At 42.6% G+C, this 1,153,433-nt stretch overlaps 3 protein-coding genes across 10 annotated transcripts; 2 read left to right on the top strand and 1 right to left on the bottom strand.

Annotated features, from left to right (window-relative positions):
• The first annotated feature begins 203,352 nt into the window (after nucleotides 1–203,352).
• EDIL3 (EGF like and discoidin domains 3) lies at nucleotides 203,353–665,746 on the top strand. Of its 4 annotated transcripts, XM_090038211.1 has the most exons (11): nucleotides 203,354–203,909; nucleotides 308,134–308,262; nucleotides 370,930–370,959; nucleotides 424,769–424,897; nucleotides 471,218–471,331; nucleotides 530,434–530,615; nucleotides 562,129–562,284; nucleotides 563,374–563,518; nucleotides 569,984–570,168; nucleotides 642,766–642,921; nucleotides 661,487–665,746. In XM_090038211.1, exons 1-11 carry the CDS (start codon nucleotides 203,843–203,845, stop codon nucleotides 661,634–661,636), a joined length of 1,443 nt encoding a protein of 480 aa, XP_089894337.1. In that variant the 5' UTR covers nucleotides 203,354–203,842; the 3' UTR covers nucleotides 661,637–665,746. The 4 variants fall into 4 exon arrangements, with proteins under 4 accessions (XP_089894340.1, XP_089894337.1, XP_089894338.1 ...); XM_090038214.1 differs by lacking the exon at nucleotides 424,769–424,897 and having other exon boundaries at nucleotides 203,353–203,909; XM_090038212.1 differs by lacking the exon at nucleotides 308,134–308,262 and having other exon boundaries at nucleotides 203,355–203,909.
• Nucleotides 665,747–755,408: 89,662 nt separating this feature from the next.
• HAPLN1 (hyaluronan and proteoglycan link protein 1) lies at nucleotides 755,409–930,728 on the top strand. 5 transcript variants are annotated; one of them, XM_090038218.1, is made up of 5 exons: nucleotides 755,409–755,508; nucleotides 855,660–855,786; nucleotides 884,953–885,324; nucleotides 906,408–906,710; nucleotides 926,491–930,728. In XM_090038218.1, the coding sequence occupies exons 2-5, from the start codon at nucleotides 855,687–855,689 to the stop codon at nucleotides 926,778–926,780; spliced, it is 1,065 nt and encodes a 354-aa protein (XP_089894344.1). In that variant the 5' UTR covers nucleotides 755,409–755,508; nucleotides 855,660–855,686; the 3' UTR covers nucleotides 926,781–930,728. The 5 variants fall into 5 exon arrangements, with proteins under 5 accessions (XP_089894344.1, XP_089894343.1, XP_089894346.1 ...); XM_090038217.1 differs by lacking the exon at nucleotides 755,409–755,508 and adding an exon at nucleotides 808,275–808,448; XM_090038220.1 differs by lacking the exon at nucleotides 755,409–755,508 and adding an exon at nucleotides 808,478–808,755 and having other exon boundaries at nucleotides 884,956–885,324.
• A 66,173-nt stretch (nucleotides 930,729–996,901) lies between these two features.
• On the bottom strand, nucleotides 996,902–1,150,315 carry VCAN (versican). Its single transcript, XM_090038210.1, has 15 exons — nucleotides 1,149,719–1,150,315; nucleotides 1,136,865–1,136,940; nucleotides 1,126,476–1,126,853; nucleotides 1,107,631–1,107,805; nucleotides 1,107,389–1,107,516; nucleotides 1,094,602–1,094,895; nucleotides 1,074,987–1,078,328; nucleotides 1,038,860–1,044,313; nucleotides 1,037,284–1,037,397; nucleotides 1,035,587–1,035,700; nucleotides 1,027,013–1,027,171; nucleotides 1,022,302–1,022,384; nucleotides 1,001,155–1,001,299; nucleotides 999,592–999,774; nucleotides 996,902–999,002 (listed from the first exon to the last, which is right to left on the bottom strand). The coding sequence occupies exons 2-15, from the start codon at nucleotides 1,136,932–1,136,934 to the stop codon at nucleotides 998,872–998,874; spliced, it is 10,770 nt and encodes a 3,589-aa protein (XP_089894336.1). The 5' UTR covers nucleotides 1,136,935–1,136,940; nucleotides 1,149,719–1,150,315; the 3' UTR covers nucleotides 996,902–998,871.
• Between the last annotated feature and the right edge of the window lie 3,118 nt (nucleotides 1,150,316–1,153,433).

Genomic DNA, 1,153,433 nt, shown 5'->3' with positions numbered 1-1,153,433 from the left:
TGTTGAATATTGCTGTCCTGAGCTGCAGTGCAAGATCCACATAACTAGGTTTAGATTGATCTAAATGCTGATCTGTGTAGGTGTTCAGAAAGGTTAAACAGGGCAAGTAATAGCAGGCCCAACCCTAATTAGATCACCTGAAGAGGTGAGCTAAGTTTCATAGATCTCATAGAGTTCATAGACATTAGGACTGGAATGGACCTTGCAAGATCATCAGGTCCAGCCCCCTGCCCAAGGGGCAAGAAGTCAGCTGGGGTCAAATGATCCCAGAAGAATAGGCATCCAGGTGTTTCTTAAAAGTATTCAGAGTAGGTGCTTACTCCACTTCTGGGGGAGACTATTCCAGGCTCTAGGGACTCAGAAGGTAAATAAGTTTTTCCTTATGTCCAGCCCAAAATGGTCTTCCAGGAGTTTGTGACCATTCAAACTTATCTTCCCCTGGGGTGCCTTGATGAACAGGCATTCTCCCAGTTCCTGGTGCACACCCCTTATATACTTATTTGCTGTCACCAAGTCATCCCTAAGCCTTTGCTTCTCCAGGCTGAAGAGTCCCACGGCTCTCAGCCTCTCCTCATAAGGCCTTCTCTCTTGTCTTGTAATTATGCACATGACTCTCTCAAGTTTCTCCACATCGTTTCTAAAGTGAGGAGCCTGTAATTGGATGCAGTACTCCAGCCACAGCCTCACTAAGGCCGAGTACAGCAGGAGGATGACTTCTTGGGTCTTGCTTGAGATGCATCGGTAGATGCAAGACAGAGTTTTGTTTGCTTTCCTGGCTGTGCATTGGTGGCTAATGTTCATCTTGTCATCAATCATGACCCCCAAGTCTCTTTCAGTCATGGTGCTAGCAAGTGTAGGACTGCCAAGCCTATAAGTATGATGTGGGTTTCTTCTCCCAAGGTGGAACACCTTGCATTTCTCCATGTTGAATGCCATCAGGTTTTCATCTGCTCACCTTGTGAGCCTGTCCAGGTTGGCCTAAATCACCAGCCTATCCTTTAGTGTGACCACACTTCCCCATAGTTTGGTGTCATCAGCAAACTTAGCCAGTCCGCTTCTGACACCAGAATCCAGATAATTTATAAATACATTAAAGAGTACTGGTCCGAGTATGGACACCTGGGGAAGGCCACTGGTCACCATGCGCCATGTTGATTCAGTTCCATTGACTATCACTCTTATAGTCAATCCATGGAGCCAGTTCCCCAGCCAACAAACTGCAAGGTTGTTGAGGCCATAGTTCCCCAATTTTACCATGAGGACATCAAGTTATATCCTTTTTTGAAGTCCAAATATATTATATCAACCTCTTCTCCAGGTGATGCATCACTTTGTCATAGAAGGAAATGAGGTTGGCCTGGCAAGACCTACCCACAATGAAGCCATGGTAGCTATGTCTTAGAATGTTGACATCTGTTAGCCTGCTGTTAATGGTTTCTTTGATGATTTTTTTCAAAATCTTTCCAGGGATTGAGATCAAACTGATTGGTCTGTAGTTCCCTGGATCTTCCTTCCTCCATTTCTTAGAGATAGGTATCACATTGGCCCCCTTCCAATCTTCAGGAACCTCTCCCAAGCACCACAATTAATTCTGAAATACCCTCACCATTGGCTGTGCTACAAAGTCAGCCAGCTCCTTTAGCAGTCGTGGGTGCATTCCATCCAGGCCAGCTGATTTGTGGATGTCCAGCCTCTCAAGGTGTTCAGCCTCTCAGCCTCTCAAGGTGTCCAGCCTCTCAAGCCTCATAAGATCTTCACCAAAGATGGGTGTATGTTTGCCCTTACCATGGTAATCCTGCATCTTGTCAGGCAGAGTGATCCCCTTGGTCTGGTGGAAACCAACACAAAATAATCACTAAGGAAGTTAGCTTTTTCCTGGGTGTCACTTATCAGCTGCCCCATTTGGTTCAGCAGCTGTGCAGTATTGCTTTTGTTTTTCTCTGACTTTCCACATATCTGAAGAAGGACTTTTTATTGTCCTTGATTATTGTAGCCAGCTTGAGTTTGGTTTCAGCCTTGGCTTTCCTAGTTCACTCCTTATGCGTATGGGCCAGTGCTGAATACTCCTCCTTAGTGATGTTTCCTGACTTTCATCCCATATATACTTCTCTTTTCAGATACAGGAGATTCATGAGTTCCCTATTGGGCCAAGGGGGTCGCCCAGCCCCATTCCTACCTTTCCTATGGGCTGGAATGGATTTTGCTTGTGTTTCAAGGATTGCACCCTTAAGGAGTGACCACTCATCATGAACATTACCATATTTCACAGTGTATAAGTCAAGGTTTGATGTCCAATTTTTAATTCTCAACAACTACTTATATACTGTATCACTGTCCCCTGTGAATGGTGCAGGGCTCAGTACTCAGCTGGCACAACCCAGACAGTGCCACTTGCAAGGGATGGGAGTGCACCAGCCAAGTGCCAAACCCAGAGCTGCTTGCAGGGGACAGGGCTTGGGACAGGGCTGGGCTCAGTGCTCAGCTGGTGTGCCCCATCCCTTGCAAGCAGTGCTGCCTGGGCCACGCCACACCAGCTGAGTGCTGAGTCCATCACCACTAGCAGGGAACGAGACTGCACCAGTCAAGCACTGAGCCTGGCCACACCACTCAAGCACCAAGCCTAGCGTACTCACAGGGGATGGTTCTGAGTTTGGCACCTGGCAGTGCCACTCACAGTGGGCGGGGCCAGGCTCAGTGCTCAGCTGGCATGGCTCAGGCTGTGATGCTTGCAGGAGGTGGGGCCATACCAGCCGAGCCTGGTACCATCCCCTGCAAGCAGTGCTGCAGCACATGTCCACTGTGGGCCTGGGCACCTGGCCCACAGTGAGGGCATGCAGGGGTTGGTATAAGCCGACCCCATATTTCTGATCCCAAAAGTTAGGTCAACATACACACTGGATCTATGAAATTCCTAACTTTTTGGATCAGAAAAATGGGTTTGACTTATACACCACACTGACCCATCCACTGAAATACATTGCACTGAAAATGGGTTAGCCCAATCTAGTGAATGTCTGCACACATTCAAAGTACACAGCTGTTGTGTTCACCCCAACCCTGAAGCTATGCTTTTCTTACTGCCCCTGCCCCACCCCATCCAAACAGGATACTTTTAGCTCCCAGACTCCCCAACCCCAGGTTGGGCAGTGCCCCGCTATGGACCTACCAATATCTGTCCGCCACCCCCTTATTGGACCTGCTAGCCTCTCGGAATTCTATCCATACCTCCCTCTATCCCGAGTTACTTACACCAGGTTCCCAGTGTGGTTCCAGCACCAGTGAACATCCCCACGTGCTCTTCCACATCTACAGTCACACGGTTTAAAGTAAGCTGTGTGATTGCAGACTGGTCATGGCAAACATCTGCTTGTCCCCAGTGAGCTCTAACTTTTTTGTGAGCATCATATTCAGGTAACAATGCATAGTTCAGTAAGCTATTTGAATCTACACTAAATGTGACTTTTATTAGGTATAATTTTTATTCCCCTCATTTGGAGATTGGGAAAAATGAGAGATTATAACTGATGCATGCTAATGGATTGTTTCTAAGGCATACTTTAATTATATCTCCTTTTATTTTGTGTCCTCTAATTTGTCTCCTTGTATAAGATAGTTTTCTATCTATCTAATATTTTTGTTATCCATTTCTGAATCCTCTGTAATACTATTTTTGAGTTGAAGTATATTGGAGTATGTAGAACTACACACAGTATATGAACAGAGAGACCCATTGCTTTATATAATGGCACTTTAGTTTCTTATTAATGTCAACCCCAATTCCATATGTATTATTACAATTTGGTTTTGTTGGTTTGTTTTTATCTGCTGCTGAATATGGAATAGGGTCTTCCCTGACAAGGTATTACCCCAGATCATGGTACTACATACCTTCTCCAAACTCAACAAGGTGCTGTTTTCTAATATACTTCTCTAAAATCCAAAATTACTTTACATTTCATTTTTGTATATCTCACTTTAAAAAAAATGCAGTTAGAGATCTTGTTAGCAATTGCAACTTTTCCTTTGATATACATACACTTTTTTTGTTCAGAATCTACTGAACTATAGATAATTAATAACTATTATGAACAGCACCACATGCAGTATGTTGTACTAGTGAAAGGAATAAAATTGTAGACGTGTTGGTTCCTTTTGTATTGATTTAAATAAGACATATGTGGATTAAGGAAGAAAAAAAGAGAAGATTATAGTATAAAGCTTCCCCCACAGGTTAGTTTTCAAAAGAACTGGGACAGTGGTCATTCCACTAATCTAGTTTTGCTTTGTTTTTACTCGTTTAATATCTAGATTACAATCTTTGGCTGTAGTCACCAGTTGACAGCATGTTGATATAGGGGGTTAAATCTGTCTATGCACTAACAATTGCATGACTGTGTTGGCATCAACCAAGTCCCTATCCATAAAGTATGACAAAACTATCAAGCTATAGGAATGATAGTCAGTTCTAGCATAGCCTAGGTACTCAAGTACAAGGCCCAAAGGGTTACTGTTCAGTGTCAAGATTAATTGCCCCAGGAGTACAAGGAGTCTTGTCTGCATCATGTAACCATTCCATAGAGTAGTTTGTTTCTTGAAAAAAGTATGTAAATAAATCCTGAAATGCTTCCTTCCCTACCTGGTCCATTCTTCTGAGCCTGTCATCCCCTGCCCCCCCATACACACACCCCGTTTTTAGCTGAAGACTTGTCTCTTTCTTAGAGCCCTTTGATGATAACTGATCAGTTGCTTCATATTTAGTTGACTGCAAAACTAAATTAAATTAAAGAACAAGCTATATATGAAGTCACTAAAGCACATGAGTGCCTCGATCTTGCCTCTGCCATCCTGCTGGCAATGCCTCAGTAAACATGCAATAAAATGAAAGATCCAGGATCTTCCTACACACTGAAAAGAGAGATACACTGCACTCTTATTGCTGTCGCCATCCCCAGAACATCCAGCATTATTGCTATAAGCTGCCAAAATCACTGAAGGCTTTGGCAACTCAAAGCAACATTTTGCATATTTGCACTACATACATTGCAGTGACAGCTGCTCAGACAGATTTCTGAATCTTTTGCACCACCAGTTCCCCATATATTCCTATCCTTGGTATTCCTTTCAAGAATAGAAAATACCAGCTGTTATTCCTGGCCACCAAGGCAGCAAATAGCATTCTCTCTCCCTTTCCCCCCCACAATAAATATCTAAGGGAAGCAGTGAAATTTAGGCTTAGGAATGGCTTCCATTTCCCAATCAAACCCATAAAATGTTATTGACTCATTCCTTCTCTCCAGCAGAGGACTGTGAAACTTCAGGGAGAATGAAATAAGAATAAATAAATAAAGGGCTGCAAATGGTGCCATTTGGATTTCTTGGCTTCTCAGAGTACTTTGAAAAGTTAGACAAAGAGCTTTTTTTTTCTTTCCAGACTACTTATTTTTACACATCTTTGGCACAATAATACCTGATTCCAATGAAATAGATATAGGAATCAGTGTCATAGAAGAATCATATAAAAAAATAACATTAAATTCAAAATCAGAGAGTTTCAGAAATCTGAAAAAAGTAGCATATCATCTTTATTTGTAAGATGAATAAAGAAAAGATTTTCTTTTCCTTTTTTAAAAATGTTCATACACATCCATGAAGTGTATTAATATTTTTTATTAACTGGCTATCTTTTTGTATATTATATAATTAATATATTTCGGTCCAAAAATTAGAAAATAATGCTATTAGAAAATAAAACTATTAGGAAAAAATACTAACTAGTAATTTTGTTCATCAGCTATTATATATTCAGCTTTGAAGTTGTTGCTAAAATTGATGCAGAGAGGTTATGTCATATGTCTAAGAGAGGTGGGGAAGCACATCAGAATTCACAAAGCCATTATCTTGTCTTTCTTTAAGATCACCGCTGTCTGGAGTCTTACAGGTCACTGCATAATGGCTAGGAAGGTAGGGAGCTGTGATTGCTCTTTCTGATGAGATTGTTGCATTTGTAAATTGTGTGTAAAGCCCCCTTTATTGTTTCTCTATTCTCTCCCCTATTCCCTCCAGCTGCTTGCTTGTTTCATTTTAGATATACCTAAACTTTTAGGGTGATAACAGATATCACCTTTGTGCTAGTATAACAATTTTTATGGAGGCGCAAAAGCCAAGCAAACACATGTCCACACACTTTGTTGCATCAGAAATTCCCAAACCTTGTGATCATGTTATAGGTGGTTTCAATTTGTGCCACTTTTTTGTGGCAGACATCAGTTAAGTTTATAGCGGGAGAGTGGTCAGTCTGGAATTGTCCATTTTCTCCAGCTCCCCTGAGCAGGCACTTCTGGGGCTTCAGGAATCCAATCTTGTATGCTGTAGAAATTTCCGTTGTGCCTCTGGCTCTGTTTCCCCCATTTGGGATTCCCCCAACTCCCACTGAGAATTCAGTGATGGTCTGGGGCTGGGATTGCTAATCAGTTGATTGGCAGTCTTAGCCCTGGGACCACACTGGAGCCAGCTTTCCTAGCTTTGGGAGATGCCCTGGAGTTTCCCCGGAGTGCAGCTGCAAGCAGGAGAACATGTTGGCCATTGTCACATGGGAGCAATGGTAGGGACAACAGGTGATGTTGTTTCACCCAGTGAAGCAGAGGCACTGTGCCAAAACACATCCTAGGACAGCTGATCAGCTTCATTTAACAATGACTACTTATATCCTTAGACATTAAACTTATTGGAGTAGAGCTACACGTTTGCATAATATTCTGCCCAATGGGGCTGAGATTTGATTGAGATCTTAGAGTAGGTGCTACAATGATAATGATTATGAGAACAGAGGATAAGATATAGTAGTTATAGCAAAAGGAGGAAGAGTTCTTTAGATCTGATGGTTTGGGTATTTTTTTCCTGTTTGATTTTCAGCCTGCCCTTAGAAGTCTCTCCTCTTCCCTGTCATAAGGGAGTCGGGGGATATCTGTCTGTGAACGCTTCCAGTTTTCCCTTCTCTTAGGCCCAAGGCCCACCTATGAAGTCTTAGGACTCATGTATAGGACTAGAAGAAGCGTCCTAGGCCATCAGTGATAATGAACTGAAAATGAACTGAAAATATAGGAATACTGACAGATATGTTCAGTTAAATGGGAAAACATCAGGCATGAAAAGTATGCTTATAGGACCAATTGTCTATAATGTACCGGGATCGCATTTTAGAAGTATATAACACTACCTGTAAACTGAAAATTGGCTGTCTTGTAGAGCCATGCATCCTTCAGAGAGGAAAATAAATAAGCATGTTTTAAAATCACGAGGAACTTTATAACTTTCTAAACTCTTCTCTAAGTTAGACCCAGATTAGTATGTATGTTCCTCCTAAGATCTCAGGTAGTGGAGGGAAAATAAAATAAAAACAATAATAAGTAGAATTCACGATCCGCTGGCTGGGAAATTGGCTTCGTGGTCGGACCCAGAGGGTTGTGATTGATGGCAGTCACTCATCATGGTGCCCTGTGACCAGTGGGGTCCCTCAAGGCTCTGTCCTGGGACCCATACTGTTCAACATCTTCATTAACAATGTGGACATTGGAGTCAGGAGTGGACTGGCCAAGTTCGCCGATGACACCAAACTTTGGGGCAAAGCATCCACGCCAGAAGATAGGCGGGTGATCCAGGCTGACCTGGACAAGCTCAGCAAATGGGCAGACGAGAACCTCATGGTGTTTAACACGGATAAATGCAAGGTTCTCCACCTTGGGAGGAAAAACCTGCAGCATCCTTATAGGCTCAGCAGTGCTACGTTGGTTAGCACTACAGAAGAAAAAGACTTGGGGGTCATCATTGACCACAAGATGAACATGAGCCTGCAATGCGATGCTGCGGCTAGTAAAGCGACCAAAATGCTGGCGTGCATCCATAGATGCTTCTCGAGCAAATCCCGGGACGTCATTCTCCCCTTGTACTCGGCCTTGGTGAGGCCGCAGCTGGAGTACTGCGTCCAGTTTTGGGCTCCACAATTCAAAAAGGATGTGGAGAAGCTTGAGAGAGTCCAGAGGAGAGCCACGCGCATGATCAGAGGTCAGGAAAACAGACCTTACGGGGACAGGCTGAGAGCCATGGGACTCTTTAGCCTGGAAAAGCACAGGCTCAGGGGTGATCTGATGGCCACCTATAAGTTTATCAGGGGTGACCACCAGGATCTGGGGGAATGTTTGTTCACCAGAGCGCCCCAAGGGATGATGAGGTCGAACGGTCACAAACTCCTGCAAGACCGTTTCAGGCTGGACATAAGGAAGAATTTCTTTACTGTCCGAGCCCCCAAGGTCTGGAACAGTCTGCCAGCGGAGGTGGTTCAAGCACCTACATTGAACACCTTCAAGAGCAAATTGGATGCTTATCTTGCTGGGATCCTATGACCCCAGCTGACTTCCTGCCCTTTGGGCAGGGGGCTGGACTCGATGATCTCTGGAGGTCCCTTCCAGCCCTAATGTCTATGAAATCTATGAAATAATAATCCATCATTATTTTACTTGCATTCCATATGCACCTTTCCCCTCCAAGCATTAGCCCTCCAAATTGGGATGTGTCTTAAGTAAGAAAGCTGATTCTGGTGACAAAACAGAAGCATCAAAATGTTGTAATGACTGTCAGGGCCTCGGCTTCTCTCCGTTCTTTCCAACCAACATTCAGCTGGGGTACAGACCATTTTTAACCCTCTCAGTCACTGCTGAATTTGTAAGAGCTTTCAGCTGAGCAGCCAAAAGCTGCAGCTGTGGGAGGGTTAAAGCTAGCTTTCGCCTATAGCAGCCAGTGAGCTGTCTGAGGGAGAATGTGGTCAGTTTTCAGCCCTGACTCTGCAAAATGTCTTTTTCTCTTCATTCTGAATTCCCAAAACAATGTAACTGTCTTATTTGGAAGTGTGTGGTATTTGAGAAAATACAATAATTATTAATAAAGGTTCTCTTTGTGAAGTTAGGCTTTCCTAACACTATAAGGTTTGTATGGAGCATAACGATAGCTGTAGTAATACGATAGAACAAATGAAAGCAGCGCTTCATGGATTTAAAAAAAAATATGACTTGCTAGATAGTGGAGGTGGTGTAATTAATTAAATTGGTTCCAAATCAAATCCACAGTCAGTGGGAATCAATGAAACAGTCTCCGATTCAACATTTAACAGTGGTCTAAAAAAAGAAATAGATGAGGAGGAGGCATAACCTCCAGAAGTTACTGGTCAACCACATGTGCAACATCTGGTATAGGAATGTGTTTTCAAAAAGTCTACGGTCCAGTTTCTAATCTTAGATGTGACAGACATCTGTGTCTTAAAAAAAAATCTGCTTATGCACGCAAGCCAAGTAGCAGGTTGGCTTCAGCTTGTGGTGCTTCTGGGATTAGAAGTAGGACCTGGGAAAAAAAATAGCATGTCAAAAGTTTGAGTTTCACTTCAACTATTTCACACATGAATAAGCAATTCTTGTCCTCTTTCCTCAGCTCCTTTCTTTCCCCTACAAAGCTTTGGAGTTCAAATGTTGAAGCTCACTCCATATCATGTACCTTTTTCACATTACAATTTTTATGCTGCTGATTGCTCAAAAAGTCAGTATTGGCTAAATCTAAAACTTTATTTGAGCTCCAGAAATATTTTATTTAGCCAGAAATCCAGCTGCTTTTCCTATATTGGTAACAAAAATAGAAGCATGTTTAGCACACTGCACTGAAACAGCATATTTTAAATTATTTTTTTCCTGGAACTTGCTCTTATTCATGGGGGTTCATCAGTTTATTATGAATCCATATAGTTCTGCTTTCCATATAAAATGAAAGTATTCCTGGTGAGTGCATGTTATATGTCATATATTTCACTTTCTGCAATTATCTGATCAAGACTACAGAATCAAACCAAACACAGCACATATGCCCACCGTTATTTCCACAATTGGAGCTTAAGGATGATTGAATATAATTTAATGACTGATGAAGGACATCAAACCACAAAAATTTTGAGTTGAGGTTTTTTTGTTTTTGAGGTTTTTTTAGGGGGGGGGTGTTAAAGTACCTATCTACATTATACCTGTTTTCAGAAAGGTACGATATAACCTATTTGACTATTGTAAAACAAACAACATATAAAATACAGTGACTGAAGGGCAAAGTTGCAACTGACTTCTGTGTATTTAAGATGGATCTTCCAACACTTGTTCAAAATGCATTTTCATGGTTTATTTTGCTTTTCTTTTTATAATTCTAATTTTAAAAGATAAACTTTTTTTATCCTATTATATACAACTAAAGTTAATAAATTCTAATAAGTTCATTTTTCATACAGTTCAGTAGATCCAGGATTTCAATGATATTTTTCTTTCTCTTTTATATTTGTTTTTTATAATTTCCAGGTCCACCAAGGCTTGTAATAAGCTCTGTCTCTACAGGTCAGAGCAGTGATGTACCTTGTGCTGTAGCTATTTGTCTCTGGGCAACACCCATGCCACGTGCACTTTGTTGCTTGGCATGTTACCCCGGGGGCGCTTGGGGAGGCTGGCCCCAGCAGCCTTACCTGGGATCCTGGACACCCTGGGGCTGCAGCAGTGGTAATCCTGCTGGGCAGAGCCTATCTGGAAGCCACAGTGCGGCTCCGGGTGCCCCAGCTTTGCTTTTCAGCAGTATGCACTGCCCATGTGTACGCTGCTCCAATGTTTTTTTCTGTGGGTTGATTTTTTTTGACCCCTGGATAACCAGAGGTAAAAAATAAAAAAACCATGAAAAAAAAATGGAGCAGCACATGCTACATGTTTATGCTAACTCAAACTATGTCAGCAGATTGTAATGCCCTGGTTTATTAAGTCATAATGAAAGAACTACTAATCACTATTTGGCCATTTATTCACATTTCCTTTTATCAGGAAACTCTGCTACACTTAAATTACAAGGCCCAAATTCAAAGCCTCCTGAAATCAATGTGAACTTGTCTTTAAGTACCATGATTAAATTATAGCTTTTTAAGATTAATGCAGAAAAGTATCTACAAATATTTTGTCTTAAAACTGTGTTGATCAGTCTTTCAAGTCAAGTCAGTCCTGAGGCTGCTCTGACCATTGGGGTGCCTTAGATGCTGTAACAACTCTCTTCCGCTCTGATGACATTAGCTGAGCTGCTTTGCATCATTGTTGATTCGTCAGGCAGAGTGACCTGGCAGCACCCATATCCTCTCCAGGTATGGATGGACGCTGGCTTACAGAGAGATCATCCACCCTTTGACAGGTCCTGATTTTAGTCCTGCTGGGTGTCCACACACCCTCGTCACCCAGGCTAGCCCAGGGACAGGGGCACCAGTTTAGTCACTGACAACCCAACCATGGAATAAACTGTACTGGTTTACATGGTACCAGATAGCAGATCAAAAGAGGCCTGGCCTGATGCAAGACTAGTTTTGCAAGAGTTGATGATTTGAAAAGAATTCATGTGTTTCTGTTTTGTTTTCTTTTTTAATTAGCAGTAATGAAACTGACCTAGTGGGATGAAGTGAACTACAGCTGTAAAATTTAAGGAAAATTTACTGTGTGAGTAGTCACTTTTTAAGAAGGGAAGGAAAAACTATCAAGTGCAGTTGTTTAACATAAATTAATTAGGCTATTAGTCATTATGGAACTCAAAACAAAATATAAAAGAAACTTTAAAGAAAAACCTAAGGAATCAAAAATGTTCTTTTGTGACCTAATTCAGCATTTCACTACCCTCCCATCCTCCACCCCTTGACTCCCACAGCCTGTCTCCTACTTTCAGAGTTAAAAAAATAACATGGCAAATGTAACACAATTGTAACATAAAATCTTTTATGGAATATGCAATGAGCAGATTTGGCGAGCTCTAATTTACTGTGTTTTAAACTTTATTCTTTTATTTGTTTATTTACTTCATATATTGACAGAAATGTGATGACTTAATCAAGCTACAAAATAAAATTTCATTTCCATAAGAAGGTAAAAGTACAATCACATCTGGCATGAAAACATGGACATCTAAATTTCAAATTTCGTCTTCACAATTTAATGTGTGTGAATATTTGTGGCAGTAAAACTTGCTGGTAGAAAGCAAGCACAGAAATAAAGATGGGCATACATCAATCACTGTTTCTAGATTTTGAATCCTTAGACTGGATACAGAGAGCAAATGTTTTTGAGAGCAGATGGTCTATTCAGGAAAAATTGGAATGTATAAGTTTCAGGTTCTGTGTACACATATTAAATTTACTTTGCCCATCAGTGTTGCCTTCAAGGATGCAGTTTTGTTTCAGGGAAATGCTTCTGAAATCAGAAGTCGTTCATCTGGATCTATGCAGCATCATGGGCAGCTGAACTGACCCTGTCAATCAGCTATACTAATTAGTTCACCTGAAGTGCTGCACAGACACAGCTATACTGCTTTTGGTTTCAGAGAAAGTGCGCCTGGAGCAGTGCAGCATGCTTAAGGGCAGTGCTGCTGGGCACAGTAAATTTATTGTGTAAATATGACCTAAAAGAATTAAATATGATTAGTAATTCATTCAAGGAAGAGTACTAGAGGCTATATCATTTTTCTTCTGTTTGGATGATGAAATATTTTAAATTTTGGACAAAAAGCTTTGTTCTCTGTTTTAGATGATCAGCTATCAGGTGATTAGAAAAACAACACTCTTATTTATGTGGGAAACTACATATGATAAAAAATAGACTAGTGAGTAGCTGAATGGTCAATGCAGTGTTCCCCTCCTAGTCTGAGAATTATTAGCCCAAAATATTTCTAAATACCTACCAATAGCATATTCATTTCAGAACATCAAGGATGATGTATTGTATTTGTACTGGCAAAGAGTAGCTTACCTGTTTCTAATAAATAGCTTATTTTATATTTTTTGGAGTGCAGACTATCGTATCTTTCCATTTACAGCAGATAAGTCTTAATTTCAGATCGATTCATGTCAAAAGTTATCATTTAAAAATGTCGGTTCAGCTTTTGTAGATTGGGACACAGGATAATAACCTTATTGGGGGGGAGGGGGAGTTGTTCAAGCTGTTACTGAGTAAACACAATGGATTATGAGCTGTGACAGACTGGCTAACAGACACACAAAGATGTCACTCTATAAATTAGCTTTTATTTATTAATTGGCTTTTGCCACCACATCCACTGCCAACTTATATAAAACAGGTTTTACTGACCCTGGCCACAAAGGTTGTAAAGTTTCCACACCAGGACATCCCTTGGAGTAACTAGGAACAATGACCACAAACTGATGGACAGCAGATTTAGGTAAGACATCAGGAAGAACATTTTTACGGTAAGGGTTGCCAGAATCTGGAATGGGCTTCCAAGGGAGGTAGCGCTCTCCCCTACCTTGGGGGTCTTCAAGAGGAGGCTAGACATGCACCTGACTGGTGTCATCTGACCCCAGCGCTCTTTCCTGCCCAGGGCAAGAAGTAAGACTCAGTGATCTACTGAGGTCCCTTCTGACCCAAACATCTGTGAATCTATTTATCTTTGCAGAAGATCTGCCTGTTGCAGGAAACAGGCAATGGGTACTAGTGGAAACATACATTCAGGTCAAGCTACAGCGTACATAAAGAGAATAAAGACAGGCAATGTCCTCTATTCATTGTTGCCAAGCAAACATTTTTGTAAAAAGTTCTTCATTTCCTGTTATAGTTTCTCAAGTTGATGCAAGCATAATGTTGACTTAAAGGTAGTTATTTTTTAAAACAGATGTGAAGAAAAGGGCTTTTAAAAAAATATATAATACTATTGCCTCCATGAAAAGGATACTCCTTTAGCTGAGTGAGAAATCCTTGTGAGGTTGGTATGTATTTTTTTCTAAGAACTGCACTAGTGACTCCATTAAGTCAACATGGAGTCCAGTTAGCACTAGTGGGGATACTCTTCTGAGAGGAAATAAGAAGCAAAGCGGTCACTCACTCCCAAGCAAGGATCAGAGGAACCCAAGAGTATACTGCTAAGTGTAAAGGAAAAGGGGAAAAAATGAATCCTGAGGCCCGTTCCTTAGTTTAATATCTAAAATTTCCAGGGCCATAGGATGCATTGGAACAGAATACTCGAGAATTAATACAGTTAAACATGCAACCAAAACCACGGTTGGGGAGGAATTAGAAGGGGTGAGTTAGGCACCAGGTAAAAAAGCAACAATTCATCAAAGCCTAAGAATTTCTTTAATGTTTATTGGAAAATGAATACACTTCCATGGCAGTCTCTGCATATGCAAAGTCCATCTTTCTGAAAGCATATGTAGCATATTTCACTCAGTCAGGAATAATTAATAAAAATATTAATATTAAATAATAAAAATATTTTTATTAGTGCTTTTAGTGCTGTTTTTACATACTAATGGTAGTGTCAGCCATTCCTGACACAGTACATTTAGGGTGTGAACCATGAGTGGCACATGCAGGTATTTGCCTGAGGTATGTAACTTGGTGCAGGAGGTGATGGGAGGAGGGAAGGCTGGTGATACCATGGCGGGGGGGTTGCTCTGTCCAGTGGAGAAAGTTAGGAGTCTAAAAATACCCCAATCAGGGTCAGGGGGGAGGTAAGAACAGCACAGTTCCATGGATGGGGGTAAGTAGCTGGGCATTGCCAATCCTGGGGCTGTGCTATAAACACATGCAAGCATTCAGTAGGTTGGGTTAACTCTTCCTAGATTGGATTAAGCCTTTCTCAGTCACCTCTGAGGTGAACTAACTTAAACTGCAAGCACCATTTTTTTTGTGTGTGGCTATTTAAGCTCTGTGAACACCTGCATGACCCAGCACTTAGATCAACTTAAACCTGGTCAGGTCGATCTTAAAGTAATATGTGTACGTACCCTGAAAACATGTATGTGTAAGGTCTAGGATTTTCAAAAGAGCATTAGGAAATTAGAAATTCAGTGCATCGATACATTTCAAACAGGATTTGGGTACTTAATTATCTTAAGTTCCTTTGAAAAATATTTTTCGCTGTCAATTAGTGTAGATGAAGTTAATTTGTACAGGGTCTTCTTAAAGTCCTTGTGCACATTTAAACTTTAATAACTTAGGTTGTAGGTATGATAGAAACAATATGTAAATGGAATTTAAAAGCAAATTTATTAACATTTTAGGACAACTAGAGTGCACAATTCTAGACTTCACAAGTAATAATGAATTTGTTCTTATTTCAATTCCTTTGACAAATGAAAAATGGCTACTGTAGACGAGAAGGTAAATTGTGTCCTATGGGTAGCAGAAATGAAGTCCATATTAGCTGTGAGAAGAAAACGGTGGTTATGTTGAAGTCCAGCATTGTGTACTCTAGTTGTCCTAAAACTTCAATATATTTGCTTTTAAATGCCATTTACAGATTGTTTCTATCATACCTACAAGCTAAGTTATTAAAGTTTTAAAAGTTCACAAGGACTTTATGAAGACCCTGCATATACAGTTTGTACATACAGTGCATTCATTTTAGCAGCTTTTTGGTGATGGCTACTGTCTAAACTTCTAGTAGAAAACCCTGGGGCCTTCACAGAATAGGATTACGGCAATATAACTCCATTCACTTTAGTGTAGTTACTCCAGAGTTTTACATGTTATCAGGATAAGGCTCAAAGTACAAGTTTTGAGGCCATTGGTTAATTACACATAGCGTCCCAGTAAAATATTTCCCCACAAAAGTTCAGTTACATAAAATAAGTAATGGGCACATTATGTATTTTATGTAACTTAACATAAAGTTACATAAAACTTACATGTTATTAATTCACAGGAGACTTACTTGATTTCCAGTCCCTACCCGCTTCCTGGAGCAGGCAGCTCCACACCACACAGGACTGCTCCAGGGGCTTGATTCGCAGCCCCTGCTCACCCTCTGGAGCAGGCTGCTCTGGGGGTGGGTGGGGGCTTGGTTCCCAGCCCCTGTGCACCCTCAGGAGCTGCCTGCTCTGCACTGAAAGCTGGGAGCCAGGACAGGGGGCAGAGAGGAGGAAGCTGGGTGTACGTGGGGGGAATTGGGAGCTCAGCAGCACCAGGACTGGGGACAGAGAGCTCCCTGTCTCCTGTGGCCCCTGCTGCCGAGATTGACCAGGAGCAAATTTGCTGCTAGTCAATGTCTACACAAGTGTTACTGCACATTAACTATTTTACAGTTAATCTAGTACCAGTATTTTTAGCCTAATTTACTGTATAGTAGATGCCTCACACATGTAGAAAGTGTCTCTTTACTGTGCAGTAGATTAGTCTACTGAGCAGTAAAGCATCTCGTACCCAGATGTACCCAGTGAGTGGGATATTCAGAAGTATTCAGTAGTTGTTTACTTTCCATGAAGTTATTCATAAAGCTGCTAATAAACCTAATGGTAGCAGACTTAGTCCAATACTTTGTTGCCATTACTGTTCCTGCTTTTTATTTGTATTACCATAACATTAATGATATCTAGTCATGTACCAGATTCCTCATCCTACACACAGTCCCAACCAAACTAAAAGCCAGTCCTTATCCCAAAGAGCTTATGATCCTCATAAACTGCCACTTAATACATATTATAATTGACTAGTTTAAGATTTATGGAATTGTAAACATATTTCCTGGCTGACTGAACAGTTCATCAGCATTACTCATTAATCACTAATGAATAACAAAGTAATCCTTCACAGCTGTCTGCATCTATCTAGCTAGTACCCATGACTGTACTTTCTCCTTCCAAATGTCTGTGTTCTGCTAAATATAGGAAAGATGAAACATTGCATAACACAATTACAGCACCAATGAGAAAATTCAGTAAGTTTATACCTGGCATTTTCTGCAGCAGACCTGTTGGATCCAATGCCTGGGACAACTTCAGCCATTCTCTGGTTTTTTAGTACCTTATAAGTTCATAATTTAACTCTGCTTTTATTGTGAGCTTAGATGACAAACCATTCAATGTTTACAACCACTGAAGTCTATGAACCTGGAGATGATTGTTCAGCAGAGATCACATGTTGTGAAAAGCTTAGTACAGCTTTAAGGAAAAACAAAAAAAAGGGAAATTTGTGTTTGATAATGCAATAAAGCCAGGTAAACTATGAAGACCCAGGATCATGAATGATGATGGCACTGAAGCTTTTGCTGAAAGCACAGGATTCTATTGTGAAGTATATAACTTGTCCTTAAACTTCCTTATATCACTTGAAGTGTTCTCTGGTAAAAACTTAATATAATAGTCTTGTATACTGTTTTTACTGATTTATAGCTCCTGTATTTAAGCTACTAGAGCTCCCTCAATCAACAAACAACTCAGTAAAGGTGGCTGTCAAATTAAACATTCTATTGTAGAGAAAGTGAGTCTAGCTGATGAAGAAAGTTATTCATTTAAAAACAAACAAAAATATAACTTCTATGAATCACTTGTTACATTATTATTCTTTGGTAGTTTTACTCTGAATATTTATCAGTGGTCTATTTTTTAAAATATTTTCTATTGTCCTCTAGAACAGGGGTGGGTAAAATGTGGCCTGGGGGCCAGATGCGGCCCCTAAAAAATTTAGAAAATGAATATTTAGCTGCCCCTGGCTGCCTTTCATGTGGCCCTCAATGGCTTGCCGAAACTCAGTAAGCAGCCCTCCACTCAAAATAATTGCCCGCCTCTGCTCTAGAACAATATCAAAGATCTCTTTCACTGTATTTCTCAAGGACTCTTCTGATTGGAAAAAAATATTAATTCTATTCATAACATTTAATGAAATGAACTTTTTAAAAAAAAATTTTAATTTATGCAGAGAACTTAAGGGATCAAACTGTAAGAGCTGGGTTAGATTAAACAATCTTCAAGCCTGTAAATATTTGGGACTCCTGTTCACAAGTCATACACACTGACGTTATTACTTTACACCATGTACAAATGTCAAGTTATTCTCTTTGTTTCTTTCTGACTTTTCTTACAAAAAGATTTTGGCAGGCTGCAGGTTAAATCCTGTGGGTATGATCTGAAACCCAAATATTTCAACCACTTAAACACCTGCAGAGGTTTGTAAACGTTGTAGTCTCATTGAAATAAATGAGTGAAATTCTTGACTCAGTTGAAGTCTATGGGAGATATGCCATTGATTTTCCTTAAGCCAGGATTTCATTGATAGGGACTGTTAGTATATGTGCAGTTAAGTCAATGCATAACTTTGTGCAGGAAGTAGACCTAAGTTTCATATGAATTTACATAAGGCCTTGATCAGTTGATGAGCCCTGAAAGGAACAATAAGTCCAAATGAATTAACCCTCATGTATCAGGGTTCTGGATTCTTTTATAAGATTGGGGTCCATTAAATAGTTAAAGCATTGTTAATGCAATAATAAATGCATTAAGAGTTAATTAAAAGGCTGACAGGTAAAATAGAAGAGGCCTCTACAGTTTGACTGTCACCATACTTCTGATGGTACATTGTTAGTCTTTGCTTATCTGAAAACAAAAAGAAATAAACATGACTTACTGAATTAACAATTGAAAAAGTTACAAAGTTTAAAAACAAAAACCGAAAAGAATCCACTCCAGTCAGGGGGCATGAGGAAAGACAGTCTGGTAATGACTTATCTTACCAGTGTCATCGTTACGTTGCTGACCTCCCACAGCAGGTTCATTTCTTCACGTTGATTGCAAACTTAGAGGGAATGAAATGATCAGATGTGACTTTATTATGTCAGGGAGGAGGTAGTTTTCCTTGGTAATTGCTAACAAGGACAGCAGTTACCCCAAGGGGATGCAAAAACCAGATCACCTGCCCCGAGGTCATACCGGGAACATGGCAATTCCAGGCTTCTGACTCAGAGATGACAGTGCATGGCATTGCCTAGCTCTCCCAGGGGATTTAACTGCATGCAGAGTTAGTGGCAGAAGAGATATTGAGAGAGACATTTGGCCAAATATTTGTTTTTGAATATAAACAAGAGTGACAATGTTCACAAGGAAAGCACTAACTTTTCTAGGTGTTTCTATAGTAAGATTACTCAAGATGACCATGATTCCCTCTGTTGCAAAAGTTCCAGGGAACATGTCTTTGAATTAAAAATGCTCAAGCTGAATCATCCACATCAACTGTTTTGCTTGGGTTTGTTGCTTGTTTTTCTTTTCTTTTTTTGGGGGGGGGGGAGGGTGTTGGGTTTTTTGTCTTTATTTTATATAATTTATTTCCCTTTTTTCCCCACCAGATGTGAAGTGAATCTTACTATGAGAGTGAAAAACAGCTCATATTGAGTCCATATGAGATGTACAGTAAAAGATGTGCATATTTTCCTGCACATCTATGCCAGATGCAAAAACATGTCATATCCCATCTGTTCCAATCTGAGTCCTTTCCTGAAAAAAATGCTTCCAGGTCAACTGTATGATTCTGTGTTGTCTTGCAGTTTTGTGATCAGGGTGATAAACAATAATTTTAATGTAAAATGTTTGAAGTTACAGAAGATGAGCCTAAGCTGTGAAGTTCTATTTGGAATATGATTCTCCAACCTTTGAGCTTGTTTAGGCCAAAAAATTTGGAAGAGGTCAGCACCTGAGGGCTCCTGTTGTTCTTAATAGGAAAGTTGCTGAGTACTTAAATATCTGCATAAAGTATTGACCATTCTTGGTGCAAAATGGGACAGCATTTTTGTTACTGAGATTACGTTTTCTTATAGGACCAAGGGCTAGAGAAACAAAAGGATTTTGTGCTAGTTTAAGAGACCAGATTTAAGGTTTAAGGATTTTTAGATCCTTGAAAATCCCTGTTTAATTGCTATCTAGACCTGAAGATACTGAAAGTCCTTAGGAATCTAGTTTTATGTCAGTAAATTTCTCTAGACTGAAAGTTCTGCTTCTGGGCATGCCCAGCCCTTACTAAGCTCATGCCTAACCCTCATCAGTAGTTGCAATTTAGTCATTCCTCTAATCATCTCACTAGGAAGCCTATGGTAAATGCTCTCAGAACCTGTCTACCATAGCAGCCTTGCACAAGATATGGCAAGAAGGGCAAGGGAATGACCTGGATTCAAGTACCTTTTTCAATTTATATTTTACTAGTTTATATTAAGTCCTCTTTCTCTGGTCCAGTTAATACTTATTCCATACAAAGTAGAACATTTCAACAGAACAGCCCACTAATATGATATAGTTGGTTAGGGTATTTTCCTAGAAGGTGGAAGGTCCTGGAAGGACTGTAGTCCCAGCCTTCTCTGACCAGTGGGCTACCAGGTATAGTGCATGATTAACTTTTCCTGTGCCCTAATTTTGTGAGAAAGCGTTGCCACTAGGAGAGGTTTTATAGTTGGGTATTCTGTGTAAAGAGGCAACTTGGATTCAAGTCAACAGTTCTCCTTGGTATTTCCCACTGGCTAGTTTAAGTGGCTTCTCTTTACCCTGCTGTTTACTGTGGATCCCATGCTGAGGATACAATAGTCTGGATGTGTAGGTGTCAGGGCAGATTCATTCTGCCCAGACCCACTAAGATACAGACTTGCCTGTCAATGCACAAAGCTAAAACACTCATCCAGGCAGTCACTGTCTTGTACCCTGATTGTTGCAACATCTTTTCTGTAGCCTTGACCAATGCAATACTCTATCTCTGATACCTTTCCAAAATGTTACTGAAAAGAGCATTTTTCCTGGCGCATTATTTTGACTGTCACCCCACTATGAGCATATTTCCCAACTCCTTTTTCACCACAATGTTAAGCATAAGCTACTTGTCTTTGCTTTCAAATCTGTTCACAAACTACCACCTCCCTTACTTAGCATCACCATTCAGTATTGAATGGGTGACTCCCTTCTCTGGCTCATGCCTGCCTCTAATTGTCAGAGTTTCAGATCAGCCTGAGCTTCTTGTCATGCTCCCTTCACACTTGGGCAGAACTCCTTATAAACATCTGCAAAGCTACCTCATAATTGTGCTTCTAGCCTCTCACTGGGACTGTCCCTTGTCATAGTCTTCATGACATTAGGCTGCTGTGGTGATACCATTACTTAATAGACTGATCAGCATTACCTTACTCTATCCTGTTATATGATCTGTCTTTATCATCTAGTTTCTCTTCTTTTAGACTGGAAGCTCTCTGGGGAAAAGAACCATTTTTTGTTGTTTTTACACTGACTAAAACAATACTTCTGCTCCATGATTAGTGTTTTTAGATAACATGGTGGCACAAATAAATAGTAAGTCCATTTTTTGGATCTACCTAAAACTAACAGTTGCACTGGTAGAAATACAACAGATTATTCTGCCTGATTTCTCGATCCTAAATCAGTTTAGTCAGGAACTAGAAACCCAGCTGCTCAGAGTGGATTAGCTCTGGGCATGTGCAAAGCAGAGCTGTAGGCACCTGAGGCACTTTCCAGATAAGCAAACAGGGGGCACCTGGTATATTTTGTCCTTCCCAGGATTAGACAGCTGTTGAATAGGGATTTTTTGCATTGCAACTGTGGATTTAAATGCTTAAAACCTGTCTGCATTTGGTGTTGGGTATTGTAAGTCTTTTTTAAGATCTAGTTCTTAAAGTCTTTATTGGATCTAATCCAAAAACACCATTTAGGGCTAAATTATTAGCAACAATTTGCACCTGAGGCATCTTCTTAGTCGCTATAGGTTTGTTACTCACACATCTTTGAAAAATACTGAAAGATGCACTTAATATGCATCTGGGAAAGGTATCAATTCTAAAATATACCTACTCCTAATTATTATTTTTATGCTTAAGCCAAATAAAGAAAACAGAAGACTAAGACAAAAATCATAACAGAAACTGCGAAAAGTTTTAATTTACTGTATCTTAATCGTATCAATAGGATTTTGGCCTATACCTGCCATTTCAGGAATTACATAGGTCTCATTCTACCATCTTTTAAAGAGAGATGTAAGAATTATTTATGCAACTTTTGTTTGTGATTTAGTCTTTCTATTTGTTTTCCTTCATTGTTCACGATGATGTTGCTAGCCTGAGCAAACCAGATCACAGAATGCAATGCAAACAAATTAGCATGAGAGTATTTAAGATTTTGAAAACAGAGGTGCAAATGATGTGGCACATCAACGTATATAACATACCATATTTTTCTCCAGGTAAAAAGAAACTAGAAGCTTTATTAATTAGTTGGAGTATTAGGGCTATATTATTCAGTTTAAGATCAAGGCAAAAACAAATATAACTTTATTAGAATGTGCACTAATTTGCAGTATCGTCTGTGTATTAAAAAGACGACAAGCTAGGCAAAACATAATTAAGGGGTGTGATTTCTTTAGTCCTGTAGTCATTAGAAGTCTGTTGCCACTGCCTACCCACTGCCTAGCAGTTCATTTTAAACTTTGGGTGAACCAGAAATCAAAGTGAGGTGTGAATGCACCACTGCATTTCCTACCCCTCCCCACCCATCCCAATCCACTACAGACATGACTGATGTTTATCAGCTGGGTGAAATCAAATTAAGGCAATGGAAAGATTTTGAAGACCTCAAAGGCTGATAGGGCAAAGCTTGCACAATGTTTGCTAAAATAACCATTATCTCAGATAAACTTTTTTTTTTTTACTAACTATATTTGCACACAGTGCCTGTCACCAGGAAAATGCTTATAGAATGTAAATAACTAACATATGAGGCCATGCACATATAGTGCCCACTGGAGTTAGTTGAGTGCCCATTTCTCTTTCCCTAGGCATGCTGCACACTTACCACTTCATAGTATCATAGTTTGTAGGGTCGGAAGGGATCTGAGCAGATCATGAAGTGTGACCCCCTGACATGGCAGGAAAGAATACTGAGATCAAACGACCCCAGCAAGGTGTTTGTCTAGCCTTGTCTTAAAGACCCCCAAGGTAGGAGCTTGGAAGTTGGTTCCAGGTCCTACCTGCCCTGACAGTGAAGTAGCGCCTCCTGATGTCTAATCTGACTTTACCCTCTGCCAGCTTGTGACCATTATTTCTAGTCACTCCTGGCAGTGCTCAGGGGAACAGGGACTCCCCCAATGTCTGCTGGTCCCCTCTGACTAGTTTGTAACAAGCCACTAGATCCCCCCTCAGCCTTCTCTTGTGAAGGCTGAACAGGTTCAGGTCCCGTAGCCTCTCCTCGTAGGGCCTGCCCTGCTGCCCCCAGCCATGCAAGTGGCCTTCCTCTGGACCCTCTCCATGTTGTCCACATCCCTCTTGAAGTGCAGAGACCAGAACTGGATGCTGTACTCCAACTGTGGCCTGACCAGTGTCACATAGAGAGGGAGGATCACCTTCTTGGACCTGCTCATGATGCATCTGTGGATGCATGACAAGGTATGGTTGGCCTTCCTGACTGCATCCCCACACTGCCGGCCCATGTTCATCTTGGCATCAATAATGACTCCAAGATCTTTTTCTGCCTTTGAACTGATGAGAAGAGAGTTCCCCAGCCTGTAGGTATGCTGCTGGTTCTTCCTCCCCAGGTACATCACCTTGCACTTGTCAGTGTTGAATCCCATCCTATTCTCATCTGCCCATCCCTGTAACCTGTCTAGGTCTGATTGTAGCCTATTCCTCTCTTCTAGCATGCCCATGTCCCCCACATCTTAGTGTCATCAGCAAATTTGAACAAGGTGCTTTTTATCCCCCTGTCCAAGTCAATGATGAAGATGTTGAACAGTGCAGGCCCAAGGACTGAGCCCTGCAGAAACCCACTGCCCACATCCCTCCAGGTCGAAAATGACCCATCCACCACCACTCTCTGGGTGTGGCCCTCCAGCCAATTAGCCACCCATTTGACTGTGTAGGTGTCAACACCACAGTCCCCCCAGTTTTTTAATGAGAATGGGGTGAGAGGCAGTGTCGACGGCCTTCCTAAAGTCCAGAAAGACTACATCCACTGCTACCCCTGCATCTAAGGATTTGGTGACCTGGTCATTGAAGGCCACCAGGTTGGTCTAACTGGGTTCTAATGAACCCATCTTGGTTGCCCCTAAGCATAACTTCCCCTGCTGGCCCCTAGTGTACATGTGCCAGGATAATTCTCTCAGAAAGCTTACCCAGGATTAAGGTAAGACTAACTGGCCTTTAGTTTCCTGGGTCCTCCTTCCTCCCTTTTTTGAAGATGGGAACCATGTTGGCCCTCTTCCAGTCCTCTGGCACCACACAAGTGAACCATGACTACTCGTAAAGCCGTGCTGGGGTCCTGCAGTGACCTCAGCTAATTCCCTCAGCGCTCTCGGGTGGAGATCGTCTGGACCAGCTGATTTAAATACATCCAGTCCCTCCAGAAGTTCCCTGACTAGATCCTCACTGACCCTTGGCCTAAGTGCACCTCCCCTAGGGCCTGAGGGGTCCTGGTGGGGGGGATGATCTGGTCCCTGCTCAGGAAAATGGAGGCAAAGAAGTCATTAAATAGGTTAGCTTTGTCATCTGGTGTGAAGACCAGATTTCCTAGCGTGTCTTGTAGGGGCCCCACATTACCCGGAACCTTATTTTGCCCCCTATGTATTTAAAAAAGGACTTCTTGTTGACCTTGATCTGGGTAGCTAGTCCCAGTTCCATCTCCACCTTGGCCTCCCTGACTGCCCTCCTGCATCCCTGAGCAACCACAGTATAGTCCTCCCTGGTGATGGCCCCTCCCTTCCATTGGGTGTATGTCTCCCTTTTACCACTTGTGGTAGCCTAGTAAAGAAATACACTTGTTTTCAAGTTAAACCTGGTTGTGTGGTCTTTGCAGCAAAAGCTGAGAAGAGAACCAAGGGTAGAAGCCCAACAGACATCTTATCTTGAATTACATTTTATATGGTAAAAAGTATTAATCTCATCAATATATTTAAATACAGCTAGTATAGGTGACCAGAAGATAACAAGCCAGGGACCATGTAAGTCCAGTCATGGAGCTAAGCAATTAGTCTAGCCCAGGTGCCTATGAGAGAAGAATCTCTGCAAGAAGCATTATGCAGAGATGTGTTGTATTTCTGTTTCCAATTTGTATTAAAACTAGAGACTTGGGGTGTGTGTAGATGAAATGGGGGGCCCTAAATTGAAGCAGTGTGTTGTAAAAAACACCGATCAAATTAGAGCCAATTAAACCCCCATGTCGTGCACACACCCTGCTGACTGACCTGCCTGTCCAGTGGGGAGGGGAGGGTGAGCTGCTGGTAGGCAGAGCAGTCCCTGGGCTGTGGGGATGGGGATGGGGATGGTGCTTCCCTTTGTGGAAGTGGTGGCCCCCCAGGTGGCACCTGCTCACAGGGTGGTCTCAGGAGGTGCCACAGCCCTAGAGGGAAGCACTGGGCCCCCACACAGCTCAGGTAGACAGGATCCAGTGAAGGGGTGGGTAAAGATCAGGTTCACCAATTTCCTGCTTTCCTGGGTTGCTGCCATGCTGCCTGCAGATATTCCTGCAGAGCCACGGAGCTGCACAAAGGCCAGTGCTTCACTCTGCTGCTGCAGGGGCAGCAAACTAAACTGCTCAAAGGAGTTTAGTTTGCTGTGCCCCAAGTCATTTAATGTGCATTACGCCACCAAATTTCCTACAGTGGCTGGAATTAATTTGTACTACGCCACCAAGGCATACAAACACTGACACCATTAAAGTGGTGCAAAAACATTTAGGCTGCTTTAAGGTGTCATGCACACACTCCTCTCATTTCATCTACACACAGTCTTCAGTTGTAGTTGTAGAGGTGAATGGGAGGCCATGTTGTGTAGTGCCTGTGGTACTCTGTGCTTTGAGCTATATGGTTAAGTGGGCCTTAAGCTTGGGATGGGATAGAAGCTGGAAGGGCTAAAGCTGAATGGGTCATAGCCTCAGTGGAGGGGCTGGGAGGGACTGAAGCCAAGATAGAACCAGGGGCCTGGAGAGGGGTTGGGGCCCATGCCCAAGCAAGGGGGAGAAGAAGAGGGCTGGGATCAAGGGGCTTAAGGGCTGATACCTGAGCAAGTGAGCAGATTTGAGTAAGACTTGTAAGGCATAAGTGTGGCTATGAGGGATCCTGGAGGCCATGATTACTGCCCCTATGGCAACAAGACCCAGGAAGCCACAATTAGGTTTGGAGGCCTGGGGCCCCAGAACATGGGGGTAGGGCTAGTGAGCCTGGAGCTGAAAGTAGGAGCACTATCTTGCCCAAGCAGGGGTTGGGCCAGAACAGAGCCAGGGTAAAGTAAAACACTCAAGGCTTACTCTTGTTTCTGAGGGCAGCCTCCCATGTTTATATTAATTTGGCATCAAGATGTGGAAGGCAAGCATAGAGTAGTTACTTGAGAACCTGATGGGAGGACAAGGATTGGAGTAGCCACTACTGGGCACCACCACTGTCCTTGGGAGGCAGACCCCATCACACTCCAAAACAAATACTGAATAATAAGTGTAACAGATAGATAGAAGATCAAATATTTGTGGGGGTTTTATTATTATTATTAATAGTAGTAGTAGTATTGCAACTGAAGAAAATGAAGGTTAAAATCCTTTAATCCATTTTTTTTAAGGCTAACCATTTCAGGTGAGCAGCGATATCCTGGTAGCTTTCTCATTGTTAATTTAGAGTAAAATCAAGAGGCTCTTCAGTTAAATTGGCTAAAAATTTCTAACATTGTCAGGATTCTACATTATGTTGATCATTGAAAGAAAGTAATTAGTATTCTTTTTGTAAACTGGGAGCTGCATAATCAAAAAAACCTACAAAGGCATATCGCTGAAACCAAACTACTTTAATCCTACTAACTAAAAGAAGATTAAACTGTACAATTACAAATCAAAGCCAAATTAAGACCAAATCAATGCATTGGCAAGAAATGAGATCCATCATCAGATCAATGAGTTTATACTGGATTATAATTATCAGATGATTAAACTACAGAAGTAATCAAGATACAAGTATTCAAACCCATGGAATCTAAAACCAAATCCAAGGAAGGTAACTATAAAAACTCAACTGAAACTCAATGATCTCCCGAGGTCCCTTCCAGCCCTAATGTCTATGAAATCTATGAAAAATTTGATTAACCATACATCTTAATTTCCCAGACATGTCCCCTTTTTGGGTCCTCTGATCTTGGTCCAGGTGTTTTTTGTTTGTTTGCTTGTTTTAATATAATCAAATGTCTAGGATTTTGCTTTGCTCAGCATTGAAGTTTTTCCTGGAACTTCCCAGTTTGTCCTAGCAAGAAGCTGTACTTTGTGCACATGCGCGCTCATGGCCAGCATGCAGCCAGGCAGGTTGGTGGGAGCAGCCCCATCAGCTCTATGCAGGTATGTCTGTGGGGGGCAAGCATTGGAGGCCTGGGGATTCTCCAGGGTATGAGGGGGTATGCATATGTGTAGCAGGAGTGTGACAGGGGATGGTTGTCTGCTGGAACTAGGGAAAGCTGTCTGGGTGCTGGGCTACAGCAGGGCATGGGAGGTGGAGAGAGGTGCCTGCCCCTCCAGTGGGGGAAGGGAACAGAGGCCCTTCAGGGACATCAGGGAGCTGCATGGCCAGGATACCACTGTTCACAGGGGTGGGATGGCCAGGAGACACTGTGGGCATGAGGGGACCAGGGGGTTGTGGGCTAGGAATGAGGGGCACTGGCAGGGTTGGGGAGGCAAGGAGCTATGGATCAGGAGTGAAGGGCACTGGCAGGGCAGGGGGGACTGTGGTTTGGAAGTGAGGGGCACTTGGGTGGCAGGAGAATATAGATCAGGAGTGAGGGGCACAGGCAATGCTAGGGGGCTGTGGGTCTGGAGTGAGGGGTATCAGCAGGGATAGGGGGCGGGCTTCAGGTTGAGAGCAAGGGACACTAGCCTAGCCTTGGGAGGTGGGACACTGTGGGTCAGAAGTGAGGAGCAGCAGCAGGGCTGAGGGTTGTGGCTTGGGAGTGAGGAGTAGGGCATGTGCGTATCACTTCCCCCCACCAATCATATTACCCCTCCCTCCCCAACAGGTGTCCTCTTTTTTGAAACTGGAAATATGGTAACCCAAGTTACAAAGCCAAATTATTTAGTATATCTGACCTTATTATTGAAGCCAATTACAAATTCCTCACTGGATGTTTCTTAACATTTGCTGAGCATACACATTTAAGTGATCTGGAAGAATTCTCCCAGGTTTACTCCCTCGGTAGAAAAACTGATCCAGACCTGTATGTACAAATATTTTAATACTGAGTCCCTTAAGACCAGAGAGTTTTAATGTTAACGCTGTGCAGCCAGGGGAGGGGCTGTGAACACATCTCAGTGTGCATTGCAGGCCTCCTTAGTCTGCTTGGTTACAGATGACAGCAGTACATAGTGCAGCCCTGGTGGTCAGCCTGTGTTTTCCCTGCAGCACAATGTAGGGGTTATGAAAGGGGTGTGTTCTGCTCCCTGCTAGAGGAGGAGAATCCAGACATACGGTCTTCCTAGAGCAGGGGATCTTGGAAGATTATGTTCTCTTCTGAGAGAAGTCATAGCATATACAGGCATTCACTCTCCCAAGAGAAACTCCCCTGGGACTGATTTAATCCTGGTTGCTCCCAGGTTACTTTTCTCCTGGAGCTGTCATTACTGTTGCTTTTAACCTCTAGTCCTTAGAGCCTTAGAGTCTCATCTTAAGCAACCACTCTGAAAGCATCAGCTTTCCAGTTTTCACCCAGTAATTTCTTACAGGAGCTTTAATGCTAGCAAGACCTTCTCAGTGAACTTCTGGAATAGTTTACATATATCGTGATGGCTGCTTCATTTTTCTTGCAAAGAAAGCAAATTGCAAAGCTGTCAGTTCTTGTAATTAGGGAAAGGTTACAATGGCTTTCTGTAACTTTCCACCATAGGGAAGAAAGTTAAAAACCATTTAAGGTAAAAACACTTAAAGCTTATGGTAAGCTAATATTCATTTGTTTTGCTTTTCTTACACCAGGCAGATTGTACAATAGACAGGCAGGAAAAAAGTAAATTGTTTAAAGAGAGATGGATCCCATAAAATAACTGCTTCTTGGTGACAGGTCAGTAATACCTCTGCAAAACTATTTGCTTGGTTGCAGTTTGCTATTAGGTCTTGTTAAAACAACTGGCTTGTGCAACATTTATACATGACAAATGTTTATTTCCATAAACAAACTATATTATAAAAGGTTCATGGCCTTTTAGTCACATCAGAATAGACCTGTAAGGCTCTGGAAGTTTTCCACTGCCTGGGAAAAAAAGTTGTAACATATTAAGTAGGGCTGTGCAAAGCTTTGGTCACTGATTCGATTCAGAGGAGATTCGGCCCAATTCAGCAGCCAAATCTCCAAATCTGAATCAGGAGACCCATTATTCTCTTCAAATCGAATTGGAAGCCTCTGATTCAATTTGGAGAGATTCAATGAATGGGCCATAGACACTGTTTTATATGCTTTTTCTACATACCTCAAGGTACCAGGCACAGCTCATGAACATTGAGATGGTGGGGCGGATGGAGCATCCCACAGGAGCAGAAGGGGTCCCCCACGTTCTCAGCAGCAGACCCAGAAGTACTGAAATACTTCCAGTCCACTTCTGGATCCACCGCTGAGCACGCAGGCCCCCCCACACTCCTGTGAGACGCTCCATCTGCCCCACCATGTCAGCATTCACAAGCCACACCTGATACCTTGAGATATGTAGAATAAACATATAAAGCCGTGTCTATGGGCCAAAGCTGATTCTCTGAATCAGAATCAAATCTTCAGATTCTGCCAAATTGAAATAGGACAGTGATCCGAATCAGCAAATCAAATCACTGTCCCCTGAATCAGGCTGAATCTCAACCCAATTTGAATACTGCCCACTTTGCACACCCCTAATATTAGGAGAATCCAGACATTAACCTTATGTAAATATGAATGAGGAATTTCATGTTATGTATGCTAATGTAACATTATACAAAAACACTTTAAAAATAGTTACTGAAAAGTCAAGCCAGAAGTTTTTAAAAATGCCATAAATAAAGTTGCCTGCCCACAAAAGTTCTAATTTGACTCTCTTAAAGTCTGTGGTAGAGCCAAAAAAAACCAACAAAAAACCTCAATACAGACTTTTCAATACCAGAGCACATTCATTCTCTTCCTTCAAATATCTCTTTCGGTCACCGTCTATTCTGTGCACAGAATAATAAGTCAGGATTTTATAGAGCAAGTATGTGACCAGGTAAATGAAGACTATTCACTAAGATGAGTCCTGGATAACTTTAATTCTGGACTTTTTTTAAATTTCTAAGTGCTTAATTTTGCAATTGTAATGTCCTTTTAAAAATATAATTATGGAAATGTATTCATTTTAGAGCAAACTGTAAAAACAAAGTATCAATCACATGTAATCATTCTGATAGTACGTGTAGGTCATAAAGAAGTTTTATCTTAGAACATTTGGGCGCGTCCAGATGTGCATAGACGTTTGGTTCTCCAGGGAGAAGTAGAGGTGGTGCACCTTGCACCACCGCTACTTGTCCACAGGGAACACCCATGCCACACACACACACTGATGCGTGCCAAGTTGCCCCGGGTGTAGTAGGGGTGGCTGAGGCTAGCACCGGCTGGCCCTAGCAGCCTTAGCTGAGGTCCTATAGGTCTCCTAGGGCTGCACCTGCAGTGATTCTGCCATGTGCAGCCTGGATGACAGCAAAGTGCAGCTTTACATGGCCTGGCTCCACTTTTCAGCACTGCATGCTAGCCAAGCGTGCGTTACTCTGGGGGGGCGGGTTCTGTGGTCCTAGGGGTAAAAAAAAACCATGGAAAAAACCTCCCAGTACAGCACACGCTCAGCTAGCACACCCTTGTAGCATGGAGAACTTGAGACTGTGCAGTATGTGGCGTTGCAAACATGTTCACATACTGCATGACCGTGCTTATCTGGACACACCCATTCACAGCACAAACTTCTACATTTGAGCTAAAGGAGTAACTGCTACATCAGATTAACAGTTTTTCCTTCCTACAAATATTTTCAAAATTAAAAAAAAAAAAGGTCCTGAATCAGGACAAAATGGCACAATCTCAAGCACATTTACAAAAATAAAAAAATAAAGGTGGGATTAATTGAAACATTTACTATTGTTGCTATAAAGTAGCTTAATTTTCAAAGCAAAAAGAAAACAACTCTAAATTTTTCATGTGGAAAATATTAAAATGTGATTTTTGGACAGTTCTGAACCTTTTCCATTGTTTTTTTCCAAATGGGAAACATCAAAACTGTCTCTTTCCCATGAACCATATATTTTTGACAAATTGGCATTTTGCAGAAAACGTTTCAGCAAAATAATTCCTTACTGGCTCTAGTGCCAATAGATTGCTAGCTTTTATATGTACCAGCCTTTAGTCTGGCTGCAAAACTTTGTTATCTAGGAGGGTAAGTTTTGGAAATAATGACTCTTAAATTTACTCCCGACAGAGGAGGAAGTGCCAAAGCAGACACAGGTAAGAGAGATTTGGAACTCTGGTTTCGCAAAGGAGTATACCTGAAATAGCAGACTTAGGTCTGTCATGACAGAGACCTGTGATGTTTGATCAACCTCAGTGAATTTTTATACAGATCAAGCATCATTTTGACTCCAGGCTCGTTCTTCCGGCAATTGTCAGTTCCCAGTTACTAAGATGGAAATATCAGTGCTCTTCATAAAAATTATTGTAAACATATTGTAACAGTAGCAAAACCATTTATTTTCCCTAAAGTTTTCAGAAATGTCTGAAGATTTTTTTTTTTTTTTGAAACTGACAAATAAAATTTAGACTGTGGTAAAAAAAAGTTTAGGAATTTTTAGCCAGAACAGCCTAGTTTAGCCTTATTATAAGCAACTGTCCATTATAAGCAAGAAGGTGAATAATGGAATACTGCTGGCACTAGCTCTGCTTGAGGTATTGGAGGGGAGCGGGGGGCAGGGGGTGGAGAAGCAGGGACACAAGTAGTTGCAGACTGTTAATGGTTTCTTGATTATCAACCTGACCATATCAGGCTTTTTTTTAATCCTACGTTAGCTGGCAGCAGTCCCCATGAGACCATCTGCCACTAGAAAGGAGATAGAATTCAGTGCACTCGGGCCATGCCTTTACCCCACCACACCCCTTCCATCACCCCTCCTCTTACAACAGCATTCTGAAACCGAAGCTGGCACTGTGTCCATTGGGAACCATCTCAGGTTGGGAAAACCTTCAGTGAAGGACACAGGGCCAGATACCGCTCCATTTGCACTGCCAAGTTTCAGTATAACCCAGTAAGGTGTTGGTTCCTCAACATCAATCATAAAGAAGCATTAAAGAGAGAATGTGTTTACCTGAAGGCCTGTTTTCTAGGCATTCTCACAATTTACAGACAAAATATATAGGCATGACTATGTCCCTTATGTTCTTTCTGTTTAAAGTAATAGTGGGCACTGGCTGACTTAAGCATATTGTATTTATAAAGAAAGGGAGGGGAAAATGCAACAAACACATAATTAGTTCTCAATTTGTGCACGGCATATTCCTTTTATTAACAACCTGAATATTTTTTTATCTAGCTGATAAAAGGGTGTCTTATAACAATGCCTCTTATTGTAAGCCCTCTAAAAGAATAAACATCTCCTACATTGCCAGTTCCTTCTGGTGTATATAAATGGAGAAATCCAAGTGAGTGGATATCCTGTAATAGGGAACAATTACTTGGCAGTGTAAGTTATTTTAATAGATATATCAATTTAACCCAACACTTTACCATCTGTTCTGCCCTCTAATTATAAATGCAAAAATAACGTAATTTAGAATTACACCGTAAAATAAGCTATAAGTAGTTGAAATCCATGTGTCTTCTTTATACAGTAAGTACAATACACATCTGTTGTATTTTTGCTCATGTTTTATAATTAAGAAAAATTTGCTTTTCCTACTATAGACAATATTTTATGCTTATTATAATTAGTTCACATTAACAGGATATCTTTTATTATTATGTTTAAAAATGACTATACTGAAAGTAAGTATTTCCAGTTAATATCCTTTTTATGCAGATCAGGTATTATCTAGGCCTTTTTCCAGTGCTTCTTTTGAAGGGATATTCAAGAAAGGGAGAGATGTGGGGCCAGGAGAAGGAGAATGATCTACAGAATGCATGACTCAATGGGATGCCTACTTCTCTGAAAAACAGCAGGCCTTAAGTCAGTGGTTTTTCACCTAGGGTGTCATGAGATCTTTTTAAGGGTGCCACAATATATTTGCACTGTTAGATTTGCAAGTATTTACATGTTTCACAAGATAAACCCAGAGATTTCAAATAGGAATCCATAATGTCAAGAACATTCTGATGTGTTGGTGTCTTTCTGAGTTCTTTTCAATGGAAGAATTGATATATTATTTTTTGACAGTGAAAAATGGAGCGACATTAGGTTTTTAAATGGGGTTCTACTAAACCTAGAAAAATTATGGAAGAGTGCCTTGAGTCTAAAAAGGTTGAGAACCATTGCTCTAAGTTCTAGCCTAAACATTTGCTCCCAATGGGGCAAACACTGGGCAAACACTTTCCGTAGCTCTCCATCTATGGTATCCAATTTACTATTAAATGCAAAATAAACTGGCTTAAGTTCCAAAGTGTGGTAGTTAGATCATTGTGTTCAAAGGCAAAGTGACAATGGTTTAAATATGCTCTGTACAAGAGGAAAAGTGTCTAAAGCAGGTATAGGCCAAACCTTCCAGCTGCGAGCTGAAATGACCTACCTCAGGTTGGAGGTGGCCAGGTGCCTCTCATCTCCACAGTAGTATGGGGAAAGTGACCACAATCAGCATTGTTCCCCACTGCCAAAGCCCGACATCTACAAGTGGGATCCAAAGGTTCCACAAGCTGGATCCAACCTGCGGGCTGTTGGTTGCAGACCCCTGGTCTAGAAAATGAGTCTCCTATTTCCTGGGCAAGTGCCCTAAGCTCTCAGCTATTGAGGCTAAAATATGTGAGGTGCCACCCCTCCTCCCCCATGTTTTTTTTTTCTGGGATGATTGCTTAGGTATTTTCTACTCAGTGCATGCCATACTGCACAAACTCCATCTATAAACTCATGTTTACTCATCCACATCACAGAGGCAGTCAAATCACAAACCATGCAGAAGTGCCAAAATGCTACTTCTACAGCTAGAAAACTGCTGTTTAGCACAAAAAGGGTACTTGAATTTCAACCCTAGTCTTTAATCTTCATAAGAGTTAGAAGATAGACCAAGCGTCTGGTCTGGTCTACTATTATTTTAACTGAAAGTCTTCAAAAGTAATAGGAGAGAAATACTAGTAGAGGTGACAGTACATGGATTTTAACCAGTGATGGGTTTACTTTGAGTCACAGTACAAGATACAGTAACTAATGGCATTCTGATTGACAGCAGATAAGGTACAATGTCAACAAGCAGTAGGAAGACAGTGCAAAGAATATAGTCAACTGTGTTACCCACTTAAGTTTTTAAAAGGGCAGTACACATCCCCAGTTTCAACCAGACTTTGAGCAGTGGTGAGTTTCCAGGAGGAACCTTTTGCACCTGCCTATCTTTCAATGGTTTTGAGCCTGTGTAACTCCTATTCTCATTTTTCTTTTCTTTTCTCTCTTTTTTTTAGAAGGAATAGATACTCAAGCCACTTTTCCTTATGTGTTTAAATATATAGGCAGGTTAATTTAGATACTCACATTTTAAAAATCTGTGTATTAATGTGTAGTGAAAGGAAATGAAGAAGTTATATCCACATGCAGTGAGGAATTTTCACCCCAAAACATTATTTTTGGTCAGATTTTACCAGTTTGTCAACAGTTAGTGTTCACAGGAAAAGATCTTCTTAGATGAATATACAAACTAAAATATATAAAAATTATAAATGTCCAATTTAAGCATTTTCAAAATAAAGTTTATTTTTTGTTGTTGTTCTGAATCACTGTAGCAAGAGATGAATATCAAAAACTTAAGTGGAATAAGTGTGCATGTGTGGGTGAATGGGCTTGTCTACATGTGCATTAATATGCTTTTCCCAATGCGAATTAAACTTAGTACCTCCAATGTGACACACTAAATTAGTACTCATTAGACTGCCTTAATACATACTAATGCAAACACATGCTTTTTAGGTGATGTTAAATGTGCAGTAGACTATTTTAGTGGGCATTAGCATAATAGCTCTTTTTTATAAGACACTTTAATGCACAGTAAAATAGGCTACGAAGGATTAAAGTGCATGTGTAGACACACCCACTATTTAATCATTTAAAATCATATATTTAGTTACTACAGTACAAAATATCAAGACCAGTGTTGAGCTTTGGTTCTATCATTGTTTACTTTGGGGGGATTTTAGCAACCAAATATATTTTACCTTGAGAGGCGAGTTCTGTTTATTTTTGCAGGTCAAATTCTAAGCACACAGAGCCTCTGGAATGCAAAAAAGAGATTTGTTCTATGCCTGGAAAGTTTATTGATTGATAGCGCTAAGTTGAAACTGTAACACTTGATAATAAATGGCAAATCTTTATTAGTCCCTTCGTTATTCATTAGAACAATATTAATCATAATGAATACTGCCTGGAATCCTGTGCAGATGGATTTTATTGTAATCAAGAATATTGCCATGGTAATGTAAAGTGCCACTGCAGAAACTTTTTTATGCCATGGTAACATCCAAATATAAAATCACAATGCTTTAAGGATCTCACTTAACAGTCATCCAAATATGTATTATATTAGCATGAGGAAGAACCTTGGTAAGTCAGTGCTTCAATGTAAACATCTTGCTTCTCCTCTTGTAATGGAACCAGTCTGTGCGCTGATAAAAGGTAAGGATTTCAAGGGTCAACACTGAGAATGTGAATTTCTTGTACAGATCCTAAGACATGATGTAGATCAGCATAGTTGCATGAAGACTAATTGAATTATATTAGTTATCATTAGCTGAAATTCTAGTCCTATGTGCAAGTCCTTTTTCAGAAGCTCTGTGCTGTAAAATGAGATTTTGACTAATGGCACCAGAGGCAGAATGGAATGCCATATTGAAGCTTACTGGCTTTTACTGTATCTGCAGTACAGGTTGAAAGACCGAAGACTGAAACTATATACATATACAGCAGGAAGCACAAGATTATTAATAGCAGCATCATGTTGATGTTACTTCCTTTATAGCCCAAGAAGAAAGCTGTCTTCAACCTCATATAGAGATACACAATGAAAAAAAAAGATGATTAAAATCCATTCTCATTTCTCAAGAAGAGAATAATCTTTTTATTTGTAGGATACAGGGAAAATTAGTTAACTGATTCTTTGAATTAGGTAGCCAGCAAAGAATTCCTCCATTTTATGGATAAATTGCTTATGGTCTAAAAGGATTTGTTTAGGTTGGCTGAATTGAGTGGTAAGAAAACCCACTAGAACCAAATAGTGTGTTTTTTTCCCCCACTTCTTTTAAGAATGTTGTAATTTTCTGCCATTTAAAATTCACAGACTTTAGTGTTTTCATTTAAATATCATTTAGCAGGAAAGGCTGAATGGAACAGAATAGGGAGTTAATGCATAAGAACCTGGTTTAAATTATGCTAAATTCATGGGGGAACAGAAAAGAGAAGAATGAGAGCAGGAAGGGATGCAATGAGAAGGAAGAAAATGGGTGATACTTGCAGAATGACAAATCATGGGGAAAATCTTGTAAGACATTTCAGGCTACATGCACAGACTGCAAATAAAGGATGAAATGATTATTTTCTTATTTCTATGATTGGATTTCACTGTATTCAAATAATACAACAATGGAATCACTATCGACAATAAAAATAAGCAGTATTTCTTAAACAAAAAGGCAACAAGATGGGTAAAAATAATCCCTATAGACCTCATACTACAACCATGGTGTAAGAATATATTATATAATAAGAATAAGCAATGCACAATGTCTTTTTAATATAGAAATTGGTATTAATATAGTAAGATTATTTTGTCAGAAAAGCACCTTTAAGTAATTAATAGTCTCTATTGCATTGCACAGAAAATAAAATTTTTAATATTTCCTTATTGGCAAAAGGTTACACAATTATTCTAATGTTCATTTAAAATGTACTGGATAGAAAATGGCACAAAGAGTTTTGGAGTTCAGATTCTTTCAAGTCTCTTGAAGTGATCCAGTTTTGTTCAACAGAATTGTGTTCAACAGAAGCCTTTTGTGTGACTTTTTCTTAAATTAGCCATCCTTCTAAGCAAAGGGAAAATTGAGGGGGTGCGGGGGAACACATATGGCAAAATGGAGTGGTGGGGAAGGGAGGGGAAGCAATTTGCAGGAGGAATGGATGGATGTTAAGAGACAGATGGAATGTGCCCATTTATTTCCTTTTCATTATCATTAACTTAGCTGCAGTGTTAGTGTAGGAAAGTGTACCTGATGTTTTTTAATTGAATAACACATTTAAGTAATAACACCTCTGAACATATAATCAATTTGACTGGGGGTTTGCTTTTTTAAATTGTAATAAGTTAGTACATTGAGAAGAGGCTTGCAGCAGCCTAGCGATAGGTGCCTTAACAAATAGTCTCCATAAATCAATCCACCCATGAATATGGATTTTGTTTTTCCCACAGTTAAAATGTTACACCATGCTATGGATGTATTCTTCCGAGTAATGAATTATCCTTATTGGGAAGATAAGAACCATGAAGAATGTGAACGGAAAGGCTTACTCGTGATAACCAATAAAAACACGCATTCAGACTATCATAGAAAATTTATACTACATGGATGAATGATTTGGTGTAACAGACCCTATTATAAGCCCAGCAAAGTTATCTAGATATTGTACCCCAGCCCTCTTAAAGGGGCTATGAGCATATTCAATTCCCAAATCAGGTAGGTAGAATGTAGACAAATAGTAGTTCCTTTGTTTATGTCCCATATATTTACTACCCAGATGAAGACAGTACTAATAGGGAATGAAGATTAGTTATTTGTCCCCTGTATAGGGACAAATAGGGGTGTATCTTTGTTGCTGTGCTTCTTGGGACAATTTCTAGATTGGTAGGTACAACACTGAATAGAAAGCAGATGTGTGGGCTCCAAGATCAAATCTAGTCCAATATTTATCAATGATTTGTTGTGTTAAGCAAGGGTTGTATACTTCATGCCCAGGAGAACTTCTATGCATATCTCATTGCATGGGGAATGAGGTAAATTAATTCCTATGAAATTTCTGGTGCCAGTCAGCCCAAGAGATAGATATGCAAATAAATTTTTGATCTGATCCTTATAACTACTTCCTATATTCAGAGAATGACAAATTGGTACAAGTTACATGACTAGAAGAACAGCTTGCTCATGGTCAGGAAGGAAAATATTACCTGCTTTGTCAGGAAAAAAAAACAGTAATGACATACATCTATTTGTATACTTTGGATTAAGCTTTAGCTACTACCATGGAGTGGTGCTACATACTGAGTGCGTCTATATGAGACGCCTTACTTCACAGTAGACTAATCTACTAATCTACAGTGCAGGAAAATGTCACCATCTATACGTGTATACCATTTACTGCACAGTAAATTAATCTACTGAACACTTAGCTATTACCTGTAAATACAGGTTGTAAATTAACTGTGCAGTAACACATGCATTCAAATTTGCTCCCAGTCAGCCCCAACATCAGAGGGCCACAAGAAATGGAGAACCTCACTGGTCCTGGCACTGCTTAGCTCCTGGCTCTCCCCAAGGAGCTGGGAGCTGAGCAGCACCAGGATGGGGTAGCTCTCCACCCCTCCCCCCAGCGCTGCTCAACTCCCAGCTCCCCACAGCAGCTGGGAGCTGAGCAGCACCAGGAATAGGGAGCTCTCTGCTTCCCTGTATGGACTGGGGCTGGCCGAGAGCTGTCCTATTCTAGGGCAGCTCCCAGCCAGCCTCTGGCTGCAGCCCAGGAAAGGCAAGAAGCTATGTCACTTCTAAGGAAGCTCCCAGCCCAGCCAGTCCCCAGCTGCCCAGAGAAATCCCCAGCCAGCAAGTGGCTGGCTGGGAACTGCCCCAGAAATGGGACAGTTACTAACCAGCTCTGGGCTGCTTGGAGACATTCCCACCCAGCCAGGGGCTTGCTATCAGCTGCACCATTGGTGGGACAGCTCTGGGCCAGTCCCCATCTGGGCATGGATTCCCCACCCAGCTGGGGGCTCAATGACAGCTGCCCCGCCAGCTGATTGGGGTACAGAGCTGGAAAATAGCTCCAGGGGAAGGAGTGCTTTCCCAGCCGCCTACCCCAATTGGCCAACTGGGGCAGTGGACTGGAGAAGAGCACTCCTGGAGACAGAACAGCCCCTCCCCGCCACCTCTGAAGTGCAAGGCTGTGCTGCCACATGCATCTCTGTCCATGACAGCAGCACCTGGGTAATCAGAGGAGTGGGGTCCCTTGACCAGGGGCCTGACAGCTGCAGCTTAACTTTTTGGAAGCTGTATGCAGCACATAGGCCACCAGTTGGACAGCCCTGCTCTAAGTGATCAACGTGCAAGTCCTTGCTTGGCCATGCTCCAACATCACAGATGACTGCCCCAGGCATCATTATATGCAGTCATTCTCCTGATGGGAGCTCACACTTTGTTTAAATAACTGACACTGTGCCTCAAGAGAGGTGGAGGGAGAGAAAGAGTGACTGAATTTATTTTAAATGTTAATACTGAGAAAAATGTACTTTTACCTGTAGCCATTTCCAACTTCAGATATACAATTTTTATTGGCTTGGAAGAAATTTCTTAAACAATGGAAGAGGAAGAGGGATGATATTGTGTGTAAGGAACTAGACTGAAACTCAGAAGTGTTGGGTTCAGTTTCTCCTGCAGAGTTCCAGTCTGCCTTCGAACAAAACCTCTTGGTGGTCTTTCCTGTAGCATTATTTCTTTAAAATGGTGAGAATAATACCTGTGCTTAGATCATAAGTTTTTCAGGGTAAGGGGCTGTCATTTTCTCTTTGTGTTTGTGAAGTTCCTACCATATAATAGAAGCTTGACTTTGGTTGGGATATTAGATGCTATCAAAAGAACAACAACAATGATAGGTGGTGAGTAGTGTTTGGAGATTAGTAAAGGAATTGACCACAGCTGGCTAGATTCTCATATTGATCCACTCTATCAGCAGGTTCTAGATTCCTGCAGGGATTAACCAATTGGTTTCTGCTTACTCACTGGCAGGCGTGGCTTATTAACTTTACCTTGAATATTGGGAAAGGTGAGTATGTCTGTGCAGTGAAAGTGTGGTCTAGAAAAAAATGCTGTTAGTGTACAGAGAGCAGGCTGTTTTTGAAGAGGTCAATTATATGGGGGGGGTTATACATAAACAAACAGTAGCCGCCCCCTAAATTGGTCAGAGAAGGGTTACATAATAGGATATTCATATAAAGAAACAAAAGCAATAGATCTTTATTCAGCTAAATTTTCCAGCTGGAAAAAAATATGTATTCAGACATCAAAGAGATTAGAATTCTCATTACTTTAAGTAATACTAGACATGACGATAGACAAATTAACTTGAGGCAGTAAAAAATTAAAGTTTGCTTAAATATATGCATGTGAACTAAGAAATCAAACAAGATATTTGACAGTTTAAAAATCAAAATACACTTAGGCCTGAGCTAAGGACTACTTTGAAGTTAATCGGAGTCCTTCCATTGATATCATTGGTTTTTTTGAGGTCCTTAATGAGCTCTTTGAGATGAAGCATGGGGGGAAATAGCAGTCACAAATAATTATAAAAGTCAAGACGCATTTTATCATAAACACAATATAATACCCATCTGTAGACCAATTATCCATAGCAAAGGCAGGAGAATAAAAAAGAAGAAATGTACTCACACAGAGGAAGAAACACTAGAGCAAACACAGGGTGCTCACTCTGAATATTTTCAGCTGGAATGAACCTTTCAGAACTTAGGTTCTAGTGATGTAGCTCTACATTTTGTAATCTTTCAATCAGATTATAAAGTTAAGTTACCTAAGTTATATAATTAATGCTTTAAAAATCAGAAAAAATCCCTGCTGCTAAACGGGTATACAATGAAAAAGAGTATCAACTGTATAAAGATAGCAGGGTGGTAGTCAGAAGTGACCCCAAAGGAAAGTTACTGTGTCATTACAAGGGATCATCTTTCTAAGTATGCTATGTGTTTCTGTAGTTACAACCAACTTGGTAATGAAATGGTAATGGCAAACAAGTAGGAGCTATACTAACCTTGTCTTGTTTCACGTATCCATACAAGAAATACAGTGTAATTCTGTGTGTCTACACAAGTGCCAACCAAATATCTTCCTCCATGGGTCAGGTGAATAGAATAGGGTCAGTCAGCAGGCTGGATCACATGCAGGGTCAGCATTTTGGGCCAGTCCATGTGTTCTATCTAACACGCTAGTCCAGCAGTGCATGCCCAGATCTGACCACATGCTACCCTTTCTCCACATGACTGGATCTGGCATCACACTGGCCTGACCCCATACGCCCATATCTGACCATGTACCATGCTGACCCTGCATGCCGGCCCAATCCCATGAGACTGGATCTGACCACACACAGGTGTGATCTGGCATGCAAAGCCATCCTATGCAGGTAATAGGGTTTCCTGTGGGTTTGGAAATTAGGAAGCAAGGGAGCGGCAACTGACACAGACACTGCTCTGCCACCACCAAATTTCTGGATGCTTTGGGAATGCTGTGGGCTGGGTGATGCAACTCCACAGGTCAGATATGACCCACAAGTTGCTGGTTGAGCACCACTGGTCTATACTATAGCATTAAATAAAGGTATTCAGCATCACCATGCCTTCTTGAATTTCCTGGATTACAAGTGTTGCTCATTCATTTACTAACCGCTTAAGAAAATTAAGGAACTAAGTTTGATTCTCACTTTGTTGAAGATCTCTGTGCAATAAAATCATCACTAACGTTTTATTTCGATGTATTTCTATTTTTTATTGTGAATTGCCTGCTGCAGACAGATTTTCTCAAATATATTCAGCATCCAAAATTATTCACAGAATAATCTCTTACAGCAACTCCATGTCTACAGATCACTTGCAAATAAAAAGTTGTTACAAAAACACGTAAATTTGAACTATTTCAGATAGCTCTGATTGGTTACTTATATGATAAGACTGGAGGACTGGAATTCTGGGAAATGGTTTTCTAGTAGTTGAGAATAAGAATTCCAAAGTATCTTTTTGTGAATATTCTTTAATATTTGTCATTTTTAAAGAACTGTTTTCATCATCAATTCCACCAGTAAACCAATTTTCAAGAAAATTTACCTATAGTGTTTCAAAATCTGAGCAAATATTCCAGGAAAATGTTGTTCAGCCAGCTGTTATGGTTGTTATAATGCTAGTGTTATAACACTACTGTCTACCCCTAGACAGCCATAAAATCCATTTAAATCATATGATCATAGTTTTTGCTACTTTTCATGTTTAACTTTCTTTAATCACACTAATCAGCCCACAAGTATGCCTTAGCCTTTTTTTGCATTTTTGGAAAGTTAATATCTTTAGAATAAAAGCCACAGATAGATATACTGTAGAAAATAATATTTTACTTCCACTGTCAACATCAACCTTAGACTTCAATTAGCCAAGAATCATAATTTCTCAGATATGTAGTTTTATTGTTGTTGAAACGGCTAGAGTTGAAAGATTACGTGACTGAATAAATCACTACTTGAAATAAAAAAAGGATGATGAAGCTTTACATTTTAACAGGAGGATAAAAAAGTGCAAGGTCTACACTTCTAAAATGGAAAATGAAACAAATACTTATAATGCTCCACAATGCTAATACGCTATAATTCTTTTCTGTAAGAGATCAAAACATGTTTGATGTTGCTTTTATGACATAAACTCTCTATGTTATTATACTACAATAATAATAATAATAGACTATATTTTCAGGCAGAAAACTATATAGAATATCAGGTTCAAATAACAGTCATTATTCATTTTAAAGCAACTTTATATCTGAGTTTTATATAAGGTTCTTCAGTCATAAATACGCATACAATCCCCACTTGGCAGCTGACAAACCTATCCCATCTGTCCATTATTAACAGCAGTAAAACAGGTCTATGTTCAGTAAAATATCAAGGGTATGTTATATTCTTCCAGAGGTCCCTTTCAGAAGGAATAAGGTTAGCTCAAGACAACATCCAAGAATTGTATTCAAACACTGCAATTTCAACTTTAAATTGGGCTTTAAAGTAGGTTTGCCAGGGGATGGAGACCAAAGCCCTGAGATAAGTGAGGAAACAATCACTTACCTCAGGGCTTTGGTGATATGGAGGAAGCACAAGCAAGAATGGACAATAGGGGAGGCATTCTTATTCTTCCTAAGAAAGTAGGACTACCTCAGATGTCTCTACACAAATGAACAGAGCCTGAGAAACAAGCAGGAAGAATTGGAAGTCCTCACACAGTCATGGAAGTATGATGTGATTGGACTAACAGATGCTTGGTCAGATAGCCCACATGACTAGAGTACTGTCATGCATGGGTATAAACTGGGTGTGTCTACATGAGACACTTACTGTGCATTAGCCTAATAATACCACACAGTAGCGTGATGGTTAAAAATCATGTTAATAGCCTATTGCACGGTGTTATTAGGTTAATGCGCAGTAAGCATCACAAAATAACCATGTGCTGGCACTAATGCACAATAACTCTAGTTACTGTGCATTTAGTTGGCACTTTATTAAGGAAGTGCTAAACTAAATGCACAATATCTAAGTCGCATGAACATATAGACATGCCCACTGTTCAGGAAGGACAAGCACAGGAGAAGAGGTGGAGGAGTATGTTAAACAACTGTATGATTGCTCCAAGGTACCATGTGAAACTGAAGACAGGCCTATTGTAAGTTTGTGGGCTAGACCCAGAGGGGAGAGTAACAGAGAAGATGCTATGGTGAGTGTCTGCTAGAGACTACAAGACCAGGAGGGTGAGATGGCTGAAACTTTTTTCAAACCTCTAGCAGAAGTTTCTTGATCACAGACCCTGGTTCTCCTTGAGGACTTCAATCATAGAATAATAGAAAATTAGGGTAGGACACAGAAAATCATGTAGTCTACCCCCTGCTCAAAGCAGGACCATCCCCAAAGAAGATCAGCCCAGCCAAGGTATGTCTAGCTGGGTCTTAAAAACCTCCAAGGATGGAGAGCCCACAACCTCTCTGAGTAACCCGTTCTAGTGCGTAACTACCCTCCTAGTGAGAAAGTTTGTCCTAGCATCTAACCTAAACTTCTCTTGCTGTACCTTTAGACCATTGGTCCTTGTTCTGTCATCCACCACCACTGAGAACAGTCTAGCCTCATCTTCTTTCAAAGGCTGCTTCAGGTAGTGAAAGGCTGCTATTAAATCCCCTCTCAATCTTCTCTTGCCTAGACTATGGGCACTTGTATGTAGTAGGGTTTTAATCCCCAAAGTTTTATTTTATGCCCCCTAAATATAAACCATGGATTTTTAACTAAAACCCACAATTTCAATTTTTCTGTCATGTTATGGCAATGGACCCTATCCTTTGAGCCTGATGACCCAACTGGTTTTCTATCCGCCTTACAGTCCATTCATCCAACCCATACTTCCTAATCTTGCCTGTGAGAATGTTGCAGGAGACTGTATCAAAAGCCTAGCTAAAGTCATGGTATATCACATCCACTCTACTACCTGCAAAGGAAATCATCTTATCATAAAAGATAAGCAGGCTGGTCAGGTATGACTTGCCCTTGGTAAATTCATGCTGACTTTCTAATCACTTTCTTCTCCTCCAAGTGCTTAGACATGGATTCCTTGAGGACCTTCTCCATAATTTTTCCAGGGGCGGAGGTAAGGCTGATTCTTCTGTACTTCCCTGGATCCTCCTTTTTTCCTTTCTTAAAGACGGACACTATATTTGCCCTTTTCCAATAATCCAGGATTTCTCCTGATCTCCATGCACTTTTAAAGATAATAGCCAAAAGCTTTGAAATCACACTGGCCAGCTCCCTTAGCATCCTTGGGTGCATTACATCTGGCCCCATGAACTTGTACAGATCCAGATGGGTGGGGTGTGTGCGAAGAGAAGTGGGGTGTGTAGATGTATGGGGCTTGTGGGTGTGGGTTTATGGAGGGATTTAGAGGGCCACCACACACCTGCCCCCTCACACCTTCTGCAGCACACAGCCCCTGGCACTGGTGGCAGCAGCCAGACAGGCCATCAGGGCCATTGCTCACTGCAGACATAGCCTTGCAGTGGCACAGCACACCCTGACCCAAGGTCTGTACATAGCGATCAGACCCAACCCGGCCCAGCCCTGCCTGGCCTGCCCAGCTTTGAAAAGGACCAGAATGGCTCTTGCTACCACCCACTGCATGTGTTAGGCCAAGCCAGGTCCTGCTTCCAAATCCTGCTTCCAAGTGCCCCACAGGCAGTCAGGCCAGGCTGGATCCATGGAGGCATGACCTGACCCAGCTTGACCAAGGCCCCTGTGTGCGGTACCAGGACTCTGGGTGACACCTAGAGCAGCCTGGTTCTGCCTGAAGGCTCACAGCCTCAGGCCAGGCCCATGCTCTGCGGCACAGGCACTGCTGGGTCTCAGGTGGCCAGAGCTGCTCTGCGCCACTGGGGGGCTCTACCAGCAGTGGGCCCTGAGCTCCTGATGGCTGCTGCTGTGGAGGGGGCTGTGTGCTATCCACCTCTGCTATCAGTGTCCTCCACCCCTACAATCTCCCCTGAACACCTACATTTCCCCCCACACAATCTCCCTTACCCCCACATCCCTACTTACCTGGGATGGCACTGGGTCTGGGTCACTGCTGCAGCCTCACCCCACTCCTATTTGCCCCAGCACATTGAAGCAGGATGCTGGGGCAGCAGGGGAAGGGGGCAGGCATAGATACAATCTGGCTTGGTGTAATCTGGGCACACCACTACAGAAAGGATGCAAATTGGAGAGAGTCCAGCAGAGGGCAACGAAAACAGTGAGGCAGCTGGGGGACAGGATTTATGAGGAAAGACTGAGGGAACTGGGCATATTTAGTCTAGAGAAGAGAAGGCAGAGGAGGGATTTAATAGCAGTCTTCAACTACCTGAAGTAAGGGTTCAAAAGAGGATGGAGCTGGACTGTTCTCAGTGGTGGCAGATGACAGAACAAGGAACAATGGTCTCAAGTTGCAGAAAGGGAAGTTTAGGTTAGATACTAGGAAGGATTTTCTTACTAGGAGGGCAGTAAAAACCTGGAACAGGTTACCCAGAGAGGTGGTTGAAGCTCCCTCTTTGGAGGTTTTCAAAACCTGGCTAGACAAAGCTTTTACTGGGATGATCTAGTTGGAGATAGTCCTGCTTTGAGCAGGGGGTTGGACTAGATGACATCTTGGGGCCCTTTCCAACCCTAACCTTCTATGATTCTATGACCCAGCCTCCAGTTGCTTCATAAGGCTGCTTTTTTTCAGCGGGTTCAGCCTGCACCATGAGTTTTCAGCCTGCACTGCTTTTTTCAGCAGGTTTTTTTTGTTTGTTTGTTTTGGGGTTTGAAGGGGTTTTTTTGATACTGGTATTTCCAGGTATCAAATTTAGAGTCTGCACTGACCTTTTTTTAGTTCCCAGAGTGTCTCATGTCATCTCAAATTTCTTTGAGACACTGCAACAGGCATGTGCACACGTCTGGATGCACCAAATGGCTTTTCACCTCAGTCTTCATATGCAAGGTCATATCCCATACTACTGCACCTAACAGCATAGTTTGGGGTGGAAGTGAGCAGCCAACAGTGGTGAAAGAAGAGGTTAGGGACTATTTATAAGGCTGGACATGTAAAAGTCCATGGGCCTGGATGAGATGCACCTGAGGGTGCTGAGGCAATTGGCTGATGTGATTGCAGAGCCACTGGCCATCATCTTTAAAAACTCATGGAGATTGGGAAAGGTTCTGGATGATTGGAAAAGAGCAAATATAGTGCCCATTTTTAGGAAAGGAAAAAAGAGCATCCAGGAAACTACAGACTGGTCAACCTCGCTTCAGTCCCTGGAAAATTATGAAGCATGTCCTCAAGGAATTCATGTCTAAGCACTTGAAAGAGAAGAAGGAAACTAGGAACAGTCAGGATGGATTTACCAAGGGCAAGTCATACCTGATCAACATAATTGCTTTCTAGGATGAGATGACTGGCTCTGTGGATGCAGGGAGATCAGTGGATGTGGTATACATTGATTTGAGCAAGGCTTTAGCTACAGTCCCCCACATCCTTCTGACAGGTGAGCTAGGGAAGCATGGGTTGGATGAATGGACTATAAGGTGGATAGAAGATTGACTGGATTATCAGATTCAGAGGGTAATAATGGCTCAATGTCTCGTTGGCAATCAGTATCAAATAGAGTGGTTTTGTTCAATGTCTTCATCAACAACCTGGTAGATGGCATAGAGTGCACCCTCAGCAAATCTGCAGATGACACCAAGATGAGGGGAGTAGTAGATATGTTGGAGGGTAGAACTGGGATTCACAGTGACATAGACAAATTGGAGGACTGAGATAAAAGAAATCTCATGAGGTTCAACAAGGACAAGTGCAGACTCCTTCACTTAGGACAGAAAAATCCAATGCACTGGTACAGGCTGGGGGCTGACTGGATAGGCAGCAGCCCTGAAGAAAAGGACCTGGGGGTTACAGTGGACAGTAAGATGAAAATGAGCCAACAGTGTGCCCTTGTTGCCAAGAAGGCTAATGGCATACCGGGCTGCTTTGGGAGAAGTGTTGTCCCTTCTGTTTCATCACTGGTTAGGCCACATCTGGTGTCCTGTGTCCAGTTTTGGTTCCCTCACTATAGAAAGGATGTGGACAAATTGGAGAGAGTCCAGCAGAGGGAAAGAAAAATGGTGAGGGGGATGGGGCACATGATTTAGGAGGAAAGACTGGGGGAACTGAGCTTATTGAACATTGGTACACGTGACAGTCATCACAATGTACATGTGATAAAAATGTAACTTGTGTGGCTTAATGGCATCATGCATTACACATGAACCAGTTTTGGGAGTTTTAAATAACTTTGCATCATTGCAAACTAAATTACAAACTGTGAAGTGCAACGATGAAGCTGTCAGCTCACCCCCCCACCCCTGTCTGCAGGAAAGGTGGGCAGGCTCTGCAGAAAAAAAGGATCAGGCTTCTTGCCACTTTTGCCTTCAGCAGATGCCTGGCTGCTGCAGGTACCTGTTTAAGGAAGAAGCAGCAAGGGGCCAGACCTGTTTTTGTTTTTGCGGCGCCTGCCTGCTTCTCCCGTAGCTGGGGGCAGAGGGGTGAGCTGCTGGCCAGCTGAGTGGCCCCTGAGCTGCAGGGGGCCCCAGTCCTTCCCTCCAGTGCAGCAACACCCCTCAGGGCTGCCTGGGTGCGGTGCTAGTGGGCCAGGTGCTGCCCTAGCTCAAAGGCAGCACCCAGCCTGATCCAACTGTTCCCTGAGCTTTGTTTGCAATAGTTCTGCTTTGAGCAGGGGGTTGGACTAGATGTCCTCCTGAGGTCCCTTTCTACCCTCATTTTCTGTGATTCTATGAATTCTAGGAGTTTAAAACTCAGCTCCTGATAATCAGAATACTGTTCCGAGTACCACACTATAGGTGAGACCACTGTTCATTCAAAATAGCCAGTAAAAGGAAGTGGTGTTGCTACAATAAGAGACATCTGTAATCTCATATTACTGAGGAATAGCACTGTTCTAGAACTGGTCTTTTTGGTTGGAAGGAGAGTGAGAAGTAAATATTACGTTTTAGGCCTCGAAAGATTTCCAGCTGTCTCTCACAATTCTCTCTTTGACTTTTTGTGTCTTTCCCATGTATGGAAACACCCTTCCTGATCTGATCTGTTATTCCACTACCTGTTTTAAATACAAATCCTGCAAGACCCTCTTCCACAATGCTTAACAGGGATCCTGGTTTTCTCTGATTTTTAAAAATCCCCAATTTTCAGTTCAAAAAAGTCACCCCAAATCCACATTTTTCCATAATTAAAATGAAACACCACTATATGTGTTCTAATATTATAAAAGCCTAAGTCTGTCTGTCTGTCTGTCTGTCCATAACTTGTTATTCACGCTGTGATTGGCTGTCAAACAGTCAATCAGAGTGCAAAGAAGCATTCTGGCAGAAGGCAGCCCGCCGCTGATGGTGGGGACACAGGGGCGGAGCAGGGGCGCAAGGGGGGAGCATGCCCAGACCCCAAGCAGGAGGGAAGGGGGAGCAGACCTGGATGGAGGGCGGGGCCCGGAGCTCTGTCACCACCTGCTTCCCCCCCACTTTGTCATTCTTGACCAGCAATTGGCTAGTATCTATATATTAGTGGTGTTTCATTTTAATCATGGGAAAATGTGGATTTGGAGTTACATTTTTTAAAACCAAAAATTGGGATTTTTTTAAATCAGAGAAAACCAGGATCCCTGTTTATAAAGACTGTGGCCCAATAGTGATATTTATTCTAGCTCATAAGTCACTGTTGTGCAGACAACATTAAATTAACCCTTTTTATCTAACCTAGATACTGAAGTTCATGCTATCCAAATATTTAACAGGTCTCCTCAGAAGAATAGGAGTGAACTGGCTTGGGTTTAAGAGATCAGTAATGCTGATACAGAAAGATATGCATAAATGGAACGCGTTAAACCTTTAAATGCAATGAGATTTGTTTATTTGATCACTTCTAATATACATTGACCAGATTTGGGAGTAACTGTAATTATACTAATTTATAACAGCTGAAGTTCTGCATCAGAGTTGGCAGTCTCATGGTTAAATTGGATCAATATTTACTCCTGAATTGCTCCTGAAGGCATTGTGGCCGGTCTTGGCTTTTTCTTCATTTACAGCTGAGTCATCAGCTGTAAGAATTTCTCCCTCACATAGACTCCAGCATCATTATTCATGCTTTTGCTATTTGGATGCTAGTTTACTGCGGTGCACTGTATGGGTTTAAAGTTGTGTTTTAACATATTAGGAAAACAGCAGAGATCTCACACAATTTCTTACCTAAAACAAACCTATTTATAATCCATTCTATTGGAATAAAGATGTCTTCTCCGTTTAGTGATCAGAGGTCATATTTTCTTGTTGAACTGAGACTCTATAGCTTTGGATTCCGTTTTGTTGCCAGTGGAAATCAGGACTCACACAACAAAGTTAGTGAAATTACCTTTAAGTGAAAGTAATGTAAGAAATGAACCAGACCTACAATATTTACTTATGATCTCTTTAGGCATAATATTGTTTAAAATGCATTGTTAATTAGAACACTTACTAAAAGTCACTTGTAGTAAATAAAATGTGTCCAAGAAGTAAATTTGGCAAGTTTTCCATGCTTATAACAAGACTTCTAGTTGAAGGCAATCTGGTCTATGAAGCTGATGGTATAGGACCAAAATACTTGAGATGGTTATCACTGGATCGTTCTTACTGAGTATTTTTGGTCTCTAAGGGTATGTCCCATGCTCTTAGGCTGAGTACAGACAGTCAAAAAGCCCAAGGTTGAATTGATTCAGTCTTTGCAGGTTAATCTAAACTTCACAGATTAAACTGAAACAAAAGTCAACAGACATTTACCTTTGATTCAGGAAATACAGCCACATGCTTACAATGACTCAAGCCAGAAGCTGGAGGCAGCTAGACCATGGCTCGCTGTTTGTTCACTTCCTCTTCCTGCTGCCCCATGAGGTCCTTGGGATTTGTGGTCCACACTTACAGTAGCAGGATTCTGCAGAGGTAAGCCAGCCCTCACTGCTCCAGCTATGGAGCAGAGGGGAAGACCTATCTCTTCTCTCTGGAGCAAGCAGCACAGCCCAGCTCAAGGCTGGAAAACATGCTGGGATATTATAATTTATTTTGAACCAGAAAGGGGTCTAGGACAGAGTTTTATAAAGTGGTTTGACCCAAATCAGTTAAGTGTGATACTACATTTAACCAGGTTTATCATAAACCAGTTTCAGACATTTTGAAACTGGTCTATGCGCACTGAACATCTGTTCTGTTACAGGTTTAAACCAGTTTCAGAACACTTAAAATGGTTAAGTGTAACTTCTGTACCTAGCCTTAGAAGGCATCCTTTTCAAGCATGCCTCACCTATTTGTCCCCCTTTCATGTGCAAAATCCAGTAATGAAATGGTGAAGTCATTCTGAGGTACCTCTATCACCCCTTTTGAAATCTCCTGAGAAGTCGTAGGTGTATCTTCTAGAATAGTGCGTTTTGGGAGCACCTGAAACACAATATAAATGTAATCTAAGATTAGTCCCATATGACTAAAACCTTGTTTTAGGAATCCTAGAAAGTTTTATGTTCATGATTTTCCATTCATGCTTAGCAAATATCAAGGGATAATGAATGACCTAACATTAAGTCAAGCCTTAGATGGATTTCTAGACCATTTAATATCCAGGGCTGATCTGTGCTCTTGAAATTGATTTTGTCAATGTTTTCTCAATTACTGCAAGATATTTGCATGTCCAGTAGTGTAACTAGGGGTGGGCAAGAAAGGCATCTGCCATGGGCATCTCAACCCACCCCCACTGAATCTGCACCCTGGCAGTATACCCATGCCAGGAACTTCAAAAGAGTCTTTGTCTGCTGCCTTAATAACAGCCAGGGCAGGAAGAGCAGGTGTGGCAGCTCAGCTACAGACTGTTTAGGGGTTTCCAGTATGCATAAAACTGGTGTCCCTTGCCCCTACTCTGGGAACCGCACCTGCTGCTTTCCCTCAGGGTTTATCCTGGATGCCAACTCTGCTTGTTGTTCCATTGTGTATGTCAAGTCAAAAGTATGAAATGTATTATATATTTCTAAAATAAATATTTCTCATTCTTCAAAGTTTGTACAAAAGACAAAAAAAGTCAGGGAAAGGATTCCAAAAATTATTCCCATGTTCTTATAGCAATCTACAAATTCTAATTTTCTAATATCTATAGTTAAAGTTGTGTCTGTATCGCTTGATAATGTTAGACCCTGTTTACAGTTGTTTGCAAGTTCAGTTCATTGGTTGATATTTTCCATGCAAGGGGTCTGTGTGAAGCTGGCAGCCCCTCCTGTGAACTGATGGGCCTAGAGTCTGATGAAAGAAATAGTGTGAGAGCATGTAATTAAAGATCATGTGTATGTACAAGAGAACTGAATTCAAGTTAACCACAAATCTGACATTTCCTAATTTTTTAAATGCTTGATAGTGAAAGCTTAATAATCTATTTTAACACATTTTTCCATGTTAAGGTTAACTGAATTGTAGCTGTATTTTATAGTAGAAGACAGGGTCTGGGACTCCATTATAATAAGCACTTTATAGCCATAATAAAAAGATTCCACTCCCTACCTCTAAATGCTTATACTCAAAAGCATATGGCAATAAGCAGATGGAAAAAAACAGCATAGAGAGAAGGACAAAATGAAGAGATTGTACTGAAATAACTCTGTTTTATGGTAGCTGAAGGCACTTGTCTTTGCTTCATAACACACCTGAAGTGCATTTATTTCACTGTAACCACACATGCCATTTTAGCTCACCGGTATCATAATGTTTCATACAGTGGGAAGAATATTAGTCCATAATATTTTGACTTACAGGAAGTAAGAGACAACTAATTTTATTATATAATAAAACAACACAGTAAATAAAATGTACAGTATAAGAGAAAATGGGACGATGTAATCCTCAAAGAAAATTTAAACCCAGGTTTTCCACTTTCTGGGTGAGTGCTCTAACTGCTAATCTATCATATAAAAAGGTTGGTTTCACCAAGTCCTTCACTGACCATCTTCTAAGCCCTTTTGGGATCTTCCTAGAAGGGAAGAGCCTGGGCTACCTCCTTGAAGCCCTGACTCCTGCAGCTAAGTCCCAGAATTACAGGAGTGGAAACTTTCTTAAGATGTCATAAGAGAAGTAGGGCTAGAAGAGACCTCCATAGGTCATCCATTTTAACTCTCTACTGTTCATTTCATCACCTCTGTCTAAATTATCCCAGAAATTTTTTTGAATAATTATCAGTTAAAAATTTACAATGATGGACAGGGCCATCTCGGGGGGGTGGGGATAGGAGTGACTGCACCAGGTCCCGTGTTTTGAGGGGGCCCCACGGAGCTGGGCGAGGTGTCCACAGTGACTCCACACTGCTGATGGCTTCACATCTGGCTGCTCAGCATGCCCCCACAGCTGCCGAATCCACCACCGAATCCACTGCTTGGCACCACCTCCCCCCCTGCAACTGGCTTCCTCAGGCTGATTTGCCCTGGGCCCCACACCCTGCTTGGGTTGCCTATGGTGATGGAGAAGCTACAACCTCTCTAACTAATCTCTTCCAGGATTAGAATGGAGACTTTTCTCCTTTATATTGTCCCATGAATATATGATATATTTCATGTTCTTTGTGGTAAAGAAAGAGTTCTTTTTAAAGATCTTTAAAGATTTTAAAGTGTGTTGTATGTAGACATGTCCTTAATAGACCAATTTAAAATTGAATAGTTTGGATTACTAACCTGAGGATAATGTAGTGATGGCCAAGATCTGTGAAGCAGTTACAGTAGATCCACAGGCAAGTTAAATGCACAATTCATTCTTGAAAACCACTGAGATTCAGTCAGGAGCCCAGATCTGTGTAACACAAAGCTTTGTTAAAAATCTGCTCTTAAATATTCTGAAAGCAGGCTCTCTTATGAAATCTTCAGGGCTTTTTTTTTCTGTTTTTTGTTTTTTGCTCTTAGTAGAATTTCTGACTCATCTCAAATAGGACTGTTTTGCTTATAGAATTTCTACTTCAAGCCTCATCTAAAAAAATACAAATGTGGAAACATTAAATACTTTTAAAAAGCTAACTGAAATGTTGACCTCGAATAATTATTAGCGTTTGTTTATAATTTTACCTATCTCCTTTGTAAAGCTGTTTAAAATCCACTGATAGAAAATGTTAAAAAGAACTATGGTATTTCCTTTTCTATGTATTTTAGACCCGGGGTATCAAAGATATGGCCCACAGGCCAAATCTGGCCTGTGAAGCCCTGTCATCTGGCCCCCTGTGCTGTTCCTGGGTCTGAGCTGACCTACATACCGCATGTGGGCAGGGCTTAGGACATGACCCATTCCAGCTCTTCTGGAATCCCCACCACACACAGTGCCAGCTCTAGCTGGTCTGGCACATGTGCTATATATACATGGTGCCCACTCTAGCCGGCTCAAGACCTGTGCTGTAGGAGGCACCTGCAGGTGCTACTTGCAGCATTGGTCCCAGACCAGCTAGAGCAGGTCCCATGTGCAGCACAGTCTTGCACCAGCTTGTCAGGGAGGGTGGCATACGTGGTACAAATCCTGGAATGGGCCTTGAGTACTGCACATTCTAGTGAAGGTGGTTACACACAAACCTCTCTCTAGCCTCTCAGGGATCCATGCTGCATGCATCACATCCAGACTGGTTGGGGGCAGGTGCAGCACGGGTCCCAGACTAGCTGGAATAGGCTCCTTGCAGCATGGATCATGGAGTTGCCTGAATGTTCAGTGGATCTGGCATGCAGGAGGGGTTGAGCAGATAGTCTGAGGGCCTGATCCAGCCCACATACCAACCTGTGCCATTCATCTGGCCCATGGTGCCAGATGAGTTTGACACCCCTGTTTTAGATAAAGGTTACCTTGTTCACCTGTATCTAATATCAATTAGAGTTAAATTAAAAGGATTGTGTATCCAAGATTGATCTTTGATTTTGCACCACATGCAACTGTATTGAAAGTGATATGTTTTTTAATATCTAACTTCAGTTTTTCAGTGTATCTAGAGAGCTCAAGGTCAAATATCATCACAACTTAATGCATCCCCAGTCAACTAGGTGAAAACAGAGACTGGTTGGCAAACTCAGCCAAACATTTTCAAATGTAAATTATTTCAGTGACACAAATTATATTGCTCATATGCTTAAATTTAAGCATATGCATAAGGATTTTCATATATTGGGGTCCAACTGAGAGAGTAATGAATAACACTAGATTTGAGTAATGTCTTTTGATAAAACAATGAAAAAACTGTCATGCCTGAGCTTCAGAGAACTGAGAGATCTATAAGAGTAGCAGGCCATCAGAGAAATTAATTTACCAATAGAAAAGCAAACAACCTTGCTTCAGTCCAGGCCTCTTCAGCCTTGTCACATTAATTTTGTGGATTAAAAGAAAAACAAGTTATAATGCATCCAAGCTTCAGGCACAAAGCTCTGCGAGGGTGCATAAGAAGTGTGATGATGTTTTTTCCCCAGTCTGTGTGTTAATAATAGTGAAAGAAATCAAATATCCCATTTTATGTCTTATTTACAAAAGCCAGTTCCAATCATTATTACTATGCCTATAACAGGAATGACACCGCTGTGAGGTGCTGCTCCTTCTATTTAGTCAAACTTGGTTCAAAGAAACATCAATCCAGTATACAATCCAGACTTGCTAAGGATGAAATCTTCCTAGCAAATTAAATGATTGATAGCTCAAAGAACCTAAACACATTTCCACATGTTGCTTGACAGCTTCATTCAGCAGGGAAATAAATAAATAAGCCATCCAACTTAGAGCCATTAATTATAGTAAAAATCCCAATGTTTGTGACTGACAAATGAGTGTGATCTGCACAATCTGCTCCCAGTTTCATCTGTACTAAATAAAAACAGCTAGCAATTAATACTGTTCTGTTCTACGATGCCATATACACCAAGTCAATAATGACCAATCAATTTGCAGAGGTTCAAAATCCCCTTTCCAAGCCTCTGCCATGATAATTTTTTTCTGCTTTCCCTAAAGCAGGAAGTTTCAGCAAGCATAAAATTAGAAATATAACAACTGGAACTGGGCAGCTATGTCCAGCCCAGCCCTCTGTCTGATACAAGCAGTTAACATTTAAAAAAAAAAACATATCTAGAGTTTATTTTCTGTCACTGCCTTCAAACCGAGTTCATTCTAAAACCTGCATCACAAATGACACATCTCTTTTACCATGAGTTGTATAGAGCTCCATGATATGTTATCCCTCTCCTTTTCCTCGTGCTGTGTGCTCCATGATATTTAGCTACTCTTATCACTCTTGTCATATTTGGAACAGGCAAAAGAACAGAAGCAAACAGATCAGGTTTACTTGAGAGACTCAAAAAAGAACAGGAGGCTTGTCCCGCTCTCCATCCCCCCTACTCTTCCGTTCAGTAGCAGGTGTCTTGAAATAGTTAACAGAGTTACAGAGCAGGGATTAGTGGATTAATTCATTGAGGTCTACGAAAGATGTGCCGTGTTTGTGTTTGTACATGAGGACAGAGGTGATTTCATCTGTACTAAGTGCAAACTAGTGACCAGATTAGAAAAAATTTCAAGGGCTGGAGGCCCAACTATAAACTTTCCATAGTCAGGAAGAATAAAGATTTCTTCAATCAGAACAATAAATTGTTACAGCATATGCGGCCTGATGAGGAATCAGTTAGCATCATGAGGAGGTGGTTGAAAAACCAGAAAGACAACTGTAAGTATGTAACTTCCTGAAGAAAAGGATTAACAGAGCATAGGAGGAATCACTTTCAACTATTCTGCAGTGGAGCTACAGATGAAGAAGCAATGGATGGCAGGAATTAGAAGTAGTAGTCACACAGCCTTAGGAATGAAAGGTCTGTGATGAAGACGGTGGTGATTCAGGATGGCTAGCAATGCCCATCTGTCACCTAGACCTCAAATCCTATGTGGTATGCTGCATTCCTGAAGACCAAAAGCTAGATGTGATAGAGAGATTACTGGAATTCATGAGTACAGCAAACCACTACTCTTTCCAGTTTATCTTCATGGGCATCAGTGTTGGTGCCATGAATGACTCTCAGCAAATCAGAGGAGACTATAGGACTCCATGTAGGAGAATAAAGAAGTGCAGATTATGGCTTGCAAATCATGTTCTAATCAATTCTTCCTATCTGATGGGACAGGGCCAAGAAGGGACCATCACATCATGGAATGGAACGCATGACTCAAAGTGGTACACTACAGAAACTTGATGGACTAACTCTCATGAATGGAACATGAGCACCAGAAAGACATATTTAGTGAAAAAAGGAGATAGTACCACGCTATAAACTGAGTACATGTGTTTGATCCAGGACCAAAGAGGAAGAAAGCAGAATAATCTGTTGAGTACACCTGGGTGAAGATGCCCTGAATATACCACAGTAGCAAGAAGCATCATGCAAAATTAAAGGGAGACCAGTAAAACTGATTGAAAATATTGATGGATTACTTTTTTTCTGTCTCCAAGTTAAGTATCTTATTCCCAATTATTGGGTCAGATCTTCAAGCTGCATAAGTGAGTGCAACTATTGAATTAATAAAGCTATTGACTGTGTTCTAACTGATTTATTTTCTCCAACAACTTGATTCTTCTACATCCCCCTTCCCTGCAGTTGGCATAAGGTATGTGCATAGAAAAGAGAGCAATGGTTGCAGCTTTCCTATACCCTGAAGATCTGTAACTGTTTTAACAGTACTTTTAAACTATTGGCAAACACACCAAGTAAGAGTAGCCTCAAAATTGCTATAATTTGTGTTGATGGACTGGATCCACATATACCTTTCAAGCTGATCTGTGCACCCCTGAACTGCAACTGTACCAGAACTCCTTCTCTGATTTTCATCTCTGAGAGAAGCAGTGCTTTCTACACTACAGTGTTCAGAATGCTGGCACCAGGTTTCGTGAACAAAGAAAATTAAGAATCAACGGTATTTGTGTGATTTACTAGCTGTCCTTGGTCCCCCATGAATCAATATGAATATGAGAAAAATTCAAATCAAAATGAAATGAAAAAATCTTCTAGAGAACCACCTATGTACCTTAAAGAAATACATAAAACTAGTACTTGTGGTTCAGAAAATGATGCCTTTTATTAAACCAACTGAGAAATTGCAAAAAATATATATCTTTTTCTGCAAGCTTTCGGGCTCACACATCCTTCAGGGAAAGTTCAAGATGGTAAAAAGTCTCCATACGTAGGAAATAAGCTTAATTTTTTCACAGAGGAAGCAGAAGCTGGAAATCTGTCCCTCTGGGTCCATGAGAGTGTCTTTGTGAGGTTGCTCTTTGTTGTGCAGATCAAGCAGGATTTCTTCACTGGTGGTGTCAGATGGCAGACAAGGAGATGTAGAAAAATGTCCTTGCTGTGTAGCAATAAAGTTTATAATCCAAACTTGGCTAAAATTCATCATCTTCCATGTTTCAGGGATGTGCTTGGTGGCCCTGCTGGTCTGAGACAAAAAGAAATGCAAAAATCTAGAACTCTTTGTTCAGAAATTATACCTTTTATTAAACCAACTGAAAAATTGCAAACGTGTGTGCCCTTTCATTTTCTCTAATCACTAGAGCTATGTTATTCTAGGTCTTCAACTATATGTAGCCCATTGGCCAATATTTTACTACATGACAAAAAAACCCCAGGGAAATCCACAAGATCTATATAAGCTAGTATATTTTCCAGATCAGAAAATCTATAATGAAGCATATAGTCTAGGTTAAAATCTTACCAGAAATTGGGTCATAAGACACCTAAGACTCATGGTCCTTCCTATAGATTTCCTCCTAGTAGCCTTGGAAAGGAAAAGGTATATAATTAGATCTCTAACTTGAGCTTTTTCTCATCTACTTTAGTATCTTTATTTCAGTATCACTAAGTGTAACTTGCTTCGTTCTTAATATGGTATTAAGCATAGCCCAGCTACACCCAAGGATGTGCCCTGTCCACAAATGGAAGGAATGAGTTTTTCAGGCAAGAGTGCTGTGAAAGGGACCCTGTCACTGGGGAGCAGTTCTCTCTTCTCTATAGAGCTAGGCTGGGACACAGTACTTAAATATATACAAATGTATTGATATACAGGATAAATATAATTACAAACCCCTAAACTGATACAAGATGCTTCACATGTGACACCACATTCTCTGGTCTGCAATCAGGAAATTTTTACTACCTCCAGGGACATGCAAAACAGAGTATGGGCAATTGGGAACTCAAAACAGGTTATTCACAGCATGGCCAGTGATCAACTCCCAGTACAGATGAGTATCAATATCTGGGAACAGATAAGCACAGGTAGGTCAAGGTATCACTTCCATAAACATATCCAGGCAACCCAGCAGGTAAGCACAGGTAAGTCAGGTAAGAATACAGTAGGCACATACAGACAACAAAACAAATAAACACAGGTAAGTCAAGGTACCATTTCAGTAAGCATAAACAGGTAGCAACAAGGTAACTCAATACGAACACCTTAAAGAATACCCACAATTATATTAACATCAACATTGTATCAATCACAAAACATGAAGTGCATTCAGCACCCCACAGGGTGTTCCGTGGAGCCCTCCTTCTTTTGAGTCTAGGCTTGGTCTCGCCTCCCAATAGAGGAGAAAAAAGGCTCTAGAATCCCCCCCTCCCTCTGACAGTACCGGGATCCCACCCCAAAACTCAGGACCCTGTATATCTAGCTCCCACAGGAGCCCCTCCCAGGGTGCCTCCCCTGTGGGACCGGCTCCCCAACAACTCACACTCCCGCTCTCCAAAGCAGTTGGGGCTTGTCCCCTCGACTTTGGCTCCTCTGGCCTCTCCCCAGCAGCACCTCTGGCTCCTTTCATGGCCAGGCACCCCACTCTGGGCACCGAGGCTGAGCAGCATTGCCTCCTCAGGCTATCTAGCCTTGCACCAGGAGTTGTCCTCTCCCTGCAGCCCTGTGCCCCAACCTGGGCACCAAGGGCTCCTTTGGCTTATGCAAAGACAGACTGCTGCTGGCTCTGATCATCCGGTCTCACGCTGGGGCTTCATCGGGCCCCACTCTGGGCAATGAGGGCTCTTTTAGATATGCCAAGTTGTGCTGCTGGCTCTGGCTGCCCAGCTTCATGCCAGGATCCCAGGCCCGAACCACCTTAAGTGGTTCCCAGGGCCAAGGCTCTGTGCACCAGTCCATGCACCGAGAGGTGACCCGGGCAGTCTCAAACCATTCCCAGAGCCAAGGCTCTGTGCTCTGGGTTGTGCACCACAGAAGCTTCCCACTGCTTGAATCCCCAAGAAGCATCTCCAGGGGATCTTCTGGGCAATTGCCCACTGGGCAGCTCGCCCCATCTCTTCTGGACCTCACTCTTCTTGAGTCCCTCGGCACGTCTGCCCAGCATGCTGAGCACACTGTCCTTTTGTTCTCTCCAGATGCACCACTCCCAGAGTCTGTCAGACTTGCAAAGTGCAGTCTTCAATCAAGTCTGGGGCTCCTCCACCCCACACCCCTCCAAGCAGGGGTGAGGTAAGCCCCTCCCAGTTGTTGTCTAATTGGTGGAAATGTTCCACCAGTCAGGAATGCCCTCTTCCAAGCCCTGCATCCTAGGTGGATAATTTGTCATCCAGAACTCTACTGCCCAAGACTGACAAAGAGCAAGAGAGCTGGGCAGCTGCAGGTGGGTGTGAAGCCATGGAGGTAGGGAGGTAGCTGAGCGGGAGAACTGCTGAGGAGCTGGGATGGAGGGAGGGGTTGAGCAGGAATCCACCAGAGAAACAGGTAGCCACAGGGAAGACTTGGCAGCTCCTAATAATGCCCCTTCTCTCCTAATCAGAGCTGTGCATGTTAGAGGGTACATGCTAACTTTAATACTGCCCGGCGTTCCTTAGACTTAGTACCTATGAGTGTTTATACATGTACGCTGGGAGTGGGGGATGCTTTAATTAGAGTGGCTCTGAGAGTCTCTCAAATTAAAGCACCAGGAATGTCATGTGTAACAGGAACCTTGCACTGACAAATGTCAGCAGGAGCACTTTAACTAAAGCTTGTTGAATAAGATTTAGTTAAAGCACCCCCATCACCATTTTTTAGCATGGGTATGCTGATACACATGATGCTGGAGTCTGCTGGAGTGTGGTAACTATGCTCTAGCAAGCTTGATTAATTAAGTCTGCCCAACATGCTGTAACTGCAGTGCATCAGAGCAGCCTCAGTGCATACATATAGGCACCCTATAAGTTGTAACGGCCTTGTTACACAGTATAATGCGAGCAGCACAAATGTTGATCGGTACTAATGTTAGCTTGAATTTGGAACTGTCACATGTTTGGGTCAGCAGGGGTCTGGAGGACTGAAAGTAAGAATCCCCATAACCACCCACATATTCTGGCCTTCCCCTCATTTCCCACCCACCTTTGGGGTTTCCTCCTACCCGCCCCCATCTTACTCATGGATGCTTGTATTTTCTGTCTCAGGGGAGCAGGCAGGGAAGGTTTTGGCTTTTGGGCTGCTTCTCTTCTCTGGGCTGAGACAACCCAGAAAGCAGCAGGGGACAGACAGCATGGGGACCCACAAGTAAAGAGGGGATGAGTGGGGCAGTGATCAAGGACTAGGGGTTCTGAGGTGATTGAGCGGGGGTGGTGGGGCCAATCCAAGCCAGCAAGGTAGGAGGGACAGGTGGGGGGTAATGACCTGGGTAACCCACATCAGAGATTATCCTGGAGTGACATAAGCATTGACTTGCATAATGGGTACTGAAAACTAATGTCAGGTGTTAATGTGCAGACAATCCAAGAGTTAAGAGCTCCAGGAACTGCCCAAAATTACTGTGTAATAAGGCCCTAATATGTAAAAACACCCTCATAATTTCTAGAGGGGAGTGCTCATTGCTACCTTTTAGGTTAGTAGTAATCAGTACCCAGAGCCTATTCCTAGTACTCAACCACAAACCTCATTCAGCTATAATATGCTTTCCCCCAGGATAGGTCTTTTAGACTGGCATTCTCCACTCTCCTCATCCATTTAGAAGATAGACAAAGTAAGCGAAGGATTTTGCTCTATTATTTGAAAGCTAACTAACATTATAAAGTGTTACCTATAGTGCAGTCAATTATGGTCCTTTATACTGTGAGCCATATACAGTAAGGGCTAATGCGATGGGACTTGCAAATGCACTCACTAATTTGTAGTTTGGTTTCATTGTACTGACCCATTTGCAATAGCTCAATGTATTTTACCTAGTGTCATTAGTGACCTAAGTTTTTTAAGAGAATCTTGCACAATAGAATAGGAGTGGAAAAGAAGATATACATAAAAAGCAATTAATTGCAATAACACATAATTGAAAATATTTTTGTTTGAATAAAACTTCTTTCCATCACAAGAATTTTTTTTCCATTTGAACATCCAGCATAGGTATAGTCAGGAGTTCATGGCATTGCTGTATGCTACTGTGAAAAGAACACATTACATAATTCTAGATTTCTGTGAAAAACAAGGACCTTATTTTTTTAACGAATTGATAAAAGTTACAAGAAAAATGTTGAGAAAAAGGTACGAGAAAAATGCTTCAGTCAAAAATGCTTAATGCTTCAGACTAAAATACAGTATTTCATATCAAGTTTCTGAAGTGTATAAACCCTTTGAAACCTCTCACCAAGAGCAGGGCTACTAAGTTGAGCGGCTCTATAATTGTTACGGTCTTTATGAAGTAATAGTCGTAATCGTGGCATGTCATACTTTTAAAACAATTCCCTGTAGTGGGGGAACTTTTTATCACTTAGGCTGTGGGTGGGTGTCAGGGATCAGGTTTCTCTTTCTGGCTGACCTGCTGTGTAACTTTAGTTGTGTTACATAAGGCCTAACTTTTCAAAGTTGTTTGCAGTTTTTGGGTGCCCAAGTTTGGACACCTATGGAGCAGATGAGCAGAGCACCCTCCACTGCTATCAATTTCATTTGGAATCATGAAAACTCAGTATCCAGGAAACTAAATCCTATCTGATTAAGTGCTAGCAATATTTGGTTAGCCAGTTTTGTGTGTGGCAGGAATAACGTCATTGAGTTGTGTAACTTTAGAGCTAAGCTATCACTGTGGAAATGGCTGCCAAAAGATTTTTCCCCTTTTCGAAAAAAGCAATCCTATTTATAATTTACCATGTTTGAATTAGTTTACTGAACCCTTTATGCAAGCTTAATCACTACATTACAAGAAAATAATCACACGCTTACACACACATGCATGCTATATTACTTGGGAAATGTAATTTTAATTCAGTTAGGCCCAAATACCAGCCCGGCTCTCAACTCAAATATAAAGACTAATGTGTGGTAGCTGTAAAAAGGTGGCAGGGGGGGAATAGATTGCCTTTGTTCTCCACCAAATTGTAGGGCAGCTTCAGAGCTGATCTAGAATATTATTATAGCCTTGAGCGGACAACAGCTATCACAATACTCATTGGTATTGGAGAAGGTCCATGCAGCAATGGAATGTGAGAATAATATGATGTGTCAATAATTTGCCATTTTTCCATGTGATACTTTTCATGATTATGCTGAATTTTGTGCCTTAAAGTACAAGTTTGAGGTGAAGGGGGTTGTCACTTTTTAAGGTATTAATAGAAAAAAAGGATTTACAGATCAAAAATTGGAGAAAATAATACAGAGATGATTATAGTGTTTCCAACATTAAAATGCATGAAATGTTAATTTTTATCAGTTGTGTTCTACATAAAACTGATTTCAGTACATAGAAAACATGAAGCCCAAGCCTAAGCACTCAGCTATTCACAGCTTTCATTTATCTGACTGACTGGTTATAAAAGAAGAAGAGATTGTATCATCTAGCCATTATACAAGAATATAGAAAAATGAGATGTTGTCAGTTGCTTTTAATGAAGCTTGTGAATGACTATGGAGAGTCACCTAGAATATAAGATTACATGCAAAAGCTTCAGATATACATGTATTTGGTAACTGTTTCAATTCAGAATCCAGAACAAGTACTTAATGTGGAAATAATTTAAGGAAAAGTAGATATCAATTGACTACTAGAAACATTATTGAGGATTAACAACTATATAAGAGAGAGATTGAGTTTAGCCTTGCAAAGTTGTTAATTGTCAAAGATGTCTTCAATAATAAATTGCTACTTAATTAACATACAGATTACATGGAAATGCAGTTTTAAGTGTGACCAGAAATAACACAACTTTTCATGGACCTCTGCAATTTTTCATTTATAAGACCTCAGAGTGAACATGATGGATTATTAAAAATATATGTAAAATGTAAACTCAGACCTTATTATTCTTCATTGCCTGCAAAGAAAGATCAAATTTGACTTTAAACTACTTGCTACTTACCCATGTGAAGTTCCTTTGTGTAGGGGAGTTTAGACAAGAGCCTTAGAAAGCCTCTACAGATATATTCATTGAATCTATGAACATCCCATGAGAAAAGCATGCAGTATCCTGGACAATTAAGATGACATTCCCCCTGCTTTTCACTTGGAAGATGTGTGAGATTTTGTGACATTACAGATCAGGACATCCATCTGATTATTTTTTCTTTATTGTTAAAAAAAAGTTGAATAATTGAATCTTAGATAAAGCTCTCTGAAAGCAATAAGTTATCTAGACATTTTTGCCTTTACTAGAAGTTAACTTGACCTAATTCATTGGCATGATAAGAGGCTCGAAGCTGCTCAGATTTCTTCAGCTGAGCTATGCTCCATACTTTAGTTTTTTATATACCACAGGCTTACAAACTGTTACAGGATCTTTCAATAGTCGGGCTTACAGAAGATCACGCTTTGCGATGTTATAGGTGGTCAGGCTTAACTTTATTAATGAGGTGCAAAACAAAACAGAATCAATGGTGCTGTGTCCACCAGTGAGCACACACTCACCACGTCTCACGCGCCCTAGTGACACGTGAGACTGCTGTTGTTTTCTGGCGAGGTGTTTCCGGGGTTGGTCGCCAGGATCTGTCGGGTCTGGCATCCTCCCCTCCGGCTGGCCGGGCCGAAGGTCGCTCCGTGTTCGAACTGCTCCATGGGTACGTTCCGTCCGGTGCGCAAAGACCCCAAAGTTCACAGCGCAATGTCTTTTATACCCTCAGTGATGCAGGGTGGTCTAATCGTGTGTGGCGCTTCTTCATCGGCTCGGAGCGGTGACTGTCACATTACTGACAGACCCTGGACTTCCCCTTGAGAAACCCTGTGTGGAAAATCCCAACCGCATGTTTCTCCTATACTGCCGCCCTAGAGTCTCTTATTCACTTAGCACCTGTTACATAAACACTATGCAAACCTCTAGCTGACGTATGCGAACATGGCCACCTATTACAAAAGGTTATAACACATAACAAATGCAAAATGATTACAACACAAACTACATCTATTTCCTAACCATACTTTTGCTGCAGTGTAGCCTCTTCTTCCATTTCCCCTCATACACAAAAGAGAGGAGATTTTCAGAATAGACCACCACACCCAGAGGAAGTGGTGGATGGGGCTTTCTTCAAACAGTAAGTGGAAATTTTGCCACCATGGGTCCTAGTTCTCATGAGGGTCTTCAGTCACCCTGACATTTGCCAGAAGGGCAATACAGCACTGTACAAGCAATCCAGAAAATTTTTGGAGAGAGTTGGGAACAACTTCCTGGAGTAAGTGCTAGAGCAGCCAACTAAGGGATGTGCTCTTCATGAACTGCTGCTCACAAACAGGGAAGAACTGGTGGGGAATGTACTAGTAGATGGCAACTTGAGCAACAGTGACCATGAGATGACTGAGTTCAGGATCCTGAGGAAAGGAAGGATAGAGAGCAACAAGAGTAAGGATCCTGAACTTTAGAAAAGCAGATTTGGACTCATTCAGGGAACTCATGGGCAGGATCCCCTGGGAAGCCAGTCTGAGAAGGTGAGAAGTCCAGGAGAGCTGGTGTACTTTAAAGAAGCCTTTCTGAGAGTGCAGGAACCAAACATCCCAATGCACAGGAAGACCAGCAAGTGTGGCAGAAGACCAGCTTGGCTTAGTAGGAAATACTTCAGTAAATAAATCACAAAAAGGAAGCTTATAAGAAGTGGAAACATGGACAGGCAACTAGAGAGGGGCATCAAAGTATGCTTGGGCATGCAGGGTTAAAATCAGGAAGGCCAAGACACAATTGGAGTTGTAGCTAGCAAGGGATGTGAAGGGTAACAAGAAGGTTTTATACAAGTATGTCTGCGTGACAGGATGGTGTCCTAGGGGTCACTGTGCTCTCCCCTAGAGCCCCGTTTATCGTGCCCAGTGTGTCTAAAAAGCATCCTCAATTCTCACCCGCCAAGTCTTTGATGTTATTGTATAATAGGGAGACTGCCTCTTTGTCTCCCTGGACACAATTTTCCTCTTGTACACTGTCCCGCTTTGGTAATGGGTGCTTCTGTGCACCCCAGCCTTATGGGCTATGCGTGGCTCCAACCACTCCTTTACCACACCCCAAGCCTCGCTGATGTACCAGACGTTGTTTGGTCTTACACTCTCTCTGACACTCGGGCTCTCTGCAGCCCTGTCTCGTTCTGTGTTTCACTGGTGCTCGAGCTCTCCACAGACCTGTCTCGACCTGTTCCTCACTAGTGTTTGGACTCTCTGCAACCTTGTCTCACTCCGCGCCCTCTCTGGCACTCAGGCTCTCTGTAGCCTTGTCTCACACCGTGCCTCACTGGCATTTGGGTTCTCCACAGCCTTGTCTCACACCGCTCCTCCCTGGGCGCTTGCTGCTCCCTCTCTGGGGCTGGGGTTCCCCTATGAGGCCACCTCCAACCTCTAAGAGCCTCACCCAAACTCTGGTGGAAGTAGCAAACAAAACACAAGCCCCTGGCTATAACATAAATCTAAGCCACCTGGCTCCAACCTTCTTCTTGCCACACCATAGTTGCTCCATCTGTCCCCAATCTCGGGCCGTACCTGCAGTTTGGCCTCTACTCATTACTTGTGCCAGCAGAGTTCCTTCCCCCTTGACTGCCAGCATAGAACTGCCTGCCTGGCCTCCACCCTGGGGTTTAAATGGGAGCCAGGCCCTACCCCTTTCAGTTAGCTGACTGCTAGCAGATGTGGGTCACTGGCTCCCTCTGGTTGCCCCAGCAACCAGCACCTGAGGAGTTATCCCAGCTCTCCAAGTAGCATGCCCCTTAGTGCCCTGCTACAGTCAGTAACAAGAGGAAGACCAGGGAATGTGTGGGTCCCTTACCGAATGGGGGAGGCAACCTAGTGACAAAGAATGCAGAAAAGGCTGAAGTGCTCAATGACTTCTTCACCTCGGTCTTCGCAGGCAAGGTCAGCTCCCAGACCACTATACCTGGTAGCACAGTTTGGGGAGGAGCTGAGCAATCTACATTGGTGGAAAAAGAGGTTAGGGACTGTTTAGAAAAGTTGGGCATGTATGTATCCATTGGCTGGATGGGATGCACCCCAGGGTGATGAGGGAGTGGCTGGTGTGATTGCAGAGCCTCTGACCATCATCTTTGAAAACTCATGGCAATCAGAAGAGGTTCCAGATCATTGGAAAGGACAAATATAGTGTCCACATTTAAAAAAGGGCAGGAGGAGGAACCGGAGAACTACAGACCAGTCAGCGTCACCTCAGTCCCTGGAAAATCCATAGAGCAAGTCCTCAAGGAATCCATTTCTAAGCACTTGGAGGAAAAGAAGATGATTAGGAACAATCAGCATGGTTTCATCAAGGGAAAATAATTCCTGATCAACCTGATTGTCTTCTATGATTTAGTAACTGGCTCTGTGGATGTGAGACAATGAGTGGATGTGATATAAATTGATTTTAGCAAGACTTTTGAAAGAGTCTCCCACAACCTTTTGTAGGCAATCTCAGAATATATTAGCTGGATGAATGGACCAGCTCATTCAAATGGAGTGTCCCAGGGGTTAGTCCTGGGACTGGTTTTGTTCAATGACTTCATCAGTAACCTGAAAGTTGTCATAAAGTGCACCCTCAGTGAGTTTGAAGATGACACCAAGCTGAGGGGTAGTAGATATGCTGGAGGGTAGGGCTAGAATTCATAGTGACCTGGACAAATTGGAGGCTTGGGCCAAAAGAAATCCCATGAGGTTCAACAAGGACAAGTGCAAAGTTCTGCACTTAGGATGAAACAATCCCATGTATCAGTACAGGCTGGGGGCTAACTGGTTGGACAGCAGCTCTGCAGAAAAGGACCTGAGGGTTACAGTAGGCAATAAGGTGAATATGAGCCAACAGTGTGCCCTTGTTGCCAAGAAGGTTAATGGCACACTGGGATGCATCAGTAGGAGTGTTGCCAGCTGGTCAAGGAAAGTGATTATTCCCCTCCATTCAGCACGATGCCACATCTAAAGTACTGCATTCAATTCTGGGCCCCCCATTACAGAAACGATGTGGACAAATTGGAAAGGGTCCAATGGAGGGCAACAAAAATGGTGAGGGGGCTAGGGGACATGGCTTATAAGGAAAGAATGAGGGAACTGGGCTTATTTAGTTTAGAGAAAAGAAGAATGAGAAGGGATTTAATAGCAGCCTTCAGCTTCTTGAAGAGGGGTTCAAAAGAGGATGGAGCTAGACTGTTCTCAAGGGCAGCAGAAGACAGAACAAGGAGCAATGGTCTCAAGTTGCACCAAGGGTAGTTTAGGTTAGATATTAGGAAGACTTTTCTTACTAGGAGAGTAGTAAAATACTGGAACAGGCTGCCCATAAAAGTGGAAGAATCTCCATCTTCAGATGTTTTTAAGACCAGCTAGACTAAGCTTTGGCTGAGATTTTCTAGTTGGGGATGGCCCTCCCATGAGAAAGGGGTTAGACTAGATGACCTCCTGAGGTCCCTTCCAACCCTAATTTTCTATGACTGTATGATTCTACTGTGTTCAGTTGTGAGGCCCCCACCTGAGAAAGCATGTGGACAAATTGGAGAGAGGCCAGCAGGGAGAACAAAAATGGTGATGGGGTGGAGCACATGACTTATGAGGAGAGGCTGAGGGAACTGGGCATATTTAGTCTAGAGAAGAGAAGACTGAGAGGAGATTTAATACCAGCCTTCAACTGCCTGAAGGGCAGGGTTTGAGAGAGGATGGAGCTAGCCTGTTCTGAGTAGTGGCAGATGACGGAACAAGGAGCAATGATCTCAAGTTGCAGCAAGAAAATATATTAGGATGGCCTTTCCCACTAGGAGGGTAGTAAAACACTAGAACAGGTTACCCAGAGAGTTTGTGGACTCTCCATCCCTAAAGGCTTTTAAGACTCAGCTACACTAAGCTTTAGCTGGGATGATCTGTTTGGTGGTGGTTCTGCTTTAATCAGGGATTGGACTAGATTACCTCCTTCCAACCCCAGTTTTTTATGATTTTCTGTGTTATGGCTGAGGAAATGTATATTGGTGTAAACAGGATATAATCCTTCAGGGGATCTTAATTTTATTGCATAGGTCATAACAAAAATCTATGCTGTAAAGTGGAAATTGTGACAGCATGTGTGGTCACTGATTTATTAGGATTTAGATGAGAAGAAATTCCAAGGAAAATCATAGTAAGTATGGGATAATTGCACTTTCCTTTCTAAGGAGACTCTGTGTTGTGGGAAGATAGAGAGTGTAGAGAGTGGGTTGTCTGTATGGATGGCCAGGATTGTTGATATTAAGTTATGGAATTGGAGCACTTGTAGATTTTTGCAAAATCTGTCGGTGTTCTGAAATATGCAAACCTGGAACATAACTCTATTCAAAAGGTTGAGAAAAGAAACTAAAGTCCCTTTATATCTTAATTATCAGTAAATATAGTTTTTAATGTTTGTTAAAGCACATTCCCTGATTGACACTGAATATGTTTCTCTTAGAAAAAGGTATCAAAATGAAAACAAGACAATAGAGCAATTAAGGAACATTCTGTTCTTCTTTTTGGCACATTAACATATTTTCAAAATTTTTAAAGGCCTCTCCTGGTAGATAAGGGGAAAGTATTTTCAAAGGTCTTTGATCAACTGATACCACCTTCTGTTTGCTTTGTACAATTATACAATTAGTGCATGATCTCTGAAAATAGGAGGAAAAGGTAAAATATACAGGGCCCCGTCTAACATTTAGTTTACTTGGTAACTATGCAAATGTTTGAATCAATATGAAGATGAAGGCAGACATAATTTTGAGGCTAGAAAGGAGAGAGAGGGAGATCTTATGATACTGAATGTTTGATATGCAATAGGAAAGCCTTGAAGCACAGTAAAATGAAAAGCAGGCCATCAGTTCATTGCATAGAGCATCAGCATTGTCAGTTTTCACAGAAAAGAGCTCTTGGACAGGCATTCTGCCTCTGTCTTCAAAGTAAGCATGTGTAGCTATATGAGCCTGAATAATTGTATTGACTGGAATACATGTGATTTTGCAAGTGCTCATTACTGTTTGCAGATGATAGTACTTTTATCATGAGCAGAGGCGTGCAAGTAGGTAACAGAAAAAATATGGCCTTAAATAGATTAGCAAAGTGTATTGGGAAATACTTGGCTCCAATTGGACAGTTGACTTGCCTTCATTATTTATTATTTATATAGGTAATACATGTAGGCTGTAGTCAGGATCACAGCTTCATTATACTAAGCTATAGACATACATAAATAAAAAGGCAGCCTTCATCTGATTTCCATGGACTAGTTTAGCTACAACTAAAATTAATTAGATATGTAATATGAAAATGATCTGTCTATTTGCTTCATAAATCCATGTTCCAAGTTAATTCTTAGCAGAATTGCAGTGACTTAATTTTAGGGATGAACTGTTCATTTCTACTTAAGAATTCTTTGTTCTTGCTCCATTAGTCTTAGAGCACTGTGCATAAAAAGAAAACTTTTAAAAAAGGCATGCCTTTACCTTGTAAGTTTATGGTGCCTGGACTGACAGTACTTAGAGACTAAAATACTCCATTTGACTGCAGAAGAAGGTTTAACAGAAGTATCATATGCTTACTGTCCAACTGAAAAAGCATATAATGATTTCATTTTCAAGAGCCATTCATTTCTTGACCTTTCTGCTGAGATTGCTGACAAATGTATAAGTTGTGATAGTAACACCAGGAAAGCAACTGAAACCAACAATTCATTTCTTATAAGGAGGAGGAATTCTCAGATGGCAATCACATTCTTTCTGGTCTAAATTGGGACCTTCACCTAGAAGTGAAAGTCTCTGCACTTTAAATCCAGACTCTTAAAAACTAGTTAGTCCCTTCAAAAACAGCTCCATGGCTATAAAGATCAATCTGTTTTTGTCAAAGACACATATAAAACTTCTCAAATGCAAGTACAATGAGCTAGAATAGTTAGGCTATGTCACTTTTGTGACTCCAGCTTAGTGCAGTGATACCTGAGCCAACTTAAGTTCCAGCAGCACTCTAGCACTGGCAGCAGAAAGCTCAGATATTACCCTATTTCTTTAACTGCAGCATAGACATGCCTGTGTTGGTATCTATCCCAAAGTAACTTCTGCTAAGGATAGATCTGATAGCCTATATTCTTACTCTAATATATAAAGATTTGCTAGAATTACTATTCCTAATGAGGGTTAAATAAATACATTTTCACACATCAAACAGAGATTGCCCCAATATTTACAGTTGACTCATATGCTTCTTTAGGTAAAAATAAATACCATCAACTTAATTTAACTATACAATCTCACTTCCCCTTGCTGCTTTCCTTAATTTTATTCCTGGAAATACAGCATGTTTAGTTTCAGGAAATTATATTCCATTGCTAGCAAGTAAAAGATGAAAAGAACTGCAATTGTTGGTACCCAGTGAGCAATATTTTTGGGATGGGTAGGAAAGGCAGAGAAATCAGTAGTAAGTAATAGGGCAAGAAACAACACCTATTGTGACCTATGGATTGCCAGTTTGCTATGTCTTTTCAATAGTGTCTGCAATATCTTTCTTCTCTTTACTTTGCATTTCCCAGGATGTAAACTATTCTGTTCATATCGGTGTATGGCAAGCGGCAATGTGAATGCCATTCTATCAGAAATTCAAGCCACACAGTTAGTTTAGCATGGCAAGTCTGTCTGATTTCAGTAGGTCAATGTAGAAATTCAGTAGGCCAATGTAAAGTGTATTATAAATTAATTTACCATCATGTCTGAGATGCCAGAGGAAAAACTGAAATAGAAAAAACAATTGAAATTGGAATTCACAGCGATTAGCAGTTGCAACATTTTTTATTCTTATTTGGCCTTTTGAAAGAACTTCCTTAGCAAATGTTTAAGTGATGTGACTGCTTATACATATTTCCATGGTCCAAACCATGGTCACACTAAATGCATATACATATTATAAAGGTGATGCAATGAACTCCAGAGAAGTTCATGCCAGAGTTAATTGCTCCTGCACTCAGCATCTACACATGTGCCCAGGGCCTTAGCAATTACAGCTGGGGCATATCATACCCAGGCTGGCAGGCAGTATGGGGGGTTAACCCTGAGCTCTGGAGGGTGGCAGAGGGACTGGCAGGAGCAGAGGGTCTGGACCCCGGCTGGCTGGGCTGACCAGGTGCAATTTGTGCCCAGCAGTCACTGTCCACATGAGCATTTGATCACAGATAATTACTCTGCTGCAAGACAGTACTACCTTATGGCGTACCCTAAGTATAATTTACTGCACCATAATACCAGCACACATGTGGACAGTGACATTTTACTGCAGAGATAATTAGTTAACTCCACAGTAAAGCACACATGTAGAGGAACCCACTTATAGTGCCTTATTCCAAGTAGTAAGTACCATCGATGTCCATGAAACTATATACAGAATAAGATGTTATTTGCCCATACAATGAGCACTTAAAATCGTATGACAGTACATAAGAAGCATCCTGAATAATATCAAATAATAGTGTTGCAAAAAGAGTTTAAGGCTGTTTTTATAGCTATATTTGAAGCTTATTAAAAGTTCATTTTCTCCTTTTTATTTTCTGATACAAGATCTAGAAAAAAATAAATTCATTTTCACCACTATTATTCACCACATTATTCTTTTATTAATATGGATACCAGCAGGTTTCTCATGAGGTCAACAGACAACCATTTCAAGATTGTACTTCTTTATTCAAATATAGGATAGTGCTTGTCTTATGAAAATCATTTTTTTGCTACATTGAAGAAAATGGTAATTGAATGTAGTCAGAGGGCATAACTACACCAAGGTGATTGTGTACTCCATCTGGGACTTCCCTGATCACCTGCTACTACTCCTGGCATGCTCCAAATCCAAAAATATGCTAGTGAAGATACTTCAGGGTCATTCCTAGTGGCCATTTATAAGCATGCCCAAGATGGAGACAGAAGTCTTGAGAGTGATTGAAAAGAGATGACCCAAAGCATAGTTCTGGGTGTGCAGCATCTGAGCAGGTGGGCAGGGTTGTGAGGGCTGGGACATACTGAAGGTATAATATAAGCACTTGCAGAAAATCTAACATTGGAGAACTGTTGGAAGAAAAATATTTTGGCACATATTTTCAGTCGTCACTACTGGATTTGGAAAATGTAGGTAGCTTGGAGCACACCCAGCCTGGCACAAAACCTTCCCTTCAGTTACCTCCTTTTATTCTTAAGTATTATGTTTTCACACTTTACTTCATGCTGCAATATATCCTTGTCTATGATAAGAATAGTTCCCGCCTACTAATACAACGGGGTGCTGACAGAAGTGCAACTCTCCACTGAAACCTAGAATGCATTGCAGGAACTGTTCTGAGTTACAGCAACCCCCTGGAGCAAACAGAAGTTCACTGTTGGTTCCAAGGGGGACTGGAATCTAGCTTCTGGCTGGGAACCTCCGGCCAGTTTCTCCTAGTAAAAGCTCATCCTCTCTCCCAGCCTGATTTCAGAATGGGAGGGGGTGAAAGGGAGCAGATGGAGGTCATTCTAGGGGTTCTCCAGCCAATGCTGGACAGTGGGGTGGGTGGATTGGAGTCCCCTTGGGTTTTTCAGTGGGGGCTGAAAGCCCCCCAGACCAAATTCCCTCCACTCTCTTTTTCCCCTTTCCCCTTCCCTCCCCATTCTGCAAACAGTGACAGGCTGGCTAACAGCACAGACAGAAGAAGCTGTGTTTCAAAACATCTTCATCTGACCCCTCATGCAATGGGGGTTCAGATTTTACCCAATCAACTATTTTTGAAGCTGTCTGCAGCTGTGCATTTGTGTTTGGTCACAGCTATAAACTACTTCCTGTGGCCAAATTGGGCAAAAATTGTCACTTCTGTCTGTGTCCGTGGTGCCTGACTTGAAGCTATTCACCTAAAAACGAAAACACCCAAAGTGACTGGTGCTTGTGAAGCACAAGCCAAAATTAATGTTTTGGTTTTTACTTTGGTGGAAAAGCTTGTTCAAAAACAATGTTTGGTGAAAAAAATTGAATTAGTTCTAGCTACAATTTAGAAACAAGAAACAAACACAGAGAATACAAATAAAAGTAGTGCTGAGTAAACAGGGTACACGCCCCATGCACTAAGGGTTGTGGGGGCACCAGAATGGAGCTAGGGAAGCATCTCACCTGTCTCCCTTCTCTACCCCACAGGAGCTCTGCGTCTAGCAGCAAAAGAGGGCAGAACAGGAGTATGGCTAGCGGTTCACTGCTCTGGGCGTAGATTTTACCTTTTTTGCCACCAAAAATCAGTGGTTAAATGGCTGTTCAACCCACACATTCCTGGCAAAGAAACCCCAAACTGGTAACATCTCCACCCACAGCAGAGAAACTTTGGCTGCTTCTCCTGCATTGTGCACTGATGCTACACAGGGCATCAAACTGACCAGTTATGACTCCAAATAAAAGATACCATATAGAGAAAAAAAAAAGTAAAGAAAAAGGAACAGTTCAAAGAATATTTAGACTACCCAAAGTTCTATAAAACGGCTTTCCTATAACCTTGAACATTATTTAGATACTGATCATTTATTCATTACCTTTACCATTATCCACACTTGGTCCAACAACTCCTTACTGCCTCACTGAGAGTAATGGGGTGCATGTACACATTGGTGACACATAGGGGGTGCACATTGGTGCATGTGCATCCCCTGAGCATGGAGATGCACCCCTACAGAAAGGCACTACTGACACAGTTACTGCTCATCACCCCCACACCTCACTACCAACACTGCTGGAGGTGTCTCTGGGCAGTCAGTGATCACCACTGGCTGCTGCCAATGCTGCCGGCGGCATCTGTGAGTGGTTGCCAACCCCTGGTTGGTGCTTGCCACGCTCCTCCCCCCCTACCAACAGCACCAGCTGTCATTGGGAAACCTTCCCTTCAGTTACCTCCTTATATTCTTAAGTATTATGTTTTCACACTTTACTTCATGCTGCAATATATCCTTGTCTATGATAAGAATAGTTCCCTACCTACTCCATGTGTTGTGATGGTGCCTCATTACTAGTCATGAGATGTTATTATTATGGTGATGAGCACTGTAGAAGCTACAGATAGATAGATAGTGTTTATTGCTGAATGGTATATTTAATTCAAATATACATATATAAACACTTTCCATTTCCTTTCTGTTTTGTTTCCTCCCATTGCTTAATCAAACAGTTATTTTTGTTATTTAGCTGGCTGAATTGCCTTATCACTTTCATTATTATTTTTCTGGGGTATTTAAAGGTCCCAGTTGAGGCTGGGTCCTCATTGTCTAGGCATTATACAAACATGTAATGGGAGATGCCTGGAAGAGGTATTCCAATGTAAGAGCAAAGCCATAGTAGTAGCTGGTATTTGGCAGGCCTCAAAAACCAGCTTTAGAGGCTTCATATATTCCCGAGAAACTTCCTACCCTGGGAGCTGCATGAGCCAGTTACATTGGGTCCTTTGGGTATTTTATAATATCGCAGTAGGCATGTGAATCTGTTCAGCTTCTGATTCATCATTCAAATTCTGCCTTCATGGTGAGTCATTGCAGTACCCCAAGATGCTTGCAATCTAAAAATATTTTGTTTAGAGGAGGTGAAAAATCTGAGCTAAAAAAAGAAAAAGTTAGCTGAAGTCATACAGGTGACCAGTAGTCTAGAATAAAACCCAGGCCTCCTGATTCACAGATTAATATCTTAACTCCTGGAAAATATTTCTTGCTGGGAGAGGGGGTAAATGACAATGCCCAAATGTTCATAAAGACTGAGTGCCAAAAACTTAGAACCATAAAAGGCAGTAGGAACCACCCTGCCAGCTAACTGACATTTTAGTTCCATAAATCCATCATTTATATTCCCAAAATCCAAGCTGCTATCTCTACAAGTACCTACATTTTCCCTAGTAAGGATCATTAGGCAGCTGCATGTCTGTTTCAGGAACCAGGAACTACAGCCTTGAAAATGCAGGGTGCATAGGCATCTAGCTAGTGCCTAAACCCTAGTGCGATTAATGAAACAAGGCTTCACTGCCTACCTTGGATGCAGGGCCTGATCCAAAAATTGTTCTCAGATTACATTTTCCAGATGATTGGCTCAGAGACAGGAAACTTGAGAGTGACTATAGCATAGTGGTTAGATTAATCTCTGTTTCAGTGCATCCTTGAATATACAGAATCAGGATTTATTAAAGCATTGGTCCTCCCCCTCCCAGATGAACACCTAATCACTGGGCTATAGAGCTATTTTCTCTCTTTGTCTATATCTGGTCCAACCAATATTTAATTATTATTTAAAAGTAAATCCACTCCAAAGAATAGAATCAGAGGGTACCTATACACTAGCAGTGAGTCTACTCCAATGCGCTGTAATTACAGTGCATCAGAGCAGACTTGATTGATCAGGTCTGCTGGAGCTTGGTAATTACTGTGCTCCAATAGACTCCAGTGTCTCATGTATCAACGTCCCCACACTGAAAAATGGTGGTGGGGCACTTCAACTAAAGCTCATTCAACAAACTTTAGTTAAAACATCCTCATTGCCATTTTTCAGCACGGGGACACAGACACATGAGATGCTCTGGGCACTTTAATTAGATTGGCTCTGAGAGTGTTTCCTATGGATGCCCCCAGGGGAGCTGGCCAGCCCCCTCTGAGTGCCACTCATATTAAAGCGCCTCCCCAGCACTCCCAGAGCATGTGTATGAACACCCATAGGGCACGTCCACACACGCAAGCATGTGCGCTTGCAGCAGCTCAAATAGAAGTGGTGTAAATTTGAGCTGGGGCTTTTTGCTTCAGCGCACGTGCTCAGACATTCAGTTTGTTGTAGAGCAAGTTGTGCCACTTGGGGCAAAATAACCCTGCCTGGCTCCTCCTGGATTTGTAGCCAGGGGGAGCTAGAGCCCGGGGCCAGCACCTGTGCTGTCCCCAGCAGATAAAGAGCTGCCCTGTCAAGTAGCTCAGGGCTAGTAGCTCTCAGGAGCTTCTGGGGCCCAGCCAATTGGTACCTGGGGACACTACCCCTTGTGCCAGTTGGACTACTGAACCAGCCCTGAGAGTTCCCTGCACCCTCTACCCACTGCAGCAGTCTGGCAGTGGGGGCTGCTGCCTGGCTGTGACTGGCTGTGCACCTGCCAGACCTGGATGTGGACTGCACAGCAAGTCCACATCCCTCTTGGCCAGTTGCCAGTGGGCTGTGGTTGCAGGGTTGGCCTCCATGCAGAACTACTGCCATGTGTGCCCCCTGCCCGGCCATCTACACAGCTATCATCCGGAAGATGTTCTGGATGTGGTGGCTTGCTTTGAACTGTCAAAGCATGTCCTCCTGGCCCCATTTGGCCAGGAGGTCAGCCACAGCCAGCTGGGTCCAAGGTGCTAGCTCTGAGCAAGCAGGGTCCTGCCACTTGCCTCCCTAGCAGGAATTCTATTGGGAAAACTGAAAAATCCCTAATAAAAAAAATCCCAAAGTCACTCTGTAAAATACCCCCAAATCCATGTTCCTACACAAGTAAAACAAAAGACCACTATAAAGAAAGAGAGCAAGATAGAGACAGTGATCAGTTGGACAACACTTCAATTTCCCAGTCTCTGTGTCAGCTTGCTGCTTGTCTGTGTCAGAAACAGTGAGCCTTGAAAGAAACTTTGTCACAAGCAGGCTTTTAGAAATCAATTAACTCTTGCCGTTCCCCTGGACCATTGTTCTAATGCAATATCTACTTTACTTACAAGCCAGTTCCCAAAAGTAAACCTCCAAACACCATTTTCTAGCCATAAAATGGAATCCCATGGATAAAGCCCTTCAGTGTTATATAGCTGTATGAATTTGGTGAGTTTTGTTGCCTGTGTAGGAATGCAGCCTAGGGAATTTAAAACCAATGTCATAAACTCAAAATGCATGTTTTTCATAAAATTACTTATAGATCACAACTTTATTTTTGTCACAGGGTGGAATACATGTAAATGTATAACTATGACAGTTATTTAGAATTCTGGTAATGTTGTGTTTTAAATAGAGAATTGTGTACATTTTAATACTTGTTTTATAGCATTGTAATTTATGATAATGGTAGAAAGGAACAGTGTATATGATAACATTTCCAGGAATATTTTAATTACATGTCAGAAATGGGCCATTCAATTTCAATCATCCAGCCAAGTAATATACTCAAAAATGCTTTGCACAGTAAGAAAGTCTCTCAAGGGGGAAAAATAATATAGTTCTGAAAGACAGAAGGTCATTTACTTAACAACTCTCTTTAAATACTGTGTATTATATCCCAGTTGATATGATACACAGTAGTGTGTACTTTCACTGTTAAGTGCATAGAAAGCATCTCCTATATCTTCTTAATTCAGAGCCAGGTGACTCCCACTGAATTTTTCAGTTTGTTTACAGGTCCTGGATCAGATCTGACTTTAGGCCCCACTACACATTCAAATTAAAGCTGAAACCAATTATAGAACTGTTACACTTTTTCAAGCACTAACTTTATAGCTGGTTGGCTCTTTTGATAGTTGGATAGTCATTTTTTATCATGTGATAATTACTTTGCACTTAAGGCTAGTCTAAATGTATTGCATGATTAACCAGTTAATTACGTAATATATGTCATGTGTAGCATGAGTCCCTTTTCTAATCATGCTGTGAATTAGCTGAACTGAAAAGGTGGTGAAGTCCTGAAGTTGTGTCTTTCTTCTGTGACTGAATAGTGGTTTGAAAGAGATGAACCATATGAGCATAGATAAGAGAAATGGCTTTGAAATCTTCTGGAGTTTGCTTTTATTCTGTAGAAATTTTTCATAATGTTGTGTATAAACAATGCTAAACCAATGGCCAAGAGAGTCCATTTGACTTCTGCCATAGACATAATATATTTCAGTTTTAATAGTTTTGAGCTGTGCAAAAATCTGTTCATCTTGCCACTGTTGGCTTTATTAGTACTTATTTCAATTGTTTTACTTGTTTTACTTTGTTATGATCTGTGTGCTGAGTAGGTTGGCTCAATACAAGTATCTCTTATTATTTGGATGGTAAGAGTCAGACTTGTCCCAGCTAGTATGTTTTTCATAAAAGCATAGAAAATTAGGGTTAGAAGGGACCCCAGAAGATCATTTAGTTCAACCCCCTGCTCAAAGCAGGACTGTCCCCAATTATACCCCCAAGACTTTCTGTGGCTGGGTCTTACAAACCTCCAAGGATGCAGATTTCACCACCTTTCTGGGTAACCTGCTCCAGTGCTCTACTACCCTTCTAATGAGAGACTTCTTCCTTACACCTAACCTAAACTCCCTTGCTGCACTTTGAGCCCATTGCTCCTTGTTCTGTTATCTGCCACCACTGAGGAATGTGTAATTCTGCCCTTCAGATAGTTGAAGGTTGCTATTAAATCCCTCCCGTCTTCTCTTTTCCAGACTAAATAAGCCCAGTTCCCTCAGCCTCTCTTCATAAGTCAAATGCCCTCACCCCCTAACCATTTTCATTGCCTTCCTCTGCCCTTTCTCCAATTTGTCCATGCCCTTTCTATAGTGAGGGGTCCAAAACCATCCAAGGACTTCCTGCTTGTTTCCCAGGTTCCATATATTCATGTACAGCCACCTGAGGTAGCTAGCCAATTGCCCTACTTTCTCAGGAAGAATAAGAAGGACTCTCCTGTTGCCCCTTCCTACTTGCTCTTCCTCCAGGTCTTCACTTCCCTCCTTCACCAATGTTCCCTCTAAGGAGCAGTGGCCCATGAGTGTACCGCCTCAGTCTGTGAGCACACCACCTTGGTCCAGCATGGGACACTTACCGAAGGGGGCTGGGGGCTGGAGGCCAGTTGCTGGGGCCAGGGACCAGAGGCTGGAGGTGAAGGCTGGGGGCTGGGGCCCAGAAGCTGCAGCCAGAAGCTGGGAGCCAGGGGCTAGGAACAGGGGCCAGGGGCTGGAGCTGGTGGCTGGAGGCTGAAGCTGGAGGCTGGGGCTGGGAGCCAGGGGCCAGTGGCTGAAGCTGGGGGCCAGTGGCTGGAGGCTAAGACCAGGGGCCAGGGGCTGGGGCTGGGGGGTAGAGCCAGGGACCAGGGGCTGGAGCCGGAGCCTGGCACAGGCTCCCCAGCTCTAGGGAAGTGCTCCACTACCCCACATCAGGGCCAGGGAGTGGAGCACTTCCCTGGAGCTGGCAGAGCCCATGCCAACCACCCACGCCAGCCTCCATCCCTGCCTTGCCTTACCTCAGGGAGGAGCCACTTCCTGTCCCAGTGAGGCTATGCCGGCTCTGAGACACTGCTCTGCACCCTGGCCCTGATGCCACATGCCTCCTCACTCCCCAAGGCCATGCGGGGGAGCAGAGCAGTGTCCCAGAGCTGGTGGAGCTGTGGTCCACTCCCTCGCATCATGGCCAGGGAGTGGAGCACTTCTGGGGAGCTGGCAGAGCCCATGCCAGCCTCTCTTGGTGTGCGGCCTTGAAAAGGCTGTATGCAGCCACACTTCTGGTTGTGCACGGCCATGCATGCATGGACCTTGCCCTTCACCCCAGGACTTTGTTCTCCATCCCCCAGCAAACCTAGTTTAAAGCCCTCCTTACTAAGTTAGCAAGCCTGTCTTTGAAGATGCTCTTCCTTCTCTTCATTAGGTAGATCCCATCTCTTCCTACCAATCCTTCTTCTTGAAACAACATTTTTGGATTGGTGTGATTTGGTTTGAGGAAGATTTGTGTTTTTTAGATTCCTTGAGACGACTGCATGTTGTTCTGATTAGTTAGAACTGCTAAAGCCAGGATTTAATCCATTCTGTTTCATGTATTTTCCTACCACAAGATCTTGTGACCAAATATCAGTATACTGATTAGATTATTTTTATTAGCCATGTTTATTCATCAATCTTCTGATACATCTACTTATCCTAGAAGATATATAAGTATAGCAATGAAGTTGTTATAATATAAATATAATGTATTAGTATACCTGGATTCTTAGACTAGGGACAGAAGTTACACATAAACTGGTGTAAGTGATCAGAAACTGGTTTAACCCTGTAACAGAATAGAAGTTCATTGCACATAAACCAGTTTCAAAATGGCTGAAACTGGTTTAAGATAAACCTGGATGAATGTAGCATCAGACTTAACTGATTTGGGTCAATCCAGTTTATGAAACTTCTGTCCTATACCCCTTCCTGGTTCAAGTTAAATCAGAGTCCCCCAGCATGCTTTGCAGCCCTTGGCTGGGCTGTACAGTCTGCTCTAGAGAGCAGAGCTGGCTCTCTCCCTCTGCTGCCTAGCTGAAGCAGTGAGGGCTGGCTGACAAAGCGGGAGTGGGGAGGGCAAGCCAATTTAGGGATGCAGCCCAGTCTACAGAGTCTACAGAATGGCCCCCTAGGCAAGCCCTGGCTGGGGCCAGTGAGGGGGTGCTCAAACACCTCTACTCCTGCTCAAAGTTACTGTCAGCTGCAACTGTGAATTACAAATCATAGAAGGACCTGGAAGCAGGAAGAGGAAGTGATGAGCAACCCTTCAGAGTCCTGCTGCTATAATTTTGGACTTCAAATCCAAGAGACCTCAGGGGCAGCAGGAAGAGGAAGTAAACACACATCCAGAGAGCCATGCTCTGGCACCCTCTCAGCTTTTGGCCTGAGCCACTGCAGGCATGTGGCTGTATTTCCTGAATCAAAGGTAAATGTCTGTTCACTTCTGTTTCAGTTTAATCTGTACAGTTTAGACTAGCATGCAAAGACTTAATTGATTCAGCCCCAGGCTTTTTGACTGTCTGTACCTAGCCTTAAAGTACATGTAATAAACTAAGAGAGACGTAATTAGAGTATGCAGTTAAACTTTGTTATATAAATTATTGGTAATAAGAGGGTATTGAAAAAATATGACCTTAATGTAATTACACATCTCTCTGCATGCCATTCTCCCTTGTATTTAGGTATCGTTAGCTGTTGATTGATTATTCATATACCTGTTGTCTCACCTCTAATTTGATTGTAAGGTTTTTTTGAGTCAGCACTGTTTTTGACTCTGGGCTTGTTTATTGCTCAGCATGATGGGTATGAGATCCTTATTAGGGCCTCTAGGTAGTTATAATAATTATAATTAATTGGGGATAAAAAAAACAAATTGAATTTTCATGAGCAATTCCATACAGCAGTGAATTTCACACAGGTCCCTTAAATGGAAATACCAGACCCATTCCAAGTACTTGTATGCTGCCAACTTGATACACCGAAATTAATACAACAGAATCATTAATGAAGTGGATACAGAATGTATAAGGCATTGGACCAAGGTCACAAGACACATATTAAGTATTAAAATTGGAAGGAGCCTGTAGCTGGAAATATCAAATAAAGTATCCATAAATGTATCAAGCTTCATCTTAAAACCAGATAGGATGTTTGCCCTGTTACTCTGACAAGATGGGATAAAACCCTGCTCATGTAACGATTAGACAAATTCTAATTTCCAGGCTAAAGGTATTTGTGGAAAATTTAAATGCATTAATTCTAATTCCAGCATCATCTTCTAGCTAAAATAACTTCTTTTTTCCATTCCCCAGTGACAAACTTTCAGCCTTCATTTTTCTTGGCTAAACAAGCCAAGCTCTTTCATTTTTCTCTTATAAAGCTAAATCTTTCTTTCAGTCATCCTATTCTCTTTCCCAGCCATTCACTAGGCTTGTTACAGTTTCAGCTCATCTTCCTTGGCCTCAAGTGATCAAAATTGTACATAATATTAAAGATGAGTTACAACCAGTGTTTGATCAACTAACATTAATATTTCCTTGTTTCTACTGAAAATAATTTATTTGATACATTCCAGAATGGCATTCGTTTTTTCACAGTCTGACCTTAGTTCTTGACTAGTATACGAGGCTAAAGACAGTGTAGATCTGCACTTTATAGAGTAACTAAATTACTAGCTATGCTTATATGCAATAGGCTTATTGACCAGCTACAAAAGTTACACTTACTACATACAGTAAGCATGCAGAAAAAACTCTACAGCCATAACTGAACGTATGGTTAGTACAGCATAGAATGCTGTAAAAATTGTGGATGCCACGCTAAAATAACCCTGGATGAATGTGATATCAGACTTCAGTGCTGTAGGTTAGAGCACTGTAATGAACATGTGTATCAGATCCCACTGTGGCTCACATTAGTTCTCATTCCACCAGGAACCCATGAAGCTTTGTGGCACCTCCCTCTCAAGGTGATCCTCTAGCCTTGGCCGAGGTTATGTGGTCTGCCCTAGCACTGTGCTGGTCCTGCCCCTAGACTGTCACTGACAAGAGTCGGTGAAATCCCTGTTTCAAACCCCACCCTCTTGTTCCCTCCAGCCAGATATTAGCCAATGGGCATGTCTACACAAGATGCAACATTATCTTAGCAATGAGCTACAGTGACATAGCTCATTGTGACAGCAGTTTAGCATGGGCATACACAAAGCATGACACAATACAGTAGCTCATTCTGACTGCATAGTGGGGTCAGAAACAACCTGTGCAACACCAGGACTGAACAGTAGGCCTGTGCAAAGCGGCTAGTATTCACTTTGGATTTGGATTTGGCTGATTGGGAGGACAGTGATTCGAATCACTGTCCTGAATTAATTTGGCTGAATCTGATTTGGAGATTTGGTCACTGCCAAATCAGCTGAATCTCCAAACTGAACAAGCCTCATTCCCCACCTGCTCTCCCAGCCTCATCAATGGCTGCCCCATCACAGCTCCTGGCTCTTAAGGAAAAAAAAAGAAGCCCTGCATGCAGTGGTTGCAGCCAGGCAGGGGAGCAATCCCTGCTGCCCTTCACTGCCCCACACTGCATGGGGAGCTCTACCATGGGCCCCCCAGCCCCTAGCTGCTCTCCCAGCATCCTGGCTCTTAAAAAAAAAGAAACCCCACACTCACTGCATTCTGCCGGGTGGGGGGGGGGTGATCCTCGCTGTCCTCTACTACCTTATGTTCTGCCATAAGCCCCCAGAAGCCCCGATAGCTGCTGCAGCAGCTGGTGAGTGCAGGGCTTTTTTTTTTTTAAGAGCTGGGGCCAGGTGGGGCAGCCATTGACATGGCTAGAAGAGCAGATGGGGTTTGAGGGCCTGGGGGAGCAAGCAAAGGATGGGGCCTTGCAGGGGTCCCCCCCATGGCCACCTCCCACCTCCTCCAGCTCCCCCTCCACCCTCTACTTACCGGCACAGAGTCCAGGCCCAGCTCCCTGTGGTGATAAGTGGGGACTGCCTGAATCTCCAAAGCTCTCCGAATCTTTTCCATATCATTTGGATAGCTTCAAATCAATTTGGCCTTTTTATTCGTCTCCTGATTTGATTTGGATTTAGAGATTCAGCTGCTGAATTGGGCTGAATCTCTTCCAAATCGAATCGGCACCTGAAGCTTCGCACAGCCCTTCTGAGCAGTAACTGTGGTTACTGCACAGTCAGGCACATGTGTAGATACACCCAGTGTCTAGTATTATTGCTCAGTGTGTGGATTCCGTCTACCCTATTTGAGCATTTGTAAAAATTGAAGCTTTCAATTAAGTGTTGTGCTGTTTGCTGGACACTGCATTCACACAAGGGGCTTTCCAAGATGTTCATTTTGTACAGTGTTGTTTTGAAGCACCCATACCCAGATCTCAGTCTGTTCAGCTTGACCCATGCTTCACTGTCAAGGTCATTCCCAATGGGGGACCCATCTGGTGTTGATATAAAACATTGTAGGAACAGATTTCAGACCAGATTAATCTATACACTCAACCCCTTATCTAATGTTAGCACAAAACTCAAGACCACAGTACCTGGTGGTTTTGGTCTTTCTTCTTATGTCACTTGGTCTAATGCTCTTGAGTGCAGGGAATACATTTTTGTGTAAGTTGGGCAGCCTGTTATAAGTCTCCATGCACTGTTAAGTACAGTTCTGAGCTTTTTAGCATAACAGCTTCTTGACTATACAGAAGCACAGTAATCTGCTGGGGCGTATACCATGGCAAGTGTGGTGGCTCTGAGCACTTTTGAATTTGGCACACCACGTCATGCTGCCTAAATGTCTTAAAGCAGCTACTCATGCAGAGATTTCACTGCTGACCTTATGAATGTGATGTTTCTAGGTGAAGGAACAGTCTAATGTGACTCTGTGGTAGGTGTGCTCATGAGGAAGGTTATGGTTGCCTACTGTGATATTCATTGTGCTCTTGGCTCAACAACTGTCCATGTGAAAGACTGATTACACAGATTTTTTGATGCTCCCCACTGACCTCGTGCCTCTCAAATACCCCTTCTAACCATGGCACCCCTGGACTGGAAGGAAAAGGAAGTGTCAGGGCCAGGACCCCCTAACATGTTTAGGGCTTACCAGTCTGTGTTGCATTGAGTGGGATCAAAAGTCTGGTTAATTGACAGCTGAATGCCCTATCCCTAAAGGTCACATTGCTTTCCTGAGAGAGGCCAGCATATTGATGCAGAACCATTTTACACAAGATGGCCCCAAAAGATACTGAAAGCTTTTTTTAAGCCCCATGGCTGAGGTGTAACCAACAGTTGCAAGAGCCGTTTTTTGTTGGTGCCTCTCCAGGCATTTGGCAGGGTACATAGAATCATAGAAGTAGGGTCAGAAGAGACCTCGTAGATCTTCAAGTCCAACCCCCCACCTGAGCAGGAGAAAAACTGGGCTCAGATGACTCCAGCCAGGTAGGCATCAAGCCTCTTCTTAAAGACCCCCAGGGTAGGAGCCAGCACCACCCTTGGAAGTTAGTTCCAGATCCTAGCAACCCTAACTGTGAAGTAGTTTTTACGGATGTCTAATCTAAACCTACTCTCCAACAACTTGTGGCCATTATTCCTTGTTATGCCAGGGGGCGCTAGGGGAAACAAGATATCTCCCAAACCCTTCTGGCACCACTAGTGAGTTTATAGATGGTCACCAGGTCCCCCCTCAGCCTTCTCTTGTAAAGGCTGAACAGGATCAGGTCCTGCAGTCTCTCATTGTAAGGTCTGCCCTGTTGTCCCCGGATCATGTGGGTGGCCCTCCTCTGGACCCTCTCAATGTTGTCCACATCCCTCCTGAAGTGAGGCGCACAGAACTGGACACAGTACTCCAGCTGTGGCCTGACCAGTGTCACATAGATGGGGAGGATCACCTCCTTGGCCCTACTTGAGATGTACCTGTGGATGCACGACAAGGTCCGATTAGCCCTGCCAACCGTGACCTCGCATTGTCGGCCCATGTTCATCTTGGAGTCAATAATGACTCCAAGATCCCTTTCTGCCTTCGTGCTCTCAAGAAGGGAGTTTCCCATCTTATAAGTATGCTGCTGGTTACTGCTGCCCAAGTGCAGCACACTGCACTTGTCAGTATTGAAACGCATTCTGCTTTTGTTAGCCCACCCCTATAACCTATCCAGGTCTTGCTGCAGTCTTTTCCTCCCTACTACTGTTCTCACCTCACCCCAAATTCTGGTATCATCAGCAAAATTAAATGGGTTGCTTTTCAGCCCGTTGTCCAAATCGCTGATAAAGAAATTTCACAGTGTGGACCCAAGGACTGAGGTCGAATATGACCCATCCATCAGCACCCTCTGAGTATAACCCTTCAGCCAATCTGCAATCCATCTGACTGTGTACATCAATGCCACAGTCGCCTAGTTTTTTACTGAGCATGGGGTGGGAGACGGTATCAAAGGCCTTGCTGAAGTTCAGAAAGACTACGTCCATGGCAACACCTGCATCCAATGGTTTTGTGATCCGATCATGAAAGGCAATTGGGTTGATCTGACATGAACTTCCCCTAATGAAACCATTTTGGTTGCCCTTGAGCATCATCCCTGAAGCCAGCCCATCGCAGATGTGCTCCTTGATGATCTTCTCAAAGAGTTTCCCTCAGATTGAGGTAAGACTGACAGGCCTATACTTGCCCAGGTCCTCCCTCCTCCCTTTTTTAAAGATGGAGACCACATTGGCTATCTTCCAATCATCTGGCAACTAGCCTGAGCACCACGAGTGCTTGTAAAGCCATGCCAAGGGCCCTGCAATAACCCCTGCTAGATCCCTCAACACCCTGGGGTGGAGAGCATCTGGACCCACTGATTTGAACATGTCCAGCCCCTCCAGAAGCTCTCTAACCCAGTCCTCCCCAACCTGAGGTCTGGAGGCATTTCCCTCGAGTCCATCTTGCATCATGGTGGAGAAGTCCCGGTCCCTGAGCAGAGGAGGTATGGTGAATTCCAGCAAGCAATGATCGCTATCACCCAGGTGGTCAAGAACCTGGAGGCCCTTTACCAGGTCATTGCCTGTGGCCAGGACCAAGTCCAACAGGGCATTTCCTCTGGTGGGACTGTGCACCTCCTGAATTAAGTGGAGGTCCTATATCTCGGCCAGGAACCTCCTGGAATGGTCCAACCTAAATGACTGTTCCTCCCAGCAGATGTCTGGGTAATTTAAATCACCCATGACAACTACATCCCATGCCTTAAGTGCCTTTGCAAGCTGGCCTGAAAATTCCCAGTCCAGCTCCTCCCCTTGGTTGGGGGGTCTGTAGTAGACCCCCACCATTAAATCTCTCTCCCCATGGCCCCCTTGTATCTTGACCCAGAGCACTTCAGCTTGCCCCTCCTCTGACCCCATTCTACTGGCAGAAGATGTGTATAGCTCCTTGACATAGAGCACCACACCCCCACCTTTCCTTCCTTCTCTATCCTGCCTGTAAAGACTATAGCCCCTAATGCTAACTGCTCAGTCATGGGATGAATCCCACTACGTTTCTGTAAGCCCTATTATGTCTGGGTTTGAACTGGCTATTCTCAGGGCAAGTTCCTCCTGTTTGTTCCCCATACTACGAGCATTGATATATAGACATTTAAGGCCTTGCATAGCTGTGTGTGCCACCCCCCGATTTGGGTGACTGTCTGGACCCCTGTTTCTTACCTGGGCACTCCTTACATTTGTCACCTGTCTTGCTCAGGTGGTGTCTCTTCATCTTCTTGCAGCCCCCTCCCCCAGCAAGGCTAGTTTAAAGCTTGCCGTACAAGATCAGCCAACCTGGAAGAGAAGACATGCTTGCCTTTAGGAGAGAGATGTGTGGCACACGTATGCCCTGCTCCCTCAGCTCCTGCTCCCCAACTGCCTACTTATAAGTACTGCTATAGGTAAGGTGCACTGTGAAATGGGAATTATCCATATTATCCCACTCCACTCCCTCCCTTCCTCTTCACCCAGAAAACCAGAGAAGGCTCATCTCTCCAAGCTCACATCCTTTGGTTCCCAGCCCTCCTGCCTCTCACATCAGGGAGATGGAATCCAGCATCTGGGTTTTCCCAAGCAGGAGGTGAAACACAAGCATTTCAAAGCATGGTCAGTGCTGAGTTGTGAGCAGCTGAACAGCTTTCTCCCCACATGGAGAAAACGGTTCAGACAGGGGACTTGCCATAGATCCCTTGGTGTCTCTCTTGATTGCAGACTCTGCATTTATGTGAGGAAGGCCCAGCCATGGAGACCAAGATGTTGGATACAGAATAGTCATCCAGAGATATATGCATAGGTGGCACTAGTGAAATGGGGACCAAATGGGACCCCTGATGTGGGCAGTTGGAATGGACAGGTTGACTGCCTGCACCCACACTGCCACAGCTCTTGAATGAGCTGTCCAGGCCCAGAAACACACTACAGAGGTCCAAGAATGAGGTCCACAGATGGTCACCTGCTCTATGAGGGAGGCTACCCTCACCACTACAGAACTGACAGTCACAGCACCAGGATAAGGACTTTATGCTCAGGGTCAGAGACTACTTGGGATCCACCCACAAAAACTTCGAGTGTCATCAGCATCACCTCCCATGGGGAGACTAGTGCCCTGCTGGCCAGGAGTGGTGGGATGCTACTCACTACCCCTGGCATGGAAAGCCCCACTCCAGGCACTCCCCCTTGGGGCAACATGCCCAAGACTCCCATGTGAAGGGGGGGTAGGAACTTAATGGTGGTCATGGGGGAATACTCCACACTGCCCATTAATTGGGAGATGATGGGGTGTGAGGGAGCCCCAGAACAGGAGATATGACAGGTGGGAGCCACTGACCTGTGGTCCAAGGAGCCAGGAAGGTATCTGGTGGGGCCTACTTTGGGAAGCAGCATTTGGAGATGGGAGTGGGACCAAACTGCCCAAGATCTGCTGCCGGGGCCAGCATTGACTATGCCCACCTACCAGGGCCAACATGCTACCCCCAGCTGCTGACAGTCCCCAGTGTAGGTGCAGGGCTCCAAAGGGGTTTGAGGCCTGTCCTCAAAGGACACAGGAGCACTCAGAATGGGGTGGAGGGGAGGCTGCCCGCAGCCAACTGGGGCAGGCCACTCCAGGCCTGTGTCCCACTATGGGGAAATGGTACAGACTCTGTAAAGATAGACAGCCCCCTCTGCTTGGGTCCAATTTCTGGAGCTGGCAACATTCCATAGTTTTTATTGTGCACATTAAAATATGGCAGCTACAACATTTAATTAAACCAAGGGAGTAGCATCAAACCATCGCATAGCATTCCCCCTGCCACTCCAAGTTTTCAAGTCTATCAAGCTGACACTCCATGGCTACCCACTCCCCTCCATCTTCCCCAATGGTACTACTGCCTGGTGCAGCCAGGGTCTTTTCCCACTCTGTCAATGTTAACTTAGTAGAAGGTTCCAAGTTTTGGAGCAGGTTTTTGTTTAATAAACAGTCTAAGAGTTTAGCAGCTTCAATATTTGATAATAACAAGGCAGGTATCTTCCTCAGGTTGTGTTCCCCCACAGCCCTGATGTCTGTCCCTGGGGAGGAGTTGGGGAGGGAGAGGGTAAGTAGGGTGGTGTTTGGCCTGCTGGGGTGTGGACATCACTGCCTGGGACATGGCCAGAAGAGCCTGGGGCTGGAGACCCAGAACCCAGTGCCAGGTCGGGGACAATCAAAGCCCCCTGGACCTCCTCATTTGGAAAGGATTGCAATCTATGTGGATGAGGAGCTACTCTGCTATGGATTCACAGATCCAGACAGCCTGCTGGCTGCTGTGTAGGCCAGAGCCACCAGCATCAGTGATATGGGAATACGCACACTTGGTGGGCACAGGATGTGCTGGGTGGCCCATGCGCAGGATGGCTGGCTGGTGGCTTGTGGCCATGAGGGCATATACTATGATGAGCAGTTACCACATCAAGTCCACGTGGGCATCCATGATGTCTCTGCCAGCCAATTAGAGGTGGGTCGGTCATTCAGCTCTGCTCGGGAGTCTTTGGCAGCCTAGGGAGCCTGCAGGACATGCAAGAGGCCCCCCTACATGCTGAGCTCAGCCCATTTAGGCAGGCTCTGAACCTCCTCTCCCATCTCTCCCCCCCCACAAGGGCTAACATGTTCTGCTTGCTCATGACCTAACCTTGGGCGATTAGAGTAAAGCTAAAAAGTTGAAGCACTTCTGCCTCAGGCTTCTTCAACGCCTGAACTTTTCAATTAACTACTAACCGATTATGATTAAGCCAAGCAGAAAACAGGGTACGTTTGCACCTTATAGACTAATTAAAGCAGAGATGCATCTCTGATTGGAGTCACCCTCCAGCACCATCATTTTCTATCAACACAAGTTCTTTTCATGTTCCATTGAGTTATTTTCTAATCAATATTACAGTTATTGCTTAAAATGTCATCACCTTTTATTGTTTTAATAATTATTTGATGCAGAATTGTTAGCTACTACATCCAGGAATATCTGACTCCTTTTATTAGTAACAGCATTTCTAATCTAGCCAGTGCCTCTCATGTGACAACAGAATTACTGGTAGCATTTATTTTTATAATAATATTAAAGAAATCTCTATCAATTTCCTCCCCTTCTCCCCCCAATCTAATCCTGGGATTTGACAGCAAAACCCCAAAAGAACATCTTTAAATTCTATTCCCAAAGGTTAAGTACAGTCAAAAAGCCTGAGGCTGAATTCAGTTTTTGCAGGTTAGGCTAAGCTGCAAAGATTGAACCAATAAACAAATGAGCAGACAATCACTTTTGATTCAGGAAATGCAGTCATATGCCTGCAGTGGCTCAAGCCAGAAGCTGGGGGTTGCTAGAGCACAGGTCTCTGGAACCTATTCCACAGCATGAGCTGTGCATTTGCTTCCTCTTCCTGCTGCCCCTGAGGTCTTTGGGATTTGCAGTCTACAATCAAAGTAGCAGGACTCTGCTGGATTGCTCATCACTTCTTCTTCCTGCTTCCACATGCCTCTGGGATTTTTAGTCCACAGTCACACCTTCCAGTAAAGTTTTTTTTAGCAGGGCAGGGCAGCTCCATACTCAAGGGAAGGTGAGTTAAACCCATCTCCCTGGCCCCAGCCCTCAGCCTTGGGATGAGGCGGGGACAGTGAGCCAGCCCTCACTGCTTCAGCGAGGGAGTACAGAGGTAGGACCAGCTCTCTGGAGCAGACAGTACAGCCCAGACCAGGGCTGCAAAGCATGCTAGGATGTGGGACTCTGATTTAACTTAAACCACGAAGGGGTCTGAGACATAAGTTTCATAAACTGGTTTGACCCAAATCAATTAAGTCTGATACTACATTCAAACAGGTTTTCCTAAGCCAGTTTCAGCCATTCTGAAACTGGTTTATGTGCACTGAACTTCAGTTTTGTTACAGGTTTAAACTAGTTTCCAATCACTTAAACCAGTTTGTGTAACTTCTGTCCCTAGTCCACACCATCATTAACATACAATGCTAAACTATTGTACCTTCATTTATCTTTATTTCTATACTACCTGTACAACACATATTTGTATTCCAGTCATGCTTGTTAGTCTGCCATGTTTCAGTTATCCCTAAAGTCACATCCTGCATCTGCAGTTCTTCTTCTGTTTTGTTGCCTGGAGTCCCTGGCTAGTATTCAAACAGCTCAGAGGGGTTTTTTTCAGTCTCTGACAATTTTCTAGCTGGATTAGATGTATTTGTTTCACTAACTGTACTTTCTGGTTGCTTACCACGCTCATCAATATTAGGATTTTCCCTTTGCCATCCATACACTTGGCATATTGTGTTCCTTTATTCTGTACTATTTTCTTGTGTGCCTAATTTTCCTCCTTTTATGTTGTTCTTGTGTGTTAAAACCAGGCCTGAGGATTACTTTGACCTTCCATAGAGTTGAAGTAATTATTCCCCTGTTTATAAAGTGGACATAATGATACCTTTTCCTCTTCATAAAGATCATTCAGATTCATAGATAAAAAGCCCTCTAGAACAAAAAAGTAACCAATAAATTAAGTATTTTTTCCAAAAGGTCTTTATTAATAACTGCAAACATCTATGTATTTGCTAAGTATATAAGCACAAATACAGTAGTTCATGAGCAAGATTCAGAAATTGAATGGGCGCTGTTTGGAATTAAAATTAGAAAGGTCTGTCTTTAAATTTTTAAAGCAACAAACTAGTCCAAGGTCAGGCAGGTGCTGCAGTGTGACAGCTTATGCTAGCAAAATAGATTTTTTTGAAATTGGTGTTCAAAGTCAAAGATAAAAATCTCCTGTCAGATCCTGCAAAGAGCAGGTTTACATCAGGCCTAGATTCCCAAGATACAAGTTATAGTTTTTGTCCTAGCAAGTGACTATGTTCTTTAGAATGAAACTTAAATGACTTAGAGAGTGAACTATTAACACCAAAAGTCATGTTAGCCAAAATCTGGAGACTGACTTACTGTTAACACGGATTGGACAATTTAAAATTCTGTGGCATGTTGATGACCCTAAAAATACTGCAAGAATAATCCAATTGTACTTTTGTAGAGTTCTACTATGTAAAGAATAATATAATTTGAGATATCTGAAAGCACTTTCCTGACTTTAAGAAAAGGAAAGCATATTCTCAACGTTCTTATTGTCATGCTGAGCGTGTTACTTGAGCCTTTTTTTATTTTTCGTGTTTCAAACATATAGCACAGTTTGGATATTTGGCTAGAGAGATACATGTGAAGACAATCCTTGCAATTTCTCCTGTGAAGCTACGCTCTGTATTTAATTTGATTAAGAAAATGGACGTACTTACAATATTCTATATACTATGCTTTGTTTACATCAGATTCACAAGAATATGTGGGCTGTGTGCCACTACCAATCCTTTTGCTAGAGATCAGTTTTCCGCAATACCCGCACTGTCTCTTTTCCTTGTGTGTTAAATGTTTTTTATTACAAAGCTCAATCTTGCTGAGCACTTTGACCCTTATTCCACAAGATTTATAGATATTGAGCTAATCTTAAACTTGCATAGGAAAAGTACTACTGTCATGATCATTATCATGCTGGTGAACACACTTAAAAACAGGTAGATGTTTCTATGTTGGAATGCAATCACTTGAGTTTATTAAATTTATTCAGTAAAATTACAGCACTGAGTCCATGAAAACTTGGTGAATTCACTTTGGATCCAGTGAATATTTTTCAACCAAAACTGGAAAAAGGCTTTTTAACAAATGTTAAAATGAAATGCTTTGATTGTTTTTATTCTGAAACATTTTTTATTTTAAAATGACTAATATTTCATTGTTTTTAAATGGAATGTAACCTACAAATGAAAATAATTAATCAATCCCAAACAATATATCATTCCCCTGAGAAAATAAGAATGTTGCTGTGTATCCATCCTCCTTTCCCATTCATTTTGGCCAAGAAACCAGAAATTGAATTTTCTCTACAGATTTATTCAATGTGCACCTTACTAGCTTGTGTTATATAACTAAAAAAAAAACAGACAAACCAGATTTAGATCTTTGTTTTCTCCAAGTATGCGGATTCCATTCTTAAGAAAAATTCTCTACAATGAAAAAGCCAGATAATTAACAGTGTTCCACAAAAATGTAAAACAGCTACATAGAAATTATGCTAAAAGGCTACATATTTTAAAAAGCAATTATTAGTACCAGGTTTTAGCCAACTATTAGAATTAGAAGATATAATTACTTGTTATATTTATAAGTTGGGCTCAAAACTTAGACAAAAAAAGAAAAACAATTTTTTTTCTATAGGTCTTACATGCTCACTAATATGAAAACGTTCTCTCCATAACACACAGTAATATGTAAATCTATCTACATATTAATATATGTTATGGAACCATACATTTATGGTTCAGTGTTCAAAGGCAAATTACATAATTGAAATCTAAACTAAATACACTTCTTTCTAAAAGGGCATTAACAACATCCCTGATATGTAAGCAATGGAAATCAGATGCCTGAAATTTTCTCTGCATGTTTAAAACTATATGCCAACAGATTGAGGTGGGGCATTAGCTCACGTGTGATGCGATGTCACCATAGCAATGAGCTACAGTGACATAGAATCCACAGGCAAAAACCATGATGCCACTGCTACCTCACTGCTGCAATGCACTCCTTTTGTATGGTGTATTGCTACAGCAATGTAGTGGCTAAAAATAACTGTGCACTGCTGGAACAGCACAGCGCAGTACAGGCTATTATTGCACTGACATTTAGTACTTCCTCTCGGAAATACTAAATGATGGCACAGTAACAATGTCACTGTAGAGGCATGTGTAGATGTGTCCAGTGATTCTTTGTGGAGTCAAATGAGCTTATATCAAGCCATGCCTGCTTCTGGTGGTTGCCCTTCGGAATAGCTTTGGGTACCTGCTAATATCCAGGACAGATACAACATGCCCAAACCTATATTTTTGCCCTTAGAAATAGCTACTCTTGATATAAATTGACCTTTCTTAAAATTCACTTCATATTCTCAAGTAAAAACATGGGGACAAGAAGTTGTAATTGCTACTGACTAAAAAAGAAAGTTCTACATGATAGATATAAGCTAATTTGTCCACAAGTGCAAAATAACGTATGCTACAAGCAGTCATTTCACCTACTCAAACACATTGATGGGGTCCAATTTAACAGTAAACATTCAGGAGAAATATTGAAACCCCATGGAGGACAATTCAGTGACAGCAGCTGTTCAGCTGCTGCAATAGTCAGAAGGCAGACAGAACCATATAAAGAGTAGGAAGAATTATAATACCATATATCCTTTGACTGATAATACTAGTCATCTAAGAAAGGAAAGCAGACACAGAAATCATCAAAACATGGGCAGTGAAAATGATTGGAGACTTAGAAAGACTGAAAAACTATGAAACAGACTGAAAGCCTGGAAGTTACTAGTTTTAAGAGGCAATGAAATAAGAAGAGACAGGGTCAGGCTATATAAAATAATGAAGGGTATATAAGTCAACTGGACACCTTTTCCCAGAGTGTAAGATCAAGCTGACATCCTATAAAATTGAAAGGCAAACAGATATGATATACTTTTAATTATACAGGGGGCAATTAAGCTACAGAACTCATTGCCACCATGTATAACTAAGAATACAACTGTAATGTTTATAGAGCTAAGGGCATCCACAGCTAATAAAGCATATAACCAGATGCTTTTCACCCTGTTTACGCAAGAGTCATTGTACCAAAAAGTTATAGGATTGCCTCTTAGGCCAGGTACAGACATTCAAAAAACCTGAGGAAGAAGCAATTTAATTTTCGTGCTTTACTCTAAGTGTCCTAGGTTAGGTCAGGAGTGAACAGAACACACGTTCGCCCTTTGGTGGTGGGGGCATATAGGCTGCCTTCACTGGGTAAAGCCAGCAGGTTGGGGGTAAGCCGTCATGCCTCCCAGCAGGCTCCTGAGGCCAGGCCACCCCTGATTGGCTGCCAAGTATGGCTGAGCACCCTTTCCCCACCTCCCAGCAGTCAGCCACAGGCAAGACAACCTTGCTTGGCCATGCCTGGCACTGGTCCGGCATGAGCTGGCACAGCCACAGGGAGCAGGACTGAAGCCAGACCATACTTCTCCCCTCTCCCCTGGCAGTCGGTGCCTGGAACTTTGCACCATGCAGTGGGGACAAGAGTTTTCACAGAAGGAAGGATCAGGCCCTTGGACCTCTGGCAAACTGTGGATGGCTGTAGCAGGTTCCTGGTACGATTGCAGGAATAGCAGCACCTGCCGTTTCCCAGATCTCTGAGGGGCCCAATCCTGTGTTCTGTGGAGTGCACCTCACTGCTTAGGGACATAGTATAAAGATACAAAAATACTGAGCTAAAGCCACTCCCATCCCACCCCACACCTGCCTTTGGCTGACAGCTCAGAGCAGTCAAGCATGAGCTGAGTTCCAGCACCACTGCATCCAAGGTGGGGCTGTGGGTAGACTTGTAACAAGAGGCCCCCTTTTTGCCTGCCCCAATACAATAAAGCCCCTACTCCACACAGCAAAGGCTTCTTCCCAGCACTGCCAGCTCCTCCTTGGGGTATATCTCTTTTTTCTGCCTTTTCTTCCTTTCTCCCTTCTCTTCTTTCTTTTCACTATACGGATATGTAATTATTTAGGGATTCTATAAAATCAATGCTTCATGAAATCACATTTGATAAGGGCTTACATAGATATAGTATAGTATTGTGCATTTGTATTTTTCCCCTTACTGTATTTGGTATTCTATCCATTGTATGTGCCATGGCATTTCACCTTTCATATTTTAGATTTTATGCTTTCAACCTTGTAACAAATGTTTTTTCTTTTAGAAGTAAGTTGCAACCTGTAAAAATAGTAGAACGGGTGGGAATTGAAATACCGTCTCTACGTATCGCACTGATCTCTGTATGAATGCGAGTGAGTGACTGATTGCTTAGCCAGTAGCTAGTTACAATAATGAGTTAACAAGCAAGGATTAACACCTAGGAAATCGTAGAGTAATTAGAGGAAAGGATTAATACAGAACCCAGAACTCCCTAAAACTTCATTGGTAAAGGAACAGAAGCCTCGGTTTGAGTTAATCAGCACTGGAGACCGGCTATTGGGACTGAATAACTCCCAATCAGCCACTTTTAGAGCCTGGACAATGCCAAAACCTAAATTAATCAAAATCACCAATGGACACTCGGGACTGCATGTACCAATGGACATGACCCCAGGGGCTGACAGCTGTCCCCTGACAACCGCCCAGGAGACTTCTCACAAGAGTCAGGGACCCCTGGATTGGGCAAGTCTGAAAACTGGGGGGAGCACAGAAGTCTGCCAGAGGAGGATAAGAGGCAATGAAGAGTGACCCTCAGTGGTGTTCTCTTGACCTGACCAGCACTCTACCCATCTAGCCAGAAGAACCAGCTGGCAACCTCCTCCTGGAAACAACACCACTTGGAGAAAACACCACTGGCCATCAATGGCAGACTCCAACACATAGAACAGGTATACCTGACACCGGTGCTCTATTGCAGCTGCTACACATGTATGTGTATTTAAGAGACAGTACCCCTCATAATTTGAAGGTTTGATTGATTTTTTTTACTCTATTAATTTTGCACATTCCGCCTAATAAATAAGAATTTTAAGGATCCTGGGAGTTCGTCATTTGTAGCCAATGGACTGCAATATGGCTGGGATGCTTGTCAACTGGGACCTAACTTGAGTCGGGAGGGGATCTGGTACAAAAGTTCGATAGGCCAGTCTAACTTAAACCATGACCATGACACAAATGCCGATTTTGTCTCTTGCCCTTTCAACTCTTGTTAATTAATAATGGGCCAGCTGCAGTTTATTGAACCTCCTTGATCTACAGAATTGGGTAGGTATTATGAATAGGAAAATTTTGTTAATGTGTTTCCGTGAGACCTGTAATATTTACCTCTTTTTAGGCCTGAAATAGCATAAGAAGAGACTGTTCTGTAGTACTTATGCATTTTAAAAGACCCATTCCAAAAGATCTGCCAGAGAAGCAATCAAAGGGTGGAAAAAAATCTCAACTAAGATTTTTCATGCCTCAGTACATAGTCATATAGTATTTAAGGTTTCAATCTTATGTGAATGTGTCCCTTTCCTTTCCCAACGAAAATTTTAATATTGTCAAGAAATATTGTATTCAGGAAATAAAAGGTTTTCAGGCAAGAAAAAAAGAAATCTGACAAATGAATGAAAGTGTACCAGAACAAGGAATATTTTGAACGCAAACTTCACAGCTTACTTAAAAAGCTAGCAGAACAAAACCTGCCAGTAGCATGGCCCCAGGAAAAGCCCAGAACAATTTGCATAACTACAGTAAATATGTCATTCATTTGGAGTTAATCTGAGAGGCTACTACTGCTTTCTCAACTCTGTACTGCTCTACTTTTGGAGATATGAGGCTTGAGTCACTGTTGTTTTGAACAGTCTGAAAATGCAAGCTGTGCTACATTTATGACATGTTTAACCTCCTGACAAGATGAAATATTATAAGAGGGAACATCTTCAACAGGAGGATTTCTCATTAACTATTGGACAGTTTTGCATATTTTGGCAAAATTTATAACCAATCTCAATCTTTTAATGAGCCTACTGAAGTTTATTATGATTGATTCAGCAAGGTACTTAAGTAACTTCCTCCTAATCTTCAACTTAAATTTCTGCTGCTGAAGCTTGAGGCCATTGCTCCTAGGTCTGTTTCCTACAGTCAAAGAGAAAAGCCCATTTCCATCCTCTTTGTAATCACCCTGCAAGTATTTGAAGAGCATTTTCAAATTCCATCCCCTTCCCCACACCAAGTCTTCTCTTCTCCAGACTAAATAACCCTATGCTTTCCACCTTTCCTCATAAGGATGGCCTCTCAGGCCCCTGATCATCTTTTTTGCTCAGCACATGGAGAGTTTGGAAGGAGTCCAATCTTACTTAAAGTATGGAGCCCAAAACTGAACACGGCACTCCTGATGAAGCCCTACCTCGTGCTGAATACAATGGAAGAATCACTTCCTTTTGTTTTGCAAATTACATTCCTGTTAATGCAACCTAATATACTGTTGCTTTTTTGTAACAAGAGAACACTTTTAGCTCACATTTGGCTTATAGTCTACTGTAACCCTTTCAGCAGTATTGCAGCCTAGTCTGCTTTTCATTTTTCTGAAAACTTGACAAGGAACCCGTTTTAGGGGAAAGTGTTGATTTAGGTGCCATGGCTTAATTTATAAGTTTTATTTATTTATTCAGTGAGACTATTTAAATATAGTCTTAAGTACTCTTGTAAAAAAATCAACACAAAATTGGCCAAGAGAAATCTTACATTGACATTACTTTGAAATATTAGTTAAGTAAGGCGTTCTTTTCATTTTCGTCTTATAAAAAATATCAATAGCTGAGAGGGTACATGATGTTTAATGTGTTTACTTACCTGCTATCAGGATCTTTAGTTCAGAGTTAATGAAGCTCTGCAGCCTCTACATATGACTGTTCACCCTACGCAGCCAAACAAGTTATGCAATTTTATTTTCCTTGAAGAAGCTCTTAAATTACAAGAAAAAGATTGAATAGTCTTCAAATGATTTCAGGTATTAGTAATTACTGAGTTGGAAAAAATAATTTTTGCAGAAATTACAGCCCTCCAGTAAAAAGGTGGTGATGATTTCTAAAATAAAAAAAAAGTCTGATTAAATTTGATATTAGTTAAACTGAGAAAAAATAGGAGTCGCATTTACATTTCTCTTCAGTTTTCTTCTTCATACCATCCAAACTCTCCTTCTTTTTCTTTTCTTAGAATCTACAGCTCCTCTGAACCATTGGGAAGTTGCCAAGGTTTCAAAAGATTTTTCATCATGCTCCATAAGCAACATTTGTCTATCCCAACCATGCAGTTGATCCAGTAAAACATATCACCCACAGAAATCCTTGCTTTTGTATGTGCAACATTAGGATGGCCATAGCATTTATACGGCTCCCAATTTCTCTATGTCAGATTTTTTTTTTCACTTTATACCTAGAGCTGCCTGAAAACCAGGTGTGAGGGAGTGGCGGCTAGGGGCGGCCGTGAGCTCCCTAGCACCGCCTACCGTCACGTTAGGGTGATGTAGCACCCTCAGAACCTCGCCCGCCACGACTTTGATGGTAAAATATATAATGTGGAGGCTGCCAGTTTCCCTAATGGACGGTCTTGTTGTTCGTCCCTATTCCAGACGGGGTATCTATAAGCGTCCTGCCTTAAGGGCAACGCGTGCCTCCAAGCCTCCCCCTCAGCACGCCCCAAGCCTCGCAGCTGTTCTGGGGGACGCTTGTATGGTCCCCCGCCCCTCGGGTACCCTTATTCTCACTCCCGGGCACCGGGGCTCTTCGCCCACCTGGCGCCTCCTTGGGTCGGGCCCCAATCTCTCGCCCATTCCCCGCGCCCTGGGCCTGTCACGCTGGCGCCCAGCTACTTGCTGGCGCCTCCTGGGTCGGCTCGCCAGCGCCGCTCACTACCGGCGCCCCCTGGGCCGGGTCCTAGCCGGCGCCTGGCTAATCGCCGGCTCTGTCTTAAGTCTGGAGCGCTCTCGCCGCCCTAGCCTCGGCGCCCTTGGGCTGGCACGCTCCCTCTGCCCGAATCTCGGCTCTATCACCGCCCTAGTCTCGGCGCCCTCGGGCCGGCTCACTCCCGCCGCCCTAGTCTCGGCGCCCTCGGGCCGGCTCACTCCCGCCGCCCTAGTCTCGGCGCCCTCGGGCCGGCTCACTCCCGCCGCCCTAGTCTCGGCGCCCTCGGGCCGGGTTCTAGCCTGGGCTCTATCACCACCTTAGTCTCGGCGCCCTCGGGCCGGCTCTATCGCCGTCCTAGTCTCGGCGCCCTCGGGTGGTTAGCTCGGCTGCTCTCACTACGCCAGCCTTAGCTCTATCGCCACCCTAGTCTCGGTGCCCTTGGGCCGGCGCTATCACCGCCCTAGTCTCGGCGCCCTTGGGCCGGCAGCTCTCGCCGCCCTAGCCTTAGCTCTATCGCCACCCTAGTCTCGGCGCCCTTGGGCCGGCTCTATCGCCGCCCTAGTCTCGGCGCCCTTGGGTGGCTAGCTAGGCCTGGCTATTCAGCCCCTCTCTGGGGCCTCGCCCCTCAGGGGCCTCTACCGCACTCCCTGCGCTTCGCCCCTTTGGGCTTCCCCACTCTGGGGCCGACACGCCACGCGCCCCGCGCCCTGTCTCTGCCCCGCTCCGGGGCCTTGCCCTCTCTAGGGCTGACTCCGCGCCTCTTGCGCCCTTATGGGCTGGGGTCTATAACCCTGCACACTGCGCCTCCCTGGCGCAATATAATGCCCAGCAGCACCGACACTAGTGCCCCTGGCACTGTGCCTCGACTGGGCACTGGGAACCCCCAAGCTGTTGGGGAGCTCCCCTGAGGCCTCCTCGCTCCCCTACAGCCTCACCCGGTCCTCCGGTGTAAACTGCAACTTAAACTCCAGCCCTCTGGCTGAAACATAAACAGAGGCTCCACCCGCCTAACAACTCCAAGCCCCACCAGGGCTTTCCATCCTACCTCCAGTCAGGGCGATCTTGTTCCCTGCATCATCGCGGCCTGTTAGTGGGGTAAGGCTGCAAGCACTAACTCAGGCCACTCAGCTCAGCCGCAGAGCTCCTGCTCCTGCGGCAGCCAGAAGGGAACTGTGTGTCAGGCTCCGGCCTAAGCTGTTTATAAAGGCCGGGCCCTGCCCCCTTCCGACCATGTGACCACCTGGTTGTCCTGGCAACCCGGCACCTGAGCTGCCTGGGTGATTGACAGCTCTGCCAATCACCCTCACAATCACGGAGCACCTCTGTGACTCCGTGACACCAGGGTTTCCAATTTTTATAACACACATTAGATAAAATATGCTGGAAGTCCTTGGAATAGGGACTAATATCCAGACCTCCCATGTCTCAGGTGTGGACTCTAACATCTAAACGAGAGGTTAATGATCTCTGGACTAAAAATCTTCATTTCTTTTCTACAGAGTGGAACAGCTTCAACAAGAAGGACTGAGAATGTTCCCCAACCCTACACCTAAATATCCTGTAGCTTTGTGCTTAGAGCAGGGGCGGGCAATTATTTCAGGTGGAGGGCTGCTTACTGAGTTTTGGCAAGCCATCAAGGGCCATCTTTTTTTGTGGCCTGAGTGTCCACAAAGTAGAGGGAACACATGGGCATTGGGCAGGGATTCTCTCTCAGCAGCAGTCATAAAAAGTATAGACATGGCCGCCTTTCTCCATGCATTTTATATAGCCACCTGACTCAAGACTATTTACTCTACTTTGGGATTAGACACAGCTTATACTAAGTCCTTTTTGTATATCTGCGCCCTGTTTGTTTATGATAAAAAAAAATTACGACAAAACAGGAAACATAATCTAGATTTTCCAACTATAACATCCCAACCACTGAACCATCCTTTGTCTCTATCTACATACATTTTGGCTGATCTCTCACTCTCTCTCTCATGCACACGCACAATCAAAGGATAGAAAATTGATTTAAAAAGGACCTGTATAGCCAAGATGTAGCTGAAAATGCATGGTAAAAGTATTATTCTATACAGACTCACTTCAATTTTCCACCTCCATATTAGGAACGAATTATCCATGGAAATATATACAAGTAAGCAGATCCAACAGCATGGCTTTTTTCCCAGCAAGGAAATCATATGATTTTTGCCATCTTCTTATATATTCTATACATGCATGGAAATTTGTTGGTAAATTGTCACTTGGAATTGGTGTAGGTAATACATGCCATTATGAATGAAGAAATGTTTATCCCATTCCATAGTAAGTTACATTCCATATGCTCATTTATATTGCCTTAGCTGCCTATTTTTTCACTGTTTTAAAGTTACCTTTTTCTTCTCCATTATGAAACAGAATGCAGCTGAAAGTGAAGTTTTATTTTTTCAGTAAAATAGCATCAAAATGCTGTTTGATTAAAACCTCACTTGAATTTTCACAAAATTCTGCTTGCATGCTTCTCTCTGAACAGAATGTATGGTTTAGACTCTCAGCTGTTTTTGTTTTTGTTTTTTTTTATAGATTTTCAAGTCAATGGGTCAAGCTGATTTACATTAGCTGAAAACCAGGCTTTTTCCTTTAAAAATAGGACATATATCCTATGAGAATTTGTCTTCTTTCTAAGGATGCTGTCTCTAATGCTTACCACAAAAATTCAGATAGGATGTTTGGCATCCGGGTTAATTCCTCTGGTCTGTAAGAAAAATGCTGATTAGATCTTTTCCAGAAAATAGGACATTCTGAAATGGAATGCAATGTGTTTTGTTATAATATGAACAGTAGGCTCATGTGTTTTAACTTTTCAGAAGTACAAGTGCCAGAGGGAGAAGAAATAAAACCAAGCAAATGACAGAAAGGTTGAAGTTACGTTTATGATACTATGCTGATGACTCTTCACATACATTGCTTAGCTGAACCTGCTTTGCATTGGATGGGCATGATTTTTCTTAAATTTTGTGCCTAGTTTTTTAAAGGGTGCTATGCTCTGAAAACTGACTATAAAAATGGCATATCTGTGTTTTATTTTTCTCTCTCATTATCTTGAATATCAAATATGTAAATGTAGCCTGTCCAAGCTCAGAGGGGGAGGGACCCTTCCCTTCTCCTTCCCACTCTAACCACTCAGGGGTCCATCCTGGCATCTTTCCTGTCACATCTTGATGTTATTCCTGGACTCGGATTCCCCCAGAGGTCAGGGGTCTTGCTTGAGGTCTTCAGCCCTTGTTTGGGTTTCAGTCCCCTGACCCTGACCCATGTTACTCTGTCTAGGCCCCTCTACCTGAAGTGCACAGTCCCAAGACTGTAGGCTCCCAGGCCCCAGCTCTATCCTTGTCCTCACAGGCTCTGGGCTTGACCCCTTAGACTCTTTTGCTACATACTACAGTCCTCAGTTGATAGCAATGCTCTCCCCAGGTACTGCCTGAGGTCTCCAAGCCTCTTGGGCTCACAGTTGGGCCTTGACCATCTCGGCCTTAGTCCACTTATGCTGCCTGACTCTTTTGGAAGGGTTTAGAACCTAGAGTGTCCCAGGCACCCTCTTGGTGGCCTTCCCCTCCATTACAGCCAGAAGCCAGTCCTCCAGTACAAACTTAAATACAACAAAAGTATGCACATAGACTTCCAATCAAACATTTTCAACAATAAGCTAAATATATGGCCAAAATATTCATCTCTACTGCCTGGTGATGCACAGACATCCTTGAAGCTCTGCATAGTCTGGATTCCTTCCCCCTTAGTGGCTCAGACTGTGTCCCATTTGGCCCCCAAGGCATCCTAACCCCATCCCTGGATCACCTGATCCACCACTTCCACCCTAGACCTGTCAGTTGTCAGCTGCACATTATTGGCTGCACCTAGGGTGGCAGTCTCTGCCACTATTAGTCCTTCCAGGAGGATAGAGCTAGCCACCTGCTCCCTGGCTCCCTCTCATTTTCAATAATGGGGGTAGGTGGTAACTCTGAAACTCATGCTAAGTTGCGGCCTAATCACAAAAGTTAAAATACAAAATACTGATGCTAACTGCATTGTGCAAGAGGATGTAAGTTTATGGCTAGGCCATCTAAGAATAAATGATGAGGTATCTCTTCCAGCTTATCTTACTATATTCATGATGATTTTAAGTAGGCTGCTAGTTATCTGGTATGTAACCATGTGAAATGTATATCCTTGATTAATTAATATGGTAAATATTTATCTTGTAATTAACTCATGTTATGTACAGGAAGAGCCATTCTCCATATGTGATGGATGTCTCCTTCTGATTTATTTCCATTTTGGCTAGTGGTTCACTTGATTTTTGTCTCAAGGACATTCCCCAGAACTTTGTGTTTTTCCTGGTTGTTTCTTGATATCTTGTTCCTGATATGTTCCAAAGGTAGTAAAACTGGATAACCTCTTGTCCTCAGGAAGGTCATTCACTCAGATTGGAATGCTCTGATAACCAATAATGAGTAGTTTGATTAACAGGATTTTCCTGTCAGTTACTGATTGAGACACTCTCTCTCTCTTAATTTATACAGCTAAAAGAAAGATTTGAACATGCTAGACTAACGGTATTAAAAAGCAATGAAATAGCTAACATTGTGCTCTTCAAGAGTGAGACATCTCTCTGACACAAACTGCTGCTCCACACAGCTATCTTGAGAAGCTTTAAGAAACAAACCATCTCTCTTGTCACCTGTTTGGTGAGAAATCATCACCTTATTACTGGACTTTACTTTGGTTTGGGGTCATTTGACTTTGAATACTTGTAGTAAATAAAGCCTTTCTGTCATTCATCGAATGAGGTGTTGTGTTAATCCCTAGGCTAGTTTGGAATCCTAGCTTTTTATTTTCTAACAGTAAAGCCTCATTACAGTAGAGACTTTCTTCTAACAACCACTAGCCCTACATATTCATCTACTTACAATCATCAATAAAAGGATTGCCCTTTAGAAGTTATGTAGGTTTTATGCTATACAAATAAAAATAAGAAGGTTGAGGTCCACTAGTGAGAGTGGTAGACGCACCTTGGGAGACCAGAGCCAATTCCTTGTTCTGTCATGCACTTTCTCTTGACCTGGGGAAAGTCACTTAGGGTGTTGACAGACATGCAGCTGCCTGGTCTAACTCATAGCACTTCACAGAAAGTGCTATGAGTTAGACCAAGTCTCCCAACCCAACAGATGTTTACTGTTGACTTGGGAGGGTGGGAGAATTGAGCTCCACTTTGGAGCTGATCCAGCTGAGGAGATGCAAGTCTGCATCTTCCCTCCCTTAGCCCTGCTCCCAGGTCTGGTGTGGTTTGTACAATGGGCAAGGGAGAAGAAGGGAGTGGAGAAAGCTCAGTCTAGGATTTGCCCAGCCTGAGCTGGAGTGGAAGTGGGTGGATTGGAGCTCCTTGAGGCAAGGGTCTCCCATCCATTCCCACCCCTTAGTGCAAGCTGGGCAAAACCCAGCCCAAGCTCCCTCTTCTTCTTCCCCCCTGTCCCAGGGGCTCGGAAAATAAGGGACACTTACCTGCAGCCCAAGACAGGAGAGACACGGAACTGGAGGGAAAACCCACGTGGCTTGTTAGCCGCCTCTTTGTACAGCTCCGGCCAGGAGCTGACATCGGTGTCAGATGCCAGCCAGCAGATTTAAAAATGGCAACCACTGCTTCGGAGGAGGGGATAGCCTGGAGGCCAGGCTGTAGTCAGCTCCAGCGATGGCGCAGGCTCCGTGGACAAGTCAATGGGGAGCCAGCATGATGGAGGGTGCAGTGGCTGAGGAGAGAGGCACGACAACTGGGACACCGGAGGGTTGACCTAGAAGTGATGGACCGGGTAAGTGAAGAAAGACCGGGGCCACTCAGGAAGAATCAAAGGACCCCGAAGTAAGTGCTGAGACAGTGGGCGCGGGCTACGCTGAAGAGGGGGTGAAGAACTGAGGACCACCCGGCCAGAGGGTGATCAGGGTGGGATCACCACCGTGATCTTCGGACTTCAATTGAGGGGCCCGAGCGGGCAATTAGTGAGCAACAGAGGGGAACCCCGCTCCCTGCTCATAGGGATCCTTGGTCAGGGATCTGGCGGAGGGTCAGCTAGGAATAGCAGGGATGCTAGAGTCCCCAAGTGGGGCATGAGGCACAGAAGTGCACGGGGTGGAGGGCTTGTGGTGAGGTGCCTATAGGGGTTACAGCTGAGGCCCCTATATAGGCTTGCATGAAGGTGCATGACCTCAGTCATACCCTACTGGTATTTGGGGCCCGAGGATGGGAACTGCATTAGAAGCTGGTGGGAACAATGCTGGGTGGGCACGAGGAGGCAGAGCACCACAGGTGGCATGAGGACGGGGTGTAGGGGTGGCAGAGCCCCGTAAGCAACTGGCGGGCCAGGCCCTGGGCCACCAAGGGACCCATGAACTAGCCCTGCCCACTGGGGAACACCAAGTCATGGCAGACGAGAGTGGGGTTGGCGGCACGGGAGGAAGAACTACCCCGGCGATGAACTGGTCCAGAAGGGGTGGAGCCAACCTCCAGGAAAGCAGAACTCCTAGAAGCAGCTGGAGAAGGCCCGTCTGGGACACCCCCCATTCCAATCATGGAGACAGCACCAGGGGCAGGATTGAGCTTCATCAGTCCAACCACCCAAGCAGACAGAAGTGTAATGAAGGCACTCTGCTCTGGAGCACCTTTATCAGAACCATCATATAATGAGGGTTAATTTGTTGTATTATTGGTGACTTTTAAAACACTCTGCAGCCATGTCCTTTTGTCAGGGCATGACTGTAGAGCAGTTTCGAGGGGCTGATTATGTAACAATTGTAACTGCTGTCTGCACCCCTCGACTAGACCCACAACATTATGTACACACCTAACCACCACTTAACACAACATTTAGATCCCCCAAATCACTACTCATTTGGGGCACTTCTACATGTATTCATTGGGGGGGGGGGGAGGAGCCCCCAGGAACGTCTGTTCACCAGAGCGCTCCAAGGGATGACGAGGTCGAACGGTCACAAACTCCTGCAAGACCGTTTCAGGCTGGACATAAGGAAGAATTTCTTTACTGTCCGAGCCCCCAAGGTCTGGAACAGTCTGCCAGCGGAGGTGGTTCAAGCACCTACATTGAACACCTTCAAGAGTACATTGGATGCTTATCTTGCTGGGATCCTATGACCCCAGCTGACTTCCTGCCCTTTGTGTAGGGGGCTGGACTCAATGATCTCCCGAGGTCCCTTCCAGCCCTAATGTCTATGAAATCTATGAAATTAGAATGGCTCCAAGAGCCGCTCTAATTAATGCACCACAGCATCTCATGTATCAGCATTCCCACACTTCAAAATGGCTGTGGGGGCACTTGAACTAAAGCTCACTCAATGAGTTTTAATTCAAGTACCCCTACCACCATTTTGAAGTGCAGAGATGCTGATACATGAGATGTGAGAGGTGGCTGGAGTGCATAATTGCCATGTTCCAGCAGACTTGATTAATCCAGTAATTACAGTGTGTTGAAATAGCCTCTGTGCTCATGTACAGGCACCCTTGTATACTAACCTTAAAAGTTCTAAAATTGCCTAAGTTTCTGTTAAATGACCAACACACCTAAACTTTGCTGTTCATCATACACAGAAACACCCAAGTTCTAATGGTGCTAGGACCAGCTAACATTTTCCAAATAGCCATTCCTCAGCCTACCTTGTCTGCAGGGGCCAATCCAGGAGGTACTGCAAAGACATTAATTTTGGATCAGTCTCCACATAAAATGCAGCCAGTAGGAAATGTGGAGACCACTTATGCGTAATAGACTACTAGTTAAAACAGCCATTTAGAATGTGGGAGACTCGTGTTCATATATCCATCCTCCATCTTATCTGGAAGAGAGATTTGAACCTAGCCTCTAAGCTAGTGGTTGTCAACCTAAAGCCTGTAGGGACAGATCCAGCCTCCAAAACCATTTTATCAGGGTTGCAGAGCCAGGGGCTTCTGTGGTACTTTAACAGTATTTCACGAGCATGGGGCTTTGCCTGCATGTCAGTCTGGTGGCACCTCTGCCGGGAGGAGCAGTGTGTGAGACAGATTGGAAGCAGCCCATGCTTGCAGCCAAGTTCTGTTAAGGCAACCCCCTATTCCAAAATGTTGCCAATTCCTGCTCTAAACTATAGGGTATTATGGATTTGTCTGCCCTGATTTATCCAATAAGTAAGGGAGAATCTAGCTCTGTAGCCCAGTGAAGAGAACACTTATTTGAAAGGAAGAAGTTCTTGTTCTGGTCTGTGTAACTGGAACTACTTGTGCATTTTTCATTAAAGAGTTATTGGATAAAACGTACAAACAGCAGATGTCTTTTATAGTTCAATATATATCTTTCCCTACTTGCAAAATGGGATTATTCCTGGCCTCTCAGGAGTGTTCTGCCTGTAAGTATGTTGAGTGTTTGTGGTTCTTGGACAGTGCCATAAATGGGTCCCTATATAGTCCCAGAGGATACATTACTCAAAGGGTGCATCTACATGAGACATTTACTGTGGAGCTGACTAATTAGCTCCACAGTAAATATGTCAGCATCTATATGTGTACTCTTATTAGGGCGCAGGAAACTAATGTACCTGTAAATACAAATACTACCCTGCTGCAGAGGTTTTTTTTAGTGCAGCAGTAAATGCTGACATGGCTAGCTGGGGCATGAAGGTACTTCAGTGTGGACTAAAATAATGGCGTAAGTAGGAGCTAAGAAATTGTATGCTCCATCCTAAAAAGCATGCATCCTGCCATTCAAGATGTGCATGCCACAGTGTGCAAAGTTTGGGATGAGGCATAAAATTCCTAAGACCCCAATCATGCCACTGCATGGCTGCCCCCAGCCCAATTCTGTGGATGTGGCAGGGTGTTTTGTTCAGAGCCTGGGGCTGCCTTATGCCCAGTCCCAACACTCAACTGAGTACCAGGATAGAACCACAGGTTCCAGGACAGGACCCAGAACCATCCCCAACCCAGTCACTAGGACCCCAAGCTGTCTAAAGGCAGTGAAAACAATTGTTGACACCAGCCCTGAACAGTCCAGGGCCTGGTTTGAGACCAGGCCATCCAGAGCTGGTACTGACATACTGTTGGCAAAGACCTGAACTGCCCTGAGTCTGAATGGCAGACATTACATTAAGATGTTAATAACACCGTACTTGTAACGTTTGGCAGGGTCCATAATTTGTTTTCTTTTTATAGAGGATGACTGAGTATCTTTGCTGACTACTTCAGTCTATTAGCTGCCTTTTATTACAGCTGATCACAGAAGCTTGCTGGAGTACATCAAGGAAATTAGGAAAATGCTTCTATATTCTAGTGGTACAAAGGTACTTTGTACTTTATAGGTACTGCATTTACCACAGGTTTCATCTTTTTCTACCCTTCTGCTCAGCCTATAAATAGTAGCACTACTGAGGAAAAATGTGACATGGTGCTTTTCAGTTGCTAACAAGACACAGCTTGTCTACATTTAATCTGCTGTTCTTTGTCATTAAGCAGTTCCTCTAGATTCTTGATGAGAGTGAAGACTGAATAAGGTTTGGTAGCTGAAGTTCAAGCTGGTTATGCTTGCCGTTTGGAATAAGCAACTAGAGGAATGGACTAAGAATTGGCTGAGAAGGCCCTTTGATTGAGGGAAGCTGCCTACCATGGGCATCCTATTTAATTCTCACCTGTTCTTTCTCTTGTTCACATAGCAGTTGCTGGGGTGACACTGCCAAGATATCTGGCTAGAAGGTAGCTTGTGTTCATCTGGGATGCAAATTATTATCTATGAATCTGAATCATTTTGTAAGCTGGGATGATTCAACCAATACGTATTTTAATACAGCCAAATGAGATGGGTTTTATCTAGGAGTAAGATATGCAGGCCATACCTACAGAAGCAAGGATGATACCCTGGAAAGCAAAGCCTCTGACAAATATTCAGAGATCAGAACAAGCAGCTTAACATGAGATCCCAATGTGATGTTATGTCAAAATAAGAAGCCAAGGTGATTCTTTGTGGAAGTAATGAAGATAGGTAGAAAGATAATTTTTTTCTGACTGTTGGATTGTCTAGTAGTTGTAGCATCAACATTCTGAAAAAAGTATTGAAAAATTGGAGAGTGTGGGGGAAACAGCTGCCAAGTTAAACTGGTGCCAGAGAAAACACCTTGAAATGATAGACTTCTGCTTTAATAGAAACAAAACTGAGAAGTGATTTGTTTACATTGCATATGCAATTCACCAGGAGAAAAATACCAGGTACTAAAAGATTTTTTTAATCTATCAGGGAAAGGATATAAAAAGAAAGAATGAACTACTGGAACCTGATGCCTTCCACATTCACAAGCTAGACATTTTTTTTTTTTTTAACATTGATGGTGGGTAACCACAGAACAAGTTACCAAAGTAATTGGTGGATTCTCTACCTCGATAACTGAATGTCAATCTTGAAGATACGCTTCAAACAGACAGAAGTTATTTGGCTCAATACTTAGTGAAATTAATTGGCTTGTGATATTCAGGTCAGAGTAGATGATCTAATGGACTCTGCTAACATTAAGTGCCATAAATATATTAATCAGTTTCTTTTCATTTTTTCAAGCTTTTGGCAATTCTTGGTGCTACACTACTTCATGAGGAATGAGACTCCCAATTTGTAATTAGAAACAAGTCTTGATGATGGAAAATCATACATCAATTAGTTTTCATGTGTAATTGATTTCATGTGTAATTGACAGTAACAGTCACATAGAAGTCCATGTGATTTGTAACCCAGTTAACTAGAAGTTCATCTTTTTCCTTCTTAGCAGTTTTGGCAGTTTGGTCTTTGAACATTTTCAAACAATATTCCTTGGCATCAGATGGGGGCCAAATATTCTATAGAAGAGCTTGACATTTGAATTTATCTTCTTCCTTGTTCCAGAGTTCTTGAACTTTCCTTGTGTGATGAAATAAGAGTCTTGTAAAGAGGTTAGCGGTGGAGGGGAGGGAAAGGTGGGAGAAGGGGTTAACTGAATGCAATAATTAGTTTTTATTTTTTTACAGCTTTTTAATATTTGGAAGCATTTCCAATGACACAAAACTCTTATTTTACCCTGAACGGGGCCAGACTGTAAACTTGTCAATGGAAAGAAACTGTTGCCAGTCCTCCTTAGCCTTTGATCATTATCATTTATCAGAAGCATTCCAGAGATTTGTAAAAATTATAAAGTGGTGGTCTTTCATACTTAGCTCAGAGGTAGCAATTCATATATAAGAGGCTGGTACAAACATGGTGGGGTAGTTTGGAAAAAAAAGTATGAAAATACTTGTGAAAGAACTGGACAATTAGGTATTTGAGTGGAAACTTATGCATAGAAAAGTAAATCAATTACTTACAGAATCAGATCATTATGGAAGATATTATTTCTTTAAAGAAGAGGACAAAAATCTTTACCTGGATGAACCTGAAAATGGGGAAGCCAGTGATAGTGGAGTGGATGCGAGAAGAGTGGGTAAGGAAATTGATCCTAGTTGACATAATTTGAATGGATTTGAAAGGGGAAGAAGTAGGTAGGTGTTGATGAGACTTATCCTTATTAAATGAATTGTAAATTATTTGTCCATGATACCAAATTTATATATATACACACTATAGTTGATCAACTTTGTGTATTCTTCAGCTGTCAAAGATAATTAGTCTATATCATCGGCTATGTGTCAACAAATGTTCACCCTTAAAAAGTAACAATTTTGCTTCAGCTACAGAAATGTAAGTGCACATCAAAATTTTAACTTTTTTTGCAAATCCATAAATTAAAATGATTGATTTCAAAATTGTTAAAAAGAAAATTACATTAATCAGACAGACCTTAAATGGCATTTGAAAATCTGTGTTTCTAATGAAAATGCTGACAGATTTATTAACTCTGTATCTAGTGGATGCTGCTCTAATACAGCTAATGTATAAATGCTGACTTTCCTAATGTTATCAAAAATTCATTGCATTTCACATTTGCTGACATTTAAAGTATGTACGTACAGCAATTGATTTATTTTTGGACATTTTAACAATTTTAAATAAAATGAGCATAAATTGATTCTTCCTTGGTTTCCTGGCATATCAATTTAAATGCAATTTATTGTGGTGAATTCTCTAAAATGAACAGATGCTTCAAAGTAGAATTAAAATATATGTTTGAGAGGCTTTTGTTTAATATTTAAACAGTATAAGATCTCATGATTAAAATAAAACAAGTTTAATTTTTACTCTTTATTTTTCAAATGTATTTGGTTTAGATAAAAATGCATGAAATTTAAAAATATATATTAGTGCAATTTTTGTTTGAATGCTAATTTTTATTCTAAAAGCAGATAACATCCTCTCTTATGTAAGTTCAAATGTTCTTATTGCTATATGCTGCATATAAAAATGATTTCAATAGACTATGTGGTAGAAAAACTGTAAAGATAGCTATTTATTATTTGAGAGAAGTCAGTATTTGTACATGTGATGTTACTTGGGTGTCTTTATAATTACATTGTTACCATAGGCAACATTGTAATAGAAAAGATGATTAATTTTAGTCTATTTTATTTGACCTACTAGAACATGCTAAAAGATTTTCAAATAAGTTAGATCTTGGGGTTCTTGACAAAAATCTTACTCTTGTAAGATTTTAATATGGTAGCCTTCTTTAAGCAAATACCCCTTAGGAAATAAACAGTGTTTCTTTAGGAGAAATGCTCTCAAAGGCAGATTTAGCCACTGGATAAAATATGTCAATGAATCAATAAATAAAAGCACATATTACTTATGATGAACAGATGATAATGAAATAGATAAAAGAAAAGCAATATATAAGTGTGTGCTAAGAAACTATAACAAGTAACTACCTGGCAAACTATAGTAATAACTCCCACATATGTGTATAGTAAGAATGCAAGATCAGCAATAATGCTTACAAATACAAAAGTTCAATGATTAACACAGTACCCCTACCAACAAGGAAATATGTAGCAGCAGTTCTTGATCAATTATGACTCGAGATTATCAGGTAAACAAGTTTCTGTCAGTGCTAAAAAATATTTTAAGCTAAGTTCCCATTCTTTTAAATGGAGCTTTCATAATAATTCCATTTGAGCACAAGGTTGTCTTCAAAGTCAAAATGTCATGACCTGTTCCTATGCATTGAAACTATTGTATAACAGACAGCAGAACCAGATTTGCTGCCCCACTCCTTTAGCAAATGCATCAATCTTGCATAGAGAATTTCAAAATGATTATGGTTTGATTCTGTTCCTAACCAAGTCAAAGACTTTTTTTTTATTGTTTTATTGGAGTGCGATCTGGGATTATGCCCTTATATTCTTGATTCATTGGAACAGTCCAACCTCTGAGGGGCAGGGATCATCGGCCATGATATTTATATATACATTTGTACTGCCTAGTAAAAGGGACCCTGATTTCTGATTGGAAGTGATCATAATATAAATAGACTCCATCCCAGCTTTCACAGTCATACAGGAGAGTACTGAGGACACAAGCCTGATATATGGACGCCTTTGTGTTCAGGGTTAATCATTTGTTGTTCCAGACACAAGGTATTTTTGAGGTATTTTTGCCAAAGGTGACGCAGCTTTGCCAATTCTCACGTCAAGTTCTCTGTCAAGGCTAACTGAGCTGGTAAGAGCTGAGCCGAGATAGCAGAAGTGGCCTACACTGTCCAGAGCTTCATTATTAACATAAATTTTGGGTGGGATGTTAGTGCCCTATGACATGACAACTGTTTTCTTAATATTGATTGCCCTGCCAAAATTTATCCATGCATCAGAGAACTTGTTCATCATGATCTGCAATTCATCAGGTGAGTCAGAAACAAATGCAGAGTCATCTGCAAAGAGCAGACCTTGAACAGTGACCTGGGTAACATGCCCTTTGCTCTGAAATCATCTGATGTTGAACAAATTGCTGTCCAGACTTGACTCAATTAGTACACAAGATTGATCACTTACAAAAGCATACATAAGAAGAATGGAGAAGAAGATGCCAAAGTTGGCAGATTCTAAAACACAGCTTTACTTCATGTCAGTATCAGTGCTAAACTCAGATGATGTTTCATTTTCATACTGGATGGCTGCCTTCATTCCCTCATAGAACTCCTTAAATAGGAAGAGTGCATTTTGTGGACAGCCAGTTTTCAAGAGGGTCTTGTAAATGCCATTCCTGCTAACCGTATCAAAGACCTTTTGTAGGTTGACGAATGCTCCATAGAGAGGTTCTGGTTTTTTTATGGCTTTTTTCTTGCAACAAACACAGTGTGAAGGACATGTCAGTTGTGGAACATGGGCAACTGGTGCCTCCTGAGTCTTGGGGGGGCACCTGCAGAAGCCACTGGTGGTGGGGGCCAGAGTTGGCAAGCATTTGCAGATGCCAGTGGCAGCAGCAGAGGTGGAGCTGGTGAGCAACTGCTGATGCCAGCCGTGGCAGAGAAGCTGGCGAGTTCCCACTAATGCCACCATCAGCAGTGGGGACAGCCCTGTCAGGGAGGGCACGTGCCAGATGATGGAGCTTCCAACTCTGAATCCACAGTGACTCTCAAGAATTTCTCAGCAAGGACTTGGAGTTTTCAGAAGGACCCTTGCAAGCACCTTATTGACCACACTGAGCAGAGATATCCCTTGATAGTTGTTGCAGTCTGTTACAAAAATAAAGTTTGCCCTTTATTTTGTTTAATTATCTTTGCATCTTTCAGATCCAGTGGCTGATTACCCTTAAAGTAAAAAATGTGCAGCTTCTTTCCAGCCTGAGTTTGTTTAATTAGGGCTTCTAGACACTACATCTAAATGTGTAGTTTTTTCAGTAAATTTAAGAACCATTATTCCAGATTTGATGCAGAAAAATTTCACCCTATGTATGACGTGGGATGAGAATAGACTTCTAAATAGACTAGACTGGGAATAGACTAGGGCTGTACAATAAATTCTTCAGGGATGGACCTCCAATGACATGAAGTTGCAATGCAATAAGGCCCCTTGCATTGCAGTTCCTTAGTGCTGCAGGAAACATACCAGTCAAATGGTGCATAGTAGAACAATAAGATGGTTTATAAAAGGCAGTCATAGACTGTCTAAATTTAAAGTATTCAAGTCAATGTCATAAATAACAAAGATATGCATAGAATTATGTAATTTATTTTGTGTTACCAAAGGCATAAGAACTAGCTGAGCCCAAATTTTCTTTTCCAGACCTACTAATTTAAAGTTTTTTTCTTCATGCAGACATTTTGCAATGGCACAAGCAGTCATGGGGCCAGGAGGAGGATGAGGTGGGCTTGGCTGCCACCTCCTCCTCCTTGTCTTCGCACTTGCCATGGCTGCCACGGGTGCAACCCATCTGCTGTGGGGATGGCACTTAGCGCAAGCGGCTGCAGGGCAAGTGGTGCTCAGGCTTGCAGCAGAGGCATGGCAGTGGCAGCCTGCCACCACAACAGTGAGGCAGAGCAGCCCTTGCAGCACACCTTGGGGCCACCAGCATGTTCGTGGCAGCTGTGGTGGAGGAGAAGAACAAAGTAGGTTCAACCACTGCTCCCTTCTCCTTGTCGCCACACCCATGGTGCTAATCGCAGGAATGGCCACTGCCATCTCAGTGCTCCTACCATACCTGGCTGCATTGCTTTGGCAGCTGCCACTGAGCAATGAGCCTGGGCTGCCCCTGTTGCTGCTGTGCCCCTGCCTCGAGCCTGAGCACACTTGCCCTGCGGCTGCTTGCACTCAGCGCCATCCCTGCATCAGGCCAAGGCACCCGTGGTGGCCAGGAATAACAGCAACAGCAGCTGCAGTAGTGGTGGCTGCAGGAGTGGGTGCAGGGCTGGTGGTGGCCCTCATGTGGGGAAGCAGAGTGCGACAGCCAGGAGTATCAGGAGCACTGTGGCAGCAGTGGCCACTCCCACAAGCAGCACCACAAGCATTGCCACTAGCACGGTGACAAGGAGAAGGTGACAGCAGCCGAGCCACCGCCACCTCCTCCTCCTCATGGCTGCTGCTGCCAAGCCCCATGACTGCCACAACCATGCCAGTGGCCCTGAGGGATGTCACAAGGGCTGCTCCACCTCGCATGGCAGGAAGGAGCGGGAGACCAAGGTGCACTGCAGCCGACCCAAAGCTGCCAAGCCATCAGCTAGCTCCCCTCTCTCTCTACTGGCAGCCCAGCCTAGATCCATGGACCACTGCCAAACCACGCCCTATGCTCCTGCCACTCCACTCTGCGCCCCACCAGCGCTGGCCCCAGGACACTGGTGCAGGACCCACACTCCGCTCACTTCCACTCTCCCTGCTCCCTGCCTCCACTTTCCCCACTTTCCTGCCCACCACATGCATCCTCCCCTGCCCGCCACCCCAACTCTTACTTGAATTTCTTGCTCCAGCACAGGCACAAACAGCGCCATAGTCCCACGCCAGAAGTTGCTGCTATCAAGGGGCTTTCAACTGGGGAAGGAAGAGCCAGGCAGCTCCCTGCTGTTGCAGGAGCCTGCCATGGCTTCCTCTGGGTCCTACTGCCTCTGGTCCCTCGTATCTTTCACAGGAGTCAGTGGCAGATAAATATTAATTTTTTATATTTTTTAGGGGCCCTGTGGGCCAGATAGAATGGATCCAGCCTACAGGGCATATTTTCCCCACTTCTGATATAGGGAGTCCCCAAACCTCAAATAGCTGTATGTGAGGACAAAGTGGAAGAAGTTAATGGAAACAGAAGCAGTTTTTACCAGGTATAACGTTATATATGGCTTGTAATCCATCCTTATAAGGGATGTGGGTGTTCAGAGATGTGACATCCATGCTAGCTAATATGGTATCTGCTAGAAGTTTGTCAATGGAACCCAGTTTTTTAAAGAAATCTTGGTATCTTTCAAATAGCTAGTAGCTCCAATGGCATATGGGAACAGAATAGTCAACATAGTCAGAAATTTTCTCCATGATGGTACCAATGTCAGAGAGAATAAGGCATCTTGAGTTGCTAGCTTTGTGTATCTTGGATAATAGTTAAAAGTTGTCTGGTCTTGGTTCATAGGAGGTGGATGCAGCAATCTTCTCCTGTGTTTCCAGAAGTAGTATCTTTAAAAGCTCATTTAGTTTTTCCTGCTATTGTGCCATGGGGTCCTCTGTCAGGAGCTGGTAAGACTCTGTGTTAGAAAGTTGTCTTCTTACTTCCTTTATATACACTGTTTTGTCTAAGCATGGCTCTCCATTTCCCAAGTCTGGGGTTGTAGTATAAAGAACATAATTAACATAGTTACTGCTACTTTAGTAGGTTAAAAATAACCGTCTCTGAGTATGCTTCTTTGTGGTCCAATGCTAGTTCATGAGAATGCAGTTGTTCCAAGGGAGAGAAGTTTGAGGCAAAATACCTGCCCTGGAAATAAATTACCTTGGAAACTTTCCTGAGTTAGGGCAGACTGAACTTGATTCAAGGGGTTTTGTCATGTATAAGTATATATATAAAATAATATATTATTTATGCTGAGGGCATTAATAGCTACCATGAAATGAGTCTTTTGATCTATTGACCGGTCATGCACCTAGTTAAAATCAGTGGTTGTAAAAATGATTTTTCATGAAGGCTAAACTGAAAAAGCAATTGAATGCATTTTTGCATAGTAATAGTTGAAACAATAGAAAACAACCACTGCAGGCATGGAGCTGTATGGCAAGGCCAATTAGAAGCTCTGCTATGTGGGCTGAGGGGTTTCCCTGGAACTGAGTGCTAGAGGTTTGACTACTTGCAGGAGTCTGTCCACATGTTTCAGAAAAAAATGCCAGCAGAAAACCAATGGAAGACAAACAGATGTTAAGAGAGTAAGAATAGTGAGTGTAGGCCTGGCAGAAAGCCAAGAGACAGATCTGGTTTTGTACATATTACTTCCTATAAAAGCAGGCTTACATTTCTGCATGAGGAAACTACCTCCTTGTTGTTTCTATTTTGTTCAGGGAAATAGGATCTTGTAGCCATTCACTGAAAATGAATCAGGTTGTAAACAAACATCTAACTTATATCATTAAATTCTCCTACTGGAGACAGCATCACAAGATGCTGAATGCTAAATGATCAGGTCAAACAGAGGCAACAATATTTTTAGAGTTTGTTGTGCCAGTGTCAATATACCAATTTTTTCACCTAAATTTGGTCATTTCAAAATTTCAACTGAAATACTAAACATTTGCAAATCCACAGAGAATTTGCAGAATCAGATCCCTGGTGCAGTTTCTAAATATTAAAAGCTAATTTTTTTAAATAGTCTTTTAATAAAAAAGTATTTTAGTAAGAAAGTACAGTCCCCAAATGTGCATGGGTGCAATATTGAAAACTGTTCGAAGGGAACAGGCAGGCCTTGTGGAGATTCTAGATTTGAAAGGGCAACATGCTAGTATGTGAGGCACCAGAAGCACCAGCTTCTTATGAAATTCAAGAAAACCAATCATCTATGTTTCAGGGTTCAACAAGAACATTTCTAAAAAGATTCATAGCTGGAACATAAATGTCACAAACAAGAGGCTCTAAATACATAGGACTGTATACTCAGCTGAAGCTAAGATAGCATTTGTAAAGCTGAGATAGAAGAGGCAAATAGGTTTTCCACAAACTTTTTTCTTATTCTAAAGGTAATTCGGGATCTTGCACAGTTCCATTTTTCATTTTCATTTTTCATGGCTTTTTTGACTGGGAATCATTCTTATTTATCATTGGTCTCAAAGGGGAGAGGTAGTACTGTCAAGGAGTCCTAGTCATGAAACAGGACTCATAAGCTCTAGTGGTCATGGATTTTCTTTTAATCTTTTTATTTGTATAGTGCCTAACGCAGTGGCATCCTGATTCTTAACAGGAGTTCCAAAGTACTACTATAATTCAAAAAATAAAATTGTTCTAAATGATATGCAGACACAACCTAAAAGGTAGGCTTGACTCCAAAATGTTTACAGTAATGACATGCAAGCAGGATTTTCATTTGTCAAAGATCTTCCCACAAAACATCCTCTACCCTCATTTTTCTACACTCTGCCAGTGAATTAAGCTGTTTTTCTGTCTCATTCATACATCTCTTGTAGTAATGAGTAGAGGATACTTAAGACCATATCTGTCTCACCAGAAACAGTTTGGTCTTTTTTTCAGCGTGTAATTTAGTATATCCCAGTCTTTAAGCATAGAAGTATTTCTATATAAGTCATTGGAACTACTCACATGCATGGAGAGATGTATATATCATAGATTTCATAGACATTAGGGCTGGAAGGGACCTCGGAAGATCATCGAGTCCAGGCCAAAAGGCAGGAAGTCAGCTGGGGTTATAGGATCCAGCAAGATAAGCATCCAATTTGCTCTTGAAGGTGTTCAATGTAGGTGCTTGAACCACCTCCGCTGGCAGGCTGTTCCAGACCTTGGGGGCTCAGACAGTAAAGAAATTCTTCCTTACGTCCAGCCTGAAACGGTCTTGTAGTAGTTTATGGCCGTTCGACCTCGTCATCCCTTGGCGATCTCTGGTGAACAAACATTCCCCCAGATCCTGGTGGTCACCCCGATAAACTTATAGTTGGCCATCAGATCACCCCTGAGCCTGTGCTTTTCCAGGCTAAAGAGCGCCATGGCTTTTCAGCCTGTCATCGTAAAATCTGTTTTCCTGACCTCTGATCATGTGCGTGGCTCTTCTCTGGACTTCTCTGGACTCTCACAAGCTAATCCACATCCCTTTTGAATTGTGGAGCCCAAAACTGGATGCAGTACTCCAGCTGCGGCCTCACCAAGGCTGAGTACAGGGGGAGAATGACATCCTAGGATTTGCTTGAGAAGCATCTATGGATGTAAGCCAGCGTTTTGTTTGCTTTACTAACCACAGCATCACATTGCAGGCTCATGTTCCTCTTGTGGTCAATGACGACCCCCAAGTCTCTTTCTTCTGTAGTGCTAGCTAGCGTAGCACTCCTGAGTCTATAAGGATGCTGCAGGTTTTTCTTCCCAAGGTGAAGAACCTTGCATTTTTCAGTGTTAAACACTATCATGTTCTCATCCACCCATTTGCTAAGCCTGTCCAGGTCAGCCTGGATCACCTGCCTGTCTTCTGGCATGGATGCTTTGCCCTAAAATTTGGTGTCATCGGCGAACTTGGCCAGTCCACTTCTGACTCCAACGTCCACATCATTGATGAAGATGTTGAACAATATGGGTCCAAGGACAGAGCCTTGGGGAACCCCACTGGTCACAGGGCACCACGATGAGTGACTGCCATCAATTACAACCCTCTGGGTCCGACCACAGAGCCAATTTCCCAGCCAGCGGATCATGGTGGACCCAGGGCCACAGTTGGCTGGTTTCACCAAGAGGTGATCATGAGATACCAGATCGAAGACTTTTTTGAAGTCAAGATATATGACATCAATCTCTTCTCCCTTGTCCAGGTGATAGGTCACCTGGTCATAGAAGGAAATGAGATTGGTCAAGCAAGACCTACCCACAACAAACCCATGCTGGCTACCCCTTAGGATGTTGACGTCGGCCAGTCCATTAAGGATGGCCTCTTTAATAAACTTTTCTAAGATCTTCCCCAGGACAGAAGTCAGGCTAATGGGCCTATAGTTAGCCAGATCCACTTTCCTCCCTTTCTTGAATATAGGCACTACATTGGCCTTCTTCCAGTCTTTGGGCATTACCCAAGGTGCCAGGAATTTACAAAGATCCATGCCAGGGGCTGGGCTATGACACTCGCCAGCTCCTTGAGTACCCTGGGGTGTAGATTTTCAGGGCCAGCTGACTTGAAGGTATCCTGCTTCTCAAGATGTTCCTTCACGAGGTCAGCAGTTATGGAGGGCAAGGGATCTCCCCTACCCAGATCTCCCTGTCCCTTAGCGGGCATGGGCATCCCATGGGACTGATGAAAGACTGATGCAAAGTACCCATTTAATAGGCTGGCTTTTTCCTGAGCGTCAGTTGTCAGTTGCCCCATCTGGTTCAGTAGGGGTCCAATGTTGCCCTTGCTTTTCCTCCGGCGTCCCACATATCTGAAAAAGAACTTTTTATTGTCCTTGATGCTCGAAGGTAGTTGGAGTTCAGTTGCACCTTCGGCTTTCCTGGTATGCTCCCTGCAGGACCGGACCAGTGCACAATAATCCTCCTTGGAGATTAATCCTGTCCTCCATCCTTTATATAACACACTAGCTAAAGAGAGGCTTTAGAATAATAGAAAATTAGAGTTGGAAGGGCCCCCAGAAGGTCATCTACTCAAAGGAAGACCATCCCCAAGTAGATCATCCAAGCCAGGTTTTGAAAACCTTCAAGGATGGAGCTTCCACCACCTCTCTGGGTAACCTGTTCCTGTGTTTTACTACTCTCTTTGTGAGAAAATTCTTCCTAATATCTAATCTAAACTTCTCTTGCTGCAACTTGAGACTAGTGCTCTGTGTTCTGTCATCTGCCACCACTGAGAATAGCTTAGCTCCATGCTCTTTTGAACCCCCTTCAAGTAGTTGAAGACTGCTTTAAGTCCTGCCTCAGTCTTCTCTTCTCTAAACTAAATAAGCCCACTTCCCTCAGTCGTTCCTCCTAAATCATGTACCCCAGCACCCTCACCATTTTTCTTGCCCTCTGCTGGATTTTCTCCAATTTGTCCATATCCTTTCTGAAGTGGGGGCCCTAAAACTGAACACTCCAGATGTGGCCTCACTAGTGCTGAATACAGGGGAACAATCACTTCCCTTGACCTGCTGGGAACACTCCTACCAATGCAGCCCAGTATGCCATTAGTCTTCTTGGCAACAAGGGTACACTATTGGCTCATAATTAACTTATTTTCCATGGTAACCCCCAGGTCCTTTTCTGAAGAGCTGGTACACAGCCAGTCAGCCCCCAGCCTGTAGTTCTGTATGAGGTTGTTCCATCCTAATTGCAGGACTTTGCACTTGTCCTTGTTGAACCTCATAAGATTTCTTTTGGTCCAATTGTCCAGTTTATCTAGGTCACTTTGAGTCCTATCCCTACCCTCCAGTATATCTACTTTTCCGTCCAGCTTGGTGTCATCTAAAAACTTGCTGAGGGCGCATTCTATGCCATCTACCTGGTTGGTGATGAAGATACTGAACAAAACTGGCCCCAGGTTCAACCCCTGGGGCACTCCACTTAATATCAGCAGATACCTAGACATCAAGCCACTGATTACTACCCTCTGAGCCCAATGCTCCAACCAGTTTTATATCCACCTTACAGTTCATTCATCTAGCCCATATTTCCTGTGTTTCCTATGAAAAAGTTGTGGGAGACTGTATCAAAAGATTTGCTAAAATCAATGCATACTACATCCACATGTCTCCCCACATCCACAAAGCCAGTCATCTCATCACAGAATGTAATCAGGTTAGTCAGGCATGACTTGTCCTTGATGACTGTTCCTAATCACCTTTTTCTCCTCCAAGTAATTAGAAATGGATTTCTTAAGGATCTCCTGCATGATTTTTCCAGGGACTGAGGTAAGGCTCACCAGTCTATAGTTCTCTGTATCTTCCTTTTTTTCCTTTCTTAAATATGGGCACTATATTTGCCCTTTTTCAATCCTTTGGAACCTCTCCCAATCACCATGTGTTTTTAAAGATGATGGCCAGTGGCTTGCAATCACAACAGCCAACTTCCTCAGCACCCTAGGGTTCATCCTGTTCATGTCTATGGACTTATATATGTCCAGTTTCTCTAAATATACCTGAACCTGTTCTTTTGACACTGGTGGCTGCTTACCTCCTCCCTAAACTATGTTCCTAGGTGCAGTAGTCTGGGAGCTGACATTGCATGTGAAGACTGAGGTGAAAAAGTCATTGAGCACTTCAGCCTTTTTGTTTTCCCCCATTCAGTAATAGACCCTCACTTTTCCTGATCTTCCTCTTGTTACTGACATACTTGTAGAAACCCTCCTTTTACCCTTCACATCCCTTGCTAACTGCAACTCCTATTGCAGTTTGGCTTTCCTGGCTGCACCCAAATGAGCATGGCTTTGTGGTACGTTAGACACATCAGCTGTTCTCTGCACTGCAAGGTAGCAGCATGGAGGATTTTTTTTACCCTGGTGGATCCTAGGCTTAAAAAAAGAACCCCACACAAAAGAATATGGAGTGGAGCATGTGGCGGCAGCATGCACTGTCCAAAACCAAAGTCTGGCTGGCCAGAGCCACACTCCAGCTCCCAGCAAGGCTCCAAGGAGAAAGATCACTGCTGCTCTAGGCCCAGCCCTCAGGGCCCCAGGTAAGGCTGCTGGGGCCAGTCTACTGCTGGCCCCAGCCTACCCTACCCTACATGGGATATCCTGCCACGTGCCAGAGCGCACATAGCACAGCTGTTCCCTGGAAACAAGTAGCAGTGGCAGAAGGTGTGCTGCTGCTTGTTGTCCCTGGAGAAACAAACATCCACACTTGTGTGGACCTGGCCCCTGACTTCATCCGTGCGTGCCGGGCAATACTCTTATAGTCCTCTCTAGTTGTTTGTCCAAGTTCCCACTCCTTATAGGCTTCCTTTTTGTGATTTGTTTTACTGATGAATTCCCTGATAAGCCAAGCTGGTTTTCTCCATACTTGCTAGTCTTCCTGAACATCAGAGTGGTTTGTTCTTGCACTCTCAGTAAGGCTTCTTTAAACTACAGCCAGCTCTCCTGAGGTCCTCTCCCTCTCAGACTGGCTTCCCAGGGGATCCTGCCCATGAGTTCCCTGAGCACATCAAAGTCTGCTTTTCTGAAATCCAGAGTCCTTACTCTGTTGCTCCTCTTTCTTTCTTTTTCAGGATCCTGAACTCAAACATCTCATGGTCACTTTAGTTACTTCTCTCCTGTTTTCTCTCATATCATCTACTATCCCACATTAATCATTCACTGTCCAACACAGAACCACATTTGAGCAATTAGGACATACTTTACAAATTAACTTCCCTCTTGCCATTGCCAGAATCGATTGTAACATCATTGAGAATTATTAGTAATACTCTTCCCATTACCCCTGAAAAAAATTATTGAGATAGGGGCCTGGAAGTTGTTATTAACCTTTTTTATTGTACAGTTTTGGGAAAATACTAGGTTATTTGTGATTTATTTTTAGTAGGATATTACTTAAGTCTTTAACTTCTATTTTCTCACACAGTAACCAGTACTAGTGAAAAAAATCAAAACCAAATACTTTTATTAATAAAAAGCATTGTATAATCCAGGGTTGTCAAAGTGCCAGCCACAGGACAATATACAGCCCTCTGTGGTTCTTCTGGATGCTGCTTCCTTCCACTCTCCAGCTTGCAGCTCACATCTCCATGCTCGCCTCCCTTTTCTCTCCAGTGCGTAGGGCAGGGTGCAATGCAGCGTGCAGTGCCGGGTAACCATGGCTTGATACAATGAGGGAACCTACAGATAAGGAGGTGGGGAGGGCACCCACCTATCCATGCACATGATACAGTAATGTGGGGAGGGCACCAGCTCACATGCATGTTGCATGTTCCTCCCACACCATGCTGGAGGAATTTCCAGCTGAGAAGGTGAGGGGGAACAGGTCCCCACATTGTGGAGCCCATCCTGACATGGCCCACAGCCTGCGATGAAGTTGGACAGCCTTCTAGCAAGCAGTTTTACTTTCATTCAGAGTTAAAGGGTATTAGTAACTGGTATCTAAGGCCATGTGTAGATGAAACAAGGGGCACGTGTGCATAACACTTTAAAGTGGGCTAAATGCTTTTGCACTGTTTTAATGGTGTCAGTGTTTGCATGCCTTGGTGGCGTATTGAACATTAATTACAGCTGCTGTAGGAAATTCGGCAGTGTAATGCGCCTTAAATGACTTGGGGTGCAGCAAACTAAAACTCCTCCAAGAAGTTTTAGTTTGCTGCTCCTACAGTCGCAGAGCAAAGCACCAGGCTCCATGAAGCTCTGTGGCTCTGCAAGAAGCCCTGCAGGCATCCTGGCAGCAGCCTGGGAAAACAGGCTTCGCCCAAGAAAAGCAGCGGGTCTGATCTTTTTTATTTTCTGCCCCTGAAACCTGCCTAAGCTGTGCTGGGGCCCGGTGCATCCCTCCACAGTTGTGGTGCCCCCTGGGACTGCCCAAGCCAGATGCCTGCAGGCAGGTGCCACCTAGGGTAGGGGCCACCACTGCTGTGGAGAGGAACACCAGTCCGCCCCCTCGCAGGGGCCCAGAGGCCACTTTGCCTGCCAGCAGCTCACCCTCCCCTTCCCGCCAAAGAGGCAGGTAAGTCAGCAGGGTGTGTGCACAACACAGGGGTTTAATCAGCCCTAAATTGAAGTGGTGTTTTTTAAAACCCACTGCTTCATTTAGGGCCCCCATTTCATCTACATATGCCCTAAATATTTGAGAGTCAGAAAGCTCAGTATTTGAAAGCTATATTCAGAATTTTCTATTGCTAAACATAGTGGTCCTTGAACTTTTTGGTAAAAGTGGAAAAAGAAAGATACAAATATCTAAAGTAAATATCAGTAGGAACTGCAAAAAATAAAAATTAAAACCTGTATGAGTGTCCTATATACTCTAAGAAATAATTGGCTTTGGTTTTAACCTATGCAGCTGATAGAGGCAAATGAATAGGTAAACATTGTTTCTGTGCCAGAGGCATGAAATATTTTAGATCAACTAAATCTGAAGAGACATTCTATTCAGGTTGTAAAATATGGTTGTACAAGCTGACACTATTTTTTTACAAGAGAGTTGTTTATCAATATGCTATATGTTCAAAAGGCAATAAAAATAACTTGATTTAATTCACTGGAGTCACTGTGAAAGGAAACCTGTGATAGTGGAAAAGCGAAGAATAACAAGTTTTGAGTGCAAACCACAGCTGTGCAGACCCTGGGAGACAGAAATTAGCCCAATTAAAATAAAAGGGGTTCTAAAGTGAGGTTTGAGCAAGAGAGAGAGATTCCCCTAACCTCGTAAAGAGATGGTCAAAAAGAATTCACAGATTCGAGCTCTGTCCCATCTTTTGTAAAAATAAGTATTCTGAGGCAACTTTTCCAATCATGCTCCACTAACAAAATTGAACTTTGATCCGGACTTAGTAACCAATGCCCAAAAAGCAGGAAAGGATTGTGCCTAATAAAGAGTTTTGGTGTACGATGAGAGAAATGGATGGGAAAGTAAAAAGAAAAAGGTGTGCCACCTCTTTCTTCCCCAGCTCCAGTTTCTCTTTATGAATTAAAAAAAAGTATATTCTCAAAGTAAAGGTTAAGATAGAGGGAAACAGTATTTATTCCTTTGTCAACCTTTAACAGTTCTTAATCATGGATTTTGTCCCTTCAGCTAACCCACAATCATGTTCATTGGTAGTTTAAAATTCTCCTTTGTTTTCTGTCCAACACCCCTATTTCCCTTCCAGCTTAGAACTTCCACAGAGCTGCTCAGCTCCCATGAAACAATGCACAGCAGCTCAAAAAACTTCCAATACAATACATTTGGTACCTCCAAACATGTGGAATCACTCTCTTTCCAAAAGTTGAAAACTACCCAAGAGCTCTGAACTCTACCCCATTTCACATCTTCAGGTTCAGAATATGATGCCCTACCAGAACACATGTGTGCATGCACACATACACCAGCATTGGGCCCTTTTCCTTTTGTAAGGCTCACTTTTACTAGGGTCAAAAGTATTTCTGCCACCCCCCACAGTTCAGAAATCTCCTGTTCCCTTGGTTTATGTACTAAAAGATTTGAAAAAGCAAAGTAAATGGAAACCAGGCCCATAGTCTATAGTGTAGCTGTCAGTTTTGTCATTATTAGTGGGCTATAGCTTCATTATCCCCTAAAGACCAGCTGCTTTCAGGCAGTTGTAAACATATTTACCACAGTGCAAACAAAATAACTGTGCAAAGAACACATCTTGAACTGAAAGATGATGTCTGTTATGCCATGATACTGTGACAATTAACAAGCACAGAGGACAAATTGAAGTCATGTTTGTATCACAAATGCATTGTATTTGTGAAAGTTTATATGCATTTTTTCCCCTAACATAAGGAATTTCTTTACTTTTTAGAAAATAAAATACACCAGCAGAATCTCTGCATTCTTTTACAACACAATATCAATCTGCAAACTTCAAGAGGAAAAAAAAACTCCTTCTGAGAGAATAATTGTCCTTTGGGATGTCAAACTGTTTTGACAGTAGATTGTATGGCAACCTCATTTTACTGTAACAATTAAATTTTATAAAGCCTCAGTGATTAAACCTGATTCCTTCTAATTTTGTTTTGGGACTGCCACATATCTCTTATTCAGTCTTTGCAATGGAGCCATTGAAAGCCCACATAAATATCCTTGTAAGTGTAAGAAGAACATGCTTGTAAATTTCCTTTGGGTCAAAAAGATTAATTTGTTCTATTAATTAGCATTCAGGCCACTGAGATTTAAATAGAACTCATAGAATGCTAAGCAAAATAGTCTACCAGGATGTAATATCTACTTTGTTCTACTTGATTAAACACAACACAAGTGTCGCTGGACCTCTTGGAACTACATAATATACTTTTTATACCCCGAAGTCCCAGTTTCTCCTTCATTTGCATTTGCTAACACTTTTAAACTATACTACTTGCTATCAAATCTCCCATCCAGAGAAAAATTCTGTTAGAAATTAGCACTGTACTTTGCTATTCAGTTCATCGGTTTTTCACTTTATGGCCTAAACCTCAAATTAACTTCAAAGAGAACAGGATTGGAAGTATAGTGCTGTGATGACCAGTGAAAGTAAATGTAATATATTCTCACACAAAGGTACCTTTACTAAGCTGTTGTGAAGTTTAATAGGTATCAAGAGTTAACTGTCAGAGTTGTCATACTTACCTGTATTAAGGAGAACTTTAACTACAGGAGTAGCCACATTTTCTGTGATGGGACTTCCCAGAAAGTAAGATTGGTAGTCTCTGCAAGAGCAGTTCTATTCTGGAAAGGGGCTCTAATTATTTTTAAGAACATATTTTTGTGATAGTCAGATATACCTTTGAGACACACTCCTCGGGTGTCCTTATATGTTCTCAGGTGTCCCAAATCCCTCTTTAGCATCTGTTGTTTGACTGCTGAGAATGGACTGATATGTGTCACAGGGGCACTTAGGTGGCCTGTTCCTATGAAGGGATAAGCTGCCAATCTTCAGGGCAGCTCAGCTGCCGGTTGCTGGGGCAACCGCACTGGTCAGGTGACCAGAAGGGGGCAGGGCCAGGCCTTTATAAACAGCCCAGGCTGAAGCCTAGGTGGTAGTTCCCCTCTGACAGGCTGAGAAGTAGGAGCTCTGCTGCAGAGCAGAGCAGAGCAGAGCAGAGCAGAGCAAGGCTAGGCTAGGCTAGGCTGCCTAGTGTTTGAGTGTCTGCATGTTGATATGCGATGGAGAGGCCTCTGACAGGGAGGCTTGAAGGAGAGCCAGGGTGGCGCGGAATGTTATAGCTGGTAGACTGATTTTGGGTTACAGCCGGTTGGCATAGCTTTGAGTTTCTGTTGCAGTTATGAGGGTACACTGGAGGACCGGGTGAGGCTGTAGGGGAAGGAGGAGGCCTCAGGGCAGCTCCCCAGCAGTATGGGGGTTCCTGGTGCCCTGTAAGGGCACAGCGAGCGCTGCCAGGGAGGGCACAGCTGTCTGGCGCCAGGGTGGCGCTGCGTTTGGGGTTTGTGTTGACCCCAGCCTCTAAGGAAAGTATATTGGCAGGATAACGTCTGGAAGATCTGCGAGGCTTGGGGAGTGCTAAAGGGGAGGTTGGAGGCACGCGTAGCCCATAAGGCTGGGGTGCACCCGGTCACTCCTTACAGAATAGGGGACAGGACAAACGTAGCACTGTGTCCAAGAGGAAAAGGGCAGCCTCCCTTATAAAAATATATAACAGCAAGACGTGGCGGGCGAGAACGAGGGTGCTGAATCGTCTACTTGGCACAGTAAAGGGAGCACTAGAGAGATCACGGCCGCTCCCTAGGCCCTGCTCCATGACAATATGCTCCAAAGGTCACCTCCCTGACCAGTACTGTCAAGCTTTAGCTGTTTCACCTCGGTCTTGCCAGCACTTGGCAGAGGGAATTTTGCCAGGTGAAGCAATCATACCCTTGCCTGGTAATGTGCTCAGAAATATTACATTGGCCCTCTCCTCCCTTGCTTCTGTAGACAAAGCTTGCTTGTATGGGCAATACTCTGAAATCATACTTAGCCATGACAGTAAGTTGGTTATAAAAGAGAACAAAAGATTTATTATAAAAATCAGGTTAAACATAAGAAATAAGTAACCATATGAGGAAATATAGACAGAGATACAAAAATGAACAAACCAAAGGAGATACCAGAAGAACAGTTTGATGTTACCCTGCATCTTAAACCTAAGAAAGCTTTTGCTTATCCCAACAGGTTGCAAAGTAGTTCTGGCCTCTGAAGATGTTCCCTGCATCATGTCCTGTCAGCCAGAAAACAATATCCAAAAGACTGAAGCTCTTTATGCCCAGGAAGATTAGAAAAAAAGCACTTGCTTTTAAAGCAAATCCTAAGCGTGGTTCGTTATCTGGCGATGTACATACATCATCCAATTGGATTCTTGAGGAGCCCATATTGTGCATGTAATTTTCTGCCCCCCAAGGATATATTTGCTTACCAGATCAGAAGTCTTCCCTGATCTCCAGGAGAATCTATACATCCTTTCAGACTATTCCAAAATCCTAAAGATAGCTGTTTAATACTTAATTTCCTCACAGAAAGAATGCCTTTTCATGAATAACCTGGCATCATTCTTGCCACAGGCCTCTCCTTCTAAAATGTAAATTCATCATTGTCTGGAAGGGTCTGGCTCATGTGTTTTGGACCTTGTCTGCAATGGCTTATTTCACAGGTCATTAAACCTACTCATCATCTCAGATGCAGGGTTTTTGGTTGTAGGCCTTGGTCTAAGGACATAGGCAGGTAAGTTCTTTGGGTACATGTGATATCTTCTATTAGATCAGCTAAGTAGTTGGAACAAAATTATTTGCAAGCTTTCAGGCATATGCAACCTTCGTCAGGCATAGGGAGACTTCGCTGTTGTTCTGAAATCTCCAAGGAATGAAAGAAACAGAGAATGTGACAGGAGATCAGTGAGAATGTAAATAGGTGGAAATTAGGAAAACAATGGGTAGAGAAGAGAGGGGAGGGAATGCTATTTCTTAGCAATTACTAATTTCCTGTGTGAATGGGGAGTAAGAAAAAGAAACACGGGTGCAGGGGTGGTGGGGAAGAATCAAGATGTTAGAATATTTGGAAATGCAAAATGAAAGGCAACTGAGTAATTTTAAGTTTGCCAACATAGCACTTTCCAACCAGTCCCAATGAAAATCCAACATCAAGCACTACATATTCACATCAATCATGAAAGTAGAATTCAGTGGCTGAGGACTTAGATTGTAAACGCAGTATGGCTGTAGCAAGACTCTCATATCTTAGATAGCTGCAGAAAGATGTATTCATTATTCTGCCAATTCCCAAATCAAAAAGCTGTGTAACTAAGGTAGACATTCTTCCTCATTCACCCTGGGCACATATACCTTCACTGAAAAGATGTCATTAGACAAAGGGGTAACATGCAAAATCCACCTAACCAGAAAAGGTTAAAATATTTCAGTTTCATGGAAAAATTACAGAGACAGAGTCAAAAAAGAGTTCTTATTGGAAACACATAAAAGTAGGCACAAAACCAATGATATCAAGCTGACAAAATATAAAACTCTGAAAGTAAAAGGTCCACTCCAGAGAGAGCTATCTAAGCTACCATGGAGCTGAGGATGGCAACCCAAGTAAAAGACAATAAGAAATTGTTTTTTAGATATATAGGGAGTAAAAGGAAGGCCCAGGGAGGAATAGGACCCCTGCTAAATGGGCAGAAACAATTGGTGACGGACAGAGGGGACAAGGCTGAACTCCTCAACGAGTTCTTTGCCTCAGTGTTCCTAAGCGAGAGGCATGACAAGTCTCTCACTGGGAGTGTAGGGAGGCAGCAGCAAGGCACCAGACTTCCATGCGTGGACCCTGAGGTGGTGCAGGGTCACTTGGAGGAACTGGATGCCTTTAAGTCGGCAGGCCCAGATGACCTCCATCCGAGGGTACTGAAGGCACTGGCCGACATCATTGCAGAGCCACTGGCGGGAATATTTGAATGCTCGTGGCGCACGGGTCAAGTCCCGGAGGACTGGAAAAGGGCCAATGTGGTTCCCATTTTCAAGAAGGGGAGGAAGGAGGACCCGGGTAACTATAGGCCAGTCAGTCTCACCTCCATCCTTGGCAAAATCTTTGAGAAAATCATCAAGGCTCACATTTGTGAGATCCCGGCAGGACAAATTATGCTGAGGGGAAACCAGCACGGGTTCGTGGCAGGTAGATCGTGCCTGACCAATCTAGTCTCTTTTTATGACCAGGTCACAAAACGCCTCGACGCAGGAGGAGGGGTGGATGTCGTATACTTGGACTTCAGGAAGGCCTTTGAAACGGTATCCCACCCCATACTGGTGAACAAGTTAAGGGGCTGTGACTTGGATTACTGCACAGTCCGGTGGGTGGAGAATTGGCTGGAGGGTCGCACCCAGAGAGTTGTGGTGGATGGGTCGGTTTCGACCTGGAAGAGTGTGGGCAGTGGGGTCCCGCAGGGCTCGGTGCTTGGACCGATACTCTTTAATGTCTTCATCAGCGACTTGGACGAGGGGGTGAAATGTACTCTGTCCAAGTTTGCAGATGACACTAAGCTATGGGGCGAAGTGGACACGCCGGAGGGCAGGGAACAGCTGCAAGCAGACCTGGACAGGTTAGACAAGTGGGCAGAAAACAACAGAATGCAGTTCAACAAGGAGAAATGCAAAGTGCTGCATCTAGGGAGGAAAAATGTCCAGCACACCTACAGCCTAGGAAATGACCTGCTGGGTGGCACGGAAGTGGAAAGGGATCTTGGAGTCCTAGTGGACTCCAAGATGAACATGAGTCGGCAGTGTGACGAAACCATCAGAAAAGCCAATGGCACTTTATCGTGCATCAGCAGATGCATGACAAATAGGTCCAAGGAGGTGATACTTCCCCTCTATCGGGCGCTGGTCAGACCGCAGCTGGAGTACTGCGTGCAATTCTGGGCGCCGCACTTCAAGAAGGATGCGGATAACCTGGAGAGGGTCCAGAGAAGGGCCACTCGTATGGTTAAGGGCCTGCAGGCCAAGCCCTACGAGGAGAGATTAGAGAAACTGGACCTTTTCAGCCTCTACAAGAGAAGGTTGAGAGGCGACCTGGTGGCTGCCTATAAGTTCATCAGGGGGGCACAGAAGGGAATTGGTGAGTATTTATTCACCAAGGCGCCCCCGGGGGTTACAAGAAATAATGGCCACAAGCTAGAGGAGAGCAGATTTAGATTGGATATTAGGAGGAACTTCTTCACAGTTCGAGTGGCCAAGGTCTGGAACGGGCTCCCAAGGGAGGTGGTGCTCTCCCCTACCCTGGGGGTATTCAAGAGAAGGCTGGATGTGTATCTAGCTGGGGTAATGTAGGCCCAGCACTCTTTCCTGCTTATGCAGGGGGTCGGACTCGATGATCTATTGAGGTCCCTTCCGACCCTAGCATCTATGAATCTATGAATCTATGAGAGTTAATAGCTCTTAAAGCTGTTAGAAAAGAACCCCAATTCTAAACATAAGGATGGATAGTATTGCTTGAAAGCCCATGGCAACTTTGAATGCAGAATTCAAGTTCAGGTAACCCAAATTCTGCTTTTTCATTTTAAGCTGGAGCAATCAAAGTCCTATCTCCCTCCCTCCCCCAGCAAAAAGTAGGTATTATCCTCATTTTATAAACAGGAAAACAGGTCAGGAAATTAAAATTTTTCCAAATGTAGTTATACAACTTGTCAGTGACAGAACTGGAATACCTGGATGTCCTGATTCTCTGTCCACTGGACCACATTAACCTCTATACAAATTTTGGCTACAATATCATCTTTTTTGTACATGTTATAAGCAACATGCTGGGTGGAAAAATAAGATAAATCATCACATTACTGATATCCGCTTATAGTAACTTGAAAGCCATTATTGATAACATAATATTTAGTTACATTTATTTATTGTGTTTTAGAACAACAGGATTAAGAAGCCAAAACCTTAAATGCACAGACAGTTAAAAACCCATTAATATGACCCTGTCTCGCTGCATACATCCATCCATGGGAGGGAGGTGTTTGGTGACATTTCCTTGACTGGAAAACCTGGCAACAGTTCTCTTTAGGTAAGCATAGTATCTACAACAGCTGGATCTGATCTCATGTAAAATTTTTGGAATGAGTCAGATTTATATGTGTCCTCACTCCACAGGATCAGCTTTGATGGTCCACAAAGCTAGAGACATGGCAAGGACAAAGCCCAGTTCACTCAAGGCTTAGCCTGGAGCTCTCTTTGCACTTGAAAGGGGTGAGCAGGAACTGTTTCTAGGGTCACTGAGTGGGGGAAGGGAAGATGCAACAAAGGAGGAGAATGTTAGTAAAAACCTCATTTGATTATAGTCTGCTCAAATTCTCTCTAATATAAAAAGCCTTTCATAATTTTGCTTTTTTCTTAGGCTTCGCTTCTAACACAGCAGCCAACTTTTCACCCTCAGATTCCCTATCCTCTCATTAATGCATAATAAATTCAGTCTCTGGTTTTCTTTTCCTAGATTTTTTCTGTTGCTTGAAGCTTTTTCTTGTAAGATTGGGTAAATCCTTCTTGTGGTAATATTTCCAGCTGTTCTACCTACATAGCAGAAATCTGTGCCCTACTTTATTCATAGTCCCAAGTTTGGCATCATCCTTTTTAACACCTTGTGGATGGATTCAGGGGGCATGCAAAATATGACAGTGTTACAAAGTACTCTTTGTGAATTGTGCATAACTGTTAGGACAAGTCATAAGAAACTGGGCTGCTGAGAATAGCACTATTAATGGCATTGGATAGATTAGAACATAACTTGACATGGTTGTAGAACTCTAGCAGTGCTTTCATGGTTATAAAAGTCTGACTTGCATGTGTAGAGGTAACTACAAGAAAACTGTGTAGCCCTATAATTGTAAAGGCCCATGACATGACAGTATTAACACTAAGCTTGCATATTCATATACTCAAAATTATCACTCTGTCTATATAGCAGGAAATATTTAATTAATTATTGTAATTAAGAAAATATCAATATCCTAATAAGAATCAGTTTTGTGAACTGTCTAATTTTAGTTTTATAAAAACCAGAACTCAAAACAGATAACTGGAAAGTAAACATTGCATTTGCATGAAGGGTTACTAAATAACGTAGACTTTCCAAGTTTGATATCACTCCCCAAAACTTCCCCAGTTTACTAAAGAAAGCATTTCATGCCATGCTACATGCATGAAGCAATTGCAGAAAACAGTAGCAAGCATACTGCTTTCTTGAATTTTGAAGCATGTGAAATAAAAAAAAAGAGTATGTCTGTCAGTAGAATTAAGCATAAAAGGTACTTCTTGATTATAGCAATGATAGCAACTCCAAAAGACAAAGTAAGCAACGTTCTCGGTTGGTTTAACTGAGTCCTCACCTGGCTCCACTAATGTCAAGGAAACTTCACTGATTCATATTAATTCGGTGAATTTTTTCAAGTTTTGTCACATACATTATTTCTTTCACTGCTGCAAATACTGATTTTAGAATCAAATGTGAAAATGACAATTGCAGCTCTTTCTTAGGCATTGAATAGGCACAACGTCGTTTAATTAGGTGTAGTTCTGTTCTTAGCACTGAGTGCAAGAAGATGAGTGCTTTCACTGCAAAACTAACATTTTCTCAGTTAGATAAGTTTTGTGAATTTTCATTTATACCTATAGAAACACTATTAGACCACTGATCTCCTCATTGCACTTGGTAAAGCTAGGAGAAAAGCTGGAAAAAAAAATTATTGATGTATTACTACAGTTATTGCAGTGACAGCTTTAGTCATACACTATGCTGAGAGAGTCATTAGCCAAATGGAAATTTGGAGACAGCTAACATTTCTGATGCTCAATGAGACAGTTCAGTTAGCTGAAAAGCAGTGCGTATTTCATCATGAAAGAGTAAAACAGATCCCCAAGATCATTTATTTCCAATTGAATCTTTAAAGGTACCAGAAGTTGCAGGAAACCCAAAAGGTCTTTGGATTAAATCAGTACTACCTAATCTTCTCACTAATTCCCAATACTGAAATGTGGTATAACATTACTTTCTTCCATTTCCATTCTTTTCTTTCATTCTAGACTCTAGAGTAACACACCCACAAGTACTATATGAGCCCAAGTCTGCATGGCTTGGATGCCTGCTCTATCCGTTGGACTCTATTTTTCACATTCCTATGGGTTTATACAAGTGTAATAAAGTGCAGAATTATACTTATTGACCTTAAGGTTAGGTACAGACATTAAAAAAGACTGAGGCAGAATCAGTCTAAGTTATGCAATTATCTGTAAGTGGCACACTTTAAATAAGTAGTGAAAAGAACACACATTCGCCCTTGGGTGGACATTGCAAATCTTAGACTAGCTTGCATCATTTTGAAATACTTCTGTTCTGTTACAGGTATAGACTGGCTTTGTGTGCTGAACTTCTGTTCCATTATGGTTATAGCCCAGTTTCTGTTCAGTAAAAGTATAATGTCTGTACCTGTCCTAAAGCTCTGGGTCTGGTTCCAATTCCCAGTGAAATTAATGGAGAAAGTCTGGATGAGCCCTGATGTACAATGCACATTAGAGAGGACAATACATTATCAGATAATATTAGCAAAGCAAAAAGTCTGCGAGGAATGTGTTGATGTCCTTTAATGCAGCTGTGCTTCTTTAAAAATAGAAGACAAGACACACAAAATAGGTATTTCAATATTTAATAATAAGACCTTTGCCAATAACCTAACAAAATGGGAATCATAATGGGTCCAATATGCAACAATGCTAGGATAAATAACAACAACAACATTTTTTTTAAAGATAGAAAAAAAATCCTGTTTCCAAATAAATTAATTTAAGCCATGTGTGACTTTTTTTTCAAAATATTATTGCTTCCTTTGCCAAAAACCGAGCCTTTTTGTTTTTTATGGAGTCACCATTTGATCCTCAAGTAAAAAAAAAAAGTGTGTTAAAGTTTAAGAAAAGCAAAGATTTTTATCAATGGATTTTATATAGTGTAGTTGCAGATTACAGACAACCATCCACCTCTATAAAGGATAGGATAAGCCTGGCAATACATGCTAATTCTGCTAAATAAACTTAAAATTAGAAAGAAAAAGAACAAAATGATGAGCTGGAAATACAGAAGAAATCAAAGGTTAAAAAAGGGAATGAAGGGGAAGCCAAACATTTTTTGTATTAATTGGGAACTCAGTGTTTCATATAAGATTTCTATATGATGTTGTCAAAATCATTAGCCATGGTTCTAAGAAGAGGAAGCCTAGAATTTGTCTCCTACATGCATGATCACATATCAGAATAGGACCTTCCTTCTGTAGGCCTTCTGTAAAAAAGTGTTGTAGTTCTATACTTGAAATTAAAAGGAGCTACTCTATGGGCGCATATATATGTGACTGTTACTGTAGCAACATGCTAGGGCAATGTAGCATCTGTGGGCATCTACATGTGACCAGCTGCTACTTCACTGTAGTGATGTGCTCCCCAGTATAGCGCACCACTACAGTGACGTAGCTGCTAAAAATAACTGCACCATGCATACGGCGCAGTATGGGCTGTTACTGCACCATGATTTAGCACTTCCAAAAGGAAGTACTAAATCACAGTGCAGGAACAACATCACCATAGCAACATCTATACATGCACCCTATATATAGCACTTTAAAAATCAGGTTGGTATTTAGAAACCTAATTTTAAGCCTGAATTTAAAAAAAAAAAACCCAAAAAACCTTGGCTGTATTGATTTTACGGCCTACTTCAGAAATAAGTAGTAAATAGCCTCTGAGAAAGCAAATGTCCATTTAGATAGTGAGTGTGATGAAACTTCTTTCTATCATTTCTGCAGTGCACCCTTGGCAATCAGTAAACTTATCTCAATTAAATAATGAAAGAAGATTAACTGGTTAATGTTTGTAAACACTAAATAAGAATCAGGAATTATGCTCTTGAACCATTTCAGATCTCTTTGTGATATCAAAACAGCAATTAAAATGTTACTTTATTTGGGCAGTGGTTTTTGCAGTGGGAAATTTTTACCACCTTTCTCACATCTGAATCAGGGATACAAAGTTAACTTTTACTTGTGTGAAGTTGGGAGTCGGGCCAATACACCTTGGCTCAGGGGTGGGCAAAATATGGCCCATGGGCCACATCTGGCCCACCAGGCCATTCTATCTGGCCTAAACATTATAGAAAATTATTTTTTATCTGCCCCTGTCTTGCCTGTCAAAGATGACAGGCAGCCAGCAGCAGTCGGACCCAGGGAGAGCCTGTGTCAGGACCCAGCAGCTGAGCAGCAAGGCTGGCCCAGACCCACCCTGTCCCCAGCCCCCCAACCTCTTCCCTGCTCCCACCCTCAGCCCCCAGCCAGAAGCCTCTGCAGCTTCTGACTATGCAACACTGAAATTGTTCCCCGCCTCCCACCATCTGAGTGGAAAGTAAGATAAGATTGGATGGAGGGAGGCGGTGGAAACTGCTGAAAACTACCCAGCAGCTGGGAGCCCTGTGGTGCTTGCTGGGCTGGGCTGGAGCCACAGCAGGAAGCAGCAGGTGGGGGGGGGGGTGCTGCAGAGAGCAGCATGGCAAGTGAGGGGGTGGCGGCAGCAGGTAGAAGGGGCCGTGACAGTGGGGCCATGGCAGTGTCATAGCAAGCAGCGAACACGACAGGGAGCAGCAGTGGGGAGTGGCAGGGGCCATGGCAATGGCATAGCAAGTGGCAGGGGCTGCAGAGAGTGGTGCAGAAACCAGCTGGGGCTGCTGGCAGTAGTGGTGGTGGGAGAAGTGGCAGGCAAATATGCAGGACGGAAAGCAGGGAAATGGTGGTGGTGGGTGGGTGGGTGCAGAGCCGGTGCAGGTGCTCTAGGACTGGTAAGGACCCAGGGTGGGGCAGCAGGAGCACAGAGCCTGGGCATGGGGTCTGCTTCACTGCATTGCATGAGGCTCACATGCTGTTCACAAGAACTGCATGCAGTGAAGCCAGCAGCCCAGTCCTGTCTCTCTTTTTCTTTCCCATCCCACCCACCATACTCACAGCCCACCCCACACACCCACTCCCCAGCCACATCCTGCCACATACACCCCCTTACATCCCACTTGTATACGGTAGGACTGTATGTTGAGCTATTATGCAGTCACCTCTAGATACACTTTGTAAACACATAAATCAGTACAAAAATATTTTAAAATAAAGTTTAAGTTATAGTAGATATTTTATTTTTTGTATATTATTTGGGGGGGGGTCCAGTTTCAAGATTGCAGCACACTTCCTCCCAAAAGGAGTACTTCTGAGGCAAGGGGAGAGACTTCCTGTGGCAAAGGTTAGGGGTTGGAGACAGGACTTCCAGTCGCAATATGGCAACAGGGGGCAGGCCAACTGTCAAGGCCCGGGGCTACCTCTGCAGCCTTCAACAGCTCCCCAAAACTCAGTAAGCAGCCCGCTGCCCAAAGTAATTGCCCTCCCCTGCCTTAGCTGTTACTATTTAAAGCACAGATCTTGGAATTATTGTGGAAAAAATCATCCCAGTGATAAGCAGCAGTCAAAAATGCAAAAAGAATAGTGGGAATTATTCAGAAAGTATTAGGAAGCAAGTTTAAAACTAACAAAAGGAAGTTATTTTTATACTCTTTGCCTTAAGATGTTGCAGAGGCTGACAGTTTAACCAAGTTCAAAGAAGTATTAGATAAGTTCATATAGAATGGATCCATGGATATTAATCATGATAGTAGGGCTGCCATTTCCATATTAAGTTTTCATAGATCTCTAAAGCCTGGAAGCTGTAAGGAAAAAGGGGCAGGACACAGTTTATTCCTGGTAGTTCTTGCATAAATACTCTCCCCCTAACTTGTGCTCTTGCCACTATCTTCTTCTTCTTGTATCCTTGTCATAAACTAGTTATTTTTGCAAAATTGTGAACAAGCAATGGCTCTTTCCATTTCTGAAATGAAGTCGTCCTTCATACAGGTCTCACCAAGAAGTCAGCAAATGAGCAGATGCTCTATAGTCTTCACTTCACCGCACTACATATGTCATTAAAGTAGCCCCATTTGTTTATGTTTGTTTTTGAACTTCCAGTTTACATGCACAGGTGATCCAGGCATCACCATGTTGGCCAGTCTAGAGCAGCCCCTCTGGGAAGGTCCTCCTGGGGTTCCAGGTCCATTTCAGAGCAATTGATAGTATGTAATATTTCCTTCCATGACCTCAATTGCACCCTGTTAGCCATCATGTCCAACAGTACAACACTGGTCACAAAACTCTTTCATGCTTTAAGCCATTTAGTTACTTTGGCGTTACCATAGAGTGAGTGCCTGGGATCTTCCATCTGCCATAATCTTTCTTTTTGGCTCACTGCCTTCCTTCTGATATCAGGTGGTACAATGCCAGTCAGTAAGTACAGATTATCCTTTGGTGTTGGCTTTAGCTATCCTGTTATTTCATGATAGCTGTTGTTTAGAACTAGGTCTCATTTCTTTGCATGAACTGATTGTTCCCATACTGGACATGCATACTCTGCAGTGGAGTAACATAAAAGCCTCTCTAGTCTGTTTTCTTAAAATTGAAGTAGCTATGCACTGATACCATACTTTGTAATGTAGCTGGGTTCACTCCCCACTTTGAGGTGATCAGCCTTTGAAGTTTGTTGTTGCAGGCACTGACCTTTCCTTTCATCTTCTCTACATGTGCTTTGAAAATAAGTGTTTGGTTTAATGTAACCCCCCACATACACAGTGTTCAAGTGATTAGTCAGTGGGATTCTATCCCCAATGATGTTTAATTTCCACTTGATTTCTCTATGGCATAGGTGAAAAGCTGTGACCTGTGCCTTGATTGGGTTGGCGGAAAACTGGTTCTTATTGTAGTAATCTGAGAGATTGCTCAGTGCATGTGTTAATCTGGTCTCAAAAATGGGGAAGCCTTTCTCTTGCAACACAATGCATAGAACATCAGCATAAATGAAGTTCATCGTATTACTCTGTATGAGTTGGTCATTGGTCATGCGTTGGACATGTTAAAAAGGATTGGTGCAAGCATGCTACCCTGTTGGAGGTCATTTCATTGTCATTTCTAGTTTAGGTGTTCTAAGGGTTGATGAGCAATTGTTAAAAAGGCATAATACCCCTGTTGCAGTGCACGCGGGTGCCCTGAACCTAAAAGCAGAAATGGCAAGAGAAACCCCTAGTGGTGAGAAAGGGGAGGCTCAACTGCCAGTCACCAGGGCAGGACAGGTGCTAGTTGCCAGGGAAACCAAGGGGGTCAGCTGACAGGAAGGGGCAGGGCTTGGCCCCTTCTTAAGCCCAAGCATAAGGCCAGGATAGCAGTTCCCCTCTGGCGGCCAAGGAGGAAGGAGCTCGGCCAGTACGCAGGGAAAGGGGAAGATAGACTGCAGGAGCATCCCCTGGTTGCGGATTTTTTCCAGTAGGGACAGAACATGGATTTTCGACCAGGAGGTTTAGTTTACGCTATAGCCCAGGGTCTTTGTGTTTTGTGTTTACTATTTAACCGGAGGACCAGGTGAAGCTATTAGGGGTGGAGGAGGCCTCATAGGGATGCCACAGTCGCGTGGGGTCTCGTGGTGCCGGAGAGGGCACAACATTGTTTGGGGGTGCATTGGCCCCAGCCCTGGAGCCCCGGAACGAGGGGGCAGCAGGGAGCCCCGGAGTGAGGGGGGGCAGTGAGGAGCCTCAGAACTAGGGGGCAGTGAGGAGCCCAGATCTAGAGGGCAGAGAGGAGCCAGAGCAGTAGGGGGCAGAGAGGAGCCCTGGAGTGAGAGGGGGCAGAGAGGGGCCCCAGAAGTAAAGAAGGCCAAGGCATAGGGTAAACTATGTCAAGTACCATCTGTGAGGCTTGGGCTGAGGTGTAGGGGAGGAAAAGGAGCTGCAGATAGCGCCCCCTGACACTGGGCATATAAAGTGGGCAGCCTCCCGCTAATTACATCACTCAATCAATTAAGATGAAGGCATGGCAGGCAAGTAAGCAGGCGGTTAACCCAAGACAGGAAGGCAGAGCCACCAACAGAAAGGCTCCAGCACGCTAGACCTGTTACAATGGTGCATTAGCCAGGAAAGCTTTATACAGCAGCATGTACCATAAGACACTGGTTTACCTGTGTAAAGAAGAGAGCCCTTGGGCCTGTGCAGAGGAAGAAGCAAGCGGTGGAGCAATTGGATAGAAAGGTGCAAGACCTACTGGACCAAGCCATAAGGCAACAGGCCCTGTTATCTGCTGTGGTCGAAAGCACGCGACCCCAGTCAACGGTGCAGGTAGGACTGTGCGGCTATGGTGCCCAAGTCACCCGTGAGGCAGGGGATGACCCCTTGTTGACAGAAGTAGTAGTAGAGGGAAAAAGAGTCATGGCTATTTTGGACTCAGGCTCCAAGCAGATGGTGGTGCGGAGCAACGTATTACCAAAAAGGGAGAGGGGAAGAGGGGACTGCATGAGGATGCAGTGCTGGTGCAGGATGCCCTCATTTTCGACAGGGTAAAGGTCACTCTGCAACTCGGCAACAAGACCTGCCCAATGTTAGTGGGCGTCTCAGGCCATTTACCCTACCCAATAGTACTGGGTTGTGACTGGCCTGAGTTGCTAGAATAAATAGCTAATGTGAGGTGCAAAGAGACTACAGAGGGTTTCATGGGTGAAACTGAGCAGTCTCCTCACGAGGAGAGAGCGGAACAAGGAGTAGACATCGCCCATTTGTGGGAAGATGAGCACTTTCAATTAGAACAGAGTTGAGAGTCAGATTTTCAGTGGGCGCTGCAAGAACACCTCGCTAGGAAAGATGATGAGGTATTGCGACCAGAACTAATGAAAACAACTCCAAGGTTCAAGGTAAGAGACGGCCTTCTATACCGGATCGAGCGAGGGAAACCAGAAGGAGGGGAGGTTGCTCAGCTGTTGGTTCCCCGGTGATACCGACGGGCCTTATTGAAAGTGGTGCATCAACTCCCCATGGGTGGGCATTTGGGCTGGGACAAAACAGAGGCACGCATCTGGGCAAGATTTTTTTGGCCAGGACTGGTGCAGGAAGTCGTACGATGTTGTGCTTCATGTCCTGACTGCCAAAAAGTGAACCCCAGGCCGCTCCCAAAGGCTTCTTTTATTCCAATGCCTCTGGTAGAGGTCCCCTTTGAGAGGGTAGCAGTGGACATCATGGGGCCACTTCCCCAGAGTAGCACAGGCAACCAATATATATTAGTGCTACCAGACTATGCGACTAGGTACCCAGGAAGCACCGATGTGGGGTGTCTGCGCCGAAGGTAGCAAATGAGCTATTGAAGATCTTCTCCCGAGTAGGGCTTCCGAAGGAAATACTGACCTACCAAGGGATGAACTTTACATCCCGCTGTGTTCAAAGGAGTGAGTAAAGCCTTGGGGATCAAACATCTGAAGACACCCATGTATCATCCACAAACAGTATGGGCTCGTGGAACATTTCAATCAGACACTGAAGCAAATGCTGAAAAAGTTTGTGGTTGAGAGCCCACAAAATTGGGACAAAATGGTTATACCCCCTCTGTTATTTGCAGTAAGAGAAGCACCTCAGGCCTCGATCTGGGTTCTCACCATTTGAGTTGTTATACGGCTGGCAACCAAGGGAGAATTCTGGACCTAGTTAAGGAGGGTTGGGAGGAACAGTGGCATAGAGACCAGCACATGTCCCCCAATATGTCATCCAACTGCAGGAACACCTTGAGGCGGCCCGGAAAGTGGTCATGGGAAATCTCCAAGAAGTCCAGCAATGACAAGCACAGCATTACAACAGAGGTGCCCGGGAAAGGAGATTTGACATGGGAGACCGCGTGTTGGTTCTGCTGCCAGACAGCGAGAGCAAATTACTTGCATGGTGGCAGGGACCCTATGAAGTAGTACGCCAAGTGGGGCCCATGGATTACGAAGTATACCAGACCGATAAGAAGAAAAAGAGGCAAGTATACCATGTTAATATGTTGAAGAGGTGGGAAGACTGCGAGCATATGTATTTAGCCCGTTACCCTGAAGAGTTGGAAGTGGGACCGACGTTAATGGAGGAAAGTGGGCCAGGGGATGTAGAACTGGCCACACGACTGTTGGAAGACCAGAGAAGACAGGCTGCCAAGTTGGTCAAGGAGTATGAAGACGTGTTCCAGGGAACCCCTGGGGAAGCCCGAGGCATGGTACACAGGATAAAAACCCCTCCGGGCCTGGTAGTACACAAGCATTGGAGACAGATTCCTCAGTGCCTCCAAGACCCAATAAGAGAGGAGATTACAATGATGCTGGAGAAGGGTATTATCTGTGAATCTTGCAGCAATTGGCGGAGTCCCATCGTGACAGTACCTAAGCCTGATGGAAAAATCTGCCTCTGTGTTGACTACCAAAAAGTAAATGCAGTGGCTAAGTTTGATGCCTATCCGATGCCCCAAGTAGATGAACTGGTGGAGAGCATCGGGCAAGCTAACTACATCTCCACATTGGACTTAACAAAAGGATACTGGCAGGTCCCCATGGCACCTGAAGATCAGGAAAAAACAGCATTTGCCACTCCGTGGGGTCTTTTTCAATTCTGACAGATGCCATATGGATTGTATGGAGCTGCAGCCACGTTCCAGCGATTAATGGACAAAGTTTTGGCTCCCCATGGAGGTTACGCCACGGCATACATTGACAACATCATGATATACACAGAGGGTTGGGCTGAGCACCTCACTGCACTGACGGCAGTACTGAAAGATTTAAGAAGGGCCAGGCTGACAGCCAACCCAAAGGAATGTATGGTGGGGGAAAAAGAAAACGCAACATCTGGGGTTCCTAGTAGGAAGCAGAAAAGTGAGACCTTTGCTGAGCAAGGTGGAGGCGGTGCGGAGATATTGAGCACCCCGTGCTAAAAAGCAAGTGAGGGCTGTCCTGGGACTGGCTGGTTATTATAGGAAGTTTATACCCCGCTTTGCAGATGTAGTAATACCATTGAAAAATATGATAAAAGCAGGAGCTCAGATCCAAGTGAAATGGACATCAAAAGCAGAAGAGGCATTTCAAGCTGTGAAGGAGGCACTGTGCTGACAACCGCTTTTGTATATGCCAGATTTCAATAAACCCTTCTTGGTGCAGACCGATGCATTGGATGTGGCTATCGGAGCTGTGTTGGTACAGCAAGAAGGAGAAGAAGAGCACCCTAAAGCCTACGTAAGTAGGAAATTACACCCACCGGAACAAAATTATGCCACAGTGGAAAAAGAGTGTCTGGCGATAAAGTGGGCTATTGAGACACTGCGATATTACTTGTTAGGGCGTCGGTTCACCTTGGTCACTGACCACACACCCCTGCGCTGGCTGCAGAGCATGAAGACGGATAACGCAAGGCTGATGAGATGGGCCCTTAGTCTGCAGCTGTATTATTTCAATGTAAAACATCATCCTGGAACCCAAAACATAAACACCAATTTCCTCTTGAGACAATATGAGGAAAAAGTGAAGCCAGGGGGCCCAGGAGGCTACCGGGTAAGGAAGAAAAATAACAGGCTGACAGGGAGGTGGATTCCCAACGACTGCAGTGAGGCACCTGCTGCATCCATCAGGAAGATGCAACATGATCAGAACCGTCTATGGAGAAAGTAGGAAAGAAAATAGGCTTAAAGGCACCCTACCAAGGTTGGCTAGTGTGGGGGGACTACCTGTGTGGGGTAACTCCCAACAATTCCCACATGGTGCACTTTGGGTAAAAAGTGAGTAGGAGGCACCTGAAAACCTCTGCCTCCCGAGTTTGAATTACTGGGTGCCAGGGGAAAAGGCTGAGAGGAGAGTCCCAGATGGATGGAGCAACAGCTGTGAATGAAGACACGGCTCGGTGAGCCAAGAGTTAAAAAAGGCGGGGAGGTGTGTCGCAGTGCACGCGGGTGCCCTGCGCCTAAAAGCAGAAATGGCAGGAGAGACCCCTAATGGTGAGAAGGGGGAGGCTCAACTGCCAGTCACCAGGGCAGGACAGGTGCTGGTTGCCAGGGAAACCAAGGGGGTCAGCTGACAGGAAGGGGCAGGGCTTGGCCCCTTCTTAAGCCCAAGCATAAGGCCAGGAGAGCAGTTCCCCTCTGGCGGCCAAGGAGCGGGGAGCTCGGCCAGTACGCAGGGAAAGGGGAAGATAGACTGCAGGAGCATCTCCTAGTTGTGGATTTTTTCCAGTAGGGACAGAACATGGATTTTTGACAAGGCGGTTTAGTTTACGCTATAGCCCAGGGGCTTTGTATTTTGTGTTTTGTGTTTACTATTTAACCAGAGGACCGGGTGAGGCTATTAGGGGTAGAGGAGGCCTCATAGGAATGCCACAGTCAAGGGGTCTTGTGGTGCCGGAGAGGGCACAACATTGTTTGGGGGCGTATTGGCCCCAGCCCTGGAGCCCCGGAACGAGGGGGCAGCAGGGAGCCCTGGAGCTAGGGGGAAGCAGGGAGCCCAGAGCGGGAGGGGGCTAGAGAGAGAAGCCCCGGAGTGAGAGGGGGCAGAGAGGGGCCCCAGAAGTAAAGAAGAGGGCTAAGGCATAGGGCATACCATGTCAAGTACCATCTGCGAGGCTTGGGCTGCAGTGTAGGGGAGGAAAAGGAGCTGCAGATAGCGCCCCCTGATACCGGGCATATAAAGTGGGAAGCCTCCCGCTAATTACATCACTCAATCAATTAAAATCAAGGCATGGCAGTCAAGTAAGCAGGCAGTTAGCCCAAGACAGGAAGGCGGAGCCACCAACAGAAAGGCTTCAGCATGCTAGACCTGTTACAACCCCTAATTTGGTTGCACAACCAAAGTGCTTAATCTGCTCCATGCTTATGTCATCAAGTACAGTCGCTTGCCATTCTTCAAGTGACTCATTCTAGCATCAAGTTCATCCATTGTGTATGGTGTGCAACATTGATTTTCCTCTAGATCAGTTTGCTGTCTAACCCATATTTTAGGCTGTTTGTTCAAAGCTTTGCTGTTAAGTAGAAATGGTGATCCATCTGGTTGGCTGTGGTGTTGTAGTATTGCTGCACTTTCTTCAGGTCATTAGTCAGCTTGTGAATGGTTAACTATGCTTTTCTGCTAGTGTGGATCATATCTGTTCCTTCAGTCAATTATTTCAATTTCTGTCACTTTTCTTTTTGGATCTTGTTATTTAGGGCTGTCCCTGCTGCAATACCATTTTCTGAGAAAGGAAACATTTGCTTGTATTTTTTTTATATATTTGGCTGCTATTATGGGAGTAAACCCTGGTATGTACTCAGTTCTATGTACTCAAGGTATAATTCTCTTTTAAGTTTTCTGTAGTACATACATGAAGAGCTTATAGTTATCTGAGACTGGTTTGATGTGTGTCACTTTTGTAAAGGTCTTCAAATAAGCCTGTCCAGTCTGCTTTCTTAAAATTGAAGTAGCTATGCACTGGTACCATATTTGGGGTTATGGCTGCTGTGATATTGATAGTGATTGGTCTGTGATGTGTGGGGGGAATGGGTTCCAAAACATCTTTTTTGTCCATAACTTCTATATTGCTGTCAACAAAGGTGAGGTCTGAATTACAGCTTCATCTCCATAGGGAGCAATTCAAAGTCCCAACTAGCTTTGAGTCATGGGTGAGGCTTAGGTGGTATGCCTCGGCCTACATCTCGACCAAGTTGCCATTCTTGAGATACAGACTAATAAGTTAAATATATATCCATGGTCTGACCCAATAAGGCACCATTTACATTGATACGTTACATTCTATACCACATTGGCCAGATATTCTAAAACATATTAAACCCATATGAAACTCATCAGATCCTATGGACTTTGCTTCCCAGAGTGGTTTTATTGCACCATTGAAAAGGTTCCAAATGCTTGATTTCAGATTTTTTTTTCTGGGCTTTCTACATATTTTTAATAAGCATCAAAATGTGATCTCTATAAAAATACTATCAATGTTTATATTAGCCCCTCCTTAGTAAAATGTATTTAAAAAAAAAATCAACCACTGTAAGAAGCTTAGGGTCTTATTCAGTAGAAAGCAGATAGTGGTGTACAAAGGCTCATAGTCTTACACTCAGAGGACCTGCTGTTGGTTCAGATAGGGGAATTAGCATTTTGACATTGACCATGCAGTGAGGGTGACAACAACAGAAAACCCAATTAGACACTAAAGGCTATTTTCTCCCAAGAGTCTCCTAAATTTCATAACCAGTCGCTGTACCAATTAATTTGTGTCTGCAAGTTGGGTGCATTTTTTAATCCTTCCAGTTGCAATTACATGACTGATGATAATAGAGTCTTTTTCATACGCAAGTCTTGCCTGAATAATTTGAGATATCCTTTGAAAATGTGGCTTGCAAACAGTTTTCACTTTTTTGGCTTTCATATCTGTTAATTGTGGTAAAAACAGTGTTCTACCATTAATCTTAAATTAATCATATGTTTATCTGGTGGAGAAGGGAATAGAAGATATTGTCTTAAAATGCAGCTACCACAAGAATACATGCCATTATGTAATCCTTCTCTTTAAAGAAGTCAATAAAGCCTATCGCTACTGCAAGTGTAGCAGAAAAGGAACTGGGGGAAATACCTCATTGTTCTGCTTGAAGGGTGGTGAGTCCCATTACATGAGCAAATATTCATAATATAGCCACACAGATCTATCCGCGCAGTAGAATGCTTTCCCACATCAGCACTAGACAGCCAGCCTTCAGGTATTTGATTCAGTATCTAGTCATTTAAATTGGCTAGGGGATTTAATCTGACTATGAGCTCCAATTTAAAAGCAGGTTTTTATTCTTCCATTTTTTGTTTGTGGACAGCTGTTAGTGTACCATGTTCTGTACTGAATGTGGTCAAAGTTTACAGACTTAATTATTTTCCCTGAACTATATTACACAAGGAGTATACTTCTTAACATAGGGGTTGCCATGTTGTTAGTTATCTGTTTTTATTACTGTCATTGCTGAAAATAATTGAGAAAAATGATACCCTAAAACACTTAGTATATCCTTCTTACTATTTCTGCTGAGCAAACTTTTTCTGTTTGGGGGGTGGTGGTGCATATTTTTCCCTAGATACATCCACAGTGTTTTGCATTGGCTACTATTTTTTTCTATGGTATTTCTGTAAAAATGTTTAACTTGGAATGCTTCTTACCAACTGCTAATGCAGTATTTTAAATTGGCCTGCAAAATTAGTTCCAATTTGCCCGATTTACTAGAATAATTTGTTTTAACTTTACAGTGTCACTGTTGTTGATCTGTCAAGCTGTTTATTAGAAATACCCATTTTTAAAAAATGTATTGCTCAGCTATTAAAATAAGAGCCAGGCTAAAACTTGGCAGGCAAGTTTTCTGTCCATTAGTGAATTTCCATTAGCATTCATTGAAATTGGTTTGGTCACTTCTTTAACTTACATTTTATTTATATGTTTAAAAAGCTTTTATTTCTTACAACGTAAGAAGTACAACTGCCTTGTAGTGAAACAAATCCATCTTCAAATGGATGTAATGCATGTGGCCCCTGTTGACTTGAGAGGTAATTTTAGGCATAATTTGCCAAGACATAGTGAACAAAATTAACTTTCCATATAGGCAGGTTAAAAAGGTCCACTCATAATTTTGGTATCACAGATATGTGGATAAATCTAGAAGTAGGATGATACAAAAGTTTGGAAGGCAAATCCTGAGACGATCCAGTCATCTAAAATTCCTAAATCCAATATCACTTCCTGACAATCTAGAGACAATCAAAAGTTTTTCTTTGGACTTCAGTTGGGAACAATATCACAGATGATCAGCTTATCTCAACACTTTGTCCTACATTAGCCCAAACCTTGTTTTGCTAAATCAGACTGGATAGGGCATGTGAAAAAGCTCGCATGATAGTTTTACATATCTGTCTCTAGAACCAGCTCGAATCTTGGCATGTAGAGCTACATTAAAAATGGAAAATAACCTAACACAACATTAACTAATTTGTTTCAATCCTCCTTAAATGTTTGACCTGAAGGAAGAAGTGGAGCTTTATATCAAATCTACTACATTTTGCCCATTCTAAATATTAGTGTTTTATTAGGCACTGCCTTAATAAAAATTGTTTTGCAATCTCCAGGAGGGTCAGAGATAAAAGGTGACAAATTAGTGTCTGTCCACTTTTCTAAAATTGTCTAACACAGTACCAAAAAGAGCTCATTTTGACAGTGTACATAATTTATATTGCAGTTTAAAATTTCACATCATTACATCAAGCTCCAGCGGAGCATGAACAACAATCTATACCAAGGTGATTCATTTATCCTACTCATATAGGGTGATGGTGGCACCCTGAATCCTTCAGCAAAGTGTCTCGCCTGAATTCTGAAGGTTCCCTTTTTCTCAAGCTGCATGTTACTATTTAGAGCACATAGCACCATGGGGATCCTACAGATGGGAAAGGCATGTAGGAGCCCCTGTGTCAGCTCTATACCATAGATGTCCTTTTATAGCTGGCTATTTCAACTTAAGAGCACTTTGCAGTAGAGCAGTGTAAAAGTGCCCTCAGACCAGGAGAGAGCATGATCCAGTACTTGCAGCATTAGTGGTGGATTCTCATGGAGTTTTTGAGTCAGGGCCCATCCATGTGCTTTACACTTGTCCAGTGCCTAACATGGTGGAATCCTGACCTATGTGGGTTACTACTATAATAAAAATAATACCATTTTTTGTATTACAGAAAGGGGGAAATATCACTGATTAAATTTAAATCACATAATGATTTCAGTGAAAGAAACTTTCTATTTTTTCCTCCACTTGTATAAGTATATTAGTTAAGTGTGCATAAAGTAATTTATCAGTTCAGTACAGCTCTAACACAACTCCATTATATATATACACACACATACACACACATAAATAAGAGAGAGAGAGAAAGAGAGAAATGCATTCCCTTCCCTTCCCCAACTATTTCTGACTTTTTCTCTCCCTCTCTATTCCCTATAGATAAGTATGAGTAAGCTAAGACGTAGGATAAGCTTTAGCATATTATTTTGGTAGCAAGTTTTTTTTCCTCTCTCCTTCTTTGATCCACTGTTTTATATTTTATAATTATTATGTTTATATTGATTGATTTTTTTTTTCACTTTGTGATTATTTTACTGGGTTTTTTTAATTTGGTACTATACGATTTAGACCTACATGTGTAAGTTAACGTAAGTAATGTCAAGCCTCCATCTTGTGTCCTCTGCCCGGGTGTAACCTATGTTGTAACTGTGACTCATGTCTAAGCAGTCTCATGTAAATTGGTTCCTGAATGAGGGTGCTTGAGATACAATGGCAGCAGGCCTTTACTGAATAATCAACTCAACAACTGGACCATTGCCTTGCATTAACTCATCCAAGAACCATGGACCTCACCCAGGAACAGAACCAAAGCCCAGCATTTGAAAGTCAAAGACCCTACAGAAACCAGCAACCCCACCATGGTGTCCTTACCAGACAAGGAGGACACCTGGATCTGCACGTAGGCATCTGGGTAGGACTGTCCTTCCCTGGACATGCCCCTCCCATAGAAGACAGAAGTAGCCCACCCCTATAAAAGGGTGGTAGAGTCTGATGTCCTTGGGATGCCTTCTCCATCTGGACCAGCACTACACCATGCCACGTATCCACCCAGAGTCCCTGCTGGTGACCCCCTCTGGACAACACCTTGCTGGAGAAGACCCTGATTGGCCATTGAGGATCAACTCATAGCCCAGGATAGGTAGCTATCACCCACCTTCCTTCCCCAAGCAAAGGATCTGGACTCTGCCCCTATACACTTTAACTTCAATCTACACCAAGCCTTTTTCTCTCCTGCTGCCATTGAGTAAGTGCTAGTGTGTGTGTGTGTGTGTGTGTGTGTGTGTGTGAACCAATAATTTCATGAGCTGTACAGTATACTGCTTGTTTAATAAAACTGTTAATTTAGAACCCAAGTTGGGTTTTGTCTTACTGATCTCCCAGCCCTACTCCAATCTCTGCTTCCTGCCCCTCTGCTCTCCCTCCCTTTGCCTTCTCCCTGATCCCTGCCTTCTCTCCTCGATCTCTCCTGTCCCTCTCTGCTCTCTGGCCTCGCCATCATGTGCTACTGCCTCCACTTTCTTCCCCTGAGCTTCTCTGTGTCTCCCTCCATTCCCAGCTTCTCGTCTCTGCCCTGCTGCCTCCACCTTCCCTCCCTGATCTCCCTCCATATGTGTCCATTCCCAGCTTCTGTCTCTGCCTTGCCACCCCCACTTTCTTTCTCTGAACTTCTCTGTGTCCCAGCTTTCCGTCTCTGCCCTGCTGCCTCTGCCTTCTCTCTCCAAACTTCTCTGTCTCACCCTCTGTTCTCTAGCTTCCTGGCTGCCCTGCTGCCTCTGCCTTCTCTCCCTGATCTCTCTTTCTCAGTTTGTATCCATTCCCAGCTTCCCATCTCTGCCACACCACCTCCATTTTCTCTCCCTGATCTTCGACCTGACCCAGTTTCTCTCAGCTCCCCCATCACCTCTACTTGCTCCTAGCTCTCTTTCCTGGCCCCAAGCACTGCCCATAGCATTCCCTGATCTCCCGGCTTACCTCCGCTGCCTCCAGCGGCTCCTTGCAGCCTCTTCCCAGCACCTGCAGTCACTCCTGGCTCTCCCTGCTGCTCCCTGACTTGCCTCTCAGCTCCTTGGACTTTCTTTGCCCCAGCCCCAGTCTCTGTGCCAGTTTTCCCTGGCATCAGTCCTTCACTCTGCCAGCTTTCGGCACTTTCCTTTGATCAATTAACCTTAAGTTACCCTAAGCCCTATTGACCTCAAGTAACCCCAGCTCCCCTCCAGTCTGCTGGTTCTAATCCTGGACCTGGCAACTTTCACTCTTATTTTTCCCTCTCCCATCTTAACCCTCATCCTTCTCCCTCCTTCCTCTCCTCATGGACATTGTTGACTCTTGACTCCCTCTCCCATAATCATCAAGCATCCTGGGTATCCCAAGCCTGGCTTTTTTCTAATTTTGGGGTGTATAGTGTGTATATGCTTGAATTGGTGATAGGTGTGCTTGTGCTTAGATAGGTAATCCTGGGTGTGTATGTACCGTGTGTGTGTGCGCCTAAGTTATTTTTGTGTGTATATATGTGCAATTGTGTTACACCCTCCCATCTAACAGCACAATTTTGAGTTTCTGAGGGTTGGCCTGGCCCTACAGGACAACACAATTAATCATTCTAGTATGTTATAGAATGTCTACCATTAACAGTGTTTGTTTGTCAGAGTATAACTGCTTCTTAGTAAATCTGGCAATGGTTTGAAGACCTGGCCTGTCTCTTGCTGAATGAAGGGATAAACTGGGTTACAATTAACTGCCTTCATATTATAATAGTAACAACTTGCTCTTATGCTGTGCACAATTTAAGTGGTAAACAACATGAGCTATGTAAAATGGACAGCTTAAAATTTTAAAACACAGGATGACTGATTACATGTGAGAGCAGTAGGGCAAAAAAACCTAATATGTTCCTGTACAAAGGATATTTTGCTACCATTAAAACTGCAGAGACTCTGCAGTAATTCAGAGAGACTGAGGCTAGGACAAATTGAGTACACAACTACAAGATGATCTGGCTGTGTACTGAACAACATCCTGTCTACTATAAATGTCTTGTCTAAAGCTAAAGCACAATTCCATGTAACAAAAAATAACCCTGTATCCCTGGAAGGATACTTTACACCTATTTGAAGATTAATGTATCTTCAGACAGCTGGTTAAGAATGAACACTGTACAGGCTACGGCATGAATGCCTGATTCTGCATTATTCATTTGAGCAGCCCAACTTACTTCAATAGGGCTTCTCTAAAACAGCTCATCCAAATACATTTCTGTGCCTGAATGGCACATACACAGCTGCATAACTGCAATGTTTTTAACTTAGTTTCCAATTCTATTTTTCCCTCTGGGAAAAACAGAATCACCTGCATGAACACCAACTGGAAGCAAGGCAATGGAAGGTCCTCCCAGGTTTTAGCCTAATAGCCTCATGATTTAGACACTTGCCTAGGGAACAGGATACCCAAGTTCTAGGTACCCCTCATGCAGTGGGTTTTTGAACCTGCATATCCTGCTTCCCAGCAAAGTCCCCTGATCATCAGTTCATGGATTTAGGCATTGCCCGGCTCCTTCTCCCCTAGTTAGTGTGGTTTGTTTGTTTTGTAGTATGATTTTTTTTACATATTAGTTATTATGCTTACATGATAATAGTATTGAATTGATAAACCTCTATGATTGTATTAGCTTTATTTTTCTCTTTTACAAACAACTCAAACTCCATTTTGTGCTTGTTCCCTGCTTGACATGAGTAAATGAACTTTGTATGCCCCGTGTACGTGAGTGTCTGTGTGAGAGGGTGAATGGTGAAAGAATGGTAACTATTTGCATGAAAACAAGAAGATTTAACTGATTGTATAAGCAACAAGGCACCAATATATGAGTTACCAGACAGTAAACAAATTAGTGGATGGCTGAAGAACTCATCTGTGATCAGATGCAAAGAAGATAGTGAGAAGAAGGGATTTTGCATATCCTGCCATTTGAACTACACAGTGCTTCAAGACAGAGATACCAACTCTGAGATATCAACTTTACTGGAATGACATCAAGTTGAGATAACCAGAAGATGGATAAGAAACAACCTATACCTAAAACAGAGCATGGAAAAACCCCAATGCTGAACAAAGATTTGAAATCCCTATAAAAGTGAGATGCAGACAAGCCCTGCTGGGGAACCCACTCTCTGCAACTTCCTGGATCACAGGGACGTCTGTTCACCCCTGCTCATCACTCTCAATGAGCCTGGATTGGCCATTCAGTGCTAACATTGAGTAACTTCTGCTGGTAACTATAACATCTTACTGGAGTGGTTTTGTATGTATACTTGTGCATGTCTGTTTGTATGGCTGGTGTGTCCAAGCTTATGTATCTGCTTCATGTAATCAATAAATGCAGCATTTTGCCTTATCCCCCTTTATAAAGTCTCACTCTTGATCTGAGCAATTGGCAATTTTTTAAGTAACAGTTTGACCAACTTATTTTGGGACGTATTCACCCTATCTGCATAACTGTTCATGCGTACTCTACCTGTGTGCAGCTGCCCAACCACAGTGTACCCTCATTAAGCATGATCAAGGGGTACATGTATGCTTCACATCCACAGCTGAATCCCAAATTTGGCATAAGTGCCAAAAACAGCTATTACACAGCTCTCTGTAATTGCATTTAAGCATGTAAAGTAAAACAAGATTTATCCCTTAGTTTGATACCCTAAAAAGTAAAGCCACATTATCTCCATTATTTTTAAAAGACCTGCATGCAGAAAGCAAAATCTTAAACATTTTTCTAAAGACACTATTTTTTTTTTTTTTTTATAAACTCCTAAATAAGTCTGGCTATAAAAGTTACAATTTTGAATAGAAATTGTCATGTCTAGTTGTTTAAAGCTTGTACATTATGTTTCCTGTCCTTTAACTTTTTTCCCTGTCTTTCTGAATGTAGACTTCTTGTCACTCCATGCTGAGCTAGAATCTTTCTGTGCCATCATTGGGGAATTGTGACTTAAGGAAAGGACAAGCAAAGTATAGGAGGTTTTGTAATATATTGTTCAATATAAGGTTTTTCTAAAGCGCGCAATGTCACCCTTACTGATCTCATTGAACCTTTATCCCAAAACACATTCATGGTATCTATTGTAAGCTCCCCCTGGACAGGGTCTGTCTATTATGGTTAGGGATAGAAATTACACATGAACCAGTACAAGTGATCAAAAACCAGTTCAAATCTGACACACAACAGAAGTTCAGTGCACATATACTGCTTTCAAAATGGCTGAAACTGATTTAAGATAAAACTGGATGGATGTAATATTAGACTTAACTGATTTAGGTTAAATCAGGTTATTGATCTTCTGTCCCAGATCCCTTCTCAATTCAAGTTAACTCACAGTCTCCCAACATCCCAGAATGCTTTGCACCTCCCTTGCAAACCCCACCCCGCCCCTCAGGTGGGCTGGCTAGCCTGGGCCCAATCTCTCTGCTCTCGTGAAGCAGGGAGGTGTTTCTAGCACCCCCCAGCTTCTGGTCTGGGCCACTTCAGGCATGTGGTTGTATTTCTGGAATCAAAAGTGAATGTCTGTTTGTTCACTTATTGGTTCAGTCTACACAGCTTGAACTAATGAAGATTGAATTGACTCAGCCTTGAGCTATTTGACTGTCTGTACTTAGCCTAAGTGTATACAGTGCCTACCACAAGGGGGTCTGCTTCATTATTTAGACCTCTGGATGTAGCTATAGTAGAAATAAGCATACTATTAACAATGATGCCAAAAGTTCTTTTAGCTTTCCATAAAACTTTTCAATAAAATTATTTAAAGTAACAAGAGAGCAATAAACTTAAATTATTATGTGAAGAAGAATGTACTGTACTTTAAAACACTATTTCTCTAATAAGTAATAAAAGGAGAATATTAAAATAACAACATCATCTATTACTGCAGTTTTAGCTGTAGAGTTCAAAGTGCTTAACAAGGAAAGGTATAATTATGTGAGAACTGAATTCTAATTATACACCCTACACACTAGGAATTGCTGCCTCCCTGTGTCCTACTGGTGATTTTCCAGAATTATAAATACTATTTTTTTTAAATAGTCCAAAAAGTATATACTTTCTAAATGCCACTAGAAGCTAAAGTTACCTGCAAAATATGCTATCACAGTCTGTCAAAGTATATCCTTTTTGCTTTCAAGCAATTAAGCAAAACCTTCCATATGTATTTTATTATGCTGAAACTAACACTAGATGACAGAGAGTTACAAATCAAATAACTTTTAAAATGATATTTTTCTTGCAATTCAGAAGCTTTTAAAGACATTGATTAAGGCCCCAATTATTCAGAAAACATCTGAAAGCTGACATATAAAATGTGTCTGTCTGAAATATAGTAATTATTCATGGTTGAAAGATTTAAAGAATTATTTTTTCTAAATGGTACTCTTGATAGCAGTCATTCTTTTACTTAGCATAATTCCAAGATTTGAATACTGTTTGTCAAACATTTTGAGCTGGGTTTTGAACTTTCAGATCTGAATGCTGAAAAATTTCCTATTAATGGAAAGTCTTGGAAATAGATCTTGGGTTGAATAGTAAATATTCCAAAGTTCAGACAAAATGTGCTCTTCTCCACAGCATATTAGCACAAAGAGACAAGCATTGGGTGTGGAATAAGCATATGGCATTATAATTGGAACTGTAGAGATTCCTGTTGGTAAAGTAGCCCAATACTTTACATTACTACTTTCCATTTTCAGTTGCTTGTAGGTTAACCCAACTGGCTGTTCAGGCTGAAATTTTTTTCATGCCAGGGTGTGCCTCAGGCTGCATATTTATTTTGCAAGCTTCTGGAAATGGTTCGGCTACTTCTGAGTATGAGCTTAGGGGAAAATGCATTAGTTTTCCCATATTAAAAAGGCCTCAAAGGGTTTCACTGAAAAAATATACTGCTGCTAAGTTTTGGAGCAGGGGCTTGAAATGTATCAGAAGAAGTCAGTCAGATATTAGCGATATCCCTTGGGCTGTTTGCATTTAAAAAATGCCCAATTCTAGCATTTGAAAAACTGAGGTGATCGCATGTTCAGCAGAAATATTTAGAGATACATCTTGGCAGATGCATTCTCTGAGGATTGCATCTGCACTAAATATACTTCAGCTCTTGGCTGTAGTGTCTTTCCCTGATATTGTGATTCCTGACTGCTGTGGTAACCCCTCTGGCAATTGTCATAACTGAGAGTAGGAAGCCTGTCTTTAAATGTTCCTCTTCTGGTACTCAAAGAACACTGAGAAAGAAGCAGCTCTACTCTAATGCAGAGAAGACAAGAGCAGGATTATAAAGTAAGGTTATGGTTAGGTACCTACCAAAATTGTGATTTCATGGGTTTCACAAAAAATGCAAAATCTGGCATGGCCCACAGAAGTGGGTAATGTTTGTGAAATCTGAGGAAAAAAAAAATATATATATATAACTTACTGAAAATAAAATGCTGGCTTCCCAAAGGGAGCCAGCAGTCCTCCTGACACTGCAGTCCAGCCTCACAGCCCACCAGTGGCGTGGTGGAGGATAACTAGACCCCTAGTTATGGTAAAAGAGGGAATAGATTGAGAAAAGAATCCAAGGGCAGGGAGGAAGATGGGGACAAGTTGATGACTAAAGCTGGGATCTGGGAGGCAGAGGCTTGGTCTGGTTGGACAAAGATTACGACTGGGAGTACAAGTGGGGAATGGGGATGTTGGAACAGAAAAGGAACCAAGGGTACTACTGTAAGAGAGGCTGAACTGGCTAAGAAAGAAGACTTTAAGATGTTTATTTGTGTCTCTAGTTGCTTTGATTTGGGGCCCTATTAATGTGTGACCTTTCTATAAATCTGCTTTTTAGTATATAACTATTTGCTACGAAATATGAAGAATTATTGATTTCCTGCTTTCCTTTTCAATTGCCACAAAAGAAAGCTATCATTATGATGGCTATGTCTGTGAGCTGAAAACAGAAATAGAATTTCTGAGGGTAAGATGATCATGCCTGAAGCACATATATTAAAAACTTAATTTTTAATTTCACTACAAACAGCTCTGCATTCATTTGAAAGGAACTATTTCTCATGAAAGTATGTCTTAACAAAAAATATGTCAGCAAAAGTCCTAAAGCCAAACAGCTCTAATTCAGCAAAGAAAACAACAAAAAGAAATATTAATAAAAACTACTTTAAAGTAATGTGATAGATGTTTGGTTTAGCAAATGTAGTTTCCTTTTATAATAATTAAAACTCTACAAATATAAAGTTCAGGATTGAAATACTAAAACAATCAACTACAGCCATTAATTTGAAATGTGCTGGAGTCGTTAATTCTACTTTGAAAACAAAGGAAAGACTCTTAACCTGCAGGAATGCCCTCACCCCACAAAAAGGGGACTTTTAAGAAGGATTCTATGGATATTCTAGTCTATGCCGCTGATTCTTTGATTAATTAGAAAATTTAAATTCAATAATAATAGTAATTTCTTCTTTTTAAGTCTTTCAGGATTTTATCTATATTTCCCCATTCTTTGGAATATTTTCTGTAACACTAAAGTGTTTTTTTCCCCTCTTCAGGTTTTAAATATGGAATGCTTATGTCATGCTAAAAAGAAAAGTTTTCATTTTAAGGCCCTGACAAGGGGCCTTTCATATCAATGTGCTTGATGTTTCACATTAGATAGAAATATATCCCAAATATGTATATAAAATAGGTATCCATAGAACATATTTTAAGTCCATTTCTGTGAAGTGATAATGTCCATTTCTGTGAAGTGGTGATGACTTCTTTAGGGTTTAATTATGATGGACACACAGCGACTGTAGGATTGGTCCCTTTGTTTTACATTTTACTTGCATGGTCTTTTTCCTTGTGACTGTTGCAATAGTTTGTAAAAACTACTTCAATAACACTGTATTAAGACTACCTTGCAGATGAAAAACAGCAAAGCACGTGGTTCTGACAGACTACCAGCTGAAATTTATAAGCAAGGTGGAAAAAAAGCTCTCTCACCAACAACAAGTCATTATTATGAAATCTGGAAGCATGAACACATTTCCAGTGACTTGATAGCAACCAGAATTGTTACCATATTGAACAAAAGAGATATATCAGATCAAAACACTTATTCTGGTATTTCACTGCTACGCATATCTGAGAAGATTGTCACCCACAGTCATAGATTACATAGACATTAGGGCTGGAAGGGACCTCACAAGATCTTCGAGTCCAGCCGCCTGCCCCAGAGGCAGGAAGTCAGCAGGGGTCATAGGATCCCAGCAAGATAACCATCCACATTTCCCTTGAAGGCGTTCAAATTAGGTGCTTGAACCATCTCTGGCAGTTGTCTATTCCAGATTTTGGGGGCTCGGACAGTAAAGAAGTTCTTCATTATGTCCAGCCTGAAACGGTCACGGAGAAGTTTGTGACTGTTTGACCTTGTCATCCCTTGGGGCTCTTTGGTGAGCAGTCTCCACAATAGACTCACTTTTCTCCCTGAGGAGATTCTACCTGAATCCCAATGTAGTGTTAGATGATTAAGAGGTACAATTTATATGATCTGTGTTGCTAGACAGCTGCAGGAGAAATCCCACAAGCAACACGGAGATCTTTACATTGCTTTCATTGACCTAAGGCCTTTGATTCAATCAAGAAAGATGCCTTATGGAAGATTGTGATGAGAGTTCGATGCCTACCAAAATGTGTTACCATTATCAGACTCCTTCAAGGCTAGGTACAGACATAACTTATACTGGTAAAAATGTAATCACAAACTGGTCTATACCCATAACAGAACAGAAGTTTGATGCACACAGACTGATTTAAAAATGGTGGAACCCAGTCCAAGATTTGTCCCCTCCTACCAAAGGGTGAATCTGTGTTCTGTTCATTACCAATCTAAACTACACCAATTACAGAAAACTGCAGAACTTACATTGATTTTGCCCCAGGCTTTTTGCATGTTTGTACTTAGCCCAAGAAAATATGACAGCAATCATCCTAAGAAATGGCTTGAAAACAGACTCCTTCACTATTAGAACTGGAGTCAAGCAAGGATGTGTGATTGCACCAACACTTTTTTCTATCTGTAGAAAGCTATTCCACTTCTCATTACTGATAGACTTCCAGCTGGAGTCAGCATCCAATATTGCATGGGCAGAAACCTTTTTAACATCAACCAGTTACATTCCAAATCCAAGATAACCAACACCTCCAATACTGAGGTATACTGATGATTGTGTTGTGTGTGCTCACTCAGTTGAAGAGCTCCAGGTCACTCTTAACTGGATCTACCAGCTGCTCCTCCACATATTACAATTAGAGGGCAAATCTTGGAAAACGTCTAGCATTTTCCCTCGCTTGGTAGGTAAAGTAAATATAGTTAATAATATTTAACAAACTCTGCCAGTAGTGTCTTTGGATGTCTCTTAAATCATGCCTGATGATCATGCCATCAGGACCCAAAGAAAACTTCTCATCTACCAGGCTGTTGTCATCTGTACCCTATTGGGTAGGTGAAAAACTTTGATGACATATCTTTGATGACACCTGAAAGCTTTGGAATATTACCAAAATCCTCATATCAACTGGAAGAATGGGAGAATGAATGGCTGTGTTCTGACTTAAGCAAACATCACCGGCATTGAAGCATGTTTATACAGCACCAGCTCCTTTGGACAGGATTTGTCATAAGGATGCCTGACAACTGGTTCTCAGAACAGTCCTATATTCCCAATTCATCAATGAGCAGTGCTCTAAAGGTAGGCAAAAGAATACCTTGAAGGCCAATTGAAGAAATGCAGTACTGATACACCTGGAAGACTTAAGCATTGAATCATTCCTAGTGGCACCAGGATGTACAACAAGGTATTGATCATTTTGAGCAAACTCACCTCACTGAAGAGGTGAGCAAATAAGAAAGACAAAGGGAAAGTACTGTAACCCGACATCACCAGTATCTCCTCCTTGCTCCCAGAACTATTTGACATGGTTGCAGTTAAACATATGGATCTCAGATCATACTCCTCAATCATCTCTGGATTCATTGATGACTTCCCTATTCACTGGAAGACTTGTCCTTATATCAAGGGACTGCCACTGCTGCTAAGCTACTAGGAAAGAATGTTGGTCTGGATCAAACAGGGTGCATTGGCATCACAATGTGATGTCTCATTTAAATACCCTGTCACTCAGGAGAATGTGGCCCTAATTAGGCTCCCTATATAGTGAGAGTTGGGTAGTTCAGAATGGGATTCACAGAGGAATCATCAAAATGAGCCAGGGATAAACTTAACCTAACCAATAGGAAATACAAAGGGTATGTGTGTTCATATGTGTGTGTTTGGAGAGATTTTTGCTCTGTTCTTCAGAAATTATTCTTCAGAAATTAAGGCCCACATTTCAGAATAGAAAGAGTATTCACTGAATCTTACCCAAACTTTTCTTCTTTCTGTAACGCGGCACGTGACGCTACCCATGCCCTCACCTGAATAGTGGGATCCTGGGATACCCAATAACCAGTGGCCCTGCCCAGCTCCCTGAGTAGCTGCTGTAGGGCCCCAGAGCAGAGAGCCTCCCCTGACAATAAAACAACCTTGCAGACTGTTATAAAACTATTTACAGGATTTAATTATTTACAAGGTACCATATAACCAATACAATAGAACAAATGTTATACCGCATGACCTGGTGATGGTGGCCTAAGGATTAATGCTTCTTAGATACACTTTACTATAGGGGAAGGTATGCAAGTTACATAAATACATTGATACTCCAACTAATAAACCATCAAAAACTTATTTACACAGTTTATAACTTGGACAGTGTGTACTGAGGACCCTGTATGCACTGCCTCTGCTTGGGTGTCTCAGGGAGCAGGACTGTCTGTGCCCCTGCACAGGATCTGTGGGTGGTCCCTGGTGCTAGCATCCCTCGCATGAGCTCCAGGAGTCTCAGTGCAGCAGGCAGTGGCTCCTCCCCTGCAGTCCCCTGCAAGAGAGCTTATCCTTCTCCAGACCCCTTCCTTGGCTCTGTAGGAAGCAGGGTCTGGGCTGCCGGTTGTAACAGTTTCCCCTGCCCAGCACAGCCTCACAGCACCCAGCAAACGTAGCCCCTCCCCGGTGCCTTCTCACTCACAGGGGAAAAAACCAGGGCAGTCTCCAGCCTCTTTCCCTGCCCCTGCACCTCCCTCCCCTGCTGTGCTCACCCAGCCACATGGGGGCTTGCAGGAGGGTCTTCCCAGGTTTGGAGTCTCCTCGCAGGCAGTTCCTCTCTTGTTCTGCTGGGGCAGGGCTCTGAGGTGAAGGGTGGGAGAACAGACACACTGTAGCACTCTTCCCTGCTATTGCTACTTCTGCTGGGCTCTGCCAGGGGCTCTTGGAGGGCCAGCTGGCTGGCCAGCCATGAAAAGATCCTTTCCCTGGTCTCCAGCTTGTCTCTCATCCCCTCTCTCCTTTGTTCTCTCCCAAGGAAAACTGCTCCTTTCTTTTAGCCAAGACTTTCAGCCAGTCCCAGGCCAGACCTCTTCCCGGGCTTTTGCCAACATCTCTCATTAAAACCCTCCTGGGGTTACATCACCCTTTCCACTTCAAAGATGGCTACCTCCACAGCAGCTTCACTCACCCTCAGGGCAAACAGTGTCCTTACTGAGTGTGTCTCTTCACACTCTGTTCTTCTATTCATTCAGGTGGGTCCATTTTTAATGCTGCTACATATCACACATGCATGTACACACACACAAGTTGGAAGCAAATCACTGGAGCAGTGCAAGGTCCCTTAAGAGGAAGTAGCATCACAGACCTGCTGATGATTGTAAGAGACTACCTGTGTCCCAGGACTGGGCAATTTGGTTCTTTTTTGTTAACTATTATTACCCTAAAAGCAAAGGTGATGATATATTGTCCAAAAATTCTCTTAATAAAACGTCTCTAATTAAGTAAGCTTGCAAGTGGGGAGGCATCCTGTGTCCTTTACCTAATGACTCCAAGCCTAAGGGTTATTCTTACTTGCTTTCTGGAACAATTAACATTTTAAGTACTTTTAAAGAAAATGTAATAGCTTTGCCACAGAATATTGAGAAAGTGTTACTCAAAAAAAAAACACTTTAGCGTGATTTTTACAGCAGTTTACTAGGGGACAGAAAATCTGGGTTCAGGTTCATGATCTCTAACAGATAGAAAACATATTTGAATTTGTGTTTTCATTATCCCTTGTGAGAACACTAACCACAAGCCTATTGGCTAAGTACAGACAGCCAAAAAGCCTGAGGCTGAATTGATTCAGTCTTTGAAGGTTAGTTTAAATTGCACAGATTAAATAGAAACAGAAATGACCAGACATTTACCTTTGATTCAGGATACAAAGCCACATGCCTGCAGTGGCTTAGACTCAGGTGGGTGGTGGGACACAAGCATGGCTCTCTGGCACATAGCCTACATGAGATGTGTGTTCACTTCCTGTTCCTGCTGCCCCTGAAGTCTCTGGGATTTGCAGAGTCCAAAATCATAGCAGCAGGACTCTGCAGAGTTGCTCATTCCTTCCTCTTCCTGCTTCCAGGTGCCTGTAGGATATGTAGTCCACAGATGTAGCCAGCAATAAGTTTGAGCAGGGAAAAAAGTGTTTTTTAACATCCTTCCCTGGCCCCAGAACCCAGCCAGTATGCCGGGGGGGGGGGCAGCCCCCTCCACAGACTTGGCTGTCTCTTCAGCCAGGCTCCTCCCCTCCCCCCCCCACACCATCAGCCAGCCCTCACTGTTCCAGCTAGGGAGCAGAGGGCCAGGGCCAGCCCTGCTCTCTGGACCAGGTAACCCAGCCCAGGGCTGCAAAACATACTGAGGGACTGTGACTTAACTTGAACCAGGAAGGGGTCTGGCACAGAAGTTTCATAAACCAGTTTGACCCAGATTAGCTAGGTCTTAAACTACACTGAACCAGGTTTATCTTAAACCAATTTCAGTCATTTTGAAACTGGTTTATGTGCACTGAACTTCTTTTCTGTTACAGGTTTAAACCAGTTTCTGATCATTTAAACTGGTTTATGTGTAACTTCTTTCCCCCGCCATTCAGTGTAAAGGGGACACCTTGTCATTATCATTTGCGGGGAGGAAAGACATCAGTAAGCCCCACTGCCCGAAGTCAGCCCCACTGTGGAAATAGGCTACAGTTTATGTGCTGAGCAGCTTGGCATCCTCAAGATCTTGGCAACAGAACTATAGGTGCCTGGGAAACTTTAGGTGCATTGAGAGTTAGAAAGCAGTTAAGCAGATGTTCTGAGGCATTCAGTGGTGGCCATATTTTGGAAACAGGCACTTAAGTCCCTTGTAGATTTAGCTCTTTCTCTATAGTTATGCTTTAGTGATCTGAACACTGAACACTTTTTAAAAGGAAAATCAGTCAAAGCCAAATGACCTTTTTTCCTCCCTTTTTAAAAACTTCCTTTGTGGCATTAACTCTAACTTAGTATTTAAATGCATGGTTTTCCTGTTAAAAGTCATACCTGCTGGGTTTGGGTTTTCTTTTTTTTTTTTTTTTTTTTTACAGTAAACTTCACTTTTCCTTTATAGATTAAAAAAAGCAGATTTTAAATGTGAACATTAGAACTAATGCAAACTGAAGTTGAGAAAACAAGCATGAAAGTCAGGGATTTCCAAACTTTTTAAAGTGTTCCTACTGTGACACAGAGTAAATCCTCCAGGGGGATTTACTCTGTGTCACAGTAGGAACAGTTCAAAAAGAGTTGTTGCACACCAGAAGCCTCATCAAGTTACTACACCCACTACAACACTAACAGGGTGAAGTGTCTCAGTAATGCAAAAGGCAAAGTAGAAAATAAATTGCATTTTTTTATTCTGCTTTTATTGACAAAAGTGTAAGTTCCATGGGCAGCTTCCTATCACCTGCATTACAATATATGAATTTGCAGAGAACTGAGATTACTATCCTTCATTCTGACTATTATTGTCCCATTGTTTCTTTGTACTCTGTGATGTTTCCACTGATATTTAAGGGTCTGGTTTTTACCCTTATTTCCCTGATTGCCCTGTCTAGGGACTCCTGTGGTATACTCTGACTCTTTCCTGCCACATCTTGATTAATTTTGATGTTATTAGTCAGGAGGTGTTACTGCCGCAGTAGGACACTGGCGATCTGTCTAGATTTTTATCTGTGTTACAATCTTTCCTGTGGCTCTCAGACAACACCCAAGATTTAAATCATCAATTAAATCCAAGTCTTATATGGGTTGAACAATACTCTTTATTATTTTTTTTTCTCCTTACGTCCACAACCAGTTCACAGTCAGATGGATTGCAGCTCTTTCAAACTGTTTTATATACTTTTAATTTTCCCTTTGGAAACAATTTGTTGAATCTTGTCTTAAGTAATACACAATTATGGGTAACTACAGAACCATTTTTTAACATGACAGGAGAGTTTACTGTCAGTCTCTTTCTTTCTTTCTTTCTTTTTTTTTTTTGGTGATATCTTATCTCACTAAGTCCTTTGGGACACTCCCACTTCTTCTCTGTAAGGGTCGGGGAGTAGCCATTACTCAGGCTCCTTCTCCCCTCTAACATCCCTAGAGTACAATCAGCCCCAATCAATGTCAAGCAAAAAGGAAAAGAAAGAATAAACTCAGCTTTCATTAAACCTGATGAGCACCTGCAGCTCCTTCCTTCTCGCGGTTTCTGCCAAATATTCCTCTCCTCGGAGCGACCCAAGTGTTGACTTATTTTTCCAGGGACTCCCATCTCAGTCTTCCAGTCATGCCCTCTCTGGCACACAGGACTGGCTCCTGGGATTTCCCCGTCCCAGTAGTTTTTCATGGCTTCTCTTCCTTGGAGCCATATTTCACTCCTCTCCCTCTCCACACACCATGCTGTCCCTCACCAAGTTTTTCAATCTTAAAGGAACATCTGCTCCAGAAATGGCATTCTCCCCACGCAGCCTCTTTTCCTGTTTGAAGCATTTGGTTTATAGCCAGTACCTCTTCACATACTCCCTCATCTTGTCCTACTTAAATTGCAAGCACTTTGTGGTAGGAATGATATTTTTGTTTTATATTTGTCCGGCGCAATGGGATTCTGATCTATGATTAGTTTTTTAGCTGTTGTCTTCATCATTGTTAATTATGATTTCTATTAACATGATACTGGAAAATGTGAGTTTTGAATGCTAATTATCTCAACCTCAAAAAATAAACCTAGTATTAATACAAACTTTGGACTCTGGCCTTCAACAAATAATGTACAGAGGACTGCTGCTCTCAGAGAAGGCCAAATGTATTTCACTTGGACTCATTTGGAGGCTCATAATGTCAGTAATTAAAGGACAGACCATCATTTCCCCTACAGATCATATAAAAGTACATAAAACATTACATTAAAGGAGGAGTTTGTATGGGCTCAGTTTTGATTTTTGTGACAAAACGGTTACTTTGGGGGTTTTCATAAAAATCATGGACTTTTTCACTGACCGCAGAAAAAGAGTCTCCTATACCAGCCTATCAGTGTTAACAAATTTACAATTTAGAGCAATCTTTCCTATTCTGGAGTTGAGAAAACAACTGTTATTGACATTAATGGGAGTTGGATCATGTCCTATATGCCAACTCCAATTCAGTCTAGATGAGAGGACTGAGAATTTTTAAAATAATTTTATTGCAAAAAAAAAGAAAGAAAATTATTGCATTGAAATTATGCTTAAATTAAAATGATCATCTAACATTTTTTCTGCAGTTTTTTTCTTGGAATGCTTTTAACATTGTTTGACATGACAAAATCCTGCCTTTTCTTATATGTACTTTCGTTAAGTGACCAGCCCCCTAGCTGAACCCTGAGGTTTGTGGTAGTGGCAGGGTTATCCTACCTAATTTTCACAACTGATGATCTTTTCTGAGTTTCAAAGAAGAAAATCACCTTTGAAGGAGAAAATTCTTTTTTACACAATTTCAAAGTGGCATATTTAAATAATTGTTTGCTTGTTTCTATTTTATAGGCATGAAGATGGCAGTAGTGTTATATAAGTGGGTTTGTGTGCTGGTGCCTGTGTAGATAGGCTTTGTTTCTTTGCAACCCCGTTTCCTGCTCTAAACAATAGTCCATAACTAGGGACCTACCAAACTTGAGGCATAAGTATGCTTTGCAGTGGCTCTGTTAATCTTGCTCATTTTGCTGCACACCTCCTCCCCCCACGGCAGTCCCGTCACTTGCTGCTGGTTGACCAGAAGGCAAAAACCATGTTTTTAAATATGCTGAGGTTTTTGCCTCTCAGGTGATCAGCAGCAAGTGGTGGGGCTGTGGTGGTTCCTTGGCCAATCAGTGGCAGTGAGGGAGGAGGGTGCACAGCAAAATGAGCAAAATTCAAGGAGACACTGCACAGTGAACGTTCACCGTGATTTCACTAGGTCCCTGTCCATAATACAATAAGTCTTGACCCATATAAACAAATGGGCAAAGCAATATCTTCAGGCTTTTTCCAGTTGGGAGGAGAGGGTTGTTTTAGTTTTGGCCCTTCCTAAAAGCAAGCTCCTCTGGGTTTCAGTCTGCCTCCTGCTCCTTCCCCAGCTCTAGCCACTTGTTTTTTCTTCTTGAGCTCTTATCTGTTATCTAGTCATTCATAGCTGGGCTTGTACCCTAGAGCTGTCTGCTTCATTTAAGGAGTCATATCACCAGGTTATTTGGGCTGATTTCCTTTTGTGGAAACGTTTCTATTGTGAAACAAATATTTAGAAGATGTCTTCTAAGTATTCATGAGTAACTAATTGACTATTGTTAATTTGCAATACCTTATTTTGGAATTCTAAATTAGGAAATCCAAGAATATTATCCACACACAAAAGTTAAAATAAAATTACAAACATTCACATAGATTAAGGATTAGAAAGATTATTTTGGATCAGGAAGGGTTTTTATCTCTTTTTCTGTCCTTTGTTTCACACGTATGTTTCACACACATATTTATACATAAGAGTCATTCTTCTGTATAGTTTTTCCACAAAGCAAGTGACTTGCATTCCTTCCTTCTTAAGAACAAAACCAATAAAATATTGGTAAAATTCTAAAATTAACAAATTGAAATTGTGTTGCATATAAAGCCTGATTTAATGCCCATTTCAGTAAATGTGAATTTTTTCAATTGATTTTAAAGATTTTTAGGCCATGCACAACAGAGGAAAATTATTAAACAAAGAGATATTAAACATACAGCAATCAAAAGTTGTTATAGATTCTAGTTAAAAATGTGTTTAAAGATATTTGAAATGTGTAAGTAACTGTAAAGGGCAATTTAAATGTAACATTTGTTTAATAATTAAAAGCATATTGGTTCAGTCTGTTCAATGCCTTCAGCACAAGAAACTTCACCACAACTATACAATGGGTAGTGTTCCACTGGCAGACACCACATCTAAAAGGGACCTGGGGGTGAAAATCCACCAGAGGATAAATATGAGCCAACACTGCAATGAAGTCAACAACAGGGCAAATGGAACTCTGGCTTCCATCAGCAGATGTATCACCAGTAGATTCAGAGAGGTGCTCCTGCCCCTCTTTTTGGCATTGGTGAGGCCACAGCTGGAGTACTATGTACAGTTCTGGGCACCACACTTCAAGAAGGATGTGGATAAGCTCGAAAGGGTACAGAGAAGGGCCACCCATATGATCAAGGGGCTGGGGAATAGGCCTTACGAAGAGAGACTCCAGGAACTGGGTTTGTTCAGCCTGAGTAAGAGAAGTAACTGAGTGGCCGAAAGAGATCTTAGAATCATCATAGATTCAAAAATGAACATGGGCTGCCAATGTGAGGATGCGGTCAGGAAGGCCAACTGCACCTTGTCATGCATCCACAGATGCATCACAAACAGGGCCAAGGAGGTTACCCTCCCCCTCTATGCAACACTGGTCAGGCCACAGTTGGAGTACTTCATCCAGTTCTGGGCGCCAGCATCAAGAGGGTCCAGAGGAGGGCCACTCGCGTGATCTGGGGACCGCAGGGCAGACCCTATGAGGAGAGGCTACAGGACCTGAACATGTTCAGTCTTCACAAGAGAAGGCTGAGAGAGGAATGGTGGCTGTCTACAAACTTACCAGGGAGGCCCAGCAGGGAAGGGAAGAGACTCTGTTCACCCGAGCACCTCCCAGAATAACAAGGAATAACAGCCATAAATTGTTTGAGAGTAGGTTCAGGCTGGACATTAGAAGACACTACTTCACAGTCAGGGCGGCTAGGATCTGGAACCAACTTCCAAGGGAAGTGGTGCTGGCTCCTATCTTGGGCATCTTTAAGAGGAGGCTTGATAGTTACCTAGCTGGGGTCATATGAACCCAGTATTCTCTCCCGCCCAGGGCAGAGGGTCAGACTTGATGATCTACTTAGGTCCCTTCCAGCCCTACATTTATGAATCTATGGAGACTAAGAGGTAACCTAATAGCCAGGGGAGAACACCTAGATCTAGGGGAGCAACTCTTCAGAAAGTCACCCCTCAGGAGGATGAGGTCCAATGGGCAGAAGCTAGTTGATGAAAAGTTTAGGCTAGACATAAGGAAAAACTTCTTTTCTGTAACGGTATCTAGAATCTGAAACATACTCCCAGCAGAGGTGGTGCAGTCGCCACCCCGAAGGGGTTCAAAAGGAGGTTGGTTGAGCTTGTTTCAGTCCAATCACCTCCTGCTCATGGCAGGGGTCCAGACTCGATGAACTTATAGGTTCCTTCCAGTCCTTCTATTCTTTGATTCTATACCAGAAAATACACAATACTAACTGTAACTCTAGTCACTAAAGTAAATGCTAGTAAAAAAACAACTGAAGAAGCAAAGCATAACTTTTTCATTACTGAGAAAGAGCTTGTGAGCAGAAACAATATATGCCACTGCAGTGAAAACTGTGTTACACCAATCTAATATGTCAACTATAGGAGTCAGTACAATTTCTATGACTACTTAATAACTGGACTGTGTTAACATCACAAACAAGGGTGCTAAATTATTATATTTATTTCATCAATGTGGACATGTCTTATCAAGAAACTGAAGTGAAATCAGTTTTTTCCAAACGAGGTAGGTAGTGCTGCTAGTCAGTGTTGATTTGGTACAAGTTTGAACTATGGATTTTGAGGAAAGATGGCCTGAAGTGCATTATCATCCGTAGAACTAACCACTTCCCTCTGGATATAACTTATAGGAACTCAGGTATTCTAGAAGTTGTTCAGACTAGAGTTAAGAAAAAAGAAAATCCATCCATATTGCATTAGTACAGATTTTAAACAAGTTTTGAAAACTGTTTCTGAGATAAATGAACAAGCAGCATACTGGCTTGAATGCTTATTTTTATGGATGAACATTGGAATAGGGCAAAATCTCTCTTTGAAAAGTATTAATGAATAAGAAAAACTAATTTACTTTGATCTTAAATGCCTTATAAAATATCAGACATAAATCTGTGTATCTTTAATCACAAACATATTACCTCAGGAATGGGTCTGCAGAGCAGTCTGGAAACTGTAATCTCTATTTCCACTTTGCTTCCACTGAAGCTAATGGAAGTTTTTTTTTCTGCTGAGTAGCAGCCTCAAACTGTATGGAGTAAACATAAAGATTCTAATATCAAATATGTTTATCAATCTGATAAATATAAATCCTGAGGTAGGTGTTAACAATGGGGAAGAAATTATGTTACTAGAAAAACTAGATTTCAGAAAACTAGCATTATAAAAATTTCTTAACAAGTCAAGTCAGAAGAGTTTTAGCACCATAACACTGACCAGCCAGCTCACCAAAGATTCCAGTGAGGTATTGTGACACTTATTATAATGGCCACAACTAGACCACTATCAATTACAGCTGGCCTGAGAGGAAGGAACAGATTCATGCTAGATTCTGTGATTAAGTCAAAGTATCAGTGGTATCGAAAACTATAAACGCATCTAAAACTTAACATACATGCTTCATTAATGTTCATCACTACTGGGAGGTTATTATCTATAAACATCAAGGCAGGCTCTTTCCATATCCAAGAATGAAACAAGACTGATAGGAAATAAGGAAATCTTGTCATTTAAATTGTAGCTGGAGCAGCTCAAACAAAACCCTCTAAATAATCTTCCTCAAAAAGGATTGGTTTGAGAGAAAACAGTAATTGAAGCAGTTAACATCCAAAGATAGTGTGTGGATCAAAGGTCTAATCAATGCTTGCTTAAAAGTGTCTGGCAGATTGTCTTGGGTTCATGTTAACTCCCCATCAGTCACAGAACAAATGAATCTCCACTGCCATTTACTAGCCAACATAAATTACATGTGCATCCCACAACTGGTTGGCCATGACTTTCTATCAAATGCAAGACCTCAGTAAGTGAACATGTTATTTATAATATGCATAAGAAAATATGCTATTTATGTACATGCATCCTCATTACCTGATTACACATGCACAAAAATCATAGAATCCTTCATTTGGAAGGAATCTTAAGAAGTCATCTAGTCCAAGCCCTGGTAAATCAGGATCATCCCCAACTATATCATCCCAGCCAAGGTTTTATCTAGCCAGTCTTAAAAACCTCCAAGGATGGAGATTCCACAACCTGTCTAAGTAACCTGTTCCAGTACTTTACTCCTCTCCTTGCAAGAAAGTCTTTCCCAATATGAAACCTCAACTTCCCCTGCTGCAACTTCAGACTATTGCTCCTTCTTCTGTCATCTGACACCACTGAGAACAGTATAGCTTCATCTTTTCTTGAACCACCCTTTAGGTAGTGGAAGGCTGTTATTAAATCCCCTCTCAGTCTTCTCTTCTCCAGACTAAAAAGCCCAGTTCCCTCAGCCTCTCCTCATAAGTTGTGTCCCGCAGCTCCCTAAACATTTTTGTTGTCCTCTGCTGGACTCTCTCCAATTTGTCCATAGTCTTTCTGTAGAGATTCCTTTTGGTCCAATCCTCCAATCTGTCTATGTCTCTCTGAGTCCTAGCCTTACCCTCCAGCATATCTATTACTCCCCCCAGCGTGGGGTCATCTGCAAACTTGGTGAGGGTGCACTCTATGCCATCTTCCTGGTTATTGAGAAGATATTGAACAAAACTAGCCCCAGGACTGACTCCTGGGGCACTCCCCTTGACATTGGCTGCCAACTAGACATTAAGTCATCAATTAGCTGCCAACTAGACATTAAGCCATCTTTGATATCAGTGATCTAATCAGTTTTCTCTTTACCAAACAGTCCATTCATCTAATACAGGGGTGGACAAAATATGGCCTGTGGGCTGCATCCAGACCACCAGCTGACTAGATCCAGTATGTGGGCAGGCACCCACCAATTAATTATATCCAGCCTGTCCCCCAGCTGCCCCTGTAGCACTTGCACTGGGACTGAGCTAATCCCTGCATGCTTTTGCCCAGGACAGAAGGATATGCTCCCACCCTCACCTGCCAGAGGGCCCCAGCCCTGGCCAGCATGCACAGCTTCCAGGCAGGGCTGCTGCTGCAACACTGGGATACTGCTTGCTTCCCCCACCTCCAGTAGCTCCTTCTCCTGTCCCTGGTGTTGCATTCTGGGCAGCAGGTAGGGAAGGGAAGCATTGTTGTGGGGGGAGGGGAGCACCTGCCTATAGCTCACTGCCCTCCACCTGGCCACAAAATTCTTTGCACATCTGGAGACAGAAGCAAACTGTTCCTCAGAGATGCAAGAAACGCCAGGATGGGACCTTTGCTTTGGTCCCACTCATGCATGGCTAGGTGGGGGAGTGCATGGATGCGGGGGGGGCGGGCATGGAGCAGCTCAGTTGTCTCACAAAGCAAAAGAAGTGTGTGTGTGGTGGGGGGAATCTGGCACACATGGCTGCATGAAACAGGCAGGTGGGACAGAAGCAACAGTGGCAGCAACAGCAGCAGGAACCAGTGTGGACTCAGCTGCAGCTCTGCTGAGCAACAGTAGGACAGAAGCCAAGAAAGGGAGCCCCCTTTCCCTTTCCTAGGGAACAGTTGGGCTTCCTGTACTGCCCACCAGCAGCAGCTGCTTTCCTACCACTTTGCAGCAAGCCGCTAGCCAGGCAGGCAGTGCTAACTCTCCCCGCTGCCCTCTCCACCACCACCTGCAGGGGGGATAGACTCAGCCAAGTCACAAAGAGGAGGCATGAGGAAAGTGGTGTAGGTCCTGCATCAGCACACAGGATTCCAGCTCCCAGCCACCTTCTACTCATTCCTCCCATCCAGTGCAATCAGCAGCCTCCTGCAGACAGCCAAGTATGTGGAAAGTGGCCCCTCCAGGAACCCCACACACCCCACCATATCCACACACATGCCCACCCCACCCCACACACCACACCATACCATACCCACACTCCCACCCACACCCCACCATATCCACACACACACCCGACCCCTCATCATACCCATACACATACCCCCAACCACACAACATACTCCCCCCACATAAGCCCTGCTACCCTCCCACACAATATACAAGAATAAGACTTTATGTTGAGCTATCATGCATTCACATCTCTATACAACACTCAAACACACATAAATCAGGATAAAAATATTTTTTGAAATAAAGTTAAAATATGTTACTGTAAATGTTTGATTTTTAGTATATGATTTGTTTTTTATCTATACTTTGTTAAAATGATTTCTTCTGAAAGATTTTATGAGGGTGAGGAGGCAGGTTCTTAGAGGGTTCACAACCCCTCACTACCTTACGGGTGATTCCTGTGCCTCATGACCTCTAGAGTCCAGAACTTCTGGGGCCCCAGGGGCAAGCCATGCACTGTGTGGGTGGGCCCAGTGGAAAGGTAGTGTTTCCTAGTCATGGGGTGGAGCTTCTGATATCAGGGACCATTGGTAGGGGCAGAGGACTCTGGGACCAACATGGCAGTGAGTGGGACAAGGTTTGGTGTCAAGTGAGTGGGCCTTTTTATTTCATAGATTTCATAGACATCAGGGCTGGAAGGGACCTTAGAAGATCATCGAGTCCAGCCCCCCACCCAAATGGCAGGAAGTTAGCTGGGGTCATAGGATCCCAGCAAGATAAGCATCCAATTTGCTCTTGAAGGTGTTCAATGTAGGTGCTTGAACCACCTCTGATGGCAGGCTGTTCTAGACCTTGGGGGCTCGGACAGTAAAGAAATTCTTCCTTATGTCTACTCTGGTCTTGTGACCATAATGGTCTTGTGAATGGTTTATGACCATTGGACCTCATCATCCCTTGGGGCGCTCTGGTGAACAAACATTCCCCCAAAAACTGGTGGTCATCCCAATAAACTTTTATAGGTGGCCATCAGGTCACCCCGAGCCTGCGCTTTTCCAGGCTAAAGAGCCCCATGGCTCTCAGCCTGTCATCATAAGGCCTGTTTTCCTGACCTCTGATCATGTGTGTGGCTCTTCTCTGGACTCTCTCAAGCTTCTCTACATCCTTTTTGAATTCTGGAGCCCAAAACTAGACACAATACTCCAGCTGCAGCCTCATCAAGGCTGAGTACAAGGGGAGAAGGACATCCTGCGATTTGCTTGAGAAGCATCTATGGATGCAAGCCAGCGTTTTGGTCACTTTACTAGCCACAGCATCTCATTGCAGGCGCATGTTCATCTTGTGGTCAATGATGACTCCCAAGTCTCTTTCTTCTGTAGTGCTAGCCTATAAGGATGCTGCAGGTTTTTTTTCCCAAGGTGGAGAACCTTGCATTTTTTGGTGTTAAACACCATCAGGTTCTTGTCTGCCCATTTGCTGAGCCTGTCCAGGATCAGCCGCCTGTCTTCTGGTGTGGATGCTTTGCCCCAAAGTTTGGTGTCATTGGTGAACTTGGCCAGTCCGCTCCTGACTCCAATGTCCACATCATTAATGAAGATGTTGAACAATATGGGTCCAAGGACAGAGCCTTGGGGGACCCCACTGGTCACAGGACACCATGATGAGTGACTGTCATCAATTACTACCCAGAGAGGCAATTTCCCAGCCAGCGGATCACGGTGGACCCAAGGATACAATTAGCCAGTTTCACCAAGAGGTGATCATGGGATACCAGATTGAAGGCTTTTTTGAAGTCAAGATATATGACATCAATCTCTTCTCCCTTGTCCAGGTGATAGGTCACCTGGTTGTAGAAGGAAATGAGATTGGTCAAGCAAGACCTACCCGCAACAAACCCATGCTGGCTATCCCTTAGGATGTTGGCGTTGGCCAGTCCATTAAGTAAGGCCTCTTTAATAAACTTTTCTAAGATCTTCCCTGGGATAGAAGTCAGGCTGATGGGCCTATAGTTAGCCAGATTCACTTTCCTCCCCTTCTTGAAGATAGGCACCACATTGGCCTTCTTCCAGTCTTCGGGCACTACACCAGAGTGCTACAAGTTTTCAAAGATCAGTGCCAGAGGCTGGGCTATGATGCTCACCAGCTCCTTGAGTACCCTGGGGTGTAGATTTTCAGGGCCAGCTGACTTGAAGGTATCCAGCTTCTCAAGATGTTCCTTCATGAGGTCAGCGCTAATGGAGGGCAGGGGATCTCCCTCACCCGGACCTCCCTGTCCTGTAGCAGACATGGGCATCCCATGGGGCTGATGAAAGACCGACGCAAAGCACCCTTTTAATAGGTTGGCTTTTTCCTGGGTGTCAGTTGTCAGTTGACACATCTGGTTCAGCAGGGGTCCAATGTTGCCCTTGCTTTTCCTCCAGCTCCCCACATATCTGAAAAAGGACTTTTTATTGTCCTTGATGCTTGAAGCTAGTTAGAGTTCAATTGCAGCCTTGGCTTTCCTGGTTTGCTCCCTGCAGGACCAGACCAGTGCAGAATATTCCTCCTTGGATGTGAGTTCCATCCTCCATCCTTTGTAGGCCTCTCTTTTTAGCCTCAGGAGGTCTGCTAGATCCCTGGAGAGCCAAGGGGGCTGCTGTGCCCTCTTGCTGCTTTTCCACCGAGATGGAATAGACTTAGCTTGTGCATTGAGGATTGCTCCCTTGAGGAGCAACCACTCTTCTTGAACTCCCCTCTCCCTGGGGTCATGATCCCTTAAGGCCTGACTGACAAGCTTCCTGAGCTTGTCAAAGTCAGCTTTCCTGAAGTCAAGGACTTCTGCGTTGCTGACTAACTTGCCAACTTTATGGTGGATGGTGAACGTGATCAGCTCATGGTCGCTGTCACCCAGCTTCCCATCGATCACTAGGTCGCTGATTAGGTCATCCCCAGTAGCCAGTACCAGGTCAAGCAGTGCTTTGCCTGTTTTTGGCCCATAGACTTCTTGAGTCAGGTAGAGGTCACCCACGCATGAGAGGAAGCTTTGCAACTGCTCGGATTTTGCTGAGTGATCCTCCCACGAGATTTCCTGGTAATTGAAGTCACTCATGACCACCAGGGTCCTGGAGCATGCGGCCTCAGCCAGTTCCTGGGAGAACTTCTGGTCAAGCTCAGGACTTTGAGTGGGAGGTCTGTAGTAGACTTCCACCATTGTGTCCCCTGTGCCGTGTTCCCACGGATTTTAACCCAGAGGGTCTCCAGTCGTCCACCCTGGTCGCCAATATCACATAACTTTCCTTAACATAGAGAGCTGCACCCCTGCCCCTTTTATCTACTGGATCCCTCCTGTACAGGGTATAGCCATCTATACCCGAGGTCCAGTCATGAGTGGAGTCCTACCAGGTCTCCGTTATCCCTATGACATCATAATTATTTGCACTGAGCAGAAGGATGAGCTCCTGCTGCTTATTCCCCAAGCTCCTGGCATTTGTGTACAGGCAGACAAGTGTCCCCTTGGGGGTTCTTGCCTTGCCCACAGATTGTACCAGGTCTGGGGCAGGGGTGGGATCCCTTAAGTGCCTTGGCCTTCTGGCTTTGCAAGGGTTGCTCAGTGGGCCAGCAGTGGCAGTAGTCCCCCCGTCCCCCAACAGGCTTAGTTTAAAGCCCGGTGGAGCAGGTCAGCCAGTCTGGCTGAGAAAAGCCTCCTCCTCAGGGGAGAGAGGTGGAGGCCATCTCTTCCCAGCAGCTCGCTGCTTCTCCCACCAAAAAGCGGGCTGTGTTCATGGAAGCCAAAGCCTTCCTGATGACACCAGCACTGCAGTCTTTGGTTGACTACACGGATCCTCCTGTCCCTCCTCAGCCCATAGCCCAAGACTGGAAGGATCAAGAAAAACACCACCTGTGCCCCCCAGGCCCTTTAGCCCTGCTCCCAAATCCCTGTAGTGCCTCATGACCTGGCTGCGAGTGCTCCAAGCTGTGTCATTGGTGCCCATATGAATAAGGAGCATAGGATAATGGTCTGTGGGCCAGAGGAGCTTAGGAATATTCTCCGCAATGTCCCGGATGCGGGTCCCTGGGAAGCAGCAGACTTCTTGGGCTAAGGGGTCGGAGCAGCAGATTTCCCCCTCAGTCACCCTCAGGATGGAGTCTCCCACAACAAACACTTTACGTTTTGTCTTGGGGAGAGTGGGGGCGGTAGCTGCAGTTGAGCCTGTGTTGCCTTTGGGAGCTGGCAACTCAGCAGGCTCTGCTGGAGCAGCAAGAGGTGTGTACCTGTTGCTAAGCTCCGGCAAGGCAGGGGCCTTGGTGCGGTGGGCCTTAGGGCCCTTTTCCACCTTGGTCCATGCCCCTGACTGGACAGTGTGGAAGGTCCCGGAGTCCTCCTTTGTCCTGGAGGGAGACCGTGGTCTACCCTCTGGCTCCTGGGAGAGAAAGGCCTTATGTCATGTGACAATGCAGAACTTCTAGTTCCAAGGCAGGTACCTCCCCACCACCTCCAAAGGAGTACTTCTGGGGCAAGGGGAAGGACTTCCAATAGTAAAGGTCAGGGGTTAGACTTATGGTACCAAGATGGTGACCTGGTGAGGCACCTGTTAAGGAGTGGGGCTTAGCAGTTTGACAAGGAGTGTATCCTTGCAGCCCCTGACAATTCACCAAAACTCATTAAGCAGACCCCTAGCTGAAATAATTGTCCAGCCCTGATCTAACCCATACTTTCTTAGCTTTCTTGCGAGAATGTTGAACATCACTAGGTAAAAAGAAAACTGTGGTGATGAAGAAGATGAATGTCCAAACTGATGTTCAACCAAAATTTACTTTGATACAGTAGGAAGTGCACAAGAGTGGACTGTGACATGTTTGAAATAAAGATTGACATATTGTCTAAACAGAATGCAGAAAATGTGAATTGAAAAAATAATAAATTCTCTCTCGTAATTAAATGTCGTGAGGTTCTGTTTCATTATAATATTTTGAAGTTCAAAGATACTTTAGGAAAATCTTTGAATACATTAGAAGAATTACTGCTAGTATATCTGGAAAGCCTAAGGCTAATGTGGAAATCTTGAGGATTCTCTTCACTATGAATCACTAGGGAAGAGATTTTGAAAGGCACAGATGAGCATTAGGTGCCTAATTTCTATTAATTTTTAATGAGAGTACTGCCTATCTTAGGTATTTTTATGGCCCTCATTATTGTAGTAACTGAATACCTGTTAATGTTCCATGATTTTATTTTCTCGAACAGCTAGAATATGAAGGATGGAAATATGGTTATTGCTGTTTTATATATGAGAAACTGAGGTGCAAAGAGGATAATTTCCAGTTCCTCAGTGTTATTATTATGGGTTACTCTGTTTAAGTGTTGCAACACCTAGCATCCTGCTGATTCATGGAATCTTCTGCTCAAGTTCAGTTGTGAGGTTCTCTGTACAATGCGTGGGGAGAATTAGGTTCCTCTGGAATGGATTTCAGAAGCCGATCGGTTGAGCATGGAATAGTCTGAGACAGTTAAGTAAAATTTTGATTAAGAGGGGCTGGGAGGGGGAAAGAGTTTTTATGTCTAAGCAACAGACTTCATACCCTTCCTGATTTCAAAGGGATAAGTACCTTCCTGTACTGACCACAAATCCTCTCCTGGAATTAGGTACCTGGGTTAGGCACTAGGTGAGCAGTGGCTTTGAAAATGTTAGTGATGCTTAAATGGTGGATTTGGGCTCCTAGAGGAGTGGTTGGGCACCTAAAATACCCCGTGGAGCTGAGGTCAGGAGATTTGCTTGCAGTCACTCAGGAAATTTTATACAGAAAGTTCCCATCTCTACCCACAAGACTATTATTCTTCCTTAAGAGAATGTAACCACCATTTATACCTTTCAGTATCTCCTTCACATCTTAATTCCAAAATTAACTTGTGCTCCTCACTGCTGCCAAGTGGGCATGGGTCACCTTGCCATGGTGGCGCATGGCTCTTAGTGGTGGCATCGAGCTTCTCTGCCCGGCCCTACTCTGCCCTGCCATGCTGGGTCCTGCCCACTGGGCTGTGGAGGCCCTCAGAGGGGAGGGCAGCAGGGTGAGAAGCCCGACCCCACAGCAGGCAGTATGCATCCACCCCGCTGATAGGTTTCGCTTCATGGAGAAGGTGAAGCCAGGCTCTGGTGCAGCAGCTGCCACCCCCCATGGGGGGAAAGGGGGCTGCAGACTCAAGTCCCTGCCCCCTAGCCCTGGCAACTGGGGACCCCCTCTAGCAGGGCTGGGGGGGCGGGCAGGGGGCTGTAGGTGGGGAGTGAGAGGTACCAGCAAGGCTGGAGGGCTGTGGGTGAGGAGTGAGGGGCATCAGGAGGGCGGGGGGGGGCTGGGCGTTGGGCATGAGGGGCAATGACATGGGTAGGGCACCATTGTATCAGGGCTGCTCAGGACCACAAGCTGCAGCTGGATCTGCATCCTGGCGAGCAAAGGGGGCAGGGGGAGTTCTGATTTTCCATGATAAAAAAACCCGAATATTAAATGCCAAACGTATAGATATTTATAATTTATTTTATTGTAGTGATTGAGGCACTTGCAAGCTTTCAAAATGCTTTAAAATTATAAATGTACCAATAAAAAATTGTGTTCAACCGATACCTATATATATGGCATTTCATCTTAATTATAGAAAAATGTGGATTTGGGGGGTTTTAAATCAGAGAATTTTTTATTTTTAAACAGGGGAAACTAGGATCCCTGTTCATCAGGCATTCCACACCCTGATTCAGCAAGGTACTTATGCCAGTGCCTAACTTTATTTATCTGAACATCTCATTGACATTAATGGAGCTATTGACTTTCTTGTTGAATTGGGACTGAAATGTCTTGTGTGACTGATCATACACAAGTGTATGTTCTCATGCACTGTCAGTCCAAGCAATTTATCCGAGCACTGGAAGTCTCCTCGGGGAAAAGGATTCTCCTTAGACAGCAGAGTGCGTGTAAAACTGATCCCTAGAGATTATTCCAAAGTTGGAACAAAAATAGTGTTTATTGTACTAAAATGTCTCTGTGCAGCAGTGAGGGGAAAGGGAAGAGATTCTATTTAACATCAGATGCTTCAGCATATATCTTACCTCCCAACCATACCTTTACCTATTCAGGAAGTGGCCAAAATCCTGAATCAATACAATGACGTTATTATGGGGCTTTTTCACTGGAGAAGAAGGAAACAGGATTTGTCCCATGTTTCCCTACAAATCCAGTTTGTAAAATATCATTTATTTCAGTTTCAGTTATTCAAGATTTATCATGGGCTTCTCAAAGACAGCAAAACTTGAATATACTTAGCATTTGGTTGCACAGTACAGTTGCACATGTGGCCTATCAATAGTGTTTGTGTATTAACCTGAAATAAAATAAATTAGCACTAGATAGGCCTTCAGTGTTCAGCATGCATCCAGTGAGCCTGATCTTAAAACCATAACTCATGGGAGTAGCAGACAGCAAAGCACTACTCAGAAGATTTTATCTCAGACCCTTTATTTGAATTAGTCCAAAGAATTAATGTATCATTTGATTTTGACATAGGAGGCACATGACATTTCTTTATCTGAGAGCACTGAGTTTTTTAGAGCCCAGGTATTCTATCGTGATCCAAATGGGAGCACTGCAGGTGTCTGGAAATGTATGTGATTCAAAATGAATTATTCAAAGTCGGAATAGTAAAGAGCAGATAAGTTATCCTGTAGATACGTTTAAGAAAAGTTCTCATTTTTTTCCCTTATCTATGGGCTCCAGGTTGCATTAATTAATTAGTATTAAAAGCTTCCATAATCTTTTAATGTCTTCTACAGAGTCAGTGTTGCTCCTTTGGTCCAAAGAACTTAGACTCTTGACTTTATTAAGCTGCTTTTTGTTTGGGTTTAATTAATCATATAAATAAGCAGCCTTACTTAGTTACCTTATTTTTTCCAGATGTTCACCTTTGATTATATAGTTTGCCCATAAAAGTGGCCAATTTTTCTCTTTGCTTATGTGGCAGGTGTAAGCCAAATCAAAGAATAAATAAACTATAAATACTAAATCTCCTGAAGGAGAGTTAATTTCTAGACAATCAAGAGCTAGCCTAAGAGAAGTAAATAGATGGCATGATGAGCCTAATGAAACTAAATGGTTTGAAACATATTTCTGTGCAAAAGGTCTGCAAGCAACACAAGTTTCAGTGGTTTATATGCTCCATAAGAGCATTTGAAGCTAGAACTTCCAACTATATTAAAAAAACACTGTATTACAGCCTCAGCTAATGGACGTGTCAACAGAAGTTCTGTTAAGTATCACAGGGCATGTCTGCACGTGCCCCTACGGCGCAGTAACAGCCTGTATTGCATCATGCCAGCAGCACATGGTTATTTTTGGCCACTACATCACCGTAGCAACGTGCCAGGAGGGAGCATGTTGCTACGGTGATGTAGCTGCAGTGTCATGGTTTGTGAGCTCCAACAATGCGCTACATTGTACCATGCTGTTACCACGACATAGCATCATGTGTAGATGCACCCACAGTGTCCTATAATGGTATTTAGAGTATGTTGCAGCAGACCTAAAATCAGCTGAATGGCAGTGAACCCCAAAGTGTGGAAGTAGAGAGAAAATGGGCAAATTGGAAAACAGCTAATCCGTGGTGGTGACTAATCTTGGACCTTTCGGGATCGGGTGGAGAGATCAAGGTTCCACTCAAAGTTTCTTTTCAACATCCCTGGCTTCAGGCAAGACCAAACTCTGTGCAGTCACACGCATGCTTTGGAGTTGTTTGTCAGTCTTAATTTTCAGCCTGTCAGCATAGGTTTTTTGAACATAGGCATCATTCTGTGGAAGAAAACATTGGGCTGCCTATGAGACAGTGTTCTATTCCTTTGAAAATTTCACCACAGGAATAAAGGAGAGCTCCTACAGAGGAAAGGCTGGAGGATGGACCAAAAGAGAAATATAAAATCATAAGGTTTGGCTCAAATAAAATGTTATCAAGAAATAATTACTGTATGTCTGAAAGATAACAATTCAGACAGTAGCATGACTCATCTACATTAATAAGATGTAATGCATCAAAGCTTTTTCTGTCCTTTGTTCCTTGATTGCATAGCAGCTGTCAATGTTTAATGCTGACAGCCAAGGTAGTTCATTGTTCCTCAGCCTAAGCAATGAAAGTGGGTTATGTTTTTTACTTATCTACTATTCAAAATTTTCCTCTTAAGCTATAAAAGTCTCTCAAAGTAGACTAGCCAACAAAGAATTATCTACCAAAATCTAATCTAGATACTCTCCCAATGAAGCTGCAGATTTAGCATAAGGAATTAACAAAAGTTGCTCCCCCTACCACATGCCTGCAACACATTTTGAAAGGAGAGTAGTAACTAGGTATAAGACCCATCATTCCTTTCTTAGATACAGTTTTAATACTGGACTTTGAAATAGTTGTATTATTATTGGCACCAACTGTCTTATAGCTCAGTACTTTTGGGGTGGGGGGCAAGGAGGGTGTACGTCATTCATTAGTCTTGAAAGACAGCCATAAAAATCATAAACTAAAGGAACGCATCTCTAATCACTTTCTTTATATAAGTTATTTTTGCCCTTTAATTGTTCTAAGATTTCTGTTTAAAAGGGGTTACAAGGAAAAAAAAAGCAGAATTTTTCACCTGGTACCAGTTGTAATCTTGTCAAGATAGACTTTCTAAATTTTCTCCCCATAGGTAGAACAGCGCTAAATATACAAGATACTTATTGCTTTGTTCATACATTTTCAATTGTGTTTAGGAGCCAAGTTGTCTACTCTCTGACAGTAATATTGGAAAAACATGGAATTCATTGGCTTGGGATATATTAATCATATGGGTATGGTTATATATAAAAATGCACATACCTGTCAGAACTTTCCAAAAATATGGTCTCCCACAAAGTATAACAGATCCACATCTTATAACAATGAACTTCATTCATATTTCATTCATATATAATGTGTTAGCAATAGCCTAAGTATAATTATTTTTAACCTAAACTCAGGAAGATGTTGAGTACAGACATTCAAGGCTATATGGTTAATTCATTTATTGTAAAATTGAGGCTTTTAAAAAAAAGTGTGTGTATTCCTTACTAGACTATTCCTTAGTAAAGTATGCTTTAGCCCTGCTGGCTGAGAGCACAAGGATTGCCATGATATCTCACCACGGGAAAGGAAACAAAATATGGGGAGTAGGGAAAATTAAGCAGGGCTGTTTGTATGCTTAAAACAGAATCCACAACTTTGCCTTTGCTTCCCCTTCTGGACCAGACACAAACTAGTTCAAAAGGACTATCCCATTAGGTAGAAATTCAACTTTAAAAAGAAGCTCTAAAACATCTGAGAAAGAATATTCTTTAAAATTAGTCATTACTATTTATTATGTGCCCTTGGAGGATGCATGTCATATTGCTATCTATGATGCTTAAAGTTGATCAATAGAGGACCAAGTAGATCATACTTTTCTTCAGACAGAGCAAAGGAAAACTTAGTACTAAGTACCAAGGATTTTGCCTTCTGTGGAGAAGCTGTTCAAGGAAAAGAGCTTTTCTTTTCTCTAAAAGCAGTCAGATTGGCAACCCGACTAAACGCTAACTAATTAGTACTACTTGAATGCTTCCTAATCAAGAAACATTTTGGTTAATGTAGGGCACCAGGGAAGAAGTCTGGAGGGACCCACTCTCATAGCCCCTGCTTCAGGTTTCTACTGAAGTCTATTTATGAGAATTTAGGGGGATCCCCTACCCATGAATTCTTATACTGTTTTTCATGCATTTAGCCCTAGGCATGCTTTTTGCATTAGGAGGGTGTTCAAGTCACAGCTGTGTTCCAAGTATTATGGGCATCAGAACAATCTGAGATAAGTAGCTCTAGGCATTTACCATACCTCAGCAGAACTATTCACAGTGCATAAAATGAAGCATATTGTTTAAAGGAGCAAGGCCTAAGATAATTTTCAGAAACTTCAAAAGTTCTCATCTTCTGCATGTGCAGATGGATGTTGTTTATGAAGAAGCCAGCATTTCTGGCTTCAGTGGTGATGCGTAGGGGGTGCACAGGGGTACATATGCACCTCCTGAGAGTGCTGGTGCGCCCCTTGACAGGCCATGCTCCCTGGTTGGGCAATGGGCAAGAGGGGCAGGTGGGAGCACTGGTGCCCCTGCTCTCAGTGCTGGCCAAGGAATGGGAGCACTGAATGAATTGTTGTGGCCACTTCCAGGAGCATCATGGCCACTTCTGGGAGCACTGTGGCCACTTTCTGTTGGCGCAACCCTCTGCCTCCCCGTCCCTGGTTGCTGACTGGTTGCTGTGAGGGGCACGTGCCTCCCCTGACTAAGGTGGCACTAAGGTGTCACCGGTTGCCTATGTCTGACTTTACAGGCTAGGAGCTACAAATTTTATCAGTACACTTTTAAAACCTACTGAAAAACTTTCAGAAAGTTCTCAGAGAAATGCTGTAGCACAAACAAAATACACAGCTGGTACATCTATACATGCATTTGTGCCAAGATGGGTTCACATGCGAGTAAACTAAGTGCAAGTAAACACTCCCAGGCAGGCATCTACACATGCAGAGACATGGAAACAGATTTGCTGCTCTTAACAGCAAATTGCTCCCATTCCCTGTGGCTCTGCAATAGGCCCCAGCTGCCACCAGGGACAGCTCAAAGCTCTGGCTGCCATTGCCAGCAGCTGGTAGCCATTTTGAAAAGCCAACCTCACTCTCTGTTCTCACTTCCCTGGCCAGGAGCGCTGTGCACAATGCAGAGGCAGCACACAGCAGCTCTGTTGTCACTGCCTCTGCCTCCCTGCAAGACAGCTGCTCCAGTCCCTGCATCTGGCAGTGATGACCAGTGCCCTGGGCTGCTGCTGGCCACTGTGCTGGCCCTGCTGGCCCACCATACTGACTGCTGGCTTGCCCATGGCCATCTGGGTCCTACTGGGTTCCCCACGCACAGAGACTGCCTGCCCAGCCACACTGCACTGTCCCAGGACCACCGCTGCTGTGCAGCAGCTGTCCAGACCCTCTTCTGCTGGCTGGATCCTGGCAGGAATGCCAACAATGGGTGGCTGGACTCCACTGCCAGGGCCACCCTTGCTCTCCTGGGCCTCTAGGCCCTCTGCCTCTGGGCCTCTCTGGCCAAGCAGGACTGGTGGCTGTGCATTGTCCAGCAGACCTGGGATGATGAGCAGCAGCTGGAGGTATGCCGGGTGACCTCAGCCACCTGCTGGGACCTCCTGGAACAGCTCTGGCCACACCTGGCCACACCTGGAGTGGCAGGACACTGACATGTGGCCACCACTCCCTGCAGACACCTGGCTGGCCCTTGTCCTGCTCAAGCTGGCCACACCCACAAGCCTCCACTATGTGGGCCATCTCTTTGGGGTGGGCAAGGCCACTTCCAGGGAGACCATCCAAGAGATGTGCAACACTCTCCAGGACATGATGGGGCTCACACTGCTGCAGGTGCATAACTCCCTGGTGGTGGTGGCAGGGTTCATGCTTTGGGATTCCCCCAGTGCATCAGAGCCCTGGAGAGGACCCACATTCTTGTCACCTACCCACCCCATTGTGACTGCCCCTAATACAGCCAGATGGCCTTTCACTCCATCATGCTCCAGGCGATCGTTGACCACCATGGTGCCTTCACAAATGTGAGTGCCAGCTGGGCACACAGTGCCCACGATGCCCACATTTTTGCAAATGACCCTGCCATCCATGGTGCAGAGTGGGCAATTTGCACCAGGAGAACTGGACCTGCAGCTGGGCACCATGGTGGTCCTGTTCATCCTCATTGGGGCCTGCTGCCTACGCACTCCTGCCCTAGGTCATGTGGCCATGTACCAGCCAGCTGGATCCCCACCAGGCCCCCTTTAATCTGTTCCCAGGCTGTACCCATGCCTTTGTGGAGTGCACCTTTGGCCACCTTTGGCACACCCTCACCACCCACGTGAAGTTCACTGAGGACAACATCTCCCCCATCATTGTTGCAGCCTGAATACTGCATAACTTCTGTGAGGCCTAGGGGGAGCTGCTTCATGAGGCCTGGGTGGTAAAGGTGTGGTGAGCAGAGGATGCCTGGGTGTGGGAGCACCAGCTGTGGCAGCAGCTACAGCAGTGGGAACCTCCCTGAGAAGACCCTGGGTGAGCCACACACCTGTCAGCAGGGGCCAGAGCACCGGGTGTGAGAGGTGCTGGCCACCACCTGCTCCTGTATTCCCTGCTGTAGCCCACCTGGACAACCACCTCTAGACCTCTACCCCACTGCGCACAATGCTCACTGCATACATGTCTCAGAAGAATAACAGTTTTTATTCCCCTTACATCAAACAGGCTCCCTCCCTCCTCAACAACAGGGTTTCTCAACCACCCCCCAACCCAGCAATAAAACAGCCACTTCCCTGTGCAAACTATTTACATATGAAGCGCTGTGGTTATGTGCATGCCCTCCTGGTGCTGGTGGCTGTGGAGTGGGGGCACCTAGGGAGCAAAGCCTAGGGACAGATGGCCAGCATCCAGGCCTCTGGCCATTCCCCCATGGCAATACCATACCATACCATAGCAAGCCCAACAGGTAAGGGGCTTGTCCAGGGGTAACAGCAGCCAGTGGTCCCCAGGACAGGTGGCAGCTCCCCCTCCAGCAGCCAGTGTCCTGGGCCAGTAGTACCAATATGTGGTCCTGACCCCGCTGCAAGCAACTACAGCTCTATGCCTGCATGGAGCCAGGGTGAGCAGTAGGCCAAGGCCCAGGCGATGGGGCTGGGTGGTAGGGGACCCAGGGCTAGGGCTGGGGCAGGGTTCCTGGCCCTGGCTAGTGCACAATAAAGCATCTCATGTAAAAGTACCCAATATAGGTTGTTCATACTTTTTGGTATAACTTTCATGACTCTCACAAGCTTTCAGTCATGAATGAAATAGCCACAACAGATGAGAACTGACTAAATGTAAACACTGCATCCTATGAATTCTCTCTTGATAAATAAGAACCTGAGAGACTATATGGACTACATGCCAATTCACTTGCACAAATATCAAATCATACCAGAAAAAGCAGCTGTTGAACAAAATACAAGTACAAGAGAAACATTTTAAATAAATGCCAGAGAGTTAATTATAGAACAGCTGCAGTACCTTTAAGAGAGCAGGAAACCCCAGAGTGTCTAATCAGCTGTTTGATAATTACTTCTCAGCTGTGAGGCTCTTTTTTTGTTTGTTGGGGGGGGTGTTGTTTCATTAATTTGAACAATACTATCTGAAGAGGGGAAGAAGTGCCAATCAGGAGACCATGCAATGAGAACGAATAAACCATAAGCATCTCAGCTGTGACGAAAAAGTATTAGACTATTATACAGACCACTAGCCAGTATTCCATGGATTTTTGATGCTGTTGAGAACCTGCAAGTATTGTTTACCTTAGCTATAGTAGCAAGTGCTTGGTGTCATGCTATCAATACTGCTGCTTCTATATTTAGGCTTGGATGATATGATGGCTTCTTTTAAGAATACATAAGTAAGCAGTTATACAATCTTTGTGAATGACTATAAAGAAAAGCTAAATAGTTGAAAGAACAATTTATTTTTACATAACTATTGAGGAATGATGAACCATGGAGATGTAGCAAAGTGGAAACAGTAGAAGTTGTAAGTTCCAGTAAGTATGCATTTGAAACAATCTATATATTATTGATTCATTACCTTTGTGCCATTTCTCTGCAAATTATTCGGTTATTAATTGAGCATGGTTTTCTCTTTCTCTTAATGGTATTTTTGTCAGCCACATTCAAATTAATGGTAAATTTATGAGGAATAGATTCATGATGATTGCCCAAACTGACAGGCAAGAAATTAAAAACTTGGAGTCTAGCCTATATAAAACATAACTACTAAGGATTTCACTCTTGATGTCCTGGAAAAAAGATCATTTAACACAATAACATCACTCCCTAGGCTAGTAACTGCTACTTCTATATACCAAGAGCTTTTCATGGAATTTTCTCAAAGGAATAGACAAGGATCATATACTTCAAGACACCTGATTTTTAAGTATTAGTATTTGTGTGGTCCCTTCAACTTGTTCAGTCAAAGGTACTGTAAGCATTAAATGAGTGGTAGCGTTTTCTATACACTTTACAGTTTCAGTATCCACTAATATCTGCATAGGGTAGCGAAGAACCAAGGCTTATGACTTTACAGAATTAGCACATGCTCCAAAGGGAAGCTCAGTCATTGGTTCCCTATTATCACTGTCAGCTGTTTTATTTCTAAGCAAAGAATAATGTTCTATGCTTGAAGTGGGAGTGGGGATTTTGACACCTTGTTATGCAAATATTCTTCCCTCTGTTTTTGTTCACAAGATCTTGCAGCTCTTTCTACCTATTAACAGTGTAAGTATGTTTAAAAATTATGCTATAGGTTTTAAAAGGTTAGAAATGCTGCAAATGCTTTTTCTGTAAACAACTTACAGGATATATTTTTTTTAAATCAATATAGTCTGAAGGAACTGTCAAGGAAATTGCAAATGGGAGGAAAATTGCTTTGTCAGACAGCAAAAAAGAAAATGATGGCTACCTGATAAGATAATGTATATGTTTGAAAACCATTTCGTCAAACCATTAGTCATGAATATCTTGTGAAAGTAGGTCACTAGGCAGTGTTGCTACCTGAACTCTCTCTATACATCTTGTTTTATTTATTTAGACTGTGGGGAAAATGGTGCTAAATAATTTTTTGTCATAAAATTTACAAAACAGATGCATCGTACCTTCTACCAAAAATGCCAGCACAAAGAACAGTAACAATGATTAATTGAAAGCAATTCCCAAAAGATAAATGACCTTATGTTCTAATTTGTGAAACTTCAGATACTGGTAACTAATTTGATTAGTGTTGTTAGGATGAATTACAGGAATTGTTCTTAGGTTCATAACAAAGCCATTCATAATCAGCTTGTCCTAGTGACTTAAATTTAATTTGAAAATAACATTTTAGAAAGACAATCTGGAAACAAAGTAAAAACATATGGAGGAGAGACCATTTTAAAATAACGAACTACATTTTTTAAATGGATGGAAATGCAAAATGGTAATATTGAAAATGAGCTGCAAATTGACTACCAAGAACTTAGGGCCCAGCCAGAATACTAACTACTAACTATTGATTGATTCTAGTAAGCACTGATTATCTGCACTTCAGTACTAAAGCCTTTATTATTTAAACCTAATACCTCTAATTTTATGCATTATTCATTTATTTTGTTTTTTTTAAACACTGCTAAAATGTGTGTTCCTAACCAGAGATCAAAGCACTCCTATTTTGCTACTAGCCCCTCTTAATTTCTTTTTGTTTGCATTCATGTATTTTTTTCACCAATAGTTTCTAAATGTCTTTACATTTTCCATGGTTACTCCCAACCCATCCCACCACGGGGATGACAAAAGGAAATAAAATTCACTAAAAATATTTTTGGGGGGAAAAAAGTTATTATTTTAGGAAAATCTAGAGCTAGTCTTGCACTCCTCATATCTTGTATCGTACACTAAGTTGTTTGGATCAGGAAGTTGCATTGCTATGTTTGCACAGAGGTTAGTTAACCCGACTCACAATATGCAAGCATAAGTGAGGCTTCATAGGAAGAGATTTTTCTTTCTAGCAAAAAATTTAAGGTAGCAAAAATGTTCCCAATCCACATTAGGACATAATCAAGACCCCCTCAAAGATTTCAAGAAAATAAAAGAGACCCATCCAAATATTTCAAATAGCGTAGTGGACAAGATATTTGACATAATTGTAGGAGGGCCAAATTTGAGTTGAACCTCTATTTCTTGCTGCATCCTGGTTCCCAGGTGAGTGGTCTGGCAAGCAGAATTCAGACTACTCTGGGGAGAATCTGTTCCCATCTTTGTCTTTGGCCAAAAATTCCAGCCTGGACCCAAGAAACTCTTCTTGAGATAAATTTGAGTCAACACCTGTACGTTCCCATTACAAAATGGTATTTTTCTTTCTTGCACACATATTCTAGGCACCACCTCAAAAGAAACATCTTACATGTAATTTAACATGACAAGGTAAAGGGAAAAATCAGCACACACTGAGGCAAGACAGCTCTTTCAGTCTGCCATAGTGGCATGATGGTACTCCCACAATTCTGTGCATCAATATTTCTATCCAACGGGTTATAGTCTACAAATTGTAATGAAAGGTTGTCAGCTCAACAGAGAGCAAAAAGAAAATACCCGTGTTTGGATTTTTTGTCTCTTTGAGTAGAAATCTGTTTAAGTATCTGGAAACCTGGACTGCTTTTATCTGCTTGATCCAAGTACTACTTTCCAATAAAACTTACAGATATTATATGATTTGTATGTTGATATGAAATATATTTCAAAATGAGAGATGCATTCTTGAAAGTCTTCTGGATTCTAATAATACTCCTTATTTTGAAATCATAAGATCCTTTAGCTCTGTTTGCACTTAAAACTAAAACGCAGATGGCACAAATCCATTAAATACTTTATTGTAATTTAGTTGTTCCTCTCCTGCATTCTGGAGTATAGCATGAATAAGCTGTTAAAACTATACTAATATAACTGCTGAAACTAAGACAAAAGTCTTTTAAAAATCATCTTCTGAGTCTCCTCCCTCAAAATAAAATGCTTTAAAAACCTCTTCTCATTATTTGTTACATTCACCTAACAGAACACTTAAGGAAAAGCTTCTGCTGTCTAGAGAATTGTAGGTTTACAGTTCAAGTGTTTTAAATGTATGGATGGTAAGATGAAAACAGTTTTAGAAGGTTCTAAAATTATATATTTATTCAAAAACTTCAAATGCTATGTTTTTCAAAAACTTGTTTTCAAACCCCTTATTTTGTACACTATTTTAAACAATACTCAATAAAAAAATATCCTACTAAAACTCTTCTCCACTTTAGGTACAGTTGAAACTTCACTGACTTCAGTGGTGTTACCCCACGGTTAAACTTGGCCACGTGGAATTAAAGTCTGTCTCTAAAAATCTGTCTTGGAATCCTGTGCCAGCCTGCATGTGTGCTGACTGCCTGATACTCTCTAGACCAGCGGAGTCAAACTGTTGTCTGTTAAATGCTTGCAGGCATTCTGCTTTTATCTCCTAGTGCAGAATGTGAGACTGATACAAGAGGCAGATCTGCCATCCCAGAAAGTTTCAATTCTTGCATGCCTTCTCTTTCTGTAAGAATCCTCTTACAGACCCTTTGTCTTGCCAAGAAGGAACTAAAATGCATTAAGAAGTCTACCTCTCTTGAAGCACCTGAGAGGGACAACTTTAACTATGATCAAGTGTGCTGTAGCCTCCGGAACAGGAGTCAAGGAAGACTGAGCCAAATGTACCCTAAAGATAGAGCAAAAGAAGCTGCAAATAAGTGGAGAAACTTGGCACTAATTCATGGAGCAGGAGTTAAATGGGGAACTTGGTACTAATATACATCTCTCTCTCTCTCTCTCTCTCTCTCTCTCTCTCTCTCTCTCTCTAGATATATATATATATCAGTACCAAGTTCTCCACTTACATAGGTTTCTGCTTCTTCTCGCCTTTGTATAATAATGGCTGTAGGAAATGCATGGAGTAGTAAACAAGGAGATGATTTTAAGTGTCACTTCCTTTGAAAAAGTTCTAGAGCTGGTACAGAATCAAACATTCTCTGATTTAAATAGCAACTACTGCACAGGGACAATCCATTACATAGACAGCTTGTTTCTCAGTTCTGCACAAAACATCAGCTTGCAAGAAGGATGTATCAAGTATGTGAAACTGGGAAGAACACAGCTTTGCACCTCTTCAAAATGGGAGGGGGCGAGGAGTTAATGCCAGGACCAAAATTGCACAAAGGACAGAGACGGTACAAGAGCAGGACTGAACAACACTCATGGTACAGACTCAGCCAAATGGCTTTCTATTTAAATCTGACTGTGAAACCCTCTGAAATCTGCTTTTTAGAAGCCTTCTCTTTGCATCCTACACTAGATTGTACAGCCACATCCACACAAACATGGATCTTTGTTGTGCCACTGCTACTTGTTCCTGGAGAATGCCTGTGCCATGCATCCAGATGAGCCAGGGAGGGGAAGGGGAGGCTGGGGCCAACACTGGGTTGGCTCCAGCAGCCTTACCTGGGGTCCTAGGGGCCTCTTTGGGCTGCAGCTGTAGTAATCCTACTGCTTGGAGCCTGGCTGACAGCCAAATTGTGGCTCCAACTAGCCAGGCTTTAGTTTTGGGTGGCACACACTGTCCATGTGTGCACCATTTCCCCCCCCCTTCTTTTTTTGGCACAAGTTTTTTTGAACCTGGGATCTCCAAGGATCAAAGAACTCCCTTGCTCTGCCACCTTGGAGTGCAGAGAACAGCTGAATGTGCAGTATGTGGTGCCACAAACATATCTGCAGCACCACATACTGCACAGCTGCACTCGTCTGGATGCAGTCTATGTGTGCGTACTCTCTGATACTCTAGACCAGTGGATTCAAACAGTAGACACTTAAATACTTGCAGGCATTCTTCTATCTTCTAGCACAGAATGTGAGACTGATACAAGATGTATATCCATCATCCCAGGAAACCAAATGGCTCATATACCAGTAGGAGGGGGAAGTCTACTCTCTGCATAATTGTTTTTGCCCTTTCTTTTTTTTTTTTTTTTTTGCCTTTCTCAGTCTTATGGGTCAGGTGCTGGTAAATTTTTAGAAGTAAAAATTAATCGAGTAGGGAATGTATGATACTGAGGATAGGGTAAGATTCTGAAATGAGACAGACTGTCACTTTATAGACTACAGAGGGATTCCGTAATCTGTAGGAAGGGTTCAATAGCTATTCACCTGTCCATAATGTGGAATTTCTTCCAGCATGTAACCTTGTACACTGCTCTTCAGTCCCCACAGTCCTGAAGTCAATAGACTTTGATTCATTTGAAAATAGCCGGATTGCAAACATCACTAACTGCCTTCAGCTTTATAGGCTGAACAAAATCTGTGTACCAGATGCCAGATTGCCATCTCTGATTCCCATCAGTCATGTGGTAGAATGAGAAGGAAAATTCAAAATAATCTATTTTGTCTACAAGATCCCAAACCAACCTATTATATGTCCTTTTTACATAAAGCAGTGACACATTAATGTTTAACTCAGTATTTGCTACTTAAGAAATAGTGGAGTTCTTTAGGGGGCAATATTCAGAAGTGGGGTGCCTGTTCACTATATATGCATAGATTCATAGATGTAGGGTTGGAAGGGACCTTGTAGATCTTCTAGTCTGACCCCCTACCTGGGCAGGAGAGAAAGCTGGGCTCAAATGACCCCAGCTAGATTAATGTCAAGCCTCCTCTTAAAGACTCCCAAGGTAGGAGCCAGCATCACTTCACTTGGAAGTTTGTTCCAGATCCTAGCCGCCCTGACTGTAAAGTAGTGCCTTCTAATGTCTAGTCTAAACTTACTCTCTAACAACTATGGCCATTATTCTTGTTACTCCAGGAGGTGCTCGGGGGAACAAGGTCTCTCCCAATCCCCGCTGGTCCCCTCTAGTAAGTTTATAGACGGAGGCCACCAGGTCCCCTCTCAAGCCTTCTCTTGCGAAGGCTGAACAGGGTTCAGCCCCCGTAACCTCGCCTCATAGGGTCTGCCCTGCTGTCCCCAGATCATGCGAATGGCCCTCCTCTGGACCCTCTTAATGCTGTCCATATCCCTCCTGAAGTGCGGCACCCAGAACTAGATGCAGGACTCCAACTGGGGCCTGACCAGATCAACTCCTTGGCCCTGCTTGTGATGCATCTGTGGATGCATGACAAGGTACAGTTAGCCCTACTGATCGTGTCCTTCCATTGTCATCCCATGTTCATCTTGGAGTCAATAATGACTCCAAGATCTCTTTCTGCCACCATGCTTTCGAGAAGGGAGTTCCCCAGCCTATAGGTATGCTGCAGGTTCCTAGTGCCTAAGTGCAGCACCCTGCACTTGTCAGTATTGAATCCCATCCTATTTTCATTTGCCCACCCCTGTAATGTGTCCAGGTCCTGCTGTAATCTGTCCTTCCCTTCTAGCATGCCCACCTCACCCCAAATCTTGGTGTCATCTGCATAACTACCCAATAGTACTTGTCCACCATAATTGATTGAATCCTTGTCCCAGAGCCACTATTATACCTTTGCCATAAATCTGAATTTCTTTCCTACTTAGAATCCCAACTAGACAAGGAATTATGACAGCTGGAATTAATTGGGTACTCCCACACCAGGGTCTCCATGCCTTTCTCCTTTGTGCTCTCACTCTTTTTATTAGAGATGGGGAAGCTTATTTTGCTTTAATTTTAAACCCACTGAAACATTCAGTCACATAACAGAATAGGCTTCATAATGTACCTGTTCTGTTTAGACAGTGAAAGTGGGTTTTGGAGGCAAAATGTTACCGATGTTAGGAAGAAGGCAGGGCAGGGTGACTCCTTTAAAGACTGAACTCCTTCAGAGAGGCATCAGCTTTTTTGTAGACTACAGTTTATTTCATTAGATTCTATGAACTTCTGCTCATAGACGTTAGGTACAGAGACTGGGGTGCTAAATAAAAGGGAATAAAGTCATTTACAGATTAAGGATAGGGAAAAGAAAAGGAAAGAAGGTGACACTGCTGAAAGAGGGGTAAGTGGGTTGAAGAGATGTAAGGGGATAAACAAAGTAGTTATCTTACTAAGGGACATGGGATTATGAAAACTGTGGCAGGCCAGTAGGGGGCGCTCCTGCGTTAAGCCACCCACCTCCCTGTGCCCGGCCACCTTCCAGGCTCCGAATGCCTCCCTAGGGGCGCCTTACGTCTGGCTGACCCCCTTCCTGGAGCACACTCGCTAGCCTGGGGGTAATGTAGCTGCCACCACCCCGAGAAGGGACTCTCTCGGCCCTCTGTCCTTGGGGAAACAGAGGTCTAAAGTCCTACAGGTACTCGACCCAGTACAGGCACTTGGGGCACTTCCCCAAGTCAGGGGGCAAAAAGTAAAGTCTCCCTTAGTCTGCATAATTTAGACCCACCCCTCAATAAGTCTCCCAAACTGGTCACAAAGGAGGACTTTATTGGTTACAGGGGTAGGGTGAAAATAGGGTACAAGATTGACCAATATCCTAGAAATCCTAAAGAGCAAAAACAGTCTGGCTGAGGTAGCCTTTTGATCATGCATCTGAGTTACTGCCAGCTAGATATCTAATCAGATCTTGAGTAGCTTACTCACACGCTTCATCCAGAGGCTGGTGAAATTTCCTTTTGGAGGCAGGCTGTTTCTAGCTCATGAGTTTTGGGGGAGAGAGCCCGTTTCAGATGGTAAAGCTCCTCTGAGTCCCCCGCATGGCTGCTGCCCCTTCCTCCTGGGCAGTCTTAACTTATATATCCCCTGTGACCTCATTCACCTGGTCCAGTGGAGGCCAGCTCCGGTTGGCTGTTGGCCAACCAATTTGAAATACATCAGTAGTTGCTGGGCAGACTCCAGTCCACCAGGTAGATGCCCCTCACCCAGGTAGCCGATACCAGTCAGGTAGGCAGAGCAAACAGGTTTCCCCCCTCCCTCAGGAATGTAGCCAGCTCAGGTTACCTAAAAAGATAGGCTGAAGTGTGTCCTCTGCTGGGCTCATCCTCATCAAATGGTCACAGCACAGAGATTTATTCACATTGTCACCGGGCAGAGATTTTGGGGAGAAACCAAGGTGGCTTTCTGCCACAAAAACTATTCCAGGTAATGGGCTAAAAATCCACAGTCTCTGTTCAGACCATACTTAAGACAACACAGTCTGTGGGTGATTTCTTGTTCTGTAATCTCACGCTCAAGTTATTTTTTTCAGGTTTTGTTGTTTAAGAACACAGCTAACTGCCTCTCTCAGCACTGAAGCTGTCACCTTAATATCCCACCTCCTCTTTATGTGTCATCAAAAAAGGAGATAACATTACAGGAGGAAGAGAAGCACTGTTTTGGAATTTTAGTTAATGTGGGATTTTTGTGTTCACAGACACTTATCTGCCTGTTTCCTGATGCTGTGTCACATGACACTGCTTTTAAAACCATAAAGCATTGGGAATGGAAATATCTTGCACTTTGTGCAACTAAAAACTCAAGACAGATTAAACTAGAAACTTTGCATGTTCAAAGATGTTGAGTCTCACTATACATGGCAGGCTGTGACAAAAGGATGAATAATTTCTTTTAAAGAGGCAATGTCAGTGTAAAGAGAATTCTCTTAGTGTTCCAGAGATAATGATAAGCAGACTTAGTATATGCATCTTCCTTCTTTTGTTTTAAGACATGTATATACTGAAGTCCATTGAATTGGTGCATTCACTTGTAGTGAAACGTGAATGATGTGAACAATTCCCCAATGCACAAAGTACTTACTTATTAGAAAATATTATGAAAAGAGAATGTACTCTCCATGTGCAGTAGCTTCTTTTTATAACCTTAATTATAATTAAGATAGCAATATAACCCGCATCTGAATACCTTGGGCTCATCTGATTTTACAAGCTAAGCAAGCTCGGATCTGGTTAGTGTAACAATGGGAGATCATGATATAAGCAATAAGCATATCTCTAAAATAAAATGAGTGGCTAAAATACTCTGAAGAGGCCACCAGCCTAACTCGCAGGTTCCAGTCTTGTTTACTGGAGGAACTCTAAAATTAGAAAGTAGATTGGGTGGAAACAGTTGTGTTTTATTTCAGTAGCATCGAGAGATCTTAACTGAAATAGAGGTGCTGTACAAACTGTTGTACACTAAGCACTGTACAGACCTGAGAGATTGTTCCTTCTCCCAAGGGCTTAGGCAGAGGAACAGAAGATGCAGAAGCATGAAGATATGGCCAGAGAAATCAGAGGTAAATGTTACAATAAGGACAGACTGACTCTTAATCCATGCACACTGCCTTCAAAAATAGCTATTTCTGGAAAAAAGGGAATTTTCCTTGTAAACAATTGAAGACTGAACTCTGCAGAAAGAAACTGGGAGTGTCTGTTGTCCATCATGCCTGTTGACTATCCTGGGGGCTTGCAAATGGAGGTGTGAAAGTACTTCAAAGAAATTAAGTTTTAAGATCATGAAGCCTGCTTTATTGCTTTTCATAGTCTATGAAAAGACTGTGGATCAGTCCCTCAGTCCTGGTTGACTGTCAGAATGTCAGGATTGTCAGAAGTACAAATATTTACACATTTCTAGACTTCTCAGTGGAGAAATTCATTTTTTAAATTATATTAAAACACTATCCAGGATTTTTCCTTGCTGCTTTGTGTGTCAGTATAAGAAGTAACAAACTAAAATAAACCTCATCAAAGCAAATAGTAAAGGTTGTGTGTGAAACTAAGGTACACGTGATAGTATTACTTAACTCCTACCTAACTACAAGGAGTTAACTTGGAGGTTTGTTGGGGCAGGATAAGAGGGGAATGAAGAAGAAATTATTGAGAAAACCTTGAGGAAACTATGGACCAGAGAATATCCCAGATCTGGAATATAAGCAAACTAAACTATTGGTAGCCTAGCCCTGAAATCAAAGGAGAAAATAAACCATCAAAGTTCAAATTTTAGTAGGTGGGGAGCTGTACCGTAAGAAGGTGTTGTTAAAGCTATTTGGAAATTGCATTTCTGTTATGCAGAGGCTCATTTTAAGAAAAGCTAATCCAGACATACACTGAATGACACAGATCAGTCACGATCTTTGGCTCTAGTGATTACTAACCAGGACACGGTGCCAAAAGTAAAAACTAACTAAGGAAATGCCTTCAGGCAAAATGAAGTAGTTAAAAGAACCATCGTACCTGAAACTCTCTGAAATGCGGAGGGCAACTGGAGGAAGTGTAAACAGCGCTTCATTCCATATCTATAAGCAACGTGTTACAGAAAAAAGGAAGACAGTCAGTCAAAAGGCAGTTTTATTTCTGACAAAAGTTGGTATTGAAGAGCTTAATGGGGTGGTTGTTCCTGTTTTTGCTTTAGTAAACTCAAACTTAAGAAGCGAATTATAAAACCATGTTATATCAAGTGTAATTTTGAAATTTCTGTTAAAAACATATTGCTCATGTCTCAATAGTTTAAAAAACAGAGTACAGAAAGGAGATGAAAATCTAGTTTATGAATTACACTTCAGCTTTATCTCAATCTTACAGATTTGAGAGGCTGAGTGACAAGGGTCCAGGAAGCGATTTGAATCTAAGTGGGGAAAAAAATACGCTAAAACATCCATAATTAGCTCTTGGCAAAGCAATTAGAAATTGACAAGCAAAGGAAGTCACCCAGCCTAGGCTTACACTGACACTGTCCACATGCTGCAGAATTGAGAATACTAAGAGAAAGGACATTTTAGGCCTCTTTAAAAAAATACATAAGAAGAGCAAGCTGCTACAATAATTTTAGAAGACCTAGAGGAGAGCAGGCTTTTTTCAGGAGAGTAGGCTTTTTCAACTTATTCTGTAATTTTCCCGGTCCTCCAAAGATTTAAGCCCCTAGGAAAGTTCCTTGCCCTAACACTAAAATTAAAAATGAAGGAAGATGGAGTTTCTTAACTTGGAATCATAAAATAAGTAGATGATCCAACAGAATGGGTGCACTCTAGTAATCTTAAAAAACATAAAATAAACCTCCGTATGCAGCCAAATGAATTCATGTAGATTATTATTGCCATAAGTGCCACTAAAAAAAAAAAAAAACACTGTGGAAAGTAATCAAGACCATTAGCACACAGGGAGGGCATCTATATGTGTGTTTTACTGTGGAGTTGACTAATTAATTAGCTCTACAGTAAAGCATCACCATCTACACATGTTGGTATACTGTTGGGACAGTACTATCTTACAGTGGATTATTTTACTGCATTAAAATGCACATGTAGACAGTGATGAGGGGCACAAATTGTGCCCGGTCAGCCTATCTGGCTGGGGCTGTGCTCTGCCCCACCTCAGATTGCTGCTATCCTGTGCACACGTGTAGACACTGCACCCAGGAACAGTTCATTCTGGCTTAAAGTGCTCTGGAGTTTATTGAATCACACTAGTTGTACATGTAGATGCACTCAGGGTATCTGACACAGAATATTCTTAAGCTTTTTAATAATTTAAAGGGAAGCTCTTTAAAGGTGCTTAATCACCAGTATGGTGATCCCTAAAGTATCACACAAGAAAATCTGAACATTTTTGATAAGGTTCAAAATTCTGCAAAAAGGGCCAGAAATATTTGACGTGGGCTTCAAATGAACCGTGGCACTCAGCGAAGCTGTTCAGGCATAAAACCAACCCGAAATGACAGATCAAGTCAAATAAAATAGTCCAAGTTAGCAGCATGGAGAAAAAATAATATCTTCCTTGATCAAAGTAGATATAGATTTCTTTACAGTGAAAAATGTTTAACTCATTTTTTACTGAGAGAAACTTTTCAAAAGATACCACAGATAAACAGATGCTAGTGCATACACATATTTGATTGTTCTCTTCCCAGACTTCCTCTCTGATTTTGTTTGCTCACAGTATCCTACTATAAAAATGGTGGATAATCTTGCTTCTTGTCTATCAATGTTGATGTTGATTTATATATTATTTTTCAAGTGCTCAGAACCCACAGCAATGGGTCAGGTAAGTTCCCAAGATATATGAATAGCATTTGACCTTCAAATTTGACTTTCAAATTCTTGTTTCACTATTAACTTGTGCTGGATTTTGACTTAACTGTGCAAAACATTTCATAAGTGCGCCATTTGAATTGCTGATCATGGATGGCACTCTTTTTAAGTCAATGCACATTTAAAAATGTTTTATAGAGAGCAGTTAAAATCCAGCACAAGTGAACAAGTTATCTGGTGGCCTGTGTGAAATGTGTTGGCCTCAGGCAAATTCCAGTACATACAGTTGCAAACTTCCAAAATACCTAATCTTTATGTTGCTTGGAATCTTAATGGTGCAAGATCAGAAGGCCTTCTGGGTCACTCAGGTGGTCTTCCTAAGTAAGAGATGAAGCAGGTCATCAGAACAGTGGAAGGTCAGAAAAGGAAAAAAACTTGCATTATCTAAACTATCCTTAGAATAAACAAAGACAGGCTTTTTTCCAGCCTGGAACCTGCAGTGAATGGAGTTGTGAAAATAATTGATTTTTTTCAGTTTGCTGGCTGAATAAAAAGCTGGTGGGGGCCGGGGGAGGGGGTTAAAAATATTTTAACTTCATGAATTTGTTTTTGTCCTGCTCAAAACTGACTGGAATGACTCAGTGTCTGTTCACTGGACCTCGGAAGGCAGGGTAGATCTGCCCCTTTACAGGCTAAATAACATGTAGGTAGAGAAAGCACAAGTTTGGTGAACCCAAGTTTACTTCATCAGATGCTGTGAAAGGATATGCAAAAACCAGAGCACAAGACAGACCTCCAATCTTATTCTGTAAACTCCTGCATGTGAGCAAACATGTGTTCCTCCTGGACCTTGTCTGTTCTCCCTTCCCACCTCACCTCCCAAAGAGAAGAGACAGCAGAGAAGCAAGCAGCCCAGGTTTTGTTTCCCTGGGCACTCTCACAAGCTAAGAAGAACCTTTAAGGACTCTAGGCTTTCAGCTTCTAAAAGGCTCTGCTTGGTGGCTGAAAGACCTTCAACATTACGTTATGGAATCCAGAATGCAGACTCAATTGCATGAAAGCCATAGGACTGCACAACACCTGGGTGGTTAGTGGCAGTAATGCCGGGATTCCTTGACAAGTTCTCAGAAATTGGCTCGCTAAGAGGATCATTAGTTTCCCTGGTGTGGACCAGGTACTGACAGCTGGCGCGACATGAAAGCTGGTTCACTGCTAAGCTTCTAAAAGGAGACCCTTTGGTGAGCCCTTTCCCAGGCAAGTTTACAGGGGTTAAGAATTTCGCTGGAAAAATTGGGATGAAACTTCTGAGTTGGCAGCTAGAGGCCCACACGGTAATTTTGGGTATCTTCTGGAGCTCTTAACCCCTGGATTGTCTGCACATGAATATCTTAAAGTGGTTTCAAACACTTGTTATGCAGCTCAAAGCTCTGCCACTCCTAGGCAGGATTATCTCTGATCTGCACTTTCCAGCTTCTGTTCCATAAAGGTTTGACCACTGCCTACAGACATGAATGACTGGTGCCTCCCAAGACTGGGGGAGCACCATTTGTAGTCAGCGGTGAGCAGTGAGTGGGGACCATGCAAATGTTGTTGTCGTCAAGTGGGGACCACCCGCAGATGCTGGCAGAGATGTCAGCAGTGTGGTGGTGGGGGGAGAGGTGGTGGCGAGCAGGGACTACCTGCAGAGGCCACTGGTGATGTCGGCGGTGAGGGGGAGGAGGGGTGGCAAGCGGCGCTGCCTGCAGAAGCTTGTGGCTTCGGCAACAGCCAAACTCAGGGGGACCACGTGCCCCCCTGGTCCCCCCCTACATGTCACCTATGCCTACAGATGTGCCCCCCAAGCTGAAATCCTCTAGTATCCCAGGATCTCTCACCCTCAATCACAGAGCCTGTCCTGGCTCACCAGCTCTCTAGTGGCAACTCACAACTACAGCTCCTAGCCCTGCCTCTGCTCACCAGGCAGAGGTGAGTGGCAAGTGGAAAGTCACAGCTGTGCAGGTGAGACAAGTCACACAGTGGCAAGGGAGGACAGCAAGGGTGTGTCTACATGTTGCCATAAAGTGGTGTTGCTACAGCGCCATGCTTTAATATTTCCTTTTGGAAATGCTATAGCATGGCACAATACAGGTGGTTACTGAGCCCTGCACGGCGCACGGTTAGATTTTGCCGCTGCATCACTGTCGCATGCTATACTGGAGGAGTGCACTGCTACAGTGACGTAGGTATAGACCCACATGATCGCTACACTGCCATAGCGCGCTGTATGGCAACATAATGCATCGCTATGATGTGTAGACAGCACCATAACAAGACTCCTGGCGGCTCCAGGCAAACTTTTAGTATCAGCCCCCTTCACTAGAGATAATGATAATTATCAGACAACAGGAAAAAAATTACAGATTTCCCTCACTTTATGATGTACATGCGTTCCTGGAAAATGGCGCATAACTTGAATTTGCATAAAGGGAACCCACTTTACAATGTAACAAATAGGGATACGTTCCGGGACCTCAATTGTACTGACCCCCAGACCCCATTTCTACCACTTTTACAAGATTGTTTTGGTACTCATCAAGAGCAGACAGCACACACAAGCACAGGGCACTAGCATCATGGGCATACAGAAACACGTGCTGCAGACAGCAAACAAGTAGTGCAGATCCACACAGGAGACTATATTTTTGTGCATGTCACTCCCGCAATGCCCTGCACAAAGCAGCTGCTTGTGTGCTTCCACTACACTGATCGCATAAGAGTGAATTTACCTTGCATATACCATGGGCGACTGGGGCACCAGATCCCTGATGGGAGAGGGGGGTTCCCCCTATGGCTGATCACTGAGCCAGCAGCAAAACTGGAAGTGCACTACCACCGGCACTTCTGGTTTTGCGGCCGGTGCTTACAGGGGGTGCACAGCCAATCTCAGGGGGTGCACGTGCACCCGTGTGCACCCCCTACACATCGCCAGTGCATATAAGGGGTGTACATCAGGGTCTGGGGGAGTGCCTGTTCACCAGAGCGCCCCAAGGGATGACAAGGTCAGACGGTCACAAACTCCTGCAAGACTGTTTCAGGCTGGACATAAGGAAGAACTTCTTTACTGTCCGAGCCCCCAAGGCCTGGAACAGACTGCCAGGAGAGGTGGTGCAAGCACCTACTCTAGACTCCTTTAGAAGACATTTGGAGGTTTATCTTGCTGGGATCCTTTGACCCCAGCTGACTTCCTGCCCCCGGGGCAGGGGCTGGAGTCCATGATCTTGCGAGGTCCCTTCCAGCCCCAATGTCTATGAAATCGCTTAAACACATTGACTTCTCGGTATAAAAAGGGTCCTTGCGTAAGTGTGAACTGGTACATAGAGAACGCGCATAAAGCGAGGGAAGCCTGCATTCTTCGGGGGCCCCGCTTTCTGTCTGTGCCCAGCCCTGCGCGTGGCTGTGCCCGGAGCGACTGCTCCCAGCTGCACGCCGGCCCCGAGCCGGCTCCGCGGCCGTGCGCTCAGAGCCGGGCGGGGCGGCGGCAGGACGGCGCGCGCCGGGCTGGGCGGAGGGAGGAGCAGGTGCCAGGGCGTGGCCGCGGGCCGCTCTCCCGAGCCTCTTCTCCCTTTCTTCCAGCAGAAGGAGCCACTTCTGTGGAGAGAGCGAGCGGGGACGGCGGCGGGGAGCGCGCCTGTGTGGCTCCGGGCTCAGACGCACGCCGCCTCTGTTTGTATACAGTGCGCTCTCCAGCCGGCGGCTCCCTGCTCCGCTCCCGGCATTGTTCTCCGCCCGGCGGCCGGCGAGGAGCCTCCCCCGACCCGCCCCGGCCCGGCCTCGGCCCCGGCCCCGGCCCCGGCCCCGGCTCCTCTCCGCGCGCTATGACTGACTCGCAGCGCTTGGGCTGCGACCTGCTCTGTCTCATCCCGGGATATTCCTCTCGTGGCCGCCGTCGCTGCTAGGGGAGAGGCAGGGCTGAGCCACCAGGCAGAGAGAGAAGAGCGGCTCCGCCTGCCAGGCTCCTCCGGGGAGAGGACGCTTCGCTGCCAAGGCGCCCGGCGGAAGGCCCCTTCTTACCCCTGGGATCGGCCCCGGGGGGGCAGGAAAGGATCATGAGCCGCCTGGTGGGCGCCTGGCTGCTGCTCGGGCTGAGCTTGGGGGCGCCGCGGATGGGCGAAGGTAGGGAAGGGCCGGGCAGCGCGGGGGATGCTCCAGCCTGGCGCCGCGGAAAGTGATGCCAAAGTCGGGCGCGAAGTGCGGGGGGGGCGGCGCGACGGGCAGTGCTGGCTCGGAAGCAAGTCGGGGGACGGGGTCTGTGGGGGAGGGGGGGAAGGATGCTCCTTCAGAGCAATCCCGGGGAGCGGCGGGGATAACATCCGCAGAGCTGTCTGCCCCCCCCCCGGTCTTCATTTTTGTTTGGGGGTGAAAACCCGGAGCAGTTTGCAAACACATAAACACATCCAGGGGCTCGGAGGAGGGCTATGGTAACGAAGAGCCCCGTCCATTTCCCTCCTCGCCGCCTCTCCTAACTAGGACAGGCTCCCTCGGAGATGTGCAGAACAGCCGGGGGGAGGCTGGAAAGCAACTTCAAGAGCTGGGGGAGGAGGAGCGGCTCTGCATTTCCCAGTAGCTCCGTATCTATATTTATATAGCGCTGTATTATCCGAGTCCTTGTTAATGGGGCGGGGGGTGGGGGGGGGACGTTCCCCCCTCTAGTGTTGGAAGAAAGTTGAGGGAGAGCATCTGGTCAGGAGCTCGCGGACCTGAGGAGGGCTGGGGTCATGAAATAGCAAGTCTTATTACAGGGAGAAAGAAAGCCAGGGCTGGAGGCGGCTGCTGCCGGGGAGGGATCTCGGCCGATGCCGGGCGCTGCTGCTGAGGTCGTTGCGGGGGGGGGGGGGGGGCGCAAGCGCGAAGCTGCCTGCCAGCCCCAGGCGGCGTGGGAAGGGGCAGAGGGCATCCCCCCCGCATCTGGGGGTTGGGGCTCCGCTACCTCCCATTGCCCCCGCCCCGACCCTCGGGACCCGGCGCGGCCGGAGCTGCTGTAGGTGTCGGCCGGGCAGCTCCTGTGCGCGGCCGCGGCGCCCTCCCCGCGGGGCCCCCCGAGCCCCCAGCCCTCTGCTCCCGCGCCCTCTGCTGCAGCCGCCCGCGGGGTGGGTCATTCCCGCACCGCCGCTCCCTCGGCCCGGGGGGAGCAGCGAGCTCACGGCACGGCATGGCACGGCACGGGGGGGACACGCCAGCCCAGCCAAGGGCTCGGGCATCAGCCTCGGAGTCTCCTTGCTTCCTTCCCTCTCTGGCAGCTGCCTGCTCCAGAGCGCCTGGCAGCGTCTGTCCTGGGAGAGGAGGACGCTTAGTGTAGTGCAAAGCGGCTCCCCCTCCCCTACCTGCAAGCTTTAATTACAGAGCCTCCTCCAATACCTTCCCATGCAAAGTCTTGATAGCTCCCGAGCGCTGCCTGAACTTGTCAGCCCTGGTTTGTATCCAAGGATTCTTCTATTCACATGCCAAAAAAATAAAAATAAAAAAAAAAAGGAGAAAATGTCCTTTGGGTTAATACACTGGCAGGCACAGGAAAGGTTTCTCCCTTCTTTTCAGCAGCTATCCATGGACCTAGTACGATCTTGGCATGCATCTGGCTAATTTCATTAAGGTTTGGAGTCGGCTCTCTTTATGAATCATATTTTGGGGGGTTTAAAATTAAACCAATGGATCAGTCAAATTTGAATATTTTATTAGCTTGTCAATTATTCAGCGCCGCGGGCTCTCCAAATCCAATAAGAGTCCGTATGGTTGCAGCAACCATGTGATGGCTTATGCAATCTGTCCTTGTACCTGCATTTGGTGCCTGAACTCTTGTCAGCAAAAGGTGCTGTATCCGGCAAAGTCTAAGCATTTCATAAATAGTTTGCCCTGGAATTGTACCTGAGTTGGACTAATACATATCTAAGAATATTCCCATCTTTACTTATGGTGTGTGTGCGTGTGTGTGTGTGTGTGTGTGTGTATACACATTTTTAAATTAATCTAATCACTTTTTCTCTCACCTGTTTTGGAGAGACAGGTTCCCCATTTCCCCTTAACTACTTAAATTATAACAGTTAACTAAAAGGCTTGTCCTTTACTTTAAAAATGTAATAAAAGCTAATTATATTGAGTCATCTTAAAATGATGAAACCAAATAAAATGATTTTAGACAGATTTGATATATTGGTTTAATTTTGCTGGCTGTCGTAGCATTCTAATAGACTCTGCCAAAATTATGATGGGTACAATCATTTCAATTACTTACAGCAGCTTAGAAACCATTTGAAACTGCTTTTCAACTTTTTTTTTAATCTGTTTGATTCAACTTTACCTTGTAATCAATAAACATTAACTTGCAAAATGAAAACATGTAGTCATGTCATCACTGCAGTGGTCAGTTCTCTTCCTGAGCTCTTTTTGGGTCAGTTCCAGCTGTAGACTGAAATGTAGTAGTACAGTTAATTGCAGAGCTGTTTGCTAGTCTACCATTGCATTGTGCTGGTTTATTTTCTATAGACCATTATTACAAAGTTAGACTACTTAGAAAAGTAGACTGGTATAAAGTATAAACCTCAAGTTTTTAAATGGGATCTGACAAGTGGGGAGACATTTCAGATTTGATATCCACTCAGCTTGCAATGTCTAGTATTTAGGCTTCACATATGCAGCATAATGGTAAATCAGGGAGGTATATTTAAAAATAGCGATGTAAACTAGTAAGTATTGAGTCATCACAATATAAACATTGGATATGTTTCTTCCATTGTCACCAGCCAGACAGATTACATCTTGATACAATAATCTGATTTTCAGAGGTGTTGTTATATGCAAATATATGTACACTTCAAGAGTGTTGTGACCTATAGTACTTAGCTTGCAAGAAAGATGATAATTTTTTAAAAAGGAGGTAGTGTACCTTTTGATATTTTTAAGCGCAAGAAGTTTACCATTATTGCTACTGCTCTTCTTTCTTTAAGCTTTCACATAAGCAAATATGTTCTGTCATTTATTGGCCATCCAGCAGACACGATAAAGAAGAGATCTTATGGTGTAGTAGATGTAGTCAGTCTTATCTGTAGAATCAGCTTAAGCTTCTCTGTCCTGTTTGTACCTATTTTTAGAAATGTAAGAGTAATTTTAAATCTAGTAACTGACCAGTGACAAAAATGTTATGTTTTATATGTCATCATAAATGATCAGAAGACTTAACATTTAAAGGAACTTAAAAAAAAAATTATAGGGTTAATAGTGAATAGTGGCTTGTAGTTTATATTGTGTATCCACTTCTGAATTGCAATAATACCCTGAAGAGAATCTGCATACATGATGTTTGATATTCTCAATATATATTTGTCCTGTGTTTGGGTAAGTAAGAATTTGTTTAAAAATATTTTTAAACAGATTCATGTTCAGTTTGATGAAACTCTGAAATGCCTGAAGAAAAGTATGAGAGGCAGGGTGTTTTTGGTAATGTCCTTTATTAGATTAAGTGTAAAGCTGAGAGAGATGTTGGGAAAGCGTTTGGGCATGCATATGGCATTGTTTGTGGTTCTACGCTGCTTTAAAACTGCCTGTTGTTGATCAATTGATAACTCACCAAAAGGTGTCACTATTGTTAACGGAGACTATGTAAAACATGCAGGAGTAAGTCCTCCACCCAAAAATAAGTCATAATCAAATAGGTAAGTTGGGGGGAAGGTTGACTATTTACTTTTATTTTACTTTTATGTTAATATTTTACAATTGCTTTAGCTGTTCCAGATACAGATATTTCATGTATGTTTTATGGTCCATTTTCAAGGGGAACATCCCAAACACATTCAGTCCACAGCCAATCATTTGTTGGAATTAGACACTAAGTTGTACAATGCTCCTTGAAATCAAACAGTTTCTGTTAAGAGTTGCTTGAATCCTTATTTACACTGGCCGTGGATAGCATTAGCAATTGTTAAAAAAGTAATGTTTCTGTCCGTGGTCTGTGATTCTGAGATAAAATAATTCTAAATTTCCAACAAACTCCTTTAACTACGTGTTTTCTCTATTACAATGTGAACATTTATTCTGATCAAGTGCTTAGAAGCTTCTGTAAAGCGAGCTACTATAGCTGGAATCAGAGGCATGATGCAGATGGAACATAAGAGATTAAATTGTAGAACATGATTATTCAGATATAATACCAAAAGGCCAGAAATATCACAGACGTTTCTTTTAGATTTTTGTTGTCTTCTGTCTTGGTGAACCTTTTTTTCACCTCTGGACAGCATCCATTTGTCTACAAATAGCTGACAGTGTGACTTAGCATAATGATTTCTCCCTGTTCTTGAACAGGCTGCCTTTGTATTCAAATTCCTGTTCCTGGTAATGTAGTCTTCAGAATGCATATAGCAGGTACGCTATTGTTCCTTGCTACAAATCTTAGTTTTGGACAACAAATTAGGTCAAACCCATTAATTGTTCCACTGGGAATAATATTTTAAAGACTGATAAAGAAAAAGGAAATGTTAACCAGGTTTTATTTTAAAATATAATCTGTGAAGGATCTCATATTCTTCACCATTAACTCAGTAGTAGGCTTGCTCCTCTCTCTCATCTGTAATGTTCTTACAGTGCATGTCTCTATGTCAAACTTCCACAAGCTTAAGAGCCAACAGTGGTGCCAAAATCTTACAAAATGATCATAGGGTTTCATGTAGTTCTGAGAGTGATTTTTGGCTTGTTTGAGGGATGCTTGAGGCTTGGCTTCTTATTGTGTCAGACTGAACATAGACATTTTGGAGGGCTTGGGCCAAGTATCAACACCAAGGCTAGGTACTGACATTACATTTTTACTGGTATAAGTGATGAGAAACTGGTTTATACCCATAACAGAACAGAAGTTCAGTGCACACAGACTGATTTAAAAATGGTGGAACCGGGTCCAAGATTTGTCCCCTCCTACCAAAGGGTGAATCTGTGTTCTGTTCATAACCAATCTAAACTACACCAATTACAGAAAATTGCGTAACTTAGATTGCTTTTGCCTCTGACTTTTTGAATGACTATACCTAACACAAATGTATTTCTTTCTGTTTTAAAAACATGCCCTAGGATTGGTGAGAGCAGAATGTGAAATAATAAGAGTCTAAATCCTTTATGTCTGATAACATCTGAGACTGGAAGAAGACTGGTAAAAAGATATTTGAACCAGATATTATTTTGTTTTAAGGTCTGCCCTTCTCAGGGAACATGCACCAGGGTTAGCTATCTCCTAGAAGATTTACCAAGCACAGTGATATACAGCTGCCGTAGTAACCTTCATGTGGCCCTTGCCTATGGCCACTAGCATAGGGTATGTGGTCTGAAGAATGGACATGTTTAGAGGCAAAAAGCATAGTTAGGCACCTCATGCCTCTTGACTGCATGACTTCTGGATAATGTTGAAAGCAAGGAATGGTTTAGTAGGTGAAAGGCCTGAGAAGATTGGGACCATAACTCCTTGGGCTAGGGTTCATAATTTTTGTGCTTTGCAGAGCTGCTCACCTTCTAGGTTCTCAGTGTTGGTCAGAGGGGCTCTGAATGTTGTGGTAATATATATCAAAATTACAATAACAGAAATATATTCTTTGCCCATAAAAATATTTAAATGTTGAAAACTACACTTGCCTTCAGTGCCTATAAACAGATCATTAGCATTGTTAAATGATAGAACATGTAATTATCCAACAGCTGACAATGTATTCCATGCAAACTGTATACTGTAATTATCATATAAAATCCATATAAAAATGGATTAAAGCAGCTATAATCCTCGCAAAATATCTATAGGTCAGATCCTCAGCTGTTGTATTTAGTATAATTATATTGGCCGTCAATGGAGCTGTACCCACATTATACCAGCTGAAGATCTGACCCAGCATTTCTAATTAAAGATATTAATAGTTTTGTATAATGGAAAATGGGATTAGATCATGCTATGAACTCATAAGATAATTCAAATGTCTTATTTCAAAACAGTTATAGAAACCATAAACTGCATCCAAAGGAGCTATACTTCTGAGGCATCTTTTGCTGTTCTTTAAGCTCAGAACCTAATGAACAGGCTCTCCCCCTCCTGCAAACTGCTTATTAAAAATGTCTTTTCCAGACTAAAGCCTGGTATGCCAAGACACAATCTGAAGTGCTTTTTTTATTACATAGGTAAATAATGCCTTAGAATATGTGATTAGAATGGAAATGCCTGTGCATTCTGAACTATAGTATTTCTGTGATGCAGAAAGTAGGTCACACAAAGTAGCTTCTGAAACTTTAAAAGCTTTTGTACAATGGGCCCATAATGTTTTCCTGCTTTAAATGTAGTGTACAGCAGAGGAAAGGCAGGAAGTGGGCACAGTAAAAACTGTCCTTTTTGTGGTTGGGCTCAGTTATAAACATTAGTACCTACTCATAGAGGTGAGCACAGGAGCATAAGGAAGTTGCATGGTTAGTTTCTCTGAAAGAGGTTCAAGCACCATTCATATAGCATGAGGAAGGACAACAACTGTCACCTCTCTTCCTAGGCAAAGCACCTGGGAATGAACGTGAGCATGAGCTCAGAGGAAGTAATCTGTATGAGCAGCGTGCAGCACCTTTTTTGATTCTACGTCAGAGCATCAGGGGAAACAGAGACCAGTTCATAACTCTTGGTAAGGAATTTTTGGACAAAATGGTTTTCTCATTTCCGAAATAAGAATAAAAGCATGCCACTTTCATTAAAACTATTGGGAAATATTTTTCAGCTCCACATCAGAGAGAATTCCTCCAAAAAATAATGATTAGCCTGTGGGTTCAGGACACTTGCATAGGATGTGGGAATCCCAGGTTCAAGTCTGGCCTGAATCACCTGGTTTTCCTATAGTCTAGATGACCACCAAAAATATTGGTTTTCTTCTACTCCTCCCCCCCTCCGCTTTTTTCCCCCTTTTTTGAGGGCATGTGGGTGGGTTCAGAAAAGAATGTATTTTAAAAGGGTTTGATTTTCATAGATTGTTAGGGGCTGGAAGGGACCTTGCAAGATCGTCTGGTCCAGCCCACCTGTACTAGGCAGGAAAGGTAACTGGGGTCAGGTGACCGTCCAGCCTCCTTTTGCAGATTTCCAGGGTAGATGACTGCACCACCACTGGAGGGAGCTTATTCCACAGTCTGGACACCCTAACTGTGAAGAAGTTTTTCCTAGTGTTAACAGTGAAACTGTCTTCCAGGAGTTTGTAGCCATTACTCCTGGTTTTCCCCAACGGTGCTCTGGTGAAATTAGTTGCCGAGCCCTTGGTATATTCTTCTGATATAGTGGTGAGCTGCTACCAAGTCTCCTCTCAGCCTTCTCTTTTATAGGCTGAAGAGACCTAAGTCCTTCAGTCTTTCTGCATGTAGAACAGGAATATTGTTTAAAAATTAGTATTTCCTTTCCAGCACTATTACTGATCTGCATTTATGCCCTGTTCTAGCCAGGACACCTGTGGGCTACATGTTACTAGGGCTGGATTGTAAAGTTACAGATCAGGCCTTTCTTTGTGTGCAAGTTAAAAACTGATCACACAACTATTGCTTGTTTTGAGAGAGTTCAAAGAAGTCTGAAGCAATTGATCATTTTAGTCCTTCGCTGGGTTATAGCATCAGTTAATATGTTTTGTCATATACCTATGTCAGGAGACTGATAAAATCACTACAGAACTATTTTTTCCCCTTCCCTTCATTGTCAACTAGAAGTTTCAGCCCTCTATAATTATAGAGAATTATTGCACCAATGAGGAAATAACAGTCATTTTTGTCCAGTGATTCCTGAGGTCCTTGCATACCTCTGCAGAGAATATAGGGATTACTTTGAACTATAGGTTTGTAAACCAAGTTTATATGTTCACAAATTGACACTAAAAGGTATTTTTAAACACTTTTATTTGTCATCTGTCTCTTTTCATCTTTGACAGTTTCAGTCACTGTTGGATATCTTTATATACCTCCAGGCTCTTTAATGAAGGCTCTGTCTGATTTCTCCCTGTTACTCTTCCAGAGATCATTCTACTTAATCAGATATTTTGTTTATGGGTGTTGCACCTTCCAGGCATGAACATTGGTTCTGAGACACTTTTAATTTTCTTGTCCTTTTCTGCCTTTCTTAGTAGTATATTTTTAACTATTTTTAGCCTTCATTGAATCACAACATACTTTCTTGTATGAAGGATTGTTCAAAGTTGCTCAGCTAGGATTTTATTGAATGTAGTAGGAAGATCTACAGCAAAGAAAGATGAAATACCTGGTAAAGCCTCCTGATTAATTTAAGATAATGAAGAAATAGTATCTGAAAGATGATGAAGCATCCAGCATTTGAGTAATTTAAAGGTGAAAAAGCTTGGAATAATATAATGTAGAGGGGGAAAAACATCTTTCTTTGGGAGCATTGGCAAGATGACCTGATAGTTCTCTTCCAGCTCAGCTTTCTATGTCCTTTCAAAGTGACACATTGAACTGTTATTTCTTTGGCTGTCTCTCTTATGGCTCATGTTCTGGTCCACATGTCATTATACAAAAATGAAACTCTGGTTTTAAGTTTTATTTCAGGTCAAATGGGAACTGTTTTTCATAATGCCTTTCATCTTCCCTGTTTAAACTTTTTACTTCTTCCAGCGGGGTCTGTGTAACTTTAGCATGGGCTCTAGGTGCATGTATTGTGCGTTTTCACTTGTACTTCTTCTGCCACACACATGCATACCCTGTCTCCCCTATTCTGCTTCATCCATGGAGCAAGATTTTCATCTTAAATTGTACCCGACTAACAGGGAGCCTTCTCGGGGCTGATTTAACCATGGCCCGCCCACCTTCTCACCCACCACGCCTTGTTGGAATTAATTAAATGATGTAATTAAGTGGGAGGCTGCTCATTTCCTGCCCCAATGCCGGGGGAACTATCCGCAGCTCCTTTCCTCCCCTACACCACAGCCCAAGCCTCGCAGATGACATCTAGATGATATCACGATCACTGGCCCCCACACTGGGCCCCAGAATCCTTCTAATTGAACCCTGCCTGGATTCCTCTCCTCAGGCAGTCTATTCCACCTTCATAGTAGGCAGCATAGCTCCCTGAACTGCTTCCCCTTTGGGTGTGGTCCCCCCAGGACCTCTGGCTACTAGCCCTGGCCCACCTCCAGACCAGCCGGATCCCCAGGCCCTCAGCTATTGGGTGTTCCTTGCAGTGGGCTGCTGGCCCTTTGACCCTTCTGGTCCTGGCCCCAGCATGGACCAGTCAGAGGAAGTTCAGACAGGTGTGACTCTATGGCCTCACTCTTTCTCCATGGGGCCTACCTTCCAGACCCTCCACCATAGGACTAACCCACCCGGTTGCGGGGGCTAGGGGTTAAGGCAACCCAACCCGCCTTTCACCGGGGTGGTAACTGGCCTGGCATTTCCTGGGGGCTCCTGCACCACTGAGAGCCCCACCAGGCCACCTGCTCCCAGCAGGTGCAGTTTTAGGTCATACACAGGACCAGGAACCTCCTGACCATCCTGTACAGTTCCTCCCTTACCTCCAGACAATACCAGTAGCCCTACAGCCAGGCAATGTTGTTGCCTGCCTCCAGCAGCAGAACTGGCCTGTTTATATGGCTGCCCTCATCAGGCACCTGGCAGCTGCCAGCTCCAGGTCCTTAAAGTGGCAGGCACAAACAGTGCCCTCCACACTGACCTAGCACTCTGATTTTGTAGCATTCATAAATACTTTGGGCACTTGTTTTGCAGTAGGTTAGGTGATTGTGTAAAAAACAAGGTAGTGTATCAGGTCTTTGCATATCCCATGTCTGCAGTCATCCAGTACCTAGTAGTTGTGATTGGTGTGCTGTCCTCCCCACCACCTTCAGTCACTGACTCTAAACCCATCCTAACAGATATTTTGATTCTGGGCCAGATTAGGGCAGTCTCCTATTTATTCTGACTCACAGGTTTAGCTTGTTGTTGAAACCAGTTCCTTAAACCAACTAACTCATGCTTTTAGCAAATTTGGAAGGAGAAGCCTACCTTGTTCCTCATAACCCCAGTCTGCCCTTAACCTTTGACTTTAGCCGGCAGACTGCTTCTTTAAGATAGATGCTGTCTGGGTGTTGTCCCTGCTGTTGTATTTATCAGATAGGGACAGACATTCAAAAAGCCAGAGCCTGAATTGATTCAATCTTTGCACGTTAGTCTAATCTGGCTAGACTAAATCAGTTTGTAACCAAAAAGACATCCCCTCTGGACTGAAAAATGTAGGCACATGCCTGCAGCGGCTGAGGCTAGAAACGTTATTCCCTTCAGTTGTGAGCTGAGAGGGGGATGGCTAGGTCCCAGTAGGATGCTTTTGATAACAGAGCATTTATTAGCTGTGTTATCGGCATTTAGCACCCCATCAGAAAACAAAGCCTTGCTCATTAGTTCAAGATCTTCTTAAACAGCTTTTTTCCAAAGGAAGGAATGGAAGGATGTTACCAGCTGACCTGTTGATTAGCTCCAAAAAGCCCTAAGTGGACATTGTTATACCTGCCTTACACAGATACCTCTCAGCATTACTACATGCTGGCTACGGTCCATGCTGTGAGAGAGGAAGAAGGGATCCCTGTTTAAGCAGCGAGTGGGGGGGTCAGAGGGGCATGGGGAAGCCAGCAGACCCTGCTGTGTGCACTGAATGTCTGTTCTGTTACAGATTTAAACCAGTTTCTGATCACACAAACCTGTGTATAATGTCTGTCCCTAGCCATCTTCACCATGGCCTTTCTTCCTCATCTCTCTTCCAAACGAGATGTGCAAATAACTGACATCAGCGTGCTGGGTAAACTGGAAAATCACTTGCCATAAAATGAAACACTTTGTTTGCTTGGAAACAAAATGTATTATTTCATTTTTGTGTGTGGATGTTTGTATTTATTTTATATATAGATTTCATTTTTTCATTTAAATTAACCGTTTTAAAACACGTTCTGAAAATTCACAAAATTGAATTTATGTTTTCAAAATTAACAGAATTTTGAAAACATAAAATATCACTTTTTCAGGCATAACTACAAATACAGTATACATTTTAAATATTTTCAGTTGACCATCATCCACACCTTTTTTTGAATGAATATTGATCAAAATATTTTTCTTGGCTGTGCTCCCTAGCCTTCTGTTAAGGTTTGCTGCTTCATATATAATTTGCTCTTTTTCACTTTAACTAAATAGGCATTTCCGGGGAGAGGGGTGGTTATTTTTTTTCAGTGGTCTGGAATAGCCTGATGACAAAGGTTTTCTGTGATTAAAAAAAATCCCCAATTTTCAAATTTAAAAAAGTAACCCAAAATCTACATTTTCTGGTGATTAAAATGAAACACGGAATGAAGCATTTCCACAAACAACACTGGGCAATAGTTGTACCAAGGTCAAATACCAAGGTTAACTCCCATCTCAGAAATCTTACACACCGAAAAGCTTGGGTGAATTTCTAGTTCAGCACTTTGGAGTCACTGTTTCAAGTAAATAGTTAATTCAGTGTAATGGTCTAATTTTTTTGTGTCTTCATGAGATTCTCTTTGTTTTGGTTCCAAACTGAAGAGGTGAAAGTTTTAAAATGCCTATACCAAATGGACCTATTGCAAATGGGCACGTTGTAAACACAATGTGTTTACGGCACGGCATATGTGTTTGTAACAGTTGGAATGATTTTTAAAACGTTTTTGGTGAAGGAATATAGAACAATATTTCCACAGAAAAGATTCGATTCAGAACAAATATAATTTTGTTTTCTATTTTTTTATTGAGATTTTAGCTATAAAATTACTAGAGACATCTGTTCTCTGAGGGAAAGCTGTAGAAAGAACTTAACTTGCAAAAGAATAGAAACATTACTTTATCTTGTCATCCACTAGTCTGTATTTGTAGTCTGTATCTGCTGAAACTGACTTTGTACTTTGAAAAGGCACTTTATAAGAACGTAGTAATTGCATGTTACATGTGAGTGGACAGAGGAGTAATGGCACCTTTTTGTTATCCTGTGTAGCCCTGTACTGTAGAACCTTGGGTCTGGTCATGTAGAGGGAACAGCAGAATCCACATCTCAGTCATTCTTCTGGGCTGACTAATAACATTATTGGGCATATGAGGTAGTACATATGTGGGGAGCACTGAACAGGGGAACACAGAGCTGAGAATATAATTTCTGGAGTATTCCATTTCATAGTCCTGAAAGAGCCTAAAGGCAGCTCTTATATGTGTGTGTATATAAAATATGTATGTACATATATGCATGTGTGTATGCGGGTGTGTATAGAATAGCAATAGAAACAAATCTTTAAATGCATATATCAAGCAGAGATCAGTAAGTGATTTTTCCACAGATTTCCCATATTTCTTTTTGCAGTGATTACTTCTTTCCTGGTTTAATATGAAAATGGAAGTGAAAGGAAGAGGCTTATGGTGCTTATTTTGAAATATTAAAAATATAAAGAGGAGGATGGTTGCAAAGAGGAAGAGAATCCCACTTTTGATAGGACATGGAAATGATTCACCCAAAAGTCTCTGGCATCATTGGCTTGTTCCTGGGAAGTGATTGTGTTTGTCATTGATATGCTTATAATGAATGTATAGAATTAGTTATTTATCAGAATTAGTTATTTGGCCCATAAATAGCTTTCTGCAGGCTTATAGAGCTATAATGGGAATTGTCACACTTCTCCATTTATCTGACCTTTGGTCCTTCCTTGCCTTGCTGACAAAGTCCTATTCCACCCCCTCCTCCCCTCGTAGTTCTTTATTCCTTATCTCTAAAGGTCTCCCAGTACAACCTTTTTTTTTCTAAATGAGTTGAAAGCTTTCAAATAGTTTTGAAAATTATCGGTATAATATGGCCTAATGGACAAGTACTAGAATAAGCTGCAATCATGGTACAATTAGAGTAGGACGTGTATATAAAAGACCTTGCTGTGTCAAGCTTAGCGTGGTCTGAAGTTGTTTTTTTCATAATGACAGTTTATAGTGGTCCAGAAGAAAGTAAGTAATGACTTATTATATTTTCTACCTTTTTAAAATGGCTTCCTGACCATTTGACTCCTGTAATTTTTAAGTTTTCATTTTACAGCCAAAAACCACAAAATGCTTGAGCATAATAATCAAAAGGATGGCTTGATGTTAAAAATAATTTGGGTTTTTTGTTGTTTCTTTTTAATTAACCCCTTCATGTGAACAGCTTTATATGTTTTATATCTATATCTGGAATTTTACAAAAGCAATCATGCAGTCTCTCCTTAGGGGTGAATTGTCTTATCACTAGACTCTATAGAGAGTCATGCTCCCTTTTGCTTGCTCTGAGAGAGAATTTAGGTGAGTGCAATAGCCACTAGACTATTTTATGCGAATGTTAGGCACAATTATTTATATCAATTAGCTGCTGGTGCTGCTGTCAAGTCAGTGGAGGGATCCAGTGTGCAGTCTAAGACAAGTTCCTATCCTCCAAGAAGAAGCTCATCCCTGTGCCTAGTGTTTCATACTGACTAATTCTATGCGTCTCCCTGACCAGCCTCAAGGTGCTCAGATTCATTTTTTAGAAACACTTATCTATATTAATTATAGGAAGTTTAGATGCCTTAACTCTTTTTATTTGGAATGCCTTATTCCAGACATCTACTTTCTAAGTGAATTTCTACATAGAGACCCCCTACAGCCTGGTCTAGATCTGGCTCTTAAATCCTGATTTGAGCAAAAAAAGTGTTTGTGAAGGACTGCATAGAGTTTCATAGTAGCTAGGGTCAGAAGGGACCTGATCAGATCATCTAGCCTGACCCCTGCCACAGGCAGGAATGAATGCTGGGTTCACAAGACCTCAGACAGGTGATCATCTAACCTCTTTTTGAATTTGCCCAAGGTAGGGGCGAGGACCACTTCCCTAGGAAGTTGGTTCCAGATTTTGGCCACCCTAACTGTAAAATATTGCCTTCTGAACTGTAACCTGAACCTATTCTCCATCAGCTTATTACCATTGTTCCTCATCACCCCAGGTGGTGCTGGGGAGAAAAGGGCTCTTCTTATTTGCTGATGATCTCCCTCTATGAGTTTGTAGGCAGCCACCAGGTGCCCCCTCAGCATCCTCTTCCTAAGGCTGAATAGGTTCAGGTCCCTCAGTCTCTCCTTGTAGGGCCCTGTCCTGCTGCCCACTTACCAAATGAGTGGCCCTCCTCTAAACCCTCTCCAGGCTGACCACATCGTTTTTAAACTGTGACGCCCAGTACTGGACACAATACTCCAATTGTGGCCTGACCAAAGTTGCATAGAGGAGGAGTATCACCTCTCTGGACTGGCTTAAGATGCATCTTTGGATGCATGACAAGGTATGGCTGGCCTTGCTGGCTGCAATCTGGCATTGGCGGCTCATGTTCATCTTGGAGTCAGTAACGACTCCAAGATCCCATTCTGCCTCTGTGCTTTCAAGAGAGGAATGCCCCAGCCTGTATGTATGCTGTGGATTCCTTCTCCCAAGGTGCAGCAACCTGCATTTGTCTACATTGAACCCCATCCTATTCTCATCTGCCCACTTTTGTAGTCTGTCTAAATCTATTTGCACCCTCTCTCTCCCTTCAAGTGTGCCCACCTCGCCCCACATCTTAGTGTCATCAGTAAACTTGGACAGCGTGCTTTCCACCCCCTCGTCCAAGTCACTGATGAAGATGTTAAAACTGTGTGGGCCCGAGAACCGAGCCTTGGGGGATGCCACTTCTCACATCACGCCAAGTTGAGTACGACCTGTCCCCCGCTACTCTCTGGGTGTGCCCCATCAGCCAATTTTTTACCCATCCTACTGTGTAGGCATCAATGCCACAGTCGCCTAATTTATTGATGAGAATGGGGTGAGAGACAGTATCAAAGACCTTTCTAAAGTCTAGAAGGACTACGTCCACGGTGACACCTTCATCCAAGGATTTAGTTACTTGGTCATAAAAGAGTATGGTGTTGCTACTCACCACCTAAGAAATAAAGCAATATTTGCAATAATAGTCAATCTTGTAACAGACTAAATCTCATTGGGATTGTGTCCATTGGAAAGTGGGGGTTTTATTTTTCTTATTTCTAGTATGAACTTGTAAAAAATATTTGCAGTAGATTTTCATGTATTCATTGTGGCCAAATGCCATGAGAGCTGTCAAATGAATAAAGTTAGAGTTGAGAGATGATTTCCTAAGCAGAACACCTCAATAACCAGCAGAAGTTCTTGCTATTCACTAGTGTCTGAGAAGGGGGAGGGAGTCTGAGTTCACCTGTTCAAAACTACCACATTGCTCTGCTTCACTATTATGTGTTCTCTATTCTTCTGCCTTGTGCCAATGTATATGGACATATATGGATATCTACTTAAATCTTCCAAGTTCTGGATTATATATTTCAAATTTAGACGACAAATGTAATTTGGGTGCCTTTGGGCCCTTTTTTACATTGTTTTTTTTCCTATAAAATTGATTCCATGTTGAAAATTAGGGAAATGTCTATGTAGAACGTAAGTCCAATTTAATCAAAACATTTTTGTATTATTGAACTGGGTGAAGTTCATAATATCTGAACATTAAATCGAAAGAGTTTTACCTAAACAAAAGCTAGCAAAAAACTCCATTAAAATCAGCTGTAATGTATAGCTGCAGAATGGGTTAAACAGTATGACATATGCTGAAATTTGAAGTCTAGATTCTTTGGTTTGTTTTGCAGTATTTATTTTTTAGTCTTGGGAATGTACAAGCTGCTCCTGACAACCTTAACACAGAGATGGATCTTAGTTTTGCATCTGTATATTAAAACTATAAATGACAAACTTGTTAACATTGTAAAAATTCCTTTTATTTTTCCTATGTCATTTTAATATTAAAATTCAAATAGTTTCCTTATGACCACGACTTCTGTAGAAAACCTCAGGTCTTAAATGTGTGGGCATACAGTCATGAGTATGCACACGAAACTTTAAAAACCAGTTGGTTTGGCAAAAGAGATCTCAGATGAAAAGTCTCCTTCTGAGAAGATGAGATTTTCAGATTAGGGATTCAGTGATCAAACAAAGAATTTAACAGCTTCACTGATATGAGTGTTAAGGGAAGAAATTTAAGTAAAATGAATCGATGATTCATTTGGTTGCACTCTGGGGGAAGGCCAGACTTTGTCCAATAATTAATGATCTAATTTAAAGCCTAACCCTTTCTTGCTTAAAGTAATAATGTAGATACTTATGCGGTAAAACAACAGATTTAAAATGCAAAGCACTAGTCTAATGTGAAGCACTATCTTACTTTGAACAAGGCTAGTCAATGGACCACACTTACAGGTATTGGTGCCAAACTTATTAAGCCATAAATGAATGTAAAGTGTTTTGATTTATTAATAAGCAATGGGTAAAATAATGCTGTGCACTATATAGCAGTCTGCATTGAAACAACAGAAATGAAATATATTTGTGAAGTCAGTGTTTTTTATTTACTGTGACCTACATATGCATTTCATTCTAGATACAGTATCACTGGCTAAGTACAGATGTTCAAAAGCCCTTGGCAGAAAGCACTGTATTGCACTATAAGTGCTATAAGTTTGACTGCATTCCAACTGAATAGATGTGTGGGGGGGGGTGGAGGGAAGGGGGCTCAGTGCCTGCCTGCATTAGCCAAAGTCAGCAGGTGGGGGCACTCCCACACACCTCCCAGGAGACTGCTGGAGTAGCCATCTCCCCCCAGCTCCACCTCCCTTCCAGCTGGCAACTGTCAGCAATGGCTAAGGGTGGAGCGGGGTGGGGAATGGATCATCCTCAAAAGGACCGAGGTCTTTGTGGGGAGCAGACCAGATGCCCATGGCAGGGAGTTCCCTCCCCCTGTCTAGCAAGCTGGGCAGGGGTAGGGAGACACCTTGCAGCAGGGTGGCTCCCTTTCCCTCACCTAAGCATCTTTGCAGTGGCAGCCAGCAACAGCAGGAAGGGCAGCCTGGCGTGGTATTTCCCTGCTCTGGGAACTGGGCCAGAGGGGGAAGGGAGCCCCTCTGCTATGTGGACCCAGCCTGTCCCTGCCAAAGATCTGAGCTAGCAAGCTGTGTGGGGCAGGTCTTGCAGTGGGGGTGCTCCCTTCCCCACCACATCAGTCTCTTCATAGAGGCAGCCAGCAGCTGCAGAAATGCCCAGCCCCACCTTTTGCTGCACTGGGGGCGAGGGGGAGGGAAGGAAGCCCTATACTGTATGAACCTGGGCTGACTCCCTTACCTCCAAGTCAGCAAGCTCTGGGAGGACCCCTGCAGCTGGGGGGCTTCCCCCCAGCCTTAGGCTGCAGTTACTGGCACAGTGAAAAGTCAGAGCAGCCCTGCTCTGCATCTTCTGGCAATAGCTGCTGGTTGCTTGGGCAGGGGCGTGAACAGAGTGCCTTTGCTACATGGACCCAGCCCCCCCACCCCAATCCCCAAACTAGCAAGATGGGGGGGGAAGGGGAGGGCTTGTGATTCACTATCCCCACACACCCAAATGACCTGGCAGCTGCAGCCAGAAGCATATAGCATAGGGCTTCTCTGGCTTTTCACTGCACCAGGAACTGTGGCTGAGGAGGAAAAGGGATCCCCCCTGTTTCACAGACCTAGCTTGGCTTCCCTACCCTCTAAGCCAGCAAGCTGTGGATGGTGGCCTTTGTGGGGATGACTCCTCCCCACTTCCCACCTCCTCCTCAGCCGCTTCTGACAGTCAATATGTAGCAGGGGTGGGCGCCGTGGGGAGAGGGGCCACTCCAGCAGCAGCTGCTGGGAGAGAGATCCTGAACTCCTTTCCCTGCAGCGCCCCCCCTGCCCAACTGGGCTGTGGCATGCCATGGGGCTGGGTAGCTGTGGGGATAGAAATGCCACTTCCCTCACCTCTCCCCAGCCAGGCTGCATTTAGGGCTGGGATCAGAGGCTGTCACTGACTTGGATCAGTGACAGCCAATGGGGTGGGGACAGCCCAGCCCAGCAGTCAAGCACAGAAAATGAGTTATTTCTAAAACTAGAGCAGCCCTGTGCAATGTTGCTTGGGATGGCAGCAATGGTGCTCTAAGTTAACCCTTGATGGGATCTGGCACAGACATTCGATGAAGTGCTCTCACAGAGAAAGTGCTTTAGATGAGTACACATCCATCCAGGGTTAAATTAGAGCTGCCATTTTAAAGTGTTTTATGTGCTGTGAACATTTGTTTTGTTACGGCTATCAACCACTTTCTGTATGCTTAAAGTGCATTAGGTGTAACGTCTGTACCTAGCCACTTACATTTTTTAAACTAATAAATTCCTTGCTGTACGTGGCAGTCTTGTGCTCTTAAGGTGTTCAGCATCCATGTGAATGGCTGAGCACCCTTATTTTTCATTACCTTAACTGGAAATTGAGGGGCTAGTGTTCAGTATATTGTAATACTAAACCTTTTATCCTACTTTGTACTGAAATTTGTAATCTATCAGCTGTACGTCATGAACCCTTCTCCCCACAAAAGTAGTTGGGATAGTTAACTTAAAAATAATACCAGTTCAGTTAAAAATACCACTAGATATCAGTATGCAATTGCATTTTCAATGTATGCACAAGCATCTTTTCTAGCAGTTCACCTCTGTGTGAAAATATGCAATTAAAGATGTAGTTCTGTTTCTGCATTTCAATTTCTTCCTCACTGGCCCTGTGAAACTATTTTTGTTCTGCTGACACTTCACTGATTCTGAAATGAAATCAATGGAATATTGGGTGCAGAGTTCTTAAGATATCTGGAAAAACAGCAGCTGATTTTGTCACTCATGCATATTACATTTGGCAGCAAAAATAAAATATTTGTTTTTGGAATTGTGTCTCAGTGTGATCTTTCCATTGCACAATTTAACATTTCTATTAGCACCTCTGTATCTGTTGCAATTGAGAGTGTTACATTACTTTGCTAATAGCAAGATCACAAGAATTTGACTGAGGTAAGTGACATTGTCCATTTTGTAAATAAATGAGAGAGAAATTAGAATCTTGTCCAGGGACACATGGCAGATTCTTAAAGATCTGGAGATCAAAGAGTGCATGTGTGGGGGAGCGGGGTGGATGGGGCAGGGGTGTGCATAAACACCAGGACCAAGTTGTGGTGAGTGTGGTTCAAGCACGGAACACAGAGGAGGTACTTGTCCCACAAGCACATAATTTAAGGATACGATAGCAGAGGACTAATTTTTTAGTAGGTATTGTAGTATAAGAGAGGGCTTTATAGGAGGTATTTGAAGTAGAACAAAACTTTGCTCTGGTGATGTTTATGCATGGTTCCTACAAGGAAAGTGAGGGTGGGGGAGAGCATATATATTTTTCATAAAATAAGAATGTCTCACATTGAGTCAGTTGGACTTCTCTATAATGACTGTGAGATACTAGGTTGGTTAGCAAGGTAAAAAGGAAAGGTAAAGGTGTCACCACGTAGGCAACTCCTTGCGACAAGCAACAACAGTACATTTCAGGTAGAAGTGATCAACCTGTGTCAGAAAAGCCATGTTGCCATCTGGCAAGTAGTGTGTGTAGCTGCCTTATTGGAATCCATGGTGGCTGCTGTGAATTCACAGTTTGGTCAATGTTTCAGCCCCCACTTGGGTTTGAAAATTATTTCCAGTGACAAAGACTTACTACAAAACAGCCATTCAGTTTCAGTATCAAAGAAATACAAGTCTTCCACTCCTTGTGTTCCAAACTGTGATAACTGGTAAAGTTGTACAAGCAGTTGTAACTTTGCATATAAATGAGGAGGAAGCCATTGGCCTGTAGTTCAGAGAGGAGTTTTTGGACACACAAAAATTGTACTATGCTGATCTCAAGATCAAAGACCAAAACTTTGTTCCTGATAGCCTTTACACATATATCTGTTTGATATTGTCACATCTTAAAACTGAAATGGAAAAGGAATTGGCAAGATTTAAACACATCCTGGGTGGGAGGACTTGGAGAGGTTGTCATTAAAGATGGGCCCAAGCCACATGCAGGATGTTGGTGATAGATTTCCTGAACACATGAACATTTTCAGGATTAAAAAAAAAAAAAAAAAAAAGTCCTTACTAGGTAGAATCCAAAACTTTTAAAATGTTTAAAAAGAGAGAACGAGAGAGCCCACATCACAACAGCTAAGATGATGAAGATAAGGGCACTTGCCTCATATGATAAAGATCAGTCTCTCTTGGCTTGTCCTTTGCATCCAGAAATGCTGTCCTGACTTGAAAACATTTCTTGTTAGAAAATATCAATTATATTTGTTGTTGTTTGGGGTTATTTTAAACACAGAAATGTATGCATCTCTTCCAATTAAAAAAAAGTTGAAAAAAGCTCTAACAAGTCCTTGTCTAATGCAACTAAGAAGGAAAATTGAAGGGAGAGCCTGTAGGTCAGGATAGGTTAAAAGTTCTGTGTTATCCACATTGTGCCTGAGTTGATCACTTAAAGGGTGGAACCCTGTGGGACTGTTACAAAAAGGGGAGAATCAGGAAACACACCAAAGGATATTGTGTTGGGAGCATCAGGAAAGAGATGATGCCAGACCTACCTTGGGCTCTGGTTACCCTGTTGCACCTCATCCTGGCTAATTGAGCGGTAGGTCTTGCTTTCTGGGGAAACCTGTTCCTCCTTCCCTACATCTCCCAAGTCTACCCCCTTTAGTGGAGTGCCAAGAGAGGACTAATTTTGAAGAGGAGGAGCATAGTAAGCAATCTAACATAGATTTCATAGACATTAGGGCTGGAAGGGACCTCGGGAGATCATCGAGTCCAGCCCCCTGCCCAAAGGGCAGGAAGTCAGCTGGGGTCATAGGATCAGGTAGCTCAAGGCATATCGAGGAAGGAGTACTAGCCCACTTTTTGTGTACTCTGATGAAAAATGCGTATATTATTTAAGTGGCAGTGCAAGAGTGAGTTTGTAGCCCTAATGGTCCAGAAATTGAGGGACACAATGATTTCTTAGGGTGATGTCTTCTATGGACCAACTATGTAGTTGGGATAGAGTCAGACAAGCTTTCAAATGCAAGACTGAGGAAGAATGTCTTGCATTCAAAAGCTTGTCTAACTGTATGCTGACTATATAGGTGGCCCAATAAAAGCTATCACCCTAAGAAATTCCTGCATCTTGCATAAATATAAAGTGCTCTTAATAGTTACCTCAGGAAAAAAATCGTGTTTCACTGATATTTCTTTTTTCAGAAACACTAGGAAGAGATATTCCAGAGGACTAGAAGAGTGATAATATTATACTAGCATGCAAAATATGACCTCTGTACTTGGCATCAGTTTGGGGCAGAACAACAGAAAAGCTGGTATGAGAATAATCTGAAAATCTGTCTCTTTACCTAGATTTTTGTCAAAGATGAAAGAGGTCTTACATTCCAGCTTGTTCTTACTAAACTTTAATCATGTTTAGTTTCTCTCCAGATAGATCTGGAAACTGTTTTGTTTCAAATTTGTTAGCCAAAACAGAGTGCACAAAGGTAGAGGTAGGCTTGCAGACTGGGTAGTTGAATCCTAATTGCTCTAAATTACAAGTGGCTTAGATTTGTGGCTCCAGTTCATGCCCCTCTCTTAAGAAAAAACATGCATGAAGGAATCTTTATTTTCGCAAATATCAGAGCAAGAACTAAGCACAGGAAATTGAAAGGAAGGAAAAATCAACTTTTGAATACTTATCCACAGTGTACCAGGCGGGTGAAACGTCCTAGGGTTGCCGTGCTCTCCCCTAGCACCCCCTACCGTGCCAAGATTGGCTTAAAGCACCCTCGTTCTTGCCTGCCACATCTTGATCTTATACAAGTTAAAGGGAGGTTGCCTTGGGGTAGCAGGTCACGGTTCCTGCTACCCCGATCCTTGTTTATATAATGGGGTTCCAAACACCCCAGCCTTATGGGCTATGCATGGCTCCAACCACCCCTGTACCACGCCCCAAGCCTCATAGATCTACCAGACTTTGTTTGGTCTTAGCCGCAGCCCTCGTTACTCTCAGTGCCCTCTGGCACTCAGGCTCCCTGCAGCCCTCGTCACTCTGGGCGGAGGTTTTAAGGAGCCTCCTACCCGTCTTTTCCCCAAGGCGCACCGTGTGGGATTTATTGGGAATTACCCACCACAGGTAGTCTCCCCATATTAGCCAACCTTGGTAAGTTGCACTTTTCACTGGTCAAACTCCTGCCTACTTTTTGGGTTCTCTCCTCCCTCCCTTCTCTGGCCTGTCTACCTGGGTCTCTTTCTCTGGGCAAATTGTAGGTTCTCTAGTCTCCCTCTGACTCCTTGGAGGTCTTAGAGTCTTCCCCATATCTCCTACTGCTTCCTCAGTGCCTTCTGGGCATATTCCTCTTTCCAAAACTCAATCTTCCCCTGGATTGTGGGTCTTCCTAGTGATCCCTTGTAGATCTTAACATGTGCTACTCCTTCAACTTTCTCCTCCTGATGTTTCTCAGCCTCCACCATGTGACATGCCTAGGGATGTTATTTATGTAGACCTGAGGTCTTTTCTCAGGCATGGATCCCCTTTTGGCTGGTTGTTCCCTCCTCATCTCATGCTCCTGGGCACAATTTACTTGCTGAACTCAACTGATTCCCTTTTTGCCAGACCTACCTTGGGCTCTGGTTGCCCTAGGCACCAGACCATTTGCACCTCATCCTGGCTAATTGAGCGGTAGGTCTCGCTTTCTGGAGAAATCTGTTCCTCCTTCCCTGTCACCCCTACATCTCCCAAGTCTACCCCCTTTAGTTGCCCCTGACTGGGCCCTGTATTTCCTCCCTTAGATTGTGGTAGGGATAATTCCCTCAGTTGTTGCCTTAGCTGGCTCATCTTATTCATGTGATGACTCTGCCACTGGTTCCACCTCTGGTCCCAGTATTCTAGGACAGCTGGCAGGAACTCCTCTTGTAAGACTCCCAGTTTCTCCTCTATAGGACTCTCCAACCTGATACTTCTCCCCAGCTGTCCTGGCCCTAAAGAGCTTCCTCTTTAGGACCCTGCCAGTGTCAGGAAACTCCTGTCTCTAGGAGTTTCATAATCCTAGACCGGGTGTTCTTAATTATGCCTCTGCCTGCTTCAGAGACTCCTTAAGTTCTTCCCTCTCTTGGGATTCAGACTTAGTGGCTACCAAGTACTCAGTTAATTGGACCCCCAGTGCTTCCAACCGTTCCCACACCATGTCCAAGGTCCCCAAGGTTTGTGGTTTTGGGTTGGCTTCTACCAGGGTGGTTATACCCTCTTCTTCTGATACCTCTACCCCTCCTGGGTCTTGGGTTTTCATGGCCCCCAGGTCACTCACTGCCTGCAGCCTTTCATTTTCCTGCTTCAACGCCTGAATTTCCTGACTCATTGATAGTATTTCTCACTCTAGCTGCTCTTTCTCTGTTCTTATCGCCATTTCTTTAGCTAGGCTGTCTTCCTGGGAGGTTTCAAGGGACTGGACTTGTCCCACCAGCTGTTCTTTTTCTCCGTCTACTCTCTATAGCTGGTTGCTTAACTCATTGTTTTCTCTCTCTAGCTCTTAGATCCTCTTCCAGGGATAGCTTTTGCTCATCCAACATCTTATAATCTGTCATGTAAACTGTTATCTTTTCCAACTCCTGCCAGAACCTCTTATCCAACTCTACTGCCTGAGTATGGCTCTCCCACATCTTATCTTTCATTTCTTGCACCAGGTCTTCTGCACATATGCCTCTCTGTTGCCAGCTCTCTAGCCCCTCTTGTAACTCCCCTATTTGGTCTTCCTGATTTCAGACTTGTTTCTGAAGTACTGCTATCAGGCCCCTCACTACTTCTAATTTCCATAGCACCTCCTTGTGTTCTGCCGCCTGTGCTATCACTACCCAACCTTATCTTTCTGTGTCAATGCCTCAGTCTTATTCTGTAAGATCACAGGCAATGTGGCTTCCACCACACCTAATAGCTACTGCCCCACTGCCTTCTACCAAACCGTCCATTTCTATCCTAGCCCCTGGGTTTGCTCTTGCTCCTGATTCATGCACAGCTGAGCATATCCTGGCCAACGCACCAAATTATGTACTAGGTGGGGGAAACGTCCTAGGGTTGCCGTGCTCTCCCCTAGCACCCCCTGCCATGCCAAGTTTGGCTTAAAGCACCCTTGTTTTCACCCACCATGTCTTGATCTTATAAAAGATAAAGGAAGGTTCTCCTGGTCACGGTTCCTGCTACCCCGATCCTTGTTTATATAACAGAGTTCCAAACACCCCAGCCTTATGGGCTATGCGTGGCTCCAACCACCCCTGTATCATGCCCTAAGCCTCACAGATTTACCGGATGTTGTTCAGTCTCAGCCTCAGCCCTCGCCACTCACGGTGCCCCCTTGCTCTGAGGCTTCTCATGCTGCCCACACTTGGGGCTTCCCACTGCCCATGCTGTTGTGGTTCCCCTATGAGACCTCCTCCGTCCCCTTCTAGCCTCACCTGGTCCTCCAGTTAAACAGTAAACAAAACAAAAGCCCCTTGGCTATAACATAACTCTAAGCCATCTGGCTCCAACCTTTCTCTCACCACATCAGAGATGTTCCATCCATCCCCAATCTCGAGCCGTACCTGCAGTTTGTCCTCTACTCATTATTCACTTCAGCAGAGTTCCTTCCTCCTGGACTGACAGCAGGGAAACCTACCTGCCTGCCTGGCCTCAGCCTGGGAGTTATATAAGAGCCAGGCCCTGCCCCTTCCAGTCAGCTGACTTCCCCTGGTTACCCTGGCAACCAGCAGCTGGGCTCTCTACTTATGATTCACCGGTAGCAGGCACCTCAGTGCCTTACTACACGTAGAAACAAAATCATGTTAAATAAAACAGAATAACTAGAAAAAGAATTGTTAACAGATCATATCAGCATCTGCTGCCTCTAAAAGAAAAGAGAGAGAGAAGTGGATGTTTTAATTGAATTGACTTGTTGGAGAGCAGCTTACTTACAGCTGTATCCCTGAATATCCTAGATGACCTTATAGTGGGAGGGTATATTTGATATCAGAGCATGCAGAGTGTGTCAGGGGAGCATAGGAAGTGGAAGAATCTGACATGGGCTCAAGCAACGTCATAATAAAAGAGAATCCTTTTCAAGAAAACAAATAAATAAAAGTGTGTGTTGTGTGTGTGTAGCGGTGACATTATTATTCTTAACAATAACTGCTTATTCTTCTGACTGGAAAGAAGCAGCATGGCTTATGGGACTTGGAAGAGGTCAAGAGCTCACCATCTGGGACAGAGTGCTTACTGCAGGCACAAATGGTGACATGGAAAAATATTCCAAATGGATCTCTGCCAACTTTTAGATTAACTGTAAAGCTTTGCATCCATGCTTTATTGTGAGGTTTTCAAAGCTTTCTAATGAGAGCCAACTTGATTTGAGGGTTTAGCATCTTTTTGTCACTCTGAAAATCTCCTTTATTTCATAGAGTCACTGTGACACCTCAAGAAATGAACACCCGCTTCTTTTTTTTCTCTACAGTCCATTTTTTCTATATTTTATTGAAAAATGTGTTTTTTAAACTGTGATTATAGTAAGTGGATTTGGCCAACCTATCCAGAATAACTTTCAATCAGAATTATGATATATATTATATTATATTTAAATCAGAATTCATATTTCAAAATACTAAAATATAGAATAACCTCTACACATTTATGTACACTTTACCTACACAAACGAAGAAAGGAGATACACACTCAAGAGAATATATATATGTCCAGTTGTTGGAAGTAGTTTCTCAGTTAATGAACATTGGACATTTTTATTTTTAGTAAAAAGACTCCTGCTTCCTGGTCGTCAATTATTTTTAAAACAATATTGTCAGGTATAAATAAAATTAAAACTAGATATAGATTAATATTACAGAAAGAGGTTCATTTTTTCTGATTTGTTGCAGAAAACTGATTGACTTTAACAAGCACTAGTTTTTTTGTGCATTTAAAAGATTAGAACTGTGCAAAGTCTTAGCAGATGTTTTCATCTGACAGAAACACTACATCAAGATAAAATATTGTTCAAGATCCATCATTGCCACTTTGTGTGGTACAGAGATTCTATCCCTATTATGGATATCATCCAGCTTTCGTTACAGACAAGGAAATTATTTCTATTCCATTTAATGGGTGCAGAGAAAGAGAACCATTTAGGACAGGAGGCTGCCTTTGCCCTCTTCCCTGGGGGCATCTACATGTCCTAGCCAGCATTATTGTGCAGTCCCACCACTGCATGGTTGTTTTTAGCTTGTTCCAGCATCGGTGTGACAGCTCATGCCAGGCAACAGTATGTTGCCATAGCACTGAGCTATGGTGCAGTAGCTCATTGCTACGGCAATGTAGCATCTCGTATACACACGCCCCCTCTCTACTGCCCATATATGTAAGGCTAAGGTGGGTGGGACTCATGCCTTAGGGACTGGGACACATTAGATGTTGGCCTTTGTGCTCAGTAAACTTCTATTCAACAGACTGAAAAGGATCTAAAATGAATTGCAAATTTATTTAGGGATTTGTATAATTCCCTGCAAGTTAGAGTCAGCATGCTTGTGTTCCTCATTTCCAATATCAATCAGATAACTTTTTGATGTGTGTGTACCTTCTTAGTGATCTAAAATTGTATAGTAGGATGTTAGTACATGGCATGATAGCTTTCAATCTTAAGAGAGAGACTAGAAATATTTCAAGGCGCTGTTATTTTTTAAATACTGAGCAATTTCATAGTAGTACCAAGGCATTCTAGAGTGTGATGATAATGTGGAATCTTATTGCACCTATGCTGTTTGAAGCATCAAGGTGTGAAGATATTTCACAGAATCCAGGAGAGAACTGTTGTTTGATCAGCAGACCTCATGTTCTTTAATACCATGTACATTTACTTTTTTGTAAAGTTGGTTGCAGCTAAATTTGCTATAAATCAGGTGTCAGGATATACCAGTCTCAAAAAGGTATAATAAAGTTAGCACAAGGGGACATCTGAGTTAACAGTGGACATGAATAAATTGTAGCATGTTAGCTGTTCTTGTCTTGGAAAAAACCTCTTTTGATGGTAGAAAGCTCTTTCTTGGTTTAAGAGTAAAACATTGTGAGTGTGAGTGTGCATGTTTGTGTATGTGTGTTTTCCAGTTTCAGATGAAATGTGAGACTGATATATGGAAAAACATGAGACTGCTATATGGTTATCATGGAAAAACTTTATTTCTGTCCCCTCTTTAATGCATTTGTGTATTTTCAGCTGACTATAATATCATCCAATATATTATTACATGATGAACCACAGAAACTGTGACATTGGCAGAATGCAGCCTTTAATTTTGACCTTGGCATAAAATGGAATGGCCAGTAGCAGAGGCGAGTGGAATATGTGGAAGTCAAAAAGTTAGCTCCACTGGTGACACATGGGGGGGGGGGTGCATGTGGGTGTACATGCACCCCCTGAGATTGACAGTGCACCCCCTGAGAGAAGTGCCACCAACACTGCCAGTGGCACCTGCGGGTGATCGGTGCTTGCTGCCTTCCCACCCTCCCCCTGGCTGCCGACACCACCGTGGCCACCTACAGGAACTCCCTGCTGCCATGCCTCCACCACTGCCACCTCCTGTGGGTGGTCTCCACACTCCCCCCCCACCCCAGCCTCCTGGGGCATGCATCGTTCCTGGTAAGCTCCATACTACTTGTTCTGGAAGAGACCTAAAAGTTTCTCCTATTCCCCTCCCCCACCCCACCCAACCCCTCCAAATTCCATGCAAAGTGTTGTTCCTTCCCTAGGGATACAGAAGCTTGATATTGTTACAATTTTTTTTTGGTTAAAGAAAACAAAGGAGTAAAGTTATATTATTTTAGAGTAATTAATCTGAGACATACTGTTATATCATGTTTTAAGCAAAAACCTCATTGGATTCAGGATGCAGTTCTGCCTAAGAGTTGATAGCCTGACATATTACATTTCATTTCCCGGGAAGGTGGACTGGATTGATTCTAAGCTTCCGCCTTCAGTTGTCTACCACTGTTCCATGTATGACTTTGTTCCCTCACTAATCCCTGATCGTGGAAAGAGCTGGCTAGGAACTGTTGGCCAGTAATGGTGAGTTTATCTATTTTTTTGTCGAACCCTTATTTTTCCTCACTGTGCAGCCCACTGAAACCAATTTCTGCAAGCTAATGTGTACTCTCAACTCACACTGACTTTTATTGGAAGCTAAGCACTTTCTGACTTGCTGTTGGCCATTTCTATATGAGACACTGACTGCACAGTAGCTCATTATTACTGGGCAGTAGTGTTGCATGTCACATAATGCTATAGCGCAGTAGTAACAAGCTACTGTACAGTCAGCAACACCGAAGAGCCATTCAGCAATGCTACTGCACAGTAACTCTGGTTACTGTAAAGTCATTTAGTACTTGTTTTGTAACAAATGTGCAGTCACCGTCTCATGTAGCTGAGGCCAACAGGAGGTTTTCAGCAACTTGCAGGAAGTGCTCAGCACCTTTCAGGTGTGAGTTTCAGGCATGCAACTTGCCTCTCTGCTAGTGTTAGAAAGGTACTATGTGTGCTCAGTACCTAGCTGATTAATCCCTCTACTACTGATTACTGCCTGTGGAAGTTATGATAAGTGAACAGGACTTCAGTGTAAAAGGAAGAGAGTTGAGCTAACTTGCTCTTCCATTTCTTTTGTTTGTTTGTTTTAACATTGGAACCTGCAGACCCAAGATGGGCATAGAGTTTCTGGAAGCTTTGCTCTCTATGCTTAGGATACGCCTAGGATTTTGTTCTGTATTTGCCTTTTTTGAGGAATTCTTTCTTAGTGGTCCCAGAATAAGTAGCAGCACAGCTTACAAATATCCTTGGGGATATTGAAGTGCATATCTACAGGGTTTAGAGACTAGCCTTGCATTTTCTAGCACTCATAGACATTTAGGCTCTGCACCTTTATAGGCAGAGGTTTTAAATAACACTCCACAGATTTCAGCTGTGACACAAATGCTTTTCTCAAAGCTGCTTTTTTATTGCTTTAGGACTTCAATAGCTATAAAGTTAAGAAAGTAAATCAAACTGATTACAGGCTTCTGTTACACAAAAATATGTAATTTTCTGCACAAGAATTGAATCCACATTTCACTTTTAAAATAAAGAAGGTGTATATTCTGAAAAGCTTTCAGATTGCAATTAAGACCATTGAATGATATAATAGTATAACTGTTAAATGAAAATAACTTTAAACTTTCAAATAAGTGTGTTCAAATGAGAAAATAATATCTTTCTTTCAGCAAAGACAAAGCTGCTGCATTTCCCCCCTAACTTACAGCAAGGGATTATCTGACAAAGGAAATGAGTTGATTTCTTGTAAGATGAAATATGAAAACATAGCATGGCACATAGATCAGCAGCCTGGCATCAGAGTTCTCTACATTTTAGTTAGTCCTTTAGACTCCCTAATATAGCTTATGTACTACATTACTTAATGACCACTTGGCAAATAAAATGAAAAACTTGGGTGCATTTGACTGTATAAAAAGGTGGGAGGAGGAGCATCTCATAATACTATGAATGTATTTAAAAACTTAATAAAATATTTTTGGCCACGCCTTAGGATGGACATATTTAGCTTAAGAATTTTTCCATACTAAGGAGTGATGTGATTTTTTAAAATTAAACAGTGCTGATATAATTCTCCAGCAAAAAGATTTCAGTGATCTGGTACTATTTCAGGGGGTAACTGCTACAGCCCAAAAGCTTCAGGACATCAGAATTATTGAAATGAGCCAATGGGAAGAGATAAGTTAACAAAATAGACACTAATCATATAACGTGGCTTTTAAAATAATGTAATTATGTTCCCATGCTTTATAAACAGAGGGTGTGTATACATGTGCATTCATGCTAGCTTAAATTTACTGTGCAGTGAGTTACTGTGAAGTATGTGTGAATAGGCCAGTGTCTACATGTGCAGGCATTAAAGCTCACCAATGCTGTGTGTGGACTGACTTGGGACTGAAGTTAGTCCCAAGTCAACCCACACACTCAGTGTTACTGTGCAGTAAGGCATCTATATGTGTGTTACTGTGCAATAACTAAACGGGTGTAAATTTAAAAGGAATCAAATTTACACTTAGGTTGGCATAAGTCACTATGTTCTTGTACAGTATGGGCATGCATATACAGATGTGTGCCTGTCCTGTGCAGTAATTTTGGTTACTGTGCAGTAAATGCACATGTGTAGATGTGCCCAGAGATAGCTAGATATTAAAATTCCACTCTCAGATTTTGCCTTTCTTCAAAAACAGTATAACTCTTTGTAATATGAACTGTTCAATTTGACAACCAAATTAAAATTTGATATCAAACACCAAAAAATTAACCAAAAATAAATGTATTTATATAAGTTCTTTGTATTATAAACAGAGAATCTAAAAGAGCAATTTCTGCATATTTGTAAAAGATAAGGTGGCAGTGGATGGCGCTCGACAGTATACAGTTCTGTTTCCAGTTTTTCTAGGATCAACCAATAAAATGGCTATGAATGGCTTTCGTTATGCATGTCTTTAAATCAGGTCCTAACTTAATTATCAAAAAGTCAACTATTAAGTTAATTAAGGCTGTAATGAATTCCACGATTGAGTACAAGTATTAGGTAAGTGTTATAATTAATGAAAATAAGTTGGTATAAGTGCTACATTTGCTATTTCTAGCTCCTCCACTTTTCCTGTGCTGGGACTGTGTCTTTAGATTCAACATTTTCATAGATTCCATAGATTTCATACATGTTAGGGCTGGAAGATCATCAAGTCCAGCCTCCTGCCCCAGGGGCAGGAAGTCAGCTAGGGTCAAAGGACCCCAGCAAGATAAGCATCCAAGCATTTCTTGCATAAGTCCAGAGTAGGTGCCTGCACCACCTCTGGAGGGAGTCTATTCCAGGTCTTGGAGGCTTGGACAGTAAAGAATTTTTTTTATGTCCAGCCTAAAATGGTCTTGTAGGAGTTTATGTTCTTGTTTTTCTTTGGGGTGCTCTGGTGAATAGATGTGTGAGGGAGTGGGGCCTAGGAGCGGCCGTGAACTCCCTAGTGCCCCCTACCGTCATGTTAGGGTGGACTAGGCACCCTCGAATCCTCGCCTGCCATGACTTTGATGACAAATAAGTTGTATGGGAGGCTGCCTCTGTTCCCCTAGTTGACGGCACTGATGTTCCTGCCCCTACTCCGAAATGGGGTATCTCTATGCGCCCCACCTTAAGGGCTATGCGTGCCTCCAACCTCCCCTTCAGCATGCCCCAAGCCTCGCAGCTGTTCCGTGGGACGTACAGTCCCTCACCCCTCTGGTGCCCTCTCTCTCTCTCGGGCACCCTGGGCTCCTCGCCCGCCTGGCGCCCCCTCGGGCCGGGCTCCTATCCTCTAGCCCGCTCCCTGCGCCCTGGGCCTGTCTCGCCATTGTCCGGCTATTGCTTGCGCCCCCTAGGTCTGGCTAAGTACTGCGCCCCTGTTGCTGGCGCCCTTGGGCCTGGCTCCCTACCGCTGCCCTAATACCGGCGCCCTTGGGCCTGGCTCGCTACCGCCGCCCTAATACCGGTGCCCTTGCCGGTGTTCCTTGCCTGCTCGCTCTCTTTCTCTGCCCCGCTCTGGGGCCTGGCCCTCGCTGGGGCCGACACCGAGCGCCTTGCGCTCTCTTTCTCTGCCCCGCTCTGGGGCCTGGCCCTCGCTGGGGCCGACACCGAGCGCCTCGCGCTCTCTTTCTCTGCCCCGCTCTGGGGCCTGGCCCTCGCTGGCTCAAACAATAGTGCCCCTCTGGCACTGGGCCGCTTTTGCCCCCACTGGGCAAACGCCGCCCGTATGGGCTGGGGTCTCTGACCCCTCTTGCCGCGCCTTGCCTCGCTGGCATGAACCGCGCCCCTCTGGCACAAGCAAGAGCGCCCCTCTGGCACTGTGCCCTAGCTGGGCACCAGGAACCCCCAGGCTGCTGGGGAGCTCCCCTGAGGGCTCCTCGCTCCCCTACAGCCTCACCCGGTCCTCTGGTGCAAATTGTAACATAAGCTCAAGCCACCCTGCTGTAACATAAACCACCCAGAGTCTCTGTGCTCCAACATAAACACAAGCCCCCACCAAGGCTCTCAAGCCTACCTCCCTTTAGGGCGTTCTTGTTCCCCGCATCATCGCAGCCAGTTAGCGTGGTAAGGCTGCGACCACTAACTCAGGCCACTCAGCTCGGCCACTCACCTCAGCTCCTGCTCCTGCTCCTGCTCCTGCTCCTGCTCCTGCTCCTGCTCCTGCTCCTGCTCCTGCTCCTGCTCCTGCTCCTGCTCCTGCTCCTGCTCCTGCTCCTGCAGCAGCCAGAAGGGAACTGCTAGGCAGGTTCTGGCCTAAGCTGTTTATAAAGGCCCGGCCCTGCCCCCTTCTGGCCATGTGACCCGCCTGGTCGCCCTGGTAACCGGCACCTGAGCTGCCCGGGTGATTGGCAGCTCTGCCAATAACACTCACAGTCACAGGGCACTTACGTGACTCCATGACAAGATGTTCTCCCAGCTCCTGATGAACACTCCTTGTGTACTTATAGATAGCCACCAGGTCCCCCCTGAGCCCGCAATTTCCAGACTGAAAAGTCCCATGGCTCTTGTCTCTCTTCATCGGGCCTATTCTCTTGCCCTCTGATCATGCACATGGGTCTCCTCTGTACTCTCTGAAACGTCTCGACATCCTTCTTGAATTATGGAGCCCAAAACTGAATGCAGTACTCCAGATGCAGCCTCACCAAGGCCGAGTACAGTAGAAGGATGACATCCTGAGTTTTACTTGAGAAGCATCTATAGATGCAAACCAGAGTTTTGTTTGCTTTACCAGCTGTGACATTGCATTGGTGACTCATGTTCATCCTGTGGTCAATCATGACTCCCAAGTCTCTTTCAGCAGTGGTGCTAGCAAGCGTATCACTGCAAAGCTTATAAATATGCTGCAGGGGTTTTTTCCCCCCAAGGTGGAGTACCTTGTATTTATCAGTATTGAACATCATCAGGTTTGTGTCTGCCCACTTACTAAGTTTATCCAAGTCAGCCTGGATCACTAGCCTGTCCTCAGGTGTGGATGCTATGCCCCGAAGTTTGATGTCATTGGCAAACTTAGCCAGTGCGCTTCTGACATTAATGTCCACATCGTTAATAAAGATGTTGAAGAGAACTGGTCCAAGGACAGAGCCTTGGGGGACACCACTGGTCACGGTGTGCCATAATGACTCACTGCCATCAACTACTACCCTCTGGGTCTGAAGAAGTTCCTGTTTCTTCTCAGAATTCTTAGCCATGAATTATAGACACATAAGCCAGAGAGAGACTCTCACCACATTATATCTAATAGCCTAGTGTTTAGGGCACTTGTGTGGAAGATGGGAGACTTATTATCAATCCTGACTCTACCTCTTTTGGAGCAGAAACCTAAATTCAGGTTTCCCTCACCACAGGAAAATGGTGTAGCTCTCAGACTATTGGACATTCTGGAGTTTGTATCTTTGTGTTTGTATGAAGTTGTTCCACTTCAATAAATAATTAAATATTAATGGCTTTATTGACAGAGAAGAACAAGGAGTGGGGATAATGGCCTAGAAAGTGGGAGACATGTCTCGAAGTCCCTGTTACAAATTGGGCAGAGTTGGGTCATGACTTGGATGGTTGTATGTATTCTCACTTGCAGAAATATAGAATATCCTAATCCTTGAAGCCTGAGCATTTTAGTTTCATAGTTGGTAGGGTCAGCAGGGACCTCAGCAGATCATCAAGTCTGACGCCCTGCCATGGCAGGAAAGAGCAAGGTATTCATCTAGCCTCCTCTTAAAGATCCCCAGGGTAGGAGCCAGCACCACTTCTCTTGGAAGTTGGTTCCAGATCCTAGCCGCCCTGACAGTGAAGTAGTGCCTCCTGATGTCTAGTCTGAATTTACCCTCTGCCAGCTTGTGACCATTATTTGTAGTCAATCCTAGAAGTGCTCGGGGGAACAGGGACTCTCCCCAGTATATGCTGGTCCCCTCTGACTAGTTTGTAAACAGCCACTAGATCCCCCTCAGCCTTCTCTTGTAGAGGTTGAACAGGTTCAGATGCCTTAGCCTCTCCTCGTAGAGCCTGCCCTGTTGCCCCCTAATCATGCGAATGGACCTTCTCTGGACCCTCTCCATGTTGTCCACATCCCTCCTGAAGTGTGGCACCCAGAACTGGATGCAATATTCCAACTGTACTAGTGGCCATGTCTACATGTGCAGTTTAATGAGCAGTAGACTGGCACTGTGCCTTTCAGCATCACGGCAAAAACTATGCTATTAGGCTACTGTGTGGTAGTATTAGTCTACTGCGCATCAATTTTCATAAAAAAGTGTGCAATTGCACTAATGTGCAGTAGTTGCTTACCATGCATTTATTTAGTACTTACTTTTGCAAGTACTAAATTTAATGTGTAGTAGGTATTGCACATTTATAAACATGTAGACCTCCCCAGTATTACTTAAATATGAGATTTGGGTGCCTAAAGGGGTAGTTAGGTGCATACTCCCTAGGAGATTTAAGTGCCAACTAAGTGCTCAAGTTCCTTTGGAGAATTAGGCATAGGTCCCTCTGTATCTCTGGATGCTATCTTTTGTATTCTCTTCAGAATGGAGGCCTGATTAGGACTAGAGGAAGGAAAGAACCAAAAAAGCCACAATTAGATATTTATTCTCTTTTCCTAAAACCTCCTTACAAATAGTCGAGAAGCCTAAAGGGAGTTAGGCACAGGAACTCTGAACTTGAAAATAATTAACTTCCAGCATTTTCTTCAATTATTGCTTAATGTAAAATACAGAGTGTTTGTAGCCTGATTGTCAGGACACTCTAGGGAGAAGGGAGGTTTGAATGCCTTAAGCAGAGAATGGAACTGAACTTGAGCTTGCCACATCACCCAGGATTCACTACTGCATTTTGTATGGTGTTCAGGACTCAAGATTCTATTAGTGGTTCTGAGACATGAACTGATCCCTCAGGAGAGACAGGTAGAATACTACCTAGTTTTTGGACTGTGATCAGACTCAGGTTTAAACTAAGCTACTTAGCCCTTGATGACTGAAGTGTTTCTGTTTCCACAGAACTTAAGCATAAAAACTAGGGACAGGAGTTGCACATAAACTGGTGTAAGAGATCAGAAACTGGTTTAAGCCTGTAATAGAATAGAAGTTCAGTGCACATAATCTGGTTTCAGTGGCTGAAATTGGTTTTAGATAAACCTGGTTGAATGTAGTATCAGACTTAAATAATTTGGGTAAAACCAGTTTTTGAAACTTGTCCCAGACCCCTTCCTGGTTCAAGTTAAATCTGAGTTAAGCATCCCAGCATGCTTTTCAGCCCCAGGCTGGGCTGGGCTGTCTGCTCCAGAGAGCAGGGCTGGCCCTACCCCTCTGTTCCCTAGCTGGAGCAGTGCGGGCTGGCTGACAAGTTGCTGGAGAGCAAGCCCAGCTGGAGATGCAGTTCAGTCTACAAGGAAGGGACTACCCCCACTCCCCCTAGCCAGCTCCAGTTGGGGGCTAAAGCTAAGGAGAGGGTTTAAACACTCCTTCCCCTGCTCAAACTTATTGCTGGCTGCTACTGTAGACTACAAATCCCAGAGGCACCTGGAAGCAGGAAGAGGAAGTAATGAGCAACCCTACAGAGGTCGGCTGTAATTTTGGACTGCAAATCCCAAAGACCTCAGGGGCAGCTGGAAGAGGAAGAGAACACACAGCCAGATACCCCTTTCTCTAGCACCCCCTGGCTTCTGGCCTGAGCCACTGCAGGTATGTGGCTGCATTTTGTGAAACAAAGGTAAGTATCTGTTCCAGGCACAGTTGGTGAACTGACACTGGTGGGGCAATGGAGCATCCCATGGGAGTGGCAGTGGGGTTTGGAGCCTCCCTGCTACCAGTCAGAGTGCCCAGCTGGCTGCAAACCATCCTCACCCCCCACTCTCCTGGCCAGCTGCAAATCCCACCCTGCTGCCAGCTGGCTGCAAACCTCCCCCGCTCCCTTCTGGTTGCAAATCCTACCCCATTGCCAACTGGCTGCAAACCCCCACCTTTTCACCTAATTCCTGTGGGACAGTCCACTTCCCCACTAGTCTCCATTTACCAGCTGTCCCTGGTCTGTTCACTTCTGTTTCAATTTAATCTATGCAGTTTAAACTAACCTGCAAACACTGAATTGATTCAGTCTCAGGCTTTTTGACTGTCTGTACCAAGCCAAAAAGAAGTTGAAGCATCTGTGGACTTTAGGCACCTGTACAGTCAGGGATGTGAATGTGTCAGAATCACAATTTTGAATGCAAGTGGAAATTACATGATTGCAGTGTGTCTGCTTAGTTCTTACTGATCACATGGAGGCTCTCCTTTTTTAAAGGTAAACTGTATTTTTAACTCAGGACGTGTGTTCTTTTGCCCTCTGAACATGAGTTCAATTTATGGTTTACCTTGTCAAAATGTAAATGTATTTGGTTTGATCAGGATCATGAAGACTGAAAACCACCACATAGCTTGGCATGCTAGTAACATCTTTGTAAAAGAAGTTAAGGCCCAGAATAATATGTTGCCAGTCATGTAAAATCTACCTAACAGTATTTTCCGAGGAAATTTGCTCTTGGTCCTTCATCATGTTTGATTTATGTCAGGGTCAGAGTAGTAATACTTTCTTAACCACTAAAATGCTCTCCTTTCTTGTGGTAGCAGTACCAGATCTGATAAAAACATTAGACAAAACCACTGCTGCCAGATGGAGAAGAACAAGATTACAAAGGAAAGAAACACACAATTAAGAGTAGTAAGACATAAAAGGCCAACCTAAGTTAAACGTAAATATATAATACAAAAATATAGGTAACATTTGCTGCGTTTTAACTGTTGACTTTATATAATAACTGTCATACAAATATTTAGATACTCTTATTTAGCATGCTCTGTCAGTTGCACTCAGCTTCTCTTATAAGTAGCTGATCAGATGGAAGTCAGCAGTACTGTTGTGAAATGAGTTGGATCCATAAATATTCTGAGCTGTAAAGTTTGTCATTCAAAACAGAGCAAGAAAAAAAATGATGGTGACACTTCAAGGGAGAAATGGAAGAACAGAGATGCAAGTCTTTTAGCACCTTTTCAAGCATTTTAATCTTTGTTAAATGTACCCTTGGTGCATATCAATACACACAGTGGAAAAAATTACACTGGACTAAACTGACTTGCACCAGCGCAGGAGAGAGAAATCTCCTTATATTGCAGCAAAGGATATTTTACTACACCAGAATAGGTGGGCTGAAAACTTGGCTTTACCCCTATGCCCCAAGCCACTGAAGCACACAGTTGGATCTGGGTGGTAGTATAATTCATTGTGGTATGTGCTAAAGGCAAACTACATGCTCTGGAGCATTGGGGAGTCAGATAGGAAAATGTGTCTAAAGGGTTATGTCATCTGCACAAAGCTTCTACTTAGAGCTACTCCTCATTCAGGGCTGTGACTAAAGGCACAATCTAGCTCTATGACTTCATTTTCTGTTCTTTCTAAGTAATGTTCTCATTTCTCCCACCTGTGTGATATAATAACGAAATTATGGTGGTGTTTACAGAGGAAACTCATATAGCGTCTTGGGAGGAAAAGTTGAAAGCTGCTCAGTGCCAAGTGCTTAGAAGTAGTGAATCAGCAGGAGGGCAGGACTGCCATAAAGAGCTTGCCAGGCTGTTTCAACTATGTAAAATCAGAAAGCTTGTCAGGTTGCTGAACAGCAAAGCAGTTTTCACAAATCCCCATACCATCTTGCAATTTACAAATCCAATCAGAATATAAAACATCTAAAGTAATACAACATGACCAGTTGATGTGAAATAACTGCTTTATTTATTACTTTGTTTTAAATGTAAAATTGGCAATTAGTCATTCTGTTTTACAGAAATCTATACACTGGTGTAAAGGTAAATCTTAATACCATGTCTGTTTTTTAATACGTATTCATTATTAAGAGCTGGCTTCTTTTTAAACTTACTTGGGCTGGTGGCTGTGCTTAAATTATTCAGTTCCTTACTGTGCAGCCATGATTCATGTTTCAGTGAATATGTAAGTCTCAGCAGTTTGTTGTCCTTTCTGGTAAACTGATAGTCTTGGTCACTTGAGGGTTGAGATGTCAAAGAGTGAGACAAATTTAATAGTCAGAGAGCATTCCTTATGCAGTATTTTGGTCACTCACGGGGATATGTGAAATGAATAAAAATAAAACACTCAGTAAAATTTTCCACATATAAGCATTTGGGATTTCCTTTATTTTATTATAGAAATGACTGGGTGTATTTTAGAACCTGAACTGGCTAGTAATGTTTGAAGTATAAATATTATATTAGAAAAAAATATTATTATTATTGTTGGTGTTATTTTGGTATAGAAAATGCATCTAAATATAACAGATGCATGGAGTGCTTATGCATACAGTAATCTATGTAATTTATGTAACCTTGCCATTTGTATTCTATTTAATTTTGGTATAATTTGTTTTCTTGGTTATTTAATTACTGTTTAGCTATTGAGTGCTAAACCCGAATAGCCTCGTGTATGTCTTTCTATACATCATGTGGAAGTCACATCTGTGTGGAAGGATTCTCTACAACCATGATACTAGAAAATGTTTTTAAAAGAACAGCAGAGATTTGTCATATACTTCCCTAACTCTGGGAGCTGGAACTTTCAGAAGAATAACAAATATTTTGAGATTTGCATCTTAAAAACAAATTCACAAGAATTGGCAACAGCCTAAAGTTTTGTGTAAATTTTGCATTGATCTTGTGCTGATTCTTTGCAGGGATGGGTATGTCTAATTTATCCAGGCTATTTTGAAGTCAAAATTTCACTTTTGTTAGAGAACCTTCTCCCTTGGGTGGGTGGGTGAGAATTGTTGCTGGTGGATAATGAGAAGTTTACTAGGTCTCAGTTCCCAATGGGACTACTAATGTTACTATCACTATGCTTAAGAGCAACTATCTGCAGCATTAGGAACAAAGACTTATACAGGCTTCCTGAGGAGCATTAAAGCAAATCTATTAGAGGTCAGGTCTGTGTGTACATCATGGGGTGCTTCATGATGGGGTGTGGGGACAAGGCCCAGGGTCTCAGGTGTCCATGTCTGGGGCTCATGTAGGGGACACAGATGCCTCCCTTCCCCCTGATGCCTGGCTGTGGCTGACAGATGTCTGGAGGCAGAAGGTGAGGCTAGGGAGAGGACCAGCCAAGCTTGGGTTGAGTGCTAGTGTACAGATGTGTGCAGTTTGGTGCGGTGGTGGAGGGAGAGGACTCAGAGCCTGCCTTTATTGGCCAACAGTGGGAGGTGCTCTCATATGCCTCCCAGGGAGCTTCTGAGTGAGCCCCTCTATCCAGCCCCACCTCCCACCGGCTGGCTGCTTTCAGCACTGGTGACTATGGGGTAAAAGGGGGAGGTAGAGCATTCCCCCTGCCCTCCCCCCAAGAACTGCTCTAATTTAAGTGCCCTCCCACCCCCGAGCACATTTAAAAACACCCTTAATTCACCTCTACATGTGCAGAAGGGCTGCTCCAATGTGCTGTAATTACAGCACTTTAGAGGAGACTTGATTAATTGAGTGGTAATTACTGTGCTTCAGCAGCCTCCAGCATCACATGTATCAGTGTCCTTGTGCTGAAAAATATCAGCAGGGGCACTTTTACTAAAGTTCATTCAACAAACTGTAGTTAAGTGCTCTGAGCACCATTTTGCAGCATGGGGATGCTGATGCTCCGGGTGCTTTAATTAGAGTGGTTTTCGGAGCTGCTTTAATTACAGTGGCCCTACCCCCTGCTCCTGGAGCACATCTATAAACACTCTTAGTGTGGGATCCAACATGTTGAAAATGCTGTGTGTTCCATGGCTATTTGTTCTGTTATGGCTGTAAAGGGCTTTCTGCACACTTAATGCATGCTAAGTGTGACTTCTGTACCTAGCCTTGGACTGGTTTAAGGTTTAATGTCTGTATTTATCTCATGTCACAATGAATTGTTATTTTTACAAAGCAGAACAGTTCCAGCAGGTAAGATTGTGAGTTGGAATCAATCAGAGGTTTGAACTGAGGACTCCCTGGTGAGTGTACTGACCACCAGACTATGGGCTATTCTGGAGCCAACAAGTGTCTCTCTGACCTCAGATTGCATCCTAAATTGAGAATTCTTTTCTGGCAAAACAGGTGTGTATAGTCCCATGAAGTTATTTTTAAACCATCAACAGCTGGACAAAAACAGTATTTTGGGAAAATTTCCCACAAACTCTGCTGTGCACTAAGACAGTTCTGCTGCTAGAAGATGTGTGAGGGTGCCTGACCTTAACAAACTGGTACATAAGATAGGTTTGGTGACCAGAGGATCCACAGTTAGTATACATAAATCATACTTTCTAAGTTCAAATTGATTCTAGTGCTGCACTGCAGACACAGTGTAGAGGGCTAGGGATAAGCCGTGTAAATTTCTTTTTTTAACCCAATGCAAACCTCCTGCGTTAATCCAAGCCAGGGAAATTATTCTGTGTGTTTGTGTGGGAGGTGGGGGAGGGTTGAATCCAGGTAGGGGTGGACTAGCACAGTTGTATTCCCTTTCAACTGTGTAGTGCACACACAGTGGATACTCTGAGAGCTCTGTCCAAGGCACTGTCTCTGCTACAGGTTGCATCAACTCACACACCAGCAAGCTATCTGCTGTACTTCCATTTATCAAAATCTTAGGTCCGCTCCTGAGTGTGTATGTATTACTGTATTTCACAGTGTATTAAGCCCGATTTTTAACAGTTAAAATTCCACCTCGATTTTTACACCATATTACCATCTCCTGTGAGCAGCACCAGGCTCGGCTGGCATGGCCCAGGCAGTGGGGCTGCACCAGCCAAGCACTGAGCCTAGTGCTGTTCACAGGGGATGGGACCAGGGTCGGGCTTGGCACTCAGCTTGCCTGTGAGCGGTACTGCCTGGGTCATGCCAGCTGAGCGCCAAGCCCAGTGCTGATTCCAACTCTAAGAGGACAGAGCCATGTCAGCCGAGCACCAAAACCCATCCCCATCCCCATCCCCATCCCCTGTGAGTGGCGCCAGGTTCAGCACTCAGACAGGGCCAGGCTCAGCACTTGGATGGTGTGGCCCAAACCCCTGTGAGTGGCACTGGGCTTGCAGGGGATGGGGCCATGCCAGCAAAGCTCTGAGCCTGGCTCTGACTGCTGTGAGCGGCACTGCCTAGCACCGAGCCCAGAGGTGTTCAGCAGTGCCACTCATAGTGGACGGGGCAGAGGTCAGTGCTTTGCTGGTGTGGCCCAGGCAGTGCTGTTTACACAGGATGGGGCTGTGCCAGCTGAGCACCAAATCTGGACCCAACTTTTACACTTGTGCTTATGAAAATCCTAACTTTTTGCATAGGAAGCTGGCATCAACCTATACACTGTGTCAATTTATACCCCGTGAAATATGCTAAATGCCTTGTTATTCAGCCAAATAAGCCACAGCTTCTTCAAAATGCTTCACAACACAGTGTATGACTGTTAAAAGAAATGGATGGTTTGTGTTCCCCCCAGTACTTCTGTCTGAAGGCCGTTCAGCATTTCTCTCTTCTGATGGTTAGAAGCTTTCTAATTTCCAACTGAATTTATTCACAGCCAGTTTTATACCAGTTTGTTTTTGTGTCAACATTGTCCTTCAACTTAAAGAGCTCTTATCTCCTTCTTTCTCCAGTTTTTCTCTCAACCCTATCCCTTTATATAGAAAACAGTTCTGTTTTTTTCTCAGCATTTGTTTAGCTAAGCTACAAGAGACACGCTCTGTTAGTTAGTTTCCTTTCCATTCTTCTGACCACCTTTGTCATCCTCTGCACCAGTTTTGAAATTCATTTTCCTTGAACATGGGTCACCAGAATTGTGCACCATATGCCAGAGGAGGTCTCACAAGGAGATACTTTTCTCACTATACTAGAATATTTCACCTGTTATATTTTGGGATAATATTCACCTTTTTTTTTGTTGGTGATATCACATTAGTGGCTCATTTCATCCTCTGATTGATTAATAAAACATGAAAAACATGTCTTTCTCTTCCCTCATTACTTCCAAGTAACAAGTTTTAGTAGAAGCTCTTGTCAATCCCTAAATCCATGACTTTATACACTTAGATTTCACATCATTCCTATTAATTCAATTTTCTAATCCTTCCTCTGTATTTACAAAACGCCTCTGTATTGATGAAGCCCCCTCTTTTTGTGTTATCAGCACCTTTCATTAGTGCACTCTATTTTTTTACCAACATTGCTAATGAAAATATTAATCAGTCCCAAAACTAATTCTTGAAGACTTCATTAATACTATCACTGATAATTTCCTTTCAACACAACCCATTTCCATCTCCTCTTTAGTCAGCACGTTATGCATCTTAGAGTTCTAGTACTAATGAATTTGCTATCAGCATATTACAAATTAGAAGATAGTGTCACAAGGTTCTGCAAACTAAATACAAAGTTAGTGAAAGTGACTTCTATTGGTTGTTGTGTAAACTAGCAGCTGCAATGAATAATTTTGAGGCTAATGAATTAGTTCACTGATATGAGTGAAAGGTTTGATGTGTGGAAAGAGGGAGTTCTGAAGATGATTCTTTTTCATTTGTGTTAGAGATATTGTGGTTTTATTGCAGGTATCTCAAGTCCAAGACCTGACATTTATAATTAAACTAAAAGACATAGGCTGTCTGTTGCCACAGATATCATTACACCTGTGGTATATCAGGACTACAAGGCAAAACTAAATGTCTCTAATCAGTCAGGGAGAGCCAATATTATATTACATATTACAATATATATTACATATTACAACATATGTACATCAGTGCCTTGTGCAGTTATGGCATAAATTTGAGATTTGCTGGGAAGAAAAAAGGTAATTTACCATATTGTATGAATATTATTGTCTTCTGTGTTTCAGGAAAAGTTTAATCAAGTTAAAATATGTGTAGTGCAACAAAAGAAATGTTCTGAAATATGCTTTCCATGAGAGGATTTTGTTTGTTTTTTAAATAAAAGCTTTTCTTTCTAATATTAGGTTCACAGGTAGTTTTTAGCTTGGTCTATCTCTTTGCTATAGAAAGGGACAAGATACAAGCAGGGGAAGAGGAAAGAATGAAACAGCACTGTTTTGCCAAAAGATTAAAAAAACAAAAGTAGAAATCAGCAAATCCATTAAAGGATATACCAGTAGCTCGATAGAAGACATTTTAAAAATAGCTGCCTATCCATCCTCTTCTCATGATTTTGAGTCTCCTCCCCTGGCATTGGTACAACATCTTTGTTCCAGTAGTACTTCTCCCATGACTGTGCTGTTCTTAAGTGGTGCCACCTTGTCTCTGGCACAGTTCTTATCTCTTATTATATGAACACTGGGTACTAAGTTCTGCAAATTCTGGACTTGAGAAAGGCTCATCTCCCTTCCCCTCATCTCTTTATTTTTTCCATGTTCTTTCTTTTGCTTGGAATGACCTCTACCAGACAGCTTTGCAATGCCACATCAAATCCCCAGTAAACCATTTCCTGCCCACTATTACTTTCTTAGATATCTCACGATATCCTGTTAGGTATCTCATGATTTCCTCCCCACTATTACTCTTTTCCGTGGCTCTGTGAGTCAGATAAAATGTTCAACCAAAAGACTTACATTAAGCATAAATGTTTGTGTTTTACGTGTATGCTGTTTTCATGTTTTCTACCCAATTCTGCAGCCACTTCCTTGACAGTTTTCAGTTAGGGCTGTGTGAAGCTTCGGGTGCTGATTCAATTCAGAGGAGGTTTGGCCTGATTCAGTGTCTGAATCCAGATCAAATCAGGGGACCAGTTAAAAGGTCCGAATCAATTCGATGCTCTCCAAATCGATTTGGAAAAGATTCAGAGACCTTCAGAGATTCAGGCAGTCCCTGTCCTCTGCAGCAGAGAACTGGACCTGGACTCTGAGCTGATAAGTAGGAGGGGGAGACTGGAGAAGGGTAGAGGGGACCATGGCGGGGACCCCTGCCAGGCTCCATCTCCTGCCTGCTTCCCCAGCCCCCACCCCCATGGCTGCCCCACCCACCCCAGCTCTCAGTGCTTTAAAAAAAAGCCCCCACTCATCAGCTGCTGCCCAGTGGGGGGGGGGTGATCCCCACTGCCCCCCACTGTCCCATGCTACATGGGGGGCTCTCCCATGAGACCCCTGACTCCCCCTCCCCTGCTCTCCTAGCCTCCCCCATAGCTGTCCCGCCCGCCTCAGCCCTTTGAGAACCCCTCCCCCAGACTCACCAGCTCCTGCAGTGGCCTTGGGAATTCTCGGGGCTTGTGCAGAGCCCCCCACACAGTGCAGGGCAGTGGGAGGAAGTGGGGATTGCTCCCTCCACATGGCAGCACCTGGTGAGTTGGGGCTTTTTTTGGTTTCTTTCCTTAAAGGGCCAGAGCTGGGGCAGGCAGAGCAGCCATGGGGTGGGGGGGGATGGGAGAGCGGGTGGGGTTCAGGGTCTCATGGCAGAGCACCCCATGCAGCATGAGATAGGGGGGTGGATTGCCCCCCAACAGGCAGCAGCTGGTGAGTGAGGGCTTTTTTTTTTTTTCAAAGACCTGGGAGCTGGGGTCAGGTGGAGCAGCTATTGAAAGTGGGCAGGGGATGGGGCCTGTGTGATTCAGAGATTCAGCTGATTCAGCAGCAGCCAAATCTCCAAATCAGATTTGGCCAAATTGATTCGGGACAGCGATTCAAATCATTGAATCAAATCGCTGTCCTCCAGATCAACTGAATCTGAATCCAAAATGAATACTAGCCGCTTCGCACAGGCCTAGTTTCAATCCCTACTTTAAAGAAGTAGTCTCACTTAAATCAATAGAATGATGTAAGAGCTTCAGACATGAATTCGTTTTCAGGTGCTTAGATTATAAGATAACTGCATGCATCTAAAGTGCCTCATACTTCCAAGGCACAACATAAATAGTGATGATATTTAACACTTTGTAGAGGGCAAAGTGCTATAAAAGTGACAGTAGCCTCACAATTTAACATAACTTTTTCAAAAGTAAATCTTTTTGAGTAGCTGTATGACATTCATTTATGCTTCTCCATGTTTTGTTGCTGTTGACATTTTAAAAATACTCCTCTTCCCAGTAGGGGAGAATTAAATGTCACTTTTCTGATTATATGTGCTAGTTTTTTATGGCCTTTTTTTTTCAATTAAAAACAACCATAATAGGGTAAGCCAATGTCTTTTAGGGCTGTGCGAAGCTTCGGTCCCCAATTCAATTCAGCGGAGATTCAGCTTGATTCAGTGGCTGAATCTCTGTATCTGAATTGAATCAGGAGACCCTTGAATTGCTCTGAATCAAAATGGAACCCTCTGAATCAATTTGGAGAGATTTGGAAAGATTTGGTGATTTGGACATAAATACAGCTTTAAATTATTTTTCTACATACCTCGTGAATGCTGCAGTGCTGGGGCAGATGGAGCATCCCACAGGAGCACAGGGGGCTGTCCAGTGTGCTCAGCAGCAGACTTGGAATCAGACAAGAAACACTTCTGGTCACTTCTGGATCCACTAGGGAGTGTGTGAGGGCCTCCCCTATGCCCCACCAGCTCTGTGACTGGTGCTTCCTGTGTCTGTGGGGGGCGGGACCTGGGGTCCCTCTGCAGCTGATCGCTGGGCCAGTGCGGGTGCAGGGAGCCCCCCAGAGTGTTCCCTGGTGGACCTAGAAGTGGACCGGAAGTACTTCTAGTCTACTTCTGGGTTCACTATCGAGCACATGGGGGGTCCCAGCCACACTTGTGTGGCATGCTCTATCTGCCCCACTATCGCAGCATTCACGAGCCATACCTGGTACATTGAGGTATGTAGAAAAAACCTTTAAAGCTGTCTATGGCCAAAATGGTGATTCTCCAAATCAGCATCAAATCTTCAGATCTGAATTCAGCCAAATCGAATAGGGGACAGTGATCTGAATCAATTAATTGAATCACTGTCCCTGGTTCAGGCCAAATCCAAATCTGAATCGAATGTGGCCCATTTCACACACCCCTAATGTCTTTGTATCAAGGAGTTATTCTGAGGTTGGGAGGGAGAGTCAGTCTGATATACAACAAAACTAAGGAAATTAAAGACTGTCAAAACTCTGACCACCATCTGCTACAAGAACAGTTTGACTTGCTTTCTCTAACATATAGTCATATATATATTTAAACAAATTAACAAAGAGTATTCAGAAGCAGAACCCAGCCAAAGAATTTTAGTGCATACACGATTCTCTCTAAGGATATGAAAGCAGATATGAACCGTGTTTGTTTTTTAATACACTATTGGAAAACCCTTGGATTTTCTAGTGATGTGGGCAATATGAGAACCTATCCAGTATATAATGAAATAGGGAGGTACTAACTAAATTGGCATATTTATATTTTGGTGGACATTATATTGTGCTTGACACAAATAAAGATGGTTCTGGACATAGCTTACTGTTTAAGCCCATATTCTGTATTCGCTTAGTCACATTTTAAATTAATTCATGTGGAATCATGGGCTATTTGTGGGGAATTTAAGTTACAAACATGCTCTGATGTTCTCCAGGCTCTGAAGAGCAGAGGTCAGATTTGGATATTTCACTCCTATTGCAACTCTTTTGCAGTTATTGACCTCATGTTACTTTCATCTCTGCTCTTTCACCAGTTGTGTTGCTAGTAGGAGACAAACTTGAAGTAGAACAGACTGTGCAGGATATGTGATATGCACTTGTGTTCTTCATTTTTGGTGTTGCTTTCTTTGGACAGAAGGATTTAAGTAAGTTGCAAACTTGCTTAATAGAAAATAATCCTAAAATATAATGTTAATATGAATCTGCTTTTAACCAATTATCAAAATATTCAAATAAGCATTAGCAATGATTCCAAATAGTGCTTTTATACATAGCAAACCAAAAAAGGTAGGAAAATAAAAGGAGGACACTATATTCTGACCAGAAAAACTGCCTGGTTGTTGAAAGAGGTGCATACTTATCAGGAGGTGAGGCCTACAGGGGCTGAAACCTCAGCTGTGGGTAGTCAGTAGTTCATGGGCTGGCTGCTCTGAGTCACCTGCAATGGATGGCAAGTCAATTAGGATGAAGCCCCAAAGAGGCTTAAAGGGCTTCTGTATCCCATCCTTCAAAATGGTCGCGGAGGTGCTTTAACTAAGGCTTGTTTGATGAGCTTTAGTTAAAGTGCCCCTCCCACTATTTTAAAATGCAGGAATGCTGAAAACATGTGACATGGAGGGTGTTGGAGTGTGCTAATTAGCACATTCCAGCAGACTCACAGTAGACTCAATTAACTGAGTGCTAATTGAGCAGAGGTCTATCATGTGTATAGGTGTCCAAAGGCTCCAGGAGCAGAGTGCTTCCAGGAGAAGGGAAGTTGATATGTTGAAAGACAAGTGGAAACCTTGAGTGATTCCTTTCCGGCTCTGGCAAAAACACCATAGGTTTTGGTTTTGTTTGTTATTTGCAGATTAGCTTATTCTGTTGTTGGCTTTATTTTGTGTGGGGACAAGGTTGCACCAGGTAGAATAAACTGACTAGAAACCTAAACCCAGAGCAGGTTGGCCTTGATAAGGAAGCTGGATGGGTGACCTGATTACAATACTGCATATACCTAAGGTAGTGATGCATAACCTATGGCCCGCAGGCTCGAGTCATCCTTTGGAACTATTATGCAGTCTTCCTGACTCCCCACTGATCTAGATATCTGGCAGTGGGAGTGCACTGGCAAGGTTTATCATGGTGTTAGGCTCTGCTGTGGCCATTAATATTGCCACTGCTTCCTCACTGCCAAGTTTCTGGTCCTATTGGGAGGCTATGGGCTGGATGACATTGTCCTGAGTACTGGATTGTGCTGGGGTATAGGGGATTGTGCTGCGGCCAGATCCAGTGCTTGAGGCCAGACTGGCACGCCAGGTTGCTTTCACAAGTGTGATTTAACTTAGCTCTGCCACCTGCCGACTGATATACTTAATGATGTGATCTGGCCTTTAATGTTTAAACATTGCTTAAAAGAGAAGGTGGAAATATGAGGATTTAAAAAAGAAATCATGAAAATCTCTAAAGTCTAGAACCTTCAACTCTAATTCAGTCTCAGCTCTCAGAGTTCTTGAGATAACAGACCAAACTTATTTAATCATTTAGTCCATCTCCCTGTCAATGCAGGGCTGTTCTTCCACTGAACATTCATTAATCCTTAATGAATTTATCTAGTTTTAAAAATCCTAAATAATGTGGCTGTTGTCATTACCTTTGTAATCAATTCACTATCAGGAATTTCTTTCTGTTTATGTCTGAAAAAGTTAGCCAGCTTTAGAAATCTACTTTTGCTCATTGAATAAGGAATGGTTAGTGTGAATATAAGCCCTGACATTGAGAAATTCTCTAGCCCTTCACTAGCCGAATCTCTGCTTAGGGAATACATGAGAGTAAAGGTCACCCAGATGGAGAATTGATGCCAGTCCCAAATATCTGATCTCTGTTTATCATTTTGCATCTGGCTCTGTTGTGTGTCTTTAGTTTTGAGATTAGCACTACATTCTGCCATTTCTAAGTCACTTTTTATTCTGTTGTGATTCTAATTCAGAGTTGAATTATCTAGCTTGTTTTTATCTTGAACATGCAGTGATATGCTCTATAGCAATGTACCTTTCTGTGTATCACATAGATCATCAGAAGGGGCTTTTCTAGTATCGGAGATAAAAGAAATTATCTGGGGTCTCATACTCCATTTCCGGATGACCAGCCTGCTTTGTGGCTTCAAGGACAGGGATTCACAGATCTGGGTTGTATGCACATATGTGAGTAAATTGTTGAAATGCAAGTAAGAAATGATTATGAGTGTGGTGCTCTTACTACCTTTTACCTTTGACTTGGCATCCATGTCACGGGGATATCTTTTCAAAGAAGACTCTGTAGAGATAGCAATGGCTAAAAGAATTATTGGAGTCATACTGTCAGGAATATAAGGGATCATATTCCCTTACATAACCCCATATAAGACATGTACTTTGTTTTTGGAAGAAGGAATGTAGACATCCTCCCCAATATTCTTCCCTCCCCCCAAAAAAAATGTCATAGCTAACTGTGTTTCTAGAAGGACTCCTTTTGTTACACAGAGGGTTATTCAAAGAGACAGTCTGTAAGGGGAAGGAGGAACTTTCTGGTGTGACAGGAGAGCAACAAAGCTAGACACCAGTCCCTTGCAAGAACAGTAGCAAGGTCTTTACTTCTTTTCTGTAAATAATACATTATATAAGTTCCTGAAAATAATAAAGTGTTGTTTCCCAATCACAAGCCTCATCAGGATACTACAGATGGTATGTAGCAGCTCACTTGCCCTGAACCAGCTCAATTGCTCCTTCAGGCACAAGCTAAAGCTATCAGTCACTAGCTATGGCTGTGAAAGGGTTATATCAGATTCTGCACGTTCTGTTTGCTGGGACCAGAGATAAACAGCAGCCATTTTGGTAGCCATTATAGCACAGTATCTGCATGTTTTTATTCTTCCACATTCTTTTCCAGTGAAGAAAAATCAGCTTCCTCACTTAAGACATACACCCCAATTTTGAAGGCCTGATTTTGGGGACGAAAAAGATGCATGTAGTATACAAGTAAATAAGGTAGGTAAGGTGTTGACAAAAGCCGGAGATGCAGCCTAGACATGAATTCTATCCAGATAGCCTTAGAAAATGTCTCAGTAGCCCCTGTGATGTATTATGGGATTGGAAGCAAACACCATCTTTCTTCTGGAAGAATGATGGAGGGAACTTATCAATGGAGGCTTCTTCTATTTCAGAGACTTTTTCCAGCTGGCAAAATGTGACCTACTGCAAGTATTAAACTGTACTACACCAGTAAATTGGGAGTTGAAGTGTTCAGAGCCTTAGCAGACTTCAGGGAATGTATTGTGAGAGAAAGGCTACTTAGGGTACTACTAGTCCAGGGCTTACAGGAGCCAAGTTCAGGTCTCTGCTCTGTTCCAGGCTTCCTTTGTGGCCTTAATCTTCAGTTGCCATCTACAGTATGGAGATGAGAATACTTTCCTTCTTTACTGGTGATTTATTGCAGTAATTATGTTACAGATTGGTAAGAGACTCAGTATATTATACTGTGTCCCATAGATAGATTCCTTCCCGCACACCTTAAGTCTGAGCTAGTTTCTCTTAGAAATAAAACAATAATTGTAGACAACATTCTTTTCAAAGTATGGATATAAGCTCACTCTAAACTATCGCATTGCTAATGGATTCTTAAAACATTAATTTTAAGAGTACAACTATTTTCTTAAAACATTCATTTTATTTTCTCCCCCTGGTTACAGTTAGAATCAGATTTCAGGAATTCATTTTATAATTTGAAATTACTTTTACAGTTTTAGAGTTCCTTTTTTCTTCTTTTTAACTCACTGAAGGTGGTTGCAAATATAGTCATACAATTAGCAGGATAATACTCAAGGATTCTAAAACTACTTGAGATTACGAATTTATCTCTAGGCCTTTGGAATCCACAAGTGTAATCAATTTAATTAGTTAGATGATGCCTCTTTGAAGAATGTTAAAATTCCCTAAGCACTGGGCTCTTCTTGCTGCTCTACCTTAATTTGCTTTCCTAAACAAGTGTATTCCTTGCTAGTGCTTCATTCTCAGCTAGACATGCAATAATCATGGCTTTATAGAATGTTTTTATGATTTTAAACCAGGACAGTCAAAATGGGGTTAATTTGCAGCCCCTAGGCTCCCATCCAGCTGTGGATGTAGCATCAGTCGGGATTCCTATGCCCCCACATGCCCCTCCCCACGTCCTCCAGCTTCTACTTCCTGCTGCATCTGCTCACCCTGGGGGTAGGGTGGGATGGGATGGGGTGGTGCAGTGCAATGCAGCCTGCTGTGCTAGGGGAGCCCATGGCCATGCAGTACGCCAAGTAGCCCACAGCCAGGGTGAGGCCAGGGCATCTACCCTCCTGCAGGCAGTGCACCTCTGAGGGGAGGGGAGGGGAGGGGCAGTCATGCACACAGTGCAGTGGGCCCAGGAAGCCTGTGGCTCAAGGGGCCTGTGACTCAGGCTGGTGCAGCTTCTGGTGCCTTAGAAATTGGACAGCTCTGGTCTAAACTATTTTTCTTCTTTTAAAAGAGGGCGTGGGAAGTTTCCATCTTTTAATTTGTTCTTGATCTGCAAAAGGCCTTTGGCATTCTCCATATCCAATTTACTAAACATGTTTGGCTATATAAACAGAAAATGCAATGTATTCTGTAATGCCTGTGTCAATATTATAGTCCTCTTCCCACTCACTCAGCAACACTAACATTTTATATGTGTGTTTATTACACGTGAACAAGAATGTTAAGTCAAAAGAAGAACGTTAAGGTTTTAAATGCAAACTGTTAACATCAAAGTTTGCCTATGCAACTTTGATCTGGACTTGTGTGTGTGGATTCCCAGTCATGAGTTACACAATCGCGTGATCTCTTTCTCCATAGGACCCTTTCTTCATTAATTGCATGGGATGAATGGTGTTCCTTAATAAGTAGCAGTATTGCACTTGTTCTTCATTGTTTGGTGCATGGGTCGCATGTTGCCATGTAATAATCTAAGATTATGTGTATACTAGCTTCATACTGTTCTCAGTTACTGCTGCAATTAAACCATGTTCATCCACTTCCACTCTGCATACTCCAAACCTGGAACTGAGGTGGTAAGAATGCTCTGGTATCTCCACTGCTGCTCATGAGACTTCTGTCCATCATTGTTAAAAGCTGCATCAGGGAATGCTCTTCACCATCCTGAACGGCTGTATTTCCAGGTTTGGAGTGTACAGAATGAAAATGGGTGTCTGGGTTTATTTCTCAGTGGTAGTCTTCAGTGTGGTACAGAGCCACTATAGACATACTGTAAGAATACTGGAATGTATAAGACTACTGAGATGTAATTTGTATACATTTTCCACATCCTTGATCAATGAGGTAAAGCTGCTATATGATGTGTTACCAGACTTCTCTGTCTGAATATATTGACTTAGTATAACAGGAAACTGGAAAGCAGTGAAGCAACACAATGGCTTCCAGATGGTACCATCCAGAAACAAGTTGAAAGACAGTGGAGAAAGCTATTAGTTTGGAGATCTGATATCCTGTCTACAATGTTCTTATATGCCAGAGTGTACCAGTATGGGGAGTTGAGAGATCAAAAGACTATTAACAGTTTTAAAATGAATTATTCTTTGAGAAGGGAGGTGATAAAAAACTGAGGAGGATTTAGGGCTTCAAGAAGGAGAATGAACAGAACAGATTATGCCACCTGGCCTGTAGAGTTGAGGAGGGGAGCTATAGGAAATTTAGAAGAAGTCCTTGCTGCCTCATCCAGGGGCCACTGTGGTGGTAGCTGCCTCAGCATGGGCTTCCAGCACATGGACGGCACAATCCTTGGGTGCTGCCGTTCTGGTACCCCCCTGAATTGGCATCTGGGACTGATTTCTCTTTTGATCACTCCCAGTTGCTACTGAGCATTAAGTATATAAAGAATACAATCAGGAACCACCTCTGGAAACTTTCAGTTAAGTGATTTGACATCATCAGACAGAAACTGTATAGAAGAGACAAGGGTTGAATCCAGTTCTAAACAACAGAACTTAACTGCTTTAACCACAAGATGATTTTTCTTCTGTCTTCAGTTTTATGCCTGTTACTACGTCTTCAATTTCTGCAGACCAACTGTTGTGTTCTTTAGATGGCTATGTATATAACTGACTTTGGGAGGGAAAGAATGAGGGAAAGGGATTGTAGCCAGAATGCAAAATAAATGAAATAAGAATATATTTTTTAATCATTTTAGGTCAAAGAAAATATCATATATAATTTACTTTCCTTCTTGAACATATAAATCATCATGAACTTCAAAATAAAATGTTGTTCCAAATTAAAATGTCGTGTTATTTCAACTTGTCCAAATTTCCAACCCTCCTTCCCCCGCCAAAAAAAATAATAATCACCAAACTGTATCAGAACAGTTCATAAAGTTTGGCTGTCCAGAATTAGTTTTTCAGTGACTAAATCATTTTTGACCAAAAAAAGACAGAAAAGTAAACCCTCTTCCAAGTCTGAACCATGATTCATCCTCAAAAGAGTTCCTCCCTGCACAGAATTTGTCCATAGTTTCATTTTCATGGCCGAACCATTAAACAAACCACAAAACAAACAAAAAACTTCTCTGAGGCTGACCCCTGGCATGAAACATTTCACTCCAAATGGTTAAGTTTGGCATGTATAAGCAAATTAACACAGTGTTACATAATGGGAAGTGTATAACTTTGGTAATAGATGGCATTATTAGCTTTGCCTACGTATGCAGCTATCTATATATAATTATCAATGCAAATATAGGTTGTCTTTAAAAATTTGTTCTAACATAGTCTATAATTGTCTGATGCACTTTAATATAATTTAAAAGCTGTTACTTACATTTCAGATCTCATAAATAATATTTCCTTAGCGCAAGACTAAGAGCCCCAGGGTATTATCATCATATTCAGATTCTTTTTGCTGTCATGCATGTTTTCAAGCTGTCCTACTTAAAATCTGGACACACTTCAGTATGAATATTAGCTAAGCAGTATTCACAGTAGAGAGGGAATATTTTGGTACACATCTCTTCTATTTTGTTTCAACGGTAATAACAGCAAGTAATTTATAGCATTCACAAGAAGTGTTTTTTGATTTGCTATTGTTGCTGCCCATTCTTCATTTTTGACTAGTATGTCCTGTGTTCCCCATGAGGCTGCTCTGTCAAGAATCCTGAACTTTAGGTGAGACTTGATTGTCTTGACAAGACTGTGTTTTATGTAGTGCCTACCAAGCTGAGACATCTTTGTTGTTCACTAAGATTGGAGTAATGTCAGAACACCTCTGAGAACAGTGTTTAAGTGCTGCAGCAAGGCTGTCAGGAGAATCATAAATTCAGTGTTTTGTGAGCCAGTGGAAAACAGCTTTTTAAAACCAATGAAACAATGGATTGTTTTTAAATACAAGAGGCCAGATTCTGCCATTTTGAAGGGGTACTGGGAAGACAGAAAATTCTGGGTGTTTCTGAATGCAAATAGAATGGAGATGGATGTTTTTCAAGCTTGTTCATCTTTTCTTACGGATGCCTCTACTCCCATTCTTGATAGCAAGAACTAGTTCTCCCCATTAATAGTTGAGTAACATCCATGTAGTAACTGTATCAATCATTTATATGAAAGACCAGTGTTGTTCTTTGTGGCCTGAGCAGCTTGCCATTTTTAAGGGTCACACAGGTTGTTCCTACTAGGAGGATAAATTGATGGTGGAATAAGATTCTAACTTTGAATCATTGTAAATTGAGTTTCATCCATGTGAACATTTTCCATTGAATACAGTAGGAGCCAGTTACTCTGATCACACTTTCTGGCATGTGTTTTCTGCTAGCATTCTGCAAAAAAATAATCTTTTTCTCCCCACCTTTCTCTCAGAATTGTGTTGTTTTCAGTGCCTCTCTGGCTTTTTCACTGTTCTGTGTTTCTAACATGCCTCAGCCCCTATTTTTGCAATAAAGTCTTCAGTCCACGTGGCTGGTCAGTGGCTTCTCTTGTTTCATCTGTCTAACTTCATAAAAGAGCTTAATTGCTTTTTCCATCTAGCCAGGGCAGCTAGCTTCCATGAGATCTATAATTTCTTATAAACAAGATATGCTTACTTGTAGTGGCAACATCTTTTCCAGTGTAACAATAACATTAGGCTAGTATGTAATATGTATTAGGTGACTTTAGTTTAAGGGGAGCTAGCAGATAGAAAAAAAAGGTTTACTGAGATGGAAGTGCTTATATTAAATTCACAGGTTTTTTGTTTGTTTTTACTTTCCCCCCAGAAGTCCAGTTTCTCTATGGATATCTGACTGAGATGGGGTTTTTGAGGAGAATTTCAGAAATCCACATCTGATACAACTACTAATATGCAGCCCTATGTCTAAATCCAAAACTGAGCATTTACGTTTCATAACATGCTTCCTAAGTACTTCCATATAGTAGGGAAAAATAGAACACCAGAAGGGATTAAAAGCCATTATGGGTTGGATGGCCAAAAATTCTTTGTGGGAATGGGAAGAATGGAAGGAACAGGGGTATGGCCCAACACACAGAACATGGGAAGAGTCAGGCACAAATTCATGAATTTAGATTCTCTGTACAACGGGCTCATCTACAGTTCCTTCATTCCTGGCAGCATCATCTAAATTTAAACAGTTTTGCTGACACATTAATGTAATTTTTTTTAAAAAAAATCACATTACTTGCTGACATAGTGCTTTTGGCAGAAACTCAACTGAAGATGCAGTCATACCATCAAAAAAAGTTTAATCTGGTCAGGAAACTGGTTTAAGTATCCTGGTCTGGGGAGTTGCTGACAAACACTTGTGTGTAAACAAGCCTTAAATTTTAAGTTTCAATCCAAAGTGAATTGATAAACTTTGGGGAAAATAAGTCTTATTAATGCAAGTGTGCAGTAGCTGATGCATTGATGGTCTTCCAGACATCCCCTTACAGTAAAACTGACAGCCCAAGTCATCTGCCATCCATATGTGGCTGTGTGTGTGTATGTTAATTAATCCTTTGAAGGCTGTAAACTGCTTAGCAGGAGTTAGCTCTGCAACATGTTTTGTTAACATATACAGCAATTACCTGTGTATATGAAAGGCAAGTGCCAGTGGACTGTGCTACAGGGAGCAGCTACTGTCTACACTTGCCCCCTTTTGGTCAGCCTTGCTGCAAAGTTGTAGTTTTTAATTTTAGATTCCTCAAAAGGATTTTGCAGTAGGCTCCCAGGCAGAAGACAAACTTTCTTTCCTAATAGTACGTTTTTCTGAAAAATCCAGTAATACCTGTGAACCTGAGGAAAACAAAACTATTGCATCTCACTTACGGTTTTGCTTCTCTCTCTCTCTCCTTCTTGCCTCCCAGATGGGGTGTTTTTAAAGATATGGTGAGGAGTGAGGACAGAAGCTACTTTGCACCATATCTCCTTTGCAGTTTCTTTTCTGATTGGCTATTGCTGAGATTTTCAGTCATAGCTAATGATTAGATGGCCACCTCAATATTACCTATGTTAACAGAAGGGTAATATGATAGTGACTCAATGTTTTTATGAAGCAACTTCACAAATATCTTCTCTACATAAGCATATGGGGTGAGAATATAATGCAAAATAGCTGGCATACTACCCACCCTAGATGTGCCTTCTAAACATTGTGTATTATATTCATAAGAAGAATTAGGTCTGAATGGGTTGCCAGTCTATTGCCAATTAGGACTGTGCAAAGTTTCAGTCCCTGATATGATTTGGTGGAGATTCGGCCTGATTTGATGGCTGAATTTCCTAATCTAAATCAAATCAGAGAACCCTTTAATCTCTCCAAATTGAATCAGAACCCTCTGAATCAATTTGGAAAGATTTGGAGATTTGGACGTAGACACAGTTTTAAATGTTTTTTCTACATACCTCTAGGTAGCAGGGATCTTTTGAATGCTGCGGTGCTGGGTTACATGGAGTGTCCCACTGTCCCAAGGGGACAGCCACCAGAGAGTGGAAAATGCAGTTGAGCTAGGGAGAGGGACAACCCGCCCCCACAAGAAAAGCCCCAAAACCAGGGGCCACTTACTTTTTTTAGGTAACTGGGCACAGGGTGAGCTGTGCTGGGAAAAAGCACCCACGCAGTTCATCAGCCATACTTATCTCCAACTGGAACTGGTGCAGGCAGATGATGTCATTGATGGACACTGCCCAGCCAGGATAAAAGCCATCACCGGCACTGAGATCGGAAAGTGGGAGAAGACAGCTGAGGCTGTGGGAGCAGTCCGCACCAGTCGCAGGCAGCACCGGCAGGTGAGTGAAGATTTGGCTCTGGGTGGTGCCTCCTGGGCTGGGGGGGGAGCACCTGGGGTCTCCCCGTGGCCAGTAACTGAGCCAGGGAGGCACAGGGGGACTGCCCAGTGTGTTCCTCAGTGGACCTGGAAATGGACCAGAACTACTTCTGGTCCACTTCTGGGTTTGCCACCAAGAACATAGAGGGACCCCCTCCCTCCCCCCACTCCTGTGGGATGCTCCACGTGCCTTAGTATCGCAGCATTCACAAGCCGTGCTGGTACCTCGAGGTATGTAGAAAAAACATTTAAAGCTGGGCTAAATCCAAATCAAATGGGGCCCGCTTCACACACCCCTATTGCCAATCTATAGATTAGGAACATCAGTTTCAAAGCTGCTGCTCATTGGTCTCTGTTCCCACTAAATTTAATGGAAGGCCTCCAACACTTTTGTGTGTAAAGTTGGAGTAATGATAAAGCATTGTTATTCCTCATATGAGACTTGTGTTGTCTGTTGTTAAATGACAATTACGTGACAGATGTGATTACTAGTTGTGCATCAGAGAGATAAAGGTAAGGTACAGACATTCAAAAAGCTTCAGGGAGAATAGCTCCAACCTATGCAGATTTCTCTAAGCTGCAAAGATTGAATCAGGAGTGAACAGAATGTACATTCACTCTTGGGTGGGGGTGGGAGCAGAGGCCCCCAAACTGTGCTTGCTGAGGTCTGGGGGAGCTGGGGCTGGACCCTCAGGATGGGAGTCTCTGGTCCCAGCTCCCCACCACTGCAGCTTGGCTGACATATGTAGTCAGGAGCTGGGACTGGGAGTCATGCAGGGCTGTCAGTCAAGCCAGGCAGCACCTAAGAGGCAGGGGGAGTGGAAGCCCCTGCCTCACAGCCTGGCCCCTCCCCCCCCATACATACCTGAGCAAGCACAGCTGGGGGGGTGCACAGTGAGGGGGTGCTCTGCTTCCCCTCCCCCCATGCTGCCATTGGCAGGCACAGGCAGGACACAAAGCTGGAGAGCAGAGGCTTTGCTGCCTTGCTCTGTGACAGCCCAAGGGTGGGACCAGCTAGGCACTCGGCTGGACTAGCCGAACTGAGTTCCCTGCCTCCGTGTGAGGGTGGGGGAGAGCGTGGGGGGCGGGGAGGTCTGCAAAGGCCCTGGGAATGCTGGTAAACAGCAACCTAACTTGAATCAATAGGGATCTGGTGCAGAAGTTCGATAAACCAATCTAACGTAAACTGATTAAGCCTGATACTACATTCATTATTAGACTGGGTTCTGCCATTTTTAAACCAGTCTTTGTGCCCCAAAGTTCTGTTCTATTACAGGTTTAGATTGGTTTCTGATCACTTATAGTGGTTTATGTGTAATGTCTGGCAAAGTGCCTTTGAGAATATCATCACATTTTTAGGCTGTGGTTGCTCCTGAAATGAGGAACCTATGGTTTCATTTCTTTGTCCAGAGCCCTGTGGGATGGAATTAATCCACAATACTCCAGTGTCCACATAATATCTTCTTGGAATACTGTATTGGAGATCATTTACTATATCAGTGCCAAAAAGCATTTGAATCTTCCACTGCTTATGTAATGTAATGCAAAATGAAAGCCAGATAAAAGGGAAATGAGTCTATATCACTTGAATAAATGCCTTTGAAACTTCCCAGTAGCCCTCACTATGAAAGTTAAATGGTAGTAAAGGTAGTATAAAATTATCAGTGGCTGCATCTACATGAGTGGCACTGCAATAAGCAAGTACTAAATAACTGTGCAGTAACTGGTATTACTGTGCAGTACCATCCCCACATGTTTTTTTTCCAGACACTGCTGTGCAATAGCAATGAGCTACTATGCAGTATCTTGTTACTATTGTGCAGTAGTGGCGTGTCATGGTTAGTGCCTGCCAATGCTACTGTGCAGGCTGCACAGTAGTTACTATATTGTGCACAGTAGCATCTCATGTAGACGGGCCCAGTAGTTAGTATATTGTGTCTTCTAGCTGAGTAATCTGAAACTGTCTGGTGTTGCCCCTGTGTGGTGGTGGTTGTGCCTCTTGTACTGACATCCTGTTTTTCTGTGACCCAGTTTGTTGCCATTTATACGAGGTTTGCCCTTGAGCTAACAATTGTTTTATTATTTTACTGTTCCCTGCAGAATAGATTCACTGTGCCTGAGCTTCTTCCATGCTGTTCTGTTCCATTCCCAATTTATTTGTTGGTGATGTTATATGATTCATTGATACTGTAATATCATTGATGCAGCCGTTTCTTCTATGTTTTAAAGCCAAACTGCTTCATTTTGTATGATACACAATAACTTGCCCTTTTTTAAAGCTCTCTCCAATCTAAAAATAAACTTCCTTGATTTATCCAAGTGTTCAGAAACTGGTGGGGATGACCAGCTCCTGGGATTGTTCCTGACTTCCCAGGCCTGTCATTGCCAGAATGGAGAGGAAGGGGGAAGAGAGTGACCAGAGAAGAGGCTGACCACTTTTTTTCACTGAACAAGGAATAATTAGGTTTGGCCTCTTTCTACTCCTCTTCCTATCCTTCAAAAATGGTTTGACCATTTTGCAGAGAACAGTTCTCTGCCTCTCCCCACTGTTCCAAAACTCTGATTTCTTGAAGGGCATGGAGAGAACTGGGCGTTGCTGGTAGTGCTGTAAAAACTGACTTCTTTTCATCCTCAAAAGCAGTCATTCTTAGAGGATGATTGGAAGGCTATGGAAACAAGTGATAACAAATCTCTGAATGGACTCTAGTGATGAGGTGATTCTAATGATTCTAATGTTACTGTAAATCCTAAGAAACTCCATTGACTGCACAAGTGTAACTGGATTTAGGCTATATCCCAGCAAGTATAAAGGAAATCTCTTTCCATGTAAATATATAGTAGTTTATAACATTTTCCCCCATCATCTCTTTCCTCTCTTGCAATTATTGCTAGATTTGTCTTTCAGTGTAGATTCTATATTGAACTGATGGCAAATGTAAATTTGAATTAAATTTCTTAATAACTATAGCATACATTAATAGGCACAGTGTTGGATGAATTTGTTTTGAATTAGTCATCTTCCTGGTGACACACTGATCAAGATCTAGGCAATTTGCCTCTTACTGCACAAGTAAACATACAAACTTTTTAGCAAAGCTAGCAAATCATATGTCGTTGAGAAGAGAAGTGAATGGATGAAGACAGTTTGCTTATACTCTGTCCTCAAAAATGGTAAATAGTTGGAGCCAAAGAGCCAGAATTATTGCAAAGTTCTTCTGATAATGTGTATCATATTTTACTTCCATCAGTCATATGGGGAATATTATGAAACATGTAGTCAAACATTATTATTTTATTGATGTCCCTTACACAAAGAATAACTTTGTGTATAGATAAGGGTAATTTACTTATTAGCTTTCTTTCATAGTTCCTCCAGCAAGTATGGCAGTGCCCATACTGTATCTGAATCATGGTTTGGGATTTAGATTTCTAATGTACCACATTCCTCCGTGATCCCTGTCTGCAGCCAGTGACTACTCCAGGGCTGGCACAGTAAATGTAAAATAGACATATTTTCTTTCTGGGTGTTCATGCGATTTGGTTGTTTATTTTTAGGTAGCAGCATAGATATGTTTCCGTTATCAGCAACAATCTCTGTGAATCAAACTACTTTCCTTTTTTAGGTTTCTGGTGTCATGATTATGGAACTATAGAAGGTTGAAATGCACTTTTTGGGAAAGTCAGAATGCAGCATTTTATCCATCCATGTATTAAGTTTCAGAGTCCCCAAAAGTATCCAAATCTTTACAGAGTTACACCTCAGTAAATTTATGGGGAAATATTTAATCATGTGACATTATTTAGAATTGAGAGTTGTATTTTCAACCAAAATGTTACCTGGAATCTACAATGTTGTTCTGATGAAAGAGCAAAATAATTATCCATTTGAATTTGAAATGCAGTGTATATCACAGAACCCCTCTCCCCTTCCCCCCCAGACACAAGCATAAATAATGGATGTAATACATACAGGTAGCTATCAGTTACTATTTTAAAATAAAATTAAGCTTTTCTTCAATCTAATTTTAGCATCATTTTTCAAACGCCTCAGCACAAACATTTTACTTGTTTTGCTTTGTTTAATTATTTGTTAACTTAAAGCTCTAGTTTAAATAAGTATTAGGTTAAAACCACCTGCCACCAAGTTAAAAAAAATCTATTTTGCCTAAAATGATAAAAAGCAGACAAAGTAATTTTGAAGTTAGGCAAACCAACATGAGACTTAATACAGATGTAACCTAGCCTAAAAGATTTTTAATGCAGGGAAACGGATGGCTTTTCCTGACCTAATTGTACAGCAGCTTAGCACTAGGTTTCATTATCCTGTTTTATACAGCAAAGCAAGGAGCTGTGAGAGGGATAGTTCTTTGCTTGGTCCCTCCAGCTTTTGCATCAGGATCTGTAGAGGACTGCAGGTATTACTGGAGCCATTGATCAGGTGGCTAGTAGCTTGGCTTCAACCACCCCCATCATCACTTTTTCTGAAACTAAAAGGGGAAGTGCACCATTTTTGTCCAGGATTACAGCAATTTATTTTCCAAGGGAAGCAAGGGAAAATAGCAATTATGAATCCCAAATGCCTTTTTGAGGCGCTTTCTGATATAGAGCTGTTACTAACTAGTCACAAGTAGAGGCTGAACTTAAAGGCTTATTTTGGCACTAGACAATATACAGTCCCAGCAAAAAATTATAAAAATAAAAGTTTGCTTAATTTAATATTTTGAGTATAGATCATACAGTTATTTTAATTTCAAGAGTTAAAAAAATAAAGTACAAGAGTAGAAGTTTTGAGAGTTAAATATTCCAAAAATATACATCCCAACTTCTATTAACTGTAATGAGAATAACAGAAATGAGAGAATATTTGATGTTCTATTTAACTCAGCAGTCTAGTGTCATATGTATATTGCCCAATTATTGTTGATTATTTTATTTTGAGATGTAAATCCAAGCTTACAAAGATTAGAGTTCAATTAGTATGTCTACTAATTGTATGGATATTTGTGCAAATCTGGGAAGCCTAGTCAAAACTGTTGTAAGACTAGAAACGCATTAATATGAGTCTTATTTTATAATTTCAGTTATGTTAAGAACTGGAGAGATGTTCATTAAAATAACCTGTGAGCTAATCACTCATAACAATATTTTTGTCATTATTTCAAGTTAATTGTGTTGAACTTATTACAAATATTAATTTTCTAAAATGAATATCTGATATAAATTTTAGAAAAAAACATGAATACATGTATGAATTGGGGCATTTGTTTGTAACTCTCATGTCATTTTGCTTTAGGGACACATTGAAAAATGTTACACTTAAAATAATCTTTTTATACTTCTTTGAGAGAGGACAAAATTATTGTTTATTCATAAATTATAAGGAAAATATTTAAATCATATTTTTAGTACTGTAGAATGAAAATATCTATCCAGTACACTAAATTCAATACATTTGACCATGGAAAGTGTAAGTGATTCAGGAATAGTATCCCCTAAATTCAGAGGATATTATTGTTATAGTCATTTTATTTCATTAAGCTTTGAGGGCTTTTTATTTTGCCCTTGCAAGTCATTAGGTAAATAATGTGGAAATTAAAGGCACTTATTTTAACTTTGAGGTACTCCATACAGCTCCTGATTGATTTCTAAAGAGGACTGCACTTTACTTCATATATGTTAGGTAACTGAACCATGATTAGACAAATAAAACCTTTTCTTGAGGCCTGTGATAGTAATGTTTCACTGTAGTTGTTCTTGGCTTAGCTTATTCAATAACCTGACCAATTGGACAAGTGTGAGAATAGAAAACTTAGGACCAATGAAATCAGTCTTCAGTGTCCAGTTTGAGTTTGACAAAGGATACCTTTCTACTGCTTCTAAGGAGAGTGAATGTAGCCAATACAAATCCTATAATACATGAGGCCTAGGGTCCTTATATAACACTGATACATTCTTTGCTAAATCCAAATTGATTAAAGATTTAAAAAGAAGAGGGTCCATTTGACACAAATACAAATCACCTTTGCCTCGAGTAGCTGGGCTATAATAAATTACAAATGCTATACAAATTATCACTAACCTTACCTGTCTCTCAAAAGCCAGCTTGATCTAAATGAATCCGCTGTAAGAAGAATTTGTCTAATTGTGAGATTATCAAATTGGATTGAGACATCTGGCAATCATTCTTACCAGGTGGGCTAAAGTTCATCCATACAAAGAACATGGATAGAGAGTTCTGGAACTGATTGCCGAAGAAGCAATTAAAAAAAAACCTCTGATACTTTCATTGTAAAGTACTGTTCAACATCCTTAAAAAAGTTTATACTGAAATCCTTGTAAAGAGCTAAGCAGTTGGCTCAAATGAAGTGCTTCCTTGTTCTTGGTTTTCTCATATATCTGCATCATATGAGCTGATTTTTCATTTTTTCCTCTCTTCTCTGTGTCCTAAAGAATCCAATAACTTACCAAAATAAATAAATATATATCAATTTTTTTTTCATGGATCACTGGTTTTATTCCCCAAAGTATGCATAAAATCACAGAGAAAGCTTTGATTGCCATCAAAGAGGATGACTAGCATTAATAACTGAGTTGATTAGGCCAGAAACAAATATAACATTTTAGGTTTTTTTCTGTTGCAATGGGAATAGAGGGAGTTTTGATATTTAAAAATTCAACTCTAACATCTGATGTGGATGATCTTTTTATGTGCAATATGAAGTTAAGTATGCAAATCTTTCTCTTTTATTGGAAGTCAGAAGGCACATGCTACATGCTGAATAATTATTGCACATCATATTACTTAGTAGTAATTAAATGTGAAAGAATCATTTTTGTCAGAAAGCATGATGGCAGTTTTCAGGCTCCAATGTTTCTGCCCGCCACCACCTTTCCCTCCGTTCCCTCCTGCAGGCTTGCCTGCTGCTCCCTGCAGCCCCCTCCTTCCCGCAGTGGTCTCTGCAGCCCCCACCAGGGCCCACTGCCTGCTGCAGCCCCACTGTGACTCCACCACCTGCTGCAACCCCGCCAGTCACCATGGCTCCACAATCTGCCAGAGCTCCACACGGCTATGTTGCCCACTGGGGCCCACTGCACCTGCGCCGCCACTCACTGGGGCTCTGCTGCCAGCTGGGTCCTGCCTTGGCCCAGCCACAGCTTTGCTGCCTGGTGGGGCCTATCACCCACAGTGGCTCTGTCATCTGGGGCCCGTCACCTCCCCACTGACCACTGGGACCCGGTTGCGGCTCTGCTGCCTGTTGGGGACTGCCGTGGCCCCACTGGGTCTCTGCTACCTACCAGGTCCTGCTGCAGCTCTGCTATCCACTGGCTCCCGGCTACAGCTCTGCCGCCTCCCTCTTGCTACTGCTCCACTACCCACTGCAACCCCACCAATTGCTGGGGCCCAAGACAGCTCTGCTGCGGACCGTGGTTCCGCTGCCTCTCGGGTCCCACTGCAGCCCTGCCACCTGCTGGGGCCTGGCCACGGTTCTGCCACCTATCAGGGCCCACGCAGCTGCCTGCTGGGGCCTGCTGTGGCCCCACTGCCCACCGGGGACCACCATGGCTCCACTGCCCGCTGTGGCTCCACCACCTGCTGCACACCACATGGGTCCCGCTTCTCCGCGCTGGCCTCCTGCTGCTGCACCGCTCCCCAGCACTCCCCACAACTACCAATTCCAGGCACTCCGTCCCTCCAATCGTACCTTATTTTCCACTCAGATGGACGGAGGGGGAACAGCTCCAGGGGCACAGAGCCAGAAGCTGCAGAGGCTTCTGGTTGGTGGCTGAGGGCAGGAAGAGGGTGGCGGGGCGGGGCGGGGTGGAGCCAGGCTAGCCTTGTAGCTCAGTCACAAGCTCCTGCTGTGTCTTGCTGCCACTGGCCACCTGTTATCTTCACCAGGCAGCAACAGGCAGATATAAATTAATTTTCTAAAATTTTTAAAGGCCCCTCAGGTCAGATAGAATGGACTGGCAGACCAGATCTGGACCATGGACCATATTTTGCCCACCCCTGCTCTGACCCACTGCAGCTGGGCTCCAGCCCCCGAGCCACGTACCTTGTACATCCTATCAGCATATATATGTGTGTAACATTAGGTATTACCACTCAGAAGAGAGTTCTTAGAGTTACTGTGTGGAGCTCAGTAGCTGTCAAAATGGAAAAAAGAATGTTAGGAATTATTAAAAAGGGAATTGAAAAGAAAATGGAAAATGCCATTATGCCACTGTATGAAGCCATGGTATACCCACATCTTGAATACGGCATGCTATTCTTGTCATACACTTCTTATGTTCTGTCTTACGTTGTGCATTAGCATTAACAAACGTGTGTGTGTGTGTGTGTGTGTGTGTGTGCGCGCACGCGCGCGCACAAGTATGAGGGAGAGAGAGAGAAAGGAAGAGAAAAATAATTCTTGCAGTCACTGGAAAATTACCCAATTTCTTTGCATCTTATTCCTCTCCCCCTCCCCTTCTAGGCAAGACATACAGATGTGCATACTGTAGAAGTGCTTCATTAAGAAATATGAATGATTTTTTTGGAAATTGAATCCCTCCAAATCATTTTTTCTAAAGTTTCATCCATTGCAGATTTTGAACTGAACAATTGTCAATAGTTACATAATGAGTGAATAATAACGTTAAAGAGATATAATAGAAAAAGAAAAGTGTTGTTGTTTTTGCTGCAAATCCACTTATGTTAAAAATAGATTCAATATTGTTGGAATTTTCATGCTTTTCAAAACAAAATTTTAAATGGAAACAAATATTTTGTGAACTGCACTGTTTATAAATGTGATATTAGAATACTGTGTGTCAGTATTCAGTAACCTGTACACCCATCTAGCTTAATCTCTTTAGAAGACCATAGTCCTATTAACTGAATCGATTTTTCAATTTGTTATATATGCTGCAGCAGTCAGTGTTGCATATACATGTTTGTTTATGCTTTGAGTTGGCTATATGTCATGTTGAAAGATTTAGTTTTTGACCAGCAGACTCTGATTTTGAAATCTAGTATCTGTTTTCTAATTATCACAGAGGCATTGAGACTTGCAAATAATTACAGAACCAAAGTATAAATAGACAAATAGTGATACTATATCAAAATCAAATATTTTCTGTTCAACTTTCATATACAATGAGTATTTGAATAAAAGTAAATATAACTTTAAAGTCAACTGATGTAACAAGAATCCTCAATGGAGAAAGCTGATGGTTTACTATATACAGACAAGACACCAAATCAAACATTTATTGAGATCCACAGGGAAATCTTGCCTCATTTAGCTAGTAGCTTACAATTTTTATCTAAAAGGGCTCACGGGAAAATGAACGAGAACAGTAATATTACCCTTTGGGGGTGATTTAAGTGAAAAAGTGATAACTGCTAAATTTAACAGAACAAATGAGGCAGGAAGTAGCAGCATAAAATGGTGGCAACACAGACCACCAAAAAAATAAACCAACTACAAACCCTGCAGGTCACTTTTCATCCTTGAAGGAATAATGTACAAACTGAGTTAAGAATATTGTTTGTTTTCCATATTTCCTTTTGTTCATTTAAATCATTGGAGAACCATGTAGATAAATAACTCAATATTATACCTCAAAGCTATATCAATATCAGCAAACTACATACAAATTATACTGTACTTCTTGGCTTATACTCTGCCCCGAACTGCTGACCTGCCTATACAGGGAGATAAATAAACTGTTTGAGTTTCAAAACAGGAGGATAGACTGTACATTTTAAAAATGGCAGATTGTATTTGTAGTTTGAAGTACTAAAATGAAGCAGCTTTGTGACATGAATTTTACTTGCAAGACTTTGGGGTGCAGTTTTTCCAAAGTCCTTCCATCTATCTCCTTGAAGCTTGGTAGGCTTCATGTACTCAGAAGGGGATATCACTCTTGCAAGTTTCATCCAAATCAGGCCAGAAATGATAAGGTTATAGGCTGTTTCAACCTTCCCCATTATAGTCTATGGGTGAAACATCCAAACAGTGTTGAAACAGCGAAACGTTTTGACTTGCCTCATTTTGTTTCAAGGATGTTTGGACCATATCTGTTTTGTTTTGATTTTTCTCTTTCGACCTCGAAACAAGCAAAACAGTGTTGAAACAAAACTGGCAGCCAAATTTCACACAGCTCTAACAGCTATAACTATGATCCACCACAAGATGGCAGAGGCTTCTGCTGCTCGGAGGAAAATGGACTCCTTTAATCCTTCCTGGTAATACAGTGAAATGAGCTCTGAAAAGCTGCTGCAAGCAATATTTTGTTTCCTTCTGAAAATACACTTCCTGCAAACACTAGTAATTAGATGTCCTCTCATATACCCATGCTGGTTTGTATTCTCTCAGCCCACTCCCTCTTGGGGATGTCTTCCCCTTCAAGCACATCCCAGAATAGACTCCTGGCCAATTATAAAGTGCAACAAAACCCAGAATATATATTTGTTGGGTACCAAACAAGTACCCAACAATGGGTATTTTTCATTGTTCTTGGAGTTTATACAAACATGTGTCATGTGTCTTCTGTGTTTGAAGTTGAATATATTCTCTTGTTAAGACCCAGTGTTTTCAAGAGAAAAAACTCAGTTTAGATAGATTATTTTGTCTGGGATTGGATCCCCAGATTACGGAAATTAATGCAAGTGCTATTTGCTTTTAACTTACTGTAGCCAGATAACTAACAGGGACATAGAAATTGTTTGTACTCAAAGGTCAAAAAATGACCATCTTAAAATTCTCTTGGAATACATAATTTTATCAGTGGAATTTTCAGAAGGGCCAGATTATGAACCTGTAATACACACTTGTGGAAAAAATTACTCATTTGTATAATGCAATCAGTGCCACTGTCTGGGTGAAGTAAAGGGTTCACAATCTAGCCCATTCAAAGTGCACCCGAGGTTTCAGGTGTAAAACTATAGTCTTGTGGTTATATAAAAAAATAATACTAGAATTACAAGAGGGATTCCTTTCCTCAATTATTTCTTCATAGCCCAATAATTCTTAATATTTTTTCTGCCAGCCCTGTTTTTCCTGGTCATTGACTCCAGTGTTTATTATTCAGACTTGCTGCTCTGACGAGAGTATGAGCTACTGCAGAGATAAATTATTTTGCTCTTTCCTTCATAGAGCAGCTTCAGTAACATATTTGCAGTGCATGTTTCATATGACCTATAAATTTTGAAAATAAGAATTGTCATAAATTTAATTGTTAGTTCTTTGTAAAGTAATTACTACAGAGCAGACAGCCTATCTACTCTGTCCATTACAAGCAATTATTATTTGCCTGCTCACCGCACTTATTTACTGAGTGGAACCTGACTGAAATCAGTAGGACTCTTCATGTTGTTAGATATGGAGTGTTGTAAGGGTGGAAAACCTGAACATGCTGTCTAAGAGCAGTCAGTTTGGTCAGTTTGAGATAGGTTCTGCATGGAAGCAGCTCAGTACATAGCCTGTTCTCAGAAGAGACAAAATTTGGAAATTAGTAAGTAAATCTGGTAGATTCCCTGAAATGCTTTTGGTTTAGAATACAGCACGAATGCCTCTTTTTTCCAAGGTGGAAATGTTTCAAGTCCCCTTTATTTTAGCAGGTGTTCTAATGAGGTCACTGCAACTTCTAGTTACTAACTTTAATTGGCAAGATTAGACACTAACTATTATGTACAGACAGAAAAACTATGCATTTTAGTAGATATTACTTCTAAAAAATCACAGGACATGATAAAGGTTAAAATGGATTTTCATGTCAGTTAAATACTATTGCCAACTTCAGATATTCAAAAAATTATGAACCAGGCCTCCCAAAACTAAAAGGTTAATTTGGATCGATAGGTTAGAAGAGAGGATGTTATATGTTATGAATGGACTCAGCTCCATTCTCACACCTACTTGGCAATGCACATTGGTTCATGGCAGCTAGAAAAGAAAATGGCATTTTAATAGTTGTACACTTTACATTATAGGAGTCACAGATAATCACGGTAAGTAAGAAAGATTAACAAAAATAGAAGCATTCTTTGAGTTGTGGATTGGAATTCACATACATTATGTAACTCCTAGGGCTTAAATAAGTAATGCTATCCTTTCTCCCTGTCTTTTAAAGACATTCCTAAAAATGGACATATGGCAAATGGATTCAGTGGTTCATTCTTTTATCAGTGCCTGACACTCACCTTCGCATTTATTTGAATGTAGAGCTACACTTCTGAGTAGGTTTATGTGTGGGATACTGACACCATCCATCACCTGGGTGTTCCATCTGTACCACTTTGTTATGAAAGTGCAGAGTAATATTTAGGGACTGAGATTATCAATAATATAGAAAATTCTTGTGGACATGATCACCATTTCCAATACATTATTTATAGATTGCAAGTTTTTTGTTTTCTAATTGTCTAGTTTTTATATAATGCCAGTTGCCAATTACTACTTCTGATTGTGTTAAGCTAGAATGAATGTGTGAAAATATTTCAGAAAAAGAATAGTTTGAGCCCATATTGTAACCATCCAGGGAATTCCGCAAAGATTACTTCTGACTGGAAGAAGACGAACCTAGGGAAGGTGTACAAATGGCTTGGTGTACAAATTCCTTGGAAGAAGGAAATGGTAGAAGTTTATACATTAAAATATACAAGTCTATGGGATGAGGTAGAACTTGTGGTAAAGTCCGTGGTCTGGAAATCTGTATTCAGTTCCTGGGACTGCCTCAGGTTCTCTCTGAGACATTAGGCATTCATTAATTAATCTGGGGCCTGGTTTCCCATATGTAAAATGGAAATAATATTTCCTTGCTATCAGGGATGAGGTGAAGATAAATTGGTTGGTTATTGTGAAGTGCTTGGATAGCATTCACTGCTTGCTTTTGTAATCTCCATAAATATACTCTCTGAACACTTCACAAATATTAATTGTGTACATAGACTTACTAACATTAATAAAATAGTAGTGGCTTCTTCTCCAGATTCTCAGTGTCATAGTATAAATAACAAAAACAATTAAACAGACATAGAGCAGTTTAAATGAACTTACCTTCTCAACACTAATGTAAAGAAATTCTACTCTAATTTTGTAAATAGGGAATTGAGCTACAGTTCTTAAATAACTACAATCAAGTTATTGTTATTGTTGTTGTTGTTGTTATTATTATTTGTATATCAAAGGTAGGAAGTAAGCCAAGTTCAGTGCATTAAATACAGGACTATCATTCTTCCTTGTGGAATGTGTGTACAAATTTGAATAATCTAGGTTCTGGTAAAATCCCTGCATTATATGTAGATAAATATAAATGAGTTGTATATAGTTTCAAAATAAAGTCTTGAAATCTGAAGCAAATTAGTGATATGATGCACTAGCATTTACATACCACACTTACTTGAATAGAAGACGACCCTGATTACCCCCTGATAATTAGATTCTATATATTAAAAATGTATAAATTTGTAATTACAGCATGTCAGAGAGCATGTCAGAGCAGACTTGATTAATCAAGCTTTCACCCTTACTCAAGATTATCTCACAAACCCAGCCAACACAATCAAGCTTCACGGTCTCACACCAGTCTCCTCACACCAACAGACACCTCAGTCATGCCCAGTCACACACCAGTTGAACACAGCTACACCCCACTTGCACGCACTTTCTCCTCAGTGATGGTCTTAAATGCTTCTCACAGGACAGCAGCTGTCACTCGTATTCTTGACCAATCGTATCATGAGGTGACCTCTCACTCAGAACCTTCGCTGTCCTAGCCAATCACGATTCCTTTCAACTCATGCAGGTTTTGTGTACCTTTTCCCATGACTCACCCTGTTGCCAGGTGGTCACTATGTATACTTACTACTCCAAAAATGGGTCAATACCTCACTGAGGTTAAAAGGTGAACTTCTAGAATCTTCTCAGCATCACATCCACTGTGCATGTGTGAAAGACTGAATAACGATGAGCCATTCATGGCCAACACTACAACAATGTAACAAGTCTAGTTTTCATGTAATGGGTCCCTTAGCAAGATCATCATTGCTTTCCTTAGTTTAATCACTTTATAGTTCCATCTTCACTGAATGACACAGAACAACCATCCTTTCTTCTTTTCAGATCCACAGGGCAGGAATGACAATATAATCATGAGTCTAATGTAGAAATGTCATGTTCTAAGATTTTCCATGCCCTATACATTTGTACTGGTTGTTATATCATGTGCACTGGAACTACATTTAATAAAAGGAACAGGAGATTTCTGGCATGCACAGTTTCACATTTTACTTTAACTGCTGTGCCAGCCCGATAATTCTATTTGACTTCCGCTGTGGGTAGTATAATAATGAGAGCAAATGTGAATTTCTCTATTCACTTCTTCATGTTCAGCTTAATATTCATAAGAAGGGAATATCTAAATAAGAAGAGACGTGACCTGTGGAAGAAGTAATTTCACCTGGAATCACGGAATCACTCCCTGGGAAACCAGTGGGAGCTGATAGCTAATATTAATTCCTGTGGATTCCCACTCTCGCTGGCAAATTCCCCTTGAGGAGCTAGAAGAATGAACTGGGTGTAAGCAATGAGCAGTAGTAGCAAGGCTCAAAATAAATGAAGTGATCAGTAATTAACATAGAAGGGCTTACCCTCAATACAGGAGCGCACGCTCTACAGAAGTCCTGAGATCTCCATGACTAACCTGTGGCTGTTAAGCCCTGGGTCAGGGAGGAAAATTTCAGTCTACAATTACATGGTCCTTCTAAGCCTCTAAATAGAAATTTGTGAAAGCTTGGTTTTTACCTCCTAGGTGTTTTGTTTGGGGGGGGGGGGGCGTTAATGGGAAGGCATAAGAAATCCTGTCCTACAATTGTCAACAAAATAATATTTGGTGATAACACAAGTCCAGAATGTAAGAGGGAGCAAATCACTTATCTGTCACAATTGACTGGAGGTAATAACTTGCGTTTGCTCTGGATTCTGTGGGCAGGTGGCAAAGTAGTTCACTGTCATCTGAGAATGTGTTCCACTGAGTGTCTTGCTCTCCTGCGGGGTGAGGAGGCAGGGGAGAAAGAGGAAGGGTGGAGACCTGTTTTCTTTCTCAATACTTTAAGGACATTCCTATTGATTTTACTAGTATAAATGAAAGCAGAATATGTAGAAATATGTATAAATTTATGACTACTCGGAGGTTGTGGGAGGGGGGGAACAACACATTCCCAGACAGCTGCTCTAGTATAACGGCTTAATGTCATATGAATTAAGCCCTCTCCCCCCACTTCAAAATGGCTGTATGGCCACGTTAAATAAAGCTTGTTCAATTAGGTTTTTTAAAGGACATCCATGGCCATATTGAAACATGGGAGGCTTAATACAGGTGACGCTGAGGTGATGCTTAATTAATTAGAACATATTAGAACAGACTTGATAAATTAGAACATATCAGAACATATTTATAGGCAATCTATATGTCCACATTTAGAGAAAAAATCTTTTTAAACTATAAAAAAATCCTATTTTATTCATGTAAAAGGCATCTGCCAAAATTCTGCAGATTTCTATTGCCATGCTGTTCACAGAGAAAAATATGTTTAAATTTTCAGCTTCTTTGTAATCCTATATATGAGGTAGAAATGAAAAAAATCAGTTTTACCTATTTTAAATGCTGTAAAATCAGTAGAGAGATTGTATCAGTAAAACGTGAACGTGTATTGTTTGTGCTTGTTTGAAAGATGGGGACCTAGTGTATTATGATAATATATGTAACTAGGTCACTTTTTGCCTTAATACCAATATTTTTTTCCAACTAATACTCTTAGCAGGTCAATCAAATATGCCCTAGTGCCACATACAACTACCCATAAATGACTATAATGTTCCTTACACAGCAGTAAGTAACCCTGAAATGAATGCAAATTTGCCTACAGTTAGTCACTCAGTAAAATGTGTTCCAGTTGGACTGTTAAATAATAATGGCCAGGTATAATTTAAATTCAAAATCCTGGGGAATAGTATTGTACAAAAACTTATGCCAGAACGGTGGCAAATTAATGGTTCTATAATCAAATTCCATCAGTAACATGTACAAAACAAGTCAACTTCTGTCTAAAACTCAGGCCCTACATTTTTAGTGTATATAAAATTTTAATAATTATTATTAATCCTTCAGGGTGAAAGTGCCAATTACAAAATTCCAAGAAAGCCTTGCAATAGAAGTATTATTTCACACCTACTATCTGACTCACTCTCTCAATCTCAATATCAATCTCAATCCCTCTTTTCTTGCCCTGGCAATGAAAAGTGACAGCATCTTTTCCACAAAAAGCAGGATGCCATCATTTTTACTGAGTTAACAGTGTGCTGAGTAAGGTTCCTTACTTGGTGTTCATGCTTAGGGCCAGACAGCAACAACTGTAAAAATGAAAGCTATAAATAGTTTGCTTTACTGGCAATTCCCGCAAAGAAACTTTGTGTGTTGTCATATGTTTGCATGTAACTTATGCTTAAACCATTATGTATTCACCCTATCACAATGCAGAAATTATAAATTCACAAGTTGTAGATCTGTAGATACTAAAACATTATTCGAATGCAGCATAACATGCTCAGTTGAAAAACAAGAGGAAGATTTTTATTTAGTTGAGTTAGGTTTTTTCAGCTAAATATTTCTCTATAGGGAAATGCCAATTTGTCAAAACCATTTTTAAGGAAATCTATCAGTTTCAACAAAAAAAAAATCTTATTGGAAAGTTTCTCATGCAAATTTTGCATTTTGAAGAGGAGCATGCCAGGTATAAGTCTTCACTTTTTGAGGTATTCTAGAATGCAAATGCCCCTAGGTACTTTTTTCTTCATTTATTTCCCTTCAGAAAAAAATAGAGAAAAATAGAGAGAAATTCTACATTTCTTGTGAAAACAGAGTGAAATATGTATCAGAAGGGTAATGAAATGGAAGTCTTTTTTCCAAGTAAGCAATCTTTTTTCATTGTTGAAATACATTTAGAATTATACATTTAGAATCTCTATCTGTCTGTCTCTGTCTCTAGGTTTATCCTGAGAGGAGAGGGAAGGGGTTTACACTGATAAGAAATTCTGGCCCAAATTTTTTTTGCCAGCAAAAGAAGGTTTGCACACACATTCGGTCCAACCAGAGAGTTCTATACAGCTTTTGACAAAGATAGATCCAAAATAGTCTGAAAAAATAGACCCACAAAAGTAAAAAATGATGGAGAAAGGCAGAGATTCTGACTAATGCAACATGGGTTCAGTTCCAGACTCTTCTACAAACTTCCTGTATTATGAAGCTGTCAGATTAATGATTCTTTTGTTTTTCTCATCTTTGTTGGATTAAGTTATTAGTAGGGATGTGCAAAATGGGCTGTATTCCATTCGGATTTGGCCCAAATCAGGGACAGTGATTCGATTCGTTGATTTGGATTCAGCCCAATCTGAGTCCTAAGATTCGGTGCTGATTTGGCAAATCAGCAATTTGGCCATAGACACAGCTTTAAATGTTTTTTCTACATATCTTGAGGTACAAAGTGCTGCTCATGAATGCTGTGATGCTGGGATGGATGGAGCATACAACAGGAGTGTAGGGGGGCCCCAGGATACTCTCTGGCAGACCCAGAAGTGGACTGGAAATGTTTCTGGTCCACTTCTGGGTCTGCTGCTGAGTGCTGTGGGGAGCCCCCGCATGCTTCTGTGGGCCGCTCCATCCACCCCAGCATCTCAGCATTCACAAGCTGCTTGGTACCTTGAGGTCTGTAGAAAAAATATTTAAAGCTGTGTCTATGTCTCAAGAGTGAAGAATATAGTAATTTTTAGGATGAGGCCTTTAATCCTAAATCAAGTTGGAATTTATTGGTTCACATTCTGAACTAAAGATGGTCAGACAGTTTTTGGCTTATGTCCACAGTGGGCAACAACTGTTATTGGTGACACTTGTAATTTTCTAAGTATTCCAGGGTTTGGCTAGTCTACCACAGACTTGGCTATGTACTGTCACCAAACCTGAAATAAAAATCTTTGCATGCATGCAGGTCTTGTAATTGTTCTGATTTTTTTTTCCTGTTGTCAAACTCATGCCTCCAAATTATTTATGTAGTACCAATAGCTTCTTTATGGAGGTTGTGTTCATACTTTTAGTAGTGTGTGGACGTGTCTACATGTGCACTTGAATTTGCAGTAGCCTATTTTACTGCACATTAAAGCAGCACATCAAAAACTGTGCTAATATACTAATGCACAGTAAAAGTAGGCTATTGCACATTAAGCATCACTAAAAAGCATGCATTTTCACTACTGTGCAGTAGAGCAGCCTAATGCATATTTATTTAGTACCACACGTTAGAGTAACTAAATTTTATGTGCATAAGGAAAAATGCGTTAATGAGCATGTAGACTCGCCATCTGACTTCAAATTATGATAAAGTTGATCTATCCTCAATGCAGGGATCTGTCTCTAGATATTAAATGGAGGATGAAGAGTTTTGGTAATGCACTTCATTTGGTGGTTTCAGTTTTGTCATGATCAAAACATTTATTTTTTTTCACAACTGAACTATAATCTCAGACTAGAGAGTATTATATCTTCTAGAGCAGGGTGTTAAACTCACCTCATGCCTCGAGCCAGATCCAGACCATGGGTCTCCTTGTTAGCTGGATTCAACCCAGAGCATATAGCAGCAGCTCTGGTTCCAGGCTGGGGCATGCAGCAGCAGTCGTGGTGGTGGTGGCAGCTCCAGCCCAGGGTTTGCTCCTCAGCCACATGCCCTGTGCTGGAGATAGAGTTGCAGCAACATGCTTCATGCCTTGGAGGCATCACTGACTCTGATATAGGCCATGGTGCACAGGGCATACAGTGGCATCTGTAGCTTTGGCTCCAGTATGCTGTGGCAGCAGGTCCAGTAGGTAAGGAGACAGGGGCACAGTGGTGGCAACAGGTAAAGTGGTCAGAGGATGACTGAAGTTAAATCTGCCCTTACTTACTCTCCTGCCACTGACTGCCATGCACTAGGGCCCAAGGGCCCCAGATTCTGTGGCAGACCAACCCCAAGACCTGCCCCCGCCCCAACTCCTGTTTGCCCAGCACGCCAGATAGAATGGATCTGCAAATCAAATCCAGCCTGCAAACCGTATATTTGACACCTTCTTCTACAGCTAAAGGTCCCACACCCTTTCCATTGGAAGGTTTCAAACTGCTTAATGCAGATAATCATCTAAAAAACTTGTTAATGTTTTGTGTATTCTGGTCAGTTTAGTGTGTTAATAGCATGAGAGAGCACTGACAAGTCATCACAGAGACATTTTACATAATTTGAGCAGAAAATCAGTAACCTTAGAAGATTAAAAGCCATTTGGTTTGGACCTTGTTAGAAAATAATTTGGTAAAAACCTAGCTAAAGTCTTTCACTCTGTAGGCTATTAAGGTTTACTACATATATCCCAGTCTATTGCCCTCTTGACCTCTGAAAGCAGGCTAGATAGATCATGTTCTTCCTACTTATTCTCATGAAACCAAGCTTCCAAGATGCCATGATACAAGGGAGGTGAAAAACAACCCACCAAACACCTTACCAAACTTCTCTTGAGGGACTAATCCCTTTCTGACCTCAGAAACTGACAGTAGATCAAAGCCACAGTGTCTTGATATCATTTAAGCGGCTTCTTCATTACATGGCAGAGAAACAAGTGATAATAGTTGTACAAAATGGCTGCTGTGCAGCAGGGTGAGAAGTTAGAGTGGGAAAAAAGGCACAAATCTTTTTTTCCCCCTCTTCTCTGGGAGTCTTCCTTGCCCATCTATTATTTGTTCGTGGATTTCTGGTATCAGGAAAAAGAGAATGGAGGAACTGAACCAGAGAAGCTAAATCTTTCCTTTTATTTCCCTGTTACCGAAGGACTTTAGAAGCTGTATAACAGGGATTTAGAACTGTAATTTTTAAGGTGTTCAAAAAAGTCTTCTACATTGATTGTTGCATATTGTACTACTTACACTTTGATTTTTCTGCTACCTATACTGTTTTGTTTTTCTTTTAAATTCACATGACTATATTTATACGGAGTTGAAAGATGTGCTGTCTTCATTTCATTACCAACAAAAGGGGCTTAATAAATTTAGTTGATCATTACTATCCTGATTTAGAGCTTGTTCCAAGAAAAGAATTCCATTCATTCTGCAGGAACAGTAGCATCTTGCTTTGATTTTCCTTTGAGTACTCAAGACACTTAGTGTTGTGCTATGTGGATTGCCTGTAATAATTATGCTGTTTGGATACTGTGTTAATAGTACAAAAAGCATCCAAAGTTAATTTTCCAGCTTGCCTGGGGCCAGCTATGAAGAAGGGTAAAGTAAAATTATTCATTCCTGCATTGCCTTTCTAATTTTCAGTCCACAACTAGTGCAGCTATGAAAAGAAAAAGTATGTTGTAAAATGTAGAGCTCCTGTTGTTGCTTTGTTTAAAGTGCCTTTCTTGAGCTAACTCTAACTTCCTGGTCCTTTTAAATTAAAGTTACCCTTTTAAATTAATCAGTTCACTCCTGAGAAATGTAGCAGGGAACTTTGTCAGATATCCTTGTCCATAATGGAATGAACTTTCCCTAGGAAAAATGCTTAGTGTATTCTAAATGTGCTCAAAGGGTTAAGGAGAATTTTATTGTCCCCTGTTCTTCAGACAGGAGTGCATGTATATAGGTTGGTGATTAAACAGGTCAAGCAGATGCCGCTGCAGCAATTTATGTCTTCATAACCCAGCAATCATAACACAGGGGCCGTATGCTAGTAAACTCTTTTAATGATTCAAGAGTTTTAAGAATTGCTCGTTCAGCTACTCTGTTCGCACGATTCCTTACGATAGTCAAGAAAAACTACTTAGCAAGGAAATAGTAGCAGATATATAGGACAGAAAAAAATAGCATACAGTGTATAAGGCAAAAATTAGCTATCAACTAAAGTCTTGGACTAAGACAACTTGAAAATGATAAACTAAGAAATAACCAGAAACTTGTGAGAAATGAAAGCAAAATTAAAACACTTCTACGTTAAAATATAACATAAATGAAAGAAAAATAATGCCAGAATAGAGATGCACCTTATAGACTAACTGAATCTGAGATGCATGAGCTTTTATGGCATTAATTTGGATTAACATGAGTAAAATGGAGGACAATTTGGATTTGAGCCTACACAGGTGGTCTTATCAAAATATGTTACGTGGAAGATACTGATGTAAGCAACTGCATAACAAAGACTGAGAAACCAGCCCTTGACGTTGGCCCTGAGGGAAGGGAGTGCAAAAATAGTAGCAACTGTACTGCTGGCCCAGCTGCCAGCAGCACAGCCATTAGCCATGTGTCATGTTCAGCTTCAACCCAGGGCATTCGAGCACCCAGTTAGTTCTTTGGGTCTAAGCCTAATTTCAGCCTCTTGGGCTGTTCCCTTTTCAAAGATGACAGTGGGAATTTTGCCTATAACTTCATTGAGAGGGTGATCAGGCCCTAAAAAGTTTTGGAAGCTGCAAGCATTATGCAAGTAACATAGCAACAAAGCTTGTACAAAAATAACATCTCTACCTTGAGCTCAGGGAGAGAGACTAACTAAAGTAGGAGACATTCTTGGCTTCAGATAGGGAAGTGGTTGAACCCTACTATACTCCCAAAAGGCTGTTGACAGTAAATGTGTAACTGTCTTACAGTGGCAAGGGGTCTGGGCCTAATACATTTCTGATGCCATGGGTAGTGCTAGGTCACTTGGAAAAAAACAAAAGAAAAACTTGTTTGTACAATATCTATCTTAATCAGGTCCTGGTCTATGAATAGGGCTGCTAGGTGACATAAATAATCAGAGCTTATGGGGAGAGAAAGAAGGAAAAAATTCTCCAAAAAATGTAAAGCTGTTCAATGAAAAGTAGAGACGGCAAATCTTCCAATTGGGAACAAACAAGCATAACACATTAAAAAGTAATAGCTGATTCCCACAATGAATCTCATAAATACATGGGAAAAAATGAAAGAATTCCCTAATGAGCTTCTGTATTCTTAATAGGCTATTTGCAAAGAAATAAGTCGAATCCTAGCTTCTACTTATCAGTTTTATTTTAATCCCATTATTTGTCATGATCACATACAACTAATCTATTTGCGTATGCACAATAACTTTTTTTTGTCAGTGAATAACGAGGTTTCTCTAATCACATGTTTGCACTCCAAATACTGTGTTCTAGGCCTTCTGAAGAAATTATGGTAAACAACCAAAAAACTATAGTTTGTATCTTGAGCATTGGTTGGATGTGGAAAATTGTCTGAATTATATCTTTGGGGAGAGAGAACAGATTTAGGTTCACTGCATGAATATATTCCAGTACATGAATACATTTGAAAGTTGAATGGATATAATCCTATGTCATTTGAATAAAATAGGGGTTTGGAGATAGATGTTTATTCACACTGTGGCCAACTCACAACCAGATGTTGATATCTAATAGCTATTTTGGTGGCCTTTCTCCAGTTCTTACTGGGAAGGCATTCACATCACCAAAACCATCATCACAATTATTGGGATTAGTTGATAGTATAGACTCACAATTATTGGGATTAGTTGATAGTATAGACTTAATGTTGATTTCATAAGGTCAAAAATAGAAAGGACATAGAGAAAGGGCTGTTTTCTGCTTCCTGAAAGTTAAGGTTAAGTTGGGTTGGTAGAGCAATACAGATGGGCTTGTACAGCTAGCTACCAAAGTTGTGGTGCTGATGCCTAGAAACCTGGATTCCACTGTACCCACACTCTACCATCCTGTGACCAAAAGTGGATTCCTGCCTTGAAGAGCTTACAATATATGCCTGTAGGCAACACAAATTCAACAGACAAAGAAGGAACACAATGAAATCCATATTGATCAGCAGTGGTCCCAGCATACCAGCTGTATAACCACTGCTAATTTTTTTTAAAGTACGGAGAGTTTTGAAGGAGGAGTTAGAGAGGTGTCTTTGCAAGGAGCTGTTCTTATACATTAGGGGTGACACAGGAGACAGAGCAATTATGCTTTTAGACAGCAGATTGTATATATACTGGAAATAGGGACTTTATATTTGGTGTTGTCAATTAGTTGTTTGAAAAATTTTCAACTGCATTTTTTCTGTCAGAAAATACATATTGATTTGTCAAACTTGAAATATTTAACAGTAGTGTACTGAAATTTCATTTAGAGTAAAAACATATTGGAAAGATCTAGTTTCAACTGCGTGAGAATAAATCATTTTGAGTTTTCATACTGAAATGTCTTTTGGTTTGATTTTTTTTTTATTTTCCTACTTTGTATTGTCTGATGGTACTGAAGTCATTTAAGAGTTGGTACAAAAAATCTGTTTGCAACCAACTAGTAATTGTTCTTTCTTTATGTCAGTTGTTCTTTCTTTATGTCTCCCATAATGTTCCAGTCTGTAAATGTTAATAATAGAAAGTTGGCTTACATAAACTGCTTAGTTGTATTCACTGTGAGGAAAATTATTCATATTCATTGCTGTTTGCACTATCAGATCCTGCATCCATGCTGAAGGTACTGAGGACTTTTAGGATTTTTTAATTTAAAAAAATTCAAGGACAACATTTTATATTTAAGCAGAGTAACAAAACATGACTGAAGAAAGGAATGAAATTAAGGGCCTGATCCAGTTGTTTCATAAGAAAAGGGGATCTAAGGATCTAAAGCATACTTGAGTGCATTTGCATTATATGTCTTAGCCTTAAAGCCTAGCTTTTGCTTTTATTGGTACTTAAAAATCATAGATGACTGACCAGCACAGCTCTTGGGAAACTGAAACTGAAAATTGTCCACCTATTACTATCATTACAGAAGTCTCAAAATGGTCCAGTCATTCTAGGCATCACCTTGTGCTAGACAAATGCACCCTCTTCTTGCCCTGAAGAGCTTACAGTCTAATTAAAGATAGTACAGCAAAAGTAGAAGAAATGATAATAAAATTGCACAGTTACATAAGCTTATCATTTTAAAAGTTTCTCTATTAAATTATAATCCCATGGCTTCCTTTAGCATTTATTTTTCTTTACCCCATTAAAACTGTTCTTATGCTCATTGCAAACTATGGCCTTGCAATTAATTTTAGCTTCTTTTATTTATACTATCCTCAACTAATTCTTCCTATTGTGATAGTTTTTTGGGTTTTGTTTTAAAGCCTGTATAAACTGTGTCCATTTTTATTCCGGACTGTATGTTGGGGATATCCTGTACACAATTTGCCATCTTAATGCTACCTGAAATGCAGCATCAGGTGCAACTCACAATGCAAAAAACAAATAACCTGAGCAGCACAACAGATCAGATGGCTAAATCATACATTTCTTGTCATCTGGTGGAGACCACATTCAAAAGGGACTTAGATGTGGATTACACTGAGCTTTCCTGCATCTAATTGTAAGTGCCCAGCTCTTAGAATGGAATCCACAAATCCAGGTTCCTATCTTTCATATACTTTACTCAAGTAAAAATGAAATGCGCAACATTCATCACACTAAGCATGGAAATAGATACCTATGCTAATCAGCAGGAAATGATGATGCAAGGAGTCAGTATTAAACCCCTGCCTCTTTTCTGTACTTAAAGTTAATTCTCTGTTGACCGGAATTAGCTGATTTAGCAACACTGAAATCTGCAACCTGAAACACATGCTTAGACTTAAGTGCCTCAGTTGTTTTGTCACCTATGGGCAGGGATAGATCCAGGGCATGATATATTTTGAGGTGCATGTAGGAATTTAAGCCTAACTTTTGTTTGTTCAATCTGTCAGTGACAATTAATTCTTAGTTTTACTTTCTATTCAATATGTATATAGCATGGCAGCAACTCTTACCCACACATGTGGGTTGAATCACCTTATCTATGACTGCATTTGCACAAACCCAACAACTGGCAAGAAGGATGGGATCCTACAAGTGGGGCATGCGTTAAATTTGCCAGAAGAGTCTACTTAGCTGTGAGTACCTGAAATCTGCTGGAAACATAATGGCTACCTGTATTGGAACAACAGGAGCATATGATAGAAGATTGGCCTAAATATACGCAGTGACTAGAGCAGGGTTTTTTTAAGTAAATGAGATTCTTCTATGGAATCATTGTACCACATAACTGAGTTCAGGAGGAAAAACATAATTTATTGCACAGCCTTCTAAACCTAGAAAAACAAGCAGGCAAAACCCTTAAAGACATAGTTCAAATTGTTCAAAGATATGTATGACACAAGTAATTGATTATTGCAGAAAGATTTGGGCTCCATAAGAGAGATTAACTTGAAGATGAATCTATTTAATCTTTTACAACAGAACTTCAGAATTTCAGAAGATTGAAGTTTTAAGAATGGACTTAGGCTCTCAGAGACAGATTTTTGTGGGCTACTTAATGAAGCCATACAAAGGAAGCTCTTCACAGAGCAAAACCTCACCTTTAAATGTGCTATTGAGATTGGTAACTGCAGCAAAGGATTTTAAAGAACTGCATAGAGCGGCTATAGAAATAGGAATAAATGAGTAATTAAATATATATTGGGAGTGCCAGGGCATGCACCAGTGTTACTGGTGTGGAAACAGGCTGCACACCCTAGCTCCTGAGGAATTATATTGTATATATAATAGAGGCAGTAAAGACGCTGAAGATGAGAGTGGAGTATCTAGTTTGGATCTGTATAATGTGGTCAGGGATGCTAAATCAGCAATTTGGCTGACACCCCAGTTTTCAGGGAAGATGCTCAAAACGGAGTTGGATATGGTCTCCATCTTGTTTGCATTCCATATTCAGAATATGGAAAAACTATTACAAATTTGAAATTAAGGAAGATGCCAGTGTTAAACATATACAGAAGTATATACAGAAGAGAAGAACATGAAAATGGGTATGATGGTGCTGTAGACTATAATAATAAATGTGAAATAGACCGATATGTCATTGAAAAGGGAGGACCCACCCTATTAAAAATATTCCCAAGACAGAAATTCTGTAAACACTCTGTAGACAAATTGTAAATGGATTTGGTCACATGAATGTCAGAAGACTACTAGAAGCAAAAAGACTGGTTACCTTAGATAGGATACTTTTTCTCTTTAACCCATTGTTGCCATCAAGTTGGCGTGGGATGTATTCTTGTATGGAAACGGGGCTGTTATGTCACATACCATGCCCAATGACAGTGAACATCCCATAATATTTACATCCCAATTGCTCATGGCAGTAAAACTAAATTATCCATAAATAGATAAAGAATATTTAAGTCTGGTTTAGAACATAAAGAAATTTAATTAATACCAATGGGGAAGAAGTTTTACATTGGTCATAAGTGACCTGACCAACCCTTTGTATCAATTCTCCATCCTAGGAAAGGAGTGTCTGCGACAAGTACAGCACTGATTCAATGGGTGGGCCCTCTTTTTAGTGGATTATACTTAGAAAATTCAATACAAAACAACAAAGGCACATGGAAATGCTGATGGACTCTTGTGTTTACCTGTGAAAAGGCCCCCTGCAGTAAAAACAAAATCTGCTGAAATTATTAACTTAATTTCAGATGGAGTAGGCCCCAGTGACATGTAGTGTGATTGGCAAAGGTACATGAAGCCACCCTGGAAAGCTGGAAGTCACCTTATTTATGGTTGCATTTATACAAACACAGCACAAGAAGTGTGCACTGGTACAGCTGTACCCTCTCTTTGACTGTGTAGCTCTCCACCGTAGAGATCTGAACTTTGCTGCAGGTCTCCAGTACCAGTCATATCCTCTGTGCCACTAAGCTCTCTGCTGCAGACCCTAGATCTGCTTTCAAAATCCTAGATCTGCTTCTGTGTAAGGGTAAATGTTTTTCTCCTTTCTTTTAAAGGCCTGATTGTGTTTACCTTTTGACCTTTTGTGTAATAGCCAAGAAGGATGTCTGACTTCCCTTCTCAGCCAGAGGGGGTGTCTCACTCATATCTTCCGTTAGAGGACTACCTACTAGGCATGTGCGAGTCAGCAGTGATCTGATCCGGCTTCAGATCTGGCCGCTTCACATGGCCGCAATCTGATGTGGAGCTCCGGACTGGGTCTCCACCTCGATCCAGCTAAAGTGGCTCCGAAGCTTTGGAGCCACCTCGGAGATCTGACCATAGGGTATAATGGGGAATCAATGAAATATCTATAACTTTGTTGTTTTCCGTCTGATTTGGATGACACTTGCAAGGATGGTAGCCTCTGCTGAGAGCATGAAACCAACCTGAAAACTTTCAGGAAGATCAGTGCAAGGATTTGGGGCGAACTGTACCCCAAATTCTTGAAAGCCAAACTCGTGTTACGGCTGTGTGTTATACTACAGAGGGGTGAAACTGTAGGGGTGGTAGCTCTTACTGAGGCCACAAAGCCTACCAAGTTTCAAGGAGAAAGGTGCAGGAGTTTTGGGGAGAACTGCACCTCAAGCTGCGGACAAGCAAAACTCATGCCATGGGTGACGCTGCGTGTGCTAAGGCGCAGCAGGGTGAGAGCTGCAGGGATGGTGGCCCCTGCTGAGGCCACGATGCCTGCCAGCTGTCAAGGAGATCGGTGCAGGGGGGTTCTGGGGCCCTGCACCCTTAGCTGCTGACAGACAAAACTCCAAAACTCGTGCCAAGACTGTGTCTGTCTTGAGGCAGTTGTTTGTCTGTATTGATTCTTTCCTCTCCTTAGCCTGGTTTTGTAGGTGCTAATTGATGCTCGTTAAGTGGTTATGTAGTAGCTAGGTCCTGTGTATTGAGCTGCTCCCTGAGTCCCTCGTTCCTGAGTGAATCATGATTGATTGATTGGTAACTGGTAACACAGTAGCTTAGCAGCCAGGCCTGCAGTAGAGTCTCCCACGCCCCAAGCCAGAGACAGTCAATCCCACAAGCACCCATGGCACGAGTTTTGCTTGTCCACAGTTTGAGGGGCAGTTCCCCCCAACCCCCTGCACTGATTTTCTTGAAACTTGGCAGGCTTTGTGGCCTCAGTAAGAGCTACCACCCCTACGGTTTTCACCCCACTATGTTGTAACACCTAGAAGTGACATGAGTTTTGCTTTCAAGAATTTGGGGTACTGTTCACCTCAAGCCCCTGCACCAATCTTCTTGAAACTTAGCAGGGTTCATCTTATTTGTAGAGTCTACCACTCCTGAAAATTTTATCCAAATTGAACAAAAAACACCAAAGTTATAGATCTTTTATTGTTTTCCCATTATACCCTATGGCCAGATCGCCAAGGCAGCTCTGAGGTGGCTGCAAAGCTCTTCAGAAGCTCTGAACCATTTTAGGAAGCCTAACAAGGCCAACACTTCAACCTGGATGTGTTTCTTCAGACTCTGAAGCATCCGAAGCTTCTTCAGATCCGGAGCTCTGTCTGAAGCCTCGTGCAGCCCTACGACCTACTCCTCTGGCTACAGGGTAGACTGTGCTGAGAGAAATCCATATCTTAACCATGCAAATTGAATGCATAAGTCCAGAACCCAGCAGGGGATAGAGCTGTGAGGCATGCTTACATATTTTGTGTTAAATAGTCACGAACAACTTTGGGAGCAGTGATTGTACCAAGTATTCCATCCCTCCCACCAGAACCACTTTGAAGGTTTTCAAAGCTTTCAGGATGATAATGATGCACTATATAGTTATATCAAAGGGAACTTTTGAGTAACTGAGTCTAGACCCATATGACTGCACACAGCCATATACTCCTTTTACTTCTAAACTAAAACTTACACAAACCAGCTTAAATTTGTATCAATACATGTTTCAAGGTGCTCTCCATGGAAAAATCAGAGGCATAAATCACTCATCAACAGAGCTCAGTCAGTGTTAGCTACATCATCTGAGATAATCAGAGTCACTTCTTTATCTCAACTGGCAGCTGTACGGCCATTCTTATTCTACACATGAGATGCATACATTTTCATAAGGTCATTATTAACCTGGAAATGGCAATGCCATCTTCCTATAAAGTTGGAGAAAATTTGGGAATTAGATTAAGAAAATCAGCAGGAGTACTGAAAAAATTAAGTTCACTGAGGTATCTTGTGTACAGATGGGAAGCCAGCAGTAGTGGATTTATAGTTATGTGACAAAATGAAAAGGGATGGAACAAATAACATGACATTAACAAGCAATTGCTGGCAATAGGGAATCGGGGAACAGGGCACAGCAACTGCAGACATTTTAATATAAATGGAATCATGTCTAAGGTAAGCCTATTTTTTTACATATATATCTTTTAAAAATGTAGCTTAGAATTCATTTGGGAAATACAGCCCTGAGAACATTCCATGCTAAATGCTTTCTGACTGATTCTGTATTTCAGAAGGCTATAGTTTTAAGACCTATTTTGCATTTGGGAATATCCACTAATCTGAAAAAAGAGATGATTCACGCATTTTAAAAGTGCATTATACCATGACAGCTGATTAAGTCTATGGATATGCATGTATGTTAATATATGTACTTGTGTATTTATGGGTGTATATTTTATAATTGGGGCATGGTGGCAGAGTAGGTAAGACATTTTGCTACAACTCTGCAGGCATAACTTCAAGCCCCCTTCCAGATTAAAGCTAAAGGCTGCTTCCAGTTGACTCAGTAGTAAATGTGTTGGCTGCAAAGCACCAACTCACAGGATCATCATAAAATCCTAAATTATTGGACAGATGCAAAAGTCAGACCATAAACCTTGGTGCTGATCCCCTCAAACACACACACATTCAAGCAATACACACACACACACACACACACACACACACACTCACAGTAGCTGGCTCTGAACACTAAGCACTGGTGTCAAGATGTACTTATCCCCAAGCACTGGAGTCCACCGTTGATGGCCAGTCGAGGCTTCTTTCAGTGCAGTGTTGCTTCAGAAGGGGGTTGCCAGCTGGGTGCTGGTCAGGTCAAAGAGGGCGCCCTTGGGGGTCATTCTTCACTGCCTTTTATCCCTCTCTGGCAGATTTTGGTGACTCCCCAATTCTCGGGCTTACCCAATCCAAGGGTCATTGACGTTGAGGCACGTCCGTCTTAGTAGCTGCTGGACGGCAGCTATCAGCCCAAGGGGTCACGTCCGCATGTATGTGCAGTCTCAGGAGTCCATTGCTGAATTTTGATTGATTCACTGCCATGATGAAAAGAGCTCTGGAAATGGTTGATCAGGGGGTATTTCAGCCCCAAGGGCCTGTTTCCAGCATTGATTAGTTCAAAAGGGGGCTTTGGAACCTTTAACAATGAACTTTCTGGGAATTCCTGGCTCTTTATTGATTCTTTCTTCTTCTTGGTCTCTGATTTTGTAAGTGTTAATTGCTGCTCATTAACATGCTTATCCAGACTAGCTATTGTGTTACACAATCAACCATGATTCATTCAGGGACCTGCTCCATACAGAGATTCCTGCTCTTTGCTAATATTGTTACATGATGCAACTTACTTTTAAACTTAAAGTATGTTTGTATAAGTATCTACAAGATGTATTTTCACTACAAATACACCTTATATAAAAATAATTATGATATAATAAAAGAAAAAGAGAGAAGGAAGAAAAGGTAGAAAAGAGAAAGCATCCCTAAAAGGGGGCAAATACTAAAAGAGAGGCTTTTGCCATATGGAGGAGCTTCACATTTGAGGGGTACAGGGGGCAGACAAAAGGGTTTCTTGCTACAAATGGGTACCTGGTCATTTGGGCTAGGAATCAATGGCAGACAGATGAGATGCTAACCACATTGTTCTTTTGTGTGTTGTTTACTATATAATCTGACATGTCTTGATCTCACAATTGCTATATATAACTATTTCAAGAGTTTCAAAGTAATTAGTACTTTTTTTAGATGCCTTAATTCATGTTGCACAATAAAGCAACCCATGTTTCAGAAAGTGCTGAATACTCACCATTTAAAAATCAAGTGCATTTAGGTCCTTCAGGTACATAGGCAAACAGAAGTTAAGGCATGTAAAAGTGGATACTTTGGTAAGGATATTATAAAGTCCATGAAATATATTTGTTGGACATTTTGTTGATATGGGAGGTTCAGTTGGGAGGCCTACAGCAGGGCAGTTCAATTTCTAAGCAGGTGGAAGGCTGCACACCCCTGGACCACATTGGTGGGAGCTATACAGAGTAGGAGCCAGGGACCCTGAGGAGGATGCACATTGCAAGTTTCTCCACTGCATATGTGCCTACTCCCTCCCCTGCTATGCTACACCACACACCTGAAACCTTTCCTCACCATAAGTTCTCACACTGCTCAAGTGCCTCAAGCTACAGGTTTCCATCCCCAGCATTACAGACTACACTGAACTGCACCACCCTTGTCCTGGGGTAGGAAAGGAGAAGTTAAAGGAAGAGGGATCCTGGAGATCTCATAGCCATGGGGAGAGGGCCAGGGGCCAGCTTCTGAGCCCAGGAGCTTCAGTTTAATCCCTTGTGGGCCACATGAAGCCTGCAGTCCTTCAGTTGACAGCCATGGCCTACAGTATGGCCAAGATTTTTTGCAGGCAGCTGGAAACTGGTGATTAACTGAAAAACAGTGATTTTTGTTCTGATTACAAGTATTATGGATAGACAGGTACCATTTCTGACCAATATAACATGCATACATTTACTTGGTGCTTGAAAAATGCTAATTTTCTAAAAGTGAAGAAAATTATGACCAAAATATATTGGGAAGAAAAAAACTAAATAGCTGAAAAAAGTAGGAGTTTTTAAAGAAATGTTTATTAGATAGCCAAAAGTAATATTTCAACAATCAAAGAAAATAGGTCAGCTGTGCCTTACTTGGTGAAGTAAAGATATTAACTGGAAAATAATGAAAAAAATGAAAACACATAAATGTAAAACAAGTTTAATAAATGTTTCATAGAAAATAGGACAGGTTAAACAAACCTGATAAAAGATTTGAGATTACAAGTTTAGCTGGTGGCTGATATAATATACTTACAGGCATAGGTAAAGAATTTGATTTCATTAGCATTCAATATTTTGATTTTAAAAAGTAGAATTTTACAGTGGAGCATGTATTAGAGAAATTAAAATTGGCTAATGGATCAAGGAATTGTGTATGTCATCACCTGCATTCTGTGAAGTATGAGGAATTGCCACCTGATGAGGGTGTTACATGGAAATTTTACAAGTCCTAATATTAAGTATTTTCTTAGTGATTTAGATGTAAATTATAAAATTGCTGCTGATAAAATGTGTCGATGATTCAAAGATCGGCAGAATAGTTGATAAAAATGAAGGGAGGGCTGCCATATAGGAAGATCTGGTTCCTTTGGTAAGTTGGAACTATTCAGACAAAATGTGTTTTACTGCAAAATTATACTTCCCCAAAACCAGGAGCACAGACCGTATCTATGGCATGGAGGACTGCATCCAAGGAAGATAGTACTCTTAAATAGATCTAGGGTTTATAGAGGACTAGTAATCTGAAAGTAAATTTATAGTACTATACCATGGCTATAAGAGGCTTGAAATAAAGGAATAATGAGTAAAAGAAGGTGAATTTATAACTCTCTGTATGGACAGCTTAGGCCAAAGCTAGTTCACCCACCCTGCTAAGCATCCTAGGATGCTGGGGGACTGTGAGTTAATTTGAATATGGAAGGGAGCTGGGACAGAAGTTCAATAAAACAGTTAAACCTAAATCAGTTAAGTCTGATACTACATCTCTCCAGGTTTATCTTAAACTGGTTTTGGCCATTTTGAAAGCTAAAATGTGTTGTATTATAGAATTGAACAGGTTTCCAATCACTTATACTGGTTTATGTGTAACTTCTGTCCCTAACCTTCATGTCCTCAGATCAAGAGCCAAATGCTTTTCTGGAAGTTGTGTGTAAGGAAAACACAGGTTATTTGGTTCATTATAAGGGTAATTGGGTGAAATGTGAATATGAGAGGTTAAAATCAATGATAAAATGTTCTATTTTGGTCCTGTTTTTTTGAACAGGGTCAAAAATCGTGAATCTGCTCTGATTTCAATGAATTTAATCTTTTATGAGAATGACAAATGATTTATATGAATGTTTACAAATATTTAGTAACAAGGAAGGCACCAAAAGAAGTCTGAAATGAATTTGAATTTGAATATTTGTGAATGTTGTCTAAATTTTTTGCTAGCTCTGCTGGGCATGCAAATACACAGTGTGATAGATGATTTTATTAGCAAGCATTTAGTATATTTGAGTTAATGGCACTGACAAGTGTAACAGCTATTTGGGCAGAAAAGTATTATTCAGTTTTCATAATAATTTATGACACCAGACTCAAAGTAATGTCTATCAGTCAAGCAAGAGGGAGAAATCCTATCTTTTCTGATGAAGGGAGATCATTGACTAGATTGCCTTCTTTAGCAAATATGGGCTACTTTGCTCATTAAAAGTATTGTTTTTTTATCCTTTCCTGCTCATTATAAAAATTTGCAAAAACGATCTGGAATTATCCTCCTTCAGTCATGTTTAAACTGTTTTCTCTTATTTTATTGTTAATAAAGTCTTACATTGATAGGAATACACCCTGTATTCAGGCCAGGTTGACATAGAAGTAGACTCCTAGTAACCTGCAACAGAACATCAGATATTTGAGAAACATGCAGTGCAGAAGACTGAGACCTTATTTTGTATTCAAAATAATAAAGTAGGTGTTACCATAGTTTTGTAAACCTAGGAATGAATTAAATAAAAGTAATGTTTTACATAAAGGAAAACTGTATGTCATAACATTGCTATAAAGTTTTCAAACTAATCCTCATACAATTAACTTACTGTTAGATCATTATGCTGTTAAGCATTATTATAGTTGAAGCCAAGGCTAGAGCTGCCTTTTCACTTGGGGCAGTTGTTCCAGTCTCAGAGCTCCTATCTGTGATTCTGGGAACTGAGAAAAATTGGTGAAGAGGATGGAAAGCCTTAGGCTAAACTGCAACTGGGAACAGACAGTTAATTACTAGGGCTGTGTGAAGCTTTGGTTGCTGATTTGATTTGGAGGAGATTCATCCTGATTCAAATCAGGAGACCCATTAAAAGATCCAAATTGAATTTGAAGCCTCCAAATCAATTCAGAAAAGATTTGGAGATTCGGATTGGTGGGGGAGAGGCAGGCATAGCTGCATGCCTGCAGGTTATCCCGGGGCTCCTCCGGCTGTGTCTGTCTATCCCCAGGCAGAGGGATCCACACAAGAAGCCCCCATGGCTGTTCTGCCTGACCCCATCTCGCATCTGGCACCAGCACCCTGGCACTTAAAAAAAAATAAATAAATAAACTAAAAAGTCCTGCACTCACTGGCTGTAGCAGGGGCTGTGGGGGCTTTGAGGCCTCCTGGCAGAACCCCTCTGTGCAGCCCCCATTTCCCAATCGCGCCCCACCCCCAGCCTGGCCCCAGCAGTCTGGGGGAGGAAAAAAAACACACTCACTGGAAGTAACAGTGACTGTGGGGGCTCTGGGGCCATGTGGAAGAGCCCCCTCTAAAGCCCCGCCTCCCTCATCTTTCCCCTGCCCAGCCCCATCCCCGATGGCTGCCCTGCCTGGCCCCAGCATCCTGGCAATAAAAAAAAAAAAAGCCCTGCACTCACTGGATGCAGCAGCAGCAATGGGGGGCTCTGGACACTCACGGCAGAGCCACCCCCATACACAATATGGGGCAGTGGGGGGGGTGGAGATCGCCTCCCCACCTGGCACCTGCACAGCAGGTGTTGCATCACATGGGTGTAGTGCAGCTCAGCAGGGTGCCACACACTGTTCAGGAGCTGGGGCTACAGAGACTGAGTGTTGTCAGGCTCCAGCTGACACCTGGAGCCACCTCAGCTCCCAGACATTGTATGGCAACCTGCCAAGCCATGCTGCACCCATGTCAGGTGGCAGCTGCCGTGTGGGTGCCAGGTGGTGGGGGCAATCTCTGCTGCCTCCCACTGCTCTGCCTTGCATGGGGGGGCTCTGTCACAAGCACCCAGAGGCCCTGATTGCCTCTTCCAGAGCCAGTCAATGGGATGCTTTTTTAATTGCTGGGAGGCTGAGCCAGATGGGGCAGCCATCAGGAGTAGGGCCGGGTGGGGGCTGCAGGGTGGGTGGCTCTGCCAGGAGGTCTCAGAGCCATCACAACCGCTGCTGCAGCCAGTGAATGTGGGCCCTTTTTTTTTTTTTTTAAGTCCTGGGAGGCTGGGCAGGGCAGCCATAGGGGCTTCTCTTGAAGCTGCCCCAGCCCAGAGAGAGACAGGCACAGCCAGAGGAGCGGTAGGATAACCTGCAGCCACCCAGCTGTGCCTGCTAATCCGAATCTTAGAATTAGTGCCGAATCTCCAATTCTGATTTGGCCACACTGAATGGGGAAGTGATTCAAATCACCAAGTTGAATCGCTGTCCTCTGAATCGGCGAAATCCAAATTGAATACTTCCCTATTAGTACAAGCATATTAATTACCATAAGCTTTCCTCTTTCCTTTTATGTCCAAACCTGCAGTGAGGGAATGGATTTTTTTTCCCCCATATGAAAGTAAACTTTTTTCCTGGATCTGATAAGTTATTGTGGCAGGACACTGTGTGTGCCTGCCACTTTAAGGGCCTGGAGCTGGCAGCTGCCAGGTGCCTGATGAGAGCAGCGATTTTGAACCTAGGGCTGCCCATATAAACAGGGCAGTTTTGCTGCTGGAGGCCAGGCAACAACATTGCCTGGCTGCAGGGCTGCTGGTATCATCTGGAGGTCAGGGAGGAGCTATAGGGGATGGTCAGGAGGTTCCTGGTCCTGGGTATGACCTAAAACTGCACAGTGCCAGGAATGGGTGGCCTGGTGGGACTTGCAGTGGCGCGGGAACGCCAGGAAATGCCAGGCCAGTTACCACCCTGGTGAAAGGTGGGTCAGGGCGCTTTAACCCCTAGCCCCCACAGTCAGGTGTGTTCCCCACTTTGTAGGGTCTGGAAGGTGGAACCCCAGAGAGAGAGAGGGAGGTCATAGACTCGCACCTGTCTGAACTTCCCCTGACTGGTCCATGCTGGGGCCAGGACCAGAAGGGTCAAAGGGCCAGGGGCCCACCACGAGGAATGCCCAAGAGCTGAGGGCCTGGGGTTCTGACTGGCCTGGAGGTGGGCCAGGACTAGTAGCCAAAGGTCCTGGGGAGGACCACACCCGGAAGGGGAAGCAGTTCAGGGAGGTATGCTGCCCAGGATGAAGGCAGATTAGGCCGCTGGAATGGAGGGATCTTAGAGGGGTCCTGATTGGAGAAGTCTGAGGCCCAGTGTAGGGCCAGTGACTGTTGAGAACATCTGGATACCATCTATGAGGCTTGGGCTGCAGTGTAGGGGAGGAACGGAGCTGCAGATAGTGCCTCTAGCATTGGGGCAAAAAAATGGGCAGCCTCCCACTTAATTACATTAATGAACTAATTACCAACAAGGCGTGGTGGGCAAGAAGGTGGGCAGTGAGCCCAGAAACAGAGGTGGGCCCCAGTGAGATTGGCCTGGAGCAGGCCTCTTTTTACACTTATTAAAAAATAATGTGGCAAATTTGAATGTCTGAGCCTTTATGGCTTTCACTTCATGTTTTCAACCTTCTTTTCTACAGCCTTGAAAGCTGAGATTTGTATTCAGTTTCTTGATTCCAATAGTTGAAGCTTTCTGTTTAAAAAAAGAATCAACAAAAAACAAACCAAAAAACCCTTAACTATTCTAAGGCCTCTAAAATCATAAGCTGGGCATGTTCTTATTAAGGTTCTTATAATGGTTTCATTTGGCTTAATATGTAACAACATGCAGTCAACAGGGACAAATTTTATGCACGCAAACCCACGATTAGTTATATTGTATAATTTACTGCATGTATATATTTATAATGATTTTATACATAATATTAATTATTTGGATCCTTCGTCATATGCATTCATGTTATAAGATTAGCAAGACAAAATAATCAGTCTAGTTTAAATAAAGTCAAGGAGAGTATATAAAATTTCTAGGCATCAAAAACTTAGCTGCCTTCACTATTAAGTACTCAGGAATCCGAAGTAATTGTTCAGATGCCTTTTCATCTTAGGAAATAAATCAGCCATTTAGCCAGTAAGTCAGAATAACTGCTTACATATTTGTTAAAAGATTTACAGAGCTCATTTGTTCACATGTTTATCTGTTTCCATCTCTGCACAGGTGTATCTTCAGCATGATTTATTTATAGTTCTTATTTGTACTGTTTCAGCTGGAAAATGGATTTGAATGTCAGTGGTTTGCTAATGATTCTGTGCATCAGAAAACAATTAAAGCAAACTTTTATTATCCAATAGTACTCTGTCCTTCTGAAATCGGGATATAGTGATATATTTCATAGCTGAGCCTATTCTTTCACAATCAACAACATTCATATTGATTTCATAAGGAATTTGTGAGAAATGATGAATGGATCTGGTTCTTCTACTATTTGGTGGCCACCCAAAAGGTGCCCCTAGATAATAAGTGAGTCCTTTTCTCAGGGAAGGGAGAATTAAATCATTTTATTTCAACATGGTTTTAGAGAGATTTTAAAATTAAGTTCCATTTTATAGTGGTATCTTAGAATCTAGGATAGAGACATAGAGACTGCCATATTGGATCAGAACACACTGGCCCATTTTTTTTGATCCACAGTTTCCTGCAATGGCTAGAACCAAATTCTATAGTTGCATTAAAATGACTAATTTATCTTATTGCAAAACATGCCAAGAAAGGAGTTTTTTTCCCTAACACTATCCAGTTATCTATGCAGTACTTCTACATCCTATAATGTGGAGATTAATTTAATTAAAAACAATTGTACTTGCACATGTAACTGCAGCTGATGTCACTGTAATTCAAATGAATGTTTAATTCTTTTAGGAATCCTATTAACCACCTTCATTCAATAATATTTTGTGAAGAGAATATTTTTTGGGTTAAGAACACACCTAAAATGGGCTTTTTTAAATGGTATTTTTCTTTGTCTTTTTATTTATTTCAGTGTCCTCTGTGTTATATGAAAGTGATGTCTTTTATCATTCCCTTTTCATCCAGTTGTGGTAAATGGATGAAATATCTATTGGATATTTTTCACTTCTAAATTTTTTTTAAAAATTAGATACATCTGCAGAGTGATCTGTGTTTGTTAGTCAAAGCTGACTAATCTTGGTAATTTTACAATTTATATTTTGTAGAAGTCCTTATTTTATATCAGGATGAGTACGAGATGGTTCCTTTCTATTTGCACAGTCCATCCAGTTTGGCCTTCGTATCACAAGATTGTTTTCATAAAGTTGCAGTGTTTGTGTTCTTGACAGAGATTGATGGACTCACTGTTACCATCATGATGCACTGCATTATTTATATACAGCAACTGAATTTCCTCTTTCAGGTTGTCCTTTACTGCCAACCAAGAAACTGCAGTGTTTTGTAAAGAAGGGTTATACAATGATTTGTAGGATTTTATAAAATTATAACAACATGCTGCTTAAAATGAAAAGCTGTTCAAGGTCTAGCACTGTAAATTTGTTCAGAATCATTTTTTCCCAGAGTAGGAAAAGAAGTGAAGTTCCCAACTAAAAAGTATTTAATAAATTTAAATACAAAGGTTATAGTTTACAGCTGGCTCTGTGCAGGTGCGCTGAGGAAGAAAAAAAGTATGAGCCACTCTTCTCCTGTATAAATTATGTGTGTAATTTTATTGGCTGTGCCCAGCTGCAAGGGACAGAGCTAAACAGGTGTTGCCGTCAGAGTCCCCTTTCTCACAACCCCCACACTCCAGTTCTGCTGTCAGAGATTCAATCCATGGATCACAAAGGTGTGGTAGTGTTTTCTCCTTAACCTGATTTTTCTGCCACTAAAATACTTAACATACCTTCTAATGAAAGTTGTTTGTTGGGTTATATGTCAAAGAGCAGAAATGGTATGAAGAACCAGAGATTTGTTTCTTTGGAAATGAACATAAGACTTGTATCTGTAAAGTGCATTTTTGGTGCAGAGTCTCAACAAGCATATAAAAAAGCATGTTGTACAGTTTGCAAACAGTCAACCAATTTTGCGTGTTTTGTGTTTAAAAGGAATTTATTGGAAGTCAGGTTTACACAATCAGTTACAAATAGGAAGTGACACATCACTGATGAAACAGAGTACAATAAGAAGTACTTGTAGTCTTGTGGTGATGTTTTTTTCTGTAGGCTCTATTTCTCTCTGCAGCTAACCCCGACTACAAGATTATATTCTAAACCCATTGTGCTGTATTAAAAGTTATGTAATATGCAATACAGACAGTATATTATGGTAACAAATCCCATCAGCCGTTTAAGCCAGAACAAACTGCATCCATATAAGCTTTTCTTATTGAGAACTGAGCCTTTAAAATCAAAACCTATGTATCAAACTGAATCAAAGGTATAACAAATTAGATTTCAATATTTCAATATAAATGGCCTCTCAAGAGGCACAAATGTAACTTGAGAGGCATGCTGTTGATTCAAAAGTGACATTTATTTTGTTCTTCACAGTTTCAAAGGCAGTAAGTTATAAGGGTGCTAACATTTTAAGGGAGTTTTACTAATTTGAGTATGCAAATTTGGATGAACTTTATATCAAGTTTTAAGTAGAGTTATTGCTCACTAGTGTCTTTTCAGTTTGCTCATTTCTTTGACTACACTGTATCATGCCAAAATCCAATTTTAATCATTGCTGTCCACAGCTACTATAATATATTTTCCCTCTTTAGCTCTCTGCTGTTCTATGCAAGTCAGTCAGCTTAGGAAGATTTTTGTTGGGGTTCTTTGTCTTTTATTTTGTCTTCAGCTTTGCCTTGTGTCTGACAGAACACAAGGCAAAGATTCATAACTGAAACTGGGTTTATAGCCCACCATTAAAAAATGTACAACAACAATAAAACATGATGCAGGTTTATCCAATTTAGTTTGCTAGAGTCTAAACTAATAGTCATTAAAATAGCAATGCATTAGAAAACCAAAGGTTCATGTCCTTGAATAATTTTACTAAGAAGCAAATAATTAAGAGCTAAATTTTGCTTTGGACGTGCTTTTGTGCGATTGGCCAACAGCCAGGCCTTAAATGAAGAGTTACAGGGTTTGTGTAGACAAAATGGGGTCCCTAAATTGAAGCAGTGAGTTTTTAAAAACAATTTAGGGCTGATTAGACCCCTGTGTCATGCAGACACCCAACTCACCTGCCTCTCCAGTGGTGGGGAAGGGAGGGTGAGCTGCTGGCAGGTGGAGCAGTTCCTGGGTTGTGGGGTGGGGGGGGATGGTGCTTCCCTTCATGGCAGCAGCACCCCCACCCCAGCAGCACCCACCCACAGGCACCTGGATCGGGAATACTGGGGGTGCACCACAGCTGTGGAGAGAAGCACCAGGCCCCTACGCAGCTCAGACAGGCAGGCTCCAGGGACAAAAAAAAAAAAAAGAGAAAAGATCAGGCTTGCCGATTTTTCTTGGGTGGAGCCTGTCTTTCCTGGACTGCTGCCAGGCTGCCTGCTGGACTTCCTTCAGAGACCCTGAGCTACACAGAGCACAGTGCAGCTTTGCTACCTTCAGTCTGCAGCTGTAGGGGCAACAAACTAAAAACTCCTCCTCGGAGTTTTAGTTTGCTGCACGTTGAGTCATTTAAGATGAATTACGCTGCCAAATTTCCTACAGCAGCTGGAATTAATGCCCAATACACCACCAAGGCATGCAAACACCGACACCATTAAAGTGGTGCAAAAGCATTTAGTCCATTTGAAAGTGTCATGCATACATGCCCCTCGTTTCATCTGCACACGGCCATAGTTAACTTACCAAAAGTTTCTCCTGAGGTCACAAGAAGTATCTAGTGCTAGACCTGACCAGGTTTTGGAATTTTGCTGTAGCATGGAAACTCCAAGAGATTGAAAGCACTCCCCCTTCCCACCTCTACACCCAGTTCAAAATGAAAACTAGAAATTTAAATATTTCTCATGAAAAGGAAGCACCAACAATTATTTTAAAAATTGGAAATGTTTTTAGTTTTCTTTCTCTGACAACCTTCTTTCCCTGGTAACCAGGGCACACCACTTGCTACCCTCCATAATTGTAAGAGCTGAGGAATCAATATTAGTCCCTTGAGGCTCCCCTGAAGAATATATTGAGATACAGCCAAGATACACTGACCGCCTTAAATCCAAACAGAACTTCCAGGATTTCCCTTTGGTCTCCAATCCAGTTATACTTAGCAGGGTGGGACTTACACAGAGCTGCTTAATCTTGAAGCCTTATCTTGAATAAACTCACCTACCACATAGCTAGTCAGAAATCAAGGCAAGTCTCTAACAGCACCCTGCTTATTTTCTTGGAGGAAGCACATAAACCTTTACCTGACTTCCTGAAACACTTCTTGGTTTTGACAAATTGACATTGTTCGCAAAATATGTTTGGTCAAAAATTCAAAACCACCTCAGCTTAGTGAAACGCTGCCTAACTGTACTATCCCTGAAGATTATTTAAGATAGTTCCATTTTTGCTCACATCTAACTCCACTAACCCAAGTGAAATAGGTCATAGCCTTGAATCTGTTTTTATGTAACCCAATTTCAGGCAGTAATGCCCATAAGGCATTAGAAAATAGTACACTATAAAGTACATAAAGGGGGAAAGGTTCTAGGCACTAATCAAGCAAATGACTGTTTACTGGCCATAAAAGATCATCAGTTTTTTACCTTTTAACACATTACCTATCCAGGTGTAATGATTTATTCAATACTTATTTAGCTGTGAAGAGCTGAGCAGAATCTTTGGAAGAGTTAAATACATCACTGTTTCTCCCCCAAAATACTGATAGTCTTATATCAAATCCCTCAAATCTAGTATATGAGCAGATAGAGTACTTTCCTTGTTCTGAATAGAATATACACACCATATATAGCTCAAATTTATCATCTTCTGTGGTTTTGCTTTGAGAACTCAAGTATCAATAACAGAACATTGACATCAACTACATTTTCTTCTCAGACTTAGCTGTTGATATATTTCCCCACAGAATTTCCCCTCTTTCACACCTATGTCTGTGCAAAAAGTAATATAACTCATTGTTTCCTGGATGGCAGTTAACAAAATCCACCTTCACCTTGATACAGTAATGATTCTTCAGTGTTACTTAAATTTAAACAAGGTTTTAGTCCTGATCGAAGAATGACTATTTCTCTACCTATCCACTCTCATTTGCCTCAGTTCCCAGAATCTGAGGTAGGAGCTCTGAGACTGGAAAACTCTCATTAAAATGTTATAATACTTCAGTAACAATTAGAGCAGGAGAAATAGAAGGAGTTACAAATACACGCAGCTGGACAAAATGCACGGAACTCATTACGATTCTTGTTGGCATTTGTTATTTCTCACAGGTAGGTCACAAGTGTAATAGGTATTATATAGATCAAGTACTTCAAAATTACACTGGTATGAGCCAGGGCAGTATTTGGCCTTACATGATTTTGTGACAAGTGAATCTACTGAATATATCCATTGTTTATTCTTTTAGCTATCACTACAGTCATCGTTTGTCACTGCTGTACTACATTCATCATTCTTTTACAATCTAATATTGCATTGTTAAGAAGTGTATGCCAGTGACTGACAGCATATTTGGCCCAGGGTTAGTGGGTGGAAAGAAGTTCCATAAAAAGATAATTTGGTTAATGCATATCTTGGTCATGGGCAATAATGATTGTTGCTATAGACAACACTCACATCTCTTCTATTGGTTCTATACAGTAGGCAGGGTTACTAAGCATCTTGTATATTCTAAAAAATGAGCGGAAAATGTCAGTAACAGTTTTCAGACAAATAAAAGATGACTAGGTAATTTTATTCAGTCCTGTCATAGTATTAGATATTAAGTAATGTCCAGAAATGGAAAACCTAGGGAGGTACTCTGTTTCCTATTAAGGTTAGTATTAAAGAACTCCTGGAATTTAGTGAGAGCACAATTGGGCCTTTAATCCTATGAAGAATTTCTAGGTCCTTGATTTCTGAAATAAAAGACCAGAATACAAATTGAGGAAATAAATTATCTAGATCCAAAAGTCTCTTGTCATTGTCACTGGATCTTCCATACAGGTTTGTACAGGTTTGTAGTCTCCAAATTTAATTGTTGATGGTGTGGAGAATACACATCTCAGAGCCTTCCCCCTCTGAGATTAGTATTAATTGGAACCATATTACCTTATTTGCACTGAAGAAATACTTAAATGAACTCCATAAGGTCTAGCAGTCTTTACTCTCCAAATAAAGCTCTGGCTATACAAGCCTCAGGATGAATTATATGCACGTCCAAATCAAGAAAGTTCAATTCTTTAAAAATGGGAAAAGCAGCTCATTACCTTTCTCCTTGAACCAATATACTTCTTTCCTAGATGTAAAATTGGAAAGATATATTGTTAACACCAAGCAGACCTAAATACACAAGTTTTCAGGATGCTCTAGTCCAGCTATTGGCAACCTTCACCAATGCCAGGCTGGCATCATAGGCAACCAATCTATCCCCAGCAGGTGATACCTTCCAGCCCACCCACAACGCTGCCAGCAGAGGTAGCGTCTGTCCTCTCTTCAATTCAGCCTTATGTCCCCCCACCATGAGAGATAACTCTGCTGTGGGAAAAAGTGTCAGCACAGCAAAGCCAGAGGATTAATGCAGCAGCTGCCAGATGTAGGAATCTTCTGGTGTCCCCCCATTACAGCCACTGCTGACTCATTGAAAACGGCAATCAGCAAAGGTAAATTCTCAAGCAAGAATGGCAGCAACTGCAGTATCAGGATCGTGTTAACCCTTTGCCTGCTGGCCAAGCTGAGATTTCTCATACTATAATAGTGTCTCCTACAGGGCTGGCTTTGAGGCTGATGATGGGGACCACTAGCCTCTAGCTGCCGAACTTGCTGCAGATGACCCCACGGCAGGTTGAATCCAATCTCTTTGTGGGGTAGATCCAGCCTGCAGGCTGTAAATTGCCAGCCTCTGAGTTATTCCATTAAACTAGCTTAAACTTTCCATATTCAAAATTCAAATTTAGTGGGGTTTTTTGGTTTTTGTAGAAGTCATTAGCGGAAAGCCCTTTAATTGCTGTACATTGAACATTTCTTATATGATCATTCTATTAATTTGGAAATTTCACTTGAGACCCTAAAGCTAATTTGCATGATTAAAAGGTGTTTTAAGATGTTTGAAATCTTCCCCCTCCCTCCTTTACACCCTGACATATGTGATTAATAATGCATAATATAATCCACTGACTAGTTACTACTCTCTGGCATAGACCAATACACTTTCCACAATTCTCTTTGAACAAGTACTCTCTGGCATAGACCAATACACTTTCCACAATTCTCTTTGAACAAGTATTAGATGCAAAATAAGATACCCTTGTCACTTAAAAAGAAACAAAATATTATAACCTGTAAATTAGAGAATATTAGTCTTTCCTGATATCTTTTAGAACTAATCTGTAAGGTCTTTCATTTAGAAGACATTAGAATGATCTGCCTTATTGCAATAATTGTCAATATTTTTAAAGCTATAATTAAACCCAATGGAAAAAATGAATACTAAATGATCACCTGCCATAAATGTAATATCACAGGTATAATTATCTCCTTCAGATTTATGAATTTGAATGCACGAGTAGCAACAGTTTTGATTGACACACAAAATTCCATGCCATAAAATAGAAACTGAAAATGTTTGAAGTACAAATTAGCATTATGTTAAAACATAGCATATGAAAACACAGCATACAAGGAAATGTCAGTGTTCTGATGCTAAAATACATGAAATATTTTCCTGTTGTTTATAAGATCAGATTATAATATGTAAAATACATTTTGAAGGGTGGATCTACTTTACATGGTAGAAGAGAGCGAAACAATTTAGTAATGTAGCTTAATAACTGAAGAGCAAACTAATATCTCAGATCTGGCCAAAAGCCTACTAAAACCAATAGGTGTAGTATATTTCCATTGTTTCCAATGAGCTCTGGAACACTGGTACTTTATACAATATTCTCCTGGGACACGCATGCATGTTTTTCTGAGGACATGGGATTGTATTATATGACATGGAGGAAAGGTGTGACCTAAAGCCAATTAGTAATTGGCTTCAGATGTGGTCCCAAATTTGCAGTATGTGAAGTGTATACTTAGCAACTCAGCTAGGTTTAACCTATAATTCAACCCACAGTGAGCGCATCTAAATGGGATGCCTACTGCACAGTTATTACTGCATAGTCATTCAGTACTTGCATAACCAAGTACTAAATGACTGCACAGTAACTGGAATTACTGTGCAGTATCGTCCCAGAACGTTGTCTGTCTAGTGATGCTGTTATTATTGCACAGCAGCTTGTGATGCTACTGCACAGTAGTAATGTCGTGGTTTGTGCCAAGGGATTTTACTGCTAGGGCTGTGCAAAGCGTCAGCCCCTGATTTTATTCAGCCTGATTCGGTGGCCAAATCTCCAAATCGAATCAGAGGACCCTTTAGATTCTCTGAATCGAATCAGAACCCTCTGAATCAATGCGGAGCTATTTGGAGATTCAGACACAGACACAGCTTTAAGTGTTTTTTCTGCATACCTCTAGGTAGCAGGCGGCTTATGAGTGCAGTGATGCTGAAGTGCGTGGAGCCTCCCACAGAAGCAGAGGGGGCCCCCAGCATGCTCAGCAGCAGACTCAGAAGTAGACAAGAAGCACTTCTGGTCTACTTCTGGGTCCACTGGGGAGTGTGCTGGGAGTCCCCCTGCATCCCCTCCAGCTTGGTGACTGGTGCCTCCTGGGTCTGGAGGAGCACAGGGGGGTGGGCTCCTGTAGGATGCTCCATGCACCCCAGCATTTCAGTGATAACAAGCCATGCTGGCTACCTTAAGGTGTAGAAAAAACTTTTAAAGCTGAGTCTATGTTCAAATCACTGATTTTCCAAATCAGCATCAAATCTTCAGATTCAGATTTGGCTGAGTCGAATCAGGGACAGTGATCTGAATCAAAAAATCGAATCACTGTCCCTGATTCAGGCTGAATCCAAATCCAAATTGAATAGGGCCCGCTTCGCACACCCCTAGCTACTGCACAGTAGTAATGAACTACTGTGCTGTAGGCATCTTGTGTAGATGCAGCCAGTATTTATTTAATTTTGTTGCTAAAGTAGCCATGTTGTGCTTTCAAACTAGTTCTATCCATGGACAGCTCTGGACACATTCTCTGTTCCAGCCTTCATTACATGAAACTTCACATGCCTTGCATAGAGCATTTTGGTAAAGGATGTTATTAGCAGAGAAAATCAGTTTAATATACTATATGATGTGTAAAATATGAAATGACTCCATGTGGGTACTATTTAAGTCACATGCAAACAGACTAATACCCCAACTTTTTTTACTTTTACGAACTGTCATTTTCCTTTCTGAATTTATGTTATAGTTATGTACTCGGTGCTAGAGTCTACAGTAAGGAGGACCAGTTGAGGGTACGTCTTCACAGAAGAAATAGTTTTTGGAAGATAAGTCTCTGAGTTAACTTAGCTTGGGTATAAGCAGTCGCATTTCAGAGACGGATTTAAATTTCCTTATTTTCACTTACCTATATGTGTCACTAGGACTTCTGAGGGCATATCCCATTTCTCTTCATGCAGTAGTAAGCTTAGTTACTCTTTGATTCTTTCCTAATGTATTGTTGAAGGACTTAACTGATTTTTCTGGGCATATTGGGAGAACTGTGGGAAGATAAAGGAAGACTAAGAACACTCAAAAGGCTTATTTTGCATTCTTATTGCAAAAGTTTACCAGCATGAAGGAAACCCTGACTTCATCTTTAGTTTATAGGTGCAGGTGAGCCTGAGCTTGAGAGTACCACCACATTTAAATGAGAGTTTTGTAGGTAGACAGGAGCCAGGATGGGGAGAAATACCCAAAAGCCCAGTTTGTCTGCAGAGCAATCCTGTATCTCTCTGAAGTAGAGGGGGAAAGGAATTATCTTCTGCTGTTCTCGTCCTTGGGAAGAAATTTTGAGGCAAGTGGTATGACCTGAGACTGAAACAGCAACTCTGAGCCAGAGTGCCGAGCGTGGCTTACAGGGTTATTATGTTTACAAGATACACCCAAAATATTTCAGGGAATCCATAGTGTCATAAAACATCATCTTTCTTTTGTAGTTTTTCTGAGTTCTTTGGAACATAAGAATTGCTTGATTATTTTTTCCATAGTCATAAAATTAGCAAAAGTTAAAAGCTAGCATTTTCTAAGGGATGCCTTGAATCTAACAATGGGTATCTTGAGTCTACAAAGGTTGAGAAGCACTGCTTTAACTTTAAAAAATATGTCAAATTCATTAAGATCATAGGTGTTCAGAGGAATCTGGAACAGTTATTATGATATGTCTTGGGTTGTCAATAATTTAGCTGCATTAAAATTATCATGCAAAGTATTTGGAAGTATATATGAGAGATTGAGCATCTTTCTGTTATTTGCAGGGGATGTGTGTGACTCCAACCCATGTAAAAATGGTGGCATCTGTTTGTCCGGGTTGGCTGATGATTTTTATACTTGCGAATGTCCTGAAGGCTTCACAGACCTCAATTGTTCTAGTGTTGTGGAGGTTGGTAAGTGCAAACATAAAAAGTGACAATAACTGTATTAATATTCCTATAGTGCGTGATCGTCCAAACAAAGAAGTGTCTTTAGCTTTGTGTGTATAATACTTCAGTCTACATTATTCATTTATTGATACTTTATGGCTCTTTCTAACATTTCCATAGTCTTCATTCATGTCTATTTTCCCCTATAGCTATCTCTAAATTACTTCTGCAAATAAAAATCACTCATAAAAGTTTAATAATTTATTTTAAAGTGATGCAAACTATCTGTTTGACCAAAAAAACCCAAAACCTAACTCTTCAATGGTCACAATAATATTCCAAATAACTTGCTACTTTTTTCTTTTTAACAAAGGCTGCAAAACTAAAGTCTTTGATAATACAGCTTAGTCTGTTTTGCCCTACTCTGTTAAGAGTATCTACAGTGAAGCAAGATAAGTAAGATATATGTAAAAGCAGTGTATAAGAGATCAGAATGAGACCCATTTGGAAATTTTTAAATTTAAATTTACAGTAAGCCAATTAGTGTGGGCATAATAATAGTCATTATGCAAGGACAGAGAAGAGGAGTGGGATAACTTTTTTTTCAATATTGGCATGCTTCCGAGTGACCGAAAATACAGCTGGTATTAGTATACCAGCCCTCAGTATCCCATTATAACATGACTTGTAAGGAAAACAGCAGAGAAATGGGAGGGTAAGTTGGGGACATACAGACATAAATCTCATTATTTTACATTGAACAAGAGATTTTTTTAACCTGGCTAGTCAAGATGATGAGTTATAATGACATATACATAGAAAGGGACAGACTATCCTGTATACTTATTAGATTCTACCATTTGGAGTGGGAGCCCTTTTTTAACCTGCCTTTAAAATTTGCCAATCTAAGAGATGGTTAAAAAAAAATTAAAGGACCAAAAGGCAAAAAGGAAAGAAATGCCAGACATTGACAGAGAAATAGGGTATTATCTATTAAAATAAGACCTATGTATATAAATATATTCTGAAGTGTAACGTGTATAATTGGGAGAGATGTTGAATAAGCTTTGGGGCACAATGTGCCATTCCTCAGGTCATACTTTATGCCCAAAAGTTTGTCCAAAATCTCTCCCAACTACAGAGTTGGTTTAATAAAAGGACCTCATAAAAATGCCCCAGAACCTGGCATATAGGATCACACCCCTGGTACCTGAAAGACCCTGGTTCTGATTTAAGAGATTCTGAGAACTACTTTGAATTTGTGTCTCCCACATTGCAGGTCAATAGCATTAGCATCACTTCTTTATCATTGTTTCTGTGCATGGTATCTAAATGCATATCTACACCACCTCTGGACCATGCCAGGGAGTGGTACAATGAAGCACAGCATGCTTGCACTGTAAATACTAAATTCCAGAATGGATTCAAGTAGAGCAGATTTGGGTGTATGCCATAGAGCACTCTGATTTGGATAATCTTACAACATCACTCTCAGGTGGCTACACTACCTCAGGTAGCTGTGCTGGGAGTTAGTACATGCTAAGCAGGTATGCCATACCCGTCCACAATCTAGAGGTAATACAGAGCATGTCTACATATACATAAATGTGCTTTTCCTGATGCGCACTAAATTTAGTACCTCCAATATAAATACGCATTAGACTGCCCTAATGGACAGTACCAAAACTGCATGTTTTTTAAGTGATGCTTAATGTGCAATAGCCTATTTTACTGTACATTAGCATATTAGCTTGTTTTTTTAATTTGACACTTTAATGCACAGTAAAATAGGCTACTGCGCATTAAAGCACAGGTGTAGACATTCCCACAGATATGTTCTAAGTTCTCCAAATACTTTATTTAGCCACAACTATTTGCAAAATTGAGCTTAAATATGTAATTTCGGGGTGTTGTCTGTAACTGCATTGTTTAGCAAATAAAAGTATTCACTGAAAGAAAAAAACCCCCACCCTAACTCTAGTCAGGAACTTGCTTTGAGACTCTATCCATGCCTTTGTGCTATGTGTTCTAGTTGTGCCCTGGCACTCAAGGAATACAAGAAAAAGCTACTGTCTTTTCCATCGGTTTCTGCAGTATGCTTGCTTGGTCTGAATGTGGTCAACAGTTATAGAAAATGCAACCATAGAATGCTTTTGCATAAATTTATCATGAGAAGCTCAAAGATTAACTAGGTATTAAGTATGTGCAAAAATCACATTGCATGTATCTGGGAAGAAGTGATTCATGATTCACAATTTCCAACCTTGGAATTTTTCAAAAGCAGGTTAGACAAACACTTGGCTGGGATGATTTAGTCAGGGGTGATCCAGCTTTGAAAATGGAGCTGGACTAAATGACGTTATGAGCTCTCTTCCAGCCCTACTTTCCTGTGATCCTATGAATGAGCCTGAGCTCAAAGCATATTGTAATAATGTGTAATTTTGGAACTTATTTTGAAATATGAACAGGGCTTCAGAGATTTTTGTTACTCATCTCTTAAAATACTTCTATAATGTCTATGTTTGAGTAATATATCAAATATAAATAATTTGGAATGGATTAATAATGCTAAAATTTTAATTTGTTGGCTAGAGGGTGAGATTGGTAAATAACCAAGTACTTATTAATATTCTCATATTAGGTAGTTTTAGTGCAGACATTTTCATTAACAAGTAAAAGAAATACAGTCTAGATGAAAATACTGTAAGATGAATACTTAAATGATTGGGTCATCGTGCTCAACCAGTAGTAATCAATGACTCAGTATCTATCTAGGAGGAGGTATCAAGTGGGCTTTCCCAGGCATCTGTCCTGGGTCCAGTATTTTTTATATTTTCATAATAATTTGGATGATGGAATTGAGTTTACACTTAGCAAATTTGTGGATGACCAAGTTGAGTGGAGTTGCAGATACTCCTGAGAGTAGGGGTAGGTTCCAGAATAACTTAGATCAACTGGAGAAATGGTCTGCAATTAATCAAATGACATCCAACAAGGACAAGTGCAAAGTCCCGCATGCTGCTTGCATGAAGGCAGTGAGACTGCATTGTTGCTCTTTGTCAGTATGATGTATAGTAGAAGATTTAATAGTGAAAATAGGACTGTTCTTTTTAGATTTGTTAAAAGGCATTTAGGATTACAATTAGAAGCCTGATTTTTTTTTTCTTTGTAAAATCACCCTGTACTTAATTCCCCATTACCCTGCTCTTGGCTGACCTTAGGTATAACCATTCATATTAATGAAAACATGAGTGTATAAAGGTACTATTCTGATATGATAACATTTTGCAGTCCTTTTACCACTGACAAAAATGACTAAAAACAATGTAAGCTAATGTACAAAGACTCCCTAAATTCAATTTCTAGACAGTTTCAAATGGAGTTATCAACTGAAAGATATGTTTGCTGCCAGTACAGCACAAGGGTTCAGACTTGCTGCCTCTGTAGTTACACTTATCATAATTCTCAATGGTCACAGGAGTAGTAAAACTTCAGTAGTACTGCTTCTCCTTGGTTTTCTGAGTGAAAGTTGTTTTTTTTTTCTTGATATGTTTGGCATTAACCTCAGTAGAAGATGATGCAAATTAATTAGTGAGGAATAGGTTTTGTATACGTCTCGATGAGCTGAGGTTTAAGAAGCTCTAAATATGATTTCTGACTGTGGTGGAGAAAAGTAAAAAACTGGCAGAGATATTGTATAGTTGGTTACATTGAGATCTTGTGGAGAAGAGGCAGGATGCATGGGTACAAGTGGGAGGAAGAACAATAAAACCATGAAATTTCTATCATGACATAGCAAAATTAAGTATTAAATATTTTGTACATATTTTCCTCTGATATTAGGAATTATCCACTATTGAAGTTTCAATGTTCTGATTATTGGTTTCTACAGTCGGGTAGAGTCCAATGTTCTGTATATCTCAACCAATTTCAAATACAGAGTGAGTTGATAGAGAATAAAATGGAGGACAACAGAAAAGATCAGTAGGACTTTGCTAATCATCCAGAAGAACCACTCAGTAGAAAGGGATTGAGTTATTTATTTTATATACTGCCTGTGGCCACCGGACTTCGAATATCTATTCACGTGGAACTTTTGCCGTGGTGGTAATTGTAGGGCATCCTATGGGCTTGTGTCAATGACTTAGCAGGTGTCTCCTCCTCGAGTTGCCACCCTGGTTCTCGCCTGCCACGACTTGTTGTTCTTCAGTGGATGGGATCAGTTGTCGGGTTTGCTCGGTGGCCCATAGTTCACCTGGTGGCCCTTTACGGGGCTCTGCCACCCCTACACCCGAGCCTCACACCACCTTGGATCCATCGTCCTTCCATTGGCTTTGGCCCTTCCAGTGGAATTGCTTCCCACAGCTTGACATCTATATGCTGGCCGCCAGCAATCGGGTTCACCCATATGGGTCCGCCTATCTGTTTCCTCATCTCCACCCCTTCCTATGGGGAAACACAAAGAAAAACTCTGAGGCTCTCCCTTGGCCTTGTTCCATGGGGTACTCGCTATGTACACTACTTCTCCCCTTCACCCACGGCAGCCAAACAGAAAATCATCAACATAACTCTAAAGTAACAGGCCACCTCCTGATGTGGCTTCCCTTATGCCCCCTGCTCTGGCTAGGGGTGTTCGTCTTACTGCCTGTCACTTCCAAGCTTCCCTCCTGTTCCCTCTCTGACCCAGCCAGGACTGGCAGCAACACCCGCCTCAGTCGCAACCCCCCTCAGGGCCTTCCTCAGGGTCCTTTTCTTCAGCATGTCACACGCTTCGTCCTGGTCATTCCACCACTCCCACCTGGAATTCTCCCGAGTATCAGCTGCTCCTCTGGCCCCATCTTCGGGTCTGGAGACCCTGCTGCTTCCCCGCCTTTCTATCAGCACCCCTGATAGGCTGCCCTTCCCCATGCTGTCTGGGTCTGTCGCCGGCTTGTCTGGCTCTGCGGGTCCCATAGGAGAGGTCCTCCTCACGTCTGGTGGTGGCTGCAGCCCCCTTTCTTCCCTGCTCTCTCCTCCTTCCTTGGTGTCAGCCGCCATTTTTATCGTCGGCGCTCAGGACTGATGTCACTAGCTGGCCCTAATTGAATAAGGTGGCTGACAAGCTGTGTGGGCTCTTCTTTCTGCCCCTGCTGTGCTGCGTCTCCTGTTGCTGGTAAGTACCCCTCATTATTTCTTCCCTCTCCATTCCCAGGACACTGCCCATCCTGACAAAGGTGCAGAGTAGCTTAGAGGGAGGGAGCAAAACAAACTTAAAAAATAAAAAAAGTGAAAGCAAAACAAAACAAACTACCCCAAACAGGAAAAGTTATGAAAACCAATAGAGCAGGAGTGGGAAAAATGTAGTTTGGGTGCTGGATCTGGCCCACTGAGGGATTTTTTTCCATCCCATGGCAGGTTTCTCAGTTCCACCCAGCCTAAGTGCAGGGGACAGCCCAGGCCATGGCATGTGAGGCCAGTCCCACCACCCCTGGGTGTGCAGTGGAGCTGGGGTGGTGCAGCAGCCAGACTTTCTTTCCAGAAGCCCCAGTGGCAGTAGCTCCTTTTGGTTGCTGGTGCTGCCATACCCATCCCCACTGCCCAGGCAACCCAGCAAGTCCAGCCTGCACCCACCACTGAAGGTGGGATGTATGTGGGCAGGGCACATGGCCAGGCAGATGGTATGGGGCGGCAGGCAGGTGGAGAGTGGTGTTATTGAATTATTCCCAGGTCCCACTGGCAGTGAGATAGGTGGGCAAGGCAAGGATCACGGGGCAGTGACAGCATGGGGGCAGGGCTTGGGGCAGAGCTGCAATCCACTTCCTGCATGCCCCTGCCCACAGAACCAGCACCTGTTACAAGCGTGTGTGGGCAGCAGATTATGGATGTGTCTTGGCCCCACACTGCGATCACCCTGCAATCCCACCCTGTGATCCCAGCCTTGCCCGCCCATCCCACTCTAGAACACCACTCCCTGCCCATCTACAGCTGCTCAGCTGCCTGGCCAAATGTGGAGCAGAGTCACTTAAGGAGTTTTGGTGAGTTGTGCACAAGAGAGGAAAGGGTATGCTGATCCAGCCCATGGCTGCCTACCGAAACTCTATATGTGACCCACAGGCCTGAATAATTTCCCACCCCTGCAATAGAATATAAACTAAACTAGATTAGACTATATAAGACCCCTACCTCCCAAACAATATCCCATCTTAGCCCTGTCTGCCCAACTAGGGACACCTTACAGCACTTCTGGAAGATGTCTAGACTCTGTGAAGTTTCAAGGGGGGAGGGAGTTGCTGAGCTAAGGAGAAGCTCTCGAGAATGAACTCTGACATGTTTTCATGAGCTTGGTGCATTGACAGTATTTTCAGGAGGTTGCTCTTGGCTGACCTTAGATTTCAGTTTCAATAAACAAATAAGAAAAACTAGCAATTCCATCATACTACCTACATAGTGGGATGTGTTCCAAACATAAACGAATGTCATAAATTTAGATGCTGCTTTAGCAAATCTCATTTTGTGAGCAAAACAAAATTTTTGCTGGGACCTGGGAATAACCCAATAACTTTTTTGATGTAAATAGTAATAAATAGGGATCCATGTTTTCTTTATTTAAAAATAGCAAATTCTCTGATTAAAACCCCACAAATTTTCTGATGAAAACCCCCAAATCTATGATTAAAATGAAATGACACTATATGTGTGTGTGTGTGTGTGTGTGTGTGTGTGTAGGAAGTGAACACACTGGAGGACAGGAAACAACTACAGGCAGACCTGAACAGGTTGGACAAATGGGTAGAAAACAATAGAATGCAATTTAACAAGGAGAAATACAAAGTGCTGCACCTAGGGAGGAAAAATGTCCAGCACACCTACCGCCTAGGAAATGACCTGCTCGGTAGCATGGAATCAAAAAGGGATCTCGGAGTCCTAGTGGACTCCAAGATGAAGATGAGTCATCAGTGTGACGAAGTTAACTGCATTTTATCATGCATCAGCAGATACATGACAAACAGAACCAAGGAGGTGATACTGCTCCTTTATCAGATGCTGATCAGAACACAGTTGGAATACTGTGTGCAGTTTTGGGTGCCACACTTCAGGAGGGATGTAGATAACCTGGAGAGGGTCCAGTGAAGGGCCACTCATATGGTTAAGGGCTTGCAGGCCAAGCTCTATGGGGAGAGACCTGGACCTCTTCAGTCTCCGCAAGAGAAGGTTGAGAGGCGACCTTGTGGTTGCCTATAAATTCATCATGGGGGCACAGAAGGGAATTGGTGAGGCTCTACTCACCAAGGCACCCCTGGGGGTTACAAGAAATAATGGCCATAAGCTAGCAGAGAGCAGATTTAGACTGGACATTAGGAAGAAGTTCTTCACAGTTAGAGCGGCCAAAATCTGGAATGGGCTCCCAAGGGAGGTGGTGCTCTCCCTTACCCTGGGGGTCCTCAAGAGGAGGTTATATAGGTATCTGGCTGGGGTCATCTGAACCTAGCACTCTTTCCTGCCTATGCAGGGGGTCGGACTTGATGATCTATAGAGGTCCCTTCCGATCCTAACATCTATCAATCTATGAATATATATATATGTGTGTGTGTGTGTATGCGTGCGTATAGGTGTGTATATGTATATGTGTGTGTGTGTGTGTGTGTGTGTATATATATATATGGGTATATAGGTGTGTGTAGGTATATATAGGGTGTGTGTGTGTATGTGTATACACACACACGCACGCACGCACCTATATATCTATATATAGATACATAGGTGTGTGTGTATGTGTATGTGTGAGTGTATATATGTGTAAATATGTGTATGTATACATGTATGTGTGTATATGCATATATATGTGTGTGTATATATATACATGTATGTGTGTGTGTGTGTATATATATATATACACACACATACACGTATACATATGTATACACATATATATACACACATATATAGGTGTGTGTGTGTGTTTACATAATGTGTGTGTGTGTGTGTGTGTGTATACACACATACAAACAGGGTCCCACCTGCTGGCCTGCAGAGGTCCCAAGGGGAGGGTAGCGGGGTGGGGAGTTTGAAGCTCACAGTGGGCAGCCTGCCCCCCACACACAGATCTGGAGTCACATCCCCCTCCCCCCGCCACCCGCAGGAGCATGCACAGCAGTGGGGAGGCAGTCCCCCCCAACCCTCAGATGAGCTGCCCACAGTCCCATCCCACTTTCCACCAGAGCCCTGCAGCCGCACATGGCCCCAGGCCCTATGCATAGCCTAGCTGGGCAATAGTCCCAGCCCTGCCCTCCCTCCATCCTTCCCTCCCTATGGGGTCTCAATGTCTGCCACCCACCCCCGCTAGACTTCCCTGCAGGATTTAAAAGGGAAAATCTACCTTTTTTTCCATTTTTCCATGGGAAACAGAAAACCCGGATCCCTGGTAATAACACTGAATGAATCTTGAAAGTTGCACAAAGCAATTAGATTTTTGTAGCTATTTAAATAACCCACTTGTCTGAACAAGCCACATGCTATGAAGTCTTTACAGCTTCATAGAAGACAGTGAACTACTTCTGTGAAAAGCTGAAGAACCATATGAAAGAAAATATTATTTTGTTTGGGGCCCTATCAAGGCAAGAGAAAATCCATCTATGAAATTCCTGAATCTGGAACACTTCCTTGGAACACATTCTTCCAAACAATTCAGTGTGACAACTTAATTCTGTTTAACTTGAGAGGAGGTTTCTGAATCAAACTCTAAGGATGCATTTTATATGAACAAAACGGTTATGCCTTTAATCTATTTTGAAATAAAAATTGGGGAAATAATTTAGAAAATAGATCCTTCTATCTGATTCAGTGCTTTTATTTTAGCATTCACTTCTGCCACTGTCAGAGACAGGGTACTTGGCCTAGATGGATCATTCATGTGACCCAGTACAATACTCTTTGGGCACCTGTACATGAGTCAGGAGGCTGCTCTGACACACTGTAATTACACAAGCTTTAGATAAAGTGCCCCCACCAACATTTTGAAGTGCGGGGATGCTGATACACAAGACACTCTGGGCACTTTAATTAGAGTGGCTCTGGGTGCTGCTACAATTAAAGCACCCCCCAGAGTATGTGTAAAAATGACCCTTATGTTCTCCTGCTCTTAACGTTTTACTAACTACATAGTAAATGTTGGTATGAGACTATAGGCAAATGAAGAGATTACAGAGCTTGGTAAGTAGGGCAATATTGCAGTAGGGCAATATTCCATATGTGACCTTTTTTCAAGCAATTCCAACTGGGCAAGACAATATGACTTAAACTATTCATTTCTGATCTTAGCATTTTACATTCCCTAGATATCTGTGAGGATGGATGAAGACCATGTTTAGTTTATATAACAGAAGAAATAAAAGATGTACAGTGACAGGGAGGGTAAAAGAGCAGCAGGTACATTAAAAAAGAATGGAAAACACTTGGCAAAGCTGCATTTTAATAAGGCATTGGGACCTTTCTGATAGTATTTACCTTTGTATCAATTCACAATACTGCACAGCTAGGATCTCATTACTGAAAAATACTTGAAATTCCCTGAACCTATGTGAAAGGAATGAAAGCCAAAATGGATAGCATAACAAGGATAATGTAGGCAGATTGGTGGCAGGGTGCTAAATGGCAACTGGTGGTAGGGACAGAATGGTAGAGATCCTGGAGGGAAAAATGTATGTTTAAATTATAATTCTGCTGTAAGAAGTTATTTTAAAAACGAGAAAACAAGCAAGCTAATAAGCTAGTAAGCTATGAGATCCTATATTTATCATATATCAGCAAAGTCCATATCAATTTTCCCTGATCCAAGAATTATATATTCACCAGTCATCACCTCTGAAAACTCAATGTGTGATGTATGAGTCATGTGGGTTTTTTTATGCACCTTAACCAGTAAATATATGTTCAACAAACAAAATTAGACCCTTCGTGACAGTTCTGCAGTCCTGATGCCTTTGTGGCTTGGCAGACAGAACCCATCCTCTTTCTTCCTCTCCATCTCTGTTGTGCTGCTATGTTGGCTTCTTAAAGGATTAAAAAACAGTAACAAGAACCAGTCAAACAAAATGTCAACATAAAAATTTGACAAAAAAGATTTTCCAGTTTCTGACCAAGTCTAGGGGAAAAATTGTCAGTGGCTTAAGCTGGAAATACTGAATAATTATTTAGTATATATTTATAGTTCCAACAGATGACATTTTAACATCATTTTGAATTAAGTGCAGATTTTAATATTTTTAATATTAAAATATTTTTGGAGGGGGTAGGTGTCAGGTAATGTTCCTTTCAGATCTTTCTAAGGACTTGTTGGAACAAGTGGCTGGACTAAGCTGAGGTTCACATCTCGCAATGGTGATTAGTTATAAGACACTAAATGAAATAGAACTCTATTAGCCTCCTTGGGTGTGTCCATATGAGCAGTCATGTATGTTTCCCTGGGGACAAATACCAGTGCCACTGCTAGTTGTCCCCGTGGAATGCCCCTTCGCACGTTCTCTGGCATAGGGCAAATTGCCCTGGGAGGGGTAGGGAAGACTGGGGCCAGCACCTGGGCTTAACCCAGCAACTTTACCTGTGCTCCTGGGGGCTTCCCAGGGCTGCAGCAGGTGCAATCTGTGTGTGTGGAGCCTGGCTGGCAACCAGCGCATGGCTCTGGCTGGCCAGGCTCTGGTTTGGGGCAGCACCTGCTGCTGCCACATCACTTTTTTTCATCATGTTTATTTATTATTTTTTTTACCCCGGGGTTTTCCAGTATTTAAATTTGGCTCCACGCTGCTGATATGCAACATAGAGAACCAAATCGTGTGTGTGGTGCATTTTGCAGCACTCCAAAGACCTTTGAGGCACCGCAGATCTCAGGTGCAAGCTTGTGTAGATGCACCCGTTGGTTCTGAGAAATTACTGAATAACTCAGTGCTTAGGCTAAATACCTACAGGGTTTTTCTTGCTTGTCAGTGAGTAGGTACAGTCACTATCCACCATGGAGAATAGATGCTTAAATCTATTAAATTGTACATCTACCAAAACTGAAGTAATAGTTTTTTTGGTATTTTTCCATACATAATATATTGATACATAGTGGGTTGTGGGTTTTTTAATATAATAATTTTTAAAATACCTCTTTAATAGGAATTATCATTTAAGCAATGAATTACTTTCCTACAGTACTGAGGATGGGGTAGAAATTACTGGATTTTCATTTTTCTTTCATCCCATTACTAAAACAACATAGGTATTCTTGCTATTTTTAAAAGTCCAAGCAAGATAATGTCCAGTCTTAAGAAATGGTTTGTCTTAAAGCACAGGAGGCGTTGTAATGGTTTACATCACTGCTTTATGTAATGTTCCTATGTGTCCCTCGATATTTATTCAGTGGTATATGACTCAACAACTTGAAAACAACTCACTAAAATAAAAATGCCAGAAAGAAACTAATTCTTTGCTGAAAAGGCAAGTTTGGTCTTTAATGAGACAATAGGTCTAGCATCCTGGAGGACTTGCAGCAAAAGATTTGAAACTTTTCAAGTAGGAGTGATCAGACATAGGACCTGGAGTGATACTGGTTAACAGAAGATCAAAATGTAGTGCAGTTACAAAATAAAACAAGCAACAGTAGAAAAGCTAAATAACACAACTTATTGTGTGACAGATAGACTATGATTTGTTTCCTTTCTGTAGGTTGTTTTTAGGTTTTTTTCCCAGCAAAATATATATTTTTGTTGGGTTTTTTTGTTTTATTTAATAACTATTTACAAAGCCTAAAATTCAACATAAAGTAACTTTGCAAGACACAGGCTAATTAACACAATATTGTCTATGTTACAGATGAGAAATGTATCATTCTGAATTCTTGTTATTATAGCGAATTCTTATAATACCCCTTTTACCCAGAATACCTTCCTTCTCAAAAGTTAGGATGCCTAACCATCAGTCTGAACAAATTTTGTGTTTGTGACTGAAAAATGTCATAGTGGGGTTGGAATAACTTGGGAAAAGATTATTTGTGTCTGAAAGCCTGTCTAACGTCTCTCTCAACTCTATAGTTGGTCCCATAAAAGATATCCCCAAAATAGTCCTTGCCTCTGAAAAATATCAGTATTTGTAGTTAAAAACTTGTTTATATTGTGTAATACTTTAGGCCACAAAAATGTTTCTGTGAATTTCTTTCTCATTTAAAATGTATGGCAGTTTTGCTTACAAAAACAGTACAGGATTAGGCTCTTATGGTTCAGCATGAAGTTCTACATCCAAAATTATTTTCAGGTTGCATGAACAAATGAAGAAGAATTTATTACTTTACTGTCCACACTCATCTCTTTCATGTCTTTTCAGAATAATAAACATTGAATCAAATATAATCAAAATAAAGTTTTGAAGGCCTTTAACCTGAATATGCACTGGATTTTTAGAACAAATATATTTTCCTTAAATCTATAAAAATGGAGAGTTGGAGTTTGTTGGTGTAAACTGACATAACTCTGAAACCATGAGAGCTATTGTGATATATGGTGGGTGAGAAATTGCCTTGTTTTTCAGCAAAATAACGGACTCTGACAACAGATTCACATTTGATTTGAGCTGAGGGAATAAATCAATGTTAGCTTTTAACATTTTCAATGTGTTTTGAAGTAGACATACCCACAGAAATTTCACTAACAACCTCCATATGTAACTTTATTCATATCTTGGTACCAAATAACCACAAGATACCAATTTACTACTAGCAGTAAACAAAGTAGTTGAAAAATATGCCATAAAAAATAATTATTCATTAGTGGGTGTATGGTCAGGCTCACCTAACAGATCTTTTCCATGTCTTATGTCTCTGTTTCTAAGATAATCAGTTCATTACAAAATTCCTTTAACAATATTCTTGTCAAGAAATTTGCAGGGGTTTTAATTGTTATTCATTGGAAGACAGTTTTATGTCATACATATTTATGATCTGTTTCATTCACTAATGGGAAGATTTTCTAGTATTTTATATCTAAGAAATGCATTTTCCATCGTTTTGCTAAATAAGTATAATATAAATGTCATATATAAAATAAATGACAATATAAAATATTATATAATATAAATACCATATTTACTCAAATCTAAGATTACCTTAACTTTAAGATGACCTTCCATTAATTGGATTCTATATATGGAATTTTAAATTAATTATTATAGTTTTCCAGGTATAGAATCTTCATATTGCAGGGTTGTCTTAAATTTGTACATCCTCAACTGCTACAGCAGGGAAAGCAGTGGCTGAGGAGATCGGGTGGCCCCTTTGCCCCCCACCGACTCTTTTTCCTGCCTCACCTGCCTCCCCCCACAGCCTCTATCTCTTGCCCCCCACTCCCCAGTCTCTGACTTTTCCTCCACCCCACTCCCAAGTCTTTGCCCCTTCCCTGCTCCCCCACCCCATGGTCAGTTGCTGCTGGGACTGTATTCCCTTCCCAGAGCACAGCCTATTGAAGTGCGGCCCCTGCAGGGCCACACAGCAGTATTGGTGCTCCTGATTGGTCAGGCAAGGGCCAGAATTCCATGTGCTCTGTGCCTTGATAGTAAGGTTGGGAAAGGAGATGGGGGGGGCAGCTGCTGCAGAGGGCAAGAGGAAGGGGGCAGGCAGCTGCTGTGGGTTTGACTCTGGCTTGAGTCAGAGGAGCCACAGCAACCACCTACCCCTCCCTCTGCTTTCTGTGTGACTCGAATGTGAGGGGCTTCCCCCCAGTGCTGATGGGGGGAACGACCTCACTTCAGATTTGAGTAAATATGATATATGTAATAAAAACAATATATGGCAGAGATCCTGGTTTTCTCTCTTTCGAAAAAATCCAAAATTTTAATTAATCCAAAAATTTAATTAAAAAACCCCAAATCTGCATTTTTCATTATTGAAATTAAATGCCACTATATGTATATGTATATGTAGGTAGGTAGGTATCAGTTGAACCCAATGTTTTCCTGATATATTTAAAACAATTTGGAAGCCTATCAGTGCCTCAATCATTACAGTAAAATAAATTCTAAATACATATATATTTAGGCATTTGATTTTGGTTTTTTTATCATGGAAAATAAGAACTCCCCCATCCCCTTCGCTCACCAGGACACAGATCCAGCTGTGGCCACCTGCTCTGCTGCTTGTGACACTGAATGGCTCTGATATGCCAGTGCCCTTTCCCTGCTCATGTTATTGCCCCTTGCTCCCAAGCCACAGCCCCCCTCAGCCTTGCCATTGCCCCTCACTCCCAACCCACAGTTCCCTGACCCCCCAACCATGCCAGTGCCCCTCACTCCCACTCACCACTTCCAGCCTCATAGACCTACTGATGCTCCTTATTCCTAACCTGCAGCCCCCTGCCTCCCCAGCCCTTCTGGTGTCCCTCTTGGAGGCCTTGCCTCACTTCTCTGCCCACTCCAGCCTTGCCTATGCCAGAAATGGAGGAAAACTTTGTGGGAACCAAACTTGCCACTTGCCAACGAAGCCATCTGCTCCCAACCTTCTTGCCACTGCTGACAGATATGAAATAAAAAAAACCAAACAGCACTTGACTGAAAGAGGCATCATCCCTGTTGGACCTGGCACCTCAACATCTGTATTCATCATACTTCAGCAGGCCTTTTTGACTCTTTAATCTAAAGCTGATTCAATCAGCTATTAGATAAAAGCACCAAAAAGCACCGCTGAAGCACCCGATCTATGCAGATGCTGTGAGAACCAGGTCCCACTAACGAGATATCTCTTTTGGGCATGCACTCTGCTTGGTGTGGGGGTATTCTGCATATTGCTTTCTGTTAAAAGTCAGTCTGACAAAAAATAGACAAAGAAAAAGTCAGTTCGAAAACGAAATTGCTCTGCACAAAGTACGTAATTCCTAATGTATCAGTTCAGCAACATACATAATAACGAAGCATTTAACAATACAAATTCTGAAAAAAAAGTTCAGGAAAGTTAGATTTTTTGCAAGATTTATCAAAATAGAATTTGGTATGAATGGGGAAAAAGCAGTATTAGTAGAGACATAAGGTGAATTATGAAAGATGGTACCACAGTTTTGGGATTCCATCTACAATGCTAAATAAAAAAACCCCCAGTTTATTGCTTGAGCTGATCTTCTATTTGGCTATTGCTATTGAGTCAGAATAATATTGTCCATGACACACCCCACTGAAATTTAGTATTTTCTGCTGGGCCTTTCTGGCTTACAGTTCTGTTCATGGGGGAAGTTTTGCACACCATGTATGAATCTACACTTTTCAGACTTAAAGTAAGTAATGTAGGTTCTACATGTACGCCAGGGTTTGACTCATTTGTGTGCATACAGGATTTTCCACCTGTACATGTTGGTTCATTTATGGGCTTACATAATATATTGTGTATTTCCAATAACTAGAAGTAGGTGTGTGTTCTTGTGCATATGCTCTCTATTTTTGTGCAACTATAATATATTACATTTGCTATCAAAAGATATACATATCTTTCCAGAGTTTCCCCCTTGAGGAGATGAAAACCAGGAATTTTGTCAGCCCTTAGATAAAAGTACTCATCTTTCATTTTACATTAAGACCACAACTGGGGGCTATATTACTCTTCCTTAAAGTACAGAAGTGTAATTAAAACCAGCCACAATCCAAAATTCAGTATGTGTTATTGTAGGCACCAGGGAGAACTTGTCTTAGACCTGAAAATTTCTGTAGATGGCATTTGATCTCACATGTCATTTAGCTCATTTTCCTCGTTGCTTATTAGAAAGCATATAAATAGACAGATAAAAGACCCGTGTATAATTTTGGGATCTTGGCTGTGTACACATCATACCTTCTGAAAAGTGGCATTGGCAACTGAGCAAGTATAATGAGACTTGGGGACCTTCATTCCTGATAAAAATCCCAAGATCCATCAAAATACCTGGATGCTTTTCCTGGATCTCAGCCTGTGCACCTACGACAGGCTGCTATCAGCTGACTTTATGTAGGTGTCTTTCATATCACATCCACAATATAGAAAGAGATTTATTTTATTTTTTTCTCCTTAGTGCCTTTCACAGCCAGGACTATCCCTAGAGTGGGGCAAATCAGGGTGACTGCCCTGGGCCCCTGTAAAGGCCCTGTCATGGCCGCTGAGTGCTGCCGGCTCTGCTGCCACAGCCGAGCACTGCCAGCTCCAGCTGCTCACCACCCCCTGCCCACTTGCCAAGCCCCCATCTCTGTTGCTCTGCCAGCTCCAGCTGCTCACCACTTCCCACTTTCCCCACCCTGGACCCCGCACAGGCTGATATGCCCTGGGCCCCGCACCCCTAGGGACAGCTCTGTTTACAGCTATGTAGAATAATGCCTGAACTAATAGATGCTTTAAAAGCTCCTTTTCTCCTGACCAGCACCCCATCTTCATAGAACATACCTTAAATTCTCCGTGAAGTCTGAAAATAGATTTTGAATGTGTGCATAAGCTTCTTTTTGAAAGGTGGTGACATGCCTGTTGTGTTGCTTGCTGCACACACTCACAGCTGACAGTCTCTGCTCCAGAAACTTTGGGTCGATACAGACGTTACACATATCACGCATTAAGCAGGCAGAAATTGCTCCAAATCTGTACCTGAACAGACATTCACAACTCTGAGTCTTTTAAAAATGGTGGTTCCTGCTCTAAGTTAACACTTGATAGTTGTGCACTAGCCTAAAACACTTTCTGTTAGAGCACTTTATCAAACATCTATGGCAGATCCCATCAATGGTTAACTTAAACTGTGATCACTTCCATCCTAGGTAGTACTGTGTAGGGATGTGCTTTAGCCTTGGCCAGAGCTTGTTTGCTTTGCCCCAGCCTGGGCTGGCCCTACCCCCTCAGCTGTCACTGACCCCAGTTACTGACAGCCTTTGATTCCAGCCCCATGTGCAGCCTTCCTGAGAGGGAGGTCAGAGAATGAGGGATTCTGAAGGAAAAGGGTTCTGGGGTCTCTCTCCTTCTGCAGTGCAGCCCAGGCAGGGAGAACTGTGGGGTCAGGGGTCTCTCTCACCACAGCAGCCCAGGACAATCAGTAGGGTGCTGACGATGCTTGGGAAGGGGGTGCTGCAGGGGAAGAGCCAGAAAGCTATGGGGTCTTTCCTCCTCCAGCTGCTGCTGACAGCAGCCAGTAAAGGCAGGCGCTGAGCACCATCCCCACCAATCAAACAGTGAACTTCTGTTTGATTGGCTTTTGCTCTAAGTTGTAGCACTTTAAGTAAAGCACAATAGTTAGAGCACTTCTGCCAGGGGCTATTTAAAATGTCTGTACTTAGCCTTTGAGTCTAAGTCTAAGAAGAAATTTGGCTACAATAAACAGGCAGGCAGGACACAATCTGTATGTGAAATGATTATGAGTTGGGTGGTAATAGGTCATAACTGACAAGCACTGTACCAAATGTGCCACTCTGATATACTGGCGTCTTCTCTGTATTGCAGGAGGGAATGAAGGAGCTCATCCTTAAAAATCTTAAATGCATAAGCATTGAGCTGAAAGTTAGCTCTTGTGTTACACTATTTGCAGTCAGTAAGGCTAACTGCACCTTGTGATGCATCCATAGATGTGATCCATAGATGCATCACAAGCAGGGCCAAGGAGGTGATCCTCCCCCTCTGTGACACTGGTCAGGCCACAGTTAGAGTACTGCATCCAGTTCTGGGTGCTGCACTTTAGGAGGGATGTGGAAAGCATTGAGAGGGTCCAGAGGAGGGCCACTCGCATGATCATTGGGCAGCAGGGCAGACCCTATGAGGAGAGGCTATGGGGCCTAAACCTGTTCAGCCTCCACAAGAGAAGGCTGAGAGGGGTGGCCATCTGTAAACCTGGTGGCCATCTATAAACTTACCAGGAGGGACCAGCGGGTAATGGGAGAGACCCTGTTCCCCTGAGCACCTCCCAGAGTAACAAGGAATAATGGTCATAAGTTGTTTGAGACTAGGTTCAGGCTGGACATTAGAAGGCACTACTTCACAGTCAGGGCAGCTAGGATCTGGAAGCTGGCTCCTACCTTGGGGGTCTTTAAGAGGAGGCTTGATAATTACCTAGCTGGGGTCATATGAGCCCACTATTCTCTCCTGCCCAGGGCAGGGGGTCGGACTTGATGATCTACTTAGGTCCCTTCCAACCCTACATCTATGAATCTATGAATCATTCTTTTAGGAGTCAGTTTAACAACAAATAGAGAAAAGACATTTTTCTGCACAAAGTACATATACTTCCTACTGCAGGGGTGAGCAAAATAGAGCCCATGGGCTGGATCTGGCTTGTGGAAGGGCTGTGTCCAGCCCATGGCTGGTCCCTTGGTCCTGACTGGCCCAGATGCTGCCCAGCCATGGCATGTCTTGGTACCCCCTGGGCATGAGGCAGGGTTGGGGCAGCTCTGATGCTAGACTGCCTTTCCAGACAGTCCAGGCAGTGTTGGCTACTTCTGGCTGCCAACACTGCTGGCCCCAGCCATGCAGTACCAGCAGAGACCCATATGCACAGCTCCAGCCGGGTGCACCCAATGCCTGCTCCAGACTCACCCAACCAGGCTTAGCAGTGGCAGCTGCAGGGCAAAAACTGTTGCTTGGTGCAGGGGAAAAACAGACCCTCCCCATCATCACTTCTTGCTGCAGCCACCTGCTGTCACCACCTCTTCTGAGCTGCCCTGAGGGAAAGCAGTGTCAGTGAAGAGACTTCCACAGGGCAGCCCAGGCAGTGGTGATGGAGGCAGAGATGCAGGGCAGCTCAGCACAGCACAGGTTATAGGATGCTGCAGCAAGAACCATCTGGTGGTGCTGAGAGGGAGGGGCCACTTTTCTCCTGTGATGATCAACAGTTTTTGCCCCTCAGACACCACTGCTGCTGCTGAGCCTGGGAGGCAAATCTGGAGCAGGCATGAGGTGTGTCAGGTCTGGGCTGCATGCGTGGTTCCCCACTGGTATTGAAGGGCTGGGGCCAAAGCCAATGGCAACCAGAAATAGCTGCCGCCACCTGGGCTGCCTGGAAGGGCAGTCCAGTTTAGGAGTCGCCTCAGCAGCAAGACCGAGGATGCAGGGCTGTGTCCAAGGGGCAGGGCTGCATGCTCAGGGAGCAGCAGGATGCTCCACACCCAGGTGGTGCGGAGCAGGCACAGGGTGAGCTGGGGCAGTGTGCTGTTGGTGGTGGCAGGGAGGCACCACAGGGTGTGCAGGCTCTGGCTGTTGTGGGGCAGAGGCGGGTGCTGACTGGCTCAGGGGAGCATGCTGGGGCTCCCATGCATACCCCACTATACTGTCAAACCCTTTCCCAGCACACCCTACAACCACATCCTCCCTCACACACAATCACACACCCCTCAAACACTCCACCACCCCTAGATACACACCCATGCACCTCTGGGGAGATGCCCCAGTCACTACTACATACACACACCCCACCACACACAGACACTTTCCCTTCACATGTTCCACATCCCTCGCCACAAACCCCACACCCATACACATATACATACCCATCCATCCCCACAAGTCCCCTATACCCACATCCACACCCTTCCCCCACACCACATATACACACATACACACCCACAGCCCTCCACAAACCCCATACCCATCCACCGACACCCACACCTACCCAGACCCACACATACTTCCCCACATCCATTCACACACCCCCAATATACAAGAGTAAGACTTCATTTTGATCTATTATGCAATTGCACAATGCAAACACAGACAAGTCAGGACCAAAAAAAGTATTTAAAAATAAAATTAAAATATGTTATTGTAGATGTTTGATTTTTAGTATATAGTCGGGTTTTTTCTGGTTCCAAGATGACAAACCCCTTTCATAAAAGGAGTACTTCTGGGAGCAAGAAGGGACTTCTGATGGCAATGGTCAGGGGTTAGGAGGTGGGATTTCCAGACCCAAGATAGTGACTAGGGACCAGGACACTTATCCAGGGGCAGGGCAGCCCTTGACAGCTCACAAAAACTCATTAAGCAGCCCTCCAGTGAAAATAATTTCCTGCCCCTATCCTTCTGTATTATTTCAGTGCCATTCATAATAATAAAGCTATGCATTTAACAAGCCTTTTCTAATACAAATACTGGGAGGGCGAAGTTAGGAAAGTTAGATTTTTTGAAAGATTATCAAAATAGAAAATGGTATGAATTGGGAAAAGGCAGTATTAAGAGATGCAGATATAAGGTAAACTATGAAATAAGGTGCAGTGGTTTGGGAATTCCATCTACAATGCTAAAAAACAGTTTTCTCCAAGTTATCTGGTGTTGGAGCTAATGAAATTCTACAGCAGAAAAGGTGAACAAAGAGAGAAGTATTAAAAAGAGGTATGCTTTTTGTATTGGGGGAACCTATTGATCACTGAACCTGAACAAGGGAAGGAAAACATGTTGCCAGGTCAGGGAAAGAAGATTGTCTGACTAGGAAGACAGGATCTTGCAATAAGATCTTGCAATCTTAGCAAGGTGAGGACACTCAAAAGAGTGTTTCTGCAGGTGTTATTTTGTGCACAGGAAGTTCAACCAGGATTTTGAGACAGAGTAAAAAAATTAAGTGCTCCGGAGAGTGAAAGGGAGAGGAAATATCAAGTCAATAAAAACACGAGTGTCATGAAATACTTAGGCAAGTGTTGAAAATAAGCACAGAAGAAGTTTAATTTAAAAAGAAGCCTGAGAGTAAAGTGCAATTCACAAATGGGCAAGACAGAGGAAAACTGCAAGTCTCTTTTTCAGTCTTATTTTGATCCAAAGAGGTAGTAACTTAAGCATAACATAAGCATTCATTAAAAATGCTTATTTCCTAGATGATGCAGCATTCCTACTCACTAGAGGGTTAGAAAAAAGTAATAACATTTGGTTTCCAGGCATTTATGTGCAAAGCAAGAGGTTGTTTTCCAGAGTGGAGAGGCATTTAATTAAGAGGAAAATTAGAAAAAGAAAACCTCTATGAGGACATGAAGTCATTACATAAATCAGCCTTATGGAACTTCTCAGTGGAAGATGTTTGCCTAAGTGTTACAGCTGTGCAAAAAGTGATCCTTGCTGATGAAAAATCTTTTTCAGAGGTTTTTGCAGGAGTGCTTTAGTTCTCATTCTTACCTCACCTGCTGTATGAAAAAAGCTATCATCATAAGCAGCACAGCAGTTCTATTATGTAGAGATATTCATAGTGTTAATGACAATATGAGCTAATCACATTTTCACGACAGCAGAAAGACCAGTTAACCAAGATGACACTCCTGCCCTGTGATACGCACAAAGGCTAGGTACAGGCATTACACGTAAACCAGTTTAAGTGATCAGAAACTGGTTAAACCTGTAACAGAACAGATGTTCAGTGCACATAAACCAGTTTGAAAATGGCTGAAATGGATAAACCTAGTTGAATGTAGACTTAACTGATTTGGGTCAAACCAGTTTATGCAATATCTGTCCCAGACCCCTTCTGGTTTAAGTTAAACCAGAGTCTCCCAGCATCCCAGATGCTTTGCAGCCTTGGGTGGGGCTCTCTGCCCCAGAGAGCTGGGCTTCCCCCTCCCCTCTGCTCCCTGGCTGGAGCTTCAGCAGAAATGGCAGGCACAGCAGCGTCTGTCTGGCTTCCCCTTGCTTCCTCACCACTCCCACACACTCCCTAATCAATCAGGGATTCCCCCCTCTCCTTTCCCACAGCATGGACTTAGCTAGTATGTGGTATGCTAGCTAATGCTGAGAGGTGTCTGTGTAAGGCAGATAGGACAAAGGCAGACAAGTCAGTGTGTGCTTAGAGCTTCTTGGAGCTAATCAACAGGTCAGCTGGTAATGTCCCTTCATTTTATCCTTGGAAAAAGTTATTTAAGAAGAGCTTGAACTAATGAGAGAGGCTCTGTTTTCTTGATATGGTGCTAAATGCTCTTTTATTAACTCCCTGCTGGGCTGGTCAGGAGCAGCAAAGGGTGTGTTGGGGCGGGGGAAGGAACCCCTCCCTAATCAGTGTCCTGCCAGGGCCTGTCCACACCCCTCTCTGCTCAGCCCTGTAGAAGGGAAGGGAGGTTTCACAGATTTCATAGGTATGTTCTAGCAGTACTGCAGGCATGTGCCTCCATGTTTTCAGTCTAGAGGGGATGTTTGTGCAGTTACAAACTAGTTCAGCCTAACCAAGTTAGATTAACCTGCAAAGATTGATTCAATTCAGGCTCAGGCTTCTGGAATGTCTGTCCCTAGCCAAATAGACTGTTATACCAAAGTGGAGCCCCAGTGAAATCTTTGAGGTTCTGTACTGGCTTCATATAGTCAGCAGTGAGATCAGGGCTTAAAATTAGGAGTATCTCTGTGGATGAAGCTTTATTGCTCTGAAACAGAAAACCACAAATGAAACTCCACCCAGTGGAATGTTGTCACATGAACAACAGAAGTTGTGTTCATTAATGTGTATTGTGGTGCTATCTTGAACTAGATAGAATTCAGCAGCACTTCTGTGACTGTGCGCAAATACATATGAAATTAAAATTAATTATTTACTTTTGCCTACTTCGTTTACGTTTTTTATATTGTTATTGCATTGTTTTGTTTTTTGCTTTTGCTCCAAGTAAAAAGAGTATCTGCAGGAGGGAACTGATAGAAGACAATGAGATAGACATGAAATCCTTTAAAGAAATTATGCAGATGTACTTTTCTTGTAGGGGAGGTGTATTTGCTTAGGTGTTACTTCTTGTTATTTGATTTTTTTAAGTCAATTGACATTTTTATTCTCTGTTATAGTTTACCATAGACACTCTAATGAGGCAGAAATTTAGCCCCAGTAAGATTAGTTTTGTGGATGGGGAAATTGCATTGTCAGTGTCATTTGATTTCCACAAAATATGGTTAAATGGACAATAATTTAAAAAGAGAGGTGTAGTGGCTACAAAATGAAAACATTCAATTTTGACTTCTGTTTTCGCTGGCAAGAGAGAAGAAACATCTGCAGCAGTCATTAACTCATTGCTGCACATATTGGCTTAGGTCAGCAACAAGAAAGTACGCAATGGATTAGCTATGCCCTTACTAGCAGTGTCATTGGGATTGATTTGAGTTGTATGGAAACAATGCTGCCTGATGAAAGCAAAATAAACAACTTCATTAAATGTACTAATCTGAATCCATGTTATACACTCTCCCAAAACACTAATGCATTCATCATATACCCTTGGGGTCAAGGAATGAGAAAAAAAGATTTAGACCTAAAATGAATCAATAATCCAAATTTAAATTATTTATTAGTTTTAAACCATTAAAACCAATCACATACAATTCTAGAGTTAGTGCCTGAAGACCCAAAGGTCAAGAAATGAAAGGATTTCTCGAATGATGAGAGAGTGACATATGCTTTTAAAAATTCAAGATGTTATGAATGTTTCTGTTACTCTAGAATTGTGAAGCTTGCAACATTCCTTTAGTACACACTTTACACAAGTACAAACTGTGCCATAATATTTCCTATAACAAGATCCACCCAGCCTTTTGAAGTCAGTGGAAGTTTGTCATTCAATTGAATAGCATTGTATTTAGAGTAGAATCAGAAAAAAGGGAATTTGAAGTGTTCTACCTCAAATTTAACTGGTTAACCAGAATGAAATGAGATAACATCTTTTTTCCCCTTCTAATTTAATTTGCCCCTTTGAACTTAATTTAAGACTATAACAAATGGGATTTGATTTGTGCTTCTTATGAGCTCTATTCATTCAAATAATGGTCCATAGTAGCTCCACTGTTCCTTTTGATTTGGCAGCTCTAAATTGCAGCCCTGTTTGCTTCCTATATCCCCCTCTTTCATTTTGTGCAAAGTCCTTGTCTGCTTTAAAGTTGATTGCCCTGTTAGGAGTGAAGTCAAAGAATGTCTTCAGTATGTACAAGATGACAGTTAATGCGGGGGAGGGGATTGTAATGGAGGGACTCAGCTTGATTTGATAGAGCCAAATATAATAACTGCATGGAACATGGAGGGAGGAATACTGAAACCAGGAGGCAAAAATTTGGAGGGAGGCACAAGAAAATCATTCTCTATGCATATGCCTAGAATAGTAGCTGAAGTCTTAGCAGCTGTTTTTCTTTGAAAGGTAAAGAGGAACTGCTTTCATATTACAAGTATTAAGTTTTCTCATGCTATTACCCAGAACACAGAACATGAAGTACAGTGGCAATAGTCCAGTAGTACCTCCCTCCATTCGCTCTACAAAAAGTGAAAGTTGGATTTCGAGAACAAAAACCTAACACAAGCATGGAAAGTGTGGAACAAGAACTGAATCTGTATTCAGAAATGACTACTGAAGAGAGAGATAGGACAACAAGGGTAAAACTTCTTCACCATCTCATTTGAGAGGAAAATGGATAAGAAATGTGATACTGTTATCTGGAATAGATTTTCTAACACTGAAAAACCAATAATGGTGTTTTGATGAATACTGTTAATCCAGAAAAAGATGATACTGTAGAAATAATCGATTTAAAAAATGAAACTAAGAAATGGCATATGGAATAAAGCATTGAATAACAGAACTGACATCCCTGAGGTTTACATATACTCATGGGGACAAAAGACTGAATCGAGACAGGATCATTTATAGGACATAGAATGCCATTCTTTTTGGGTCAGGAAAATATATTGATCACTGGACCTGAACAAGGGAAGAAAACTTGAGAGAATTCTAAGTAAAGTTCTCCTGATAACAAGCAAGGAGTGAGAGATCAGGAAAATTTATTAAAAATGGTGAGCTAGTACAGTGCCAAACTAAAGGACCCTGGAACCAAGGAGACAAGACTCCCCATAACGCCCTCTGATCCCTCCAAATCCTCTCAGACCTCCCCCATGGGCCCTCAGTACCTCTTCATGCACACTCTGCCTGTCTCCCAAAATCTTCCCATGAACATCCTGAGCTTGCTTGCTCCCCTGATCCCCCCCAGCACCCTAACTCCCTCTTCTTGACTTACCTTAGATCAGGTGGCCATTTTGCCTCAGTCTAACCTCCTACTAACCTCCCCAAATGTCTGTACATAGCCTTGTTGGCAAAAAAAGGAGAATGCCTAGTCTGGGCAGTAGAAAATATAATTGTTCTATCCTCAGTAAGGACAAGAGCAATGTCCTGCACTGAGGATGGAAGAATCCCATGCATGGATATAGGCTTGGGACCAACTGGCTAAGCAGCAGCTCTGCAGAAAAGGACCTGGGGGTTACAGTGGACAATAAGCTGAATATGAGTCAGAAGAAGGCAAATTGGGCTGCACCACTAGGACTGCTACCACAAGATCAAGGGAGTGATTATTCCTGTCTCTTCAGCATTAGTGAGGCCACATCTGGAAATGCTGTGTCCAGTTTTGGCCCCCCCACTACAGAAAGAATGGGGACAAATTGAAGAATGCAGTGGAAAGCAATGAAAATGGTGAGGGGGCTGAGGCACATGGCTTATGATGGGAGGCTGAGGGAATTGGGCTTATTTAGTCTATAGAAGAGAAGACTGAGCTGGGATTTAATAGCAGCCTTCAACTACCTGAAGAGTTGTTCCAAAGAGGATAGAGCTAGGCTGTTTTCAGTGGTGGCAAAAGACAGAACAAGGAGCAATGGTCTCAAGTTGCAACAAAGGAAATTTAGGTTAGATATTAGGAAATGCTTTCTCACTAAGAGTGTAGTAAAACACTGGAACAGGTTACCCAGGGAGGTTGTGGAATCTCCATCCTTGGAGGTGTTTAAGACCCAGCTAGTCAAAGCCTTGGCTGGGATGATCTCATTGGGGATGGTTCTGATTTGAGCAGGGGGATGGACTAGATGACTTCCTGGGTTCCCTTCAGACACTAATTTTCTTTATTCTGTGCTTTGATACATGGGTATGCTGGGAGGAACTTAGGGGGAACAGCAGTACATGCATCCAGTAGTATAACGTTTTTTTGAGTGAGCGAATGGGACACGTGCCCTGAGTGATGCCGCTTAAGAAGAGGGGCATCTTCTGTGGCTGCTGCCTACCTTTCAGCTGCAGGAAGCAGGTGCTTTTCAGCTGCAGGAAGCAGATGACAAGCAATGTGTCTCATAGAATACAAGTTGTTTTGGAAAATGTAGTTCTGTAGTATGACAATGGAGTTTACTACTCATAGGGGGAGAATTGAGCATGTTTTTTTCTGCCAAATTCAGCATTTTTTTTGCCCTCTGAACATGCAATTCGAGAAGAAAAAATAAAGGGAAAGTTTTCCCTTGACAGCAGAAAATTCCAGTGCCACTCTATATAACTACAATTCCCAGAATACCTTGCATTCTATGACTGTCTGGCTGTGCTTGCTATTGTTCTTAAACCTGCAATGCAAAAGATAGGGGCAGAGGGAAAAGGGGAGAGGAAAGAAGGAGAGCTGCTTTGTGTGCATTTTTTCCATGCAAGATCTCTGCATGAGGCAAATAAAGACGCATTAATTTATGAAGAAGAGGATAATATCCATAGTATGATTTTAATAGATACAACCATTTTCCTGTGCATGCATTATGGAAGGTTGCTGCCAGTCATTTAACTCCCACTATTTGCAACTATGCTACTGGATCAACAAACAAATTATTACTAGCTTGAGTATAGAACTACCTACAATATTTCATAAGAAGTAAAGGCCAGAAAAGGTTATTAGATTATCATTTTTACTTTGTATATGTTGCAGATCACTAACTTTTACCAAGGCCAACAACTTTATTTATTTGAGATCATCAAATGCTTCAGGAAACTAAAGTGTGCCACAGACAGATGAAAGGAGAAGCCACCAGTAACCCCACAATGGCAGGGAATTGATTAAATGAGAGTAGCCCAGATGATTAAAGCAAGCAACCCATTCTCCATTTGCAGAGGAAGCTGAAAAAACTCACCTAGGGGAGAGGAAATTGCAGAACTTACCTAGGGGAAAAGAAACTCTTCCTGACCCCAAATCTGGCCTTTGAGATGGTACAGTCTATAATTACATTGCCATTTAGAATTTACATCATTGTTTTGAGGTTTCATTTCTCTGATTTAAATTTCTAACTGTTGGATATTGTTATATTTTTCCCGGCATGTTTGAAAATCCCACAGCTATCAGATTTTCTTCTCCCCTTTTTATATAGTGATTACATCAGTTCTTCTCAACCATCTCTTCCATAAGATGAATAAATTAAGGTTTGTTTTTTAGCCCCTGGATCCTTTTTGATTCCCTTGAATTCTCTCTAAAGTTTCTTGATGGGTAGACATTAGAGCTAGACAGTTTTCCAGTAGTTGTCTTAAACAGATCTTTCATGCATAGGAAACATTACTTTTATTCCCATTTTTCACAATCAAGAATTGCATTATGCCAGCAACAATGATGCACAATAATATTAAAATGGATAAATGTTACCAAACATTGAAGATATTCAAATAAATAATTCTGAGATCACTTGGAAAATGCAGGTTGTTTAGAGATCCATGCAACAAATAGGGCTGTTGCTTCAAGTTAGCATGTGAGATAGCAGTCACTGTTGGCCAAAACTGTTAGCCATAAATTCTGGATTGCAGTCCAGAACAGTTTTCTCAACAGAAGAGGGGCTGGAGAACAGCCACTTGACCCCTCTCAGTATTTTTACAGAATATAAGGACATTTAAAAAACATGGATATTCAGAGATCAAACTGAAGCCACAAATATATATGTCCTTGGTTATGTCTACATAAGATGCTTTACTGCAAAGTAGTGCAGTTTACCTGGCAGTGAGCATGTGCATCTACACGTGCACATTTTTATTGGGCACAGCTACACAAGTTGCTATGGTGCTGTAGCGATGCACTATGACTCTGTAGCATCTGTTGGCAAAACCCATGATACTACCACTACATCATTGTAGCAATGTGCTTCCTCATTATAGCATGTTGCTACGGCGATGTAGTAGCCAAAAATAACCATGCATGGCCAGCACAGCGCAATACAGACTGTTAACTACACCATCTTTTAGTACTTCCAAAAGGCACCATAAGACTACATGTAGCCATGCCCACTGCACAGTAAACCTCACTGTGACCGTCGGGCTAGAGGAGGGGGAGAGAGCACCCTCTTCGGAACAGCGTCACGGTGGAAGGGTGGTGCTATCCCCCTAGGTCCGGAGCAGATGTAAGGTAATCAGGTCCCCGCCCTGGTTCTCGCCCGCCATGACTTGTTGTAAGGTTCAGTGGGATGGCTCCTGATTCTCCGTAGCCCGGGATCCCCGACGGTCACGTTGCGGGGCTCCGCCACCCCTTAACACCCCGGCCTTACGCCCCCTTGGATTTCCTGTGGGCGAGACCCCGGCCCTCGCCCGGGGTTTCCCGGTGATGCTCCTCACCGGGTCCCTTGCCCGGGGTAGAAACCTAGCCGGCTGGCATCCCCGCTTTCGACCTGGGTCCTCCTGGGGGTCCTCCCTTCCGGATTCTGGTCCGCTGGTGTCCGGCGTCGGTCCAGGCGCTTACGGTGCCTCGTCGGTGCCCTCCCAGGCCCCTGCACCGGCTCCCGATCTGTAAACTCCGGGCGCAGGCGGGACGCAGTCCCAGTACTCCCCGTCGCTGGAACCCTCGTCGTCCGGGCCAACCCGCCACTCCCCGCTCCGGGTTCGGGGTCCAGCTGCCGCCGCTGTCCTTCCCCCCAATGGGGTAAGCAGCCCCTCCCCGTCGGTGTCCGCGCTCCCGCCTGGTGCGGGTCCCCTTGCCATCTCTCCTTCTGGATCCCCTGTCTCTGCGGCAGGGAGTCCCCCCTCCGGACTCCCGCCGCGTCTGTCCCGGCCGGCTGTTTTTATTGCCGGCTCCCGGCCATCGGCACGGGCGCTGGCTTCCGGCATAAACAAGCGGTGGATGTCCCGCTCGGGCTCCGCCGCCTCCGCGGGCGAGCTCCGCCCCGTCTCCCCGGGACACTCACTAATAATGAGTATATTTGCTACCTGCAAATCTGCTCCTAGTCAGCCAGCTACCAGGGGGCAGGAGATTACTCCCGGCCCCCGGAAGCTACCTGCTGCTGAGCCAGGCTCCACCATCGGGGGCCAGATGAGGACTATGTCCCCCTGACTGGCAGCAGAGAGCTCCAAGTCCCCCCTCCAAGATTGCAGTTGGAGAGCAGGGGGATGGGAGATCCCTATCTCCCAGTGCCAGTTCCATGGTCACAGGACCGATGCTGGGAGATCCTTATCTCCCAGTGCCAGCTTCACAGTAACGGTGATCCTTATCTACCAGCACCAGGCCCATGACCATGGAGCTGGCACAGGGAGTTCCCTGCTGGCAAAGGCTGAGGAGCCTGTTCCACACCCAGGTCTATGATTATGGAGCTGAGCAGGGAACAAGCTCTCCAGCCTCTGCCCTGTGGCTGCAGAGTGCAGGCTGGGACCTGTTCCAGTCAGGGGCAGGTCCCAGCCTCCCCCTCCAATTAGGTGATCCATGTGCAGGGCTTAGAAAGAGCTGCAGGGGTGGGGCAGGGGGCAGGAACCTCTCCTGCAGCTCTTTCCAAATCCCCTGCCTTAATCATGGAGCCAGGTCTGGGGGCTCCCTGCTACTAGGGCAGGGGGACAATGTCCCTGGCCCAGCTCAGACAGCCCCCCGAGGGCAGGAAGCAATGTTCCAGCTCTGGCTAGCAGACAGCTGTCTCCTGGCCTGGTGCTTCCTGCCAGTCTCTAGGCTAGCACCCAGGGAGAGCCAAGAGTTCCCCCTGGTGGTGGCATGGGCTCATTGCAGGGTCCCAGGAAGCGAGATTAGTTTGAGTCCATGAGTCTACTGAAATGTAAACTCCCATTAGCTCTGGTTAAACCATTAAGGAAGGAATTTGCAGTTTTGAAAAGTATTGCTACACCCAAGGGTGGATCCAGCAGCAGAGGTGGGAGCATGGATGTATCCCCTTTCATTCAACCATGCCACAACCAAGTAAGAATCTTTCACTCTGTTTCCCCTTCCGGCTCAGCAGTACTTTCCCTACTCACCACTGCTACTGTCTCTGGCTGCTCTGGTCTGGGAAGGAGCTCCAGAACTGTTCCTGCCTACTCCAGCTGGGTTCCCTGTAAAGTTAGGGTCAGCTGGGGACAGATGTAAGTGGGTTCTGCCTCCCTGTCTCATCCCCCCAGTGTTCCCTGCCAGCCTGGGAGCAGGCACAGGAGAAGGGAACCTGATGGCTGTCACCATGGGTGCTGTTATCTCTAGTGAAACCCCACTCTACTTGCAGTCCCAGCTGGAGTGGGACAAGAGCTCTGGGGCACCCATGGTCTACTATCCCCACAGGTCATCTGGGGATAGTAGCAGCAGCAGGCAGGGGAGGGGGAGAATGAAAGGGATCGGGAGAGGACATGCTGCTGAACATGGAGGGCAACAGAGGGAAAGAGGGAAGATTTTTACTTGCTTGAGAGACATAAAAAGGGTCCCTGCTGCTGCTCAGGGGGCATGGTCTATCCCTGGGGATGGCAAAGGGGGGACTGGAAGGTGGAACACTCACACCCCCTTTTATAAAACCCCAGATCTGCTTATGATTACACCCATTAAATCTGGCATAAAGCAAATCAGCACCTTAACAGTGGTTAAGAGAGGGCAATACAGAATGATGTTATAAAATGCTGGCAAAATCCCAAATGGGCATTAGGAAGAGAATATTAGGTTGACTACGAACAAAATGAAACTCAGAATAATTTAATTCTCCTTTTCTGGACTGCTTTCGACCTTTAAGGGTCTCAGGCCAGAACCTGAGAACCATTAAAGGAATTCATAAACTAAAGGGACCTCAGTGATTTTATGGAATTACTTTCTAGATTTTACATGTAACTATTGGAAGAATTTGAAATCTTGAGAAAGTTAGCACAGATTAATGCAGAGTAAAGGACAGTGAGAAACCCAAGCACTGGCATTTGAAACAGTGTAGAATACCGTAAGTGAGGCAACAAAATTAAAGTACTAGAACTGCTTTGTGATGCTTCAGACTGAGGCTTATGAACAACAGTGCTGGAAAAGCAGCAGTACTGAGCATTTGCTAGTAGCCTTGACAGACACAAAAAGAGAAGATACTGAGATAGAAAAGGCATTTCCTGCTGTGCTTTCTGGAATGGTCTGATTCTACCACTTCTCTTTTTGGCACAAGGGCTAGAGACAGAAGTTACATGTAAGCCAGATTAAATGGTCAGGAACCAGTCTAAAGCTGCAACCAAACATAAGTTCAGTACACATAAACCAGTTTAAAAATGGCCAAAACCAGTTTAAGATAAACCTAGTTGAATATAGTATCAGACATAACTGATTTGGGTCAAACCAGTTTATGAAACTTCTTGAAAAAGACCCTTTCCTGGTTTAAGTTAAATCAGAGTTTCCTAGCATCCTGACATGCTTTTTAGCCCTGGGCTATGCTCTCTGGTCCAGTGGAGCAAGGCTGGCCCCACCCCCAGCTGCCAGAAGGGATTTTTCCATCCCCAGCAGACAGGAGTGGGGCAGATTCCCTTCCTCTTCTGCAGAATTGACCCAGCTCCCAGTTGGAGTGGGGGAGTAAAGCCCCCACTGCCAGCTTCCCCCTTCCACCAGGCATGGGGTGGGCATTTCCCCCCCTCACTCCCTTCTCAGCTGCCCCACAGGACCTGGCAGGCTGCCAGCTATACTCACTGTGGAGTCCTGCACTGCAGAACAGTCTGGGGCAGGGGAGCTGCAGCCTGGGATGCGAGCTCCCTCCCTCCTCCAGTGTCAGTCGCGCTGCAGCCCTGCTACAACGTGGCAGGCAGACCAGACTGGGAGCTGCAGAGGCTGTGGCAAGCAGAGCTGATGGGCAGTGGGGGCTGGCTCTGGCCATGCAGGGGGAAGGACTTGCCTGACACCTGCCAGGAGCTCAGGGTAGGGCCAGATCCCCTGCAGAGGCAGAGACAAAGCACCAGGCAGCCCTGATGCTCTGACCCCCCCAGGCTGGCTTCAGTGAAGCGGCAGTGCCAGAAGCCATGCTTGCTCTGCTGCTCCTGAGGTGCAACAGGGTTTAGCAATGGGGGTGGAGGAAGGAAGGGGAGGAGGCTGCTGTTTTCCACCCAATTCCCTTCTCAGCCAGCCTGCCAGCCAGAGAGAATATGTCACAAGGTGATCCGCCCATCTCCCGGCTGCAGGGAAGCCTGCAGTCCCCACCTAAACCATGAGCCAGGCTCCCATTAGTACAAAAAACAGGCAGGACCCAGCCATGACCCATCCTTGGCTGGCAGGCCACCTGAAGAGAGAGTGGGGGAGAAAAGCACCCTCTTTCCTCCCCCCCAACCTGGCTTTGGACTCCATCCAGGAATGGGAAGACCACAGTGGCGGCCATTTTCCCCCTGAATCTCTCCTCAGCCAATCTGCTAGCTGAGCAGGGGGCATGGTTGGGTGATTGGCCTGGCTCTTGCCTGCGGTAAGGGCTTTACTCCCCTGCCTGAGCCAAGAGCCAGGCCAATCACACAGCCATGCCCCCTGCTCAGCCGGTGGGCCGGCTGAGGAGGGAGTGGGGGGGGGAAAATGCCCCCCCATGGGCTTCCCACCCCTATACTGGACACAGCCTGGCTGGGGTCCATGGCTGGGAGCTGGATGGAGGTCAAGCATTTGTCCCCCCTGCTGCCTGCTTACAGCAGCACCAGGGATTTGGGGTGGTCTGCTGAGGGCCATGGATGTGGGTGGCAGTGGAGGGAGGCAATAGACCACTGCAGCCTGGTCCAGCCTGACCCCATGGCCCAAGAGCACAGGCAGCAACTGGGTCACAGCAGCCCATCTGGAGTGCCTGCCAGTGAGTGAGCAGGGGTAGGAGGACTGGGGATCCCTGACAAGGGCTGCTTTTCCCCTCTCCCTCCAAGCACACCTAGGCTGGGGTCTGCAGGCTAGGGTGAGGGTTTAAACCCCTCCTCAGTCACACTCAGGTCTGCACAGGTCTGTCCACACCCCTTACCTCATCTTAGTTTCCCTCCAGCTGAGGGCTTGCTCTAGCACCCCCGGCCTCTGATCTCAGCCTCTGTAGGCATGTACCTGCATTTCTGTAGTCAAAAGTGGATATCTGTCCATTTGCAAGTTGGTTAGACTAACCTGCAAAGACTGAATCAATTCAGGCTCCAGCTTCTTGAATGTCTGTCCCTATCCATGGTGGTCATGAAGTCTGATCACTAGCCTCATGTGCTGAGATGACTGCAGTGCATATTTGGGCTGCAGAATTATGATGTCAGTATAAGAGGCTGCCCAGGAAACTGCTGCTGCTGATGACAGGTCCATTGATCAGGACATACCTTTCAGAATATAATGCAAATGTCTATATGCAGTCAATCACCATGCTATCTACCTTTGTGTCTCTTATGAATGGCTCTTGGCAAACCAACAAACCAATTACTACATTGAAGTTCTGCAGGTAGTAGATGGGCCAGCTTACATGGAACAAGGTTAGAAGGTTATTTGCAAGTGAGGGAAGAGCTGTGCATACAAAGGAGGATTTCACTCAAGGCAGATAAGCAATGATCTTGGCTGGTTTATGAGCTGATGTTACTAAACCTGTGCATCATATCTGGATATGGGTGCATGTATGGGAAAGCCATACAGTGTATTTTATGACAGGTATGAGTGACCAATAGAAAAAATACTGGAATTGTGCAAAGTGTGCAAAGAGTGATCAGCAGGAGAAATCCTAATCTAATCCTGGGAAAAATCCCTGCTCACACATGCCAAGTCCAGAAGCGAAGCAGAGAAGCCTTTTTTAAGGGCTGCTCCCTGGGGTTTGTCTTGAGACCTTTGTCTCCAGTGCTTGAAAACAATACTCCTAAGGAAGCCTACTGTTGTATTTCTGCATTTGGCACATGTAAGTGGGAGCATCCCATTAAGTCCCTCTATGCTTAGAGAATAGTCTCCTGTAAACCGCAGCAGGATTCAAATAACAGTTGAGAACAAATAGGAACCTGACCAAATAGGAACTTGAATAGATATCTTCCTTGGCATACCCATGAAGAAACAAGAAGGTTGGTTTAGTAGTAAACATAGCCCAGAGACAGATGGCAAGGTAGAACAAGACAAGAAGGTATCAGGAAGCAAGACAACTGAGATGTATGGGCAATGAAAAGAACAGCAGAATACCAGTCAGCAAAATAGAGGTGGGGAAAAGATGATATGATATCTTATAATAACAAAAAGAAAATGAAAACAAGTACAAAAACCAAGAAATAGTGAACTAATACAACACTCAGCATGTTTGAAGATTTATGAGACTTGGTAAGATGAAATTGTCCAGTGGTGAAGTCTGTACTAATATTTTCAGCAAGTAAGTACATGATTGCATGTAAATACCACAATATAAAATGAAAAATATGGAACTTAGTAAAAGATGGGTAGGTTGCAATAGGAAACTGTTTGAAGGAAGCACCATGGAAATCTGTCTGTATTGCACAGTAGAATGATAGTTGCATTTGCAGCTTCTCTTTAGATGGTTGTTGTAAAACTTAATTGAATCACCATTAAAAGCATGGCACTCCTGTTATTACCCAGCATGAAGTACATGAAACACAGGGCAATTAATGTAGCTCTAAGAAAAGATACTTTGAAGTGCACAAAGTCATAAAACTAAATAATGACTATGGTCAAAGACCTTCCAAGACATAAGGGGAATACATATTGATAGAAAATATTACTTTTTTTAAACTTAATTTTAATGGTAACACTTTTTGGAACTATTTTTTCTTTGGCCACCAAATTCTGTTGCCACAGGAGACAGTCCACAGGAAACATTGAACAAATGCAAATCCAAAAGCAAATCGCTGATCACCTAATGAATCACCTGTTCCTCAAGTTGAAGAGAGAAAGCTTGTTATCTTGAGCAGCTTTCTTCATGAGGATTACTGCAGCCTGAGATGATATAAAAAAGAAGACCATTCTTCCTCAACCTGGCTGCCCTTTCTTCACACTTAATAGCTTGCTGCACACCTAATACTAGTGACATTCCCCGAGGCTTGTGAGGCCCTACAGAGAGTGGAGAGCTAAAAACTGTCACACAACACAATGTTTTGGAAAGCAGGCTAGAGTTTAATTAAGTCTCCTTTTATTTACCTTCTTCATTTGTCATGGCTAAATGGTGATACAATGTGCATGAGTACTTACAGCTAGAAAATTCTGACCCAATTACAAAGAAATTATCTTGGAGTCATTAGTCCAAAGTCAGATCTGGAATTAGCTAGCAGTTACTACTGAGTATCGTGGCAATCTGTCCACATACTACTAGATCTTATTTGGCCTCTATTGGTAGTAGAGAGCATTTTACATCTTAACTTACAGAGAGGTGATACAATAACAGGTACAGCCAGTGCAAGGGAAGATAAATTTATATTACACAGATTTGTTGCAGGTCACTAAGAAATAACAAAAAATTCAGTCAATCATTTTCATGTTTACAAAGCACTTCGCATGTAAGGACCCTAGTGCACTAAACAGAATCAGTAAAATGACTGAGTTGAATGTTGGCCCAAAATACAACAGGTAGCATGCAAGTGTGCTTTACAACCCTGTAGTATAATGAGGGTATGCTTATGTGTTTGAATATGTATATATATTAGTCCATATCAGTTAGTGACACACATGAACTTTTGAATATATACATTATAATATGAGCATGTTCTCATATATACTACATGCTGCCTATATAGCATTGCTTTTTTAAAAATGAATTGGAGTTAAAATCTGCTAATTTAAAGCATGGAATATTTATGATATGGCAATATTTGCCCATCTGATGAATATTTTGTGCCCATGATTCATTTTACTTTCTTGACTATGTCTCCTGTTTAGTTATAATAGGCTTTGATGTAGTATTATCTACCTGAATACTGTAGGTATTTACATGGTACATGTCTACATGAGATACTTAACTTCACATTAGCATAGTTTACGGCAAAGTAAGCACGTGTGTCTACACGTGCATATGCTTACTTTGCAGTAAGCTTCCCTAATCCCGAGTAAATTTGCTACCTGCAAGTGCAAGTAGCAAATTTACTGAGGATTAGTAACAGTGCTGTAGCTCTCGAGTAGACATTGGGAGCAAAAACGGTGCCATAGCACTCACAGAGTTGGGGGGGAACAGGCTGGGGTGCTTGTTCCCAGCCCATCCCCCCAGCTCTGCACTCATGGAGGTGGGCAGGGAACAAACACCCCAGCCCCTGCCCTGTGTGCCCAGATGGGGACAATGTCCTTCAACCCCTGTTCCCCAATAATGACTGCAGTGTGGGGGCTGGAAAGATTGCAGGCTCGGAGCTTGTTCTCATCCCCCACTCCATGATTGCAGTTTTGATCATGGAGAAGGGGCTGGGAGTTTCTTGCATGGGAACAGTTCTGTGCCCAACCTGGAGGTGGCTGGGACCTGCCCCTGATTCGGACAGTTCCCAGAAAGCCCCAGGTTGTGCACAAAAGCATGTGCAGCCTGGGGCTGGCTGGGAACTGTCCTGTTTCAGGCTGCACATGCAGGACTTCCCCACACAGGCCAGGGTTGGCTAGGAACTGTCCCAACTGGGTGATTGGGGCACAGGGCTTGGAAAGAGCTGAATGGGTGGGGTAGGTCCTAACCCCCAATCCGACCCACTGGTGAGGCAGCTAGCTGCTAGCTCCCCACCAGCAGATAGGGGCAGGGGGCTAGGATCTGCCTCTGTCCTGCAGTTCTTGCCAAGCCCTGTGCCCCTGATTGGGGGGCCAGGGCCAGATGCTCCCTACTACCGGGGCAGGTGGGCATTGTTCCTGTCCCAGCAGCAGGCAGCCCCCTGGGGGCAGGAGACAGCCTTGCAGTGGACCCCTGTGCTAGTACCAAGGGGGAACCTAGAGCTCCCCCCCACCCAGATGGCTGCAGGGGCCCATTTCAGGGCTTCAGGAAACTGGGTGCAAATTTGCTCCCTAATCCTGTATGTGGAGATGCCTGGCTGAAAGGGCTTACACCAGATTACTTTATACCAGTGTAAATTTAGGCTGGAGTAAATGCACATGTAGTAAATGCAAAGACTCACAGAGTGTTAAAACACAATTTAATGTAAAATTTAATAGTCTAACACAGTGGTTGTCAACTGGAGGTAATGTATACTCATTGGGGTACTTAAATGGGTCATTGGGGGTATGAAGAACTGATGTAGCCAATAACTGACATGTGCGAGTGCGTGGCCCACAGCGCAGCATGCAGGCAGCTTGGAGTGCTGCCTGGCCATGTGGAGAGCAGCCAGGTCCAGCTGTTGTGGAGGAAGGGACGTGAGGGAAGGAGTCAGGCTGGGGGAGGAGCTGTCCAGCCGGGGTGGGATGTGAGACTGAGCCATGGGGGGCGGGAGGGGGGGAACAGCTCCTGCCACTATGTGCAACCCCAGGAGGGGCCATGTGCCCCAGAATCTGAACGTGGGGTGGGGTGGGCTGCAACTGCAGGCTGGGGCTGTGGGCTGGGGGCTGTGTCAGGCTCTTCCCAGCAGGGGTGTTTGGCCAGGGCAGCATCAAGTTCTTTCCAGCAGGGGCTGGGCTGCACTCAAGGAAGTTGCTAGTGGTGCTGGGAAGGTGAGTTGGGGGTGGCTATGGAGAATTCTGGAGTGGTTGCAGCCCCCCCCCCCCCCCCATAGCCCGACTTTCCTAGGCCCCTGTGGTGAGGGAGGGAGTGGGGTCAGGGCTGGGGCTGCTGAGCCTGGCAGGAGCATGGGACAGAACAATGAGCAGCTTGTCCAGAGGGCATGGGGGGCGGAGGCACCTGCCACTGCATGCACCCCGGGAAGGCACAGGGAATATGTGCCCCTGGATGTGTGCTCAGGGCAAGCTGTGGGCCACTGCAGGCTGGGGCTAGGTGAGGCAGCACCAGGCTGTTCCCAGTGAGGGTGTTGGACTGGGCTGCACTGAGAGGCAGGGTTGGGGGGGGGCTATAGCGAATTCTGGAGTGGTTGCAGCCCCTCTCCTGTAGCCCCCTCCCAACACGGCCCAGCCCAGCCCTCACTGGGAAGCATCTGGTGCAGCCCCAGCCCCAGTCTGCCCCACGTGTAGATTTGGGGGCACACACCCCCTGTACCCTCCCAGGGTGCGTGCAGATGCAGGAGCCACCATTTCCCATGCCATCAGATAAGCCATGGCTCTGTCCTGTGCTTTGCCCCAGCTGGGCACTGCCTGCCCCAGCCATAGCCCTACATGGGGGTATATGGGAGTGGAGCTGCTGGAGTAGCTGCAGCCCCCCCAAAATCTGCTGTAGCTCCCCAAAAACATCTCCCAGCACCACCTCCACCTGCCCTGAGTGCAGCCCAGCCCAGCCCAGCCCAGCCCCTGCCTTGAAGAACCCAGTGCCAGCCACAGCGAGCCTGTGCCCCACATACAGATCTGTGGGCACTCACCCCCCCATGCCTCCCGGGGGTGCATGTAGTGGCAGGAACTTCTGCCCCATGCCTACCCCAGCTGGGCAGTCCCTGGCCCAGCCCCATTCCCTCCACTACTGCTGGGACCTCGATCTGCTGCCCCCACCCCCTGCACCCCATGCAGATCCAGGGGGACATGCCCCCCATGCCCTCCCAGAGTGCACACAGGAGCAGGAGCCGCTCTGTTCCATGCCCTGCCCTGGCTGTGCAGTGCCTGCCCCTCCCCCTTAATAACATGTTAAAAATATAAAGGGGTACATGAGCTGAAACTTTGAGACAGAAGGGGTATGTTTGTTAAAAAAGGTTGAAAGCCTCAGGTCTAACAAACTTCTCTAAGGGGAATACTTTCTGCTCATTTAAAATACCATAACAACTTGTTTTGGGGAGAGAAAAATAATTTAACTTGCCAAAAAAGCTCAGGATAAATATCTCTATCTCTCTCTGTCTGTCTGTTTCTCTCTGGGTGTTGGCAGTTATTCAGATGAACTGATAGCAGTTAAGTAGTTTAATTTAAGCAGTTGGAAACCTTATGAGTAGAACTCTGCACATACATTCATTTGGAGTGGTTGGTTGCATGCTTTGCAGGCAGCCTATGTTTCTGATGGCACCAAAAAAGGGGCACAAACAGAATGCATCCCAGCAAGCTTTGAAATTTCCTTATTCTGCCTAGAGACAGAAGAAAGCATCTAAGGAAACAGGTCAGGGCTTATTGGCTGGCCCATGTCCCTGTTCCCCACAACATCCCTTTGTTCTTTCCTTCCCAGCTGTTCAGGCATTCAGAGCAGCCTGGTACTGTTTCAAGCTTATCAGGTTCCCCTCTTGGAGCTGAATGGATCTTTACTGCTCTGACACCAGCTGAAACCCAGTTCCAGTACATGTCACAGATTTCATAGATTTCTAGGGTCAGAAAGGACCTGGTAGATCATCAGGTCCAACCCCCTGCTCCAGGTAGGAAAGAGCGCTGGGGTTAAGTAACTGCCTGTCTAATCTCTTCTTAAAAATCTTCAAGGTAGGGAAAAGCCCCATCCCCCTTGGAAGCCCATTCCATATTTTAGCAAGCCTTACCATAAAGAATTTCTTCCTTATGTCCAATCTAAATCTGTTCTCCTTCAGTTTGTGGCCATTATTTCTGGTATCCCTGAGGGTTGCCATGGTAAACAGAGTCTGCCCTATTCTCTGCTGACCCCCTCTGATGAGTTTGTAGGCAGCCACAAGATCACCTCTCAGCCTTCTCTTGGAGAGTCTGAAGAGATTTAGGTCCCTTAGTCTGTCTTCATAGGATCTTACCTGCAGGCCCTCAGCCATGCAAGTAGCCATCCTCTGAACCCTCTCAAGGTTATCCAAATCCCTCTTGAAGTGTAGCACCCAAAACTGGATGCAGTACTCCATCTGCGACCTCACCAATGCTGCATAGAGGGGGATTATCACTTCCCTAGACCTGCTTGTGATGCACCTGCTGATGCAAGAAAGAGTGCAGTTAGCCTTGCTTATTACCTTGTCACACTGGCAACTCATGTTCATTTTTGCATCAACCAGGACTCCGAGATATGTTTCCACTATTGTGGTACTCAGAATGGTATCCCCCAATCTATAGGTGTGTTGGAGATTCTTTCTCCCCAGGTGTAGCACCTTGCACTTATCCTTATTAAATTGCATCCTGTTCTGATCCACCCACTTCCCCAGTCTATCCAAATCCGCCTGAATTCTCTCCCTGGCTTCCAGTGTGTTTAGTATACCCCATAGTTTAGTGTTGTCAGTGTATTTGGACAAGGTGTTTTCTATACCTTTATCCAAATTGCTGATGAAGATATTAAACAGTACTGGTCCCAGGACAGAGCCTTGGGGGACACCATTGCTCACATCCCTCCAGGGAGAAACTAACCCATCCACCACCACTCCCTGGGAGCATCCCATAAGCCAGTTTTTCACCCACCTTACTGTGAGAAAATCCACATCACAGCTACTCAGTTTGCTCATAATAATTGGGTGTAACACTGTCAAAAGCCTTTTTAAAAAACAGATAAATAATGTCTACTTCTGCTCCTGCATCTAAGCACTTTGTGACCTGGTCATAAAAAGAGACCAGGTTAGTCAGGCAGGATCTGCCTGCTATAAATCCATGCTGGTTGCCCCTTACCATTTTGTTACCCACTGATCCCCTGCAAATGTGATCCTTTATGATTTTTTCTAAGGTCTTGCCAAGAATAGAGGTGAGGCTAACTGGCCTATAATTACCTGGGTCCTCTTTCCTCCCCTTCTTGAAAATAAGGACCATGTTGGCCCTTTTCCAGTCCTCTGGGACCTGTCCCAAGTGCCATGAGTGCTCAAACAGTTGCACCAGTGGTTTTGCTATGTTACTGGCCAATTCCTTTAGTACCCTTGGGTGAAGATCACTGGGGCCTGCTGACTTAAATGCATCCAACCTTTCCAAGTGCCCCTTCACTAGGTCAGTGCTAACCATTGGTGGATTGGTATTACTCTCACTCCAGACTAAAGACTCAGTGGGAGGTGTTTTTGTATCCATGTCCAGGATAACAGATGCAAAGAAATTATTTAAGAGCTCTGCTTTTTCCATCCTATCAGTTACAAGTTGCCCTAATCCATTCTGTAGCAGTCCTATGTTACCCTGCACCTTCTTCCTGCTCTCTATGTACTTATAGAAGGACTTTTTGTTATCCTTAATCTTTGTTGCCAACATGAGTTTTGTATCTTCTTTGGCTTTCCTCACTGCTTCCCTGCAAGTGCGAGCCAAGCAGGTATACACCTCCTTGGTGGCTGCCCCCTGCTTCCACAGCCTTTAGGCCTCTTTTTTCCTCTGAAGGCTCTCCTGGATTTCCCTGCTCAGCCAAGAAGGTTTTTTGGGCTCTTTTACCTCCCTTTGCACGTACTAGGATGGTGTCCGTCTGTGCCTGTAGGATCAGTCCCTTGAGGAACTCCCACCCTTCTTGGACTCCCATCTCACAGATGTGACTACCTCTCAGTCCCACCCTAACCAATCTCCTGAGCTCATTGAAGTTGGCCTTCTGGAAATCTAGCACTACTGCCCTACTAGTTGCCTTTCCCACCTTATGCCAGATAGTGAATCCTATCAACTGGTGTTCACTATGCTCTAGGTTAATTTGTACCTGTAGATCCCCTACCAAGTCCTCCCCTGTGGCCAGCATCAAGTCAAATAAAGCATCTCCCCTAGTGGGACTGCATACCTCCTGTGTTAGATGCCGGCCCTGTATGAAGGTTAAGAACCTATGTGAGTGGGCAGACCTGGCTGACTGCTCCTCCCAGCAGATGTCTGGATAATTTAGGTCTCCCATGACAACTAGGTCTTTTGAGCGTACTGCCCTTGAGAGCTTTTTTGAGAATTCTAGGTCTAACTCTTCCTCCTGGTGTGGGGGTCTGTAGCAGACCCCACTACCCAGTCCTTTTCACCCTTACCCCCTTGTAATCTGACTCATAGGACTTTGATTTGCCCTTCTTCTGCCCCATCTTTATTACAGAAGATTTATAATGCTCTATAATATATAGAGCAATGCCTCCTCCCACCCCCTTTTCCCCAGTCTATCTTGCCTGTATAGCCTGTAGCCTTCAAGTGAGTCTGGTTGGGGTTCGGTGTTTCTGGGTGTTGGCAGATCTGAGTACAGGGTTCTGGGTCAGGCCACTCTGGTTATGTTGGGGGAGGCTGAGTCTAGAGTGTCTGATTCCATAGTGAGGAGATCTGGATGCTTCAGGAATAGTGATGTCAATGCAATTTGGGTAGGGGGTGGAATCTGATAGCCCCACCCTTCTACCCAAGCAGCCTTCAACTACCTGAAGGGGGGTTCAAAAGAGGATGGAGCTAGACTGTTCCAAGTGGAGCAATGGTCTCAAGTTTAGGTTAAATTCTAGAAAGAATATTCTCACTAGGATGGTAGTAAAATGCTGGAACAGATGACTCAAAGAAGTGGTGGAAGCTCCATCCTTGGGGGGTTTCAAAACCTGGCTGCACAAAGCCTTGGCTGGGATGATCTAGTTGGGGATGGTCCTGCTTTGAGCAGGGGGTTGGACTAGATGACCTCCTGAGGTTCCCTCCAACTCTGACTTTCTATGATTCTATGATCCTCAGAGCATGTTAGTCTTGCCACTGGGATCATACCTGAGGGGCCTGTCTGTGTTGGTGATGGGAGTCCAGGCACTTGGGAATTGGTGGGGATAAATGATGTTTGGGGAGGGAAGACAGGTTCAGGCAACCCTGCCTCTTCCCATATCCAAAGCACATTAACACCTGCTATTCTTAGAGATTTTGACTCTCCATTGTTGGAGCAGGCCTAATTAAGAACAAGAAAGGGCCAGAAAGGGTTAAAACTGACATCATTGTCACTAAAAAGTCTGACTTCAATGGACAGTGCAAGTATAGAGAAGAGACGGATTAATAGCTAGGTATAAGCTGAACAGGGTTTATTGAATTAGGGCTGGGCAGAATGGTGGAAAGATACAAAGAAGAACAAATGGGTAGAATAGGGACAAACCAGCAATATATTTACATATTCAATCTTCCTTAATCGGTGCTTGAAGTCCGGAGCTCATGAGGTATGGTGCATGCGCTTGATGTGGTAAGCAAGGCAGGTAGTGACACTGTTAGACTGATAAGCTTTTCTATGGACTGAGATGCAGGTGGGTGAGAAGAACCGTATCATCTCTTTGGACTCAGCACCATATATGCTGACAGACAATTCTCTCTATTTTACTTATCCAGCCTGTCACAAGTGACAGACTTTGGTTGCAAACAGGGCACTCAGCGACTCTCTCCCTTTGTCACTCACAGATCCAACCTCAAAGACTATAATGGACACCCACAGAAAAGGAGAGATACAGACAGCACACCCCACTGATCCTTTACCAAGATGCACACCAGTATTACAGATTTCAAACATACACTGCAAGGACAGGCATGCACATGTGCATGCCCCCACAGGCTGCATTGTTTTCTTATGACCTCGGAGAACCTGATATCATCAACTCATTGACGCCCTCCAACCATACCAGGGTGGCAACAACTCTTGTCCAATCATTCTTTCCTGCCAACAGGACCTTGTCAATCATTCAAAGTGCCGCATTCATCTCACTCATCACCAGTCAACTTTGATTCTGTTAGCAACATTCACCTGTCAATCATTCCACTCCACACCAAAACCAGAGCAGCTACTGTGCATGCTCTTCATTCTTAAGTAGGCCTCGAGGTCAAAAGTTCAGGGTTTTTAGGCTCTTATCAGTTGAACTCATTTGAACAGATCAAAATCTAGGGGCTATACCACCACCAATACAGATCCACCTCTGAATTAAGGTCTATATGGGGGTAGTGGTCATGGAGTACTGAAAATAGCGGGGTCTGGAGTTGGATGGTCTGTGCTTGTGGGGAGGTGTGGATCTGGCCCAGGGTCTGTGGCATCTGAGTCACTGAAGATCCTCCAAGTTTACCTTAGTGTAAATTATAGTAAGATCTGTGCTTCTAATGTTATCATAATTTCTTTTAAAATAGCCTGTATTGTGAGTAAAAAGCATGTAGTTTATTCTGACTAGAGCAAAATCTTTTTCTGTGAATAATACACAATCTAAAAAGTTAGTTTCAAAAGGACAAAAGAAATTCAGAAAACAATTTGGCCAAAAAAAAGTTAAAATGTTTTAATGCTTGAATTTTTCCTTGTTGTTAATGTTTCATTAACCCATATTTTAAAATGGGACAACCTAAAAATGAAACAATATTTTATTTGAAGTAAAAAATATGCTGAATTAACCCCAAACATTTTTTTTTCTTCCTTGAAAATGGAGACAGGGGGAAAAAGGAGTGTTTTGGCTTGTTCCAAACCATTTTTAAAAATTGTTTTTGGTTTAGCTGTCCATCCAAAATAATCAGTTAATCTATTGACATAAACATTGGTGACTGGGGGGAAAAAAAGGAACAGATCTCTTAACAGGTTCCTTAAAGGAACAGAACCTTTTCCTTTCTGAAAACAGCTGCTTGATGACAGTGAAAGGTAGAATAGTCTAAAACCCGCTATTCTCTGCAGGTCTCACTGCACTGAGTATCCTGTAAATATATGCATCCATGTCTGTTAGATCTTAGAAGGCAAAATTCATACCCACTGTCTCTTTGATATATCATGTCTTAGGTTAACTTGAAGATATAAGACTTAGTAGGACAGAGATGTGACTGAGATGATAAATGTTGTTTAATATAGTGATGTTAATGTAATAGTAAACTTATACATGCAGCAGGAGACAAAATACTTCATACTTTATGGAAGTAGGGATACTTTAATTTACAGTATGAAAATCTATGGGAATACTGCCATTGAATACAAACTGTTGGGTAATCAGGGAAGGTGTTTTTTTCTCACTTTGCCATTGCTTGTTCTGATCGTCTTTCTTTAAAAAAAGCCAAGTTGTGGTTCTAACAGTCAAATGCAAGAATATTCCATGTAATCCTTTTTGAATGGTATTGTACACAGTATTTTAAATATCTTGATGACCTGAAGTTTAACTTCATGTTACTATAAGAGAGATTCCTTGGATATCTATTCATCCTGTATTAATAACAGAATTCCCATGGATGTTGGCTCATAAAAGGAAGCTATGTGTGTGAGGACTGGGGACAAAATATAGTTTGATCCAGTATTTTCATATTTCCCTAATCAAAAAGAGCATGGGGCATTGCACTATATGATTAGGATTGTATTGATTATTATTGTAGGGGATTATTATTTTATTGATTCACTTCCTATGACCTGAGCTGATCACAGTGGGAAAGAATTTACCCTAAGTGCTAATGCAGAACGTATGGTATGAACAAAATAATAATTTATCAGGAATCTGGAAATAGAGATTTTTTCATCCTTTTACATTTGGTTAAAAATGTAATTTTGCTGGTCTATAAATATTAGCGTTGTGCAAAATGGCAGCATTCATTTCGACTTGCATTTCAACGTTTTGATGGAACAGCATTTTATTTCAAATTTTGTTTTGATTGGAAACCACTGCTCCATTTTGTTTCATTGAAACAGTTGTTTTGTGTTTTGCTTATAGGCTATATTGGGGAAGTGCAAAACAGCCTATAACTTTGTCATTTCTGGTCTGATTTAGATAAAACTTCCAGGCATGCTAGCCCCTTCTGAGTGCATGAAGCCTGCCAAGTTTCAAGGAGATAGGCACAGGGTTTTCAGGGAAACTGTACCTCAAGCTGCAGACAACCAAAACTCATGACAGGGGTGACAATTTGTGTGTTAAGGCACAGCAGGGTGAAAGCTGCAGGCTTGCTAGCCCCATGGTGAGGCCACGAAGCCTGCCAGCTGTCAAGGAGGTAGGTGCAGGGGGAGTCTGGGTTCTGAGGCCCTGCACCTCTAGCTGCTGACAGACACTGTCTCTCACCCCGTTCTCATTAAGAAACTGGGGGGCTGTGGTGTAGACACCCACACAGTCAAATGGGTCGCCAACTGGCTGGAGGGCTGCACCCAGAGGGTGGTAGTGTTTGGGTCCTTCTCAACCTGGAAGGACGTGGGCAGTGGGGTTCTGCAGGGCTTGGTCCTCGGGCCTGCACTGTTCAACATCTTCATCAGCGATTTGGATGAGGGGGTAAAAAGCACCCTGTTCAAATTTGCTGATGACACTAAGATGTGGGGGGACATGGGCACATTGGAAGGATGCAACAGGCTACAATCAGACCTAGACAGGTTACAAGGGTGGGCAGACGAGAATAGGATGGGTTTCAACACAGACAAGTGCAAGGTGATGCACCTCGGGAGGAACAACCGGCACCATACCTACAGGTTGGGGAACTCCCCTCTTGTCAGCACGGAGGTGGAAAGGGATCTGGGGGTCATCATTGACTCCAAGATGAACATGGGCCGGCAGTGTGGAGAGGCAGTCAGGAAGGCCAACCGCACCTTGGCATGCATCCACAGATGCATCTCGAGCAGGTCCAAGGAGGTGATCCTCCCCCTCTATGCGGCACTGGTCAGGCCGCAGCTGGAGTACTGCATCCAATTCTGGGTGTCGCACTTCAAGAGGGATGTCAACAGCATGGAGAGGGTCCAGAGGAGGGCCACTCGTATGATCAGGGGACAACAGGGCAGGCCCTATGAGGAGAGGCTATGGGACCTGAACCTGTTCAGCCTCCAAAAGAGAAGGCTGAGGGGGGATCTTGTGGCCTGTTATAAACTAGTCAGGGGGGACCAGCAGGCATTGGGGAAGTCACTGTTTCCCAGAGCACCGCCAGGAGTGACCAGGAATAACTATCACAAGCTGGCAGAGGGTAGATTTAGGTTAGATATCAGGAGGCACTACTTCACTGTCAGGGCGGCTAGGGTCTGGAACCAACTTCCAAGAGAAGTGGTGCAGGCTCCTACCCTGGGGGTGTTTAAGAGGAGGTTAGATGAACATCTTGCTGGGGTCATTTGACCCCAGTACTCTTTCCTGCCATGGCAGGGGGTCAGACTAGATGATCTGCTCAGGTCCCTTCCGACCCTAGAAACTATGAAACTATGAAAACTTATGACATGGGTGAGTGACACCGTGTGTGTATTAAGGTACACCCTTACTCAACTGACACTGAGGCAGAAAGCAGGGCAGTTCAAACAATGTTGCCTTTTATGCAATTTTTCCATCCCTCTCCCAGAGCACTGGGATTAGAAGGGACCTCAGGAAAGGATGACAGTCACTGGCCAGCTACACAGTCAATAATGAGAGCACTCCTTCCCCCCCGTCCCCTCTTCCCCCTCCCTCTCCTTATTTTAGTTTCTGTTTCCCTGCAGGCAAACCCAGCCTGAGCTTTGAAACTCAAAACATTTAAAAATTTTTGAAATGTTTCAACTTGCCTCGTTTCATTTTGACGCTGTTTCAAAGCTCTCTGTTTCATTTTAATTTTCCTGTTTCAAGCTCAAAATGAGTTGAAATAGCATCAAAATGAAATTGCCAGCAAAATTTCACACAGCCCTAATAAATATACTTCAAATTTGGTCAGTCATCACTTAGAATAGGGTCAATCACATGCAGGGCTGTCTGTCTGTTTTCTGGTCTAAAAAAGGGGAAGACCTCATTGTTAATAATTCTGAGAATCATCCAACAGGTATTGCTGCTTTCAGCAGTTCTTAGACTGAGACATATTGTGGTTACTAAGTGTCTTGGGGAAAATACAGTGCTAAATTAAAGATAATGCACCAAGAATTATAAATCTGCTCTTAAAACAAAAGGAAAAAATAAAACAAGCACAGCACAAAAATATGGCTAAGTATATGGATTTTGTGATATCTAATACATGTATGAAAGGATCTAACAAATCACATTTTGAAATCAATAGGCCTGACTCCTTTACTAATGAAACTTGAAAGCACAAACAAGTACTGGAATGCTGACTGACAGTTATATTCAAAGTGCTCTTAGTAAAGGTTAAATCAGTGAAGCTGATAAACTTTTGACTTCCAGTGACTTCATTAAGATAAAAAAAACAATTAAAATTATCTTCACTTTACCTTCTTATGAGTAATAGTTTTGAGACCTTGAGCTTTAATTATTTAGAAAATTGCATTAAACATGTATAAATGACAAATTAAAGAGACTCCTTTATTCCTTAGTAATGTTGTAGGGCCTGATCCTTGTGCAGTGTTTTGGCATTTCTGGGAAGTACAAGGAAATATGAGCTGTAGAAGTGCTGAGTTCATTATAGGATGAGGGTTCTAAAAATGCATCCTCTTTCTTAAAATATCAGTATGCATTCTATAGCCATAGGGTACTCATTAATACAAACTTTTCTAAACCAGCAGCTAAAAAACAGAAAGCAGCAGTTTGTGCCCTTTTGCCTTAGACTTCAATATTTACTGTTATTTTGGTTACCATCAGATTATACTTATGTAATTCAAACAAGATTTTTTTAGTGAATTGAAATAAAATCAGTGAAGGACTTAAAACTACTACCTTAGACACTTAGTACTCACAGTATTGCCCAGCTTAAGTGTTCCCACTGAAAGCAACAACCTCAAATGTATTAAAACAGTTTTAAGTGCCATATAAGGTTTAAGGTAGAATGGCTCAACTTCCTTGCATCATTGACATCTTATAAAGAGGTAAAGTGGTTTAGTAGACTGTGAATTATTCTGTGATTTAGCAGACCTGAGCTCTAGTCCCTGTTCTTCCTGCTGGCCATCTTTTCTTAGGCCTTAATATCCCTATGTATATAAGAGAGAGGTAGTCAGCTACTTTAGTATGAAGTCAAGCAGAAAGGAGGGCAGAATGCCACCCTGAACTATTTATGTAATGGGAACTACACTATTGCTCTTCATTATCAAGTGGTTTGAGGCTCAAAGTCTCAGTCAGTCAGCATTTGCATAATTGCCAACCCATGCAATAGCATCCTCAGCGGCCATGTTCAGTTCCTGTAGTCCACCACTGAACTTAGTCAGAGGGCAGTCATCAACAATATGCCACACGGTGTGTGTTTTGCCACAGCTACAGGCTGGATTGTCATGAAGACCCTAACAGTAGAGGTTAGTTGCACACAGACCTTGCCCTATATGGAACCTATTCAGCAAGGCCCACTGACAGCATGGCAGATTGAAGCCAGGTGGGCAGACTGTAGGATCTGTGTGATAAGGAACTCATTTGGTGGCAATGTTCCCCTCCATTTCTCAGACCAGACGATCTCTGCCATGCGGTCATGGTGTGGCAATTTGGACCACAATGGATGTTATGATGGTAGATGTGAAGAAGGGGATTATAAGGGATTGTCATACCACAGCAGGCTTGGATTGGCACAGATCTTCTTTGGTAGCTTGCAAGTTGAAACTTCCCATCAGATATGAGGGAAAACAATGTTTCTCAGGACTAGAAATCATTGTAGAAGGTTTGGTCAAAGAGTTCCTGAGATGATGTGGATTGTTATATGTAGCTGCACATCAACAACTTGGGTGAGTGATGACTGGTTCCAGACTGGTGTGTAGTACTCTTCCACTGAATACGAGATGGCAAGAGCTGACATCCTTCAAGTTAAGGCTTTTGCACTCCATAATGACCCAGCCAGTTTGTTAAGGAGGTTGTTACATGTCTTCACTTTCATTGATATCTTTTTCAATTGTTCCATCTAGTATTACACTCAAAGTGTTAACACTTCAGTATAAAGCTAGGTATTACTAATAATACTTTGCATTATTCCATATCCTATATATTTTTCTATGATTTCCTATTATAAACCACAATGTATTTGGCTACATATAGGGATTATTTCTAGAGGTGCACTGATATATTGGTTCATTATTGGATTGGAACCGATATGAAGAAAATTGTGTATATCAGATATTGGCCCTATGGGTCTGATAATTTGGCCGATAAAAGCCCGTGCTGCACGCAGCTGCAGTGCAACACAGAGCAGAGCCAGCAGCATGGTGAGTCAGAAGGGGAGGGGGGAGGGAAGGAGTGTGGGGGCCAGATCAACACCCAGCAAGGTGTCGGAGGGGACAAGGGCAGGAGCAGGCATTACCCAAGGTGGGTAGAGGAGGCATAGGATGGAGCTGCAGCTCATGGGGTGAGGGTGGCTCCTGCCACTGCTTGCACTCTGGGATCTGCGTGGCGCAGGGCAGTCTGCAGCTGTGGGGTAGAGCCGGAGCCAGCTCTGCGCGGCTCTTTTTCCTGGGGAATGGGCTCAGAGTAGGCTCTGGCAGCACTGGGAGGAGGCTGCAGTCACCCCAGATATTGCCACAGCTCCACTCCCAGCCCCGTGCCATCACCTGGCGCAGCCGTGGCTGAATGCCCTGCCTCCACCCAAGTGCCAGGAAAAGCCGTGGCTATAGTGGGCAGTGGTGCAGGGTTGGGAGCAGAGCTATGGCAAAATTTGGGGTGGTTGCAGCCTCCTCCCAGTGCCATCAAGGCCTGCTCTGAGCCCAACCCCCGGCAGGAAAAGCCCTGTGCAGCACTGTCTCTGGCTCCACCTGCAGCTGCAGCCTGCCCAGGCCCATGCAGATCTGGGGGCCCATGCCCCCCCTCCTGGGGTGCAAGCAGCAGCAGGGGCAGCCCCTCACCTCATGAGCCATGGCTCTGTTCCATGCCCTCTCCCCCATCCCACCTGGTTAGCACCTGCCCCTGTCCTCTCCCTCACTGCGGGAGACATTGATTTGCACCCCCCCCCCACTGCTTCGCTCTCTCCTCCTCTTCCACCACCCCAGACTTATAGTTGCTTCCAGCTGGTTTAGGATGTTGAATCGGTATCGGCTGATATGCCTTCTTAAATATCTGCTATCGGTATTGGCCCCCAAAATCTCTATCGGTGCACTCCTAATTGGTTTTATCCAACTAAAGTAAAGCGTAAATACTATTGATTTCAAAAGGAATAAGATTAGACCTTTTGTCAGCAAAATCAGAAGAGAAAGTAGGACAAAGCATTGTCAGACTATATTATAATTGTACACTTTCCAGCTTTTTCTAAATTTAACTTTGGAAACATAATAATGGAATAATGCATTTTAAATACCAATTTTAAGTACATCTGATGCCTGTAACCTACACTCCAGGACCTAAATTTTCTCCTCAGTGCCTGTCTGTTCACAGTCTAGGTCTGCAATTGGGTGAGACTCATTCCTTATGGCTTGAAATGACTCAAAAGATGCTGAAGCAATAGAATCTACTATAGCCCTTCCCTATAATTCCCCTGACCCATATAGGAATTGTCCAAGTCTGCAGCCTCCATTTCTACTGCTATATATGTGTTCCTATCCAAGAATAAACAAGATTTACTCTTGGCATGTTATTCAATTTATAACTAAAGTTTTAATGATATCTTAGGCCTTCAAGAAACCTTTACAGAGTTCTAGAAAACTAAATAGAAAGGGATATTTTTTTCTGTAGTATCTCCTAGTAACTATATACAGTTTAACAGAGAATGGTATCCCTACAGTGCTGTTCTAAATTATTACATTCTGTTTGGCTTTAAATCAAGTTATTTAAAATGTATTACTGAATTTCTCTAGAATCCAGTTAATTTCAGCCCTCTACATTCTTTCAGGTCTTTTCTATAATGGTGGAGTTGTTGCTATTATTTATTTGGAAACAGTGTGTTGCTATATAGATTCCTTTCCCATCAGTAAGTAGTATCTTTGCAGTACAAGTTAAAAACTCATAATTTCCAGGAGATTATCAAATAAAGTCAAAATTTTGAAAATAACTCCAAATTGCAAGATTCAAGATGTCCTCTTTCTGTTTCCAGTTTCTCTGCCAGGTTTTTAATTTGGGAGTGGGAGACAGAGCACCAAGACATTAAGGAAGCATTTTCTTATTTCATTCCAGCAGGAACTTGATATCAGCTCTCAGTTGGATCCATGGCTGAAATACTTGATTTTACACAGTGGAAAGGCATTATGACACAGTAATATCACAAGGGAGCCAGAGTTTGGCTGCTTTGAAATCAAAGCCGGTGCCTAGAGCATATAGTCAGAGCTACAACGATGTTTTTAACTTCAACCTTACTTGTTCATGTAGTTCTTTGCTTAAATCTTTTTAATTTTTCAACATCCACAGGAACTAGAACTAGGCACAGCATTCTAGTATTCTAGTCTCATGAATACCCACTCCAGATATAGTAACACTGACCTACCCTTTCTTTCCCTACTAATACATTCAGCATATTACTGTCCTCTCATCTGGTCAGTATCCATAGGTATGTTTTCTTTGCTTATTGGCTTAAGATGAGAGTGCTGGAATACAAACCCTGTTCTACCACTTTTCTACCTACTAAAATCTGTATTTTGAAAGCTGCAATCTGAGCAGTCATGACCTTTCTGTTCTGAAATGGGGAGAAGTTTTTCTTCTCTTTTTCACAAGAATCAGCAGTTAGAGTTAGGGTGTATTTACCCTAGAGTACCCTTTTCATTTTTTATTGTTTTTCCACAAACCCAAGGCCACTAAACTTCTGTTAGAGGTGCTGGTTCTAGCCGTGTTGGTCTAAGAACATAGGCAGACAAGGTTCTTTGGGTAAATCTGATAGCCTTTTTAATTAGTTGGTCCAATAAAAGATATCAGATTTACCCAAAGAAACTTTAGTTAGAACACTCCAATTTTTTTTGTTGTAGTCTACCTGGGGAGAGAAAGTGGCTGTACAATAAAAGTAGGATGCTTTCACAATGGGGAACACTTTTGTGTTTCTGCAATCACAAAGAAATAGTTGAAGGGTTTTTGATAATTTTATATCTAACACATGCACACAGAAATGGAAGCACATAAACAAATGGAACACCTTCAGGTATACACCAACATGGAAAATTTCAGCTTAAGTAAATGCTTTCATGTGTGAAGATGTAGCTATATTGAATATGGTTTTGCATCCCTTACTCTAACAGATGCTACTGGGTGTCTCCGCAGCTATAATTACATTTTATAATCCTTTCTTTATTTAACTTAAAATAGCATTTCATTGTATACTAAAGCAAATTGTATAAAAACAGAGAGGCTTGGGAGCTCCTTTCTATGTTACAGTTTTATGTTCATAGCAATTAATATGAGTTATTTGAAATGCACTATATGTAATGCATAAAGGGGTTGTATATTTTATGTGCTCTTCTCTTGCTCAACTTGTTTAGACCTTGAGCATCTTTTCACATAACACACAATGATGTTTCAGTCATGACCAACAGTTAGTAATTTCAGAATTACTATTCTAATATGGTTGTATATTTAATGAAAATATGGGAATTGGTAAAACTTCAGTAAACCGGATAATGATTATTAAAACAAATCTCGTTATATTTTTTTTATCTTAGTTGGGGCATCATGCAAATAGTCAAGCCAGGTGATTTCTTCACTAGGTACCAGATTTTGCTCATGCAGTTGTCTGTATGAGACAATATTAATATTGATGTTGTTAGAGTAGTAGACAGAAATTAAAAACTAGATGTTTAACAAAATAGTTTTAAAATATGGAAATGGTAAGTTGATGCAATGTTCATGAAGCTTTTAATAGTGACCCAGTTCTTACAATTCTACTTTAAGTCTAGAAAACACATGCAGTCACCTAAGCCAGGGACAGAAATTATACATAAATGAGTATAAGTAATTCAGAAACCAGACTAAACCTGTAACAGAACAGAAGCTCAGTTCACATAGACCAGTTTGAAAATGGTGGACCCAGGTTTAAGATAGATCTGGATGGATCTAGTTTAAGATTTAATCAGTTTAGAATAGACCAGTCTGTCAAACTTTTGTCCCATATCTCCTCCTAATTCAAATTAGGCCAGCATCCCAGGATGCTTTGGGACCTCCCACTAACCCTCCATCACAAGGTGGCCTCCTGGAACATGGCTCACATTCCACTGCTCCAGCTTAGCACCTAGCTGGCCCTGTCCAGCTGTCACACAGTTACCCACACAGCTTCTCTTCCCAGCTGTGTCTTCCAGCTGCAGACAGCAAGCAGCCCAGAGCAGGAAGGTGAGCCAGGGTCTGCACAGTTCCAGCTCAGACAGCAATGCAGCCTGGAGCTGGGGGTAGTGGCAGGGGGAGCCAACGCAGAGCCTTCCCTCAGGGTCAGTGGCCCGCTGACATTTTGACATGGTGACCCACTGCCCATCTGACATTTTAATCATACCCAAACTCTTACTCTCATTTCCAAGGGACTTAAATAAAAAACACAAGGAAATTTTTACTATAGAAATTGCTGTACCTATTTTCAGAAATTGAGGCTTGTCTTTTCTTAGTAATAACATTCATTAAGCTACAATAAAAATATAATGCTGGTGGGGCAGAGACTTCCTGGGTGCTGCAGTTAAGTGAAAGCATTTTGCCACCTGAAAAGCTGACTGTTAGGGCAGTTCTTCACTATCTATTTTGTGGCCCAAGGAAAGAAGCGGTCCTTATAATAGGGGGTAAGTAAACTGAGCAGGGTGGACTTATGCTCCCATCCCTTGCTTTCCTTACACTTTCTACCTTCAGGATGCAGCCAGCGCAAACACTGGGCATCATGGAATTCAAGTTGTACTGGGAGCTGTTATTTTGTAGAATGGCAGTGGAGTTTGCTGCTGCTGGGAGGGAGAACTGACCCCATTTTTTGCTGCCAAAATCAGCAATTTTTTTCCCTTTGAATGTGGCTTCATTGGCAAAAAACAAAATGAAGTGAAAGTTCCCCCTCCCCCCCCCAGCAGCAGCAAACTCCATTTACTCTTTAGAAAACTACAATTCCCAGGATACATTATACTCTTATGCATATGCTACCCACCTCTGCTTGCTGCTTGTCTTGCACACTGCCTCATGCTGAAGCCCAAGGTATGCAGGGAGGAGTAAGGGTGAAAGAAGACTGTCTTGAATGTTTTTTCACTTGAGGTACTCAATTACTTACTGAAAACTCGGGTATTACTTTTTAAGTATAGCTGCAAGTATAGCTTAGGCACTTGAAAACAGAAATAGGCCCTTCACTCTACCTGAGAATCCATGACCATTGAATTGTTTTTCCCAGGAGTGTTTACCATCTGGCAGGAGTGTTAAATATACAGAGCCACACTACCTGGCCTGTAGCACAACCAACAGGCCAGGGAATTTGTGAGTGTGGGTATGAAGTGATATGCCCTGCCACAGAATCTGGGACTCCGGGGCCCTGGGGAAATGGCCATCAAAGGCAGAGGGGCAAGCAATGGCTGTCCAACATAGCTCTCAGTCACCCTGTGGCTCTCTGCCCCCTTGCTTCTTGCCCCTCTTCTTCTGGAATGGCCACCAATCCTGTGGTGTCTGCTCTTAGGGCCACTGTCCTGTGCCCTGGACCAGATCCATCCCGCAAGGATCCCCATGGTCGGACTCTGACCCAGGGCTCAAGTTGAATTTGATACCCCTGCTGTATGGAAAAAGAATGACTGTGTACTTTCAAGAGAAGGTTAAAAATGAACCGGGGTGGTGGAGGGAAGGCTTACAGCAATGGCTATAGCCCTCAAACTTGCTTTAAGCTAGCAGAGCAGGAAGCAATATAAGCTAGTTTTGATTAACAGGAGATACATAATTGAGTATTAGCCCCATGGCCTTCATTGCATTCCTGAACAATATGTCAGTATTATTATATACATATGGAACAACAGCAACAACTAAAAAAGATGCAAGCAATAGGCCTGTGCGAATAGGCAACTATTCAATTCAGATTCGTCTGATTCATATTCATTCAATTTGATTCGGAGATCCGAATCGCTTTTGTGATTTGATTCGGCCGAATCAATTAGGCAAAGATTCAGCGATTCGGAGATTCGCTCATAATGTATAATGGGGAATCAATGAAATATCTGTAACTTTTTTTGTTTTATGGATGCTTTGGATGAAACTTGCAAGGATGGTAGCCACTGCTGTAGGCATGTAGTCTGCCATGTTTCAAGGTGATAGGTGCAGGGGTTTCTAGGAAACTGCACCTCAAATCCTGAAAGCAAAACTCCTACACCTATCACCTTGAAACATGGCAGATATAATGTCCTCAGCAGTGGATACTACCCCTGCAAATTTCATCCAAATCAGCCAAAAAACAACAAAGTTATAGATATTTCATTGATTCCCCATCATACCCTATGGCTGAATCTCCAAATTGCCGAATCTTTTCCAAATCTTTTCCAAAACTTTTCTGAACTAATTCAGACACTCAGAATCGATTTAAAAAGCCTAAAGCTTCTAGTAATTCAATTCAGGTTCATAGATTCAGCCTCTGAATTGTCCGAATCGCCTCTGAATCCAAATCATGATCCGAAGCTTTGTACAGCACTACCAAGCAATGTTTTCTTGCCATATTACTTCTGAGGAGAAAGCTTGTGTGTGTGTGTGGAAGGGGTTGGGGAGGGAGGTTGAGAAGAACAATGTGGACTCTATTAACCAGTACAGTAAGTATGGAGGGGAAAAAACTTGATGGCTGATATTACTAGATCTGTCAGCAGTGTTCAATATACCATCAGCATGGTTAACCTTCTTATGTCCATTACCACTGAAATATACTAAAAGTCAATTGTCCTATTGATTTTCATTTCAAATGATGCTATGATCTGATCCAGCTTTAAATATCCATTTCAAGTTAAGCTTCCTGGAACAATTGTATTATGTTTCTCTTCATTTTCCAGCCATTTTTAAATAACTTGCATTGTAGCCATTACCTATACTACTTGTTATGCTAAGGGTTTAATTATGACCAGATTATTACCAGAAAGGATTCTTTAAAGTTTTTATTTGAGATTGAGGATAAATTCAGAAACAGCATAGTATTGAGCATTTTTGGATCTTACGGTTGATAGTTATCAGGCCTGTTTTGATGTGTTAGCTATAAATGTTTAAACTTTTGAGCAGCTAATAGCCGCTAAAATTGGCTTACTATTTTTTTATTCATTCCTTTCCCTCCTAAAGCGTTATTAAAATTATTATGGGCATTCATATCTTGTATTAATCCCTGATATTTATCCTGAGCACAAAGCTAAGGTAAACCACTAGTGAATTTGGCTTCCTCAACATATTTCACTTTTACCCTGCTCAGGCTGAGGCCAGACTTCTGAAAATATCCAGCTGCCAGAGGCTTGACACAGGTATGGGCATACCATACCTAAGATTGTTGTCTCATTTGCATATCATTTGTATTTCGATAAAATAACATACCCTATACTATGTACTTGCTTTCACACTTGGGGCAAATCGTGTCCTCCTTCACTTATATATTTTGTTTGTTTTTTTATTAGCATGGAGGTAGGCCACACCTCAGTCACAGGGATGCCATAGGTGAGTTAATGAAGGTCATCACAGGTGTGGATCAAATTAATTCTAATACAGCATCCACAAACTGTTTGCACTGTTACATGCTATGTCATATTTCCTCATTGGCTAGAGCAGAGGTATATCAGAGAAGCTCCACAGCCACAGTTGCCCATGGTAATGCGGGCTGCCACCCTGCCAATTACAACACAATGATCAGCCACCACTGTGGCAACAGCTGTTTTTGTGCCTCCACCACAAAAGTTTGGTACCTGGTTCTGATGCACTGTCAATGTCCTCACTAAATTTCCCTGATTATTCAATGTTACTCACTCTAGTTCCATTCCTGATTGCCGTAGAATCATTGGGAGAAAAATTAAGCCGAGGATGCTTTAATACTGGTAGGCATAATTGTGCCAGCTCTGACAGGCAAGGTGGTTGCAGTTTATTTCTTGGGGTTTTTTTCATTTTTTTCTCATTTCTGAAATGATATCATTGTGGAAAATTACTGTTCATTACCAGGAATGTGAATCATTTGTATAAATAGCTTTTTAAAATAACTTCAGGATTTAAATCGCTGCTACAGAAATAGAATTGTTGTATGTTTTTCTTGGAATTTAATGAATTTATTTAACTAATGTAAAGTGGAGTGCTGACATTGCATCTGAGTCAGGATGGAAAAGGGTATATACAATGCATTCTTTATAAGTATTCAACGGCTTATTAGAACTTGTTTGTTTTTCAAACATGGCCTGTTGAGCCATCTGGGATACTAGAAATCCTGTTATGGATAGTTAGGGAGAAAGCTGTGTGTCTCATTTGATAAAGAACACTATGTGCATTAGACATGAATAATTTCTTATTTTATATATTCATATTTAATTTTTAATACATATTTTCAGTTCACTCATGCTCAGGATTTAGAAATACAGTAATGACAGCTAAAATTAGGTCTTTGCCTGTTCATGAAAGCAATTCTAAATGTGCAGATTTCTGTCCTGTAATATCTTGGATTACCATTGGACTGCAAAGGAGAAAATGAGTTTATTTTCTGAATAACATCTCTTTCTATTAATGTCATGTTGGCTCAACAAGCCAGAGTTTTTCTTCTAAATATCTTGCCTTCTGCTTAGTTTTAAAAGGTTATATTGACCTTTCTTCGGAACAAAAAAAAAGGCAAGATATATATAGGCTAAGTGCAGACATGTGGGGAGGTTTGGGGGAGATTAGATTGTATTAAAAATGACCACCTGATCTAAGGCATGACTGGATGTGGGGGATGGGACAAAGGGGGACAAGCAGGGTTGTGGGGATTGGGCAACTCTGGGAGGGATGGAGGGGCAGCTGGCATCTGTGGGAGTGATTGGGTGGGGAGGGCAGGTGGCATCCATTGGAGGGGATCGTGGGGTTTGAGGGGAATAGGTGGCATCCACTGAGGGATAGGAAGCAGTGTTATCTGCTGGAGGGACGGGGGACAGGTCAGATCTGTGGGGGGTTGCTGGGGTCTGGGAGGGTTTGGTGGGGTCAAAAGGGCTTGGGGGGGGGGGCTTGGGTGGCCCCAGAGCCTATTTTTAGCCCCCAACTCACTTGGCAAATCTATACACCCCTCTGTCCTGCACCTCCCCCCACTGGTACTTACTTGCTCAACTCCCAGCAGTGGCAAACACTGTTAAATCCAGCACTCAGAGTGGTTTGTGGAATGAGGGTTGGCAGAGTCTGGCTGGTCTGCAGGGTGGAGGCAGTGAGGAGCTGGAGCTAGGGGGCTGAGCACAAATAATACAGTCCTGGGGGTGGAGCCAGGGGCTGGGCTTTCTCAGCCCCTAGGGCTGTGCAGTTGTGGCAACCAACTGTACAGAAGTGCCATGCACCAGTCTAACCAAGATCAATTAAGCTTGAGCATACATTGATCCACATCTATCTTAGACTGGGTTCTGCCATCCTTAGACTGTCTGTGTGTATGAAACTTTGGTACAGTTATGGGTTTAAACTGATTTGCAATCACTGAGACTGGATCTAAGTGCAAGGTCCACACCTGAACAAATTAAGTTATATATGGTGGCCATTTTTACCTAATCTAACCTCCCCCTAACCCCACCAAACATCTGCATTCAGCAATAGAGACTCAGTTGTCTCTGTTTTGATTACTGAACATACGTAGCTTCTTGGTTTTGCATTTGGTTTTTAGGGGGGGGAAACTGAAACAACCAAAAATAAAGTTTAGTTTTTACTGCACTAAAATTTTATAGCAGCCAAAGGATCTATTTGGGATTTAGCACCCACCAATTAGAACACCCCCATTCCTTCATCCCAATACCTTACTAAGGTAAACATTTATAGGGTATTTGCCTGACTTCATTTCTTTGGGCCTTTTTGGTCCATCCTTGCTTATCTAGGTGAATATCTATAGTGAATAACTGCTCTATGGGCACATCTGAATGGGCTGTTAATGCAGCTGAATATACTCTGGAACAGTTTGCACCAGAGTTTATTGCTCCTAGGCACTGCATTTGCATGTGCACCCAGGACCATCATGTGTTGAGCCAAGATGGAGCAGCCATGACTGGCAGTGGGCCCAGGAGTCAGTCTGCCAGCCCAGGACTGCTCTGACCTAGCTCAACATGCCAAAGAGCAGCTGGCTGTAACATGAGGATTCTTCAGTGCAGGGCTAGCCAGCAGGCAGGTCCTGCACTGAAACACCCTCATGCCCCATCAGCATCTACATGTGTGTTGTGGTGAAGTAAATAACTCCACCATAGGATAGTACTTGTGGGTGCATCTACATGAGACATTTATTATGGAGTTGCCTAATTAGCTCCACAGTAAAGTCTCACGGTCTCCCTGTATGGCTCTATTAGGCCACACTAAGCTACTAAATGCTGCCATAGGTTAGTACTTGTCAACACAAGTACTATCCTGGGGTGGTGTTTGGTGCAGAACAATGCAGTATAGATTCTGACAGGGCTGGCTGGGTACTTCATTATGGGGGCTGCCTGTCAGTTAGTCCCACACTGGAGCACCCTCATGCCCAGCCAGCCCCTGTGCAGCATGTTGAACTGGGTCAGAGCAGCCTCAGACTGGCAGGCTGATTCCCTGGGTCCCCTACCAGCCACAGCTGCTTTGGCCCAGCTCACCATGCTATAGTCCCAGGCACATGTGTAAACGCAGTGCCTGGGAGCAATAAACTCTAGCATGAACTGCACCAGAGTTTATTCTGTCACATTAATAATGTGCAGATGCACCCTGTGCCTGGTACTGCTATCCTATGGTGGAGTTAATTAGTTTACTCAGTCATAATAGCACCAAATGTATAGATAGTGACATTTTACTGTGGAGTTAACTAGTCAGCTCTGCAGTAAATGCCTCATGTATATATGCCCTATATGACTGATTCTGTTTTAAAATGTGTCCTCTCTTCCTCTTCTCCCTCACTCTTTTTAAAACATCTACTGAGATAGACACCTTGTCTTTACATTACCTGGTTATCTGCTTTATTATTATCACAGTATATAAGCCCAAGTTTTGCAGTCAGTACATGAAATGACATTGTCTGCCCTAGAGAGATTACAATGTAAGACGAGAAATAATAGAATACAGATAAACCACAACAGAAATCTGAAGAAACAATGGGACGATTCTGGCCAACATGATAATAGTAGTTTTGATAAAGTCAGATATTGTCAAGCATTTTCTAGACATCAAGGCAGAGGAAAATGTAAGGAATTATGAGAAGTAACATAAAAGGGGGCTTTGCACATGTTTATAGAAAGATACTTCCAGTGTGAGGGGCAGAAGAGAAGAAAGTTCAAAGATTTTTATGTGATACTTAACAAATGGGCAGTGGCAACTACCATCACAGGTCTACCAGATCAGGGAGTCCACTACTTGATACTGAATTAGAGATGATGAGGAAGGAGGAGATAGGCATGAAGGCTTTATACCTGGACACTTCATGTTGGACTATGTTTTAATTTCTTGTTCTTTTTTCGTCTCAACTGCTTACCTGAAAGCTTAATGTCATTAATAAAAAAAAATGCCATTTTTTTCCCTTGGCTTTCTCAAAAGAGTTTAATCAGAGAGAAGGTAGCTGGTTGTTGCTTCAGACAACATTTCGTTATTCTCTGTTGGTTGTTTTTGACACCCCTGGAAATAATACTGCACTACCAATGCAATTAGAAATAATGCCTGTCTCCAGGATAATTGTCATATACAATCACACACAGAACATAAGATTAAATTATCCAAAAGTCGTATATAGTAGCAAGTGCTATTTATATCTGATGATACTCTTATAGGCTCCCAAAAGTAGTTGGTGTGAATTTTTACCAACAAGAGAGACTTCTAAAAATGTCTGCTCTTATAGCAGTAAACCATATAGAAAACCTACATTTTCAAAAATCACTTAAAATCTTGGTTAGTGCATTAACGTTAAGTTACAAAATGAACATCCTGAAAGAGTATCCAAGGCATACAGTTCTGAGACCACACTTATTGATATGACCATGCACAAGAAGAGTTTTGGGCTCTTTTTCTGATTTGTTTGAGTGTTAAAATGACATACTGCCAGACAAAAACAGAGTCAGGGAAAGTGGAAATCTTGTGGTTTTCTAGTAAAAGAAAAATGGTAAGGTTAATGTTTAAACTGCTAAGGTAAAGTGACTAAGAAAAAGGAAACACCGAACTTCCTATCATCTTAGACCTCTCTGTATCACCTCCATGCAGAGTTCTTATTGACTTTCAGAATGATAGCTATTTACACTGTGTAAGTTAAACACTTGTTGGCTGCTTTCCTACCCCTTAAAGACTTTGAGAAGATTCAGAAAAAAACATTTCATTTTGTGCTTGTTTGTAAAAAAGTGTCTACCTTTCCTTTAACTTTAATGAGAAAATAATTAGATTGTCATTGTGCTTTTTTTGAAAATCTATGCCACAATATGTATGTGTTTTTTGAGAGAGAGAGAGAGCTGTCTTCCCTTTGAATACAGAAATAATACAATCTGCAGTTTGAGTTACCCACACTTAGGTTACTGAATATCAAAATATCCTTGACTTTAAGGAAACGTTAAAGTAAGCAATTTTAATGTTATTGCACCTAGTTTCATCAATAAACCTTGACCATCGCTGTGCTAATATTAGGCTTATTCCCAAAATTTTGAAGTAGAGTATCAGACAGGGTATAGAGCAATAATTCTCAGCCCTGGAGTGCCACCAGATTCTTTGAAGGATGCTGTGAGGTGTGTGGAAGTAAACAGATAACTACAGGCTCTGGTTTGTCTCTGCCTGGCTGATCCCAGACCCCACTGCCCAGCCCCTTTTCAAGAATATAAGCAATGTAATATATACATTAATATTTTGAAATTGGGTATCATTCAAGTCACAAAAATTATGGAGGGGTGCCTTGAGTCCAGTGCAGGGTGCCTTGAGTCCATAAGGGTTGAGAACAACTGATATAGAAGTATAAATACAAGACTATAATACATATTCTCATAGGTTAAGGTCACAGTGGATATAACTTAGTTTTCAAATAAAGGTAAAATCTGATTGCATTGCATTAGATAAAGACTTAATACACATCAGCTTTGCATTTGTATTTTCCATTCCATACCTAGGGTAGGTAAATTTGAATGTTATTAAATGGCTATTAATTAACAATGTTTGGGGGTTTTTTTACCTATTTAACTTTCTTTCTTTTTCTTTTTCTTTTTTTTTTTGGCTCAGCTTCAGATGAAGAGGAACCAACTTCCACAGGTAAGAATACCTTATGATTTACATTTTAATTACATTAACAATATTTAATGCCTTTGTGTTTTAATGTTAATATGCCATGGTGTTTAAGGGCAGTACTGGTCATTCTCAGTGCTGTATTTTCCCTTTTTTTCTTTTTGCTAATTCATTGGGTGATAGTGGAGGCATGAGTATCATCTACAAAGAGTTATTTACCAGTTTAAACTGATTGCCAGTAATTCAAGGTAGTCAATAAGATAGTTGTAAATTTCAATATCTAATTTCAAGTTAGTAGAGCAAATTAGAAAACCATCAATTTTTAAACACCTGGGGTAGGAAGGGTTGATCACTAGCAGGCAACGTGTATTTGTTAAGAATAAATTATTTCAAACCAACTTAATTTAATTCAGTAACAGGGTAACTAGATTGGTGGATGAAGTGCACCTGAAAGTCGTACTTTTCTTGGACTTACTAAGGCTTTGATATGGTCCCAGATGATATTCTTATAAGTAAACTGGAGAAATGTGGTATAGACAAAATTATTGTTACATAATACATAATTGGATGTATAATCATAAGCAGAGAGTAATTATAAATGGAATGATGTCAGAATGGCAAGTGTGTTCAAGAGAGGTTCCACTGTTCAGACCCAGTGCTCTTTAATATTGTAATGATTTGGATGCCAGAGAGAGTTTTCTAATCTTAGTTCTTACGTGGTACAAAAATGGCAGGAGTTGTACACACTTTGGAGGTTAATATTAACATTCAAAAAGATCCTATAAATAGGATTTAGTTCTAGACAACAGAATAAAACTAAAATATAAGATGCTATACTGAAGAACTAAAAATAAATTCAGAAATTCAACTACAAAATTATATAATGATGATATGTATAATATAGTCTTAACATATGTGTATTACACATATAAGGAATGAAGAACACCTACTTAGTCCTTTAAGGGAATAGTTGTAGGACAGAGTTCTGGGCTGTATGGACACCAGGTGGATTTAGCCACAACCTTGTGCCCTGAGTCAGATGCTTCCCCTCCACTGCAGAGCAGGATTTTAAGAAGCATTCTTCTATTAAGCATTTTTTATTTATCAGTGTCTGTTGGCATCCCATTCAGGTTTTGGAGTGCCTGTGAAAGTACCTAAATCACTTTGTACATTTTATAGGCAGCTTTAGCATCTATCTCAGGATTGTGGGTTCCATTCCATGATCAAGGAACCTAACAGCTAAGCAGTTTAATGCCTAATGTTTAGATACTTGATTCACATAATAGATCTAGTCCTTCATGCTTTTCCATCACAGATGGTTCTATATCTCCTTCCCATCTCAGAAAGGGCTTAGGATAAATGCTTCAAAAGTCTGTGGTGCTCAGATACTATGATAATGAGGGTGATATAGGGACTTCGTTACACATTGCACTTTGAGCTGCTCAGCTGTGGATAGTACTAGCTTGAGTTTGGGGCAGTCGCACCTTAATGCTAAAAACCTTCTTTGGTTGCTCCCCACCTGCACAGCTGTGATTTACCACTAGAGGGCTGTAGAGCAGGGGGTAGGGAATTACATTGCTTAAAAACATACTTTAACTTTTCTTAATTTCCATTGATATAAGAAAATCTGTCATAGATTAATGTTCCAACATTTAAATTTTGATTAGCATATCTTAATAAAGCTGTAACAGTTTTTCAAAAAACAGTAAATGTCAAAACCAGTCACAGGTAAATCAGTGTTATTTAAATCATGCATGGCTGCTCTATTTTCATATTAAAAATTAGCTGGGGAACCTGGTATATCTTAACCTTTTGCAAGTGACTTTAGCATGCATGCATTTATTTACATGGGCACACAGTAAATTTGGAGACATATAATTGATGAATACACTCCAGACACCCTCAAATGCTCAAGGGTAGTTTGTGAAATTCTCACCCTGGTAAGTAGCCACTCCCAGGTAAAAATGCTCTCATTTTTCTTAATAAGAAAGTCACATACATACCATCTTGGAGTGCTTTTAGATCTACTGCCTGAGATTTCATAGCCCTCTCAATCCGTAAAGAATTACTACTCAAGTTCTTGGGCATACCGGACTTTTAGTTGAATGACACGGAGGAGTATAATTGTTTATTATGAGTGTAATTGTTTAAATTGATGGGGATTTTTTTTGGGGGGGGCAGGAGGATTAACTTCTTGTTAATACTGTGCCCTGCACCAATATTTTGAAATATTTCCTCCAAATAACTCTGTAGACCTGAATTAATTTGCAGAGAATGCCTTTCATTTGTGTGATGGAATATCCACAGCAACTCACAATTTCCTTGAATGTATTTATTATTGATGACTATTTTTGAAAATGGCCATGAATACATTTTGAAATATTTTCCTGTAGGAGTTGATCTCGAATACTTCAAATTCAAATCATGTTTCTTAGGGTTTTGTTTTTTTTATTTTACACACACTATTTTTCTACTATTTATTTACACCACTACAATTAAACCAACAAATTTATCATATGGATACTGTTATTTAAAATAGATTTGACTTTTTCAGTTGTTCCCAAAAGCTGCTGTTATTCTGAATAAGATTGTACCTACAGGTGGTAGGCTGATCCAGCAGAGTTAATAGATTTTTCCAATTTTCCTATGCAGATAGGCTCTCTGTTCTGGCTCAAGGACCCATTATGCTCAATACTGAAAACACAGTGTCTTTGTTCTGTTTTATTTTGTTCTGTGATTTGATTATAAATGCACATACTTCTGGCTCAAGTACATGTACATGTATGCGCTATCAGTTTGTGAATTTATACAGGTTGAAATACTTTTTGAAAACAATTGCCTCAGCTGTTCAGAAAGTACTTGTTCAGAGAATGCAAATAAAAACCATCAAATATCTCTTAAAATGTTGATGAATATAATAGAAATGCCATGCATAATTCACTCTGATGCTAGTTCTCAATTACATCAGTGATCAGGATTTTTTTGGTTGTTTTGTTTTTTGATAAAACTGTTTTTCATTGGAAGACTGATTCATTAAAACTAATTTTTTTACAGAAATATATCAGTTTTGATGAAAGTTTCTCAGGTCCAAGGTGGAATTTCTGTTCAACACAACTGTTATTAGGAGATTCATCTGGGAAGTGGAAGAAAGTATATTCAATTCTCTGTCCTGCATCATACAGAACAGAGCAGAAAAAAGAAACAAAGCAAAATGTACAAACAAATAATCCAAAGCCAAAACCCCCACATCTTTTAAAAGATCTGTTTTAATGTACAATAGGAAAAAACACTGAAATCTTGCCAGGTGGCATAACCATTTGTCACCCATCTGTAAATGTCATAGTTTAGGTCTCACAAATGCCCCAAATTTGGGGCTGCGATGTAAGTGGTATTAATTTGTGTCACTTTCTTGCAGCAGATCAGCAGATGTCTATTTGCTTTATGGCTGAAGACCCTAGGCAGCACAGAGTGGGTCTTGGCACGGTGCGATGCAGGTCCTGGTAAAATGCAGGTACACAGAATGGTGTGGGACCTGATGTAGGCCCTGGTGTGGTGCAACAGCACAGTGCAATGTGGGACCCACCATGTGGGACCCAGCACAGTACAGCACCACAGGGCAGTGCAGGATCCAGTTTGGAGCACCAAAAGATGTAGAGCATCCCTGGGCATGACTCTGAAAACAAGGAATCCAGAGTTTTCCCACTTGCAGAGGTGCGTCCTGAGTGTTGTCACTTAGAATTGGGCCGCAGGAGCAGCAGGGACTTAACCCCATGGGACAGTGGGAAATATCTATTTCACCCTATAAAGTGGATTGTCTGCCTCATCTGTTTTTATACTTAGAAAAAAGCTCAGTGTTAAGCTGTGACAATCACATACTTTATCGTGCTTTTAGGAACAACTTATGGAGCAGAACAGGAACTGTATTCTGTGATTCGGTATTCAAATATAAAAATCAAATTTGAAAAAGGAGAAAAAGCCTGCCATACATGTTTTACATGTACCAGCTTTTACAAGGAAATTACTTTAGCACTTCTCTTTTTATACATAAAATTCAATTGCTGTTTTTTGTCTGAATGTTAATTTATACCTTAACAGGGTATACACATATTAGACCTCTGAAAGCTTTTTAATTTATAGGTTCTGTTCATTTTGCTTTAAGATATGACCAGATGTTGTTGTTTGAAAAGTAATAGGTTGAAATGTTCTCATTGAATTGTTTTAATACAATTATTTTCCCAGATCTTATTGGCATTTAGAATCTTTGTGTTTGTCATAAAGAAGATAATCCTTCCATATAATACAGCTTTTGGCAGTCACACAATTTTCTCACTGATGAAAGATGCACATTGTAAAAAAACCCCAAAACCCACAGATTTTAATAAGCATTAGAGACCTGATTTGAAGCCTACTGCAGTTAATAGGAGTCTTTATTTTGACGCAATGGAATTTGGATCAGACCCTAATAGAAAGAGCCTTGTAGATAGGGAATTCTGTGGTTGTTTTAGCAACTGAAATATCATTTTCTGAATCTGAAGTCTGTTCTTTCCCTATAGAGGATTATTTGTGCTTTATATGTTTCACCTTGCTTGTGGTATTTGCTTTAGAGAACTATAATTAACCTTATGACTTTAGTATTAATATGGTAGTGATATTGAAGGAAATCTAAGTTCATTTCAATTCTGTTTTATATTCCTGTCTCTAAGTAGTAGATGGATGTATCATATCACAACTTTCATATAACATGCAAAATGTGAACAATACATTGTGTATTTAGAAAAATGGCTTCTAAACATCTATTTGATTACAAGCATTCATACTATTTCCCCAAAATTATACCTTGCTTAAAGCAGTAATACTATGTCAGTCAAGCATGTGGATTTGCCTCTTGCTGCTAATTTTCCAGACTTATGCACATCATTATCATTAGATATTTCTAATGCCTTGATAGTGGTCATCAAAAAATGAATCTTTTTATGTATTGTAAGAGATACAATTATAATAAATCCTGCATTTTACCCTTCATGATGAAGTTTAGGTTTCAGCAGCAAAGGCAGTTTAATTTACATTAGCCTCTTCTATGCAATTCCATCAAAAGTGAAACCACTACAGTGTTACTTTGGCCACCATTGTAGCCACTAGGAAAAGATTCATGTCTTCTTAAGTGTCCTGTCTGTTCTTAAGTGAGTCTGTATCTAGAGAAAGACACTTTGGGACCTAAAAATGATAATATAGGTTTTGAACTGTAGTGGCTTCTTCACTGGAAGGGGAACTTAGCTGTAAGCCAAAGTTTCCAGACTCAATTTTTAGGGAATAAAGAACTGGAAGCAGGTCTTCTGAGCAGAAGCATAATGATGTAACCAGACATTCAAGTCAGTTGCTACATATTAGGGCAACACTGGCTTCCAGTTGCCACGCTACTAGCTTGATCATGCAGTGTTGCTAGCTGCTGTTTATTAATGTCCTTCCCAAGTCAGTACCTGGGGCATAAACATAAGAACACAAGAACTGCAATTTACTGATTCAAACCATGGGTCCATCTTGTCCAGCATCCACTTTCATACAGAGGTAAAATGGATACTGAAAGAAAGAGTGAACAGAGTTTTTCTGCTGTCCTCTTCTACAGCTTCCAGCATTTAAGCTCTAGGAGGTTCTAATTCAGAGACTGTATCCCTAATTCCCATGTTCAATAGATAGTGATGACCCTTTTCTCCAAGAATTTGTCCAATCCTTTTCTGAATCCGGCTAAGCTGTCAGCTTCCACATTTGGTAGCAATGAGTTCCACAGTTTAATTACACACTGGGCATGGACATGTCTACATGTGATGCTATATCGCCATAGTAGTGCACTATAGCAACATATGGTAAAAGCCACGTTATCCTGCACCTTAGAAACTGACATACTCCATTAATCAACATGCCAGTCAATATGGCAAAAATGAAACCAGAAGTGCCCACTGTGGCACTTTCAGTTTTGCTGAGACCCCATGGCCCGGGGCAGAGCAGCCTGCCCAGGGCCCCCCTCCCTGTCCCCTGGCACACTGATGGCAGGGAGGGGTGGTGGTGTGCTGGACGCAGTGGGAAGGGCGGTAGCCTGAACAGGCAAAGACGGCTGTTTGGGCTTCTCAGCATATTTGGTTATCTGGCACCCACCCACCCTCACAGGTGCCGGATAACAGAGCTTTTGCTGTAGCATCAGCAGGCAGAAACTGTCAGGCTGCAGTTACGTTACCGTAGTGTTGCGCTCCCTCAGTATAGCACATTGCTACAGCAATGTAGGAACTAAAAATAGCTGTGCACCGCATGGGTGGTGCAGTATGGGCTGCTATTGCACTGTCATTTGGTACTTCCAAAAGCAGGTTCAGACTGGTTCTGAAATTCCAAAGGGATGTACTAAATGGTGGTGCAGTAACAATGGTGCCACGGGGGCATGTGTAGATAGATGCTCCCACTGTGTGAAAAAGAACTTGCTTCTGCTAATTTTAAACTAACTGCCTACTACTTTCATTTTGTGGCCCCTAATTCTTCCTTGTTGGCCTTCTCTGTACCCTGTCTAGTTCTTCTATACCTTTTTTGAAGTGTGAGGACCAGAACAGGACACAGTAATCAAGATGTGGCACACCATAGATTTATAAACGGGAATAATGATACAGTAAAAGCTCTGTTATCCGGCATCCCCTAGGAACAGGGGATGCCGGATTACAAAATATGCCAGTTAATTGAGTGGCCTCGGCCATTGCTTCTCCCACTGCATCTGGCGCATCCCTCCACCCTTCCCACTGGGGGCACCACAGGACAGAGAGGCAGGTCCTGTACAGCCTCATACAGCCTGTTATGCCCCTGGGCCACGGGGGCTAGGCAGCATAGGCTGCTTTGCCGCAAGCCACAGGGGCTTGGAGAAACTGAAAGTGCCCTGGTGGGTACTTCCAGTTTCACTTTATTTTACAAGCCGGCATGCAGGTTAGTGGAGCACGCCGGCTTGTAAGATGCCAGATAACAGAACTTTTACTGTACTTTCAGTTCTGTTTACAATTCCTTTCTTAATAATCCCTAATATTGTGTTTGCCTCACTGATAGCTGCTGAACACTGAGTTGATGTTTTCAGTGAATTGTCCACAATTCCCAGATTGGAGGGCAGAAGAACAGGCCTTATGATGACAGGCTGAGAGCTATGGTACTCTTCAGCCTGGAAAAGTGCAGGCTCAGGGGTGACCTGGTGCCTTCCTATAAGTATATAAGGGGAGTACATCAGGATCTGGGGGAACGCCTGTTCACCAGAGCACACCAAGGGATGAAAAGGTCAAGTGGTCACAAACTCCTCCAAGACCGTTTCAGGCTGGACATACTGTCCGAGCCCCCGAGGCCTGGAACAGACTGCCAGGAGAGATGCAAGAACCTACTCTGGACTCCTTTAAGAGACATTTGGAGGTTTATCTTACTGGGATCTTTTGACCCCAGCTGACTTCCTGCCCCTGGGGCAGGGGGCTGGACTCAATGATCTCCCGAGGTCCCTTCCAGCCTTAATGTCTATGAAATCTCTTTCCTGTGTGGTAACAGCTAACGTAGAGCCCATAGTGTAGGGATAGTTTAGGTTATTTTTGCCCAGGTGCATCACTTTACTTATCTACACTGAATTACAGAACTACCATTTTCTCAGTAGTGCCAGATCTTTCTGTAGTTCCTCACAGTCCACCTTTGTCTTTACCTCTTTGAATAATTTTGTGTCATCTGTAAATTTGGCCACTTTGCTACTCACCCCCATTTCCAGATATGTTAAACAGCACTGATCCCAATACAAATCCCTGGGGGACCCCACTGTTTACTTCTTTCCATCCTGAAAACTGACCATTTATACTCCCTGTTTTCTAATCCATGCGTGGATATTCCCTATAATCCCGTGACTACCTTAGACTAACCTAATTAGGAGCCTCTGATGTGGGACCTTGTCAAAGGTTTTTGGGAAGTCCAAATATACTGTGATATCACCCTGATCCACTGGCTTATTGACACCCTCAAAGAACTTTAGTAGGTTGGTGAGGCATGATTTCTTGTTGACAAAGTCATGTTCATTCTTCTTGAGCAAGTCATGTTCATCCATGTGCTGAACTTTTTTTTTTATTATTGTTTCTACCAGTTAGGCTCACTGACTTGTATTTCCCTGTGTTCCCTCTAGAGCCTTTTTTAAATACAGGTGTCACATTGGAAGCCCTCCACTCCTTTAGTACCAAGGCTGTTCTCAGTGGTAGGTTGTATACAGCAGTTATGAGTTTGGCAAGTTCTGATCTGAACTCCTTCAGGACTGGAGGGTGAATGCTATCAGGTCCTAGTGATGTGCTGCTGTTTAGTTTATCAGTTTCTTCTTTGACTCCATCTACAGAAACCTCAATTTGGGTCAGCTCCACAGACTTGAGAGGAGTGGATCTGGTGAGGGAATTTCCCTAACATTTTCCAGAGTGAAGGCAGATGCAAAGAATGCATTTAGTTTCTTGGCAATGGCCCTGTCATGCTTTAGCATCCCTTTTACGCCCTAATCATCCAAAGGCCCAGCTGACACTCTGACAGGCCTTTGGCTTCTAATGTACTTAAAGAAATGTTGACTGTTACCTTTTGCGTCTCTAGTAAATGTCTCCTCAGATTCTTTCTTAGCTTGTCTTACTACAGTTTGATTTGCCAGAGTTTATCCTCTTTTTTATTTTCCTCATTAGTTTTTGACTTCTACTTTTTGAAAGAGGCCTTTTTTCTGTGTGTTGTCTCTGCAACTTTGCCATTAAATTATACTGCCTTTCTTTCAGTCTTCTCCATTTTTTTAATTTGCAGTATGCATTTCCTCTTTGCCTCCAATATGGTGTTCTTAAACAACTGCTTGCATGTCCTTCAGCTCCTTTGGGGGCTTCTTTTAACATCTGTCTAATTAACTACCTCATTTTGGTGTAGTCTCCTTTTTTAAACTTAAAGGCTACTATGGTAGATTTTTCTTCTTGTCTTCCCTCCTACATGAATGTCACACCCAAACTGCATTGTGGCCACTATTGCAGAATGCTCAGTTACACTTACCCTTTGAACCAAATCCTTTGCACTACTTAGGAATAGGTCAAGAATGGCTTTTCCTTTCATAGGATCCATGATTAACTGCTCCAGGAAGGAGTCTTTTATGTCTTTAAGAAATTTGGTTTCTGCATCGTGGCTTGATGTTTGACAGGTGCCTCACCTCTGCCCATCACAATGGTTCACTCTTCTGCCACCACCTCTGGAAGAGGGAGAAACAGGCTGCCATAGGCCAGTCAATTCCTAAGCCCTTGAGCCGCGGGACTGGGCTAGACTGGGTTGCACTCCTGGGATATGGGGCCAGGCTGGACCAGTGGTCCATTGCCTCCCCCTACCACTGCCCATGTTCCTGGCCCACAGCCCACCCTAAGCACCTGGCACCACCACAAGCAGGTGGCAGGTGATAGGTGCTTCACCTCTGCCTGCTATGATGGTTTGCTTTTCTGCCACCACTGCGAGAGGGAGGGGCAGGCTACTGCAGGCCAGTCACTTCCTATGCCCCTGTGCTGTGGGGCTGGGCTGGACTGGCCTGCCATCCTGAGCCACAGGGCCAGCCCATATCAGGCTGCAGTGGTCCATTACCTCCTCCCCGGCTTCTGCCCCCACCCCTCGCCCACAGGAGCCCACCCCAATCACCCAGCGCTGCTGCAAGCAGGTGGCAGGTGACAGGTGCTTTACTACCACCTGCCATGATGGTTAACTGTGCTGCTGCCTCCAGTGGGAGATGGAGGGGTCAGGGAGTCACGCTGTAGCTGCAGCCCACCTGCAAACCACAGCCCCCATGCAGGGCTGGAGGGAAGAGGCAGCAGGCACTGCCCCCTACCCCTCAGGGGCACCCCCAGCCCACAGCAGGAGGCAGAAGTGAGTCAGGCTCCATAACTAGCCCCAGCTCCCCCCCCAGCACCTGCACCCAGGTCACATCCCTCCTTCCCACCCCCTCGTCATGGCTGGCTGGCCTCTCCTCTGAGGGATTCGGTCCAGGCATTGCAACGCAGGCCCTGCCTGAGGCAACCTTCAGCGTCAGGTGGAGACCATGTCATGTCAGTGCCTGTGCCACTGCTGCCTGCAATCGAGGGATTAAAGCCCCCTCTTCCCCTCAGGTTACTGGTGTCTGCCAGATGTTGAGTGGGGAGCAGGGGAGTAGTGGCAACTGCATGCAGAATGGCAGTAGCTGCAAGGTGCAGTGTGGAGCGGCAGTAGTGCAGGGCAGCTCATGTACAGTGGCAGCGGCAGTGCTGCTGCTGCATGCAAACTTTACCCTGTCCCTCGCCCCCGCATTGGCTGGCAGAGCAATGGGGGGCAAAGAGTGTGGCAGTGGTTGCAGGCACAGTGGAGGCAGCTGCCATGTGTGAGCTTTCCCCCATGTCCACCTGGCTGGAAATTCCAGTTAACAGAGTATTCCAGCTAGTTAAATACCAGATGGCAGAGATTTTACTGTACATTCAACCAGGTTTATCTGAAACCAGTTTTGGCAATTTTCAAACTGGTTTATGTGCACTGAAGTTCTGTTAAGCAGGTTTAAACCAGTTTCTGATCACTTAAACTGGTTTATGTATAACTTCTATCCCTAGCCTAAAAGTTGAGGATCAATTTTTATCACATTCCAACTTAATACCTTTGGCTTTATCTGATCTCAGATACCTTTTTTCATGCTGCATTTTGAACCACTACAGTCAATGCAAACATGATTGCTCTTTGTGTGTGTCACATTGGATAATCCCTATGTTCCCTTACATACATATACAAGATAGAGAAATTTTCTCAGAAGAGTCCTTTAAAAGACATTGCCTCTTCACCTGTACAATCATTGGTGTGTTTCTCAAGTATTCTCTTTAAGTTAAAGGGAGTTGCTCTGTAGTGTAATACAGCTAGCTGTTCCCAGGTATGAAGTATCACCTACTGTGGATGACTTGCTATAGAAAGCTTTCTATCACAAAATATTTTTAATAGTTCATTGTTTCTTCCCCAAAGTTTAAAGTCTTATTTCCCTGAATCTGAAACTCTTTCTAAAGATATCAAAGAATGATTCCTTCAAGACAAGTTTAGAAATGGTACACGGATCAACACTCTGAACTTTGTTCACCAGCTTTTACACAGTAGAATGAAATAATAATGTATATTCCATTCCTTTTTAAAATCATAACTCACAACCAAGCATAGCCTTTGTCATAGTTGTCTTTGAACAATTGGGTTTTTTTAAAGCCTAGGGTTTTAAATTGGCACTTTTTTCTACGTTCATATACATAATATATGCAAATATTGTCTGACTTTTATGACCATGAAAGAGGTTTTAGAGTTTGAATTTGATATTTTTAACAGAATATAGATGCCAGAGAGTAGTAGTTAGAACATGATACAGTGCTATTCATTTTCCAAGTGATGAATAAATATTACTAATCCTCACCATAATTCTTTAACAGTTTGGGGGGGTTTTTAAGTACAGATGATTAAGTTGCCAATTTATTTTATAGATATATACAACTTATCTCATTTGGTTGAGAAAAATCTTCATTCTTTAGTAAATTTTTTAGCATTGATTCTTTTTCTTTTTCTTTATTCCAAATGCTAACTTTTTAAAACTTTATTTTGTTGTTAGTTGATTAGAGAAATCTAAAATGTGTAGAAAGATTCCATTCCCAGGCAATCGGTAAGCCTGGAAATGCCTCTGAGGACTGAAATGGGAAGAATTAACTACCTCAATATGGAGCTGAATTAAAAAAAGAGAGTGGATGGGTTAAAGACACAATAGAATGAGGTTCAGAATGAAATAAAAAGTCTGTAACAGAGATTTACTTTAAAATTTAAAGAAGTAATTAAATAGAATAGGGAATACATTAGACAATAAGGGAATACCCCCCATGAGTGGGAACAGGCATTTCCCTGGTAACAAATAGCAGCGGCACATATTTGGACTGCTGTTACTTGTCTCCAGGCATATCCCTGCATGTAGCATTCTGGCATGTAGCAAATTGCCCTGGATGTGGTAGGGGAGGCTGGGACCAGAAGCCTTACCTGGAGTCCTGGGGGCCTCCTGGAGCTCCAGCACCAGTGATCCAGGTGCATGAAGCCTGGCCAGCAGCCTGGGTGTGGCTCTGGCTAGCCAGGCTTTGGTTTCAGATGGTCCATGATGCTGCCATGTATGTCACACTGCTTTTTTTGGGGTATAGACACCAGGATCTTCTAGTGTCAAAAAACCCCTCTGTGCTGCTAACATGGTGAATGCATGCACCTGTGGGGATGTGCTCTAAAGGGCTTGATCTAATACCTTGTTCATTGTAAGTAGAACCTTAATTGGCAAAAGTGATGTTTAGTAACCATTCTGAACCAAAGTTACTTTTCATTCAGTTATGCACTAATAGCACTAATAGCTGTCTCTGCTTAATAGAACATGTTCTTCTGCTGTACTTCCCCACCTCTCAGACTTCCTAAACTGAGGAAGCAAAATTACTCAATGGTACAATTTCCATTAGTGAAGTGAGTAATTCCATTACTTCCATTGGAATTATTTGAAAATTAGATATTACTCAGTGGTTGTGTCTACATATGAGCTTTATGGCAAAGTAGACTAATTAGCTATGGAATAAAGTGTCACCATCTACATGTGAGATGATATTAGGCCACAGTAAACTAATTAACATGGTAAACTAATGCACAGCACTATTTGATGGTGGAGTAATTAACTGAGATTAAATGCACTTGTAGACATTAATCATGGGAATAAATTGCACCTGGTTATCCCAGCCAGCAGAAGGCCAGACTCCTATCTGCCATCTAGCCACATGGCTCTGCACTTTCAGCACCTCATACCTCAGTCAGCCCTGCCACCACACTGCATCACCACCCAAAGCCTGGAGCAGAGCAGGACGGCAGTGGCCCTGGCATAAACTGCTCTGCCCCAGCTCAAATTGCTGCTGTTCCTGGTGCACATGTAGAAACTGAACCTGGTTGTAGTTTACTCTGGTTCAAACTGCTTCAGAGTTTATTGCTTCAAATTGACAGCACATGTAGACACGCCCACTGTGTGGAAAGGTAGTGGAATCAGACTCACTGACTTTGTACAAATGTTATACTGAGAAGTTTGGAAGGTTAGATCAGGTTAAAAATGGTCCCTGATCTAACTCAGTGATTGGATAGATGCCAGGAATCTGGTTTTAGGTAAATTAGGGTAGGGAGAGAGATGGCAGAATCAAGGGAGCTAGAAGAGTTTGTGTGGAGGTTGCAGGGATCAGAGGGGCTTGTGGGATCCTAAGGGGACCTTAGGGAATTGGGCAGGGCAGCAGCTCCATGGTATTGTTGCTGGGATTGGGAGGAGGCTCTTCCCTCTCCAACCAGAGGTTATTTTTAGCCCCCTGACCCTCTGACTCCCAGATGGACAACCCCCTAGTGAACCAAATCTCCCTGATCCTGCCTGCCTCTCCCCACACCCCAACTTACTTTGATTGGCTCACAGCACCAGTGAACCCTGGTAAAACCAGCACTGGCAGCAGCCTGCAGGAGCAGGGGGTTTAGTGGGCTCAGTGAAGGCTGGCTGGTGTACTCTGGGGATGAGATATGGAACTGGGGGACCAAAAGTAGCCCAGTGGCAGGGTGTGGGGTAGGAAAAGTCTGGCCCTGGGTCTGGTGGAAGTGGCTGGGTTTTTCCAGCCCCAGAGCTTTGCTCAGAAGGTGTACAAAAGTTCAGTTAGATCAGTCTAATCATGCCCAATTTAATTTAGTGTTCCTCCAAGGTACCCTTCATCACCATGTGTATCAGCATCCCTGCACATCCCTGTGCTGAAAAAAATGGCAGTAAGGCAGTTTGAAATAAAACACGTTCAATGAGCTTTAGTTCAAAGTGCCACGCTACCTTTTTTTCAGAGCAGGGATGCTGATACACGTGACACACAGGTGCTTTTAATTAGTGCAGCTCGCTAATTAAAGTGCCTTGAGCTGCGTCCCAGGGCATGCGTAAAAATGCCCTGAATGACCATTCGTATGCTAGCTGATCTCTCATGGCTAGCACATGGAAGTGGTAAAGGCAAGATTCCAAACACTTCCTGCCCAGGTTTTAATGTATGAGGGTGAAGGTGGCTCACATCACCTGCTTACTCTTGTACACCCGGTCTTGGAGTCTGGATACCATATGCAAAAGAGTGGATTTTCCTTTGTGTTTGTGAAATGCACAGGCCAATGGACAATGCAGACCCATATAGCGTATGTTTTCCAGGAGTATCTGACATTTATTTTCCCCCAACATTTCCATTTAATAGAAGCTTAGATTCTTTGCCACTCAGTTATAATTATGAGTAGACCCGGTCAATAATTGTTAGTGATTTCTTTTTCAAATGGAAAAGGCTGATTCCTTAAAATTAAAATTTTTAATGGGACATGGTTTGTTTCTTTAAATATTTCAATTTGAAAAATGTTTTGAGAAAAAAATTCAAAATTGTCAGTTTTTCAGTTTGACATTTTAACTAAAAAAATATATAGCTTTCCTATTTCTAACAACCTTTCTGCCTAGTTAAAATTTCTAAAAAAGGTATTGCAGGGTGGCAGGTTAGATATTAACTGGTTCAGAGAGGCGTGAGCTTTCATAACAACCTCCTTTGCCAGATACTAAGCTAATTATGATAAATTTAATTCAGTGCAGTATAATTTTACAACTGAACACCGAAACCAAAGATTTCATCATTACGAAAAGATACATCTCTATCTATATTTAATTTTTGTAGATTTTTCTGTTCACAAAAATGTTCAAGATTTTGAATAGTTGTCCAATTCAGGATAAGACTTTTCTTAGATATGTAGGAAAAAACTGTGGGATGGGAATGAGTTTTCCCACCACCTGTATATATTGGGGAAAAAGTAAAAATGCTTTGGGTTAAAAAATAGTCAACAGACTCCTTGGTTACTTTCCCATTCAAAGTGAAAAAGACATGCACTCTCCAGTACCATATAAGGTTCATCACAGGCTAAACTAAGAGGATTTTAGGAGGGAGCTGTTATCTAGGTATAGGCAGCCATTCATTTGTTCATTGACCGCTACATTGCAGAAGTAAAACATTTGAGATCTTGTCGTTGTGGTTGGTATTTCCATAGGAATTAAATCATTATTATGCTGTAGTGTTGTATATATTTGCCTTATTAATATTTAAATGTATGTGGCTGTGAAATTGGATTTCACAGCCAGGACAACTCTGATTGTTGAAAAGAATTGCCTTGGTGATTTTATTGGTTCTGAGAAGTTCAAATTGTAAGTTATTGCTGTTTTGTTGTTAATCACAGAGGAAAAACAAAGAAAGAAGGAAATTAGGTCATATGTCTATGCTAAAATTGTCATTTAAACTGAATAAGTCTTTCCCGAATGCTCTTGGATTTCCAACAGAGGTACAGACACCCTCCTGTATATTAGGTTGCTCTAAGATCCTATTTTAATTCAGGATGATTATAAAGACTTTAATTTATATTTGTGCCATTTGAGGGATAAAACTCTTACCTTTCCTCCTTCCTTCCCTCCACTTCCTCCTTTACCCCCAAACAAGTACAGAAAAAAGAGGTTTGCTTGACAGTGGTAAACTCTCTTAAGACTATTAACGGATTGACAATGGCCTTAGAATTGGAGTTGAATGAATGCCTAAAAATGATGACAAAGCTTTCCTGGCCTACAAACAGAAGAAATAACAATTGCTTGGTACCATATTTATTCTAATACAAGACAAGGTTTTTCCTGCGAAATAGAATGGGGAAGAGAAGCCCCTTGTCTTGTTATCATATATAATGAAATCTCACTAAATACATTGCCTATCATTAAATGTATGCCAAAAGAGAATGTGCTCGGCTATGGAAATCAACTATGAAGCTGATTAAATGCAACCAACTATAAAACACATGGCTCATGTTGGGTAAACATGCTGATAGGAACCTACCATAAGAATTGGTTAATGCAGCCCATCTGAATAAAACATACGGTAGTGCCCATTAAGCGCAGTCCCCCTCACCACTGACTCTATTTCATTGCATAGAGTTCACCCAGAATCCTTCTGTCACCTGCTGTCTCATCCTTGCACATATAATTAATGTGGCCCTGCTCTCTATGAGGTAAAGCTGTACCAGATTGCTCTGCATCTCATGTGTATATAAATTTTTAGAGCATCCTAGGACTTGTGACAAGAATACCTGTTTCCAGGCATGGATGGGGGCTAATTAGCACATAGATCATTTGTGGTGGGTATCTGAAGTACACACATGTGCTGAGCAGTGCTGAACTGTGGGGTTACCATGATTGGAAATGCTGTTGACTCTGCTGTGGCTCAGCTCAATTAACTGTGTGTTAAATCATGAGCCTTCTAGCTTTGGACTAATATTATGCATAGTTTGTACTACATCAAGGGAGACGGGACATCTGAACCTCAAGGTCTCCAAGCTTGGGGCTTACTCATAGGATGCCTGCCTGGGTTTGGGGAGTATCCAAAGCCCTAGACCAGTAGATCTGGGAGGGAAGATACTTGCCCTGTGGTAGAGCCACACAAATTTGATGACTGAGCTCTGCTCAGTCAAATTTTGGAACCTGGCTATTGGGTTTTTCCTAATTTAATTTGGAACTGATTTGTTCTTGAAAAAGATTTTTTTTCTTTTTAAAGAAAAAATTGTACTATGTATAAATAGGTGCTAAAGTGTTGCTCAGAAGTGTGTTTATGGAGTACCTGTGCTAAAACTTGTAGCATTTCAAAAAAGGTAACATGCATTAGTTCTGGATAAAGTAAGTGCATGGGTAATATATGCAAACTGCTACAGTCATGTTTAATTTTAAAGTTATTGTTTGCAAATTTACTCATTTCCATTTGCTCAAGGAGAGCATGGTCTGACAGTAGAAGAAGAAGGGGCTGCCAGGGGAAAAAACTAGGGAGAAGCAGAAAGCAAAGGGGCTATCTGACTTCCTGGATTTTTTTCCCATGCTGTAGCAGGAGGAGGAGGACAAATTCAAGGTAAACCTCCAATAATTCGATCCTGTACCTGGAACATTATAACAAATTTATACATTTTCTATATATAGACTCTAATTATTGGGGGAGGGGGGCATCTTATAACTAGGGTCATCTTTTATTCAAGTAAATACAGTGAGCTTATGATCATATCAGAGTCAGCTGGAAGATTGTCCTCAAACTCATATCCACTGGAAAACAGCCCTGTGCAAAGCGGCTAGTATTCGCTTTGGATTCGGATTCGGCCAATTCAGTGGACAGTGATTCGACTGGGTGATTTGAATCACTGTCCTGAATCAATTCGGCCAAACCTGATTTGGAGATTTGGCTGCTGCTAAATTTGCCAGATCTCTGAATCAGACAGACCCCATCCCTCACCTGCTCTCCCAGCCCCATCAAAGGCTGCATCACCTGGCTCCAGCTCCCCACAGTTTCAAAAAAAGAAGTAGTAGTCCTGGAGTCACTGGCTTTTGCCAGGAAGGGGGCAATCCCTGCTTTCCTCCGCTGCATGGGGGACTCTGTCATGAGCCCCCATCCCTCACCCACTCTCCCAGCCCCAGCTCCCAGCTTTTAAAAAAAGAGCCCCCACTCACAGGATGCTGCCACGTCGGGGGAGGGGGCTCCCCACTGCTCCCTGCTGCCCCCTGCTGCATGGGGGGCTCTGCCATGAGCCCCCTGACCATTGCCTGCTCTCCCAGCCTCCCCATGGCTGCCCCACCCAACCCCAGCTCCCAACTCTTTTTTTTTTTTAAAAGGCCCTGACCTCACCAGCTCCCAGAAACCCCGATGTTTGCTGCAGCAGCTGCTGAATGTGGGGCTTTTTTTTTTTTAAGAGCTGGGACCCTGGGGCCAGGCAGGGTAGCCATGGGATGACTGGGAGAGTAGGAGGGGGTCAGGGGGCTCTCAGCAGAGCCCTCCATGAAACACAGGGCAGTGAGGAACAGTGGGGAATGCCCCCCCACCTGGCAGCAGTTGGTGAGTGGGGCAGCCATGGGGGGGTGCTGAGAGAGTGAGCAAGTGTAGGGAGGCACTCAGGGGGGCTAGGGGATCAGGCAGGATATGGGGCCTGGTGGGGGGTCACCCCATAGTCCCCTCCTCCCTCCTCCAGCCCCCCCCCCACTTACCAGCATGGATTCTGGGTCTAGCTCTCTGCGGCAGTGAGCAGGGACTGCCCGAATCTCCGAAGCTCTCAAAATCTTTTCTGAATTGATTGTGAGAGCTTCAAATTATTTCAAACTTTTTATTGGTCTCCTGATTCTATTCAGATTTGGAGATTTGGCTGCCGAATTGGGCCGAATCTTCTCCAATTCAAATCGGCACCAGAAGCTTCACACAGCCCTACTAGAAAACCCTAGTGTCTGTTTAATGTCCAGCCATTAGGTCAACTCTGCTGTTATTTGCCTCTTCCTTTTCTGCAGTGTGTTTCAAACTTACCCATATGCTGCAGACTTCAGGCACACAAAGTCTACTAGAACCATGAATTCATCCCATGAATTCTTTTTTTTATCTCCAGCTATTTTGAACCCTTCCAGTGCACCATCCTCTTTCTACTGTGTAGAAGTATTGACAAGCTGAGAACACAAGTAATTTATACACTGATTCCTGGTAGTGCTCCACTTCATGTGGCACATGGTAACATAGGATACATTTTAGGAGCATTCTTACTTGATAAGGAACACAATGTGATGGCTTTAGTGAAGGCCACAAGGTATAATACAGACAGAAAAGAGTGATTCATTTGCGTTGGCCTAATAAAGACAACTACTAGGTTAACCCTAAATATCAGTGTAGACATTGTGTAACTTGTTACCTTCTTATGATATTGTGTGTTCTAGAGGTTTTAATCCCCTATCCAATACTGTATGTTGTGATCTAAAATTTAAGCAGTGTTGTGAGCTTACGATAATTTTCGTATGCCATTTTTGGGGCAAATAACTTTGATGCAATATGCAAAACTTTTCTACCACATAGATTTTTAAGAGGTGAAGTATCTTCCTTTTCTAATGGACAGGAGCTACTTTTGTATTCTGATCATACTAATCCATTTTCCCCCAGGGTCTGTAATGCAGCTTTACTCTTTACTCTGTCGTTCAGCTTGGCTTACATACTCGTAACAAATTTTCCCTTTTTAAATAGAACTACATTTTTTTTCTTTAGTGCCTGGAGCTATCTCACTAATTATTTTTCCACATATTCAAAGCAGAATAGGGTAGTAAATTTTTTTTTAAAAATCACTATATAAAGGTCACAGTGAACTCAACTGTTCTGATAGAATTGGGGACTGTGCAATAAAAACAGCTTTGGATGTCAGGTGGTATACTAGGTTAGCACACTAGCCTGTCATCTCTAAATGCTTTTAATCTTGCTTAGGTCAGGAATGGAAATTAATTGGTGTTTTCAGCCTTTTCCTCAGTGCATGTTTGCTCACCTGTCACAAAAAAAATCTCACAGTTCAGCAGAATTTGGCCATTTATTCTCAGGATTAGAATAGTCCTCATGCTGGAGGTTAGGATTGGCCTGAACTGCCTAAGAAAGCTTATTATATGTTGTGCATGGTTGTAGGCAGCGTGGCTAGCTTGATATTTTTTTAGAAAGTACAATATACACCTAAAACTTACAAAATATTATAGGTGGCTTGTGTAGTACCACAAGTACCAGTGCAATTAAGCAGGAATCACTCTGGAATTGCCACATCTAGATGTCTTAGACAACTGTGGTGCCTGACAGCAGGGTGGCTAATGCTTATCTCCCCATGCTGGGACCAGACAGTACAGAGGAGGAAATTGTATTGATTTTTCACATAGAGGGCAAGAGGTAGGTCTTGGATTGGGAGCAGGGGAGTAAATTATAATAAATACCCTGGAGGTGGGGGAAAGAGATTGGCAGTGATGTCTGCTTGGAGTTGGAAATTGGGGCTAGGATTCTCCAAGCAGAATGTAGGGTCAGGAAAGAAGCTAGCAGTGGGGTTGGGGAGTAAGCATTGCTGGGACTAAGATCATAGTTGGAGCCTGAGCAGAGTACTGAACAAAAACACCTGGATAACAAGCCTGGCGCATGAGATGCTTCTTATGTAGGACTTCAAGTTAATTGGCATGTTCTAACTGTTTTGACATTAATCTTTGTGCCTCACTGTCTGTAAAATGGAGATCATAATACCCTCATCTTACATCAGTATTGTGAAACCCTTTGTCGGACGTGTGAGAACAACATAGAAATACAATGAGGAAACTGAGTGTTCATTGCAGGGAATAATTGTTCAGTTAGTTGAGCTTTGGAGAATATATAGAGCAGGAGGATTAAAAGAAATATTGTATTTACTGAATTGAATAGAGATCCCTTGGTCAAATGTAGTATGGAAATTAAATGAATACTGTGTGCTCACTAGTAAACTAATTGATTATGCACAGGCACTCTTAGCATTTCCTAACTTTTGAGTGCCTAACTTTTCTAATTTTAAGTTTCTTAGCATAGGGTGATTTGGGTACAGTCTATAAAAAATATCCCTCTTCTTCCATCAGCTTGCACCCAGAATTTTCACTGATTGAACAGCCAGCTTTGAACATGGACATGTAACAGGATTGTGCTGTTTGTTGGTAGTATCACAGTATCATAGTGCTTAGGGTCGGAAGGGGCCTAAATGGATCATCAGGTCCAACCCCTTGCTCTGGGGAGGAACGAGTGCTGGGTTCATAACACCTCAGCCAAATATCTATCAAGCCTCCTTTTGAACATCCCCACGGTGGGAGAGAGCACCGCTTCCCTTGAGAATCCGTTCCAGAGCCTGGCAGCCTTAACCATAAAGTAATGCCTCCTGATGTCCAGCCTGAACCTTCTTTCTAACAATTTGTGGCCGTTATTACTAGTAATACCTGGTGGTGACCGAGGGAACAGAGCCTCACCCAATTTCCACTGGTTCCCCTGGTGAGTTTGTACATGGCCACCAGATCCCCTCTCAGCCTTCTCTTGTGGAGGCTGACTAGATTCAGGCCCTTTAGCCTCTCTTCATAGGGCCTGACCCACTGCCCCTTGGCCATGTGAGTGGCCATCCTCTGGACCCTCTCAATGCTAGCCACAACCCTTTTGAATGCAGTGCCTAGAACTGGATGCAGTACTCCAGCTGCGCCCTGACCAGTGCTGCATAGAGGGGAAGGATCACCTCCCTGGACCTGCTCGTGATACATCTGTAGATGCACGACAAGGTGCAGTTAGCCTTACTGACCGCTTCCTCGCACTGGTGACTCGTGTGCATCCTGGAGTCAACAATGACTCCAAGATCCCTTTCTGCCACTGTGTTGACAAGAAGGATGTTTCTCAGTCTATAGGTGTGTTGCTGGTTCCTTCTCCCTGGATTCAATACTCTGCATTTGTCTGCATCGAATTCCAACCTATTCTGATCTGCCCACCTGTGTAACCTGTCTAGATCTAGCTAGATTCTGTCCCTCCCCTCCAGCATGCCCACCTCACCCCACATCTTGGTGTCATCAATGAATTTGGACAGTGTGCTTTCCACACCCACATCCAGATCACTGATAAAGTTGTTGAACAGTACAGGCCCCAGGACCGAGCCCTGGGGGACTCCATCACCCACATCTCTCCAGGTCAAAAATGACTCGTCTACTACCACTCTCTGGGTGCAACCATCAAGCCAATTTGCTACCCATCTGACTATGTAGGCATCAGGTATCAGGTATCGTATTTCAATACAAACATTATTAGTAATAAATACAATCTTTTATGAATACACCTTCTTATTTGGAGGGTGTTAAGGTAAGGAATAGTTAACAGAGGAAAATCTTGGCAGACCTTATTAAAAAAATCAAGAGCTAAGTGTAATTTACTATGAACAACTGTCCAGATTTAGTACTGATGGTTATCAGAACCTTTGCTTTTACTAAAGAATAGTATTCTCAACCAGGGTGCCCCTGGGCTCCAGGCATCAACAGAAAGGTAGGGTGGATGTCTCCCTGGAATGGGAAAAGGAGGGATTCCCTCTGCCTACTAAATTCAGAAAAGCTATGGAGGAATGCTTGGAGTGCCAAAGGGGTGAGAACAACTTCTATAAATACTTTCAGACTCATTGATGTAGCTACACGAGTATTGTTATATATTGTATTATATCAGTGATGATTGCTGTCAAAGATATTGTCCTGGATTTGCAGTGAATCAGACTATAGGAAATGTTTGAATAGACAGATTGGTGGCATATACACTTAAGTGTTTCAGAGGGTGTAGAGAAGTGTTAAAAAAACTGAATGGATTTTTTTTTTCCCCTGAGGCTGCTTGTTTTAAGCTTTGTCTCCTTGGATACTGATTTGATGTCCAATTCCTATTCAAGGGACTTTCTTTGTATATTGTGTTCACTGTTTCCCTGCCTGCCACTAATGCTTTATCTAAAAAACAAAACAAAACAAAAATCTCCCCACCCTGTTAAACTGTCTGATGTCGCAAACAATCTGCTCTCTGGCTTCAGTTAGAAGGATTTGCCTGTCCCTGTAAGGGATCAGATAATTGGATTGTCTGGGTAGCAGATCTGTGTGGTATCTTAAAAGTGTTATTTGCAAAATGGAACTGTGGGATAAAGGAAGTAGCCGCGTGTTCACTAAATGAGGAGATTATGTCAGGAGTCATGAATTCAGTAGTGGTCATACACTTCCTTTTACTAAGGTGTCAGTAAGGATTTTATGTGGAACTTACCGGGGGGGGCGGGGGAAGAGGCAAAAGAGAAGTTTTCAATTTACGTTTAGAAATGGTAACAGGTTGCCCATCATGAACATTGACAAGGATATTCAACAAAGTTCTGAGGCCAGTAATCTTAAGAATAAGCAGTTGTCCTTAAAATGCAGCATCAAAGTAACACTGAGGAAAAACTATATTTACTTTTTCTAGTGAAGAGCATAGAAATGGACATTTATGGATGGAAGGAATGATACACGGAGATAGTGAATAAGCTTTACTCTCTATCGGATATGCATGTATTTGTGTTCACATATCCAGTACGGTATCTATTTACAATAATAAGTATTATTTAATTCGTATCTTGAGTTATTTCTCTTGTCCTTGGTGATTGGCTACATGGACAAACATGTATTTTGCCCACTGTAAAAGGGAAGGGGGAGCATAAAACATCCATTATAATCTAATTGTCTGTATGATCCTGTAGTGATACAAATTGCTAATTTGCTCTATCCTAAGGGTACATATGCAGGGAAGTTAGATTGGGTCAAAAATGTCCACCTGATCCAAGGTAAATTGGGATAGGAGGGTTAGTGGGGGAGCTTGAGGAGCTTGGGAGTGGCTAGCAGAGTCTGCAGGTGGAGATGGGGGCATTGGGAGAGTTTGGTGGGATCAGGGGGCTAGAAGGGTCCATAGAGCAAGGTGTGGGGATTGAGGGGGCTAGCTCTCTGATCCTACTAGACTCCCCTCCCCCCAACCCCAATGTTGCCAAACTGCTCTTAGTGCTGGTTTTACTGGCATTCACTGGTCCTGGGAGCCAGAATGAAGTAAGTTCGGCTTGAGGGAGAGCCAGGTGTATTCGAGGGGAGGGAGATGACAGCTTTTCAGGGGGGATTTCCTGGACTGGTAGGGCAAGGGGCTCTGGAGGGGGTGCTGGCAGGATTGGGGGCTCTCTCCCCACCACACACCAGAGGCTATTTTTGGCTCCCAAGCCCCCCCTCCCCACTCCCAGACAAACAAATCCCTCCCAGTAAACTAACTCCCCCAATCCTGGCCACTCCTCCCCGCCACACTAACTTTGATCAAGTCCCAGCACCAACAAACACCAGTAAAACCGCCACTGGGGGTGGCTTGCAGGATTGGAGGGTTTAGTAGAGTAGGGGCTGGCTTGTCTATGAGTATGGGTTGTCCATCTAGGAGTGGAGAGGGTGGCAGGGAGGGCTAAAAATAGCCTGGTACCAGTGGGGTAGCAAAAGTGCAGCTCCAGGGCTGGGGTGAGTGGCTGGGCTTTCCCAGATCTGAGGCTGCACTGCAAATGTGTACAGAACTTCAGTTAGATCAGTCTTGCCATACCTGATTGTAACAGGGTATGGCTGCACCCAGCTGATTGCCTGTTAGCAAACCCTGCCAGGAAGTTCTGGCCCCACCTCCAGACTTACCCCTCCATGACTTGATGTTAAATTGTAGAATTCTTTCACTGGGGGTTTCCTACTATGGCAGGGGTGGTAGTGCCAGTCCACTTTAACATATAGACCTCACTGCCTCACAAGTGTAATGTCACCATTTCTCTGACTCCCAGTCTGATATGGATGTATCCTCTCCTCGTGAATAACCTACAGGGGAGGACCCTATTTCCTCGACCCATGGACACTATCTTGGTTAAGGACCAGGGGGCCTATTGGGAGCTCCTCCATTCCTACACTCCCTCCACCAGCCTGTGAGTCTTTAGATCAGTCCTGGGACACAGGGTCAGGCTGGGAGTACTTCAGACTGCACTTGATCTCTGGGCTGGAGTCGGAGTGCTTTTGTATACAATGAGTCCTGGCCTTCCTACTTGGGATGCCTAAGAGTCTATTTGGAATAAACAAACAAAAATGTGGGCAGAATCGCTGCCCCTCACCATTCCTCAGTGGTTGCTTTTAAGCTTCTCCAGGGCTCTTCACTGTCCTCTATGTCCCACTTCTGTATTGGTGTCTATGATGCTCAAGATCTAGGGGCCAGGTACTTCTGGTGCAGCTTCTGTTCCCAGTTCCTCCAGGTAAAGGGGAACCTGCTAGCTGGGGAAAGTCCTCACTGGAACCAGAACTCCAGGAGCACAGCAGTTGAGACTTTAATTCCACTAAGCAGATAAAAATTTCCCCTCCCAACTCTCTTGCCCTCCATACTTAGCAGTACATTTTTCCTCCTTCCCTTCCATTCTTCCCCTCTACCATGTGCCACTGTCACCATCCCAAGCTGACCAGTTGCTGGATGGGGGTGCTCCAGAGTCCCTGCTCTGTTCTAGGCAGGCTGCATATGGAGCCAGGCTCATCTAGAGACAGATTCTAACCCTGCACCTGCTCCTGATCTGGTGAAAAACACCAGGGGGACTGAATAAGGGGGAAGGGAGAAGACTTTCCCTCTTGAAATAGTCTTTCCTTCCCCCAAACTTATTGCATTTTATTCCTCCAGGCATGGCTGAAAACATGAATGTCCATTATCAAGCTTGGATGCAGAACTAGGTACAATAATCAGTTATCTTCCTCTACTCTAAGAATAAACTCATCTTTGCCATTTTGTCACTTAAAGCTATACCTCTTAAATGTGGTAATTTTTAATTCTGTTTTGTTTAACTATAATACTATTGGCTTTGGAGGAAGTACCCTTAATTTACAATGATGTGACTTCAGAATTGGACCTGGGGCTTTTACAACAAAACAAGCAGATTCCTTGAAATCATTATAAACTGCAAAATGGAAATTTTTAAAGGCAAACAAAATAGCCAACTTAGTTATAGTCCAATCTTAATATCCTTATTCATTCTTTCCTCAGACAACATTTTAATTGACTTCCATGAGTTATGGTAGTTTGAGGATTTTAAAACTTGAGTTTTAAACCCATGAGGGTTACAAGAAGTATCCAAGAGTTAACTACAAGTCAGGTGTTCCATGGATGTCCATTTAACTTTTACCAATAAACTAAAGCAAATGACCTATACTTCATAAAATTCAGAAGTTATTTGAGTTGTATGTTAAATATGTTGACAAAGGGCCTTGGATTTCATGTTGTTTCATTAAAATGACAAGCAAAAATGAAGAAATTTATAGCTCAAGAACACAAAGGTCTGACAGAATATAAATCCATGTTCAGTTTGCCTTGAGTAGCTTATTTTAAAGCTACTTGCAAAGAATGAATTAAATCTCTACAGCAATATTACCAAGCCTTTGTTATTTTTCATGAATTGATTTATCATATATCAAATCCTATACCATAATATTTCATCTGTTTGAAACATTTGCTTCCAGAATTTATAGAGCAGTAATTATTAATAAAAACTAAGTAAATTGCTACAATATATCAGTAGCTGAGGCTTAAACTTCTCATATTGGCCTAAGGATTTTCTTGCCATTTTTAATATGGAGTTCTTGAAAAGCAAATAGTTCTGGTAATTTGCTCTGCAAAAAGATGGTAGTATGGCATGTCACTATATTTGAAACAAAATATAAATCAGTCATTCTGTTATCATCGTTCTCTTTCAGTCTCCCCAGCTGCATTTATCAACTAGACTTCTTCCTCTGAAATTTTAGTAACAGAAGACAAGTGAGATATAGGAAACTCCAAGAAATTCTAGGAAAAGAATTTGTTGGTAATAGTGGGAGCAGTCTATCAGAGAATATTATCTCTTTGGCTAGGTACAGAAACTACACATAAACTGGTATAAGTAATTGGGAAAATGGTCTAAACCTGTAATAGAAAAGAAGTTTAGTGCACAGACGCTAGTTTAAAAATGGTGGACCCTGGTTTAAGATACACCTGGATGGATGTAGTATCAGATTTAATCAGTTTAGGTTACATGGGTCTATTAAACTTCTGTCCAAGATCTCTTCTTGACTCATTAGAATCATAGCATCATAGAAAATTAGGGTTGCAGGGGACCTCGGGAGGTCATCTAGTCCCCTGCTCAAAGTAAGGCTATCCCTAACTGTAGCATCCCACCCAAGGCTTTGTCTAGCCTGGTTTTAAAAACCTTCAAGGATGTAGATACCACAACCTCTCTGAGTTACCTGTTCCAGTGTTTTCTGCCTTCCTAATGAGAGAGTTTTTCCTAATATCTATCCTAAATTGAGACTGTTGCTCCTTGTTCTACCATCTGCCACCACTGAGAACAGTCTAGCTCCATCCTCTTTCAAACTCCCTTTCAGGTAGTTGAAGTGTGCTATTAAAAACCCTCTCCGTCTTCTCTTCTCTAGATTAAATAAACCCAGTTCCCTCAGCCTGTCCTAAGAAGTCATGTGCCACAGCCCCCTCACCATTTTCATTGCCCTCTGCTGGACTCTATCCAATTTGTCCGCATCCCTTCTGTAGTAGGGGGCCCAAAACTGAACACAGTATTCTAAATGTGGCCTCACTACTGCTGAATAGAGGACAAAAATCTGGCAGTGCACCAATACATTAATCTGATATCAGATATTATGTACATAAATGTGAAGAAAAGTATGTACATCAGCTATCAGCCCTATGGGGCTGATAATCTGTCTGAAAAATGCCTGTGCTGTGCACAGCTGCAGTGCAGCACCAGCAGCATGGAAAACTGCCTCCACCTTGTAAGTTGGAAGGGTCGGGGGGAGGGAAAGGGGGTGGGGGGCAGATCAACACCCTGTGCAATGAGGGAGGGGGCAGGTGCTGCCCAGCCAGGGCAGGGGGGGCACAGTTCATGGTGGGGATGGCTCCCACCACTGCTTGCACCCTGGGAGCATGAGGGTAGGAGGGAATTAGGGCTGTGTGAAATTTCACCTGGTGTTTTGTTTTGACTCTGTTTCAAATTGTTTCCATCTTGAAACAGCGAAATCAAAATAAAAGGATGGGCTTCGAAACAGCATTGAAATGAAACAAGGGCATTCGAAACATTTTGAGTTTTGAAGATGAAGCTTCAAAAGCTGGGCTGGCCTGCAGGGAAGCAGAAAGTACAGAGAGGGAGGGGGAAAGGACTGCTCTGATATTGACTGTTTAGCTTGACAGTGACTGTGATCCTTCCCTGAGGTTCCTTCCAATCCCAGTGCTCTGGGGGAGGGATGGTAGAACGGCATAAAAAGCAGCATTGTTTGAACTGAGCTGCTTTCTATCTTGGGGTCAGTTAATGAGCTGTCTTCCAGCAGCTCAGTGGCATCAGACAACAAAAGCTACCATTTATTGCCTACTTGCTAGCCTAGCAAGTGGGATTCATCAATACCTTTTGCTTTCTATACCCTTTTATTTTATTATTATAGTCATTGATTCTTTCAATTTATTCCTCCCTCAAAATCTATTTTTTGTTTGTGTTAGTCTATTTTGATTCTTTTCCCCCCAAAAAAGAAATCTGTGCTTTCTCCCACAATGTGCATTCCATTGCACAACATATGTTGCATATTATAATATAAAATGTGTACAGGAACACATACACACATGTATATATTTTTATGTTATTTATTATATAAATACATACATTACATAAATAATCATGCATATACAAATATCTACATATATTACTTATATCCAATTACATAACAGAACACACACATTTTCCAGCACACCAAGGCAAAAACACTATGAAACACAGCATGAAGCATGCTGGAAAGGTAGCTGGCATGCCTTCAGGAAGGGGAAGAAGAAGGGGTGAAGGGAGATCTGTAAGGTTCCCCCCCCCCCAGCTCCCAAACTGAGATGCAGCCTCCTTGCTACAACAAGCAGGCATGAGGCTTCCACTAGTTATACAGGCAGCAAGGAGAGGAGAGCAGTGCCTGTGCCACTGCCTGTGCCTGAGTCAGTATCTGCTCCAAAAGTACCAGCCATAACACACCCCACCACCATGACAACAAGCAGCAGCACCAGTATGACAGTTTCTTCCACCTGCATTTCACTTCCCATGCTAAGCCTTCCAGTGCCAGAGAAAGAGCTGGAGCTGGAACTGGAGCTGGATCTGAGCAAGGTAAATTCTGGGGAAGGAGGGAGAATCATCTGAGTTTGTGATCCATACCCCTCAAGTTTCACCTAGACCCAGGGCTCCTTTCCCAGAAAGCACTTCAGAGGAGGCTGAGATAGAGGGTGCAGAAGCAAGCAGCTCAGGTGAATCTGTTCCTCCTGTTGCTGTGCCTCTGTCTGCTGAGGAGGGGGAAATTGCAGCATCTATACATGCATTCACACCCCAGAAGGAGCAAGTAGTATGGTCTGAGATCATTTTGAGCTGGCAGATGATCCCATATATGCTATCTGCCTGCACTGCCAATCCAAAACCAGCTGGGGAAAGGGAACAAACACATGAGTACCACAGGGATGCTGATGCACCTCTGCAGGCACCACCCCTTTGCCCTTGCTCTTCCTGAGCCTGGCAGCAGTGGAAGCATGCCCAAAGGGAAGTCCCCCTCTTACTTCAAAGCCCCCATCCCTCCAAAGCAGAGGCAGGACACCCTGGAACAGTGAGGGACAGGCAGACAAAAATGGGGGTATGCTGCAAAGGTGAGCCCTGTTCCTTAGTTGAGCAGCCAGGGTTCAGACAGCTCATGGCACTCATGGCTCCATCATACCAAGTGCCCACATGCACCACCTTCAGCAGGATGGTGGTGCCCTTCCTGTATGAGGCATGCAGGGAGTATTTGAGGGAGGCATTGTTCAAGGGAGGTCCATAGGTGGCCTTACATTTCACCTTGGACATCTGGAGGAGCCAGGGTGGAGATCATGCCTACCATTCCCTCACAGGGCACTGCTGTGACCAGTCAGACTGTTGATGAACTGTCCTTGAAGTTGAGGCTCCACACAGCAACAGAGATCATGGCAGCTAGGAACCGCTTGGTGCAGGGATGGCTCACTGGGCAGGGTGAGCTCACCCACAGGTTCATGGACACAGTCAATGGGGCCAATATGGTCAAGGTGGTCCGTGTCCAACTTCGTTGGCATCCACTATGTGGCACACAGGCTACACCTAATTCTCAGGGATGCCCTGGAGGGGGACAGGGCTGTCAGTGATGGCGCCAGCACCACCAGCAAGCTCATTTCCAGATACAGAAAGGTGGCAGGCTACTTCCACCAGAGCATCAAGAAGGGCTGCGGAGCAAAGAGGCAGAGATGAACATACTGCAGCACAAAATCATGAAGAATGTGGTGACTTGGTGGAACTTCACATACCTGATGCTTAAGAGGCTGGTGGAGCAACAGAAGGCCATACATGAAATGGCCTTGCTTGGGGAGATTGGAATCAGCAGCCCCCTTAACAGAGCTGATTGGGATACTATCTCCCAGATCTTGGTGGTCTGTAAATTTCTTTTGAGAATCAGGCCTGAGAGATTGAAGACAGGTGGTGTTCTCTTCTTGTATTTGGTAGATTGTTAGTGTGTGCTCATTCTGGTGCACAGTTGTTGCTTGGTGTCTCCGCGTATTTTCCATCAAGGCCCTTGGTGCTCTGATGGAGATATGTATTTTATTGTGAAGATATCTCCATACTGGAGATATTGTTGGCAGGTTTTGCATGTTATGGCATGGCTTTGATCCATTCGATGTCTTTTGGGCTGTAGGAAGTTGGATTCTGGTGATGAGGTTAGTGAGGATCAGTACTTGTTTGAATTTACAAACCACTTTTAATAGATGAGCCAATGAACTACACTTTATAAACCTCCTAGGAACAGAAACTCATGGACTCAATATAGACATTAGAATTCTGACACAGTACAACCTGCCAGACATCTGACTCCCCAGATACCTATCCACTTTTACCTCCGCAGCTACATCCCTCTTTCCCTCCCCACCCCCACCCCAAGCTGTCCCTCACCCCCTGATGCCTCCATTTCCATTTTCATTGACTGGATTTCTTGTCTGCATTGCGTGCCAGCCTCTGGCTTCTTCACTATTCCTTCCATCCAGGAACAGCAAACACACCAACTGCATGTTAGTCAGGGAAATTCTGGAGGGACTGGACATATTTAAATCAGCTGGTCCTGACAAGCTCCACCCCAGAGTGCTGAGGGAATTAGCTGAGTTCATTGCGGGACACCTGGCATGGCTTTATGAGCACTTGTGGTGCTCTGGTGTGGTGTCAGAGGACTGGAAGAGGGCCAACATGGTTCCCATCTTCAAAAAAGGGAGGAAGGTGGACCCAGGAAACTATAAGCCAGTTAGTCTTACCTTGATCCTGAGTAAGCTTTTTGAGAGAATTATCCTGGCACATGTCCACGAGGGGCCAGCGGGAGAGGTTATGTTTAGGGGCAGCCAACACAGTTTCAGTACAGGCAGGTCCTGTCAGACCCACCTGGTGGCCTTCTATGACCAGGTCACAAAATCCTTAGATGCAGGGGTAGCAGTGGACATAGTCTTTCTGGACTTTAGAAAGGCCTTTAACATTGTCTCTCACCCCATTCTCATTAAAAAACTAGGGGACTGTGTTGTCGACAGCTACACAGTCAAATGGGTCACTAACTGACTGGAGAGATGTACCCAGAGAGTGGTGGTGGATGGGTCATTTTCAACCTGGAGGGATGTGGGCAGTGGGGTCCCCCCAGGGCTCAGTTCTCAGACCCGCACTGTTCAACATCTTGGATGAGGGGGTAAAAAGATCCTTGTTCAAATTTGCTGAACACACTAAGATGTGGGGAGATGTGGGCACACTAGATGGGAGGAATAGGGTGCAATCAGACCTAAACAGGTTATAGGGGTGGGTGGAAGGACCTTGGAATCACTATTGATGGCAAGATGAACATGGGCCGGCAGTGTGGGGTTGCAGTCAGGAAGGCCAACCATACCTTGCCATGCATCTACAGGTGCATCACGAGCAGGTCCAAGAAGGTGATCCTCCCTCTCTATGTGACACTGGTCAGGCCACAGTTGGAGTACAGCATCCAGTTCTGGTCTCTGCACTTCAAGAGGGATGTGGACAACATGGAGAGGGTCCAGAGGAGGGCCATTCGCATGATTGGAGGCAGCAGGGCAGGCCCTATGAGGAGAGGCTAAGGGACCTGAACTTGTTCAGCCTCCACAAGAGAAGGTTGAGGGGGGATCTAGTGGCCTGTTACAAACTAGTCAGAGGGGACCAGCAGGCATTAGGGGAGTCCCTGTTCCCCTGAGCACTACCAGGAGTGACTAGAAATAACCGTCACAAGCTGGCAGAGTGTAGATTCAGACTAGACATCAGGAGGCGCTACTTCACTGTCAGGGCAGCTAGGACCTGGAACCAACTTCCAAGCAAAGTGGTGCAGGCTCAAACCCTGGGGCTCTTTAAGAGGAGGCTAGATGAACACCTTTTTCCTGGCATAGCAGTGGGTTGGACTTGATGATCTGCTCAGGTCCCTTCCAACCCTACCAACTATAAAACTATGAAACCATGCTTCCTCAGCCTGACAAAGGGTTTTTTCAATCCAAAAGCTTGGTAAGATGAATTTTTCTAACTATTCAGTTGGTCTACTAAAAGATACCAGATTGACCCACAGGACCTTGTCTGCCAGTGCCATGTCCTTAAACCAACACCCCTAGCACCTGTTCCTGGTTAGCTGACCAGAAGGACATAGGGCCCTGGGCACATCTAAGCCCCAGGGCTGGGGCTGGCAGGGAGAGTTCTCTGGGAGCTGCTGGAGAAGAAGCTTCTCAAAGAAAGGAAAGAAAGGCTCTAGTCTGTGACATTTGGCTGCCTGAGATGCTGCTGGTGCTACTGTGCTGCAGTGTACTGCTTACCTGTTGTTATTTAAAGTGGTGGACAGAGCTGAGGCTATAGGAGAGGAGGAGACCTCATTGGGCACACTACCATGTTGTGTAGAGGCTCTGGCACCAGTGATTGTGTGCCTTAGCACACACACAAAGTCACCCATGTCACAAGTTTTACTTGTCAGCAGCTTGAGGTGCAGTTTCCCAGAAATCCCTGCACCTATCTCTTTGAAATCTTGCAGGCTTCATGGCCTCAGAAGGGACTACCATCCCCGCTGTTTCCTCCAAATCTGCCAAAAAAGACAAAGTTATAGGCAGTTTTGTGCTTCCCTTTTATAGCCTATGAGTGAAACATTGAAACAGTGTCAAAACAGTGAAACAGTTTTGATGAAATGAAATGGAACAGTGCTTCAAAATGAAATGAAACACTGTCACATCAAAATGGTGAAATGGAAGTCAAAATGAAACAGTACTGTTTCTCACAGCCCTTGAGGGCATGTGCCTGGATCTGCATGGTGTGGGCTGCAGCTGCTCAACACAGCTGGAGCCGGCACTGCACAGGGCTGTTCTCACTAGGGGAGGGGCTTGGAGTGGGCTCCGGCAGTGCGGGGAGGAGGCTGCTGTCACCTAAAATCTTGCTGGAGCTCCGCTCTCAGCCCCATGCCACCACCCGGTACAGCCCCAGCTCAATGCCCTGCCTCCACCCAAGCACTGGGAAGAGCCAGGCTATGCCAGGTGGTGGTGCAGGGCTGGGAGTGAAGCTACAGGAAAATCTGGAGTGGCTGTAGCCTCCTCCTAGTGCTGCTGGGGCTCACTCTGAGACCAACCCCTGGCGAGAACAGCCCCATGCAGCACCTGCTCTAACTTTACCCCACAGCTGCAGCCTGCCCCATGCCATGCAGATCTAGGGGTCCCACCCTCTGCCCTCCCAAAGTGCTAGCAGTGGCACAAGCTGCCCCCACCCTATAAGCTGCACCTCTGTTCTGTGCTGCTGTCCCACACCCCCCACCCCCCCAAGCTGGGCAGCGCCTGCCCCTGTCTCTGTCCCCTCCCTCATCGTGGGATCTGTCCCCCCGCATGTTGATCTGCCCCGCCATGCCCCTTCCCTCCACTTCCACCACACCGGACTTACCAGCTGGTGGCAGCAGTATCGGATATTGAATTGGTATCAGCCAATATGCCTCCTTAATATCAGCTATTGGTAGCAGTCCCCAAAATCTCTATTGGTGCACCCTAGAATAATCATTTCACTTGATCTGCTGGCAACACTCCTACCAATGCATTCCAGCATTCTGTTAGCCTTGTGGGCAACAAGGCCACACAAGAGCAACAAGGACACAACAATCTATGTGTGTTTCTCCAAACTGCATAGATTGGATTGCAAGTGAACAGAACTCATGTTCTCCCTTCATTGGGAGGAAGCAGGAACTGGCCCGCAATGGCCGAGGCCAGAAGGTGGGAGACATTCCTGCATGCTCCCCAGTCTGGGCAGCTGAACCCAGAACACACTCTCAAACTCCCAGAGGGGGTAAAGCAGAAGCCCCTGCTGCATGACCCTGGCCCCAGCAGACCCAGCCAGAACAACTGGGTGACACATGCTCCCCCTACCACTGCCTCTGCAAGGCTGGCTAGCCAGATAGGCAGGGGTAGTGGTGGGGGAAAAGCCCCTGCCACACAGAGCCCCCCAGCTGGGTAGACCCCTGTGTTATTGTCCACTGTAATCCCCAGGTCCTTTTTTACAGAGCTGCTGTCTAGCCAGTCAATCTCTAGCCTCCACTGGTGCACTTTTCCTTATTGAACCTCATCAGATTTGTTTTGGTCCAGTCCTCCAATCTATCTAGGTCTTTCTGAATCCTAACCCTACCCATCAGCATATCTACTACTCCCCCACCCCAGCTTAGTGTCATCTACAAACTTTCCAAGGGTGAGAATGTGCATCCCAGGTATCATTGCAGCCCCTACTAACCCCCTCTGACAGGGTGGGTAGGATAGCCTCTGAACACACTTATCTGCTCCTGCTGAGCTGGGCCATCTCTGTCCCCAAGCTGTCAAAGAGCTGAGGCAGCAAAGCTTCTGCTCCCCAGCTTTGTGTCCTGCCTATGCTGGTAAGCTGGGCAGGGCAGTGGGGGAAGGGAGAGGGGTTGAGGTGGGGGAACAGAGCCCTCTGCCCTGTCCCCAGGCCCTGTCCCAAACTGGGGTCTGCCCAGCTGGGGGAGCCTGTGTGACAGGGGCTTTTCCCCTATTACTGCCCCTTCCTAGCTGGGCTGGCCAGCCTTGCAGGAGCAGTAGTGGGGGAAGCACGTGCTCCACAATTGTTCTGGCTAGGTCTGTGGGGGTCAAGTTCACGCAGAAGACACTTGTGCTTTACTCCCTCCAAGGGGGTGGGAGTATGTCTTGGGATTGGCTCCCATCAGCAATGGCTGGCAGAGTAGGAGGCAAGCAGGATTGTCCCCCACCTTCTGGCCTCAGCCACTGCAGGCCTGTGCCTGCTTCTCCCCACAGAAGGAAACATAAGTTCTGTTCACTTGGAATCCAATCTATGCAGCTTAGAGAAACCCACATAGATTAGATTGATTCTTCCTCAGGTTTTTTTAATGTCTGTACTTAGACTTGACCTACAAATTGAAAAGGATTTATTAAGCACAGCTCTAAGATAGAGGATTTGGATTCACTATTTTATAAATCAGTATTGTTCTGTATGGCATCAACAGCGGATTTCCACATATACAACCTAATGCTAACATAAGTGTTCTTCAGAAGCAGATACTGCTCTCTCCTCTTTCCCCTATTTTAATAAAATACTGGTCTTCATACAATCAAATTCCAGTTCCCTTATAGAAACCATATACATCTATTAGATTTATGAAAAGGGATAGTAGAATGCACTAAAGTCTTGATCCTGAGCTAAGCTTTTGTTCAGTTATAGGTTGTTGGTGTCCTTCTAGGAAAATACAGTCATATGCATTTCTTTGTACAGGCTTGTCAGAACTGTGGCTGTAAGAGCAGACAGGAGAGAAGTATACGCATGCCTGGGGGTCCTCCTTCTTTTCTGCTCTGCTTCATCCAGTGAATTATACCACAAAAGGAGGTTTATATGGTATAAAGCAGTGGTGTCAAACTTGTCTGGTCCTGTGAGCCTGATAAATGGTGTAGGATCAGTCCACGTTTTGCATAAATTACACAGAGACAATCCTGAGGGCCGGATTAGGCCAACAGTCCACCCCCTCCCACCTATACTGGATCCAATGTATGTAGCACCTGATCTGATCAGTCTGGGAGCTGGTGAGAATGACAGCCCTGGAGCTTCAGCAGCAGCATGTCTTCTTCCTGCAGCTCCAGCCAAGTACCTGGGTGAGAACAGCAATGCTTGTGCCTTAGCAGAAAAAAACACCATAGGCACTTGGCTGCCACTGAGGAACAAGCTGTTGTGCCATAGGCTTTGTTCAGGTGCTTGACTGCTGCTATTGGCATTGGATTTATGGCCAGGTGTCTTGTTCCTGGCATACCCAAACCCTCAGTCCAACCGTGACTTCTCCATTTGATAATAGGCAAATTTAACTCTCCTCCCCCAATTCTATATCTACCAGTCCTAGGACTGTCACAGAGGGAAGGTACATCTGGCCAGTATATTAGCTTCACTCTGTGGTTCCTTCTTGAATGTCAGATTCAACAGCCTGGAGGTCAAGGGCCAAGGCCAACCCCCCCAGTGGGGTGGATGAGACAGGCTGGTGGTGTGCCCTCAGTTCATTATGGCCTCCGGTTCTTGCTTTGGGGACATTTTGCTGCTCTGGAATCTATTCTTTTCTATCCTTTTTTCTCCTCTGATGACTCTGCATTTCCATTGATTGGTTTCCCTGTGGTTGTCATACTGTCCATATTCTGTTCTCTCAGTATATTCCTCTGTTTCCCAAACCCATCACATGCACATTTCTTCATTTGGTCATTTACCAATGTCTTAATTTGGGTATGCCCTGGCCTTCTAATTTGGTCCATCCACCAAAACTTGAAATACTAAGGCCTTTGCAGTTGGGTACTGTGACCTGGCACCAGTGCTGCAGAGTCCCTTCTCTCTGTTATGGATATACTGTTCATGCTTTGGGGTTTTCAAGAAACACTGTGATACATATCTTTACTTTCTCAGGCTGTTAATGCCCACTTGTCCTTTGGCCTCACACATGGTGTCCGCTTTGATGTCACAAGCAGACTTTTAGAAACCAATTAACCCTGGTAATTCCCCTGGACCACTGTTCTAATGCAATATCTACTTTACCTACAAGCCAATTCCTAAAAGCAAAACTCTAGGCTAAGTACAGGCAGTCAAAAAGCCTGAGGCTAAATCAAGTCGGTTTTTGCAGGTTACTCTAAGCTGCAAAGATTAAACTGAGAAACAACTGGACACACATTCACTTTTGATTCAGAAAATGTAGCCACATGCCTGCAGTGACTCAGGCCAGAAGCTGGGGGAGGTAGCAGACAGCTTTCTGGCACATAACCAACATGGGCTGTGTGTTCGCTTCCTCTTCCTTCTCTCCTGAGGTCTCTGGGATTTGTAGTCCAGAATCGCAGCAGCACGGTTGCTTATCACTTCCTCTTCCTGCTTCCAGGTGCTCCTGGGATTTGTAGTCTGCAGTTGCAGCCAGCAGTAACTTTCAGTAAGGTTAGAAAGGCAGGGCAGCTCTGTACTTAGGGAAGCAGGTTTTAATCCCACTCCCTGGCCCCAGACCCTAGCTGGGGTTTGCCGGGGGAGGGGGTCCATGCCTCCCTCTGCTCCCCCCATTCCCTTCTCTGCTGGAGCAGACAGCACAGCCCAGCTCAGGGCTGCAAAGCCTGATGGGATGCTGAGGAACTCTGATTTAATTTAAACCAGGAAGGGGTCTGGTACAGAAGTTTCATGAACCGGTATGATCCAAATCAGTTAAGTCTGATACTACATTCAACCAGGTTTATGTTAAACCTGTTTCAGCCATTTTGAAACTGGTTTATATGCACTGAACTTGTGTTCTGCTACAGGTTTAAACTAGTTTCTCATCACTTAAACTGGTTTATGTGTAACTTCTGTCCTTAGCCCTAAAAATTATTTTCTAGCCATCACTGCCACAGGAAGGTCTCCCACCTCAGCTAGAGTTGGGGAAAAAGTCTGGAGGCCAGATGACTTGGTTCTGTGGGTCAGATCTGTTCCATGGGCTACGTGTTTAAGGCCCCTGTTGTAAAGACTCCGATTTAAAAATCACTCCCTGCTCAGACCTGTGTCAAAGGCAAAATATTACTTTGAATAAGTTCTATATTCTTATTTTCATATCATATACACCAGCAATAATTTTTATGGTGCTCATGATAACATAAGGAAAGATGCTGAAATTAAGGCATTTGTTTATCATAAAAACCTAACCTCTGGTATTTCTAGACAGAAATTATTACTATTATTCACTGAAGTAGGTCAGGATACTTATCCCTGAACAACTGTATTTGAATTGCATTAATCAAGAACAGTTTTGTTTACATTAGTGCCTGAGTGTTAGTACAGCAGGTGCAGGAGGCAGCAGATTCCAGTTTATTACAGATGTATTTTGAAACTGAAGGCACACAGCTGCAAACACTAGTTCTGATGTTATGTTGGGGAGTATTCTTAATTGCTGAGCTGTTAGAAATCAAAATGTGGATAAGTACAGGCAAGAGGAGAAAGGAAGATGAGGAGCTAGGCATATGGTGCTAGAGCAAAAGACTTGCTGGGTTGGAATTAAAGAGGTTAGGTGTTTGGGAAGTTTAAGACCTGAGAGAGGCCTGTTGAGAACTCGTAGTGTAATGAGAAGAGAAGAGAGGATGGATTGTCTTTCCTGTGCCCCAAGGGAAATGACTGACTACAGCATATAAATGTTTCCCCTGAACTCAGCTAGGGACCAGCTTTGTTGCCTCCTTTTTGGACAATATACATTTCACATTTACAATCCTCTTTTATTACATTATAATCATGTTTTGTGTCCTGAGGACAACCACCCTCTGAGATTCTCATCTGTTGTTCCTGTATCATTAATACAAGACTAGTAATTAAGCTCGACTCATAAAAAAAAATATGCACATCATAAGTTTAGACCATTCCCTTGCTTAATTCCCCTTAGAATATACAGCAAGGGAACTAATAGGATTTTAATCTTTTTGCCACTATAATTAAGGTTCACATTTAGTTTTCAGTTGCATTCCTGGAACACTGCCTCTCTAGAAGGTTCAGAGATCTTTTTTCTTCATTATTACAGAGGAGCCTCATTTGACTCTTAGATGCCAGGCTTGGGAATGAGAGCAAGTCACTGGGCATTGCTCATTCAGACTGTAAAAGTAACAATAGGAAGGTTTGCTGGTGAAGGTACCAGGTCCAGAAGTCCTGACCAATATTGATCATTAGGCAGTTTGTAATTAATTCTTATTTTGTGTTTTGCCCATGCATGATAACTTGTTGTCAGGTACTGTTTTCATGAACCAATAGCTTACTTGGGAAAGATGTCCTTGAGGTGAATCCACCTATCACAGTTACTGGGTGAACTGCACTTGGAACCTTTTAGTTCTTCCTGAGTGCACCCGTCTGTTGCCAGTTTTTTCTAGGGAACTGCATGATCCTGCATCTCTTAGACTGAGTCTTAGGGCCACAGCCTCCCATTTACTAATTGTGATAAACAACCAGACCCAACTGTATTTCCTTCCCAGTCACTGTTGCTGGCTTACTTTCTCAAAATTCTTGGGCCTTAAATAATTCAATGCTCTTTGATTTGACTCAGCCAAGTGGTCATTTCCAAAATAATAATGCCCCCATGGCTTAAAAACCTTTGTTTTTTTCCCCTCTTGCTAGAAAATACTTTGTTTTGGTTTGGTTTCTGTTTGTTCTCCTGCAACAGCCTGCTTTGACTTAGTTCCATGCAATCAGGGAGATATGGTGCATATTACATTGATAAAAATAAAAGACAGATGACTCCCTCTTCTCCATGTGATTTCTCTGAAAGTTTCATCATGTATACCCCTTTAATTTAGATCTAAAGTCTTTCAGTGACCTTATTGCAAAGATAGCATTAATCATCTATTCTCCTTGAAGTGTGGGATGTTTGTTTTTACTTTTGTGCTTATTTTTGTTTGTTTTATTTTTTTGTCTAAAGAGTCCTGTGCTGTTGCTAGCATTAGAAAAGTCAGAGAACCTCCTAATTGAGGACTACATGATGAGTGAATGTTAGAACTCTACAGAGAGCAGTGTAGGTCTAGAAAGTGTCAGAGACCATGACTGGGGAAACTAGTTGGGAGCTTACAGTTAACCAAGTTAAGTAATTAGCAACATGTAGTGAAATTCATCTAGAGGTTGTTTTGGAAATTGATATGGCCTAAGGCTGGAATTGGCAAATGAGGTGAGATCCTGGCATTGATTGCATATAAAAAAAGAAGAAGAACCAGGATATCAATAAACAGTAGCTCCTCAGAAGGTGGATAAGAAAAAGAATCAACAGATTGAATTTTAAAACTGGTGAAAATGGGGATAAAGAAGAGATAAAAATCAAGAAATGAGGTTCTGCAATCCATTGCAACCAAATTAAGGTTAAATATATCAAGTGAGATAAGAAAAGGACAGTGATAAAAACTGTCTGGAATTTTCTGAAAAAGCTTGACTTAAACCAGGAAGGAGTATGGTACAGACATTGCATAAACTGCTTTGACCCAAATCAGTTAAGTCTGATACTATATTCAGCCAGGTTTATCTTTTAAAAGTTTCAGCCAGTTTGAAACAGGTTTATATGCACTGACCTTACGTTACATGTTTAAACCAGTTTCCAGTCACTTAAACTGTTTTATATGCAATGCTTGTCCTTAGCCCAAGAGTGTAAAACTGAAGCAGATGATAGAGGCCATGGATTATTGCTAGGAGCGGCAGAGTAACTGAGGTGAGTGACTAGGGTAGCAGCCCCAGGTATCACCACTGGGAGGGAAGGGATGCAAAAATGGCCACTGCCCCAGCTGACTGCACCACTGCCCCATGCACTGCTACTGCCCAGGGTAAAGAGCTGTTTTATTACATATCTGTTTAAAAGAACCTGAAATAACAAAAGTATGAGAAAATGCATTGCAGAATGCAAAGAAAGACAGTGGAATAGTCCAGAATGAAGGGCCTGGTGGTTGAGAAGAGGAGGTGGGCTGAGAAGAGAGAAAAAAAATGGGTGAGATTTTACAATTGGTCAAGTTGGGAGTTACTATAGGGCCAAATACAGACTTCTAGGAGGTTAACTTGGGTTCAAAATGGCCTCCCAGTTTAAACTTAGCTCATCCTGATGCTGACCTTACACTTACAAACCCAGCCACTGGCCCCACCCCTGGGCTGCTCTTTTCACCCCCCACCAGACTATTTTTTGCCCCTTCCTCAACTCCTTTCTTCTCCCCCCTAACCCCCAACCGGCCAGCCCTCTCAACCTCCATCCCACAAACCGCTTGAGGTGCGACTGCTTTTATCAGTTTGCTGCCGCCAGAGCCAAGCAAGTAAGTTCTGGGGGGGGGGGGGAGGGGGGCACCCTACACATGGGTCATGCCTACCTCCACCTCACCCCTGGGTTGTACCTTCCCTCTGTCATGGGACGGGGTCCTTAAAGGACAACCATGATCCCCCAAGGCTCCTTACCATGCCAAGTTGGCCCAATAAGCACCCTCAATTCTTGCCCACCATGTCTTTGATGGAAGGTATATAGTAGGGAGGCTGCCTTTATGTTCTCTTGTATATGGTTAGCTGTACTCTCTAACCCCGTGGGCTCCCAGACCCCTTGTGGGTCCTTTTTTACAGTGGGTGTTTTGGGGCACCCTAGCCTTGTGGGCTGTATGCAGGGCTCCAATTACCCCTTTTCCATGCCCCAAGCCTCACTGATGGTACTGACATTGTTTGGTCTGGGCCTTGTTATAGTTTGGCCCCCCTTGTCCTCCCTGGGGTCTCCACAGCCCTGTCTTGCTCGGCACCTCACTGGCACTTGGGCTTTCTCCAGCCCTGTCTTGCTTGGCACCTAGGCTCACCAAACCCCCACAAAGTGCTGTGCTCTCTCTGGTGCAACTGCTGCGCATCCTCTAGCACTGGGGTTGGTGCGCCCCAAAGTGCTGCACCCTCTCTGGCACTGGGGTCCACTTGCTACCATGGGTCGCCTATGAGGCCTCCTCCATCCCCTAATAGCCTCACCCAAACCACCAGTCCTATACAACAATAAACAAAACACAAGCTCCTGGGCTGTAACATAAATTCAAGCCACCTGGTTCTAACATCATTCAAACCCTACCAGGGAATGCTCCATCCTTTAACAGTATCGGAAGCTGTTCCTGCAGACAGGCCTCTCCCCTTTGCTTGCTCTGGGAAAGCTCCTTCCCCCTTGGCTGCTGGCAGGGAACTGCCCTCCCTGGGCCCAATCCTGGGGTTTATATGGGCCCAGAGCCTTGTCCCTTCGGGTCAGCTGACCAGGTACAGGTGCAGGCTAATTTACCCTCTGGCTTGTTGCCCTGGTAACCTGCACCTGGGCTTCTGTCTCTGTCTCTCTGGGCCTCTGGGCCTCTTCCCCAGGCAGCCTCTGCCCCTCTAGGAGCAGGGCACCTTTGTGCCCTGCGACACCTTCCAACCCCTTGCGAGTCGTGCTGGCCGCCCCACCCCAACCACATGTTGTGACAGCTCCACCCACACCGCCCGTGGATCCCTCTGGGCCCCCACTGCTCATGGTCCATGCTGTCCCATCTCTTCCCACCCCACCCATGGGTCCCACTGGGCCCCCACCCCTCATGGTTCTTGCATTCTCCCTGTCCCTTGGCCCCAACCCCCTGCTAGCCATTTTGACTTACCTGATATCAGGCATCCATTCTGAATCAATTTAGACTCCCCATAACATCCTTGAATGTCTTTACTTAGCCTAAGAGGTGAAAGAAGAGGAATTAATTGAGAATAAGATAAGTTTATTTGGAATGGGGAGCTGAGATAACACTAAACTGAATTGGGAAAAAAACAGCAGAAAAGTTGGGAGCTGAAGAGTATAAAGGATAATACAAAGGGAGATCTAAAATATGCTATGAGGAACTGAGAAGAAGGAATAGGATTAAATTTGCACCATGATTCTTGCACTTGGTTTGTTGACATCCCTTGAAAAAATGAATGTCACAGCCATAAGACTATTTTAGATTATTGGAGAATTTTTAAACCACCTCATATAAGACATAGATATTAATGTTATAAAGGTAATGTCACAAAGAAAGACATGTTTAACTTTGGATATAATCTGGATAACAAGGATAAAATAATAATTTTTATTACCTGTAAATTTTCTTACTAAAAATGACAGTTTATAGCCACTAGCTTAAAGTAGTTGTCATAAGAAATTATTCTACTTATTTTACAAAATGGTATTTGATTGTGTATTTGTCTACTATTTTCAGTTCCAGTGTTACAACAACCCAGAGCACAAAATTGGAAGAGAAATGTGCAAAAGTGACCCAAAGTATTTTGTACTTGAGGTGTGAATCTTAGCTTTTGGTGCAGCCAGCTGGAAACACCCAGTCATTATCATCAGAATGCTTCATTTTGTTGCATTAAAAATTTTATAAATATTTAAATATTGTGTAGTCAAATCTGGAATTGTGCCATACCTTCATAATGAATGTGTACAGTTATGTACTATGAGTATAGTACTATTATACTCAGAAATCAAGCTGTATGCATATTTGTGTGTGTGTTCATAAGGCAAAAGATGTTTCAACTGCTAATTTTGTTCTTATTCACTGCTATGGATTTGTCCTTGTTTGAAACCTGATATGTCACATAGTAGAGAATGTTCAGTATTTATCTCCACTTATGCTGGTAAAGAGACCCACATCAGTTTATTACAATACAAATGTTTATATTGATATAACATGGGAAAAAAGAAAATAGGGAATTACAAGTCCAAATTAGAATGGGGCATGCAAATATGTGAAAGGTAGATCTAGGCAAAATGCTTTTTTAATTAAATATATTTGGTTTTACACACATATAACTCTTCAGTGTAAATGCAGCATGGTATTTATACCACTAAAGTTTTGGAGTTAGAGTCAGTTCAAAATGAATGAAGCCTAAAGGATACAATTTTTGTTTATAGAGAGAGGTCCATTTACTGTGAAGGGGTGATGTGAGGTGCCTCTGTGTAGCTGAGGATTTAAACCAGAAGGGTGCCTGTAGACATTCAGGGACGCTGCTCCAGTGTGCTGTAATCACAGCACATTGTAGCCTTGATTAATTGAGTCTGCTAGAGCATGTTAATTAGCTGAATACAAGATGCAGAGGCTGCTGAAGCGTGCTAATTAACACGCTCCAGCAGCCTTCGCATTTTGTGTATTCAGCATTCCCATGCTTCAAAATGAGGAGGAGGAGATGCTTTAACTCATACTTTTTGAATAAGCTTTAGTTAAAGCACTCCTGCCACCATTTTGAAGCATGGGATGCTAAATACATGAGATGTTATGGGCACTTTAATTACAGCAAGTCTTGGAGCCACTCTAATTAAAGCACTTCCCCACCCCCCCATCCATGAATGATGTGTAAAGACGCTCCAAATGTTTAGCTAGTTATGCAAACTTTGTGAGCTTTAGGTGGGTTCTAGGAATACACCTTCACCAAAGCAAACAGAGGACTGAAAATGATTCATTTATCAAAAATTATAGTTAGTCTAAAATGAGTAATGGCTTCAACCCTATCTTTATGTCAAGAAGCACATCTCCAAAGAACCTAAAAGTCTGAATACAGGCATTAGAAGACGGGCAACTAAAATCTGTACGTGCAGGTAATGAAGAACTATGCTGTTCTTTGTGTACACTTCTGTTAAGCAGTTTTCTCTTAAGGTGACAATCATTTTGGCTAACGTCGCCCATAATACTACACACTCTTCATTAGTGATTTATCATTAAGTATTCAAGTCGTTCTATTAATTTAAGGATTACTTATATGCTTACAAGAAAGCATGTCTGTAGCAATTTCAAGAATTGAGGCTTAATTGTCCTCATTGGGGTTTTTTTTAAGGAGGCATGGTACATTTACCTCCTTTTATCTATTGATAGAGAGACTTCAGTTTGAGTTAACTATCCCCAGACATCATTAGTCGCTTGATCATTTCTGTCAAGTTGTTAAAATGGCCTCTACTCAAAGTAGCTCATCTCCCACACAGAAACACAGCTGGAAGCATTGAAAATCATACTCCCTTGTCAAGGAAACCTTGAATAATGAGATTGAATTAATGGGCAAAATAATAAACGTGAGGAAGATCAGAGTCCCTGAATGCTTTTGTTATTTTCTGCCTTTTTTATGCCGTAAAGCAGGTGCCTGTCAGATCAGGTAAAGAGATTCCTGATGATTCCTGGTGATTTTTGAATGCTCTCAGCTATCTGCCGTTGCAAGAGATGGGTTACTTTGAATATATTTATTCTCTGTTTCAAGTATATACTTCCCAGATTTTGTAATCCTTGATATTACATTTGAGGAAGGAAAAAAAAGTTAAGAGAAAATAATTGTGATATGTTTCTAAAAACTAGACTGGCTCTTTTTGACAGTAAATATTAGTATATATACACAATGATGTTATTGCTTAATTTTAGTGAGGAGAATATATAACACACATTTTTAATGGTATATTAAACTTAAAGGCATAAATTAGTCTCTAATCAGGGTTAGGTTGATCTAAATGTCCACTTGTACAGGCATGCAGAGGGCTTAAATCACTGCAAAAATGGCACACCCAATCTAAGTTAGTGCACCTACTCAGGTGCACTAACTTAGATTGAGATTGGGCTAACATGATCTAAGAAAGAGTTAACCTCATGTTATGAATGCCTGTATTCATTTGCAATGCAATCATAGGGCTGCATTCATTCAATTAATGTCATGCTAAAACAAGGAATAAAATATGTGTAATAACTTTGCAACTGGTTCCTATCATGGCTTTAATAGAACATGTGGACAGTGCTCCCAGCCTCTGGTGCACATATGAGCCTTTCAAGCCTCTCCTGTTCTCCCTAAGCTGGGACCCCCAATTGGCTGATCCAGGCTGTCAGCCTCAAGAGTGCAAGGAGCCAATCTTGCTACTTGCCAGTGTAGGAGGAGCCTGGAATTAAGCTCCTCCTGCACCAGCAGTATGGCACAATTGGATCTGATACTTGATCTGGGTATGTAAATATGGTTTTAAAAAATATCTATTTAACCTGTTGTAATTACAGTGGTTAAATGATTAATTGGTATGGCTGCTCCCTGGGGCCCCAGGTCTCCAGGGCCATGCCTCGCAATGAGGCAGGCAGGCAGGCAGATGGGTCCTTTCCAGTCCTGGGCCCAGGCACGGATAGGGCAGGCAAGTGCGGCACACAATGGGGCTGAGCCACTGGCCTGGGGGAGCCTCCCCTTACCTCTGTCTTGCTGCTGCCATGTTCTGCAGCTGCTGCAGGTCAGACTGGGGGGGGAGGGGCACATGTGGGTGCTACCAGCACCAGCAGCTACAGCAATAGAACATGCTGCATCTGCAAGATGGCAGGGTAAGTGGGAGAGAGGGAGGGAGGAGTGAGGAGTGGAGAGGAGAGGCTGAAAGACTTGAAACTATTCAGTCTGGAGAAGAGAAGACTCAAAGGGTGGCACCCTATAAGTATATCAAGAGCATGCTACAGGGCCTGTGGGAACATCTGTTCACCAAGGGCCCCCAGGGGCACAAGCTGATTGAGGATCATTTCAGGCTTGACATAAGGAAAAACTTCTTTACAAGTCAAGAGCCAAGGGTTTGGAACAGGCTGCCCCTAGAGGTGGTACAACCATCCACCCTGACAATCTTCAAAAATGCCTTCATGCCCATCTTACTGGGGTCACCTGATCCCAGCAGTCTTTCCTGCCCAAGTGCAGGGGGGTGGGACCCGATGATCTGTAAGGTCCCTTCGAGTCCCAAACAACAACGAAACTATGAGAGGGGACTAGTACCTATAGCTAGGCTCCATGGACTCCAACACAGCTACTTCCAGCTTCCATGCTGTCTGCCGCATGCAGCCTGCACGCTCTATGGCGAATGGCAGGGGCCTGCCTGTAGCCCAGGCTGCTTGTGGCAGGAAGCAGGGAGGCTGCAAGTGGCTGTACCAGGATCTGTAGAGCCTATCCCTGCCTCTTCCCCTCCCCTCAGCTTCCTCCCTCCCACCTGCCCTGCAGTCTTATGCCCTGTTCCTGGTAGAGCACGGTACAGTTTCCTTTCTCCCCTTTACGTGCCAGACTGCTCCCTGTCCCAGGTTAAATAATAACCAGTAAGCTATAATTGGTTATCACTGAGTTTATCAGTTAAATGATTTTCTAACTGTTTACATACCTAACTTGATCCCACACTTGCACTTCCTACCATGCATCTGTAGTATTACAGGGAACAGTTGTTGGGATCTTGCATCAGATCCCACCATACCTTTAAATTAGCATCTGTCAGGGGCATTCAAGTATGCCACATGAACGTAGACCAGATGTGGTGAATGACTTTACTCACCCTCAGCGTACAGAGGCATTCAAACTGTAAAACTTCCTTTTTAATTTAGAAATAATTATTTTCTGCCATTCTGTCCCACAGTCTTTGTATTTTAAAAACAAATGGTTTCATTTTCAAATGCTTAATCACCATCTGAGGGTTGGGTTATCCCTAGAGTGCATATATTTCTTATGGAGACTGAATTGAATACCCTTGCTAGAGAGGCAAAGCAGTAACATGGTTATGCTTTAATTCCCTTTGGTTCGCCACTGAGAACACATTTATTTAATTCCACTGTATGTGAAACCTCAGATGTTTCAGTCACAGCTTCTAAGAATTCAACAGCTGCCATGTTTAAAGTTAACTTCCAGTATTTTCTTTCAAAACAGCATGGGATTCCAATTCCAGCATTATACACTTTTGAAGAATGCTTCCACTTATTACTGTTGGCTATTACCAGTGGAATAGTGTAGAGAAGGACTCAAAAGAGCAGCAAACTGAATAGATCTATTACTTTTAGTGTGCAATTAATCTTGTTGACATTACTTTATGAACATGGATAAAAATGCCTGGAAAGCATACTGTTGTATTCAACTGCTCATTAATATTGATCAAATGTTGTTCTCTCTGTGTTGGAAGCTACTTAAAGATTACCTACAAAAGTATTACAGCAGTATTGATTAAAAAAAGAAATCCCTGAAGCCTATTGTGTTTTAAAAGTCAGTTTACAAGATTTTCGCTCTTTCTTTTGTTAAAAAGGATGTTTTCAAACTTTGTCTGTATAGGGGGTAAGAGTAACAGAGAATACTAATCAGATTGTCAGTGGAATGAATCATTTCACTCATGAGACAATGATGTGTATAGAACCCAAACTTCTAAGGACATGTGATTTAAGGCTTCTGATTAATCTGTCCACCCATAATTTTCTCAGGGTTGGGGCTAAAATGTGGATAACTGACTGGGTCATTAATTCTGCAACATTCTTTAGCATATATTTCATTTCAAACAAGTGATTAATCCCAAGAATTTCAATAGGATTTTTCTCATGCTTGAGGTTACATACATACTTAAGTATCTTGTTATAGCTGACCTCCAGGGGGAGTCTTTTGGGGGACAGGAAAGGGGTAGGGAGCAAAAACTCAGAAGCAGAGAGGTGTAAAGTTAAAGCCTACTTTCATTTCAATCAATCATGCTTTTAAATGTCTAAACTGGCATTTTAAATTAATCCTTCTTAGTAAATGAAATGTTAATAAGCCAAAATTAGAAGATTAGTGTTTATATGTTTTCAGTAAGATATTTTTAATTAAAATGCTGTCATTACTTTCAGATATTTTTGAAGTGCCAGCTTCCTTTAAAAACAAGCAAACAGAACTTATAACTGATTATTGAAAAACAATTAATTTAGAGTAAAAATAATTCTATATGACCAAATTCACATAATAAAAATGGGTAGTCATATTAGCAATGTCCTTTTTTACTAGGAAACAAGGTATAGAAGACTGAAACTAACTTGAAACAACAATATACAATAAATATTTTTATTGTTTTGCCCAGCAAAATAATAAATGTATGGTGTGACAAAATAAGTCATTCTGAATTACGCTTAATTTCATAAGATTCAGGGATAAATTGTATATCTGAGTTTAAGGGATATTTAGAAATATGGTTCTGTCTGCCAATCTGGATACAGACTGCAATATTCATTTCACCTTATAGTGTAACTTTTAGGAGCTATACTTCTAGTTAAAAAATATATATTGGAAACTGAACACTAAATTGCACATAATTGAACACACATTTGCACACACAATCTTGATGTGATTGTGTAAGCATAATATATTTGCTGAATGTGAAGGATCAAGCAAGGTGGCAGTGAAAAGACCTGGGGAATGCTGCTTCCAGACCCAGTACCATATAAGGATAGAAGCTCCAAGATCGGAGCATGGAAGCGAAAGAGGAGCCTTGATGGAAGAGGAAGGGGAGAAAAGGGAGAAGAAAGAGGAACCCCAGAGGATAAGTAACTTACCCAAAGACTTCACAGTGTCGGGGAGAAGAATGGCACTCCAAGGGCAAGGGGTGGGTCCAGGAAGGGATAAACCCTGAGGGACACATTGCACTGCTGACCTGGAAAGAATGCAAAGGAAATGAAAAAAGTTAAATTGACACATTATTATTCAGCCTTGGAGACAGCATTTGAGTACCCATTGAAAGAACTCGAGGCATCAGACACATTCACTCACAAAAAAAGTTTCTGTTGGAAAGTAAAGGAATGTGTGCAGTGTGATAAAAGATAAAAATAAATACAAGTTTTGATCTGAATCAGACTATGATTATCTATACTGTCGAGTGCATGTGAATACACAGAGAAGTGAGTGAGATAATTTACTGATACTGCCCATGAAACCCTAATAGAGAACTGACAAAAAAATTTTTTTTTTTAAAAATTCTTTCTGAACAGCCCTGCCAACTAGTGACATCAAAAATTCAAGCATAAAATAATAATATCCAAGACGTGGCAGGAAGGAAAGTCGGGGTACCTACTTTGTTGGGTGACAATAGTGATAAAAGGAGACATCCTAAGTGCAACCACCACACTGAGTTAGCCACTTAGACTACCAATGTGGTTTTTGGTTGGGAAGTCCACAATAAAAGAAAAAGAAAGATGGATAAAAATATACTTAACATTCAGTATGTCTACATGTGTATTAGTTCTGGAAGCATTTAGTTGCAAGTAAACTACTTGGAAGTAAACGCTCTGGGGCAGGCATCCACATATTAAGGGAAGCAAGAGCAGATTTGCTGCTAATGGCAGCAAACTGCTCTCACTTCCTGGGGTCCTGCAATGGGCCTGTCTACTACCAGGAGGAGCTCTAGGCTCCCCCTGGGTGCTAGCCCAGGGGCTGGCATGGGGCACCAGGCCAGGAGAAAGTTGTCTCCTGTCTGGGGCTGGGATATTGCACCCTACCTTGCGGGGGAGCTGCCTGCTGCCAGGGCAGAGACAGTGTTTGAGACAATGACGGGGACAGGTAGATGCACAGTTACTGCATAGTAAACTACGCTACTACACAGTAAAGCATCTTGTATAGATGCACCCATTGTTCCCCATAGTACATCTTACTTCTGAAGTTTTCTTTTTACTTCCTCCAAGAAACTCTCTGATAAAAGAGCCCCAGCCAAAATCTACTGTGTGGAGTAGTGATGCAGCGAATTTTACCCTAAATCTTTTTTATAATTTGTTCTCTAAAAGTCCCCCGTTGATATTCTCCTTGTGCAAAATCTTTTGTGGGAAGTCAATGCCCAGTCAAAGAAAAGCTTTAGTGGAAGGGTTTAACTTAAAGATTTGCTGTCATCTTTGTGCTTTGAACTGATCTGAGTAAACACACAAACTGACATGGGGTCACCAAAAACGAACTGAATGTGTAGTTCAACAAGCCATATGGACAAAACAGCAAGTAACTTGAGAAGGTAATTTTAGAGGATTTATTGTGTTTGGAAGAGAAAAGATTTGTTTGGACTGAAACAATTAACATATGGGCTACCTGCAGATACTACCAGAATGACCTCAAATTGAAAATAAGGATCTCACATTTGACATATAATAGAAAGGTCAAATAATTAAAGATATTATTTCTGAAAGGACTGAACTTGAGGTATCTCAATGAAGGGCAAAGAGACCATGCCCTTTTAAAAGAAAGAATGGGTGCTCTAAGGGATTATAACTGAGTATAATCTAATAACTCCTTATAAAAAAGATGTGTGTTGATATCTATGGATTGAAAATGTGAAAAAACATTAGCAAGCCAAATTCTCCTTCCTAAGGTCTTCAGAGGTTTCTGAATTGCTAGTGTTTCAGTTGCAGTCCAGAACAAGTTGCTGCAGTAGCTCTGCTTTCAGTTTATGTATTGATTTTATTGGGACTAATCACATGTTTAATAATAAGCCCATACATAAGTGTTTGCAGGACTGGGCTTTGAGATAGAGAAATTGTATAAAATGTAATAGAAATGTATACACCCACACGTTTTCAAATAATCTGGGCTATTATATCTGCTGAACATTTTTTTGACATGTTATTTTGTTAATTTGTATCTTTTGGAAATTAGTATTTGCTCCAAGAATGCAATTCATACTAATTTGACATTCTGAATAAATGCTGTTATTGTGAATATCTGTCTAACCTACTTACAGAAACTGGAAGTGCAAAACTAATATGCAGACCCTTCAAATCTTATTTTTTTTTTAAATGTCAACCATAGAATTTCCAGTTGAAATCCACTAAGTTGTTTGTTAGTAAGTCAGGCTGTATATTTTTTTCTTTTTTATCTCAAAATGAGATTTTAAGTTCTACGTTTTAACAAATGAAAATTAAGTTTTCTGAGTAAAGATTGTAAATAAAGTAGTTCTGTAGAGTGCACAGATCTTTTCATGCATATAATCAGGTTTTGAACATTCAGATCACTAACAATTTGTAAAGTGAAACTGAAAAAATAATCAAATACCAAGGTTTATTCTTTTTTGTAGGAGATGTGTTGATACTTCAGCATAATTGAGGTAGAGATAGTAAAAGCAGTTAAAGCAGATAAAAGATGTAGCCTTTCACTTGGATTCAGTGTGGGCTAGATATTTGAAAACAGGTACAGACATTATAAAAATAGCATGTACTTCATTTACAGAGCCTTATTAAATCACCCATTATATGCAATAATGTAACTGAAATGGACACATTAAAAAGATGCTCCCTAGGAAAAGTTAAATCAGAATCCTGTTTCATTTTATGTGACCAAATAGCATATATGCATCCACATAACTGTTGCTTGTGACAATTTTACACGTCTACAACGTTATTTCCAGAGAATAAAACAGAATTGCCTCACATGTACCTTTTACAAGCACAGCAGTGTTCTAGGAGGGCTGTTACCATGTTTATTAGTCCAGAAGCCTATTGATTTGGGAATTTACCCAGGGTTTAGGACCACATGACTTACTGGAGTTTGAACCTGTATAGTGTTTTACCACCAGGTAAGAATTATTCTGACCTTTCTCCAGTCCTCCCCTTGGATACAAAATACTGTAGAAGTTTTTGCCCCATTGGGAGCAATGTCCCCAGCTAGAATGCAGGGTCCTTTCTCATCTAGGGTAGCATCAGTCTCACTAAGCTCCATACCATCTGGCCTCACATACTTCCCTCTTTCGTCTACCCAAGGAATCAACTTCAGGAGGAGGGCTGGAGAGGTGCCTGGGTAATGCCTACAGTACATTATGTCCTGATAAAGTACTGTGGTGGGAAGGAGATACAAGTTCTTGGTGATGAAGCTCTTCTGCCCCAACCACTAGGCTGTTGGGCTAAAGCTGTGGAGATTCTTACTCCTCTGGCATCTAACATGTACTAGTTGTAGGTTTTTGACCAGCCTTAATTTCAGAACTTACCTGGCACTACACACACATCTGGCTGAGTGTATGGCACTGTATATCTCCCCTCCCAGAGTGCACCCCTGCTAAGCAAGCTCAGTATACGTGTGGACACTTCAGCACTCGAGGGGAAATCACAGACTATGTGTAAATGCCCCTTAGGTGCTTAAAGTGAACTAGGATTCTGTCCTGTTTCAGGTGAACTAACTGTTGACCTGTACCATCGCAGTGAAACTGATCCATACCAAAAAGCTCTTTAAACTGCTAACTCCCTATAGAGGGATGGTCCAGAAAGACAGCAGACAGATCTCCCTGTGTATCTGACGAGATCATTGGTCTGAAAGTCTGAATAGTGTGGGCAAATGACTGAATGCCATGTACATATTTGTTTGCATAAAAGGTAAAATTTTGTCCTCAATAAAAGCAAGATCAGGTTTTTGGAATAAAGAAAATGTTATGATTAACAAATAGTGGCATGCTTCATCGTTTCTGTTAATAAAAATATTTTATTATAAAAGATGATTTATATGAAGTAAAAGGTAAATATTACCAAGTCAGTGGTAAAAATATGTACTTTTTAATGACAAGATTCTTTGGGTGAATCTGATATCTTTTATTAGACCATCTTAAATAGATGGAAAAAAGAAATCCCTAGCAAGCTTTCAGGTTTAAAAACCCTTCATCAAGCTGAGTAAGCCTCTGCAGTTGGTGTGTATAAATTGAGGAGTCACTGGGTGACAGACAGGCTGGGTGCAGGGAGTGGAAGAGAGAAGAGGGATGAATGTAGCAGGTAAATACTGGAGAGGTATCTGGGGATTCAGATGTCAGGCAGGTTATAATGTGTCATAAATCCAATGTCTATATTTAATCCATGATTTTTTGTATCCAGGTGGTTGATGAAGTGAAGTTCATAGACTCATCTCTGGGAAGTGTTTTGTAAGTTACCTTTGAGGATTAGAACTGAGAGATTGGAGAAAGAGTGGTTTTCTTGTGAGAAATGTGCCCCCCACAGGTAACTGGGTATTCCTGTCTTTGATAGATTTCTGGTGTGCGTTCATTCTGGTGTGCAGTTGTTGTTTGGTCTCTGAGATGTATTTTCCATCTGGGCATTGGTGCATTGGATGAGATATATTACATTTCTGGAGGTGCAGCTGTAAAATCCAGGAATGCTGATGCGTCTGTTGGGAGGTGTAGTAATTACGAGAGTGCTGGCAGGTTTTGCATTTCTTGTCATGGCATAGTCTGGATCCATTCAATGTGTTCTGGGACTGAGGAAATTTGCTTCTGGTGATGAGGTTAGTGAGGTTCGGTGCTTGTTTGAAGGCTAAGATGGGTGATTCTGGGAAGATCGCTTTAAGAATAGCGTCTCCTTCTAGTATTGATTGCAATTGTTTGAGGATTTTCCACATGGGTTCAAGGGAGGAGTGATATGTCATAACCAGTGGTGTGCAATTTGTGAGGGTTTTTCTTCTGTGCTGCAGCAGTTCTTCACATGGTATCCGGGTGGCTCTTTCAAATGTGAGATCTGTCTCTCTGGAGGAGTGTCCTTATTGAGTGAAAGCCTTTTTAAGATTAGTGAGGAAATGGGAACACATGTATGACTAAATTATTTTTACCTTTCAGGACCCTGCCTTCCTAATCCCTGTCATAATGGTGGCACATGTGAAATTAGTGAAGCATATCGAGGAGACACATTCATTGGATATGTTTGTAAATGTCCAGAAGGATTTAATGGGATTCACTGCCAGCACAGTAAGTTTCAGCATAGTAACTAACTTTTATTAGATTTATAGACAAAAGTATTTACATGTCTTGTGCTTGTAATGTTCAGACTTTACACCTATTCTGATTTCCTAGGGCATCTCAATATTAGGTCTTTGTACTGTGACCAAGGTAGAGCTATTGAATATTGAGATCTAAAGCCATTGATGATGACTTTCCCCTGCGTTTATCAGTGCTAAGCCTTTGACAAGGAAATAAAATTGAATCGTAAACTGGCCACTTATTAAGAGTAACCCAATTCTTTCCCCATTTACTCAGTGGGTGTAACTGAGAGTAAAACTTGGTCTGATGTTTCTCATTATAAAGAGACATCTTATTCTCACTGAAGGAAAAGGTTCTGGGTTGCAGCTTTATGCTGTCAGCAATTCACTTTCTGTATTGAAAGCTGAAAATTGAAGGGATAGTTAAAAGCAGATCTTTATGTTAATGCCTTTTCTAAATCTTCCTTTACCCTCTTTGATGCAAGCTAAAAAGAAGTAATATATGTCATGCTATTTAATTCAATAGAAAAAGCATCCTGAGAAGTGGAAACTTCAGATTTAAAAGGGATGGTCTTTTCAATGTTATGTTTTTAAATATAACAGTTGAACCTAATCATTTGTTATAGTCTACTAGGAAAAAGTTTGTCCAATTCGAAATGAAACTTCACATGAAACTGTGAGCATCAGGTTGAAATCAGTTACATTTTAAGAAAGTGAAGTTAAGGAGCTAAAAACTTGCATTGATAATCAGCTACTACTCTGCATAAATCATGACTAAAGCTAACGATGTGAAGACTATTCCTAAAATATCGATATCTCTTGAGGAAAAAAATATAAAATATTTTATTTAGAAATTCTCACTGTTGCATTTAGCAAGTGTGGACAACTGAAAACCTTTTAATGTGCTTATGTAGCAAATTACAGGCTCACATGCTTCCAGGGTTTCTGTGATTATATCAATAGCTGCTATGTATGTTCATCAAAAGAAAATTGATCTGTAAGAGTCTTGAGTTTTCATAATTAGATAAGCTAATTAGGTCATGAACTCTGCTGTCATATTGGAATCGGCTAAACAGGCTCTGCTATTTTATGATTAATAGATAAGCTAAATGGAAGTCTAGAGTCCTTTTTTCAAACGCGTAATTCATTCAATATGAGTGGAATTAGTGCTCGTGTAGGAACTACACTCCACATTTTGTATTTTATTTTGTCTATTAAAGCACAAACTTGTGTTGCTGCAATTGCAAACTAAGTGCTGAACTGTCAGAAGATTAAAAACTCAAACATCTGTTCAAGGATGTGGTCAATTCAGCTATAAAAAATTACCCATTAAAATGGTGTGCAAATCTTCCAGCAGTTATGGCACAGTTTAAGATCTGATTATTTGTTGTGAAATACATAATAATAATTTGTCTAATAAAACAAATGTATAATTAAGTTAGCAACTCCTGTATCACATGCTGCTTCTGAAATAATGGAGTACAGGCATAAGGAAGCAGACATGTTAAATAAAGCAATGGATAGTTTACTAAGTGATATTTAAGAACTTCAGTTATTTTCATAATAATGAACGTTTAACCTGGTTTATGGTGTTCCAGGTACTGTAGTTAAAAGTAGAATCTTAACAACTAAGTGCATTTCCCTTTGTTTCATCTGTTCCTTTCTAAAATCAGTATGGGGAGAGGAGTTAGGGTTGGGGAGCGGGAGAGCCTAGAACAGAATAAAATGTAATTGAAATGGTTGAGTAGAGAAAGGAAATCTTTTCTGCTTGTCACCTACTTCAGTATTCCCACACAATAGCAAGGCAGATACAGACCTACTGTACTCATGGGTACATCTACACATGTGCTTTATTGCAGAGTTAACTAATTAGCTCTGCAGTAAAATGTCACTCTCTACTCATGCATCCATATTGGGACACAATAAATTAACTAACTTTGCCGTAAAATAGTACTGTGTCTTAAGGCAGAGTCATTTACTACACAAAAACACACCTGTGAACAGTGACCAGAACTGCAGCAGTTTGAACCAAGGTAAAGCAGCCCTGAACTGCACCAGAGTTTACTGAGCCACATTAATAGCTCATGTAGATGTACCCCATGAGTATTAAGGAGAACTAGAGAAAGATAATGCCATTTCACAGAAAGTTTTTAAATTTTTCTCTGTCTCTTTGGTTAAAATTAGGACCACTAACTGTAAATGTTAGTGCTCTCAAAAAGAAAAAAAAATAAAACCCCTGCTGTCCACAACATAAGGTCCACTTGGCTAGTTACTTTGGAGTGGTGAACTCTCTAATCCCAGCTCTCTAGCAGCCCACCAAGAGAGTGGCAGGAAATTAGGTATGTTTTGAAAGCTGCTTGGCAGACCAGATTGCATAGGCCCCCTGGCTGGGTTCCAGAACAGTTTCATTAACCTCAAGCTGTATCTGCAGAAAACTTTAATTTTGGTGAATTGGTAAATTATGACAAAAAAGGCTGTTCTGTCAGTTACGTTCCAAACCAGCTGTACTTTTAAGTGACCTAACAGTACCCTTGCCCTCTTTGTTGTGTTTTTTCTCACATGGGATAGAGTAGCTATTTGAATTCTAATGAGTTTGCAGTGGAATCTTGCAGAGGAGGAAGGGAGCAATTGAATGTGCACAGATGCACCCACTGTCCACAGATGGCAACTGGGTCTTATCTAGTTCTCTTCCCTCTCCCACAACAGAAATGGACCAAACTGCAAAAGGACTTATAACCAGACTTGTTCATTTTAGGATTTATTCAGGGACTCTCAACTATCATATCCTTACTCTTGTTAGAACTAAAGTTTTATTCCCCTTAATATTTCATTACTCAAAATGTTATAATATTTGACTGTGTTTAAAATTTGTGTATCTTGATTTTTACTTTATAGGATTAGTTTCACAATTTAATTCACATTTTCATCAATCTATCCATGATTAAATTACATCAACACATAAAATTGATTAAAGTGAGAGGCAAGAATTCTTGTGGGTGATATGTTTAATTGGACCAACTGCATGATTGGGTTAGACATAGGCAAGCCTAACTTTTCCTCAGGCCTCTGGGAGAGAAGAGACACAGCAGTGCTAAGTAGCAGATGGAACAAAAAGCTTGTGTAAAACTATGTAAATTAATAGATTCACAGATTCATAGATTATAGAGTCAGAAGGAACCCAGTGTATCTTTGTGTCCAACCCCCTGCCCCTGGCAGGAAAGAGGACCGAGGTCAGACAAACCCAGCCAGGTGACTATCAAGCCTCCTCTTGAAGACCTCCAAGTTAAATGATAGCACCACCTCTCTTGAAAGCCCGTTCCAGACTCTGGCCACCCTTACTGTAAAAAAATTTCTTCCTAATGTCTAACCTAAATCTACTCTCCACTAGTTTGCACCCATTATTCCTAGTTACTCCCTGGTAAACAGCGCATCCCCAATTCCCTGCTGTCCTCCCCTGATAAACTTATAGGCAGTCACCCCTCAACCATCTTTGGTAAAGCCTGAAGAGATCCAGATCTCTCAACCTTCCCTCGTAAATAAAAAAAGGAAACATGGAGGATTCTGCCAATTGACAGAACAGATGCAGTAAAAATCTGTTAATGGAAGAACAAGATTGTTCATCAGCGTCTTTTTCACCTGTGAAGTGCAGAGATTAGCATGTATCAAATAGATTGACCATGAAGTATTTGTCTGTGTTAAATCCCTGGTTTTCTGTGTCCAATAGGCTTACGAATTTATGTTCCCATGCTTTTTTCAAAGGTGTTTAGTAGATTTCTTTTGAGCATGAGAACAGTGAGATCGGATATGGAGGGTTTTTTTCCCTGTGAAAAATGTTGTTTTACCTATGTTCCATTGTCCTGTCCTTTGTCTTTTTCAATAATAAAAAAACCTAGAGGTGTCCATAAAAAACTAAGCTTGATAAACAGATGGAGTACAGCAGCAACACTTGGTGTCTGAATGGGATCACGGCACCCTGCAGGGAGCTCTTATTAGGGTTCTGTAACTCACAGGAGTCATCTGCTGCTACTGCATTCCTTAGGTATTTCTCTTCCTCTAACAGATGCTCTGTATAGAACGGGAGGCAGTTTGACTGGGACAGAGCTATAGGCCAGGAGTGGGAAAGCTAGCAGGTGGGGGTCCATGCTGGGATGGGAGGAGTGAGGCCAGCTGGGGTAAGGCTGAGGGGGGGAGAGTTGGGGGGGGAGCTCTGTGATGGGTGAGGTCAGAGGTGGCTGAGTATAGGGGGGACCCCTGGGGTTGTGGCTGCATGGTGCAAAATTATTGCTGCAGTTAAACAGGATTGCCAAACCAAGGCACTTTTTTAGTGACAATCTGCACATTTTTAATTAACAGCCAAGCCTTTTTTTTTAACTATGATTGGGGTTAACCAACTAAATTTGAACCCTATCCTGGTCACTACCATCTAGAGCCTAGCGAATGCTTACATTTACATTATGTAAAATGCATGTCAGTAAAAAATATGTCAGTAAAAAAGTTTGGTTGTCAGTAAACAAATGTTCTTGGGTTGTCAGCCCTGTAACATTATAAAGGATCTTTGCACAGAGGTGTGATTTGAGTATGTGCCACTCATCACAATGGAAAGTGGATAATTTTTGTTAAATCTTTATGTATGTTATGGTTTACTAGATCAATTAAAAATTAACTGATCTGTTTTCAACCCTATAAAATTTTGTGGAGCAAAGGATTAAACTTATTAAAAAAAAGAAGCTGCCTGTCTAGAAAGTCAATTGCAAACTCATTACAAATCAAATAAGAATTCTGTCATATAGTTCCAGCATAAAAACAGAAGTTAAAAAAACTTTATTCTAAGGCAGGGGTGGGCAATTATTTCCACTGGAGGACTGCTTAATGAGTTTTGGTGAGCTGTTGAGGGCTGCAAGGGTAGCTCCACCCATTGAAAGGGGCCCTGCTTCCTAGTTGCTGCCTTAGGACTTGACATGTTGCCCCTAACCCAGGTGTGGGCAATTATTTCAGGCAGACGGTCACTTACCCAGTTTTGGCAAGATGTGGAGGGCTGCAGGGGTAGCCCCACCCCTTCACAGGTGCCTCGCCCACTGGTCACCATCTTGTGACTGGATGCCCCACCCCCTAAACCCTGACCTTTGCCTCCAGAAGTCCCTCCCCTTGCCCCCAGAAATACTCCTTTCAACATGGGGTTTTGCCATCTGAGAACCAGAAAAATACCAAATTATATGCTAAAAAGTGAACATCTAAGACATTCATTAATTTGATTTAAAACATTTTTTTGTCCTGATTTACATGGGTTTGTGTAGTGTACAAAGAGGTGTTTGTATAGAATGGCTTAAATGAAGTTTTACTCTTGTATATTGTGGGGGGCAGGTATAAGTTTGTGGGGGAGAGTATGGGTATGTGGGTATGTGGAGTGTGGGGGAGGGTGTGAGTGTGTCTGCGGGGGTGGAGAGGTATGGGGTGAGGGAGCATATGGGTGTGTGTGTGGATATGTGGGGTATGGCTGGTTATGGAGTTTATGGGGTGTTGTGTGTGGAGGAAGGGTAGCTGGGTCATGTGAGAGGATATGGATACGAGGGTCTGCATGTATGGCAGTGTGAGGGGCCATGTGGGTTCATGTGTATGGTGGGGTGTGTATGTGGGACTCGCCCTATGAACATACACACACGTGCATGCACACACAGTCCCTCCCTATACACATGTGCATGCATACACATACACACACACACACACACACACAGCCCCTCTGTAATGCTCCCAGTTATCTGAGAGTAGGGTTTTCTTGAGTCCCCACCATGTTAGGCCTCCCCTCAACTTGTCTGCCATGACTTTGATGATACACAATTTGATAGGAGGGATTCAGTGTTGTTTAATATGGGGGTCCCACTTCGGGTTACTCACAGATCTGAGAGCATCTAATGAAGATCCCCTAGACCCCCAGCTACATGCCAGCCATCGGTGTTGAGACAATGGACTGATGTGGGATCCTGGCTTGATCCAGGTTTTGACCAAGGAGGCAATTCTGAAGGCACTTCCTATACTTGTCCAGATTGCTCTGTTGTTCCCTTGCTGACAAGGGTTTAATCTTGAGCTTAAGCCCAGACGTTAGGATTTTTCCAGTCCCGCGTGGCCTTATCTCAAAAAAAATAAAAAATCTGAAACAGAAAGAAACAAAGAGGAACCTAATTCCTTGGATGTTTCTAATTCCTTGGATGTTTGGCTCTATTCTGGCTGATGCCTGTCTCAGCCTGCTGGCAACACTCCCAACTAACTCAAGCTGCTGGATTTGTTTAGTAATTGGGGCTTCACTCCCTAGCCTTGGGAACACAAAGCCTATACTGTTCAGTATATATTGAGTTCTGGGGCTCCAACACCTCTCTGCCTCAGTGTCCTGTGCCTGCCATTGCCTCTACTGTAATTGGTGCAGAGACAGGCTCTCCTTTCCCTTCTCCCTCCCCCCAGCACTCCGGGTGTTTTTTAAATCTCCTGTGGGGCGCCAGGGGCTGACATCATCATCCTGGTCCTGCCCAGCTTGATTGACAGCTGGCTTTTAAACTGCAACAGTGACACTGAACGTCGTCACTGCCCTGCCGCTTCCTGCTCCAGGGGTGAGTTTTGTGTTTTACTGGGGACTTGCTCAGTCCATTCTGGATTCTGGGTCTGGTTTGTGGGGTCTTTTAGGCCCCTTTTGTTACACCCTCCCTACATACACACACACACACACACACACACACACACACACACACACATAAACACCCCTCCCACCCCTGGGCCTGGGTACCAGGGCAGGTCTGTGCTCTTGCAGTTTGGCAACGCATGTGGGAGCCATGTGATGCTAGAGCAATGTGTGGGCAGAGAGGAAAGGAAATGACTGGGGGTGGGCAGGGCTGGGCTGCTGCATCCTGCTGAGTCTCCCCCTGGGTCCTACTGCCCCTGTCTCCTGTCATCTTTCACAGGCAGCCAGGAGCAGATAAATATTTTCAAAAATTTTTAGGGGCCCCGCAGGCCACATAGAATGGCCTGGAGGTCTAGATGCATCCCGCAGGCTGTATTTTGCCCATACCTACCCTAACCCCTGACATTTGCCACTGAAATTCCTGTCCCTTGCTCCCAGAAGTACTCCTTTTGGGAGGGGAGGTTGCCACCTTAGAACCAGAAAAAAAACCAAATCCTAAACCAGAAGTCAAACATCTACTATAAAGTATTTTAACTTTATTTCAAAAGATATTTTTATTATGATCTGTGTTTGCTTAGTGTATATAGAGATGATTGCATAATAGTTCAAAAATAAAGTCTCACTCTTGTATATTGTGTATGAGGGAGTGTGTGGGGTGTGGTTGGAGGTGTATGTGTTTGTGTATGGTAGGGGGGGTGTGTGGGTTTGGGTAGGATTTGTGAAGGGATGTTGCTGTGTGTAGGGGGGTGTAGGGTATGTTGCGAGGTATGTGTATATGGCAGGGTTGTGAAGGCAAGGTGTGGGTGTGTGGGGTTTGTGGTGTGTAAGGAAGGGTGGGGAGGTGTGGGAGAGAAGAGGTGAGAGGTGTTCCCCTGATGGCACACAGCCCCTGCTGCCACCAGCAGCAGCAGGAGGCAGCAGGCCCCCAGGATGCTTGTAGTACAAGCAGGCAGTGCAATCTGGCAGCACATGGCTCTGGCCAGTTCCAAGAACTGTATGTGGCAGCAAAGAGAAGAGTCAAACCAGCCTGTCTCTTTCATGTGGGGCTCCCCTTAGTACATGTGCAGCTCTCAGCTGGGGGGAAGGCCTGCATGAACCCAGTGGCCTGGCCCTCCTCACTGCCACCATATGCAGCTTCTGGGACTCCACCAGAAGTGGAAGGGAGCCCGATCCCCCTACTTCCCCACAAAGGTCCAACAGCCATGTATGGCAGCAGGGAGCAAGGAAGGCAACTGGCTTCATCACTTGGGGCAACCCCCAGTGGTATGCGAATGCTGGGAGCTGCACGTGTGCGACAGGGAGCCCCACATGATACAGTTGGGCCAACCTGGCTCCACTTCTTGCTGCCACATGCAGCTCCTGAACCCTGAGGGTCTGCCACTAGTAGCAGAGGCAGTGCCATGAGGGGAAGTGTGTGTGGGAGTACCCGCACCCCCGCACCCTTCCTCACACCCCACAGACCTCACACATCCACACCGTCCTCACCTGAGCTCCAAGCTCCTGCTATTTTCTGGGCATGGGCTCTGAGCTCCACAATCCCACCCAGCTGCAGAACAGCCACCCCCCACACACACACCCCTTGCCTTCCTGCTGCCCAGAGAAAGCACTGCAGCAGGGACAGAAGGATTTTCTGTTGGAGGCTGGGGAAGCCAAGCAGGTTCCCCAGTGGCTACAGCAGTGGCAGCTCTGCCCAGAAGCTGCGTGCTGGCTGAGCCTGGCCTTTCTGTGCATGAGTGTGGGATTGAGGTGCGTGGGCTTGGCAGGGTATAATTAGTTGGTGGGCATGCATTGGACAGATCAAATTGCCTGGTGAGCTGCATGTAGCTCCTGAACCCTGAAGGTTTGCCCATGGGCTGTATTTTGCCCATCCCATTCTAAGGCAAGTAACATCTTCTGAAACTATTAAAATTTCTGAAAGATCACACTCTGACTTAGTCATGAGGATATTTTATTTTGGATTTCTTTCATGTTTAATATTCTGCTGCTAAATCACTTAAGGTACAGGGTAGTTTTTTGCAGTCAAGTTATACTCCATAACCTGACATTCTGTCATTTATGTTAACCAACATCCAGTCAATATTTCTGAGATTCTTTACCTTTTGCTTTTGTAAATCATTAATGAGTATATTTTAAGATCATTATTAATTGTACTGCTTTCATAATCTTAAAATTACTTCTATGTTACATATTAATTGTCAACATTTTTCTCAGTTTCTGATTCCTAAGTGGCAAATCTGCAAATAAGGTATTTCAGATAATTTTACCATCTGGGCTTATACAGGAAGCCAGTTTGGATTTGGATGGAAAACACAGATGATTCCAATCTAGGGTTTAATAACCTTACCCATGAAAAATATCTTGATTTCAGTTGGAGTAATCAGGGAGCCCAGCTATCATTAAATATCCCTCAGCTACATGTAAGTGGCGGTTTTCCTTTTCAGTCTGATTTTGCTACCCTCATTCAGAGACTAAATTTTGGATCCCTTACTCAGAAATTGGTCTGGTGAATAAGCATAGCATAATCAGGACCCAAGTCAGTGCTGAAAAAGGGACCCCACATGACTAAGGGGAATTGATGTGTGTGCAGTCATTTATGTGAACAGCACTCAGATTTATTTACTACTTCGGGATTTTTTCAGCCAAAAATTATATAAATATAAGTTGTTATTATCAATCAAAAAGAAACATAATCACAGAGTTAATGATACTTCATTCATGACTCATTTAAGGGGGAGGGCAGCATGTAAAAGAAAAAAAAGCATGGAAACAAACAAATGTTGCATTTTAAACAAAGTTACCTTAATCCATCCGAATGCCATCTCATGAAAAAGACATAGAGATGCACTGTCACTAATTGCATCACTGTCCTTCATAAAATAGTTGCATAAACAACATTATTAATCAATCATTGGTATGACAGTGAAACATGCAGTGTGAATAGCTCCTGCTCTGAAAATAAATGTGTTAGTATTTATTGTTCCTATGCCTCAACTTCATTTTTCTGCTTATAGTAGAAGGCCATTATCTGGTAATCACATAACATAGCATTATCTATATCTCTTAATCTTCTTCAAAAGAGAAACTGAGTTACCCAGATGCAGTGATGTGGAAAATCCATCTATTTCACAGCTTTTGGTTCTTTTCATGGATTTTGATTTGTCTGCACAATCCAAGGCTTTATTTTAAAACAGTGTTTTTATCTCTCCTGGTTAGAAAGATTATCCTCCTCTATGTAAATTAATTCAGTGAATAAGTCACTGGCTACCACTAGACTAAGTAAAATGAGAGACAAGCCCAAGGTAAAAAATTCAAGTCTAGATCATGAATTCCCCTGAAACTCATGGATATTCAGTTTGGGATTTGTTTCGAATGTGTTTACATTCTTAAGGTTTTATAGATTTGCAATATAAAAGTGTTTTTCACTTCTAGGAAATAACTCTGTTTAAACAAGAGTTTCGGTTACTACCTTAATCTTGTTGTGGACTATCTGAATCCAACACTTTTACAGACTTCCCCCTATGCAATCTGACTGTTCTATAAAGCCATAGAGTGCAGGAAGTCATACAATGTAGTGCCTACTTTGTGGTTAGATACTACCGTAAAGAGCACCATAAGCAATTCTAAAATAGACAGATTAGATATTTGAGTAGAAATTAGCATCTGTTGTATGTTAGTAACCAAAAATGACCCATAGAGTCCATTTCACTCCCACTGGAAGTGGAATTTAATCTTGGAAGTCCAGAATGGAGCAGTCAGTGGAGCAATTTAGGTAAGTAGTCATTCATAAAGAAGATTAAGGGATTCAGGATGCATACCAAAATTCTAATCTAGTTTTGAGTCTAGATTGCAAGTTTGGAAAGTCTGATTGAATATTTGTTAACAGAAAAAAATGTTGCTACCTGTTGCTATCATAGCAATTTCCACAGCATGGCTAAGACTGTAGGAATGTAAATAAGCAATAGGCTTTAAAACATCTTGAAGCTCTAAATAACTGCAGTATGAATCATGTAAGAATTACAAATGACATGTTAGCGGGATGTGAAATCAAGCGACCTGCCAGATTAAGGAAATGGTAAAATCCACAGTGTAAATTAAGCAAGAGAAGGCCTAGGCCTAATAAGCAATTATTAAGAAAGCTATTAATAAATGACCAAAGATATGCTGAAATGAAATTTCAGTAACAAGTAGAGAATTGTGTAGGGTGTATATTGTAATTCTGTGCCCGTGCTATGTTTCTGTAACCAAATCCTTTGAAGATAGGAGAGAGAGATTGAAGTGGCCATGTTAATGTAACCATAAAACAAAGAAAGAAAGCATGAAAGCTAATATAAGGGTGCATTGTAATCCAGAGAGAAGCAGGTAGAGAGAGCTTTCCTCCCCGAACCTGCAAATTCATAAGGCCATAGAAGTTAGTTAATTTGAATATTTTCCTAAAACTCTTTGGTTGAGCATACATAAGTAGAGATGCTGCTTCATCGCACTATAATTCCAGAGCATCAGAACAGACTTGATTAATTGAGTCTGCTGGAACATGGCAATTACCACACTCCAGCAGCCTCCCACATCTCGTATATCAGCATCCCTGCACTTCAGAACGGTGGCGGGGGGTGCTTTATCTAAAGCTCGTTCAATGAGTTTTAGATAAAGTGTCCTGCCACTGTTTTGAAGCACAGGGATACTGATACATAGGATGCTTCGGGTTCTTTAATTAAACCAGCTCTCAGAGTAACTCTAATTAAAGTGCCGCCCCGCACTTCCAGAGCAGTGTATTAAAGTGCCTCCTCCCCCACTCCCAGAGCCTTTAGAGAACCAATACAGACTAGTTCCCCAGGGACTTGGTGGGCGGGGGGGCAGAAAAAGACAAAATGACAAGTTAGAAAATGTCAGAAGCAGCTGTATACGCACATGATTAATCAGAGGGACAATTGGAAACAGAGGAAACCCCAGGAAGGACTTGTTGCTTGTACCAGATCCCTTCTTCCTGCCAACCTTTTCCACCACAATCTGTAGAATAAAGTTATTTCTTAATAAAGAATAATAATAAAAATGTTAAACTTGATTAAATAAGTCCTAAAAGCACTCTCTCAATTGAAGGCTCTCAAACTATCTTATTTAGATAAGGAGTAAAGATGAGCAAATGATTTTCACATTCAGTTCGGAACATTTTGAACTTTAATAAGTCAAAAAAATGAGAGCACAGAACTGCTTGGACATGTTTTCAGTTGATCTATGAGAGCTCAGTAGATGGAAGAAAATTAATTAGTATATTTTCCTGGAATAGAAACCTTGTAGGGGAGGAAATGTGCAGTAGCCAAACTCTAGTACTTAGATCATTAAGTATGGTTTAAGGTGGAAAGGACATCTGCAGATGTTGACAAGGGGGAATGTCACCAGTGCTGCCTCTATTTATACTCTACTCATAGAATTTAGAAATGTCTTATGTAAAACTGACAGGGCCAATAAGTGTAAAAATGAGCAAAATTTCATGGGATAATCAGAATATTTATAGAAATGTTGAAACGTGAAGCTTCTTAGAATGGATGCATGAAGAGACTGATCTTGAGTGATGTGGATACTCAGGCTACTGGAACTGGAAATTTTCTTTTGCTTGGGTATCAAATTTTGGGTTAAGCAATTGGGGCGCTGACAAATGTGGAAAAAACCCAAACAAATGTGATGTATCTGAAGAAACCACATTAGTTCAGCCTGGCTCTATAATGTTTATATAGATCACGTGCTTCAGCAGAGCATTTTGACATTTTATCTAATAGTTGATTCAATCAGCTATTATATAAAAGTACCCAAAAAGCCCCACTAAAGCTCCCTATCTATACAGATATTGAGCAAGCTGGGTCTAACTAGTGCAATTCCTCTTCTGGGCATGTGCTGGGCTTGGCATGGGGGCACATGAAGTTTAAAGTAAAGTACCATTTGGGGGAGGCAGGAGGAGGTGGAGCTTATGTCTGTAAGCAGCCCAAGTGATCAATATAAGACTGGTGCTGGAAGGGAAGGAAAAGAATGGAAGAAAAGAACTAAATCTTAGGACAGTAGCTCAGTACCAGATTTTCATTATAAAGTCCTACAAAGTCCCACAGTAAACATTATGGTTAAGTACAGAGAGTCAAAAAGCCCAATGTTGAATTGATTCAGTCTTCTCAGGTTAGTCTAAACTCCATAGATTGTACCAATAAGCAAGTGAACAGACATTCACTTTTGAATCCAGAAATGCAGCCACATTCCTGCAGTGGCCTAGGCTAGAAACTGGGGAGTGCTAAAGCAAGCTTCCCTACTTAGCTGGACTAGATGGCTTGGCCCAAGGCCAGCCTGCTCATCTTGCAAGTGGGGAGGGGGCTTGGAGGCAGGTGCAAAGCATCTTGGCATACTGGGAGACTGTGAGTTAACTTGAATCTGGAAGGGATCTAGGGCAGAAGCTCAATAAATCAATTTCACCTAAATCAGTTAAGTCTCATACCACACCCATCCAGGTTTATCTTAAACTGGTTTTGGCCATTTTGAAAGCAGTTTATGTGCATTGAACTTCTGTTATATTACAGATTTGAACTGGTTTCCAATCATCTATACTGGTTTATGTGTAATTTCTGTTCCTAGCCTCTATAGTCACAATTCAGTGAAGATTTCATCTTTATATATAATGGACTAAGATTGGTTTAAAACCTGAGGCATAGACACATAGACACATTTATATTCCTTCCAATTTGTTTCTAACACTAGCTCTTGTAACATTAAATATTCTTGTTTATATAAAAGCCCAGCCCCCTTTTCTGGGGTATATTGCTAAATCCTGGTCCCAGTGGGCACTTTTACATGAGACTCTATGTCACTGTAGTGACAACCTACAGTAAGATAGCATTGGCGGGCACAAACCATGATGCTGATGCTACTACACAGTAGCAATGAGCCATTGGGCAGTACAGTCAGAAACAACACAAGTGACACCAGGACTGTGCAGTACAAGTCATTTAATATTTGTCAAATTAAGTACTAAATAACTGTTCAGTAATAACTGCGCAGTTGGGTGCATGTGTAGATGCTCTCAGTGAGTTCTTGTGGCAATGACTTTCACACAGAATAAATACGCATTGCACGAAGTAGTTCCCTATATCAGTTTTCAACTTGACATGTTTTTTCTTAAATGTTTCCTGGTCTCAAGTTGTAATACTGGAAGAAGCTTCTCCATATCATTCATTACTGTGATAATATTATATAAAATATTGTAAAGCAAATATCCTACGACAGCAAGGACCTGAGTTTGATGACCCAGAATGTTCTTTTAACCTATATTCATAAAGATTTGTATTTCTTTTTTCAAGATATTAACTCCTCAGTACTTTTAGCTCCAGATTTTTCTTAAGGTGCATGGTTTCACATACACATTTATTTAAACAATGGTCATAATGCTGCATTACTCATTCAAACATACATGCCATTTACTTCAATAGAAGCTTCGCTTGGGTAAAGGCTACAATAATGAATCCAATATCTCTCCGTCTGTTAATGTTCATTTTTTATCACTTAATAGTGCATCTATTTTATACAGAATGTATTGTAAAAACATTTTCAGTTTTCTTCAAGATTATGCCTTTAAACAAGCAAAATACTATTATCTAAGATCTGAATGTGTTTCATTCTTTTGTGTTCTTTTTTTTTTTGTTTTAGTATCTATCCTTTTTAAACCCTAATGAATTTCATGGTTGGGTGCATCCCTGCATGCAGGGGTGTGCATTTGCTGCTGCATAAACTTGTGCCACTGCTTTTTGCCACTGTGTATGCCCCTGCACTTGGGTTTGCTGTGAGGCAGAATGCCACACTTTGGAGAAACTGTTGTTTTCCACTCCTACTGGCTACCAGCATGCTGAAGGAGCCAGACTGAGGCAACTAAAAGAGGGGACACCATCTGGCCAGCAACCAGAGTGTGTCCCAGTAGGACGGAGCATCTGTGCCTGCTGCATTGCTTTTCTTCATGGTGCTTTCTTTATTTTTTTCTCCCAGGATTTCCTATTACACATTTTGGCCCTGCAGTGCAAACTTGCAGTGTAAGGCACATTTTAATGTACCATGCGTGCAGTGTGCAGTGCCACAGACAGCCTATGCCTACACATCCGGATCTGGCCATTTATTACAATTCTCTTCCAAAAAGTGGTTGGGGGGGGGGGGTTGTTTTTGGGGGTTTTTTTGAAGGAGTGAAAAAAAGTGTTTGTCTACTATTTTAATAGGTTGACACCCTTAAGTTTTAGGTGGCTTTTGAGAAATGTATCCATTGGTCATTTTGTGATAGGCTTACCTTCTCTATTTGAAGGCTTATGGTGATTCTGAACAACATGAATAGATTTTGGAAAGAAAACAAGACTCTGAATTGAATAATAAAACCTCTTTTCTTAGAAAGGTTATGTTAATAATATGTTACTAAATTATTTTATTGAATTCTTAGAAATGATTTGGGTTTGACAGTGTGATATATGATATAGCTAATAAATAAGACTCCTTTACTTTCTTTCTTCCATTGGGTCCACACCTTCCAAACATTATTAATAGGCATCGTGCTTATTACTGGGAATAGTCCCACTGTTAGTCCAAACAGATTGACATGAACTACTCTTCAAGATGTCTTAATATGCTTTCTTTTGATGTAGCCTGAAGCATTTAAGGACATGCAAAGTTGCATCATTTCAAAATTGTCTTTGAATGAGACAGGATGTCATTAGTTCCTGAGATTCATTTTTCATAATCACTATTCTTCATCGCTGGTGGCATTAGATCCACTCATAATATACAAGTTCTCTTGTATAAAGTGCCTCAAGGAGAAGTTCTGAGATGGTGAATATTTATCATAAGATGTAGTCAGAGAGATTCATAACTGTAGCTCTTATTTGCATTTTCGCAAGGCAGAGGAGACGTGAAATTAAGCTAAAAGAAAATATTCCTCAACCTTTTTATTAAATCTGGCTAATCAGTTGTTCTTTCTCCTCAAAAGTTTTGCTGAAGAGAAAACTTAGCCATTACTGTCTTCTTTCCTTGTGTTTGCTGAGCTTGCTGCGCCCATCTGTTATTTCTTGTCTAATAACAGAAGGGACTAGCACATTAGTCTCAGGTGACACATTGCCCTCCCTTCTGCCTGACTTCAGACTAATGCACCTAGCTACCTCTCTCTACTTTTGTCTAATAACATGTAAGCACTTTGGGGCAGGGACCATCTTTTTCCTCCCATATTTCTATAACATTTATAACAATGAAATCCTGCTTCCTCATTGGAGTCATAGGCTTCATTCATTTTATATATTATTTTAATATAACATTATTTATGAATGATTTATATACATTTAGATATTTGTGTATACATGTGTGTGTAATGTATGCACATACAATATATTACATATAATTCTATGCAATACAGGCCTAGTATATTGGTAACATATACATATTTTACCCCTTTTCATGCCTATAATGTAAGTCTGAACTTTAGCATTGTAAGGTTATTTATGTCATGGAATCAGTTTAACTTCTGTAAAGCTGCACAACAGCTTCAGAGGCAAGATATCTTGAAGCTGATTCTTAGGGTACACTAAACTATGGCAATAGCTCATATTTGTTGGGATATTTCTAAGTTTGCTCCACCCACTCACTCCAAACCCAGAAATACACTAGTGAGGCCTCTCTGGGGTTGTTGTAAGGGGCCAATCTTAAGTACAGTAGAGACTTAAATCTCAAGTGCAGCTGCAGAGAGGCTGTCTCCAAGCAGCTTTAAGTTTTTCTGGGTGTGGCAAGCCTCAAAGGCTAAATACAAACAGTCAAAAATCCCAAAGCTGATTCAGTCTTTGCCAGTTAATCTAAGCTGTAAAGATTGAATCAACAAGCAAATGATCAGACATTCACTTGATTCAGTAAATGCAGCTACATGCCTGCAGTGGCTCAAGCCAGAAGCCAGGGAGTCCTAGAGCACAGCTCTCTGGCACATAGCCAGCATGGGCTGTGTGTTTGCTTCCTCTTCCTGCTGCACTGAGGGTTCTGGGATTTTCAGTCCAGAATTACAACAGTAGGACTCTGCAGGGTTGCTCATGGTTCCTCTCCTTCTTTCAGGTGCTTCTGGTATCTGTAGTCCACAGTCACAGTCAGCAAGGCAGGGCAGCTCTGTAAGTTTAAACCCCATTCCTGGCCCCAAGCCCCAGCCAGGGTTTTCCTGGAGGAGCCAGTGAGCCAGCCCTCACTGCTCCAGCCAGGGAGCAGAGTGACGGGTACTCTCTGGAGCAGACAGCACAGCCCAGTCCAGGGCTGCAAAATGCTGGATGCTGGGGGACTTTAAACGAGTTTGACCTAAATCAGTTATGTCTGATAATACATACAACCAGGTCTATCTTAAAACAGTTTCAGCCATTTTGAAACTGGTTTATGTGCACTGAACTTCTGTTCTGTTACAGGTTTAAACTAGCTTCAGACCACTTAAATTGGTTTATGTGTAACTTCTGCTCCTATTGAAAGGGTTCCTAGCTAGAGTCTGTTACTGTTGTGGGATAGAAGGCAGAATAGAGCCATTTCTTTAGAGTTCAAGTAGATATGTGTAGCTTTTAACAGTTTTACCATATAACATTCAGTGTCCTGATGAGACTGAGCTGTGCATACGGAAAGTGGTTGTTGTGGCAATCAGATTTTGTGATTTAGAACATATGCTTTCTTGATTGTTTTGCTGGGGTTTTTTAAGATTATTTGCACCGTAATGTCTAGAGAAATTTCTTGATGACTAACAGTACATGTGTAAGAATGTTTGAATGAGGAATGCTGGGCATCATGAAGGCTTATTATGATGGTGCATTTGCATGCTGTGAAATGTTTGTTGTGGCAGTAATACTAAAACCCTTTAAGGTAATATGACAAATTTCTTTTTTAATTTTTGTGTCTTGAACAGTTCCCAGGAAGCCCCCCAAAAGCTTTGCAAGAAATAAAAAGATTTTTCATGTGGTACATTTTGTGCTAGAGAACTAGAAAACAAAAGAACTGCAAATAACTGTGGTACTTTTTACGTAGAATATTGAAATACTTTTTGTTACTTTGGTTCCACTCTTTCAATGTACTGTAAGTGGTACTTACATACATTTAAGTGAATGAATAAGAATATTAATATCTACAACAAAAATGGAGACACACTTGTGTATTTGAGAAAAATAGTTATCGGATCTAATAATTTAAAACAGGTTACTTTACCTCCAGCCTCCAGGCTAAAAGCAGTCCATGGAGCCGTCATATCTTGCCCACAGAGCTCCCTGTGGGTTCGAGAGTTTGGCTTCAGCAGAGTGGTGGTCTTTAATATGACCACCCTCCCCTCTGCCAAATCCCTAAGCCCCAGTAGCTGGGCAGCCAGTCAGAGCCAAGCTACACCCCAATACTTTGTAGACCTAGGCCACATACCCCACTATTCTGGATTGGGACTGGGCTATGCCCCCTTCCCTCCCCATGGGGTGGGGTTGGGGCCAATCCACACCCCCTTCCCCCATAGGACCAGGTTGGGCTGGGCCATGCCCCCTTCTCCCTATAAGTCTGGGTTGGGGCCTTGCCATGCCCTCTTTTGCCTTCCCCACCCTGCAGTGCTGGGTCACACCCTGTTCTCTCTGCAGGTTGAGGTTGGGGCCTGACTATACCCCCTTCCTTCTTTATGGGGCTGGGGTCACGCTTCTTTCTCTTGCAGGACTTGGTTGGGGCTGGCATTCCTCCCTGCCCTCCTCTGCACAGCCAGATGGTGCCCATCAAGCCTGCTTGGGCACCAGATCTGAAATATCAGCTGCTCCTTGCCTGCAGATGGACCAGGCACTTCCGATCCAGCCCACCTGGCAAAAAGATTGAGCACCACTGCTCTAGCACAATGCGTCTGTCTGTCTAATGGATGTATTTCCTTTGTGTTCATGAAGTACCTCAAGAATAACTCATAGTGCTATCTCTTTTGATTCATTCATATTTACATGTTAATAGACCAGGTTACTCTTCTAGCTAGCAGTTATTCAAAAAAAAAAAAAAAAAGAAAAGAAAATATAGGCAGCTGGGTTACATTGTGTGGTTTTTTGTTTGTTTTTTTCTGTTTGCTCTGACGTTCAGTTGGGCAAATTTGTTTTCCCTCTTTTGATGTTTAAATTTTTAAGGGTAGGTGGCTGCTTTCTGTTAATTCTGGCTTGATTATGTCCTTAGCTTATGTCATTAAGCTTAGCACTAACTACTGTCTCACCAACTTGTATGACTGATGGTAGCAGGAGTACTTGGAACTAAGCACAAAGATAAGAGACTGCAGTAATAGGTTTGGGGTGTTTTTAAGGACAGATTTTCAGTAGAGATCAGCATCAGAGAGTTATCACTGAGATGCTTTTGTAGTGTGATGTACTCTGTTCTTCTGAAAATCTGGCCATTAGTATTTAGTCTTTATCCTGACAAAAACTCAGTGGAAGTTTTTGTGGACAGGAATTAGTTTTAAAAAAATGGCCTTAAGGATCTGCCCTTTTGGTTTTAAAATCCTATCAGTGACTCAGTAATGTGAGTCTTTCACACTTTGTATTTATAACAAAGGTTCAGAATAATGTTACTGCAAAAGAAACTTATAAAATAAGCAAGAAATAATGCAAAAGAACATTAAACCGTATTTAGAATTCACAGTTCAACCTAATTTAATTCTTACTTAGCTACTGCAGTAAGTTTAGCAATGAGGCAATCTCACCCCGTTTCTCAACAAATATTTAATAACTAAAAGTTGTATTACCATCATAGTATTAGCCCTGGCCCAAACTCTGGTCTTGACTGCATTTCAAATGGAGCTGAAGCCATCATATGTTACATAGGACATTAGATGCCAAGCTGCAAATGCATAAGCATATTCTAGGATGGGTCTAATTTGAAATAGATGTCAATTTGAGGTGCATCTGTCAAGCCCAAATCTGTGTGTGTGTCCATACACGTGCATGTGTGTCTGCGTGTGCATATGTACATATAAATAAATATATTTCAGTATTGGGGGTTGTCATCAGTAGAAGTTAGGCACGTCATTCCCTGTTAGCCTTGAAAAATGAGTGGGCTCTGTGGAACCTGAGATAATAGCATTGTCAGTCAAATAGAGCCAGAAGAAGTCATCATACTGAAGATTTATTTAATGTTCTTAACAGTCACTGGGAATATATACTCCTGCAGTTTGTATGTATGAAGGAGGGAAACCTGCTCCCCTCTTTCTTTTTTTCCCTGCAGAAGAGGTGCTGAGAATACTACAGCCGTATAGCTACAACTATTAATAAATATTCTAAGTATGTTTGACACAAGTTGGTCCATTTGACACAATGTGGTATAGGTAGTTTTAAGAGATTAGTAGAAAGTGCATAAGGGTTTATACTCTTTAGTTGTAAGTAATGTATTGTAAGTTGTAAGTAATGTATTGACCTACTAAAGTCTAATAATTGATTACCATTTATTAAAACATCCATTAATTTAATGACACTTCATAAAATACTTATAAATACACCATTTACTATGTTTATCCAAAATATGTGAGCTAAATGAATGTTATAACAGTTAGACTCATTAGCTCATTCTGCCCTACTTACAACATTAAGTTATTGCTTTCTTTGGGTATGGCAGTAAGAATAAAAGCAATATCAAAATTATGAATTTAAAAGCAACTAGCAGTGTGAAGGTATTACCTATGGATAGAATTTCAGTTGTTTGCAATGAACCAGTGCAAGGTTTTTTGTGCCACTGAAATCCCATTAAAGTTTATTTTGGGTACTTAATAATAAGCAGTGAATTTCATTCTGTCTGTCAATAATACAGAAAACTACCCCTCAGTCTAAATCATTCTATAGCATCCATCTGTACGGTACTAATCAAATTGAACTTGGAAGTTAAGCCAGACTCCCTAAAATGTAAATACATATCTCTCTGTTAACTTATTTAAATTTTTTAATGAACTATGATGAACACACTTGTTTCTGGGAGACATAAACAGAGTTGTAGTCACTAACTGATCTGGGCCCAGACCTATTGATGGTTTTGAAAATGAAAACCATCATCCACTCAGAATGGCAGTGGAAAGCAAACTGTGTTTTTTTAGACAGCATGACATATGTGATACCTGCCATATGTAGTATGGTCTGTTTTTCTAGGGAGCCAATTTGCTGTATTCTTCATAATGTAGTATTGTTGAACTACTGTTATGCTGAGCTGTGATACTGTGCTCAGTGTGAATGTGTGATCCTGTAAATGCATTAGCTCAGTCTGAATGTGATAAGAGCAGATCATTATGGATCATTAGCTCTGAGAAGAGGAAACTATCTGTTAGCTACAGTAGCTGAAAATTAAAGATGGGGGAGAGGGATCTGGTGGTAGGGGTTTACTACAGGCCACCACATGAGGAGGAAGAGCTGGATCTGGAATTACCAGGCAGCTTGGGGAGGCCGTGTGTGCAAAGGATGTTGTTGTCATGGGTGATATGAGTTACCCTGAGATCAACTGGGAGGAGCAGTCGGCCAGGTCTAGGCACTCACGAAGGTTCCTGATGTGCATACAGGAACTATACCTCGTGCAGGAGTTAATCATCCCCGCTAAGGAAAATGCCATACTGGATCTGGTGTTAGCCTCTGGGGATGACCTGGTGAGGGATATGCTAGTAAAAGGGAGGCTAGGGGACAGTGATCATGAAATGATCCAGTTTGCTATTCAGAGAAAGGTGGGGAGGATAACTAGCACAGCGCAAATGCTTGGCTTTAGGAAAGCCAACTTTAATGTGCTCAGGGCAGTAGTCAGGGAGGCACTCAGAGCCCAGGGGGTAGCTAGTATGGGTGTCCAGGAAAGGTGGTCCTTCCTCAAGGAGGCTATCCTTGGGGCGCAGCAGGATGCAATTCCACTGTGCAGGAAGGCGGGAAAAGGGTCCAAGAAACCTTCATGGCTGAGCACAGATATCCAGGGTGGCCTGAGGGCAAAGAAAAAAGCGTACTGGCGGTGGAAGCAGGGAGCAGGGACAAAGGTGGAGTATACCTCCCTTACCCAAGCTTGTAGGGATTTGGTAAGGGAGGCTAAAGTAGCACTGGAGTTTAGATTAGCTACTGGGATTAAGGATAACAAAAAGTCCTTCCTCAAGTATATAGGTAGCAAGAAGACGTCTCGGAGTAACATTGGACCCCTACGGGGCAGGGCAGGGCAGGGCAGGGCAGGGCAGGGCAGTTGGTGACAGACATGCGAGAGAAGGCAGAACTCTTTAACAAGTTCTTTGCCTCCGTGTTCCTGTCTGCTGACAATGGGGTGCTCTCAGGTGATAGCATAGAGAGGTCCAGGAAGGATGTGAGTCCCCTGACTATTAGTTCAGACCTAGTTAAGGATTACTTGGAGGGCTTAGATGTATCCAAGTCGGCGGGCCCAGATGACCTTCATCCGCGGGTACTGAAGAAATTGGCTGGTGTCATCGCGGAGCCATTGGCATGGCTGTTTGAGGACTCCTGGTGCTCAGGCCAAGTCCCTGAGGACTGGAAAAGGGCCAGTGTGGTCCCTATTTTTAAGAAGGGGAGGAAGGAAGAGCCTGGCAACTACAGGCCAGTCAGCCTCACTTCCATCCTGGGGAAGGTCTTTGAAAAAATTGCCAAGGGCCACATTTGTGAGACCCCTGCAGGGGAAGTGACATTGAGGGGTAACTTGTGGCTGCCTACAACCTTATCAGGGGCCACCAGCAGGGACTCGGGGGAAGTCTGTTCACCAGGGCCCCCCTTGGAGTCACCAGGAACAACGGCCACAAGCTGAGGGAGGATAGGTTTAGGTTAGATATTAGGAAGAACTACTTCACAGTAAGGGTGGCCAGAGCCTGGAATAGGCTTCCCAGAGAGGTGGTGCTCTCACCTTCCCTGGAAATCTTCAAGAGGAAACTGGATAGGCACCTGGCTGGGGTCTTATGACCCCTCCCACCCCCAGTGCTCCTTCCTGCCCATGGCAGGGGGTCGGACTAGATGATCTGGCTAAGTCCCTTCTGACTCATTGTTTCTATGATTCTATGATTTTAATGTACAAGCACAAGGCATATTGCCCCAAACCACCAAAAGTATCCTAACCTGTTACAGGTAAAGCAGGGGAATGACAAATGTTATTGGTCCTCTGTCAATAAAGTTTTTGAAATGTATTTGAGAGATATAAGGAAGAGGGCCAGATTCCCTCACACCCTTCTATCTAGTACAGAGGAAAGCAAAAAACCCCGGTGTCTACACCAGTCTGGCCATGAGCTAAAATTCCTTCCTCATTTCACTGTGACATTTGCAGAGGGCATGTGAGCACTACTATAGTGGATAAGTAGGAATAGCTATAGTTCCTTGGGAGGTACTATCCTTTAGGCCCATATCGTGGCCCATGGTCTATGGGGCAAATTTCATTTTCTATGCCCACCTGTACTACTTAGCTTAAGTAAGCATCCTAAACTATTGGATGCAAATTAGATTGTTTACACCTACCAGATACCCTAAGCACTGCATTTTAAAAGCCTCTCCTTTTTCAAGCAAGTCCTTGTTTGGTTGATTAAATAATATCTATATTGTGTTGTAGACAAATGGCCTGGAAAGAGTACTGACCCACTCACCCAGTATTTGCCCCATATTTAAAACAGGATATATATTTAAGAATTCAGAATGCCAGCATAATGACAGATATGCCTTCAGTGAGACTTTCTTGAATGTCCCATTTTTTGAGATTAGTAAAACTCTCCTTGGCTGTGTCCAGACAAGTGCACATGTGCAGTTTGTGGTGCCGCAGAGACATCTACAGTGCCACAAACTGCACATACATGCATTTGCAATGCTGCTAATGTGTAGCACAGCAACTTCTTTTAACACTGGGATCTCCCGGTGTCAAAATAAACCATGCCAGAAAAAAGCAGGGCAGGATACATGGCAGCAGCACGTGCTGTCTAAAACCAGAGCCCGGGTGGCGAGAGCCACACTCTGGCTACCAGCTAGGCTCTGCATGCCCAGCTCACCGTCACTGCAGCCCCAGAAGGCCCCCAGAACCCCAGGTAAGGCTGCCGAGGCCAGCCCAGGTGCTTCTCCCAATTTCCTGTACCCCACCCAGGGCAAATGCTGCATGTCAGAGCACACGTGCAGGGGTGTTTCCCAGGGACAAGTAGCAGTGTCACAAGTATATGCTGCTGCTATTTGCCCTGGGAAAATGCATGTTCCCACTCATGGAGACATGCCTCGGGCTAGAAACCTATCTTCAATACAAAACTACAAACAATAAGAGGGCATTACTAGACTGTAATTCACTGTTATGAGGTTTGCAGTTGTCATGGGCAGATGATGTTGGAAGCCATATTTGGACAGATAAGTTGTAGGAAGAATTAACTAAATAACTTAAATCACTGTGCGCTTGTTTTTTTTTAATAAATAAGGGGGAAATTTATTTCTCTATTCGTGGAAAATTAAAAATACTGGGCTACTGAAGAAAAACCAAATTGGCTTCCCTCTAACAGCTCAGGTCCTGTCTTATACTCTCTAAGTGTATTTGTTATTTGCACAAAGAATAAGGGCCAAAATAAAATAGAATTCTCCTGGGTTTTTTTGCACCTTTCTTCCTATTTTTTAATCATCACATACTATGTTCTAGTTCTAGTTTTGTATAAACTAATAGACAAGATTATCTCAGTTTAAGCTTTTAGCAAAAGCTATATATTATAAACTATATAATTATTATATGCAATTTTGATGTTAATTTTTTCATTGCTTTAAGAAAAATTAAAAATAAACAAGCACTAGTACCACTATTATACTATTTCTGCATATACCCAGTTATAAGATGCACCCTTTTGTAGGATAATTTGCATCTACCTCTAATTCTTAGCATTTTGGAACATTAATCGTAATAACTGATTACAATTTTGACAGCCTTTGTAATAGGCCTTTTTTTCAATTACAGACGAAATGATTTGTCATAGTGCTTGTTATATAAATAGCCCAATATTTTAATAAGGTTCAGTGGAAATGATAGGAATTATTATCCTGAAGGCATACTTTTATAAAATTACATAGTAAGTAACTTAATGGAACTAAGATTTCCATTCCAATATATATTAAAAGCAATTAAAACCGAGAAATCTATTTTTCTGTAGAAATATTTTTTAAGGAGCAACTTTAGTAAAAACAAATCAAAAAGGTCCAAAGAATGTTGTCCCAAAATTTTATTAAATGAAAATTAGCTAAACTGGGAAAATTGTTACTGATAAATGTAAAAGAATAAGTAAAAGACAATGACATATATAAAGATGACATGTAAAATTAGAAGTTAAAAGAGGAAAAGAAAATACCATAACTTTTTTCTTTTCTTTTATAGTCATTAAAGGCTACAACCTATAAATCAGATTTTGCTCAGGGCCAAACAGTCAAAGAAGATCCACATGGATTGAGTTGTCTACCTGGGCAATTCTCATTACAGTTTAAGGTTCTCGGCCAGCTTTCTCAGTTGTTTTGTGTGGGTCTTTAATACAGCAACAGGGGACAGGAAAAGACTTTTAAAATGAAAGTGTGAAAGCACAAAAAACTGACTTAACTGTACATGTTATATTTAAAAGCAATTTATTGGGGCCAGGATTCCTGTAGAGGCCTCCTAATTTAGAATCAGATCAAAGTTCTTAGAAATCAACAGGATTTTTTACAATACACTTTCTAGGTTCCCACTAGACTTTTTAAGGCTTAACTTTATGATTTTACCATTCCTTTTGCATCTTGTCTAAAGGTTTTTAAAGAATAAATATATGCTTTTCAGGGAAGTCTATTGGGACTCCTTGTCCTTTTTAATCTATGTCTATACTGGGCACCTGAAAGGTGCATGTTTTATAATATTTGTGTGAGGTCAAGCACCCCTGCATATATTGGAATGACGTGTAAACTTTATAAGAACTACAGAGACTGCCAGCTTCAGTTTCTACCAGTTTTAGAAGTAATTCTTAAATGAGATTTCTTTGTGATGGCTATCAGTTTTCTATTCTACCCATTTTGGCCGTAGCATTCTTTAAAAAGTGGCTAGATTTCTCTTCTGTGCAGTAGAGCTGCCTGCTTCTAAGAAATGGCTGAAAATCATTGGCTCAAACTGTTTCCTATAATGGCAAAACAAGGAAGATATCTGCATAGAGGATGAATGCTGTGAAAATGTATAAGTGCAACCAGCTACTTACAGCAGAAATGTACAGGAATAATATACAATATTTTTAACTGTAACTCTAAAACAGTGATTCTCAACCAGGGTGCCATGGAATTCTGAGATGCCACAAGATCCTTTTAAGGGTGTCACAGAGTACCTTGAAATATTAGCACTGTAAGGTGTGCAAACACCTACACATGATTCATAAGCTAAGCCCAGTGATTTAAAATAGGAATCTATGAGGGCAACTACATGTGCACTTTACTGTTGAGTTGCCTAATTAGCTCCTCAGTAAATTGTCACTGTTTACACATGCAGTGCTTAAGCCACCAACTAACTCCACTGTAGTATAGTACTTGCCAACCCAAGTACTATCCTATGGCAGAGTTATTTACTCTACTACAAGGCACCTGAAAACAGTGATCAGGGCTGGCTGAAGCATGAGGATGCTACAGTGTGGGGGCTTTCTGCTGGCAGGCCCTGCACTATAGCACCCTAATGCCCTTCCACAGCACATTAAGCCAGAGTGGAGCAGCTCTAGGCTGGTAGGCTGGCCCCTCCCCCTCCAAGCCCCCTGCTAACTGAGACTGTGTTGTCCCAGTTCAATATGCTGCTGTCCTGAGTGAACATGTAAACTCTGCACCTGGGAACAATAAACTCCAGTGTGAACTGCACCAGAGTTTATTGTGCCACATTAATAGCATGTGTAGATGCACCCTATAGTATCAAAAATAGTCTGACCTATTGTGGTCTTTCTGCATTCTTTGCAACAAAAGAATTGCTTTATTATTTTTCTGTAATAAAAAAAACTAGTGCAAGCTAAGAACTGGAATTGCCACAGGGTGTCTTGAGTCAAAGAAGGTTGAGAACTAATGCTTATAACTCTAGTTATAAAATTAAAGGAAATGTTTCGGTAAGTTTGAAATATTTGATAAGTTTGAAATCTTCCATTTAATCCTTTCCTGTTTCAAAATAAAATTCAAACTGAAGGTATCATACAAATGACAAAAAGTTCTATAATACATAACAGAAGCTATAATCTCACCTAAACACTTCACTTTGATTAAAACAGATCATTTCCATTGATCTCACATGAAATTTTCAAAAATCTAATTTTCCTGTACATATCCATTTTTGCTCTTGTTTCAGAAGGAAAACAAATTTAATATTGTGAAAAATTTCTCATGGAATGAAAATTCAGGGCTTAAATCAGTTCCCATTGTGAACTGTCTTGTGGCTTTGTGTAATTTTCTTTCATTTTCTCAGAGAAGAAAAGAGAAAGTCTCTAGGATCTGTAGAAAATCCCCAAAGTTCTTTTACTTCTAAATAAACTACTAAACTACCCTTATCTTTGAGATTTGGCTAGTGAAGGCTTCCTCTATGCTACTTCAAGCCAGATGGTTTGTACTAAAATTCCAGACATTTCCAGAGGAATATATGTTTTAGCCATGTTGGTCTAAGAAATAGAGACAACAAAACTCCTGGATTATTGGCAATATCTTTTATTAGACCACGTAAACAGTAGCAAATAAAAGTCTTTCTTTCCAAGCTTTTGGGTCCAAATACCCTTCATCAGCCAGGGAGAATTCAAAGATTGTAAAAGTTCTCCCAGGTAGAGAAGAAACTTCATTTTTCACAGGGGAGGTAGAGGATGGAAGTTTTTTCCCCTGGGTTCCTCAGAGCCTTTTTGTGAGAGAGTTTCCCTGTGATATGCAGGTTAGGCAGGCTTCTTCCCTGACAGTGTTTGATATCAGGCTGGGAGGTGAAAATTTCTTCTTTCTTGGTTAGCAATGAAGTTTACATATCCAAATGGCAAAATATGATATGGTCCATGCTTCAGGGATACATGGAGATGACAAAACTCTTAAGTTAGAGGCAATACCTTTTACTAGACCAACTACTATTTAGTTGGTCTCTATTCAGAAAACTTGCAAAGAAAGAATTTTTTTGCTACTATTTAGTTGGTCTAATAAAAGATATTGCCTCTAACCCAAGAGTGTTATTGTCTCTATTTCTTAGATCAACACAATTACAATATATATTTTTGAAACATAGAAGATATCGCATTTAGTAGGGCTGTGCAACATTTTTCCAGCTGTTTTATTTTGATGCTGTTTTAACTCATTTCAAGCTCAAAAAAGCTAAATTGAAGTGAAATGAAGGGCTTTGAAACAGCCTTGAAATGAAATGAGGGCAATCTAAATGTTTCAAAAGTTTCAAAACTTTTGGGTTGCAAAGCTGAAGCTGGGCTTGCCTGCAGGGAAATAGAAAGTAAGGAGAGAGAGTGGGAAAGGACTGCTTTGACATTGACTGTGTAGCTGGCCAGTTTTGGGGATCCTTCTCTGAGGTCCCTTGTAATCTGAGTGCTTTGGAGGAGGGATGAAAAAACAGCATAAAAAACCAGCATTGTTTGAACTGAGCTGCTTTCTGGCTTGGGGTCAGTTACTGAGCTATCTTCCAGAAGCTCAGCAGCATTAGACTGTAGCACTGTGGGGTCAGGCCAACTCTCAGGATCTCAATATTGCACTGTTAGACAGGAGGGTGTGACACAATTGTACAAACACACAAATTAATTAAGTGCCTACATGCACACACTACCAGCTCACGCACGTACACATCCAAACCAGCCTAAGCACATGCATATCTATTGCCAATTCAAGCACATACACTATACAACCCAGAAGTTAGACACAGATCACTAATTAGTCTATCATGCATACAATGCGAGATATATATATATACATATATATACACACACACACACACACTCACCAGTTCACACACATACAACCCACCTACACGTACACACAGGTAAGTTCCTAACTTGGATGGTACCATGTGTATGTGTGTGCTTGGGATACTTGGGGGAAGGTTCAGGTGAGAGAGAGAGAGTTAAAGTATAGGAGGTGAAAGTTGCCAGAACCAGGTTTAGAACCAGTGGACTACAGAGAAGCTGGCTGAGGAACTGAGGCTTGGGTTTACTTAAGGTAGACTGGGGCTGAAAACTTGAACAGACAGCTGAGATATTGGGGGGGGCAGATAAGTAGTGGCAAGGAGGAGACAACTAGGAAAGAAACTGAGGCAGAAACCTGGTTGCTCAGGGGAAAAGAAAAAGGCATTGAGGATAAGACAGTGGCAAAGAAACAAGGGGCTTTGAGGCAGAGAGGAGCTCAGGACAGGTGTTGGAGGTGGCAGTGAGCCAGAAGCAGGAGAGGGAGAAATGAGACATAAGTTTGAGGGGTGAGGAGCAGAGATTGGAGCCAGGCCAAACCATAGTAAAGCAAAATCCAACTTAGGGGTCCAAATAACAGTTTTATTACATAGACAACACACTACACAGTCCCATGAAGTTATTGGTTCACACATGCACACACACACACACGCACACACACAAAAGCACTCGCAATGGCAGCAGGAGAAAGAGACTCAGTGGAAGGGCTGGAGTCCAGGTAGGGAAGAGAAGCAGAGTCCAAGTCCCTGGTTGAAGAGGGGGTGGGGGGTTATAGCTACCTGTCCAGTAGGTTTTGTCCAGAGGGGGGGTCGCCGGCAGGGCCACTGGGTGGATGGGTGGTGTGGCATGGTGCTGGTCCAGATGGAGGGGCATCCCACTGGGTCTGTCTTCACTGCCCCTCTTTATAAGGGCAGACCTTGTGTGATCCTAGTGACAGGAGGCATGTCCAGGCAAGGGTCAGCCCCGGTGTACTGAGCATGTGTGCTCCACGCAGGGATGTGCAGTTTCAGGTGTCTGTAATGGTGCGGTACAATGATAGAGTTGCTGGTTCTGCAGGGTCTTTTCTCTTTCAAATGCTGGGTTCTTGTCTCTGTTCCTGGGTGAGGTCTATGGTTCCTGGATGAATCAATGCGAGGTGATGGCCCAGTCATTACAGGCCATTCAGTAAAGCCCTGCTACCATTGTATTTCAGTCATTCCCAATCACTCTCATCCATCTGGGAACCAATTTACATGGGAGGGGTATGTGACTCATACAGTTTCAACACAGAGGATGCCTGGGCAGAGGACACAAGATGGAGACTTGACATACAAAATGGAAACTTGGCATTACTTTGGTTCACTTACAAACCACAGGCCTAAACCATACAATATCCATATAAAACAATAAAAATCAATACGAAAATGATAATAATACAATATACAACAGTAAGAATCAATACAAACCTAATAATAATACAGTATAAAACAATGGATATCCAAAACCAAAAACTTGCTACCAAAATAAAACTGTTAAAGCTTATCCTAAGTCTGAGCTTGCTTATGCTTGTCTATAGGGAATAGAGAGGGAGAGAAAGAAAAGCCAGAAATAATTGGGGGAAGGGAAGGAAATGCATATCTATCATATATATAAAAGAAAAACTGGGAGTTTTGCCACAAGGCGACAAAGGCTGCCATTCATTTCCTGCTTGCTAGCCTAGGAAGTGGGATTCAGCAATACCTTTTTGTTTTAGTTTATATACCTTTTTATTTTATTATTATATTCATTGATTGATTCCTTTCAGTTTATTACTACCCCCAAATCCTCCAAAGATAAGAAACTATGAAACACACCATGAAGCATGCCTCTTTGCTATATCAAGCAGGCATGAGGCTTCCACTAATTATACAGGTAGCAAGGAGAGGAGAGCAGTACCAGTGCCATTGCCTGTGCCTGAGTCTGCATCCCCTCCAAGAGCACCAGCCATACCCTGCCCCCCCCACCATGACAACAAGAAGCAGTACCAGCATGACCGTATCCTCCACCCCCATTTCACTTCCCATGCTGAGCCTTCCAGCACCAAAAGAAGAGCCGGAGTCAGAGCTGAGCAAGGGAAGTTCTGGGGAAGTAGGGAGAATCATCTGAGTTTGTGCTCTACACCCCTCAAGTTTCCCCTACAGCCAGGTCTCCTTCCACAGAATTCACTTCAGAGGAGGCTAGAGGGTGCAGAGGCAAGTGTTTCAGCTGACTCCACTCCTCCTGTTCCTGTGCCTCTGCCTCCTGAGGAGGGGGAAAGTGCAACAGCCACACATGCAGCCTCACCTCAGAAGTGAGCGAGTAGTGTGGTCTTGGATCATTTTGAGCTGGCAGATGATTCCAAATATGTTATCTGCCTACACTGCCAAGCCAAAACAAGCCAGGGCAAGGGAACAAAACACATGAGCACCCTAGCGATGCTGATTCATCTCTGCAGGCACCACTCGCTTGCCCTTGCTGCCCCTCAGTCTGGCAGCAGTGGAAGCATGCCCAAAGGGAAGTCCCCCTCTCACTTCAAAGCTCCTAACACCCCAAAGCAGAGGCAGAACACCATGGAACAGTGGGGGAAAGGCAGACAGAAATGGGGGCATGTTGCAAAAACGAGCAAGATCACCCAGAGCATTGGAGAAATGCTTGCTGCAGATGACCAGCCCTTCTCCTTAGTTGAGCAGCCTGGGTTTAGGCAACTCATAGTGCTCATCACTCCATCCTACCAAGTGTCCATACGCATCACCTTCAGCAAGACAGTGGTTCCATCCCTGTATGAGGCATACAGGGAGAACTTGAGGGAGGAGCTGTGCAAGACAGGTCTGTAGGTGGCCTTACGCTTCACCTTGCACATCTGGAGCAGTCGGGGTGGAGATTTCACCTACCTATCCCTCACAGGACACTGATGCAATCAGTCAAGCCATCAGTGGGCTCTCCTTCAAGGTGAGGTGATGGATAAGTCCAACACGGCAACAGATATCATGGCAGCCATGAACCATTTGGTGCAGAGTTAGCTTGTTGGGCAGGGAAAGCTCACCCACGGGTTTGTGGTCACCGACAATGGGGCCACTATGGTCAAGGTAGTCCATGATGCCAACTTTGTTGGCATCCACTGTGGCACACAGGCTGCACCTCATTGTCAGGGATACCTTGGAGGGGGACAGGGCTGCCAGTGATGGTGCCAGCATCACCAGCAACCTCTTTTCAAATACAGGAAGGTGGCAGGCTACTTCCACCAGAGCATCAAGGAGGGCTTCAGGGCAAACAGGTAGAACTGAACATCCCACAGCACAAAATCATGCAGAATTTGGAGACTCAGTCGAATGCCACATACCTAATGCTTAAGAGACTGGTGGAGCAACAGAAGGCCATACATGAGATGGCCCTGCTTGGGGAGACTGGATTCAGAAGCCCCCTTAACAGAGCCACCATCTTCCAGATCTTGGTGGTCTGTAAATTCCCTTTGAGGATCAGGCCTGAAAGATTGGAGACAGGTGGTGTTCTGTTCTTGTCTTTGATAGATTTTTGTTGTACGCTCGTTCTGGTGTGCAGTTCTTGCTTGATGTCTCCATGTATTTATGGAGACATGTATTGTATTGTGAAGATATTTCCATACTGGAGATATTGTTGGCAAGTTTTGCATGTCTTATCATGGCATGGCCTGGATCCATTCGGTGTGTTTTGGGTCAAGAAGTTGGCTTTTGATGATGAGGTTAGTGAGGTTCAGTACTTGTTTGAATTTACAAATCACTTTTCACAGATGAGCCTGTGAACTGCACTTCATCAGCCTCCTAGGTACAGAAACTCATGGACTCAACATAGACATTGTAATTCTGACACACTACAATCTGCCAGACATCTGACTCCCCAGGTACCTCTGCACTTTTACATACGCTGCTACATCCCCCTTCTCCCCTCTCCCCCGTCCCCCCCCCCCCAGCCTGTCCCTCACACTCTGATGCATTTCATTTCCATTTTCACTGACTGGCTTTCTTGCCTGCATTGCACGCCAGCCCTTGGCTTCTTTACTATTCTTTCCATCCAGGAAGAGCACACACACCAATTGCAGGTGCTTCATCAGCCTGATGAAGTGTTTTTCAACCCAAAAGCTTGCTAAGATATATTTCTCTATTCAGTTGGTCTACCAAAAGATACCAGATTAGACTGACCCACAGAACCTTGTCTGCCAATGCCATGTCCTTAGACCAACGCCCTAGCACCTGCCCCTGGTCAGCCAGCTAGAAGGACACAGGGCCCTGAGCACATCTAAGCCCCAGGGCTGGGGCTGGCAGGGAGAGTTCTCTGGGAGCTGTTGGAGAAGATGCTTCCTCCACTGTTTCTCCCTCCACTTCACTCCACTCCCAGAGCAGAGCTTTCCCTGCCGCTTAATTTCCCCCCTCCCCCTCAAAGCCTTCCCCAGACAAGGATTACCCTAATCTGGTGAAGGTGTCAAGACTAGGGGGGGAGGCAGCTGTAGGCTGAATACCTGTGTGCTCCCTCTATAGACCAGAAAGAGATCTATAAATACTAGATACTAAAAATGGATGCTTGTTCATAGCTAATGTATTCCCTCCACCACTCTCCCCACATTCCAAATGAAATGCTATGGATGTTTTTTAAGGAAAAAATTGAAATTATGACCAAAACACTTGTGACAGAAGTTCTTGACCAGCTCTTCAGTATATATAAAGATGAATATTATTCTCTCAATGAAACACAAACCTAGTAATGCAAGAAAAATGCTAAAGCTAATTCTATTGATCTACCTGACTAAGTACAAACAGTCAGAAACCCTGAGGCTGAATCAAGTTAATTTTCACAGGTTAGTCTAAAATGCATAGATTGAACTGAGAAGCAAGTGAACCGGCATTCACTTGTGATTCTGGTAATGCAGCCACGTGCCTGCAGTGGCTCAGGCCAAAAGTCTGCGGGCACTAGACTACACCTTCCTGCTTGGCTGAAGCAGACAGCTTGGACCAAGGCTAGCCCAGCCACCCTGCAAGGTGGGAGGGGGTTGTAGGAAGGTGCAAAGCATCCTGGGATGTTGGGTGACTGTGCATTAACTTGAATCTGGAGGGGATCTGGAACAGTGGTTCAGTAAACTGTTTTGACCTAAATCAGTTAAGCCTGATACTGCATCAATCCAGGTTTATCTTAAACCAGTTTGGGCCATTTCAAAAGCTGTGTATGTGGCCTGAACTTCTGTTATGTTACAGATTTGAGCTGAGTTCTAATCACTTATACCCGTTTATGTGTAATTTCTGTCCCAGCCTGTGTGTGTGTGTGTGACTGTATATTCTTACATAGTAGTAAGGTCATATAACTGTCAAAATTTGTTCCTACACATGTGGGTCTTTATAGTCACAGCTGTGGAAGTGATTTGAAGATTGACACTTGTTTCTATGCATACTTGTACTGAACATTTGGACTTGTGCCTGGGGCTAGTTTCTAAAGTGTTTCATCTGTTTTGTTAAAGATACCTCTTTCGGGCTTCAAAACACAACTCTAGTAAATCTCTCACCTGATGAATTCTGACATTCTTCTTAACTGGAAGGAGCAGTACCCTTGCTTATGTTATCTGCAGTACTCTTACTTACGTTTTTGCTGAAAGAACCAGAAATGTTCTTAATAATCTGGGAGATAATGCCATAATAGATTTTTCTAGACAGAATTTACCCAACAAGAGTTATAGCAGAAATTTGTGGCAATAGAATTTAGCAGAAATGCAGCCTATGGTGAGATGCGATCAGGGACAGAATAATGGTGTGTATTTGAGGATAGTAAGAAGCTTGTGCTTACTATCTGGGTCCATGAGTACAATGTCCCCTTCATGTCTTCAGATATCAGATAATCAGGATATCTCTGACTAATGAAATGCTTGGAGATAATATCTGTATAACAATATACCAGCTGAGTGGTATATGGGTGTACGTCTTACCTAACTGACAAGCCTCACTGTCTCCTGAAGTTGCCAAAATAAATAACTAAATATTTGAAGTCAAAAAACCAGCTGTTTAAAAAAATATCAAACTCTGATATGTTATTGGTAGTTCAAAAACATTGACCTATCTTGAATCAGGCATTCGTTTTACTTTAGTTTGAATATGATATACTGACATTTATAGGGATTATATATCAGGTTTTCTCTCTGCTTAATGTAAGGCATTTGTATCAGGAAAATAGTTATGCTTGCATTTTTGTTCCAATGGTAAATGGAAAAAAAATGTAGTTAGATGTCTAGCTACCAACTTGCACTTGCAAATAGTGATGCGATCTGATAACAACATTTTTCTGTCTAAGAGCTGACCTGAACCTGACTTTAAATTAGAACTATTAAGAATAGACTTACCATTTGGGTACCTTCAAACAAATAGTTTGAACTGTCTACTTTTGATGTTTCCAAATGTTTAGGTGATGCTTATGCTCAATTTTAAATTCAAATATTAAAGACAGAGCAGATAGAAAAATAACCTTGTAAATCGGAACTGTTTTCATAAATTATGTAGCCTAAGAAATGGATACTTAAATGTAAAGTGACATTTATTACATTTTATCCAAAGCCATCTTGCTTTTGTGGAAGGGATATTATTCTGCCTGTCAAGCTTTTTAATCTTTCAAATGTCATTGTTTCAGTAGGTAACCCACTCCTAGGAGAATACTAGTAAATTCTACTTTTATTGAATATCTTGGGTGAAATTCTCTGCTGGTGAAATTTGATTTGGCGAAGTTTTGTTAACTCAATACACCTGAACCAGTCCATACCACCAGAGAATTGGTTCCCTTTCTATATTGTAAGTTGCTCCAATATTCACTAACAAAGTTCATCTTATTGTAAATCTTATTTTCTGGTATTTTTAGATTTCTTTTTTTAAATATCCACATTTAACATCTTTCTCAAAACAGTCCATTGAATTTTTTCATATTTTGGAGATGGTACAAGCTAGATAGTGTTCAATCTTAGTAACTATGATATCATTAAATCTTTCAGTACTTCTGAACAATAAAAGCCATAAAAAGAGGCAGAAAAACAATTCTAAAATATCTAACCAAAGTTAGTAAAATTCCTTGCTCAAGTAGCTCCATTTGTAACAATAGTCAAAGCTAAAATCTGACTCAGAGATAATTATTCCAGAATCTCAGTTTCTTCAAGTTGCATTCAGTAAGTGGTTTGGGGGGGTGGGAGGGGGGTTCTATAAAAGCATTTGAATCCAGTTATTAGTCATCAACACGCCTTTGAGTAGGACGGGGAAAAATAAGTTAGTTGTTTAGGAAATTGCAGTGTAAGGTTTTAAACTTCAAATTTTCAGTGTATAGATTATGGATAATGTGCAGCAGCATAGCTTTGCTGAAACCAATTTTATTTAAGCTGAAGATTCGACCCTGTGGGGTTTTTTCTATCTGTATCAGTGATTCTCAGTTTGTTTAGACTCTAGGCACCCCATGTTAGACTCAAGATAACCTTTGACAAATGCCAGCTCTTAGCTTTCACTTTTTTTTGACTGTGGAAAAATAATAGAGCAATTCTACTACGACGATCTCAAAGATCACAACATATCAGAATATTTTTGACACAGTGGATTCTTATATGGAATCTCTGGGTTTATCTTCTGAATCCTGTGTAGGTATTTACAAACCTAACTGCTAATATTTCACAACACCTTGTTGCACCCTTAAAGGATCTCATGGCATTCTAGTTGAGAACCATATAGCCTATATGGTCATTCTAGCCCATATGGTCACCTTCTTATGTAAATCTATTTAAATCAATAATATAGTTTTGTATTTATTTTGGATGTATCATAGATGTATTGTGACTGGGAGCATAGGAGGCTGGCTACGTTGCAATGCTATACTGGTAAAATTGTATCCACAATAGAGGGTTTTGTCAACAAAACCTGCCTAGTATAGAAAAGGACTTTAAGATAAATCCTTTTTGGGACTCTAAAATGAGACTAAGGCAGACTTCACGTGGTTTAATCCACCAAGACTATGATTCAACACCCACCCCTCCTTGCTTAGTAGCTATGTAGTTCTGGAGGTGCCTCAACTCAAAACTTGGACGTGCCTATCTTTTTCACCTAAAGTTACCTATGTGCTTACTACTTTCTAGACATGCCCTGAACAGCATGATCTGAGTAGCTCTTGCCTAAACCCCATTAGGATTCAAGAACTCAGCAAAACGGCGCTTGAGTGCTCTGAGGGGACCTGAACCAGTAGGCCTGCTCACAGCTTGCATTATGCAGACTGACAGTTCTTAATGTCATCAGAGAAGCCAGTTAAAGCTGTGTCTATGTCCGAATCATTGAATCTCTCCAAATCTCTTTGAATAGATTCAGAGGGTTCCCATTCAATTTGGAGAGACTGAAGAAGGGGTGGACAAAATGCGGCCCAGGGGCCAGATGTGGCCTGCCAGGCCATTCTATCCGGCCCCTGGGGCCCCTAAAAAATTTAGAAAATTAACATTTATCTGCCCTGGGCTGCCTGTCATGAGGCCCTTGATGGCTTGCCGAAACTCAGTAAGCAGCCCTTTGCCCAAAATAATTTCCTGCCCCTGGATTAAAGGGTCTCCTGATTCAATCTAGAGACTCAGCTGCTGAATCGGGCCAAATCTCTGCCAAATCAAATCAGCAACCAAAGCTTCGCACAGCCCTAGACAGCAGGGTCAGAGGCAGTTGCAAACAGGGGAGGCAGAAATGAGTGGGGATGGGACGTGCAGCTGAGGACAGGGTGGGGAAGAATACTTACTTGCTTTGCAGACTTAAACAAAAAAAAGTCCCTTGCTGCAGCTCCTGTGGCATGGTCCAAAAGTGGGGGTGCAACTGCTCTACTGCACTCTCTCTGAATCTGCACATGGCAGGTCCCTTGAGTTCTGGTCCCTGTTTTCAGGATTGTTTCTGATTTCTTTTGTTCCTGTGACTACTTAATTTAAAAAGCACAAACAATCTGTAAAGCAGGGATCAGGAGTGAACTAAAATTGTCTTCAGAAAAATCTGCTTTAGGAATTCAAGAATTTGTTAAATTACTCATATTTCTATTTATATCAATTTGTAATCATGGTAAGATGGCACCTCTTAAGAGAATATATTTGCATCAGGAGGAAGAAATAGAGACTTTACATAGAATAAAGCTTAGTATTGTAATTAGCTACATCTAGCAATCTGAAAAGGGTCTGACCCCAGTCTGTAGAAATCACATTTATTGAAATATTTGACATCTCCTTGTTCACATAAAAACATTATAATCAATTGTAAATTAAATAACTTTATGTTAAAACTTCTATTCTCCTCTTTAGTTAAGTTCATTTTCCCTGTTACTGAAATCTGTTCTGCTCTTACACGTACTACTAGAATACACTAGTCTTTCTTCACTTGTCAGATATAACTTGATATGGTCAATTTGTTTGCACTGAGGGAACCAAAGCTGTCTAATTTGCTGAAAAAAACGAAGGAGAAACTGACAGACAATTATTAAAAGCTTCCATCTTTCCACATTCATTATAACTAATTGCTGACTAAGACTAGAGTATGAGGATTGGTGTAAAAATGACTGATACTTAAAGTTCAATCTCTGTTTTTCTAAATCAGCTTCACTGACACCATTAAATATGCTATAAAGTTGTGCATTTTCTTGTCTGCATTTCTCATTATGAATGGCAAACCAGAGAAAAGCAAATATCTTGATAAGACATTATCTTTATGCAGAAAAGCTTTTAAGGGGACGAATTACCATCTTTAATTCACTATGTGAAGGACAGCTCGTGTTCATGTTGTGTGTGCAGGTGTGCTTTTGTTAGTTCACAGTAACCTTGAAGCTTGTTATGGAGATATTAGCTTGTATTAAAATGATGAGCCACCTGAAGAAAACATAAGCCAAATAAGGAACTGAATTACCTAGTTCAATTTTATAAATAGATGTAAAGAATTTAATTTACCACTGAGTTCTTTCTGTTCTTTGTTCATTAGCCCTTGATATATTTTATTTCCAAGACAAAGAGCTGTTACTTTAGTTCTCTTTCTTTTTAGGCTGAAATCCAGGTAATAACCCAGGGAAATTGTAGTCCTTCAATATTTGATAACCTTATAGGCAACAAATTATAAGACCAATGTGATGTATAAGACACTCTGGGTCATTCACAGCCATTAACTCCAGTGTAGATGGAATTTAGCTTGTTAACGGCATTGAGAGTGGCTGCATATTGAATTGAAGACCCATTGGTGTATTATCCTGTCTTCATAACAGGAACATTTCCAGATTTACAATGCATCGTGTATTTTCCAGACTGCAAAGACAGCAATCATAATTTGACCAAACTAAGTGGAATTAACAAGGCTTCTCACATCTTGATTATTTCAGTGATACTGTTTTGAAGCATTTAGTGTTGGATCCAGATTTATTAGTAAGTTAATCACAGAATCATAGGGTAGGAAAGGGCACAGATGCAGAATTTGTTATTCCTGTCCCGCTTTTTCTTAAAAATCTCCAAGGAAGGATATTCCATAACTTCCCTAGATTTATTTTTTTCTGGTGTTCCTATACTTACAGTTAAGAAGTTCCCCTGAGATTGATATAAAAATGTTTGCTGAAGATCAAACCCACTACTGTTCATCCTTTTTTGTGCAATAGTGTGTTTCCATCTTCTTTATGATAGCCTTTAAAATATTTGGAAACTGGTAACATGTCCTACTTTCACCTCCTTTTTTCCAAACTCAGACTACCTCAGACTACCTCATTCCTTCAGCCTTCCTTCCTACGGCTTGCTTTCCACACCTTGTCATCTTAGTGATTTTTCTCTGGAACCTCCAGTTTCTTCACCTCCTTCTTAAACTGGGGTGTCAAAAATAGTCACAGTACTTGAGCTGAGGCTTCCAGCCACAACAGGAATATTATATACTTATGACTCCTTCAGATATGTATTTGATATGTGAATTCTGTAGCTATACCTACTTTTAAGCTGTCAGCTCCCTCACACAAACACCATGCTGAAGAAAATTATTGTGGTTTGTGACAGTACACAACTCTACTCCAGTATGCTACATATAATGGGTAAAACTGGGGTTGCACCAGTTCAGCTCACAGCACAACATGCGTCAGTGGGCATATAATACAATGCAAATATGATGAAAGCTGCTATCAACATGAATCTTAGGATTCAGTGAAGTATCTGTTATAAACTATCACCATACCCCAACCCCTCATCAAACCCCAACCTTTTGCCTGGGCAGGAAACCTGTTATTTTATTCTCTTGTATTTCCAAGCAGCTACAGAAATACGTGCCTTGAAATATTTAGTATGCTTCAGATCTGGGGAATGTTATATAGTATAAAAATAAACATGGGTCTGGAACAGTCTTATGACAGTCTTTCCTATTCTGTAATCTCTAACATGTACAGCTTGTGCTGCACTGCTAGAGGGCTAGTGAACAGGTAACCTAGCATGCTTTGCTAGAGCAGCTTTTTTGGATATTTCAGACAGCAGCCAAAAGCAACTGAGCACAAAGGAAAGTGTTGTTTGGCCAGCTGTCTCACTGAGGAGATGTATTTGAATTCCCCCTTGAACAACTGTTCCAAGGATTGGATCTGCAGTGGCTTTCTGGAGATGACAAGTAAAAGAGCCAAAGAAATCCTTTCCTTGGCCATAGTCATCTACAGGTACGTTGTGCTTCAGCAGTGAAAGCTTCCAGCCCTGGTGGTCCTTTGAGGACCACGATGCTGTCACGGGCATCATGTTAGCCCACTTGGAGGAGGCACAACACAATGACATATAAGCTGCAGCACTGCAGGCCTGGTGTCAGCCTATTGCTGGGTATTACTCGTGAGCTCAGACTGGTAGGAGCGGCTCATGCTTGAAATCTGGGATGATGAACAGTGGCAGCAGAACTTTAGGATTTCCCATGACACATTCATCAACCTTTGGGCTGAGCTGGCCTCTGCAGCACAATGATGCTGGGTTTTGGCACTCCCTGTTCATTGAGAGATGTAATTTGGATGTGGTAGAGGGTATGGAGAGATGTGGCCCTGGTAATTTGGAAACTGATGCACACAGCAATCAATGGTGATAATGGCCATGCACGAAATGTACAATGCCATACTTGATCTGGGACTTACAGTTAATTTGGCTCAGGGACCTACAGGAGTTTCATAGTTTCATAGTTTCTAGGGTCGGAAGGGACCTGAGCAGATCATCTAGTCCGACCCCCTGCCATGGCAGGAAAGAATATTGGGGTCAAATGACCCCAGCAAGATGTTCATCTAACCTCCTCTTAAACACCCCCAGGGTAGGAGCCTGCACCACTTCTCTTGGAAGCTGGTTCCAGACCCTAGCTGCCCTGACCGTGAAGTAGTGCCTCCTGATATCTAACCTAAACCTACCCTCTGCCAGCTTGTGACTGTTATTCCTGGTCACTCCTGGCAGTGCTCGGAGGAACAGTGACTCCCCCAATGCCTGCTGATCCCCCCTGACTAGTTTATAACAGGCCACAAGATCCCCCCTCAGCCTTCTCTTTTGGAGGCTGAACAGGTTCAGGTCCCATAGCCTCTCCTCATAGGGCCTGCCCTGTTGTTCCCTGATCATGCGAGTGGCCCTCCTCTGGACCCTCTCCATGCTGTCGACATCCCTCTTGAAGTGCGGCGCCCAGAACTGGATGCAATACTCCAGCTGCGGCCTGACCAGTGCCGCATAGAGGGGGAGGATCACCTCTTTGGACCTGCTCGAGATGCATCTGTGGATGCATGCCAAGGTGCGGTTGGCCTTCCTGACTGCATCCCCACACTGCCGGCCCATGTTCATCTTGGAGTCAATGATGACCCCCAGATCCCTTTCCGCCTCCGTGCTGACAAGAGGGGAGTTCACCAACCTGTAGGTATGGTGCCGGTTGTTCCTCCTGAGGTGCATCACCTTGCACTTGTCTGTGTTGAAACCCATCCTATTCACATCCGCCCACCCTTGTAACCTGTCTAGGTCTGATTGTAGCCTGTTGCATCCTTCCAATGTACCCATGTCCCCCCACATCTTAGTGTCGTCAGCAGATTTGAACAGGGTGCTTTTTCCCCCTCATCCAAATCACTGATGAAGATGTTGAACAGTGCGGGCCCGAGGACCGAGCCCTGTGGAACCCCACTGCCCACGTCCTTCCAGGTTGAGAAGGACCCATCCTCTACCACCCTCTGGGTGCGGCCCTCCAGCCAGTTGGCGACCCATTTGACTGTGTGGGTGTCTACACCACAGCCCCCCAGTTTCTTAATGAGAACAGGGTGAGAGACAGTGTCAAAAGCCTTCTGGAAGTCCAGGAAGATTATATCCACTGCTACCCCTGCATCTAATGATCTGGTGATCTGATCGTAAAAGGCCACCAGGTTGGTCTGACAGGACCTGCCACTGATGAATACATGTTTGTTGCATGGGTTCATTGAGTTCATTGATGGATTCAAAACGATAGCCTTCATGAATTGCTTGCGGACCATCAGTGGGATCCACACACCTATTCTGTGCCCCCTTCATCGCACGTCAGATTACATAAACCATAAGGGATTCTTTTTAGTTATACTTAGGGTGACCATATATCCTGGGTGAACTAGGGCAGTACTGGCTTCCATAGTCCAAGCCAGTCCACCTGATCCAGTCTGCCAACCTTGCTCCTGCCCAGCAGGAACTGTGCTTGCCTGCCCAACTGTCTGGCACACTATGCCACTTCACATCTCTGCTGGACTCGACTCCAGGGCTTTTGACCAACAGGCCAGGACCAGACTATGGAAGCTGGGACTGCCTCAGTTTGTCTGGAATGTATGGTGACCCTAGTTATACTGTAGGCAATCGTGGGGCACTTCAGGTGTTTCACTAACATCAGTGTTGAGTGACCAGGCTGAGTCCACAATGCCTTCATATTCAGGAGCTCCAGTTTCCTGGAGATGATGGAGTGGAGGAAAAAGGAGGAGTTTGCTCTCAGCACTCCCACCATGGATTTTGGTGAGTTGACCATTCCCCGCTTGATTATTGGGGACCCAGCCACCTGCTGGTCCCCCATGACTCATGAAGCTGTACACCAATTGGGTGGACTCCAAAAAGGAGATCTTCAAATACCAGTTGAGCAGCTGTCAAATGGTGGGGGAATGCATCTTTTGGCACCTAAAGGCCACTGGGTGGTGTGCCTTGAACTCAGGCTGAGAAATATTCCCAGTTTCATGGCTGCTGCCTGCATCTTCCACAATACTTGCAAAGCAAGGGAAACCAAGGCAGCTCTGGACGGAGTTACCTCAGGGGAAGCACCTGACACTTTGGATGGGGCCTGAGCTGAAGCAGCTTTCCTAGCCAAATGTCTCATACAGAACCACCAACAAGCTGTTCTGATCAAAGAAGCCTTGGCTGATGACTATCTAGGATAACCTTATGCTAGATAGAAGGGAATTCAGGATACCTCTAACCTATTTGTTCGTGAACTGTTTGTTTGCCATAGTGCACATTTAGCAGTCTTATCCATTTCTCCAGAACATCTCAGTAAGCATCTTTCATGCTAACTATTGGATTGATCACTCCCTGTTGTGTTGTACTTAACGTGTTTCACTGCTTGAACCCATGGTTGCTCACATTTTAAGCAAGTTTAATACATACTAAGTTTAATGTGTGACATGACACTAGGACCATCTTTCAATATGGCCATAGGTGAGTAGCTTGCAATAGCAGGTTTCTCAATACAGCCATCAGTTTGAAACAAGGATAGGGAGCATTTTTTAAACTTAGATTTCAGAAGAGTCCAGGACAGACAAAGTTCAAGACAATCAGTAAAACAGAAGTGATAATACTTGAAGTTTTGTAAGATGTATTTTCCATTGAAAATTGTGACCAGCTCAGTTCAAGAAACCTGGATTTGTGTTCTTGCTATAAACAATAACCTGCATCAGTGCTTCATGTTACCAATTTCTCTTTCAATGTGAAGATGACTCAACCTTCCAAAAATTGTTGCTGATCAATAAAAGGCACAACAGACTATTTGCATGTGCCCGGGGTAGCTTCTAAACTGAGACTTCGATATATGTATAGCTTCCAAAACGGAATAGGATACAAGTGTGCAGAAGACTTCTAGATCCTCTACCAGATGCACTGTATTTAAACTAAATGTATTTCTACCTTTAAAAAAAAGGAAATGGGGAAGTTTCAAGCTTGCGTTTACGTTTTTTATGTACTCATGTTAAAAAGAAGTGTAGCCGTGCCATATGTTATGAATGCAATTAATTTAATGTAAGTACTAGGAAAAGGATCATAAACATAGTCAACAAAGAACTCTTTGCCCTCTAAATGTTTTTAAGCTAGTTTAGATAGGGTAAAATGCAGAATATGGGAAACCATGTGGCTCTGTACCATTCTGCATATAATCAAGATGTGAAAGGGTTATGCTTGTATTACTGTGTGCTAAAAGTCATCTCACAATATTTTCTTTCTCCATCATGAAAATGATTCCAATAATCTTTTTTCTGAATTGTTTATAGATAAAAGCACAAGAGCAGACTGTTGAAATTTAGTGTCTTTGCATATTGCGTACTAAGTAGTCTATGCCATATAGTCCTTAGTAAATGTACCTACATGTACAAAGCATGAAGCAATAAACTCCGGCACATATTGTGCCGATGTTTATTGCTCCTGAAGGCTGTACTTACGTGTGTGCAGGACTACAGCATGTTGAGCTGGGTCAGCTAGCAGAGGGTCTGGTGATCAGCCTGGCAGCCTGGGGCTGCTCCAACCTGGCTCAACATGCTGTGGAGGGGCTGGGTGGGGCACAAGGGTGCTTCAGCATGGAGCTCGCCAGCAGGCAGCCCCCACACTGAAGCACCCAATGGGAAAGAAGTTCTTCTTGGTCACAATGGCTGACTTGCTTTAAATTATGATCTCTGGGGGGTGAGTGGACAATCACTAGTACAAGTCCTGGAAGTGATATTCACCAAATCAGCAGGTCAGGTAATACAAGGGAACTCAGTCATACCCCAGCCCAAGGATGGGACTCTTCTAAGAGGACAGGGAAGCCCAGGGCTTCTGATGGCAGGGTTAGCTGCCTGTATACAAATGCCAAAAGCATGGGGAACAAACAGAAGGAACTGTCCCTTCTGCTAGGCAAAAATATATACAATCTCATAGGGATAATGGAGATCTGGTGGGACTCCATCTATGATTGGACTCCAGGTATTGATGGCTGTACCTTGTACAGCAGGGATCATGTTGCAAGGAAGGGCAGGGGTGTAGCTCTCTATGTGAAGAAGCAGTACACTTCCCTACAAGCAAAGATTAGCACCCATGGTGGACAACTTGACACCCTCTGGGGGTGAAGGGAAGATAACCATAGGAGTCTGTTACAGACCTCCTAACCAGGAAGAAGAGCTTGACCATGAATTCGGTAGGGAACTGGCAGAGTCTGCACACTCTTGGTGCATGGTTGTCATTGGCGACTTTCACTACCCTGATATCTCATGGAAAGAGCATTCAGCTAAAACTGATCAGTCGCATAGCTTCATCACTTGATATTTAGGGGAAAATACATTTTAGGCTGCAAACGCATTGGTGAATTTTTGGTAAATTTTGCTAAATGGTGATATTGTTGTTTCTTCTGACCTCTCTAAGACATTTTTTCAGTCCTGCAATATAAGGTAAAAGATAAGTTCTCAATTTAATGGTATAACCATTTAGCTTTTTCTTACAGGGTATATGTATGGGGGAATGTCCCAAAATGTTTTCATATTTTCTGTTTGGGAATCACCAACATTTAATTTCTTTCTTTTAATACTCCCTGTCAAATGTATACTACAGGTTTAGGAGGGAGGGGAATATTTAATATTCCCCTTCACACTTTCTGCTTCAGTTAAAGTTTGCTATACAAAACTCTAGAAACTCCCGAAATTAGCTCCTATATTTTGAATTTAACACAAGCTTACAATAAATTTGCAAGCTACTGAATTAAGCTATTAGTTCCAATTTCCCCGCTAACGCATGCACAGCAAGGGAATTACTTAGTCACTGTAACAAACCTGTCAATTAGATGTTTAATGAATTAAGATGAACAGAGAGACATTCTTAAGTGACATCTATTGCTGAAAGAGAAGTTGTAAATGGTATTAATTAGCTATTCTGTTAGGGTTCATTGGATTTATTTATTTTGAGCCTAATTGTGACCTGCAGTCTGTACCCATACAGAAAAAAAAGAGAACAGGGAAATAGGGAGAGTAAGTATTGCTTCACTCCTTTTTTTTTCAGACTCATATTAAGGATCATGGCACAGGATGCTTATTTCCCTTCTACACAGGTTGGCATGGAATGCATGGGGTAGGAAGGGGCGGGTGTGGCGGGGAAGGAAAGGTTGGAGTCTTAAAGTTTCATCTGTCTAATGCAGAGGGAAAGTGATTTCTGTCAGGTATATTATGTTGCAAATTACTTGTTCCCTGAAGCAAGGGCATAACCAAGAAAGATAGCCCTGGGATCAGAAGTATTTCTGCCATTATGGCCACATTTTAGCTTTTTATTCCCTTAGTAGGACATTTCAAACAAGTAATGTGTTTGTGAAACTAGCCAATTCTATACTAGAGCAGATCTGTTTAGGATACTTTTGCTTTGATTATATTTTGCACAGTTTGCATTTTTTCTGAACATGCTTACTATTACCGAATTGTTTGCTGTTACTAAAATACTAATATGGGTCCTCAGAAAACATTTGGGTTTTTTTCTGTTTAAAACATGCTGAGAACTTTTAAAAGGTTTCTGTAGTAATCATGACTCTCTGTTTCTCTAGATGTAAATGAATGTGAAGCTGAACCCTGTAAGAACGGTGGAATTTGTACAGATCTTGTTGCCAATTATTCCTGTGAGTGTCCTGGTGAATTTATGGGAAGAAACTGCCAATATAGTAAGTATTGTAATTATCTTGCAAATCTATCTATATAAATTCTTTACTTGATGCATTGCAGAAATAACCTTGGAATAGTACCTAAGATCAAGTCATATAATTAATTTATGGCTAAATATAATATTAAGACAAAAGAGACATTCTATTTATTTTTAATAAGATAACTGGTTTTCTAGACAAAAGGAATGCAGGAGATTAGATTTTGAGGGAGTCAATAAAGCTTTTAATACAATGCCAAACAGGAAATTAGTAGTTAGGGTACAGAAAATGAGAATTAATACAAGAATTGTAAGGTATGTAAGGTGATGGTTACAGAAGGGATGGCAATGGGTTGTACTAGGAGAAAACTATTAGGCTAAAGAGAATTTACTAATGGAGTTCATCAATGATTAGTCTTGGGATCAGTCTTATTTAATTGTTTTATTAATGACTGGCACAAAAGGGGGGAATGTACTAAAGCAATTTTGTGATGAAAAAAGCTGAGGGACATTGTGAATACAGAGGTGGATTGAAATATCACAGAAAAAGAATAGAAAGATAGTCAGAGTTGGTGTAAAAAAATGGGATAAAATTTAATAGTACAAAATGCAAGGTCATGTACTTAAGGACTGATTGCAGGAATTTCTGCTATAATTTGGGAGCTCATTAGTTGGAAATGATGGCAGAGGAGGAAGCTCTGTATATAATAGTCAAGAGCTACCAATGTGATGCAGCAATGACAAATGCAATCCAAACATATCTAGGAGAGGTACTAGACCAGGGGTCAGGAACCCCCGGCACGCATGCTGAGGGAGGCCATTTTGCTCAGCACACCACCGCCAGTCTGGGCTCTAAGCAACTGCTGCCAGCCATGGAGCCCAGGCTTCTCCCAGGAGGCAGCTTGAGGCTGCAAGCCGTGCTGCAAGCAGACTGGGCTCCATGGGCTGGCTGCAGCTGGGACGCTGCAAAGAGCAGCTCTGGGCTCCAGCATGTTGGCACTCCGGCATCTTCCAAAGTAGACATTGTGGTTTTTTCGACACTTTGGCCAAAAAACGTTGCCTACCCCTGTAGTAGACAGTCACTGATGGACATCATCTGGAAAAAGGCATACAGTTTTAGTCATTCATGTTTAAAAAAGCTGAATTTAAACTTGCACAGTTGTAGAGAAGAGCTGATAGCATGCTGAAAGTAAAGAAAATCCTGTCATATAAAAGGAGACTGAAAAGTGTGACTTGTTTAGGCTAGTAAGACAAATGTGAAAGGTGATATAGTTGCTGTTTGTAAATATATCAGGGATTAAACACCAGGGTTGAGGTAAAGGTGACATGGGAAGAGGACTGTTTCAGTTAAAGAACATAGTTGATACAAGCAGCAAAGCAGCTGTGAATCAATTTGGACTGAACATTAGAAAGTTTCCAGACATCAGTACAAAGAGGTTCTGGGACATCCATCCAATGGAGCATTGGGAGCTTTAAGATGGATTTCTCAAACTTTATGGAAGAATTACATGATTTCAAGGGCATTGCCTAAATGACACAGGAGTTACCTTTTGAGGGTTTGGCTGCACTTATTTCTCCCTACTAGAAGAAACTGATTTGGGTCTGCCCAGCCTGACTGCAGCGGCCACTCAGTCTATGCTTGGGGCCAGCCCCCTGCTGGCAAGAGGGGGCTTATTCTGTCAGACACTGTCCCAAATGCAGACTGAGTGGTGGTTGCAGCCAGGCCAGGCAGACACAGCTGTGGTGCCCCGGGGGCAGAGCAGGAAATAAGCCTGCTCCCCACCCCCCCCCAGGGGACATCTGGCCCCACCCCTGCCCCTGCCCCAGCCACTGCAGTGGCAAGGGGGGAGCGACTGTGATGGGGGAAGCAGCCCCCGTCACAGTGTCCCCAAGCCAAGCCTCTTCCTGGCGGGGGGCTGCACTGCAGCTGCTATGGGCTGTGATGGTGCCGCAGGGGGCTTGGAGAGCTCTGGCCCCCTCTGGACCCCAGTGTTGCTGCATGAAGCCCACCACAGCTCTGCCTGGTCTGCAGCACAGCACCCCCACCAGGAAGGGGCTTGCATTTTCCAACATTATGACAGGGGCTGCTGCCCCCATCAAAGACCCTGCCCCCTCCTGCTGCAGCAGCAGCAGGGCGGACAGCCAGACCCCAGCCAGCAGGGCCCCTTGTGGGGGCAGGGATGGGGTTATTCCCCCTCCCTTGGCATCTTATGGAGGGATTGGTAGGGGGCTCATCCCACCACAGGGAGCGAGCATGGCGGTGACAGCAGGCAGACCCGGCTGCCAGTGCAGATAGAGGGGAGACTAATCCTCCTCCCTGGCCCCCACTGCCTCAGGGGCCACGGTGCCTGGCTGTTGCTGCAGCGAAAGGAGAGAGCCCAGCAGACCTAATTCGGGTCCTTGCCCTTGGGACAAAAACGGGGGGATTAAGCCCCTCTCTAGCCAGGTCAGCCTGGACTGGCCACACCCTCCCCAGCAAACTTCCCTGCATTGGAGGGTGAACTCTAGCACCCCCTAGCACCTGGTCTAAGCAACTGCAGGCATGTGTCTGCATTGCCTCAGACCAGAGAGAATATTTGTCCTGTTACAAACCAGTTCAGCTTAGGCAGGTTAGACTAACCTGCAACGGTTGTATCAATTTAGGCTCTGGATTTTTAAATGTCTGTCCCTAGCCATGGTGGCAACTGCTCTGACTTCAGACTGACGCACTTAGTAGCAGTGGCAGAAACTGCGGCTCCAGCTCCGAGAATACAGCAGCAGTTTCAGCCCTCACTGTGCAGCCTGTGATGAAGCTGGCCCTGTTACCACTACATACCCTCTAGCACAGCAAGAGCTGTAGCTCCAGCATGGGGCACATGGTGGGAGCCAGTAATCAGAGAGATAGGGCCATGGCAGCGATAACCAGCTAAGCAGCTGAAAGGCACTGGGACTGTGTCCATAGGCTGTATCCTCTCTGCAGGCCATATGTTTGACACCCTGGCCACAAAGGGTTCAGGGCAGCAAGAACTGACGGGTTGAAGATTCATTTTGTTAAGTTTTGATAGACTGAGAAGACTGTTTTATACAGCTTGAAAACTGCACGAGTACAGTTACTGACTTTGACTCAGTGGCCTTAACAGATTTAATAGCTGTCTCGTTTCCATTTTTTTTTCTTGTTTGTTTATCAATTCCAGACCCTCAATTGGGGATGTGTATTTATAGTGTAGAAATTCAGAAAGCATTCAGTGGTGTCATGTCGACTGTAATCCATTACAGGATAGTTTCTAGCTATTTAGTTTTGACAGTCATTTATACAGGATATGAAAGCCCTCCACACTTGGGTCACATCCTTCTAAATTGGAAAATGATACAGCTAGCCAGCTAAATATGTTTCAAAATAGGTAATTCTGAGGAACTGATAGGATGCATCTCTTTTTCCTCTTAGCCTCTCAATCTTTGAAATTTACTCCAGGAACTATATGGAGGAAAAATTAAGGGCTGCACTGTGCATGCAATATAGCTTTTTTAGTGGAATGACATATCAAGTACTACTTGATAAATAGAAAAGTTGGATTGTTTTGATCTTTATGTACCATGAAGTTCAATGTAAAATTTTTGATAGATCATGTTATGGTGACATTTGCTCAGCTTATTGAGAATAGCCAAGATATCATTTAGGAATTCAGTAAGGATTTGTCCCTTGGTATTTGTCCCTTCTATTTCTTGGAGGATAAGAAATTTAGGAGCCATAAAAAAAATTCAGAAGTTTAGTCACTTATAGGCTGTTTGTAGACAAAATGAGGGGCATGTGTGCATGACACTTTAAAGTGAGTGAAGTGCTTTTGCACCACTTTAATGGTGTTGGTATTTGCACATGTCAGCAGCATATTGCATAGTAATTCCAGCTGCTGTAGCAGATTTGGTGGCATAATGTGCCTTAAATAACTTGGGGCATGGCAAACTAAAACTCCTCTGAGGAGTTCATTTGCTGCCCTACAGCCACAGGGCAATGCACCAGGCTGTGTGCATCTCAGGGGCTCTGCACAAAGCTTGTGCAGGCAGCCTGGCAAGAATTTTTTTTTTTTCCTGGAACCTGCCTGCTTTCCTGAGCTGCATGGGGGCCCAGTGCTTCCCTCTGTGGCTGCAGTGCCCCCTGGGATTGCCCGAGCCAGGTGCCTGCGGGTGGGTGCTGCCTGGGGTGAGGTGCGCTGTTGCTGCAGAGGGAAACACCAGCCCTCCTTTCCCCTCCACCCCCCACCTCCCCCGCAGCTCACTCTGCCCACCAGCAGCTCTCTGAGAAGGGCGGATGGAATATGAGAGTTCTGCACTACAAAGTTTCTGTTCCAGAAAAGGAAGTGATGTCAATAAGCAGAACTGGGAGGAAAAAAACATAAGGTGTATCAGAAGGAAACAGGAAAAGCAATGGAAAGCAAGGTATTTACTAAAATCAACAAGTACGCATCAAAAAAAAATGTTCGACTCCTTAGTTATGCCACTGTCTGTACTCATAATGCTCAGGTTACATTATGGTGTGTTTAAAAAAACATAGGCAAGTGGCTTAATGTTTATGCAGACTACAGATCACTGAATTACCCCTGTTTTGGGAGCTCACGATGTCTTCTCTAACTACTTTGGCACAATTTTACTAACTTTGCACATTCACTTGTGAGCTATAAACAAACTACTTTTAGTGTAGTTAACAATAAAATGTTAACTTTTATTCATATATCATTTTATTCATTATTACTGGGCACTATAGCAGCTCCTTCAGCTAAAGTTATGAACACCTATTTTATAAAGATTTTTACTGTCGTCACACCTAATTATGTAATTGCAAGTAGTAATTACGCCTTCTAATTACATCATTACACATATTTACACTAATTATATAATTTAATGTTGTTATGCTAATTATGTGAATACATAATTACTAACTAAAAATTATGCCAGACACCTCAAAGCATTCTAACCCAAACCACAGAAAACTAGAAGCATCAAAGTTAGAGAGGGAGAAAGTGGTATTATGTCATACAGTCCATCTCTCTGTATCAGTGTTTCAGTTCTATATTTCACTAGTACAGTTTCTGTATTACATATAGATTGAAGTATCCCAAATTTCCCACCATTTTCCATAAATGTATTTCACTGTTTAATATAACTTAATGTGTCAAGGTTTGAGGCTTTTTCCCCCCTTGACATCCAAACTAAAATTTCTTCTACATGGGAGGTACAGGCCAGGCTGTAGTTGAGTCGAGACAATTCTTGATCCTAGATTTCCTTTGTTGGCACTGTTGGTAGAATGGGAGTAGGAAGGAAGCTTTCCAGGGCTTTCACTTTCTAAACTAAACAGTTTCATTGATTAGTATAACAAAGCCATGCTTAAATCACCTTGGTGTATCCACTTTCACTGCTGCTATGTTATGAGTTTTGGATAAGGGCTCAACACCTCTGAGCTGATAGGAATGGGGAAAGGAATTGGGATAGGAAAAAGTCATCCTAGCCAGAACAATAACTCTGGGTCCCAGCCCTGTCTTTATTCTTGGACTGCCTTATCTAGGTTTTTGTTTTGCTTTGTTTTAAAACTCCTTCTTACTCCAATTAACCCTTCTTTAATGATTTGTCCTAATTATTACCTGCCATATACCTTTTTCCACCAAGCTGCACCTGCTTCTGTAGTCCAAATGCTCCTCAGTTTTGGAAGTGATAGTAAGAAACAATTAAAGAAACAATTCATTCTCCATAGTATGATCTCTTAAAGACTACATGAGTATTCTGTGGAAACCCAGACAGTAATTAATGCTGCTTGGATCTTTTTTTACCATATCACCATGTCTGCACAAGTTTGGAGTTCTTCAGAGGAACTAGTAGAAAACTGTGATGCTTTGCTGAAGATAAAGGTGGAAAACACCAGGGAGAGCATTGGCATTCTCAAAGCATTTGACATCCACAACTTTGCCTGAAAATAGTCCACAAGATTCAAAGACTGACACCTTCCAGTCCTATGAAAGTCAAATTGCTACCATTTTGATTTCATCTTTTTCACAAGTTTTAATTTCTCAGCATTTAGTTTCCCTGAAATATAACATCTATCATACTGCATTCTGTGATCCCGTTATTTATTTTAAGCTGACTTGAAGTATTTGTTGAGCAGTAACTTCATTAAAGCTTTCTCGTTAGCCCTATATACTCTGTAAACTCAGGTAAAGATCCAGGAAAGACTGAATTAGAGTCCTGTAAATGGAAACGCCAAACTATCTTGCAGGCAGCTGGCAATCAATTTTATTGGTATTTTGACTGTTTTGGTTGCATTTAAAGATGCAGACCATAGATCTGCCTCTTTAAATCCCATACGTGGTATCCATTTTCAAGAAAGGGAAGAGGGATGACCCTGCAAACTACAGGCTGATCAGTCTGACTTTGGTCCTGTGTAAAATTTTTGGAAAACTTAGTAAGGAGGCCATCATTTGCAAGCTGGAAATGAACAGGGCGTTAAGAACCAATCAGGATGGCTTTGTTGAGGGTAGATTGTGCTTGACAAACCTTGTGTCCTTCCATGACCAGGTAACTAGCCATCTGGACAAGGAACACATGGTAGATGTGATCTGCTTAGATTTCAGTAAAGCCTTTGATTTGGTTTCCCACAGAATTCTTTCAAACAAACTTGAGGGTGCTGGACTTGACCAGTCCTCAGTGAGGTGGGTGGGCAGTTGGTTTAGAGGCTGCTCCCAGCGATGGGCTGGCCTTATCCTGGAAGGCAGTCTCCAGTGGTGTTTCCCAGAGATCTGTGCTTGGACCTGTGCTCATTAATATATTCATCAGTGATCTGAATGAGGGTGTTGAAAGCTCAATTATTAAGTTTGTGGATGATACCAAGCTCTGGGGAAATGCAGTCATACTGGAGGATAGGGCCAGGATCCAGGAAGATCTCGACAAGCTGGACTTTTGGACCATTGGGCAAAGCAGAATCAGATGAAATTTAATACAGGTAAGTGCAAAGTCCTTCACCTGGGTAGGAAGAACCCTCACCACAGCTACATGGTGGGTGGTGGCGCACTGGCTGGCACAGAAGCTGAGTGAACACTGAGGGTTACAATTGACCTGAAGATGAATATGAGCCAGAAGTGCAATGAGGTCGCTAGGAAAGCAAATGGTGTTCTGGAGTGCATTAGCTGATGTGTGTTCAGTAGATCCAGGGAACTGTTCCTCCCTTTCCGTTCAGCACTGGTGAGGCCTCAGCTGGAGTACTGTGTCCAGTTCTGGGCACTGCACTTCAAGAGGGACATGGATAAGCTTGAGAGGGTACAAAGAAGGGTCACCCACATGGTCAAAGGCATGGAAGATAAGCCCTACAAGGAGAGACTCGGGGAGATGAACCTGTTCTGCCTGAGTAAGAGAAGGCTGAGAGGTGCCCTGATGGCTACCTACAAGTACATTGGAGAGAACGCAAAGATCTGGGGGAGCAACTCTTCAGGAGGGCACCTCAAGGGAGGACAAGGACAAATGGACATAAGCTCATAGAGGGCAAATTCAGGATAGACAGAAGGAGGAGTTTTTTCTCCGTAAGGGTAACTAGAATCTGGAACACACTTCCACCAGAGGTGGTGCAGTCACCATAAATTGGAGGCTCATAACATAGCAGCAACAAGAAGAGGCTGAACAGGCACCTTGCTGAGCTTGTCTAAGCCCAATAACTTCCTGCCCACTGCAGGAAACCGGACTTGATGATCCTACAGGTCCCTTCCTGTTCTACAATTCTATGACTCTAAGAATGCTGAACTCATGTTGCAGGCGCAGATACAAAGGGAGTGCAGTGATGCAGTCACACCTGCTTTTCAGATCATGCCATGGGAGCAGCAATCAGGAACTTTTAAGTCCCTGAAGCAGATAATAATCATCCCTCTCTCTTCCCTTCTATGTTCGGCAGCATGTCCTCATCCCTCCTCTCCCATTCCCCACTTTCTTCTGCCTGCCATTGTCACTGTCCCCATTGTCTCCAGCAGCCCTAAGGGCAGGGAAAGCTCCAAAGCTGGTCCTGCTCTGCTTTATCCAGGCTGCATAAGGAGCCAGGCTCAGTCCAGGACAGCAGCAGTGGTGGCAGCATGCCAGTTCCTCCTCCCTACCTAGTCCTCATAATGTGTTCTCTGCCAGATTAGGAACAGGCTTAGGGGGAGGGAACAACTTGCCACCACTGCTACCACCACCCAGTTGAGCCTAGTTCCCCGTGCAGCTCAGCTGGACTGGGATGGGAGTAACTCTGGAGCACCTCTGGCCCCCAGGGTAACCAGAGACAATGGCAGAAACAGGTTGGGTCACAGTGGGGCGGGTAGAAGGGAATGGGAGAAGGGGGGAAATACCACTGAACACAGAGGGGATGGAGGGGGTGCTGAGCTCTGGGGAGGGGAGGGGAAGGGAGTGATTATTATCTGGTTGGAGACTTAAAGTTCCTGGCTACTGTTCACGTGGTATGATCTGCCCATCCCAGTGTGGGGGTGGAGGGAGTTTTGAGCAGGGGTACTGCCACCCCTTCATTGCTAGTCACTGATCCCACATCCTCCATTTCAAAATCCTGAATCTGCTTATGCATATTCCACCAATATTTTCTTTTTCCTCTCTCAGAAATGCTTGTCTGTGGTGGCCTTTTATTATAGTTTATCCTTTTATCACTGAAAATATTGTTAACGTATATTACATTTCCTTCATGTCTTCTTTCTTACTACATATTTTATATTGAATACACTCATCTATACTGACATCCTATTTGGAAGAATCATCCCTCAAGTTTAATGATCATAAATTGTATCATTTAGTGTCACTTCAAATGTTTTGTTCTCATTTTCCATACTTATATTTGTGTAAAGATATCTTAGTGAACTATTATTTTGTCTCTATTTTGTTTCAAAATAGTTCAGTTCCTGCTGTGCTTTTTGTTGTGGATACTTATTCTGTATCATCTGGGATTAAATTAAAGCTTTCCTTCTTTCCATTTATTTTGAAACAACCTCTAAGGTCTGCCAAACTTATCCCTAATGAGGATTTTCTTTTCTTTTTTTTAAATAAAGCCTTAGCAATGGAAAGTTGACACACAAAATATTTCATACTCTGTTAATGCAGAATCCTTTCTTCAGATTTATTGAAATCTTGTTTTAGCAAAACTTCTCTATTTTTGAATTTTCATAAACAATGTTTTAAAAACTGTCAATTTGGTGAAAAATAAATAGTTATTTAAAGTTTAGTACTTTTAACAGGGATCAGGTACACTTCAACGGAGACATCTTTAACCTGTGCAGGCTCTGAGTGATCTCCAAAATCCAGACAGCCATGCTTTGTGACTTTCTCTTCATTGACGACTGTGTGTTGCAGGCTCACAGGCTGATATGCAATGGTCCATGGACCTATTCTTATCAGCCTGTGACAACTTCGGACTCACTATCAACACAGAGAAGACTGAAGCAATGTTTCAACCTGTGCCTGGCATAACACCCCAGGAACCACACGTCTCAGTTAAAGGCCAACAATTGTCGACGGTCTTCAAGTTTACTTATCTCAGCAGCATGCTGTCCTATGCTGTCAATGACAAAGTCAATGACAAATCAACGCGAGGCTAACAAAAGCCAGTGTGGCCTTCAGCAGACTCTGTAAGTAGGTCTGGGAGCACAGAGGCATCTGAATGTCAATGAAACTGAAGGTTTACAAAGCCATCATTTTCCTAATCCTCATTTATGCCTGCAAAACCTGGACTGTCTACCAGCGTCATGCCAAGAAACTAAACCACTTCCACCTGTACTGCCTGCAAAAGATTCTAAAGCTCAAGTGGCAGGACAAGATTCAGGACATTGAGGTGCTCAGAAGATCAGCTGTTCCTAATATCCACAATCTACTGAAACTGGCACAGCTAAGATAGGCCGGCCACCTTTCAAGAATGCCCAACACTCACCTGCCAAAGAAAATCTTCTATGGCAAACTGTCAAATGGAGTACAGTTTCATGGCACACCAAAGAAGCAGTACAAGGACACTCTAAAGATGTCCCTAAAGAGTCTTTGCATCAACCCGGAGTCATGGGACCAAATTGCTCTCGACTGTCCATCCTGGAGGTCATCAGTTCAGAGTGCCCTTCGAGCAGTGGTGCATGGCAGAGGCAGAGAGGAAGTGTGTGGCCAGGAAAATGAGGACCTTTTGTGTCCAGTCCTTGTTGCTCTCTTGCCCCTGCTTCAGCAGATTGTTCAGAGTAAAGATTGGGCTCATAAGTCACCTCCATACCCACACAACCTCCTAGCCTCCACTGTCCTCCTTTCTCTTTCCTCTCTCTTCTTTCTCCTTTTTCCTTTCTCCCTTTCTTTTTTCTCCCTCCCTTTTTCTTTCGTGCTTCCTTTCTCTCTCATCTCCCCTCCCTCCATTGGATGCAGTCATCTAGCCCCTCAGCAGCTAACCCCTCCACAGGCAGGAGCAGCCCCGGGCTTGCAGGCTGACCCCTCAGGCCCCCCTGCCAGCCAAGGCTAAGCTTCCCCTGCTCAATGTGCTGTTGTCCTGGGTGCATGTCTAAATGCTGTGTCCAGGAGCAATAAACTCTGCCATGAACTGTACCACAGTTTATTGTGGCACATTACTTTCATGCGTAGATGTACCCCCAGCAGAGCAGTCTGACCCCTTAAGTGGAGTAGCCAGCCCTGGGGCAGGAGCCTAGTTGTGAATGATTAGCTGGCAGTTTAAAAGCTCAAGCATGGAGAACGCAAGAGGCTTGAGCTAAGGGATGGAGCAGTTTTCAGTCAAAAAGTAGACTTAACTGAAAAGAACTTGTTTCTAGGAAGGGCCAGAGCTGAAGAGGCTGGAGCTGGAGAAAGGCTAAAGGTTTACTTTACTTAATTGTTTGTTTGGACCAAGGATTATTGTTTTGTTAGGAAGACTGGCTGAAGGGCTCCCACAGGAGCAAAGCCAGACAGCAAGGCTACAGGCACACCGTTCCTCTTTCAGATTATTGCTTGGACTGTATGAAGAACTCCTCAGAGGGAAAGCCCACCTACACAGCAGTAAGCATCCAAATTCTTTATACTCAATTATTTCTGTCTTCAAGGTGATCTATGTAGTTGCTGGGACTTGTTGGTGCAGCAGGATGGAACCCTAGGGTCGCCGTGCTCTGCCCTAGCATCCTCCGTACCGTGCCAAATGTTCACTAAGCATCCTCAGAATCTTGCCCACCACATCTTTGATGTTACGTACTTATTGGAGGGAGGCTGCCCTTCATTCCCTTGGATACAGTTCTGCTGCTACCCAGGTAGTCTCTGGTGCTTGGACACTCCACTGCCCTTGTCCCGCAACCCTGCACCCATCCCAGGTGCTCTGGCTTGTCTCGCAACCTGCACCTCACCAGTGTTTCTGGCTTGTCTCGCAACCGGCGCCCCACGGGTGCTCTGGCTTGTCTCGCAACCGGCGCCCCACGGGCGCTCTGGCTTGTCTCGCAGCCAGCGCCCCACGGGCGCTCTGGCTTGTCTCGCAACCAGCACCCCACCGGCGCTCTGGCTTGTCTTGCAACTGATGCCTCACCGGCATTTCTGCCTTGTCTCTCAACCTGCACCTCACCAGTGTTTCTGGCTTGTCTCGCAACCGGCGCCCCACAGGTGCTCTGGCTTGTCTCGCAACTGGCGCCCCATGGGCATTTCTGGCTTGTCTTGCAACTGGCAGCCGGCTTGTCTCGCAACCGGCACCCCGGCTTGGCTTGCAACCGACGCCTCACCAACGTTTCTGGCTTGTCTCACAAACGGCACCCCACGGGCGTTTCTGGCTTGTCTTGCAACCGATGCCTCACCAGTGTTTCTGGCTTGTCTCGCAACCTGCGCCTCACCAATGTTTCTGGCTTGTCTCGCAACCAGCACCCCAGGGGCGTTTCTGGCTTGTCTCGCAACCAGCGCCCCATGGGCGTTTCTGGCTTGTCTCACAACCGGTGCCCTGGCTTGTCTTGCAACCGGCACCCCACGGGCGTTTCTGGCTTGTCTCACAACCTGCGCCTCACCGGTGTTTCTGACTTGCCTCGCAACCTGCGCCTCACCAGTGTTTCTGGCTTGTCTCGCAACCGATGCCTCACCGGTGTTTCTGGCTTGTCTCGCAACTGGCGCCCCACGGGCATTTCTGGCTTGTCTCACAACCGGTGCTCCACGGGCATTTCTGGCTTGTCTTGCAACCAGCACCCCACAGGCGTTTATGGCTTGTCTCACAACCGGCGGCCAGCTTGTCTCGCAACCGGCACCCCACGGGCATTTCTGGCTTGTCTCGCAACTGGTGCCCCACGGGTGCTCTGGCTTGTCTTGCAACCAGCACCCCACAGGCGTTTATGGCTTGTCTCACAACCGGCGGCCAGCTTGTCTCGCAACCGGCACCCCAAGGGCACTCTGGCTTGTCTCGCAACCGAGGCCTCACCGGTGTTTCTGACTTGTCTTGCAACCGTGCCCCCTGGCACTCGTCAATCACTGCCCCCTTTCTGGGGCTTCTTGCACTACCCACTCTGGGGCTTCTTGCTGTCCCCTTTTCTCTGGGGTTACCTCTGCCTTGGGGCTCAGGTGGCTGTAGCCGTGCCTGGCCCCGAATCTCCTCCTTAGGGTCTCAAACCCTCTGCAGGGCTCAGGCGGCCTCAGCCTTACCTGGCCTCCGATTCTCTGCTCCCCTTCTCGGGGCTGGGGTCAGTGCACCCCCGAATGTTGTGCCCTCTCTGGTGCTGGGGTCCCCACGCTACTGTGGAGCCCCTATGAGGCATCCTCCATCCCCTAATAGCCTCACCCGGTCCTCTGGTTGTAAACAGTAAACCATCAACACAAACTCAAAGCCCCTTGGCTGCAACACAAACTAAGCCATCCGGCTATAACAAATCTACGTCTCGTGGCCAAAACATCCTCCAAACCACACTGCAGGTGTTCCATCTCTCACATGTATCACTAGCTGCTTGCACATCCAGGCCTTTTCTCTTTCACTCATTCAGGGCCGAGCTCCTTCTGCCTTGGTTGCAGGCTCCCTTCCCCCTGGGCTTTGGCCTGTGATTTATATCTGAGCCAGGCCCTGCCCCTTCCATTCCACTGACTGAACAGGTGTATGTCCTTAACTCTCTCTGGTTGCCCCTAGCAACCAGCACCTGAGCCACTCTGGCTTTCCAAGTAACAGCTACAGTTGGTATACCTGTTCTTACTCTCCGATCTCCTTTGTTTGGTATTCACTGAGTCACAATATCTATATATTCCTCAGCTCCAGTTCCCATATCAACACTGGCTCCACTGCTCCTACTTCTCAGACAGCCCCCACACAGCTTTCAAGCAGAACCCTGAATAACATTGGCAGAAAATACGTATGGAAAAAAGACAATTTGTGAAAATTAAAAGCTGTATTTTCAATACAGCTCCCCTACTAGGCATCTGAGATTAAGTCATGGGTTTCACAATAGAAAGTTGTCACACAAAATATTTTAGCACTCTGTGAATTCAAAATATGGGTTTAACAAAATTGCCTATTATATAATCTAACCATTGAATATCCTAAGCTGCTAAATTTCACCAGAATAGCCTTGTTGTTACCGTCATCTTCCCTCACTTGCCCCTTCTAAATGGGGTAGCTTTTGAGGATCCTGGTTCTCCACCAAGTTCGGTCATATGTGTCCTTTTCCAACTCCACCTTTCTCGTGCCCCTCTCCACTATATCTTTCCATCTCATCTTTAGTCTTCCTCTTCCCCTTCTCCCTGGTAGTGCCATACTAGTAACTTATTTTCCCACATATTCTTCCAGACTCCTTTGAACATGCTCATACCATGCCAGTCTTCTCTTTTGTATTTTCTTAGATGCCACCAAGATACCTCTGTATTGAGCCCAGTAACACATGTGAATAAGAATAACATATTCAACTGAAGTTTATCTTCCAGCAAGTCTTGTATTGAAGACTGCAGGAGATTTGCTTAAGTGTTTAATAATTAGAATCAAAGTATTTCATGGAAGTATCACAGTTTCCCCAGACTTTTATCAAATGCAAGGCAGGGCTCCAACAGAAACTTTCCTGGTTTCCTGGTGGGCTTGGGAGCCCAGACTTCCAAGGTCCACAGGTCCACCACCCAGGTTAGAGGACCCAGTCCTTCAGCATCTTTAGCTGACAGTGTAGGGATGCAGCCAAGTAACTGGGACAAAGCTGAAGTAGTGACTTTCAGGTGCTGCTGCAATCGTGAATGGACACCAGCAGTAGACATTATTTTTTTTGTCTCACCTTCCCCTGAACTCAGCCTTTTCAAGACTGCCCTATTGCTTTCTTCCCCACTCCCTCCAGTGACACCACTCCCTGTGGTTTCTGAATGTCCTGGGTTTGGAAGACCTTGGACTCCCAGAATCCATTATGCCAGGTGAACCTGCCATGCTTGGGCTTCCTGCTGCGGCTCTGAGCACCAGAAACCTAGAGAAATCCCAGCCTTATTACCGTCTTGGCATTCAGCACCAGAGAAGGAACCCTGAAAATCTTAAAAATACTGGTTAAACTTAAGAGGTTTCCCATGTGCTTGAAAGCTCTGTAATCTAAGAATTTTAGGGAAATTAAAATTTCTCTTGAACTATAAATCCTGATTTTTAGCAAGTTTTCTTAATAAACAAATATTATTAATGATCAAAATGACCAGATTGAAAGCTACTGAGATCTTCTAAAATTCAACTTTAAATGCTAAGAATCATAACGCTTCATAGGGTTGGGGTTTTTTTTGTCTAAGTAAAATATTGGAAGGTTAATCTTTAGCTGTTCATTTCCTTTTGAATATTTACTAGCTTATCAACGACTAATTTAGTTGTTCAAATTAAATAAAATGCAACCAATTTCTCTAAGATAAGCCTAGCTAGGTCTCCAAATAAAATTTTTCTTGTGTGTCCTCAAAACTGTCATGAGCTCAAACATTTCCAGTGAGATCTACTAACGTGCCACACTTAATAAGACAATTTTAGGCAACCATTTTCATTAAGGGTGAAAAAAAACTTTACTGAGCAATACTGGTAAATAGATATTGGTAATAGATATAAGATCCTATGTTTAAATATATGATGTTGAAAATTACTTCCAAAATAAATAGCTAATGTGTTAGCTAATCCAGGATAAATGTTTTATTGTTATACATCAGAGTTAATAATACTTATACTTCTACTTGGTGTATATGCCTACTTCAAAAAATGGTCCTGGTTGTGATCTGGTTTTCATTGAGATAAATTGGGATTAACTGAACTCCCATTGATGTCACTGGAATTAAAATTGTGTAAAAAGATTGTGAAAGTAGAAGCCTTTTCTTTACAGTATCAAATCACATTCACGTTCAAAACAATCTCATTCTTTGCATGTCCTGCAAAAATCATTCCTGTTGCCAACATTTTTGGAAATCCTTAAGTCCATTTATCAAGAATGATCATAGAGCTATTCACAGAGTACTACTGAATAATAAACTGACACAGGATAAATACTGGTAGCTGACTGTGTAACATGAGTAAATTAGAACTTCCCCATTGAATTGGTATAGGGTTTGTGAATGTCTCTGTGCTAAGATTTTCAATTTTTTAATTCAGTAAAATGTTAATTAAGTTCTTATAATTATTTTTTAAACCAAAAATCCCTAAACAGATTTTCAACAGTTTATATAAAAATTTATTAACTTTATATATTCTATGTGGTGGTGGTCAGGCTGCAGTTGGAGTACTGCATCCAGTTCTGGGCACTGCACTTCAAGAGGGAAGTGGCTAGCATAGAAAGGGTCCAGAGGAGGGCCACTCGTGTGGTCAAGTGGCAGTGGGTAGGCCCTACAAAGAGAGGCTGAAGGGCCTGAACCTATTCAGCCTCCACAAGAGAAGGCTGAGAGGGGATCTGGTGGCTGTTTACAAACTCACCAGGGGGGACCAGCGGGAATTGGGTGAGGTTCTATTCCCCCAGGCACCACCGGGACCTACTAGGAATAATGGCCACAAATTGTTAGAGAGGTTCAGGCTGGACATCAGGAGACATTACTTTGCAGTTAGGGCTGCCAGGCTCTGGAATGGGCTCCCGAGGGAGGTGGTGCTCTCCCCTACCTTGGGGGTCTTCAAGAGGAGGCTGGACAGATATTTGTCTGGAGTATTATGACCCTGAACTAATTCCTGCCTGGGGCAGGGGGTCGGACCTGATGATCTATTTAGGTCCCATCTGACCCTAAGCACTATGATACTATGAAACTATATATCTAACATGGTAGTCTGACATTTACTTTCCATTATGTATGTTAAAAGCAGCCCTCTACATTTGAACTTTCAGAAATGATGGGGAGAAGAAGGTTGGCTTTGAAACTATATTTCTTTGCATGGAGCTTTCTTTGACAGTGGATTCTGTTTGACCTTCAACTTGAAGATTAAAAAAATAAGACTAAAATACATTTTTTAAGATAAATTATTCTGGAAGTTGATCATTTAAAAGCTGGCCAGAGTCGGGATTTTTGTCTTGATTTGGGGTATGACTACAAAAATGTAATTCACATAAATGGTCAGATACTGATTGGTAGTCTCCTGGGAGCAGCCTTTGACGTAAACCTGGAGTGGGGCATGAATTCACATGGCCTGTTCACTGGCTTGACTTTGTGTCCCTAAAAAGAAGGCACTATTGGAAGAAAGGAAAAGAAAGCATTTGTATGAAATACAGTTTTTCAACCTCTATATGTCAGCTTAATCAGAGCAGGTTGTCATGTTTTCTAAACACTGAATATATGTGAAAGTATGGGGTGTAGCCATAGCTAAAAAGATGCTTAGTGAATACCTGAAAGTGTACAAAGGCAGAAAATATTATTACAGAACATACTGCTAAATTGAAATGTTCTCTCAGGCATTTCAATGACCTAGTAAAAAAATATTAATCAAACCCTCAAAAATTTATTATATAGCCTTCAAAGGGCAGACACATATAGACCCTTACCCTGCAGCTTGTGTTCATACAAAACTCACTTTTTAGTACTGTAAGATCTGCAATTTCAGGCTTAAAATTTAAACCAGCATTTTGGATTTGCCTTAGCCACAATAATACAAAACAAGACTAAAATCCTGGTATTTGATACTAAAACAGTCTTCAGATAGATGCCTCAGAATGCATTTCCATCATGCTGCTGTTGAACTCTTCAGAAATATACCACTTAGAAAATATTCTTCACTGTCTTAAAGTGATTTGGGAATAGAGAATGGAATTATATTAAGGCACCTGCAAGAAACGCATTGTAAAATATTCAGACAGGCCTCAAGACCTGACAGGCCTATTTTAAACATGTAAATCAGCTCCTCACTGTCTATGACACACACACTTATTATCATTACTGAGGCTTCTCAGTTGGTATCACAAGTTGTGCCAACCCCTTTTTAAGGCTTCTATAATTTGCCTACATAAAATTTAACTTCAGATTTAAGGTTCCTTTAGGAAGAGCATCTCTAGCCAAGCTTATTAATTCCTGACCTACTCCTCCCTATGCACTAATCTCCTGCTTTGGGGATGCAGGTAGCAGATCTCTCCCCAGCCTAACTTCTGCTAAATCCCACACTGTTTAGTGAGACAGAAGGAACAGCATGACTTTAAATATGGTAAGTCACTTTTTTAGCATACCTCTCCCTTTACAGATATTATGGGGAAAAAATCTGGTAACAGATTCTAAAAAATCACTGTCCCTGTGGAAGTTTCATGTGAATTTTATACTATGCAGCACAGTCTGTGTCAATGCGTGTTTTCAACATTTCTAAATCTACAAAAAGCCATTACACTACACTGAGTAATTTTAAAAATTGCTTCAGTGCTTTTCTTATCAGCTCTGTCTGGCTGGTAATATACATTCTTTTTTAAGTTCTTACAGAAACTGAAAATAATTTGCAAGAAAAAATGGAAGAAATAAGAGAATATAGCCACAGGCAGCAGGCTGAAAACAAACCACTGGTTGTTATGACACCAAAACTTTAAAAGATGAAAAAGTACCTTGAATACAAATACTAATGAAAATAAAAATATGGTAAGAGCAAGTTGCAACTGAAATGTGCTCAGCAAAGCTCCTACTGGATTAATCAGAAGGAAACTCCCTCCTGTTTCAGTTATGGTCGAACAGCAATAGGGCTAATAAAATTGAGTCAGGTCTTGGCTGCAATAATACTCAGATCGCTTCCTTAGAGGTGAGATATCAGATAGGATCTTCAGCTAACTGATTTAATCTGCTCTAGTCTCTTGCCAGCAGTCAAAACCCCCATATATAACAAAAAGAGAAAGATCAGCATAATAGATATGCAGAACTTTCATAATGAAATGCCACTGAAGTTCAGCAAAGCTAACAGACTTTCTGATAAAACTGGAAGAATCTAATACAAACTATTACAATATATGGAGGTTTTGGGCTAGAGGTAGGGAATGGGGGCAGGAATTAATAGTTTCCTGCCAAACAATGCAAAACTTGATGGATTGTGTAATTTGCTTGATATTTTAGAGATTCATTTGGATTCAGAAATCTAAGCAAACTGTGAGAGTAGAGCAGGAAAGAAAAAAAGAAAATGGTTTACCTGAGTTATTTGTAAACTGGTATCTGTGAGCTCTGTGCCATAAAGGAGGTAAAGGAAATGTAATACGTGCAATGAGCAATTTCCTGCTGAGGCAGGATTCACAACTCCTGCTGCTGTGGACAGACGGAGATTTCTGTAAAGCTCCTATTCCAGACTCAGGTGCAGTGATGTGTAAGACACAAGATAAGAGTGGAGAACATGCTAAGTGGTTAATTCCAGTTTAGTTTCTGACCACCTGTTCACATGTATAACTATAGTCTTAAAAGAAAACACAAGTGTTATTTTTCAATGCGACAGCCCAGAAGTCATAAAGAAAAAAAAACACAGTTTACTACAACTTTGCGTGCCTTTTGTTTTTGCAGTGTGGGAATAGCAGTTATTTCTCAGCACTTACAAACCAATGCTATAACACTGTGGTTGCAAACTAGATAAACAGCATCCCTTATCCTACCAGCTGTCCTGAAACTTGGAAGATCAGCATCTATCATTTTATGCACTTTTAGCAATTCTCAGGTATAAAATAAATAAAAAAATATACAACAACAAAATACAATGAAAAATTGAGATGTTAGTATTTCTGTTCAGTTTTACATTTTAACTATTGTTTAAATGGTTTGAAAGAAAAGCAGCCCTGGAATTTTCAAAAGACAAATTGTAGTTTTTTATTTACTAAAGAAAACTTATCCTATGTTCAAGTCTGCTTAACATGTATCTGTCAGAGGTGGCATTTTCTATTGTTAGGAACAAATGTATTGAATCCAGTCTTTGACACCTTCCCTTCCCCCAGGAAAACCTGCATTTCTTTTAGGAGCATATGTTATTGTATTTTTAAGTTTATTTTTAGTACAGTTTATAAATGTTCATTAAATTTGGTGTTAAACTTGTTACTAGCTGAAACTGCTAGTCTTCTTAACTTCCATTATAATCACAGTTAATCTCAATACTTTCCAGATAGGGAAATCATATAACCTAAGTTTACTTTCTCAGTACATTATTCCTTTTTACTTCTGTTGTTGTTTTTTGTTTGTTTGCTGATTTATATATAACATGTCTTATACTTTTTACGGTCTGCAGTAAAGAAAATGATTTAGTTGTAGGTGATATTAATAACTGAGGATGCCTAAACTGAGGATTGATCAATACATGAATTTAATAATCTTATTCTTGCTGTTAACATTAACGTAGACAGGAATAGAGAATTTATGTTGATATGCCTTCCCCTCCAATTGTTCTCTCTTTATTATTGTTGAAACTGTTTATTTTGCATATATTTTGAGGCTGCACACAGGACAGCTGCATGAAACAGTAACTCACAATGTGCCAAGCTACATCTCAGTTTTAAAAAAAGAAAACAATAGAAATGTCTGCAAATATTTATTTGAATTAGAAAACAAATGTGAATATGTATGCCTAGATCTTACTGTTTCTTCCTATACAACATCTTTAAAATATATTTTTTTACTTCTAGCCAACAGCAAAACTTTACACAGCTGTTTATTCAGATTGCTTCAAGAGCCTCTTTTACCTTTCTGACAACTGCCTCATCCCCTGACATTACCATTCCCTACAGAATGCAGCTACTAAGATCAGCATCTTTGGTCTGTTGATCTCACCACATCAAATAGTTCTAGGGACCCTTGGCATTTTGCAGCATATTGGTTTATCTTTTTCCCTCAGGCACATTTGGATGTTTTAGTGACTAGATGACAGACCCACAACAGGGGAATGTCCAAAAATGCCATTAAAAATTAATAACAGTATAAGCAAGAGTTCACCTTGTAATCTGAGGTCCCTAGCATCCAAGTCATCTTTAAAATCAAGTGAAATCCCACTAAAATAGTATATATCTTTGAGGTAATGTTCTGTGGGACAAATTCATGGAACAGTTTTAGCCAGGTTTTGCACTGATTTTAATTGCATGTATAATTTGTTGGAGAAATAACCTTTCCTTCTTTTAACCTTTTTTCTTTTGGCATCTAAGGCCATGTAGACAAAATGAGGAGCATATGTGCATGACACTCTAAAGTGGACCAAATGCTGTTGGACCACTTTAATGCTGTTGGTGTTTGCTCCCCTCCGCAGAGCATTGTACAATAATTCCAGCCGCTGTTGGCAATTCGGTGATGTAATACACCTTAATACCTGGGGCGCAGTTGTTTGCTGCCCCTACAGCCACAGAACAAAGCACCAGGCTCTATGCAGCTCCACGGCTCTGCAGGAAGCCCTGCAGGCAGCCTGGCAGCAGCCCAGGAAAGCGGGCTCTGCCCAAGGAAAGCCCCCCCTGCAGCCCAGGGACTGCTCTGCCTGCCTGCAGCTCGCCCTCTCCTCCCCGCTGGAGGGGCAGGTAAGTCAGATTGGTGTGTGCATGACACGGAGGTTTAATCAGCCCTAAATTGAAGTGGTGTTTTTTAAAACGAACCCCTTCAATTTAGGGCCCCCAGTTCATGTACACACACCCTAAATTAAAATTGTACAGCTATTTTATAAAACTTTGTTTTATAGCTAAAAGAAAAATCCCAACCTCCGAGCTATTTTTGTTAGAATATAACTACCAGAGAAAACCTCGAGCATTATTTCTTGTTCGTTCTTTCACATTGGAAATTGTTTCACAACCCATATACAGCTTTCTCCATCTTTCCTAAAGTCAATGTCAAAACTCCCATTGACTTCATTGTGAGCAGGATGGGGGCTGTATAATGTAGTGTCCTTGAGACATGTGAATTAGTTCTAATCATGCAAATAGAACCATGGGAAGTAAAATATTATTTTATATCAAAAGAAGCACAATTGTTCCATTAACACAAGTAGTTAAAGTTCTCACTGTTAAACAGCCATGTATTTAAATATTGTTATAACTGTGAAGCAATCCTGTTTTCTGACCCTGCTGTTTCTTATTATTTAGTAAGAGAAAGTCTTCATTCCTAACATCAAAGGACTAGATTTACAAAAGGGATTTAGGCTTAGCTTTACAAAGCTTAACTTTTAGTTATTCAGATGCCTGGTGGGATTCATGATTCCAAATTAAAAGTGTAGGCATGAGGACTTTTAAACACCTAACAAATGGAATTCATGAAAGCCAGTGTGCTGATGCATAAGTAGCCTGAAGCAGCTAATTAAAAATACTGGATAGAAAAAGTATGGCTACAACCCACCACCAAAGAGGAGCAAGAGGCAACTAACGCCAGGTTGGAGGGAAGCACCTGCATCTGACTGGGATTCACAGTTTAGGTACCTTGAGAATTAGCTGGGTGTTTTGAAGACCTCTTGAGTTTTGATTCTTAAAATGGTATAACCAGAGCCTAGCCAGCGAGAGCCACACTCCAGCTACCAGCCAGGCTCCCACCTGCAGGAATGCCATGACTGCAGGTTCCCCAGCTGCCAGGACCACAAGTAAGGCTGCTGAGGCCAGTACAGTTGCTAGCCCTAGCCTTCCTTACCCCACCTGGGGTAACCTGCCAGGCACCAGAGCGCACATGGCACAGGTGTTCCCCAGGGACATGTAGCAGTAGCACAAGGTGTGATGCTGCTAGTTGTCCCTGGAGAACCAAATGTCCACACTCATGTGGATGTCTAACACATCAGGTCCTATAATAAATGGAGTCTTTTTGATCGGAGCCCTATTGATCAGAAACTGCTCCTTTATCACTGTAGTATGCTTGCTTTTGTAATTGTTTGATCCAGTACAAACCACTTGGTGTTTTTTAAAGTTCAGTAAGCATAGTCCAAAGTAGATGAAAGTAAGGTAGGCAGGATTTGGCTCGCAGTTTGTTCAGACCTAGGTTTATTTGTAATATTGCAACATTTAATTAGAGTGATAAGGAAAATGCTGAGAGAAGAGTGACTGGTGATGAATTATGGAAGTGTTCACTTTCCAGGTTATATGTTCAAATTCTATCATATTCAGCAGTGATTGAGAAAGTAGGACTTTGGCTTATGTGAAACAAGTCTGTCAGTCCAAAACATAATACGTTCCTGATCATCCACTAAAAGCAAATGTTTAGAGTATCTGTATATACATGTGCATATGTGTAATACAGAAAAAGTGGGTAACTAAACTTCTTGAAAAATGGTTAACCTTAAGAAAGCATTTCTGAAATTATAGCTTTTATATATATTTTTTTATTGTTCTGGCATTTAATTGAATTAATACCTTTAATCATTTTTTTTGGGGTGCATTTGTTTTGGAGGGTTACTAACATGAAAGATCATAACTGCTGCTACTGAAACTATTAAATCTGTGTGAAATTAACTCCTGACAATTCAGAGAGGCCAAGATTGGTCCACAATTCCTATAGAAATAAGAAGAAAGGCTAATTGTATTAAATTATTTATGCACAATTAGTTGCACCAGTTCTGGATGTATGTTAAATTACAGTCAGTAAATTGTTTTCCTGCCACAAAGTTGTATTTAACTAAGTCAGAAGATTTCAGAATAGTATATTTGATTGTAACTATTAATAATATTAACTATTAATACTACAGATGTTTCCATGCAACCAGTATCTTTTTCTGTTATGCACAACTGAAGTAACCTAGAAAGTAGGGGAAAGCCGCCACACACAGAAGAGCGTACAGGTTGGGTTGATGTAACCCTAAAATGAGATGTCATAAAGATTCTGTACCATCTTGAAGAGGATACTTGGGGAGTAAGTATAACTGTAGATAATAGTAAGGACAAGTCAGAATATCTAGAGTTCCAATCAAATAGCATGAGTAATAACAGGCAGCTTAGCAAGAACAAAAATGTTAAGTGCTTCTACACTGGTTCCAGAAGCTTAAGAAATAAGATTGGTGAACCAAAAGGCCTGATATTAAATGGTGACTAACATAAGAGGCATTTCAGAGACTTGGTGGAATGGAATAATTAATGGAATACTATTCTAACATGTTACAAACTATATAGGAAAGAAAGGTGGGAGAGTGGCTCTATATGTTAAGGACAATATAAACAATAAGAGCTTAATAGTCTTACCTGAAAGGAAAGCTACCATAGAATCCCTGTGGGTAGAAATTTCATACTTGAATAAAAAGATTATAGCACTAGTGACCAGCTGATAAGTAAGGTAAAGGTGATTATGAAATGCGTGAGGCGATTAGAGAAGCTGCTAAAATGAGACAAGTAATAACAATAATTTAAGAAGTTTCACAGCTGTTTAAATATGCTATATTACAGGTACAGGAAAAGTGTATACCATCAATCAAAAAGGATAGCAAGCAGACCAATGAAACCCCTGCATGGCCTACTAGCAGAGTTAAGGAGGCCATTCAAGGCAAAAGGGCATCCTCAAAACAGAAGTGCATGGCTGTAAAGAGCTTTAAAAGGGCCTTATCCTACAAGGCATACCCAAATGAGGAAAACTGGAATGCTCACAAACTCTGGCAGGTTGAGTATAAAAGCAAAATAAGACATGCCAATAAAGCATTTTAGGAGCTTCTAGCAAAAAAATGTTAAAGTTCATAATAAAAACCCTTTAAAGGTTCTGTCATGTTAATTCATTCTCCTGACAAAAGCAGGAAGCCAGCAAAGGAACTGGTGAGGCCATGAGATGACCAGTGTATAAAAGGTGCACTGAGGGATGATAAGGCCATAGCAGATAAGCTAAACAAATTCTTTGCATCAATATATACCACAGATGATACTGAGGAAATTCCTATGCCAGATCAATCCTGGGTGTGTTATGTATGTGCTTAAATGTGCATTACCCTATTTAATGTGCATTAAAGAGTCACTTTAAAAAACGTGGTATTTAGTTAATGAACATTAAAATAGGCTTATGTGCATTAAGTATCACTTAAAATTGTCTTCCTAGTACAGAGACCTGAAGATTTGAACCATATTGAAATGAAAACTGAAGTAGCTTTAGAGCAGATCAATAGAGTTTATGTCCCCAGGACTGATGGCATTCGTTCAAGAGTTCTGAACGTCCCTCACCAAAGGCTTTTTTGAAAAATGTTGCCACGGGATTCAAAAGAAAGTTGTTTTGTGGATTAAGAGCTGGTTAAAAGAGAGGAAACAAAGCGTAGTGGTAAATGGTCACTTTTCAGGATGAGCAGAGGTCAAAAGTGCGATTCTGCAGGGATCTGTGCTGGACCTATTTTGTTCAACATTTTCATTAATGACCTGAAAATCAATGCGCACAGTGAATTTGCAGATAATACTAAATTATGCGAGGTAGCCAAGTCCCAAACTGATGGAAAGGAGCTGCAGAAAGATATCACCAAGCTAAATGAGTGGGCAAAAAATGGCAGATGAACTTCAGTGTTAACAAGTACAAGATAATGCACGTGGGGAGTGTTGAATAGGTTTCTTTATATAAAAAATCCTCAGTGAACTTGTTCAAATGGAAATTAAGTATTAGTACCCAAGTATAAAGTTTAAGATACATGTATAAGGAAAAAAAATCTGGTCTTTCTTAATTCAGATGAACCCTGATCCCTGTCTCAGTTAAGGCAATCGTTTCTCAATGGTCTTCACGTGGTCACTGAAAGGAATGCTTTCAGAGAACATGGTTTCTCTTATTTGCAGTTGTATTCCAGTTTTTTATCTTCTCTTTTAAACTGTTGGATTGAGTGATCTTAACATCTAACCTAAGCTTTTGAGATCTCTGTTTCCCCCTAACAATTTTACTTTCCCATTAACTAGTCGCATCTAATCATTTCTCATGGTTTTGGACTGAATGAACCTTTCCTTTTAACCATTTAAGGAAATCTGAGAATCACTCAGAACCTTAAGAGATTGATAGACTTTGGTGCCTGATGTTTCCCTCTTCATTTCTTCTGGGCCAGGTATGGACATTACATTTTTAACAGTATTAGTGATTGGAAACCAGTCTATACCCATAACCAAACAGAAGTTCAGCACACAAAATTAGGTTATACCCAAAATAGAACAGATGTTTGGCACTTATAGACTGGTTTAAAAATGGTGGAACCTGGGTTAAGATTTGCTCCCTGCCCATAAAAGAGTGAATGTGTGTTCTTTTCACCACCCATCCAAACTACGCTGCTTAAAGAAAACCATGGTAAAGGAGCGGTTGGAGCCACACATATAGCCCATAAGGCTGGATTGTCCCATGTCAACAATTTTGAAATGGGACCCACAAGGGGTATGGGAACCCATGGACCATGTCCAACAGGACATGAAGGCAGCCTCCCTATATTGCAAATACATCAAGATGTGGTAGGTGAGAATAGAGGGTGCCCATTGGGCCAAATTTGCATGGTCGAGGGGCCTTAGATCACAGCCATCCTGGAGGACCCCATCCCATGACAAGGAGTAATGATGAATTTTTTCCTACTCATTTATTTACATGGACAATGCCAGCTCTTCCTTGGTTACCTAGCTCAGCTCACCATGTTGCTTCCTTAGGTTGAGTGAGCCTTGGAAACTAATCTTTTTCTACAGTTTAGTCTTTCAAGGCAAGATTGATGCATTGATGGGTCAGTATGAGCAAAGTTTGTTCTCCTGGTGCCCATCCTGTGTTTTCTCTAAGGAGGGAGACTGTGACTATCATTCATGTAGAACTTTTATAAGCACTAAGTCAATTAAATCAATTTTCAGTAAAAGAAAACAAATTCTGCATAGACATTCAAAGCCTCCAAACTATGTAAAGACTAATTTCCAGTTTTAAGAGTTGCCTACTCACATTTTCACAATTTTTTCCTCAGCAGAAACTTTGTAGGCCAAATAGTTACTAAGACTGAATTTTACAACCATGTTGAATGAAGAGAAGATTTTATAATTTAAACATTGATAGTGCCTTAGTTTTAAAGGCAATATTGAGAAGTAGACCATAGTAATTTCTTTATATCTGATAGACATTACTTACATGCATGAAGTATGCTGACCACTATGATAACATAATAATGTGCTTCTGTTCACTGATATGCTGCATCAGCACAAAGGCCATTTAATCTATTTGAACATACCAGCAAATAGGTAGCAAATCATCCCATTACTGTCTGAAAAGCTATCTTCAGTTTCATGGAACATAGCTAATCATTTCATTTTCACGTCAGCCTCTGGAGACTCGACCCAACAGTATTTGCCTGTCTAAAAGTATAGGCATGCTCATTAGCTGCTACTGATGCAAATTGTGAAAGATGTTGCCTTTCATATGGGATATTTTTTGTGAAGGCATGAAACAAATGAAAACATAATCTAAAATTCATTGCCAGTCAGCACATAGCTAACAATGGGTTTTAAGTCATGAAGCTGAACAATTAATGAAACAAGAAGTTGAGAGTGGGAAAAAAAAGTTTTATGTATATTTTGAAACAAACATTGGGAAAGCATACTTCATAATTTGTTTCAGATAATCCATTTTTAGAAGTATTAAACTTTACAGACTTCAGACTTAGTGTTGCCTTCACTGCAACAGTCAGCTTGAGCTACTCCATTCTGCTCAAGTGAAGGTGCTCATACTGGCTAGGGACAGAAGTTACACACAAACTGGTTTCAGTGATTGGAAAGTGGATTAAGCCTGTAAGAAAACAGAACTTCAGTGCACATAAACCACTTGCAAAATGATTCAACCCAGTTTAAGATGAAACTGGTTGGATGTAGCATCAGACTTAACTGATTTAGGTTAAACCAGTTTATGGAATTTCTGTCTCAGTTCTCATTCCAACTTAAGTTAACCCACAGTCCCCCAGCATCCCATAAAACTTTGTGTCCCTGGGCTGTGCTATCTACTCCAGTGAAGTAGGGCTGGCCCTGCCCCCAGTTGTCACAGAGCTGAGGCTTCCTACCTGTGCCTGTCAGCCCATGGCATTGGGAGGACAGAGGAATGGACCTCTAGACCCCCTGGCCCCAGCCTGTACAGCAGAAAAGGAGGAAAAACCCTGGTGGAGGTCTTTTCTCCCCACAGCCAAGCAAGCTGGACTGGGATTGGCTCAGCCCTACCTGCTCCTCAACCATTCTCCTCTGAGAGGAGGGGGCAAATGCACCCCAACCAGGCACCAGGCCCCCCCCACCAGGGTCTGCCTGGTACAGGGGGAAAACCCCCACAGAGGGGATTTTCACCCCAATCCCCCCAGCTTAGAGCTGGGCTGGGATCAGCTCAGCCATCCACCTCCAAGAGGCAGGGGGAAGCGGGGTGGGAATGCACCCCTCCCCGCCCCCCAGGAGCCTGGCATCACTTGGAGGTGGACAGCTGAGGAAGGGTTGGGGCTAGGGCAATCTCAGTCCAGCTCTGGGCTTCCGAAGGAGCAAAAAGCCCCCCAGTAGGGACTACCCCCCCATGCTGGGTAGACCCTGGTTGGTGCTGGGCTGGGGGGGGGTGCATTCCCACCCCTTTTACCCCTGCCTCTGAGACATATGGCTGAGGAAGGGGAGGGGATTGGGCACTCCCAGTCCCATCTCTGAGTTGTGGGGTGGGGGTGAAAAGCCCCTCATAGTTTTATGGTTTGTAGAGTCAGAAGGGACCACAGAGGATCATCATGTTCAACCCCCTGCCCCTGGGAGGAAAAAGGACTGAGGTCAGATGACCCCAGCCAGGTGACTATCAAGCCTCCTCTTAAAGACCTCCAAGTTAGGTGATAGACCACCTCTCTTGGAAGCCCATTCCAGATTGTGGCCACCCTTACTGTAAAAAAAAGTCTTCCTAATGTCTAACCTGAATCTACTCTCCACTAGTTTGCACCCATTATTCGTAGTTACTCTTAGGGGTGCTCTGGTAAACAATGCAACTCCAATTCCCTGTTGTCCTCCTTTGATAAACATATAGACAGCTACAAGGTCTCCCCTGAGACATGTCTTGTGAAGGCTGAAGAGATCCAAATCCCTCAACCTCCCTTCATAGGGTATTTCACAGAGGCCACTAATCATGCGAGTGGCCCTCCTCTGAACCCTCTCCAGATTCTCCATGTCCCTCTTGAAGTGCAGTTACACTGCCGGCTTATGTTCATCTTGGAGTCAACTATGACTCCAAGATCCCTCTCAAACGCTGAGCTGCTGAGGAAGTCATCCCCCAACCTATAGGTATACTGAGGATTCCTCCTGCCTAGGTAGAGTACCTTACATTTATCTTTGTTGGATTGCATCCTTTTTTGTTCTGCCCATTGATCTAACCTGTCCAGATTGGCCTGTATCTTCTCCCTGCCCTCCGGTGTGTTGACTTTGCCCCATAACTTGCTATCATCTGCAAACTTGGAGAGGGTGCTCTTCATGCCGTCATCCAAATCACTGATGAAGATATTAAATAATACCGGTCCAAGGACCGAACCCTGCGGGACCCCACTGCCCACCTCCTTCCAGGCCAAGAATGACCCGTCCACCACCACTCTATAGGTGTGGTCCCTAAACCAGTTGGCCACCCACCTGATAGTGTAAGCATCCACTCCACAGCCTGCTAGCTTCCCTATGAGAATAGGATGTGAAACTGTGTTGAAGGCCTTCTTAAAATCCAGGTAGATGACATCAGCCTCAGCTTCTGTGTCAAGGCAGTGTGTGACCTAGTCTTAAAAGGCTATAAAGTTTGTCAGGCAGGATCTACCTGTGATAAACCCATGCTGGTTTCCTTTCAGCATCATTTCCCCTGCTGGGCCTTCACAAATGTGCTCTTTGATGATTTTTTCCAGTATTTTCCCAAGGATAGAAGTAAGACTGACTAGCCTAAAGTTACCCCACTCATCCCTTCTCCCCTTCTTAAAAATGGGCACCACATTGGCCCTTTTCCAGTCCTCAGGGACCTGACTGGAACACCATGAGTACTCGAACAGCCATGCCAATGGCTCAGCTATGCCACTGGCCAATTCCTTCAGCATCCATGGATGGAGGTCACCTGGGCTGGCTGACTTGTACCCACCAAGCCCTTCCAAGTGCTCCTTAACTAAGTCAGCACTAAACTTTGGTGGTCTGATGCCTTTTGGACATCTGTCTATGTTCAAGGTGGGGGAATTGTTTTGGGCAGTACTTAGGAATACTGAAACAAAGAACTCACTGAAAAGCCCTGCCTTTTTCCTTGCATCAACCACCAACTGTCCTGATTTGTCCTGCCAGGGGCCCTATGTTACTTTGAACCTTCCTTTTCCTCACCATGTATCTGTAGAAGGACTTTTTATTGTCCTTAATTGTTGTAACCAGCCTGAGCTCCAGTTCTGCTGTGGCCTGCCTAACTGATTCACTGTAATAGCACGCCAGAGAGGTATATTCCTCCTTGGTGGCTTCCCCCTGCATCCACTGCCTATAAATCTCTTTCTTTGCCCCCAGTCTTTTGTGTAGTTTCCTGTTCACCCAAGGGGCTTTTCTTATCCCCTTACCCCCTTTCCTGTGTAAGGGGTAAACTCCTTTTGTGCCCCAAGAATCACTCCCTTGAGAAACCTCCAACCCTCCTGGGCCCTCATTTGCTCAATGCTCTTGAGTTCCGCCACCTCACTAACTAGCCTTCTAAGTTTACTAAAGTTGGCCCTTCTGAAGTCTAACACTTTAGCCTCACTTTAGACTTCACGGGATAGTGAACTCTACCAAGTGATGGTCACTATCCCCCAGGTTACTGTGTACTCGCAGGTTCTCCACGAGATCACCCCCTGTTGTTAAGACCAGGTCTAGCAAGGCGCTAGCCCTGCTGGGACTGGACACCACCTGGGTTAGGTGGAGGTCCTGCATGCAGTGTAAGAACCTAGATGAGCAATTTGTTTTGGCCGTCTGCTCCTCCCAGCAGATGTCCCGGTAATTTAGATCCCCCACTTCCCTCACCTGAATGGCTCTGAGAGCTGCCTGGAGAATACCTCATCTAGCTCATTGTCCTGGTCATAGTAGACCCCCACTACTAAGTCCTTTTCCTCCAGCCCCTCTGGATCCTGATCCACAAAACCTTGGTATTCCCCTCCTCTACCCCCACCTTGATGATGGAAGATGTGTACTGCTCCCTAACATAGAGAGCTACACCCCTGCTCTCTCTGTTTCTCCCACTCTGTCTCACCTTTACAACCTGTACCCCTCAATGCCTACTGCCCAGTCATGCATAGAATCCCACTGTTTCAGTTAAGCTGACTAGGTCATACTGTGTGCTAGCAAGTAAGAGTTTGAGCTCCTCCTGCTTATTCCCCATACTCCCGGCATTTGTGTAAAGACATTTTAGCCCCCCAATAGGTGCTCTTGATTCCCTTTTCCCTTGATGGTTAGTGTGCTCCTTAGTGGTTACCTGGTTAGGTCCAGTGCCTTGTTTGTGGCTCGCCAAGCCTGGATTCTCATTGACCACTGGTTTCCCATCCACCATCGAACCTAGTTTAAAGCTCTTCAGAGGAGATCAGCCAACCTGTGGGAGAACAGATACTTACCTCTAGGAGAGAGATGAAGATTGCCCCTTCCCAGGAAGCCTCCTCCCTGGAAGTGCTGATCATGGTTGTAGAATCTGAAGCCCTCCTGAAAACATCATCTCTGGAGCCACCTGTTGACTACCCTGATGCACCCATCCTGGTGCCTCTGGCTCATGCCAGCTAGAAGAATACCATCCATACCCCTGACTTCCTAAGCCCAACTCCCAGCTCATGGAAGTCCATGATGTGGTCAGGACTACTCCCAGCCCATGTGGACAAGGACCAGGGGTAGTAGTCAGAGGGCTTGATGAGATCAGGAATCTTTTCAGTGATATTGCTGATCTTTGCTCCAGGCATGCAGGAAACCTCTCTCACCATAGGATCTGGTCAGCAGATCGGCCCTTCCGTGCCTCTCAGGATTTAGTCAACCACCACAATAAACTGGTGTTTCTTCTTCTGCCTGGGCAATGGTCCCCCAGCCTGCCCAGTGGGAGTTGCAGGGACCACCTCCTTTGCATCCTCCTCTGCTGCCTCCTCCACCAAGGCTGCCAGGGCCCCGTACCTGTTCCCTCATTGGGACATCCCCCAATTCTCTTGCTGGGGGGCCAGTGCTAGGCCAGGGAAGTAGGTTCCTACCCTTTACCCCTTGGAGGCAGACAGCTGAGGAGGGGCCAGGGCTGGGGTGATCCCACTTTGGCTTCAAGCTGCTGAGGGATGAAATGCCCCCCAATTGGGCCTTTCCCCACCATGCCAGGCAGACCCCAGCTGCAGGGCCAGTGCCAAGTTAGGGAAGCATTCCCCTTCCAGAGGTGGGAGCTGGGGAGGTATTATCTGCTGGCCATGGTAGTGGCACACACCCCCTGTGATTCCCCCCCTGCTGCTGACAGCAAGTTGGGGCAAGTGTCCAGCAGCTAGTCAGACCTGGGTTGCCACTGAACTGGGTTCATCAGCCTTAGGTACGATGGCCATGAGGGGTGTGAGTGTTCACAGACTCCTGGTCTAGGCCAGTGCAGGCTTCTGCTTGTCTTGGCCCTCCAAACATTGAATGTCAGTTCAGTTTGATATCAGTTCAATTTATACAGATTAGACAAACCTGCAAAGATTGAATTAATTCTGCCCTGGGCTTTGCGAACCTCTGTACTTAGCCACTATGGAAAAATACTTGAACTATACCAAATAAGTTTTTTTCAGCACAGAATGATTGGAATCATCTCCTCCACTAATCCCTGGCTCCACTTGGCTATGGAAAAGGGGGAAGCAAAAAAGGAAAGAAGAACTGTTTACAAAAAATAAATCATAACATATAAAAGATCTTGAATGAGGGAAACCTAGAGCAGATGAGAGACTTAAGCAAGTACTTGGCAAAAAAAATGAACAGCAGAACATTCAAGTAGAACAACTTGATACATTTCCACCGTGTTCACAGTGACATTCCCAATCTGTATACAACACCATTGGAACATTGGGCTCATTAATATAGTAACTGGCCAATGTCTCTGAAAGCCCTGGCCAGAGGCTGGGCACTAAAGTAGTCAATCAAATAGCTTAGACAGAATATGTGACATGGCCTTCCCTGATAGGTTGTCATGCATACAAACACATTTTGTTTTGTTCAGATGTGACCTGAGCAAACTGAATGTGAAAAGCCAATACAATCTCTCGCTGCTGCGGAGCCTAACTGGAAGAAGGCCAATGTGGTGCCTATCTTCACGAAAGGTAGGAAAGTGGATCCAGCTAACTATAGGCCTATCAACCTGACTTCTATCCTGGGGAAGATCTTAGAAAAGTTTATTAAAGAGGCCATCCTTAATGGACTGGCCAATGCCAACATCCTAAGAGATAGCCAGCACGGGTTTGTTGCGGGTAGGTCTTGCTTGACCAATCTCATTTCCTTCTACGACCAGGTGACCTATCACCTGGACAAGGGAGAAGAGATTGATGTCATATATCTTCACTTCAAAAAAGCCTTTAATCTGGTATCCCATAATCACCTCTTGGAGAAACTGGCCAATTGTGCCCTTGGGGACATCACAATCCGCTGGCTGGGAAATTGGCTCCATGATCAGACCCAGAGGGTAGTAATTGATGGAAGTCAAGCATCATGGTTCCCTGTGACCAATGGGGTCCCCCAAGGCTCTGTTCTTGGACCCATATTGTTCAACATCTTCATTAATGATGTAGACATTGGAGACAGGAGCGGACTGGCCAAGTTCCCCGGTGACAGCAAACTTGGGGCAAAGCATCCACACTAGAAGACAGGCAGGTGATCTAGGCTGACCTGGACAGGCTCAGCAAATGGGCAGATGAGAACCTGATGATGTTTAACACTGAAAAATGCAAGGTTCTCCACCTTGGGAAGAAAACCCTGCAGCATCCTTATAGGCTCAGCAGTGATACGCTGGCTAGCACTATGGAAGAAAGGGACTTGGGGGTCATCGTTGACCACAAGATGAACATGAGCCTGCAAGGATGTGGAAAAGCTTGAGAGAGTCCAGAGAAGAGCCACACGCATGATCAGAGGTCAAGAAAACAGACCTTACATCGACAGGCCGAGAGCCATGGGACTCTTTAGCCTGGAAAAGCGCCGGCTCAGGGGTGATCTGCTGGTCACCTATAAGTTTATCATGGGTGACCACCAGTATCTGGGGGAATGTTTGTTCACCAGAGCTCCCCAAGGGATGACGAGGTCAAATGGTCATAAACTACTGCGAGACCATTTCAGGCTGGACATAAGGAAGAATGTCTTACTGTTCGAGCCCTGCCATCAGAGGTCTTCTTGTGGAATGAATTTTTTTGACTCTGCCTCTCTAAGGTGGTCCTATCTTTTTTCCTCAGGCAAAGCACCAGTGATATAGTCATGATCTCCTCATAAGAATACAAGAAGAGCCATACTGGATTAGATGAATGGCCCCTCTAGCCCAGTATTCTGTCTTTGACAGTGGCAGAAGTGGATGCTATAGAGAGAGGGGATTGAACCTGATAGCTTTAGAGTGATGTGTGCCCCATTCAATATCCACTCTGGAATCCACTATTAATGGTTTAGAGATATTAAAGGAAACATCAACCATTTTTTGCTAAAGTTTCACCATGTTTGCTAAAGTAATTGATCATTTATTCATGGAGCAGAATCAATACCATTTGACTTAGGCAATGAATCATAAAGCATGTACAGAATTTTCCACACCCCATATCACATCTAGTGGTTTGTAAGTAAGTGGAACTGAAATATGTTCTCAGTCAACATTTCCAAAATAAATGTGAACTGCAAACAAATTTGTGTAAATGACTGCCCAACTTCGGTGCAGCTGAATGCCACATGACTGTGGGCTACACCATACAAGCGATATGTGATGGGGGGGGCTCCCTGCTACCACCCTCCTGCCATGCAGGCCATGCTAGTGGCACACACCCCTGTGATTCCCTCCCAGCAAGGCTGTCTTCTACTGCATGGGTTGTGCCAGCAGTATGCCCTTTCCCCCATGTTGGAGACGGAGAGGTGGCTGCAGGGACTAACAGGCCACCAGTTGGACAGCCCTACTGTTAATTTTCCTCTGCTCATGAATGACCTACAAACAGAAAAAGGACTAAATCAATTAGCAGTTTATGTATTCTATTTAATTCAAGCTGTGCCAATTTTGTGTTAGTGGCTCATAGTTGAGTATTCAGAGCTAGATCTCCAGCTGCTGTAAGTCAGCATTGCTCCAAACCCAGTAAAGCTATGTCAGTTTGCTCTGGTGGATGTCTGAAACCTCTGAGTTGACTTGGCTTTGCAGCATTTATCAACCAAACAGAAGTGATCAAAAAATCTGTAGTTTGAAATTCAAATATCATGCAGCCAAAACCCAGAATCATTTGGTGTTTCCATGGAAAATAACCTTGTGGTCTAGGGACAGAAGCTAAACATAAACCAGTTTAAGTGATCAGAAACTGGTTTAAACCTGTAACAGAACAGAAGTTCAGTGCACATAAGCCAGTTTCAAAATGGCCAAAACCAGTTTGAGATAAACCTGGTTGAATGTTTTATCAGACTTAACCAACTGAGGTCAAAGCAGTTTATGGAACTTGTGTCCCATACCCCTTTCTGGTTTAAATTAAATTAGAGTCCTCCAGCATGCACTGGAGTCCAGGGCTGGACTGGGTTGTCTGTTCCAGCCAGTGAGGGTTGGCCCCTCTCCTCCCTAGTCAGAGAACTATTACTGAGAACTATTAGTCAGAAAACTATTGCTATGGCTGGCTGAGAAAGGGGTGGGGGTAGGAAACTGCTCTGAAGACCTGGTAGGTCTGCCTGACAAGGAGGCAGCAGTCCTTGCCAGGCATCCCCAGCCCACCCTCACCTTCCCCTAGCTACTCCAGCAGCCAGAGTGGGGGGGGGGCAGACCCCAGTAGCCTGAGAAGTGGGAATTTCATCCCCCATTGCAGGGGTGCAAGCACAGGCACCAATAGCCTCAGCTCGTGCACCTGGGGCTGCGGTGGCTAGACACCAATAGCTTGAGGGGAAGGAAAGGTTTACTGACATGTCACTGCCCACGATGAAGCGCCTAGACCGAGTCCTCCAGAGAAGTGGCCAGTCAGCCCCCACTTCCTCCTCATGGCCAGCTGGCCACAACTTGGAGGGACTTGGCCCAAGGTGTTGTGTCAGTGCTTCCACCACTGCTGCCTGCAATGGGGGGAATTAACCCCCGCTTTTGCTGACGCTACTGGCCACTGCAGCCCTGGGTGCACAAACAGAGTCTGTCAGTGCCCATGTCACCTCCACCATCCCCGCCCCACAATGCGAGGATTAAACCCCTGCTTCCCCTCAGGCTACCAGAACTTGGCCCCATGCCCGCTCTTGGTTCCAGCCAGCGAGCAAGTGGGGGTGGGCAGCCGGGGGCCCCTGACAGAGGTTGCCTCTCCCCTCTGCCTCCAAGTAGACCCTTTCTGTTGTCCCTGCAGGCCTGAGTGAACGTTTAAAGCACCTCCCCCCTCCCAATCCTAATCAGGCCTGCCCAGGCCTGGCCACACCCCTTCCCTCAGCTTAATTTCTCTCCAGCTGAGGGCTCAGTCTAGCACCCCCAGCTTCTGGCCTGAGCCACTGCAGGCATGTGCCTGCATTTCTGGACTCACAAGTGAATGTCTATTCACTTGCAATTTGGTTCAATCTACGCAGGTTTTTTTTACTTTTTTTTTACACAATGATCAAAATCTAGTAAGTTGTTTTGCAGCTAATGATAAGAGCAGCCCATTTTATCTTGTTAGAGTTCAAATAAGCTGTTGTGCGCTGTTTTTCCTTTCTCTACATTTGTCTTTGTATCTTCATCTATGCTGTTACTTATGCCTAAACTTCTTTCTCCCCTGTATATCAAATCACTTCTCTTTCCTCTTTTGAATCTCTTCTTAAATGACAATCCTACCTAAGTCAACTCTTCAGTGAGCAGAGTGTTGCAAGTAAACATCTGTGCTATGATATGCCGTTTCCACTACTTTTGAGATCTGTTAGTTACTTTCATGAACCAGAAAAAAATGTCTTCTTCCATACTGTACAGAGATGTGTAAAAGGAAAAATAAAAACAATGGGGTATCATGTGAATATGGCAGTAGGACAGAAGCTAAAAAGGAATCATGGGAAAGACAGAAAGGAAGTACCTATGGTTTTACTGTAGACTGAATAATGTGTTTTCAGTAGAGCTGGTTGCAAATTTTCTCACAATATTTTTGGTGATTTACCAGAAACAGTATTTGCAGGGTAAAAGAGGGAGTATACTATTTTCAAAGACATTTTTGTAGAGAGAGGACTCTTACTTCCAAAATAGACTCTCTTCTCAGAAACAAACGGATGTATCTCACAATAGTAAAAAAACTAATATTTAGTACACTTGGCTAAGAGAGAAGAGATGTCTTTATGTCCCTGTTCATTTGAAACCAGAAGTATAAAGACTTGAGTTTGGTTATCACACATACCAGCTTACTGCCCTGACCAGGAGGCTATTTCCTATTCTGGTATGGACATCTGTCTTTCTCCAGTTTTCATAAAACCATCAAAAGAGGTTTTTTATCTCACAGAAAAATTGGAAACTATCAGAGATCTCAGAATATCTTACCATCAAATTTCTGAGGTGTCTATTTCAGATGAAGAAAAAACAGATAAAACATTCTATCATGCTTCTGTTAATCCTGCATGTTATCACTAAAGCTTCAAGTCATATCTCAACCAATTTTTATGAATATGCTACCACTCTAGCCAACCTCTGGGATCCAAAATAATGTTAGATACTAAGGCCTCAATCCTGAAAGCTGTTGAATGTGGAAAAACGGCTGTGCCTGTGTAAAGCAAGAGCATTAGAGTCTGCCAGCACACAGTGGTTTACAGGACAGGAACTTAAGACCTAATTAGCCTGGGATGTGCTAAGGGATGTCTTTAAGAAAGCAAAGATTTCATAAACACTGCATCTTTGAGTGCTATTCTAGTAATCATACCTTGTACTAAATATCTTGCTGCCACTTAGATTATGACATAATTTCTTGCTTAAATACAAACATGTGTTTTTTAAAATACATTATTAATAATATATGCTGGTACAAATTTTAATTGCAAAACATCTGGAAATGTTATTTTGATTTCTCCTAACAACCTTTGTTAATGCTACTTGAAGTATCTGCATTATAAAAGACCTGCATTGCAAAGGAGTCTTTCACCACATGATCATGCCATGCTTACCAATGTTGTATATTAGTTAACTTCTGAATAACTGCTGATAAAGTGCTACCTACTGTTCTATAATGGCTTCAAACAGTTCATTTCTAGTGGTGACATTTCTGAGAAATTTCCACCACTAGATATCTTTCTAGGAAAAGGAACAGTACAGGCATTCAGCCTGCACCTACCACCTCTCCCCTGCTTTCTTTATCTTTCCCAGACTGGGGTGATCCTTGTTAAAGAAGATGTGGGGAGCAGCAGTTGGCCCACTTGCCTGCCAGACTGGTCCGGGATCATTATGCACAAAGATCAAAGAGCAGCTGCTCCACTGGCTTCTCAGACCAGTTGGAGAGGAAACTGGAGCAACCACCTAAATTCCCTGCCCACTCCCCAGACTAGGGATCCCAGGTCTGGGGAACAGCCAGGGAGCTTGGATCACCTTTTCTCTTCTCCCCAACCAGACCAGGCGGGGAGCATACCAGTGTTCTTTCTTGAAAGAGTGTTTGTCTTAGAAGGGAAACCTTCCAGGTGGGCAGCTGGAAGGTCTTTCTCTGAGAGGGGGCATGTTTCCCCTGGAATAAATTAAATGCATGCTTGTACACTTGTAGTTTCTAATGGGAGAATGGAGACTCTCCTGGCAGAAACATAATGCTTGTATTAGCCAGTGTTATCTCATGATATCAGCAGGTTATACTATGTAACATACAGGAAAAGCCATATTTTTTCTGTATAGAAGATGCATATACAGACCTCATTTTCTAAATTTTAAGGTGCCCAAGAGTGGATTTCTGGTTCCACAGCTAGAAATGCCTGGAGTTATGTAACACACTATTCTTCAGCCAAATTTTTCAGTCTGTTTATTCACAAAGATCAACTCCTAGGCCATTGTAAATTTATTTAACATTTGTGGTCTTGATTTATTTTGAAAATATATCTTAGAGTCCTCAAATACAGCTTTTTGTATTACTATACTCATGTTGCATAATCTTGGAGTGAAAGACCCTCTGTTAGTACTTAAGCATACAGGTTGTTCTATAAATCTTGATTTTGAATTTCTTCAGTCCTAATATGGGTACCTGCCCCCCAGACTAATGTTACATGTAGATTGTAGCAGGGCACTAAGGTGCCTGCTACTTGAAGAGTAGGAATGGTCACCCAGGTGCCAGTTGCCAGGGCAACAAGGAGGAGCTAGGGGCTTACACCTGTTTAGTCAGCTGACCAGAAGGGGCAGGCCTGGCCTATATAACTCCCAGGCTGAGGCCACACTGGGGGGCCCCTGCCTGAAACAAAAGGAGAAGGAGCTCTGCCCTGAGTGGAAAAAGGGAAAAGTTTGAAGGTGGGTGCAGCTGATGATATGGGGGAGAGATGGAGCACTTGTGGGGTGGCTCAGAAGATGTTTTAGCTGTGAGGCCTGGATTTAAGTTATAGTGCAGAAGCTTGTGTTTTGTGTTTGTTGTTTAAGCTGGAGGACCAGGAGAGGCTATAAGGGGATGGAGGAGGCCTCATAGGGGGCCCACGGTGGTGTGGGAACCTCAACCCCAGAGAGAGGGGCAGCAAGAAAGGTGCCAGAGAAGGCAAAGCATTTGGGGTGTGCAGACCCCAGCCTTAGAGCAAAGGGGCCAGGCAGGGCTACAGCTACCTGAGCTCACCTGCATGGGGGGTTTGACACCCCAAGGAGGAGAGCTACGGCTACAGCCACCTGAGCCCCAAGGCTGCAGTAACCCCAGAGCAAAGGGGGCAGCACGGAAAAAGCTACAGAAGCCATAGCACCTGTGGGCCGCGTTTCCCGAGACAAGGCTGCAGAAGCCAAAGTGCCCATGGGGCACGATTCAGAGAAAAGGCAGCAGAAGCCATAGTGCCTGGGGGGCATGACTGAGAGACGAGGGCTGCGGAGAGCCTGAGTGTCAGAGAAGGCGCAGAGTGTGAGATAGACCAAATAACATCTGGTCTATCAGCAAGACTTGGGGCATGGTACGGGGGTGGTTGGAGCCATGCATAGCCCATAAGGTTGGGGTGTTCAGAACCCCGTGTCGGGGAATCGATCTTTAGCTGTGGTCTGTACCGCCTCCCCATCTCAGGACCGCCCACTGGGTGTCAAGGAGTGACTCACTGCTGTTTGGACGTTCATACGTGTCTGTCTCGCCTGCCATGACTTTGATGATGATTCAGATTTCTCCAGGTGGTCTGGCGCGCACAGTCCAAAAATGAGACTCCTCCACTCCTGGGTCCCAGGTTGATGAGGGCTCCTCCACCCCTACAACCTCACCCGATCCACCGGGTGTGACCGTCCAACCGGACCCGTCATTCATTTAGGATGTTCCAGGATCCAGCAAAAAAAAAGGGAAACAAGGTGAAGCCAACAGAAAACTACAGCCGAGGTCACCTAGGGTGTGCCGCCGGCTTCAGTCCTCAACCGCCGACCCTAGTGCTCCCCCATCTGCCAAAAGGTGGGGAATCCCCCTTTTTGCTCTGCAATGGGCTGCTCCGCCCATATCACCAGAAGGGAAGAAAAAAATAAATATATATACACCGGTGACTCCGGCGTCCCGGCGTACGCCCTGCTGCCATCTCCAACGTCTCTGGCCTGTACGGGGTCCTTGCCGCTCCCTGCGGCCTCTAGCCTTCTCCGGCCTTGTTGGGCCCTCTGCCCCAGTTTCTGAGCCCCACTAGGGCGTCCCGCTTACCCCAGAAGGTCCAGCCGTGCCTCCAAGCGGCTCGAATCTGCTGGAGAGCGCTCCCACCGGCGTCAACTCCTCCACCTGCTACTTCCGGATCTGCCTCCCACTGGGCCAGCTCCGGTGCCCTTTTTATACTGCTCCGGGCCTCTCCGGCGCTCCCTCCTGTTGCGTCCCTGTAAAGGGTAAGTCCCCACCATGCGCTTTGAGCCTGGGCATGTGGGGTATTCTCGGGGCCGTCAAAGTGGGGTTCCTCAGGGCCTGCCGCCTTATCTTCTCCCTTACATATCCCACCCCTCAAGATGCTGCTAGGCACTTCCATGGCTTGTGTCCCTCCTTCTTGTTCATGCGTCTCTCTGCCGCTGGGCTCCTGACCCCCGGGGGCTGGGGCTGGGGCCACTCCCCCATACCTTGACAGAAAATTGGCTACCGTGTTTGTTTTTCCTGGCTTATAATCAACACAAAATCGGAATGGCTGTAGGGTCAGAGCCCACCTCATTATACACACATTATCAGTCTTGGCCGAGTTCAGCCACCTCAAAGGCGCATGGTCAGTCACTAACTTGAATTCACACCCCAACCTGAAGTAGTCCACCCCCCCACTGGATGGCCAGGCACTCTCGCTCGATGGTGGAATACCTTTTCTCGTGGTCGTTTAATTTTCAGCTGGCGAATGCGATGGGTCGCTCCACTCCTTCCATTTCCTGGGTAAGGACTGCCCCAAGGGTATAAGCCAAGGCATCGGTCTGTAGGGTGAAAGGTAAGGCAAAATTGGGGGTATGAAGCATTGCCTCCCGGTACAGGGCCTGTTTAAGTTCCTCGAAGGCCTGTTGCCGTTCTGTATTCCACTCTATGGCATATGTCTTGCGCCCCTTTGTCGTCTCCACCAGTGGGTGGGCGATTTCCGCAAATCAGGGTATGGATCGCCGGTAGTAGCTAGCCAGGCCTAAAAATGCCCGCATTTGTTTTTTTGTTGCTGGCGCCACGTAGTTTTTAGTGGCTTCTACTTTGTCCATTAAGGGCTTCACACGCCCCTGCCCGACCAGGAAATCTAGGTATTTGGTCTCCCTCTTACCCAAAGCGCATTTTTTTGGATTGGCTGTGAGTCCTGCCTGTCTTAACTCAAGCAGGACAGCCTTCAGAGCTCTTAAGTGCTGTTCCCAGGTCTCTGTGTATATGACGATGTCGTCTATATACGCCGAGGTGTACTCCTGATGGGGTGCGAGGACCCAGTCAATTAGCTGCTGGAAGGTGGCATACCTGAGCGCAATGGCATAACATCCCTTTTAGGGTCCCGTTAAAGCACTCAACCAGCCCATTTGTTTGTGGATGGTATACTGTCGTCCTAAGGTGATGTATTTGTAACACTTTGCACAGGGTTCCTAGGACTGTTGACATAAAATTCGACCCTTGATCAGTCAATATTTCACAGGGTATCCCAAATTTAGCCACCCACTTCATCAGTTCTTCCGCCACCTTGGGTCCTGTCACGGTCCACAGGGGTATAGCCTCTGGGAAACGGGTCGCATAGTCGATGAGGACGAGCATGAACTGATGTCCTGCTATGCTATGGGGAAGCAGGCCCACAACATCCAAGGCTACTCAGGTGAATGGTTCTCATATCACTGGTAGTGACTGTAGGGGCACCTTCGAGGGCTTATGAGAACTCACCCTTTGACACAGGTCACAGGTCTTACAAAAACTCTTGACCTCTTCATACATGTGAAGCCAGAAGCACCATCTGGCCAGGTGGGCCTCTGTCTTATGCTTTCCTAAGTGCCCCCCGAGGGGGTTTTTATGTGCCAGCCGTAACAAGGGTTCCCTATAGGGGCGAGGTATTACGAGTTGGGCTACCTCTTCCCCTGCAGTTCTGCCCCGTTTGATCCAATACATTAACCCTCCTCTAACTTCGACACGGTGACCCAATACTCAACACTCGGGGGGGCTTACCAGTTGGTTATGCCCCACAGGGTCTTCTCTTCTAAATGGTCTCAGCTCTTCGTCGGCCTCCTGAGCCTCCCGAAATTGGTTGCTGTTTGCCAACGTGTCTAGCTCCAGGTCGTCTGTTGTCTCGGGATCGGTCCCCATTAGTCCCTCCTGCTGGCTCTCCGATCTGTTGATGGTATCGATGACCTCGAATAACTCGGGCCAGTCCCGCCCCAGGATCATGGGGTATAACATATCCTCTTTTAAGCCGATGGGCATTCTCTGATGGACCCCTTGCACCCGTACCTCCAACAGGCGCCTTTCAAAGAATGATTTTCATTTGTGCAAGCACACCAGCTGGACTCCAGCGCATTGAGGTGCTCATTCCCAGTCTACCAGAGATGGGCGTACCAGCAATTGTGCACATCCCATGTCCACTATTGCTGAAAGGGGGCGACCCCCAACCCACACTCGGACCTCCGGGAGGGGCTGCACTTTCAGTGCCATGCTGGTACACACCCCGCACTCCATTGGTTCCCCTTCCGGGGTCTCTTCTGCCCCTAGAGGTCTTTCAGGAGGGCTTCGGTCCTTTGTTCCCCTCCACCGCATACCCTGCGGGCAAACCCATGCGATATGTCCCTGTTTCCCACAGAGGAAACAGATCTAGCTGGTCGGACTCACCCTCCTTTCCCCCTTAACCTCCTTGTCCTTCCTTAACGGTACATCCCGGCCCCACGTACCTTTGTCGCGTCTCAATTCCCCTTGTGCCATGTCAAATTGTTCAGCGAACTGGAGGGCTTGTCGAGATGACGTCGGGCCATGGCACCTCACCCACCACTGGGTATCTTCCTTCAGGTCGGTCAGGAATTGCTCCAATAATATTTAGTCGCAAATTTCCTCCTTCGATGCTATCTCAGGACGTAGCCATTTATTCATTCAGTCAGCCAGTCCCTGCCACAAAATTCAGGGGGCTTTTGCCTCCTGTGGTTTCTTCTCCCGGAACGCCTGGCAGTGCCTGTCTGGTGTTATATCCAGTCTCCGCAAAATCTCTGTTTTCACTTTGTCGTAATCTTGAGCATCACTTCGGAACAGGGCCTGATATGCCACCTGAGCCTGTCTGATCAGGAAGATCTCCAAATACCCGGCCCATTTTACTCTTTCCACTCCCGCGGCTATGGCCGCCCTCTTGAATGCCTCCAAAAAGACCTCGGGCTCGTCTTCTTTAGACATCTTGGGCACATTAAAGTCCCATGGCCCCCTCTGGGCACATGCCTGTTCCTGTATACTAGTTTGTCTTAGAGAATGTTGCTGCTGTTGTTGCAGCACCTGAGCCATTAAATTTATGGCTTCTTGCCAGGGTTCTGCCCCTGCTAATCCTCTTGGGTGCTCCATTCTGACGTTTAGTCCATTCTAGGAAGCCACTGCCGCGTTCCCGGCCAATGCACCACTTTGTCGGGGAGTCGATCTTTAGCCGCAGTCTGTACCGCGTCCCCGTCTCAGGACCACCCACTGGGTGTCAAGGAGTGACTCACCGCTGGTTGGACATTCGTACACGTCTGTCTCGCTTGCCATGACTTTGATGATGATTCAGATTTCTCCAGTTGGTCCAGCGCGCACAGTGTAAAAATGAGACTCCTCCACTCCTGGGTCCCAGGTTGATGAGGGCTCCTCCACCCCTACACCCTCGCCCGATCCACCGGGTGCGACCGTCCAACCGGACCGGTCATTCATTTAGGATGTTCCAGGATCCAGCAAAAAAAAGGGGAAACAAAGTGAAGCCAACAGAAAACTACAGCCAAGGTCACCTAGGGTGTGCCGCCGGCTTCAGTCCTCAACCGCTGACCCCGGTGCTCCCCCGTCTGCTGAAAGGTGGGGAATCCCCCTTTTTGCTCTGCAGTGGACTGCTCCACCCGTATCACCAGAAGGGAAGAAAAAAAAAAAGATATATATATATATATATATATATATACCAGCGACTCCGGCATCCTGGTGTATGCCCCGCTGCCGTCTCAGGCCCGTACAGTGTCCTTGCCTCTCCCCGCGGCCTCTAGCCTTCTCTGGCCTTGCTGGGTCTACTGCCCCAGTTTCCAAGCCCTGCTGGGGTGTCCCGCTTACCCCAGAAGGTGCTGCCGCGCCTCCAAGCAGCTTGAATCTGCCAGAGAGCACTCCCGCCGGTGTCGAATCCTCTGCCTGCTACTTCCAGATCCGCCTCCCTCCGGTGCCCTTTTTATACTGCTCTGGCCCTCTCCGGCGCTCCCTCCTGTTGCGTCCCTGTAAAGGGTAAGTCCCCACTGCGTGCTTTGAGCCTGGGTGTGTGGGATATTCTCTGGGCCATCAAGGCGGGGTTCCTCAGGGCCTGCCGCCTTATCTTCTGCCTTACACCCCATTATATAAACAAGGATCAGGGTAGCAGAAACCATGACCAGGAGAACAAGAGGCAACCTCCCTTTAACTTTTATAAGATCAAGATGTGGCGGGTGAGAATGAGGGTGCTTTAACTCAAACTTGGCACGGTAGGGGGCGCTAGGGGAGAGCGTGGTAACCCCAGGACATTTCCCCCGCCTGGTACATATAGCATAGCACTTATACCCCGGTTACTGAAGGCAGTTGGAGGTGGGCACAGATCTACCTAAATGGAACGTTTTATAGAAACATGACCTACATTCTGATTTCTGAATTTCCAGTTATTAGCAAGTTTTGTGGAAAAAGAAAACAGTTATCAGTCTTTGAAAACTTCGGTTTGTGGATAGATGGATTTAAATAATCACTATTTGCATGCAATAGCTATTGTTCATTTTTAGAATTTTATATCAGCAATATATTATAGAGTTCTCTCATTTTTAAACTCCTTCCAGCAGACAAGCATTTTGTCACAATAAAAATTTCATATTAGTACTGCTGGTCGTTTTTAAACAGTCTCAGTGCTTGTGTCTTGTAAGTGCTAATATTGTCAACTTTAGGAAATATTGCTGCTCTTGTGAGAACCCAAAGTACCAGACACAAAAAAATGTACCTGTGCTGCAAAATGAGATTCAGCCCTTGAAAAGCACATATTATTGCTCTCAGTTGCAGTAATCTCAGAGAGGCAAAATGAACATTCTCACTGTCAGCGTGGCTGGCAGGAATGCTAATTGTACTGATGTTGTACTGCCATTGATTTCCTGTGCAGCTCTTGTAAATTTGCTAAAGTAATGCAGGTTACCTTCAGTTTAACAGTGTCTTGTCTTTTCAGTTGTATGTGTTAAGAAAGGAACTGCATTATATCCTTCAAGAGAGAACAGTTTTGGTATTAAAGTATTTGGTATTAATTCTTATTTTTCAAAAGATCCAATGGTCACAAGTGCATACATTTTTCGCAGCCATGTTTACCTGGCAGTACCTGAGAAGGAGAAATCGGTGATGATAAGATCTTTGAAAAGTAGTAGGATTTGCAAGACAACCTTCTCTTCATCATTTCCCATGGGCTACGTTTTGCATCCCCCTCATCCAGTATACCAGCTATTGTGAATCTTCTTCTAATCACCTAACTTTTCTTCTGCCTTGTATAAGTAATTTAAGTACCTAATTTATGATTGTGAATTCTGTTCTGGGACCTGGGCACATAAAAGTTAGAAAGAGGCAGTTAGCTATGTTAGCATGCTGAGAGCTTCACCATGGCTAATTCTTTTTGTGGGCATGAGTTGGGACACACTGGGAGTGTCTACATGAGATGCTTAATGTGCAGTAGACTTAATGCACTTACTCGTGCCACGGAACAATCCATGCTAATGTGCAGTAAAATTAGAATTACAAAAAGACAGTGTGCTGTTGCTACTGTGCATTAGCACTGGCTACTGTGCATTTATGTAGTACTTCATATTAGAGATACCAAACTTAACACACAGTAGCAACAGCGCATAAATGCACACATAGATGTTCCCAGTGCCTGCAGAAGTTGCTGTTGTCATTACACAGTTGGCACACTGAGGGAGAAAAGGCTTTGTCCCTAGTAGGTATCACAGAATTCCTCTGTACACAATCTATTTACTCAGGCTTTGCACAAGAGAAGGGAATTTTAATAGTGATATATGTGTGGGGGTTATTTCATTTTTATTAAATCACTTATATATATTTGCTATGGATGGTTTCTCTAATAATAATCTGCTAAAATGATTGTCCCTGTCCATCTAACTAGATCCTTCAAGAATGAGGTAGTATCTGAAGAGAGATATTCTGTATCTGAAGAAAGAGATTCCCCTTCTAAGAGAGGGGAAAGGCTGCAATATAAATTGCACAGTGGGAAGCTTTTGCATGAATCAGCATTAATTACTGCAATATTGGAGGTCATCTGTAATCCCGTTGTCAGGGTTTGTGTTCAGCACAATTACCATGCTATGCTAAGCACAGCCAGAGTAATCTCATTCCATAAAATAAGGTGCTTGGAGGAAAAGAGGACCGCATATGTCTAAAACAGATTTGTTTTCTACATGCCTTTAATTTCAAATCTGTTTGTTTTGATGACGTTTTTTTGGAGATACACCAACAGAATAAGTGAAAGCTATGTATTCAAGCTGCAAAGTCAGCCATATTTCATCTTCAGTAACAAGAAATCTTTTTTCTCTGGTTTGCAAAGGCATAATCCACACAAGTAGCTTTTAAACTGTTTGCAAGTTATTTTTAACTTCTCTGTGGAAATACAATATAGAAGTCAGCTTTAAACATGCTTAAATAAATATTGTTGCCTGTTGAACTAATATTTACCCCTTGATCTCTCTGTCTCTTACTTATTCTGAATCAAGTTCATGCTAAAATGTGTTTTTCATCTAGTATGGTCATTTAGCAACCTTAGCATTCATCTGAATATCCATTTGAAAAGATATCACAATTAAAGCATTTTTTCAACAGAATGTCTACATTTGTTTCTTTATTTAGCTGAAGGATAATAATGGAGTTTAACATTATAGCCTGAATAGTTCAGATAATGGTGCCCAACCTAAATCTTAAATTCTGGACATAAAATCTGAAATGCAGTTGCTTTGCTTCCTAGTTCAAATTTGTGACATATTACACTCTTATTATATTCATTTGCTCTGTTACAAAAGCAACCCCTTCATTCCATCACTGCCCTTGGTCCTAGTTATTAAGAGAATTGAAAACATTACTTAAATCTTAAATCTCCAAGGTTTTTAAAAATTGATATTAAAGTACCGCCCATGTTATATTAATTCCATTTCTAGCCATGTGGTTATTGGCATTCCTTTATATTTATGACAGCTGCACATAGCATGTCTGTATGCAGAGGTTTATTTTTAATGAATGCCAAGGCAGTGTAACACTGTAGGGTTCATGCAGACATTCACCACACCTAGTCTACAATCACATGGCTATGTAAGAGTGAGTGCAGTGGTGGGTATGGGAGGGAGCCATGCCAGGAACCCTGTGTAAATAGCATAGAATGGGAGGTGAGGCAGGAAGGATTGGGGGCAGGGAGGCTTTCAGGTCTGTGGGGTAGTTTGGCAGATCTGCTGGGGGAGGGGATTCAGTAGGAGGAGAGTTGTCCATCCAGGGATGGGAGGGTCAGGGTCTAAAAATAGTCTGGTCAGTGTTTGGGAGCAGGGTAGGAAGAGCACAGCCCCAGAACTGGGGCAAGCGGTTGGGCTTTCCCAGCCCCAGGTCTGTGCCCCGAATGTGTGCAGATGTTCACTAGATTGGGCTACCCTATTCTCAATCTAAGTCAGTCACCTCCTCAGATGAACTGGTTCAGACTGGGAATGTAATTTCCCCACTCCCATTTAACTTCTCCAAACATCTTCACCAGTCAGCATTTAAATTGACCTAACCCTAGTTAGGCTGATCAAAATGGAATGTCGGCATGTACCCTTATAGACTAATTCATTCAGAGAATGAATGAACAAATTGGTCTATAAAGTGCCTGCCTTCTGTCTAACTTCAGAGTAACACAGGTAACTAACTCTTTCTTTTTTTAAGACAGTAAGAGAAAAGAGTATTTATGTACTCATTGGGCATGTCTACACAAGATGCTTAACTGCACAGTAGCATAGTTTACTGCGTAAGTAAGTCTGCCGAGGCAACTCTGCCACTCAAGATGGTCAGGGACTATGTTCCCCTGTCCTGCAACGGGGAGCTCCAAACCGTCTGCTCCACAATCATAATTGGGGAGTGGGGGCTGGAAGATGCTTAGCTCCTAACCCCCATTTAGCCTTCAAAATCAGGAAGCAGGGAGCTGGGAGACCCTACTTAAGCTGATCTAAATGTTCTGTAGTCATGGAGTCATGGAGCTCCATAGTCATGGAGCTGGCACTGCGACATAAGGGTCTCCCAGTCCTGGCACCATGGTGTGGAACTGGTATTGGGAGCTCCCTTCTGGGTGCCCAGCTTGTTCCCCACCTAGTTCCACACTCACAAAGCTGAGCAGGGAACAAGCTCCCCAGCCTTTGCCCCTCCTAGCCCTATGCCCTGATTGAGATTTTGGCACAGGGCTTGAAAATCGCTGCAAGTCCCAGCCCCCTGCCCTGATACACCAGTGGGGCATCTAGCAGCTAGCTTGCTGCTAGCTGCCCCACTGGCAGTTTGGGGCAGGGAGCTGGGACCTGCCCCTACACTGCAGCTCTTTCCAAGTCACCTGCTCCTGATTGGGAAGCCATGGCCAGGAGCTCCCTCATGCAGAGACAGGGAGACATCTGGCTCCTGACTGGGTGTTCTCTTCCAGCCTCTGGGCTAGCACCCAGAGGGAGTCTAGAGCTGTCCCTGGTGGTCCCAGGGCCCTATTGCAAGGGCTGTAGAATGCAGAAGCAGTTTGCTGCCATTAGCAGCAAATCTGCTCCAACTTTCCTGCATATGTAGATGCTTGCCTCAGACCATTTATTGTAGTTTACTTGCAAGTAAACTTACCCCAGATCAAATGTATTTGTAGGCTCAATAAATGTATTTGTAGGACCCCTGCCCTGATACACCAGTGAGGCACCTAGCAGCTAGCTTACTGCTAGCTGCCCCACTGGCAGTTTGGGGCATGGGGCTAGGACCTGCTACAACCCTGCGGCTCTTTCCAAGCCCCGTGGCTCAATCACCAATCAGTGCATAGGGGTGGGACATGATTTAAGAGAGTCTTCTTAAATCATGACATCCTTGATGAAACAAGGCTCTTGGTTTATCGAGCCATTGTCATTCCAACTCTACAGTATGGCTTGGAAATTTGGACCACATACAGAAGACATCATAAGGGCTTGGAAAAGTACCACAAACAGTGCCTTCGCAAGATCCTTTGGATTAGCTGGGAGGATAGACGCACACACATCAGCATGTTGGCCAGAGCAAATTCCAACAACATTCAGGCCATGATCATCCAAAACCAACTTTGCTGGACAGGTCATGTTGTTCACATGCCTAACTCCCACCTTCCAAAAAGAATCTTTTTCTCACAGCTGAAAGAAGGTCAGCAAAGTAACGGAGGGCAAAAAAAGCTCTTCAAAGATGCCCTGAAGGGAAACATGAAGAGGTGTAACATCTACATTAACACTCGGGAGACCCTTGCTTAGGACTCACCAAAATAAAGGAAGGCTTTTTGGGAGGGACTTCAATGCTTTGAAACAGCTCATCGACAGGCAGAAAGGGAAAAGAGGAACAGGCAAAAAGAACATCAAAATATCCAGTACAGCAACACAGTGCCCATGCCTCCTGGAAACACCTGTCCTCACTGTGACAAGACATGTGGATCTAGAATTGGGCTATGGAGCCACCTGTGGACTCACTATTAAGATCCTTGGAAGACTACCTTACTTATTCGTGAGTGATCACCTATCATCATCATTTGTAGACACACCCAGTGTCATTTCTCGTCAGCATAGCATTAACAAATATTAATGCTGCTTATATTTTCCATCTATTGGTGTAAAAAGTAACAATATCCAGATGCAAAAATCTTCCTGATGATATTTTACTTCTTGAGCCTGTCATGTAACTTTCTAACTGCTGCTATTTTTTTATATCACCCCTTCTGTCAAATCCCATGCTGCTGGTATTAATTAATAAAGCACTTGGCTATTCAATGGCAGGCATTGACCAATCTGAGTTTCACAAATTCACTGCAATGAAGCAATTACTCCCTCAGAGGCTTCAGTTTCTCATCTTGTCACAAATTTTGTTAAATGAACTTTGGTTTGTAATAGAGATATGCCAGAAGACAGATGTAGTACAGCTTGTACCTGCTTTGCAAAAATACACACCTCAGTTTGCTAAAAAAGGTGAAAGCTGCTTTTCTCCTGTTTTGCTCCCTTTTGGCACCCTTCTGCAGCATCAAAGCACTAAATAGAATCATTTAGATTTAAGTTTTCTGGAAAAGGAAAGCAATCTTTAAAAGTTCTAAATTGTATTAAAAATGGCAAATCCTTTGCTGCATTTATTCTATTCATGGTAATCCTGTGACACCTCATGATTGAAATAACGTGGTATATGAAGGAATGGGTATTTCAGGTGAGATTTCTTAGTAACAGTAAGCTTGTTCAGAGTGATTATTTACAGGTACTTCTCCCTATTCTGGAAACATTTCTATTAGCTGAAATTCCTCAGAAATTTCTACTTCTAGAAATGAATTCCTGTTTGTGGCCATAGACTTGAAGAGCAAGGGATTTTTTGTGATGATAATGTGATTCTTCATAGCATTTCTTTTTTTCTGAAAGGTGTATTGCATATTGGCAGATCTATGGGTATGTCTATATGAGAAGCTACATCACCATAGAAACGTGCTACGGCGACATAATGTTGGTGGGCACAAACCATGACACTGCAGTTACATCGCCATAGGACTGTGCTCCCTCCCTATAGTGCATCACTATGGAGATGCAGGGGCTAAAAATAACTGCACAACTGGCACAGCACAGTAGCAGCTGTTACTACACTGTCATTTAGTACTTCCTATTAATTTCTACGGTACTAAGTATTATAGTACTAAATTAAATACTACATTAAGTACTAAATGATGGCACAGTAACAACAGCACCATAGGGGCATGTATATAATGCCTCTGATTTACTTTCAAGCTCTTTTTGCTTCTTTGAAACTAGATCATGAAAAATGTAGCAGATTTAGTTTTGTAAACATGGATCCTGATGGAGAGAAGCATCCATGTTAGGGCAAGATTACAGCAGCTGCATAACCTCACTACAAATCTGTCATATGCTTAAGTGTTTTTCTGAATTGAGGTCTAAGTTAAAAGCAAAGTATGTAGAGTATAGGCATGCTACAGGTGTTTACATGAGCTACTGTTTTTTCAATGCAGAAATTAAAATTCACTGACCTGAGCAGTGGTTTTTAAATAACCCACATATAAGTCATCAACACTTCTTGCTAAAGCTGTAGCTAATCAGACATGAACACAGCATATCTTGATTGAACAGAATTCCCATTTTGTTTTATTGTCCACTGCTTCATTTTTATCATCTTACTTATATGGACTGCTCTGTTTTAATTTTACGTGAAGTTGTATAATCATATTGCATACTTTTAGCAAAAATGATAAATTATATAAATGTACGTATTAATCTATTTTATTGTTCCTTTTAGTGTATTTAGTGTAAGCTGTAAATAGCCTACTATTATTAAAGATAATGCTCACTTCTTACTAACAGAATGTGGGATGATAGAATATATGACCTGAGATGTCTACATCTGAAAGAACCCTGTCATGTCACCTTTTATTACAGAAACAAAAAGTTTTAATTAATTTTAATAATAGATTGTATCTCAAGAATTTGTATAAACCGATTATTCCATTACGCTAAAAGAATGGACGCCTGTCTTTGTCACTATGGCTTTTAATGATGTGATATATTCTTTTTGAATAGTCTAAGAAGGTAGACATGAAAACACTGTTATTTAATGTTACCTTGGATAAAAATGGCCCTCTAAAGGTAGATCTTAAAATTGCATAGGCTAGTGTTTCTGTGATTATGTTGTATGTCTGCCAGTCTATCTTTATCTAACAAAGAACATCCAGTCTGAGGTTTGCTACGTGTTTAATTTTGGTGTGTTTGGAATGCACATTGAAGTAGAAAAAATCCACACTGTTCTATTTTAAGATCTATCAATTGTGAATTTTGGGTTTCACTCAAGCTGACAAATGAAAACTTGACAAACCAAGACTAGAAGTGCAATTAAAATAAGAAGCCTGCACAATGAAGTGCCTATTCCCTAGAGGTAGAGATTTGCTTTGGATTTTAGGATTAATCTCCAAAAAGCTAAGGCGGGCAAATACTTTTGACTATATATGGTTCTGGCTGATAAAGCGTAGTAAGAACCGTACTTGGTATTTTAACTGCCTTCACTTTAGGAAGGAAAATTCACATCCCCTCTTGTTAGACATTCACATAGATTTCAAATACTGTTTAATGCATACCAAGCATGAAAGCAACATGGCTTCAAATCAAAGCCACTCACAAGACTCTGTAGCTTAAGTAGAAGTGGATAAAGCAAAGCAGTCCATGTTTCCTATAAAGCTGAAGCAGTTGGGGACTGATTTATGAGAGGTTGAACTGCCTCAGTTTCACCTATCTGTTCTGATTTTGAAAAACATCTGCCAAAGCCAAATTCTTTAACCTTAGAATTTAGTAGTGGTGTTGGAGCCCAACTGTATTTCCTTTGCCTGTGCAAGGACACATGTTCTCTTAAATACTTTTCTTCCTGTGCCTTCCTAGAAATGCTGACTTGGAGGTGAGGTAACTTGTTCTGTATGCTAGTAGCCCACTTTCATAAGACGAATCCCACCCCAAGTTGATGTAGACCTCACACCAAGTCCTTTTAAGGATGCTTCTTTTCCTCCAGGCATTCAGATATTTAAGATGCTTTTCCACCCTCGCTTTTTTCTGACTTTCAAGAGTAATATCTTGTTTGTAGGGCCATATTTTGGTTGACTTCAGTTCTCAAATGGGATTTGGATTTCCAAGGACAAGATTCAAATTACTTGAGACTTGGATTTCTTACTCCATAAATCCATAGACAGTGCTATAGTCTTCATCTTTTCCTGAAATATTTATGCCAGGTTAAAGATGAATGATAACCTCTGTTACCTCTGATAAATAAATCTTGTCCTGCTTCTGGGCTGCAAATGGAAAAAATAGTAACTCCTCTGCCAGCGTTACTCAGAATAAGAAATAAACATACAGTAAACGTGCCCTGTCTTATGTCAAACAGTATACTTGTATCATGTGAGAAAAATAGCCCCAGTATAAAAACCTTCTGTAAAGAGAATCTGCTTTACTACATATTTTCCTGGAGGAGGTTGTGTGATTGCCCCCACCCTGTTCACCATCTACTTGACCATCAACTTCCACCTCATCCAAGATGATCTACCATCTGGCATCAGTATCGAGTATCGACTGGATGGGAAGCTTTTCAACCATGGGCACTTCTGGGCAAAAACAAAACTCACCACCAAGGACATCTACAACCTTCAGTTTGTGGACAATTGCTGCATGATGGCTCACTCTGCACAAGATGTGCAAGCAACCTCAGATCTCTTTAATGCTTCATATAAGAGCTTGTCCCAGAATGTCACGAAGACTAAGGTTCTCCACCAACATTTCCCAGGCCAACTGAACTTCCCTCATGCCATCTATGTAGACAGGGAGGCTCTAGAGTACATAGAACATTTTCCATGTCTTGGCAGCCACCTCTCTCAATGGGCTGCCATCAATGGCTTTAATTCCCTTTGGTTCGCCACTGAGAACACATTTATTTAATTCCACTGTATGTGAACCTCAGATGTTTCAGTCACAGCTTCTAAGAATTCAACGGCTGCCATGCTTAAAGTTAACTTCCATTATTTTCTTTCAAAACATCATGGGATTCCAATTCCAGCATTATACACTTTTGAAGAATGCTTCCACTTATTACTGTTGGCTATTACCAGTGGAGAGTTATCAAAAGATGGTCTGCTTGAAGAAAGGATAGTAAGAAGGTTCATTTTCATACAGGTCTAATGCATGTTTCTGATGACAGTTTCATTCTATCTTTGATTGCCTGTTGGTTTTAGCAAAATGTCCAGGAAAATCAGCGGCGGCAGTCCCTCGAACTTGAGGATGATGTCTATCAGGTGACTGAGGAGCCTGATTCTGGATTCACACATTCTTCGGTAATGGGAGCATGTTGTTGCTTGAGGAGTGGAATTGGCACCCCCAGGTTGGTCTCCTTCTCCTTCCTCCACTGCCGCTGTTCCACCTCAGTGTTACGTCATTGGGCCTTGAAGTGGTGTACGCCCTGATGGACCAGGTGTCTCCACACTGAATGGTCAGCAGCTTGCTCCTCCCAGCCATTGGTCTCAATGCCTCCATGCTTGAGGGCAACCTTGAGTGTGTCTTTGTACCCTTTTCTTTGGCTGCCCTTTGAGCGTTGGCCAATGGAGAGCTGGGAAAAGAGAATCTGGTGAGGGAGGTGATACTTGGATATCCAAACACAGTGGCCCATCCATTGGAGTTGATTTCTCAAGAGCAAGGCTTTGATGCTGGTGGAAGCAGCTTCATGGAGGACATTTGTGCTGGTCCGGTGGTTCACCCATTTGATCCCCAGGATTCAACCCAAGCACTGTTGGTGAAAGCTCTTGAGGGTCTTAATGTGGTGTTGGTAGACAGTACAGGTTTCACTGCAGCAGAAGAGGGTGGTCAGCTTGACAGTCTTGTAAAGCAGGACCTTTGTCAACTTCTGAAGATCTCTATTTATGAAGACACATTGTCACAGCTTGAAGAAAGTGACATTGGTGCAGTTGACCCAGTGCTGGACGAAATAACTTGCTGGATTATGAAGCCAGTTTCTGAAATACAGTGTTTCTATGATATTACCTTGAATCTGAAATTAAAAGATTTATCTCCAGTCTGAATGTTAACTTCTGCCAGACATAAAGTTCAGGGAACTGACTGTATCTTTATCTACAAAGCCAACCTTCTTCTCCCCATCATTTCTGAAAGTTCAGATGTAGAGGACTGCTTTTAACGTACATAATGGAAAGTAAATGTCAGACTAACACGTTAGATAGTTTCATAGTGCTTAGGGTCAGAAGAGACCTAAACAGATCATCAGGCCCGACCCCCTGCCCCAGGCAGGAACGAGGGCTGGGGTCATAACACCCCAGCCAAATATCTATCCAGCCTCCTCTTGAAGACCCCCAAGGTAGGAGAGAGCACCACCTCCCTTGGGAGTCCATTCCAAAGCCTGGCAGCCCTAACCATAAAGTAATACTCCTGATGTCCAGCCTGAACCTTCTCCCTAACAATTTATGGCGGTTATTCCTAGCCCGGGGGAGCTCACCTAATTTCTGCTGGTCCCCCTGGTGAGTTTGTAAATGACCACCAGATCGCCTCTCAGCCTTCTCTTGTGAAGGCTGAATAGATTCAGGCCCTTTAGCGTTTCTTCATAGGACCTGACCTGCTGCCCCTTGACTATGTGAGTGGCCCTTCTCTGGACCCTCTCAATGCTAGCCACATCCCTCTTGAAGTGCAGCACCCAGAACTGGACACAGTACTCCAATTGCAGTCTGACCAATGCCACATAGAGGGGAAGGATCACCTCCTTGAACCTGTTTGTCTGTAGATGGATGACAAGGTGCGGTTAGTCTTACTGACTGCTTCCTTGCATTGGTGGCTCATGTTCATCCTGGAGTCAACAATGACTCCAAGATCCCTTGCTGCCACTGTGTTGACAAGAAGGGTATTGCACAGCCTATAGGTGTGTTTCCGGTTCCTTCTCCCTAGATGCGGCACCTTGCACTTGTCTGTGTTGAATTCCATCCTATTCTCATCCACGCAGCTCAGTAACCTGTCTAAATCTAGCTGGGTTCTGTCCCTCCCCTCCAGTGTGCCCACCTCATCCCACATCTTGGTGTTGTTAGCATAAATATGAAGGAACAGCATATAATTATTAAATAGTGTATCATAATGTGGGATGCAAAAATACGGTACTTCTAATTCAAGATTGCCTTCATAAGATCACTGAGGGGCATTCAGTTCTCCTCCTCTCACTCCCTGATCCATATCCAAATACATGCCTAGTGATTCTGCAATAAAACCTAATAACTTCTTTATTTTTAGGCCTGCCTGTGCACCATAACTATTAATTGTTCTCATGGATGGATAATTTCATGGGAAGCTGCAAACAGCTAAGATTTTTCTCTTGTGCATTTTGTTGTTGTTTGTTGTCTATCAATTCATAATTTAAAATAGATGTACAAAAAATTAGAAACATTTGGAGCCCTGTGTTTTGTTCAAATTTGAATGATTTCCTGCCTTTAAAGTAAATATAGTAATTTTCAAACTGGATTGGGTTATTTTAACAATTTAAGAAACAAAGCTTAGAATGGAATGAGGCTTTCAGCCATAAAGTAAGATTTCACTCAGAAAAGTTGCTTGTGTAAAAAGGGCATCTTTTCAATATAGCTGCTGCTTAGGTACATTCTTCATCATATCTGAAGATGAGGTTTCTTTTTTTTTTTCTTTCTCTAACAATTACAGAGCTAGCATGGCTGTAGGAGAATGAGGTGGATTTTATTGTGCTTCATACAACATCAGCAGAATGATTAACTAAGTGCTGAATGCAGAATCTTTACTATGTGACCTAGAAAAAGCAGAGCTAGACTTTGGCTGGCAGTTGAAGCTATTGGGTAAAAACTTGGTCTACTACTGAAGACAGTTTTGTTTTTTTAATGAGGACAGGATTTCGTCCAGCATCTTTTTAGTTGTAACCTGAGTAGACTTTTTCCATTTGGGAAATAATACACAAAACTCTAAATCCTCTGCAACCAACCAACATGTGCTCCTATTCTGAAAAAAACCCCATGTGCCTAGCCCCAATAACCTGATTAGTATAACAAGTTATTTTATGTTTGTCATGTTTGTAAGTGGGACATTATGTCCAGGGTTTATATTTTTATTGACTCCAAGTGCTATCCCCTGGCCACAGTCTCTGTAAAAGGAGAATATTGCAATGGTCAGTTTTTCACTGTTTATTTACAGTGAAATTAAAGAATGAAATTAAACTAGATTAAATTATAACAAATTAAATAAAATTATTTGTGACTTGTTAATCGGGTGCCTTGAATGTTTCCTTTTGTTTTTATGTACTAATATGGCATGCATAGTCTCACTGGAAAGTCAGTGTTATGCTGTATCCATTTATGTTGCTGTTATCACAATATAGATTATGTCAACCCATCTGTATATTTATGATTTGGGACATGGTTTAACTAAGGAAATTAGGGATGCATAATTAAGGAAAAATGCCACTCCCAAACACAGGCAGAAGGAGACATTATTGGACTGGGCATCCAAGGCATTGTTTGTCTGTAATGGGGAAGTCAGTCATCTATAGAAAAGGTATCTGAGAGCAATTGCCAACAAACTAGAGGAATTCCAGGTGCTTCTGGGAGGCCACAGATTTCTGGAGGATTCTGGTGATGTGTGAACACTTAAAATAATGCTAGCTGAGGAGGGGGACTTGGAGGTTTTTGGGGTATGGGGGGTTTTTCTTGAGGGGGGAGAGGGAGGGGATTGAGTCTAGCTAGGATAGAATCAAGGTGTTTTGGATTTTTTGTAAGACAGAGAAGGGTCCGCGGCCCGAGAATCCAGGACTGATCAGCAGAAAGGCTGATCTCTAAAAACACTGGCAGGACTCTCAGGAGGGTTAGGGTATAGCCAGTTGAGAGGGTAAGAAACTATATTTGTCTTTTCATTCTGTTTCCAAACTTACTGTTAGCTTTGCTTGTATAATTCTTTTCTCCCACACAGTAAATCCTTCTGTTGCTCTGTCGCGTTACTGGTTGCCTGTGAAATAAGTGATCTCTGAGTAAGTGATATTCCAGGCTAGCCCTTTCTCTGGAAAGGGGGACCTAAAATCTCTCTCACAACCTGAAGGGGAGGCTACCTAGAACTGGCTGCAACTGCAGCTGTGAGCCAGTATGAAAGCAGTGATGCTGAGGCTTGTGGAGATAAATTATGCTAGAACAAGCCTCAGTCTATTCCTTGGTACAAATAGTGGGGAAAAAGTTGGTGCTCTGGGCGTGCTCTGTAGGCAGGTTTGTGACTCTTATCACAGTATGTAGTAAAGATGATACCACAGTAATGTTTTGGAATTCATTCAAAGTTAATGCTTAAGATGAAAATGCCTACATGGTTATGTGAAAAATCTAAATGCAAGTGAGTATCTTTTTTCTTCTATTCTGTTTCAGATGGCCCAAGTGCATATGGCCTACAAAACTATAGATTGTGTGTTTGTTTGCAGAACAAATCATGTGCTACAAATAATTCATGTAATCACCTTCTTTTATTCTGCTTCTGATTTGTTTAGGAACAGAAGTATCTTATTTGAAATAATTCACATTTTTCACTAAATAATTCTTAGTCATCTTATTATGGCTTTGCTACTGTTCTGAGATTGCATGATTTCTAGACATTTCAAATACATCCATTAGTATTTTTCAGGTATTTAGACATGTTGTTTCTAAATGTCATAGAAAAATCTGTAATACAGTTGTGAATATTACAACTAAAGATGCATCTTGTATTTCAATGATTAGTCACATAAAATCTCCACTCAGGAAAAAGGTATCCATACAGAATTATTACCAGTAATGTAACTAACCAACATAAAATACATTTCTAATTATATACTCAATTACGATTTGCAGCATCTTGACCAGGGAACTAACTAGCACGAATTGCAAGATGGGACTTTTACAATAATTATAAAAATTGAAATGTGCTTTTAGTAAATATTTCAGTGCTCAGTTGCAGGATTTACATTTTGGAATATTTCCTTTCATAAAACAAACTTTCAAATGTTTATGGAAGACAGACTATAAGGGTCATAAACTCCATCTAATTTGTTAGTTTTTAAAGAAGAATTCTTTGTTATTTGCTTCTTTCTATTCCTAATAAAATACTGTTCAGTTGCTTTAAATCGCTTGTAGTAATATATTTTAATCAACGGTAGCCTGGATCCATTAATCTGAATTTTTCTAGGCATGGTCACTCATCACTCTCTGAATAATTAAGTGTTCCAGTTGTATTCATTATTATTCATGGTTTTCTTTACAGGATGTTCTGGCCCACTGGGAATAGAAGGAGGAATTGTATCAAACCAACAGATTACTGCATCATCCACACATCGAGCTCTTTTTGGGCTCCAGAAGTGGTATCCGTACTATGCAAGACTTAATAAGAAGGGTCTTGTGAATGCTTGGACTGCTGCAGAAAATGACAGATGGCCATGGATACAGGTAACAGATGGAACTGTGTAAAACAGAAAGGGGAGGGGGTTCTCTTAGATTCAATTGCCAGAATCTCTTAAACTGATGAAGAGTAGTGGTAAACTAATAGTGAGCATCTTATTCACTGTCATAAAGGCACCCTAAAGAGGGTTATTAAGTTGGAAAGAGGATACTAATTTCAGCTACACTGCATGTAAAATATACACATCTTTATCTAAAGGAAAAAATAGACCTATCTTTATTCTTTGCTGTAACCGTAAGAATCTCTCAGACCTAAAAACAGGTTTATTAAGGTACTTATCTAAGAACCTGCTTTTCACATATATGTCATGTCAGTCCATTAGCCATAGCAGCATAGCAGCAGCAGATGTTGATAGATGGCCTTTAACACACACATGAATGAAGAAAAAAAAAGTCATGGATCCAGTTTTTATTCAGGCAAATCCTCTACCTCCTTTACTGGGCATTTTGACCAAGCATAGACAGCAAGTCTAGACTCTGTATTTTTACCCACTGTCTATCTATTCAAGAGGTGTGCCCACGTAAAATGATCAATTCATATGTTTCGTATGTTGTAGGGGAGATGGCGGAAACTGTTGTTATGGTCAAAATATATCCACTTTTCACTTCATGCTCAAATGTATCTTTGGGGTGAAAAATTCTCTATTCTTCATCTCTGTCCAAAAGAAAATGTTTCATGAAAGTTTCAAATAGACATGTCTACTTTGGGAACCAGATTCTTTTGTCTTGCAAATTGTGTAGTCATCTATGCCAGGGTACTTACTTTTTATAGATATCATGACTGCAAAAGTTGCAAAGCAATGAAAAATAAATTCTTATGGCTCTGTGCTAATTAATAGTGTATTAAGATTAGTGTCAGATTACTCACTGTTTCTGTAGTTCTCATTTTGTAATGATGCATGTATTGGACAAGACTTAGAGTTATTTAATATATCTTCTTGTGTGATAATATGGGCTACAGCCTCCAGTTGCAGATAACGTGAGAAAGGGGCCATTTTCCTATTACTGTATTTACTTGAATCCAAAGTGAGGTTTTCCCCCAATTCAGCAAAGGGAGGAAATGCTCTTTGTCTTGGATTTGAGTACAAGTTGAGGGTGTGGAGGGAAGAGGCAAGTGGCTGCTACAGCTCCAACTCTGGACCTGACCTAGAGTCGGAGTCAGCTGAATTTGCAGCTACTATCTGCCCTCATCCCCAACAGTGTCATCCTCCCTTGTGTGCCTGCCCTACCCTCCCACCCCACCCCATAGCCTCTGTTGTCTTGCTGCTTACCATCCAACATGGCCCCCCGCATTCCAGCCCATGGTGTAGAGCTCCAACCCTAGCTGGGCCACAACCTACCACAATGCTGCTCAATGACCGGGGTGGGGCAGGAACCAGAGCTGTCCTGTGCTCCATGTCCTGAGCCAGAATGGGGCTGGAGCTGCATTGGATGATAAGCAATGGGGCAAGGAGGGGGCAGAGACTTCGGGGGGGGGGCAGAGGCAAGAGGGGTGGCAGAAGCTTCAGTGACAGGCAGGGGACAAGAGCTTTCAGGGCACAGGCAGGAGTCAGAGGCTTCAGGGGGCAGGTGACAGGGGGCATAGGCACTGCATAGCAGGCACCAGGACACACAGGTTCCCCCACTGGCTGCACCCCTGCCACTGCTTTCTTAACTGTAACAGTAAGTGAGAAGTGAAATTTGAGGATGAATTTAAATAGGTTTTATTTGTGGAAAATTATCCTGTCCTGCTGCCCTTCCCCTGGGAGCCCCACACCATATGATCCTGCCTGCCTGGCAGCACCAGGGGGGCACCACTCCACGCCACTATCGCCCCTGCTGCTGCCTGATGAGCAGGGAGCACACCGCTGGTGTGGGGTTCCTGGCAGAGGGCAGCATGGTAGGGAGCCCAGAGCCTGGAGCAGGCAGCCCACATCTGCCCCTGCCCCACACACAAATTTGGGGGGAACATGTGCAGCCCATGCCACGCAAGGGTTGTATGCAGTGATGGGGAGCCGCCCCCATGCCCCCTTGACAAGCCACCTTTGGCTCGGTCCCACTCCATGCACCAGGCCCATGTACCACCCTGCCTGGGCAGTACCCCCAGCCTCTTCCCCACCTCTCCCTCACTGTGGGGGCCTTGATATGCTTCCATTAACTTACCTGCAGGGAACTGCTTTCCACACTGCCCAGCTGTATTCTCAACCGTATGCATGTGTGCGGGTGTGCACATGCAGGTGGTGCTCCCCACATCTCACTCCCAGCAGCCCCAAGCACCCCTTGCAGACTGGAAGGCTGCCAATCTGCAAAGGGAAACTTACCTTTTCCCATAGATCCCTTCATGATGCTGTGAATCTGGGTCAAATGCTGTCCCAGAGTCATGTAGCCTGGGACTGGGACTTGAAGTTCCCATTTTGGGACTGTCCTGCCCAGTTAGGGATGGGTGGACCCTAGTTTCCTCCCATGAAATCAAGTGGTTTACAAATTCATCAGTTTATGCATTAAGAAAGACTAGGAGAGAATAAGGGGAAGTGAATTTAGCAGAAGTATTTCCTGAAGAGTGAGACAATAACTTAGAAAGACTAAGAATACTAAGCAAGTAGCTTCTAAATTGGGGTGTATGACTAGTATTCAAGAGTGGGGTTTACACATGTATTGGCACTGGCTTGTTCTCAAAGTAGTCATTCCTATTGGCTTCCAAGGAAAAAACTGAGTTAGGCCAACATTAAACTATTTTTAAAATCCTATCCCAAAGCATTCAGTTTGAAATATTTAGTTTCTCTAGAATTAATAAGTAGGTACTGCTAATACTCTATTCTATTCCATCCGGTTCATTTTTAACAATTCTGACCATGGTATTTGAGCACTTTTAAAAAAATCATTAAGTTGTATCTTTCTCCTTCCATTTCTCCCTTGTATTTGAAGTAAAAATTGGTGAGGTTTTGATGCTTGTAAAAATCTTCTCATTCCAAAGTCTTGGAATGGAACCTATTCAATTGTTCCTTCAAAGGGTATACCATGTTTTCTTTAGTTTATTGCATGTATGTTTATGTGTGTGTGTGTTTTTAAAGACCTTTAGAATGGAAATTGTATGTACATAAAACTATATAAGCTTTTTTTTAAAGACTAAAAGCTTTGCCTCATTATCACTCAAGCACTAGAAATAACTATAATGAAGATCATCTAAGCATGTCTATTGTAAGTCTCTCTTTTAACTCAGTCTTCAGCTAAGTACAGTCAAAAAGCCCAAGGTTAGTCTAAACTGTGTAGATTAAACCAATAAGCCAGTGAACAGACATTCACTTTTGACTCTGGAAATGCAACTACATGCCTGCAATGGCTCAGACAAGAAGCTGAAGGGTGCTACAGCATGCCTACCTTCTCAGCTGGAGCAGACAAGGCTAACCTGCTCACCCTGTGAGTGGGGTTTACAATAGATATGCAAAGCACCTGGGATACTGGGGGACTATGAGTTAACTTGAAAAGTAGGGGATCTGGGACAGAAGTTCAATAAGCCAAATTAACCTAAATCAGTTAAGTCTGATACTACCTCCATCCACGTTTTGGCCATTTTGGAAGTGGTTTATGTGCCCTGAACTTCTTTTGTAATACAGGTTTGAACTGTTTCCAATCACTTATACCGTTGATTTGTAATATCTGTCCCTAGCCACAATATTCTGAATCTTTTATTTGACAGGGTGATGTTTTCCAAAGCTCATCTTTGTCCTAGGATGATTTTTGTTTTATAGCTTGAGTGCAGTTACTTTTGCTGTAAAAAGTTGAGCCACTTTGCAGCATAGGGAAAGTGACAAAATAAATATGCTAACTCCTTTAAGAAAAATAAATTCAACTTTTCTATGGAAATTGCTACTGCTAAAGTACCTTGGGATAGAAAATCTAAATTTGGCAGGGAGATAATGCATGTAGAGGAGGCATGCCCTTGAATCTTCTGTTGAAATGGGTTTTGCTTTGACAGAGACGTAAACTTTAAGCAAATAACACTTCATGAAGTTTGTGATCTGTTCTTTGCTTCAAAGCCCTGGATCATTCTTTAAAGGGCCAAATACTGATCTGCCCTCTTAAAGTCATGCAATGGGCAAGAGATGAGAAGAAAAGGAACAGAAGGAGTCCCCAGGCTCATTTCTAGACAGCTTGTATAAGACAGAATATACTTTTTAAAAATTGTGTGTATTTGCTTTAGCATTCCAACCCCTGGTGCTTACCCAGGACATATGTGTTTCTCCATATCACCTCCAAACCAGAGTGCTGCCTAAGGGCTTGCCTCCTTGCCTACACTACCTCCTTGTTATTCTCAGGACCTCTGCCAGCAGGGTTTACCCTGCTTTCAGCTCAGTGCATACCAGATTTCACCTAAGAGCAGCCCTGAGCACTCATGCTTCCTTTGTATTGCTCTCACCATCTCAAGAATGCTTCTTACTGTGTATTCAGGACCACTGTAAGACACCTACTCTGCTCTTGCTGACAAGGAACATTACAGTTTGCTGAATTCCCTTCAGGTTTTGAGAGAAACCTTCAACCCCAACCTTGCCCACTCTCTTTTTTGCTTTATCTCCTCCCCGTCTACAAAAAATTACTCTACTAAGGGACTGCTGTGGGGGATCCAGGCCTGACCATGAGTGATGGAACTGCAGTGCAATGGAGTCAGCTGAACTGGTTCATTCCTTGCATAAGATTACTGCAGGGGGTTCCCCCTGTGACAGTATGGGTGAAAGATCATTGGACCTTCAGACCAGCCTTTTAAAGAAAAGTGAATATTTAACACAGAGATTATGTAGCATGTTGCAGAACAAGTCCATGTTTATTTTCTTTTTCTTTTCTTTTTTTAGAATGCAAATTAACATTTAGTGTAGTGAACCCCAAAAGTAGTCTGTTTCCCTATTATAGTTTTTAATGTCTGGTAAATTCTAAAGGAAGTTCTTACATAATAGGCAAAGTCCTCCAAAATATAATTATTCACAGACCTCTAGATATTTTTGCCTGTGCCATCATTATCAATTTTCTTTGTCATTTAATTTCTTTATTTATATGCAGCTTGGCAAATGAAAGGTTTGAGTACTCTGCTTATAACTCACTTGTAATGAGTGCAGTTTTTTCCCCTATCTTTCAGGTGTCTGACATGCATGAACTAATTAGTATGCAATTTCATTTTCCTGCATTCTCCTGATGAATTGAAAATGGAAATTGCCATTTTAAATTTACACTCTCAGCATGTAATTAGTAATGGCACTACAATGCTTGTAATTGGCTCATGATTTAAAGGGTCAATGACCATGTTTGTGAAAGCAAATTAAAGTCATATCTTCTTTTAAGGTTCTGCTGACCTTTGTTTTTTCTTATAGATTTTCAGTGTTGATAAAATAGCGTTTGTGTTAACTACTTACCGCTTCATTAGGGACATCAGCCATTACTGTTTCCAGCTGAAATAAGAGAAACTTCCACATTTTTATACTTTTAGTAAGTTAAGTACAATCAAAATTGTCACTACATCAGTAATACTGTATTATTTCAAATCCCTGTTATAGGTGACAGTTGTTTTTTTCTTATCTTTGCTAGCCCAGCTGCTTTTGCAAATTCAGGAATTAAATATAGGTACAATTTTAGTCTCGTTCCATGTACAGAGCTATTCAGAAAGTCTAGTTTTCATGTACAATTCATGTTCCCAAAGAAATATGAATCAGCATGGAGGATAGTTCTGGCCCTGTTTGCTTGTATTCTCTGTGTGTATGATTCAAAATCTGTCTAGTGACACAAATAGGCTATGGATCAAGGACAGCCTATGTCATAATTCTGAATCCCTCTCCTATTTGTTTGTAGTAACAGTTCTCTGTTACTCCTTCTCATTGTTGGTACCATCTTCCTTTCCATTTTCTACCTGTTCTCTCTCTTTCACTAACCCTGGCTACTGTGAACCCACTTTGAGATGCTGGTACTTTAATAAGGATATTCCACTAATTACTTCTTTAATGTTTTATACTGTCATCTTCTAAGCCACTTCCCACCCAACAGCTCTTACTGTAGCACCCCAGTTGATATGTGTACCTTAGCACATTTTGAGCCATCCTACTCAAAAGCATAAGAATTGCGATTTAGTGGGTGTATCTACACGTTCTTTAATGTTCTGTAATTACAGCACATTAAGTTTAGTATCTGTAATAGGAGATACTAACTTAATGCACCATAACTGGTGATACTGCACACTAGCATCAACGCACACTTTTTTGTGACATTACTGCACACTAGATTAATTCTACTGTGTATTAGTACGTTAGTATGGTTTTTGCTTGCAGTGCACAATTAGTGTCTTGTGTAGATGCCCCCATTAGGTCTGACCATGGGTCCACCTTGCTCAGTATTGTTAGCACCAATTAAACAGATCGTGCTTAGGGATCATTAAAGCACAATTAATCCTTAAGTGAAACATGAAATACGAAGACACACAACTCAGTGTCCTAAAATCAAAGTCTAACTTAATTAGTAAGCAGTTTCTATATTCAGAGAGAGAAAAACATTCAATACAATGATCTCATCCAATCCCAGATGTTACTTTGCTCAACAGAAAAGACAACCGCTCAGCTCCTGAAAGCAAAGGGTGCATCGTTGTCTGGGACAGTCCAGACAAGTGTTGAAGTCTGGAATTATGATGACAACGACGGCACTTACCTTTCTTGCTGCCTCCTTTTATGCTTTTCTTCAACTTCACTCCTTTGATGACACCTTGATTTTGGATTGGTCTCTCTGTGGTCAGCCTACTACCCTTATTTTATCCTGTCAGCATATTCTTTTGTTCAACAGACCTATCACAAGCACACCTCTTAATTTGTCACTGTTCCGGTGTCTTACTTTGGCCATTGTCCATTGGTCTCCCTTATCACCTTTCATTAACATACCCCATCATTTCATCCCTCTTATTCAGCTGTTTAGTGCTGAGTTCAGTTAAGTTGAGCTGGTAACAAGGCCATTGTTATGTTATGTTAGAAGAACTTCTCACAGTGATAAAAAAGAAAAGATGTAACATAAAAAGCACTATGAGCTCTACAAAAACAAGTCCAGGCCAGCTGATAAACAACATGAAAAGTTAATGAGGTGATACAAAACTTAGACAATGCTTAAATAAGGCTGAATATATTTTTAAAAAAGTTTTTAAAATACTATAATTCACCACTCTATAAGCAGGTGCAACTTTAAAACATAAAATATGACAAGCTCCCCTAACAGTATCCTGTGTCACAACAGTGACAGACAGTGGATGTTGAAAAGGAGAGTGAAATGGGTATGACCAGGATTTTTTCAACTGTTGAAAGGTGATGAGAAATTGGAAGGAATTTTAAACTGATGGTTGAAACTGAAATTCAGTACCTATAAGGTATTAAATATCAAGAGACCTACATTTCTAATATCAGCTTTGCCACAGACTCATTATGGAACTATAGGCAATTCACTGAACTTCCCCAGACTACAAGTTATTGATAATTTGCTGCTAATTACTCATAGAAATGGTAATACCTATCAGAAGTCTTCAAAGGCATGCTGACAACTCTGTCCAAATGTCAAGTATTAATATTGCTTAGGAGATTGGCAGGAAGGTAAACCCAAATGTCATAATTGCACTAATATCTCCTTGTGATTTTTGTGTTGCCTTCACTTCAAGGATTTAGTTGTGTGTTTCCTACCATGTGCTTAGATACTGGGGTGATAAAATCTGTATAAGAAGTGAAAAATAATAATTTTCACATGGTAGATGTTTTGCTTGAGAAATGAACAATTTTTATCCTGGCCTTGAAAACTATTCTGATCTTACCACAACTCCAGAACACAGTTTGTCTGAAAGTTCTCATTAAACCAAGTACATTAATATACTGCTTAGTCTAATGACACCTTTTAAGTTCTCCATGATAAAAAATTACAATCTTCCCTTAAAATAAGATTTAAAAAATAATATCTTATAAACACTTAATAAAAAGGTGTTAAAATATGTGCTATTTCTGATTAAACACTACACACAAAAATGCATTTACCATTGACTTGGAAAATGTCAGTATTGCTGTAATACAATATAGCATATTTGCTCTATAATTATTTTGCTAGTCACCCTAATTATCATAACGCTAGTGCACACTTGCTGCTTATTAGTTTAAAAACATATATCATGGATGTTCACTCCAGCTGCTGTCAGCTTTAAAAATTGTGCCTAATAAAATTTAAAAACGTAACTAGAATAACATTTCTTCTTGTAAAAGACAAAATTCACATAACTTAATGTATATTTTTCAGTGCATTAAGAAATCTTTACACAAAAGAACATGATTGAACAAATAAAACACTTTAGAAGGTTAAAGGAACTTTTCTCATAACTATAACATATGGAGTAAAGTACATACAGCCAGCTAGCTGACTAGTATTTCTACTGTTCCAATGCTTGACCACCTGCATAGTGAGAAAGTTCTTCATAAAATTAATCTGGAATTTTAGTTCTGTTTAATATTACTTTTACTTTTTAAATACCTCTACTTTAAAAAATAATAATAAAGTGCATTTCTTGCCTATAATCAACACTGCCTAAGGAGAGTCTAGCATTAAATTTGCCAGGATAAGGTATTGGAAAATAATATATCCAAACAGAAGAAGGATAAAATTGTCAAAAACATACATGTGCTCAGGAGTCTAAGTCACATCATTAACTAAATACCATTACTTTTAATGAGTCCTAGGTTTTAAATCTTAGATCTTAGGAACTTGGCAGTGACAAAGCCAAATGTTTCATTGCCTGGTGTCTGGGCCCTGTAGTGGAATCTGAAGCTCTAAGTTAGGTACCTAGTGCCATTTTATGGTAGGGTTGGGTATTTGACCAGTCATCTAAAGTTCGGTCAATTGGCCAGTCAAACATCGGTTGAAAATTGTAAAAATAATTGCCAATAAGTGCAAATAATACACAGAAAAGGCACAATTTTTCCATTAAGAAATGTGTCAAAAACCTATAAAAAATCATATTTCTGTCAGGAAAACTACAAAAAAATAGTAGGTTGGCTTTTTTTTAATTGCTATAATCTTTGACCAGTCAAACAATATGCAATCAATTGACTGCTTGAGTGACTGGCTTGACAACCCTATTATACATTTTATGAAAAAGGTTTGTTGCTGAGAATAGGTTGTATAACAGACAATATATGTTGATAGGAGAATAACCTAAACTAGGTAATTGGAAGCATGGAGTGGTGCATCTTAGACACTGCCTCTTCCTGGGATGTATTAAGCATCCATACGTACTCTTTATACAGTACTCTGAAACACTTCCTGAAGATATAGAAAATTAAATCCTTGCTTTCAAGGGGTAAACAGGACTTATCCTTTCTTTCAAAATAGAATGTTAGTCCCCACAGGTAACTGGTAGGGGAGGCATGGGGGCGGGGGGGACCATGGGCCCACCCTGAGATTGACCTTTGACTTGGCACTGCTCAGGATGGGGCAGTTTTTTTGCCATGTACCTTAGTACCACCCCCCCGCAGCATGTTGGGGGGGGGTACTAAGGTACAGCACAGAACTATAGGGGTGGATATGGGGCTTTTGGTTTGCCCCTAGGCCTGCCTACAAATTGTGCCCCCCCCAGACTCAGGAGGCACCAGTCATGTCACCCCCTTTAATCCCCTTCCGCTCCTCTCCCACCCCTTTTTATCCAACACCTCAGAATTTAGACCACTACCCACACATAAGAGACATGAACTCAATTCCTCCCTTTGTCTGAGGGCATTCAAACTTATATCTACCACTGTCCTAACTACTCATATAAAACCATTATACTATAGGTTATTTTGCCATGTGTCCTTGCAAGTGGTGAACACTTTGACCCCTTTCCGGTCCCAAATGGTGTCAAGCAGGACTGTGTGCTCTCACTTACCTTCTTCAGCATGGTATTCTCTGCTATGCTGTTGAATGACTTCTAAAATGATGACTTGGTGTGGGGATCACATGCTGTTTTGATGGAGACATCTTCAACCTGCTCAGGTTCTGAATGAGCTCCAAAGTACAGACAGCTATGTTTCGCGACTTCCTCTTTGCTGACGACTGTGCATTATGCACAGGTTCACAGGCTGATATGCAATGGTCCATGGATGTATTGTTGTCAGCTTTTGACAACTTTGCGCTCACTATTAACATGAAGAAGACCAAAGTGATGTTTCAACCTGTGCCTGGCACAACCCCCCAGGAACAACACTTTTCAGTTAAAGGCCAACAACTGTCGATGGTTGACAAGTTTGTACATCTAGGCTGCATGGTCTCTTATGCTGTCCACATGGATGACAAAGTCAACACGAGACTAGCGAAAGCTAGTGTGGTCTTCAGCAGACTCTGTAAGTCAATCTATGACCGCACAGGCACCAGAATGTCAACAAAATTGAAGGTATACAAAGCCATCATTCTCCTGAAACTCCTGTATGTCTGTGAAACCTGGACCATTTACCAGCATCATGTCAAGAAACTAAGCCATTTTCACCTGTGCTGCCTGTAAAAGATACTAACGCTCAAGTGGCAGGACAAGATTCTGGACACCAAGGTGCTTGGAAGATCAGCTCTCCGCAGTATTCACACTCTACTGAAACTGGCACGGCTAAGATGGGCTGGCCACCATTCAAGAATGCCTGACACTCACCTGCTGAAGAAAATGTTCTACAGTGAACTGTCAAATTGAGTACGCTGTCATGGCACACCAAAGAAACAGTACAAAGAGACCCTAAAGGTGTCCCTAAAGAGTTCTGGCATTGACCCAGAGTCATGGGAGCAAATCGCTCATGACCATCCATCCTGGAGGTCCTCAATCCAGAATGGAGTACTGGCCTTTGAACATCAATGCAGGGCAGAAGCAATGAGGAAACACGTGGCCAGGAACATGAAAATCTCTTATACCCTGTCCTTATTGCTTTCCTACCCCTGCTTCAGCAGATTGTTCAAGGCAAAGACGGGGCTTATAAGGCTCCTACATACCCACATGACCTAGCCTCCGCCACCCCACTTCTCTTCCATCTCTCTCTTGTCTCCTTTTTCCTTTTTTTTTTTCTCCTTTTCTCTTTTCTCCCTCCCTGCTTCTTCCCCATTTCTTTTCTCTCTTCTCTCCCCCACCCCCCTTCGCTGGATGCGGTAGTCTTCTCCTATGAAGGGCAACAACACTATTTGTTATTACACTGCTTCAGTTGAGAGTTAACTCTGGGTCATGCTATCTAGCTTGTAACTACATAGATAGAACAAGAAATTTGCACTCCTCCAGCATCCCAGAATGCACTGCTACCAACCCCTTCCCCGTCCAAAGATAGATCCTAGCCATGACCCTGCTCACCACCCCACTAGTGGCAAGTCAAAGCTATGTAGGCAAAAAACAGTAACTTAATGTGCAACTGCTCACAGCATGTTCTAACTTGATCACTGCTTAATGGTCCACAGAGTTAATATAGTCTAAGTATAACATATAAGTTCATCCTTAGTCCCTATTGTTAGCACTGTTCCATTCTACATTGGGTAAAGTTTTACTGAGCTGAAGAGAGAGTGACTCTCTGGCTTAACAACACTCACTTGGGAAAAGAAACAAGTTCAATCTCCATCCCAAGTGCTATTTTAGTATTTTCTCTATTCTAAGGACTTCGTGGAATTATTCATAGTTTACCTTATGCATGTCAAAATATGTTTGAAGGATTGGGGCCTAGGTGCCTAAACAGTAAGTTTCACTATATGTTTCATATTGTTAAGGTTTTAAAATTAAAATATTCCTACACTGTGTTATCATTCTTTTGAGACAGAAAAGGCACAGATAAATGGGAATTAGGTGCCTGAATTCCTCTGAGACTCTGCATCCAAAGGACTAAATGCATTTAAAATTGAGATGTTCTAAACCTCTTCATCCCACCATTTTCATCTTCAAGCAGTTAGGGAAAACTCAGTGGAAAAACATTTGCAGCTTCCCCATCAGTCATCCAAAACTTCTAAAGGAAAAGTATGCAACAAGTATTTGCTAATAAAATGATAAAACCCAAAATACACTGCAGGTTTGAATAACTCTTGCAAAAGAGTCAGTCAAACATCCATTAGGAAGGGCTGTAAGTAAATTCCTATCTGTCAAACCCTCCACTTTGTGAAAGTTAATTTCCTCATTCATGAGTTCTCTGGTATCAGTTTCCAAAAAATACCTATCAGTATAGGTTAAATATGTGATATTGTTTTCTAGCTCAAATTAATGGAACATTGTAATTTCAATGGTCAAGTTAATGTAGCATTTAGCCTTAGTTGTCTAAAATAGCTGGGATGTTATAGATAGGTCCCTGAGAATGCTTATCAAGCAAAATGTTAAAAGCTTACTGGAGTTTTGTGTTTTCTGCCAGTAGTCCGACAACAAGGCTTAATAAAATAGCAGGAATTCCTTGAGGAAATTTGGACAAGTATAATGGGTTGAATGTAGCTGATTACCTGGCAGTTTAGGAATAAAAAACAGCAAAGCCTTGATTTTCAATGCTCCCTAACCTGCTTCTGTATTTGACCTTTAGAATGCAGAAGCAGATCTTTAGCCAGGAGAAAATTGTCACAGTTCTGTTGACTTCAGTGAAAACATTGAAGCTCTAATAAATTTCCATAATCTGAAAATATGTCCATATGCCTTTATATTTAGCATTCAGACACATTACATTTAGTATTCGGGCCAACATCCAAAAAAGGATTTGAGTACCTGCAATGGGACTTAACTACATCAAAACTGATATTCAGTGGTTAGGTTATTCACCATTAAAGGTTCCACTCCCTGCTCAAGAACTTCTTGTCCCTTTTATGTTGAGCCATCTCTGAATAGAATACTGAAATATTCCTGGGACATGGAACTAGAATCCACACTTATCAAGAGGAAGTAAGTGTGTGTGACTTGAAAGAAAAGGTAATTCTACTTGTTTATTTGAAGGAAAGAGTGCTTGCCTTTAGGAGTGGAAAGAGTATAAGTGCTTGCAAGAGGAGAGAAATACCTCTCAATAGCACATAGTGCAGTGGTCTGGGGAATGGCAAGAATTAAGATATGCCTCTGGTCCAACTATTCCCTATTGGCTAGCTTGGGTGATTTTTCTATCAGTCTGCTGCCTCTTGTGGATGACATTCTGAGGTGCCTAACTCTTCACATATATTGTAGAGCTTGTGCCCAAAAGCTTGCAAATAAAGCTTTTTTGGGGAAAAATCTAGTTTCATAGTTTGTCTAATACAAGATATCACCTCTACCATAAGTTCTGATTCCTTTTTGCCTCTAGACCAATACAGCTACAACCTAGATACCTAGCACCTTATAAAAGACTAGACACTTAAAACTTAGTCACTGCCATGCTTAGCATCATGGCATCTAAATCCCTTTGTGGTTCTGTGCCCTTCATCTTTAATGTTTCTTTTCACTTCAACTCTTTTTTAAATTGATTTATGTATTGATTTTTGTTAAAACCTGGAGTAGACTGTTCTACCTTATTGGCAGAGTGAAAACCCTACTGCATAACTCCTCTCCTAGTGTAACTGGTTGTTTAATGTAGTAGTCAATTTCAAGTTATCAGTACTTCTAGGTAAAATAGGTTCTCTTTTGCTGATTAATTTAATTTAATCTTTACTAGCACACACCAAAAAACCCGTTGCTTATGGCTGCAAATCTTAGATGCACAAGAAACCTGCCAGTTCAAAGATCGGATTCCCATAGCAGCAGAAACTTGGTTTTATAGCATCTGACAAAATGGGTTGCTGTCTTTGAGGCTCATACCTCTCTGAATCAAATAGTCTAAGTCTCTAAGCTAGGGACAGGCAATTATTTTGGGCAGAGGGCTGCTTACTGAGTTTTGGCAAGCCATCGAGGGCCGCATGATAGGCAGCCAGGGACAGATAAATATTAATTTTCTAAATTTTTTAGGGGCCCCATGGGCTGGATAGAATGGCCTGGTGGGCAGCATCCAGCCCCTGGGCCGCATTTTGCCCACTCCAGCTCTAAGCCCTACTTTCTACCTTGGTTCTCTTACACATTTTATATGCGTTCCTTTCTGTTTTGTATATGTCAATTTTTCTTACTAGCTTAGTATAACAACCTGTTATCAGAATAACAACATTTTTGAATGCCTGGGTTGCATTTAACATGTCACTAAAAATGGACTTAAAAGAGTTCTGCATATATAGTATCATGTGTATTAAAAGTAATCAAACCAACAAAGGGTCACTGGTCAGACACCGAAATAAACAAGTAATATATCCAAGACTATGGCCAGGTATGATTACACTTTTGCCGACATAAGTGATTGGAAACTGGTTTATACTTGTAACAAAACAGATGTTTGGCAAACACAGACTGGTTTAAAAATGGTAGAACCTGGTTTAAGATTTGCCTCCTCCCTACCAAAGAGTGAATGTGTCTTCTGTTTACTACTGATCTAAACAGAATCCAGTGTGCAAATGTCTCCTTAGGGAAATAGCTTCAGTATGTCTTAACTCATTGCAATATCCAGAAAGACACCAAGATCCAGGTCTGCAATACATCATTGTCTCTACCCTTTGCTATTGATGTGAAATGTGGCTGCTTCCCATCATCATCTCAAGAGCCTGGAAAGGTATCACCAATGATGCTCCCCAAAAATCATCCACATCAAATGGGAAGTTCACTGCACAAACACCAGCATTCTTGTTGAAGCCAGTATTATCAGCACTGAGTCAGTGATCCTCAAGTACCGATTTCACTGGACTGGACACTGCAGATGCCTAACTTTCAACTCCCCAAAACAAGCACTCTATTCCAACTTAGTAACAGCCTCAGATCTCATGATGGCCAAAGGAAATTCTACAAGGACACATTGAAGGCATACCTCAAGAAAATGGATGTTAACATCAGGAACTGAGAGGAGCTGGCTGCCAAGTGACTCCAATGGTACCACAACCTCAACCAAGTGGCAGCCAATTTTGAGGTATAGTGTCTTGCTGTCAAAACAGAGAAGAGATCACAGAGAAAGGAAAAGGAGAATAATCCCATCTTTCAGACTATGGAAAGACCTGCAACTTTTATGAACAGATCTGTGGTTCAAGGATTGGACTCTTAAGTCACCCCAAGACCAATCAATGAGCCATGGTAGAAATCATCCTCAGATCAAAGGATTACTAATGATGATGACAGACTAAAAAAGTGTTTTCAGCCATGGATGTGTTTTCATTACTGAAACATTTATAATCCTCTTTCTCTCTGTGTGTTAAGAAAAAGTTGTCATTAAATTACCAAACACCCATTAGGAGTCATCAAGTTTCCTAGTTACTTCTGCCTTGTCTAACATAGACCAAGCAGGGCATTTTCAATTTTTAATGAAATTTATTAACTTTCAACCTTTGTAGAAGGAAAAAAGAAAAGTCTTGTTTTCAAAAATAATCCAGAAGCCTCTGAAGTTAATAGAAAGATTCTCTCTGATTTTATTAGCCTATGGCTCAGGGCTTTTGAGAGTTGGCTTTTCTTTAAAACGCAGCTTCAAAATTCTCAACTCTTTCCTTTCAAAGCTTTTTTTGGTGATAGAAATAAGGGATATAAAATAATATAATTGTAAAATTTCCTTTTGCACATGTGCACAATCCCAGGATGTTGAAAACAGATATAACTTATTTGCATTTCAGTGATCTTTTATCCTAGAAAAAAATGTCTCTTTAGGTAAAAATACATTTTTTTCCCTTTGTGTATGGAAGTTTTTGTATGTTGATAAGAAAATGACAAACATGTTTTGACAATATATTTCATAAGTGTGACTTGCCAGATTTCAAGAACTGGACTTGTTAACTGGCCAGGTTCCAAAAACTGGCAGATAGATAGACTTTGTAGAAGAGTTGATCCAGTCTCTGATGTCTTTTCTTATGTTTAGAAGGTCATTTATTGTTTAAGATTTTCTTGGAACATTTGAACTAATAGGGAATTAAGAGTAAGGTAGTAGAAGTATTTAGACTTTTCCAACAGAATTTGTATTCTCTTGCAGCTGAATCTGGAACCTTCACTGATTGAAGTAGGCTTCCATTAATAGTCCTCAACAGTTCTGCCTGGTAGAGATAATACCTATCTAGTAATTTATGTTACTATACTTGTATTATTTCACAAGTGTCAGGAAATATCTTAAGGAAGTCTTGAATGGCCTTGAATTCATCATGAGAGGAAGGAGGAGGGGGTGAAATAGGGAAGGCTAACTACCTTTCAAGAAACATGGGTTTGAAGAGACCTTAGGAGGTCATCTAGTCCAGCCTTCTCCTCCCCAAGGCATGATCATTCCTACCTAGACCATCCAAGGCAAATTTTTGTCTCACCTGCACTTAAAATCTCCAATGATGAAGATTCACAACCTCTCTAGGCAATCTGTTTCAGTGCTTAAACAGTCAAAAAAATCTTCCTAATATCTAGTCTAAGACTGCCTTACTGAAATTTAAGTTGTTATTTCTTTCCCTATCCTCTTGGACACAAAGAACAATTGATCACCTTCTTCTTTATAGTATTTGAAAACTGTTATTAAATCATCTTTCCTGACCTGAAGAAAGGCACTTTGTACTTGAAAGCTTGTCTGACATCTCCCCCCTAGGTCTCCAGTTGGTCCAGTGAAAGATATCAAGAAAAAACATTGGTTTCTTGTAGCAAATCCTCTCTTTCTTTTTTTTTTTTTCTTTAGACTCGGTGCTCCCAGTTTCTGCTAATTCTTGTATACCATGTTTTCTAGACCTCTAGTCATTGTTTCACTCTTCTGGATACTTTACAGTGGGCATGTCTCGATGTGCATTAATGTGTTTTTCCTAATGTGCATTAATTTTAGCACCTCCAATGTGAGGAGACTTTTACATGTGCTCTGGAAGTAGAGGGCCAGCACTTTAATTAGAATGGCTTCGAGCTGCTCTAATTAAAGCACTGCCACATCTCCTGTATCAGCATCCCCATACCTGAAAATGGCAGTGGGGGCATTTGAACTAAAGGTTATTCGATGAGCTTTCATTCAATCACCCCAACGCCATTTTTAAGCATGATAAGCACTGATAAATGAGACACTGGAGGCTGCTGGAGCGTGGCAATTGCCACACACCAGCAGACTCAATTAATCAAGTCTGCTGCAGTGTCCTGCAGTTCCAGCATGTGGAGCAGCCTCCACCTTCGTGTATAGGTGCCCCGAGGTACTAAATAAATGCAAATTAGGCTGCCCTAATGTGCAATACCAAAAGTGCACTTTTTTAAAGTGATGCTTAATGCACAGTAACCTATTTTACTGCACATTAACATAATTGCACAGTTTTATGTATTAAAATGCACATGTAGATGCACCCAATGTTTGCATTTCTTTCTGGCAGCATATGTTGAAAACTGGACACAATAATCTAAGTGAGGCTTTACCACTGTGGCATAGAGTAGAAGAATCCTTTGATTTGCATGCAACATTCCAGGTAACCTATCCCAAAATGCTTCTTCTTGCTTGTTTTTAACAACAGTAGGCATGTCTACATGAGAACCTTAAGGCCCATTGGATTAGTCTACTGTGCTTTAGCACAGCTGTCAAAAACCATGCTAATGTGTTAATGTGCAGTATATTAGTCCACAATGACTGGTAAGTGTCACCTAAAATCCATTCATTTGTGCTAATGCACAGTAGTGCCAATTGTGATGCCTTAAGTTAGTATCTGCTACTACAGGTACTAAACTTAACACACCGTAATTACAGCACTTTAATGAGTGTGTAAACATGCCCTGTTACACTGTTAACTTACATTCAGCTTGCTCTCCTCTAGAACCCCCAGGCTTTTTTCTGCAGTACTGCAGTCTAACCAATCATTCTCCATTTTGTGCATTTACTTCTTCCTTCCCAAATACAGTCAAAAGAGGTCAGGCCCAAACTGACACTGAAGATGCCTGAAGAGGACTTTTATGGAATTTGGGTATAGAAATCACAATGAGCATTGCAGATCAACCCAACTCCAGCAGCTGTAAAATCTTTTAGGCACCTAAACTTGGGCTACAATCATGCTCAGGAGATGATGGAAATCTGCCCCTTTCTAAAGCAGGTCAGAATGGTTATTGTCACTGTGGCAGAGTCACACAATAGGCTATTCTTGAATTCAGGAAGCTCAGAGTCTACCAGGAATGGTGGTTTACCTTCTTAAGAGCAATAGTAGGTACAGTAGGGATGGCATTTCAAGCAAGATTTTTTTTCTTTTTCTTCTACATCTTTCAACAGGCCTGAAGAAGCTTTAAGTTACAAAAGAATCTAAAACTAAATAGTGAATGCTCTAACCAAAGGCACAGGGGTTCTACAAGTTGGAAGAATATTTCACAGAAGGGTAGACACTGTCGGTATTCCACCTTGCCTTGGGGGTACACAAGGAAAATGAGCCGGGATTGCAATGCCCAGCTCAATGCCCAGGGTGCCAGGATCGCTAGGGCTTCGGACAAACATTACACGTAAACCAGTTTAAGTGATCAGAAACTGGTTTAAACCCATAACAGAACATAAGTTCAGTGCACACAAACCAGTTTCCCAGTGGCTGAAACTGGTTTGAAATAAATCTGGTTGAATGTAGTATCAGATTTAACTGATGGAGCTCAAACCGGTTTATGCAATGTCTGTCCCAGACCCTTTCCTGTTTTAAGTTAAACCAGAGTCCCCCAGAATCCTGGCATGCTCTCTGGGCTGGGCTCACTGCTGTACTGGAGGAGGGCTGGGATCACCCCTCTGCTCCCTAGCCAGAGCTCTGGCAGAGACTGCAGGCACAGCAGGGTCTTCCTCACTTCCCCCTGCCCCACTCCTCCCTTACTGCTCAAATAGGGATCCCCCCTCCCTCCCTCCCATCTTCCACAGCACAGACCCCAGCATGCTCAGGGGCAACCAACATGGGTTTATCAGTGGCAGGTCTTGTCAGACCAACCTGGTGGCCTTTTACGATCAGGTCACCAAATCATTAGACGCAGGGGTTGCTGTGGATGTAGTCTTTTTGGACTTCCGGAAGGCTTTCGACACTGTCTCTCACCCTGTCCTCATCAAAAAGCTGGGAGACTGTGGTGTCGATGCCCACACGGTCAAATGGGTCGCCAACTGGTTGGAGGGCCGCACCCAGAGGGTGGTAGTGGATGGGTTCTTCTCGACATGGAAGGATGTGGGCAGTGGGGTTCCGCAGGGCTCGGTCCTCGGGCCTGCACTGTTCAACATCTTCATCAGTGACTTGGATGAGGGGGTAGAAAGCACCCTGTTCAAGTTTGCTGATGACACTAAGATGTGGGGGGATGTGGGTGCACTAGAAGGGTGCAATAGGCTACAAGCTGACCTTGACAGGTTGCAACGGTGGGCGGATGAGAATAGGATGGGGTTTAACACTGATAAGTGCAAGGTGTTGCACATGGGGAGGAAGAACCGGCACCACACTTACAGGTTGGGGAACTCCCCTCTTGCCAGCACGGAGACGGAAAAGGATCTTGGAGTCGTCATTGACTCCACGATGAACATGGGCCGGCAGTGTGGGGAGGCAGTCAAGAAGGCCAATCGTACCCTGTCATGCATCCACAGATGCATCTCGAGCAGGTCCAGGGAGGTGATCCTCCCCCTCTATGCGGCACTGGTCAGGCCGCAGCTGGAGTACTGCGTCCAGTTCTGGGCGCCACACTTCAAGAGGGACGTGGACAATATGGAAAGAGTTCAGAGGAGGGCCACTCGTATGATCAGGGGTCAGCAGGGCAGGCCTTATGAGGAGAGGCTACGGGACCTGAACCTGTTTAGCCTCCACAAGAGAAGGTTAAGGGGGGACCTTGTGGCCTGCTACAAACTGGTCAGGGGGGATCAGCAGGTATTGGGGGAGTCCCTGTTCCCCCGTGCGCTGCCAGGAGTGACCAGGAATAACGGTCACAAACTGGCGGAGGGTAAGTTTAGATTAGATATTAGGAGGCGCTACTTCACAGTCAGGGCGGCTAGGGTCTGGAACCAGCTTCCAGGGGAAGTGGTGCAGGCTCCTAGCCTGGGGATTTTTAAAAGGAAGTTAGATGAGCACCTTGCCGGGGTCATCTGACCCCGGTGCTCTTTCCTGCTAAGGCAGGGGGTCGGACTAGATGATCTACCTAGGTCCCTTCCGACTCTAGCTACTATGAAACTATGAAACTATGACCCCACCCCCATTGACCCTAGGCATGTGGTATACTAGCTAATGCTGAGAGGTGTCTATGTGTGTGTGTCTCCAATTTCACTGGGACAGGCAGACAGACCAGCTAATAAACAAGTCAGCTGGTAATGTCCCTTGAAAAAGCTGTTTAAGAAGAGTTTGAACTAATGAGAGAGTCTTTTGTTCTGTTGATGGGCTGATAAATGCAGTGTTATCAGCTCCCTACTTGCTCCCTGGCCTGTCAGGTTTGCAGACAGTATGAAGAAGCAAGGAAAGGGATATTGAAAAGCTCAGTATCAGTAAAGATGCATGCATCGCACACACCTCCTTGCTTCAGATTGCTAGCCCAGGGCTGGGGGCTGGCAACACTCCCACCCCTGAGCAGCAAGTGGGGAAAAGCCTGGGACTGTGCAGGCCGGGGGGGTGTTTAAATCTTTCCCTAATCAGAGGTCCTGCTGAGGCCTGGCCACCTTCGTACTGTGGAAGGGAATGGAGGGCTGCTCCAGCACCCCCCGGCTTTTAGCCTGAGCCACTGAAGATATATGCCTGTGTTTCCTCAGTCGAGAGGAAATGTCCGTGCAGTTGCAAACTGGTTCAACCTAGGCAGGTTAGACTATCCTGCAAAGATGAATCAAGGTAATTCTGGGTTTTTTAAATGTCTGTCCCCAGCCTAGGGCACAGTGAGGGATACAGGTACAAACATAATTTTTCTACTCAGAAAAGAGTCCCATTTCCCATTAAGAGGGAGCATGTAGAAAATCACTTAAAGCAAAATCCACTTGTCTTCACAATCTCTCCCACCCAGCTATAATCTCTTTCTCAATATCAGGAGGTCAGTTCTAGCCTTCTATGCCAAAATTCAGTTGCCTCCTTGCTAGATTTTTGAACAGGCGGTTTTGTCCTTTCTCCCATTCGTCTCATTTGGAAGTTATTCTGCATTGACATCCACAAAGCTGCCTCATTATTCTCTTTCAAATCCCTCCTTAAAACACTCCTTTGTCATAATGCCTACACAAAAAAAAATGGGTGAGAGAGTGTTGATACATAATAATAACTTTTTATCATGCTAACCAATATTATCTTCACTGGTTCCCTATCTAACTGTGCACATCTGTTACATTTAGATTTGGCCCAGAAACCATTTTTCTTATTCTGTGTTTGTACAGCTCTGACACAACAGGGTCCTGGTCCATGGCTAAGACTTCTAGGTGCTAAAGTAATACCCATAATAATAATAATAATAGTAGTATTGGTAGACCTCATGGGAGAAACAAGACTTTAGGAAAGACTGAAAGAGAAAGGAACAGTTTGCTTGGAAGAATATTCCACAAATAATGCATTGCAGAAGACAGCAGTAAAAGAAGGAGTCTACACTGGCCCATGAAGATAGCACTGCTAGTAGAATTAAGGTGGTGAAAGAAAATCCAATAAAGAATAAAAAGGTCTGAGATATAATCTGAAGCAGAGATTTATAAGGCTTTAAATAAAGGATAAAATGTATTAATGTCATAAAAATTAGAAGGGGTGTTACCAAGACAAATATACATATGCAAAAAATAAAGGTAAATAGTCATTTTCAATTTTAGGTGTTTAAAACAGAGTGTTTACAATAGGCATCCATAAGGCATGGGAAACTTGCAGAGAGATTTGAAGTGGAATTTTAGGCAATCAGATGAGGAAGATGACCAGTTGTAAGTGAAAAAGAGAATGGACATAATATAGGATTTGTATGAGCGGTTACAGAGGAGATGGGTTGGAAAAGAAAAATGAAGTTAGGTAAATTTAAATCCTTCTTTCACTGACATTTTTGAGAGCACTATATCTGTTATATATGAATAACTGATGAATAACTGATAGCATGGCCATCCTGCCTTCCTCTTATTTCTGTTTCAGCTGCCTTTCTGATAAGCCGTATACAAGGTTTGGTTATAGTAGTCAGTGCCTTAAACAGACTGGGTCAGCTTCTCATATTACAAATTGAATGCCCAGTAGGTTCTTTTAAGTCACCTCATTGTAATTCCTTAATACTCCTTAGCCTGACAAGCTACAAATGGGCCTGAGTCAAATCCCATTTGAAATTAAAGGAAACCTAATGGGCTTTGGATCAACTTACATTTATTATCTAAGAATGCAAAGATGTTTGTATTCCACAGAATCTTAAAAGAAAGGGAATGGAACATTACCTCAGGTCTCTGCCATTAATACAATGAATCAAGCATCTGCCCTAGATAGTTTTATGGTGTGTTTAAGATTTACTTTTAATTCTTTAGAATGGTTGAGCCTTTCTGCTTTGGGTTTATGGCTATAGTTTACCTTCCAATCTCTGAAGGCCCTGAATTTAATCTGTTGTATATGTAGAAATAAGTCAATCAGTAATGACTTGCCTGAGCCTAGCCAAGCCAATTATACTAGCCTGAGTGAAGCATACTAGCTTTTATAGTGAATAACACACAAAGGAGCAATATGGCTAGCATCACATTCAGCTGCCTTTAATACCAGCAGATACCTATTAACAGTTTGATTCTTTGGAGATAATATTGATCAAAAGCACTTTCCCTGCCTATAATTTTATTGAGGCATTCCTTAACTAAACTTTTAAATACTGGGGGGGGTTTCTTATTTTTAAAGAGTTTGTGGAGAGAGCTGTCATAAAGAATATGCCAACATTCAGTGAAATATATGGAAGGATTAATAATAACAATAAAATATATTTTATATTTCTATCTTTAGCTAAAACACAAAAGTTAATAACCATTTTATCAATAGTTTGCAAATGAGATAAAAATTTACAAGATCACAGAATTCTGAACAATGAGACTGATTATAGGCCTCTTATTGAGATGACAGTCTAAACATGCTAGTAGCTGAATAATTCATATCGTTCAGTTAATGGCATTCATAACAACTACCTTTGGGACCAAAATAATGACTTAATAAGACGAAACAAACCAAACCAGTTTTTAGTCTGTCTGATTATGTAAAGTAATTTTTTTTTAAAAAACCAAATGTAGTGAATGCACATGTAGTGTTACTGTTCATAGCATGTGCTATAATTTGATCTAATCAACCCCTCAAAGTTATGTTCTCCATATCTACAGTTTTTAACATGCAATTTGATATATTCACAGATGGTCACAGTCTGATTGCCTTTCTTATGTGCACTGTACCACTGAGGTCAACAAGCATCTAAACACATACTTAACTTTAGGCCAGTTAAAAGTTTAGTTAAAGTCTTTGAGATTGCTTGTATGCGTTTGTTTTTCAAGAGATTACTTGGGGACACATGAGCATTGAATGCAGAAGAAAGTTGAGCCTAATTATTAGTATTCATTTGCATTAGAGACCTAGGAGTCACAGCCATGTACCCTGTTATACTAGGCGCTGTAAAATAGCCATAAGGTAACAGATTGCAAAGGAGTCTGTTATAGAGATTTGGGGGGAGGAAGCTGGGAGGGGACTTAGCTACAGCTCTAAATGAGTGCAAATTTTTTAGGTGTGTTTATATCACAAACTTGCCAGGTGGCAGCATACACAAATGTATTGTGCTGCTGCATGTGAGTTACCTCCTGAACTGGCAATGGTGTAGCCACAGCTATGCGATGTTCATGAAAGACAACTGGCAGTCCTAATTAACTTGCCCAATGTGTCATGTTAAGTATGGCTGTTCTGCTTCCCTTGTGTGGCTAAGTACAGATAGTCAAAAAGCCTGAGGCTGAATTGATTCAGTCTTTGCAGGTTAGTCTAGCCGCAGAAATTAAACTAAGAAACAACTGGAGAGACATTCACTTTTGATTCAGGAAATGGAGCCATATGCCTGCAGTGGCTCAGGCCAGAAGTCGGGGGGGCTAGAGTAAAGCTCTCTATACATAGCCAGCATAGGCTGTGTGTACACTTCCTCTTCCTGCTGCCCCAAGGTCTCTGGGATTTGAAGTCCAGAATCACAACAGCAGGACTCTGCAAGGTTGCTAATTACTTCTTCTTCCAGCTTCCAGGTGCCTCTGGGATTCTTAGTCCACAGCTGCAGCCTGCAGCAAGTTTTTAGCAGGGCAGGGGAGCTCTGTACTCAGAGGAAGGGAAGCTTAACCCCCTTCCATGGCCCCAGACCCCAGTACCTGTCTCCCCATCCTGCAATCCTTCTCTGCTGGAGCACACAGCACAGCAGAGCCCAAGGCTGGAAAGCATGCTGGGGTGCTGGGGGACTCTGATTTAATTTGAATGAGCAAGGGGTCTGGGGCAGAAGTTTCATAAACCGGTTTGACCCAAATCAGTTAAGTCTGTTAACTACATTCATGCAGGTTTATGTTAAACCAGTTTCAGCCATTTTGAAACTGGTTTATGTGCACTGAACCTATTGGGCATTGTTCTGTTACAGGTTTAAACCAGTTTTTGATCACTTAAACCAGTTTATGTGTAACTTCTGTCCCTAGACTAGGAGGTAACCTGCGTGGAACAGCATGGTACATTGGAGTGGGCCACTGCCTGGTACAGTAAGTTTGCTTTGTAAACATGTCCTTAGTCTATGGATCAGATCAGGAGTAACAGAAAAAAATTGTACATGCATCATGAGTCCTATGGAAAGTACAGAATAGTCTTTATAACAGTTCACTCGAATTTAGTTCTCCTCAATCATTTTTTTGTATGCATCAGATGAAATATATCAAGGATTTCCTATTTGCAGAGAACCCTCTTGGCATGTTAAGCTTTGTTCTTGACAGTTTTTTAGTCTTGAAGTTTACCTGATCTCAAACAAGGATTTCTGAATGGAGCCCTATGCAGCACTGTCAGTCTCTCTGTAGGTACCATATCCAAACAGGAAGTTCACACATCTCTTCTCTTTGAGGCATACAGAATTTCCAGTGTTGATACATTTGTTTATTTAGATAGACTCTTGACATAAGTCATGCTCTATCTTTCATGATCTCTCCTTCCTTTCCAGTTACAACCAGACTTTCAATTTTTTCTTTCCTCATAACATGTTTGAGAAACTCCAAATGTCTTTTTCTGATGTTAATCAACAACTTTCTCCTGAAGCCTGCTCTTAACAAAATATCTTCATTTGAAGTGTGACTTGTCCAACATACCTTCAAGATGTGCTTTACAAACCACATCTCAGTTGCTTCAATTCTCTTTTACATACTTGGCGATATTGTCCAGCATTCTGATGCATACATGAGGGCTGATATAACATAGCAATCCAAAACTCTTAACTTCATCCCCAGAGAAATTTTGCTATTTGTCAATATCTTTTTCATTTTCAGAAATGCATCTTTTGCCATCCCTATTGTCCATTTTATTTCTTGATCACATTTACCTTCTGATGTTATCCAGCTTCCCAAATAGTTAAATTTATTGACCTGCTTTATCTGTTCCATTGGCACTTTGATGTTGCATGAAGGAATGATTTTCTTTGTACTGTCAGTACTGGAACAATATGGAACATCTTCTTAATATATCTGTAAATGTTTTACTGGAAGGGCTGTCAAATAGACCAATATAAGAATAGCCAGTTATAGAAGTGACTGCTATAAAGCTGCTACAGACAAACCTACTCTAGAGACTTATTATATGCCTGCAGTTCTCCTTGAACTCAGTAGTAGAGTAGATTCTCAGCATGTTTCAGAATCAGGTGCAAGGCTCATGGATAAAAATGAATCATCCTTCAAACTATGTTTTCATTTCTACTGACAGTTTAAAAAATAACTAATGTTTCAGCACAAAGCAATGACGTTTATAGTTCAGGGACAGATATAGCTCATCTTGTGGTTCTGTGTTGCACTGTGCCTTGTGTAGGTTTCTGATTCTACCTCACATCTGTATACACTATTCTTCCTTTGTCAAGATTAAATCACTTCAGCCACCTTTAACATCTACAGCAGCTCTAGCACTAGCACCAGCTAGGAGGCTTAGGCCAAGATTATTAAATTAGAATGATTCAGATTAGGAACATAAATATTTGTGTCTGATTTTCAGAGGTGGTGAGAACAGATGACGGGCAATGTTTTTTTTCAGTGAATATTAATTTAGCCAACAGATACAGTTTTGGTCATCCTAAAATCTTCAATTTTTTGACAAATTTGTGTTGAATTACCAACCTCGTTATTAAAAAAATAAAAACCAGGTTGACTACAAACATGCATCCACAGTTGTGCCACCAACACTATCACCTGTATTTTCCCAAAATATCATCCAGGATATAGGTGATGCTGATTTGATTCCCTCCCTTACCTGGAGGCATTTGAATTCCTAGAGAGTGCCTTTTCACAACACAACCCATAGATTTTCATCCTTTTATTTCTTCACACTCTTGAGGCCCCAAATTTCCATTTAGTGGATGTAGGTACCAACTTTAGGTACCCACATTTGACAATTTTGGCCTCAGTGCTCAGTTTTCCAACTTAACTGGTTAAAGTTCTGAATTCTTCCTGCAAACTGATGTTGTCTAGATTAAGCCTAACCCGATTCTAATCAAGTCTAGATATCAGCTGAATAAAATATAGACTTCCTCTGGTATCCTGTCTACACTATATCTCCAAACACTGCTACCAATCAGAGAAGCAGTTCTACTGATAGTACAATTCTAGGAGGCTTTAACAAAAAAGTGAGCACACCCAGGACCATGAACTGGTGCTATGCAGTGAAAGATCCAGTGAACACTCACTTATTCTGGTCTTGCTATAGCCCCTCATGTCAAGTCCTACTTTGGTTGGATCCTCAGCCTCTCAGCAATTGGACAACAGGTTCAGCAGTGTAACTAGGGTTAATAGAAAATATACTCCATGCTGGAATAAACAGAATTATTTGTAACAGTAGCCTATAACTACAACAGACAGACACCAAAATCCATCATAAACTACATTTTTGTTGTTGCAGAGGCTTCATAAAAAGTTATATTCAGAATCCCAAGTCTGTGGGGATTTTAATTGGTCATTTCTTGTGAAACAAGATTAGAAGCATGGTAAAAACAAACTCCAAAGAGCCTGGTACCATTTAACAACACATTAGTATTGTTGTTACTAATTGTACAAGATAATAAGAGGATTATGATTCTGAATTCTGACCAAGAGTATTGCAAATATTTTTGCTCCTAAGGCCAGTAAGTTTACTCATCCCTGTCTGCTGCTATATCTTGTAAACAAGACGGTGTCAGGCAAACACTTTCATTGTTAAGTAGAGGTTTTCTGCATATTACATGTGTTTATATTTAATTCTTGCCTGTAGAGGAAATGAACTTTGAACCGATCCCATTAAATGTTTCTCCTGTTCACGCCACATAGAATAAGTATACAGATCATCAGCTCAGAGTCTAACGAACATAATTTGACCAACCAAAAGAGGCATAAACAAAATAATTGAAACAAGATAAAAGATAATTGGAAAAGAAAAATGCAACTATTCAGAATGTGGAGTTCAGCATCAAGGAAGGGAAAAAAGTTATTCCTATTTTCTTCTGTTTATGTTGTACATTGTAGGAAAGATATTTAGTCTATGAATAATTTCTGAAGAAAATGGATTCCATGCTTCAGATTCTGCTTGAATATTGAACTTCTGCATTTACATATCAACTGGTGCCTATAACAAATTACTCAGTGGGCTAACAAATCTCTTATGTATTCCAAATCCTAGCTCCAAAATTGTAAGTCAGATCCTTAATGACACCTGGCAGCCTACTCTACCTTAAGTACTAAACAGAGTTTTGTTAGATGAGTCAATAGCCTCCCATTATAAACCTAATGAAGAATAGGGAATTTAAGAGCTATTAAAAAAGAATGTATACATTTTCTTGGAGTTTAAGATTTGAATCACAGAAATAAAATCGAAGACTGAGATGACACTGATATATGAATGTCTGTATCTGTCTATGCCTATAATTTGCATATGTAAATATACACACACGTATGTATTTATGTAGTTTTTGTTTGCCATTTCAAGATTTTGCTAACATAAAGTCATAGATACATACACACACATGTGTTCTCTGTGTGTATATACACACATATGTGTGATTGTGTGTATAAATGTGCGTATATATGTATTTATGAATGTATAAGACAAATCTTGAAACGGCAAACTAAAGCTACATAAATACAGACACACACACACACATTTATGTAGCTTTAGTTTGCCATTTCAAGATTTTTCTGTCTAATATATACATTCATGAATATATTTATACACACATACACACATGCACACACACACACACGTGTGTGTGTGTGTGTATAATTATGAACGTATACATTAGAAAAATTTTGAAATGGCAAACCAAAGTTACATAAGTCACTTATGTTTTCTTCTAAGAGAAAAAGATTTCTATTTACTTCGCATTTTTGTCACTGCCTAATAAATTAGGCCACTGAACATTTATTAAAATATTCTTTAAAAAATTAGTGTAAGATGAGAAAAAATAGGCACTCAATTTTTTAACACTCACAGATTAAGTTGTATACGTCATTCTGGTTCATTTACAAGATTGGAACCTAAATGCATTTTAAAACATTGTCCCATGTATACTTTCCAGCATCTGTGAAATGTTGTATACCTTTTCCTTGTGAGGTTGAAAAACATTTTTTTAAATTGAGCTCAGATTAACAAGGCTGCTTTTGTTGGACACCATCTTCAATGCAGGTATTTCAGTGCCTTATCAAGGCAACACCACTCTGTTTATGAACCAAATAAGCAAAGGTATTAGTGCACCTGTGGAAATAGCACAACTGTCAATTAGAGTCACGAGAGAATGCAGGAAACAAATGCTTCAGTTGCTTTACAAAAATAGATCCCAGATTCCCTGTTTGCAGACACATGAGACTTCACTAGGATTAGGGTGGCTGTGGCTAGAAGAGTCATATATCTGAAAACACGTGGGGTGGGGTGGGGGTGCATAAATGCTGAAGGATTCTCAATGCCTTAAGTCCTGGGCACTTTATTCCCTGAGACACTTGAAAATCTCACTGGTTCTTTTTATCACAGTCTATACTTTCTTACTGTTATTGTTCACCTACAATCCTTTAATCCTCATTTTGTGATACTGTTTTGACATCACTGAAGGCTAGATTGTATTTAAAAAGCCACATCCAGGATATAAGGAAGTACTGAGACATATCGTGCTCAAAGGAGCTTGGTTTTGGTACAATGGGTCTGATTCTCCTTCCACTTAACTTCACTGTGAATCCAGATTAACTTCATTGAAGTATTATACCAGTATGAAGCTGCTGTGAATGAAAGGAAGATTAGCCCCTCTACTGCCAGGAGACCAGAGCAACCCCCAATAAAGTAAGGCCAGAGAAGGATAAGAACAAAGTGTCACACTATCTTACTGTTCACTGTCAGGAGATAGGAACTAGCACTAAGGAAAGGGAAGAAGCACCATGTGTTACTTGTCTAACAGTGGAGCAGAGTTTTTGTGCTGTCATGAGTGTGTCAGTAAAAGACTTCAACAAAAATGGAATAAAATTGAATTGTGTGGATTATAATAGACTTCAAAGTGATGAACCGTGCCTCACTAACAAAAGTCATAAAGTGCTACACAGCATACCATAAAAAAGAGTAACAGAATCTGGCCCAAGATGTTTGAAAGAAGATATATTTTATTTATGTTTATTTTTATATTATATTCATCTGTTATGTTTGCTTTTCTTCACCATTATCATAAAGGACTAAGCTTTAAAACAGCTTGTTGTGCTAAAAGAGCTGGTTAATATTTGCTGCCTACTAAAGTGCATTAAGTAAGAAAGATTTCATCTACTGCTTAGCTATTATTGCACAGTTATAAAGTTTGTATTTTGCTAAGTACTGACTTGGCAGATATAAAGGTCATAGTAAAATAAACACTTTTAGAGCAAGGTGTAACTGTATTGAATTAATGTCAGTACACCAGACATGAAGTTAGCTTCATGAGATTTTTATATATATATGAAAGCTCCAGGGACTTTTTTTTCTTTCTTTTGGTTTTCTTGCAAACATTAAGACAATCTATAGATCTAAATCAAGAATATCGTATCTTTTTTTCTTAAATTTTAAGGAACTTGGCTCTCTTGATAACCAATGCCCAGTCAATGGTTCATGGTAGAAAGAGCGGTCCAGACTTCTGGACACCTGAAACCTTAGGCCAGCCCCCTGCACCCCTAAGATCCAAAGACCCCCATCCTGAAGCACTCCATTTGGATCTAAACACACAAGCCAGAATACCCCTAAGACTCAAACACAGACTCAGAACTTCACAACGAACGATCCAGATGCAAATCCCCTATGACCAGACTTCTGCATAGGCTCACCCTGGAGTGAAGGAGCTGGTGTTGGTGTTCTGTGTCTGGTGTGGAGGGAAAAGAGTGCAATCAGACAGATAGTATCAGACTGGCAGGGACATACCTCTATGAAATTCATGGTTTGGCGGAGCTTGTATGGACCAGTCACTGACAGCCTATACTCCAGTTGTGAGAGTTCAGGGCATGGGTGGGTGTTCTTGGCATGGTTGTTGCTGGCAGGTAGATGCCCCCTAGAAAATTCAGGGATTGAGTGTGGGCAGAGAGGGAGGGTGAGGACATGGCCAGCCAAGCTAGGTCCAGCAGGTAAATGCCCCTGGAAGGTTTGGGGCTTGGGAAGGCATGGCCAGGTATCTTGGGCACATCAGGTGAAAGCCCCTGGAAAGTTCAGGGGTTGGGGAGGCAGGTAAAAGCCCCCAGAAAGGTAAGGGAGAAGAGGGTGTGGTCAGCTAAGCTGGGGTCACTCTAAAAGGGGAGGCACACCTAACCAGACCCAGACCCAAACCCAGACCCAGACTCAGTCTGAGTAGGAACCATGCACCAAGGCCCATATCCATGTGTCCCCACTTAAACCCTTACAGCCAAACTGTTGCCTAACCACGGACACCCAAACCCCACCCAATGCCACGGTAGAGCCCAGGCCATCATCGTCTGCTACCTGGAGCTGGGGACAGAACGGGACTGTTTAGGAGATGCCCGATTTTGTTGCCACCTGGGACAAGGAGCAGACCCAGGAGCAGTGGCACAGCATGCAGCACAACAAGGAGGTGTTCCAGTGGATTGCCAAAAAGTTGAAAGTGCAGGGCCACAACCAAACCTAGATGCAGTGCAGGGCCAAAACCAAATGGATGAAGACCCAATTCATATATATGAATTGATAAATGTATGTGTGTGGACACAAACATACAGGATAGTATGTGATGTTTGGGGGCAAAAGAATGCATCTTTTTCACATATATATATGAGGAGAAAAGACAGAACAAAAATATATAGCTAATCAATAAAAGTGCTACAGACTGGAACATTGTATTTTCTTCTCCCTGTGTCAGAAAAAGAATTTAGCTGCTTACAGCAATTGTGTCCCTCAGATAGTTATTGTTGATATTGAATTGTTACTTCAGATAAACCTGCAAAGGAAGATGAGAGTCACTGGAGTTATAACCCAAGGTGCTAAGAGGATTGGAAGCCCAGAATATATAAAATCTTACAAAATTGCATATAGTAATGATGGGAAATCATGGATGACTTACAAAGTAAAAGGCACCAATGAAGATATGGTAAGATTAAGTTGTCTGCCTGTGAATGAAAATCCGAAATATAGCTGACTTCCAAAAGCCTGAGACACCTCTAGTAAGTGAGCAAAATTGCATAGCAAAGAAACAGAGAAATCAGCTTGATATGTATTGCCTTATTCATTTTTTCTGAAAAAAGCAATAAATGTGTAGATTATGCCTGCTCAGAATTTCTTATATTTTAATTGATGCATCTATAAATACAGTGTCCCAAGGCTGGAATAATCCCATTTATTACACTTAACTAATTTTCATTTTAATTAGTTTACCAGTAATTACTCATTACTCTGTTTTCAATTTAGTTTTATTACATTAGCAGAGTAATGTTAACCCTTAAAAGCAGAGAACCCACTTATCTCTGCGTTGTAAGAACAGCAGCAGCCTATATAAAAGTTATTTTTACAATGTATTCAGAGCAGCAGGGTGGGGGAAACCCTCACTGTGCATGGTAGGATAGAGCTAAGTCATTTTGCAGAGCTGGACTGTTTCTGTCATGCAGGCAGGAAGAGGCAATGCTGTGTGGAAAAGTATATAATGACAGGAGAAGGCAAAGTGCAAGCCTATCTAGTTAAAGTCAAGTGAGAATAGAAGCATGCTTAAGGGCTTAATTCAACTCTCACTGAAATCAATGGAAAGACTCCAGTTGATTTCACTGGGAGTTGGATCAGGTTCCTAAAGACAGGAGGAAAAAATAAATGTCAGTCAGTGTTAATTATAGCAGACTGAAGTGAATAGGGATGTTTTAATATACCAATTGAAAGAAAGATGTAATTTAGTGCATTTGTAGTTGGAGTATGCAAGAAGAAAGAGCGACAAATTAGAGGCCCCGGTTTAATAAGGTATGTAAACACATGCCTGTCTTCAAGCATGTGTAATCAGTAGTGATGTTTATTCATTTAGTTACCCTACTAAATCAGGGCGTTGTGGGCAGAATGTGAGAAGTTGTGAAAGGCAAGGCAGAACTGAAATCTAGAGATAGCAAAAAAAGCAAAATGGATGGACATGAAGGTTTGAAAGTAAAGTGAAGATCCTGTAGTCGTCCTAACACATTTGAAATGAGTATTTTTGCCACAGGTGTTCCGTGGAAATGTGGACAACAATACCCCCTATGCCAACTCATTCACACCTCCAATCAAATCACAATACATACGACTGTATCCCCAGGTTTGCAGAAGACACTGTACTTTAAGAATGGAACTTCTTGGCTGTGAATTATCAGGTGAGTTTTCTGGCAATAATGGTATTCTCTCTTAAAAAAAATATGTGCCAGTGGTTTAAAATATTAATCACCATACCCTTGGAATTACTTGATTGATATCTGTGAGGTTACACCAAGTGTGTTTGTCTCTGTTTATTTGTAATGAGCTAAGAGGGCATATACATTGACAAACTGTGTTAACATACTGGCATCAAATTATTTGTGACTTGTTATGATTGTTTATTTATGCTGGCTTCAGCAATTCCCAGCAAAAATCAAGGCTGCATTGTACAAATACATATTGAGAGAGTGTCTGATGTGTGGACTATATTCTACAGAGACAAGACAAAGTGTGGGAGAGGAAACAGACATGGAGAAGTAAAGTAGCTCATTCAGACTTGCATGGTAGCAGTAGAGGTAGAAACTAAGCACAAATTTTCTAATGATCTAATTTAGTGTCCTATTCACTGAGCCACACTGCTACTCAAGGATATAAAATCTTAGAAGTTGCAGGATCTCTGTAGGTGCAGCTGAAGACCATTTGAAGTGAATAAAGTATACTGGGCCTGATTGCATTTGAGATTTGATTTGATTTGATTTAGATTTGTTTTGTGACTTTCCAGGAGAAACTATAATTGTGTCTTGTAGCAAAAGTAAGTGAACTAGTGGAGCTGATATAAACCCTTTTAAGGTCTGAAGTAGCAGGGGTTATAGTCATATATATAAAGCCTGACCCCTAACTATACTCTGCAAGAACTATGTTCCTTGTTCAAATTCAGTAAAACATGTAAATTCTTTATCTTTTTCCCAGGATCATCCTTTTACCAGTGGGAGTCCTACAGTAAATGCATTTAGGAGTGACTTTTATATGACTAGCTGCTAACTGTACAAACAGTAGTCATTCAGTTAACAAATAATATATCAAAACAGCCTAAATTAAATAATTCTTGGTCCTCTAGTGACATCAAAACCAGATTCAGAAATGAAAAGTTAATGCATTAATCTCACTGAAGCCCTTTTCCAATATAGATAGATTTGAAAGTAAATATAAACTCCTGTCTGGCTGGTTTAGTGTGTATTAGATTTTTTTCATGTCTTCCATTTCTGGAACCACAATTTAGAATAAGTCCTTGCCAGAATGACCAGGAATTGTTTTGCTCAAAGAACTGTGAAAGCTACTAAAATGAATTGATTTCAGTGGTCTTATATCAGTTTCAAGGTCACCATTTCTCAGAAATGAGGTAGAAATGAGAGCTCACCAGGATGATTTCAGTCTCAACTGAAAGATAAATAGAATTATATGTAAAGACAGACTAATTCACTCTAGTTCCAGGTGATCCGTCTTAAGTTAGGGAGTATGTTTAGAGGTCTGGTCCTTTCAACTAAGTGCTGCTGCTGGAAAAGAGAATAACTTTTGAAAGAAGGGGGTGGAGGGTAAGATTTGCTGTGCTTCTGATGGAGCAGGGGATTGTTTTTCTTTTTTTTTAAATCTTTCTAATTAAAGGAAGATCAAAAATGGAACCTTTCTCAGATCATGCTTCACCAACTGTTAGGTACATAGCTAACTTTTTAACACTAGAAATAGTACTATTTAAGTGGGGCTCCAAACACCTTTATATCACAATAAGCTCTTTCTATTTCCTTGCAACAGCCACTTATAAAATGAGCATGTATTAATTTCCATGGATTCTACTGCAAACCTCTGCACTTAGCAACAGGTTCTGCCACCCTTATTTATGATGAGTGATACTTAATTCTGAGAGTAGTCTTAATAATATGGAAGGCACATTTATGGAGTAAGACCCAATTCAGTTCAAGTAAGGGGAGCAGAAATTGCCCTTCACTTCTGTTTGGTCATCACATTCTTGAATTGGGAAGGAACCCTGCATGATTTCTTGATTCAAATGGACTGTCCATCAACAATTCATATGTTGTTTTCATAAGCGTTTTTAAATCTATTTATTCTTTATTAACATATAACAGAAAGCCATACAACATGAAGTAATTAAGGCAAAGCAGTCTTTGCATTAGGATAACTGGCCTGCTCTGTGTTTTCCATGCCTTTACAAACTCTGGCCTATGGCAAGACAGGCAGTAATTTGAGCACAAGTCTTACAGATGGGAAATATTCAATATGAATGTCTAGCTCTAGCACAGACTCCAAGTCTTCGCATAATCACATGAGATTCTGAATGTCTCCCATGAGGCACTGAGCTTTGCTAAAATCAATGGAAATTGACTCATCATAGGTGGTACACAGCTAAACTGAAGAAAAAAGTTACTAAGCTACAAGACAAGTCTCTGGGGAGCATGCCATCAGTTCAATACACATTTTTCTAAACTGTAGCATACACTCCCCACTAGGCAAAGACCTATATTCACACTAGCCTAGACTCAACTAAATGTTTTTAATTATAATTTCCATGAAATCCTTGTGCCACAAAGATTAAATAACAGGCCATTTTACAGACAGGTGGCATTTTGCAGACAGGTGGGATATTTAAGGTGGGATACTGGGCCAACAGTTTGACCCAGTCCCTCACCTTGCTGAATCTAGCCATTTATCTCTACATCTTTTACCCAGTTTATAAAATGAGGGGAAATTACTGATAGGGGCATTTGGACCAGGCATTTAAAGTTTGTACAATGTAGTGAAGATAAGAAGCTCCTTCTAAACACAATTTAAATGACCTTTGAAAGTAGAAAATATGCACAGTTTTACAAAAGTCTTATGTCTCTGGCCTTTGTATCTCAATGGAAAGACAAGTGGAAAGTTATATGAGTTGGATGTTTTATTATTTTGGAAAGATTTGTTTGAACGTATGTTTTATAATGGATGTGTTTTGCTTCTATATAGTAATAATGTGTTGTTCATACTCCTGTGTACATATTGTTATTTCCTTCTGGATTAGGATCTTGCTTTCTCTCTCTCTCCCTTGCTTTTCTCTAAGCAGCATAACTTTTGGGTTTTTTCCTCCCTTTTTTGGAAGGGGAGGGAGACCAGTGGTGAATTGCATGCATGATGCCCACAAGCACATAAGCAGAAAAACGTCCAATAAATCCATAGTAGCATTCAGACAGCCCACAAATAATGGTCTGTTGGGACACAGAAAGCTATAACTTTACCATCTGTGCCCTGTCTTTGTGGCACTTTTGGGCACAAAATAGAAAAGCTCTACAAAAGCAACCTATGACTTCATTCCCTGTGATAGATTAATGCAGTGTTGAAAAACAAACTGGTTTAACAACCCATATTTGTGTGTCAGGCACTTCTCCTTTCTTCAAATGAGACACTCTTAGATACAGTTGTAGTGATCCAGAAGTAAAAGCCTGAAATTGAATAATAAACAAAATCTCTTGCTAAAGCAATAGATGAGTCTTTCTTTAAGACCAAGTCACTTCCTCCCACACAGTAATTTTTTCAAGGCATGAAAAAAATCTGTTATTCAGGGAACAACTTGGTGTTTTTAGCTACAGAGGATGGTTTGTAGCTGATGTTCTTGTATTTGGAATCAAATTTAGGAAGGTTTTAAAAAATAACTCAGGTTGTAGCTTATTTTTTTAATTCTATAACATAATGTGCTAGCATCACAGACATGTAACTGACAAGTCATTTAATTGAAAAGAAGTAGCTATACATTAAAGAGCTACTGGTATTTCATAAAACTCTTGTGGCGTGGGGGGAGGGTATGATTAGAAGCATTTTCACATACACTTAAAGCCATTGCTTTCTGTATTCCACTTCCTTCACTTGGTAATATTCATTTGCTTCTTCCATTTTTTGATGATATGAAGACATTGTACTCATTTACACTGATTAATAGTTCTGTTCAGTGACTGGCGTAAAATGGGAATAACACATGCAGTTAATACAACAGGTTAAACTCCAGAGTTGTTTGCACTGGAGTCAGCTGCTCTTGGGCATAGTGTGTGCATGTTTACCTGGGACAGCAGCAGCCTGAGCTAGGGCAGAGCAGCTGTGGACTGGCAGCAGGCTCGAGTGGTGGGGAGGGGATCAGCCCCAGGCTCTGGATGGCAGCGCTGGGCAGCAGCGGGGATGGCTGGGGCACAAGAGTGTAAAACTGCAGAGCTGTGTGGCAGGCAGCCCCTGCATGTTAGCACCCTTTTTCCCCAGTCAATACCTGTCACCACCTACATGTACATTTTGGCAAAGTAAATAACTGTGCCATAACATAGTACTTTTCGCAACAGTATTATCTTATGGCAAAGTTAAATTATTTACTGCATTCTAATACTGGCACATGTGTAGACAGTGATGCTTTACTGTGGAATTAATTAGTCAATTTTGCAGTAAAGCACACGTATAAATGCACCCAATAGCCATGTCCACATGAGCATAGACGTCTTGTTTCCTGAGGACAGCTAGCAGCAGCACACCACTGGTTGTCCCTGGGGAACACTTGTACCACATGCCCTCTGGGACCCAGCAGGTTAGCCCAGGGATAGGGGAGGGGAGGGGCAGTACTGGGCTGGCCCCAGCAACCTTACCTGTGGTCCTGGGGCAACAGTAGTCGCAATCCTGCCTCTTGGAGCTTGACCAGCAGCCAGAATGTGGCTCCGGCTGGTCAAGCTCCAGTTTTGAGACATGCATGCTGCCCCCGTGTGCACCACTCTGCTTTTTTTCTGCATGGGTTTTTTTGACTGTCTGCCCACCCACGCTACTCCCTTGCAGCATGGAGTATAACTGAATGTGCAGTATGTGGTGCCACAGATGTGTCTGCAGTTCCACACACCACATGGTGGCACTTGTCTGGATGCAGCCAATGAGAGCCAGTCCTTTAGTCTCATATCCTATCTTCTACCTATTCCTTTTGCCTAAAGAGCCCTTTGGCCTAGCTGCTTCTCCATGATTGTGGTCCTGCTGTTACAGTGCTGCCATTTCACACTATTTCTCCTGCTACCATGACCAACCTATTTCCTCCAAATTCCTAATGCATCTTGTCTGTTTGTAGTGTAATATACCTCTTAATCAATTGCAGGTAGCCTGGCAGAGATATTCAACTTACTAAAGCTCATCCACTCCATCTATTATTTTTTTCAAAGAAATCTAATAGAGAAGACTGGAAATGAGCAAGGTTCATCAGTATCTATTTTCATCTGTACACAGAATATATCAATTATGTGTTGTCTGCTTACATGATTTTAGTAGATTATAGCTGCTTAAAATTTTAGAGAAAAGCACCCTCTCACAATATTTTATTGTATACCCTATTTTCTCATATACAGCATGCCTCCTAATATCATAACCACCTTGTTTTTGAAAGTTAGAATGAAGGAAAAAAGATTTTTCCAGAGTTATGGTTGTACAGAGCAAGGGCAGTCAAATTTTCAGTCAAATCGCTCTCTGTTTCCTGTTTAACTAAAGCTATAACCCTGGTTATTGGTGAAAGCTGGTCTCCAGGGATGGTTCTATAATACTGAAAAGAGCTAAGCAATCTCACAAGTAGTGGAGGAGAGGAAGGACTGGAGAGACTAGAAGTAGCTAGTGGATAGCAAAACTGGTTGCTTGATTAGTGGAACATCAAAACCATTAAGAAGGGGAGATGATCAATAACACCTGTGAAGTGAAGAACAAGGAGCCATTAAGTCACCTGACCCCCTCAGCTGCCTAATAGTATTGCTACACCTGCTATACTGTGGAATAGAAATCAAAGGAATATGCTTCTATGCTGGGCAGAAAATCAGCTTCCCCACTTAATATGTGCAACCCAATTGGAGGTGCAGGGGGCTGTTTTGGGGGCCAAAGATACATGTTATATGTAAGAAAATACAGTAATACCTGTGGTCTTCACTTTACTACTGGGGGGGGTGGGGGTTGGTAAGATATCAAATAATGCAAAAGTGTAGATGTCCTTAATATTCCAGGAATTTATTTCAGCACTAATAGAGTTAATAAGAAATGCATGCCTTATAGAACTTATAGTAGAGGTGATATCTTTTATTAGACGAGCTAGATTTTTGCAAAAAAAAAATCTTTAATTGCAAGCTTTCGGGCACAAACACCCTTCTTCAGGCATAGGAGAAAAGACTGTAAAAGTTCTCCTAGGTAGAAATGAAATTCATATTTCATAGAAGTGTTGAAGGTGTGATAAAATCTCCTATTTGGAACAGTTCATTTTATATGCAGAACAGCATTTGCTTTATAGAACAGCATTTCCTTAGTTTTGTTAATGTAGCAAGGTGTAAGTCAATTGGTTGCTATACCAGGAGGGGTCCTCTATGTTGGTAAAAATATAGCTGAATAAAATGTTTTGAAATCACTACATTCTTTTACATTTTTCCAAAATCTGATAAAATAAAATGGCTTGATTTAACTAGTCCATCTGTGTTTGTTTGCAATTTCCCACAAAGATGTTCATTATTAATGCCCTTACTCTGGGAATTGCTTTCTTTCTTGTAAAAGAAAACCTAAACCTCTTAGGAAGTTAAGTAAATAGTCTCATAGATTCATTTTCACTTTTTCAGGTTGCTCTGAACCTCTTGGGATGAAATCAGGACATATACAGGACTTTCAGATTTCGGCCTCAAGTATCTTCAGAACGCTCAATATGGACATGTTTACTTGGGAACCTAGAAAAGCTCGATTAGACAAGCAAGGCAAAGTGAATGCTTGGACTTCAGGTCATAATGATCAGTCACAGTGGTTACAGGTAAAGTTTTGCAAATATTTTTCCATCTGTTCATGTTTTATATGTATCTGTATTGGAAACGTTAATGTTTTAGGGCCCAGTCTTGCTTTCCTCATTTCAATGGTTGTGATCCATATACTTCTGTGTTATACTGGGAAGGAAGCAACAGAGAACCCAAACTCCAGTAAACCTGTACATCACTGTGTACCTGTCCATTGAAGGTTGATAGGTGTCAACATGTAAAACGATGCTGTAACAAAGAGTGGAAAAGGGCATTAGCCAAACCTCCCATCCAGTCATTTACGAGGCACCCATAAGCTCTATTATTATTGTTAATGGATGCCCCTGACTGGCTCCTCGACAGCCTGTTGAGAAAGATTTGTATTCTTCAGGCCTCAAAAAATTGGGGAAAAGCCCATTAACCTGAGCTTTTTACATTATAAGTAGACTTGGCCCACAAAATATACTTTAATTGAAACTATTAAAAATTATCTTTCCCTACCACCCATGAATCTAGTAAGATTGATTCAGTAAATGAATTCATTAGCAAGCTATGCACCTGGGTTGTTTTCAGCCTAAGAGTGATTTATAGAAGTTACTGGGAGGCTAATGTGAAAGATAGCAACAAATCACTGTGTAGAAACCTATTTGACCAGTCATTGCTATATTTACATTTTTGAACTGTTGTATATTAGAGTGTTTTGAATCAACTGCCAATTTGGAATACAATTCTCAGCATGAAACCTCCCCAGCATAAGAAGTGCACCACTAACCCCCTGCAGTCTTTTCACATATAAATTATGACTTTATTAGCCTTCTTACCTACAGTTACTAAGCAATTTAGCAATGTAATTATTACCCCCAGTCTCCGTTTACACACACAGGGGAAAGAAGTAGGGACTGCTTTGTCTGTTTATCATTTGAATACTTGACAATGTCTGGATTTGGTGAAATTTTCTTAAAATGGTCTCTTGAAACCTGGTAGTGTAAGAGAGATTTTGTTTTTTAAAAGAAAGAAGTAGTTTTATTTTGTAGAGAAGCAGCAGGTGAGAGTCTCTCTCCACAAGCAAACAAAAAAAGGTGGCCGTATCTGAAATGATTGCTGCCTCATTGCTGATCTTGAGGAGTTAATGGTACTCAGAGATTGGAAAGAAATATGCTGGTTTGCAATATTCCTAATGAATATAATAGTGAATTTTTAATTATTTACAGATAGTAGAGTTGCAAAGCTGAAGAGGTAAAAGCAACTCTTATGCTAAGTACAGTCAAGTACAACCCGAGGTGGAATGAATTCAGTGTTTGCAGGGTTCTCTAAGCTGCGTAGAGAGAACCAATAATAAAGTGAACTCATGTTCAGTTTTCCATTCAGTCGAGTTCACTTTTCAGTTGGGGAAAAGCAGGCAGAAGCCTGCACTGACCAGGCCAGAAGGCAGAGGCTGGTCAAGTATGTATCGCACCTTGCCATTGCCAAGCCAGCTGAGCAGGGCCATTCACTGCCCGCTCACTGGTACAGATAGCACAGGCAGCCACAGGTAATCAGGGGGCATGGAGAAAGGCTGGGGGCAGGGAGTGGGCCCAATTCGGGCCAGCAGGGGAAGTGGACAGACCCTGGCTCAGCACCAAGACAGCTCCTTCCCCTCTCCCCCTGCAGGTCATTGACTGGCAGGGAGCAGAGCTCAGCAGCCAGACTGGCAGTGTGGGGAGGAGGGGGAATCGCCGCCATGCAGATTGATGTCCAGCTTGGCATGCCGGCACCAGGGTGGGGGACTCTTTCCCCACCTTCCCCCCACACTTCAGTAACTTGGAGTGGCCCAGCCGTGCAGTGTTAGGGGGGCTGCAGTGGGAAGAGTCTGTTCCCTTGCCTTTCCTCCCTCCTCTCGCACCCCACCAGCCTGACACGTACAGACAGGACACACGGCTGTGAAACAGAGGCTTTGCTGTCTCTGCTGTACAACAGGCCAGGGGTACAGCCAGCCCTGCTTGGCTGGAGCAGATAGCACAGACCAAGGCTAACCTACCAACAGAAATTCAATAAACTGATGTAATCTAAATCAATTAAGTCTGATACTACACCCATCCTGGTTTGTCTCAAACCAGTTTTGGCCATTTTGAAAGTTGTTTATGTGCAATGAACTTCTGTTGTGTTACAGATTTTGAACCAGTTTCTGATCACTTATACTGGTTTGTGTGTACTGTCTGGCCCTAGCCTTAGCATCTAACTTCCTCTGTTTTCTTATCTTGCACCAAACCCCTTCTCTTTTCTCCAACCTGCTTGAATACACAAATTGATTCACTCTGCAACCACAACACTGGTGGCAGATTTTCTATAAGTCTGAAAAAGTTGTCCCTTTTCTGATTAACCCTATGCAAGAAACCTGAATGTTATTTGAAATCTGTAAAGATGCATTCTGTTGTTTTATTTAACTTGTATAATATGAATTGCAGAAGCAAAATCGTAGGAATATAAATATTTATTCTATTAACTCTGTTAACATGCTATAGATGACTACACATTGTTATATTTTCAGTACTTTTCCTTGAGAATGTTATCACTGTGGCTAAGTACAGTCAAAAAGCTCAAGGCTGAATCAATTCAATCTTTGAGGTTTAAGTAAGTTAACAGATTCACTTTTGATTCTGAAAATGCAACCACATTTCAGTGGCCCAGGCTGGAAGCCAAGGTGGGGGAGGGGAGGGGAGCATGCTTCACTGTTGGGCTGGAGCAGACAGTTTGGGCTCAGGCTAGCCTGCCCACCCTGTGAGAGAGGGTTTGCTGGGAGTTGCAAATCATCCTCGGATGCTGGGGGACTGTGAGCTAACTTGAATCTGGAGGTGATCTGGTACAGAAGTTCAATAAATGGATTTAACCTAAATCAGTTAAGTCTGATACTATATCCCTCCAGGTTTATCTTAAACTGTTTTTGAACATTTTGAAAGAGGTTTATTTGCACTAAACTTCTGTTGTGTTACAGATATGCACTGGTTTCTGATCACTTATACTGGTTTATGTGTAATTTCTGTCCCTTGCCTGAGTGTCAGAGAAACAAGAGACATTAAGCCATTTGAGCTTTCAGTGCATAATCTAGTTGTTAAATTTTACTTTGGTCTAAAGGTTTTGAATTCATATGTTTCAGCCAAAATGTGGCCAATTGTTTCAAGACTAGCAATAATATGAGTATGTCATTTGAAATTTCTGAGTCTTTGGTGTTCTCTTTGCTGCTGACCCTCTGGGAAATTCTGCTTATACTTATAGGATAGTAGCCTTCTAACAGAGTGATTGCATTTTTATCATAACACTGCTTTCATGAAATCTGGTCAGATCTTATGTGTAGGAAAAATTTTGTAAAAGCTTTTTCCCTCACCACGGTATATTACTAGAAGTTCCTGATAGCTGTTCCAGAGCTATGATTGCATTTCAAAGTAGGTACAAAATTAGGCATAAATTCCTGATAAAGTAGGTGGCCAATCAATACAAAATTTCACAAAGAATCAGATTTCTATGACCCTTGATTTTTTGTGTGCAGTGTGTTTAGTTTCTCTTTTGAGATCTCTATTAGGTAGTCTACAAAATTAGGTTGTTTGTGAAATGAGTCTTAGCATTTCAACTTTTCACTGTAGACTAGTGTATTTGAAAAATACACTAATACTTTATCGCTACATAATATTTTGGTAGAGAAGGTCATTCTAAGTAGGTCTGGTGCAAGACACAGTTATGTTGCAGGTAGCCTTGATTTTTTAATCACTTCTAGTTATCAAACTTAAAAGGTTATATACCCGTGATTTGCAACAAAGAATGCGTGTGTCATGTTCCTAAACTTTATCTACTACTTTGGGGTAACTTTTAGTTCACAGGAACTTATGAATAAAACCTAAGGCTTATATATTTTTCCATCAGCTACTTCTTTTCTGTTTCAACTCAAGAAACCTTGCACCAGTTTTAATAATTACAAATAGCAATTAATATCAAAATCTTTCTTACAAAGCAATTAGTACCCCTGTGCACACACTATAGCTGACTCAAAGCTAGAAAAACAAGGATAGAAAGGGTTAGGTTACATACCAGGATATATTAGCTACGAGTCTACATACCTGCCAGTATATATTACCTACACTGAAGCCAACAGTGATGTGTAGAAAAGGTTGATAAAATCTAATGGCTTGTTTTGGGCAGAAAGTCAGGCTAGATAATCATAATTATATTTTTCTGACCTTCAGATCTCTGAACCTATGTTTGTACCATAGACTTTCACAGAGTTTGCATATGAATTGCAGTGGGTTAAAATATTGTGTCAGAATTCCCAAGGGGTCCCTGGTTAACATGAACCTTTCTTTATCCCTCTGTTGCAGGTCATGCCATAAAAGCCACCCTTTGATACTATTAGCTTATTTCAAACCTATACAGAATCTGCTACTGAATAGTTATTTGATAACCATGAACAATACCTGTCCCAATTCTTGCCATATTTTCTTTCTTTATGTACACTTGACCCAGCCTAACAACAATAACATTACTGGGCTAGAACCTCATAATCTGTTCATTTTAACAAATATTGAAGGGGAGAAATACCTTCCAGAAACCTTGTACCCATCAAGATATTCCATAGAACAGTAATATTAACAAAACAAAGATTTGTTAAAAACAGGGAAGTTGAGTTAGAATAAAAGAACTGGCTCACTTAATATATCTGGATATATACTTCTCTCAGACTATGGTAGCTGAAAAGCCTTTTCTACTTGGATACAGAGACCAAAAAAAAGTCAGTAGCTTATATCCCATGAAAGCAACCTTTTTCTCTCACCACTCTGGTCTGACTGTCAACACTGTCTACTGCCTACACACCAAGTCCACGTGGCAAATCTCTTATCAAGTCTTGTAACTGGACAGCTTGCAAGTTAAGATATGCCTCTGTTGATACAGAGCAGCCACCTCACTTCCCAAATCAGTTTCTTCCATTATATAGGGCTTGCACTGACTAATTTATCTATGAGGTGAGCTATTGCAAATACAAAGCCACTTAACAACAGTGATTAATAACTGTCTTTCAAAAGCATAATGATCAGTTTCTGCAACAGCATTTTACAGACAGCTCTACACTTCTTTCCTCCAGCCAGTGTCTTTACTGTCCTTTCAAAAAGACAGATGAGCATTTTTCTCAAAATCACCTCCCACCATTGCTGCGCATTTTTAGTTGCTGTAAACTGTGAGACAGGGGTCGATTTTCAAAATAATGTTTTGTTAATGAAGAATCAAGTAAAATGAGCTTTTCTTAGTTCTGGTAATTCTATCAATACAATATGTATCGTCACACTAAAAACTTCAGAACAATTTAATAATTCTAAATAAGGTTTTATTTCTATTATCTGTATTCTGGTATATATTGACCCAAAGCCATGGAGAGTTCTACAGTTTGATACACATGAATGATAAACTTGATACATCTTATTCACAGGTGTTTTACATGGTTCCCATGGAGCTCTGGTAATATAAGAAAATCATTCTTCCTTCAAATAATAGAGTGAAGCAACAAGTCACATTTTTTCAAATCTCTCTTATGCTGATTGCGGGTGAAGCTAAGCATAATCAGGAGAAAATGGATGTAGATACACAGCAGATTGCTGTTTAGAGATTGACAGATTGAACCTCTGTAGCCAATCAGTATTATATGTATATATGTTTTTCATCTCCTTTGTCATAGTAGTACAGTAGATTTGGGGTTCATAGGATTTTTTGCCAATTGTATCTTGAGTATCAGGCATTGCTCTTGAGCTTTTGCTCTAACCCATTTAAGTACCAAATGGATTAACTCTTAACTCCTCTTAACCTTTCGGCATAATACACTGCCTTTTTCTTATCTCAGAAGATCTTGATACAGTTTCCACAGATGGAGAGCCTTGTTTAAAATAAGTCTTTGCATTCCCTTTGTAGCTATATTAACAAAAAATAATGTACCTGTCTATAATGGCTCATATTATTTTAGACCTACCAGTCTTTTTATAGAGATGTCTTCTAGCCTATTAAATGATTTGGACACTCAACTTTCTAAATAATCAAATAAAAATTATATAGTTATTGAGTAGTTGGAAGAGTGATCCACTTAGTTTCTTTTAATCCACTTAGAGTCCTAGATGCTTCTGAAGAAGGTGCAATCCCTGTAATATATTCAATCAGTTGTATGAAAACTGTACTATCTGGAAACTTTTGTTCTACTGAGGATGTTTTGTATGTGCAGTGCAAAGCAGCCTTAAATTTGACCTAAGTGCTCAGCTGCCATTGCACTGCCATAGGTCAATTTGCGGTGACAAGTCTAGTGTAACCAGCTTTGTTTCATACCCTTGTACTCGTTCCTTGGTGTAGCTCAACTAGGAGAGGCGTGACTGAAATACACTTTATGGCAATCATTGGAGCTCAGTGTAATAATCTATAGGGTGCCAATACAATTTGAAATTAGAAAGGCTAATTCTGGCAGCTAAACAAGTCCTCGCCAGCTCTAAGGTTTGGCAGAATGCAGAGGAAACATGGAGCCACCTCAGGTGCTGTACCTACTGGGTCAAAAGCACTATATGTTACCATCCCCATATGTAATGAATTTGTATGAATCATGCAGAGCTATAACATGCCTTTTTACACCCTGGGCAATGGCAGTAGCTGGGACAATTACAGTGGCCAGAGCAGCAATAGCCAAGCCATTAGCAGCTGTGACCCCCCTTCTTGCGCTCCATCTAAATTGGTATTCAAAACTGGTGACCCATTCTCCAACCCTCTGTAGTTATGCTACTGGAATCATGAGTACTGCTAACTTCTTTCTATACATAAGTGATTTTATTATTCTTATAAAGGAGCCATTTCTTTGAGGATAATTTTCAGGGGCAGCAGGGGAAATCAGTATCAATATCTAAATTTGAAAACGTTTGTAGAAATGACTGTCTGTGACTCCCATGTGCTCTGGCCCAGTGCTGAATACACCTCAGTGGCACTCAAGGATCTGGGCTGTTTAAGCCTAAATAATTCATTTGTAAAATGTCCTTGAAAAATTAGCTCCACAGCTAAGTAGAACAAAGTTCCAGTCTTAGAACAAGAGCAAAAAAAATCAGTGAGTGTGCACTATTTTTATATTACAGCATTGGAATAGTTTCCCTACATCTTTCATAAGGCATTCCCTATACACTGAAATTTTTTGTATCCCTTCAACACATCTGCTTTGCCTCCCCATCTCTTCTTGTATTGTCTATGTACTTGTGATGAAGGCTGTAGAGGTTTGGTGGATAAAGGACTGATGTGAAATATACAATGTATTTGCTGAAAATTAGGTAATTGTGAGTAATCATTGAGTCCTCTTAACACAGGCACATCTACCTGCTCTGATTTAAATGAGATGAATAATTGAATTCTGTGTAGCCACCAAGGTAACTGTTTAAATTTGCATGCACATAACCAAAAAAAAAGGAGTATTTACTTAAGATACTGAAAAGGATCAATTGTGGCTTTCTTGCAAACCTCAAATAACCCCTTTGCTTATTTGCCCACCAAGCCAAGTGGCACAAGGATTCACAATCTTTTGGATTCCCTTTTGCTCATTAGAGAAATCTCTTCTCAAATCAGCACATAGCACACTTCTTCTGGCACACAAGCACACAAGTACTATTGTCAGGTTTTTAAGAGTGAGGGTTAGGAAGCTTTGCTTCTTACTTCTCCCCAACTCATCCCATCCATTTGAGCGAAAGAAGGAAACAAAAGATGGTTTCCTCCCTGTGCTTCTATGACCCAAGGTGACCACAATTGCATTATAGCAGCCTTCTTGCATTCAGAACTTGATAATATAAATTTTGTCATCTGTCAAACTGTGCCGTGGAATTGCAGATCATAAATACAACATTATGCAGAAGCAAATAGCTTGATTAACTCCCTTAACACACTTCTTAAACCCATTGGGTTGTTTAAAAAGAAAAGGGGCTGCGGTGCATTTTTGGATTACTTTTCTTTCATTGCATCTGAAAAATTAAGTTTAGATTTTTCTTACAGAAGAATCAAAATATCATCAAGGGTTTTTATATTAGTGCTTCTCTGAGAACTATGCAGTTTTAAAAACACATGATTATTGTGTTAGGATTTGCATATTTTTCTTTACTGCTGTTCTCAAAATCTGACAGGGAGTTGAGACTATTTGATGTAAGAAGATACATGCAAATATGTAAAAAATAGAGTTAGTTTTTAGATTCAAACTCATGCAGTATTTTTTCTACTTTGTTTTCTATGTTGAATTAAAGCTAGTTGTTTGTTTAAAGTGGGATCAGTAGGTCATGCATATACTTTTTTATTCACTAATTCAAAAAAGGCCTGCCAAAAAGATGAAATAAAAAAAATGTTAATTTACAACCAATCTGGTAATTAACAGAATCAGAACATTATATAACTCCCAGAGGACTTAGAGTACATAAACAACATGTTTTGACTGTAGTATTTGGAAGGTATAACAGTGTTCTGGTAGAATTGTAAGCTTAATTATAACGTATCATAAAAAGAAGTAGATGAATCCTTCCAAGTGGATGTATCTTTCTTTCCAGTTCCAGTGAACTTCAGCCAGACTAGGAGAGGGTGTCACATCTTTTTAATATCTAAGGCAACACTTTTTTTTATGCGCACGCACACATAAAGATCTCGCTGTCTGTGCTGGCAGAGCTCCTACCTTCCAAATGCAATTGTTTTGATGGCAGTGATTGCTTTAAATGATAATGAGTGTAATGTTTCCTCTGTGGAGTACTTGACTCCCACTAAATTTATTTCACAGTGCTGCCACCCGTTACCCATTCCATGCATGAGCCCAGTACTCTGCAAATTACTGTGTTTCTGTTACTGCTCTCTACTTCCGGGCATTGATTATCAGGGATGGGATGGAGATAAAAACTCAGTATGGTAGGCAAAAATGAATAAGGGGAGAGTATACATAGGTGGCTGGTTATTATATTTAGAGGAGCTTAAGAATTGGACTCTATGCATGGGCTGAGGTGGGAAGTATTGATATGAGTTTCTTAGTAGAATCTTCCATATGAGGTGGGCAAAAGTTTTACAGATTATTTTTAATTATGTCTCTAGGTCTTGTATTATCACCTGTCTTCATGCTGTTACTATATGGCATAGAAATGTCCAGGGTAGATGGGAACATGGGGCCAACTGGACTGTGTAGTAAATCCAAAATTAGGAGAATTCTTCAAGCATCCTGATCTAGGTGCTTGACAGTAGAACAGTTTTTCCATTCATATGAAGTAGAAGACCACCTGGTATTCCTTACACTATTTTTACTCTACTATCCTTCATAATGGTTATAACAGTTTTCACCCTAACATATCTTCCAGTTTGGGAACATTTTGCAGGCTTTCCAGTATTTGATTAAATTTCACTTGCCTTTCAGTTTTCAGTTAGATGGTAATTGCCATCTTTTTCTCTTCCATACAATAATCCCCTGAAAAAGATACTTACCTTGTCTTTGAAAAGTAGAATGAAGAAACAAATGTTTCCTTGAAAACGTGGGTAAGTACAGTATTTTCCCAGGGAAAATAGAGACAGCTGTAGTAGTAAAGGAGTAAAACATTGTGGCTGCTCTGTTAAACCCTTAGGATCAGGACACATTACATGTGCTGCAGGATGAGCCAAAGTGTGTGAACCCCCTTTTCATCTCAGGCTGAGATGGGTGGGCAACCAGTACTTGCCAGGTCAGCTGAGGGCCCAATCCTAGCCACCAGCGCCTACAATCAGGTCAGTAGAGAGCCCACCCAGCTGATTCAACTTCTATGTCAGCACCCAGGGGTCAGCTCCCCTTCAGAAAAACAGTTCCTGCAGCATGTGCCTCTGTTGGGGAAAGTATTCATGGCCAGCAGCTAGGGAGCCCTATGTAATCACTGTGCTGCCCCCTACACAGCACATGAAGCATTCCTTCCTCCTTCCCTTTTCAGTTCGGGCTGCAGAAACTATTTTATCATATTTCCCTGATTAAAACACTCACCCCAATTTTCAGCACTTAATTTTTGTTTTGGAAAATTGTGTATGTGTGTTATGCAATAAAATACGGTATTAGTGGCACATCTACACGAGACATTTACTGTAGGGCTGCCCATTTAGCTCTGCAATAAAGTCTCCACATCTGTACACGCGTCCCTATTAGGTTTCAATTAACTACTAAATGTCACCATAAGTTAGTATTTGTATTTACAACTACTATCCTGCAGTGGCATTATTTACTGCACAGTAACATATAGACTCTAATAGGGTGGCTGGGGCACGAGGGTGCTTCAGTGCATGGGCTGTCTGCCAGCTAGCCACTGTTACCAGATTTGCCTGCTACTTTGGGGTGTGCTCATTTATTAGGGCTAGGATCTTGGTAATTCTATTAATGTGCTGCTTGTGTTACTTGTGTTTCTATTATGGAGCTGTATCTCTCCCTTCTGCAAGCCCTCACCCCCAGTGGAGCTATCTTGCAGGACTCAGTTCAGTGGGGCTGGGTTCCTCCAGTCCCCAAATCAGTCATACACACACAACACACACAGATTAACGTGACACGCCTGATCTGGCCGGGTTGATCAGCATGGACAGGCTGACACCTTCATATGTCAAGAATCAGTTCATCAGAGCAACAATAACCAGAGTCAGACACAAGCACACAATTAAACAGAATACCTCTGAATCCAGCTGGGTGTCCAGATGACACCCTCCTGGGCCAGCATTCAGTACATTACGGCACGTCTGAGCCAAACTGGGTCAATCAGCCTGTACAAGCTGATCCCCTTATGTGTTTTGAACTCAGCACGTCCCAATCTTTTAGTCTCTTGATGAGCAGACGCCACAGTATTTTTGGGCTTCACAGGGATCTTTAGCTTAGGTAAGAGGGGTGTTGCTACAGAGCAAGTGGGGAAAGAAAAGTAAAGAAGGCAAAATATACCCAGTTACCACCAGTTTGACTATAAAAGTTATTTATTGCTAAGTAGATGAAATATATATTGACACTAGTAGTGATAGACATGCAAAGGAAAAACAAACACAAACAGTCACAGTATACCCTGGTTTCACTAAGTATTTGGGGAAACTTAGCTCAAGCTTAACTAATACAGTTCAAGTTCAGAAATCTATGCTGAGAGAGAGAGAAGAGAAAGGAGAGAGAGAGCTGGGATCTCACCAGTCCAAGGCACTCGGGTTGCAAAGCTGACAGGTCAAAGTTCTCAGCACGATCCTTGAAGGGAGACGATCTGCCTCCTGCAGCCTCTCCAGAAGAAAGCGGGTGGTGTCAGCACACACACTGCTGCTTCTTTTACAGATTTTTATACCCCCAGTTCAGCTTCTTTCAAGCATTCTTAATAGTGTAAATCAAATTGTCTTTTCTATTGACAAGGGGTTCTCTGGGTGGAACATCTCAGGAACTTGATTGATACTCAGGAAACACCTATTTGGGAGCCAGCTTGACATTCCTATGGATAGCAGATATACTTGATGGGATATCTCCTGGCATCTTCAGAAACAATAGATTGCAGCATCAGGGTTTTTGGATTTTTACTTGCTGTGAACAAGCCTCAGCTTAGCATGACTTTTCCAGATCTTACTATAGTCTTTTAACAGACTTAAGGCAATTATTGGAGTGTTCATAACCTGTTGTGGAGAGGACTTCCACCAGTCGTCTCGGGAAAAGTATGACAACACTTGTGGTCAGGGCTCCAACAGGCTGGACGTGGTGATGAACCTTGTACCATTGTTCAAATGTTGCCCATACCCCCTCTGACTCGGTCTATTGCTTCAGCATTCCCTAACCTGGCAACCAAGTTGTAGCCAATTAAGTTTACATAGGCCTCCCATAGTGGGACCGGGGAATGTACGGCCCGAGATGCCTAGTAAACTTACTTTTGCTTAGAGGTGGGGGGAGGGGGGGGAAGAAGGGGGGGGAAAGGAAAAGTCCTTTGTAAATCCAGATTAGAACTGGTCTGATAAATGCTGAGCTGGGTGTGGGGGTTGATGAGCATTTGGAACACAGCTTTCCCATCATGCAGTGCTCCCCTGCTTCGCTGATCCCAGAATTCACTGGTCTCTGCTTCAGGTTTTCTGTTCTCCATCTCTCATGTAAATGAATGGTCATCTGTTCCCATCTCAGATGCAAATGAGACCTAGGGCAGTTGTTTCACTTTTGTCACCCTTACCTGGAGGGTTTTAGGTGTGTCTCTCACTGCATCTTAATCAGTTTCTGTTTAGGTGGGGGGGGGATGGTGATTCTTTGTGAGTCAGACAGTCTGTGTCCTGTGTCAGGGTTCCCCAAGAACATGGAGCTGACAGGTAACACCACTCTGCAGCACGTTCAGCTGAGTTAGAGCAGCCTCGGGCTGCTCTGCCCTGGCTTAACGTGCTGTGATCTTGACATGTAAATGTGTCACCAGGAAGCAATACATTCCAGTGTGATATGCACTGGAGTTTATTGTGTTGCATTAATTTCATATGTAGATGTATCCAGGATGTAATACCTACCCATACAGATGGAGGTGTGAGACCGTTAAGATCTCAGATAATGGAGGGACAGATTATGCCAGAGAAATTCTTACCACTAGAAATGAATAACCATTTCCTTAGTTATAGCAGTTGCACATCTTAAATAGTTTGTTGCACAAAAACATCCTCAAAACCAAGATTGTGAAGATTTATACTTTTGTCGGTGTACATGTGAGTCCACAGGGGGCATTAGCCAGACAGTGTGAGCTTGATGGCATGTGTATGTGACTAGCATAAAAGTGTTTAAAGTGGTTTGTTTTTCTCTTGGTCTTCAGCACTTGGTCAAAACAAGTGCTTAAATTAAATTAAATTGGCTAAAGTTCATTTTAAGCAATGCAGAAAGGAATTGGTGGGATACAAAAGTTTCTAGTAACTTCAGCAATTCTTAAATGAATCACAATCCATGTTTTATCACCCTATGGTTCTAAATGGACAAATTGGATATTTTAAACCTTCTGTAATTTTTTTCTGTTTTGAGGGAATATAAATAGTTAATTGTCCTTTTCTCACTGAGTCCTGCACAATGTCACACGGGAGACAAACCTAAGCAACAGCTGAATGTGGGATTTCAAAGAAGGCAAAAAAAATGTGAAGAAAGTGGTGGGAGGGGAAAAAAAAACTAAGCTATAGAACGGGGCAGGCAATTATTTTGCTGGAGGACTGCTTAACAAGTTTTGATGAGTGGTTGAAGGCTGCAAGGGTAGTCCCACCCCTTGACAGTGCTCCACCCCCTGGTTGCCATCGTGGTGCTGGACATCCCCACCCCAACTCCTGACCTTTGCCACCAGAAGTCCCTCTCCTTATCCCAGAAGTACTCCTTCTGAGTGGGAGGGTGCTGCCATCTTGAAAACAGAAAAAAAAGCCCAAATCATATTCTAAAAATACAACCAACTACTACACCTTATTATTATTTTATTTTAAAAATATACTTTTGTCCTGATATGTGTTTACATAATGTATCTAAAGGTGATTACATAATAGCTCAAAATACTGTCTTACTTTTTATATTGTGTTTGGGGTAAGGGGGTGTATGTGGTGGGGAGTGTGGTTTGGGAATAGGTGTGTGTGTGGTGGTGTGCACATGCAGTGTGGGTATGGTGAATGGGGTGTGTGGAAAAGGGTGGTAGGGTGGTTGTGGAGGTGTGTGGGTGTAGGGTATGTGGTTGGGGTAGAGGCTGTGGGAGAGTATGGTGTGAATTAAAAATGAGTGGGGTTCTTATCAGGGGATAAGGTACAATACCTTACGCATTTATGGAAAACATTAAGACAAAATAAAAGAAAGAACAACAGAAGGTGGTGTTTCCTATTTCATATATTCACACATACATACCTATTTATTCACATACATACAGAAGGAGACAGACAGACAGTCCTGCAAATATCAAGATATTACCAGTCCTTAAGATGCTCGAGTTAGCTTGGTGGCCAGCCAAGTTAACCACAAGGGTGAAGCCAAGCCTTTGTTGGATGTGTTCTGATGCTTCTTCTTCTTCTTTGCAGGACAAACCTAAAGCCTCTTTGTTCTTGTCCATCTTTATAGTGTTGTTCCCCATACAAGTCTATGGGTCTTTCTGTGTCATGTCCCCTTGATGACAAAATGATCTTCCTCTTTGGTTACAATGTTATGGTTGACGACTCTTCGGCTTTGTGGTCTGCAATTTCTTCCATCTGTTGTCAGCAATTTCTGCAGCCATTAAAACAAAACCTGATCTTATATTTTGCAATTCTCAACTGCTGATCTTTGGACATTGCTGTAACCTTTGGCTGTTAAATCACAAAAGGGTATTTCTGTCCTTCTAGTCTGAGGTGCAAGACAGACTGTCTCAACATATGTATTTCCACACATGCTGTTTATTCTTTCATTACTTCTTTTTAAACATCCCAGACATACCATAGGCCTTGTATACACACTACTTAGCTTATACTATATTTAACCTACAAAATCACAAAACAAAATGACTGTTACACTTATGCTAAGCAATGTAAAAATCAAAATGGAGTCTCAACTAAGGCTAAGTTGCACAGTTATTTGAGCAAACTAAAATGGCTGTTGGTTATAAAATAATAATTAACAAAGCAATAAAGAGTATTATAAAGTCAAGATCAAGAGTATATAAAGAAAAATTAACTTTAACCCAACAATGGTGGGGAGGAGTGTGTGTGGGAGGGGATGGATTTGTTTGAGGGTATGGTAGGGTTGGGGTATAGGAGAGGGTGTGTGCATATGTGTGTGTGTGTGTGTGTGTGTTTGTGGAGAGATGGGCAGTCCTCAGAGTCCCTGGAGTGTGCCAGTCCCTGGATCTGCATGTGGTAGCGGTAAGCAGGGCCAGCCTCATAGTGCACAGGTCCCTGTGTTCCCACCCCAGTCCCCCACTGCAGGTGGCAGCAGCATGTGGGGCCAGCACCTCCCAGCCCCATAACATGCAGCTTCCTCCAGAGTCTCTGGCTGCAAGTAGTGGCATCTTGCAGGGCCAGCCCAGCCTGGCCCCATAGTTCTCCCACCCAAGTCCCCAGTCACACATGGTGGCAACCCCACCTGACCCCATAGCACCTGGCTCCCTAAGCTCCTGCCCCTTTCCTCTAGCAGGAGGCCCTGGCCCTGAACTGGTGAGGTCCATACCTGAATTTCCACTCAGGCAAGCAGGGAGGGCTGGGAACAGCCATGGGGCGGCCAGCAAAAACCTCTGCCAGACAGAGGCATTTCATGTCTAGAGCCCCCTGGCTCAGGGCTAGGGCTGGGGCTGCATCAAGCCATGCTGAGGTGGGGAGTGGTAGCTTAGCAACTAGAGCCACACTTCCTGCATGGAGGTGCTGCCTTGCAAAGGGGCAGCCCAGGGTCAGGGCTTGCAGAGAGCTTATAGAGGGGCCCCAGAGGCCAGATGGAATTGCCTAGCAGCTTGGATCCAGCCCACAAGCCATATTCTTCCCACCCCTACTATAGAGAGAGCATTGCTAGTTAAAATTAAATATGTATTTAGTGGGACTGCTTTCTTTATGGGCTGTTTTCTTTTTCTCTGTTGTTTTCCTTTCTTTGCATCTAAAATTAATTCCCTGACTTCATAAAGAGGCAGCACACAGGAATGCTATTAAGAAACTCAGTTTTTGTTTGTATTTGTTGATGCCTGGAGAGTCAGTTACTTTGTCTTCTCTATTCCAGTGTCAGTTCCCATTAACTGTACTGATCAGAATGGACTCCTTTTCATCCAAGGATATTATCTGGCCAGTGCATTTAATGTCCTTTCCTGAGGTCCCTCTCTAACAAAATGTCTCCTCCATATAATTTCAACCAAAAGCCATTATTCATATTAACAGTGTTGTAAGAGTGCACATTGCAGCATTGCCCTTTCCAAATTGCTTTTGACTCTGCAAAGCTTTATTTCACAGTTCATTTTATGGAAATGTTTATAGTGACAATTGAATTTAAGCCTTCAAATTAAATAAGGCAGCATAAAACTGTGGTTTATTTTAGTTTTTTAATGCTGTATTTAAGCTGTATTTTAGCATTTAGGCTGTAAAGTCTAGAGCCTCAATAATTAAGTCATTGATTTTTATTCTTGCTTCCCACCTACAATGAGATCACTGAAAGGACAGGGCGGGCAAAGCTTTCAAACACTCCATATTGCCAAAGCTGTCTCTAGGCATCCATGAAATATCCAACAGCAGAAGGTAGCATTTTGATTGCTTCCTTGGGTTCTCATTTTTATAATGATAACTTGATAAACAGGTGTGAAAGAGAGAGCCCATGAGCAGTGGAGCAGCTATATTGATAGAACAGTAAAAGCAATTTCAGTCTCCTACTGTACTCGGTGAATAAAGTCTCAAATTCTTTTTGTTAAATCCTTTATAGAAAAAATATAATATATTAACTTTTTGGTACAATGTCTGCTACTTATTAAGCATAACAAATTCATCATCAGTTAAAAATACCTGTCAGACTTTTCCCTAAGCAGCTGAAACTGCTCCTCTGTTAGCTTTAAAGAACTAAAGGAAGCCCTGTCAATTCCCTTACTCACTTACAGTTTCTCTCTGTGTATTGCTCCCTAGCAGTTAAAAGGAAGTTAGACCTATGGCAAATCTTCCATTGCAAGAATGTTTGTCAATTCTGTTTTAAACAATTAGGAAGCATAAGCTAAAACTTTCCAGTTGCTCTGAATTGTGATGTATCTGGACTTTCACACAAAAGTATTTGTTGTTACCATTTAAAAAAGGCTTCACTATTATCTGATGCCAATAAGAGCACCTTCCAAAACTGCACCTATTAAAGTTTTAATGTGAAAGTTTGTAAGTTTTTCCCCACTTTAAACTGCAGTGTATTCAATAATAGTCATACTTTCCACTTTTTAAAATAATTCCATTTTTAAATAATGGCTAATAGAGTAAAAGGAGCATAATTATTTTCTTGATCTTTGTCAGTTATGAAACAAATTGTATTTTCCTTCTCTCTTTAATGAAGAAAGAATGGCTAGAAATTGATTAGAGAGGAACATAAAAAAAGCATTTTGTATTCCTTACTATCCCATCTTTCTTCTTCCTTGACAGCAATACCAAATGGTGGCTAATTTCACTTTTATAAAATATTTCTCATTACCACAGCAGCACCTCATGGGTACACTTGAAATCAGAGATTATTGCTGCTCAGATTTTACCACAAAATCCTAACAGACTAAATAGAACAGAAGGGTGAGAGGAGAAACAGAGACATGAAGTGAATAACATAAAGGCAAACTTGAGGCCAGTAGCAGAAGCCATCTGATTTGAATGCATGGGAGGCAACATCTGGAAAACAGAAGAGAAAGAGAGCTAGGGCTGGATCTTAAGTCCAGCCTCCTCATCAACTACTTTAGTGTCTCAGATACTGGATCATGCTGCTTCTCATTAGGTCTTCTAACTACTATATGAAAAGATTGATATCTACAATAATTCAGGTTCTTCCTAAATGCTACTTCATGACTGAGCACAAGAATTCTTCAATTTTTTTGTGCATCTAACAGTTCAAATCTAGAAAAGACAGTATAAGCTACTTTGTCAGTCCTGGGTTTGGAAGAGTTTTCATGACCATATTCATAATATCACATTATGGTATATCTGACCAGTACAATGAAGCTGTATTAAGAGAATCTAGTTGATTTGAGAATATTTTTTTCAACAACTGAGCTATCTTTTCCTACCTGGACCTATACCATAGATAAAGTAGATCTGGATAGATTTGTTTCATGTAAGGTTACATATTACAATTGGACCAAGGTAAGAGTAGTTAAAACATGAATGCCTGTGCATTAAGGCTTGTTAACAAGTGCAAAGTGCCCTCTAGGGGGGCATTCACACATGCAGGCACATGTGCTTGCAGCAGCTCAGATAGGAGTGACACAAATTTGAGCCAGGGATTTGTGCTTCAGTGTATGTGCCCAGACATGCACTTTGGAGTGGGGCAAGTTGTGTCACTTGGGGCAAAATAACCCCTCCCAGCTCCTCCCAGATCTGCAGCCAGGGGAAGCTAGAGGTGAGGACACACCTGTGCTGGCCCCAGCAGTATAAAAACCTGCCCTGTGCTGGCCCCAGCAATATAAAAAAAACCTGCCCTCAGGAGCTTCTGAGGCGCAACCATTTGTTTTCTGGGGACACTACTCTTTGTGCCAGCTGGACTGCTGAAGCAGCCCTAACCTGGAGTGGCCCCTGCACCCTCTACCCACTGCAGAAGTCTGGCAGTGGGGGTTGCTGCCTTGCTGTGACCTGCAGCCCCAAGGCTGCACCCCAGCCCAGCGACTAGTGCCTCCTGGGTCTGGAGGGCACCCAGGGTGCCCCTGTGACCAACTGCTGAGCCAGGGGGCACGGGAGACCCCCCAGCAGGCTCCCTTGCAGACCCAGAAGTGGACCAGAAGTACTTCCAGTTCACTTCTGGGTCTGCTGTCAAGCATGCTGGAGAGTCCCTCATGCTCCTGTCAGATGCTGCATGTGCCCTAGCACCACAGTGATCACAAGCTGTGCCTGCTACCTCAAGGTATGTAGAAAAAAACTTTTAAAGCTGTACCTGTGTTCGAATCACTGATTCACCAAATCAGCATCGAATCTTCAGGTTCGGATTTGGCTGAACTGAATCAGAGACAGTGATCTGAATCAACAGATCAAATCATTGTCCCTGATTTGAGCCAAATCTGAATCGAATAGAGCCCGTTTCGCACAAATCTACTGCTCACCAACCTTCTAGTGTCAGATCAGAGCTGTACATTTTACAGAGTGTATTACCTCCCATATGCAACTGCTTGCAGCATGTGAAAACTTGAACACTGACCTAACATTCTTGTCATTCGTAAAAGATTGGGTGTTTGTTATAGTGAGAGATTTCACTCTATTCCCTAGGAAAAAAAAGTGTGCATATGTAAAATACTACAATCTTGTCAGTCAGACTTCACTACCTAGTCAAATTTTCTATGGGAGTGTGGCTATATACATGCATTAATTATTCATATCTTTTTCTCATATATGTCACTATAAAATGTATATTGTCCACAAACTGTTTTGTATTATGGAATTTGGGTCCATATGAAGCAGTTTTCATGCTGCATTTTCAGTAATTGGTTTGTAAGAGAACTTTATATGTGGTACTGGAGTGAATTTCATTGCATCATATTTAGTTTATTATAACTTCACTACTGCTATCCTCAAGCCTAATATCTCTGTAACTTAAAACCCTCTGTGTGTGTATGTATCTGTATATGTATATAAATCTCAGTCTTGCTCAGACACATGAATGTGCTTAACTTTCATTCATAGAAATAGTTTTATTTGAAGTAAATATACATGTTTAAATTAAGCATATTAGTAGTAGTGGTGGTAGTAATAGCAATTATTTGTATCATGTCAATGCCTAGGAATTCCGATTTTACAGAGCAAAACCCCATTGCTATACAGACAAAATAAGAAGGCAGTCCCTTCATGCATAAATGATTGGAGGATCATGACTAATTAATTTCACAGTTAAACATCAGTGTCTACATGTGCAGTGCTACTAGGCCAGAATAAACTTATTAACTCCATCTTAGGATAGTATTGCCAGGCACAAGTTCTATCCCACAGCAAAGTTATTAACTCTTCCACAACACACGTATAGATTCTGACATGGCTGGCTGGGGCACAAGGGTGCTTTGGTGCAGGGGCTGCCTGCCAGTTAGCTCCACATTGTAGCACCCTTGTGCCCTAGCCAGCCCCTCCACAGCACGTTTTGCTGGGCAGAGCAGCTCTGGGCTGTCAGGCTGACCCCTGAGGCCTGTCAGCTGCACCCTGGCTCAACATGCTACAGCCCCAGGCACACATGCAAATGCAGCCCCCAGGAGCAATAAACTCCAGGGTGAGGTATGCCAGAATTTATTCAGCCAGACTAATTTCAGATGCAGTTGCACCCTGTATGCGTAAGTCTTTGCTGAATCAGGTCTTCAATCATAATTAGCTTTTGACACCTGAACAGATGGGGAGATGGAGTCTGAGTTCACAAATAATTTTTTTTTCAATTATTTGATCCTGCTCTAGAACATATACATTTATCAGCATTTCTTTTCCTTGAATGAAAATTCTCTTTTTTGTTTTTAAAGATTAATTTTTTCATATATGTCTGAAAAGTAGGGAACACAAAAGCAGTGAATGTTTTAAAAGTTATTCCAATGGATTACAAGAACCTCCTGCCTAATTATATCTTATATATAACTGAAAGTTAATTGCTTTTGTTGTTGGAGTGATCCTCTTAGAAGTTTCACATTTAATTAAACACTAGTTATATTAATCCTATTTGAACCAAGCCTTTATTGCATAATTAAGCAGAAAAACTATTTTCACAATTGTGTATGGTTTCTTCATATGACTATTGAACAGAAAATATGAAAATATGTTTGTAAAAACAGCAACGTTGTTTTTTCTGATGCTTCGAAAGACTGCTTTTCAGATGTGCCTGTGCAGATAAACTTATAACTGTATAAAGGAAATGAGAGCATATGAAGGAAGTTTTGAACTAAGAAGTACTGAAAATATAGCCATTAGATTAGTTTTTTCAAAGGCAGTACTGCAAAATGCTATATATTCCTTGCTTGGTTCTTCAAAGAAAAATTAAAACAGCTTGGTTGAGTGCTGCTGGTTAGAGGGACAAAGCTTTAGTGTATATTCCTATACCTGAGTTTCGTTATACTGACTTTGTATTATGATGTTGCTAGGCTGTTTTTTATATTTCTCTTGTATGAAGGCATTATGTTGTATGCTACAAATATTATAGCTCAGTTCTGTGCATTGCTTTGTAGTGCTGAACATCTCAAATTGTGTGCCTTTACTTTGCCCCTTGAGGCATTGGCTGAAACATAGGTGACTGGTAAGGAGCCTGGGTGGCTCATCCAGGGGTTGGGGAGGGGAGCTCCTACCACTGCTTACACCCCGGATCTGAGCATGGAGCGGGTGTGTGCTGCAAGCTGCACCCCGCTGTTGCTGCCCAGGAGTGGCATGATGCCATGAGCCTCCTGCGCAGAGCCCAGCAATGGGGTGCACATGGCATCGCTCTGTTCTCCTGGCAGCGGGGGCACAGAGCCCAGCCCTCAGCAACAGCCTGCCTCCATCCCATGTACAGATCAGGGGGTACATGCCCCACCCCATCCCTCTCCCAGGGTGTACACAGTGGCAGGAGCCTCTCCGCACTCCTGGACCACGCTCAGATCAGCCCACAACCTGCCCCGGGGCTACATTCACCCCTGCCTCTGCCCCACTCCCTCCTGCACTGTGGGGGGCTCATTCTGGCCCCTCACAAGCTCCTTCCTCTTTACAGAGTACACTGAAACTTGCCTGGCTGCTGTGCTGGGCAGTAATACACATGCCAGGGCTGCAATCCTGGCTGCGTGTCTGAGTGTGTGTTCCCCTTCCCTGCCACAGCAGCCTGGAGTCCCATTAGCCCCGGCCTTCTGCTGCCTATAGCGTCACTTAGAGGTGCTGAGAATCTTCAGTGAACAAACACTTCACAGGCCCAAAGAAAGAAAATAGGATGGTGTAGAACAAAGTGGCAATTTTTTAAAGTGGTTATTGAACATTAGCTAAAACCTTTCAAGCTTTGAGGCTCTGCATCCCACTAAACCCTCTTCCTTCATGGATTATTAAATCAAAGGTAGATCTAAGCTTCTCAGTCCCAAGAGGTCTCTCTAGCAAAGCATGTGACCAAAATCGAACAAAGAAGGTAATCTTGTGTTTTTAATGGCACTTTTTGAGATGTGATTACATGCTGAAAAAATTGTGGCTATAATCAGAGGTGCCGAGTATGTGGGGGCCCAAAGGTCCTGGCCCCCCTCAGGAAGAGGGATGTCACCTGAAATGCTTAAAACTTTCCACAAGTCCATCATTTTAGTCAGAGCCTATGGCTATAATGAAGTTCTTTTCTATACTGGACCCTGATCCACCTAATTTGTTTTGAGAGTACATTGTTTATTTTATCTGTACATAACTATGTACATATTGTGGTGTATCTGTATGACAACTAATTGGCATATAATACATTAATTTTGTTCCTTGGACAATAATGTTTCTTTTCTGCCTATCTTTATTGAGAGGACTGCTTCCATCAGTGGAAACCTCAGAGTAGCTTTAAAACAGCTGCCTTATTTTGTTATTGGTGCTCTGTTCCTTTTTAAAGCATCCACCACCAAATTCCTCTTCACTTCCACTTCCCCTCCCTCTTCACCTTCCCCTCTCTCCCCCCCCCCCCGCAAATTATTCTAATCTAAGTTTCAAGACTGGCAATATTCAGGCCAGGACCAGGGTAAAGTTTATTGTTCTATATCTTATAATAAATCAGGCATAGGAATTAGAGGTCTATTTTATTTAATAAGAGCTGAGGAATCTGCCTTTCCATCAGGATTAAAATGATTATTCCCAAATTAGAAATCTGCATATTGGAAATTCATGTCCTGATTTTATCACAACCCTATTAAACTATTTGCAGAGACTCCCAAGATGTTGATTTTTATATAGTTCTATCATACAGGGACATCCTGGAAGCAGAAGCAAAATTTAAAAAGGAAAGAAAAAGAAAAGCAGAAGTTTTAAAATCCCCTGTAAAATATATTTTTTCTTTTAAGATATATAACAGCTAAAACAGATGAGAATGTGCTATAGTTTTAAAAATGTATTGGCCTTATTTGGGGGGTAATCTAAGTAAAGTGGTCAGCCAACATAGTCATGATAAACTATATTCATTCTCTTGCCCTTGTTATTGTTATTTTTTTTGTACTAGTAAACTTCTTCCTTTCCTTTTTTTTGGTGTCATTGTCATTTTTATTGTTTATATTTTACTATGTTGTTTAAAATGCAAACATTTTTTACTTAAAGTGGTGGCCTTGCTATCAGCAATGTGGTCTTCTTTAAGATGATTTTCCATAAAAAAAAAAAAATCAATATATTTGGCACTCTGGGGGGTGGGAAAAAAAGCAGATGTTAAAGTGGCATCCTGATGAAAACAAATATATGGAGAACTAGACTTTGCATAAGGCAAAGTGAGTGGACTATAATCCCAAATATAATTCAGTTATAAAAACTGTCTGTCATCTATTACAAAAGCTCACTCAGGGTAGCAGCATTTATGAATAATCAATTTATGACAGTTTTGGGAAGGCTTACACAGTAAATGAGCCCTTCCATATTGTTTTGATTGAAACAAGAGCTGAATCCTGGGAATTACGTTCTTTCCTGCATTAAAAGATATAAGCAAGTTAAACTTTAATGCAGGAGAAAATAAATGACAACATTAAAATCAATTATTCAAATGTAATTCCCAACTTGGTTTTACAGAGACATGTAAATCTAATTAGAGTGTTACTCTTCCGCCATTTAAGCAATGTGAGCTTAAAAACTGGAATACAGACTGTTTGCACAGGGGTTTTGTTAGATAATTTGATAATCTGTCACTTTATATAGTGTCACTAAACAGTGTGCCCATGCAGGGCCATAGACTAAAGATGAAAAAGCCTAATGAGATAAGTTAATGCCAATATTATCACCCAGATGTTGTTCAAAAGCAGAGATCATTTCACTAATACATAACAATAAGCAGCACTTAGATAGGATTAAAATGGGCTGTGTGCAGTTCTATTATTTTGTTTTATTAATTATGTTATTACCCCAAATTTAGTGCAATATTGCCTACGAAAGTATGCAGTAGCTATTTGGTAGGATTTTTACAGCTCTGAAACTGCCATTAAGTAACCTATTAAATGAAATAAAATGCTTTTTTACAGAACACTTAATATCCAAGATAAACATTGTCTACTTGAAGGTTTTTATTTTATAGAAATAAAAGGAAGGCTACACAAACCAGATTGGATGCATTCCAACTGAGAGTGTAGTGTGCTGGTCTCTCTTATTTGATTAGATTTAAGAAATAGCCAAGTGTAATTTTTTAAATGTTTGTTAAATATTTGTGTTTAATCAGGAGTTCAAACTCCTCTGAAGTCAGTATGTATCTCTTTCCATTTACTACAGTAAGCTTTGGCTCTAGTGTATGACTGTGAATACACAAGTGTCTGATCCTGCAACCCTTACATCAGTTCTTACTGAAGCAGTTAGTCTCATTAAATGCAAGATGCTTCTTTCATATCATTAAGTACAGAATGCTTCTTTCTTACCACTTTGCAAATGATTTTCATTTGTTTGCAAATGATTTCTGGATCGTAGGTCTAAAGCAACAGTGGAGTCTTTATTTGTATTCTTTTCAAACACCTCTGGGCTTTATTCTACAAGCCTCTGCACATTAGCAGAGGCTTATGAAACATTATGAAAACTCCATAAAAGTCAGTGATATGTCTCTGTTGGTAGAGAATTCAGGATCTGAAAACTTTACTTCTTCACAAAACTGAGCATGTATTTCTCACAAGTGCGGGGCTGCTCCCACAAGTGAGTATCTGTATGATCTGGTAATAATAAAGCCTTTTCTGTCCCCCTGCACACAAATCAAGAAGTATAAATAAATGTTCCACATTTAAGGTTGTGACATGCATATTGTACCTGACCCCAAACTGCAAAATCAAGGAAAGGAACTTTGTTCTTTAACCCTCCATGCATACTCTTAAACTTTAACACTGCCACAAATAACCCACACCACAATCTTCTTGTCCCTGCACCTCTGTGAGATGTCATCCACTAAACACATCCATTTGCTTTAGCTCAAAGAGAGACTTGGGGCACTAAAAGGCTCATAGAAGGATTAATACTGTTTTCTCTCACCTTGTCCTTTAATTTATAGTACAGTGGTTCTCAAATAGTGGATTTCAAATGTGGCTACAAGGAGGATCAAGGAGAGAATGAACTCATTCAGATTTCTTCTCTCCTTCCCCATGCAAACTGTTCCGTGGTGTTGGGCAGCATTACCATATTTATTTGAATCTAAGACACAATCTTTTGTCCCCAGTCAGCATGGGGACTTGGTTTCATGTACAAGGCAGAGGGAGGGAAGGACAGGGGGCTGCTGCAGCTCTGACTCTGGCCCTGAACTTGAATCCCTCCACATGCCCTCCACTTGCCCTGAGCAGCTTCTGCTCCCACAAACCCCTGCCCATTTCCCTCACCTGTACTGTCAGGTGCAGTTCAGCTCAGACTCAGGCTAGATTCCCTCCCAGGCACAGAGCACAAGGAAACACTGTCCCCTGCCCAGCCAATTAGTGGTACCAACAGTGTTGTATGGCCAGCAGGGGCTGTGCTTCCACGTGCTGTGCTCGGGAACAGGATCTGATAGCATGGGTGACAAGAAGAAGAGGCAGGGACTGGGGAGTAGAGCAAAGGGGCAGAGATAGTGGGGAGTGAGAAGGGAGGGATAGAGACTGTGGGGAGCTGGAGTGGAATGCAGGTGGCAGGGGGGCAGGAAGGTTGTACGGGGAAGAAGGGGGGGTCATGGGCAGAGGGGCCACTTGACCCCCACTAGCTATAGCAGTGGGGGAGACAGATTTAAGGTAGCCTCCAATAATAAGATTTTATACCTGGAAAATTATAACAAATGTATACTTTTTCCAAATATAGAATCTGATTATTGGGGGTTATCTTAAATTCAGGGTCAACTTGGATTCAGGTAAATACAGTATGTTTCACATGAGATACTGCCAAAACAGGAAGAAACAGATACTTGTTAGTACATTGCTGCAGGTAGGCTAAAAGCTCTGCTAAGAAGCAAAATGACTTTATTTCTGTGCATGCAATATGTTATCTTTTCCAAAAAACAAACTGGGGTGTAAATCATGTATGAGGATCTATAGTAACAGCAGTTTCTGCTGCTTGAGCTTTTGCTGGACAAAAGCTAAAGTAATGCTCCACAAGGTTCACAGGGAACACATCTACACAAGATGCTTTACTGTGCAGTAGAGCTAAGTACTATATAGTAAGCATCACCGTCTACATGTGCTGACTCTTACTGCACAGTAATTTGCTCTACTCAACAGTTAATTTGTTACTTTCAAATGCAAGTATCAAATTAACTGCTGAGTAATTATTGTATGACATGTGTAGACAGCCAGCTGGGAGAAAATTTGCTCCTGGGCAGCAGGGGGCGGAAGATTGCTCCCTGTCCCCAGGAGCTGCCTGATGCTAAAGTAAGCTTCACCAGCAGAGCCAGGAGGGGACAATGTCCCCTGGCCCTGGGAGCTCCCAGCCTCCACTCCACGACTGCAGAGTGGGGACTGGGAGATCCCTGCATGGGGAGAGTTCCCTGCCCAGCCTGGGACCTGCCCTTGACTGTGACAGTTCCCCGCCCAGCTGAGGACTCACTACTAACTGCCCCACCAGCAGATCAGGGCAGGTGGGTGGGATCTGCCCCTCCCCTGCAGCTGTTTTCAAGCCCCATACCCCTGATTGGGGAGCCAGGGCCAGGAGCTCCCTGCTGCTGGGGCGGGGGGTCATTGTCCCTACCTGGGCTCTGCTACCAGAGCCTGCCCCAGCAGTAGGCAGCTCCTGGGGGCAGGGAACAACCTGCTGTCTCCTGGACCCATGCTCCTTGCCAGCCCCTGGTGTAGCACCCATAGGGGGCCTAGAGCTCCCCCTGGCTGCTGCAGGAAGCCAGTGCTGAGCCAGAGGGGGCAGGAGCAGACACTGCTTCCAGGAGCAGTAAATCTGCTCCCGAATCCCCACATGTTTTAGATGCCTGCCCAGTGTGGGTTTACTCTAGAATAATTTAGTCTAAAGTAAATCCACCCTACAGCATTTGCCCAGGCAGAAGAAAATTGATCATGCTGCTCTCACTAGCTGCTGCTACTCAGCAACTTATGGAAATATTTTTTTTCCCTTTATTCTGCCTTTCCAAAACAAGGTACATATGTTATTCCAAGGTGTGTTGTATCTGAGAAAACATAATAATTAGTTCAGGCACCATGTTGAATAAACACTCCTGTGCTGCAATAATGTATGGCATGAGGTCCAAGGCAGAGGGGAATTATGGGGCTCTACACTGCATTTGAAGGCAGTTAGCTGTGAGGCTCCAGGTGGGGTTGGGATGGTAGGTGGCCCGTGGGGTTTTGTGGTGGCTGGAGGTGATCCATAGGATCAAGTTTTATGTATAATGAGTTTTTCACTCCAAAAGGGAATTGGGAGGAAGGAAGAAAGTCCTGTATCTGAATCCCCCAAGACAAATGCCACCACAACAAAGTCTCAGTTGCTCTATTTGAAAAGAGTTTCTCCTTCCAGTTGATTATAAATATGAAAGCAAGTATCTTTTCTACTTGGAATATGCCAGGTTATTTTAGGGGCCAGGCATTACTGATCAAAGAGCTCTTATATTCAGATTTTTGCAATGTCTTTCTCAATTTGGTGTTAATGATTTAATCTTGTAGATTGCTCAGCTGTGTTAAAATACCATGTGCTCAGGCTTTGAAGCAGCCAGGTAGCTAAGCTTCGACATAACAGTAAGCACAGGACTAATCCTGTTCATGTTAGGCAGAATTCTCCTGGGTTTAAGGGTATGTCTGTGTTTAGGTATATTGCTGAACAAGGTCTTCTTCGTTTCTTTAGCATCTGTAAGTACTATATAGTAAGCATCACCGTCTACCACTTAGTAAAAAGAAATGTGCATTCCATTTCTATACCAAACTACACCGTTCTATACAACTGAAAAAAAAGAGAAAGAAGAAAGAAGAGGCATGGCAGAAGCTGGAATATGACATTAATGTTTAAAACCAATTGTGTGTCATGAACTTTCTGCATGACTTTCAATTCTGTTGCTGATTAGGAGTATGCGTCCAAAAATTCCCATGTGACCTAATGCCTCAGAGCTACAGCCACTTGATGCTTCATTGCAACTGTTATTGCATCTCCACCAACTGAGTCAGGGTAATGACCATTCTCTTCAGCTGTTTTGACTGTTACTCTGCTTTCACTCAACCTTTATCTTTGCTTATTTAGAAATTAATCTTGAAATTCTTTCCACAAAGGTTTGCCAAATGTAAATGCCCATAGAGTTCAATGCTGTTAGGCATGGATGTGAATATAGTTGTCCATATGTATGGAATTTTACAACAAACTTGGATTTTAATGAAACTCTGACCTTATAATGGCATATTTGATTTCTGATTGTCTGCCTTTTTGCTTTATGGCCTAAATATTAAATGAACCCATATTTATTTATCATGTAATCAATTTTACTTACACATTGGTGAACTAGTAAACCTAAACTGTAGAACAGCTTAAATCTAAAGTTAGGTTACTTTAAAGCATTGCCCTCCTACCCCAACAATTCAGACCTTTCTTGCTGATTGTTCAGCCACAGAAGTAGGTGACATGTTACAGATGGGAGAGAAGTTTTAGGGTTGAGCTAATGTTTCTGCATGACTGGATAATATATGGTCCTAGAAACTTATGTGAACACTTCAGCTGGTGCTACATGTAGCACAATCAGAAAGCTTTTTCATGGCATTATGAGGTGGACAAGGTAGGTTACATTAGCAGTGGTTGAGAGAGCATTAATTACCTCATTTTTGAAAAAGCGTGTGTTTATATCATATTACTCCAGTGTATGACAGGGAGAGATGCTTCAGATTTTGATTGTATAGACACTGCCTCAAATTTTGAACCATATTTCAGTCTTCTACAGGTGTGTCTCTGAAATAACTTCCTTTGCTGTAAAGGGTTTTGCTGTTATTATGAATGGTTTCCTGTTTATTTTCTATCTATTTGTTGGTGTGTTCTCCTGAAGGATGGGAATGTTATAGTTAAATATCTAGGACCCGCTATAGATGGTCTCTGAATTATTGTTTGTGTGGTTAATTAGAAGTGTGCATATCAGTTTGATATAATTAAAAGTATGAGGGAAGCATATAAAAGAGTAAAAGAAAGTTGCACAAGTGAATCTCTGAATTTTACTGCAATAAAGGTTTTAAAAGGGGGTCAATACTATGTCTGACTTGTATGCATAAAATATATTTTAAAACTAAGGAACAGAATTTTTTTTTTTAGTAATAAGTCTAGGTCCACAAGCTTAACTTAAAATATGAACACTCTTGTGAGGAATGAATGCATTAGTAGTTGAGTTGGTGAAGCATTTCCTTTTCCCATGCTCCTGTAATAAGCTATGATCATTTAATGAACAATAATTTTCAGGAAAATTTCAGAACAACTGTTTAAAATATAATTACCCAGATCTACAAGCCTAACTAACTTAGGCTAACTTACTGAATGCAGCTGCTTTGGGTGTATTTATAAGCTGTTCTCCTGAGAGAGGCACTATTGGTACAGTAATTAATCATTTAGGACATAATGTTGGATTTAAAATATTCCAGGTAACAGAGGTAAGAGTTGTTTTGAAAGTATGAGCACTATCAAATGAATTTAAGAGTAACATGTGTGTCTAGCCAATGCTTCTATTTTCATGAAGAGAAGCAGGCATCCCCGGGCTTATTATCCCTAGAAAAAAATAATTTCACTCTGGTTTCACATTTGTTGAAATGCAAGTTGTTTGTTTTATCTATACTCCTGAATCCTGACAAAATGTGAGCTAGATTGTGGGGGTATTGAGGAAATAATGTAATCCTACCTGACCACTTCTGTGATGAAAATGAGCCATTTGGCAGGTGGAACTAGCTTTTGAGAATTATTCCTGTAATAAAGGACTTCCTGCCCTGGCTTGGGATAATGAGAATGCCTCTGCACTTCCTGTTCCCCACACAGTAGGGACATGCTATTGAGGAACGTGTTCCAGGAAAGGAAGAAGAAGTGGTATGACTGGAGTACAACATGTACCAGCTGTTCTCAGCTCCTAGGATCATTATATATGTGGCTGATTTGTAGAGATGCTCAGCTTCAGGCGCCAGCACTTCGGAGAATCTGACCAGAGTCCCAAGGACAAGGCAGGGAGCCAAGTCAAGGAGCCAGAAAACAGACCAAATAGGGGGCTTTTGAGTGGAAGTTTACAAGGGAAATTTTTCCCACTTACCTTCTAAGACTTCTTCACTTTAAGTTTGCTTGTTGAGCAGATGTTGTAGTAGTTTAAGTCTCCCATTAGCATCAGGTCCTGAAATGTTCATACTTAGGTGTTTGAAAAAAGCCTCATCTACCTCCTCCCTTTAACTTTATGGTCTATAGCAGACACCCACTGTGACATCACTCTTGCTATTCTCCCCTTTTATCTGGACCAAGAAGCTTTCAACAAGCCTGTTCCCCCTTTATACTTCACTTCAGAACAACTGTACATCTCTTTTATATATAAAAAGCAACATCACCTCCTTTTTTTTGCCCAGCTTGTTCTTTACAGAAAAGGTATGGCAATCTATGACAGTATGCAGTCATGTAACTAAATTCTTTCTGCTTATGTTTCCCCAGACTTCTTTAACTAGTATTAAATGACGTGGATAATTAGGTAACTGCCCAGATTAATTCCCTCTGATAACATTGCTCATGCTCCCCATAATGCTTCCTCTTACTTGTTCTTTACTTACCTGCCTCCATTCCCCAGTGAACCTAATTTAAGCTTACTACCCTAGTGAGGAGGGCTTTATAAATGAAGATGCTCTTTCCCTACTTTGTCAGGTGAATACCATCTCTTCCCAGCTGTCCTTTTTGGAATAATATTGCATGGACAATGAATCCAAAGCCCTACAGACAGCACCATCTGTGCAGCCATGTGTTTATCTCCATGATGCATTCCCTCTGGCCCGAACCCTTAACCTTGACTGAAAAGATCAATAAGAACACAAACTACCCAAGGAGAAAAACTTATTGAGGAATCTCCATCCTTGGAAATTTTCAAGAGCACTTTCAACAGACATTTGTCTAGAATGGTTTTGAATCTGCCTTGAGCCAGGGGCTTGACTAGACGACTTCATGGCACCCCTTCCAGCCCTACTTTCCTATGATCCTATGTACCTGACTCCTTCACTGTCAAATCCAGAGCCATGTAGTCACTGTTGATCTGTTCAGGGTTACCGTTCACACGAATGAATAACATGGGGTAGTAGTCAGGGGGTCAGATAAGTTTTCCTTGTATAGTATCTCAGATATAGGCTCCAGGGAAGCAGCAAAGATAACAGATGAGGCAGGCAGATGGATGTTTCTATCTGTTGCAGAAAGGGAGTCACTAACCACCATCACTTTTCACTTGCTCTTGGTGGTAGTGGCTCTATCTGCTGCTCACTAATTAGGAGGAATTAGTTTGAAAATAGGAGGTGGATGCAACTTGGGTGACAGTGACCGTAATAAAATTCAAGATACTAAGCAAAGAAAGGAAGGTTAGCAGCAGAATAAAGACAGTTGTCTTCAGAAAAGCAGACTTTAACAAGCTCAAAGAACTCCTGGGTCTCTAGTACTCATGGGAGGGAAATCTGAGGGAGAAAGAGTTCAGGAGATCTGTTGTACCTTAAAGAGATGATATTAAGGACACAAGAATAGGCTACCCTGATGCCAAGAAAGAATAGGAAATGCAGCAAGAAAGAGACCTGTTTAAACAGAAACTCTTTAATGAATTGAAACTCAAAAGGAAATCTTTCAAAAAGTGAAAACTTGACTATATTACTATAAGAAGAGTAAAAGAGTATATCAGAGTATATAGGGAGAAAAATCAGGAAGACTAAGACACAAACTGAGATGCAGTGAACAAGGAACATAAATGGCAAGAACCAAAAAAAATTCCCTAGTTTATGTTAAAAAAGAAGGCCAAGGAAATGAGATAGATGAAGTTGAGAAGACTGAACTATTCAATACCTTTTTTACTTAAGTTTTCATGAAAGAAAAGGGTAGGGATTATTTTGAGATGCTAGATATTTTCAAGTCAGCAGAACCAGATAGGATGTATCCTAGAGTACTCAAAGAATTGGCTAAGGTAATTGGAAAGCTATTGCCTGTTCTCTTTGAGAAATCATGGAAGTTGGATAAGTTCCCAGACTACTGGAAAAGGGCAAATATAGTGGCTGTATTTCAGAAAGGCAAGGAGGAGGACCTTAGGGAATAGTCTGACCCCAATATGTGTAAAAAATCTATGTGTATGCACCTAAAGAATAACAAGGTGATTGAGCATAAGCAACAAGTATCTTGCAACAGGTACTCCTTGAGAGCAATTTATGCCTGACCAACCCGATTTCCTTCTAAAACAAGGTGATGGGCTTATGGATGTGGATAGAACTGTGAATATGAAACATTTTGACTTTAACAAGGCTTTTAACACTGTCTCTCATGATAGTCTTATTAGCAAACTAAGAAAATACAATCAAGACCAAAGTACTATACATTGGATCCACTTGATCATTGTGCTCAAAGAATAGTCATCAATGGCTCAATGCCTAGTTTGGAGGTATAGTGCTAGAAGTTATCATTTAAAGATGCTCCCTAACAGGAGACTTAGGGGTTGAGAATTAGGAGATGGTGCCTCAGGCAGCAGTAAGGAAGTTGGTGTTAGTTAAATCAAGAGACAGACCTAGGATCTGTGCGAGTTGCTTGCTGTTCCAGAATAAAACCTTTTTTGTAGTTCTTCTCATTCACATATGCCTGTATTTATTGAACCTCGTGATCACCACATAGTGTGTGAAGTGGCAAATGAGAAATAACCTGAAAAAATTGAGAGCCAAACAGCATGCCTCCATTTACAGAAGACTTCACTGTTATGAAAAGGACAGTTAGTCATGGAAGTTTGGAAACCTATATTGTCTGTTGTTGAACAATATAGTGGAGAATTGCAGTGCATTCAGACAAATAGCAGCAACAGGGGCAGAAAAGAAAAATAACTAAATCAAATAACTTTTCTCCTTATATATTGTAGGGGAGGAAGCCCCTGGTTGTTTATAAGACTTTAACCTTCAAAAAAAGCCAAAGTATGCAATTAGATCAAATACAAATTTTAGGAGTACTGCATGCCAAAAAAATAATCAGGGCCTTGAAAGACATAGAGTTTTATGTGCAGACAAACAACAAGAAAAAGTATAAATCAGTATGTTACAGTATGTTACGGACCCTGGGTAAGAACTGTGCTTTTGGAAACTTAATACAATCTCTGATCAGGATCCTGGTTTCCTCTATTCAAAAATCCAAAATTCTCTGATAAAAAGCCTCAAATCTGTGTTTTTCTGTAATTAAAATGAAAGACCACTAGATAGATATGTATGTATATATAGGTATCAGATGACACAATGTTTTACTGATATATTTACAATTTAAAGCAATTTGGAGGTCAACCTCCAAGCAATTACCTTCAAGGTCAACGTCCCCCTGCACAGCTGCTTTAGCAGTCCAGGAGGGCTCTAGTCCTGGTTCTGGAAGCTGTTTCTACACAAAGTGCTCCCCTGCCCCCCATCTCTCTCTCTCTTACACACCCCCTGCCCTGCTTCCTCCCCCAGCTCATCACACACACACACAGACCCTGCTCCCACCTCCACCTCCAGCCCATCACAAGCCCTCTCAGTGGTTCCCAGGACAAAGAGGCTCTCCTCCCCCCACCACTCCCCCAGGTCAAAAGTCTGACTAGCAGCCATGCTGCTCCTCTCCTTCTATCCCCACCCCTCCCCGTGCCCTGCTGCAGTGCACCGCCAGCCACCACCTCCAGTGCCAGCCCCAGCAGAGCTGCCAGCAGCTGCCATAGATGCAGGCTGGTGGGATTTAGTGTGATGGTACAGGGAGCAATGAGGCAGTGGCCACTAGCACAGCAGATGGGCAGAACTCACCCCCAGTGCCTTGGCTCCGGGCAGTACCCTGGCTGGGCAGTGCCGCCAGCCCCCAACCTTCCCCTGAGGGCCCTAAGCCTGGCAGGCAGGAGTGCTGCACATGTTCCCTCCCTGCCACCGCTGTTGCCCCAGCTGGGAAGTACCCCCAGACCTAGCCCACTAGGATAAGCCACAGCGAGATGAGGCAGCCTGCACCTGCTCCAGTCTCTGTCTGCCGCACAAGACAGGGTGATTGCCACCCACACTCACCTGCCCTGCCCTGCCCTCTACCCACCCTGCCAGCTCTCCCAGCAGGTCCCAGCCTCCCTGGCAGCATGACCCTCACCCAACCCACAGAGCCCCTTCAGACCTTCCAGAAGGGGTAGCCAGCTGCTGCCCACTCCAGGGCTCACCCCTACTTACAAAGGCTGTAGAAGGGAATGTGAGTCTGAACCAGTCCTGGGTGACTCAGATTCTCAGGCCCTGTCCCCATCCCCTCCAGACAGGGCATAAGGCTTCCCACCCTTTTGCAAGTAGCTATTGCAGGCTGGACATCTGCCAGCCTGCAGAGAGCTGGTTGCAAAGGGGGAAACCTACATTTTTCTGCTTCAAAGGGGAAAATCACATTTTTCTCCTTTGATGGGGAAAATCCATGTTTTTCCAAGGGAAATGGAAAACCCGGATCCCTACTAATTAGAGAAAGGATTAGTTGTGGCACTGCAGACACTGCATTACAAGAAAGGCTATTGCATGAGAGAGATTTGACCATAGAAAAGACTCTCCAAATGTTCAAGGCAGCAGAAACTGAGATGGTTCAGGCTGCAGAGCTGAATGCACAGGTGACCACATGGGAGAACAGAAAATCTGGAATGCTCCCTTCCCCCTCCCCCCAACAAGTCAGCAGCGCTACTGCAGGCTGAGATAGGGGTGAGGCGGCATAGTGCTTCAGGCAGGTGGGCAGCAGTTTTGTCTGCCTAGCAGACCGTGCCACTCCACACTGTTTTACCTCCCCACCAGACTGTGCCCCACGCCCCTGTGTTTCTAAAACAGTCATTTTAAATCCTACCAGCTGGCTGGAACTGGCTTCCAAAATCCAGGACTGTCCCAGTTAAACTGGGATGTATAGTCATGCTATGAATGTACTAAAAGGGGCTATCCATGCAGTAGGCCAGAAAGCATGTAGCCAGAATTTGTCTCTCAGAATTTGAGTGGAATTTTCCATTTGGCAAGAGCAGGCTGCAGGAGAAAGAGCAAAGGAGCCAATGTGCATGACATGTAGAAGATGATATAGGGCCAAATGTTGTGCCACATTTGGAAAGCTCTGTTTCGAGTGTAACAAGAGGAACCATTTTGTGAGGTCCTGCAGATCTCAAACATATAAACCTCAAGTGCATACAGTTGAGTATATGATGGAAGGGACTGGATTTTGCCAGAAGTGTAAAAAAAAGTTTAAAAAATGGTTTCATTTAAATTAGACATTGTTGCTCATGTTTATATTTTACCAGAGCGTGAAGAGAAAGTTAAAACTGAAACCAAAACTGAGACCAACATAAATCAAAATAACCGTCTAGTCAGGAACAAATATTCCAATGAGGGGATAATGTATTGCTAGCATACAACATAAAAGTTAAGAATACAAACTCCCACTCATTGTGGTACCTTGGAAGGTGACACTAATTTTAGGTTTGGCAGCTTGTGAGAAACTAAATCTAGTTAAGTGTGTGCTTGCAATACAAAAAGAGACAAAATTCATCCCTCCTGATAATCCTCTTAGTTGTCATGGCTTAAATGTGGACAGTCTTCAGAAAAAACTAGTTCCAGAACACAAGAAGCAACCTCATCCTTATGGGAAGAAATATGCCTATGGTCAAAAATGCAAATGCCTTCATGCAGAAAAAAGAAATCAGCCTCAGTGGTCTGTAGCTACTGAACTTTGTGCTATGTGCAGAAGCACAGCTACAAAAAGCCAGTCAGTAGAAGGGCCCAAGTCTATCAAGGCTTGGAGGAAAAGCTTCCCACCAAAACAAATCAGAAACTGGATCTGATACTTTCTCAGTCTGAGAGAAAAGCTCATAGAAACTTGTTAAGAGAACTGCAGATAAGGGGGAACAGGAAAGTGATTGGTAAAAACTCACTTCACAGTGACATGCCTCTCCTCTGTACATGGGTGGTAATTGATTTTTTTTCTGTTTCTTGATTTCTGTAGTTTTTTTAAGAGGAAAGATGCAGTGATAGAAGTTATAATGCAAAGATGCTTCCTAATAGGAGACTGATGGGTTGGGAATTAGGAGATAGTCCCTTAGGCAGCAGCTAGCTGGTTAGGTAATAGCTGTGAGTCAGAGACAAACATAAGCTATGCAGGGGTTACTTACTGCTCCATAATAAAAACCTCTTGGATACTTCTCATTTATATATCCCAGTATTTATTGAACTCAGCGATCGCTACAGAAGGATATATCTAGTGGGACCCCTTAGGGGTCTGTTCTGGGTCCAGCATTCTTTAATATCTTTGTTATTGATTTGGTGGATAGGATGGAGTACACAATTAGCAAATTTGCTAATGCAAGCAAACTGGGGAGCTGCAGACACTCTAGAGGATAGACTTATGATTCAATATGACCTTGATAAACTGGAAAAACTGTCTGAAATTAATCAAACAAAATTCACAAAGGACAAGTGCAGAGTCCTGCACTTAGGACAGAACAATTGCATGAACAAATACAGACAGGCAAATGACTGTAGAAAAAGACCTGGGCATTATTGAGAACTGCACGTTGAATATAAGTCAACAGTATGTTGTTGCAGCAAAGGCCACTAGACTATTGGGTTGTATCAACAGAACTGTCACTTGCAAAACACAGGAAGTAATTTCCCAATCTATTAAGCACTGTCACATTTGGAGTACTGTGTCCGGTTTTGGTCAACACACTTTAAGAAAGTTGTGGGCAAATTAGAGTCTGCCAGACAGCAACACATTAGTGGTCTAGAAAACTTCTACACCCCAGGTATAGTAAACATGATTTGCAGAGAAGGATTGGCAGAACTGGAACAGTTTCATAAACTTAATGATGGTGATAGACTGCCCTGTCCCCTGCAGGCAAAAAGAACAAGATGTAATGGTTTTAAATTGCAGCAAGGGAAATTAAGGTTGGACATTAAGCTGAACTTTCTGACTAAGTGAAACCATTCAGGGGGTTAGGAGGAGGTTAGACTGGGTTCAAAATGGCCACCTGATTTAAGGTAAGTACGGATAGGGGGGTTAATGGGGCATTTTGGGGGCAAGCAGCCTTGGGGGAGCATTGAGGGTTCATGGGGAACTGGGGGGGAGGCTGGGGGGGTTACAGGAAATCAGGGGAATGGGGGATCAAGTAGCATCTAGTGATCAGTAGGATTGGAGATACAAGTGGTATCTGCAGGGGGACTGGGCAGGAGGCAGGATCTGTGGGAGGGATCAGGGGGATGGGGATACAGGCAGTATCTGTGGGAGGGAGGGATGGCAGGCAGCATCCACAGGAGGAATGGGGAAGCAGATAGCATGCTCAGCGGGTGTTGCTGGGGTATGGGAGTATCTTCTAGGATCAGTGAGACTTGCAGGGTCCACTGTGGGGTTTGAGGATGGACATGGGGCTATTTTTAGCCCCTTCCCCCTTCCAGCAAACACTACACCCCCATGCTTTCTACCCCTCTCCCCACCAATACTTACTTCCTGGATTTTGGCAGCAGTGAATGGTAAGAAAGCCAGCAGATTCCAGAGTAGTGTGGGGAGGGAGAACAGGGACCAGGGGGCTAAAAATAGCCCAGTGCTGGTCAGGGGGTGTAAAAAGAGTAACCCCAGGGCTGGGAAAGCTCAGGCACTGGCCCTAGCCCCAGGGCTGCACAGATAAGTGTATAGAAGTTGTATGCCCCCATCTAGCCTGGGTCAAGTAAGTCTGATACTACATCAATCCAGGTCCATCTTAAACTAGATTCCACAATTTTTTGATTGGTGTGTGCACCAATCTAAACTTCTGTACTGTTATGGGTTTATATTTGATTTTCTATCACTAAGACTGGGTCTGAGTGTAAGGTTCATACCCAGGGTATACTAAATTAGATCGGGTGGTCATTTTGAACCCAGTCTAACCCCTACCCCCAGAATGCCTGCACTTAGCCTGAGGGTATTTAAGTATTAGAACAGATAACCTAGAAAGGTTGTGGAATATCCATGATTGGAAGTTTTTAAGATCCAAGTAAACAAACACCTTTTAGGAATGCTTCAATCAGCAATAACCCTATACTGAGCAAAGGAATTAGACTAGATGACTTTGAGGACCCTTCTAAAGCTATTTTTGTGTGATTCTATGGTTCTAGGTAGGTTCTTCCATGCACAGGTGGAAGGGGAAAAAAATGTTCGGTGGGGCTGAGCATGCGCGCACAGGCACCCCTCCCCCCAGTGGGAAAATCTGGGGGGGGAAGCGGTGGGAAGAGGGAATGGACCCAGGACTGGGCAGGGATCAGGAGAGAGTGAAGCCGAGCCAAGCCCAGGCCCAGGCTCAGGATCACGGCCCACTGTGCCCATCCCTTCCCCAACACCTGGGGTCGTTGCCTGGCACCAGTGCCCCCCAGCCCCACACCAGCGCCGGCTGCCTCCCCGCAGTGGACCTAGCTCCACACTGCCCAGGGGGCCTGGGACCAGGGGCCAGAATGAGGCCAGCCTAGGCTGTGCCGCTGGGCCAGAGGCCCTGGGACCCCCATGCCCACCCCACCCCACCCCAAATCATTGTTGCTCTCTGGGGGGCATAGGGAAGGGGTGGTGACTCCTGCCACTGCATGCAACCCGAGAGTGCATGGGGGGCATGGGGCAGGCAGAGTGCTGCTGCAGGCTGGGGTAGAGGCTGCACTGGGTTCTTTCCAGCCTGCCCCCACCACCCAGCTGGGAACAGCCTGGTGCAGCCCTGGCACCAGCCCACAGTGGCAGCCAGCCCTGCCCCACGCAGTTCCGGAGCACATGCCTCCATGCTTCCTGGGGTGTGGGTTGCAGCAGGAGCCACGGCCCCCAGATGAGCCACTCACAGCTCAGTCCCATCCTCCACCAGCTACGCTGCGCCTGCCCCTCCCCTAGTCCCAGCCCCAGCCTCAATCCCTCTCCACCCCTGCTGTACCAGAAACCCTCAGCCAGGCTGCCTTGTGGCCCTACTGCTGCCCTACATTTGGGGGAGGGGGCTAAGCCCCTTTAGCCCCCTTCCACTGCCTATGCTTCCATAAGTATTTAGATTCCTGACTTTTTCATTTTTAATTACCTTTGTTGTTTTAAATATTTGGCTTCTGAAATTAATATTCATGATCTGTTTTTCACTCTTAATTGCTTTGCCTGTTCTGGTTATCTTGCATATCCATTAGAATAATGCCCAGAATTGGATTAGACTTCACTCTTTTCTCTGCTCATAAATCTCACCAGATCTTAAATAATCCACAAAGTAGCATGCATTAGCTTTCAGTTTTCTTCAAGATATCAAAGTTTGCTGCAGGAAAAAACTCATGGAATGGAGGGCACTGGTTGGAAGCCTTAGACCAAGAACATGTACAATTTACTTATTCATTCCACTAACCCAAACAAACATGCCACCTTGGGAAGCAAGCAGCTCTCACTTTGTCAATAAACAGCCTGCACCCATCCAGAGCATGTAAACACTGATCAGGAGCCAGTTCCAAGCAGCCAGTAGGAAATGCTAGGCATAAGAGAGGATGTGAACTCCTCAAACCTCTGAATTAGGGCGGCACATTATGGGTGCGTGCAGATGTTACACTTAGAATTAACTAACTAGGTTTAGGTTTATCTAAATGCCAATATGTTTAGACATTCAGGGAGGTTAGACCAGGAAAAAATGGTGGCGACAATCTAAACTAGTTCACCTGAGAAGGTGAACTAATTTAGATGGGAAACAGGTTAGCCCAATCTAGTGAATGTCAGCACAAATTCGGAGTGCAGCCTCGGGGGTGGAAAAGTTCAGCTGGTTGCCCCAGCCCTGGGCCTGTACTCTTCCTATCTCCCACCCTGACCAGGATACCTTTAGCCTCCCCCCTGATTTTCTGCACCCCTGGATGGACAACCCCTCTGCAGACCCACTAATCCCCCTCCACAGACCTCCCAATCCTGTCCACCCTCCCTCCCCTCAACCCCATTACTTAGATTGAGTTTCCAGCATAAGTTATGGCACTAGCAAATATGTGCATACACTAAACCCAATCTAAAATGATGTGGTTTATAGTAAGCTGCGTGATCGTATATCAGATATCACAAATGTGTACACAATACCCTGCGTGCCTCTGACATCTCAAGAACTTACTCCAGGATGAGGACTTTGGACCTTTTGCCTAATAATGAAGCATTCAGTCAGGAAAAGGGAGACTAGGCTTGTAGTCCACCCCAACCTGAAGAAGTTTAAACCTCAAATTCCTAGGAAATTTCCTACCTGGTTGTGAACTAAGCAGGGCCAAGGAGCAATTCTACTCTTCCTGTTTAAGCTGGACCAATGGGCAGCAAGGAAGCAAGAGTTATGGGGCCAGCAAAAGGGAGTCTGGCTTTTATCTGATGACTGTTTAGTGTATAGTGCATAAAAGGCATTGGAAGCAGGGAACAGAACCTATGACTCCATCCCAGGCATTGCCTTCCTCATTGGACTTGGAGGCATGGCTAGAAAAATTCACAATTTCTCTGCTAAAGATAACTTTTTTACATAGTCCTAATGAAGGAAGTCTCTATACTTTTGTCACCATAGTCAATCTGAGTGAAAGGTGGATGTTTTAATGTATCTCAATGCCTGGGGAATTAAGATAACCTTTTTTTTGATCTCCTCCCAGCCACTCACATTGATTGTGTTTGTTCCTGGATTCCTTCAAGTATTATGAATATATATTGTAATACCTGACAAGCAGTGGCATGCAATTCTTGATTAGCTACATTACAAGTGATAAAGGGATGATACTATTAGTTCCTGTAACAATGTTTGAAACATTTGATTATACCCAAATTCATAGGTTGGATGTAGAAAGTTATATTTACTGAGACAATAATAGTTATATTTTGGCAAGGTGGCCAAGGTAGGAATAATTCTAGGGGGGAAAATAATGTAACTGAAAATGTATTTCTATGTCAAATTTCCACAAAAACATAACCCCGCCCCCCACACTAGTTTTGTAGCTGCTGAGGTAAGAGCAATCTGATCTGTGATGCTAACATCCTGATATGATATTTTAAAGCGTATTTGTTTAACACTTCATGAATATTGCGTGTTTCCAGAAATAAAGTTTTGCATGTGCATATCTTAGCCACCTGTGCATCACATGCTATCATACATCTTGCATCCTTTTCATTTGCAGACATTTAATGAAGACTCCTAATCATTGTGTTTGCCAAAGCGTATGGGAGTTATAGTATTAGAATCTGTTGTGGGATGCTAGCCATCTGTCTCTGCCTTCCCATATGTCACTACGTGTTGATTGGATAATCCATATGCCGTACTCATGATATGCATAGGTCATGATGTTGTATCCGGTATTTTCTTTTTGCTAGGTGCATAATTAATTTCTGTGTCATTCGATTTTCTGTGCAGCAGTGCTTTTCAACTTCTGCCATAGTCTTCACCAATATTTTAATGATTTGTGAAGATCAGAGACACCTCATTGTTGAAAATCAGATCTAGGAATTTCATTTGAATAATAAGGTACACTGCAATACTTTTGCAGTGTACAGGTCATATTACTTTTGAAGTAGTAGGGAGGGTGTTCATGATATTAGAGTTATTCATTCCTAATCACTGTTTATCACTGCAGCTAGCCAAGCAATCTGCAAGATGTCAGTGACATATGGCTCATTCACATTTATACAGTCACAGGGAAGCCAGATGCTAGGAGTTTAAATCAGCAATTCAGAATACCCTGTAAATAAATATTCAACAGCAATATGTATCTAAAGCTTACATATCAAGAGAGAGGCAAAATTATAAAACTAATAAAATATACATGCTCTCTAGTCTAACATGGGCAAATTACAGAAATTATTTGATTTCTAGACGTCTATTTTAATGTCAGACAGATTATTTGATTCCTAGGCAGCCAGTTTAATACTGCAAAATCCAAATGCAGCAAGTTTTATTAAAAATGATTGCCCATTTAAAGTACTTCACTCTTTTGCCTCAACTGCCAAATTTAGTCATACATGTTTAATATTTTTGGTCATATTTTGACAAGTTTCTAGTGCGTGCATTAGAGCAGGAGAGTGATATTAAATTCGGTATCTGATTGATGAGTATATAGCAGTTGGCCTGTTACAAGCAACTTAGTGAGGAGTAGATAAAATTACCTGTAAAATACTCAAGAGTAAACCACTAGATTTATTGACCTGCAGAAGAAAGATAGGCACATTTTTGACAGAATAAAATCAACTTGCTCGTTCAGCTCAGCTGACTATCCTTAGGGCACAAACATGAGGTTTTTTTTTTAAGGAATCCATCAGCATAGAAGTGAGATGCCAAATATTTATACCATTTTTTTCAATTAACAGTGTCTCAAAGACAAGATGATGATAACAGGTGGCCAGTTTTTTTAAAAGTTAGCCATTTTAAAATCAGCTTTCAACCTTTCAGACTCAATAAACCTGCTTCTTATTAAGATTAACTGGAGTGAAATCCCCTAATACAGTCAATAAAAACATTTCTTTAGACTTAAGTGGGACCAGGATTCCACCCATGGAGTGATTCCATTGCTTTTAGTAGACATTAGTTCCTATTGCTTATATGAAAAAGAGAACAAGTCTGTTCGGTACTCTATACCAATATTGTAGTACATCCATGAGACACAATAATGACACCCATTATTAGATACGAAGTGGTAAAAATAAACTTACTGCAATAGAATGTAGATATGAGGTCAATTTGTGTTTTGTTGAGCCTGCTTCCCCTTGCATTTACAGAACTGTATGCAGCAGCAGGAGACTATTATCCTATGACAATGTTCTTCTTCACTGACATTATCTCGTGTATAACTTTCACCTCTAAGAATCCTATTTCATTTCTTTCTCTCCTTCAATTAACTGGAAGTCCACCAGCTGGCTGGTTTCAAAGCATCGTACCTTATTACATTGGTGATCTCTGACTATTTCAGAGGCTTTTGGCGAAGTAATAAAGGCATCCTGTGTTTGGCATAGTTAGGAAGATACTCAAAAGAAATGCGTCAAAAAAACTGCTCTGTCTATAGTCTGAGCTGTACAGCTAACATAGAGAAAATTCTGGTCCCTCCACCTCCTTCTTAGGACATAAAATGGTTTATCAGCTATAGCTAGTGATTAGTTTAAAGATAATGACAGGGAAATGACAGCAAGCAAGGATCTTGCATGCACCAAGTAAGGGATCTTGCATGCACCAAGGGACCCCATGGGTTCCTACCTTCAGGAGCAGAACCAGGGTAGGATAGTAATGCCCCCCTTCTCCTGTTTAATAAAATGAGTTCTCCCCCATTCAAGGTCAGCAAAGGACATGGGGCGGGGGGGCAGATGCAGGAAGCAGGGGGGCCTACCTGATTCTGCTACTACCATTTCCAGTTGAATCCAGCACCCTGAACTACCATCCCCTGCAGATGAAGCCACAAGGAAGAGGAAGAAATTGAGGGGTGGGGATTGGGCAGGGGACAGAAATCCATGTGCTGTTACCACTGCTATCCCCAGATGACCCTGGCACTCCATGCAGCTTTCCCCTGCAGCTGGAGCCCCTTTCCCCCTTCCTGGGCTGGCAGGGAATAAAGATCCCACCCACTACCACTGGTCCTGGCCTAGCATGGCATTTGGGATCTGCGCACTGCCACCACTGTCCCTGGCTCACCTGGGATCAGAGGGAGACCCAGTAGGAAGTGGCTATGTGAGTGGTTGAGCACAGCTGAGGACACTAGAAGGAGGTCCTCCATCCCTATGCCTGCTCCCTACTCCTTCCCCTCTAGGTTTTCCCCAGACAGCCTGAGGGCTCCAGCTATAGAAAGTACCTGTATGGTGTGCTGGGCTCAGCTGGGGACAGCAATGGCAATGTTCTTCCTTCACCTAGTCTTTCACTGCCCCCCATGTGTCCCCCAATGCCTCCATCCTCTCATGGTAGAGTTGCAGTGGTAGCCCTGTCTGTTGCACACTCCTTTTTAAATCCTAAATCTGTCTAGGGGCACAACTTCCCTAAAGAGTTAGAGCCATGGTCCCTTTCTTCAGGTGTTAAAGGAGGCCTACAGTACCTACTATAAAAAGCAGCAGGTATTCGGAGGAGCTCTGAGAGTAATTCTGACTTTTTGAGGTAAAGTCCTTCTTGGAGCACCCTTTGGGGTGTTTGGCATTACTTTGTACTTCAGTTAGGACTGTTTTCTTGCCTTTGGATCCTGCATCTATTAAAATCAACGACAACATTCTCATTGACATAAGTGATGAACCATTGGCCTAATAATGCAGTATTGCTGAGACCTAATTAACTGTATCTAAGAAAAAATAGATGCATATTCCTTGTTTTCATTTTAATTTTCCATTAGAATGGTGTAATTCTTATAGTTGTTTATATGGCTAATAAAATGTATAGCTCTACAGTAAGCAGAATATAAAAAGCTGGCAACAGGCAGCCTGATTCATTTCTTTTAGGCTAGGTATGGGCATTCAAAAAGCCTGAGGTGGAATCGATCTAAGTTACGCAGTTTTCTGTAAGCAGCGTTCTTTGGATTGGTAGTGAACAGAATGGACATTCGCCCTTGAGAGGGAGGGGGAGGGTGCAAATCTTAGACCAGATTCTGCCATTTTTCAATTAGTCTGTGTGCACCATGTTTGTTCTGTTACAGGTATAGACTAATTTTGTGTTCCAGACTTCTGTTCTGTTCTGTTCTGAGTACAGACTGGTTTCCAAATGCTTATACTGGTTTAATATAATGTCTGTACGTGGCCTTTGTTTGGTATTTTCTTCTCCAAATGCCACAAGGTTAGCCGTATATTTCTCTAGGTTCATTACACTCCAACTGCTATAATATAATATGCCTAACTTCTGTGATATGCAGGCTTGGGAATGTAAACACAAATGAAATGTGATCTATGTACTGCAATAAATTTCTTCCTGTCATAGTGGTAAATTTGAGATGCAGATGGTTTAAGTTAATTATGGGTAGCAATATGCCTGTCAACAAATTGAATGCATTTACAATGCCTGGTAAACTTTTGTGAAGTTTTTTTCTCTTCTTTTGGTTTAATTCTTTGTTACTGATTTTCAAAAGAGAGAGGCAGGATAGGGATAATCAGGGAGTGAGAATGAAACTGTAACAGCAAGCATTAATACAGAAAAGATATAAATAGTAAATATAAACCATTACAGAAAGCTTGTACAGGGAATTACCCTACCATTTGTGTGTGTCAAAAATGGGGCAATATATCTTTAATCTCCATAATTTTATCAATGAAATATTATGTGAGAAGGGAATGCCCTGTGGGATATTGAAGGACCACAACAATCCTGCCAGGGGTAACAAACCAGAAATTTATCTCACTACTTCAAGGTAACATTTAGCAAGGTTCCTGTTGCTCCTCTGTTCATTATTTTTGCTTTATCTTACACTATTCATACCCTCACACAGGTCAAGAACGAAGGAAAGGCTCAAAACTCTTCCTGAAAACACTGGGAAGGTAGATTTGTACTGCCTGTGCCTAGATTTCCAACAGCTGTTAATATTGAACTCTAAAGCCATGAATATTTTGAGACCTAAAATCTGTCTTCATACAGAATAGCTTTAGGCAATGTGGGTGCTAAGGCGAGAAGTTCTTTGTAATATAAAAGCAGATACCCTCAACGTTGGAACCTATTTCTCCCCGTTATCTGTAAGAGCCCCTTGGAACAGTCAGGGAGGTTCAACTCTTGATGCAATCTTTGAGAAATGGAGGGGCCCGATAAGAGTATATATCTGTTTAAAAAAAAAAGGTTCATTTTGATTCATCTTTTGTTTTGGGTTGAAAAACCAGCTACTGTTTTCAGCTTTTTAGTGTGGCTGTTTTATATTTATAGTTTATGTGGCAAACATACTAGATAAAAAAATGTATGCATCTTAAATCAAACTTAGTATGTATTTAATAATTTAGTGATTTTATTGTATGTTGCACATAGTTTTAAGGGGTAATAGTATAACTTAAAAACAAATCTGTGCTGTTGCTGACTTTGCTTTGAAAATAAATTTCCTTTAATTTATGGGTTGCACTGGCTTGGCTGTCTCTGCTCTCACACAATCCACTTTTTTATAGCTGAGCTGTTCATTTTCTCTCCCTCAATGCAGGACTTTGACGTTTAGTACTCAGTCCCCTTGCTTTCTTACAGATCTTACCCCAATCTCTCCAGGTTCCTTTTTGGGATGTTTTCACTCTTCTGCCTGTTTGCTTCCTCCTCCAACTTTGTTGTGCTGACATCTTATTGAATCTGGATTTTACTGCCAAGCAGCCCCGAGAAGGAGAGACCTGAAGTGTCATGTGCAGAGACAATGTCAGTGGAAATATCTTTTAGAACTAAACCTAGCAAAAATGATGGAAACAAGGAGTATATTTGCATTTTGTGAGACCCAAGTAGTCACTCCCCAGATTAAAAAACATAATAATCAAAGGGAGTGCTATTTGAACAGATGAATAAATAACAGTACAACCTATCAAAACTTCAAAGCTTACCAAATTTATGCTACTGTGAAAGAAATAATTGTTTTATTAAAAGTGAAGCCCTTTTTTCTTACTTTTGATTTTTTTATATAATTTTTTTAAGATTTTGATAAGCCCTGAGTCATTTATACAGTATCAGAAAAGCAACAGGAATGAATTGCCTTCCTCATTACCATGCAAGTTTGTGATGTTTTGCCATGCTCTGCTAAGTTCCAGCCAACAAGACAGTCCCCACGGGCTTCTCCTCCCACCTGCTGGCAAGATTTAATGCCATTTTACAACATTTCAAATAAAAGCTCTTTCTAAATTGTGCCAGTGTAAAGGCTCTGATTAGCTTTTGAGCAATCAAAATCCTTCCAGACTTCTGATTACAAATAATTTTCACCATCACCTCTGTCAGTAAGGCTTCATCAAGCCTACATATTTCAAATAACATTAAAAGATTGTAGGTTTTCTTGTTTGTTTGCTTTTTTAAGAAGCCCATTTCTAATTTGTATTATTTGGACAAGCATGTGTACACACATACACACATGCACGCAAGTGCGCGCGCACACACACAAAACTTGGTTGGGTTTTTTTTTCTATTAGCACTTCTTTCCAAAATAGAGTGAAAATATGGACAAAAGAAGGCTTAATCAACCTTAATGTAATAGTCTAGGCTTTGATCCCAACCTTATAAACACTATTTAGTTTTACACATGAAAAAATTAAGCATTCCTAAAGTCTCTATAGGATTAGGCACTCATCTGTACTTTGTATAGTATCCAAAGCAATACAATTATCTATGCTAAAATACCCTAGTTATGTTCATAAGTCTGAAGATTCTGACAAGTAATATATGCACGCTTTGTTAATTATGTTGATTCTGTTGATTCAGGAGTGGATGAGCCTCATATCATGGCTAAATTCAATGAAAGTGTGATGAGCAATAGCTTGCAGTATTTGGAAATGATGAACTGAATATTGCCATGCTATTGTTTTCATAGATTTCATAGACATTAGGGCTGGAAGGGACCTCAGGAGATCATCGAGTCCAGCCCCCTGCCCAAAGGGCAGGAAATCAGCTAGTGTCATAGGATCCCAGCAAGATAAGCATCCAATTTACTCTTGAAGGTGTTCAAAGTAGGTGCTTGAACCACCTCCGCTGGCAGACTGTTCCAGACCTTGGGGGCTCGGACAGTAAAGAAATTCTTCCTTATGTCCAGCCTGAAACAGTCTTGCAGGAGTTTGTGACCGTTCGACCTCGTCATCCCTTGGGGCGCTCTGGTGAACAAACGTTCCCCCAGATCCTGGTGGTCACCCCGATAAACTTATAGGTGGCCATCAGATCACCCCTGAGCCTACGCTTTTCCAGGCTAAAGAGTCCCATGGCTCTCAGCCTGTCATCGTAAGATCTGTTTTCCTGACCTCTGATCATGCACGTGGCTCTCCTCTGGACTCTCTCAAGCTTCTCCACATCCTATTTGAATTGTGGAGCCCAAAACTGGACGCAGTACTCCAGCTGCGGCCTCACCAAGGCCGAGTACAAGGGGAGAATGACGTCCCGGGATTTGCTCGAGAAGCATCTATGGATGCAAGCCAGCATTTTGGTCACTTTACTAGCCGCAGCATCGCATTGGAGGCTCATGTTCATCTTGTGGTCAATGATGACCCCCAAGTCTCTTTCTTCTGTAGTGCTATCCAACGTAGCACTGCCGAGCCTATAAGGATGCTGCAGGTTTTTCCTCCCAAGGTGGAGAACCTTGCATTTTTCGGTGTTAAACACCATCAGGTTCTCGTCCGCCCATTTGCTGAGCTTGTCCAGGTCAGCCTGGATCACCCGCCTATCTTCTGGCGTGGATGCTTTGCCCCAAAGTTTGGTGTCATCGGCGAACTTGGCCAGTCCACTCCTGACTCCAATGTCCACATCATTAATGAAGATGTTGAACAGTATGGGTCCCAGGACAGAGCCTTGAGGGACCCCACTGGTCACGGGGCACCATGATGATTGACTGCCATCAATCACAACCCTCTGGGTCCGACCACGAAGCCAATTTCCCAGCCAGCGGATCGTGTTATCAAGACAGTCAGACCTATTCCAGCAGAAATTGGATTCTGCGGTTTTTGCCCATCTGCCCCTTTTACTGTTATCACAGTTCTGTACCATCCCAGTAGTAACAGAGTTCTACATAACTGTAAAATATTTTTATCTTTGGATGAGAATGATGTCAGGGGTCTCTGTGATCTGAAAAATCTCTTGCCAGCTTGACAGAGGAAGATTCTACTCCCAATAACAAAATATAAATTACCTACAGAGGAAATTTAAAACCATCTGGCATACTGCTGTGGTTCAGTGCTACACCTGAACAATCAAGAATTAATCCCTGTGGTCTGAAGGATTAAGGAAAACTGTTGTTGCATCTTCCCCAATTAACTGTCCCTTTGAAACCACAGAGCTGGAGGATGAGTATGAAATCCATACCCTGGAGCTATGCACAGGTGAGTATATTAAACAGAGTTAAAAGGTAGGGGACACTTATTGTGCATCATACGTTCTTCAGTAAACTGTTTTCGGTGCCAGCTTCTATCCAGAAACCTAATAAGAGGGAAGGGGTAGGGACACCAAGGCCACCAGCCACAGGCACTGACCCAGAAAAGCTGGGGAGGGGAGCAGCACAAAAAAAGCAACAGAAGTTCTAGCCGCCATCAGCAGTTCAACCAGTGACACTGCCCCATGCACGAGTGTCACCTATGCTAGGGACAGACATTGCACATAAATTGGGTTAAACCTGTAACAGAACAGATGTTTAGTGCACATAAACCAGTTTTGAACATGGCTGAAACCGGTTTGAGATAAAGCTGGTTGAATGTAGTATCAGTCTTAACTGATTTGGCTCAAACGGGTTTATGCAGTGTCTGTCCCAGACCCCTTGCTGGTTTCAGATAAATCAGACTCCCCTGGCATGACCTCTGGACTGGGCAAGGCTCTCTGCTCCACAGCAGGGCTGGCCCCTCCTCTCTGCTCCCTGGCTGCAGTACCAGAGACTTACAGCTTGCTTCCTGCTGCCCTCTCACCATTCCCTGCTAAGCAGGAATTCCCTCCTCCCCTCTGCCTTCCTGAGGAGGTGCCTGTGTATTAGCTACCAGACCACATTCTGGCAACAGTCCCTGCTGAATCAGCAGGGAGAATCAACAGGTTGCTGGTAATGTCCATCTGTTGTTTTCATAATGGGGTGATTAAACACTGAGTTAGGGGTGATAAACACTGAGTTAGGGGTGATAAATACTGTTATCAATTCCCTTCTGGGCTAATCAAAGTGTCTTGCTGGGGCCTCCCCTCAACTCAGTGTTGTGGAAGGAAATGAGGGCTGCTCTAACACCCCCTGGCTTCTAGCCTGACCCACTGCAGGCATATGCCTGCATTTCCGGGATGTATGTCTAGTTACAAAACTGATTTAGCCCAGCCAAGTTAGACTAACCTCCAAAGATTGAACCAATTCAGGCGCAGGCTTTTTGAATGTCTGTCACCAGCCCTACGGTGCGCAAGTGCCCAGTTATGTCTCTACCTATGGCAACTGGAAACCAAAAAAAAAGAAGAGATGATGAGTTTACCCTAGGTTACCTTGTAGTGACTATGGAAAAGAAGCAGCCAAAAGGTTACCTCAGAAGAGCTGGTGCTTGGTAAGTCCCCACAACAATAATTTTCATAAAAGCTCAAGCTGCAAAGAACCATTAGACCATCTAGTCTGACCTCCTCTTATACCACAGGTCATCCATAACTGTATAATCTTATGAAATCCTGTAACAAGCCCAAAGACTTTAGTTAGACAGGGGTTCCTGGTTGTAGCCATGTTAACACAGTATAATTAGTTGGCCTGTCCATACCCTGAGCTTTGAATATGTAGGAAATGTACTGCCGTATAAATTTGTGTTAACTTTCATGTGTTACGTAGCTAAGGTTTTGAAGATTGGCATGCTAGTCATATGATAAACTTTACCTTTGGATGGCTTTGCAGTTCCTGCCTGAAATATTCTGTCTAACTAAGGCAGGCAAGATTCTTTGAGTAGATGTGATATCTTTTATTAAAGCAATTGAGTAGTTGGAAAAAGGTTCTTAGCAAGCTTTCGGGCACAATCACCCTTCTTCAGGCATAGGGAGTCTCTGCTGTTCTGAGACTCCAAGGAATGAGAGAAGCTAAAAGTGTGGCAGGATGTCAGTGAGAATGTAAATAGGTAGAAATTATAAAAACAAAAGGTAATGCAGGGAAGGGAGGGGGGAAGAAAGGAGCGGGAAAAAAAAACAAAGGTGAGTGAGGGAGATACTACAGTGGTTGTGAATCAAGGTAGAAAAGAGACTGTGAAAAAATGAAATATCTGGAAATTAGAATGACAAAGGGCAGAAAAGTAGGGGAGGGGAGAAAAGGTTGGGGGAAAGAAAAAATGTAAGAGGTTAGAACTTTTTTCCAACTACTCAGTTGGTCTAATAAAAGATATCACATCTACTCAAAAAACCTTGCCTGCCTTTGTCCTTAGACCAACACAGCTACAACCAAAAACCCCTGTCTAACTAAAGTCTTTGGGCTTGTTACAGGATTTCATAAGATTATACAGATTTGGATAACCTGTTGGGTACAGGAGGTCAAACTAGATGATCTAATGGTTCTTTTCAGCTTGAGCTTTTATGAAATTATTATTGCATGCTTACTACCATGGAAAATCTCATTGAAATTCTATTTGGGTACATCTACACATGCAGTTAATTTTAAGTGATAAGCTCCAGAGCAGTTTGAACCAGAGTAAACTACTCCCAGGCGCAGCATCTACACATGCACCCAGTATAGTAGCAATCTGAGCAGGCCCAGGCTGGCAAGGTGAACAGGGGGTCAGCCCTGGGTTCCAGGTGACAGCATTGGGCAGCAGAAGCACTAGTTAAGGCACGAGGATGCTGAAAGTGCGGATTCATGTGGCTAGGAGGTAGACAGGAGTCTGACCTCTGGCTGGCTGGACTGACTGGGGCCAAATTATGCCTGTGGTGAGCATCTACACATGCATTTAATCACTGTTAATTACCCCACCATAGGATAGTACCGTCCCCCAACAGTACTATCGTATGGCAGCATAAATTAGTTTCCTGAGGCCTAATAGCATTACAAGTGTAGAGTGTACTCCACAGCTTAGTCTATTTGGCAGTTAAGCTCATGTGTACTCACAGCCCCTATGAACCACAGTAGGAGATCATGCACATGGTGGATTGAGTTGATGGTATGCTTAGTTTATGCATTTTTAAATGATACATCCTTAATTCAACCTAAAGCAGAAGTGGACTAGGAATGTGAAACATGCAGTGTTCTGACCTATTCCAGCAATGCCCTTAAGCATAAGAATAGTGCCAGTAAAATCACTGGGATAACAGACAAGCTTAAATTGAAATGTACCTTTCAGGGGCAGGAATGCTCAATTCAGAATCATGACCTTAGTTGTTTATAGGAATGCTACTAGAAAAATAAAGATTGGGGTTTTTTTAGGGGACAGAGAAAAACAATGTCCACTAGCAACAGCTTAAACATTCTCTTTTTCTTGTCTTGGAAAAAACATTTCCAAAAGATTTGCTGTAAAATCCATCATTACAAAACAACACACTTCAAATGATGCTCCTGTAAAAATGTAAACATCCACTTGATATATGGGTTTCTTTGAAGCAAGATTTTTCTGTTTCAGATGAAACATTTTCACCAGTTGATGTGGCAGCTGATTTGGAAAATATTTTGTGCTTATTAGGCTACTCAATAAAATCTGCTTAAAAATCAGGGAATCTATATGGTTGATCTGGACTGCAGAAACTGACATACATTTTCTCCCTTACTACATAGCAAAGAACTAGAAATCAGGTCACTCTTGGACCTGAGTATAAATGAGAAATGTATACATGGAGTCAATAGAGAAAATAAGGTTGTAAGCTGCAAGCCAGCATATTTTACACAAATTGTTGATAGAAAGCTGCACTTACTAAACAGGCTTCTGCAGCGATGAGCCAAAGATTTTACAGCCAGCCTGTTTAATATTTTGCTTTCTACTAGACATTGATTTATAATATGGAATATTTTATTCAGACTTCTTTACTAATATGCTACTGGTAGATGTTTTCATTTTTTCCCTAATTCAGCCTTTAAAATTTGTTTTTAACCACTGGAGTATGAAAAAGGATTTGAAGCAACATCCTACAAATCCTTTAAGTTGAATGATAAATTCTCTTTTTTGCAAAAGCTTTCATAAAGATGTAGAGACTTAGAAACTAAACACTGAGTTTTAATATACTAGCCCTGGACCCATCTGGCAGAGGCAGAGCTGAAGTAAGCATTTAAAAGATTAATATCTATAAGAAGAGAATACTGGGGCAAAAAACATGTGCTGGATTTACAAGAAGGCATTGCCTTGAGCAGAAAAAGATTTCTTAGATATTTTTCCCCAGAAATCAAGAGAAAATAATTTTGAAAGTTAAATGTCAACTTTATTGATAAAGTGATTATCTCACTTACCTCTCCTGATTTATAATAGACCAAATTCTGCCTTTGCCAGTTAGTTCTTGTCCACCTCAATAGGACAGGCATATGTGCAAAAGCAAAATTTGAATCATTGTCTGTGTTCTTTATCTTTCTTTAAGTATATGACGTTGAAGAGTTCTATTTATATATGTGGCATAGGAGTAAATACACCGTGTGTGTGCATATATGTGTGTATTTAATAGATAAAGACACATACCTCACATTTACTTGTATACAAGACAAGGTTTACCCCTCAAATGTATTGTCTGTCTTTGAACTGTTGTTAAAAGCAGCACATTCTCAGTAAAGGACGCCAACTATGAGGTTGATTAAATGCAGGCAACGTGGAGCATGACTATAAAGTACATGGCCCATATTGATTTTTTTTCTTTTTTTAAATTTCATGTCTCGAGCCAAATCAGCCAAATCAGTTCCAAATTCTGTTGACTAAGCAGAACTCAATCATTCACATCTGTGTGGCAGTACCACCAGCAAGAATCCTACCTCCCAGATTCTTCAACCTGGAGCTTCAAATACTGATGAATCCACAGCAGCCATCCTACATGCAAGGGCCAAGCCTGGACACCAGGAGTTGGAGCTCACATGCCCCTTAGTCTCACATGCCATTATCCAGAAGGATGAAGGAGCAAGATAGAGGGAAAACCCAAGAGCAATCTGCATTACCATAAATTGTGTAGTCAAGATCCTCCCATTGGGAGGCTTTACTAGACTCTCTCAGGGGTCAGCTTGCCCACAGTGCAAGGGACAGCCTTCCCCCCTCAATTACACTGAGTCATTCAAAGCCAAGAAGAAGGGTATCTCCCCTGCCAAGTAAGTAAAACCACCTGGGCTGAAACCATCATCGTGGTATCTCCTTTGCCAGGAACAGGTTACGGTAGCACACCTGAATAAGATATATAGTAATACCTATTGAGCATAGTCCCCCTCAGTGCTGACTCTTTTTCAAGTCATGGTGAGCCACTGCATTGCATACATTTCAACTTCCTCTTCACTCCCACAGCTGACCTGTGCCTTTCTTTCCCATTTCTAATTATTTCTGTTTCTCTATCAGCCTTAAATGCCTGGCAAACATCACCAAATGGGGCCCCAAACAATTCATCCAAAATCCCTGTGTTGTACCCTCTCTCCATGAAGTGAAGCTGGACCAGGTTGCCATGTGCCTCATTCCTATATGCATTTTGTGGGATCTCAGGACTCATGACAAGAACACCCGGTTCCAGTCATGGGTGGCTGGCTAATTAACACATGGATCCTTCATGTGGGGTAGCTGGAGTTCACATATATACTGAGCAGTGCTGAGCTGTGGGGTCACTATGGCTTCTGTTGACTTTGCTGGGACCCAGCCCAATGAACTAAATGGTAAATCATGAGCCTTCTGGCTTTGGACTAATATCATGCATTGTTTGTACCATATATATAGGCACTGCTTACAAGTGTGTTTATGAGGTACCTGTTTGGAACCTTGCAGCAGTTTCAAAAGAAGTAAACTGCATCAATCCTGAATTAATTAAATCTATGGGTACGATATGCAAACTGCTACAGCTATGTTTATTTTGTAGTCAATTTTTTTTTCAAATTTGCTTCTCACTTCAATGTGCTCAAGTTTTGACAGTAAGGATGAGGGCAAGAGACTTCAGGGAAAAGAAATTGGGGAGCTCACAGGGCAAAGGGGCTACCTGACACCTTCCCCACCCCTCATTTTCCCCAGGGGAACCTTCAGTAATTAGATTTTACACCTGGAAAATTATATTAAATTTATAAATTTGCCATATATAGAATCTAATTACTAGGGGGTCATTTTATATTCAAGTAAATATGGTATATTAGAATCATAACTATAACTACCTGATGGGCTCAAATATTTTTAGGGTTTCTTTTTTAATTTAATTTTTACTGTGTAAGTTGAAAAATATTCCTTAGTACAGGTCATCAATTAAATTCCTATTCATGTTATTAAATATATAACTAATACCATTATAAATTCTAATATAGGCATGTTTGCTGGGATTTGTTTCATGGAGTTAAATGCAGTGTCTTGCACACATCTTAAACCATTTGTGTAGTATCTGCAGAAGACTTTGCACAAGAACTTGAGAGTTTTTCATGGGGGGATAGTTATTTCTTTTTTGTAGAAGATATCTACTTGCACTTGGTGGAGTTCCTGCACTATAAACGAGAAGGACCCATGCTAATTTATTATTTGTTAAGAGTCCTCTGTTTTGATACTTTCCAACCTCCATCTGCTACAGTCACATTTTTTTGATCTACCACAGTCTTTCTGTAATCTCTTTTTATTTAAGCCTATTGAGGAATGGTTAGTTTGAGGTGGATAAGGGCAAACATTTTTCAGTTGTTTGCTATCTTAATTTATGTGTTAGTTTCCTGGCACATAGGATGGCTGCCTATACCTCAACCTTAGAACATGGAGAAAAATAAAAATAATAAATAAGAATTAGCCAGGAATATCCTATGTTTCATATGTCAGCTTTCGGCAGTGAAGACTGTGCAGTTCCAAAATAGATCATTTCTATCACTAGAGTGCCAGAACTGAGACATCCAGCATTCTGTGTCATTCACTTTTCTCCACTTGCCTTGTGACTCAGCACAGAGTGCAATACAGCTAGCAAAAAAAAAAAAGATTTGTTGCAGTGACTTTCCACAGTCTTCCACCCAAATGTCTAGACACCACAGCAATAGCAACATCATCTTTCCCCACTAAATATCTAAATACTTAATAATGAAATAAGGTGAGGGAAAAATTATGGCTTAATTTTCCCATCAGGAATGTGTTTCATTGAAATAATTTTTAACCAAAAAAATGTAAATCATTCACAAGAAAACCAGTTCCAGCTATATCATTTCTGGTAACTTCTATATTTGCTTTATATACTCTATATTCTTCTACATTAATCTTCACCTGTTTATATTTTATACTGCATCACGATATTTTGATGTTATAGAAGATAAATATTTTAGTATGACTATTTTGATGTTTCCCAATTGAAATATTTAGTCTTTCTGTTCCCTGAAAAAAATACATTTTATCCTCATCTCATTTTGTGACAAAAAGAATTAAATATTGGGATTTTACACGAGAGAGAAAATCTGTTTTCAGATTTATGATTCCTTAATATGTTAAAAAAAAACAAATCACCAGACTACATATGGAACACTTCAGATACATGCAAATGTTATACTTAGATCAGGCTAACTAGGGTTAGGTCAATCTAAGTATGGAGCTGTACATAACACTGAGGGAATTTAGATCAGGCAAAAAAAAATAGCTGGCCTAATCTAACTTGCCAGATAGGTTATGGCTGGAGGGGCAAGCAGCCTGATCTGGGGTCAAGGACCAGAGGACTAAGGGCTGTAGGGCCAAGCAGCCCAGTCTGGAGTCAAGGACCAGAGGACTAAGGGCTGGAGACATTGAGGGCAGCCCAGCCTGGGGTTAGGCACGCTGAGAGCTAAGGCCTGGCCCAGGGCAAGAGACACAAACAATCTGCAGGGCTGAGACCAAGAGACCAGTGGGCCAGGACTGGTGGTCTGCAGCCAGAGGCAAGGGAAGCTAAAGTCAAAAGGGCTGAGGCCTCTACAAAGGAGAAAATGATGTACAGAGTAACATCTGTGAGGTATGGGTGTGGCTGTCGGGGTGGAAAGAGGCTTCAGATTTGTCCCATAAGGTGAGCAGAACATAAGGAACTGTTATGGAAACAAAAAGAGAGAGAGCACTTAGGCTCACCAGCGTCTGAGGGCAGCCTCCCCTCATTAAGTTTTACAAGATGTAGCAGACGAGGAACCAGGGTGGGACCCTGGGAAGCGAGGGGAGAGTCAGGCAGGGTTGAGGCACCCCCTTGGAGGCGTTACAGCAGCCCCAGGCTCCTCACTTGCTACAGGGCACCAGTTATCATTGTTCTGCCGGATTCAGACTAGAGTCAAAAACCTGGATCTCTCACATCCTGAGAGAGACTAGTTATTGTTTTGGGGCTGGATTCTCTTTTTCTGTGAGGCTTGCTGAAAAATGTTAGAAGGCTCTACTATGCAATGGGGATTTTTTAGAAATCTCAACTAGTTTGTGGGGCAGAAAAATGTACTCTGTTTAGCAGATAGGTGGTTACAGATAAACCTTGATATACTATATTAAGAATTTAGGGCTGTTCTTTCTGACCAATGATAAGTGATTGTCTTATCCCCTAAAGAGAGGATTAATAGGCCTTTTAATTTTATTCATGCCAATTTATTATGAGAATACTGCTTTAGAAGTGTCAAGCCACTTAAACTGAAGAAGAAACTCAGCTTCTTTTGTAAATCTGGATCTCAATTTCTCTAACTAAAAAGGACTAAGGTATTACTGAAGAAGAAACCTTAACTGTATTGCACCAATTTTCTTTCTTTAATTCTATTGGTCATTAATGGGTTATCATTGAAAACAAAAGCTTGTTCTTTCATTTTGGCAAGGGGTTTTGTAAAGCTTATTGTTGTTTTCAAGGTCTGTTAACAAGATTTTGTCATTTTTAGTTTATAGCTATAGCAGCATAGCTGTTGAAACAGGTTATGCATAATAATCTCAGCTGACAGATGGGCAAAGTCATTCCTAAAAAGAATGGTTGGATGATGCTGTCTTGGCTGCATTTACTATGAAAGGACGAGTCATACACGGAGAGCTTGTAAATAAGAGGAGGAACTTTCAGCCTAACCATCACTTATCTTCCAGGAAGATTTAACTTTGCTTCAAGACAGGTTTCTGTTAGTACTTCAACAGTTCAGTAGTTATGTTAATTATCAGTTGTCCTGCAGTATCTGATGTGCAAACTTTAGTTTACTTCTTGATCTATGGCATGGATAGCAATAAATTATAAAGACTTCTTTATGTGCAGAATGTATGTGTAGCTGTATTAGTCATCTGAGACAACAGACCAGGTAAGTAGTGAGGTTATTTAATGGATCAACATAAAAGCTTTTTTCCCTTTAAAATCCAAAAAAATTGTGTGCGCCTGGCTCTTAGTGCAATATCTGATCTAAATATTTGTATTAAACATTCTTTAGTACTCCAGATCACATAACTGTCATTCTGAAGAAAGCTGTCCAGAAAGCTTAGTTATTCCATTTTTTGGAGGGGCTGGAGGGGAGGATTTGCCAAACCTTCTTTGGGACTTTAATTCAAGGAAGTCTGCACCATGGAGTTTAATGTTGAGTTTTGAAATGCAACAATCCTAAATCCTCTAAGCAAAGCTCATTTTAAACCAGCTAAATTTTCACTGATTTCAGGTCAAAACTGCACAACTGCAAAAGGCAGGAACAGAATTTTAATCCACCTTCCTGCACCTCAGTGTGAATGGGGAAAAAACGATTACATGGAAAGTATGCTCTAGAGATCATATTTCCTTTATTTGTATTCCATGTTTTCTCAGTCAGATGTTTTCCACATTGCACTGCTGCTCTATCAGCTTTGTAGCCTGAAATTCTCTAAAACAGAGTGTGACAATAGTCAAATATATCTTCTGGCACAGAATTTAGTAAATACAGAAACTATGGAGCTCAGTAGGACTTTTGAGTCGAGCAGCAGTCAATTTTAAGACAAGGCTGCCTACCTATATAGAAAATTTGTATATGAATTTGGAAACAAGTCTACCATGTTATCTTATTTTCCAGCACTGGTGATTTGTTAAAAATTAATCTACAATCTGGAGGAAGGGACAACCATTCCTTTCATTTCCATTTTGCCTTTGAATTGGCTGTGGTACGCTTCACAATAAGTTATTGCCATAGTTTTAAAATACAAAAGCTGACAACAATGTAGCTTTATGTAGCACTATTGTAAATTACCATGATCACCTAAAGAACATATGTTAAAGACTTTTCCTTTTTAATGACTAAAGCACTTTATGCTGTAGTTTCTCTTGACTTTCTCTAGAAAACTTCTCATTGACTGTTATGACACCTACTGGTATAAAGAGAGTTGGTCAACTCTTGAAATGTCCTCATGCAGCTCTAAAACTACTTCTGACTTCCACAAGATGCCTAAGCTTGTTACATCAGTGATAATCATATAATCTATATTTACATCTCTTGATAAGGGACATCTCAAAATACTGATATACTATGAACATTCCTAAACAATGAAGAAACTACCATTGTTTAAAGTATCTTGATCACAAAAGATATAGACTAAAAATATTTTTACACATGAATAAGATTAATTGATGGTTAGTAAAAAGAATAACACTTCTATAATTCAGTAACTATCGCCTTAAAATACTAAATTCCCTTTTGAAACTTTCTTCATAAATCACCATACTAGCTAGTAACATATATCATCTCCTGAGGTCATCTTAGTGCTTCCTGAGTTTTGGGGAATCCTTTCCATTGAAGACACGACTCTTGCACGGCCAGTAGAAAGACACTTTTCTTCTGTACATTGTGGGTGGGTTTTGCAAAAGAACCTGTGTGACTTTGTAACATAAGCCACATTGGCTTCCTGGAGACAGGTGAGTACCGAACTCTGTACCTCTGGTGCCTTTGAAACCCCAAATTGGAAAGTTATTATTTTTTTGCATTTCATATTAGAGGATTCAGTAAAGTAAATTAAGCAAAGGTTAGCAATGAGACATGTTAAAAATCTTTTTTATATAGGAAATACATGTGGATCATAAATTGGTAGTTCATTAGATAATACAAAAATGATTTAACTTCATTTGCCACTGAAGTCCTGAATATATTAACACATTAAGCATGTTTATTTTGGAATACACAGTCCCTTACATTTCTATCCTAGAGATTCTGTGGATGCTCAGAAGCTACCCGGTTCAAGCTTTAGTACCTAACTGCTGCCTAAGTTCTACTACAGTCCATACTGGTACTGGGAGGTGCCCAAACCCTTTATTTAATCCCTTGATTTAATATCCAAGCATGTTTAATTCACATCAATACCACTGAAGTAATCTAAAAGATTATGACGATGGTGCTTATCTTTTTGTTCTTGTACCATGTGTATGATAAGAGCACTCACCCAGCAAGTGGGAGATATACCTCATCCTGACAGGATTCAAAACCACATCTCCCACTTCCCAGAAGATTGTCTTAAACTACAGCTACAAACCAATTCAGATGATAGAGGCCCTCAACCACTCATTCTTTTAAAATTCTTCTATTGTGCAGGCAAAAATGAAAACTAGGACATTTATACACGTACCTCAGGAATAATGGGAAAGCACTTTAATAAGAGCAAGGCTTGCTCTAATTAAACTGTCTGGAGTATCTCATGTATCATTGTCCCCATGCTTCAAAATGGCAGTGGGGGAACTTTATCTACAGCTCATTGAACAAGCTTTAGATAAAGTGCCCCCGCCACCATTTTGAAGCATGAGGATGCTGATACACAAGTTACAGGAGGCTGCTGGAGCATGGTATTTACCATGCTTCGGCAGACTTGATTAATCAAGTTTGCTCCAACACACTGTAATTACAGCACATCAAAGCAGCCTCTCTGCTTGTGTATAGGGAGAATAAAAAAAGGATTCTGTATCCTAGTAGATATAGCACTCCCATAGCAAGAGAAAGTCCTGAATTTTAGTACCTATAACCAAGGTTATTTCACTTCTTTCCAGGGTAGTGCAAACACTAAGGTGCAACCCAGAGGTCACAAGTTTGAGCCTATAGCAGAAGTGCTAAGGATGCTATTTCTGAGATGTTTTATCATAATAGAAAATAAAATGCATAGTTTTGTATCACAGCTTTAGAAAGATGCGTGAACTGAGGTGAGTTCAAACAAATTGGCAATCACATAAGTTATAGGACAGAGCAGTATAAAGCAATCCTTCAAGTTTATGTACAGTTTTCAAGACAGAGTTAAGGCTTGAAGCCCTCATTGATTTATATATATATATATATATATATATATATATATGGGCAAAAGACTGTTGGAGGAGTTTAACTTACACAGTCAACTAAAGTCATAGAAACACTTTTTGGTGTGCAGTTATTATTTATTCATTTTATATATTCAGTAACTGATACAAAGGAATAGCGCTTTCTAAGCAGGGTAGAGAAAAAATAAGGTTTGCATTGATAAGTTTTGCATTGGGGATGACAGCTGTTAAAAATACAGACTTATTTTTATATCTTGTTAAGAGTCTGAATATTTTTGAAAAATAAAAGCAATTTCTAAAAATAAAGAGAAACCTTCTCCTTATCATTATAGGAGTATCTGATGCCTTCATTCCTTCCACCCAAATGTATGTCTAAAATCTATTTTTTTCCAGAAAGTACTTAAACACGTGAATAATTTTTAGTGAATAATTTTTAGTATGTATGCTAATTCTTTTGACTTCAGTAGAACTATCATCGCTTAAAATTAGGCGCACACTAGAACTTTTTTAGTTAATTTGCTACCCTTAAATGGTGCATCCATACTCAATTTTTCTTTCTACATGTATTACAATATATAATGCCCATTAAAAAATAAGTCAGTGAGAAACCCATTTTGCAAATGATAGACTACTCTGCAATGGTTTCCTTCTGTCAAACTGCCAAAAGAAGGCAATGCCTCTTTCCTCAGAACATTCTTATAAATGAGGCTTTCTTTTATAACTTTGAAATGTCATTATTTTAAATAAAATGGATGTATATTTACTTAATTTATTAAATATACTTGCAAGAAGTAGTTCCTCAATTTGTGCAGCAGCTGCTCATGGAAATTGTCTTTTCAGTAGTGTTTTATCCTCTAAAGTGTATCAAAGTAATTACTTCTAGCCTTATAGATTATTTGCTAGTCATTTTTATTTTTAATATGAGGGGGGTTTTCAGGCTGACAGTTGGAAACCAGCTTAGACTGCTAAGATTCAGGCTTTAAGAACTGATCTTGGCACAAATTTAGCAGTCCACCAGTTGTGTTGCTTTATATTGTAGCTATATTTTATTAGGCCCCATTTTCCACTATATCAATTGCTTGAACATGCAGGCCACAGGGAATCACTCAGGACCACTCAGTGCTAGTATAAATAAGTACAGCATATTTCAAGCTCTTTCATGTTGTGGGTAGTAGAGATATAAAGATCTATAGAAGGGAACTGGTCATTGCAGAAATAAATCCACCATCTCCCTAGCCTTTTCTTAACATGCAGTCTGCTTCCCTTATGCTGAAGGCTATGAGACAGCTGGTTCTACGTCAGTGGAAATTCCCCTTTCTGATGAGAACCTCCAACCTCCTACATGAATATGGGTAGGCAAGTTGCATAAGCAGTCCATATACTTAGGCATAGCAGTCCTACAGATATTTAGTATGGCTTTAATTGTACTGTTATCAATGGTTCTATTAAGAATACATCAAGCCCTGTGTGAGAATGGGCCCATCAGGAATACAGCCTCACAGGTACAGCTACACTGTAATCAGTGGATATCCTTCTGAGAGCAACGACTCCTGTATGAAATATGTAATATAATCTGATTTCATATGTAGCCTTCTCCTGAGGTGTGATTTGAACCTCTGTCCTTTTCTCTCTCATTGCATTTACTATGACCAACATCTGGTGTACTAATCTCTCCTCTTGTGTGAGCTATTTCTTGATTATTATTATTTTTTTCATTCTTGGTACCGGGAGACTCTACTCAAAGTAATGTCATTGTACTAGCTACATTAGGATGCTGCCCTTTAAGCTGACAAGGAATGTAAAGCCCAGTACACAGAGCACAATAAGGTAAATAAAATAAATCCCAGCAAAGGAACAACACACCAAAAATAATAACATAGTATAGGAGGGATTTTAATAAAAACAGGAAAATTGGATCTAGGAATAGAAGGGGTTACAGGTTATGATTTTAGGACTCAGAGTCCACGTCCACACAAGCATGGCTGTATGATTCCCCGGGGACAACTAGCAACGGGACGCCATGCATTGCTGCTAGTTGTTCCCAGGGAATGCCTGTGCCACGCATGCTCCGGCGCATAGCAGGTTATCCCAGGTGGGATAGGGGAGGGTGGCGCCATCACTGTGCTGATCCTAGCAGCCTTACCTGGGGTCCAGGGGCCCTCTGGGGCTTCAGCAGCAGCGATCCTGCAACTCAGAGCTTGGCTGGCAGCTGGAGTATGGCCCCGGCTGGCCAGTCTCTAGTTTTGAGCTCCCCCACGTGCACCATTCCACTTAATTTTTTTGTTCAGGTGCTTTGACCCCTGGATATCCAGAGGTTAAAAAAAAAAAACCCCACGCTGCTCCCTTGCAGCATGGAAAAAAGCTGAATGTGCAGTATGTGGTACTGCAGATGTGTCTGTGGCGCCACATACTGTACAGCCACACTCATCTGAACACAGACACAGGCTCTATCTTCATGAGCAGGAATGTGTTTCCCCAGGGACAACTAGCAGCAGCAGATATTTGTGCTGCTGCTAGTAGTCCCCAGCCATGCCCCTGCAGAGCATGCAACAAATTGCCCCGAGTGGAGTAGGAGAGACTGAGGTTAGCATCTGGGCTGACCCCAGCAGCCTTACTAGAGGGCCTGGGGGCTTTCTGGGGCTGCAACAGCAGCAATCCAGGTGGACAGAGCCTGGCAGGCAGCCAAAGCATGGCTCTGGCTGGTCAGGCTCTATTTTGGGGTGGCACTTGCTGCAGCCACATGTGCCACCCTACTTTTCTTTTTTGGCACATTTTTTTCTTGACACTGGGATCTCACATGCACTTGCAGCACATTCAGTCTGTGGGGATGCAGCCACAGAGCCTTCCAAACCTAGGTCCATCCCCATCCCCTTCCCCTTCCTGAGGCAGGCCAAAGTTGCATGTCCAGAGATGAAGTGCTGGAATGGCTTAAAATAAAGTCTTTTAGCTTCATTCCTGGGGCAGGATACTCTGCTGAAAACTTACTGGTTTTCCTGATATTTGGTAGTAATTCTGGGGTGAGGGTGGAGATACGATAGCTCAAATAAAAACACCTCCTCCATCCTTATTCAATTTTACACTAAGTTGGTCAGGTATCTAACTAAATGCATTTTATTTAAAAATATTTTAGTATTCATGTGCATTGCTTTATTTTTGTTACTAAATTTACTCTAGACAGATTTCCTACAGTGAACTGCCTTTAACATCTTAGTAACTGAAACAAGCTGTGAAATACAGATATATCAAGAGAGCAGTTATAGTCAGAAGAGTTCTTTGACCCACAAGATGTTAAACTGCTTTTTGATCAGCTGCTTATAGAATGTTGTATTACATTGTAATCCACAGTTTTTCTTGCAAACAACTACCTAGCCTATCAGTAATGGACTCATTGCCTCTACCGGGTTCTAAATTTTGAAGCATTAGAGAAGCCAATATCACATTTTGATCCAGTTAATCAAATTCAGACTTGAAAAGTACACAGCAATGGCACATTAATTCAATTTTGGTCTCTGATAATCTGTTTGATTACCTATGATTTGCAATGCACTACCAGATTGTTTTCCCCTTTCCACCAGGAAGGGTTGATTTTTATTTTTCATTCAGTTACGTTTTTGCCTAGACCCTAAGGTCATGTCCAGATGAGTGGGAACGTATGTTCCCCCAGGGACAGGATGCCACTGCTGCTTGTCCCAGGGAATGGCCATGCTATGTGCACACCAGTGCATGGCAGGTTACCACAGGTAGACTAGGGGAAGCTAGGGCTGGCAACTGTGCTGGTCCAAGCACCCTTATCTGGGGCCATGAGGGCCTCAGGAAACTGCAGTTGCAGTGCTCCTGCAGCAGGAAGCCTGGTTGGCAGCCAGAGCCCCCTGCACAGTGCAGGGAACTATTACATGTGCGGTGGGTGGCACCACAGATGGGCCTGTGTTGCTACATAATACACCTCTGTGCTCATCTGAAAGCAACCTAAATCTTTCTCACAAAGGTAGCTCTCAGTAGAAAAGCAATTGAGTTTAAACGTTTTGGGTGTGTCCAGGCGAGTGCATTTGTGCAGTTTCCGGTGCCTCAGAGCTGTTCAAGGTGCCACAAACCTCATGCGGCATACATACAACCCTTCACTATGTTGCTAATTTGTAGCACAGTGTCAAAATTTCACACCAGGAGATCCTGCTCTCCAAAAAGGCAACATCAAAAAAACCATGGTGTGGTATATGTGGCAGCAGCATGCACTGCCAGAAACAATGCCTAGTCATCCAGACCCAAACTCTGGCTGCCAGCCAGGCTCTGTGTGACCAGATCAGCACTGCTGCTGCCCTTGAGTCCCCCAGGAACCCCAGGTAAGGCTGCTGGGACCAGCACAGGTGCTGCCCTAGCCTCTCCTACTCCACCCAAGATAATTTAGTGCGTACCAAAGCACGCATGCAGAGGTGTGCTCTAGGGCACAAAGCAGCGGCACAAATATGTGTTGCTGTTTGTGCCAAGGCAAATGCATGCCCCCGCATGTGGGGATATGTCCTTTGTGGAGAAAAAGATAAAGAAATGTATGATAGCACAGCTATCAGCATGGTGTCAATTACTATAAATCTTGCTTATTAACTTTGTATTTGTATAATTTTAATGAAATTATTTCTATTTAGTGTCATGAAAAAATTCTGATAGAAAAAACTGACAAAAAATATATGCCAAAACAACTCTCAGGATTCCATGTCATTTTCCAGAACAAGAGTACAAGGCCATTGGATTTGTACTATAACCATAAAACAGTTGCTACTGGGACATTTTTATTAACTCTGGATTGGTGTGATAATAAAGGTTTATTATGATTTTACCTTTGAAATCCTTTGAATCTTAATGAGGCATTTTCCTGTTCTGAATTTCAATAGGATATACTCTGAATGGCATACTCACATAAAATATTTGTGAAATCCATCTAAATATCTTTCAGAGTTTTAAAAAGAGTTATATAATAAGATTTTTTTTTTTTTTTTACTAACAAAACAGGCATTAATTTTCAGCAAAACAAGTGTTCCTTTCAAAAACTTATAATAAGAGAACTCTAAGGTCAAGGCTATATCATAGAGCGCAAGTTGCAGAATAGACATGGCATATTGATGTGGTGCCTAAATCCTATTAAAAGTATATTTAGCCTGTGGAACAACCTGCAGCTCCCACTGCAGATAGCTCTTTTGAAAACAAGACCATTTAGGCTCCCAAAGGTTTAGAAGCTTAATTCTACATTCTTGGTTGATTTTTCAGGAATCATGCAGAACTAAGGAGTCTGCAAGTGGTCTCCTCCATTTTGATCAGAAATGATAATATGGGTCAGAGACAACATAACTGGTTTCAAATGCCTCATGTAGGATCCTCTTAAAGTTACACCTCCCCACATCTTCCATTCTCAGCCAAACATAGCCATAGTAACAATTAACAATGTTAACATAAATATGAAATTTCAAATATTCATAACCAGTCTATTAACTAAACTATCATTACTTACTTAGTCTCTGCCATGTGCCATACTATCATTTGGACCCACTGGTCTCCCTTGAGACCTCAACACTCATGTTGACAGGTGGTGGGGAAATTCATTAATTCTAGCTATGCCAATATCTTTGCTGAAAGCATCTGCAGATAATTTACTTTACTCTTACTATCCCAGTACCTTGGGACTGGGGCTTCTTTAATTAACTCCTTTAAGTTTCACAAATTGATTTCCATCCCATATCCCCTGGATATCTTTGCATAGTTTTGCTTTCAGATCACTGCTTTGGTCAGCTAGATCAGGTATAAGTTTCCCAACATAGGTCAGCATTATAGGAAATCTTTGTTCCCCTTCCTTCTTTTCTGTTGCAAGCCCATCACTGATGGCCTTAAACTTACTGTTATTCACTCTTTGCAGTGCTAATCTCTCTCCTGAAAATGCATATTCCTGTTTCACAGTTTTCCACTCTTATTTGTTTAGATTTAGGCCAGAAGTCCTGGTTCCAAGTTGCTTAGAGCCTCTCCTCTAATGATCTTCTATTGTTTTTCCCCAGGTCACAACATCATCTACATAAACCTTAGTGCTTTCTAGACCAGTGGTTCTTAACCCTTTTTGTACCAGGACCCATTTGCAAACATTGATGGCCAGTCCAGACTCAATGCCCCTCACTTCTGACCCCTGTTCCCAGGCCCCAGCACCCCAGTGTGTGGGGCACAGGAGGGTGAGTGGGATAGGGTGTGTGGGAGGAGCGGGGAGGGAACAGACAAGCGGGGCCCAAGGAGCCCCACACAGGCTGGATCTATGCCAGCCTGTAAGGGAAAAGCTGTGGTTACCCAAGTTTTTGTTCTTTAAAGGAAAATCTAAAGTTTGTTTCTAAAGTTTGTTTGCGACCCTTTCATATATTCTTGTGACCCATGGATTGAGAAACACTGTTCTATGCCATTAATAATCTGTTGTATTGTTTAGTGAAAATGGTAAACTGAGGAAAATACATTTCCCCAGGATATGAAAAGGTATTGAATGTGGACAACCATCAACTTTTATTTTCCAAGGGCACCTGCTGGAATTCAGCTGACACATTTGGAGTCAATGTGTAAGTGAAGAGTTCAATATTTCTATCCCTACAATGACCACACTAGTTGGCTCTTCTACTTACACTGTGATTACCAAACCAAGCTCCTGAATTTCTGGGAAGGGCAAACATTGTAGCTGGATCCAGACGTGTAAGCACATCTGGTTTGTGGCACCTCAAACTTCTTTGTGGCACCAAAAATTGTATATGTTGTACATTAAACTGTGCTCTGCACTGCTAATTTATAGCACTAGTGCAAAATTTGCTACCGGGATTTCCTGGTAGCAAAAAATAAAACATCAAAAAGGTGGTGAAAAGCATACTGAAATGCCATGAGTCAGGATAAACATGGTGATGGGGAGCAGGCAGCCCAGGACTGCCTGCTCCCCTGTCTCTACACACTGCAGAGGTCCCATCTCAAAGCATCCTGAACCCCAGCCAGCTACTCCCATCTCCGCATGCGTCAGCGCAGAGGCTCTGCTATGAAGCCTCTACGCTGAGGTACATGGAGTCCCCAGCTCAAGGCACATTTCAACCCAGCCAGCCAGCTAGCTGGGGTGCAAGGTGCCTCAAAATTGGGACTCCATAGCATATGGAGACAAGGGAGCACACAGACCTAGGCAGCCCTCTCCATGTGCCGCTCCTCAGCTGGCTGGGGCACAGTGTGCCTCAGCACGGGGGCTGCCTACTGGACCCCAGCCAACCCCCAACCCTGCAGCACATGGAGCAGCAGGACAATGTGTCCCACTGCAAAGAACATGAACAGGGGTGTGCACTGCAACACTATTTGTGCTACTGCAAATACATGCTCCTGCTCATGTGGACGCGGCCTCTGATTACATGAATCCTGGCATAATTGTTCTTTTTCAGTTCTGTTCTATACTCGGATCAGAACTTTGCTCACCTCTGGAAAAGTTTCTCAAATTCTTCCTCGGATGTTTTAATCCCCTGCCTTACCAGTGAGCATATCCTTTTAATAAGATCAAGGATGAGTAGTTTATTTCTTGCTGTTACCATAAATTATATCTTACCAATCCACTGTTTCCCTGCACAGCTAATTCATGTACTACCTTAATGAGTATTAGTTCACCATTGTAAGCCCTGAATTTCATTTACCTTCTAAGGCAGGAGCCTTTTTCAGTTTTATGATCAGTGTTTCTGAAATCATTTATGTCCAACATAGAAGTAATAAATGTCCCAGTTTATTTTAGATGAATAGTCCATCATATGCTATAACACTGTCCTCCTATGACAAATTCCCCATTGGCTAGTGATGCTGTAGGCATCTTCGTTCTTCATACAATGCACGTTCTATTGGTGCATGTGAACACTTCTAAAATGATTAAATCCATTGCCATTCATGTGTCTTTTTCCAAACACTAAGCATATTCTCTCCTTGTGGTGAATACTAACATGTGTGCAGCTTAATTAACTGTGTTTTTAGATTTAGATTTGAGCTCTGTATACTTTTATCACAGAAAAGCAAGGGGTTTTGGTGATGCATGCTACTGAAACAACAGTATAGTTGGGAGAGATGTTAGCCAAGCTACTGGCACCACAGTGCCTTTCTTCAGGTCTTGAAAAGAAGCAGTTACAGGGGGTGGAGGCTAAGTTAAATGCCAGATCAGACAGTGGCTTGTACTGGTCCAATCAAAGATATCACCAAAATACTTGTGCATTTCCTGGACCATCACAGCTACAACAACACTCCAACTGTATTTTGTACCACAAGTCTTTTGCAGTATTTCAGATCATCTGTAACATGCAGGTGTCAGTCTTGTAGTATTTTAGATTATCTGCAACATCTAAAGGTCAGAGCACTGCCCACCCTTCATGGAATCAGGGAATAACCTCAAAGGTAGTCTACTCCCTTGATCAAGGATCATTCCTGTCCAGCCCCTCCCAGACAAATGTGTGCCTAAACAGCACTTGGAAACTTCCAGTAACACATTTTACAACCTCTCTAGGTAATCTGTTCCATTTCTTTACCATCCTTATAGTTAGAAATTTATTTCTAATATTTAACCTAAATCTCTCTTATACTTTAGGCCCATTATTTCTTGCCCTTCCCCTTGTGTTCACAGAGAATAATTCAGTGCCACCATCTTTATAACAATTCTGTTTTCCACCTATATTGTTTTCAAAACCTCTGTTCATTTTTGTTCCTTTCCTCTAGACTCAATCTACTTTGTCTATGGCTTTCTTATTTTCTGGTATCCAAAACTGGACACACAATCCAAATAAGGCCTCACCAGGTAGAACAAAGTGGAAGAATCATTTCCCATGATTTGCATATGACATACTGTTAATACTTACCAGGCTATTAGCCTGTTTTGTAACTATTTTGTTGCTTGCTCATAGTCATCTTGTGATTCCCATAGCTGCCATTTCCTTCCCTGCAGTACTGCTTAGACAGTCATTCACCATTTTATATTTGTGCCCTCTGGGGTGAATATAAATCAGTCTTGGGGGTCTTACAATGTTGCAAGAGTAAATAAATATGCTTTGGATGCGGTACTTTAATATGGGTCTAGCATATTCCTGGGGAGTTTCCTAACCACAGAGTTATGGATTCAGTCATATTCACCCCATCTCTGGTCTAGTGAGTATTTATGTACTTATACCAAGCAGAACAGCTCCATCAGGAAAGAGATACTACCTCTACCCCAGAATAGCCTGATAATTATGGCAGTCACCTGAAATGCAGAACATCAGAGCACATTATTAAGCCTATGTCTCATTTTAGAAGAGTGCTCAGAACACCAGGCTCATGGCTTTCTTACAGGCAGTGTTTGGGGGTTTTTTTCACAAAAATCTTTTAAAGGTTTCAGTTTTGTCCTGATATAGCTTACAAAAGCTGTCCCTCAGAGGTCTACTTAAAAGTATTTGAATACTGCAAATCGTTGACTTCAGTGATTGCATTGACTTCAGTGGACTTTGAAATAGCCCATATATTTAGGTGTATGCATTTAAATATCTTAAAAATTCCATTTAGCTTAAAAGGTAAGGCTGTCCATTGAAATCATGTAAAAGAGTTCTCTGCTTGCTGCCCTGGTTCTCCACAAAACACTGCCTTAGCTTTAGTATACTCCATGAAACCAACCCAAACTATGTCAAAGAGCTGTACTTCCTTCGCAGCAATGGCCTATTGGCCTCCCTTCACAGTTCTCTTGTTTAGCTCCATGGGGCTGCCAGCTTCAGGAAAAGACGACTTTCTTGGCAGTTGAGCTGAGACTGGAACTAGGTATTAGAAGACAATCACAAATCTCCTTGCCTTCAGACAGCAGAGGAAAAACATATTTCTTCATATTTCTTTCCTTTCTCTTCATTTTAAAACAGTAAAAGTAGTAAAAGAAATAAAAGCGTGACAAGGGAGGAGAAAAGGAAAGAGAAAAGCAAGTGTATAAAACAGGAGAAGAAATGATAGAAAAGCAGAAATATTTAAAACCAATATATAATAATAATAATAAAGGACTGGCCTACTCTTGTAGAGAAATGGGGAGGGGGCAGGTGAAACTAGAGCTCTAACTTACTGTGACCTACTTATCATCATTGTATGCCTGCACTTTTTAAAAGGAAACTCTGAGGCAGAGAGTTTCTTTTTGTCCGTGTTGGTCCATGACTATATACTACTAAGTAGAAATAATAGTTATAAAATATAAGAAAATGAAGACAAATTGTATTATGAAACGGTATCGACTCTCTAGCACTGAGGAAAAAAACCCAATTATCACATCATACATGTGAGTTTCTAGAGCAGCATCATAGGGTAGTATCGCTCCTATCCCAATTCCTTCCCTAAACAGAGTCAGCTGATACAATTCCTTCAGTTTTTACTTAGGTTTATACATTATGAGAAGCAGTAGAACTTTGCAGTACTATTATATCATTGCATTAAATCTGTACAAGTATATTTTTTATAACTTAGGTATGTGAAAAATAAGGTCCATGAGCCAGATCGTTGTGGAGCCCTATCATTTGGCCAGTGGTGCTGTCCCTAGGTCTTGGGCTGGGGCACCATGCCATATACGCATGGTGCACAGAGGCTGAGTGCACTGCATGTGGCATGTGGGACCATGGGTGCATGCGGTGCTTGACACTAGTTCTGCACACCTGTCGCAAACAGCACCCTCATCAGACTGGTCTCAGGCACTGCATGTGGCCAAAGCCAGTCTGGCCCAGCGCATGATGTTGGCTTGGCACATGCCAACATCAAGCACAGGAGGCACTACTTCACAGTCAGGGCGACCAGGATCTGGAATCAGCTTCCAAAGGGAAGTGATGCTGGCTCCTACCTTCGGAGTCTTTAAAAGGAGGCTTGATAATTACCTAGCTGGGGTCATACAAGCTTAAACTTACCAGGGGTCATATAAGCCCAGTATTCATTCCTGCCCAGGGCTGGGGGTTGGATTTGACGATCTGCTTAGGTCCCTTCTGACTCTGCACCTATGAACCTATGCTGCCCAGTGTGTGGGGTGTCCAGCAGCTCCTGTGTCAAACTGACCCTGCACACTGGATCCACACTGTTTTGAAGCAAGATGCACTTAGATAAAGAACTGAAATCAAATTCTGTGGCATGACTTGCAGTTTTCAGGCAACTCCCTTTGCAATGAAAAATGCATTTCCTAGTTAGAATGGGTGAGGAAAAATACGGAAGTAAGTCAACATAGAGCAAAAGGTAGGGTTCAGCATGCCAGGTATCTGATGAATAGAAGGAGCAGATAAAGTGTAAAAATGATTAGGCCAGATCCTCAATTCATGCAAATAAGTATAGCTCTGTTGAGGTCAGTAGAGCAGTGCTAATTTATACTAGTTAAGGATCTGATCTTAGATTGAAAGGGCTCTTAAAAGACAGATCCAACGAAAAACAAATTACAAGCAGTGCCAGACCGTGCCAAGGGAAGTAGGTTGAATTAAGAAAGAAAAGGTACATATCATTAACATCAAGTAAGTATGTGACAATATCAGCCTTAAGTTATAGAGATATGGGAACACGTATGTGAACACTGAAGCCTGGAGACAAGCACCAGTTATTTTAAAATCCCTTTTGTATGAATGAAAAATGTTGGTTCTTACCATTCCAGTAGCTATATTTCAAATCTTGAAAGAGATTTGTGTGTTTCAGTTAATGAAAGGTAGAGGAAGTTCTGGAAATTAGTTTACAAAATCCTTGCTTGGTTTCTTGACAGAACTTAATGGCTTTCCTGAATTATCCTGAGTATTCCTCATGCTCTTTCACCACAAAGCTAATGTGACATGCTCCAGAATATCTTCTTTTGCAGAATATGACAACACGTTCTGAACTTGAAATATTTTAACTGTGCTGTATTATATTGTTTTTCTTCTTACAGGTTGACCTCCTTGTTCCTACGAAAGTGACTGGCATAATTACACAAGGAGCTAAAGATTTTGGTCATGTACAGTTTGTGGGTTCTTATAAACTTGCGTACAGTAATGATGGGGATCACTGGACCATATACCAAGATGAAAAACAAAAAAAGGATAAGGTAAAGTAACAAGGCAATTAATATTTGAGTTGCATTTTACAGAAAGCTAAGATTATAGTAACATCAGTGCTGCTAGCATGCAGGTTAATGTATGCTCTCTGCTTTATGTGGTTCCTTATGCTTATGGTTCTGCAGATAAAAGTCAAGGTGACTAGAAAGGAATCATAACACAATGACATTCAAAAATACTGTAATATTATACATATCAATGCAATGTGTCAGATTCAAAGCTATTAAATGTGGGACATAAAACTTTATGGTTCTCCATTTATTGGAATTATTTTTTTCTCTAACTCCTGTGTGGAATACATATAAATAGTTATTTGTTTTTGTTTTGAGAACAACACAACACGTCTGCTCAGAATTTGATAAGCACTCACAGAAAAGCAGCTATTCCATGAAAAAAATGCATTTTAATATACCTTTTGCCTAATAAAGGTATGTTAATTTTTCTAGAATTTTACCCATCTAAGTCTACAAATACCCAGAAGTTATATATCTTCATATACCACAGCACTGCAGACATAAATATAAATAATAGAATTATACAATGCTTCCTTTGCAAATCTTAAAGGGTAGACCTACACAGGAGTAGGCTCACTGCCTGATTCTATATTTTATTTTTAGGATGCTGCTGAATGCACTTTTGCTTTACACTGAATGATACTCTTTATGTTGCAAACACCTGAATTCATTGCACAGTCAACTATTTTTCAGGGATCTTTTTAAGAGAACTATTAAGAATGCAGAGAAAATGGGAAATAATTATTACAACTTTTAACTGGATTACATCTAATCAGAACAAAGATACATTAATTTAAATTCCAGATGGCTTCTCTGTCTAATGCTTGTCTCAAGTTTTCAGTGTTTTCAACGACTATTATATTCAGTTATTAAAAGTTCTGAGAATACACAGAATTGCTTATAAAAGGAAGATTTAATATTCTTCATGTGTATCAATTTTATTTTGTTTTGTATTCTGTGAATAATCTTAGTCAAATTTATCAACATGGGTTTAGGCTAGGATACCTCTGCTAACTTTTTTTGAGATGTCCCACAGATTTCAATTGACTGAAAGGTGCTACTTAGCCTGATTCAGAGGGTATACTAGCCTATACTGTTTTTCTATAAATGTTTTTGTTATCAACATGTATGCATGTTTCTTTAAGGATATTTTTTCAGAGGGAAAACTACTCGACAGCATTGAGATCAAAATGGCACATCTCAGAGGTTTTATGCTATAATAACTTGTTAAATAACTGTTGAAGGACTTCAGATAATAAAAACAAAATCTGTTTATGTAACCACCCAACTGAGAGGGTCCTGGCAGCTTGATTATGGATGGATGTCTAGTATAATTGGTTGGCAGAAAAAATAGGAAACAAACAACATATGAATAGATCACAAATTAATTAGAGAGCTGCAAACTTCAGTACTTTGTACACATATTACATTATATCTGGCATTTTAAAAAATTGCTTCAGAAGAAATGATTTCCCCCACTAAACCTCTAATAGCAAATGGCTACATTGATTATACTGAAAAAGAGCATGCATTCAAGCCTTCAGTAATAAACAGTCACGTAAAAAAACTAAAACTAAATGTAATCGTGCTTAACAGTACTTTTCCTGTTTGTTTGTTCTAGTCTCCAGTATTTGCCAAGGCAATTTAATTTTTTTTCCCCGTTCATCAGATGAATTGTTGATGCCTGTATACACAGACCTTGAGCAAAAATGAAAAGCTCTTAATCACTGTCTTATTAAAAAATCTTGCACTCCATATAAAATAAGAACCTCATTTTGAGTACAATAGATGGAGTATTCCTGAACCAGAATAGACTAGCTAGAGAGAAAATGTGACCAAATCTGTTTAGTGTAGAACTAGAATTTCAATTCTTTGTTTTTGTCTGTAAAAGCATGCCACTGTGATCTTAGGCAAATGACAACACTTCTGTACTGTAGATTCCACTATCTTATTTTAATCCAGAGTAGCTCTTCTGATAATAAATTAATCCAGAGTAGCTCTTCAGATGTTAATTAGAAAATGTGAGTGCCAGAATCTGACATCCATAAGCATTTATGGACATTCCATTGTTTTTTCCATGAAGCGTGACCCTTTGGGTTTATGGAGGACCCAATTCATTGGCCACATTTTGGCCTGTTTTCAAAATTAAATTTACTCATCTGTGTGATAATACCAAAAAAGAGGTGCCATCAAAAATGTTGTGCATTACGCAGAGGGAGAAGAAGAGAAACTATAATCCTGAAGCTGGAAACTGGGGATATTTTAGTCAGAAGAACCACATTAGCTTGTTACCTTTCTGGGTGACTGTAGGATTTGCCAAAAATGTATAAACATTTTCAAATATTCTTTAGTGCTCAATTCTCCCACAGTTAGAAAAATTTACCTGCTGGCTAACCTCTCTTGTTTGATTTAAACCCTTTACCTGTCCTTTGCCCAGTGATAATAGAGAACAGTTATAATCTTCTTTGTGAGAACTATTTAAATTTTTGAAGACTAGTATCATGTCTCCACTCAGTCTTCTCTAGCCCAAGCAAAAAGTCTGGTCCTTTTAGTCTTTTTTCACAAGTCATATTCTGTAGACCTCTGACTTCTCATCATTTTGGTTGCTGTTCTCTGGACAAAGTTTCTCTCTCTGGTTGGACAAAGCACTCTACTTGAGGCCATACCAGAGCTGAGCAGAGTGGAAGGATTATCTGATGTGCCTTACATACAATCCTTCTATTAATGCATTGCAGTATGAATGTATGGCATCTGGTTTTTTTCACAGTATTGTCGACTTGTGTCCAGTTTGTCCACATGCTGTATTTGTGCACTTGATTTTTCCTAGGTAGGTGTGATAGAGTGCATTTGTCCATACTGAATTTCATCCTGTGCTTCATAGATTCATAAATGCTAGAGTCAGAAGGGACCTCAACAGATCATCGAGTCCGACCCGCTGCCTACACAGGAAAGAGTGCCAGATGCTTTTCCAGCCTTCTCTTTAAGACCCCCAAAGTAGGGGAGAGCACCACCTCCCTTGGAATCCCATTCCAAATTTTGGCCACCCTTACCATAAAGAAGTTTACAGTCATAGAGCTTGTCCTATAAGCCCCTAACCATATGAGTTGCCCTCCTCTGGACCCTCTTGAGTCTATCAACATCCTTCTTGAAGTACAGTGCCCAAAACTGGATGCAGTACTCCAGCTGTGGTCTAACCAATGCCACATAGTGGGGAAGTATCACCTCCTTGGATCTATTGGTCATGCATCTGCTGATGCATGATAAAGTGTGGATAGCTTTGCTGATGATTTCGTCACACTGACGACTCATGTTCATCTTGGAGTCCACTATGACTCCGAGATCCCTTTCCACTGCCGTGCTGCTGAGAGGGTCACTTCCCAGCCAGTAGGCATGCTGGATATTTTTGCGCTGTAGGTGCAGCACTCTGCACTTGTCCTTGTTGTACTGCATCCTATTGTGTACTACCCACTTTTCTAACCTATCCAGGTCTGCCTGCAATTGTTCCCTACCCTCCAGAGCGTGCACTTCACCCCACAATTTAGTATCATCCACAAACTTGGACAGAGTACACTTCACACCCACATCCAAGTCACTGATGAAGATATTGAAAAGTACAGATCCGAGAACCAAACCCTGTGGGACTCCACTCCATTACTCACATCCTTCTAGGTCAATACCGAACCGTCTACTACCACTCTGGGTGCGACCGCTAAGCCAATTTGCCACCCACTGAACCATGTAAACATCTATGTCACAGCCTCTTAATTTATTTATGAGAATGGGATGAGATACCATATCAAAGGCCTTGCTAAAGTCCAAGAAAATGACATCCACCTCTACTCCTGTGTCTAAGCATCTTGTGACCCTGTCATAAAATGAAACCAGATTGGTCAAGCAAGTTCTGCCTGCTATAAATCCATGCTGGTTTCCCTGATGCATTATTTTTCCCACTGGGCTCCCACAAATATAATCCTTCATAATTTTTTCAAAGATCTTTCCAAGGATGTAGGTGAAACTGACTGGCCTATAATTACTCGGATCCTCCTTCCTCGCCTTCTTGAAAATAGGGACTACATTGGCCCTTTTCCGGTCCTCTGGGACCTGACCCACGTGCCACAAGCACTCAAACAGCCGTGCCAGTGGTTCTGCTATGATACCAGCCAATTCCTTTAGTACCCTTGGATGCAGCTCATCCAGGCCTGCTGACTTGAACACATCCAGGCCATCCAAGTGACTCTGCACCAAGTCAGTGTCAACAGTTGGTAGGCTCGTGTCCCTCCAAAGAACCCATTAGGAGACTTATCTTGAGCCCTGTTCAGGAACACAGAGGCAAAAAACTCATTGAATAGCTTAGCCTTGTTCCCCCTCTCTCTGTCAGTAATTGCTCCTCCTTGTTCAGTAGGGGTCCTATGCTGCCCTGCACCTTCCTTTTACTCCCTACATACCTAAAAAAAATGCTTTTTGTTGTCTGTAATTTGTGTTGCCAGCCTCAGCTCTGTAGTTGCTTTGGCCTTTCTAACTGCCTCCTTGCAAGTGCTGGCCAAGTAGGTATACCCCTTCTTGGTAGCTTCCCCATGCAACACCAAATCCAGTAGGGCACTCCCCCTAGTGGGACTGTATACCACCTGCATTAGGTGAAGGTCCTGCATGCAGGTTAAGAACCTACGTGAATGGTTGGATTTGGCTGACTCGTCCTCCCAGCAGTTGTCAGGATAATTTAGGTCCCCCATGACAATCATGTCCCTAGACTGTACAGCCTCTGAGAGCTGCCTCACGAATTCCAAGTCTAGCTTTTCTTCTTGGTGCAGTGGTCTGTAGCAGACCCCCACCACAAAGTCCCTTTCCCCATTACCTCCATGTATCCTAACCTACAATGCCTCAACTTTCTCCTCCTCTGATCCCATTTTGATTAGGGTAGATGTATAGTGCTCCTTTACATAGAGAGCAACCCCACCCCCTTTCCTCCCTACTTTGTCCCTTCTGTGCAACCTGTAGCCCTAAATGTGTACTTCCCAGTCATGGGTAGGGTCCCACTGGATTTCTCTTAGCCCCACTAAATCGAAGTTATTATCTGCAAGCAGAAGTGCGAGTTCTTCCTGCTTGTTCTCCATGCTCCTAGCATTAGTATAGAAGCACTTGAGCCCTCCAAATGGTGTCTTCAATGCTCCCCCACCCCCATTCTGATGCCCAAAGGGCCCCTTGGTACTTACTTGGGTGTACTTCTGCATGTCTCACAGTTTGTAGGTTCTAGATTCCCCCCATCATATTTAGTTCAAAGCCCGATGTAGGAGGTCAACCAACCTGTAAGAAAAGAGACTGTTACCTTTTATGGAGAGGTGAAGGCCAACACGTCCCAGGATGTCCCTTGCATGGAAGTGCAGATTTTGGTCCAGGAAGCCATTCAGTCCATTTCTCTAACCTTTCAAAATCATTTTGAATTCTGATCCAAATTGCTTGCAACTCCCTCCACTTTAGTATCATCTGACGATTTAATGAGCAGGCACTCTCCTGCATCATCCAGGTCATTACTAAAATATTGAATAGTACTGTACCTCAGGCAGATCTCACTTTTGAATTATATTTGTAGTTTGAGAGTGAGCCCTTGTTAACTACTTTTTAAGCAGTTTTCCAGTGTATATTCACTTTCTAGAGTTAACTCTAAACCAGATTTCTGTAGTTTACTTGAGCGAGTTGTATAAAACAGCATCAAAAGTCTTAATAAACTCCAGATATATCATATATAGGGCTATACTCCACAAATCCTGTTAACTTTGATAGGAAATTTAGCTAGTTTAACATAAACTGTTCTTGACAAATCCATATTGTCTGTTATTTTCACCATATTATCTTCAAGGTGCTTAAAAGTAGATGGATGAGGATAGAAAGAATAAATGGGAAGAACAGATAGGATAAGAATGTCTATGGATGATTATCATTTTATAGATGAGTTCTAAAATCTATTCATCGGCATATACACTCAGTGTACAAGAAATTGAGGTGAACTCCAATTGCCCAGTGTTGCAAGAGTATTTCCTTACATGTTCAACAGCTTGCAGAATAACTCTGCCTTTTCAGTGATCCCAAAGCATTGCTAGAAGTATTCACCTCTGATTCTTCACTATTCAAAGAGCTATTTTGCAAAAGAGAAAAAATCAGCTTTTCAGACTTACGTTCTGCAGATACTGAATTTATACCTTTGGACATAACTGGATGCTTCAAGGAGAAAGTAATATGGCATTTAAGCTTCCATTTTCAGAAGACCAAAATCTTAAATTGAAAAGATATGAAAACAGGAGTAGTAGCTCCTAATGCTTCTATTTGGTTTCTGCAATTTTAACTGCTATACACCTGAGTTCATTTCTACTGAGCTCATCTCTGACTGCAAACTAAAAAGTACTGGGGGGAAACGTATCTTTAAAAATGATGCTTTTCAGGTTCATAGTAAGTGGTTAGAATTATATCCTTAGAATACATGAATGCTTTTCCTTTTTCCTTGCAGAAGTCAGAAATTACTTAGGCTACCAGCATAAGGGAAGAAAATATATTTTAGAAAAATGACTAGAGTAGAACAGCTATCTTGTTTCTCTCAACTAGAGGTCAGTAGCTCACTATACGTCCTATGCCAAACCTGTGTGTGCCAAATTTAATCATTTTTTTTAAATTACTTTTCAAATGTGATTTTTCTTAAATTGCACCCTATGCTGTGGATAATTCTAAAGCAACTGCAGTATCAAATGGCAGTCTAGAGGCTGTATTTTTCTAGCTAACATGTAGTGGGCTGTACTTTTAAAAGAACTTAGGCCACCCAGAATTTTGTATCCTCAACCATGGTCAACACTTGTAGGGGCATTTAATTACAAGCAGAAATTATAATATTTAAACAAGCACTTGATCTATGAGTAAAATCATGTCATTGATGTATGTGTGTGTGTATGTCTGTGTGTGTGTGCATATATATATATATGATGTAATTTGCACCTCTAGTTAACTGCCTTGACAACTGTTTGCAGGAGATTAATAGTAAGAAAAATGAAATGCTATTCTACTAAACCATCACCCCATTTTATATAATCTTTTTGCTTTGTTTCCTGTAAAAATCATAGATACTATGGTGTCCTATTTATAATGATAGATGTATTGCATTCCTTTCATGCATGAAATACAGACTGTGGACACATTTTATCACATTGTCACAGTTAGTACTTGATTTGTTGAAGTACAGTACAATACAACCTGTGAAACTATCACAGAATTCCCCCCACCACCACCTTTTTTTAGTTTTTCATAATTCCCCAACAAGTTTTCCATCATTAATTAAAAACAGAAAATATAAACCAAAGTTTAAAAAAATGAATTTATTTTCTTCTGACAGCTTATAAATTCACTGAAAGAGGTGGTATAGGATTTTGAACTTTGATGCTTTATCGTTATGTGAGTGACACACCATGCTGTATCTAGCCTGGAAATTTTGTTGCGTTTTCATCACAATTAGCCTTGATACAAATTTGATTGAGAGGAATATATCTGAATCACATTTCAGTAAGACAAAAGCAGTGCTGTTTGGTAGTTAGAGCCACATAGCATGGGTTTTATATCTCACAATGTGATAGGAGCTGTCCATCTGTTGTCAGTTGAGGAGTATTCATGGATTTTGATAACGTAAGGTGGACTGAAGGTCAGTAGTGCCTACCTTCATCAATGTTTGAAAGGACAATTATGACTATGTCTTGCTATGATTACACATTCCTTTATCACCAGATGGGATTGCTTTAAGTACTTACATGGAAACCATAGAGGGTAACCTTCAAAACTATACAGACATTAAAGCTTGTTCTACTGGCCATATACAATAAGTTGCACCAAATCAAGACACTACTGATCTCTGAGCTTGCCTCCAAGTGCAATTTGGAATGTTATGGTTGATCTCTGTAACCTAGAGTGCAGGCAGAAGTGACATTTTTCAAGTAACCCGGCTCCTGAAAGCACTCTTCATCTGTGTTATTACATACCTACATAGCTGCAGAGTGCTTTTAAAATGGCTGATCACACAAAAAATTAGCCCTGGTTAAATCAGGTATTACATTAAACTGCTCAAAAGCAGAGTGCCTTCGGGAACTTGTGTTCCTTCCCGAGTTAGTTTTTTGCACAGGAGGCAGGGCAGGGCTGGTACCCAGCTCCACCACTGGGCTGTCAGGAGGAAGGATTTCCTGCTATGGCAGGGGGTCAGACTTGATGATCTGCTCAGGTCCCTTCTGACCCTACCAACTATGAAATTATGAAACTATGGATAGGGAGCACCCAGCTGCTAAATGGCCAGAGCTGGGGGGAAATGGTTGGGGAATGGGGCCACCTCACCTCACATCCCCCCCACCCCAGCTGGAGTATTGATGGGGACTGGGTCAGGCTGCTGAGGGGGCTCCATTCCTTGCCCCTTCCCTCTCAGCTCTGGCCATGCAGCAGCTGGGAGCAGCCAGCGTGGAGCTCCTGGCTCCTGAATGGCCAGAGCTGCAGGGAGGTGGAGGTTGGTGGAATGGGGTCCCCTCACCTCACAGGCCCAACCTGGCTACCTCCTATACCCCAGATGGGTTTTCTGGGGGTGGTGCATGAGGCAAGGGGGCTGCATTCCCCACCCTCTCCTCCAGCTCTGGCCATTCAGCAGCCAGGAGCTCCGTGCTGGCTACCCCTGGCTGCTGAATGGCCAGAACTGAAAGGGAAGTGGGGAAAATGGAACTTCCTCATGTTAGTAGCCCAAACTAAATCCCACCAATATCACAGCTGGGGGGGCAGCAAGATGCAGAGGCTCCATTCTCTGCCCCACCAGCTCTGGTGATTAAGAAACTGGGAGCTCCTTCCTCTCCCCTCTCCCCATGCCTCACTGATAGCCCAGCGCTTGAGTGGGAAGGCAGGGCTGGAGAGAAGGTAGTTTCTGCAACCTCCTAGGAAGCTGCTGGAGTGCCCCCATCTGCTGGCTTGGACCAGTGCAGGCTCGCTCCAATTTTGGCCCCTCCCAGCCCAACAGGGGAATGGGGTGGAGGTGGCGCAAGGTGCAGGGGCCCCATTCACAGCTTCTACCCACCCCGGCCCAATAGGTGAACATCTGTTGGGTCATAGAGTGTGCTCTAACACATGGTGCTTTATGTAAAATGCCATGAGCTGGACCTAACACCTGTCTGCACCCCTAGTGGCTGTTGCACCAGCTGATGCAACTCAGCAAACCTCCACTGACTTCAGCAGAGCTAGGCTGAATATTTGTCCCTATATATGTTTTAGGATGTCTCTTCATCATACAAATTGGGTCCAGTCTCCTGAGAAATCACAAATTTTTACCATGCTTCACTGAAAGTCACAATGGGTGCAGACAGAAGTGATAATTTTTTCCTGATCTGGCCGCAGAAAGCAGCCTATAACTGTGACTAAACACAAGTGCAGCTTAAAAATAGCCAGTCGGGTGAAAAATCTGAACTTTCATTGCTTGAGGGTTCAGATGAAGATGTTTTGAAACACAGCATCTTCTGTAACTTCTGTCTGCCTGCCTCCCAGCCTCTGGGAGTGGGGAAAGAGAGCAAATAGAGTTCCACTGGGGGGGGGCATTTCTGCCCTCACTTGAGGGTGGGGTATTGGAGCCCCCCTGAGGTGGGAGGGCTCCAGTTCACCCAACCTACCCTCCAGCACCAGCTGAGGAACCCCATAGAATGAGTTCCCTCTGCTCCCTTTCCCCCTTCCCATTCTGAAGACAGTGTAGGCTGGCAGGGAGGAGGGCCCACTGCTAGGAGAAGCCAGCAGCAAGCTTGCAGCCAGCAGCTAGATTTCCCTTCCCCCTGGAACCAATAGTGAACTTCTTTTTGGTCCAGGGGATCATTGTAACTCAGAATGTCTCCTGCAAAGCGTTCTCAGTTACAGCGGGGAACTGTACTTCTGTCTGTGCCCAATATGTTCTCCACATGTGATTCTCAGAAGAAATTACCAAAGGGAAATTAGCCTGTGCAATGCCCCTATATTCAAAGATCTTTTTCTTGAACCTCTCATCTTAAACCATTTACCAGCTACACACAATGGAATAACTTCTCATTTAAGTAACATCAATATGCCATTATTTGCCTTGAAATACCCCATGATTTACCTTTTCCATTTTGACAGTTTTGAAACTAATATCCACTTAGAACAGTGAATGACACAAAACTGGAAGTTGTACACATTTCAGCCATCTGGCATATTTCCATGCATGCAAGTCCTGAAATACTATTGAATTTTAGGATATGTATACATTTGCATTCAGCTATACATTAAAACCACAAACAACTGAAATGGAAAATTAAAAAAAGAAAGAAAAGGTAGTCATTGTAGAATCCATTATTTGTCCTTTGGTAATGTATTCTTAACAGCAAAGATGAGTAATACAGTATCTGAAGGCATTCTCTTGCCTACCTCATTTATATGCACATGCAGAAAGAAAAGGCAATTCTTCCCCTGACCTGGACAAATGTATTTCATCTCCATGATGAACTGCTCCAAAATCTAAGTCTGTGCTGTAGGAGCGCATATACATAAAATAGAATGACCTGTTGTCTGATGCTAAAAAGAGTCTACTGGAATCAGTACATCCAAGTTGCATCAGATATCTGTAACTAATAGAATTAATTTAGTAAAAGGCATAAGATACCTTTCATTGATCCTGATTTAATATTGGTCATTTCTAAGTCTTCTTCATTAAAACCATTATTTAAGAAGGTGGAACAAACAGCTTTCAAATTTATAAATGCTGCATCAGTCCTTTTCCGAAATAAGGAAGTCTTCCTCAGTGAATTGTAGTAAGTAAATTAGATTCTTAAGACAGAACAGAACCTGGATATCCAGCATTATCCTTCCATGTGGCATGATTTTAATTAGAAAAGATTTGAAGGAAGGAAGTGTATGCTTCCTGCTGATTTCTGGTAGGTGCCATTTTAAGTACCAATCAGCTGAGTTCTAATCCACATTGAAGTCAACTCAATCTGGAGGCAAGGTTTAACTATTCTTTTTAAATGAGCTAGACCAGTGTAAGAAAGGTTAGCTTTGTCCAGCGAAGGGTTCACATAAGCTGTTTGTTTTGTGCAGAAATATTTGAAGAGCAATAGGCAATATGTGAACAACAACATTTTTTTTCAGAAGTGATAGTAATTTTTCAACTTTTTTTCTGCTCTAGCATCATAAGTGTAGTGGTACAAAACATTTCTACAGCCAGACCAGCACTGTAATCTAGGTTAGGTTTGTGTACAACATGTAATCAAGGAAGGTCTTCTGTAAGAAGTTAAAATTAATATAGGGCAGTTGTGATTGCGCATTTACTTATACCTTCCCACAAGCATTCTCACATAATAGGACTGTCCGTTCAATAGCTGTATACAGCTGACACACCATAAAAGCAGATTGCTCCCTGTAAATTTGGGAGTAAAACATAGATTAGTCGCAATAAATTATTTAGAAATAGTTCAGATTTTTCCAATTAATTTTTTTATCCAACATTTCTTCTAAATTATACATTTTTATCACAAAAGGTAGAGTTCTTTCCATTTAAAAATATGAATCATCACACTTGACATTCAGGATTATTGATTGTGCCATAAAAAGCATTCTTAACTGTACTGAAAATCCCAGGAAGTGCTAAAAGCAAGACAACATAATTGAATACAACAGTTACTGATAAAGGACATATTTTATGTTTTAGAAATCTCTGTGTGTAAGATTATGCCATGTTTCCCAGTTTATTATCTTCATCTGTATAGAATGTTCTAATAATAAAATAAGTGTCTCTCTCAGGGTATGACTGTACTGTCTGAGGACTGTACAAGCAATGATGCGCAGCATGCCTACTCTGGACGTTCTGTCCCATGAAAGAAGAATGACAACCTCTGTATAGTTGCCTTGGTGTAGCATTGGGCATTTACCAGTAGGCTCTACCTAGAGATGAGCTTGCTGGCATTCACTTGGTGCCGCGCTGAGGAGGCTACATTGCATCCATTCTGGGGAGGTGGAAAGTATAGACAAGACGACCAGTGATTCTCTGCACTACTCCTTCACGCAGCCCTCAGCTGATCTAAATATGCCCCCAAAGTATAAGAGAGGGAACCCCCGCTTAGTGTTTTTAATTGGTTCCGGAAAAACTGAGTGCTAAACGAAACAGTTTTAAGCAAAACCAATTTTCCCATAAGAATGAATGTAAATAGAGATAAGTCATTCCCGAAGCTCCCCACTCGTACTATAAAATCACTACAATCCCCCACTATCCAACATCTAAGTGTAGGTAAATACTTTATTTAACACTTTGAACATTGAAATAATGTATAAAATTATAAAATAAAGTAATGAACTGTATGCACAGATGCACTTTCACTTTTACTTTTTGTTCTTTCGGCTTCCTTCAGCATTCAGAATCAGAGCCGTCAGGGTTAGTGTCAGTTTCTGGAGATTTTGAAGTGGTTGGCTGAAGATTTCTTTGAGGGCTGGCTGCAGGGGTTGAAGTCGGAGTTGTGTACTTCCTGAAGCAGGAATCCATTGATGGCTGTGCTTTGGGTTTCTTCTTTTCATCATCAAGCAGCCTGTAACAATTGACTTCATTGTTAACTCCTCTTGCAACTGCAGAACTGTGCTGCATGTCAGGGTCATTCTCATCAAAGTAGGAAAGAAAAGCTTGAAGATGTTTGAAAGCTTCAGCCATGCGTTTGCTAGTTAAGACCCTTGCTGGTTGAACATCTTCCGTATCTTCCTCCTCTTCATGGCTTCTCTGCTGCTCTGTTTGAATGAGGTCCTCATTGCTTAATTCCTTCGTTGCAATTGATTAACTCCTGAATGTCCTCAGATTCAAGTTAATCAAATCCAATTTTCCTTCCAAACTCAACAATATTGTCCTGAATTGTCACCACCGGTTCCTCAACCTCTTGGGAATCCTGGACACAGTCTGCCCAAAGTTTTCACCAGACACCATTCATTGTTTTGGAGGTAACTCCATCCCAGGCACTTGAAATGTTATCTATTGCCTTGTGGATATTATAGCCCTTCCAAAATTCTTTTAGGGTTGGAGCACCCTCTCTTTCTGTAGCCCTGACTGCCTGGGCAAATGTTTTTCTTATGTAATAAGCCTTACAGGCAGCAATGACACCCTGGTCCATCAGCTGTACAATGGAGGTGGTATCTGGGAGCAGGAAAATGACTTTTAAATTATCACTGAGGTCATCAAGTGTGGTAGGATGCCCTGATGCATTGTCTAAAATGAGAAGTGCCTTGTGGGACAGATTCTTTTCAGCACACTATTTCTCAACTGCAGGACAAAAATAATCCCTGAACCAACTCTGAAAGACTGACATTGTCACCCAAGTCTTCTTGTTACACTTCCAAATGACTGGCAGACTGCTTTTGATATACCCCTTGAGAGCCTGGGGTTTTCTGAGTGGTATACAAACAGTGGTTTCAATTTAAAATCCCCTGCAGCATTACTACCAAGCAATAAAGTAAGTCGATCCTTGGACACCTTGAAACCTGGCATCGACTTCTTCTCCTGGGATATGTAGGTCCTAGAAGGCATCCTCTTCCAGAAGAAGCCTGTCTCATCAGTGTTGAAGACTTGTGGAGGTGTATAACCCCCCTCCTCAATAATTTCCACAAGCTTATTTCTATAGCTGGAAGCTGCTTGGATGTCAGCACTAGCAGCCTCCCCCTGAATAGAAACATTATGCAAGTTGCTGCATCTCTTAAATCTTTCAAACCACACCTTACTTGCATAAAAAGGCTTAGAAGCAGACCCCTCAGGCAACTTTTTCTGTAAATCATCATACAGACTCTTAGCCTTCTTCTGAATAAGCATCATACTCAAGGGCATGCGGCACTCAGTTGTATCCTCAATCCACACACTGAACAGCTTCTCCATTTGTAACATAATTTGAGCCCTACTCCTACTGAGTTTCAAAGCATTGAAAGGAGTTACAATTCTACCACATTCATTTATTTTGTCTTTATTCTTCAATATGATCCTAACAGTTGACCCAGCCAAATTCAGTGCTCTATACAGACCTCATTCTGGCATTCCTCCACTTCAATTCGCTTCAGGACATCCAATTTAAACTCCAGCGTTACGCTTTTTCACTGTTTTTTTCTCAGCACTTGCATTCTTAGAGTCAGTTGCATGTTTCTGACTCATGGTGCAACTCAAAAAATGAAGCAAGATAGTGACACAACTACAAAAGAGCACAGAAGAGCAGAGAGCACAAAGTTTTTGACGAAACAAGATGGCGACAAGGCTGTTCGCCACTGATGCTCCCTGCCCAAAACCTGTTAGCATTATAGCAAAACCTGTGAGTGCTAAGTGAAACTGGGTATCAAAGTGAAATGAGTGCTATAGCGAAATAGCGCTAAGTGAAACAGTGTCAAGCGGGGGTTGCTTGTACTGTACTTTTCCTGGTTCATTTTAACAGCAGTAGTGAACTGTTCCTTACCCATGACATTTCCGGATATACAGGAAACATCCCAACACACCAATGTGTGTATGCATGTACTTACTTTATTTGGCATTTCTTTTCTCTTGGGTATATAGCTAGACATAAACCAGATAGATCCACCATGTTTCTCCAAAAACACTGTATTCAGTAGGAAGCCCCATAATAAAGTTACCATGAGATCATGGCAGTGCTAATGGAATAGCACATTTTCTGTGAAAACACTACATTTTATGATGGACTTGTATAACAGTGTTAGGGAAGTCTCTTACTTTTTTTCCCCCTAAAGTGTCTTTTTCTTGGTCCATCACAATGAATTAGTTTCTTTTAAATAGGATGTGAGTAAAGTTGTATCAGACTTTCCAAACATAAATGTTAGCTTGTAAAGCAGTAAATACCCTTAGGAATGAATTTAATTTCAAGATTCAAAATATTCTTCACCTCAGATATGGAACATGTTTTTGCTTTACAGGCAAATGAGCTTACTAATGAACTAGACACTAAAGAAAGAATTTCAGCGAGTCTTATTTCCCTATGATTAGTCAATGACACAACTTTTTATCTAATTTAGAAATAGATAGCTCTTTGTTTGCACCAGAAAAAAGTAATTTTTGTTTCCTAAGTAAATTCAGTTTACCTTCCAAATAATACAATTTAGTTTATTTATAACAATATTTTAATATACTTATTGCTTTTGAGTGAAAATCCAAATGCCAAACACAGAAAGGAAGTTGAGATAGTATATTGTCAGTGTGCAAATATCAATATTTGTACTGCATGAGCATTGCTGAAACCAAAGATTTGCAAAGACATTAATGGTGAGGAGTTTCTCCCCTCCTACTTGTGGCAGACAATGTTTGAGTTCTGCAGTTTTAGATGCAAGTATCTAAATTCTATCTAAGCCCCCCAACACCTAAGCGCTTGCTTGAATATCTGGCTGTAAGGATGAGATTAAATTCAACCTTGTAGGCTCCTAAATAGGACTTAAGTGGAATGGTTGAAGCCAAGTCATAATGAGCAGTCTAAACTGGCCCTGTTCAGTGGCCACAAAATTGCCAAGGTGCCTGCAGTTATTAAGCACTTCTATTTTGGATTGAGAGAATTCCATAGTACCTAGACCTAAGCTACTCTGCATGCAAAGAAAGATCTAGACCAGCCACTAGACCAGGGGCAGGCAAAATATGGCCCACAAGCTGGATCCAGCCTGCCATTCTATTTGGCCCATGGAGCCCCTAAAAAATTTAGTAAATTAATATTTATTTGCCCCACCTCCTTGTCAAAGCTGGCTAGACCCAGGGGCAGTAGGACCCAGAGGGAGCCCTCAGCAGGCTTGCAGGCTTGAGCAGCCCCGCCAGTTCTCTGCTTTCCTGCCCCCGCCCTGCTCCAGCACCAGGTGGCTGTGGCTCCCGGCTGCATCCCCAGACCACAGAGCAAGGGACCACACTCGTAGGGGTGTGTATGTGTGTGTGCATATGTGGGCAGGCACAGGGGCAGAGTATGTTCGTGTCTGCAGGCATGGGGCAAAGCGTGTGTGTGTGTGTCTGCAGACACAGGGGCAGTGTGTGTGTGTGTGTGTATAGGGTGAGTCCCACATGCACACCCCTCCATACACGTGCACTTATGCACCCCTCCCACATGCACTCCTCCATACACCTGCCCTTGCACTTCCATACACAAACCCCAGCCACACTTCCCCTATACCCACCCACACACCCACAGCCCCCACAAACCTATACCCACCCCAACAATATAAAAGAATAAGACTTCATTTTAAGCTATTGTGCAGTCACCTCCATATACACCACACAAACGCATGTAAATAAGGACAAAAATATTTTTTGAAAACAAATTAATGAATGTTGTAGATGATCACTTTTTAGAATATAATTTGGTATTTTTCTGGTTCTGAGATGGCAAAACCCCTTGCTGAAAGGAGTACTTCTGGGGGCAAGGAGAGGGACTTCTGGTGGCAAAGGTCAGGTGTTAGGGGGCAGGACTTCTGGTCACAAGATGGTGACCAGGGGGTGGGGCATCTCTCAAGGGGCAAAGCTACCCATGTGGCCCTTGACAGCTTGCCAAAACTCAGTAAGCAGCCTTATACCCACAATAATTGCCCACTCCTGCAGTCAACAGGGCAGCCAGAGTCACAGGTGCTGGTTGCTAGGGCAACCGGTTGAGCCAGCTCACAGGAAGGGACAGGGCTTGGCCCTTCTTAAGCCCAGGTGTGAGGCCAGGAGGGCAGTTCCCCTCTGGCGGCCAGCGGAGGGGGAGCTCAGCCAGTGCAGACAGAGGGGAGAAGCCTGACTGCATGAGCATCCCCTGATTGCTGTTATGGGTTGGAGTATTTCCCAGTAGGGCTTGAATGTTTGTTTTGGCTGGTTGGTTTAGCTTTTTATGTTATAGCCTAGGGGCTTTGTGTTTTTGTGTTTGCTGTTTGACTGGAGGACCGGGTGAGGCTATTAGGAATTGGAGAAGGCCTCATAGGGACTCCATGGTAGCTTGGGGACCCTGGCGCCAGAGAGGGCACAGCATTTGGCGTGCATTAACCCCAGCCCCAGAACAAGGGGGGCAGCGAGAAGTCCCTGAGAGAAGGCAAGGACAGGGGCAAATCACAGCAGGGCCCAGATTGAATACCACATTAGTACCATCTGCGAGGCTTGGGCTGTGGTGTAGGGAAGGAAAAGGAGCCACAGACAGCGCCCCTTGGCACCGGTCCACATCAAGTGGGCAGCCTCCCGCTAATTACAATCAATCAATCAATCAATCAAGATCAAGGCATGGCAGGCAAGTAAGCAGGCAGTTGGCCTATAACAGGAGGGTGGAGTCACCACGAGAAAGGCTCCCATAGCAATACTCTTGTCAGTGACTTAACCACCGGGCTATAGAATAGTGTAGCTGGTGATATTTTCCATCTGTCCAATTAAAGTTGGCCCACTGGGCAGGGAAGGGTGAAAAAATGGAAAAGAAAACCAAGCAAGCTACAGCATGGATAACTGTGTAGCTCAGTGAGGAGGGAAGGAGTCATCACTTTTGACGGCAGCATAGTAAAACAATTCTAAAAGTGTGTTTTCAAAAAATTGGAAGTTCTTTTTCTCCTTTCAGTCTTCACCAATTTACTTTTCATTTGTATTTACTTATAGAAAAGCAGTATTTGATGGTTTGGTGGCTACTGGGAAATGAAATGATGGTTTTAGTCCAGTTACTAGTGGACAGATACCCATTGGTAACTGGTGGTGAGTGACAGTTTTCCTGGAAGATATAATAAACTACCTACTCTGCCCTGTTTACAACGCAATGCAAGATCATGTTTTCTTCTGCTCTTCTTGTTGTATATTCTTGTTGAATATAAGATGTCTGTCTCCAATACTATCAATATGGCACATTGAACAATAAATTTGTCTCCTCTGTGCGTGATGCCCTTTCATGAATGATAAATTTGTCTTATATACTGGCACCTACATATTTCAGAGATAGGCATAGTACATGTGCACATGTACTTAAGGCAGTTTAAATTATAGAGAGACTACAGGGACAACAACACTAAGGGGTTGATATATTTACCATAGGAGACCATTTGTAAGCTGAGTGCAGTATTGATTAGATAAATCAGATAGGATTTGGGACAGCAAAATTGCTTCTGAATTCAGTTTCATTCGTGGCAGTGTAACATGCTATAGAAATGAAGTAAGTAGATCAACTTGTTTTGTACTGTGTCAAAAAAATTCAAAGCTTTGGAGTTTTAGCTTAGAAAGGCAGTAGCCCATAGGCTTGCTCCCCATTGAAACACTAAACAAAGCTAACCGTGATAAAGAGAACTAAATTTAAAAAATTCTAATATTTCATTACAAAGCCTTTTTAAAGTTTATGCAAAATATTTGTTGAAATGTCAAGATATTTTGAATGAGCTCTTGTAAAACCTTGTCAGAGGTGATGGAATATTCAAATTTTTTACCTATGGAAGGTGCAAGTCAAAAGGTAAAGCATTGACCAAAGCTCTGATCCTGAAGAAAAACTTAGGAGAACTCATCACCTGTATGGAGCCTCACTGATGGGATTTTTTATTTCTTACCTTCCAGGTTTTCCAGGGAAATTTTGACAATGACACACACAGAAAGAATGTGATTGACCCTCCAATCTATGCACGGCACATAAGGATTCTCCCTTGGTCATGGTATGGTAGGATCACTTTACGGTCAGAGCTGTTGGGCTGCACAGAAGAGAACTGAAAAGGATCTTCGCTAAAAACACACCTCTATATTCTTAAAAGTATCTCCGTAGAAGAAACTGTGCAAAACCTGTATGAAGTTGAATGGGTTTTTTCATGAACAAGTGCTCACTTTATGGTAGGCCGCTAACTGTCTTTTGTAAGGAGGTCTAAGCCTGCCCTTTAAATGATCCAATCCAATTTTGTCCTTTAAATCCGTTACAGTATTGTCCCTTTTGCTGTGGAATTACCTTTCTAGTTTTCTTCTAAGTTGTTCACGCTGGTTGAAATGTGTTAGGAAAGAACAGCAGCATCCTTTTTACAAGGAAGGAGAATCAGCATGACAAAGCTCATTTGCAGCTTTAGAAAAATTGGGCTGACACACACTTTGCAAATCACACTCATCTTACTTGTAAAAAATGATACTGCAGCTTTTAGCAATAAGTTTTCTCTGGGATGACTGCGTTATATTGTTTCCCTTGTGCCTATCAAACACTGTCAATATTTCTGACACGCATTTTGAAGATACTCTGTGGTGCAAAGCACTTGTGATATTACACATCATCTTTCATTATATTTATTTAAACTGCAGAGTTCTTGCAAATAAGAATCACTTCCACCCAGTTTTACTTTGTTCTTACTTTGCTATGCATGTGATGGCCATAGCCTCTGTTTTCTATATTTAATCTCATTGTTAACAAAGTCTTCTCTAAAAGAGGTGTCCTATTTGTATACGGAACAAAATCTGCTATCAGTATATTATGAAGTTAATGACTGTGTCAGATCAAACTGTATGAATTTAGTTTGCAACTATATTTGTCACAGAATCTTATCATACACACTGTAAATCCAGTTTGACCTAAATTCTTTTTGAGTGGATACAGGCACATATTTGTGCTGCAAAAGCAGCATTGATATGACCACATATTCGGCCTTGCCCAGAAATGGACATACAGTCCTCACAGACCTGCCCACAGGATTACTTTTGCCTGATGCCTTCATAGTCTCTAAGAGGGAAGGTGCATGTGGGGTCAGATAGTAGGTGCTAAAGCATATAAATTACACGCTCCAGCCCCAGACACATACATCCCAGTAGGCCCCGTCTGTGTTGCAGGCCATAAAGTTCCTACAGAAGGTGAACTCAACAGGAGCCAAAGTGTGCAAATGCAGGCATCTTAAGATCCTGCCTTGATTATAACTTTTTAGGTACATATCTATTGAGCAATATGAGGCTTGAATTTGGCCCTGTTTCTTGACTTGTAGACTATTAACAGAATAACTTCCTTTTTAGCCCCTCCAAACACACTGCCTTGTTTTAACAACATACAAACCAGATAGTATCAATTCTGAGGCAGGAATATAAGGGCACAAGTGATTGATAGCTTCATCCCTGCTGTGTGGAGGAACAAAATTAAGAGAAACTACGTGAGGGAAAACTGTTCAGCTTGGGAGGAACTGGAATGTGTCAGACATACAGGGAGGGCATGGATTCACTGATACCAGAGAGCTACATGAACACTGAGGGGTGGATGTTAGAAGCAACATTCTCCCTAGGATGTAGGATGTAGCTGGAAGTAGTCCTGTGACATGGGAGTTAGGGCTTCTACATTAGTATTATCAGTTTTTCGATGACACATCTCTTTTGCAGAGTGAGGTAATGTAATTTTAGTGGACAGGGCATAAAACTGGGAACTGGGAGATCCTCCTCCATTTCCACCTCTGTTGCTTATTTGTTTTGTGCCCTTGGGCAAGTTACTTTACCTCAGTGCCTCAGTTTCTCTATTTGTAAAATGGGGAATAATGGTATCCACTTTTTTAAAGTATTTTGAGTTTCACAAACAAAAAGTTCTATATGAGAGATTGTTGTTTTACTGCTTTCTTCTCAAATTCTGGGGATAAAAGGTAGGGACTTCTATTTATTTAAAGTAATTTTATCGGAAATATCAGATTATTAGTCGTAGTTTAATTTCATAACATGCTGATATAGATATGTAGTATACCATGTCCCACTGTGTTTGTCACCATTACATTCTCACTGACTCTCAAGCATTGCATTCTGAACCTGAGCCCTGCTTCCCAGATAAATAAGTTGCCTCTAATATACAAAGCAAAAGCTTATTTTTTAAAATGTTTGAATTTCAAAATGTGTATGATCTCACATTTTCCACATAGAGAAAATATCCATTTTGCTTTAAAAGACCTGAAAATTTTCAAAACAGTTTGTTATTGATTACTAGAGGTCTTCTCTAGGGTTCATCTCAAATTACTTGAACTAGTAAAGAAGAACAAAACAACAAAAACCCCTGCCACTATAAAATTATTTAACCCTTAAGCTATATTTATACAAGTATTTATTTTATAAGGCTTAGACATGGATTTTCAAAGACTTCTAATTAAGAGTCTATAAAGGTAAAAGAAAGTATGTGTAAGAAATGTTGAGGTCCTGTGCAACACTGCTAAGTTATTTTGTTTTTCTTTTTTTTTTTATTTGTGCTGCATAACAAAAGCCACTAGACTGTTAATGTCTTGTCTGTAACTGTGTTAACAGCATTCCTTAACAATGTATATATGAAGTGGTCTTCAATCGTAGTGAACAATTTTAAAGAGAAAGTCAATCATAATGGCATTTTTAAAGAGCAAAAACTACTGGAGTAAAGGGGGACTGATGTATTCCTTAAATTACACACTACCCATGTTTTGCACCTTAGGCTCTTCATAGAAAGAAAGTTGAGTAGTAAAGTTTGGATTTTTCCTGTAGGTGATATGTAAAAGGGTCTAAATCTAGCTTTCTATTCTGTGAAAAAAAAAATCCCCTGCATTTCACTGCAGGTATTAAATAAAAAGCACGCAGACACCACCACAACCTGCCTGTGCCCACAAAATCAGAGGCCGCTTCAGAAAACTAGGCCCTCTAGGTCAGCAATTTGCTTTAATGTTGTTTTTCTAATTTAGTTTATATGTTCATGAGTAATTGTTTCTGTTTACTGGTACTTTAATTTAATACTTTTTAAAATTCTGAGTCCTGGCATACTGATAATTTTTCATGTTCATTTGCATGTAAAAAATAGCATAATTATGCAATGGGCTATCATAATTTTCTCATCTATATTTTACAAAGTTAAATATTTCTATCTGTTCATTTTTGTCAGTCTTCATCAGTTCATTCTTCAGAGCCTGAAGAGAAAGTTCCAAATGCCATATTGTTATAATGCCCTGTGATACTATATGATGCCTTTACATTTTCAAAAGATTCACTGGGGATTTTTTCTAGTGACATCATTCAGTGTTTAGTTGCCAGATCACTTTCTTTAAACTGAATTGTGTAACTGTAGTGCCAAATTCTGCTCCAAGTGGCAGCCATATAAATCTAAAATAAATCCATTGAATTCCATGGAATTACTTCAGATTTAAGATAGCAGCTAAGAGCTTGATTTGACCCATCACCATCATTGTTCCTCTTTTTTTTTTTTTTTTTTTTTTTACCCCTTTGTAAGCATTAAACTCATTGTCCTTAGGCATATTCTAAACAAGTCCATCTGTTAAAAGCAACAGGAATCCACACACACAGAAAGTATAGAATATGTCCCTTTTAAGAAAGGTTGGGAAAACATTCTGAAATAATCTTTAACTTTTGTATTAATTGTAACAATGACATTGAAATGGAGTGACAATGTTCTCCTAATTAAATTTCACCCTGAACCAGTTAAATATTTGTAGGCAGACTTCACCTTTCTATAGCTCTAAAATGTGCTACTTTTATAGCCTAAGAAATAAAACAAAGGCACAAGGCTTAGATTTATCTATATTCTATTAAGGGCTTATCACATTAACTGGTTCTGATTTTTAGGTTGACTTTCTCTTTCGGAATGACTGCATACAAATTAGCGTGAGTTTTGAAGACTAAGGATACTAATGAGTGTATCTTTGCTATTACAACAACTATGAAATATAATATTCAGTGCTGGCTTCTGATGTGTCAGTAAGTACAGAAGTATCTCAGACACAATGACCTTTGCAACCTTTCAAGCTGTGTAATATTCAAATGTTTTTGTATATACTTAAATCATGTAGAATGATGTAAAACCAGTATGACCTTGTCTAGTCTTCAAACTTACCAATAAAACTTTTGAAAAATGAGGACCTTTTTTAGTGGTTATAATGAAATACCTTGAGAAAGATACAAGTTATCTCAGTCTAAATGGCAACGAATGCAAAATGTAGATACGATACGGTATTTTGTTGAATGCAATCTTTGATCTTCAGGGTGGGTAGGTTTGTTCTTGATGATAGCAACTCTTTTAACATGCTTCAAAGGGCTTTTTTTGTTATTTCAGATAAAAATGCAAAGGTTCAAGTGAAACTAACAATTATTTCATGTCTTGTTGGAGTTTGGGTGGGCACCTGCAACATAAACGTGTATCTAGTTTCCTATAATTCAAGTATCTAGGACAGTCTCTGTCTTTCAGTATCTCACCCATGCATTGTTGAAATGGTTTGAAAAAGATATGTCCCGGCCATGATGCTTGTTTGCCAGACCAGGGCAATCCCAGTCTGAGGAAGGCAGGAGGAACAGTGGCTGCTCCACTCTTCTGGGTCCCCAGGGAAAGTGGAGCAGCAAGGAGAGACTCGTTATACCTTGCCCAGACCAGGGTTTGCAGATCAGCCTCCTCTGCTCCATTCCTAGTCTCTGCAGTGAGTGGGTAGCAAAGTGGGCAGCAAAGCAAAGCTCTTTCAGCCTCTTCCCCAAACTGGGCAGAGACTGGTTTGAAGAGGCAGGGAGCACCAGCAGCAGCTACTCCCCTCACCTTCCAGACTGTACTGGGAGGGGAGTGGTGAGGCAAAGTCCTTATCTGGTACCCCATGCTGTGGAAGACACAGGAGCCTTTCCCTGCTCCTTGACTTCTCCCAGAACTGGGAAGAACCAAGCTGTCATTGTTCCCTATGGCTTCTGCAGAGCAGGATGACCTTGATTTAGGGAAGGTACAGGGAGCATTGCCCTACAATTCAATTCCTTCTGGTCCCCAGGAGAAGCTGAGCAGAGGGGAAGCATCCATACATTTTTCCTGTGGGAGAAACTCTCCCACAGAAGGGATCTTCCTCACAAAAAGATCTTTCTCCAACATAAGGCATTTTTCCCGCAAGAGAAACTTGATGGACTTGTATACACTTCGTGGTTTCTATCAAGAGAGCAGTGATTTTCCCAGTAGATATGCAATACCTGTATGTAACCAAAAAGAACTTCCAATTTTGAAGAAATATAACATGCTTCTTGAGAAATAGGAAGTGAGAGGTTTTTCCTGTCTCTTCACAAGATGTGGTCCCATGATTTAAATGAAAGTAATGATAAAAAGTAATGAATAATTCTTTTCAGACTAATAATGCGTTGTCCTTGTCTATCCTCCCATGCATGTTGCTGATACGTTTAGGGGACTAATATGCAAATCAGCATTTGGTTTCATTATGAAAAACATAGCCTTCGTGATCTGTGCTGGTAAGGACACAAATGCTTGGAAATTTAGATATAAATAGTGTGTTTTGATCAGGTAAGTCCTATAAAATCCAGTAAGGCAAATAAGGAAGCAGTGAAGGGCTTTTACACGAGATGCTTACTGTGGAGTTGCCTAATTAGCCCCACAGTAAAGTGTCACCATCTACATGTGCAGTGCTATTATGGCAGAGTAAACTAATTAACTCCGCTGTAGACTAGTACTATTCTCTAGAGTTATTTACTCCATCGCAACACACATGTAGATGATCGGGGCTGGCTGGGGCATGAGGGTGCTGCAGTGCCACAGTCAGCTCCTCCACAGCATGTTGAGCTTGGGGTGTGGGGGAACAGCTTCAGGCTGGCAGGATGGCCCCCTGACCCGCTTGCTAGCTGGGGGCTTTCACCCTGGCTCAATGTGCTGCAGTCCTAGGAGCATGTGTAAACATGATGCCTGTGAGCAATAAACTCCGGCAAAAACTGTGCCAGACTTTATTGTGTTATACTAATTTCATGTGTAGCTGCACCCAGTGAGATCTAGACTCCACTAAAATGCACTTTTAACTCCTTAACAAAGTTTTTTTGATTGGGATCATAATTTTTATTTGTCTTCTTTCTACACCTCAGCCATGTCTACATGAGATATTGACTGCACAGTCATCGCTGTGCAATTATTTAGTACTTGTATAAACAAGTACTAAATGACTGCTCAGTAACCGGAGTTACTGCACAGTTGTGGTGAGCAATGGCTTTTTCGTGATGCTGACTGTGCAGAAGCTCATGACTACCGCGCCATAGCATCATCTCATGCTTCCTGCCATGCAATCCTATTGTACAGTAGTCACGGGCTACTGTGCAGTCAGCATCCCATCTAGACGTGGCCCTTTAAATCTAAATTGATCTCAGAATATGTTTTGATTATATTTACCAGTAGCAACATTTGACTGAGATTTAAAGGCTTGATTGCATCCATTGTTTCAAAGCAAGAACATGAAACTATTTATTTGGTCTCCTGAGGTAAATCTGCAACAGTATGCATTAGCACAGTGCAGTTTACCGCATATATATCACTGTGTTGTAGAAACAGCCTCTGATATTGTATAATAAAGGCAAGAATAACCCAGCATAACAGAGTGAGAAGATAGGGAATAAAGTGAACTGTCATACAACCATCTGCTCTTCATATTAATGCTTCTGATGCTGCCACTCTGGCTGCTCTAAAAGCTAATGCATTGTGGTTTTCTGAGGTTGCACATCAGGCAATAGGTCAGTGGACACATTTCTGATGTTCACATGACTAGATAAAGAAAATCACTCTTCAAAAAAAAAGTAAAAGGTCACTAAATATTTGCATCAGACTGGAAAAGCAAAAGTAGAATAAATGAAACCACATCTTGAACTGTATTGATATTCTATTATTGATATTGCAAGAGGCCAGTAAAAATATCCAATAGATCAAGGCTGATATTTTTTCTATTACCTTTATCATAATACAAGTAGGTATTATGCATAATTTGTTCAGCATCAAATATACATGTTTAATACTGAAGGAGGAAAGGGGCTTTTTCTGCTGAAAGTACTAAAAAAAAATTGACACAGGTCATTCGTTTGAAAAAATATCAAAAAAATATTGCTTGATTTCTGTAGTATATATTGTAAATGTCATCCATGTGATGCAGCCTGTACCCTTCATATTTTTTTTCTTGCACTATATTCCCTTTGGCCATTTTCTACTTGCAGAACTAGAGTCCTTTTTCAAGCTTTGTGACCCGTATTAATTGACAAATATCAGCTTGCAGCTTGTTTAGAAGAGGCCATTGATATACAGCTTTTGAGAAAACAATTGAAACATGCATTATGTATGGCTGAATAGGGTCATAATATGTCTGCAATTTCTGTATCCTGATATTGTACAATTTACCATGACTGTGTATTGGTACTGAAAAAAACAAGACAGGAAAAATTGGAACTATCATTTTTCTATGCAGAGAAAAATATATGTAGCTCTCACTAACATTACCTATATAAATTCAGGGTGCATCGATAGACCCATTAACAGAACAGAAGAAGATGAGCTTTTGATGCTGATAAGAACACTAAAGAGCTCTTTGACTCACTGTTTTCTTGCAAAAAAGGACTGGGAAAATAAGGGTTTGTCCCAGAAAGCCATATTTTTTCCAAAAAGCCGACCCTTCTTGTGTTTTCAGAATTTGTGGTTCTGTGCCAGTGACAGTGCAATTAGCTATCAGCACTGCATCTATCCATGAAACGACAAGTTTCCTCTAGCTGAAATTATCTATGGACCTCATAGCATTGCTTAGTATTAGTATTTCCTGATAATTCTCTTTATATAAGGAATGCAGTTGCATATAACTTTGCCTGTATTAAAGCATGTGGGACTTGAAATGTCAGCTGTGTCAACTAGATCAGATTCCAGCCCTCCCTCCCCCCATCAGCCAAAGGAACAAACCTAAGGGGAGGGGGGAGGGGGGAAGGGAGGGAGAAATACATATTTTTCCCATGTTAAAAAATTCCAGCAATGTTTCCTTTCAACAGCTCCTTGGTACCGGGACCTTAAATCAAATAAAGGGTAGCCTTTGTCAGGGGTGTTCTTTCACCACCTCCATCAGCAGTTAAAATATCTGAAGACTCTGTCCACAGTGAGCATACTCCATGCCAAACCGTGTATGTGTTATCCCCACAGACCAAGTGTGCCATCCTGCCCAGGGTTACAGCAGGGCTCCCAGCTATGCTAAGCCAGAGTAATAGAGGCACCGAAGCAGAGAACAATGAATCTCTATCTCTGTGTTCTCACTTACTCTTATGTTAGGATCCACTCGTCATGTAAGAGTAAGCCATGTGAATTAAAAGTGGCAAGGAGAAAAGCTGGACCAGAGAGAAAGGAAGGCAAGAGACTGAGTTTGAGACTGGACCTGGAGGGGTTGGGGGAAGGGGTGAGCAGAGAAACGTTGACTAAAGGAAGAGGTAGAGCAGAATTTGGTGTAGGAAGGGCAGGCTGTGACCCAGTAGTCAAAGGAATTTAAAATATCATTTAATTTCTCATAAATCAGTGCAATAAGCCAGTGACACCTGGAATTCAATGCAGGCGACTTAGGTCCTGTGCTCATCTTCCAATATCTTTTGGCTTAAAGTGATGAATCCCCTGCTCCTCTTTCAGTGACTGGAAGGAACAGAATTAACTGGAAACCTTGCAAAGGACACCGAGAGATTTCTGTCCCTCTCTGGAAACAGTTCATGAAGAGAATGGAAGGGCCATTTACCTTTTCAGGAGTTAGTGACATGAAGTTGTCCCCATACTCACTCCACATTAGATCATGCAATACTTGCACTTCCTTTTGTACAGCCAGATTATGAGCCCCTTGCTTTCACTAGTCAGCAATTACTCACTCAAACAGTATCACTGAAAACTCAGGTGAGTAATTACAGGCAAGGGCTTCTCAGTTTGCCCTTTATCTGTGAATACTCAACACTTGTACACTGATGAAGCCTGCCCTTTTGCCCTCTACCCATTGGCATAAACGTGGAGCAGACACAAAACATATGACCCTTGGAGTTACCTTTGGAAAACTCAAGGGTAAAGTAACTACACCAGAGTAAATTATATCAGCATATATCCCGTGTGTAGCTGTCCGCTCAAGGCAGACTGACCATTGCAGATCTTACTGCTACCTAGTGATGAAGCTTTGTAACAACAGCTTTCAGTCAGCTACCTTGGGATAAAATGGCTGTCCATCTGCTTAGGATCCCAGTATGATTTTCATCAGTTTTCTGAACCTATGTAAATTATACTGATGTAAAAATGTAATGTGTCTAGGCACAGAGGCTTGCAGAATTTGTTATAGTATAAACGAAAACTTCTTCACTAAAGGTTCAGTTAATACTTTGTGTGTGTTTAAGGCCTTAGCAGGCTCAAAGACATGATATATAAATCATGTCCAGCTCCTCAGGTGACCAGAACTCTTTCCATGTAATTGATTGTATAGCCTGAGTGATTTCTCTTGTGCCTGAGTGTAATTTTGGGGATATTCATTCTTTTGGCACTTTCATGCTTTACTTAGCATGTGATTTCACCTATATTTCAGCTAACGTCTTGTTTCTAGTTTTTATTTCATGGGATTAATGCAGCAAAACTGTAAAAGTAAACATAAATGTAAATATAATAGGAGCAAGCCAGGGTAAAACAAAAACAATCAAATTATTCTCCCTTTGGAGAGATCCTCTTCAGGAATCTGATCCATTGTGAATTTGATGAAAACGTAGAGAAACATAAGTGAGGGACTAAGGTCCTGTATCTGATCTAACTTTCATGTACAGGATAGTTTCATAGTTTCTACAGTCGGAAGGGATCTGAACAGATCATCTAGTCCGACCCCTGCCATGGCAGGAAAGAGTACTGGGGTCAAACGACCCCAGCAAGATGTGCATCTAACCTCCTCTTAAAACCCCCAGGGTAGGAACCAGCATCACTTCTCTTGGAAGTTGGTTCCAGACCCTAGCCGCCCTGACTGTGAAAGAGCACCTCCTGATGTCTAACCTAAACCTACCCTCTGTCAGATGTTTTCTTTCCCCTCCTTTCTTTTGTTTGGCTTGTTGTTTTAGTCTTTTAAGCCCAAAGCTGAATAATTTGATGGAAATATGTTTTTTTTTAAATGTATGTTTACAGTTTGTTCAACAAGTTGTAGCTTAATGGTTGAACACAGAGACTTAAGTCTACTCTTATAAGGGCACATAAATATTACTTTTGAGTCAGCACTGCTGAGCTTAAAGTTTTTTTTCCCCCCCTTCCTCTGACATTTCTAATTTCATTTTCATTTAAGGACACCACATGAGAAGCAAGAAGCATTGTTCAACTTAAATGTAAGTCTGTGCCATTTAAAATAGGCCTGAAAGATTTTTGCCTCTAGAAAAATCCAACTTGGTAGTTATATAATGCATATATATAGAAAATGACAGTTACCACATCTTGGATGTACACCTTTCTTTTTCTTTCCAGGTTCTGTTCTGCAATAGAAAGTGTCGTTTTTGCTATGGGAGAGGGGCCGTGTGCTAACAACTGGCTTTTCACTGCGAACATGTTTAACTGTAACGGTCACATTCTCCACATACTTCTTGGAGTCTAAGAGCAGACTTCAAAACCAAACCAAACCACAAGAAAGTGTGATGTGGTGAAGAAAAATGCGTTCAGGCCCACTGTAACTTCTGAGCTGACCAAATGGCGTGCCTGATTTACACCTGTAAACACAGTCAGTAATATGAATTGCTTGATAAACAAGTCCCAGTGAACTGTAAATAGGTTAGGAAAGCTACACTTTGACTAAAACAGCTTAGATATTTTTAAACGTTTAACAACCCTTTTTTCCAACATCTGCCACAGGTATTTATATGGCCTGCAAAAAGTGCATTTGGGGCCAACTCTGATTTTTTTTTTTCCAGTGCGTTATAGTCTATTTAGATTAATGCCTAATGGGGAGATAAATCTCTGAGTGAATCAATTTTTACCCAAATCAGATGCTGAACTTCAAGAAATACTTCTTTTAAATGTCATTTAAAATAGCTTATGAATTATGAACCATACAATAGCAGTCTTCCCAACCTCATCACACCAGTGTAAACAGATTTTCCCCGTTATTAGTTTAACTAAAATATATAGAACTACAAATACTGTTTGGAAAGACAGAGGGCCTGAATTTGTTGCTTTTGCTCAGGCTAAGCAAAAGATTCTACTAAAATGAATAAGAACAACTTAACCTGAGTAAGGGTAGAAAAATTGTGCCCACATTGTCCTAACAGAGATGCTAAAATGCCTATATAATAACTGTATATTCAGAGGTCCATAAATTTCTAATTAAATTACTTGTTGGCTTGTTATTTTTTCACTTGCTTACTTCTTATAATTAGCTATACATTATTGGAAAGATAAATGAAATGTTGATGTAGATAAAATGTATCTACTCATGATCTCATTACAGTGCCATGTCATGGAGTGGGCCTAGGAGCGGCCATGATCTCTCTAGCGCCCCCTACCGTGCCAAGTAGGCGATCCAGCACCCTCGTTCTCACCTGCCACGTCTTGCTGTTATATATTTTTATAAGGGAGGCTGCCATTTTCCTCTTGGGCACGGTGCTACGTTTGTCCTGTCCCCTATTCTGTAAGGAGTGACCTGGTGCACCCCAGCCTTATGGGCTACATGTGCCTCCAACCTCCCCTTTAGCACACCCCAAGCCTCGCAGATCTTCCGGACGTTATCCTGACAATATACTTTCCTTAGAGGCCTTCTCAAAAGGCCTCCGCCCAAAAGTTCACTCACACCAGACCTTCTCCTCTCAGTATGCGCCCTCTCCAGGGGCTTCTCTCACACAGACAGTGCCCCACTGGGGCCAGTCTCTTAGCGCTCATGCACTCCTTGCCCTCACCGGGCTTCTCAATGGGCTTTCCCCCTTGCGGGGCTTCTCCCTTACTGGCAGTGCCGTACTGGGGCCTGCCTCCTGTAGGTCACGCAGTCACCCACATTCAGGCCTGTGCCTCGTGTTTCCTGCAGTCACCTGCACTCGGGCCTGTGCCTAGCGCTTCCCACGGTCTCGCGCGCACTCAAGTCTCATCTCCCGCGCTTCTCACGGTCGGGGCTCAGGTGGCCATAGCCGTGCCTGGCCCCCTGACCCGCCTTCTGGGTCTTCCGCCGTGCTCGGGCTTCACCAGCTATCGCCCACACAGGGCTGGGGTCAACACAAACCCCAAACGCAGCGCCACCCTGGTGCCAGACAGCTGTGCCTTCCCTGGCACCGCTCGCTGTGCCCTTACAGGGCACCAGGAACCCCCGTGCTGCTGGGGAGCTGCCCTGAGGCCTCCTCCTTCCCCTACAGCCTCACCCGGTCCTCCGGTGTACCCTCATAATCTCAACAGAAACTCAAAGCCATGCCAACCAGCTGTAACCCAAAAATCAGCCTACGAGCTATAACATTCCGCACCACTCCTTCAAGCCTCTCTGTCAGAGGCCTCTCCATCCCATATCAACATGCAGATGCTCAAACACTCAGGCAGCCCTGCCTCGCTCTGCTCTGCAGCAGAGCTCCTGCTTCTCAGCCTGTCAGAGGGGAACTACTACCTAGGCTTCAGCCTGGGCTGCTTATATACTCCAGGCCCTGCCCCCTCCTGGTCATCTGACCAGCCTGGTTGTTCCAGCAACCACCACCTGCGTTGCCCTGAATATTGGTAACTGCCCTTATCTCTCCATAGGAACAGGGCACCTGAGTGCCCCTGTGACATGCCATAGCAGTGCACTCCCTGGGTATAGTGTGCCACCATGGTGATAGAGTGGCAAAATTTACCCATGCACCATGTGCATTGCACAGTAACTACCCATACTGCACCATACTGGGCAGGTACTTGCTATGGTGCAGTATGAGCAGTCACTGCACCATAGCAAGTAACTGCCCATTGGATGTCCCTGGTGGTGCCATAGTGAAGCACACCATACCTACTCATTGGAGGCATCTACAGCAACACATAGATGTGCCCAGTGAGTAGGTATGATGTGCTTCAGTATGGCACCACCAGGGACATCCAACAGACGTGTAGATGTGCCCTTGGTTTATAGACTGCTGTAACCTATTTTTTCTTCTCCTGGGTTAAAGTGTCTGTATGTTGTGATAATTGATTATGCAGGTCCTGTAGCTGCCAACTGGTGCTTTTACCTCTAGGCAAAATTGCAAATTAAACAAAAAATATAGGTTGGATTATTCTTTATGTGGGTGTAAATCTTTTCCAGTGAAAATTATGCTTTGTGACATTAGGGACAAAATCTAATGAGTTACTTTTCAGCAACTATAAAAAAACATTTACCACTTTGTTAATATAATTTGTTTGTGCACCTACAAAAACATTGGGGTTTGTTTAATATTAGAAGCTGAGAAGTAAACAGAAATAAAAATGGCAGAAAGAAAACACAAGGTGTTTCCAAAGTAAATATATTTCTGCCAAATGTTAGATCCAGGAAAGAAGCTAAAAGACAGGACATTTCTATGAGTTTGTCTTTAAGTGTTTCTCATTGCAGTACACTCTCCTTCAGAAATTGAAGCAGGGTGTGCCCCAAGCCCATGCATTACCCAGCAACCTCAGAGTTCCTAAACGATGTAAAGGTAGGTTGAATCCATGTTGGGTTATAAAGGTTCCTGTGATGCTGGGTTTTTGGAGCTCTTCTGCACCCCGCCCCCGCTCCTTCCTCAAGCAATACAGTTCCAGGACCTACGAAAAGACATATTTAAAGGAGTCTCCACTACCAGGTGGAGATGCAGACATAGAAATAAAATATCACCTAAGACATTGTTATCTGTTGGTCTTGACCTTTTGGAGAATGTGTTGGGGGTATGAGCCCAGTCCTATGGGTCTAGCCTATCGCTTCCCCATTCATGCACTGAGACAGTTCCTCCTGAGATTGGAAATGGTGCCATGAGAATGGCTGACCTATGACCATAGCAATTTACAGACATCTTGCAGACATCTGCCAGTAGAACATGCTGTCAACAACAGCATGTAGTCCAGGGTTGACCATGCCTAGTGTTCCACATTCTTGGTTTTTACTGATTTTCACCTATATATTCCCTGATTATTTTTATTGAAGTTATTCAGTGTTTACTGATTTACACCAGTTTTTAAGTTCAAATACTTCTTAACCATCATGTGTGGAATGGGGGGCGCTGGTAAGCTAAAAGTGCTGGTTACCTGAGGCACAGTTTTCTGGCCACAGCAGAGTGGAGGGCGGTGGCTGCACAGAAGCCAGGGGAGGGTGACTGGAGCAACTACCTGGGGGCAAGGGGCTCTGGGCTCTGACTCCAGGATGGGCCACAGAAATCACTCCTGAGGCAAGCGGGTCCCAGCTGCACCCCAGCAGCACTGGGAGCTATGGGCCCCCCTGGGGGGGCAGGTGGGAGAGCCCAGCCCCACTTCACCTGGCCCCTGTACATGGGCCCAAGAGGCTGGAGCCACTGCCCTGGGGCAAGGGGCTCCTGTCTCTGACCCTATATGGGGCAGGAGGTGCCAGTGCTGGGGTCAGGTCCCCCCACTACACATCCAGCTGTGTACCACACTTCCCTCCCCCCAAACACAAGGGCAGCCTGGCAGCAAGATGCTGCAGCAGGGGGGAGGGGTGCAAATGCAGCCCATCAGCTGTTCCCAGAGCTGCAGCAGGGAGCAAAGCAGAGGGAAATGTCAGTGGGTGCGGAGTAAGGGGGCGTGGCTCTTGCTGCTATGTGCACCCCAGAAGGGCTGCAGGCTGGGGAGCTGCACTGAGCTGTTCCCAAAGGGTGTGTGCCCCTGGATCTGCATGCAAAACAAGACCAGGCTGTTGCCCACCCTGAGCACTGGGAAGAGCCCAGTGCCACTGCTGGCCCCAGCCTGCAGCGGCAGCCTGCTCTTGTCTCGCATGCAGATTTGGGGGCACGTGCCCCCCAGGAAGAGCCTGGCACAGCCCTCCAGCCTGCAGCCCTGCTGGGATGTGCATAGCAGCAAGAGCAGTGGCCCCCCACCCCATGCCCACTTACAGTTACCCCAACTTTGTTCCCTGCTGCAGCCCCAAGAGTGGCCAACAGGCTGCACTACACCCCTCCCCCTGCCCCTTCCCTAGTCCCAGCCTTACTCCAGTCCCTCTCTCCCTCCCTCACTGCTGTGGGAATGTATTATTATTTTCACCAATTTAAACTGACTTTTTGTTCTTTTATTCCTTTTATCCTGATTTCAATTTGTTTTTATGTGTGGAAGATAACCCCCCAAAAATTCCCAGAATTTTTTTTTTTAATAAAAAACAAAAATGCAGATCACTAACCATACCCAACAATATATTCTCAAATGCCATTGCCATTGTCTATATTAGCTGGTAAATGGCATGTTTAAGAAGTGTTAAATAATATATGTTAACTAATATATTTGCATACCCACCTAATGTTAGATCCTGAAAAGTCCTAATTGCTCCTGTAGTTTAAAATTGCATAAATTAGGCACATAGCCTGGTTAGGATTCACATGCAAGGCACTATTCCATCCCTCTGACTTCTAGGGTCTGATCTGTTGGTTGCACATCCCAGATTAAGTTCTACCCAGCAAAAGGTAAAAGACATGATAGTAATATCATCCCCTTTTCTTTCCCCCTACATTATTTTATCCAGTACAGTCAAGATGTGGGAGAACCAAGTGTGTAATCCCTTCATTTACCTTAAGCCATTTGAAACTGAATCTCTTACATCATAGGTAAGACTCTTGTCAAAAGTCTAGGACAGAATTCTCTTCATCCTTGTGGAAGATGTTCTATATGCCATGGAATTAAATATTTATTGGGCTAGAGACAGTGTCAGAGCCTGTGAACCTGTCAATATAGCAAGTAAAGAGTGGAGATCTGGGTTTTATTTCTACCTCCAATGAATGTTTAAATATTTTAAATTAAGTAGTCACTGGGGCAGGGACTAGAGGCCAGGCCACCTTCTCCCAGATGAGTACCCTACCAGCTACCAAGTCAAGCTCACCCTCTTTTTTTTCTCTCTCGGGCACCGTGAATATTTAATTATAACATGCAAGTGGAATGGCTTCAAAAGGAAGCGTGAAAAATCCACTGCCCCAGAACAGTATATATAACCTAGTGGTTAGAATTTATGCTTGAGATGTATCATGTTTAAATTCATATTTCCTCATGTGGAAGTAGAGGATTGAACCTGGATCTCTTACATTCAGGGTCCGTATCACTTCAACTTGCAACCATGGCTTGAGAGGTACCTAATTCCAGGAGAGAGTTCTTGGTTATGAATCTTTATTGCAGATAAGTGACTCCTTGCAATCTGGATTGAGGTGCTGAATATTGCACTATTTACACCTTTTATGGACCCCATCCTGCAGCCCAGAGAGAACTCAGTAATCTAATTTTTCAGTGTAAAAGAACTTCTTTAAATGCAGTGAGTACACCTCATAAAATGTTATCACTTTTTATTTAATAGCTGAAAAAAAAAAACAGTGGGTGTGTCTACACAAGATGCTTAACTGTGCAGTAGCATAGTTTACTGTGCATATGTCTACACATGTGCATGTTTACTGCACAGTAAAAATACTTAATTGTGAATAAATTTGCTACCTGCAAATGCAAGTAGCAAATTTACTCATGATTAGCTACTGTGCAGTAATGTATGTGTACATGCAACCTGGGAGCAACTTTACTTCTGGGTCACCCCTGTTACTAGGGGGCCGACCTGAGGCTAGCCCCAAGGCTCTGGGCTGGGAGCCTCTCCTATCCTCTATGGTAGGCCCTGCTTCAGGCTTTTAAAAGCTTGCAGGCACTAGAACCCTGGACCCCAACAGCAGGAAGTCTGAGGGACTGCAGGCCCCTGTGTGCCCTTGGGAAGTCTGCCTACTTCCTACATCCCAGGCTGCCTACATCCCAGCACTGCTCCCTGACACCACACTGTTGCACAGCTGCCAGGCACACGCCATCCTAGCCTGCAGGATCCTGCAGACTGCTGCAGACTCCAGCCAGGCTTGCCAGAACCCAAGGCCAACTGCAGGCAGCTTCTGGCTGGGGGGACCAGCTCCACTTGCCCACAGCCCACTCCCAGCAGTCTACCCTGAGTTGAAAGGTGCTGTAGGACATTGCCTCTGCCATGTGGCTGCCAGTCCCATGCTGGGTCTCTGCTGGGCACTACAGGAAACTGACAAGGCCTGGCAGCACACGGACAGCCACATGGGGGCCCAGGGAACCGGTACAAGACCCACAATGGCCTCCTCCTCATCTTCAGCCATGCCTGTGCCTCTGCTCACCACTCAGGGCTCCAACTGGTTACAGAAGGAGAATGGTGACCTCGTGGTTCTATGGGGCAAGGTGGAGGTGCAGTGCCAGTTCAAGTGAGGCAGGCATTCTAATGCCCATGTGTATGAGGTGCTGTCACCCCAGATGTTGGAATGCAGGCATGACTAGTTGGCAAGACAGTGCTGCACAAAGGTCAAGGTGTTGCAGGCACAATGGGTTTCCATCACCAACCACAGTTGTTGGTCAGGGAGTGCCAGTAAATCCATGCCCTTTATGTGGCAACTAACAGATATCCTTGCACTCTGGAACCCAAGCCACAGCTATGCTGTCTACAGCAACACAGGCAGGCTTCCTAAGCCCCCAGCACAGCCTGGCACCCTGGTGACGTCACCAAGGAGGGCCCCTAAGGTATCCAGCAGCCTGTCCCACTAAGCTTCCCAGCTGTGGTCTCCACCAGCAGCTCAGGGAGCCCAGGCCAGCACCTTCCACACCAGCTCCATAACCCTAGCCCCTGCCATGAGGCACAGCCAGCTATGACACCACCAGCCGCCAGTATTGACAGCTCCTTCCTTAGGGGCCCCCTGACTGGGCACCCACCTACCATACCCCACCATCCAAGGACACACACCTTCACCAATGGGCATGACCACATGGTGCTACCAGCCATGCCAGCTCTGGCCACATGGTAAGCCCCACACTGGGAGGAGGGCCGTCTCTGCTCCAACCCCTTCCCTGCCCCCGGCCCTGACCCTAGCCACTGTCTCTGCCCCCCTCACTGCCCAGTGCACCCACGTTCTCCTGGACCCAGCTCCCCACCTCTCCCACCCACAGCATGCAGGGAGGCAGGAGATAGTGCAAGATTTCATTGAGCAGCCCGTGCCCCTGCAGCTGGATTGGCATGGGCCTCTCACATGCCAAGGAATGTGCCAGTGCCAGCAGTGATGTTCTCTTCAGCTATGGGTAACCCTCCAGGTGGTGGCAAAGGCTGCAGGGAAGTCCAGGTTTGCCCCCTGCACTGTAATAACTCAGGGTCCCATACCACGTCTGCATGTGTACCTGGGACACCATGGCCATCAGTAGCAGCAGAGTATAGTAGGTTGGGCACCCCTCGGTCCATGCAAACAGTTCTTTGTGCACTTCCCAGGGCACATGTGGCAAGGGCACACTCGTGACAGCATGGGGTGGCTGGCCCCAGGGTGCCTCCCTGGAGTAGACCCCTGCAGGGAGGACAGAGTTGTCTGGGAGCCCCATGCCCCCTGAGCCTGGGCATCAGGGTCTGAGTGGCAGCACAGGGTAGTGGCCTCCAGGAGGGGGGAGCAGGGTCTGGAGCCACAGCAGCAGGTGCTGCCAGAAGCCTGGCTTGAAGCCTGCCCCTGCCAGAAGCCTGCCCCTGGGAATGAGGCAGGGGAGGCAGGCTGCCTGCAGCCAGCACCCAGCACCCCATGGGATTGAGCAGGGATGGGGGGCTTAGCCAGCAGCTGCCTGGTCCCAGGCCTGCCTGGATGACTTACTATGATCCCTGGCCCCCTGTGCACACCCAACCCCCGATCTGAGGCTGGGCAGCACACAGTCCCTGTTACAGTGTATTTTATCTTTGTTTTTAGTTGTTTTAATTGAAGGAGGGGCTCTGTTTGCTAGAGAGGGAGGGGGGCTGTGGTTGATGTGAGGGGAATAAATGACATCTGTAGTGAGTGTGGTGCTGGGGGTAGGCGGGGGGGGTCTGTGGGTGGCTGTGCAGGCAGGCTAAAGCAGGGAGTGCTGGAGGGGGTGATCAGTCATCACCTCTTGCACCCAGTACTCTGGCCCCCACTGGCAGGTACATGACTCTTCTGGGGCCTGGGGGGGGGTGCTACTACCACTGCTGCCTTAGGTTATGCTCCTGCTGCTAGGCATCCTCAGCACTCCATGCCTCCTTCATCCAAGCCTCATTGAGGAGCTTCCCCTGCAGATGTTATGCAGCACATAGGCTGTGATCCAGAGTAGGTTGTCCTTAGCAACCTTGAGGCTGATGGTGAAGGTGTGCCAGCAGCCCTTGAGGTGACCGAAGGTGCACTCCACTGGGGTGCAGGTCCAGCCCAGGCAGTGGTTGAAGTGGGCCTGGTGGGGGCCAAGTTGTCAAGTGTAGTGCTGCATGAGCCAGGGCAGGAGCAGGTAGGTGGAGTCTCCAGTGAGGTGGGGCAGGAACACCAGAGTACTCAGCTGCACCCTCATAGTTTCATAGTGCTTAGGGTCAGAAGGGATCTCAACAGATCATTAGGTCTGACCCCCTGCCCCAGGCAGGAACAAGTGCAGGGTCATAACACCCAAGTCAAATATCTGTCCAGCCTCCTCTTGAAGACCCCAAGGTAGGAGAGAGCACCACTTCCCTTGGGAATCCATTCCAGAGCCCAGCTGCCCTAACTGTAAAGTAATGTCTCCTGATGTCCAGCCTGAACCTTCTCTCTAACAATTTATGGCTGTTATTCCTAGAAACCCTCGCTGGTGCCTGGGGGAACAGAGCCTCACCCAGTTTGGTGCAAAGCACCCACTCTCCACCAGGCCCAGCCGGCCAGAGTTTCTGAAGACATGGGCATCATGTGCACTGCCCATCCATCCAGCATTCATGTACGAGTTGGCCCTGCAGTGGTCTACGACACCCTGAAGCACCACAGAGTGAAAGGCCCTCTGGCTGTAGTAGGGGTAGTCTCCATGGCACTGGCAGATGATGGGGATGTGGGTTCAATCCAGGGCCCCAGTGCACTGGTGGTGGCCTTGCACACACCAAACAGGTGGCTGACATACTGCAGGCTGATGGGTGTGGCCAGCTTCAGCAGGGCCATGGCCAGCTGGTTGTCTGCAGGGAAGGGTGGCCACATGGTGGTGTCCTGCCATTTCAGGTGGGACCAGAGCTGTTCCAGAAGATCTCAGAAGGTTCCCCCAGTCATCCTGAGGGCCTCCACCCACTGCTTATCATCCCAGGTGTGATGGATGATATGCCACCACCAGTCCTGGCTGGCCTGGTAGACCCAGAGGAGGTGGGGCTGGAGGCCCAGGAGAGTGAGCGTGGCCCTGGCTGTAGCATCCAGCAGTCCATCTTTGCATCACTGGTGGGGTCCAGCAAGCTGGACAGGGTCAAGGCATCAGGTGCATAGCAAGTGGGACAGTGCATGGTGGTGTGCCAGGTGGTCACTGTGCGTGGGGGAGCCAGAAGAGCCCAGACAGCCATGGGCCAGGCAGCGGTCAGTGCAGTGGGCCAGCAAAGCCAGCATGGTGGCTAGCAGGAGTGCAGGGTGCTGGTCATTGCTGGCGGGGCACAGGCAGAAACAGCCATGGTGTGGGGAGGCACAGGTGGTGAAGAGAGGGCTGCCATGTGCTGACCCTGCACTGCACACACTATTTCTGTCCAGGGAAGTGGCTGGCTAGAGAGCAGTGAATGAGGCTGGCTTTTGAAGAGGGCTTCTGGCAACTGCAGCTGGAGGTTGGAGCTCCCCTCAGTGGTGGTCGGGGCCCATTGCAGGGCCCTGGGAGGCAGGAGCAAATTGGCAGCAAATCTGCTCCCACTTCTCTGTACATGTAAATGCCTGCCTGACACCATTTATTCATGAGTAATTTACTCATGAGTAAACTGGTGCCACATCAAATACACAAGCAGACAGGCCCAGTTAATCCAGTTTCATTCATGTAATTCCTCAGTTTTATTTATAAACCACTTGTGTCTACAGGTTCCTAGATCTGTATAAGTATGAAATACAAAAAAAAAATAATTTCCATCATTTATTTTTCCCCTTAATCTTAACTCTTAATCACATGCTCCAAGAAAAGATCCAGTCTCAGGCCACAGCTTATTACTGAAAGCCCAGTTAAAGAGTACTAGAAATTGCTTCCAATTCAAGTAAAAGATTTGCCAACCTGGAGATGATGACACTGAACTCAAAATTATTGAGCTACCTCTTCTTGCAAGATAAGTTTCCTGCACACTAACCAGATGTACTGCAGTTGTTCTGTGAATCAAGCAGTTATGGCTGGATTTATTTTAACTTCATGCCATAAGAAAGGAAGTTGTGCTGGTGAATCTCCTGCTTGACCAATTCAACCTTTACAAGGTATGCGTCTCTCTTTATACATTTCAGTCTTCTGTCAGATTTAGGAAGTTATAAGCCAAAATAGAAACAGTTATATTTTCCTGTACAGTTCATTGGCTGTCCCTAACTTCTGTCCCCCATGTTCTTCCCTCTGTGTGCTCAGGGGAGTTTCTCTAGGATTACCATCATCTGTAATATTGGGGTTTTTTAAACATATACAGAAAAATATTATACAGTAACATTTTTATTTTAAATAGCAATGTTTTATTAGAGAGTCGTCACAGAAAACACTTTTTGTTTTGTGTTCTCTAGAAGTGAATGGAAGTTTCTCATTCTGGATTGTAAATTTTTTTTTGGGCAGGGACTGTGGGGGTTTCCTCTTAATATCCTCAGCAGCATAATATACAGCGGGGCCGGCAATTATTTTGGGCGGAGGGCCGCTTACTGAGTTTTGGCAAGCCATCGATGGCCACATGATAGGCAGTCCAGGGCAGATTAATATTTTCTAAATTTTTTAGGGGCCCCATCGGCCGGATAGAATGGTTTGGTGGGCCACATCCAGCCCGCGGGCTGCATTTTTCCCACCCCTGATATACAGAGGTCTTGGATGGTTGAAAAAGGTCTAATGGTCACAAACTCCAGGAAAACCATTTTAGACTGGACATAAGAAAAGACATCTTTCCTGCCCGGATCCCCAGTGTCTAGAATAGACTCCCCTCAGAAATGGTGCATGCACCTACTCTGGACACTTTTAAGAAACACTTGGACACCTATCTTGCTGGGATCATTTGACCCCAGCTGACCTCCTGCCCCTTGGGCAGGGGACTGGACCCAATGATCTTGCAAGTCCCTTCCAGCTCTAATGTCTATGAAATCTATGAAATAAAAGATCGTCATTCCATATAAGAAGGTGGATGATGTTTTCAAAAAATGTAAGGTAGCTTAATTTGTTTCCTGTGATATGTCAGATTACCCCCCAAAAAAGGCACATCTACATGAGACACTTTACTGAGGAGTAGAGCTAATTACTGCATAGTAAGCATCACCATTTACACATGCTGACCTTTATGGCACAGTAATTTGCTCTACTCGGTAGTTAATTTGATACCTGCAAATGCAAGTAGCAAATTAACTTCTGAATAATTACTGAGCAGCATGGCCAACTAGGAGCAAATTTGCTCTCAGTCACCCAGGCAGTAGGGGGCAGGAGACTGTTCCCTACCCCTGGAGATTGCTCCCTGCACCTCCTTGCACCACTGGAGGCTAGGCGGGGACAATGCCCCCCAGGTCCAGCAGCAGGGAGTTCCTAGTCCCCACTCCGTGATCATGATCATGAAGCGGGGGCTGGGGGACTGTTCCCAGCTCTGCAATAGCAAAGCAGGGGCTGGAAGATTATTCACAAGCAGGGGCTGGGGCTAGGAAGCATGGTTATGGAGCAGGGACTGGGAGCTCCCTGCAAGGAGAGAGTTGCCCACCCAGCCTGGAGCTGGCTGGGACCTGGGAACAGTTCGTGACCAGCCCCTGCTGCATGGGGAAGTCTGCAAGTGCAGCCTGGAGGTGGCTGAGGACTATCCTGTTTCAGGCAGTCCCCAGCCAGCTCTGGGCTGCATGTGCATACTTCCCTGCATAGCTCAGGGATGGCCAGGGACTTTCCTTGTCAGGGGCAGGTCCCACCCCTTCAGATTTTTCCCAGCCTAATGGCCTGATAGGGCAATCAAGGCATGGGGCTTAGAAGAGCTGTGGGGGAGGGGCAGGTCCCAGCTCCCTGCCCCAATCCATTAGTGGGGCAGCTAGCAGGGAGCCCCAAGCTGAGTGGGGAATTCCCACTCAGCTGCAGTCTTGCTGCTTGCTTCCCTGGTGGCGAATCAGGGCAGGGGGATGGGACCTGCCCATCCCCTGCATCTCTTTCCAAGCCCTCTGCCCTGATCAGGCCAGAAGCTCCCTGCTGCTGGAGCAGGGGAACATTGTCCCTGCCTGGGCTCTGCTCCCAGAACTGCCCTGAAAGGAGGCAGCTCCAGGGGACAGGGACCCTGCCAGGAAACAGCTGTCTCCTGGCCCTGTGCTCCCTGCCAGCCCCTGGCCTAGCACCCAGGAGTAGCCTAGAGTTCCCCCACTCCCCCTGGCTGCTGCAGCAGGCTGGTGCAGGGCCAGATGGGGCAGGAAAAACTGCTGCCAGGAGCAGCAAATCTGCTCCCAAGTCCCTACCCATGTAGATGCCTGCACAGTGTGATTTTACTCTAGAGCAGCATTTTCACATTTAGACATGCCCAAAGAGACCTAAAATATTCTTATAGGCTCTAAAATATTCCAATTCAACTTCAATGTAAATCCAGTTTCACTTGTTCCAAGTGTATCTTGTGACTAAATACCTAATCCATTTCATTTGAAATGTAGCTTTGATTAAATAATAATGAACAGCACATTTGATATTGTTTTTTAAAATAATTTTCTACTACCCTACTTTCTTTTTACAATGTATTGATTTACAACCATGAATAAAACATACGGTACAATATTGTCATTGATGTATTTATTTAGAAACATGAATAAAACACATGGTTCAATATTGTCATAAGAGAAGCTTAACACTGATTACTCAACATTCCTCAGCTTCATACAGTTTTGCAAGGAATACTGGAACATGTCCACACAATAAAATCAAAGAAAAACTCCACTTCAAAGCCATAAGAATATTAATATTATGTGTGTGTACACATACACATAGAAACAGAGAGAGAGACAGACAGACAAAGAGACAGAGGTAAAACCAGATTCTCATCTGATGGAACATGAATGGTTAAACTCCTGAACAATGAGACCAGCAGGGAGATGCTGCACAAAGAGAAATTTAGACTATGATGGATTAAATTTGGCTTTGATTTGAGGGATGGCAGACCCTGGAGATGGAGATCAGCATTTAAAGACGAATGTAGAAAAACACATCTACACAGCCCTGGCCCATTGTTCTACTGTTTTTAAAAACACCAAGAAATATGCTGGAAAAAGTGAACTCTTTTGTGAAACAGGACACCGTCTCTGTGAGTGGTTGGGAGAGATTCATGGCAGCAACAGGGACGGCATTCCTTTTGATAAGGAAGAATCCATTTGATTAGCTATGCATTAGCTGTGCTTCCCTCCGTCATCCCCTCTGAGGCTCCAGCATGTTTGGTGATTAATTTACACAGAAGATGTAATTATTGGTGATGGAACTGAAGATGGTTTACTTCAGTAGATTTTATTCAAAGATAAATCCAGATACTTCCCAGGTGACTGTCATTTCAGCCCTCTGAATATACAAAGCTGAAGGTTTATTTCATTTTTCAAGTCACATTACACTGTCAGACTCTTTGAAGCAAGAGGCAGGCTGCTATTGTGTTTATTGTGGTTAAGAGTTGGCAGGATCCCTGGGGCTTGAGACCAGTTCTTCTGTGCTCACGGGCACAGAGGAGCCTAGGTTGTTGTGCCACCAGGCAGCTGGCAGAGTGCTGGACCTAGTGAAACCTCCCATAAGGTTTCCAAACTGGGGATCAGGTGATGGAGGTGAACCAATAGGAACCATAAGGCACTGATGGGAGGGGCTTCTCCCTTCCACAACATTTCCAGTGTTCCTGCTGTGGACCTGTGTGCCTGGTATTCCTGCTCCTGACGCAAACCCTCTTGCCTTGCTATACTTTGCTTCTGTCCTGCCTCTGCATTGGATTCTCCAGCCCTGACTTCAGCCTGGGACTCCCAGACCTCACTCCTACTCACCTCATCCTGTGTGTTGGATTCCTTGTCTCCTGACCTCTGCCCTGGCCTTGGCCATAGATTAGCTCGAATCATTGGACTTGAACTGCTACCTATTACTTAGACCCTTGGCTTGATTTCTGGACCTAACATAAGGTAGACCTTTAGATTCTGAACCCTGACCCTGCCATGTCCGGGTCATAGCCATGACAAGAGTGGTAGTAATCATTGACCTAGAATATTTTAGAACTACCAATTCTTACAAAACCTTGTTTTACCTCTGTTGATCTATATTTAGTTCAATTCACTAAATAAATATATACCAGACCATTAACTCATTTGTTTTTCTGACATTATTTAACAAAAGTAACGTAGACTTTCACTGAAGCTCTGCCATTTCAAAGAAGTGTTCAGATAGTATGAAAAATTGAATGCATTCAGAAAGATTTGCAAAATTAATTTCATGTTATTGTGACTTTTTTTTAAATTGCTTTTCTAGGCAACTGTCATATTACACGTAGCTTCTATATTTTTGAGAAGGGCATGACTTGTAAAATTAGAAACTTGAGCTGAATCTGAATTTTATCAAACATAACAATTCATATATTTTTAAGACCAGAAGAGATTGTTAAATCATCTAATCAGCTTTGCTAAAAAGCAGACATAGAATTTCACCCAGTCAGTCCCATCTTCAGCCCCAACTCTTGTAGGTTCAAAAAAGATTTTGGTTTTCATATGCCAGTTCTGTCCTATCTTTGACATATGGTCCATGAAACAATATCTTGCTTTTAAACCTTAAGAAATACGGACTTCCAGTTTGCTTTTTCTATTCATAAAGTATAAATATCAAGGGGACAGCAAATTAAATTAAAACAAATTTTAGAATTATAATTATACCTTTTTATATGAGGCATAATTAACCTAAAAATCTAGGGAGATAGATTGTGGAACTCACTCTTTTAGGATATTATGGATCATTAAAAACAGGATCACATATTTATCATAAATATCCCATGTCCTTGTAAGGAATGTTATCCTCGTGACTCAAAATATGAAACTATTACTAAATTCCTATGAGAGATTTATTTCTAGTCTCAGGCAAAGTCACTGTATAAATCTCCTTTTTAGAGAGTATGATATAAAGAGGATGATACTGGACATCATCTAAAATGGCACATTAGAGCACAGAAAATGGCCCATTGGTTCTATCTGTGACAGCATTTCCTGTTTCTGATCACATACATTTTTTTTTCCAGAAAAATATTAGACTTCTAAAGTAGGAGTATAACATCACATTTTCTATCAGAAATGGGTTTTTTATCAGTTCGACTATTTTTCAAAAATGAAATTGGTATGCACGGCACAGTGAGGAACAGGCCCTGTGGGAACAGTTTAATATTTGTAAATTGGCTACTGTGCCTACCTAATACTTTTTTTTTTTATTTTACAGAACAAGTAGATGAATTTGATTTTGATACACACAAAAATGAAGGATTAAAAGCACTTCCTAAAATGTTAAGCAACGTGGTGGTTTGAAAAATTCTCTAAACAGCTATCAAGGTACGCAAGTGATTGCATAGAGTGATTTTACTCTATACTCTTGAGGTAAGATTGCCAGTCATAGTATACAGTCACCTTTGGTGTGCATTTATGCTTTGGGTGTACGTCCTGCAGAGACAAAAGCACCATGCCTATTTTATCCTGTGTCCTGAGTAGGAAAGTGAAAACTTTCTACACAACATTTTGTACAGTTTTTCTTCACCCTTTCATTATATTTATATAGGTACATATTTGCAGCTCAGTGGGCGCATCTACACCAGCCACCCATTGTGCAGTTGTTACTGAGCAGTCATTTAGTACTTGCATAACCAAGTACTAAATGACTGTGCAGTAACTAGTATTACTGCTCAGTAGCATCCTGGCATGGTTGCCTAGAGACATTTACTGTGCAGTAGCTCATTATTAATGAGCAATAGCTCGTTACAGTTGTGCAGTAGTGTCCTGTCATGGTTCCTGTCTGGCGATGCTATAGTGGAGTAGTAATGAGCTATTGCAAAGTAAGCATCTCAGGTAGACATGGCTAGTGAATGTTCTTTTTGAAAACTGACCCCTGAATATTCCAATGGCCAGTGCTTTTCAGTGACCCTTGAAGTAATATTCTTCAATCTGTAATTAACCCTTTTGTCTAAATCTGCTGTATCCAAACTCAAATTTAGTTACAAAAATGAAATGTTAAGGAATAGCCCGTCAGGTTTATAAGGAGAGACAACTGCATGTGGTGATTGAACCTTGCATGACAGAGGTATATGGCTGGGATGTATAGGATTGCTGAATGTTTTGACAAATTCTCCCATTCTGTATACAACAAAAGCAGCTGGTGTCAAGTGTCAAATAAAGTGTCAAATGTCAGAATTCTTTATACACTGGATGAAAACTAAGAACATTTGGTAGATGCACGAATAGTTCTTCAAGAGCCATTATTGGTGGTTTGCTGTCAAAATGAGAAATTGTCTCAAGTGGGCTCCTTCAGGATTCTGTCCTTGGCCCAGCTCTGTTCAGTATTTTCAATAATGACTTGGTTGATGGAATCGAGCATACCTTTGTAAAATAGGCAGATGACACCTAGCTGGGGTGGAAAAGCACTTTGGTGGAATTCAAAAAGATTCAAAAAGTCTGAAGTCAACATGATGAAATTAAATAAGATGAATGCAAAGTGCTGTACTTAAAAGAAATCAAATGCTGAAACATACAAAATTTTAACTATCTGGCAAGGTAGCAGTATGGCAAAAGGAGATGAGGTTTATAGTGAACCACAAACTAAAGATGAGTCAATGAGGTAATACTGTTATTAAAAAGTTCTGTCTGGATGCAGGGTGAGCAGTGGATATGATACACCTGGATTGTACATAGCAAAGCTAGATGAACATATAACTGGGATGGTTTATTGAGGAATGGTCCTTGAGCAGAGGCAGATGACCTCTTAGACCAGATCCAGATGTGCAGATAGGTGCAGTTTGCGGAACCACAAACCTCTTTGCAACACCATAAACCACACACCTTGCACATTAAAACATGCCCCATTCTTCATATTGCATATTGCCCTGCATCAAACCCCATGTGCAGGGGTGTGCACAGTGACAAAAAGTAGCAGTGCAAATTCGTGCCGCTACTTTTTTTCACCACTGCAGGTGCACGCCTCTGTATGTGGGCATGCACTCTTAAAGTCCCTTTCAGCTCTACTTTTCTATGATTATGTGATTCCAGAAATCATCCATGTTAACCCTCCTGCCTTTTCCCGCTTATTCCCATTCAGCGCTATCTGAACAACCTCCACTGCTCATTTTTTCCCCTTTCATTTTTTTCTGATGGTTCTTGGTCCTCTGTAATTTCACTAGAATTATTCTCCATAGAAGGAAAGGAAACATTTTGGATCAATCTTTCACTGTCAGTTACCCTCTGTTTTCTGTACACCATTAAAATATTATGTAAGGGATTGATACTGTCTTTGCCCATGCCCAATTTGAAGGATGTGAACCAACTCAGGAATCTATCTATCATCTTTTACTTAACACTGAAAGCAACACCAGTAATAAACACCATTGTCCTCAAAAACTTGGTCTCATCATACTGGCTTCCTAACATCTGGACCCAAATGGCAAATTGCAAGATTGCTGACAATTTTCAATGTTGGACCCATTGAAGATATAGTGTCTCCCTATAAATCTATCTGTCTGTTTGTCTAGCTAGCTAGCTATCTGCTTTGTTTCACACCTCTTAGCTAAAGCAAAGGCTGCCTTCCCTGCATATGTTGTTGCTCCCTGGAGGACTACCTCCATGCACAATTAACCCTCCTCATTGGCAGCTCACTAGACATACTATTTCCATCGCTACCTGTCACTCCAGAAGTAGATGGTGATGAGAGTGGAGGGGCTGGTATCTTTCTGTTCTTAGCCATGATCAACAAGAGCAGTGGTGGAATCTGCTTTGAGATCCTTTCTAAAAAATGCTGTCTGCATGGACAATCCGGGTACCCCATACCCATAGCCTTGCTGCCCACCCTGACACAAAATGAAATAAACTGCTTTAGCCCTTCCAACCGTAAGGCCAAAGTGACCTGCTGACCTGGTGCACCCTGTATAAGCTGTGTCACAGGCCAGCTGGTTACTGTGAGTATATCAATTTACTTGCAGGCTAACCAAGTATTGCAACTTATATTAGCCACTGAGCTTTTTTTGGTTCAGGATCAAGGAGGTGATGTTGGGAGGAAAGCAATGACAAGTTTCACTTATAAAAAGAATGAATTTTAATTATAACAGCAAAAGATACTGCTTGCACATATGACAGTTAGTAAAAAGGTTAAGTTAATAAACAGATAACATAACACTACAAGTTAAAATTGGCAATGATAATAAAAACAGACAGAGAAATCAACCAAGAGTTTCCACTTGGTTAGCAACTTATCGATAGTCCCTCGGTCTGGTACATGTCAAGTTGATTCAGTGAAGTCAGGTGACCCCAATCCATGCTGTCGGAGGGAAAACTGGGGAAAGATCCCTCAGTCAGGACCTGGTCCTTGCTCATACAGGGAGTAAGAGATCTGTGGGGGCATGGGACAGCAATGACCATTGTGTTCCATCCTTCCTCTTGGTTACTTAACGCACATGTTCTTTTATATCTTGTCTATGCTAATCTGTTGGCTTTTTAGCCACTCATAATTTTATTCTATAGCTGTTATCCTATGGGGTTATAAGGTGTTAGAAATCATTATAATAAGTTACTGCCTAAGCTTCCATTCACCCAATAAGCAAATCACACCACATCACTTTGGGGCCTGAGATTAACATTTCCCCACCCAAGTTCAGCCCACTATGTTAATTATACCTTGTGGTTAGATACATTTAATTTTGCTGACTATAAGCGAAAAATTATTAAATCAGCTAGATTTGCAGTTTTATTGTTTAGTTCTACTTTTTAAAACTCATGCTGTCTCAAGGCTAATGCAAACGGCTATATATAATTCTTACGAGTTATACTCCAGACAGGCAGAAAACAGTTTCATAAGCTCTTTTTCAGATACCTTCAAAAAGCATTTTCTTCTTGCTATAAGTTGCTTGTTAACCCTTTTGGTTCTGGCCATCACAAAGCTGCCCATCACAACCTCCAGTGACTGACGCATGGGGACTTGGCCACCCATTATTGGTTGGCAACCTGGTCATCTTTGTCCACCACTTGTATACCCAGTGGTGTTGACATCCTGCCCTTCTGTAAAAAGATACCTTTCTATGCCTTTCTTGACTGCCACTGACTGTGTCCTCTCTACCACCCTCAGCACCCCTGTTTGGCTTGCTGGATTTAGAATCATAGACAATTAGGGTTGAAAGGGACCTCAGGAGGTCATCTACTCCACCCGCCTGTTCAAAACAGGACCATCCCCAACTAGATCATCTCAGCAAAAGCTTTATCTAACCTGGTCTTAAAAACCTCCAAGGATGGAACTTACACCACCTCTCTGTGTAACCTGCTCCAGTGTTTTACTACCCTCCTAATGAGAATTATTTTTCCTAATATCTAAACTAAACTTCTCTTGATGTAACTTGAAACCATTGCTCCTTGTTCCATCATCTGCCACCACTGAGAACAGTATAGCTCCATCCTCTTTGGAACCCCATTTCAGGTTTTCAAAAGTTGCTATTAAATTTACTCTCAGTCTCTTCTTCTCTAGACTAAATAATACAAGTTCCCTCAGCCTCTCCACATAAGTCATGTCCCCCAGTCCCCTCACCATTTTTGTTGCCCTCTGCTGGACTTTCTCAAGTTTGTTCACATCCTTTCTGTAGTGGGGGACACAAAACTGTACACAGCACTCCAGATGTGGCCTCACCAGTGCTTAATAGAAGGGACTTTCAGGGGCCAGCTCTGACATCCTTCACCCATTTCAGTTGATCATTTGGGCACATCTTTCCTTGGAGTTTTGATATTTCACTGTACAACAGAACACAGACAAATTTGTGTCATGCTGAGCCATTGAGAGGGCACTCTATGGTGGAAAATGGCCAGTTAATAACCATATGAATGGAATAGGGGAAGCAGGGGAGGAAGTTTAAATATTCTGGCTATAATGTAAGATTGAGTGATGAATGCTTTCATGCCCAACATCCTGTGGAGCCATGTATACCTTTTTTGTTTTTAACATTTTTATAATAAAGTTCTGAAAAGGTCAAAAAAAAGTCTGCTTGTTCATCTTTATATTAGGAGTAAAAGATGAAATTTTTCAATTTATATTTTGAGCATTTGTAGAATCATCAGCCCTAAGACCTTTGTCAACTTCACAAAAATATGATAATGTAGCAGACTTACTGTTAAACCTGTGGGAGATTGGTTCTAATGTATATCTGTCAAAATTATAAGATAGCCTTGCACAGCAGTTTCTATTGGGTTAGGGAAAAATGGAACTTGTGTAATGCTTTAATATATTGGACTCATTACTCCTCTAATTTCTATTAGTTTTAGACAAGCCTAGCTCCATTGACTTCAGCTGTGTTACTTTAGTTTTATGCTACTGGAACCAGAGGACAATTTGGCACATCATATTTATAATATATACTAGTCAGAAAATGGGAGGCAAGGGGGACAGTGAAGTTTCTTGGGATATTTAATTTCTGCTTTCAACAACATTATTGGTGAAATTTTCCCTGAGTAACCTTAATGATATAAGGAACTAATAGTTTGGGACATAGAGAAGTCTGTTAGAGTCTGTGGGCGTGTCACCATGTGCATTTATGCCAACTTAAATTTACTGCGCAGTAAGCAGGAATAGGCTGGTGTCTACACCTGCAGGCATTAACGCACATTAATGCTGTGTGTGGACTGACTTGGGACTAAAGTTAATCCTTAATCAGTCCACACACACAGTGTTATTGCACAGTAAGGCATCTACATATGCTTTACTAACCAAGTGTGAATGTGCAGTAACTAACCAGGTGTAAATGTGATACCTGCATCATGAAAAGTTATGCTCAAGTAGGCATAAGTCACCATATTTACTGTGCAGTGTGGGCATGTATGTGTAGACATGTCCCTGTACTGCACAGTAATTTCAGTTACTGCACAGTAAATGCACACGTGTGAACATGCCCTGTATTTATTAAACCCAGAGAAACTAGAAAAAAAAATTCGACATAACATATACTTCAGTGATAAAAATGAAACAGCGCTAATTGAAAAATCTATTTTAAAGGGTACAACTCAACAGCTTTTGGGAGTTACCAGTCCATTGTTTGTGAATTTGCATACAGAATATTTAAAACATCCAAATTTGGCTGTGTTACAGATGGCAAGATTTGGACACAGAATACCTGAAAGACTAAAGCAAATGGTAGATATACTTAATATGCTAGAAATTTGAGCAGTGACGAAGGTGAAGACTACTGGTTTGGATTCAGGCATTTGTCCATAAGAGCAATCTATCCTTCCGGACACTGCTATTTCTGGAGTAAATGCGGGTCTCAAATAATATGAGTAGACCTAAGCCAGGGAAGTTTAAATCATTCACCCAAGATTATCTTCCATTAAAAATTCTTTCCTTTGGTTTTGGACAAATAAAGAAATGTTCATATTTTATCTAAATACTTTTAAATTGATTGGTTTTGGTTGTGTCAAAGTAAATATTATTATTAGTTTTCAAATGGATATGACAATGATTATCTCATGACAAAAATAATAGCATACATAAATGTTACATATTCAAAGTCCCACATTATATCCTTCATAACAACTTAATTCCAGTCTATGAGGAAGGAGTCCTCACCACAATAACATACTCTTGCTCAATTCTAAACTAAATGTAATCATGTAAGTGTCCCAAAAAGCAAGCCACTATACTCTCTATGTAAGAAATTATTTGTTTTCATTCAATGCATACATAAATGTTAATCGTTTTTTACCATTTTGCAAGCCCTGGAGACTCATGAGTCTAGTCTGATGGACAAACCAAGGTCACTGAGAAGAAAGGACTATAGATTATAAACATCTACTCCCAGAAAAATAGAAGAAGAATTCAGTTTGTGGGAGTGGGGGGATAAATCTACATCCTGGAATGGTTTCCAATTAAAGCAGGTGAAGTTTGGCTCACATGAATCACCTGAAAATTTAAACTGCACAGTTTCCATTCATGTTAGTTAAAATGCATTTTCATTTCTTAGCCAAGTAATAAATATAAAAATAAGAAAAGACAGAGGTCTGTTACACTGTGAGGTGTAATAATTCAAAAAGTCTGTAAGCCAAAAGGCTATACTTGAATTGTTAAAAGCCACCCAGGAGCATCCAAATAAAGTGTCTGGTGCACAGCCCATGAGATATATCCCATGATAAAACGTCAAAGTTTTGTAAGTCTAAACAGTCACATTTTTCATAGGGATTCCTTTGTTACATATAAGTAACACTAAAATTCAAGACCTTCCCTCTGTAAGACATGACTCTTAGGGATATTCAGAGGACCATCCTACTGTCTACTACAGGATTCCCCTTTTTTTGTATTCACATACCTGTAAAGAAGACACCATTAAAATTGCTAACAGAGAGATCTTCACTGCCTTCTAAGCTACAGTGGCTGATACTCAGCCTCAGATCAATTTGTGGAGCATGTTTTTCACAGACTCTAACTTTGTATGTGAACTGAACGCTCCAGGTTCACATAGCATGTCAAAATGTTGGAGTTGTTTTAATGTATGCAAGCTGTTCACATTTGCAAACTGTGATTATTTATATGTTCATGTATAGTATGTAAGAAAAGGCTAACTAGAAGCACAACTAAAACTTTGAAGTGTGTGTGGACGATGGTTCCCAACAGACAATAGAACTTTACAAGTTCTCAGTGATAGTCCTCAACCCCTTACATTGATGGGATGGATCACATACTAGATACCAGATAAGCCACTAGCTGAAATAATAGTTTGACATTTTTTTCACACAGCATTTGGGACTAGCATTGTTTTGTTAAATTATGTATATTTTTTAAATTTTTGTTTTCTACTTCTTAAAGGAATGAAACAGATGTGAAAAGTTCCATAACTCTCATTCATGCCAGTGAACATGGCCATTAGAAGAGAAATACCTAAGGTGAGGAAAACAATCAGAAGCCAGTGCGAGAGGAAAAAGAAACCAAAGCATTTAAGGTTAGAATAACGTAGAGAGAGAGACAGAGAAGTCTGATTGCATGCTAAGCTGGCATTTACTAAGAGAAACATGAGCAGCATTAGCAAAGGTTTTGTCTATGATATAGAGATTGTCTTCCACTCTCAAGCTTTGTGCAAACCTTCCATTTTATTATTGTGGGGGTTGCCCGTGGTACCTGAGCTCATCCCAGAGATCATGAATGGCTTTGTCTGATTTAGATAAATTAAGTATGGCAAGGCCTGCCCGTGGGCTGTACTGGGCCCATAGGTCCCCTTTCCTTCTCCTGCACTCCTTTCCCCAGCCTACCTGATCAAGCCACTGCCCCAACTGGTATGGGAGCCACATACAGGTCCAAGACTGGCTGGAGCTGCGGCTGGATCAGGTAAGCTGGGGGCAAGAGAAGGGGTATGATGGCTTGATCAAGCTTCTGGGCTTGATCACTCATGGCACTCATTTGGCCTGTGGGATGGGATGTGTTTGACACCTTTATCTTAGGGGCAGTTGGGTTATGGGATACCCAGTGTAGGATGGTGGATGTGGGAAAAGTGAATGTTGTGTGCATGGAGTGGTTGGGATGTAGGATATAAGTGTGAGTGCAGTGTGTGTAGATCAAAGGTCTGGGACAGATGGAGTGTACAGTGCTAGACAGAGATGCATAGTGGGTGTGCATAGTGAATGAGAATCAAAGATGTGTGGCCATTGGGATGTATGGCTCCAGGTGTGGGTGCAGTAGATGAGAGCTGGGGGAGCTGGGAAGCCTGGCATGGAGGGTGTAAAGGGTAAGGATTGAGATACATTATGGATTGGTTAGAGGTCACTCTGGTCACCTGAACAGCCTCTGATGAGACCCTGGTAGGTTCTTCACTGGGAAGGGCTTTGCCAGTTAAGGTGGCTTGGACCACTGACTTGTGGACCAGCTGATACAATAGAAAATGTAAGGGTTGCTAGCAATGATTTTCTATAATTTCAAAATGAAAAAGTTAGGAAATGTTGCTGATAGCTGTTCAGCTGAGAAATAAAATCTGCACTCCAATAAATACACTCTGGTATATGGATTCCTTTCTAATTACTGGCAACAGGGATCAAAACCAGACTTAGTGTCAGCTTAATAGAACTGGTTATGTAAGAAATCTGAGATGAAAAGAGAAATGAACATTGTGTCAAAAAGGTAATGATCCCACAAGCAGCACAATGATTGCTGCTCTGCATTGCTGTGGATGATAGGTTTCAGTGTCAATCAAGCAACACTAGCCATGGTTCAGAATATTTTTTAATTCCTTCTTTAATCGGTAGAATATGATATTATATGGGCAATGATCTATCTATCTATCTATCTATCTATCTATCTATCTATCTATCTATCCAATTTTTTCCTAATTATTATTCACAGCTGTCTCTTGGGACACTATTAAAGCAGAATGTTATTCAATAAACCAAGAACACAAATATTAAATAGATGAGTTTTACTCAAGTGATGCTAATTACCATGACTAACTAAACTGTATTTTCAAACCACCCGCCCATAGATACAGTAACATTTTATGTCTCACCACCTTTTGCATGGATTGTTCCAGTGGGTGCTTTTGCCATGAAGCATCACCATTCCAACCTTCTAAAATTAAACTGCCTCAGTCGGAGAGGAATTAGAAAGCTTGAAGTAATGAATAGTCTGTCCTTTCAGACAGAAGCAGTCACAGGGACATTTTAAAACTTTAAAAAACTGTCATTTTCCAACTATGGGGAATTCTTCTGGTATTACTCATGAAGGAAAAATATCAAACAGTAGCCATTCCTTCTCACATTTGGTCTCCTGAGATTAAAATTTGTTAGAAGCTGGTGCTCATTTTTAGATACAATTTTATTGTCTGATTTTGACACAAGAGTTCAATATTACAGAACAGAGGGTACTCCTCATTGATGGTGTTGTGCTAATTGCTCTCAGAATCCTTTGCCTAAAAGAGAGAATTATTTTCAGCAAGAACATAAATGTGAAGTTTAGTCTATTGATAAACTGCTTGAAAGCTGTTAACTACTGAGGCCAGAATAATTTAAGTAAGGGCTATATTTTATTTCCCTAGGGACATATCCTTCAGCCTCAGGTAAGGCTCCATAATATTCTGAACATAGCAGAATATGTTCAGTTCTGAGGCAGATGATGGCGGTGGACATGAAGCAAGGAGGCCTGCAATGTGGAAAACACCTGCAAAAAGCTCATCAGCCTTTGGGAGCCATGGCACTGAATTCTTGAACTGTAGCATGGAAAGAATTTTTGGCTATTCAGAATGATTAACCAAGTAAAGTGGTATGATAACTGCTTGAAATTAAAAAATTAATAGTAATCACAATGTGGACTAGGGTTGTGGAGTCACCTAGAAAGGAAAATTTTTCTGTTTCCATAGAACATTCCTGCCTATTTACAAACCTTCTGAGATATGTCTGGTACAGAGAAGTGGTACTGGATAAAAACTTAGTAAGGGAAAGCAATAATGGAAGCCTTAGCAATGTTCTTAAGTAGAGGATAGGACAGTTAGTCAGAGACCTGAAATGATTATATACCAAAGTGAAAAGTATGGGGAACAAACAAGAACTGGAAGTCCTAGTACAAGCACAGAATTTTGATGCAATTGGGATTACAGAAATGACATGAAATAGTTCACCTGACTGGAGTATGGTCATATATGGGCATGTATCACCCTTCCCAAAGGTATAGGTTTTGAGTGGAAAATTAATCTCCAGCAGTAGTATAACCAAAAGAGAAGAAATGAGACCGTGTTTTACTTTATCTCTGTAATCCAAATTACTGTGTGAACATTTGCAATACAAATCCAGGGACTTGCATGTGGCCAGCTACTTAGATTTCTAACCCGTGAACGTCCTCTTGCATTATTTATGTCACCAGAGTTGATATTATTAATTTAGTATAATCTATAAATGAGATTAATATACTATTTACATCTTATTCTAGATAATTAATCAGAATTGTAAATAAAACTTTACCTAATATTCAACCTTGTCATACCCCATTAGCCACCTCCCCAGTGCTCAGTATGTTGTTTGCCTTTTTTTTAAAAAACCTTCTGACAATTTAAACTCTATGCAATAGCATTCTCATCAGTGACAGCTGGAATTAGTATTTCAGGCCCAAATTGTCTGAGCCATTGTTTAAAATACTTGACTAAGTCTCAGTAGTGTAACTAAAGGGGCGTGCAAAAGCAGCTGTTGCTGTAGCAACAGTTGATCATGCTGCCATAATTGGCATGGCAGGAGCTGGGCTGCCCCAGGCATGGATCTGTGCTGCTATGCCTCTGATAAATTGACACTTATTATTGCATAATAATATTACCTTTTTTCTATATAGTTGTGGATCAGGGGAGAGGAATGGATGTGATTTACCTTGTCTGTAGCAAGGCTTTTGACACTTTCTCCCATGATATTATTAAGTTAAGGAATGCAGTCAATGTAAAACTACTACAAGGTAGTTGCATTTCCTTGGGGTTGGGGGACCATCAGGCTCAAAGAGTACTGTTCAATCACTCAATGTCTAGTTGGGAGGTGGTATCTAGTGGGTTTTCTCAGAGGTCTGTTCCGAGTCCAGTATTGTTTAATATATTCACTATCAATTTGGAGAATAGGATAAAGTGCAAAATTAGCAAATTTGTGATTACTAGCAAACTAGGTGGAGCTCCAGACACTGTAGGGATTGTTGCAGGGATTGGCAACCCACAGAGCCTTTGGATCTGGCCATGGCTTTTGTGGCATTTGCTGGGGGACTCTGCTGTGGCAACACTGCAATCGGGTACCCAGGGCTTTGGTGGAGAGAGAGCTTTCACTGTATTGCACTGCAGTCAGGTGGCCCAGGGCTTGTACTACGCTACAGTCAGCTAGAACAGACTCTGGTGGAGGAGAGGTCTCCCTCTACCAACTACAGCCAGGCAGCAGAAGTGGCAGAAAATGCCAGGTCCTAATGTCTACCCTTCTTAGACCCAAGCTAGATCATTCTGGCCCGCAAGCCACAAAACACTAGAAGATAAGATTAAGATTCAGAATGACATTGAAACACCAGAAAAGAGGCCAACAAATTATTGAATGAAATTCAGTAAGGACAAACACAATGTTCTGTACATGGGACAGAACAGTAGCATGCACAAATACAGATTGTGATATCAACTGCTTGCATTTTCCAGCTTGTATACATTATCCTTCAGTCCTGTGAGTAGCAAGGGAAAGTAGGTTGTATAATAAAAAGAACTGCATTACTATGAGAGGGGGATTAAGCATTAGAATAGATTACCTAAAGAGGTATTGGAATCTACATCTCTGGAAGATTGTAAGATCAGGTTAGACAGACACATCTAAGGAATAATTTAGACAGGGATGATTCTGCCTTGAGCAGAAGATTGGACCAGATGACTGCTTGAGGTCCCTATTTTTCTATGATTTTACTGCTTTCTGTAAATCTTTGTACACAGAATTCCTTGGACCTTATTTTGCACAGTCTGTGACTTATTGTTCATTCTTTGAATGGAGATAAAACCAGAATTGTCCATACAAGCTTTAAAAATAGCAATAAAAGAACAAAAAAGAGCCAAGAATGAACACGTCATATTTCACTTACCTGTGAGTAAATTGTGTAATAGATTTTCTTTTTTGTTTCCTCCAGTTTCCTCAAACAAATGCACACACAAAGCTGTCCTACCTATGATGAAAAGTTATGTATGGCCAAGTTTACTATATATGGGATATTTTTCACACAGTTTTGATACAACAGAATTGTGCCAACTGGATCTTTAGCTTACCCTCTTACCAAAGGACACACATATATTGCAATTTAAGTTGCAATTGCAGCACACTACCTTTAATTTAGCTAGTATGAGTAATACCAGCAATGAAGAAATAGTGGTGTGAAGTTCAGCATAGCTAGCAATGGAGTACATCCCCAAAGGCCCGCCAAGATAGGCCTAAAATGAAGTTCACCATACTTCTGTATCTTCATTGCTATTGCTACTATCCCTCACTAGTATGCTACCTGTGCTACAATAACATTTTCAGTTGCAGCAGGGGCAAACAGAAGACAAGGTATTGTGGAGAAAGACTGCAAGTGATCTTTAAACTTTAATGTCTCTTTAGACAATAAGATAGTCATCACCATAAACAAAATATGACTAATCTTGTGTTTTAGAGCATTTTTTACCCTTTTGTAGTACTATAATCCAGGGCTTTATCTGTTGAAAACTAGCCTAGTTTCAGTAAAACCACTGAAGCCAATAGACCAGTGGTTCTAAACTTTCTGAGACTCAAGGCACTCCTTGTTAGACTCAAGGAACCCCTTGGAAAATACCAGCTCTTAGTTTTCACTCATTTGTTGACTGTGGGAAAATAACAGCAATGTGTCTGTTGCAAAGGGCTCAGAAAGACCAAAACAGATCAGAATATTTGTAACAATATCAATTCCTATTTATCTTGAGAATCATGGGTAGATGTCTGCACCCTTAACAATGCTTGCAACCTAATATTGTGCAGCACCACATGACACACTTAAAAAGATCTCATAGCACCCCAGGGTGCCATGACATCCTCGTTGACAATCACTGTAGTAGACTATTTATACCTGTTAAGACTGTGACCTAGGATGATGGTTCTGAAGTGGTTTCTGTTTTTTAGACCACAAAGTATTTTTTCTAATGTTTTTATCTCTCTTCATCATAAAGGGTCACTGTTGTTGGCTGCTTTAAATATTATTACGGTAAGAGCACTGTTTTGCTTAAACACAAATGTCCTTGGGCACTTTTACACATGTTCCAGGAGTGGGGAAGGGGCAGCACTTTAATCAGAGCAGCTCGAAGAGCTGTTTTAATTAAAGTGCCACAGAGTCTCATGTATCAGCATCCCTGCGCTTCAAAATGATAGCAGGGGTTCTTGAACTAAAGCTCATTTGACGAACTTTACCTGAAGCATCCCGCCACCATTTTGAAGTGCAGGAATGCTGATACATGAGACGTCGGAGGGTGCTGGAGTGCAGTAATTGCCACACTCCAGCAGACTTGAGTAATTGAGTCTGCTCTGACATGCTGGAGGCACGTCAGAGCAGTCTCCACACTCATGGGCAGGCATCTCTTGGGTTTTGCTTGGTATAGCTATAAGAAAACGGATTGGAATTTTAAGTAAAGAACATTGTAACTTTTCTGTAAATACTTTTGCCACAGTCCACCTCTTTATTATATGGTTGTACAGGATTCCAACACAATAGAGCCCTGACCTCAGGTGATAGAGCAATGCAGATATGAATAATTACAATTATTAACATGAGAACACTCCCTGATTGTGAATCTGATTAGACTGGAATAATCAGGCAAGAGAAACAGTGGGAAAACATCAGTTGGGACTTTTAAAATTAAATTGGACAGAGTGCAAGAAAATATCCTTTACGGAAGAATTTTTCACTGGCATGAGAGGAGTAAAGGGTTTTCTGCCTGTGATTCTCCATCTTTTCAGACTGCGATTCTTTGACTTTTCCTCATATTCTACAGTGATGTGGGGTATTGCCCAGTAGCTGTTTAAACAGCCTTTACTATTGACATTTGACTGCCTTGTAAACATTTTCAAATAAGTTTTTATTAACTCCTTACATACCAGATTGATTCTGTCAATGTCTTCCTTCCTTTTGAATTAATGTTAAATGAATAACAAGAATATAATACAGCTTGTAAAATATAAGTGACCTGCATTTTCCAGAATGTTGTGTGCAGCACTGTGTTCCTAACATCCTGGATATAATTCATCACTGGCAGTGACTTTCTGAGACGTACCCAAAATTAATTGAAAGTTATCACCAAGATAACATTGCTATATCAAGAATATTCTGAGAGGTACTGCATAAATAAAAAAAGAAAAAGGATCTGAAGGGAATAAATGTGTGTGACGCATGGCTCAGGTGGCTAGGATTTTAAAAGCTATTACTTTCCATCGTTAGTGGTCCCAGAGGCTGGAGCATTCATCTGTGAAGACTGCTTTGTGCCAAGAGTGACACAAGGTCATCATAAAGAAATTATTTCCTGTTGTGCTTAGCTGGAGTATCTTTCCTAAAGTCACTTCTGTGACTATTAGTATCTATGACCCTACCAAGAAAGAACAAATTAAGAGGCAAAAAAATCACTCAGACTCCTACATGTTTACAGAATGCTGTATGTCAATAGGAGTTCAAGATCTGAAGGAAATAAAGATCTTGGTAAGCTCCAAAATCCATTTACACATACCCAATCTATAGACCTTCTCTATGCACATGAAATTCTACAGCACATAAAAGGATAAAATTGCCTGGTCTGTACCAATTTACTATTATATTTTACATTGGTGTGATGAGTGGAACCCAGATATGTTTGATGTCAACAGAGCTGAGAAAAGAAAAATTAAAATGACGAGTTTTTAGCTTAAAAATCCACTGCAGTCACAATCAGAAAAATAAGATTTTGGAAGCTTTTGAAAAATCTCTAAAATTGCATGCAAAGAAAATTTAAAACTAACAAGAAAGTTTGATAATGACATACTATTTGTAATTTAATTTTTTTTTTCTGTTGTTCCCATGCCCTCTCATTACCTTCGGCCATTCATTACTTGTTCCCATAACAACCACCACTAAAATTGGTAGGAATACAAAATCCACATCGATGCCAGCCATTGATCCAGCAATATATATGCCGGGTTGGTGTTCAAGGTCTCTGGTACTTCATGTGGGGTTCCCCCCGCCTTATCAATCCCTATAGGCAACAATTGTGAAAAGTGATTCTGCTTTCCCAGGGAAGTGTAGAAGCGCATTGCCATAAATCATGATCAAAATCCTGTTAGCAATTCTGAGAGTGTAACAGGAGTCTCCCAAGTGCAGAGATCATTATTGTGTTCTGTCAACGTGCCAGACCCTGGCAAAAATAATTAAATGCTAATAAATTATAATTTTATACAACTTCATGGGGATGCTGTGCAAAAGAGGAGCATCTGCATAGAATACTTGTCAGACTGATTCTCCTTTTAGTACTGAAAAAAATCACTCGTTTCACTAACCGTAATTCAGAATCTTAAACTAATGAAGTAGCTTCATTTCTTTTGAAATAATAAATGTTTAGACAGCCTGATAATGTAGCTAGCAACTCAGTGGGAAACAATGAGATGTTCTGCTGGGAGGAAAAACAGGATGTTGTTCAAAACCCACTTGCCTTTTTAAAGTCAAATATTGCTGATACAAAAGGACAAGGAATAGGATATAAAATGAGAGGGAAATGACAGCTCAGGGTTAAGTGTTGCATTGGTGAATACCCCACAGCTTTACTTAAGATTTTGAGGCAGCCACTGTCTTTTAGTGCCTCCTTGGCTTTTGGTCAGTTCTGTTTGTTCATTTGATATTCACTATATGTCTTTTCAATATCAGCTTTGCAAGTAAGATTTTATGCTTAGGGCTGTTATAATGAATCTCTTACATGAAAACAGAAGCAGGCTTAACAGTGCTGTTCCTCTGCATCCACGGTTAGCTTAGCAATTATGTCCCTATAGCTCTTTTATAGTAGGGATCTAACAGGGGACTCTGTCTTGCACTTGTATAAGCCAAGAGAGAAGACAGGGGAAGTGAGGGAAAAGACCTATTACAATCTATTAATCTATCCATTGCTAGTGCAGAATTTTTCCTAACACGTTATCAGAGCCTTGATATGGTGGGCCAAATGCTTAGTTGTTAGCCAGTGAAATATTATTTTAACATAAACGTAAAGACTGAAATTTAGCTAGCAGTAACTGCTGATGCAGTGACTTTTTGCATATATTATAGAATCATAGAATCATAGAAGTAGAGTCAGAAGGGACCTTGTAGATCTTCAAGTCCGATGCCCTGCTTGGGCGGGAGAAAAAAAACTGGACTCAAATGAGTCCAGCCAGGTAGTCATCAAGCCTCTTCTTAAATATCCCCAGGGTAGAAGCCAACACCACTTCCCTTGGAAGTTGGTTCCAGCTCCTAGCTGCCCTAACTGTGAAGTAGTTCTTGCGGATGTCTAATCTAAACCTACTCTCCAATAATTTGTGTCCATTGTTCCTTGTCATTTATTAGTTATAGAGAGAGACCAATAGTTATGTATACAGGAAACTTTATATGTAGCTTATTTGTATGTGTTTAGATCTTGTACTTCCTGTCTGCCCTGGGGAGTAGATTGGGTCCTGTTATTTTGTTTTATGTTACTTATAATTTTCTCTCTCATACATTTTTCAATCATGATAAGTTATATTAGACTTCTAAATTGATATAAATAACTTTTGCTCTTATAAAGTGGTATATTTCATTAACAGTTACTACTAGTCAAATTTCACAGCCTTTACATTTATATCAGTGTGATATTTCGCTGTCTACAAACTAAGCATTTGGCCTGGCATATCTAGGCTCTGCTATAATGTTAGGAAAAATCCTGCACTAGCACTGGGTAGATTGCAAGAATTGAATATATCTTCTCTGCCAGTATCTTATTTTTTATCAATGCTTACATCACGAATTCCTGTTTGAGTAAAGCTAAACAGCCTCAACCTGAAGGAATAGTGAATAAAAATGCTCAGTGATGGAAATTGCCTTCTATTTCTGATTAACCATTGAGACTGATGCCGTGAGTGACAAATATGGGATGAATCCAGTCATGAGAAGTTGACCAACAGGACTACATGCTTCTTAAATCCAGCCAAAGTAGTGTTTACCACGGACTTTTGTTTATCAGTTGCACAGGAATAGAGTTCACCTCTCTATGCACAAGACTGTATGTGTCTCTTATTCAAAGGATTAATCATGGCCCTTCAAAATACTTTTCATGAAAGGTTGATTGTAAAAAGTGTTTACTTTTCTTGATTGACTTCAGTCACACTTGGAATGTGAAGGAAACACTCATCTTTGAAGTCTCATCAGCCATTGTATAAAAAGATGCACACTATCTTATACCAGTAATTATAGATGGAATATACCATATTATTTATAACGATGAATCTTGAATGCCCATTTGCCTTAACCATTTAAAAGCATAGGATATTGTTACAAAGAGACAAAGAAGTATCTTTAATCCTAGAGCCAACTGTCAAGTTCACAGTTTGCAAATTTGTGCAGATTTGTTTAGCAAATGTGCTGTGTTGTCAACATGTTTAAAATTACCAAATGTGGGCATAATGAAAACACATCTGCTGTGTTCAGCAAAAGCCCAAACTTACCACAAACAAAATAGAAATTAAAGTGGAAAGTATGCTCACAAAAAGAGTCATTGAAAAAAAATGTTTCCTTAGTAATTAAACACAGCTGCAAATGAAACAGGCATTGTTCTCAACTTGCTATTCACTGCATCAATTAGCAGGAAATATCAACATTCTCGGGCACAGGTTGCCTTCATGTTAAGTGACAAATCAAAACTTAGAATACGGTTAGGCTCAATGCTTCTTCCCTCTTCTGTGGGTGTAGGAGAGTAAGCTGAAGTGGAAAATGTAGAGTTGGAAAGCTGCTATATGATCCATCTCCCTGGGAGCTGTTGGAAACTTTCCACAGCAGCTGCACAGCACAGGAAAGGACAAGACACAATTAAGAGTTGGGAAGGAAGGGAGGTGATCTCACTGGCATGCTTTCCTTCATGAAGAATTCAATTGAGTGTTTACCCCCAACCCAGCAGAGCACTTAAGCACCTGTATAATTTTAAGCATGTGAGGAGTCCCAAGAAAGTCAGTGAACCCAGTCCCATCTTTAAATATATCTATTTAATATTTGGCTTCACTGAGGCCTTGTTTGCTTGCTTGCCTAATTTCCTCTGTAAGGCTTCTACAACTCTTTTCTCCACTAAAAGAGGGGTGAGATACAAACCTGGCATACTCTATTTTCCTTTCAAACACAGTTAGCATTACGGCTTTTATATATTAATTGTATTGTTGTAGCAATTAGGTTCCTGAAGATCATAGACCAGGACCAAACATGCTAGGCACTGTACAAATACAGAATAAATAACAGTACCAGTGTTCTTACAAGTAACAACAGTTAGATACAGAGGGACCAAGAGAGAAGTACAAAAAAACTGTAAGACAGTCCTGTTCATTCCAATTTGCAGAAGTCTTAGTATGACCACAATCTAACTAGTGTTAATAGTTTTACAAGCATTGTAGAAAAGGAAGGCTCTAAGGAGGAGAGTTTTGAATAAGTATAATGCGGTAAATTTGCAGATATGGGACTCCTCGTAAGCTTGAGGAATGGCTTGGGAAAAGCACAAAAACACGTTTGCAAATTTAATGAGCGTGTGTTGGAGGTCATCATGGGCAATTTGATTCAGAAGCTGATATTTCATTAGTGATTAAGAGACGAATGGGTAAACTGTGAATGGCCTTGAAAATGAACAAAGGTTATTTATATCTTGATTTAATAGAGAAAAAGGAGTCAACAAAGGGATGCAGAGAGAGGAGTGACATGGCCAAAATGAAAAGATAAAAAATTATATTTTTAGTATTAGTCAGAGAAGGTACACGTGGGATAAAATTGCATTTGTCAGGCTACGAAAAAGAGTATTATAATAACTGAGATGAGATGTTAGCAGTATGGATGGACAAGAAAGCCTGGATCTTGAAAGGATATGCAGATTTTTTTTTGTAAGACAGACATAATGTAGCTGTAAAATTTGGAGGGAAGGGGAGCTGAAAGATGTTACTCACATTATAGGCTTTAGTGACAGGCAGGATGGGGCTGGTGTCCACAATGATGTAGAATAAGGGGGCACATCTTCACATGCACTTTTCCTGTGTAGTAACCAGAATTACTGCACAGTACAGGCACATGTGTACAAGTACATGCCCGTGCTGTGCAGTAAATATGGTGACTTATGCCGAATTGAGCATAAATTCAATACCTGCATCATGCAGGTATCAAATTTGCACCCAGTTAGTTACTGCTCAGTAATGCACATCTAGATGCATTACTGCACAGTAACCCAGGGGCCTCCCTGCTGGGTCTGCCCAGCTGCTAAGGGGTCGCCCAGAGCGCAGCCCCAGGGTTCCTAGCTGGCCATTTCTCCTGGCTTCAACTGGGAACTAAAGTTAGTTTCAAGTGCTAGCAGCTGGCTCTGGTTTCAATTTGGGTCTAAAATTAGTCCCAAAGGCTGGCAGCCATGTGGCTGGAGGCTGGAGCTCCTCCCAGTGGCCCCAGGGGCACATGGCAGGGTGCTCTGACCTGGGACTAAATTTAGTCACAGGTTGCCTGCACATGTAGACACCAAACTATTCCTACTTACTGCACAGTAACTTACTGCAGAATAAATTTAAAGCAGTGTAAATGCACTTGTAGACATGTCCAGGTAGTAGGAAAAGTCTGTGTGAAATTATTTATAAAGCTCTGTTTTTAGTCATGTTGAGATGCAGATGTCAGAAGGATGGGGCAAGACTTAATTTGGACAGAAATGGACAGATCAGAGATGGGAGGCTGATCTTTAGGTTGAGTATCTGTTAAGTTACCTAAAGCTGTAGAGGAAAAGAGGAGGTGAAGAAGACAGTCCTGTGCAACCACTACAAAGAACTGGCACATTGTAAGTTAAAATGAATTTGAATTTGAAGTGCAGGATTTAAAATGCTTCCCAATCCTGTAAAAATGAAAAAAAAAACATTAGGGATTGCTGAATAACCCAATGGAGTATAGGAAATAGAGAGTATTTCTTGAAAGTTTGGGTCCCCTTACACAGTCTCCATGTCTTCTGTTGTAGCAGCTATCGTAACCTAACAGAGTAACAGTATATATGCATAAACGTACTTTGTATTTATGCACTTTGTAACATATAGTTAGTAAACATGACTATTTGAAGTACAACTGTGTTTTGTCTTCCTCTGTAGTGGCGAACATGGCTGTCATTGGATCTCTTAAGAATATTTTAAAAATTCTTGCAGCAGCAGGACATCGGCCACTGTTGTCCCCGTGCTTTACCTGGCGCTTATGGTTGTGTCAGGGCTGACTGTGTAGTTTTACTAATAGCTTATACAATAGATTATTTAGGAAGGTTTGGATAGGGATGATCCAGCCTCTGGCTGTGCTTGAACTAGACGGCTTCTAAAAATCCCTTCCAGTCCTACATTTCTGTGATTCTGTGAATGACATACTTGTGTCAGCAAAATACCCTGCTGTAGTCATAGTTCTATGAAAATAATAAGCTTTGGCCACATTAGATGTGCTTTACCACTGCAGTATGCCAGTACTCAGATTTTAGTCCATCCTTATTTAGGCCAAATCCTTGTTGATTCAAATGTGTAAGTATGTGGGTTTAAGAGTTTGGGTAAAGCACTTTAACAATTTTAGAACTTAATTCCCATTTTTGGTAATGGGACGCTCCCGCTTCAGTAATTTGGAAGCTCCACAGTCTTGAAACCTGAGGATGCAGGAGGAAGATGCTGTGTTTAGAGACTCTTTCCTGAAGTGGGGCTCAGAGGCATTCATATGTTGTATGGTGGACCACAAACTCAACATGACAGAGAGGCTGCTGAAACTCATTAGAACAATGGTATGCAACCTTTTGGCCTAGATGAGTGCAATGAGACTAGTACATGAGCTGGATCATCCCATGCACAAGGATCAGCTCTGAGCCAGCCCTTGTATTTCTAGAGCGTACCCAACATGGCCCCTTGCCTGGCCCTGTGCATCACCCTGCTTGCCCAATCTAGCACTCAGGGCCATCTATCTGGCCTGCAGGGATTCCCATGGTCCAGAAACTTGGCAGCAGGGGAGCAGAAACCCACTCCCCAGTGCCAAACTTTCAGACTGGTGGGAAACACTGCAGGCCAGATGACACAACACTGGGGGCTGGATTTGGTCCGCAAGTCAGCGGTTGAACACCCCTGCATTTGAACATTGCATCAACATGGGCAGCAGTAACACTGCCAAGAATAACACTGAACAGGTAAGAGGTGAGTATGAGGCACTGAGCAAAAGGCAAAAGAGGTTTGGGTGCAGACTGGACTTATGTCAGTTGTTCCCATTGAAGGCAAATGTCCAAGCAGGATCCATTGCATCATGGAAGTACATGGCTGGGAAGTTGGTTACAGAAATAAGGTAATATACTAATAAATCAATATTCTTCAGGTTCTTTGGATAAAAATGATGTCAACAATAAAGTTACCTGCTAAAGCAGCATGATCCAATTTTTTGATACTACTGTACATGCCTTTATAAGATTTCTACAGGATATCGTGTAAACTTTTTGGAAGACATCATTTGAAATCTAGAGTTTGTAATAATTTTCTGTACATTAGAATTCATTCCTACATACATGATAACAGGTTAATAATGTGCCATGCAATTTTGGTAGAACCAAGAAAATATAGAGAAGAGATGTCTAGGTGTGTTAAGGGAAGTCAGGCTATAGACATTGTAGGTCAAATTCTATTCACTACTCATAGAAATCATAGCAGAGAATTTGGCTGTGCATCGTAAAGTTCTGGAATAATAGAAAGGGGGAAAAGGGGAATGAAAATAACTAGAATCCAGTTAGCCTGATATTGATCCCTAGCAAAATCTTGGAAAAGCTGGTATGGAATGCAGGTACTAAAGAATTAGAGAATGGTACCATAATTAATGATAGTCAAGCTAGTTTTAGATTGTCAAATAAACTTGATATTTTTTTCATGAGGCTACAAGTTCTGTTGATCTAAGTACCTACGTCAACATACTTCAGCTTTTCTAAGATATTTGACTTCGTTCAATGGGATAAAAAATAACCATTTTTAATCACTGTCACAATCAATATAGCCCATTTTAAATGGTTTGAAAGGTGATAAAGTAGTAGATCTAATAAAGTTATTTAAAAGCATAATCACTCTAAACAGGGATTTTCATAGGGTCTTGTATACCATTGGCCAAATACCTTTTGCACTAAGCTATCCAATATCTTTATCACTGGTCTTAAAGAAAGCATGAAACCATTCACAGTAAAAGTAACAGATGATCTTGGCCCCCTAGACACATTTAGTTTCTCCTGGGATAATCTGTGCTCTCCCAGGAGAAACCATGAGTGTACAGATGTTAATGCTTTTTCTCCCATAGTAAAAAATGGTTGTTCCAGGAGAAAAATAACCTGGGAACAACCAGGGTTAAATCATTCCCAGGACAGTTTATCCTGGCTGAGCAAATACCTATACATACTGTGGCTTCTTGCAGAAGAAAACATAGTCCTCCAGCATCCCCACCTACCTATCCAGACAAAAAGGTTCCTCCTTGAAGTGACTGCTCCCTGCTTGGCCATGCCCACTCTGCCCACTGGCAGAGAGAAAGCATTACAAGGAGGAACCTGTATGTCACTGCCACTGTCCCCAGCAGAATAAGGCAGCCTGCATAGCTACTGCTTGCAGCTTCTAGCTGAAGCAGAGCAGAAGTCGCAGCTCTGGGACTCCCCTTGTGTCTGCATCATCTAGATACAATGGTGGCACAGGGCAGGTTTCTTCTGTGCCTGCTCCAGTGCCTGCTCCCAGCCAGTGAGAGATATGGGGGCCAGCAGGAGCCAGGTGCAGGAAAAGCAAACACACCCTTTACTGCCACTGTCCCGTGTTGAGCATGGAACCCCCAGCTGAAGGGACAGCTCCAGGGCTTTCCATGTCCAGATCAGCCTCAGACAGCCATGGCAGCTGAAATGGGAGCAGGGAGGGAAGAAGAGGAGGCAGTGACTGCCCAAATCTAAAATTAACCAATCATAAAAACAAATTTGCACCTCTTGCCAAGATGGGATCATGTGAAGTAACATGCATTTAATACTGCCAAACATGGGGTTATATATATAGGAACAAAAATGTCAGTCACATTTATAAGGTAGCAGAGCTAGAATGCAGAGACACTGAAATGTACTTAAGGGTAATGGCAGATCACCAAGTAGACCACAGTTACAGCACTGCGCTTCAAGCTCAAAGAGCACAGATATGATAATTGAATATTTAAGCAGGAGAAAATTAAATAGGGGAAGAAAGTAGTTCTATCACAATATGACATTAGTTGACATTGTTACTGGAATACTATGTCTAACTTTGTAGACATTATTTCTAAAAGAATACGAGCCATTTGGAAAATGTTCAGAAAACAACTAAAAGAATAATCTGAAGTCCAGAAATCATACCGCAAAACAAGACTTAATCTATAATTTTGAGTATTTTATCTAAGAAAAGTTATCAAGAAAGTTATCAAGGTCTACAAATGTCTACACTGGAAAGTAGTAGGGTTGGAGTGCCATTATAGCCATGATGTTCCAGGACATAAATGAGTTGTTTTGTGATATTTTAGAGATTCAAAGCCCTAAACAATTCTGCAGCTGGCCATTTGAAGAACCAAAGCTGCTTCTTGCTTAAATGTGTCAAAAATATGAGACTTAAAGTAGCTTCGACCAATGTATGTTTGGTCAGAAAAGTCTTATTCTTCCTGTTCATAAATGCCAACAAGTGTAGATCAGCCAATATACTACCAGCAATAGGAGTCTGGGCAAAAGTTAACTGCCACAATTATGTTCCCTTTGAAACACTTTAAAGACAATAATCATTAGATTTCTAAGACAGGAGTTGCAAAGGTATATTAAATGTCATGGCCAAAAGGACAAGGGACATGATTTGCATATTCCTAATATATCACTTCTGGAATTCCATATGTCTTCAGAGGCAGATAAATGGAAGGCTCTATGATCACATATTTCATTATCTAAATTGTAATTCTCACAATTTAAAATTAATGTGATATTAATAGGTACTAAATAGAGCATGCATTAATATAAAGACATTTTAGAAGGTAAATTAATCTAGTGTTAATTATTGCCTATTCCAATATTAGCCACTGTCTCTACTCCCGGGACCATTTTGCAGTGTGTTTATGTACCTATTTGTGGGAAGCATATAATATAGTCAATAAATTAACTGCATTCATTTGATTCTAAAACATTAATGATAAACTTGAAATTTGGTTTTCAAAACCACTCATTGTTAGTTTTATTTCGACTCTTATTGTCATCGATAATAAAACTCCACTGATTTGCTGGGAGCAGAATTAGACCAGAACTAAGTGCTTTCAATATCCAACTAACCTAAATGTTCTTTCTCTTCTTGGTCAATTACCATGCAGATATAAGATTGCATACTTTGGTCTCCTTTTCATGAAAGTCAATGTGGAAGAGGAGCAGAGTAATTTCACTGTGCTCTCTTACAAATATATTTTGCATATTTACTTGTTTCATAGATTTCATATACATTAGGGCTGGAACAGACCTTGGAAGATCGTTGAGTCCAGCCCCCCGCCCAAAGGGCAGGAAGTCAGCTGGGGTCATAGGATCCCAACAAGATAAGCATCCAAATTTCCATTGAAGGTGTTCAGTGGAAGTGCTTGAACCAGCTCCTTTGGCAGGCTGTTCCAGACCTTGGGGCTTGGTCAGTAAAGAAATTCTTCCTTATGTCCAGCCTAAAACGGTCTTGTAGCAGTTTATGACTGTTCAACCTCGTTATCCCTTGTGGGGCTCTGGTGAACAAACGTTTCCCCTGATCCTGGTGGTCACCCCAATAAACTTATAGGTGGCCATCAGATCACCCCTGAGCCTGTGCTTTTCCAGGCTAAAGAGCCCCATGGTTCTCAGCCTGTCATTGTAAGGTCTGTTTTCCTGACCTCTGATCATATGCGTGGCTCTTCTCTGGACTCTCTCAAGCTTCCCCACATCCTTTTTGAACTGTGGAGCCCAAAACTGGATGTAGTACTCCAGCTGCGGCCTCACCAAGGCGGAATACAAGGGGAGAATGACGTCCCGGGATTTACTTGAAAAGCATCTGTGGGTGCAAGCCAGCGTTTTGGTTGCTTTACTAGCCACAGCATCGCGCAGCAGGCTCATGTTCATCTTGTGGTCAATGATGACCCCCAAGTCTCTTTCTTCGGTAGTGCTAGCCAGCATAGCACTGCCAAGCCTATAAGGATGCTGCAGGTTTTTCTTCCCAAGGTGGAGAACCTTGCATTTTTTGGTGTTAAACACCATCAGGTTCTCATCTGCCAATTTGCTGAGCTTGTCCAGGTCAGCCTGGATCACTCGCCTATCTTCTGGTGTGGATGCTTTGCCCCAAAGTTTGGTGTCATCAGCAAACTTGGCCCGTCCGCTCTTGACTCCAATGTCTACATCATTAATGAAGATGTTGAACAATATGGGTCCAAGGACAGAGCCTTGGGGGACCCCACTGGTCACGGGGCACCATGATGATCGACTTAGATCAATTACTACCCTCTGGGTCCAACCACGGAGCCAATTTCCCAACCAGCAGATCGTGGTGGACCCGAGGCCACAATTGGCCAGTTACGCCAAGAGGTGATCATGGGATACCAGATCAAAAGGTTTTCTGAAGTCAAGATATATAACATCAATCTCTTCTGCCTTGTCCAGGTGATAGGTCACCGGGTCATAGAAGGAAATGAGATTGGTCAAGCAAGACCTACCTGTAACAAACCTGTGCTGGATATCCCTTAGGATGTTGGCGTCAACCAGTCCATTAAGGATGGCCTCCTTAATAAACTTTTCTAAGATCTTCCCCGGGACAGAAGTCAGGCTGATGGGCCTATAGTTAGCCGGATCCACTTTCCTCCCTTTCTTGAAAATAGGCAGCACATTGGCCTTCTTCCAGTCTTTGTGCACCACACCGGACTGCCAGGAGTTTTCAAAGATCCGTGCCAGGGGCTGGGCTATGATGCTAGCCAGCTCTTTGAGTATTCTGGGGTATAGACTGTCAGGGCCTGCTGACTTGAAGGTATCCAGCCTCTCAAGGTGTTCCTTCATGAGGTCGGCATTAATGGAGGGCAGGGGATCTCCCTCACCCAGACCTCCCTGTCCCGTAGCGGGCCTTGGCATCCCATGGGACTGATGAAAGACCAATACAAAGTACCCATTTAATAGGTTGGCTTTTTCCTGGGCATCAGTTGTCAGTTGCCCCATCTGGTTCAGCAGGGGTCCAATGTTGCCCTTGCTTTTCCTCTGGCTCCCCACATATCTGAAAAAGGACTTTTTGTTGTCCTTGATGCTTGAAGCTAGTTGGAGTTCAGTTGCAGCCTTGGCTTTCCTGGTTTGCTCCCTGCAGGACCAGACCAGTGCAGAATAATCCTCCTTGGAGGTGAATCCCGTCCTCCATCCTTTGTAGGCCTTTCTTTTTAGCCTCATGAGGTCTGCTAGATCCCTGGAGAGCCAGGGGGCTGCTGTGCCTTCTTGCTGCCTTTCCTCTGAGATGGAATCGAATTAGCTTGTGCATTGAGGATCACTACCTTGAGCAGCCACTCTTCTTGAACTCCCCTTTCCCTGGGGTCGTGGTCCCTTAGGGCCTCACTGACAAGCCTCCTGAGCTTGTCAAAGTCGGCTTTTCTGAAGTCAAGGACTTCTGTGTTGCTGACTGACTTGCCAGCTTTACGGCAGATGGTGAAGGTGATCAGCTCGTGGTCGCTGTCACCCAGCTTCCCATCAATCACTAGGTCACTGATTAGGTATCCCCAGTAGCCAGTACCAGGTCAAGCAGTGCTTTACCTCTTGTTGGCCCATAGACTTCTTGAGTCAGGTAGAGGTCATCCACACATGAGAGGAAGCTTTGCGACCGCTTGGATTTTGCTGAGTGATCCTCCCACAAGATGTCCGGGTAAATGAAGTCACCCATGACAACCATGGTCCTAGAGTGTGCGGCCTCAGCCGGTTCCCGGGCAAACTCCTGGTCAAGCTCTTGACTTTGGGTGGTAGGTCTGTAGTAGACTCCCACCATTGTGTCCCTTGTGCCGTGTTCCCCACAGATTTTAACCCAGTGGGTCTCCAGTCATCCACCCTGGTTGCCAACATCAGCCTGCAGGGACACGTAGCTTTCCTTAACATAGAGACCTATACACCCACCCTTTTTATCTACACAATCCCTCCTGTACAGGGTATAGCCATCTATACCTGTGGTCCAGTCATGGGTGGAGTCCCACCAGGTCTCCATTATCCCTATGACGTCATAATTATTTGCATTAAGCAGGAGGATAAGCTCCTGGCATTTGTGTATGGGCAAGCAAGTAAGTGTCCCCTTGGGGGCACTTGCCTTGTCCACAGATTGTACCAGGGCTGGGGCAGGGGTGGGATCCCTTAAGTGCCTTGGCCTGCTGGCTTTGCAAGGGTTGCTCAGTGGGTTTGGCAGCTCTTACTTTGAGATAAGAGCATTTGTGTCTGCAACTACTAATTGCACTCCTGCACATTATACCATTTATTTTATTTAGTTTGATGTTATATTTTATACAACTAACACTGTTGGTATAATTAGACATAATGCACACAATGTCCTTACAAGCAAATATGTAAGTACCAATAACTTAAAATAAATAATACTTTTATGTTTTCCATACTGCAAGGTATATTTCCAGTTAACCAGAAGTACACAAAACAGTTAACAAATGCTAATTATGCTAATAGGTGTGTGTGTAATACACTCATACAACTAAGGTTCATTTAATGTTTTCTAATATTATAAATTTGCATCTTTGTTGACAGTTGAATTTAAACAAAATAACTTTTTATTTGCTGCTGATTTTTAAACAATCAACAGGTTTTTAACAATCAGGGTGTTTTGCCAGAAATCCTGCTTCTAATGATTTAAAGTAACTTGAGCAAACCAAATTATCTACCATTTGTTCCTCATTAAATGACTGAGTATATTTGCTAGTCAAATAAGATGGGCAACATAAGGTCCTTATTGGGTGACACCAAAATATTTTTTTCCAGGAACAAAGGAGTGGTCTCTTAGTACATTCAAGATAAACTATAAAGGCATAAAATCAATATAAAAGTTGTTAAGTACCTGTATGGCCTCTGTATTGTGTTAATCTAACAAGAAAAACTTTGGTACATCACAGAAATATACAGAGACTCCAATCCGTTTGAGTTCTGTTAGCTCAGAATTGTTCAGTTACAACGTAGATCACAGATTTTTGCAGCTAAGATTCTAGCTTGCGTCTTCATGTAATTAATTAGACAGAAGACAGAGATGCAAAATTTCTTCTGGAAATTAATGGAAGTGTTGTATTGAATTTAGCATTAAGGTTTTTATGCCAATTGTGGTAACAGTGGCCATGTCTACACAACATGCTGACACTGCAATATCCTATAACTGCTGTGCAGTAGTATCTTGGGGCAGGAAGCATGATGCAATGCTACTGCAGAGTAATCACGAGCTACTGCACAGTCAGTCTCATGAAACAGCTGTTCCTGGATGCGACTGCACAGTAACTCTGGTTACTGAGCAGTCATTTAGTACTTGTTTACTGAATAACTGTGCAGTAACGACTACATGGTTAGTGTCTCATTTAAACGCAGCCAGTGCATTGAAAATGCACTTTCCACAAATATTTTCTGATAGTATTCACTTAAAATTAGTTGTTTAGATAAACATTTCTGCCAAAAATCTAATGTGAATATTTGAATGGAATGACTGTGAAGAAACAGTGGTGCCAGAACAAATTCAATACTGTATCCACGTGACTATTCTGATATATTCAGAGGTATTTCCTAATAGATTTCATAGATTTCATACATATTAGGGCTGGAAGGGACCTCGGAAGATCGAGTCCAGACCCCCACCCAAAGGGCAGGAAGTCAGCTGGGGTCATAGCATCCCAGCAAGATAAGCATCCAATTTGCTCTTGAAGGTGTTCAAAGTAGGTGCTTGAACCACCTCTGATGGCAGGCTGCTCCAGACCTTGGGGGCTCGGACAGTAAAGAAATTCTTCCTTATGTCCAGCCTGAAACGGTCTTGTAGCAGTTTATGACCTTTCAACCTCATCATCCCTCGGGGCACTCTGGTGAACAAACATTCCCCCAGATCCTGGTGGTCACCCCAATAAATTTAGAGGTGGGCATCAGATCACCCTTGAGCCTGTGCTTTTCCAGGCTAAAGAGCCCCAAGGCTCTCAGCCTGTCGTCGTAAGGTCTGTTTTCCTGGGTGGAAGGATCAGCTTGTTTGGACCGCATAACAGCGTAGCAACACATACAGACCAATCTTGTCTCTCTTACTTCTTTTTAGAAGATTGTCAAGTCCTGCAGTGATTGGTGTCTGTGACTGAAGTTTGATTTTATGCAAATATGCATCCCACCACTGCATAGATAACACTACCCTTCTAGGAATAATATCCCTGTCTCTGAATTCAGACAAAGGCAGTATCTTCCATTAGAGTAAAGAAACTGAGCACAGGTGGGTAAATTGCTGCTATTCAGAATCAATCACAGAGAAGCAAGAAAGGCAGGGCATTCCAGGCTACAGAAATTACTTCAAAGCCCAGGCCCTGCTACATTGCATCTCAGCATCAAAATTTTGTTTTAAAAACGGAAAGGTCAACTCTGAGCTTTTTCAGTTTACAGCAGCAGAAAACTGGAAATGGGAAACCTGGTCCTTTGATTAAAAGCTATCCTTACAAACATAAAGAAAGTGTATATCAGTAAGTGCATTGCAGGGAAGCTGCAGTCAGAAACAATGGCTCTGAGAAAAGCATGAACTGCACCATTCATCTCAATAGGGGTATGTTAGCTCTGAAACAGGAAAGTGACAATTTAGATGGCAGCATTATCCAGTCATCTCACTGCTGATCAATTGTAGCAGAAACATTCAGATAATTCAACACCCCAAAGTACCACCATTTTTACTTCCTCCTGCCTCCAATCCCTCACTAAAACCAAGGGCCCTAGCTTTCCCATTGCAGACTTCTACAATTCAGTTATTTTCCATGATCTTGAGTATGTGCTTTATTCTACTCTTGTAACCAGAAAAGCTGAGCAAACTGATTGACTATCAAAACAATTTATTATGTACATTTTTATTCTTAATAAAGACTGTTATGAAATACAAGAACATCATGTTAATAACAACATGGAGTTTTTATTTTCATAATTATAATGATAATGTCCTTGAAAATGTAGTTCCTGATTCAACAGCCAGCAGACTTTGCTAAAGGATTTTGGTGCCTTATAAAAGAGACTGGGAGTTGGATGTCTATATCTAAAGATCTTGGCCTAAACATCATCTCATTCAACAAAAATATTAGCTTGGAAAAATTTTTAAGATCAAATAGTCTAGATCCAAGTTCAGATTCAAACTGATACTGACATGAAATAGTATTTTGTGCTATTCCTACACCACTATCTCAGCTCCTACCACAATCCCTTTTAAATTTTTACACCCATTTTCTAGTGTTATTTCATCTTTCATGCTTCCTTTTCTGCTCCTTTCTTTTTCTTTCTCTCTCTCTTTATGTCCAAGAAAAAATCTCCATTTAATCATTGGGATGTCAGGAGGAAAAGAGTAGATGTCTTTTTGCTATGAAAAATATGGAGTTATTCTTTGATTACTGACTGAAATCTCATAACTTTTGTGCCATGAGGCATGAAACTCATCTTGTCAAAAGAATAGCACCTACAGTATAGACTCACTAAATATTTATTTCAGTGTCAATGTTCTGTAAAGGTTTGACTGCTTATATTGAGTGCTGCTCCCAGACTTTTTCTTTTTCATTGATTACATTAATACTTTTAACACTCCAGCATCATCAACAGTTGCCAGAGAGCATATATTCAACACTGGCTGCGACACATTTGTATTGAATAACATTATACTTTCACATACGTAAGCCAGAAAAGTAGTCTCTCGCCAATGGAGGTCACAGAGCATTCAGATCATGTTACTTGATACCTGCTAGCCTCTTGAATTAACTGCCAAGGCAATAATTATTTTCCCATCCTCTTTGAGTTCCCTTACATTCTTTGCCCCTTAGATTCTGAATCTCCTGTTCTAACATGGCCACACAAATTATGTATATGGATCTTAAAAGCTGGACTATTTGGTAAAACTTTTGCAACTCAGTCATGTTCTGGGAAATAATCTACTGTGTATGCTAAATACATTTTGTGCAAGCTGGTGGGAACAAAATGAAATTTCACTGAAGATAAAGCATTTTCTAGAGACATACATTTTATTCAAAGTTTTTATCAGAAAAGATTTTGGAGAGTAAGAAAGCAAGAGGGAGAGAGACTCTCAAAACTGGACCTGCGGTATAGGAGATGCACATTCAGTCCCAGTTTCCCTTGATGCAGAATGTGCTGGGAATAGCACTGTAACAGGCCTATTCTTGATCCAAAGACTTGAACATGGGTCCCACATCAAAGTCGAGTGCCTTTGCTGCCATTATGTAATAAGCTCATACCAGCAGAAAGTTGTCTGAGCAACAGGGAGCTCTGTTGTGCTTATGTCCTTCTTGGAGCTTCTAAACCTGACTCCGCGCTCAGATCCTTTGGCCTGTGAATCCATGCTCTGAACCTCTGGATTGGACACTCCTACATATTCCTCTTTGCACCTGTTCCTGTCCTGGACCTCCTTCCCTGGATCAACTGTTTGTCCTACCTTGTCTCAACCCTTGGCTTGTTATCCTGGACTGCAACAGACACAGGGCTTTGACCACAGCTTTGACTCCTGCAGATCCATGATCTACTTGGACTGCCTATCCCCCAGTTAACCCTGACACATAATAAACCTACTTACTCAAATAAAAAGCTTCTCAATCTAAAATTGGCATTTTAACCTGTTTCATTTTTTAAAAAATATTTGAAAGGTCTTGTTTTTGCTCCAGTGGAGAACACAAACAGATTTTAAATTCTTGAAAATTGCTACAGACTGGGATTAAGAAATTTCTATTTTCCATACATAGCCAAAAGAAAAAGTTCTTGACAGAACACAAAGTCCCAGACATGGGACAAAGATTTTTATTTAATTGCAGCATCATCTCATATGAAATCAGATTTAATGTACTTTAGAGGACTCCTCATTTGCACTGTCCGATTCTTCCTACTAGACCTCTCTGCAGAGTCCACAGTATGGTGTTATACCATAGTAGATGCAATCAAATACAGATATATGATGACACCAGGCTTGCCAAAACAAGAATATTTTTAACTGAAAATCTTCAAGCTTTTTACTACTATCTAAGCATTTTTGCTGACATGCTTTTACCGATACGTGTTTTACATAATGTAAATATAAGTTCTGCTGGGGTTCAAATGTAGGGGTTTAACATCAATAATAGTAAAAAAGTGAAAAAAAAAGAAGTCTGGTTGTGAGTAAAGATTTTGCAGTAAAAAATCTTGGATTGGCAACCCTGCTTGACTGCAGTGATCGTTTCAGGCTGTGCTGACTTCCTCCACTCCTCCCCCCAACACACACACACATTTAATGTAATGAGCTCCATTTTGAAAAAACTCACGCCTGTTTCCTTTTCTGGCTATAGGTTACTAATTCCTAGAACAACTTTACAGCATGGAAGATTTAGAATAAATCCCAAGAAAAAAGTTCATAACTGCAAGAAAACTGGAACAAGCTGCCGAAGGATATTATGGCATTTCCTTCATGGGAGGTTTTTAGGAAGAGGCTGGACAAGCAACTATATGGAATGACTTAATGACAATTTCTGCATCTGAGCAGGGGGCCTGGACCCTTCCCAACTCTTCCAGTGTAGACACAAGAACACATGGAGCACTTTTAAAGAAGAATGTTTCAAAAGGGCAGCAGCTGGTACGTTCTGGTTGTTGTGTGAACAATGTGAATACAGCAAAACCCCTCCAACTCCTTCATCCAGAGTTAAAGTTGGAGGGGGTCTGCTGCATTGAAATAATGCTTATCTCATTCACGCGTAACATTTAGAACATACCAGAATCTGCCTTTTTAAAACATTCCTCTTTTGAAAGGGCTTCAAACATTGCGTGTTTCACACCCTATGACACTATCATTCTGTAAACCTATGATAACAAGAGAAATATGTCTGCAACTTGGACAGGGACCTTGGACTGACATTAAAAAGTGGGGCTTAAAAATACTGGAGAAAAGAAAGTAGTAAAATATAGAATTATTCTGTTGGGATGAGGATGGGGGGTACAGGACAGCTTCATAATAAAGCATAGTGAATGATGTTAGAACCTCAGTAAAAAAGACAAAAGATGTCTCATATCCTGTAAGAGAGTAGAGTTTAGTACACCCTATCTGTGAAGTCTCATGATGGAGGACAGCTGGCAATGCACTTTGATCAGGGATGAGTTTTATGGAATAAAAAGGTTAGTTAAGACTAATTGTGCTCACAGAAGAACTAGCACCTTTTGGAAATTCTCAGTCACTCATATTCCGCCAATAATTCCAATTCATTCAGCAGGAATACTGCAGGTATAAGATCCTAGTCAAAGCAAGGGCAACAGAAACAGGTATAAAATATTTAGGATGGTTCTGTTTCCCTCCCAATACAGTGCGGGCGCATCTACATGTGGCCGTATGGCACCGTTGTTACTGTGCTGTCATTTAGTCCTTCCTTTTGGAAGAACTAAATGACAGTGTAGTAACAGCCTGTATTGTACCATGCTGACCGGACAGTTATTTTTAGCTGTTACATCACCTTAGCAGCATGCTATAATGAGGGAGCACATAGTGACAGCGATGTAGCTGTAGCATCAGTTTTTGCCCATCGACACTACATCGTTGTAGTGTGTTGCTATTGTGATGTAGTGTCACATGTAGATGCACCCAACACCTAATAAATCCAATCTCAGGATTTTGTAGAGCATAATCATTGATGTGGTCACAAACACATACCTACTGCTGTTAAGAAACTGTTTTTGAGCTATCTCTGAGTGTATTTTTGCTTTATATGTATTTTCATTTAGCCCACGTCAAATGTGCTTGCCTGGAAACCTTGACATGTTTCTTAGATAAGATATATGTTGTTAGACTAAGGGCATAACTTCCTATAAGGCAGCTGTATCAATATACTGTGCCAGATGTATCAATAAACACCCAAGTCACTTAATTGGTAACTACTTTTCATTGAACATGAGCAATTTGACTTATGTCTCACAACAAGACTGCTTTCTGTCTAACTTTAGTGCCATTGATAAAACTGTTTTCATTGATTACAACTATAAATTGAGAGTAATTCACAAATTCTGTTTTTTAATGTACAATCTATGTAGAAAGACAGAGGACAGTATACACATCTGAATGTCTTTCAACCAGATCTTTTTCCTCTATTCAGTTCTTATTTATTTTTGTTTTCTTTTTTCCCCCCACCCATTACTATTCTGTTTATTAATAGCATTTAGTACAGCACTTACAAGCCCAAAAGATCAGGTAGGCACCATTGTACAAACAGAGAATGGAAAGACAATCTCTACATCTAAGAGGTCAGGCTATAAAATGTCTCCTAAATCGCATGTCACAGAAAAAGAGTACAAAAAACACCTTGTATTTTACTGTGAATCTAATTGCCTTCCCCTCTTGCTCAGTTTTTCCTCTCCCCAGAATGTATCGTGTCTTTCCATACTTGTCCACTGTATGTCAATGTGTTGTAGTCCTGGCAAATACCTATTTCTTTAGGTATTTGCCAGGACTTCCCCCCGCCCTCCCCCTCCTTCCAGTTCCCTTTCCCTTTCATGGCAGGCTGCTAAATCTGGCTGGAAATCATGACCTTTCTCATGACATTTACAGAACTTTTGTTTTGTCAGTTGGGCCAAGATTCACAAAGAGACTTTGGTAGGATTTAAGTATTACCTGAGATGCTAATTCATATTCTCAAACCCTTTGGTCAACTGCTGACTGACCCTAGAACAAAATGCTATTTATAAAATTAATGTTTCCCAGGTGCCAGAAGTTCTATCTCTGGATAAGCTCACATCACTTCAATTTTAATAGTGCTGAGAGTTCAGAATTTATTTCCTTACTAAGTCCCACTGCCTGTCTCACCTGTACATGCTGCCTAGTCAACCTCTGTGCAAAATAGAGCTGGGACAGGAGATGGTGTCCTGCATGTATGCAGTTCTTCCACGGTTAGAACACACATCCTGAATGTAAAACATTTGGGTCTAATTCCACCCTCTGCCCAAAGAGATTTGTATTCTCACCTTGCAGGTGGTCAAATACATGGTCAGAGCATATTCAGGCACTGATGAGGTGGTGCTCAAATTATGTCCCATTGAAGATGTTACATTTTTCATGGAGTAAATAAATATTCATCATCCCAGACAGAAGAGAAACTAAGAATGACTGTACAAAGTCTAGTGATTAGAGCATTTCTGGGAGAGTGGTAAAACCTGGGATCCATCCCTATGCCAGGGCATTCTTATTAGCTACTGCAAATAAATGTAATAGCTAAGACAATCCAGCTACTTGCCAGTCTCTTTTCATCACTGCAAAGCTACCAGAAGAGAGTTCAAGATTTACTTCTGTATTTCTGTCTTCCATTTGCAAAATAGGAATAATAATATTTACTTCCCCAGGCCATTCAAAATGTTAATTAATTAGCTAATATTATTAATGTGCTTTGAAGATGAAAAGGGCTACATAAATGTCGCTTCACTTTTCAATCTTGGTATTTCTGCTGAAGCCACAGTTTGAGAGGTGAAGAGGTAAGTAACTATATATATGCATATAGTTCATTGAATATATAAGACCTTCGAAGAAATGGGTGGTTTAAATGATAGGAAAACATGTGAGTCAGTTCTTTTATCCAGATTGGTTCACTCAGCCCTATTGCTACCCAGAAGTAAAAACTAGCTACAGGCAAGCTGTTGGTGAAGAAAAAAGTTCTCTTTCATAATTAATTGTTTTAAAAAAAAATCACTTCTGTACTTTGAAGTACTAGAAAAGTGTAGGAGGGACCTATAACACAGAGTTTTTCTATTGTAATGGTATTCAAATCATATTAGGGGCATGCACATGAACAAGTTATTGTAAGGTAAGTGAAGGTGGGAATTTGTAGTGAGCGTTTCAGGTACTCTGCAGTTATCCATGTGCATGATGGGCATCGATGTCTCCACGGTGAATGAAGGAGGGGCAAGTTTCCAGAGCCTAGATTTCATTTACCAGGGATAAGATCATGCACACAGACAGTTACTATAGAGTAGCTGATGAGCTACAAATACCCTTGCTCTTAGTAGAAGTCATGACTAGACAACTTGGAGAGAGAGAGAGCACCTCATAGATTTAGGACTTGATTCTGATACTCTCTAATAATGCATACATTTTAATCTCTGAAGTCTTATTGACTTCAATGAAGCCATGTATGAAATAAAATGTTAAACTACATCAGTAAAGGCATTAGAATATGGCCCTTATTAATTTACTGATTACAAACACAGCTCGGCTACATAGTGAGTGAAACACATCCAGCCATAATGCTGCTGAAGTGCTTGAACTGTCAGTCCCAGTCATGTTTCTGATAATTTCTAATACTACTGGAGACTTACTGGATATCTTAACCGAAAAGACAAGTGTTGAATGTGCATAGAGACAAAATAACTATATACCATTTAGTTGGATCTCCAGAACAAGGCTGATGCACTCTGAAGGGGAAACATGTTTTGGTTACCCATGCAGAAGCTGGTCTGTGGAGAGAGGATTTCATTTTTTATTGCTGTCTGTTTTGTGCCTTTCATCAGCACTAAATTAACTCACTTAAGAGAAAAAAAAGTACAATCTTGCAGTTGCTTTGTCTGACAGTAATGTATTTCTGTACCTTGGGTATTTTGGGGGGAAAAAATAAAAAGCCAGCCTATTTCATTTCAGAAAGTAGCTGCTCTATGCAGAGTATTGTGACTGGCCTGGACAGACCTACCCTCCCCTCCATGATTCTCATTAGGAGCCCAGATCAACTGAAAGAGATAGAACTGCCATATATTCCCTAACAAATTATAAACAAATACCTAAGCATTCTGGGACATGAGGCTTTGGGAATGTAGTCATTTCTAGGTCCTCTGGAAAAATTAAAAGTATTCAGTAACAGTTTTTAAGCTATCTACAACTGCAAGTAAACAGGCTTGTCATTCTCCCACTGATTCCAATAGGGCCAATATCAAGCCTATAATAAAATAAAGATTCCCAGTAACCTGGACCAGATTCTGGGTTTAGGAGTTAAAAGATAAAATTCTGTAGGCAGAATGTAGGTATTTCATTCCAAAACTACAGTCCTAAAATCCTTTGTCTGCCTAACCATGAAAGTGGTTGTCTTATTGGCTTCTGTCCCAGATCCCTTCCTGGTTTAAGTTAAATCAGAGTCCCTCAGCATCCCAGCATGCTTTTCAGCCCTAGGCTGGGCTGTGCTGTCTGCTCCAGAGAGTAGGGCTGGCCCGGCCCTTCTGCTGCCTAGCCAGGGGTGGGCTGGTATAACCCCCTAAGGCAAAGCCGCAGGGAGGGAGTTTATTCCCCCTCCCTCTGCTCTGTGCCCAGGGGTATGTCTGGCAACTGGGGTATGTCTGGCCTGGATAGAGTGGAGAACCCCCTGTTAGGATCCCCACCCCCTCCTGACTCTAGCAGCAGGAATAGGGGTATAGCCAGTCTCTGGCTGGCATGGCCCAGCCATCCATTGACTGGGGCTGGGGCTGGAGCTGCAGGGCTGAGCCAGCCTAGCCCATGGGAGCTGCTGAGTGTGGGCATGGAGGGGCCAACCTGGGCTGGACTACAGAGACAGGGCCCTTCCCAGCCAGCTGCATCTCAGGCTAGGCCTGCAGGAGCTGTGCAGCCAGGCCAGGTTGTCTTGGAGCATCAGTCAACTGGGAAGGGCCCTGCCCCCATGGCATGGCCTGCGCTGGCTACAGCCAGCCACTTTGCTCCTGCCCTTAGCATCGTCCACAGCCAGCCCTGCTAATTCCCTGGCAAGGTGGGCAGATAGCAGGGCTGACTCAAGCCAGGCCATTTGGGCAAGACCCTTCCCATCTGGCTGAGGGCTCTGTAACAGCCTGGCCTGGCACACACAGGTGGCAGCTGGCTGGGCAGCAATGCAGAGGTGATGCTGCTGCAGCTGCAGGCGGGTGCCTTGGCAGTTGGACTGGCTGCACGGGGTGTGCTTGTGCCTGCCTGGACTAGCTTAGAGGTGCCAGTGGGTCCACAGCCCACAGACACCCTTAGCAGGGGCTCGTGTGCCTGCAGCTGTTGTTGCCACCACCATACCTGCTTTATGGTACCTGGGTGTCCTGTGTAGCCAGTCTGGCTGCCATGGCACCTGCCTGCAGCTGCAGCAGCATTGCCTCTGTGTTGCTGCCAAGTGTGCACACCAAACTAAGCTGTCATGGAGCTTTAGCTGGCTGGAAAGAGCCCTGACCCCCACGGCCCAACCCGGGCCAGCCCCACTATCTACCTACCTCACCTAGGCTGAGCAGGTCCAGGCCCAGGCACAGGAAGCTGGGAGCAATCTGGGTGCAGCCTGGCTCAGCTCGGTAGCTCTAGGCAAGGTGGGTGGATTGTAGGCCAATGCTGGCCATCTCTGGCCCTGCTGAACACCGCATGAGCGGCCACCGAGGCAGGAAGCTGGGCAAAACCCAGCTGGGATCCCTATGCCTGTGCCTGAGAGGGGAGACAGGGGAGTTTAATCTACCTCCCTGTCTCCCCTTTGCCAGAGGCTGCTGTCAGGCCTGGATCTGGCCAGGCCCCCACCACGCAAGTGGCCAGCTGGGGTCCACATGCTCGTGGGACAGAGGGGAAACAGGGGAGCTTAATCCCCCTTCCTGCCCCCTTTTGCCTGAGGTGCTGCCTAGGCCAATGTCTGGCCATGCCCCCTCCCCCCACTCTGAGATAAGCCTAGCAAGGGCTGCTTCCCCCTTCCCTTTCCAGGCACACCCCAGCTGGAGTCCCTGCGAGAATGGAGATTTAAGCCCCTCCCCAATCATACTTGGCAGCCTGATGCCCCCCCCGCCATCAGCTTCCCTCCAGCCTTGCAGTTGCTGTGGAAGGGAGGGCCCACTCTAGCATCCCCTGGCTTCTAGCCTGAGCCACTGCAGGCATGTGGTTGCATTTCTGGAATCAAAAGTGAATGTCTATTCACTTGCAAATCAGTTCAATCTACACAGGTTAGACCAACCTGCAAAGACTGAATCAATTCAGCTCAGCGTTTTTGAATTTCTGTACTTAATCTTTAAGTTCAACCCAAAGTGGTGGGAGGGTTGTTTGTTTTTTCCTGATGTTTTGTCAGCTGCCAAACTGAAAAACCCACCATTCAACCCCACCGTGCCCTCAGTACTGTGGTCACCACTTATTCTTAAAATAGAACTGAAGAGGAGATGGTGACTCTTTTCCCTCCCCTCTTACCTGGTAGCTCTCCAATTCAGAATGCTAAATAAAATAATTCAGTTCTCGCATCTGTCTGGATTCAAATCTGCTTCCTTGGAGAGTTCTCAATCTACCAGGCTATTGGCTATTGTAGGAGGAAGCACATGCTGTTCTACTTTTTTTGTTTAAGCTGTTCATTAGGGGAGAGCATAATTCTCTTGCTCACTGATTAGGGCAGCCAGATGGAACATTCTGAAGAATGTCCATGTATTTTGTATTAGTAGTTATTGGATAAAATGCATAAATAGGTCTTGGACCAGGGACCAGAAGCACAGTGAGTGCTGTAGCTACTACACCAAAAAGAAGATCACTATCCCACAACTATCTCCACCTCCTTCTCATTCTATGACAGCCATTTTTAAAAGAATGGAGTGACCTTTACTCAATATTTGAAAGAAAGAAAGCTTCCAACCTTCAGGCCAGGGCTACAGACTAGTTATCTCAAGTGGAGGGATGACTCTGTTGGTACTGCAGAGCAAACCACCTGGACTCCAGAAAGGACCAACATATAAGACCTGTCCCCGTGCTCATTGTTTTGCCAGTGTACAGGTTGTTTGGGATCCATCCCTGAGCTACCTAATTTCCTCATGCAATGTATGGGGAGAGTTATGTGCCTAACTAGGCTTCGAGATTCCATTCAGAGCCTAGGCCCCTACAGGATGCATAACAATACATTCAGAACTACAATGTGTAACTGTTTTGTGATTTAGCTGTGAAGCTGAAAGTGAAGTAACTACTTTCCAAAAAGAAGGCAGGGTAGCAGTGCACCTTATAAACTAATTGAATCACAGATGCATTAGCTTTCATAAAAAAAAGCTTACTGAAGTTGAGTTATGCTGATGTTCATGAAAACTTCTGAATCTCTAATTCAGTAAGTCTACAAGGCAGACTCTACCCTGCCTTCTGCTTGACCTCACTCTAACACAGCCAACTACCTCTCTACTTTCCAACAAAAGAGAAGAGAAGGTTATGCTGTTCTGGATTCACTGTGTTGTTTGAAAAGCATGTAATAAGGCAGTTACTTTCAATATTACATGCTATACGGACGGTCAAATGCATTGCTCAGTTCCACAGATTGCTCAATTTTTGTTTTGCATGCAAACACATCTTACAGATCCAGCTCTGGATAAGGTATATATATTTTTTCAAGAGAAAGAAGATAAATATTTCTTTCTTTCCATTGAGGTACAAGATTTCACTTGAGGAACAAGAATTATTTTTAATCAAATAATTCTCTTTCCTTTCTTTTATATTCTTCTTCACATTCAACTATAACTTTCTAAATATATTATGGTAAAACTTTCCTTTCTTCTCAGCGGGCACATCCACATGAAATGTTTACTGCACAGTAGATTAATCAGCTGTGCAGTAAATGTCTTGGTGTCTACACATATGCCCCTATTAGGCTGGAGTAAACTAATTTACTCCACAGCAGGATAGTACTGCCTGCTGAGTAGCCCCACACTGCAACGTCCTCATGCCCCCACCAGCTCCTCTGAAGCACGCTGAGCCAGGGGGAGCAGCCCCAGGCTGGCAGGCTGACCTGGGGGGGAGGGAGGAGAAGGAGGGGGGAGGCCCTGCCAGCTGGGGCTGTTCTACCCAGGCCCCACATGCTATGTCTGAATGAACTATGGAATTTACTGCTTCAAAGTTAATTGCTGCTGGGCTTACATTCAAACAGCACAACCAGGAGCAATTAACGTCAGAGCAATAAGCTCTCCAGTCTATTCAGGCACCATAATTGCACGTGTAGATGAACCCATTTAGTAATTCCATTGAAATCAGGAGTAATCCTGTGGATATCAGTGCTGGTATAAAAGTGATCTAAGTAACAACCAAATATACACTTTGCATATGGAATGTCTAATTAAAAGCTGGTGGCTGTGTGTTATAAAACATAAAAGGATGACTTTCTTGGGGAAATAACAGTTTTATGCAGAGGCTGATAGCTCCTCCAACATATAATTGTAGTGCATTATTTGTAACCGTAATTTACAGGGGGTAGTATTCATGTATTGAATCAGCTGCACTGATATAAGAAGTGTTAATGGCTGATTATCTCAGAATAAAATTTGCCAAAAAGATTTTGACTCAATGAACTACAGTAGATCTAAAGGAAACTTAAATCTATCATTTGCAAATCCATTTACAAATGAGTGGCCAATTAGACTATGAAATGAGTGTACAGAAGGAGCTGCTTTATCTAACACCTCAATAATGTACTGATTTGTGTGAGTGTATTGATTCATTTAATCTTTTATTATACTTTATACTCTTTTTTCTGGAAGAAAAATAAAAATGAGCATTTTAATAGTAACATTAAAACTGACTTAGGCTGACAAATGACCTCCTTGTAGGGTTCTGTTTCTGTGCACAAAACTGACCATTGAAAAATATTGTAATCAGACATAGTGGTGATTTTATTGGAATAAGCTTATTCATTCCTGTTGGCTGTCAAGCAGTGTTCTGTATGAACAGTTTATCAGAAGAAAAATAATCAATGAGTGGCTTTTGAATATCATTTTTCTTGAAATTGTACAGAAATATAGAGTTCATAAATGTATTGATGTATGTCTGTGTAAGTGGGTGTGGGTGAAATTAGACTGACAGGCTATCTATGGGATGAGAAATGATACAAAGATCTGGTGCAGTTTAATTAAGGGTCCAATATTGTGGGAAGCTTTTTCTGGGAGTTTTCTGATGGTGTAGAGGGTCCTTCACTGAATGGGAGAAGTAAATGCAGTGATTAATACTGTGGCTTCTAGATATTTGAAAGATATAGTAATAACAAGCAGTACTCTAAAGACAGAGGGTTATTATCAAAATGAAAAGGGTAAAAGAAAAAGCCATGGAGAAATGAAATTTTAGCAACTCTCCCTATAGAAACAGAGCAAGCAAGAAAACAATCTTAGTCTCCCTCATTATATATTTATTTATTTGTTAGATTGATATGTCACCCATCCCTAAAAAGGCTCAGGGTGACTTACAGGAAAAGAACAAAATACCTTATAAAACAAGAAAATATGTAAGAGACTAAACTTATAAAAGCAGATATTAAAATAGAACATAGATAAAACTCCTAAACTCCCACCTCTCTGAAACCTGGCTTGTGAAATGCTTGCCTATTTTTAAAGAGCTTCAGGAAGATACTGTGGGTTGGGCTCAGGCAGGACTCAAGGGGGAGGAAATTGCAGCGCTGTGGAACAACTGCCAAAGATGACCTCCCATGTTGCCAGGTTAACTCCATTCTCCAACTGCCACCAGGTCCCCAAAAGACTGAGAAAAAAAGGGTCTGGGTCAGATGAAAAAGAGAATGATCCTGAGTGTCATCAGCATACTGAAGGCACCTCACTTCAAATCTCCTCAGGATCTCACTCAGCAGTTTAATATAGAGCTTGAACAAGAAGAGCAACAAGACTGATGCCTTGGGGAATCTTATAGGAAAGTTCCCAAGGGGGCAATGAGCACTTACCTATCACACTTTCTTGGACCTCCCTACAAAAAAAAAAAGCAGAACTAATGTAAAGCAGTCTTGCAAAAATACCCACCAGCTCATGCAAAATCTTTTACGAGCACAGAGGTATAAAAGTGCTGAAAGATGTAGTAAGATCATCTGGGCATAATTTCCCTGGCTGATTTCTAAGTGAAGACCTGGAGACTTCCATGACCTAATGACAAAGCTAACTAAACAGATGTTTCATCTGGATAGCTAAGGTATTTCAGAGCAGTCTTTGTATTGACTATTTTCTCTTAACAGCATATAAAACCAAGTTTCCACTCAACATTTAAAAATGTGTAAGAAACAGAAGACTTAAAGAGATCTCCCAAGTTACTGAGTCCAGTTCTTTGTGTTTAGAGGCAACCATCTGTCCCAAATAATCCCTAAGAACATGTAGCCTAGCCTCTCTCTCACACTATAGCTACAAAACACTCAATGAAATGTAACAGACTGCCAATGTGGGCTCACTGGATTGGCTTGAGATACTTACCCTGGGTTAGAAACAGTGCCAGTGAACTCGGAGTGACCCCACGGGTGGAGCAGGGGAGCCCTGCCCTGTGGAGAAGGAGAAGCTAGCTGAAAGAAGGGGTTTTCAATCCCCTCATTCGCATGGAAGGGGGATAGCCAGAGTGGGGGGCCCTGGTTGGCCAGTTTGCAAGCCAGGGAGGGACTGCCAGAGGGGATAAAAGCAGCAGCCGAACTGGTGTAGGGGGCTGCTGACAGTGACTCCAGGGAACAACACAGGAGGCCTAAGAAGAGCTGGGGTGAGCTGACCCAGCAGAGGGAGCAGAGAGACCCCTCTGAAGAGCCTCGAAGGCCCTGGGAGAAGAAGGCAGCAGGAGGCGGCCGTGCCTCCAGCCCTGCAGCAGAGAGGGAGCAGTGACCAGGGCTTGGGGCAGAGAGCTGGTGCCTCAAGACCCCATCGCAGTGTGCTGGATGTGCCGGACGTCCCAGAGGCTAGGGGTGGCAGTCGGCCCCCCACCCCACTGTGGAGAAGAAGCAGCAGCCAGAAGCACAGGTGGCATCCTTATCCAGAGCAGGGAGCTGGTCCAGTGAGTTGAGGAAACCCCTTACCTTCCCTGGGGAAGCAGGATAGCAGCAGGCAAGGCATTAGGATCCTAAGGAGCAGCAGAGCGCCAAGACAAGGGTCTCCAGGAGCTCAGGGTACAGTCTGGCACTTGGAGCGGGATCAGCGAGCCGTGAGGCATGTGGAATGCCTGGCCAGTCAGCTGGAGCAGGGGTTTAGAGCAATGACCCCTGGGAGCTGCCTGTGCTGCTTGCTGACCCTCTGCCACTGACTGTCCCAGAGGGGACTCAGTCCTGTCCCTCATTCTGCAGCTGATTGTCATCAGATGGAGACCCTGAGCTTTGTGCATGGGTCATGCTGATTGCTGCAGGAGCCTACTCTGTTGCTTGTTGCTTGCCTTTTTGGTTGCCACGGAGGGTCGCCCTTCAGCCTCTTTGGTGGGTTGGGGCTTGATACAATTTGACTGCTGCAGATCAGAAGAGCTTAACCTGTTGCAGTCTGTCACTTATTGGGAAGCCTGTTGGAGCTGCTGGGAGTGAGCACCTTGCTTCCTTGTGGTAGCACCTCAGCAGTGGCTGAAAAAGATGGCAGGGAGGAGAGAGAAGAACATCACAAATGCTGTGGGCACTGAAATAGAAAGGAATGTATTAAGTAAAATACACTTAGATGATCCTAAGAAATGCACAACTCCCCATACTACAAAAATAGGCCCCAAAGGCCCTCTATTACTTTACTTTTGTTTATGTGACTGTATATACAATTAGTTCCACTTGCTGGTTGGTGAGGCCAACAATGCTAATTCCATATGGGTTAAGGGCTTCAATCATCAGAACCATTTTAGCAATCATAGATTACCTGGATTGTGATGGGAGCTAGAAGCCATGGTACTACTTTAAAAGTATAAAGTTCTTTCCTGTCAGCCCTGTCCCAAAAAGCTAACAATCTAATTGAATAGCAAGAAAGGAAATAAAACAAGTGGAATTGTCCTAAAGAGTTCTGTAGCTGACATGGGAATGGATGCTAGATGTCTTGTGTCAAAGCCCAGTCTTTAATTACTAGATCATACAGGATCACCTAAGTACAAAGTAACTCATCCAAGGTCAAATAGTTTTCATGACTTTTTCATTAGGCTTTAGCATTAATGTTCTATTGAAAACCCTAATCTAAAATACAGAGAGAGAAGTGTAGTATCTGCTTTTATATTTGTTTTATTTTTTCCTTTTAAAAAAAAAAAACAACTTTAGCAGAAAGCTGATACTTGGCTTAAATATATTTCATATTGAAAATGTTTGAAAATATCATTAGTGTATGTGCAGTACATTTTTAAAGTCATTAGTATTATGATTGTAATGTACATAGCTAAGGAAGGTGACATGATGCAAATGGGCTTGGCAAACGTAGCTATGCAGTGTGGTGGGCAGTGAATAACACTAGAGCTCATGTTATTCCCTACTAATAATATTTAGTGTGCAATGAATAAAGAAAAACTCCCCTTTTTCTTATGCATCTTGTAAGATGTCTGCCACATAGCATAATACCTCACAGATAATACCTTTTCTCAGTCATTGCTTGTTTTATACCAGATTGTACTTGCTTCTCATCTGCTTCTTCTGGTACGCCAAAGGGAGTGTGATGGCCAGAAAATGGTATTTAGGGGACTGGTTTTGGGAACTGGGTTATAAGTTAAATAGATATTGTATTGGAACAATGGGCAATGGCAAGGGTTAATTGATTTCTAAAAAGCCTGCCTGTGACAAAGTTTCTTCAAGGCCCACTGTGTCTGATACAGGCAAACAGTAAGCAGACACAAAGGCTAGGAACTGAAGCCATGTATTACGCTGTTCCATAACATAAGATAAGGTGGCACCAGGTCACAGTGCCCAACTGCAGAGCCCTTGAGTTCTGGGGTTTTGAAGGAACAGACCAAATTAGGAGAAGACCGGTAAAGCCCAAATTAAGATGTGTGCTTGTGATGGGTTTGAGAAACAAAGGATTATGCTGACAAGACAGAACGTAGACAGTATGACGATCACTCAGAGCCCAATCAGCGATGGCCAGAAATGAACAGTCATCAGGAGGTGAAAGGAATACAAAAGAAGGGATTTCAAAGCAGCAAAGGGTTCCTGAGAAGGGTTCCTGAGGCCACCATGGACAGAGGGCACACCACCAGTGCACTGGTGGGAGGTGGGCCTTGGTCTCCAACATCTAGACTGCTGACATCTGACATTCAAGAGAGAGCCTCAGGGTGAAGTTTGCATGCTGGCCAGACATACCTTGACTCTGTTGACAGCTCTAGGACTGGTAGATATAGAATTGTTTGCATTATTCTTATCTTCTATCACTTTGTATCAATAACATTTGCCTATTATTGAATGGAAAGGTTGTGGTTGGTCTGAGGGTTTGGGTCCGCCTGGAACAAGGTATCTGGGTCATAAATCCAGTGCCAGCAGAGTGAGAAAGTGCCATCCTCCATCTTCAACTTGCATAATACACTCTCTTCTGTATGTAACAAAGGATGCCTATCAAACGTACAGCCAATATAGCTGTTCCATATGGTGTGCTGAGCTACTGGAAAGTTGAGAGAATGAGATCAGGCAGCATGGCCTGCCAAAGAATTTGGAGACTGTGGATCTACCACAGCTGCCACTGGCCCTGCAGATCAAGCAGGAGGAGCCTTGAAGTCTGGAGCCCAGAACCCAGGGTGACTTTGAAACCCTTGTAATAAAGAGATGATGCACAAGCATGTATTTGGTTTGGCTGTATTAGTTGAGAACATTAGGACAGCATGTCTAAGAGACAAGGTTTATATAATTTAGAAAAAATGTTTAGATCTGTTCAAAGAAGCCGATGAACTCAAAGAGAATTCCAGTACAGCCAGAGCATAATGTCATTTTTATATTTTGGCTCTGCCATTTGGAATGGATGGATGCAGAAGGTGGCAATTATTATTCATAACTAAAATTATGAGTTAAGACGGGTTAAAATAACTGAAAATAATCTTGTTTGAAAGTAAAGATGGCAAAAGGGATTGATGTGATGTGGATGTAATAACTATGTAAGAATGAGCCATTTGTTTTATTACAATGCTGATAAAACCAAAGGAAACGTACATGGAAATTAAAAGGGAGAAAGTTAGTAAGGATCTCAAGAAGCATTTTTCATTAAAAGAATCTTAATAGTCCAGGCTATATTCAGGAGTAAGTTGTTCAGATAAAAAATGTGATTCAAAAAATAGATATGTGAAATGTCATGCTGGTAGGAGCTAGTTCTGATGGACTGTCTAGTATAAATCGTTCCCTCAAACTTTCCTTTGATTCTGGTGACTGGCTAGATGTATGCTATAAATATTGAAAACAACTGCATATATAGTGGAGTAAATATTGCTCTTACAGCCTAATTATTTTATAACCCTTAAGAGTTGTTGATTTATTCTTAGGAAACAAAATAAGTAATCTGCAAAGCCCTATACATTTTTTAGAAACTTAATAAGAGGAAATTGGAATTTTCAGCTCCGAGACCAACAAAAATACAGTATTAGCACAGTAAATTGCTGTCATGTTCAAATTGCCAGAAGCAATTTAGTCTGTATATATAAGAACAAAATCACAAGATCAAATCAATATGTTTTTCTCATGTTTGTGAAGAAAAGATAATTGATTAGTATAGTGGGTCACAGCTACACTAATGTACCACTCAATAGATAACATCATGTTTCTTTCTTTAGAATGAACACTAGCTCATAATGCTCACTTACACACATCTTAATTATTTTGTTCTGTAGCCAGAAAATGGAATACTAACTCATTAACCTCCTTTGCCTTACTAGGAGATGCTTCTTAATGTTTATGCGTATTTGGACCTGCAGTTATTTCCATAGAATGCAAAGGTACCAATTAGCAAAGCTGGTCAGCTGCAAGTTCCCTATTGCTGCTTAATGTATTCAGTAATCTGCTCATGATGATTCAAGCCCATTCTTATCAGCAAATGGAAATTTCATAGGTTGTTTTTTTCCCGTTTCTAGAAGCTAAGCTGTTTCTGCAAATACTCATGCTGACCAATAGACCATTTTGTTGGTGACACATGATTAAGAGATCTTATAGACAACAATAAAATGGTGGTTTAAATCCAAGAAATATTACTTGTAACAAGCAGTCCTGTTACCTGTGAATAATGACCCATAGTTAATGAATTGTTAATGTCCTCTAAAAGCTGAAGTATAAATGTGCCAGGAAGAGAATTAGATTTTACAGACCATTGTAGGATTTCTTAGGGTTATGGAACTGGATAAAGACAAAGAAATCCAAATTGGCAAACAATAATGTTACTGTCATTGGAAATTTAACAAAAAATTAGAGAAAGGTCAGAGCCAAACAATAATCTAAAACCCTACAGGCATTCAAGATACCTTTTCTATTAAACAGCCCTTCGAAGGAAACACCATAATCACCAGGGATCCTAGTTTTCTCCAATAAAAAAATCACAAATTCTCTGACAAAAAAATGCAAATTCTCTGATTAAAACCCCCCAAATCCATTAATAAAATTAAAAGCCCCCTGCAGCCCTCCCATCCCTGCTGCTGTCCCTCACTCACCCCACAATGACCCCCCAGCCCTGCTGGTGACCCTTACTCACCCCCAAAGCCATCCCAACCCTGCTGGTGCCCCTCATTGCCCCCACAATAGCCCCCCAACCTACTCATGCCTCTTGCCCCCACCCACAAGCCCTACCCCCAGCCCTGCTGGAGGGGGACCCCAGCTGCCAGGGCTATGGAGTCAGGGACCCAAGTCTGCAGCTCCCTGCCCCCAACAGCAGGAAGCTGCAGCAGAAGCAGCATGGAGCTGGCTCCCCCACTGCTCTGCCTTCTTGGGTGGGGGTGGAGCTGGCTCCTGGCCCCCCAGCTCTGCTGGTGCCCCCCAGCTATGACCTCCTGCCAGAGGGATCCCTAGCTCCTTGCAAGCCCCACTTACCTCAGGCTGCAGGAGAAGAGTGAGGCTGAGTGGAGCCATGGCTAACTGAGAGCCTCAGGCCCTGCCCTTCCCCTCCCCCTCCCCCTTCGGGCAGGGCTGGGGGTTTCCTGCCCTGTTTGCAAACAGCTCTTGCAGGCTGGAGCTCAACCAGCCTGCAGAGCTGTTTGCAAAATCAGGGAATACACAGTTTTCTCTGCTAAAAGGAGATATCCATGTTTTCTCTGATAAAAAGAGGAAATCCATGGTTTTCTCTGTTATTCCATGGGAAATGGAAAACCAGGATCCCTGCAATCACCATAAGGGTCTTACAATGTTTTGGTAAGAAACGTAGTGAATTAAAGTAAAACAAAAGGGAGAGAGGAGTGAAGGAGGGGGTACTCACCAGTCCCCCTCCTGTAGGGCAGGGCCCCCCAAATCCCGGGCAGGGCCCCCCTGGCCTGAGAAGCCAGCGTTCCCTGATGGCAGGCCCACTGCGCATGCGCGTAGTTTAAAAGGGCCCGCCAAATGGGAAAAAAAATTAAAAAAAACACACTCAGGTAGACTCTGGAGTGGTGGGAGACGCACGGGTGAAGCCCACTGTGCCCCGACTCCCCCGAAGCCCCCCAGACACCCCCTCAGCAGCCGCCGAGCCCCCTGCCGACCCCCAGCACAGCCGAAGGTGAGCGGGCTCATGGTGGGAAGGGGTTAACTCCTCGCTTGCTGGGAGGAGGTCACTGCCTGGTGCCGGGCCGGTTCAAGCCCTGGCCCAGGCCCCTACTTGGCCCAGCCCCACAGGGAGCCACATGACTGGAGCCGCGCAAACAGGCTGCGTAAACAGGTGCTCGAGTTAGCGCAGAGTTCGTGCAGGGGAGGGCGTGGGAGGGCACGAGACCCTGCCTGTGACTGCCCCCAGCCATAGCCAGCCCCAGCCGTAGCCAGCCTACCAGAGGAATGACATGGATGGGCACGCGCCGCACCCCGAGGGTCCCCTCGGGCTCTACGGCCCCTCCACTGGGCACCGCAGAGACGGCCACCCAGACGGAGCCCATGGTTCCGGGCTCCACGCAGACGGAGCCCATGGTTCCGGGCTCCACGCAGACGGAGCCCCTGGCTCTTGGCTGCGGGGGCTGCCTGTCCCTTTTTCAGGCTCTGGGGCCCGGGAGCATGGCCACCTCCCCTTGCGAGGTCTGCTCCCTACTGGGGTCTCTGGCGCGCCAGCTGGAGGAGCTCCAGGCCACAGTCCAGAGACTGCGTGCCATCAGGGACTGTGAGCAGTAGATAGATTCCAACTGCCAGGCCCTTCTCCCCCGGGAGCCACAGGGGAGAGCTCCGTCTCCCTCCGCAACTAAGGAGGACTCTGGGACCTCCCGCTCTGCCCAGTCAGGGGCATGGACCAAGGTGGTCAAGGGCCTCAAGGCCCGCTGCACCAAGGCCCCTGCCCCGCCGGAGCTTAGCAACAGGTTCGAACCTCTTGCAGCCCCAGCAGAGCCCACGCAGTTGCCAGCTCCCGCAGGCAACCCAGGCTCGACCGCAGCTACTGGCCCCGCTCTCCCCAAGACAAAGCGTAAGGTGTTTGTTGTGGGAGACCCCATCCTGCAGGGCACTGAGGGGGCAATATGCCACCCCGACCCCTTAGCCCGGGAAGTCTGCTGCTTCCCGGGCGCCCGCATCCGAGACATTGCGGAGAGGATCCCGCAGCTTCTCCGGCCCACAGACCACTACCCCATGCTCCTTATTCACGTGGGCACCAATGACACGGCTCGGAGCACCCCCAGCCAGGTCATGAGGCGCTACAGGGAGTTCGGAGTGGGGCTTAGGGGTCTGGGAGCTCAGGTGGTGTTTTCGTCGATCCTCCCAGTCTCGGGCTATGGGCTGAGGAGAGAGAGGAGGATCCACGCAGTGACCCAAAGACTGCGGCGCTGGTGTTATCGGGAAGACTTTGGCTTCCTTGCTTTCCATGACCACAGCCCGCTCTTTGGAGAGAGAGGCAGCGAGCTGCTGGGTAGAGATGGCCTCCACCTCTCTCCCCTGGGGAGGAGGCTCTTCTCAGCCAGGCTGGCTGACCTGCTCCACCGGGCTTTAAACTAAGCCCGCTGGGGGATGGGGGGACTACTGCCCCTGCTGGCCCGCTGAACAGCCCTTGCAAAGCCAGCGGACCAAGGCACTTAAGGGGGCACTTAAGGGAGCCCACCCCTGCCCCAGCCCTGGCACAATCTGTGGGCAAGGCAAGAGCCCCCAAGGGCACACTTGCCTGCCTGTACACTAATGCCAGGAGCCTCGGCAACAAGCAGGATGAGCTCCTCCTCCTGCTCAGTGCAAAGAAATATGATGTCATTGGGATAACGGAGACCTGGTGGGACTCTACCCATGACTGGACCACGGGTATAGAGGGCTATACCCTATACAGGAGGGATCGTGTTGACAAAAGGGGCGGGGGTGTAGCTCCCTATGTGAAGGAAAGCTACATGTCCCTGCAAGCTGATGTTGGCGACTGGTATGAACAGCTAGAGACCCTCTGGGTAAAAATTCGTGGGGAATTCGGCACAGGGGACACAACAGTGGGAGTCTACTACAGACCTCCCACTCAAAGTCCCGAGCTTGACCAGGAGTTCGCCCGGGAACTGACTCAGGCCGCTTGTTCCAGGACCTTGGTTGTCATGGGTGACTTCAGTTACCCGGACATCTCGTGGGAAGATCACTCAGCTAATTCTCAGCGGGCGCAAAGCTTTCTCTCATGCATGGATGACCTCTACCTGACTCAAGAAGTCTATGGGCCAACGAGAGGCAAAGCGCTGCTTGACCTGGTACTGGCTACGGGGGACGACCTAATCGGCGACCTAGTGATTGATGGGAAGTTGGGTGACAGCGACCACGAGCTGATCACCTTCACCATCCGCTGTAAAGCTGGCAAGTCAGTCAGCAACACAGAAGTCCTTGACTTCAGAAAAGCTGACTTTGATAAGCTCAAGAGGCTAGTCGGTCAGGCCCTCAGGGACCGTGACCCCAGGGAGATGGGAGTTCAAGAAGAGTGGTTGCTTCTCAAGGAAGCGATCCTCAGTGCACAAGCTAAATCTATTCCAACACGGAGGAAAGGCAGTAAGAAGGCACAGCAGCCCCCCTGGCTCTCCAGAGACCTAGCGGACCTACTGTGGCTAAAAAGGAAAGCCTACAAAGGATGGAGGATGGGATTCACCTCCAAAGAGGATTACTCCGCGCTGGTCCAGTCCTGCAGGGAGCAAACCAGAAAGCCAAGGCTGCAACTGAACTCCAACTAGCTTCAGGCATCAAGGACAACAAAAAGTCCTTTTTCAGATATGTGGGGAGCCGGAGGAAAAGCAAGGGCAATGTTGGACCCCTGCTAAACCAGATGGGGCAACTGACAACTGATGCCCAGGAAAAAGCCAACCTATTAAATGGGTACTTTGCGTCAGTCTTTCATCAGTCACACGGGATGCCCATGCCTGCTATGGGACAGGGAAATCTGGGTGAGGGGGATCCTCTACCCTCCATCAATGCTGACCTTGTGAAGGAACACCCTGAGAAGCTGGATACCTTCAAGTCAGCCGGCCCTGATAATTTGCACTCCAGGGTACTCAAGGAGCTGGCGAGCATCATAGCCCAGCCCCTGGCACGGATCTTTGAAAACTCCTGGCGCTCTGGTGTAGTGCCCGAAGACTGGAAGAAGGCCAATGTGGTGCCGATCTTCAAGAAAGGGAGGAGAGTGGATCCGGCTAACTACAGGCCCATTAGCCTGACTTCTATCCTGGGGAAGATCTTAGAAAAGTTTATTAAGGAGGCCGTCCTTGATGGACTGGCCCAGGCTAACATTCTAAGGGACAGCCAGCACGGGTCTGTTACGGGTAGGTCTTGCTTGACCAATCTCATTTCCTTCTATGACCCGGTGACCTATCACCTGGACAAGGCAGAAGAGATTGATGTTATATATCTTGACTTTGGAAAACCTTTTGATCTGGTATCCCATGATCACCTCTTGGCGTAACTGGCCAATTGTGGCCTCGGGTCCACCACGATCTGATGGTTGGGAAATTGGCTCCGTGGTTGGACCCAGAGGGTAGTAATTGATCTAAGTCAATCATCATGGTGCCCCGTGACCAGTGGGGTCCCTCAAGGCTCTGTCCTGGGACCCATACTGTTCAACATCTTCATTAATGATGTGGACATTGGAGTCAGGAGTGAACTGGCCAAGTTCACCGATGACACCAAAGTTTGGGGCAAAGCATCCACGCCAGAAGATAGGCGGGTGATCCAGGCTGACCTGGACAAGCTCAGCAAATGGGCAGACGAGAACCTCATGGTGTTTAACACCGATAAATGCAAGGTTCTCCACCTTGGGAGGAAAAACCTGCAGCATCCTTATAGGCTCGGCAGTGCTACGTTGGTTAGCACTACAGAAGAAAAAGACTTGGGGGTCATCATTGACCACAAGATGAACATGAGCCTCCAATGCAATGCTGCGGCTAGTAAAGCGACCAAAATGCTAGCGTGCATCCATAGATGCTTCTCGAGCAAATCCCGGGACGTCATTCTCCCCTTGTACTCGGCCTTGGTGAGACCACAGCCGGAGTACTGCGTCCAGTTTTGGGCTCCACAATTCAAAAAGGATGTGGAGAAGCTTGAGAGAGTCCAGAGGAGAGCCACGCGCATGATCAGAGGTCAGGAAAACAGAACTTACGATGACAGGCTGAGAGCCATGGGACTCTTTAGCCTGGAAAAGCGCAGGCTCAGGGGTGATCTGATGGCCACCTGTAAGTTTATCAGGGGTGACCACCAGGATCTGGGGGAACGTCTGTTCACCAGAGCGCCCCAAGGGATGACGAGGTCGAATGGTCACAAACTCCTGCAAGACCGTTTCAGGCTGGACATAAGGAAGAATTTCTTTACTGTCCGAGCCCCCAAGGTTTTGAACAGTCTGCCAGCGGAGGTGGTTCAAGCACCTACATTGAACACCTTCAAGAGTAAATTGGATGCTTATCTTGCTGGGATCCTATGACCCCAGCTGATTTCCTGCCCTTTGGGCAGGGGGCTGTACTCGATGATCTCCTGAGGTCCCTTCCAGCCCTAATGTCTATGAAATCTATGAAATTAAAAAAATACGCAATCAGCCAAACAGGACCACTGGGGAGATGTTACTTCACTCAGATTTGTTAGAGCTTTCCAAAAAATGCCAAGAGAGAGAGAAACTGAGGAAAATCTTTCCACCTGGATCTTAAAAATATGTATTTAGGCAGCTATTTACATATTTAGAGCCCAGTCTGCAAAGGTATTTGGGCATTTAACTCCCACTCCAGTCAAATACTTAAATATCTTTTGTAGGTCTGAACTTAAAGGCTGGATCCAAATAATTCTTGTGATCACCTAAGTGGGACTTTAGGCAGCTCATTTAAAAGATGTGATCTACAGGATGGAACAACTTGGCACAGGTTGGGTGACCTCGGTGGCACATCAGCAGTGGAGGAGGGGGAGGGAGTTTGCCTGCACCCATGCCAGAGCCAGGTATCTGGGAGATGCTTCTATGCCCTCACAGCTTCTAGCCTCCAGCTCCCCAGCTGGGATGTGAGCACAGCTTCCAGCCAGAGGGGAACTACATCCTTGCCATCATTCCTTCTCCCCACTCCCTGGCTGCAGTGTGGGTGCAGTTTCCAGCTGGTAGGGCACCAAGCAGGGCTGCACAAGCAGGGATCCACACTGCAGCAGCTTCTCCCTGATCTTCAGTCAGAGGACGGAGGTGGGTAGTGAGAAGCAGTAGTGATGTAAGTGCAGCTGCTTGGGCCCGGTGCAGGTCCTCACAGCTCAACTCCAGCATGTGTTCCAGCAGAGGCAAAGCCGTCCAGCTCCAGGGGCCAGATCCAGTGCCTCCACAGGCCAGATCTTGCCCACAGGCCATATGTTGCTGAACCCTTATCTAAATTAAGCCTGCTCCAGTGGCCAATATCTGTCTAAGCCCCTTCCTCTTGCCTTAAAAGTTTCCTAGATACCTAAACTCCATTCTAATGCAAATCATAGTTAAAAGGCACCTAAAATCTGCCTACACCTCTGACTGATAAGGCATTCAGGGCATTTATACACATGCTTCAGTAATGTTCAAATTAAAATGCCCAGAGCATCACGTGTATCAGTGTCTCCATACCGTAAATGGTGGTAGGGGCACTTTAACTAAAGCTCGTTGAAAAGCTTTAGTTAAACCACCTCTTTGTCATTTTTCAGCACAGGGACACTGATACACATGATGCTGAAGTCTGCTGGAGCATAGTAATTACTATGCTTCAGCAGACTTAACTAATCAAGTCTGCTCTGATGTGCTGTAGTTACAATGCATCCAAGCACCCTTGCTGCATATGTACTGGAGCCCTCACAGAGCATATTTAATGCTTTGACACCAAAGGCTAACCAGCAGCTTTAATTTCAGTGGACAGTACCCATGGCCCTTCTCAAACAAGGTAGAAGGGAGTCCTGGGTTCCAGAAGCTGCTGACAGGATATTTTCTTCTTTTTTTTTTTTAACCAACAACTATTTTAAGCCATCAAAGGGGTTCAAGGAAAGAGACTCTTCTTACTCATTCTGTCCCCATTTGTCTCACATTTTTGTCTGCCCAGTGGCCAACCCCTAATATGAGAGGTGAAAAGTACCCCTAGTCAGCCTATTCTGTAGCTTAGTAGCTAAGGAACTCTCCTGGGAAGTGGGAGATGCAAATTTGAACCCCCCATGGGTACAGGGAGGAAAGTGGTGGAGGGGTCTTGAGCTCTCCCACTTCCTGTGAAAGTGTTATTTTGCAGAAGATGATGCCATCTCTGTCTTTACTACTCCATGTCTGAGTGCAGCTACAGGTTCTATATTTTGCATTGAACTGAATGCTGCTGTCGTTGTGAGTCAGATACCTCTCAGGGCATTAATGGGGTCCAAGATGATGAGCCCCACTATTATGCAGTCCTGAATGAGAGTCCTTGGCTACAAGGAGGAGTGAGAGTTCAGAAATGTAACTTTATGACCTGACAAACTCTATGCTTAATACCAGAAAAGAAGTTGCATTCAGACATTGGGAAGAGTGCCCAGATTGCCAACAGGAATAACAGAGGGTAAGGGAGATGAAGGCCAAAACCAATGAGTATTACTTGGAAATCCTCCTAGAGAAGAGCAGAAAGAAGCCAAACCAACCAACAGAATTGGGAAATCCTGGTGACCTCTCTCCTAGGGCGAGAGGAGAGAAAGGTAGGACAACAAGTGAGTGTCATCCAAACTGAGTCCAACATGTCAACAGTGACCTTACTGAAGAATGATAAAACTATTCCACCATATAATTTACCTCATTGATGATTTCAGTAGGCACCTCCAAGGTAGCCTGGTGCTAATTCTGTCACACTGGAATAAGCACCATAAATTTGTTTGTAGTCGTACAACAATTTCTAATTATCCCATATATAATTATCTCTTTCTGACACAAGCAGCTAGCCAGTTTTCAAGGTCCATGGATTGTTTGTTTTGAGAAGAAAAATAGGTGGAGGCATGATCACCAGTTTAGGCTTGTCTCATAACGACAACCTTCTGGAACCTGACATTCATACAGCAGAACGGTCATGTATTTTCTAGATAATAGTGTTTTACCACATGTAGCTCTTGGGCATACTAACACTGATACAGTTTTCCTCTTGGCAAAAATATTGCCTACAATGTGATCACTAGTCTTATTGTAAGGGACAAGTCCCCAGAATTGTTTTGAGTTGCTGCAGTGGAGTTCAGGCCCAGAGGTTTTTGGAAGGGCCAAACTCTTGAACCTTAATGAAGGGATGACCTTTTCAGTGCTGGGCATACTCAGTGGTGGCCACATTTGGTGGAAAGGAACGTAAAGTGAAATGAGTATGTTTAACTGATTGACTGGTAGAGTCCGTGTGCAATGGTGAGGTGATATGTGCAACAGAGTGGTAACGTGTATACAGGCATATGATTGGTCTGTCAGTGATTGACAGGAATTATGTGTTCTGAGTGTATAAATGGGTGTTGATCAGACAGGTTGTTGTCTCTTGCCCCTGAAAGTGTGTTCCCTGGAAGTTTGACTGGTATGCAGCATTGTCATGGAATATAGTTAGTAGTAGGATCAGAAGAGACCTGAGCAGATCATCAAGTCCAACCCCCTGCCATGGGCAGGAAACAGTACTGGGGTCAAACAACCCCAACAAGGTGATTGTTAAGCCTTGTCTTAAAGACCCCCAGGGTAGGAGCCAGCACCACTTCTCTTGGAAATTGGTTCCAGATCCTAGCCGCCATGATCGTGAAGTAGCGCCTCCTGATATCTAGCCTGAATCTACCTTCTGCCAGCTTGTGACCATTATTTCTAGTCACTCCTGGCAGTGCTCGGGGGAACAGGGACTTCCCCAATGCCTGCTGGTTCCCTTTGACGAGTTTGTAACAGGCCACAAGATCCCCCCTCAGCCTTCTCTTGTGGAGGCTGAACAGGTTCAGGTCCCGTAGCCTCTCCTCGTAGGGCCTGCCCTGCTGCCCCCTGATCGTGGGAGTGGCCCTCCTCTGGACCCTCACCATGTTGTTCACATCCCTCCTGAAGTGTGGTGCCCAGAACTGGACGCAGTACTCCAGCTGCAGCCTGACCAGTGCCATATAGAGGGGGAGTATCACCTCCCTGAACCTGCTCGAGATGCATCTGTGGATGCACTGCAAGGTGCAGTTGGCCTTCCTGACTGTACCCCCACATTGCTGGCCCAAGTTCATCTTGGCATCAATATGCCATGTTGTTGCATCATTGTGTGTATGTGACAGGGATCGTTGGTCGGTTGGACCAAGGAGCATGAGTGTGCTTGGTGTGGGTAGTTGTGTGACTGGTGCGTCTGAAACTGGAGGGCCTGCCAATAGCCTGTGAAGACCCAGTGTGAGTGATAGCTCACTGTGACTGAGAGAGAGTGTGAGGGCCTGGGAAGCCAAGATCTCCTCCATGTGTGTGTATGCGTGTGCGTGTCTGTATGCCTGGTGAGCACCTGAAGAATGTCTGGGCTATCACTAGTGTAAGGTTCAGGGAGAGCATGTGGATGCTTTCTATTGCCGCTTGTATCTTGTTGTATTTTTGGTTAGTTGGAGGTGAATTTTGCTGAATGTGTCTGTTCTATTGTTGAAGTCTATTGTATGTGGTAGCTTGTTATGGTTGATGTTGTTGGTATTAATATACCATATATGAATGTCACATTAATATACCATATTGTTTGAACCTTAAGTATAGTCAGTGTTTATTGCATGTCCATTCACCAGCACTGGCCAGATTCATTAGCCTGAGTTGGTAAGAGATTAATCACCCACCCCTTTCAACAGAGGAAGGTTTGGAGGACTAACAGCCCTCGCTTGCATTCATTTGCATATTGTAATTCCCTCGTTCAAAATTATGACCAAATTTAATACTAATCAGGGTCTCTCTTTTTTGTTCTCTTTTTGCAGAAATGTTTCCCTAATTAATGCTATTTATTTTATCTTGATTATTGTTAAAGCAAGATCATTTTCATTTTCCAGTCATTTTATGAGATATGCGCTAATAGCTATATCAAGGACATCTGGCTACAGCTGCACAATGGTGCCAATTTTGTTCTCTCAACTAGACTATCATACAATGTGAATTTGGGTGCAGTGAATGTAAGCCCTAATGAGTACCATGAATATGTGTTTAAAGTATAGAAACTGATCCATGTAATTATCAGTGCTATTATTTGTTACTTTTGCCTTGAGATATATATTGCTTCAAATGCAAAAATGACCAACTGTACACTGTTTGGCAAGCTAAAAGGAGAGAATTACACAGGTAGTACAATGAAATGTCACAACTGCTGTTTGCTGAGAATGAACTGCTCGATTTTAAAGAAAATTAATCTAACAAGAAATCTGTTACCAGATGCCTATCAGTAAGTCAGCAGCGGGTAGGATAATGCACCAAGATACATAGCATGAGCAGGCCCTGGAGAGGAGATATCATCTAATTTCTCTTCAGATAACTCCTATAACTAACCCCAGAAATGCCAACACATTTCCATGTATGGCATTGAATCCTGGACCAACTTGTTCCAACTCTCTTGTGAAAAGATGCATCAGGCTGCTGCCAGATATTTATATATTAATAGCAATAAGTGATATTCTACATGGTTATTCTCATTCTGAGGCACAATATGCAGTCCCTATATTCCAAAGAATGATATGTGTCCATTAAGTACTGCAAAATGTTACTGCATGTTCTATGGAGGTGCATATGACCCTCTCTCTATGTGAAGTTCAAATGAATCAGCACTAATCAACTATCAAGTTAATTCAAAATGGTTGGACATGGTATTAGTAAACTCCTAGAAAACGAACAATGGCACAGAATCATTCCTTTCTGAAGCATAATGAAGGATAAAGGATTAGCAAATGATCTGTCGTTACAATGGTGTTCTATGTTTAAACTTTCCCAACTGCAGAAACAAGCTCATGCATACAAGAAGCTTTTCATTATTCCTTTAAAATACTTTTTTTTTTCATTTTTAGTTAAAGCTGTGGTTCTATTTCCCTTTATTTTCATGTCACTAGATTGTGGCCTAATTTTTCCGTAAGGAGAGGGAGGGGCTATGTGCCCATTGCTTTCACCCCAATTTGGTGACTGAACTCTGGGTGGAGCTTTAATTCTGTTTACACTGCAGCTGGGGCATCTGAATTAGCAGGGCTCCAGAAAATATTAGACAGGCACAAACAGAAGAATGTGATTTCAGTAGAGCTTGGAGGGACTAAGAAAGGAACTGAGCATCACCTGTCTTCATGTGCTCAGGGTAAAACACCTATGAACCATTGCTTAAACATAGCAGATTATTCTGTAACTGCACTGTCTAGACTACAGACAGTTTTTTGCATGTGTTTGTTTTGGATAAAATGAAGACCAGATTTCGACAGGGGATCACATACTAGAAAAAGTTGTTTTAGGATCATGTTTCAAAAAATATTCTCTGAGTCAATACTGGACTTATGCTTTCTAATTCCAATATTCACATAATTTTGCTTAAGTAACTCACAAAGTTTTCCCAGTAAAACTAAATACATGCATTGTTTCACTAGAGCTAAATTGCTGAATGTCACATTTACTTTATGAATGTGAGATTATATCCAGTTTTTTGTTCCCAAGCAGAATATTTTGAACCTGACCAAGTGTGTCTTATTATGGATCTGACTTTTCTGAGCTTGTATTTTCAGTCTGCTCAGTGACTGAACAAGTCAAAAAATGAATACAAGACTAATGCTTATACCACATCATGAATCACAAGATAGGAAGTTGTATTCCTTGGCCCAGCAAGGCCAGCCAGAGCTAACTCTCCCTGTAGAATAGAAACTCAGGAGCCCTGTCAAGATATGGCATTTTTGTCACATTTTCATTTTTAAAATGTCAGTTCACACTGAGATTTGAACGTAAGGCAGAGGGATAGTAGTTTGATGGCCTTTTGCTCATTCCATTTTTGTTTGATGTGAATTTATGCATTAATACCTACTGATATGTGACATTTCTAGACAGAATATGTGTTGTAACATGAAAAGCCAAGAAGTTCTGAAAGGCGTCATGGTTTTTCAAAAGTTGTCTACATAGCATACAACGTGTTTGATACAAGGTTCAGCTTTGTACATTTGTCATCACACAAACTGCACCACATACCCTGGGGAGTTGGTCTGTAAATTTCTAACCCTTTTCACCTAGAGATGAATTAAACCATTTAAAGGAGAGCACAGAGGCTGTATTCTGAGGCTTAGGCCTTACTTTGTTCTTGGTTGCAACTCAGCCCACAAAAAGAATCATTCACGCACACAGACATTCACAGGTCCAGGTTTATGATTAATCCTGCTGCAGTGTGCTTGTACATGTACAACAACAATGGTTCCTTTGTGGAACATGATGGGCTGAAACAAGGAGACAGTATGTTCAGTCAGTCTCTTTGACCGTTTGGAAAAATGTTCAGAATCAGCCCAAGTTAAAAGATGATAACAATTTCTTTTTCTGAATTTGCTTTAAAATGTGCTGTGTGCCCATAGTTATATGTGAAAGGAAGAGTGGAAAAGAGAGAGAGAAAGAAGCACATTTAATAATTGCAGTTGTTCTACCGCAGCTTAAAATAAACGTCTCTTTGGAACTTAACATCAATGGATGTTCTTTTTCCCTGATGTCTTTTAGGAATGCTCTCTGTAGCACTTTGGCTTTCCTTCTCACCTCTGTTGCTTAAAAGTTAGTTCTTGCTAGCATCTGTCTAAATTTAAACTGTCTTTTCTGTTCAGATATATTGTGCTACAGTTTTATTATACAATAGCAGTGAAATAAGGAAGCTTGAGGAGTACAAAACATTTTTAACTAGAACAGGAGTCTGCGACCTATAGTCCATCGGCTGGATCTGGCCTGCAAAGGGATTGAATCCAGCCCACAAAGACAAATCCAGTCCATGTTTTACTAAGGGCATGCCAATCCCCAGCTATAATTTCTTCCTCCTTTTCCTAATGGTGTGTCCACGATTCTAGTTGCTCCAGCCCACTGCTCCACCTGCTTCTCACTGCAGACTCTGTTCACAGTCGCTGGAGTCGTAGGAGGGGAATAGTGAGCTGCAGCACTGACTGGGTTGCAAGCTGTGGCCCCCCACTACTAAAAGACTGCTGACTCCTGAACTGGAATAAAGAAATGGTGAATTGAGCTTGCAATCCTTCACTGCAATTCCTAAGTAGGGACCAAGGTGTCATAATCACAGCTACTGTTGGGTTCAGAGAAGAACAGCAGTCACAGGATCCAACTTCTTCAACACTACACTAAGGCGCTGGTGCCAGTAAATTTTCCCTCTAGGTACATTCACAGGCCATACCTCTTTCCTGTCCTTCATTTCCCAAGTCCCCCTCCTCTTTTGCTGGGATTTGGTCTGTCTACAAGAGTATGTGGAGATTTTCTTTGATACCTTCCTAGTCTCCTAATCCATGCAGTAGACATTCAAAATTGACATTGCAAGTTTTGCCCCTCTTATTACTTATTCCCATAATTGACTGTTCAGAAGTAGTGTTTGTACAAGAGTCAACATTATTGATTCAGAAAACAGAGATCATGTACATTACTTTTAATCATATTTGTTTGCCTTTATTAATTTCTTAGTTTATGAATTCATTATTCATTCATTTGTGGGAGGTTTGGGATTTTTTTAAATTTTAATTGATTTAATTTAATCTGTTAGGAGCATTTAAAAATCATTCCTGAAATACAGTGTACATGCGTTGTATACCGACTGATATAATCCTCTTTTTTTCATGATGCTCAGTGGCATGGATATTAGGAATATTTCAGTAGATTAGTGTGTAGCCTGTTCATCTTTTATATTCATTTCTCAGACATTATAGGAATTGCCTTTGCTAAAATAATAATTACTCTGGTTAACAATCTGTGAAGTGTGAGGTCTGAGATGTCACTTCTTGTAAAGGGTTGAGAACAAAACAGAGAGAGGAAACAGCAATGTGCATGTTTTAAAATGTGCAATACATAGATTTACATAGAATTAACTGAAAACTACTTCAGTAAAATAATATGCAAAGCAGTAAATTGGGAAAGGGGAGAGGAAGTGTAAATAGAAAACCAGACATCAAATTGGTGATAGACAGAAGGATTTGAAAAGCGCCAAACCCTCTGATTCATTGTACTGAAAACAAATGAGAATTAAGGGTCTAATCTGTTTCCTTAAGAATAATAAATAAACTACTGACTTCAGTAGAGGGTCCGAACTGAGGGCCAGATTCTGAAACATTTTAATGTTGAAATAAATGAATTTGCTCACAGAATATGTGACTAATCAACAGCATAAAGGGCAACAGATTCTGAATCTTTACATTCAACTAAATTGTTATGCTGAATTTTGGTCTATTGCACCCAGTCAGTCCCACCACATTCAGTAGGTCTTATTCACAGCTGGCTTTGGCTAATTCCTCAGCCTCAGGTATCACTATGTAAAGTGTCGTTTGAATGAATGCCTTTTGAGACATACATTATGACAGCTTAATCTGTAATAGCAGATACCAACCTCTCATTTGCTTTTTAAGAATCCTGTATATGATCATGTCTATATCACTTTAGAAAATAGTGTTAAGATAATGGCAAGATCCTGCTACTGTTTTGCACACAGATGTCACATGACTTCAGAGGGAAATTTTGTTTACTGTTTGACTGCAGAGCTGGGTTCATTTTAATTATTTTTTGTATAAGTAAGCGTAGCCAAATGGATTTCTGTTATGATAAATATATCTCTGGTCTTGTCATTGTTCAGTGTGTGGAACTGCCCTTGACTTCTGCAGGATTTCTGTGCATATACAGTGGCATGATGGGGCCTAAAATAGTCATAACTCTCATTACTGATTACAGGTTTTCTGCAGATTTAAATTCAATATATATGTATTTTCTCTCTCCCTCATTTTGAGTTATACATAGGGTTTGATTAAGGCTTCTTTGCACCTGTCAGAGAGCAGGAAGCTGTTCACAAACCCAGAAACTCTGGGCAGTGACTCTATAGAAAAATCTTCTGGTGACAGGGGGCCACCATAAGGATTTCTATGTTAGTCCTTTTTGATTCCTAGCAAAAGAGAAGTGACAAGGAAAAAGATATATACCTAAACTGTTGTATGTCTAGCTGACCCTTAACTACCTGCATGGTGTTAGTCAGCTGTTGATACTTACTATAAATCAGCTGATATTTGACTTTTTGGGATCAAAGGAACATGAAGATGCTCAAAGAGCCGTTTTAGCTCTTTAGCCTAGCATCTCTAGTCCTCTGCTAGGCCCAGGCAGGTTCTCTGGCACAGAATATGGCCCACTATATTCACATGATGGGTGCATCTACATGTGTCACTACAGTGCTGTTGTTACTGTGTCATCATTTAGTACTTTCTTTTGGAAGCACCAAAAGAAGGTGCAGTAATAGCCCATACTACGCTGTGCCCCCGCCACATGGTTATTTTAGGCACCGTGTTGCCATAGCAATGCATTATAATGAGGGAATGTGTTGCTACAATGACATACCTGTAGCATCATGGTTTTTGCCTGTACATCGCTGTAGTGCATTGCTATGGCCATGTAGTGTCACATGTAGATGTAGCCAGTATTTGGGTTTATCAACAACCAAACAAAATCAGTAATAGTCCTTTGGCTTGAATGAGATTTGGATCAGACCTACAGGTTCCAGTTTCAAAGCTCTGCCTAAAGGTGCTGATAATGGTCTAGTTTAAGAACGGATGCAGAAAGGGTGCAGCACCATGGTTGCTCACCCCTTGGCTATGCCACACGAGCTCTTGGTCCAGGATCTAGCCAGAGCCCTGGCTTTCGCTTCACTCCAGAGCACAGGGGGTGAGTACTGCTGCCACCACTTATCACTGCTTTCTCCTACTTCTGAATTCAGTAAGGAGGAAAAGGATGAACAGCAGCAGCATCCTCCCCTCCCCCAGGCTCTGAAGACCTATGAAAGCAGGGGCTCTGCCCAGACCCTACTTCTGTCAGCTGGAGAGCTCTGAGCTTACTACTCAGGTTGAGCTCCAGCTGGAACCTGTACTGACCAGCAGAGATCCAGGTCTTCTGTTTCCTGTGGGAAAAACAAAGATTTGCTTCTTTAAAGGAAAAAAACCCAGGAAACCACAGGTTTCCTCTTGCAGACTGGCAGAGTTCCAACCTGCAAGGAGCTGCTTGGGACTGGCGGAGTGGGAGAAGGGCAATCAGGCAGGGGTTGCCACGTGCACGTGCATGCACACACATGCATGTGTCTAGCAATATAACCAGGCAGCGTGGTGAAGAACAGCTCCTGCAGCTCCCTGCAGGTAAGTCAGTGCGGGGGGGAAGAGGGGCATAGATGATATGTGTGGGGGGGGGCATGGGTAATGCATCGGGGGACATGGGGGAGCTCAGATTTCTGCGGCCATAGAGGGACGTGGGGAACAGGGTTGCAACCTGATTGACCAGCACCAGGCAGGAGCTCCCTCTGCAGCCTAGTGCAGGAGGGTGGGACAGAGCAGGACAGGGAGGCTCAGTGCTGCCACTTGAGCCACCACCAGGAGCACTACACAACCATGGTTGTCATGGTGAGGTGCTCCTTGCCTGTCCAGCACAATGGCAGGGGGACCACAATGCCATATCACCACCGCTGCCATACCACCTCACTTTGGCCATGGCAGCAGGGCTCCTGGTGGTGGTACAGAGTTGTACCCCATGCTGCTATCAGGTGAGCTGGGCATGCCTCATCTTAGTAGCCATGGCAGCTTAGCACTACCTTCTGCACTAGATCCCACCTGCAAGGCTCTGGAGGCAGCTTCTGCCCTGTGCCAGTCCAGCCAGGCTGCAGCCCCATGCCCTGCTGTAGGCATGGAAATATGGGGGGGAGGGGGAAGGATGTGCCCTCCCAGACACATTACTTATGGCATCATGTATGCCCACACACCCTGTGCCCCAAACATCAACCTCTTGCCCCATACATTGGGAGGCTGGGGCCTGGAGGCATCAGGTCAGGAGTGAGCAGCACTAGCAGGGCAGGGGGCAAGATCGGCGACTGTGGCTAGGGAGTGAGGGGCACCAACAGGGCCAGGGAGCTGTAGGTTGTGAGTGGGGGGCACAAGCAGGACTGGGGGAGATGGGGCCTGTGGACTGGAAATGAGGGGCAATGGCATGGGCAGGGCACCATCATATCCAGGCTGCTTAGTCCCACAAAGCAGCAGAACAGCTGCAGCTGGATCCGTGTCTTGGTGAGCAAAACCAGCAGAGGGAGCTCTGAGTGTCCATGATAAAAAACCCAAATCAAATGCCAAAATATATAGGTATTTAGAATTTATTTTATTATAATGATGGAGGCACTGATATGTTTCCAACTTGCTTTAAAATTGTAAATATACAATGTTTCAATAAAATATTGTGGTCAACTGATACCTATTTATATACCTATGTATCCACCTGTATAGTGGCATTTCATTTTGACCATGTAAAAATGTGGATTTGGGGGGTTTTAATTAGAGCATTTTATATTTTTATCAGCTAATTTTGGATTTTTTAAACAGAGAAAACCAGGATCCCTGCTGACAATGCAGTGAGCTTAGAACTGAAGTGGGAGGGGCACTTGCCCTGTTCCTGAATCCATTACTGGTCTAGCGGGATTCTCAAAGAATCTGTGCAGATTAGCTCCCTAAATCCCATTGATTTCAAGGAGAGTTGGGAGCTGTTAAACACTTTTGAAAATCCTGCAGGGGTTGTATCTGTTACTTTATATTCATTGTTGCAATAGAATATAGCTGAGGAAATGAAAATGGAGATACTGTAAACATTAGGGCCAGGTACAGACATACTTTTACTGGTGTAAATGATCAGGAACCCATATATATAACAGAAGTTCTATACCCATAACAGAACAGAAGTTCAACACACAAAACCAGTCTATGCTTGTAACAGAGCAGAATTTCAGCATATGCAGACTGTTTTAAAAATGGTAGAACCCAGTCTAAGATTTGTCTTCTGTCCATCCCCACCACTGCCCCCCATACCACACTGAAGGGTGAATGTGTGTTTTGCTCACTACTAATCTAAATTATGCCACTTACAGAAAACAGCGTAACTTAGGTTGATTCTGTAACAGGATTTTTAATGTCTGCATCTAGCCTGGAAGTGTATTTTATGCAGGGCATATATCTTAAATTGCCTGCCTAGTCCAGTGAATCATCTGAAATCATTCTATGACATAATAAATATTGATTTTACAGCTATTAGAGGTTTTGTTTGGGGGTTTTTGACCTTTGTGATTTTCAACAATTTAATTTTTTCCAACTAGTAATGAATGAAAATGTATACAGCTATTTATTATGTAGACATGTACTATTATGTAGTTGTGGCTAACAATTTTTTTGTTTGTTTCTATCATAGTATATTAAGAACCATAAAAGAAAAACATTCCCTTCTCTACCTGTGGGACTACAGCAACTTAAAAGCAAGTGATGAATGGCTAAATGTGAAAGCAAAGGCTCCCAAAGCAAAGTAAGTAGCATGACTAGATTCTGTATTTTAAATCAGAAATAACTGCATTGAATACATAAGCAATCAGACAATCATTTATATCCTGAAAATGGAAGGTTGTAGATTAATTAATTGCAATGGAATCACGTACAAAAATAACACTTCCTCCAAAGAACTAGGCTTGTTCAAAGACATCCTTAATGTTTTTATGATAGTATTTCCCACATTTAGTTTTCTGCTCATGGCTAAGTCATCATGAATAAACATACATATATTTAACTAGGAAAAGGACCACACTCTTTCAGTTTAAAAACTGAGACAGAGAAAAACCACTAGCCTGAATACTGATTATTCATGTGAATCATTGGTCAAACAGTGGTAAGAACTTAAAAATAAGAGTTACTATTTCTATTTATAATGTTCAAGTTTGCACGACATTTCTGAAGAGCTTTTTATCATACCCAGTTGCTTGATGGCATTATACATGGTGATGATGACCAAACCAAAGGACAGCCTGTTTTGCTAACACTGATGTGGTAAACATTTTAAAAGTCACTAAGTTTTCACTTCCTTACAACTGTATCCTCCCCTAAACTAAACAGACTTTGGGCAGTTCCCTGTCTCTTTTGCCGTCTAGATCAGGTGCGGCCAACCTGAGGCACAAGTAGCACATACAGCCTCTGTGTGGCACACAGCAGATTGGGAAGGGACAGGCAGCACAACAGCAGATAGGTCAGGAAGCAAAAAACCAAGCAGGAAATCAGGCAGGGGTTACAGAGTAGAAAGCAGAAAGATGAGCAGCAGGTTGGGCATTGAAAAAGGGATTAGAGTGGCATTTGGGGAGAATGTGGTGTACCTGCCAAAAAGGTTGACCCCTCCCCCCCGCCCCCCGGCCTAGACCATTGCATAACTTAAACAGGAGGACGCACAGAAAAACAGAATGAAACACGCAAAGAAGGTCCAGCAGAGATGATTGAGACTCTGAATATTTAAAATGAAAAATACTTTTAGTAGAAAGACTATTATATGCAAAGAATCAAGACTGATCTTACAGAGACTTATACAGAAGCTTCATTTGAAGCAAGCATATAGTCCGAGACAACTCTAGCTGTTTGTGAAAGTAGAGTTAAATACCTGTCTAATTGTTTGCAGGACTGGGGCCATATTTTGTACCAAAAAAAAAAAAAAAGTATTTTTTTATGAAAGTACACTCAGGCCTCTCTTTATGCGAGGGTTGCATTCCCCCCAAACCTCCCATTAGTACGTGTAATTAATAGGGGTACGTACCAGCCTCACTCTACTGCCCCCAAGCCATGACAAATTCAAACAGTAATCGCACAATACCCTCACTGCTGTGCGGAGGGGCCGTGAGCTCCGTGCTGCAACCAGCAGCGCGCGGCGCGGGCGCGAGGCAGCCCGGGGCGGGAAGCAGGGTGGCAGGAAGCGCGGCGCCTCGCCGCGCGGGGGGCGGCCCGACGCGCCCGGGGACAGCGGCGCGGAGGCGGAGAGCCGGGCGCCGCAAGCACAGCGGGCGCGTTGCCACGACAGCGCGGGGCGAGCCCCGTCTCCTCACGGCCCGCTGGCCCCGTGTCCCTGCCCGCGAGCCCTCACGGCCCGGGGGGCAGGGCCCGGTGCGGCAGGGAGCAGCTGCCCTGGGGACGCACCTCCTTCCCGCGGGCAGCGGCGCGGGCCTGCGTGCCTCAAAGCAGCGCTGGACCTCGCAGCCGGCACCTGCCTCACGTAAATCAGATCACCCTCTAGTGAGGGCATTGGAAGATTTTCCAATAAAAAAATATCCGACTCTTTCTCCCTATTCTTTCCCCATCCATTTGCTCACAGAAGGAAGTATCAGTTAAATAGCCCCTGCTTCGCCTTCTTATAATCCGTTACAACCTGATCTGGGTCAGTCAGGGACCTAAGATACCAGAGGTCTCATTCCCTTTTAACCCTTGGATTACCAGGTGATCTAATGCGTGTGAGGGCAGTCCTTACTACAGATGTGGGATAATTGCGTCTGAGGGATGTGTAATGCAATTTTAACATCATTTGCAATGGGTTTGATGTAATGCTGATGCTATACGTAGAATGTTAGTTGTAATGTCTGTAATACATAGGGGCCCATTATGCACACTGTAGATTCACTTATTATTTTTACTTAGCTCCCTCCAGTAGGTTAGGTGTTTGTTAAAGAAATGCATCCTGGTCACTTTATCATGTTTTTGAATTGCTGATTGAACCATTCATTGAATTTCCAACAATAGTTGTATTTTACACCTGACAGGTATGCATGACGAAAGCAGAAATCACAGTCTGTGCAGTGTTATTAGACTTGATACGGAGAAAAAGTCTTTATAGTATTCAGATACGAATGCTGTAAAGACCATTCATCCCCCTGCACACATTTGATTTACTTCAATTGTTATGAGTTGTTATCATCTCTCCTGGGGTTCTGGGCTGCATTTCATTTATCCACTGGTTATTGTTTGTCAACTCAATCCTGCTGATTTCATGCCACTAGCTCTATGTTATGTAAACTGTCACAGATCTGAGACAATTGTTATGATTATGGACAATCTGCTGTTTGACAGTTCTCGTGTTTTGAAGAGTAATAAGTTGTTTTTCATGCTTAGTTCAATAATGGCTCTTCCTTACATGAAGGACCAACCCTCACTGAGATAAAACTCATTGCTACTATACAGATCACAAATTCATGTGAATTTAACGAGAAGATAGGATACAATTCAGACTTAAAGTTTCACTGAAATTCAGAAGCTTACCTGAGCCATACATCTCTAGGTGCTTTGCAGTGATTAGCCCTCGAACAATTCAGTCTCTCATATTATTTTTAAGGTTAAAATGCCAAAAGTACAAGCAGGAAATAGAAAGTTATAAGAGATTAATGCTCTGATAAGCAGTCATTGTTACTGAACTCAAAGAGTTCCTATTCCTTACAGTGAACTGAAAAGTCTTTCTTTGAATGTATTATAGATCCATAATTTCATGGTAATATTTTATAGATCAACTATATTTTTTTTTCTGGGATGAAATTTTATGTGCAAGATTTTAGGCACAGTATGCCTGTTGTTCTGATAGCCATTCACAGAAGTTTAGGGCTGGAAGAGACCTCATGGGATCATCAGGTCCAGTCCCCCTGCTCTGGGCAGGAAAGACTACTGGGGTCAAAAAACCCCAGCAAGGTGTGTGTCCAGTCTCCTTTTGAAGATCTCCAGGGTTAATATTAAATATAGTTTAATTAATATTAACTTCTTTCACTTCAATATGTTTAGTATGATGTATAACACAATATAAATAATACAGAAGCATAGAATAAGATAATGGAAATATAAAAGAGGATATTGGAACAAAGAGAAGTACATTAAGATAGTAGCAGAGACACCATAGCTATATAACAAATTTTCTTTTCCATAGTATACAGAAAACAGTATCTATCTAAGGTACACACATAGCTCTCATGACTGTAGTAAGTTTGTATCTCACAGTCTGTAATGTATTAGAGCTTTTCCCTAGGTATAAGAGATGTGGATTCAGTCTCCTCCCCCACAGACTTTATGTGCAACATTGGACCAGTTATTTAGCCTTTCCATACTATAGATTCATATGTGACTTAAGATAATAGAATCATAGAAGTAGGGTCAGAAGGACCTTATAGATCTTCGAGTCCGACCCCCTGCCAGGGCAGGAGAAAAAACTGGGCTCAGATGATCCCAGCTAGGTAGGCATCAAGCCTCTTCTTAAAGACCCCCAGGGTAGAAGCCAGCACCACTTCCCTTGGAAGTTGGTTCCAGCTCCTAGCCGCCCTAACTGTGAAGTAGTTCTTGTGGATGTCTAATCTAAACCTACTCTCCAATAATTTGTGTCCATTATTCCTTGTCATGCCAGGGGGCGCTAGGGGAAACAGTGTCTCCCCCAAACCCTTCTGGTCCCCCCTAATGAGTTTATAGACAGTCACCAGATCCCCCCTCAGCCTTCTCTTGCGAAGGCTGAACAGGTTTAGGTCCCGCAGTCTTTCACTGTAGGGTCTGCCCTGTTGTCCCCAGATCATGTGGGTGGCCCTCCTTTGGACCCTTTCAATGTTGTCCACATCCCTCCTGAAATGGGGCACACAGAACTGGATGCAGTACTCCAGCTGTGGCCTGACCAGCATTGCATAGAGGGGGAGGATCACCTCCTTGGCTGTACTTGAGATGCACCTGTGGGTGCATGACAAGGTCCAGCTAGGCCTGCCAACCGTGACCTCGCATTGTCGGCCCATGTTCATCTTGGAGTCAATAATGACTCCAAGATCCCTTTCTGCCTCCGTGCTCTCAAGAAGGGAGTTTCCCATTCTATAAGTGTGCTGCTGGTTTCTACTGCCTAAGTGCAGCACCCTGCACGTGTCAGTATTGAAATGCATCCTGTTTATGTTAGCCCACACCTGTAACCTATCCAGATCTTGCTGCAGTCTTTCCCGCCCTACTAGTGTGCTCACCTCACCCCAAATTTTGGTATCATCAGTGAATTTAAACAGGTTGTTTTTTACCCCGTCGCCCAAATCACTGATGAAGAAACTGAACAGCGCAGGTCCGAGGACCAAGCCCTGGGGGACTCCGCTGCCCACTTCCCCCCAGGTTGAATATGACCTGTCCACCACCACCCTCTGAGTACGACCCTTGAGCCAATCTGCAATCCATCTAACTGTTAGAAATATTATTGAAAATGCATTATCAATAGTGTTGTTAGAACAGCACAGCTGTCAGCTCTCCCTGGTGGGAGGGGGAGGTTGGAGGAGAAGCTACTAAGGGCTCTTTGTATTAAGGTATCACTCTCTCTTTGTTCTGCAAATTTACTATCTCTTTGTTACAGTAAAGCATATACTCCTTAGCGTTCTCATGCAGATTAGAGTAAATTGCAATTTTTAATGGTCCTGTCCTTGAGGGCAGAGAAGGTTTGAACTTTTTGTAACCTAAAGTACTTTCTGAGCAGGTGCAATTAGCTAATGCATATAAGCCTATCTGCCCCGCATACTTAAGTAGTTAATTATAATGCACATGCGACAGATGACGTGACGTCATTTCATATATGTTTGTATGAACCGGAAATGAGATGTAAGAGTTCCTGCTTCTGCACACGTGCTCAGGAAAGAGGGGATAAAGCCTGCTGAAAAGTGTTCCCCGGAGGCAGAGGGTGGTCTTTTGTCTTCACTCTGACCCTATTTGCAAACATATACCTTTTGTGTTACTAATGGAGTGTGTCTGTGACTGAGAGTTCTTCGCCTCCCGAGAAACGAACCATAGCAATTTCTGCAACAAATCTGGCGACCCAGATGGGACCTTCTCGTGGACAACCCCGAAATCCAGTGGCAGAGCGCCTCCGGTACCAGGGGGCGTGCGCACCGAGCCGACTTTTTGGGCTCGCCCCTGGAATTTGAGGCGTAAGTCGGGATATTCGGGAAGTTAAAAGGATCCCGTGCAAAATTCTCAGTTTCTGGAGAGGCTAGACACACCTTGGTATTTGGATCGAGATCTCTGGGGTATCTGAGTGAGTATACGAATTCCCTTTGCCCAATTTGGTTGGATCCAGAGCAGGGGGTGTGCATGTTTGCTGGGGAATTTTCGGCTCAGCTCTCATAGTAAACCCTCTGTTACAGGGACTTTTTGGTATTTGGTGTGCCTTGGGCGCACTCTTGTGGGCAAAATGGGTACGGTTAGCTCCCATGTAGAAAACTCTGATACCCCTCTAAAATTCTTATTACGTCATTTTAATAAATTTGCAAAGCCGGCCGATTACGGAGTAAAAATGAAAAAAGGTAATTTAATTAAGTTTTGTCAACTCGAGTGGCCAACATTTGGGGTCCACTGGACCCCAAAAGGATCCTTTGTGCTAAAAGAAGTGATAGCTATCCATGAAATTGTTATGCAGAACGGGTATTGGAATCAGTTTCCTTGTATTGATTGTTGGTTGTGGGTGGTTCAAAATCAGCCACCTTGGATTAAGAATTACTTAGTAAAGTCTCATGTGATGGTTGTTAAGGAAAAGACTCGAGAGGGACCGCCTGTACTCCCTGAGTCTAATGAGGGGGGGGGTTCTGAATTGGTTGAGTATCGGACCCGCGCTCCGGTTGCCCTGTCAGGTAGCGAAGATGAGTCAGACGCCTCCTCGGGATCCAGTCCCTCTGCACCACCGCCCCCTCCCTTAGGGAGACCACCACCGACGTATCAAAGCATACCTAATGATTTAGAGCGTGAGCCTCAGCCAAGTGCCCCACCTGAATCGGGGAATAAGGGTTATTATTTGCGCAAGCCTGTAGAGTCACAGCCGGTGCTGAACTGCCCGATGCGAGAGGTTATTGGGGAAGGAGGCAATGCAGCTTTTGTCTACACCCCATTTAGCACTTCAGATTTATTTAACTGGAAGAATCAGAGCCCCTCTTTTCGTGAAGACCCTGAAAAGATGAGGGACCTGTTTCGATCTATTGGACAGACTCATCGACCCACTTGGGCTGATGTCCAGATGATGCTCCAGACCCTCCTAACCCCGGAGGAGAGGAGATTAGTGCTGGGAACAGCAGAATGTATTGCGGCAGCCAGAGTTGAGTCAGAGGGTGCTGCTGGTCATACTCTGCGTGATACCTGCCCTGTTGAAGAGCTGAGATGGGATAATCATACTGCAGAGGGAAGAGAGCTGAGTGCACGGTATCTGGGAATTATAGTGGAAGCAATGGGAAAGGCAGTGCCTCGGGTTACTAATCTGTCTAAGTTGTATGAAGTGAGACAGGGAAGAGAGGAGGATCCCTCAGCTTTCCTTGGGAGGCTGTATGAGGCGTTTCGCAGGTTTTTGGATCTGGATCCAGAAGCCCCAGATAACCAGCGTATGGTAAATCTTATGTTTATTGGTCAATCTGCTGCTGATATCCGTAAGAAGTTACAGAAAACTGAGGGAGGTGCTGGGAAACCGATTTCAGAGCTGGTGGAAATTGCATATAAAGTGTATGGGAATCGTGAGCAAGTGTAGGAGCGCAAAGAGGATAAAAAGGCTCAGCGACAGATGGCAGCACTAGCAGCTGCTATAACTGGAGGGAACCCTGGAAAGGCTGGGATACAGAAGGGGAAAGGAGAGAGAGTGGGAGCAGACGTTTGTGCTTATTGCAAAGAGAAAGGACACTGGAAGAGGGAATGCCCGAAGTTGAAGGAGAAGAGAGAGAGGGAACCGAGAGGTCACCTCATGCGGGCAGAAGACAAGGGTGAGGACTCAGAATGAAGGGGACGGGGATCTAAGACCACTACCCTTCGGGTTGGAGCCCGAGAAAATCCCATGGTAACCATTAGGGTTGGTGGCAAAAACTTTGAAGCCTTGGTGGATACTGGGGCTACATTTTCAATGATTCCAGAAAAACCCCCCTGTGCAGGAACTAGTGAACAGCATGTACTTGTGGAAGGGATTGAGGGAACGCAATCCCGACTCCCTGTTTGTAAACCACTCCTCACCAAAGTGGGGGACCATTTGCTTGAGCACTCCTTTGTGTATTCTCCAAGTTTCCCGGTTGCACTCCTTGGGCGGGACTTACTCACAAAATTGCAAGCTGAGATCTTTTTCAGAGACGATCAGATGGTGGTCCAGCTACCTGTCAAGCAGAGCTCGAACTATCAGATGGCTCTCCTGGAGGACCGACGCCCTGCAGTAAGTCCAGAAGATCACATGACTGGAGTAGACCCCTCGGTATGGGCTGATGGAACCCCTGCACGAGCTAAGTCCGTCTCCCCGGTAAGGATCGTACTCAAGGATGGGGAGGGGCCCGTTCGGGTAAAGCAGTGCCCACTCAGCCGAGCGGCCAGAGCTGGACTCAAGCCGTTAATAGAGAAATACAAGAGGTGCGGATGGCTAGTGGAAGGGTCCTCACCCTCTAACACCCCCATCCTTGGAGTCCCGAAGGCAGATGGGGTCTCATACAGACTGGTCCAAGACCTACGAGCAGTAAATAAGAAGGTCCTTTCAGACCATCCTGTAGTCCCGAACCCTCACACGATTTTGACACAAGTACCGGGGGAAGCTGAAATATTTTCAGTGCTATATTTGAAAGATGCTTTCTTCTCTATTCCCCTTCACCGAGAGAGTCAAAAATTGTTTGCTTTTGAATGGGAGGATCCAGACACTTTCCATAAAGCCCAACTCATGTGGACAGTTCTCCCACAAGGATTCGTAGCAGCCCCACATATTTTCGGACTTGCCCTTCAGAAGGATTTGGAGGAGTGGAAGGGATCACACCCCGCAGTGACTCTCCTCCAGTATGTAGATGACCTGCTAGTTGCAAGCCCAAACTTGCAGCTCTGCGAGGAAGCCACCAGGTCACTGCTAAACACTCTGGGGGAAAAAGGATATAAAGTCTCTAGAGAGAAAGCCCAAATATGTCAGCCTGAAGTCACATTTTTGGGATACAAGCTCTCAAAAGAAGTCAGAGCCCTGAGTGCAGATCGCATACAGGCAATCCAAGGTCTAACCCCACCTAAGTCACCCAAGGAGCTGCGGGCATTCCTAGGGCTAACTGGGTTCTGTCGATTATGGATACCGGATTATGGTGAGAAGGCTAGACCACTGTATGACTCACTGACTAAGGAGAGTCTCGCTAAATGGAAATGGAATAAAGAAATGCAGCATGCCTTTGATCTGCTGAAGGCAGCATTAATCCAGCCCCCTGCCCTGGCCATCCCAAATAGTAAAAAGCCATATTGACTGTACGTTCATGAGAATCAAGAGGTTGCATCAGGGGTGCTGACACAGCCATCGGGCCCAACCTGGAGACCCGTGGGATATTACTCAAAGGTTCTAGATCCAGTTGCACTCGGGTGGCCAGCCTGTCTTCGGGCTGTGGCAGCCACAGCAGTGGTTGTTGAAGAAGCCCAGAAGATAGTCATGGGTGCGGATATGGAAATACTCACTCCTCATGGAGTTCCCCAGATCCTAGGGACTGAGGGAGGGAAATTTCTTAACCCCTCCAGACAATCACGGTATGAGATATTTTTGCTCTCTAATCCAGGACTTACTTTCAAACATACTACAGCCTTAAACCCTGCAACCTTGCTGCCGGAGCCAGGGAAACCGACGCATGACTGCCTTGAGGTCCTGAATCAAACCACGCAGGTGCGACCTGATCTTGCTGAGGACCCAATTGAGGACCCAGATGTTGAATACTTCGTAGACAGCTCCAGCTCTGTCATCGATGGAAAAAGACGAACAGGGTGTGCAGTGGTAACCTTGGATAAGGTAGTATGGAGGGAGTCATTGCTGAGCTCATGGTCGGCACAGGCCGCGGAACTCACTGCGCTCACCCGAGCATTACAGCTGGGGACAGACCAGCGGGTTAATATATACACTGACTCTCGCTATGCTTTTTCTACAGTCCATGCGCACGGACTATTGTGGAAAGAAAGGGGTTTCATTACGGCCTCTGGGAATAAGATTGCTAATGGCCCCCAGATTATCAAGCTACTAGAGGCACTCCACCAGCCTAAAGAGGTAGCAGTCATTCTTGTACGGGCCCATGGGAAGGCTGCTGAGGAAAAGCATAAGCTTGGAAATGCAAAGGCTGATGCGGCAGCAAAGGAAGCCGCATTTATTGGGGGAGAAGCGGAGGAGGTATCCAGGCAGGCCATGTCCCATGCCATATGGCCATACATCCAGGATTTAGTCCCACAGTATTCCCCTGAAGAAGATAAATTTGCACAGAAAGCTTGTGCAGAAAAAAACTCCCAGGGGTGGTGGATAGTACCAGGAGGGAAAGTCATGATACCCAGGCCATTGCTTCGGGAGGTGCTGCAACAGCTCCATGCAAGAACCCATATGGGACGCTTGGCCATGGGTGATCTAGTGATCCGCCAAGCAGTAGCCCCAGGGCTATATGTAGAAGCTCAGCGCATTGCTACCAAGTGCATCACATGCCAGAAAGTAAACCCTTGAAGGAAACCCCCTGTGCCAATGGGAGGTAGACCCTGGGCAGCATACCCTGGACAGACATGGCAGATTGATTTTGCCGAGCTCCCACGGTCCGGACATCACGGGTTTTTACTTGTCATGGTAGACCAGCTCTCTGGTTGGGTCGAGGCCTGGCCCACCAGGACTGCCACTGCGGCTACAGTAGTGAAGTATTTGTTGCAGGAAATCATTCCACGGTATTCCCTGCCTGAGTCCATTGAGTCGGATCAAGGACAACACTTCGTGGGAAAAGTGGTTCAAGAAGTTGCGCAAACTCTCAAGGTTACTTGGAAACTACACACACCATGGAGACCACAGAGTTCAGGACAAGTGGAACGCATGAATAGGACTTTAAAGACTCTGCTCACCAAAATCTGTATTAAGACACGCCTTAAGTGGCCTCAAGCATTGCCGCTAGCTCTTACTTGCATTCGAAACACTCCCCGACGGGTCCTCAAATTAACCCCATATAAAATTATGTTTGGCAAGCCCCCTCGAGTCTTACCCCCTGGGATGCGAGAAAATGTAACTTTTGAGTTAGGTAATAGTGAGCTTCATATGTATGTTATTGCTTTGCAGTCTGTCTTGTCTTCTCTTCACAGGTATGCAGCCTCCTTTCAGCGCCTGCCTTTAGACGTACCGGTACATGACTTCTCCCCGGGAGACTGGGTCTTGGCGCAGCGGTGGAAAAAGGAACCCTTGACTGAGAGGTGGAGTGGCCCGTTCCAGGTACTTCTAACAACCCACGCCGCTGTAAAGATTGCTGGCCATGACCGTTGGATACACCATACCCGTGTGAAATGACATCCACGAGCATCAGAGGACATCAACTCCCAAGACGAGCTCACTCCGGAAGCTGAGTCGTCTTCGGAACAAGAAGCCAGCAAGTGGAGCTGTGAACCTGCTGGTGATCTCCAAGTGCGCCTGAGACAGCTTAATCAGAGCTCAAAAAATTAGACAAGAAAGTAAAAGGGAAACATTTAGGCTGTGTTTGATCTCATAAAAAGGAAAATATGGTGGAAATTTTAATGTGCCTTGTTGTTATCTGCATAATAAAAGAAGGCCTCGCAGCCGCTGGTCCTTTGAGTCCAGAAGGAGGTTTGGAGTTTCCCGAGATGCCCTATGGTTGGGCCCCTCTGAATGCCACTAATAGAAAAAATAGAGCCTTAAAAGAATACTATTGGATTTGTGGACGACGGGCCTAGACAATACTACCACAAGGGTGGACAGGAACTTACTACATGAGAGTAATTGTACCAGCTTTCTTTTTGTTACCGTCTGAGATTAGAAATAAGCTGGGAGTCTCTTTGTATGATGATTGGAAAAGGGCCAAGAGAAGTATTGATGTAAGTTTGACACAAGGTGGCTCCCAAAAGTGGAAGGAGGATGAGTGGCCTCCTCAAAGGATTATTGAGTATTATGAACCAGCTACATGGGCTAATGATGGAAGTTGGAGGTACCCGACACCAATATATATGCTAAATAGAATCATCAGGTTGCAGGCAGTCTTGGAAATAATTACTAACCAGACTGCCACTGCTCTCGAGTTATTGGCTCGACAGAGTTCTCAGATGAGAGCAGCCATATACCAAAATCGGATGGCCTTAGACTATTTACTTGCAGAGGATGGCGGAGTCTGCGGAAAACTCAACCTTTCTAATTGTTGCCTCCAAATAGACGACAACGAAAAAGCGGTCTTAGAGATTGCCAAAGAGATCAGGAAAATAGCCCATGTACCAATACAAACGTGGGAAACCACATGGAATAAGGACTAGTGGTTTCAATTATTTGGAGAACCCTGGTGGAAAAAAGTAGGATTTGTGCTTTTGTGTGCTCTGACTGGTTTGATTTTTATCCCTTGCCTTATTCCTTGTCTCACTAGATTGATAACCACCACAGTAGAAGGAATGCAGGTTGCAGCAGTCCCTTTGAAAGCACAGACTGTAGCAAAAGTCATGGTCCTCAGAAAAATTCCTCGTAATTATCTTGATTTGCCTAAATGAAGTAAAGAGCAGAAAGCATCTTGAGGGGGGATATTGTTAGAAATGTTATTGAAAATGCATTATCAATAGTGTTGTTAGAACAGCACAGCTGTCAGCTCTCCCTGGTGGGAGGGGGAGGTTGGAGGAGAAGCTACTAAGGGCTCTTTGTATTAAGGTATCACTCTCTCTTTGTTCTGCAAATTTACTATCTCTTTGTTACAGTAAAGCATATACTCCTTAGCGTTCTCATGCAGATTAGAGTAAATTGCAATTTTTAATGGTCCTGTCCTTGAGGGCAGAGAAGGTTTGAACTTTTTGTAACCTAAAGTACTTTCTGAGCAGGCGCAATTAGCTAATGCATATAAGCCTATCCGCCCCGCATACTTAAGTAGTTAATTATAATGCACATGCAACGGATGACGTGACGTCATTTCATATATGTTTGTATGAACCGGAAATGAGATGTAAGAGTTCCTGCTTCTGCACACGTGCTCAGGAGAGAGGGGATAAAGCCTGCTGAAAAGTGTTCCCTGGAGGCAGAGGGTGGTCTTTTGTCTTCACTCTGACCCTATTTGCAAATATATACCTTTTGTGTTATTAATGGAGTGTGTCTGTGACTGAGAGTTCTTCGCCTCCCGAGAAACGAACCATAGTAATTTCTGCAACATAACTGTGTAGGCATCAGTGCCACAGTCACCTAGTTTTTTAATGAGCATGGGGTGGGAGACGGTGTCAAAGGCCTTGCTGAAGTCTAGAAAGACTACATCCATGGCAACACCTGCATCCATTGCCTTTGTGACCTGATCATAAAAGGCAATCAGGTTGGTCTGACATGACCTGCCCCTAATGAAACCGTGCTGGTTGCCCTTGAGCATCATCCCTGAAGCCGGCCCATCACAGATGTGCTCCTTGAGGATCTTCTCAAAGAGTTTCCCTAGGATTGAGGTAAGACTGACAGGCCTATAGTTGCCCGGGTCCTCTCTCTTCCCTTTTTTGAAGATGGGGACTACATTAGCTAACTTCCAATAGTCTGGCACCTAGCTGGAGCACCACGAGTGCTTGTAAAGCCATGCCAAGGGCCCTGCAATAACCCCAGCTAGCTCCTTCAACACCCTGGGGTGGAGAGCATCTGGACCCGCTGACCTGAACACGTCCAGCCCCTCCAGAAGCTCTCTAACCCGGTCCTCCCCAACCTGAGGTCTGGAGGCATTCCCCTCGAGTCCGTCTGGCATCACAGCGGAGAAGTCCCAGTCCCTGCACAAGAAAACGGAGGTGAAGAATTGGTTAAAGAGGTCTGCTTTCTCCTCTGGCGCAACCACCAGATTGCCCAGCGTACTTTGCAGGGTCCCCACATTACCCAGTGCCTTCTTCATCCTCCCTATATATTTGAAAAAGGACTTTTTATTATCTTTGATTTTGGACGCAAGTCCTAGCCCTATGTCCGCCTTAGCTTTCCTGACAGCCCCCCTACAGGCCCGAGCAGAGGAGGTATACTCGTCTTTGGAGATAGCACCCCCCTTCCACTGGGTGTATGCCACCTTTTTGGTAAGCAGGCATTCCCAGATGCCCTTGATGAGCTAGGGGGGCTTTCGGGCACTCTTGCCCCCCTTGCTTCTTGTTGGGATGGACAGCCCTTGGGCCCTGAGTATCGTTTCCTTAAGGAACGACCACTCGTCCTGGACACTGAGTTCCCCTGTCCTCAAGGACCCCAGCGCATCTCCCACTAGTCTCCTCAACTTGTTGAAGTTGGCCCTCCTAAAGTCTAGGGCTACCGTCTTGCTGCAGGCCCTTGACACCATGCGCTGGATGGTGAATTCCAGCAAGCGATGATCGCTATTGCCCAGGTGGTCAAGAACCTGGAGGCTCCTTACCAGGTCATCGCCTGTGATATATAGGTGGTCACCACCCATTGAGGATCTGGGCCTATGAGAATTGCCCCAAATCACTGATGAAGCTTGTGGCAGAACAGGGACTTGAATTCATATCTTTCAAGACTTACGCTAGTGGCATAGCCACTTAAAAATCCCTCCTTTAAAAGTTAAGACCTCTAAACTATTTTGGTTCTTAAACCTATCAGTATGCTTTTTATAGCTCTGTTTACTGTCATGCTCTCCAGTTTACAACCTTTAAATTAGTCATATCCCTCCAATTACAGATAATGACCTTTTGTGAACTGGTTGGTTGGATAGTTATTCATTTGTATGGTAGGGGCATCTGTTTTGGAAGTAACATAGGCTGAATTTAGAATTGAAGCACAAGGGGTGGAGTGGGAGCTGGCTATCTACCAAATCACAAATAATGTTCCATTTTTTGTACCCAAAAGTCATTAACCATTTTAGTTATAAAAAGTAGGTAAAAATGAACCAGTATGTTCCTGGCAGGGTCAGGATTTGTTGGAGCCTGAGAGGCCAGTATGATGCAATTTGACAGGTGTCCAGGTCACTCATTGTAGGATAAAATATGGCATCTGTGCTACAGCTGAAGGGCCAGTGTCAGTCCTGGATAAGCTGCCAAATTGAGTTCCACTGGGAAGGCTTAGACATGACAGATAAATCGCCCGTGCAAGATTTGTCAATGCTAGGGCATCCAACAGATGCTTTAACAACTTAGGGGCATTATAATCCATTTCAATGGCATTTTAACAAAAGAATACTACTTTGTCTTCAATATCTATGATATTTTTAAACTATAAAGAAAATCGTTATATGTGATGTTGCAAGTGATGATAAAATATCATATGCATAAAAACACTGTGTTCATTTTACATAAAAACTTCCATTTAAGACCCCCATATCACTTAGAAAACTATGTACTGAATATGAACAAAGACCCAAACCCCTGGTCCTGGAACACCTGAGTGTGCAAAGGCTCATGAAAACTTTTGCCTTATTCCAGAGATGTAGTTGCAGGCTATGACCTGCTCTTTTATGATACAAGAGTATTGTATTCTGGGCATTAAGTGTGACAATCTACACAACATCCCAGTGGGACAAGCATCTGAAGAGTCCTTTCTTTCAGATGCAGATCAGCTGTGCAGTCCATGAGTAGCAAACTCTCTGAGCTCACCAGCTTGTTGTTGTGACTTCTGCTGGAGGCATTGCTTTGGCATTACTTTGGAACCCAGGGTGAACATGACCTCCACTTGCACCCTTTCTTCCTCTGCTTCAAAATTTGGGGGCAGGCAAGAAATTGTAGGTTAAGCAACAGCAATATTCATCCTGTGGATTCCAGAGATAAACCAAAGTATCAACTCCAGCAGAAGCCATGCTGAAGAGTCAGTGAGCTCAGAGAGCATGCTGTACATGTGCCACACAGCTGAAGTGAGGTGTGACCACACCCTTCCACTCCCCCTCCCCGGATCCACCCATAGTTTCTTCTGAGAATAAGTCAAGAAGAATTTTGGGGGCTCATTGTGTCTGAAGATGGCTCTCTTAGGGCATCACTACAAGCTGACCTTGACCTTGACAGGTTGCAACGGTGGGCGGATGAGAATAGGATGGGGTTTAACACTGATAAGTGCAAGGTGTTGCACATGGGGAGGAAGAACCGGCACCACACTTACAGGTTGGGGAACTCTCCTCTTGCCAGCACGGAGGCGGAAAAGGATCTTGGAGTCGTCATTGACTCCACGATGAACATGGGCCGGCAGTGTGGGGAGGCAGTCAAGAAGGCCAATCGTACCCTATCATGCATCCACAGATGCATCTCGAGCAGGTCCAGGGAGGTGATCCTCCCCCTCTATGCGGCACTGGTCAGGCCGCAGCTGGAGTACTGCGTCCAGTTCTGGGCGCCACACTTCAAGAGGGACGTGGACAATATGGAAAGAGTTCAGAGGAGGGCCACTCGTATGATCAGGGGTCAGCAGGGCAGGCCTTATGAGGATAGGCTACGGGACCTGAACCTGTTTAGCCTCCACAAGAGAAGGCTAAGGGGGGACCTTGTGGCCTGCTACAAACTGGTCAGGGGGGATCAGCAGGTATTGGGGGAGTCCCTGTTCCCCCGTGCACTGCCAGGAGTGACCAGGAATAACGGTCACAAACTGGCGGAGGGTAAGTTTAGATTAGATATTAGGAGGCGCTACTTCACAGTCAGGGTGGCTAGGGCCTGGAACCAGCTTCCAGGGGAAGTGGTGCAGGCTCCTAGCCTGGGGATTTTTAAAAGGAATGAAACTATGAAACTACACAAACCAACCCTACTGGTGCTAACAAAATAAGTTCCTTGATGCCAACCTGGGCACCCTGGACACCAGTGATTAAGTGGAAAGGATGGCTTGTGAGTAGCCCCAAGCAGCTTGGAGTTATCCTGACTGAACACTTTAGGGCCTCACTCAGTCTTCCAACTCAGAAAGTGTGAAGTCATGAGGAGACCATGTAAGAGAAGGAGCCCTTAAGAGAACCTCTCTCAGACACGGAGGGCCCTGAGATTATTCAGAGAAGGAGAATGGTCAGTCCCAGGTAATTAGTGCGTCTCCTTGTTATTTACTTTGCCTACTTACAGTCTTTGATGAGCTTTAATAGGAATAAGAGGGTAGGAGTTATTCTGTTGGCAGTGATTCCAGTGTTAGAAGGCTGCGTAGACATACCCTCAATTGATAGCTTGAAGCCTGTTACACAGAGAAAGATGATAGACCTCAGAGAGCTGGAGAAAGTTTGTTTGTTTGTCTATTTTTCCATCCAATATTACTCTTAAACCATAAAAGAGTAATAAGAAAGAATGCCAATTTCATCTTCTTTATCTCCCAGAAGTTTCAAACAAAACACTAATTTTTCAGCATCACTGTCTACTTTGGCTTTGGATGAAAGATGAAACAGGGATTCACATGAGGCTATTGTTATGCAAAGAAAAAAGAGGGGCATTTGTATGATTTTCTAGGACAAATCTTGTGTATCCATATTTAGGCACTTATCTGGGGCCACCATGCCTCTTAGTGCCAAAGAATTATGCGTCTTAATTTGGACAGTTCTGGTTATGTTGTCCATCACTTAGATGAAGTATCCTCTCACCTCAGAGTTGATATTTACAAAACCTTTCAAGTTTATAAAGTGAAGAATTTATCATCCAGTTGAAAGAAGTGTGGCATTATAAACAAGAACCATCGGAAAGTAGGGCTGGAAGGGACCTCACACAGCCATCCATCCAGTCCTGCTCAAGACAAGATCTTCCCTGACTTAACCATCCCAGCCAAGTGTCTTTCTAATCTGTTCTTGAAAATTTTCAGGATGGAGATTCCATAGCCTCTCTTGATAACCTGTTCCAATGCTTGACCACCCCAATAAAGTCCTTCCTAATCTCCAACCTAAATTTCTTCTGCCACAGTTTGAGGCCATTCCTCTTCATCCTGTCCCCTACAGGCACAGAGAAAAACCCTCTTTCTAATCACCTTCAGGTATGTGAATTCTGTTATCAAATTCCACCTCAGTCTTCCCTTCTCCAGACTAAATAAGCCTAATACTTTCAGCCTTTCTTCAAAAGTCATGCTTCTTTGGCCTCTAATCTTTTTGTTGCTTTCCACTGGAGTCTTTCCAATCAGTTATGTGGGGTCCAAAACATACACAGAAGGCATACACCTGATTTGAATTATCATAGAAAAGTACCCTCTTCTCTCACACATGTTGTCATGATGTCATAAAATTGTGCTGAATAATACACAAGGAGTTGGATTGAATTATATATATACAGCCAAAAGGAACTAGGCAGGTTAGGTAGATGACAAAGAATCTAGAGGCTGCAAAGTAACCATTACTAGCTAAATGCATAAAAATGCTAGTAACAACTACTATCTTATATCTATCTATTATTCAGTTATTAAATCAAAATTATAATCAGTGGGTGCAGCATAGTTCTGAAAGATCTATTAACATTTTTGTGTCAGTAATCTATATACTAAGTATCATCAATAATATCTTTTGACACAATAGGAGATACAGCACTCTATAAAGTCAATGATCTGCTATTTCTAGAAATGTTTCTGACATTTACATTGAGATCCCCCCCTTAAACTAGTATTAACAAGCAAAAGAAGTTAAAACACAAAAAACTATTTAAACGTAAGATTTCTGTTCCATACGGTTATACTCATGTGTCTCTGGTTACTAAAAATTTAAGTCACACATTGGTTTAGAACAGTGGTTGGAAGCCTTTTAGTGCTGCAGGCCAAATTGACCAAGTTCAAATCAGAGGTGGACAAGCAGGTGCTAGGACCCAGCTGCCACTGCTGCTTTTTTCAATGTGGGTATGAGGAAAAGACTTACTGCCACTGCTTTCCTCCATGGCAGCACAGGAGAAGCAACAGCTGCTGAAGAACCCTGCTGCCAAAACAGTCTGCAGACCAAAATCAAATGGCTTTGTGGCCTGGATCCGGGCTGTGGGCCACAGGTTGTCAACCCCTGAGTTAGACCCCTGAATTGTATCAATAAAATGAACAAGCAAAGATGAGAAAGACTTAACTTCATTAACTTAGTCTCGTGTTATAAATCTAATAGTAATTAATAGCAGTTCTCTATGTTAACAACAGATGGTACTCATGATTCTTAAAATGTAAGCATAGACAACTCAGGGCTTGGGAGGGCTTTAGTTCCTTCAAACAAACTTAAGAATTACATTAATAAAGTGAATGCTGAGTTGAGACAGTTTATTTGTCTCATTTTCGTTAAAGTGGAAAAAATTAGTCACAGTACAAAACTGCTCGTTAAAGCATTACTTTACAAATCGGGAAACATTCCAAACAATAATTGTCGCACTGGGTTTCTTGAAATGAATTCTTCTGTAGTAGTGTATTTATCCAAATCGAAGACGATACTGAATTTAAGACAACCCCCAGTAATTAGATTTTATAAACAGAACATTTCTAAAATTTGCTATAATCTTCCATGTGTAGAATCTAATTATTGGAAGAGCATCTTAAGTTGATCTTTACCACCACTGCACCTCTGAAAGCAGTCATAGGGGAGCCAGCAGTGAGGCAATGGGAGAAACTGTAAGAGGGCAGACAGGGGAGGAGCAGTATGAAGCAACCAGTAGGGGAGCATGTGGTAGGAGGCAAGAGGTTGGGGAAGCAGTAGGTGCAGGTGGCGGGGGGAGACAGTGGACAGTGGGACAGCTTGCCTTCTGATGCCTGTCCCCCCCTGCTACTTATCCCTCTCACTCCACCTCTGCTCCCCCCCTGCAGCCTCAGGTCCCCATCCCCCTCTTCCCCCTCATGTCTCTTCCCCCTTCCACTTACTTTTGCTCCAGTGCCACTAGGCTCTGTCCCTACTCCAACCTGGGGAACAAAGCACAGCCCTAGCCCAGTCCCAAAGCAGTGGTACTGGCTCCCTGCTGCTGCTAGGGGTTGGACTAAGGCTTTGCTGCATGCCCCAGGCTGGAGCATGGCAGGAACCTGTCAGCACAGAAGCAGGGATAAGCAGGGTCAGGAGAGAGGGGGAAATGAAAAAGGTGTGTGTAGGGGGTGGGGTGGGGGCAGGAATGAGGAAGGGAGGGTAGGAACCCTGAGGCTGACAATGGAGAGGCAAGGGGTGTAGAGATGGCAGGAAGCAACTGCAGCTGTGGCCCTGATGTGTGGTTGGAGCCAGAACCATGGGTCTCTCGAGTCTGGGAAGACACCAGATCACTGACTGGGGGTGGGGGTCCCCCAGCAGCTGATCACTGACCATGGGCTTCCCTTTCTCCCACCCCCCCATGTTAAATGGAAAAAAAAAGTCAACTTGGAACTGAGTAAATATATCTGTAAGCTGTAAACTATTAATTTTGTCCTTATATACATGTAAGACCAGACACCTGTTTCCACTGTGATTGTTCCCTTGTGAACTGAAGCCAGATTTAAATATAACATGGAACTACTGAAACTATACTCACTTTAAGCATGGTTGCAGGGATCACCAAAATTACTTTGTCAACTTCTTCATTTTAGAAAACAGTTCATATCTAGATTTCTGAACTAAGCTATATCTGGACTGACTACTTATCAGCAGATGCATGACAATAGATCCAAGGAGGTGATACTTCCCCTCTATGCAGTATTTGTCAGACCACAGTTGGAGTACTGTGTCCAGTGTTGGGCACCGTACTTCAAGAAAGATATGGATAGACTTGAGAGGAGGGTCACTCATATGGTTAGGGGGTTACAGAACAAGCCCTATGAGGAGAGACTGAGGGCCCTGGACCTCTTCAGCCTCTGTAAAAGACTGAGATGGATGTGATCTTGTGGCTGCCTTCAAATCCATTAGGGGGACACAGCAAGGGATTGGAGATGCTCTGTTCACCAGGGCGCCTCTTGGGGTAACAAGGAACAATGGTCACAAACTGAGAGAGAACAGATTTGAGCTAGATATCAGGAAAAAGTTCTTTGTAGTAAGGGTGGCCAAAATTTGGAATGGGTTTCCAAGGGAGGTGGTGCTCTCCCCTACATTGGGGGTCTTTAAGAGAAGGCTGGATAGGCATCTGACTGGGGTCATCTGACCCCAGCAGGCTTTCATGCCGAAGCAGAGGTTGGACCCAATGATTGGTTGAGGTTCCTTCTGACCCTAGCATCTGTGAATCTATTAATCTTTGTGTGCTGGCTGCTGGCTTGCAACTGATGAAGCTGAGTAACCAGTCAATCCTTGATGAAATTGAAAGCCCATCTTGAACTCACCTTGCTTTAATTTGAGGTTGTTATAAGAATGTTTAAATATTAATACTTTCGCAGTTTTCTATTTAAATCTTGCTTGAATAATGGAGATTCTAGAATAATTTTATTAAATTCCTTAGCTACTTTGAATAGCGGAGTACACAAATCTATGTTTGCATTTTCTTGGATACGTTCATTTCCTTGAAAATTCTGGCATTCATACAGGGTACTATATAAATTTTTGATGGATTTGATTCCAGAAAAAGTTATCACTTTCATTTTGTATAGATGGGGGGAGGAAATTAAATGTCATTTTTATAAAAGATTAACTTTCCGCTGATGAGATATCTAGCTTTACTAAGGTTTTGACAGATTATTTATAACATATAGGACTTTTCAACCAAGTTTAGAAGATTTTTTTTCGGTTTGTGTGTTTTTTTCATTGGTGATGCTATATGACCAGTTCACACTCTTTTTAGGATCATTTCTTGCATCCTTTGAAAACTTCTGTTTTACATTATACAAAATAATTCTCAGAAACCCAAGTTCTTCTGAATGGAGAATCTTTTACTTCCGGAGAGATAAAATGCCTCATGGGAACACTTCATGTTTTATGGTCTGAAACTTACCATCTCCAATAAATGACTTTTTTTTTTCAATAAATGTTGTGATTTCATGAAGAGTTTCAAAGAGTATTTTTAAGAAGCATTATACAAATCCATGAATTCTTTATAAACATTAATGTCATCCACTTATCACAGGCACAAAACTATTTGTGCTGAGAGAGAGTGTTGTTGCATCCATCATAAATGTACTTCACTTTCCACTAACTTTCTCAGAAAAAAAAAATCTCACGGGTTTTTTAAATTTATCTTGACTCTTTTTCAGTCATTTTGAAACATCTAGATCATATTCTCCTTGCAAACAAAGCAACTGAACAAAGTTGCAGTCAAACTCCATAAGTGCGTATTTTCAGCTTTTTCAGGCCATGGGTGCACAAGTACTTTTCTAGCAAGATAACATATATTATGTAGTATTTCTTCTTGTTTTATTCTTTTTCTTGAGAATACTTAAAATTAGGATCTCAACATTCTCATTTGAAGAATATCAATTCTTGTGTGGTGACATGAAAAAGGTGTGCGTACACCTACAATGAAGGTGCCAACACTGAAGCTTTGAAACACGTAAAACTTAGGGATCTTCCCAGAAGGGCGAGTCTGTAAATGAAGACACAAATAAATAATACAGCAGCTAGATGGCCTTTAAACTATTTTCCTCCCTTCCCTTCCCTGTGCCAAGCATAAGCCTGGAGACAGAGGTTGTAAATGGACAGACAAAAAAGGACAGTCAAAGAGGTACATAAAATTCAGTCTAGGCTGCAAAAAATGTGTGAGAAAGTGGGTATAAATATATTTTCACATAGTTTCTTCCTCTTGGGTACTGCAGAGATTACCTCAGAGTGTTAAATATTTCTACATCTTAATTTGTGTAATATTCTTATACTACTTAGTATTTGTATTGGGGGTGGGGAGGAATCACAAATCAGTAGCATGGGTATAGTTACAGTATTTTTCACTTGTTTTAACCTCTTCCTATGGGAAGTGGCCCAATATGAAGACCTGTGGTTTTAACTCCTATGAAGCAAAAAAAGATGTAGCATTATCAGGGTTGTTCGTAAGCCTCCTCCCAGCCTCATACACACATCTTGACTATTCACCCCAAAGTCACAGCTTTGGGGAAAGCTGGATATTCCTTTCCAGTTGCCATTTCCCAACCTCTGTAGCAACAGAGGTAGCTCCTTCAGGAAGCCCCACTGTGAATTCTTTTACAGGGCTGCCTGTTTGAGAGGGGAGAGAAAGAAAAATAATTCTGAGGATAACTAAGTAAAATGTTTAAGTAATGTGCAAAGTTTTGTAGCATTTTTAGCTTACTTGGTCAGTAGGTGCAAAAAGGGTGCAATGACTGTAAATGAGAAAGACAATCTAATTAAAATCAATACCCAAGTGTTAAAACATTAATGATACTAGCTCAAAATATGATTTATATATAATAGTCATGTTTTCCCTTCATTGTTGGCTTTTGAGCCTGTCTCTTCTTCAACAAGCAATAAAAAGTTTGCATTACAAAAGTAAGTTGAGATCTTCACACAATCACTTGTCTCTAGTGCCAGATATTTAAGTAAACAATCAAGTACTGTGAGATTCAAGACAAAATTAGCATTCTTGTCAAATAGAATAGAGAAGAGTGTGTCTACTCTTTCTGTTTCAGTCAATAGCTCATCTTAGAAATCCACCTTCTTCCTTGAGCGTTTGGATCCTCAAACAGTATCATTGTGGTATTACAAATTAGGAAACTGAAGAATGAGAAATAGGCCATGACACAGAATGAAGTCCTGAATAAAGGTGGCTAGGTTTCATGCAGAACAATGAATGTTCCATGAAATTACCTTGGAGTAATACCATACTTTTATATATGATACAGAAGTCTAGAGCAATGGAGTAGCCTTTGATCAAATCATATGTTTAAACACTTTGTTGGCAATCCATTTAATAAAATACTAGCAACAAAATGTACCTGAACATATAAATTACCTCAAATCAGAAGCATGCAAAATGAAAGCTACTATATATCTAACTTTATAGCACATAGTCCTATACAACATGGATAATTTTACAAGCATATCATTAAACAGCATTTAAACATTTGATAATCCCCAAGTTTGACAGCCCCCTCGCTGCTAACAAAAAAATCCTAGGGCAATGAAAGACAGGTCTGAACATTAATTTTGTCAACTGACATCCCCCCCCGCATAGAAAAAGATGTCATCTGTCAAAATATGAAGTCATTTTTTTTACTTCACAGTGAGGAAAGAAGGTAGAAGTATAGATATCCCTCCTTATCCAGATAAATGATTTTTTTTTCATACAGATAAGGAAAAACTTAAATGTAGGGCTTTTAAAAAATTTTGTTCTTAAATGGATTTTCTTTTTTGATATGTGTTATAAAATTTTTAAATGAATATAAATTCTTGGAGAAGGTCATAATACTGTTTCACATAATGACACATTTTTGTTGCCCTATGTACTGAGAGAAATGTTGCCAACCCAATACATATTTTTATAGACAATCTGCAAACTTTTTACCAACAGCCAAACCTTTTTACTGACACATTTCTACTGTTATACATTTTACAAAATGTAAATGTAATTCTTCTGCCAGGGTCTGTAATTCTTCTACCCTGCTGCTACGCCCCACTTACATGGGTTCAAATTTAGGCGTTTAACATTATCCATAGTAAAAAATAAAAATAAAAACAAGTTTGGTTGTCAAAAAGAAGTTTGCAGTAAAAAAAAAAAAAATATTTAGTTTGACAACCCAGCTTGACTGCAGCAATGCTTTTTTACACTGTACTTCCCCCTCCCTCCTGCCAGGATGCCCTACTCACTCCCCAAACCCCGATGCCCCTGACTGCACCCTTCACCATGCTGCTCCCTCCCCTTCCCGCCGCCCATCCCTGCCAGTTTTATCCCTACCTGCCCTGCTCCCTCCACTAGACTGGAATGGACTGCCAAAGAAACCTACCCATGATCAAGTGGTATTACTGTTGGCTACAAAGAACCAACTCACATGATCATCATAAAATTCTAGTTTATTGGATGCATGCAAAAGTCAGACCATAAACCTTGGTGCCGATCCCCTCAAACATACACACATTCACGCACACACACACACACACTCACAGTAGATAGCTATGAACACTAAGCACTGGTATCAAGATATGCCTATCCCCAGCACTGGAGTCTGCTGTCGATGGCCAGTTGAGGCTTCTTTCAGTGTGATGTTGCTTCAGAAGGGGGTCACCGGCTGGTCCTTCTGACTGGACAGGCAGGGTGCTGGTTAGGTCAAAGAGGGCACCCTTGAGGGTCATTCTTCGCTGCCATTTATCCCTCTCTGGCAGACTTCGGTGACTCCCCAACTCCCAGGTTTACCCAATTGACCTCGAGGGACGTTCCTCTTGGTAGCTTCTGGATGGCAGCTGTCAGCCCCAGGGGTCATGTCCATAGGTACATGCAGTCTTGGGAGTCCGTTGATGAATTTTGATTGATTCTCTGTCGTGATGAATAGAGCTCTGGAAGTGGTTGATCAGGGGTGGGGGTGTTTTTCATCCCCAAGTGTCTGTTTCCAGCATTGATTAATTCAAACCGGGTCTTCTGTACCTTTAATAGTAAAGTTTCAGGGAGTTCCTGGCTCTGTATTGATTCTTTCCTTGTCTTAGTCTGTAGTTTTGTAAGTGTTAATTGTCGCTCATTAACTTGCTTATCCAGACTAGCTACTGTGTTACACAATCAACCATGATTCATTCAGGGACCTGCTCCATACAGAGATTCCTGCCCTTGCTAACATTGTTACATGGTACGACTTACTTTTAAACTTAAAGTACATTTGTAAAAGCATCTACAACCTCTATTTTTACTATAAGTACACCTTATGTAAAAAAATAATAATATAATAAAAGAAAGAGAGGAAGGAAGAAAAGGTAGAAAAGAGAAAGCATCCCCAAAAGGGGGCAACTACTGCAAAAGGGGTTTTTGCCATATGGAGGAGCTTCACATTTGGGGGGGCGGCAAGCAAAAAGGTTTCTTGCTACCTTACAGGCAGCCTGGGATGCAGCAACATCAGTACATGGCTGAGAAAACATTCCCTGCAGAGTGCTGCACATCTATTTGGATACCAAGTAGCACTATTGTATTCTGTCTGTTGGAACTTCACTCAAGCTGTAGCCACTTAGTGTTTTTACTAATGGCAATTTTTTTTTTTACTGGCAACCAGTAAATTTATTCATAGTTAGCAACCCTGACTAAGAACTTATGACAATTCCAGAAACTCTCATTAGAATTTTACACTATGGGACTAGAAGTCAGAAATTCTGAGCTGTTCCTATCTCTTTAACTGAGTCATTATGAAACCTTGGGTGAGTGGCTTGACCTCTGCCTCATTTTCACAATCTAGCCACTTTTCTACAATACAGTACTTTAAAGTGTACAAATTAAAAGAAAGCTCAGTATCATTGTTTTCAACCTCATTAGACTCAAGGCATCCCTCAGAAAATGACAGCTCATAGCTTTGACTTATTTTCACTATAGAAAAATAGTAGAGGAGTTCTGTTGCTGAAGAGAACTTGGAAAGGCCATAACAGGTCAGAAATGTTTTTGAGGCTATGTAATCCTATATAAAATCTTTGGGACTATCTTGTGAATCCTGTATAGGTGTTTGCACAACTACCGGTGTTAATATTGTATAGTGCCCCGTGGCAGCCTTAAAAGGATCTCATGCATCTGAGAATGCTGCAACACCCTGGTGAAAATCACTGCTCTATATACGTGTAGTGCTATTATATTGCTACCAATTCAGCCAGCTGTCTGCAAAGTAATTCTGTACCAAGAAGAATGTTTGTTTCAGTGGTAAAGGGGTGGAGTAGAGCACAAATCCCCAATTAGTGTATTATATTTTGTAGGATGTAATTTAAATAAGAGGACCACAAAGATAATATGGAACTGCCTTTTCCTTCTTGAGCTAACTGAAAATCTGTCCCACTGTGTTCTGTGGCAGGAAGTTCCAAGGTTAACAATGCTGTTTTCAGTTCATTTAATGCTCTTATTTCTTGTATTTTGAGAAGGTAAGTAGGAGTCTGCTTTTCTTCTTTATACCGTTCATTATTTTGTATACCACTGTCTGTATACCACTTCATTCTGTATAGTCATAATAGTGGGGCCACAGGAAATAGTGCCTGCTCAAGGTTTGAAGTACATATATTAAAATGTAATTCTATAAATCAAAATAATAAAACTAGTAATTCATGCTCATTGTAAAACCAAAACCCAAGAAAATCAGTAAAAGGCACACACAAGCCACATGTTCATATCCACAGTCTACCATTTCTTCCTGAAAGCACTGAATACAATATTAAAGGCAAGACTGTACCCTTTATGCATTTCACAGCATTACAACACTTTCAGTATTATTCTTTTCCCCTCATATAACCTACTGTTTTCTTTCCTTCTTTGTCTATTACTATGCTTTGAGCAGATGTTCTCATTGAGCTTTCCACAGTGTGACACAGGTCTTTCTCCTGAGTGATTAGAGTTAATTTATAAACCATCAAGGTATATCAGTAATTCAAATTGTTCCTCCCAATGATGAGGGAGCTTCCAGAGGTGATGCTTTTGGAATTTACCTCAGATCAGAGCGGGATTATCTGGTATTACAGTAACACATTGCCAGCAGGTGCTGAATATTTTTATACCTGCCACTTGGCCTCCCTAGACCTGCTGCAGACTTACATTTCACTATTGTAATTACATAGACTTAGATTTTGCTATTGTAATTTTTCAAGGTCATGCAGTCTCCATAGGATCCACTGAAACTATAGTTAGATTGCTGTGATTTCATTAAATCTCTTCTGGGGAAACCAAAAACGAGCCTCTTACATTGCTGACTATTATATAACCAATTTTTAAAGCATTGTTGAAAATAAGCATCATTTAAGCTACCAAGTTATTAAAATCCAGCTATTGGGAGTGATAACAGGAACAACAGCATAATCAATATGGAGCTAGCTATTCCTCTGCTGAAATCATGCAGGAGGGATGTATGCATATAACATGCAGATAAGAATATGCAAAAAGTGCCCTTAATACCATTTTTAAATGACAGGGGTCTTCTTAAAATTATAGTCTAAGTAAAACATGAATATATGCCCTATATAGTTTAAACAGCTCATGGCAGTTGGACTCCTTGAAATGGTGGCAAAGGAGGCATTGAACATGTGCAGTGTTTGCCTTCTATTTAGCAGAAGGAAGTTCCCTCCAAGTGACTAGCAGATAGTAAAGGGGAAAAAGAAAACTTAACTTTTTTTGGTTTTTTTACACAATCTGGGGGTGTGCTCTAATACCCGAACTGTTAGATAAAAATGCATCACATCCTTTGTCAGCAGTTTTGTAAAAATAAAGAGGGGATTTTTTTGTTTCTTTTGGCTTTCTTACAAGTGTTCAAGATGAACTGTGTTTATTTTGAAGTTGATTGAAGTATATTGTAATGCAGTCAATGATTTTCATTTTGTTTTGCTTATGTTGTTAATTTTGATAACAGATTGGGACTCCATCCTAATTGCTACCTCCAGTGATAATTCTTCAGGCTTTATTAATCTCCATTCTAAGAGGGGTCAGCTAAGGTATTGGCCATATATTATAAACAGATTTTTCTTAAGGTGAAAGACAAAATAAGAAAGATAAGTAAAGATATTCGTACTACAGTGTTATTTATTATTAATAAACAACACAGGTAAATTAATATGTACTACAAAACTATGTACTATGTATGTACTTGATAAAGTAAAGAAATGTGACAGAGTATAGAGAAATATGTCCTAACTAACACTGAAGCAGAAAATTCCAGAAACAGCTAAAGTATCAAGGGTCATGATTAAATAAGAAATGAATCTTTAAAGTATTTATGCCAACATATTTGAAAGACAGAAAGAAGCCTAAGCTCATATGATCTTGGTAAAAGACCTTTTTAACTTTCAGGATATTATAAGTGCTACTTCTGTTACATGTGGATGCAAAATCTTAATGAAGGAGAGCTAATGCATGTGTGTTCAAGAAGTTTTCTGGAAAATAGCATCCATTTGCTGGTAGTACATTATCAAAAATAAATGATCAAACTGAAGGGGATTCATAGAATTCATAGATGGTAACAAAAGTCATTAAGTACAGGACAGTCTAAGTTACAAGGAAAGAATACAAGTTTCTGGTACAAACAGCAACTTGAGCATGTCATTAATGATAATAAATACCCTTCCAAAAGAGTAACAAGTATAATGGGATTGTAACAGGGAGCCAGAGGCTCATGTTACTTTAAGGGGATGCTGCACCATGCTAGCTATGGAGAAGTGAGCAGTCCAGTATCAACTGGCATAGGAGTTACTTCTGGGGAAGGGATTATCCTGGGATCTTGCTGGGTAAGCAAATGGGTAAAAGCCAGCAGATAGATGACAAGCAGATAAAGCTCAGACATCTAAGCAGCCCAGAAGTAGAAGCTGCAAACAGCTGGGCTAATCCTCAACAAGAAGGGCAGACTTGTCATCAGGTGCAGAATAGAAACCCTTGTGGGTCACTGGAGGACCACCTGAAAGGAAGGAGTGGGGATTTGGAGGCACATAAAACCAGTGGTTGAGATCAGGCAGTCAGTTGGACCTAGCAGACAGCATGGAGAGGAGCTCCTGGGCAGGATGATAGGAGGAGGGGCACTGAATGGCACCCAAGAAGTACCTGAGATCTACAAGTAAAGAGGAAGGGGGACTTACAGCTGGAAGGAAAGTTATGACCCAGTGTGGGGAGGGTTGTGGCCTGCCTTTATATTTTTATTAAGAACTGGAGGGCTGGGTCGTGGCTATGAGGGAGGTATGGAGGCCATGGAGGGGTGCCTGGCAGCACACAGGAACAGATAGCCTAGCCTAGAGTCAGGGGCCCAGAGGGCTGAGGTTGTTGTGCTTTGTTAGGCCAAGGCCAAAACGGCTAAAGCCAGGATCAGGCAGTCTGGTCTAGGGTCAGGGACCCAGAAGGTGAAGGGCTGGGGCAAGGCTACAACTGCCATGTGAGGGCTAGGAGCCCAGAAAGAAGAAGGCTGGGGCCAGAGTTGGCTTAAGCTGAGAGGTCCAAAGCATGGGGAGGGATTAGGGTCAGTGGCCCAGAGGAAAAAGGGACTAGTGTAGTGGAAGCAGCCCAGCCTGTGATCAGGGACCAAGAAAGCTAAGGGCTGGGATAGGGATACAGCTGCCATGTGAGTGCCAGGGGCCCAAAGAAGGATTAAACTGAGAGTGTCAAGCCCTGGAGATGGATTAGGGGCAGGGGCCCAGAGAAAAGAGGGGGCCTTGACAGGGCCAGAGGCCCAGCAAGCTGACTGGAGAGTGACAGATGGGCCAGAGGGCCCATTAGACAACTTGAAGTACTATCCATGAGGTATGGACATGGCTATAGGGGTGGAAGGAGACCATGAATAGCCCTTAATGTAACTGATGCCTTGGGGCATGGATGGGGCCAGGAGGGTTCCCACTTAGGGTTTGAAGGACAAGACTGGAGGTCAGCTGGGTATGGGAGGGACCTGCTGGGTACAGGAGGAACATGCTAGCCAAAAACAGGCAAGGGCTTGCTTTGGGACCCTAGGGGCAGCCTCACTTTTTACAATAAAATAATTCCATGAAGGGATGGCAGGCAAGAGGAGAAGGGAAGGGCCACAGTAGAGCAGGAGCTTTGTGGCCACCATGGGCATCACTGCCACCCCTGGGCTCTGATCCTGCTACAGGTATAAAATAAAGAAAATGAAAATTTAATCTAAAATGTTAGGAAATCTTTTTGATGGTGAATGGCAGTAGACTGTAACATTGTCAAAAGAAATTGTGGATGCCTCATTGATTGGGATTTTAAAATCTAGACTGGACACACCATTAGACAATGTGCTATAGTTAACAATTTTGTTCTGGGTTTAAGGTTGACTGGTTCATCTTGTAAGTCTTCTCCATTCCTGATTTCAACTTTTTTGCCTAGGACCATAATACAGGGACAGGACAGAATGCCCTACTTGGAAAAATAATCAGAAAATGCTCCTTTTTTGAAGGAACTGCGCTATTGTTCAGGGTGTAATAAGAAATAAACCATAGTCTGGCACCTGTCAAAGAACAGAGGGTTAATGTAGTCTTTATACCATCTTTACAATTCAATTTTGGGTGACCCATATCTATAATCTTACTCTTCCCTCCATTCTTTTCACTTGCAGGGTATGTATAGTGACATAACAATGGGTGAGCAGATGGGGCACATGCCATGGGAGAGGGCATTGGAATGGAGCTATTGGGTGCCTCACCCTCCCATCCCCTGTTCCCCCAGTTCCCATTCCCCTTCCTGCACCTTGCATCTTCTCTGTAGTGGCTTTAACTTTAACAGTAGCAGAGAGGGCTGAGTGAAGGAGCAGAGTCAGACATTTGCTGCTGCTGAGGAAGATGTCACCTCCTTTTTTGGACACCAGGCTTTAGGTTGCTTGATGCACATCAGCAACAAAAAAGAAAGTGACATCTTCTACAGGAGCACCAAACCTCTAATACCTCTAATCCCTGTTCCTGTTCTTTTGCCCATGGAGCTATAGTCAGGAAGGTGCTGAATGCAGATGGATGCACTACTGTCTGCAGCACAATACTGGGCAGTTTTGCCTCTGGGTTTGTACATATTGCACAGTGTAGTGCACTGTATTGTAAAGATGCTCAGCCTAGTTCTCATTGTGCACGTCTACATGTGCCCCCAACTACGTAGTCATTTAGTACTAAAGAAGCAGTTACTATGTAGTCTTGGCGGTGCACAGGTCGTTTTCGAACCTACTACGCAGTAGCAACAAGCTACTGCACACTACTGTGCAGCAGTGTCAGCACCATGGTTCGTGCCTGCCAACACTACATCACTGTAGCGACTAGCTCCATCACCACCAGCTTGTCACTACCTTGATGTAATGTCTCATGTAGACTGTAGCCAGGCACTGGGGTGCCTGCTACTGACACTGATAATAGGGCTTAGCTGTCAGTCATCAGGGCAGCACAGCCAGCAGTTGCCGAGGCAACAGATTGGGTCAGCTGAACGCCAGGGGGCTGGGCCTGGCCCATATAAACAGAAGAGGCTGAGGCCAGAGCCAGTTCCCTTCTGGCAGCCTAAGAAGTGGTGGCTCTGTTGTAGCGCAGAGTAGAGCAGGGCAGTTACCATCTAGCAGCCTGAGGAGCAAAAGCTTTGCTGTCAAGTCGAGCCGAGCTAAGTAGAACAGCCAGACCATCTGCCTGATGATGCGAGTAGAAAGAATCCCTGGCAAGGAGGTATTGCAAGGGGGCCAGGGTGGTGCCGGATTTATGTTATAGCCACAAGGCTCATTCTGGGGTTACAGCCGGGTGGCTTAGAGTTGCGTTAGAGCCAGGAGTCTTATGTGGGTGTTATAACCGATTGGCTTATGGTTTATGTTTGTGTTACCCCGGAGGACCGGATGAAGGTATAAGGGGACGGAGGAGGCCTCATTAGGAGCTCCCCAGGAAGGCGGGGGTGCTTCCAGTGTTGGAGGGAGCACTGCGTTTTGGGGTGTCCCAGTGGGGCAATTATCGGGACAGGCTCAGGGGAGCTCCCCAAATAGCATGGGGGTTTCCTGGGTGCCCTGAGAAGGCACAGAGATTGGTGCCCAGGAGCACGAGAAGCGCGGGACAAGCCCCGAGGGCAGGCAAGGGAAGCATTAGAGGCGCGAGCAAGGCCCAACGTGGGCAAGAATGTGAGGAACGCGAGGCATAGGCCCCAAAAGGGGGGGGAAGCCTTCTAGGAAGCCCCAGAGAAGGGTGAGGGTTAGCATAGAGGCCCGAGGTGGGGCAAGCTCGCGATTAAGAGCCTGAAGAAGGGCGGTCACACGAGTGGGAGCCCGGAGAGGGCAGGGCGCGTGGGACAGAGCCCGGAGAGGGCAGGGCGCGCGGGACAGGTGAGCGCCGGAGAGAGGCGCGGCATTTGGGGGTTGTGACCCCAGCCCCATGTGGGGCAGTATCTAGCCCAGTGGGGCGTGCGACCCAGGAGGAGGGTCGGGGGGCCAGGCACGGCTACAGGCCACCTGAGCCCGAGGGCGAGGAGCACGGGACAGGCCCCAGAGAGGGCGAGGAGCACGAGGAGCGTGGGACAGGCCCAAGTGCGGCCAAGGGGAGCGTGAGAAGCACGAGCAAGGCCCAAGTAGGGTGAGTGCGCGGTTGGAGGCCCAGGCAGGGTGAGCGCGCGGTTAAGAGCCTGAAGAAAGGTGATCACATGAATAGAAGCCCGGAAAGGGCGAGACAGGGCTTGTGCCAGGAGCAACAGGGCACCAGCCGAGTGCACGAGTACAAGCCCGAGTGGGGTGAACACACGTATAGAGGGTGCACATGAGGGAGAACCCCGGGTAGGGCAGGGTGTGCGGGACAGAGCCCGGGGAGGGCGCATGTACATTAGGAAGATCAGAGAGGGCCCTCATCGGAGAGGTCCCTGTATAAGGGTGTGTACTTAGAGTGCACCTCAAGACATAAGAACGTCTGGTACATCAGCAAGGCTTGGGGCATGCTATAGGGGCGGTTGGAGGCACACGTAGCCCATAAGGCTGGGGTGCACTGGATCACGGGATGGGGTAAGGCCAGTACGAGAGCACCGTGTCCAAGGGGACAGAAGGTAGCCTCCCATATAAACTGTATATAAAACCAAGACATGGTGGGTGGGAAAGAGGGTATGTTTAAGACCCAACTTGGCATGGTAGGGGCACCAGGGGAGATCACGGCCGCTCCTGTGCCCCGCCCCGTGACATAGACATGCCCAGTAAGTTCACTTCAGGTGCTGGAAGTGGAATAGTCATGGCAACATGCTGCTTCTCTTAAATTAATCTAAAGCTTCTCTAAACCCTAGTGAGTAGGGTGCTCTCACCACGGTGAATTAGTTTAAATAGCAGAGCACCGTGAAATACAGCTTTGTTTCCAGTACCTGAGCTAACATACATACCACTACATGGCAGTCTGGTCTGCAGTATAGACATATCAACAACAAAATTTATATTTTAAAGCCAGAAAACACTGATATGTTCAGGAGAATATAGAACTTATCCTTTGATTCTCTCATCTTGTGTTTTCTTCATGTATCTTTCTCAGCTCACAAACAAATCAAATTTCTCCCATTTCCATCATGGTATTTGGTAAATGGTTTTGTTTCCTAAGTACCACTTGTACACCAGCTATGGACTGCAAAGATTAGGTACATCGTCTCAGTTAAGGATACCAGTGTTCCCATTCATACTGAGTGATATTTTACTCTATAAATGTCAAACCATACTCTATTAGATCAATAATATGTTTCTCAACATTATTAAGGATATATCTACACCTATATGCTTAGGCAGAAATATAAAGGGTGTCTGTCCTCACTTCATGTACACTCACACATTCCCCATCTACCTTAGACTGTATTGTGACAAACTTACTTTATTTTGTCACAAGTCATTGATTGCTATTACCTGGTGTTCCTCTAAGAACAGACTCAACAGAATTTCTAGGCCAATATACCAATTTGGATCCGCATTAAGACTGAAATGCCTTTTCAACTAATTTATATTTAAGAGTATTCCATAATATGTATACATTAATGTTGGATTCTTATCCTGCAAGTCCAAGCTTTTGCACTGCCTTTATTACAAAGCAGTGCTACAGAAATGACAAAGCAACATATGCCTACATATACTTTAACATATATGAAGTTACTAGAGATGTGTCAAGTTTTGTTTTGTTTGTTTTTTTGCTGATATCAAGAAATACGGTTTCTAAATCTGTCCTGAAAGCAGAAAAAATGTATTTTTTAATTAGCCAAACCTATAAATTGTTTAAATTAGCTGATGCTTTGGTTATGACAAAGCCCTGGAATTTTTATTGCTCTGAATCTGATCTGCCTATCAACAACAGCATGACTTGTGGTACGTAGCAATGAGGAATAGTCCAGTTATTTTTAATTAAAGTTCTTTTCCAGCAGTTCCTACACAGGATGTTTCCCTTTTAGGAGAATAGGAATTTTACCTGAATAAAGACTGCCTGAATAAAGGAAATGCCCTTTATTTTGCTTATATGAAAGCAGAAGACAGGGCAGGGCAGAGACTAAGGCTAGAAATAGAAGTTACCAAATGAAGTGGATAAACTGTGCTGAGGTATCCTGGCACAGTTGATCCGCTTCACTGGGAAAAAGCACATCGCCCATTGATCTGTCTGCTGATGCTGTGAGACATGTGATGTGTTTTCCCGGGGCTTATGGGACTTACTTCTGTGGACCCTGTCATGGGATGGGGTCCCTAAAGATGGCTGTGTTACTCCTAAGGCCCCTTAACCAGGCCAGTTTGGCTCAATGGGCAACCTCTATTCTCGTCTACCATGTCTTGATGTATTTTTGTAATATAGAGAGGTTGCCTTCATGTCCTGTTGGACATAGTCTTGATGGATTTCCCCGAACCCCATGGGTCCTGTTTCAAAATGGGTGTTTCAGTGCACCCTAAGCTTATGGGCTATGTGCGTAGCTCCAACCACCCCTTTACCACACCCCAAGCCTCGCAGATGGTACTGACATTGTCCAGTCTAGGCCTTGTTGTAATTTGGCCCCCTTATCCTCCCTGGGCTCTCTGCAGCCCTGTCTCATTCTGCGCCTCACTGGCACCTGGGCTCTGTGCCCCACAAAGTGCTGCATCCTCACTGGCGCTGGGGTCTGTGCACCCCAAATGCCACGCCCTCTCTGGCACCGGGGTCCCCACACTGCAGTGGGCCCCCAATGAGGCCTCCTCCTTCCCCAGATAGCCTCACCCAAACCACCGGTCTTATACAACAGCAAACAAAACACAAGCCCCTGGGCTATAACATAATATAAAAGGTCAGGGTGTGCTCTAACCCTTTAAAAGGATCAGATTTCATCCCTGACACTAAGTGTCTAGTAGGCAAAGGTACCTGTGGAGCTCATGGAGCCCTCTTAGCCCTAGGTGCAGCATATCAGGCAGTTGCAGCGTCACTGGGCACTTGCTCCCTGGAGGCTCCTTCCCCTCTGGCTGCTAGCAGGGAAGTGCCTTTATATATGAGCCAGGCCCTGCCCCTTTCGGTCAACTGACTGCTGGCAGTTGTGGGCCAACTAACTCTTTCTGGCTGCCCTGGTAACCAGCAGCTGGGGCTCCCCACTCACTGCTAGGGCTCTCTCTCTAGCATTTCCAGCTCTTTAAAGAAGCAGGGCACCTAAGTGCTCGGCAACAGACCCCAGGAATACCCATGTGGGATGGGGCCCCTCAAGCTCTGGGAGAACCTGCCTGGCTTTTCCCACTTACTAAAATATGGCCCCAGAATCTCTGGCATGTCTTGTTAAGTGGGGAAGGCTAGGCAGGTACTCCCAAGGTCTGAGGTTTTTGATTCTGCATAGGAATTCCTGGGTTATACAGGATTCGGCCCCTCAGACCTCTAGAGCACCTGGCTAGAATGGCTGGAAAACATGAGCAGTTACCGCTGCTGGTGTTCTTTCACTGTAAAGAGACATCCACCACTAAACATGACACAAATTGATACCACCTTCAGCATGACCACATGCTGTGTGACAAGACATATGGATATCTATTTGCTTGTCCTTTGTGATGCCATAAAAATTGTTATAGTGGCATAAAGGCAACAGAAAGTGATGTCTATTTCCACCCTAACTCATTCAGAAAGGCCACAGTTTAGGGAACAGCTTACTTTGTCAGCTTATGCCTTTCTGAATGACTTAGACTCTAACATGCCACCCTGCCCTTTCTTCTGCTTCACTCCAGAATAATACAACTAACTACTTCTATAGAAAAGAAACAGCCAGCCCCAAATTTGATCCTTTTGAACATCCTTTTCAGCACAGGCCCCTATCCATTTGAGCAGAGCCCATTTGTCTACACTGACTGGCATTCTTCTGCACTGACTAAGGCAACTGCAAGCTATCTAGACATTTGCAGGACTGGAGCTTATTAAAATAATTTTAAAGAATGTTACTATTTTGTAATCAAGAAATTAAAAATAATATAGTAACTGCTATGCTGAATATACAGAGTCAGATTAGCAAAAAAGCTCAGCATTGACCTAACTGCTCTATTATAATTAGGGACTACCTAAATCATGGTTTTATTCATGGAAACTGAAATCCGGGGTTGCTGGATAAAAATCAGCTTTTATTACATCTTCTCCCTGCATGGGCCTTGCAGCCCACCCAGGAGGGGAAGGTGCCAGCTGGCAAGGCAGCATGAAGTGGGCAGCAAACACAATGGTGGCTGCCCCTCCTCCCCCCCTGCGTCTGTCCATCAATCAGCACTGAGGGGTGCGGCCAGATGAAGAGCAGCCTGTAGTAAAATTGGAAACTACTCCCTCACCCCTATTCCCCCTGAGGCCTCTCTGCCAGTTAGTACTGAGGGTTGGGGCCTCTTTGCCAATCAGTGCCAAGGGCTGGGGCCACCATGAAATGCCTGCAAAACGGGCTCTTTGTGCCAGGACAAAGCTTCAAAAATGGCTTTGTCTTGCCATGAGTTAAGTAGATCCCTAAATATTATCAACGGACAATCCCTACCTCAGAGTGCTGAGGGAATTAGCTGAGGTCATTGCAGGACCCCTGGCACGGCTTTAAGAGCACTCATGGTGCTCTGGTGTGGTGCCAGAGGACTGGAAGAGGGTCAATGTGGTTCCCATCTTCAAAAAAGGGAGGAAGGAAGACCCGGGAAGCTATAGGCTAGTTAGTCTTACCTTGATCCTGGGTAAGCTTTTTGAGAGAATTATCCTGGCACATGTCCACGAGGGGCCCGCGGGGAATGTTATACTTGGGGGCAACCAACACGGGTTCATTAGAGGCAGGTCCTGTCAGACCAGCCTGGTGGCCTTCTACGACCAGGTCAGAAAATCCTTAGATGCAGGGGTAGCAGTGGACATAGTCTTTCTGGATTTTAGGAAGGCCTTCGACACTGTCTCTCACCCCATTCTCATTAAAAAAATGGGGGACTGTGGCGTCGACACCTACACAGTCAAATGGGTGGCTAATTGGCTGGAGGGCTGCACCCAGAGTGGTGGTGAATGGGTCATTTTCAACCTGGAGGGATGTGGACAGTGGCGTTCCGCAGGGCTCAGTCCTCGGGCCTGCACTGTTTAACATCTTCATCAGCGACTTGGATGAAGGTGTAAAAAGCACCGTGTTCAAATTTGCTGATGACACTAAGATGTGGGGGGATGTAGGCATGCTAGATGGGAGGAATAGGCTGCAATTGGACCTAGACAGGTTACAGAGGTGGGAGGATGAGAACAGGATGGGTTTCAGCACTGACAAGTGCAAGGTGATGCACCTGGGGAGGAAGAACCAGCAGCATACCTACAGGCTGGGGAACTCCCTTTTTGTCAGTGCAGAGGCAGAAAAGGAGCTTGGAGTCACCATCAATGCCAAGATGAACATGGGCCGGCAGTGCAGAGATGCAGTCAGGAAGGCCAACCATACCTTGTCATTAATCCACAGATGCATCTCAAGCAGGTCCAAAGAGGTGATACTCCCCCTCTATGCAACACTGGTCAGGCCGCAGCTGGAGTACTGCATCCAGTTCTGGGCACTGCACTTCAAAAGGGATGTGGACAACATGGAGAGGGTCTAGGGGAGGGCCACCTGCATGATCGGGGGCAGCAGGGCAGGCCCTACAAGGACAGGCTCAGGGACCTGAACCTGTTCAGCCTCCACAAGAGAAGGCTGAGGGGGGATCTAGTGGCCTGTTACAAACTCCCCAGCAGGCATTGGGGAAGTCCCTGTTCCCCCGAGCACTGCCAGGAGTGACCAGGAATAACGGTCACAATCTGGCAGAGGGTAGATTCAGACTAGACATCAGGAGGCACTACTTCACTGTCAGGACAGCTAGGATCTGGAACCAGCTTCCAAGAGAAGTGGTGCTGGTCCTGGGGGTCTTTAAGACAAGGCTAGACGAACACCTTGCTGGGGTTGTTTGACCCCAGTACTGTTTCCTGCCCATGGCAGGGGGTCGGACTTGATGATCTTCTCAGGTCCCTTCCGACCCTACAAACTATGAAACTATGAAACGAGAGTGTTATCACCGAGTTCAATGGGAACAGAACTATGCCAAGAATCAGTACTTCTCCAACAATACATTCCTGTGACTAAGGCAACAGCAGTGCAATTTGGCTGGAAACCCCACTATTTGTGTTTTGTGGACAGTATCAGTTAAGGGGTACACAAAGAAACCAATTAAAAGGTTTATTGTTTTCCAATTCCATTTGAAATTCAGGAATTAGTGGCTGTTACATGAAAAAAAACCCTAAAATATAATATTTATTGGCTAGGCTGGGCTTTGGAGTAGTCCTTCAATTTTAAAGACAGCATATTAACTCCAAGTTTGGTATCTATCGCAAATAGTAGTGAATATTAAAACTGAATAGATAATAGCAGTGTGGTTGGTAGTCACCAGTGCACAGAGCAAAGGCTCTGAAGACAAAAAAAAAAGTGTTTTCACAGCTATATGGAGGACCAGAGGAGTCATCTGGAAAAGGGTCCCTAAGAGTGAAAATTTGTAGTGTCACTTTTTAAGTTAGGGCAGCTAGGATCTGGAACCAACTTCCAAGGGAAGTGGTGCTGGCTCCTACCCTGGGGGTCTTTAAGAAAAGTCTTGATGCCTACCTAGCTGGGATCATTTGAGCCCAGTTTTTTCTCCTGCCCTGGCAGGGGGTCGGATTTGAAGATCTATAAGGTCCCTTCCGACCCTACTTCTATGATTCTATGATTAAACACAAAATCCTCTCTATATAATAGAATTCCAATATTTAATATAGCTGCTAGCTAACAAACCTTTTCTAATCTCAATTTCTCATCTCTCTATCTCTGCCCCCCTTATATCTCGTTATATAAAACATTAGAACATCCATGTGTTGCTAAGGACGTGCTTATGTGTGTTTGCAGCAAAAGTGTAGGGAATGACTGGTCTGAAATGAAATGCTGTTACTAGGTAGGGCTATTGCCTTACCAATGTGACATAACTCATAACTGTAAAACCCAGCATTCCAAAGAAAATATGCTCTCATTCTACTATGAATGGCTGCATAGATTATAACTTAAAATGTATTCACGTAAAGCTAATTTCAGCCCTTCTGAATATTTTTTTTTCCAATTTAAATTTTCTTAAATAACTATGCTCATTAAAAAAAAAAAAATCACATAATCTTTTAATCTGATCTCCAGGCTGTTTCTGACTGACTGCAATAGGCATATTTCCATATAAAATGTGAAATAACATTTTCTTATTATATTTATTTTCCAGTTACAACAACTGCAAAGATTCTCAGTCTTCCTTTAAAACAAAAGGATCAGTCATCACAGTTCTTTATAACCTAACAAATATTTTCCTCATTGAATCATTCTACGTATATAAAATAATATATTCTATAATGTTTAAAAGCAAGTTGAAGGTACACTCCATGACCACTGAATTTCTAAGTTATGTGTTTATATTTTAATTCATTTAAAAGACTCAGCAAAGGACTCCATCCAGACAGGAATCAAGCAACAATATCAGCAATGACTCTAGATCCTGACAAGTTAGACAGAGTGTTTGTTCCTTGAGGCAGTTTCCTCAAGGGCGATTAAAAAGGGAAATGAGAATAATTGTAGCCACCTTTCGTTGGTGTGCAGACCACTGCAGCTAGTGACAGAGCTGCACTGTGGGGCTTCATGAAAAAATAGGCAAGTTGTCTGCGTAGGCATATGCATATTGGAATTATTAATTTTAATTGTGATTTCTCAATAATTTTATGAAAGATATGGGCACAGGTATGTATTACTCTGGAATTGATATGTTCCATTATCAACTATATGTACTCTAGGGCCTAGGTGTGTTGATGTCTTCTTCAAATGTAAGCAGGCTGAGAAGGTGTTATGAGTACCTCCTTAAACCCCACCCTGGTGTTGTCTTCTTGCCCGCCATGACTTTGATGTTTCTTATCTTGATTCTGGGAGTTGGCCCTCTGGGGAAGAATTACCCCAGACTTCCTGGTGACATCCTCCCCTGCACCCTGACCTTACCTACCCTGGATGTCAATTCCAGAGAAAAATCACTGGGGGTGACCCCTTCTCAGGGGCTGTTTTCATCTCCTGTTCCTCCAAGGTTAAATGGGTGAAGCCCATAGCCCTTTAATTAGTCCCAAGATCAGTCCTACAGGAAAGGAGAGGCACCACCCTCTTGAGTATATGACCCCTGTCCATGCCCACCTAAGGGATAATGCAATAGGTTCAAGTCCAAAAAAACCCACCCTCATCCAAGGTCAAACATAAATGTCTATAATGGAGGGGGAGGATCACCTCCCTGGCTCTACTTGAGGTGCACCTGTGGATGCACGACAAGGTGCGGTTAGCCCTAATTCATTAAGCACTAAATTAGAACTCTTACAGGGACATACACCATGAGCCAGAGGATCAACAGTTGCCTACTGTAAAGTCTTCCTTTTCTTGTATCTGGAGTTAATGACCCTAAAGAATTATGGGCCTTATTAAAATATAATAAGATTAGACAGAAAATGGATTTAAGCCTATGTACCAGCAATGAGTATGGAGGCATGTACATTTAAAGCTATTTTTAAAAAGGTAGGGGGGGCTCTTTTTCTGAAGCAAACAACAGCTGTTACGACATAAATTTGGAGCCATTTCAAAAGGGAAATGTTCCAGAATAGGAGCTGCTGGTTGGAAAGGCACAGCATCTGTTGCATTCTAACTGCTACCTGTGGACTAGCCCAGTGCAATTCAGAGTAGCAAAACTGCTCCAGCTTTAACTCTAAATGAAGCAATATTACAACTGGAGCAGTTGTGCTACCTATGGGGCACATCTACTCACTGTGCAGTATCCTAACAATACTAAGCAGTAGCAAGTTGCATCACAAACAGTGCTAATACGTTACGGGGCAGTATTATTAGGCTACTGCGAAGTAGTGTCACTAAAAAGACGTGAGCTGGCAAAACTGTGCAGTAACTCCATACTATTGCTGTATTCTGAGTGGGCTGGGAAATTTGAGTGCCTTTAAAGCTGAACCAATAAAATCAGATTTTCAAAGGCAGTTAGATGTCTAACTGCAAATAGACACACAAAAAGCTAGAACTCTTGGTTCCAAAACGATACCTTTTATTCGACCAGCTGGAAAATGGCAAGAAAACTGTCCTTTCCTGCAAGCTTGATGAAGGGACTTTGATCCCAAAAGCTTGCAGAAAAGGACAATTTTCTTGCCATTTTCCAGTTGGTCTAATAAATGGTATCATTTTGGAACCAAGAGTTCTAGCTTTTTGTGTGTCTTTTTGTCTTGGACCAACATGCCATGCCAGTGCACTCCCAGCTGCTGCACTGTACCAGAGCCTTGAATGGGCTTAGGTGTGATCCCATGGCTGAGAACAAAAACAAGCTGATTTTCAGTCATTCAATATAGATTGTAGTAAGTATTAATGTATGACTGCTCAGAAAACTTTTTAAGTCACATTAATGCTTACTACAATCTAAATGTAGCATGTGCTAAGTAAAGAGATGCTTCTGTAAGCAACAGCTTACTTCATCAGATGCTACAAAAGGGCTTGCAAGGCATTCAAACAGAAAAAGTTATTTAAATACAAAGGATAGAAAAGGGAGGAAGAACAGAGAGGACATACTACTGTCAAGAGAGGCAAAAGTGGGTTGGAGAAAGAAACAAAGCAGTAAACCACAGGGTCATGGGGCTTATGAAGATATATACAGTTAATAATTATAAGTAGTAGGGCTAGGGTTTGAACCTTGGACTCAAGCTGTGGAGCACCTAGTCATGCAAGAGCTTCCATTGATGGCATAGGACTGTCTGTGGGATTAAGTGCAAAAGATGGCTCAGTCTAGCTACAAATAAAAAACACGTCTATCTGTTGCTTTGTTTAGATTTCACAGCATAACATATTCAGCCATACGCAGACCATGATAGCAGCCATCTGATGCACAAAAATAAAACAATCAATTGCCAAACTAAGGGCCCATATTGGAAATAGTGTATAAAGTACACAGTTGAAATTTGGCAGTTTGGGGTGATGGAAGTATTTGTACGTTTAAACCTTAAGCTTGTACCTATAAATCCAAGTACTAGGGTGTGCAAAAACGAAGTGATCTAATACTGTGCAAACTTGAGACTTGTACATTTTGAGGCCAACCTGGGGATGTGCCAAGTTGCCTCAGTGTAGCTTCTTGTCTTCTGATCTTCTCTGCACAAAGTAAGGTGCTGTATCTGCTGTACCTAAGAGAAGCAACACGTTATGGCTGTTGGTTCCTGGCTTGATCTCATGATTTTAATTCCTCTAGCTTTAAACCCTAAAAGGACTTGTATTATTTCAGAATGACTACAGATCCCCACAGGTATGTCCAAGTTCTTGAAAAGCCTCATTTGATAGCTGGCAAATGTCCAAAAGTAGCAACATGCACAGCATAAGCCTAGACTAAGTCACATAACAAGTCTTTAGCACAAGACAGGAATGGAACCCCGGTATCTTATTTGTCAAGCAATCTTAACCTATTGCATATATCACTGAAAATATACATTTTGAAACCTGAGCTGGGAAACAGTAGAATGGCATTAAACACTGCTGATGGGCTGAAATTAAATTAATCTTTAGAAAGTCTGGTGATAGAAGCTACCAAAAATCATGTCAGAACTAAAGGAAGGAAAAGCCATACACAAGACAAGAAATCAATGTTTCATACCATTAGGGAGTTGATCTGGCTACCATTTCTGTAGCAAAAATTATCTGTTTCCTGTCTGTGCATTTTGCAAGATGTTGGATAGTTACTACAATTGAGAATGGTGCTTCAGTCTAGCTGTGTTATTTTGTCGGTCCAGGAGTGAATGCAGCTTTCATTCTGCTGAAGTAGTTTTAGCTCTACACTCAAAGTAGACCACCCTCTGGGGTCAATATCTTATTTTGAGAAAATCAAGTTTGCCCAAAATCACATTTTTTATTATACCAAATATCTGGGATTGCTTATATCTATCTAGATTGCAAAACTGCTATCTAGCCTCAGAAGAAGAATATTTGTTATCTGCTGAGGAATACAAATATCTTTTTTCACGTTCAGAGAGATCACTAAGATTTTATAACAGAGAGAGCATAGGTTTGCAGATTTTGTTTGTGAGTCTCACAAAATACTGCAGATATATTTATTACTTTTAATAACTCAGTATGTCAGAGCCCAGTTGAATAAAGTAGAATAACTGCGAGTTTTGGCTTTTTTTCATTTTAATAGCCAGAAGGAAAATAGCATTAAAGGAAGTGAACTTGATAACTTAATAGTGGGCGATTTGTACATACTCATTATTGAGTCTGCGGTTCAAAGTTCATCAGAGCTGATCTACTGTTCCTACTGGAGACTACTGTTATTTTAGAGTCCTTCTAAATAGGATTTCTTAGCTGTATTGAAACTTCTGCTTTACTGTTCTCTTTATATTAAAAAAACTAATATTTTAGGTTAATTTTCTCTTGTTCTGCTTCCCTATACCTTCTAGTCAGTGGGTGCCAGGAGCATTTGAGCCCTTTGCACAGCGGTGCATACCTATTTGGGATAAGTGATGATGCTCCATGCTAGTTCCTTAAAGGAACCATCTAAAATGGTAACAACAGTGTAACCATCTAAAATGGTAAGGACACTGTAAGGACAGTGGCATGGCCATTCCACCCAGTTAGCAGAGCTGGATTGATAGGGAGGGAGATGCAATCTACAAAGCTTGACAGTTTGATTAACTGCTTCTGTATTATACATTTCTTAGGGCATTTTATAAAGAAGTGTGGAGTAAAACAGCCAGATTTTCTAGAATTTCCTGCTGCAGCTCAGCTCCTGTGCACCTCCTCCAATCTTACCCTTTATGTCTGGGGTGTTAAACATATGGCCTGTGGGCCAGATCCAGCCCATGGGACTTCTTTGGACCTGGATAACTCACCTCCAGGCTGTGGAGTTTGTTGCTTCAGCTGCCAGAGTCACTGTATCAGCACAACTCCAGAATCTAGGTTAATACTGCTGCAACTTGCTCTCCTGCCCCTTCCCTCACTTACTTGCCACCGTTGGGGGATTTTTAGTAGCTGCCGGTGACTAAGATCAGCAGCAGGGGCAAAAGGGGGTGCGGAGTTGCAAGTGCTGGCTACATTAAACCCCTGGGTTCTGGAGCTTCGCCAACAGCAGTTTCCAGCAGGCGTGGAGCTTAATGTCACTGCTACTGGACATTAAGCCCCGTGGTTTGGGACTTAATGATGGTCATGAGTCATCTGGCCTGCATAAAGCAGAACCCAATGATTTTAACACTCCTGCCTTAAGTGAATATAGAATAAGTTTTTAAATAAAATGATTAGGAAATTCTCTCCTTACCTGCCTCCATCATTCTTGAATGAAAAGAGAAATAACGGATATAAAGAAGGACAGATTATGATGTATTTCTATATGAAGAAAACACTTAGGAAACAACAGAGCACTGGGATTCACCAAACCTAAATTTCCAATATTCTACTACTGGTTTGATTTTTAAAAAACAAATCCTGAGGTCTGTATTTGGTGCCTTTTTCCCCCCATGTACTAAAACTTTGCATGTAAATCGCTGATCTACACATCCTGGACTTGGGCTTGCAAATATAGATGAGCAGATGCATATGGAAGAATATATGTTTATTATGTATCTCATTTACTAAAAATTGATCTGGCTATATCTCTGTGTCTCAGTTTTCTCATCTCTGTATTGAAGATAAATCTTACATACTTCATAAGGGTGTCTTATTGTTCAATACATTAAGGCTTGTGATACACTTTGAGAGCTGAAGATGCTAGCATACTAAACTGCAAATTAGTCTTATTACTAAATTTCAGTTTAGTGAAAGAAGCAGTGTTCATACTTCTGGCCATAGACAAACTCTAACAAGTTATTGAAGCACTTTCTTCTCCCCTGCCTTCCTCCCCCACAAGTTGTTTTTGGGTCCCACAAATTCATCAGGGCTCTCCAATGAAAGTGGAGGTATAGTTCTTGAGAGTAAAAGCATATAGGACTAAGAGAAGAGGTGAACAAAAATATGTATGACTTCATACTGGAAGGAGCAATATCACTTTTGAGATGCAAAAGTGACTTGAAAAGATTTCTCAGAAAAGCCTGGAGCTGGTCCAAGTTTATAATAAGACTAATCAACTTCCAAGGCAAAGATAATATAGATCAGAAGACAAAATCAATGAATATTCTGGAGGGAAATGTGTAAAGGTTCTGTGATGAAGAGCTAAGTCAAAGGTATATTTAAATGAAAATGACTCCTGATCTGATCAGCCAAGATGAGACCATGCATGTTCCTTTTATGGTCTCTCAATCTTTCTCTAGGGAACATGGCACTAAAAGTAACATAATTTGCATTTGTTACAAGTTTGTTTGTTTTTTTTAATTTTCATATGTGTGCATGTGTGTATATAAATGAAAATGCAGTATTCTCAGGAAAAATCACATTTCAAAAAATTAAAGAACTACAGATGATTTATCTTCAGTTGTATAAATAATTTGACCTTGTCGGGCCATTAATGTACAACCTAGAGAAGAAATTTATATTATACAAGGTCTGAACTGGGAAAAGATGGAAAATAAAGTTATTAGTTGAGGAAATAATTTTAGATAACTTTAATTTTAGATAATTCAGCCATTCAGCTGGTTTAAAATAGTTTAATAGCATTAAATTCCCATCCTCAGTCAACTTGAGAAACAAAGAGTTTTAGCATGTGATCTTTCATGATTTTGGAGGTTTTGTTCCTTAGCTGCTATTCAAACATGCTATACTTACACTTTACTAAAAATAACATTTGTGGTAAGTATTTAGTGCTGAGTTCTGGCTATTTAAGGGTCCAGTTGTAAAAGTAAACTTTAAACGCATGCTTTTGAGGTATATTGTAAAATCCCTCTGTTTTTCTGCAGATTTGTACTAGTAGATCATGGGATCACCTTTGCAGATTTTATAGTAGAGATAAAATACTTTTAAACTCATACTTCCCCTTACCATTAGTATTTATTTTGTGCATTATTCTTCAACCATGTGGTACTGGCTTTTGAACCAACCTGTTGGCTACTTTTTATCTAAATTAATACTGAACATCTCACTAATGGGAATACATTATCAGAAGAATAATCAGTGTTCAGCTGAACCTGCAGAGTCCCAGTACTAATCCTAAATAACTCAATGAGATTCTTGGACAATAGTAAGAAAACACAAGATTTTTTTAAAGCAAGCAAAGATCATGTAAATCTTGTCAGATTGCTCCTCTGAGTAATGTAGTTAAGGATTAGTTTGCAGCGCTCAGGAGTTTCAGCCAGGCATTGATTATTCTTTAGAGAATGTAATTCACAGTTATTAAAACTGTCTGGCTAAAGAAGATCACTACAACATGAACTGGAAGCTAACTACAAACTAAGGTTTGATGAGTGGCAATGAAAAGGTCTGGAAGGAAATCTTGAGATGATGCCAAGGTTAGTGTTGGTTTTGGTGTTATTTAACTTACTCAGTAATGATCCGGAAGAGATGAGAAGAAGTGTGTTAAAGAAATGTTAAGAAGTTATTAAATTGGGAAGTGTTAAAAACTGACAACAGTTGACTAATGCAAATAGACAGTAAATTCCCCTGTGGTGAGAAAGTACATTAGCCAGATGTGTCTGGCCCAGTTCTAAAGGCTCAAATTTTGATAAATGACAGAGCAGAGAATTTAGATAAATACTTGTGGTAGAATCTTAGTCATGTCCCTAAGCCTTTCACACAGCTGAGGTTCTGTAAAGGGGCATCCATAGAGTCCCCCAGGAAAGGGAAATCCCCTATTAGCATATAACCAGCAAAAGTGAATAGTGATACACACTCACTCCATTCCTTTATAGAGGCAGGAAAGAGGCATTCATTTTTTCTCTTGATTCTGGAATATCTCAGGAGGCTTTATAGAACCATTGCAGATACTGTCACTTAGAGCAGACCTTCAGTTGTTTATACCATGTCATCCATTTCTGTCTTAGCTTATCTAAATTCAGAGAAAAAGGGGTCTCCCTTCTTTCCTTAGCATTTGTACAAGACATGGCAGCATCCTGTAGCAGCAGCTGATTATCTACTTGCATGGATAATGCACTGGAATGGAACTTAATTTCCAAAATTTCAGAAGACATTTCCTTTTTTTTATTGTCTAGGTGCTGATAACTGTTTTATGCTTGGAAGATGCATTTAAAATGTCATTTTCTGGATAATTTTTGTTGAGTGTGTGTGTTGTCATCTCATAAAATAGGATGGTCCTTACTATATATATGGCCGGGTAAAACACAGTAGAGACTTTAAACCAGAACCAGCAGAACTCCACTGATGTCAGGGAAGTTATACCAATGTTCACTAATGGAAAATCTGGTCTGTTGCTGTAAGTCTGGGATGGCTCTTGAGCTACGCTGAATTTCCAGACTTGGCTTCAGTGACAGAACTTGAAATTTGGCAGAAGTATTTTCAGCACAAAAGTGCTTTTCAAAAACAGAAAAAAAAGCAGGCAGATTTGAAAAATGCTGTTATGTTTTACTAGTGGTAGATAAAACAAACTTTTTTGAGGTAAACGACACGTGTGGGAAGGCTTCAGAATACAAGCTGTAAGTCAAATTCATTGTGCCTGATTCCCATCCTGCTTACATTATTTATTTTTTTTTCAAACCAGTCTATGCTTGCTCACTTCACACTGCTGTGAATGAGAAGTCATGTAGGCGAATTATATAAAACTGTCATCATATTACTGGGGGGTGAGTTGCAGAAAAAATGTTGCTTCCTCTGCTTTATCACCAGTCTCGTTCCTCTCATGACCTCAAGGTGAGGGCTGTAATGTAGGAAGGGGCGGGTGTAACTTCTTTCCCTTGAAGAAGCACACAGCTGCCCCAGCCACCACTGCTTTCTTCCCCCTTCACTCCTGTCTTGGTTTAGAGTCCTATACTCCTGTACTTACTCTTGTTATAGAGTCCTGTATTTACCTGGCAGGGGAAATACTGCGACCATGAAGGTGGCTGGGGAAGTACCCTGACCAAGGGTAGGTGGCTTAAGAATGGCTTTGTGTCGTGCAGGGTGCACCCGTCAGCTTGGAGACAGGACTCCCTATGACAGCCTCGTAGTTAGCTTTCCAGTGGGAGGATCTCAGCTACATGCCAACTTTATGGAAATGGGAAATTCCTCCTAGCTTGCTCCTGCGGCCACAGGGCTGAGGGCAAGTGAAATTTGGGAGCATCCAAACCTACAAGCTTCTGGGCTTGGGCCTGCACAAAGGATGCCTGCCAAAGGGTCTGCAAGTAGCTGAAGCCCCAAGTTGAAAAATCTAGGGTGGAGGATACTTGGTGGTAATATGGCCACATAAGGTTTTTGAGTAATTCAAAGGATTCAGAACTAATCTCGCTAATTTGACCTGGGACACGTGTGTGCACACATGTGCACACGCACACAAATCCTTTAAAAAAAAATCTTGTTATAGAGTCCAAGAGCCCTACAGTCATAGGGAAGTTTTTTAGTTTTTTTAAATCAATATATTTTGTGTTCCAGGTCAAATCAGCCAAATCAGTTTCAAATCATATTGACTGAGCAGAACTCAATCACTCTGAAAACCGTACTGACTGACCCAGCAGATCTCAATCGTCTAAACACCGCGGAGGCGCTACAACCTGTGAGTGTCCTTTGTGTGGGCTCTCACCCTGGGACTTCAGATAGCCCCAAATCCACTGGCGGGTGTCCTACCTGCAGGCCCAAGCTTGAAGGTCTTGGGATTCGGATGCCCCTACTTCATGGGTAACAGGTGCCTCCTGAGTCTGGGGGTACACCAGATCTCCAGTGGGGGGAGGGTCCCCCACCGGCTGATCACCGGCGGGGGGGGAGATGCTGACTGATGGGGGCATTCCCCAGCAGCTGATCCCGATGTGGGGGGGTCCCCCAGCAGCCGATCCCGATGTGGGGGGGTCCCCCAGCAGCCCATCACCGAGCTGGCAGCAAAAACGGGAACGCACTCCCCAGTGGCACTTTTGGTTTTACAGCTGGCGCTTGCAGGGAGTGCACGGCCGATCTCGGGGTGCACATCCACCCCCTACGCATCGTCCGCAATGCCCCACTTGATCACTCCTGAGATGTCCTCCCGCCTGTTGCGGGCCAGTGCAGCTGAGAGCAGGCTGACTTTACTAGAAAACGTTATGGATCGTAGGCCGTAAGGGAAATGCAGAGAGCCAGAGCGGGGGACTAACGTGAGCGGGGGGATGGGGGTGAGGAGGGGAACGCAATAAATACAACGCTGATCTCAGCCAAAAGGCCAGAGCGGGGCCGGGCTGGAAGGGGCCTCCAGAGGCCACCCAGGTCGCCCGCTCCGTGTCTCCGCTGCCTGGGGGCAGGAGCGAGGCCGCGGGAGTGGCCGGGCGGCAGGCGCCGGCGCTGCCCGCGGCTCCCCGGACGTGCGCGGGGCGCGGGCGGCGCTCGGAAGCCCCAGCGCCCCGCCCCGCCTCGCCAACCGCGGGGGGAGGGGACACCGCCTCCCTTCGGCCGCTGCCGCCGCCTCGTCTTCCCCGAGACAATAGCGCCGCTCGCAGCTGCCGGCCCCGCGCTGCAGCGGCCCCGGCCGCGGGGACCGGGCGGGAGCTGCCAGCGCCGCGTCCGCCTCTCCCGCCACCCGGGCCATCGCCCGCCCGGCACAGCCCCCTCCCCGCTCCTTCTCCTTTGACATCACCTTATTTCCCCACATCTCCCCCGCTTCAAGCTCTCCTGCCACCCCTCGCCGGGCCGCCTGGTCCCCCGCCCGGCCCTCCCTTCTTCCTGAGGTGTGTTTTCTCTCTCTGCTCCATCAAAGGTAGCTCTGTTATTGAAATATGAAGCCGTTTCCTCTCCAACGACAGTTGCTTGCTCAAGGCGGGAATCAATGGACCTATATATTCTCCCTGGTGTTATAAATACATGCCTGTTTGTTCTTCGGGGCGGTTGTGTCCCGGGATCTTCTCTCCCTCCCTGGTCATTCCCGTGGAGGGTGTGTAGGCTCCTCTGGGTCTGACCCTGGCGTTTGTGGGCATCGGCCTGCACCCCCAAAGCATTCCTCACACTAAATATAGGCAGTGGGTTATCCCTGTTTAAAAGCACCCAAAAAAGCCTGTCTCCTAAATTGAAACTCTGACTATTCTGATTAAACTATATATAGAGATAACAGGATCCTTCAGATCTGCTGGATCAATTCTACCCCAAGTGCTGTTGGATGACATGTGGAGTTGTTGAGATGGACTCTGTTATGTGCCACCTCCGCTTTGATTCTTGGTCTCTCTGCTGGCCCCCCTGCATTTACCTCATTTGAAGGTGAAGAGTTGGAAAGTTGGATTCCCTTAAACACTTGCCCAAAATCTTCACTGCCTTGATATAAAAATGCAGAACAAGTCCAAGCAATTTCCACTGCCTTAAAAAAAAAAAAGAGCACCCCATGCCTAGAAAAAAATAATAAAAAAAAAATCAATGAGGCCAACAGGGTATACAGCCAGGCTTTGATTCCAAGTCCCCCTATATTTTTATGCCTAAATAAAAAGCAAGAGCTCTTACATCACCAAAAATGCTCGTACCCTGATACCTCCCAGACGATAAGCGAAGGTTAAAAATCCCCTGGGTCTGACCTTTAGGAGCCAGGGTAATCAGGCTGACCTCTTCTTTGGGAGCCCTCCCTGCATACAAACCAGCTGTATTTGCTTCTGCTGTATTAGCCAGCTTTAGACCTTTGGACCACTCTCTTACATCAAATAAATCTGTATGCATGCGTGATAGCGGTCACAATGGCAGAGGTCTGGCATCTGAATCATTCCACCAGATATAACCACCTTTAATCCAACAACACCTGGAGCATTGCCATAGAATTGATCCATCAGATATGAATGATCCCATTATACCTGATGCAGTATATGTATGTATGTGTGTGTATGTATATGTGTATGTGTATATATATATATATATAATAGTAGTCAGAATTTCAGAATAGTCTGGGCGACTTAGTCATATTATTTTTTAATTTTAACATATTTTAAACAGTAGGTGCATACCCAAATCTCAAAAAACAGCTTTGAAAATCTCAGTGGTGTAGGCTATGGATTTAGCTATTCATTTAATAAGAAGATTACATTTGTCTAATAGGTAAAGGAGTATCTAGGTGAAGACCAAGGTCCTGATACAGGCTTGTACTTGCACATTTCTGTCACCCATTTGCCAAGATGTACCAAGCACCATTTTTACATGGATAAGAAACTTGTGGCTAAAATTGGCTCCAATCTAGCAAGATCCAGGTGCTGGATAGGAATCTTGCATTCCTCTAGTACCAAGATGTGCTGTTGCCCTGAACTGTCTGGAGTGACAGCATGGATCGCCTATATGAATGGTACATTGGCAGCTTGCACCAAAATAGTAAGAGCCAGCAAAAGTCAGGGCTACGTAGCCCTTGAGTTCCTTCTAACACGGAAGCTGTGCGTTTCTAAATATTTTTCCAGATCTATTCACTAGGATTGCTTCAGTGTATTGATTTTTTGCAATGGAGCTGTTGCAATAGCACTTCTCTAGTTAGCTGATAGAATTTGGGGGCTGAGCAAAAGGGAGCCATCTGAAAGCAACAGTGTACATATTGTGCCAGTCTGAAATCAACAGGATACATATTTTACAGTTGTTGTGTCAGTCTGGAACAGAGTCTGGTTTCCTAGAGCACTAGAAGATTTTACATGTTCTTCCTATTTTGTAGAATCTGGCTGAGGGGGATTCAAAGTTGGCAGGATGCACCTATGAGATATGCGGTAATGTAGCTCTGCTGGACCAGTTGCAACAATTTGTATTTTCCCAGTGAAACAGGAGCAAGGCAATTCTTTTAAAAAGTGCAATTATTTAAGAAAAATGCACTGATTTTAGAAAATGTTTTAAATTTTAGAAATAAGTAGAAAATGTGGGCTCCCAACATTGCTAAGGGCCAGTAAAATCGAAATGCCAGCTCTGGGTTGCGGGGGTTCAACAGCGGGGAGGCACTTTTTCAAGCAGCGATTGTGTTGAGACCTGATGGGGACTCTAGTTATGCTGTGACACGAGGAGCATTAGGGCCAAATCTGAATGGATCCAGCAGAATCTGTGCATTTGCAGCTCTTGTGTTCTGGTGGCCAGTCTTTCCAGGTTAGAAGAAGCGGCTGGACTTGTTTTCTATGGACTGGTTTGAGTTTAGGGGGTTGGGGTCACACTTTGCTAGATCTAGGGTTTGGGGGTCGCTCAGGCTGTGGTACCTATGGTAGTTTGGGTGTCTTCCAGTGTCACGGGAAAAGCTTTGAAGGATTTGGGACCAAGACCAGTAAGATCCTGTTAGATCCAACTTTTCCCTTTCTCCCCCGTCCTAGTGCTTCACCTTCCCTCCCTTGCAGAAAGCAGCATCTTTGAGATGAATGGGGGGGAGGAGTAGGGGGCTTGGGTGAAACAGGCAAGTGGTCGGAAGTATCGAGTTGCGCGGGGTGTCACGCATCTAACTCCAGTGATCCCTTCACAAGGGGGAAACAAAACTCTTTCAAGTTTTTATCGCCTGCCCCGGGGCGTATGTGTGGTGCGAGGGGGACTTTCAGCAGCCGATCCAGGAGGGCTGGACATCAGGGCACTGATCTAAGAAGGGAGGACATCAGGACACAGATCTTGAAGGGACAGGGCACGGCATCGAGACGCTGCTGTGCTCCAGGCTCCGGCCACCCTGCGGGGGGATTTCTGAGGGTTTTTTTCTTCTCCTTCCATTCCTGGGTAATTAAGGCATCTTGGAGGCGTACTCAACTTATGACGTGTTGCTTTTTCTTTTCCTCTCGGGGAGAAAGTGGCTCTCCCTGCCCTGAATCAGGTCCCCTGCCATTCAGAGCTACAGACATTCTGCGCACACACACACACACACACACACACACACGCACACACACACGCACGCACACACACACACACACACATACACACACAAACTTAAGGTGAGCAGCTAAAAACTTCCTCTGCACTTTGTGTCCTCTGCTTCAGACTGCTGGAGAGTTTTGAGAGCATCTTAACTTTGGGAGTTCTGGATAAGGTAAAAAAAAAAAAAAAAGGAAGGCTTTATTTTTTTTTAAGACTGCATTTTTGCTTCTCTTTTAACACTATGATATGAATACAGCAAGTCAGGTCTTAAGGCATCAGGGACTGTCCTAAAAGGATTTTGAAGCGATCTAATTTGGCAAAGGTGGGGGGGGAGAAGTTGCAACTGTCTACTCTCAATTTATCAGACTTTTAAGTGCTCTGTGTTTAATTAGAGATTGTATTTCAACCGCAGTTTCAGTCTGAAATATGGAAAGTGTATATATAGTCCACTGGCTTTTTCCTGTAAGACTATGCATTTCACAGAGATTAATGTTTTCCAAGAGGTCAACAGAATAGGAATTTACAGGAGCTAGGAAAGGGCAGACTATGTAGATCAAGGGAGAAGCTGAAGAGCTGTGAATGTGTTTGTACCACCAGTATGGAAGGACTGATCTTGTTAGATAGGAAAAGAATCTGGTATGATAAGTAGTTCGCCACCACCCAAATTTACTTAAGAACTGACAAAAACAAGAAACTTGAAGTAACATTTTCTAGGCACAGGCGTTTTAGAGTGCTATAGTATCATCACATTGCATCTCTGGATCTTGTTGATACGAGCGGGTCCATAACTATATTATGTACCTTCAATAGACTTGTCTGTTTTTCCACTGTTTAAATAAATAGGAGCTTGTCATATGTTTAATGTCAGAATCTAAACTGTTTCCTGTGACTGGTTTAGATTCAGCTGTGTAGTTTGAATGAACTTAGATGATTAGTTCAAATTAAGATGTATTCCTTTGCCATCCTTTATCTTTGTGAAAATGCATGATGTATCAGCTGCTAGGAGTTTGCGTCGAGGGAAGTGTGTATGTACATGATACACTACGATGCCATAAACTCAGAAGTCTGAGGAATTTCTTGGAAGCTAACAGTATATGAAAATTATTTTTACATTTAAATTCAATAATATTAAATGAACATTATTATAATGGAATGTGTTTGTATTAACTATTTGTAAGACTAAATTTGAATAAGAAGAGGCTAGAAACATTTTTAGTATTTTTTTGGAATAAGGTACCAGTATGTGTGACACTTATTTGAAAATGAAGATTCTCAGAAGACATGGCACTGATGATAAAAACTGTTCTAGATGCCAAGTATTCTCAGCATTATGAAATATGTATGATATACAGAGAGTTTATGATCAGCTGCACTGGAGTTTGAACAAGGGTGCAGCATCAAGATAGTTTTGTAACTGATAAAGTATGCCAGGTGATCAGAATAAGAGGATCTGTTTCAAGCTCTACTCAGTTTTCATATTGAATAGGAGCAGTTTCTTCACTTCCATAAAATGAAATAACTCAATGCACTTATGTTATTTTGCACCAACTATGGCTCTGACCCATATATTCAACCTTTTAAATGCAGTGATAGTTATAAAATGGTTTTGAGATGTTTCAGTGTATCAAGTCACTGGCAAATGGAACAGCAAAGTTCAGTGGAGAACAACTGCTTTTTTAGGTTAAATAAATAAGACAGATGTGAAGATAATAATCAAGATGTTGCTGCTCTGCAGTGAAAATGTGCCAAAAGGCCTGTCTTTCCAATAAAAGCCCTGAAAGTTTGAGCAGTCTCTAAGTGAGAGAGAAGAAAAATATGTTATGGAGTAGTGCATTAATAGCAGCAATGCCCTGTTTCAGAGAAATGACTGACATTATAATTCAGAAATGTTGAAGGGATTTGCTCTGTAAGAATTATTTCATTATAAACCTAATCAGTTGTATTTTCTTCCTTTTTGCATGATTAACAGCTAGTACATGTAAAAAAGGATCTAAGTGACTTAGATTTATGCTGGAATGGTTGTTGCTTCTTGTGGCATGTTTATTGTGCTGCTGTTTATGCAGTTTTTATCAGGTAGAGAAGTCTTGTTCTGCTGAATTGAGAAGACTCCAGTCTCTCCAAGCTTAAATTAGAAATGTGGCTTAACAAGGATAGTAGTGTTTTCTAATGGCTCTGGCATGAACTTTGGAGCAAGGAGAGCTAAAATCAAAACCTGGGTTCCACATCCTTGTTCAAATCACTTAATCTCCCTGCCTATGTGCTAAATGGGAGAAATAGTATTGACCCAGCGCCTTTATGAAATCCTCTGAGATCTTCAGGTGAGTTGTTATACGAGTGCAGAGTATTATTGTTGGTTTTGCTATCATTTGTACTTAATCATATTCAAAGTATTTCAAGTCATGGCAAGAATTAAGTATTCTGGTCTGAAATTAATATTTGTTTCTTGTCTTTCTACTGAAATTGTATAAATTATCATTGGATGTAGAAACTATATTAATTTAATATATTTCATGTTAAAGCAACAGTTTAGTCTATCACTTAAAACTACCTGAAAATTAAAAGCAAATTTTTGAAAAAAAAATTCAGATTACAAGCTTCTTCTGTTGCTTGTAAGGAATTATTAGACATTCTGGCTCCACAGTTAGTAACTGTAGCACACAGTCACCAGCTTGAAAAGGTAGGTTGTAATTCGTAAGTAACAAAATGTTCTTGGGGCAAAATGTCTGAATGTACTTAGGATTTCAATCAATGGTATTTAGGGAGGATTAGAGGAAACAGCTGGCTAAACAAATATTAGGTGTAGAGTGGATGCAATGGTATAAATTAATAATGCACTTCTTTATTTACTCTATGAATGGGAGGGTTTGTGAAGATAAGATGACTTAAACATGGTCACTGTTTGCCATCTAGTGGATACTGCAAATTAGTTTTTCAAATAATCTTCCTCCATTTTTTTAATGCACACATCTGTAACTAATACAGTTGCAATTTAACTGTAAAGACAGCCTTGTTCAGTTTTACCATAAATTGTGCCAGTGAACATGTTTGTTGTTTGTTTCTTTTGTTTTTATTTTCTGTTTGTGTTTTATTCCCCCCAAAATATCAGTTGGTTCCAGTGAAAATCAGTTCAAATTTTGTTTGATATCATTTGCCATCAATAGCTATTTTCAAAGGATTATAAAATCATTCAATAATAAACACACACAGTTCACATGTAATATGGCATTATTGTGCATTATGTAATATGGCATTATTGTGCAGATATTGAAAAGGGGCAAGTTGTGTTTCAAACCAGCCTCCAGGAATGCTTCCAGAAATCCAATGCAGCACTAAGAATGTGGCACTAAATATCTTTTGCAATGACAACCACAGGAGAAAAAAATGTTGGATTATTTCAGCAGGTTAACAAAGAGTCCTCAGCCTTTTCCTCTTCCTCATTTCTCCTCCCAGCTCATTCCTCTCCATTCCTCCCCCTATTCCTTAAGGCAGTTTTCATCCCCTGGACCTCTCTATCTCTTGACTTCCCTAGAAAAAAGGAGTTTATCTCCTGTCCACTCATTTCCTGTTTCCCCATGCAGAAACAGATCCTCTTCTGGTATAAATTTTCTTTTTTCCAATGAAGTCATCAAAGGGATGAGAATATGCACTGGCTGAGGATATTGCCTTCTAGTCTGTGCTTTCTGAGAGGGCGTCCTGGCTGTGGGATCTAAACTGTTGCTTGTCTTCAGCCTGCTTGGAATTGGTCCTGTCATCAAGACTGCCACAGAAATGTGTCCTGGGCATTAGAAAATCAAATACAGCTCTGACTTTGCATGGTAAACATCTCTTGGACCAAATAGGTAGGAGATGAGGTACCCAGTACCTCACAGGATTAAGACATAGCTAATTAAGTCACTCTAATTTTTCTCACCACATTGAAGAAGCAAGTTCCTTGTCTTTTACATTCACTTAGCTTCAAAATGGGCTCCTTGTTTCCTTTATAATTAGCACAGCAGAGTGGAAATCTTAAACATGATCAATTGCACTGAAAACAAACATTTAAAAGAAGCATTAAGAAATCACAGAACAGTAATCTGTCTGAAGACTGCACTGGATGCTTTCAAAACTTCTCAAGAGCTATATGAAATATTACCACAGTAGGCTGTTAACATGATGCATGAGCTAATGGCTGAAGCAAGAGGGAACTTTGCCTTCCCATTAATCAGGCAAAGTTTAAAAATTTAAGTTGTGGAAGGTAAAATGCCTAAGCAGCAAATAGGCTAATTGATTTGGTTCCATGCTTCCTAGATGGTGTCAATAAATTTAGTTTCACTCCTCCTAATCTGGACCTCTGAATATTAAGAACCTACTCAAACTAGAAGCATCTCTTCCAAAGCCATAAAACCTGTTCTATAATAAACTGCTAAATGAATGGCACATTAAGCCATTGTTTTTGTTTTTTGGCAGCAATGCGCATCAAATATAATGACAGATCTGCATCATTAATCATATGGTATAAAAGAAATAAAATCATTCAAACAGAAAGATCACCACTAGAGATACATGCCCCCCATATTATCTTCCTGATTGTAAGGTTGCAAAGGGCTATTATCAAGGCTATTTACAATTTTTTATTAACAATAGTTCTTTATTTTTTTAATTTGTAAAGCATGCAAGGAACAGATGGGCAATGGAGACAGGTTAGATTAGCAGTGTAGCAAAAGCCTATTATCAAGGCTATTAATAATCTATTAACAATAGTTCTTTATTATTTTAAATTCTTACAGCATACAAGGAACATATGGGCAATGGAGACAGGTTAGATTAGCAATGTGTTTGGCAGAAATCTGAGTAGAAAACATGCTTCAAGCTAGTCTACAGGGGAAGAAAGAAGAAGTATATAGTAATAGTTCAAATTTAAGATTGATCATTTTCAGCCTGCATTTTACAAGGTGATAGGTGTGTTACAGAACTTTTTTTCATTTTTATGTGTCACATCATATTATGTTACGCTAACCATATTATGTTACTGGATGACTTATCCGATAAGGTGGATCAAATAAGGCATAGAGTATTTTAATGGCATCTACAAAGATTATCATCGGTGTTCCTTTACCCTTTATGGTGTCTTGGACATGAGAAGGCCTACATATGCATCCTGAGTAATTGTTTTGCGTGTACACAAGCACCACCTTTGGAATGTGTACTTTGTTTTTCAGAACGTGATAATTGAAAATCTATTGTTTTAAATTGCAGGCTGTTGCCGGCCTGTGGTTTTTGCATATTATCTATTGCTCTCCATTTTATTTAAATAGGTGTTTCATTGTTCCTGTGCTTAGTGGCTAGTTCTACTTGTCACTCGATTTTGAAGCTCATATCTACAAAAGCCATGGTACAATGCAACTTCATTAACTTAGGGCCCAGCCCTACCAATTAAGGTGTAAGTAACTTTACTTATGGGAGTAGTCCATTGAAATCAATGGGATCTCTAATGGGATTTCAGTGAGATTACCCATGTAAGTAAAGTTAACTGCATACATGTTTGGGGTATTGTATTCTTAGTTTTTGACTTGGATGATCAAAAGGAAATCCGTAATATTCCAGATCTGTGAATATTTAAAAAAAACCTACAACTTCATATGTGTTAGTGGTTCCACTGACTTCAATAGGGCTCTTGTAAGTAAAGTTATGCACATTTGCAAAGTTTGCAGAATCAAGGCTTAAAGTCATTAAATCTGTACTCAGCTGATGAATATACTTTACAGGAGAAAGTGAGAGAGCCTGAGAAAATTGGGAGGTAAATTTGCTGAAAAGACTAAAATAGAAAAATGAAAATGAATAACTGTCGAGCCATTAATACTAAAGAAAAATTGTTTCACACTAGAATTATTGCACATACATGCCTTATGTCCCAGAATTTCAATATCAACTTTAATTTTTCTACAAAGAAACTTCACAGAGCAACTAATTCAAATGGAAACACTGCAATAGTAAAAATGTGGAGTAGAAGATACAGTCCAAAGTTTTGAGTTTATGAAATAGCATAGATTTTAACATATTATAATATTTTATCTTAAAAGTAGCACATTAGTGAGAACTATTCAGTTAAATGGCTTAATTATTAGGCTTGAAGTCCAACAATGTATTATTGTAGCTACATATGCATTATTCATTTGTCTGTAACAATAAATCATTACTATGCTGCCACCTTGTGGGAATCACTGCTTATTGCCTGAGGTATGTTATTCCAGCATTTTATCACTGATACTGTTACATGCAATAGCGAACATTTGCATTTTAAGTTTTATGGACAGATTAAAAGACTAGGCCAAGCATTCCAAAAGTCTGGAATATAAAGTCAAGGTTTTCCCACGCATGGGAAGTTAAACTACCTCATATTCTTGCATAGTTTTCTCATTTCCTTTTTTATTCTTTGAAATGATTGCTCTCAACTGGAATTCATTTCTTATTAATCAGTAAGACAGTTGGACAGTAAGATTTTTACTTATTCATTGTTATACATTTTTCTTGGCGCAGCCTGTACTGAAAATGCAAGGATGGTTGAGGTCTGAGCTCTCATACTGTTCTACACATTGGGCAACCATCTAAATGACACCAGTGGAATAAAGAGTTGGCTTAAAGCCGTCTTTTAGTTGCTCCCCAGACTGGTGCTAAGCACTCCTGAGGTACAGTAGGAAGAAAAGTGGAGAAGTGGACAATTAAAGTTTACCATTGTTGTTGATATGGGTGTGGCATAGGGGTAGCAATATGATAAGACATAACAGAAGTATTACCTCAACTTTTTTTTTTAAACTTCCAGGAAGACTGATTTGAATTTGTTGATATTGGGCCAATTCTTTTCTGTCTGATGTTCCTATTAATCCAGAATAATGTCACTGATATCATTGGAGTTTTTCTCAGATTTGCAGAAAGGCGGGTGAGAGCAGATATTGAACTGCTGTGGAAACAGAATCCAGAAAGTCCTTTTAGATTTACAGTATCGTGGAACAGACCATCAGCAGAACAGTAAATGGTGCATGCATGGGACCAAATGTCTCCACTCCCTTCCCCCAGTGGCTGTTACTTACAACTGATATTTTGTTGAACAAAATAAATTAAGTTAAAAATGTATTTCTGTGTTCATACTACACGTCCTCAATCAACAGTTCTTCCTAGGCCCTAGCATCATGACCTGTTGAGCTCCATTTGATTTACATCTTGTGTTTTGTTCCTGGTTGTTCTGTCCACTAGGTGTCACTTTCTCTTTTAATATTTTAATTTGTAATTTTTCCAGTATCCCACCCCCTCCAAATCAGTTGTTACATCTGGTTTCCAATTATTTCCTGTTCATGTGCTATTTTTTTCAGGTTAAGACAGGCAAAAATCTCTGTGGTCTAGTTATATTTGCCCTTTTGTGTGCACAAACTGCATTCCCATTCAGAAATGGCATAGCCAAACATCTGGTTGTCAGATTTTTCAGATTTTAAGAGCTACAAAATATGGTTAGTGGTAGAGCAGAGTGAGTAATGGACTCTAGTTTGCTGTAAGTCCTACTGGAAAAGTATGTATATATATTATACATTATTATATGTAAATATGTGTAATACTATATATAGTATTATATGTGTATATATAAGTATGTGTGTGTGTACATGTATATGAACCAAACCCAACAATTTTATTAAATGTTGTATAAAATTAAAATAAGAAACATATTTGCAATTTAACATTTTAACTTTTAAATAGAATTATAAGATATTTTGAAACAATCATTTTGAATTAACCCCCCCCCCCCAGTATTCTGTTTAAGAAATATCAAAATGGAGTGATTTTGGATTTTTATGATCAATGTAATCATAGAATCATTATCATAGAATCACAGAACATTTTGATATCAACAAATCTGCATCTTTCTCACAAAAAAAATGTTTAGGTCAAAAAATGCGGTCCCATTCAGGGAGGCCAATACCAATGGTAAATCAACAAGAGTGGATGCCTCTCCAACCTTTGAAAATCTATGCATTTGTTCTTTGAAATTGTGCCGTTCACTCTATTATGAGTTTTTACAAGTGCAATTTTAGAAAGTGTGTTGACGTGTCCTTTAAAAGTGAATTTAATACATTTAAAATACTTTCATGGGCTCACACAGTGAGTGGTCCAGCCAGGAAATTATTCCTAGAATTCTTGACTGTAGCCACATGACTTTCTCAGCTACGGATGAGTCCAATTTGACTCCAAAATAAATATATCACATTCAAATAATGTATTCAAAGAGCTATTCTTTTTGTTTCATAACTTCAATTCTAAGTCAAAAGAGGCATCCTCAATTTTCTTTTTCACAGTATTAAATTATTTTAGGAAACAGGTTGATAGAAAACATAGATTTACTGTATTTCAGAAAGGATCAATAGTAGCAAAATTGGGCATGTAATTAGGAGATAATGTCATATGACTAGAACATTGTCACAGGATAATGGTCTTCTGCTATGAGAGAGTAATAGCTCGACATTTATGGAAAATAGTATAAATGTCAAAGTGAAGCAAAAGCATTTATTTTCAAAACAGGAGACACAGATCCTGTCATATTATGTAGTGATAATGACTTTTTTTGGGTGCATCAGATGATTGATGCAGCTGCTATTATTTTATCTGAAGGATGTTGGTTTAGTACTGTACCATTACTGACCCACAGCCCTTTTTTTCTGGCTTTCAACCTTCTGACATTACAACAGGAATATATGTCTCTTTCCTTGTGGCTGTTCATAGGTTAGGGCAAATCTATATTTATTTCTATAGCACAAAATTTGCAAAAATCCATTTTAGAAAATCCTAGTTCCCCACCGTTGTAGAAAGTGGCATTCAATAATTCTTTTTCTATCATAGAGGCAATTTCCAGTGGATCAGTAATTTACATATTTTATGCATATTGTGTTAGTCATTTTCATTTTTATGAGCACTGTCCTATTGTGTATTATATCTTTCATGCAAGAATATATGAAATCTCACCCAATGGCATATAGTAATGCCAACTCCTGTTCATGAGGCAAGCAGCACTTTCCTGTGGATTGTAAACACCTCTGGACCAGTTCAGCAACCAACATGTGAACCTTGGAGCTGCTCTTAATTATGCTGCTTAGAAACTCTCTCTGAATGGCTGCTTTGCTTTCCAGCAATCTTTGAAGTTCAGCACACCCTGGTGCTATATTTTCTCTATTCCCCAAATGCTGTCTGTGCCAGGAGGGTGTAGCACAGACAAGCTCCAGTGGGTCTTTGTAAAACAGGATTTCTTTATGTCCGTTTAGGGAAAATTCACAGTCTTTTCATGCTTGTCCAGAGGAGTTAGCATGAGAGAGAATATGTCTCTATTCTGGGCTTTCAGACTTATGCCCTATAAGTGTACTGTGCAATATGTAATCAGTACTTATCATACTCTTTACTGGGGGAGGGCATACTGCTTTGTCATGTGACCTTTATAGACCTCTTTTCATTGCTGGAGAAATTATAGTGTAGTTACTAATTAGGCAACTTTACTGATAGTCCGGACACCATCACCATCTCTGAATGCTAACTCTGCCATTGGGACTAAGAGCTTCTTAGAGTAGAATACAGTGCCAGCAAAGAACTTGCAAGGCATCTTTAGTGCCAAGAAGTTAAATCCTTGCCATTTAAAAACAGTAATTGCAGCTGTTACACCAGCAGCAAGAACATAATATAGTATTAGTTTAAGGGAACACACGAGGATCTGTGAAGAGACATTATTTGTTAACTTTCAATTGTTGCTCTTATTAATTGCACTGGGGAGCAAGAATTACCCAGCATTTGAGATATTAACCTGGGATTCAGGAAACCTGTTTTCAATACTTGGTTTTAGCTAATTCTTCCAGTGGGACCTTGGAAAAGTCATGTAGTCTCTTAAGGTGCGTGCCTATATAATGCAAGGCAGTGCCATGCTAAGATGCACCGTGTCCTCTCCACTAAATGCTTAAAAGTCCAAGTTAAAGGTATGCATAATTTATAATGACAAGAATAAATTATTGCTTCACTTAGACACTTTGCAGTTTTAATACAAGGGATCTCATTCTTCATTCTCTTCTGGGAGCTTTTTATTCAAGTCATATTCACTTTTCATAGGTGGAAATGACCTGATACAGCAGGGGCAGGCAAGGTTTTTTGGCCAGAGTGCCAAAAACTCCCACAATGCTTATCTTGGAAGGTGCCGGAGTTCTGGCAAGCCAGAAAAACAAAATGAGGTACATGGCAGGATGCCCTGCTTGTGCCCCTTGCCCCCCACACAAAGCCCCTTCCCCATGCCCCTGCTGCCCCTTGCCCCCCACCCAAAGATCCTGCCTACCAGCCCTGCTGCCCCTTGCCCCCACCCAAAGCCCCTGCCCCCCAGCCTGGGCTCTGTGTCTGTCAGCAGCTACTCAGAACCTGGGCCAGCTACAAACATCTGCCTCCCGGCCCCGGCCCTGGCCCCAGCTGCCTCCCAGCCCCAGCCCCGGGCTCCGGGGAGGCAGCACATACTGGCCGTGTTCTCCACTGTGGTGCTCTCGCTGTTTCTGCAAAGCAGCGTTGGAACCCAGTGCAGCAGGGCAAAGCAGGGGACACAGAAAGCTGCCTGCTCCAAGCTCCCTGCTGCCTTGCCACACTTCCCCTGTGTGCATGGGAGCAGCAGGGGCAGCAGCGCAGAGTTGTACCCCTCACTGCTGCCCCCACCTGCAGGGGAAGTGTGGCAGGGCAGTGGGGAGGTTGGAGCAGGCAGCTTTCTGCACCTCCCACTGTGCCTTGCCATGCTGGGTTCCAACATTGCTTTCAAAGTTTCATAGTTTGTAGGGTCAGAAGGGACCCAAGTAGATCAAGTCTGACCCCCTGCTATGGCAGGAAAGAGTACTGGGGTCAAATGACCCTGGCAAGGTGTTCGTCTAGCCTCCTCTTAAAGACCCCTAGGGGTCTTTAAGGCAGCACAATGGCATTGCCGGTATGTGCTGCCTCTCCAGAGCCTGGGGCTGGGTTTGGGGCTGGGAGGCAGCTGGGGCCAGGGCGGAGAGGCAGCAGGTGTTTGCAGCTGGCCCCAGTTCTGGGTAGCTGCTGATAGCCACGGAGCCCAAGGTGCTTGCAGCATGGCTTCCATGGGAGCAGCCCAGGCTCCGTGGTGATCAGCAGCTACCCAGAGCTGGGGCCGGCTGCAGCCGGGAGGCTACAAACCGCTGCTGCCCTCCCTCCCCGGCACCAGCCCCAGTTATGTCCCAGCCCCGGGCTCTGGGAAGGCAGTAGGTGCCGGCACTGTTCCTATTGGGGCTAGGGCCGGGGCCAGGGGCAGGGAGGCAGCAGCTGTTTGTAGCCTTCCAGCTGCAGCCGGCCCTGACTCTGGGTAGCTGCTGATAGTCACGGAGCCCGGGCTGCTTCCGTCATGGCTTGCAGCATCCCAGCTGCCTGCTGGAAGCAGCCCAGACTCCTGGCTGGCAGCAGCTACCCAGAGCTGGGGCCGGGGGCTGGCTGCAGCTGGGAGGCTGCAAACAGTTGCTGCCTCCCCGGCCCCGATGCATGCTGAGAAAAATGGCCTTGCATGCCATGCTTAGCACACATGCCGAAGGTTGCCCACTCTTGTGATACAGAATCTGGTCAAGTTATTTGAAGCAATGAGGTTTCCATATATATAGTCAGTTCTGACTCAGACTTAGTAGAAAGTAGCCATATGAGGAATCGGTAACTTCTTCCACTGTTTACTTCTACAAAGATGAATACAGTGGTCTGAAAAATATTCAGCAATTATAGTAGTTTGATATGCAGAAATCTTCCAGCAGGTTGACTCAGAAGTCCTTTATAATCTTCCTGGATCTTTAACGTCCCTTTAATGGATTCATTTTAAGAATCTGTAGTCATAATTTATGTGAACCTGTAGTCATAATAGGAATATTTTTAGATAGTTCTAATGAAAATATTTGGAATAATTACATAATTTCATTTTGTTGATCACCAGTATCAAATCTTAGGTCAATGTATTTAGCTGCCTATCTCAGTTTGCTGGGCTAGAGTTGTAACTAATGTTGGAGTAACGTCTTTTTTCCTCCTTAGGCCAATGGGATATTTCAGGTCTCTGAATAGGTGCTCTCCTTCAGGTCTCTGAATAGGTGCTCTTCTTCCTGTGATTGCATCAAAGGAAAGCTAATTTAAACCAGGACATGAAATGAATCTCCATCTTCCATGTCCCCACCCTATGTGGTTTTGATCATTTCATAGTCAACTCATTGGTTCCAAACCCCACCTGGAACAGGAGTTGTAGGTGGGAATGTATCATCTCTCACGCACACTTTCCATCATCAAGGGCCACGTGATATTTCTTTGGGATAAAATGCAGTTGTCCTAAATGACTCATGTAGGCCTATGACATGCAATTAGCACCAAAATTTCCACTAGTGATTTGCAGAGAGGCCTGACAAGAGGAATTCTGTCTTCCTGTTCATGCTCGTAAAGAGAAAGAACCCCTATTCTGATGTTGCCTGTACTCTATGGGTAGCACTGGCTTATCAGTCATTTCTATGCAGATATGTATGTAAATTACACGTGTCCATACGTGTGTGTGTGTGTGTGTGTGTTAATGTGCATGCACACTACTTAGAAAACCTTTTTATCTTGAAGCAAGTTACACAATAATGTTACTGGTTATATCAAACAAAGCCTTGTGTTCTATACTTTACAGTAGACTTAATATATGTGGCCTGAACCCTGAAATGAAGTGCTATTCTCTCTTCAAGTTTTCCCCTCCTGATTGCCTCCCTTTGCCTATTTCAGTCCAGTAAGTACAATATAGCTTATGCCAGTGGTTCTTGCCAGATCCAGCCCATGAAGTCATGTGGCGTGATGAATTCCCTATGGGTCTGTAAATCTGGCAGCAGAGAAGCAGTGGCAGTGTTAATTACCACTCCCCTCCTGCCAAATATCTGGACCTGTAGAAACCCCATGGGCTGGATAGCACAGCCTGATACAGGTGCATGGGTTCAGGCCAGCATGCAACCAGATCCAGGAACATGGCTGGATCCAGTATATGGGATCACATGCCTTCAGCACCCTCCACACCCTCAGCAAAGCCATCCACCCCCTCAGCAGTTATTGCCATTGATAGCTGTAGCTGCTCCTGACAGCCCTGCACCCATTTATGCTACCACAAAGAAGCATAAAATCATCAAAAAATAGGGCTGGATGGAACCTAAGGAGGTCATTCAGTCTGACTCATTGCTGGATCCTTGCCTAAACCATTTTAAACCTTTTTTAACTGTTTATCTAGCATCTTTTAGCAATGGCTAACTTCAGCATAATAACATCGTGGTTTTGGTAAATGGTCCTGAATGAAATTAAAATATTTTAATTCAAACCACTGTTCTTTAGCACTTACACCCTGAATGAAAGCAGGTCACAAGTCTTAGGGTTTTCGTTTCAGGCTGCTTGTGGAAACAGGCAGACATTGCTAAATTGCTTATATTTAGCTAATATTTAAAAGCTATTGTCACAACTAGCATAATAAGAGCACTTTTCATCCCTAGATCTGTAGGAGGCTTGCCTTTCGGAGCTTGGGTTCAGTCCTGGGCTTGAAATCTTGCTGTTTTGATTGGTGGAGCCCATCCACCAATCGGGAAGCAGCAAGAAGAGTTAAGTCACACCCCTTTCCTGAGGGGAGAGGGAAAGGAATTTCCCCCCCCTCCCCAGACCTTATTGAAGACTGCAACACTCAGGTCAGGAAGACTTCAGGGGTGGAGCCCTGGAGCGTATAAAAGAAGCTGCATGTCCAGCATGAGGGAACACATCTGGGACACAATAGAGAGAAGAGCAGGGCTTAGAAGAGCTGATGCTCAGCAGGGCAAAGCAGTAGCCCAGAAGTGCCTCTGAAGACTTCCATCAGCAAGGAACAGTGGACAGTTCCAGCAGCTAGGCTCTTGATGGGCAGCACGGTGCACGGCGTCCAGACTCTGGGAGCTGTGTGAGGCAGCTCAGGTCTGCAACCTCTGGTGTGTGGCCACAGACATGGTGCGCAGGACGGTGCATGGAGTAGGACCTTTGGAGCCCCTATGGTGGCTCAGGTCCTCAATCCCTGGAATGAGGCTGGGAGTTCGGTGCAGGAGGCGCTGCACAGAGCGTCTTGGAGCGAACCAAGCCTGGTGCTGCACGAGACATCCCAGGCCTCCGATCCATAGCAAAAGGTTGAGTCCAGGGAGCCAAATGCTACTGAGCCAGCAGATGGGGCTGAGCCAGAGGCCCCAGGAGCCCTGCATAGAGGACCTCTGTTCCAGGGAAGAGTGACCCCCCCCCCCCCCCCCCGAAGCCCACTGCAAGCAAGAGAGCAGCTTGGCACAGAGGACGACGGCCACCATCCAGACCTGGGAGGCATGAGTTGCAGGGAAAAGAGGATTCCCACAGGGGAGGAGGAATCCCCCCTGGTTAGTTAAGGGCTCCTGAAAGTGGAGGTTGCACTGGGAGGGCCCCCCTAAAATTACCAGCTTCCTTGTAGGGCTTGGGAAAAGCCCAAGAGCATTGGGGTTTCCCCTTGGGATTATGTTTATCTTTGGGGTTCTTGTGCCGTAAGTGGTGTGATGTCATGCCTTATATTTTGTGAATTCTCATGTTTGTAAATTAGTAGATGAGTAGAGTCGTAAGGCTTTGCTGGGACTCCCTGTTGCTATGATTTCACCTGTTTCATAGATTTCATAGACATTAGGGCTGGAAGGGACCTTGGAAGATCATCGAGTCCAGCCCCCTGCCCAAGGGGCAGGAAGTCAGCTGGGGTCATAGGATCCCAGCAAGATAAGCATCCAAATTTCTCTTGAAGGTGTTCAATGTAGGTGCTTGAACCACCTCCAGTGTCAGGCTATTCCAGACCTTGGGGGCTCGGACAGTGAAGAAATTTTTCCTTATGTCCAGCCTAAAACAGTCTTGCAGGACTTTATAACCTTTTGACCTCATCATCCCTTGGGGCACTCTGGTGAATAATTGTTCCCCCAGATCCTGGTGAACACCCCTGATAAACTTATAGGTGGCCATCAGATCGCCCCTGAGCCTGCGTTTTTCCAGGCTAAAGAGTCCCATAGCTCTCAGCCTGTCATTGTAAGGTCTGTTTTCCTGACCTCTGATCATGTGCGTGGCTCTTCTCTGGACTCTCTCAAGCATCTCTACATCCTTCTTGAATTGTGGAGCCCAAAACTGGATGCAGTACTCCAGCTGTAGCCTCACCAAAGCCTCCTCTCACAAGGGGAGAATTATGTCCTGGGATTTGCTTGAGAAGCATCTATGGATGCCAGCCAGGGTTCTGCTCGCTTTACTAGCCACAACACAACATTGAAGGCTCATGTTCATCTTGTGGTCAGTCATGACCCCCAAGTCCCTTTCATCTGTTGTGCTAACCAGTATAGCCCCACCAAGCCTATAAGCATGCTGCAGGTTTTTCTTCCCAAGATTGGAGAACCTTGCATTTTTCAGTGTTAAACACCCTCAGGTTCTCATCCACCCATTTCCTGAGCCTGTACAGGTCAGCCTGGATCTCCCTCCTGTCCTCAGGTGTGATTGTTTTACCCCAAAGTTTGGTATCATTGGTGAATTTGGCCAGTCTGCCTCTAACTCCAATGTCCACAACATTAATGAAGATGTTGAACAATATAGGTCTGAGGACAGAGCCTTGAGGGACCCCACTGGTCACAGGGCACCATGATGATTGACTTCCATCAACCACCACCCTCTGGGTCCAACTCAGCCAGTGGATCATGGTGGACCTGAGGCCGCAGTTGGCCAGTTTTGCCAAGAGGTGATCATAGGATACCAAATCAAAGGCTTTTTTGAAGTCAAGATATATGACCTCAATCTCCTCTCCCTTGTCCAGGTGATAGGTCACCTGGTCGTAAAGGGAAATAAGATTGGTCAAGCAAGACCTACCTGCAACAAACTCATGCTGGCTATCCCTCAGGCTGTTGCCATCAGCCAGTCTGTTAAGAATGGCCTCTTTGATAATCTTTTCTAAGACCTTTCCCGAGACAGAGGTCAGACTGATGTGCCTGTAGTTTGCTGGATCCACTTTCCTCTCTTTCTTGAAGATAAGCACCATATTGGCCTTCTTCCAATCTTCAGGCACTACACCAGAGCACCAGGAGTTCTTGAAGATCCATGCCAGGGGCTGGGCTATGATGCTAGTCGGCTCCCTGGGATGTAGATTGTCAGGGCAAGCTGACTTGATGGTGTCCAGCCTCTCAAGGTGTTTCTTCACAAGGTCAACATTGATGGAGGGCAAGGAATCTCCCTCAACCAGGCCTCCCTGTCCCGTAATGGGCAAGGGCGTCCCGTGGGACTGGTGAAAGACCAACGCAAAGTACCCATTGAATAGGTTGGCTTTTTCCTGGGCATCAGTTGTCAGTTCTCCCTTCTGGTTTACCAGGGGTCCAATGTTGCCCTTGCTTTTCTTCCAGCTCCCCACATATCTAAAAAAATACCTTTTATTGTCCTGGTGTTTATTTGTATTTATTTGTGGGTTATGTATTATTCACCCATACTTATCTATAGTTTATCTGTTAGCTCTCTATATTTATTTTGGGGTTAATCTGTTTCAGATCAGATCCTTACCTGTGACTTACCTGTATCTGGAGCACTGGTATAAGGTTTTATGGCATTTACCCAGAGGGTATTGTTTATGTTATTTGTTTAGATATCTTATATATCTATATCAATATCGATATAGATATATTGTACATATGTTTATATCCATGTTTTTTTTCCTTGTGATAAGTTAATGTAAATACATGTGTATATAGTTAAGTCCCTGACTGTCAGGGCCTGGTTCTATAGGGATGGAGGGAAACTGAGTGGTCTGCAGTTCTCCCACAGCACACCTGCCAGTTAACAATCCCCTTCAACTGGAGAAGAGGAATAGTTACCTGGGCTACATATCGAAAAAACCCTTATGAAGATGGGTACCATTTTCCTCATTTTTGCAGAAGTGGGGGAGAAGTAAATGTCTATGATACTTTTTAAATAAAAGTTGATAAAGAAGAATTCATTTATATGGTAGTTATAATACAGTGGGGAATCACTTGGATTTTCGATAACTATATAATCTCATTATATAGGGAAGACTGAATATATTGATGTATAGTAGCCAATGATCATAAGGCCCGTGTAGAAATAGCATCTTTTATTATAACACACAGTTGTCAGGGAACCATACATCGTGGACCTGCAAGAAATGTAATAGTACAACACTATTTTAGGTAAGCTAACCTGGTATTTTAAATGTTTACTGACACTATAGCATACTGCTGCCATAAGCTGTGAATGACACTATATGAAATCAATAATCCTTGCTTCCATGTTCAAGAAATCCAGGCAGGTTGTTTAATCAGTATCATAAACAGTTTGTTTGCAAGCTATATATAAACAGCAATTGTCTCAGGGGCCAGAATATTCAGACAAAAAGAAGGGTAAGATTCCTCGTTCCTCTGCTTGCTAGTTACATGGAGACTTAAGGGACACAAACTCATCAACAAGAAAGATGAGAACATTACTTGAACTAAAATTCTAATCATAATAAAGTGAAGAAACTTGAGAGGAACAAAGTCCAAAAGGGACAAATAAGAGTATCACTGTTGAGCCAAAAGGGCATAACAGTATTTGGTTACATCATTGTAAGATACTGACTGGATTCCTAGCTCGTCTTTTGGAGGTTCATATCTACAGACAGCTGAATGAAAGGTGCATATCTTTAATTCTCCATCTTTTCTGGCTAAAAGGCATCAGTTAGAGAAGGTTTTTAGAGAGGCCAGTTAAGGCACTAGGATAGGCAATAACTATTAATGGGATCTTGCAAAATTCACTTTCAAGGTTGTCCTTGTTTTTGTTGTTGTGGTTATGGTTTCTGTTGTTGTTATTATTGCAAATGCCAAAGTTCAAATATCATTTGTGAATTTACAGCAAATAATAACTGATATACTATATATAGACTCTATAACCTGAAAATACGAGTGTATACATTTCTCATGGAAATTATGCCAAGCTATGACTGCCAGAATAATTTTTTTCCACCAAAGTCTAATTCAGGATTTTTAAACAGAGGTGTTTGCAGTAATGGACTTCTGCCAAAGTTTCTTTTCTCCCTTGTGACAAATTTAAAAGCTGTTAGTCATTTGAAGACAATTCCATGGAAAAGTCCTTAATAAAATGTGTGTGCAAGTCCTTTTAAGGTAAAAATTAAGGAAATGTCTCTATTCTTAGACAAGATTTACTATTATAGAAACTCATGTCTTAGTCATCTTTTTGTAAACTAGAAGTCAGCCCCCCCATCACAAGCACTTATATATATTGAATAATATTTAATAATATATTTATTAAATGCAGAGAAGATGCATAAATGCAGTATGGTAGTAATTTTTCTCTGTTCCCATTGTTTCAGAGGGAAAATAATCTATTACAACTATTTCATGATATGTGCAGCCTACTATTGCAGGGGGCCCACTGCTGCCTGGCTAAGCCCCAGTGCAGGGGGGGAGCTGTGCCAACAGCAGGGGTAGCTGTCTCCCTGCCACATGGGGACCAGAACCTGTCCCATTCCCCACATGGCTGGGAGATCTGTCCCAGCAGCTGGGACTGCTGTGTCCCAGCCACATGGAGATTGGATCTGGACCCAATCCCCACATGGCCAGGAGAGATGTCCCCACTCAGTGGGGATGCTGCCTGCCAGCCACGTGGGGATCACCAAGCAGGGACAGATCACCCAGCCATGTGGGGATCAGGACAGGCCCCCATGTCCTCTGCCAGCCCTGGGACTGGCACCCAGGGCAGTGTGGAGCTCCCACTGGCTGCTGCAGAGGGGCAGAGCAAGGCAGGAGCAGCCCTAGACTGGAATTTGCTCCAAACAGGGAAGCACATGTAGATGTGCACCCCACAGCATTTTAATGAGCCTAAATTTTCTGCAAAGAAAATTCAGGCACATTAATTACACATTTAGATGTGCCCTGTGATTTTCAGCTGGTAGGACATGGTTCCCAGGATCAAACAAGGGACACCCTAATCCCAGCAGTTGCATGATTGTGATATAAGGAATTTTGTTCCCTATCTCAAACATTTCATGTTCTCCCCATATTTCTGTAGCATGGCAGGGTGTTTAATATTTTGGATGGGATATAAAAGTCCTCATATCCCAATTGCACCATTATTTTAACATCTGCCGGGGGCCTTATGTTTCAGAGAGGCATAAGCTTTCATAAGCAACAGTCTGTTTCATCAGCTGCTGTGAAGTAACATTTGAGAGTAGATGGATTTGTAATTGCACCTACCCTATTGTTTTCTTCCCCAGTAAAAGGGACTCTTGCACTTCCCAGGTAAATATTGATTTGTAATGCTAAAAAACATCTCTGGAATGTGCTATGATTTCCTGAGTAAAAAACCTTGTGCGGTTCTTTGGAAAGGAAAAGAATAAAGCTTCATGCTACCATCAACCCAGGGTTGTGGCCAAATACCACAATTTAAGCTGCAATTGCAAAGAAACTAAAAACAATTGTTTAACTTGAAGACATTAAAAAACATTTCAAAATATCTGTGCCCTAAGCAGGTAAATTCTGAATAGAGATATCAGTATTCAAAAGCATTGGGAGAAAAAATTTTAATAGTGTAATTTTTCAACAGTTCTTCAAAATGCAAATGTAATTTCATTAAATGCAGGTGTGTTCTTTTTCATGTTTGTAGTATGTAATTAGAAGGATGACCTGATTTTTAGAAATAGATTTCAACTGTCTACATAATTTCCAGGGAGAATGGTATATTATGAAGCTCATTTATTATTTCTATGCTTCTCTAATGTCTCCTTTTTGGAACATAATGAACACATTTTTAAATAAGATTAATTCTTTAAATGGATCAAAGAACAAAGGTTTATTTGAACATATGTCACTGAAAAAATGTGATTGTGACTTAGTTGTACTATGTTTTTAATCTTCCACTAATTTCACAAAAAGTGAAATTTACTTTGTGGGTGCTATTTGGACTAAAAACCAGTCTTCCCAACCTGGAGCATATATGATCCAGTGAGTAGGAGGTGATAGTTATACATCTGAGACCAGCCTCCTTCAGAAAGAGTACTCCAATGTCCAAGAACAAAAAAAGAAAAGAAGTGTTTGTGTTGTGGAGCTGGTCTAAGGGCTGAAAAGCCTATTGCTTGACTTATCTAATCTCCGAAAGAAGTATATTGCTGCTGCTTGGCTTGGAATTCTCGCTTCCCTAGCTAATTAAATAATTAATTATGTTAATTCATTTAATGGGTGCAGAAATGTTGTTTGGGGGAAAGAGAGAGTCATTCACTCTTGGACATTTTGGGGGGAATTAAAAATGTCTTTACTGAAGACAGAATGGGGATAAAGGAACTTTCTCTCATGTTATTCTAGTCACTGGAGAGTGGATAGAAGGGGCATGATAACTAAGGCAGGTCTACACTAGACAACTGGCATAACTATGGGCTCATACAGACATTCAGTTTCTCCTGGGAAAGTTGCTGCTCTCCCAGGAGAAACCATGAGTGTACAGAAGTTCAGGCTTTTTCTCCCAGGGTAAAAATAGCTGCTCCAGGAGAAAAAGAACCTATGGTTAAATCACTCCCAGGAGAGTTTCTCCTGGGAAAGTGAATGTCTGCACATGTCATATGTCAGTTAAAGGTGTAACTTTCATCATGATATTCACATGGGCATAAATTCTAATGTAGACACTGCTACACTGACAAAAGGCTGCCTTTATTAATCAAACCACTATAAATTATACCAACACAAGCACTTTTTCTGGTCTGAGTCTACACTAGGAAGGAATTGCCAGTAAAGCTATCCCTATCAAGCTGAACCAGCAAAACATTTCTAGTATAGTTTGGACTTTATCAGAGTCTGTTGTGTAAGGAAATCAACCCCGTGCATAGAAGTCCTCAGTTCTTTCCTACCTCAGACAATTTAGTAAGATCTCCAAATGAATCTCCTTCACTCTCTGTTGCTTCAGTCCTTAAAAATTCTTCCCCATCTGAATGGCAAGACTTTTTTGTACCATCTTTTATTGGGCCAACTGTATAGGCAGGGAAGCTGTTGGACATAATTCTGAGAATCAGGTTCCCTTCCAATAAAAGATAACACAAAAAAAGTCTTGCTTCTTGGACATTTCATGGCTACAACAATACCCCATACATATCTGAATGGTATTCAGCCAGGCAGGAACTTCCATCTTCTATTAGGGCCATCAAGCTAAAGAGCTAGGTTTGAGTCTTCTGATGTGCATCTGTGAACCTGTCTATGCCACTTCTAAGGTGCTGCTGAGAATAAGGCAGAGAAGCAGGTTCTGGCCACTCACTTCACTCCATTCATGCAAACCCAGAAAAGAGGCAGTGAAGCAGGCCTAAGGGCATCTCCTGCCTCTGGTTTTGAGATCTCTTGTCTGGTGTACTTGAGAGCACCATCACAGGTACCTTCAGGGAGGCTTCATAGTTTCCAGGTTTGCCAGCCTGAGCAGGTGGGTGGGAACCTATAGAAGTGGCATAGAAGTGCTGTAGACTGAAACTTTTATTAAATGGCAGGCTATGAGGTAGTTTTCATTGCTCTATACTTCATGTGGCTCTTCAAATCTCAACAATCTAAAAGCTATTTAGATAAAATTTTGGGTTTGGTAGAACCCTATGAATTATTTTTTTAACTAATTAATTATCATAGCTCAAATCCCAATCTTGACTAGTAAAGGCAGGGTTAGTGCCTTAGGATATGATGATATTGCTCACAAAGTACTTCTTGAAATTACATTCTCAAACATGCCATGCCTACCTGCTACACAAGTATATATATGCATGGAAATGTGGCAGTAAACCTACCCTGAGATCATCCCTGACTTCTGCTCTTGGGATTTGTGTCCCTAGCATACTTAGCAGCATCAGGAGAGCGTGGTCTGAGGTACCCCGCAAAGCAGAATATAAAAACTACTTAACACCAGCTTTCCTCTAGGCTAATTAACACTAAATACAGTGCTCATGCACATTTAGATGGATAAAAACTGCATCTACTCCATAGCTGGGTGTTGTGAAGCAGCTTGGGAGAAAGGAAACAAATCTGAATGACCTTGATTATTTCACATCTGTGCTTTATAGAACTATCAGCTCTCTTTTTCTTTGTCCCATGGGGTAATGAAGGTTACTGTTAAAGAAAAACAGGGTCTTATTCGTGGATAAGAACTTTGAGGCTGGTATGTCTCCACTCCACAACTTTTCAAGAGGAGATCCTTTATTTGATAACCCCATTGTTTCAAACTTCTCATCAGCTCTGTATCATTGCTATCACACTGGAAGCATTCTATTAACTTTGTGTCCACTTATGATTTTTGCTATTATTAAGCCAGCCTTTGGTGCCAGATTCTGCCACCTATTTCATGTTGTGATTTAAACCCTTACTCACATAGTGATGTGGAAATCATGACAGGATCATTGTTTGGCTAACAGAAGTGCTTTAATTTGCATGGCCATGGGAGATCAGCAAGAGGCATCTGATGCTCAACAGGTTCCGTTATATACGTGTGAGAAAAAGACACAGATCAGCCTCCCCCTTAATACATTCTTGGTAGTCTGACAATAACTCACCCTGGAGTCTTGCTAGACTAAACGCATTTTCTCCAGTTGTCTCCCAATAAGCTAATCTTCAAGGTCTTGTTGTTGTTTGGCCTTTACTTATGCTCCTTATTATGGCCTAACTTTATTTTGTTTGCTCCAGTACTTTTCCTCATCAGTAGGCAGTCTCAATTTATAGGATACTAGAACGTGATTAATGTGCTACTCAGAGGGCGTGTCTACATGAGACATGTACTGTGAAACTGCCTAATTGGCTTTGCAGTAAAGTCTCAGCATCTATACATGCAGCCCTATTAGGCCACAGTAAACAAATAAAATCTGTTGTAAGTTAGTGCTTATAAATATATGTATTATTCTATGACAGAGTTCTTTACTATGTAGCAATGCACATGCAGACATTGACGGAGCTGGCTGGGGCACGAGGATGCTTCAGTGCGGGGGCTGCCTGCTGGCTGGCCCCACACTGGGACACCCTTGTGCCCCAGCCAGCCCCTCTGCAGCACATCAAGCCAGGTCAGAGCAGCCCTGGCCTGGCAGGTCGCCTGCTAGGCAGGAATGGTCTAATCAGCTCAATGCACTGCAGTTCTGGGTGCATGTGTAAACGCAACACCTGGAAGCAATAAACTGTGGCACAATACTTGTTGGAATTTGCTGCATCACATTAATTGCATGCGTCGATGCACCCAGAATGAGTGAGAGTGGTGAAGTTGTGGTTCATATGAATCGTTGCATGGGAATCAGGGACAAATGTAATCCACTACTGATTGCTGCATGATTAGATGAGCACTATCTGGTTACCTCATGGGTAATCACATAAGTTCATGATAGTGGAGCCCAAGCAGCTTACATGGTTGCTGCAAGCATCACAGCGCAACCCAAAGATTTCGCCTTTGGACTGGCACACCTTGCAAGGCATGACCAGTGTTAATAGTTTGGCTGAGTGAGTCATATGTATGTGAGTGAGGCTGAGTGAGAAGATGGGGGCTGGGGTGATGCAAATACAAGTGCTAAGGTGAGTGGTTGACAGCCCAGAGGTTACAAGCTCAAGCCCACGGCAGAAGTGCTCCTGGCATGGCCCTGTCAGAATCCAACAATTTTGTGAATTCTGCTAAATGCCTTGTCACAAGGACACAGAGAAGATGAGTTTTTCAGCCTTCTTATTTATTCCCTTTGAAGAACCTACTTATCATGACGTCGTGGAACCCTGCTAATTTTCAGTATGAAGCATCTTAAACAGTCATTTCCTTTATTTTTTCACTTGTTTTTCATTTGTTTCACTTCACTTTTCCAGTATTTTTCACAGGAGAGTTATTTGATATAACCAAAACCAAGACATTTGCTTGATCATACAAGGGTTTCAATTCAGTACATGGCAGGGTATCCCTTTCCCAAAGTATACATAGGTTAAAATCTAAATGACAATAAGAAATTAAAAATGTGTTGTGTAGCAGATATTACTAGATTGGGAAATAAATGACATGATTATTAATATTCAGGACTCCAATTACCCATGTCATCCATCTAAAAAATCAATAGATTGCAGAGACACCCCCCATGTATACAACTCAGAGCATGTCCTCTGAATATTTGTTCTCACGGTTTCTGTTTCTTTGTGTATTGCCTTCAACTCTGTACCTTCTATGGCTTTCCACATGTTCCATTTCCCGGTGAAACATTATGGGGACACTTATTTTTGTAACACAGACCTAGGGGCTTCTAGAATATAGATTCTGAAGTCATACCTTAATAACCTTGATCATTTCCCACACAGAAGCTAAAGGGTTTTATTACCTAGGGAACTGCATACTCTGTGTTCCATTTTGTTTAAGCAATTTAAATAATTTTATTTGCCATGGCATCTTGTGCATGATGGCATTATCAAATAGGTTTAAATTCTTTAACCTTTATAGGTGACTGATGCCTCCTGAGTCCGGGGGGGGGGGGCCTGTGCCCCCCCAGCAGCCTGTCAGCAACTGGGGTGGGTACCTCTATGGTTGATTGCACTGGATGGGGACGGGGGGGTCCCCCTGCGGCCATAGCGCTGGTCCAGAAGCATGAGCGGGGCACCTGGAAATGCTAGTGCTGCTTCCAGAAGTGCCAGTGGCACTTCTCCTGGAGTCCCCACTCCCCAGCCAGCACTCACAAGGCAGGGCACCAGCACTTCTGCCTGCTCCCCCTGCTCCAGAGAGTGGTGGCTGTCAGGGAGTGCACCAGCACTCTCAAGGGGTGCACGTGAACCCCTGTGCACGCCCTACGCATTGCCACTGCTAACCTTAGTACTGTATGTCTCAATTGTGTAAGACTGCCAATAAACTTGACGTCATTTTTCTCTAAAAGTGGAAACACAAGGGATATTTCAACATTTTTACCTTTTGTTTTTCATTTTGTGATGTTCTTTACTTCCTTATGGCAGTAGTATGTGATAATAAGTCAGTCTGAATAGTATGGTAGAGGTAAAGTTCTTATTCATCTTGAACCGTCGTTTTTCTTTATTGACTATCATCCTACATCCCCAAATCAGCACAGTTACTGTGCATATCTATAGCTAGGAAGGCTGACAGTTTGTAAAGAGGTTCTACTGTTGTTTTATGTATCTGTGATGTCAGATGCATCTTCTTCAGATTTGGGGCATAATTACTGCAGCAGATCTCAGCTAAACATTCCATATGGCTGCTCAGTGCAAAAGCCAAGCTATTAGATCAGCCACAGGTGCATGCATGCAGTATCTTCTAGATATTTAATCTTAAGGGACAGGAGCATTTCCATCTTCAGTGAGCTACATGTACATATTAATACAATGCAGTAAGCTCCGATGCTCATTGCACTGGAGTTTATTGTTTCAGGCATGCCATTTACACGTGTGCCCAGGACTGCAGCATGTTGAGCTGGGTCAGAGCAGCTGCAGCTGGCAGTGGGCCTGGTGGGGCCAGCCTGCCAGCCCAGGGCTGCTTCCCCTGGCTCAATGTGCAGAGGGGCTGGCTCATGGGGCAAGAAAGTGCTTCAGAGCATGTAGATGCACAATATTTACCACACAGCTAGTTAGTCTATTGCAGTGGTTTTCAACGTTTTTTATATCAGGACCCATTTGTAAACATTGATGGCCAGTCCCAACCTGTTGTCCCTCACGCCCAGGACCCAGCTCCTCAGTGTGTGGAGCAGGCGGCGGGAGTGCGGGGCAAGAGGTGGGTGTGTGTGGGCCGTGGGGGCCCCAAGCCACGCCATGTGGGCTGGGGCTCTGCCAGCCCACAAGGGAAAAGCTATGGTTTCCCACGTTTTTCTCCTTGAAAGGAGAATCCATTTTTAAAGTGTGTTGATCCATTTTCAAAGTTTGTCTGCAACCCTTTCATATATTCTTCTGATCCACTTTTGGGTCATAAGCAACACTGGTCTGTTGCACAGTAAACATCTTGTGTAGACATGCCCAGTATCAAGTATATTTATTAAAGTTATAAAAGTTTGAAACCAAATCAGAAAAAGGAAAAATCTAGCCTTTACCTGCTACTGGAGGATTTCAGGAGACAAGTTTGAAGCCAGAACAATGATTCTATTATTCTTCATTCTATAAGAAACATATCTATATATAGATCTAGATATATATACACATACACACAGTAAAAGCTCCGTTATCCGGCATCCCCATGGAACAGGGGATGCCAGATAAGAAAATATGCCAGTTAATTGAGCGGCCCTAGCCGCTGCATCTCACACCACATCTGGAGCATCTGTCTGCCCCTCCCGTGGCATTGCAGCCCCTCACGCGGCATCGCTGCCACTCCTGCAGGGCCCTGTGGGCCCCAAGGGACAGGGAGGCAGGTCCCACACAGCCCTGCACAGCCTGTTATGCCCCTGGACCGTGGGGGCTCAGCGGCGCAGGCTGCTTTGCCCTGAGGCATGGGGGCTCAGAGAAACCGGAAGTGCCCTAGTGGGCACTTCTGGTTTCACTTATCTTACAATCCAGCATGCCAGTTAGTGGAGCATGCCGGCTTGTAAGATGCTGGATAAACACAACTTTTACTATATATATATATATATTTCCCAACATTTGCTGGTATTCCAAAATGAGTATTTAAGAGACGTTCAAATTTAAATGAGCAAAAAGTAATCACCTCAGAAAGTTTTTTGTGTATTTCAGGAAAGCTTAATTCCCAATGATAAGAAAGCCACTTAATTGCATTTTACTGTTCAGCTGAATCCTGAATAAGATAGTGTATTGAAATAGTATATGGACCAGTAGTAAACCTGATTCTGCTGCTTGGCACATTTCTTAATTGTAACAGACAGAAGAGTTCAGGATTGCAACATGGCAAAAGAAAGGCATAAGCAAGGTTTTTACTTTTGAGAAAGATTAAGCATCCTGTTACAATAATTTATTACTATGCTCTGGGAACATAGGAACCCAGGACTGGGAGAGATGTTCTGGGCCATCCAGTTCAGAACTTAATTTGCCATTCCCTAATCATACACTTGCTAGATTTCTTTAAATTATTTGCTACAAGACCTACAGGGTTTTTTTCCAGTTATTTTAGAATGCTGTAATGCAGATTATCTTTGAGTTTTAGTTGAACCACTGTTGCTGTTAACTTAATCATATCAAGCTATAGAATACTATTTTTTTTACTTTTCAGTGTCTATGTTTGAGCTAGTAATTCAGGGCTTAGGCACTTTATAACTTTGGAATGTCTGACTGACTGGAGAGACTGTACAAGTTTATGTTATCATATCATATCTATTATTCTATTATGATGTTTTATAATAAAATGTTATTTTTATAATAATTCAATGAGATTGACATTTACTTGAACAAAATCACAGAATTGCTTTAGGCCAAACTAAGATGATATCACACTATTTCAGCTATTGTGCTTGCATTGTTAAACTATTAATTGAAATAGGTTTTCTTTTTTTTCTTAGAGACAAAAGAATGGTGTTTTACACAATCCATGTTCATAGTAACATTCTTTAATTTGTTTAATCATAACTAAGTTAAATTAACTAAACACATGACTCATGTTTTCCAGAATACTTCTCAAGATAGCTTTCACTGCATCTTGATAAAAGCACATTGAAATAAGGGAATATTTTTCTAATAAATGTGTATATACATATATTATATTATATTGATTTGTTGTACAGTGACTGAAGAAAAAAATCTTGTGCTTTGATTAGCCATAATGGCTATGGAAGCGCTCCCTTTCCCTACGCTCTCTTTTACGTAGTTATATGGCTACCACTACTGTAGTATTTTAGCATTTCACAGCTGTCAGTGTATTGATCCTTACAATACACCCGGGAAGCAGGAAAGTACTATTATTGCCATTTTGCAAATGACCAACAAAAAGACTAAAGGCCAGACTGAAAGCATTCCCATAGATATCTATATTTAACCTTCAGCACAACTAAAAAATAGGTGCTTTACTATTTTTTTCTATTTACTACTGAAAAACCCCATGGTTAAGATCCCTATGCAGTTAATAAAGAAAATTAAATGCCTCCACAGGATGATCCAGAGTGCTTACCTGCTAAGCAGAGAGGGGCCTGCAACCAGTCACTAGAAAATGCTAGGTGCGGAGTCATGTCTGAACTGCTTTGAGCTTAGGCATTGGTCTCAGGGCTGCATCTCAGGCACCTTCATTCATGCAAGGTCTAGAGCACAGGCACATATCTAACTATAAAGTGGTCTGAGGGTGGCCAGTGAATAGCTGGGCCACTGACGAGTCAATCATAAAAGAGTCGTAGGCCCAGAAAGAGCAAGCGTGAGGAACTCTGACTGAATTCCCTGGTATTTAGGGTTTTCTGATTGGGAAAAGGGAAAACACAAGTTCCACTCCACGTCACCAGTTTTATTCCTGTTTTTCAGTCAATTATTTTCTAATGTAAAATGCCAAAATAGTCTTAGCTAGAACTGGAAATGCTGACCCAAAGGTGTATCTGGAACTTAGATTCCTGGCTGAGAGTTGTACATTAGACACCTCTGCCCACTTGAGATAATAAAATCATAGAATCATAGAAAATCAGGGTTGGAAGGGACCTGAGGAGATCATTTAGTCCAACCCCCTGCTCAAAGCAGGACCAGCCCCAACTGGTTCTGATCGCCACGTGGCTGGGAGGCAGCTGCCCAGCAGCTAGGATAGCTCTCCCTGCCCCATGGAGATTGTGATGGATCCTAATCTCCATGTGGCTGGGAGGCAGTGTCCCTTTGAGCCAGGACAGCTCTCCCTACCCCCTGTGGCCCCTTGCTGCCTAGGTTGACTGGGAGCAAATTGCTCCCAGTTAGCATCTACACATGCAGTATGGCACATTAAGCAATAAGCTGTTTTTCTAGTACCTATATGTACAGGTACTAGAAAATGGCACATTAGACTAGTACACTGTGCAGCAATTGCTGCACACATGTACATAGTGGCACTTTACTGTACATTAGATTAGTCTAATGCCTCAGTAAAGCATCTTGTGTAGATGTACCCTGGGTAGCCTGTTCCAGTGCTTTACTGTCCTCCTAGTGAGAAATCACTCTCTTCTTATGTTAGACATTTAATAGTCGTTAGGACACTTAGCTGAAGTGGAGGGCTTTTGGTTCCTGATCGAATATTTGTTCAGTGACTTCCTGGATGAGTTCGCTAGTGATTAATCTACTGTATAAAAGAGGAGTTACATCTACATAACCAGCTATGTTTTAGAGTGCAAGTGACTCAATGGTATATTTTGAATTGAAATTAATGCTGCCAATGCAAGTTAGGTATGCTATGAGATCCCCATTCTCTGAGGACTTCGATGGACTCTCATTGCTTCCCCAGCTTGAATCTGGATCACAGTAAAACTTAAGCAACAGTTAGGTGTCTAGCCTCTTGCTTTGGATCACTTATGTGCAAGTTCAAGTCTAAGTTTAGGCATCTGAAGGTCTTTTCAGGCCAAAATGGAGTCACCTTATCAATGTAGAAGTCTCAGCATCTCATGGCTACTGGAGGAGGTTTGGTTTTGATCACTTTTTTGTGACTTAGATACAATCAAGTTCCACTTACATCATGTTTATGAACCTAGTTGACCCTAGGTACAAAAGGGGCTAGCTGCGTTAGTCTGAAGCCATGGAAAGTGTAGGGCAGAGTAGCACCTTCAAAACTGGTCAGAAATGCATGAGCTTTCATAGGCAACAATCTACTTTGTCAGATGCTATGAATGGACTGGCAAAAAGAAACAATTTTATATAGAAGGGAAAAGAAATGGAAGTTAAGTAGTCTGTTGCTGGAGAGATGTCATTTGAACTTATGACAAGGACAACAGAATCCCTGTGGTCATTACTTACAGAGCCCAGCTCAAAAACCTTAGACACGTTATTAGTGACCTACAATCCCCCCTGAAGAATGATAGTCATCTCAAGATAGCTTTAGGGAACAAGGCCATCCTGGTTTACAGGCAGCCTCCAACCTCAAAAAAATGTCTCTCCAGCAACAGACTACATCATTCCAATTCCCTTTCCCTTCTATATGAAATCTTTTATTTCTTCTAGTTCATTTATACTGGCTGACAAAGTTGTTGCCTACAAAAGCTCATGCCTCTCTAAACTAGTTAGTCTCTAAGACACTACCCTGCCCTGTCTTCTTGTTGACCCTAAGTGAGTTTTCCAAGGTCACACGTGATAGAACAGAGACATGAATCCAAATCTGGAAAACTGGGTCAAGAGCCCTAACTCTGGGTCTTCCTTTTCTTTAAATTAACAGATTGTAGGCAGACATATCTTTTTTTTTCCATTTTTTTATTAATTCAATTAAACATATTTTTGATAGAGCACCAGCTTTTACAATAATCGACATGTGGCTTTCATTTGGCTATACTCATATAATTCTTACTGTGCAATTTCCAAATGAAACTGTGTATCATTTCAGTAATAAGCAGATGTTTCTTGGAAGCACTACTGTTGTAAAATTGAATTGTTTACCTTTCTTTAAATGATGATTTGATAGAAACTTGCTCTAGCAACACAGACAACTTTTTCAAGAAATATGCAATTAATACATTTTACATTAGATTATTGCATTTCTGTGACCATGTCTTTTTCTGGGATGTATATGAGAATCATTCCTTAATATAACATATTGCTGGGCTCAGTACAACAGCATGTCTGATAGCACAAACCTGCTTAAGACAGTTATTCTCAACCTTTTTAGACTTGAGTCACTCCTTGTCAGACTCAAGGGACTCCTTCATAATTTTTGTGCATTGAGCAGCATCCATTAAAAAACGAATACACTGTAACCTAATAAATCCAGCACTCAAAATTCCAGAATTCTCAAAAATCCAGCACTGCAGGCAGGTAGTGTTGGCTGCTCCCAGGGCTGCATCAGGGAGCAAAGCAGAGGGAACTGTAAGTGGGTGCAGGGCACGAGGTGGGGGGTGAGGCTCTTGCTGCAATGTGTACCCTGGGAGGGCTTGGGGAACTGTGCTGGGCTCTTCCCAGGGAGTGCATGCCCCTGGATCTGCACACCAGATGAGAGCAGGCTGTTGCCCACCCCGAGCACCAGGAAGAGCCCAGTGCCACTGCCGGCCTCAGCCGGCAGTGGCAGCCTGCTCTCATCCAGCGTGCAGATCCTGGGGCACATCCCCCCTGGGAAGAGCCTGGCATAGCCCCTCAGCCCGCAGCCCTCCCGTGGTGCACATAGCAGCAAGAGCCATGCCCTGCCACCCTGCACCCCACACCCAGACAGTTCCCTCCACTTTGCACCCTGCTGCAGCCCCAGGAGTGGCTAACATCACCTGCCTGCAGCCGGTGGGCTATACAGTGTCCCTTCCCCCACCCCTTCCCTAGCCCCAGCCTCACTCATTCAAAAATCCAGAATTTTCAAATTTCCGGTGGATGCTAGGTCCCAAGCATGGTTATATTGTATATTTATTATGGTACTTACCTCCTTGCAGAGAGGCCAGGCAGTGGGGGCATGGCAGTTTCCAAGCAGTGATGAACCTGAACCTGTACTTATCTCCTCATACCTCATGGTACAAAAGATCTCATGCCTCCCAAGGAAAAAATCTTGTGCCCTAGTATCCTGGTTGAGAATTACTGCCTTTTAAGTCCTGCCTTTGTTGGTCACTGGAGGCTTCCTCTGTTGTACTGGGATCTTTGGGTGATATGGAGGCACTATTGTTGCTGGAGAAAACAGCCTATGGTTCAGAAAAGCTATGGATGCTTGTAACAGAGAGCCTGGGATAGCCCAGTGGGAGAGACAGGGCACAGGTGCAGCTGGACTACCATGGAGCCCAGTTAGCAAGCCTAATTAGACGGGACCTGCAGCCAACCCTATGGAGTTACCTGACCAGAAAAGGACAGGGGTTGGGAGAGAGATGAGGCAGGGCAGGTAGCCTGACCCTGGAGATTGAAGAGGGAAGAAGTCCATAGCGAGCTGCCTGTTGCTGAGAGGTGGACCGTGAGCATGCAATGCCTGAAGGCATCAAGTGAAGGGCCGGCAGCAGATTAAGATCCATGGCTAAATAGGACTTGAGTTAAATACCTGGTTTAGTTGTAGCCAGAGGTCTTATGTTTTGTGTTATAGTCTACACCCAGTGGTTTGCGTTTTGGACTATTAGAGGTTGGAGGAGGTCCCAGTAGTGCCTGTGGGCACACCAGTGTCCTGTACCCATCAGGGGCCCAGGAGCCCAGGACATGAAATGAGCTGTGGCCTGAAGGCAGGCAGCAGCTGAGAAAGGGCCAAAGTAGGCTCAGCATCTGGAGAACGGCAAGAGTTAAGGGCCAGAGGGGCCAGCAACACAAGAGAAGACAGAGAAAAAGGCTCCAGAGGACACTTTAGAGTTGGAGCCAGGCAGGGATTGTGGGGCATCAAAGCCACCTGTGGAACACAAACCTGTTACAATACTTTATACACATTTCACATCCAGTTTTTCTAGTCATAGATTAGAGAAATCCTTGGATGGCCCAGAATTGGAGAAAAAGGGTGGGCTTTCCTGAGCTGTTCTGAGTGACCTTCTGGCACACAACCCAGAATCTGGTACCTAACATGGTTAATTTGATTAGTTCTGAAGCCTTGCCATTAAATATATTATTTCATGATACATTTCCAAGTCCAATAATTTTTCCACTGTCTCACAAATAAAATTCAACTTGTTAAATTAATGGGAAGAATATTTCAGTATATGTCTTTCACTGATGTTATTAGAGCAATTAATAGCCTAAATATGCTATTGTGCCTGTAAAGCATGAGAAAACTTCAAGACCTCAGCCATACCAATATCTGAGATTTTGAAATTACAGTTACCTTGCCGAAGTTATGCTACTTTTTAATTCCTAGAATATGTCACCAGCCTAAGGGTTCTTTATTTAGGGATTATGAAAAAAATCTAGTTTCCAACTAGACATATGCAAACATTCTTGTACTATACACCATAATGTGTACATAATGTGTGTATGTGTATAAATATATGCATATATATGCCTGCTTTTCTAATGTTTCCTCCTGAATCCATACATTTTTGGCACATCTTCAAAAAGAAAACTTCTGTTTTATTTTTCAGCACAGAAAAGTGGTATTTTTTTAAATATGGAAAATTTCTTTCCCAAGCCCTTGTATGTGGAGGAAACTATGAAATACCTGAGCCTTGTAAGTCACATAATTCTACAACTCCCTAATGTATATGCTGCCATCTATTGGGGGAAGGAGAGGGAAATTTCATGACTGGATGAAGACATGGCAGGAGGCTTAAAAAGGACAAAACTACGGTACACTGCTGTGCCAAATTAAGCCAATGGATTCACTGCTTTGGTGAATTAAGCCCTTAAAGAAGTGTTCTAGCCAGCATGAACTAGAGAAGCCCTTAGGCTTCTGTAATTCATATTGTGGGCTAGTTTAGCTTCCATATAGTTTAGGGACCATAAACAGGAATGATGGTTTAGAGCATGGTTTTCAATCTTTTTCCATTTGCAGACCCATTCGAATTTTTAAGTGTGGGTATGCACAGCCTTTTGATTGACCATAGTCATCTTTCATGGACCCCTTAGACATAGTCTGCAGACCCGCAGGGGTCTGTGGATCACAGGTTGAACACCAGGGGTTTAGAGCAGTGTTTCTCAATCTGTGGGTCGCGACCCAAAATGGGTTACAAGAATATATGAAAAGGTCATGGACAATTATGGAAAAACATGGAAAATCACAGATTTTCTCCTGTAAAGGAAAAAAACAAGGGAAATTGCAGGTTTCCCCTTACAGGTTGGCAGGAGGCTACTTAAACTATTTACTGGTTTGAGACCTGCCGTCAATGTTTACAAATGGGTCCTGGTACAAAAAAGGTTGAGAACTACTGGTTTAAAGAAACTTTTTCTTTGCCCCCTATGTCTTTCACCTAACAGAGCTCAGCCGGGGCATTATGGCCAATAGTAAAATATCTATTTTAATATTTTGAATCCTAAGATGAATACCGTACTTTGAAGCTGAGCAATGTGAAATCAGCTTTTTTCCTTCCTTTGCCATGAATCCCATAACTTCCCTACTCTTGGGGCATAATCCAGCTAGCAAAGTTAATGAAATCAGTCGTTTCATTCACTGCAGTGTGCTTTGGCTCAAATCATTAGTCTCCTGTCTTCCACCTCCCTGTGTTAAATACGTGTACTCCTGCCACACCCAAGAATAAAACCGTTATTTCTTCTTTACAGCAGAAAAATATTGTTTTCACTGTAAGACATCTTGGAGATGCGGAAAGAATTGCATTGAAACTTGCCACAAAAATTGTTTGAAGTCCAAAGATAATAACAAAAGTTTGGATGAGGAGCATGGACAGAGAACATCCAGGGAATGCCAAAAGAAAGCGAATGTTTATGAAACTTATAAAATAGGACTGAAATGTAAACCCATAAAGAATCCACTGCTATACCAAGTTTGGGATTTTCTAATGGACTTGAAGCAGGTTGGCTTTCAGTGGGTTTTCACAATCTATCTCACTCCTCTGAAAATCCCAACCACCATACAAGAACTGAAAGCCTTTTGTATCTTATTTTTAAGGGCCAGGAGGCCTGGAGCTGAGTAACCCTGGGTGTGGCATTTAACAAGGAAAAAACCCTACTAGTCAGTAGGAAGATGGTTGTGCAGGAGTGATTCAGGTGATTCCAATGAAAGCCAGGTGGTCTTAAGAGGGCTGGAAGCAGGGTGCTCAGGAAGGCATGAAACAAGCACTTTCCCATATTTCATCTATAAATGTATCCCATCCTCTAAAGTCTCTAAATCAAATATAAACATGGTGCAAACTATTATAATGGAGATGCTCAAGATAACTGAGTAATAGAAATGCCCATCATTTATATACTGCTTTTCCTTGTTGAGGCATTTTGCAAATATTAGTATATCAATCCTCCTGATACCCCTGTATGAAAACTAGGTAATTATCAGCTCAAAACTTTAAATGTAGATGGGTAGATACCTTGATCTAGGCAGACTCTTAACAAAATGGCCTCATTTCTGCAGGTGTTGAAAATTCACAGCTCTCACTGAATTTGAATGAGAGCTGTGTGCTCTCATCACCTCTGAAAATTAGGCCATTCAGCAAAGACCCCAAATATAGATTTAGCTACCTAAGTTTAGGCACCAGCCTTTGAAAATTAATCCCCATCTCCCAGACTAGAAACTTGGGATTTGGCATTAAACTTGAATTTAATTCCAATAATTTTATCGCTAAAATTAGGCACCTGGGAGAACATTTCTAAATATATGGATGAAGTACCATATATTCCCTTACTTGATGACTGCCTAACCCTGGAGGCATCTAAACTTGCTATGTACTTTCCTTTTTCATGTGATAGTTTTCTAGATATTTTAACTTCTTTGTCTGTACCTACCCACAACTATCCCAGCCTAGGTGTCTTTCCCCTGTCTGAGCCACACAGGAACTAGGTAGAGCAATGTCTATGTCTCCTGAGGGCCTCAGTTGGTAGCAATGCTCTGGACATGCTTAATATATATCAACCAGACTGGGCCTGTTCCAAAATGCATTTACTACCACTGTCTTTTTCAGAACTTAATACTTCTGAGTAATAGCCAGAAAACAGGAGAACAAGATTCAACTCCCACTTCAGTTCTAAGGTGTTCCACACCTTCACCCCCAACCTATCTTCCACTCCTCAGCCTGTTGAAGCTGGATCACTGCTGCAAATAATAAAAGATCCAGTTGGTCAGAGAGTGAGAAAGAAAACAGGAGACGGACTTCTGTGGCTCCCTGCACCAGCAAATGCTGGTAAAACTGGCACTGGCAGCAGCTTGTGAGATGGGGGTTTGGTGGGTTTGTGGGGGGTGGGGGTTGATGGTCTGTAGAGGATTGGTCCACCTGGGGGTTGGTGGTGGCCAAGGGGGTTAAAGTAACCTGGTGCCAGGGAAGCAGGTAGGGAAAATACAGCCTAGGGGCTGGGGCCAGTGGCTAGTCTTTCCCAGCCCTGGGACTGCACTAGGAACTTCAATTAGATTGGTCTTGCTTGACCTGATCTAAGTTAGACTACCTCCGAGTCACGTTTAACTGAGATTGGGCTGGCCATTTTTAGACTAATCTAATTGTCGTGCACTTCTGCACAATTCACATTTGAATCCACTGAACTAGGAAACTATGTATAAGGTCTGTATCTTGGTGAACTAAGTGAGATTGAGTAGCCACTTTGAACATGATCTAACCTCCCCCCCAACTTCCCCCAAAAATGTGTATGCATCCATATTGAACCTGTATTAAGCACCAAGTTTAAAATATAGGTAGTTTGGGTTCCCAGTAATACACAGACTGTGCTTCTCTTTAATATATTAATAATGCTCCATTATGGATATATTAGTCTTATTAAAAGAGAGCCATTCAGAACGCCTTGGCTCCCTTCCTCTCTAGACTATAACTTGCCTCCATCATCCATCCCAGCCTTGCTGATAGCAAGTTATCAACCCCAGTCAGACATGAGATACCAAACAATCAGTCAGATAGACTGAACAAGCATTGTTTCAGGAATTACATTTATAGTGCCAAATGGCTAGAGGACTTCCTTGTAGTGCTACACAAAGCAAGCGTACAGCTGTTCAAGCTGTTTGTAGGACTAAGAAAATGCTTAATATGCTACAAAACAGTAGCACTTTCAAAAAGCAATTTCTGGGCAGCACTATGACTTGTGGTGCTACATGTCAAGGATGGATCCAGAGGGGGTGGAGTGGCATGGTCTCACCCCCTCTTTCTAATCATGCTGCTGGAGCAGGCGCCAGGGACTTCAGTCTTGAAGAAGGTAAGCATTTCCACACTCTCTTCCCCTTTGTGCTCAAAGGCACATCCCCTTCCCTCTCCCTCTCCCTCTCCTCCCATGCCCAGATAGCACCCAGGGTGTGAGGGGAGCTCCTATCCACTCCAGCTGGGGTGCATGGGGGCTGCAGTCAGCTCAGGACTTCAGCGGCAGTGTGTAGGCACATACCCCCTCCCTGCCTGGTCCCAGAGGTGGTCCCTCCCAGCCTAGGGACAGGCATGCAGCAAGGGAACATGCCCTTTTGCTACTGCCATTGCTGCCGCAATCCCAGTTGAGGACATCCCCCATGTAGCCTAGCTGGAGCAGGCAGGCGTTCCTCACACTCGCAGGACGGCACCTGAAAGCAGCAAGCAGAAGGATGGGGGTTATGGGAGGGGTAGTGATGGAGAGGAGAGATAAGATGAGAGGTCCATAAGGAAGGGAAATGCTTACCTTGCATCTTAAGACCTTGGCTGCTGCTACTGCAACACCATCTGCCTGCTCCAGTGGGATGAGCAAGGGGCAAAGCCACCCCTGCAGCTCTGGTCACTGCAACTAGACCGCCGCCCCTTGTAAAATCTTGGCTCCATTTCTGCTACACGTAATGCCTGTACAGTTACATGTAGTGTCACAGGGGTCTCTGTCAGGGAGCCCTGCTGTCATGGCCACTCAAATGAGAAACTACTTTCTGCTGCTGCTTGAGCAGTCCTGGATGGAGCTGGGAGTCTTCAGACAGCAGAGGGAATTCCCTCATCCTAGGTCTTGCCCCCACTACCTGCCCATTCTGGTGGGTGAGGGAATTCCTGCCACCACTACAGCTGTACTACTAGTGGTGACAGGGGCTCTCTTCACCTCTGCTATCCCTGTAGGGCAGGAGGCAGGCTTTAGCATTCAGCAGCTGCCAGTTGATCATTGCCAGCCTGCCCCCTTCCCTGGCATGGGAGAGGACAGGCTGTCAGTGATCTGGCTCCCCTGTGGATGGAGGACCCAAGGAGTAACCTCTTGTTGCTCCCTGACTGGGGAGCTTGCCTTGATGTGACTTTGTAGCTCTCCAGCCAGAGAGCTCGTACACCCCCATAGCACTACATTTTTGTAGTGCTACAAAGTGCTGAGACATGTGGCAGTGTGGCTTTCATTGAGTTTCAGGTATGAAACCCTTATTCACAGCGTATCATTTTGTATTATACAGATCCATGAGTTAATGTTTTCAAAGGTAATCCCAAAAGAACAGTAACCCACCTTAGAAGTTATGAATTGTATCAAGGTTCACAACTTGAACTAATAGATTCTTTTTAAAAGTTAGCCACTTCTAATACACTAAATGTAAGCTTCCAGTTTCAATTTGTGGACAAATGAGTCCTCGTATGTTTGGCATAAATGTCCTCTATCACAAGGGTAGATGCTGAAGAGAACCTTCAGGTATTTCTTTCTCTCTTTCTCCCTGCAGACAATTTATCTGCATTCTCCCTAGGGGACTAATCGACTTAAATGGTTTCCAGATATCTTTGAATGGTCATGCTGCTTTTTTATTGCCCATCGTTAGAGAATTATTATGGCAAGAAGGTACTGACAGCCTGGCACCTAGATGGCCTCTAGCCTCAAGTTTACAAATAACCTACAACTAATGAAGTGGCAAGAAGGAGGTAGCAGAAAACTTGTTCTGAGCCAGACTAATCTTGGCATAAGGAATTTTTCTATTCCTGCGCTGTGACTGTGAGAGAGGGGCATCAATCATTCTTTTCCTTTGCCTCAGCATCAGCAAAATCTCATCCAATGGAACTGTTCAGCATGGTGGACAGTCTGCTGAGTTTGACAAGCCTTAACTCTGCTACGGTGTCTCGCTTAGAATTATTTTTTCATTAATTTTGCTGGGAAGAAGATCAGTCCTAGACTTGTTTGGCCAGCAATGTGAAGCCTAGCATCTCTGAATTTAATTCAGTTTTGCTAGAGGTCTTAATGTGTTGGTTGAATGAGTATCCTGTTACCCAAGCTGTCATGCCCTTGTCCTTGGTGGAAAATAAAGGTCATTATGACAGGGGTGGTTAATGGATACATTAAAGAAGAGAGAATCATAGAAAGTTAGGGTTAGACGGGACCTCAGGAGGCCATCTAGTCCAACTCCCTGCTCAAAGTGGGACCATCCCCAAATAGATCATCCCAGCAAAAGCTTTGTCTAGCCAGGTCTTTAATATCTCCAAGGATGGAGCTTCCACCATCTCTCTAGGTAACCTGTTCCAGGGTTTTACTATCCTCCTAGTGAGAAAATTCTTCCTAATATCTAACCTCAACTTCCCATGCTGCAACTTGAAACCATTGCTCCTTGTTCTGTCATCTGCCACCACTGAGAACAGTCTAGCTCCATCCTCTTTCAAACCCCACTTCAGTTAGTTGAAGGCTGTTATATCTCTTCTCTAGACTCAATAATCCCAGTTCCCTCAGTCTCTCCTCACAAATCATACCCCCAGCCCCATCACCATTTTTGACACCCTCTGCTGGACTCTCTAAATCTGGACTCTCTCCAATTTATCCACAACCTTTCTGTAGTGGGGTGTGCAAAATGGGACACAATACTCCAGATGTGGCCTCACCAGAGCAGAATAGAGGGGAATAATCACCTCCCTTGACCTACTGGCAACACACCTACCAATGCAGCCCTGTGTGCCATTAGCCTTCTTGGCAACAAGGGCATACTGTTTACTCATATTCAGCTTATTGTCCACTGTAACCCCCAGGTTCTTTTCTGCAGAGCTGCTGCCCAGAGGATATCAACTGCCCTCAAAGAGGAAGATGTTATGACTCTGTGTCTTGTCCTGTTTCCTAATCATATAGAATCATAAGCTAAGTGCAGACACTTGGGGAGGTTGGGGGGGAAGTTAGATTGGTTAAAAATGGCTACCCAGTCTAATTTAGTTCACTGAGGTGTGGACCTTACACTGAGGCCCAGGGATTGTAAATCAGTCTAAATCTATAATGGTACAGAACTTCCACACACATAGATTGGTCTAAAATGGTGGAACCCAGTCTTAGATAGACATGGATTGATGTACACTCAAACTTAATCGTTCTAGATTAGACTGGTGGATCAAACTTCTTTCTAGCTACCTGTACAGTCCCAGGACTGGGAAAACTCAGCTGCTGACTGAGCACAATTCTGGAGCTGTGCTTTTCCTAACTCTCCCCTTGGCACTGGGCTATTTTTAGCCTCCCAGCCTCTGCCCCCCACCCCCGACTAGCCAGCCCCTCATTAACTCTCCATCCTGCAAGCCACTCCATGTTGGTTTTATTAGCTTTTGTCACTGCCAGGAGCTGATAAAGTAAGAACCGGTGGGGAGAGAGGCAGGAGAGATGGCAGGGTAGGTTCACCAGGGGGATCAGGGGGCTAAAAATAATCCCTGGTATCCCCCAAACCCCTCCCCCAACAAGCCCCCCTGATCCTGCCAAACCCTCCCAGACCCCACGAACCCCCATGGTCACTGCATGAACCTCATTGCTCCTGCAAATGCCACCTGCCCCACCATCACTGTTGTAGATGCTGCCTGCCCCACTATTTCTGCCATGGACACTGCATTCACCCCTATCATTCTTGCAGATCCCACTATCCCCTGCCTGATCCCCAGGGCACCCCCAACCCCCAAGCCTGCTTACCCTCCCCCACCCATGTCCCCATCTCCCAATGGTCTAGGAGGGGGCAGTATGCCATATCCCTCTTTGCTAAATCCTGGATTCACCCATAGTATTGTTTAATGTGACAGAAGTGTTTTGGGAAAACTAGGCTACAAACGGTCATCATTTTTGTCATGAAATCCAATTGCCTGGCAATTGACTGGCAGACAGCATCAAGCCCCTGCCACTCCTGGGGCTTCAGGGGCCTGATCCTGTGGGACAACAGCCCTGGGTACCTCACACAGAGCCAGGGCATGTTTCCGCAAGCACAGAGCAGGGAACCCCAGAAAGCACAGGCTGCAGGAATTGTACCATAACTGAACAGATGTCTGCTGCAATGAACAAGCACAAACTATTAACAGGAGTTAAGACTCACATTTTTGGACATTCAAGGTGCAACAGGGGGCAAAAATGTCTGTTCGATCACATTTTGTACTGCCATTAAAGTTCTGGCACAATGAGGTCAATATCAGTTTTCAGCCCTACTGTTGTAAAATCGTACTTTGTGAGCCCATACAATAGGTCAGTTTCACCCACCCCTGCATGAGCAGGAAGGAATATTTTTCTGTCGCCTGGAATGTCAGGTCATGCAAATATTGCCTTCTGTCTTTCCTTATATGTGATTTGTTTACTAGAAACGGTAGGTGCCTCCCAGCACATGTTGTGAAAGAGAAAGTGAAATAATACATCTAAAACAATAAAAAATACCCCAAAACTCCAAGATCATCTCACATTCCCCTCCATGAAAATGCTAAGATTCAACTTCATCAAAGAAAAGGTCTATTCAGAGATAGTTTACTCTCTTCTTGCCCCCAGTATTGTATAGCAGTGCTTTCATGCTGCTATGATTGCATGTAATAATTCCATGGGTAAGCACCAGATCACCTGTGCTATGGGTTCATGAGGCCTTAGATAAGAAATCAGAGTTGTCAAGAAAAATTATTCTGCTACACACAGAACATGTTGTCTTTTGTTTATTTTTTTATGCTGTGACTCATAAATGCTGTGTAAAGTTCTGTTTTGTTTTGCAATACTGCAGAAAATGTAAATGAAAACCTCTGAAAATGTTATCTGGATCTTCTGAATATAAATCAGTATAGCAAGCAAAACACCCGGCAGTCAGCTCCAGGATGTGAATAATTGCAAATCTAGTGGTGACCCTTCTCTGTCTCCTGACAAAATGCCAAATTTTGCCCCACCTTCTTCAAAAGCCCAAGTAAATTGACTATGTGCTGCCACTACAATTATGGGCTATGAATCCCTTGCACATTGAGGATTTGTATCTAAAGCAGATCCAATACTTACTCTCACCTGCTGTTGTCATACCTGCCAAGCTGTTTTGTGCTACTACTTCATTTGCAATCTCTTCATGCAGAGCTGCACAAACCCATATAGATACTTTGGGTGCATCCAGATGAGCGAGCACGTGCCTGTCACAGCATCTCAAAGCAGTTTGAGATGATGCAAGAGGCACACTATGAACAAAAAACTGTTCCCTAAACTCTAATTTTTATACCAGTAAATCCCGGTACAAAAAAAAAGCATGTGGGGAAAAAAGTGATGCAGCTCCTGGAGTGTGCCCTGAAGCAACCAGAGACTGAGTCCTCCATAGAGATGCTCTAGCATCCACCAGAGCATGTCTATGGCTTTCATCTGCCCCTGCTGCCTCAGCACACTGTCTCAGTGTGCTGGAGCAAATAGGAGTGAGGCAAGGCTACAGCAGTGACTTGGACCCAGGCGCTATCACCAGTAAGTAGGGACATGGGGTGGAGGGGGTTTGTGTGTGTAAGTGGGTGTATGGGGTTTGTGAGGGGATTTGTGGGTATGGGATTTGTGAGAGGGGTTGACAGGGGGCTGGCACATGCCTGCAGCACAGTCCCACAGCAGCGCAGCACCACCTGACCCAGTATTTGCACATGGTGAACAGAGCTGGCCCAGCCCACCCTGGTAGTAAACAGGAGCTGCAAGTGGTGGTGGTAACCATCCTGGTCCTATCCAAAGGCATGCATTTGCAGGGTGGCCCAGGCCTGGCTAGGTTAGCTCAGGCCAGTTCCATTGTCTATATTCAGGCTCTGGGTTAGTCGTGTTAGGCGTCATGCCTTCACGGGCCTGTGCCTGCAGTGGGTCATGGCCCCAGTAGCCCAGCTGGCTAGTGCTGCCAGCACCAGGGTCTGTGCCATGGGGGGAGGTGAGAGCGGGCCTGTGGCTGTCCCCCCTCAAACTTCCTTGGCTGTCCCACATGCCCCATATCCCCCTCACACTTCCTGCCATTCCCCATATCCCCCTCAACCCCAACCCACACACACTCCCCATGTTCCGCACCCCCAACACACCTACCCACAAACCCCACCCCCCTCCTGCAGGCCCCACATCCCCCTACACCTCACAATCTGCAAGCCTAGCTGCCAGACAGGATGGGAATTGCAGGGACAGCTGTCCCCACATCATGAATGACTGGTGCTTCCCATGACTGGGGGGGCACCATGGCAGTTAGCGGCAAGCGGGAACTGCCACCAGCTGTGTTGGTGGGGGCGGGGGCAGGGGCAGTGACCACCCACAGAATCTGGTGGAGGCCAATCTCAGGAGGGGCACATGCCCCTCTGTGCCCCCCCACACACACATCGCCTATGCCCTACATCCCGGTTAGCGAAGGGGTCAGGGACGGCTCTGATTTTTCTACGAGAAAAAACCCAAAAGCAAACACCAAAGCATATATATATTTAGAATGTATTTTATTATGATGACAGAGGCATTGGTAGGCTTCCAAATTGCTTTAAAATGGTAAATATATCAATAAAACATTGCCCAACTGATCTCTCTTTCTGTCTCTCCATGGAAGAACGTGGATTTTGGGGTATTTTAAAGAGTGAATTTGGAATTTTTTATCAGAGAATTTGCAATTTTTAAACAAAGTCAGCAGGTGTAAGGGAGCTGATGCTGTTTCAGGTGGCAGCAGGTCACAGCCAGGCAGCAGCTCCCACTGCCAGACTGCTGCAGTGGATAGAGGGTGCAGGGGCCACTCTAGGTCAGGGCTGCTGCAGCAGTCCAGCTAGCACAGGTGTCCCAAGATACCAGCTGGCTAGACATCAGAAGCTCCTGAGAGCAAGTAGCCCTGAGTTGCTCACCAGGGCAGCTTTTTATACTGCTGGGACCAGCACAGGTGCTGGCCCCAGCCTTCAGCTCGCCCTAGCTGCAGATCCAGGAGGAGCTGGGCAGGGTCAGTTTACCACAAGTGGCCCAATTTGCCCCATACCAAAGTGTATGTTCAGGCACATGTGCTGAGGTACAGAACTCCAGCACAAATTTGCTATTTGAGCTACTGCAAGTGCATGTGCCCACATGTGTGGACATGCCCTTTAAGGCTCTGCTTAGAATTCAGGGGTCAAACAGAGAGTCAAATGGGATCTGTGCTTTCTTTCATTTTTTAAAATTAATATACCACTTACCATAGCTTAGTGAACCAAGTGTAACTAAATGCAAGGAGGTCTTTCCATGGCCATGCCTTCATGATATTGCCATACTAAGACAATATAAAGAATAGAGCAGGAAAGGACTTCAAGGCTGCATCCAGACAAGTGCAGATGTTTGATTCCCTGGGGACAAATAGCGGTGGTACACCTTTCACTGTAGCTACTTCCCCCGTGGAACACCCATGCCATGTGCACTTTGGCATATGGCAAGTTACCCCAGGGATGGTAGGGGAGTCTGAATCCAGCCCAGTGCTGGCTTCAGCAGCCTTACCTGGGGTCCTAGGGCTGCAGCTGTGGCAATCCTACCACACGGAACCTGGCTGGCAGCCAGAGTGTGGCTCCAGGCAAATCAGCTCTGCTTTCCAGCCACACGTCCTGTGTGTGCATGTGTTGCTCCATTTTTTTTTTTCCACATTTTATTTTCCCCCCCTGGATAGCTTATCTTCTCCAATTTCTCCAGCCTTTCCCTGTATCTTCTAGCCTGTAATAATTTTTTGTTGCTCTACTCTGATTTAATTCTAAGTTCATTCTGTTCATTTTTCCATTTTAATCAAGGTTATTTTGAACCTTAATCCTGTCCTCTAATAGGTCTGCTACTCCAGTTTGGTGTCACCTGCAGATTCAAATGAATGCTTAATTTCATTCTCACCTTAATTGAGATATTACATAGTACTGGGCCAAGAACCACAAATGATACCGCCTTCCAGTTTGACATAAACCCATACTTGTTGAGTTCTATTCCATCACTGGGGAACCCACCTTATTGTAAATTTCATCTATCCTATATTTCCATAGTTTACCTATCAGTTATTTGATTAGATGTTCCAGTAGGTATTGAAGTCCAACTGATAGGAGTTAAATATCCACAGGCAAAATCTCTGAAACACTGGACATTGCCCTCAAGTGGTTGGAGGTTAAACTTTCCTTCTGTGATGAACAACCATCTCCTTAAACACAGGGGCCAGTGAAACAGGGCATTGTCCACAAAACAGTGGTGTTAGGGCCTATTAACTAGGCTGTGTAAATAATTCTTTTCACTAAGACCTTCAGGTGCTAGCAGGACCATGGCAATGAGATAGAGATAAAGTGCTAAGGCAGCGGGGTGCAGGGGCACTAACATACCTGCCAAGTGGTATTTAGAGTCCAAGTTCACTTTATTTTGGGCCAATTTGCATCCATCCCTGTTGAACTACAGTGTTTTTACTGTGTTCAGGACCTTTTACATCTACACGTGGCTCAGGGCTGTTGATTGTAATGAAAATTGAGAATCTTGAGCTCCATTTTGAAACAGTGTAAGTCTATTACAAAAACAAAACACATGACAGGCTGTTGGTGACCTGCTAACACTCTTCCCCATAAAAGAATCTGTGAGTCATCAGTCTCCTTCTAAGCCAAAAACAATAACTAGAGTGCTTTCCTAGCAGGCAAAATAGATCAGGTGGCTGGCTCAGGTTTTCTGTAGCAGGAGTGTGGCACTATGCATGTGCTCTCATATATGTCTCAAACTGCCAGATCAGCAGTCCCTTAAAAGAGAACATCTCACTACACTCCTTTGTGACCTCTCCAGGGTAAACTAGTGTTGATAGGCTCTTGGGGGAGTTGCATCTGTCCTTCCTCTGTCATATGGAGGTCACTGTTATGCTAAGCATTATAAGAAAGAGGGAATATCCACAGATGCTTGGGATGCAGAGTGTGAACCACCGAGAAAAAAGTATGTGCATTACTTACATCGCCTGTAGATAAATATCTGTAAAGACACTGAACCAAGTGTGAATGCCAACTTGTGCATTTTTGAAGAAATGGAGGTACAGGCAAATAACACACAAATTCTATTATAAAAACATAGGATAAAACATAATTGTCCTATTTCTGCATTTTAGCCTCTGAGAGAGAGGGTTACAAATTATACCATTTGGGTCTGGATTTAAAAAAAGTCAGTCCTTTGAATTAAAGGACTGGTTTACTGTGATTCATTCCAATTACAAGCACTTCCTAAGTTTGGGGGTGCATGCATGTGGCGATTTGGTTCAGACTCCTTTCTATCTCTGCTGTAAGCAAGAGAGAGAAAATGAAATGTTTTCTATATTAGCAAGACAGCAATATTACTAATAGTTGCATTATTTGAAGATAAAAATAACAACCTCCTTAAAGGCACAGATTGAGTATGCGCTATTTAGAGAATCCGTTGTCAGTAAAATGATTGCTATAAAGAGCACATAAGCCTGAACCTTCTGCATAAGACCTCTTGTATTTTATGCCTCCTTATCTATTTCAGGTCTTCATTTGCCTAATTACTACTCTGAGGCTGGCAGAGATTTTCCCTGCAGCGCTCAGCTCTGCTGACTGCAGAGACCTTACCTGGCACACTAAGTTAGTGCGTCAGCATTCTAGGTAGAAATGAATGAAAAATCAATCAGGGCAACTGCAGTGGTAGCATATACAACTCTAACCTACTTTGTGCATGGTTTCCAACATTTCACTGTATACTTAGGCACTCTTTAAAATGGTAAGTGCATCTGAAATAAAATGTACCTTTTCTGGTCAGCCTGAGAAATATTTTGTCATCTTTTCTGCTTAGATCAAGCAAACTTAATGCCCTGTTTGTTAACTTGTAGCCTGGACTAAAATGACAAAAGCTCTGAAGGTATTATTTAACTGCTAAGGATAATGCAATCCATTACAACTGGATTGTATTATACAACAAAAATGGATACAATCTATATTAGTTTGGTGTTAGTTCATTAATAGACCAAAACTGGAGTAGTTCTGGAAAATCAAAAGTACACTAAAACATTTTTTGAAACACAGTTGGTGGTTATAATTTGCCATACATATACTAAGATGTGTATATATTTATGTGCATCATTTTATATTTTAACATTTGTACTTCTGCATAGATAAATATTATTTCATTTCCAGTTTCATTTAATACAAGACAAGTAAATCCAGTGTTAAACAGTTGTAGTCTTTAGCTCTGAAAATTACTCGCTATGGTAACATTATCAGCTCAGTTGGTTAAATATTTTATACACCCATTATCAGATCATATGGCTGTAACAAGTTGTGCACTGCAACACTGTAAATGTTTCCAAATTTCACAAGCCTCTCTGTTTGCAATGTCTTCACAGTGAAGAAGATTCTTTTGGCTTTTAAGGATGAAGAGTCTACTTTTTCTGGTGCTGATTTCTATCTGCTGTGCTGAACCTCACATTGGCAACTATACTTTGGACCATGAAAGAATTATTCATATCCAAGGTAAGGAAATATAGAAATATTCAAAAGAGAATATCAAGTTATTCAGATTCCTTAGAGAGATAATGCTGTGCTTAATGTTCTTTAATTTTTAGTTTTGCTGCATTGACTTTTTTTGTTTGCACTGTTAATATCTACTGTCCCTTCCTTCTTTTTTCTGTTGTGTTTCACTGTTATACTCTTAAGACATTTGGAAAATGAAAGTTGAAGTGCTTAAGTATATTTAAGAGCAGTTAATCAAGATACAACCTTGCATTTATTTGTGAGTATGAGATGGCATATTTTAAAATAAAACAGCATGCATCCTGAAGTAATAAGCAACTGCAATAGATTTAGATACCTTTATTTTATTGTGGAATAAATTTGAGTTAAGGCTGACACACAGCAAATATTCTCACCACAGAAATGTTGTAATGGCTGATCATTACTTAAAAAGACACAGTATAAATGAAATCAGAATCAGGCAACTCAAAGATCAGAAAAGAAGTAGCTTACCAGAAAAGAAATGTGTCTTTCCTCATAGCTCTAATTCACAAAATACATTATATTGGCCATTTGCATAATTCTGTTGGGTTCATTTGAATCCTAAGGCTTATAGCTGTAGCAGAATTTTAGTCTGCAGTACAATGCAGCTGTTTTTTCAGTCCCAGCTTCAGTTGTTGAGGGTCATCCTGTAAAAAGAAATCCCAGGGATTTATGCAATACGGATAGGCAGAACTAAGAGAGATTTGCCTTCCCTCTACTAGAATTGACTTAGATAAAATAGTTCTAATGTATTAATGTTGCAAAATTAAGAAATATGCTGTTTTACTCTTCCCTCTCTTTCTGTGTGTTTGTGTGTGTGTGTGTGTGTGTGCACGCGCTAAAGTTTAGTACCTTTTTTCTTGATACTTGGCAAATTGTCTTATTTGAGAGCCCTTGTAAATATCCAGTCAGATCAAGAGCTCCCGAGCACTTAGAAGTCTGAGGGCAGTCTGGAAGAGTTCCAGGTGTTCTGCACTTATTGGAAAAGACCCTTATATTTTCAAGGTCAAATAAGGAATTGCAGAGAGCTGGTCTCAGTGTTAAGAAACCCATACTATGAAGGTCAAACAAATGTGTGAATCAAAATCAAGACCTACTGCTGTTATGAGACAGTGAGACTTCATCCCCAGGAGTGAATTTTAAAATTTGACACTACTGTGTAATTAATGGATATGCCTTCCTTTCTCCTCATAATGCTTCACTGCTTTGTAGAACTGAAAATATTTCTGTCTTTTTAGAAGCTGAACCATTCTGGTGATGTAAATATTTAAACCAAATTATAAATAGTTATACATATATTTATCTTTTAAAGTTGCTTATATATCCACTTTTCTAATTTTTTTTCCCAATACATACAGTTTACTTAACATCAGTCTTTTGGTATACAACCACTTTGGTCTGTAAAAGAGCATAAGGCAAAATAGTTCAAAGTCAGCACAAATTTCAACACAGAGTACTTCCTAACACAAAAAACAGGAGGTTTTTGTATTCAACTCACTTCCTCAGGGTAAAGCAGAATATTTTTTATAAATGAAGTTTACTGTGAGACCTGAAGGTCAACTGATTCAGGGTCTCAGATGTAAAGAACACATGGCATAAAGAACATGAAAGGTTAGAATGCACACCTTACGCTTTTATTATTATTTTGCTAATTATTACTTTTATAGTGATACTAATCAGGATTGGGCTCCCCTTCTGCTCAGAGCTGCACAAACACATAGGATGATCTGGAAAGCAGCTAGAAATTAGTTGAGTTTGTAGAGTACTTGTGTTAAATGCTCCATGCAAAAAGCAGCAACAAGTAAAGGAAGCAGCAGTATTCTCCAAACATGAAATCTAAGTTTTAGAGGTGCTCAGCCCTGGGAAAGTGTATTCGGGTCCAGGCTGGAGGTAACAAAGGAATGGATAACTTTTAAGGTTCATGTCTAAAAAAGAAAGGTTATGAAGATAGCACTAGAAGGGACTAGCTGGATATCAACTGCAGTCCTGCATTATCAGAGGCCACTAGATCAGATAACCCGATCCACATGCAAATCAAACTCCATTTTAAAACGAGTTGGGTTTCATGTCCCCACTCTTCCATTAGGAAAGCTGTTCAAAAACTTTACTCCTACAAGAGTTTAAAAAAAAAAGCCTTCTAACTTTTTGCCTAAATGTCATGGCTAGTTAACACCCATGTGTTGTACCACATGTTATTCTTCCTTCTCTGATGCCTTAAAACCAAAGGTCAATAGCTTTTCTGAGTCTCCATCACATCTGAATTCTTCCTCAAATTGAAATGAAAACCTTATTTACAGATCTTTTCCTTTCCTATTTAACCTTTACAGATCATTAATTATACCAGGAATTCACAATGCAGATATTTGTACCTGTTGCATAAGCAACAATTAAAGGATTGTATTTTGTAACGGTGGTAATCTTCAAATAACTGACTAAATGTTTGTTCCATATGGGTGTGTATAGACAAAATGAGGGGCATGTGTGCATGGCACTTTAAAGTGGGTTAAATGCTTTTGTACTGCTTTAATAGTGTTGGGGTTTGAACGTGTCAGTGGTGTATTATGCATTAATTGCAGCAACTGTAGCACATTTGGTAGTGTAATGCACCTTAAATTACTTTGGGATGCAGCAAACTAAAACACCTCTGAGGAGTTTAAGTTTGCTGCCCTACAGACATAGAGTGAAGCACCAGGCTCCAAGAGGCTCAGGGACTGTGCAGGCTGCCTGTACAGGCAGCCTGGCAGCAGCCTGGGAAAGCAGACTCCACTGAAGAAAAAAAAAAAGGTGGAGAGCCTCATCCTTTTTTTTTTTTCCTCTGGAGCCTGCCTGCCTGCTTGAGCTATGGAAAGACCCAGTCCTTCGCTTCACAGCTGTGGTGCCCCTCAGGACTGCCCAAACTGGGTGCCTGTGGGTGGGTGCCACCTGGAGGGATACCCGTCACTGCCGCGGAGGGAAGCACCAGCCACCATCCTACCCTGCTCACCGGCATCTCGCCCTTCCCTCTATCTGCCACCGGAGAGGCAGGTAAGACACAGGGGTACATGACATGGGGGTTTACTTCACCCTAAATTGAAGCAGTGTTTTTAAAAGCCCACTACTTCAGTTTAGGGCCCCTGTTTCATCTACACATGCCCTAAATTTCTGTCCTGGAGGAATAACAAATTTTCATATAGCATCTTCTGCAGCTCTTGATTGGTTAGCAAAACTCAAGTTTAGCCTTCATTTGTTCCTATTCTCCATATAAGTGCGTGACAGAGAGACTTAGTCTGATTCAACATATCATCATTTAATCCAAGGGTCCACTTAATCCCTTTTCTTTAAAAGGCTCCTGTTACTTACCAACATGAAGTGTAAAATAGAATCATATTTCATTAACTCAGTGACTAGTTGTTGAAGGAATTTGTTAGCTATCACATCCAGGAATGTGTATACCCTAATATTACTAGTAGCATTTGTCTTACTGGCTAAGTACAAACACTCAAAAAGTTCGAGACTGAATTGATTCAGTCTTTTCAGTTTAGTTTAAGCTGCAGAGATTAAACTGAGAAGCAAGTGAACAGACATTCATTTTTGATTCAGGAAATGCAGTCACATGCCTGCAGTGACTCAGGCCAAATGCTGGGAGGCACTAGAGTATGGCTCCTAGCCTGCCAAAGGGAAGGGACTGAAGCTCCAAGGCTTTCAAGGCTTTACCCCATTCCCTACTCAAGCAGAGGGGGTGTGTCCAGGCCCTAGCCCAGGGCTAGCAGGCTGGGAGTTTAAATCCCCACCCTGGCCGAGGGGACTCCAGCTCATGTCTTCCTGGGCAGGGGTGCAGTGCCTGCCAGGCTTCTACCACCCAATCCCTGCTTGAGGAGTGGGGAGGGCAGGCCCTGCCAGGCTGAGGAGGGGGTAAGTCGGGAAAGGGTAGTGGCAGTGAATTCATAAAAGCTTGAACAAGAATAGTCCTTTCTCTGAAGCGAGCATGAATTGAACACAGCAATTTGGAATGTCAAGCACACAACAAAGAACAACCAAAAATCTTTGCCTACGATAAGATACAGCCCAGTAAAACACAACGAGAGCACACACAGCTTAGCCTAACTTAAAATGTAAACCAAGAAGAGAAGAAAAAGCCTTGCATAAGTCTTACATAATCCTGAGAGCAGAGTTTTCCTTTCAGCCAGGTATTCAGAAAGTCCTTCTTGGAGAATCAACAGGTGGTCTTAGGTGTTGGAGTGAAGGTCCCAGCACTCACAGGTGGCAGGGGACCAGTCCCTCCAGCCCGAGTTCTCTTCCTCCTCTCCCATGGCCTGGGGCAGCTGAGGGGAATTACACCCCCTCTCCCTCCCCTTATCAGCTGCTTGCCTCCGTCCCTGCCAGTGGTGGGGACTGGTGGAGTTTACTGGTTTCCAGCCTGAAGCTGTCCCTCTAAGGCTGTTGCCCCCTCCCCTCCTCACACACCCCATCCCTTGCCCCCACTTCCTCCACTCCAATGGGGAAAAGTCTGGCAAGGGCTGTACCCAGCAGACTGAGCTGTGGTCCTCAGCAGGGTTTCCCACCCCCAGCCCCTTGTCAGCCAGCTCTCACTGCTACTATTTGTGAGCAGAGAGGTGAGGCTAACCTACTGTCTGGAGCAGACAGCAGGGCAAAACATGCTGGGATGCTGAGGGAGTGTGATTTAACTTGAACTAGGAAGGGGTCTGGGACAGAAGTTTCATAAACCAAGTTGACCTAAATCAGTGAAGTCTGATGCTACATTCAACCAGGTTCATCTTAAACCAGTTTCAGCCATTTTAAAACTGGTATGTGCACACAATTTCTGTTCTGTTACAGGTTTAAACCAGTTTTGGAACACTTAAACTGGTTTATGTGTAACTTCTGTCCCTAACCACAGTCTATACCCTGGAAGTTAACATCTCCCATAATCTCATGGCTCCTGGTAGCATTTATTAAAGAGATCTCAGACTATATCCAGATCTGACTGTGGGGATCCATAGCAGACTATAAACTATCCCAGAAGAATCTCTTTTTAATATGATTTTGATCCCAAGCAATTCTGTGTTATCTATGCCATCACTTACTTACAGTCTAATGCATCATTAATGTGCAGTACCTTCCTAACACTTTTGTCTTTACATCTTTTTTGAACAGCACGCACATTCAGCATCTGTATTCCATTCAAGGTTGCTACTTCACTGTGTTTTTGTTATCCTTATAATTTCCGATTTCATGTCTTGCACAAGTAGTTATAGTTCTGCCACCTTTTTGCCCATGCTGCTTAGTGTAACAATATCATTGTTTATTTGGCTGTCATTAATTCTCCTAGTCAGATAGTCAGATTAGGTATGATGTTTTTGCTGATTACTGCTTTCTGGACTACTGTTGCCATCAAGGACTTTTTTTTTTCTTTTTCTGTCCCTCCTTCTACTCACTGGCATTTCCTTTAACTTTTATCTATACTTATCTGTACTTACATATCTTACCTTTCTCTTCCTATGTATTAGGACTAAGCAAAGAAGTTATGAATCTCTCTCAATCATCTGCTTTTGTTTCTTATATTAACCTTCTTCTAATCCTTAATCCCAGAAAACAATTACCCCAGGTACTTGAATGATAACCATCCTTATGTGAAGGACTCCTATTGGTTGAACATCCTGTAAATGTTTGTAGCACAAACCATACCTGGCTTAATCATTCTTGATTCAGGATGACTCAAGGGTTGTCCTGATCTAAAGGACAATCACTTGAATTTTCCTAATCTACATTTTTTATTGTTGCTTCTGCCAGGAAGTACGTTAACCTGCAATTTTATGGAATGTATGTGGTAACAGGCCTGTCAGTTCTTCTTAGCAAGGAATTTTCAAACATATACACCTGCTTCTACCTGAAGCTGACATAAATCTCTAGTTGTCCCCATTCCTGCTCCCACACATTTTTTTCTTTGTGTTTGTAGATCATTTTAGGCCCTCTTTCAATTTTCTCTGTTGTACTTTTTCTTCCTATAGCTCTAGCACTGGGCCATCTCTGTCATCAATTCCTCTTTTCATGGGGGACTAGCTTCCTTTTTTTCCTTTGCCTTACTATCATATGTTTCTGCCTGTTTCTTATTCCTATGTATCATGCCAATGCAGCAAAATTGTTCTTAAACCACATTTCCCTGCCACTAATTTAGAGTTATAGAGAATTAGAGTTGAAAGGAGGTCATCTAGTCCAGTCCCCTGCTCAAGGCAGGACCATTCCCAACTATATCCCAGCCAACGGATGTCTACCTGGGTCTTAAAACCCCTAAGGATAGCAATTTCACAACCTCTCTGGGTTGCCTATTCCAGTGCTTTACTACCCTCCTAGTGAGAAATTATTTCCTTGTATCTAACCTCAACTTCCCTTGCTGCAAATTGAAAACATTGTTTCTTGTTCTGTAATCTACCACCACTGTCTTTATTGAACTTCATGAGATTTCTTTTGCTCCAATCCTCTAATTTCTCTAAGTCTCTCTGAATCCTTGCTGTACCCTCCATCATATCTACTTCTCCACCCAGCTTGCTATCCTCCACAAACTTGCTGAGGGTACACTCCATCCCATTTTCCAGATTGTTGATGAACATATTGGACAAAACTGGCCTCAGAATTGAGTCCTGGGACACTCCACTTGATACGAGTTGCCAGCTAGACATCAAGCCACTGATCAAGCCCAACAATCCACCCTACATTGCATTTATCCAACCCATACTTCCTTAGCTTGCTTGAGAGAATCCACTGGTCTCCCCACACAATAGAGCCAGTCATCCCTCATAGAAGGTAAGCAGGTTGATTAGGCATGACTTGCCCTTGGCGTGTCCATGCTGACTGTTCCCAATCACTTTCTACTCATCCAAGTGTATAGAAATGGATTCCTTGAGAACCTGCTCCATGATTTTTTCATGAAAAATGGAAGGTGAAGGTAACCAGTCTGTAGTTCCCTGGATCCTCCTTCTTCCCTTTCTTAAAGATGGGAACTATATTTGCCCATTTCCAGTCATCTGGGACCTCTTTTAGTCATCACACATTTTCAAAGATGATTGCCAGCAGCTCTGCAATCACATCAGCCAACTCCTCAGTACCCTTGGGTACATTGCATCGGGCCCATGGACTTGTACTTATAACTTGTCTTTTCTTGGTCACATGATATTATCAGTCATCCATCAGTCTATCTGTATAGTCTACTCTCTTCTTCTCTTTGAGTAGAAGAAGAGAGTCAAAATCCCATCTTAACTCCATCATCCAGTTGCATCTTATCTTAACTCCAGTTGCATCTCTACTCCTTGAGGCTTCTCTCCCATGAGTGATAATTCATGGGAGAGAAATAGTTTCTGTTTTATACATCACATAACTTGTTTCCTGCTTTCTTCTGATCCTTTCTACTGCTGTGTTAATAACTATCATCATCTGCTCTTCCCAGGTTCTACCTTTAAAAAAAAAAAAGGTGCAAAAAAGTTCTCAAATTTCTCTCAACAAAATGTTTACTTCTCTGCTATATATGCTGGCTTCTCTAATTGCTGGATACATCTGGTCACTAGCTGTTTGACTTTTGCTGAAGTCAGTTCTTCCTCCTCATTTAGGCTGAGCAATTAGCAATCTATCAGCCGTGATTCAACCTTGTATTGCACAGCTGTTCGAGGGCCTCACCCTCAGTGACAAGGGTCCAATTACCAGCTAAAATTTGTTCATGACATTTTCTAACCATTTGTTCTTACGCACACTTTACCTTTAATAGCTCTTCTCTTTCTATGTTGTCCCTGGCCACCTGCAGTATGTACAGTGAGCAGTCATAGCCCCTTGTAAGATTCATAGGTTAGACAAGTCAAATTCTTTTAGTCTCTTCCAATAAGAAATTCAGGCTTTTCCCTGATCATTCTAGAAGCCCTTCTTTGCCCCAGTTTCAGCCTGAATTCATCTTTGTCTTCCACATTTTTCCAATTTTGTAAGGAACACGTCTTCATTATGATGGCCAAAAGAATTTGTGATTTACACACAAAGAAAAAGAAGGAGAAATTTTGCTTCTGAGAAATAATGCTCCCACTTCAATCAAAAAGAATAGGGACAACATGACTGCCTTAGAGAACCTCTGCACATGGGCCCCTGCTATAACATGCAACTTTTCATAAGCTGATCAGGCTCCAGAATGAAACTACTTAGGTTGATTGCCCCAACTACTCCTTTAGGAATGCTGTTCCAGAAACTCACTTATCTGAGGCCTAGAAAACTTTGTATATTTTCCAGCCTGAATTTATTCCTAGTCAGATTATATCAAAACTATCTTTTTATTTTAAATAATTATTTTCTTTCTCTAGTGTTCATCCCCTGGTATAAAAAAAGAAAGCAATTATATCCCTATTCAGCCTTCATTTTCCTAAAGAAGCCAATTTTTTTTGTCTTCTCTTATAAATTTTCTCCCTTTGTCTCGGTCACCTCTATAACTGTTCCCACTGAATTTATTTTTGTTTGAAACTTTATCATCATTTGTGGATGGCCATTTCTGCTGTTTTGCAATCAGAACAATTTTAGGCTTTTCAAAAGGGCCTCAAAATTGTGAACCACAGTTACACAAAACAGGCTCTCTCTTGCAGCATAGAGGTACAGAAATAATTTGTCTTGTTTCTTCTGATTGTTTTTTCCAGATAATATGCAGAGTATCTGGATCTAATTCGAATTTTATTTATACCAACATAAATCCAAAGTAGAGTTCTTTTTTATTTTTTTCTGGTGTACATGAAGTCAGAAGCAGTTTTTCTGTCTCTTTTTATATTGTTCTTCAGCCAGTTAGCTCTAATCAAAGTGACTGAACCATTTGAGTATAATGTTAAAGCTACCTGTCCTCACCATGCTTAGATTAACCATTAATACAGATACTGTATATAAAACTGGAACAAAATAGCGTGGACCACGCTCTCCTTTCAGATACACTGGCATCACAACAGTGTCATTTGATTGAGTTCAGTCAGATAACTCCTGACTTGCATGTAAATAACTGGCAGCAATATTTGACCCAGTGACTAAAGTAACAAACAGAATATGGGTGTCCCCCTGACAATTAGGGCCCCTGTGCCCCTTACAAACACCACCAGTACAGGGGCCCTAATTAGCCTCCTTGATGACAGTTTGTAAACTGGTGAGGAGAGGTGACTTATACTTACACTTCCATGAAAGGTTGGAAGCTCAAAGTAGCTCATCATGGAGAAAGATGTTCTCCTGCTACCCATGTGCTACCTGCTCTTTCAAAAGAGGGATCCAGACTCCTAACCTGCCCACTGTTCCATTCTTTCTAGCACTAACCTTACATTTGAATTTTACAATAAGGAATGAGTAAAATTAATAGTATTAACATATTCATTGTATTATTAACATTAATAGCTCTGAGCAGTGCACACTTAACTTTAATATAGTTGCAGTCCAATCCAATGAAATGCTGAGCCCCTTTTCCCCTTCTTTTGACATGGGAGTGTAGCAGGACCAGGCTCCAAGGGCAGCCATGATGCTCCCTGGTAGCCCAAGGGCTGCTGCCCTGTCTAGCTGCAGATACCTTCCCTTTACTCTTGCAGCCATGCCTTAACTGTAATAGTTGATTTTTCAAAAGGAAGCTGCCCCAGGGTCCTAGAATATGCCCTTGTCCTACCTTTGCTAGCAGCTCCCTTCCCCTCCCGCTAGCTCAAATCCAGTCCTTTACTAGATGGCCCCTCCCAGCCCGAATGTGTCCAGACACCTGTTACCTTCTGGGCTATTCATGGCCTCTGACCTACCATACAGCTATGCCCATGCCTCGCAGGTTTTACTCAATACTGTTCTGTCTCTTGTGTAGGCCTCAGCCTTCTCAGCTTCAGCCTTCCTTTTTTTCTGGCTGCAAACCTTCAAGCCTGGCCCACTGGTTCAGGGTCAGCCTTCTTAGCTTCAGACCTGTCAGTCAACAGTATTTCTGGGCCTCTGGCCCTTTGTGTCTCTCACCCTGGGCCCCTAGCCCTAAAATTTACCCTTCTGGGCAGCTGGGCCCCTGGTATCTGCCCTTCTGGGCTGATCTCACCCCTCCTGGGCTAGTTCCCAACCCTAGTTCTCACCCCTGTCAGGCTACAATTCCCCACCCCAGGTCCTTGCCCCTCTTGGGATACAGGTCCCTAACCCTGGTTCTCTCCCTATTTGGGTACTTGTTACACCCTTCTTGGGCTATAGGTCCTTGACCCTGGTTCACACCCTGCCTGGACACTGGACCCCTGGCCCTTTCTCTGCTACTCTTGCTATTTGAGCCCACCCCTGGCTGGGGTCAAAGCAACTGCATGCCCCCCAGGCATGGCTGGTACTTTCACTTCTCCAGTAGCTCCAAACCCAAACCACCAATTATAACTGTACTTAAAAGGTAAACCTCCCCCAGCTGTAACTTAAACTAAAAGCACTTGGGCTATAACAAAAAACGATCCTCTAATTGGGTATCAACCTAACTCCCAACTCTGGGTTGCATCCCTATGTAAGCTCTCATAGTCTTACTAGTAGTTCCAAGGCAGCTCAGTGGTCAACCAGGCACTCCCTTGTAGCCTCCCTAGACATCACCTCTTTCCTCTGCAGCTTGCAGGGCCATACTGACTCCCTGCTCCCCTACACTCACTTTGTGCACCTCCTAAGCCCTGCCCTGTCTGGTCATGTGACCCTGCAGGTCCGATGATCTGCCTGCTTCCTCAGCTAGAGCTGACCTCAGCAGCCTGTTTGCTAACAGCCAGCCCACTATTAGCCAACCGGTCTCCTGTCTCCTACAGCCAGTCTATTCTATGCAGGCTGGCCTACCATGACCCAGGATCCATTAAACTTTCTTGGCTTTTGCAGGACTAGTTTTTGTAGCAAAGACTTTCAAAGATTATATTTAATACTTTAAGTCTTGGGTCCTGGCACCTCTCACAGGGGCAGGGATGGAACCAGGGATGGGGACAGGAACAGGGCTGGGATCAACCAAGCTCAGTAATCGGCTGGCATAGATTCATCCCCTGTGAGTGGCACTGGCAGCACCACTTGCAGAGGAGGAGGCTGAGCCCAGCTGAGCCAAACCCCATCCCCTCCCCATCCCCGTCCCCTTCCCCATCCCCTGTGAGCAGTGCTGGACTTGGTGCCACTCGCAGGGGACAGGGATGGGGATGGGGATGGGGATGGGGACAGGGACAGGCTCGGTGTTCAGCTGGCACAGACCCATCCCCTGTGAGTGGTGCCAGCAGCACCGCTTGCAGGGGATGGGGCCACACCAGCTGAGTGCTGAGCCCAGCCCAAATGTATATACTGTGTCTATGAAAATCCTTACCTTTCAGATCAGAAAGCCAGGGGTTGACCTATACACTGTGTCGACCTATACACCATGAAATACAGTAATTAAAAAGGGATATTATGTAGCACCATTAAGCAGTGGAAAGATTGAAAAACAGTTAAAAAGGGCATATCCTACCATCTATAAGCTGAATTCCTCCACTTTTTCCAGCCCTACTTTCCTATGATCCAATAGACTTGGCTGGGATGGTTTAGAGACAATTCTGCCTTGAGCAGGGGACTGAACTAAACAACCTTGTGAGGTTTCTTGCAGCTCTACTTTCCTATGATCTTATTTGTTTAATTCCTCATTTGCCTCTTTTAAAGTCCTGGAAACTATACTTACATGAATCTCTGAATGCAATCACAAAGGAATATGCTTGAAAACTAGTCATCCAAAAGGCCCTTGTTTTCTTAAAACTTTTTTTGTTATTAATTTAAAGTGAAAGATTACATGTCAGGGTGAAGTGGATCATTTTTTTCAGTTCCTTAGAGGGAGCAATGATTTTGATGGCTCTTTTATTTGCGTAAGTTCAAATAGCGGAGTTGGGTCTATACCAAGAATGTTTAAGGATTCTTCAAAGTCTTATTGCAGGAACGGGCTCACAATAATCTACTCTTGAGCCCTGACAGATTGGTTTGAGAGTCAGTCAGAAAATAATGCCTCATTTTTTTTTCCTCAGCCACATATTATTGAAAAAATATTAAACTTGCATGGAAAATTTGAACAACATCTCTGAACACACAGCTATTTTTCAACACAGTCTCTTTTTCAGTCAATGCTCTTTTCCCACCAGTGAACAAGGGCACCTATCCCAACTCTGTTAAAGCCCTTATCTTTGTTGCATGACCCTTGTCACAACACCTTCTATCACATCACTGTCATCCCAAAAATGTTTTTCTTGTAGTCTGTCCTTCATCCTCCGTGCTGTATGGAGGATGGGGTAGCATAGTCTATCCAAACAATGAGATTGCCTCTGTGGTGTACAAACTGATGTCTGGAAGAGCATTGTTGTGCACAAATAGCAGCTCAAATTTACCTCTGTCAGGCTTTTTGTATGAGATCTTTCAGCTTCTTGATATCTTGACATCTGAGATTACTGTGGCTCCCTTAGGCAAGAAGTCAACAAGAGAACACTATCCTTGTCAATGGTTTCCATAGAAGATAAAAATTAGGAGCCATTACTTCATGGCTGAGCCTTGTATTTTACATTTTCAAGGGGATATAGGCAGATCTTCATGACCTATGACTCACTGATTGATATCAGTAGTGGGTATATATATTGTTCAGGAAAAAGCCTTTAGGCTAGGAACAGACATTCAAAAACACTGAGCCTGAATTAATTCAATCTTTGCAGGTTAGTCTAACCTGCCTAGGCTGAATCCATTTGTAACTGAAGAAATGCAGGCACATGCCTGCAGTGGCTCAGGCTAGAAGGTGGGGGGTGCTAGAGCAACCCTTCTTTCTAGTCTACAGTGCTGAGCTGAGGGGGGTATGGCCAGGCCCCGGCAGGATGCTCTGATTAGGGAGGGATTTCCCCCTTCCCCCCAACCCTCACTGGGGGAGCCAGCAGGGATTTACACAGCATTTAGTTGCACAGCAGGGCATTACACAGCATTTATCAGCTCATCAGCAAAATAAAAGGATTTCTCATTAGTTCAAGCTCTTTTTAAACAACTTTTTCCAAGGGAGGAACACAGGAACATTACCGGCTACCTGGTAAAGCCCTAAGCCAACACTATCCTGTCTGCCTTTGACCTGTCTCCCACAGCATGGACTGTAGCCAGCATGTCTGTGTAAGGCAGAGGGGAGGGGGGCGTTCCTGCTTGAGCAGGGAGTGGTGAGGGGGAGGGAGGTAAGTAGGAGGAAGCCAGACAGGTGCCCTGTACCTGCAGTCTGTGCTGGAGCTGCAGCCAGGGAGCAGGTGCAGGGGGGGGGCAGGGTAGCAGCCCTGCTGAACTGGAGCAGAAAGCAGAGCCCTGCCCAGAGTTGCAAAGCATCTGGGATTCTGGGGGACTCCGATTTAACTTAAACCAGGAAGGGGTCTGGGACAGACATTGCATAAACTGGTTTGACCCTTATCAGTTAAGTCTGATACTACATTTAACCATGTTTATCTCAGACTGGTTTCAGCCATTTTCAGACTGGCTTATGTGCACTGAACAAGTGCTTTGTTACAGGTTTAAACCAGTTTATGTGTAATGTCTGTCCCTAGTCTTAGGGGACAAAGTGTATTCTGCCCTTTCTTAGATATATGGCAGATAAGAAAACAAAAGCATTTCTTCCTATCCTTGCCAAGTGTCTCAGTTGAAGTACTTGGTCAGTTTACTCTTAGCAGATGAGTAGGACCTTTCTATGCTCTGCAAGGGCAAGAGGGAAGCTGTCACTGAGCGGGGCACAGGAGCGGCCGTGATCTCTCCCTAGCGCCCCCTGCCATGCCAAGTAGGTGGTTCAGTACCCTCTTACTCGCCCGCCACGTCTTGTTGTTATATGGTTCTAGAAGGGAGGCTGCCTCTTATCACCCTGGACACCGTGCTATGCTTATACTGTCCCCTGTTCCATAGGGAATGACCTGGTGCACTCCAGCCTTATGGGCTATGTGTGCCTCCAACCTCCCCTTTAGCATGCCCCAAGCCTCACAGATGTACCGGATGTTATCTTGTCAGATTCCTATATGCGTCCTTCACTGGCATCCCTGGGCTTGTCACGCATCCAGCACTCCTTCACCAGCGCCCCTGGGCTTGTCACGCAACCAGTGCCCCTTCACCGGCACCCCTGGGCTTGTCACGCAACCGGCGCCCCTCTATCTGCTAGCCCTCTTGGGCCTACTAATTATATCAGCCCCCTCCTGGGGTCCGCTCAATAGATCCACCCCTCTGGGGCCTCTTCTTGTACAGACGGTGCCCTCACTGGGGCCTGTCCCTCCATGCACTCGCCCTCTCCATGCTCTCTATAATCGCGGACTAGCCCTCTCTGAGCTCGTCTCTATAGTAGCACCCTACCCTGGGCTTCTCTTCCTGTGTGCCCCCCTTTGGGCCTAACACAAGCCCCTCGGGCTTCTCGCGGGTGCTCCTTGCAAGTGGGGCTCAGGTGGCCTTAGCCGTGCGCCCAAAATCCTCTTTGCTCCTTCTTGGGGCTGGGGTATTGGACCCCAAACTACAGTGCCCTCACTGGCACTGTGCACCTTGTCAGGGCTGGGGTAGTACCCCTACTACAGTGCCCTCGCAGGCCCCGGGGTCCCCACCACTGTGGAGCCCCTCTGGGACTCTTCCCAATTGGGCTCAGGTGGCCCTTGCCTTACCTGGCCCCCTTGACCCCTTTCTCTGGGTCCTGCCCCCCTGGGGCTTCTACCTACACCCACGTTGGGCTTCCTCTCACTAAATGTGCCCTCCCCAGGCTCCTCAATCTGTTTGCCCCTTCTGGGGCTGGGGTCCAGACACCCCACAATACAGCACTCCTCTCTGGCGCTGGGAGCACCCCACCTCCCTGGGGAGCTCCTGATGAGGCCTCCTCCACCCCTACAGCCTCACCCAGTTCTCCGGTTTAACAATAACTAAAGAGAACCGTAAGCCAGCTGGCTGTAACAACAATAAGCCTCCTGGCTATAACATAGGATCTAGGCCCACCTGCCTCTCTTATAAAGGCCTCCCAGTCAGGGTTCTCTCCACCCTTACCATGATGCAGCCCCTTGGGTGGTCAGGCTGCACCACTCTGCTGCAGAGCTCCTGCACCTCAGACTGCCAGAAGGGAACTGCTGCTAGGCTTTGGCCTGGGCTGTTTATAAAGGCCTGGCCCTGCCCCCTTCTGGTCATGTGACCAGCCTGGCTGCTCGGGCAACCAACACCTGTGCTGTCTCAGGGAGCTTCAGCTGCCCTTATTCCTTCATAGGAACAGGGCACCCAAGTGCTCCTGTGACAGAAGCACATTGGAAAAGGACATAGAAGTCAGGCTTTTTAAGAAACTAAGTAAGTGTGGAAACATGGCTCACACATTCAACCTGTATCAGGCTGTGGAGACTGCAATATTCTCTGTGTACTATGATTGGGACCTTTGTATCCACATGGACAGCCACCAATCCCATGGGTCTTCCACTGGACTGTGAAGACTGGTATCCCAACCATCTTTTTTACTGTCTGTTTGAAGTCAATAGAGACTGTCTGCAGTGCCCAGGCAATATGTTAGTAGATGTTTAGGATTGTGAATCTAAAAAGATGGCAACACCAGTAGAGAAATACAAATCACCCGAGCAAGGGACTAACATTAGAGGGATGGGGATGAGGAGGGGAATGCAACTCCGTTACAGAAAATACAGTATTAGTCAACTAAGCCTGGTGGTGCGGGGGAAGGGGAGGGAGGGGTTTCGTGATGCTGAGAGTGAAAGAAGATAGATACAAACCTGTACAATGGTCTGCAATAGTGGAGGAAGTAGTTTGAAGAAAGTGTCTCAGTCCATATAGAGTCTCATCGCGGAGGTCCTCTTTGGGTGCAGTGGGGTTGTCTGTTGCTGAAGAATCCTCTCGAAGTGAAGTCCTTCTACATAGCCACTCTGCCAAAGCTATTCTTGTATACCCTTTGCCTTTGCTGCAGTACTTGAGAGCAAAATGAACAATGTCTAGAACCCTGAACTTTGGAGAGGAATGAATTTTTTTAAGGCTAAAAGCTAGAGGGTTAAGGCTGAAAGCTGTACTTAAAGTATTTGTTATTATTTTAATTTCCCTTCTTAGACCGGTTCTAAATATAGATGTTTATTGAACTGTATTGGTTAGGGATGTTGATTTTTTTCTAAAGCAGTTTGGTCAGTAAAATCTCCAGTGCAGGTACAGTTATATGGACCTTTAGCTATCTTGTATCTTAACCCTCCTAAGGGCTTATTTATTTATACACACAGAAATAATACCACTTCACATTACTTTTAATGCAATACAATTAAATTTAGGGGAGTAAATTCAACTGATACAAACTCTTAGTGGATTTAACTGTAGCCTTTAGAGGGACTGAACCAGTTTAGCAGTCTGAAAATATCACCCCCCTTACAGTAAATAGTTAAATAAATATAAAACTATGTGTCAATTTGGCCTAGATTTACAGGAGTAAACTATACTAGATAAGTATCCACAGTATGTGTGCACATCAGATAAATGTAAAGGGTGACTGTATGTCAGCTGCTCCATAATAATGGCCCATGTGCCCACTGTTACCCTGCAGTGAATGGATGTGATCTTGTAGCAGCTTGGTTCTCAGTAAAAGAGGTTTAATATTCACTTACCACAAAATTAGGCTATACACATGGGCAATTATCTTGGAATAGCTGATGTGTGATAAAAGCCAGCCATCTTCTTTTCCCCCACTAACAGTTTATCGTAGTTCCTTACCAAAAAAGGACTTTACTGCTTTACTTTCCCTGTGCAGGTAGAGTGGTATAATTTTTGTGTCAAAATCAATCCAATTAAAGACTGTGAGAAGCTCTATGTAAGGAATAACTATGATTTCCCCAACGCACACTATTGGCTGTCTTTGGAATTTATTCATAGTGACATTTTACCTAAGAAATCAAGGACATAGAATTAGAAACAAGATAGTTTCCTGTAAGTTGCATCTCTGAAATAAGTAAAGTTGCCTCAGCTAAATACTAACTACCAACTTAATTACTTCAGGGCTGTAGACATTTTTTCTATATGACTCTAATTTGTTTAGTATTTTGGAGGGATGGGAGGAAAAAAACAAGCAATCTCTGGAGAAAATTAATGCATGTATTATTTGACTGCAATTAATATTGAGCTTTTTCTTGACCAGTTGTAATTTAAAGTTGCATAGAATTTCTCTACCTTTTATATAGATACAATGATAAGATACAATCATACACACTATAACCCAGCAAGAAACTTTCCAGCTGATGATATATAAAAAAGAAAGGCACATTTATCTACCAGGATTAATAGCAGAAAAATGTCCTTCCCCATTGACACCTGAATGAGGAGTGGTCTTCTGCATGTGGTGTTGAAACTTTTCACACATCCATATGAGCCCTGAGGGAATACTGGCAGGCAAAGCAGAACTGCATTTGATATTAGGTATTGTAAAACACAGAATATGGAGCCAGATGCACCGTTTATCTGATCAGATATTCAGATTCCTATCTTCCTCATCAATCTTTCTTCCTTTTATTTTTTATTCATTTCTCTTGGGGTTTTATTCTTTCCTTGTTGATGTACTTTTTCTTGAGTGTCTCTGTTTCCTCTCACACCAGTATGACTTGTGCTCACACCAGAAATTACTGGCCTAATCTAACTCAGTTCCCCATGAGAGGAGTACTAAGTTAGATCGGGCATAGGTTAGACCAATCTAACCAAACATCTTTACAAATTCAGAGCACAGCCCTGGGGATGGGGAAGCCCAGCCATGTCTCAACCCCAGGGCTGCATTTTTTCCTACTGCCTCCTCCAGTGCCACTGGTCTATTTTCAGTCACTCTCTCCCTCCCCCAACCCCTCCTCCCATACCAGATGAACAGTTCTGAGCCCACCAAATCCTGCAGTCCTTCTAAAAGTGCCAATTTTATAGGCATTCACCAGTGCCAGGAGCCTGATTTAAGTCAGGGGAGAGGGGTGGCCAGGAATGGAGGAGGCAGGGGTTGGTCTACAGCGGTGTTTATCTATCTGAAGATGGGGAAGTGGGCAGAGCACTCCTAGCAGGCCAGGCTCTGTTTGGAAGAGGAGGTGGGTAACCCATTTTACATACTAACATAGTGGCTAGAGGACAAACCTAGGATGAGAGAGATCAATTTTGTATGCGTTTTCTACCTAAGGATACCTGAACTCACATCTCCTATGAGAATGCCATAACCACTAAAATACCATCATACCTTTACTCTGGTCCAGTAAATTATTATTATGCAGGTGGCATTGCTTCAACAGAAGAAAGTGAGAGGGGCCCCACGCACTCTGCAGTGCCCTATAATGTGCTGGCTAGTGTGCTTCCCGTTGATGGTAGAAGACAAGTTTCAAGACAGTCAGGGAGAAGAGGGATTTGAACCTGGATGTCCCACATCTGAGCACGTGTTCTAAATACTTAGCTTTTTTTGCTTTGTTTTATGAGAATGAGCAGGTTTTGGTGCCCATCTGTACAAGATATTCATGGCTGTATGTCCTGGGTAGAAAGAGGCCCTTCCTTTCAGGCAGCTAGTTCATTATAAAGCACATGGCTTAACACTGCATTGTGGTTCCCAGTCTTAGGTACCTAACTTTTCCTGTATGCTAAATAGGAAGCATAGGGCCCAAAGTTGGAGTTGTGGCAGCAGTAGTGTGCCCTTCAGCGATCTAGACTCAAAGTACTACTCAGTGGGCACATCTACATGTGTGCAAGACTGCACAGTTTTTACTTTTAGTGCTCAAGCAAGCACTAAACGACTGTGCAGTAACAATTGTATAAGTCAGGAGTTACTGATTACACAGTAACAACTGTGTAAGTCAGGAGTTACTTGCTTAAGCAAGTACTAAATGGCTGTGAAGTAACCACCATTACTGCATAGTCCCAGTGTCACACAGGTCGCTTCCGACGCTACTGCACAGGTTCATGCCCACTGATGCTGCATCGCCATAGCAATGAGCTACATCACCGTAGCTCATCACTATAGCGACATAGTGTCTCGTGTAGAAATGTGCAGTGGGTGCATCTACACATGTGCTTTGCGTCAAACTAATTAGCTCTACAGTAAAGCATCACTGCACCAGTAATACCTACATGTGTGCTGGCATGAGGGTGCTGTAAATTAACTAACTCAACCATAGGGTAGTACCATTAGTGACAGTACTATCCTATGGCAGAGTAATTACATGCGCTGAAATGAATGTGTATATGGTGACAGGAGCTGGCTGGGGCATGAGGGTGCTAAAGTGCCGGGGGCTGCCTGCCACCTAGGCCCACAGTTTAGCACCCCTGTGCCCCAGCCTGACAGCCCCTCTGCCTCCCAGTGCCACCACTTGGAGCCCAAGGCTGATTCCATGGGGCCCCTGGCAACCAGGGGCTCCTCTGCCCCAGCTCAGACTGCTTCAGGCCTGGGCGCATATGCAGACACTGTACCTAGGAGCAGTTGACTCCAATGCAAACTTCTCTGGAGTTTATCACTTTAATGGCACATGTAGCTGCACCCAGTAGCCACATCCACATGAGTTGCTTACTGTGCAGTCTGGTACACGTGTAGACTAACTGTGATGCAATGCTACTGCACAGTAGTAACAAGCTACTGTGAAGTAAGTGTCCCTTGGCAACTGTGCTGGGATACTACTGTGCTGTAATACTAATTACTGTGCAGTCATTTAACTAACTCAACCATAGGGTAGTACCATTAGTGACAGTAATGCACCAATTTAGTACTTGGTTATGCAAGTACTAAATGACTGCACAGTAACAACTGCACAGTCTACATCTCATGTAGACGCAGACAGTGTAAGCAAGCCATTTTAACTTGGAACTAAAGTCATTTTAACTTGGAACTTTCATAGTAGTGTTCTACAGAAAGCTGCATTTCCCTTCTTATATTTGTAAATTCTTTTGTAGCTATACTGTTGATTTGGAACAGTTTATCTGAACTTTTAACTCCAACTTATCTGGCATCTGTCACTAGCTGATGAGATACTATACATCAGAGGCCCAATCTGGCATTAATACTACAAAAATAATGTTGTAGAAAATATTTTTTTTGACAAGCTTGGAGTGGAAATCATAGACACTTGTGTATATACATATTTTTTTTCCTCTTTTGACATAAATGAAGTGTAGCTGGTGCTTGAACAAAATAAAAACAAAAAGCTTATGTTAGTCTGACAATACAATTTTGGGAAGTTATTAGCATTCATCATAAATACAAATACTTTTTTTTTATATTTCCATGCATAACAGGCTCTACTTCTGATACTGTTATGTATGTAGTTTTATAAGCACCATTTTTTTTCTAGCTATTACGCCTAGTGGAAGTTACTGTTACCCTAGTATGGCATGCTGTGTTGCCATATCTAAGGAGGGAGTATGAGCCTATTTTAAGTCTAATATTGCTCTAATCATATAAAGAACAAGCCAGCAAAGCAAAATTCAATCCAAGTTAACTCAATGGATTTAAGAGTAAATTTAAAATAGCAGCAGGCCATAAAAGGTTTCTACAGATCACCTACTTAGAACATGGCAATGCTGTAAAAACATTCTCATTATAGATAAGGAAGAAATTCTTATAATTGCCATTTTTGTCTAGTATCCACATTTCTGCTGTTGGTCTGTAAGTTCTTCCCTTGAAATCTGGCCCCTAGGGACTAACTGCGTTGAGTGGCGTAACGAGAATTATATTCTGAATCATTTTCATGTATAAAATCTGACAAAACCTTTTGACAAGGGCCACAGTTAGCAGCATGAGATATGTATGCTTACTAGATAGATTTTTGCTTCCTTCCCCCTGTCCCAATCATCATCTGAAGTTGATATGCTATTATTCATAATAGGCGCACAAGCCAATGGAAACCACTAAGAGCTGTGAATGTGCCTCTGAGAACTAAAGATAACAAAAATCAGAAGGTGCAGTTAAGCTGAGAAACCTAACAGTGTGTTAATGAATCAATCTGTTATTTGACCATAAACAGAAATACTGCTAAAGTCATTACAAGCATACACAGAATGAAAGCAAACAAAACAAGAGTGGTAATTGCAAAACAGTCAGACACAAGGGACACAATGAAGTGTGATGCAGAAAGGTGGCTAAAAGCTTCTTTCTTCCAACACTCATATATATAGCTGTCAATGTTCACTTTTACTTAAACAATATTCAATTTGAAATATACTTGATTTGGCTAGGGAGAGTGAAGGAGAAGCTGCTTTATGCAGCAAGATTCCAGCAGGTCTTTAAGTAATTCCTAAGTCAACATTAACTTGTTCAGATCAACCTTCGCAGCAGCTTTACTTTGTGCCAGATGAAATAGCAAGAGGCTAGGCAATGTGGACATCCAATGACCTGATAGTGTATTTTTTCTCATAGCTGTATCTACCCAGATATACCAAGCTGTCTGCAAGTTATTTATACTTTTGCCTTTCTCTTCCCCATCAGTCCTTTTGGTCACATCTTCTGCTTCCTCTGACAAGTCATAGTCCACTGTTAACAGAGAGAATAATACAACATGATATCCTCAGGCCCATTGTAATTTATTTATAGGAAAGAATATAATTAAGCCTTGAAGGAGTTCCTGATTCTAGGAAAGAACATAGAAATTGAAGTTATATCTAGGGAAGCATCAGAAAGCAAGACTGTTCAAACCTGTTTAGTGTCACTCCAGAGGCAGAAAACTTGGCAAAGCAAGCTGTTCGAGTAATTCTTTTTTCCCTTAAGAAAATGTAAAACACGTAACCCTATTAAAAGAAATTGTTTCTTTAATAAAATTGTAGTCTATCCTTTGATAGACAGGCTTTTTTTTAATATTCATCTTATGGGAGTTCATTTACAGTCAGTTCTGTGAAGTCTAGGATGCCAGTGCTGTGACAGTTTCTAATTAGGCTTTTGTAAAATAAAAATCGACCCCTATATCTATTATCCTTTGTATAGAACTTTAAGTAGGTCTGGCTCATAACAGCTAAACTGGTGTTTACCTTGTGGGACAAAACTCTGCTTTCCTTTGGAATGGCTAGTTCCTGGAATGACTCCATTGGAAACCTTGTCTGGCAAGCTTCTTCCACCCCAGCCTTCCAACCCAGTTCTGATCATGTTGAGATTGGGAGTACTAGTCAGGATGTTTAAGCTAACTTTATTGTCAGATGTCTTTGTGAGTCACAAGGAGTATCTAAAGGTTATCTAGAGCAAGGGGTTACCCCATTGCATAAGGCTGTTATGTGACCATGCATACGGCCTGTCTTATCTCCAAAAGAAGCTATACAGTCACAGTTCAAACACCCACTTAGTAAGATGTCAGCTGAGGCTGTAAAAATTTGGCTTTAGGGATGCTGATATGCTCTGCAGTACAGTGCAACATAACCAGTCTAAAATTTCTTTAGATGCCCAAGCTGCTTTTTTCTCTTTAATATGACATCCAGACTGAATATACTCACACACTCCCTAATTCATCATTCAGATAATCCCACCATATGGATTCATAGATAATTTTACTCAGCAAAGTGAAAGATAGCTTATCAAAGAATTAACAGGGAGAAATGATCAAGGAGGATTTCTGACATGCCTTTGTAACTGATATTTGCTCATCTGTAAACAGTTCATTGTCTCAGATCAGATTTGCATTCTTTGTATTAACACAGCAAGATATACTGCACATTTAGACTGACTTTTGTTGCAGTAAACTAGTTCCCAGTGGCCAATGTTATAGGCAGAGGTGCTGCTAAGTGGGCTGGCTCTGGAGACCCAAGTAGGCTAGAAATCTTTAATATAGCTTGAAAAGTAGGCACTGGTGACTGGGACACACATGTCCAGAGAATCCATGAGATATTGTGACTCAGACCACCATGTGCCAGCTCCTACTGGCGAAGTTCCAAACTGAAACTACCTACATGGCCTAGAGATAGAAATATTGTCTACCTTGGAGTTTGACTCCCCTGGAGTGCAATGGGCTTTGATGGTACAGGAAGGCATGATTGCCAGTTCAGTGAGGTGATGTTATTTCAGAACATGAATTATGCAATAAATGATCTGGAGTAGGCAGAAAGGAAAAAAAAAAGAATAAAACCACCATCTTGGCTGACGTTTGACTAAGGAACCTCCAGAGCCAACAGCAAAAGCTGCTATAGCAATGATTCTCAACCTTTTTAGATTTAGGACACCCCTCCAAAACTGTGCCCGTGGAAGGGACTCATGCCATCCCAGATGGCAACCACTGTGCTATAGCCTCGAGCCATGTAAAGTTTCTACCAGGAGAACTGGCATTCTCCTGGCTAAAAAAAGTGTGCAGATGTTCGAGCCACTTCAGGAGAACAGTAATGCAGGAAGAACCATGCAAATCATTTCTGGGAAAGTTTCTTCCAAGAGATTGAACGTCTACACACTTTACCCCTCCTGGGGAAAAGACGCTTAACTCCTCCTGGGAAAAAGACAAATTGGAACCAGAGGAAAGTGCTTCATTGCCTTCCCCAAGCTGGAGAAGGCACAAGGAGGCAGCTGCTCCTCCCTTCCCTCCCACAGTGTGTGAAGGAAGCAGGGGTTTTGCCATGCTACTCCCTCCACTTAGTTCCCCAGGCACCAGGAACTGAGGGCAGGGAATGCCACCTCCTGCCTTTCTCTCCCCCTGCTGCTCAGCTGAGCAGTGGGGGCAGTGATCAAAAAGCTAGAGGGGCCAGGAGTCTGGTACATGGATGCTTTCCCCAAGCCCAGCTCCCAGTCCCATCAGTTTCCCCTTGCTGCCCAGCTGACCCCGAGCAAAGCAAAGTGAGGCAGGCTGCAATGCCATAGTAACAAGGCTCAGTAGCCTTGCCACAATGGCAAAATGCCCTTGCACTCCTCCAGGTCAGCCCAGGAATAGAGCAAGTGCAAGGAATAGAGCTATTTTCCTATGTGGGAAAGCAGGGGGGGTTCCCACTACAGAACAATACCCTTCTCCTACCAATCAGCTTATTGGTGGGATGGTGGGGGGCAAGCGGGCATTCTCTAGGGCTGGAACTCTCCTAGAGCTATTTGTGATACCTGCTGCTTTTCAACCACTTGAGAGCCTGCCCCCTTTCCAGGCAGGGGAGAGGGCAAACTCCACAACTAATAGGCTCCCCTAAGGGGGGGGGGTGTTGCAGGGAGCACTCTTCTAGTGCCCCCTGGCTAGAGAGCTTGTCTGTGAACCTCTCCAGCCATGGGGCTGGAGGGATGCTTGTGCAGTCTACTTCCTGAGCTACTTTTCTACTACAAAGAATTTCTCCCAGCAAAAATTAACATCTGCATGCAGCGTAGGTTACAGTTATGCCCAGTTTACATCTTTTATTGTCCAGGCACAGAGGGAGCCTGTTATACACATGCATTAATATTTTGCAAAGTACTGGCAACCCAAAGAGTTCAAACATTGTGAGTCAGACCCCAAGGACAACCACAAAGATTTTATTAAAAGAATAGATTTTTCTTTTGGTCTGACTTTGATTTTTCAGTTCACTCTCCTGGCCCAGAGACACAATTAATTTTACCAAATGCTCCCAAATTTATTGAGTAAGTTGAATTTGGCTCTAGCTTTGTCTTTACTTCAGTTCCATAGCTCTTCCCTTTCTTCTCCCAAGTTTGGCAGTGGAGAGCACATGCAGCAGTGTCCCCTTGCTCCCAGGCCCAGATAAAATGGGTATCGTATTTCACCCTTATAGGCTTGGTGTTACTAGGATACACAAGAGAATGGGGAGCAGTAGATTCATTCATTTTTCATTCAGATGGAAAAGGACTTCAGCTGTCTTGAGCTGTTTTTCTCTTTCCTTCCTCCTCCCCACCTATGAAAATAGGGTTCTTCTCATTTCCCCAAACCCCTCTCTCCTTAGAGGAGACAGGAACAGCTGAGTCTGCCCCCTATAGTGTCTTGCTGCTTTTCCCCAGGAGACCTGGAAGTAAGTATGACAGCCAATCAGAGGAATTTTTCCCTCAGGCAAAGATGAAATGCACTGGAGGGCTTGAGCTTTTCCCCATCTGAGATTGGTTCCTGCCATAGCCAGACTTGTGTTACAACAGATTGCAAGCCCTGGGTACAATGCTTCCACATATACAGAAGTAATTTTCTTTGTACTTTCCTTCCTGGCTAAAAACTAAATTATGTGGGGTACTTTTTCTTTTATCTTTAAGTACGTACACATTTTCTGCATGAGATTGCCTTTGTGATTACAACTTCCAAATGGGAAGTAATGCTTTGATTATAAATGCAGCATTTCCTGAGGAGTTTAAATCTTGCTGTGTCATGTACCCAATGTGAAATGTATAGAAAAGTCAAGCTTATGTTTCCTATTATTGGGGAATGCATGCATCATTTATCCAGCAAGTTTTCCAACATTCAAAAGCCTGGGGCTGTATACAGAAATGTACAAGCCACTGAGTGCCTAATCAGCTACTGCAGTCAAAGCAATGGCAGGCACAAAACAAGCTGTAGATGGCTGATACGTGGAACAATACGAGATGTGCTCATTTGGAAGCTTATTTGAGCCTGCTTTACAGGGTCCCAGCCTACTCTTTTCCTCTTCCCTTCTCAAAATCCTTTTACAGACCATATTTTTACCTGCATTTCTAGGTTTTTGTTTCTAAAGGCCAAAACCAGAGCTAAAGTCAACAGAAGTCTGGCTTCAATAGGCTTTGGATAAGGTTCTATAGACTCAGTACATCTACACATGTACTTCAGTGGGAATTAGCCTAATGTAATGTGCATTATAGTATCCCCAACAACCATGCTCTTTAGCTAATGTGCTTTAAAATAGACTAATATACGTTTTTCTAGTACCTAGCAATGGGGGTACTAGATTTAATGCACATTACCTAAAGCTCATTAACGAATGTGTAGATACTTTCTATATGCACATGTGCTGGTATATGTTTGTATATGCACGTGCGTATGAAAGAGCGAGTGAGAGAGAGAGAGAGAGCTTATGTAAGGAGCTAATGAGAGCAAGATTTTGTGCTGTATTTGAGATGCACATTTCTATGCAGTTTAGTTCAGATACAGACCACGTGGTCTGTTTTCTTGATCTATATGTATAATGAAGTTAGTAATTTTCTTGTAGTAAGTGGATCCTTGTGATTGCTTAGTATTAGTCCAGGTTTCTAATGGCAAAAGAAGGCAATATGTGTAACCATCTCCACCAGAGCTGCCATTGCTATCTCAGTTTTTGCAAGCGATGCATGACAGTAGGAGGGAGTGATGAAGGAAGTTATTTTAACTGCTTGGTGACTGTGCCAACTCTCACTGCCAAAACCTGGGATTTTCCCAAGGTATATTAAGATGTACATTGGGATCAAAGAAGCCCCAGAGACAAAATAACCGAAAAGAGCAACTGGTTCAACTTACAGTAGATTTCATGGTTTGGTACAATATCAACCATAATGCCTTGATAGAGAAAAAAAGGGAACTTGAATCAAGGGATCTAGGGCAGAAACATTGAGGATGAAGGAGTTGCTGACTCAGGTGTTTGTTCATCTGAGACAATAGACCAAAGTCCCAAGGGTGAAGAGGTCTTCATGTGTTACAACGAGGAAGATGCTTGAGGAAGGCAAGTGAAAAAATTCAGATAGTTATGGGAAGTGGTAAAAAAAATTCAGATACATTTTGGTGGACTTATGTTCTTTGAATGTAACCCAAAATCAATGACTAAGTCAAAACATGAGCAGAAATTTGGACACACTTTCACATTCTGGCTTCTACCATATTATTATAAAATATTGGCATTTTAGTACTTAAATTTGGGCCAAAATAAACTTCAAATGAATAAATGCATTGTACCCTGTTGGTATGGGCAAATCCAGGACCGTGGGGAAGGAGGAGCAGCTGCATGGCCCATGCACAGTGAAGAAAGCTCATTGTGCATGTGACACACAGCCAAAGGGAGTGTGGCTGAAACCCATTTTTGTGATCATGGTTGCCAGCGAGCTCTTAGAGTTCTGCATATGTGGTGAACTCCATGTGTTCCCTGGCTAGTTGTTGCAGGGTCTGCCCTGAGTTCCTGCTTTCAATAGGTCCAAACCTCACTGTTGTTTGCTCTTCCCCTTACCATTTTGCACCCCCTCCCCAATTCAGCAGCCGGGGAAAGGGAAAAAAGTATGAGTGGCCACAGCATGGAGCCTGGAGAGCTGCATGAAAGCAAGGGCTGAGCATTGCCACAGCTCCTCCCATTCTTTCTTCTGTTGCTGAATTTTGCGGGGAGGGTGGAGGAAAGAGGAGAAAGTGGAAGAGTGAATAGCAGCAGGCTCTGGTTTCACTTCAGAATTAATAATAGAGCAACACTGAGTGCATTGGGAAAAATGTATATTGCACTGGTTACCAGATTACACTGGTATAGGGGCCTTTGATTTGTGCAACATAAAGAAGCTCAATCTTTTGGGGATCATAGGAGATCAGCTCCATGCTGACCATCAAAGAAAATAATTCACTATCCTCTTTCTTGCTAAATACACTCATCTTTCCCTCTGGCTCCAGAGGACAGCTATCAGTAATCAGAGCCTTCTACCTCAGGGGTCAGCAACCTATAGCCTTGCGGGGCAGATCTAGCTCACTGAAACATTTTATCTGGTTTGTGGGGCTGGGAGGGTTCTGTGGCATTTTATCAGTGAGGGACTTTGTTGGAATTTCTGCAGTGGGGACTTTCACCCTTAAGGCAAGGAAATGGGAGCAGCATTGCGGGGTGGGCAGTGACTGCATTTCCAGCTCTGGTGGCATGAACTGGGTTAGAAGCAGTCTGCACTTAGAGCTAAGCTCCACTAAAATGCCCCCCACTTCATAAAAGTTACCAATCAGTGCTTTACCTGACCCAAGTTACTTCCCCTGTTGTGCTAGCTTAACTTTGCTGATTGTTACAGGGCACAACTACATGTGCATATTAATGTAATGCAATAAACTCCAGTGCATATCACACCAAAGTTTATTGCTCCCAGGAGCCATGTTTACACATGCACCCAGGACCACAGCATGTTGAGCTGGGTTGGAGCAGTCTTGGCTGGCAAGGGAGTCTGTCAGTCAGTCTGCCAGCCTGGGGCTGCTCCCTCCACTCAGTGTGCTACACACTCAGGGGCTTGCTGGGGCACAAGGGTGCTTCAGTGCAGAGCAAGTCGTCAGACAGCTCTCACACTGAAGCACCTTTGTGCCCCAGCCAGCCCTGCCAGCATGTCCCTATGCAGCACTGTTAAATAAAAAACTCCACAGCAGAGCAGTACTTTTATTTACAAGTACTATCCTCCAGTGGAGTTAATTAGTTTACTCCAGGTTAATAGCCCTGTACTGGTACAGCTAATCAGGCAACTCTGCAGTAAATGCCTGTGTAGATGTGCCCACATTGTGGCAGTGAAAGTGGTCACCAACCAGTGGATCTCGATCCACCTTTTGTGGTAGATCTCGGAGCCTCTTGGAGTCGACCTGAGGCTGGGGTGAGAGGCTGAGTGGCTGTGTGAATGCATGCACGCTCCAGCCCAGCAGGTCAGTCCACGGGAGAGGGAAGGGCCAGGGGCTAGATTGAGGGTCCCACAGTGAGGGACAGTGCTGCAGGAGCAGGGGTAAATTGAATGCAGCCCCAGCCAGGCGGGACTTACCTTCTGGGGAGGCATGCCCCCAAATAATTTTTTCTTCCTCTGCCTCAATCTGCCCCCGCCCCCCCATTCCCTCCCCACAGACATACCTGCTGGACAGGGGGAGGGGGTGGTGGCAGTGGCACGCAGTAGATTTTGGGTTGCTTTTACATGACAAAGGTGATCTACTTAAAATGGTTGGAGATCACTGCGTTACACAACATCAGTCCTTCCTGTGCAAGTAGCAACTACCTTTTCAGTTGTTACCTGTGAAGGAAGTACCTTGCAGCTGCTTTCTCCTTTCCAATGATGGGTCACAAACTGCCCTTTCATAAGCAGGGGCCAATGAAATCAGTGTATTATTAACTGTGTATTAGTAACTGCTTAGTCCCCAGGGAAGTAAGGACTACATTTAAAATACTGTATCAGTTCAAGGCACAGGGTTTCATTAATAACTGAATACCCATGTGTTCCTTATCCAACATTAGAACAGAGCTGGTACAATATCCACTGTTCTGATTAGTACAACTTGGCTGTGAGTGGACACAGCATGCAGATCTACTGTATCATGTGGTTAATGTTTACTACAGCATATATCATGTATCTCATTTTTAAAATGATGAAGTGCAGACTAATTTTTTTTTCTCACATCCTAGAAGATGATGGCCCCCTTCTATCTGTGGTAGCAGAACAAAGTAAAGTCTTCTCACACAGAGGTGGCAACGTTACACTGCCATGTAAATTTTACCGTGAAAGTATAACAGCTGGCTCAGGAACCCACAGAATCCGGGTCAAGTGGACCAAACTCACCTCAGATTACCTCAAAGAAGTGGACGTCTTTGTTGCTATGGGACACCACAGGAAGAGTTATGGAAACTACCAGGACAGAGTGTTTCTGAAAGAAGGCAGTTCAAATGATGCTTCTCTTGTAATCACAGCTCTAACACTGGAGGATTATGGGAAATATAAATGTGAGGTGATTGAAGGCTTAGAGGATGACACAGCAATGGTAACTCTGGATTTACAAGGTAGGTAGCACATAAATCATGCCTGTCTGGGGGAGGCCTAACAAATACATTTTTTTCCTAAATACTGATTAAATTAATAGTAGCAGCAGTGGCAGAATGAAAAAAGTCTTACACTTACTATATTTAGCTTAAGTTTTATTAAGCATTGGTAAGACCGCAGGGGGTCGGACTTAATGATCTACTAAGGTCCCTTCTGACCTTAACAATCTATGAAATCTATGAAATTTTGGTACATTTGGAATAATTTTCTCAATATTAGCTAATGCATTGTCTACGCTAGTATCTCATCCAGGGAGCAGACTAACTGTGAGGCTCTACAATATTGCTCATAGACACAGGAAATTAAAAGTTTTCAACTGAAGTTGACAGCAAGAGCCATGTTGCCTACAGCACATTGCTCAGAATTGTTGCTGATGGGCCAGCCGGTGCTGTAACCCTTGATCTATAGAATGATATGTCCATGACTGTTATAGATCTACAAAGAAAGTAAAATATATTTATTATATTTCAACAATTCAAATTAATTGAATATTCTGATTGGTAGATATTACAGTAAAAGCTTTGTTATTCGGCTCCCATGGGGAACAGGGGGTGCCAGATAACAAAATATGCCGGTTAACTGAGAGACCCAAACAGGTGTCTTTGCCTGTTCGGGCCACCGGTTCTCCTGCTGCATCTGGGGTGTTGCTGCACCTCCCACAGGATCGCCGACCCTCCCACCACATCACCAACCCTCCTGCAGGCTCCATGGGCCCTGAGGAGCAGGGAGGCAGGCCCCACGCAGCCTGCTGTGCCCTGGGCTGTGGGGGCTTGGAGAAACCAGAAGTGCCACTTTACCTTACGAGTTGGCATGCCAGTTAATAGGACAGGCCAGCTTGTAAGGTGCTGGTTAACGGAGCTTTTACTGTACATACACAACCTGTTCTGCAGATGACCATTACCTTTTATCTGTGGAGTTATTTGAAAGGGGGCAGTTATAGAATCTGAGTAATTGCTGTGATATTCTGGGGGGTTTTTACTAAAAGATTAATAGCTATGTACAAAACTAGGTTTTCTCTGAAAAGCATTTAAGAGGTTTGCTTATTTGTTCCAGGCCTGCAATATATTACAGTTGTAATTAAACAATACAACTGTTTTTAAGATCTGAATACAGCAATAACCCCAAATGGCTATGACAGTTAAAGCTGGATCTCACCATCAGAAGAAACAAGAGTTTCATAAATGAAATGTGCATAAATATTTCAAACAGCTATGTCATGTTGGTTCATCCTCTTTAGCTAGGCTGTTCAACTGCTGATTTGTGATCTGCATGCAGCCCTGGAGAGGCAGTTTGTAGCTCCTGGGATCCCACCAAGCTGCTACTCCCTACATCACTCTGGCTGCAATGGCAGCTGGGGACTCAGGGCTCTCCCTCCATCCTCTGGCTTCCACCTCCTGTCCCCAGGCCAGGAGAGAGGCAGCACAGCCCAGGGTGTCAGGGGAGCTTATGGCAGGGGGAATCCACAGCCTGAGACACCAATGCAGTGCAGCAGGAGAGCCTGTGATTGACTAGCTAAGGTGGAGGCCAGGGCTAGTCAACCCTGCATGGGGAGGAGTGGGGCATGGTGTGCAGCCCAGAAGGCCCATGGATGACAAAGGTGTAGCCCAGGGGACATGTAGTCTCTAGTGCTTACAAGTTGGACAGCTCTGCTATTCAGGAAAAGCACGTACCATATTTACTCAAATCTAAGAAGACCCGGAATATCTTTAATGTCTGATTTCCAACTGATTTTCATGATAACACAATACCTCATCTACAATTGTTTTGATTCATCCTTGTATTGTTAGATTCTTTTCAGTGAAAAGAGTTCTTCAAGGACAAAAAAAACAACACAAAAAGTTTGCTAACCCTACCATATTAAACCCAAATATGTCTTCACTTGGCACATCTACACAGGACACTAGATGTGCAGTAGACTACTTCTACCGCACATTAGTATGTCATGGCAAAAGCATTAGTCTAATGTGCATTAAGCATTACCAGAAGACCACGCACTGACTCTACTGCACAATAGAGTCAGCTACTGTGTATTTAGTTACTACCTGTTATTACAGGTACTAAACTTAATGCGCAGTAGTAACAGTGCATTAATGCAAGTGGAGACACACCCAGTGAGAACTCAACTCATCCACATTGTTCTCTGGGAATCTGAGGCTCATAGATTGTACCAGCCATCATAAATAAAAATATTGTTCTGGCTTCCCTAAATTATGCAGAGTATAGCCATTTTAGTCTCCAGCTCATCCAGAGCAGAAAGATGCCTGAGAGGGATTTCGTTTGTTCTGAATATGATGCTATCACTTTGCAGACAGCATTATGAATTATTACAGTAGATAGGGCAAAATCATGCTAAATATTTCTTTTCATCATACTTCATGAGATGCTTGGCCATATATGTCCCACAAAAAGATAAGAATCTTTTGACAGAAGGATAATGTTAGAGTAGTTTCCCAAAGAATGCCAACATTTTCAGAAAATGTAGAAGCTTAACAGTTTTTCACTCCCATATAATTAAAGAAAATAGATTTGCAAATTATCTACAAGGAGATCTGCTATACAGTCAGAATGGTTAGGAATATTTGTCTGGTGTGTATCTGAGAGGATATCCTTGTCAATACCAGGTTATCCGCTGGCACTATTTAGAAAAATATTTATGCACCTGCAAGTCGATGAAGAACAGGAATCCTTGACCTTCACAGTGGTCTATTATGGTATTGTTTAATTTATTTGCACAGAAATACTTGCTGGCTGTCTGTTGAGGCCAGCCTTACCTTACTACTTTATGTGTATTTTTCAGCTCCTAGTAGCACTGCCAGCTGGTGCATTCCATTTGTCAATGCAGAAAGACCAACACTGTGTCTGTGTCATTGTGAAAGGCAAAAGTATTCCACTAACATATTTCACCCTATCATTATTGTTCATCTCCTAATAAAGAGTTACATTCTTCCGTGAAATTTAGAATTTAGAGAAAATTAGACATGTACAGGTTAAGTCAAGTAAAACCCATTTTTGAGTGGAGAGAAAGATGAGAAGGACGCAAAAGGCATTTGGCTCCACTTTTCTCATTTGCCAGAGGCATTCATGTATTCAGTGACAGCCTTGCTCAAGAAAAAACCCTGTATTAGCAGTTCAGTACAGCTGCTCTGATTCTAACACAAATCACTGAAGCAATATCAGTTTTAGTCTATAATGTACTGTTTAAAAGAAAGGAGAAACGCTGATGGGTACCCATTGTCAAATTCTGTGATGTGAGTCCATATACTACCATACAGAACTACCAACCCTGTATGTGTTGAGGGGTGACAGAGGGGGAAGGAAAGATATTTCCAGTCTTTACATTCTCCCTTCCCTGGGCTGTTTTGAAGGACTGGAAAAGTCTCAAGAGTAACTTAGGCCATGTTTATATTGCTTCTCACCTGAGTCTAGGACGACCATCAATGAAATAAGGCCTACTACCCACTCCTACTCTCTGTGTGCCCAGAGCTAGCAATGAGCAACCACTGTCCATGGGGCAGTCCAGAGCATGGACTCTGGCACTATTAATGGGGCATGCATTCAGAACATCTCTAAACTATGCATGTTGCCTGCTGGCTATGCTTCACCACATGCAGAGTAAGCAAGGATTGTTTCTCAACAGTAGCCATAGGCTCAGAAAGAAAGCAGAATAGACATGGCTTAAAGTAACCTATGCTGCAATGACACTAGTAACTGTAGCTCAAATGACTGTGGTAGCTTTGGTACTACTCAGAATGCAGCTGTGATAGCATGGAAAACACCACAAACTAACTGCTCAAATACTAACCTTGTTTCTCAGGCAATTCTGCAGCCTACACTAAGTTCCAGGCTACTGTGGCTAAATTGCTAGAAGTACCCAAGCTAGCTAATTTAGACCTGGCTCAGAGGTCTAGGTTAGGACAATATCTACCCTATTTTCTCACATATACACTTTTCCTCAAAATTACACCCCCCTCCCAATTCAGATGCATTTTTTAAGCAGGAAAGCTGTTTTCTTTGCTGGAAAAGAATCAAGCCTGGAGACACTGTGCATGCCATACAGCTGCCAAGACGGCTGCCACTTGTGCCTGCCTGTGTTCTGTGTTACCCTCTCACTGCCATAGTTATCATGCCCAAATGAAGTGCTGGTAGTATCTCGATGAGGAAACAACACTTTATTTACAAGAACTTGTATAGAGAACTACTTCCAGTAAAGAACTAGTAAAGAACTGTGCTTGCTACTGCCCTTGCAAGGGTGTGTAGCTAACATTGTATAACATAGAGTAAGTTCTTCTGGAAACATAGAGCACCAGGATAATTCTCTCAAAAAGCTTACCCAGGATCGAGGTAAGACTAACTGGCCCATAGTTTCTGGGGTCCTCCTTCCTCCCTTTTTTGAAAATGGGAACCACATTGGCCTTTTTCCAGTCCTTTGGCACCACACCAGAGCACCATGAGTGCTCATAAAGCCGTGCCAGGGGTCCCTCAATGACCTGTGCTAATTCCCTCAACACTCTGGGGTGGAGATCATCAGGACCGGCTGATTTAAATACGTCCAGTCCCTCCAGAAGTTCCCTGACTAGATCCTCACTGAACCTAGGCCTGAGTGTGCCTCCCCTCGGACCCCATGGCTCACGGGTGGTATATAAATATTGTCTCTCAGATGAGGTCTTGGCCTAACGCAGTCTCCTGTTGTCACTGGGCCCCTGACCCCTGTCACTGTACCCCCCTGGCGCTGGGCTCTCTTTAAGGAGATAAACTTCGTCCTAAATATTGTGTGACTCCCAGCCTGTCCCAGGTACCATTATGAGCTCCTGGAGCCCTATTAATCTTGCAGGCAGCAGATCAGGCAATCAACATCCCCAGGTAGCTCCTTCACACAGGAAGCTTGGTGGGTGACAGAGAACTTACTCCTGCCAGCCCTAGCCTGGGGCTTATATGTGTCCAGGGCCCGGCCTCCTTCCTGTCAGCTGACCATGCACCAATGCCAGCTGATTTCCACATTAGCCTGCAGCCGTGGAGCTTTGTGTCACTCACATGGCTCTCTAGCCAGGCTACTTCTGCCCTTAAAGGAGTAGGCTCACCTTAGTACCCTGTGACAGACGTGTTCTATGGCTCAATGAATCTTGAATTTTGATTTACAAAGTGGCCCATTTTCAGCAGGATGGTTGAAGACTGTCCAATATTTAGCCTATCGTGTAGCTAGTCAGTTAAAGCATTCTTGTGGCAGAGGGTTTGGAACCCGCCAAGGTGAACATTAAACCCAAGTCTTTCATTTCCTGGGTAAGTTCTCTAACCACACAAGCTACTGTGTAAAAAGCACCATCTCTTACCACTTCTGTAAATGAAATGGGTTGTGTTTTATGAAGAATTGATTCTTGTTGATGGATATTGAACATTCAGAGCACATGTTCCAAATCAGGCCCCTCTGGAAACCCAGTTTAAAGGAGAAATCATTACAAAACCTTTGCAAGTTTAACCTTAATTCATTCAGGACCACAGAGACTTAGTAATTATATTGTAACAGCTGATGCACCTCCCAGCAGCAACTACCCCACTCCCTCCGAAGCAGCTCCATTGTCACACATCCCCACAGTCCTTTTTGGACCTACTCATTAGGTGCCAGCTTTCTCATATTAGACAAGATGAGGGCACTTCTGAACCTATTCAGAAGCAGAGCTTTAGGAAACTGGAGAATTGTAGATGTCTAATTCCTTAGACACTTAAGAGAAAAAATTTTGAGTATAGCACCCTTGGACCAGGGCACCTAACACTATAAGCACCTAAGTCAATCTGAGCCTAAGATAAGTTTGTGTTTTTGCCTTAAAAAATTATAAGACATGACATTGGCCATGATTGGTATTAGATGTGCTGTAATCTTCATACTTATCCACTTTCATTCTTTCTACTCCTTTCTCAGCTCACCTTTATCTTTTAAAGTGCTGGTTTTGATTGCATTTTTCTGTATGTATAAAGAGATCATATCATAGCAAATCAATGTCTGTCAGCAAAAACAAGGCAAATCAGCCCATCCTTTCTGATCCTAACATTCTATATCTGCTACATGTAATGAAGTTAATCTCACAGTGGGAAAGTTCCACATCAGTAGGCTGATGTCCTAAGATTCTGGCCCTAAGGGTATTCATTGGCGGAGAGACAAACCCATTAATTTCCAGGAATGCCCTGGCAGTACAAACCAACCATTCACTCCATTGTGAGTTCACTGTACCAGACAATATAGCTTAGGCTAGATGAAGGCAAATTTATCATATCAATGAAAGCAACTGACCTCTACCTTAATGGACCTCTACCTCTGCACCTGTATACTAGTATTCTGCTCTGAGTCAATAATTCATTAAATAAGTTATACATAGAAATTGAACAGTATTTTAATCTAAGCTTTGAAATAGCAATACTGATTATTTTAATGTTTGTGCTATGGAACAAATTAGGTAACGATATGTTTTTATTTATTTTTTCCTATTTATTTTTCTATTTCTTTAAATTTTCTTTCTATCTATATTCTATCCCAGTTATTTTTTCTATTGTTTTATTTATATATGTATACTGCTGCCTTCTATTTATTTCAATTTTCCAATTCATTTTCTTCATTCAAAAGAGTAAAACCAAATAAGCGAATGGATGGCGCTTATTACCATTTTACTTGGGATGGTATTTAAATCAAGGGAAGTGATTCAATTTTGGGCATAGTTTAAAGAGACAGTCTGTGTGTTTGCACATGTGCATTTAATGCACTGTAACCCAATTTAAGGCACATTAATGGCATGTGTCTACATAAAGCAGGTACCAAATGTAAGCGTGAATAGCTAAGTCACACTAGCAAACATGTAGATGTGCTAATACATGTTAATGCGGTCTGCATCAGTGGATAGACACTGCATTATTGCACATTAGCACATCTGTATGTGTGCTAATGCGAGAACTATTTGTGCCTAAATTTAATGAACCTTAATGTGCACTAGCATGTCCATGTGTAAATGCACAACTAAATTGCCTTAAGGAAAGGTGCATTAAGATTAGGCACATGTAGATATGCTCAGTGTGGTCTAGTTGCTAGCAACAGTTGAACTAGTATGCTAAATATTTGGGTCCTTGACCTACCTTGGCCACCGACTTGCTGGATGTAGTTGTACAAGTCACATCATCTTTCAGTGCTTCAGCTCCCATATTTGTAAAATGAGGATGATGATGCTTACACTCTTTTTAATACACATGAAACTTTCACTGAAAATACTACTCAGTAGCTAAATATTATTGGATTAATTATGAGCAAAATCCAGGCAACTCATTACATTTCCATTATTCATTCCTTTTCTAATTTGAGAAAGATACACGTCCAAAGCCTATATTAGCTAATAAGCAAGTTGCACGTAAAAAGATTCCCAAAATACCACAGAAGAATTCTAATAATTTCTTTTACCTTGTCTCTTAGTGCTAAAAGATCTATAATTGAAACAAATATGCAGATTGTGAAATGTACTGATTTGATACACTCAGAAATTTGGGAGATCAATATGGTCTAAAACAGGGGTCCAGCCCATGGGCCAAATCAGTCTCTAAGTAGGGGCATGCAGGCACTTGATCATGGCTCTGCCCCAGCTCCGGACCATACTGTCACCACTGCAAGATCCCAGCCCCAGGCCTAGAATAGCCCCTGCCCAGCTTTGTGCCCTGCCAGTGCTGCTGTGGCTACTTTCCATGGAAACCCCAGCCTCGTGCTGTCATGGTACCACTGCTAATGGGGTTTCCATGGAAACTGGCCTCAGTGATGTGGGCAGGAGCTGCTGGGAAATAGAGTCTGGCTGCCAGCTGGATCTGCAATTCTACCCACCCGTGGTCTAAAAGGATGCCTTTTTTATTCTTGTAGATGCCTCCTTTCATATCCACTCATGAAAAATCCTTTAAAGAATAAGTACCAGCCATATTTCTTGTAATCAGTCTTATTGATTTGCACAGAAGTTTCCTCTTGGTTTGTCTTTTCTGAATTCTCTCCCGTTGCCTGTCTCCCTGTCTTTTATGTTCTAAGCTTAATGGAGCAAGGACCATCCCATTTTATCTGTCATCATCGGTGCTACAATAACAATACAATAGTAATCGGTATATTTTCAGCAGGGAGAAGAAAAATATAGTCAGTCAGTCAGTCAACTTTGCTAAATAAATTGATTAACATACCTAAAAGCTATATTATTCTATTAGATTCCATTCTATTATTCTGTTAGAAATGTATCCCTATGAGTTTGACTTTCAACATCCATTGACAATAAAATACAGTTCATGTAAAATTAGATTTGTTTATCTCCTAAAAAAGTTTAGTACACCTTCCATTGAATTGTCTTTAGAAATCCACAGTTACATGAGACACACACAATGAACTCCACACATACATTTGGTGATAAATTTGGATCTGGCAGAAAATGGAGTCCTTCCAAGGTTGCCAGGATTTCAGGGAAGAGGAACCACTTGACCTAGTTTCCTCATGACAGCTAATGGATTATCACACACTCACATAGCTGGTGGGAGAAGACCAGAAATCTCAAAGCTATACCAACTTGTGGAAGATGGATATGGTTCTGTACCAAAAACAGAAAGATTTCACCATTGATTAAATTATAGAAACCCAGTGTGAAAAATACACAGTTTGTTCATCTGTGTTATCACCTTGCCAGTATAAGATATTTCCCTAAAGTACTGTATATATAGTCAGTCTTACTATATCCTATGTTGATTCTGGCTAAAAAAGGCCTTACTTTTCTGTTTAGATTAGAAATGAAGGAAAGCCATTTCTTTAATCTGGCTATGGAGAGCCTGTTTTTATTCCATATGGGCTAACAGAAATTTTTGTCTCATTCTATCTTTAAATACAGTGGTCATACTTGAAACTTGCTAACTGCATATAATATTACCTCAGCAGATTTAGTATTTCCACTAACTATTGTAGTAAAAGTGCTATTTAAAGTTACTTTGTTCTCTTAGGGAAGACTGCCATGGCTTTGAGGGTAGATGAGGATAAATTATACTTCTTTGGAATGAGTATGCACCTTGGCTAGGGACAGACATTCAGAAAGCCAGAGCCTGAACAGATTCAATCTTTACAGGTCAATTTAACCTGCATAGGTTGAACCAATTTGCAAGTGTATGCACATTCACTTTTGACTCCAGAAATGCAGGTATGTGCCTGCAATAGCTCAGGCCAGAAGCCGGGGGGCATTATAGCAAGCCCTACACCGGAGGGAAACTAAGCTGAGGGAAGGGGTATGGCCAGGTTCAGGGAGGCTTAAGTATGATTGGTAGTGGTTGGGGTGGGGGTGGCAAGCGGCTGGATGTGAAACCGATGGCATCAGTGGCGGGGGGAGGGGAGCAGCCAGACACAGGGGCCCCTTGGCTGTGGGGCCCCCTGTGGCCACAGGTTTCACAGGATTGGATGGGCCAGCCCCGGAAGCAGCCCCGTCAGGGGTCCCCAGCTCCACCACCCCTGCTTGCTCACTAGCTAGTGGCAGGAGTGGGGGTGGGGCCAGACCCCAGTGGCCTGAGGGGACATGGGGATTTAATACCCCCATTGTGGGGGGAGGGTGGTGCAGACACCAACATACTCTGTTTGTGCACCCAAAAACATGCACCCAGGGCTGCGGCAGCAAGACCCCAGTTGCCTGAGGGGAAGGGGGGCGTTAATTCCTCCATTGCAGGTAGCAGCAGTAGGGTCACTGACATGGCACCCTGGACCAAGACCCTCTGAGGAGCAGCCAGCCAATTGCAGGGAGGGGCCAGGGAGGTGGCATGTGACCTGGCTGCAGGGGGACTGGAGCAAAGGCTAGTTACAGAGCTCGACTCACTGCTGGCTCCTGCTGCAGCAGCACAGCGTGTGCTGGGGTGGCCCCAGAGGGTGGGTGTCAGCACCCACTGCCTCCTCCCTTCAACCCCACATTGGGGCCATGGTTTGCAGGTGGGCTACAGCTGCAGTGTGGCTTCCTGCCCCCGTGTCTCTCCAGGTGGTAGTGGTGGCAGAGCATGCCATCATGATGGGTGGGGGAAGGCACCTGCTACCTGCTTGTGGTGGCACCAGGTCCTCAGGGTGGGCTGCAGTCCATTGCCTTCCCCCACTGCTGCCCACATCCCTGGCCCACAGCAGCCTGCCCTGAGCACCCAGCACCACTACAGCAGGCAGCGGGTGACAGGTGCTTCACCTCTGCCTACCATGATAAGTTTGCTCCACTGCTACTGGGAGAGGAAGGGGGGGTGGGCAGCCACATGGGAGGTGGGAGGTAGCAGACAATGACCCCCGTCCCTGGGGGCCACCCCAGCCCAGGCCATGCTGTCACAGCAGGAGCCAGTGGTGAGTCGTGCTCCATAACTAGCCTTGTCTTCCCCCCACCAGCAGCCAGGTCACATCCCCCTTCCCCACCCCCTTCCAACAGTCAGCTGGCCACTCCTCACAGGGACTTGGCCCAGGGCACCGTGTCAGTGCCCCCACCACTGCTGCCTGCAATGGGAGGATTAAATCCCCCTCTTGCCTGCAGGCTACTGGCATCCAGCCACTGCAGCCCTGGGTGCACAAATGGAGCCTGTCAGTGCCCATGCTGCCCCTCACCACCCTGCAATGGGGGAATTAAAGCCCTGCTACCAGGGTGTGACTCCAACTCCTCTCCTACTTCTGGATCAGCTCAAGAGGGGTGGGAGGGCTGCAGATACCTGGCAAGGGCTGCTGCCCCCTTGTCAGGCAGTCCTGGCAGCACTCCAGAGCAGATTTCCCACTCCTTTTTCAGCCAGCCAGAGCAGTGATAGTGCTCCAGCTAGGGAGGAGAGGGGTGGGGTCAAATGTGCTTGGCTGAAACAGACAGTTCAGCCCAGCTCAGGGTTGCAGAGCATGCTGGTATGCTGGAGGACTCTGATTTAACTTAACCAGGAAGGGATCTGGGACAGAAGTTTCATAAACTGGTTTGACCTAAATCAGTTAAGTCTGATACTACATTCAATCAGGTGTATCTTAAACCAGTTTTAGCCATTTTGAAACTGGTTTATGTGCACTGAACTTCTGTTCTGTTACAGGGTTAAACTGGCTTCTGATCACTTAAATTGTTTTATGTGTAACTTCTGTACCTAGCCCTTAAAATTAAGTGACTAGAGAATTGCAAAAGGCTGGTAGTAGGGTTCAGATCTTATTTGTATTTGGAAAGACGGTGGTATGTTAGAAGCCCTGAATGTCATTGTCTTTCCTACTCCTCAAATAGACCTGTCTATTTAAGGTAGAATTCATACCCTATATAAGGCAACTAACTACGTAGGCTGTGCAAAGCTTCAGTCGCTGATTCGATTCGGAGGAGAGTTGGCTAGATTCAGAAGCTGAATCTCTGAATCCAAATTGAATCAGGAGATCCATTAATCTCTCTGAATTGAATCGGAAGCCTCTGATTCAATTTGGAGAGATTCAACTATTCGGACATAGACTCAGTTTTTTAATGTTTTTTCTACATACCTCAAGGTGCCAGGTGGCTCATGAATGCTGAGATGGTGGGGCAGATGGAGCATCCCACAGGAGCAGACCCAGAAGTGGACCAGAAGCACTTCCGGTCCACTTCCGGGTCTGCTGCGGAGCATGCAGGGAATCCCGGCCCCAGCCTCCCAGCTTGACAACTGGTGCCTCATAGGTCTAAGACAACACCTGGGGTCTACCTACAGCTGATCACCGAGCCAAGAGGGCTCAAGGGGGGTCCCCCACACATTAAGCATCGGAGTCGAGTCCACCACCGAGCACATGGGAGGCCCCCCTGTGCTCCTATGGGATGCTCTATCCGCCCCACCGTCTCAGCATTCACAAGCCATGCCTGGTACTTTGAATTATGTAGGAAAAACATATAAATCTGTGTCTGTGGCTGAATCGCTGATTCTCCAAATCAGGATTGAATCTTCATTTTGGATTAGGCTGAATCGGATCGGGACTATGATCCAAATCAGCAAATTGAATCACTGTCTCCAGAATTGGGCTGAATCCGAATCTGAATTGAATATGGCTTGCTTCACACACCCCTAACTACCAGTGATTTTCAATGGCATTCAACCACCTAAATCAATAGGTTTATTTGAAATCTCATCTCTTATTTTTTATGTGAAGAAAAAGGACTTTCTTACTCCGTATAAGAAACATTTTCCTATAAAGAAATATGGAGGTGTACACCAGTGTCTGAATTTTGAGAGAGAAGGAGCAATGATTCCTAGTCTGATAAACTTGGCAGGAAAACTGAATAAGCTGAATGAATATTTATTAACCAAATATTTGACCAACTAGTTTCAATATTCTAACTGCTGGGCAAATTTGTTATTTTATATTGTTCCTTCCTAGCCAGTTATAACCACTGCAACTGGAACTTGTCCTGGACATTCAGTTCATTAAAAATGTTCTGAGAATCAGTAGCTGACTCAGCACTGTCCTTAGCTCACCATGTGCAAAAATACTGCAGGAAATAGCCTTGTACCATACAATTGCAGATATGTCATGTGAACTATAATACTACTATACAGATGGAATGAGTTTTATTAATAAAAACCCAGTCCTAGTTGACTTTGTCTCCTCCTGCTTTCTTCATTTTTCTTCTAAATATTTATTTTAAATGCTTAGTTCCAAAGCATGCAATAACAGTAAGAGCATATGTTTATGCACTAGAATGTGAACCTTCAAATAAGCACAGGTATGTCTATTGAAACGTGCAATATTTTCAAATGGTTCTCATGCAAGTTTTATGGAATTCCAATTTCTATTATAACCATTTTTTCAAAAACTGGATTTTAGAAGTAGAGGATCACAGTCATGTGTCATCACCAATTACTCAAGTGGCTCAGGTTCCTCTTGTTGATTTTTCCTTTGGGCATTGAGAAAACATCAGGTATTCTTTTGGAGAATTTATTTAAATAAATTGAGGCTTGTACAAAGTGCAAGATTGACACCTGACAATAAATTGATATTCTCCATATAATGTTTGTATAATTCTAACTTCCTTCTCTGGAGTGAGGAGTTAAACAACAGAATTCAATGGAAGGACAATATAAGGCCCTGAATGTGCAGATCAGTGTTCCTACAAATCAACTTGATAAACTGTGAGATAATTAAGAAAAATCTGATGTCAGTAAGGTTCCTACAAAGATAAATCCCTTGGTGTATTGGTAGAAGCAACTGGCTACAGAAAAGCATTGTCTCTGGTGTCCCTTGGAAGGAATCCATTTAACATAATAACATGGAAAAGAAGGGGAGGGGAAATCACAGTTTGTTTCATAGAAATTCTGGGTCCAGATTACCTGTGAAAAATCATTATGCCTATTATATTTGGTAAAGAAATGCCATCTCTTTGAACGGTAGGATTTACATGGGTTCTGAAGTAGCATTGAAGGGATTGATATGCAAAGGCAACTGGATAAGTAATGTCTTCCTATTGCCCAGTTACTAATCTGAATATATGAACAATGGGCATTGTCTACTCTAGTTGTGAGAGGAAGGGACTCAAAGCCAGGTGTTTGGGGTTCTATTTCCAGCTCTTGAAAAGTAAAGATTTTCATAATATATATCATCCATATTAATTCAATGTTAACAGAGACAGAGAAATGGGGGAGGAACGAGACAACAATGTATGTAAAGGATACACCAGGGCTACAGAAAGCACAGATTAAGAAACACCACTCAGAATTATCATATTAAATCACCTCTGGCCACCCCTCTCTCCATAACAGCAGAGGGGGGCTAATGCTAATCAGCTGCAAGGTTTATACTGCAAATAAACAAAAAGCAACTTAAGTCTTTCTCAAAAGACACATCCAGAGGCTAAAAATGCAGTTGCATGCATATTTCTGTTTTTATAACATCACATTATAATTGTCAAACTCAAGTGAGAACATTAGGAATCTAAGTCCATATTTAAATAAAATTGATTTTTTTTTCACAATTGATATAACCCAAAGGTCTCAAGACAACTTCAGTAGTAGTCATTGGTAGTTACAGTGTTTAGCATCCTAGCAATTCAAGCTGGGCATGGGTTAATTGCCTAAAATTAGATACTTATATCTAGCAGGAATTTAAGCACATTGGGTATATGTGCTTTATTATTTCAGAAGTCATAGTTACTGGCATGAAATGCACTACTTTTTTACAGTTTAAAGTTCAGAATACCTAGTAATTAAGGCTTACAAGGGAAAAGAAAAACAACAGATACTCTTGTTAATTGTTGGATAAGTACAAAATCTTGTTTACTAAGCACCATGCCAAGTTTACATTTGTGTGTTTTCATTTTCTTGAACTAAAACATTGGGGTTTAGTAACTGCATGATTTGAGGGGGAAAAACAACATTATCTGTAAGCTAGAATGGTAGCAGTGAAAAGACTTAAGACTTAAGTCTTAAGACTTTGATGCTGGAGATCTGAATGCTCATAAATGGGGGTGTTTTGAGATCGACATGCATACCCTTGGGCTACAGGCAGACATTACACATAAACTGGTTTAGGTGATCATAAACTGGTTTAAACCTGTAACAGAACAGAAGTTCATTGTACATAAACCAGTCTGAAAATGGCTGAAACCAGTTTGAGATGAACCTGGTTGAATGTAGTATCAGACCTACAGAAATGTAGACCTAACTGATTTGGGTCAAACTGGTTTATGTAGTATCTGTCCCAGACCACTTGCTGGCTTGAGTTAAGCCAGATTCCCCCAGCATCCCATCATGCTCTCTGGGCTGGGCAGGGCTCTCTGCTCCACAACAAAGCTGGCCCTTCCCCTCTGCTCCCTGGCTGGACCTTGGCAGAGACTGCAGGCATCTGCCAGGTTTCCCACTGCTCCCCACCGCCCCTCCCCACTCCCTGCTAAGCAGGGATCTCCCTTACCTTCTGCCTTACACAGACACCTCTCAGCATTGCTAGCAGATCACATGCTGGCTATGGTCTGTGCTGTGGCAGACAGGACAAAGGCAGAATCAGCAGGCCTGATAAGTAGTCCTGTGCAAAGTGGCTGGTATTCACTTTGGATTCAGCCGATTTGAGGGACAATGATTCGATTTGGTGATTTGAGTCACTGTCCCAAATTGATTTGAATCACTGAATTGGGCTGAATCTCCTCCAAATCAAATCAGCATCCAAAGATTCACACAGCCCCACTGCTAACGTCCCTCTGTTGCTTTCTTAATGGGCTGATAAACACTGAGTTAAGGGTGATAAACACTGTGTTATCAATTCCCTGCTGGGCTGGTCAGAAGAAGGTGTGGGGGAATACTTCCCTAATCAGAGCATTCTGTTGGGGCCTGGACATCTCCTCCCCATCAGCTCAGCATAATGGAAGGGAAGGGAGGGCTGCTTTCATGTCCCCCGGCTTCTAGCATGTGCCTGCATTTCTCAGATGTCTTTACAGTTACAAACTGATTCAACCTAGCCAGGTTAGACTAACCTACAAAGATTGAATTCATTCAGGTTCAGGATTTTTTAAAGTCTCTCCCTTGTTATAATGTATATCTGTATTCTTTCTTACCTTGCTTTTGAGTAAATTCAAGGGTAGCAGGCAAAAATAGAAATAAGGACAGACTTCTATGTAAATTTAAGTAGGCTAGGGAAAGAAGTTATATATAAATGAGTTTAAGTGATTGGAAACTGGTTTAAACCTGTAACAGAACAGAAGTTCAGTGCACGTAAACTACTTTCAGAATGGCCAAAACTAGTTTAAGTTTCATAGATTCATAGATGCTAGGGTCAGAAGGGACCTTAACAGATCATTGAGTCTGACCCCCTGTCTAGGCAGGAAAGAGTGCTGGGGTCAGATGACCCCAGCCAGATGCCTATCCAGCCTTCCTTAAAGACTCCCAAGGTAGGGGAGAGCACCACCTCCCTTGGAAACCCATTCCAAATTTTGGCCACCCTTACCATGAAGTTTTTCCTGATCTCTAGCCTAAATCTGCTCTCTGTCAGTTTGTAACCATTGTTCCTTGTTACCACAAGAGGTGCCCTGGTGAACAGAGCATCTCCAATCCCTTGCTGCATCCCCCTAATGAATTTGTAGGCAGCCACAAGATCACATCTCAGCCTTCTCTTGCGGAGGCTAAAGAGATCCAGGTCCCTTGGTCTCTCTTCATAGGGTTTGAGCTGTAAGCCCCTAAACAGATGAGTGGCCCACCTCTGGACCCTCTCGAGTCTATCAACATTCTTCTTGAAGTACAGTGCCCAAAACTGGACACAGTACTCAAACTGTGGTCTGACCAATGCCGCACAGAAGGGAAGTATTTCCTCCTTGGATCTATTTGTAATGCACCTGCTGATGCCTGATAAAGTGCAGTTAGCTTTGCTGATGATTTCGTCACACAGATGACTCATAGTGGACTCCAAGATGAACATGACTCCGAGATCCCTTTCTGCTTCAGTGCTTCTGAGAGGGTAACTTCCCAACCAGTAGGTGGGCTGGATATTTTTGCTCCCTAGGTGTAGCACTCTGCACTTGTCCTTGTTGTACTGCATCCTATTGTGTACTGCCCACTTTTCTAACCTGTCCAGGTCTGCCTGCAATCATTTCCTACCCTCTCGAGTGTACACTTCACCTCACAATTTAGTATTGTCTGAAAACTTGGACAGAGTACACTTCACACCCACATCCAAGTCACTGATGAAGATATTGAAGAGTACAGGTCCAAACCTAATTGGATGTAGTATTAGACATAACTGATTTTGGTCAAACAGGTTTATCAAACTTCTGTTTCAGATTCCTTCCTTGTTCAAGTTAACTCACAGTCCCCCTGTGTCCCAGGATCTTTTTCAGCCCTGGGCTATGCTGTCTGCTTCAGTGGAGCAAGAACTGCCTCACTCCTCTGCTCTCTAGCCTGCCTCCTGCATGCATCTGTCAGTCCATAGGGATGGGGAGGAGAGGGAGCAGGAGAACAGACCCCCAGACCTCTTTACCCAGGATCTGCACAGCATGTGGGGGAAGGGAAAGCCCCTGTCTTGGGGGCTTTTCAAACCTCAGCAGCCCTCCCCTCTCTGCCTTCCCAGCTGCTAATTGCTTCAGTCACTGCCACAGGAGGAAGGGAGAAGGAGTCCTCTGGACTGGCTGTCTGCCCAGGAGCCCTGCATGCCCAGGACAGCCCCAGGGATATAAGAGGAATTCTTCCCCACCCTCCCCCCCGGAGCCCCAGAGCTGCTTGCCTTAGCCCCTGCAAGTCTTAGACAGCCTTAGGAAGAAATTCTGCTCCTCTGCAGCTGGTTTTGCCTCTGCTGCTGTGAGTCTGAGGCAAAATTAGTTGCAGGGGAGTGGAGGAATTTCCCTCCAGTCTTTGAGGCCGCTGAGACTCACAACAGCTAAGGCAAGCAGCTCTGTGGTTCGGGAGGGGAAGAATTCCCCTCAGCTCCCTAGGGCTGCATGGGGTTGGGGACCCTGGGCTGAGGTGTGGGGAAACCCCAAGACAGGGCCTCCCTGGTGCCCTCATGCTGGGCTGGCTAGGCAGGCACCCAGTCTCCCTCCTATGGCAGTGGCTGAAGCAATCAGCAGGTGGGAAGGTGGAGGTGGTGGGGAGTTGAATTCCCCTCAGCTCCCCGGGGCTGCTTGGGTGGGCTCCCCCAAGGTGGGCCAGCACCCAGACAAGGGGCTCCTTAACCCCCTGTGGGGGGACATCAGGAGGTTGGGGACACATACTGGTGAGACAATGGAGGACACTTGACTGGGCTTGCAATGGCCAGCAGGCTGGGAGATGTGCTGTGGTGCCCCACACCTACTGGCCTGAGTAAGCACAGGCCTCCCCCTCCCTTTCCCAATTGAAAACTGAATGTCAGTTCGGCTGGTTATCGGTTCAAGCTGTGCAACTTAGAGTAGGCTGCCTAGATTGAATCGATTCCGCCTCAGGCTTTTTGACTGCCTGTACTTAGTCGTAGTTTTAGAGTGGTATTATAGTTGTGATGGTCCAGAAAATCTACAATACAAGGATTTTTTTAGGATGATATCTTTTATTGGACCAACTGCAGAGTGGCATGGCATTAGATAAACTTTTGATGAAGACTGTCCTACATACAGAAGACACCTATCCCAATTATGCAGCTGGTCCAATAAAAATATCACCCTAAGAAATCCTTGCCTCCTGTATATCAGTTTAGGGATTTCGGCCCCTTTTCTGAACTGTGTATATTTTTCCTCACCTCCTCCACCTTGTGGATTCAATACTCCAGACAAGCTCAAAAGAAAAAAATCCTATCTACCTCTCGTTTCATGCAGTTTTGTTTCAGCGTCTTATAGAGATTGGTACAGCTCCAACTTTAAAATTCAGGTCTGGATTAGGTTTTAAAACCCTGCCAAAATGTAAGGTGGTCTGATCCAAGCTTTTACTTCAATTCTACCTCTGCTCTGTATTGTATTTTATCAGAGCCAGATGGAGAGGTTTCCTCTTAGACCTTCCCTGAAAGGTTTCTCCTGCTTCAGGCAGTGGATTTTTTTTAATTGGAAGGCATTATGTGAAAAAACATGGGAAAAAACAGCAAGTTAGAGGCAATGGGTCTATTATTAAATTTTGCTGTTCAAAGAATTCTAAAGACTCCTCCAGCTTTCCTCAATTTTACTTACGTGCATTTTAAAAATACTTGTGTACCTTTCTGCAAAGGCTGAGGACTCATAAGCAAAACCACATCCCAAGCATAGGGCTAGAGTATGATTGATTCCTGTCTGTGTGTGGAACCATCTCACTGCCACATGTCCCATGCACAGAGGCCAGTCATAGTTGCTAGTTTGTCTGCCAAGTGTATTCTAATTGTGCCAACTGTGATGCTAGCTACCCCAGATGAGCAGAGAGATGGTGGAGTCCCAGATCCTTCCATAATAGCTAAAGGAATTGTCTGGCTGTGCACATCCCTTCACAAGGTATAGTTGGAGACAAGTATCCTCTGTTCAACAGAACACCATACAGCAGGGAGGTGTCTCTTCAATACTGTCTCAGTGCTGGAACTGTGACTAAAAGCCACAATACAGCTATTGAAAAGTAGCAGCAGCCCATTCTCTTAAAATGCTTCCTGCAGTAAAAGGACCAAAAATAAATCATTGCTTTTTACTTGCACTTTTTACAAGTACAGGCAGTCCTCAGATTTACAATACAATTGGTTCCTGAAAACCATGTCTTAAATCGAAACGTTGTAACTTGGAACCAATTTTCCTATAGGAACAATGTTATAAATGGCAGGGGGGTTGGTTCCTTTATGACAGTGGATACAGCTGTGTCCAGCTGGTAAGTCTGGTGTGGTGGAAGAGGAGCGGGAAGGGAAGGAGTGTGGGGGTGCAGGTCAAGGCTTCCTCCAGTGAGGACAGGGCTGGGGCTGGGGCACATTGGTTGTCTGACGGTTCCTGCCACTTGTAAAGGAGGCCATGGAGGGAGGGCATGTGCCCCCAGATCTGCACAGGATGGGGCAAGTTGGGCTGGGCATGGTGGGGTGGGTGGAGCTGGGGCTACACTACGCTATGATGGGAAAGGGGGCTATGACTTTGCGCCGCTCATCCAGCCGGGGCGGAGCAGATGTGGGACGGGGCCACTGTGGTGCCTTCGGACAAGCTGTGCACAGCAGCAGGAGCTGCTCCCCCCTTCCAGATGAGCCAAAGCTCCATCCCATGCCTGTCCTGCCCCGGCTGGGCAAGTGGCGGTAGGGCATGTGGGGGTCATGTGTCCTCAAATCAGGGCAGGTGGCGGGGTGGAGTGGGGTGGGCAGCAGAGCAGAGGCCCTGCCATCTGCCCAGAGCACATCCTGGTGCAGCCCCGGCCCTGCCCCAATCTGGAGGCACACACCCCACCAGGCCCTGCCTCATCACGGCAGGAGCCGCCAGAGAACCAACTTGCCCCAGCCCCTCCCTCATCACGGGGGTCTTGATCTGCCACCCCACACCCCTTCCCTTCCCTTCCCTCTCCTCTTCCATGACGCCAGACTTACCAGCTGGACACAGCTGTATCCAGTATCATAAAGTTGAAACCCACATCAGAATGTCAAAACGGGGTGTCAGTTTATAAACGTCTTAACTGCTGTTCATTGTAACTCAAAGAGTCGTAAGCTGAGGACTGCCTGTAAAAGCTTGCCTGGACCCACATTCTGTTATTGCCTCCTTTGAGCAATTGTATAAAGCATGGAGACCAGGGTTGGACTGGTGTAATATGGGCTGGCTTATTGAGAGATCAGAGCAATATCCCATCACCAAACCCAGAGAACCTGGTAGAGGAAAAAAATGCATAGCCCTCAACCATTTCTGTTGCCTACCTTTTACTTTCCTCCAGTGCATGTGTATTTTTTGGCATATAAGGTGCCAACACTGGATCTGGATGGGAAATGGCTTTCCCATCCAAGGAATATTTTCAAGATTTCAGTTCTTGTTTTCCTGTGCTGAATCAGAACAAAAAGTCAAACTCTTGGACTGACAATCTGGGTAAAAAAATATTTTGGATTAACCAAACATTTTACTAGTGTTGAAACTTGTATAAAACATTTGCATTTTAATTGCATGTCTAAATGATTAGTCTGGAACCAGAATTTGTTTCCTCCTTTGAAAAAGCTGATATAGGACCTACGTCAACAATTTTAATTTCCCCATGTTTTTTTTTTTCAAAAGAAGACATTTGTTAAAATTAGTCCTTTCTTATTAACCATTTTAACTTCATCAAATTGGTATTTCATGATGGAAAAAAAATGACTGGAAAATTCCTATCAGCTCTTCTCAAAATAGAGCATTTTCACAATATGTGACAATAAAGGTTCTAGAGAGAATGGGAAGGAGCATGCAGAACTGATGAGGTTCCAGCAAGAAAGGCTGGGAGGAAGCCAAGTAGGAAAGCCTGCCAGGTAAGGAGACAGTCCAATAATGTTCTCAGGCAAAACAGTTGACTTGCTGACAAAGCATTTCCCCAGAAATGAAACTGAATCACTTTCAATGGTATTTTGACACCCTATAGATTTAACCTTTAACTTTTTTCCTTTAAATGCCAGTGAACGATTTTTTTCTCTCTTCGGTTTTTTTATGTTTAAAAGACTAATAAGCTGTTTTCTGTCTTGCTGACCTAGGTGTTGTATTTCCATACTTTCCGCGGCTGGGTCGCTACAATTTAAACTTCCATGAAGCTCAGCAAGCTTGTCTGGACCAAGATTCTGTTATTGCCTCCTTTGACCAGTTGTATGAAGCATGGAGATCAGGGTTGGACTGGTGTAATGCAGGCTGGCTTAGTGATGGATCCGTGCAATATCCCATCACCAAACCCAGAGAACCTTGTGGAGGAAAAAACACAGTACCTGGAGTCAGGAATTATGGGTTCTGGGATAAGGATAAAAGCAGATACGATGTCTTCTGTTTTACATCAAACTTCAATGGTAAGCATTTTGAATTAATTCTACTTTTATAAGGGCTATTTCATTGCTTCAGAAAGGAAAATAATTCCAATGGTACTAAAAAGTAGAAGAGCTATTTGATTTGTCAAAGTGCATGTTAGTTCTGGAAAGTGTCCTTGTTGAATTTATGAGGAGACGAGTCTAAAGTAAAAATATTTTGCCACTTTTTCATGAAGATCGTTTTTAAAAGCAACAGTTTAAAATTAATATTGGAAACAGCCCTCTACATGTGTCGTTGCAACACTTAAAATTTGTATATAGAGATATTCATTATTGATACATTTCTAAGAACTGATGAGTAGATATTCATCATCTTTATATAGCACGTCAGTGCCCCTTTTCACTGTCTGTTAAAGAGCATTGGTAAATAAATTATATTAAAGTGAAATTGAGAGTAGGATTTATCCCACATCTTTTGCTCTGTGGCAACTTTTTCATCTTGTCCACTCCTATCCCAAGGGGAATGGAAGCTAAAATGTGCTAAATTAGCCTTGATTCATTCTGGAGAAAGTCGTCTGTTTGCTATGAGATAAGAATGGACACACAAAACAGTTACTGTAGAACAGGTGATGTGCAGTGAGTTCTCACTTTTTCATTTTGTTCATTTGCTCAGACTTAAATATCAAGCAGGTCCATTTTGTATGGCAAGAACAGTCTAATTAATGGCACCTATACCAGTCATACTACTTCAGATTTTGAGACAAATCACCTAGGCTTTTACTGCTGAGCTTTAGTGCACAGCCATTGGTCCCCACCTGCTAAGTGTTTTCAATTATTGGCTCTGATCTAGAAGTGAATGGGTGCAGTTTAAAATTTAGTCTGCTAATTTTATAGAGTTCCTCAAAAAAATGAAGACCACTGCTAAACAAAATAATAAGGATCAGGACTATAAAACACCATACAGAGTTATTTATTACAGTTCTCTCCTTAGCAGCTTTACAAAGAGTTTTCTGTGACCTGAGTTTAGAGCTTCATGTTTGAAATAATTTTATGCATCTTGGAAAGCATTTGTTTGGCATGTAGCCCACCAACATGGATACAGAATGTACTTTTTGCTTATGCACATATTGAAAATCTACAATGAAGTATGTTTGTCCTAGACTAGATTAAAATAAACAAAACTTTTTCCTTTACACAGAGAGACTCCAATTCTATATGTGCTCCACCCCCAAAAAAGTCAAAAGCACGATTGGATGTAGATTGAAACACAACAGAAATGTTTATCTGATTTTTATCACACTACATCATTCCAGTCCAAACTAGTGGCTTGTTTTTTTTTTTCTTCCTTCGCTTAAATTATGTAAAAGAAAATCTTGCAGGTTTTGATCAGTTTTATGAATTTTTTTTTACCTTAAAGATTTTTATTTAAAAAATAATAAAAACAAGGGCAAAAATGCATTAGAAGAGCAAATGGTTGGGACCAAATAGGTTACTATTTCAGAAAAGAAAAGACTAGTAAGCAGCCAGTCACCAAAACAAACAGTTTGCAGGTAAACCATTATAACTCGGCAATATCCCATCTTTTTTCTTTTACTTTAAAAGAAGAGAGACTAAGTCCCAGTGGAAAAGGAAAAGATGTTTTGTTCGTGATGGAGCTGGGGCAGAGTGTGGCTTGAGTGCAAGATAGGGAGGGACACAAAGGGAATAAAGCACTTAGGCTAGGGACAGACATTACATATAAACCAGTTTAAGCGATCAAAACAGATGTTCAGAGCACATAAACCAGTTTGAAAATAGCTGAAACCAGTTTGAGATAACCCTGGTTGAATGTAGCATCAGACATAACTGATTTGGCTCAAACTGGATTATGCAATGTCGGTTCCAGAACCCTTGCTGGTATAAACCAGACACCCCCAGCATCCCAGCATGCTCTCTGGGCTGGGCAGCTCTTTCTGCTGCACAGCATGCGCTGGTCCCTCCCCTCTGTTCCCTGGCTACAGCTCAAGCTCTCCCCACCCCCCTACTATATCCTACTAAGCAGAAATTCTCCCCTGCCCTCTGCCTTGCTGGGGAGGTGTATGTTTATTAGATAGCAGACCACATGCTGGCTATGGTCCCTGCTGAATCAACAGGCAGAATCAACAAATAACTGGTAATATTCCTCTGCGGTTTTTTTGATGAGATGATAAACACTGAATTAGGGGGTGATAAGCACTGTTATCAGTTCCCTGCTGGGCTAATCAGAGGGCCTCGCCAGCCCCCCGCTTCAGCTCAATACTGATGAAGGGAAGGGAGGGCTGCTCTAGCACCCTCCAGCTTCTAGCCTGAACTATTGCAGACATGTGCCTGTATTTCTGGGATGTCTCTACAGTTACCAACTGGTTCAGCCTAGCCCGGTTAGACTAACCTGCAAACATTGAATCAATTTAAACTCAGGCTTTTTGAATGTCTGTCCCTAGCCTTACAGTTCACCAGAAAGACCCCTACTCTGATAAACCTATTAAGCTTTTGCCTGCAAGAAGATCCTATCTGGTGAATCATAGACTGATTTTTAAAGAGAAATTTTTCTCCTCATTTCAAGCCCCATTTGTCTGCTAATCTCTTCAACATGAAGCCAACCTGGAAGATAGGGGAGTAAACCCTATTTTACATTTAGGTGCTGAGGTGGCAAATATGTAGCTGCCTACCTGCAATTTTAGGCACACACACACTTTAGATTCCATGTAGCTACCCTTGCTCTGTGCTTTCCTACCCAAAAGTGAAAAGTGCTCTAACTAGTAACCACCAGGCCATAGGTTAGGCATTTCTCAGTGGCAGAAAGTGAAAGCTCAGACTCCTGAAGTGGTAGGGAGTGCCTAGAACCTATGCCTTATGTTTTCTGAGTAGATACCTTAACTGTAGGGGGATCTAGAAGAGGGGAGGGGAGTGACTTTCCTCCTACATTAAACTATTAGTTGTGTTTTTTTCTGTAATTAAAGTTTGGGGATTTACATGGTGTTACTTGGTGATACTATTCAACTGGGACCTACATAGAGGACCCCATCTGCTACATGACACACTATGTCGCTGTGGTGATGACCTACGATGACATAGCTCATCACTACAGCAACGTAGCATCACCATCATGAACTGTGAGGTTTCCGCTACCTCACAGTAGCTCATTGTTACTGTGCAGTAGGGTCAGAAATGACCCTTGCAGCATCAAGACCAGCAGCTACTGTGCAGCCATTTAGCACTTGCTTTAGCACTACTAAAGTAATTTAGTACTAAATGACTGTGCAATAATAACTGTGCACTTGGGTGCATGTGTAGATGCACCCAGTCAGAATTAAGCCTTCCGAGCATGCTCAATAGGGAATCACAGAATAGATTCTCAATTATGCGTATGCACCAAAAATTGCAGATATGTTGCCATGCATGGCTGCTAGCCCTGCCTATATGCCTATATTCCCCTCCTGGCTTCCCACCGGGGTAGCTTAAAGAGGATGACTGGAGACTGTTCTGGAGGTTAGCTTGCCCAAGTACTAGTGATTAGAGCTCTCTGGTGGGAAGCGAAAGGTGAAGCTTCACACATGTCCCCTGTGTGAGGGACCCTAGACCATGAGTCTCCAACATCCTAGGCATATTTCCCCCCGTAATTTCCTAGGTCAGGGGTGGGCAGTTCTTTGGGCCAAAGGGCCACATGGGAAGTTTTGATGAGCTGTTGCAGGTTGAGCCAGCACTTCCCTTCCCTCCCCACCCCCATCTGCAACAACTAACCAAAACTCCCTATGGGGTTGTGGGTAGGCAGGGAATGGCATTCAGGAGTGAGGGAGGCAACGGGGCAGGTGAGCCTGGGATCATGGGGCCAGGTTGCAGGGAGATGACAGCCCTGGGCCTGCTCCCTACATGCAGTGATGTACCTAGACTCCTGGCAGTGGCCCTGGGTGAACTTTTAGTATAAGGCCACCCTTTACCGGAGATAATGATAATAATAATTGGACAACAGAACAAAGATTACCATGTTGGGCCCCCTTTCTGTCTGGGCCCTAGGTGGCTGCCTGGTTTGCCCATGTGTGTATCCAGCCCTGTCTACATGCCTCTACCCCCTGGGGGGGAGGGAGGAGTTTGGGGGCCATGTACATGTATCTGCATGTGGAGGGGGTGCTGCCTAGGTGCTAGGTCCTGGGAGCCTGCCATGGGTGAGGGGAGGGGCAGTGGGGCATGTGCGGCAGAGCCCACCTACCTCCAACACTCCATGTGGGCCAAGCCCCACCTGCTCACACTGGGGCAGCCTGCGCCATGCTCCCATGACTGCCTGCAGCCCGGCTGGGTGCTGCTCTACTACCACCACCTCCAGTTGTAGTTCCTGCTTCTGATTTTGTTCCTACCGTACCATGCCATGCTGGACGAGCAGGTGGGTTGGTAGATTCAGTCAGTATGCCCCAGCACTCAGGGCTCCCACTCCAGAAGGTGTGGGAACTAAAGCTGCAGCCTGCCTGCCGACCCACCAACAGCAGGAGCAGAAGCAACTTCCAAGAGGCTGTTCCTCGTACAGCTGCAGCTTGCTGCGTGCTACTCTGCACCCCCGGCTCTAGCAGCAGCTCCTCCTCTTCCTCCTCCTGCTGCACTACACTGTGCCACTCCCAGCAGGTGTGCGAGGCTTCAGTGTCAGGGCCCGGCTGCCTTTGTGCAAGTCCTTCAAACACTGAGCCATTGACACATGAGGTTTGGGATTCCTTTTCTCTTGCACAGTCAACCGCTTATGCTCATACTGTCTGCTTCCCCTCATTGTCTCTTCTAGCTCCACTCAGTGCCCCTTACCCATTCACCTCTTCATTTCTATGATAGTGCTGCTAACTGCATCTGTACACAGTTTCCTAGCCCAGAGGCCCTGATAAGCCCATATCCACCTATTTTCCTTGCAGAAGTAAAATAGGTTATGACAAATAAGGCAAATAACAGGGTGATCCAGATTCACAGTTATGCTGTATGGTAGGCAGCAGGGTATTACTTCAATGGTATAAAGCCACCATACATTCATAAACATTTCTCCCAGCTCTGGAATAGGGACATGGCCAAGGAAAATGGGAAGTGGCTGGGACACTACTGCTGGAATGGCTGTTGGAATCTGTTGACAGCTGGTGTAAAATAACGCAGCTTTCAAGTTTATGTAAGGAAGTGAGCCAGCTGCCAAGGTTCATAGGCTCAAGGGGGTGTAAAGATACCTTAAAAACAGCTCAGAAAGTGTTCTCTGTGTGAGCTATTAGAAGGTGTGAGGGTGCAAAATTAAAGCGTGTAAAAAAACCCAAGGCAGGGAGAGGGGCGGATGAAGAGTCCTAAAACCCACTATATTCTCAGGTAAATTTTTCCAAAGGTCTCATTTTTTAACTGTTTCCTCTGTCAAAGAAGAACATCTTTGAGAGAATTATATGAAAGTTTCAGTTTGGTCCTGAAAAATCAGGGTGCAAAATAGGGACATTAAAGATTATCAAAACATGAAAAGGAAATAGGTTTTTCTGCTTTAAATGCAAATCTAAATGAAGTAACTTCAGAATGGCTAGAATCTCCTTGGAGATTAGATTAATCAACTACATAATTTTTAATTGTATAGACACACACACACGCAACGCGCACACACACACACACACACACACACACACACACTCACACTTAGTGGAACATTTAAGATTGCAGCCTTATAGCACATATCCCTATCAACTATTTAGGAGAAATCCTTCCTTCACTTCAATAACACAACTCCAACACTACTATAAAGTGCTGGTTCTGTGTAATTTTACCCATTGTGATCTCTTTCCTTTGACCTTTATAGATATGTTATTAAATATTGTTCAGTTCATGCACTCTTATTTCACTCCCAAAACCCATTGTCTTGTTTTATAGAAATAAAAGTTTGTCATTTGTTATTTACAACCAGGGAAAAAATTGCCTTTATGCAAGTAGAAGTAATATGTAATCATGATTTGTAAGACATTAGTGAAACATTTCGTAAACCTAAACAATAAACTGACATTAGATCATGTTTAAAATAGATAGCTACTATTTCAAAATAAATACCAAATTAAAGGTTTTTTTGCTTAATTTTATTCCTTTCTTTACATTCATTGCAGAAGATGTTAATTAGTTTCTATGACCCACATATCTGAGCTTCTAAGAGATAACTCCATCTAATTCTGTTTCTAAAACTATACGCACGTATGTATGTGCATGTGTGTGCATGTGTATGACATACACACACAAATATTTGCCTCTATAGATACAGGTGTAGTAGCTAGTACTGTGATTTTTATTCTTGGAGGCCAACAATTAATTTATTTCTAATAATGAAAGTTGGGAATAAAGGCAACAGAGGCAGCACTGAAGTTATGTTTGCAGTCTTGGCATTTCTTGTTGACTTAGTACTTATCCATGTAATTTTCACACTGGACCTATGCCCTACATTTTTCATTGTTTAGTTAATCAAAAGTGCAGATCTATGCACTGTATTCTTCCTTAGGTGTCTGTCTTACTAACTTGGCCAAAAATATGGGAAAAATACATTTCATATGTATTTTTCACAGGCCAAATCCAAACCTTTTATAGAGTTCTGCTTCAAATTTCTGTTTCCTGTCACTGAGCGCTCCTGGAAATAGGAATTAGAATAGAAACCATCATGTAACCTCAGCTTTAATGCCATTGTTAGTCCTCCAACAGTAGAAGGCCTTTCTAGTATATGTGATTAGTGTTACATATCTGCAACATTTTGTCCAGAAAAAGTTAGAGATGAGTTTGCAGTATTTAAGATAACACCCATCAGATGTCAAGATCAAAGATAACTTTAAATCATATGTGCAGTCCTCCAAATCTGACCCAGTCCTTTGGCATAAGGTAGAACTGCTTGAAAGCTGCTCTGAAACCTGTCTTATATCAATGATCTCCAGCAGGGGTGTCAACTCCTGGCCTCTGGGCCAGATTCTGACTCCAGCACCATGCCATCTGGCCCACAGGACTCCCCATGGGTCCAAAAATCTGGCAGCAGCTGCTGCCAAAATTTTGAGACATGGGAAGCCCCATGGCTGGGTAGCATGGCTCTGTGCACTGAATTGGGCATGCATGGTGGCACAGGGCTGAGCAGGTACAACTCAGGGCCCCAGGGCCTGATTCTGTTGCACAGGGTCAGGCAGGGGCAGTGCGGGGCAGAGTCTGATCCCTGTACATAGGGAGCAGTCAGGTCCATGCAGGGCTCAATCTGAGCATGTGGGCCAGGCTGAGAAAGTGCAGGGCCCAATTCTTGTGTGGGAAGCCTGATCTTGCCCCCAGTTAAACCTGCATCAATCCTCTGACCCATGGGATCAAAAGCACCACATCAGCACCACTACTCTACTGGAGCTGTTAAGAATGGCATAGAGAACACTCATCCCTATTTCTTCTGACCATATGGAAAGACAGGATCTAAAATCAGAATGCCAGCTTTGATCTATCAGAGGATTTCCATTTCATGGGGCGCATCTCTTAGGCCAGCAAATGTTTAGTTTAGAGGTGTTTTGCGCAAATGTCAACATGGAAAGAATTGATATTTTTTCATGCAGCTTGTTAAAGTGGTGGGATGATGATTGCACTTGTGCTTGTCTATATTGATATTCACTTTAGAAAGCCAGTTCAAACCATTCTATAAAGTATTACTTTATGTTATTACTTTATATTAAACAGATTAAACTTTGAGTTTAGAAAATTCCAGATGTATTTTCTAATTTTAATTCAGCTCCTTTGTGTACACATCCTCTGCACAAAGCATACCAGTCATGTAAGTAAAGATAGTATTGTAAATCAAGCTGGTGTGGGAGTCAAATTAGATGTGCTCGACTATGCAGCCTAAATCTCTATTTTCCCCCCCTTGAGAAGTCAGGGGCCACTATGCATTGTGGGGAGACACGGCCTTTTGAGACAGTGTACAGGAGTCAGGTAGCTTACCCCATATTCTCCCCTTCTTCCCCCTCTCTCTGCCCCCTACCACCCAACACAGGAACCAGGGAAGCTAGGCAGAAAGGACTGGCTACTTGTCCCATGTGCCGGTTCCATGTTTGCTTGGGAAAAGGAGTTGGCCCAGACATCTCCTGCTTCTTCCACTACAGCTGTTCTGGCTATATGGAGCACTTAGTTGCTGCTCTTTGGTATTGGTCGGGGATTCACACACACGGATTCACAGAAGTTTAGGGCTGGAAGGGACTTTGTGGGATCATTGGGTCCAACCCCCCTGCTCTGGGTTGGAAAGACTGCTGGGGTTTCATAGTTTCATTGTTAGTAGGTTCAGAAGGGACCTGAACAGATCATCAAGTCTGACCCCCTGCCATAGCAGAAAAGAGTACTGGGGTCAAACGACCCCAGCAAGGTGATCGTCAAGCCTTGTCTTAAAGACCCCCAGGGTAGGAGCCAGCACCAATTCCCTTGGAAGTTGGTTCCAGATTCTAGCCGCCCTGACAGTGAAATAGCACCTCCTGATGTCTAATCTGAATTTACCCTCTGCCAACTTGTGACCATTATTTCTAGTCACTCCTGGTAGTGCTCGGGGAAACAGGGACTCCCCCAATGCCTGCTGGTCCCTTCTGACTAGTTTGTAACAGGCCACTAGATCCCCCCTCAGTCTTCTCTTGTGGAGGCTGAACAGGTTCAGGTCCCGTAGCCTGTCCTCATAGGGCGTGCCCTGCTGCCCCCTAATCATGCGAGTGGCCCTCCTCTGGATACTCTCCATGCTGTCCACATCCCTCTTGAAGTGCGGTGCCGAGAACTGGACGCTGTACTCCAACTGCAGCCTGACCAGTGTTGCATAGAGGGGGAGCATCACCTCCCTGGACCTGCTTGAGATGCATCTGTGGATGCATCACAAGGTGTGGTTGGCCTTCCTGACTGCATCCCCACACTGTCTGCCCATATTCATCTTGGCATCAGTGATGACTCCAAGATCCTTTTCTGCCTCTGCACTGATGAAAAGGGAGTTCTCCAGCCTGTAGGTATGGTGTTGGTTCTTCCTCCCCAGGTGCATCACCTTGCACTTGTCAGTGTTGAACCCCAACCTATTCTTGTCCACCTACCCCTGTAACCTGTCTATTCCTTCCTTCTAATGTGCCCGCATTCCCCCATATCTTAGTGTCATCAGCAAATTTGAACAGGGTGCTTTTTACCCCCTCGTCAGAGTCACTGATGAAGATGTTGAACAGTGCAGGCCCGAGGACCGAGCCCTGCCAACATTCCTTCAGGTTGGAAATGACCCATCCACTACCACTCTATGGGTGCGTCCCTCCAGCCAGCTGGCTACCCATTTGACTGTGTAGGTGTTGACACCACAGTCCCCCAGTTTCTTAATGAGGACAGGGTGAGAGGCAGTGTTGAAGGCCTTCTGAAAGTCCAGAAACACTATGTCCACTGCTATCCCTGGGTTGCACCCCCTTGGGTTAAAGGTGTACATCCAATCTCTTCGTGGAGATCTCCAGAGTAGGTGCCTGCACCACCCCTTCTTTGAGTTTATTCCAGAATATGGTCACACTAACTGTGAAGTTTTTCCTTATATCTATTCTGAAACCTTCTTCTAGGATTTTATGTACATAGCTGGGTACTTAAAATTGCTGTCTGCTGCCAGAGGCAGGTGAGCAGAGACAAGACCTAATATTCCCTTTGCACCACCTCAGCCAAACAACCCATGCCAGTCAAGCACAGGTTTGCCAGTTCAATTGCACTGACACCAGAGACCTGTTCAAGTCCAGCTCTGTCAGTGGAGAACCTGACAAAGAGAGCTAGACATTGAAAAACTCCTATAGCAGACTCAGAAGAGCAATCATCAGCTATTTAGGGTGTTCCAAGATTCTGACTGGCTCATGTACAAGAGGGTAAATGATTTAAAAAAATATTTTGCCATTCAGCCAAAGCTGAACAGAATTTAATGGAACAAAGAAAATGCACTTCAGTGTAGCCTAAGGCACTTCTCTCTACTTTATCAAACAACGGAAGTGTCAATGGGTCTCAAAAAAGTCACAAAAATCCTTTATACTTATAAGTGTTGGGCAAACCAAATACTGTATAGCAGTTGTGATCAGCTTCCTTTGTAATTAACCTTCCTTTCAAAAAATACAGGTATGAGTTCAGTTTGCTTCACATATCCTGCTCATTAGCATGAATTTTGTTATATATTTTACACAATAAACAGCACCACATAATTATTTTTTTATCTGTTCTACCAGAGAAGTCACAAATCTTTTGTGTTAAAAAAAGTTTAAAAATACGTAGAATTAATTAAATGGAATTGTTTTAAATATTCAATAATGATCCAGTTGTTTGTATCAGTCTGAGAAACTACAGACCCCAGCAGTTAAATCAACATTTCTCATTTAGATAGAAAAAGATACATTAAGAAATTTTTCTAGATAATGTATCCAATGTAAATGAAATTTCAAGTAAGGAATCCCTATTCTGAAGAAGAAAAACAAAAGCTGATAAGGACATATAACCATAATAATGTGTTAATTACCCTAGAGAATGGGAGGTTTCTAGTTTAATAATCACTGCACTTGCTGCTGATAGTTGAGGAAAGAAGGCCCCTGGAAAGGAGTCTCTGTATGCTAAAATATCAGTTTAAAAATCAAGCTATTGTATTTCAAAATAGATGTCAAACCTAATAGTTTAAAGAGGGGGAAAGGAAGCATTTTATTTTCCATAGACCTGGAACACCAATTCTGAAGAAAGATACCCTTGATCAACAATTCACTATGGCTATTTAAATTGACCAAACTTAAGTCTGTTCAGCAGATGACTCTACACATGATGCAAATTATAGCAGCCACCAGGATATACTACATTATCAGATGAAACGGGAAGGGAGAGCAGTTTATTTTTTCACAAATGCACATAATTGACAGTTTGTTTTGCTTTTGTTTTTTGAATAGACCAGGGCTGTCCAACCTCAGAGGAGCCAAGGCTACATGCTGCATAGGCCTCAGGCTGCACACCATATGAGCTGCAAGTTGTGGGGGCCATACAGGCTCCCCACTAATTCTGTCAAGTGCAGCCCCCTCCCACACTGCTGCCATTCAAGCAATGCAAGCCCTCTTCTTTCTACCATATAAGGGAGGTAATCCTATCATGGGTCAAAGGGGGCAAGAGGGCACAAAAACCCCCATGGCTCACCAAAAGCATACGGGAATGTCTCCTAGCTAAAAAGGAGGTGTACACCCAAATCAGAGATTTCATAGATTTCATACACATTAGGGCTAGAAGGGACCTCAGAAGATCATCGATTCCAGCACCCCCGCCCAAAAGGCAGGAAGTCAGCTGGGGTCATAGGATCCCAGCAAGGTAAGCGTCCAATTTACTCTTGACAATGGAAGGGAGGGGCCATCACCAGGGAGGACTATACCTCGGTTGTTCATGGATGTAGGGGAGCAGTCAAGAAGGCCAAGACAGAGATGAAACTGGGACTAGCTACCCAGATCAAGGACAACAAGAAGTCCTTTTTTAAATACTTAGGGGGTAAAAAGAAGGTACCAGGTAACGTGGGGCCTCTGCAGGACACGCTAGGAAATCTGGTTGTCATACCAGACAGCAAAGCTAACCTATTTAACAATTTCTTTGCCTCCATTTTTCTGAGCAGGGACCAGGTCACCTTCCCCCACAGTGGGACCCCCGTAGGTCCCAGGGGAGGCACACCTAGGACTAGGGTCAGTGAGGACCTAGTCATGGAACTTCTGGAGGGACTGGATGTATTTAAATCAGCAGGTTCGGATGATCTCCATCCCAGAGTGCTGAGGGAATTAGCATTGGTCATTGCAGGACCCCTGGCACGGCTTTATGAGCACTCCTGGTGCTCTGGCATGGTGCCAGAGGACTGGAAAAGGGCCAATGTGGTTTCCATTTTCAAAAAAGGGAGGAAGGAGGACCCAGGAAACTATAGTCCAGTTAGTCTTACCTCGGTCCAGGGTAAGCTTTTTGAGAGAATTATCCTGGCGCATGTCCGCAAGGGGCCAGCAAGGGAGATTATGCTTAGGGGCAACCAACATGGGTTCATTAAAGGCAAGTTCTGTCAGACCAACCTAGTGGCCTTCTATGACCAGGTCACAAAATCCTTAGACGCAGGTGTAGCAGTGGACGTAGTCTTCCTGGATTTTAGGAAGGCCTTCGACACTATATCTCACCCCATTCTCATTAAAAAACTAGGGGACTGTGGCATCAACACCTACACAGTCAAATGGGTCACTAATTGGCTGGAGGACTGCACCCAGAGAGTGGTGGTGGATGGGTCATTTTTGACCTGGAAGGATGTTGGCAGTGGGGTTCCGCAGGGCTCGGTCTTCGGGACTGCACTGTTCAACATCTTCATCAGCGACTTGGACGAGGGTGTAAAAAGCACCCTGTTCAAATTTTCAGACAACACTAAGACGTGGGGAGAAGTGGGCATACTAGAAGGGAGGAATAGGCTGCAATCGGATCTAGACAGGTTACAGGGGTGGGCAGATGAGAATAGGATTGGTTTCAACACTGACAAGTGCAGGGTGCTGCACCTGGGGAGGAAGAACTAGCAGCATACCTACAGGCTGGGGAACTCCCTTCTCATTAGTGCAGAGGCAGAAAAGGATCTTGGAGTCATTATTGATGCCAAAATGAATATGGGCTGACAGTGTGGGGAAGCGGTCAGAAAGGCCAACCATACCTTGTCATGCATCCACAGATGCATCTCAAGCAGGCCCAAAGAAGTGATCCTCCCTCTCTATGCGACACTGGTCAGGCCGCAGCTGGAGTACTGCATCCAGTTCTGGATGCCATATTTCAAGAGGGATGTGGACAACATGGAGAGGGTCCAGAGGATGGTCACCTGCATTATCAGGAGTCAGCAGGGCAGGCCCTATGAGGAGAGGTTAAGGGACCTAAACCTGTTTAGCCTCTGCAAGAGAAGGCTGAGGGGGGTTCTAGTAGCTGTTTACAAACTGGTCAGGGGGAGACCAGCAGGCACTAGGGGAGTCCCTGTTCCCCCAAGCACTACCAGGAGTGACAAGAAATAAAGGTCACGAGCTGGCAGAGGGTAGATTTAGGCTAGATATCAGGAGGTGCTACTTCACTGTCAGGGTGGCTAGGGTCTGGAACCAACTTCCAAGAGAAGTGGTGCTAGCTCCTACCCTGGAGGTCTTTAAGAGGACGCTGGATGAACACCTTGCTTGGGTTGTTTGACCCCAGTATTCCTTCCTGCCATGGCAGGGGGTCAGACTTGGTGATCTACTCAGGTCTCTTCCGACTCTACCATCTATGAAACTATAATCCTCCCCTCCCTTGCTGCCACCACTGTGTTGTTACCATATTTGCCCATCACTCTGGGGTGTGCTCATTAGGGATACACTTCTAGGGTCTTAGTAATTCTATCAGTGTGCTGCTTGTGTTACTTGTGTTTCCATACAGAGCTGTATATCTCCCTTCTGCAAGTCGTTACCCCCAGTGGAGCTATCTCGCAGGACTCAGTTTTAATGGGGCTGGGTTCCTAGCCCCATGTCAGTCAAACACAAACACACAAATTAACATGACACGCCTGACCCGGCCGGGTTGACCAGCATGTACAGGTTGACACCCTCATATGCCAAGAATCAGTTCATCAAAGCAACAATAAGGTGCAGTCAGACACAAGCACACAGGTAAACAGAATACCTCTGAATCCGGCTGGGTGTCCAGCTGACACCCTCATGGGCCAGCATTCAGTTCATTAGGTCACGCCTGAGCCAAACTGGGTCAATCAGTCTGTACAAGCTGATCCCTTTATGTGCTTCAAATTCAGCATGTCCCAATCTTTAGCCTCTTGATGAGCAGATTCCACAGTATTCTTGGGCTTCACAGGGATCTTTAGCTTAGGTAAAAGAAGCGTTGCTGCAAAGCAAGTGGGGAAGGAGAAGTAGAGAAGGAAAAATATACCCAGTTACTACCATTTTGACTATAAAAGTTATTTATTGCTAAGTATATGAAATTTATAATGGTACTAATAGTAATAGACATGCAAAGGAAAAACAAACACAAACAATTACAATACTACCCTGGTTTCACTAAGTATTTGGGGAAACTTAGCTCAAACTTAACTAATACAGTTCGGGTTCAGAAATGTATGCCTAAAGAGAAAAGAGAGAGAGAGCGAGCTGGGATCTCACCAGTCCAAGGCACTCGGGTTCCAATGCTGACAGGTAAAGTTCTTAGCACAATCCTTGAAGGGAGACGATCTGTTTCTCCCAAGTTCTCAAGAACAACAGCGGATGGTGTCAGAGAGACTTCTCCTTTTGAACCACACACACCCCCTTTGCTGATATTTTTGACAGATTTTTATACCCTAATTTCAGCTTCTTCAAAGCATTGTTAATTGTGTAAATATTGCACTATTACACTATTGTTAATAGTGTAATTGTCTTTTCTATTGACAAGGGGTTATCTGGTTTGGAACGTGTCAAGAAACTGATTGATAATCAGGAAAAACATAAGGTTAAGGAGTAACCAGACACTTAGGAGCCAGCTTGAAATTCCTATGGATAGCAGATATACTGGATGGGATACCTCATTGTTTCTTCAGAAACAATAGAAAGCTTGCGGCATGAGGGCTTTGGATTTTTACCAGTTGTGAACAAGCTTCAGCTTATCATGACTTTTCCAGATCTTACCTTACCTCTTTTAACAGACTTAAGGCAATTATTGGAGTGTTCATAACCTTTTGTGGGAAGGACTTCCACCAGTCATCTCGGGAAAAGTATGACAACACTTGTGGTCAGGATGCTGTGATGAACTCTTTACCATTATTCAAATGTTGCCCATACCCCCTCTAACTCGGTCTCTTTGCCTCAGCATTCCCTAACCCAGCAACCAAGTTTTGGTCAATCAAGTTTAAATGGGCCTCCCATAGTGGGACCAGGGAATGTACAGCCTGAGATGCCTATTAAACTTTTACTTCTGCTTAAAGATGTGTGTGTGGGGGGAGGGGGAAGTCCTTTGTATATCCAGATTAGAATTGGTCTGATAAATGCTGAGCTGGGTGTGTGTAAATGTGGGTTGATTAGTATTTGGAGCACAGATTCCCCATCATGCAGTGCTCCCCTGCTTATCTGATCCCAGAATTCACTGCAGTCTTTGCTTTGGGATTTCTGTTTTCCATCTCCCATGTAAATGAATGGTCATCTGGTTCCATCTCAGATGCAAATGAGACCTAGAGCAGTTGCTCCCTTATCTGGAGGGCTTTAGGTATGTCTCCCACTGCATCATAATCAATTTTGTTTGCGGGGGGGAATTCTTTGTGAGTCAGACAGGCTGTCAGGGTTCCCCAAAAACATGGAGCTGAGAGGTAACAGTGTGGGCAATCCCACCCCCTAGCTGCTACCACTCAAGCAACATAAACCCTCCACCCCCACAAGCTCTTCTTGCTGGCACTGGTGCATGCAAGGGCTCCTGCCATACTATCTTGCCCCAGTGACCACAGCCACTTCAGCAGTCAAAGCAATAGAAACAGTGATAACCAGGCAGGAGTCTGGGAGCCACACATTGACTCCACACAGGCTGGAGGTGGCTGCCAGTTAGACAGCCCTGGAGTTTACCAATTAACGCTAAACCCCAAAACAGGCATTAGTGTCAGCATTCCAGTGCCTAACCCTTAAGTGAATGAAGCTCTTAGGAATTTAGAAAAGTCCAGTGTCCTGAGCATGGAACTGCCTAAGATAAGCAATGAGAAATGGCAAGAAAGAGGTGGGACCCTGCCCCTCAAAGATACAAAGGTATTTCTCTCCAGGATAGAGACAGGTACATCCCTTCATTCAAGCATCACAGGCACGAACCGTCTTCCGAAGTTAAATGCCTAAAGTAGGTTAGGTTTTTCTCATTCACATAAACAAGCTCACACAGGAGAGTGTGATACTCTTCCTTCATTATGGTCAGGGGTTAGAGCACCCTTCTTAAGTCTGGGATACCCAGGTTCAAAACCCCTTCTTTTCTGCCTGTTCCACTTCCTATAAAATAATTATTGGAACAAGGACTTAAACCTGATTCTCCCACATCCTAGGGAGTGCCCTAACTACCAAACCATACAGTTAACCTCCTATTCTCTCCTCCCTTTGGATCAATTTTTGGATTATTTAATATAAGAATTATACTAGGAACTAGGGGGACTTCACTCTCAGGATTTTAGGTGTTTTGCAAGTGAAGGAGTTGTTCAGCGGAAGCCTTAAGGATCTAATTTTTGGACTTGGCAGTTAGGCAGTTATATTGTTTTACTGAAATAGGCCCTAGCTCATTGTGCATGTATGTAAGGTAGTGGCAGAAGCAGTACTTCTTTAGTTATTGGTAATTCAGTTATTCCAGGTAAGAATCTCAGTGGGACATGAGCCACACTGAAATCTTTGTCATTTTCCCCGTAGCCAATGGAAAAATTAGAAGAAAGGTAAATAAGGGTTTTGCTCCATTTGAAACTGCGGAAGTGGAAAGATCAATAACCAGGACTGTCAGTCTAAGGAGAGGGAATGCTACAGACATGTGAGCTTCATAGCTTTCACAAGGAAAATGTTGTCCCTTTGCTTAGGACCTACTAGAGATGCCTTACACCAATAAAGCCCTACACATCTCTTTACCTGAAGCATTAATGGTGTATATGGTCGATGCAGTTCTTCTTGCTTGTATGAATTTCATCCCAGGTGCAAAGCAGATGAGATAAAAATAGGAGTAAAGGGAGGGTAAAATAAAACAATGGATAGAGGACTTCTTGGATTCTCCCCGGTACAAGATCAAAGTTTCTCCTACCTCACCCCAATGAATTACCCTTTACAAAGAGAAAATGAAGGTCTAGCCAAAAACTGTTGGGCGTTAGTTTACACTTCGATTCTGTTGTTATTTGGGATAAGATTATATCAAATTGAAGTAGCTGTTCACATACTGCCTTGCACACATTTTAGAGTTTAACGTTTTATTTATTGCTGAGCATGCCCCTTCTCCTTGGGCCAGCAGCTTGTGCTCAGTTTATTGGTAGCTTTTAAAACAAAATGTTCTGGATCCAGGTAAACATCTTTGCACAATGTATATTATTAAGGACTGCCCTATTTAAAGGAGTGAAGCATAGTGACAGCAGTCATTGAGGTCACAGGTCAAAAGCATGACCTTATTGCAAATCCGTAAGAATCATTTTTCCCCTGACATATGGTTTTAAAAGCTGCTAATAAACTAGGTGGAGTTAGTCCTATCAAAGCCAGATATCAAATTTAAAACCTCATCCACTTTAAATAAAACTCTTTTGCAGAGTCAGAAAAGTGTATGTCCATCCAAAGCAACACTGTATGCTAGCAAATGTTTTAAAACAATGGTTTTCAAACTTTTTTCATTTGCAGACCTCTAAACATTTTTGAATGGAGGTGTGGACCCCTTTGGAAATTTCAAATTAAGGTGCAGACCCCTTTAAATTATAAGTGTGGGTATTCACATACTTTTTATTGATCATAGTAATCTTTCACAAGCCAGTCAGTGGACCCTAGGGGTCTGTGGATCACAGGTTGAGAACCATTGTTTTAAAACATTTTTAACTCCCTTAAAATGTGGCTTCTGTTTTATAAAATTAATAGATTATCTAGCTTCTCAGTTCTACTGATGCAGATATGTTATTTGAAACGTTCTTACTAAAATACTTCTAAATTTTTAGATAGCAATAAACCATCATAAAAAAGTTTTTCCAGTGACCATACAGTTTTCAATTTTGCCAAATTTCTGTTTAGATATAATCAGATGCTAGTGAAAAGGTACAGGCCTAAAAACAGTGTTAATCCCATTGTCTTTATACATCCAATCTGATCTGTCTTTATAAATCCACTTTTTAATCAGGCAATGGTATTTGCAGGGAGGAGGGGATGATCCTTAAAGGGCAGATCTTTCTCCCAATAAAATAATTAAACTGAACACTATTTGTTTTCTTTACAAGAAATAAAGGCATCAAAACTGAGCTTTTCTTTCAAAAGAATTTTAGTGTCTCCTTCTGGAATTAAATAAGAGGATGCCATGCATAAATTGCTTTATTTCTTATATAAATTGTTACTGGAAACAAGTTAGTATGATGAATGTCTTGCATGCTTACTCAGATTTTTTATTTCATAACCTGAACGCTGTTCCAAGTCCACTCTAATCCATGTTCACCTAGCACTTACTTAATTGTCGAATAATGATAAACAAACCAGAACATGATGAATGAAAGGAACACAATGAATTTACATCATCTTTCCTTGATACATTAATTTCATGCTTGTATCAATGCTCCTAATAACTCTAACTCAGCACAAGAGGTTAGCTTTACTTGCCAGCATATATGTTCATTACCTTGAGACTGAGACACATTTTTCTTTGTAGCATCAAATGCACTGTCATCTGATGGTGAGAAAGTACCCTTTGATGCCTAAAAAAAAAATAGTGAATGGTTTTGACTCTTGTAAGGAAGACTTACCTGACAGACATCTTTTTGATGTACTACAAGTTCAGACTCTGCTTTTAGGAAGTTGTGCAGTATTTCAGCTGTCTTGCAGAAAGACTTTAACGGGTGCTGGTGCTTAATCAGAAACATAGTCTATCATGTCAATGAATGGTTCTTTCAGTTGTTAATTACTTTAAGAAAACTGCAGTTGTTATCCTTAGTTACCCATACTTAAATACAATTAAGAGTCAAATTTAAACATACCACTGTGTTGGTCGGGGGGAGGGGGTACCCATTGTGATTATTTTAATTTAGTGTTTAGTGGATATTGCAAAGCCACCATCTTGTGGATATTTAATTAATTTCCCTCCTCCATGAATAAGATAGAGATTTATGAACTGCGTGTAGTATGATATCTGTAAGTTCCTAGGCCTATTTTATTGGGACTTAAGAGTTGTTCTCCATGGGCACATAGACTGATAGCATGAAGCCATGCAGGATTGGAACCTTAATTTGAATTACTGACTCTCTCCTTTCCCTTCAACTCTTTCTCTCCACTTTTGTTATTTCTAAGGAAAAAAGAAACCCACACTATAAATTAAATGGAATGAGAAAGACGTGCATAGCATTTGGATGAGAAGAAAATGGGAGTTCTGTGCTGTACTAAGCTACTGTGGATATCACACATAGCATTATTTTTTTCAGTAGCATATTTGTTTTCTTCTCCTGCTCTTTTTCTTTAGACTGTAGTCTCCCTTCATCAAAATGTGAGTCAACATGGATTCAGAGCAAGAACTGGGGAGTCCTAAAATAAATAAATAAAATGTTAGGGCACATCCAGACAAGCACAGTTGTGCATAACACACAGTCTGGAGTTATCCGCGCTGCAAGGGCACACTGCCCGAGCATGCGCTGCTCTGGTTCTCCCTCTCACTGCAGTACTTTTTGACCCCTGGATATCCGGGAGTTAAAAAAAAAAAAAAAAAAACGGAAAAAAACCTGAAGCAGAACATGCTCAGGCAGCATGCACTGCTAAAAAGCAGAGCTGGGATGCTTGGAGCCACACTGCGGCTGCCGGCCAAGCTCCACCTGGCAGGATTGCTACGGCTGCAGCTCTAGAAGGCCCCTAGGGCCCCAGGTAAGGCTGCTGGGGCCAGCACAGTGCTGGCCCCAGCCTCCCCTACCCCACCCGGGGCAACTTGTCACACACCAAAGCTCACGTGGCATGGGCATTCCCCACGGAGAAGAAGCCGTGGCACAAGGTGCGCCGCTGCTACTTGTCCCCAGGGAACCAAATGTCCACACACATCTGGACACACCCTTACTGTCTATATCTCCTCAAATGCCATATATTACCATCATTTCTTACTTATTTCATATGACTAATGACTTTTTTCTTTATATTAGGCCGTTTTTACTACCTAATACACCCAACCAAGCTGACCTATGATGAAGCTGTGCAGGCCTGCCTTAAAGATGGATCTCAGATTGCTAAAGTAGGTCAGATATTTGCTGCCTGGAAACTTCTAGGATATGATCGCTGCGACGCTGGCTGGCTGGCTGATGGCAGTGTCCGCTACCCGATCTCAAGACCAAGAAAACGCTGCAGTCCTAATGAAGCAGCAGTGCGCTTTGTGGGCTTCCCAGATAAAAAGCACAAGCTATATGGTGTCTACTGTTTCAGAGCGTACAACTGAAAGTACCTAGAGCACAGCAGTTTTAAATTCATTAAGAACATGTGAAAGATTTATTTTCAATATGAACTCATGCAAGTTACCAAAACTGTGATAATCTTTTTTACTTACTGTAAAGAGTCATTTTCATAAAATCAACCCATTAATTTGTTTTATTCTTTTTTTTGTAAAAGTATCATTCAATAGATATTTTAAATTAATATAATTTAATGGAAGCTCTAGGTAAGAAAGCTTTAGAGCCAAATTCTTTAAGCTACATCATCCCAGCAAAATATAATTTTCATGAATGGGGCATGCAATAGCTTGATGATTGCTAGGACTAAATTAAGGAACGTAAGGCTACTCAAAGCAGCAGCTTTTACAAGCACAGATTTTAGATGTTTGTACCATTTTGAGATACACTGCAGAAAATTAGATACTCAGTTTTGAAATACAATGATCTTTTATTAACTGGGATTCACTGACGTTTTGCAAAAAATATATAGAAAAAACATATTTTCACATGGGAACAATATGCCGTTTAGTGAATACAGCATTTAAAGCCAGTCTACAAAACAGGACTTGTTGCCATTTAAAATCCTGCCTTTCGGACAAATAAGTTCATTTGTGATCCCATGCATAGCAACAAGCACAACTAGATCTTCTGAACATTTCAATTGTGTTTATATTGTGTATAAAATATTGATGACTGGGTGAATAATTAACCCTACTTTCTTAATTCAAACTAAAGATGCCTGAGAAGTGTTGTATTACCTTTGAGTAGCTTTACTGAGTTATTTTTAAACTCTAAAGGCCATTTGCTAAGCAGCATTTAGCATCTACTCAGGGCAGTTATATAAATGAACTGCTGGACAGAAAAATTGTAAAATTTAGCAGCTTGATTTTACGTTAGCCTTTGAAAAGTTATTGTCTTATAAAAAGAACATTAAAATATTTAATATTTCTTTCTTATTTACACATCATAAGAGATTACATTTTGGAAAAGCTTATTAAAACCAATAAAGACTCTATACTAAGAATATGAAGGGAAAAAAATCTGATACTAGCCATCAAAGACAAAAAAGTTTATTTCCTGTTTGTGTACTCACTTAAGTCATGTGTAACTGCATAAGAATTATTTCTAAAAAATAATATTTGGGGTCAACTTCACCAATCTTCTCAGTTGACCATTGTTAAGATTAATGAAAAAGTCTTAAAATAAATAATTAGTAAATTTTCAGTGTTCTGAATGGGAGATATTTACTTGTGTCTTTCAGTGTCAGAGAAAGAAATCAGGGCTGCCTAAGGGTTTTTGGTTTTGGGACCCATTTCTCACTAAAATAATGCCAAATTAAGGGGAATTAAGTGTGTGGTGACTGGTGATTTTGAACACAATAATGCTCAGCATGCAACTTCAGACATCTTAAAGGCACTTGGTTTTAAGGGGGTTGGCACTTGGTGCTTTCTGAAAATAATTGAAAATCAATGTTCTTTATGGCATCTGAAGCTGGAACAATGGCAGCCTCAAAAATCACTAATCACTGACAGAAAATCGTGACCTTGCAAGTTCCTTAGACAGCTTTGAAATTCCCATCCAGTATTAGCTTCATCATTGAACATAAAAAAAAAAATAGAACTCTGTTTTCCTGTACTAAGTTTGGTGACTATGATAATTTCTGAGGACCAATATTTGTATTCAGTGAAGTTTTACAGTTTATCATTGTTTCATTATCTAAATGAGATATAGTAGAATTATCCCAGTAGGACACAACTGGTATGCTTTCATGAATGTTTTTGGTAGATTTTTTTCACAGACATGAGTCAATAAATTATGTTTCCTGAAATGATTGTAGTCCCATTTTAAGACTGTGACTAGACCAATAAATGCATGGAAAAACTATAATAGAAAGTACTCTAGTGTGAAAGGTATTGTATTACTATTGGAGTTCATCTTACTATTTCTAACAAGCTTAGAAGGCAAAATTTCCTCTTGGTAAATCACTGTCAAGCATGGATATTTGTTCATAATATCTAAATGAAACAAAATAATTAAAAAATGCACAATTCTATGTAATTTATTTACTTCCTCAACAGTTAAGAGTCCCTGAAACTATTGCACATTATTGTCATAAACAGGTACATCACATGAACAATAGGTCTAATTCATATCCCCTAGACCCACAAACACTATCTCCCACAAATGCTGCAGAAGGTAAGCCACTTTTAAAGTCCCTTTCCCTAAAGATGCTCAGTCACTTCCAAAGCTCTATTCATTTCCCACCCTATATCTGCAAGACATTTTAGACACCTTTCTGAATGCTAGTATACAAGAAGAATGAGGAACTTGGTAATATTAGCTTGGGGAAGAAATGGCAGGACAAGTACAGGCTTCGGGTTAGAAGGACCATATATCCCCCTTCCAATTCATGGAAAAATGAGCAAAAGATATGGATAATATTGGTTCATTTCTTCTGCATTCTCCCTTTTCTGGAGTCATGACAGCAGCAATGACCAGAGGAGTTACAAGTAGTGTGAGTCCAGTTTACAAATAGTTGAGTAGTCCACTTGGAGTCAGAGACTGTGTGGAGACACAGGACCATTCTGTAGATGGTCTTGTCCTTCATGATGTTCCTCCAAATCTGGAAGAAGGTACATAGGTTGCCATAGTGGGGGGGAGGAAGCTCCAAGGTCATGATCTTGTAGAGACTTTTTTTTTTCCCAAAGTCCTTTTTCCACTGGGTTTTTCTTCCTCACCCCTCTCTCGCTGTCTGTCTGTCTCACACGCACACACACACACACACACACACACACACACACACACACACACACACACACACACACACACACACACCCCCCTGCAAAAGGTGTGAAGAATCCTGAGCCAATAAACTATAAATACAGACATAGAAGTCCAGATGCCAAGTGTCAAGCTGAGCATGTTACTAGACTAAGATATGTGTGGCTAAGAAGAAGGGTGTCTGTGTGTGTCTGTGTGAAAATTTGACTTGCATGACCTTTGCAACACCTTGCAGACCCTTGAAGCTGACCAACTGCCACCATAAAGTAGAAGAGATGCAAACCAATGCTATCTATACCTATCTGTCCATGACTTAGTGGCCTTTTGGATAGAGTACAGCAGCACCCTTATCCAGCCTGTGACCATGCTTCATGCACAACAGATTCTAAGGGACTGGTGGCTGAGCTGGCTCTGTATCACCTAGATGCTTCCTCTGTATAAGAATAATCCCAGATGCCCTGATCTTCATATTTCAGCACAAAGGGGCCATAGCACAATAGAGAATTAGCACTTCTCCCCACCCCCAAGTTATTTTGAGTTTTAATATGATCACCTTGGGCAATTATTCAGCTGAATAATCCCACTGAAGACTGGCTGATTCCTGAAAAACTAAGGCACATTGTGGAAGTCTCAGTCTGAATTGAGGTTTACTATGTTATATGACACAAGGCCTATTGGTTTTCTAGTGTTCTAGTGGAGGTCACGCTAGTCTTACATTACCAGATCTATAACTATGTCTATTATCATTATAACAAATAAAGTTAAGAGATAATTTACTGGGAGCACATTTTTACAAAAACAAAACCATGACTTAAACTGTAAACAGTTTTTTAAATTAATATAAAAGTATACAATTAATTATGAAATGGCCACTCATAGGCAAAAGGACATAAATACCACACACACAGAGAAACTGACTCCACTTTACTTTTATAAATATCAAAGTTAGTAAACATCTTAAATTTTGGAATGAGCTTGCTAGGTGCTTGAAAGATATCTGAAGAGGATGCTCAAGAGCTGGTTAAAGTCTGTGCTATTTTCTGTTCTTGGGGAGAAAAACTATAATTCAAATGAGTTCATGTGCTGTGTCATTATTATCTTGTATCTCACAATGTATTGGAATTTTGATGCCCATGACAACAATTAAATCATGTTCTTTCCAAAAGATTGATTTATTTTTATTGCCTGGCCATTCTTTTACTTCTTTTCCAAAGAAACGGAAAGACAAAAGGTTAAAGCAAGAAAACGCTTATTTTGACAAAGTCAACAAAGTTGTTACAAAGATAGACATCACCAAAAAAATGAGCTCTGTGATTATAAGTTATAAGAGCTCTGTGGTTATAAGCAATTCTAGCGTCTATTATAGTGTACCTTTAATCTTGTGCTTGTGTGAGCCATTATGAAAGCACAACCCAGAGCTATAGATTCATTAGGGTTTTTCCCTGTGATATAAAAACAAAGAATGGGTTAGAGAAAGAAAAAAAGTGTTTTCTAGTTGATGCTATAGTCTATATGAACATGCACAAATATTGGAAATAGAGCAATGTTTTGTTTGGGGAGAAATATGAAAAAATATATATGTAATTTTCATTTTTTATGAAACTTCCATTTGTGTTTAATCTTCTGTATTTTTAATGAGGTCAAAGATTTCAGGACTCAATATATATTCATCACAAATAGAGGGACAGATTCCCAGCTGGTGATAGCCAGAATAGTTTTATTGTTCTGTATAGTTTTATTGCCCTTCTGTCATCATGTTTACAAGCCAAGATATTCTGCTTTGCCCAGCTCTGTATTATCTGTACTTGGAAAATACAAGGAAAAATATTTACAAAGAACAAAAAAGGCAAATATCTAATTTAACTAACATACAACATGTGTTATTTTCTACCATTTTTAGAAATTGGCAACAGTCTAACTTTATGACACTGAGCAGAAAACCTTGTCCCATTTTCAGAGCCATGTGTTCCAGCCCATGGGAATCCTCACGGGTCTAGAAATGTGGTGGGGTGGGGGAGCAGTGGTAATTAACACTGCTACTGATCCCCAACTGCCAAACTTCTAAATCCCACCGGCCAGCTGACAAGACCCTAGGTGTGGGATCCTGCTTTCATTTGGGAAGCCAGGGCTGAGGTGGTGGGGCCTGATCCAGCACACGTGGTGCCAGGGCTGGGGCAGAGTGGCCTAATTTGGCACGAGATAGAGACTGAGACTGGTGGGCCTGACCCAGCACAGGGCTGCAGCTGCAGTGTAGCATTTGCTGGATCAGGCCCCTGGACTGGATCTGGCCTGCAGACCCACCCCCATACCACACATAAGGCTTGAAGAGGCAAAAGGCTGGGGGCACCCCTGGTCTAAAGCAGAAATTCTCAACCAGAGTGTCACATAACCCTGAGGTGCCTTAATATCTTTTAAAGGGTACTATGTAATATTAGTATAGTTAGATATGCAAACACCTACATGATCCACATGATAGGTCTAGAAATTTCAAACAGGAACCATAATGTCAAAAACATTCTTTCTTGTGGTCTTCACATTCTTTGCAATGGAAGAATTGCTCTATTAATTTTCTGCATTAAAAAAATGAGTGAAACATAAGAGCTGGCCTTTTCTGAGGGGTGCATTGAAGGGCACCTTGAATCTGAAAAACGTCGAGAACCGTTGGTCTAAATCAAGTTGTTCTGCTGCTGTGGCAGTGATTTGAATTGTAGACTCAATTTATTTCAGTGAGGTTTAATCACTGACCTTGACTGTTAACGCTGGTATGCAATTCATCCATTCTATAATTTGAACCCAAGGAATACCGATAATAATGATATTCACTGGCAATGACCACAATTAAATGACCTAAGTGATGGTGTTATGCTCCTGGTTCAGGCCAACAGGTCCTGTACATTTATTAACTTTTTCAGAAATAATTACTGAAGTTAAATGAAGTGCATTGCAGAAGAATACAGTTAAAATGAAATTTATTGTAGATTTCACAATGCTGGATTTCAAGTACTGTAAATAACTTAAAAAAACCTGGTATATTTGGATTAGTCTAATCTGCAGTAAAGCAGCTCATGTACATGCGCCCGGAGTGGCATGAACAGAACTTTGAGGCAGTAGGAATTCAATATCTAGTATGCATTTAAAGATCTGGACCTAAAAGCCCTGAGCCCAGCTGATGAAGGAACCCCTTTGCACAGATACTGCAGAAGGCAATGAAAGAAGGCTAAACTCATGCAAGCTATCTATCACTCACCAGAGAATAAGAATTTGCATACAAGCAGTTAGTATGTAGTAGCTAACATGCAGTAGGTCCTTGCCTCTTTTAAACTCAGGCTACAAATGGATGTCACATTTGTCACTGGACAATCTGTTTTTCCCTGGACAAAGTGAGATCATACAGACACCAATGTCTATTGTTCCAGGATAAATCCTAAAAAGGTTCATGGAATATGAAGTACTCATTTTTTACCAGGACACCACAAAGTGCATCTGAATGGGCATCCCAGGATCACATAATTAAATCAATGGCAGAAAAGTGCCAGTGTGTTCAGTCACTCACTTAACCCTGATTGGAAGGGGGTGGGTGTATCAACTGTCCCGTGACATACACAGGCACAGCTTGTCCAGGGACAAATACAATATCTATTCCTAGCCTGATTGTCACTAGCTGAGTATCAGAAACTGAGGCAGTCAAATACAGTGGTCACCTTTCAACATTTTGGCTCTGGGGCTTAATGGGGGATTCTCAATACTATTCAAAAGTCAGGAAAGGACTAGAAGAGTCACACTCCCAGGCCTGTTCCCTACACAGGCATTAATTGCAATAATGCTGCTCTAACCATGTCCAGGCCATCTGGGAACATCATTTTGGGCTGCCAACATTCTGGCTTAGGTTTAATATAATAAATTTTCCAAAGCTGTATTTTTTTTTAATTACTAATTCAACATAATCTTATTAGCATATACTGATTATTATTTGTCTGGCTTCTTGAGAAAATCCTGCTGTTCCTGATTGAATTCAAATATAACTAGGGACCTGCCAAATTCACAGCAGAAGTGGGCTGCATGGCAGGTCCTTTAATCTTGCAGGTTCCCCTTTACAGAAAGTACTCCCTCAGCAACAGTTCTGAGGAGGGAGAAGTCAGGACAGCAGACTGCTGGTCCAGCCACTGTTTGAAATGCCACGATAGGATCAGGAGACCTGGATATGGGAGAACCAGACTGCTAAGCCTAAAGCCCAGGCCCAGCATCTGAATCAGTGTTGGGAAAAGAGTGGAAGATATACAAACCTCACTGAGAAGTTAGACTCAAAGGGCACCTATACACATGCAGGGAGGGTACTCCAACATGCTGTAATTACTCATTTAATTGAGCATCATATGTATCGGCATCCCTGTGCTGAAAAAAATGGCAGTGAGGGTGCCTTAACTACAGTCCACTTGACAAGCTTCAGTTAAAGTGCCCCCGCCACTATTTTTCAGTGCAGGGATGCTGATACACATGGTGCTCCAGGCACTTTAATTAGAGTGGCTTTCAGATCCAAACTAATTAAAACACCTTCCCCCCCACTCCAGGAACATGTGTATAAATGCCCAAATGAGGTTCAGGTAAACAGATGTTAATGTATTGAGGGGTCTCAGTGGTCAGAAACAGATTTAATGAAGCCTGGACATGTTAAAACTGTGATCTGTCATAATTTCTCATTTGAAAATTCTCCACAGCTGGATCACATCTTTCCCTAAAGCTCCTTCCCCCCAAGAGCCTGTTTGTTAGCGATTCTGAGACCACAGAAGTATCTATTCAGGAAAGCACTGAAGATGATTCTGAAGAAGGCTTAAGAGCTTGTTAGGAAAATAACTAACTGACCTGTTTCGCATCAAACACATAATACACACATTTTTAGCATCCTGATCTCCCTTCTTATGTTTTTTAAATCAATCCAATTTATTTAAATTGGGAGGTCAGAGTAAAGATATCTGCTTAAGTAGAGTTAAATGGGTCAGAGTTAAAGTAAGATGCCTTCTTGAGAGCAGCAAGGTTCATGAGTTCGCCATTAACTGCCCTGATTGATTCAGAACTTGAAGGGCTAAAAAGTGATAACTACAAGCATTCATGTCTGATTGATCAGGCAAGGTTTAAAAACCTGAGATTAAGCCAGCCATCCTTTGTACCTGAGTCCATCATGAACAGAAATGCTGTTCCAGGTTTGTGCTAGATATACCTTTACAGTTACAAGATGCATGTATCTGAGTATTTTTTTCATTTCTAATAAACTGGATTAATTAAAAGCATTTTGCCTAAATTGAAGGTTGATCTGACTAGTGAAGAAGTAACAAATTCCCAACTACTGTACACCAAGATATGATAAAAAATCATTTAAACCAAGTTTGCTATTAACACTGGTTAAAACTAAGAGAGATTGTTATTATACTTTTGATACCAACTTCACAAAAATCGTTGTGGAAAAAATGTGTGGGTGTTTGTTATAGCCTGAGTGTTTGAGTTTATTCTACTGTAGTCAAAGCTAAGAGTCTTTGTTGTTCTTTTGATAACATGAGTCTGTGTAGAGGGGGAAAGGGGAAATAATGTGTGTGTGTGCGAGTCTGAAGCGTGGATTTTTTTTCCGCTCTTTTTACTGTGGGAAAACTCAGGAGCAACAGTTGGCATACTTTGGATAATGTGGGGTTGGAGGTGGGGAAAAATAAATTGGGGCAAGATTTGTAAAGAAATGCCTTTTATACATGAATAAATACAGACATAACTGTTTATAGTTTTACAGGATATGTGGTCTAATTATGTTGTCGCCCTTAGTTGTGCCCAAACACTGGCATCTCCTTGATCTGGGTGTTAATAAGCTTAAAAGAAAAAGAATGATCAAAAAGGAAAATTTTTGCCAGATGTTTACAAAGCCTTTGCTTTTAAGCTGCCTCATTTTCACTAACATAAGCAACTAAATATACTATGTAAAATTATACTTTTAACAAAGTTTGCATAAAAAAATCTTTTCAGGAAAAAATTTTTCCTAAGCAGGTGTGAGCAGTGCTACAGAAGAAAGCCAATCTCCAGAGAAGCAGATTCCCAAATCATCATTAAAGACTTCAGAACCTACTCTAAAACCTGTAGTACCAGTCCCAACAGTCATCTTTAATTAATAGTCAGTAATGATTTAATGGTTAGCTGGGAGGAGGTATAAAGTGGAGTTCCCCAGGCTATTTCAATACTGCCCTGGATCCAGTATTGTTCAGTATCTTCATTAATGATTTGGATGATGGGATTGAGTGCATGCTTAGCAAGTCTGCAAATGACACCAAGTTGGGTGGAGTTGTTGACACTATGGAAGGCAGGGCTAGGATCCAGAATGACCTGGATAGACTGGAAACATGGTTTGTAAACAATCAGATGAGATTCAATAAGAAAAAGTGCAAAGTTCTTCACTTGTAATATGCACAAATAAAGCTTAGTGAACAATTGACTGCCATTACACTTATTCTGTGATATTTTTGGAGACAGATGGGAGAGTGATTATTTGTGGGAATTTCTATTAACAGTGGTCCGTGAAGCCCTTAATAGTGGTTGATGCATCCTGGTCAGGAAACAACTCAAAGGAAGACAAGGTGTACCCTCATGCAAACTGCTTTCAATTGATTAGCAGAGGATGATTTTGCATGTGCTTACTAGCCATTTGGACCTGGTGCACCTATTCTCTCACAGAAATGCCATTTGTGGTTGAAAAGGCATGGCAGGGGTTTCTTCTCTGCTGATGGAAAGGGGACAAAAGTATCAGGATGCTTAAAAGCTGAAGGTGTTTTAGCATAGTTCGTACTAAAGGCATCATCCTTCTTGAAAGAGACAATAATCAGTTTGGGCAGCTGTCACAAGAATCATTTCTTCCACTCAGCAGCCATGAAGGCAGTGCCATCAGTAGACACTTCCCCCTGTCCTCTTCCCCCATGCCCCATCTATTGGGTATTTAGCATTAGCAGCAAATAAAACCTCCAGGTGGCCCAAACAGATACCAAGCACTACCTGTACTTTCTTCACAAAAAGTGAGGCCAGCGTAATTGTACTTGCAGGGCACATGTTAAATAGAAGGCATTTTTACTGTGGTTCAACTTGATTTTCACATCTACGTCGTTCAACAAACAGTTTTCTTGAAAAGCCAAGGTGCTAGGAATTCTCCACAGTGATATTATCTTTTCCATTCAGGGCCATCAAGGTCACAACCATCCAGAGAGATCAGTTCACATTGTCCGAGGCTGCCTTTGTAAACCAGGCCAGCAGAAAATTGAGTGCCAAAGGTACGATTGCTGTAATTGAGTACCAATTCTAAAAAGGCTGTGCAAAGACAAGAGCTGTTGCTCTGTCTTATGAGACAATCTAGTGGAGGGACATCTAGCTGAATGAAAATAGAGGCCATCAGAGAGTTCACCAGACTCACAGCAGACCCTGCATCAAGATGAGTTGCATCATCTTTTACAAGCTTGCAACAAAGGTGCAGCAATGTATTGCTTATAAGCTGTGACATTCCCAGCAATAAAAATAAATCAAGTGGAGCTGCTTCTGTAATAGCCAACAGAGGGAGGCTCTCAATATATAGCCTTTTCTCAATGCTGACCTGTGTGCAGGCTATTTGGAAGTTCAGGGCTAGATTGGATTTTGTGTGTTCTTCAGATATATTGTGGACAAAAGCCATATTGGTTAAAATCTGTTACACCGCCCCTCAAACATCCCCTGTCTCCTGACAGCTCTCCAAAAAGAGTGCTGCTGCTTATTCTTTGGCTTCCTCATGAACTTTCACGTATGACCGACCCAGAACTTTGATGTCTCTCTAAAAGGTTTGGGTGACCTTTACATCATGGCTAGGATACATTCAATATCATTTATTATCCTATGTGGGATTTAATTGTCTCTAATCCCTTCCTCAAGAAAATGGGAACAGTTTTCCAAAAAAGGCTACAAATATCATATCAAAGGTGCTCCATAATGTTCATGAAAGGCATATCCAACTTGAGCTCTGTAATAGCTTTTATATATGGTAGAGTCCCTGTAAATTTTAGGGTCACCATTGCATTTGTGTGGGTATTTTAACTCCCAGTGTTTTTTCTTGAAAAACCAAGGTGCTGGGAATTCCCAGGGGTGTAGATGGAGCTTGATGATCACCTTGACAAAGAAAAATTAGATGTCTGTTCTGGCCCATCTTTATTTCAGTGGTGGCGGTATCAATATGCTGTTTTTTTCAGTGGAACACAATGTGATTTGTCAAACTTAATGGTAATTTAAATTAATTGCTCCTTCCTTCAGATAGGAACTAGGGGTACAGAAAAGTTCCCAAGATCTGATGCTCTACAGTGTGCATATATGAATAAAATGAGTTGATTCTCCTTATACAGTGTGCTGAGAAGGGGATTTTTTTGGTACTGCAACCTCAGAATAACCCCAAATACTAGCTAATTCCCTGGTGGGAGAAAACATGTAAGAACTATCAGCTACTTTAGCCTAACTTCTCTATGCACATGGCAACAGATCATAACTAATTTAGGTGGTTTTGATTGCTGTAGCTAGTTGTTCTTCTTATGGTCCAGTAATTCAGTTATAGTTGTATAATACCCCTATTATAGAACCATCGAAAATAAGGGTTGGAAGGGACATCAAGAGGTCATCTAAAGCAAACCCCCGGCTCAGAGCAGGACCAGGCCCAACTAGATCATTTCATTATATGAGAGAACTCCATTTCTCAGTCCCAAAAGGAGATTTCAAAAGAAGCATCTTGACTGTTCTTGTTCCATCTATGTGATTATTGTATTTTTACCTACCTAACCTCCCAACCCCAAAGAAGGCCCATGGTCTTGGCTAGCTGGGAAAGTTCAAACCAGTATTTTATGGGAAAATTCTTCTGCAGGCATTGTTAGGGAAAGTGAAGTAAAAAAAACCACACTGCTCCCCTCCACAATTGAGATAATTTGCTTTTATATCTGTGTTACCAATTTGGCTTTCATTCAGCTGTCGAATTTCAGCCAACCCTGCCATTTTACAGAAATTAATCTCTTTATCCCTTTTCATTTCTCAGCTAAAACTTTTTCAATCCTATCTATTTGGGGTAAAGTTTTTTTCAATTCAGGGTAAAAAGAACTTGCAATCTTTTAACCAGCATACAGATCTCGGTTCTGCATAATGCCTGGTCTGTCATGCAAGTTTCATTAGTACATATATACATACATATTTGTAACTCTATCCAAGTGTTCCTTTGGTTTCAGATGCCTCACATCGCTTCTGATTGTTTCTTTAAAGCTGTCCCTCTTGTTTTCTATGCCTTAAGAGAAAGTGCGGTGTTCACATCAACAGGTCTGGTATTCAGGTTCTTTGAAAGCTGTGATTATAAATGCTGATAACACCTCCATCTAGTGAAAGGTATTGTAAGTTATAAGATATCTCTATATCTTGAATTTTAAAATTTTGTTAAATCGCCATTCAATTGCAGCTTTGATGAGATTATTAGTAATTAAATTATGAACATTACTTTGCTTTAATAACTTGTTTAAATAAAATATTTAAAAATTCTCTCCCAACTTTTCTGAAGGTGTTGAGGTCAGACCCCACTCCCATCCATGCCCTGCAACCTGGCTAGCTGGCATGTGCTCTGCAGGATGTTTGCATGGCGTTACACCCCTGAGAGTGGGAAGGTCACACCCTTGGGAGCAAGAGGGGGAGTTGGCTTGGGGCCAGAGCTATCTCTGAACAGTAGAATTCAAGGGGCAGAAAGTTTCTCCACGCTGAACAGGAGGGTGGAGGAGGGAAGACTGGATCCTCGGATGCTGGAGGACTGCAACTTAGGCAGCTTGTCTTTGGGTAACGGCTAGACATTAATGGAATATGAGCTGAGTAATATGGATCAGAGATAAACCTGCCTTGGACTGGCAAAACTTTATGCCACATAACCTGTGCTTAAAACTAGTTTCAGGTGTTAATGTGTGGATGATGCAGGGGTTAAGAGCTCCAGGAGCTGCCTAAAATTGGTGTTCATCAAAGCCTTCACTGTAGTTAAAACAACTGTTGCATTTGAAGAACTCTTCTAAGACTACTACATCTGCCTGCTTTTTTGCATTTACATCTGAAACAAACTGTCTTGTTTCTTTTAATACGTGTTTGATCTCTTTTGCATAATGTGGAACCCTTCGGGATCTTGAGCACTTTGCAGAGCATTTAAAATATAGATTTTATGACCTGTTTTCCTCAGGTTAGAATAGGTGCTATAACCTAATGAAATAATAGCTTTTCATACATTTTCCAAGCATAATTCAGTATGAGGATCTCAGATGCTCTGGTTTGCTATTCTTAGAAGTTTATATTAGACTTTCACTGGCTGCCCTCCTCTGACACACATCTATGACACACCAGTCAGTTTCCATCAAGCTACCAAAAGGATGATTAAGGACACTATAAAAAGAAACATACACAATATCTCTCAAATCCTTTTAAAAGTTTAGTGAGCATCAGCTCTAACATCTTCCTGAGCACTCTGGCTAAGGGTGCCCTTTACTAATTGGACCTCCAATTGTGTAGGACCACCTCATGAAAGGGAGTAAGTAATAACCCAAGGGTACATGCAGACATTTGAGGAGGTTAGAGGGATGTTAGATCACATTAAAAATGGCTACTCAATGTAACTTAGTTCACCCACATGCAGACCATACACTTAGATCCCTAGTTAGGTCAAACTAAATGCAAACTGTACAGAAGTTCCAAGAAGGTTTAATTGGTCAAAAAATAACTGAGTGGATCGAATTTATCTGTACCTCAGAGGTGCACTAAACGTAGATAGGGTATGGTAACTGAACTTCTGTATGTGTCTGGAGCACACCCCTAGAGCTGGGGAAAATCTAGCTGTTGCTCCAGCCACAATGCTGTCGTTTTCCCATTCACCCATGACATTGGGCTATTTTTAGCCCCCCAACTCCAGCCCCTCCCCACATCCCCAGACAGACAACCCTCCTTAAGGGCCATCCAGCCCCCACTCTGTACCCACCAAACCCCCAGATCCTGCAAGCAGCTCCTGGTGCTGGTTTACCAACCAGTGCTGGGAGTCAGTGGAAGTAAGTTGGGGTGGGAGGAGGAGCAGGTGGGACTGGGGGAGGCTGGCTTGCTGGGTGGAGAGTTGTTCATCGGGGGGGCGCTAAAAATAGCTCCTGGTGGGGAGATGGGGGAAAGCCCACCAATCCTATCAACCCCCCCGTGTTCCTTCCCAACCTCATCCCTCACAGGCTCCACTACCCCCCCCCAGTTTCCCATTAGCCCCCCACCCTTATCCTGCCTGACCTTCTCCCTACCCCAATTTACCTTAGATCAGGCTTCCAGCACCTATCTAATTACCATTATTATTATGGAATAAGTTTCATATTTCCTAATTAGAAGTTCACAAGGTCACATCTATTTTTTTTTGCAGTTCCCTGACGTGAACGCGGAATGTATATATATATTTTTGGAATGTGGAGTATATGTAATATTAGACTATTAACACATTCTTGTACTTAGTTTCATTCATGGGATGCTCTTAGGAGATGTATACAAAAATATTAAACTCATGTACAATGTCATAATAAGTAATACCTTAGTGTGTCTCAGAAACTAATTCCATGTTACATTTCGAAGGAACATGTGACCAGATGATAAACCTTGTACCTTTGTTGTACCAGCAAAGAATGCAATTCAATAATTGTAACTGCTCCACTAAGAGTCACTAAAAATCACCCATAAAATACCCAGAATTTTATCCATACAGGGTTTTGCAAATTAAAATCCAACACTGGAACAATGTGTGGTTTATAGTAGATGATAGAAATAATGTGATGATTTCACCACACCATCATTAAAGACAATAGTTGTATTCAGCAACAGCTTAATGTTCTGAGTTTTCAGTGAGGTTTTAGTGCCTCAAGGAGCATATACTGCAGCACTCCAGTCTGGAGGTGATACTGGGGCAGGGTCCATATAGGATAGGAAAGATCATAGTCTTCATGCCAATCAAAAATACAAACAAATATTTTTAACTTTTTCTCCTGCGCTGAACCTTTTTTGTTTAGGGAAGTATATAAATCAAAGAAATAAATACTTTCTGAAACCACAGAAACAACTGAGAAGCCTTGCAGTGTGAAACATATTGAAATAAGCTAAACTTGACTGAAGGAATACACACTATCTCAACCAGCTCTTCCTATTGCTTCTTGTCCCATTTTGGATTTAGGCCACATTGTCTAAAATGGGTAATACAGTAAAATTCTTGAGGAGTTTAACATGCTTTCAGGGCAAATGTATTTAGAGTAACGGTACCTCCTAACAGTACCTACTGGACTTCTTAGACGGGAATAACAGTTAATTGCAATCCTATCTCCCTGTGCATAATATTTAATATTAGAGGAAGTGGCATTTATAAGATTTAGCATGGACAGTTTGGACAGTTTTGCAGTGTCCATCCAGTCATGATAACTGAAACCAGACTTTAAAGGGTCAAAAAGTAAGTGAAATCCCACAGTCTTAAATAAAAGCTTTTCTACAAGCTTGTGAATAACCTTGCCTATTTTAGAAAGGATAGAGATGAAGCACCATTCAGAGAAAGCATCAATATCAAGGAAGCTTTCTGAGCATGTCTGACCATCATTTCACTAAAATAAAAGATGCTGGCCCCTCGCCCAGACAGATATTGACATTCCTCACTAATAATGAATACAGCACCATCATGCTGAATTTTTTGCCTGCCAAGAAAGGTAAAGGTCCAGCTTGCAGGTCAGAGAAGGGCATTTTTTTCTAAAAAGTAAATTAGGAATTAAAGTGACCAATTTGTTTTAGAGAAGATATGAAATTACCCAAAAAGGCATTTATCCTGGATTCAGAGGGGCTTTGCTAACTTGTCCTACTTCTTTAAATTTGACCCAGCTAGCCAGCTACCAACTGCTCAAGCCTATATTACAAATAACAAGAGAAATAAGAATCAGAATAGTGCTAAAGGTAAACGTAAGTATGGTTTTAACTTCATAACAGTTTAACTAGTATTGAATGACATAAGCTGTTAGGACCAAACTGTGCCTTGCATGTGAATCTGTGGAAACATCCATGTACATGAAAATGAGGGCAAAATATAAGGGTGGGGGGAGTTTCTAGTAAAAAAAATATATTTTTACTTAAGAAGCTTAACCTTCATATGTTCCCATGGGGTAATTTCCTACCCTAGATGCATATTTTGTGAAGTATCTTAAAGTCAATTAATTCTAAAAAAAATTATTTTTAGGACATTGTCACTGGCACCACAGTGCACAATATCCCCAAAGAACAGCCAGCGTACATAAATGGTTTGCTCTCTGTGGACGAAAAATTGCCCAGGGTAACATATTACCCCAGGCATGAATGTTTTTCCATACAGAATAACAATTTACCCCAAGCCCATGTTAATGCATTTTCTGTATAATGCAATTTCTGTATAAATGACAGGCCTAGACCTGTTTGGCCACTTCAGGTGGATGCATCTGTTAGGTCAGCATTCATTCACACCACTTCAGGTATCCATGGTAACTAATGGATGGCCATCCTCCTCTCTGCTTTAGCAGAAGATATGGTAATCCCTTTTGGTAACCAGTTTGTTTGCAGGCTGCAAGATCATCAAAACACCCTGCCCTTTGCCAATACCCCCCCCCCAAAACAAAACAAAACAAAACAAAACCCTTTGTCACACCTAAATCCATCTCTGCTCTATTTTCTCATGGAAAAGCTCTGCCTCACCTGCCCCTTTCATAACATACAAGCTAGTTTGCCCTTCTTTGAAAGTGAAGATAAGGGGCAGAGAAGAAATATAACATCATACTGCACTACAGAGTACACTATGGAGTCCCCTTCAACAGTATGGGCTTGACACCCCCCATGCCAGTTTTACCTGCTCTCAATAAGCCCCTGCGTACGTGGTTTCCAAACAGCATCCACCAGCAGCTCATTGCATTCAGGGTTTGCTGTCCCTTCAGACAGTATATACCCAGCAAGCCTGCCAAATATGGCTTGAAAATTTGGCAGTGCTGTGATGCAGCAACATCATTCCCTTTGCCTGGAGACATCTACCTGGGCAAGTAACCAGAAGCTCCACACCAAGGTAATCTTGGTACCCAGGTCATTGAAAAACTGGGTCATCCCTGGTACAAGATGGGAAGGAATACTGTGGGTGACAATTTCTTCACCTGGCTGAAAGACTGCTACAGCAGGACTTGAACTATGTGGGTATGATTAGGAAAAACAAAGTCAATATCCCAAATGAAATGGAAGCAAATTGAAGAAGGGAAACTTTTTCATCCATTTTTGCTTTTGATGGGGAACTCACCCTCATTTCCTATATTCCAAAGAAGTCCAAAGTAGTGCTGTTGCTGTCAAGCATGCACCATGACCTGTCAGTGGGTGGAGAGCAAAGAAAGCTAGACATCATCTATGACTACAATAAAAACAAGGGTGAGGTGGATAACCTTGACCACTTAGTCTGTATGACCACCTGCAGACAGAAAATCAACAGGTGTCCAATGACACTATGTTTCAATATGCTGGGTGTGGCTGCCATTGCCAGCCTCATCATTTGGCTAGGCCACAATGCAAACTGGAAGCAAAGATCACATTTAAGAAGACGGCACATTTTTTGCAGGAGCTTAGAGAATAGTTGATCGATGGACAAATAAAATGAAGAATGATGGATACAAGTCATCTGTCTAAGTACGTCAAGTCTTGTATGACTGCCCTAAATTACAAATTGCCACAATACACCCCAGTAGAACCTTCTGCAAGCATGAGTGGACATTATGCTTTTTGTCCAAGGACAGATGACACAAAACCCGGAAATGAAGTGAAGATTGTAAGCAATTTGCTTGTGTGCACCGCAGTACATCACTGTTGCTTTGTGAGTTTAGACAGTTAGGAAATGTTTTTTGGAAGCAACTGTTAGTTTGAAAACAGTGTGAACTGCCTTAGCAAATTATTCATGCATGTTTTGAAACTCTAAAAAAAGTTTAAATTTAGTTCATAGTTCTAGTTAAGTAATATGTTAGGTTCAAATTATCATAAATACTCTTTCAAAAAATCCATATGTTTAATAAACAGTTTCTGGTACATGTATACTGTTGTCACTGGTTCTATTTTGTTCATGTGGGTGAAGTAGGAAGTTACCCCCTGAGACCGACAATGTTGAACTGTGGGGTAACAAGTTACCCCATGAGAGCAACAATGGTTACGGCTTCAAGAGAATGGGTGAGGGTTAACCTCGCATGTATTACTGTTGTTTAGTTTTCCACATCATATTTTGTAACCATGAAAACTTCTCTATTAATTGTTTACACAGTTGGTCAGCTTGATTTTAAAGCAGTTTGGACTTGTTTTAATCAACACAAACTCTTACAAAATGTATTTCTAAATTTGTATTTTACACAGCAAAAATATATTAGAAATCCAAACAAGATTTCTGAATGAGAACTTCAAGTTCAAGTATAAGAGTAACTTTAATAAATGTAATCGTAATTCAAGACAGCAGAGTCCTGAAGTAAACTGTCACATTTCCCCAGTGCAAAGCAATGGTTTACTAATCAGAATTCCTTAGTAAGATTTTACTGGGGATGTGTCTACATGAGATACCTTAATGCACAGTGGACCATTCTACTGCACATCAGTGCATCAGGGTAAAAACTGTACTAATTCACTAATGCATGGTAAAATTATTCTACTGCGCATTAAATGGCACAAAAAAGTTTGCCTTTGCTACTGCATTTTTATCTATCACCTCATATGGAGATACTAAACTTAATGTGCAGTAGCAAAGGTGCATTAATAAACATGTAGACATGCCCTGGTATGATTTGTTATATCACTATAAGCTGTATACAACAGTGTAAAGTTTTCTTAGCCTATTTGAATAGGCTAAAAAAAAATTAAATACTTACCTATTTATTAGTATTAAAAATACCAAACCGTTTATATGTTGTTGTTATACTTTCTGGGGCTGGAGTGTTCTTGTAGCTGTGATGATCATGGGGCTGTTTGAAAGGTATAGCTGGTCCAACAAGAGATATCACAAAAGTTCTTGTCTCATTTCCTTCCCTTCCCCCTCTCCCTCCCCCAGCTCTACCTATTGTCTTCCAAACTTACACTTATTTCCATTTTCACAGGCCTGGATGTTGTAAATTAGCTTCTCTTCTACCTTGGAGAATACAGAGTCTCCCTATGCCTGACAAAGGGTGTTTGTGCCCAAAAGCTTGCAAATAAACTTTTTTCTAATTATTTAGTTAAAATCATAGAATCACAGGGCTGGAAGGAACCCCAAAGGGTCATCAGGTCCAGCCCCCTGCATGAGCAGGAAAGACATCTGGGGTCAGACGACCCCAGCCTGGTGACTGTCCAGTCTTCTCTTAAAGACCTCTTGGGTAGACGATTGCACCATTTCCGGGGGAGCTTGTTCCATAAGACTATGGACACCCTAGTTGTAAAGAAGTTTTTCCTAATGTTCAGCCTGAAACTATCTTCCAGGAGTTTGTGGCCGTTGTTTCTAGTTTTCCCCGGGGGCACCCTGGTGAACAGTTGTTCACTGAGCCCCTGATGTATGCCTCTGATATAGCAGTAAGCTGCAATCAGGTCCCCTCTCAGCCTTCTTTTCTTTAGGCTGATCCCTCAGCCTCTCCTCATAAGGCTTGCCATGCAAGTCTACTATCATGTGGGTGGCCCTTCTCTGGAACCTCTCGAGCTTTAGCACGTCCTTGTTGAAGTGCAATGCCCAGAACTGGATGCAGTACTCCAGCTGTGGCCACACCAATCTTAAGTAAAGCAGGAGAATCACTTTTTTGGATTTACTGGAGGTGCATCGACTGATGCATGTCAGAGTTTTATTGGCCCTAGCAGCTCTTGCATCGCATTGCCACTTCATATTCATGCTGGGGTCTGAATGAATCCCCAGATCCCTTTCATTTGTAGTGCTGGTCAGGTTAGCGATGCCCAGCCTGTAGGTGTGCTGGGGGTTCTTCCTTCCCAGATGCAGCACTTTGCATTTCTCTATGTTGAACCTCATCTGGTTCCATTCTGCCCAACATGCTAGCCTGTCTAGGTCTGCTTGTACCTGCAGTTTATCTGCTGGTGTGTCACAACCCCACATCTTGTTGTCATCTGTGAACTTGGCCAATGAGCTTTTCACCCCTGCATCCAGGTCATTGATGAAGATATTGAACAGCACTGGGCCAGGTACCAACCCCTGAGGTACACCGCTGCCCACATCTTACCACAACAACACCGATCCATTCATTTGGACTCTCTGTTTCCTGCCCCGTAACCTGTTTCACACCCACTTGACAGCTTCACAGTTGAGCCTGATATCTTCCAAGTTTTTGATCAGTACTTTGTGGGATACCAAGTCAAAGGCTTTCTGGAAATCAAGGTATATGAGGTCAACCGCTTTTCTCTCATTGGTCTAATAAAAGATATTACATCTACCCAAAGAACCTCTTCTGCCTTGTCTTATTGTTTGTTTCTCACTCTCTTTTAAACTGTTTTAACTATCTGTGGGGTTAGACCAGAAAATCTGGACTATGTAAAGAAGTCTAAAAGCCACCACTCTCCCAAACTTCTCTTACACACCTGTATAGTCTATTGAAGACTATAGGCTCCAATTCATAGGAGTATATGACAGTAGCAGGGAGGAATAGGTAGAACCTTGTCTTCTCTTTCACTTTTTGCTGACCAACGGGAGGATCTAGTTGTCTGCTACTCCTAATGAGCCTCTACCCAAACAAAACAAAAAAAAAGGGAGCAGAGGAGATCTGTGCCTTAGAATGGTGCCAGAGTTATATTAGCTCCCAGGGCTTCTTTGGAACAGGGCCCAGGGGTGTCAATACATTCACAATTTAATCCCTAATGATTTTTTGGTGCTAAGCCAGATACTGCAGTATTGGAATTTAGGACTGGAAAGGGCATCCTGGATTGTTGAGCCTAATACCCTGCCTTTGCAGGCAATGACATCATATAAAAGAAGCTCCATCTTAAAAGTAGATAGAAACAAAATAAAATGACACCTCTTCATATTGCCATTCTTTTGTTTAAATAGTTCTTTCCTCAGTGTTTTCTTCTGCCTAGGTATATTTCTACTGAACAATCCATACCCCTCTCAGCTTTCTTTGGCTAAACAAGCCAAGTTTTTAGTTTCCATTCCCCTGGCCATCCTAGTAACCCTTCTCTGCACGTGTTCCAGTTTGAACTCATCTTTCTGAAATGCTTGTATAATTTAAGTGTTACAGAATGACTCAGTATGTTCTTGTTTCTCTTCAAATAGTGTCAGTCCCCTGTGTTGAACTACATGAAACTTGAAACAACCTCTTTGAAACTCACATTCAGACACATCCTTTATTATTTTATAAATCATTAAAATTCAGTCACTCTCCAAGAACTGTGATGAGGATTTTTGTTTGGGGTTTTTCCAGGATAACTGCAGGTCCTTTTATATAACAGCACAGGAAAATGGGAGAACAAGAAACTTCAAAATACAGTGAAAGGTGTTTCTTGCATCTTGACCACGCTTGAAACAAATGATGAGTGTCCAACTACCGTACCAAGATCATGGATAAAGAATTATTTGATGTCCAGCTAACTACCCAATCAACTAATTACCCCAAACAATTTAGACCTGATTGTGACATTAGACATGCTAAACTGTGGCTTCTTAATGAAAAGGGGAAAAGTCGACTGGATGTGAGGTAGTATTTGCCACTAATCTCTATTACAGTCACATTTTTGGGAAGGGGGAAACTAATGATAGCCTGTATTTCCCCTTCTCCACCACTTCCAGATGAAGCAGGCTTGTGAAAGAGGTATAAAAGTGCATGCTGGTAACTTATCCTTTGCATATCTTAAATAGCTGTTTTTTCCCATTGCCCTTGTTTTGCTTTTGCCATTGTTTTAAAGTGCTTTGAGATCCTTTGGTAGTGGGTAAATGCATCTGACTAATATATTTCTGGTGGCTTAATTTGACTCAATTGGTGGTTGCAGTCTTATTCCTACTGTGCACTACAAAATTATCATCAAAATGAGCAAAAATTGACAGTTCCAGCAAACTCACCTGTAAGAAAAAGGATACAAAAGAAAGGAGTCGTCTACATACAAGGCTTTCCTGAACTTTCAGTTGCAAGTGGAATAGGTAGGGCAAAGGGAAGGAGGCACTGTTCCTGCCCCTGCTGTGTGACTAGTGAGGAACCTGGTTTCAGTGATGTCAGCTGTAGTTCTATGACTTTTTACAACAAGCACTCAATTTAGTTTTAAAATTATGTGGAAAGGAATATTGAGCCAGTACTCCTAAGGAGATATTTTTACTTTTTTTAGACAGCAGAGAATTAATAGCTAAGAAAAGACTGCTGCCTTGGATCCCACACTGCCTTGTGCCTCCTCAACAATTCCTATGCTTCTGCATTGGGACCTGCACTGCTGTTTGCCTCCATGCCAGGTTCCTCGCTATTCTGGGTCCTGCACCATCCCATGCCTCACCATAGACATTCCTTTGGATTGCAGATACTGCATTTGCACTTAATATTTGATTCTAAGATGAGGCTTTCCCCATATTGAAGGCAGAGAAATGTGTCTAGGAATCAAATATATACTGTAATTTTAAATTCAGACCCAAATTACTGCCACACTTGTATAAGGGACTTGCAAGGAAGGGGAAAAATTTGGAAGCCTCTTCTATACTCCTATATAAAAAGCAGCCACACTTTGACTCTGGGTACTTCCAATTTCTTCAGGCATGAAGTGGGACAAGGGAATTACCAACAGCACTGAATGAACAGATGTGAAGAATATATGGGCAGAAGCTTTGATCCCTGTACATACTCCAGTAGTATCAAACTTCCATGCTGTGGGTCAGCACCAGCTTGTGGTGCTTCCTGCAATTCACAAGATCCACCTCCAGATATACATGCTGATTGTTTTTTGCTGGTGGGTGCCTGCAGACGTAAAACAAACACACACACAAAAAACAACCTGTCACTTTAAATAAAGTGCATTCTCATGCCAAGCCCTGCACATGCCCGGAAGAGACAATGCATTACTTCAACCCGGCTCTGAATGATCTGTAAAGATCAGGCACTTTAGTGGGGCTTTTTGATGCTTTTATCTAACAGCTGATTGAATCACCTTTAGCAAAAGGCACCAAAAGCCCCACTGAAACACCTGATCTTTATAGACACTGCAGAGCGGCATTGAAGTAATGCACTGCTTGTTCTGGTAAACCACGGCAGGGGTTTGGGGGGAGGAGGCGGGGGGAGGGTTCATAGATTTCATAGACATATGGCTGGAAGGGACCTCAGGAGATCATCGAGTCCAGCCCCCTGTCCCAGGGGCAAGAAATCAGCTGGGGTCAAAGGATCTCAGCAAGATATACATCCAAATGTCTCTTAAAGGAGTCCAAAGTAGGTGCTTGCACCACCTCTCCTGGCAGTCTGTTCCAGGCCTTGGGGGCTCGAACAGTGAAGAAGTTCTTTCTCATGTACAGCCTGAAACGGTTTGGGAGGAGTTTGTGACCGTTTGACCTTGTCATCCCATGGGGCTCTCTAGTGAACAGGCGTTCCCCCAGGTCCTGATGTACATCCCCTATATACTTTTAGGCAGCCACAAGGTCCCCCTTGAGCCTGCACTTTTCCAGGCTGAAGAGTCCCATGCTTTTCAGCCTCTCATCATAAGGCCTGTTTTCCTACCCTCTGATCAGGCTCTCCTCTGGACTCTCTTAAGCTTCTCTACATCCTTTTAAAACTGTGGAGCCCAGAATTGGATGCAGTACTCCAGCGCCTTCACCAAGACTGAGTACAGCAGGAGGATGACATCCTGGGATTTGCCAGGGTTTTGCTTGCTTTGCCAGCTGCAACATCACATTGTTGTGTCATATTCATCTTGTGGTCAATAATGACCCCCAAGTCCCTTTCGGCCATGGTGCTAGCAAGCATAGCACTGCCGAGCCTATAAGTGTGCTGGGGGGTTTTCTTCCCAAGGTGAAGTACCTTGCATTTTTCGGTGTTGAACACCATCAGGTTTTCTTCTGCACATTTTCTGAGCCTGTCAAGGTTGGCCTGGATCACCATCCTGTCCTCGGGTGTGGACGTTTTACCCCAAAGTTTGGTGTCATGAGCAAACTTGGCCAGTCCACTTCCCATACCAGTGTCCACATTATTAATGAAGATGTTAAAGAGTATAGGCCCAAGGACGGCGCCTTGGGGGAGAATGTCTGCAAGCAGGAAATGGCTATGGCTTATGGGTGCGGAGCACCCAGAACACTCATGGAGTCAGCACATATGCCTCGAGATGCAGGCTATTTTGAGCAGTGGGGTGAGCAATGGTATTGTTAACCCCTGTGACTGCCAGAGCTCCTGTGCTGTTGGGGCTGGTACCTGGGAAAGTAACATTGCTGCCACTCATCCCATCAGCAGGCTTGGGTCACCTGGACTGCAAGAAGTCCAGTAGTCCAGATCTAGCCCACAGGGCCAGATGAATTTAACATCTCTGATGTACCAGATGGACCCTGCAGAGTTTTGCTGGGAAGCACACAATGCACGTGTAACCTGAATAGGCTTCGGCAAGGTAAACATATCTTATTTGGCCTAGAAATCTATAGTTACTCACACAGGACTTGTTATCAGAATAACCTGTTGGCAATATGTTCCATATGTTTGAAATGTAAGTAAGGTAAATTAAGGCTGATGTTTCTGATTGTGGCCCAGCCTTTATAAAGTATTAAAGCTTTGATTTGTGACTTCAGAATGAAGTATTCTATAATTACGAGGCTTAACCAAACATAGCCAGGGAGGGGAAAAACGAACAAGTCTAAATTCTGTATTTACAGAAAATTGGAAACCATTTGACAGAGCTAGTTCAGTTTTTTTCAAACCAAGAAAACCATACCTTTGAAATTCTCTCACAAATACAGTCTGTATAAAGAAGGGTTTGTTTTGTCACACACTACAGTTTCCCTTTGTGCCCATCACGTTACACATTTTTTCCTAAGTTACAGTATCCTCTCCCTAACCCACCACTTTTTTTAGAGGAGGTTGAGCGGACAGTGGATGTCTTTAATGTACCCTCCCAAGGCAATAAAAGTTTTTCCTCCTCTACTTTCCTGAGAAACACAGAGATACATTGTGAAGATAGAGAGTAAAATTTGTGTTTTGCTATGTGGACATTTGTTTCATTCAAAACACATGATACATACCAAGCCCACGACATCACATTCAGAGCCAAAGGTTTAATGAAGATTGTTTTCAGTTCTTATTTCCTACCACAAGCTTTCTGAACAGCCTCAGTATTTCTCCTTAAGGTAAATGTAAAAATGCTGTGTAAATATTTACGTAAGAGTGGAGAGAGGGAATCACCTTCCGCACTCCACCCTACAAAAACTTTCGGGGGGTGGGGAACAGGACGGGACACATTTTTAGTAGATTGCTTTTAAATGTGTGGAGAAGGACAGTCATCTGCTATATTTTATTTCCTGGCTGTGCTCCACTTATGACTTCCAAAGCCAAACGGCATACAGAGTAACCAGTTTACTTTGTATGAGGTAGAGAGAACCCCATTTCCTTGAATTTTTCAGTTTTCCTGGGTTTGAACTTTTTTCTTTGGGATGAAAAAGGAAGCCAGTCCTAGACATCAGTAAAATACAGACCTGGTTGGTTTTGAAAGTAATACCTTTTTTCAGTATCGGTAAATAAAATGACCAAGTTCATACCAAAGGGAAAATATTCCTTTACTGCTCAGGGCATTGCAGGATTGCTCTCTCTCTAGATTTTCCAGGAGGGGTAACAGCTTTATCTGGAAAACAAGAGCTAGGCCCTGCATTTTATCTTGCCCTACTCTATAGTTGTTTCCTCCAGTGAGATCCCTTCTCTAGAGCAGTGGTGTCCAATCTATTCTGTACCAGGACCCTTTTGTAAACATCTATGGCCATGGCCAGTCCTGACTCAGTGCCCCTCGCTCCCAACCCGTTGCCCCCTGCCCCCATGCCCCAGGGTGCATGCAAGCAGCCCCTTGCATGCCGAAACTTTGCCAGCCTGAAAGGGGAAACCCCATGGTTTTCTACATTTTTCTCCTTTATAAATCCATGTTTAAAGTTTGTTCATGATCCTTTCATATATTCTTGTGACCCACTTTTGGGTCAGAAGTCATGGCCCACAGGTTGAGAAATGCTGCTCTAGAAATCCTAGCAGAATAATGACATTCTTCCCAAACCAAGGCTGACAGAGCACTTTTTAATTTAGAAGAGGTAAGGAAAAAGTACAGCCTCTTAGCATATGAACACAGCAGGGGACTGATTTGTTTTCCTCCTTCCAACACTCTCTGTCCTTCTGTAAGAAATGAAAAAAGCCTGTAGCCATCAGTCTTCTCTTTCATCCCCTGTCTGAAATAAAAACCTGTTGTTTCCTGAGCTTCCTGTCTATGACATTCTTCCAGCAGCTTGGAAAAGAAGGAAAAGGCAAATACAAAGGACCTAAGGTTGTCAAAAGCTCTCAACCTTACCTGACAACTATGGTTGCCCCCTAACTTACAAAAGGGTACAATAGCAGAAGTGGAATATGATGTTGTACCATACAGTGATGTATATTTGACAGGTCCATTTAAGAGTCCTTTTTAGTAACGGTATCTAGGAATGATAACCTAGGCCTTCTGAGCTAGTCTGGGAGATTACATGCTAGTGTAGTATCCAAATGGAATAGATCTGCCATCTTAAGTTTCCTGTATCTCAGAGAAATCAGAGATCTGGTTCTTCTTTTACTTCTGGCTTCTTTACACCACTTAGCTCCACTTACTCCTAATTTATACCAGTAAATGAGAGAAGAATCAGGCCCCCAACATTCCTAATTAAATAGAAATAAGATCTTTACAATCCCACACAAATAGCATTCTACAGTTTTGATGCCCTTGAACATTAGCATGCTCTCTCTCTATATATATATATAGTTTTATATATATGTTTTATATATATATATATATACCCCCCCAAAGAAAATTTTATATATATAAAATTTTCTTTGGGGGGGGTGTGTGTGTGTATATATATATATACATATACCCCCCACATATATATACACACACACACACATTTTCTGCCGACCTAAGGAAAAGCAACATTGTGATAATTGTTACTGCCAGCCAAAGCATCAGAACTTCAGACAATGCCAACTAAAGATACCAATGAACATTTCCCAAGTACCAAGGTATTTTTAAGTGTTACATTAGCTTTTAACCATTCAACATTTATTGCATTTCATAGAATACCTTTGGCTAAGTAATACTTAAATTATGTTCCTGAAATATGGAAATTCTGAGAAACATTCTAAGAGAGATTCTTCTTGGTCTCTGACAATTTATTTGACAAAGCCTACAACCAACTTACAGCCTCCATATAGGACAGGAGATTCTCAGTTACTCGTCTGACCTGCATTAGTAGATCCACAGTATGTGCTACATTTAGAGAAAGAGAGAGAGAAATCATGTGCATGCACACTGTAACTAATGAATAAAGCTATGAATAGAACTGAATCTGTACTTGTCATCTAGCTCCCACACTTCATTTATTAGCTTACCTTATTTCTAATGCACAGGGCTTTTACTTCATTTCAGTTGGTGCTCATAATGAACTGCAGTAATTGAAATGAGACTGTTAAATGCCTATCTTTTAAAATCAAAATTAAAAAATTCTGTTACATAAAAGATGTAATACTTCATAAAAGACCAACCTCTAATTAAAAAAAAATTAACAAATTGGATAGTACGGTGTCATAATTTTGCAGACAAAAATTATAAAAGTGTATTTCATTTCTTCTCTTACTCGAAGAAAGCATAAATACAATATAGAACAAATCCTCAAGTTTAGTTTTAATCAGGTTGGGGGTGATTTATTTGATGGAATTTGGAATTCATTTTAAATTCTTTACTTGTTTAAATTACGTTTCTAGTCTGTAAACCAAAATCAAATAGCTCTGTAAAAAAATGTATTCTAGGTCACCCACAAGTCATTGAGCTAGCCTGGGAAATCCGCAGACCATTTGTAGAGTCAAAGTACATAGTAGATGATCAAAATGGTCCCATCTGCATTTAAAAATTGACAACATAATTACATCACTGAAGTCAGGAAAAGTTTCCCTGTGACACCAGTTCAACCAGAACAGGAGCCTGTGAATCAATGTGTATGCTCATAAGGCTGATCCAATAAGAGATATTACTAACAAAACCATTGCTTCTTGCATGTTTCTTGGACCATCACAGGTATGAAAGCACTCTATCTTATTAGACCCACAAGTTCCAAAATAGTATAACTCTTATAACCTTCATTAGCAGAGTGATAGAAATTAAATAATTCAAGGTTTCTCAATGTGTGGTATGAGGCCTCATGAAAGATTTTTGCAGAGAATCTATGGTAGGTCATATAAAAAACCCCCACCCAATACAATCAAATTACATTTGATTTTGTAAAAAATATAACTCAAATGAACAAGATATATTGTATAATGGGGAATCCTTTTAAGACTACTGTCACACACAACCCTAACAGAGATACCGCAATCTCAACAAGTCTCAATGGCTAAGTACAGGCAGTCAAAAAGCCGAGGCTGAATCAATTCAATCTTCGCAGATTAGTCTAAGCAGCATGGATGGAACTGATAAGCAAGTCAACAGCTATTCACTTTGGACTCCAGAAATGCAGGAGCTAGGAGGATGCCTCCCTGCTTGGCTGGAGCAGACAGCTTGAACCAAGGCTAGTTCACCCACCTTGCAAAGGGGGTGGGGTTGCGGGGGAGGTGCAAAGCATCCTGGGATGCTAGGGGACTGTGAGTTAACTGTGAGTTAACTGATCTGGAGGGGATATGGGACAGAAATTCAATAAACCAATTTAACCTAGATCAATGTACGTATGATACTACATCCATCCAGGTTTCTCTTAAACTGGTTCTAGCCATTTTGAAAGCAGATTACATACACTGAACTTCTGTTGTGTTACAGATTTGAACCAGTTTCTGATCACTTGCATTGGTTTATGTATCATTTCTATCCCTAGCCACTATGTTTCATTTTTTCTGGTCCACTTCCTGAGGGTGGGGGGACCAAAATAAGCCCAACTGTGCTGCCCATCATAATGCCCTAATAAAATCAGATACCCCCCACTCCCAGGTTAGGATTATCAAATATTACAGGGAGGCTCTCATCTCTTATGGGTGGAGGGCTCAGTCCCTTGAGTTCCCCCATAATTCAAACCCTGCAGCCTGGGGTAGGAATGTGGTCTGTTCTGCATGTGCTAGGCAGCAGCTGTAGTAGCAGGGACTGAGACAAAGGCATCAGCATGTCCATAACCAGCCTGCTGCATAGTGCAAAATGACTTGGAGGTGCATGAAAGAACCTCAGCTGCAGCTAAATGGTCCATTCTGAGGCATGCACCAGGCTGCTCAGGATTATGCTGACATCTCTGTCCCAGTCCCTACTGCTGCAGCTCTTGCCCAATGCATGGTGCAGAATGATCACAGAGATACAGCCTTGGTTCCCTAATATGTCCAAAAACTGTTTTACACCATAAACTGGGCTGGTCAGGGATATGATGGTACCTTTGTCCCAGTCAGCTGCTGCAGCGGCAGCCCAGGATGGTGCAGAATGACCATCTGGACACTTCAGCTCCTTCACACATCCAGAAACATGCCATGCTTCAGTACTGTCTGGTTCTGCTTGGTCCTGAAGCTTGGTGGACTGTGTGCTGGGGAGCAGCTTCAATTGTTGGATACAGAGGACCAGCTCACAAGCTCATAATAAAGTCTAGGTTATTGGATGGGATGTGAAGTGGGAAGGGGCTAACTCCTCGCTCCCTGGGAGGAGGCTGCTGCCTGGAGCCGGGCTGGGTCAAGCCCCTGCCCAGGCCCCTACTTGGCCCAGCCCCCCAGGGAGTGACAAGAGAAAGAGTGGGGTACTCACCAGTCCCCCTCCTGTAGGGCAGGGCCCCCCAAATCCTGGGCAGGGCCCCCCTGGCCTGAGAAACCAGCGTTCCCTGACGGCAGGCCCACTGCACATGCACGCAGTTTAAAAGGGCCCGCCAAATGCGGGAGGGGCGGGAAAAAAAAAAAAAACAGGCTCAGTTAGGCTCCGGAACAGTGAGAGACGTGTGGGTGAAGCCCGCTGCGCCCCCGCTCCCCCGAAGCCCCCCAGACACCCCCTCAGCAGCCGCAGAGCCCCCTGCCGACCCCCAGCACAGCCAGAGGTAAGCGGGCTCGTGGTGGGAAGGGGTTAACTCCTCGCTCGCTGGGAGGAGGCCGCTGCCTGGTGCCGGGCCGGGTCAAGCCCCTGCCCAGGCCCCTACTTGGCCCAGCCCCCCAGGGAGCCACGCGAACAGGCTGCATAAACAGGCGCTTGAGTTAGCGTGGAGTTCGTGCAGGGGAGGGCACGAGACCCTGCCTGCGACCCCCCCAGAGTAGTCAGCCCCAGCCGTAGCCAGCCTACCAGAGGCATGACACGGATGGGCACGCGCCGCACCGCGAGGGTCCCCTTGGGCTCTGCGGCCCCCCCACTGGGCACCTCAGAGACGGCCACCCAGACGGAGCCCATGGTTCTGGGCTCCATGCAGATGGAGCCCCTGGCTCTTGGCTGCGGGGGCTGCCTGTCCCTTTTTCAGGCTCTGGGGCCCGGGAGCATGGCCACCTCCCCTTGCGGGGTCTGCTCCCTACTGGGGTCTCTGGCGCGCCAGCTGGAGGAGCTCCAGGCCACAGTCCAGAGACTGCGTGCCATCAGGGACTGCGAGCAGGAAATAGACTCCTACTACCAGGCCCTTCTCCCCCGGGAGCCACAGGGGAGAGCACCGTCTCCCTCCAGGACTAAGGAGGACTCTGGGACCTCCCGCTCTGCCCAGTCAGGGGCATGGACCAAGGTGGTCAAGGCCCGCCGCACCAAGGCCCCTCCCTCGCCGGAGCTTAGCAACAGGTTCGCACCTCTTGCAGCCCCAGCAGAGCCTGCTCAGTTGCCAGCTCCCACAGGCAACCCAGGCTCAACCACAGCTACTGGCCCCGCTCTCCCCAAGACAAAGCGAAAGGTGTTTGTTGTGGGAGACTCCATCCTGCGGGGGACTGAGGGGGCAATCTGCCGCCCCGACCCCTTAGCCCGGGAAGTCTGCTGCTTCCTGGGGGCCCGCATCCGAGACATTGCGGAGAGGATCCCAGCAGCTCCTCCAGCCCACAGACCACTACCCCATGCTCCTTATTCATGTGGGCACCAATGACACGGCTCGGAGCACCCCCAGCCAGGTCATGAGGCGCTACAGGGAGTTGGGAGCGGGGCTTAGGGGTCTGGGAGCTCAGGTGGTGTTTTCGTCGATCCTCCCAGTCTCGGGCTATGGGCTGAGGAGGGAGAGGAGGATCCACGGGGTGAACCAAAGACTGCGGAGTTGGTGTCATTGGGAAGGCTTTGGCTTCCATGACCACAGCCCGCTCTTTGGCGAGAGAGGCAGCGAGCTGCTGGGAAGAGATGGCCTCCACCTCTCTCCCCTGGGGAGGAGGCTCTTCTCAGCCAGGCTGGCTGACCTGCTCCACCGGGCTTTAAACTAAGCCCGCTGGGGGATGGGGGGACTACTGCCACTGCTGGCCCGCTGAGCGACCCTTGCAAAGCCAGCAGACCAAGGCACTTAAGGGACCCCAGCCCTGCCCCAGCCCTGGCACAATCTGTGGGCAAGGCAAGAGCCCCTAAGGGGACACTTGCCTGCCTGTACACTAATGCCAGGAGCCTGGGCAACAAGCAGGAGGAGCTCGTCCTCCTGCTCAGTGCAAAGAATTATGATGTCATTGGGATAATGGAGACCTGGTGGGACTCCACCCATGACTGGACCACGGGTATAGAGGGCTATACCCTGTACAGGAGGGATCGTGTTGACAAAAGGGGCGGGGGTGTAGCTCTCTATGTGAAGGAAAGCTACATGTCCCTGCAAGCTGATGTTGGCGACCGGCATGGACAGCTAGAGACCCTCTGGGTAAAAATTCGTGGGAAAAACAGCACAGGGGACACAACGGTGGGAGTCTACTACAGACCTCCCACTCAAAGTCCTGAGCTTGACCAGGAGTTCGCCCGGGAACTGACTGAGGCCGCTTGCTCCAGGACCTTGGTTGTCATGGGGGACTTCAATTACCCGGACATCTCGTGGGAAGATCACTCAGCAAAATCCAAGCAGTTGCAAAGCTTTCTCTCGTGCGTGGATGACCTCTTCCTGACTCAAGAAGTCTATGGGCCAACGAGAGGCAAAGCACTGCTCGACCTGGTACTGGCTACGGGGGATGACCTAATTGGCAACCTAGTGATCGATGGGAAGCTGGGTGACAGCGACCATGAGCTGATCACCTTCACCATCCGCCGTAAAGCTGGCAAGTCAGTCAGCAACACAGAAGTCCTTGACTTCAGAAAAGCCGACTTTGACAAGCTCAAGAGGCTTGTCGGTCAGGCCCTCGGGGACCGTGACCCCAGGGAGATGAAAGTTCAAGAAGAGTGGTTGCTTCTCAAGGAAGCGATCCTCAATGCACAAGCTAAATCTATTCCAACACGGAGGAAAGGCAGCAAGAAGGCACAGCAGCCCTCCTGGCTCTCTAGGAACTTAGCGGACCTCCTGCGGCTAAAAAGGAAAGCCTACAAAGGATGGAGGACGGGATTCACCTCCAAGGAGGATTATTCTGCACTGGTCCGGTCCTGCAGGGAGCAAACCAGGAAAGCCAAGGCTGCAACTGAACTCCAACTAGCATCAAGGACAACAAAAAGTCCTTTTTCAGATATGTGGGGAGCCAGAGGAAAAGCAAGGGCAGTGTTGGACCCCTGCTAAACCAGATGGGGCAACTGACAACTGACGCCCAGGAAAAAGCCAACCTATTAAATAGGTACTTTGCGTCAGTCTTTCATCAGTCACACGGGACGCCCATGCCTGCTATGGGACAGGGAAATCTGGGTGAGGGGGATCCCCTACCCTCCATACCCTGACCTCGTGAAGGAACACCTTGAGAAGCTGGATACCTTCAAGTCAGCCAGCCCTGACAATCTGCACCCCAGGGTACTCAAGGAGCTGGCGAGCGTCATAGCCCAGCCCCTGGCATGGATCTTTGAAAACTCCTGGCGCTCTGGTGTAGTGCCCGAAGACTGGAAGAAGGCCAATGTGGTGCCGATCTTCAAGAAAGGGGAGGAGAGTGGATCCAGCTAACTACAGGCCCATTAGCCTGACTTCTATCCTGGGGAAGATCTTAGAAAAGTTTATTAAGGAGGCCATCCTTGATGGACTGGCCCAGGCTAACATCCTAAGGGATAGCCAGCACGGGTTTGTTGCGGGTAGGTCTTGTTTGACCAATCTCATTTCCTTCTATGACCAGGTGACCCATCACCTGGACAAGGGAGAAGAGATTGATGTCATATATCTTGACTTCAAAAAAGCCTTTGATCTGGTATCCCATGATCACTTCTTGGCCAAACTGGCCAGTTGTGGCCTTGGCTCCACCATGATCCGCTGGCTGGGAAACTGGCTCCATGGTCGGACCCAGGGGGTTGTAATCGATGGCAGTCACTCATCGTGGTGCCCTGTGACCAGTGGGGTCCCTAAAGGCTCTGTCCTGGGACCCATCCTGTTCAACATCTTCATTAATGATGTGGACATTGGAGTCAGGAGTGGACTGGCCAAGTTCGCCAATGACACCAAACTTTGGGGCAAAGCATCCACGCCAGAAGATAGGCAGGTGATCCAGGCTGACCTGGACAGGCTCAGCAAATGGGCGGACGAGAACCTGATGGTGTTTAACACCGAAAAATGCAAGGTTCTCCACCTTGGGAGGAAAAACCTGCAGCATCCTTATAGGCTCGGCAGTGCTACGTTGGATAGCACTACAGAAGAAAGAGACTTGGGGGTCATCATTGACCACAAGATGAACATGAGCCTGCAATGCGATGCTGTGGCTAATAAAGCGACCAAAACGCTGGCTTGCATCCATAGATGCTTCTTGAGCAAATCCTGGGACATCATTCTCCCTTTGTACTCGGCCTTGGTGAGGCCGCAGCTGGAGTACTGCGTCCAGTTTTGGGCTCCACAATTCAAAAAGGATGTGGAGAAGCTTGAGAGAGTCCAGAGGAGAGCCACACGCATGATCAGAGGTCAGGAAAACAGATCTTACGATGACAGGCTGAGAGCCATGGGACTCTTTAGCCTGGAAAAGCGTAGGCTCAGGGGCGATCTGATGGCCACCTATAAATTTATCAGGGGTGACCACCGGGATCTGGGGGAACGTTTGTTCACCAGAGCGCCCCAAGGGATGACGAGGTCGAACGGTCACAAACTCCTGCAAGACCGTTTCAGGCTGGACATAAGGAAGAATTTCTTTACTGTCCGAGCCCCCAGCGTCTGGAACAGTCTGCCAGTGGAGGTGGTTCAAGCGCCTACGTTGAACACCTTCAAGAGTAAATTGGATGCTTATCTTACTGGGATCCTATGACCCCAGCTGACTTCCTGCCCTTTGGGCAGGTGGCTTGACTCGATGGTCTCCCGAGGTCCCTTCCAGCCCTAATGTCTATGAAATCTATGAAATCTATGAAATGTAAACTTTGAGTTATGGGTGGTACTGGTCACCTTAGGAATTACACATACACATGCACTCACTCACTGAAACCCATGTAGTATAGTGTGTAGTGGCTGCTGTAGTAATTGTTAGAGCACTGGTGTCAATATATTAACCTGTCTGAGGCCCTGGAGTCTGCTGTTGATGATCAACTTGGTCTCTCTGCCTGCTGGTACCTGAAGTTTTGGGGGTCCACCCTTGACTTAATGGCTGTATTGTCATGGGTTACAGGAATAGTCCATAGGATGAGCCCTCAGTTCCAAGAATCAGTTCTTCAGCTTGATTAGCTTAAAATGGTGTTCCTTTGGCTAGGCTATTGTCTACTGATGATAATCATTCACTCGCATTCACTCAACAGGTTTTATCACTTTACAATTACAATTTCAATGCAGTTTTAACAATGGTCCAGGGTGTAACTTCATTCTACAGGAAGTATATTTCTGAAGAGTTTAAAAGTATAAAATATAAAATACAAAATGCCATGGTAAAGATAAGACAAATTAACTATGAAAATGCACTGTGAGAAACATATAAAAATGCAGGTAGTGGGTATCAAAGGCTACTGGGGACAATAAGTGAGTTAGGTTAGCACCAGGATATATTTACAGTCTTTGAAGTGGATATTTTAGTTCTTTTGTTTTCTTTTGTTACACTCAGCTTAATTGTTATGTAGATATAGTTTCTAGGTTTCTCCTACAGAAAGCCACTTCAGCTTTCTGGCTTCCTCTGAGTCTTGCCATGCCCATGCAATGAGTGTGCTAGGTCTCTGCCAATAGTTAGAAGGAAAAGAAATGCATAAAATGGGGTGGGGGGCAGGGGGCTTGCAGGAAAGAAGGGGCTTCTGTTATATCTGTGTCCAGAAGGAAATGGCGGGGACTGGAACAGGGGTGCATGTCCTGAACCAGACAGGGACTGGCAGAGCAATCAGGTAATCATCCTTGTGTGTGCAGGTCCAGAGACTGTCTAATCCTAGGATTTGCAGGGAGATGGGGTTTGCTCTGGTGGGTGCTTTGTGAGCCTTTGCTGCCTTGGATATACTGCAAGGACCTGGGACAAGTCTATTAGTCTTGTATAAAGTTTTGTAAAGGAGCCACCCACTGTCACATTGCTGTTGAAGTTCAACCCCATAATAAATGATACACACCAGCCCTCCTGATGGCAGAGATGAGTTAATTTGGCCCTCTTTACTGAAGGTTGCTAACCCCTGCTCTACACCCTTCCTTTCAGTCCCCCTAAGTTGATGAGTATTAGTATCTCCATCTGCTTTCTTGGTTCCCTTTTCTGGAATTTTCTACTCTCTTGGCTCCAGCCCTGTTAGGCGTACGTGCTCCAAATGATTAAGCTAGGCTTCAGCCATTCCAGTTGTCCAAGCTACTTTCATTTGTATTAGATTTTTCAAGGTTTATTCCACCATTTTTGTTTGGAGAATATCTGACCAAAACCTAGGAACCAGGGGCGATGCATAGAGGGTACACATGCATACCCTGAGTGTGGTGGTGCACCCCCTACAAAAAGGTGCCGCCGACATTGTCAGTGGTGCCTGCAGGTGGTTGCTGCTTGCCACCACCCCACCCCCCACTGACACCACCAGCAGCGTCTGTGGGTGGTCAGTGATCCCTGCTAGCCATCACTGCCGCTGCCAGCAGCGTCTGCGGGTGGTCGCCAACCCCTGGTCAGCACTCGCCACCCCCGCCATCAACAACATTGGCAGCATCTGTGGGAGTTCTCCGCTTACTGCCACTGTGCTCCCGCTGCCACCATGCACCCGTAGCCAGTGGGGGCACGTGTCATTCATGCCAGGAACAGATGGTGGATTCCACATACAATGGGGCATTTGCTGCTACAATTGCGTAACATCAACCAGAATTCTTAAAATGTGCATTTATTCCCCAAATCACTGCAGCCACCGTGCTGTGGCAATCAGAAAATCTAGCTGGTTTTCAGTGCACAGTAGTAAAGAATCTGAGTATTTGAAGTCGGCCTCTGCTGGAAAACGATCAAAACTTCTGTCTGCTTGGGTTTACCTTATCTTAAAAAATACAAGCCCTCCAAATTATTTTTATGACACAAAGTGCCCAGGCACACAGACCACATTAAAACATGTCACTGCATTGGATCATCAGATATGTCAACTATAAGCACTTAAGAAGCCAGGGTACTGCAGAACTATAAATAACTGCATTGAATTGTATATATGTTATTCATTTTCTAACAGAGCTCAATTTTAGCTGAAAGGTGTTTGATAAAATAGATTAAGTGAAAAGGACACTGGCAAGTTGTTCCAATGACAGCTCCAAATAAAAAGAGAAAATGCAGAAATACTGTGACAAATGTGATTTTATATCATTCGATTCAAAACTAAAATACTGGCTGAGATATGACACCTATGAAGCTGCAGCAGCATTTAGGAATCAGTCACCCATCACTGAAAGATAAACCTGACAATCTGGATTTTTAAAAAAGAAAAAATAAACTTACAGCCTTGATACAACAAGACCTGTTACTCAAACTGACAGTGTCAAAAGGAGCGCCCTTGGGCATCTTATCTAGTATCTCTATAAATCGCACAATGGAAGGAAGTGAATAAATATGTGGAACATATTATTCTTTGAGTGATAGTTTCAAATGTTACAAGGCCTAAAAAGATTGGAAAGAAGGTCATTTTGAATATCCTTGTTTATATTACCTTAGGAACTGTGGAAGTGTCCCTGAAACATTGGGTTGAAACTTCAGCAGCAATGATCTTGAGGAGAGGGCCTTAACCACAGTTTCATTCTCATTGCCACCTGGGGGCAAAATAGCCCTGGAACTAGTTCACACCAGCCTAAAGACAGCTTTAAATTCTGCCAGTAACACCAATTATATAGTGACTATTTGACATGCAATGCAGTGTTTCCCTTTTATCTTTATTCCACTTCTGACCCCTGGCAGAATGGGGGGAACAGATACCCGAGTCTGTGATACTGCTCTTGTATCTATGCTCCATTCTCAGAGCTGAAATTTATAGTCCAGTTGCATGTTTCCTAGGTTCAGTCTTGACTCCTCAGACTCCCACTGTAGCTTAAATATACTTTATCTCAAAAATCACACTGAGGGTCTGCACCTTATACACTGATACCAAAAAGTTCTTGCAGAATTTTAAAACACAGCAGTGCTCTTACTTACGGAATAAAGCACAAGAGGCTACACATAGTTAAAACAAAGAAGCAACAAGCAAATATTGTGAAGGTGTTGCTCACCCTTTCCTAGGGAGTCAATGGAAGTCTATCTATACTGAGAAAGACAAGGGTTTCCCCCCCCCCCGACTCCTAAAAAGGGCCAAAGAGAAGGTAAATGGCTCAGTTCCTACTCTTTCATAACTTTCAAGTCCCTTTTTCAGGTGTATCTTTGATTATTTTCCATCAAGTGATAACAGCCCTTGTTGCCAAGACAACTTTCACCTGATAAACCAGCTCAGCTCAGATGGAGCCAGCCTATTGTCCAAGACAGTTAGATAACACTCATTGTATGGCATTTAAATCCCCGCTATTTTAACTCCTACATCAGCCCATAAGGCCGCATTCAGACAAGCAGGATTGTGTGTTTCCCCAGTGACAAGTAGCAGTGGTACACCTTGTGCCAATGCTATTTGTCCCCAGGGAACACCCATGACATACATGCTCTGGTGCACACAGGTCACCCCAGGTGAGGTAAGGTTACCATATTTCTCGTTTCAATAAAGAGGACACTTGTGGGGGAGAGGGGGTATATGACGGAAGGGAGCAGTGCCCATGCCTGTGACCTGCCTCTGCCCCTCACTCCCAAGCCACAGCCTCCCTAGCCCTGCTGTTGCCCCTCACTTCTGACCAACAGTACCCTGCTCCGCAGACCATGCTGATGCCCCTCGCTCTCAACCCACAGCCCCTTGCCCCCCACATCTCCGCTATTTCCCCTCACTCCTGAACGACAGTACCCTGCCCCCCAAACCATGCTGGTGCCCCTCACTCCCAATCTGCAGCCCCCATCCCTGCTGATACCCCTCACTCCTGACCCACAGTCCCCTGCCCCCCGATGCCCCTCACTCCCAAGCCACAGTCCCTCCAGCCCTGCAGGTGCCCCTCACTCTCAACCTGCAGCCTCTGCTGGACCACCCCCCACCAGTACTCCTGCTGGTGTCCTTTGCTCCTGACCCACAGCCCCCTGCCCCCCCAGCTCTGCTGGTGCCCCACACTACCAACCCACAACCCCCTGGGGCCCCCCAGCCCCCATGCTGCTCCCTGCTACCGCCAAATAACCTCCATTCCTTTCCCCACTGGAGGGGCAAGCATTTCCCCCAACTCCCTGCCCTGCTGTAGTCCCAGTGCCAGCAGCTGTGCACACACACATGTGCATGTGCACACACACACACACACACACACACATACATGCACACTCCTGACAGTCCCCCAAGCCCTGGCCCTCCAATCCCTGCCCCCCTCATAAACTTACCTGCCTCTGGCTGCTGGGGCCCGCACACAGACACACATGATGGCCCTGCCTCCAATCATCCTCCCCCACTCAGTCCCCCCAGTCCCAAGCAGCTCCCTGCTAGGGCAAGCCAGAAAGTGCTGCGGAAGCTGAGGTAGATCAAAATCCTGGTCATTTGCTGATATTTTAGAAAACCACGCAGATGGAGATGGGAGGACCCAAAAAAGAGAACATATCCAGGAAAAACAGAAAGTATGATAACCCTAGGTAGGAGAGGCTGGGGCCACCTACTTTGCTGGCTCCAATAGCCTTACTTGTGGTTCTGGGGGCCTTGGGAAGCTACAAACGTGGTGCTTCTGCAGCAGGGACCCTGGCCATCAGTTGGAGCATGGCTGTGACTGGCCAGGCTCTGGTTTTGGGTGATGTACGCTGCCACCACATGCACCACCCTGCTTTTTTTCAGAATAGATTTGACTCCAGGATCTCCTAGGGTCAACTCCCCATGCCCCTTTTATGTTGGAAAGTAGCAGCACAGAGAATGCCTGCATGTGTGGTGTGTGGTGCTGCAGATGGGTCTGTGGCATCACAAACTGCATGTCTGCTCTTGTCTGGAGACGGCTTAAGAATGTTATTTTAACCCAGTAGTTCTTACCAGTTTTAGACTCAAATAACCCATCATTAGATTCAAAGCACCTCTCACACTCAAGGAACCCTTTGGGAAATGCTTGGTAAAGATATCTTGTTTCACAACCTCACACAGAATTCATGAGATGTATAGACAGATCCCTCAAATCGTCACAAGGGGACATGCACAGTTATGCCTCCAGGATATATTCGCTGGGCTGCCTGAACCTAAAATTTGTCCCCCTGCTTTCAAAACTCAAGAAGATGACTCAGCCAGTTGTCAGATGATCTCTTGTGTACAGCTAACATATTAGTGTTCATGGTATATTTCTCAGAGTTCTAATAAAGATATGTGTGAAGATATACCAAAGAGTACAGGATAATGCTTACTCAAGACATAGGAAAAAGTCAAAGATTTCCATATTCAATGGAATAATGTTTCAGATTGCACGAAGGCTTGATCATGCAGCTCAGAAACATTACACTAAGAGTGAAGCTTCATATTAAACTTAGAATATACTACATCTGTGGACTGTTAAGCAGTGTTAAAGTTAGAACATACTGCAGTTGAAAGTTAAGGGTTAATGCTATTTTTTGCCTGCACAACTCTGACTTGCCACTAGAAAGCTGGTAAGCAGGGGAGTAGCTAGGAGCTTAGGCTCTATCCTCGTTTGTGGGTGGGGTGGAGGCACTGGGAATGATACATCCTGGGATGCGGGGGGACTGTAAGTTCTCATTTTATCTTCATAAAGCAGGCAGAAGTTACCCTAACACGAGCTATGTAGCAAGGCCCAGAATTAACTCTTATCGAAAGTGGCATAACTTTGAGTTGCTCAAAGGGTACTTAGCATGAGTTAACAAGCTATAACATGCAAATATTTGCATTTTAAATGCTTTCCCAGCAGCCCCTGCCCATGTTGTTGCAGTCAGTTTCTATGGAGACCCCAGGAGCAGTGGGGCCATGACAGTGCAGGGCCAGGGTTTCCATGGAGACTAGCCCAGGCAGCAGCTGAGTGGGGAGCTGCTCCAGGGCTGGGGCCAGGATTTTGTGGTGGTGATAGTGTGGTCTGGAGCTGGGGCGGAGCTGCGTTCTGCTGTCTGCATGCCCCTGCCTGGAGCACGTGGGCAGCAGATCGCAGCTGTGCCCTGATTCTGGCCTGCGCTGTTACTGCCGCAAGATCCCAGCCCTGGTCCCCATCCAGCCATGTGCCCTGCCAGTGTTGGTTGGACTGGTCTCCATGGAAACCCTGGTCCCGCACTGTCATGGCCCCTCCACTCATGAGGTCTCCATGGAATCCAGCCACAGTGATACAGCAGGGCTCTGCTGGGAAACGGAGTCTGCCACAGGCCAGATCCAGCCCGCGGGTTGGTCTTTGCCCTAAGTGCAACATGTAATTTCATGTTTACTGTTTTATGGCTCCAAAGTTTCATACCTCATCAAGTCTTGTTGCTATGGAAATATTTGAAAGCCTCCATCATCTTTGTAAGGATTTTAGCAAAGTATTAAAATTTCACTGAAGTCTATCCAATAAATACTTGAGTTTTGCATTGATCAGGAATAGCAGGGGTTCTCTCACCAGCAAGTCTTCATTCATACTCACAGGAAGCAGCACTTAAGATCTAAAGAGCAAAGGTGGTTCAGTGATTTGGGCCCTAGCTTCAAAGCTACTGATATCATCACTGTGCTACCACTGACTTTTTCAAGTTACTAATTGTTTCTCTGTTGTTTCCCATCTGAAAAGTAGAGATAACAATAGTGCCTTCCTACCTGACCAAGAGGTATAGTGAGGCTCTCAGTGGAATAATAGGGGCTAAATCAGGGCTGGGAAAAATATGTCCTGTGGGTCAGATTTGGCTCACAGAGGGCCTTTGTTCAGTCTGTGGTGAGTCCCTCAGTCCCACCTGGCCAGGCTGCCGCCCAGCCATGGCACATCTTGCTGCCCCCTGGGCAGGGAGTGGGGCTGGGGTGGCTCCATGGTGGGACTGCCTTTCTATGCAGCCCAGGCCCCAGCAGCTCCTTTGCTGCTGCCACTGGCCCCAACCACATGGTACAGGTGGGAACCAGCACGTGCAGTCCTGATCCCCGCGCGCCCCTTGCTAGCTCTGGGCTCCCTATCTGAGCTGAGAAGCGACAGCATTGGACAAATTGCTACTCAGTGTGGGGGAAAAACAGCCCCTTCCCCTCCTTGTGGCTGGCATTTCCTGGTGTAGCCACCCGGAGCCTGTGCAGGGCTGCCCTGTGTCTCCACCACATCTCCACCACCTCTAGGTTACCCCACAGGGCAGCACAGAGCAGGTGCAGGGCAGCACCATGTAGTCTCTAGGTGACTGCATCAGGAAATGCCGGTTACAGGGATGAGTCACTTTTGCCCTGCACTGAGCAGCAGTTTCTGTCCCACACTGCCGCTGCTAAGTCTGGGTACCAGAGCCAGCTCTGAGCTCACCTATCTGGGCTGAGAAGTGGCAGCAGCAGTGGCAGCCCCAGACAGAAAGCATTGCTTTGCATGGGGGGGAAAGCGGTCCCTCTCCCTCGCCGCTGCCGGACAGTTTTTGGTGCAGCTGCTCAGAGTGCGTGCTGCTCTGGGCTGCGGTGCAATGCTGTCACTGCAGCCTCTGAGCTGCCCTAAGTGGCAGTGGCATGGAGCAGGTGCTTTGCCCCACGCTGAGCAACACTTTCTGCCCGGTGCCACCGCCATTGCTGCTGCTGCTGCTCAGCCTGGACAGGCAAACCCAGAACCAGTGTGGGGTGCGTGGGGTTGGGGCTGTGCATGCTGGTCCCTGGTGTTACTGTGAGGCTGGGGGCAGCAGTGGCAGCTGGAAGGAGCTGCCCTACCTCCTCTGCATGCCCAAGGGTAGCAAGATGTGCCACGGCTGGGTGGTGCTAAGTGGGCCTGGGGCGTGCTGGGGCTGTGCACGGTTGGCAATGGTGGGGAGGCACTGCAGGGCATGTGGGATCTGGGCTGTTGTGGGGTGAGGCCAGGTACTGACAGGCGCAGGAAGGTGACCAGGGAGGCTCCCATGCACACTTCATATACCCTCAAATCCTCCCCTGCCAATCCCATAACTACACCCTGCCCCACACACAATCACATACCCCACAAATACCATATGTACACACACACACCAGCATGCCTCTGCGGGGAGCCCTGCTCACTGCTACATGTACACACGCCACCACAAACACCTAGCCACCCTCCCCCTCCACTTATCCCACAGCCCTCCACAAACCCCATATCTACCCACCCACCCCTTAGAAAACCCCATACACAAACCCACTCACAGCTCCCCACAAATCCCACACCCACCCACCCATTTTCCCCCACAATATATAAGAGTAAGACTTCATTTTGAGCTATTGTGCTGTAACTATATACACAATACAAACACACAAATCAGGACAATTTTTTTTTTAAACTTAAATTAAAATGTATTATTATGGATGTTGCATTTTTAGTATATAATTTGGGGTTTTTTTCCAGTTCTAAGATGGCAAACCTCTTCCCAAAAGGAGCACATCTAGGGGCAAGGGGAGGGATTTCTGGTGGCAAAGGTCAGAGGTTAAAGGCGGGACTTTTGGTCCCAAGATGAAGACTAGGGGGCAAGATGCTTGTCAAGAACCACCCCTTGACAGCTCAAGGGCTATCCTTGTGGCCCATGACAGCTCACCAAAACTTGCTAAGTGGCCCTCAAGCCAAAATAATTGCCCACCCCTGGGCTAGATATATAAATATCGTAGGTAAAGTACAAATGTAATGCTGCAGATAGGTAGTGAATTATAGATCTACCTCAGGTGGAGCATTTCCTGAAGTATAGGTTATCCCGAATAAAGTGATCTCCCCTGCCTGAACTTTTCTAATAATCTTCCTTGCATAGTATGCTTAGTTCATCTTCCTTAGGACATTTACAGCCAGAAATCAAATATGATTGTGCTGTCCATGTGGAACAGGGTTGAAACTTTTGTCAGAAAATTTGGGAACTGGCTTTGCTAAATACGAAGTACAACAAAACTTGGCATGGGCTTCTTTCTGTTTCATAGAGAAAAGTGAGGAGCAATTTGGGAACCAACAGGAACTAATAAGCAGTTTTCAAAGAAACTGGAGACTCACACAGGGAAAAAGGTGAGTCACCAACCCCTGCTCAGAAATGTTGACTGGATATTACAAAACAAACTGGCAAATCTTGTGTGAAAAGGCCCTGTTGTCTCTAACCAGAAACTCAGAATTCATTGTCTGTTTCTAAGCAGGGGTACCAATGTAGCCACAAAAACCTTGAAAGGTTCTTATCCTGGTTTTGGTCTCTTTTCTTAAAGCTACACACTGACTGCTGATTAACTGTACAGACTGTAGATTTTCTTCATTGTACCTACTTCATTTGGACTATATATGCCTCTTGTTTCTTGCTCCTGCCTGCCTTGAAGTAAGTATAGCAACATCGAATACCTGCTGTCTGCATGACAAGATGAGCTACCCCAATGAGTTGTCCTTTTTTTGCAAGTTGTATATTTTTTTCTATTAATTACCTATTAAAATACCAGGATTTGTTGCCATTTCCATAATGATCATAGCTACAATATTTTACTTGTCTACTGCATAAGTTAAAAGGTCATAAAACATTTCTTAGAGCCAGATTGTGCCCTCACCTGTGTTATCAGGTGGCACCTTGATTTCAAGCAGGCTCCATTGATTTCAATAGGACTACTCATGAAATAAGGTAATAGTCACTGTGGCCACATCCAGATGAGCACGGCTGAGTGGTATGTAGAGCCCCAGACACATCTGCAGTGTCACATACCATGCATTCAATTGTTTTTCATGCTGCAAGGGAGCAGCATGGGGATTTTTTTTGACCACTGGATATCCAGGGGTCAAAAAAAATGGTGGGAAAAAAAGGTGGAGCAGCACACACGGGGCAATGTGCACTACTCAAAACCACAGCTGGACAGCCAGAGCTGCACTCCAGCTGCCAGCCAGGCTCCATGCAGCAGGATCATTGCTGCTGCATCCCAGGAGGCCCCCAGGACCCCAGGTAAGGCTGCTGGGGCCAGCCCAGTGCTGGCCCCAGCCTCCCCTACCCCACCTGAGGTAACCTGCTGCATACCAACACACCAGGCACTCGCTGGGAACAACTGGCAATGGCATAATGTGCACCACTGCTAGTTGTCCCCAGGGAACCAAACATCCATGCACGTGTGGACATGGCCTATGAGTAGGATATCAAAATGTGTCTGTCATCCTGGAATGGTGGTGAGAGGCTATGAAAGTCTGAGAAGCTCTGCTATAGCCAATTCTGAAAAATATTACTGCTGTTAGTTGCTACATGGAACCGGATTCCAAATTCTTTTTGTGCCCAAAACTCCATTAGGAGATAGACCAGCACAATCCAAAAGTAATTATCACTTTCCCGGTTGCAGAAAGAGCTTTGTTCTATAACGTTCACTATTCCTCAGTCCTTCATGGGTATCAACACAACCCCAAACTATAGCAGCTCTTCTAACTGCTATGGTCACATCAGTCTAAATGAAGGCATTCATTAATGCTTGAGTCATGCTGATGTTAATATAGTTCCCAAAAGAAATACAACAGAACATGATTTTTGGAAAAAGCAATAATGTTTATGTTAATTCAGTCAGCAAAAAATATAAACGTCCTTCAAATTAGCTGTCGACCTTTTCACATCAAAATTCTAGATAAACAAGTTTTGATCCAGCAAAGATTCCAGCTCTTGGAACTTGTCTTGCATATGGAAAACAGCTGCATTAGACAGAGTTTCCAGACCCAAGGGCTTGATCCTGTGCCCTAGTCCATCCCTTTGCAGCTACTCCAGCAGAGTACAGAAAGAAGATGGAAAGTTGACTTAAACAAGGTCTTCCTTTTGCATAAGGGAATCATGAGTGGCATGAAACCTATGCAGACAATTACAAATTTTCTACCCCTTGGTCTGGAAGACAGCATACCCAGCACGCTTTGCGGGGATGTCTGGAGCACTCTGGAAATCCCCTATCAACAGAAAGTCCTCAAGAAGGCATGGCACTCTTGATCTCTCAAATGTATTTTAACAACCTTTGCAGCGGCAGGACGCTAACACCATTGTCCCCCTCTTTATCTGTGGCAGAATAGAGTGCTGTGTCTTGTAGTTGTCTGACAGGGTTGGTTGATTGTATAATTTTAGTAATAGGTTAGAGAAGGATTTGTATTGACTGCTTTGGATAGGAATGCTCCTGACTGAGGCAGGGGATTGGATTAGATCAGTGGTTTTCAACCTGTAGTCTGCAGACCCATGGGGGTCCACAGACTGTGTCGAAGGGGCCTGAAAAGGATTGCTATGATCAATCAAAAGTATGTGAATACTCACATTTACAATTCAAGGCAGTCCATATCTCCATTCAAGATTTCCAAAGGGGTCAACATCTCCATTCACATTTTTTTTAGGGATCTTCAAATGAAAAAAAGGTTGAAAACTACTGAACTAGATAATCTCTAGAGGTTTCTTCCAGCCCTAGGCTTATATGCTTCCATAAATTAGAGGAGCACCAGAGCAACTCTTGCACTGGAAGATATACCAGGCCTAGGCTATTCCTGGATTAGGGAAGAGAGAAGATGTAACAGATTCTCTGTCTCTCTTCTCCCCCTCCAAATGCTATAACAACTGCAGCTCACCCACACCTGAGGGCCCTCTGCTACAACAAATCAAGAAAGTTCAAAGTGTCTTTGTGCCATTCAGTGGCATAGAGCAGTGTTTCTCAACCCATGGGTCACAACCCAAAAGTGGGTCACAAGTATATATGAACAGGTTGTGAACATGGGTGACTGGTGTCACCTTAGTAAGCAGAGCACATGCCACCCCCACAGTGACCAGTCAGCAACCAAGGTGGGGGGAGCACATGCCACCCCCACAGCCAATCTCACCAACCGGGAAGTGGTTGTGGCACTCCCAGAAGTGGCTGTGGCGCTCCCGGAAGTGGCTGCGGCACTTCATCCAGTGCTCCCACTTCCTGCCCGGCGCTCTCGGGGAGGCATCGGCACCCCGCCTGCACCCTGCCCATCATCTAAGCAGGGAGTGTGGCCTGTCAGGGGTTACACCAGTGCTCTCAGGGGGTGCACATGCACCCCCGTGCACCTCCTACATGTCACCCCTGGTCATGAACAAACTTTAGAAATGGATCAACAAATTTTAACAACAGATTCTCCTTTAAAAGAAAAAGATGTGGGAAACCGTGGTTCTTCCATTGCAGGCTTGAGGAGTTCCAGGAGAACCACTGGCATAGAGCACTCAGTGAGCACCTGGGGTGAGGGAGGCACTATTCTACTCACCCCACTCATGCCCCACCCCAGATATACTGTTTGGTGTGACACTATACTGTTTGGCTTCTGTGGCTAGCCAGAGGCAATTCAAGGTCCTCCCCACTGCTGCAAAGAATCCTGGGGAGGGGGTTGGGTGAGGAGCACCTCTCCATTAACCCTCCTGCTCCCTCGGATATAGTGATCAGTGTGGTGCTATACTAAATCCCTATAAAGACCCTGTCCATTTCTCACATCCTGTCCATTTTTCACATAAGCAAAATTTCCATTGGCTTCAGAAGGTATTTTAATGGAGAAGGCATGAAGGACTGAACCAAAATGTGAATTGAGTATAATCACACATTTTTCTTCTTGAAAGTTTAGCATTATTTACTAAAATTACTATAATCATCTTAAATTGCCTTTAATATGTTATCATTAGACCAGTGTTTACCCTTTATGTTCTCCCCCAAAATATATGTATAAAATACTACAATTCGCAGGATAGAGAATGCTTACATCTTTATATTGTCTATTATTTAATGTCCTTCAACAACCCACAGAGTGCACACAGCAACTTTTTCCCCAGTAATCCTCACAGCTGTATTCAATGTAGGAGGATGAGAGGTGTGCTCATATGATAACTGCTACTGAAAAACAAAAGGATTAGTTTTATTTTGCAGACTTTTAGAATGAAACTGAACTTTTGAAAACTGTGGGCCTAATCCATTAGCAACAGTTAATTATTATCAGCAAGAAAAACCCATGTAAGTCTTTTAAGGATAATTTTTCATTGTGTTTAGTTTATATTTACTTTTCAGGGGTCAAACAGGCATAATTTCATAAATATTGCACTTCCTTTCATTTTTGCCCAAATCATTTTTATGATGAGTCTTTACTGAGATCATCATTGTTTCTACATGAAAGAAACAACCCGTCTTTCCTGCAACATGTTGTGGAAAAATGTTAATGAAAAATATGGAAATTTAAAGTAAATTAAGATTTTTGTAAGTCTGAGAAAAAATAAATACATTGTTTTGGTTCTAGTTTTGGGGGGGATTTTTCACTGTTTTCTAAGCAAATATTTATATTTAGTTTTATTATGTTGTTCAATTAATAGCCTGTTGTTGCAACTATATGGGCATGTCTATACGTGCTTTTAAGCACAACTAAATTTAATGCACTGAGCTAATGCACATTAAGTGAGAGAATTGGCACAAAAGTTAGTGCACTTGGCACCCTGCAGCCTTTCCATGTGCCCTTAGTGGCTGGGCAGGCCCGGCACTTAAGTTATTGCTGGGTCACATCTACATGTGTTAATGTGCTTTAACTAATTGTGCCTAAATTTGATTCCTGATTCGCAGGAATCAAATTTAGGCACAATTAGTCTAATTTTGCCATTTTTAATGTGCATTAAGGGCACGCATGTGTAAATATGTGCCCATAAATGTGCATTAAATTAGACTAAATACACATCTCGTGTAGATGCACCCCACGTGTGCTATTTCCATTGGAATAAATACAATATCCTTAATGAATGAGAATTAACTAAATAATTCCTATATAGATGCTTTTCAGTTCCATATCATCAAAAAATTGGCGTGATATTTTCTTTCCAGAATGGGCAATAAGTATGAAAAAAATGCAACCAACAATACTGCCAGGCTTTGCTTGTAGTCATGGTTATATGATTGTGGTCATCTTCTTAATCCATTTTCTGTGAGTTAGATCAGAATTTAAGTTAAGAGTTTTGCTAGCAGTTTTATGTGTTACACCTTGAGGAAACTGAATCTTTTTTGAAGAGTCAAGTACAAATAAAATATTAAGAAGTAATAATTACTGACAGATATATATTTTAACTGGTCTCTGATACATCACATTGTCCAATGTATTCTGTTCAGCATTGCATTCCAAATGAGATAATAGATAGCTGCCCACAGTTCTGGCTCATTTTTGGCAATGCTTTTTGATGCAGCAACCCAAGTGCAAGACATTGATCCTTTAGTATTCACAGCCAGATGAGTGAGCAGACAAAAAGTCAAAATAAATGGCAAAGCAGCTCCCCACTAGTTTCAAGGGATGTGTGTTTAGCATTGTTAAAATGTCAATGAATCTCACAACCCTTTATTAGAATCATCACTTATGGGGGGAAAGGAAAAAAAACCTCTAACCAGAGGAATACAGAAGAGAATGCTAAATAATTAACTCTTCCCAATTAGGAAAGAATGCTACATTCCAAAGAGAAAGCAACTAGCAACAATATAATATCTAAGGCCACATTATAACAGCATTTAAGCATTGGTCCTACAAGAGGAATAATTGCTTTATGATTATGTAAATAAACGCTGCATAAGTCCACAGGACTTTCTAACAAGGGGTAATTTGCAATTACCTTACACAAAATACCTTTTTCAAGATCAGTTTAGCTACGCCAAATTGTAGGGTTGCCATCAGCTTCTCTCAAGCCTCTTTTAGTTTTAAATCAACTGAAATATAGTTCAGTTTTAAGCACTAGCTTTGAGTCTAACATTGCCCTTTTTAACACTAATAGCTTTATTCTAAGCCTTATGGTGTCCAGTTCCCAGATCCTTGTAACATTATACACAAGCCTTGAATTATTTATTTGATTAAAAGGCTATTTAATAACTTTACTTGATAGATAAACTGCTTCACAGTACATTCAAGCAATAGATATTAATGCCTGGCTCTTTCACTTAACAGCATAACTTACAAATAACCTTTGTAATATTTGGTCATATAGTCTTGTGCCTACAGACTACACCATCAGTAATATGCTTTATTGGCTTTTTGTTGCTTTTATTCTTGCCCTTCAATTTACTGACACACTATAAATTCATTTGAAAGTGTTTATACATTAACCATTTTATAGTCCAGATCCTTGCAATGTAAAAAGTACTTATGTAGAAGTAAGTCATCATATTTACTCTGCATTTGACCTTTGTGATTGTACCATAACTAATTTTGATTTTAAAACACACTTCATTAGGCTGAGCTCATTTGTTATAGTGGGTACGTTGCTCTACTTTTTAAGTTTATGTTGTGCATAACACTGGGCATGTCTACATATGCTAGTAAAGCACAGTACAGTTATTGTGCATTAAAAAAGGAGCAGTAAATTGCTCCCAGGGAATGGGTTTACACATACACTGGCTTGGGAACAAATTTGCTGGCATTGTTCAGGGTCCTATAAAAGCCCTATCTTACGGTCTGCAAACAGGATGTGGGGTTTTATTCAGCACCACTGCAACCTCAGCTGTATCCAGGAAAGCATTTGCTTTTGCTCCTCAAACTCCTCAGTGATGTAGTAGGGTCATGGATTCACAGAGTTTAAAGCTAGAAAGGACTATTAGATCATCTAGTCTGACCTCCCAAAAATGTTATGCTTAGTCAGCATATTAACTCAGTGGGCATGTCTGCATGTGCACATTTACTGCGCAGTACCCAGAATTACTGTGCAATACAGGAGTACATCTACATGTGCATGACTATTCTGCACAGTAAATATGGTGACTTATGCAGAGTTGAGTGTAAATTTGATGCCTGCATAATGCAGGCATCAAATTTACACCCAATTAGTTACTGCGCAGTAATGCATGTGTTACTCCACAGTGGCACTGTATGTGTGGATTGGCTTGGGACTAACTTTAGTCTCAAATCAGATCACACATAGCATTAATGTGCTTTAATGCCTGCATGTGTAGACAACGTCTTATTCCTGCTTACTGCATAGTAACTTTAAGCCAATGTAAATGCACGTGTTGACATGCCCAGTTATCCCTGTACTGAGCTTATATTTGATTACCTGTAAGTTGTGTTTGGCTACAATGTACATAACCAAAAAAGCATGCAGTGAGCATATCAAAAAAGGGGGAAGGGGGGAAGCCCCCTTACCAATTTCCTTAGTGGTTTGTTTCAGTGGTTAATCATCCTCACTCTTAGACATTTGTGTTTATATTTTAATTTTAATTTGTCAGTCACCAGCCACTGGTATTTTTAATGGGTTTTTTTCCAGGAGATAATGGAAACTTTTACTAGCTAATATTTTCTCCACACAAAGCCAGTTAAACACTGTAATCAAATTGCCTCTAAGTTGGTTTTGATAAACAGATTGAGCTATTTAAATCTGGCATCATAAGGTTATTTTTCAGGCGTTGAATAATTTTTTGTATATCTATGATAACAATTGCCATTGAAAGATCTCAGAGCACTTAATTATATGTTAATTCTCACTTAACTTCTATTACACCCACTTGAAAAATCCAGACACATCTTAATTAAATAGAAACACAGGAAGCCTGGATCTCATGGGGATAGAACCTAGATATCATGGCTCTCAGTCCTGCGACTTGACTGCAAGTTCATTCTTCTTCCACAGATAAGTTGACACGAAAAATGTTGGTTTTGTTTACTGAATGTGAATTCAGTAAACTTGCAATGGCATTAAGTAAACCAACTACCAGTGATCATCTCCGAGGAACTTCCACAATCCTAGCCACAGTCCACCTGATCTACTACTATGAGCCATCTTAGCTAACCACTAGGGTTTGCATAAGGGAAATTGAGGAAATCTGAGAACGTATTGTTGGTTTTTTCTTCTACTTTATAAAACAATGTAGAACACAATCCAATAAACCTTCTATTTATGACAACTACTGGTAACTTGCTTCTGGAAGGAAAATAAAGAAGTTATGTCTCAGTGCAATCCTTCCACAGATTTCTTGTAGGGCTCCTGCTTCAGCAGGACTGGTGTAATTCAGTCATGGAGATTAAAGGACTAAAAGTTGTAAGATCCTCAAGCAAGGGTGCTGTACCTCCTTTGCAACAGAGATTTCTTCGTTGTTGGATCTTTCAGAACCACATGGCACAGACCAGCTTTACCACTATCCTGTGGTTTGTAATAGGGTGTGGTTTCACACTGACCTACTTCTACTGGGAATTTATACCAAGGCTGGTTACTTATTTTTAATGCATTGGGAAGGATTTGCCCCATAAATGCTTCTCTGGATGTTGCTGTATTCTTAAGTATTGGTATAGAAAAGAAGTATGGTTATGAGTTTGGATAGTACATTCCACTTTGCAAAGGAAAGAGTAGAATTCATTAGATCACCCTGATCTTGTGTTTCCCTTACGTTGAATGAAGATGACTGTGTCATAAACATGATGTAATGCCAAATCTGCAGATGTGTGGGGCTGGTGGAGAACTGATCAAACTAGGGCCCTAGATACTAGAGCAAGAGACTCTACTGTGCTGAAAACCCACCTGTCTTAGCCAATGGAGGAGAAAGGAGAGAACAAAAAACCTCATTGTAACCCTCACCTTCTTGATTATTTAACTGGTGTCAAGGTTGGAAAACTGATAGGCAGTTATCTCACAACAAACTCATTACAGAAGTAGCCTCAGAAGATGACTGCATTATAGTTCCTCTTGTTGGTTAAACACAGACACACACACACACACAACTCGCAACCAAGGCGTAAAACAATTGCTTATCTGTGCAGGGAAAGGGAGGGAGAAAAAAAACATTAAGCTACAACTATTTGATAGCATGTATTAAATTGAGTTAGTTCATTTCAGGCTAAACACTTGATGCTCTTTGCTGCAAAAGAATAAAGAAATCCCAGTTATTTTTCCCTGGTATATAAATATATAAATAGAATATTTTCATAGGTGTTACATAGCTGACAATATCACTTCATAATAAAAAACTAAGGAAACGAGGATTATTAGGTTAATTCTATTGCTTTAATTCATCTACAAAACTATAGCAGATATAATTTGCATTATATTTTTGATCCCTCATTGCCTTCCAGTAATATAACCACCAATCAAGCCAATGGATATTAATTCTTGTACAGTTACATGACTAGAATATTAGCATTTCTAACTTTTATTTACTTTGGCTAGGGCCAAGTAAATAGAATTTAAGGAACCTTTAAGACCTTTCCCTAAGGGATTTTGGAGTACAACCTTAGTGAAATTGCCTGGGTCTTGTGCTTTGGAAAATCTTCCCCTAGTTCCTTATCAATATTCCTGTATGTTCCACCTTTATTAAATAATGGGTGTGTCTACACAAGATGATTAACTTCACATTAGCATAGTTTACTGAGAAGTAAGCATATGTGTCTACATGTGCATCTGCTTACTTCTCTCTCATTCTGAGTAAATTTGCTGCCTATAAAAGCAAGTAGCACATTTATTCAAGACTAGTAATGGTGCCATAGTGATAATGTCGATGCTCGACTGGGAGCAAAATCTGCTTCTGGTCAGCCATGCACCGGGGGACGGGAGATAGCTTCCTACCTCCAGGAGCTGCCTGCTGTGAGGGAAGGCTCTGCCACAGGGGCCTGCTCTGAGATTGTAATCAGGGAGTGGGGGGCTGGGAGACCTCTATCACCCAGTGCCAGCTCCACAAGTACAGGGACAGTTCTAGGAGATCACCATGATCAGAATCTCCCAGTGCTGGCTGGCCCTGTGGTCACAGAGCCAGTGCTGGGAGCTTCCTGCTGGTGGGGGCAGGGGAGCCTGTTCCTGCTCAGTTCTGCACTCATGGAGCTGGGTGGAGAACAGGTTCCTCAGCTTGTACCCTCCGCCCCCAGCTCCAGGCTCGTGAAGATGAGTGGCAAACAAGCTGCCCACACTCTACCCAGCATGCAGGGCAGGGCCTGGGACCTGTCCTGGTCAGGGACAGGTCCCAGCCCCACACCCCAATCAGGTGATTGAGGCACAAGACTTGGAATGAGCTGCAGGGGTGGGGTAGATGCCAGCCCCCAAGCCCAATCTGCTGGAGGGGCAGCTAGCAGTGAGATACCTGCTAGCTGCCCCACTGGCAAATCAGGACAGGGGGCTGGGACTTACCCCTTCTCTGCAGCTCTTTCCAATGTCCCTTGCCCCTGATCAGGAAGCCAGGTCCAGGAGTCCCCTGCTGCTGGGCCAGAAGCTCCCTGCCCCAGCAGCAGCCCCTGGGCTAGTACTCAGGGGGGCCTGGAGCTCCCCTCAGTGGTTGCAGAGGCCCATTGCAGGGCTGCAGGAAACATGGCGCAAAAAGCAGCAAATCTGCTCCCTAATCCCACATGTATAGATGCCTGGCCAAAAAAGCTTACTCTGGATTAGTTTACGTTAGAGTAAATCTAAGTTGCAGTAAATGCATGTGTAGACATGCCCACTGTCAGACAGAAAATACATCTTGGAAAGGACAAAGCAACTCAAGTCATCCAGCCTAGAAGGGAAAAAACCAAATGGCTACAGTCATTACTGTTATGCTTTTTTTGAAGGCAGGCAATATTTGAGACAAACAGGAAAGGATGTGGTGCTCTATTCTGTCAAAAGTTGCAAGCCATAGGTATTAGCTATAGTACATTAGTAGAAGTATGAATATGGCTAGAGATTACTAGATAAAAATATAATACATATACATCTCCTTTACAAGACCATTGACCATTTCTAGTTATAAGCCTACCTAACAACCGTAATTCACATGAATTCAAATAGTTACCAACAGTATTTGAGACTGAATTATTTCACTTGGCATTGCTGGAATTCAGGTTTATCACATAAGCACTGTGAAAAATAAACTTTGTATCGTAAAGAGTAGTGGATATTTGCAAAGCTTATGCAAAGTATGCTTCTCAAATTAAAGTGGTAAACCATGAGAAAAACTGGGTGAGCTAACAGAAAGTGAGAACAAGAAGAAAAATGCCTGTTTAAAGAGTCCTGGCTCATCCAAAGGATATACATAGAATTAGCATAGCATTCCAAAATATTAGTCACAATAAGTAATTAGGACCATCAATTCAGACATTTCCAGGTAGAAGGGCAGAAATCCTTGTTCCAACAACTTACAAGCTTCTTGTGCCAAAGACAATTAGCCGTGAAATAGTTAGAAAAGACATGTGGAACAGAAAAGATGAAACATTAGACAAGAGTGTCAAGCAATTATTCCCAATGCAATTATGAGAAAATGTTAGATTTCAAACAGAAAGTGGCTGGCAGCCTACCAAGATAGGAGCTAATGCATCTACACAAAGGTCACATGCATAACCAAGTACTAAATCAATGTCCAGTAGCACCGGCATACAGGTTTTTACAGAGGCTAACTGTACAGTAGCCTAATACTACTGCACAGTAGTGTATTAGCATGGGTTTTACCAGGCATGCTACTGTGTACTGTGCAATTAGTGTCTTATGTAGACAGACCCACTGACAATTAAAAATCCCAGGAGCAAGGTAACAGCCTCCAGATGACACTTCTACCTCAGTCCAAACTGCTCCTGAATAAAATTATTTTGAAAACAAAAAGCAGGCAATCAAATGTGATTTATAAGTAACTGGCAGCTGTCTAATAACAGAAAGAAGAATCTTCATCTTTCAGAGGTTTAAGGTTGTCTACCCAACCTCTATCCGAGGTATTTCCACTTGTGCATTTTATTAACCAGCAACATGAAGTTGTAGTTGTTACTTTGTAGTTGGGTTAGTACATTACTTTATCTTCATTTGATTAAGAAAAATAATGTAATAGGAACAATTGAAGCTAATGGGTATTGATCTTTGTTATATGCCTGCCTCAGATCTATATCAAGTGATTTGGTTGAGGAAACTAGTTTTACTTTTTCACAAGCTGTACATCTACAATTCCTTAGAGGCACCTATGTGCTTTTCATCTCTTTTGCATCAAATTCAGTATGTGTTGTTCCCTGTGTAGTTGACCTAAAGGTTTTATTATTTTTAGTAGTAGAAACAAACTAATAATTTCCAGTACTTCTTTTTCTTCAGTTGGTTGGCTGGTTTTACCTAGGTTTTTAAATATTTAAGAAAAGATTGGGGTGGGGGAGAGTCCTCCTTATTACATCAAACAAATTTCATTAGCAAGTTATAGAAAACACTTTCTATTTGAAATCTATCAGGTATTTTATCTTATTTGCAATGGGAATAACTGTTTGGCACTCTTTTATAATGTTTCTCCTTTCCATGTCCAGAATGTGCAACACTTGCTCCTCAGATTATTTAGTACAATTTTGTTATGGGTTACATGTAAATACAAGCTTTATCCAGATAAAGGAACAAAGACGAAAACAGATCATTTGTCAGATTTTGCACATTTCATTAAAGTCACAAAGATTAAGTAAGAACTTTCAAAAGAAACTAACCCCGTGGGCTAGAGGTGGTAGTTCAACTTTCAAGTCTGAATCACAGGTGATAGAGTCGTTATAGAGTATAGACTATGAAGGGATCTGAATGTGAAGACAAGTACCTTATGTTTGATGAAGAATATGCAAAGAGCAGTGACAAAGAATAGATTATCAAGGCTAGAGAAAAAATATAATACAAGTCAGCACTGTGCAAAAATGAGAGAGGCAGCTTGGGTAACAAAGCAGTACAGACATGTTAGCATGGCTGCCCACACGGGGTGGTAAGTCCTGTGTGTCTTTAGGCCTTATTAACGTTAGGCCTTATTAACCATGCTCATGCAAGTATACGGTTTCTGATTATGAAACTAGTACATGCAGAGGTATCTCAGCATGTCCTGCCTCGCCTTGGGGAGATATATCCTACATGTTTCACTTAGGTTGAGCTAGGGTCGGCAGCTAATCATCTATCTCTTAGAGGCAAACTGAGATTTTAGATTGGAGTGAGAGAGAAATGGCTGGAGCAGAGAGGGCACGATCAGCATAGCAACAGTAGTTGAATTTGTGTTTGTGGATATCACTGCCCAGAGATAAGGTAAAGAAGAACAGAAGGGGGCTGAGGACAAAACTCTGTGGGACACTAAGAAACAGCCGGTGTAGATGGTGAGATCTAAAGGTCACATGAAGATACAATTAGAGAGATAAGAAAAGAATTGGGTTGGGCCTGGCCTGAAAGCCCAAGAAGGATGAGAACTCAAGACGGGGAGCATGGTAGTCTGTGTCAAATGTAGTTGACAGGGGAAGGAGGATGAGGATGGATTACTGGTTTTGAGATTTGATTAAGAATGGGTCCTAAAAAAGTTTTGCAAGAGCACTTTTGGTGGAGTACAAGGATGGAAGCTGGACTGGAGAGTGTCTAGGATAGAACTGGAGAAGAGGCACTTCAGTCAGCAATTGTAAACAGTGTGCTTGATGTGTTTAGAGATGAAAGGGAAGAGAGAGGGTAGTTAGAGACAAGTGAGGTCAAGAATGTTTTTAAATGGAGAGCCTCAAGCATGTTTGCACTGAGGTGAGAGATCAAGAGGGAGGTGTTAAATAAAGGTCAGAAGCAAGGCAGGATCTGAGAATTGCAGCATAGGAGACCATAGTATTTTCTTGTTCCATGGAATCAAAATCTCAGCTGAATAGGATGCATTTACCGAAGAAAACTATAGACACAGAGAAAAGATTGTGCCTTGCTTGAGTTCCACCCTTGTCTTCCTTGTTCCTCTGAGCTAACACCCTTTCTGCAATTCTGTACGGCATGCAGTGGCATCTAGTGGCTGAATGTCTTAGTGCAAGTAAACATATTTTCTATTACAAGTGAATTCTTTGGATGAATCTGATATCTTTTATTAGACCAACTTAAATAGTTGGAAAACAATTTTTAAGCAAGCTTCCAGATTCAAAAACCCATCATCAGGCTAAGGAAGTTTCAGCAGTTGGTGTGTGCTCTTCCTGGATAGAATGAAACATAAAGAACCTACAGCCCTGTTTCTATTACAACTAATTTCACTCTTCTAAATATAAGAAAATAGTTATCTCTAGGAAAACTAGCTGTATAGCGTAAAGAAACACACCTTAAAAAGGCAAACACGAGTTACTAAAGAACACAAAGCAGTAATTAACTTCCTGGCATATTCTGCATGGAGCTAGAGTCAGATGGTCAAATTTTGCTGTCAGCTATGTATGTGTGGCTCTTATTGAAACACTGGAATGATAGATGTTGCAAATTAAAAAAATCCAAACTTTTATTCTTCTTTGACAGTACATCATGGTTACATAAAAACAAGTTTCCTAGGATTGTGGAAAATAGTGTCCTAAGGCTGAAATCCTTAATCTGTGCACTTTGGAAAATCATTCATTTCTGTTATAAAATAAAAATAGTTTGAGCTACTTTGGTAAGCGCTGTCTCTGAGTGTCTAAAATACTAATTAGAGCATGAGGTGGGGTACTTTACTAGATAAATAACTATCAAGGCAGATCCAAAACTCTGGAATTAAATAGTTTTGAAAGTTTAGATTTAAAAAATGCACTCAAGTATTTGTTTCCAAGCCTTTATGTGAATAGTCAGTGAAGGACTGCAGACTCAAACTCCTTATTGTGTCTGCAAAATGTTTTGTAATGCTCAGTACTAGTATCTCAATCCTAGTCATCTCTTTTCCAGACTAAACCCAGTTCTTCTGATCTCGTCTCGTAAGATGTTTCCTAGAAGTTTAAGCATTGTTTCCCTCTTGGCTGGGCTCTTTCTAATTTATCCATATCTTTCAGGAATGTAGTGCCCAAAATGAGACACAGTACTCCAGGTGAGGCCTCTCCAATTTCAAACCGAGTGGAAGAATAATTTTGCTTGACTTTCAGACAGTGCTTCTATTAATACAGTTCAGTATGCTATTGGCTTTTTTGTAACACTTACTAAATAACTGTGGGTGAGAGTGAGGGCAAATAAATAGCTTTCACCTGACTATGCCAACAGGCATCTGTATCCTATGGTTGAGCCCAAAAATAGATGGTGTAGACAGATATAACATTTGAAACAATTCCAAATGTAATGGGCTTCAAAACATTTTTTAAAGTAATTGTATAAGCCACTGTACAGACATATAGCCTCTGTTGCACCCCCCCCCTACCCTGGAGCACTTCAAAATTGCTATGTTCTTCCCCTCCTCCCACCCCCCCACCAGAACTGAAACACAAGCAGCAGAGAGATAGGCAGGGATGGGGGGCCGGAAACCTGGAGTCCTGGCTATAGCAAACAGGAACAGGGGGCTCAGTGCCCTGACTGCCAGTGGGTAGGGGGAAGAGTGCTGCATTATGGGAATTTGGATGACTGACATAGTGTTTCTAAGCAACCTGAAATATTTTCTGCTTTTTTCCCCTTCTATGGACATATTAAAATGTTTATATTACTTTTTATATATTTTATGACAAGTGAAAAATAACTGCATAGATTTGTATTTAGTTCTGTGCTGTTAGTGCATATTACTGACCTTGTCAATTGTTAATTTTAATTTGAATTATTCATTTTCACACCTTTTCAAAGTGAGAGAAATTGTTTTAGCTGGCTTGTTATACTGCATATGATTATCCTTCTGTATTTTCTAGTGTGTAAATGAAATGCAGTTTCCATTTTCAGTAGCAGCAGTTTCTTAAAGTCAGTCTTAGGACTCTGGGAAAGTGATGTGTTGACAGCACTAGAGACGAAAGCTGTCTCCACATAACAGAGGCAGCACAGAGTTAGCAGTGCAAGCTTCCTACACATAGCCCCATTAATGTGTTGCAATCATGACTTTTAGATAACACCTCTAGGGATGCGAATAGTTCTGTCTCCATGACTACTCAGTCCTTGGCTTTGTTTCTGCGACGGTCAATAAGAGTACCAATTGTGCTGATTTTATATTGGAACTTGATTACACTGTAGACCATACCAAATCTATGATTAAATTTTAAAGGTGTACGTCAGTGGTTCTCAACCTTTTTTAGACTCCAGATGCCCTTCATTGAACTCAAGGCATCCCCCTGGAAAATGCCAGCTCTTCATTTTCACACATTTTTTTCACTACAGAAAAATAGAGCAATTCCTCTGTTGCTAAAAATTCAGAAAGACCATAACAGATCAGAATCTTTTTTTGACACTGTGAATTCCTATTAGAAATCTCTGGATTTAATTTGTGAACTATAGTTGTATACCTAACAGCACTAACATAGTGTGACACCCTGGTTGAGAACCTCTGGTGTATATGAATTCTTTCCTAATGCAGCAAAAACCCCAGTTTTTCTTTTTTGTTATCTTAAAATGCATTCTCTCTCCTTCCCCAACCATTTCTGCCTAGTTCTTTCCCTATTCCCTATAGATAAGTATGAGTAAGCTAAGACATAGGATAAGCTTCAGCATTTTATTTAGGTAGCAAGTTGTATTTGTTTTGTTTTTTGTCCATCTTTATATTGTATAATTATTATGTTTATATTGATTTGTACTGTTTTATAATACTGTTTTACTGATATTATATGATTTAGGCCTACATATGTAAATTAGCATAAGTCATGTCAAGTTTCCATTAAGTTTGTTAAGTCTCCATCTTGTCCCCAGGTCCTGTTGTGTAACCTATGACTCATACCTACCATTCCTATGTAACTTGTCCTGAATGAATGGGGATGAATGAGGGTGCTTGAGAGACAATGGCAGTAGGTCTAAAAATAACTCCTTCTGAATGACTAAACCATCAAAACCAATACCTGGACCAATGACCCAGCTAATGGAACCATCCTCAGCATTCAAGAAACAAAAGATGAGGCCACTGAGGCCAAGGCTGCACATGCTCAGTAAGAATACCTGGAACCCTCTGAAACAGGACTGACCTTGTCTGGACAGGCCCTCTCATAAAAGGGGTGGTGAAGACTGATTCCTTGGGATGCCCTCTCCATCTGGACCAGCACCATGCCACACCACCTATCCCAGAGGCCCTGCTGGCAAACCACCTCTGGACAACATCTGCTGGACAAAGACCTTTTTCCAGTCTGGATAGGTAGCTATAACCCCCACCCCGTCTTCAACCAAGGACTTGGACTCTGTTTCTCTTTGTGTGTGTGTGTGTGTGTGTGTGTTTGGGAACCAATAACTTCATGGGGCTGTGTAGTGTGTTATCTGTTTAATAAACCTATTATTTTGAAACCCTGAGGTGGTTTTTGTCTGTTTCCTGACTGTTTCTTCCTGGCCACCACTTATCGGCCACCACTTATCTGCCCCCCAAATCCCAGCTGTCTGCCTCTGTTTCCAGCCCCAAGCTCCCAAGTTTCTATCTCAGTTTCTTTCCTGGCTGTCTCATCCTTGCCACCGGGCTTTTTCCCTTGCACCAGTGACCTCAAGTAACCCTGGGGCCACTTCTTAAGTAACCCCAAGCCTCAGTTCCTCAGCACAACTTCTTTCTAGTCTACCAGTTCTAATCCTGGTTCCAGCAACTTTTACTCCATACATTTTGTCTCTCACCTTAACCTTCCCTCAATTATCCCAAGTATACCAGCACATACATACATACTGTACCATCCAAGTTAAGAATTCACCTGTGTGTATGTGTAGGTGGGTGGTATGTGTGTGAACTGGTGAATACACACACACACACACACACACACACACACTTATATGGAGTGTATGGAGTGTGTAGGTATTGACGATTGTTGTCTAATTTTTGGTGTGTATGTGCTTGAATTGGTGATAGGTATGCATGTGTCTAGGCTGGTTTGGATGTGTATGTGCCTGAGCTGGTAGTGTGTGTGTACCTAATTGATTTCTGTGTTTGTATATGTGCAATTGTGTCACACCCTCTTGTCTAATAGCACAATATTGAGATCCTGAGAGTTGGCCTGACCCCACAGGGCAACACTAACAGAAACAGGAGTGTAGGTTGTAGCTGTGTTGTTCTAAGGACATAGGTAGACAAGGTTCTTTGGGAAAAGCTGATGTCTTTTATTAGACCAACTAAATAGTTGGAAAAAAAATTCTCAGGAAGCTTCTGGGTTTAAAACCCTTTGTCAGGATGAGGAAGCATCTGCAGTTGGCGTGTGTACACACCAGAAATCTGTCAAAGACAAGAATACCCAATTACTGGTGGGGGCACATTTCTCACAAGAAAACCGTTCTCTCTCTACTCTCTTAGTTCTAATCCTCAAAGGGAATTTACAAAATATGTTTCACAGACAAGACTATGAACCTCACTTCATCAACCTTCTGCATACAAAAAATCATGGACTAAATATAGACATTGGATTTATGACACATTATATCTGACTCCCCAGGTATCTGTCCACTATTTATCTGCTACGTTCATCCCCTCTCCTCCCCCCCCAGCTTGGCTCTCACCCACTGACTCCTCAATTTACATCTTCAGTGACTGGCTTTCTTGCATGCATACCAGCCTCTGGCCTCTTTACTATTCATTCCATCCAGGAAGAGCACACATACCAATTGCAGATGCTTCTTCCACCTGATGAAGGGTTCTTAAACCCAAAAGCTTGCAAAGAAATGTTTTTCTAACTATTTTGTTGGTCCCAAAGAACCTTGTCTTCCTAACAAGAATACACATATCAGCATAAATAATTCTGTATGTTAAACTAGAACTGTAATCATTGTAAAATAGCTGAGGTGAGTAATTCAACTGAAGATTTAACTTCCAGATTCAAATGTGAGACCTGAGAAAGGGCAACGTGATACTTGAAAGCTTGTCCAAGTCTAGCCCAACCATGCAATTGGACAAATAAAAGATATCACCCACAAAGAATCTTGCTTCTTGCATATTTTTTACCTTACCTATTTATTCTTGGCACTATATGCAGCTCTCAGGCATGCCTATACTACCTCTCTACCAGGTCCTGACTACCCTTCCATGAAGCAAGCGACTCTTATGCTATCTCATGTGGACTTATTGACACATGTGCAGTGCCACTCCAATGCAGCTACATTGCCTCATTTCCAGCTTTTAGCATGTAAAAGACCAAGACAGGGAAGATGTACTTCACAGTGGCAGCTTTGGGAGCAGATTGGAAGGACTATAAGTATGCCATTAGTTGACACATTTATAATCTAAATCTAATAATTCTGGTTTGAGTTTCAAGAATGAGTTCAAGCATTAAGTCTACAAAAGCCAAATCAAAACAAAAGAGAGCCCATATTTTTCATTTACCTTCCTTTGATGATTTTCCATCATTCCCTTAACAGATCTCACAGACTGTATCCTCACAGTTTTTCCTGAATCTCATGGCATGATGACATATAGTCTCTGAATACAAATGAGGGAAGAAATACTCAGATGGTGATTTGGAACAACTGTTTATAATAGTACCTTCAAATTCCTTCCTAGAAATCCCTGCTGTGTTGCTTCTGCACTCAAAATGCACAGATAAGTATAAATGATGTGGAAGACATTCAATTTTACAAATGTTAGAAGACAGATATATAGCTCAACTGCAGAAAATTAAAGTTAACCACTATATAAAGCTTATGGGGCTCTTTACATGTGCAGGTAAAGTCATGATTGGATCTAAGGCACAAACCACATAATTGTGCCTCCTGCCATGCCATAACTGCATGGCAGGAGGTGTGAATGTGGGATCATGCATTAGATCCAATTGTGCCTTATTGCTGGTGCCGGAGGAGCCTAGGATCATGATCCTGGGCTCCTGCACTGGATCCCATGGCTGTGAGTTCTGCAGCCATGGGGCTCACTGGGGCAGGCATTTCCTGCACTGACCCCACTGTGATCGATGTGGACTGCAGGGCTTGCTGTGAGGAACAGCACTGGGAGTGCTGTCCATGCTGTGAGCATCTTCAACTGTGGGGCTCTCAGCAGGGCCAGTGTCCTCCCCGCTGCTGCAAGCCCTGCCCCTCACAAGCCTCGCAGCAGGGGCAGCATTCTTCCCACTGCAAGCCCTGCAGCTGACAATGCTGCCACCACTGTAAGCCTTGTCAGCTGTGGAGCTGGCAGCATCCCTGCAGCTGGGAGCCCCTTAGTTGATAGGGCTCTCAGCCACAGGGGAGCACTTGGCCACACATTCAATTAATGGTGTGATTTAAATCAAGGTATAAAGCTAACTTTGTGGCTTATGGCTTAATTTGTTGAACATGTAGCTTGGTCACAACTTAAGGCATGATTGCTTCATTAATTACACATTAAGTGTAATGTGTAGAGGGAGCCTGAGTTACAAGAGCTATAGTGAAAATTTCATCTGAAATTTTAAGTGGTTTCAGTTGACAATTAGGTTCTAGAATAGAAAAATAAATCATTTGATCCAATGGTCCACACTTAAAACCAACAGATCAGAGTAGCATGGAGACCAATTGAAGAGCTTCCTAGACTAACTTTTCCCAAATTAGAGCTTTCAGCTAAATAAAAGCATTAGTTGCTTAATATCACCTTCTAGATGTTTGTGCATAGGGGAGCCAGCTTCCCAAAGCAACTGTTAAAGAACAAAGGGGCAGTCACTCTTAAGGCAAACAAGGTCCTCTGGGTGAATCTGATGTCTTTTATTAGACAAACTTAAACAGTTAGAAGAAAATAGTTAGCCAGCTTTTGGGTTTAAAAACCCTTCATCGGGCTGAGGAAGTCTCTGCAATTGGTGTGCAAAGACTTCCTCAGCCTGACGAAGGGTTTTTGAACCCAAAAGCTTGCTAAAAATTTTCTTCCAACTATTTAAGTTCGTCTAATAAAAGATATCAAATTCACCCAAAGAACCTTGTCTGCCTATGTCCTTTAGACCAACATGGCTACAGCCTACACCCCAGTCACTCTTAAGTAATTTTAGATAGAGGTAGTTAGCCATTTTAGTTTGAAGACAGACAGAAGGCAGAGTAGATATATACCTTATAGAGTAACTCACTAAATGAGATATATAGGGAGTAGAACCTTTTTGTGAACTCAGGTTCATACCATATCTCATCTCTACATCTTACCATATTTCATATTTGTGGATGGGGTGGAAAAGATACATATGGTTGCCTGGGGGCCCACAGTAGAACAGTGCCAATGCTAAGACAGAGTGAATCACAAAACTAAATATTTTCTATCAGTTTGTCAACAGTGACAAAGAATATATTGGTTAAAGTCTTTATGAATTACTGAAATGCAAAGAATAATATAATATATTACTATATATATTTTATTGTGAGCTATAGTAATATAACTGAATAAAGGTAAGTGTGCAATTCTCTGGTTTTGCAGTCAAGATTCAACAGTCAAAGAAAGTATAACCCACTAAGGCTATGAACTGGCATTTAGATCTGGTAGCATTAAATATTCTGTGCTTACAGATTCCAAAGTTAATGGAATTCCATAAAGGCCTGGAGGATTTGTTCTAAGAGATTCTGATCAGGACCCCAGGCTTATGTAAAAGAGAACAAGGGATAGATATATGACGAGGGACAAGACCTCTGCCTAACTACTTCTTAGTTCTCATGAAACCACAACTTTCTTTCTACAAAAAACTTAGAGCAAAATTAAATGTAAAACTTACAACAGCAACAAAATTATGGCAGCTTCACACAGGACACAATGCAAGCCTGAAATGAAGGAAGTCACGTTCTTAGACCTTCCCTCTTCAAATTGATATTTTAGAACATATTTGGTAGTCTTTCAGCTTTCCTGGTTGCCTTGGAATCTCAGATCTGCCAGGCTTTTAAAGCTCTGACTCCTAGAAACCATTGCAGCTGAGCCCTGTCAATTTAAGGGAAATGCCTATGCATTTGTTGTTGGCTTTTAAAGGCATTCTGTCTTATTATAAGTCCCATGGCTATGGAAATTGAAGAGCTATCCTTTTTATCCACTGATGCTGTAGGAAGAATATAAAAGCAGTCCATAAATTTTTTCCAGATTTTGTGAAGGAATAGGCCAAGTGATAGCCCAGAACAACCCTGTGCCTAAAACGCATTTACCTGATTCTTATTACAAAAAATTCTAGTTTATATAGAATTATATAGTTCCTTCCATGAATACCTATTAGGAAGTCTGATGTATCCCCACAAATGGTAGGGGAAGCAATGAAAATAATGTTCAGTGTCCTTACCAATGTTAGAGCCAGAAGAGGGCCCAATGTCGGGTGATATAACATGGGAGATGATTAAACTCCACCTTGCTCTGGATACCAGTATTTCCAGCCTCAGAACACTGGGCTGTTGCAACACATAGGACTGCCTTTACTGCAGCCAGCACTCCCCATCTCCCAGCACCTAATCATGCTGATAAGAGCACCCATAAATCACTTCCATTTGGGACATCACTCAGAAGAAAAATGATTGATCTTCCATCACAATAGGACTGCTTTTAGTCAGTATATAGAGGCAATGAATGACCTAATGTCCTATGGTGGGGAGAGTGTGTATGTATGTATGGGTGTCTTTGTAAATGTATATATGGATGTCTACAAGAGGCTGCATTTCTTGCTTCTCTCCAAAAGCCTTCTCTTTCTTGCTTCTTGCCAAAAGCTGGGATTGCCACTGATGTGTGTGCCATAGTAACTATGCTGAAACTTTCAAACATGAATTTTGAAGGCTTATTTTTATGAGATTTAAAAGTCGATTTTGCAAATTCATATATGAAAAATATGTCTAGCGCCCCTGCATTTGTAGAATCTAAGGGAATTTATAGATACGCTCTGGGAGGTGAGGTGGGGGGTGCTTTAATTAGCTAGCATCATGTGTATCAGTGTTCCTGAAAAAAAAATGTGCCCACTGAAAAAAGCAGCGGCAGGATGACCTTTAGTTCAAAGCACCCCACTGCCAGTTTTCAACATGGGGACACTGATACACACAATGTTGAAGACTGCTGGAGCGCTTTAATTTCTGAGCTCCAGCAGATTTGATTAATTGAGTCTGTTCTGACACACTGGATTTACAGTGGGTCAGAGCAGCATCCCTCCATGTGTAAGTGCCTGTAAGTGCCCTAAGTGCCTGTAAGTGCCAGGGCCCCTATGAGTGCCCTAAGTGCCTCACAGTCCTGAATGTAGTCATCTTCACAACACCCCTATGTGGTAGGGAAAGGTTTGCATCCTCCTTTTACAGATATTGAACTGAGCTATAGAGAGAAGCACTGATTTTCCTAAGCTGACATAGAACTCCAAAGCAAAGCAGTGAAGTGAATCCAAGCCCTCTGAATCCTATACTGCTGCCCCAGCCATTGGATTCTCCTTCCTCTGACCAGTGAGAACACAACTGGTAACAATTTTTAAAAAGCTTTGCCAAAAAAAGAAAAAGTAGCCAATTCTGCCTAGCTGTATATTTGGGTCTGTAGGTTTCTGCTGGAAATGTTGGAACAGAAGACTTTACTACTAGATTTCCTGAACTTCTTGTTGCTGGCCATTTTGGAGCATACAGGAAGCCCTCAGTATTCATGGGTTCAGCATTCGTGGTTTCAAATATTCGTGAACGCCAAAACCACATTTTAAATACACTTTAAACACTTACCGGAGCTCCTCAGAAGCTCCGTGCTTGCTGCCTCCAGGCTCCCACCACCGACACCAGGGATCATGGGAACGTATCCCCCACGAATGGCGAGGGTCACCTGTACTGAAAAAGCAGGATTTCTGGTGGAGCACTAGCTCATTTTTTTCTACTCCTGGTCTTCTGTTCAAGTTTTTAGTGAAGGATTTAATTTTATCCAAAATCATTCATCTATCTTTGCTTCCTACAAAAATCTTCCTATCTAAAATCATTCATCTAGCTCTACTTCTTATCTCTACTTCTACTGAAGGAGATCCCATCTGCATGGATATTCTGGACTCATCTCCAGTATCTATACCCCACATATGCAAATTTATGTGCCTCCATTGGGTCTAATTTTAGGAAGCTATCCATTATCATCTAAAGTTTCTGCCTCATATTGAAAGTAGAGTAGGAATATGGAAATAGTTTGTCACACAGTTGATCTTGCCAAAACTTTTCAATTTATGTTGCAATATATAGTAGTTTCCTCTTGCTTAATGTAGTGGTGTAGATTCATAGATTGTAAGACCAGCCCCCTGCACCAAGCAGGAAAGATAACTGAGGGTCAGGTGACCCCAGCAAGGTGACTGTCTAGTCTCCTGTTGAAGATTTCCAGGGTAGGTGATTGCACCACCTCTGGAGGGAGCTTATTCCACAGTCTGGACACCCTGACTGTGAAGAAGTTTTTCCTAATGTTGAGCCTGAATCAATCTTCCAGGAGTCTGTGGGCATTACTCCTGGTTTTCCCCTTGGGTGCCCTGGTGAACAGTTGCTCACCGAGTCCTTGATGTACTCCCCTAGTATAGTAGTAAGCTGCTACCAGGTCTCCTCTCAACCTTCTTTTCCTCAGATGGAAGAGTCCCAGATCCCTCAGCCTTTCCTCGTATGGCTTGCCTTTTAAGACTCTGATCATACGGGTTGCTCTTCTTTGGACTTTCTTAAACTTGGCCACATTTTTGTTAAAGTGTGGTGCCCAGAAATGGATGCAGTACTCCAGCTGCAGTCTCACCAGTGCTGAGTAGAGCAGAAGAATCACCTCCTTGGTTTTGCTGGAGATGTATCAATTGATGCATGCCAGAGTATTATTTGCCCTAGTGGCTACAGCATTGCACTGCTGACTCATATTCATACTATGTTCTATTATTACCCCCAGATTTCTTTTATTCGTGGTGCTAATCAGTTTGGTGCTGCCAAGCCTGTAGGGTGCTCGTCCCAACGTGGAGCACTTTACATTTCGCAATGTTGAACTCCATCAGGTTCCAATCCACCCAACTTGCTAGCCTGTCTAGGTCTGCCTATATCTGTAGCCTATCTTCAAGTGTGACCATGCTCCCCCATGACTTGGTGTCATCCACAGACTTGGCCAGTGAGCATTTTAACCGAATGTCCAAATAATTAATAAAAATGTTGAAAAATACTGGACTGAGCACTGACCCTTGCGGGTCACTGATTCTCACTTCTTGCCAGAATGACACATCTGTTCACTATGACTCCGGGTTCTGTCCTGCAGCCAGTTTCTCACCCACCTGACTGTCTTGGAGTTAAGCCCACAACCTGCCAATTTTCTCGCAAGGACATTGTGGATTACTAGATCAAAGGCCTTTTGAAAGTTAAGGTATACAATGTCAACCTGCTTTCTCATGTCCAGGTGGCAAGTTGCCCGGTCATAGAAGGAGATGAGGTTGGTAAGCCCGCGACGAAGCCATGCTGGCTGTCATTCAGAATCTTACCTAGTGCAACCTTATTACAGATAGACTCCTCGATGAACTTTTCTAGGATTTTCCCTAGGATGGAAGTTAGGCTGATCAGCCTGCAGCTACCAGGGTCTTCCCTCCCAACATACCCTCTGCAACAATGAAACCCAATGCCACCTCATTCAGGATGTGCTGGCAATATCAGAAGGGGACAAAAAGGTGCACGGAATAGTACTTGCTATGCATACATGTTGGTAGACTGTTGGGCCTCCATTGCCTGTGGTATCTGGGGCTCTATGCACAGGCATCAGATTGGTTCAAGTATCTCTAGGCCTGCCTGCAATACACGAAACAGGCAATGGATTTGTTTCTCTTCCCACACATTCAAATTTTACGCTTAACATCTGCCTTTTCAGCTCTCCTCAGCTTCTGTATGAATTGCAAATACACAGAATGAGCAAGTACATGGGAAAAACAGAAACTAGCATCTTGGATGAATGTGAACATAGGTGCATTGATTCTGTTCCTAACTTATTTTTATTTGAGGAAAAAAATTGCAACAGACTCCGTCAGAAACAGATAAGGAAAAAAAGCTCAAGAGATTGTTGGACTAACTTGGTAGCTAACGGGAGGGGGCCAAGAAATGTGGATTTTAAAATCTTGATTCACATTTCTGATATCATCTCCTATTCCTTTATTTAGATCTTAATAAACTTTTATGGCTTTGCATTCATGCTTCTAGGAGTAACAGAGCAATGGCACTGACTTCAGTGAAGCTCTGATTTCTCTCGAGAGACATGAACAAGCATATAAAATTAGACCTAATTTCCTGGTGGCTTTGTGATGTGAACAGATGTGCTGTATGGGTTGACTAACCTCACATTTGGGTCTAAATCAGAATTAAATTAGATCTCCAGAGTTGAAGAAAGTTTGATTAACATTCTAAACAAACAAATATGGTTTGGGTTGGGTTTCTTAATATGTGGTGCCAGTCCTATCTTACTGTGAGCAATATGACTGAAAGGAATCACCCTAAGCTGTCTACCAAGTCTTTTCAAACTACCATTGCTATGGCTTCTGAATACCTTCCAACTTAAATTTAAATCAAAAGTAGGGAAGCTAAAAAAAAACAAATCTGCAGGGGCTTTCTATACATATGATAGGAAAGTTGGCAAAGTTTCATAACCTATTTTCTATTCTGTATTTTTTAAATATAGAAGCAATATGTAATATATTATATATATTATGAACCAAGTCCTGATGTGTATATGTAATAAACTGCTTCAAAGTATATGATGTAGATTTTAAAACACAGTCCAAAAATCCTTAACAGCGACTCCTCTAAAATCAAATCAAATTTCTGTTAAAGTTCAATCAAATGACTCCCTTGACTTTGCTAGAAATTGGATTAGGTGCATATCCCTCTCAAATAACTGTGGATTTAGACAACCCAGCATTTGTTCACCCTAGACAATCTAACACTACTCATATAAAAAATTGCATAGATTTAAACTGGAAGACATGCAATAACAAGACAAGTCACAGTATAGCAAAACCTTGTTTCTTTGGTGAAACAGAAGCAGATATAAAAGTTACAAAGATTTAGACTTTCATTCACAAAAACAGACATTCACATTATACACTATACAAGATAATATAAATAGAGAAAAGTATTATGTGCATTGTAGAGGAGGAAAAAATGTACAGGTCAACACAGTGGTGTACTGCCATGAAGAATGCACAAACGTCAAGTTACACTGGATGTAGCAGTCAATGGAATTTCTTAAAGATGCTGTTTGCAACTGAACTACTGTATTTGCTAAGAAGCTATGGCACATTTACTTTATGAACAATTCAATCTAGCACAAACTCCTACATGTTAATTGTATTTTAATTTTTCCCTTTTACTTGCTACTCTTCATCATTTTTGCCTACCACCAATATAATAAATGAGTCCCCTACATAATTTTATTTATATTATTTTAATTACCCCAAAAGTGTATGATAGGGTATTTATCATTTTTTTTGTTTTTACAGTGTCCAAAGGTGTGTGGGGGCTTTGCAGAAAATACCAAAGAAATATGGTTCCTGCTGTGGAGGGCTTATTTTAAAAACTACCATCTTATTTTAAAAACTACCATCTACGTTTACTGTACATGTTCAGGCCAATGACAGAGCTGAATGGGTTTTAAAAAAACAGAAAAATTCCTACACATACACTGCATCTACAACAACCTATCATCTTTTTGTGCACACAATTCTTTTTAGAAAGCCATGGTTCTGATGCTTCTATTAGTCGCACAGTTTTTATCCCTTTCATTTCAAACAAATAATCCTGTTTGTTTTTTTTTAAATTGTTCACCCAGGAACTAGTTGAATTGAACTGTGGCTCCAAGTGCATCAGTGGAGGTCAGGGGCTAACGATAAACTACTGAACTCTTCCAATTTTCTTTGCATGGGTAAAATAACATCCAATAAATTAAATCAGTATGGCTTACTTCATTTATTTATGTACGCTTCACAGCTGCAGCATTCATACACAAACATTCATTATTTTATAAAAAAGATTAAAAAATGGTTATATATACAAAATTATTTACTTTTTGGATTTTTGTTTGTTTTTTACAAAAAAAAAAATCCCCCAAATCCTAGGTCTATCTCCATTTTAAAATGCAGAGACCTGTAACATAGACCTGTGGTTAGTGTTGTGAAAATCATTTTTAAAAAATGGCCCTGGTTGAGAGAGTTAATGTATTAGCACTTTGATTTTTACAGGCCCTCCTTGTCATATATAAGTCCTCCATGCAGTCCTTTCTCATGAATGATGAATCCAGTATGGAGAGCAGGAAAAGTTCCACATTGCAGTCCCTACATCAGGCTTGATCCCACTTTATGTGCTACTTCTAAGTTCTGCATCTCTTGGACACAAACTTTATCTCTGAAAGGGGATGGCAGTGTCCAAAAATGTCATGTAATTTGTGTTTATCTTCACCTGCTAAAAATATCTTTTAAGTCAATGCAATTATTGAAACCATTTCCAGCCTAGGTGAAAGTCATTCAACAACCTAATCATGATTAAAGACCTCTGAGGCCATATAACCATAAATATGCCTGAACTTAATGTGACTTTTCATTTTATATACAGGATTTTAAAAACAACACACAATTAAACATCATTAAATCATCTTATTTACATTTTCATTGGTGCTATAATTGAGCTGTTTAACTATTGCAGTTGGCTGGTTTACATTACCCCATGGTCCCCCGCTGGTGGCATATAGAAAGCTAACCATCCTGACTGGCTGGAAATGGTTTCCCCCAATTTTTGTTCTTTTTTTTTTCCTTTCTCACTTTTCTGACAAACACCAAATTTTTTTGCAAAATGTGTTGTGAATACTGGAGTCCATAGTTTCAAAATGATTCAATAATACTCCTATAAGTGATAGAAAAGGCACAGTAAGTTAGGACTTTGGCTGAAATGGTGAATACCCCCATTCACCATTTAGCATTCAGCGCCTTGAGTCCTGCCACGTCCTGATCCAGCGGTGATAATGTTTTGATGAATTTAATGAAGTTCCCTTTCCCGATGAGGAATGTTTATAGTAATATTTCTTAGAATAAGTCCTTTGGTATGTGGACGCTGTAAAGGGAGAACAAAAAAGAAAACTGTGAAAAAGAAACAAAACAAACTCTTCAATCTGAACTTCAAAATGGCTAATAAATAGTACCATTATACTTTATGTTAGGGTACCATTCATTAATGTTTAATAAAGGGTAAGTAAATGGGTAACTGATAGTATATGCATGTTACATACAGAAGCACATCAGCAGAAATGCAATCTATTGAACACTTAGATTCTAAAAAAGTGCTGACAATTCAGCTTTACTGTAATTGCTATAATTTACCATATTGATTTTTTAATGTTCCTTAAGTTAAGTGATTACGTGAGAATCTTAGCTTTCACTTCAAGAAAAATTGAAGTCAGTTTCCAATCTTGTTGATTATAGAACTAAAACTTGCAAATACTTCAAGTATGAGAAAATAAACAATTTCATTCATTTCTGAGGCCTGCTTCATAGCTTTTGAATATGCAGGGCTAGAACACTAACAGAACAATCTTTAATAACTAATTTATAATTTATGAAAACCTGTGTTATACTTTATTTACCTGTACATTAGTAGGTCTATAGTTTCTGATATAGCATCAATTCTCTAGAAGACAACTTACGATTCATGCAGGTAATTTTAGGCAGATCCCATCTTCCATTCCCTTGACAACGAATGGTTGGAACATGACGCTGGATGAAACCATCTTTGCAATGGTATCGAATCAGGGTGTTGATTTCATAACGAGGTTTCATCTTTCCAAAGGTCTTTGCATTTTCCACAACAGGAGGTTGCCCACAAGCAACTATGAATAAAGGGAAAAAAGCAAGTTCATAAGTTTATAGGGCTCATTCCAAAATGTAAGCCTGGCTTCACTTAGTTTTTTCCCAGGAAAGGGACCATAAACCAAATTCAGATTGATAAATAAGGCACATAAAAAGGATGGAATAAGACTTCAGCTGAACTGCAAAAAGAAGAAAAAAAAACAAAGAAGATCTCCATGCTACCAGCCACAAAACTCATAACATTAGATGCATAAGTTCATTTGTGACATAGTTGGACTTCAAATTAGGAGCCTCAAAATATTAGGTACCTCAAATCTGGCTTCTGGGAATGCATGGAAGCACTACAATCTAAATTGCTACATGGTAAAACTTTGCTATGACCCAGCACAGCAACTATAATCACTTTCAATCAAAAAGACAGCTTCAGCAGGCAGTGGTGGTAAGGATGCAATCTATCTTTTGTCTGGTAGACTAGTGCTGGAGAATGCACATATGAATTGCCAGATCTTACTACTGGGGCCTCCTAAACTTAAGAGATTCAAACCTGTAAGTCCCCCTTCTATGGAGATTGCCCTCACCAACAAACTACTACACAAGAGGGTAGGAACGCACCTCTACCCCTCCTATTAAAGCTAAGCCAAGAGTGTAAGCATCAGAAGTCTAGAATGAAACCAAGCAAGAGGCAAACTGAGTCTGTAGCCCAGTGTCTTTTCTCAGGGAAAATTGTTCTTTGTGTAACAAGTGTCTCCTGTAAGTGCATAATAGATCTTTGAGCAGTCACCAAAACTCAGAACTCCTGCTTCCAAACTGAGTGTCCTAACAAAAAAGAGGATACTGAGCTCTGGATCCAGAGTGGAGGTAAGTAAGTGTGTAACACTTAGTCAAAGCCATCAGTTCTGGTGAGGGGTGGAGTTCAGATAAATCCTGGTCACTAGCAGATTGTGAGAAAATATATTCAACTGGAAACTGAAAAACAAACCACGTAATAGTAGAAATTGATTTGTTCCAGTTTTAAGCTACACCCTTTTTTTGGTGGTGAGATCTAGTGAACAGGAGTTGGTAATATTTGTTGACATGTGGAAAAAAAGTTGCCGGCCCACCCAATAGGTGTAAGCCAGCTGTGTTGAGATCTGAAGAACATATGTGTTGAGAAGCTGTCTTGGAAATGGCCAGTATGCAAGAGGTCCTTTGGGTACTTTATTTCTCCTTTTAGCACAATAGATGGGAAAGAGAACATGGTTGTGTTATCTTCAAACAGAATATGGGCACAGATTATTATTGCCTTTTTGATACAAATACATTTGAACGTCCTTTATGCCAGACATCATCTAGAATTTGCTGTCTTAAGTTTGTAAAGTAGGAATTTAAGATATGAGATGTATTTCAGGTAATATATTTACCTGTTCCTTTCTTGCAGGTATACGTAAGGTGATAATTGCATGGTACATCATTCCACTGGCTGTTCTCATGCCAAATTATAACAACACAGTCTTCTCCAGAAGAAAAGAAACTATCTGGCTGGTTTGGCCGCCAGTTTTCATATTGCTGCAGAAACAAGGAGCAAAGTTATTATTCACAGAGTCAGGATATGCTTACATTCATATTAAAGCAGGTCACATAATATTACCTCTGAAAGGGAGTGAATTCAATAGTTTAACTTAGGCACTGAAGTACAAATTAAACAAAACCAGATGTATAATATACTTCTGCTTCAGTTAATTGAATGTGTCAGTGGGGAAAAAAAAAAGATTATCAAGCCAAATTCTCAGCTGGTGAAAACTGGTTTCAGATGTCATCAATAGAGCTACTCAGACTACCTGAAATGTGGCCTAAGGTTCTCAAATATGCTTTCTCTAGAACTAGACAAGCAGATATTACAACAAACCAATAATGAAATGTCTACCATTGTAATACATGTCCAACTGCTATTGTCAGTCAGTCACAATGAACTGCACCAGATGAGTCAGATTTTGATGTTCTTATTTCAGTAAGACTATCTGTGTGCTCTCAAGTAAGTCACTGAGCAAGGTGCTACTTAGTGGGTGTGTCTATATGTGCATTTATTGCACACTAACTTACTGCACAATAAGCAGTTTTTATGCTGGCATTTACATTTACATATTACAGCACAGTAAAGCTGTGTGTGGACAGACTTGGGAATCAAGTTGGTCCCAAATCAATCCACACACACAGGTAACTGTGCAGTAAGGTATCTATATGTACCTTATTGTGCAGTAACTACTCAAGCACAAATTTGCTAACTGCATGATGCACCAAACAAACATCATGCAAGTAGAAAATTTATGCCCGAGTTGGCATAAATCACCACAGTTACAGAGCAGGATGGGCATGTATGTGTAGACACGCACCCATACTGTGAAGTAATTGTCGGTTACTGTGCAGTAACTGTGCACATGTAGACATGTACAGTGGGTGCATATACATTAGATATTTACTGAAGAGCTGCCTAATTAGTTCTGCAGTAAAGTCTCCACGTCTACACATGCATTCCTATTAGGGTACAGTAAACTAATAAACACCGCCATAGGTTAGTACTTGTAAATACAGTACTGCACAGCAACACACATGTAGACACTGATAGGGCTGGCTGGGGCACAAGGGTGCTTTAATGTGGGGCTAGCCAGCAGGCAGCTCCTGCACTGAAGCACTCTTGTGCCTCAGCCAGCCCCTCTGCAGCCCCTTGCCAGCCAGGCTGAAGCAGCCCAGGCTGGCAAGCTGACCCCCTCTGACCCTTTGCCAGCTGAGGCTGCGCCAAGATGGCTCAATGTTCTGCAGTTCTGAGTGCAGGTGTAAATGCAGCACCCAGGAGCAATAAACTACAGTGCATATTGCACTGAACTTTATTGCTTTGTATTAATTGCACATGTAGATGCACCCTGTACAAATAGCGATATTGGAAACTAAATGAGAGTACATGCAGCACTTCTCAGCTCATCAATGCATTGTGCCATGCAGATATGACCACAGAGATAAATCTAGACCTGATCTCACAAAGAGCTTCACAGAGGCTCTTCTGAGATGATATTTAATAGATTCTGATGAGGCTGTGTGTAGGGACATATCAACCTTTCTGCAGGGGGAATGTACTGTCCTTTCACCTTTTGAACTGTTGAGCCAAATCCTGCCGTCAGCAAAGTTGGTAAAAGATTTTGCAATGGTGGATTTGCAATGAGTACAATCTGGCACAGTAGGCCACAAATAGAAATTATTTTTAGCATCACCAAACAAGCTTGAAACAGCTGAGAAGTTGTGTTTTAGTGCCTGGTTTCTACCCAGCTTTTCTTATGCAGTGGTCAGAATGTGCTGAATTACAATTAGGCAGACCTACAGGGTGAAGGGAATCTTACTGGTCTCCTTTCTCCTGCATCAGACCTGATTTTGCAAGTCATTTTTCATTAGACACACACTCGTATAGAAAGAAAAAACAAGACATTCCTGCTTTTAACCAAGGTAATTAAGAGAGACAGATAGAGGAAATCATAGCCTCTATATGCCGTCTGGAACAAACCAAACAGAAAGACTGGCTGTTACTTTTCATTTTTTCTTTTTTAATTTTAAGTCTGTAACTAAGCCAAAAAGACAAAGAGGCACATCAACAGTGCCTTCAACCATGGTAGGGACGGTGCTTCACAGGTGTTATAAACCCACAAATGTAAGTACTCACTGTTTGGCATGCACCCAGTGTCATTCTGAGGCTGTTGTCTCTTGTGTGTTGGCTATCAAACACCCAGTTTTCCTCTAATAACAGCCACATCTGTTTTTTGGCATTTGATGTGTGTGGAGTAGGAGCAGGTGGGAGTCAGTGCATATTGGCAGCAGTCCTGTGCTCAGCATGCCCAGTGGGGATATCTATATAGCAGAAGGCAGTTCCATGCTGAGGCAAGCAATGCCTGCTCTATGTGCACTACCTTCCAAATCAGAAGCAGTATTGTGCTGTTAGAAAGTACAATGGATGCATCTGTAACCTATGCTTGACTAAGAAGGCTACGCTATTTCTGGTTCAGGGACTGCTGCACGTGAAATGCATGCCATGCTTCTCAGGTCAGCACTGCCTGGTGCCATGCCCTTAGAGATAAATCTGAACCTGATCTTAGAAATATCTCCACAGAGATGATTCTTAGTAGATTCTGATGAGGCTACATGCATGAAATCAACTCATACATATTTTATTTCAGAACTGGGTCTTAAGATCATTCATACAGTCTGAAATTATTAATACATAATGAAATTTATGCTGAAGTGGAGAATTTAGTCTGCCTACATGACAACTGAGGATGAAAAGTACAAATGCAGAAACTGGTCCATATTCAAAATCTGTTTAATCCAGGTGCTTAAAGGAAAAGACACGGGAACCCTGCAGTAGGCAGATATGGGTAATTTTTCTCCCCACATCTGGATTCACCCTGGGCTCTAGATTAGTAGAACGACTAAAGATACATCTTTCTGCGCTGGAGACATCTTTTTAGATTTTTCAGCATGGTATATTTAAAAAAAATGTATATACTTTAAAAAGAAAAAAAGGAAAGATTTGGAAGAATTTAATAAAGGATAAAAATAACTCTCTTGAAGAACATATAAATGCCAGATACTAACCAGGCAATCAGTCCCTTGTGTGGTCGAAATTACACAGTACCCCAATGTTTATAGATAAACTCAGCACTTGTATCTTTTCTGACCAGACCTTGTCCTATATATGCCATAAACATTTAGCTTTTTTTCACTTTATGATGTAACCAGAACTGGGTGCCTTTGTGAGCACATTTTAGAAATAAAGTTAATGAACCGCACATGAATAGTATATATGTTATGGTGAAGCAAGCTATTAAAAAGCTTCATGTTTACTACAGTATGTCATCAATTTACTACAGTATGTCATCTTATCCAGAAGAGTTTTTATTATCTAAGCAATTCAACTGTAATATTTTGAACTGAGTTGTACTGAATTTATGACTGGTACCAACTCATAAGTGGGACTAAGGTAATTTCTCCATCTGCATCTTAGTGTTCAGCATCACTGGCAAAAGACATACCCAGGATTAAGGAGCAGAATTCAGCATTTCACAACAGCTGGTATATGGGAAAGCAAATCCCTCCAGCACAGTAGCTGAGCATGACATGCAAATGTGCAAAAAACAGGGATCTGTAATATAAAGGACTTCCTGTATCACCCTGTATGTAATAACAGCACAGCTCTACAATGCAAAGTAATGCAAAAGCCAAAAATGGGTGTGTATGTGGAGGATATGTCTAGGCATAGTATGAGTGACAGGATGTGTCTACATGTTGCTATATGGCAATGTTAGTACTGCGCCATGTTTTACTAATTGGCCGGGGAAAGTATTAAACACAGGACAGTAGCTGCCCATACTGTGGCATATGGGCAGTACATGCTGAGATTCACCAGCTATGTCACCATAGTGGCATGTTATAGCCTGGCAGTGCACCACTACAGCGACATAGCCAGCGATCACATGTAGACCCACATGATCAATATGTCGCCAAAGCGTGCCATAGAGCAACATGTAGACACATCCACTGTGATCCTGTGGATTTTCTCAGTGCTCATTCAAAACAGGCATTTTGCTGATTGTTTCACTGGCTACAGACAGAAATTACACATAAACTGATGTAAGTGATTGGAAACTGGTTCAAATCTGTAACACAACAGAAGTTTAGTGCACATAAACCACTTTCAAAATGGCCTGTATGAATGTAGTATCGGACTTAACTACTACTTCTTCACATGTCTCTATACCACATTTGACCATTTTGTTACACATGCTTGTGCTCATTTATTAAGGGGGCCATAGCAGAAGTGTTCACATTGTGACCCCTGCCAAGTTAATACCTGTTAATACCTATGAATTCTGCTAATGATCCAAACCACAATTTGACAATCAAACAACTGAATTAGGTTAAACCGGTTTATGGAACTTTTGCCCCAGATCCTCTCCAGATTCAAGTCAACTCACAGTTCCTCAGCATCCCAGGGTGTTTTGCACCTTTCCTACAACCTCCTTCCCCCTCTCAGGGTGGGCAGGAAGGTTTGGCCCAAGCTGTCTGCTCCAGCCAAGCAGGAAAGCATGCTCTAGCACTCCCTGAGTTCTGGCCTGGGCCACTACAAGCATGTGGCTGCATAAGTGAATGTCTGTTCACTTGGTTATCATTTCAATCTACACAGCTTAGATTAACCTGTGAATCAATTCAGTCTCAGGCTTTGTGACTGTGTACTTAGCCACTGTACTCATTCAGGACATCTACACTGTATCTGTGTCATGCCTAGAAGTGATGCTATGAAGTGCCAATCATTTCCATGTGCCAAATTTTGTAGGTGCTTTAACTTTGTGCTGCTTGTGGCAATACGCATGCCCTAGACAGAACCTGAGAATAGGGTGCATGCTCAGTCCCACTCCAAGGTGGTAATATTGCTGCATTTGTGGGAACCTGCATGTGCAGAGCAGGAACAACTGGACAGGGCACTTCCAGGCGTGGCATGAAAACAGTGTGGATACATGCTTTGAAAAAGAGAGACAACAGCCAATAGAAGTCAATAGAAAGATTCCTATTGATGGAAATGGAAATTAAGTCAATGGAAAGATTCCTATTGATTTCAGTAGGCTTTGCAGGTAGCCTTAGAGTTTTGATCCCTCAAAATACTGAATGCTTCTGTGAGGTTCTGATTGTTTGTGGGAATCAAGGACACTGAGCATATCACACAGGAGTCTAAGTTGAGGGTCAAAATCACCCCGCTGGCTTAATTCCTAAACACACAAAAAGCAGTTTGTGTGAGTTATGCATGGCCTGCATAATGACTTCAAACTTTTTGTTTGTTTTGTTGGCAAGACTGCAGCCTAATGGCACAGGATCGTATCTAGACTTTGTGGTTTTTCCATGAATGTCTGATATCCCCCAGCATGATATGCTGTTACCTCACATCTAATATCGTCATTGCTCAGATTTATTTTGGCCCAACAGTTCTGATTTTGCTTGGCATTAATGCCAGAATTGCTTAACATAGGAAGTTCCAGATTGCTGAACTGCTTTTTTTAAATCTCCACCCAGCTCCTTCTGCAGTTTTTCAATACCTTATTTAGCCACACTTTGCTGATTAGGAGATAAGACTGAAAAAGATTCTCAGAGTTTCTATGGCATGTATTACTTGACAAATGCATTTCTAGCCTCTCTTTTTTTTTTGAATGACATTTTCTGAGGACACTAAGGCTTTGATTCTCTTCCCTGTTATACTAGTATATGTCAGGTATAACACCACTGAGATCAGTAAAGTTACATCAGCATAAAACTTCTATGCATCAATAATTCAGGCCCAGTGTTTGTATTCAAAGCTATCCCATGTCTATAATCACTGCAGTTGCAGAGTTTAAAAGCATTCCTCATACTTGCAATAACATATCCAAAATACTTGATTCAAAATACTTGATTCATAATTTGTCTGTTGGGAAACAGTGTTCAAAATATCCTAAACAAAGCATCTTTCTTTCTAGTGGTTATGACATTTGAGATCCTTATATTTCAGCTCAATTACTGGTGTCTACAAAAATATACTGTACCAAAAAATAGAATATTTCAAATCCATTCCTTGGCATCACTTACTCTTCAGATTTTTTTTTAAAGACCATAGTCAAAAGAGATCAGCAGCCAAGCTCACAGATGGATCCAAAATGCACTGGCCCTTTTCCAGATACTCTTTTGCTAAGTTTTATCTTCATGTAAATTGTTACTGTCTCCACAGATCAGTGAAACCATTACTAAGGATTTTTTACTCCTAGATTGATAAAATGTAAGTGACCCTGAAGCCTTCAATCAAACTATAAATGCCATCTTACCAGTATTTTAGCCATTTCTTTCATAAGATACAATCTTTGTTTCTGAAAACCTGAATATTAAATTATTAAAAATCAAATTTTTAATTAATGCAAGATAGAAAAGGCTGTTACAGAATTGTACCCTTAACAAGAATACTGTTATGCCAGCAAACAGACTGACTGAAAAATCATTATTCTCATGGACAACATGAAAGCAAGGCCATGAGGAATGTAAATAATTCTTGTGGTCAAAATGGTCAAGTACATCCAAGCTGTGCATTTTGGCCATATACTGTTTGCCATTATGCAACCAGAGGATAACTTCACGGCAGAAGGCTGAGAATACCACACTTCTTCCTACCACAAAATTTGCTCTCTTGGGGTGGTTCCTTCATAGGATCTCCCAGAGCAGTACACTGGAGTTATCACTACCGTGGGGTAGTTTACATCATCCACAACTAGTGTTTCAGGCTTTACTCAGAGACAGGCAGATATTGCTGCTTTAAACACTCTTGGGTCACATGACCAAATTCTATTTTAATGAATGTTGACAGTCTAGTTACAATCACATGACTCTGAAAGTTAATCCTAGGGCCAGGACTATAGTGTCTGAATCTTAGTATGGTCGTTAGGAGTCACCAACTATTTTGCCATGTCGCCACTTCCAATCTTCAAACAATTGCTGGCCTTATTTCTATTTATACCTTCTAATTATCCACTAAGTCTTTCTGGCCAAATTTAGGTCCATAATTACTTTTTGGGAATTGGCACTGACAGCCTAAATTTTGCTATTTTCTAGGGTTACAGAACAAAAAGAACCCCTTTTGTGAGGAGGTGGTCCAGTGACAGACCTTCTCTAAAACCAGGGAGAAGTAGGTTCAGTTTCTCATTCACTTTCAGGCTTCCCATGCAACAGGAAATACATTGTCTAGTTTCTTGGTTCCTCATCTTTAAACCAAAAATAATGGTGTTTTCCCACTTCACAAGAGGACTGTGAGTCACTTAGATCCATGGAAATTGGAATTACCTCAGGTCCTAAATCAAATACAAAATTCTGTCAAGTCTCTATAGTCTTTGAAGGGGTTTTTCCTTACTTGGATTTGAATTAAACTTAACCACTCACTGCCAATTGTGTGACAGACCCTGTTTTAAATTAAATTAAGTCTAAGAAACAATCTGTTAACAGCTGGAAGCTAGTTAATTTTATTAGCCAGTGCTAACCTGTGTCATTCAGAAGTGTCACTCATCATCAGACTGAATAAGCACAGCTTTTCCACCAGGAACACATCTTTAAGGATTTCCTGATATACCTCCTGCCTTATAGTAGGTTAGTCATGACTCATGTATAATAGCTTAAGGTAAGTACCAATAAGTAATCCACTTAGCTCTGTAGATGTTTGCATATTGGCAAGGTGAATCTCTGTTGCTGAATAGCAGGTCAGGGTTTTTTTATAGTCGTTCAGGGATAACAACCAGTCTTTTTTCTCACAAATACATATCAAGGGGCTAGGATCAATAGCTGGGATTTGACATTCCAGAACAGTCAACAGATACTGTGTATAACAGATACTGTGTATAATGAACCATAACAAAATAAACTGCTAATACAAACACAACTTAATAGCTTGACCTTTTTCATGTAAAGGCCAACGATCCCCTTTGTATAACTAAGCCAAAAATGTATTTACTAGAAACATTTCCAAACCTTATATTCACAGAGTTACTATTCTTCCTTCTGAGGGAGGGGAGTATTTTCAACATCTTTAACTGACTGTATAAACTTGTCCTAGAATATTTTTGGCACTTATTGCTGTGTGATATTTTTCTTCCCATTGCTGCCCTGTCTGGCTAGGGACAGAAGTTACACATAAACCTGTTTAAGTGATCAGAAACTGGTTTAAACCTGCTCAGTGCACATAAACCAGTTTCAAAACGGCTGAAACTGGTTTAAAATAAACCTGGTTGAATGAAGTATTAGACTTAACTGATTTAGGACAAAATGGTTTATGAAACTTCTGTCCCAGACCTCTGACTCGTTCTCACTGGGTGTGTCTACAAATGTGCTTAACTGCACAGTAGACAACTAAAATGCTATGGTCTAAGGCACCACGGTGTACATGTGTGATGCTATTAGACTGCAGCAAACTAATTTTCACTGCTGTAAGATAGTACTGTCAGAGACTATCTATCTTATGCCAGCAAAAAGAACTGTACCTAAATGCACATATAAATGCTGACCTGGGCATACATTGTGCCCCGGCAGCCCCAGGCCAAACCCCTGCCTGCTGCCTAGCCACAGGGGTCCACATCCTACGGGCACTCTTGTGCCTCAGCCAGCCCCAATGCTGCCTGACACCACCTCCCAGAGCCTGGGGCTGACTGCCTGGGTCTCCTGCCAGCCCAGGGCTGCTCCGCCCTGGCTCAGACTGCTGCAATCCTGAGCACAGCATCTGCACATGTGCCCCAGACTGCAGCAGTTGGAGTATCTACATGTGCCATTAAGATGATAAATGCAAGCGCAAACTGCACTAGAGTTTATCATGTCACCTTAACGGCACGTGTAGATGCATCCATTGAAAAGCTGATACAGCATACCATAAAGCTGAGGCAAAGGAATCAGAAGTGGGCTGAATGATTTCTCACTGTGAGCTGTTTCATCTTAAATTTAAGCAACAGTTTCTGAATACCATTTACTAATAAACTAAGCATTGGAAGCCTTAATTACCTAACGATTACTCGTTATCGTCTTCTTTCCCATAACCCTGCTAAGAGAATATACTTCTCCATAACATCAGATAAGCTTTAGAAGTTTTTATCAGGAAAGCCCACTGGCCCAACTACCCATTCCAGTAGGGTTCTTTTGTAATTTATTTATTGAAGTTAGCTCAACTTAGATGTTGTATCTCTTGTTTAGTGATGTCTTTCTATTATGCAGTTTTACATCTGGATTGACTGGTGCACAAGAAGATCAACTGACTCACCCCAAGTTACAGTAACTGGATCAGTTCAGACACCCCTGGAACTTATTTTCTATGGATAGGAACAGCCAAGGTATTTATTGTAGAGATATGATACTGTGTTGATAATAAAATCTTCACTTAGGCGAGTCTCAACATCACTTAATATTGAAAGATATCTGATATTTGCTTTGGGAGAGACAAAAAACTACTTTTTTTATTTGAATAGTTAATTAAGTACCAATCCCACAAAGACTTCTTCAGGTGCTTAATGTTAAACATGGGAGCAAGTCCCACAGGCTTCACTGGGGTATTCATGTGACCATATTCAGGAGGATATTTAAGAACTTGCTTAGTTTCAGATGCTTTAGTCCCACTGATCTCCACAATGTGGCTCCAATGATTAATTCAGTCTCCTACTGAAGTGCCTTGCTGAAAGTTAAGCAACAGATCTTTTGTAGGTGGAAGGCTTTATCATTAAGGGTGACTTTCTGGCTCCTTTGAATTCAATAGAAGTTTTGATTTGATTTCAGGATCTTACTCTAAAGATTTGGGCTTTAAAGCTGAAACTGCAACTTAGAGACCTTATTTATTGCATATTCATATCTTTCTAGAATTTTACAAGAAATATTAGCAGCCAAAGTAAAATGTATACAGTACAGCCACATCATTATTACAAATTCCCCAGGAACCTGAGAGGAAAGATCATTAAAAAAGGTGTTTGCTCAAATAAGATTTGTCAACTTGCTGCATTATAATAATGAAAAAAATAGTTTCTGATGCTGCGGTTGTTAAAGTAAGGTACATTAGAAAGTTGTTAATGTCACTCAGTGAAGATCTAACCCAGTGACTAGGTTTGGTATAAAATTCGTATCAATCTTGTATTTTGCATGGTAAGAATATGAGTTTCGCTTGGCATTTTGTTAAACCAATACCAAAATATGAGAACTCTTTTGTGAATTGAAGCTTTGTGCTGAGCAGGATTGGAAACTTCCACTAGATGGAGCTGTCTACCCATAGCTGAACTTATGTATTAAGTGCCTTTTCAATAGAACTAAACAGCTTTAAGATGCAGAGAGAATATTAATTCTCCTCTTTTTCTGCATGGTTCAAAGTCAATGGAAAGACTCCCACTGGTTTCAGTGTGCTTTTGATCAGGATCTCAGAAGTTAATTTTTATTGTGCTTCATATATTTTTAGGGAAGACTAAGTCATTGACTGTGTGTATGTAGAGGGCTATTTCTACTGACTGTTCTGTGTGTGTACTAATGAGACACTGATACTTTCTGTAAAAGTGGGGATTTTCTTAATGTTGCTGTCTACCAGGCAAATCTATGTTAGAGAGAGACAGTGGCAGCATTCTAACTTTATCACTATACAAAGTCCCTGTAATGTAGTTAAGATATTTCTAAGCAGTCTCTATTATATAGTAATGAGTAGTGTTCAGTTTGGGGCCCCTATTCTCTACTAGACAATCATGCTAAACTATAAATGCAAAAGGAACAGGAAACATAGGACCCTTGAAAGTAAGGTCCTATGCTTCTGTATGCCTTGTACTCCCCAAACACTCCTGAGTCTGACAAACTAGTTTCTTTTCCCCCTACTTTTGAGCAATTTATTAATTGTCTGACTGGCTGCTGCTCCTACCCCAGCAGTAGGAGTTGTTTCTGTTAGAAGGATGCACAAAATTGGTCAAATGGTTTGGGGTCAGTGCAAATTATTACCATGATCTAACAGAAATTTGCTTTCTATTTGCCCTTTTAGAATTAGAATATAATTTAATTAATATTTAAACATGCCACATACAGATAATATAAAAGGACTGATCTGTGCTGAAACTCTCTCTCAAGCAGGCAGGTATTTTTCTGCTGAGCATAACAGAAATGACTAGTAAAGTATGTGTACTCTAGCAATTATACTAAAATAATTATGCAAATCAGAACAACACAATTGTGTTTTTGCATGTGCATCTAAGTGGAGACACAAACAGAAAAATATCCTCCATTTTATCATTTATTCCAAACATTATTGCAGGTTTTAAGCTGCTATGAGTTTCAGCCCAAAGTCAAATGCAATAAGGGTCAGAAATAATTGCCACCCCCACCCCGCTCTGGTAAAATAAGACAAACAAAAAACCCCCAAACTTTGTCTAAGAGGCTGCTTTGCTAGCCTGAGACATTCAGCGCTCAGAACATACCTGTCATTAAAGAATATACTTTAAATAATTTCTCTCCCTAGGAAATGAGCATCTTAAAGAGAGGCTCTTAAAAGAGGCCCTAATGACTGTGTATAACTTAAAATCAAAATATTTGGTAGATTTAAAATCCTCTTTTTTTCAAGGATTCTGTGGGACTCTGGCACAATAGGCTTTTTGTTTAGAGCAGCCTACAGTACTTTTTTCACTTGTTTGTTTTATTTAACTCTCACAGGCAGCCTACCTCCCTACAATAGTCTATCATTTTTGGAGGAAGGAGGGTAGAAGCAGGGGGGTTCTTTTTTTGTTCAGTGAATTTAGTCTTTCTGGGAGAGGAGCAGTTATAAATTTGTTTAGGTTAAAACAGTCTGATTTGCTGACCAGTAAAGGAAAAGAAAAAGAGAGGGCTTTGTTTTTAACATGAAATGTCTGTTTTTACATAGCTACCTAACATTGGCAACTTGAAGTCCAGTATTACAAACATGAGGCATAACACTTGTATGTTGAAGGGAAGAAAAACTACCGTAAGGTCTCTGGACAGTTGTTAAAGTGGCAATATGCCCTTTACTTTCCTAGCTGGCAGCACTCTATGAGCAACAGACAATCTGGCCACAGACACTAGCCAGCTCCTTAATACAGCACTAATCTTGTGTAATGGGAGTGAGCTCACTGCCATACAAAGCACTAATTATCAACAGCATTTTCCAAAGGATATGAATAACTCCCCCTGTGAGACAGAAGCCTGAGGCACAACCCCAAGTAGCTATATGTGCTTAATCCATAACATGAATCGTTCCAATGGACTCCTTTACCGCTGTGCCTATTTGCAAGGGTGCTTAATGATGAAATACTACAATCCAAATACAATGGAGGAACTGCCAAAAGCAACACCAGATTTTTTCGATTTGGAGGGGTGTGCTTCGCAGCTATAAATGTTGCTATTCACAGGACTAAGTGAATTATTTAAATTCAATTTCCCAATTTTTGAATGTCGTGCATTATTTATTCATTGTGTGCTCAAATCCTTTTTTTTTTTTTTCATTGTTTGCTCAAATCCTAGCTAAATATATGGACAAACTCTACCTTGCAAACAATATGACAAGTTCGATCCTTTCTTTCTCTGTGCAGGCTCACTGATTTTCCTAAACTTGATTGGTTTCTTGAACCCTTCTTAGAAAGTGCTGCATTGAGCATTCAATATTCAATTACTAGATATTCATAATTAATATTCAAACTGTGTGACAGGACAGCTAAAGTGTATGTTATGCTTTCTGCTTCCTGATGAGATGAGCTAAACTGAACACTGCAGCAGGAATCCCGTATGAGATGCACACTCAGGTAACAGCAGAGCTGTAGCTAGGCATGCTGGGGTCTGGTGCAGGTCATGTCCAGAGCAACCACCTATGCGCTGCTACATAATTACTTCCACTTAATTTGGTGCCCGCATACTTCTGGCACCACTTTTGCTAGGGTACTGGGCAACATGAATATTGTCACAGAAAGCAAAACAGAAAAGGATAAGATTTTTGTTTTAATCAAATCATAATATAATTTTGAAAAAATTTAAAAAAAAAAAACTGATATGCGGTTGTTTCAGTCCACAAGCAAATTAGAAACTAGACAAAAACTAGTGTTGTCATACAGGACTACAAAATATTGACTTTCAAAACAGGCTAATTATTACAGAGAACTAGGTTTTGCATTCCTCATGTGTAGCTGGCAGGTTTTATCATTTAGATTCAGATAGAGCCAGCTGCACCTACAGTTGCAATCAGGCAATATCTTGCCAGGAAACTCGCTGAGTTTCAGTCAGTATTTCATAATGAAGTTTTAAAGCTGTTGGGATGCTCTCAGCTGATAGGGCTTCAACCTTTGACCTTAACAACTCAAGGCTGCTGCTGGATCTCTCATTTGGGAAAGAATATTAAAAAGGTAGAGGCACAATTTTTACAGCAATATTTGTAGCTTACATATTTCCTTAATGGTTTTTCACCTGGTTTTAGAAATAGGCAGTAAATAGTCAGGCAGAATTATTTCTCAACAAATCTGTGTTAGTAATATAAGCAGAAGTGTTTGCAGAAATACATACCACTTGTACACTGAAGCCTGCACTAACTATCTGTTGGCTTCCAGATGAAATGTATAGCATTGATTTTTGTTCTTTACTGCTCTGTATTGTTTGAGGGCAAGTTACCTGAGAGACTCTCACTTTCATCATGGTGAACTAACACAGCTGTAATCAGTGCCAGATATTAATAATGCAGAACATACCTGTTTCTGTTAAACTGGATATAACACGTAGAATATGTATAGTATAATAGGTATGTAACCTAGTTTGTTAAAAGTTTTTAAGCAAAACTTTAAGTCTCAATACTGACAGATAAGTAAATTTCCTTTGGCATCAGCAGGCAAGTGAAAGCCGCAGTTTTAAACTCGGCAATCATTTTTGGTGCCAAGTTTAAAAGTGTGGCTTTCACATTTGCTTCCCTGGGAGCTGGAAGCAGGGCCCCTCCACCAATGGGGCTGGGGAGAAGGTGGGGCAGGGCTGGGGTTGGGCTGGGAGATCCATGCCTGGGGAAGGGGGTGGTGCTGCGTGTAGGAGGGAGGGGGGCGAGCCGGGCTGGGAGAGCCGTGCCCCACCTGGTGGGGCAGGGGCAGCAGTTGGGGCTGGGCCAGCCCGGGCCACGACTGCCGCGCCACACTGCGCCTTTGTGGGTGACGGCACTGGGAGGGCCTGGAGGGCTATAGTCCCCCAAAATTCATCTTAGCCCCCCCACTGCCACCCCTCCCAGTGCTGCTGCCCACCTGCAGAGACACAGCATGGCGCTCCTGGCCTGGCTTAGCCCAGCCCAGCCCTCTGCATCTGCATGGATGCAAGGGACAGCTAGGAAGCAGCTCCCTGCAGGTAAGTATAATGGGGACCAGGTTGGGAGTGAGATTGAGCCTCAGGCAGCTTGTTGCAAGGGGTGGAGGGGGTGCAGGGCTGCCTCTGTGTGATTGAGGGTGGAGGAGGGGGGAGTTCCTGTGAGAGGAAAGTGTGTGTGTTGTGTGTGTCCATGTGCAGAGAGTGCGAGTAGAGCATGCAGAGAGTGCGTCTGTGTGCACCTGTGTGTGGTACATTTGGCCATAGCAGGGGCAGGGAACAGGGAGAAGAGGCGGGCATGTGCCCCCCAGGCCAGCAGGGTCCACCCAGGGGGAGGGGGCCTCCAATTTTGTACTTGCCCAGGCCCCCAGTACACTTTAATCTGACTCTGCCCTCCCCCCAACAATGACCTGCTCAGTGGGGGGACAGAGCAGGCAGGGGGCAGGGTAGATCCTGGGTCGCCTTTTCCTTCAAAAAATGATCTTCACCTTTAAAAGGTTGGAGACCACTGACCTACACATATGCTGAATCCAATTAGGTTTGATTTTTTTTATCAATGCCACAAGCATTTTCTCTCCATAACTTTTCATAAGGATTAGACTACACACACACAATATGAATCTTCATGGATTGTAGAACTCATTTACTGGAATTATTTTGTTAAACATGTAAAATCCAAAATGATGTATGAAAAACATGCACTGGGAGGAAAAAGGATATTTTTATTGTTGCTGTTTTTGAGTAATTGCCAAGAGCTGATTATTTCCATAGAAAAAATAAGCCAGTATTTTCAAAAGTGGCTGCTCTTAATTAGGCTCTTAATTCTATATTTATGCACTGAACATCTCACTTGAATTTCCAAAAACGTAGGTGCTTCTTGACAGGACTTTAATAGGAATTGCTGGGTGTTTTTCCTCAACTGCACCTTGTACCAAGTTTTTTGCCTTACCAGATAGATGACAAACTTTACTTTATTCATCATTCACTTCCCTTCCTCATAATACCAGAAGGCACCTATACACACACTGGAAATCTGCTCCAGTGTGTGCTAATTAGCTTCAAAATGGTGGTGGGGATGTTTTAACTAAAACTTGTTGAATGAGTTTTAGCTCAAGCATGCCTGCCACCATTTGGAAGCACAGGATGCATGATGCTGCAGGCACTTTAATTAGAGTGCCTCTCAGAGCCACTTTAATTAAAACATTGTCCCCAGCTCCATCCCAAAACATGTATAGAGATGCCTCTAGTGTTTACCTCATGTGAGCTTACAGGAGTAAAAGGTGAAAAGAAAATTCCATCTTTTTTGACCAGTGGAAGTAAAAAAAGGCAACACACAAATGGTGTTTTTGAACATGTCCATGGACCTCTCACTGAAATCAGCTAGAGATGGACAGGCATTTCCATACACATAATTTAGTGAAGAATAACTTGCAAGACCCTCAGGATCCTTAGTATATTCACTAATACAAATCAATGAATATAAGTGTGTAGTTTTGTTCAATCCTGATCATATTTAATGATACCTGGCTTGTAGCTGCAGTTAGCAAATCTGGAAAAACACAACTTATGATGGATGTGAAATGAAAATGTCGAAAAAATTACTTATTTCATGTAATTAACTAGTTTAAAAATCTTTTAGAAGCAAATAATAATAATAATAAAGAGCATTTGATTTTTTTTCCAGAAATTGCTAATAAAGTATATGCCAACACTTGGCAAAGGAGTTCCCTTCAACAGACTGAATAATTAAGTTATGGGTTGCCTCATGTCCATGGAAAATGTGCAAAAGGTAATCCAAACCTTGTTCCAAAATCTCCAGTGGTAGAGTCTGAGGTTCATAGATTCCTAATTTTCACTTTCCTTGACTAGAGTGAAATTAAAAGTGAAGGATAAATCACAATGTATACTATTTATCAGAGCTGATTCATTTGGGCAGCACGGGGTAGGAAGGTGTCAGCACTTCCAGAATGATCACCTATTTTAAGTTTTGCAAGTTGAACATAAAAGATTTTATGTATCAAGGATCAGAACTGTTTTATAACCAAAATGTAAAGGACCTAAGGGCCATGATCTTGAAGTCTGTCCAAGCTGTTTTTGGTACACGATTCAAATAGGCTGTAGGACAAAGGTATCTTTACATCACCTTTTCATCTCCCACATCCTGAGGTCATCTAAGGACACCTATGGCTCTCTGGCACTAGTTAAAGTAGTCTTTAATCAAGCCACAGATCTCTGTTGCTCTAAAGTACTCTAACCTCAACCCCAAGACAATTCCAATGCCAGAGAAATCCTCGGCAGACTGGATGACATAACTTTACTTTCCCGTTGAGCCAATAGAATTAAGTACCATTGCAGTCAAAGGAAAACATTGCCTGTGAGAGCAGTAAAGTATTGAGCAACAAAGACAATACTGGACAATACAATAACAGCATGTTGAGTTTGCTGGTGTGTGCTAATTACTGCACTCCAGCAGTCTCTAGCATCTCGTGTATCAGTGTCTCCATCCTGAAAAATGACAGCAGGGTGCTTTATCTAAAGCTGGTTCAACAAGCTTTAGATAGAGTACCCCTGCCAACATTATGAAGCATGGGGATGCTGATACACGAGATACTCTGGGTGCTTTAATTAGAGTTGCTCTCAGAGCTACTCTAATTAAATTGTCCCTCCCTCCCCCCACTCCCGGAGCACATGTATAAACACCCTGAACTCCCAGAAAACTCAGGGTTGTTTAGGAATATCAAAATATACTACTGGAAGGGACCTGCTAAGCCACCCAGTCCTGTTCCCTGTATTTACAGGCAAGCATTTACCCAAGGAATCCTCCAAATCACCACTAAAAACCCCTACACTCAATCACAAGGTGCAATACCCAAAACACCAAGAATACTCTGTAACATGCTACTGACAACGGCATGCTACTGACAACGGGATAAAAGGGCATCGCTGATACCCTGCCATTGTAATCACAGGGAAGCAGTTGATTAGCATATGCTCAGAATGTCCTAGGAAAAGGATCATGTCCCACAATACCGAGGAAGGGGAAAAAAATGTGGTCCTTGCCAATATGACATTGCATATATTCTGAGTCTGGTTGTCATTGGAGACCATCAGTAAAAATGTTAACTGTATCAATCCAATTTATAACAATGAATTCAGAAATATTTTCTCTTCATTTCTGAGATTAGAGATGGCCTCTTAGGTAAAGCTAGGCTTTAAACAGGACAAATTCAATAAAGACTAGGAAGTACTTATACCATTGTATAAGGTATTGATAAAACCATGTTTAGAATACTAGGTAGGTCAACCAATGGAAGCTGAAGATGCACCTTAGAAAACACATATGCATTTGAGCAAGACGCAACTACAGTACAGTCACAATTCACGCGTATTTAACTTATGCAAATTCAGCTTTACGCACTTGGCTGCTGGGGCTGGCTGCCAGGTGCTGGCTGGGGCACAGCGCATAGTGCGGTGCTGTGTGGTATTGTCTGCACGCGCCTGCATGCACCAGCATGGCTGGGGGACTAGGGGACTCATGCACAGCTGGCCACCTTGTCCAGGTCTGGCAGTGGTAGCTGCTCGACGCTGAGCCCAGCGATTTCAGCTATATGAGATTTCAAATATATGCGCTGACCTAGGAATGTAACCCCTGCGTAAGTTGCGATTGTACTGCACTTATTTAACACTGTAAAAACTAAGACGGATAAATGGCTATTAACAAGTAAGAAGGCAGAAAGAAAAGAAAATTTTTAGTGTGACTAAAAATTAAAAGCAAAGAGCTAAACAGTAAGTTGGGAACTCAGACAGAATCACTGCATGCATGAAACATATGGAATCCGTTACTATGAAAGACTGTTGAAGCAGTGAGTATAAATGAGTTCAGGAGGCACCTAGATTGTTTCCGAAAGAAGGGATGGAGGGAAGTTGTAAAAAATAAAAAAATAAAAAAGTCAGGGAATGGGAAAAAGATCAATCAAAAAGAGGTCTGCTGGGCAGATGGTCTGATCCTGCTCCTGGAATGCCTTCTCTCCTTAAATTCAAAGTTAAAGGAAAAAATTTAACACTGTGTTTGCCCAGCAGCATTAGCTTTTAATTTCCTGTATTTTGTTGGCTTGTGTCATACCAAATTATCTTTGCAATATATGTTTTCAGCTTGCTTAATATTTAGTAGTTTAAAAATCTGCTACTCCCTAGGCCAGATCGCTGGAACCTACAAGGGAAGAGGGGAATGGAGTACAAGAGCTATGTAAGTATGGTGCTCCCAAGAATAGGTAACAAGAGTCAAAAGGAAGCAGTCAGCAGTAGCAGGATCCCTCTCCCAATACTTGAGAGAGATTGGCTAGGGACAGAAATGACACACAAGCCAGATGAGTGATTAGAAACCAGCCTAAACTCGTAACAGAACAGAAGTTCAATGCATGTGAACTGGTTTCAAAATGGCCAAACCTGGCTGTAATATCAGATCACTTTAGGTAAGACTGGTCTATCAGACTTCTATCCCTCACAATGTAAGTTCTCACACAGTCCCTAGGCATCCCAGAATGCTATGTGGCTCTCCTCTAGCACCTCCCCCCTCACAGGGTAGTCCACTGGAAAGTGGCTCACCCTCTGCTGCTCCAGCCCAGCATGGCTGGGCAGACCAAAGTCAGGGGATCCCAGGTCGGGGCAGGAAACCCCACATAGGTGTGAGGCTCCTTCCACATGGGCAGATGCCTGGTTTGGGCAGGGGAGGCTGGCATCAGCCCAGGGAACTGCTGCCCTCCCTCCAACCTGCAGGGATGGGTCTAAGCCGCAGCCTCATCATGTGGAGGAGATACCATCCTCTGCTCCTGTGGCAGGGCAGACCAGGGCTGAGAGAACCCTAGGGGGAAATACCCTGAGGCATGGAGCTCCCCCCCATGTGGGCAGATGCCGGGCTGCAGGAGCTGGCACCTGGACAGGAAGTTCCTTTTCTCTATCCTGGGAGGTATGATTTAGCACCCCCTGTCTTCTGGCATAGGAATCTGGCTGCCTTTCCTAACTAAAAAGTGAACATGAGTTCAGTTTGTTATCGGTCCAATTTACGCAGCTTAGAGAAATCTGCAAAGATTGAATCGATTCAGCCTTGGGCTTTTTGACTCTGTGTAATTAGCCACTGTGCCTCCAGGCACGAGCGAGCACATTGGTTCTAGAACTAAGGCAACAAGCTGAGTGCATGATTGAAACATTTGATTTTTTTCTTTGGTTTCTCTACTGTCACCTGTAGCACACCACAGCTCTTACTGACACATTTCAGAGAGGCCTTTAAACCTCTATCCATCTACAATAAAATCCCTGTTATCTGACATGAGTGGGCAATGGTGGGTGCTGGGAAGCTAGAAGTGCTGGTCACCTGAGGCACCAGGTTTCCGGCCGGAGGTGGAGCAGGGTGGGGGGAAGGTGGTGGCTGTGCAGGGGGTGGCTGCCCGGAGGTGCAGGACTCCTGGCTCTTACCCTGGACAGGGCGGGTGCTGATGCTGGGTCCCTCCCCTCGACTGTGTCTGGCCACGCACACCTTGCCCCCCTCCCCCCCCAATGCCAGGGCAGCCTAGCCACAGGCTACTGCAGCAGGGGGGAGGGACACACACACACAGCCAGGGAAGAAAGCAGTGCAGCAGGCAGTAGAGTGGTGGGGCACAGCACCATGTGCGTCCTGCTGCTGAAATTCCAGTTAATGGAGTATTCCGACTAGTAAAATCCTGGATAATATGGATTTTACTGTACATCAGATGGCAATTAATCAACTTTGTTTCAAACTGCCTTCTAAAGAAACCATAGCTATGTGATAAAGCAGTAGTGACAGTAGACTGCCTGTGTATGAGCTGAGGACCAGAAGTCTCCTGATTTAAGGAGGATTCACAACTAAAAGGAAACAATAAGCAGAACCAATCGTTGCATAGTGTGTATCAATGGGTATTAAACTGGCCACAAATCACCTGTCTCTTCTAAGAATGAGACAAATAGGGAAGAGAACAGGTGAAACTGAATGATGTCCTACAGCTGACTGAGTTAGTTTAATTTAAGGAGAGAATGTTTTTCCTACCTTTCTATTTTTTTCCTTATTGCTTTAATGCTATAAAACATACCAACAATATCCTAAAATCTTAAGAAGAAGCCATTGGGTCAAGGTTTTGTACACACACTGCAGCTCAAAAAGAAGTGGGCAAAACTAGCTTTAAGTTGTCTTTATAATCCTATCAGGAGTAGACTGCCAGGCACTGGTACAATCTCAAAATACCTCCCAGGACCTCCAAGGTGCTCAGCAGATGAGAATCACTCAAGATCAGGAAATCTTTCATTCAACTCAAGAATGCTTTTTGCCCTGGTGGTCAAGACAAAGATTAATGCAGGAACCACTATGCCATCTTAACAGGATGTGAGACTTTCCCTGTGAAAGGTGAATCCTCATGCAACCAAATACATCTTCATACCCTTTTTGTATGAGCAGATAAGTGCAAAACAAGAAGCTCCTCAAGAGCCAGGATAAGCTGTGGATCCTAATACAATATGGTAATAAGAGGTAACTATCCCAAGACAAGGAAGTCTGCTGACTCATTGAACATTTAGCTACTGCTTTGTTCCTGGAGTCATGCCAAATTTTATTTCTAATGGGAATTTCAATAACCAGAAAAAAGTTTATAATCAGTTATTTCATTTTAAAGGCATCTTACCAGTGTGCTGCCATCAGTCCAACGGAAATCACGCTCAAACATCTTGTCATTGAGACCAATCCACTGGTAATCATGCCCAATTCCTAAAGGGAAATGAACCACAAAGATATTTTATGAACTTTCCTGTAGAAGGGAGACATTTCAACAAGAAAAATAAATAATTTTCACAGACTGACGTAGACTTCCTGTTCTTCAAATTCTTTTTAACTCACTGTGCAAACAAATATTGATAGGGTATCTTCTAGTCTTTTTATTTAATTAAGGAAGTCTGTAAAAATGCAGATTCTAACCTAATTATTTCTTTAACATCCCCTATCTTCCCTCTGTTGGGTACCTCCCAAAAAAACTGATTTGTTTTCTACCTAACTGTGCATTTTAAAAGTCAGACAAAGACAACTAGTGGAACAAAACTGTCTCAACATTTGACTATGGCTGTGTATATTCTCCCAGCTTGTTCTCTTGGTAGAAAACGTCTCTCACAGACACCTAAACAGACATTCAAATGCTGAGCCATTGAAAAGCAGAGAGTTTCCTATCCTGACACTGCACAACGTCCATGTACATATTTCAGGGGCCCTGCAGGCTCCCTCAGTCTGCCTGGAGACAGAATAGCAGCAGTGCACAGGGAAGCCTTGATTGGCTGGCCCAGACTACTTAAGGTCAGCCTTCCAGCAGCACAACCTGGTGATTGTGTAAGAGATATGTTCTCCTCCCTGCTTGGCAGAAGCAGTAGAGTCCAACCCAAGCAACATACTGTCTCTGGGGGTGAGGGGAAGAGCGGCAAAGGGGAGGGGGAGGTGGAGGTGGAAGGGAGGGAACAAGGAACCCTGAGACACTGAAGGATTGTGCTGTGCCTTCTCTCAGAAAAGAATGTGTACAGACATTCGCTCTCCCATGAAAAACTCCCCTAGGAATGATGTAACCCTGGTTATTCCCACATATCTTTTTCTTCTTGAGTGTCTATTTCTGGTCTGGGAGAAAAAAATCCTGAACATCTGTACACTTGTGGTTTTTCATAGGAAAGCACTGACTCTCCCAGGAGAAAATTAATATCTGTATATGGTCTCATAGAAGACATGGTCCCTTAGGAGACACATGCCAGAAGTTTTGGCAGAGGGTCACCAAGGCTAAGTACAGAGGTTCAAAAAGACCAAGGCGGAATTGGTTCAATCTTCACAGGTTTTTCTAAGCTATGTAACTTGAACTAATAGCAAACTGAATTGATGTTCAGTGTTTGGGTGGCCAAGACAGGTGGAAGCCTGCACTGGCCCAGGCCACTCACATGCACGACCCCTCATTGTCAGCTGATAAAGCTGCTAAACCAAGACCAGTGTCTCTTCTCAGCCCACACCAACTGGCCCCGGCCCCCCAGCTGGGGTCTGCCTGGCATGGGAAAAGCCCCGTGGGTGGATTTTCACCCCCACAGCAGGGGTCCCCCCTGCTCCCCAGCCCACACCCTTGAGAGGGGGCAGGGAAAATGCATGCACCCAGCCCAGCACCAACCCCCCATTCCAGCTGGGGTCTCCCACCCAGGCAGTAGAGACCTCACTAGGACCTTTTCACTCACCTACTGCCCAGCTCACTGGACTAGAATCAGCTCAGCACTCCCTCCTCTCCAGCCCCTGCCTGTAAAAGGTGTGGAGCAGGGGGGTGATTACAGCAGCACAGGTGATCCCCACAGCCAGGGTCTGCCCGGTGCAGGGAGGGGTGGGGGAAGAGCCCCCACTGGGGACTTTTTGCTTCACCCCTCAGCCTTTCTTGTCAGGCTGGCATGGGCTAAGCTTCACCCCCTCTCCAGCCCCTCCCACCTGCAGTCTGCCTACTGAGGTCTGCCTGGCACGAGGCAGTGAAAGTGCCTAGTGGAGGTTTTTCACTCCCTTGCAGCTCAATGAACCAGGCTGGAATTGGCTCTGCCCTGCCTCCTTTCTGGGAGGGGGTAGAGCTGATCCCCATCTGCCTCGCCTGGATACAGAAAAAAGCCCTTGGTGGGGCTTTCACCACCCCATGCTGGGCAGACCCTGGCTGGGGAGGCCAGTTCTGGGCCAGTCTGGCACATTCTCCTCTCCCCCTGACCACCTCTGACAGGTGGGAGAGTTGGAGAGGGGACAGGGCTGAGCCCATGCCAATCTGACAAGCCAGGCTGCCGAGGATTGAAAATACCTCAGTGAAGAGCTTTTCTCTCACCCTTCCCCCTGCCCCCCACCCCACCCCCTGCACCAAGCAGACATTGGCTTGGGGGACCAGTGTCTGGCTGGTCTGATGTGTTCCCCTCAGCTGGAGAGGGGGTGGGGCTGAGCTGATCCTAGTCAGAAAGCCGGTCTTCAGTGGAGTGAAGTACTTAGATGACTATGGCTTTGATGCCTACACAGTCAGATGGGTCGCAAATTGGCTAGAGGGTCGCACCCAGAGAGTGGTGGTGGATGGGTCATTTTTGACCTGGAGGGACGGGGGTAGTGGGGCCCCAAGGGCTTGATCCTCGGGCCCACACTGTTCAACATCTTCATCAGTGACTTGGACGAGGGGGTTAAAAGCACCTTGTTCAAATTCACAGATGACACTAAAATGTAGGGAGAGGTGGGCACGATAGAAGGGAGGAACAGGCTACAACTAGATCTGGACAGGTTACAGGGATAGGTGGATGAGAATAGGATGACAAGTGCAGGGTACTGCACCTAGGGAGGAAGAACCAGCAGCATACCTACAGGCTGGGGAACTCCCTTCTTGTCAGCACAGAGGCAGAAAAGGATCTTGGTGTCATTATTGATGCAAAAATGAATATGGGCTGCCAATGTGAGGACGCAATCAGTAAGGCATGTCATGCATCCTTGTTATACATCCACAGATGCATCATGAACAGGTCCAAGGAGGTGATCCTCCCTCTCTATGCGACATTGGTCAGGCTGCAGCTGGAGTACTGTGTCAAGTTCTGGGCACCACACCTCAAGAAGTAAGTGGACAGAATTGAGAGGGTCCAAAGGAGGGTCACTCAACTGGTCAGGGAGAAGTGGGGCAGGCCCTACGAAGAGAGGCTACAGGATCTGAACCTGTTCAGCCTCCACAAGAGAAGGCTGAGAGGGGAACTGGTGGCCGTCTATGAACTTACCAGGGGGGACCTGCAGTGAACGGGAGTTCCTGTTCCCCCAAGCACTACCAGGAGTAACTAGGAATAACAGCCACAAGTTGATTGAGAGTAGGTTCAGGCTAGATATCAGGAGGTGCTACTTCACAGTCAGGGCAGCTAGGATTTAGAACCAACTTCCAAGGGAAGTGGTGCTTGCTCCTACCCTGTGGGTCTTCAAAAGGAGGCTAGATAATTACCTAGCTGGGGTCATTTGACCCCAGCATTCTTTCCTGCCCATGGCAGGGGGTCGGACTAGATGATCTGCTCAGGTTCCTTCTGACCCTACCAACTATGAAACTATGAAAACCCCCCAGTGGGGGCTTTTTCCCCTGCCCCACTGCATGAGGCAGGCCCTGGCTGAGAGGTCCAGTGCCAGGCTGGGCTGTTGAGTTCCCCCCTACCCCACCTCCCCTCTCGGAGGTGGAGGGTTGGGGAGGCAGTGGGGCTGAGCTAATGCCATCCCTGCTGACCTAATGCCATCCCTGCTGACCTGGCTACTGTGAAGGTGAGAAGATGCTGGCAGGGAGCAAAGGCTTTAGTGTGATAGCACTGTGATAGCTAGGGGAGGGGCCAGGCCTGCTCTGATGGAGCTGACAGCACAGCCCAGGGATGCAAAACATTCTGGGATGCTGGGGACTATGAGCTAACTTGAACTGGGAGAGGATCTGGGACAGAAATTCCATAAACCAGTTCGATCTAAATCAGTTAAGTCTGATCCTACACCTAACCCGGCTTATCTTAAATCTCTGTTACGGGTTTAAACTAGTTTCAAGCCACATAAACCAGTTTACGTGTAACTTCTGCCCCTAGCCCCTGCCCCATGTCAATGTCAACCTGGGGTGTAAAATCACAAGTGTTTTCTTACAAGACAGTACTTAGGGACTGAACACCTGACCCACAAAATAATACAACAAATGAAGATGATCAGTAAACTAATAGAGGTGGGGAATAGATGTAACTTTAACTTGTCTTAGAAGTGGAAGGGAACTTAGCCCTTGGTGATGCACAATAGTTCAATCCATGTTACTATGTCAATTGTCTACTCCTATATCCATATACAGGAGCTAACTTTCAATCGTAAAGAAACAAGTTTAAAGATTGTTTAAAGTGGTTTAGCTTACACTAAGTGGAATAGAGTAAACAGATGAAACCGTTAAAGCCATCAAATAATATGTTTATAGCATGGAAAGCCTTTCCTTTGCATCAACTGCTCCATAGTAACTGCCTATGTGAGTTCTGTAAATGGACGATTAACTGCAGTAGCTCATGCTTCCATGAAAAAGGGGTAAATTATTTGGTTTGATTTCTACTTGTTGCTGTTATTGTATTTTTCTCATGATCTAACACTTCAAAGCTATAAAGTTGATTTCCTCCAAAGATCTTTTTTTTCCTAACCCAATAATGATTGGAATTAACAGAAAAAGTAATAGTCTAGAACACTGTCCCCTTGAAAAAAAGAAAATAATAATGTGTATTTTACAAAAGACACATGAATGCCATTTAGGAGCCCTGGGATTGTTTTCTTTGTGTAAATTACTAGCTTTAAACCTGCAAGCCCATTTTGCCCGGAGGAATCCTAATAGCACATACGGTTCACAAATATCTGCTCTTCATGAGACAAGATGCTCGTCAGGTGGGCTCCTTGGAGACGACACTCTCTTTCAGCTGCATCCCATGTACGACGATGGGCAAAGTATTTGTAGCACTGCCCTTGGAACTTATGCCAGCCATAGTCACAAGTCTCTGTGTCTATGGCAAATGAACAAAACACACTTTTTAAAACATACATGAAATGCATTTCTATGCAATAGGATTTAAAGTTACTTAAAAGCTCACAAAGACACACTGCCCCTTTAAAAATCCCCACACCAAGAATAATCAGTGATCCTCTAATCTTATTTAAGTCCCCTTCTATTCTATTTATTAAGTTTCACTATTAGCTATTTCTCATTTTCATAAGGAAAATTATGCCTTAATAACTCTGAGAGCTTTGTCTGCTAATACACATAATACAATTCCAGATTATCACATTAGACTGTACCTTGAATATCTCAAGAGGGCATTACTAACCCATAACACTGGAAGAATTAAATAAATGCAGGTGCAATGCATGGACATAAGACTGCTGTAGCTCTGATGACTGAAAATGGATGGGGAGAAAAATAATTGGCATTGTTCAAGTAGCAGATGTAAAGCTGGAAAGCTATCTCAGCAGAGATTAAGTCTGGCCAAAAAATACCCACCCTCCCCAACAGAATAGAGTTTAATAAACTTTAGATATCAGTTTCTAAGGACAGCTGTAAAACTGAAATATGAAGAAATGAACTACACATTGTCCATGCCTGTAGGAGGGATGATGCTGATAAGAATTCACAGTAGATAGGAGTCCACTTCAGCCAAAATTTCAATTTAGCTACAGAGAAATAAGCATGAGCCTTGGAACTGTAGCAATTTTTGAGTTTGATGTCAATTATATTGTCAAGGTTAGACCGTCACAGACAGAACAGATGGCATAAAACTTCCATACTCAGTTTAGTTCTGCACTTTCACTGTACAACTCAATCACAGGGAAAATTAGTTTTATAACAAGATGGGCTTCGAAAGAATAAACCAGATGCTTGAGTTTGTCTGAACTGTTTGATACTGGCATATTTTATCTCATCCTAAGGACTATTCTGAATCACAGCATTTGGAATCCCAAAGGAGATGGCAACTCAGAATCATCAAAGCATAGCATGCTCCAACCATAACTCTTTCCTGCTACATGAACATGTCCCTGGCTTACCCTAGTATGTATGGCCTCTATAGCAGGTAGAACTCAAGGAATACAAGTACAGCCAGTGGTGCCAGCTTTTGCATGCCCAAGGATTTTCCTCATGTTGTGCTGCACTACTCCTGATGCAAAGCTGAGTCTTAAAGAATTTTTTTTCCTTTGTAGCTGTATATAAATATTTATGTTTCTGAAAGGGAATGAGGATTTTTGTTTAACAGTCAAGGACATGATACAGCTTTAAGGAGTCCAGCTGTATGCAAGTAACTGGTGAGCTATACATTGTATACCAGGATCATTTTTACATATCATGAATGCAAAACTTTTAACTACAATATTCACATGTCATAGGAGATGCCCTATGTGAATAAGACAACTGGCTCACTTAATTCAGCAGTGTGGCTTTCTGTGAGCATGTCCGTGTTGCTTCCATATCACTTCCCTGCTGTTTTCAGGTACCCCTACCCATTGGCTCACACTCTGCATAGATCAAACTAGGAAACGGGTGAACAAAGATGCCCTGGGAAGGCGTCTCCTGTTGCCACTCAGGATTATCTCTGGCTTGCTTGAAAATAGGGTTCATAAAACTTCTAATTTTATAAGTTGGGCCTGCTCACAGATGGAGCAAGTGGGCAAGAAATGCTTGAGAATGGCATGTCAGGAAGTGCTATGGAAATTGTATAGATATACAATACAGCAGCGAATAGCAGCTGCATTCCTGGACGGTGTAGAAAGCCTAAAGTGAACAGTTATGAGAAAAGATCTACTCATAGGAAATATTAATGTTATTTACACTAGACAAGGTTCATTTTATCCTCTGAAAAACAAAGAGCTTATTTCCCTTCAGAATTCCTTTAGACCTCTGGATTGTTTGCATTTTTAAATTTCCTTTCAGAAAATGCCCATACGAATGGCCATGTAAACATTTCTCTGACAATTCCCATCCCCTTTATGAGTATAGAGGGGTAGTTGTCCTAGATTTCAGGTACAGAAATCTTTTTCCAAAGACAAATACGTGCACACATGCATACATGTGCACACACACTCTAAAGAACACAGATGTTACCAAATAGAATAGAATTATTTATTACTATATTCTTGTTTTCAATGTCTCATATTGTAAAAATTGTTCATGTGTTGAAGAATTTAAACTATGAAAAAAGAATGTAATCTACAATACTGCATTTTTTCCTAACTCCAATGATATGCATTGGGTGCGTGAGTCTTAATCTCTATGTTCTGGACAGTTTGTAAGTTTAGTCTGTCTCTGGATCCCTAGAACATCTGTTTAAACACATAGCATTGACTAACTGTGCTGTGTCCTTCATGGTAGGAGCTTCAAATTTTATCGCTCATCTTGTTTAGGGATCACCTCTTCTCACAGGAAGTAAAAGAATAACAAACAGTATTTGGGGGAAATAAACAGAGAAAGGGATCAAGCATAGAGCAGGGTTTTAGCCCCCCTAATCTAGATATTGTACCCTGAATAGGAGATTGACAAGACTTTCAGAAAAAAACAGCTAAATGGTATCTGAGGGATCAAAGAGACTAGAAGAGTTAAAAGACAGTACAGCATTCAAAAACAGTAAGTAATAGATAAAGCCTTGACCTATCACTAAAGCTAGAAACTGTATCAAATTTTGTCACTTCAGTTTTAAAAAAAGTGTTATTAACATTGAAAAAATGAATAGTAATTTATTTACCAGCTTCTAAGAGTTTCATCTGTTAATGTTTTCTATAAAAGTAAAGTTTTTTAATCAAAACTGAGACTGCATCCATCAGTGTGGTTATACTAATGTGAACCCCTGGTGTAGGTAAACTTAGTGGGCATGTCCAGGTGATTGAAGACCTTTGTTTCCCCAAGGATGAGTAGCAGCGGCAAGGCTGCTGGGGCCAGCATAGTTGCTGGCCCCAGTGCCCTCCTACCTGCCCAGGGTTATCTGTTGCATGCCAGAGCATGCATGGCACAGACATTCCCCGGGGACACACAGCAGTGGCACACTTTGTGCCAATACTATGTGCCCCTGGGGCCATACATGCTGTAGCATACAGCAGGTTACCTTGGGTGGGGTAGGGGAGAATGGCGCCAGTAACTGTGCTGGCCCCAGCAGCCTTACCTGCAGTCCTGGGTGCCTTCAGGGGCTGAAGCTGTGGCAGGAAGCCTGGCCAACAGCTGAAGCATGGCTCTGGCCAGCCAGGCTCAAGTTTTGGGCAGCATGCCCTGCTACCATGTGCGCCATCATGCTTTTTTTCAGCATGGGTTTTTTTGACCCCTGGATCTCCTAGGATCAAAAAACTCCCACACTGGAAGGTAGCAGCATGGGGAATGCCTGCGTGTGCAGTATGTGGCACCACAGATAGGTCTGAGACACCACATACTGCATGTCTGTGCTTGTTTGGACAGGGCCTATGGTTGCAAACTATACCGCACTCGTATAAATTATATCCATACTAGATCTGCAATGGTGCAATTTACAACAGTAACCAAAATACTATTGCAGATGAGGGATTGCCTCTCCATAATGACAACAGTTGGTATGCTACACTATTCTTTGTTTGCGCTTCTGTATTCTTTAATTGCTCATTCATTAAGTAAAGAAGATGCCATAAATGCAAAACAGTCAAATATAAAAACAATAAAAAAATCCGAGCTAGATTTAATACTACATTACATGTGGTTGAAACAGGATGTTAATCTCCTAAACAACATGCTATAACTGATGCATACACATATCATTGTGTGTGTGGAGGGGGCAGAAGTCAGTACATAAAGGTTTATGCTCTTAAATGTCTTTACTGTACCAAAAGGTCTAGTTGAGGAATGGCAGTACATTTCCTGATCTGATCAATGTCCAGTTGTGAATGGTTTTGGTATGAGAACTAATCTGGAACAATAACTGTAATGAGGGCATTATATTCATACATTTTATTGTGGGATGTAATCACAACTTTTTGTAAGCTGAACTCAAAATGCGCTGGAAAGACTGAAATACTACTTGCCACATTTATGGTGTTTTTAAAGTTGTCTTGTTAGCTCCAAGATTTATTGCACTTTAGAGGTTAATTTTCGGTGATGTGTGCCAGGAGTTACCCACACAGCTTCTGTTCCCCATAACAGCAATTGTAGATGTAAAGCTCTCCAAGCCCTGCATTAGAAATGTACCCCCTAGGTGCAGTATATAGGCAGGTTCAGCTTTTTCAACAGCTGCAATAAGCTGCTGACAATAGGTCCCTTGTCTTCAAACAAATTCCACAAAGGAGCTTAAGAAATCAGTCTGAAACACAGGTACTAGAATGTAAGTGCAGTCTTGCTCAGCTGTGAATTCTGTCTGCGTGTCTGGATTCAGCTAACAAATGAAGGTAAGAGTCCTATTAGCCCACATCTTGAAGTAAAACTCTTATTCAAGAATTCCCTCTCAGCTGAGAGACAGTCAGAATCTGCCTTTTTCTCAAGAGTATCCTTGCAGCAAACCCTTCTCTGCTCTTTCTTTTTGTAAGCTACTAGACTCTGAAAACAAAGCAAGTTAGATGAGACAACAGTTATCACAAACATCTGGATAAGGATCTTGGTCTTAAAAACAATGTTGCTGATTATGAGAAAAAACATTTGTTTGGGAACCTGGAAAGCGAAAAAAAAAGTGCCTTGTTGTATGGTCCCAAAGAGGGATGTTTATTAACAAATCATATTGCCATTTTGGCACTAAGTTCCATGAACACTGCTGTGCTTGGAAAACAGGCTTGAGCGACTGTCCGCAGAAATTTAGCAGCATGACAGCCAAACCCTGCTTTAAGTTTAGAGCAAAGATGTACTTTCTTGAAAGCAGATGGACCCTAGTCAGTATATCAGAGAGAGAAAGAAAATAAAAGAAAACTTCCAGCAGAGTGGGAGGGGTGTAGAAGTTGTTCATCTATCCTCCATTTACTCAAGGTACTTAAATACCATACTCTGGAAATTAAGGTCCAGATGTTCTTATTGTATATGGAATCTTATTCCTCAACCATGGCACTATTCATAAGGTAATATGCTTCTCAGCATGAGAAAGGATAGTCTAGTAATGAGACACAATCAACTTGGGCTAAACTATTATACATTGGCTCACATTTTGATCATTTAAGAATAGTGAATCCTGAATCCTTCCAACTTCGTGTTACCATAGACTAGGTAACTCCTAGTATGATAAACCCATTGACTTCAATCTGGGCCAAGCTATCCTAGGCCACCCCTATTAAATGTGGCATGTACACATCAATTTACACATTTGAAGTGTATGATTCATTCATCCTAGAAACCACTAGGAATGGTCCTGGTGTCTTATATGCAGCTGCTTGCCACCCCACCCACCAGTGCTGCTGCCGGCTTCACATCCAGCCACTCACCACCACCCCTGCCTCTGTCGCCGGTTTCCTCGGCTGCTCACTGCCCTGCCCTGCCCCCCCCCCCCCACTGCCATCACCAGCTTCTTTGGGGCAGGGGGCCCCAAAACTATTTCTTGCAGGGATCCCCAAAAAATTGTGGTTCGGTCCTTCTCAGAGGCTTACAAAATCATTTCCTATATATCTTGCATTAAAGTGTCAAACAGGCAACAAACATAGCACTACATTTTTGTACTTCTACTAAGTACCAAAACACTTTGTAGCAATACAAATGAAAGCCTGTCCATATCCTTCAGCTTGGTCTGTTCAAGAACAAGTACCTGGACTTCTGCTAAATTATGCTTCCACTTGGTAAGAAAAAGCAGAGGGCTTTCAGGGAGACAGTGACAGCTCACTGATTTTCAAGATTAATTTGTTCTGGCCTGGGTCCTGGCACAGGTTAGATCATCCTGACTTTCAACTTCCACCAGCTGGCAATGAATTCTGAAAGACAATTTCTCACCGGTCTCTGACTATACCTTCTCCCTAACCTTGACACCTGTTTGACAAGATGATAGACTTGCTAGTCAAACTCCAAACAGGGTAATAACTCTGGGAAACGTATTAGCTACCCACATATGGGTGCTTTTTTAGTTCTTTGAACTACCTGAGAGATAATAATACAACAAAGAATATGGATCCCATTATCAGTACCTTAAGGACTGAATATTCAGAGGTGTTATGCCCTTACAATTTGCATTACCTTCAGTGAGACTGGAAATCCTCAACATTGCTGATGAATAGACACTTAAATTTCTGTTTGAAAGATCTCAACATTAATAGTATGTATTAAAGCATAAAATAAAATAAAATGCAAGCACAATCTCAGCAGTCACCTATACCCTTCCTGTGACATTGAGATACATGTTCTTTAGTTCTGGCTGGGTTTTAAATCTAGTGAAGTCAGGGCTGAGGCCTTGAAATAAAGCCTCCTTGCTAGACAACTGTGTCTGAATCGCCAGTACAGTTTTATTTTGTCTGGTAGAATGGAAATTTGGCACTGAATCTTTTTCCCAGGTCCCAAACCACTGCAAGACTTTAAGTGGAGGAAATTTAAATTCCAAAGCTGAGTGAGTAGAAGTCTGTTTCTGATTGACAAACTAGGAAATGTTCCCATTAACCACCTAAAATGCACTCTCAAGTTGATCATAAAATGCAGTTTAAAGCTACCATGATGCTCAGAGCCATCTGAACTATGCATCTACTGAAAAAAGAACATTAGTTGTTTCTGTTGTAAAAACATTGTCAGGTCTTCAGAGAACAAAATCAGAAGGTCTTTCAAATAAAGGGGTAATCCAAACTACTCAAAATTGAGTTGTAGCAAGAGTTGGGATTTGCAATTCTTCAGTGGTTTCAACTCAGTTAAGTCCCTTTATGCTCACTTGGAAAAACTTTCAAACTACTTGTCTGTCCATCAGGCTCAGTCTGAGGCAAATCTGAAAATGGCCAAAATTTATGCTACTATATCTCAAAGTCTTCTTCACTGATCCATGAGTAAAATCAGTAGAAGAAAAAGACGAAGAAAGGAATTTTGGGAGCCTGCGGAAAATAAAGAGTGTTCTTAAGTGTCATTTCTTTTTCTTTTGGAAATTTCTCAATTAATTTTAAAAATAGGCCAGGTTTTACTGCCCCTATACACATTGGGTGCATCTACATACATGCTTTACTGCAGTTACCTAATTAGCTCTCCAGTAAAGCATCACTGTCTACATGTGCGCTAGTATTAGGGTGCACTAAATTAATAAACTCTGCTGTAAGATAGTACTGTCCTCACCCCCACAAGCCTGCTGCCAGACCAGGCCTGCTTCACCCCAGTTCAAAATGCTGCTGCCCCAGGCACACATTTAGATGCTATACCTGGGAACAACTGACTGGCTTGAACTGCTCTGGAGTTTATTGTGTCATGTTAATTTCATGTGCAGATGCACCCACTGAACAGTATTTTACTCCACTAGCAATTTCACTGATTTCAATAAAACTTCTTGTGTAAGAGGTACTAACAAGCAGGAGTAACTGCATCTTGCCTCAGTTAGATAACTGTGGGGACTATATGTACCAACTTAGAGGGTTTCTGCTGCACTTGTGATCTTGCATCTTCTTTTCCTAAAATATTTTAGAATGTTTCCAGGCTGGAGAATTTTATGGATGATACAAGTTAGATATGAGGATAAATTCGGTGGGGTCTTCTTGCTTATCCAGATACTTAGTCAAAATGCATATTCTAAGTAACTTATCTTTACAGTCCTTCAAAACATCCACTCCTGTATTTTGTCATGCTTCTTCTTGATCCCCCTTTTATGCCATCTATCCCAAAGCTGCTCTCTTGGGTGTCTTTCTGTCCTGTTTCTTATACAAGGAACAGTCTCCTAACTACTGCAAAGGGGGCTAAAAAGAGACTGAGAAGGGGCTGAGAATAGACAAACCTATGGCTAGCCCCAGGATTTGTTGATATGTTGCATTTCTTAAAGGAGTGTAGCAACTTATGTACTCCCCTGTTTATAAGAGAACACCAGTAAGCATTCTGCTCTTTCTAGTATGGAGCAAATTTGTATCACCCCGGTGATGTAATCTGGCCCTCAGCAAATCACAAGTAGAACAGACTTTAGATATAGTAGCAGAAACCTACTGGGAAGACACCAGTATATTACAACATTATTCAGGACTATATTAAGATTGCATGCTTTGCTAGGCTAAAATCAGATACCAAGAAACGTTCATAGTGTGTCTGCATTAGTGAAACCATAAATGCTTCTTCTGGTTGATCATAATAATGATCAAAAACAAGTGGGAAGGAGAAGAAAGGAAAGAGAAACATGAGGGAAGTATAACAAAAGCAGATACACCCATAAAAATGAGCTATTCCTGATATCTTGGTTCACATAAACTTCCTACTAAAGCTAGTGGGAGTTCTGCTTGTCTGATAACTACGCTAGTGTGATCTGAGTACCCACAGATTAAAAAATATTATTGTATTATCTTACCTCGTTCACAAAGAGCACCTACATAGCTTGGCAAACAGAGACAGATAAATGTATTGATACCATCAACACATGTGGCTCCATTTCGGCAAGGATTAGACTGGCATTCATCAATATCTAGATCAGAAATGGAAAAAAAGTACATTTAAAACACATATACTATCTAAAAGGTATATACTTTCAAATTGTACCCTTCCCCAGAATTAGTAACAAAAACAATATCTCTGAAAGGGATAAAGACACTGTAAGAGTTTTCTTTGCCTAACAATTATATCTACATGCCCAAACACATGCATACCCAGAAAGCTCACAAAAGAGATAGAGCTGTTGAAAAACAATTTTACATATTGAATCTTGCTATGTGACTCCACAATCCATAACTTTGTTTTTTAGCTGTCATTCCTTCCATAACTGAGAAAGAAAACCAATTTCACAGCTTGTAGCTCATTCCTTCTCCTATAAAGCTTTTTTTTTTTTTACTGTGTGACCATAGTATAACAATCTTCTAACAGTGCCAATTTCTGACTATAATATTACAGGCATTAGCCTCATTGTATAATACTTCTATTTCTTTCATGCCATGATCTCTGGTTGATACAGGCACTGCTTCTTAAAGGCATTCTCAGTGGTTTCAATGAAATGTTTTCACAGATATTATCTTCATAGAGCCACAAAAGAACCCTTTGCTAGATTTGCAATCCTATAGTTCCCCTCTCCTGACCAAAATATTAATTCTAGATATTAAAATTCTCCTAATATTTCCAATTTCTATCTAAATGGTAGCAATGCTTGATGAACTACTATGAAGAACGCATATGTGTATGTATGTGGGGGGAGGGAGCATATGGAGTATATATGAAAACCAAAATGGAAATTAACATTTTAAAAGACTTAATTTGACTGAACCAACATTTAAAACGGAAGTTAGATTTCATATATCAAACATCTTGCTCCAAATTAAATTAAATTAAATTGCTGAGAGTTACTGTGTATCAAAATATAAAATCATGCATCTGTGTAAATAACAGTTGATTAATTATAAGAATGAGGAAAATTCCTTCGAATGCATGATTGTGTGAGATACCAGATTCTTTTTACTTCAGTTCCAACTTTTACTAGTTTTTATTCATTGTATTTTGTTTTGGAGCATCTTAGGTGGAACTCTTGTCCTATGGTTGAGATAACATCTGTGGACTAGACCTTGATGTAGTACCAAACTTACTTCCTCAAGTTTTAAAATATATTTGGACCAGATAACTTACTGGAGAATGGATAATTCTGATATGTTAAGAAGTTGGTATAAAGGAATCAGCAAGACTATTGTTTTTCTAACTTGAAAAACATGAGGAAACCATAGTTTCTGACATCTGGGGTCTGTCCATGTAATGTCATGCCAGACAAAAACATCTTTTTTACCCCATATATCTGCTAACCCTAAAGGAGGAGGTGTCCAGCAACACACAACATCTAAGACTGGCCATCTATGAGCAAGTAACAGCTAGCTAGATAGATAGGTTCATCAGAATTCACTTAAAGAATCTGCCTAAGCCTCGTCTAACTATACAAAATTTCAAAAGCTTCAGCCTTTGCCATTGCAATAATATATTCCATTTTCAAAGCTCACATATGAAACATTGTTATTCTGCTCAATCAGCGTACAATCCAGTACCAGACAAGTTTTCATGCTAGTATCATCTTACCTAAATCACACTGCTCACCACTGAAACCTGGCAAACATGTGCAGATATAAAAAGAGCCACGTGGATAACAAGTGCCCCCGTGATGGCAGGGATTACTTTTACATGGATCTTGGCCTGTTAAACAAGTTAAAGAAAAGACATTAATATATATTCAAAAAGAACTGGAGGGTACTTCCTTATTTCTCCTTCGATATTGTAAGCTTGACTTTAGTGACACAGATAACACATTGTAAAAACTCTTCTGTTCTCTAGAGTAGTTGTTTTCAATTTTCAACTTTAGCAAGAACATTATATTCACTATAGAGAATAATAACTTATTTTCAGAGAAATTTCATCTTTTTAAAATGACATCTTATACTTTTTGGCAGTCATTATGTTCTGCTGAGGATTTAGCTGGCATGACATGGCAATTAATTATAGCTGAAAACAGTTAAACATATGTGCACAATGAATGGAAAATGTATTCTTTTAAACAGGGTTAGTTTAAGTGGAATGGCTGGGTACACAGAACATTCATCTTTTTAGCACATTGCTATCATTTTGAATGACATATTTAACTATTCAGTTTCCAATAAATCTTACTTATTTGAAAGTAAAGTTTGTTATGTACATATGCTTGCCCCCAAAACATGTCCTAATTGTCTTCTTTTTAAGAACAACTAAGAAAACAAAAGTACATCCTGTACATGGGACTGAACTGAAATGTTTAGATAAAGATCCCACCATTTGAGCGAGTTCATTGTTCTAATAGCAGAATTTAAAGGCATTCTACTCATCTTCATTTGAACTATGCTCTGGCACTTAAGTATTTATATATGATATAGGCACACAGGAACAAATACAAATGCATATATACCCATACAAGAAGTAAACATGTCTAAATAGCAGGTGCATCTTTTCTCTCAGGCATTCGGGAAAACAGTGAATGCCACTCCTCTGGGCTGCAAGATGGAAGATGTGTTTTTGCTTGATGTAAGAGCCTAGTTGATAGCTCAGTAGTTGTGTCCCTGAGTTGCTGAGACTGAAGTTCCTAAGTCAAGACCTGTCTCCACCACAAGGATCTTGATCATCTGCTCCAATCCCTGACATCAGTTAAAGTCCGCAATCTGTCTGTTCTCTTCATCAATCAGAATATACAATAACATAGCTACAATTATAAAATAACTGCAAAAGTGCTACTGTCATGTCAACTGAATAACATAGGTACATTTCTGAAGAACAGAACAATAAAGGCATGTGGACTGACCACCTGAGTGCTAATCAAAACCTGATGATGTGAATATAAAGTAACTTATGATTAGTGAGCTCTGATCAAGATTCTAGTTCTCTTCAAGTTTGTATACAGTAGTATTCACCATTGTGCCTACTACAGTGATATCTAATGGTTTAAAGCTTTGGGTCTCCATTGTCTTTCAAATGTGATTTGATTACCATATTTCATAAAGGGTACATTTGCTAAGAATTATTAGCATTTTAGGGTATTAGCATTTTAACATTTTTACATGAAAATGAAGAATAAGATTAATTTTTTCAAGTACGAAAAACAAATTTATGTAAAATGTGTCAAGGATCTTACCTGGTATTTGGACAGCTGTGCCTTCAACTGAACCCCCACTGGTGCCAATCAAAATATCTGATTGATTAGTAATATCCAGAAGGAAAAATGGTGAAGTTACAAGTTGAGTAGTATTTAGCTCCTCGGTGCTGACTGTTGTCTGCTTATTAGAATCAGAAATGCTTTCAGGGGCTGCAATCTTTGTTGCAATGTTAGAAGATATCGTTGTTGATTCCTTCTGTACTACCAAAGCTATTTCTGTTTTCCCACTTATTTCCAGAGGGTCCAAAAATGAAGGTAACATTGTAATAGTTTCCAGGTCAGATTTCAATACTCCACCTTTGGTACTGTCATGTGAAACTAAAGCTAATGTGGGGTATAGCCATGGCAAACCTTCCTCAGTACTGCCTTCACCTACAGGGCTATGGTCTTTTACTCTCTCTGTAGGGATTTCATCTTCTGCTGTGCTAACTTTTGGAATGTCTGTGTATACTGTTTCTCCAGGCTGTATAAAAGCTGTAGGGACAACAGCTGTAGATTGAGTATCTCCAGAAATAGCTGTCTCTTCTTCAGTAATCAAATCACTTACAGAAGTTTCTGTTTCTTCAGTTCTGTCTGTTATCTGTCCACTAAAATCAGAAGTACTCTCAATAGTTGTGCTTTCAGATCCAGGTTCTGAAGAAGAATCTAGTGGAGACTTAGTTTCAATAAAAAGTTCTTTAGTGGGTGGCTTATAAGTAGCTGTTACATCAGCACTAACTTCTTTGAAGATTTGTTCTGATGACCAGTCGGACCTGTTTGAATCAGTTGATGACAAAGTACTTGGAATGATTACTTCTGGGTATTCAGATACTCCATTTACTAAGTGGACAGTTACTAGAGATTTTGGAGTTTGAGTTACAGAAAAAGGGTTTGGTGAATCTGTTTCTTCAGAGTCTATCGATGTGGTTATTGTTTCTGTGTAAACTGTATGTTGTTCTTCCCTCACATAAGGTGAATCTGTTATACGTTGAGTTATAAACTGTGTAGAAGTAATACTTACATTAGATGCATCACTTGTTAACTCCTCTTCTGTCTCAGTAGGTAAGTCTGGTCTAAAAGAGGGAACCACCGGCTTCTTTTCATCAAGATTTTCTTGACCCATTCCTGAATACCCAGAGGTAAAGACTATTTCACTTTGATCTGCTATTACTTGATTGTCTGCAAAAGTACTTGATTCAGAGATGCCTTCTGTTGAACTTTTTGGTGTTACATGTTTAGTCTCAAGCTGAGATTCTTTGGTGTCTTCATTCACTCTGTGGGTCACTGTAGGGCTGGACAATGATAGTATTGTTGGAAGAAAAGAAACTAATTCAGAAAATTCAGTAGTGCTGGGAGTTTCTGTTGTGAACTGCATAACATCCCCTGAACCAAAATCCTTGTATTTTGGTGTGTGCTTAACTGTTACTGATTCACTATTTATTGACAATCCAGAGGCAGTCAAAGAAAGACTATCACCAGATCCATCTGATTTTTCTTCATTTGAAGGTAGACTGGGTGTTGAATGGTACTTCTCAGTTTCAACTGTCATACTATCATTACTGCCATATGTTGACTGTATCTCTGCATCTGCAGTTGTCTCCACAGTTAGTATATGTTCAGGCATCGTTTTAGAGTGATCTGCATCTATGATTGCTGTTTCCTCTAATGTAATTCCTGGTCGTTCTTCAATTAATGTAATCCCATTATAAATAGAAATGTTTCCTGTAAGTATTCTTTTGTCATCAAGTATTGGAACATTTTTTTCATATCTCCCTGTAACTGTCTTTGGTTGAATTATGGTTGGATTCAGTAAGACTTCCTTTGCTTCTGCATCAGTTTGCAATAGTGCTGAAACAGTTTGTGATACATTTATTGTTGCCTCTGTGGTCTGTACTTCAGAATAATTCACTGTCTGGGGACCTGCAAAATGAGTAGGTGCATCTGGAAGAACTGATCCTTCAATTTCAACCCAGCCAGATCCTTCTCCAAAGCTTTCATGTAATAGTGAGGCTGGAATTTTTGATGCTGATGTTACAAATGTGTCCTCTGTTTCTAGACTAGAAGTTCCATTAAAAAACACAGAAGTAGAAATTGTACCTTCATTAGTCATCAGCTGTAAAGTTTTCTCTTGAGTTACAACTTCAATAGCAGCTGGTGTTCTGTATTTTTCACTTTCTTTTGTCATAAGGACAGCTTCCTGTTCCTGAGAACCTTCAGTGACAACAGAAGAGTGTGTTTTCTCAGTAGATTCTCTAGTACTGAAATCTGCAGAACTCTCTTCGGTGAAGACTGAGGGCCTGGTGATCATCTTATCTGTTGTTTCTGAAGCTACCTTGGTTACAAAATCCAGTAGAATGACTCCTTCACTAGAATAATGACTCTGTTCAGTACTTCTTCCAAGCACTTCTGCTCTCTCAGTTGAAAGACTTGGTCCCACACTTTCAGTCTCAGGACTTAAAGTACCGGCAGTTTCTTCTGCAGTCACAAAATTCAGTGGCGCTATAGACGTAGGACTGAGATCATCTCCTGACCCTTGTCCTGAAAACAATGAATCACTACTGGTCTCTTTAATTATTAGCCCACCATCTTTAGAAATTGGAAATGATCTCTGAATATCTTCTGTAGGGAAAATTTTTTGTACCTGCTCCTTTTCTTTTCTTGTAAGAGAAGCTGGAGGACTTATACCTTTGCTTTTAAGTTGTATGGACTCAGTTACTAAAGTAAAATCATCAAAGGAAGAGGGCATATTTTCAACAGATTCAGTGCCAGAACTTATCTCCAATTTATTTTCTTCTGAATATGGGCTAACGGTGGTAACAGTGGAAATCTCAAGGCTAAGATCTGTACCCTTACTGAAATATCCCTCTGTTGTTACTGAAGAAGAATCCTCAGGGTTTTGTGAAGTTTCTGCAGGCACATCCTGTTTCAAATGTATATGTTCTTCCAAAGGAAGTTTCGTAACAAAGGCTTTCTCTATGAAATCATGAGATGTTGTTTGTTCTTCCATCTCTTTGTCAATTTCAGTTCTAAGTGTGGTGAATTCACTTTCAGTTCTTCTACTTAGGATCTCAGATTCAACAGTAAAGGAATAATCGACAGATGGTGGGCTGGTAGTCTCTTTTTCATCCTGCTTTGTTTGTGTTTCTGGTTGTCTAGCTGCTAAATGTGGTGAAACTATTGTTTCTGTAAAAGACACAGCTGTAGCATCCATTTCTCCAGAACCCTGATCAATAAATGGGAAATTAGTTCTAAGTAGTTTTTCTTTGGGACCTTGTGTTATTTGATCTGTTGTACTACTGTCATCTCTGGATTCTTCTCCAGACCCTGCTTCCATAAAGAAGTTTACAGAGCTTGTCGGAGAACTGTCTTTTCCACTTCCACTTCCTATGGATTCAGTTGCTGCGGTTATACTACTGACGGCATGTGTCAACATGACATCAGGAGGAGTAATTTCAACTACAGACTCAGTAGATGATGTGACACCAGCCTGCGCTGTGTATTTAGTTTCACCTTCTGTTGCAATAGGAAGTGTTGTAATTTCTTTTCTAATTCCGGGACTAGATTTTTCTTGTAAAGGAACAGATGTAATCACAGAGGTTGTTTCTATTTCATGTTTTTGTTCTCCTAGCTGTTTTGTACTAAAAATGCTTTGGGATATCAGACTCCCTGTTTCAACTTCCTTTGTTAAGCCATCTGACTCAGTACTTAAAACTGACATTGTTGGTTCAAAAGTTGTTGTATATTCCACAGGTGAAGCATTTGTGTGATAAACTTCTCTTTCCTCCTTTTTAGTTTGTCTTTCAAGGCTTGCAGTCAGAGGCCTCAATGGAGCTGAAGTCTTGGCAGTAGTTTCAGTAATAAAATCTCTATCTCCAGAACCTGGATCAATAAATGGGGAGTCAGTACTTACCACTTTGTTTGTGGGACTCCCTGAAATTATGTCAGTGGTGGTTTTCATTATGTCTGCTGATTCTTCTCCAGATCCTTCATCTATGAAAAGCCCTTTCTCTGTGTAGAGAGGATCAGCAGGAACCCCTTTGCTTTCAGCATAGGTGGCAGCTGTCACTGACACCGTTTTGCTGAGAGTGGTGGATACCTGTTTTACAACTGTGACTTCATCACTAGAACTTCCCAGTTCACTGAATACCAGCTTTCCAGTCTCAATAGTAGATGGATATATCTTAGTTGAATAAACAGTGCTCTGTGCTTCTTTTCCATTTTCTTTACTGTTTAGTTCAGTTCCTGTAGAGCTGAAAACCCCTTTTTCAGTAACGGACCCACTATCAGATTTGACAGAGACAGTTACTTCAGCGTCTTCAAAAAAAGAAGACACAATGCCAGTTCCCTGAGGCAAAGGGATGGTGGGTCCTGAAACAATGGTGGTCATTTTTGTTGGCAGGAGTTTGCCAGAGCCTAATGAAATATCTTGCACAGAAACATTTTCAGTTACTGCAGTGTCTGTTACCATAGCAGAAGTTTTATCAATATCCTGTTCTACATCTCCAGACCCTTCTGGTATTATGAATGATGTAGGACTTGCTACAGACTTCTCTGTATGACTTGTTGTTTCCATGAGACCTTCCAATGAAGAAAATGTATCAGGCTTAGTTATTTTATCACTTTTTAGAATAGAGGTTTCTTTTTCTGGCATAAAATCCTGCCCCATGCCTATGGAAGCAGTATCAGAAACTGCATTAGGAACAGAAGAAGTTATAGCAGAACTTTTTTCAGCATCTTCCTTTATTGTCATTTGCACAGTTTCCGAAAAGATACCATTGGATAATTCAGAATCAGTGGTACCATCTCCAGAAGATTCTACAGGAATCAGAGGTAAGATTTCAGTGTCATTCGTTGAGCTTGACTGAAATTCAGTTTCACGCTCTGTTAACGTCCCCACAGTTTCTGGTGAAGTTTGCCCAAATATAGAAGTTCTCTCTACAGATTTATCCACAGTTGCAGTTTCTGATTCACCACTGAACACAGGTTCTAACATTGCAACATCTGCTGTAGGCTTTTGTGTAATTTCAAGTACCCCTGTTATTTCTCTAGATGTGCTTGGTTGTATTGTATCAGAAGCCTCATTTTCAGATATTATAAAAGTGTTATTTTCATTGATTTGTGAAAATGTTACATTTCTGGAGTGTGCAACACTTTCAATTTGGTCACTTCTGGCTTCTTCAGCTTTTGTGCTTTTAGGTGCACTGGTCACCTGTTGCTTCCCATTGATGAACTGCAAAGCTGGAGGAGTTGTGACATCAGTTGTATTTTCACAGTCATTCTCTTCTTCATAGTCTATAAATGGTGGTATAATATCAGGCAGTATTACGATCTCAGGTGACTCTTGTTCAGACTCTGAGGTACAAGGTTCAGTCTCTGATGACTCTGCATCTATGGGGGGTTCATCTATTGCAGGTGGAAGTATATGGAATAGATCCAAAAATTCATGCACTGGATCTGTAAAAAAAAAGAGCTTTTCATAATCCCTAAATGACAAGTAAGATAGTACATAATAACAGACATATGCAGTACAAACAATCTCATAGACACCAAAATTATGATTTTCGAAATACATATACTGTATGTATTGGACAATAAATTAAATACAGACAATTTTAAAACTGCACACTTACTTTATTTTTGTACACAAAGGCTATCAATTCTGTAATACCAATGATTATCATAGATTTCGAGAGTCACAGAAATATCTTTGGGCTGATTTATCCTTAATTCTATACTGTTTTATAGTTGTGAAGGAAACAGGGAGACTATCAAGTGAGTCTAGAGAGAAAGAGCTATCAAAAGTGTTAAACTGCAGAAAAGACTCCTAAAACTTTGAAATTACTACTTAGACCTCTGTCCATTTTCTTGGAAGGAAGGAAGGAAGGAATGGAGGGCAGGACTTGCTTCAGCTCCATTTTTTCAGACTACAACCTACTTCAAATTAAAGTAATTTCAAAACACTCCTTTTTACTTTGGAGTACCATGCTAATAAATAATATACCACATCAATGGTGGATTCTGGTTGTTGCAAAAAATATTGTAAATGATCAAGACACATGAATATTTTTTCTAAGCAAAAATTATATTACAAATATTTTTAATCCAATGATACATGATATATGCTTATTCATTTTTCTAGCTGTTATATATCTTGAATTATATAATGATTTAATATACACTGAAAAAAATAAATATTTCCTTTAGGAAACTGAACAGATCTTATCAAGAAATATTTTTGAAAATATGTTAAGTATCTAGTTGCAGAACTTTAATTGAATTCCTGTAGCATTTGTGCTTCTAAATTTATCAGACATTTTTAAACTCTTCCCCGTGCGTAAACATTATTCTAAACCTTTTGGTCTATACAATACATGCCAGGCTCAGAAAAGCAACAGACATAAGGTATTACCCTTATTCAGCTCTTGGCCCTATTCATTGCCTGAAATTTCATAATGATATACAGAACTTCAAATCCACAGATTTACCTTACTCGTAATTCTACTTCAATATCAATTTTGACTAAGATGGACCAGATCCTTAACCAGTATAAACTGATGTGGGCAATAATGTTATACCAATGTGTGGATGATCTGGCTAAGTGTAGCTGACTTCTACTGTCTACAAATTAGTATACAGACTCTTCAAAACCATATTTAATAAAATTTGTTCCTGGGGCTAGACTCTATTCTACCTATTAGATGTCTAAGCATACTTATGCACTTGTGTGAGATTCTCTTTCCACCCTTCAGTTGTAAAAATCCATTAATGCATTTTATTTTGTAACACCATCATCTGGCCCTTAAGACAAAAAAACAGCAAGGAGAGGAAGGACCCACCCATCTTTCACTTTAAGACTTTTACAAGAACTGAAGCAGGGTAGAATGAATAACACTTAGAGTGGAATGGAATATGATCCCTGAGGTATACACAGAAAATGACAAAGTATGATATATAAATAAACATTCGTCAAAAATACAAGTAGCAAATTTACGCAGGAGCAATTACTGCACAGTACAGCATGTATAGACAGTCAATGGGGAGCAAATGTGCTCCTGGTCAGCCAGGCAGCAGGCGGCTAGAGATTGCTCCCTGCCCCCGGGATCTGCCTGCTGCCAGGATGGGCTCTGCCACCAGAGACCAGGTGGGCAGAATGTCCCCCTGCCCTGACAAAAGGAAACTCCCATCCCCTGCTATAGGATTGGGGAGTGGTAGGCTGAGACATTCTGATCTCCCAGCCCCAGCTCTGCAATCAGGGAGTGGGGTTGGGGAGTCTGTCATCTCCCAGGCCCTGCTCCCCAGTCATGGAGTCAGGGCTGGGAGAAAGAAATCCCCATCCCCTGCTCTGAGACTGCAATCCCCGAGCAGGGGTTGGAAGCTCCCTGTTGCTGGGGCAGAGGGACATTGTCCCCACCTGAGCTTCACCATTGGAGCCCACCCAGGCAGCAGGCAGCTCCTGTGGGCAGGGAGCAGGCCCCATGCTACCTGCCAGCCCCTGGGCTAGCACCTAGGGGGAGCCTGCTGGTTGCTGCAGAGGGTTAGTGCAGGGCCAGTCAGGGAGGGAGCAGACTGCTGCCATGAGCAGCAAATCTGCTCCCACTTCCCCACACATGTAGATGCCTGCCTACCCGGAACATTTGCACATGTAAATGCACCCTTTTTAAATAAACTTCCTATACAGAAACATTATTTAACCCCTATATGGGAATATTAATTTACTCTCAATGATGCAGCAATCACTTGGACCATTATATATAGAAATGTATTAAATCAAGGAAAGATCCTAGGTAATATTTTAAAAAATGTGTTTATTCTGTATTCTTCATGTGTATGTGCAAGTTGTGCCAGAACAGTGGTGATGAATCTTTTCGCTCCATGGTCTGGATGAGTGGTGCCATATTGGTCTGTAGGTCAGATCCAATCCGGTGCACATTGCTGGCCCAGCCAGAGTCTGATCCAGCCATGTAGGCCCAGCCCAGGACCAATTCAGCTGCATGAGACTTGAAAATTTGGCAGTGGAGCGATAGCTGTGTTAATTGCCACTGCTCCCCCACTGCCAAATTTCCAAACCTGTGAGGAGCCCCATGGGCCAGAAGCCATGGCTCTGTGGGCTGAATCTTGCCCATGGGCTGGGGGTTGAGTACCCCTGTGCTAGAACAATCTTCGTCTGCATTTGAATCAAGGAAAGATAATCACTACCACATTTAAACCTGCATTTAATGTTTTAAAAAATCTGGTCTGTGTCTATTGACTACAGTTAAATGACTAAATCCTGAAGAATTTTATGAGTCTTTAAAGAGTAGAAGCTGAAAATGAGGAGGCAATAGGAATTTGTAAGAGGAATGAATGGAAACTAATCAAAGACTTCAGGATTCAGCCCCAATTAAAATACATTTATCAGTGATGCTCCTAAACCAACATCTCCCAAGGCTGGGGGAAACTGAGACCTGTATCCAATAATTATTACACTCTCTATTGTTATTAATTTCCATGCAAATTTGGTAGTATATGTTCAGAAACACTAGCTGAGCTTCTGCAGTGCATCTTTCTTACCAACTAGGAGACAAGGATATGGTGGGGGTGTTAGTCACTGCTTTGTGGTACTCTAAAGGCCAGAGTAGCCCCACATGCAACTGCAGAAGCAGCAGAAGTTGCCTAAATTGTAGCAACTCTCTTTGGCTGCCCTGTGGAGGACTGTGATGGTGAAAATTCCCTGTCTCCTTAACACAGCTTTTACACAAGGACTTGTTGGGACAATATAGCAATGCCTGTACCCAGAGAATTGTCCCCCAGTTGAAAAGGAAGTATTTAAAATCCCCATATGTTACATACCAGAGTCAGAAAAAATGAAACAATCCTCCATCATCTCTATTTGTTTCTGTATCAAAAAGGCTGACAATATTGATTGTCATAACTTACTCTCTGGTAAAAGATTCTGTATTTTGTCAGTCTCACTCATGAAAGCAAATCTCTTCTGTGCTAAGTATTTTTGTATTGAACCTACTTTTATAAGTACATATTTCACATCATATTACAGTACACAAACAAAAAGTCTACAGAAATTGAACCCCTACCTCACTAGAAAATTTCAAGCAATTACACATGGTAAGGGACTCCTGTTCTACAAATGCACCTAACCCATATAACAAAGCTATTCTCCAAGATAAACTACAAGCAATTTTCAAATGTCAGAAATCTAAAAGAGAATTCAACATGACTAATCCTGTTGACAAAAAAGGAACTCATATACACTGTTTATAAAAAGTGTTCCAGTACATTAGATTGGACTAATATATCTTCTTCACACATATTTATTATGTTTTCCCACTGCCACTTCAAGCTTCTTATTAATACCCCACTCCATTTGTGCATTCTTGACCTAGCAAGCAGTACAGGAGAACAACATTATTTTACTGCAAAGTGGTTTCTAAGTTAGTCAGAAATGTGGAGGGGTTTTGCAGTCTTCCACAGCTAAGAAAAATATACAGGTTAACAATTCAAGTTGCCATCAAAATATTGTACCTTTGATTTGACTTTGTATCTATGTTACTATGTCCTTATGCAACCAGTTACATATGTATTTGCTCTTTCAATCATTTACATAAACACACGTTACAAATTCTTTTGTAGTTTAATCTGCCCCCAAATCAGAGAAGATACAGTTCTTCTGAGATAAATTAGAAACAAAGAATTAAACTTGTTTTTTGGTAAATTGCAACGATATTATAGAAGAGCTAGTAATAGAAAATAATCTGAAATCAAGTCATTACAAGATGGTTCCATTTAAATTAAATAGAAGAATAAATCAAAGTAATTCTGTAACTAGTTTTCTTTATATCAAAAGGGGAAACTTTGAGAAATTAAGGAAACCAGTTACTGTAGTGAACAGGAGTTATTTCACATACACAAATTCTGTATACACAGGAGTGTATTTCAAATTCAGGCACTTGAATTTGGAAGAAGCTTGAGATTTCTTTAAGAAAATTACAAGAACTATATGGAACTTGTATCCAGTCCAAGAAGTGGGGAGTAAGGAGGCAGGAATTTGTAGGGAATGGCTCCATACATAACTAGATGGAAAACCACTTCAAAACTATGTTAGAAATAAGCACTGAGCCTACAAAAATGGGGGAGGACTGAGCAAAGAAATCTACAGGGCACAGATTCATAAATACAGAGACAAAATGAAAATTGCTATAAGTCCACCTGAGTTAGATCAAAGATTTGTAAATGCAAACATATACAGAACAACTGAATTCCATTCAGGGCTTCCTATAAATTGCCTAATAACTTATGGCAGAAAGTGGAAGACGGTCATTTGGACAGGAAGGCTTATGAGAGGTCGGATCCCAAAGAAGTAAATTTTAAACTTCTCATAGTCTTTATTCTGACTTCTGACTTAATTTGACTTTGTTGACTGAAGTCCAAAACAAATATCAAAAAATTTCTTCAGACAAAGAAATAAAAAGAGAACAGGGACTGCTCAGAAAAGGGACTGATATTCAGTGAGGATAAGGCTGAGTTAAAGATCATTTACATATTACTCAAAAACTATGAGACAGACTCAAATTGTCAGTAGGACTTGGACAGAAGTTAGTGATAACAGCAGGACTATAACCCAAGACATTCCTTCACAAGAGCGATATGTAAGTATTGGGCTACAGTGGAGAACTGTTTATTGCTTGTTCTAAATACCATTCATGCATTTAACATTACACAGTCATAATTTAGGAAACAGAAAGACTGGCATCAAAGACACAAACCTAGGACTTCCTCTTCTGCTCCCCCAGAAAGAATCTAAACATTAAGCCAGAGGGGCAAGCTCCCTACAAGCCTGTTAGTCTGAACTCACTAGTCTGCAGGACTTTAGACCAAATCTCGAAAGAAAGAATAATTAAAGACATGAAGGTAAATGAAATATCAGATAAAATGCAACACTGACAAAAATAGATTACACCAAACTAAACTGCGACTTTTCTCTGTTAAGAAAGCTGATTTTTCTAAATGAGGGATAATCCATATACTTAGTCTATCTATAGTATATGAAGCATTTGATTACAGTACCATATAAGAAATTATTACCTCAGCTGGATAGGAAGGAGATTAGCACTAAAATGTTACAGCTGGTACATAATTAGCTAAAGGACAAACAACAGTGGTTTATACAGAAAGGAAAACTATCAGGCTGAAGGTGGGGGGGGGGAAGATTGTTAAGATGGTGCTTTAACAGTTTTTGAAAGGTGTTATATGACATGGATGCCTATGTCCATGGGTGGGTCTAGGATTTTATAGAGGAGCACTGACTGGCACTGCAGGAGGCTGCATCCTCAATCCCAGTTTCTCCCCCATAACTGGGGTGGGCAGAACACACCAGGTGTGAGAGCAGCAACCAGGTTATCTCCAAATCAGAAAAGTCTCTCCTCCCACCCATGCTTGGTCCCTGTTGCTTTTGCCTCTGTGCTCAGTGACACACCCCTCTCTCCTTTCATTTACCTCCTCCCTTGCCCACAGTTGCTGCACGCTATCTCCAGCTGCCCCAGTGGTGGGGGGAGTTCCAGGGCCACTCCTTCCCTGCTCCAGCTGAGCTGCATGGGGGACCACCAGTGGGGCCAACAGCTGGGGACAGCAGTGACAGCAGTGCCTTCCCCCTAAGTGTGTCTGATCCTGGGTTAGCAGGGAAGACGCAGGGAGACCAGGCAGGGAGGTGGAACTCATTTATCACTGTCCCAGGATGAGCCCTGCTCCCTGTGCTGAAATATGCCATGTTGCTCTGTGCGTGCCACCTCCTAAGCAAAAAGTAGTGACTGCCTTAATGCAGTGCTGTGAGCAAACTGATTAGCTCTGCTAAGGAGATCACACTAATTACCCTGGGCATGGCACCATGTGAACACACCTACATTATATTCAGGTCAGAAGGTAGTAAGGACAGACCAGCATGCCATGTTTTATCTTGGAGCCACCTGGTGAGGTAAATTAGCAATGGAATCATGCCTCCAAGTAATTGAATTTAAATAGAAAATATACACAATAAACATAAAGCACCAGATTTCTGGCAAACTGCAAGTGTATGTGCATGACTAAGTACTATGACCATGTACACAAGCCAAATAGTTGTTTATGCAAATGGCTTGTCAAATTGACCAAATTGGTTCAAGAAGTTACTGTGGGCACCTATACATGAGCAGCAAGGCTGCTCTGACATGCTGTAATTACAGCACCTTGGAGCAGGCTTGATTAAATAGAGTCTGTTGGAGCATAGTAATTACCATGCTCCAGCAGACTCCATCTTCTCATGTATCAGCATCCCTGGAATTAAAAATGGTGGTGGGGGAGATTTAACTAAAGCTCAAGCACCCCTGCCATCATTTTTAAGCACGGGGATGCTGATACATGAGACTTTCTGGGCGCTTTCATTTGAGCAGCTCTTGGAGCTGCTCTAATTAAAGTGCCCCCCACCCCGCTCCCAGAACACATGTATAAACCCCCTGTAATTTCACAAGTAGGCATAAAAATGGTATGGGCTACTTAGGTATACAAATATATACACTGCTTTGCATACAACCATACATAAAGAATTCTGAGACATCAGAATGGGACTAGATTGATAGTAATTTGTGAGAAGGTAAAATGACTTAACAAGTTCTGACCAGTGCGTTGCTATTGTAACAGTGTACACCTGGGAATCCTTCAGATTACTGGCTTAGACTAAATTATTTATAGTGGGTAATAAATTTAATGAACAACATCTGTTCCCAGCTCACCTAGAAAACACATAGGAATGCTTACAACACTGTATCATGGAAAGATCTATATCAGGCCTCAGTATACCTTGCTGGCTTTTTCAAGATCTAACATGCCTTAAGGGTCCAGGAAGAAAGAAGTTCTGCTTAGGCATGATACACCAACATAGTTCAAATAAACGTTCAGGTTGCCTCCTTCTAAAATACTAAGCAATTTTTCATTAGAAATAATGGGTTTATGAGAAAACAGTATCATAAAGAATGCAGCTTAGTTGCTCCCTGCTAAAATTCCTTGTTCATTCTAGAATTCTAGTAATTCAGTGTCAATGATCAAGTTGTCAGCCTTCAACATTACTAACTGATGATAAATTCTTTAACAGCCAGAGATGGGGAGTAAACTAAATAATTCAGCTCACATAACATGCAACCATGATTTTTAACAATGCACAAGAAATCAGATTAAGCATCTGAAATATACCATAGAATATCAATAGAAAAAAAGAAAAAAAGAATTCTAAGCAACTAAGTCCAGACATTCAACCATCTATAGTAGTTTTAAACAGCCTAGTTATACCAGACACATCTTGTCAATTTTCATGTTCACATCCATTTCAACTGAGGTGCCTTAGTAAAGACACATAGGACTTTTTTAAACATGCTCTGAGAATAGTGTCAAGGTATGCTTTAATTAGACCTGTTGTAATTAAAGTGCCCAGAGCACCTCATGTATCAGCATTCCTGTGCTTCAAATGGTGGTGGGGACACTTTATCTAAAGCTTGTTGACTGAGCTTTAGATAAAGCCCCGCCCCCTCAGTTTTTAAGTATGGAGACACTGATACACAAGGCATGGAGGCTGGCTGGAACACAGTAATTACCATTCTCCAGCAGACTTGATTAAATGAGTCTGCCCCAACGCATTGTAATTGCAGCATGGTGGGGCAGCCTCCAGGCTTGTGTACAGGTACCCACAGATCCTGTTCAAGTTACAAAGATAGGATTCCAGTGGCAAGGGATATAGCTACTAAAAATTTATTGTGTATTCACCTTTTACCATGAATAAAGTAAGAAAAGTGGACACTTGTTCAGAAAAGGGCTTTGGTAATATGATTCCTGGAAAAAAGTAAGTAAAAATAACTAACTGTAGGGTTGGTAATTCAGGCTGCCAATTCAAACAGGCCCTGAAGGAACTTAGAAAGTAAAGGCTTTTGGGGAAGAAGGTGAGCAGGTATGTAGCAGAGAGATAGAGGGAAAAGACAGACTGATATGGGGACATGGTGCTTTATCTAGTATTTTTTGTTTATAATTACAAAGTGTTTCAGTTAATTGTATAGATCAGATTTGTGTTTCTAGATATTCTTTGTCAGGTGTGCAGGTTGTAGCTGTATCGGTCTAGAGGCAAAAGGAACCAAAACTCATGGCAGAGGTGATATCTTTTATTAGACCAACTAAATATTTACAAATAAATAAATAAAGAACTTTTTTGCAAATATGTATTTGGTCTAATAAAAGTTATCACCTCTGCCACCAGCTTTGATTCCTTTTGACATTCTTTGAACATCTGTAAACAGCAATCCATGATAGATAAAATGGAGGGCTCTCCCCTGACTCCAGAATCCAATCACAATGGTCAGAGAATGTCTTGACATCCTTAGCTACAATGTGATCAATGCAGGTGCCATTAAAGTGGAGGGGAGAATTTACATTGATTTTATTGACTGTTGGTAGTGAAATATACATTGTTCCCATGCTACTGAGTGGAAGACTAACTCAAATATATGCAGACGGTTTATAATATGCTTTGTAAAGATTTTTATTTAAATGTTTTTAAAATATTCTGTAAAGAACTTGGAAGGTATTTTCAAAGAAAATTCTTTAGAGGTTATAGATGGAAAGGATTTCTTTCCCAAAGACCTCAGCTTAGCAGCTGATTGAACTAAATGAAACATTTTTTTAAACTCTAAAAAAATAAGTTATATCTATCCAAAAACTTCAGTTTGATGTACTTTTGCATAGGTCCATTCATAACTTGTGTAGATGAAATTCTGCATAACAGATAATATAAATGGATCCAGTGATTCCTGGAACTTGTTCAACAACTTTTGGTAAATGGTAGAGCTCAGTCACTAATAAATGGACTGAAAGGGTTGTGAAATGTTTCAGGCCAATTGAATGAGGTCCATGGACTTCACCAGATTTTGGATCATGCCTAAATTTTGAGGATAAGACAGACAAAGAAATAAGGATAAGACAGAAAAAGCATTTTTGTAGTGTTGGTGCTCTGAGGTATATTGGGCATAGATTTCAATTAATAATGTTACAATATCACAAGCTTGCTTGATAGCATATTCCTCTAAAACTGGTGTGTAACAAGGTCTTCTGGGATTCAGGGGAGTAAAACCATGAATGAATTTGGCTCAGTAGATCAAATTCGGTGGTGTACATTACATGTACAGGTAAGAATTACAGTATTTCAGATTGCCCCAATTTGGCACACAATGGCTGTGCAATCTGTTAGAAGTGCAACTCACCCACTAGGAAGTAAAAATGATGCAGTATATCAGGAAAACCTAATAGGATTTTATAAAATAAAAGTAGAGTGGTCCTATTTTTTCTTATACACATTTCTTAATTACCTTACATGCTCTACCACTTTTTCCTTCCCTTGGACATGCATATTGTATTCATTTGCCTGTCTTCTCAATCAGCTGTCCAACTTCTGGATGACCAGGAGTGAATACCCCCAATGCCAATACATGCTGGGTGACATAGCCCTCCCCCACAGTGAGTCCTCCCCACATCCTGCTGCACTGTGTTGAAGGTCGCTCCCATCCCCCATTTTTCCACACTGCATGATGCAAGTATCTCTGTACCACATAGGGGGCCTGGGTCCCCTGGGTCACAAGCTCCTTGGGCTCTGAAGACCTCACTTCCCAGTCCATCTCTAGGGGTTTGCAGGGAGCAGAAGCTGGAAAAGGGAAAAGCAGAGCCTGTAGACTACAGTAACTGAAGCAATGGGATAAGCAGCACAAAGACTGGGAGCTGAGACTTAACCCCTCAAGAGCTTCATGTGGCCTGTGGGCCACCACTTGGACAGTCCTGTCCTAAGTCCAGTGCAAGTTGCTTCAACGTTGATATTCTTAGTTCACTCACAGTTTATATCACTGATCAAATAAAATGTATTAAATAACATGAAAATTAAACATCGAAGAAGAACTATTAGTCATTGCCATTTAGAGTCTTTGTTTTCTCTGAAATTTCTTTTGGTGTATGCTGCCACTTGTGAGCTCTGGTTGTGTTGGTTTGTGTCACATTTAGTTGCAGTACAAAAGTCCAACATACACACCATGATTTTGATCTAAGAAATACCACTGTTATGCTCACAAACATGACTTTTCTTCCTCCACTGAGCAATTGTTTTGAGGATACCACCACACCTCATTTCTTCAGAACAAGAGCTAACATAGTGACCATACTTTCTGGCATGGTAGATCAGCTCACCAGATATGAAGAGGCCAATCTTCATCTTGTGTAACTACTATATTTCAACACAAGTTAGTGGTGCTATATTTCATTCCAGCTGTGGTGGGGTGAAATATAGCACCACCTATTCACTATATTTGAATATTTTTCAAATCCTGATTCCGAGCATGTGAATCCAGGATCATGATTTTGAAAGCTAAAGATACATACAAACTAACCAGCCAGAATATTAATATAGAATGCTGGTACATCAGGGGCATATTAGATGTTTGTAGATTCATAGATTTCAATGTCAGAAAGTACCATTACTTCATCTTGCCTGACTTCACACATAACACAGGTTATAGAATTTTACCCAGTTATTCCTGTATTGTAATTGTATTGTATTGTAACAGTTTGAAAATTTGATACAAAAAAAAGGAAGTCCACAGCATATTTATCATATGTTCATAAAAACCAAGCATCTCCATACACTAGTCAGAAACACTGACAAACTCTTTTTATGAACTCTTTTACATTTTAAAACACAAGATTTTCTGCTGAATAGAAATTGCAAATATTGAACACCTGCACATATGGTTGCTATAAGCAGTGCCATCCCATAAGGCTATTAACCTGTTCAAGCATGACTCTAGGAACATCTCCCCTCAGATTGGGAAGAGGTGGGAATGGGGCCAAAGATCTGACCTCAGATGTTCAGGAAATATGACTACTCCTATACACACCTAAGTAAAACAAAGCAAAGAAAGTTCCATAAATAATTTAAGTTTTGATTATTTTAATCTTTCCCTCTCACATTCAAGCATCTGGCTGAGATGGATGAGGTCTAGTAAAACCCAATTTGTGATTACTATTCAGTCCAAATAAACAAAAGTTTTTATTTAGTTCATTTTTAAATGTTCCTCAGCTGGATATATTTTTTGAAAGGCTTTGTTAACATTGGTTGTGTTCTGAAACATTTAAGGCTATAGTGCACATTTCAATAGGTTTTTTTTCATTTCTAAATTAAATCAAAAATTATTTTTTGTTCTGTCTTTGACAGTTGAAAAAGTTTACATTTTGTACCCCACTCCCTACTTTTGTGCAGGAAAAAAAAAAATCAAATGTAAATTGGCCTTCCATAAAACTTTAAACTGCTCAACTTAATTTCTGGCAAGCAACAGCTGAAAAGAACAATTTTTGCACAGCTGGCTAGAGGATAGTTGAAAGCTGTTCAAGCTGGGTGGTCAGTTACACAATCTGTTTTATTGTATTTGGTTGTCCATATTTCCATGCAAGAGAGCACTGCTGAAAACCTAAGTTTCAATTATTGGAATGTTCTTAAATCCTAGTCATTTTTACAACTAAACTATCCCTACAAGTTTCAGTTTGACAAAATTACTGGCTGAGGCCAGAAACACCTGTAGAAAGCGGATGTCACTGAAGCAGACATCTGTTTCATGCAGGGCTTTGGCCTGATCACTTCAAATGTCTCTGCCAAATTTGAATGCAATAGCAATGATGATGTGAAAACCATGTCAGAAATAAAGCTATCCTTTGATTTTAAAATAATCTATCACCAGTCCTTCCAACAACCTCTGAGCTCTCCTCCCTTGCCCTTACTGCTTCCTGTATTTTTTCTCCCTTGGTGATAAAATTGTGGAAAAATAGCCGAATGAGTAATGGGTTAAAGGGCACAATTTAACTGGAAGAATGTTAGGAACATAGTTGTTAAAGAGCAGGAAGTCCTCCTAGATCAAATCTAAACCCCTGCAAGTTTACGAGATAGTCCCTTGATAATGAGTAAACTGTTGTCGCATAATATTCTGAGGTCAGCTATTTTCTTCACATTTCCATGGATAGTCTACAATCTCATTACCAAAAGCTCCATCAACAGTCTGCCCCACTAAGAGGAACCTACTGTTATCACAACTTCCTTACATGAGCAGTCTTCCAATGACAATATATTGCCTATTGCCTACAGACAACATGATTACAAAACCCTGCTGGGTTAAATAACCCCCAAAATAAACAATTAGCAAGCATTAAATCATTTTTTCATCCAAAATCTAGATGAAGTAATAGAAAAAAGTCAGTGTGTGTGCAGACACATGACCTTTGATGATTTGTTTGGATACATTTTTAAAAAGGCCAGAGTAGCTCCCTGGCCAAGAACAAAGGTCAGGTGTTAGGTAGATGTGCCAGTCGGGAGAAGAGGATTCCAGCTCCCCAGTCTGTAAATGTCCCAGGGCCAGCACCGGTGGGGCCCAAAGTGGGGCGCAGGCTGGTAGGAATCCATGGAGCTAGGCTGGGCTGCACCAGCAGGGAGAGTGGGGAGCTGGCCCAGCACCACAGAGGCCCTGCTGGCTGAGACCCCGCGTTCCTGCCACCCTGCTCTGGGCCCCACCGGCACTAACCCCAGGGCACCAGTGTGGGCTCCGTGCTCCCACTGGCTCCCCGCCCACTCACTCCCAGTGTTCCCCAGCCCCACAGTACAGGCAGGGAGCAGTGCACAGCCCCGACCCCCTGCTTGCCGGCAAGGAAGAAGCTGGTGCTGAGTGCAGGGAAAAGCAGCCCCTCACCTGCCCCATGGCTGGCACTCCCTGCTGCAGGCACTCACAGCCCACACAGGGCTGTCTGAAGCAGGCACAGGCAGCCCCAGGCCGGCTGCGAGCAGCTGCAGTGTAGGGCACCAGCCACACTGCAGCAAGGGCAGTGGGGCCAGGCTACAAGCTGGTGCTGAGCATGGGGGAGGGGAAAGCAGCAAGGAGCGCCGACCATGGGGCAGGTGAGGGGCCTCTTTTCTCCGCACAGGGAAGGAGCCCAGGGAAAAGCTGAGCATGGGGGGAAAAGTGGCTCCTCCCCTGCCCCATGGCCAGAGCTCCCTGCTGCAGCTGCTCGAAGCCCACGCGGGCTGCGAGCAACTGTAGCACGGGGCACTGGCCATGGGGCAGGGAAGGGGCTGCTTCCCCCCCATGCTCCTTCCCTGCTCGCCCCCCCCATCATTCTCTCCGCCCATTTACCTGCGGTTCCAGCATGAAGCAGCCATGGGCTCCCAGGCCAGAAGCCCTGGCTGGAGCTTCTGGCTGGGTGGGGCGAGGCTGGCCAGGCCCAGCTGTTGTTGGAGCCTGCTGGCCTTCCCCTGGGTCCTATTGGCCTTGGTTCCTGTAATTTTTGAAAGGGCGGTGAAATATTAATTTTCTACATATTTTAGGGGCCCCGTGGGCCGTATTTTGCCCACCCCACTCTAGACAGAACACAGGATTATTTAGCCCAGTATCTTGTTCCTCACAGGGGATCATGGTTGCTAAGAGGAAGAGTATTTAAGCTTGGCATATTCAGACTGGTCCATCCTTTACCCCTCTCATCTTGCTCACACCACTTTAAGCAGGTCAGCTTATGGAATAATAAAACTGATTTCAGATAGCTGACACATTTTTATTCTTCATCTTACCACATCTGCTTTGCTGCCACTGATTAAGACTGTAATACCTTCTGGCTTTGGTAGTACCCTTACAAAAGACCCTTACAATAGCAACGATATTGTGGTGACAGTGATGAGGAAATCTGAATTGATGCCAGACCTGAATAATATTGATAATGCCATACTATTTCTGCCATCTGATTGAATGCACAGTTGTCCAAGTTTTCCATTTTTAGACAATGCCAAGAAACAGAGAGGGAGTATGTGCATGGAAAACAATTATGATGTCCAAGTTCTAATAAACAAATTTCTTTTATATATCTAAGTGAGTTCACTATGATATTACTACAGCTCATAGTTGCATATCAGTACTAGGCACGTAGATTGTTACTGATGGAAACTGGCATGGTTCCACCTGGTTTCATTAAAGGCACTGGAACTGTGCTGAGTTACACCAATGGAAAAGCTAAACTATAATACCCCTTTTACAGTTTTGTTGAGTAGTTAATGTACACTTAGTGTCACTTAATGTGAAGTTTTACTGACATTTTATCCCTTACTATTCTCCAAGTATTTTTCAAGCACTTCGAGAAAGTTTTAACTTAACCTCTTTACAAGTCCACTACTTACACAGCCAGCAGTCAAAATCAGTTGATCAGATGCATTATTTGGCTGCAGTCCCTGTTCTTTTTGTGGAATTTACTCGTTTAAGATATTTAGTGCTATTAATCATGCAGGACTGTATACTTAGTCAGAGGAAGACTATTTTAGGGTCCAGCTTTTTTCATTAAAATATAAGCTAATCATTGCAAAAATGGAAACTGTCAAATGTTCACTAGGACAAATTTTCAACATGTATAGACCTACCTATGCAGGACAAGCATTTAAGAGCATTTGTGTACTGACATTTGTGTGTTTATTCACTCGTTATACAGATTTATTTTTTGAAATGCAAATGAGGGTTTATACACTGAATTCTCATCTGCATGCACATAACACTGTAGTGTCCATGTACACAAATATTGGTGTGGAAACATTTTTGCATTCTTTATGCATAGCCCTTGAGTCTCCTCCTTTGAAAGTATGACTGAAAAGACTCTGAGAATCTGTCTATAGAGATTCTATAGCAGGGGTTTCCAACCCTTTTTAGTCTAAGTAAGCCAGACGCCAAGTGGGAGGAGGAGGGGGAAGGAGGTAACGTGCAGCTGAATGCCAGGGGAGGGGGAGGTAGCACATGGATGAATGCTAAGTAGAAGTGGGGGGGTGGCATGCAGATGGACACAGAGCAGGGAGGTGGGATGTTGTGCGGATGGGTGGGGATGGAGTGCCGCTGCCTCCCAGGAGCAGGGCTGGGGCAGGGAGGGGAAGTTCAATGGGCCGGGGTGAGGGCAGTGGCTGGGAAGGGCTGAGTAGGGGCTGGGCAAGGGCAAGGGCAAGGGAAGCTCACTGGGCTGGTGTGTGGCAGTGGTGGCCATTGCATGAGAGCTTCTTCACCTCATAGAGGAGCACTGCTGCCCTTGCTTCACCACAGCCCTGCTCCTGGAAGGTGGTGGTGCTCCATCTCTGCCTACCTGCACGTATCCCCTAGGACCAATCCAAGTACCCCCAGGGGTGTGCATCCCCCCAGCTGACAACCTCTGTTCTATAGCATACATGAAGGTATCACCAAGAAGCACACCCTAACTACCCGTGCCCTTCATAGGAATGAAAGTAAGGAATTAGGTGGTGCAACCACCCTTCAGGTCATTGATGCCACTACTCTCAACCTCTCTGTTTTTAGTATACTTGAGAGCAGCACAGCAGTAAGGGTACTTCACTGGTGTGTGCAGGAGTGGATGCAGAGGGGGTGCACACCCCCACATAAGATAAACATCCCCACATAAGATAAAAATTCTCCCCCCTCACCTTCCTCCCCTGTGCTTAGAGGCACATCCTCTCCTCTTTGCTCCCTATCTCCTTCCCCTTTCCTTCTTCCCCCACCTGCCACTGTTGCTGTTCTTGCTGTCCCAAGGGCAAAGGGAGCTCCTTGACCCTGCTCCAGCTGAATTTTTTTCTTTTTGGGGGGGGGGGGTGGGGGGGGTGCCAAACCTAATGTGGGTGAGCTGGTGATGGTGGAGGCTGGGAGCAGGGGTGCAGCCACCCCTGAAACACTGGTTGCTGCTCTTGCACCCCTTTTTGTAAAATCCTAGATCCACTTCTGGGTACATGCTACTCAGTGGTGTTGTCAAAAGTCCCATGGAAGCAGTAGAGATGTACCCAGAGTGGATGCTAGAATTACATTTCTAATGAAATATTCCTTGTCCCATCTCATCATCTTTGAAAATGGAGAAAAGCTGCTGAAAAAAGTCTACAGGTTCTCTGATGTATGAAACGTCAAAACTAAATTCTGCTCTAGCTAAGACAACTATAAACATGCAGATACTCCATGGCTGGAGATGGAACTTTACCTAGATTTTAAGTGAAGGAAAGAGTACAGTATCAAGGACATTGATGGCATTGTAAAATTAAGAATAAGTAATTGATAAATACTGTGCTTCCTGTACTGTTGGACCTATCTTTGGCCATGCCTTTATCCTCATTGTTCTCTCCACTGTGCATAGTGACATAAGCACTGCAGATGAAGTAGAAAGAACCCAGGACAAGAACTAGCCATCGGGACTCTAGACTCACTAGCATGCTAGGATGACATGTAGCACATGTGAGAACAAAATATTATACACTGTATCTTTAAAGATTTTAATTTTTCCTTGTTGTAATTTCTGCAGGGAAAGAGGGAAAGCCCTGGCACACATCCATTTAAAGGCACAATAGGACCTGCCCTTCAATCCCAGTGATTGCACCTCCTGCCATGCCACACTTGCATTGCATGATACACAGTTTTGGGTTTGGGGAGCAGATCCAAACTGTGCCATTACTACTTGCCAGTTCAGGGGGAGTCCAGGATCATCATCTCAGGCTTCCCCTACACCAACAAGTTGAAAACTGCCTACAGCCCAGTGTGAATTAGTATGGTCCCAGGGCTGGGACTGACCACCATCTGATTGCCAAAATCAGCCCTGGGACTATGCTGGAGCTGATTTAAGACTTTGCTCCTGTCTTGGGACCTACTATCAGCTGGTGGTTGGTTTCAGCCCCAGAACTGCACTGGGGCTGGTATACACCAGGATATCAGAAAATGTTGTATGCAGTACAGCTGCACATATGTTTCCTTGAAGTCCTGGCACACCAGAACCCCACATCCTGGGGAAGTTCCTCAATCTCAAGATGGTTCCACAATTCCCAAGGTGGTGTCCCAATCCCAGGGTCCCTGTATGCCAGGGCTATCACAAAATAGCATGTGTAGCCCAGTTGCATATGTGGGTTTTAAAGGTCCTGGCACATAAGGATCCTAGTATCAGAGAAACTCACCACAAACCCAAGGTCCCTGTGGCCAGGGTGTGTCAGTGCCTTGCTCCACAGCTCCTTGTTTGCTGCAACACAAGGCAATCACCCTGCCAGGTCAAAGCTGACTCCCAGCTGATAAGCTCCTCTTAAGTCAGCATCCCTAAAAACAGCAAAGTGCAACTGTATGCAGGTTGCAACCACTCTCTGCTGACATGGGGGAGCCATCAAGCCCTGCCTTATAGCTGGCATCAGACTGGATGGTGAGGACAATTCCACACATTCAGTTTAAGGTGAGGCTGTAGAAATTTAAAATTATTGTGGAATAATTTTGTGATTGGTTTCCTGTTTGTTGCACCATTAATTGCCTTAACATGGGCAGGTTAAGTTAACATCAGCCAGTGGCCTTACAGTTCAAGACCAGCTAAGTTCCACCTTTTGCAATTTGGGAATGCTGATCTGCTCTCTACCAATGCCCATGTAAAACAAAAATATTTATGGTTCTATTTGGTCACTGCTGCAGCTAAGCCATTTTAAAGTGTGAAACTGCTGCTATTTCTGAATGTGTGCTTACAGACTTTTCCCCTCAAGGCATGAAATTAACTAATGCCCATTGCTTTTCAGATGATTAGTCAAAGAAATCATGTGGGAATTTACACTAAGTTCAGTCCCTTCAAGCATGAAGAGTATCTACACTTGAGGTAAAAGTCAGACTAAGGATTAAAAGGCTGTTATTGGGTTTGCTGACCCTTGCAGCTCCATTATCACTATTAGCTTTCCTCCACCAATACATTCTTCTTGTGTTCTTTATCTCCCCCTGCCAGTCTACTTGTGTTGTTAAACCAAGGATATAGAACACTTCTAAAATATTCAAGGGTTTTATTCCATGAGACTGAATATTAATATAAGAGATATTTGGATCACTGAAAATCCTGTACAGAGTAGTGGAAAGAGTGGATAATCTGGAATCAATTTTTCTTTTCATAGATAGATAGTACAGATCAGGGGTGCACAAAGCGGGCAGTATTCAATTTGGATTTGGCCCAATTCGGGAGACAGTGATTTGATTCGCTGATTTAGATCACTGTCCCAATTCAGTTCAGCCAAATCTGAATCTGAACATTCGATTCTGATTCAGAGAATCCGCTATTTGGCCATAAACACAACTTTATATGTTTTTTCTATGTACCTCAAGTGTGAACACGGAGGTTGGATGCATGGAGTGTCCCACGGGAGCGCTGGGGGGGGGGTTCCCCGTGTGCTCAGTGGCAGTCCACTTCCAGGTCTGCTGCCGAATTTTCAGGAGACCCCCCTGCACTCTCCCAGCTAGGTGATTGGCCACGGGGGGGAGGGGGAGGGCAGACCCAGGTGGCACCAGTCGCCGAGCTGTGGGTTGGAGGAAGTCCCGTGCATGCTCTGCAGTGAACCTGGAAGTGGACTGGAAGGTCCACTTCCAAGTCTGCTGTTGAGCATGCTGGGGACTTCCCACCCCATGCTCCCATGCGATGCTCCATCCACCCCACCATCTCAATGTTCATGAGCCACACCTGATACCTTGAGGTATGTAGAAAAAATACATAAGCTGTGTCTATGGTTGAATCATCAAATCTTTCCAAATCAATTCAGAGGCTTCTGATTCGATTTGGAGAGACTGATGGGTCTCCTGAGTCAATTTGGATTCAGAGATTTGGCCACCATATTAGGCTGAATCTCATTCGAATCGAATCAGTGACCAAAGCTTCGCACAGCCCTAGTACAGATTGCAATTTGCCAGCAAGGGAAAACTAGGTTAGATAAAACCCTATGATTTGGACATTCCTCAGAGAGATGCTATTTGTGGTGTCAGAGACAGTTACAAGTCTTTTGACATATAAAAATATAACAAAGGGCTATTCCTTTCCTTACTTGATGCATTTCTCCCCCTGGGATGCTTGACTGAGCTATGACTGCAGAAGAAATTTAGGAGCTAGCTCTGTTTGCACTAAAAATAATAATTGTTGCTTCTGTAATCTAATGAAGGCAAAAATTTAAAAAAAAGGATTAAGTAAGAGCAGCAGTAGCAGTTTAAAAAGAGATCTAACTTATTTATATCAAAGTGCTCCTGATCTAGCACAAATTTTAATTTAATGGAAAGACTAAATGGTAGTTCTTCACATGGATGACAGCTGTACCCTTTAGTGAAGTCAAAAAATTATATTTCAGAGTATCGAACAGAACTGAATTGTTTCTATTGTGACAAATGCAATAAATGTAGCAGAGTGGTCAGTCATCGTATACTGCACTAAACTTTTCCCTATAAACATGAATTACTCACTGGACTCTCAACTTCATGTTCTCAGAGGTCTCCAAAACCATATACCAGACTCTCTGAAAATAGCCTGATGCATAGCATGTAAATAATTCACAAAAATTATGGCATATGCCAACATGCATTAGGTATGCGATTGATAAGACTTCACATCTACACAGTCAAAAGGAAAAAGATGGATAGGGAAAAGCTGCTGACAATATTTAGCTGGAAAAAGAAATCATTTGTCTCAGAGTAATAGGCACAGAGATTTAAGTCATAAGAACAACACACTTACAAAAAATATTTTGCGATGGAAATACAGTGGAATCTAAACACTCAAAATAGGGATAAATGGTAGGTATTTTAAAAGTATCATCACTACAGCATTTATTAGATGCTTCTTCTCAAGGGAATCATTTTTGTGAATCCTTTTTTACCTCTGAATCATCTTAAGAGTGATGTTTATTTGTATTTCTGAAACCAAACCACATATTTGTTCTGAATTTAGATTCATCATCTGAGTCACTTTATATAAAATAAAAATCCACTGCTTCTTAGTATGACAAATATTTTCTGAAGGTAGCAAAAAGCTCAAATTCTCTGCCTGAATAGCCAGTAATATCTTATTCTCCAAGTACATCTAGAAAAGTAGAAAAGTTCAGTTCACCCTTGATACTGACACACACCTATTTTTAAAACATCCTATTATGTTTCAAATAGGAAATGTATTTTAAAAGTAGGCTTCTCATCAGAGACACCATATATCATATATACATGGAAGTGTTATTGGAATTTCTACATGTGTAAATGAAATTTTTAAAAATGATTACAATACTAAAACCTGCATTGTCCCTACTATGAATAAATGATCATTCATTTGTCTCATGAATAAACAAAGACCTGTAAAAAAGCTTGAACTGTGTAATCCCTATGTCTAGATCTGGGAGGTTTCCTTGGTAACAATGCAAAAACAGCAGGGAATGTCTATGCATCCTATGAACAGTATGTAACATGCGGGTGCTGTTTCCTGGTATCTGTGGATATCTGTAAAGGAATGCAAAAAATATATTCATCATTCTATAATAAGTTCTTCAGAAAGAAACAGCAGTGGTGGCCAGCAGACTATTTAGTAATTTTTTTTCAATGCAAAATCTTGGTTTAGCTGACAGGGATGATAATTTGAGATGCCAAACACATTCTTTTCTTGAGAATGTAAGGAATTCAGTACAAAGCCCATTAATTTACTTTATTTTCATTCTTTTATCTGAATTTCAAATAGATGTTATTCTGTTGTTGTGTACAATTTATTTGTAATAGTCTTCCCTAATGTTGGTAATGTGGAAAAATTCTAGCAAGCTTCATTAAACAACGAGTCTTTCAAATAGGATTAAATATGCTGATTTAAGGCCCTTGGGTATAAAAGGCCTTGTTAGGGGTAAATCTGCTCTGTAGGAAAGAACCTGTGGAAGTCATTCTGATGGATATTAGGCAACTATCATTCTGATCTTAATTATCCCTGGAGAGTTACTCTAGATTTACTGTGGAGAGACTCCACTGGAGAAACAATTCTGCCAGTGTAATTGGCATCAGACACTTGCTTTAGTTTGGAGTAACTGAGACGATGAGAATCTAGCTCTATATCCCGGTTTTTAAGAATGGATATATAGGGTCATTCAGGATATGAAACCTACTCCTGTAATTGTCTAAGAGATTAGCTACCTTATAAACTATCTGAGTAAGAGCCATATTTCATTTAGAAAACTATTTCAAAAGAACCAATTGATTTTCTGCCCGCTGCTCAAACCAGCTGACCCTTAAAACTGAAACACTGCTAGACAGAAACAGCGAACTAGGAGTATACCTTTGACAAATCAATTATCATATTAACTGGCATCTTTGATACTCAGCTAGACTGCTGGATGCAGATCATGTCAATAATTCACTGATGAAATAAAACAGTGTCCATTTGTTTAAGCAGTGAATATGATCTTTCAATTGACCTCCTCGCAATGTCAACCAGAATGCTACAGATTAATAAGGATACAGAGACAGTTTCCAGTGAACTGAACAAGTGTTTGCATTTACTAGTTCAACCAGCAGTGAGCCATGTACGCAATAAAAGACCACTAAGGAAAAATGAATTGAGATCAGTGTAGTGGCATACCAGGGAAGTCATGGCAACAAAACGCTGCCACAGAAATAATTTGATGTGCTTGTCAAAATAAGTGTCACCAGTTGGCATTTACGTTGCCATGGATGAAGATTTTCCTATGGTAGTCAGTGATTTTGGTTCTGAAATAGATGACAGACTTCTCAAGAGTTAAGCACTTGTGGATTAAGCTGAATCACTTGCTGATCATAATTATCTAGTACACATATGCCAATGTATTTAATCAGTCAGTCATAATCACAATAGATAGTAACTGGCCTATACAACAAAAAATGTTAGGCAACATCTTTTCTTCACAGAACACTGAGATGAACACTGAATTTGGAATAGAACCTGAGGATAGATACAGTACTTAGTTTGAGTATTATGCATTTATCCCCTGAGAGATAAAAGATGTTTTGTGATTATTCAGAGTGAGTTATTGCCATGAGTTGTCCTTACCCTCTGGACAAATATTTCCCTATCTAGCACAAGAACAAATGCAAACAATTAAAACAGCTCCATCTCAAGTAGCATATAAGTGAATATATCATAGAGAAATGTGCGATTGAAATATATCGGGGCGGGCAATTATTTCGGGCGGAAGGCCGCTTACCCAGTTTTGGCAGGCTGTTGAGGGCCACATGGGTAGCCCTGCCCCTTGACAGGTGCCCTGCACCCTGGTCTCCATCTTGGGACCAATGTCCCAGCACCTGTGGGGCCCAAAGCGGGGCACAGGCTGGCAGGGGTCCATGGAGCTGGGCTGCGCTGCACCAGCAGGGAGAGCTGGCCCAGCTCCACAGAGCCCCTGCCAGCTGGGACCCTGCACTCCTGCCACCCTACTCTGGGCCCCAGTGGCACTGGCCCCTGGGCACTGGTGTGGGCCCCATGCTCCCGCTGGCTCCCTGCCCACTCACTCCCAGTGTTCCCCAGCCCCGCAGTACAGGTGGGGGACAGCGCACAGCCCCAACCCCCTGCTCACTGGCAGGGAAGAAGCTGGTGCTGAGCGCAGGGGAAAGCAGCCCCTCGCCCGCCCCATGACCGGTGCTCCCAGTCCATGTGGGGCTGTCTGGAGCAGGCACAGGCAGCCCCACACAGCTGCAACATGGGGCGCCAGCCATGTGGCGAGCAAGGGGCTGCTTTTCCACGTGCTCAGCACCAGCTTGTAACCTGGCCTTGCTGCCAACCTGGGCTCCATACTGGCTCCGGGCTTGCCCGTGGGGGCTGTGCATGGCGGCAGCAGCTGCAGCCCCCCTGCATGCCATGCCAGGCAGTGTTGGCTGCTGCTGCCTCCCCAGAGCTCACGCTCTGGGCAGCCCACAGGCGGCAGTGCCAAACACTGCCTGGCATGGCAAGCAGGGGGGCTGCACTGCTGTCGCCACATGCAGCCCTGACAGCCAAGGCCAGAGCCAGCGCAGGGCCCAGGCTGGCAGTGGGGGCAGGTTACAAGATGGTGCTGAGCATGGGGGGTGGGGAAGCAGCTCCTCGTCTGCCCCATGCCCAGTGCACCACGCTGCAGCCACTCGCAGCCAGCTTGGGGCTGCCTGTGCCTGCTCTGGACAGCCCTGCGCGGGTTGCGAGCAGCTGCAGCGCGGGACACAGGCCAGGGGGCAGGGGAGTGACAGCTTTTATCTGCACTGGGAAGGAGCCCAGGGAAAAGCCGAGTGCAGGGGCAGGCTTGATCATCCTCACCTCCTCTCACTGATCGGCTGATTTCCTCTTAGGTAACTGATCTAACATCTTGCAGAAGAGCCAGCTTTCTTCAACAAGGGAGTCCATGAATGGCTCTATACTCTCTTTTTTGCCAGGAAAAAGTCTCTTCTCCTGGCATAAACAGAGTACCTGTTTCTGGCCATGGTCTTCCAGCTAGCAAGAGGGCCTACCATGCAAAGGGTGTCTTGACTTGCTCTTTTCCCACTTCCTTCTGCACAAGTTGACACTATCATCAACATTGATGAACTCTTGGAAGTCAGTGGGACAACCCATTTCTCCCTAAAGTTCAGCTGAGTCAGGATCATCTCACTCAAACTCATTTTCTTCGGCAGCCTTGGTGCCAAAGCCACCATTCACAAAGCCATTCATGATGACGTGGGATGGAACTTTATCCCATACAGTAACAGTATTTCTTCCAGCATCAAGAATGTTCAATTTTTGTGGATCTGTTACAATCCTGGAAACTTCTGCAGCAGATAACACACTGCTTATTTCATATACCATGTTAATTTGGAATACTATTCCGTGATCTAGGGACTGCATGTAGCTCATGGTGTTTGTTGGGAGAAAGCATACACACATGTGCTTTAGACCTAATCCTTTCCAATTGTGGGCTGCACAATTATCAATTAGAAGACGCACATTTTGGTTTTGACATGCCATTCTCCATTCATATTGAAACAGTCACTCTCAAAACAACTTTACTCTCATTCATACATTTTTGTTGGCAGTTGTTTCAAGCCTTTCATACACCAGGGATTTTCAGCCTTCCCCACTACCATCAGCACTACAGCAAAATAGCACAGTGAACCTTTCTTTTCTTTTCTTCCTGCTGTGACATGCTTCTCATCAGTGTCTTGTCAGGTTGCAGGTTATACCATCTCAACAGCATTAAATGTGTTCTTTGCTGTGTATTTGTCCAAAATTGGTTTTGCACTTCCTTGCCAATTTTCCACAGGCATGACAGATGGAATATCCTTTGCTGCATGCAAAAAGTGAAATGATGTTGTGATGATGTTGCGATCTCTAGAAGCAACCACTAGATCAGTAAGGCTTGATTACTAGCTTCTCTTCAATTTTGTTTGCTTTCTCTTTACTCAAATATTGGGATATTATTTGCCCTTATATCACAAAACCAGTTGAGCAGTTCTTCTACATCCATATGCTTTGCACCTTGGATTCTTTTCCTTATCTCAGTTTCATGTTCTTCCATTGCATCTTCGCTACCAAATCCCAATTCTTCAAATAGGTTGAAAGGGCAGAAAGAGGAATTTCCTACTAAGCAATTTCTGTTTTGGATTTCATTTTCTTATCTACTTCATATATCATTTTCAACTTCTGTGAAATTTTGAACTTATTGTACTTCTTAGTTTCCATGATGCTCGCCTCTGCTGAATTTGCACACTACCGAAAGGTATGTACAGTTCTGGCAATGTAAAATTACTGGCATGTGGTGGGGTCTGCTGCTATGCATGGCATACAAGCCTGCACACTAGAAAACGATACCATCTCTGCAAACTACAATTGCAGTGTTATCTACACTTCAAAGTAAATAAAAAAGTTTTCACGGGTTTATGATCCAAAGAATCAAAAAAAGGCTTTGAATTTCAAAGTTGTCATATTTTGAATTATCCATATACAAAAAACTATTCTTTTGGCTGGGAAGGGACAATGGCTTCAAAGTATCAAATATTTTGAACTATCTGATATCAAACTAATGAGGTTTTACCGTAAAAGTTTTCAGTAGGAATAACAAGGGCAAAAATCTTAACTAGCTTTTATAATAAAACTTGATCAGTTTATGAAAGGCATTATGTGCCATAGCTGCCCTTGATAGCAGGGTACTGGACTCAGTGACCCAGAAGACCCTCTCTCATCCTATTTTCCTACAGTTATGTAAACAGTCCTTTTGAATCAGTGTAATGTCATACTTTCTGTGAGCAAGGGTATTGTATTATGGCACATAATGAAGACTCTCTAAATCCAAGGAATGGTCCTAATAAAGACTCTATTCTTTCAGTTTCATTACAGGAATTTCAGCAGCGTTCATGTTTTAAGTTGTTTACCTTCAGTCAAATTTCACTCACCTCTTTCATTTCTAGAGCTGGAAATCTGCTCCTTAAAACAGGAGTGAATGTTAGCATAAAAAGTTTGTAATCTCTTTTCATAAAATTCAACTTCCACAAAGCACAGGTTCCTTAAATTTCATACTGTTCACAGCTGAAGGAGACAGGAAACCAGACAGAGCCAATGTGAAATCCCAGCTCTAATAAGCACTTTCCAACATCTTCACTAACTGAAGTTTTAAACGTTTCTGAAAACGCAGGTGTGCAAATTACCCTTCATATACACACAGGAATTGTGTTTTCAGTATCCCCTTGAACACAGTTAAGCAACCTCCCACTAACATTTTTCAGGTCATAAAAGCTTTATGAGCTGAAAAGTTCTTTCAGACTTTTTAAGTTGTTAACCCATTCCCTTCCAGCATCATAATTTACCATTACAATCCACTGGCGCTATAGAACACAAAAAGGCTGTGAGTAGCATTATTTCCTGTCTGATTGTTTCTTTCCAATGAAAGAGAAGACTCTTCACATTTGCTCAGTATAGTGGAGCATTGCTAATGTGATACCATAATACAGTGTGGAGATGTTCTTTCTTTGTATATTGACTCCCATTCAGCACTGATTGTGAGCAAAAGTTTCCATACAAATTTATAAAATCCCAAGCACATTCTGTTATGGAACATGCACGCAGTCTTGTTTATTAGGAAAAAAGGGATGTGTCCCCATCTACAAATATAGTTTTCTTCATTAATTTGCACACCTGCTCAGGTGTCATTGGCCATCAGAAATGGCAAACATTATATATTCCTCATTAATTTGTGCACCTGGACCAGATTTACACGCCAATATGTGGGTTGTTTGTACAATAAGTTTTTCATAGGAAAGTGCTGTATTCCTGTTACAGATATATACAAATATACAGCGTAATCCATTCAGCTATATTCTCTTTTTTATCAGTGCTTCAGTGTATTATTAAAATACAATGAAGTGCTTGATTTTCAGCCAGGCCTCAAACCATCTCTATTTCCCTGGGCACAGTTTTACGTCTACAAGAAAATTCATTCATACATACAAAATTAGTTGTAGGCACACATTTTAGCAGCTAGATATCTTATTATTTAATTTCTGGAGAACACAAGAAAAAAAAACGTTTGCAGAGAGGCTTCTCATGATACCTAGTATAATATTTTAAGCCTACAAGTGTACATTCATCTTAAATACATTTAAAATCAAATTCAGGATGTGTATTGTACTGCATGGTACACTAAATTATGAGAGTCTAGAACAGCCTAATAACCTAGTTAGCAATTTTCATCAAAATTCATTCAACGTGCCACATCAGTTATGGGTTATATGAATGCAAGACAACAAAAAGAACACAAATCTGTAGCACACTTCATCTAAGGACAGTGGACTTTCTCACAAAGTCGATACCAACTTATGGCTGACCATGTGTACATCTGGAATTGTGGAGACAGCAGAAAGAAACCTTTCCCCATTCCAACTCTCAAAGATGCTACCTACAGGTAAAGCTACTAGACACAGGAGACCAAGGAACTAGGATTACATGCTACTGCACTTCCATAGAACTATATTTAAACTGTTGTTTTCACCACATGTACACATACTGACAGTTAGGAGGCAAAAAGTAGAATTCAATCACTAATAGTAGCAAATACAAAAGGATTACGTACATTTGTATATAACAGGTTGTACTACATGTACCTCAAATTCCTTTATAACAGTAAATGCTATTTAGATACAAGAGTTTGTAGGACTTTATATATAGGTTGTCATTTGTGAAGTGATACTTATACCTTGTTGGCTTCAAAATCATAGAAGAAGGTTTGTTCTATTGTTTGCTAATTGTTTTAAAAGCAATAAATAGTACTGCAATCAAAATCTGCTGGTGCAAATGAGGAAACACTGTTTTACTAAAGACAATTATTTTGAAAATTAATTCTTGTTATTATTAATTCTTGTTTCATAACATAAAAGTCAATGATGTTTATATAGTTCCCTTATGACCATGAATCAACTTACATAAAAGTAGGACAGAAAGAAGGGTTGTGCTGTGGACTGTAATAGCTCTCTTCTATCACATTGCATATGTTAGTACCATTTGTCACGTTTCCCCCTCTTTAGCACCTACTGCATGCATCTCATTCTACACAGAAGCAAGTTATGTACTAAAAAGCAGTAAAGTGAAAATGTGCTTGACAGGGTCTGGCAAATGCATCACTGGGTGTGAAAACAATGAAAAACTAAACAGAAGCTGATCAAAATCCTCACAAAAAACATGCCTTTGGCTTGTTTGTGAAAAAGGGAGCAAACTCATATATATCAATACTTTAGATGCTGGGGAATTTATAAACAATGGTTGTTAGATTCTGGAAACAGGAAAAGAAAGAAAACCCCACTTTAATCCTTCACAAAGCAGATGCTAAACACCTTATATTTTATGTTAGAAGGGGAAACTGCCATTTGGGGAATTCTACCTTATTTCTACAGCAATTGTTTTACTGTATATCTCAGGGGTGCTTGACCCCTGGCCCGCAGAGCTATGTCATCTGTCCTGCATGAGTCCCAAAATCAGGCAGCTTGGGAACATTAATTACTATTTCCCAGCTGTCAAATTTCCAGACCCATGGGGAGCCCCGCTAGCTGACAGCATGGCCCTGCGAACTAGATTGGGCACATGAGGCTGAGGCAGCGCAGGGCCCGATCCAGGTGGTGCAGGGAGGGATCAGAGTGCGTGGGGCCCAATCCAAGCCATACAGGCTAAGCCTGGAAATGCAAGTCCTGATCCAGGCAGCACAGGGACCGATCCAGTCACATGGGACCCCATCCAGAAATGCAGAGCCCATCCCTGCACACCAACCCCATGTGGGATATAGCCCGTGGACCAGCCCTGCACCACTTACCCAGTCCACAGAGCCAAAAGTTTGATCATCACGGTATACATAATTGAATAAATCACCCTTCATGGCAGAACTGAAAAACTCTGTGTTTCAGCAATTCATACACAGGCCAATGAACATTTGGGCACATACTTATGCAAATACAGACACAGAGGCTTGTTAGCTGAAGATGCTAACAGAAGAGGAACTTTTAAGAAAGACTATTCTAAGAACTAGCTGCACTGTTGGTCATGCAGCCAACAAGGGACCTGTAATTCAGGCAGTGACAGCCTTCCCACTGTTCCAAGAAAAGACATAAGGAAGAACCATGCCAGTACATACTCACTGATGCAGTAGTGCAACATCATGTTATGCAGTAGTGCCCCCCCCCAGAGCACATTACATTTGGAGAAATAAAGGTTCCCTACACTCCAAACCTCTAAGCCCTTTCTGCACACCTAACTGAATGAAGGACATAGTAACACTACAAGGCCTGTTTTATTCCATGCACAGCTATCTGTGGTCTAGCTCAACAATACAAAGGAGGAAAGGTAGTTCTCTAGCTGACTGTTAACTGTTGGGCTGAATTAACAGAAATTTCACGGATTCAGGAATATTCTGCATTTATCTTAAATTCTATCTATATAACTTGATCATTTAGTTCATCTCATTATGACTTCCTAAGTGCAGCCAGCACACAGAACATCAGACTGTTGAGAGGTGTGATAACATGTTACTCATCACAGAGACAAAATTCAGCTTAAAGCAAAAAATAATATACTACTTAATATTAAGCCTCTATTGTTTTGAAGTATTTATCAACATTGTTCAGTTTACACATTGCAGGCATAAAGTATAAGGCAAGCAAGGGTACAAATAATACTAGAAATATTAAGGGAGTGGCTTAGTGCCTTTTGTCCTTTGATTCACGCACATACCTCTATAAGAGTACCAGCCATCTTCCATTGAAATCAATAAAAGACTTGCATTAATTAGAATAGCTCTTGGATAAAGTCTTTAAAGTTGACGGGAATTATAGCCATGAATCAATGGGATGAGAGTATCTTAACTGGTGAAACGGAAGTGTAACATTCAGCTAGGCTTCAAAACACAATACAACTATTTTCTGAGAAAATAATCATTATACAAGAATTAAATATAATATGATAATCATAGGACCAGATTATATTTTCATTTCCACTTTTTTCTCAGCTCTTTCATATCTCATTTTAAAGGGGTCACTGTACCAGAGAACTAAAATAACAATCATCTCTCATACAGAACACTTAAATTAAGGACTTGGTACTTTTAGGCTACTGTATTGCAGAAACATATAACCTGATAGTTCATTGCTAGTTCAGCTGTTTCTGTTCTGGATACCCATGAAATTAGAGCTGTATATACAAATACAGTGCCATCAGCTAAAAAAATCTGATGAACTTGTGAAAAGTCTGATAATTTGCAACACAGATTTTGTGAAGTAATCAGGAAAATTATGATGAAGATACTTCACAGAAACCTTGCTAGATATTCTGTCCCCAAATCCCACAACATCCATCAGTAGATGTAACAGAATATACCAACCTTTTTAGCAGATCACACTGTAAATGATATTGTTAATAGCTACAGACTAATGGAATGTTAACACAATCTACATTTAAGAGTAGTAATGCATGGCATGGAAGCTATGAAATTAAAATGCTTTGTTTCACAAATAAGCAAAGTTAAATCTCTAACTTGATTATGTATGATGCACCAATTATAAGTATGATGGATTCTTGCATCAACACTGAATTTTGCCCAAAGCCATTTATATGATAAGTTCTTAATGTATCTTAAAAAACTTACCAAAATGCATACTTAGCAAACGTACATTAAGCTCCTGTGTCGGCAAAGTGCAATGCTTCAGTGATCAAAAGATTGCCTCAATATATTTTAAAATACACGGGTTTGCTATAGAAAATTGTCTGCCGTTATTGACCACTGGTCTAAAAGGTAAAATCTTACCTGTATCATTGCCTGCGATTTTAATAACTATCATTTTTATATCACGTTCACTATCAGGATATGAAGTAGAGGGAGACACATCTTGAGGTCGTAAAGCCTCTGTGGCTTCCTCCACTTTAGGTGGTGTGGTAGGTTGTGCAACTGCAGTAGCAGTTGATGATGTGAAATATTCTTTATCAATGTCTGGCTCCACTGTCTTGCCTGTGAGATCATCATCAGTAGTGGCTTTGCTGGGAGAAGTAGATTCACCAATTATAATGATGTCACTGCTTCTTTCTTCATCATCTTCTGTGTAAATTATAGGTGGTAGTTTTTCAGTAACAAATGGTTTAGATGTTGAAGCAGGTTGGATTTTGTCCGCTGCATCAGTAAAAGATGAAGTTAAATCATGTAGTAGTGTTGTTTTCTCCGTAGAAATAGCTGAAACCATCATTGGTTCTGTTCCTTTAGGTTCGTCCAATATTCCTGAACCTTCTCCAGGTTGGGTTGTAAGAAGTTCCACAGTTTCCTCGGCTGTAGATTTCTCAGTGTGATGAGTGGTACTTTCGGTATGTGATGTCAACATTGATTCCCACCTCCCCGCACTTCTGTCTTCTTCCTTAACGGGGGTTCTTCTACTTCCATCCACTTCAGCTTCAGTACTTGGTGCTGCTGTTATAACTTCAGTGGTCTTTACTTTGTGTTCAGTAATCCCCTCAAGTTTGGGAGAAACTGCAAGTTGTGTGGTCCCAGTCATTGTTTCACCAGGTGTTTTTTCAGAAACTGTTACCTTTACATAGGGCGCTGCTGCTTCTGTAGCTGTAAATTTTTCATCATATGCTGAACCCGAACCTTCCACATCCTGCTTTGCTGTAATAGATGTTGGAGCCATTTCAGGTTTTGATGTTGGTCCAGGTAAAGGAACAAAAGACACTAGTACCTTAGAAACTGTTGCAGTAGAGTCTGTGGCAACAGCCAGTTCTTCCTTAGTTCGATCTTTGATAAAGTGTTCCTCTACAAAAACTCCTGTATCTGTTGTGCTTGTTTCTGTTCCCTCTGTGGGTATGGTGACATTAAAAGGAGCCTGATCCGTAATCTTCATTACTTCGGTGATTTCAGCTTCTGAAGTCACAAAAGCTGGGGAAACATCAAGTTCTGTAGGTGAAATTGCAACAGTAGCGTCTGCTGTTGTTATATTGCTAATTATAATAGGTTCTTTTGTCCCTGTAAAATCAATGCGCACTCTTTCTTCTATGTCTGAAATATGTGGGTATATAGTAGTCATTCTTTCTGCTTCTGTTACTAGCTCAACAGTACTTCCTTCATCCAACAAATTAACTGCACTCGTTACTTCATAAGTTTTTACAGTAGTGGATGCTAATGCAGGTGATTCTTCTTTACTGACTGTTCCAGCACTTATCTTCACACCTTCTGTAACTGCGTGTTTTGTAACTTTCTTCTCTGTAGGTGCAAAGTCTTCAGTAGGTGGTGCTATTGATTTTTCAGTGACCATATCTCCTTCTATTTCTGTAGGAGAACGTGTTTTCCAAATATCACGATACCCTGAAACATCATCTCCTTCATGTTCTGTAAAACTCTTTGTCATTTGGATTTTGTCAGTTATGACCGTGGGTATGGCAGCTGGCAATTCTGTAGGTTGTGATGCTGGCACTGAAGACATAAAAGGCTCTACTGTTGCACTGCTTTGTTCCAGTGATTCTTTTGATACTGTAATTACTTCCAACTCTAAAGCTCTGCTTATGGAGAAGACACTTTTACCCTGATCTGAATCAGCTGATACAGCTGTAAATTTACTGCTTATGTCTGTTGGCTCAACGCTTACTGTAGTTACACCTGTTGCTTCCTCTGGATGTACCCCATGCTCTGAAGCACCTACAGAAATCTGTGATCCATCTTCAGTATCATCTTCTGTATTTAAAATATCTATTGTTTCAGTATGAAACATATCTTCAGCTACATATTTCTGATCCTTATCAGTTGACAGCAACATGCTTGAAACTTGAGGGGCAAGTGTGAATTTCTCACTTGGTACATAGCCCATGGGTTCTGATATGTCCTTATCTGAGGCAGGAATTGCTGTTGTGATATAATAAGTTGTAACATCTGTTATTTTCTCTTCCGACGCTATAGTTCTTTCCTGTTTTCCCTCTTGCTCTGTTAAGGTGGCTGACCTTGTTGTTTGGTGAGGTGGGTAGATAATAGTTTGCATGCTCTCTCCTAAACTTTGTGGTGAGGGTGTACCTTCTTGTGAGAGAAGCGCAGATTCAGTTTCTGTCTGATTAATTGCTTGTACAGCTGTAGATAAGGGAACTCCGTATGACACTTCAGCATCAGTAGGCTGAACATCTTTCAAATCTTCTCCACTTCCTTCAGCTGATGCCTCATTTTCATCAAACAGAGTTACAGGGGAACTTACTCTAACCGCTGAAGTTGGCTCATGTGCTGTAGATGTTACACTGTCCTCGTCCAAGACAGTTTTTGATACAGTAATAACTCCTGATCCTGGCGTTCTGCTAGAAGCCATAGTTCTTGAATCAGGCACAACAGTGTATGCGCTTGCTCTGCCCTCCTCCTCTGTTGTAATCTCTTCATGATCAGTGTATAGACCTTTGGGAATAACAACAGTTGTAAGCTTTTTGTCCGATTTTGCTTCCATTGATTTTTTTCTGGGTTCTTTCGTGGTTTGGGCTCCAAGATACATTTCCCCTCTTGTTAACGTGACTGAAGTGTCTGTTTCTGAAACCTCCCAGATGGATGTTTGCACTGAGGTCTCTACAGATGCTCTTATTGGACCAACCTCTATTTGTTCAGTCTGGCTCTCAAACGTTTTCCATGAATCAGCAGGAATCTCAGTTCCAGGTGTTCTGCTCTGAAAAATTGTTGAGGTCACAAAAGCATCCTCAGTGCTTTCAGACCTACCTGGTTTCTCAGACAATTCTGCAACAGAATAAGCACGGTCCATCTCCTCTGGTGTGAATGCGCTTGCTGCTAACCTTGGTGTACTGTCAGATTCTGCCATTTGTAAGGAATCAGAAGTGTCCATTTTGCCATGTGTGACAGTCTGAGGTAGAGTAGTGGTTAACTTAATGTTGTCCTTGGGCATTTTTTCTTCCTGTTTTTTCTCCGCTACTTTTGTAGTTAGGCCTGTAGCTTCCTTTTCCAATTCCATGGCAATTTTTTCCAAATTAGGGATCTTCATTTTGGTGACAGCTGATTCCATAACAGAAGTATCAGAGACAGGAGGTGTTACAGTAACTTTAGAAGGTATCAGTTTTAGCTCTGATACACTTTCCAGAGGTATGTCCAGCTCAACAGATGGAGAATCTGAAACATTTTGTTCACCTAAAAAAAGATGTTAAACAATCATTTAGAAAAGGCATAAACAATGTTTTCCCGATGAAAACGGGATGCTAAACCTGAATAAAAGTTTTTAAAGAAATGTTGTTGACAAAGACTGAAGTCAGTACAGCTTGGAAGGTTAGTATACAAAACACATTACAGTACCACAGGGTTTATCCAAACTATACTAAATTTGTATTTTAGATAGGAGGTAAAGGTAAGAACAGTACATTTTTCAAGTAATGGCTTTAATTAATTTGCATTTAGTTAGTGCCTACAAAACAGGTTTTGTTTCTTTAATTTAAATGTTGGGTAAGTATTTTAAGGGATGGAAGTAAATTGAATATTACTACTTTTAGTTTAGGATATCCTATTACTCATAACTCCTTTGGAAAAATAGGCTTTGTTCTAAGAAAAGGGAGGTCAGTTTTATCTTTGGCTCCCCGAGCAGGAAGTACTATGTGGCCACAAACCACTACCATTGCAGGAAGAAATGTCTTGTGTTGCTGAACAACAGTAAAACAGCAACAAAAGCTCAGTAATGTCAGTAAATTATAATTTATTTGTATTTTGCACATATATTACCATAGATTGGGACTTTGTGCTAGATTCTATAAAAACACAAGAACAAAAATATTAATGTTACGATGCTATATTAACCTGCTCAGAAGCTTTGATATGACACTATACCATAAAAATACAAATACAATTTACTTTATTCTCTTGACTGAAATGTTACAAATTTTAATCTTTCATTTTCTATTTTTTTGCTAAAAGTCTCCCAGCATATTCAAATTATTCTTTTACAGTTAAACACAGAGATGTTTCCCAATTCACTTCATTGTTGTTATCCTATCTCTTGTTAGGAACTAGCAGCAGAATAAATGATATGAGTGTTTTTTTCAAGGATTACTATAGCATACAATTCTACAGGAAGTAAAATACTAGCTTGGTATATTTTCAGTACATAATTACAAATCACAAAAAGGAACTCTTACAGCAGTAAGAGTGCACTTAGATAACATAAGCAAATATACCATCATCAAACACTGTATTACAATGCCACAAGATTGGATGTTGCTCATTTAACTATACTCAGAAGTACTTGGATTTGTGGTAAAGGTGAGAACAATAACCACAGTTTTAAAAACAGCCATAGATAGGATCAAAAATCTATGATGAAATTATGTGAATCTTTGGAAAAAAATTTAAAGGAGTTAATCCTGCAGCTTTTCAAACACAAAACTACTCCCACTGAAGTATAAGATGTAAGAAGAGAACAAGATTGTGCCTTTGAATCATCAAACAAATACTGGGATGCTATCCTCCCTTGCAGATATCAAAGAACATTATGCATATAGATTAAGAGCAAAATATGGCTTTTAAAATCACCATAAGTACATGGGCAATATTTGCAAGAATTTTACTACATGATACCAGCACTAACTCCTTACAAACACAACACAACTCAGTGTACAGCCTCCAATATAGACAGACACAAAAGGTCAAAAGTTGATAGCTTGGGAGTTAAAAAATAAGCTCAGAAAAAATAAACATGCTCACTGTACAGCAGAGGTACTCAACCTCCAGGCCACAGGCCAAATGTGGCTCATGGACCCATCTCAGCTGACCTGCAGGGCTCCCCATGGGTCTCGAAATTTGGCAGCTGGGGAGCAGTGGCCATTAATATGGTCATCCTCCCTCTGCCAAAGCCCCAAACCCCATTCCCCTGCATGGCCAGTAGGAACCAAATTATGCCTCTCTTCCCCTGCGGGACAGAGCCATGCCCCTCCCACTTCTGAATCAGGACTTGGCATGCCCCCTTCCATAGAGGGCTGGGCCATGCCCACTTCCCTCCTGTTAAGGCTTGGCCATGTCCCCTTCCCCCATGGGCCTGTGTTAGGATCTGGCCATGCCCCCTTCTCCCCCAGGGTCAAGCCGTGCCCCCTTTCCCTCTGTTAAGGCTGGGCTACACTACCTTCCCCCCGTGGGGCTTGGCCATGCCTACCTCCCCACCAGGGGTGGGCTACACACCTTTTCCTCTCCCCAGGGCCAGGTAAAGTTCCTTTTCCCTGTGGGGCTGTGTTGGGGCCAGCCTGCCCCTCATCCCCCCTCCTCACTCACCCTCACCTCTCCGCAGCCATATGGTGCCTGCCATGCCCACCCAGCACTGGATCAGGGGAACCAACTGCATCTGGCCAGCAGACAAACCAGGCACTGCCAATCTGGCCTACTGGACTAAAATGTTGGGCACCACTGATTTTGATCATTCAAAATAACGGAGCAAAAAAGTATGTCTTAATATGTCTGGAATTCAAGAAGCAAATAGGGAAGGTAGAACAGATAATAAAGAACAGGAAGAATTTTATAGAAAAAAAATTAGAAGCATGTAAATAAGCTCATAAACCTGCATAGGATATGTTCAAAATACTTTGTGGATGGGCAGGGCACATCCACAAAGCAAATATTTTCATGTGCACAGAGCTAATTAGACACCTCTTCCATATTTGGTCACCATGGCTTTCCATGTATAAATGAGGCCAAACAAAGAAATGCTTAGTACACATACCAAAATTTGAACATTTCATGCATAAAGACAAGCTATTTGATTTTATACTAAAGTTGACAGGAAGATAGGTAGGCACATGATGGATGTAAGAATAGGAAGATTTACAGAGAAGACAGACAACAGAGAGAGGGGAAAAAAGAGTTTATGGCTGAAATTCAAGATTTCTGAATCAGTAGCAGTGAATATGAAAAAGGTGATAAGGAGGCAAAAATAATTGCAGTACAATAATTAAGGTGTTCTTCCTTATTAATGGAAAAGGGAAAGGGTTCTTATACTTATTAATTGTTTATATATTTTGGTGGCTTTAAGTTATTCATTTTCCAGCTTTTCATAGATTAGATTCATAGATTGTTTAGGGCTGGAAGGGACGTTGTAGATCATGGGGTCCAGTCCCACTGCACTAGGCAGGAAAGACAACTCGGGTCAAGTGACCCCAGCGAGGTGACTGTCTAGTCTCCTCTTGAAGATTTCCAAGGTAGGTGACTGCACCAGCACTGGAGGAAGTTTATTTCACAGTCTGGACATCCTGACTGTGAAGGAGTTTTTCCTGGAATTAAGTTTTTTTATACTGAAACATTAAAATGAATGCAGTAGAGACTTTGTGAAATCTCCTCTAAAAAGCACAGTCTTGATTTGAGCAATCTTAAACTTGGAATTTCATCTTTGAGGATATAATAACTAAAAATGGATGTTTATTGGTCTGCCGGTACAAAATTGCTTGCATTCTTCCAAGTAAAATAATAGTTATTACATATTTCTATAAAACTCAGATTTGCCTTACAGCTACTTTATTTGTGAAGAAAAGAAAATAAACATGTTGTACATTGCCATACCAATCCCATTATATGTATGCATGTATATAAGTGTGTGTATATACCTATAACTATAGATATAGATATGTATAATTCAGTAAATATATACATATGTGTGTGCAAGCACACACTCATACATACACATATTTATAACTACACAATGATTTGCCTCATCCAGGGTCACTGTGAAGGCAGTACAAACCATGCAGTTGTATGGGACACCAAAGTCATTGGGGCCCAGTAGAGTTCATTATACAATAATAAATACTCTTACAGTATATCTATTGATGTTCTTTCTGCTTTATTTCCTGTTTTATCCCCCTCATCCACTTTGGTTTTTAGCATAGTTGTTTTTGAAAGCATGTGGTTCCCAAAAGGTGGCTGTCTTCAGCCCAGAATGATATGATCCAAACTACCCAGATGCTTGGAAATATTTGGAGCTAAGGTTTTAGTTTGGGTCCATCTCTAATTCAGAGTTATAACTAGAATACAGAGGTTATCATATATTTCAAGAACATTAAAATTCAATAGAGCTGGGCAAAAATACTTCATATTAAAAAAAAAGCAAGAGATTGTATTCGAAGCCTTTGCATCATTGATTATTAATAAGTGATTAAGTGACCAGCAAGTTTTCATGAAAAGGTGTTCAAATTGTAAACATTATACAAATTCACGCACTGTTATATGCTTTTCATCACTCCATAAATTCAAATCTCTTGGTAAAATTTCAGGAGACACAAACAAACCAAAAAATACTCTATTATCAGATATTTGGTTTAGCAAATACTAGCTGACCAAATCTAATGCCTAGTGTGTAAAGGTGCTTTTTTGTAAAGACTACTGTAGCCTTCTTTTTGATTTATATTAAATTTAAAAACCACAAAAATCAGGTTGTTTTGTTGCTCCAGCCCAGGTTTAAGTGCCTGATTCCAAATCCATATGTTTTGCATTACTGTACTTCTTGAATCATATGTTCAATAGGCTATCTGCTTTGTGCTTCTCTTTATGTATGATATTAGACAAATTTTGTTAATAAAGCTATTAGTGTCAAAAAAATAAATGATCTAACGGATCTTACATCAAAGATCATCTAAATGATCTAAATGATGTAAGATCATCTAAATGATCCTACATCAAAGGCTATCTTATATTTTATTTGATGCCTTTTATATTACAAACCACCAGGTTGATTTGGTAAGAAATCTATGCAAATCAGTAAAGTTACTGTATTTTTCATTTGCCATATGTTTACTTCAGGTTTTCACTGCGGAATAGCTCCCCCACCTCCTGGCACACTTATTACCTACTGCTGTTTAAACAAGGACATTAACATTGTGGAATAATACTAAGATCATTTGCCGGGGGGGGGGGGCCGAAGGAGGGGAGGGATGGAGAACAACAGCTTGAGAACAAACTTTAGGGTCAAAACATGAGAAGTTTAATAATAATTCCAGAATATTTGAATGTACTGTCTGGAGGAAGAAACACTTTTATTAAAAAATAAATTTAGGACACTCAGAACACAATTCAAAGAGACACTTAATAATGGATGTAATTTGAAGCAGTTGGGTAGGGTTTTTTTAAGACAATGGAACTATTTGTGTTTAAAGTTATACTTGGGATTAGGTTCCTGGATGAATAAGGGTCTTATATTTAACTGATTTTCAACTTTTTGCAATATCAGAAAATTCAGAAGAACCTTTGTCATTAGGCATATCAAAACTCGGTCCCAGAATTTTCTAAATATTTTGGTGAATAAGAAAAGCCAATAAATACATAAATAAATCTTAATCTTCAAAACTTTTCAATACCATCAATATAGTTTTGATTTTTCCAGTCTGGAACCAGTTATAACTAGTAACTTATAACTTCCATCCTCCCTGCATCATTTGCACAAAGGTAAGACAGACTTGAAGATACACTCTTCTCTAAACGCAAAAAAAATTATGAAGTGTGAATGGAGGAGATTAAAATAAGAGTAACTATAGAGGGGCAGAGGAAGAAAAATGGAGTCTGTTACTGTTCCAGGTGTCAATTCCCAAACCTGTGGGATCCACACAAAGGGCAACCAGGTAGACAAGAGAGGTTGGAGTATAGGACCTGTTTTTGAAGCTGATTGTCAGAAACCCTTACAATGTACCCTATCTGACAGAGATGGTGCCCTGTGGCTTGAGCCAAAACAATGGCATTTTTTCTTCTGTTCTTCCAATTTATATGAAGGATTTTCTGAAGACCTCACCAATGGTAATGTTCTAAAGCTTTCAGGTGTTTCTGATATGTCATCCAAGCTTCACACCTATACAACAGGGTATGGAGGACAGCAGCCCGCTGGATGAGAAGTTTGGTTTGGGTCCTAATGTTATGATCATCAAAGACACAATTTTGGATATATCCAAAGACAGGACTGGCAGATTTTATTGGTGTTGAATGTTGTCACCACCAAGAGTACACAGCCTACTGCAGTCCACCCCAGCCTGAATATTAGCCTGCCTTTTCAATGCCTAGTGTTCTGCAAACCCAGTAAATCTTTGTGGATCCTGTTTCTGGGACAACAAGAGCAGATCTCACTGCACCTGCTAACTACAAGGAAGCAGGCAAGAAGACTGATCGTGTCTGATGGACAAAAGAGGTAGTAGTTTCAGGATTACATCACAGTGCTGAGGAGGCAGGAGCAGGTGGTGGCCAATTTATGGAGACTCAGGAGGGAGTGTAGCCCCACTCAGAAGAACAGAAATTATTCCTCAAATGCCAAGCTAAGACTGCTTCTGAGTCAAGCTGTAGCCTCAAGAACTGTGTTGTCCCCTCTTCCTTCCATGGAAAAGGAGCAATTCAGACTATTAATCCAGGAAAATATTTAAAATGTTAATAATTAACAGCATTATTTGTTAGTTAGGTCTGTTCTGCTTCTCTATTCCTTTCCTGGGGACAGGACCTTAATGCAATAGGAAAGACTGTGTGTTCCAACAGCCCTCAGAGATATGACATACCTGAGTTATAAAATTCACACCTGGTGGGGATCAGATATAAGCAGTCCTATTTTGGATTGAGTGGTAGGCCATTAATCTACAGTCATCAAAAGAAAGTTACAAAACATCAAGTTCACCATTCCAGCAAACAGGATGACAGATGGGGACTGGATTTCAATATTTCTTTTACCTGGGAGATGGGACTTACACCAATATCATCCTAATAGTGCACAATACTTGCTTCTAAACCTACTTACATGCCTTGCACTACTGGCAACCAGCATTGCTGCACCTCTGTGTTTTAGTTAGCATCTACACTCCTGTGGCTTCTTTGTGGGGATGACCCTGACCATCTCTCCTTATGTTTCAAAACGCATTCTAAAACAATTCTTGACTCAGTAGTCACTCATTTTCAGACTTTAGTTTTATATCTTTTCCAAAACAACAAATGGGAAATGTTATCTTATATGTCTGCTCTTGACTGGAGCTCTAGGTTACAATTAATCTAAAAAATCTTTCCTTAGAAACCTCCTGAAAGCACCTTCAGGCATGCTCTCTTTCCACCACTGAAACCAAAACCAGAGCTCATGAAAGCGGATTATAGAAAATGCAATTGCAGAATTGTTCTGCGAACACAAAACACACATGACAGTAATCAGATGCGGTGCTAAAACCTGCTCTCTACTGTTTGTAGGGCAAAGATAAGAAAAGTTTGTATTTCTCCTCTCACACGGTTCTGCCAAATGGATCTCCAGCCAGTAAAATGCAGCACAAACAGTGGCAGTATTTATTCCATGAACAGGGACATTCTAAATAAGCCAACTTTCATGTCTATTTTTCAAACTAGACAAGGAAGGAGGCAAAATATGTTTTCTCTTACTCCCTCCTACACTAATATATGTTCCAGCTGCTGACATCCTCTGTCCCACTCAAAACTGAGTTCTGTAGAATGCCAGTGTCTGTCCACTTCTGTGGAGAGAGGTGTGCACCTGTGAGAGACTATGGCACCTGTTGCACTAAAGAACTATTCTGCATTCATGTTATGTAGTGGGCAGGAGAGATAGGTAGGCACCAGGTATTAGCACCCTATTTTGCAAATATTCTCTACTAGCCCTTCGACTGCAGCAGCAGATAGCACGTCTTCCTTAAAGCTGGTAGCAGCAACATGGACCAGTCAGGAGTTGTCCATCCTGTGCTAAAGGGAGAATGACCTGAGGATGTTGTAAGGGACTGGGTAGTCCTGGCCTGTGTTTAGAATCAAAGTCAGGCACCAGAAACAAGTTGATGGTCAGGAGCTGGGAAACAAACCAAATGGCTAAAGATGAGCATAGAGCAACAGCCACAGGTTTCAAAGTTTGCCAAAGGGGTGACTGCAAATGCTGCCCTACTGCTGCTCAGAGCAACCATATGGTCAGCCAGGGTGACCATACCCACAGCTACCAGGGTGCAGCTTTACTCGTCTGGTGATTGCTCACAGGTCTCAGCTGGAAGTGCTCTAGTCCACACTAATTGCTACATACCCAATAATCTTGATGGCATGATGAACCTTTCTTCTTGCAGCAGTGTTGTTTTGATCTTGCTTTCAATGACCCTAAGCAATGGCAATGACTTAGCCTGTTTTTCAGCTGGATTAATCCTGCCTTGCCGTTTGCTACTGAGAGGAAGGAACCCATGAATAGACACCTGAATCAGGTATCTAGGTCTGCGACTACCCAGTAGTGGCTCCCTGCTCCTTGATGCTTCAAAGATGCTGGTTTTCCACAACAGTAAGCAATGTTACTTGCACCAGTGATCCTCCAGTGATGCTACCCTGTTCCTGGATGTGGATTTGCATGCCTCTCAATTATTTCTTCAGCCAATACAGTAAAGGAATGATTCAGCTCATATGTCAATGATCCATGCTAATTGGCTTTGTAACCCCAGCTAAGTTCTATAGGACATCAAGTAGGTTTTCAGCTGCTGGGCTGGTACAGTTAGGAAGATGGCCTCCAACTCTTAATTTTTGGGCATAAGTAAAATGCTGAAACTGCATCTCTGTGTTAATAAAAAAATTCTAGCATGTAAATGTTGCCCTACCTAGTGTCATGGCAGTTTCTTTAAGCTTGCAGCTTTCTAAGCTATCAAGGACCAACTTTAGTGGCTGCAGATCTTCCTTACCCTATCAGCAATTCCTTCGGCATTACTACCCTGAAATTTCATCACAACCAGACTGAAGGAGTGAGCAAGGCAAGGAGCATGCTGGAAGTCACCATACTTTTGTACCTTTGTACTGTTTGTTATATTGTTGGTAAAAACCCAGTAGAGAGCTTAAGGTATTCATCTATTCACCAATGCCATCATGAAGTTTGTCCAAGATAGTCCTGGAAGTGTCCTGTTTCACAAGTTCCCACCATGGTATGCTATCTACCTCAGAATTTTCTTCTGCTGACCCACTGGCCTGACCACAGGTCTACACACCAGTGGTCCTACATACCCTCCTACCTCTGCAGCTCAGCAGGTCCTGCTGTACTGCACTTCTCAAAGCAGAACACAGACCTGGCACTGCCCTTTTAGCCAAGCAGGATCTAATACCTGAGGCAGACAGCTGATCCCTAACAGAACTCTCCAATTGTAGCTTTGAGAGTGATGAGTTAACATTGCATTTTAAACTAGAGCCATCATGAGAAGGCATCTGAAGTCCTCACTTTCCACAAAGACGAAAGGATACCTGGAACACAATCCAGGGCCAGCATCTTTGCACATCTTGTGATCAGCTTCATGCCTGAAGACTGTCTAGGAAAATATTTCTGCCAGCTCCAAAGAAGACTCTGCTAAAAAAGACTCTACAGTCTGTTGAACTGAACTTATGAAATCATGGAAAATACCAGTGAGGTCAAATTCAGCCCATTAGTGGATCAATGCCTATTTGTCAACTGGGGTTAGTGCTGCAGAACTTCCATGACAGGTCCTCTGCTTAGAGACCTTCCAAAAGAAAACAACAACTATTTCTCATTCTTAAGTGAGCCATACAAGAATGCTGTTTAGGAGTTGTGGTCTCCCAGATCTACTATGACAGTTCTCAGACCGTAGTTCTGGGAATGACAGAGCAAAGCTGAAAAGAAACGAAAGGGCCAAAACAAGGAGACAGTTTGAAATGAAATGCCAAATCTAAATTGAAGCGTTGAATCCAAAATAAAACAACAATTATTAAACTAAATGTTCCCTCTTCCACCAAAAATATCTTTGATTTAATGCACAAGGGACTCTTTCTGATGATGGTCCTGAAGTGATAAATTATATAATTACATGGGGCATGTCCAGACGATCATATACATGTGGTTTGCATCCCTGCAAACCCATCTGCAGCGCCACAAACCGCAAGTGCCGCACATGCAGGCATTCACCACACTGCTAATTTGCAGTGTGGTGGGGGTTTTTGACACCAGGAGATCCCGGTGTCAAAAAAATCTGTGGCAGAAAAAAGCAAGACGGTGCATGTGCTGGCAATGTGCGCTACCCAAAATGAGCTTGGCTGGCCACAGCCACACTCTAGCTGCCGGCCAGGCTCTGTGCACCCGGATCGCCACAACTGGAGCCCCAGGATGCCCCCAGGGGCATCCCCAGTGCTGGTTCCAGCCTCCCTTACCCCACCTGGGGCAACTTGCTGTGCACCAGAGCACATGTGCACGGGGGTTTCCCTAGAGACAAGTAGCAGCAGCACAACAATGTGCCACTGCTATTTATCTCCGGGGAAATGCACATTTGTCAGGACGTGCCAATGTAGCTCACAGGTAATCCAACTCAAGTTACTGTAGGCACATACTTAAGCACCCTGTATAATCAGAGACTAAAAGCAAGTATTTGGGGAAAGACTACAATAAAATAATTGCCGGTAAAAAAGAAGAGAACAAACTAACATAAGGAACAAAATGTGAAAAAAATCACTAGCATTTTAGAAATAGAGTCATATGGTTTCTGTTGAGGAGAAAGAAAAGAAATGCATGATCAAAGTGATATTTAAAACAAGAGTATAGATTTCAAATCTTAAATTATTAGTCTGAGCTCTTTTATTTTACAGACTCAATGCAATTTGTATGAAATAGGTTTGCAACTGGAAAGCAAACTAAACAAAATCCTGAATGTAACTGTACTATAATTAGATTTTTGTCCTGACTTGTGATTTTATTTGAAGCTAACAACTAGTGCCTTGTAATTTGAACTTAATGTTTGTATTACTGGCTTGTATTATTTTTAAAAAAATAACTATATAATTCAATTTTTAGACTAGAATTCTTCAAAATGTGGGGGCTTTCTTCTACATTTAACAATAAAATTAAAATAAATATAATAGAAATTTTCCAGCAAGTTCTGGTCATAAACAATACTTCAAGATAAGCTGAAGAAAGATGTCTCCAATTTTAAATACTGGTATAAGGATTGTTTTTATCATGATTAATATAAACATTTCTCCTCACACAAATCTTTTGCTCTGAAGTATTTAAGAAGTCTGGTTCCCCAGATGGCTTGTTAGGGCCAGATTCAGCTAACCTTCCTGGGGATGAGAAGCATCTGTTTATATGTGTCCCACAGATTTCAGAGGGGCTACTCAAAGAGTATAATATTATTCAGTGTGAGGGAGCGGGCGCTAAGGGCGGCCGTGAAACTCCCCAGCGCCACTCACCGTCACGTTAGGGTGAACGTAGCACCCTCAGAATCTCGCCCGCCACGACTTTGATGTCTAATATATATAGTATGGAGGCTGCCTGTTTCCCTGGTGGACGGTATCGTTGTTCCTATCTCTACTCCCCAATGGGGTGTCTATCTGTGCCCCGCCTTAAGGGCTACGCGTGCCTCCAACCTCCCCTTTAGCACGCCCCAAGCCTCGCAGCTGTTCCGGGGGACGTTTGTCTTGTCCCTTGCCCGTCGGGTGCCTCTCGGCCACCTGGCGCCCCACAGGGTCTATAGCGCCACCACCGCCCCACTCTCGGCGCCATCGGGCCGGCATTACCGCCGCCCTTGTCTCGGCGCCATTGGGCCGGCGCTATCACTGCGGGTGCCTCTCGGCCACCTGGCGCCCCACGGGGCCTATAGCGCCCCCGCCACCCAACTCTCGGCACCCTTGGGCCGGCCTTACCACCGCCCTAATCTCGGCGCCATTGGGCCGGCGCTATTGCCTCTGTACCTCGCCCCCTCTGGGGCCTCGCCCCCTCTGGGGCCCAATACCGCGCACCTTGCGCCTCGCCCCCTCTGGGGCCTCGCCCCCTCTGGGGCCCAATACCGCGCACCTTGCGCCTCACCCCCTCTGGGGCCCCGCCCCCTCTGGGGCCCAATACCGCGCACCTTGCGCCTCGCCCCCTCTGGGGCCTCGCCCTCTCTGGGGCCCAATACCACCGCGCACCTTGCGCCTCGCCCCTCTGGGGCCTCGCCCCCTCTGGGGCCTGTGCCTCCCTGGCACGATCTTCCGGAACCCCCCAAGCTGTTGGGGGGGCCCTGCTGAGGCCTCCTCGCTCCCCAATAGCCTCACCCGGTCCTCCGAATCTACCTGCCCTTGAAGGTGATCTTGTTCCCTGCATCATTGCAGCCGGTAAGTTTGGTAAGGCTGCCCCACTTGCCTCGGGCTGCTCAGCTCAGCCGCAGAGCTCCTGCTCCTGCGGCAGCCAGAATGGAACTGTGAGGCAGGCTTCGGCCTAAGCTGTTTATAAAGGCCGGGCCCTGCCCCCTTCTGGCCACGTGCCCCAGCTGGTCACCCTGGCAACCGGCACCTGAGCTGCCTGGGTGGTTGGCAGCTCTGCCAATCACCCTCACAGTCACGGGGCACCTGCGTGACTCCGTGACATTCAGCATGAGTGAAAGTGGCAGACTCAGGTCCTTAATCATTGGCATTTCACTACAGCACAACATATGGCTGTAACATTCAAGAAGTTGAGTCAGTGGGAACTTCACCAACTTTCAGGCAGGAGGCAGAGGAAACTTTACTGGGACACAGTAAAAATGTGACATCACCACTTTTAACTGTACAACATCTGTTTTGCAGACTTTTTAGGCACTGGTGCTACCTAGATAACTCAGCTTGATTTTTGCCTTGCTCACAGGGCAACACAATATGTTTCCAATTAGCAGCCTCTGATCTAATAAATGAATGTAACAATCATTTTGGGGGGGAGGGTTGTGTCCTTTTCATTAACACAAAGTTATTTGCTTATTTGACTGAGTCTTCAAGCTGGGGAGAAACATAACAATGCAATTAAAAATACATTATAAAGATATTAAGAGAGATGTAAGCAATCTGATGAGGTTCTCTTTGGGGAATCAAAGTTTTATAGTCTTTCTGAGGTCAAAGACAACCAAGACTGCACAGTGTGGCAACTGCTGTAAAGGATGTGCTCAAACAGAAAAAAATGCAGTTATGGCTGAACTTCAGATCAGGGATTATTGTATCACAGAGAACCGCCCAGTACTTTCATGGGTTTAACTGTGACTTTTCGATAGAGCTGGTTTGGAACTTTTAAACAAAACATCTGCCAAGTAAATTTCTTAGGCCCAGGATGGGATTTGGAGTCAAAGCCAAAGTGAGATCCCTCCAAACAGACTGTATCCTAGTGGTTAGGACATTCAAGGAGAGGCCAAGTCAGGCTCTGCCTGATTCAGAGCAGGAATCTAAACCTGCCTCACCAGTATCCCAGGTGAGTGCACTAACCACCTGTCTACTAAGTATTCTGAAGTTGGACACACACACATATGCTTTTCTTCCAAAAAAAAAGGTTTTAGTTTCATTCCAGTGTGGATCAAAAACAAACCTTAAAAGCTTTCAAGGAATTCTTGTTCTTCAGCCAGCTCTGCTTTCAAACCATAGCCCTGAGCGAGCAGCCACCTCGCCATAGAGATAGAGAGAGACTGTTAACAATAAAGAACAGATTCTTCCCTAGCACTGTCTCCACTGTACAAAAAGGCAGCAATCTCATTCTGCCAGAGAAGTCTGTTCCCACCTGCACTCTAACCCTGTTTTCCTGGCAGGCTCTCTCTGTTCCTTTCACTTCCCTGCTTTTTTTTGCTTTTTTTTGAAATCCCGTTCTTAAGGGGAGAGTGGTTAGCAAAAGTGCAGGAACTACTATTGTGCACAGCCCTGAGGTGGTGAAAGGGGACAGAGCTCCATACTAGCCCCCTTTTCCCCTGAGTGGATGCGCAGGGGCCACACACAGATTTCATCCTCCATGATTAGAGGCCTAGAGACCAGGAGAGGCTGAAAGACTTGGGACTGTTTAGCCTGGAGAAGAGGAGACTCAGAGGGACTTGATGACAGCCTGTAAATATATCTGGGGAGTACATCAGGGCCCGGAGGAGCATTTGTTCACCAAAGCCCCCCAGGGGAGGACTAGATACAATGAGCATAAACTGATTGAAGATCACTTCAGACAAGACATAAGAAAAAACTTCTTTACAAGTTGAGTGCCGAGGGTTTAGAACAGGCTTCCCACAGAGATGGTAGCATCACCCACCCTGGCGATCTTCAAAAAGTGTCTTGATGCCCATCTTGCTGGGGTCATCTGACCCCAGTGGTCTTTCCTGCCCAAATGCAGTGGGCCTGAACGTGATGATCTGTAAAGTCCCTTCCAGCCCCTAAAAAACTATGAAACTATTTCACCTTTATTCAGCACTCTATTGCTCAGGTAAATATGCTACTGATGTCAATGATACTTATTCCTGCCAGGTATTGAGCACTTTCTGAGAGGGTTTGACTTCCTCTACCTTCTTTTGAAAACAATGTAGCAACTCTCAAGAGGCACCTGGCAAATTTAAGATCTTAACAGACTATGGCCATAGGCATATATTTAGGTGTCTCTATAAAAAAATAGGGAGGTGTTTGGCGAATTCTGGGTCAGCAGACTAACACTAAATCTTATTTAGTGATAATTCAATACTGTATTAATTTTAAATTGGAAGACAGAAAACATTCTGAAGAAAAACTGCTGTTCACCCAAGCCGTGTTTGTTTGTTTAATCACTGTTCCTGTAAGAGTTTAACTTATAGGTTGCTTATATTTTGGTTTACAAGTTGATAAAAATCTTTACGCCTGTGAAAATTGCTTTGGAAGCACAAAAAAGAGCAGATTAAAAAATGGACTCCAAGCAAGTACTTGTAAAGGAAATTTTGAGCATGACTGTAAAGTATAAGGCAGAACTATGCAGAGATACCCTGTGCTAACTCTGTGCAAGCTAACTCTGGTATAAGAAGCAGTGTAGCTGTGGTAGCATACTAGGGCTTCAGCTGTTCTGAAAAACAGGTCTTATTAGCACAGGCATAGCCCGACTCTAACAGAGCCCTAGTGCTTCCAGAAACTAGGGTGCACAGAACTAGCTCTGTGTACATCTCTGCGCAGCACAGCTTCGCCCGGCACAAACACACCCTTTTAAGTCCCAATGTATGTCAATAACATTTCTCTTAAGTGAAACTTATAGAAAGTAGAGTCAAAGCATAAAGTGCAAATTCTGTTTTCATAGGCTGAAATTTATTCCACAAGCCTAATGCCAAGTAACTGGACACCATGGCCACTGACAGATGTGAAAAAACAAAAGAGCAGCACTTTACAGGAAGGATCATTGCATCAGTTTGACCCAGCTCCCCTAGTGTCTGTATAGATATGGAGCTTCAGCTGACTGAATCAGCTTTAGATAAAAGCACCAAAACACCCTGCTGAAGTGCCCAGTTTTTACAGACATTTGGGTGAGCTGGGTCAAACTAATGCTATGCCTCTTCTGGGCATGTGCTATGCTTGGCAAAGGGGCAAACCAAGCTGAAAGTAAAGCGCTCTTTGCAGGGCTTTTTAACATCTGTAGGTAGCCCATGTGAATAAGGTAAAGTTGGGTTGAAAAGATGAAACCCTAGCCGAGAAATAGGTCTCAGGCCTGCCCACTTCCTCAAAACAAATGCCACTGCAGCCCAGTGGGGGACAATAATCAACTCCTCAAAGTCAAGGCAAATTTCACCCATTATGCTTTAAAATAATCATAAATATACCATTGTTATCTCCCATTGGAGCTGCCAGACTCAAAGTCCAATCCTATATGTAAGTAATCCTTACTCTTACATGATACTTCCTTGAAGCCAATGGGATTATTTCTGTGTGCAAAATTTTGCAAGATCTGATGCATTCAGAGTAGAGGGGAAATGAGACACTTCAACTTCTAATGATTTCAGTTTGAGTTGACAGCAGTCAGCATATCATTTTATACCAATCACCTAGGTGAGCTGTAATCAGCAGAGATTGAATTTAGGATCTAAAGATATTAATGCATTAACTTCTAAAGCTTGAGCAGAAAAGACCAGTGCTATGGAAGGCTTATCAATGTGTTTCTGTAACTTAGACATCATTAGAGGGAAGGCAGAATAGACTGAATTCACTTTTCTGATGCAGTCCACAGTCCAAAGTCATTGATTAGAGCACCAGAATAGTAGATATCCTGAATTAAAGACCCAGCCCCAAAACTTTAACTTATTCTTTACTCATTAACTTTATTAATGAGCGGGCATGGTAATAAAGATTTCATTTATATCACTACTGTGATTAAGGGTTGCAAAAGACCTCAGAATTTAACTTAGCCATATTTTGGTTGCATTGCCTACAGTCCCAAAGCACTAGGAAACCCATTTAAGCCTGGCTGATTGTAGAAAAATGTGCATCACCATACTGATACACACTGGGTACAGATTAAAACCTTATGTTAACACTTCCTCTCTTCACAGCATCCTGTCTGTCAACCATAATGTTATTTTAATGGATTTGGTTTTATTTGGCTTCCTTGCTTTTTTTGTAAAGTCAAAGTAATTTAATCTTTCTATTATAAAATGTATGCTCCATAAGGAACTGGACATTTCAGGGTTTTGATTGTTGTATACTCTTACAATAATAATAAAGTAATAATAATAATAATAATAATAATAAAACAGTTTACCTTGAAAGCAGTAGGCATCAAACTTTGTGTCTGGCAAAGGAAAGCCTGTTTGGTTCTCATAGCGATATAGGGTTCTCACCCCAAGTAAACCTCCTCCACATTGAGGTCTAGCCACAGATGCAGGATAGCGAACACTGCCATCAGCCAGCCAGCCAAAGTCACACTGGTCATAGCCTATCCTCCAGGCAGCATACAGCTCTGCAACTGTAGCAAGGACTGCGTTTCTTTTTTCACATTCCTCTTTAGCTTCTTCAAAGGTTAGCTTGTCAGGCACAGTTACATGGAACACAGTACCTAATGGGATACAAACAAGAATGAATCTCACTGAACATTTCTCTCTAGATGCTCCAATTATGACGGCCTCTCCATAATGAAGGTTTAGGCTTAGTCTTGCTTATCAACTCAATTTTCCTTTCCCCCCAGTCCAATATAAATACCCAAAACAAGTGTCCTCCATTTTTCCATATCCAGGCTGTGACCATAAAAGCAAGTCTGCCCTAATTTATGTGTAACTTACCCATCCAACACAAAGCACAAACATTGACTATATGCATGAGGGAATGGCTGGAGACAGAATCCCAACCTCAACATGCAAACAGAAGTTATGGGAGCCATACAGCCCATATGTGATTTCTACTTGAATCTGTGGGCTGTAGGCAGAGCTGTGAAACCACTGCACTCATTAAAACTGGCTTGATAATGTGTACTTTCTCAAGAAAAGCAAATCAGTTCCATTATATTTGCAGACTTTTCCTTGGCCTTTCCCATGGATCTCACTTGAGGTACAAAGAAAGTAAGTTAACTTTATTGGCTGCTGTAAATTAGTTTCCAGTGGTATATTTCTAAAAGCTGACTCCTGACAATCCCACATGAAAAAAAAAAGATGAAAATAGGCACTGGATCAATTTATATTTACCCCCAAATTTATGATTTACCTGAGAGGGAGAAACTAGACCTGAAGACCCTTTGTGTAGTTTGGCTTCAAGTGAACAATACTCTCCAAACAATGTCTTTTCCTTTATAATTACTGATGGGGTTTGACCCAGAATAATTAACATGCTTTTGATGTATATGATCAATATATGATCTATTTTCTTTCCTTTTTATCACCCCCCGGCCCCTTTTTGGTTTTGAGTTTTAGGTATGTCTAGAACTCTACAGAGACTATTTCTACACTGCTTTCCTGGTGCTCTTTGGCTAGGGACAGCAGTTACACACAACCTGGTTTAAGTGATCAGAAACTGGTATAAGCCGGTAACAGAACAGAAGCTCAGTGTGTATAAGCCAGTTTCAAAATGGCTGAACTTGTTTTAAGATAAACCTGGATGAATGTAGTATCAGAATTAACTGATTTAGGTCAAACTGGCTTATGAAACTTCTGTCCCAGACCCTTTCCTGTTTCAAGTCAAATCACAGTCCCCCAACGTCCCAGCATGCTTTGCAGCCCTGGGCTGTACTGTGCTGTCTACTCCAGAGTGCAGGGTTGGCCCCGCCCCTCTGCTCCCTTGCTGGAGAAGTGAGGGCTGGCTGACAAGGGGGTGGGGGTGGGGAACCCTGCAGGGGACCACAGCTGGGTCTGTCTGGGGGCTAGCCCCTGCCACACTTTTCTGCATTGGAGTGGAGTGGGTGGGGGTGGGAGGTACAGGGTGGGCAACAGCCTGAGAGCAACTGCCTCCCCAGGCAAACCCTGGCTGAGGTCCAAAAGGGGCTTTAATCCCTCCTTCCTCAGCTCAGTGTGCTATCCACACCCCCTGCTCTCTGCTGGAGCAGGACATGGGCAGACAACAGTCTGAGAGGGACTGCTTTAGCTGGTGTGATCAGAGAAAGCAGAGAACTACATTTACATTATAAAACAGCAGGAGACCAGCAGGCTCTACCCCTCCCACCACTGGCAGAGACTGAGGCTGGCAAGCTGATAAGGGGAGACAGAGGGGGTGTAATCCTCTCAGCTCCCCCAGGCCATGAGGGAGAGGGAAGAGGCTGGGGAACCGGGGCTGGAGGGATTGGTCCCCTGCCACCTGTGAGCACTGGGACCTCCAACACCTAAGACCACCTGTTGATTCCCCAAGAAGCATACCTGGTGGTAAGGAGACGCTCTTCTGTAAGACTTATGCAAGGCTTTCTTTTGTCTTTTTGGTTTATTACACTCCATTTTAAGTTAGACTAAGCTATGTGACAGCTCAGTGCATTTTACTGAACTGTATCTTAGCTTAGGCAAAGATTTTTGGTTGTTCTTTGTTGTGTGCTTGAGGTTGCAAATTGCTGTGTACAACACATGCTTGCTTCAGAGAAAGGACTATTCTTACTCAATGCTGCTACCTTTTTCCCCACCCACCCCTTCCTCAGCCTGGCAGGGCTGCCCTCCCCACCCCTTGAGCAGGGATTGCCGGGGCAGAAGCCTGGCAAGCACTGCCCCTCCACCTCCACCCAGGCAGACTCAGGATGGGGTCCCATGTGGGCCAGGGAGTGGATTTAAATCCCCATACTCCAGTGTGTTAGCTCCAGGCTGGGGCCTAGCCACATCCCCACTGCTCCAGCAGTGAGTGGGGAAAAGCCTTGGAGCTTCAGTCCCTTCCCTTTGGCAGTGGCCAGCAGGCTGGGAGGTATTCTGTAGCACCCACCCCTCGCTTCTGGCCTGAGCCACTGCAGAAATGTGGGTGCATTTCCCGAATCAAAAATGAATGTCTGTTCAGTTGCTTTTCAGTTTAATCTCTGCATCTTAACTAACCTGCAAAGACTGAATTGATTCAGCCTTGGGCTTTTTGATTGTCTATACTTAGCCCTTAGGACTAAATTCTTGCCTCACTTCACACACACCAAAACTAGCAAAGAGCCTGAATAAGAGTGATCCTAGCAGCAGTTCACAAATTCAACAGAAGAAGACATTTTGAAAATGGCAGCAGAGGGCGTCCTCAATACTGTTTCACTTACTCATTACAAAGTCTGATGCATTGCTCTGGATAAGCCGGTGAGCAGGCCCCAACAAGAGCAGCTACTCAGGGAGCACTGGGAAAACCATATAAACGTGTTCTAAGAGAGCCACTCTTTCACCCATCAAGATAATTACAACATGATTCAAGTCTCAAAATTCACAGAGTGGGAACAGTGCCGTATTTGACAGCTTCCTATTTTTTGGATCTGCAGTATACTGCAGCTAATGAGACTTAAAATATTCAATTTAGGAGGGTAGTGTAAATTCAAGCTTATTATGAAATGTTGATATTTTTCTCATCTATTTTGGATCAGAATACAAGGTTAGTATTGCTGGGGAGAGGTGTGCAACCACACTGGACATGTGATTTATCTCAGCTATGCATTTGTCTCAAGACAACTTAGCAAAAGGCAGACGGAGAGACTGCATCACCCAGAGTGGTTTCTTTCAAATCAATATTACACTTGTTTTAGGACTGAAAGGAATGTAAGTGTGAAAGGAGGCAGTGTGCCAATTTTTTTTCTCCTAGGTAGAAACATTGTGATTTGTTATTACAGCTGTAATATCAATTTCATAGCATGAGTTTCCTCATACGAATTGCAAGGAATTTCTAACTTAGGGGTAAATTAATGTAGCCATTAAAGGTTAAATTATGTCTGTTAGGCACCATTCAGGGCAAGGGAAAGCACAGAATTATATTGCCCAGGAGGCAAAATGCTATTCTGAGAGCACAGAAGAAGTATGCTTGCTACTACATAACTTTCATGGGGTCAGCCTGCTCCTGTCTGCATGCTAGTTCCCATATGTAAAGCACTGCAGAGTCAAGTATAGAGGCATGACACTGTCTCCACATTTTCTCCACAGGAGCAACATACAGCACTGGAACAGTAAACAAAGGTCCTCCCTAAAGCACCAGCTCTAATTTTCTTCCTTTGCTTTGAAGGCCAAAAATTATGGACCCACATAACAGCCTAGGAGAACTCAGCCCTAAGTAGATAAGAAATGGAAGCGTATCAAAAAAAGATTATTAAAAAGGAAAATAATATGCTCTTTATTACCAGAGAACATTAAGTTATACTGTACAAGTGAAGTAAAACAGTCTTCCAAATAATGTATTTTGAATGATTTGCTAATGGCGTAAGAGCCACAGATGTGACATATCCGAAAGCAAATAAAACTAATCACCCTCATGTCATCTGCCTAAGAGAAATTTAGTACATGGATGGAAAGAAAAAAGTCTATGTACACAGATGGATTCTTAGGGGGTGCCGAACAAAGTTGCTCTATTGATTTCATTGACTTACACCAACTAAGGGTCTTAGTACATGTTGCACTTTGAGCTGCTAAAATGTTGATCAGTGTTGGGGACAGATGAGTTTGGAGCAATCACACCGTAAGGCTAAAAACCTTCTCTGATTGTCCCCACACCTGCACAGCTGTGACTTGCCACCAGAGGGCTAACAAGCAGCTTCCTGACTAGGATCTACAGCTATGAGTTGCTGCTACAGGGCTGGTGAGCCACCCTGCTCTTGAGGGAGAAGAGATGGGTTGGGGGAACAAGATCATGAAAGAGGTGTAATGGGGGTGGGTAACAAAATCTGAGGTGGAAAAGAAATGGGATGGGGGAAGGGTAGAGAAGAGTCAACATCTGAAGGATAAAATTAAAAAAAAAAATGTAAAAAGAAATAAAGAGGAACTCAATTAAAAAACTCATATTTTACTAAATTGGGATTTGGGATTGGGGTGGAAGGGTTCTAGTCATGCTTCCCAGAGCAGCTGGGAAGTAAAAGCAGCGAGGGAAGGCACTTTTGGAAGAGCTACTTCCCCTGTCCTGGGAAGGAAGCCCTAATTCATGGGGACCCAATTGGGCTCTTTTGTTCCCCACAACCAGACCCCACTCCTACATCCACCCGTGCCCCGCAACCCGGCTAGCTGTGCTCTGCAGGCTGTTTTCATGGGGTTGCAGCCCTGAGGGTGGGAAGGTTACACCCCTGGGGGAAGAGTGGGAGTTGGCTTGGTGCCACAACTGCCCCTGGACAGTAGAGTTCAGGGGGTGTAAAGTTTGTCCACAGAGAACAGAAGGGTGAGGGAGGGGATTCTGCATCTTGGGGTGCTGGAGGGCTGCAACGTGGTTGGTTGATCTGTGGGGAGTGGCCACACATTAATGGAACATGAGCTGGGTAACACGGATCAGAGAGAAACCTGCCCTGGAGTGGTGTAAATTTAAGATGCCTGAAGTGTGCTTAAAACTAGTTTCAGGTGTTAATGTGTGGACAACCCAGGGATTAATAGCTCCAGGAGCTGCCTAAAGAATAGATGTGTAACAAGGCACAAGAAGCTGGTCCATGCTGAGTGTGCAACAGTTGTTCCAACCAGACCAAAATGACACTTAAGGAAATTTTAAATGAATATTTATGTGTATTTATTCAGCCAGCCTAATGTATCGACTTTGGTGTAAAAGGCACAGCATGTCCCACAGAATTTGTGCCCATATTTTCATATCCACACATTAGATTCTACATATAAGTCTGAGTACTTGTGTCTTTTGCTGCTGGCTTTACCCTGAAATTGGTGGGATGGACATTTTTATGGTTGTAAATTGTGTTCATGCAAGAGAGACCCACCCTGTTCAATATTCACCTTTCACTATTCCATAAGGAAATTTTTATGAGTGCAAAACTTGAAACCTGCCTGCTTTTGCCAAATTGATAATGCTGCACATTTGTACAGTGGATATAATGACTTTTAATCTACTGAATTGGTCTAACAGACCTGGGGCCTAGTTGGACAATTATCCAAAGTCTGCTGCTTTCACACAGATACCATCTGTGTCTGAAGTTCAGTTTATGAGCAAAACTTCATAAATGTTAAAACAAAAAATACATTTAAAGAAAAATGTAGACTAATTAAAGTAGGTCCAGCCATAAAAAAAATAGTGAAGCTTTATGTCCATTTCCACTTATTAGACTTATTAAAAGTTTTGGAAAGGTGAAGGCACAAAGAATGCAAAAGTTGCCAAAGCAATCAGCAAAATACTTTTATTGTTATCCCATAGTGGTTAACGATGTTAAAACATAGCAGTTTGTATTTGTACCAGCAGGGATGAGATGCTAAGAATCCAAAGCTGCTCATTTTAAACCAGTCCAACAGCACACTTAAAGCTGAATTCCAATTACCAGACACTGACACTAAAAAGTTAGTCTGCTGTGAGCCTGTCCAATTTAAAAAGAAATAAAGGCTGTTGTAGTGTTAATTTCCCCTGCATTTGAAAGCAGAGTACAAAACCATCATGCCGAAGAAAAAAAACTGTGACTGATGATTCTTGTTATATATACCTAAAAATATCTAGCAGTTGCTTGGCAATTTTCCTAAACTACAGTAAAAAAAAAAATTACATCTGTCCACTGAAAGAGAGGAGGGAAAAGGTTTCCAACAGACTTATTGATATGAATTATACTAGCAACAAAGCATATGCCGGATTGCTGTGATAGTTCCTTGAGGCGTCCTTTAGTACTCTTATAGGAAATGTGAGCCACGTACTGCCACCTTGCAACACTGTAGCCATGTGCTACAGGGGACACTTTACTAAACAGTCATCATGCTGGTATGGGAAGCGTTGAGGGCACAAATGAAGCATTTCACATTCTCTTTGTTCAGTAAGTGCAGGCAGCCTCCCTATGTACTGTAGGGAAGGGATGTACTATCCTGTACTCCCTGCTCACAGGCTCTGGACACTATGAGGTAGCTAAAGAGAGGGCCATCCTCATTCATTGTACCTCTGGTTGCTTCTTTCACAGTAGCATAACTTATTCAAGGAGCCATATTGTTCCCCTCTTATGTCTACACGCTACTCCATTAACTTAGGGACTGATGATAGGTGTTTTAAGAGGAACGGGCATTCGTGTTTAAAAGAAGAACTTCTAACTCTTCAAGGAATTTCCTGTGGAAATGACAAAGATTCACTAGGGAAAATCAGGTTCTGCACCCTATTTCCCAAGTCTCTACATCAAAATTGACCTGAGGCCATCAACTAGATTTGGGAAAGGAACTTCATTTAGGTTCCAATCCTACCTTTCACAACACTGATATACCTAGTAGAGAAGAGAATTTGGCCCTTACAAACAGATTTCCTCTAAGAAACTTAAAAGTTGCCGGTGAAGCTAATAACATATAATTAAACTAGTAATGCCTTCTCTAAAAATAACTCCTGAGCACTAATGATGGTATTAAGTTTCATACTTAAAAGAGGGATTAACCCTATCCTAGATCTTGAGCTACTTAATTATACTGTTTGAAAGTGGCAAGGTTTCCCAATCAAAACATCAGGAGTATACTTCTTCACACATTCAGGGAATAAACAGAAAACTCATCTGGCAGGCAAAGGAATGACGTAGCTTCCAAAACCAAAGCAAGGGAGTATTGATTTTTCTTTCAGTTAAAAGCAATCTGTAATGTTTTCTTAGCTGGATTCCACACTGAGAAATAACTCAGCAAAACTGCCTGGGCAAGCTCCAGGATCTAGAGGATAAGTGGAGAAAAAACTAGCCCTGGTCATGCCCTGTAATAGCAGGGGTGAAATGGAAACCATGACAATGTTTAGATTACAGACAATAATGCAATGTGTATTATCTTTGGCCCCCTTTCCAAATCAAGCAGCAGATTGAGAGCCTGCCCTCTGCAGCCAGAGGACTCAAAGATCCCCAGGATTTTCCTGCTCTCTGTGTTTGCATTACTTATTTTAAAAAAGGCATGTGACTAAAGTTTCTTTTTTATTTCTGTCAAATTCAACAAGCTAGACAGGGAAGGCAAGGTTTTTATTGAAGACAAAGGTTGACTCGCTACCACCCTCCTGCCAAAAAGCTTTGGATCTAGAGGCTTATCAGGTGGTTTTGTTACAAACTTCGTTTTGCTGAAGCTTAATTTACTCATTCACTCCCACCAGAAGTAGTCTTGGGAGTCAGGAGTCTTTCTTCATGCATTTGTTTCATGAACTTTCATATACTTTAAAAGAAAGAATGGAAATATGGGTGGGCCAGAACCGTGGCCAGAGGCTTCTTACACAACATGGATTCACTAGCCTGGATGGGGGACTTGTATGAGCAACTGTGTGTCAGCAATCAGCAAGACTTTAGGACCCAAGAACTCTATTCTCATACCCCATCTAGAATAGTGGATAACCTCACATTATATTTTTAAAGTATATTTCTAGTACTTTTCCTTGAATCCCAAGGGTGACAAAATTCTTTATTCTTCCCTTCTCTGGGGTTCAGTGACTGAGCTGAGAAACAACAGGCCCTGGGTTGTTGACACTCAATGCCCCATTAGCCAGATGCATAAGTTAACAGAAAACAGGCTTGTCCAACATATGGCCCATGGGCCACCATGCGGCCCTCTAACCTGTTTTCTGAGGCCCGAGGTGCTGCAACAGGAAATGAAAGTAAACGGTGTATTTTCGTTTCAGGGGTGTGATTTGATACCGCTTCCTGTGAGGTCTTTGAATATGGCTCACCAGCCCACTGGGTGATAAAAAGTTCATGATTCAGCCCCACATTCAAAAAAGTTGGACACCCCTGACATAAAGCTTTCTTCTAGCAATGTCCTCTAGGACATTGCAGTGTTGAAGTTCTAGAAATCATAGACCAAGACCAAGAAATCATAGACCAAGAAAAAAAGAACGTTTTACTCCTGGAAAGTATAGGGATAAATTAGCAAAAATTATATTAAATGAGTAATGAACCACAGCAATAAATAGTAAATAATCACAAAATAGCAACCAGGCCTTTCTCAATGGGCCTTCAACATATGGTGGAGATGGAGTTTCATGAGAAAACCAAGTGTCCCTTAGCATGCACTAACTACTACCCATGATCTTCCTCTGGATCCTAGGACATGGGGGAGGCTACAGGACTCAGCTCACAAGCATAATGGAACTGTGGGACTCACATTTCTACATGATGGAGCTTGCTTGCTCAATCCTTTTGGCTGAGAAACAAAATGGCATCCCCCCTTGCTAGGAAGCAACTCCTGGTCTACTTTCCCTCTAGCCACTACAACCTATTGCTCCGGCACCCAGCTCCTTCCATAAATCCTATCTTTACTTGGGCTCCACTCAAATATTGGCCAGTTCCAGTCAGGTTCAGGTTCTGTGCAGTTTGCATTTGATCACCTAGACTTATCAATCAGCCTCTTGCCTGGTAACCCCTCCTTCCCCCAGAACCTGGGGGTCTTCATTTATATGGACAAACTCCAAGAGGCACTGTCTTCCTGGGACTACAGTCCATCCCCCCACTTCTCAGTCTCCTGCTCTTGGCCCCTATCTTAGTGTGTTTCTCAACATTAGGTCAGCAACCTCAGTTGCAGTTCCAGTCTCTGCCCCCGTGTGTCTCTCCGAAAGTGCTTTTGGGAGCTGTCTCTCTGAAACCCCAAAGAGGCAAAGAGGCTGCATTTGCAAAAAAAGCAGCCTTGAAGTCATAATCAGTGTGGCCTAGGAGGGTTTGAGTGCCCAATTTCCCTTTGTGTGGTTTTCCCATAATAGGTGGGGAAAGAAGTGCATCGCTGGAAAAGGTTCTTTCTAGTCCTTCAATCCCCAGCCCGAAAGAACTTTCCTAAACAACTCCCTGTTTGCATGTGTTACACACACAGCTTCTAACTGGCATTTTTGTTTTGTCTTTCCACCACATCCCCCAGCTCTTCATCTAATAAATGAGCTTAGGTATATAAAGCAGGATCCTGTTCTGGCTTCCAGCAATACTAATCACTTTTGATTCATGAATATTTGAGGCAGAATCATATACTGCTGATGGGGCTCTTGTTTCAAGAAGAAGTAAAGGGGTTAAATTGGCCCTAAAGTTATACCCATATCTTTAAAGCTTGATTAATAGCTCATTTATGGAACATTAAACTGCAAGCACTGATTTTTATATATAAAGGTATTCAAAAGTTAGCACTAATGAGTTGCAATGAAATATGAAAAGTTTAAATTAGTCTACTATAAGCCACTATGCCCACACTTGGTTTAATGAAATAATGCTTTTTTTCTTGTCTCTTTTTCATCATTAAAGTGCAGAAATTTTAAACTCCCATAATAATATTCCCATGTTTTTTAACAAAACTCAAAATACTTTACTCATAATTGTGCACGGCCTTTAATCGCTATGGCTTTCCTAAGAGCAAGGAAATGGTAAGATTTAGCCTAGATAGCTGGTTTTAATTTAACGTAATTGTTTGTGTTTCATGGAGAAATCTATGCCTCAGCCTGACTGTGATTTTTGGAAAGCCAGAAACAAAGAAAGAAGAAAGCCAAAATGCTGCTTGGTCATACATATCTTCATCTGGAACTAACCAAATTAGTACTGTAAATTCAATACATATTTAAGCTAAAGTGCACTGCAGATATTCCCACCATTATTTTATGACCATCTGGGTTAGTGCTGTTAGTGCCAGTATATAAATGATTGCACAATAATTTCCTTAATGGGCATCTTCATTATGGGCCAGATTCTGATATCCTTATGTCTGTCAAGTTGTGCCTTACTCTATGAGTAGTTTCATTGTCGTCAATAATGCTATTATTCGGTTAAGGTACTATTTAGTAATAGTAAGGCTGACAGATCTGGCCCTTAATCAGCTCTTCGGGGTAATATCTGCCTCTGCAGGTATGAACAATATAATAACTGAGATGGAGAATATATAAGACCAATCTACCAAGGTGCCAAATACCATCAATTCCCTTTGTCTTTAATAGGAGTTTTGGATGTTCACTAGCTCACAAAAGCAGCTCATTCTCTTGCAGAACTAAGCTCTAAATGATGCACAGTCTTAAACACCATGTGGCTCCAAGTCCTAAAAGTTATGGCCTACTTCCATGGGATTCGTATGTTATTATGAAGCAAAGCAAAACAATGAATGTAGTTTTAGGCAGTGTTTACTTTTCTTATAAATTACACTTGTGTCTGTAGTTTATCTAACTATCTCCAAGGGCAAATGGCTCCATTCATTAATTTCTTTTTGTGCTATGCAATTTCAAACAAACCTTATATTCAAAATCAATGTTTGTCCTTTTAGCAACCATTTTTACTACATGTAGAGCATGATTATGGCTCCTATGTTCTTACCTAGGCAGAAAGACTTGCCATATTGCTCAAGTTCTCATGAAATGTCCTCTAACATTGAAACACTTGTACCAAGTTGCAGCCGGATCCCCTACTGTATTTTACAAGCCATGCATATGGTTTCCTCTACCCATACTCAGGGAATAAGTAAATGTAATAGTCTCTTGCATATCAGAATATATAACTGATGCCACACAGCCTTATCCACATATCAGAGTATATTTTCTCAGATATTTTCTTTTACCCCAAATATTTCTATTTCATTGAAAACTTTAGTCCAAAAAGACTATAGGCATGAAAATAAAAAATAAGGAAGTCTGACTAGATCATCATTATGATCCTCCTCTGGCCTTAATATCTATCCAGGTTATAATGAAAAAAACACAAATGCGAAGTGCAGAAGCAGTTTCCTATCATGCATTAGGTATGCTCATTGAGTATATCCCAGCAGGAAAGTCCCAGGTCAAAGTAATAATTCCTCTTGACCCCTACCACGTGTCTCAAGTGAACCAACAGCATCTCATATTTGACATTATCTAATGCTGCCAAAAAAGGATGAGAAAGGAGGTCTGTTCCCTATGCGCAGACAGGAGAAAAACATCCATCATTGTCACTTAAGCAGTTCCAGTTCCATGACCTGACCTGAATCCTCCTTTGCTTAGCTTCAGTTAGATGAATTTTGGTTGACCCTTGGCTACCTTTCTATGAGTTTGCTTAGAAATGGGAGGTTTGACATTGGTTAGAATCTGGCTAGTACCACTATGCAGGGTCCTTTAATGCATGTTTGAGAGAGGAAGTGAAGATTCCTTCTCTGAATCAGATGCTAACTATTTGAATCAGGACTGGGACCAGTTACTCTTCATTTTCTTGGACAAGCTAAGATACGCACAGGTTGAATTCACAAGTCTTGGGTCAAGATTACCCTTGAGTGTCCAGAATTCTTGGTCAGTGAATGCACTAAAGTCTAGGAATGCAAGTGGGCAGTTTGTCTGTGGGTGTAGTAGAGCAAAAGCAGAGTAAAATTAATGTTGAGCCCTTACAAAAGCAGTCCTCTTGATACTAAAGGCTCTTAATCTAGCATCTTGCAAGGTTTTTCAATAGATATGTGCTTTTATTTAACTACACCTCCAGTAATGCTTGTACTTCATCTCTCAGCTATACACATACACTTAACTCACAAAATCACAGTACCCATTTCTTAAAGCAATGAGTAACATAGTATATCCCTGTCTTGTATCATAAGGAAGTGAAAATTATCTTATTAACAGAGTAAAAATAAAAAGCTGGGGGAATTAATTTCAATATTTCCTTAGCCCTAATCCAGACACAACTGAAGTTAACAGAACATTTTCTATTAACTTCATTAAGTACGTCAGTCAGTTTATTTTCAAAACAGGAAAAAGAAGTATAATTCATATAAAAAGCAAAACAATCTAAAAATTCTAAGCATTCTAAAAGTGCAAAGATACTTTCCAAAACAACCCCATAGTAAAGTCTACTGTTACTAACTATAGCAGCTCAAAACCTGCGTAGCCATTTGCAAACTTTACCACCTCCACACTCTCCTTTAATTAAGGCCTCTTCTACCACAAACTATAGGCTCATTTTATCCAGAATTTTTTTATATGCAAAATAGTCTAGATGTATTTTATACAGAAGTTTTTGCTTCACTGTCTTGTCTGTCTTATTACTTCTCCAATTATTTTACAGTTCATCATGCAATATAAATATAGGCCGATCTTACCTTCTAAACGTTCCACATAGCAATATACATCATAAGTTTCATTGGGAAGACGGACTCCATATGTCCTGACTCCTGCCATTCCCATTTTATCTCCAAAGCAGCCAATTCTGGGTTGCCTAATTGGGTATCTGAAATACAGTATGTTAGTTTTTATTGTTACAGTAACGTAGCATTTCCAGTACGAACAAGTCAAATTTATCACTTTTGGGGAACATGGTCAAGAGGCAAGTTGAACATCTCACCTAACTGTTTGGTCAGACACCCAGCCAGCATCACATTGCTCAAATCCATCCTCATATGCAGCTTTCAATTGTTCAGGAGTTGCTATGACAGCACCATTGTCCAGACAAGCCTCCTGAGCTTGCTTAAAACTCAGAGTATATCTACTACTTGCTGCACGATAGTGAAATACAACACCTGCAAAGACAAAAATTCATGTTACTAACACAAGTTATGCTACATTTGCTATATTCATTTTATAGAAAATCAGTAATACAATAGTAATGAAAACAGACAAAGGGGACTCTTTCCTGGTATAATAATAGAATGTTGGGACAAGACATCTCGTAGTACATAAGGTCATGTCTCCCTCTAGTGCTGTTGCTATCAAAGACTGCATAACACTCTTATACTAATCAAAACCGGAGAAATTATTTTAGCCCCGGGGTAGAAAAGGCATCAGGTTTTACCAATGGCTATGGCATCTGCCTCTGTGTATCATTAGTTACAAATAAACTAGTATAATATCTATATTTTATTTTGCATACTACAAAATATTACAGGCTACACAGGTTTTGTTGTGGGGGGTTGGGACTTGGGGATTTCTGGCTCTGCTATTGGACAGAATCTAAAAATAAAAAAACACTACAGAACACTATAGTTCTAATTAGGAGCCAAATGTTATTCTTGGCTACACAAGAATATCTGAAATTTGTCCTAAAAGTGCACTACCATTTAGAAGGCCTAAGTCATATTTTCCACTCCATAGTTCCCTGTTCCCACTGTCTTTACAGTTAAATGGTAGTGGATGACTCATGATGATCTTTGAAAAGTAGTATTCAGTAAAACTTCACTAATTCCTAGTGATCGCTGGGGTATGAATTACAAATTACTAAATGCTTTAAATTAGCAAATGCATGTTTAGATGCAACCCAACAGCAGAATAAATCATACAATGTGCTTTGTATTTTGACAATTTTATTTTATAATATTTCATAATGTGCTAGCTCATTTCTTCCAGTATGTTTTGGAGAAATTATTGATTTTAAGTAATGTGAGATCTCCGTATACCTCTTTCCTAATACATTTTGCTGAAAGAGGGAAACAGTCTACTATGATATATATTAATTTTAAAGCAGATGGATTAGCAATGTTAAAATTAAAGAAGTTCTACCATATTTAGAACCGATTTCTTCTATAAAGCCAAATTCAGACCCCATAGTATTTCACTGTTCTATATGAAATTATAATATGTATGTTTTATTAAGAAAGCTTCCTAACAGAAATAAAAGAAATCTGTGTAAAACACACTAATCCTTTCCTCATCCGTCAGATTGATGTCACAGAAAGAATATAGTTACGAGTTGGTTTCAGTTTCACTGGACACGTAGAATAACTCCACGGAGCAGGACTTCCATGGAGTTATTTCAAATATCTTCAGTTCTGAACCATGCTACAATTGGCATAACACCTAAGGTGGATTTACCCTGACCCACTTTCTGCACTGGGGGAGGCTAAAGAAGATGGCACAGAGCCACATACACTTAGCTTTATGGCACCTAGAAATTCCCCCATCCTAAAACTTCTATTGCTGTCCCATTATTAGCTAGAAACAAATGTTACACATAAACTGGTTTGAGCGACCAGAAACTGGTTTAAATATGTAACAGAACATAAGTTGAGTGCACATAAACCAGTTTCAAAATGGCCGAAACTGATTTAAGATAAACCTGCTCTGTAGCTGGAGTGGGGTGGGGGCGCAGCCAGACGCAGGCCAGGCATGGCCCTGAGGGAAAGGGAGCAGGGAGCAGGGAGGCGGTGCGTTGCTCCTACTCCCACTGCAGGACCACAGCCAGGGTCTGCCTGGCCGGGGTGCAGCAGCCCCTGTCGGGCATTCCCCCTCTTGCTGCTAAGCAGTGGCAGGGGGGCGTGCCCAGCCCCATCCACAGCCTGAAGCAAATGCGGAGAGAGAGATTTAATCTCCCCCTCCATCCTCTGTCTCCCCAGCGGCAGGGGTCTGCCTGGCTGGGTCCTGTCAGGCACCACCCCCCCAACTCCATCAGTGGGTGTGGCCAGAGTCTGCCTCATCTGCGGCTATGGGGCTAAGCTGGGCCAGCCTGTGGGCACCACTGAGAGTGAACACAGAGGGGCCAGCTGGGCCACAGGGTCAGGCCCTTCTCAGCAGGCTGCAGCTTGCGCTGATGCCATGGGAACCACACAGCCAGATTGCTCCTGGCTCCCCGTGCCCAGGTTGGGCGGTGCTGTCATGGAGCTGAAGCCAGCTGAGAAGGCTCCAACCAGGCCATGGGGGCAGGGCCCTTCCCAGCCAGCTGTGGCTCTGTGACAGCTGGGCCCAGCTGTTGGCTGGGCACCTGCTGGCTGTGCAACAGGCTGCCCGAGTTGGCTTGCAGGCACTGGCGGGTCCAGAACCCAGCAGCCACTGTTGACCCCCAGTTCTGTGCAGCACCTGGTGGCTAGAGCTGCACCACAGGCTGTGCACTGGTCAGGGTCAGCAGGGCTGTTCTGCCTTCCTCGTCTCCAGCTGCCACTGCTGCCCCTACCCCTGCCATGCCACTCTGGGTGGGCAGGCGGGAAGCTGCAGCCTGGTGGCTTCTGCAGCACCATGCAGCTCCAGGCAAGTGGAAGCTTCAGCCCGGCAGCTTCTGCCCAGCACATGGAGATCCATCACCAGAATGGCAGAGCTGTTCTGCTCCCCTCACCTCCAGCTGAAGTGTCCACCCACCCTGAGCTGCTCAGTATGGCGGGAGCCACAGGTGGAGGTGAGGGGAGCAGAACAGCCCTGCTGGCCTCAGCCAGCACACAGCTTTCCCTGGCCTTCAGTGACTCCTCCCACTCCTGCCCCTGCTGCACCGCTCCAGGTGGCAGTGAAGAGAGAAGCTTCAGCCCAGAGGCTTCTACCCAGAGCACGGAGATGCAGCTCCAGCTGCCTTCCACCTGCCTAATGCAATGAGCAGCCCCTGTGGATGGGAAGGAGAGGGTGGAAGGCAGCCAAGAGCTAAAGCCAGAGCTCCATGCACTAGGCAGAAGCCCCCAGGCTGAAGTTTCTTCTCTTCCCACACCACCACCACCTGGAGTAGTGCAGCAGGCACAAGAATGGGAGAAGGAGGAGCTACTGGGGGCAAGGGAAAGCTGCATGCTGGCTGGGGCCAACAGGGCTGTTCTGCTCCCCTCACCTCCAGTTGCTGCTCCTGCCATGCCTCACCTGCTCACAGTGGCACCAGAAGCTCAGAGCAGGCTGCCATGGGCCAGAGGCATGGGCAGTGGTGGGGGAAGGCAATGGACCATTGAAGCCCAGTTCAGCCTGGCCCCATGGCCCAGGGCATGAACAGCAACTAGGCTGTGGCAGCCTGCTCTGAGCACACAGCACCATCACAAGCAGGTGGCAGGTGACAGATGCTTCACCTCTGCCCACTGCACTGGCTCATTTTGTCTCTGTCACCATTGCCAGGAAAGGGAGGGGGCAGGGATTGGCACTCCAGTTGCAGTCTGCCTACAAAACACGGTCTCTGCACAAGCCTGGAAGGAGAAAGTTGTGGGTGCTGACCACCACCCCCTAGAGCTGCCCCAGTCTAGGCTGTGCTGCTGCAGTGGGAGGCAACAGTGAGTCCGGCTCCGAGATTTGCCCTGGCTCCTTGCCTTCTGCAGCCAGATCACATCCCCACTCGCCATGGCTCGCTCAATGCTCCTCCAAGGGACTTAGCCCAGGCACTGCAGCTTGGGCCCTGCCTGAGGGGATTTTCAGCATGGGATGGCACCAGTGCTGTGTCAGTGCCCACATAACTGCTGTCTGCAATGGGAGGATTAAGCCCCACCTCCATCTCAGGCTACCGAGGTCTGGCCTCACCCCCACTCCAGCCACTGAAGCAGCTGGAGCAGCGAACAAGTGAGAAGGGGTGGGAGGAACCCCTGGCAGGGGTTGCTTCCCCCTCTAGGGACACCCTGGCTAGGGTCTCTGCAGACCAGAGTTGGGGTTTAAACCCCTCCCCAATCATATGCAGTGGCTTGCCAGGGCCTGGCCATGCCCCGCGCCTCCCCCCCACCCCCGCCAGCTCAGCTTCCCTTCAGCCAAGGGCTTATTATAGTACCCCCTGGCTTCTTGCCTGAGCCACTGCAGGCATGTGCCTGCATTTCTGGAATCAAAAGTGAATGCCTATTCACTGGCAAATTGGTTCAGTCTACACAGGTTAGACTAACCTGCAAAGAACTAATCAATCCAGGCTTGAGCTTTTTGAATGTCTGTACATTCAAATCTTTCCCATTAGGGAAGATTTACTGATCATTTCTGTCCCCTGAGTTGTGCAAACACAGGTAGCATTTTAGTTTTGTATATCTCAGTCTCTAACCACAGGGCCAACATGCCTGCTTTCCTCTTCCAGAGGAAAAGGCATTCAGAGATCCAGTACAGCGTTCCACCTGGAAACCCATAAATAGAAATAAAGTAGCAACTAACTGGCTTTGGGATTTAGACTGATTAAGGCAGCCTACCACTGAGATTCTGAAGTTTGAGAAAGCATCCGCTGCTCACTGTAAAGGCTTTTCTACAAAAAGGTATGAATAGGAGAATAGATGACAGTAATGGAGAAGGGTCTCAGCTGGTATAAATTAGCACAGTCTCATTGAAGTCACTGGAATCATGCCAGTGGATACCAGCTAAGAACCTGGCCCAGTACATTCTATTGTCAGTACAATTCAGTAAAGATTTTATAAAGCCATGTTTTTAACTGTATAAACAACCTGGTACTGAGTTAATAGCTCAGTCTCAAAACACGTAAGCTCACAAGAATCTAAAGCCGTTCATCTGGTGGTAAGGTTTGTTTCTTTTTTCATGTTTTTTAATCTTCATAAAATTTTCACTTATGTCTTAATTTAGATTCCTAACCTCTGGAAGTCTACACTGCTGATGGACTGCTGATTCAGTACAACACAATTCCATTTCAGCAGATGAACTCCTGCTGTTCAATTCAGCACACACACGAGTCTGGTAAGGCAGCAAGTGTCTGGGGTTCTGATGGTATTTTATTTATAACTTGTTTCTTCAAATATTTTTTTTCTGTAAATGTATATTTACAATGACTTGCTGTCCTGCCTATGATCTTTTCCCATGTCTGTAGTAACCACTTATTTTTTCAATTGCTAATCCTTCTGACATCTAAATAAGGCAGAACTAAAGCGTTAACAATACTACCAATTTAAAGCAGCTTTTGCAATGTTGAGAGAAAGCCTTTGGTCATTTGTAAATCCTGGAAAGGAACTTAGAGAATGCTTTGTTCTCCTCACTCTGATCCAGAAGGTAAACTTCACCTATTCTTAAAATTTAAGGCTCTTCCATTTCCAGTGAGGAGGCAATAGCCATAAAGCAGCCTACAGTTGAATGGAGAGGAGAATGTCAGTACATGTAAGCCTGTGCAATGGCTGCAATAATTAGAAGACCCCCCCTTAGGGCTAAGGAGATTAAAGCTCAGGACCTCCATTGTTTCAGCTGGAGGTAGAAAAAGAGGCAAAACCCATTGTCCAAGTTTTACCAGTTTTAAAACATTTGTAAAGAGTTTTTTCCTTTGCCTTATTTGTTTTTATAAAGAAAAAGCCAAAGAAGAGCTGTGCCTTGGGAACAAATAAGGCAAGTGGAAAACAGACTACAACAATACAATGTTGTCACTGAGCATCTGGCAAACCAAATGAGTATAAACAGTACCTGTGAGTGAGAGCACTTGCAGGAAAATATTTTGTTGCATCCAAAATCCAATTCTGGTTGAGCAAAAGAATGACTTTTAATCAATCACCTGTATATTTTTATTTTTACTCCTCTTTACTCCTAGCACAACATGATAGAAGGAGAAAATAAATTATGGTTCCACACATCTGGGTTGCAGCAAAGCTTTGTCACTTGGCAAAGTTTTATGCTGCAAAATCCACTGATGTTACAAAAGCAGGACTCTACTAAAATAGTTCTTGGATTATTATGGTCAGCTGATTAAAGCAAACTTTCACTGGGTTTCAGCTGGAACTTGCAGGTTCTTATGGTCTGTTATACCCTGGATATGGCAAGTGTGACACAGGAAAGGATTTAATTGGTTGGGTTTTTAATAACAGGAACTAGCAGAATCAGGGAGTTGTTATGCATCTGGGATTGTTATTTTGATAATTTTATCGATATTAAAGCCCAAATTATAAACCATGCTAAGACCAAGGAAGAGGTTTGCAAAGCTGGAATTGTCATGCAGCAATCAAAGAGCTTAACTCTGATAGGTACAGGCCCATATATACAGGGTAGACCTACCTCTCAAATATGCTTCATTTGAGTCCCAAAGTTAACTGTGTTCCACACAAATTTTGGTTTTGAAAATAGGCAGGGATTGTTGATAGTGATTTACATCACAAATAAAGCATCATGAAATAGAGCTTATAGAAAGATTTGCTGTATGAAATGAAAAAATCCCACTGCATTTTATATTTTTACATAAATAATCCATTTGTGCCTCTCTTTTTGAGTTTTGGTTACACGCTACACCCCACACAAGGTCTTTGGCAGCTTAGACAGATGACTGCAGCCCTGCACTGTGTAAACATGAACACAATTAGCATCATTACTTAGGCAAAATGCCTCAGAAACTTCCCCAGACTGCCAAGGGAGTTTGCCAACTTCTATGCTCCTCTGCATCCCGTAGGGGACACCAGTAAAGGAATCTTGCATCAATCCCCATTTTGCTTACCTGCACAAGGCAGAACTTGGCCCTGAATTCTTAGGGTCAGTTCTGTGGCCATTCTTCCCACAGCTTTAGGATGCTGAGGAGGGGCAATCACAGCCTCCATGGACTGTCATCATTTCAGAGAATGCTCAGAGACATAAAGCCAACTCAAAATCGATAGTTCCCCCAACCCTCTGCATAAAAGTGTGCAAGAACATTGCACGCTCTAGCACCAGCCTTGCACGCTCTTGGCTTACCCAGGTGGGATGCTCCTGACCCCACCACCAGCTGCTGAAACTTAAAGCAGCTCTTACACAGTATGCTAGAGGCCATTTTGCCTGTCCCAGAATCGAAAACATAAATCATTGCTCAGGGGACCTTCTATTTCCCACCTGAGCTACATTACGCATAAACCTTTAGTCATTTTAACCCACTAACTACATTCCTCCTTTGAGAAGTTTTCCCTTGTGCCTCTTCAGTCCTAGCAGAGATAGTATAGATGGATTCAGAGATCCACTTAGAAAGGTAAGCAAACACTAAAAACTGTGGGCAACAGTGGAGAAGTGGATTAACCTGTTAAATTCAGTTAACGGGAAAGCCTGGAAGGTTAATTTCCAATGGTGAGATAGGTGTAAGGCAAGCAATTTTAAACAGTTAAATTAAACAGTATCTTTACAAATACTGTTTTTGAAGGGTAATCAGTGAGACCTCTGGTTTAGGAGGAAATAAATCAATTAGGCTGCCAACATAAAACCTCTGGAGCTTAGAGCACAATCAAGTGGTATGATTCCCACATTTGAAGCGACTCCCATGTATTATCATTACAATACCTAACACAAAGGGGAGATTGCATAAAATGTAAAATCTGAATTACAATTTTATGTTATTTTCACATTTATATCTACCTTGCTACTTCCACTGCTACTGCTTCCTGCTATCTAGGTCAGTATTTTATTTCCATTATTTTCTATACCAACTTTCTTGCATTTAACCTAGAATGGAACAAGAGCCATGGAAACAGCCCATCCTCCACACCAGCCAAGGAGAAAAGCATGGGCAAAAAGGTATGAACTGACAAGATACAAGAAGTAGAGGTGTACCAGTAAAGATTTTTCTTGGCTGATACTGATGGCCGATACTAACCAGCCATGTCAGCCAATACCAATCTGACTGCCAAGATGCAGCCTGGCAGCCTGGAGAACAGCATCCAGCTGGTAAGTCTGTTGTGGGGGAAGGGGCATGGCGAGGTAGATTGAGGCCCCCATGGTGAGGGAGGGAGTGGGGCTTGGGCAGGGACACAAGCAGGTCCTGCCCAGCCAGGCTGGGGTGGGACATGGGATGGAGCCACAGGTGGCTCATCTGGGGGACACAGGGAAGTGGGGTGGGGGGCACAGCTCCCTCCCACTGTGCACACCATGGGGGAGGCATGGGGGGGCATGTGCCCCCCAGATTTGTGCACAGGCCAAGGGTGGGCTGCCTGTTGTGGGCTCGGGTCCAGTGGCTTCACCAGCCTCTTCCCGGCTGCAGGGGCAGGGAGGGGTGGGCCAGGACTGCACTTGGTGAGGATGGGGATGGGACAGGCAGCAGCAGCGCTGGGAGCAGGGACTACAAGTTGGGGGCTACAGCAACTTCTGGGGTGACTGTACCCCACCCTGTAATTTCTACTCCCAGTGCTGCCCCTGCCTGCCCTGAGCACAGCCCCAGCCAAGCCCCCTGGCAGGAAGAGGCCAGCACAGTCTCTGGTCCTAAGCCCAGAGTGGGCAGCCCACCCTCATCCCATGCACAAGTCTGGGGGGCACATGCCCCCTCCATGCCTTCCCTGGGGTGCATGCAGTGGCAGGGAACTGCTTTCTCTCTCCCTACCCCACTATGCCTCTTGGACTAGCCGCCCATGGCTCTGCCCCGTGTCCTGTCCTGGCTGGGCAACACCTGCCCCTACCCGAGCCCCACTTCCTCCCTCACTGTGGGGGCCTCGATCTGCCCTCCCCATGCACCTTCCCTCCACAATCTTACTGGTCAGATACTGCTCTCTTAGCTGCCAGGCTGCATTCCTAGCTGCATGCATGCTGTGGCTCCGTGCATGCACCCGGCATTTATCAGTGTCATTATCAGTCAAAAAAAACTGATTGCCAATAATGTCAATTTTCCTTTTATTGGTACTGATCCGATATGGACCAATATATCAGTGCTCCTCTAATAAAGAACATAACATCTGCAGGAATTTCACCTACTACCCTGAATCTCTGAAATCTGCTGAAGTCACTAGGCAGGGTTATCCAAAAATCAGCTGAACTTTTTTTTTCTTTTTTCTTTTCTATTATGCTTGGCTGCGCTGTTATATTTTAAAACCCAATCACTGGGCAAGAAGGGCCATTTAATTAGATGTGCTACTATATTCTGGAAGGAATAATAATGTTCCTTTGCACCTTTGTAGCCCCTTTTTGTCCACAGATAAAAAACCTATTACTGAAGATCTTTCTTATCCATGGTTTTATAAATGGTACACAGAAGCAAAGAGAGGTTACGTTATGGCCAGTTGCCTGCTGAGGACAAAAAGCAGGTTTCCTGATTCCTGGGTTAGGACTCACTTCACTAGATTAGAGGTTCTAAAATTTAGTGTTCAGTGATCCACTGGTGGCCTGCAGATCATCCAGTGATGATTTGCAGAGTGTTGTCTGTTTACAGGATCATGGCTTTCTGCTGTGTATCCAACTGTTTCTACTGACATACAGATCTTTCATTGCAAATGAGATCCTAGAAGCTGCAAAAACAGCTAGAAAGAAGAAGCAGGAACAGCTTAGCTGGTGGCAACTGTTGAGAAGAGGAAACAATATCCCCTCAGGGATAACAGATGCTAGAATGACTGGAATTGTCAACTGCCAGGGCAGTCAAATAATTAGGAAAGAGAACAATAGCATTGTCCACTATCAGTCAAAATTCATGAGTCAAGGCCACCCAGACATAAGACTGTCAACAAAATTAGCATTAGAGATATTAGTATTAGTACTGTGATTAATAATAATTAATATTCTCATAACTCCAGGATCAAATTTAAGGGAAAAAATCCAAAATAAATTAAAAAAAAAATAATGCAGGACCTATATTAATATTGCAAGAACTGGCAAAAATTGAAGGCAAGTTAGAAGGTCAGTCCAAGGATTGACATCAAAGTGAGGATAGTGGAAAAATATAGATGGAAGGAAGAAATAAAGGAAATGTGGAACGTGTTTAACTGTTTTCATAGAGGACAAAACATTTAATACAATGAAATTGGGAATATGCATAAATACTTTGATAATAAGACTTCCACAAGTAAGAAGCTGATATAATTGTGGTTTGCCAACATAAACAGAAATATAAATAATCTACACAACTGCAAACAAACGAGGAGATCCACACAATGGAAAAGTACTCCTCTATTGCACTATACACCTAGGAAAGGGACCTTCTGGGTCATCGAGTCCAGTCTCTTAATATCAACAGCAATTATATCCCTTACATCCCATCTCAGACTCATTTTGCTACACTAACCAGGCTAAGCTCTTCTTACTTCCTCTCATAAGATGGGCATTCCATACTTGTGGTCATCTAGTAGCACTTTTCTGTTCCTGTTCCAATTTCAGTCCATTTTTCTTGAACATTATAGACCAGAACTGCGTATAGTATTCCAGCCAAGGTATCACCATTGCCTTCTACAATAGCTTAACTTCTTTTCTTGCCTTTAAAATAAAATACCTGAGCAAGCTTTTAATATTTATTATGATATTCTTTACAATCTACCTCATCTTCACTTTTGGCAATTCTCAATTTGTCCTTGCATGTTTTGATCTCTAAAACACAGTTCTCCAATCTTATGGGTCCTTCCTTATCATCTAAGGGGTCTGCTGCTAGATCCTTTTGTTAAGCAGGTGATTGCAAATTCTTTGTTGTATGTAGAACCTGCTCTCTCCTCTACTTCATCATATTTTTAAAAACTAAATGAAACTCTACCATGGCTGTTGCATTTTCCTATCCATTAGTTCTACCAGGCAACACTTCTAGCATATATTGCTTCCATCAGGAGCCACTCTTGGCTAATGTGCAACCCAAATTTCTGCACCTAGTCATCTTCAAGTCTGCCATAATTTCAGGTTTCCTCCCTTGCTGTTACCATTGCCATGGTTGCACACCCACACACCTGTACCAACACAGTACAACCTTCCCCACATACCAACCTCAATAACTACAGACCCCAAATAAACAAATGCCCAAATAGCAGACACAAAGATTGTTCCTCCTTCACACTGTATAAGTCACTTGCAAAATCTGCTGCTCACTTGCTCCCACTAAGTTCAGGTTTCTTGACTTCTAAAACTTTTTGCCTGAGTCATTTTTTTTCCATTTGCTCATTCCCCTGCCCCAAAGACAGATAGTCTTGTGGTTAAGGCATGCAAATAGTAGGTAGTAAATTTGGGTTATATTCCTAACACTTCCTCAGCCAGCAAGAAAGTCATTTCACTTCTCTGTGCCTCAGTTTCCATAGGTCTAATATGAAAGTTATTATATCTTCCTCACAGAAGCCTTGTCAGGTGAATTTGTCTGATTTGACTGATATGTGATCAGGATTTCCCTGCTAAAATGTATTAAGTAAAAATTTCATAGTTTCTAGGGTCAGAAGGGACCTGAGCAGATCATCAAATCTGACCCCCTGCCAGGGCAGGAAAGAGTACTGGGGTCAAATGACCCCAGCAAGGTGTTCAGCTAGCCTCCTCTTAAAAACCCCCAGGGTAGGAGCCAGCACCACTTCTCTTGGAAGTTGGTCCCAGATCCTAGCCGCCCTGACAGTGAAGTAGTGCTTCCTGATATCTAGCCTAAATCTACCCTCTGCCAGCTTGTGACCATTATTCCTGGTCACTCCTGGCAGTGCTCGGGGGAGCAGGGACTTCCCCAGTGCCTGCTGGTCCCCCCCAGACTAGTTTGTAACAGGCAACTAGATCCCCCTTCAGCTTTCTCTTGTGGAGGCTGAACAGGTTCAGGTCCCGTAGCCTCTCCTTGTAGGGTCTGATACCTAATATTTAGGAACTTTCTACTGACTTCATTGGCCACTAGACCACATCTTAAGTGAATGGTATTATTACAAGCTATTATTATACTGTTAAATCATAACTGTAGATTGTACATGTAAGCCAATAAATAAATAAGCACAGGATTGTAAAAAGCCTGACCAAATTCCCTCCCCCTCCAAAAAAATTCGAATGCTGGTTTACCATGGTATGTTCTTTATTTGTGAGCAATATAAATAAGGAAACAACTGAATATGTTTAATAACTACAGATTCAAAGATGGTATCTTCTATCCATACCTCAAATAAATATTTATATGACAATTTAGAGCTCAGTGCTACCACACTGAAATCAAAAGAACTCTGGATATTGACTTTGATGAGAATAGGCTCTTAGGCCATGTCCCTACATGCAGGCACATGCAGTTTGTGGCACCACAAACCTCTCTGTGGCACCACAAATGTTCAAATGTGCCCTGCACTGCAAATTTGTAGAGCAGGGCCAAAATTTGCTACCAGGATTTCCCGGTAGCAAAAAAAAAAAAAAAGGAGCAAAAAGCAATGGTGTGCCAGCACACACAGAAGCTGGGCTGTCCAGGCAATGCTCTGGTTGCCAGCCAGGCTTCTGTGCTACTCAGCCTGTGCCCCTGCTGCTCCAAGCTACCAGGTAAGACTGCTGGGGCCAGCTAGCTCTCCTGGCTGAAGAGCCTGGAGGAGGTGGGTGAGGGAAGTTTGCTTGTTGTGAGACAATTTGTCCCACAATGAAGCACACATGCAGGGGTGTGCACTGCGGCAAGTGTACTGCTGCAAGCACACGCCCCTGCATGTCTGGACGCGCCTTAGTGGTTAAAAACACTGGTTCTGTATACTTCCCATTTTATTTGCAAGGCTTATGTTATATTGTTGTTTAATAACATAGAAGCCTGATTCTCTTAACTTAAAAAAACAAGGTCACATGGAGTTGCCATGTAGCTTGTGCAAATGACTATGTATGTATAAAAATAGTTGGTTAAACACTAACTGACCATTTGTACACAAATATCAAATTTGCATGTGTATTTGTGGCAACTGCACATACAAATCAGACCTGCAATTACTGGCATTTTTTTCCAGGCAGCCTTAGGCTTCTGAGGTTTTGAAAAAATCAGGCCCTAAAGGTTTTGTAGTTTACTTTCAGTGACAAGTTGTGAGTGTTCCAGTTTTGTATATACTGACTTGGGACAAATGAATATTCTGCAGAGACCTCGCTCTCCTTTCTTTCAAATTACCTCTCTTTCCACACACGTGTTTCACCACTGGCAAAATGTATTCATTTGACGAACACTGGTTTCAATGGACTTTATATACCCACTAAATCTTCATGAAAGGTTGGAAATAGCCATTCAAATATAAATATAGTTCTCTTTTTTATACAAGCTAACTCAGTAGACCCTACGCAGTTAATTTTATGGGTGCCTAATTTTATGGGTTCAAGTGAAAACCAAACAGTACAGCTGTCTGAGTTTACTTAACTACCCTTGCTGATGGGGGAACATAAATGTGTACTGAAATCATCTTTCTAGGGAACATCCATTCAAATTAACAGGACAACAACAAATGCCTGGAGTAGAGAGCCAGATCCTGAATTAGTACACCATAGACTTCCATTGATTTCAACACAACAATGCTGATTTACACCAGGTAAATCTAGAATCATATGTTCAGCAATTTCTGAGCAGTGTATTAAATTTTATTAGATGTATCTGGTATGTTATTCAGTACTAAGCACACAACATTTAAAGAGTAGTAATAAATAATAAAGATAGAAACTTTGATTGTTTATATACAATATCTTTCCCCCAGAAAGATTCCAGAGTGCCTTATAAACTACATCCACCATTTTAAGGGTATTAGATCTATACTGAGTAGAAAGGGTGGAATTTTAATCACTAGTAAGCATTCCCTAATGCTTTGCCCAAACATACAGAATTTTACAATATACAGGGTTTTCAGTCAGAAGTACATGTATTCCTGGGGCTACTTGAGATGGCCTCAGGAGAAACTCGGCAGTGGGTGCCGCCACTGCCCCCCCCGGCCCCCGTCTGGTTGCCAGGGGCCTCCTGCTTTCTTGACCGGCTGCCGGGAGTATGCAGACCCGAAAAGGTTGAAAACCCCTGATCTATAGGATTGAAAGCTAGTCTGATGTACATATCTACACTATTAAAGGTGTACACCAAGGAGTACAACAGGGAAATATGCCATGTCTGCTTTGTGTTATGTTCCACCCCAAACTGATGCAACTGTGGATGCTGGGCTCCACAATTTAGAAGGATGCGGAGAAGCTTGAAAGAGTCCAGAGGAGAGCCATGCACATGATCAGAGGGCAAGAGAAGAGGCCTTATGAAGAGAGGCTGTGAGCCATGTGCCTCTTCAGCCTGGAGAAGAGCAGTCTCAGGGGTTACTTGGTAGCAGCCTATAAGTACATAAGGGGTGTGCATCAGCATATGGGGAAACACCTGTTCACCAGAGCACCCCAGGGGATGACAAGGTCCAACTGTCACAAACTCCTGCAAGACTGTTTTGGGCTGGACATAAGGAAAATCTTCTTTACTGTCTGAGCCCCCAAGGCCTGGAAGAAACTCCCCCCAGAGGTGGTGCAAGCACCTCCTCTGGACACTATCGAGAAACATTTGGACATTTATCTTGCTGGGATCCTTTGACCCTAGCTGACTTCCTGCCCCTTGGGCAGGGGGCTGGACCTGTTGATCTTATGAGGTCCCTTCCAGCCCTAATGTCTATGAAATCTATTAAATCAATGTAGCTACCTTAGGGTAGTGCTTAGAGACTACATTACATTGGTATCAGGATGTAGCATATTGAACAAGTCTGCCGTGCTTTGATGCAGTACTTCCAGGCAAGGTCCTTTGATGGCGTAGTCATATACTAAGTCATCAATTTGTTTTATTATATCAAATTTCTACTGCATCTGGATATACATATACAGTTAAGACAGCACTTAAAAAAAAAATGAAATAGCATATATATTATTTTTTGAACAATAATACTCAAACCATTATTTCTTTTCCTTTGGCATTTTAAAGTAAAGTACCAATAGAGCTGTATAGACACTGACTCCCTAAATTCCGCAAATAAGGCTATACATCAGATGTTTGATTAAATAACACCAAGGTACACCAAAATGATATATTAGACATTTTAAAGAACATTGTACAGTCTTAACAGAGCTTATGAAAAATCGTAGCCCATGATATGATTTCTAGTAATAGATACCAAAGTTTGGTTTGGATTTGATCATTTGAGTTAATGTCTGTGGAATTTTCAACCACATCCCACATCGTGGTTTTGCAAGAGGTACTTCCTTTGTGCCTGACATAGCCATATAGCTGTCACTACACATTTTATTGGAAGACCCTGTAAGATGCTGGTTCCTGGCTTAGATTGCACTAGGTTTAGCATGTCAGATGACAGTATAGCATGTCCTATTGTGTTCCAGTGATAGGATATCTTTTTCTTATTATAAACTGTCTACTACAGACCCCCTTCCCAGGGTCAAGACCTTGCCCAGGAGTTTGCCAGGGAATTGGCTGAGGCCATGCGCTCCCGGTGCATGGTTGTCATGGAGACTTTAACTACCCAGACATCTTGTGGATGCGCTCAGCCAAATCCGAGCAGTTGCAAAGCTTTCTCTTGTGTGTGGATCACCTCTATCTGACGCAGGAAGTCTGTGGGCCAACCAGAGGTAAAGCACTGCTCGACCTCGTACTGGCAACCGGAGACAACCAAATCAGTGACCTACTGATCAAAGGGAAGCTGGGTGAGTGACCATGAGCTGATCACCTTCACCATCTGCCATAAAGCTGGCAAGTCAGTCAGTAAAACAGAAGTCCTCAACTTCAGGAAACCTGACTTTGACAAACTAAGGAGGCTTGTCAGTGAGGCCCTAAAGAGCCAAAACCCAAAGGGGAGGGGAGTTCAGGACAAGTGGCTGCTCCTCAAGGGAGCAATCCTGGACGCACAAGCAAAGTCTATCCCGTCTCAGAGGAAAGGCAGCAAAAGGGCACAGTGGCCCACTTGGCTCTCCAGGGAACTGGCAGTCCTCCTGAATCTTAAAAGGAAGACTTACAAAGGATGGAGGACTGGAACCACCGCCAAGGAGGAATACTCTGCTTTAGTCCGGACCTTCAGAGAGCAAACCAGGAAAGGCAAGGCTGCAATGGAACTCCAGCTAGCTACAAATATCAAGGACAATAAAAAGTCCTTTTTTAGATAAGTGGGGAGCCAGAGGAAAAGCAAGGGCAAATTGGACCCCTGCTAAACCGGTGCCCATGAAAAAGCAAACTTGCTCAACGGGTACTTTGAGTCAGTTTTTAACCAGTCCCATGGGACACCCCTGCCCACTGTGGGTCAGGGAGGCCTGGGTGAGAGAGATTCCTTGCCCTCCATCGAAGTTGACCTTATGAAGAAACACCTTGACAGGCTGGATACCTTAAAGTCAGCTGCCCCTGACAGTTCACACGGAAGGTTACTCAAGGACCTGGCAAGCAACATAGCCCAGCCTCTGGCATGGATCTTAGAGAACTCCTGGTGCTCTGGTGAAGTGCCTGAAGATTGGAAGAAGGCCATTGTGGTGCCTATTTTCAAGAAAGGGAGGAAAGTGGATCCAGCAAACTACAGGCCCATCAGCCTGACCTGTATCCTGGGAAAGTTCTTGGAAAAGATTATCAGAAAGGCCATCCTTAACAGACTAGCTGACAGCAATATCCTGAGGGATACCCAGCATGGGTTGGTTGCGGGTAGGTCTTGCTTGACCAGTCTCATTTCCTTTTATGACCAAGTGGCCTATCACCTGGACAAGGGGGAAGAGATTGATGTTGTACATCTTGACTTTAAAAAAGCTTTTGAGCTGGTATCCCATGATCACCTGTTGGCAAAACTGGCTAACTGTGACCTCGACCTCACCACGATCCGTTGGCTGGGGAATTGGCTCTGCAGTATGACCCAGAGGGTGGTGGTTGACGAAAGCCAATCATCTTGGTGCACAATCACCAGAGTGGGGTTCTTCAAGGGTCTGTCCTAGGGCCTATACTGTTTAACATCTTCATCACTGATGTAGACATTGGTGTCAGAAGCGGACTGTCCCAGTTTGCCGATGATACCAAACTCTAGAGTAAAGCATCCACACCTGAGGACAGGAGGGTGATCCAGGCAGATCTTGACAAGCTCATGAAATGGGCTGATGAGAACCTGATGGCGTTCAACACCAAAAAATACAAGGTTCTCCACCTTGGGAGGAAAAACCTGCAGCATCCTTATAGGCTTGGCAGTGCTACTCTGGTTAGCACTACAAATGAAAGCGAGTTGGGGGTAATGATTGACCACAAGATGAACATAAGCCTTCAATGCGATGCTGCAGCTAGTAAAGCAAGCAAAACGCTGGCTTGCATCCATAGATGCTTCTCAAGCAAATCTCAGGATGTTGTTCTCCCATTGTACTCAGCCTTGGTAAGGCTGCAGCTGGAGTACTGCATCCAGTTTTGGGCTCCACAATTCAAAAAGGATGCAGAGAAGCTTGAGAGAGTGCAGAGAAGAACCATGCACATGATCAGAGGTCAGGAAAACAGACCTTATGACAAGAAGCTGAGAGCTATGGGACTCTTCAGCCTAGAAAAGCGAAGGCTCAGGGGTGATCTGGTGGCCATGTATAAGTTTATCAGGGGTGCTCATCAAGATCTGGGGGAACGTCTGTTCACCAGATCACCCCAAGGGATGACAAGACTGAATGGTCACAAACTCCTCCGTGACTGATCCAGGCTGGATATAAGGAAGAATTTCTTTACTGTCCGAGCCCCCAAGGTTTGGAAAAGGCTGCCACTGGAGGCGATTCAAGCACCCATTATGAACACCTTCAAGACACATTTGGATGCTCATCTTGCTGGGATCCTATGATACCTGCTGACTTCCTGCCCCTGGAGCAGGGGGCTGGACTCGATGATCCTCCAGGGTCCCTTCCAGGCCAAATGTCTATGAAATCTATGAAATAATTTGTTTCACTGAATACCAACAATGTTCTCCTGCACAAGCATTTAAAAAGACACCATTCCTGTTTGTTGTGCTTACAATCCAGTAAAACCAATGACAGCTCGTACATACAGTTTACTGCAGGGGTTGTCAACCAGGGGTATGTGTACCCTGTGGGGTACTTGAGAAAGCCCTGGGGGGTCTGTGCGGACAGGTGGGGACAGAGTACTGCTGTGCAGGTGCGCCCCTCCCAGCCAGACGCGGGGAACAGGGGAAGCTCCCACATGGTAGCTGCTGCCACTCTTCATTCAGCCATGCACCAAGCCCCACCCCTGCTCCGCATCCAACCGCCTGGGGTACTCTGCTCCAAAATGGTTGAAAACCCCTGGTTTACTGAATATCATAGGGTAAGATAAGTGGTGCAGGAATCCTACAGAGATTATTTTTTAGAAGTTCTGAAGAAGCAACACAGCCTAAGGAGAGATATAAAGTTGATGAGGCAAATTGTAAAGCTGGTGAGGGAAATTATTTAGTGAACATGGGAGGGAGATTTTCCCAGGTGTAAAGGGAAAACTCAAAAAGCAAGAAGAGGAAGGTAGAAGAATACAAATTGCTGAAACTCTTGGGCTAGGCACAGACATTCAAAAATCCCAAAGCGGAATTGATCTAAGTGACATGGTTTTCTGTAAGTGGCATAGCTTAGATTGATAGCAAACAGAACACACATCTGCATTTGGTGGGAGGGAGGGAGGGCAAATCTTAGACTGGGTTCTGCCGTTTTAAACAAGTCTGTGTGCTGAATTTCTGTTCTGTTATGTGTATAGACTGGTTTTGTGTGCCAAACTTCTGTTTTGTTATGGATGTAGATTGGTTTCTGATCACTTATACCAGTGCAAGTGTAATGTCTGTACCTGGCCTTGGGAAGAAAAAGGTGAACAAAAGTAAAATGGAAAAAAAAAGTGGCAGGCAGGTAGTTAGGAGCAGATCCATCACAGGATCAAAGATATTAACCCCATTCAGTCCCCTCTGACATTCTAGTAATGGTTCTTTCCAGATTAACTGGGATCACTGCTAACTGCAAATTCAATAAATGAAACCTTACCATCAACAGCCAATGAGAAGGTGTTTTGTGTGTCTTCAACTCCATACATGACCTCACAACGGTACACACCTGCATCGCTTGCACGTAGTTTATCAATAGTTAATGAAGCATTACCAGTGCCCTCTGGGTAGGTTGGAACAGACACTCTGTCTTTGTAATTTCGGCCTATTTTGATGTTCCCATTTTGGGTCACCAAGACAGTGATGTCTTTAGGGTCTTTTCCACTTCTATCCAGCTCAATCTTTGACCATTTGATTCGAAGAAATTCATTTGTATTGTGGAAGCTGGGAGACAAAGTGGGCAAAGTTGGAAAGAGGCAAGGTAGGATTGCTCTTCGAGATAAGGATCCCTGTACATGGATTTTTTTGTCCACTTTAACTAGAAGAAGAAAGGGGAAAAAAACAGGGAAAAAAATGTTAGTTATTTGCAAGCCAATAGAATAAAAATTCAATTTATTTCACCATATTATATATATAAATTATTCTTTCCACTAAGTTTCTCCAACTGCTCATTCTTCTTTATTATTATTTCCTTGATAACCTCAAGCTTTAACATATTTCAGAGCTAAAATATTTAGGATGTTACAGCAAAGGGTGAAATAAAGAACACAGAAAGTCCTTACTTGGCTCAAGACTTGTGATTATAGGACTTTTATCATAGTTTTATGACATCTCCAGCTGCAAACACTTTACAGTAAAATGCTTCCACTCAACTATATCCTTAGGGGAAAGTTGGCTACTGTTCATCCAACCTGCCTATAGTGTGTGTCTGGAGAAAAGATTTCTGTTCACTACCATTACACACCAGCTCTTAATCCTCATTAAGTTATTAAGTATGGTTCAATAACATTAGGCACACACACAAGAAAATATTTCTTTCTGTTTCCAGTGGCCTGCACTCTAGCTTTTTGTCTGAGATGATGATCATTAAATCCACTATGGTTCTCAGAGTTTATAAAAAGAATACCTGCAAATTAATATTGACCACTAGCAGAATGAAGCAAAAAAAAATAACTACCAATCATGGAAATTATCTAGCTCTGTATATATTAACTGTCAAATATGTTCTGCATGCTTATATTTTGGACAGTTTTAAAAGGAAGACAGGCAAGTGTTAATGGTTAAGTATCTATTGGTCTAGGTTTTGATATCATGCTCATCCTGGTATGAGAGGGTCTTGGCTTTATAGACAGGCAGCACGCATGATGATTAAGATTCAACTCTTCACATCATAAATTAAAAAATAAACAAGTGTCCTTCAGAAATTAATGCCTATGAACCTATTTCTAAAGACAGAAAGACAAAGCCAGTTCACATGTGATGACTAGAAAGGTAGGGAACTCCTAGGGTGACTAATTGATGGAAAGGGTTTATTAATAAGAATCAGATTCACGTGTCCGTGCTCATGCTGAGTAATAACTTCTGCCACAAATAATCTGACTGAAATTTAGAAAGATATTTGGTGAATAAGGTGCTATTCAGCCTGAGTAGGAAAATATTTCTCCAATGATAGCAATCAAAGCATCGAAATGAAAAGGGCATGATCTTAATTTGCAATTTTACACTAGGTGAACAATTCTAGTTCTGATTCTTCATTCCTTTGCCCCAGCTTAGTGTTAGTGAAACTGCACCAAGCTCTAGTAAAGCAAAAATGATGCAACAGAATGAAGAATCTGGCCTACCAGTTTCAGTGGAGCTGCTATCAGATTATATAGGTGTGAGACTAGATTCAGTTTCAAAATATGTAAAATTTATTTTGATGTCTTGTTGCCTTAAAAATGTGTATCTTCATTGTAGAGACTATTCAAAAGAATAATTACCTCATTATGTTTCTTCTACCTGCCTGCCAGAATTTCAGTAAACTTCAGAGCTACTTTGTTCTGGCTACAGTAATTTGCAATATTACATTGAACCCTGAGGAGATTTCCTCTCTTTAAAAATGGTATCCGCACATTCAACAGACTGAAATCTCTTGGCAGCAAACATGTAAGCATGATATACAGGCTAAATCTATCCTAATCTAGGACATTTTAGAATGGAAGGAGACTATGTAGCCACAAATGCACTCTATCTATTTCACAAAGTAAGTATCTCAAAGACTTTTATAATAAGAGTGCTCTGTTCTGACTTGCAGGCTAATCAGCGTAAGTCTGTTATTAAATAAAATGGGGTTTAAAAATAAATAAATAAAACTACTTTTCCCTTTGAAAGGAAAAAAAAAGTTTGGCAAAGAAACCCGGGTTAAGTAATGCTCCTGCTCTAGTCTAAAATCTCTATTTCCTGTGACAGTCCAAGTATGATTTATTGTCCAATGCAGAAAGCAGTCATTTGTCATCTTTTTAACCCTTACCGCCTTTTTGCTTCTTCAGCATTTTCTCTGTAGCTGAAAGCACAAAGTTGTGTCTCTTCCCAAGATACTATGCATGCCACTTTGCAGACTATTCCTTAGGATGGGTGGAGCCAGCAAAACATGGGGAAAACAGGAGGTCATAACAGAGTAGAGCAGTTGTTGTCAACTGGAGGTACGCGTAACCCTGGGGGTATTTTGAAAGGTCCTGGGGGTATGCAGGGGTGGGCAGGGACGGAGCATTGTTGCCTCACAGGAGCAGGGCCAGGGCCAGGCGAGAGTAGTGATGCTCTTCTGTGGGCCACACAGGTGCTGTGCTGCTGCTGCTCGCCAACCCCCATCCCCCTCTGCCATCCAGCTGCTTGCCACCCCCCCACCCCACAGGACACTTATTAAGAAGGGGGCCACTGGGGGTACACTTAGTAAATAAGGTTGAAAACCCCTGGAGTAGAGCAAGTAGGTCAAGAAAAGTTCTGCAACTGTGTTTGACCACATGCTGAAAAGACAGATATCTGCCAGTTTTCCTAGGTCAACAAATAGCTTAGAGCTGACCAATAGGAGGTGCTAGTGAGCCCAGACGTCTCTTTCTCCTTTTGCCTAACTGTACATCCTCTTGGTAAGATCAAAAATATTAACATCCTCATCTATGTGATGAAAAGAAACATGATCCTGAAACCACTTGAATATCTGGTGAGAAATATAAGTATTTTTTTCCTCTGCTAAATGACAGAAATAACTCTTCAACGCAATTTGCTCACAGAGGAAACATTGCCAATAGAGAAAAACACATAGTAGCTAAGTCTAAGTCATCTAGCCACAAAGAATCATATCCTGACAAACCTCCCAGGGAAGTCAATGTGAGATTCTCTTGGACTAGGACTGTGAGATCAGGCCCAAAGGAGTACAACACAGCCCAATGATAGTGGCCTCAATTAATATTATGAGGCACAAGAAATTTTGTGGCCACATTATGTCTCTGTGCACATTGTATCACAGTCCCCGTGTTTGGGAGATTGGAGGCACTGCTCCTCCTTGATGTCCCAAGGTTGTACAGTACCCCAACTAAAGTTAGGAAGGGGCAGGGCAATGGTTGTGACCCTCATTAGTGTTCTCTGATGGACCAGGACTGTCCAACTGGCAGCCCACAAGCAGAGGGATTAAGTTGTAGCCCCCAGGCTGCTGTTCAGCTGTTATTACTCCTTCATAGGGGTGGGGGAGGAATAACAGGGAAATGCAGTGTGGGGAACAGAGGGTGGGTCTGGGACAAACATGAAGTGCAGCAGCTGGTGAGGGTGTGCACATGGGTGCACAAAGCAGCGGCAGGCGAGTCCACGTGGAGAGCAGCACAGGGGCCTATCATTCACCCTGGAGCATCCCACATGGTATGCAGCCCTTGCAAGGCATGCAGCTCCCAGTCACTTGAGCAACACAGTGGGTAGGAGGCTGCATAATCCAAACCATTAGTGGAATCTTTCCATCTATCACAGCACTGGAGGTAGGATTATACCCAAGTGCTCCCCTTGATGTTTTAACGTGGGTCTCAGTAGCACGTGTTTTAATGTTGCTTTCAGTAGCCATGGTCTCAGTAGCACAATCTGTCCATAATGTAATAGCAGTCCTCCATATAAATGATAAATGAAAGCCAGTTTGTTTTTCTCTCTGACAAGCTACATGTGACATTCTTCCTCCATCTGTTTATGCAACCTCATGAGCAGGATCATGTCATAGGAAAAATCACAGTTTGACCTCTATTTTGTGGATTTCTTGGAGCTCCCTTATTTTATATTACATCTATCTATCTATCTATCTTTAGATAGATAGATAGGTAGATAGATAGATAATTTCTTAGGAGGGGCAGGGCAGATTTTGGTGCGAGTTTTTAATAGTTGCTGAACAGTTTTGTCTAGAAACTGTTTTAATGTCCTACTAGTCAGGGAACTAGTACAATGCTGCCAGACAGTTAAAAGAGTTTCTGGGCTGCAAAATTAAAGGGGATGTAGTTAAAGGCAAGGAGCTCACTGAGGCTATAAATTCTGCAACCCTGCCTCCTGGAGCTCTCCAACAGAATTTCCTTTTTGTAGGCTTCTACCTGGAATAAAGCTGTTTTCCTTTGTCTGTTCAACAGAATTCCAGCCAGCTTTTTTTTTTTGGTTGGGTCTTGCCTCAGGTGTTCCTAGTCTACAAGCTGAGGTTGTAAAGTCAGCCCCTTATCAGTGAAGTATGGCTTAATCTCTTTCCTTTGAAGCTGGACACAAACTATTTATTCCCTGTCTGAGAACAAAATTCCTTTCTCTATATATTCCCACACAATTGTTACAGTTGCAACAGTTGTGAATCACTACACATTTACATGAAACGTGATTAACTTTAACGCTGCATTGTTGTATTGGGCTAACAATAAACATAACACCATTGGGATGGGACAAAGAGGCCTCCATCCAAAGTGAAGGAATTTTCTACATGAGAAGACATTGTTAAAAGAATAATCTTGCTATATAATAAAGCTGTAAGCGAACAGAAACACTGATACTGAGTAATCAGACAAAAATGTATTCTCAGAGAATAAAAGATTCTATTTATTTGAAGCCAGGTTTACAGGGGGGAGAATAATTAAATTCTTTTCTCAACAGCCTGACTGCATGTATTCTATATAGTCCAGTCAATCAACAGCCATACCAAACATCTATGAAGTCATATGCTTTATTAATCTGTTCTTTTTTAAATGAGCCTGAGAGGACTCTGTTCATTAGCTTTAAATCTTTTAAGAAGGGAATTCAGCACTTAAGAATATAACATGTCTAGATTGTTAAAATGAAATTTAAAAAAATCAGGACTACTTGCAAGAACTTGTATGGCACTTTGACAATGGAGGTAATAAATTGAATCCCAACAAAAAACCTTCTGTGTTCGTACCAGATGGTTTGTGGTCTGAGCTAGTACAGTAAAGAGAAGGAGGATGTAAACCAGGCATAGAATATGAAAGGATCAATTACTTCTCATACTCTGCCAGTAAATCATAGAAAACCAGGCAAATGTAAATTCCATCTGCAGAACTGAATACACCACACCTACACATAGATGCACGCATCTGCGCACACACGATGCGTATGAAATATATGTATAAATATATCTATATTATATACACATATGCAGATAGATGTTTATTATTTATTAACCTTAGAAACTTCTCAAGTGGCTGTTGAGGGGATTTCCTACTCTTTTCCAGCTTCTATTACCTTGAAAGCACATTCACTTTTGACGTGACAAATGACAGTTTAAAGCAAGTAAGGTAAACTCCAACATTTATCACAGTCACTAGCTTCAACTTATAACCTGCAATACCCCAGCAACAGCTAGTTCAAAGTGAGTAAATGTCAGGTTTGCAATGAGAGTAAACTTTGTTTGTTAACTTTTGTCATTCGTTCCCCCATGTGTACAAGAGCAAACAGCACAGATCCTGTGACAGGGCACTCCTATGACCCCAGAGCCTTATCTAGTACTTCTTGGTGTTCTTCTGCCAAATATACTTTATGGGAAGTTAAAGATTCTTAAAACATCCAAAGATTTTAATAATTTGCTTTCATTTAAAAACACCTGTTTTTGTTGCTACATAAGGCTTAAGGAGCTCCCCTTACTAATGTACAACCTACCTATGAACATGACCACATACGGGGATAAGGAATAAAAAAGAAATGAAGGGCAGACTGGAAAAGTAATCAGTGGGGACTGCATAAAATGATGCATATCTATAACTTGCTGTTACAAAAAAGGCTTGAATATTCTTATGATTAGCATAAGAAAATCAGATTCTATGACTTTCAAAAAATAAAAATCTATATAAATATGCAAGTAAAATCTTTGAGGACTTTCATGGGGCTGGGGTGAAGTTGTCATGGCACTGCATTAAATAAACCACAGTAAGAACCCAGACTGCTGAAAAAGTTTAACTTGAGCTGTGTGAGAGACTATTAGAAAACAAGAATGCAGTAATACCAAAGATCACACAACTGGACTAAGTACACCAGAAGCTCAGGTTTGGAGAGCTTCCTCATGAAGGGACACTTCCTCATGAGTATGCCTCACATACTCTCAAAGGCATGTGGGGCAAATATACAGATTGTACTCAGGCACATGCACTCTCTCCAGCAGGAAGGACACAGTATAGACATACCTTTAGAGCAGTGGTTCTCAACCTTTTTAGCCTTGAGACATCCCACAGAAAATGCCAGCACTTAATTTTCAATAACTTTTTGAGTGCAGAAAAATAATCAAACATTTTTTTTTTTTGTTGCAAAGAACTCAGAAAACCACAACAGGGCAAAATGGTTTTAACACTATTGAATCCTATTTGAAATCTCTTGGTTTATCCTGTGAATTATGTTTACACACCTAAAGGTGCAAACGTTTTGTAGTACCATGCAGCACTCTTGAAAGTATCTTGAGGTACCCCAGAAAGCCATGATACCCTGACTGACACTCACTGCCTTAGAAGGTAAAACTATGGTGACAATGAGGTTGCTTCCCAGATACTCAGGCTGGTTGCAAATTTTTCATCAAAACACTTCTTTTCCTCAGAAAATAATTCCTCAAACCCAGAACTATTTGCAACAAAGCTTCAGTTTTTACAAATTTTCCATTTCATAAACATTTTGGGAAAAGATATTGAAGTTGTCCAAATAGTCCTATTTCCACACTTTAAAAGAATAACATCTGCTTTGTATTCTAATTTTCTGTAAAGATAATTTAAAATGTCAATTTTATATATATATATATATACACATATATATATACACATATACATACACATACACGCATATATATCTTTGAACTTATATAAGTATGTTTTGACCTCATGGATTTCAAGTTTTTAAGCTTTCAACTTTTTGTTTTAATAAGGAATGCAAAAATGTTATATGTCCCCCAAATTCTCATGGACTAGGAAAACCATTTCCTGTCCATTTCTGCCAGGTAGAGTTTTTAAAAAGTAAAGAGGTCAGAATAGGTCTGCAAAGTTTGCTGGCAAACATGGTATCATATCACATGGGTTATATTCCTGATACTTCTTGTATGTTGAAAAATGGCTAATCTAGATACAAAGCAATCTCATCAATTTTAGATCTAGAGCTCTCCCTAGGGGTGTGCAGGGCCTGAGGCATATCAGCCTGTGCAGGGCCAGAGGATGCGGTGGTGACCGCCTGCAGAAGCCAGCAGCAGCGGTGGGGATGAGGGTGGTAACTGTAACACAGAAGCCACCAATGGCGGCAGCAAGGCGGCGGCAAGGAGCGGGGCCTGGGGCAGTTGCCCCAATTCCCACCCCCCTCCCCTCCTCCCAGGGACGGCCCTGTTTAGACCTATTTGAAAGTACTTTTCCATGACTGTTGTCCTTTTTATAATGGCCATTTTCTGAATCTCTCATTGAATTACTATGATAAAACTATGGATGAAGTTATTCATAATAAAAGGCAAAGTTCAAATTGTATGGCTAAGGACAGAAAGCTTTTTCTATCCTTTTTCATATGCTTTTTGTATTACTATCAAAACCATTTAATTGGATGCTCATCACTAATTTGTTTCTGTACTTTAAATACGATACTGACTTCATGAGCCAAACTTATTGTGTAAATTGTACATCAGTGTAGCAGGGCACCAGGGTGCCTGCTACTAGATAATGGTGTGTAGCAGGGCACTAAGGAGCCTGCTACTGATAATGGTGATATAGGCCTAGCTGCCACTCAATAGGGCCGCACAGCTGTGAGTTGCCAAAGCAATTAATTGGGCCAGCTGACCACCGGGGGCAGGGCCTGACCTTCATAAACAGAGAAGGCTGAGGCCAGGCCCAGTTCCCCTCTGGCAGCCTCAGGAGTTAGAGCTCTGCTAGAGTGAGCAGGGCAGTGTTGTGCGCCAGCGTGCGGATACAGGGTGGAGAGGACCCTGACAGGGATGAGAAAAGGTTAGCCAGGTTGGCTTAAGATTTACGTTGTAGCCAAGGGGCTTTGAGTTTCTGTTTTGGGTTGATAGTTGTAATTAAGAACCGGAGGACCGGGCGAGGCTGTAGGGGTGGAGGAGGCCTCAAGGGAGCTCCCCAGTGGAAAGGGGTGTTCCTAGCACTGCAGGAGGTGCTGTGTTTTGGGGTGTCCCGACCCCGGCCCAGTGTGGGCAGCTTTGGGAAGAGCTCAGTGTTGTGCGTAGGCAGAAGCCTACGCCTATGGGACATAGGCCCGAAGAGGCGGGTCTGGGGGCCAGGTAAGGCTAAGGCCGCCTGAGCCCCAATCCAGGGAAGCCCGAGTCGGGCAAGGGCCCCGGTGCGGGCAGAGAGCGCGAGAAGTGCGGGCAAGGGCCCCGGTGCGGGCGGAGAGCGCGAGGCACAGGCCCCAGGAGAGGGCGAGCATATGGAGGAGCCCTAGGAGGGGGCGAGCTTACTGAAAGGCAGAGGCCTCGGGTGGAGGCGAGTGGATTGAGCAGGCCCCATGACGGGGCGAGCTAGAGAGGCAGGGCCCCGGGGTGGGCTACAAGAGCCCGGGAGACAGGCCCTGGTGCGGTGAGGGCCGCAAGAGAGGCGAAGGGGGGCGCCCGTGAGGGCGCTGGTGGGCAACTGGACCAAGCCCCGGTATAGCAAGGTAGGCACCGTGTCAAAGCAGATATAAAAGGCAGCCTCCCCTAAACACTTAAAACATCAAAGATGTGGTAGGTGAGATTGGTGAGGGTGCATTTGACACCGGCTTGACACGGTAGCCAGGGGGCGCTAGGGGAGGTCACGGCACCCCTAGGTCATCCTGCCACAATCAGTAAATCAGTTTCAAGTGACTAGACTCTACAGAGTATGAAACAGAAATGGGAAGTGTCAGAAAGAAAACCTGTGAGGTATGACAAAGTTCAGACTTCATCTTATTATGCAATCTTCCTACTGCTGTTTGCTTTTCCTGATAAAACCTCACCCCTTCCATTTCTTGTAATGTTAATTATAGCCTCATAGTGATGGATGAATTATCACAGCATTTGCATCACTTTTGAAGTGAGCCTGTTGTGTTTAATAGTTCTTAATTTTACAATAACTTGCAAAAAATATCTCCACTGTTCAGCAATGTTACAGTTGACAGAGTAAGATCTTTGAAATTCACCACTGGATTATTTTGCATTTAAAGGATAAAGCATATACATTGAAACCCGGATCTAATACCATCCTGGTATGCAGCACTTTCAGCTAAATTACTATGTAAAACTAAAAATAAGGTTGCCACTTAATAACCAAAATCAGTCCCAGCTTTCTAGGAATGAAAAAATAGAAGCTCAGTAGTCTGCTCCTGACCCTGTCACCCAGGCTTTGAATCTATTGTCCCTGAGGACAACTCTAATCTCTCTGGCCTGCTGTGTGTTTAATGAAGGATGGAAAGAATAAGAGAGGTTTTAAGAAGGAAATAATGGTGTTCCCCTCCTACTCCAGGGAAAAATATATTTCACTCTTTTCCTAATAGGTAAGCCCATTTAAGTATCACAGCCTCTCCGTTTCTCTAGAAAAATCTTTGGTCGGTTCTGTAAGAGCCATTGGACAAGCTGGCAAAGAAAATTAGCGTTTTTATTTGCAAGAGTTTTCCAAGATAATGTAAGCAGTTAGGGAAGATCCTGAAAAATGATGTGAAAAGTTATCCTCTGTTTTCTTAATTAAATCTGCTGGGGTTCCCAGTGTTTGTGATCAAGAGAATCTTAACTGTAGTATTAGATGTTTTAAGGAAAAAGTAGCTTATTCTAGATGTACATAATCCTATGCCACTTTACATCTTTATTCTGCATACTACAGCACCTGGAAACCTCAGAAGAAAGCAAGGGTCACTTGGGACAGACGGTCCTGACCCAGAGATCTACCTACAGCCAAAGTTTGGAGAGGACTGTTAAGTCACTTGCGCAAGGTCATTCAGTAGAGCAGTGGTAGAGACAATATTAGAATCTAGGTCTGCTTAATCCTAGGCTACTAACTGACTCATTAGACCATATTGCATAATCACTAAAAATAGTTTTGATGACTGTCTCCATGCATTTCAGACTTACCTTTTTGCAGTGTATATGTTACTAATGGAATAGAGCACATCCATAAGATACTTTTTATATTTAATAACATCTTGACCTACAAAAAAAAGAAAAAATAAGTCAATCAAAATTATCTGAGTGTGTCCTTATGAAGAGGTGTAGTTCAGTACAGCAATACTTGTCATTAGTTTCACAGATGATGATCTACTGTAGTAAGCTATTCATTACAGAAAAGGATTAATACTAAGGTATGGATCCTTTCAGCAATAAGTCTTTAATCTAGTCCAATGCATTAGTAACAAAAAAGTCATTATCATTCAATGGCTGTTCATGTTGTTTGTGAAAGAGGTCTCCAGTCCACATTCAATTCTAAGTAGGTTTGGTAACCACATCATTAAAAAAGCCTACCATTTAAGAACAAAGGAATTGTAGTCTATTTTGCATCACAAACTGCTTGTGAATTCTGAAGGTGAGTGAATGTATATCTTTGCATCATTTTGCTGCATACAGCTTGTTTTAGGATTATCTGTTTGCAACATTTCTTTTGTGATAACATTACAGAAGGAAATGTTATTTGAAATGACAATGTGGCCCCAATATTTTGAAGTTTGGGAGAGGGTTTTAGGTTTCTGTTTCCAAAGTCTGATTTGGGCAATTCAGTCCCCTTCACATGTGCTGTCCTTCTCCTTTTTTAAGCCAAATGCTCCAATCCATTACAGACTGAAAAGTTCTCCAAAATCTACAGTATTTCCACAACAGCAGAATATAACTTTCATTCCGAATCCCAGTTAAATGTGTTGACTGTGTAAATAACATGAAAAACCAAGATAAGAAAAGTCTAAGTGAGGCGGAGTAATTTCAATAAGTGTCAGATACTATAATCACTTTATAAATATTCATCTATTGCTTATAGTTACTCATATACTATGTCTGGCAATCATGAGCAGTAGTCTTCAGCAACAGCAAAGATCTGAGAGACACTCTTGTTGAAAACATGTTAATATGAATTCCTCAGTTTTGTGATGCTATTCTTGGGATATACTACACATGAACTGTATTTAGACCAGCATCCAAAATTGGCATCCACTTCCTGCCCAGAACAGAATATAATTTAACTGCCTTAAGGAAATTGGAGCAGAGATTTATTAGGCATAAATCTACTTTAAAGCAATTTATGCTTAAGTATTTAAAAAGTCATCACTTTTGAGTTAAAATATTAACCAATGCAACAAGAAGTCTTCACTCTCTCTATTGACACCTGGTTGGATTGGTATAGTCACCCTCAGACAACTTTTGGAGATGTACTCACTCTAATGGAGATATTTTCTGCTGTCATACCATTTATAGGTATTGCCCCAAATTGCAAATCACTGGTTTAGATATAGTCCATAATGTGCAACCAGTTCAGGGTAAATACAAACATAAATCAAGCATATACATATGAAGTGGTGAGTCTGAAAATGATGATTCACACAAATGGGCCCACAAACCAGAAGTTTCAAAATCCCAGTCTTTGACGGGCTAAAGTAGCTGGTTGCACTGGGCAACACATTGTGTAATCCATGCCCAGGGTGTGTAGAAGAGAAGACCAGCTGCTTCCCCATGGAGCAGCCTGCATGCTGCTATACACACCCCATCCCTGCATGACTGACTCAACTGGGCTGGAGAACAATATGATGACATTTATTCTGCAATTTTAAATGTCATGGAATTCGCACATTCTAGTGGTTAAATCCCAGATGGGAATTGTGACCTCTGCATTATTTCTTATCCTTTTCATCCAGTAAGCTTTTTCTTGGGAGGCCTTAATAGCAATGCTTGATTTAAATCAGTCGCTAGGGAGATCCCTGATCCATGTAGCTTTACTTGGAAAAAACAAAACCAGCTTGATTATTTATTAATTGATCCTCTACCTCATGGTATTTTGTCAGAGACTAAGTTTTAAATCAGGATGCTGATGCACAGGTTCAACTGGTATGTAAGAGAAATGATTCCTCATTATTGTGCAATTTCCATGGAATATTAGGAGTTGGGCTATAGTCGATGACTATAGGAGTGGGCCAGAAGGAGATGGGTTCAAGGAACCTTTATCTAGGACAACTGCCAGCCTTGGGCTCTCCCAAGCACATTGACTGCTCAGGCTAGGTCTTTTAGGAACACAACCTGTTCAAAGAGGGCACAGAAAAGTTAAGATCAGAGAGGTGTACTGCATCTTCATAAGGGCTAGTGCTTTAGGATGTTTGCCCAAGAGATCTAGGAAACATTAAGCTCCCTGAGCTTCGCTGGGGATGCAGTCATCCCACATCATCCCCTATTTCATACTAGTGGCTATAACATCCAAAACTGAAATGATCAGAACAAGAACCAACTCTCCACAGTCTTGGCTTTGAATATTTTATCCCCAGGAGGCCACCCTGGTCTTAGGGAGTAGGATTAAGGGAATTAGAAAGATATTCAAGGAAAGGTGGAAGGGAGGAACGTGCTTCCTGGGAAGTGCATGGACTGCTTCTCAGCAGTGCCAATTGCATATTGCCCCCCATCTCCTGTCCTGAGAGAAGAAGTGGGAGTCAGTAAAGGCACCATTGAAACAAGGATGAGAAAAAGGAAAGCATCTGTCTGATTAGAATCTGCAAGGTTATGACTTTGAATAGGCTGGAGATGATGCTGAAGGAGAAACCATGTTCTGTGCCTGTAACCCTGCTTGTGATTGATAGCCAGCAAGAGTAAAAGAGACAGCAGAAGCAGATCAATAACTATTTCCAGATGGGTATCCTCCCTCACACAACACAGTATGGGGAGAGGGAGGGAGTTCATATGTGCTCCTGACACACCAAAGAAAGGTTCTCTACTTCTAGAAGTTCACTTTCCAGGTCTGGGGACATGGCAGCCAGAGAAGGAGTCACAGGGTCCATATTTATACAGTTGTATTGCCCACCCTATCCCACCCCCAGTGCACATTAAAAGCTACTCCAGCTGAAGCTCAGCAGGTTGAGAGAAGGGGTTTCCACATACCCCTGTTCTTTACTCATGTAGAGCAGCACTGCTGAGAATCTTATGCAGGTGAAGTTTTCACTCTGGAAAATAGCACAAAAAAGAGAGAGAGAAAAAGAAAAGTAGAGGAAAGGTAAAAGAAAGGTTTGCTGCCAATATCCCTTGATTGCGTAATTTCAAGTGGCATCAGCAGGCAGGGCAGTATATAACTATGAACGTTTTGGCATGCACCATGAAGAGTTTTCCATTCAGTGCTGCAAGGGTTACTTACACAGAAAGCTGAGTACTTTTTAAAAGTTGTAGTGATTTAGCCATGTCCTGCTGACTTTAATATGAAACACCTGTCTAAAATCCCCACACACTTTGAAAATCTACCTCTAACTTTCCAGCATCTTTTCTAAGTCTTCTTGCACCTGAATGGCCTATGTAATCAATAAAAAAGTTCTGGGGGAAGGTTTATTTTTGCCTCCACATTCAGTCTGCAACTCCCATGACATGAGCAGGCAGCTTGTGCATGCACTGATTATATACTGTATTTGATCCCACTGCAGGGAGTTGCTTTACGTTCTGTGATACACCAGTCCTGATGTGCCTGACAGTATGCTGAGTGTACCACATGCTTGGAGGCAAGTGCCAAATTTGCTCCATGCCTGAGGCCTTTCACACTCTTGCCCTCAGTGGGTTTCCATAAACACTCAGAGATTTCAGTGAAATTACCAACAATCCCAGTACTTGACTTCCAGAAATAGAGGTACAATTACCCGACCCTTGGGGCAATCTAGTGGTGTTCCTCAGGCCTACCACCACAGATATTTCCGCCAGAGACAATCATCCGTTGGCCTGCAGACCCTCTGGCCAGAGACCCAGTCCTTTTACACAGCGTCTTTAGCAGCTGTTCCCAAACTGTAATGGAAACTGCGGATAAAGTCGCAGATGGGGTTGCGGCACAGTGCTCTCTCCCATGCCAGGTCCCACGCATGGGAGCCTGAGGTAAGGGCAGCAGAGCAGGGAGTCCCTAGCCTGCAGTGGACAGCCCACATCCTCCCTCCCCCATGGCTCTGCTCTGGCCATGCCACCAGTGGAGAAGGGGACAAGGGGGGGTGGGATAGGGAGCCAGGCTCCACACTCCAGCTTCAGCAGCTGCTGCTTTCTGCAGGTGGCAGCCAGGGTCAGGCACTGGGGGGGGGGGGGGCAGGCTGGGGCCTACAGGCCCTGGCCCTGGGGAGAGTGGAGGGCTGCAGACTGGGAGTGAGGGGCACCAGCAGGAACAGGGACTATGGGGTGAGAGGTACCTGAGAGGGGTGGGGAGCTGCAGGGTGGGAGGCAGGGGCCATGCTGAGGAAATGGGGTCATACATCTGCTGCCCACCTCTCCTTGTGGGCCAGACTTCCAAACTGCCCAGCTTTCCTTCAGTAGCAAGCTCTAGGCCAGCGGTTCCCAAACTCTGACAGACTGCACACTACCACTTTAAACCAATACAAGCTTAAGTACCAGTAGCAAAATTTTCAGTTCAGCCTTAAGTACCACCAGCAAATTTTTGTCATATAAAGTAATTATAATAATTACAAATTAAAATTTGTTAATGTGTACCACTGGTGGTATGCGTACCACAGATTGGGGACCGCTGCTCTAGGCTTTTGCCTCCATGTTGGTATATGGCTCTGTGCTCTTACATAGCTTCTAGGTCTGAGCCAAGTCCCACATAACCTCAGTTTGCATTTCCCTTTCCTATACTCTGCAAATCATGCAGCCCTCTGATAGCTGGATGTTAACTGGGAGCTAAAACAACACCCAGAAATGAGCCAGCTGTTTCACTATAATCCCAAAGTCCAGGATCAACTGCATCCTTGGTATCCTTAGGCATCAATGAACATGCGGGTGGGCCATATTGCATCTACAGGACTTGAACTAGTGTTTCAATTCTGCTCCTGTTAAAACAAATGAACTTAGTTCATGATTATCAAAGCTCCACCCAAGGCTAGAAGCCAGTTGGATCATAGCATAAGTAAAGCACATAAGGGATTGCTGTATCACATCTGGCCACTTTAGACTCCCCAGACTGAATGAGAAGGTGCCCATTTCCAGCTGGTTCAACTTCAGCAAAAAAATCTAGAGCAGGGATTGCATATGAACCTCTAGATCTACCCCAAACACACTGTAGCCACACTGCCACTTCACCCCAGACTTATGCAACTGTGTCATCTTTCAAACTGAAAGACACTAGAAACCTTAACAAAAAATACTTAAAAAGCATTGTAAAAACACACAATGAAATGCAGTCTCCTTTGGGACCAGATACACCTATCTTTGGGATATAATAGTTCTTAACAGTGCACAGCAGTGCTACATGTCTGAATGAAAAAAATGAAGAGTAACTATTGTAATAACATTGCAAGGTTCATACAGATAATATTATTGAAGATGGAATCTGGTCAGGACACATAGCAGCTAATTTTATCTCCCACCAATGTAGCTCTATTCAGATCAATGGGATAAACCCCATTGTAAAAACATAATCTCTGTTCCCTTTAACATTCCATATCAAGAAAGAGGGGAAAGGCCTCCAGTCCAATACACGCCTGTGTAGCAATTAACATGTTTCTTCTAGTCAGGAAGATTGGTGGTCTTTAAAAAAGTGTTTGTCACTCCTGGCAATTTCCTCTAAGTCAGTAATGAAATGATGGGCTCCTAGGGGTATTCCTTCTTTCTTTTCTTCAGAGAAGCCAGGTGTTTGAGAAGCTGACACATGAAAGATTTCTGCTTTAACACTTTATATTGGTTATGCTGATTGGGAGACATAAAACAAGACTCTGGATTACTTAAAGAAGGGTAATAGCCATTCTTTGAATCCCAAACTGCAATAAATCAGGGCTTCCTGAAAGTAACTGCAAACTGTGGAACTAATATTTAGGAAAAGAAAAAAAAGGTTAAGAATTTTCAGTAGACCCCATCTTCTGTCCAAAACTGAGTTCCACTTAAGAAAGGACATGCTTGGGCTTCCAAATGGAATGAAGAAAGGGACAGGAAGACAGCTATGACCTTCCTTGCCCAGCCTGTAGACCAAGAAGGTTCACCAGGAGAAATGGAACTATGGCAGGGGGAGTCTGCTGGTCAGACCTTCTTTGCCTCTAATCTGTTCCCCCCACAGGCTGGTTTTGTGACCCATCCCTCTAACGTGGGCCGTACTCCCCCCTGCATCCAAGTCACTTGCACTGACCCTTGCAGCCAATGCCCAACCCTTCTGCAGCAAGGGTAATTGAAAGCCCAAGAGAGAGGCAGGAAGGGCTGGGGAAAACATGTGTGTCTCAGCACAGCTGTATACTATTCAATCTCCTGTGCTGCCTTGGGCCAGGTTTGAGCTTTGCAGGACAGATCCAGTTTCTTTGTGAGCTGGATTTGCCCCACAGGCTGAAAGTTGCCACCCCCTATTCTAACTAATCCTGCACTGCAGCCAGAACTGCCATGCCTACCCAGATGCTTATAGTGCCTCCATGTGACTCTACTCAGCACCTACATTTCTATGCAAAAAGTGGGACTGAAGCAGCAGGTTTGTCTCAGGAGTGTCCACAGACACCTTCCATTGACTGCTGGACAGTACGAGACGCCTTAATCCATCTGACATGTGGAGTAACTCTGCTAACAAAAGACGGAGGGTTCTGCCACCTCAGCAATCTGGGGGTACATGCACTGAAAGTTTTGCCAGCAGAACTGAAATTCTGTCAGCGAGACATTAAAGTGTAGACTAGGCTTTATTAAACATCCCCTGCAGCTATCATGAGAAACCATAACTAGCTCCCACTCAGATGTCACAATAGAGGGTGTGGTTTGAAGACTTAATCTCCTGGAAACTAAATCTTTTCTTCTACCCCTTGAAAATATATTGCAAACTCCAATATCCAAAAATCTTTCAGTCACAAGAAATTAGAAAAAACTTATGAGACTAGTCACAAAAACACTGGCTTGTCCTTTAAATTTGGAGCATCTCTTGCCCATTGACAGTTTGTGTATAATGATTACAGCATTTTCAACTCTCCCCTATTTACACGGTAAGGGGATTTGGGTTTTGCTGCAAGAGCTGTTGCTGAGATAAAATTACAAATATCTAGCAGAGATCAAATTACAAAGATTCGTATAAAACCTTGCCTGAGGTCTCAGAGCCTCCAGCTTCTTCTCTAAACACTTAATTAAGTGTATGTACTCGTAGCCTCACATCTGTACGGATGCATCCCCAACCCTGTACATCCCACATCAGTTCTGTGTCTTTGACCCCAAATTTGTTTGTATCCCTTGCACCTATACATATTTACTTCTGGTGTACCCTCTTCAATCATATCCCCCAGTTTCCCATCTGCCTTTACTCTTCCTACAGCTCCAGAGATCCTTTCTTATTCCTTCCCCATTCCTAGGCTGTTATAATTATCTCACCTTCTCCATCCTCTCAAACCTAGGGAGATGGGATGCTCCAATGATTTCTTCAGCCCCCATCTCCTTTTCCAGGCTTATTTTTTAAAGGATGAAACAGGAAGGGAGCAGAGCCACCAGAATTGCTAAGTTCTTTCTGCTCCTTTCCTCTTCTGTACTTTGGAAATGGTGTTAGTTATTCCTTCCACCTCGATCTCTGTCCAAAAAGCTCTCTTTCCTGAGGAGAGTAGGAACAGCACTGATTGGCTATTCATTCCCATGTAATTGGAAATGATGAAAACAGCCAATCAGATGGCTCCCCCCCAAAAAGAACAATTTTGCATGAGGACTGGAGCTTTTCTGATCATGTGAGACTGGCTCTAGCAAGGGTCATAACCATAACATTTGGCAGTTGCATACACATATACATATTTAATTGCCTCCCCCCACTCATGTTTTTCTTGTAACAAAAAGTTTTATAACATAGAAGAAAATCGAACCAGCATCCGACTCCAAGATCAGGTACCAGAGAAGTGAGGTGGATCCACTGCTCCTACCACTAATGGCAACAAGGGGATATTATACCTAGAGGGGACCTATTGCTTCCTAGGCAAACTGGAAAGGCAGCCCTCAACCCCACTAGGTACCAGATGAGAGCCTTCCTAGAACCCCCCCTTCTTCATTAGGGCTGGAAAGTTCACAGCTGCTATCTTCTATAGTCCCCACAAGCTCTGCATTTTCCTTTTATTTAATCAATTCTTTAGGCCTTTCCTACTACCTGATTGACTGTTAATTGCTGGCACTTATTAACTTTACCATAACAACCATTTAATTAACTTTTCCAGTTTCACCACATTGCTGTGATGTGATTAATTGCTCTATTGCTGTTACTTGGCTAGCTTGGCCTGTGTTTAAATCTTCACTGCAATTTGATTATCCCATTATCACTTGTGAGGTTACGTCTCAATATAGGCTGCAAGTTCTTCGCAGCAGGCACTCAGGGCCCCTTTCCAGCACTCCAGAAGTAACAGCCCCCGCAGGAATTCCTCTGGCACTCAAGCAATATATGGGTCAGCGTAAGCATCTGTAGCCCACAGCACAGAGACGTGCCGGGGACAGACAGGAATTGTCAACAGCACAGTGCGCTCAGGCAATTCTGGGCCGCAGAACAGTCTATTGGCAGCTGCAGGGCAGTTGCTGTAAGTCAGAACACTCCCTGAGAGCTGCTTTAATTTATGCTTGGGACTGCTGAGCAGCCCTAAATCAGAGAGATGCAATGGTGACAGAAAGCCACCTGTGTATCCACCAAAGACTTAGCTTAAGCATAGAATCTGCCCCCAAAATCTCTTTTATGTCTGCAAATGCCTTGCAGATATGTGACCAAACTAGAGAAAAATAAATACCAGCATTTATTACTTCCAAGCTATACCCACAACCTCAGCTCTTCCCAGAAGCCTACTCTTTACTATCTTGGTTTGTATCTTCTCTTCCTGGCCTTTCTCTGTCATATCTTTCCATCTCACCTCCTTGTCATCCTCTCCCTCATCTCTGAGAGAAGGTGGAGAGAGACAAAAAATGAGAAAGAAGGACTAGTTAAAAAAGGAGAGGAAAGAGAAACTGGGTAAGAAGAAGGGACGGGCGAGCCCTCAGACTCCTAATATAATTTGGGAAAGAAGAGAAAGAGGAGTCAGAAGAGCTGCCTCCGTTCATCCAGTTTCTCCCCATAATATTCTCACCTCCCACACAGCCCAGGATGTGGCAGGGAAGGGGAAACTACCTTGTCCCTGTTCTACCCAAGGAGGTGACACTGGCCTCAGCTGCATGTGGAGTGCAATTAAGTCAGCTTCATCCAATAGTTGAATTTGCCATGTTCACATTACTGCAGCTGAAACACAAACCATGACCCTCCTAGTCAACTAGCAACAATTCTACCAGAGAAGGAGAAAGAGAATATCCCCTGACAATGCAGGCAGGATTTGTACAAAGCTGGTCTCAGCTGGATGCCCTCTTTTTTGCATATCTTATGAAGTAATGAGCCTCAGTGTTTGGGGCCCGGGAGTGGTGATTGGATCTATGCTGCACTTCAGATCCTTGAATATGCATATATATACTCTGCATTTTAAGACATCAGAAGGTACTTGTTTACATATCAGTCTTAAGACTAGCATTGTTCAGTGCAGGCTTCTGTATAGGACTTTGGATTTCTTTTAGCTTTTGTAAAAGATCTCACTAAAATATGTGAAGTATACCCCCCAAAATCTGTTTAACCTCCTTTAGTACTATGTGACTGTCAGTGCGTGTTCAGAATAGCTAAAAATGTATGATTTTTATTGCATACCTGACAGCTTCATATTCCAGTTTGCTACTTGCCAGGCCTGTACTCATGTGTACATATGGAATTTTCATTGACTTCAAAGCATGTGGGCATCTGAGGGCAGAATTTAGCCTTTAGGAATTATGGTACATGCATGGTCCCTGCATGGTTGTACTTGGCCAGATTCACTAGTGCCAGAGCCCCAGAGAGCTCAGTGTGAGAGTGGGCAAGCTTCCCTGGGGGGTATTGCCACAGGAACCCTACTAATGGACCTGGTGAGCAGCATGGTAAAGGTGGAAACCTCTTCTTCCACTGCTTTTTGGCAGGGCTCATTCTAACTACCACCTCTGCCATGGCAAATTTCCTACCAGAGGAACTCTCTACCTTATGTCAGCATATACCCTGGGTGAATTTGGACCACCAGGTAGCAGCCTCAGACAACTTTACCTCAGGAAAACAAATGCTGACATCAAGAGCTGGGAGGAGCTAGCTGTCAACCAACTCCAACTGTGCAGCAACCTCACCAGGAGGCAGCCCGTTTGGAGGTAAATCATCTTGCCCTCAAAGCAGAGGAGAGAACAGAGGAAGGAAAAGGAGAGGAATCCCAGCTTACAGCCTCCCCTCCCCTGCAGAAAGACCTATAACTTCTGTCGATGGGTCTGTGGATCAACCATTGGACTCTTAAGTCACCTCAAGACCCATCAGTGAACCGTGGCAAAGATCATCCCCCAATGGAGGGATTTCCAAGGACCATGGCCATAGGTTGCATGTGCCTGAAATATGGCTGAGCCAGGAGGTGACTGCTGGTCCCCACCCTGCACACTGCTCAGCAAAAGACATCAGTCAAGCCATCACTCTGCACTTCCCGTCTGAACGCAGTTTAACACAGTGGGCAAAGGAGCAAGCTGGGGGGATGCTCCCAGTCCACGTGGCTGCTGGGGAACGAGACTTGCCCAGCTCCCTCCGCCAGGCACCTGCGTAAATGTGCAGACTGATGGCGGGGAAGGCACCGAGCAGCACAGGGGTTTCGGGCAAAGCCCCCCAGCCACACTGCTTAGCCCCGGTGCAGGCTCTTGCTCAGCTCAAATCCACCTTTCCAAGCCTGGCTGGGACGAGGGGAGCTCTGACGGCCCAGGCCAGAGGTGAGCGGGTTATCTCTGCCCCTTGCGGTCTGTTTGCTCTTCCGGGCAGCTCTGCTTGCCCCTGGGAGGTCACCTTTGGTTACTCCCCAGCCCAAACCTGGAAGCATCCGTGCCCTTGGGGAGGCTGGCTTGCCAGCTAAGCCAGGACTGAAAACAGATCTAAGCAGTTCCGTCTCGGGCAAACAAGGCGGCTTGGGGAGGGTCAAAGGGAGTTTCGGAGGAGAGGCTCAACCTGGAAGCCAACCGCAAAACTTAAACCGTGACTTCAGCTCCCCTGAGCCTGGTGCCGGGGCCGCCGGGAACAGTCCCGGGGGCCAAATTAAATCAGAGCTGTCTACACGCGCGAAACCAAAAGGCAGGAGCAGCCCCCCACCCCGCCCTGGCGGCCAGGCGGCGCTCCCCGGGCTGGCCAGCAGGGGGCGCCGCGGGTCCGCACAAGCCGGCGCCGCCGCCACCCGGCAGCAGCGCGCGGAGGCGGCCGCGCCTGTGCCCGGGAACCGCTGTCCGGCCCATTCATTGCTCGGCCGGCCGGGGGGAGGGGCTTGCAGGCGGGCCAGGCTTCCCTTGCGAGAGCAACATCCCCTGCCCCTCTGCGGGAGGCGGGGAGGTCCCCTTGGCCCCAGTCCCCCCTCTCGCTCTCCAGCTTTTCTGATGCGGTCCCGCGGGGCGCAGAGATCCCCCTCACTTCCCGAACTCCGGCAGGCGCTGATGCGGTCCCAGAGCAGCTGGGTTGCAACAGCAAATACTTTCAGTTATGACACACTTCTTTCCTCCCAGCCCCGGAGCACAAGGACCGTCCCACCCCCGGTGACATTTGGAGAAATGTGAGGAGCAGCCAGTTGTCAGGTCGGCGGGGCGGGCAGACGGTCTCCCCGCACCCGGGTGGGAAAGCCCCGTGCAGCCAAGTGAAGACTTCAGGGAAAGGAGAAGTTGCCGCTAACAATGGCACACACAATGCATCCGTGATAGGCTCGCGGAGCAACAGCGCCCGGTTCTGCCCTGTCCTTTCCTTTCCAGCGTGGTTCAGAGCAAAACCACGGCGCCCTGGATTGCATTCGGCATTTGTTTTAGGTCTGCCAAGTCTTACTCATTTTGGAAGGAAACTCCCTCCTTTTTTTGAGAGCGAGAGGGGGGGAAAGGAAAGCGGCGTTTAGGGAGTCTGCACGGGACGTCCAAAAAAAAAAATCTCACTCAGCGCTTTAAAAAAAAAGAAATCTTCCAGGCTCACTTATTTCAATGGGCTTCGCCCGGCTGGGCGGTGGGAGACGGGACTGAACGTGACAGCGGGCAGCGGGGAGCCTGCCCCCGCATCCTTCCCCGCGAGCCCTTTGTGTGCGTGTTGGGGGGCGTTCAGGGTGGAAGACGTGTTGGATCGCGGCAAAAATCAATCCCTCCAAGCCTGACGATCCTCTTTAGCACCGGGGCTTTTCCCGCCGTCCAACCTCCCCTGCATGATGCTTTCACTTTCTTTGGAAAACAAAGGGGGAAACCCAAGCTGTAGGGAGAAGAGCAGCCCCGGCTCTCCCGGGGAACAGAGAAACTGGCTGGGGCGGGGGCGAGGGGACGTTTTGCTCCGCTGCCCCCCACAGCATCACCGGCCCCTTAGCATGAATATGCTGCTGGAAGGCCGCCCGCGGAGAGGTGCTGGCTGGGAGGCTCCCCGCAGCCCCTGCCAGCAGCTCTCCAGGAACGGGAGGGCAGCGCAGGGCCGGGGGAGCTGCCTCCCCGCGCCCCGGGGTGCAGCCCTGCCCCGCCGCCTTTCATCTCCCCGCTCCTTTGTTCTGCGCCCGGGAGCAGGAGACCCCGTGGGGCACCGACAGCCCTCCGCCGTGCCCGCAACGTGCCTGAACTTCCCCCAGGTTGCTTCCAGCCACCCAGCCCTGCCCCCCTCCCCCAGCTTTGTCTTGGACGGGGCCCGCGGAGAACAATAGTTTGCAACCTTTCCCCCGCAGCCCGGTGCACCCCCCGCCCCCCCGAAAAAAAGAGAAGAAACGTTGTAAAAAAAAAAAAAAAAAGAGCATGGTTACCTTAAAAGGTAGGCACTGCAGCCGGCAAGAAATCACAGCGTGGGGCTTGGGCTAGTCCAGAGTTCCCGCTGGCCGCATGAAAGAGTAAATCCCCTGGTTGGTGCTGATGCCGGGGTCTCCCTTTCCGCCTGCCCCCCGCTCCCTCCCCCAGGGCCGAGCACCTGATCCGCAGCTGCTGCCTGAGTTCCGAGGCAAAAGAAGCAGCAAGTCAGCTTGCCTGCAAGTTCAAATACGAGCCCATCATTGTACCGTCAGCGCTGCAGAGAGGAGGGGCCGGGAAGAGGAGGGCACAGGGGCTCTTGAAGAGGCTCGCACGAGCCGGCGGGGCTCACAACTTCCCAGCTCCGCGGAGGGGCAGGAGCAGGCAGCTCCCCCCCGCCCCCCACCACGGTCCGCCCCGGCAGGCTCTGGGGGGAGCTGCTTTCCCAACTGAGCACCTTGGTGCGGGGCTGTCCGAGCCGCCGTGAATGACGAGCCCTCGCAGCGAGGTCCGAGCCCGCTCGGTTGGGACTTGTCTGAAGCGTGCACGCGAAGCGGGGCCAGCTTTGTCCCCGTGTCAGTGCCCCCCCGGATTAAACAGAGAGCCGCGAGGGGAAGGCAGGGGCTCGCCCATTGTGCCTCGCAGCCCGCTCCGGGGAGGAAGTGATCGGAATGGCAATGGCCTCCCCTCCCCCCGCGCCCCCCACTCCCACTGTAATAAAGGGAGATCTTGGGGATGGTTCAAAACTTCCCCGGCTGGGCCAGATTCCCCGGACGCCGAGCCAAAGGATCCCCGCCCTAGTTTTACTCATCCGCAGGCTTTCTCTGAGATTAGACCCCGCTGTCCAAACCTCTTGGAAAAGATGCATGAAATCATAAGTAGCAAGCGAAATGCACGGGTTTATAGGGGCTCTCGCTAGCGTCAGCGTCTGGAAGTGTTTCCATTTAACTCTCCCCCCCCCCTCCCAAATTGGAGCTGCAGGATGATAGTCGACGCCCTGGTGTGCGAAAGCTGGGCACAAAAGACGTGGCAAAGCCAAGACAGCTGATGTCCTGGGCACCACGGGCCAGATGCGGATCTCCCTCCCAGGGGTGTCGATCCAGAATGACGGTGTAAATCAAATCCCAATGTAGGCCTGCAACTTTGCAGAATCAAACGAGGGTGCGCGCTGCCCGTGCCCCGCGTGACAGGGACGGGTTGAAGAGCCGGGAGGACGAGGTGTGTCTACGCGAGTACAATGGGTCATGGGCAGAGCCGCGTGGAAGCAAACGCGTGGCAGTACCACGTCTGACCGCCAGGGAATCCCGGGCCGAGCGTCCCCACTCGTCCTCAGCCCTGATTGAGGATCCGTGTTTAAACGCTCCCTAAAGCCTCAGAGCCCAACTCAGCCATTGAGCGCTGCAAACTTTTGCCACGTCGAGAAGCAAAGACATCTGGCTGCTGCTGTGAGAGAAGCGCCCTGGAAGCAGAAGCCGGCTCCGGGTTTGGCCGAACTCCTCGCAGAGCCCGGCCAAATGGCAAAAGAAATTCGCCTTTCCCATTGCAGGGAGATCAGGGTTTCCCTTAACGAGATGCTGTTGCTAACTGCAAATCTCCAATGATTTACTAATTCCAGGGAACTTGGAAGTCTGTTTGATGTAGGTAACAAGCAGTTGGTTGGATGCATTTAAAACTGACCTGAGCCTCTCGATCTCTCTGAAGTGCATCAAGTAGTGAAGGAGTTGATCCCATGCTGAGCACACCTAAGTGCTGGTCATGTTAAAGCGGGGAGGGGATGCTCTGACTGAAAGAAGAGCCTTGGGGAAGTGTTTTGGTTTGTTAAATCTTTAAGCCCAGGACCATGCTACAGTTTTCCCAAACGTTTTGATGCATTTCCACTTCTGAACGCTGCCTGTTACAAAATGGAGTATGAATGTGTACCTGAGCCCTGGAAAACATGCAGAGAAATACACAGATGCTACAACCTGGTCCCGTTTAAAGCACCAGGAATCAAGAAAATCGGGGTAATACCAAAACCCTGAGCCTTGTCTCCCTTCCCTGTAATGCAGCCCTGCAGGCTACTTCTGTCACAGACTGTGGCCTTCTACGTGGCGGGATTATCCAGAGCTTCAGCACAGTCTTGATATTACAGGGGAAAAGTCTCCCCTTTCCCTTTGAATTCCCTTGCTCCAATAGGGTGCAACCAACCCCTCCTCCACTATCTGGGACTAGCAATGTTGGTGTCCACTGCCAAAATAGGGGTCCCTCTCAGTACAACTTCACCCCCTTACCCATAGAGGGCCATAGGGGTAACAAGAGCCTCCCAGTTCTCAGGAGGGGTAAGTCCTCAGCCACCAGCATAGGTGGCAACAAAAACCTAGGGTTCACGGGGCTTTCCCCCACCCCAAACTAATTTTGTGGCAGCCAGTGACAGCAGCAGCACCTGGTGTCATTTGGCATGCAGCCAGGTAAGCGACCCACACGTGCTCAGCTCTGTGTCTCCACTGCTCCAGGGCCGCTGGCACACCCTGCTGCTGCCCTATGCCCAGCGCCCTTGTGTATAGCACCAGCACTGCTGGCCCCAAAAGGGCCCTGTGGGAAGGAGGAGTGGAGGTCAGGAGGGTTTGCCCTGCTCCATTCCCCACCCTGCACCCCGCCCCCCATGCCCCCTGTCCCCTTGCACCCAAAAGCAGCACCTTTTAAGTCTGTTTTACTCAGCTTCCCCAGTCATATTTTTTCCTGCTTCCTATGGCCAACAGCACTGTCCAGCTCTCCCCAGCCCCTGACCTTTCTACTGCACAAAACAACCACTTGGCTGACTCAAGCTCTATTTGCCCAAGCAGTCTGCCTCCTTCAGTGATAAGCAGTGATTGCTTTACGACTTCTGAGAAGCTGAAGGAACTGGCCTTATTTCGTCTAGAGAAGAGAAGACAAGACGGAGGTGGGATCTAATAGCAGCCTTCAGCTAACTGAAGCAGGGTTACTAAGATGAAGGAGCTAGACTGTTCTCAGTGGTGGCAGATCAGAGAACAAGGAGCAATGGTTTCAAGTTGCAGCGAGGGAAGTTGAGGTTAGACATTAGCAAAAACGTTCTCACTAGAAGGGTACTAGAACAGGCTGCCGAGCGAGGTGGTGGAATCTCTATTCCTGGTGGGTTTTAAGACCTGGCTAGACAAAGCCTTGGCTGGGGTGATCTAGTTGGGGTTGGCCCTGCAGCCCCTTCCAGCCCTCATTTTCTATGACTCTAAACTCTTGAGATTCAAGACACCCCTAGGAAAAAAATGCCTGTTTAGTCATCAATCCTCTCTTTTTCACTACAGAAAAATCACAGTCAGGTTCTTCTGTTGCAAAGATCACCTCTGCTGAGGAGCCAGGAAGAGTGGAGCCCAGGGGGGCGGTGGATACAGGCTACCCACTGAAGGCTTGGGCCTCCCTGCCCTGCTGCCCTCACACTAGGGCCTCCTTGGCAAAGCAGCTCCATGCCACTGCCAGGAGCCCCACACCGGCTGCACTGCCATAGTGAAGTGCCCCTTGCCTGCCCAGGAGTAGCAGGGGTCACAACTCTGCACTGCCACCTCTGCTGGGCAGGCAGGGGGACCTCACCAGGGCAGCGTGGCTGGCGTGGGGCTCTTGGCTGCGGCAACGAGCTTCTCTGCCCTCCCCGGACAGGGTCTCACCTGCTGGGTGGTGGAGGCCTCGAGGGGCAGGGCAGCATGGCGGGGAACCTTGAGCCCTCAGCAGGTAGCCTGCATCTCC

The sequence above is a fragment of the Crocodylus siamensis genome, chromosome 3, assembly GCF_052110815.1.
Source record: "Crocodylus siamensis isolate JL-2025a chromosome 3, ASM5211081v1, whole genome shotgun sequence".
NCBI lineage: Eukaryota > Metazoa > Chordata > Crocodylia > Crocodylidae > Crocodylus > Crocodylus siamensis.
This window is presented reverse-complemented; position numbering and strand designations above follow the sequence as displayed.

Excerpts from the sequence above, each read along its gene's own strand:
- EDIL3 (XM_090038211.1), top strand. The coding sequence starts at position 203,843 with ATGAGCCGCCTGGTGGGCGCCTGGCTGCTGCTCGGGCTGAGCTTGGGG. Across the intron at positions 471,332-530,433 it reads GGGAAGAAACTGCCAATATA|GATGTTCTGGCCCACTGGGA; the intron begins GTAAGTATTGTA and ends TTTTCTTTACAG. Across the intron at positions 530,616-562,128 it reads ACAGATGGCCATGGATACAG|ATAAACCTGCAAAGGAAGAT; the intron begins GTAACAGATGGA and ends TTGTTACTTCAG.
- HAPLN1 (XM_090038218.1), top strand. The coding sequence starts at position 855,687 with ATGAAGAGTCTACTTTTTCTGGTGCTGATTTCTATCTGCTGTGCTGAA. Across the intron at positions 855,787-884,952 it reads AAGAATTATTCATATCCAAG|AAGATGATGGCCCCCTTCTA; the intron begins GTAAGGAAATAT and ends CTCACATCCTAG. Across the intron at positions 906,711-926,490 it reads TTTTACATCAAACTTCAATG|GCCGTTTTTACTACCTAATA; the intron begins GTAAGCATTTTG and ends TCTTTATATTAG.
- VCAN (XM_090038210.1), bottom strand. The coding sequence starts at position 1,136,934 with ATGTTATTAAATATAAAAAGTATCTTATGGATGTGCTCTATTCCATTA. Across the intron at positions 1,037,398-1,038,859 it reads CACAGCTGTCCAAATACCAG|GCCAAGATCCATGTAAAAGT; the intron begins GTAAGATCCTTG and ends CTTGTTTAACAG. Across the intron at positions 999,003-999,591 it reads TAAAATTACCTGCATGAATC|CGTCCACATACCAAAGGACT; the intron begins GTAAGTTGTCTT and ends CTCCCTTTACAG.